General features: G+C 42.0%; 1 protein-coding gene across 2 annotated transcripts; it reads right to left on the bottom strand.

The window, feature by feature from the left end:
- Positions 1–171,661: 171,661 nt before the first annotated feature.
- On the bottom strand, positions 171,662–949,248 carry CTNND2 (catenin delta 2). 2 transcript variants are annotated; one of them, XM_047074403.1, is made up of 22 exons: positions 949,117–949,248; positions 756,062–756,174; positions 600,300–600,334; positions 599,793–599,909; positions 583,304–583,476; positions 568,570–569,143; positions 546,144–546,338; positions 534,418–534,673; positions 423,451–423,583; positions 389,847–390,060; positions 342,120–342,303; positions 308,388–308,505; positions 302,610–302,795; positions 287,396–287,569; positions 274,080–274,154; positions 272,892–273,042; positions 220,381–220,591; positions 215,073–215,157; positions 189,554–189,680; positions 185,242–185,373; positions 179,261–179,334; positions 171,662–171,922 (listed from the first exon to the last, which is right to left on the bottom strand). In XM_047074403.1, exons 1-22 carry the CDS (start codon positions 949,246–949,248, stop codon positions 171,662–171,664), a joined length of 3,720 nt encoding a protein of 1,239 aa, XP_046930359.1. The 2 variants fall into 2 exon arrangements, with proteins under 2 accessions (XP_046930359.1, XP_046930360.1); XM_047074404.1 differs by lacking the exon at positions 274,080–274,154.
- Between the last annotated feature and the right edge of the window lie 130,823 nt (positions 949,249–1,080,071).

The following is a 1,080,071-nucleotide window of genomic DNA, read 5'->3' as shown; positions in this document are numbered from 1 at the left end:
AATCAGTGTGAACAGGGGCTAAGTTATTTGTGTCATAACTTTCAACTGATAAGCCTGTATCAACAAGCGTACACATGGCTATGATTCTGGAAGATTCTGGAAGATACCTTTGGGCACTTCTTCACTTTCTGTCTCTCTCTCTCTCTCCTTTGCTAATGAGAGGAAGAGAGTTTTATTCTCTCTCACTATTCTGAGGTTAGAGTTGGCAAATAATTGCCCTAACAAATTTAAAGCCTATTTTCCCTGCTGAGGTTACCTGGGTTTCCTTTTAAGCCATCTTTCTTCCCGGTGAAGTGATTTAACAAAACCGATTAATTATTCCACTCGGGTGGAAGTATCTGTGTGTGACTTTGCAGGCTAGAGAAGGCTGTAAATAATGATTTCGGTGGGCATCCTCCTTCTCACCATGTTTGCGGAAAAGCCAGCTCAGCTTTTGCTCAATTTTTAGGGGAAAGTCCGAGCTTGGGAAATACAATTGCGATTGATCTAGCTAAGAACAAATCTCAAGCCCATCCTTCAGGCTTGGAGGGACCCTCTGGGGCACCATTCAGAGCTTTTTACTGACATAAATTAATAAACTGCCTTTGGCCATGGAAAAGATAAAAGAAAATATGCAAGCTTCCGTAGCTCACTTGAGACTTACAACATGACCATTCATCTTCCTAACAAAGAACCACGGAGTGTTTGGGTAAAGAAAAGTTACGCTGAAGGGATCCCTTGCAGGGTCCGTGGAAAAGGTGATGTGACTTCACACCCACAGATAGCAGAGAGGGGTCTAGTTTTTTGTCCTTTGCACCCTCACAAATTGCACATAAACAAAAAGCAGTGCCCCTAATGGATTCATTACACAATTTGAAGCCTTGCTCTCCACCCTCTCCCTGCTCCCCTGCACCCGCTGCCCCCCGCCCCCGGCAATTCTACCTTGCTATTTTTTTTCTGATACTGAAGTCTGTCCTATCCCATTAGACCCACCGTTTACCGCAGGCTGTTTCCATCAACTGCCCTCTGCTTTTATCCCAGGTTCCCTGGGATTCATTTCCAGCTTCCCCAACTTTCACTGAGCTGATTGGAGAACTGAATGTTCCTTGAGATTCCAGGCAGAAGGCTGGTGCTGCTGTGGTAGCTGAGAGACAGAAAGGAGCCCTGTCCTTATCTACTCATGAGGGGGTCCTGGGAGACATGTGCTGGCCTGAGCTCTCTCCTGGGGTCCTTGTCCTCTTCCTACGATCCCAGGGGTTTAATGGCAGGGGGAGGGAGGCACAGTTGGCTACCAGGCCCTGAGGATAAATCTAGGAATCTCAAGACTCGGAAGGAGTTTATCGATTTCATAGACTTTGTTTCATTCAACAAATAGTTTTGAGGACGTACCCTATGCCAGGCCCTTTTCTAGAAAGTGAGAGAAGGTCTCAGCCTTCTTAGAGCTTACATTCTAGTCTGTCGGAGGCTGAAACTGTGCATAGTGAGCGACAGACATAAGCGTCTGATATTCTCCTCTAAAACAAACTGAAATGATGAACAACTTCCCAGTTTCTGAAGCTTTGCAGTGTTAACATGCTGGGTTGTTTCTAAACAAAGACTTCATAGACTTCCCTGAGACACATTTTAAAAGATAAAATTCAAGTGTCATGTCATCCCCGGTTCTCCGTGCCTTTGCCAGTAAGATCCTTCAGGAAGAAATGTGGGGTGGGGAGAGGCTGTCTTGTGCTCCCCTTACCCTTTCAGGCATCGCTTATGCCCTGCAAGCTAGGGGTGGTGGCAGTCCTTTATCCTCTGGAGCAGGAGTGGGCAAATTCCCTTGTACCCATGACTGGTCTGGCTCTGGTTTCTAGAAGCTCAGAATTGAAAAATCGTCACAAGCAAGCCTCTTCTTGTATCTTCGCTATAGGTTTAGAAATTATTTTTGTGAGCCTTTCCTCCCATTTACATTACCGGTATCCCCTCAACAGATGGGATTGTCATGGTTGGCCCAATGTTCTTTTGTTGTGTCGTTAAGTAAAATAAATGAATGGAAGTTCTCTTCTAGGTGACTAGGTAGAAATTCATCATTAGGATGGCGAGGGGAACCTTTCAGGCAATTCCAGGCCTTCCACACTCACCCCAATGCCTCGACAGTCACACAACTTCTAACATGATTCTAGGCGACAGGACAGTTCAAGGTCACGTGTTCTCTATTTTGGATGATGGTGGTCAATACGGATTCGATATGATTTGCGTGTGTTTACGATGAAGCATTTAGTACATGTGTCACCTGAATGCCTTTGTCAGAAACAGTAACCTGCTAACTCTACTTTTACTGCTAACTTCTGTTTTATTCTCAAATAGAATACGGGCTATTTTCTGTGACACTTGGCAAACTACGACCTGTGAATACAATTTTGCCTGCGGTCTGCTGTGTAAATAAAGTTTTATTGGAACACAGCCATGCCCATTTGCGTACATGTTGCTCCACGCTACTTTCGTGCTACCATGGCAAGGTTGAGTAGTTGTGACAGAGGTCACGTGGCCTCCTAAGCCCAAAATACTTACTCTCTGGTCTTTGGTAGCCTGTTTGCTCACCCCTCTAGACTACAGGATCAACAAAAAGTAGAAGCAAAGGGATTTGCCCTCGGGAAATATTCTGATAACGGATCACTTCGGGGTTTATGTTTAAGCCTTTATTTCTTAGGAAACGTGACACAGGTAGACCCTTCCAGAGAGTGCCATCTTTCCGATCTGTGACATGGTGACATGTGCCGTGAGGAACAGTTTATGGGGGAACGCAGGAAGACCTTGTCCGAGGGGCCACGTTGAAACTCTTCTTTGACTCAGAATATGACAGGCAGCCTCACAGATAACGTCCCCCCAGTCCCCTCCTCCTTGCGATAATATCTTTGTATAAGACGCTTCCCTCCGGTGTGGGCTGGGCCTAATGAGTCGCTTCCACTGGACAGAATATGGCAACAGTGACGCACGTCGCTTCTGAGACTAGGTTATAAAAAGACTGTGGTTTCTATCTCTTGTTCTCTCTTGCTCGCCTCGTTTGCTTACCTTCGGCAGAGCCAGCCTGGGAAGCGGTCCCGTGAGGATGCTACCCGCGTGGTAGGAGACGGGGCCCTGACAATAACCATGTGATTGAACTGGAAGCTGATTCTTGGCGCCCGCCCCGGATGAGACCCCCGCTCTGTCCAACAGCTTGACTGCCTCCTCCCGAGAGGCTCTGAGCCAGAGGCACCCCGCTAAGCCACCCTGGATTCCTACCCGCAGAAACGGCGAGGTAATTAATGTGTGTTGTTTTAAGCCACTACATTTTGGAGGTGATTTGTCATGCAACTGTGGGTAACTATTACCCAGGGAAAAAAGACCGGAGCTGAATTAGGGAACGATATGGCTTTTGGGCTGATATAACTTACTCAATCTGCTTTGTTTAAGTTAAATGAAATTAGACACTATTACACAGGTAAAGTGGTGACCTTTCCAAGTGCACTGTTATTTTCCACGAGTTCACATATCCCCACCTGTTGGCAAACACTCGCGGAGGCTACATGTCCTGGCCCTCGCAAAGGCTAGCACACTGCTCGCGGGCGGGCAGGACCCTCCGGTGGGTCTTCCCCTGTCTTTACTCGCAGACCTGGTCCGCGGGGGCCCCTGGTGGCTGCCTGGGTGGCGGGGGCATCAGGGGGCGCCGGGAGGCTGTGGCTGGAGCCGCGCGGGCAACGGAGGCAGGACCGCCGCCGCGGCTGCTTGGGCCTGGATGGAAGCCAATTTGGGCGGAGACAAATCGGTTCATTTTGTGTTCTTCACCTTTCTCTTCTCATGTACGTTCGTGGAATCTTGACGCGGGGATCCTTTCCGAATCTGGCATATGCTTAGAACGACACAGGCACGGACGCCTGGACCCACACAGACACACACGTGTTGTGCACACACCTTGCACAACAAGGTGGAGGGCTAACAGAGCTGAAGAATTACTTCGAAGCTTGTCCGGCCCTAAACCAAGCCTCCACGTGCTGGACCTTGCGCTGTTTTTTCAAAATGCGTATCTGGGTCCCGTCCTGACCTAATTGAATCAAAGTCTCCGGTCAGCCCAGGAGCCTGTGTTTATATGGTGGCAATCTGGTCACGTCCGCCCCCAGCCCCCACGGGAGGCTGCCGCGTGTTTGGTGAGTGGGGAACTTGTTTCAGTTTGCTAGGGCCGCCTTAACAAACAACCACAGATCAGGGGGATTAAACCACACAAATTTATTGTCTCCCAGTTCTGGAGGCTGGAAGTCCAAGGTCGAGGCGTCAGTGCGTTGGTCCCTTCTGTGGCTGGAGGGAGAGTCTGCTCCAGGCCCCTGTCCTCCGCCTGCGGAAAGCCCTCTTCTCCCTGCATCTCTGTGTGTCATCTTCTGTTTACATGTGTGAATATTCACATTTCCCTATTTGCAGAGGCAACAGTTATATTGGATTGGCTTCCACTCTAATCACCTCATGTTAATTGGATTACTTCCGTAAAGACCCTGTCTCCAAATAAAGCCCTAGGCTGAGATACTGGGGCTTAGGGCTCCAATACATCTTTTTTTTTTGCAGGGGGGGGAACAATTGGGCCCCTATTAGCGCCCCTTTACATAATAGAGGACTATGTCATGAGTATTCCATAATATTGAGATGATCAGAGCTACTGTTTTTGGGTGCTTACTCTCTGTGCTCAGTGTTTTACATGTGCTTCTTAATTTAATTTAATTTAATTTAATTTAATTTTACTTTACTTATTTTTATTATTTTTTCAAATATAATGTATTGTCAAATTGGCTAACATACAGTGAGTAAAGTGTGCTCTCGGCTTTTGGGGTAGATTCCCGTGGTTCATCGCTTACATACGACACCCAGTGCTCATCCCAACGAGTGGCCCCCTCAATGCCCATCACCCACTTACCCCTCTCCCCCACCCCCACCATCCACCCTCAGTTTGTTCTCTGTATTTAAGAGTCTCTTAGGGTTTGCCTCCTTCCCTCTCTGTTTGTAACTATTTTTCCCCTTCCCCTCCCCCATGGTCTTCTGTTAAGCTTCTCAAATTCCACATATGAGTGAAAACATATGATATCTGTCCTTCTTTGACTTATTTCACTCAGCATAATACCCTCCAGTTCCATCTACGTTGCTGCGAATGGCATGATTTCATTCTTTCTCATTGCCAAGTAGTATTCCATGGTATATATAAACCACATCTTCTTTATCTATTCATCAGTTGATGGACATTTGGGCTCTTTCCATAATTTGGCCATTGTTGAAGCCGCTGCTATAAATATTGGGGTGCACGTGCCCCTATGTGTCAGCACTCCTGTATCCTTTGGGCAAATTCCCAGCAGTGCTGTCGCTGGGTCATAAGGTGGATCTGTTTTTAATTTTTTGAGGAACCTCCACACTGTTTTCCAGAGCGGCTGCACCAGTTTGCACTCCCACCAACATGCACCATTTAATTTTTTTTTTTTTTTAAATTTTTTTTCAACGTTTATTTATTTTTGGGACAGAGAGAGAGACAGAGCATGAACGGGGGAGGGCCAGAGAGAGAGGGAGACACAGAATGGGAAACAGGCTCCAGGCTCTGAGCCATCAGCCCAGAGCCCGACGCGGGGCTCGAACTCACGGACCGCGAGATCGTGACCTGGCTGAAGTCGGACGCTTAACCGACTGCGCCACCCAGGCGCCCCGCACCATTTAATTTTAACCTTCACTGCCAACGTTGACGAAACTGCTATGTTTCCCAATTTGGAGATAATAGCTGAGGTTCACAGAAATTAGCTAACTTGCCCAAGGCCTCACCACTAGCAGATGGCAGCCCAGGGATGATGCGGACACCATGTTTTCTTTCTGCTGTATATTCAGTTGTCCAAAGCTCTAACTGGTGCAGAAATCCTCTTGCCCTTAGCCAGTATTTGCTTTCCTATTTCCTTGGCCTAAATTCTTTGTTCTGCTTGGATGGCAGGGCGGCTGCGCTCCTCCTCATTGTCAGACCCTTGTAAGTTTCTCGGCCCTTTCAAGCCTTCACTTTTCCAGGGTACACACCATGGGTCCTCTGACCACAGTGGTTCCGTCTTCCTGGACCTCTCCAGTTTGCTGATGAGCACTTTACGGTGTTGTTCCCAGTGCAGTCTGGAGCTGGGCTTGGACACAGTCCTGCTCCAACTGTGCTGGCTTGTTATGCTCAGAGGAAACAAAAATCTCCCAGCTGCACGTGCATGGTGTCCCATCAGTCCAGGGCACATGCGGTTTCCGTCCTTTCTGTGTGAGTGCATCAGAATATAGGCTAGGCACACATTGCAAGCCAGAACTCCATGCATGCGCCCACTGTGTAGACCAGGGCAAAGTTATAAACTGAGGCACGTCAGGCCTAGTGTTCCAGACAGAGCGAAGGCCCTACTGTTGGGGTCGTTGCCCAGGTTTCCAGCTCACCGGTCTGTGCCAACACCAAACTCCCCGTGAGCAGGGCTCTCAGGGTGAGCAAGCCAGCAGCGTGGCTTTGCCGATGGCGTGTTTGGTTTCTTCCCTCTCCCGGGTGACTGCAAATCTCCTGTGTATCTGAAACCAGGAAGGACTTTCCTCTTCTCCATCTTACTGTCTTACTTTAGCTAACGTAGTTGCCCTTTAGGTAACTTTCGAGAGATGGTTACTGTCCCAGACCTGTGGTTTTGTACTTGGCCTTCTGAACTATTGAAGAGATTGACATCATCACCCTGAGCGTGGCCTTGCAGCCTGCCTGGTCTTAGCACTTACTATGGGACGGGTGCCTGGCTGCTAAGCCCTCCCTCTCTTCCTCACCAACAGTGATGGGCTCTGGTTCCAGGCATTGTTCTAGATCCCAGGGATCCTGGGTTGAACAAGACAGACAAGGTTCCTGCTCTCAGGGACATTCTAACAGTGGGTCAACTGGTGACAACGAAGTAAACCAATTAAGTACATTCAGGTTGTGCAAACAGCAGTGTTGGAAATAAACAGGACAATGAGGTGTGTGTGTGCATGTGTTTGTGCACCTGTGTGTGCATGTGTGTGTGTGTATGTGCATAAGCCTCCTCCTTCTAGATTCCTCCAATGCTAAACTCTCCAGTTTCTAATTTACACGCCATTAGCCAAGTTACATTCTATGGACCCACCTTTATGTCAGCACCCGGTCACCTGTGTCACCTCCCTTCATTTGCCAGGTAAGGGTTGTGCAAAGTAAATTTTGAATTTATCCCAATTGTGGAATTAAAATTTTTTTTTCAACGTTTATTTATTTTTGGGACAGAGAGAGACAGAGCATGAACGGGGGAGGGGCAGAGAGAGAGGGAGACACAGAATCGGAAACAGGCTCCAGGCTCCGAGCCATCAGCCCAGAGCCTGACGCGGGGCTCGAACTCACGGACCGCGAGATCGTGACCTGGCTGAAGTCGGACGCTTAACCGACTGCGCCACCCAGGCGCCCCCCAATTGTGGAATTAAAATGATTAAATAAGCACTCAACCACCAGACAATTACAAGTGGGTCTCGCCAGTGTTCTTGTCGAGTCCTGAATGACTGTGGGCATGGGGTATGAAGTGACCTGCTTGCTAGCACCTCCCTTACATAAGCATCCACGGAGGCAAAGCAGCACCTGGAGAGTTTGTGGAGTCGAGGAAGGGGATCTCTTTCCTGCTGCTCTGCCCCCCATCTCCTCCACTTATCCAAATAAGAAGAGAGTGGCCATCCCTGGCTTACCGTCAGATGAAAACTTGGGACCGGGGGTGCCGGGCCTGGGACTCTATCCAGAAATGAAGACGGTGCATTTTTCTGGAGCCTCTCCATTCCTCATGCTTGGGGACCCCAAGCTGGCCCACTGAGTCAGAGGCTCCAACGGGCCCCTGCATGGGGAAAGAAGATCTGTGAGTGAGGCTTGGAGGCAGCCAGGAATGGGATCCTTATAAGAACAGGGGCACTTGGGTGGCTCAGTCGGTGAAGCATCTGACTCTTGGTTTCCGCTCAGGTCATGATCTCGTGTTTCATGAGATCCAGCCCAGCATTGGGCTCTGTGCCAACAGCACGGAACCTGTTTGGGATTCTCTCTCTCCCTCATTTTCTGCCCTTCCCCCCTCAAAATAAATACATAAACTTAAAATATATTTATATTATAGAACAAGCACTGTCGTTCCAAGGTGCAAGAGGCCCTCAGACCCTGGGAGGAGAGACGGCTCTTACCAGGTCCCTGTTTTCCTGAGGCTCAGCAGGAAAGGACTGAATATCCCAACCCCTTGCATGGAGCCCTTACTGAGGTGGACAGCCTTGTAGGCTCCTTCCTTCCTTCCTTCCCTCCTTCCCCCCTCCCTCCCTCTCTCCCTCTCTGCCCACCTCCCTTCCTTCTTTCCTTCCTTTTTTCCTTCCTTCCTTCCTTCCTTCCACATTTCAGACGAACAATCTCATTGGAGTGGAAGGCCCTGGCCTCTTTAAACAGGTACTAGCAGACTGAACCGCCTATCTCCTGAGCATCGAGGTGATGGTGTGGGTGCTGCTCTGAGCCCAGCCCCAGGTGCCTCTGAAATCTTGCCCTGGGTTGGAGTAGTCCTCAAAGGAACCTCGCAGCCTGCTCTCATGTGGCCCCTGGATGGGGGATGAGGCTAACTTTTGGGCCATCACTGCTGCTTCCAGGCTTTTGTACACATGTCCCCACACACGTGGGGGTAGGGGCAGCTGGGCTCCCTCTCCTGCTGCCCATGACTGGAGCCCACTGTTTCCTTGGAGTTTGCTCTGTGAGCCGGCTGCCTCCTTCCTGCCTTTCCCACACTGGCTCCCTCTCTTCATTGCCATCACCGAAGTTGGGGCTCCCCTCATTAACCTTCCTTTAGCCCCTGTTCTTTCCTCCTTCCAGGCAAAGGTTTCCAGCTCTGCAGAGCTCATTTCCTGTGAACCTTCTGTCCATCTTCTGTCCAAGCCTCTGCCATCTACTCTGAGGCAGAGGTGCCAGGAGTCCTTCATTCCTGATGCTTTGGACTTCGGCCAAAGCAGGAAGCAGGAAGTGAGAAGCAGGGAACAGGAAGTGAGAAGCAGGAAACAGGAAGCAGTTGTTTTCTGCTGCTTCAGGTGTCCTTCCTCTGGGGTCCAGGAAACTTCATGCCCAGGGCCAGTAAGATTAGGGAGGCAGAGAACCCTGCCCTTGGGGCTAACCTGCAGAGAATATTCAGGAAACTTGTTGACCTGCATGCTGATTTCAGCTACTAGAGAAATAACAGTATGAGATAAGAAAAAATATATATATTGAGATCTATTGTAGAAGTAATTCCAATTACGGTTATTTGAATGAACTACTGGTCATTCATGCCTATTTGTCATGGGGTAGATAGACCCTCGTGCACACTAAAAGAAGTCTACTGAACTTTGAGGCAAGTTTTCTTCAATTATAAAGTCAAATCTGGCTCATACTTGCGCCCACCTTCCTGGTATGTTGCTTGGGTACCATGGTCTAAAAAACAGAGAGACACTGGCCTGTAATGAACGGGGAGCAGGGACCCCACTGTGGACATTTTATCAAACAGGCTACTTGTGTTTCTTCCTTTCTGCAGTTGACACATCATGGAAAATCTACATGCAAATAAAAGTTTCCCGTCAGGGGCGCCTGGGTGGCGCAGTCGGTTAAGCGTCCGACTTCAGCCAGGTCACGATCTCGCGGTCCGTGAGTTCGAGCCCCGCGTCGGGCTCTGGGCTGATGGCTCAGAGCCTGGAGCCTGTTTCCGATTCTGTGTCTCCCTCTCTCTCTGCCCCTCCCCCGTTCATGCTCTGTCTCTCTCTGTCCCAAAAATAAATAAAAACGTTGGGAAAAAAAATTAAAAAAAAAAAAGTTTCCCGTCAAATAGTAGCTCAAATGACCTTTAACATCTGTCTCTAAACCATGCATTCTCAAAGGGGAATCCTCAAGAGAGCATAAAAGTCATACTCCTTTGTACATTGTTCATACAGGTTTTTATGTGTCAAGCACAGATATGCATCCAATACATAGATAGATAGTGTGTCTTTAACATTAAAATTTCATTGGGGGAAGGGATTTGAACAAAAATGTCTTAAACGGCTCATGATGGGGGGTGGAGAATAAAGGTTGAGAAATGTGCCTAAATGGGTACTTTTAGCATGCTTCTATTTTACAGTATTACCTTCTAATTAGTTTTTCAATAGAAATGTGGATTTTCGTATCTTGCACTTGCTTAAAGTCAGACAGATCTATTGAAAGTCTGTTACTGCCAGAAGGCAACATTCATCCATCTTAGCCATTGCACAGTGGCCCCCAGGAGAGTCTTCTAGCTGGGAAATCTGCCATGCTATTATAAAATAATAAGGCTGCTTATTGTCCACAGCTCGTGGAAGCAGTCTCATTATTATTTTATGGTCAAATCTCTGGCGATAATAGTACTGATAATTATAACGCCGTATTTCATGAAAGCGAGACTCCATTGATTGTAAGATGTGCCATTAAAATTTGACACAATGCTAGGATGCTGCAGACTGTCAGTTTCACTGAAGAAATGTTAAAATGTGGGGAAGTGGGGAAGCACATTTTCGGGCCAATGGAGAACAGAAATGATAGCTGATAACCTCTGACTCCTTACCACGTGCCTGGTTTATCTCACTGAACACTCTCAACAGGGTGATGCCTGTTACATATGATGATACTTATTATTATCATCCCCATTTCTTAGATGAGGACAACTGAGATTCATATAGGTTAAGTAACTTGCCCAGGATTGCACAGCTCCAAAATGTTGGAAGAAAGAATCAACTCCAGGACCCTCATGCCTTAGCCTTCTGGTGAACATTAGGCTACATCTTCCTTTACCCCTCTTCAACTCCCAGTTGCCCCACAAAGCAGATGTACTTCAGTTCACTCAACATACAAGTTTCTAGAGGTGGTACAAAATAGAATGCTCATATCTCACAAATTCACAAGGGGAATTTTAGTTTTCAAAGGCATGCTATGGAAAGAATGCTTTGGTGCTGTGGCCTCCCCACTCCCTTCTGATCTGCTGGAATGAGAATTGACCTTGAAGACAGAAGGACCAGGGTTTGATCCTCACTTCTGCACATACCTGCAGTGATAACGTCGCTGAAAGTTCACCTTTCTGAGTTTCAGTGTCTAAGTATGAGTCTTGAAGCCTGTGCCTCATAAATCCAAGCTCTCATAGCCACATGGCTTCATTAATAAACTCCTGAAGGATGAGAAGTTAAACCCACACTCCTAATAGGTTTATAACTTTCTGCTTGGGGGTTGCTGTCAGCGAGAGGTGTTCTATTTTTATCTCTCTTTTGCCTTTGTTCTGATTGCTATTCTGTAAATGATCTCGGCCATCCAGAGTGTATTTAGCTCATTCGGCTGGGACACTTCCTTAATGGTATAGAGATAACCAATTGTAGAGTTTATATTGGAATAGAGAATTCGCCTCCCTCAAGAATATTATAATCTTAACTTATTGTTTGAGGCTCCATTGCTTTTGGGTAAATACGAAAATGTGTTTTCTCTTTCTCTATTCCAGTGGGCAGTTTTTCAAATGGACTGTAACAGAAGCTTCTCTGTTTGCACTGGGAGTCATCTCAGGTTTACATTCAGAAAACCTAATAAAAATGTGAGCGGGAAACAACCGAGCTAAAGCAGAAATGAAAAGAAATTGTTTGATGAGGATTTTGCAGAATGATGGCCCAGGGCTGTCCTCGCAGTAGGACTTGGTGGTTTCTTGGGAAAGGGGGCAGGTGTGTGTGCTCACCCCAGGTAATCATTCCCAAAGCTTCCGATGTCCCTTAGTCCCTTGTGCAAAACTACACACATTAGTCAGAGGATCCTTCCACACCGGTCTTGCTTAGATTTGGGTGTGTTTCCAGTAAGTTCTTCTTCTTTTCTGACTTTGTGTGCTATAAAGCTGTTTGAAGTCACTTTAAACCAGACTCAAAAAGATTAAAAAAAATTCCATAAGAAATGATGACTGCCAGAGATTGCCCAGTAATACTTATTCTGCCGGTTTCTGGAGAGAAAAACGTTCTAAATTTGTTAACTATAGGTTTCGCCAAAAGTCAAAAGGAAGGTTTTCTCTTCCCTAATATTCTTCTATAGTTTTAGTTTGCTTGAGTAAATATTGTCAACTGAACAAATAAACTTTGGTCTGTAGCTGAGAAGGTGTTTTGGTTTTGTTTCTTCCTGGGGTTTGGTATCATGGTCTCTGACCGGGAAGACATCTGCTCCTGTGGTTCACACTGGTGCCTCTCTGGCCCCTGAACCATTGCTGGAGCTCCTGGAGCTGTCTTTGCTGGTGTCTCTCCCAACCTGACTTTCAGTGATGTCATGCTGGTAGCTTGAAACTGACCTTGAGGGAGTTTCTACACCACAGAAATCAACAAATCCTACAAGCCAGGGCCTTCTCCCTGCCCCTCTCCTACCTTGGGAACCCATGTTAAATACTGATGGTCCTCCAGCGCCTATGGTGTCAAATCTTGGTGACAAACCGTGGAGGACACGTTATAAGTGTTGGATGGAAAGTCACTGTTGGGACTACATGAGTCTCATTTTAGACCTCGAGACATCTGCAGGTTGAAAGTAAGGTGACGGGGAATCATGTGTCATGCTAATGGAGCATCAGCTAACACACAAATTCAGTACAGTCACAGGATACAAAATCAATGTACAGAAATCGGTTCCATTTTTATACACCAAAAATGAAGCAGCAGAAAATCAGAATCGATCCCATTTACAATTGCACCCCAAACCATAAGATATCTAGACATAAATCTAAGCAAAGAGGTAAAAGATTTCTACTCTGAAAACTATAGAACACTTGTGAGAGAAACGGAAGAGGACGCAAAGAAATGGAAAAAAATTCCATGCTCATGGGTTGGAAGAACAAAAATGTTTTAAATGTCTATATTATCCAAAGGACTCTACACATTTAATGCAATCCCCATCAAAATAACACCAGAATTCTTCACAGAGCTAGAATAAACAATCTTAAGATTTGTATGGAACCACAAAAGACCCGAAATAGCCAAAGCAATCTTGAAAAAGAAAAGCAAAGCAGGAGGTATCACAATTCTGGACTTAAAGCTACATTACAAAGCTTTAGTCATCAAGACAGTATGGTACTGGCACAAAAACGAACACATAGATCAATGGAACACAATAGAAAACCCAGAAATTGACCCATAACTATATGGCCAACTCATCTTTGACAAAGCAGGAAAAAATATCCAATGGAAAAAAGATAGTCTCTTCAACAAATGGTGTTGAGAAAACTGGATAGCGACATGCAAAAGAATGAAACCGGACCACTTTTTATGCCATACATAAAAATAAATTCAAAATGGACGAAAGAGTTAAATGTGAGACAGGAAACCATCAAATCCTAGAGGAAGTCAGAGGCAGCAACCTCTTTGACCTTGGCCGTAGCAACTTCTTACTAGACACATCTCCGGAGGCAAGGGAAACAAAAGCACACATGAACGGTTGGGACCTCATCAAGATAAAAAGCGTCTGCACAGTGAAGGAAACAACCAACAAAACTAAAAGGCAACCAATGGGATGGGAGATGGTATTTGCAAATGATATATCAGATAAAGGGTTAGTATCCAAAAATCTATAAACAACTTACCAAACTCAACACCCAAAAAACAAACAATCCAATTAAGAAATGGGCAGAAGGCATGAACAGACATTTTTCCAATGAAGACATCCAGATGGCTATCAGGCACATGAAAAGATGCTCAACATCACTCATCATCAGGGAAATACAAATCAAAACCACAATAAGCTATCACCTCACACCTGTCAGAATGGCTAAAATTAATAACTCAGGAAACAACAGGTGTTGGTGAGGATGCAGAGAAACAGGAACCCTCTTACACTGTTGGTGGGAATGCAAACTGGTGCAGCCACTCTGGAAAACAGTATGGAGGTTCCTCAAAATTTAAAAATAGAACTACCTTATGACCCAGCAATTGAACTACTAGGTAGTTCAATTTAAACTACAATTTACCCAAAGGATACAAAACTACTGATTTGAAGGGGTACCTGCACCCTGAGGTTTATAGCAGCATTGTCAACAAGAGCCGTATTATGGAAAGAGCCCAAATATCCATCGACTGATAAATGGATAAAGAAAATGTGTTATGGATATACAATGGAATATTACTCAGTCATGAAAAGAATGAAATCTCGCCATTTTGCAAAGATGTGGATGGAGCTAGAGTGTATTAAATGAAGCAAAATAAGTCAGAGAAAGACAAATACCATATGATTTCACTCATATGTGGAATTTAAGAAACAAAGCAGATGAACACAGGGGAAAAAAGAGAGAGGCAAACCATAAAACAAACTCTTAACTATAGAGAACAAACCGAAGGTTGCTGGAGGGGAGGTGGGCGGGGCAATGGGCTAGATGGGGGATGGGCATTAAGGAGGGTCCTTGTGATTGATAAGCACTGGGTGCTGTATGCAAGTGATGAATCGCTAAATTCTGTGCCTGAAACTAATATTACACTACATGTTGACTAACTAGAATTTACATAGAAACTTGAAACAAAAAAAAAAATATATTTGTTAAGTTGTTATACAGATGAACGCTACTTAAATTTAGTTGCTGTAGGCTTAGATTGGAATATTTTGTTTTCTTCGGAAATATTTTCATCAAGGGGCGCCTGGGTGGCTCAGTCGGTTGGGCGGCCGACTTTGGCTCAGGTCATGATCTCGTGGTCTGTGAGTTCGAGCCCCGCGTCGGGCTCTGTGCTGACAGCTCAGAGCCTGGAGCCTGTTTCAGATTCTGTGTCTCCCTCTCTCTGCCCCTCCCCCGTTCATGCTCTGTCTCTCTCTGTCTCAAAAATAAATAAACGTTAAAAAAAAATAAAAAAAAAAAAGAAATATTTTCATCAAAATGATACTAATTATACATGAGTTATATTTTCAAAAAATATATGAATAAAAGCAAGTCACTGTCTGGGAACCTGGTCTGGGGGTTTACAAGCAGGTGAGTAAGCTGGGCATTATGATTGCCATCACTGCTGCCGTCACTCAGCTGGAAGCTGTCACTGTGCCCGTGTGTGTGTGTGCGTGTGTGTGTATGTGCAAACCTGTATCTGTATGTGAGAAGCTGTGTGTGCCCCTATGTGTGTGCCTGTGTGGTTGAACCTGTGTGTGTGCACGTGTGTGCATTCATGCAGGTGTCTGTGTGTACGTGTGAGGAGTGTGTGAGCGTGTGTGTGTGCGTGTACATGTGCCCCACAGCTCCTGAAAGCGAGTGCATACAGCAGCCCCCCTTGGATTGGGCTGGGCGTTCACGAGCCATGGCAAAGAGCTCCTCAGGGCCGTGCACGGCTTTGTGGGAGTGAGGAATGGCCATCTGGAAGAATATGAGGACGGGGGCGACTCTGGTCATGTCAGTCCCCCTTTTCTTGCCCACTGCTCCTTCCTGTCTGTTAAACTTAACATTCAGGAACTTTTAAGGAGGAAACGGTGCCCAAAGGGGAGGCAGGTGGAGGATGAAGGAGGAGGGAGTGTTAGTGCTGCCTATTTGCCTGGCAATGGTGGGAGTTGAGGGCTGGCTGTATGTCGGAGCCTCGGGGCTTCTCTGGAACCTTCCAGCTGGGCTTCTTCTTCCTCATCAATGAAAATGAAGACTGACCTCAGGTCCCTGCGCCTTTGTCCAGCTCTTGGTTGTTGTCTGGCCACTGCAGCTACTGTTCAGGCTCTCAGGCCTGAGTCATCGCCCAGAGTTAGAGATGTGGGCAGGAGCCCCGGACTCCTCTTTGTGCCCCGAGGCTGTGTTGTTCCAGTCCTTACATGCCCTTGTTGCGGTTTGCCTCTTTGCTCTACAATCCTTAAACATCACTCCCGCTTTAGCTAAACCTCACAGGGATCCACTGGGGTAGGTCCTTTATAATCCCACTTAAGTGTTGGGGGAAACTGAGGTCCCAAGACACGAAGCAACTGGCCCCAAATCTAACAGTCAGCAAGTAGCAGAGACAGGGGTGGAAGCCAAGTTTCCAGACTCTCAGTCACACTTCTGTCTTCTCTGGAGGCCAGAAGCAATCTTTCTGTTTATTTGCAGGGTTCTGAGATCCCTAAAGCGACTTGCTTCAACGCATTTTTTTAAATATTCTTTTTTTGTTTTTGTTTTTTATTCTGAGAGAGGGAGAGAGAGAGCATGTGTGCATGAGGGAGCTGGGGGGGGCAGAGAGAGGGAGAGAGAGAATCTCAGGCGGTTTCCTTGCAGAGTCTGATGCAGGGCTTGAACTCATGAACTGTGAGATGATGACCTGAGCCGAGATCGGGTGCTTAACCGACTGAGCCACCAGGTACGCCTCTCTTCAAACCATTTTGTGTGTCAAGCATAACCAGCAGAATCCTTCCTTCCCAGGCCAACGTGAGGGTCTTGGTGTGGGTTGGCTCCAGTTTCTTTCTTTCTTTCTTTCTTTCTTTCTTTCTTTCTTTCTTTCTTTCTTTCTTTCTTTTTGAATTTTTAAAATGTTTATCTACTTTTGAGAGAGAGAGAGAGAGAGAGAGTGGGGGAGGAACAGAGAGAGAGGGAGACACAGAATCTGAAGCAGGTTCCAGACTCAGCTGTCAGCACAGAGCCCGACGTGGGGCTCGAACCCACGAAATTATGACCTGAGCCAAAGTTGGACGCTTAACCGACTGAGCCACCCAGGCGCCCCTGTTCCTTTTCTTAACTGGAACCACTTGTCCGTCTGAGCACCGCTGTCGCTTTACCGCCTGCTAGTAAAAGGGAATATGCTAACATTTTACAAGTTTATGAATTTCATAAATTTTTGATTTTTAGCAGAGGCTTCAGGCCGATTCCCCATCTTCCTCCCGGTAAGTCGTTGTTCTAAAGGCAGCACTTTCTACTGAATCATAAAAATGTCCACCGTGGACAAGGCAGCGACATGATTGGAATCATTGAGAGACGTCCACTTTTGTTCCACTTGCTTACTGTTAACAGATGTCAGAGCGAGGCTGCTCTTCAGCATTCCGTAAAAATTTTGACTATTGGTACTTAGGTAATCACAAAAATATGTTGGAAATAACATATTCCAGGTATTATCTGTTTCTAATGGCTCGTTTCAGTTTTGAACAGAAGAATGTCAAGCCTTGAAGTATTCTAGAGCTCTGAGGGGCTTGGTTGGAAAGAAGGATGTTCTTTGGTGGGACGCAAAGTATAAAACGTACTCCTTTTCCCTTTGCTTCGGTGGGAGGAGTGTTCTTATACGACACATGTCACATGTACCTGACAGCTGCTTTCTCCATCAGAGCGCTCAAAAGTTTCCTGAATCAAACTCAGAGAGAAATCTTAGAATGTTCCTCACCTTGAGGTGTTGTGGGGTCACACACAATGATGTGTGCCAAGACCTCTTCATATGTTGAGCATAAGCTACTGGATATGGTGAATGTTCCAAACCTCCTGAGCGGCCTTGTTCCAGGTGCTAGTAGCCCTGACCTTGGCCAAAGCCATTGTTCTTGATCTGCTCTTTTATTTTTTTAGGTGTGTGGACGGCTATCCTCTCTCACGCAAAAATATTCCCTTGACCTCGGAATCATCAACAAGGTCTCAAATGATGTCTTTCCAGTGGTCCTACTCAGCAAGCATTTACAGGTCACCAGACCAACCTGTAACTATTTTCCACATGGTGGGATTAGGATGATCTTACACATGGTTTTCTCTCAGCCCTCACAATTCAACTTGTGAAACGGATCTCAATTCCTTACCCCTCCCACTTCCCAAGCCCTTCGTCAAGTGACTTTGCTGCCCTGTTTATCAAGATGTGATATCTATTCCCCGACCCCTGAGTGTAGGTCACCTTGAGACTCGCATTGTCTCAAAGACGGCAGATGGGACAGTGTGGCAGGGACCTTGCGCACTTCTGTTCTTTCTCATGCTGGGCTACTTTGCCACGAGGGCATGGCTAGGCTAGCCTGTTTGACGACTGTCCCAGCCACGGCCACCCCAGAGCAGCATGTCCCCAGCCACCCTGCCCACTGATCACAGACTCATGAGCATGCCAAGCCGAGAACAGCCCGGCCCAGATCACTGGAACCACACAACTAACTCAGAAACGATAAACAGTTGTAGTTTTAAGGCACAGAACTTTGGGACATTTTGTCACTCATCAATAACTAACTGATACGCTTCAAGCACAATGAGCGTTTGGTAAATATGGCTAGTGCTTTCATTTTTTATTCAGCTCACCGAACAGGTCCTGGTTGCACCACAGTGACCCTCCCCTTTCCGTGTGACTTTCCTCTCCAGTCCTCCTTTCCCTCTGCTCTCTGCGCCAAGCCCGTGCCTCACAGCCACTGAACATCGTCCACTCCCCGCTTTCCATTTCCCTCTATAGAGCTCAAGAAAACACAAACCGAAGACCTTCTTCCTAGTAGAACAAAGAGCAGACTGTATCAAATTCCTGGCACCACGTTAAATTTACGTAACAAGTGAACAGTGAAACGTGGCTTGAATCCCATCACTGGTGTCTGACATCAATTCGACCTCTTTCCGTGTCTTTTAAGCAGGAGCATGAACAAAGTCCTCATCCTCGTGGCTGTCCAGGCAAGCCCAAGAGTGCCAAGCACCAAGGGAAGACTGGGACAGAGTTGAACTTGGTGGAGTTGAATTTGGTGGAGAGACACCCCGTCTAACTGGGTCTCGATCCTACCCGTGCCAGCTGCCATTCGACCCCGGCCCAACCAGTCATCCTCTCTAAATGTGCTTCTCGCCCCGTAAAGTAGGAATAATTCTGTCTGCTCTCCTTGTCTCCTACCTCATCGCAAGGATTCAATTAGGTGGCATGTGTGGAAATGCTTTGCAAACTATTGTGAACTCTGCAGTGCTATGTGAGGCACTGTTGTGATTGTTACCATTTCAGGTCCAGCAGGGAGCTTGGATCTGGGAAGAAAAGCATTGTGACTCCTGTCGGAAAAGATGCCTGGCAAACACGAAGAGCATAGTCTGGAGAAAGCTGACGAGCCCACAGTTGGGATTCTGCACTGGGGTTTAGAAACACGAGCACCAGGACGCCGAAAACATTGGAAAGAGTCCAGGGGAAAAGCGACGTGAAGTCACTCCAGAACAGAAGGCCCAACTTGGGGGGGAGTCGGCAGGAAACGTGTGCGCTTGGGCTCCCGGGAATTTGTACTTGTTTTCCCAGGTTCTTCCAAGGCGAAGCTGTTTCAGGGATATGAAACCTGCTGTGGCGTGAGGGCTGATGTACAGAGAGGGCCCTCCGGACTCTGCTCCTAGTCTGAGTGAAGGCAACAGAGATGCACCAGAGGAAGGGGAGCCAAACTCTTCCACGTGGACCAGTGAGAGTTACACGGATTGGGGTACTTTTGGCTGCAAGCAACAGACAAGCTAACAGCAACATCAGCTGGGACTCTACTCACCCCCCCTGCCCCCTCTGCTGTCCTTGGCGGCCTGGCTTGTCCTGCTGGGCTGGCTCCCCTCACCGTTCAAAGATGGCTGCTGCAACTCCAGGCATAGCACACGGTTGACAGTCCTATTTTGCGAGCAGGGAGTAATTTCTCAGATGTTTGGCAGCAGATCCCCCCCCCCCCCCCATCGTACTTGACCATGACTGCATCTCCCTTCCAAATCTGAATCAGCTACCTACATGGGGTATACAAGGTAGTGACTGGCTTAGACCAATCAAGATTCATCCTGGGACTGGAGAGAGAGCCTGGTCCTCACAGACACAGGGCCTTCCAACTGCTGAACACATTTGGGATTCTGATGGCGAGCGAGGAGGAGAAGAGCTGCTGCGGGCATCGGCCGCTAATAGCCGCATCCCCGTGGCCCGTGTGACCCGTTAATGATCTGAGCCCAACTCATGACTTGGCTGCTCAACTGACTGAGCCATCCAGGCACCCCTAATGGCTTCCAGTTTCTTAACATTAGGGCAAAATTCTTCTCCCAGGCCTTTAAGGGACCTTATGATCTGGCGCTGACCTATTTTTGCTGTCTTCACTGCTCGTGCATCCACCCTCCATACTTGGCTCACAGATTGGCTTCGGTGCAGTGGCCATGACCTGTGTCCCCCTACCTCTGGACCTTTGCACAGATTGTCCCCCCTCCCCCAGAAAATATGTTTGCATTCCCCAACCATGTCCCTCATTCCCCAACCCATTCCTGTTGAAATTATGTCCATTCCTAAAGCCTGGCCTGAATGCCTCCTGTAGGTCACTCTCAACACCCCCCATCACTTTGCAAAATTCTCATGATAGACATCATATTCTGCCCCACGTTGTACTTAGTGGGTTGTGGATTAACCTCCTCTGTTAATTCTGTAAAATTCTTGAGCATGGACTCTACATCTCGCTCAGCTTTCCATCTTCAATTGAGGATGGTTAGACCCGTAGTGTATTTTCACAAACATGGGGAGAATTACAATGACAGGCCAGACTGAAAACTAGATCGAAATTAAGGCCCAGCAATGAAAACAGTGTCCGTAAAAATAAGAAATCCAAAAGAAGGACTAAAAGGGAGTCAGTTCTGATATGACCCAGAGGAAGATGTGAAATCCTGGGAAGAAACCTGAACAGAAGAAAGACAGAATGACTTCCCCCTGGTATTGCTGCTGTATTTTAAAACCCAGGCTATTCAAGATAGCACTTTGGCTGAATATTCTAGAATGTTTTCTGAAAGGGAAACATTTGATCTCTGGAGACAACTCCCCAGAAGCTTTGCCTTGGAAGGCTGGCTGGACAGCGGAGCTTCTGAGGTCTTCTTACTCTGGATTGACTTGCCTTTGCGATGCTTCAGTAGAGAGTGAACAGCGGTCTTCAGCAGGGAGCAGTGGGCTTCCAAGTGCACGCGTACGCCCTGAAAACCATCTACTCTGCGGACACGTGGAAACCATTTGTAAGTCGTAAGTGTGGGTTTGCCTGGATCTGTGGGAACACAATCAAAGGGAAAGTGATTTATATACTCTCTCCCTTCCCATGTGCTTTTGGGGCCGGACTCGAGCGAGGCACTCAATCAAAGGTTAGAAAAAATAATAAGAAAACAAAACACAAAAGTCACACCTCTCCCCCCAAACGCCTGCAAACTGAGAGAGGACACTTTCTTCTCCCTGCAAGAGAAAACTGGGAGATAAACCTGTTAGCCACGTGAAATCTAGTGGGAAAATGGGTGGATGCTTCCCCTAGTGAATCTTAAACCAGTGAGATTCGCCCCCCCCCCCTTTCTTTTCTTTTTTCTTTCTTTTCCCCTTCATCTGTCCATTAGCGAGGCTTGCTCGCGAGGACTTGAATAGCTTCTCTAATGATCCCCAGGCATCCCCGGCACAGCGGCACATGAAAATGCATCGAGAAGCTGAAAAAAGGGGGAAGGAGCCATAGCAGCAATGTGGCAATTCAGTGGGGAGTAAAACGGGCTGGCGTCCCTGGGGCTCTGCTTTGTGGCTCAGCGGAGAGGTGGGGGTGCTCTGTGTCCCTGGCACATGCCTGATGGTGTTGGATTTCTGGGGGATTTCTGTTGGATTTCTAGTGTCCCGGCTGTCAAAGCCATGAGGTTTCTGGGAGGAAGGAAGTCAAGCTGGAGACGCGGAGGTGGGGATGATGTGACGTTGGGGCGAGTGCCGGAAAGACCCCCACCCACCCAGACGCTCTCACTCAGCTGCTGAGCGTCTAGAGTCCGGCTCCTAGAAGCAGAGCCTGATACGGGGAGGCTGGTGCAGGGGGTTGATTGAAGAAGTGCTCTCGGGACAAGGGAGGAAGGCATCCGGGGACGAAGGGGGGTGTGGGGGCAGCTAAGCGAGGGTGTGGGCTCCACTGGAGGCCAGCCTCAGCCCGATCCCACGGGAGGCCCTGAAGCATGAGTCATGCCCCACAGTTGGTTTCTTCTGAGGCAAGAAGGCTAGGCTTTTGTCTTTCCATGGCCACCGATCACTGGCCGTGGGGGGTGGCCAGGCGGGGTGACATCCGCCAGGACAGCAGGGATGCTCAGGAGAAGGAACAGGAGGGAGTTACCCCCCGCAGTCGTGTCATGGGGTTGTCGTCAAAGAGCTGCAGACCAGAAGCTTCCACAACAGACATTTACTGTCTTCCAGTTCTGGAGGCCAAATCAATGTGTCTGCAGGGCTGGTCCCTTCTGAGGGTGGTGAGGCAGGATCCGTTCCAGGCTTTTCTCCGTGGCCTGCGCACGGCCGCCTTCTCCTGCGTCTCCTCGCCTCATCCTCCCTCTCCGTGTCTGTGTCTCCTTTCTATGAGGAAGCAAGTCATACGGGGTTAGGGCCCACCCTAATGACTTCATTTTAACTTGATCACCTCTGTAAGGACCCGTCTCCAAGAAAGTCACAATACGAGGTACTGGGGTTAGGCGTGCAACGGGGGGATTTGCGGGGGGGAGGAAAAACACGATTCGACCCATAACACCAGGCAGCGTTCTTCTCAGCAGTGGGGGGGATGGGTGTGCCCACCAGCCCGTAAGGAGGAGCTGCGCAGGGTCCCCCAGTGCCCGCTCCACACAGAACCTGAAAAGCGAGCTCCGGAGTTGGGTCATTTTAGTCATGACCCCTGCTTTCACCTGCTAGGAAACCGCTAAGAGCCGTTAAACACAGGTTCGGTGCAGAGGAGCACTTTTCTCCACAAAGACACCATGTGACTAAGACGCAGCGTGTGGAACTGGGGGTGGGGACGGTTTGGAGGCTAAGGTGAGAAGCCAGGACCAACCAAGCTCCCCAGGTGGCCTCAGGCCAGCTCGGGAGTGAGGGAGCCACACTGTCGGGAAGCAGTTGGGGTCTCCTGCTCTGACGGGAAGGGATGATGAAAATTAGGGTTTAGGGAGAAAACGGTGTCATCCCGGAGATGAAAAGGTAGAAGTGACACGGAGGAGGGTAACAAGATACCAGATTTCTCCCTGTGTGGGTAAAGCTGCCCGGCTCCCGAATTCCACCTGCTGCCTGCACCTCAGCTCCCCCCTCTGGCTACTGTCCTTGTCCTGGAACCTCAGATCCCCGCCTGGTGACCCTCGGCTCCCCCCTCTGGCTACTGTCCTCATCCAGGAACCTCAGACCCCTGGCTGGTGACCCTCGGCTCCCCCCTCTGGCTACTGTCCTCATCCAGGAACCTCAGACCCGTGGCTGGTGACCCTTGGCTCCCCCCTCTGGCTACTGTCCTCGTCCAGGAACCTCAGATCCCCGGCTGGTGACCCTCGGCTCCCCCCTCTGGCTACTGTCCTCATCCAGGAACCTCAGACCCGTGGCTGGTGACCCTCGGCTCCCCCCTCTGGCTACTGTCCTCGTCCTGGAAACTCAGACCCGTGGCTGGTGACCCTCGGCTCCCCCCTCTGGCTACTGTCCTCGTCCTGGAAACTCAGACCCCTGGCTGGTGACCCTCGGATCCCCCCTCTGGCTACTGTCCTCATCCAGGAACCTCAGACCCCTGGCTGGTGACCCTCGGCTCCCCCCTCTGGCTACTGTCCTCGTCCAGGGACCTCAGACCCCTGGCTGGTGACCCTCGGCTCCCCCCTCTGGCTACTGTCCTCGTCCAGGGACCTCAGACCCCTGGCTGGTGATGACCGATGCTGCCAGTGGTCGCATAGATCCACACTTGAAGTCTGTCCTGCTCTCTGACAGGCTTCGCACAGGACAAAGTTGAAAAGGCTGGGAACCGTGGCCACTTCTGAGGGTCCGAGGGGAGTTCTTGGGCACAATGGGCACAGTGGACACAAGTGGGTTTTCACAAGCTCTTTATTTGACGCTGAGCAGGGAGAAACTGCTTCCGTCTTCTTTCAGAAAGAAAAGGAGCAGCGTTTCTGATCGAAAACACTTTTTAGTCTTGGGGGTTTGATTCTTGCAGAGAAAAGACACCCTTGGCAGGGACCTTTCTCTGTTGCTATTTGGAGAAAAGGCGGCTGTGGGCACAAGGGCGGGAAAGGCCAGCTGGAGACCACCGGAGGTGGGTGATGTGGTGCAGAGGTGTTTCTGGCTTTACAGAGCTGGCTTGGGAGCAACTTCAATTCCTTGCTAGGAGTTTAAGATGGGTAAAGTATGTAAGTGTGCATTGTGTACTGTGTATCATTCCATCTAAACGAAAGTAACAGGAAAGACTTCACATCAGGAATGAGTTATTATTATTAAACTCCCAAGTTGTGCTCCCCTCCCCCCAGGCCCACGGCATTGGCTTATAGATGTTACATTTGTGTGTGTGTGTTTCTTTTTTGTTTACGAGAGAGCTGGGGGGTGGGGGGTGGGGAGGGGAAGGGGCAGAGGGAAAGAATCTTGAGGTGGGGCTGGATCTCAGCACCATGAGATCATGACCTGAGCAGAAATCAAGAGTCAGATGCTTCACCAACTGAACCACCCAGGAGCCCCTCTTGTTTGTTTGCTGGAATCAGGGTGCTAGCAAGTCCCCGGGCAGGGCTCTGGGTGACATCTCTCTTACAGGGTCTTAATACATGGGTTTCCCCCCGCAGTTATTGGCTGATGCCAATAGATTTTATCCTGTAGATTCTCCAGCAGTCTGACTCTTGCTGACTCATCGTCCTTGGGACCCTGAACCTGTCCCTCTGTCTGCTGTCCTTCCTATGAAGTGGTAGGAGGGTGGAGGGTCAGAATCAGATTTGATCTATTTGGCAAGGCTGCTCCTGTGTGCTGGGGTGAGCTTCCTTCCACCGGAAAGAATCAAGGATTACCTACCTGGCTGTCTGTGGTGTTGGACCCTGGACGAGCATATTCTTCTTGTTTTTTTTTTTCTTTTATAATTCTCTAAAAATATAAAACCATTCTTAGCTTGAGGGCTGTACAAAACAATCCCCAATTGACTAAATCCATTACTTTATTAGAGATGGCAAAATGGTCTCACTCTCCAATCTTCATTTAGTAGCTGGATTATTTCTATAAAGTAGAAGTTTCTCCTTATCACCGATTTGATAACCCTGAGGGACAGTTCATTTAAGAAGGGCAGAATAAATGCTTGGATTTTTTCTCTTTACTTACTGGCTTTAATAATAATGAGTTCCTAGACTTTTCCCCAAAGAAAATCAAAACTTTAAAGAACATTATTATGAATGTATGGATTTAACCCTACGTCACATGTTCTCATCCAATGTATTGATTGTCCTTATTGAGAATCAAATTTGCTGCCTTGGACCACATTGGTCCCTGATTTTTTTTTGTTTTTTTTTTGAGAAGGAGAGCACAAGCATGCCCATGAGCATATGCAGGGAAAGGGCAGAGGGAGAGGGAGGGAGAGAATCTTAAGCAGGCTCCATGCCCAATGTGGAGCCCGATGTGGGGCTCGATCCCACGACAGTCATGATCTGAGCCAAAATCAAGAGTCAGACACTTAACCGACTGAGCCACCCAGGCGCCCCCTTAATTTTTAAGATAATTTTATTGAGGTGCATCATTCACATGCCAATTCACCCATTTAAAGGATTGTTTTTAGTATATTGTTTTTACTATATTCGGAGTTGCACAGTCATCATTAAGATCAAGTTTAGAACATTTTGTCACCCCAAAAGAAACCCTGTATCCATTAGCTCTCACTCCCAGCCGCCCTCTGCCTGCCTCCTCCTCCTTCACACCCCCAGACCTAGGCAACCTCTAATAGACTTTCTGTCCCCATGGATAAGCCCATTCTGGAGAGTCCATACAATATAATTATACAACATGTGGTCTTTTGTGCCTGGATTCTTTTGGCAAAATGCCTTCGAAGTTCATCCATGCTGTAACAGGTGTCTATACTTTGTTTCCTTTTATTGCCTAATAACATTCTATTCTATGGGTATACACATTTTATTTACCCATCCTTCCATTGATGGACATTTGGGTTGTTTCTATTTGGACCCCAATTATTTCATAGAACCCTAGCAATTCTCGATAGCTTCCCTGTTTTCTGGTGTGATAAGATATTCAGACTCATCTCATACATTAATGACCCAGACCCGTAAGAGCCTATTTTCCAAGGAGTACTTACTCCTTTAAGTGGGAAAATTGAAGTCAAACTCTGGGTGCTGGGGATTCTCACTGCTATTGGGCTGGTCATTGATTCTGGGACTTGCAGCCGACAGAGATAGGAAATATTTTTGTGTATTTATCTGCTGTTTAAGATAAGCTCTATCCAGAGTTCATGCTTAAACTTCCAATTCAAAGTTTAGGGCCATTGTTTTTACTTAGCCTCATCAATCTTACATTTGGATTTTTTCTTCTATGCTAAAATTCAGGATCTCAGTGACACCAATGCAATTAATCATTTGCATTATCCCACAACGCACACATACAAATTTCAAATCACAATATCAACATTTGCAGGAGCAATATATTTGCTGAAAACAATTTAAGATTTGTTTGAAGTTATTTTTGCCTTAGAGAGTTGTCACTGCAGATGTACATTCCTTTGTGTGGTTATGCTATCTCCTCGATATCATTTAAGTTCATTTGGTTCACTTTATTTTTGATTCTTAGGGATTGTTTTTCAAGTTAATTTTGTTTTATAGCTATGCTCTTAAGATTAAATCTACAGAATAAGATTTATTCGAAGGAGTCTAGCTTTAATCTCTATCCTCTCTATTCTATTCCTTTTTTCCATAGGCCCCCATTAATGTTTTTAAAATTTTAAGTCAATTCCCATATATATTCATATTTTCCTTTTTCTTAGCCTATCGTATTTACTATTCTCCGCCTTTCTTTTTCCATTTGATTATACATCTTAGAGATCACCTCATAATGGAAATCTTCCTCGTTCTTTCTTTTTTTTTAATTGTTAATGTTTATTTATTTTTGATGGGGGGTGGGGGAGAGAGACAGAGCGACAGAGAGACAGAGCATGAGGGGAAGAAGCAGAGAGAGAGGGAGACACAGAATCCAAAACAGGCTCCAGGCTCTTAGCTGTCAGCACAGAGCCCGATGCAGGGCTCGAACTCACAAACCATGAGATCATGACCTGAGTTGAAGTTGGATGCTTAACCGACTGAGCCACCATGGCGCCCCACTTTTTTTTTTTTTAAATACTGCAAAATAGGGGCGCCTGGGTGGCTCAGTCGGTTGAGCGTCCGACTTCAGCTCAGGTCACGATCTTGCGGTCCGTGAGTTCGAGCCCCGCGTCAGGCTCTGGGCTGATAGCCCAGAGCCTGGAGCCTGCTTCCGATTCTGTGTCTCCCTCTCTCTCTGCCCCTCCCCCGTTCATGCTCTGTCTCTCTCTGTCTCAAAAATAAATAAATGTTAAAAAAAATTAAAAAAAAATACTGCAAAATACCTTAGAACTTTGTAGATGTATCTGGTTAATTCACCTTGAGTCTAACTGATGGACAATTGGGTTGCCCCAAGTTTTGTGCAGTCTCACAAATAGTGCTGTAATGAACAGCCTTTTGAATATAAGTTTTCAAATTTTTGCCAGTGTATCATTGGGTTAGAGCCTAGAAGTGCGACAGGTAAAGGAAAAGCACATGTTGTCAGATTTGGGGATTTTGCCAATACATTAATTCATGAAGGGTTGCAAATGGTGATATTTAAATTCCATCATTCATGTATTAGCTGGGACAGCTCCATAAAGAGAAAACTCCTTTTATCAACATTTTGATTATAGTAAGCAGCAGTCCACTTAGGAAAGGCAGGATAAATGTTTGATCCTTTCTCTTCTCTTCCTTAGTTTCACAGTAATGAATTGGTTCTCAGGCATCCTCCAGGGAGGAACAACAAAGACTTTTGTGCCTGTATGTGTCATTATGAACATACAGACGTAGCCACATTTGATGTGTTTCAATCCAGTGGTATTTCAGTATAATTTTAATTTGGATTTCCCTTATTATGAGCTAGGTTGAACATCTTTTTATTTGTCTAAGAATCAGTCACATTTATTTTTCCATAAACCACCTATATCTATCTATATCTATATCTAATCTATATATCTGTCTATATCTATATCTATATCTATATCTATATCTATCTATCATCTATCTATCATCTATCTATCTATCTATCTATCTATCATCTATCTATCTATAGATAGATGACATTTCAGTAGAATTCTTGGCTTTTTTTCCTCTTATTTTTAGAACCTCTTTATCATTAGACATTGACTCTCCGATGCATTTTCATGTGGGTCTCCTGTCTTCTCACTTCGCTTATGCTTTTTTTTTTTTGCCATAAAAGTTTTTCTTTTGTAATGAGACTAATCAATCTTTTTCACTTATTGCTTCTAGATTTTAAGTCTTAGTTAAGAAAGTTTTATTCACTTTGAGTTAAAGAGAAATTCAGTCATGTTTTCTTCTAGAATTTTGTGGTTTTATCTTTTTTACTATTTAAATAAACACCATTCGCCATTTATCCTGGTGTACAGGCAGCATGAGCAGAGAATTTGTTTCCCCCCATGGCTATGCAGTTAGCTCAACACCACTTGTGAAAAAGTCCGTCTTTCCCCTACTGTATTAAGATGTTGTCTTTGTTGTTTGCTAAATGTTCATATCCATGTGCATCTGTTTCAGGATTTTCTGTCCTGGGTCATGTATGTTTATTCAAACACCAGTAGAAACCCTTTTAGATCATAGAAGCTTCGTAGTGTGTGTTAATATCTGATAGGTCCAGCCACCCTCCCCTCCCCTCCCCCATTCCTGTTCTTTTCAGGGTTCTGCTTGCTTGTTTGTTATTCCTTTTTTTAACGTTTAGTTTTTAATTCATTTTTGAGAGAGAGGGAGAGGAGGGGGAGAAGGAGAGGGAGACACAGATTCGAAGCAGGTTCCAGGCTCTGAGCTGTCAGCACAGAGCCTGATGCGGGGCTCAAACTCACGAACCGTGAGATCATGATCTGAGCCAAAATCAAGAGTTGGACTGAGCCACCGACTGAGTCACCCAGGTGCCTGCTTGTGCATTATTTTAAATCAACTCTATAACCAGCCTGTCTCCCCAGAGAGAAAAAATTCTGATCATTTTTAATATTTAAATCACAATAAACTTATACATTAGTTTAGTGAAAACTGATTCCTTTTTGATGCCAAATCATCCTATCTGAGAATGTGGAGTGCCTTCCTGTTTGTTCGAGAAGATTCTTGTGTCATTTAAGAGTGTTTTCTAGTTTTCTTCACTGGGTTTCAGACGTTCTTTTGCAAGATTTGTGCCTAAATATTTTCTTCTTTTTGCTGTCATGAATGTGGTCTTCTTTTCTATCTTTGTACTAGTTTTTGTTTATGATATATAATGGGTATCTATTTTTCGTTGTTAATTAAAAAAAATCACTACCTTACAAAGTCTCTAATTGTCATAGTAGCTTTTCCTTTGATTCTTTTCAGTTTTCCCGATACATAAATATGAAGTGAAAACATTTTTTTTGTATCAGCAGCTCTGAAGAAATGTTTGAAATCGGAATCTCTGAGAGAGTACGCCTCCTGTGAACCATGTGAAGGGAATCGATGTAATTTCCACCACTGTTGGCAACTAGGAAAACTGTCTGCAAGGAAAGAAAATGCAGCTTTTTGAGTGTTCAGACTGGCATCTCCAAGTTATAAAGTTGGCTTTTGCGTTGCAAAAATGTTAGTTTTCTCTCCTTTCTCTGAAGGCTTTTCCTTCTGTCTTTACCCCATTTCCTTATATATTAACATGCATCCAGAAATGTCCATCCTGCACAGACCCTTACAGCTTTTTGCTCTTTTCGATTTCTTCCTGTAGCCAGTCTTTACTGTTTGGCCAGTCTCTGATTCATTGTAGTTCTCCTTCTCTCTCTTTTTTGGTCTTACGCTTTCATTTTTCGTTATTTTCTCCTTTCTATCCATTGACGAGAACATTGGAGAATAATGAGGACTAAGTAAAAAATGAAATCCGATCCAGGAAAAGAGGTCTTGAAACTATTATATGAAAACTTTTTACTATACGTGTTTGTGGCTTTGTTCCTAGAAAGGCTGATTTTTGTGTGCAATGTAAAGCCAATAGTACATAGCTTAGCTTATCCTGAAGATCCCAGATAATAAGAATAATGGTGAAAATCCCCATTTAGTGGGCAGCTCCCATGTGCCAGAATCTGTGCTGGAAGGTCATCCGTTCACTCAACTAATATTCATTGAGTTCCAGGAACCTTCAACGTGCTGTGGATAAAGTCTGAATTCTCAGTCCTCCCTGAGCTTACACTGTAGGAGAAAGACAGAAAATGAATGACATCAGTCAACAAAATATATGAGACCCATCGTCGCCCTGCTCCTCTAGAAGTTAAAGGTTGTGGCCAGAGTGGGGAGAATATTCTTATAGGGACATTGGCTTTTGCTTGGCAGGAGTTGAGAAGCTGCTGGAGGGCAGTCTTACAGCGGACGGGTGATGTAATCCGACGTATGTGTTTTCACAGGGCGGTCACGACCCTGCAAAGTCAGTGATTCAGGCTCCAGAAATGCGATAATTTCCTGATGGTCACACAGAGAGAGGGTGGTGGAGTCAGGACTTGAAATCGGCTGCTCTTGGTCAAAAGTCCTTGCTCTATCTACTGGGAATATTTCCTTCCAAATATGTTAGTTGCAAAGTTTTTTTTTTTTTATAAGAATATTTTTTACTTGTATTTTGAAAGAGAGAGAGGGGGTGGGAGGGGCAGAGAGAAAAGGAGAGAGAAAATCCCAGGCAGGCTCCCATCAGTGCAAAGCCCTATGTGGGGCTCGATCTCACCAACCGAGAGATCATGGCCTGAGCCGAAATCAAGAGTCTGACACTTACCCAGCGGAGCCCCCCCAGGCGCCCCACTGGTTGCGAAGTTTTTAATCCACGCGTCTCGTTTATGCCTCCTTTCAGGCCTGCATATTTCTGCTTGATGGAGAGTGAAGTTGTATTGGGTCTGCATTCTTTCACTCAGTCCAAAAGCATTTATTCACTTCCTGTCAAGCGTATGGCAGTGTAAACTGTACTGTGGTGAATGAAAGAGGCAGAAGACAAGGTCTCGACTCTCAGGAAGTTTATAGACAAGCTGGAAAGAGAAGACAGAATTTGTCTGTAAATTATTTAAATCCAGTGATTTTTATTTTGGGAGGTTCTTACTTGTTTCATTTAACCACCTGAAAGAAAATTGCTATATTATATGTATGTATATATGTGTGTGTGTGTGTGTGTGTATATATATATGTATATATATACATATGTATATATAGCGATATATATAATATAGCAATACAGCAATATATGTATTATATATATAGCAATATATATATTGCTATATAATATATATGTTATATATAAATATATATTATATATAGCAATATATATATACACACAACATATTTATATATTTTATGTGTATATATACACATTTTATGTGTATATATACATATATATATACATGTGTATATATACATATATACATGTGTATATATATATATATTTATATATATTATGTGTATATATATATATTTTTTTTTTCGAGAGAAAGCCCCGCCTGAGAACTGGAAACAGACAAAAATATAGGATTTCCTCTTGGCTTTTATGGATTTTGACTTCCAGCCTGACTACTCAGCACATGAAAAGATGATTCCCTCCCTCTCCAACCCCGAGCCTTGCGAACCCAACCCGAGATCAGAAAATCCAGCTGTGCACTGGCTGTTTCTCACCTGGTCGCCAGGAATAGAGATTCAGCAATCCCCGCTCAGCTGACAATGTTGCCAGCGACACCCAAGGCCCAGGAAAAACCAGATCAGCAGCTCTGCAGCGGCGGAGGGAGCCGGCTGGGGCCCGGCGTCAGGCAGAGCAAGCTGGGCTGGAGGGGAAGAGCTTGTACCGCAGTGGGCAACAATGTCCCACGTCAGAATCTGCCCTCTCGCTTCGGTGAGAAGATGTGCCTGGGCAAGTGTTGAGTCGAGTGACTGTTCTGTTTACCTTCCGTCGCTGTGTCCATTATTTTCAGGACATGAATCCATCAGTCCTGCCCCTGGCCTTCCTGCGGGAGGACTCAGGAAAGCATTATGCGTTAGAGAACCAGCTCTGGATATAGATTGAGAACACAAGGGTTTGAGATCTACCCCTCCTGCATTCTGCCTATAAATTAAATGTGCAGTCTCCAAGAAATGATTCATGAGGTCATTCAATTTTGCGAGTAACCCACACGAGCTTTATTTAGGTCTTGCCGAGTCCGTAATGGGAAGCCAGCAGAGCTGTACCTGGGCTCTGTAAGCTCTTAAAATATCCCAATTTAGAAAGCCCATCTGTATTCTGCTCGAGTTTGCCTCCCTGCTCTATGTGAACATGCACCAGCTCTCTGGCTTTACAGATTAGAATAAATCCATGACCTCTACAGGAGACAAAGATCTCCATCTTATCTAACTTGTTCTCAGGTAATGCATCCTATTAAGTGGATGTCCACACCAGTTTCTTATAGCCACTATTTAATGTCCTATAGTCCTGGGATCCTTTGCTTTATCATAGCTTCTTCTTATGTGGTTGTGGGACACATCCATCCAGCCGTCCCTCTATCCATTCAGTGAATAAACATTTATTAAAAGCCTATTACTTGTCCAGTGTTATGAAACCCGGTATCTATCCTTTCCCTTTGGGAGGCTGATGCTTCAGGGGGTTCGTACTTATGTCTTTTGCTTTCCTATTGGAGTGTCTTTGTTATGAACGGTTTACCAAAGAGGAGGTCTTCCAAGGAAGTATGGTTTCTTTACTGATCAAGTTTCTACACCTCAGAAATCGTCCAAGATTCTGTACTAGAAATCATTATGATCAGGAAGTTTTGATTTATTTGTAAGGAAAAATCTACTTAGTAATGGTGAATTTTCGCTCTTCTTCCCTCAAACTAAAAAATATAGAAATGAATTTTTACAGTGAGTTTTAATTTCTTTAAAAAAAAAAGGTTGTTTGGGCAAGTTTCTCTTGGTTACAAAAACGTGAGCAATATTGGTTTTAGGTTTTGAAATAAATCTGAAGAGGGGCTTCTGGGAGGCTTTGTCCACTGAGCATTCGAGTCTTGATTTCAGCTCAGGTCATGATTTCAGGGTCGTGGGACCGATCCCCAGGTTGGGCTCTGCACTGGAGAGTCTGCTTAAGATTCTCTCTCTCCCTCTCCTTCTGCTCCTTCCCCGCTCTCTCTCTCTTAAAAAAAAAAAAAAAGAAAGAAAGAAGTCGGAAGATATGAATATCATAGTGACTACTTGGAAATACATTTGAAGCATGCAAAATTAACCCTGCCAAATAGATTTGCACTGATCATGGAAAAAATTAGATATTTTTGTGTGTAGCAATTGAATTCAAATAGGGACCTACCAAAAAGTATACACGCATAAGAATCTGGTTCTCTTCAATTCTCATATCACTTCACTTCATTTGTCATTAAAAATGTAGTTTTACTGTCAATTCCCATTTAAATTAAATTGTGTGTGTGTGTGTGTGTGTGTGTGCAACTGTGTATTCAAATGCAAGTGATATAGTGGATTGTGGTAATAGAAGGATACAGAGGCTTGGGGAAAAGAGTTTAACGGGGTTCACACTGCATGATCCTTTCCAGTGAGAAGGGCCCCAGCCCTCCCTGGAACCATCAGGCACTCTCAGTTTTCCTAACCTGTTCCTCTGTGCCTGTCACTGGCCGTACAGTGACAGAAGGCAGAACAGAGCAGGAGAGATAAGAATGCTCTGAAATCAGAATGTGTCTTACAATTAATGTCTCTTAGATTTGATGAAATGCAGTGACCAGTGAGCTGGCATACGGGAGGCTTAAGGCTGACCGGCTGATCAAAAGTGGCTGTGGCTGTTTCAGCTTGGAATCCCCACTGTCCCTAGCACAGAGCCTTATACACTCAGGGTAGATTCTCAAGTACTTGTTATTGAAGACAAATATTGAAGAACTATAGCTGAAGAATACTAGATGACCAGTAACTCTAGAGATTAGAGGCAGCTAATTTAATCAGGCAAGAAAGAGAGCCATCCCTGGAGTAGATGAATAGTCTCATTCAAATACTGGCATCCATAAGTGGCCCTTGATGTACTACCCACTTACAGACTCTGCGTTGAATAAAAGGTACTCATGAATGTGTTTGCACGCTCCCTGAACTCTGAAAGTCTTTCTTCAAGCTCTCAGGGGATTCCCAGGCATGATGACTCCTGAGAAGCTGATCGGTTTCCAGGACCACCCAGCAGTGAGACAGTACCTTGGAATCCACTAGATCCAAGGATGGAGAGGACTCCTAGGGGTCTTCCGGGTCTTCCCCAGACAAATATGTTTTGCCTGCCTCCCATGTGTGCTAGGGATATAGTGGTGAGCAAGACAGATGACGTCTCTGCTCTGATGGAACCGAAGTTCTAGAATGCTGCGTAATGCACATAAAAGCATGAGTGCACTACCCAGCATTCGGGAGGTGTGCCAGGAGTGTTCGTTTCTTTTCTCTCCAGGTAAGGTTCCCAAGCCGGAAATGGCAGGGAGGCCCTGCACCTCCCCATCCCCACTCCCATCTAGCTCCTCGATGCCTTGGTAGTGTTTTCTTGTAAAAACCGTCTGTCTCGGGGCACTGGACGCACACGTGTGGTTGCTGCTGAGGGGAGCCTGTCTGGAAGAAGCTGCAGCAGACGTCCGTCCATATTAGTCTAAGAAAGTGTTCCCAGTCCTTTAAGAAAACCATTACTTGGCTCACTGCAGGCTAATTGCATTTGTTCAGTCATTGTGAAATGGATGCAGATGGGATGAGGAGGCTTAGAAATACCCTACTGTTAAATCAGAAATAAAGCCACTTGTTCAGGGGACACTATTCCCCGGGATGAGGTTTTCACCAAGAAGTGGGAAATTGCTCGGTAAATTTCTTTTTTCTGCTCAAGCAACTCTTTTAATTAATTTTTACTGACCTACTCCTCCTTTAACACACAGAGTGTGAGCGTGTGAAGAATTGGGCTTGTTGATGGGACCGTACAGAGTTGGAAGGGGAAGACGAGGGAGACGGATTTGTTCTTTTCAGTCTGGGACAAAGCCTCGGGGTGTGAGGCAATGTTCATAAGGAGCCACGATGGATACGATGTTGTCTTATTATCTTAGTGTGTCTGTGTTGGTATAAAAAGATCTCACTTAAAAAAATTTTTTTTAATATTTTTATTTATTTTTGAGAGAGAGAGAGAGAGACAGCGTGTGAGCAGGGGAGGGGCAGAGAGAGAGGGAGACACAGAATCCAAAGCAGGCTCCAGGCTCCGAGCTGTCGGCACAGAGCCCGACGTGGGGTTCAAACTCCTGAATCCTGAGATCATGACCTGAGCTGAAGTCAGATGCTGCTTAACTGACTAAGCCACCTAGGCTCCCCTAAAGATCTCACTTTTAAAATAAATGCCGTTATGGGAATAACAACCAAAAAATGAGAATCAAATTTTAAAGGGAGAAGTGCACAACATTTTGATAGAAATATGGGAGATCTTTCTATTTGAAATTGTAACATCATTTCTTCTATCACATAAAGGCATCTTCTCTATTGGTTTGATGAAATGATGCCGTATTATTCTCTTTTCAGTAGTAATTAAACATAAAGGTGTAGTGTCATTTCGTAATTTACTATGATGTGGTAGAAATTCTAAAGGATTTCAGAGTTTGGGGAGGGATGTTAATCCTATCAGGGAGTAAATGCTCTAGGAAAGTGTTGTTCACTAACCTTATCATCCCTTTGGAAACCTCTCGGTAGCCTGAAGAAAAATGTCCGATTGAAGCACTGTATTATTGCCTCACGTGGCCCAGTATGTGAGACACACAAGCCTATGAGGGTTGTTAGGAGCAGAGTTAATAGCATGCAGCTCGGAAAGGATAATACAAAGAGTTGGACGCTTGGGAAGAGAACTTCAGCCCAACCTACCAATTGGCTGGTCAACCAGTGGCTGGTCCACCACGTAGGTGAACTTACTTACTTCAGGTCACACAGCCACTCAGAGCAGCACCAGGACAAGAACCCCGGTCTCCTGAACTACCCCAGGGCTGCTTCCACCTTAAAAAAAATGTTATGGTCACTTCTTTTAAATGGTGTATAGGGCCTGTGATGAAAGAACCCTTAGAAGTCTCGTTAATTCCAGGTCTCTTTATGGGACAGGTTTAGGAACTATGTATTCTGTCTTCAATGATTTCGTTTCCAGTTCCAAATGGAAAATAAGCAAGGTTCTTATGTTAGGGTCAGGGGATAAATGGGTTTTAATGGTTTTCTTAAGGTGCCAGAGACTTCTGTCAAGAAAAAAGGCTCTATTGTGAATAATGCTGTGGTAAACAAGGAGATGTAGATACCTCTTTGAGATCCTGTCCTCACCTCCTTTAAGAATATATCCAGAAGTGGGATTGCTGGATCATACGGTGTTCTATTTTTAATTTTTTGAGGGCAACGTGGGTGGTCCTGGAAGCTTTATGCTGGGTGAAATAAACCAGAGAAAGACAATTCCTGGGGGCGCCTGGGTGGCTCAGTCGGTTGAGCGTCCAACTTCGGCTCAGATCATGATCTCGCGGTCTGTGGGTTCGAGCCCCGCATCGGGCTCTGTGCTGATGGCTCAGAGCCTGGAGCCTGCTTCACATTCTGTGTCTCCCTCTCTCTCTGACCCTCCCCCGCTCATGCTCTGTCTCTCTCTCTCTCTCTCTGTCAAAAATAAATAAAAAAACATTAAAAAAATAAAAAAAAAAGAAATTAAAAAAAAGACAATTCCTGTATGACACCACTTACATGTGGAATTTTTAAAAGCCAGGCTTATAGAAACAGAAAGCAGAAATGGTTGTTACCAGGGGTGGGGGAGTTGGGGAGATGTTGGCCAAAACATAGAAACTTTCAGCTAGAAGATGAATAAGTTCTGAAGATCTAATGTACAGCATTGTGATTATAGACAGCAATACTGTATTAATGTACTTGAAAGTGGCTAAGAGAGTAGATCTTAGATGGTGTCACCACAAAAAAGAAATGGCAGTTCTGTGACGTGATAGAGATGTTAGCTAACACCGCCATGGTAGTCATATTGCTGTGTATAAATGTATCAAATCAATACTTAGGTCGATTACATCTCAATAGATTGGGAAAAGAAAAGAAAAAGAGATTCACTTCTACTTAATAGCAGCATTGAAAATGCTGAGCTGAAATGCTGAAAATGCTGAGCCTAAGTCTCTTGTGGGTTGGTAACTATCTGTCCTGCTTGGCCTGGGAACGAGAAATTTTCCAGGAATCCGGGACTTCCCAGGGCTAACACTGGGAAAGTTCTGGACATGCTGGACCGAGTTGCTCACCGTGTCTGTGGCAGGAGGGAAATCTCTACATTCCACACTGGAAATACACGCACACGCACACGCACGTGTGATCCATGGGTCTAAGCTTGGAACGTTAACCTGCCTGTTAGCATCCTAGATACTCGATCACAAAAAAATTAAAAAGGTTGTAAATACTTTGGCCAAAATCCTGTTCCGAGTTTGCAGATCTATAACGGTCTGTTCTCTGTGTCATGATTTGAACATGATGATGGCTTTCTGCTGCTGGCCACCTGAGATCTTCAGCACCCAAGTTTGCGAAGGGCAATCTTATCGTTCTTTAAGCTTCTCGGAGTTTTAACAATTCCGTACAGGCGATGACAGATTTCTCCAAATTGCAGCGCAGCTAAAAATTCTTTCTTCCCGGGTAGCAAAGCCCATCTGTTTTTAAACTGTGAGGGAGCTGCTGTCACTTTATTAAGCCGCTGTTTTCCTTACATCGCAGTTATCTGAAGCGACACTCCCCCCCCCCCAGTCCTGTTTTCCCGTGTGCAGTAACCATAACTACTTCTTATTTGGGAAATTGCATGTGGCTGTTCCATCACTGGATTAATACACGGAGTCAATATTTTCTGCTGTATTTTGCAGCATCCCAGCGGGTGGCTGTGTTTCTTGAAGATTCGCTTTATCCTCCTCTCTTTTTCCCTTCTCTTCTGCTGTAAGAGTGGGAATACTGGACATTCTAAAAATTTTTTTAATGTTTATTTACTTCTGAGAGAGACAGAGACAGAGCGCAGACAGGGGAGGGGCAGAGAGAGAGAGAGAGAGAGAGAGAGGGAGACACAGAATCCGAAGCAGGCTCCAGGCTCTGAGCTGTCAGCACAGAGCCTGACGTGGGGCTCGAACTCATGAACTGCGATATAATGACCTCAGCCGAAATAGGACGCCCAACCGACTGAGCCACCCAGGCGCCCCAATGGGCGTTCTAGTTCTAGCAGGAGGAAGAAACCAATGTTTAGAGAAAGTCTGGTTTGCAGTTTATTGATGAGACTTCTATGAGCATAGGCTGCAGCACCCATAGACATATCTCGGATGGATGTCCATGCAGTTCTTGAAAGGATGCAGGGGAATCCATACTGAATTACTTGACTTTTTGGTGAAGAACACTTCTTCCTGAAATTTTAGCTTCTCTCTCTCCCTCTCTCTCTCTCTCTTTTTCTGGCTTTCTGGTTTTCCTGCAGATCAGTCTACCTTTCTCTGGGCCCTGAACTTGTATCCCTCTTCTTTCCTACTTGTGCAGGTGGATGTTTGAAACATACACAATGTGAGGGGCTTTAAACATCATGTTGTGGCTGAGCCACAGTATCTGAAAAGAATACTGGTTAGGGACAGTGTCCCAGGGAGTCAGTGGATTCTACAGATAGAGTCTCAGTCTCGTGCTTTTGTTACCTTATTCATATGTTTTTGTTTTAGAGCTGTCCTCGGTTTACTTTATTTTTTTAAATTTTTTCTAACGTTTATTTATTTTTGAGAGAGAGAGAGAGAGAGAGTGTGTGTGTGTGTGTGTGTGTGTGAGAGAGAGAGAGAGAGAGGGGGGGAGGGACAGATAGAGAGGGAGACACAGAATCCGAAGCAGGCTCCAGGCTCTGAGCTGTCAAGAACAGAGCCCAATGTGGGACTCGAACTCACAAACTACGGGATCATGACCTGAGCCGAAGTTGGACGCTTAACCGACTGAGCCACCCAGGCGCCCCCTCAGTTTACTTTTAATCACTGTATTGAGAAGAAAAATGAGAGACATAAAATCAAACGAGAAGTGGAGTGGTCTTGGAAGGATCAGAGAAGGTGAAACACTCTGTGCCTCTGAATGTTTGGGATCTTTCTCTTCTCTCTCTTGAGCCTCATTATTTCCTTCTCATGCACCTGCTGGTCAAAGCCCACACTCGATGCTGGGGCAGAAACTCCAGCTTAGGTGGTAATTCGGGCCCCCCCCCAGGCCAAGGGATGGACAGGAAGGACGTGGTGGCAGAGTTCTGGAGATCTGGGCAGCTGAAGAATGGCGTCTGCCGGGCAGGCAGAACCCGGGACGTCGCACAGAGCAGATTTCCAGGAGAAGGAGACACCTGCCGAGCGGAGGTAATTCCCTGAGTGTGTTTGTGAGTGTGGGAGTGCATGCCCACTGGAAAAACGAGGGTGCCAGCAAAGCGAGAAGCCCCAAACGAACCAAAACTAACACAACTACACTCATGGACTTCTTACTGCTTATTCCGAGTTAGTGCAAAGCCAAATTTCTGGTAGGTGTAGTGCGTCAGGTTTACCTTGCGGCAAATTTACTCCCCTGCAAGAGAATATTCTATGCAAGTCTGGCTCCTGCATGTGTGGAAACGCACACAGATTCTTCCAGATGGATGGACCCCAGGGATGACGTACGTTACAGGCTCAGGGTTCAAGGGCGACAAGATTCTTTACATATCCAGAACCCTATCCACATGTCCTACCCTCCTAGGCCCGTGTTGGAGAAGGAAGGGAGATTAAGAGAAGGGGAGGGCAAGAAGGTGGGGAGAGAAGGCAAACATCCACATTTCCTCTTTCCACCCCACCTCACAGACTTTCTGAAATGACTCCAGCCAGGTTATCCAAGGACATGGCTTCACAAGCGCTAAAAAGGTGTTCTCGTTGCACACCAAATCTCCACTCATGGCTTCAGCTGAAATCTTCACTCATTCGTCCAGACCAGTGTAGACTGAGAGCCTTGTTATATAAATACGATGGGACACAATGGGTTGGTATACAAGGCGTAATGCCAAGGTACAAATGATGGCATCAGATCCTATCCTGTTTTAATGGGGGACAATAAAGGCACAGCCTGGACAGCAAGGGGTAGGAAAGAAAAGGTAGAGATTGTAGGGATCTCAGTTCAACTTCAAGGATCTAGCTGTGTTCTCTTCATCTGGCTTCGTTTATTGATGTTCAAGGCAAAAGATAACCTTAAAGGTCAGCTAGTTCAATAGAGTCATTTCACAAGTGAGGATCACGTGTTCCCCAGAGGTTAACGCCTCACCAAGGGTCATCGGGCTGGTCAATGGCAACGTACTTCAAGGAGCAGCTCTCTTGATATGCAGTCTTATGCTCTTTTCATTGCAATATGTCATTTCCAACATTCATGATGGCAAAATAAAAACCATGGGCCACATTCCCCGCCAGAGCTTTGTGCAGTGGGCAGGCCCCTTACCAGGGATGGGAGGGGGAAGGGTAATGAATTATCAGCTGTTCCCCCCCCCCCCAACTGCTTCTTCCTGCGAATCCTCCCCAGGACCCTGCATCTATAGTCTGCTGGGGATTTAACATAGCCCTATTTGTAAACTTTCAAGTTTTTAATATTTTAATTCTGGTCTAAATTTGATAATTGGGGGTATTTGTTGTAGCTGGATTTTTTTTTTTTAATTCTGATTTTGTCTGAACAATCGTGTTCTGCCTATCTTCCCCATCTTTGTTTTTTCTAAGGTGTTCTGTTAGGTTCCATTTTTCAAATTCAGCTGGGACATACCACTTCCCCACCATCCAACCCTGTCTCTGTTGAGTGCCCAGTCTCAAATTCAGACATCAAATGAATGCAGACCTGGGCACCACGGATCACGTGGAGAAGACGTCGTCTCAGGTCAACACACGCTCTTTGTCACGTGATGGATGTGGGAACCCCGAGGCGGTTTGTTACCTTGGCACTGTTTTATCATGCGACCTTAGGCAAATAGCTTACGCTCTCTGGGCCTAACGCTCTTCATCAAAGAATGATAACAGCTCAAATAGCTCTGTTCAAGTCAGAGTTGTGAAAATAAAATGTAGATAACAAAACAAGGTCATGCATTAAAAAGTACTGTGCAAATAGTAAATACTGCATAACTGCACCCTGCATTTTCATACTTTGAGAACCTCAAAGGTCTGCTGAAAACAGTTAAATTTAACACCGAATTTATTTTAGAAAACAAGCTTTTATTTTTTTTAAAGAATTCACGTTCTTAAAAAATGAGACATCCAATCACTTCAAGCAAAGGAGAACGGGTTCTGTTTTAGAATTCTCTAGTTATCCCCTGCCTTCTCGGAGTATAATTGAGTGCTATAATACTGTTTATTGCTCTCTATTCCTCTGGGTGTTGCAGTATATTGAGTAAATTGATGGAGTGCTATGAAGTAGCTGGCCAATTCTCTGGATTACAAATGAGAGGATGAACAAGCTGCTTCACTGACCATTTGTTCCAGGGGTTCCCATTATGGGGCCATTTTGATGAGTCCATCAAATCAGGGGCATGGTGGAGTAGGCAGCCACATTCCATGGATCTCCACACCCAAAGGTATTTCCATGTTGTAAGGGCATCACAGGATTGCAGAGTTGATAGAATCATTAGATTATATCTGATCCACTTTCATTTTAAAGCCTACAAGATGGGAAAAAAAAAAATTAAAAAAAAAAAAAAAAAGGGGCGCCTGGGTGGCGCAGTCGGTTGAGCGTCCGACTTCAGCCAGGTCACGATCTCGCGGTCCGTGAGTTCGAGCCCCGCGTCGGGCTCTGGGCTGATGGCTCAGAGCCTGGAGCCTGTTTCCGATTCTGTGTCTCCCTCTCTCTCTGCCCCTCCCCCGTTCATGCTCTGTCTCTCTCTGTCCCAAAAATAAATAAACGTTGAAAAAAAAATTTTTTTTTTAAATAAAAAAAAAATAAAGCCTACAAGATGGAGGTGTAGACAGACTGGGAGTCCGGTGTAGACCATAGAGCCATGGTCCTCAGCCTTGCTCCTATTGTCTGAAAGCTCTCCCAAGGATTCCAGCAGACGGCCGTAGCCCTTAGTTTGGGGATATAGAAAAATACTCCAGAACAGTGGCCCTCAATCAAGGGGCTTTTTCCCCCTCTACCCTCAGCAGATGCTGGCAATGTCTGCAGACATTTTTGCCACGATCGGGTGGCTAACAGTGCCACTGGCATCCAGTGGTTCGAGGACAGGGATGCTGTTAAACGTCCCACAACAAAGCAGTATCCAGCTCAAAATGCCAGTAGTGCTAAGGTTGGGACACCCTGGTCTAGATGAGCTGTTAACTTGGGGACCGAAAAGACTTACATTCAAAATCTGGATCTATATTCTCCATCTTTCTGAGTAGGTGAATTAACCTCTCTTTTCCCTCGTTGCTTCGTCTATAAAACGGGCATCATAATAGTGCCTGTTGCATAGGATTGTCACGGGGGTTAAACAGAACACTGCATGTAAAACATAGGGACTGTCCCGTGTTGGTGTTAAATAAATGTTAACTAGGATAACTAGATGAATGTCAGTAAAACCAAATAGGGCTTGTGTCAGTGCCTTTAGGCGTTGTTATGACAGCTTGGTAGGGCAAACAGACCCCTAAATTCTGCTTCCAGTACCCTGAAGGGAGGGGGCAGCCCAGTCAGCTTGGAAACGCTTTGAGGACAAAGATTGTCTCTTTCCCTGCCTGTCCCCAAGATCTACAACAGGATCTCACTAACTGGTGAGCAAATAAGTGAATGAATGGAGGAATTAGGGAAGCTTCTAGGAAAGGTGCTTCTTGCTTGAATCGGATAATAGTAGCATAACTTAAATAATAAACACTAAGGTGACACAAACAATGAACCAGAGGAACATTGTCGATGTGTGAATTATCGGAGTGGGGGGAAATGGCAGTTCGGGGGTGCGGGATGGGCACACAGTGCCCAGGAAGGGCTGAGAGTGAGAAAGAGCTAGATGTTCTCAGGGAGACTCAGGCGCCCAAGTGTGAGCTTTCTACCCTCCAATGTCTATAGAGTGGGTGAAGTTGCATCCAGAAAAACGCATCTGCTCCGCTAGCTTTCAGGAGGTAGTGCTGGCAGCCATAGGCTCAGGGCCACCCTGCTCTTGGAGACAGATGGATTTGGGAATATATGCTTTGGGGAACCTAACCTGTTTTTAAGGATAAGGTCCTTGGCTGGGAATCTCACTGAGGCTGCATGTGTATTCATGTGGGAATTTGGGGAGTTAGAGCCCGAAGGGAGGACAGATGGTGAAGGCCTGGGTGCCATACCCAAGAGATTAAACTTGACCGGAGGGTTGATGTTGTCCCAAGCGCACCGCAAGAAACAACGACAGCTAACAGGTGCTAGCATGTATCACACAGTGACAGCACACTTTGTGACAGGCCCCTTCTCATCACCTTGTAAGTATTGGCTCACGTAACCCTCAGAACAACTTCATCAGTGTTTTCCCTGTTTCACAGATGGGCCGGCTGAGGCACAGGGCTTCAGTGGCAGTTGGTAAGAGGCAGATCCAGGATTTGAACTCCCACATTCTGTTCCAGAGTCCATGCTCTTAACCGCTATGTTGCTCCTGAACTTGGTGATGATACTGAGTACATATTATTGGGGCCCTCGTCAGCAGTGGGGAGAGTAGGGAGAAAGCTTTGCAGAGCCAGGGAGAAAGGCGAGGGGAATGAACACCGAGAAAAGGGCAGCAGGCATGACGTGGGGGAGGGAGTCCAGAGCTGTTCCGGAACCACTGACTATGGGTGGTCCGAGACAGAGGGGGGCTCAAGTGTACTCCACCAGCTTTCAGTAAAGATGCCAGTTGGCTATTTTGATTGTATTTTTTAATGTTTATTTATTTACGTTCAGAGAGAGCATGAGTGTGGGAGGAGCAGAGAGAGGGAGAGAGAGGGAGAGAGAGAATCCCAAGCAGGCTTTGCACTGCCAACGCAGAGCCTGATGGGGGGCTCAATATCACCAGCTGTGACCTGAGCTGAAACCAAGAGCCAGATACTCAATTGACTAAGCCACTCAGGTGTCCCTAGTTTGATTGTATTTTACTTGAAGCTGAGAAGTTGTCAACATTTATCCAGAAGCTGGTGTGAAAGTTCTCCAACACTTCAGCGCTGAAACGATGGAACAACCCCCCAAGGAATGCGGCTCATGGTTATCCAGGCCATCCCTCTTCCAGCCTTGATTTCCACTGGGCAGCCTGTGCATTCAGTTTGGCTGTTAACTTACTAAAAACCAGTTTACTGTTTATGTGTGAATTATATTACTGAGGTTTTGACAAGCTGGGTTTACATTCTTATGATGTCAAATCTGTTGACCATATTGTCGAAAGTTCTTCAGTTGCTTTTTCGTCTATCAGAAAGTCATTCTGAAGGGGGCACCTGGGTGGCTCAGTGGGTTAAGCATCCAACTTCGACTCAGGTCATGATCTCATGGTTTGTGAGTTCAAGCCCCACATCAGGCTCTGTGCTGACAGCTAAGAGCCTGGAACCCATTTCGGATTCTGTGTCTCCCTCTCTCTCTGCCCTCCCTCCTTTGCTTGTGCACTCTCTCTCTCTCTTTAAAAAAATAAATAAAATTAAAAAAAAAGAAATTTAAAAAAAACCTGATTCTTCACACAGGCTAATTTTTCTCCAATATTCTTTAGCTTCATGTGCCTTTTGTATTTAAAGCTTGAAGACATCAGAAACCTATTTTGCTGTGAGGATTTCTGTACGTGATTTGTTTCTAGTTCCATTCATTGAAAAATTGATAGCTTTTTGTCTTTTTTCGGGATCTGTTTGAGGTCCATCTCTCTTTTTCCATTCATTTATTTAATTCTGGCACCATACCGTGCTTTAAAATTATTATAGTTTTTAATATGTTTTAATATTTATTAATGAAAACCTTTCTCCCTCCTCTTTAAAAAAATTAATAATTCTCATTGTGTTGGGCTTTCATATCTTCTTTTTTTTAAGTTTATTTACTTATTTATTTTGAGAGAGAGAGAGAGAACAAGCGGGGGAGAGAGGCAGAGAGAGAATCCCAGGCAGGCTCCACACTGTCAGTGCAAAGCACAACGTGGGGCTCAAACTCACAAACCGTGAGATCATGACCTGAGCGGAAACCAAGAGTTGGATGCTCAACCAACTGGCCACCCAGGTGCCCCTTTCATATTTTCTATTTTTAATATTATTGATTTATTTATATTATATCTTATTTGTAAGAGCTATAACCAGGTAGATTATAAGGATCTGATCACAGCTTTGATGGGGGTGGATAAAGAAGCAGTTCAGAGAACTCCAGGCCACTCAGTTATGTGTCCCAAGGAGGAAAGTAGGACATTTCATATGACAAAGAACAGAAAGGAGAGCTCTTTGGGGGCTGGGTGGACACGAAGGACACGGGAGGAGGGCGTGGCAGGTTGGCTGGGGTCAGAAACATTGCGGTCAGTTTTATACTTGCTAAAACATTCAAGAGGAGGGTTTCACTGAAGAGCCCCCCACAGACATACTGGTTTGGGAGACAACATCATTCAGTGTGCACTGAAGCCCCAGGTTTATTTGGGGATTCCTCCCCCGAGCGCAGAGGGCTCCAGGGAGGGTTTCTGAAAAACACCTTCAAGAAGCCAGTGGAGGAAAAGGATCCAAAGAAGTAGACTGAAGAGAGATAGGGAGACAAGTGGGAAGAGAGTGGAGGCACCAAAGCCCATGGAGGTCAGAGGAAGGTGATGGGCAAACCCTGCTTCCAGTACCGACAAGACGAGTAAGGGGGAATGGCTATTTGATTTAAAAACACTGGGGCACTGGTGTGGGGTTTCAGGGGTGTGGTGCGTGCGGAAACAGGTCAGCACTGAGGACAGAGGCGAGAAGGATAAGAGACCCAGGGGCCGGTGAGGGGCAGACTGGTCAGCCCACGGGACAGCCTCTGTCTGTAGCCACTGCATATACCTGCTGGATCGATTACAAATGGGGAGCGTTCCCATCTCCTGGGGTTCTTGGGCGATCAATGCCTTCAGGACAGAAGTCCACCTTAATACTACTTTCTGATATTAGCACTGCCAAGCCAACTTCCTCTTGCTTATTTTTAGCTCGGGGTGTCTTTTCCATCCCTTTTCTTTCAAACCTTCTGTATATTATATTATATATCATATCATATTATGTTAAAGTTTCTATATGTGCAGGTTTTTGTTGGACAAGTTCAACAATAATCTAAATCTGCTAAACCAATGGTCTGTCCTCAAGACTCCTCTTACTTGACTTTTCCACAAATTTCAACGATGTTTTCCACAGTTACTCACTCCATCATATTTGAAACACAGCCCGGGAGTCTGTGTGGGGAGTAGAAAAAAAATTATAGGCCTCCTGAGAGAAAGTAAATCTTTTCCATAAAGTGGCCTGTTACAGCACCCACACATACACTATTCATGTGGGTGAGGAATCCGAAGCCAAGAGATTAGTTTAAAACAGATGTCAGGACAGGAACCTTGGGACGCCCAGCAAAGCAAAGGCTAAACCAGTCTGTAGGGACATTTCCACCACCCGAGAAGGTGGGAGTCCCAGGGAAGACAAGATCACAATTAAGTAAAATGCAGAACACAGGGAAAGAGATCTACTACAATACATGCACTTGACTTTATCTTGCTGGAGACCTGGAGAGCTTTTTGAATCTGAACGTCATGTATTTCTCTAAAAATGCCAAGTTCTTAGCCAGTGTCTTTTAAAATGTTGTATCTCTCCCATTTTCTCTATTTCTTCTTCTGAAACTATTTTCTAGACATGTGTTGGACTTTCTTATTTTATTCTATGTGATTCCTAATGATGTCTTTATATACGTGTGTATAGACACACATATGCATGCACACACACATATATGTATATATATATATGCAGTTTAAATTTCATTTTTATTAAAGTAATACATGTGGAATATTTAACATGCAGTTTAGTGCATTTCTTAAAAGTTTATTTACTTATTTTGAGAGAGCGAGAGCAGGGGAGGGGCAGAGAGAGAGGGAGAAAGAGAATCCCAAGCAGGCTCCACAATGTCAGAGCAGAGCCCGTTGCGGCGCTCAGTCTCAGGAACCCATGAGATCATGACCTGACCCGAAACCAAGAGTTAAGATGCTTAATGGACAGAGCCACCCAGGCACCCCTCATGTATAATATTTAAAGCCAAATGGTTCTACAAGATTTGTGACAACATAAGGAAGAGTCTCTGCTTTACAGTAGATTCCACCTTTCAAACAACCATTTTCAACTCTTCTTTTCATTTCTTCTGATATTCGCCTCTGTATTGCTATAATACAATTTCCAAACCAGAGGAATTAGCTCTTTTTTTTTTTTTTAAATAACTTCTTTGATGTGTTCCTCTTCCTTCCACTCTCTTTCAAACTTGTCATGGAAGGTTTTCTTTCTACTGTCATATTTTTATTTTCCAAGAAATTATTTTGTTCCCCAGCTGTTTCCTTTTTGTTTGTGTCCTGTTCTTGTTTAGTGTATGTGCTGTCTTCTCTTATAACTCTGAGGATGTTATAGTTGTTTTTTCCTTTTTCTTTTTTTACTTTTTTTGCCTCAATTCATTGTTTCTGTTTCCTTTTCTGTTCCCTTCACTACCCTTCCCTTCCTCTCCTTTCATCTTTTTGACACACAGAGCTTCCAGTTAATTTTTTGATCCTCAGTCTTAAATACAAACCCAGCCAGAGTAGATGTAGGGGCACATGAGTGGCTCAGTTAGTTGAGCGTCCAACTCTTGACTTCAGCTTGGGTCATGATCCCAGGGCATGGGATTGAGCCCTGCGTTGGGCTCTACACTGAGCATCGAGCCTGCTTTGGATTCTCTGTCTCTCTCTGTCTCTGTCTCTCTCTTTTTATCTCCCTCTCCCCATCTCCCCCACTTATGCTCTTTTTCTCTCTCTAAAATAAAAAAAGCGGGGCGCCTGGGTGGCGCAGTCGGTTAAGCGTCCGACTTCAGCCAGGTCACGATCTCGCCGTCTGTGAGTTCGAGCCCCGCGTCAGGCTCTGGGCTGATGGCTCAGAGCCTGGAGCCTGTTTCCGATTCTGTGTCTCCCTCTCTTTCTGCCCCTCCCCTGTTCATGCTCTGTCTCTCTCTGTCCCAAAAATAAATAAACGTTGAAAAAAAAATTTAAAAAAAAAAAATAAAATAAAAAAAGGAAAAAGAAAGGAAAAAAAAAAGAGTAGATGCTTTCTCTGGAGCTGCTCAGTTTCTCAAAGGGCACGTCCTGCATTTTCCCTTCTGATTGATAGCTCTTGGCTGTCAATGTTTTCAAACTCAAATGTGGGGCAGGGACGAGAAGGGACCCATTGTGCAGTAGGCAGAATTTCATTTACTCCCTCTGTTTTCAAGCATAGTCCTTGCCTGAGGTTGAGCTGGGTTCAACTTCTCCAGGGAGTTTTCTGCTAAGGAATGAGGATGAACTAGATCCAACCTCTTCTCACTCAGTCTTCCAGCCAGTTCTATTCTGACTTCTACACACACCCTTGCTCCCAGAGGTAACAGAGGCTTCACAGTGTGAACCAAACTGCATTCATGTTTTGCCAGTTTTGGCTTAGATTTGGCAGAGTTTTCTCCAGTCTAAGTGATTATTACTAATGTTTATTCTTGCATCTTCTCTCCCACTGTTTGTCCTTTTGGGTTCCCGCTTTCTTTGACCACTATCATGTTAATGGAATTTTCAGGAAGGAGGTGTGATAAATGTTTATGTTAAAGCTGCCATGTTTTACTAGAGATTCCCCATCCCCTTCTTTTTAAAAAGGCTTCTTTATCTCCCTTGCTGCATTCTGGTTAATTTGTTCAGATCTAGAGCTTTCGTTGGTAAATTCTATCTTTGGTTTTATCTATTTAGCCTGACCACTAAGTTTGTAATTTTAATGACCATATGTTTTTCCTTTTTACCCATTAGAAAAATCTGCCTCTCTCTCTCTCTCCCTGTTTTCTTGTGTTTTTCATTACAATTATTTTCCTTTATCTTTCATCTATCTTCTTGTTGACACTTTTTAACAGATGTGGCTTTATGATCTCTTCAAGATTTTTCTAATCTCTCAAGCCCTTGCATTTCTTTCTTTCTTTCTTTCTTCTTTCTTTCTTTCTTTCTTTCTTTCTCTCTCTCCCTCTCTCTTCCTTCCTTCCTTGCTTCTGCTTTTGTGATTGCTGAGTCACCATTATGGTAAAGCAGGTCCTCTTCTGTTCTTTAATTTTTGACAATGAGCTCATCTTCACTGGAGGCTTACTTCTTTCTGTGGGAGGCCCTGGGGTTACACAAGAGTCCCTGCTGAGTGTTGTAGCATTTGCTCTTGCTGGTAACCACAGGGTTCGTTGTCTGAGATTTTTGTTATTTGTCGAGATTCCTGTATTATTTGGATAGTGTAAATTTAGACCCACACTGAATATTATTTTTCACCCAGACCCTCATGTAGAGAGAAGCCGCTTATTCAGCCACCTTCTTGGGCCAGTAGGAAGATATTCTTTATTGCCATTTGTGCTGGTTATTCAGCTGGAGGCTCTCAGCTTTACCCCCTGCTTCTATACTCTGTTTCTGATGCCAGGGATGGGATTCTGCAAGCCACATTTTCCCTATGCCATCTGGCTGTCTTTCAGCTTTTGCCAAAAGGGCCTCACAGAGAGAATGGAAGGCAGAAGGAGAGAGAAAAGATTTCCTGTTTGCTCACTGTTCCTGAAGCATCATTTTGGCTATAGCTCATCATCCCAGTGATGGCAATGGTTCTAGTTTCTGGCTTTTTTTTATACCACCGGTGCCAGTCTCACCCCAAGATACCAATATCAGCTGGGCAGTACTTCTTCCTTCAAGCTCTGGGTCTCAGGTCTTCAGGAACCCCCCCTCCAAAGTTCTAGGTTCTAATAACCCCACTTCTGGGCAAGAACGTATGGGTCCAGACCAATAAGTATGTGAAGCAGTTTCTAAGATGGCTCCCAATCATCTTTGTCTCCTGGTTTTCATGCCCTTGTATAATCCCCACCCCTTGAACACGAGCTGTACCTAACAAACAAACAGAATGCAGCAAAAATGATGAGATGCCACTACTGAGATTAGTTCAGAAAGAGTTTGGCTTCCATCTTGCTTCTCCTTTCTTACTCTCTTGCTTGCTTGCTCTGTTGGAAGTGGGCTACCATGTTTCAAGCTGTCCCATAGGGAGACCCAGTGATGAGGAGTGAAGAGAGGCCTCTGGCCAATACGCAACGATAAGCTGAGGCCCTCAAGCCCACAGTACATGAGGAACTGAATCTTGCCAACAGGTACATGGGTAAGTTGGGGGTGATCTACCCCCAACTGACACCCTGATGGCATCCTTGCGGGGAAGCCTGAGTCAGAGGGCCCAGCTAAGCCACACCAAGATGCCTAACCTACAGAAACTATGAGATAATAAATTTTTGTTGTTTTCAGCTAAGAGGTTTTGGGGAAATTTGTTACACAGCCATGCGTAACTAATCCTACCCCACTTCTGATAACAGAATAGCTTTTTGAGGGAGGCAGAAGGTCTCCAAAGGTGCTGGGAGTCCCAGTCGTCTCTAGTCCTCAAGGCCCCAAGACCTCTCTGGCTCTCCCAACACGGTCATTAAAACCTTGTCCCTCAGGTGTTAAGGCTCATGTTCATGATCCACATCACGTAGCATCATGTCTCTGCAAGCTCCGGCTTAGTTTCTGGCAGCCTGGGAAAATTTCTTTTATGTTTGAACTTGACAATGCACTTCCAAATATTTTGTAATATCTACCCCAAATTTCCCTGTGTTTGAGGAAGAAACGGACACCCTCACCTGTCCAGTGCCCCTTCTGGCCAGAAGTCCAAGGTCAAGCAGAAGAATCTGGATTTTTATACATAAAATCGGGAAGTCTCTGTATTTTAGTTCTCAATATTTAAACAGATTGATCTTTGCTAGTTGTTAAAGCACAAACTCTAGTTCATAATATGAATGATCTCCCAGGATGAATGCCATTAGGGCAATCTGGTGGCTTAATTGCTTCCTCCCTGATGACTTATGACTTGGAACAGCTACGAAAGTAGGGTATCCAAACAAATACTTGAAGGCCAAGGATAAAAAATGTTAATAATTAGTAACAGCTAGAAGCAAAGTTAATTCTCAGTGGGCCCATAATGCCAGCTATTTAATGCAAATTAACAAATGGCATTTTAATGTAAAGGACTTGAAAGCTAATATTTTAATTTTCCATGTAAGATCAATAATTCAACAAACAATAATGTGTAAGAGGAAGGAATTTAAAATTAGAGCGATGACTTTATTTCAGACATAAGTGAAATGCTATGTGACGTTTATATTTGCGGATCCAAAATTAGACCAAATTAGGCTTAGGTGCCACATGCATTGGAAGAAAGGCCTCATAAAAATGAAAAGTGCCAGCGATAGCTGATCACAAAGTGATAAAATTGGTCTTATGATGCCAAATAATGAGGCAGTCTCTTTTTTTTAGAAGGATTATGAAGGATAATTCTGAATTAAAATGGTGTTGTTTTGAATTCTTGGGTCTTGCCCTTTAGACAAAAGTTTAAGAAATGAAAAATGAACCAGAGTTCCAGTTTCTGACCTCGGTTGTGCTGGGTGGATGATTGTGACCTGAAGTGTAAAGACACACCTGTATATTCAGACTGTAGCCTCACCGTGGCCACAAGTGGCATTACTTCTGTGGCTGGTTTGTACAAGATGCTGGCGGGGGGAGGGGGGAGCACTCAAAAGGAGATCTTCCATTTGTGTAGGACCAAACATCTTCCCACACTTTCTCTCATTTGATCTTTAAAACAAATTTTTTTAAATGTTTATTTATTTTTGAGACAGAGAGAGACAGAGCATGAACGGGGGAGGGTCAGAGAGAGAGGGAGACACAGAATCTGAAGCAGGCTCCAAGCTCTGAGCTGTCAGCACAGAGCCCGACATGGGGCTTGAACTCACGGACCGTGAGATCATGACCTGAGCCGAAGTCGGACACTTAACCGACTGAGTCACTCAGGTTCCCCTCATTTGATCTTTAGAATAAGCCTGTGTGGTAGGTATTCTTAGCCTCATTTGACAGATTAAGGAATGGAGAAATTATGATTTGACCAGGGTCATGCAATTTGCAAACGCAGAATTCCTTCCGGGAACCTCAAGTGCATTACCACATTCTAAGTGGTTTCCCCATACACTTGGGTTTTTCAGGTCTCTCTGGGCATTTTGCTCTGCAAAGCCATGTGAGTGGTCTTCATTATCATTTTTCAGTGTTTTCTTAAAGAATTAAAAAAATATATTTGTTTATTTATTTTTGAGAGAGAGAGACACAGAGAGAGAGAGAGAGAATGCATGAGCAGGGAAGGGTCAGGGAGAGAGGGAGAGAGAGAGAGATAGAGAGAGAGAGAGGGAGAGAATCCCAAGCAGGCTCCATGCTGTCAGCACAGAGCCTGACGAGGGGCTAGAACTCATGAACTGTGAGATCCTGACCTGAGATCAGGAGTCGGATGCTAACTGCCTGAGTCATCCCGGAGACTCTCATTCTCCAGTGCTTTAACGTGTGTTGGATCCTCCAGCTCTCCTAGCTTTGTTTACCGTGTTTGATTTTGAATTTGTTTTTTACCAGACAGAATTCGAATGCAACTTTACTGACAGTGGACTGTGAACCACCGTCTTCTGGGACACACTCTGCACTCCTCTTCTCTGGGTCTTATTTTCTCTCCCCAACTAAAGAAAGAAAAATTTTTCCTAAAATATACTCCGTATACAGAAAGATTTCACACGATAAACTGTCAACAGTGGAGCACAGGCCTATCTATGGAGTTCGGGGCACGAAACAAAGTTTTTAGCCTGTCAGAAACCGTCTTGTGTTCTCTCTCAGAAACCGTGCCCTCGAAGGGTGATCGCTGGCCCGAACGCTAAGGGCACACGTTAGCTTTGCCTGCTTTCATTCTTTGTGTACGGACATCTCTTGTGACTGGCTTCTCTTGATCGATAATATGTTTGGGAAGCTCACCCATGCTGTAGGATGTAGCTGTAGATCATTTGTTTTCAGTGGTGCATAGTACTCCCTGGTGTGAACTTCAGTATTTTATTACAGTGTTATTATTATTATACACCAAATAATACTTTGTAATGGAGTCACCAAGTAATAGACTAGACAAATATTCTCGAATAGCTTTATTCATCATTCCACACATGATGGGCATTTGGGTGCTTTCCCATGTGGGCTATCATTAATAGTTCTCATCTGAACATTCTAGAATAGGTTTTATGAAGAACATAGGTGCACAGCTTTTTTGGAAAATGTGATCCAAAGTTTGGATCCCTGACATTCTTCTACGGGCATAAATAAAAATATGTCTAGAGTATAATTTTCCATTTATGTATTTTATGTTAATAATTCAAATCATAATTTCTGGCAAGTTAAGAGCTCTGATGGCAAACATACTTCCTTTATTTAGACTTCATCGATTTAAAATTTATAATCATTCAGACTGGAACTCAACCCACATCTCTTTTATTTATCAAGCATTTTCTTTACAGGTAATGTCAATTAATATTTCAGTATGAGATGTATATTTCAAACTCAAGAGCTAGTCATCAACTACTTTAGAAATGACATTTAAATATATAACTCCTAAGGTAATTGCAAGCAGGTCTTATCTAGAAATAAAAGCAAGGTATCTCAGGAAATGTCCTTTACAATAATAGGCTTTGTTAGTGGGTCTGAGTCGGTGGTACTTTAGTATTGTTGACAATTTCTTTTAGAAGTAATTCTACATCCTGTCATTTTAAATTATCTGATTTAGATGTGGCACTGTCCTAGAGTAATAAATCTAGCTAGCACGTAAGCACAGAATACTTATCAACATGTAGAACTTTTCCCCCAATTAATCAAGAAGGACAGAGGTAATAAGGTAGCCGTGTTTAAATATTCATCGAGAAATCTGTGCGCGGAAGCCATGATATAAACTGTAAAGTGCTCTATTTTGGATAGATATTAGTGGTTATGATATGTCCTCCTCTCTCCCTCCATCATGTTCTTTTCTAAATGCTTCTTCTGCAGAATTATAAACATGGAGTGTGGTCATTTCCAACATTTTCTTACCAGATACCATCCCCCCAACCCTGCTTTTGTGGGGTTTTTTGTTTGTTTGTTTGTTTTATTTTGTGTTTTTTTGCCCTTCTTGATAATCCAGCCCCTTGGCTTAGCAGAGTTCTTTTCTGACTAAGCCGGGCTCTCAATGCTACCACCTCCTGAGAATAAAGCTTTCTCCATCTGCTACACAGTGAATTGGGAGAAGTGCTAATTGTGAAAAGAATCTGGTGCCTTGGGAGCACAGGAGAGAAGCATTAAATTTGCTCCGGGAGGCGGGGGATGGAGGTCATCCAGGAAGATACATCCAGATAGCGTGATTTTTAGATCAAGAACTTGGAAAGTGGATACACACGCAGTGGTGGCAGGATATGAATTAGCTGGTGTGTTTGAGGCAGAGAGGCTGTGTCTAGGATACTCTGGACGAGTGGGGCAGTGATTCTCGCCTTTGGCTGCACGTGGGAATGCCCTGCTTGATCGGTTCTCTCTTGCCACCCCAATGCGGTGTAGCAAATAACCACGCGACCACAGTGCTGTACGACGACGAGTGTTTGTTGCCCACACGTCTGACGTGGCTGGAGAGGTAGCTCCGTGAGATATAGGTTTAGTAGGATTCATCATATTATGATAAATCCATGTGCATAATCAGGGAATAAATACAAGCTTTAAAGGAGGCACAGCAGGGGACTGGACTCGCAAACACTTGAGTTCGAAGCCTGGCTCACTATCTCCAAGATGCCTGGTTCTTTATTCGTTGAATGGGAATAATCATAACGCTCACCTCCTGGAACTTTTCTGAAGGTTAAACTGAGATCATACATGAAAAAGCCGGGCACAGCACCTGGTCTCCTGTTAGCACTGCAGAGCGGTGGACTGTATTACACGCCGAGCTGGAGAGTGAAATTCTTAATCGCTCTTGAACAAGTTTTGCTCTGTAAGTTCTTTCGAACGTGGTCATTTAGGTTGGTCATTCAGAATAATACGAAGAGCATTCATACAGGGCATTAAAATTCATAAAGTGCTTTCATGTACCTTCTTCAATCAACATCATAATCTGGGTGGTAAATAAAGATGAGAAAATTGAGGTTCAGAAATGTTAAAAGTTTCACACAAGGTTATGTAGCTAATATAGCTCACAGATGGAACCCATATCCTGACTGGATGATAATTACGCTCCAGATGTTCAAATTAGAAGTTTAGAGACTGGAGTCCCAAAAAGGCACCCACTGACTTTCCCTTAATTCCCCACGGAATACCACAGAAGGCAGAATCACACAAGTGGGTTCACAGCCTGACTGTCCCCTAAGATGTCTGATCGACAGAGATAGTATTTGGGGAACCACTTTTTACATCGGACCGTGCCAGGCATATTAATTGTAACAATGTCGTCCCGTTTTGTTGAAATACGATCTTAACCAACTGCTGTCACGCGGCTTGTGTATCACACCCTTTTAACTTCTTGAAGTTTTGCAAAGAAATTTTGTAGTTTCATCCGTGAAGAAAGGTAGATGTTAGGAATGGCAGAAGTTAACAAACATTTGGAAAGAGTGGTTTTTCTGGCTCAAAGTATCCCTGCTTAGCCATCACAAGGGTGACTTACCACCGTGACTGTACTTCATGCCATTTTAGGTTGTGGTCAAGGTAGGGCCCATTAAGGACTCACATTTTATTTATTTATTGAGGGGGGTGGGGCAGAGAGAGAGGGAGAGAGAGAGAGCATCCCTGGCGGCCTCCACACACTGATGCAGGGCTAGAACTCACGAACCACGAGATGATCGTGACAGGAGCCAAAGTCGGACACTGAACCAACTGAGCCACCCAGGCTCCCCAGAGACTCATATTTTATTTTATTTTATTTTATTTTATTTTATTTTATTTTATTTTATTTTATTTTTTTTGAGACTCATATTTTAATAGAATATTTCTTTTCTTATCTTTTCTTTCTTGTTTCTCCCTTCTTTCTTCCTTCCCTTCCTTCCCCTTCCTTTCTTGAATTGATTGTGTGTGTGTGTGTGTGTGCATGTGTGAACCTGTGTGTCCTTCCACATCTCTGAATTATAACCTCCTTGCATGGGGAAGCCACAACGCAGCCTGTCTTACTTCCCTTATCCACCACAGCCAGTGCGGATCTTTTCTTCCTACCAATGCCTATAGTTTCCTAGCAGAACAGCACTCATGGTACTTAAGCACCAGCACCAGGTAACCAATAGGCCCTGTATTTTTAGATAACAGTCACGACAGCAAGCTTGTATTGACTACTTAATTTGTGCCAGGTGCTCTCTTAGCACCTTACTCAAAAGAGCTCACTTAACCCTCAAAACACTCCATTAAGAAGACAATAATTTGTAAGTGTACATTTTTTCACTCTTCAATAATTTTTAAAAGGGCCTTGAGCCTTAACTATGTTCTTTTGGGGTGGTGAGTAGGGGAGCAGTGAGTTGAAACTTGGATGTGGCAGACGTGGGACAAGGGCTAAGTGACAAATTCACCAGAGGAAGAAAACGTTCCCCATCTTTGCCATCCTCTTTCCTTTGCAGCATTCGATTAAAAAAAAATTCAAATATACAGAAGAGTAGGCAGAATCGTACAAGATGTATGTTCTAAGCTCAGCGATCGCTAATATTAGATCGCTAATATTCTGCACGTATAACATACAATTAGACATATACAGTAAAACCTTGGGTTGCGAGTAACTTGTTCTGCGAGTGTTCCACAAGACAAGCAAACATGTCTAATAAATGTTAAATAAATATAAATAAATAAATGACTTGATAAGCGAGTGATGTCTTGCAGCATCATGCGATGTTGCCGAACGTCACATGATCACCAGTGAGCCAGTGGTTCCTCTCTCTCTCTGCGGGATTGTGGGTGATCATCTCCCACGCTCGGCTGCTCGGTCTCAAGCTGAGGTGTTTGGCAGAAATCGGTGATTTTTCGGAATGTTGGAAGAGGCCCACAACTGGCACTGGTGTCCTTTTTGTCACTTCCAAGCCCCTGTGGACAGTCCTTTGCTTTTCCATCCGAGAGTAAGCTTAGGAATGCTTTGCTTCTTCTAGGTCAGGCTGCCTACAGATGTAGACCCTTTCCTCTGCTGCCTTATTGCCAGTTACATTAAATACAGTCTATGACAAGAGTTTATTAATACTGTACTGCAGTCAACATCCGTGCGAGCGTAACCAATGGCCCCCACACAGAAGATTCCAATAGACAGCAGTGATTCTGTTAGGGATAGTGACAGTTGTCCCACACAATAACCCTCCTTCTCTTGTCTCCTTGACACCAGCCACGAAGGTTTTCAAAGGTGAGTGCTGGTTAATTTGTTATATTTTGTGTTTTCTTTATCATTTTGTATTATGTTACAGTATTGCACTCATTTTTTTATTATTAATTTTATTTTTTTTTTAATTTACATCCAAATTAGCTAGCATATAGTGCAACAATGATTTCAGGAGTAGATTCCTTAGTGTCCCTGACCCATTTAGCTCATCCCCCCTCCCACACCCCCTCCAGTAACTCTCTGTTTGTTCTCCATATTTATGAGTCTCTTATGTTTTGTCCCCCTCCCTGTTTTTATATTATTTTTGTTTCCCTTCCCTTATGTTCATCTGTTTTGTCTCTTAAAGTTGTCATATGAGTGAAGTCATCATTTTTATGTGAATATTTTGGGGTTTGGGAACGAATCATCTGAGTTTCCATCATTTCTTATGGGGACCTTCGCTTTGATATACAAGTGCTTTGGATTACAAGCATGTTTCCAGAATGAATTGTGCTTGCAAACCAAGGTTTTACTGTATATATGTATAAGGTTTTGCTGAATAATTTGAAAGTAAGTTGCTAATACCTTGGCCTTTCCTTCCTAAGGGCTACATCACACACCTTCTTAAAATAAGGGCAGTATCTTACATAACCACAATGCTGTTATCACACCTAAGGAAATTAACAAAAACATGGAATATGGTCTGTTTGTTTGTTTTCTCCATCCCTATTTGTCTAATAAAAAGGCAACAGAGGGGATGCCTGGGTGGCTCAGTCAGTTAAGCAACCAATTCGTGATTTTGGCTCAGGTTATGATCTCACGATTTGTGAGTTTGAGCCCCGCATCGGGATTCTCTCTCTTTCCCTCTCTTCCCCTCCCCCACTTGCACACGTGTGTGTGTGTGTGTGTGTGTGTGTGTGTGTGTCAAAAATAAATAAAAAAACTTTAAAAAAGGGCAACAGAGAAAAGAAATTTGAATTTGAATTCCAACAAACTAGTATTCTATATTTTTTGGTGATGTGTAAATATTGTAGTTAGTCTTTCTTTTTACTTGGAAAGCACTTGCTACTTTGATGGGGAGAGAGGGTAGTTTTTAATAGTTTAAAAATTGGAACTCACTTCCTTACTGAGGCAAATAGGAACATGCTTATGGTATGGCTGGGAAAATCAAGACAGAAAATTATAGTGTCAGCCTCTTAAGGATTCAAACTCTGGGTTTTCTCCCAAAAAGTCCAGTTTAATTTAGGGCTAATCAATAATTCACAGATGCAATCCCTAACCAAGAGATTTAACAGTTTAATAAAGAGGAAACCACACACAGGTCCAAAATGTAACCGTTAATAGATGGGACTTTGACGTCCATTTTCAAGACTGTGCACCAGTGAAGATCCAATTATATCAGTGAGCTAGTGACAGATTATGGCTTTCTTTTTCCATTTATTAAAGAAATCTCTACTTTTGCTGACAACAGAAAAATGTAACTTTAAAAATCTTGAAAAAATAACGTGTAAACTTGGCTTCATATTTACTTTCTCCAAGCCAATTAGTGCTTCAAGGCTTTTTGTGCAGGTAAAGTTGTCTAACATTCTAGCTTTTCCTCCAAGCATTTGGTGATACTTGATTAAATGCCTGACACTTTTGCTGTTGATGACCGGATTTTTAAAATTACTTTTCGCAGTAATGATTAATATTAGCTGGTCTCTGACAGAGGTAACGTTTATTTCTTTCGTTTCAGGTTTGGAACTGTGTTTGGTCATTCCTAGTTCTCGTGGATAGAGGACAATGTGATGGAACATCTTATACAAGAATATCCAGATAACCAGGAAATATGCAACCGTGGCAATCATCTGGTGGTAATATTGGAGGAAGTATTGGTTTTGCTTTCATGGAGGGGCTGAACAATAGTGGAAGTGTTCCAAAAGGGAATAGATGTGATGCTACCATAAGACGTGAATTTTGGAGAGTACCAACTAGATTTTAAATACCTGATATGAAATCAGGCTGCTGTGAGTTGAACTGAGTCCCCCCGCAAAATGATATATTGAGGTACTAAACCCCAGGACCTCAGAATGTGATTTTTTTTTCTTTAGAAATGAGATTTTTACAGAGGTAATCAAGTTAAAATAAGGTCATCAGGGCAGACCCTAATTAAATATAACCAGTGTCCTTACAAGAAGAGGAAATTTGGACACAGAGAGACATAGAGAATGAATGCCATGTGGAGAATAAGGCAGAAATTAGGGAGATGTCTCTACAACCCAACGGGTATAAAAGATTGCCAGCAAACCACCAGAAGCTCAGAGAGATGCACTGAATGGATGCTCTCCCCCTCAGCCCTTAGAAGGAACCAGCCTTACCAACGCCTTGGTCTCAGACTTTTAGCCCCCAGAACTAGGAGACAGTAAATGCCCGTGTTTAAGCTGCCCAGCTTGTGGGGCCCTGTGACTGCAGCCCTGGGAAACTGATATCCAGGCTAATTTCTTGAGCTGAAATGCATGAGGGTATGGGGTGTGATTTTTCCTCAGTGACTAGGTTACTACTAATGTAGTGTAAAATTTCCTTTGGGGAACTAAATAGTGTTCCGTATATTTACTTAAGGAGCCTTTCCCTTGAGTTCCTTCAGAGTTAAATTGATCGGTGGTTTTATTTTAAAGGGAATCATGTAGCTGTCCGCATGAAAATTTAATTAGAGAACACAAGTGCCTAGCTACCGATCAGTGCAATATTAGCAATGATTACATCTTTCTATTTTGGAATATTTTTGGTCTGCCCCACCTCTCCTCATCTGGGGAATGTTCCTGAGCCATAGGATAATCCCTGCTCTGCCCACGTCGTGTGGGTGAGGCTGTGAGCTCCAGCTAGTCCGGGAAGCTCCAGTAAGAGTTCTTCATCTCAGTGATGAGAAGGCAACCCACGCTAGACCAATGTGTGTGTTCCCAGGGAACTCACCAGCCTGATCAGAAGACGTGCCCTTTTCATCAGGCATTCTAAGCCCTAAGGCGAGTGCAGACTTCTGTTTGGGGATGGATGGAAGCCGCACTGAAAATTATGGAGCGAGGCTGGGACAGGAGATACAGGCTCAGTCAGAAAATTCTTACCCCCTGGATCAAACTCTCCCTGATCAGAAATAATCTTTTGACGTTCTACTTACAGGAATGAGCCAACGACATCTCCTTTGTACTTAGAGCCATTTTGAGTTGGGTATTTGACACGGACAATTAAAGTGTCTTAATGAGGGGCGCCTGGGTGGCGCAGTCGGTTAAGCGTCCGACTTCAGCCAGGTCACGATCTCGCGGTCCGTGAGTTCGAGCCCCGCGTCGGGCTCTGCGCTGATGGCTCAGAGCCTGGAGCCTGTTTCCGATTCTGTGTCTCCCTCTCTCTCTGCCCCTCCCCCGTTCGTGCTCTGTCTCTCTCTGTCCCAAAAATAAATAAAAAGCGTTGAAAAAAAAAATTAAAGTGTCTTAATGAACCTGCAAAGCATAATCTTTAGTTTTTGACCCCTCATGGCCTCTGGAAGTCTTGGATTGTTTCTGTGCTAGAATGTTCTGGAGCATGGTGAGCCCTCAGTAAGAGCTGATTCAGGTTTTTATCCTACATTGTCAGAATAATATCGATGTCCAAATTCATCAAAATGTCAGTGGGATGGTTTTCCTTATAATGTGGGATGACCACAGTCATACTTTGCCAATGTCCTTGTGACGGGTTGTGTTTTTCAACAGCTGTGTGTATTCACATAGGTCACCCCGCAGCTTGTTATTTATTACAATGCACTCTCTGCTTTCGCACTGAGACGTGGCCTCCGAGTTTCTTCCTGGTGAATCTGGGGGAGGGTTGGTTCAGGACTGCTCCAACCAGGATAAAGTGGCAGAAGTGATGCTCTGCGGCTTCTGAGGCTAAGTCCTAAAAAGGTTGTGGCTTCCACGTGGCCCTCTTCCAGATGCTTGCCCTTGGAAGCCAGTCGCCGTTCTGCGAGGAAGGCCGAGCCAGGAGAAGAGAGGAGCTGGGCCCTCCGCCTCCAGCCGACATCACCCACCGGACACATGAGCGGACGGGGCTTCAGATCGCTCCAGCCCCCAGCCTTTGAGACCTCAGGCATGAGTTGTAGCTACTGTGCCTCATCTGTACCCCGATCCACTGAATACATGAACATAACAAATGGTTGTTTTCCACTAGTAAGTTGCAGGGTGGTTTGTTACACAGCCATGGTGAGGTCATTTGCGACATGTCAGAATTCCCTTTCCCGTATGTTTCCGGTGAGGGTGAGCCACAAGAGAGATTCTCCTGGAAGACTTGGCCGGGGTGTGTGAAGCAACAGCCGTTGGTAGCTCACATGTGTTGTCACTGGTTTGCTGGCTCATCGGCACAGGCTGTTCTGGGGCCCGTGTCTGCTCTTCTGGGCTAGTGTGCGGTTAGCTCCACAGCAAAGGGCCAGACTTCCTGGGGACACCTGTATCGTTAAGGTTAGAGGAAACAAAAACTGACACATAATGGGATCCGGTTTGTGCTGTGGGTTTCCTTTTATTCCCCTTCCATTTGTCCCTCGATGTGCACAGTCACTTGCCTCTGGTATCGCTCACCACCTCCTGCACCTGTTCCCTGTTTACATTAGTATTGCCGCAGTCGTCACTGAGTTGAAAATCTGAATACATTTTGAGGATGTAAATAACCTTGGAACACAAGCTGTGTCTGAGAAGCCTTTCCCAAGCGTATATGAATAGATTTCTATCCCCAATGGACCGGGCAAATACCCATATTAAGGAAAAGGCTTGCTTGTTTATCTTCATTCCTTGGATGACCCTTCACCCAACTTTTTAGGCCAAGACGTCTTAGTCTGCTCAGGCTGCTATAACAAAATACCAAAGACTGGGTGGCTTAGACAATAGGTATTTATTTCTCACCGTTCTGGAGGCTGGTAGTCCAAGAACAGGGTGCCAGCATGGTTGGTTCCTAGTGAGAGCTGTCCTTCTGGCTTGTAGAGTGCTATCTTCTTGATGTGTCCCCACATGGCAGAGAGAAGGCTCTGGTCTCTGCCTATTCTTATAAGGACACCAGTGCCATCATGGGAGCCTCATCCTCATGACTTCATCTATACCTAATTACCTCCAAAGTCCCACCTCCAAATACCATTACATTGGGGTTCGCCACGAATTTGGGGGCAGGTACACAAACATTCAGTCCATAACACAAGATAAAAACCAAATCTTATTAACCTAAGAGGACTTCTCCTGAAGGATTTACATGTTTATTCATGGTTGAGTGTCTTTGGAATTTGACAATTGAAAGAACACTCTGACTACTATACATGGACCAGGAAGGGGAGATAGAAAGACTGTCTGCAGTTCCTCCACAGTCCCTGAGGCTGATGTAAGTTGCCTTTCCATTAGTAGTATTTAGTTGTACATAATGAAGATCCCCTCATGTGCTGAGAAGCTTCCTCATGGAGAAGGAGGCCAAAAAAGCCAAGGGCACCAATGGACAACATGTTGATGATTCAGAGTAAAACATGGCAACCCTTCAAAGCAGAACAGTCATGGGGCGCCTGGGTGGCGCAGTCGGTTAGGCGTCCGACTTCAGCCAGGTCACGATCTCGCGGTCTGTGAGTTCGAGCCCCGCGTCAGGCTCTGGGCTGATGGCTCAGAGCCTGGAGCCTGTTTCTGATTCTGTGTCCCCCTCTCTCTCTGCCCCTCCCCCGTTCATGCTCTGTCTCTCTCTGTCCCAAAAATAAATAAACGTTGAAAAAAAAAAATTAAAAAAAAAAAAAAGCAGAACAGTCATATTCTCCTAGTGGACGTGCTCAGAAAAAGACATGTCTTTACACAACCCAATATATTATATTCTTAGTTCCCGATGTAGCAAGGTTCGTTGACACACTGAGAACATAAACCAAGTAGAATTACTCTTTACAGCAAGAAAGGCCAGAAAGGCACGAAGCATTGATACATTGGGATAAACTGCATATGGAATGTGTTTGCCTGGGTTCATGGTGCTCCCTTCTGCTGGACCTGCCCACACCCATGACGGTCTTACAAACCTTCTGGCAACAGTTGGATGGATGAGGTTTAGAAACGTGACCCAAGCTGAGCCGATAAGATTCTTCTTTTCCTTGGAGTTTAGATTTTCACCAAAAGATCCTCAATCTATGTGTGTTACTAGAATGATGTTACGGATTGAATTGTGTCCCCCCAAATTTGTATATTGAAGACTCAACCCCCAGGTTGGCTATATTTGGAGATAGGGCCTTTACAGAGGTAATTAAAGTTAAATTAGGTCATAAGGGTGGGGACTAATTTGATAGGACTGACATCCTTGTAAGGAAAGGAGGAGGCACCAGATGTCTTTCTCTGTGCCTGCATGCACAGGGGAAAAGCCACGGAGGTTACAGTGGGAAGGAGCCTTGTACAAACTGAGTACAGAAGGAGACCTCGCCAGAAACCATCTGACTGGCACTGTGATCTCAGACTTCTAGCCTCCAGAACTGTGAGGAATAAGTGTTTGTTGTTTCTAAGCCAGCCAGTCTATGGTACTTTGTCATAGCAGCCCAAATGGACAGGTAGACATTGGTTTCATCTGACATTAATTAATCCAAAGACCCCATCAAGCTCGTACTCTGTGATGGGAAAACAAATGGAATGTTTCTCAGCCTCAGGACAGTCTGTGTGCTTTAGAAGGAAAAGTGACCAAACTGTGTGCCATAATCTGAGACAGAATACTGGGTGTTTGTTGTTTTGGCTCCCAGCTTCTTCTCCTTGCCCTGAGCAACCACTGCCTCACCATTTTCCAATGCCATATTTGGGGTCAAGTTTGCATAATGGCTCCACATGTAAGGCAATCAGTACATTCCCTCCTTCTGATCAGAATGGCTGGCTTCCCATGGTCACATGACACAAATCCCATTCATCATGTCTGAGGAGATTCAATTCCCAGTCTTTTGTTGTCATCGGGGAAGCACACTTCCTTTTCTTGTTGGCGCCTAGGTGAACAGATGATGGGACTGGAATTGTGGCAGCCATCTTGTGAGCACACGGGTCCTGAGTGAGGACTGAACATCGAGGAAGCAGAACTGAGAAATCCACAAGCAGAAGCTCCATCTCAGTGAAATCGTCTGAACCTGGATCAAATCATACCTGAAGCTCCCTCTGGGTTTTCGGTTATGTGGGCAAATAAATTCCTTTTCCTGTTCCTTTTCTTCAGCTGGTTTGAGTTAGGGTTTTTGTCACTTGCAGCAGGAAGTATCATAACTAATACAGTTATTGGAAGTTGAGTTGTGGCGTCAGGCAATCTATAAACTGGGGAGACTGCGCTACAAACAGGTTCTGAAACTCCAGTAGGTATGTTTTCCCCTTTCTTTGAAATCATAAAACACTTTGCTTCTACAATTGATATAGCATGTGTCACATATTGCCTTGAATTGCAATTACAGTTCTCATACGGTGGGTACAAATCTCACAGCCATAAAACTCCGGTGTGCAGAAATAGAACTTTCTTTATTGTTTTATAATTGAGCTTAATTTAGCTCACAAACCCTCATTGCTGCTAATGATGGAGAACTTAATTTTGCTGATTCCACGCAATTCTGTCAATCCTGGTATAAAACTTGGTACCTTTTGGGGGGAAATACCTAGCTAATTCGGGATTCCTATTCCCTTCACCCCTATCTGTTTTCCCTGGGGGCTGGTCTATGTTCTAGCAAGTGTGTTCAGGAGGCAAAGTGTCTGGTCTGGGAGTGACCTCCGACCTGGTGCAGACCTTTGTGATTGACCCAGCTGACCGGGCAGCCACTGCTGCCGGCCGTGTCTACACCCAGCTCTCAGCTCAGTTTCTAGAAACTCAGCCATGCCCTTCATCCAGTCCCCAGCTTGGGCTGCCCACAGGTCCCTGATCTCGTAGCACAGTTGCCTCCCTGCCATGCACGCCAGCCCGCAACTCAGCTCCCAGCGACATCCCACTGCAACATTCGGGGATCCCTGACTCCTTCACATCCTGCAGGAGTGAAGGAGACTTGGGGATGGGGATATGTAGGCCAGCTTTGCTCCCATTTCCGTGCTCCAAGAACCACCCGTGTGGGGGGAGTCGGCTTCCCCCAATTCTTGGATGAGCCCGCTCTGTAGGATGAGCCCACAATGGCTGCAAACCCATTGTGGGGTGGGGTGGGGGGTAGCTTGATCTCAAGAGCAGACACAGAACCTCACCCTCCCTTCCGTGGCTTGCTTGCCCCTCTGTGAGCTCTGCGCCCCTGCCCAGGAAGGGCTCTTTGTCATCCCCTTGACCTGGAGGTCAAGCTCTTTACCCCAGGCTGGCTCTTGATATTACTTGAACAATAAGCAAAACCCTTTCTTCTCTCACCGGTGTGGCTCTTCCAACAGAAAATTGTTGTTTCCAAGACCAGCCCGTGCTCTTGATTCCTTAAAGTTCCCCCTGGAGCTCCCCAGGGGAGAGTCCCATGACTTGTTCTGGCTGTCTCCTTGGGACCAGCTCTTCTCTGGAACCTCACAGTCTGGATGGAGTGGAGGAAGGGCTGCAGGGCAAAAAAGAAGACCACAAAGCAGAGCTGCTGGGAGGAAAAAGCACTCAGGGACTATTTCACAGTGTAATTTCGCCCAGTGAGCTCCGAGGTTGTTCTCCCAGCCACAACAGCGTCCTGTCTGGCTCCCCGGGGGGTGGGGCATTCACTGGCCGCCACTTTAGCCAACACTTTGACACCCTTGCAAAGGCCAAACTGCACCCAGTGTACTGAGAACCTCAGCCAGCGGGAGGAACTTTCCAGGCTTTCTCTGTAGGCCAGTTGGCCTTTGGATGATCACTGCTCTTTCAGCCTCTGGAGGTTGGCCTTAACATTTTCCATTAATAATGGGAGCAGCTTCCTGCTACTAAATATTATTAGATAGTATTTTCTACCTAAGAATCGTAGTAGCTTCCTGCTCAAGGATCGACACCGAGTCTCCTGTAGAGTCGGCTTGGCGTGTGGTGGCCCCGGGTGGCACCCAAAGTCATCCTCAGTGGGTCGTGCATTCACCTGTGTCCCCAAATGCTAGTGGAAGTTCTGGCCCCTAGCACCTGTGAAGGTGGCCTTGTTTGGAAATGGAGTCCTCGCAAGCTTAAGCAGTTAAGAATCAAGGTGAGATGACATCTGCTCAGCGTGGCCCCTAAATTCAATGACTGGTGTCCTTCCGGGACAGGGAGAGACATTCAGAGCAGAAGAAGACCATGCGGCAACGGAGGCAGAGACTGGAGCGATGTGTCCACCAGCCAGGGAGCGCTGAGTGTGGCTGGGGCCGCCAGATAGTAGCAAGGGGCGGGCAGGACCCTCCCCTAGAGCCATTGAGGCAGCATGGCCCTGCACCCCTTGGTTTCAGACTTCTGGTCTCCAGACAGCCAGAGAGTAAGTTTCTATTGTTTACACAGAAACAATGATTTGTGCTGCTTTGCTCGGGACGCTCCCTCCTGCCTTGTTTCCCTCTCCCCCAGCCCAGGGTCAGATTTTTTTTTTTTTTTAATGTTTATTTATTTTTGAGAGAGAAACAGAGTGTGATCAGGGGAGGGGCAGAGAGAGAGGGAGACACAGCATCCCAAGCAGGCTCCGGGCTCCGAGCTGTCGGCACGGAGCCCGACGCGGGCTGGAACTCAAGAGAGGAGCCGTGAAATCGTGAGCTGAGCTGAAGTCAGACGCTCAACCGCCCAACGGACCGAGCCCCCCAGGCGCCCCTCCCAGGGTCAGACACTCAGAAGGCTGTGACATTGCAGTGATCCAGAGAAGGCTCACCAGAGAGTGAGCTCCAACGGAATCCCCTTTAGAGCGCTGGTTCCCCCAGCTGCTCTGAGTGCTGGCTGCTGAAGGCGGAGCTGCCCTGCTCTCTGGGAACGGCAGCTGCGGCTCTCAGCCTGGAGACGTTGCGCCACCGCTGGAGGGAGGACGGTCCCCAGGTGCGGGACGCAGTGGGGTGCAGTGCTGCTCCCCTCGCCTCTACTCAGACTGACTCCGGTCTCATTACTCGTACTCCGGCTCCGGAACCCCCGCACCCTACCTCCCGCGGGGTCAGGCCGAGGGGCTCTCCTGCAGAGCGCGGCCCTGTTTGCTCCCCTGGCCCGGTCCTGCTGCCCTCCTCCCTCCTCTCGGGTGTAGCTCCAGTCCTCTTCTGCGCCCAGTCCCTGCCTCGGGCGTGGCTTCCGGGGAAGCTGAGCCCAGACACCAGGTAGGGACTCCCCGAGGGCGCAGACTTTCTTCCCTGTGACTATATCCAGCACTGGGTAAGGCATGGCCCCGGGCAGTGGTGCTCAAGCTGTAGCCCGCACAGGGGGCACCTGGAGAGTCGCTCAGGTTCCTGGCTTTAACCCCAGAGATTCTGATTCAGGAAGTGTGGGACTGAGCCGAGAGTCGGCATTTCTAACAACCTCCCGGGTGTTGCGGCTGCTGCCGCTGCTGATTCGAGGACCACACTTTGAGACCCAGTGGCCCAAGCTGTGTGGCTTGATGGGTGAGACCCGATAGGGCAAGTGTACCGGGCGGGAGAGGTTTGCGGAAAGTAACTTGCATGTGAGAGCTTTGAAGCTGGGCAAAGGATGGAAAGAATCTGTGCGATGGGTGGAGGGTCGGGAGGAGGTGAAGGGGGTCCCCCAAACACTTCTGTTGGGCAGAGGGACTGGCTTGACTTTGAAAAGGGGAGCTGGGTATCCCTGGGCGCGCCTGTGCGTCTGTGTGCGCACGCGCAAAAGCGTGCACGTGCGTGTATGCATGCGAGTGTGTGACACAAGCATGCGGTCGCGGCCTTGTTGAGTGCTCTGAGTCACCTGGGCAAGACAGCCACCAGCAGCAGCAGCGGCAGCTCCCAGCACAAAGGGCAAGACAGCCACAGCCCCACCGCAGCGCGCGGGCGCGCGCGCGGGCGCGCACACACACACACACACACACACACACACACCGTTCTCCTGTGGACTCCTCCTCGGGTGCAGCAATCTATTTTTGTCTGAGAGCCCTCACATCCTCATTTGCAGGTCCTGGCATTTTGGGGTTTGCTCCTTCCCACCCCACTCTCCCGCCCAGCCAAGTCCAGGGTTTCACCTTGCTCTGCCTTGTCCGTGTCAATTACACAGAAGGAAGTTTTGAATCTTCTCCGCTTTGTTGTTCCGTTCACCTCTCCGATCGTTTGTTTCGTGGCTGCCGATCCTGCACCTCACAGAGAGGGGATCTGAACGCTTCTGATTCTTTGTTCCCAGAAAACCTGGGCCGGAGCCACCACCTCTCCGCAGCCTCCACGTCGCTTGCCAGCAGGTGGCAGAATGTCCATCCTTCTCGGTTTTTTAGAAGAGAGACGGGGGGGGGGGGGGGGGGGGGGGGGGGGGGTGCTTCGAGCGGCAGTCCATCCCTGCGTGCCTTCCTCTCTTTTACAAATCAAAAAGAAGGGGCTTCAGGTTCAGAGGTTGAGTTAATCATATTCCTATTTCCGGCACATTCTCGTCGTCACTCTGAAAAGCGGCTCTTTCTTCGCCAGCCCCCTGTCCTTCCATAGGGACTCAGAATAAGACTTAGACATTAGAATAATTAGAAACAGTAGAATAATGTATTCTAAATGTTTGTATCTGTAGTGGATGCTAATGGCACCTCACAGGGACCCCTTCCGGGGTGGAGTACCTGACCCCCGACCACTGTGAGTGCAGTGTCCCCGGATGGTGGTAACTGCTCTCAGGTGGGGAACGTCTGGGCTGAGACAGCCGATGACTGTCTGAAAAGCGGTACAAAAGGCCGGCCCCTTGTCTCGAGGGTGTGCCTTGCGCCCCAGCAGGCCCTGGGGATCTTTCTAGACGTTCCCCAACTCCATAGCCTCACTGAGCTCCTTCACCTGCCGGGTCCTGCTCCCTCCCTGCTTTCTCCTCAAAGCATCACATGCATCTGAATCCCATCTCATGTTCTGCACCTAGGGATCCACACTGAGCCAGTGTCCACACTGAATGTGTAGTGGTGTGTGCGTGTGTGTGCGTGTGTGTGTGTATTTTAGCTGTTGATCTACCAGCTCACACCCTTTCCTTCTGTTTTCAGGTGGCACCCTCTGTCCAAGAGCCGTCCCTGGGGCTATCCATTCATTCAGCAGTGTCCTCCAAATGCTCTTGAACCAGAACTACAGTGACACGGAGATGCGACTCAGTGGCAGCTTCCCTGGGTGCTTGTTGGGGGTGTGCTCGTGTCCCCCTGGGAGCTGTCTTCTTGCCAGTGTAAGAGAATCCTGACCGCCCTGGCTGGGGTGTGGTTGGGCGAGGAGAGAACCCAGTGTTGGGACTGCAGAACTTTCCTGTTGACTTTATGCCTCTGGGCTGTGTGAGCCTCAGTTCCCTCATCCGTAAGATGGGGCAATAATACCTACCTTACAAGAGCATTGTGAAGGTTAAATATGATGAAGATAGAAAAAGAAAGAAAGAAGCATGCTTCTTTCTGTTGCATGCGTATTCCACAGTGTGTGCCACCACATTCTAGCCACTTCCCTAGTGAGAAACAGATCGATTGCCTCTTCTCCATGGCTATGGGCATGACCTCAGTGGACACCCTTGTACACAGCCCCTGGGACTTGCATGACAATTTCTCGGGATGGACAATTGGGAATGGATCCTGAGCTCCGGGCACCTGCAGACGTATCTGCACGGAGTATTTCTTATTTTTATTTTTTTTAGAGAGAGGGCACAAGTGAGTGAAAGCCAGCGAGAGAGAGAGAGAGAGAGAGAAGAGAGAAGTGGGGCTCACCCAAATGGGCTCATGATCACCCGATGCGGGACTTGAACTCAGGAACTGTGAGATCATGATCTGAGCAAGGTCAGATGCTTAACGACTGAGCCACCCAGGCGCCCCTTATCTGTACAGAGTCTTACATGTTACTCCCCTGGAGCTGCCCTAGTTCCCCAAGAGCTGCACATGCCCAGTGGTGACACATAAACCTTCCTGTCTCCCCCCATCCGCTCCAACATCAGGGACTGTCTTTTCCTTTCCTTTTTTTCCCCTTTCTGATGATGGTTTTCCATCATCACTTTCTTTTCTCCTCCATTGCCAGTGACTTGAGCATCTCTGCATGTGCCAGTGGCTTTTGACACCTCCCCTTTTGCAAAGTACCTCCTGGTTTTTTCGAATTTAAAGAACATTGTTTATTCTAGACATTAATCTCTTGTTTTATACACTGACAGTGTCTTCTTTGAGTGGGCCATCTGTCTCTTTCCCTTGTTTATGGCATCCTTCATTGAGCGGAAATCCTTAAGAGATGCTGCCTTATGCTCGCATTGTCGTATGGAGACTTTGACAAAATAGCTCATTTATATTTCACCGGCCCTTTGCTGCAGTCCTCCAACCATGACTCAGGCATGAATCCATAGGGACCTGGGTTAAGAGATACTCGGGCATACAGCGACCGTTTTCATACAAAGTCATGGACACTTTTTACAACTGACCCATAAATCCGGCTTTTGCACCCTGGTCCTGTCTTCCATGAATCCGAGTTCTTTTTTTTCCGGAGCTTTCCAGTCCCTCATGCATGGGGACTCCTGGTGGACCACCCAGCTGAACCCTAGAGGTGTCTCAGCTCACTTGAACTGCACAGAAAACACATGTTAGCATGCTAAGCTGGTCTCCACTACAACATAAACAATAGGAGTTAATTCTTCGGCAGACCCTCTTGAGAGGAACTTTTCATTTTTGTGCTTCTCAATAGGTCCCCAGTCATACACTGTTGCTCTTAGAGTAAGCAAACAATATTATAGCAAACACCCAGGTGGATATGCGATGCTGAACAGCCTGGTCTACTTTCCAAAGGTTGAGAACAAAGGTTTTTATTTCTTATTTTGCTTTGGGGACTCCCAGGAGGATCTCAACAGATGATTGGGTACACTTTGCTATGTTGATGCTCCAAGAAAGGAGAAGTGAGAAGGTGACCATGCTTTCCTACATAAGTGATTGCAGGACACCCGCATAGTAGGCTCTCAGGTAGTGGGTACAGACACAGGTATCTCTTTTTCCCTTGACTGGGTAGTTCTTCCAAGGCTTAAACCTGAGAAGAATCCCTGGATGTCCTGAGCTATCAGTTGTAAGGAAAGCCTAAGTAGGGTATCTAGGGTCAGGGAAAGGACTTTCCAACAGTTAATCTCGACCACGATGGCCGGCGAATGTGACGGCTCCAAGCTGTTGACATAAGGCTTTCTCCTGCTCTTCATTAGCACTTCTCTGTCACTTAAGTTGACATCTTCCACCCCACATTTCTGGTTTCCAACTGACTCCTGTCCCCATACTGTCCCTTCCCAGTTTGCTGCCCCGTGCCTCACTGTGTACGGATAATTGTGGCAAATCTATGTACATGTCAGTTCTTGTCCTCTTTATATATTCAAGGTATTTTTGTTGGATGAAGGCAGGAATTTGCTTACCCCTATTAGAATAAGGTTTGAGTGATACTATGAAAAATGTACAGACCCTGGGATGACCCTTTGTGGCTCAGATTCACCAGAATGTTCTCTCTCCTTGACGCGACATGGAAAAGTGGTACTTTTATACCAGCAAAATGCTCTACCTAGGTGAGTACCAATCTCTTAGCTGTGTGGGCATATTTTATGGATTTCTTAATGAGAATGAGAATTTTTGCCCAGTGAAAACACACGCTTAGGAATTTTTCATCTACCTTTACTTTAGACGTGTTATAATCGGTAAGGAATAAAGACTGGCAGAACTCTTTTTTTTTCCAAAGCCACATTGTTTTTTCTCTCCACTTTTTTAAGTTGTTAGAATTCTCCTTCCAGGATCACTTTTAGCAGAAAATAGTTTACGCATGTAACAAAGACTCAGGCTACTGGGCATGACTCGAATAATGACCATGGCATAAAGGAAGAACCCAGGCCTCTTCAAGGTGAGGTCCATTGTAAAACTTAGGTGGCATGGCTAAAATGCAGACTCCTGGGTCCTATATCTCCTGAGTTCGGATGATGTAGAGGGTCTGTATTTAAGCAAACGTCTCAGGTATGATTTGAGCACAATTAGATTACACTGCATTAATTATCTACTGTGTTCCAGGTATGTTCTTGCATTGTATCATTTAATTCCATAACTACTTTGCATGGGAGCTATTTCTAACCTTATCTGATAGGTTTGGCGATTAAACTTTATAATCATGAGACTGTAAGAAAGAGTTTTTCAGATCTATATCTGTCTGTCTACAAAGCCCTTAGCCCTAAGAATAAAATCTACAGGAGAGCTAGAAAGAAGAAAAGAAGCAGTTTGCTTTTTCAGGGCAAGAAGGAGTTTGAGCTGGAAGACTGGATGTGAAAGACAACTTTATTTCTCCCACCTGAAAAGCTGAGGGTTCTCATAGTGAGGGCCTTGTTTTCAGTCTGTGTCAGTTAGGAGAGGCTCTGTTTAGCTGCTATAACAAACACTCTTCAGAGTCTTGAGATCACAAATGTTTACTCCTCACTCATGCTGTGTATCGGTTGTGGGTTTGGGGAACCACTCTGGTCAACATAGTCATTCAGGGACCTGGTCAGTATAGCGTTGCTGGTCTGGAAAGTTGCCAGTGGTTGTGAGTGAGAGAAAAGAACACTCATGAGGGGCTTGGACAGGCAATCACATGCTTCTGCCTAAAACTAGCAATCGTCGCTTTGCTCAGAACCTGTTGATCTGAAGTTGTCACATGGCCCTACCCATGTCCACAAGGGACCCAGGAAGGACAATTCCACCATGTTCCCGGAGCACTAATGACCACACTTATGATCACCAGAGTCCCTCTCAGGGTGGGGACTAGGGTAGAGTAAGATGGCTGAGTTGTTAAAATTGTAATATTTTATTCATCACGAACTCTTTTTTAATATTCATTTTTATTTTTAAAAAGATTGCATTAAGATACGATTTATCTTCATGACTGACTTTTTTGGTACCCCTATAAATTTCGCACTTGAGTCCCATCCTTGTGACACACTGAAGGGGGATAAAAGTATCAGAGTTTTAACTGAAATTTTGTTTTCATATTAGGGCTCGAGGGAAAAGCAGTACTTAGAGAGAGGTAAGGATATAGATGACATCCACATACATATTGACCAAAAAAGAGAAGAAAAGAAAAAAAGAAAAAAAGGAGAAATACACTCTGCAAGCAAAGAGAAGGCACAAAAAAAGGTCAGTTTGAGATGGAGATTCCTGCCCAAATTCCATATTTCATCAGCATTGTGCAGAAAACCTTTTGTGTTTAATTTCCCCAGTGACCTTCCAAGTATATTATGAAGACAATTAAAACCTGTATCCCAGAACCACAAAGTTTGCAGTGACCGGGCTAAGGTTAATCAGTGCGAATTGGGTGAAACAGCTTGCTCGAGTAAAATTGATTGAAATCTTGATGAGCAAAAATGGAAATTTTGCCTGCCAGTCTTGGCTCCCTTTTTTTAACAACACGGCTGTGTAAGATTTTTTAAAGTACTACTAGAATCTCACGCAAGCTTTTGTAAGATGCCCAAGAAATTGATCGGGGTAAAGACCTAGGATATTTGCCATTTATGGAACTGTAAACATATAGCAATTTAACTGATTTTGATACTTGGTATGATTTTTCCTTTAACCAATGTCTCCCAAATTTTGTACTTATGTGGATTTCATGTGGGTGTGAATCTATAAAATTGACCCAGATTCTCTCTCAGCAGTAGAATTGATCTTTTTTTTTTTTCCTACGTGCCTTGTAAAACATATCCACGAGCTTGCCTGATGAAACTGAGAAGAGAATTTCTTCAAATACCCGAATTATTTGCTAAATGTGTTTCTAGTTTGGACATCTGTGGACTGTACGCGTAAATATGGAGTCAACGTGAGAGAATCTTGACCATGGCATTGCTTCAATTTTTGGTATTTTATGTTCTTTAGAAAACCCCAAGATTCCTAGAGTGTCGCCTTAATGGATATGATCACTACATAATTGTCCATGAAAATAAGAAAATCTCAGGTTTTTGAGAAACTCTATGAGATTCTTGAAACACAATGTGTTATTCTCTGAATGCTTTTTGCTATCTGAAATCAAGTTTTCTTAGGAACTTGCTCATATGGTTTCCTTCTGTATCTTCATAGAGTGGCTTGGCAAACAAACTTCCTATAGCTGGAGTCATTTAGCGCTACATTAATAAATCACAGCTAGTGGGCTAGCTTTTCCTCATTGCCTCCCTGGGGATAATTAGGGTCTTGGAGAGATTCATTAGTATCTGCTCCCTGGGATCAAATTTACTAAGAGGGATTCCTGTTGGCTCTTGGGGAAAGACTCATTAAATTGTAATGAGAAATGGCACTCTGGAAGATATTCCAGGTGAAGGAAAAGTGTAGAAGAAAAGGTCCCGCACTTGGGTTACCAATTATCAGAGAATGTGTCACCAGAACCTGAACAGGGTTTGAAAGGATGGGTGGGAGTTCTTCAGTAGGGAGGACCCCTTTCCAGGAATATGAGCTCAACGTCTGCAACCTTGCACTTCATAGCTAAGGCTTATCTGAGACCTTAAGATGAGCACCCTTTGCCCTACTCCTGACACTTGTCCTTCCTCCTCCATGAACAAAGATAGAAGTACCTGGATGCCTAAGCGATACCCTACCCCCCATGCCCCAAGAGGGGGCCCCTGTGTACAAAAGCCAGTCTGCTTTGCTGAAAGGTGGGACAATTCCTGAGGCAACAATGTGCACTTCAAAGACTCCCTGGAATCAGGCTGAACTGGGGACTTTGGCTGCAATTACGTCTTTTGTTTGGCGTCTCCGCCCGGGTTGGTTCCACCTACGCGGTTGCGGGTTTCTGCCAGCGTCCTCAGTGAATCACTCGCGCCTGAATCCTTGGCTCAGGCAGTCCTGGGAGAACCCTGCCTTCTATATCAGAGCAGGAACTCTGGGGACGGCTGCAGCAGCTGCATGTTCCGGAAATCATAAATACTAGATCAAATGAATTTATACTGCATGAGAAAACACTCTGTAAACCAGAAAGTGTTTTACTATGTTAACAATTACGTTATAGTTCTCAATTTGTAACTATCTTTCAATACAGGCCTTGAGAATGCTTCTTCAGCTCCCTTCCTCCTCCTCCGGCCTGTCAGCACCCTTAATAACATTCCCTGAGGCTGGAGTGAGCAGGGAGTGGGCGGGGCAAATAGAAACAGATTGCTGAAATCTACATGACAAATCTCCCCTTTGCTGGCTTTGATTCATAGCTTTTGCTTGGCCCACTGGAGCTTTTCTGGGGCTCCTATCTTAGTACTTTGCTTACTGTTGCCGAGTTATATGTTACATACCCACCTTCTAACGCCAATGAAAAACAATTTCTCCCAGGCAGTTTTTTTTTTTTTTTCCATTCTGTGAATATGAAAAAAAAAAAAAAAAGGCAGTAAATCAGGAACTTTTCATCTTAGATAGTTATTTTATCTTCTTGGCTCTGGCCCGTGGAGATCAGGGGCCAGAATCAGATAGTGCTCGTCTACTCATTCTGGAGTCTTTTGCCACTTAGGTGACATCTTGGCTGCTATCAAATGTGGCTGGAGGCTGGCCATTGGCTTGATTTAATGCTCTCTTTCACTGTAGTCCATTTGCCCCAGGCTCAATCAGCCATAAAACGTAGATCCTGTGCCAATTTGACAGCCTCTGCTTCAGAGATGTGAAGCCAATGGGAAAACTACAACAGGATGATTTTCCTTTTATTCTGTGTATTTGGAGAAATAACCATCAAATTAGTGATCCATTATAGGGGAAGGTGGGTAAAATTCAGGCCATTGATAGAATTTCCTTGGGTTTAAAAGAACAATTTCTCAAACCTATCTCTCCCTCCTTCCTTCCTTCCTTCCTTCCTTCCCTCCTTCCTTCTTTCCTTCATTCTTCCCTCCCTCCCTATCTGTTTCTCTTCCTCCCTCCCACCCTCCCTCCTTCGTTCCTTCCTTCCTCCCTGGCTCTCTTCCCTCCCTCCCTGTTTCCCTCCATTCCTTCCTTCCTATCTTGGATTTGAATCTGGCTTTATAATCTGTGTGAAGTTTAGTGTGAATTCAGCGGTAAATTTGTAAAAATTTTAAAAATCAATAGGAACCACAGCTCTGTAAACTCTTCCAATAAAAGCCGCTCTGTGCCACTGCTTATCTGCTGGGAGGCAAGAGTGTTCAAGGCTCGGATTTTCAGCAGCAAGCGCATGCTGGCCCTTCACTTACTGTCTGACTTTGGGTAAATTTAAGCCTATGCATCTCACTTTCTCAGATGCAAAAGGGATGTAATTATGCCTCCCGCGGTGGATGGTGGAAAGGAAAGAGATAATGTTCTAGCATGGAAAACAGCACATACTAAGCTTAATAAATGATAGGCATCATCATTAGACAAACTTGTGTAAACAAAGAAGTTTGCGTTGAAATGGGAAAGGAAAGGGAAATCTTTTGGGGAAAATGGGATTAATATAATATAGTTTCAAAGAGGCATTCGGACGGTTTCTCTGAGTCTTGTAGGAAGAGATCAGCATATGTGGATGTGGATGGCAGGTGGCCGGAGGGGTGGGGTTGACGGGAATTGCCAGCTCAGGGTGGGGGGGGGGTGATTATTCTGACAACCTCTAGCCAAAAAGCGTCCTGAGTCTACTGGTCAGGGATGTTGGGGAAATCTCCCCAGTGTACACGAGATTCCCCCTCGAAATGCCCACTGAATTGCATCGCAAGGTAGGAGTCAATGTTCCTCTTTTCTTCTTAAACACAGTCTTCCAGTCCAGTTCCTTCTCCTCCTCTTCCCTCTTTGTATAAACCTCTAGTTTAGGGAACTATTTTAAAAATACTCCTCCCTGTCGACTACAGAGTCAGCGAGTACCCATTAGAGCATGTTAAGCAGACAGTCTGCCCGAGGTCAGGATACAAGTTTTGTTGTTGGTGGTGGGGTGTGTGTGTGTGTGTGTGTGTGTGAACCTTTGTGTGATCTCCTTCTGTCTTGTCTGCAGTCAGAAATTGGCATCTGAAAATGCAGATTATGTTTTGTGCCCTTGTGTGGGGATCTAGGATGAGTCTTGATGTCTTGAGTTGGAGGTGAGAACAATAAAGACCCGGGAAGATGAAAGGATACTCAAGAAGGAGCTTTGTTCCATGTGCAGAAGCTGCATTGAAATTAAAACTCTTGCACAAACACCATTGACACACGCGTGTTCTGATCCTCATGGTGGGTGCCACAGGGTATTATTGGCGGAGTGAATTTCTCCGCAAATCTCTCCTTCTTTAATCCCACTTTACACATACCTTCGCTCTTATAAAAATCAGAGCCTTTCCAGAAGGGAATGCCCTGCAAATTCATCTGTCCTCATTCCTCAGGGAGAACATTTTCAAATCCTAACGTGCCCATGAGAGAAAGAGCAGGTGGTGGGGTGGGATGGGAGGGTTGAAACACAAATCAGAGAAAACAGTAAAAATTTGCCACTGGAAAGTCTGGCCTTTTAAGCCTCTCCCTTTTCTAGATTCAGTCTTTTAAAAAGAGAGGTTAAAACATGGTACTTTAAAGGGAGAACCTACAAACTAAATCGGGAGGGAAATCCTAGAGCATGTACGTGCCCAGCCCCCTTATCGCACATAAGCAAATGTCTCCAGTAAATGTGTAGGTATCACATCTCTGGATTAACTGTATTTAGGGGAAATGAGCAATTAAGGCTAGTATCAGAGACTGGACAGGGCGCTTGGGTGGCTCAGTCGGTGGAACATCCTACTTGGGCTCTGGTTTGACTTAGGCTCAGGTCATGATCTCCCGGTTTATGAGTTTGAGCCCCGCGTTGGCTCTGTGCTGACGGCTCAGAGCCTGGAGCCTGCTTCGGATTTTGTGTCTCCCTCTTTCTCTGCCCCTCCCTGGCTTGTGCTCTGTCTCTCTCTCTGTCTCAAAAGTAAATAAACATTAAAAAAATAAAAAAAGAAAGAAACTGGACAATTCTTAGCACTCCTCAAATTGATTTATTCTATCAAATTAAAAGTAATTTTAGGAATGTACAATAGCTTGATTCACACATATTTGAAAACTTTGCCACCTATGTTTCATTAACTCAGAGTGAAAAGGGTAATAAAGCAAGAAGATCTCAGTCTGAATACAGAGGTGATTTCAGTTGATATGAAAAAATGGCCTCATTTAGACCCACGTTTATTAAAGATCTACAGACGTTGGCTGGAGTTTGATCCTGGGTCATAGCGTGAATGTATTGATTTTTGAATCTGTGCCAGATTGTTTCCCAAGCAGAGAAATTGCATTCAACAGCAGAGTTCAAGATTTGAATTCCAAAACTCTACCCAGAGTCCAGTAAATGTCGGTGGTGAAGGTAATGGGCCATACAAATAAAATTCCCATCGAGGAAAAGCAGGCAGTGTGATCTCAACCTAGCCCGGCCTTGCGAGCTTACTTGACATCAGATACTTGGATTGTTCACATGATAAGCCTTTGCCAACATATTCTTGTCTAGAAAGAGTGCTTCCTAGTGTTTGAAAATTTTACCTTACGTGTTTTTTTATTCATTGAACTATAATTGAATACAATGTAGTTTCAGGTATACAGCATAGAGATTCCGTACTTATACACGTTACAAAATCGTCACCACAATAGGTTACCGCTTGTCACCCTACAAAGTTGTTACAGTGTTATCACCCATCTAGCCCATCCACCATCCACCTCCCTTCTCCCCTCCAGCAACCCTCAGTTTGTTCTCTGTATTTAAGAGTCTCTTATGGTTTGCCTCCTCTTCTGTTTTTATCTTATTTTATTTTTCCTTCCCTTCCCCTATGTTAATCCGTTTTGTTTCTTAAATTCTACATGTGATGAGCACTTTACATTTTATTTATTTGAGTCTTGTAAACTAAGAAATTAACATGCTCATGTTAAAAAAAAATCCAAGCCATACAAAAGGTATGCAATGAAAAGTGAGTGGGCCTTTAACTTCAGACTAGGTTGACCTCAGTGGCCAGTTGGTTACTCTACTCCAGCCCCAGACCTTTCCCCAGAGCTAACCATAGTTACCTATTTCTTGGGTGTCCTACCAGAACGTTTCCACGTATGCGATGTGTATTTTTAATGTCAAAGAAAAATGCTATACATGTTTTTACACACTTGAACTTTCCAGTTACTTTACTTTGACACTCTTTCCTTATCAACACATCCAATTATATGTCTTTGCCTTTAACTATTGTGTGGTATTTCATTGAGTGGATATACCATAATTTGTTTGAATTTTCCTTTTTAAAGATATAAACATTCAGAGTATTTCCAGGCTTCTCCTTGCCATTACAATGTAATTGACATCATCATATGTGTATTTCTTTCCCTATGAATATCAGTAGTTTGTTTATAGCTGAGTGGTATTCCATTGTTATCAATATACTACAATTTTCTCCTTTTTTTCCTGTTGATAGACATTTGTTTGTTTCTAGTTTTTAGCTACTATGAATGAGGCTGCTATAAATATTTGAGTATAAATTTTTGTGTGAACATGTTTTCACTTCTTTTGGGTAAACACTAAGGAGTGGACTTGGTGGGTCGTGGGGTTTGTGTGTGGTCAACTTCAGTAGATTCTGTCAAATAGTTTTCCCAAGTGGCTTATAACTTTACTCACCTACCAGCACTGTGTGAGAATTTAGTTGTTCTATGTTCTTGCCAACCCATGGCATTGTGTCCTTTCCATATTAGCCATGTGTAAAAGGATTTCATTGTACTTTCAATGAGCATTTCCCTGATCACTAATGAGTTTGAGGGACCCTTCATATGTTTATTGGCCATTTGGTTATTCTCTGAATGAATGGGTTGCCTTGTCACATATTTTTCTTGTAGTTCTGTTGGTTTTGCCTGTCTTGTTCTTACTTATTTTCCGAGTACTTTAAGTGTGCTGGAAAGAACTTCTTTATCAGGTACATGAGTTGAAAATATTACCTCCCGGGGTGCCTGGGTGGCGCAGTCGGTTAAGCGTCCGATTTCAGCCAGGTCACGATCTCGCGGTCCGGGAGTTCGAGCCTCGCGTCAGGCTCTGGGCTGATGGCTCAGAGCCTGGAGCCTGTTTCCCATTCTGTGTCTCCCTCTCTCTCTGCCCCTCCCCCGTTCATGCTCTGTCTCTCTCTGTCCCAAAAATAAATAAACGTTGAAAAAAAAAAAGAAAATATTATCTCCCTCTCTTTGGGCTCCTATTCACTTTCTTAATGGCAGTTTTTAATGAACACACATTATTAATTTTAATTTATTCCAGTTTAATCAAATTTTTCCTTGAGGTCAGTGTGCTCTTGTGCTATTTTATGAAATCTTTGCCCATTCCAAATTCAGGTGCATGTTCTCTTATGTGATCGTCTAGGCATATAACCACCGGGAATTGATTTTGTGTATGATGTGAGGGGCTAAGACTCATTTTTTGAAAATATGACTATTCGACTGACCCAGCACTGTTTATGAAAAGGATCGTCTCTTCTGCACTGCTCTGTAGTGTCACCTGTTGTAAATCAAGGGCAAGCTTATCTGTGTGTCTGTTCTGTGCCCTCGATGCCGTTTCACTCTATGTAATTTGATTTAGCAAAAATAAAGACTTGTGACCTTTTTTGCATGGAAGTGCCTTGGAGCAAATCTGTACCATTGGGATAACTCTGTTTTGGGCGGAACATGCCGAGGGAGTAATTCCCTATCCCCTTTCCAGGTCTTAGGAGGGAATAAGCCGGTGACAGCTTTGGGATAGGATGTGCTTTTGGAGAGAGATGAGGGATGTGCTTTTGGAAAGAGATGAGGGGTGGGCTATTTCAATAAGGGGGTTCCTTCAGAGGCTGTTGGCCTATTTCCAGAGCATTCCTCGTGCTGCTACGCCCCAGCACATTCCTCCCTGCCTCAAGAGAACCCCTGATCCGTGTCTCTCCAAGCCACCTTCAAAGCCCCGAATGTTCATTTTCACTGCAGACGCCCCCCCCCCCCCCCCCACTTTGGGTCTACACGAAGCTTATCCCCCAGTTCTGATACCTTCTAGAAAGCCTCTCCTAATCATGCTGGCCCTTATTGCTCTTTCTCTCCTCTGAACTCTACAGCAGCTATTATTTCTGAATCCCTTGTTTTGGCCTTTGGTATCGTTACTAAACATTTCAAACGTGTTTCACTTGTCTCTCACGCTGGAAGCCCAGATCTGTGGGAGGTCAAAGCCCCTCTCTTACTCAGAGCATCGCTCAATGAACATTTGATCCCGGATGGAAGGGAGAGTGGGCACGGAGGCAGCCTAGCGCAGGGCCGCCCGGAGCCACCTGCCTTGGGATGCGGAGAAGCCGGAGGGCTGCTGCTTTCAGGGGATTCGGAACTATCACCCCCCATGTGGGCCGCCTGGCTGTGCTGTGCTGCTGCTGCTGCTTTTTTTTAATGTTTATTTATTTTTGAGAGAGACAGAGACAGAATGAGAGTAGGTTACGGGAAGAGAGAGAGGGAGACACAGAATCCGAAGCAGACTCCGGAGTCCGAGCTGTCAGCACAGAGCCCGACACGGGGCTTGAACCCACGAGCTGTGAGATCATGACCTGAGCCGAAGTCGGACACTCAACCGACTGAGCCACCCAGGCGCCCCTGTCCTGTGCTTCTAACGTTGATGTCAGCTGACTGAGAACTGCCCCAGACCCTCGCCTCGTGGCTCCGAATGCTTGAATCAGAAAGACACCAGGTCTTACACGCACGGGCCAGAGCGGGGCACGATCCGGCGAGAGAATGACTCGGTTCTGACTCAGAACTCCTTTTTCTTTGGCTCTCTCCCACTCTAACCTCTTTTTTTTTTTTTTTTTTTTTTTTTTTTTAACTGAGAACACACTGAGGGTTGATGGGGGGTGGGAGGGCGGGGAGGGTGGGTGATGGGTATTGAAGAGGGCATCTTTTGGGATGAGCACTGGGTGTTGTATGGAAACCAATTGGACAATAAATTTCATAAAAAGAAAAAACAAACTCCTTTTTCCGTTTTAGCCGAAAACGGCAGCAATGCTGACATTCTCCTTCCACCCAAGAGCCAGCCCACAACCGGGGAAGCTGTCAGGACATGAGGGCCGGGCTGACACCACCATCTCTGGGCCGCTCGAAGCCGCCCCTTCTGCAGAGACAAACCCGCACACCTGCTGGCTGGGCCGACCTGGAAAAAGCCATTCAACAGGATCCCTGGGACACGCAGTGGGCCTCACGTCCTGATTAAAGGCGCAGACAGGGAAAGCTGGCGAGTGCAGGCCAAGTGAGACAAATACGGAAAGACATTCCAGTTGTCGGGGACCCATGTCACTTGCTCCTGGCAGATGTGTTTGGATTTGCGTCCCCAGGTCTTGACGATGGTTCCCCGCTTAGACTCCGCGAGGTTTCTGCCGGAATGGAAGAGGCGATCTACCTGTAGTCAGGTTTCCCTTTGGAAAAACATTTTCTGAGACGTGAAAAGTTGAGAAAATAAATAGCGCCACCCCAGTCTCCTCTTATTTGGTGATTTCTAACAGGCGTGCCGTGTAGAGTAAAACCCCCGGCCTGGTTTTGGGGAGCACCTGGGATCATTTGTCGTCACCCACCTGCTGCCGATGGCGGGCTTGTTGTTGGCTCTGGGAACGTTCCAGGGCACTCTCATTCCCTCCTGGATCTCTCTTAGGTTGCAGACAGAAACCAGTGGAGTTAAGTGACAAGGGCATGAGGTAGGTCTGATCACAAATCCCTCAGGACTCAACGGTCTGAACTTCAAGTCTCCCGGTGTTCTCTGAGCGGAGGGAGATCGCAGGCTGTGCGTGGCTCTCCCGTCTGTCCAGATGGGCGTGTCACGCTGGGGGACTGCTCAGGGCAGGTTCACCTGGAAGTGGAATGGGTACCTGGGTACGTGAACAGGAAAGCTGGGACCTCAGAGGACGCTGCCTGCCCCTAAAAGCTGGAAAAGGGGAGATACTATGTCCCGAGCCTGGGGCTCCCTCCTGGGCCTGGCTCAGAGGCCAAGTCCCAGCCCAGGCAACGGATGCCACGTGTCCCCAAAACGAGCTCCCCCAAGCAGTGCAGAGGTGCTAACAGAATGTGCGAGGGGTGATTTTGAGACAAATCCGGTTCCTTGTGGTCTTTGGTTACAAACCAAGCATGGGAGGCCTCTGATAGCCACCCCCGCTGAGAAGGAAAGGCCGGACGGGGCAGAGTCCCTCAGTAACTTCCCTTGGGGCTGGAGAAGGCCAGGTCGATCAGCCGGTCCTAATCAGGTGGAGGGTGCCCGCTCCCCAAAAGCAGCCCCACGTCAGCCCGGGGAGGAGGCAAAGCCCGATGTGTCACTGGAGCCCTGGAGCCAGTGCACCGACAGGGCTGGAGCTGTCTCGAGAAGGGGGGAGGCCAAGGGCAGGGTGTCTCTAAGGTTTTTCCAGTTAGTTCCAGGTAGGTCTTTCAACGCCAGGAAGGGAGATGCTGATTGGCAAAAGTTTCCATATCGTCGTTCAGGCACAGTGGGCACAGCGAAGCGGGAGTTTGGAACGGGCTGGGTGGGGGAAGGAGATGTTCCAGGAGGCCCGAAAACAGTCATGCGTGTTTCCGAGAAAAGGCTTCCCACCCTGATGGGGGCTAGTTGTGTCGTCTCTCGTTCAGGCGTGTGGATTTTCACGAAGTCCCTGAAACAAACGAGGAAGTAACTTACAGACTGGTCTCCTCGGGCAAGGATTCCCTGGAAATGTAAGGTCCTAATGAGAGTGTCGAATGGTGAAGTCGTGTCAGTGTATGTGGGAAGCTGTGGGCTACAGATGGTTCTAGCTCTCATACTCTTGGGTTACGGTTCTAGGATGTGGGCGTCGGGAGGTGCTGTTTATGTGGTCTTAGCTACATAAGAAATGTGGAGATAGGGAGGAAGGACCTGTCTCAGATGAGACACGGGGGGGAAGGCAGTGCCCTGTGCTGACGAACAGTACAGCTTCTCACAAGAGGAGGAACGGGGGTAAGGGGAGGAAGGGCAGGGAAAGAATGTCTCGGATGTCCACCACGGGACGGGCACTCGGCCCCACACTTTGCAACTGATTTCTCATCTTAATCTTTACAGTAATCTCATAAAATAAGTATTATTCCCATTAACCGATTGGCAAAACTGAGACTTGAAGAAGATAAGTAGCTTGCGTGGCCAGGAAGGGAAGGGGCCAGGACGGGAGCCCAAGTCTGCAGGCATCAGCCCCTGTGCCAGGTGCCCTGCCGCCCCTACATGGCAGAAGAGAGCCCACCGGGGGCCCTGCTCCTGCCCCGCATCCCCGGCATGGTGGTCTGCCTCCTCTTGGGCGCCCTTGTGGGTCTCGAGTGCCGCGCACGGACACGCGCCTCACTCTCCTCTCTGGAGCCACTGGTCTTGCTGCTGCTTGCACGGCTCCTGAGGCTGGGGTTCGCTTTTGGAAATTCAGTTCCAGATCTCCACGAGTCACCTTGCTTTAAATCCTTCAGAAGCTCTCCTCATCAAGGGACCAAATCCAAGGTCCTTCGCGTGACCTTGGGATGATAAGAGAGCCAGAGCCAGGCAAAGGATAGAGAAATAAAGGGTCCAGAGTGACATCAAGATTACTGTACACTGAAAACATTTGGGTTATAGCAGATGCAGAACAAAATCTTATCGCAACGTCCCTTCTCTGACTAAATGAGGGCTTCTTGGGAATTCGGCTGCCAGTACCCCTTGCTCCCGTCTTCGAGGGAGTCTGCAGTCGGGGAGGTGACTGACCTTTAACATCGTAACATTTCAAGAACATCGTGTAAAAGGGTCCATCAGAACCTCCCATACACACCCACACCCTGCCAAGCGGACCTATAGACCCTGACCCCTGGCTGTTCATGGAGTCACGGCTTATGAGCAACTTCTCTCCGGTAGTCTGTCTGTTGTCAATTACTTCCCAGGCCCCGGACTACTTGAACACAAGTCGGTGAAGGAAAAGTTTTCCTCCGAGCCGAAGGATATGCAGAATCGAATAGGATATCATTACAATGACAATACGGTTGTGCTGGGGTATAAAAATCCTCAGAACTCATTCGAGTAGTGATCCAAGTAGCTGGCAGATTGCTCTTTCCTGTAGAAAACCTCACCTCTTGTGACACTTACCCTGGGTCACGCTGGGCCACTCATCACTGTGACCACAGCTTAAACTCTGTTTTTTCTCATATTGGTTCAGACCTTTTTTGCTTCTGAGAGATCTCCTTCTGGAAACACTTAAAGGCTTTGTCTTGAAGTCTTCTGCTTCTGTATTGCCTTCTGCCAGATGTAATTAAGCCCTCTTTTCTGTTCCCTTGACAATGTAACCATATAATTGCCTCATCTTGGTGTCTTTACCCATCCATCCAATTAGCCTTCTCTCCATTCCTTTATGTAGCCATCGGCCCATCCACTTACCTCTTTTCCATTTACCCGTGCATCTGTTCATCCAACGCGCCTCCCATCCATCCATGGAAGAAAGAATTTCTTCAAAACTCTCTCTGTGCCTGACCTGGATTTGATCTTTATGCAGATCAGATTGATTTCATTTGTTCCAAGGCCATAGAGCAGAGAACCAATTCCAGAAAAGACACCAAGAGTATGGCTCTTAATCCCATGTTGAATTTTATGTTGGATTGGTAGAACCTCTCAGCAGTACCAGCTCTGGTTACTTGCCCTCTTGACCAAGGGGGAGCAAAGAGGGAAACGTTCAGTCTGAATTTTGGATTAAGAATCCAGGAATTCTGGGTCCTGCTTCTCCTGACCTACAGGACAGCCAGAATAAGTGCAGTGGAGCCCAGTACCGAGAGAACGAAGTGATTGGTCACATCCACTGAGTTTAGCTTTAGGATGCTTATTGATGTAGATAATCATGTGTATTTCACCATCAAACTGATATTCAAGTATCCTTTGTTTTGTAGTCTCAAGAGGAAATGGTCTCTGGTAAGATGGGATGAGGACAAAAACTTTAGAAAGTGACACCAAGCAGTTGGACACAGGGGAAAAAAAACAACAACCCAAAGTTTGGACATTTTAATTCATTGTTCTTCTTTAGATGTGTTCCATCGAGGAGATAAAAAGAGCATGACATAGTTTTTGACTCTGCTCTAAAATTTTCTTTATAGGAAGGGACTCCCACTCTATCTCAAAAGGTGACACATTAATGACCATGCTCCTCGTAAAACATTCGCCAGCTCTTGTTAATGCTTGTCAAACCAGAAAGGTCTGGCCTCAAAATAGAACTAGAATTTCTTCCCCACAAATTTCCAAGCTCCTTGTGGGAATTGGATGTTCATGGTTATTACGAATTACAGGCCCCATTTTTACGGCAACAATTTCAGCCTATATTAACAGATATCAACATTTCTCTAAAAGGCAGGTATTTTTATTTGTTGAAGATTCAGAGTCGTCTTCTATGACTCGGGCACCCATTACTTACAGCCTGCAAATCGAGTGATGTACAGCTCATTCTCCCTCCTCAACCGAGGTTGACTGTCTGACTATTTCATTCATTAGATGTGAAGTGGGAGAAACGCACACTTCATTTTCTTTGTGGCCACTACCTTATTTTCCCTCTTTTGGTCAGAAGAGAACCAATAAACCTTCTATCTTCAAATTTTCAGAGGAGTGCTTTCCATCTAGCTTATTCTCAAATGCTTTTAAATGGAAGAAAGGAGTGAAAACAGGCTGCTGTTTGGGTGATTTGCAAGCTCTCTGAAATTACTGTTTTTCTGCTTCATGGACTCAGTGATTGACAGTGCCTCACCCCAGATAGACAAGTAGTTGGCATTGGCTGGGATGGCGCTGTTCAAAATTACTTGTCTTTTTTTTTTTTTTTAAATGCCAGTTACTACTGAATGAAAACTAGAATTAATTTTCATGGGCTAATGGTCTTGCACAGCTACAGTGTACCTGCTGAGTTTATGGACTTTGCAAATGACATTTACTCTCTCTCTCTCTCTCTCTCTCTTGTTTTACCATCCCTGGTGTCTCTGGAATTTGTTTTTCATGCTTTTAGCCCTTCCTCATATCTGGCTTATTTTGATAAGAGCAGATCAACTAGCCAACCTAAAATGTGATTTGCAGATGAGGTCCAGTGTTATATTAAGCAACTGGTGCATTGCCCTGGAGCTCAAGGTCTGCACAGAATCCCCTCTGCCAGCTATGTCCAGAGTGAGAAGCCACTGGCCCAAGGCCACTGCACCCATCATCCTTCTTTGTAAACCAAGGTTTCTCAACCTCAGGCACTATTGACATTTGGCCCTGAATAATCCTTTGTTGTGTAGAGTGGTGATGTCCTGTTCATTGTAGGATGTTTAGCAGCGTCTCTGGCTTTTATTCAGTGCTTCCTGAAGGGTCACAGCCCAAAATGCCTTTGGATCTGGTGACCATTTCCATGAGCATCGTCCCACGTAGTGTGAGCTATCTTGCTACCTTAGGGCCCCCCAGTGAACTGTAGTAATTATGGGCTCCCTGCACCCTGCACTTGTGCAGTTGGCTTCCTTAGCCTCAGTCAAGTCCCTACATTGGTCTTATTAATGTCAGCTTGAAATCTTGTCAAGAGCAGTAAAAAAAAAAAAAAATCTATCTATCTATCTATCTCTATCTATATATATGTATCTTGCCATCCAGCAAGTGTGCAGAAAATGATTGCTGAATAACTATTTGAACTGGATTTTTAAAAATACAAACTATTTAAAAAATCCTTTGGACTGGCTTCTGGATCCTGGCAAGTGTAACTGAATCCAAGTATTTAAATGTGTATACTGCAAAGTATGAGGCTAGGCATGGTCTTCCTGGCCCTAAAGGATGTTATAATTCGATAAGGGTGTGGACATGGGGATAAGCATTGACATAAAAATAACTGTTATGGTTAAATATAAGATGAAAGGAGCCATTAAGAGTTGATTGGAGTAAAATGAATGAGAAAACACAACAGATAGGGAGGAGTTAGTGAGGTCTTCCAAGGGTAGATAGCTCATGAAGATTGGACAGAATTTTAACAGAGGGAGATTGATGAGGTGTGAACTCACGGAGAAAGTGATCCAGGCTCAGTAACCAATAGGGTAACTCACAGGAAAGTGATACAGGCTCAGTAAGCAATGGGGCTGGCTCAGCACATGACAGTAACTTTGGGGATTTGTGGGAGGTCAGGCCAGGGAGGTAGATAGGGGGCAGGTTCTAGAGCAGAGCATTCTGAATATTGAGTTTGAGGTTTTTTGTTTTTTGGGTTTTTTCCCCCAAAACATAATTTGCCCCACAATAAGAAAACTGTGTGTTTAAGCTGGAAAGGGCCTTATCTGGGGTTGGGCTTTAGGAAGATGAATCTGATGCCAGTTTGTGTTGCTGGAATTAGAGATGTGAGGGGCTGAAAATGGAGCAGAGGTTTTAATATCTGAGCCAGGTCCTCTTTTGTCCACATGGAAAGGTTTCCAGAGCAATTACTTTCCTTCTCTGCCTGTGTTCTTGAGGAGAGGACTTCTTTCTCGAACGATGGAAATGACTTGAGGACTCTGAATGTCAGATGTGAGAGCCCTCAGCACATCACGAGTGTCAGAGAGCTGGTGATGAACACTTAGAGAACACAAACAGTCTGCTTTGGTGAAGGGGATCCTTGAATTGTTGACTCCTAAAATAACACATTACTCGTCTACACAATTGCTTCCATGATGTTCGTCAGTGGATTGGAACTCCTCAAGTCTTCTTTCGTTTCTCTTTCATTTACAAAGATTTACGGAAACTTTCCATGTACCAGGCACTTTATCAGGATTTTGGATACTCTAGTTCATTATTTAAGCATTCATTATCTAAGATTATTATTATATGCCCTATGATATATCCTATAATCATTATTATAGTCACTTCACTTTATTTATGAGAAAACCAAGGCTCAGGGATATCGAATAACTGTTTCAATGCCACAGAGGCAAAGCAAAGCTTAGGTCTGGTTTTCAGTACTTTTTCTGGATAAATTAAATGCCGCTTACTATCTTCCAGATATCAAGAAGTACCATGTCCCAGCACCTTAGATACATACATTAATTCTCACCAGAAACCCATTATTAGGTAGTATTATCACAAACTGAGGTATAGACAGGTGAAATGATTTGCCCAAGGTCCCTAAGCAGGTAACTGGTGAGCTGGGGTGAGCCCTCAGTAAGTGGGTGGGGGGTAGACACTGGAATTTGGGTCTATCTCACCAAAAGCCCATGTGTTCAGTGTGTTTGAAGGGGATTCCAGTGGTCCTTATCTCCTCAGCCATTCATCTAAGGTCTCTGGAGCACCTACTATATACTAGACACCCTACCTGTTATCACATTTCATCCTGAACCCGTGAGGTAGGCATTCTTCCTTCACAGGGTGGGAATCCAGGTCTCAGAGCAAAGGTGATTCACCAGAATCATCTGCTAGTAAGTGAGTGATTAAGAGATCAAAATCCAAGTGTGTCCGATGAGCAACACTGCTTCGTACAAAAATCCACCTTCTTTTGGATAGACCCATGTTCCGCAGAGTTACCCTCAGTCCTCCACCTTGTTTCCTGGCTGGACTGAGGGAGGAGGGGCTGCCAGCCGCTGCCTTTCTCTTCAGACCCTCCCAGCCCCACCTCCAGAGTAGCTTCTTCCCTTTCTCACTGAGAACGTTCAATGCTTAATGTGCCACACTGTGTGCAAAATGTGAAACCACTGAGATTAAAATCATAGCAACTAACTTGTGCGGAAATATTTACGACATAATGTGAAGTAGAAGGGGCCTGCAAGAAGGTATAAAAATGGAAATGCACATGCACAGATCTGGAGCGAAGGGCACGAAAATGAAGCCGGGGTTGACACCCAGGAAATGAGTTCCCATGTTACATAAGAAAGTGCCACCAGAGACATGTTGGAACATTTTCTTTTCATGAACTGGACTCTAGTTGATAAGGAGTTGTTAGGAACTCAATCATGTCACACTCAAAATTCGTACCTCGAAGACCTAAGTCCCAACATGACTGTATTTGGAATAGGGTTTTCAGGGAGGTAATTAAGGCTAAATGAGCTCATAAGATGAGGTCCCAATCCAATATGACTGAAGGCCTTGGAAGAAGAGGAAGAAGAAGAAGGAGATGCTCGTGCACGGAGAAAAGGCCATGTGAAAACGTAGTGCTAAGAGGTCTAGCTGTAGCTGAGGAGAGAAGCCTCCGAAGAAACCAAACCTTCCAACGCTTTGAGCTTGCACTTCCAGCCTCCAGGACTGTGAGAAAGAAGGTACTATTTGTTACCTACCCAGTCTGTGGTGCTCTGTCCTGGCAGCCTGGGCTCACTAATACAGGAAGAGCTCCACGTTTGTGCTGTTGTTCTACAACAGCATGCTCTTTGGTCTTTGTGCCTTTGTTTTCCTCAGGTGTAGACGACAGATCCAGTGCGGGTAATTTATCAACTTTCATACTATCATCATTGCATCCCACTTGTTTGGAAAATTTTTGAATTAGAGTTAAGATTTATCCTTTTTAAAAAAATGTTTATTTATTTTTGAGAGAGAGAGAGAGAGAGACAGAGTGCAAGTGGGGATGGGGCAGAGAGAGAGGGAGACACAGAATCTGAAACAGGCTCCAGGCTCTGAGCTGTCAGCACAGAGCCCGATGTGGGGCTCGAACTCACAGACCACGAGATCATGACCTGAGCCGAAGTCAGACGTTCAACTGACTGAGCTACCCAGGTGCCCCAAGTAAGATTTATTCTTGAAAGAGAAACGTTGCAATAACACAATATGGTTGTTTACTCTGGCCTGTCAGGCAAACACTTGCTTAGATTTGCAGTTTGGATATAGGTTTTTTTTTTTTTTAATTGAATAATGGAGTCATTGATCTTGATCAGAAAACATAAGTGATTCAGAGTTCATATTTAAAAAAAAATTTTTAACGTTTATTTATTTTAGAGACAGAGAGAGACATAGCATGAAAGGGGGAGGGTCAGAGAGAGGGAGACACAGAATCTGAAACAGGCTCCGGGCTCTGAGCTGTCAGCACAGAGTCCGACGCAGGGCTCAAACTCACAGACCGTGAGATCGTGACCTGAACCGAAGTCGTACACTCAACCGACTGAGCCACCCAGGAGCCTCAAAGAGTTCATATTTTTTGAATATGAAAATATTTTTTTGTAACAACAAATGGACTCAAATCCCAGTTATTAAAATATCATGGATTCCTGGAATACCAGAACACCAAAAAGTCCACTTAGTGGCTGTGTGATCTAGGATAAGAGACTCTGATTTTCTCCAAAATTCACTTTTCTGAGCTGGAAACAATACATGTACTGCAGGTTTGTGATCAAGATGAACAACAATGTATGTAAAGGGTTGGGCAAAGAGTCTGGCTCATGGAGGACTTGGAATAAACTTGCTGTTGTCTTGAAGGAGCATGAGACAGAGGGTTCTTCCAGGATGCAGGAATGCCTGGGAACCATCCAGGCTGGAAAGCCACAGGCCTGGGGAGCCTTCCCTGAGGGCTTTGTCATGGAGCTGGAAAAGCAGCAATGAGTTTGGGGGCAGCTGTCTCTGGCCACTCTGGGCTTGCCTTGCCAGGGCCACTGTGGTCAGGATTATTTCTTGTGTGATAATTAGGCTTGTCAGGGAAGTGAAGGCCAAGAGCCCAGCTGTTTATACAACTAGAAGTGAAAAACAAGGTTGACCCAGCAGAGGGTTCTCAAATGATTGTGCACTAAGGCAACACTTGCACTAATACATTTTGTCATTGAGGATGGGGATTGAGGGGGATCCAGGAAGGGAGAGTCATAATGCCTTGTTGTGGGTCAGCATCGGTTTAGGATCGGCCTACAGCAGGCATAGGGTTGCTGGGAGAAAAATATTCCCGTCCACGTTCGCCAACATGTCTGTAGTGGCCATACTGCTCATGGGCAAGGCCATAAAGTAGGTGTTGTTTGAATGTGAACCACTTATATTCCTTATTTTGGTGCCCCAAAGCCCAGATGCCTTCCTTAGTGCCCCTAGACCTCATCAGTAATTGTCCTGTCACTTAATGGAATCTCCACTGGGTCCTTCTACCAACTCTTACTCGTGGCATGTTCTTTCATTTAGCCCACCTGAGGAGTGTCTAAGTTTCCCCCTCTTGTCAATGGCTCCCAATCTGATGACGCAAAGAATCACCTGGAGAGCTCATGCAACATGCCAATGGTTGAGCCCCACCCCATGAGGATCTGCTTCCCACGAGGTCTGGGAGGTGGGGCTCAGGGGTCTGTAGTGGAACCAGCACTCTGGTCCTTCTGATTTGTAGTCAGGTTGGGGAATTACAACTCCAGCAGACTGGGGAGATAATGAGCTCTCATTAGGTACACCAATCTCAGAGGATGTATTAGCTAACTCACTAGCAACCTTCTTAGAACACAGAATCTGGTGCCAGTGAAAAGCTCTGAGGCTCTTCAGGGGTAGGGTAAGTTGGAGATCTCAATCGCTGTGTTCTGTGTAGTGCAGGAGGGACACACACGATAGATTAGAAAAGCTTTGCTTTCTCAAGTCACGCCAATTAAGTGGTTTATCTGTGGGGTTTAGATGGTGACGTCCCAGGGACATCCATGGTCATTGCTGGATGCAATTCTCTGTGTGTTTATGTTCACCCCACCCTCCTCCACAGTGGCCAGAGCAACAGAAAATGGAAACTCAGGAAATATTGGTATCTTGGGGGTGTCGACTGGCATGAAGGGTTGGTAGCATTTTAGCTGCTGTCCCTTCATTTTGGATGAAAATGAGAGTTGAGATGGTCTCCTTTAAGCATAATTTAGGGGCTGCCTGGGTGGCTCGGTCAGTTAAGCATCCAACTTCAGCTCAGGTCATGATCTCACAGCTCATGAGTTCGAGCCCCGTGTCGGGATCTGTGCTGACAGCTCGGAGCCCGGAGCCTGCTTCGGATTCTGTGTCTCCCTCTCTCTGCCCCTACCCTGCTCACGCTCTGTCTCTCCTAAATGAATCAATGTTAAAAAATATATATTAAAAAAAAGAAAATAAATAATTTAAAAAAGAATAACAGGAAATTCTCATTTGTAAGAATAATAACAACAATCAACAATAATAGTAATAGTAATAAACAACTTAGTGTTTTCTACCTTACTTTTGTGCTCAGCTGTCCAGCACAACAATGAGGTCACGAGGTGTGATTGTGTTGACCCCAGCAGGCTGCCCAGCTGCCAGGGGCTCTCCATCTGGGCTCATACTATGCCAGAAATGCCATCGTGAAATGCTCTGTTCTGGCATTGAGACTGTCCACTCATTCACTTGCACACTGTGTCTGATTCAGGCAGCAGAGCCCCGACACTGGCCTCGCCCTACAGACCCCTACAGCCCCCTCCCCCCACCCCCACAAACCACAGAAATGTCTGGGGGGGTCCCAGTCGGTGAGAATCCCCACTGTCTCTCAGACTACTCCTGGCACATGGAAATCGTCCACGACCCTGTGTCTTGATTCTATTTTAGAAAACATGACTACCACAGCATTACACACATCGGAATCCATATTTCTAGACTTCACCTCCTATCGCGAAATCAGTAGTTGAAAAGAAGTTTCTGGGGCGCCTGGGTAGCTCAGTCAGAGCATCATCTTGGCTCGGGTCATGATCTCACGGTGCATGAGTTCAAGCCCTGCATTGGGCTCTGGGCTGACAGCTCAGAGCCTGGAGCCTGCTTCGGGTTCTGTGTTTCTCTCTCTCTCTCTGCCCCTCCCATGCTCATGCTCTGTCTCTCTCTGTCTCTCAATAATAAATAAATGTAAAAAAAAATGTTTAAAAAAGTCAGGTAATTTTGGGGCGCCTCGGTGGCTCAGTCAGTTAAGCAACCGAATTTGGTTCAGGTCATAACCTCACTGTTTGTGGGTTTGAGCCCTGCATCGGGCTCTGTGCTGATGGCTCAGAGCCTGGAGCCTGCTTCAGATTCTGTGTCTTTCTCTCTCTGCCCCTCCCCCTGCTTGCACTGTGTCTGTCTCTCTCAAAAATAAATAAACATTAAAAAATAAAATAAACACCTTAAAAAAAGTGAGAAAAGAAGTTTCTGAAGCACTTGTTCTTCTGACAGGCAGGCTTTGCAAGGAGACCAACGTGTTCTTGTTCCATATAACACACACTACACTCTCCCTTCCTTAGCCGATTCCCCACACTTCCCACACACTGTCTTTTTATTTACTTTTTTAACCCAAAAGAATACTGTGTTCCCTGCTCGCCTCATATGCACGTTGGAGGAACAACAGCACGCTGTCGGACAGAGGTGGCTATTAATACATTGTGGATAACGAGCAGACAGCTTAACCCAAGGCTCCCTCAGGGAAATAGAAGGGATGGGAGAAATAATGCCATGCTGGGGAGGTTGGGGGAGGAATATCTCAGCGAACTCATCACACAAACATTAAAAATAAAATTAGAATAGATAGCCTGTGATTCCTCAGCAAGGCAGAAGCAACATAAATTGAAAATATTATCCCTAAGCTTTAATGGCTTGTCTCCAAAGAATGGCCTCTTTTCTTCCATCTGATTACAGCGTTCTTCCTAAAGGTCAGCCTCATGCTAGTTCAGAGCCAAGATGTCTGGGGCTTCAGCTCTTCTCTCTCAGGCTAAGGTGGGCAATTACATCGGCCTGAGAGGCAGAGGTCAGTGACGAGGTCAATTCCAGGGCTCATCTTGGGAATAGGATACATAGCACCAATTGTGTTTGTTTCTATAGTGTTGGTGGCAGAGCCCAGGCTTGGAAGGCAACCTGCCTAGTTCCAAAGTCCAGCCCTACTACTTATCCACGCTTATCAGTTGCATTAACTCTTGGTGCCTCAGTTCGCTCATCTGTAGAATGGGAGTAAGGTGGACTCTACTCTATACATTTGTTGGGGGGCTCAGGGGAGTTGATGCATGTCAAGTCCCAAAACAGTGCTGAGCACGGAGATGTTAGGACTGGTAGTTGCTGTTATTATGTTTACCATTTTAGAGACTCCGCACCCCATTTTACTAAGCAGCAATATGATTCAGTGGAAGGAGTTTGGGGGCAGCACAGTGGGGATCTGTAGCCCAGCGTCCACTCTGCCCACATGTTTCATGCGTTTGGTGTGTATCCTGACCTTCTGGATCCCGTGCTGTCGGTCCGCAGACCAGGAACACAGCTGCCGGGCCTGTGTGAGGATTTCTCTGGATTGCTGTGAAGATAGAATTCGATGCAAAATGCCCGTGGTCTAAGAAGACCTAACAAAGTATGATTTCTCTCCTCCCAATTTCTGATTCCTCTTTCTTTCCTTCCTGCAAAGTGGATCAAATCCAATTCAGGCATCGAATTGGATTGCAGACGGTCAGACACAGAGATGTTAGCTCATTGGACTGCATCGCCATCCAGCTCACTGGACCCTGTATTTTCTGGATTATTAGCAATCTCATGAGTTCATTACAGAATACTGTTCCAAATTTATGTTGGTGTCTCTGATGTGACATGTATCAAATATCAGATAGACCACTTGTCACCGTCTGGCACAATGTATACCTATGTACTGTTTGCCAGTTTATGTCAGCACACCTCTTGCTTGCTCTGGATTGGAAACTTCATTTATTCCAGGCATTTCCAGGGTTGGGGTGTAGGGGAGTCAGGCTAGAGATTACAACCGACCCTTTCCTGGAGATGGGGATAAGGTGGCATATTTACAGTAGACCTGTTGGCTGAGCCAAGCAAAATGAAGAGAAGGAAAAGGGTAAAACGCTACTCAGATCTCCATTTACATGATGCCTTCTAAGGGAAGGAAACCATGGAAAACTGTGGAGTCAGCCCGACGTGGGCTGGGCTGAGCATGGAGAGTCATATTTATTTAGAAGCAAGTTGGCTTGAGTTCATCTGGTGAGGATTACATCCCCCACTAGGGCCAGCATCGTGCCTTCTATCTCTCATTCATCAGCTAATTCCTACAAGTGCTGTGTCCTGGGCTCGTTTTGTTCAAAATACATCTTTTTCCCCCTCAGTGAAATGGAGCAGGGTTGACAAGAAGTTCTGATAATTACTCCCTGAACAATACATCACTCTGCAGCTGAACTGTGTTAACTCAATGCGCGGCATGAATGCGTTTCAAGGGAACCTCTCTCCAGTCAAATGGCAGCAAGTGATGTGGTCACAACTCAAACAGACATGCAGACGGGGCTGTCTGGAGCCTGGTGCTGACTTCCAGGCTGGCGAGAGCATTCGAGAAGAGCCACTGTGGGGGACCTGGACAGAGAGATGGACTCTGCTGCTGCTTGTCCTTGGAAGAAGCACAGGGATAGGCATAGAAAGGAGGGTCTTCAGTCTTTATGCATTCATTCATTCATTCATTCACTGACTCATCAGACCCAGCTGACATCTGGCCAGCACATGCTCATGTGGGTCACCTGTGTTTGTAGCCAATATCTGTCTGACGGGTCTGTCCTAACTGTTGCTGTCTTTGCTTTACCAGATGTTAATTATTGTATAGCCCCATTAATGCAATTTTGTTGAGCACCCACTATTTTCTAAGTACAATGGAAAGTACTGGAAATATAAAGATGAATGGCGTGATGCTTGTCCTCAAGAAATATACAAACCAGTGGGGGAAAACGTAGTTCCTTAACGTGTTTTGAAATGCCTAAACTTGATAGGAGTAGAAGTGGCACCAAGATCAGTGTTTGAAGAACCAAGGGACACAGGACACAGTGAATGTGGGATGTTGAGGAAGGAAAAAAGAAGACGGAATCACAAGAGTGTGGCCCTTGTGGGAAATGCCAGGAGTTTAGGGTGGGTAAGTTTAGGGAGTACCAGTGTGACATGAGCTGTGTCTGGGAAAATGGCAGATAGCATAAAGGAGTTTGAATTGATTCTTGTGAATTCCCTAAAAATTCTAAAATTCTAACCAGCAGATGATGAGATCATATTTGCAACTTAGAAAAACCTCTCTAGCTTGAGAACAGAATAACAGAAGGGCAAGAGAGGGAGACCCATTAGAAAACACCAGTCATTCATTCATTCAACAAATATTCTTTGAATGCCTACCATGTGTCAGGTGACAGCTTAGGTGCTGGGGATATGGTAGTGACCAGGACAGCTTACAATAAGACAGCCAAGTTTAACTAGACACCAAATAAATTTATATTTACAAATGGTGGTAAGTGGTATGAGTGGAATTCTATGATGTCATAGTCAAGTATGGAGGGGGGGTCCACTTCAATGGGTGACCAAGGGAGGGCCTCCTTAGGCAGTGACATCTATTTAGGGACCAAAGGAGGAGTAGAAGTCATCCTGGCTACTCTACAAAGCACGACTGGAAGCAGGGAAATCTGCTAGGAAGCTGGTTCGGTTGTCCCTGGCAAGGAAGAGGCAGCGGCATTGGCGATGCGGGGAAGACAGCTGATTTGAGACGTACTTTGCAGATGAAGTTGGCAGAATCTCGCCAATCTGGGTGGGAAGAGATGAGGCTGTGAGTCATTCCAGTGGGAGGCGGTGTGGATTTGATATGGGTTTAGAGAGGAAAATGCAGAGGGTTTCATGTTGAATGGGACGGGAGGTGGGTCATGAAGGGTAGAGCCTAGGATAGTTTCTGATTTTCTGGCTCTGTAACTTGGATAGACAGAGGCATGATGGTCCATAAACAGGAGTGGGTCACTCCCAAGATGTGTCTGAGAAGCCCATGGCTCCTCTAGGGAGGGCTGTCTGTCTGTCTATTCAGTCGGCAGGCAAGGCTTGGGCTGGGAATTGTAGTATCCAGGAACCAAAGGATGAAGGTAAATGAGTTCACTCAGAATGGGTATAAGATTTGGACGAAGCAGTGCTGAGCCAGGTGCCTGGAATGTGAGCCAGTCCTGTGGTGCTAAGTGCCATCCTTGCATCGAATATGAAGGCAAAAGCAAGCCAAGAGTGGTGGCAAATTAATAACTGCACATCGATATTGATATCTTTGTTTCCCAGTGACCCAAGGATGGGGGGCAGTCTTAATTTAATGCAATCCCGTTCTTTTCATTGAAAGCCCATTACCTAATTAGCAATGGTCATCTCTGGGGCATGACATTAGGAGGAGATGGTTGAGGGGAAAACTTTACTTATAATGTTATAAAATTCTTTTCTTTTTTTTTCAATTTTGTTTTGCAGCAACCGAATTTACTTACTTCTTATATAAACAAAAGAACATGTATGCATTTATTTATTTATTTATTTATTTATTTATTTATTTATTTTTAAATGCTTATTTATTTTAGAGAGCGAGAGAGAGGTGGAGGGGCGGAAAGAGAGGGAGAGACAGAATCCCAAGTAGGCTCTGCACTGTCAGCACAGAGCCCAATGCGGTGCTTGATCTCACAAACAGTGAGATCATGGCCTGAGCCGAAGTCAAGAGTTGGATGCTTAACCTAACCAACTGAGCCACTCAGACTCTCCAAGAATAGAGTTTTAAATACTCAGTTACAATAGTTTGGGCTTCCCCTCACATGTTAAATAAAACATACCTGCCATAAAAACTTAAATGTTCATCTTACGTACACATAAATCCTTTTTTTAAAAGTTTATTCTTTTATTTTTGAGAGACAGTGAGAGCAGGAGAGGGGCAGAGAGAGAGGGAGACAGAGGATCTAAAGTGGGCTCTGTGCTGAGGACAGAGAGCCCAATGCAGGGCTTGAACTGGTGAACCACAAAGTCATGACCTGAACTGAAGTCAGATGCTTAACCGACTGAGCCACCCAGGTGCCCCCATGCACATAAATTCTTAAAGAAGGAAAGAAATGATTCCCCCACTGCATCAGACTTCTGGTTCCTGAATTGGCCACTACAGATGAGTTCTAGTGAATTGGAAATGACCGGAGAAGAAAAGACCAAGATAATCCATACTCCTTGCCCACAGCCTAGGGCTTGTTCAGGGGCATCTGGTCATTCCAGAAATGTACTGAAACACGTTCCCAACATGTGGAGGATTGTCTCTGAGGCCACAGATGGTAGAAATCTTCGGGTGACAATGGGTTGTATGGAAGGAGAGGGGGGAGTAGGAAACCTTGCAAAGAGTGGCCAAATTCCACCTTATCTTGGGCCCAGGAATATCTGCTGCACGTCAATGATGCATTTGCAAAGAACATTTCCTCACTGCCTTTGTGTTTAAGTGGCTCCTTGAAAAGCAAGAAAAGGACTCATGCCTGCATATGTAATGATTTCTTTCCTAATGAAATCTGGAGAACAGTCAGATCTTTTCTTCTTTAATGGAGCTTCATTGATTTGTTTATGATTCAGGGAAACTTCCCCACCAGACTCACTTCTCCAGCTCTGCTCAGGTTGGTTGTTGTTTTCTTCTTGGGGGTCAAGGATTGTTTTGATTATCTCATTCCTTCTACAAACTAAGGGAGAATATTCAAAGATTGGGACTGATTACAGAGTTCCTTTTGCTATGGTTAACACTCAGTAACATTCTTAAAGAAAGACAAAATGTGCTAATGAGATTCTTTTAAAGAGCAAGATAAAAGGAGTTTTTGCAGAAAGAAACTTGAGAGTTGGGTTTACCGTTGAAGAAAAGAGGTAAAAGCAGCAGGCAGCCATCAGCCGGGATTCAACCGGAGTCCAGGATTCTCAGATGTGACTGCTTGTGGTGCTGTGTTTTAGTTCAATTGCGCGTTTTATTCTTAAGCAAAGAAAAACTGAAAGAAGCCACTTTAAAAGGAGATCAGGGTAAGAAAAAGGTATTAATTCCAACGAAAGCTGTCTTTTCTCTTTGAGACATCGGCTTCTCCTGTGCCATCTTGCTACTCCGGCCACAACTGCTGGCCTTGTGGGTTAGTAGTGGGAGGAGCAATTGATGAGTTAAACGAGGCAAAAGAAAAACCAGGCAATTGGTTAACTGGGGCTTGTTGTTGTTGTTGTCGTTCATCCATTCCTTTGATTTGTCATACCATGGATGCACGTTAATAAGTTGGCAAATCTCTGCCATCTCTGTGATAGTGTGCCGGAAAACTGAGGGAGAGTGGAAAAATAAATCAAAGAAAACGTCCTTTCCTTCATCTTACAGAGAGATAAATTCACTCAAAATGACTTTTAGACATTTCTGAAACTATTTCAAATGAAGTGAGCTGCTAAGGAATTGAAGATAAAGGTAGAAAGAAGACTGGATAGGGAGGAAATTAGATGCTCTTTATTTTCTGATTACACATAGGAGCTAAGGGTCGGGCCCTCACTCCTGAGAGGTGGGTAGGTTGTGTTGAACAAGGGCAACCAAATGAGTAAAGCCTCTCTTTCTGATGATCCTGAATTAGGCCACCTTGCAGGAGCCGGAATGACAAAAGTTTGCTCAGTCCTACAGCCAGTTCAGGGGACCTCAAGGTCTAGGGCTTATGTACCGGCTGGTCCTGGGGTCACCAGCCTGGGAAGTGAGGTCCGGTCAGTGGTGCAAACCCTTACTAGGCGTCTCTTGTCTAGTAAGCAGTTTGTCGAATGTTACAGATTCAGGTTTTTTCCTATGTGTGGGGTTCACTAGACCACATGGATTTTCCAAATTATAACCACTTGAACCCCTACTCTGCTCAGTTATGAGACAGTCCTTTCTTCTCCCCAAGAATATCTGAGAGGCCTTAGGAATCCTTAGAGGTTTCCCCCATCTCTCTTGGTTGTCACTTAGCTGTCACCTGGCTCAGGAGCATTGGTGATGATCCTGTGTGATCTGCTCCGACCGCGGTCTATACCGGCTCGGCTGCAAATTGTCTCCTGGGCCCTGAGAGCTTCCCTCTGGCTGCTGACACATTCTTCTTTTCCCCAGTCTCTCATTCATGCCCATTGGGACCTTTAACCAGTTTTTATTAAAAGTGCCAGTGCCTGGCCACCTCACGCACAGACCCCAGTGACAGTGACAACTTCTGCTCCCTTCAATGTATCACCAAACCCCCAACTGCTCTTAGAGTGTTTTTGCCTTATGTTTCCTTAAAATCATGTTACTTCGGTGTTCTAACCCATTATCAGCATTTCCCCCAGTGCACTAATGAACCTAAAATGACCCCACGAGTAGGACGTCAGCCTGAATTGTTCTCAGCCAAGTTCACGTGTTTCCTTTCCGTATTCTCTTTCAGCTTCAGGTGAAGCTTGGACTAGTTCGTGCATTCCGGCATCTCGGGGCTTGTAGTTCTTTCTCTATCACCAGGGGAGACTCCTTGAGCTGGAACACTGGCACTCACTGGCACCACAGCCCCACAGGACCAGCGATGGCAACCTCGGAGAAGTCTGAATCCACACAGAGGAAGGCAATAACATCTGCTGGAACATCAGCTGACATCACAAACATGTCCAGACCCAAAAGGAGCACTTGGACTACTTGTGAAGCATCTGTGGTTGGGGACTCTGCAATGATAAGGGGACATGCTCTGTGTTTGCACAGCCTAGAGATCTGTTTGGGGGTGGACACCCTGGGACAAAGGGTTCCTTCTTTCAAAAGTACATTCCAGTTGGGAGCCTCTCGGTCTTCTCATTTGAGTCTTAAGAGCTGACAGGGCGCCTGGGTGGCTCAGGCACTTAAGCATCCGATTTCAGCTCAGGTCATAATCTCGCGGTCGGTGAGCTCGAGTCTGCGTCGGGCTCTGTGCTGACAGCTTGGAGCCTGGAGCCTGCTTCGGATCCTGTGTCTCCCTCTCTCTCTGCCCCTCCCTTGCTTGTGCTCTGTCTCCATCTCAAAAATAATAAATAAACATTAAAAAAAAAAGAGTTGAGTTCCAACTAGAAAGACTGGCAGTGGTTGCACATGGCCAGCCTAGCCATGGAACCCAAGGGGCTTATGTGCTTGGCCACTCCCAGGCCACTTCACCCACCCATGCATCTGGTATGGACCCTGCTCTAGATGACTCAGTCATAGGTGCTGCCCTCTAGTGGCTCATGGTCAAGGGGCTAGGAGTCCACAAGGGAATAGTCCACACAGTGCTGCCTGCCCCAGCATTAGCCTCCAACACTCCAGCAAATGTTGCCCAGTCCTCCTTGAGCCTCTTTCTGTTCTGCCTCGGGGAGCCTTCAGACTAACAGCCCTTGTGGTCATGGCCAAGTCTTGGTTGCTTACCCATTGCCATCAGCCTTGGCCGAATCCTGATCTTGCCTGGGCACTTGGCCTTCGTTGCTGCTGGCACGGGCCCCTCTTTCACCCTTGCCACTGTGCCACTGTCACCACCTGTGCTGGATGGACAGCTCTGCCCCTCACACAGTCCAAGACATCTCGACTCTTCCAGGCTTTCCCTTCCCTCCACCAGCACAGGTTACAAAATTAGCCATTTTAGTGTTTGCCCACTTGACCTCCCAGGAACTGGGGTGGTGGGGAATGGTGTCTGTGCTCTGAGCCTTAGCGGGAAGGATCTCACCCCTTCAGAGCTCTGGCTACATCTATTTAGAGAATTAGGAAAATTGCCAGCACAGAGCCAAGCAGTGGTTCAGGCTGTTCCCATATTGTATGCCTCATGAGCCAACATATCAATTGCTGCCTCTTTCAAAGCATATTGTAGTCTTCTGCTTTGGGCAAGATTCTTGCCAGAGTCCTGTATCATCTCCAAACAGCTTCATGAGTCACCTTGTGGCTTTGATCCGCAAAGCAGCACATGCTAATTGATGCATTCTATAATAACTGTAGGGTACAGTATCTGAGATATAGCTTCTATTTATGGCCCCAGAATAATTAATTTATGCAAGTATTCACTCATCGAAGGAGTACTTATTGTAAATCTACTATGGACTAGGCCAAGTGGTATGGAGGGTGCCAATAGATTTGAGACATAGTTCCTGTCTTCTAGTAGCTTCTGATCCAGATGGCCAAGTTCACATTGAAATATGTGAAACCATCTTGGCTTCCATCCTCACCAGGAGTGTGACCTTGGGACAATCTTCTAACGCGTCTGGGCCTCTCAGTTTCCTCAGTGAAATGGAGATTAAAAACACCTGTGATGGCGCAGCCAGCTGGTTCAGTTGGAAGACCAAGAGACTCTTGATCTCAGAGTTGTGAGTTCCAGCCCCACGTTGGGTGTAGGGATAACTTTAAGAAGAAGAAAAAAAAAACCTTAAGAAAATCACCTTTGATGTGTGCTTCCCTGAACTGTTGGGCCAAGCAGGTTTGAGTTGGTCAACACCAGAGAGCAGAACTGGACTGAATGGGGCAAAATGGCAGATTCTCTAAGACGGCCTGAGGAGGGACTTCTTAATCCCCCAGGGTGCTTAATCCCCCCAGGCTGCTTCAGCCTGCCAGTGAGCTCTCATCCCTGCAGACTCTCCAGCATGGACCCACTGGGTCTTAGTGGAGATGCTGTAGTGAGGTTACAGGACTTACCCTAATCCCCCAGGAGGCTGTGAAAAACGCAAACAAATGCATGAAAAATGCAGAGTCTTGGTCTTTTGATTGGGTTTCTTTTTTTAAATTATTTTTATTTTTTATTTATTTTTAAAAATGTTTTAAATGTTTATTTTTGAGAGAGAGACAGAGACAGAGACAGAGTGTGAGCAGGGGTGGGGGAGGGACAGAGAGAGGGAGACACATAACTTGAAGTGGGTTCATGAATCGTGAGACCATGGCCTGAGCTGAAATCAGATGCTTAACCAACTGAGCCACCCAGGTGCCCCTGATTGGGTTTCTTTTTAATTAGCAGACATTCCTTGGGCACCTGCTACTTCCTGAAACCTGTGTGTTCTTCCTAGAGGGAATGAGCAGATGAGAAGAGTGTTGTCCTTGTCTTTACTGTGGTGAACACTTTGTTGAGGAGATGGACACACATATTGTGCAAGGGAGTGAATGAAAAGGCAAAGAAAGGACACCTGGAATCCAAAGCTTTGGGTTTCCACTCTGGAACAAAGCTAGTGTGTTCTTCCACGTTAGTTTAGAGTCAAGGTTTATGGGAAGAAAAATAATTTTAGTTGGCCTTGGAGCAGGAGGGATATTGTAAATGCCTAAATGAGTGAGCTAGAAAGGAAATATAATACCATGTTCTCAAATTTGAGATGGATGGACCCCATAAAATATTTCATTCTGTTCCTCCAGGGTTGGCTTAAACTTTATTTTTATAAAGTTATTTAAATATAAACATAAGACGAAGTACAGATTTTTAAGGATTATACAGTAGCGTATTTATGAATTATATATGAACGAAACTATGAAACCAATAACATTTACATCTAATTTAATTTACTTTGATGGGTGACGTTTTCCTAAAACTAAATTGCTTACAAGGGACTTAAGAATGGGTTATCATTCTTTCTTGCCAACTTGTCAGATGACTTTCCCCAGGATGGAGCATCGGTTGAGTGACTGTCATTGTGGAAGGTCAGCAGCATGGTAATTAAAATCATGGATGTGAAAGCCTGAGGTCACCATTCAGTGCCTTGGGCAAGTTGCTTAACTTCTCTGTTCCTGCTGTCCTCATCTGTAAAACGAGGATGAAATAGTAGTGCTTACCTCTTATGGTTTCAGTAGGGATTAAAGGATGTGAAGTATGTATGTAAATAAATCATTATTCAAAGCACACAGAAGAGTGTTGTACAGAGTATTAAACAAATGCACTGTTAGTATCAATTTTGATTGTTTCAGTGTTCCTTTTAAATTATGATCTCATCTTAAATCAGTGATGCATGATCTCAGTAAGCCAATTGATGAAAAGGTGGCCCCCGATATAATGATGAAAAGTAAAAATTCCATGTAATGAAAAAAGCCATCACTGAATATTTGCCACTATGCTTATTGCCAGTGAACTATCCCAAGAAGGTGAATCTAACCCTGGTCTCTCCCCATGTTTCTTTGTTCAAACTACGGTGAGATCTCTGCATTGTCTGCTGCCAGGGAATTCGGTCTTCATCTTGCACAGACATCAACACAAGAACAGATGCACAGCCTAGGAGTGTGTGGTACTACAGCATCATCTTCCTCCGGATAATGACGACATTGATAATATATCAGGAACATGAAATTCTTGTAGACCTCAGACCTTGTTTGAAATACACTATTGCCGGAACTCAGGCAAAGAGCAGATAATGTTGTGTGGCGTCATTAGTCAAGGCCTTTGAGATCTTGTCTAAATACTATTCAAAATGCCAAACGCCATTTATAAACGGTATATATATTTTTAATCCTTAGAACTTTCCTATGGCGGGAAATCTTTATGATGGGCAAACTGACGTTTGAAGATTAATTTGCCAGACTTCACTGAAGGAAGGGGAAGAACCGTGAATCTCCAGGTTAGGGGCCTGCAAAGCTACTGCTCTCACCGATCATTCCAGTACCTGCCCCAGAAAGCACAGTGTAAGAAGTAACCCCTCTAGTGGAACAGAGATGACCCTGGTTTTAAAGACTGCAGCCGACTTGTTTCCCCTGCCATACTTGGCCGTTGCCTACTAGCAGGAAAGGCATTGTGTTACCCCACAGCACTAGGCCCAGGAAAGCTGAACTCCCAAATTTGAATTAAAACAAAGGGAGAAGGAGAAGCTGATTATCTTAATGCGATTCTGAGCACATCCAATATTCATTCAGGCTTAAAGAGGTTCACAGTGAGTATTCCAGAATACATGTTGAAAAGTGATAATGAACCTTCAATTACATGAAGCTTGGGTCTTATTATCATTTCTTGGAATTACTAAAACAACAAGATAAAGATTTTTAGTGAATATGAACTGGGGAATTTACAAAATAATAATAGCCGTCGTAATTACTGCTAACAAAGGCTATGTTGTAAAACGATATGAGGCCACTTTAAAAAGTTAAGAATTGGGGTGCCTGGGTGGCGCAGTCGGTTAAGCGTCCGACTTCAGCCAGGTCATGATCTCGCGGTCCGTGAGTTCGAGCCCCGCGTCGGGCTCTGGGCTGATGGCTCAGAGCCTGGAGCCTGCTTCTGATTCTGTGTCTCCCTCTCTCTCTGCCCCTCCCCCGTTCATGCTCTGTCTCTCTCTGTCCCAAAAATAAATAAACGTTGGAAAAAAAAAAAAAGTTAAGAATTATTTACATCAATGTTTTTTGTCTGTGGCACGGAGGGTCATTCAGAATTTTCCACAGGTTAGCTTTGACTTTGTTGCTGTGACTGAGATATTTGGATTTTTTTCTCCTCTGCCTGGTACTATTCCAACCAATGATCTCAGTCGACATCTGCTGTCTCCCTCATGGTGGGAACTTGTCAACATTAAGAAAGAAATAGGAATGTGAATGGATAAAGAAGATATGGTATATTTATACAATGGAATACTACTCACGTATAAAAAAGAATGAAATCTTGCCATTTGTGCCTTGAGAGTATTATGCTAAACGAAATCAGTCAGGTGGAGAAAGATAAATACCAATGATTTCACTTATATGTGGAATCTAAACAAAACAAAACAAACAAACAAGATAAAACAAAACAAACTCACAGGTACAGAGAACAGACTAGTGGTTACCAGAGAGGAAGAGGGTTGGGAGGTGGGTGAAATGGATGAAGGGGTTCAACTGAATGGTGATGGATGGTAACCAGAGGTGGTGACCACTCTGTGTTTTGTGTGTGTGTGTGTGTGTGTGTGTGTGTGTGAGAGAGAGAGAGAGAGAGAGAGGGAGCGTGGGGAAGAGGGCAGAGGGAGAGAGAGGATCTTAAGCAGGTGCCACACTCAGCATGGTGCCTGATATAGGGCTTGATCCTGTGACCATGAGATAATGACCTGAGCCAAAATCAAGAGTTGGGCACTTAATTGGCCAAGCCACACAGGTACCCCAAGCTGGTGATCACTCTGTAGTCCACACAGATGTGAAATTATAAAGCTGTACATTTGAAACTTATTTTTAAAAAAACGATGAGGTTCATTACCATCACTCTCTTAAAATTCTGCTGTGAAGAAGACTATTTGTATCTTATCATGTGTCCCCTGAAACCTCTTGGCTAGTTTTCCTTTCTTAGCTAGAAGTAGCTAGTCACTCCATGGTTCTGTGACCGGCTGAAAATACGTGGTCAACCACAATGAAGTTGTCATAACTCGGATAAAAGGCTGGCAGTTTCTCCCCTCTCTGCCATCTTTAACTTGGGTAATCATAACAGGAAGACTGAAGAAGGTGGTGTTATTTTATGAAAGGGAAGTCTGAAAAAAAAACCCAGTTTCGAAATAAAACACACATCGTATAGGTGGTAGTTGAATATGTCTTCAGTTTACACAAGAATGATTTTATCTGCAGCATGACTGTGGGGTGTTATAACTGCAGCGGTACCTTAAGACAATGTCGCCTTTAGATGTCATTCCTAAGGATGAAAAGGCAACCAAAGAAAGGAGAAAATTAAGAAACTGTCAAAGAAGGACCCCCCCCACCTCAAAATGCATCCTTTTCTTGGGGAGTACTTTCACACCTTCAAGGAACTGACAATTCATGGGCTGTATAAACTGTTCTAGAGCAGAAAGAACAAAGCTTCCCTCTTCTTTCCTGATGTCAGCTCAACCCTGTTACCCATGGGGAGAGCACACCTGACTTCTTCTGAAATGTAGAAGCAGACAGCTTCAATATGATGTGGGCAGGTAAAGCGCAACGGTGTTATTAGAAAAAGAATGCCCAGAGATCAGGGTCCAGGAATAGAAGTATGGTTTCATATGAGAAAATCTATTAATACCATATACTCTTTTAATAGATTACTTTATATTATATGTGAAAAAATGATAATATTTACCATGTATACCAGGCCCCAATTCTCATGAGAATAGATGACAGGGTGCCTTCTTGTAAGACATGAGATAGGAAACAATAAATAATACACACGTGTTACATGCACACACCAATCTCATGCATGTGTATAGCATATTGAACATGTCAGCCACACTCACGCACACAGCACATCATACGTGTGAGCACCTTATACAACACAGGTGTGAACCCATGTATTTTTATATTGTATCACACATGTCATAGATGTGTGCACAGCACAAAACAAACATCAATCCCATGCATATGCACATCATATTATAAACACACCGATCACATATGTGAGCACAAGCATCATACGCACGCCAATGACATCCACGTGCAATCATATTATACACGTGGCAATCACATGTGCACACCATATCCCATGTGCCACCCACATGTGTGCACATGATATTATACACACACATCAGTCACGTGTGTATGCATGATACGTCACAGCTCTACATCACAAAAATTTGACAACCGCCTTGGGAAAATAGCCAGCATCGCGTTTGATGGTGAAACACTAAAATAGGCCACTTTTGTCACCACCAATGTTGGGCTGGAGTGCTATTTAGTAAAATTAGGGAGAGATTTAATCAGAGTTCCATATCCTGGTAAGACAAAGGCAGTTATTTTTTCAGATGATATGATTATCTACCTGGAAAATCCAACAACATCCAGTGAAAAAGCTCTTAGAGGCAAAAGGAAAACTGAATAAGATGTCTGGTAAAAAAAAAGAATACAGAAACAATAGCATCTTTTCTTATAAATTAGTATAAAATAGTTCAGACACACAGAATGGTATAAGAAAACTACAAAGCATCTGTGTGCCCACACTCTGGCTTAAGAAATAGGAAAGTGGGTGATGGGCATTGAGGAGGGCACTTATTGGGATGAGCACTGAGTGTTGTATGTAAGCGAAGAATCACGGGAATCTACCCCAAAAACCAAAAGCACACTGTATACACTGTACGTTAGCCAACTTGACAAGAAATTACATTAAATAAATAAATAAATAAATAAATAAAACTGGTAAAAAAAAAAAAGAAATACAACATTGCTGACGCTGTTTGCCTGTGTATTCTCCACAGGTCACCTCCTTGCCTCAGAATCTTCATTATGAATTTAATGTGTATTATTTTTGTGCAGCTTTAAACATGTTTGTCAAATAGATCTGTATTCCTCAATTCCATTACTGTTTGTTTGGTGCCTCATGAAGATGGCGTCCTATTGAAAAGGTTCTTTTTTGTCCTGCTTGTTCAGGTCAGCATCAGATTTACGGGGTTCACGTGAGTGGGTACATGGGCTTTTAGCACATGCATTTCGTTGCTATGTGTTGTTCCAGGGAATGAATGTAGCTCCACATATCCCACCATCTGCTGTCCTAAACACCCATGTACATGTTCTCTTTTTACAAATGTGGGTGCTCCCAGGGACCCCAGGCATCTAGAGTATGCACCAAGAATTGGAAAGAATCCCCATCTTCACTTTTTCTAGGCAGAGACCAATTGTGCTGAGTTCATGTTTGAATCGCAGCATATACAAGTTCTCACTGTTTCACATCCTCACCCAAACACTTTTTTTATCAATCATGTTGTTTACTATATCAGCAAGAAATAAGTAGAAAATGTAATGGAAATTAAAAGTCTCATTTACAACAATAGTGATAAAACTCTTGGGAATAAAATCAACCAGAGTCATGCAGGATTTGTATGAACCACTTTTTATTATTTTATTTATTTATTTATTAATGTTTTATTATTTATTTTTGAGAGAGAGAGAGACAGAGACTGAGTGAGAGTGGAGGAGGGACAGAGAGAGGGAGATACAGAATCCAAGGCAGGCTCCAGGCTCTGAGCTGTCAGCACAGAGCCCGATGAAAGGTTTAAACTCGCAGACTGCTAGATCATGACCTGAGAGGAAGTTGGATGCTTAACCAACTGAGCCACCCAGGCGCCCCAAAAACGGAACCACTTTTTAAAAGAATGTAAACAAAGACTTGAGTAAATAGTGAGATATATATTTTCCTTAGCTACAAAGATCCTAAGTTGGAAAGATAAACTTTTAATCTAAATTATTCTATAAATTCAAAACTTAAAGTCATTTCCCCCTAAGTTTTTTAAAAGAATATATACAGTGGAACACAGTACAGAGATTCCCTCAACAAGTTAAAAATAGAACTGGCCTACAATCCAACAATCACACTACTGGGTATTGCAGCATTATCTACAATAGCCAAATTATGGAAGCAGCCCAAGTGTCCATCGATAGATGAATGGATAAAGAAGTTGTGGTATATATATATATATATATATATATATATATATACACAATGGAATGTTATCCAGCCATGAAGGATGAAATCTTGCCATTTGCAATAACATGGATGGAGCTAGAGAGTATTATGCTAAGCAAAATAAGTCAGTCAGAGAAAAACAAATACCATATGATTTCACTCACATGTGGAATTTAAGAAACAAAACAGATGAACGAAGGAAAACAAAAAAGAGAGACAAATCAAGAAATACATTCGTAACTCTAGAGAACAAACTGATGGTTACCAGAGGGGAGGTGGGTGGGAGGATGGGTGAAATAGGTGAGGGATATTAAGAGCACACCGATCATGATGAGCACCGAGTAAAGTATGGAACTGTGGAATCACTATATTGTACGCCTGAAACTAATGTAACACTGTATGTTTACCAAACTGGAATTAAAATAAAAAACTTAATCAAATTAACAACAACAACAACAAAAAGAACGCACATGAGAAAGTAGCCATAAGTTTTTTAAAGGAAAGAAGTGTGAGAAGGGGTAAAGCTAGTTCTACAAGATTTTAAATTATTTTACTACACGTTTAAAAGATGCAAAATTACTGCATTACTGATGCAAAAAAAGATTGATCAGTGAAATGCTAACTCTAGAAAAAGACTCAAGTATATATGAAAAATGGCATCTCAAATAACTGGAAAAAATATATACTATATAAATGTTAATTGAGAGTGTTGGCTAACAATTTAGAAATAAACAAATTTGGATCCCTACCTCACAATTTTTACACATGCACACACACACACACACACACACACACAAACACACACATAATTCAGAAGAAGTAAATATTTTAATGCAAAAAATAAAACTAAAATGATTGGAAAAAACTTCAGGGGTTCAAAACTGGAAACCAACAAGGAGAAGACTTAAGAACAAGGAGAAGATAAGAATCTTTAGTTCAATGATAAAACTTATGCATATAAAGAAAACCAACTAGGAAAAATATTAAGAGATTAACAGTCTAAACATAAAGAATTTCTATGGATAAAAGAAAAATATATACCACAACAGAAAAACAAGCCAAAAAAAAGGCAAGTTCCCAAACAAGCGATGTGTAAAAGAAGAACCATAGCAATTTCAATAATAAAAAATACATATTAAAGCAATAATGAGATACCCAAAGATGGGTAAGTTATGGGAAATCTGCAATATAAACTCACAACAGATTTTTTGAGGAAAATTTATATATGTTTCAAAAGTCAAAATGTGTATAGCCTTTGACACAGAAATTCTATTTCTAGAAATCCATCACCAGGGAAACCAAGACAGGAGTAAATGTGTGGGCAGCAGAGTGGGGTATGTGAGAATGCACACCGGGAGTCCACGGGCCTGGGTTTGAATCCCAGCACCATAACTTTCTAAACCTTGGTCTCCTCATGGGCACAACAGATGTGATTAATCACACCTTACGGTCTGAGGATTAAATGAAGCAATGCATGTTGAGTGCTTAACAAAATATGTGGTGTAGTATAAGTGCTCTATAAATGTTTGCTACTGTCATTGTCATTACTATTAAGGTCGATTCATATTGTGCAGTCTTTCAGGCACTAAATGATGATGCAAAATTCTGTTTACTGACACAGGAAGATGTCTAAGATATACTATTAGGTGAAAATGCAATTTATGAATAGCATTTGTAGTATGAATGCATTTCTGAAATATATAAAGTCTTGTTACATCAGAGTAATGAATATTAGAGAGTAGCCATTTGATGTAACTCTATTTAAATGGGCAAAAAATTTTGGAGTAAAAAAATGAGAATAAAGAAAGGTATTTTACAGAGAACAAACTGAGGGTTGCTGGTGGGGTATGGGGTGAGGGGATGAGCTAAAGGGGTGATGGGCATTAAGGAGGGCATTTGTTGGGATGAACACCACGTGTTATATGTAAGTGATGAATCACTAAATTCTATTCCTGAAATCATTATTGTGCTATATGTTAACTAACTTGGATTGAAATGAAAAAAGAAAGGTATTTTATGACTATCTTAACAATTAAACCTAAAACTGTTGACAAATTTTATAGTTTATTCTTTTTTTTTTTTAATTTTTTTTTTCAACGTTTATTTATTTTTGGGACAGAGAGAGACAGAGCATGAACGGGGGAGGGGCAGAGAGAGAGGGAGACACAGAATCGGAAACAGGCTCCAGGCTCTGAGCCATCAGCCCAGAGCCTGACGCGGGGCTCGAACTCACGGACCGCGAGATCGTGACCTGGCTGAAGTCGGACGCTTGACCGACTGCACCACCCAGGCGCCCCTATAGTTTATTCTTTAAAAAATTTTAAATGTAAGGGTAACTAAGCAGTAATTGTTAAAACAAAGAATACTGGACTGCACTGGCAAAACTTTGCCTGCAAAGCGTATAGGGCAGCAACTATTAGGTGTTCATTAAGTGTAGGCACTTTGGAAACACAGAGGATATAGCAAACAGTGAAGAAAACAAAGGCTTACCTATTCCTCACTTTCTGGAGGGGATGACAGATAGGAGCAAATCAGCAAACAAGAAGGTAAGTGCTAGAAGGAGAATTGATTGAGGTGAGGAGTCCCTGGGGAGTGGAAAGGGAAGGACTCTGATCAGGGAGAGTTGAGACAAGGCCTATAGAAAGTGGGGAGGGGGCCAAAAGGGAGGGAAGTCTGGGCAGAGGGAAATGCTAGTGCAAAGACCAGGGGCCAGCACTGATGCCGACATGTCTCAGGAGCAACAATGGCGCCTCACGTTTGGGCCAGGGCTGGGGACTCGTGGAGGAACGCATATAATAAACTGAGAAGAAAGGGTCTGTGAGGGAGGACAACCAAAAAAGAATGGTCACCTGGATGCCAAGTGGGGGGAAGTGTCTCAGGAGGAAGAGAGAATTTAGTGCCCGGAGATCAAGTAAATTAAGGACTGAGAAAGATCATTGTATTGGCAGCTTGGAAGTCACTGGATGAGGCCAGCTTCCCTGGAGAGGTGGTGAAGGAATTTATTGCAGTAAGAGAGGAAGTGGAAATTAGAGCAAACAATCTTTTTAAAGTATTTTCCTATAAAGAGGAGCAAATAAATAAGACAGAATCTGGAGATGAGAGTGATAAGACAAGGAAAGGGTGTTGTGTGTGTGTGCATTGGGGGTGTTGTGTGTGTGTCGGGGGCGGGGGGAGATGGGAGAAATAGCAGCATGTTTGAGTCATGCTGATGGGAATGATCCAGTAAAAGGAAGAAAATTGCTTATGTTGGGAGAGAACACAGCTGCAGCCACATCCTGGAGCAGAAGGAAGGACTGGAATCAGGGTCCAGCATGGGCTGGCCTTCGCTGGGAGCACGGACAGTCCATCTACTGTGTTTCTCAAGCCTGACTGCACAGTAGAAGTGCAGGGGGACTTTGAAAAACATCACTGCCCAGTCACAGTTCAGGTCATTTAAATTAGTGCATTGACATAATGAAATTTGGCATCTGTGGCATATTTCTAGTTCTACTTTAGAATCAACTTGTGTTTTATTTGAGTATCCCATAACCAGTGAGACAGACTGCCCAGCAAAGATTCTCAGTTGACAGGTAGTGTTATCAGGGAGGGAAGCTCAGTGAACACCAATTTCATAAGTGATCATTTCATTCGCTGATTTTTGTGGTTATTGTTAGTTACGGCATTTACTTTGGTTTTAAATATTTTATTATGAAGAATAAGAATATACCAGGATAAGAATATAAGAAGAATGAGAATATAAGAAGAATAAGAATAAACCAGGAAAAAATGATAAAATCTGGAAGGCAATGTATTGCGTTAACATTAGTTTTTGCTGGGTAGCATTACTGGTCATATTACTGGTCATATTTCTGGTCACTCTCCACTTAAAGAAAATGTTTATTTATTTTGAGAGGGGTGGGAAGGGCAGAAGGAGCAACAGAGAGAATCCTAAGCAGGCTCCACACTGTCAGCACAGAACCGACGCAGGGCTCGATCCCACAAACCGTGAGATCACGACCTGAGTCAAAATCGAGAGTTGGATGCTTAACCAACTGAGCCCTCCACTTTCCACTTTTGACAGCTTTTTTCCGTGAGCATATATAACTTTCATTGCCAGAGTAAAATCCAAACAAACCTATTTTTATTAAAAAGAAAGAAGAAGGTATGGAAAACAGTATGGCAGTTCCTCCAAAAAATGAAAAATAGAATTCCCATATGATCGAGCAATTCCACTTCTGGGTATGTATCTAAAAGATTGGGAAGCAGGGTCTCAAAGAGATATTTGTAAACCCATGTTCAGAGTAGCATTATTATTCACAATGGCCAAAAAATGGGAGCAAACCAAGTGTCCATCAATGGATGAATGGATAAATAAAATGTGGTCTGTACCTACAATGGAATATTATTCAGCTTTAAAAAGGAAGGAAATGCTGACTCCTCTTACAACATGGACGAGCCTTGAGGACATTATGCTAAGTGCAATCAGCCAGACACAAGATGACAAATATTGTATGATTCCAATCATGACGTACCTGCAGCAAACTTGTAGAAACAAAGTAGAGTGGTGTTTGCCAGGGTTTGCGGTGAAGGGGGTAAATGGGGAACTGTTGTTTAACAGGTATAAACTTTCAGTTTAACCAGGATGAAAAAGTTCTGGACGTTGGTTGCACAACAATGTGAATATAATTAATACTACCGGTTTGTATACTTAAAAATGGTTAAGATGGCAAATTTTATGTTGTCTGTATTCCACCACAGTTACAAATCTAAAGAAGTAGGAAGAAGGACAATGTTAGCTAGCTGTGTCTCTGGGAAGAACTGGGAAGGTCAAGTTGTCATTGGGACAAGGGGATTCTACAGACATCCTCTGAAGGTCCTTTCTAGTTTTGATGATCTGTAAAATGTTTAGAATCCTTTCTTCATTCTTGAAAAGAATTCAATTAATTAAAAGATTTTTTTTTAATAACATGATTTGTAACCTGTATTTTGAGTTTAGACCAAGAACACTTCAAAAGCCCCATCTGAATACAAGTTTTAAAAGTTTGGCAAGTTCAGTCACAAGAAAAAAGATGGATTTTTTGGATTCATTTTCAACGTAATCTATTTTTCCAGTCTCTAGTGTACAATGTGATTCATTTCAAAGGGGCTCTATTTCAGGCAATGTGGCTTTAAGTGGGACTCACATAAAATGAAGCCACTGCATCTAATTAATCATTCAGGAACCCAAACTTTGTAATTATGTGGCCAACCATTTCCAATCATGAGTCAGTTGTGAATCTAAATAGAATGGTTCACCCACTGCAATTACCTAAGTTCCTCTTATTGGAAGGTTGTAATTACTTTGACAGCCCTCATCACTGGCTCTCTTTCAACTCTTAGAGGATACTTCTCTTTGAGATGTGCAGCCGTATCTCCGGGCTCTGTGGTCTGCTTGCTAATTCCGTCAGGGGCAGGGTGTGTGTCCCTCAGGACTGGAATCATGATGACCTTCTCATCAAGACATGAAGGTGAGGCTTCCCTGGCCCCCCATCATAGTACTTGGAGTATAGACATTATTCAGCCGCTGCTCTTTAGGAAGTACATTCTTCAGGGGCGCCTGGGTGGCTCAGTCAGTTAAGCGTCGGAGTTCAGCTCAGGTCACGATCTCGCGGTTCATAGTTCGTGCCCTGTGTTGGGCTCTGTGCTGACAGCTCAGAGCCTGGGACCTGCTTCAGATTCTGTGTCTCCCTCTCTCTCTGCCTCTCCCCTGCTCACACTCTGTCTATCTCTCCTTCAAAATAAATAAACATTAAAAAATTAAAAAATTAAAAAAAAAAAAGAAGTACGTTCTTGAGAAGCCACATCTCCAGTGTAGTATATATTGGACTTGTATACTATTCAGATATGAGCAGTACAAGTGTTGTGAATGACAGGTTTACGGTTTGCTTGTTTTTTTCTTAGTTACTGGAACTTCAAAAGTAAATCAGACTCCTAGTAAAAATTCAAATACTGCAGAGGAGTCTAAAGTCAAACTAAAAATGCCCCCAACCCTCCTCCTAACTCTACCCCTGATGTAATAATTAACAATTAGATACATTTTCTCCCATACTCTTTTCTTTGCTCATACAAACACATATGTTTGTATATTCTTTTTATTTTTATTATTTTTATATTATTATTTATGTTTTACCACATCATACTAAACATGGTATTCATTGATTCACTCTTTTCACTTGACCACATCAGAGGTATTTCCTGTGGACTGAATTGTGTCTCCTTAAAAAAAATCATATGTTGAAAACCTAACCGCCAGTGTGATGGTATTTGGAGATGACACCTTTGGGAGGTAATTATGTTTCCATGAGGTCATGAGGGTAGAGCTGCCATGATGGGATTAGTGCCCTTATGAGGAAAAGAAGGGATCACAGGTTTCTCTTTCCACCATGTGAGGACAGAATGAGAAGGCAGCCATTTTTGAACCAGGAAGAATATCTTCACTAAGAACCTGACCTTGATCTCAGACGTGATGCTCTGGCCTTAGACCTACAACCTCCAGAATGATGAGAAATTAATGTTTGTTGCCTTAAGTCACTTGGTCTATGGCATTGTGTCACAGCGGCTCGAGCAGACTAAGACAGCGTCCTTGAAAATAATGGATGTTGTTGACCTCATTCTTAGCACAGTAGCCCATGGATGGAGGCTCCACAGTGGACTCAGCCATGCAGGTTTGGAGGGATATGTCAGCCGTTTACCATTTCAGACAAAGTTGCCACAGTCCCCTCTTTGCCTACAGTCCTGGGCACTGACTCATTTCTAACAGATAATGTCCGGAAGAAGTGATGCTGGCTCAAAAATATGTGTGTTTTTTACTTTAAAAAACACTTGTATGTTCATTTTTAATCTTTTTTTCTTTTCGGCAAATACCGCAGACTTGATATGGATAAATATAGAAAAATTGAAGGTCTTTGTGGGAATAGTATCTCTCTTGGCTCAAGCTAATTGCTAAATATTTCCAAACATGATAGTAAAGTTTTAGAAAACACAAAAGTGTGTAAGCAATGATTATCCCTCACACACCTCAAAATTTCATTACCTAATGGTAATTTAACTGCTGGGCTACAAGAGCTCTTATTGGGAGTTTAGAGAAATGAAGGAAAGTGATGGCTTGGTACGTACTTATAATGATGTGAAGACGATGATATTAACAGCCCAGGCTGATGTTTATCTGGGATGTACCGCTAGAGCGGAATTTATGGCTGGTATTCATTCTGATTGATTCGTTCCTGTGCTAATCCGGTTGTCACATGTTTTTTATATCATTCCTGAAACAAATACTCTCTTCATTTTCATTGAGCACAATGATTTCATGTAAAGCTCACACCTCAGATGGGAGGTATTATCACATTTTACAGATGGATAAATTGAGGCTCAGAGATTGAGTCCCTTGCCCAGACAGGCCAGGCTGGTTGACCACATGCCACTGAATGTGGTGCGTGCATTAGAGCAGGTGGCAAAGACTCCATGGAACAAAGTGACTTGGCAAACGTGTTTAGATTCTAACAATAGACCGGGCAGAGGGAGAGGGCATCCTGGGCATGGTCTGGACAAAGCCTCCGTGCTGGCAAGGAGAAAGGGCCGTTGGGCTAGTCTCCTTCCATGGGAAGATAAGTGTGGGGGTCTTTGGGATTTGGCCCAAACCTGCTTCCCTGAAGTTGTTCCTCACCACTGTGTTTCATGTCCTCTGCTTAGCCCAGCAGAACTGTAGAATTCACTACTCTGCATATATGTCTTTATACTGTAATGTTATTGGTCACACTGGCCCTCTTTCCAAATCTTTGTCTTCCTACGTCTTAGTCTTAGTCACCCTTCAAAGCATATTCAAAATTCGATACCCCTCACAGAGCTCACTACTATCCTCAGAGCCAGAAATAAGATCTCCCTCTTGGAGTCCCTTTGGTCTGAAGTTTGTCCCTCCCTTAAAGCAAGGATTATTTTTATCTTAAATGAGAGTGATCTGTGCGCACGTTTCCTGGCACTTATTCTGTTGTAAGCTCCGTCTTGTTCATCTTTGTATCGTGCATAGCACGTAGTCCCTAGCACACATGTGTGTTCATGGTGATGACCAATCTGAATATTTCAGCGTAAAGAAAAGTAAATTTTGAAAGGGAACCTTGGACATGAAGTGAAGGGATCCGGCCAGAAATCCCTGGCTTTATGCAATAGTTACCAGGAGTCACTGTCGATTGTTAAACAAGCTTAATAAATACAAGTGTTAGCATAATTGCTCTGATACTGGTACACGGGGTGAATGTAAAAAGAAAATTCTATTGCCTAGAAGAAGTAGAGTAATGGGACTCACGAAGAATCACGGTGTTGAAGAGTATTTAGAATACATACAGTTCAGAGACAGTAATGAGGAGGATGGGGCAGAGGCTCAGAAGTGAGTTGGAAAGAGAAGAAACAATGATGAGCTGAAGTCATAAAATAGGAAAAACTGTCATAGAGAAATTGGGACTGGAGGGGAAAAAAAAGGAGAGAGAAATGAATTTCCCAATTTCCATGCTTTTCACAACCTTTAGCATTGTGCAGAAACATATGAAGTTACAGATAAATCTGACACATTTCTGGGGAGTTCATTTTGATCAAAGTTTGGGAAAAAAACATTGTTATTCTATTACAGTCACAAATATCTTAGGAGCATGAAATGTTAACATAAAATACTAGACTACAAAAAATTTTATTTTAGACTTGGGACTTTTTGTGTTCCAAACTCAGACTACCAGGGGTTATAAATTCACTCTGCTTCTGCTATGAGGATATAATGGGAGCAGCATTCAAAAAGTGCTGCTCTAACCTTGGAGACATCCAGGTGATGTCTGCTACACAGGGGAAAACTGAGGAGAAAAGAAAAGGCTGTAGAAGGATCTTTTCCCAATGTTGGTATGATATTGTGATTTATAAGAAATGTGTATTTTGTCAAGTCCCCTTCCTGAAAAGAGCTCCTATAAAGTTTGGAATTTCCTTAGTGAGGACAGCAGTAAAATGTGTTTTGTTATGTTAATGAGGTAAAATGTGTTTTGTTATGTTAATGAGGTGACTTTGGGGAGGCTCACAGGGAAACCTAACAATAGGGGCCGGTTACCTGGGGATCCAAACTCGTGATTAGAGGTTGAAGCTTGCAGTCCCACCCCAGACCTGAGAGGGAAGAGGGGTTGGAGACTGAGTTCAATCACCAGTGGCTGGTGATTTAATCAGTCGTGTCTATGTCATGAAGTCTCCATGAAAACCCAAAAAGGGTAGTTGGGGGAGTTTCTGGGTTTGTGAACATACAGAGATTCAAGGAGAGTTGCACACTTGGAGAGGGCATGGAAATTCTTTGCCCTTCCCCATATCCATCCTTGCGCTATGGATCTTTCCTATTTTGGCTGTTCTTGAGTTATATCCTTTCATAATAAGCCAATAATCTAGGAAGTAAACAGGTTTCCTGGGTTGTGTGAGCTGCTCTAGTAAATTACTTGAACCCAAGAAGAGGTTGTGGAAACCAAACTATAGACAGACTTGTGATTGGTGTCTGAGGTGGGGGAGTGGGGCAGTCTCGTAGATCTGAACCCTTACGCTGTGAGATCTGATTCTGTCTTTAGGTAGATAATGCCAGGATTGAGTGAACTGCTTGGTGGTATTGAAAAAAAAAAAACACACCTCGAAGTGGGTCAAATAAGATCCTTACGTGTTACACCTGGGCTGGCGGCAGTTTCTTAGCGGACCCAATGCACCATTCCTTTATTGAGTTTCCCCAAGTCTTGTATTAAGAATGAACATGCTAGGGGCGCCTGGGTGGCTCAGTCGGTTAAGCGGCCGACTTTGGCTCAGGTCATGATCTCACGGTCCATGAGTTCAAGCCTCGCGTCGGGCTCTGTGCTGACAGCTCAGAGCCTGGAGCCTGTTTCGGATTCTGTGTCTCCCTCTCTCTGCCCCTCCCCCGTTCATGCTCTGTCTCTCTCTGTCTCAAAAATAAATAAACGTTAGGGGCGCCTGGGTGGCGCAGTCGGTTAAGCGTCCGACTTCAGCCAGGTCACGATCTCGCGGTCCGTGAGTTCGAGCCCCGCGTCGGGCTCTGGGCTGATGGCTCGGAGCCTGGAGCCTGTTTCCAATTCTGTGTCTCCCTCTCTCTCTGCCCCTCGCCCGTTCATGCTCTGTCTCTCTCTGTCCCAAAAATAAATAAACGTTGAAAAAAAAAATTAAAAAAAAATAAATAAACGTTAAAAAAAAATTAAAAAAAAAAAGAATGAACAGGCTCTTTGGATTCTGTGTTTCCCTCTCTCTCTCTCTCTCTCTCTCTCTCTCTGCCCCTCCCCTGCTTGTGCTCTGTCTCTCTTTCTCTCTCTGTCAAAAATAAATAAACATTAAAAAAACAAAGAACGAGCAGGCTCAGTTCCTTCTAGAATTCCTCATGTTTACTCCTCATGCATTGGTCATTCAGTGAATACTCATTTCATCTCCAACATGCCAGGCACAGTCTGAATAGCCTCATTAGCTTGGTTCTTTTCCAGAATGCCTCCTGTCTTGTCTATACTGCTCCTAAGAGAGATACCTAAAAGTGAACCCAGTCCTCAAGTATAGTTTGGACAATTCTTACTGGGAAAGAATGCTTGCTTTCCTTGTTCAGGACATATGACTTCCGTCTAGACAGGCTAATGCTGTGTTGGCTCACAGGGGGCTGTCTCTTACTGTGATTTCACCATTGACTTGAAAGCCTGGATTTCCCCCCCCCCCCCCCATTTACTCCTGTGGATTCATGTCTTCTTGTCCTGTATTTGAACAATTGCTCTTTGGCAGAGTTGGAACTTATATTTATCTATATGACAGCTCATCCTTTTAGGCCCAGTCTGTGGTCTTATCCTGATGTGGTCCCTTTGGATCCTGACTTGGACACGAATATATTTGCCCACCCCCGTGGGTTGATGGGCAGGCTTTGTACGTCTGTGTCCCTGGGCAGGTCTGGTGAAAGGTAGCCGATGAGCTGAACAGGAAGCAAAGTAGAGTTTCTCTCTCTCTCCTAAATTTTAAATTTCTAGAGGAAACTTTGTTCTTTGGTGGACAAACTTAGAGCACATTTAGCACAAGCAGATTCTGTGCATTCTACCAGGGGCAACGGGAATGGTTAGAAGTCTTGCTGGCGAAACATGTGGAGCGAGCGCCCTGAATTTTTGTGAGAACAGTGACTTCTAGAAGGCTGTGGATGAAACGCTGATGAGATGTGTTCTTTTACAGATGACTGACTCTAACCATGTTTGTGTGTTTTTAAATTCGATACAAGTTTAAGTTAACTTCTTATCTTAATGAAAAATTCTTATCCATTCCCCAAAAATGAAAAGTGCTTTTAGGTTCAGAGAAAGCAAAATAGAGATCTCTGATGTAGTAATTTATAGGCTTACTTTGTCTCTGATCCTGGGCAGTCAGCTGGATGTTAGTAAACAGCAGCTGAGAAATGTCCAGACAATTTTGCCTCGTTATGTGGGAGACTGGCATAGCAGGGAGGGCGCCAGAACAGGTAATGTCAAGCAGCCACATGACCCTGGACAAACCTCCCTGGGCTTCAGTTTCTCCAGTGGCTCCCTTGTCTGTTTCATAAAGTTTTGGTGAAAATCAAAGAACATACTGGGTAAGAAAAGCACTTTACAAACTACAATCCATTAGTCAAATGTCAAGGCTTATTCTTTAGAGACTCTTGAAATACCTACCTTATTCAGAGCCCCCACACCCTCACAATGACTGACTCCTAAGCTTACAAAGGAACGTTTTAAATGGATCGCATATTCAGCTCAGGTAATAACAAAAGAAGAAAACTCAAACTGAAGACAAAGAAGACACTGGTAATTAGAAAGAAAAAAATTATAAGAATGAGCAATCTGAAGCTCTTGGATTAATCAGTTTACAGTGCCAGGAATCTGAAAGTTGGTAAGCCTCTCTCTGATGATACTTCATTGAAACAAAGAGGAAGAGTGTCTTTAGTTGGGACAATGGCCAAGCTTGGTGTTTCTCTTCTTGGTGTTGTTTTCCCTTCCCTTTGCACATGGTTGGTTTTTCCTCCCCAAAACTCATTAATTTGTCTTGCCCACCCACTGAAACACCTCCCTGAAACACCTATACTAACCTTTGACAATCTACGTTCTTGCAAAGAGAAGGACTAGGATGAAAGGGGATAAGTCCTAGGGTCAAGTAAACAAAGAACTAAAGCCAATACGTAAAAATGATCAGAGCCATGTAAGTGGTTTGTCCGTAGGCCTTTCTCCTGTTTTTCTGTTCAGAGTCTCTGTTTGTCCACATGGCATGAAGTGATTGAGTATCTTCCCTGTGCCTTATTCTCTTTAACTAGGGAGGGAGACCCAGAGAGGCCACGAGGCCGGCACAAGAAAAGCATATATCCAATCTAAACTGTGAAAGCTATAATTTAAGTGTGTCTCTCCCCTCTCCTTAACTTCGGGGAGGATGGAAGAAAAGTGGGACAGATTGAACAATAAATATACTCACAAAGCAAATGCCTACATCACAGCACATATCATATTTTGACAAGTTTTGTAGGCCTTGAGCTACGAAACGCTCTAAGGGTCTTGTTTTTCATTCTGTTGACTTTAATTAGGCTCACAAGTTGGACAATTTACTGCTAATATCAGTATTATTTTTTAAAGCCAATATTCTTAACAGTTAAGTTTCCCAAACTCAGCTCAACTTCACAGATTTTAAGAAAAGATACAACCATATATTTTTGTGACGGTTTCTTAGTACCAAGTCAACAGTAAGGCCATAATAAGATATAGTAGAGCCATAACATATAAAAGGTTCTTTAGAAAATGGCTCTTTCAGAAATTCATAAAACATTTGAAAATGAGCCAAAAGGTTTCATACTGTGGAGAAAGTGGAAGATTGCTCAAAAGGATGCGTTGCAGCATAAATTGGTAGGTTTAAATGAGGGGACCAGAAATTCCTGATCGTCTGTCTTACTTGTCTGCTAGCTATTATAATGAATGTTCTCAGTATTTATTTGGATTTCTGATTTCCTTTCAATCTGCATGCTGAAGATCGTATTTTTAAAGCTAGAGCCCACGTACAAAGGGTGCAGTGATAAAATGTGGAAACAAGCTACCGTAGTCTTCATCCCCTCTCTCTTTCCCCAGAACTCTTAAGTCTTAGAGATTGGACGTGCCTTTCCAGTGGTGCCTCTGGACCCTAAAGAATTTGTAGACATGTGTGAAGGGGCTCTTCTTGGTCAAGGAAGTACCTGGTCTTGTAGGTGGCTACTTGGGATCCCCAAAATACACATCCAGAGTAGGCATCAGAGAATACGGCTGGGTCTAAGAAGACAACAGTAAGATGTCTGAAATACCCTTGCCAAAATGTCTGACCCATCTGGTTTTTCCCGAGGAATTTGTAGCTTCAGAAGTTTTGTTCCAGTTCGGGACTTGACTGGCTCCTTGCTTGGGCAGAATGCTAGGAGCAGCAATCAGCCATTGGCTGGCTTTTGTTTCTTCTGTTTTTGAAATCCTGTTTTTTTTTTCCTTTGAAATCTCCTTCTTTGGGTTTTTTGTTTGTTTGTTTTTCCTTCAATTTTTTTTTTTTCTGGGAACTATCCCTGTTCCTAATATTTACACATGGAGGCTTCTTGAATACATGGACTTAATACATGATCACTTAACACCCATCTTGTTTCCTCAGTTGGGGCCACTGAATGTGTTCACCTGCCACGAAACATTTCAAGCCTAGTATACCATGTAACTAACTGCCAACTCGTGCTGATCCAGGATGGTGTGTAATTTCAATTTAAAAGGGCATCAGTATGGGAGATAAATAACATCATTAGGAGGCAAATCCGGAGCATAAAGTTTCTTCAGATCATACAAAAAAGAATTCAGCTTTACCATGTTTTACATTCACATATTGTGATAGTAGGGCTGGTCTAGGCACGTGAGGAGAAAATGTTACAGGTACCTCCTATACTGGAAATAATCTAGTTATTAGCAAAGGTCTCTGAAAGCAGGGAGTCTACTTACATGTGTTTGGAGACGCCCGCTGGACTCAGATGCTGAGAAGGCTAAGCTTCCTTCTCCTCTCCCACATTTCTTTGTCCTGTTGTTAATACACTCCTTTCTAGGGGTACCAGTTGAGACCAACTGGTTTCTCTTACTCTGAACAGGTGTCTCTATACCCACTTCTGGAAAGAAAGAGATAAACAAAAACATTTGTGATTTGCTTCTTTTGGATCTCAGAAGATAGAAAGGTCTGTGCTCTTCTGAGGATGAGAAAAGGAATGGCCAGTCTCAGAAACAACAGAACTCTTAGGAGACGCCATGTCCTGGGACTGATCATATTTTGCCAACTCAAAGATCTTGGTTGGGGCAGTTGGTTAGAAAAATACAATCTGTCTGCACAGCTGTTTGATTTTTCCTCAGCAGATGAGATGAGATCTGCAGGTAATTCCTTCTACCAATAAATAAGGATACAACTAGGTTTTGGCTGAAGTAGCCAATTGTCAACATGATGAGGTTGGAGGCTTTCTCCTGATCCTATCTCCTCCTGACTCACCACAGGCCCTGCAATTATCCCAGCTCTCTTCCTCTTGGGATAGGCGGTGATTTCCAACCCCTGGCTTGACATTTGAGTCACATGGAAAGAATTTTTAAAAATAATGATATATCTGGGTCCCACCCTGGCACTATGAAGTTGGAATATCTATGGATGGGCATAGGCATTTGATAAGTTTTGAAGTGCCTCAAGTGAATCTCATGTGCAGAAATGGCCGAGAACTCCATTAATCTCTTCTGTTAAACAGAAACATTTTCTGGCAGAGGAAACACATGATGTCACTGTAAGTCAACGAAATCGTTGACACGTTTGCTGGAAGCATCTGGCAGGAGATGAGCCTAGGGCTCCTTAGGGCAGGCAGTTGAGGTTGAAGAGAATTGAACAGGAAGGTGAGCAGGGAAAATGCCCATGGCTCTGGAATGTCAGGGGTCCTAGAAGACGATGGTGAAGGTCGGGGCCAATAATAAGGAAGATTAGAAAAAGGAGGGAGAAAAGACCCATGGAAGCACAATCCAGTGATTCCACAATTTTGCCAGGGCCAACTAGTTGCTGGAATAGGAAGGGGGTTTGGAAGATACAGAGACGGAGCTGAATTTAGTACTTCCTGTTTGGAGGTCAGATGATGTAATTCATTGTGGAGGCTGAAAAGACATAGGCAAACAGTTACCCTTAAAATTTGTTCAGCTGTCGACATACCACACAGGGACAAACACCCAGGATCTTCTTTATTTTCAAGGGAATGAATAGTCATCATTAGTGTACCATAGTCCAGTAGCAAAAAAGAATTTTTTTTTTTTTTACCTAAAATATAGGCCTGATAAAATTCTCTTTTGGCGTATAGTTCTCAATTTTACAGTTCTGAGTAGCTAAATCAACCATTCCTGGAGTAACTCAAGGCAGATTGGCAATTTCTTTCACAAAATATAACAGGGCTCCATTGTAACACTAGGTCGGAATGAGGGGCTCTGTGGATCCTAGCAGGAAAATCACGCAGAGCAGTCAAAAGCAGCACCAAGCAAAAAGCTAAAATCTAATGAGTCCTGCTCTCCTGATGAGAAATTTTAGAAAATCGGGACTATTTCAATAATGTGGTTGTTTGTAGATAAATTTTCTTTCCATTAGTATCAACTCAATTCGTTCTTAGTTTTATCCATCTGTTTTCTCCAAAATATAGGCTAGATCATTGAAAGTAGTAATTTAAGGATGCATAGTTTGTGTATTTATTTGTTTTTTAAATTACCATCTCTGAAATCAGGATGTGTCCTAAAGTAAATAGGGTCCTGTATTAGGGGAAATAGGGTTGCTCTGCCCGGCCTTACCAATATTCTCTTTTCTCCATGTTCAAGACCCACTATTTCCAAAAGCTGTGACATATCCTTTTAATGACTCATCTCTGGTGGAGCATTCCTTGGACTCATGAATGCTGGATCTGACTCCTCAGAGATTAACAGCTGCTCTGGGGTCTTGCCCTTTGTCTTAATATACCTCCCATTAGTTGGTCTTCGTACCAAGTGCCGTTGGGGAGCAGTCCTGGACTGATGTCCCCAGATTGTGGGAGGGAGAGAGCTAGACGACTCTCATAGAAGTTCTCAAGGCATGCAGTTGGCCTCCTTTTTATATTTCAGAAATGCTTTTCTATGCTTCAGTTTAAAAGCTTGGCATTCTATTAATGTTGAGCACACAGGATCTAAGAGCTTGTCTGGGAAACGTCTCCCTGTAGCCATCAGCTTCTCCTTGGTTACCACAGTGGGAACCTTTCTCTTGCTGGGGCAGTCTGTCCATTATTTTATCGTTAGAAGGGTTTCCCCCCAAACGCCCATGATACTCAGCGTAAGAGGGGCCCCAGGGTTCCCAAGGTCTTTAGCCTCCTAAGAACCATCCATCCATATAATTACCAAATACCCAGAATCTAAGACTTTATCTAGGACAGAGTCCTGTCCCTTCTTTAAATACTTTTGAGGAACCCCAGGAATACACATTCTTTTCATTTCACTTCTCACTTCCTACTCCACATGCCTGCTTTTGACCTCTTCCACCATTTTCCATGCACCACCTTGGTGCTCCTATCCATGCTTGCAGCTCTCTTGGATTCCATCTCACATTTGAACACTGACCTTCCTTAATCCCCAAGACATGGTGCCATCAAGAGAGCTGTGTTTAAAAATATTATTGAGGATTTGAGAATGACAGAAGAGAATTAGCATGCTGGAAGGACAATTTAAAATTGGATGCCCATGGCTCACTTCTCCTATAGTTCTTCAGGGCCCTGCTGGCTGGGTCCTTCATTAGTCCCCATGTGTTGCCATTTTGCTGGGCCCATCTCTTCAGCTTAAAGTCCACTTCATCATCTCTCTTCTTCCTGAGTCCCAGAGGCCACAGTTATCCTTCCCCCACTCCCATTATAAGAATCTCTTGACGATGTCTGCAATGAAGGTAGCTTTTCACATTAATAAGCAGACTAGTTAACATCTCTGTTTGAAACATTGCATTTGGAATACATCCCAAAGTTGAAGGCTAGCACAAGGATGACAAATAGGTACTCGCCTTAAAATTATTTATAGAAATTACATTGGGAACTCTTCTTATGGACAAATTCTATCTTTAGCTTTAGAAGCAAAAGAAACAGATTTCTGATATTTTGACCAGATACCAATTTGTTCCCAGTTCAGGCTGTCAAATATTCAGAAACACTGGGGTCTGGCCACAGGGCTTGCCAAAATACACAGGCTCTGTGTATTTTAATATTATGCTAATAATACCAATATAATATGTTAATATTAATCATTTATAATATCATTATAATTATATTAATATATTATGTTATTATTTTCACATTAAATTAATGTAATTATATATATTTTATATTAAATATAATTTATTGTCAAATTGGTTTCCATACCACCCAGTGCTCATCCCAACAGGTGCCCTCCTCAATGCCCATCACCCACTTTCCCTTCTTAATATACATTAAAATTAAAGGAAACTAATTTTGACTTGAAATCTTCTTCCCATTATTTGCCACTTTTGCTTCTAGTTTTGCCCTATGAAATTTAGATTAGAACAAGTCTAATCCCTTTTCTATATTAAAATATGAAGAATCAACTCTTGTCTCTCCAAGTTTGCTCTTGAAGAATTTAACCTCGGTGGGGTTGAAGGAGGGCCCTTATGATGAGCACTGTTGAATCATTATATTGTACACCTGAAACTAATATTACACTGTATGTTAACTAACTGGAATTGAAATAAAAACTAAAAAAAAAAAAAAAGAAATTTAACCTCATGTTGTCACACAGTTTTAGCATGGAGCTTAGGACTATTTTACCCTTTGATCATTAATCGAAATAATGGAAATAGGCCAAATTAGGATTTAGGAATAACACGAATCTTAGAGGTGCGGTCATCTTTTCTAGCCGCCAGTGATTGGTGTTCTTTTCTGGGTGTCCTGGAAAATACAGAATTTTTTTGTTAAAAAAAAATTGAAGATCTACTTCCAGAAGAATTCCACTGCAATCCTGAAAGAGTGTACTATAATCTGTATCTTTTAACTTCACTAAAGGAAAAGAGAGATTCCCCAAGTATGGTTTAATAAACTTTATTACAGTGCTCTCACATGATTTTTAAATATTTGTAATTGGTAAGATGTAAATAAAAGACTTTATGAGTTTTCTTAGAAATATGGGGCGCGTGGGTGGCTCAGTCGGTTGAGCCTCCAACTTTGGCTCAGGTCATGATCTTGAGATTCGGGAGTTGGAGCCCTGCATCGGGTTCTCTGCTGTCAGCACGGAGCCCACTTCGGATCCTCCTCCCTGTCTTTCGGTCCCTCCTCCTCCTCCTCTCTCTCTCTCTCTCAAAAATAAAATAAACATTAAAAAAATAGAAATTGCCTGTAGCTCCATAGCTTAGGTGAATACACGATAGAAAGCATACACAATACAAAATGAGGTCCATGGATTATTTATACATGTTGTTTAATTTTTTTAAACCTTGGGACCTTTTGGTTATTTTTTGTTAGTGATTTTTAGCCAAATGTCACTGAGATCAGAGACCATATATTATATACTTTTGATGGCTTGAATTTTGTTGAGATGTTCTTTTTTTTTTTTTTTTAGGTTTATTTATTTGAGAGAGAGAGAGAGAGAGAACGAGCAGGGTTGGGGAAGAAAGAGAAGGAGACAGAGGATCTGAAGCAGGCTCTGTGCCTACAGCAGAGGGCCTGATGTGGGGCTCGAACTCAGGAACTGTGCGATCATGACCTGAACTGAAGTCGGACACTTAACCAACTGAGCCATCCAGGCGCCCCTTTTGAAATGTTCTTCATAGCACAGCATACGAACATTTTTGGTAAACATTTCTTATGCATTTACCAAAAAGTGCACGAGTAGTGTAGTGTAGTGTGTTGTTGTTTAAACAACAATTACTTCATATTTGTTAATCTTTGTTTCTTTGTATTCCTCTGCCACGTGTGCTAACAGTTACTGAGAGAAGTTGTTCAAATCCCTCACTATGATTACACATATGTCTATTTTTCCTTTCAGTTTTGTCAATTTTTGCTTTATGTGCTTTGAAGTTATGTTATCAAGTACATACTATTTGTTTATCTTCCTCAAACAGTGACCTTTTCTTCCTTATAAAATGTTTTTATCTCTCGTAATGCTTCTTACCTTAAAAACTGCTTTGATATTAACATACTTACACCAGCTTTTGGGGGGTCAGTATAATGGTCTATTTTTTTCCATCCTTTTCTTTCAATTATTGTGTGTTCCTATATTTCAAATGAATTTCTTTTTTTTTAAATTTTTTTTCATGTTTATTTTTGAGACAGAGAGAGACAGAGCATCAATGGGGGAGGGGCAGAGAGAGAGGGAGACACAGAATCGGAAGCAGGCTCCAGGCTCTGAGCCTGACACGGGGCTTGCACTCACGAACCGTGAGATCGTGACCTGAGCTGAAGTCGGAAGCTCAACTGACTGAGCCACCCGGCGCCCCAACTTCCTTTAATTGTTTTAAACATGTCACTGTCTTGTTTTTTGGCTTCAGTTAATCCTATTAAGAGTCAGTCATCCATCTTGCTTTTTGGAAGATAATTTTTTTTTTCTTTCTCTGGATGCTTTTAGGATTTTCTCATTGTCTTTGATTTTCAACTGTGGTGTACTAAAATATAATTTTCTATGTATTTTTATTGCTGTGCTTATATGATATTTTAAGTTTAGAATTTGATTTCTTTTATCAATTTCAGAAAATTTTCAGCTTTCACTTTGTCAGATGTGACTTCTTTCCAGTTCTTTCTCTCCTTCATTTCTGAGATTCCAGGTATACACATGACAGGTCTGCTCACTGGGTTGCACAGCTCTCTGTTCTTATATTCTCTTATTTCCTCTTTTCCCCTCTCTGGGCTTCAGGATGGACATTAAAAAAAAAAATACAGTTTATTTATTTATTTTGAGAGAAAGAGAGCCTGCGCAAGTTGGGGAGGGACAGAGAGAGGAGAGAGAGAGAATCCCAAGCAGGGTCCTTGCTGTCAGTGCAGAGCCTGATGTGGGGCTTAATCCCATGAACCATGAGATCATGACGTGAGCTGAAATCAAGAGTTGGACGTCCAACCAACTAAGCCACCCAGGTACCCTGACGATGGACATTTGAAATGACATGTCTTCAAAATCACTACGACCCTTTCTAGCTGTGTCTGTTGTTGAAACATCCCTGTTATTGTTAACTTCAGTTGTTATATTTTTTGGTTCCAGAATTTCTGTTTAACTTTTTGAATAGATTTTAGTCCTCTGGTGAGATTCTCCATATGGTCATCTGTTTTCTTGAAACCTAATGGTCAAAATTCAGGTCTCTTAACTCCCCTTAACTTGGAGCACCTGTGGGTATGTTTTTATTGTGTTTTCATCCCTTTGTTCTAATTTTGTATTGGATGCTGGAAATTCACATATATTCATAGCCATTATGGGAAACATTAGAGGCTCTGGTTGATGTTACTTTCCTCTGAATAATTTTTTTCTTTTTACATTTTTTCTTCTGACATGCAACAAGGACAGGAGCATCTTCTATCCAGTTGAGGATGGAACTGATGACCATCTACTCTTCAGTCTTTGTAAGATCCGGTCTATTTTTAGTTTACTCTTACTTCTCGGGTATAGTCCCTCAGGGGTCCCAACTGAAACCCTACAATATTGTCCAGGACCCTGCTACTTGGGCAGGGATTCAAGCCTAATTGTTTGTTTCTCCAATGCCATGCCAGTAGCTGTTTTTAACTTCTTATCCTTTTCAAGTTGTTTTTTTGTTCGTTTTGTTTTGTTTTGTTTTTGTCATCTCAATTTCCATAAATTGTTTGGCCTGTTCATCTTACATTCAGAGAGTGGCTCTGACTATTATGCTCAGTTTTCTTTACTTTCCTTCATTCCAGGATCTTGGTCTCTCACGCCTGTGTGTCAAATCTCCTTCTTCCTCATATAAAGATTCCAGTCACTGAATTTAGGGCCCACCGTAAATTCAGGATGATCTCATCCTGAGAGTCTTAACTTAATTACATCTGCAAAGACCCTATTTCCAAATAAGGTCACATTCACAGGTATCTGGGGTTACGGTTTGAACATATGTCTTTAATCCACTGTACTCACTTGCACGGAAGTGTAGCAAGTAACAGAACATCGATGTCAACAAATGTGCCACCCCATGCTATATTGGAAGAACATGGTACGTGCCTAAGAATCACATGCTCCCTAGACTCTACAGCAACTTGAAAGTTTCTGGTAGGAAATGTGCCGGACAACATTTCTTACCACGCTTAGCCTCACTACGAGGCTGGCCTCACACCGGCTGGAGGAAATTCTTGAGCATCATCTGATGCAGAGTCTGGCGGCTGCTCACAGTGCTGGATGCGGTTCTACCACCTGCTGCATAAAGCAGTGATTTCGTCTACGAAGTAAATGTACTGGCAAGGCCCAGGCTCGGCTGAATAGCAAAACTCAACTTCTCACCCTATCTCTTAGAAACACCTACTGTTGTGGGTTGAATTGTGTCCCTCCAAAATGCATATGTGGAGGACTTACCTTCCGGTCGCTCAGCATGTGACTTTATTTGGAGACAGGGTCTTTACAGAAACAGTGAAGTCAAAATGAGTCATTAGGGTGGGCCCTAATCCAGTATGAGTGGTGTCCCTAGAAACAGAAGAAATATGGAGATCAACATGCACATGAGGAGAATAAACACCATGTAGATAAATGAAGCCAGAGATCACGGTGATGCTTCTACAAGTCAAGGACCGTGAAAGAGGATTAGAAAACCATCAGAAACTCTGGGAGAGGCGTGGACAGCTTCTTCCTTAGAGGCCTTACAAGAAACCAACCCTGACGACATCTTGATCTTGGACTGCAGGCCTCCAGGACCGTGAACACAAATTTGTATTGTTTAAACCACTCAGTCTGTAATATTTTTGCTGTAGCAGCTCTCGGAAAGTAATCACATGTACCTTTCTCATTTTCTCATTAGTATTCTTCTCATTAGAACGATATGGCAAAATAATAAGTGTTCAGATATAAATAATGAATATAGACAGAGACATTTTTTCCACTCTGTACATCTTTTAGTCACTCGGGTTTATTTTTCTGATAAACACGACACGAGGCTAGGGATTTGTCAGGGGCTGTTCTGCCAATGGTCGTCAGAGCACGTGATTTTCTCATCTCCCCAGCAATGGAAGAAGTGGGAGAATGTCTGCCGAGGCTCATGATGCATTTATCGTTCTGGAGGTTAACAAATTACACCAGTTTTGAAATGAGGGAATTTTACACACTTCATGCCATAGATTAAATTTCCGAAAACACTGCAAGGATATCTCTTACTGCCAATGATAGGTTTGCCAGTAGAGAGGCAAGTAAGTAAAACAATCCAAATCTTGCTATGTTATTTATTGTAAATTGGATTTAGGCAAGGCTTGCGGTGGTTTATAGTTGCTTCCAGGAAAAGAAAAAAAGGCAAAGTAAATTCACTGCCTATTATCCCTGCAACTTAAAGACGAGAGCTGTGGGGGAGCCAGCATGGAGATTCAAAAGAAGTAGTTATGGAAGTGGGGACCTATCTGTGACATGTTAATATAGTGCTAGAATTAGAGCTCCACCTGCCTTCATGTGGACATGTTCACGTATGGTAGGTCCTTTCACATACAATAAAAGGCTGCAAACACCATTTAAGGAGTTATTTATTGGCATCTGGATTTCAGGACCTGTGATGTCTGCATCACCCCCGGTGACTGTCTCATTTCTAACATCCGTTGGAACAATGGGACCAAGAACCAACAAAAAGTCTCCTGAAATTGAGGATCAGGAAACCTGGGACCCAGATGAAACTTTTTCTTGCTGACACCACATCCATAACCCCTCATCATTTCATTTTCCCCGTTGCTTCATGGGAACATATAATTGTCTTTGCACCTTATTTAGCAAGAGGAGATGAGGAGATGGGTAATGGTGTTCTTCCCCTTGTTTGGTGGCCTAATGCTTCATAAATATAACATAAAAAATATAATGAATGCAATAACATACGTTAATAAAGAAAATTATATATAATAAAATATTCATAAGTGAAATAAAATTGCTAATGCTAACAAATTAGGCTTTTTTGGGGTACTAGTTATTCGGGTTCAAAGGCAGATTTTCTGTGGTTAAGCATCCGGTGGACCCAAAAGAGCTAAGTGCTGGTTGTCCTCAAGAAAACTGCTTACTGGGAGTATCAGTAAACCATCACCAGTTCCAAAGATGCTTTCCTACCCATTTCTTCTGCGCAGGCCTACGGCAGAAAGGGTCTGGAGGGGAGCAGAGGCCAGGGGTCTCAAAATCAGATATTTCAGCAGGAGCTTCTCCCTACACACCGGGGTTTTGAACAGGTGCCCTGAACTCTTTCGCCTGGAGAGCATGAAGTCATGACAAAGATATAAAGCAAGGTTATTGGGTTATTCGCTTGGACAGAGGAATACGTAAGTTTCCTTTTCTGAGCAGCTCATTGGAATTTCAAGCTTCTGATTCCATCAACATGGAAATACATTATTTCACATGTTAGGTACGATGTTTGTTTAAATCTAAATTTAACTACCTGCTTACATGTACATTTTTTCTTTCTGGGGGTTATCGATCATGGTTCGTTTGAATCAGTAAAAACAGTTCTACTGTTTGGTATTCAGAAGAAACCACTCAATGCCAGTTTCTCCCAGTCTCGGTTGAAATTTGTCTCTAGAAGACCACTATGAGAGAGAACTCAGGAGTTAGCATGTTGGACGGTGCTCATGGTGGCTCCAGAGTTTCTGCCTTCAAAAGCCTTGAACAGTCACCAAAACAGTATGTTAAAACTACCTTATAGATTTGATGAGAAACACGCCTATTTATGAGAGCTAAGGGGGGGCTGGCTGTATTCATACAGTGCTACCCTTGGCAACAGGGATACTCTGGTAAGAGATTAGAATCAGAGAGCCCCCATCCATGCTTCTCCCAAAAGTCTTCAATGAAGTAGGTGCACTTCTTTTTGTGGTGGGTCTTTCTAAAGATACACCAGGAACAATATAGACTCATCCTTCTGTGTTTCTTCCCCATTCCATTTCCATTTAGATAATGATTCATTATTAGCATTTTAGTACAATTTCAGTCATTACATGTTCTCATATGTTGTGTCTGTTACAGTGGGCCAGTAGCTAACGGTTCTGAATCAGTTTTTACACCTTTTAGCCAAGAATAGGCTTGACTTTCATCTTGCTTCAACCTACTTCCATCAGGCCTGCCATTCATCGGGGGAATCATAACTGCTAGTAACCCCTTCCTCTTTCAGAGAAATTGAAAAATAATTGAGATCTCACTTTCCGTTGGTTCACATTGGATACTACTTTAAGACCACTTTTGGACTGCCAGGCGCATATCCTGGCAAAGTGGTTTTATTCGAGAATAAATTTTTTTGAGAGGCAAAATGGAATCTGAGTCCAAAAATGTCTTCACTGTTATTTTCTTTTAGACTGGCGAGTTCATTGATTCCCAGGGAAGTTCAAATAGATTTGTGGTTAGAACTTCAAAGGCTTCATGTGAAAGCATGTCATTAGAACATATGTGAACATCTTGTCCCTATGTTACTTCGTTGAATGTCATCAGGTTGAGTTTGAGACAACTCTTGCACGTGGAAAATGTTTTCCTCTAAGTATCAGGTTACACTGTTACGTAAAAACTTGTTTGGGATCCATAACTAAATAGAAAAAAGAAACCCACCTTTTTTCCATATGGTCAGATATTTTCGTTCCTTTTTAACTCCAAAGCTGATGAAGTAACTATTAGACACGTTTCTTAAAACAGAAAACACAATAAAACTTAACTTGAAAGTCTTTTCATGGTCACCATTTAAAAAATTCTAAAAGTACTTCCAAACCTTTGTCCAAACACATATTTTTTTAATGGAGCTGTCATCATCGCCTATTTATTTCTTTTGTCACTCAATATGATTATAAACATTTTCTGTATTTTGAGGTGGCCGTCCTAATTACATTTTTAAGTCCAGGAAAAATATTTCTTTATGGCTGAATAATATTCCATTGTATATATGTAGTACATATGCATATATATTGTGCATATATATTTCTTGTATATTGTGTGTATATATATATATATATATATATATATCTTTATTCGTCTAATGATGGACACTTGGGCTGCTTCCAGAATTTGGCTATTGTAGGTAATGCTGCAATAAACATAGGCGTGCTGATGTCCCTTTGAATTAGTGTTTTTGTATTTTGGGGGTAAATACCCAGTAGTGCGATTGCTGGATTGTAGGGTAGTTCTCTTTTTAACTAACAATGTTTAGAATTGTTGAATCACTATATTGCACACCTGGAAACTAATCTAACACTCTATGTCAACTACACTGGAATTAAAATACAAAACGATAAATAAAAAAATAAAACAAGAAGAATATCTCATTGTGCAGATGCACCATCACTTAACAGAAGGAACATGTCTTTGTGGTTTTCATTCCACCCAGCTGTCTTTCTTCCCAGCGTTGAGAATGCTTCAGAGGGCAACAGCCTGCACAGAATGCTTTCTCCTATTAAGGAAATACGTTCTTGGACTGTGCTCTCTGGAGTGATGCAAAGGGCCTGGGTATTGACGGTGCTCCTGCCGCGTGCTGCCTCTCATCCCTTTGCAAAAGCCTGTGCCCGTTTACAATATTATCGTGGTGGCGAGGTTTACCATGTTGTCTCTTGTGCGATAACTCTGTGATGGAATTTGTCCTTTCTGTTCCTGTTTTCTTTAATGTACCTCTTTTTCTCTATCAATTTAATGTACCTGTCTACCTTTTCCTCTATCCTGGTTATATAAGCATCTTCAGCGTGACTGCCTTTTACCTCTCCAATGACAGTGCTGCGTTGAGAGCAGGAAGCGAGCAGAGAGCCGGCAGGACCCGCGGGGGGGTGCGGTGCAGGGGAAGAGTGCTGCTGGCAGCGGGCGATGCCACATCCTGAGACTCCCTGTGGAACCTGTGGAATCTTCAGTAAAGTCTCATTGTTCGCTAATGTCTTACATGGGTAATTTTATTTTTTGTTTAAAGTTTTTTTAACGCTTATTTTTATTTTTGAGAGAGAGAGAGAGACAGAGCATGAGCAGGGGAGGGACACAGAGAGAGGGAGACACAGAATTGGAAGCAGGCTCCAGGCTTCAAGCTGTCGGCACAGAGCCCGACGTGGGGCTCAAACTCACGAGCAACGAGATCATGGCCTGAGCTGAAGTCAGATGCTTAATCGACCGAGCCACCCAGGCGCCCGGATAGTTTTTGAGGAACGAGCACTGGATACTGCTTGAGGTCAGATGACTCTGAGTTGGACAACAGCCATATCTGGTCCTATGGGCACACACTCAGCCTCAGAAGCCATTTCAGCCCACAGCCAACGATGTAGGGTTGGCAATGCTGGCGTCGTGGGAGATTCTGTATTTTGGATTTATTATCATTCTTTTTTTAAAAAATTTTTAAGTTTATTTATTTCTTTTTGAGAGAGAGAGAGAGAGCATGAGCACGAGTCGGGAAGGGGCAGAAAGAGAAAGGGTGACACAGAATCCAAAGCAGGCTCCAGGCTCCGAGCTGTCAGCACAGAGCCCGACAGGGGTCTCGAACCCAGGAGCTGTGAGATCATGACCTGAGCCGAAGTCAGACGCTCAACCGACTGAGCCACCCGGGCGCCCTGGATTTATTATCACTCTTATGAAATAGTTTCCTTTGTTTCTTTTCTATTTGTCCACACTTAAGTTCAGCCAGCAGACATTTTATTGGGTTCTTACTATTCATTAAGTGCTGAAGGGATGATAAAGATAAAGGTAGCTAATGCTCGTATTCTTCTTTAGAGCTTAAAGTGCTGTCCCGCGTATTAATCTCTTGCATATGATACGAGCTCTGCTCAAAAATAAATTATATGACATTATAAGAATGCCTTGTGTAACTGACGTCTGGAGTTTGCACAAAATGAAACAGGAGCGAGAGGTGCAGGTGTTAACGTTATCGTGAGAGCAGGCTTTTAAATGAACGGAAGACAAGTTCTTCAAAAAGGCAAAATGGATTAGACTTAATGCTTTATATTAATGAAAGGATTCTGAGCGAGCGGTCATGTATTTTTTAATAGACCAAGAAAAATATTCTATTCAGAAAAATAAAGAAGTAAAGTGACTGACAGCTTTACTTGCCTATTTTTGTCCCTTCCTAAATTTACTTCTTTCTGGAGAGAAGAGTGATAATAGCCCACAGAGGTGATGGGCACTTGGGGTCATGGGTTTGCTTTGGGGCTGCAAGGAGAGCTTTTGTTTGGATTTGCTGCCGTGGCCTGTGGGAAAGCAAGTCTGTAATTTTAGCTCTTGAAATAGTGTTCGGTTCAAGGTAAGTAAAAAAAAAAAAAAAAAAAAAAGCATCTGTCTCTTCTGAACACATTCTGTTTTTGACAAACTCTTCCCAGCTTTGTTGTTCATTTGCGTTTAGGTTGCATGGAGTTACATAAATGCCCTTGGTATTAACTCTTAAATTGAAGCTCTCAGGAAACATTAATTTGTGAGAAAATGTGGGCTGTGTAACAAGGATGCCTCTTCAGTGGTACCTAGGATCCAAAACGTATTTTTTGGCAATGCGAATGAGACAGAGCATGCCATGACGATGTAGCGCGATGCTCTTTCTGTGTCGTTACGAGGCTGCCGTATTTCGATTTTGAAATCCGCATGCGACGCTGGTGGCGGGCTTCCAGATGGAACCCGGTGGAAGGGGACATCCTGAGGAGGGTTTGGAATTGCTTGGCTGCCTCGTAGTCTGAGAAAAATCGTCCCAAACAGCTCTGGCAATTTACAGAAGATTCTTCAAATCCAGAGAAGTTGGGTCTTGTTGAAAATAAAAAAGGAGGAACAAAACCGACTCCCTTGCGGAGGGGAAAACACTCTTATTTACGATGTAAAGGAAATGCCATGTATACGTTCTCTGTGGACCTTCAGAATTCTTCCTGCTCCAGGACCCCAGCTCGGGGAATAACTGGTTTGTAGCCAGGGAGGAAAGCAACGGCTACACGGTTTTCTTGGCTAAGCTGTCCCTGTCCCTCTTGTCACATACACATGCAACGGCACATGACTGAGAAGGGATGGTACCAAGTTCCTCAGCCGCATTTGTTTCTGTGGGCAAAGCAGCCAACGCACGCTTACTGAGAGCCAGCGATGCACTAGACGCCGTGCTGGGGTCACCGTGCCGCCCACGAAGGAGTGTGGGGGGGGCCCTCTTGTCTTGCCTGTAATGGATAATGAAACTGCTTCATCTTGCGTGATACGTTTAATGATGGGGAGAAGCAGAGGAGAACAGGAGAAGCGCCTAGTGGAGTGGGGGTTTCCCAGTGGGTGTGTCAAAGCCAGCTTGCAGGGACACGAAGACACTTATCTCCTCCCCTTTGCAGTGACTGGGTGGGGCATGGGGGGACCAGGGGGCAGGGTCTGGTCTTGGTGGCCCCTCACTTCATCTCAATCCGTTCATTACTTGGTGCCAGTCCGGTACTATCTGGGTGTCACTGCCTGAATGGTGGGAGGTACCGTGGGGAGCCCGGAGGCCGGGAGAAGATAATGGGTAATCCGAGGCTTCCAATTCAAGAAACGAAATCTGGGTGGAGGCTGGAGCCTACGGAGGAGATCAGAGACCAGCGGTATGTGATGTCTAGGCAACAGTCTTTGATCCAGATGGAAGGAAGGGGCAGGGGGAAGAGAAGAGGTAGGAGAGCTGCCGACAAGGGATGAAGACGCTTATGGGGAGCTTCGACTTTCTCCCAGAGTCTGAGTGGCGTCACAGAAGGATCGTCCCGGAGGCGGCCACACGGGCTGGTCTGTCGGAGGGAGGATACGGCAGATAGAAAGAGGCGTGTGAGCTGAATGAGCATCGTGGAGATGGGATTCGAAAGCATCCAGAGCAGATGCGATAAAGGCCTCAACCGAGGCAAAACCATTGTTAGTTAAAGCATCTTTTGCAAATCGCATTAGTGAACTGTAAAAGCTGACTTTAAAATATGCCGGAGGAGATTGCCTGTATGAATCACAGATAAGATCTGTAACTACCAATTAGGGCAATTGAACGTGTTATTGATTCTTCAATTTCAGGCCACGAAGAAATCATGACATGAAGTTAGGAGACTTCTGGCTAAATTTAAAGAAATCTCTGTATTTTATTATTTTTTTCTTTTTAACAGTGGATTTGGCTTCGCACAGGAGACTGTTTCCCTAGAGCTACACAGAAGTATCTGACAGAGACCCATCAGAGGTGGTTAGGACAGTCAAGCTAGAAGGAAAAAGGAGGAAGTGACCTCTGTGTTGTTTCTGTCTTCGGTGAATTTATTCTTTAAGTGTGACGGTTAATCCTGCATCGGGGGATTTGTGCGTCGGCCACCAGCCTCCGGGCTGAGTTCCCCCTCACTCCCTGCTAACCGATGACTGGGATGTGGCCCACCGCGTGTTTTGAATCCTCACCGAGACCGGGAACACCGCTGACGAGTGGAGGCGTGGAATGGTGTTACGTTAGGACTATTCTGGAATGCTTTGTTTTCAGAACCTAAGGCTTGGGCAACGGTGTACCGGATTCTGCACCACGCTGTAGTGAAATTTTAAGAGTCCTGGTGACCGTCTCTGATCCGTGAGCGTGAACGTCCCTCATTTGGTAGCATTTGGAGTTTTCGTGAGTGATTCTAGTGCCCAAACCAAAGAGGACGGCCCAAGAAGAGATGGCGGGGCTTTGCTTGGATACGAGAAGCACTGTTCTCCTTGAAATCGCACTTAAAGCAAGTGCTTAAAGCGAGTGCGCTTAAAGCGTGTTCTCCTTGGAAGGTCTCTAAGAACCACACAGAGCCAATTCCTGCGCACAGAGGCTGCAACAGGTCTGACCTGAAGAGGATGGGCCTCCTGACTTCTCACTTTTCAGCCTTAAGTTTTTACTTTCTACGAGCCTTTTATTCAGCCTAACACAGGATCCAACGGAAGTCAGGTTTTTGAGAATAAGCCTTTGAAATCACTATGTTGGGTTATTTCAAGAAGCTCTTGGAATAATGAAATGTTTTATTTTGAGAGCCAGGAGCGAAACACCCATCTATTCCAGGTGAAGTCACAGCCCTGTGATGGTCGTTACTTACGGTAACGTGAAGGCCGTGGTAACGACGAACTAACAAGGGGGTGGAAATGGAGACTCACCATCTTCGTTATTCTGCTGTTGCATACTGTTCGTCAGTTTTCGGCTTTTGACATAGTGATAAAGAATACTTCGGTTAGGGTTTAAAATGGGGGCGCATCTCGGGGCGCCTGGGTGGCTCAGTCGGTTGAGCGACCAACTTCGGTTCAGGTCATGATCTCACAGTTTGTGAGTTCGAGCCCCGCGTCGGGCTCTGTGCTGAGAGCTCGGAGCCTGGAGCCTGCATCTCCTTCTCTCTCTGCCCCTCCCCTGCTCATGTTCTGTCTCTCTCTTTCAACAATAAATAGTGTTTAAAAAATTAAAAAAAAAATAAAATGACGGTGCATCTTGGAGGAAGATTAAGTCAAGGTTTAGTTTCTTTGCCTCGACAAGGATATGTGTCATCGTTAAGCAAGGTTCATGACTGGTGATGGGGTTTATAATCATCTCTGGAACAAGAGGTAAGTGCTAAATGGAAGTAACTTTTGACGTGAGCTTTCCACAGACGGGGCAAGGGGTGGGGTGGGGACGAAGACTATACATCACAGAGGGAACAAGAACATGCGATATTTATCCCTTCAACAAATATTTATTGTGCTCTATTATACGCCAGATATTGTCCTAAGCTCTGGACATAGCAGCAAATTACATGAACAAGTTCCCACCTCCCTAGAAGTCCTATTCAAGTGACAGTGCTCCAAAGATACTAATCAGTATGAAGCATTTGATATCAGACAGGTGGTATCACGATGGTGAAAGGCGGTTACATGCTGGGCCAGGGAACTTGGGTTCCACGCCGGGAGCTCCCCTAGTAAATGTCTCCATGGCCCTGGCCTTGGTAGCAGCAAAGCCTCAGTCGCTCCCTCCAAATCCATCCACTTATTTCTGGGAGCAATTACCTTGCAATGCCTCTCATGTGTCTGCACAGGTTTTCCACAGCCATTCCCACCCCATCGTTGTCCGCTTCTGCCTTTCCTGTTATGGCTCAGGTGCCCACTGCCCATGCGATGGCCTCCTAGGTTCCTAGGGAAAACGGCACTCGGAACCCACCATTCAGCCCTTGCCAGGATGGGGTAGGAGGGCTATCACCTCTCCCGAAATTTTCATTCATCAGGACATGCCAGTTGGGCTGGTTTCCCTGCAGAGATGGCCCAAGACCCCAGTGCAGAAACTGCTAGCTTTTTGCCCATATGGCCTCTTTCCTTACCATTCCAGAACCCGCCAAAGGGGCCTGAAGGCTGTGTTTCAGCCCGAGACCTTTCTCTTGGCTTACCTGCACAAGTCAGAGATTCTGGGAATAGGTGCCCGGGGGCAGCTCTCAGCTGATAATGGATGGGAGTTGAGGATAAATACCTCTACTTCTCGGCAACTTAGGTATTTTGCTCCGTAAATTGTGTCTGCGTTGGTTTCCCGGTCTGGAACCCTGGTCTTGTCAACTCAGGGAGACTGCTGGGCTTCTGTGGGTCCCCCTTCCTGCAGGCTGGAAACCTTCTAGGCAGTAAGGTTTAGTGCCATTGCAGCTTCCTTCTCCCACGGCCCCTGTCCTGAACCGCCTATTGTCTGTTTCATTAATGTTGCCCGGTTTCCAGTTAGTTAAGGGCAACCTCATTCCCTGTGACTCCATCGGGGTTAAAAATAGAAATCCTTAGTGTCAGCATTCAGTGAAGAAGCATCGGCTTTATAACATAAGGTGCTGGCACCTGAAATAGCCCTGTGGGAAAATCTGGCCTTTAACCTTTCACGTCTATCATGACACAAATGAACACATAAGCAAGCAAGCACACAAACAAAAACGACAACTTGAAATGGTCAGAAACCTGAATATAATGACTAAACCATTAAGCACAGAGAAGAAGCGTAGGAGAAAATCTGCACAGCCCCGTGGTAGGCAAATATTTCTCAGGACACAAAAAACACTAATCATAAAATTAAAATACGGATACATTTTATCAAATCGGAAAAAAGTTTGCTCTTCAAAAGGCACTGTTAAAAAATGAAAAGACATACTACAAAGCTGGTAAGAAATATATATATTTTTAAAGTTTACTTACTTATTTTGAAAGAGAGAAAGAGAGAGAACGAGCAGAGGAGGGGCAGAGAGAGAGGGGGACAGAGGATCCGAAGCAGGCTCTGTGCTGACAGCACAGATGTGGGGCTCGAACTCACAAACCGAGAGATCATGACCGGAGCCCAAGTCAGGCGCTTAACCGACTAAGCCACCCAGGCGCCCCACAATGCTCATAAATGTTTTATTCATAAAGTCACCAAACTGGAACCAAGCCAAATGTCTGTCAACAAGTGGATGATGGGTTAACATGGCGGTGGATTGTGTCGATGGAATATTACTCCGTGACAATACGAATGAAGTCCCCAGGCATGTGTTAAAGAAAAACCAAAGTGGAGGCCACAAGTGGAGGGTTCCAGCGTACCCCTAAGCCAACCACCCATAGCCACATCACCAAAACATAAACTATATGATATCCCCCAAAGGCTGACTCTGACCTTCAACAAAGTTTAATTTCTTTATGTTGGCACGGCCTTGCGGCTTCCTGGCCGTTAGGCTACAAGCAAGTAAGCTGATGGAGCGTTACTGCACACCCCCCCTCCAACACCTCCCCCCCCCCGACATACACCCTCCCCCCCAACATCCCCTCCCCCCGACCCTGAATGTAAGTTTCCAGTTACCAGTCACAGCAGAAAGCTACGTGCTTCCCCTATTCAGGCTTTAGTAACTGAGCTGTAACCAGGAAGAGACAGCTTCACGACTTTCCATTTTGAGGTCACCCTATTTGCCAATCCTTGTTTCCCACTCAACAAAATACCCCTATCAAATAAACCTTCTTCTGACACATGTAGCAACTTGTGTCAGAAACAGGAGGCTGAACAAAAGACATGAGTACATACAGTACAATGTTATTTCTTGAAATTCTAGAATGGGCCAAACTCATCCATAGTGTCAGAAAGCAGATCCGTGGTTCCCTGGGGTTAAGTGTTGATGGCAGATGGCTGGACCGCAAAGGAGCAGGATGGATCCTTGTGTGTGTGTGGGGGGGTGTATATTTTTTTAAATGTTCATTTATTTTTGAGAGAGGGGGGAGGGGCAGAAAGAGAGAGAGAGACAGACAGAGGATCTGAAGCGGGCTCCGTGCTGACAGTACAGAGCCCAATGTGGGGCTCAAACTCAAGAATTGTGAGATCGTGACCTGAGCCGATGTCTGACGCTTACTGACTGAGCCACCCAGGTGCCCTGGGGGGTGATATTTTATATTTTGATTGGAGTAATGATTACATGAGTGAATATATTTGTTGAAAGTACTCAACTGTTCACCTAAATGAGTGCAACTGTACTGTATATAAATTATGCCCCAGAGTTCATTTTGAAAGAGTATGGAAATTGTCGTGCTCATCTTTTTAGTAGCCTCAAATATTTTTGGTTATTATGGTTATTAAGAATATTTATTTATTTATTTATTTTAAGTAGGCTCCACGTCCAACATGGAGCCCAATGCAAAGCTTGAACTCATGACTCTGAGATCAAGACCCAAGCGGAGATCAAGACTTGGATGCTTTAACTGACTGAGCCACCCAGGCACCCCTATAATTTACTTACTGTGTTTATCATCACTTGGATGCTAAGTGGTTTTCATTAATTACTCCACACTGCATCTAAGAGGGAAACACAATTGACATTCCCATTATGTAGATAGAGAAACTGAGGCTTCAAGATGTAAAGTAAGGCAGGAAATGACCTGAGTCACTGTCACATGGGTGGAAGGCGGGATATGAGCATCTTTCTGCCTCCAATGTTCTTGTTCTTAACCGCTCTATGAAGCAGGCTTTTTTTTGTCACAAAGGTTGTAATATTGCTTCCTCAGTAAAATAAAGAATAGCTCACTTCTCTAGCTTCCGCGCTCTGGGGTGCTGGCTGGGGCACCCTGACCCTTCCTCATGGCGTTGCAGGAGCGACAACCCACCCACAGCCCACTGTCCCCATTGCCGCCCTTCCTCTGCAGCAGCGATGCTGGGGCTGACCGGCCAGACACCATGGACACGTGGCACTTGGTGAATTGGTCCCAACACTGCCCCAACCAGCTGGGGATCTGCAGCTCACTGCACCTGAGACCCTCTCGGGCTTAGACAGGTCTCCTCTGCACTGACTTGTCACCTTCCCTTAGTGGTGTCATTCTTCCCCTGTGGCCAAAGCTGCCCTGGACTGTCCCTCAAGCTGGCGCCCAGACCAGACTGCTGTTCTTGGAGGGACCACAGCCTATGCTTGCAGCTCTGCCTACTTCACTGACCACCAGTAAGACCCGAGCCTGCGGGCAGTTCTCACCCCTGGGGAGACAGGACTAGATCTGGAGCACTCCTCTCCTCCCCCACTCTAACCCCTGCCTCTCATTCCACTGTCCCCAAAAGGGACCGGACAGCAGCGAAGTTCTGTAGCCTGAAGACTGAGGCCACCCCCACCACCCATAAGGAATCAAGGAGCACTTTGAATTGAAATCAGTTTGGATGTAGAAAAACGGTTGCAGTTCCTGAGCACCTGAGCACATATGGACTGTGTCATCCATTTCTATATACTTGGTGATCTGATGTGCTGGTTTTGGGGAGTTTGGTAGACCGTGGAGGGATGGGCCATGTACCACGCAGCAACCTTCTAGGTTCTAGATTTTCTAGGAGAGAAAATGCAATAGGAAGTGTTGGCCCCTTGTGAATTACAACACAGACTCTTGCATGACTGTTTGCAATAGCTCTGAGCCCCGTGTAGGGGAGACGGGGTTGGGGGGGGGCGGATCTCAAGGCAGGAGCTAGAGAGAGAGGATCACAACTTCTTTAGAAATGCCTAGGGAGAATTGTGTGTTCCCCTAAACCTGACTAAATAAGAGACACTCAGAAGAATCTGGTACATGGGGATCCAAGAGGATTTGACCCAATATTCCAATGTCTTCTGAACTGTTTTTCTACATGTAACTTAATTCCAACTCAAAGTGCAATGTACTTGAAATATACTAAGGTACAATGTGTTCTATGAGAATGTTGACTCCGACTTTGCTATTCCTCTCAAGGCAACAATAATAGGGGGAGATCCACATTACTCAGCTCTGCACCCACCTCCCGACCTCGCAATCTGTATCACAAACAGCGATGGAAGAAGGAAGGGAACCAGAAAGGAATGAAAGCGTCGGTGAGTACCAAAGCGCAGATCAGAAAGAGGAAAGAATGAAAGAAGACGCGTCTCTCTGGGGTTGAGGGGACTGAAGAAGACTACGGGTTTAAGAGGAAATAACTGTGGTCTCTTGTGGGTCTGCCTTGAAAGGGGTCACACATTTTCCTTATAGGTCCACTTCCTGGCCACCCCTCCTATCCCAAACTCATTTTCATTGGGTCATGTTCTCTCTTCTCTTCTTTATTTGGTTGTTGAGAGAAGAGCATAATTCCCCTGCCATGGTAGAGGAAAAAGGCAGGATTGCTAAAGAGCTTTGAGCCTAATTACCAGACCCCTTCAAGTATTTCAGTGCTTTTGTATCAGCATTCCTGAGTACCTGTTACTTTCCTCACTAGAAGCTATGTTTTAATTAAGTTAAGGCTGTCCACTGTCTCACTGTTGATTTTCATTTTTTGAATTGTGCAAGACCTTCCTGTAAGCAAGTGCGGAATATCCTCCGTTCACATTTAAGGTGGCAGTAATTAGGCCCAGATTTGCTGAGAATGTGGGAATCTTCCAACCAAAGTGATCTTAATGGTGTTTCAATGTCTGAACTCTTCTGTCCTTATGTGTGAGGTTACCAACTACATAAAAGAAATGGCTTTGACATCCTGATGGTTATTGAAGTTTGGAAAATGCCCCTGAAGGGTAGAAGGTATGTTTTTCTTTACTAATTGAAAAACAGTTAAACCAAACCTGTACCAGTATCCACAGCGCATGAGGGGTTTTTTTGGGTCTCTTTACACTTACGTACCTTGAGGTATTCTTGGGTAAATGCTTATGTCAGAAGAAATAAAGATCTTATGGATGACAATACCCTGTAAATCAACAAAAATTAGAAACTGGAAATTTTCAAAGGTTTATAACAGGAGACATGTCGTGTTTTCAAAGGAGAGGTTTGTGTCCTTCAAATAGAGGCACTAGTGTTTGGGGCTTATTTGAGAAGACTTCACATAAGATTTATTTAGTCTTATGAAGAAAAAAACCTGGTTCATAGAATAGAAGTCATTTTTATTGGTGTTACCTTCCACATATGATTTCTGATCGATGCTATGAGTAAAATGGAGAGTAAGCAAAAAGAAATTAACCAAAGTAATAAATCACCGTTTTTTCAGACTGTTATCTCTGTTAAAATCTTTCTTATTTTAGGGGACCACGAACAGTTACCTGCCCAATTTCTCTATCAGGTGATGCTCTTGTTACCTGAATCCTACAAACTTCACTTCCAATTAAACAATACTAAAATTCTTTCCTGGCTGGTTTCTTTGATATGTCCAAGTCTTTTCCAAGTGTGAGAATTTCTGAGCAGAGACCCACCTCATTATTTTTGTGTAACCAGTCCATTATCTCAGTAGCTTCTCTGCCTGAGAATTGCGCGGCACCTTTTTGTGTCACCACGGTTATTGGGAATCAATTATGCACCAGGCATTGTGCGAGGAGCTCAAGGCATCGACATGCCCAGGTTGGACCTCAAGTTGCCTTATCTGTTGAGAACAGCAAAGCAAACCAATGATTATGATGTAGGGTGGGTAGGACATAATAGAGACATGTAGTAGGTGTCATGGGAGCTGAAGAAAGGGAGCCAGATCAGATCATTGCATCAGAGAGTCATTCCAAAAGGTGACAGGGTATAGTCTGAGCCTTGGGGGATGAGTGGGAGTTGAATAGTAATATGCATTCCAGATGCAAAGGACAGAAGGTCATGAAGACTTTGGGTAATGGCCATTGATTGGAATGGATGGTGTAACAGGTATGGTAGGAAGTTGCAGGAGCTACTATAGAGGCAACTTCTGATTGTGAAGGGTCTTGAAGTTCAAAATTTATGCTGAAAGCTCTCAGGAAGGAATTGAAGCAGGGCAGCAATATGAATGGACTTCTGTTACAGAAAGCTAGGTCTAGCCAAATTATAGGATATAGGTTGGGAAGGAAACCATTTTAGACAAAGGGAGCCAATGAGGATGTTGTTTCAGTAATCCAAGAGAGAAATAATCAGGGCTTGATAAAAGCAGAGACAGTGGAAGAAAAGGAAAGTGTAGGACTAAGAAATATCCAGAAAATTGATTGGGTAACTGATGTGGGCAGGGGTGATGGGAAAGGGTTTAGAATGACTCCCATTGCTGCCTGGGTGGTGGGGCCATCCTATGAATTGGGGAATGGAGAGGAAGGGAGATTTACAAGGGGTCAGAGGCATGTAAACCAGCATGTACGTGTAAGAAATTCGGAAGAGAAGTTATGAAGGTAGTCTTACACTTGAGGCTGGACCTTGGGACACAGGTCTTGACTGGACATGTGGTTGGAAGTATTGATCTATATGAAGGGAGGGAACACACAAGTAGAGGAGAGGTTTGAGGATGATGGACATTTAGGAAGTGAATGGAGGAAGAAGAACCTAATCCAGTGCAACACCAGGAAAGGGCTTGTCAGGGAGCTAGAGGGAAGACTGGATTGCTCTGGAACTTTCATTTCATATCCCAGATGAATCTCTGTGGAGCTGACATGTTTCTCCCCACTGCTGACAACTCTGTTTCTTTTCCTCTTCTGAGTTCCTCAAGAACAATGGAAATATTTCCTTTCACTGTACAAGTCCTTAGATTTGGTTAACATTCTCTATAATGATAGGTCCTGTCTGTCAGTGACCTCACGAATATGTAGCGCCATACATCAGTGGGTCTTTCTATGCCTGAAGAAAGGCCACCTTCTTACACTTGGGATATAATTAAAATTACATTCCACGGGAACAAACTGGGCAGGCACATTTCTGATCACCAATAAATATTTTTTTAAAATGGTGCACAGTTTAGGGAAAATTTAAACAAATAAAAACACCCAGTTACAGTTTATCTTAATGTGCTTTAATACATCTGATCTAATTGTAGAACTATTGTCAATCACTGCTCAGTATGGTGCTTATTTTCATACAAGTTTAATTAATTCACTCTGATATGATTTCATTCCTCAGCACTTGTCTTTTATTGAAAGACCCTAAACCCGTTTTTCCAGGTGTCAACACCCTATAGCCTTTCTTTTGCCCTCATTTTTACTGTGTGAAGGGAACTCTGAGTACATTATATGCAAAGCCCTTGAGAACAGGCATTTTCCTTCTTTGTACTTCCCTAACCTTCTCTACTGGAAATTGTGAATGACTATATATGGATACATTGATCAATGAGTTGGCTGACAACTTATCAGGGAAATGAGTGATTGGCCCTCTCACTCTTTTGCTGCCAGCTGGTTCATTTTTAGGCCCAGAAGAAACAGAATAACAAAATCACATACTAAGATATGCTGGTTTATATGAACACCTCAAGGAGATCCCTTTCTGATAAGAAAGGAGCCTCGCATAAATTTCACTAATTGTTATAAGGTTTTTGCTCTCATTGGATATTTTTATCAAAAAGTTTTTTAATGTTTATTTTTGAGAGAGAAACAGACAGACAAAGTGTGAGTGGGGGAGGGGCAGAGAGAGAGAGAGGGACAGAGAGAGACAGAGAGAGACAGAGACAGAATCTGAAGAAGGCTCCAGGCTCTGCTTAACCAACTGAGCCAGGCACCCCAGGATATTTTGTAAAAACCTGTAATGTTGACCATCATCTTTAAAATTCATTGTTCTTGAATACATAGAGGACTAACCAACTATCTGATTTTAAAAGAAAGTTCTGGCATTTTCAGAAAACGCACCCATTCCAACATATTTAACCTGAATAGAGGAATTAAGTAGCATTCAAAATAGAAGTAAAAAAATATTTTCCGCTGTTACTCAGTGTGCTTTACTATTCTCTAGGTGAATTATTATTTAAAGTAGGCATGCATGAGAGAAAGTCTGGTGGGCCCAGGTTGGATGGGGTCTGTATTAGTTTCCTATTGCTGCTATAATAAATACTATAAACTCAGTGTGTGAAAACACCACAAATCCCAGATCTTACAGTTCTAGAGATCAGAAGCCTGTCGTGAGCCTTACAGGGACAAAATGCACTGGTAGGATTGCATTCTTTCTGGAGGCTTTAGGCTAGAATCCATTTCCTTCCCTTTTCTAGCTTCTAGAAGCCAACTATATTCTCCATCTCTCTCTCGTCTGCCTTCCACTTCTACACGTGCCCTATTCTTAGTCATTTTAAGAGGACCTAAACAGGAGTCATGATTATATACCTTTAATATTTCAAGGGAATGTACATCCTGTACATGATAACATGAGCTCTCAAATATGGATGAGTAATGAGACGAGATAGGGGAGGATACGGGGATCTTGGCAGCCTGACAAATGCCCCATTGTGCACTCAGCAGCAGGCATGACACCACATCCCCATCGCAGTCCCAGAGCAAAAGCATTTATTGATTTTTATGTTTAAAAATCTTGTCTGTTCAAGTAGCATATTTAATATTACAAGTACAATGGAAATCAGTTAAAACTCCAAGAGACACAACAAATGCTACAATATCTTAAAGAAGTAGTAAGTTGTGTCACTATCTGTAAGTTTACTTATAAGTGTGTTGGCTTCTCAGTTATCCATCCTGTTTCTCCCATTTCTTAGTAAACAATGTAAGCTCTCTAGTCCAATTTAAGGACAATCACTCTTAATATCATACAAAAGCTTGTTGCTGGAGAAATTTCTTCCCACACTGGTTATTTGAGAGTGCCAATTCATTTATTAGCGTTTCTATTGGGATGAAAAAGACCTCTGTTAATAAAATTTTTTTAAGTTATTTAAGTCCAATGACTTGGACTTAAGGGGATTTAAGCCCAAAATGAGAGATGCTTGTCTCATTACCAATAAATAGCAATAGAACGAGGAAATCTCCATTCATCTGTTATTCCAAAAGATTGTTCTAACCACCATGTGAAGTGTTTCCCCACCGTCCCTTTCCTGCTCCTTCTGACTCTCTGTTGACCCTAATTTCCACTTCATCAAGTGTCCAAAGTTATTATGCAGCTCCCAAACTCTCCAAAGCCATCTGATGCAGAACCTCACCTGGGCTTTCCCCTTCCCTCTATTCCCCTCCAACATTGCCCATGAAACTTTGGAGATCTTACCTTGGTAGAAATGTCATCAGATTCCAGTTATCACACATTTCACAACCCAGTTCTAGCCAATGTACCTTATTCCATTAGTCTTTGTGGAATGACTAGAAATAGAATACTTTAACAAGGATTCTTTAGAGTACAAGTTTCCTAGCATGAAATAGTTGTCATGTAAAAGCTATGTTTAGTTGCCAAATAAACCTTGAAAATTCATGACGTGCGTTGGCATGTGTGAAAACAAAATACTCCAAATAACTTGTCTAGTGTCATTCAGTACCTCCCATGATATTGTTTAAAGAATCAGGGACAACCTGAGACCACACTTAAAAGATCTTTAAAAATGAGCTGTCTTCCTCAGTGATGAGCAGGCAGTAAAACATTTTGGGGAGAATCAGCACAAAATGAGGCAGAGAAGTTACTCATTTGGTATGTCAGGAGGATTTTAATAGCAAGTATTGGAAAACACAACCCAAACTTTGGTAGAAAAAGGGAAATTAGACATAAATATCTTGAAAAACTTAGGAGTAGACCTGTTTCAGGTGGGGCTTGGCTCTTTAATAATAAGTGATAAAAAAGTCAACTCAATGTTAAGCCAGAAACGGGGAATTATTGGTTCATTTATTAAAAAACTCAAGGCGAGGCTTGGCAAAGGCGTTCTAACACGACCAGAAGGAGTTGGGTTTCTTTCCTTCTCTGGCTCTGACTTCTGTTACATTGGTTTCATTCTCAGGACTCTGGTGATCTTTGCCAGCAACTGACTCTTATCTCCCTTGTTGCTAAAGAGCACTAAAGAAAAGTCTTCGTTTCACTGGTTCTGATTGAATGATGTGATCATTTCTGAACCACTCGCAGTGATGAGGGAAGTATCATACTCTGGTTGGTCAGATCTGAGTCCCGGGGCCAGGGACAGGGCCAACTCCACCCAGTGCACACCATTAGAGGGTAGGGGAGGAAGTGGTGCCCCACAGGAAAATTGTGCCATTATTAACAGAAGTAGTGTGAGTGGGTGCGTAGTGGCCAGAACTCAACAAATATCTACTGCACTGGAAAGGGAAACATTAGCTGGCGTGTGTCTTTGTTTGCATGTATTTAAAGCAATTAAACTGTATAGATCAGTACAAAGTGGTTACTGAATATTCCCACAGATTAGCAGGTTGGTGCTGTGGGTATTCAAGATGCCTGCAGGTATCAGAAAATGCTAGAGAAAGATGTGCCCAGGATAGGGGACAAAGCTCACCCTCTGAAAATACGACTGTGCAAAACTTACCTCACAAAGTGTGAGTCAGAGCAATGTTCTTCCTGGGCTGATTTCTGTAAGGGTTAAGGATGTCAACTCAATCTCTCCACTTAGCGTAATGCTTGGTGCAGAAGGGCTGGTGAGAAGACCATCGTAAACTTAATGAATACATTTGAAGAAATAACTCAAGGGATAATTAAAAAAATTTTTTTAAGTTTATTTATTTATTTTGAGAGAGAGAGAGAGCACAAGCAGGTGAGGGACAGAGAGAGGGAGAGGGAGAGAATCCCAAGCAGGCTCCACGCCACCAGCATGGAGCCTGACATGGGGCTTGAACTCAGAAACCACGAGATCATGACCTGAGCCAGAATCAAGAGTTGGACACTTAACCAACTGAGCCACTCAGGTGCCCTAGGGATAATCTTTTTTTTAAAAGTGTGTCTTAAGATGCTTGGAAAACACTCATGTCCAGGCAAATGGTGTCCATATTTTGGACCACACTGTGCTAGTTGAGGAAATCTCTAGCCTAATAGCTGTTCCCTAACCTGTCTGAAGATTGCGTAAAGATAAGGAGATAAGGGGGTTGGTCTAGGATGAGTCTGGGAAGGGCAGACAAGGGCCAGAACTTCTCAGGATCAATGGGAGAGGTGCCCTGTCCAACCTAATTCTCTGAAACTATCTTGTCTCCTGGATCTGTGCTACAAATTCAGGCCTTTTTGGCCATCCTAAACTTCGAGCTCTCCTCAACTCAGACAGGTCCTGTTTTCCTCTCTGCCCCCTGGCTGTGTGCTCGTGTCATCGCCGGGCTCACCTTGTTTCCTTCCTTTCATGAACCATAATCCCATGCAGGCCTTTGTCCAAACCCTTTGCGTACATTTGGTCTGGTCTTCCAGGTGTTTAAGGTTTTGGTAGGGGGTTGGCAATGGTAAATCCAGCCTCTGCTCTTTCATTTTGGCCCGGGGTATTTACTGGATGGGCTCCATTGGATCCACTGGATGGGAGGGAGGTTGGTCCTTGGGAGAAACATGGAATAGACAGGAGCAGCGGGATGATCTGGTTGGCTACAGAGTTCTGACCGCCGGGTGTCTTCCTCAGAGCTTCTCCTGGTTCACTGATGAATGCCCGTGGGTAGGTGTGGGTATTTGTCAGGTTTTCTAGAGGGTGGCACTGTTAGGACGGCTTTGCTTGGACTTAATCTAAGTCCAAGTCTTCCCAAGGCAGAGACCTGAACACTTGAACCCTGAGTGGTCTTCGAGGCAGTAGTGTAGACGTGTGACCCGAGTTCAACCCAACAACCTCTGCCATGGGATGTTTCAGTTGGGGAGTGAGTGACTCAAGGAGGGAAACTCTGGGCAGAATCCATTCTCCCACGGCTGTCTGGCAAGGTCCCTCCCTGGTGCAGAAGTCACGTGGATGGACTGTGCCTTCACGGCCGTGTCCTCCGTATTCAGGCAGCTCTGAGGCTGGGTTTTAGGCACTGCATCCTGAGCCTTACCCACAATTCAGTTTCTATAGCCCTCCCAACAGTCCTGTAAACACCGCCTTTTTCTTCTCCATCAGCCAGTCAGCTACAGTTATTTGGAAAATTCATTGTCTTGGTTGTATTATCATTTGATTGAGTAGTGGATCATCACCAAAGATGTATGTGAAAAATTGCATATTGCTTTGTCAAATAAAGGAAGGGTAAGCTTAGATAGCTTCTTCCAAGTAGATCAGAATCCTTACCTACATTCCATCTGTGTAAGTCACGGACCAATGCCGAAGACCAGAAAAAAGAGAAGGCGTTACTTATTCCAGAGCTTATCTCTTGCTCTTGTCAACTGTATTAATTTTTCAGTTTGAAGTAAAACCTCTTGTTAGTCAGTGATTGTTATTGGCTATTTTAATGACTGTGTCAGCACTATACAAATCATATATTTTCTGAACAAGTTTCCAGGCTTCATCAACATTTCCATAGATGGACGTTTGTAATCAAGCTATAGGACCGATTCGGTTGACAAATGGCTTTCTCTAACAGGAGATTTGAAACAGCATCTGGTTTCATTAATTTTGTAACTTCTCATTCCCTTACGTTCAGAACATGTACCCACTACCGTTGTAATTCATTCTTTGGAAAGATGGGCACCCTTGGCATGGTGCAGAGACGAGGGCCATTTTTTTTTTTTTTTATGGGTAAATGCTCATCGTTTTAAGGCAGCGTGCACAGTGGTGGCTTATAATCCTGACAGACTCCTAAGGGTGTCAGCTGAGCCAGGATGCTAGTGGGAAAAGCAGCTCCCAGGACTCAACTAGACAAGATGCGGTCATGGAAGATGGGAAATGCTGTTTTAATAAAGTACCATTGATTTTGTCTCTTTTTAACAGAAAACAACTTATTTCTGGCTTGCAATTGAAAGCATAGCACTTGGAGTTTCTGATGTGACCTGCTCAGAGCAGAGGTATATATTCAAACGTCTGAATGGTCCGCTTCACTCATCACCAAGAGAGACTCGGGGACATTTTTATGGACAGAGCAGGAGCTACGTGTGTTATGCAAACCTTTGAAAGGGGATGAGAGAGAGTGAAAAAATCAACAAGAAAGTAAATGGATGGGCTGTGAACATAATAGGTGAGACATTGAACTAGCTGTTGTTTATGTTTGCAGGAAATTGAGGGTGTTTCCAGATCGTGTCTAAATTCAAAACCAAGGCATTATACCAAGCAGTGAACACTTTGTCAAGGTTTTTGTTGTGTGAAAAGCAAAACTGTAGGTATCAGAATAAATTCACGGGAAGGGGCCTTAGAGGTCTATCTAGTATAATACTCTTCTGCCAACGGGGGAAACTGAGGTTCTGACAAGAAAGTGACCTGTCCAAGTCCACTTATTAGTGAGACAGTGCCAGGCTTAGAAGGCTGCCACTTGAAGGACAGAACATTGTGACAACATTAAGATTGAGGTGCTGACACCTCTCTAATGTATCCATTGTAATGAATAAAAATCTGGGGGACAATTACAAGTTAAAGGGCATGGATCCCGCAAACAGCAAGTTGAGCAATATTCTCTGCTGATAAAATTCTTCAATTCTGAAAAGTGGCTTGGACTTCCACATCCCCGAACAGGCTCTCTCCTGTCGAACACGCACCCGAGTGAAGCCCGACAAGGTCAGGTTTATGACAGTGACAAGTGCTCCGATGCCGACTCAAGATGCAAAAAGGCAGGGTTGAAACAAACAAGGTGGAATCCAAGTGCAATTGAGAAGGTCAGATGCACAGGTCCAATTCAAGGAGACAGGGTCCTGATCGTAGAAACTCTACTTGCCAAACCCAAACCAGCAAAACCCCCCAAAATAAAAGCAACTTGGAGTTTTAGTTGATTCAAGGTTAGGATGCACCAAGGGCATGATGTGACTGTTGAAAACACTGAAAATGCTGAATTAACTGGGCTCAGTGTCTAAGACACCTAGAGAAAAGAATTTATAGGTGGAATGGATGCAAGGTCAACACAAGAGGGAACTTTCTAGCACCTTTTTGTATTAGTTCGGGCTGACGTAACTTGGCATGCTTCTCTGGAAGGGTGACAACATCTGGGTGAACATCTGTCAGGGAGGCTGTAAATTTGACTCTGCTTTGGACTCGGTGGCCCCCAAGCCCCACTACAACTCAAGTATATGAGTCCAAAGGCCGACATAACTCTCCAAATCCCACAACTAACCATGTGAACTTAGACAAGTTATTTAACTTCTCTGAGATTCTCTGAGATTCTGAGATTCCTTGGCAATGTGATCAAATATTTATTAATATTTTAAACCATGTTTAATATCAAAGTTTTATAAAAACCAAATTAATAGGTGATTAAAATGAATAATATTAATATATTAATGCTATATAATGTATTATATCAATGTTAATAAAAAAGTTAATTATTTGGTGTGTGTGTGTGTGTGTGTGTAAAAGCATTTTATTTAAAAATGAGCTGCTTGTATAAATCAGTATAAATCCACTACCAACTTCCATCACCTGTGACAGAGAAGAGTGTGGTATTTTTCTGGGCTTGAGGTATAAACTGACATGGTATTTAAGAACTTATCCAGCTGGGGTACCTGGGTGGCTCAGTAAGTTAAGCATCCGACTCTTGGTTTGGGCTCAGGTTATGATCTCACGGTTTGTGAGATCGAGCCCCTCATCAGGTTTTACACTGACAGTGCAGAGCCTGCTTGGGATTCTCTCTCTCTCTCTCTCTCTCTCTCTCTCTCTCTCTTTCTCTGTCCCTCCCCTCCCCTGCTCATGCATGTACACACTCTCTCAGTCTCTCTCTCTTAAAATAAATAAACATTAAAAAATATTAAAAAAAAAAACTTATCCAGTGGACAAAGCTGGTCAGGACAACCTCTTGGCACCTGCCCTTCCACATTGGGTGATAGAGCCCCACAAACAATAAAGCCCTTAATACGGTGTTTGGTAATTTTAATGACTGGTAACATGATAATTTTTAAACAGTTTGTGTCTCTAGAGCGTTCCGTTCTCCCATATCTAATAACTCATTCAGGAATGAGCATGTGACCCCACAACGGCTAATGAGATGCCCCAAGATTTTTGCAGTGGCTTGTTTGAGTTATTCTTGCTTCATGGATTTAAAGCTGAGAAGACAGACTTCCTGGAGGTTTGATTACACCTGAACTTGGATAGTGCGGCCAGGACAGGTGGAGACAATTGAGACATACAGACAAACAGGCCCACGGTAACTTTATCCAGCCATGCCTGGAGTCTGCTGACTTCTGGGCTTTTCACTAACAGGAGTAAATTAATTCCATTTTGCTTACTGAAGCCTGGGTCAGGTTCTCAGTCTAGCGTGCAACAAAGATCTGTGACAGACGCAGGCCTGGAGGGAGACATTCTCACATCTTCATAGATTTATTATTATTGCTTAATGTGAAGATTCGACCTGGCAGCCACTTTCTTCCATGCAGGGAGCTGGAGGGGCCACGGAGAGCCCTGCTTTCCTTAATCATCTCCGCTTAGAGCCCAGGGCAGCACCCGGCTTTGATACGTCAAGGACGCGTAGACCTGAAAAGTTTACTTGTTATTTTTGGTGGCTCTTGGCTTTGAGGTGGCACCTTTGAAACCACAGCTGCTGCTTCTTTAGTTCCTCCTCCAGGTGCCAAAAGCCTGATCAATAATGAATCCCTGAAATGTCTTCAAACTTAATTTAGCATCTGGCCCAAAGAGGTAAATGCCAAGCCTGCGGCTTGTGGCAAGCCAAAGTTGGAGCAAAGACAGAAATACTTGGAACTGCTCAGTCACCATGTAGACTTCCAGGAGTCAGTCTTTCTTTCTTTCTTTCTTTCTCTTTCTTCTTTCTTTCTTTCTTTCTTTCTTTCTTTCTTTCTTCTTTCTTTCTGTTACATTGCTGCCATCATCTGCTCGCTAATTAAGTTAAACTTGCCAAAATGGATACGACACCAAATCTATGGGGCCATCATGGGGCAAAGTTGTTAGAATCACTCGGCTCTTTCTGGTGTCAGCTTGAGGATGCAGAAACTCAGCAATCTGGTAAGTGTAATAAAGAGTCTCCTTATGAACGCCGAGGAGACAGGTAGGTCGGCTGGTCGACTTGCTCTTGAAGGTTGGAGGCACAGGTGCTGGTGAAAGCTTTACGGTCCTACTGATTTCTGTGCCTGTCAGTCACCGGTGTCAGTGTCTTGCCCAGAGGAGCCTCTTCCCTGTTAGTGTTGTTTGGTCCCCTGCAAATGCACACAGGACCCCCACCTGTGTTTGGATATATTGGGTTTGGATATATTGAGGTCGATGATTTCCAGGAACCAAGAGAATTTTAGAGGCTTCTTACTCATTCAAAGGACTTCTAGGAAGAGCTGGTGGGCACAAGCAGGTCCAGGTTGACGCAGGCAGAGCAGAGCCATTGAGTTTGGGCCTTTATAGTAAGTGGCCAAGGGGTGGGACTGCAGGAGAGTTCCCAAGTAGGGGAGGTTTAAGTTTCCCACTGTCCCAAAGGAGGATGCGAGCTCAGGGTCTTTTTACCAATCTGTCCAGATGTAACGCCAAAGAGGAAGGGAGGGTAAGACAGAAAAGGGAGTGCAAAGTGAACTGTGGACGCCTGGGTGGCTCAGTCCATTAAGCTTCCCGCTTCAGCTCAGGTCATGATCCCTCAGTTTGTGGGTTTGAGCCCCCCATCGGGCTCTGCTCTGACAGCTCAGAGCCTGGAGTCTGCTTCGGATTCTGTGTTTCCCTCTTTCTCTGTCCATCCCCTGCTCGCACTCTGTCTCTCAAAAATGAACAAACATTAACTACCCCACGACCCAGCAATTGCTGTACTAGGCATTTATTCACGGGATACAGGTGTGCTGTTTCGAAGGGACACATGCACCCCCATGTTTATAGCAGCACTATCGACAGTAGCCCAAGTATGGAAAGAGCCCAAATGTCCATCGATGGATGAATGGATAAAGATGTGGCATATATATTCAATGGAGTATTGCTCAGCAATCAAAAAGAATGAAATCTTGCCATTTGCAACTACCTATGTGGATGGAACTGGAGGGTATTATGCTAGGTGAAATTAGAGAAAGACAAAAATCATATGACTTCACTCATATGAGGACTTTAAGAGACAAAACAGATGAACATAAGGGAAGGGAAACAAAAATAATATAAAAACAGGGAGGGGGACAAAACAGAAGAGACTCATAAACATGGAGAACAAACTGAGGGTTACTGGAGGGGTTGTGGGAGGGGGGATGGGCTAAATGGGTGAGGGGCACTACGGAATCTACTCCTGGAATCATTGTTGCACTATATGCTAATTTTAAAAAATAAAAAATAAAATTAAAAAAATAAACAAACATTAAAAAAAATTAAAGAATGAGGTCAGAGTCTCCATTACAATTAGATGTAATCTTACCTAAACAAATACATTGGTTTCCTGGGATTGCTATTGCAAATTACCACAGAGTGCCTTAAAACAATAGAAATGTACCCTCTCGCACTTCTGGAGATTAGAAGTAAGAAATCGATGTGTGGGCACGGTTGGTTCCTTCCAGTCGCTTTATTTTATTCCACGTCTCTTGTTTCCTGTGGCTGCTGGCAATTGGTGTTCCTTGGCCCGTGGATGCATCCTTCCCCTCTCTGCCTGCACCAGACCATGGGATTCTTCTCTGTCCTGTCTTTTAAAAGGACATGCTCTTTGGAATTGGGGCCCGCCCTAATTCGGTATGATCTCATCTCCATCATTTAGATGATTCCTGCAAAGACCCTATTTCCAAATAAACTCACATTCTGAGCTGTCAGGAGAACATGACTTTGGGGGACACTAAACTCAGTAAACAAAGTTAAGGCACTTTGTTATGAAATTAAAAAAAAAAATCACATTCTCCATCTCACTTAGATTGCTGAGTTTCCGCATCCTTAAATGGGACTGGAGAGAAGGTTCACGGGCTCCTGGGGTGCCCAGGGAAGGCATGATCCTTGAAGAGGGCTGGGGGCTAATGGAAGGGTTTGCACAGAGTGCGGGGGGAAAAAGGGAAAGGGAGAGATGGGGGGTGCCTTCCACCCAGGACTCCCCTGGAGCTGGGGGTGGCGCACACGGACCCTCCGGGCCTGGCTTCTCAGCAGGAACACCGGCCTTGAGTCAGGAAACGCTGTGATGTTTGGGGAAGCAACAGGGAGCCCAGTTTCCGAAGCTGGGATGTTCGTCAGTGGCCTGCTGAATGGCCTCAGGACGAGATGTCAGCCTGCTTTCAAATACAGTTCTCACCGAGTACCCATCAAGACGGAAGACTTGTTGCTCGAGGGCATGTTTCGTTTTTTCGACTTTTCCATAAGCTGATTGGCTTCATGGGTGCCGGCCTTTGATCCCTGTATCAGTCATCTCTGGCTGCCGTGGCCAAATAGCCGGGACCAGAGGCTTCAACAACAGAAATCTATTTTCTCAGGTTCTGGAGGCTGGGATTTGGAGGCGTCGGCCGGGTGGCTTTCTTCCACGGCTTCTCTCCTTGGCTTGCAGGGGATCTTCTCCCTGGGTCCTCGCTTCGTCCGCCTTCTGTGCGTGTCTGTGTCCAAGTTTCATCTCATTGTAAGGCCACCCGTCGTAAAAAACAAGGTATATCGGGGTCCCCCTCAGCGACCTCGTTTTAGCTTACTTACCATTTTAACAAGCCTGTCTCCAAATAAGGATACATTCTGAGACACTGGGGTTTATGGCTCGAGTATGTGAAGGGGGGGCATATTTCAGTGGAAACCAATCTCTTTCACATTTTGGTGCTGAGGGAGCAAAATGCAACCCTTCTTTGTTGACACATTGCTCTCACTGGAGCCAAAGAAGCATCTAGACATGAGATGGTGGGGCCATGGGGCAAAGCCAGAGTGAGGCCTCAGAATCGTGACTCAGGTCAGGAAGCGGGGGCCTGCAGGAATGGGGGGCGGGGGCTTACCTCCAGGTGCTATGAGAGCGTTCTTGCCATGTGCCCTTAGAGAACCAGGCTTTAGGGATCCCCTTTGGACATTTATACCTTGACTCCTGCCCACGCTGGGAACTTTCATCCACCCCTGCGGTAAGCAGACCAGTCTGCGAATAAGCCTATTTCACTGTATATTGGATAAGACTTAAAAATGTAAGGCTCCTCATTATAATCATGATTCCAGTTCAGAGCAGAATTTAATGTAAGTCAGGTTAATCACTCTATGGGGGGGATCCTTTCACAAAGGATACATATATCACATCATGACATTGTACACTGTAAATATCTAACAATTTTGGCAATCATACCTCGATAACCCGGGCAAAAAATTCAAACGCTGGGACCTTTTGTTACACTTCTGCAAGGGTTTCCCTTTCCTCTACCTCCTGTTCCTTTTATTTGCATTTAATCTATCCTCCCCCACCCCACCTCAAGATGCATGAATATTGATTAACATAAATAAATTTAACAAAGGAAATCTTTTCTTTTTTTGACCAGAAACGTGTATGAGAATTTCCACCTGTTCAGAGATTTTGGAAGTATACTACTATAGGAAACAAATGAGTTTATGCCCCTCCCCAAGAATTTAGTATAAACTAGATTGCTTTAAGGCTTTAGTTTCTGAATCTAGGTATTAATACAGTTAGAAGCCATTTTAAGACTTTTTTTTTTTTACATGAATTCAACGATGATATTATAGCAAGAGCCTGATGTGGTAGACTGAATAAAGACTCCCTAAAGATGTCCACGTGCTGATCTTTAGAACTGGTGAATACGTCACCTTGCATGGCAAAACGACTTTGCAGACGTAAGTTAAAGAGCTTGAGTTGGGGACACTATTAATGTCATCAGAAGAGTCCTTATAAGAGAAAGGAGAGAGGTGGAAGACAGAGAAAAGATTTGATCGAAGATGCCATTCCGCCGGCTTTAAAGATGGTGCCAAGGAACACAGGTGGCTTACAGTTGCTACAAAAAGAAGTGGATTCCTTCCCATAAAGCCCCCGAAAGGAACACAACTCTGCCAACCCATCTTGGATTTCTGACCTCCAGAAGTAATACATATCTCTTGTTTTAAACCACTAAATGTGTGATAATTTGGTCTAGCAGCGTGAACAGCGCGACATCGTTGCTGGTGATGGGAACGGTTGCCACAAAGCGCTAAAGGTTGCAAACAGTGTTCTACGTCTTTATTTTTCTAAAAGAAGAAATGCGATATGTCATTTTCATGGCCGCTTTCCCTTCTCTGGGCTGTTCCAGAATCCGAGGCTTATGAGCCCTACGACACGAGTGGCCCAGGCACCGGGTCTGTCTTGTGCTACCTGCTGCTGGTCCGGGGGCGGGGGGGATCCAGGCAGAGAGGGGTGCCAAGGTGCCACCTTGTCCTCTGCTTTGCCAATCGCTCTTGAACACAGTGCCTTTCCTCAGTTCTTCTTCATTTGCGTCCACCTGCAGGCTTTCCTTTCTTCTGTCCTGCAAGCCTGCTGACAGCTCTGTCCCCACCCCAAGAGCTTCCCAACCTTTGTCCGCAGGTGCATTTCTCCTGCCGGAGCAGGGCTCTACCTCTGCTGCCCTTAACCCTGCCCCCGTCCCTGCTGCTCCACACTAGCGTGGGTGACGGCAGCACTGCCCTCCACCTGCCGGGAAGACGTCGCCTCCATGAGGACCTGCCACCTTGGCGAGCTGCGGGTGGTTATCCACAGCACCGTGATCCTTGTTAGATCTGTCTCCCAAGGAGCGTGGTATCATGACTCTTACATGGCAACTTCAGTAAAGGTTGGCGGAATGAGTGAGTGTTAATGTTCGTTCGGACAGCCACTTACGGTGTCACAAGGGGTGGTGTGCAAGAGGAGTCTTGTATAGCTCACGAGACCAGATTGTTACCTTTTCAGCAATATGTAAGCTGGATGTTGAATCCGGCCATACCACGTATCGCATTATAAAAATTTAGAGTTAAATTTAGAGTTATATAAGAAATAAAGGTAATAAATAATCAGTAACCAGCACAACCTGATTACATTTTTATTACCTGTGCTCTTGAGGTTATTTTGTCTGCTTTATCTGTACCTTGGAAATGACGTGTTGCCACTTCCGGTTTTGAATTCACTAGCATCAAATCGGCAGTTTGAAATTGGTCGTGGCGGGTGCACTTATAGCACAGAAATTGGCAAGTGCTCTATAGGTCAAAGGGGTTTCTCTTTCTCTCTTTCAACTGTTCAGTGTAAGTATGTTCCAAATATTGCACGGGACATTACTTAAACTGAAAAAATTATTGGCTGTTTCACTGAAATTCCATTTTAACTGGACGCCTATATTTTTATTTGCTGGACCCTGCAACCTTGATTAAATGAGATCTGTGTATACATATTAAGAAGATGGAAATATTTCTTGATAGAGTCCTATTAGATTTACAAACTCTGATCTCCTCTCCTACTTCTATGGTCAGCTCTATCTTTACAACTTTACTAGGGTCAAAATTAATGACATAAAATTCCTCAGATTACTTAGTAACTGGGCTAGTGACCGGATTCCCAACAAACTTTCCATCAATCTCATTTCTGACTCCACCTAAAAACAGTTTTCCTTGCACCTATGTCCATTTCATAACACAGTTTACTGACCCTTTCTCCTGGGTCCTGACCTTGCTTTGTCGGTGCCATCAGCACGCACGGACATCAGTTCTGTCATTCTCAGCCGTTTCTTTTTAGGTTTAAAAGTTCTTGGGAAAACAAGTAAAGCTGCCCTTCAGAATCTTGGGTCTTGAGTGAGCAGAAAATCTGGTTGGAATTCTTCCCTAAGGGAGCTCATGAATGCATCAGGGCCACGGAAGCATCACTGGAGGACCCATTATAGCACCTGTCCGCAGGCACCTGGCAATTAGAAGCTGAAGCCATTCACCTGTATCAGCGTTTCACTGGCTGCGAATGCGCCGAGTACTCTATCTTCACAGGGGCCCAAGGACCAGTGTTGGCCAGCTCACCTCCGAAGTGTGGGGCTGGGAATTTGGGAAACAGAGAAAGCGGCGGTGCCACTGTATTGATAATGTGTGTGTGTGTGTGGGGGGGTGTGCTAGCAGAAGAGGGAGTGATAAAGGGCCATGTAACTTGGAGACATTCCCATTCTGAAACTGTGCGTCCCCAAAGACAACCCAACACAGGGGAAAGCTGCATCATTGCTCAGTACGCCTCACTTTTCCAAACCTTTAATCACCTTCCATTTGATTCCATTTGATCTCTTTGGTTATAGATCATGACGCATGAACAAAATTGCTTAAAAACCCCAAATCAGCTGATATTGCTAGTGTACCGAGGCAACGGTATAGTTTCAAACCCGTATGAATTTGCAGCACATTTTACTTGTGATTAAAAAATAAGGTATATTAGGACAATGGCTAGAAAATGTGTCCACGGAATGTCTCTATGCTTACCAAAATTGGTACTTGTGTTTTTTTTTAAATTCTATTTTACTGAATTTTAGGAAAATATACTCTTACTGTAAGGAAATGATGATGTGAATATTTAACTCTACCTTGAGATGGCTTTCATCCGTCCAGCCTTCTGTTACTTCTCAGCTGAGGTCAGGGGAAAGTCTCTAGAATGTGGGGGCGAGTACTTAATGGTTGTCTGTTGTGGAATATTCTGGGGAATTTGGTGATTCTCCTGTGCTCTGAGAAGAGAGCCAGGTTCTATCTACTCTGCCTTCCTCAGCTTTGACTTCAGCTTTTTCTGGGCCCCTCACAGTGACAAGATGGCTGCTAAGACTAAGAATCATGACGTGCTTCCTTGTTCTCATCCAGCTGGTGGAAACACAAGCCCAAGATCCAAACTCTTCCTTCTGACATAATTACATGGCCTTTTATCCCATTTTCGTGAGTTGTATTAGTTGTTTGTAACTTCTGATAGTAAAACTCATTGCTTTTGCTGTTAAGAAATATTGGCCAAAGTTCGAAAGAAGCTGAACCTATTAAGGCAAAGTGTTATCAGTTTTGTGGGAGACCGTCTGAAAAAGGCAACGCCTGTGTTTCCATCCCTGCATGCTCTGCTAGAATCTTCCCCCCACCCCATCAAGAGATACAGTCCATTTCCTTCCCTACCCTCTGGAACTGAGCAATATTTTGCTAGTGCGTTGACTAATGGAATGCATTTTGACTTTTGAGCCTGGTTCTTTCTCTTGGGACATAGACTTTGGGAACCTTGAGATAATATATAAGAAGACTGGCCCACTGAACCATCTCTGCTGGACAAGCACGTGGAGATACTTCACAGGATGCCTGAGAGCTGAAGTTCCCCCTGCCCCAGCTAGTTGAGTCGTCCCAGACAGATACTAAGTGATTGAACCTTTAAGTGGTTCCAGTCCAGGCTTCTAGCCTCCAGGATGCTTCCAAGTGGAGGGGAGCAGGGCCGAGCTGTCTTCATGGAGCCCAATCCGATTGAAAATTCCTGAAGAAAATAAATCTTTCTCTCTTTTTATTTTTTTTAACGTTTATTATTTTTGAGAGAAAGAGCACGAGTTGGGGAGGGACAGAGAGAAAGGGGGATGGAAGATTTAAAGTGAGCCCTGTGCTGAGCCAAGAACCCAGTGTGGGGCTCGAACTCACGAGCCCCGAGATCATGGCCTGAGCTAACATCAGACGCTCAACTAACTGAACCATCCAGCCACCTCCCTTTCTTTCTTTTTAAAAAAATGCTAACTTTGGAGTGTTCTGTATAAAACAGGTAAACAGAATGAGTCTAGATCAAATTTTACATGTGTGATTTCTATCCTTGACCATAAAGAGTTGCATATGAAAAAAGTCAGTGGTATTGTAATAATTTTTCCATCGATGACAACTTAGCTCATGTAGTTCAAATTCACTTTTCACATGGCCAGTGATTTAGGTTTAGTTTCAGTGAAGGCCAATTCACTTTGTTCTGTGACTTAACTGTGTGGTTATCTCATAGCTGTCTGGTCTTAATTTTGAGAGCATGAAGACACATTGTGGCCATTTGGAGATGGACACCAGGCTTCTCTGCTGAGCTGTTCACTAAGGGAGGTTGTGGTCATGGACTGGACACGCTCCCAAACTAGAATTTCTGAACAAAAACATCGTGTTGGCTCCATGAAGTTCAGGCTTAGGGTAGGTTGGGCATACGAGAAATGAGAATAAATAGCCTGGAGCAGATGGGAGTTGGGTGGGGTATTGAGGATGACTACCCCGCAGCAGTAACTGATGTGGAAGGCACTGGTTGTATAGGACGTGTGGTGGACAAATGCCGGGGTCCGCAGACAGACACCCTCCTCTCAGACCTTGGAGTCCCACTGCCTGAGAGCCTGGTTCCATGGTGTTGAGCAAAGAGTGGGCCCTGGGGAATCAGGCTTTCCTCTCCCCATGGCCCCTTTGCTTCATGACTCCTAATCCTATCTGAAGCCACTGCTTGAACATCACCGTCCCAGAAAGAGCCATCCTGCTGTTATGGTCTATGGTGAAAAAGCCTCGATTTTATGTCCAGCAGCAAAAGTTGCCAATTACGTGGTATCACCGAGTCTTACTCCCCTCATCTCCAAAACAGGGCAGGTTATAATATGAGCCTACCTGGTAGTGAGTGGGACAAGCAGAACATTTTTAAAACACCAGGAAAGCACTAAAATGCTGCACACACTGAAGGAGTTGTTCTTAAACCATTTGTATGAGCATGGAACCTTGCTTTACAAGTTTGCTTTGCTGCCCTAAAATAATTCTTCATTCCATTTGTGATTGTCTCAAGCCGGCATCTTGTCACAATCAACAGCTCATTGCTAAGCTTCCCAGTCCTCTGCCCCCTCCCCTGCTATTCAGTCTCCTTAACCTGCCACTGGAGTTACCCACTAAGGCCCTGTGTGGTCTCCGAATTACAATACTCACAGGTTTCTTCCTTCTTGTCTTCCTTCTTGTCATCTTCTGGTATCAGTGCCCACCAGTGATACTTTCCACTCTCTTTATATGAAATTCCCCCTGATTTTGACAACAGTACACTGGTCTTGTTCTCCCCAAACCCCACCTCCAATATGCTATTGTGTACTCCTGTATCATGTTGGTTGCCAATGAGCCTTCATCATCCCCGTGATGCTCTCCTCTCTACCTCCCCTTTTCCGTGACTGCTCTATCCGTGCCATTTTCCACCTCTCGGCACCAAATCTTGTGCCTCTCGTTCAGCATCCTGGTTGCATTTCAACTGCCTGTTGCAACGTTCTCCCTGGATCTACCATCAACATCTGTAATATGTCCAACATGGAGTGGATTTTCCTTGTCAGAAAGATTTTTCTTCCTTATTACCAGTGGATTATCCCCTGCTGGGCTTCCGGTCACCCAAGCTCACATCTTAGAGGGATCGTTGGGTTCCTCCAGCACTCACCCAGCACTCACCAAGTACTGTGAATTTTACAACTGCAACATTTCATGTTAGTTTTCTCCTAGCTCATGGTCTTATGTTTTCTGGATCATTGTTACCAAGTTTAATGTTCTTATGAATCGTCTGGGGATTTTATGAAAAGGCAGATTCGGACACAGAAAGTATGGAGTGGCACTCGATATTCTCCACTTCTGATATGCTTCTGGGTGATGCTGAGGCTGCAGTCCCCCAGATTATACTTTAAGTAACAAGGTTCTAGATTATTCTAAGTTTCAGAAGTGATCTCTCTCGAGACCAGGGGTTCTCAAAGTATAGTCCCTGGACAAGCAACACCAATATCACTTGGGAACTTGTTAGAAATGAAAGTTCTCTGCCAGTCCCAGCCCTATGCACTCATAAACTCAACGTCTGAACAAATTGTTCAGGTGATGTGCTCCAGGTGATTCTGATGCACGGTTGGAGAACCACTGATCTAGACCTTACCTGTACAACCACCACACCCCCCCCCGAATTTTTGTAAAATGCTATGAAAAATCTTTAGTGTTCTATAAAATGGCTTTCAGGAGCCTCAAGTTTGTTCACAGCCTGCCTTGTCTCTCTCTCCCTGCTCTTCCCGTTCCTCATTTTAGAATTAATTTTGTTGCATTCTGTTCCCTGTCCATTCCCCATACTTTCCACATCTTCACTTGCATTTTTTCCAGAAACATCTCCAATATTGCTCATCAGAAGCCTATCCGTCCTTTAAGTTCCAGCCCAATACCATCTCCTCTGCCTTGTGTTCTCAGATCGCCCACCTGGGAGTGCATCTTTTTCCTTCCTTATGCTCAGTTGTAGTTAGGATGTTGTGCATTGCACCAGAGCAGTGGTTCTGACTGGGGCTGATGTAGCCCCGCCCCAGGGGATATTTGGAAATATCTGGAGTCTGTTATGATGGTCACAACTGCAGGTGGTGGTGCTATAGGCATCCAGTGGGTAAAGGCCAGAGACACTGTTAAGTATCCTATGCTGCATCTCCCCTATTTCTCCAAAGAATTATTCAGCCCCAAACATTAATGGTGCATTAGTGAAGACACTCTAGAGTATTATGTGTATGTTCTGTCATCTCTCATGATGGGTGTCAGCACCACCTGAGATGATGTCTCAGTTTTGCATGCACATTGTAGTACAGAGTACCAGGTGCTGATTCATCAAAGCTTTTGTCTTCATTTTATTGAGGAACCAAGAAATGAAATATTGTAAAAATTTTAAAATGTGTGATGCTAACGTAGCCACTGTTGAAGTTCATGCCAAGAATTCCATTGTCTTAACTGAGGATCAAACCCTTGACTCAAAACCCCAGTTTCACCATTATCTAGTGTGCTCAGAAATGTGGGTTGGTTGGCTTGCTTGCTTGCTTTTTTTTAAAACTACTTCATTCTTTGTGTTTGAGGAGACCATAGGTGCAGCCCGGTTGTTTACTATTGAACTGGTGAAGACACGGAGGTCACGTGCCTGCCTTGCCAGTCCTAAACTGGGTACTCGTACCAGTTCTCTGGTTTGAAGAACACAGGTTCATGGCTTGGGAGTGTTGTCATTTGTAAGGAACTGGAGGTCTTTGTCTCTCAACTTTGTATGGCCAAGGATTGTCCCCCCACTCCCAGATCCTTCTTTTTATTTAACTCTGTGGGTTACAAAACAACATTTCGCCCAGAGAGGAGGTGATGTGTTTAAGTTCTTCCAACAAGCTCTCTCCAAGGAATGGAGGTCAGTGCACTTTCATGAAGATCCTGACCTGAGAGGTGCCACTTTCTCTCTGGAGGGACAGAATCACCAGGCAAGAAGGAAATTGGTTCTCGAAGGTGGACAAAATAGTGTCTTCAGACAGCCAAACCTCACTTTCCAAGGGCACAGTTCTCAAGGACGGGGGGACAGTATCAGGCCCTACAGCAGAGCTGACATCAGAGAAATGAGCAAAGCAAATAAATTGAGGTTGGTTTTGCTGCTGAATTTAAACACTGCTTATTTTTTTTAACAGCAGGTTTTCATAATGTGTGTCTTGCTTATATGAAATGGGTCATCAGTGGTTAACCTTCACCTAGTCTGCACCAAGTGTGATGTGGTATCTGTGTCACCCTAATTCTTATGAACCTCTTAGGTATTTTCTCATCTAACTCACAACTGATCATTTGGATTAAAACGTAAATGTGTGCTATTAAACCTGAGTCAATATGAAAGATCTTATTTTAAAATATTAATATCATTGAAGGGGGTATAGTTTTAAGTGTCCCTTTAATCAGTCCTTGGTGATCAAAACTCTCAGGTGAAGAAAAACCAGGTCTCTTTCTCATACATAACGTCCAGATTGTACAAACTGTTAAATGTACTGGGCGTACGTATGGTCCACTACAAGGACTGAGAGGAAAAAAAATTCTAGTTTCCTTTCCTCCCTCCTTTGCTCTGAAAAACACCATTCCCATCTCAGTAAATAATCTGACATCTGGAGGTTCTTACAGACCCAAGAGGCAACTATCTGCGGGGACTTGGGTGGGGGTTAGTATCACACCTGGTCACTTCAGTACAATGAAAGCAAAAACAAACTAAAGTTTCTTGCCATTTGGGGCTTTTATCCAATATTATCCAATTTAATAATAAATTACCAGCTGATCAATGTTCGTTGCCAAGGGAACCTGTGGGGACTTTAGGTTATTTCACGGTTTATGTAAAATCTCACCTATCATCTACCTACTCACCTACCTATCTATCTAGTATCCATCGTCTATCTATCTATCATCTATCTATTATCTATCAATCATCACCACCTATCTACATCATCTTCTATTTATCTATCAATCATTTCTTACTGTCTCCTTATTTACTTCTGTGTGTGTGTGTGTGTGTGTGTATGAAAAGGAGAACACGATTGGTTTGAGTAACTACAGCACTTCTAATTTTCTTTTTCCTACCTCTACCTCTGAAGCCAGAGGCTCCTGGCTGAATTGGTTCATTTCAGCCTGGCACCACATGCTGTCAAAGAATCACGGGCAGCAGAGGCATCTTTAGTCTTCCCAGGTCGCAGATGCAGGGAATTCTCGGACTCAAAGAGTATAAAGGAAAATATACAGTTCCCACTAGGAGGGCTTTTCAGCACATGCAGTCATTTCTCCATGCACAACTCAAGCCAGGAATGAGTCCTATCATTCACTTTTGGAAAAGTTAAACCAGCTACTAGGTTATGGATAAGTCATGTCTATGCCATAACCTCTGCCTCGATGAACTTCACTAGTTCACGGATGAGGAGGACACGTTGTGCTCAGTGCTAATTTTCTGTCTCTGCACGGGGGCTGGAGCATTCCTGTGAGGGAACCCACCAATGCTGAATCCAGTCCTAGAATAAACAGTGCAACAGGGTCCAACTTGCAGGTAATTTACAGGACAGTTCAAAAGCAAATTTGTGTCTCCTGCTCTATTTTGGAAATCAGCTTTTCATTTGCAAAAATACACCTGAACAAAACAAGTTTTTTGATTGGTGCTAAATTTGGAGAAGGAACCACTGATCTTGGACTTTGCGCTGAATTCAACTATGTAGAGTGAAGGGGAGGAAGTTTTAAAGGAAGATGGTCAGCCAATTTCTTTTGTTATTTAATTTTTATTTTTTCCAAGAACAGTTAACATTTACTAGGCACCTACTGGCCTCAGTCACTTGCATCTAAGAGCAAAGCTGATTTACCCACAGCCCGTGTCCTTGTAAATGGTTAGCCTTATTTCTTAGCTCTGTTAACCACTATTCTAACATTGGCTTCAAGTTCAATTTTAATAATCTAATCCATAATGGTCCACTGCTCCCTGCCACATGAACAGAAAGTTTGGGGGTAATAAGGCGAGCAGTTTACATTTCTTGATACTTCAAGTAATTGGCCCCAAAGTGAAATTATTGAGTTGGCCATGGTTTATTGTGTTCCCAGGGCATAAAACGTGGAAGGAAATGGACCTGTAGAAAGAGGTGGTGTCCAAGAATGTGTGAATGTGTGAAAATCCTATAACTTCACTTCAACTGGCCTAATATCCTGAGTCACTAGATGGTCAGAAGAATAGATGGAGGTACGAGAAGAACAAAGTGATGTACATTTATACCGAAAACCAGAAACAAAGCTTGTACAGGATGAACAGCGAATGAAGTAGCTTCTATCAAAACAAAATCTCACACAGGTCATTTTTATACATACGTGGACATACACACACCCACACACGCACAGACACACAGGCAAGAATGTGTATTTTGTAAGATAGGGTCCTTGGAAATAGACATTCTTAGCAAATATGGATGACAGATCAATTGTAATTTATTTTCTTTTAACACTGTATCATCATAAAGAAAACTGGTATAAATGAAAAAATCTATTTCAAATATCTACATCTAAAATTTTAGGCAGTGAAAAAGCACTTTGTTGACAAGGAGTGTGGAATGATGTATGTTAATTGTCAGAAACTGCTGAATGCCTTGCTTACTTGCCACAAACAAATTCACATATCAGAACGAACAATACTGCTAAATATTCCTTTTTTTCCCATTTTTTTTTTGTTAAAACATACTGGGAGAAAGAAAAGAAAAGAAAAACTGGAAATCCATACATCTTTCAAAAGTTTGAAATTGAAGCAATATTTAGAACCATAGATGAGGAAACACGGCATGGTGTAATATACACAATGCGCTTCTCTTCTTTAATCTGTAATGTACATCAAATACTTTACAACAATGCATTAACAAAAGGCAAGAAACATCTTGCTGTACAGAGGAACCCCAATGCAACTTGAAGCCTAGAATCACAACGGATGAAGAGAGTAAACAAAGCGTGAGAAGCCGTCCCTCTAAAGTGTGTGAACTACACTGTGCCTTGTGCTTAACTGCAACCTTCACGCCCCACCACCCCGACCGTCTCCTCTGCTGCCTTCAGCCACGTTCAATATAAAGCACTTTTTATACTCTACAGCTCAAACTAGAAAGGTGTTGCACGATGTCATATTTAGGATCGTTTTAGCTTCCTATTGACTTCCAAGTTAACTTTCGATTCATTTAGCTTTCTAAAATAGCTCTTAATATTTCCTTACTGGTTATCACAGCCTTCCTACGGAACAGGCTTGAACAAACTAAATTTGCAGGGGGAAAAAAAAAAGCAATGTCTTGTGGTATGCATGCACATGCACTGTTCCCGGAGCGCCTCGTGCCGCCCGCTCCTCACACCCAGGAGTCGGGGGAGGCCGGGTAGTGGCTAGTTTCATAGTTCAGTTCACTGTAGGGACGGGCAGCTGAGTAGAAGTCGACATAGTTGCCGGTGGACTTGAGTCCCAGGTGCATGGTGTACTCACTGGCGGGAGGGCGATGGTGGACCTGGTCCTCGAAGAAGGACTCGTCGTAGTTTCTCGTGGAATTCTGAAACGGCTGGTAGGTCTCGTAGTCTTTCCTGCTGGGCTCCTGTGGGACTGGCTGTGCTGGAACCTGCACAGAAAAGAAGATCCACCTGGGCTGGTTCGCTTTCTCTTGATGCAACCCCCCCACGGCCAGGCGCTCAAGCCTTCCATGTTAAGGGCTGGGCCGTGCCCCCCACCCTCCCGATCGACCACCATGGCGCTTCTCCAGACACTGCCAACTTCTGATCGCCCTTCCTTTTATAAGCCGGTGCCTGGGTCCATGCACTAGCATTCTACATAATCTTTTTAAAAGATTATGATTGTAGTAAAACATACGTTAACATATAATTTGCCATCTTAACCACTTGTAAATGTATCCTTCAGTGGCATTAAGTATATTCATGGCATTGTGCGGCCATCACCACTATCCATTTCCAGAGCGTTTTTTAAAAGTTTCTTTATTTATTTTCAGAAAGAGAAAGAATGGAGGGGGGCAGAGAGAGGGGGAGACACAGGATCCTAAGCAGGCACCACACTGTCATCAGGGCTTGAACTCACGAACTGTGAGCCAAAATCAAGAGTCGGACACATAACCGACTGAGCCAACCAGGTACCCCATTTCCGGAACTTTTTCATCACCTCAAGCAGAAATTCTGGACCCGTTGAGCATAACTCACCATTTTCCTCCTTGCCCCAGCCCACGGCAGCCCATTCTCCTTTCTGTCTCTCTGAATTTCACTATTCTAGACACCTCATGTAAGTCGAATCATATTATATTTGTCCTTTTCTGTCTGGCTTCTTTCGCCTAGCGTAATGTCCTCAAAGGCCATCCGTATTGTGGCATGGGACAGGATTTCCTTTTTAAGGCTGAACAATATGCTATTGTATGCGTATTTTTTTTGTTTATCCATTCATCTGTTGATGGCCACTTGGGTTGTTTGCTCCTTTTGGCTATTGTGAATAATGCTATAATGAATGTGGGCACACCAGTACCTGTTTGAGTCCCTGCTTTCAATTTTCGGGGTATGGACCTAGAAGTGGCATTCCAGATCTTCTGATAATTTGAGGTGTAACTCTTCAAGGAATTGCCAAACTGCCACAACAGCTGAACATTTTAGTAGATAACCTTTTAAATTAAAGACGCATAGACTAGACGCTATAGAACACAACTAGTTGATCTTCCTCTCTTCTGCATTTTTTTCCCATTACACCTAGGTTGTTGCAATCCCAGAGAAAGAGACGGTGAAGATGTAGGAGGTCTAATGGTCACTTGGGTATCTTTCCGCCCGCGCAGTGGGCTGTGATCAATACCTCTCTGGAGGACGGAGGCTTCCCACTGGTAGGGTCATTCCATCACACCTGCCTAAGTGATCAGAAGGTTGCACAGACAAGCATGTACTGAAAACAGGAAATCCACTCCAAATATAACATATTCAGGAGGATGAAAATATTCCCCGACTTGGTTTCCGTAAGAATTTATTGAACTCGAGAATGATGTGGGGTTATGAAGCTTTTGGCTGAGGAGGAGGGGTTTCAGTACTGTCTCGTATCCCTTCAGTCCACCTCCGTGCTCTTTGCCCTCTTGTCCTTTGCAAGTTACTGTCTGATGTAGGAGGCTTTGAAAATTTAGAGGGGTCACATGAGCCTCTGAGATATGTAAAGTCAAGAACTAGTTCCACCTGTTTAGTTTTAAGGACAGTAAGACCAAGACTGTTCATGGGCTGGTAATTAACACCTGTATGTGGAGGTCTGGCTCTCCTCTTCCCTTCTGACTGCCTCTGGGGTCCCTTTTCTAGCACTATGCACCCGAAAGGAGCGGACCCTCCCCGCAGCTAGGGCACACAGTCACTTGTGAAGCTCTGCTCACGTGCAGTCACTGGGAAGAAGGTCTGGTGTGAATGATAGAACACTTCTAAAGAAACACAGTATGATCACCTCCAAGCAGATTCAGTAATTCCCTATTAATTTAACTAAAGCTCAGCATGGAAACATCCTATAGAAATTGGTCCTAGTTAATAATGACTTGTAATTAGCACGTTGTGTGTAAATGAATGCTTCTAATGACCTGCACATAATTCTTCTCTCAAGCAAGTGAACCTCCCTCTTTTACATGTAATTGATTTACACTAGTAATTGACCTGTTCTTCATCATAGCTGCCATCCACTATGTCCCACACTTCTCGTTAGTGGCGCTGATGAGTGAGGTTTTGGGCTACCTGCGAAACAGGTTAGCCTAAGAGCCTGGCCATGAGAGGGATGTTTGGAATTAATCATCTGTAATTAAACAAGGCCAGGTCTACCAAATTACGTGGCTAGGCTGAGGCGCTCTTTGCTATCCTTTGAAGAGCTGTGTGCTATGCTGAACTTCTGTGCTCTGGCACTGTGCTGCTACTAAACATCGAGCATACGAAGGGTAGGAGCTGGAAGATCTAGAAAAATCACACGGGGAGGGGGCTAGAGTTTACTGTGCTTTTATGTCAGTGGGCGCTATACCCAACATTTAACAAATTCCTCTTTGTTTAACCTTTAATAACAGAAATGTGTATATATGTATGTATATGTCTCTATCTCATCATGTATCTCTCCTTCCCTATTGGGATCAATCCATCCATCCATCCAATTCCCACTTTATAGATGAAGACACTGAAGCTCAGAGAAATTAAGAAACTCCTCCAAGATGTCATGGCTAGCGGTGGTGTGAGACTGGAATGTGAATCCGTCTGGCTGAGTCAGAAGTCCACATTCTCTCCACCACACACAGTTTCGGTTGAGCCAAACCGGTCAAGCTTGAGGGCCAGCCTCACTGTGTTGACCCAAGGCTCTATAATAAGAAGGGAGGCTAGTGGACAAAAGTAACCTTGGAAAAGGTCTCACTTCTTTGTGTCAGTCTTATTGGCCAGAGATGGGGAGATCTGCAGGGGAAGTCACTCGCAGGCTTATGGCTCTCCACAGTGGCTGCTTCTTTCAGGCTTTTGCACAACCCGTTTCAAACTTCTTACTGTTGCCATGTTCTCTCTGGTTGGTGGACGTTTTTAGGTCGGGCACGTTTATCGTAGTCTCTTACCTTGAGGACTTGCCCTCTTTAATTCATCTGTATTGGTCATAAAGTCTCTTGTCAACCCTTTTTAAGAGTTAGTTCTGTGGTTCTGAGAGTGTGTGTAAATGAACTATCCAGGCTGGGTGACAGGTGGCACTGCTGTGTTTGGAGGGATTAAATTTGCTCATTGGCCTGGTCGTGCAGATGTTGACTGTGGATGCACATTCACAGTGGAGGAATGTTGGCTCTATTTTACAACTTACTCTAAGGGATAATCTGACAGAGCTCAAAATTGGACGTATTTTGAGCTCCCAAATATAAGCCTTCCCCATAGAGGAGCTAAAAATAAATGCATTTTTTTTTTACATTGTACTGTTTGCATAAAGCAGACTTCTATGAAGGAAGTAGAATGATGTTCATATACAATAGTGGCATATTCTGAACTTGAGTGTCTGTTGCAGCTCAGTGAGACCGTGGCACAACCAAGGAGCCTGAGGCTGTCTGCTTTTGCCTTAAGGCAGCGTCCTTTCTGGGAAGGGGAGGTGCAACCAGCTGGCTCACATGGGGAGACTGGGCTCTGTCCTGTGGCTCCTGCTCCCATAAAGACACCTTTGTTGAACCTTTTCCTCAATAGGAGAAGGTTGGGTTTAAATTATGAAGGATAGTGCCAGTTCTCTACCCCCCAGTTCTGTTAGCATAGTGAGGAAAACTTGGTTGACTCCTCACCGAGTTTGCCTACAACCTGTATTTCTTTCTAACACAAGGGAAATAGTTGCCCATTACAGATCTTCAAACTTGACCACACGGCGAAAGCTGAAGACTCAGGGTGATAATATACAATGAAAGAAGTCATGTGGTAAGGATTCACGGTTCTCAAAGTCTGGTTCAAGTGCATCAACATCACTTGGAAGCTTGTTAGAGATGCAGATTACCCACCAAGTCAGAAACTCTGGGGTTGCGGGGGGCCACTGATGTGTGTTTAGTAAGTTGTTCAGGGGATTCTGGCTCATGCTCAAATTTGAGAACCACTGGTAGAGAGGAGACCAGATGGGACAAGAAGGCAGATGAACCAGGTTGGAGTCTTTTCCTTTTCTGAGCTGGGTGACCAAAAGCAAACCCTTATTCTCCTTGAATCTCTGAGGACAATTTCACCTGCTCTTCTCACCTGGCAGTGAAACCGAGGACACCAACCAGGACCTCAAGATGCTGTTTTGATGTCAACGGTAATCATTTTAATGGTGGTCATCAAAACACCAAACCCCTTTGTCTCTAGTTTAGGAACAAAAAATTCTGTTGCTAGCTAGATATATGCAGTTGGATGTGATATTTTTCTTTATCAGTATGTGATAGACTAGTAGAAGCTCAATAACAATTTGGGGGAGTTTAAGTAGTTAATTCTTAAAATGATGTCTGCAACCAGTTGATTGGAGATATAAAAACCAAGGACCACAGATGTTATTTCAGACTAATGGCTATTTCTTCTAGGAGTCGTAAGGCTTGGAACTCAGTGAAAATAAGACTGGAGTTCCAGGTGGTCTCATGGAGAGAGCCATAGCTGAGCAGCTGCCTGGCTCCCTTTCCACTGAGTCATGGAAAGCCTGGCTTATGGCCATTGCCCTGGACCCTGCCTCGCCTGCCCATGCATTTGGAGCTGGGGCCACATTCCCAGCTCTCATTGTCATTGACTCCTCTTGGAGACCTACCTCAAACCAGTTTCCCTCAGTGAATTGCTTCTTCTTGGAGATGAGTCACTGTCCAGCCTCTGTGAAGTTCATGAGGCCCGGCGGGCGACCGAGACACCCAGGAGACTAGAGCGCTCAGCAGAGGACAAGCGTCAGCACTGAAATGGAACGGACTCTGGCATATTCCTCCTGGTTAAATTGTTCAAGCTGGTCTTTTATTAGCTGTGAGGTTGTGAGGTCACTCTTAACCCAGGAAAATTCCAAAAATGAAAGCATTCCATCCATCTGGAATGACTAGCCATGTCCATGTGGCCAGAAAATCCAAATTATGGAGGCTTGGTACAAGGTTGTCTCTAGAACTACCCAACTGGAAGAGAACCAAGTCCCCTCTTCTTTTGAATGGGTAGGATGGTCATACCTCAAAACAGAGCCCAAGTTTATTCCAGTAACACTGGAGTTTCCTGGAGTGTCATAATGATTTACCTTGGAAATTTTTGGGGGAAAAAACAATTCTTTTTGGTGGATATTTTTAATTGCTGCTTGATCTTAGAATGGGGTTAAGAGTCTCATCATCTACTTCCCTTTGCTGGACCTTCTCAGGGACTAATGATGGCACTGAGCTGATGCCACCAGGTGATACCATGGGACTCAGCTCAACCAGTGGCCTGTCTACAGCATCTCCCCTGTGTTGCCAAATGGTGCAGAGCTCGCACTCCATCCCGGCTGGGTTTCCCAGCATTCGCCGGGGGCACCATGGCCTTGACAATTCGCGCTGAGGCTGAGTATGTTCTGGGGCATGCTGGGAAAAAGGTTACATTATGTCACGCCCTCCCTCCAGGCAGTGATGCCATCCTAGCACATTAATTCCAATTGGCTTCATTGTTCAGAATAGGCTCTGGAGAAAAGAATTGCCCATAGAGCCACTGTGGACTTTCCTGTATATCTAGGTTGCAAGCAGTGCTAGGAAACTACTGCAGCCACATTGTAAGATGCCAAGGACCTCTGGGCCACACCAGGACATTTCTTCGCTGCCAGCGCTAGTGGAATCCCATGGAAAGAAATATTGGTGTAGAATATGTTCCATTCTTGTGATGAGCTTCTCCTAACCTGAGGAAACTAAAGACAATTCCTATACTCTTGGATGCAAAGTCAGGGTCCTATCACATCCTGACAAGTATCATTAAGAGCTACAGCCAATTCTCTCACTGTACCTGATATTTGCGAAAATATAAAAGTTGTTTTCCGTGACTGAAGTTGGCATTTCCAATACATTTTGCTTCCATTTTCCTTTGTGTTCCCACAGGCACGTTGACACGCGGACGGCTGGTGGCCACCCCCGGTGCTCTCTTGTCTAGTGCTCATGCACCTATTTATTTATTCATTGACCTCTTTGTTTTTAGCAAAGACTGGAGCTGAGGGAGGCCAAGTAGATGTTACCAACGTGTCAGGCGGGCCGTGGGGCCTGGGCATTCACCGGGGGTTTGTGAACCACACCAGCTGTCTTCCAGAATGGCTCCGCATGGACTGGAACATTGAGGGCAAAGGGATAACTCCTCTACCCACCACCATTTCTCCTGCTGATGGGTGATTAGAGGAAAAGGTAATTTAAGGTCGAGGAGATACTTTTCGTGTCCTCCTCCTTCTTTTGGAAACGGCCCTGAACAAGATATTCTATCTGCTAGAAGGGAGTCCCTTTCCTTTTCAAAGATGCTGCCCCACAGGGTGTTGAGAAATGCTTAAACACAGCACATCTAACTTCCATGTCATCTGGCTATTGCGACCAAACAAACAGCTTTCAGATTTATCTTTCAGCCCAACTTCCCTGACCTGTGGCAGGAATCCCGAGCGTCAGCAGAAGCCAGCTCTAGCAGTGGTTATCGGTGGCCAACAGCGATGAGGAACAGCCGTCTTTCTGTCATGACCACTCCAGGGGCCAAATGTATGAAGCTGTCAGTCAATGGAGGAGCAAAGGCTGTGCCTTTTGCTTTGATAGCTCCCACAGAAGCACAGGGAACACGAGCCTTCAGTGAATATTTGCCAAATAAGACAAACACTCACAAACTTAAGAGCACTTCTGGACGGAGCTATGGCTAGCATTCCTCAAACTTGGACATGCACACGCATCACCTAAATGCCTCGAAAAAAGGCAGCTCTGATGCATTTGTTGCACTGGATGGATTAGGGGCAGGGGTCAGACAAGAATCTCTTCTGCCTTTCTGACAAGCTCCCGGGCCGTGCTGAGGCTGCTGGTTCCCCAACTAGACTGAATAGCGAGGCATTCCTCGATGCAGGTTATTTCATTGTCCATTATTGCACTTGTCTTTATTTTATTGGAAACCATCATGTATAACGAGCTGTATGTGAGAACTGGCTGGGTTACAGGAGCCACCTAATCCCTGTCTAGTAATTACACACTGTGTCCACTTGTGTATTTGAGCCTTTTGGTTGTGGGTCATAGCCGAGAACTTGCTTTCTACCCCGAGCAGGTGGCTGTAGTGAAATCAAAGTTTGTTTTCAAATTTGAGGCTGTTCTGGTGACCGTGGTCACCCCACGTATGGTATGTGAAATGTGAGTGGAGGAAAGGCGATTTTCTTTTTTCGGTCCTTTATGTATGTTACGCAGAAGCTAATTTATTAATTTACAATTCCAGGCTCTTTCACATAAGTCGAAGGGGAAAATGAATACAAATGCGGGCATCTCCTTTACCTGGTTATGTTTGATGTCTTCGGTGGGCGCACCATATGAATTCCTATACAAAGTTGAAATTCCAGTGTTTTGAGCTGAAAGCGAGAAGGAAACAAAAAGTATTAGCAAAGAGGGCAAGATTTCAAGTGAGGAATGACGGTTATCAAGGTGAGTTCTTGCCCTGACAAAGCTTGGCTTCTCTGGGACCATCCCAAGGTCCATTGCCAAGGGGAAGAATTCATCGGCCCTGGACACTTCATTTTACATGCAGATATTAAGAAAGATGAACAGCGATTCTATACAATCCCCACAGCAGGTGGGTTTCTTGCAATAACATTCAGACTGTCCACAGGGTCAGGGCAGGGGCAACAAACAACGGCTATCTTGCCAGGGTGACTGCCTTCTTCTCTGGTGAGAACTGGCGGGTAATAAAGGTTTGTCTCCCACATCGAAGCATGCAGGAATCTGCATGAGCAGCTTAGGTTTGAGCTGGAGAACGACAGGAATGCAGTTTCTAATTTGGGCTCACAGAGTGCTTCATCATCATGTAGACAGTTCGTTTCTCAAAGGCCCCAAGGATGGGCAGGAAGCATCATCTGCCTCTGCCCTGTGCTTCTGGAAGGCTGCAGCTTTGGGACCCAATAGACACAGGGCCAGGAGCCCCTCCCCTTGTCTTGTGAGCGGCCTGTGGTGTAGCCGAAAGGAAGGAAGGTCTCCTCTGGTGGCCAGCAGCTTCCAAAGACACGGGCAGGGTTTGCCCACCTACTCACTTAGAACCTTCCTAGAACCCTCGGGGCTCATGCCTCAGGCCCAGAGGAAGGCCCCAGGGCACCACTCCCCTCATAGCCCTTAAAAGGTCATGATTTAAGAGAGCTATGGAAAAAAGTATCAAGTGTCACTGGGGTATAAAATACTCTAGAAATAAAGATGTGCTCGCTTCGGCAGCACCTATACTAAAATACTCTAGAAATAAAGAAAAGCGTTTCTTTAGTTTCCTGTGTCCGTGGAATAATAAAATAGGATATGACACACCATAGCTGTTCTCTCACCGCCACAGTTAACTCAAGACACAAGGCCAGTCATACCTATCACCCCACCCGTGACTCTTACTAAAAGCACAAAATAGCTGTGCAGTAAAAGTCCTCTCAGGAAATTCAGCTTAGGAAGTGAGAGCTGAGAGCCCGTTCTAGATTTTGAAGACCACCCTGGCATATTCTCTGGCTGGGTGTATGACGCCCCTCTCTCTGTACTGTTGCCTAGACCCTTGCTGTCGAATCTTCCTTGACAACCAGCTTCCGCCCTCCCCAACGCTGCTCCTCCATCCTTCCTGTTCCCCAAAGCAGCGCCACCTTGCTTGGCACACCGGATCATGTCACTGCAAGGCTTTGCCAAGGTGATTGTGGCAAAAGCTGCACGATCGGGGCCCTGTCCGATTTTCCACAGTGTCTCCCTCCATTCTTCTCTCGTCAAGGAAGCCCAAGCTATGCTGGCCCTCTTTCCTTGGTCGAGCACGCAGAGTTTGTTTGTTCGGCTTCCGGAATGTTGTGCTGGCTGCCCTCTCCCTGGAACTCACTCCTGCCCCATTCGCCCCCACCCCGCCCTCTGGACTGCCTCCCCTTGGTGGTGGTGGTGGTGGGGAGTTTAGTTTAGTCTCCCATCTCAACCCTGTGAAACAACTCTGCCCCCCCGCCCCCAGCACCCTGTGGCTTCTGAACCTGTTAATTTTCTCCATCACACTCAACACCATGAGGTCCTAGCTTGTGGGTGAGCTTGCTCTGGTGTCTTCCTTGTGTATCACCTCCCTTCACTGCTCCATGAGGCCAGAAATCAGTATCCCCACGTCTGGGACAGTGCTTGAACTCAGTGGATGCTCCTGGAGCGAGCATTATTTGCGGAGTGAACGAATGAATGAGTAACCCTGAGAAACGAGGCCCTCAGAGCTATGGTTTGCTGATGGAAAATGTCACATCAAGGTGAAATTTTGTTTTTCTGGGACTCAGAACAAAATGCATTTTTTAATTGGGGGGGATCATGCACTCGTACTTGACTTGCTCCCCCTTCCTGTCATGGTTGTGGCTTCTGGGCTAAAGATGTTCCTACTGGAAGTTCTTTCCTCCTGCTCTTTGGTCCACTTCACCTGTTTATAGGAGGCTGTGTAGCTGAGATTGAACTTGTAGCTTCTGCAGACACATGAAGCAGATGTCTTCATGGATGCTCTGCCCTTGTATGTCTGACCCAAGAGCACACTCATGAGGAAATGCCTTTCTTCTTCTGTATGGGCCCCGATTTCCAACTGAATCAACATACTGAAGATTAGAATGGCTTTAAAAGGGCGTAAGAGAGACACTGACAAAAACGGGCTGGACCGTTTGATGTAAAGGCATTTGGGAACCTCAGATGGGAGGGCAAAATCCCCTGGGTGAATTTTAAAGTCAGCCCATGCAGCTGCTGGGATCACACAGCCCTCCTCTAATGCATGCTTCTGAACACGTAACGTTCCTAGGGAATCATGACCTCAAGAAATAGCTATAACCGTTCTGCATGCCTGAATGAAGAGCTGACATCGGCTTTCTGCAGGCTCCTCGGTGGCAAGAGAACACTAAGGGAGGAGACATTTCAAAAGACTCCATCTCAGCTCGATAATGAATCCAGAAGAGGTAGGTGGGGGGAGGCTGGCCCAAAAACCTCGAAGGATCTTCATTTCTAAGGGCTCAGGAGAGGAGATTTTGAGCCCAGGCAAGGGCCTGCTTCACTTTAAGCTGTCCCATGCTGCATTTTGAGCGTGAAACTTCCCATGGTTTTCCCAAGGTGGAGGGAGTGTTCTCTTTGGGGGAAACGGTAGGACATGCTCTGATGTCTTAGAAACAAGGGAGATGGCAGTTTTTCAGATATTTTTCAAGGTACTATACTGTAAGTGTCCCCTGGATATTTGTGAATGAGAAAAGGTATTGCTCTTGATGTGGCGGTCACAAGAGATGTGACCTGCAGGTGAACACTGAAATGATGGACACAAGCAAAAGTGCTGTAGAGCAGGGGCTGGCCATTCGTCCTCTCCATTCCTATATGAAACCTTGGCTCCCACCTGGCTTGGCTGGGGACTCACTCATGCCACTGTGGAAGGTGGTAAGTAAATGCCTCCTCCTTCCACCACCTCCTCCGTCACCACCTCCTCCGTCACCACCTTCACCATCACCTCTTCCACCTCCTCCATCACCATCACCATCTCCTGTGTCGTCACCGTCACTGCCTCTGTCATCACCCCCTCCATCTCCAACATCACCGCCTCCACCATCACCTCCTCTACCCTCACCATCTCCTTTGTCACTACCATCACTGCCTCTATCATCACCCCCTCCAACATCACCATCATTGCACCCTCCATCACCGCCTTTTCCATCCTTCCATCATCACCTCCTCCATCAGCACCTCCTCCACCTCCACCATTATCACCTCCACCATCACCTCCTCCACCTCCACCTGGTGATTACCATCTCCTGTGTTACCACCATCACCGCCTCTATCATCAACACCTCCATCCCACCATCACCACCATCACCACCATCATTGCCTCCTCCATCACCACCTCTTCCATCACCACCTCCACCGTCACCATCACCGCCTCCACCATCACTACCGTATTTCCACTACCATCAACTTCACCTCTACCTCCTCTACCACCGTCATCACCTCCACCCCCATCATCACCTCCACTAGCAACTCCACCACCACTACCATCACTGTAGATAAGAGCAACTAACTTTTACACAGAACTCGGCTTAAAGGCAACCATCCTGTATAAACATATTGTTCAATAAAGACCTCTGCTCTTCTAGGCGTGCTAGATGACTGATAGCGTATTTTTGAATTGTTTAAAGTACATTAAAGCAAAGATGGTTAAGCCTCTTAAACAGGTTTGAAAAATTACATATACCTCAATACTGGAATTACCAAGCTCCCTGCCATTTTCTGGGAAGATTAAACATCTGGAAACATGTTAGATTTTATTGTTTATTTTACTATGTGTGCAGGGCATGATTATGTACCATTGGAAATATTTCAACATAAAAACACCCACATTTAAAAGCCTTGTGAGGGGTGCCTGAGTGGCTCAGTTGGTTGAGTGTCTGACTCTTGATTTCGGCTCAGGTCACGATCTCACAGGTCGTGAGGTGGAGCCCTACATCGGGCTCTGAACTGACAGCACGGAGTCTGCTTGGGATTCTTGCTCTCTCCCTCTCACTCTGCTCTTTCCCTGCTCGTAAGCTCTCTCTTTCTCTCTCAAAATAAATAAATGAACATTAAAAAAAAAAGCCTTTTGAATAATTCTACTGGGCAAGAAAGAAAAATTAAATAACAATACAGTTTCACAATTATTCTTGTAATTATAATCTCAATGGGTCATCTCAGACAGCCAGTGATGTGGCCACCTGGGGCAATAAGAACCACAAAACGAATGCGGCGGGTGGATGTGGTGTCACTACTCTGGAGTAATTGGTACAAATAAGACTCTCTGCTGAATGCGTTGGCTCTAGGGACTCGGCATTCAGATTCATAGCTTTCTTTGTTCATGCTCGTCTACAACTGGGCCAACATTTAAGGGGGGAAAGCAGCACGTAAGAATAAGAAGGTATATCCTGCATAACGAGTTCAGGCATTAGGCTGAGACGTTCCCTGGTAGGGACTATACGTGGAGGCAGAGTGCTGACCTGCGAGTTTGCATCGGGAGCATCTGTTTACTGTGCTTTTCTTTTTTGCAGTCATGCACGGTTACCATGGAAAACACTGCCTCTGGGGTAAGTGCACTTACCATTAGAAAGATTTATCTTAGATGGCCCGGGTCTGGAAGACACCTTAATAAATCATCCAATTTGTCTCTTCTGCTTCCCTGCAGGTCTACACCTAAATAATATCTGAGAAACTCACACTTTGGAGATCCTCTTGATAAGAAGTTCTCAATGTCTGTTTAGGATTCTTCCCTTTATACCCCAGTTTTGTGAATGGCCTCACAGCCTATTTTCAAGGGGGATCCGTCTCTATGTCCACGTGGCAAAAAAAGGGTGTGGAATCCCTGTTAGAGATCCCGATGGCTCTGGAAGCTCTGCTTTCCAGGCACAACCTCCTCTACGGCAGAACCTCCAAGTCCTGTCTCTTGGAGGAGGGGAAAACCAGCACAGGGAGGAGTGTGTGGAGAGCCTGGAGGGGATGAGGAATGGGAACAGTGACACTGCCCCAAGGAGAGTTGTTCAGAGCAGAAGGGGAGTTAAGGTCAAGGCTGGTCATGAGAAAGGCCAAGCAGCACATGCTGGATGGGTGGTGCTGGGCACCAATTTTTGCCTTGATGGGGTCCCAGCTAATGAGAAAGGAAAGGCAATGGGTATGATCGGGGTAGTGAGGGATAAAGAGCAGAAAAGATCAATGCCTCCGTATAGAAAGTGTGATTATTGGTTTCAATGAATCTTCTTAGGAGTTTGTCACGATAAGAGATTGGTTTCATGTCAAGAAGAGAAAATGTCTCCACAGGAGTTCTGAGGGTTTCATTGAAATCTCTTTCTTTACCGCCCCCCCTCCCTTCCCCCTCTTTTCTTATCCACTTTCCCTTCCTTCTGTTGAGAATAGCAAAGCATAGTGCACCCACCATCTTGGGTCCTCTCCACTCTGGATTATGTCAGTCAAGAAGAAAATCTATGGTGACTCCTCTCTCTCATTTGAGGGAATGTTACGAGATGAGCAGATGAGAAGGAAAGGGGTAGGTAAAGAATGAGAATACAATGTGCATAGAGAACATTTTCTCTTAGTTATTTTCAGGTATAAGAGGCTCAGTTATATTCCTCTGGCTTAATCTCGTCCCCACTTCCTGAGAATCCTTGCTGTCAAGCTCTCAAGTGACCCTCTGGCTGCTAAGTCCTGCTGAGCTGTCAAGCATGGTTTGAAGTCTCCCGGCCTGGCCCCGTCCCGGATCAAGCCACGGGCTCTGAGGAGAATACACAGGAAGCTGAGCTCACCTGTCATGGTGTCTTTCCTGGAAGTGTGTTCTCCTTTAGTCCCGTGGTAAGTGGCATTGCTCCCAGTGGATTCGTAGTCTGTTTTCCTTTCCTTGAGGCTGATCATTTCCCGAGGTGAAGCTGGGGCACTTGCTACATAAAGAAATCAAAAGGAAGACTTTGTGTGTCTCATTCTGCAGCACGGATAGCTTTTCACACCAACAGCTAAGGTCCTGAAGACATGTGACTCAACCTGAAGCACTATGTGTGCGTGGACCTGCTGATTTGCGTTCTTTTGGCTCTTGTCTTACCCCTTCCCCTTGTCCTTGTCATTCCGGTGCTTTATAGTTACGGGAGCATGCAGCTTGGGGGCAGGAAATTAAAGGCGATCTCCTGAGGCCATCTTTCTTAAAAGACACCCTGATGGGGACATGACCCACCTAAGGTGCACAGGACAGTTTTCAGATGAGATCAGGCTTGCTTTCTCTGTCTCCTCTCTTCTCTTTTCCTTCCCTACCCCTCCCTCCCTCTCTCCTTCCCTTCCCCTCTTCCTTCCTTTCTTCCTTTCTTCCTTTTTAAAAATCAGGTGTTTCAGAGGCGCCGGTACTGATGCTGAAGAATCTCTGATTAAAATAAATGCGGTTTTACTTAAACGCCACGCGACTCAGAGACTGCCCTAAAGGAGGTCAGAGGAAGCAGCTAGGATGTTCTGTGGGGCGGGCGTGACCCAACTTGCACAGATCAGCCTGTGGAGGGGGCTGGGGCAGGGGTGCGCAAAGACATCCTTGATGAATGCCCCGAGCAATCTCCTACCCACGCCTTGCACCCCGGACCCAGGGAGTGAGCCCTGTCATCTCTTTGGGTCTCCATATCTAAAACAATGGGTTGTAATTAAAGGATCCCTCTGGGAAGTCCGCGAGTTTTTAAAGTGCCCTCAGAATAGAGGAGAGACTAACCTTGGAGGTAGGGAAGCAAACAGAAAGAGGTCTAGATTTCTTAGAAGATAGAATGGATCGGTCGGCAGCAGGTGAACAGCCCTACGGGTGCCGAGATGGGTCGGAAGGAGTGCAGGTCTGAGTGTGTGGGTGGCGGTGAGGCAGCCGCTGTCTGTGCTCCTCAGTGACACCACTTGGCGTCTAGAGCTTAGACAATTGCCCCTATCTCAGTAGAGCTCGGGTGTGGTACTCTTCTGTCCCAGATCTGTCCCCAGCCTCCATGCCCGAGGACAGTGCTTCTTAAACTTGTTTCACCTTAAGACTCATCTAGAATCCAGGGATTCCAGGGCCCCACCCCAGACCTTCTGAATATGAATTTTCAGGGGGTGGGTCTAGGAGTCCATACTTAACAAGCATACCTGGTAATTATTAAGGCTAGGGGAGCTCTGGGGAACTCTTGATTTTTTTGGATAAAGCCCTCTTTGCCAGTAGTATCCAAGCCCCTTCCAGTCAATCCTCAGTATATCTTTCAGCTTATCATTCACACCCTCTGCAGGATCCCTCAGCTCCAGCCCACCGGGCCTGCCTGTTCCCTCAATGTCCTTTTCTTTTCCGTGTCTGAGCCGCTTGGTGCATTTCATCAAGCTTAGTATCTCCTATGGGCAAATCCCTACGCTAGACACTGGGAACAGAAACATGAATCATGTCACTTTCTGAACTCGAGGAGGTCAGGAAACAGACATGCAAATAAACCGGTGTCAGAGGCAGAGTGCTTAGCAGACATCACAGCCAAAGGCCGAGGAGAGAAACAGACGGGGCCTTTGCCCCCATCCTTTCCCGAGAGGCGCCCTGCCTGCTTCTCAAACCTATCCAAACAAAATTGAGGCTCCCTGCTCAGCTCTCAAAACCCTGAGAGGTTCTCAATCCTGGCCTCCCATTAGAACTAAATCCTTGGAATACTTTCAAAAATACTGGTACTTGAGGGGCGCCTGGGTGGCTGGCTCGGTTGGTTACACATCTGACTTCTCGATTTCGGCTCAGGTCATGATCTCAGGGTTCGTGAGACCGAGCCCTACACTGGGCTCTGTGCTGATGGTGTGGAGCCTGCTTGGGATTCTCTCTCTCCCTCTGGCTCTGCCTCTTCCCCGCTCATGTTCTCATCCTCTCTCTCTCTCTCTCTCTCAAAATAAATAAACTATAAAAATATAGTGATACTTGAACCCCACCCAGAACCTGTTGGATCGGAATCTCTGGATCTCTGGGTGTTAAGTCTATTGGGGAGACAGGGAAGAAAATGGTGTTTGCTCTACATAACGTGGCTGGGCTGTGTGCATCCAGTTCCTGGGTGTTCTCAGAACATCGGCCACTGTGTCTCCCTCACCTCCTCCACCTCTGCCCCTCTCTTATCTTCAGTTCTCTGTTGTCCTCTCCTGGGAAAGTCCTTTACCTGCCCTTACTCCTTCGTTTCTAGGTCTTCCTGCATAAAGGCTAGCCTTTTAGGAGTCACTGCCAGGAAACCACGAAGGGACAATATTTTGGAGCCTCTTGACCAAAGTTCTCAATATTAGCACCTAATAGTGTGCAGATGGTGGGTTTATTAAGCTACGTCAAGTGTGTAATTATCTCAAGACCTCACACACTAGTCTGAGTCGCTAGGAAACTAAGATCGTACTCCTGGAAAAATCCAATCACGCCAACAAGTGTTTGCTAGATGTCTTCAATGTGCCTCACGAGGAAATACCGGGTGGTGGCCTAGCTGAATGGCTGGGATAGCGTCTTGATAAGCCACCGCTTCTCCTTCCAGGCATCTTCCAATCCATTATGCCATTTCGCATCTTCCTAACAATGAGGGGCTCTTCACAGTTAGGGCTTTAGAAAGAACCCATCCTCGTGCTTCTCAGACTCACTGGTCTTTATCTTTCTAAGACATATGGAGGTAAGGAGTGCCTGGGTGGCCCAGTCGGTTGAGCATCTGACTTAGGCTCAGGTCATGATCTCAGGGCTCATGGGTTCGAGCTCCGTGTCGGGCTTTCTGCTGTCAGCACAGAGCCCACTTTGGATCCTCTGTCCCCCTCTCTTTCTACCCGTCCCCCGCTCTCTCTCTCTCTCTCTCAAAAAATAAACAAAACACAAAAACAAGGACGTATGGAGGTAAGACATGTAAAAGGCCACCCCTGTGCTTCTGAGGCAGGTGGAAGTTTCTCCAGTTACACGGAGGTTTCTGATTCTCATCTAGTGGGGGACTAAACGTTAGCAGCAGTAACATCACACTAAAAATAGAAGCTTTCATGGGGCTGGGAGAGAGTGATTTATTTCAGTCAAATATTCCCCATTCATGTCTGATTTTCCCCATCATTTTGACAGTAAAGTGCAGTATAAAGTTTTATGGCAAGTGATCTCAAGGGCAGGGGAGTGCCCTTCTACCATGCCCTCCGAGATGCAGGTCTCGTAGCTCCTCACCAGGGCCAGGGCAGCAAAGAGCAAGGAGACACTCTTAAATAAAAGCCTATATAGCTCTGTGTGTGTGTGTGTGTGTGTGTGTATGTGTGTGTGTGTGCGTGTGCACACATATAGATAGGATTATTTATCCATGCTTCCTTCTTACAACAAAACCCAAAACGCAGAAACAAAAAATTCAAACTTACACTGTGAATAAAAACAATAAAGACTATGTCACTTAGTAAATGATGTGCTCATATTTTGCCTTTAATTTTTTCCTTAATCTTGGGCAGTATATAATGTGATTGTAAAAGGGTATAAAGTGTCTTTATAAGTAAATAAGAACAGTTAGTTCAAAATGTAAGCAATGTGAAATGCTCCCAATGTGAAATGTCACAGAAATGTGACAAAACCAGAAAGAAAATTAAACTGAGTGACTTAAAAGTTACGGTTTCGCTTCGTAACAAGACTTTATCATTTATCAGCTGGTTTAAAGGTAATAACAACAGGCTAATCAGATATGGGGTGGTAATGAGACCCTCAATGGGATATTCAAATGTATGTCATTCTAGAGCAAGAAATAGCATGCCCTTTCTCCACTACTCTGTTATTCCAGTGATAATCAATACAATGTTACTCAAACTATTCCAAGTTGGAAAAAGGTGCATAGAAAACCCTGATTTGCAAACATCTGACAGCTGTCTTTATTCTTGTCGCTGACTAAATGCAGGTCTAACACCTGTTAGAGATTTTTTGAAATCTGTTTGAGAGATTTGCTCTGAGTCTGTGTAAACACAACACAAAGTCACCACCGCTATGAAAGAAAACAGACTCATTTGAGACTTCTAGCAAATGTCCAAGTCGGACAGCTCTCCTCCTGTGGGAGTCAACTAAGGGGTGGGAAGGAGGGCTCTGGGGCCAAGGGACAGCAGGCCTGGCTGGCTACAGGCGTCGCTTACCTGAGCGGTTGTTGGGAGACACACGCACAGGGGAGATGGAAGGCGTGCGGGAGGAAGAGTAGGGCCTTTGCCGATCCCTCTCGATGGTTGAGGATGAGGCTACAAAGTGATACTGTGACCATCCGTCCTGCAACAGACAGCACGCTCCCATTAAGTGGGGAAGGTGGAGTGATCCTTCATCACCTGACATTGCGACGTTCCAAACGCTAGATCTTGCAAAGCATTTCTGCAGTCTGTCAGAAGAGATCACTGAGCCCTGCTCGATCGATCATCAAGGTTCCCAGAGACAAGTGTGAACAGACACCCACCTTGCTCCCTCCAGACAGCCTGACACGGGGCGGGCCTGCTTTCCTTCCCAAACGTTGAATAAATGGCCAGAAGATTTGAACGAAAACATGATGCTAAAAATGTTAGATGACCCTGAAACTGTCTCATCTTTACCTACCTGCTTCCAGCTCTGTCTGGCCCTCTTTTCAACTGCCTTGGAGTCTTCCAAAAGTATTTACGCTTTTTATCCCCGAGGACCAATCAGTTTGCAATCACAATGCCAAGCAGCATCTTCCCTGCCAGGTGATCCCCCATTTTTGCTTCCAACCTCCTTGGCCGCCAACGCCCCGGCCCCACCTGCTCAAGGCCTTTAGCGTGACCGTCACTGTGTCTTCACGCCCCGATGGGTATGTTCTCTGGTTTAACCCAGGAACTATATTGTTCACTTTAGAGCATATTCGAAATGTGTCCTACCAGTTAAGTCTTCCATTAAGCCTTCAGTTAATATACAAAAATGCACATGTACCATTTTTTCATTATAAAAGCCAAATAAACACATTGTACATCATATTTTGTGAATTTAGAAAGCATAAAGAAGAAAAAAAATTGCCAGGAGTTCCACCCTCCCTTCACCCCGGCAAGAACTCATGTTCATGTATATCCTCCCAGTGTTTTCTCTTTTTTAATTCAACTTCATTTGCATCGAAGTCATATGTCAAAGGGACCTAAAACTACAACAAAGAAAAGCAGACACCTGCCTCACCCCCACTCCTGCTTCATAGAGGCAACCACTTCAACTCTTTTGGCTTTTTCTGTTTCTGATTATATTTAGATTTTTAAGGGACTCAATGTTCTATAAAGAAACATTGCAAGCATAAATAGACGGAAGTTAATGAAGAATAAAATTCATACTCATTTCAGTATTTCTGTCTTTGTTTATCTAATTCTTATTCCTATTCTGTTTGGCTGGTAGGAAAAAGCCAAGGTGAGAAGTATGCTATTTTAAAAGCTATTATCTAGCGCTTACCTAGCACTACCTTTACCACAAGGCAAAACTTTCTCAACAATCTCATAGGCTGGATACTATTATCCCATTTTAGTCAGCCTTAGACAGTTAATGGGACACCTAAGTCAAACACGAAGCAAGTCAAGAAATATTAACACTGAAATGTGGCACACTTGTAAGTATTTGAAGGGAGACATAAAGCAAGGTTAGGGGATCAAGGAGCGTGGAGTGTGGAGATGCTGGTGTGGCTAGTTTATGGGATACGGTTATGGAATGTGTGTTGCTCTGGGACCACTTAGCATTGCAGCAGGGACCTGGAGGATGATAAGGTGCCAGGTACCGAAGACGCAGGCTGGGGCTTCCAAGCCACGGGAAGAATAGATGGGAACGCGGGTGGACGTGGGCTAAGCGCATGTGAGAGCCACCAGAAGTCCCTGTGGCTGAGGAGCGATCAAGAGGCTCCAGAAAGATAAGAAGCCTTCGGAGTGACTAGAACAGTTTGGGGAGAGCAGGGAGACCAAGGAAGAAACTATCCGTTGGACGAGGGAGACACAACCCTGGCTTGGATAGCAGCAGATGATGGGCAATGGGCAGATATGGCATCTATGTTGGAGGGTTTGCTGATGGCCTGGCTGTTGGGTGTAGGCGAGAGGAGTCAAGCTTTACCCCAGTGTTCCTGGTATGAACAACAGGGTACTGGAAGTGCTATTTACTGAGACAAGGAATACTGGGAGAGAAGTAGCTTTAGGTGTTGAAACCAACTGCCATTTGGGACAAGTTGGGTAGAGATGCCTGTTGGACATGAAAGAGAAGATACAGAATAAACCAGAATCTGCAAATCAGGGTTTCAAGAGCGATTTTAGGGCTGGAGATAAAATTTTGGAGTTGAGCATAGAGATGTTATTTGAAACAAGGAGAATGGATAGAAATGTGAATGCAGATAAAGGAAGAAAACAAGGGACACAGGAATGGGTTCTGGGATACTCTAGTATTTAGAGGGTGTGAGGAGCCTGAGAAGGGACAGAGAGAGCTGGGAGGAGGACCAAGAAGGTATGAGATCAGGCAAGATTAGGAAAGCTCATGGGTAAAGGAGAAGACCAACCGGATGAGAGGCAGGACCAGCAACTGGCCACTGGCCTGGGGAACATGGAAGCCATTATGACTGGGGCAAAAGTACTTTCTTTGGTCAGGTTGGCAAACATCTAACTGGAGCGGGCTCCACAGATAGTGAGAATTGATGAAGGAGAAGGGTGAGCCCAGACCACTTTTGACAGAGTTTTATTATTAAGGGGAGTGGAGAAATGGGGCTTGGAGAGACTTGAGTGACAAAGAGGTATTTTCATAGATCACCTGGGAGATACTGAGCATTTCATTCTTTCCTTGGGAGTGACTCAACAGAGAGGAGGAAAGAGCCGGTGATACCACAGAGGAAGCGAGAAGCTGCAGGGAATTTCAGGGAGGAGCGTGGAGAGGATTTGGGAACAATGGGCTCATGCGCCATGGAATAGGAGGAGGACAGCCAGGTTGTGTGGTCACAGATGCAGCAAGGAGGCTGTAGATTTGGTGGCGGGAGGCTAAGGACATTCTCTCATGTTTTCTTGCATGTTCTCTGGGTGGGGTGAGAAGTGAGGTCATCAGCGGAGTGTGAGGAAGAGCTGGAGCTTAGAGAACAAAAGGGAGGAGGGGGACAAAAGAGAGGAAGGAGGGAAGGTGTGTGAAATGGTTCTTAAGGTAAGTGGGGGGCAAGATGACCATGGCCAGGCGGTCTGGAGGCCAGAATGCTGAGAGGCGACTTAAGGCACGTGGCAATGAATTTACAATGAGACCACAGGTTCGCATCGTTCCTTATTTTTCTCCAGCCAAATTCAGCTGCCCTGTGGCAGGTGTGGAGTTGATTGAATTGGATGGGGGTGGTCAGGAAGGCAACCTGGAAGGAGACAGGGAGTGCAAACAGAATGTCATGGAAGCCCATGGAATCTATGCCTGGGACAAAGGAAAGTGTAAATGTTGAGGAGATGGAGAATGAAAACTAGTTGGTGGCTGCAGATCCTAAAAGGGTCACAGGCTGCTGGGGTGAGGGTACTTCACAGATGCTGGTTTTTTCCTTGGGGAGGGGCGTGGCAAATGAAACAGCCACCACTTGAGAGGGCAGCAGGGTGGCGGGTGTGGGGAGCGTGTGTTCAGGGATATCCCAGTGTCAGAGCAAGAAGAAGGGGTGGGCAAAGCATACAGGGGATTTTGCTGATAGCAGACCATGGGCTAAAGGGGCAAAGGGATGGGAAGCAGGTGAAAGGAAGGTGGGTTACTGGGGCAGATTACTGGCTATCCTGAATCTTTAAATGCTAATGGTCCAGTAACAACAGATGGCCCAAGAGTCTTGAGCGATGCAGTTGTGGTGACTGAGGTGATGAGGGGTGGAAGGCATAAATCCTCCTCAGAGAAAGGTGGGAGTGTGGCATGGTAGGTAAGGGGCAGGTGTCAGGGTAGAAGAAGAAAATGTCTCCATGGGAATTTGTGCATTTCCCTTAAATCCTCTGTCAAGTGGTGGCAAGGAGAGGGAAGGGGCAGTCTTACAAGAGCACGTGCAGGATGGGAGCTAATTCAAAAGCGTATGCATCCGAGAAAGTGTATTCATGTATGGGAACAATTTGAAAAATTGTTTAAGGGGCGCCTGGGTGGCGCAGTCGGTTAAGCGTCCGACTTCAGCCAGGTCACGGTCTCGCGGTCCGTGAGTTCGAGCCCCGCGTCAGGCTCTGGGCTGACGGCTCGGAGCCTGGAGCCTGTTTCCGATTCTGTGTCTCCCTCTCTCTCTGCCCCTCCCCCGTTCATGCTCTGTCTCTCTCTGTCCCCAAAAATAGATAAAAAACGTTGAAAAAAAAATTTAAAAAAAAAAAAAAAAAAAAAAGAAAAATTGTTTAAAAAATATATTCCTTTCTTTTGAAAGTAAAGCTCTGTTGACCACAAAAATCCTTGAATATGATCAACAGAGGCAGATCACGTTATGTTTGTTTCACAATTTAGAAGATATACTTTGGGGTTCCACATAGTGGTTCAGGAAATAGCTTTAATGAAAACCTTGGCTTCTTCGGTCATGAAGAAGTCACAATGCTCCACATGTCATTTAAGGTAAATAAAATATTTCCCAATAAGTCTACCAGCTAACATTTTGTATGTTTTAAGACCAAAGGAGGCGCTAGAGAGAAATGTGGCACAGTTCTTGATCTGGTTTGGTTTTACTTGGTGAGACGGCAATGGATTGCTCAACATCTCTTACAACGTCTCTTACGACAAAGCATCTTTTTGCTCAGCAGTTCAGATTCCATGATGCTTAGATGACAACGGGACCACGGAAGTACTTACATCTCAGGAAATACCAGGAAAGCGCATACTGAAACTGCTCACTCAGGAAGAAACTCTTGTAAGGATGCACCAAACAAAAGCTTTCCAATCCCTCGTAAGACCCGATTCTGGGAATGCAAAGGCATGACAGAGATGTGGCCTTGCAGGGAGGCTGTCTGTGGGTGAGGGGATTAGCACACACTTGAGGAGGATGAGGAGGATGTTTAGAGGCTCCGAGAAGGCCACCCTGCTTCTGACACTTCTGCACATAGCCCACGACTTGTATGCATGTGAACACAGAAACTTTGAAGGGAGGTCGGAGGAGGGAGCCTAGGGAACAGGGCAGAGTGGAAACCCAGTTAAGGCTCTTGATTAGAGAAGTTTCCTAAACCACTACAGGAGCAAGGAGGGGTGATCTGGTTACAGCTCATGTCCACCTTCTCTCTCATTCACTGATCCAGAGCGAAGGTGCCGTGACTAAAACATGGAACTCTCACATTGCTACATGCAACCATGCCTAGAAGGGACCCCACAGTTTTAACTCTGATGGTAGGAACTTCCCAATGTCATGGAAAACAGTGTATCAGATGCTAGAGATAAGGGTACAGATCAATCGGTAAGTTCTGTGGAATGATTAATTACCTTGAGAAGAAATCTCATGACCCTCCAGATCTTTGAGTGTATGATATTTTTTGAAATTGCAAAATCGAACATTTTTTTCTGAAAAAAATTTTTTTTTTTTTGCTTTCCAAAGAAGAAGGGACATGAAGACATATTTTCTTTGGGAAGTTATTACTAAGCTGACATTCCTTTTATCCAAATAGCCATGTGTGTATTTCTTATCTAGCCAGCTTGCAATCAATTCATTATTCATTTACTTCCCAGGGCCATTCAGGAAGGCTTGAAGTGGTTTACATAAACACACACAACTTGGGCACATATCTTTTACATCACTTGCCTCTTAGATTACTATTTTTTCTTCTTAACATTTTAACTCCCTGTAGACCAGACGCTTTTTCCTGAATTTTAGTCTACCAGGTGCTCGATCACAGTCCCCATTCGCATCACCCCTTTGCCTTCTAGGTGTTCGATAAGAAACCTCAAGGAAGAAAAACAGAATGAAGGACAGCCACAGCAAATAGGAAAGGGCCGTTAATCCTTAATATTGACGATAAAGGACTCTTTCAACGTCTGTCTTTCACCTCCAGGAGAATGACCGAGAAGTTGTGCCCTTCAGCTCAAGACCCAGCCAAGCTGTCAAAAAGGTGATATGATATCTGTGCCTCAAATTGGTTTTTATTTTTAACACATTAAACTTAAAACTAGAGGTTGTTCAATTGTTCCAAGTAGATAGAGATAGAAACCTGAAAGAGGAGTTCAAAGTCATTGAACTTTAAATTGCCGCCAGGAATAATCTGATTTTCTTTATCTTCTCCTTTTACTGTCCTTCTACCAATTGCAGTCTCTGTGTTAAAGTTCCCAGCCTGTTTCTTTATGAAACTGTATTATTCCCCAAAGCTACTATCACCCGTATCGGTACTTTCAATGGTTCAGAGCTCGTGAGAATCCGGGCAACGTTCTTCTTCATGGTCTCGAAACTGGTCTTCACCATATGTGGATCTGGTGGTCACTCCGTTTAGTTCTTACGCATCTTCCCCTTAAGTACTTGGAGGTCTCCAATGTATAGGAATATTAAGTTTAGGACCATCTTGTAGATACCTCCAAGAAGACTATCTGATGGGAGAGACTTCCACTAACAGATTTCAGATGAAGGGACAAAGTGGCTTCCAGATTGGTCTGCATGAGGGTAGTGTAACACACACCTGCTCCCATTTTCTTACTCTGGAAAGTGTGCAGCAGAGGTCAGCACCTGAATCTGTTAGGTCTGTGCACAAAGGCTAGCTAGAGCTCTTTGTCAAGGCTGAAAACTGCTTTTACCTGGGGCCTCTCTGTCACCCGACAGCTGAAATGAGAAGGTCGCCAGGAATCAGCCCTTCTCCCCTGGTCTACGTGAGTATCACAATTCCTGGTAATGTCTGCCTCCATTTCTTTTCCATAAACTAAGGGCAAAAATACTCAATCAGCTTGGGGAGGTTTCAAAATAGTAATGCCTGGGTCTCAGGCCCTGAGATCCCCATTTAAATTGTTCTGAGTAGGGCCCGGGCATTGGTATTTTCAAAAGCCCCCTGGGTGATGTAGGGACAGTGACCTGCTGGTTTGAAGTTTCTGTGCACAGGCCGTGGTGACTAATAGGGATTCAGAATACGTTTTCAAGTGTTGAATCCTAGGAGGCCCTGAATGTCTGACTTCCCTGGGGAATGTCAGAAAAGGCCTTCTCAAGGTTGACGTCTACAGGAACAAAAATAGGTCCCAACCTCAGAGCCGAGAGGTGCCACACACACACACGGAACCCCAATCACACCCGATTACCCAGCACCCACCGGCCATGTGATTCAATTTCGCATGTCTGCACCTCGGATCAGGCAGTTCCACAACCTGGCACAGCCCCTTCCCTACCTCTTCCTGACAGATCTTACGTATCCTGCACACTTTGGTGCGAGGTAAAGAGGAGGCAGGGCAGTACCTGTTCATTAAATCACTATTGCTAAATGGATTATGCCTCCCAGATTTGGTGGGGGGGCCTTTAGCATTGCTATTCTAGATTTTTTTGCTTCACTATGAACAAACTACTTTGCGACCCCGCTACGGACCGCCGCGGTCCCGTCTCCCCAGCTGCGAGGTAGGGTCGGGCCTCGCTTATTTCTGAAGCCCAGGTCCCTGGGCATAGTACCTGCAACACAGAGAAGCTTAAGAAATAGTAGTTGGACCCAGTGATTTAAGAGGACTGCACTGATTATTGTAAAACAAAATGATAATCAATGACATACTCTTTATAGCCAGCCTCTATAGTTCTTATACTCCATTGTCCTGTAACAAATGAAGGTTATCAGATCTTTATGATGTTTTTGTTCTAGCTTAGGGCAACCTCATCAGTATCATCTTCTGCCGTCGGTATAGCTGTCTTTTACGACACGCTTACCGCTGGGCTGAAGGCTGTGTTAGTTTATTTAGGTAAAACGGCACTTAAAAAAAAAAAAGGCCTACGGCTTGCCTGCTCCATTTTAGATGGTCATTTCTTCCTCAGCTGCCACTGTTTCAGTGTGAGGTATAGAAAACAGCCTCCTCTTTAACCATCTTGTAGATAATTTGAGGCACCATTATACCTGCCACATCTGGCCCCAGATGGGCGCTGATTCCATTCGTGGCTCTCAGAGCACGTACTGAGCCCACCCCATCTCTACTGCCTCCTGCAGCACAGAAAACACCAGCACCTGTCCACGGCACAGACACTCAGTTCTCCGCAAACACAAATGCTCAGGAGAGCCAGGAAGGAAGGGGAGAAGGGAGGACGTGTCATGTTTTCTGTTAGCTTTGCTCCAATTTCCTTTAAGGTTGGGTCCGGAAGCCCATACCTATTCCCGGACTGTGCTTCCCCAGACTGAAGGGATGGTTTTTGAATGGGTCTCCTGTGGGGACATTCCTGGGCGGGGAACACTGGTGCCCAGCATCACTGCCCCAGAAAGTGGGATGCAGGGCACTCCGACAGGAGGTGTGGAGAGCAGTTTGGTAAGATGGAGTGAAGCTGAACCATGGGGGAGTGTTTGAAGATTTATCCCCCGACCCCCCAACTTCCAGGAAACATCCTGTCACCCAGCTGAGCCCCCAACCCCCTGGCCTCCATGCTGAATCAGAGAAGTGATGCAGAAGGACAGAAAGACACTGTTAGATGGAGGGGGAGGAAAAGGATGAGGGAGAGAGGTTACCCCATGTATATACTACAGAGTTTAAACAGATGGTGGAAGGGTAAATATCTCAGGGGCTGTTGAGAGGATCTGGTGATTAGAGAGAGAAAAAGGGCTGGGGCGCCTGGGTGGCCCAGTTGGTTAAGCATCCGACTTCGGCTCAGGTCATGATCTCATGGTTCGTGAGTTCGAGCCCTGTGTCTGGCTCTGCACTGACAGCTCAGAGCCTGGAGCCTGTTTCGGGTTCTGTGTCTCCCTCTCTCTCTCTCTCCCTGCCCCTCCCCTGCTCACACTCTGCCTGTCAGAAATGAATAAACTTTCAAAAAAATTAAAAAAAAAAGAGAGAGCAAAAGTGGTTAGATACCAAATCCTCAGTTACATAGTTCAGGAGATGCGATTAAAGGAAATGGAATTTCACGTGAATTCCCTAGAGGTCTCTGACCTCTGGAAGAAGGAACCCTTTGGAAACTAGACAGCAACAGGTGGAGGATGATGGAGTGAGTGAACACCCATTGAATGGTAAGTTAAATGGCGATGTTCCCATTGACAGCTCCATTTTCAAGGTGATTTTTGTAAGTCTTCTCTTCTATACTTAGAATTTAGATTTAATAAATCTTTTCTAATGCTAAGTGACATCTCTGACTTGGACAAAAGCTCCAGTCAACAATTAACCTGAAAATGGAGAACAGTTGTTATTTCCACTGAGATAGATGGCAGGGGGAACCCAAGATACATACTAGGACACTGTTAGCCCATCTACGGTCATTGGCGTTTTTCCTCCCTTTTGAAAACAGCTCTGGAACGTCCTTAATCTGATGAGATTTTCTTGGCCTCTAAACAAGGATTTCTCAGTAGGCACACACAGACTATTTGATTCTGAAGTAACAAATACAAGTTTTTTGCGTTAGCTGTCCTTGAAGGCTCTCAGTCCATAAAGCTTGTCAATTCTAATTTGCTTTGAGTGACCTGAGATAGAAAGGAAGTGTGGTAGAAACCCTTTGGGCTTTTAGCAACCCAAGCGCAGTCGCTCATTCAAACTGGAACGCTTACAGCTTGTTTCTTGCACGCACTAACAGGACTTCTTCATCAGGAACCTATTTTTCAGATGAAAGTCAAAACATGAATTGTTGACATCCTTTGAAAAGGCAACCAGCTAAGATATTATGGCTCACTGAGGAAAAACTTGATTGCTCAACATTGTGCCAGTTTTCCAGTCATTTTTAAGTGGAATAAACCCATTAATGTAATCACATGAAGCAGAGAGAGAAGAGGTTCCAAATTAGTGGTAGTTATGCAAACGTACTTCTTATTTCAATGAAAGGTATTTTGTAGAAAAAAAGGGAAGTAGGGTATTCGTGGCGGGCGTGATTGAAGCCCAGGCCAGAGTCTGCATGTCAATGAAATCTCAGCCTCCCTTTGCTGTAATAAAACAAGCTCCCATCTCTTTTTAAGGTAAAGTGTTTGTTAAAGATTCATTAAAACTAATTCCATCAACAATTCGACAACAAAACCTAGTAGAGTTAAATATTTAAACTAAATCTTAGGGGCCAAAAGGGAGTATTTGCAGTTTAATACAGAAATAGATACCACCTGACATACCAGTTGTTTTCATTAGTTTGTTTCAGCTCTGGTGCTTCTAATGGAATTTAATTAAATTGATTTGGCTACTTAAAGGTACAGTAAACACGGAGAAGCTTCTTCTATAGTACAGATTTCCCCCTCTATCCAAAAGTTCACTTGACGCCATTTTTTCCCTTATGAAGGACTTACCTTAGAACCTGTTTTCACTAAATGGAAGAAATCCACAGAGGATTTCTGCTTTTATGAAATGGAAATTGCTGCTTCACTTTACACGATTTCAGTTTACAAAAGGTTTTACAGGAGCACTCTACTTTTGGATAGTGGGGGAAACCCGTACCATCTTTTTTTCAAAGCAAATACCAACTAAATCTATTTCAGGAATTCAATTTACTGCCATGGGTCTAATTCTGAAGAATCAAGATGACTGAGAAGACTCAACAGGCTGGAAAGAAATTTACAGAAGTTGGTCAAAGAAAGCGTGCCATTGTTAACGACCAGTAGTTAACTGGTACCAACAGAATACAGGAAAAACGCTCAGAAAATTGAAATAAGACCAGTTCAGTTCTTTTGTTTCCCTGGTGTCCCTTCTGAGGCCTTAAAACAAAGACCTGAGGTGGATGATCTTTAACAATGCCCTCTGCGTTCCAGTTCGTGCTGCAAAATTAAATTCGGGGTGAACTGATGAAAGTCCAGTGTCTGACAAATTCAAATGTCTCATTTCTAGTGCGCCCCATTCTGACATCTGAAAAGTCAAGTCTTTTACATCTGTACTCATCAGTGATCAGCAAGTTCAAAGCTCAGTCCGGGCCCCAACCTTGATGTCTTCCCATCCCCCCCTACTGAAACATGCTGCAGACCGTGGACATGGAAGCAGGGTCACTGAACGTGTCCTCTGCTAAGCTTCAGCTCTGGAGTGGGGACATTGCCGGGTTTATTTAACAAACATTAATAAGTGCCTGGCACTGTTCTGGGCACAGGGGCTAGAACAGAGGGAGGTAGCAATGGCTCCTGAGGGGGAGATAGAGGGGAGATGGACATTTAAGACATGATCACATCACATTACTTTTCTGGTAAGAGCCATGAAGAAAAAGTACAAGTAATTGTAAGGGTTCTTTACTCGCCTTGGAGGATTGGAGAGAGTCAGGGAGATTTCCTTGAGGAAGTGACCATTAAAATGAGATGGAAATAGACAGGCTTGGTGGGAGAGGAGAAAAGGCATGTTTTGCGGAGGAATGAACCTATGCCCATGCAGTGCAAAAGCCCTGAAGTGGGCACAGCTTTGTGCCTGTAAGGAAGAGCACAGACAGGAACTAGGAGGCCAGAGTAGCTGCAAGTGACTGAGAAGAGGTAGAGGGAGGTGAGCTTGGAGAGACGAGTAAGGCTTTCTCTTGAGAGATACTGGAAGCTACTGATGAGTTTTAAAGCAGGACACTGACAAGGCTAGAACTGGATTTATAAAAGTGTATTCTGAATGCTTAATGGACAACAGGCTGAAGACGGTAAAGTAGATTCCACAAAACCAATCAGGCAGCAACTGGACCAGGACTAGCGGTCCACCATGATGGTGCTGGAGGTAATGATGGGAGAGGTAGCTGGACTTGAGAGATATTTAGAAAATAGACCCTGTAGGGCTTGGTGGAAAGTACAGTGGAGATAAGGAAGAAAGAGGTACCCTGAGATAACTCCCGGACTTCTGAAAAGAACCACCAAGTGGGTGCTCTTTACTGAGATGGGCGACAATGGAAGAAGAGATTTGGGGGAGATATGGAGAGTGGCTTGTTGGATGTGTGGACTGTTAGAGCTTGTGATCTACTGAAGTCGAGATGTCACATGCATTGTGTATATAGGCTTGAGTTTAGGAGTGAAGACCATGTAGAGAAATAAATGTAGATGCCACTGGCATTCAAATGTATTTTTAACACAAGGGAGCAGATAAGCTCATCTATAATAGAAGGAATAGGGAGAAAAGCAAAGATGCCTCAGGGAAGACCAGGGGCCCGCACAAAAGACTGAGTGGGAGTGCCTTGGGAGGTCAGAGAAAAACCAGGCAGGAAGGAGTGGGGGCAGAGAAGCCCAGAGGAGATCATGCAAGGGAGGAGGAGATGGTCAGGACTGCTAATCGCTCATCCAAATCCATTTCCTTTTGTTCCTGGACACACACCGAACCCCCATGTTCCAGCTTGCCTTGCAGCTTCCTATGGCTATGTGATGGGGATCTAGCCCATTGAGGGCGGAGGGATGGGGATGTGCCATTGCTAGTATGGTGGCAGGTCTTACAGCCTTACAGACGGTAGGACTGTGACGTTCCGGGCTCCTGAACGTCCACAAAGAGAAAAGCTGATCTGCCCACGTGAACACCTGTCCAGAATGGTTGCAGGAACAGGAAAATAAACTTCTATCAAGTTGTATCATTGGACGTTTAGGTTTGCTTGGCTCAGCTGGAAGCCTTCCCTGATGAACATGGACAGTGGAACTGGTTGAACACTGTGATCAGGAGCAATTTCAAGAGAGGCATGAGGACAGACATCATGTCAGATTTTGGGGGTGAGAGCCTAACACAGAAAGTGAGAAAGCAGGCACGATACATGAACTCCAAACCTTCTAGAAATGTGACTGTGAGGGTGGGAAATGTGAGGACAGGAAGTGATAAGGCAGAAGATGGAGGAGGATGGGCAGGAGAGGACATTTCTTGTTTTTAAGACAGAAGTACAGAGAGAATGTGTCCCCACAGAGGAGGAATGATGATTGGGAGAGGCGGAAGAAACAAGAGGAAAATCAACAGAATAAGGTTCTCACTCAAAGAAGATGTAATAGGAAGCATGGATATTAAGTAAGAAAAACATATTTTGGAATAGGTCTCAAGAAAGAGAAGCATAAAATAAAGCAAGCAAGAAATCACGGCTGAAGTGCCATGGTGTATTTGGAAAAGTTAATCCAATAGGTAGATATTAACTTCTGTATTTCCACTACGTACAACAGAGCTTGGGCTAGAGTAGGGACTCAATAAACATGTGTTGGATGAATGAATGAAGTAACTAGGGATGGCCATTTGCTAATAGGATTATGACGATGGCTCCAAGAGAATCACATGTCGTTAAACAAGAAGGGAGAGATGATGGGGGTGTTACAGTACAGACTGGTGCCGAGAAAAAAGCAATTGATGTGTATTTTATATTTTATATTTTTGATGTTCCCTATTTCAGCTTCATCACAGGGGGCTGCTGACAGCCTGTCAGGGGCACCGTGCTGCAACAGAACAAGGAGCAACAACAGGAAATGTCTGAGGTGTATCCACACCCCACGACCTCCGCACTTCTTCCCTGGGGTGCAGCCAATATACCTTGCACTGCTCAAGTGACAAGAAGTGTCTGAAAAGTTACTGTCCTTCCTCATTCCCCACTGAACTGGTCTCTCTGCATGGACCAAGGATTCATGGACACGAGACAGTCTTCATAATTGAAGCCAACTGGAAATTATTGTAGGAGGATTTTCAATTTAATGAAAGCACTGGGGGATCTTCTGAAGAATGTGGTTTTTGTAAATACTGGCTACCAATACCAAAAGGCCATTGGTGTTAGCCCACCTCATGTGAATGTGGTGGGGGTAAGCATCTCAGTAGCCTTCTCGTTCACTTTCCCACTTTGCAATAAAAACTCTGTTTTTTGGTTAGCCTCGTTCTCAGCTCCCCTGCAGGGAGGTATGGCCATGTGACTAAGACCTGGGAATACTGAAGCTATGCCCTCCTCTTCTCTCTTCCTCTCCAGCTGCTTGGAATGTGGACACAGTGCTAGCCAATGGTGAGGAATGAACAGAGACGGTGAATACTGATAGAAGGAACCAGAAGCCCTGGTCTGGGAGGTGTGGTGTCAGACCAGGACTGTTACACTCTTATGTGAGACAAAAGACAAAATACGGTCTTCAGGGTTAGCATGTCTCAGGTCCAGAATCTACAAGATCAGGCTGAGAATTCACTAGAAGGCACAGAGCTTGCAAGTGGGGAGAGCTTCCTTGGAGATGGCTGATGGGCTGGGCATTCCCCACTTTCTCTCTTCTGAAGCCTGGGAAGCGAACTACCCACTCGGCATGACCGTGGACTCTCTGGAGGGCGAGGTTTGCAGGGACTGGTGTCTTCAGCAGATACACAGACTCAGCGGCAGAGATGGACTGATCGTGGAGCTCCAACAGCTTAGATCCCAGGCCTATCCACTGCCTGAGCCCCTTCCAAGACCTGTCCAGAAATGTATATTCACAAAGCCTACGCTTCTTCTGAATCCAGACTTCCAAAACTACCTATGCTACAGAGGCAGAAAACCTGCACCCACCCTGACTTATGTGCAGTAGAGCAGTGGAATCCTGAGGCTGATGGAGAAATCAGAAGAGTTAGCTGGGGGAGGCTAGGCCCAGGCCAGGGGTTCTCAGTTGCGAGGTGGTTCTTCTGAGCAAACCACATCACTGCTCCCACGAGAGAAGGACCAACGACAGGCTAAAACCTCACTGGCCAGGCTGGGCTATGCTCGCCTCTCTTCTTCCTTCCCTTCCAGAGCCTGGTGGGTGGACGGGGTCGGGACAGGGGAAGGAACAGCTTAGGTGAGGGAGAGATAGGAACGGGGAAGAAACTGATCACACTCTTTCTGCTCAAGCAATTAAGGCTCTCTTAGACATAAATAACATCATCCCAACTGCTGTCATCCACTAAAAAACAGCAGATAAGGTTCAGCTAATTGCTTAAAGTAAGAAACAAGAATGGCTGTAGACTCACATTAAACTTAGGGAATTTTCTTGTTCCTGATTCAATCCTTTTTCCCTGCCTTTGGTCTCTGGGGTATTTTTGTGGGTTTTGATTTAAAATGTTATGGGTAAAGCCTCGTGGAAGAGTGGAGGCACAGAGGAAACGTTCAGTTTGGGCGCCGCTCTGCAGGATTTCCCGATGTGGACATCCATCCCAGCAATAGCTATAACTTAGTCACTTCTTGTTTAGCAACTGCCATGTGCATCGATTTCCACTTTTGCACAATTGATTTTTGCTTCTCTTCCCATTTGTGCCTTTGTTTTTGGACAGATATCATATGATGAGTGTCTGAGAAGTGTCTCAGAGAGGTCAGGGGACCTCATGAAGAGAGACCTTATTTGTCGATATAAACGTCAACAAGCAAACGCCCGGATTTATGGAGGAGACAGTATCATAGCTGAGTTTAACCTCCGCCTGTTTGTTTCTTACCCCAACTTGACATCAAGTGATTTAGAAAAGAAAGAACCTGAGGAGTTGCAATTATAAGTCTTGAGGATACTGGGCTTGGGTTGTTCTAGAAACTGGCCGAAGTCCTTATGTCCTTCCAGTCATCTCTTGAAGAATTTTTCCGGCACATTAGAAAGATTAATAAATTCCTTGATAAAATGACAGCTCTACACTCAGTAGCTTAATTTATGTCTATAGAGGATTTACTGCTTTTCCATCAACATCTTAGATACTCGCAAAGCAAAAATCTAATTTTCAAAATGGCAACATGTGAAGGCCCTTCTTACCGTAAAGCTTAAAGATCAAAATTTTGAAATTTTGACACCGTTGTGTTTTTTTCTTGACAATATTTCAAAACCGCTTTCCAGTTCTCACTGGGATCCAGTACTGATTTAAAAAATTTTTTTTCACGTTTATTTATTTTGAGAGAGAGAGAGAGATAGAGTGTGAGTGGGGTAGGGGCAGAGAGAGAGGGAGACACAGAATCCAAAGCGGGCTCCGGGCTCCGAGCTGTCAGCGCAGAGCCTGACGTGGGGCTCGAACTCATGAACCGCAAGTTCAAGACCTGGCCGAAGTTGGACACTTAACCGACTGAGCCACCCACGCGCCCCTCCAGTACTGATTTTTTCAATGTCTAGCAGGTGAGGATGACGAGTCCATGACTCCCGTTTGTGGCAGAGGGACCATGGGCTCGTCTGTGCATTGTGGCCTCCCCAAAGCAGTGAAAAACCACACAAGGGCTGTGTCCACTCTCTCATCCTGTATGTTCTGGACATTGGAGGAAATCTGCAGGCATCCCTCACCCATCTATAATTACTTATTGATTTCTTGTTTTGTGAGTGCAGTGATGGCAAGAGCCAATGAAATGAACACGGCAGCAGTAAGAAAAGGGAGCCCTGTGTGAGACGGGCCGTGAAGGGCATGACTCCAATCCTCCCTAAGCTCATTAGTCACTGGCTGAATGGTGCGCACAACCTGAGAGTCTATCTTCCCGACAATAAAAGGAAGAACATTTAAAGATTCGTTTTATGTTCTGCTTCTCTCATCCCGACGGCAAGAATGAATACAATATCTCTATCCAGAGAAACACGACTTTACTCGGTTTCCAGCACAAACAATTTGGCATTCCGGGAGACACCAGCTCATTGTGAAAGATAACTGATGTTTCTGGGTGGGGGCCACGATAGGAGTACAGCTGCGAGAACACTGGGCAGTGAATATTAGTGGAAAGAATCAGTCTGGTTTCTAACCCAGATGATTGTCAACACGAGGGCGATTCTGACACCTGATCTGGCTTTGATTTGACTCCTGCGTTTATGGACCAGGGATTTTAATTCACTCATGGACAGGTTGAGTGGATGCTGTTCTCTCTGGAGCCCTTTGAATTTCTTAGAGCAAACTAATAAGGCTCAGTATCATAAGCTAAACACTGTGACCCCCTCCTTGACAATAGGGACTGTTCTCTCCCTTTCCACAGTCTGTTTTAAGAGCCCAGCGTGTTTTCTAAGCAGGAAGTCCAGGCAGAAGCAAAGCAATGCAAGAACAGAGGTACATTTCCCTCATTCCTGATCCTTTTCTTTCTGCACCCGATACTCAGAGGCATTTTCGCTGTGGTGCCCTGAGCCTTCCTGCAACGTCTGCTCCATCTCAGGATATATCTGTGCCTCAGAAGACGGAGCGGGCCCACTGTGCCTGGAGGGCCATGACTTCTCATTGAGTGATCACCCGAGGAGGGTCCCCCTGGCATCACACGATGGCCTGGGGTGACTGCAGGTTGCCAGTGAAGCTTTTCTTGGAACCCTCTGGGGTCGTCTTTGTGGGGCACAGTGGCCTTACCAGCTGAGTGCCGCTGAGACCCAGAGACCAGCACGTGGCCTGGAGGTACAGAGAGACAGAAATAACAAAGAGCTGCGGTGCTGAGCTGGAGATCTAGGAATGAGTCCCGCGCAAGACAGATGCCGTGGCAGGTGGCAGGGAACCTCCTGGCCGGCAACCTGGCCGAGGGGCCAACCGCAACGAAGGGGGGGAACACCACCAGCCAGTGAAACTTTCAGGCTTGCTCCTTGGAATCCCTTATTAAGAGGTCATTTTGCCCTAACATGAGCGCGAGCGTGATGACCTCGTTTGCACCTTTACTGACTGAATACTAACGTAGAACCGTTTAACTATGATGGAAGAAAGATTTGGATCCAAAGCCTAAAAACAATGTGCTAAATCTAGTTCACATCTGAGTCCCAGCGATAAGCAAGCCTACATTTTCAGTGACTGCTGGGTACAGAACACTTTAAGGCAAAACAGGCCACGGACATTTTAAAACCCAATCCTGTTACTGAATTTGTGTTCAGGAAGATCCAGCACATTGGTCTTGGACCTAACGCCTCATGAAGACCAATAAAACAATGATCTGTACTGGCTAGGAAGGAGATAAATGCCAATTTTCCATGTCATTAAGCCGAGGGTTGCATACAAAGCCTTCAGACACTGGCAGCCAAGAGGGGAAATCTACAAGTTTGGAGAACAGAGTAATCAAAGTAGTTCAAGTAAACTAAGAACCTCCAGTTTAAAAAAAGTGGAGCCATCTGCTTTATTTTTGCCCGAGGGATAGACTGGATTTATTCATTTTCTTCCTCCCGATTTTCTAGCACATAGTAGTGCAGCCTCTTTCACGCAGTGTTTGCTCATTTTGCATGTAATTCAGGATTTTGCTCTTTAGGAGTTGGTATTTTTTTTAATGTTTATTTATTTTTGAGAGAGAGAGAGAGAGAGAGAGAGAGAGAGAGAGAGAGAGAGCATGAGCCGAGGAGGGGCAGAGAGAGAGAGAAGGAGACACGGAATCCGAAGCAAGCTCCAGGCTCTGAGCTGTCAGCACAGAGCCCGATGTGGGGCTCAAACCCATGAACCGTGAGATCATGACCTGAGCCGAAGTCGGACACTTAATCAACTGAGCCACCCAGGCGCCCCAGGGGTTGATATTTTAATTGTACTAGAGTCAGAGGCAAGTTTCATTGCCATTTCTATTAAGAAATGACTTGTGATATAAGTTCACCATGCAAATCCTCCCACAATTAATATTTGAACCAAGCAAGAAAATTGTTTTCTATAAAAGTACAAATAAATCTGGGGCACCTGGGTGGCTCAGTTGGTTAAACATCCAACTCTTGGTTTCAGCTCAGGTCATGATCTCATGGTTTGTGCGACTGAGCCCTGTGCTGGGCTCTGCACTGACAGTGTGGAGCCTGCTTGGGATTCTCCTCCTCCCTCTCCCTCTCCCCTTCCCCACTCGTGCTTTCTCTCTTTCCCTCTCTCAAAATAAATAAACATTTTTTTTAAAAGTACAAAAAAATCTTTTTAGATATTAAATATTATGGCACCTTCTGCTGCAACCTTTTTAGCTGTAAGCTCAAACTATTCATAATGCTTAGAAGTTTGAATTAAAAAATTTTTATTCATTCAAATGGAAATACCTTCCAGTTATTTGAAATTATAAGGAATGGCCTTAATTCAGCCCTGGAGAAGAGGTCAGAAGGATGATTTTCAGGGTAGGTGATATAGAAAATGTAGGACAAATGAAGAAGATTAGGTGGGCAAGTGGGGTGGTGGGGCATGGACTGTGGAAGGGCTTTGGAGGGTGGGGAGACAAGGAGGGAAAGTGACCTGGGGACACAGGAGTTCAGTATAGCTCGTGGCTACATGTAGGCAGAAGGCCAGGGGTGAGCTGGGGAGCTAGGCTGAGGCTGCTCCTAAAAGGTCTCGACGCCTGAACTAAGATGTTTGGACTCCATCCTGAGGCAATGGGAGCCACTGGAAGGTATGGCTCCCAAGAGTCACTTAGTCAAAGTTGCTTTCTAGAAAGTCTGCCCTGCTTGCCCTTTGGAGAATGGCCTGGAGAGGAGGCAGCCTGAGGGTGGAGAACCCAGTGACAGGTCTACGGCAATCATCCAGAAGAAAGAAGCCAGCTGTCTCACGGTCATGACCATAGGAAGAAGCAGACGGAAGCAGAAGCGTGGGGCTTTCTGGTGGGATGGATGCAGACACGTGAGGAGAGGAGAGAGCCAGCGATGGTTCCTGGGTATGGGCTTAGGTGAGGGAGGATGTAGGACGAGGAGTCAAACCCAGGAGGGTAGGTCAGTTTGAGATCCAGTTTTGTTTGAGGCATCTGAGTAGGTTTTCTGGCAGGTGGCCAGATGTACAGACAGACAGACTCGGAAGAGCCCTACATGTGGGCGGTAACTGAAGCCCAGGAAAGAGTCCAGAGACCAGGAAGAGGCTGTGCATGAGACAAGAAAGATCCAGACACAGGGGTGCCTGGGTGGCTCAGTGGTTAAGTGTCCGACTTCGGCTCAGGCCATGATCTCGCTGTTCATGAGTTCAAGGCCCACATCAGGCTCTGTGCTGATGGCTTAGAGCCTGGAGCCCGCTTCGGATCCTGTGTCTCCCTCTCTCTCTCTGCCCCTCCCCTGCTCATGCTCTGAATAAATAAATAAACACTGAAAAAATTTGTTTCAAATAAATTAAAAAAAAAAGAAAGATCTAGACACACACCCGGGGGACATCACATTCAAGCATGAACAAGAAGATGAGCCCAAGAATGATGAAGAAGCAGCAATCAGACAACTTGAGGTGACTTAGGGGACAGTGATGTCATAGGAGTCACCAGAAGAATATTTCTGTGAGTGATGCTGTTTTACGACATCATTTTCAGACTGAAAAACACACAGGATCACAGCAGGGCCCCTTATCAGGGAAACGTGGCATGCTATTTCCTAAGTCAGGGCGTGAACTCATGTCTTCTTTTTGCCGTTCTAGATTCCACCATGCTCTATCTAATGTTAGTCTTCAGTGCACGTGACCTGCACACACACGGGTTGGCACTAAATAAAATAACAGCCTTCACTTCCCTTCTAAAACCATGGCAACTTACGATGTCATTAATGGCCTCCCTGTAAAGCCCTGTGTAACCTGGTTTACTTATACGCTTAGAGTGCAAGCTGGGGCACCAGAGAGGCATCTAGGGGCCAGGAGGAGAGAGGGTAGGGAAACCAAGGAGGAAGAGAGCTATGAAAATGTAGAAGCCAATAACGATCATGCTGATGATGGTGATGGCCAAAAGAAACCCTTGGATCCAAACATCCAGCTGCCTGTGAACAGAATGGCAGAGAGCATTTGTCAGCCAAATGGCATGAACAATGAACAATTTTAGAACTCCCATGGGCTTGTGACTTTCCAGTTTACAAAGCTCTTTGATGATTACCGTCCCATTGGGCACAATCAGCGATCCTATCAGGCATGCGTATCTGTGTTTACTGCACGGTTGAGAAAACCAAGGGGCGGGGTGGGACTGACAGAGAGATGTCCGCTGTCTCCATCAAAGGATGTGATGGGTCTTTTGACGCCAGACTGGAACACAAAGCAGAAGGCAAGTATCAAGGAGGCCCAGGCCTCCCAAACCTGTAGGGCCCTGAGGACACGTCCGGATGCCTAGAGAGAGCATTCCACCAGGTAGAATTGCCACAGACCATTTTAAGAGGTTATTCACTTCTCTGGAGACTCCGCGTTAGTAATGGCTGGTGACCAGTTTCAGATAAAGGCTATAAGACAACACCAGCACACCTGTGAGCATTGACAGTGAGACCTGGTGAACTGAAGGTCTGTGCGCTGTCCGTCTGCAGGAAGGCACCACAGGGCTGCCCAAAGTCAATTCCTACCTAATAGGCAGGGAGGTCTCAAGGCGCTTGCCACGTCACGCTGCTAGTGAGGGGCAAGCCGCTCCTTGGATCTCTGGCCATGTGATTCTAAGCCTTGTGCTCTTTGTACTTCACCAGGTAGAAGGATGAGCCTCCCCGGCACTCACTTGCTCTTGAACCTTATGGGCAGGTGAGTGCCAGCACCAGGGAAGCCCAGTCTCACTCTCTTTCTTCCGTTTTAACTAAATTTGGAGGAATATTCTCATTTGGGGGTGTCCCCTTACAGAAGGATCCTGACAAACTTGCACGCATGTAGAAAAAAGAGAGAGTCATGCAAAGGTCATGGAAATGTTGATATATTAGAACTGAGCATGTCTGGCCTGGGAAGGCACGACCTCGTGGAGATGGAATGACTAGCTTCAAAAACAGGAAGGCTATCGTAGAGAAGAAAAATGAGACTTTTCAGAATGGCACTGGAGGGCAGAAGTTGCTGATCAAGAGATTCTTACTTAATGCAAGTAAGAAGTTCTGAATAACCACAGCTACCCTAAAATGGAATAATATGCCTCATTAGACAGTGAATGCAATTGATATTAAATGTATTTGAACACAGGGAAATGACTACTGGAGCTTTTACTGCCTTTCTTCTTCTAGTAAAATAACCACCTTCCTCCTGCCATTAAGTTTAGCGAGGATCACGGCTGCTCACTTTTCCCATCCTGCCTCGTAGCTGGGTGCGGCCATGTGACTGAGTTCTTGGTGCGGGGATGTGAGCAGGAGTTCAGCACTTTTTGTATCCTTGCTTACAAGGACCTCACTGGTCCTCACTTCCCCTCTCTCTCTTCCTGTGTGTTGGAATGAGAGACGGCCGAGCTAGGGAACTTTGCCTACAAAGGCAAGGACAACAAGGCAAAGTACAGCAACAAGATGGCTCCTGGAATCACCTGCTGGCCCTGGGCCACCTGCCTACGGTTCCATGAGTGAGAAGTAGATACCTGTTTAGGTGAGCTTCTGAACACTTTTAAGTCTTTCTGTTAGAACAGCATAGCCTGCATCCCAACCGGTATAACTAGGTCTGGGAGATGCCGTACAGACCATTAAGGCATTATATAAGGGTCTGTAAACAATGATTTCTGTAATCGTATAACTCTATGTCTCCCCACCACCCCAATTTTGTCTCCTTTCTTCTAAAACCAGCTGTCCCGATGGTCCTTACCAGGGTCAAACATAAGCACCCCATTATGTCAGTGACCTCAATTTCCTAAAGTACTGAGGTTTGAAGAAGTCCAGAATCATTGACCTCCAGTTTGTCCTTCATGCCTATATCAAGGGTTCATCTTCTTTTCCAATACCAAACAGCCTCTGTGATGATACAGCGGATAAAGAAGTTTTAAAGTTCTGTTTGTGGTTATCCAAACTTAAGGACTGGTTAAAAAAAAAAAAAAAGAAAAAAGATGGTGTATGAGGCATGCGATAAAATTCTTCTGCAATTGTTGATTTTCCTTTAGGGAAAAAAAGTCCAGGCCTCACTAAAGTTGAAGGTTCAGATAATACAAATATGTTTTGGCTCACAATGTGTCAGGGACCAAACATAATTTTGTATTGGTCAACACACCCAGCCAGAAGAATATTCTGATGTATTAAATGTGTCTCTCTATGTAAAATAAAGTCATTGAGCTAATGAAATGAGACCCTGGCTTCTGCGTCTGAGCCCTGGGAGGAAATTAGCCAGTGACAGATGGACCTTTAATTCTGTCTGATAGATATGCCATTTCCATTTCCATTTCTCTCTTTCTACTCATGTTTTCCTCTTACGCATAATGCCTCTATGTCTTACCTCCTAATTTATGCAAACTCCATGAATTCGTCAAGATTTTGCTCTGTACTTTTCTTAGCCCTAGTTCATCCAGTAAATTTGTAGTACATATCTCTGAAACTATTGAAGTTACTAGTAATTATTCCATATTTCATTAAAAAATTTTTTTAATGTTTATTTACTTTTGAGAGACAGAGATAGAGCATGAGCCGGGGAGGGGCAGAGAGAGAGGGAGACACAGAATCCGAAGCAGGCTCCAGGCTCTGAGCTGTCAGCACAGAGCCCGATGCGGGGCTCGAACTCACAAGCCGTGAGATCGTGACCTGAGCCGAAGTCGGACGCTCAACCGACTGAGCCACCCAGGTGCCCCATTCCATATTTCATTTTTACCCACATTAGCTACTTCCCATGTCTTATGTTTTCTCTGAAACTCTTCTTCCTTTAAGCCTATGATAGATGTTTAATAAACAGATTTGAAGCGTGGAGAATTAAAAGATACGGATCAGACATTTTTTTCAATGATATGCAAATTGTCAAGGAAGAACAAAAAGGAAATCTATTTCCCCACTGATTAAAAACAATTCACAAGCATGAATGAATCTGGTCTTCTCACCAAAGGAGTTTTCAAAAAGAAAAGCTTTTGTGAACGGTGAGCTCTGCTATTATGATATTGAGCATAAAGGTCCTCATTTCATTTCACAACCGCATAATTTGGAAATTATTAAGAACGGCTCTTTCTCCACCTTTTTAAATCATGGGTCAACTGAAAACATCACCACGGGTCAACTGAAAACATTGGCATCCGTTTCTCCAGCTCATCCTCCTTGAATGTCCTCACGCGAAACACATTTTAAATCATCTTTAGCTCTTGATTTTTAGCTCCATTAAATTCCTGTCAACACATTTTTCTCCTTCATGAAAATTAAAAGACAATTACACTTTCTGGACTGTACTACCGACACAGAAAGAAACTAAGATGGCAAACTTATACTAGTATTCAACAAATAACTTGTAGAGTCTCTAAAAGCAGTTCCCCTTCGATGCACATAAGTAGGGGAAGGTGTATTTCAGCAAACAAATGTTCAGGATCCAAGGGAAAGTGGAGTTTATTTGAGGCAGTAATATTTCATCGAGCTTCCGGAGCCACCGATTCAGAACGACCAGCTCCCTTCTAATTGATAGCGTGTTCTTCATGCCAAGCTGCCTGTTCAGCTGAAGGATCCTGCCCTGGGAGAGAATTCAGTTGGCTCCTGGAGGAGTCCAGGAAGGAACGAAGTAGGGATTCTGGGATGTGAATTTCAAGCAAAACAAAACGTAACCGAAAACATTTGAGAGAAGGGCTTACGCTAACGTGCCAAATATTTAGAAAAGAATATAATTAATCTACAACACTCCCCTAACACTGCGTTTTGCCATCTCGGTTTCAACTTAAACACACTTGCTCTTAGCGAATAGGAAAATCTTGAAAGAGAAATATATAGGCTAAACTTTGTAAACTCGAAGTGCAAAGTAATGAGAGCATAAGGGAGATAGAAAGACCTTGGGGTAAATCTACACACAGGCTCCAACTTAGCAGAACCAGTTATTAAATATTTACTCTTTTCCCACTGGCTTAGAAAAATTTCCTGCTGGCAAGATGGGTCTTGCTCTCTGTGATGTGACCTCTTGCCGCAGCCCCACATTCCCAACCCAAGAATGGCAGGCTAGGGGATGAAGGCAGCAGTGACGTTGGCTCCTCCTTCTTCTCATGCCGGTGGCCAGAGGGTGTAAGGAGGTACTCTCAGCAGTTGTTGAGGAAGCCCATGCCCCCCACCCCAGTCCTGTTTAAGCTTTCTGAATCCCTACAGAGATCGATGCCTACACTATTCTCCCTGCGGATTAACGATGGTCTCTTCCCCTGTCCATCCACTCAAATCTATCATGGGATCATCAATCCTTTAAGCTATCCACATTTGCTGGTCCAAGAACAACAGAAACAACTTCTGAGACACACTGTTAAAAAATTCTCCCCTTCTAACCCTAAAAGGAAAAGTTATACACCCTTTATTTACCATCACTTGGAAATGACATACAGAGCAAAATTTCTAGATGTGACATTTTTCCCTTATGATTTTACACTTGAAACCATTTTGGGGATGAACACCCTTGGGACATGTATGATACAAACTCCCTCCTGCCTCCTGAGAGTGTGCGGGACAAATGCCTAGCCTCTGTCTCCTGATGTGCAGCTGTCATTAGGAACATCAGGCCTTTCCTGCTGGGCGGTAACTCAGGGACGGTTGGGTGAGGCACACAGGGCAGGCTGTAGGGTCTTCTCCTCGTTGCTCTTGGGCTGTGACACTTCTTGGCTTCCTGAATTGCTTTTTACATTTTTTTTTTCTGTCTTCTCTCCACCATTATTGTTGATGCCCGTTTTTTCTTTTTTCTTTCTTTCTTTTTTTTTTTTGGCAAAATCGTTCAGTTCTTTAATTTTTAGTCTATTGTACAATATGGAAGCTCGGGAACAGTTACTTTCATTTCCGTGAGACAATCTAGGGTAAGACCCTATGCATATGGGTCTGTCTAATCCAGAAGGTTCTTGGATCTTAGTGTATATTCGGGGACACTTGCTGACCCTTCTCTCCTGCTTCCTCATTGACCGTCCTGCTTTTTAGTTGTGTTTCCGCCACTCGGACTGTTGAACAAGCACTTTCCATATCTATAATGTACGTGGTTGTGACCAGATATTTTGTCTTTGGGCTCAGGGTCTGTGTGAACCAGGGACCAAGAAGGTAAAGCAAATCTTACCTTTTTGTAGAGACTCCTCAGATCTCGGTACTGCCACATGCTGTTTAGGACCTGAGATGCGGCCTTGACCACTTTTGGAGAGTGTCTGATAGAGAGAAGACATGTAAGATGGTAAAAGTGGGTCAGCTGGGTTTCAGACTGACACTGACTCATCAGGATCCAGCATTTACAGAAGAAAACCACGTCCGTATGGCCTCCCGGCTCTTTCCCTCCCACCCCTGGGAGTGCAAGGGATGGTCTACCAGTCTCCAACCTTTCTCTCGTCGGCACACCCATGAGGGCAAGAGATAGGAACACAGTCTGGCAAAGAATTTTCAAGATGCAAAAGGAAGAGCAGAGCCTTGAGTCCGAATGCAAATTTAGTGTTTGACTATAAAGTGGAAAAGAAAGAAGAGAAACACACCGATCGGGAAGGGCCAGATTTGGGAGTTTTAACGGCAGTGTTGTGTAATATCTGTGTAGCAGCAAGAAGAAAAAAAATATTTTCATTTTCTCAGCTGAAGCTTGAGAGCATGTATAGTGTTGGTTCCGCATGCCTACGTGATTACAGGGAGCTGCTCTCCATTTGCCGATGGTACCACGCACAAGGGACCGGCAGCGAAGGAAGATGTGTGTGCGTGCTCTCTCACATGCATATACAGGAAGGCATAAGCATCTAGAAGTAAAGCCCTGTGTACAATTAAAGTTCCATCCTGCGGACCATTTTTTTTTTTTTTTTTTTTTGAGTCATGGCTTTAAAATCGTTATGAAACACACAACAGCTAAATTTTTCGACTTTTGGGTCGGTGCCAACCTGTGTCTCCAAACAGACACGAGGTCAATAAATCTGTGTTGCTTTAATGTGATCACATTCTTGGAAGTTATTTTGGCTGGTGGTGGCGGAAGCTATTAATTAATTACCTGTAGATTCCTTATTCTAATGGCCAATTCCATAAACAGCTGCACCCTCTAGTGGCTGTTAGTGCCACTGTGGCCTGTCTCAGGGGCTGGCACATTTTTCTATAAAGGGTCACATAATAAATATACGCCACTCGGAGGGCCATATGGTCTCGATCACAGCTACTGAGCCCTGTGACTGTACCGCTAGAGGAGTCATAAATAATACATCAGCGAGTGGATGTGGCTGCGTTCCAATAAAATGTTATTTACAAAAGCAGGCAGTGCAAAAGCAGGTGGGATGTGGCCCCTGGCCTGTAGATTGCTGACCCCTGGTCTATGTGTATGGTGACTCCTGGAGTCGGGCAGGACATAACCATTCATGAGGACTCCGAGGTGAACCCACCTGAAGCTGACCAGTGGGGCAGTGGCCCAAAGATTCCCAGAAGAGAAAATCTGAGTTGGGACCAAAAATGCCTTTGAAATAAAATGGCTTTTGAAATAAATAGAAAGTGAGCAGATGGTTAGATGGGATGAGGTTGAGGTTGGATAGGAGAGCCGGAGTAAGTGGAGGTTGTGAGGACATGCATTTTGTGATGGAATTATGGGATGTTAATACATGGTCAATTAAATGTCTGCTATTTTCCTGGGTCTTCAAGTTTGCGATTTAGACCAAGTAAGTTGAAGGTTCCTTCATCCACTTGCTTACTGGTGACAGTAACAGTCATGCTTACTATTTTTATCATGGAGATGAAATACAATTTTGGCTGTGTTTGAAAACACTAGTTATATCATGCGTTTTCAAAAGAAAAAAAGTAGAGTTCTCATAAATTCAATTTTTTTCACTATGAAAGATGAAATGTATATACGTAACACACATATTTTCCTTTACTAAATGCATGGTTGCTAAATGATTTCAGATTTTTTGTTAGTGTCATGTGCTACATGTAATATTAGGTTCCTTTGATTTAAAGACAGAGAATTTAGAGCTTTTCATGGATACAGGTACAGGTGTGTGTTAACCTTATACAATCAATTCAGGTTATATATATATATATATATATATATATATATATATAATCAATCAAAGGTTAAATGTTATGTGTTGCTGTATTTTATCATTGTTAGCTAGATATTTGTCCATGACAACAGTTAAGCAACTCTTGAGGAACATGCATTAATATTCAGATAGTGGTAAGGTAGTCGAGACACAGCATGCAAAAATTCTTCAGAAACTGTAATTTTTTTGTTTCTCCTTCTTGCTTGGGTACAAAATAGAAAAAGACTACAAATGTGTAATGAATAGCAGGTTTTAACCTTTCAATTAAAATGCCAACACATCACAGGGTCATAACATGCGAAGGTCAAAGACACATTGCTTTTTTTTTTTTATACTTTAATTTTGACCCATCACTAGACTGATACCATAGCAACTTCTACTTGAAAGACTATAACTATTGATTGAAGGACTGAACAATTGAGTGTTTCTAATGTGACAAGTGATTATAAACTAAGCCGCAATACACAGTTCCTTACTGACAAGTAACGGTTGAGACTGTTAATGGCTTTTCTGTCTCATGACAAAATGCAGTGACACAGTCAACCCTATTTCCTATATAATTGTTAAATTTAGAAAAAAAAACCAAATGTACTTTTGAAAGAGATAGATGTGACAGGATGTCCATAATGGGTGTTTAAAATGACGTGAAAAGAATAATTTAAGTTATCCAGACTTGAAAATAGTAAGTATAAGATTCCTATAAGAGTCATTGATGATTATACCACACCTGATCTTCACCAACGTTGTCAAATGAGGGGTGACTGCACCGTTGGTGCAATTCATCGTGGGTGTTGAGCACAGCTACTCAAAGACGCAGGACCCCAGAACCCCAGTGTTGGTGGTTGTATTAGCAAAACACAATGAGTTGTACAGTTCAAACAGACTATGACTGGCAACTCACCAGTCCGACTCATTAACAGCATGGCATACTTTAAATTTCTGTATATTTAGAAATAAAACACATAAATACAGAGTCGTAGAGAGGCATGTTTTTCCACCTGTGCCTTATGCTGTCTGGAATTTACAAATCAGTTTTGAATTAAACTTATTTCTGTTAATAATTTTTAAGGACATTTTAGGGAGGGCAGATCTGTACAAATTAACCAGAGCAAACTGCTCTCCCTCCATTTTTCAATGATTAATCCCCAATTTTAAAAACTCTCCTTTCAATAAAGAATTTCTATTTTGTTAAAACTTGTCGAAGGCCTTGGGAATCTCAGCGCCTAATGTCATAACAGAATCGAGTGATAAGTGGTGAGTTTAGTGTTAAGATTCAGAACAGTTCTTCTGGATTCCTTTTAAGGGCGGTGAAAAGCAGTAACCAAATTCAAGTGTAGGTGGGAGATGAGGCTATCTGCAGTTATAAAAACCTTGTTTTGATCCCCAAATTAGTCATTATATAAAAAAGAGGTAAATCACATGGAAGGACGGCTGAGATAAGCAGGAAAGTAGGGAAGATGCCTGACTCAACCCAGTTCAGTACTGCTTATTCAACTCGTGTGTAAATCACGACTATTAACTTTGGAGAAAAAGGGCAAGGGCTAATGAAATGAAACACATGACTTTCTTAAAAGAAATTTTCAGTCAAGTCAAAGGACAGTTATGAGATCATCTATAGTGAAAGAAACTTCCCATTAACAATAATCAAGATTGGACAAGACCTATCAGGACCATTTTCTGGATTGGCATTGTGGATACACACTCTTTCATGGATGGTTTCCTGAAGTGATTTTTAGGTTAGTTTCACCAAGTAATTTTCTTTGACCATAGGACTGATAAAAACACCTCTTCTCTTTAAGGTCCATTCAGTGATGTATGCTACAGGAAGGATGTTCACACAACTGGAAGAAATTAACACACGCCAGACCACCCTCAAACTCTCTATTCTTACATTTCAGAGAAAAAAAAAATCTTTGAACATCTCATGAATATGCACAAATAGGTCAGAATGTTTTGTGGACTATGGTTTTAGTGTGTGTGTGTGTGTGTGTGTGTGTGTGTGTGTGTGCATGTGTGTGTGTGCGTTTGCTTAAAAAAGCATTGACATATTAAGCTCTTAATGTTCAAAACGGGTAAGCATTTCAATTAGAGATTCCAAAGTTCTACAGAAGCTCTATGAAGAAGAAAACCATGTGGTTTCGTGTTTATGTAGAATAGCAATCTATTTTAAGTACAATATAATAACATACAATTCAAGCCAACTATCTATATGGCACCATTACTGCATGAGTCCAGTGGGGCTTCTCTACTTGATATAAAAAAGTATTCGAATCCTAATACTAAGTTGTTGACTGAACCTATTTGAAGCTCTTAACCAGAAACCAGAGACTTCTTTTATTATACAATGGTAATATCCTGAATCAAATGAAATAATGAGAGAGAATTTCCAAATAGTCTCAAAGTACATCCTTTACAGCCCTTAATAATGGAAGAAAAATTATTTAGCGTTTAGTTGTGAAGAAATGGGGGGAGGCAGGGAGTGGAAAGTCAAGAAGTAGACCTTGGGTAACAAAAGGGTTACCCTCTTAATCTCATTGATTACATTGAGGGATTTCTAGGAGGCAAAATTTAATTAAGGTTTGTGAACGTTTCTGCAACATTGACAGCTTGCTGATAGACTGACACCCTGGCTTCTGAAGATATGTTTTGGTTGCATGCAGCAAGATACCATTGATTCTTAAATCAAATGGGGGACGTTTCCATTTCCTGGAAGTGCAGCTCGTCAGACACAGAGCCTTATCTTTCTTTATTCCACTAGTGTAGAAGTCCTTCCTTACCACCATCCCCTCTGCAAAATTTCTATTCATGCTTTAAGACTTGATTATCACTTCTTGGATATTAGGGCAGCCCCTTCCTCAGTTTTAGACTGGAAAGGACAGGCACAGTGAATTGTTAAACTAAACTATTTGCCTCAAACGCATGGCTAGCATGGAAGGATGGCAGGTCAGCAATGAGTTCTTGGGCTCCCCACTGTGTGCTCCCTCACCCTCCTTGCATGGCTTGCTCCGTACAGCTGACGAGGGAAAGGGCACAAGGATGTGGATCCATCATGAACACCCGGGCCTGCAACCACAAAGGAACAGCAACCACAAAACACTTTCACATACTCAGGTTAAGTGGGTTGTCTTTTCTAGTGTATGCATGCTGGATTGTCAAATGTATCTCTCCAGTATCATGGCAGTCACCAAGACTACCAGTTAAAATCAGCTTTCACCGTGGGTGGGAAGCCTGGAGACCATTTGCTATTTCCCTCCTCTTGAATATCCAAAGACATTCAACAATGTTACCCGTAACCAATGGATGCTGCGTATACTTAGAACCAATTCTACCAATACCCATTCCACAGTGAAATGAAGTCACCGTCCGACTTACTTATCTCCTTTGCTTTTGGAGATGCCAACCAACTTCTCGATGCCGCCCGCATCCCGTAAGGCCTTGGCGTTCTCCATGTTCTTGGTGATCACTTCGTGCAGGGTGCAGCAGACGGCTGTCACCGTGTCATCTGACATGGCCTTGCTCGCTGTGTTGTTGCTGTTGTTCCCACCTGGAAGCCTGTGGACGAGGTCTCGCATGGCATATTTGCCTTTGGGAGAAAAAAGTCAAGGGAAGAATTGAAATGAGGCCAAAATGGAAGACGAGGGGAGAGGCGATGGTAGGAACGGGGAGAAAAACCGAGGACACAAGAGGCCACATTAATGCATTATTGTCTGTTTCTCATCACTGAAAATTCTCTGTTGGGTCACTGCTCTGTTGGGCATGGGTCACTGAACCCATACAGAGAACAGTTTTTCCCTCATGGTGAGTGCATGGACTTTCTGATGGATGTGGGATAGAATTTCTGGGCAAGTTAGTCCATGACTGTAAGCCTAGGCTTTTTAAACCTGTACAGCAAGAACACTAACGGTACCTATCTCACAAGGCTGTTGCAAAGATTCAATGAGTAAAAGTGCGTAAAGTATGTAAAACATGAGGAGTACTGAGGATGTGGGATTCTGTAGATGTGAGCTGTCAACGGTTCTTGAAGTCAAGAAAACATATGGTATTCGAACATCACATCAAAAATACCTTGATGGGAACTACGTTGGGGCCTGAACTATTTAACAAGTCAGAGTCAAACCACAAACATATGGACAGCATGATCATATACGTAACTTCCGAGTTCTGGCCCTTATAAAACAAAGAGAAACACTCAAAGCAAGGGAGAGAGGCTTTACAAATGATGTATAACTAGGTGTCCTTGGAACTCTGGTAACCCAATGATCCACCTGTCTCTCTGATGGGATTTATTGTCTGGTTCTACCATATAACACTTACTAATTTGACATTCTCCTTTGTGTGAAAACCAAAGAAAATAAAATCCAACTTTGCTTCCTTAATTTGCTTCATCATTATTAATCTTGCTGCTCTCAATGATAGAGGTACTTATAATGACATCTTTATGGAGTACTTTTAGTTTACAAAGCATTTTAGGCATTACCAATAACCCTGCAAGACATTAATTCATCCCACCTGCAGCTTCCAATTCTGTTCCATTAATTTACTTCTGGAACTAAGTAAATGAGTGCCTGTAGCAACGTTGGCTGTTCTTAAATTTTTCAGATGGAATTGGCACGTGTCCAAATTAAAATCCCTTCCTTGTCTCCTATCCCCCAATTAGACATATTTAGCTAGCTCCTGAAAGCCATTTGAAATACTTTTCCTCCATACATGTCCCTAAAGGATAGCCTCTTCTGCTGTTTAATCCTCCAGTGCGAGGTGCCTGGGGTAAGGAAAGGGAACTCATGGGAGAAGGCAATGACATCTCCATTCCAGGCATTAATAAATAAAACATAGGCCCATATCATTTTGGTATCTGCTCTTATCCTATGTTTAGGTGGCTTATTTTAGCTTGGGCCAAAAAAAATGCTGATGTCTAAATTACTGGAATAGGAAAATGTCTTCGTTCACTTGATGGTAGCTGAGAAGTATCTGACAAAAATGGTTTGCCTGAAAACCCCCAAGCGTAGCATATTTATTTTCTAAAGACAATATCTAAAATAGTTAGGAGAAGATCCTTTGTGCATGGGCAGTTCTCTGAGCAACTTGCTGTATGTATTTATCATTAAATCACACTCGGCTCTGGCTAAGATTTTCCTTTTGCTGAGCTCAGCATGCCGGGGCTTCATCAGGTCATTAACCCCCAGAGATTATATCGTAAGGCAAATCTGAGTTCCACAGATGTGAGAAGATGGATGAATGGGGGGATGGATTAAAATTTTTCTTCCTAAGGGAAGTGATAGAGGAAGGGAACAGAAAGCTATTTCAATCACTGGGCATACAGGGGCATTCACGCTCCTGACGGAGTATGGAAGACTGTTTGTGACCTTGAACATCACTGAGGTTGAAAGCAAAAATGAAAAGAGAGAGAAGATTCGGCTGCAGCATTTTCCAGTTTTTGTTGTTACTGTCAGTTAAAAAGTTATCTCAGATAAATTTGAAGGTGTGTTTCATTTTGCATGCTTTCCAAATCCAAGAGCCGTGAATGAAATACAAGGTGTCCCCATAACATTCAGGTGACACAGGCAACTGCTTCCTCCCAGAGCAGCCTCCCCCGCTTGCCCCACGACGCTGTATAAACACTGTTTTCCATTCCATGGAGAATGATAGGAGTCACCGCCATATATTACCTACCATCACCTGTCAAGGAAACCCATTGGAATGATTTTATTTCTAATATTTCCAATACAGTTCACTGAAATTTCACTGCACAATTAGAGATTTTTCATATATCTATTTATTAGTCTATGTGGAGGGATACATTTTAGTCTAAATTTTTGACCATCCAAGTGAAGAAACAAATCAAGTAAAATCATTCCATAGAGGGGAAAACCTCTGGACAAAGTTTGTTAATTCTCTAAAGGGCACACAATTGTTTTAGCCTTCGATTATGCTTCTGAGAAAAGATGTCTTCTCATTCTAGAACTTGAATCCTATCATGTGAAATTTGCATAGCAAGAATAGCTGTGTGTATGTGTGTGTGTGTGTGCATGTGCGTGTGTTCAGAAACTTGGAGGCTAATTGGGTGGGGAAAAGAGAAAACAGGAGCATAGAATAATTACAGCCATAAGTGACCTTGTGTGGCAGGCTAATAACAGAAGTCCAGGGAAGGGAGACTGCACTGGGGTTACCATGGAGGGACTGACATGGGAAGTCAGCATTCAGATTTTGTTCTATAGGTTAGGGGAGCTCCAAGACCAAGTTGATATCTTACAAAGAGAATTCTGGTACCGCAAGAAGGAAGGTTTCAGAATAGAAAGAATGAAGTTTGGAGAAACGTGTAGTCTTTCTCTTGACAATAAAACTCTGTTTCTCTGAACTTCTGCTGAAATTCTGAGCATTACAGCACAAGGTGGCTTTTGCCTATAATTATTCAATGTCACGTATTTTTTTTTGTTCCCTAAGTTTCTCAACATTAGAAAGAGCTAAGAAGCCTTTGCTGCTACCAATAAATAAGAGGTACTCCCTCTTCTGCCCCCCAGTCAAGCTTTTGGGTCTCTGAGGTCTGAGGTTTCTTTGGAGGTAAAAGGAGTTAATCCTCAGGTGCCTGGGTGGCTCAGTCGGTTACACATCCGACTCTTGATTTTGACTCAGGTTCATGAGATGGAGCCCTGCATCAGTAGGATCTGAGCTGACAGCATGGAGTCAGTTTGGGATTCTCTTTCTCCCTCGCTTTCTGCCCCCCCCCCCCAGTTTGTGCTAAACAAACAAACAAACAAACAAACATTAGAAAAAAAGGAGTTCTTGAGATTCTCTCTTTCCCTCTCTCTCTGCCCCTCCCCTGCCTGCGCTCTCTCTCCCTCTCTCTAAATCAATAAACATTAGAAAAAAAGGAGTTAACCTTCTTTAGGAACTAATTTTTGTGGCACAGATGCAGTGAGAAAAAGTTGTGAGGCAGGTGAGCCAAACTGAGCCAAACTGGTTTCAGAGACAGAGATGGACAGAGGGAAGGCTCTTCACAGGCTAAGGAGGAGCGTGGCTGGATGCCCAGATGGATGGCATCTCCTTAGGAACCTGGAGGAGGAATACTGGAGGTTCTTCATGGGTCTGGAATGTCAAGGACACCTGGAGCCCAGCGGCGCCCTTGTGGTGCATTGGGATGCATGTGGGTGCAAAGGAGATCATAAGCAGACAGGTGTCACCTTGGCATTGAGTCTGGCAGGAGGCACGGGAGCCTCCGTCTTAGAATGAATCGCTGAGGCCACGGAAAGGCCAGTGGCATCAGCAACCACTGCAGATAGAGCCACTCCCCCTTTCTCTGGATTTGATTGGTTTAAAAATAAGTGAATGGGACGGCCCAGACTGAAAGTCACAGAATGATTCATTCATAGAATGATTCAATTAACAGGCAACTGTAATATTTTGAAACAAAAACAAGGACTTGTGACCACAAAAAGGTGGCTGTGGGTCAGGGACAGGACAGCAGCCAGCCATCATGGAGAATCCCAGGATGAAACTGACACGTGAAACACTGGTGGTGGTGGAGGAACGGAGGAAAGAGGGGTCAGAAGTCTCTCGCTGGAACAACGAGGTGGGTTGTGAAAACCAAGTGAATTTAAAACTTTTGATAATAGTGGACAAGTTAGAGTCTATCGTACTTTTTTCGCACAAAGAAAAACACGCAGAATTATTTAACCTGATATGTGATACGGGAGAACAACACAGCAAGGTTCCATCAGGGAGACCCCACTGGTCATCAGGTTCCAAAGACACCCAGATTTGTGAAAGCCAAGTGGATGCCTTGGCCTGCCTCCATTTGCAAGAACTGTGCTCCCCAGTAGCCACTGTCGTAGAATCGCATGTGAGAAAAAGAAAAGAAAAGCACGCTGCTCCCTCAGATTGAAACAAAACAAAACACAACTCCGCCACCACCAACACCACTGCCAATGAACAGATTGCTCCGTTTTGCTCAAGTTCCTGGTAGAGACGCATACGTGGGTCATTTCTTCTAAGTTACCTCGTCTCTGATGAAAATAACACTATTTCTGGTGTGCAATTCTGGTATGAAATGACCAGCGGAGATATTATGAGTGTGTAAGAAATACCCCGAGTTTCCATCAATGACAGACTAACTGTAACCTTGTAACTTTGATACCCTTTCCTCCATGCACCTGTGTGCCTACTGTCTCTGTGTGTTCCCTTTAAACACTGAAGTGTTTAAGATCTGTTGTGGGGTGCCTGCGTGGCTCAGCCAGTTAAGCATCCCACTCCTGATTTTGGCCCAGGTCATGATCTCACAGTTTGTGAGATGGAGCCCTGAGTCAGGTTCTGCGCAGACAGCATGGAGCCTACTTGAGATTCATATTCTCTCTGTCTCTCCTTCTCCTGCTTGTGCTCTCTCCTTCTTTCTCACTCTCTCCTCTCTCTTAAAAAAAAAAAAAAGATTTGTTGAGCTAGTTTTCTAAATTCAGAATCTCTAAAAAATTGAAAAATAAAAATATTTCTTTAGAATGCTTCTTTCTGGAATCATCCGTTTAGAGTGTTGGGCCCACAAAGGCGCAGACGGACTTGGGGACCTGAGCGACTATGCTGTCCAAGAAGGGCACTCTTTGCAGAGCAAGTGCAGACGAGGGCTGGTGGAGATTTCGTGACGGCGCCACAGGGCTCCGTTCCTGCTGGCTGCTTCTGCTCCTGGGTTGTCTGTCTGCTTATGATTCTGCTTCTATTTCCATTTCAGGACTACGTTTATTTGTGGTATTGATCTGTGCACCACTACTCGGTTCCCCGTCGGCGGCACCAATATTGAGCAGTGCTTTGTGGTCTAGCCGCTGTAAGGTGGCCGACATCACAGAAGTCACTGGAGTCCCTTCCTACATTGATTATGTATCTCTTTTGATCATTGATAGAGTCCGCTGGATAGCCGGTCTTTGTGACGACTCACATGTCTTTCTAAACTTAAATCTCTCTCAAAGCAATGTTAGAGAAAAGATAATTTTAACAACGGCTGGAATGGAGAGCAGTGCTGGGTCAGGAACATCATGACCCCTTCAACTGAGGCCTTAACACCTCTTTGACTTCTTTGTTTCTGGGGCTGCTAAGCCTGGCCCTATGAGTTTTTGCCAAGATGCTCTAAATTTGCTCTTTTCTTTTCCAATTTTTCTCCTTTTTTTTTTTTTTTGTACTGTGGCAGAATACACATATCATAAAATGTAGCATCTTGTCCACTTTTAAGTATACAATTCAGTGATATTAAGTAAGTCTGTATTGGGCAACTATCACCACTGTTCGTCTCCAGAACTGTTTTCATCTTGCAAAACTGAAACTCTCTATCATTAAACAATAACACCCTAACATTCTACTTTCTATTGCTATGATTTTGACTACTCTAAGTACCTCATACAAGTAGAAGCATACAGCATATGTCTTTTTTAAAAAATATTTTTGAGAGAGAGATAGTGAGAGCACAAGTGGGGCAGAGACACAGAGAGAGGGAGACAGAGGATCTGAAGAAGGCTCCATGCTGTCAGCACAGAGCCTGGTGTGGGGCTCGAACTCACGAACCATGAGATCATGACCTGAGCTGAAGCTGGACACTTAGCCCACTGAGCCACCCAGATGCCCCTAGTATACATCTTTATGTGACTGAGTTATTTCACTTAGCATGGTATCCTTAAGCTTCATCCATATCGTAGCATATGTCAACATGCCCTTCCTATTTAAGGCTGAATACTGTTCCATATATGCATATATCACATTTTGCTTCTCCATTCATCTGTTGACGGATACTTGAGTTGCTCCCTCATTTTAACTAGAGTGACCAATGCTGCTGTGAACATGGGTGTACAACTCTTGTTTCACTTTCCATCTGTTTATGTCTTTGTGTTAGGTAGAAGCTAGACCTGAGTGGTGGGAGGAACACCCTGGGGCAGACTCCCAAGTCCTTGAAGGGGAATGACAGAGACACGAGTTGGAGGCAAGGATGGTGACAAATAAGCTACACAGTAGAAGTCCTGGGGCACGACATCCTGACCTTGTGGCTTCCAAGACCTTGGGGCTGCCAGACCCAAGAGCCAGAACAGGTGCAGAGCACATGCTCTCCTCTTCCACCTCTGCCCCAGGGTAATCCCTAGACTCAGTATAATGCATTTGCATTGTGGGAACAGCCCCAACCAATGGAGGAAGGCTTCCATGACAGCTCCTCTACAAACCTTGTAGGGTCAAAAATTCCCCCTCCCAACCTGTGGAAGGAATCTCCCAAATCACTGGAAACAGTCCCCGTTAGAGACCACCCCACTGTAGGTCACACTCCTCCCAGTCCGGAGAGACCCAGTAACCCCCAATCCCCAAACACCCTAAAGGCCATTTCCACCTCACGCCCAGCTCTCCCACCTTGAGAGTGTACTTTCATGTTAATAAACTGGTTGGTGCTAATTTCCTTCTAGCTGTCATTATTCTGAGTGGAGACGCCCATGTAAATCTTGTGGGGACTCCAAGGATCGAGATCTCCATCCACATGACACAGACTCTCTCTCACCCGCAACATTTGGATCTAAAGTGAGTCTCCTTATAGACAGCCTAGAGTTGGATCATGTTTTTAAATCCATTCTGCCATTCTGTTTTTTGACTGGAGAGTGTAATCAATTTATATTTAAAATAATTACTGATAAGGAGGACCTTACTTGTGTTACTTTGCTATTTGTTTTGTATATAGATTATGGCTTTTTTTGTCCCTCATTTCCTGCATTATTGTCTCTTTTGTGTTTGATTATTTTTATAGTGAAATGTTTTAATTCCCTTATTTATTTTTGTATATATTCTATAACTATTTTTGTTGTGGTTACCATGGGGATTACATTTAATACCCTGAAATTATAAAATTCTAAATTTATACCATCTTACTTCGATAACATATAAAAACTTGCTCATATGTAGTTCTACCCCCACCCTTTTCAGTGATGGACATCACAAAATTCCACCTTTGTATATCGTATGTCCAAAAAACATAAAATAATTGTTTTGGGGGGGGTGCTTGGGTGGCTCAGTTGGTTAAGTGTCTGACTCTTGATTCCGGTTCAGGTCATGATCTCATGGTTTGTGGAATTGAGCCCCACATCAGGCTCTGTGCTGACAGTGTGGAGCCTGCTTAGGATTTTCTCTCTCCCTTTCTCTCTGCCCCTCACCTGCTTGTGTGCACACTCTCTCCCTCTCTCTCAAATAAATAAATATTTACAAAACAGTTTTAGAAAATAAAAAAAAATGAATGTTTTTCTTAATGCATCAGTCTCTTAAATCATGTAGAAAACATGAAAAACAGGAGTTACAAACTGTCATTATAATAGTACTAGCTTTTATAATTATCCCCTGTATTTAACTTTACTAAGATCTGTATTTTTTCATATGGCTTTGAGTCACTTTATTCCAAATTTCAGGATTACCTTTCCTTGTAGGAAAGTTCTAGTGACAAACTCCCTCAGCTTTTATTTACCTGGGAATGTCTTTCTTCTTCACTTTTGAAATATAGGATTCTTGATTGATAGGTTTTTATCAGCACTTTGAAAATATAGCCTATTACCTTCTGACCTCCAAAGAATCTGATGCGAAATCTGCTTATAATCTTAATGGGGATCTTTTTTTTTATGTGATGAGTCACTTCTCTTTTGCCAATTTCAAGATACTCTCTGTCCTAGTCTTCGGACAATTCGATTATGTGTGTCTGTATGGGTCCCTTTGGTTTATCTTACTTAGAGCTGGTTGAGCTTCTTGGATGTTTACATTCACATCTTTCATCAAATTTGACAAGTATTCAGGCATTATTTCTTCAAATAATCTCTCTGACCCTTTCTCTTTCTCTCCACCTGAGACTTCCACAATGTGGATGCTGCTCTGCAACACTTTCACTTTTCTTCATTTTTTTTCCTTTCCATCCCTAGGATTTGATGATTTCAGCTGTCCTGGCTTCAAGTTCATGGATTCTTCTGCCTACTCAAAGCTACCTTTGAATCCCTCTAGTGACATTTTCATTTCGGTTATTGTAATTCTCAGCTCTAGAATTCCTTTCTTAAATTTCCTTTTAGATTTTCTATCTCTTTAATAATATTTCAATTTTATCCCTACATCATTTGCTTGGCTTTCTCCACATCAGTTTTTAGTTCTTTGAGCATCTTTAACATCGTTGCTTTAAAGTCTTTGTCTAGTATGTCTGCCATCTGGTCTTTTTCAGGGATAGGTTTGTTGGCTTATTTTTTTCCTTTGAGAGAGCCATACTTTCTTTATATGCCTTATGGTTTTGTGTGTGTGTGTGTGTGTGTGTGTGTGTGTGTACATGTGTACAAGTAGACACTGGAATCTTATTGTGGGGAATAAGCACAGGAATTCCCTGAGCTTACACCAATGGAGGTTAACAAGGCATAAAGAAATAGAAAGCCACAGGATGTATGCATCAAAGATTCGGTAAAACAAGATTAGGTAAACAGGGCAAAGGCCCCCAGTATAGGACACAGGCATAGGAATAGGAAATCTCAGGATGGAAACATCCAAAATGAGGTAAACAAGATTAGGTATTCAGGGTGGAAATGCTCCCCAACTTAGTACAATAGCAGAAAGCCGCTTTCCCAGGACGGAAGGACCAAAATAGGTAAACATGTAAACAGGGCTATAGACTGCAGCAAGGCAAAGTTGCCCAAAGCACAGCTAATTAGCAAAAGAAGAGCACCTCGTTGACCCTGAGGTAGCATGCTCTTTCTTTTCCCTTAGGCAGTTTAGGTAAACAGAGGTGGCACCTTGTTCCTGGTGCCAGGATTTTGTTTTGCCTTGACCCAAACCCCAAACATCACATATCTTCAATAACCCCTTTTCTCCTCATTCCCATGAGTTAGTGTTCACAGTTTCATTGTCTCTTTGTGCACGCCTATCATGCTTGTAAGCCTTCTGATCCTAATAAAACTGGACCAAGGACCCTGACTTGGGGCTCTTACCTCCTCCTGGACATTAGCCTCTCTCACATTTCAATCCTGCATCTGTTCTCTTGCTGGACAAGAGAGAACTCCAGACCCAGAGTCTACGACACCTTATGTAACCCTGGAAATGAGATTCTTCCTCTTCCCCAAGTTTGCTGTTTTTTTAGTTTTTGTTTTGGTTTTGATTGTGATAGGCTTCCAGAGGATCAGCCTGAGGTATAAACTTAAGGTCCTCTCAGGTCTTTTCTGAATTTGTGCCTTTCTCCAGGAATGTGGGGGGCTGTTAATTTCCTCTGCATATGCATTTGCTTATGAATCTCCTAGTCCTTAAAGTCTTGCTCCCAAAAGGGAAGAAAAATGAATTGAAGGGGAAGGGAGGGTTCCAACACTTGAAATCCCCTGGAAGTCACCTCAGCCAGAGGGGAAGGGGCTTGGAACAGTGTGAGGTGTGCAAAAATGGCTGCCCATCTCTGTGTCAGCACCTCCATTATCAGAAGCAGCAGTGATCAGATTGTAGATCCCTTATACGTGGAGGGCAGAGTCCTCAATGCCCATCCTGGTTCCCACCAGCTGCACACAAGTTGCTCAGGAACACATACATAGCTGTCTGCCAAGGGGTTTGGGGTGAGGGATATGTACTTGATACTGTGCTAAGAGCTGACATTGACTGAAATTAATATCACTATTTACCCTCCAAGTTTCCCTTGCAAGTTTCCAGCCTTCATTAGACTCCAGAGTTCCAAAATACATCAGGTAGATTCTGCCAATGTGGGTAGCCAGATTCCTGGTGCTTCCTACTCTGCCACTTTGCCAGAATCCTCTCTCCACTCTGAAGTTACTTTTGATCAGTGGTTGAAGATATGAAAGTGAGGTGCTGATTTCAACGTGATTCTGTGTCTGTAGGTAAACGTGAAAAGAGCCTTTGCCCCCTTTGCCAAAGAGTGAGTGCTAGCCTTTTACAATGCTCTGTCAATAGCCATAACTCTTTATATAATGTGACCAGGACCTTTTCTTTCTCCTTGGGAAATGACTGGCCCTCATGTATCATAAAATCTGTCACTGTATACATTATAAGGGTATCTATATAAACAGTTTATTATAAAAGAGGAGAAAACATATGCCAAAACAAATCTGTATTATAAAACTGGCTTCTGTGGCTTACAGACCAAAGAGGTGAAGCATTCAAGATGGTATTTCTTGGCTATTGAAAACGTTTGAATTCTTGTTCACATGGGAAAGTTCTGAATCAAGCTGCAGTTATTTCTTGTCTTTACACACTAAAGACTTACACTCGTATCTTCTGTCCCCTGAGAACCCTTTTTGAAATTGTCTTCCCCAAGTCTACACCCCATTGTCAAGTTAATAAAACTTTAAACAATGTCTTTTACATCTAAAATCATCTTAGGGTTCCCGGACTGTTGCTGGGTAACATCAAGGAGTTTTCTTCCTGGTTTTATAAAATAAAGATGCTGGAAATAATGAGGGATATTTGGACTTTTGCAGGCTTTTATTTGGTTTAATACCAGTGTGGGAGATGTACTTTCATCAGGCTTCCAAGACAAAAAGACCTAGCAGATAAAAACCAGAGAAACTTGACCTCCACTTAATCATGACAAGTAGTATTATTCTGCCTCAGCACTTATGAACCTTCCACTTTGGTTAAAGCATGATTCCTTTTGTGTTAAAGAATGGCACAGGGATGGTCAACAAGTTTTTAAAAGACAGGTTCAATTTCTAGGTTTCAAAGATCCCAACGTCATCTTTATGGGATAAACAATGAGGTCCTGGAGGTTTTCAGTGCCCTCCCTGTCCACAATGTATACTGACTTTCATGCTAGTCCCTAACACCTTATAAAGCTAAAATTGTCTCAATTTTATTATTATTGGTTGTGATGAGTAATCACAGCCATTCAGCCCTATCATCAACGGGTGGGTTCTGGTTTTCTCTCATGCTTGCCTAAAGACCCCTGCAGGAGCCACAGGTCTGTAATTGGGTCAGTTGGAAGAAACATCAAAATAGCCTGATTAAAGGGCTCCAACACATCCTCTTAACACTTGATAAAATAGAAACTAGGCTCTTGGCTACAGGTGCCCCTGCAGAAGTGATATCGTCAACCAAATGAACATCTCTCAGACTGCTAAGAGATTCAGTCAGGCTTTCTGGAACTCATTCACTTTGAAAGACTGCTAACTAACCCAAGATCAAGAGAACAAGGATTAATTACTTAGACTAAGTGAAACAAATTTAATTGTCGTTAATGTTCTACTTTGAATTGGGCATGTTAGAAGCTTCCTTATTTCTACTTCTTCTGTCTTTATAAACGCTTGATTTCACAGGTTATGCTTCTAAAAACTTGATAAAACAATCTTTAAATAGGATTTTGTTGTAATTAATCATTAAGAATTTGGAAAAAATATACTAAAAATTTCTTAAAATAGGTAAGATAATAAATTACCAGGGAGAGTTACTAATAATTCTGTAAATATAACGACATGTTGATGGGTCTTGTCTACACAAGTTAAAACAGTAGTTAAATAATATAAAAAATTGCCTTGACCAATTTATTTACTTTCTTTGACCCTAGGTTTTCATGGAGAGAACTGGAATCTCTCTTCCTTTCTAGTAGAGCATAATTGAAAAAATCAAATCTGCATCCATAGATGTCACAATTAAGGGAAATATAATATAATTAGGCATGACAAGCCCATTAAAAGACAAGCACTTTTCATTGGTGGAATTAATGCCTACAGCCTCCTCCCAGGCTTGGCTACTGTTGTATGACCCAAGCAGCCCTGCCCTTAGGCAGCATGGCCAGGGCACTGAAAAGTTACAGCTCAGAGAGATACAGGGGGAGAGGGTGAAGACTGGCAGAGGTTGACTCTGAGAGTTCTGGGTTACTGGTCCCTGTAGATGAGCTGAAAGGAAATGTAATATTTCTGCTGAATAACGTGGCCAAAATTACAAACCCAGGAGCTATATACCAACAAAACAAAAGTTAACTTTCAAGATTTATTATCATATAGGTCTAGCTTTGATAACCATACAAAGAAGTCTTTGTGAATGAATCCACGCTGCTTGCTATACCTACGTCTGTGTACTGGTCAGATAAAGTAAACCATCGAAGTGATGGATGGTCACAAATAACAAAACTGCTAAGCTGACATCTTCATCATAGGAGCGGAACTTCTGCATCAGGAGGGGCTGTGAAGGAGCACCGGTACCACGTTCCGTCTCCGTCATGACCATGTGCATATCACGAGCTTATCACAGAGAAGAATCAGGAAAACAAGACAAAACCAGAAAATCAACCCAGGGAAACAAATCAAAAAAAGAAAAAGTAATACGGGATGGTCCTTCTAATCCTAGTACCCCGAAATGAATGTTTGGATCATCTGTTAGCAGTTGCTGACTTCCCGGATCAACCTTCTCTCTGACATTCACAGTACCGACCTGCGACAGATGCCATGATTATCTCGTGAGAACACCACTGTCCAGCATGAAGTGATCAACCAATAAGCTTACAAACCATGGTAAGACTGTACTTTTTAATTTTGTTATTATTACTATTTTTATTTTATAGATACAGAGAGAGTGGAGAAGAGGGGTCGGGGGGTGGGGAGAGCATGAGAGAGAGAGAGAGAGAGAGAGAGAGAGAGAGAGAATCTTAAGCAGGCTCCATGCTCAACATGAAGCCTGAGGTGGGGCTTGATCCCACAACCCTGAGATCATGACCTTAGCCAAAATCAAGAGTCAGATGCTCAATGGACGGAGCCACCCAGGCATCCCTGTACTTCTGTATTTTAAACGTGGAAGGCTGGTTCTTATGAAGTCTGGATGCCTTGCAACATTTCATAAGTAAAAATTCCTTTCTCTTGATGCTTCTGTCTCTACATTTCCCTTTCACAGACTGGAAAATAGTTGTGGCAACACCAGCCCTCTGATCTAATCATGCCAGTCCCTTTTTCCCAGAATGAGACCTGTTCATCTCCACATCTAATCCTTCGCTCCTGCTGGGTTCGAATAAATATTTAAATGAGATGCATTGATTTTTCCAAAAAATGAACCTTCTTTTATGGATCTGCCGGTTGCTTTAATTGATTAAAGATTTATCCAAAGAGAGAGAGAGAGAGAGAGAGAGAGAGAGAGAGAGAGAGAGAAAGATACACAGAGAGAGAGAGAGAAAGGCATAGTAGAATGGGATAAGCTGGAGCCAAGGTATCAGTGGTTGCTGTGGGCAAAAGTTGAGACAAATTCTGGAAGAAACCCAAAAATTCCTTAAGCTTTTTGTCTCAAAACTATGATTTTAGAAAACAAGTGCAGCCTTATAACACATATAAGGACCTATTTCACATGCCAGGATTGATAAGCAATTGGTCTGCGAAAATGATTCAAACAAGAACTCAGCCCTCTGAATGGAAATAATACTAAACAATGCAGAATTTTATAGGTTTCTAGTGGATGGTGCACAGTTCTCTCAAGAATTATTACCGCCAAATAAATAACCCCTTTTTTTAGAAGACAAAAGGAATTGCACCTTTTAGCACCTTGAGCTCTTATCCAGAGGATTTCACTGTGTTAGATTTTGAAAAATTGTCATACTTGTTGAGAAGTAAGGTAATGAGTAGAAATACGGACAAGGAGGTGGCTAAGATAAGCATATTTAATTTGTATAAGAATTGCTCTAAAAATAAAAATGGCAGTTAATTAAAAAATGGCAGGAAGCTTGCTGAAGCACCTTTTGAACTGGAAATAAGATGATTTTGGGAAATACTGAAAATGAGTCAAGCAACTGATATGACACATTCTAACAGGTTTTAAATAATTTGATTAAATATTTAGCATGATAGCCAAAAAATTGTGCTAATTCATTGTCTAATTTTAGCAGAAAGGAGGTAAAGGTGAAAACTTAAACTCACTGACTCTAGCCTCAGGGGAGAAACCTAGGAAGGATCTTTATTTTTAGGTCAAGATTGTTATCCAGGAAAGACCTAAGAACTCTCCCAGGATGAAAATTTCAGCAGACAATAGCATGAGACATGATGAGATTGGCATTTTCATAAGCTAAGTTGGTTTTCAGGAAGAGAACCTGAAGGTAGTCCTCTGACCTGACATTGGCACTTTGGGATAACAGTAACACAATGATTAATGTAAATAATGATGAATTACAACACTGCAGTCCCTTGTATTGCCTTCTCAAATCCATCTACCCGTCTGTCAAAATAAAAATTAGTCTCAACAAAGGTCACAAAGACAGGGAATCAGCTACAGGTTTTCTTCATATGCCACTACTCATCGATTACATTATAGAGTAGCTTAACTTTTTCAAGAAAAGTCACATCTATTGTTTCAATTTCTACTTAGCATTTCCGTGGGGGCATAAGAACAGCAGGTGCAATTCATAACGACAAATGAAGCCCAGAGAGATTAGATGATGTGTGTAAGGTCACAGAGCTAACTGTCTCTTGGCTTTGGTCCCTTTCTGTGAGTCTCCCAGCTCGAAGCTCCCCTCTCCGAGCAGCCCTCCTCTCTCTTGCCTCTGAGCTCTTTCCACAGGTATAATCTTCCTTTCTAAAAAGTTTTTTTGAGTACAGATTACACACAAACTACATTAGTTTCAGGTGCCCAACATAGAGACGCATCAGCTCTATATGTTATTCATGCATGCTACACAGGTAAAATCACAGGTGTAATTTCACCTCCTGTGTGACACCTGCCATGTAATTCATCTATCCGATCAGTCGTTCTACAGTCACATCGTAGGAGCTGTGTCTCGTTAGCTTAAACATGTAACAGACGTTCCCAATGGTAATACACACTGAGGACAGGGTGACATCTAATAACGTGTTTGCTGATAAATCAATAAACAATTTACACGGGCTCTTTGACTACACAACGTAAGAAGACGCAACAACAGTGCTTGGCTGAGAACTGGGCTCACACCCACCCTGCGGCTTTCCCTCCTCTATGACAGATCCCAGGAATACCAGTGCTTTAGGATGCTGTATTCTAGAAAAGGTTTCTCTGTAGCCTAAGTGTGGGAAATGCTGCGCCTGACCCTCAGAAATTTGCCAGGCATAGTAGCAAAGGAAGGGCCCTGTCAGTCCTTCAGTGAGACAAAATGAAACCACTTGGTGAACTTCGTTTAATCTAGAGTTTCCCAGATATCTGAATATTGTATCCGAATAAGGAAATCTTGTTGTGCATGCCACCCATTCCTGTCCCAAAGAACTGGGATTCTGAGGGACTCACCCTGGGTGGCCCTGCTGAATGAGGGCAGCCACGTTCCTGTTCCTGTTACCATGCCTGTGTATCACCGAGGACTCACAGATCTTCAGCACCAAAGAAATCCTAATTTCATAACAACTTGATGCAATGTCGATAAAATCAGAACTAACTAAAAGAATTGCTCTAACTATACAAAAGACATGGCCAGAGACAACGGACAGCAGTGTATTTTAAGTATGGGCTGACAGGAGTGCCTCTCCCAGAGTGTACCTTATTCCTAAATGCGACAGTCTTGTTCTGATTTCATACACCCCCTTACCCTCATACTTGGTTCACAGCAGACTTCATAAATCAGAGACATAAATGTCACAGAAGGAGCATATAAATTCTTTGGCTATGATTCCCTTTCTTTGTTGACCAATGAGCTGCTTATGGAAGAGCAATTCCTAGTATAGGTTCTCGGAGGAAGTTCATTGATTGAAATTCACTTAATTTTGTTTCCCAAGTTGCTTTTCTTCCTAGTACAGAGCAGCCAAGCCACGTACTGATTTCCACTAGGCAATTCTAGTTCTAATTTAAATTACTGAACTGAGCTTTGGATGCGAATGGATCTTATTTGGCTTTGGGTGATGGGTTCCTCAGGGTCTGACTTTGCTTACATAAAACCTGGCTATGGGTAATCTACCTTCATAGCTGAAATAAACCTCAGATGACAGGTAACTCAAGGCAGCTTGGGGCTGTCTGGATCATCAATCAGTCTGTCCCTCTAACGCACATCATGGGCCCTAAATTATATGCCAGGGCCTGAACTTATCCAAATCTTATAAAAGTCCTGCCTCCCTTATGCTTAGGAGACAATCTCCTTCACTAGACACAAGAAGATTCAGAGCAGTCCCTACTAACAAAAGTAAGAATATTTTTTTAAAACACTTTTTTAAAAAAATTTTTTTTTAATGTTTATTTATTTTTGAGACAGAGCATGAACACGGGAGGGGCAGAGAGAGAGGGAGACACAGAATCGGAAGCAGGCTCCAGGCTCTGAGCTGTCAGCACAGAGCCCGACGCAGGCCTCGAACTCACGGACGGTGAGATCGTGACCTGGGCTGAAGTCGGACGCATAACCGACCAAGCCACCCAGGCGCCCCTAAAACACTTTTTCTTAAAAAAAAAAAACAAAAAAACTTCTCATCACTTTGAGATTGATTTTTAATAGTGTTAATTTATAAAACTTGATGTCTACATCAGAGCATGTCTTACTTTCTGCCTGTGGATTTTGTTTTTCAGAGTAAACAAATGTGGCATATTTTGTATTTTTATAGTACACAGAATTCCAATTTCAAAAGAAAGAACACCAGAACCCAAAGATATTGACAAATTATTTTAATGAAAATTGGTTTGTGTTTTAGCTATCTCTCTAAATTCCCTAGGTAGGCAAAACATTTCTTGGATGAACTGTAAAATTATCTTGGGCTACATAATATACCGTTTTCTTTTATTAATTAACCACAGTGAACGTTTCATATGGAATTGTTGGCATTTCTGATGCGTTCACAACTCCAGTGTTCATATTGTAGGCTTATGTTGTGTGTGTAAAACTAAAACTTAAAGGATTTATACATAAAATGAGTTGAAAACTTTGGTGGGTGTGTGCTATACTAGAAAAACAAGAAATAGGAAAAGAAGGAGGTATGAAGATAAAAAATTTAAAAAGACTAGATATAAAGATAGAAGCAAATAATGAGTCAAGAAAACTAAAAATGGACCAATTTGTTTCTGTGAATCCCATTCAATCAAAAAGAACTCAATATTGCATCTGAACCCAACTGATGGCATCTCTATAACAAGTGACATTTAATACTGCAAATTCTAGGAAAAGAAAAAAATCTGGATACTCCTTTGGCAATTTATTGTCGTGGGATTTCATTTGTAGCCAAGGAGAAAGATATGGCAAACAGAAGGGATTGCACGAAGGTTTAAAAAAGTAGGAAACCATTAGACACAATGCTCAGGCAGGTCAGTTGCCCTAAAGCCAAGCTAAGGGGCCGGTGTTTGAGTTTTCTTATCTAAACCGTCACAGTCTGGGGGAACCCTAATCGCCTATTTGTGTCGTGCACCATGGAGCCCAGGCAGGGGAGAGAGGCTGTCAGGCACGTTTGTCTAGAGTGACGGGCTCACAGACACCCACCCGGCATCGTCTCGCAGGTTGCACAGCGGGACGGCAGCCGTCGCCTGGCAGGAATCTGATTTTCCCGGCCATCTGCTCTCCCTACAGTGAGGTTTGGTGACGGGGGTCCATTCACTTGGTAAGGATGACTTCTTCGCAGTGTCACCTTCTAAAACGGAGACACGAAGTATGTCCTGCAGGCCCGGCCCAGGAACTCTGTTGAGCCTGATTCAGCATGATCTAAAAGGATGACTCAAGAGCCTACATAATGGCCTACCGACAGTTTCTCTGTTATTATTAATGATTATTGTTAGCACCATGAAATCAAACTGAAACAATCCAAACCATGCAAATCTAAACCAAGCATCAAGCAAAAACAATGAGGAGTCTTCCCATTATAGAAATGCATATTTTTATGTACATCTTGTAATCCACCAAGAGCAGTCTCCTCTACCTTCTTTGCAAGCCAATAGAAATTTCGAGTAGGCTTTCAAGCATGTATGGGCTGTTAGCTTGTCTGAAAGCATGAGGATCAGTGGTGTCTGTTGGGCCTGACATAATTCCATTAAGCTGCACGTAGTTCTCAAGGCGATTACCTTTCCACCAGTGACTGGTCGCAAAGGTCACGCACAGGAGCTGAGTGATGGGAGGGGCTGGAATAAATAGCCATGTTCAAGGAAGGGAAACCACGTTTTCTCATGGCGCTCAGAATCCTCTGGTGGTTCTGTTCTTCCTCAAGGAAGCAGGCCAGAGCAAAGCTGCAAAGGGTTTCAGGACTTCAGGGTGGTGCCCCCATAGGCCACCACTGGTGACATCTGGGCTCCCTGGAAATAGTGCTTTTTTTCTTTCCTTCTCCAGTAGTTTCCTGTGATGGCTTTAACAAATTCCCACAAATGGGGTGGTGTTAAAAACCAGAAATTAATTTTCTGGGGCGCCTGAGTGGCTCAGTCGATTGAGCGTCTGACTTCAGCTCAGGTCATGATCTCGCTGTTTGTGGGTCTGAGCCCTGCATAGGGCTCTTTGCTGACAGCTCAGAGCCTAGAGCCTGTTTCAGATTCTGTGTCTCCCTCTCTCCCTCGCTCACGCTCTGTCTCTCTCTGTCTCAAAAATAAATAAACATTTAAAAAAATTTTTAAAAAAGAAAATTTTCTCACAGTTCGTGGGGATGGTAGTCTGAAATCAAAGGTGTCAGCAGGAGACGATCCTTCTGGCCTCCTGAAGCTTCTGGTGGCTTCCGGCATTTTACTGGCTTGTGGCTGCACTACTCTGGTCTCTGTCTCCATCTTCTCCATGGGTCTGTGTTGTGCCCAGTTCTGTCTCTTAAAAGGACATTTACCCTTGGATTTAGGGCTCAGCTGGGTAATCCAGGAGGATCTTATCTCAAAGTCCTGAACTGAATGACATCTGCAGAGACCTTTTTACCAAATGAGGTCACATTCACACATTCCAGGGACTTGAATGTGGACATCTGTTTCGGGGGCCACCATTCACCTCACTGCACCTTCCTCCCCCCGCCCCCTTTGTTTTTCTTAATGAATGTTCTTTTCTCTTTTCTGAGTTCTCTCCTTTCCTTCTTCTCTTTAGGCAGAGACTCAGGACTGTCATCCTCACTGGTTTTAACCAAAACAATTCAGCGGCTCGCCCCATCCTGTGGTGAAGAGCACAGTGGCTGCCTGCTTAGCAGTTGGTGGTTCACTTTGGTGTGGAATGGGAGTGAAACCAGGGAGGTGGCTACGTATGGGCGGAATTGTGCACCACCCCCATTCATACGTCGAAGTCCTGGGTTCCACTGCCTCAGAAAGTGGCCTTATTTGGCAACGGGGTGGTTGCAGGTGTCATCAGTTAAGGTGAGGTCACACTGGAGCAAGTCATATTATCCAGTATAACTAGTGTCCTGATACAAAGGAGAACTTGGACACATACAGAGATTCCCACGTGAAGGTGAAGGGTAGAGACGAGGTGATGCTTCTACAAGCCAAGGAATGGCCTAGATTACCGGCAAACCTCCAGAATCCGGAGGAGAGCAGGGAGCAGGTTCTCCCACACAGATCCAGAAGAAACCTGCCCAAATCCTTTAGCCTCCAGAAAGACAAGACGTATACATCGTTTAATCCACCCAGTTAGTGGTACTTTGTTACGGCAGCCCTAGGTAGCTCAACATTGGTGTTTGGTCCGGTTTAGGACAGCTACTTTGGAGAGACCACACATAACAGTTAACTGTCTTTTGTTTTATTTGACAGATATTCACGTGTCATCAGTCTCAGGCAATTCCATGTAATTTGGCATTCCGCTTTTAGCAAGTTCGGGAACCTCCTTGAGTGACATCCCCAGTTTCGAGGTCTCTAAGATTAGTGTCTAAGCCAAGATAACAAAAGGAAATCAACACTATTTAAATAAAAATGAGGATGTATCAGCCCCCGTAACATGGGCTGTAATCATTGTTGTCACACCCCTGGATTCTGCTTCATCGTAACCCGTTAAAAAGCAAACTCACTTTGCGTTCCCCAGAGTCGACTACACACAGACCCAGCACTGATGTGTTGGCAAGCTCAAGACTAATTTCTCTAGAAAGTTCTGAACAGCAACATAAAGCTCTGATGTTTTCATGGGGATAATCTCCAACACTACTGGGAACAGAAAATAAAGTTTAAAATTCTGTCACAAGAAGTTACTCCTTTTAACAGTCTCCTCATGAATTTTAGGAGGGTTAATTAGACAGGTTTCATTACTGCTAATACCTCTGCAGTGATTCTCTCAGGGAAGTGAGTGACTGCACAGGATCTCTATCTCGGAAATCAGAGATTACTTGCAATTGGAGCGCCGCATGCTTCTGAGAACCCAGGGCGCACCTCTACCTAGGAAGTAGGAAGTCTAGAAAGAAGAAGTCACAGGAAGGGGGCTGGGACGTTGGTTCTGAAGGAACACAGGAAATAAGTCCTGTCATGCACAGTCTTCCACCAACAGCAATGACCGACAAAACAAAACAAAACAAAACAAAAAGAGAACAATTGTTTTTGTTTTTGTCCAGTTTTTTCCATTGTGCTGGGCTCCAGATTTATAATAAGGCAAGCAATGATCCACCAAGGGGTTTCTTCTCTGCCTGAAGGAGGGACAGACTACATGTAGATTTAGGTGTAGGGAAAAATTGGAAAGCGTACATAAATACCTTGACTTTGTTCCTTGGGAGGTCAATAAAAACAGAAAAATCAGCTGATTTCATTGTGTGATACTGTGTTATGGGCCTGAATGTGCCTTAAAATATGCAAACAAATTATGTTTTCATCCTAGCCAAAGTAAACTGACAGCACATGCCTGTGTGTGTAACTCTTCTGCTGACCGCGTCTTAGCGAGCTCCACTCACTCAGCAGACAAAACATATGCTCTTTGGGGCCCCTGCAGGTCTCGGGAGCCTCTCTCCTCCGACCAGGCGTCCCTGCTTATAATTTTATGAATATTGTACAGGAGTTCGTCGGGGTTTAACTCCCTTTGTTTTTGCTTCCGGTGTCGTTCACTCCTTTGTCTGCTTAACTCTGACTTCTCCGTGTCATTTAAGAAAGAATTCCTGTGTCCCCTTCTCCGAAGCTGCTTTAGTGCCCCCTGCCCACCCTAGATGCACGCCTATCTCTCGCAGGGTAAAAGGGTCTGTTGACCTAAGTAACCTCCTTGAGGCAAGGGATAAGGGTGCATACCACGGGTGCTCCTAGCACCTGGGATTGGCCTGGATCGACGTAGGCTTCCACAAACACTACAGTAAACAACGCATAATCCGATCTCTACATTTGAAAAGTAGCCGTGAACAAACAAACCAGAACCCCACCCAACCTCGGGCCCAAAGCACCACAGACAACAGTCAGTCACGTCAACACAGTACTTAAAACGGAAGCATAAGCTGTTCCCCAAGGGAAGGTAGTTGCTTGTTTTATTTTCACCATAAAGATCTTGCATGCATGTATTTGTCAGTAATGCATTTAGTTGCCTGGGAAACCAAAAGGGTCTTTGCAGAGTGAGATAAAGAGTTTGGAAAGAACTGGCCACAGAGTGTTTCTGGGCCATGCTCTCACGGTGCAATCATGCATCTCAGGATGCACATCTTACATGTGTGAGCTGCTAGAACCCCCCGACCCTGCTCAGTTTCTGTGGTGAGCCAACAGGGAGAGGGAGAGGTGGAGGGAGACTCAAGCATGTATGAGGGGACACAGCATGATCACTTGTAGGGGTCCACCTGTGCGATTTCCAGCTAATGTCACCTGGTCCACCAAGAGTTGCGCTTTGATGGGTTTTCTAGTTGGGGTGGTTTTAAGAATTATCGCAGAAAGGTAGGAAAGGCTAATGCTATTGGGGAGAGAGGGGAATTTTCAGGTTTCCAGGGATGCTAGGGAGATGGCTGTACAGGTTCTGGAACAGTTCTCCTCAACTTGGGCACCATTGCTATCTGGTGTGCATCCTGCTTTGCTACGGGGGCTGTTGGGCTCTCCTGTATGTTGTAGGATGGTTGAGAGCATCCCTAGCCTCTGCTCGTAGATGCTGCTGGCAAACCCTCTCTACCAAGGTAAAACTCTCTCCAGATATTGCCAAATATGCCCCCTGGGGGTTGGGCAAAGTTGCACCTCATGGAAAGCCATTGCTCTCGAGATTCACAACAAGGTGACTTAGTCATCTTGGGCTGTTCAAACAAAGCCCCATAGACTGGGTGGCTCAAACAACAGACAATAGACATTTGCCTCTCATAGGTCGGATGATGGAAAGTTCAAGATCAAGATGCCAGCAGATTAGGTTCCTGGTGTTCCAGGCTTATTGGATAGCATTTTCTCTGGGTGTGCTTATATGGCTATTTCTCAGTGCATGTGTGTCCTCCTATAAAAGGGCACTAATCCCATCATAATGATCTCAACCTCGTGACTTCCTCTAAACATAATCACCTCCCAAAGATTCCAACTCCAAATACATACTGGGGGCTAGGACTTCTCCATATGAGTTTTGGGGGGACACAAACATTTACATGAGGTAACTGCTGGAAATAAGTGGAGGTGAGTCACTTCCTGAAAGTCATGGGATAGTTGTATTAAGTGGCTGAAAGGAAGATTCTTTTGGCTAAAGTCTCCTCATGTCTATTCTGTACTTCTCACTTTGCCTCAATAACGTCATAAGCCCCTGGAACTTCACGCCTCATGGGCTTTGGGAGGCTTTTGTGTGATTAGGGGGGCAGACAAGGGATGTGATTTGGTGTAACTGACATAATACAAATTGCTTGTCAAATTTCCTCTCTCACTTGTCTGCAGAGCGCAATGGTGGGAACATGCACGCAGAGAAAAATAAATGTCTAAACATGCATTGGCATGGATGGTGTATTAACTTTCAACCTGACAAATGAAAATGTAGGAGTTGACAAAAGTGTTATGATAACTCCCTTGCTCACCAGAGCAAAGGAAATAGCACCCTCCCCAAAAAGACCCTGGGGAGCCCTTGACTTTATATCACTCATAAGACATATTTAACCATCTACCAAGGCATTGCAGATATATGTGTCTATCCCCTATCTATGAGGCTTCCCAAAATCCTTTCAAGTCCAGAAATAGTTTCCATCTTCCAGACACCCAACCCAGTCCCTTGTGCCTGGTATGTATTCAATAAACAACTGGTTTTAATACCATGCGTATCAAAGTAACATAAAAACGTGTTTTTTTCTTTAAGGAGGAAATAGCTCATCATTGATATCTTCTAGTAGTCAGTCATTCCAATTAAATGCTAAATTTATAAGGCACAAGCAATGTTACCGTCTTAGTGAAGATACATACTGTTTTTCTCGTGTGGTTACAAACAACTGTTAACAGATAATAATGCAGATACTTCTAGTGCCAGACTCATCATAGGGACCAACAAGTCTTCAGGGGAAGAGTCTATCAAGTCGAATAAAGCAGCATTTCAATGAGCTATTCTTAGCAACTTGTTATTTAAATTTAAATGGTTTAGAGGATAGAATTCTGTCTATATTATCTAGCCTGTGGAATTTTAACTCAATGCTGTTTCCTTGTCCCTCCCTATCAATCTCTGATATATTTCCTTCTTCTGTGAGGCCCTGTTCTTTATCCACCCAGGTCTGCTGGTCCCTAGACCTTTAAACCAAGAGCTCACAAACACTTCCCCCCAGGGAACACATTCGGAGGTATCCACCAACTCAGGCCCCAAGGCAAAACAGATCCGGGGAGACACTGAGTTATGTTCATCTCTCCCATTCGCTCACTCCCTGGCTCCTGTATTTCCACAGTGCTTTCCTTTACAATTCATACCCGTTGCTACGGACTGGCCTATATACTTCGTATCTGATGGAGAAAACCCTAGAAGAGAAAACTGATTCCAAATAACCTGTGTTTAATTTTATTACAATTCTACCTAAAAACTAATTTACAATAAAGTGTATTTCAGAGTCAGGGCTCTGTTACATTATAACTTTCACATATATTCCCAGGAAGAGACTGAATATATGAACAGACAATGGCCAGGCCATGTACAAAAATAGAACTTGGATCTACAACCTGCAGCAGCCTGTCCAGGAAGCCGGCTCCTTATCTTCAGTAAACCCAAGAAGCCAGCCTGCTGAAAGTCAGACTTGCAGGGAGCCAGACTGCTATCCCTAGTGACATTCTAGGAAGCTGAACAATAACTTCTGTAACAATTGGCCCCAATGGCCAGTACCTGATTAATAACTAGCAGCACCCTTGACTTGGGGATCAACTCTGGACCAATCAGAGAAAGCCAAATACACACCCCTAACACATAGGATGCCCTAATTCTCATTGGTCCTCCCACTTCCCCATGCTAACCACCAATCAGGGCACATCTGAATCCTTCCATTTTCTCTACTCTGAAGCTTTCCTTTCTGCTGCCTGCCTTTGAGTCTCGGCCAAATACAAGTGAGCGATGGTGGCTTCTCTTGCTATAGGAAGCTCAAAATAGATAGCCTTTGCTTTTTCCATTTGCTTGCTCTTTGTTTATTTCCACGCCTTCCACTTCCCCCTGTCACCACCAGCATGGGAATGTGTGAATTCTTACATACATTGTCTAGATTGGCCGGTTACTTTCCTTCCCAAGGGTCCCAAGGAAGCTCTTTAATAAAAATGTTACCATCTCTAGGATACAGCACAATGTCTGCCCAGTGGCTAAGAGCACCGGTGGGCACCCATGAAGAGCAGAACATGCAGAGAGATAGAAAAGCTAATGGAAATTTAAGAGAATTCTGGATGAGGGGCAAGGACTCAGCCGTACTGCAGTTTGGCCAGAGCAACGAGCATGTGAAAAATGGAGGATTCCCTAGTTAATCTTACAAATATTGGGAGAGAGGGAAGATGAATCGACAAGAACCCAGACCGACAGGGGCTTTAACCACATGCTGAGCCACTTATTCAATCTGTGCATTCGGAACATCTTTTGGCATGCCTAATTCTAGTAGAAAGGAAGTGAGAGAGAGAAAAATATAGACATTTGACTCTAATAAATAAGCTTGGAGGATATATGAAAATGTTCTAATAACTGGAAAATCAGAATTGCTAAAGATTCTCTTTATGAGAACTGAGATGTTTCCCTGTTTTTTTTAGAAACAGATTTATGGGCGCCTGAGTGACTCAGCTGGTTGAGCGTTCAACTTCTGCTCAAGTCATGATCTCGTGGTTCATGAGTTCAAGCCCCACGTCAGGCTCTGCACTCTCAGCTAAGAGCCCACTTCGGACCCTCTGTCTCCCTCTGTCTTTATCCCTCCCTCGCTCATGCTCTCTCTCTCTCTCAAAAAGAAATAAACATTGAAGAAATAGATTTTTAAAGCTACAGATCCTGTAATGTCTCTTCTCTATGAATTTAAAGCTTAAATACCAACTGTTTGTTCATTCAACAGATATTGATTGATAGCCTGAGATTTTGTTGATCTTGGACTTCTTCAAAAGGCAAACAGGAATGACATGAGGAGACTATGTCCCTCCAAAAGGAAGAATAAACTTCAAAATAAATTTCACTTAAAAATACTCCATTTTCACTACTGTTCCTTCAGAACGTAAAGCTGTTAATTGACTAAGCAATGTCACTGCATTATGTTTATCTTCTGTGAACTCCAACAGCACCAAAGTGTGCGCTGTTATCTGAAAAGTCTATGGATTTATGTGTGTGGTTTGAAATGGGCTGAAATGGGTCTCCAGCTGAATGGCCCACTCCCTGAGAACAGAGATCCCCTGTCATACTCGTCATGGCAATTTGAGAGACGGTAGTTGTGGGTCAAGAGGTGGGGACCCCGAAGCCTAATAAATGCTGTTAAAGTTAAATGCAAATGAATTTGGACCATCATAGCTTTGCATTACCCATGACTTTATTTGTTCCCAGCATCTGGCTGTCTATCCATTACGAAACAGAGCAATTCTCAAGACACAGGTCTTTTCAGGCCACGGAGAACTGAAATCCTCTCCGTCCAGCTCTTCCCTCACCGTCCCCACTTACACATGGATTGGACAAGGAGGAGACAAGAGCAGCCTACTGTCTTCATTAACACCACTTAACTATCTCACTGTCCTCATGAACTGCACTTACCATTCATTCTAAGAAGTTCTTGTCCAGGTAAATAACTTGGTTGCTCAACACAAAGACTTGTGGAAAGAACCATCAAGTCTTCAACTGAAAGCATCAACAGAGGCCTTCTTGTCGCCACTCTGAATTCCTGGTTCTACCAGTCAGAGAATCTTGGCACCTTACCCCAAACTTTAGATTCTTAACAAGATCTGATGTCACCTTACCCCTCCAAGGCACTGGCAAAGCTCCACTGAGTGATGGCGCCTCTCACCATGGTGTGCAGGAAACTCAGCTTTGTTTTAGCAACAGGCTGTGTGGCTGATACCTGGGGAGCCAGCATTACACATGTTCGAGGACAACTTTTTCTATCCAGAAATACAAGTAGGTAAGGGCCTTTGAGGCAACAAGCCTTTTGTGCCCGCCATTCATGAGATATGCCAGAAAAATTACCGTGTAACACATAAGGTTTGTATATTTTAATTAAGGGGGCCTTATTTTTGTTCTGTGCCTACGCTGCCTTTTCCCTTGTGTCGATTTTTATCTTCTTATTTAGAATAAACAAGATTCACATAGGGCACCAGCTAGTTGAGTTTTAGATTTAATCAGCCTCTCTTAAAGATATGATTGCATGCAGGCAGTTTACTCAAAGTGTCAAAAGAAATCAGAGCAAGAAGAAGACGATAGACATGATTTGCTGTAAGCTTACCGCCAGGCCACCTGATCTGAGATGACTAATCAACTTGGTCTCATTTGAAGCTTACACTAAAGGTGCTTTTCTTTCTTCCTTTCTAATAATTTCTTTCCAGGCTTTGACGGTTTTGTAAGTGGAGGCAAGCTTATCAGAGAAGTTCCAGAGTGAAAAAAAAAAAAAAAATTAAAAAAAAAAAAAAACAACAACATAAATGGTGCCATGAGCGAAACAGATGAATTTCAATGTCTGGAAGGAGAGGCTGAGCTCTTTGGTATAAAGCAAAGCATATTTAATACCAAAGAAAGAATTCAACTACACTGGATAATGCACTCAAATCCTTCCTCAGATTCCTCATCTCAAAGGATTTGCCTAAAAATGTACTTTTTACCTGAGATGTTTCATGGTTCACTGAAGACACCATAAGATGGCTCTTTTCTTGTGCGCCATTTAGACAGTGTGGCATTAATGATGTATCAAAGACAGACATGGTCACCTGGAAATACAGAGCCTCTTGACAAGTGTACAGGTACCAGGTCACGTATTCGATCTTCTATTTTGTGTTCACGTTTCTGGATTTGTTTCAAGCAAGCTTGTTTGGGCAATTAAAGCCTAGGGTTCTTGGCAGTTTCTTCCTCTTAAAATTAAGGAGTAACAGAGCCGTCCCCCCCCCATATTTTTTTTTTTTCAAATCAAAGTCTGCACACGTGTAGGAAAATATAATTATAGGTACTTGGGATGCCAGCTCCTTGTGTGATTCGCAGAGAGCTCATTATCGTCAACGCTTTCTCTCACTATTCCATAATTTACCAGGGGGGCTCCTTGGAATGATAGAGATATGATGCCCAGATCTAAAATCTTGGTGAAAGGAATATATTTCTTACGGGGAAAAATTAAGCGTCTGTGTAAACAAAGATTTGTGCTACAATAAAATGAAAAACGTGCTTTGGAAAAAAGGCCTCGTCACCGTAAGCCGTGTGATAACATCCCACTGCAAGTTTTTCTTCTCTTTCTCACAGAACAGAGGCCCTGAACAACCTTTCCTTGGGAGCCTGCACCGAACCAAGAGAAAGCAATGAAGGCGCATAACCACGTGAGTAACTACTTCGAGAACTACTTAGTGTTCCTAAGATTGAAGCGAGGCCCAGGCAGTGAGGGCCACCATGTTCCCAGCATTGTTCTAAGCACTCCGTATGTCTTCATTTATTTGTCAGGACAGCCCAAAGAGGTCAACACTATTATTATCTCCATTCCAAACATGAAGAAACAAAGGCACAGGCACACAATCTGCCCGTGGGATTCAAGCTAGAAAATGTACACCACCACTCGTCCCTGAGCCAGAAATAAAAGATAAGCACAGGAAAAAGACACCTTTTATTTTCTTTATTTATTAAACATTTTTTTTCAACGTTTATTCATTTTTTTGAGAGACAGAGACAGAGCATGACTGGGGGAGGGGCAGAAGGAGAGGGAGACACAGAATCTGAAGCAGGCTCCGGGCTGTCAGCACATAGCCGGACACGGGGCTAGAACCCACGAACTGTGAGATCGTGACCTGAGCTGAAGTCCGACGCTTAACCGACCGAACCACCCAGGTGCCCCGAAAAAGACGCCTTTTAAAAGGAATATCAGAGGTAACATGGGAGGGGGTAAGAGACATGCTTCTTATTACTTCCCTCGAGTGCCCACGAACCCCACCTCGTGACTGGGACCTCCCTGCGCCGACCCTCAGCCCCCAACCCTGCAGCCTGTCCCAATCCTTGCCTCTCACTCCACACATCACCTCCAGCTTGTCCTCAAAAAACACACTTGCCTTTTGCCTGGCACTGCTTTCACTGAAGCTTTAGAGAGCCTTCTGTGTGAAAGTGGAAGGCTTGCTGGATGGTATGGTTAACATAATCTAACACTTTCTGCATGACTCATGGTTTCTGTTGAGGGCGTCATTTGCTTTTCTGCTTTACAATCATGTTCTTATGGAGGGCTGTTTGCCCCACACGAAGCTGTCCCAGACACTTCTCTGTTTACGTGAATAGGAAGAGACGTTACATTTTCATCCTCCAACATCGCCTGTTTGGTTCTAGATCCTTACGTTTAGTATACTCTCTAAGGTTAAACAGCAGACCGAGAGCCTCGACAGGCTTCCTCAGAACGATGCAAGGGCTCCGAGACAGCTATTTGCCTGGCCAAGGCCCAGCAGCGCGAAGGGTCCTATTTTCTACCTGTCGCGTGAATGCTAGCTTGAGGTCTGGCCAGACCTAAATCATTTCTTTTACACCATTTCTTTTACACCATGGACTGAGGAATGAAAAGTGTAAAAAGGTCTGGGAAAATGAGGTTAAGGACATTGGAACGGTAGCCATAAGTAAGGCTGAACAGATACTCCCGAGATCTTGAAGGGACCCAACAGAATGACATAAAGATTACTTTAAATTGGAGACATCTGAAATACGGTGGATATAGAAAGAAGCCTTTTCTGAGCTTCTCTTATCTGACTAAAGGCAGAGCTTTCTGAGAAGGAAGACGCCATAAATCCTCTTTCTGGGAAGCTTCCAGCCACGAAGGCGCCTGACTTTTAGCACTGGGATGAGGAATTGCATAAATAAACCTTATGGAAGCCACCGTACCCTCCATTTGTGTCCCCTAGAAGTCCTGTCCTCCTCCACTCTCCCCAAAAACCATAACTCCCAGCTGTTCAGTGAAGTACTCAGAGTGCTGAGTCTCCCACATGCGTGTGAAGAAACTTTTGTCTTTTCTCCTGTTAGCTTGTCTATTGTCAATGAACTCGCCACCACTCCTGCCTGCCCCCCGCCCCCATCACTGTAGGGGCCTTAGTTGGCTGACAAAGGTTTCCTCTTGACCATCTGAAGCCAGAAGCTGGGCCTGCATGGCTCCAAGTAGCTGGCACTGGGTGGTTGTAGAGGTAAGCCGTGCTTGGTGGTCCCACAGCAGGTGGTCTTTGGCTTTAGGGAGAGAAACCACATGGAGGGAAGAGCAGAGGAGAAACCGGCCTGCCGCGGTTGGCCTCCACGGGAGCTTGTGGTGGACAGCGATGTGTGGCAGGAAGTGCACTGGGTGTGGGGGGTGGGGTGGGCCACAAGCCACGTAGCTAGACAGGCTTGCTCATGGCGGGATATCTGCGTGTGGTGCAGACAGGGGAGTCAACACGTAGCACCGCATCGGTTTGGGCAGGTTTCCTGGCTGCAGACAGAAGCAGGCTCTGTGGTCAGAGCCACACGGTGGTGGTGTGGGATCTTAGATGGCCACACCCAGAAGGACGAAGTTTCATGCTGGGACCCTGGGCAATGGAGGTGAGCCATGGGGGCCTCCCGCTACGTCTGAATTCAAATGAGATGTGTGAACGACGGCTTTCATTTCTGAGAACAAGACCGTCACATCTCAATACCATTAGTGAGTCTCCTTTCGAGAATGTGAATAAACACCTGTCACAGAATCACAGCCCCTAGCCTTGAATATGGCGATCACTCGGTTAATGTTCACAGAGTGAATTAGCTTAGAGTATTGCTAAGGAAATATTGACAAATGAGATCGAATAAATACATTTAAATACATCCAGGCAAAATTTTAGTTTTACTCCTATGTTAATGTATAATGCAACCTGGTACACTTCACTTAACCTATTTCAAAATGACATCATTTCCCTTCCAAATTGTGTGTGTATTTTATCACCGTCATCATCATCATCATTATTGTTATTATTTAAGTTTATTTATTTATTTTGAGAGAGAGAGCATGGGGGAGGGGCAGAGAGAGGGAGAGCAAGAATCCCAAGCAGGCGCCACAAATCAGCACAAAGCCCTATGCAGGGCTCAAACTCAAGAACCATGACATCACGACCTGAGCTGAGGTTAAGAGTCAGACATTTAACTGGCTGAGCCACCCAGGTGCTCCTATTATTATTGCTTTTTAATATTTATTTATTTTTGAGAGAGAGAGAGAGGGAGAGAGAGCATAAGCAGGGGAAGGGCAGAGAGAACAGGGGAGAGAAGATCCAAAGTGGGCTCCTCCCTGACAGCACAGAGCAGGATGCGGGCCTTCAACCCACAAACTGTGAGAACATGACCTCAGCTGAAGTCAGATGCTCAACTGACTGAGCCTCCCGGGCATCCCATGTGTGTGTATTTTAAATTCATGGGTTCACTGCACAACCTTAATGGTACTTGACTTGAGTCTTTTTAAGGTGCTAATACTCTCTGTAAATAATAATTCAGAGCTGAGTAAGAAGTAGCCCAGTAAGAGCGAAAAGGGCAGTGCATGTTCATAAGGAGAAATGGCTGACCTAGTAAGAATTAGCACAACACAACATACACGATGGTCAACCTCGACTGGGTATCGGCACTGCCTGTGGAGCAAGGAAAACACAGAGAAAGAAGTTCAGGCTCCATGCTGGAGACTCAGACCCAGGGGCTTTGGGGTCAGGTCAGGACATGTATCATTCTGAATTTTCTGAAGGTAATTTCATGCTGAGCATTTTCCACTTAATCTCCACGTGTGGAATCCCTGCCTTGTGTTATATTGCTGTGACACAGGTCTATTTATATAACAATGCCTGTCTTTTAATCTGCATTCTAAAAAATTGTGTGCCACTGCCCACATTCTTCTTCCAGCTCCTGCCTCTATGTATAGGGATAGCTGTTCCAAAGCTGACATCCTGGGCTACCAGAACCAAAAGGAGTCTTCACCGATGAAGCATCCAGAAAACTAGAGGAAGCAGGAAGCGTGCAGGGGGAATACTGATTGTTTAATGGGCTGGGTTGTATGGATCATCAACACTACGAACCTGGGTCTCGGTCGTGACTGAAAAAACATGAACAATCTGTTGGGAATATGAAGTCAGAACCACCACTATTTTCCAGTTCACATGAGTCACATACATCTCTAAAAACGTCTTGGGCCAAAAGTCACATTTGCTTGTAACAACTCTGGTCGCATACAAAGATCCAGTTACATAGGAGATTAGGAAAATCATTCACCCATAGCCAACCGAAATTCAAATACATGAAAAAAAGCATTCAAGTTATAAGAAAGAGTATCACAGAAACTGTCTGCACCCAATATCTGTATCTACACCTGTGTGTATCTATATCCACATACAGCAATAGAAATGAAATGGTAATTTTGTGGAGGCTTACCTACAATTGAAAAAGAAGAAGGAAGCAAACTATTTTTTCCTGCAAAATAAGGCGTGTTTGAGTACAAGGTGTCTCTAATGGTCCTCTATCAATTAGATTTGTATCTCCTGGAAACATTCGCCTCACCACAGGCTATTGTCACTTGTAAATGTTTGACAAAGTTTCCTGCCAAGACCTGCACACAGCTGAAAAATGGAAGATAAGTTGACTACCACAGCATTGTACGAGTGGTGTCAAGGGGACATAGCTACCCCTGCTGAATTTATAAACATACTAGCGGCATTTCAGTTATAATATATTCCTCAGAAAAATAGCCTACAGGCCCTCTGAAACAATTTCTGCCACAAGGAACCCCGAACAAGACAGAATGGCTGGGTATGCTGTCCTGTTCACAGGGATTCATCAATTCCCAGAAGCACTATAACAAGGGATGACTCCACACACACACAAATTACTAGAAAGATGAAAATGTCAGTAGTAAAATATGACCATGTGGAATAATGAGCCTTAGGAAATAAAAGTAAAACAAATAATACCCAATAAGAGAGTCTAGACCAGTGGATGGAAATCCAGAGTGCTCATCAGTCAGAACTGGTTGACCCTCTCCCCACCCCCACCCCGATATCTTTCCCTGGGGTAGATTAAAAGGCATGATTGCGTCCACTGTAGTATAGGAATAAACGGCTATTCACAGTGCTTCAACAAGTAACACAAACCTAAAAGTGCTTCACAATATGATCTACAGATAATTCTAAAATCATTTGAACATATGTGGTTTTATATTTTCCAGTTGCACTCATGCAAAGAAAGAACATTATCTCTTGTCTGCTTTATTCAAAGAGAAGAAAAAAGAAGAAAATTATGTAAGAAACCTATCTTTGGTTAATGAGCCAAGAAATGCTTGTCTACCTGTGGCTAGGCATTTTATTTTAAGATGAGGCTTCCTGTAGCTGTTTCTGTATTTAGAGAATTAAAATAATTGGACCATGACTTTAAACATATTTTTTTTTTCACTGATGATGCACCAATTAATGTTACCAGTCCTGAGCTTCAAACATGTATTTCCAACTCCCTATGAGGCATCTCCCTCTCATGTCTAAGAGACATTTCAAACTTTCAGTCCAAAACCAAACTCCTAATTCTACCAGCTGATCTCTGTCCTTTTCCTATTTATTATTATTCCTACTTTGTGCTCCATCCATCAACAATCCCTACTGGCTCTGCCTTGAAAATTCTTTTCCTACCCCTCTGCTATGCTCTGGTGCAGTACAGGAGGATCTCCTTTCCACACTAGCCAGGTCAAACCTTCACTGACCTTCCTGAGTTCCTACAGTCTAGTCTCCAACCAGCAGCCAGAGAGGGCTTTAAGTAATGCAAATCCCACCACGTGATCCCTCGCCAAAACCTTCAGAGTCTTCATCCAGGCTTAGAGGGATTTCTCACTCACCATCCTCTCTGACCTTTCCTGTCTCATTTACCGGTTGCAACAACATTGACCTTACCATTGTTTCTACCGTATTCCAAGCTCCCCTCCTGCACCAGGGTTTTTGCTGTTGCTGGTCCTTTTGCCCAGAAAGCTCTTTCTCCAAATGGCTTAATGGCTGGCTTTTGTCCATCACGCAGGAGCAGGAGTTGCTCAGATGTGACCCCCTGGTAGGGACCATCCTACCACATTCAACATTCTCCTTCTTACCTCACGCTCCAATCCCTTAGACTAGTTTATTCACATTGCAGAGCAGAAAATAAATACCGTTAGCTTCTTTTTGAAACTGTTTCCACCCCTAGACCACAAGAGCCATGAAGCAGGAACTTTGATGGTCTACTGCGATTGGCACATAGTAGGCATTCAAGAAGGCATTCCTTCATTGGTCGAATGAATACGGAGATAAATTAATTCTACACTTGGAAGTCAATACACAAGGAGAAAATTATGCTAACCTCTTGAAATACCCAGCTATTTCTTATTTCAATATCTTGGAAACTGTATTAAACAATCACATTAGCTTTTTATGGTATGGGAACTGAATTGTGAAGCTTCCGGTCTGAAAGCTGGACTTCTTTACATTAATTAGTCCCCAGGAAGTTTTAAATACTCTACTCATTGTCCCAATAATGATACTTTATATGTAGATAAGAAATTATGGTCTAGCATAAAATTTGTACTGTAGTCTTAATTAGCTTCAAATGCAATCCTTAAATCTTAGCTGGTGTTTCTCAGCACACAGTTGGCTGCTCTTCTCAATGTGGTAAGCTCTCTCTGGGGAACTTTGGCTCCAAACTGGCCGGTGTAGAAATGGCTTGTGGAAACACAGCTCACCCAACACGAAGCTCATCCTTCTAACAGCAACCCTTGGTCATGCGAGAACAATGTGAAGGTCAGAGCTAGAGTTCCGTCAGGGGCACTGGTCTCCAAACTGGGCCCCCATGTGCCCTGTGGTTTCGTGAAGAGTTTTCAAGGGGATGCATCATTTGGAGTTTTCAGGGAACTCATTTTCAGCTCCCTGGCTTCCTTATGCCCTCTCACAAAACCAATCTGCTTGAAAGCACACCCATGCACACGTTCATAGCCTCCTTTCTCTCAATGAACAAAACTAAGTCTAGTTCCTCCCTCTGCCAGAATGGCCAACATTTCCGGAGTCCAAATCAAGGGTCTCAGCAAAGTGTCAGTGTCTGAGTTGAGAAGGAAACAAGAATAATGATGGGCAGTTCGTCTTTTTTCCAATTCCTTACTGTCTCCAACATTAAAGGAGAACCTAATCAAGTTGTCATTTGATAGATGATTAAAAACAGGGGCACCTGGGTACCTCAGTCAGCTAAGTGTCTGACTCTTGATTTTTGGCTCAGTCATGATCTCACAGTTTGTGAGTCAGAGCCCCACACTGGGCCCTCTGCCGTCAGGGCAGAGCCTGCTTCGGATCCTGTCTTCTCTCTCTCTGCCCCTCCCCTGCTCATGTGTGCTCTCTCACTCAAAAATAAATAAACATTAAAAACTACTGATGATGGATCCCGATGAGATTTTTGAAATATATAATATCTTCTATTCCCTCTGCCTTATATATGAATGATGTTTCTCAGTATTTAAATCTATAAAGAATTGAGAAATGTTTGATACTGAACCCTGTTCATTCAAGAAATAAGTAATATTCATTTTTGATTCTATGAATTGATTGGGATAAAAGGGCTCATTCATCTAAGGAATAAATTTCCAATACAATTTTACTTGTTACATTTAAAATTTTTAATCAAGATTTGATTAATTATTTATTTTGATCAATTGTACCCTGCTACTAACTAGAATAATAACTTAATCCATGTGGCAATTTTAATTTAAAAATGAATACCATAAAAATATAAACAAAACACTTTTTAATATGTGTACGTCTTGTTTGCTGAAAGAACGATCAGTGAGACTTTTAAGCATAAAATACATCAATCAGGGTAAAATTATTAAGGAATGTGGAATGGTCACATGTTTAAAGAGTAAAGGAATTATGTACAAGTTCTAACATTAATGAGAAACCTGCTCATATATTATTAAAAAGGATAATGCTGGACATTAAACTACTATGGTTATCAGATTTCTCAGCTTTATTTAAAAGAGGGATGTATCTTATTTCATTCTTTAAAAATTTTTTTTTAATGTTTATTCATTATTTGAGAGAGACAGAGATTCAGAACATGAGTGGGGGAAGGGAAGAGAGAGAGAGGGAGAGACAGAATCCAAAGTAGGCTTCAGGCTCTGAGCTGTCAGCACAGAGCCCGACGTGGGGCTCGAGCCCATGGACCACGAAATCTTGACCTGAGCCCAAGTGAGATGCTTAACTGACTGAGCCACCCGGGTGCCCCGGATGTGTCAATTTCATTTTTTTTTAAATATCACACAGAAAGCCATATCCTTGGCCACACTTTAAATTTAAAAGTGTGAGAGGGGTAAAACAGTTGTCCAAATGCCTTCTAGAAAGTTCACAAGCAAAAATAAATTAACAGACCTCTGGCTCTTACTAATTACTAGCAATGAATCAAAGTCCTTGATTCTATCAACAAAGTGACAGAGACCCCCTCCAGGCCCTGTGTGGTCAACACTCCTGTTAAGGAGATTACCAGGAATTTGCAAATATCTTTTCCCATTCCATCAGTTGCCTTTTAGTTTTGTTGATTGTTTCCTTTGCTATGCAGAAGATTTTTATCTTGACAAGGTCCTAATAGTTCATTTTTGCTTTTATTTGCCTTGCCTCCTGAGACATGTCAAGTAAGAACTGGGTGCTGCTGGTCAGAGTGGCTAAAATGAACAACTCAGGAAACAACAGATGTTGGCGAGGATGTGGATCGAGCGGAACCCTATTGCAATGTTGCTGGAAATGCAAACTGGTGCAGGCCTTCTGGAAAACTGTGTAGAGGTTCCTCCAAAAATTAAAAATAGAACCACCCTATGACCCAGCAATTGCACTACTAGGTATTTATCCAAAGGATACAAAATGCTGATTTGAAGGGGCATATGCACCCCGTTGGTTACAGCAGCACTATCAACAGCCAAATTGTGGAAAGAGACCAAATGCCCATCAACTGATGAACAGATTAAGAAGATGTGATGTATGTATACATACAATGGAATACTACTCAGTGATGAACAAGAATGAAATCTTGCCATTTGCAACAACGTGGATGGAACTAGAGGGTATTATGCTAAGCAAAATTAGAGAAAGACACCATATGATTTCACTCATATGTGGAATTTGAGATACTTCACAGATGAACATAGGGGAAGGGGAGGAAAAATAAGATAAAAACAAAGAGAGAGGCAAACCATAAGAGACTCTTAACTACAGACAACAAACTGAGGGTTAATGGGGGTGGGGAACATGGGGATGGGCACTGAGGAGGACACTTGTTGGGATGAGCACTGGGTGTTATATGTAAGTGATGAACCATGGGACTCTACTCCGGAAGCCAGACTACATTGTATGTTAACTAGCTTGAGAATTAAAAAAAAGAGAGAGAGAGAGAGAGAGAGACTACAAGGCAGGGTGGGGAACAAGGTCAGTAGGAATAGGAAACAATAAAATGACTTAAGAACTTCAGGGGCACTATAATAAGAAATATAGTCTTTTATACTTCAAGAAAATTAAATGAATAAATAAATACAAAAAGTGGACAGCTTTTGCAGAAAAAAAAAGTCTTAAATTTTCCTTCCTCAATTCAACAACAAAAAACATGTCCTTTACTCTCCTAATGAAATCAACGACTGACAGATGTCCCCAGCAGCCTTGTAATGGTTTCCTTTGGGCCATGATAATTAGGCTTGAGAGAATGAAGATGAATTTTTGATTTTTATAATTCTTTAAATTTCTAACTTTAAGAGTTAAATAAAATCCCACATACTCTTTGCTAAAAAGAGAGAGAGACAGAGAAGGAGAGAATGAAAAAGAGACAGAGGACAGAAAGGGAGACAGGGAGGGAGACAGAGAGGAAGGGAGAGAAAGAGGGCTGGGCAGAGAGAGAGGGGGAGAGGGAGAGAGAGAGAACTTCAGGGAACATCAGGGAAAAGAGGAATATCAGGGAATGGAGTCCTTCCTCAGGCCTTTATTGGAAGCCTAAGAAGGGAGGTCTCCTCTCATTCCCTTTCCATCGTCCACGCAAAGATACCAACTAGCTTCAGCCCAGTGATGAGGCTAATCTTATGCGTGTATTTGGACCCTCCCCAAATAAAGAATCTGCCAGGTCTCTGAAATGAAACAAACAAAAAAACAACTGAGCAAAATTGTAATCTGTGAAAGGCCCTGAGCCTGGAGATTTCCAAAAAACATAGAGGCTGGCTGCCACCATCCCTGGGCAGAGGGCTACAGAAACATGAGAAGAGACGGTGTGACAGGAAGCATGGAAGTCACTGGAAGATGTGCCTCCACGATGGGAGGTCCAGTCCACACACCTGTCTGTCCTTCCTTCCCCACTGTCCCCCTCTCATTAGCAGGAGATTCCTGGAACGTTACTCGTTCTTATCTGCTCTCCCAGAGGATAAGAAAGACCGCACCTGACTGGATCCCCGCCCCAGGCCTGGACCCACCTGGCTTTGTCTGTTCTGGGAGTTAAAATCCCTTACCGAAGCAACACAGAAATGCAGCATTTGTTTCAAGAAGTTCGGCAGAATGTTTAGAGAAAAATAATGGATTCATCAAATTTATAGTGAAGGCTGGACGCATTTCAACCCCCTCGTTCCTTGTTAGACTAACTGATTTGTTAGTCCAATTAGACTGACATTCAAGGGGGTTGCCTTTTGTATGTGCCACTTTCGATTTGCCCCACGCTTTAGGGAGCAGACGGGTACAGGTTACTTGTCATCAATATTGTCTCTTGTCTGCAGTTCCTTCTGTCTCCCCGGCACTGCTCTCCAGGTACGGCTCCCATTCCACACCCCCCAAACCTCCACTCCATCCCCGCCTATAGCTCAACAGGCTCGCCTGGGGTTGCCTTTGGAGTCAGTGGGAAACGGGACAAGGCAGGATTGCTGAGATGCTGCCTTAAGCCAACGTGGGAAGATGGCAAAGTCTGAGTCAACCAGCCCGTCCCTTCCCGAGTGCGCCTAGTTACTGCCGACGCAGTCGCGTTTCTACATATGAGCTCCCTCACCCATTTAAGATGGATTTTGTTGCAGACTGTACTTAGTTACTGAATGCTTGGAATTCCTCGTCTGTTGCTCATAGATCGTCAATGTCCAACTGGCTCGTACGGTCACATGCTTAGCATTTAAAACGTTGATCCAGGGGAGGCCCCCCTACTTTGTAATTCAACTGTTTTCAGCTAGTTCTAGCCCTTTGCCTAATGGAAACTAGGAAATTCTTCATTTTCCCCTATAATGACGCTTTAGAAACAACACCCTTTTTCCTCATCAACAAATATCCTTGCCAGTTTCATTGTCTACCCTACCTCTTCTCTCCCAGCCTGGACCAACAGCGAGAGTTGGTGACAATGGAATATGATTCCAATGTTGCTCCTTTGGGTAAGTGAGGTGTCACAGAAGGGGATGAGGCACACACTATGATGTTGAGTATCAGGTCCATTGAGGAATGTCCAGTGAGGTCGATGGAATTGCTCCTTGGGTCTCGCCACTGCCCGCCATTCCTCAGTTTGGTATATTAGCAGCCCGCCAAAAAAGCAAGGTCAAAAGTCTGATCCTCAGAGGAATGCATAACTTCTCCCCGTAGCTGATGCAGCCTCCATACCCAACCGCAGAGAGCCCCGCGAGCAACATACACTGCTCGTCACGGGTGGGGGAGGGGACCAGATGGAGGGGCATCTGAGGAATCCTGTCACAACAGATTCAAAAGCAACTTGAAGCACACGCTGCCTGGCATCGCCTCTGCATATCAAGGAGAACACATTTTAAAAATCATTCAGGCATAAGGTATAAGGTGGCAGCCAAGAAGAGTAGTATGTTTGGGAAGAGGTAAGTAGCTTTAGTTCAAGAAAAATGGTTCTCCAAAAGGTAAGATTAACACTCCAGCATTTTTTAGTGTTTATTTATTTTGAGAGAGAGCTTGTGAGCCAGGGGAGGGGTAAAGAGAGAGGGAGAGAGAGAATCTCTGTTGTCAGCACAGAGCCCGATGCAGGGCTGGAACCCACAAACCATGAGATCATGACAGCCGAAACCAAGAATTGGATGCTTAACTGACTGAGCTGCCCATGTGCCCCCCCCACTCTAGCATTTTTGAAGGATGGTTTTGAGGCAGGATTACATCTCAAAGTATTAATTTGTAAATTTTCTATTTAGATTTCTTTTCCTTTGCTTGCTAACAGATACCCTGAAGGCCTTTCTTCACCCCCACACCTAGGCGGACACAATCTCGAAGAAGCTATGGGCCTATGCAGGGAAGATTTGGATGCTGCTTGAAGGATCAGGGTTTTGGGTTCCAAACATTAGCTAAGACTGGGGCTGCGGGTGGGCGGTGCTGGGGAGAAAAGTACTTTCAAATCTCCCAGCGAACCACGCTGGACACATGCAGGCTTCCTGGGTGGTGGGGGAGCTCAGACACCCTGAGTGAGCAAGGGTGATGTCAACGGCAAAACCCGGCCCCCGTCAGAAGATGTGAGACATTCCCTGTGGTCTTCTAAGTACTGACCTCCATAGTCAGTGTTACACTTGTGTGTGATATATTCAACAAGCTCCTTACACTCGTCCTCTTGATTAAATTTGTCTTTCAGCATAAACAGCTTTATTAAGCGGAAAGGTAAAGTGAGAATGTGCCTTGCCACGCCAAAGAAGCTCATGACATGTTCATCAGTGTTCGGAAGAACTGTACTAACACAAGGGAGTAATAACACCCACATGACGTTCCTATGCTTCTGGTCTAGATATCAGTATCATTAGTGGTGATATGACCTGAAATGAGCTATTTCAAAGTCATTATTCATTACATACAATACCGTAAAGAAAAAGTTTGGAACGGAATAATTTCTGGAGGAAAAATCTTGTGTTCCAATCAAAGAAATGGAATGGTCTTACCGAAAAATGCTTAGGGTTAGACTTGTCGTTATGAATTATTTCAAAATTGAAAGAAGACAGCTTTGCAGGAGATCAGCAGGCTGGTTTTATTTACGACGGGTCTTCAAGAACGTTCTCGGCCTTGGCCATATATTACAATCCCCCGGGGAGCCTCAAAATAAGTGCTAATACCTGAGCATCTCTTGGGGGTGGGTTCAGGCGATTCCAATGTACAACTGAGATTATGAATCGTGTCCTGACAAAGTGCTTCTCGTCTGCTTTGGTTTGCATAATAAGAATAAGGCATGGAGTTCTATGTTGGGGGACGTAGGGGCGGTGGTATGCTCAGGGTGAGGAAGGAGGGTGAGGGCAGGCAGCTCTCCATTGTCAAAGATGCTGTGGTGTAGGTTAAAACTCCAAACCAATTTTGAATAATTAGGAAAAGCTACACAGGGCAATGGGAATTGGGTTTATGAAAGCACAAATGTATGACTTCAACCTGTTACTCAAATACCACGTGCCAACACGGCCCCGTTTGGCAGGTGCCAGCAGGTCGTTCATATCGTGGAGGCTACGAGGAGCCCTTAGCCGGAGTACTGCCCAGAGTTCAGGGTGAAGAGTGAGGTGGGGGTGCATCACAGGAAGGTGGAGGGGGCGAAGTGCCCCAGGCAGGGAGCTCCGTGCACACTGGACCCGCCATGCCACACGTGAGACACAACGGCGAACGACACAGGAATGACACACAGAATTCAAGAAATTCCCTGAAGTACAAGGAAAGCATCGTGATGCGTCTGCAGGGATAAAGAAAAGGAAGAAAAAGACTCCTAGTTTCTATCCATTTCTATCACTGGAAACAGTAAGGCAAGTAAAAGACCAGGGTTTGGGTTAGTATTTGAGGACGAAAGAGATGAGGATTTGAATGCCCAACGTTTTGGGCACCAGGGAGAGTGACACGGTGACGATGTCTCGTACAGGGTGTGAAGGTGGGAGGTCCGTCTTGGGCAGAACTTCCATATTGCTACCTCAGCATGGCACACACAGAAACCAGAACACCTGCAATGTGTCAGGGTAAGAGCTCCGTGGGACGACAGCTATACCCCGTCGGAGGTCACGGATCCGGGTGGGTGGGCAGACTCAGGTGCTACCCGGACCATGATGCGGAGGGCATCACAACCCCAGCACACTTGTCACCCATCCATGGTGCACCCTAGTGGGAACGCTGGTCCAGAGGAGCAAGTTGAAGCCTTGCTCACTACAGTATTCCCCGTGGTCCCAGGACAGTGGCCCCTCTGTGACCATCTGCTGGTGAGAGAAGCCTGTGGGTTGTCTCTCACATACCCGCTGTATTCTGACCTTGTAAGAAAAACAAGACCACTCCTAAAATGGACCAGACTCTCACGCAGAGGCTAGGGATCAGTTTCTGGAGCTAATCAATATTCAGTTAAAACCTTTAACCCCACCACTGTCCATTTCATGGCTACAATTTTCCTTTCGGATGAGGAAATGAAACTGTTCAAGTCTCAAAGTGAGGACCATGGGGATTTTTTAAAAAATCTTTTGATCTATCTTGCACATTGAATGCCACCTCATGTTGGTGTCGGAATACTCGTGACTCCTAATTAAAAGCAACACATTGCACATTACTATATGCCTGCACCAGCCTGGCTGGTACCGTGTCAAGTTCAGCTGCCTATATTCACTAATAAGGATGATAAAATTTGGCTCAAAGGATATTATGTGCTTTAGGAAACAAGTCACTTGTCCTTTATCGTTCCTCTCCAAAGCCGTTTATTTTACCCGACATTGTTCAAAGACACTATGAGGCACAAAACTGAATAGGGAAATTTCATTTGAAATTTGAAAAAAAAAAACCTTGATTTCTTTTTCTGCTGCTTCATTATTGGGCTAAATGGATGATGGGCATTAAACGGGGCACTTGTTGGGAGGAGCACTGGATGCTACATGTAAGCGATAAATCACCAAATTCTACTCCTGAAACCAATACTACACCATATGTTAACTAACTTGAATTTAAATTAAAAAAAAAAAAAGAAACGAAAAAATCTGGACCAAAAGAAAAACAAAGTACCTCGCCTTTTAAAAAAGAAATACAGGGGCGCCTGGGTGGCGCAGTCGGTTAAGCGTCCGACTTCAGCCAGGTCACGATCTCGCGGTCCGGGAGTTCGAGCCCGGCGTCGGGCTCTGGGCTGATGGCTCAGAGCTGGAGCCTGTTTCTGATTCTGTGTCTCCCTCTCTCTCTGCCCCTCCCCCGTTCATGCTCTGTCTCTCTCTGTCCCAAAAATAAATAAACGTTGAAAAAAAAAATTTAAAAAAGAAATACATTTGGGGGAAAAGGCTAGGCTTTTTTGCTAGACAGTAAATGGACTTTCATGAACTTTCTTAGTTAGAAGAGAAGAAATCTCTGAATTTCACCTAAGTTTCTTGAAACAACTCAGAATATTTTAGTGAATCACGGCTGGGAATGATTCTTTGCTTCCTCTCTCCTCGGAAGCAAGTATCTCTTTGATTCTAGTCTGATAGGCTGAATGGATGAACTCTGTCTTCTCAAGCTTGCTTCTTCTCAAGGAGCAAACTCTGCTCTTTGTGCTTATGCTATTTCACACACCAGCATCGCAGGTCCTGGCCGCAGGCTGCACCTCCATCGGCCATCTGCCTCCTGGGTCCCCAGCCTCTCTTGCCTGAGGCTCCCTGTGTCCTTCCTCCTGGGATGGCTACCCCATCTCTACACCGTCTGCCTTCTCCTCTTGTATTGCCTCAGATGTCCTCCAGGGCAGAACCACTGACTGGTACACTCAAAGTATGGTACCAGCCTACACACTGTGTTTTAAAACCAGAACCCCCCAGTAATGGCTGTCCTTGCCTGCTCTATAATTCCTCAAATCCGGCACAATAAATACAACGAAACATAAGCCCGGATGCTAAAACGATATTCGTCTTTAAACTCTTCAGCTATTTTCTAATCCACTATTTTTAGTATCAGAGAGTAAAAATATCAATTCTTTCCACAGGATCAAAAAATTCTTTTTTGAAGCAGGCAAGGGGGAAAGATGGTAGTCTATGTGTACAAGGAATACAACTTAAAAACACGACTCTGCTAAAACCTTCTTTTCTATTTTTAGATTCTCAAGATTCGGGGTTGTCAAGAGATCTGTTTCATTTCTCATGTATTCTCTTCTTAAAATCAGTTTCTCCTGAAACTGTTAGGCTAGGCATAACATGAATATCTAACTAGTCAGGGTAAAGTTAGGTGGGGTTTTTTCCCTCTTTTCTTCGAGGTCTTTAAGTAGAGGTTTTGAAATTTGGATCAACCACAAATTTCAGTCAGTTTTGCCTTTTCCCCACATGGAGTATTTCCAAGGGGTGAATCATTAAGTCTTGTTTAATAAAATAATTATTGGCTCTTCGATTTATTTACAACTCCCCTTCTAAGCAATTCTTATCTGCCAGGCGCAGACACCAAAATTCCCCAACAGGTGTCCAAAGTTAATTAACGAAGATTCTATGGCTCCACTGGAAAGGAGGGCAGCATTCACGAGATTAGGCTCTTGGGTTTGGGGGCTCTAACACAGGCACCTAATCTGAAGATACCAAGTTTTGGCCAAAGCACACAGCTTTCCTGCTGCCTAGAATTTGGCTTTGTGAAATCAAGTTATTAAAGAGCCGGCAAAGAGTGCTCCAATAAATCACCTTGTCTGGGAAACCAGGCTTCCTTTTAAAATACTAATTGAAATTGCATGTGTTTTAATTAAAACAACATCTGCCAGGGTCTGAAGAAACACGTTTGAAAAGCAGAGAAGGTAGGTCTCTAAAACGTCCTCAAACCTACTCAACAAAGTGAAGCGCACACATTTCCAGGGATGAAAATAACGCACGTCCTTCCGGTTGCATGGCGGTCTCTAGAGCTTCTTGGTCTTTTCCTAGGCACAGGTGGGATCACCCAGGGTCAAGAACACGGGTAAAGAAGGCGCCCTCAGTGCTGTGCAATGACTGACCTGTGAGAGCGCTGCCCTCCGCAATGGGATGCCCATATCCCAGAATGTTCTGCCATATGCAAGCCATGTACATGAGATGAGAAAATAAAACACACACAGGCACATGCACACACGCATACACACACACACACACACACACACACACACAAACTGACCCTGCAGTTTTAGAGCTCTCTGTTCTCTAGTTTTGTCCTGTGGGTACCAAGTGATATTCTCAGTAACACAGGATGATGACCAAGATGTGTTTCAATCCTGAGCCAAAGAATTTCGATAAACTTTGAGTAATGACCTCCTGAGGAATATGTGGAATGCTTCTTGGAGATGGAGACCCTGATTTAGGTGTCTCTTTGTTCCCCTGAGCATGTGCTCATGATTCGAGAATTGAATAAAAATGCATCCCGAAGTTTGGTACTGCCAGCTCTGTAATTCCACGGATGCACATCTCAAAAAATTCAGCTGTGGGGCGCCTGGGTGGCGCAGTCGGTTAAGCATCCGACTTCAGCCAGGTCACGATCTCGCGGTCTGTGAGTTCGAGCCCCGCATCAGGCTCTGGGCTGATGGCTCAGAGCCTGGAGCCTGTTTCCGATTCTGTGTCTCCCTCTCTCTCTGCCCCTCCCCCGTTCATGCTCTGTCTCTCTCTGTCCCAAAACTAAATAAACGTTGAAAAAAAAATTAAAAAAAAAATTCAGCTGTGAGATTGCTAAATGAAAGGAAATGTTTACAAAGCTATGCAGCATTCAGGACAGTACAGACACAACCAAGACTCCCACCCCCCGCCCCACCCCTACAGTTTTCCAAAAGAAAATACACTTCTCCCTAGGTAAAAATGTGGCATGTAAGAGGTCATTTTATTGACAGAATTCACTAACTTTTCTTTCATTCAGTCTCTATTTCCACTTAAATGAAACTTTTTATGTTGTTCTTTAAATATGACCAGCAACCGCTGTCTATAAACAGCCTACGGTGGTCAGATAAAATCTTTCACCCAAATATTTCAACATTGTGGCAAGAAAGAAAAAAGATAGGAAGGGAATGCCTCCAGGCCCTTGACCCCCGCTTCCTGCAATGACTGAAAAGGATGATCTGAAAACCCCCAAAAGGGAAGAGAAACAACAATGGATTTACTGCTTAAAGAATAATTAACCCCTAGACAAGAAATCACCCTTATTTTGTTCTTGATTTCACTAGTGTTAGAAAGCACGTGATGTCCACCACTAGGAACATCTGGAGATTTGGGGCTCCCTTCTCATCCATCTCTCCTGGGGGTTACCTGTGTTTGGAGCCGGCAGACTCCTTTGAGAAATGGTCCCTTCCCGACCCCAGAGAGAATCAAATTTTGTCTGTGCTCCTTGGAGCTTGGAACCGATCGAGAACGTATTGCTTAGACAGAGGCTCAGCTAGCTGATGAAGTGGGTAGAAGGTTAGTTGAATTAGAAGAATGGATCTTGTAATATGAATGTGCAGGGCCACCAGTCAAAGGAACATTCTTATAGATCATCCCAGATGTGGTGCCCCAACCATCCAAATGATAATAGAGGGAAACAGCTGTGCAAACCAGAGAGGATGAGGTGAAGGGCCGAGGAAAACTAGGGAAGAGCCAGGTTCACGAGGCAGTGGAAGGAGGGATGAAGAGGACCGGGAGGATGCTTCCGGATCCCTGCCCCGGCTCGCCTGCCGGGGAAAGTGTGACAAGAAGCCACTGCCTGGGAAGCCAAGGGGGGGTGCCCTGCCAGCTTTGCCAATACTACCCGCAGGGGTGGAGACAGTCTGCCAACACGATCTTCTAGCAGTGATCAAGGACACACGGAAGACGTTACTATTTCCCACCCAATCATAAGCCTCTTCCAAGGAGGCGGCAGGATGAGTCTGAGTTTGACAAGAGTGCTGGATTTCAGGGAGCAGCTAAGCTGTCTCTCTTCCTATTCCCGAAAGCTGTGGGAAGAAGCTGAAACAGACATTTCCCCCACCCCTTCCTCTCTCTCTTTGGGATTCCCCAAACATTCTCCAGATCATTCTTCAGAATACATACCAGTGTGTTTCACCCCTCAGTGCCTTATTTCAGCACATATGTACTGAGTGCCTGTTATGGGCAGAGCGAAGTGCTGGGCACTGTAGGACATGGAAATAAACATGGTACCCGATCCCTGCTTATCATCTCACTGGGGGATGATGCAGGGCATCTACACACGAAAACCTACCAGATACTGCGAACGTAAAACTGCACGAGGAAATCTAAGAAATCAGGTAGGTGCTGCCCCCCTGTGCTCTGAATTCAAAGAGTGGCCTTCACTGGGAAGGTCACCCTGAGCTGAGCTTTGAATGGCGAGCGGGAAGTCTGTAGGTGCGTAAGCGGGAATAATGATACACAAACTGGTATGGCTGAAGAGTTCGTGAAAAAGCCATTAGAAATAAGAGGCAGCGGGGTGCCCGGGTGGCTCAGTCGGTTAAGCCTCCGACTTCGGCTCAGGTCATGATCTCGCGGCTCGGGAGTTCGAGCCCCGCGTCGGGCTCTGTGCTGACAGCTTGGAGCCTGGAGCCTGTTTCGGATTCTGTGTCTCCCTCTCTCTCTCTGACCCTCCCCCGTTCATCCTCTGTCTCTCTCGGTCTCAAAAGTAAATAAACGTTAAAAAAAAAAATTAAAAAAAAAAAAGAAATAAGAGGCAGTTTGCATGGGCACGGCCTTGTATGGGACACCAAGACATTCACAGACGAGACAATCTTGCCTGTCGGAAAACTTACTTGCAGTGTCCATGTTATACTAAGTAATGGTTTTGATGTGGTCTTGATTTTCTGTGCTGTCTGCAAATGTAGCAAAACAGAACAGCACATAGGATGAAATTACTCTCTTTGGGATTATTTTCCATGCATGGATAGCACTGGCTTAATGACCAATGTTTGCCAGGTGACAGATAGCTCTCTTGTCTAGTGTTTATGTATGCTTAAAAATTTTTTTATTTTTTAAATTTTTTTGAGTTTCGTTTGTTTGTTGGCAGAGAAGGTAGGGATTTGGCTAAAATAAATATTGGCCATCTTTATCAGGACCTGACAACGTGCTGAAATGGATGGCATTTTGTTATATTTGTTAAAGGGACACAATATTGTTTGCTCTTTTCACTGAAGGTAACTATTACCATTCTTTAAAAAAAAAACACAAACCCTTTCTAAATGATGAAATAACACTTCACTCAGAAGGATAATTACCATTTTTGGAAGGCGGCCAAGAAATGTATGCGTGTCTACTAATTTGGACTACTGCCCCATCACATCATTCAGAAGGACATAAAGGTCTATCTATAGACAGAGAGAGCTAAGTAGATATACCTAATGCCCAGTGTCAGAGACAGACTCAGAATCACGAAAACCCAAAAACGGGAAGAGGCCGTTCCTTTTAGACGATCCTCATTAGAGCTGAGGGGGTAGGAGGACCATCGTCCAATAGCTTGTTGGGTGTTTTCCCAGAAATGGGAGTCCCTGAAGGCGAAGCATTCCTCAACTGAAATGTGGTAGCAGCTCCTCCCCCCACTCTAACTAAAAGAACCATCTACAAAGAGCTAAACTGAAACCCCAGAACCAGCAATGGGAAAAACAGTGTTTCTTTGGGAATTCTGAATATCTGCATACATCTAGTAAGTTTTAGGAGGAAAATGAACTAGATTTTTAAAATGATTTTCTTTATTAATATAAAATGTTTTTCTTTAAAGTTTAATTTGCGTACTTAAGGTTTTGCTGACTTGGGGTTCATTTTAAGACGATGGCCAGACACGGGTGCCTGGGTGGCTTAATCTTGGTTGAGCGTCCAACTCTTGATTTCGGCTTAGGTCACGATCCCGGGATTCTGGGATCAAGCTCTGTATGGGGTTCCACGCTTAGTGTGAAGGCTGCTTAAGATTATCTCTCTTTCTCCCTCTGCCCCTCTCCCCCACTCACGTGCTCTCTCTCTCTCTCTCATAAAGAATAAAAATTTTAAAGAAGCTAAAAAAAAAAGATGATGGCCAGACAGGAAAAATTTTACTTTTGTCATTTATTTAGCAAAATTTTATCAAGTCCTGCAATGGATCCAGGTGCCCCTCTAGGCTCATGGGCCACCCCAGGGAACCAGCAAGACAGAGCTTCTTGCCCTTAGTGGAAAAATGTTCCGGTGGCAGGGAGATGGACGAAAAACAAGATGAAGAAGTGTTATGCTATATATTAGAAGGTGACTCGTGCTGTGGAGAGAAGCAAAGTGGGGAAGGGGGTGAGATTTGAACATAGTGGCCAGAAAAGGTTCTACTGGAAAGGAACGCCTGATTGGGATGAGGGAAGAAGCACATGGGCACTTGGAGAAAGAGGACTGCAGGCAGAGGGAGCAGCATGTTCAAAGGTCCTAAGGCAGGATCACGGCTCATGTGAACCACATGTGAACCAGTGACCACAGCATGTAAGTAACAGCAAGAGGGGAAAAGGTGAGTGTGGAGGGGAACCAGAGAGCTGGATTACGTACAGCTATATGTGCCTGATGAAGATTTCACTTCCGCTGAGGAGGACAGGACAGGTGACAAGCTCTGGTCAAGGTTTTAACAGGGCCACTTTGGCTGCTGTGTTGAGTGGATGGTAGGGGGCGACGGCAGAGGCAGGTGCCATGGTAATAACCAGGTAGGTGACCTATGGTGGGAGTTTGGGGAAAAGAGCAATGAGGGTGAGAAGTGTCAGGTCCTGGAAGAATGTAGAAGAATGATCAGATTTGCTGATGGACCAGGCAAGGGGACTGAAGAGTCAAAGGGCACCGCCAGGTGCCTCTCCTGGACCTCGGCAAGGACAAACTGACGTTTGCTGTTGGGAATGACTGAGGAGGGACTGTGGTTAGGGGGAAGGGTAAGGAACTCAGATCTGGAGATGTATCTGGGATGCCTGTTGGACAGCCAATGGAGACGGGGGACAGACAGCTAGACCCAGAGATGTGGGACTCGCACAGATACCCATCTGAGCGTCATCGGAATATAGATCTTTGACACCATGAAACCACAAAACCACCAAAGCGTTGACTGAGAAGTGACAGAAAAGAGAAGTCCAAGTTCAACTCTTGCCCTTTGTTGCTGTTCTTTGTTCAAAGTCACTGCAACTTTCTTTTCAATGCACAAAATTCTGTATAGCGTTTCCTATAAAAATCACTACTGTGATACAGTATCTGAAGTCAAAGAGCTGGCAGAGGTCACATTTCCTTTCTTCTAGATGGAATAGACAGGTGTGTTGTTGGTTTTTTTTCTTTTCTTTTTGTTGTTGTTGTTGTTAAATTCTACTTTTCTCATTCGAGAAAAAAAGTTATTGATTCCATAAAGCCAGTGACTTGGATATTTTCACTTCTATTTTTAAGTGACTGGCTCCCTTTCCTGGCTGGTGACATTTGATAGTAAAGGCTTAATTTAACATGGGCAATATGGAGCTCCAAATGTTCCTGCCTCAGAGAGAGTCCCGAATAACGGGCTTCTGAGAAAGAAGAGGTGTCTGGAAGCTAGAAAACCAATCAATAGTTCCCTATTTTGTTATATTTTAATCCAGCAAAAGAAATAAAACACGCAGACATACAAGACCTAGTAGTTAGTATCGAGGCAGCGGACTGATTAGCTATTGATTTTTCCTCCATTTTACACAGGAGCGACAAGATCTTATCAGAAGCCCCAGCTCTGTCCCGTCTGAAACAACTCCATAAGGAAAGAAAGAGCAGATATGCAGCAGGTAACCTTCTGAGTTAATGGCCTAATTTAAATATACAAAATCCACAGCGACACTTAAGGTCTTTTCAAACTAACTATAAATATCAAATTGTGAGTCTAATTTTCATGATTTATAACATAGTGCGAGCTTAAAAAGATACTTGCATTTATTAGGCAAAGATTTGAAGTCTTTTTTCCCTGTAAATAAATAACGGACAAAGGTCCACAAATACTTTTGATTTTATTGGAGGATATGATGGGTATTACGAAACGGCAGGAAAAAAGTATCTTGTTTCCCGATCACAAAGGGCTTGGAACGCCATGTTCAGGAATGAGGACAGCACAAATAGACCCATGTCTCTATGTGAAATTTGTGTATGACATTTAGACCCACGCCTGGGACCCCAACTGTCCCAGGAACGGAAACTCGACCCTCTGCCCACGCTCACTCACTTTCTCCCTTTCTCCCGGCCCAGAGTCGGTACCATGTGAATCTTTGGCATGGTGGCTGGTCCAGCTCCCTGCTACCCAAACTCCACTGACACCTGTTACCTGCACGGAGGCTTGCCAGGCTTCATGAGGCATTGACCAAAGACCCTACTGGAATCCCCTCTTTAATCTCAGACGCTCTAGCAGGAATACATTGTCTGTGCGGAGGCTTGTGTCTCTTCTGGGGGAGGGAGGTCTCCTGGTTCACCACTCCTCCAGGCATCCATCGGCCTTGGCCTGGGATCTTCCTACCTGCAGAGGGGAGGAACCAGGAGGCCTCTCCCACTTGGGCTCCTACCACACTCTGCCCCAGACACAAGCGGCCCCTTGAAGACCCTGAACTGACCACCCAGCTCCCAGCTCCCCCACCGTTTGCCCTTCCCCCTAAATGTCCACAAGACCTACTCTCACCTCCTTCAAGTTTTTGCTCAGATGTAACCTTCCCACGACTACCTTGACTTTGACCTTCCACTTAAAATCACAACCCCTTATGCTGAGTGGAAGAAGCCAGACGCAAAAGCTCACATACGATATGACTCCATTTACATGAAATATGCAGAACTGGGACGTCTGCAGAGACAGAAAGGAGACTGTGGCTGCCAGGGTCTTGGAGGACGGAAAACGCCGGTGCCTACTAAACGGCTACAGGGTTTTCTTTAGGGTGGTGAAAAGGCTTTGGAATTTGACAGATATGGTAGTTGTACATTATGAAAATACTAAATGCCACGGTAATGGTGAACTCTGAAGGGGTTAATACAATGTTATGTGAATCTCACCTCGATGAAAAAACGGCCGCCTCACAATGATGGTTTCCTTTACCCCATGTAAGGTTTCTAACAAACCGTCAAGTTCCTGCGAATGTATATTTTATTCGATGCGTCTCTCCCTTCTCCCAAATATAAACCCCACAAGGGCGAGCCTTCCTGTCTGTTGTGCTGACTGATAAAATCTCCGAGCCTAGAACAGGCCTGGAACAAAGCAGGTCAGGGATAAACATCTGTCGAATAAATAGATGAATATACGATCTCCTTAATGCTTCATTAATAAAAGATCTCCCCTATTTCTTGAGTACCGAATTAGAGGAAGAGGAGTCTTTTACAAATAGGATTAAAGGGCCAGTATGCTCTAATCCAAAACAGATCTTCAGACAGATAGGGGAAGAGATGTGGCGTGCAGCCAATAGAATCCCAGGTCACCACGTGGAAAGCAAACAAACAACCAGACAGAGACGTAGAGGCTCAGGACAGTGGTATCCAGTGCCGAGCACTGTGGTCGTTTTTAAGCTGCAAGGATTAGGATGTCAACACACATTGCATTTTCCTGTAAATTCTAAAAGAGAAATCAGCCCACTGCATTTAAAGAAGGCGGCCAGCTGACAAAACGTGACCTCTAATAAATGCACTGTGTTTTGCACGTGCGGTTGTCTTGCCTATGGATTCGGCCACATGCACCTGCCGGGAAATGTTTTCATTTAGATTCTGAGACACTGTGAATTGCAGAGAACGTACCAATGAGCTCCTTGTTTCTGACGTCCAAGGCCATGTTCCGGAGTGCCGTGGCCACTGCGCACACCACACGGTCGTTATCTATTCGGAGCAGCTCCACGAGGATAGGCAGGCCTTTCTCTTTTCGGACAGCAGCTCGGATATATACTGACCACTGCAACGAGAAGGAAGGCCAAGGCGTTAGAAGCGGAGGTGGAAAACCCTAGAAGCTAACAGCACGTGCAGGCTTTCAGACGGCTGCTTTATAGGAGCCAAAAAGGATGAATTATCAAGACCTGGTTGTAGAATGGGCTGAATGCGGTAGGCATGTACTGAAATGTCTTAACTTTATTTTCTGCCTTCAGTATATGCAAGAGGTTTTGGGGTTAATCAGTTATTGCCACGCTTATTTCTCTGATGCTGGCATTTGCAGTCCTTGACTTGGGCAAGCCACTTGATGCTTTAAGATGCAGAGGGCTAGGACAGGAAGGGCTAGGATGGGAAATGCTAGCACAGGAAGGGTGGGCTGGTTTTTTGGTGTTAGGAGGAATAAAAAAGAACTCCGGAAAAGGTAGAAAATGGTAAAAAGTTGAGGACAGGTCATTTTTTTAACAGACCTGCATTTGGAGGTGGGGCACGCAGGTGGGTTGGTGAACATACGGTCACTAAATTGTTGGCTGAATAATAAAAAGTCAATGAGTCAGAAAAAGGTAAGGGTGAGGAAAGGTAAACATGACACTTAAAGTCAAGAGTAAAAACCGTCAGATTTTTAAGAAAACATTTGGATCAAAATGTATTACGTCTGGGGCCATTATTCAGTGTCCATTTTATAAAGTAAGACATACAGTTTGTTTTGGATTGGTGGTTGTTGGCTTTAATGGAACACACCTACTTTTTATCTGAAACGTATTTGCAACTTCAGGATGATAAAGCATTCAGATTCATTTAATGGAATGCAGGGAGGTCCACGTTTTCCGGACCTTCACATATATACTTCATATTGTTGTACAGTACTCCAGAGAAGAGTGTGCACAATAAAAACCAAGCAATGTAAGGGTTTAAGAAAATGGCATTCATGACATGAAGTTCTGGATTCTGTGGCAGAGTGCTTCAGGGAACCACCAAAGGTGGGACCGAGTCCCCACCCCTCCCCCACCAGGCCCTTCCATCCCCCATTCCCATCAGGGCAGGCACCCCAGAGCTGGCTCTCACCTGTGGCAGGCAGGGAGCCCCCTCTGGCAGTGAACGTAGGGCATACGCCATGCCTGCCACATCCTCAGCCCAGCCCTGCATGAAATATGAGATTAAAAAACACACACAACTTCATCCTGTCCTACGTCAGAAGTCACATTCACATAGTTTCTTATCACCATCAACTCACACTGTATGGTTTTTCTCCTGCCCCCACTCTGTCCTTCAAGCTCTAGGACGCCTGAGGGGCTTGGGGAACCAGACTGAATTCAATAAAGCATCTCTTGATTGCAATGGACTCTTCCACAGCCCCACTCTCAGGGAGCAAAGAAATCAACAGTCAGAAATCCTTAGACATACAAAAATCTCAAGGTTTGGAAACTTCTCATTGAAATTTGGGTGTCTGGATGGGATATCCCTTCTGAGGGAGGGAGGCCCCTCGTGAAGACAGTACAAAACCACTTTGTGTCATCAGAAATTTCACTTGCAATGTGACATGCTGAGATATGCTTTTCATCCACTTCCTCCACTACCTGTGAACCTTCTTGTCTCCAGTGCCCGGAAAAGACTAGAAACCTGAGCTTATGCAGCCCACTCATTGTTGGCTTTCTTCCCTAAAACTAAGAAGAGAAGCTAGAAAAAAGAAGAAAACGGAAATCAGATGTAGGGTCAATGTCTACGTACTGTAAGATGAACGTCAACGATAAACTTTACTGCTGGGGTGATATTCTGGACCTTTTAAGACACCACAGGGAATGTTCTCAGTCACTTAAGCAGGCTGAAGCATAAGCCCTAAAGACGACCCCTTTGGCACCTCTTTCTAGGCCCAGGATGCTGGCTCGTACATTACTGATCTCTCCTAGTTCCCCAAGGCCCTGGTGGGTCGGCATTAGCATTCTTATTTTACGGATGGGGAAATCTAGACACAAAGATGTCAAATACCCTGCCTACGGGGGCCACCTGAGCCTGGTCCTGTTACTCTACATCTGTTTCTCTTTATGATGCTGCCGATACTTCCTCCTCTGCCATCACCTCTCTCTCACCTAATCCCCTGTGCTCAGTCTCCCAGACACTGCCTCGCCCTCTCCTTCATCCTTCCAAACGTAGACAGAGGGGAACCTGGCCATATCTGAAATGAGCCAAGAAAGGAAGGCTTGGACTTTGTTTTTTCTTCTTAGAAGTTCAGCTATTACATCCCTCCCATGTTGGATGGAAAGATGATCTGGTGTTTGGAAAATAATGACAATCCTTAAGCCTTCCTGGGGAAGTGATTTTGGAGTAACAAAAAATGGCTGTAGATAGCCCCAAACGTGACTGAGTTACAGATATGCCTCTTTGGCATGGGAAAATGGTCAACATCAGTGGTATGTTCTCCCTAAGTGAAAAGAGATAATCAGATAATGGATTTGACCTTACATTATTGATACACAGAAAAGAACTTTTATTTTGACACTTCTGGTTCTGTGTGCTTGCACATACAGTTGACCCTTGAACAACAAGGGATTTGGGGCACTGACCCCCTATGTGGTCAAAAATCTGCATAAAACTTTTGACTCGCCCAAAACGTAACAGGCTGCTGCTGACCTAAAGCCTTACCAACAAGACAAACAGTAGATTAACACACAGGTTGTATGTTACATGTATTTATACTGTATTTTTTTTATAAGAACGTAAGCTTAAGAAAGGATATTATTCAGAAAATCATAAGGCAGAGAAAATACATTTATAGTACTGCTGTATTTATTGAAAAAAGTCCATGATTAAGTGGAGGTGCATAGTCCAAACTCATATTGTTGAAGAGTCAACTGTATATGAAAAATTCCCAATATTAGTTCCATACAAGACGACTCAGAATACGTTATTTACATTCCACTCAAGAGATGTTGCAAGTTTCCACAAGTTTTATTGACGTGCAAAGTGACACGACAGTGATGGTTTCTACGTAGTAATCAGTCTTGGAGTAGATCACGTGTAAGCCACGCTTGTAACCTGTATGAAACCCAGCAGAAGGAGTAAAAGAGTGCAGGGGTGGAAAGAGGGAAAGGAATTCAGTAACTGGGGAATGTTTCACAGGTGCACTCAACACAGAAACATGAAGCTCGTTTAGAGGTTTCCTGGAAAAGAAGGGAGTTGCCTTGAAAAGCATGGCAGCCTCTGTTGTGCTTAGAAAGGTGTGCGGGTTGCCAAAAGTTTGGTGACAGGAACAAAGTAGGAGTACCGCTGGCATAAAAACAGCTGAACAAGAGAGAAAAATGCTTCATAACTCACTGTGGCTGAGTGGCTCTTTGGGTGGAACCTTAACTTCCCGTAAATGGAATACGAGAGCACTGTGCACAGAGCACGTCGGTGTAGAGGGAAGGGCATGGACCAGGATGACTTTAAGAAAAGTGGTCCATGAACTGAAGAGACGATGTTTGATGATTCAAAGAGAGAAGAAGGAAGAGGGGAAGGAAGGGGAGGAGGAAGGGGAGGGGGGAGAATGACAAGAAAGATGAAGAGGAGGAGAAAGACGAGGAGAAGGATCTGGTCCAGGAGAAAAGAGCACAGATATGTTTCAAACTCTTCTTGGTGAGATGCTTTCCCAGTGGTGATCCCAGGAGAGCCACGAGTCCTCAAAAACAAACTTAACACTTCAATCAACTGTCAGGCACTGCTCTAATGTCTTTATATGTATTAACTCATTTAATCCCCATCTCTACCCTATGCAGTAGCCACTATGGTAACTTCCACTTTACAGATGAGGCAAGGGAGCCACAGCAAGGCTTCTCAGCCTGCAGACGCTTGGGCAGGTCTTGAACCCAGGGAGCGCTGTCCCAGAGTTGGTGGGCTTGGCCTCCATTCTCATCTGCCTCTCAGAAAGACATCTGCACTCATGGCTGATATAATCCTTACAAATGCACCAATTAATCTTGGTTTAATAGGGGATGCTATTACTTAGGACTCGCAATAAATAGCCCATCTGGCACTCCTCGAAACTCCTGAGTTAAAGACCCTTCAAGTGCTATCAATGGAACTACTGGGCATTTCAACCCTGTCTTGAGAACAGCTTGTCCAGATTTAGCAGATCTGATACAAGAAGTTGCATATGATTGGAATGGCAAAGAGAAAGGCCTCGTTTGTGTCAGGAAAGGATGCTTCCGTGCATGTGATGTGACAGCAATTCAAACCCCCGAATGCTCTTCCTTCTCCTCCTTGCTTACGGCTCTCCCTGAAGACAGGTCCGCCATTATTTGACCCAGGTGCTTTCAGGACGGGACAGAGCATAAAGCAGTGAATGTTGACTTGAAAGGTGGAAGGCACAGATGTAGGTAAAAGGTTGGGACATATCTGGAAGGGGATGAGAATAGGCAGAAGACAATTTGGCCACTCCTCAGGCAACACGGAGCCTCCAAGTCATGGAGAGAAGGGGTCCGGGTTGGAGAGGAAGCAGGAGGGGTGAGAGCATTGTGGGGGCTGCCACCGGATGCGCCCCCAGACAAGTCGTGCTCTGTGTGAGGGGCTGACAAAGATCCCTGGAAGATGAGAGCTGAGAAGGCCGAGGCTCTGCTGCCCACCCTGCTCACGGCAGTGTCTGTTCAAGAACCGGTGAAGTCCCTGCATCATCATGGAGCAGCGGCCACAGAGCCACCGGCAACAGACTTGGGGGGCAGGAAAGGGCTCCTGTGGCTCCAGTGTGGCAGAGAATAGCCTCTGAGCATTTCTGTTGTCTCCAGTGGGTGGGCCATGTAAGTCAGCTGAGGAGGAAAGGCTGAGGACCCAGGGCTGCAGAGGGGGCTTAGTCGGCCAGGAGGAGAGGACACATCAGAACAGCAGGTGTGGACAGTGCTTGCCTGGGTTAAGGAGTGGATGTGGCTGCGTCTCAGGGGAGCTTACAGGTTGTGGCTGCATCTCAGGGGAGCTTAATAGTTATGGGGGGGGGCAGGTGTGGGCCAGGAGAGAACCTTGGACCAGAGAGAGTCCTATCACCAATTATCATATCCCGCCTGAGAGCCCGACAGGACAAGGAAGTTTGTCCTGGGCAAGAGGCAGCTTAGGACAGAGATGATGCCACACTGAAAACAGACACCCAATCCCTGTCCCCTGCGGGGACATTTCTGTAAGAACCCCACCCCCCAAGTTTAGCATCAACTGCAGGGGGCAGGAGAGGATGAAGGCTGACAAACATAAATATGGCCAAGTGTTAAGCCTGAAGAGACTGAAAAATAGCTGCATTTTATTGAGTTTACCTAGAAACGTCTAGATTATTTTCTTTTCTTCCCATTTTGCATTGGACACAATACAAGTGCAGAGATGAAACCAAACTGAACTACACAAAATAAAGAAAATTACATGAGTTTTTGTTCAATAATGTTCCTCACTATCCCCATGGAGGATTTGGTAATAAAGTGAAGATAGGAGCATCTCGGTGGCTCAGTGGGTTAAGCGTCGGACTTCGGCTCAGGTCATGATCTCACGGTTCGTGAGTTCGAGCCCTGCATCAGGCTCTGTGCTGACAGCTTCAGCCTGGAGCCGGCTTCCCAATCTGTGTCTCCCTCTCTCTCTGCCCCTCCCCAGCTCGTGCTCTGTCTCTCTCTCAAAAATAAATAAAAATATTTAAAAAATAAAGCGAGGACAATGCTTTTTAACCCTTTCCACTCAGGCTACCTCAATCTGATGTGGATTCTCAGAAGCTTCACTTTTCAAATTCTCAGCCCAGCCATAAACAGGATTGATGGCTACAATTTTTCCAAAAATTTCTCCCCTGCTTAAGCCCCGGTTAAGGCTGACTTATGTTCCTAAAAGAAGATCAACACTGCAATTTAACTAGCTTTTCCCTCTTGAAATCCTAATAGTTTGCTAAATAACTAGAGATAGTGTTCTCTTTTTGGTACTAAATATTCTATTAAGAGGCTGAACCCCTGATGGTGCTAAACTTTTGACTTTGTTGATTAATATCTCTATTCACATTAAATATTAATATTTTTGATGAATATCTTACAAGTTCTCCTGCTTTAGAAGCATAGTCGGCGATTAAATGGTTTTCTGTTGCGTGTCTGTTTCCCCGTTGAATTCCTTTATCAAATTCCCTACGTTTCCTTTTGATATGGTAAAGAAAAGTCACGTTTTCAAACCAAATCCTTCTAAACATAATTTCACCTTTCAGATGCATTTTGGCACCCTCCAGTGTCACAGGACCACAATGTGCTAAAATCTGACAGCTGTAAATTGAATAAGTTGCAACGAATTTTGCACAGATTCCACGAGACTTCGAAATTTGTTTCTGAATTCACTTATGATGCTATGTTATTTACCGCAGTCCTTCATTCTCGCGATATGAGGGCAGAAAGTATCAAAAAAATTCTCCTTCTTCCGTCTCATTCTAACTGACACTTTACTATAAAAAGAATGTTCAAAATACTCAGGAACTGTGTGGCTTTTGTTGCACGCGTCACATTATTCTCTCTAGTGTGGATTTCTACCTGGATTACCGTGTTCATACAGGACTGTGGCTGGTGATCACAACAGGATTTATGAAGCAGCTGGGAACCTTAACCACAAGGCCCTCAAATGCTGGGGTTCGGCTGCGGTGGAGACAGGACACAGGTGTCCCCTGTTTAAATTCAGATCTTGTTGCAGGATTACATGTTTTTGTTTTCAAAGTCCATTTTAAAAAGTTGTATCTGTAATGAAGAGGGCTAGTGAGGAACTCCCTTGTGTCGTTAAACCAATAAATCAGTTTAATAAATAAGATGTTTAATTAAGGTAATGGCAGCTATTGCATACGTAAAGTGTTTGTTTGTATTTTTAAAACGTTAAGTCAGGTTAGTGCAAAGACTGAATTTTACTGCAAGTGTTTATGCGATGCTGAAAATTGAAGTGCAAGCAAGAGAATTTCCTGGCTGGGTGGGGGGGGGGGAAGCATTTAGATATGCTTTTGTGGTAAGAACAAATAAAGAAGGTCAAGCTCACAGAAAAGCCATGGAGAAGACGCATTCACTCAACTGACAGTAACAAGTACACCTGTCCCCCTACCTCTCAGGCCGTCTCAAGGATCAGGAATTCTCAATGAAAAAAACATACCTTTAACAATGGGCCTTTCTGAACACAGAGAGTCTTTTTTGGTGACTGTTACCAAATATGTCTTCACTGTGTGCAAATGGTATTTAGAAATGCCTTCTGGGCCACAAAATGTGACGCTGTTAGATCACAGGCGTGGTGTGTCTGAGAGGACGGATGCCACAGATCTTATTCTAAGAGTCTGGCACGTTCTCTAGTGACAGGGCTGTGTAAACATCCCACTGGGAAGGGGATATGGACAAGAATGAGTGTTCAAATGAATCTGCTTCCTCCCCTGCTTTTTTGACAGCAACGATGGTGACTGGGAAGTGTAGGCAGGGAGGACTCAGGGATTCTTTATTCAGTATAACAAAATGAAAGTAATTTAATTGTTCCTCATCCTCACTTATTAGATGCTAAATCAGAAAGCTTTTCCTTTATTGCATCCTTCTTTTTTTTCTTTATAAACATGGTGATTCACGGGGAGAGGGAGTTACATCTCCTATTTTTCTCTTGGATCCAGAAAACATATTATTCGGGGGACATGAAGCACAGTGTGGAGGGACTGTGCTGATACAAACCCTGTCCGTCTTGCAAATACAAGGCACACCTTTGGTTGAAGACCTGGCTGGTAAGGTACCTAAAGTGCCATTGGTTTTTACAAAGATGTTAACAGTTTTATTTTGGAACATAAACTGAATATGTTACCAAGTCTCTGTCCCTTCAGGACGAAGAATTTTACTCTTTTTGAATCTGGATTCAGATTACTTTATGACTGGGAATTGGTTTTCACTGTCAGGGGCCTATGAATGTGGAGAAAGCATGTGTCTACTGGAGGCTAGGAGCTGAGCCCAGATTATGCGCGAGGGACACACACGTAAGATCTTGACTCTCGTAAGGGAACATTTCTGGTTGTGGATTTGTGGGTTTTTTTTCCGCTTCTTGCTGGTAGATGGTGACAACAAGAGTAGCCTTGGAAGTCACGTGTTGAAGACGGCAGAACGGCTGTTGTGAGCCGGGGTGAATTAATTCATGGAGGGTAGCTTCCCTCTTCACACACCTGCCCATACCTGTTACATCAGAGAAGATAACTTCTGTCTTCTATCTTGAATTAGCCCTTGAGTATTTGGGACCTCTTTGCTATGGCCGCTAGCATCCTTCTTAAAGGAGATCTGCTAGTGTATTACAGTGAACTCTAGTCATGGACTCCTAGCCCTAAGGTGTTAGCTAGTGACGTTGGCAGTGTACTTCCTCATTCCTGACCTCTTCCTTGTAAAACCGACTCCAGGAACACTCTTGTGCCTAGTGTAGACATACACCTTTGTGTATACGTTCCTACCATAGCATCCACAATGGGTTTTGAACTTCTCGTTTACACGTTTATTATACTGGAAGGTACCAGGGGGAAGGTACCGAGTCAAACTCAGCTTCCTGTTTCAAGTGTCTTCCAACTAACAGCTCACAGTCGGAGAGTAAAAAAGTGTTTACCTGATGAAAGATCATATTAGGTTAATTTTTAGAATCTAGTGGTTATTATTTAAGAATAGCACTCTCCACTGAAAGGAACTAATAAAAAGGATCAAAGCTACCACAATTTTTGAAAGGGCCAGCAAGTCGTAGCCACTTGCACAGAAACACTGTTAGGGCTTAAAGTGCTCACATGCTCCTTTACTGGTCTTTTCTAAAGCCAAACTAATCCCTTAATCCTGTGGTCCCTGTGTGTGGGGTTAGACCCTGACACGGGGCCGATGAATACTTGCTTATCCTCTGGACCGGAAGAACAGAATACCGAGTGGCAAGACCTGAGCCCCACAGCTCTGATGATGCAAGAACAGTTAACCTGAAGTTTTTGTTTGAATTCCCACTGACCCACCTGCTCAGATAATTAATAATGCCAGTTTCCAGGTTAGCCCGTGTCTTAAACTGTGCTCAAATGGGGATTAGGTTCCTGATCGTATTACAACTGTCCTAGGTATAATCTGTGCCCCTGGGGTTCCTTTAAGAGCAGGTTGTGCCTGGTAGTTACCGAACCAGAATCAGTTTTATATGTAATTGGCCCCGGCAGATTCAGAATGTTGCTTCACTGTCTTCTCATTGTCATTGTTGCTGATGAGAAATCAGCTGTCACTCTTCTCTTTGTAAGGACAAGTCTTTTTTTCTTCTAGCTGCCTTTTTTTTTAATAAGTCATAATTTTTTTGTGTGTGTGCAGTTGACACACAATGTTACTCTCTAGCTGATTTTAAGATGTTCTCTTTACTACTGATTTTGATCAATTTGACTGATGCACCTTAGTACGGTTCCTTTATGCTTCTGCTTGGGTTTTCTTGAACTGCTTGGATCTGGGAGTTTAGGGTTTTCATTACATTTGGGAAATTTTCAGGTATTATTTCTCCAAATATTTTTGTTCTCTTATCTTTCTCCTTTCTCTCTCCTTTCCTTTGGGATTTTTTTTTTTAAGAATTTTTTTTTACCTTTATCTGAGAGACTGAAAGAGAGTGTGGGCAGAGAGGGATTGAGAGAGAATTCCAAGCAGGCTATGTGCTCTCATCACAGGACCTGACAAGGGGCTCGATCTCACAAACTGTGAGACCATGACCTGAGCTGAAATCAGGAGTCAGATGCTTAACCAACTAAGTCACCCAGGCACCCCACCTTTGAGGGTTCTAATTACATGTGATCAGGCCACTTGAGGCTCACTGATAATTTATGGGTTTTTTTTTCCTTTGTGTTTCATTTTGGGTAGTTTCTGTTCAGTTTGTAAATCTTTTTCTTCTGCAATAGCTAACCTTCCTATTATCCCATCCCATCCCATGTGTTTTTTATTTCATACATTGTATTTACAACTCTAGAGGTTTTATTTGAGTCTTACTTACTTTCCACGTTCTAATTAACTTCTTGAACACAGGGAACACAGTTGATAGCAACTGCTTGTCTGCTAATGTTAACTTCTGTGTCCGTTCTGAGTCGCTTTTGAATGATTAATGTTCCTCCTTATTATGAACTACATTTTCCTCTTTATTTGGTTGTAAGCTTATTTTCAACTGAGATGCCAGACATTCTTCATTTTAATCTGCTAGATGCTGCATGCTTTTTGTATTCCTACAGATATTTTTAAGCATTGTTCTAGGATTCAGTTAATGTGGAAACGATTGCTACTTTGGGATCTTACTTTTAAGATTTTATAGGAGAGACCAGGTCATATTTAGTCCAGGGCTAATTACACGCTTCGTATCAGGAGACAAGACCCTCCTGAGCACATACCCAGTGGCCCATGAAGTACGAGGTCTTCCTGTCTGGCTCTTCGTCAGGCACACTATACCCATCCCTGTGTGAGCCGAGTTTAATTCTCCCTAATTGCACGAGCTTCTTTCCTCTGCTTTGGGCATTTACCTCACATGCATTCACTGATAGTTCCCTGCTGAATATTTGAGGGGAATCCTCTGTGTGTGGCTTTCTCCTGTCTGGAACTCTGTCCTATGAACTCCAGGCGCCCTGTCTCCCCAGATTCCCAGCTCCGTCTCCTAGGCTCAGTGTCTGCTGAGCTCCTCTGGAGTTCCCAGGTCTTGGGCCATGGTCTGCAGACTCCCAAGGCAGTGTGCTGGAGCAATCGGAGGGCTCACCTTGCTTGTTTTCTGTCTCTCCTAGATCACTGTTCTTCACTGACTAATGCTTGGTGTCTTAAAAACCATTGTTTGTTATATTTCTCTAGATTATTTGTTGTTGTTGTTATTTTTCCTTAAAGGTAGGTAAACCTGGACCTTGTCACTTCATCTGGGCATCTTGGCTGGAAGTCCCCCCAGGTGTAGCTGTTTCTATAACTTACGGCTTTGGAAATCAGATCGTTCAATGACGATGACGAAAGTAATGCCAAACTCCCAAGAGCCAGGTTTACTCTATAGTGGATTTGGATGTATATGGCACTCACAAGACAAGTGCAGTCCTTGCTATCAGGACTAGCTACTGGGGTCCTGTGGGGAAGAAATCACTAAGTCACGTGTGATGAAGGCCAGTGACGTGGTTATGACCTAGATCCTCTCCATCTCCTCCTCCGTAGGTTGGGCCCATCCTTGTCCTGCCTCAGGCTGGTCATCATGTCCAACTGAATGTGTTGTCTCTAGGAGCCTGTTGATTGGGCAGGATCTTCAGATAGCCTCTGTGTTTATTCTGACCCAATTCCTACCTCCTAGGCATCATGCTTCATGCACCATTTTCAAAACTTTGTTTCTTTTTATTTAAACTTTATGCTTCACATCACACCATTAACTAGAATAAGACAATTGTCAAACCATGGTTTCTGCTTTTATTTGCTGTACTCCACTGATGCCCGGGTTCACTTTTACATGGTACTCCAACTGCTAAGCTCCACTTAATTCACTGTCCTTGTCAAGGCTGTTGCCCCTGACTCTAGGGACAAGTCTCAAATTTCCCAGTTCTCTTATTTTTTATTCATTTTGGCCACATGGCCAGAGATTCTGTTTCTTTCTTCACTACATCTATGTTGCTATCATGTTACCTCATTCAATATTAACAGCTTAATATCCAAGTATCTCTTTACTCTATCTTTTTTTAGAAAGTAAATAAAATAAATAATAGATTCTTTGAAAATGGTCACATTTTAGGGGGACTCTACAAAAATATCTAAAGTATCCGACTTAATAATAAGTGCAGAATGTATTTCTATAGTTCAAACCCTAGGTTTGCATAAAGTTCAATTACAACGGAAATAACCCATAAATGCGAGTTGAAAGAGCATTCATTCACATTTTGGAAATCTCCAAAGTACTATATCCAATTGTTTTGATATTCCGTGACAAACAAAATAATTGTGCCATAAGTGGGAAAAAAAAAGTAACCAAAGTCCATGTTGACTATGAAAAAAATGTATCACTCTGCTTCTGCCATTATACGATTATTCTTTTTCTGATGCTCATAAACCAAGTAATGAGTCTCTTAAAGTTTAAAAAGTATTTAACACCATTATGAAGATCTAGTTTCCTAGTCAATTTGTTACGGAAAAAGAGTGTGCGTGATCTTCCTATAAAGAGAAGTTATTGTTTCGCATGATGAGGTCTATAAAAAGCTGTCTCTATACAGAATTCTGGTGCTTTACACTTTACATTTCTGCTTTTGTTTGGGTCATAAAAAGTTAAGGACACTAAAAAAATGCCACTAAATTTCAACAGTTGCTCTAAAAATACATTCTTAGTACTCTAGGTTTCAGATGGTAGCACTGTCTGCATGAAACTCGATCCCATTGTGAGTCTTTAATCAATCTGTTAATCAGTGAAGACTTTTTCTTAAAAAATCTTTTTTTTTTTTTGAAAAGGAAGGATTTCTCTGTTTGGTTTTTGTACAAGTTATTTTTGATCTTTTAAAAATTATAACAATTTATCAGTATTTGGCTTAATGATGACCCTAAATCATCACTATGGATTGTCTACCTTCCCTTCCCACATATGTCCTTATCATTTAATATGGTGTGTTAGTACATTATACAGTAAATGAAGATAATGTGATTGACTATTATGCATGCTTGTGCATTTGTATTTTGATAAGAAAGCTCTTAGTAAATACATATACGTATATTTATATATTTATAACTACACACAAATATTCCTTAGCAGTCCCTTGCCCTGCCTGAGGACTACGCCATTTTTCTAGAGTTATTAGGATGGCAAATGCTTTTGATAAGTAGCGTTGACCAAACTTTTGGCCACATGTAATAACAGCCCATTGGCCTGTGGCATCCTGCCACCATTTTTGCATCTAGTGTCAGGATTGATCTGCAAGCTGTGACTTGAAGCAGCCACAGTATTCTCTGTCTGAAACTGACACATCCGAGCCATCAGGCACTATCATTTGCTCAGGGTCACAAAGCTCAGAAAAGGCAGAGACTAAGTTTGAGTTGTAACTTGAATCAAAGCCTCTTAAATTTAGAGGAAGATAAGATCGAACGCAGGGTTCATTCAAGGAAGTGATTTCCATTATTATTTCTTCCCCAGTCATGCAAGGCCTTACTCTGGGACTCCTCCTGACGTGACTCAACTTTTGAAACTTTTCTCTGGTTGAAAGCAAAAGGTAACTTCACTTCAAGTCTAGTCCAACCTGAATTCTTTCTGAGCAACACTGGGGACACCTATGGACGGGGAGGAAAGAGACAGTGATGGTCATTCCTAAGACTCTCAAAAGAAGGGATGGGTCTGCCCATATGTCAGCAGCCAGCTCCTGGGAGGTGTTGTCAGGGCTTGTCCCCAAGGGCTGGGATGTCCCACCCGAGAAAGAAGGCATTGCTGCAGCAGTGGAAACAAAGAACGACAGAGAAGACACAAGAAGGCAGATATTGGAAAGTAGAGCAAGAAGGGAGGATGTAGTTGTGTGACAATGCTGAGGACAGTATGTGCAGTGCCTGTGATACTGAGCTTCTGAGAATTCTCTGTGTCTTATTAACATCGTTTTAAAGAAAGTGAATGCGAGACAGTGATTTATGTGTCTTCCAAGCCCCAGGCTTTTATATTAAATGAAATGAAAAATGGATGGCAGAGGTTCAAACTTCCTCTCTTGATATTTTCCCCATATGCCCTCATTCTCCCATTTGACTACACTCTTCTGTGCAATAAGACAAGTTAGCTCATGTAATGGTTAGTGACTAAACTCAGGAATTCTTTGCTATGGTGACTCCTTTCCTACCCAAATGAGGGTCGTGGAAATTTTCCATGAAAACCAATCAGGAACAGTGTGCGTTTTCAAGAATTCAGAGAAAAAGGCCCTCCTAATCTCCTAATCTCCTTCCCCATTGTCCCTTCTGGCCAAAGAGACCCAGCAATACTATTCTACTCTGTAAGCCCATAGGTTGAAAATGAAAGAGGTTCTTTTCCTCTGGGGACTGGACCAACTACAACATTATAGGGGTTTGCATGGGTTTTGAAACAAGGTGCTTGGGTATTAGCTCCCTTAACAGGAAACAACAGGGCTTGGGAAAGCATCCACATGTCACAATCTCCCCCGAAAACAAAATAGCTCAGCTACACAGACAGAATGGAAAGCATATCACAGCATTTTCAATGACCACACTTAACATCTATTCATCTACACTCTGTAGTGATCTTCAAGGGCTCCCGAGCCCTTGAGAATTTTTAAAAGGAATACCTTTCTATGTCCAACAGTTCAACGGAACTGGTCTTTCTCTAACATCCTCAAAAACTGTATCGGAATTGCATATCTCACAACTGGATTTCTATTCCTTTCTGAGGACGTGCTCATAATTCCAGATTTCCTCCTTATGACAATGAACTAGTCATACCTTCCAGCTCCCTGCAGCCAAGTTCTGCAGGGCACCTGCCGCCCCTTCCAGCGTGTCTGCGTTTGAGCACTCAGAGAGCAGCGTGAGGTAGGGTTTGACTATTGATGGGTGCCACAGCATCTGGATCCCTCTTGGTGGTTCTGCACAGTCTGGAAGAGGTCCTACTCCGTCCCACTGGTGGAAAAAAAACAAGAGGGTAAACACTTTTAGCATCGTTACACTTCCCAGCTTTGCCTCCTGTGAACGTGACACACAGAAACAAAAACACACACGACGTCTGGTGAACATCGACTGCGCGCAGGGTAGTGCCTTCGTAAGCCAAAAAATGAGAGAGCCACTCCCGTCCACCAAGAGCTTAGGATGGAAAGTCAGAGGCTGTAGAGCACGTACGTAAGTGAATGTAATTGGCAGGAGAACGCGTACGCTCTGTAAGAACGGTGCCAGCACATTGCTGTTAAAAGGAAGAGGAGATACATTAATTTTGGTGGGTAGAGTGGACGAAAGCCAACGATCAAGGTGGCATGTCTTACAGTTAGCATACTACTAGCATAACAGAGTACATAGCAACACTCAAATGCCTTCAATTCTTACGCCTAAGTGCCAGCTGATAAATTCTTATATAACTCCTAAAATGCATATTTGTCGGACTTTGAATTCCATCACTGCATTACAGACATCACAAAAAGAGACAACTGCTATCGCTTATCAGATGCATTGACCTAGCTAATGGCAAATCTAGATTTTATGGTGATTCTGATCGTCCAGTTGGCTTTGAATTGGATCTAATGAATAATAAGAGAATGTGTAATTAAAAATTAAAACAAATAATTCCAAAACTACCACTTACTGCACAAGGGGATATCAACAGACCATTAAAAATGGTAGTTATGACGACCGTGTAGCAATGTGTCTGGACAAATAATAAACGTAAAATGAACAAAGCAGGATGCAAAGCGGTATGTGGTTTGTGCTTTACAGCAAGTCAAATGCGCCACAGAAACATGCATGGTAATAAAAACTCATTAACAAAGTGTTCATGTCTTTCATGTTTTCCACAGTTCAAGTTTTCTGTTCCTCTTACGATTTTAAAAATATGAAAAATTACAATAGTGATTCTGATCTTTGATCACAAACAATCTTTGTCTTTTGGGAAAGATAAAGGCAATAAGTACAATGAGGGTAGAAATGAAGTAAACCCTATGTTTAGAAAAAATACTCGCATATTTACCTATGAGAAAAGTCCCAGGAAAACAAAATCATCCTTCACAATTTCAGGGTAGGGACACTAATTTATTTTACTCCTTATTTGTGTTTATTAATGGCTGCTTAACATAGAGTCTAAATGACATATACTAAACTTCCCTGCACATATTTGGGCCCATATCTGTACATGTATGTGTGTATATATCTATGTATAAACACACAATCATAGCTGTATTTCAAAACCTGTGTTTCTTAGTTCTGAAAATTTTACTGGGGCACAAGCTTACTTCATATCCTTGGAACATAAAGATGGAAGTGTTGATAGGGAAAGTGTAAAGTTATTTAACTGTCACAAATCATTTTAAGAATTGCATTATTTCCTACGAGAAAAATTAAAAACTCATGTCTTCTTTTTCTCAATTATGCCACAGCTTAGTTTAAGCGAAGGCCGAAGCTCAGAGATGAATATCCCAAGGATGGACGTTGGACATTCCACAAAAGGTCATCTTCAATGAGAGTGTCACTCAATTTCAACGTCGTAACAAGGACACTCAACGTGGGGGAATCTGCTTATGCTTTTAACCAAAGCCACTTCTAAAGCATTCCGAAATGACTTTGCGCCTGTGCAAGCCTACTAATGAAACCAGTACATTTCTTGTAAGTACAAAAAGTAACAACATTGGAAGTGAACCAGCCTTGTCACATTGCTCCTGGTTCGTTATTTGAGACGGGCTCGCTACACTGGGTAGAAAGGTAGTGCCAGGGAAAGAGACCAGTCATTCTGCAGGTTTGCTGACTTCCATGATGAAGCAGGGGTAATACTGACTCGTCCAGAGAAACCAGTTTGGGGAACTGAATGTCTCTGCTGGTGCGACAGGAAATGGAAAATTACTTTATATAAGCTTTTTTTTCATGGTTTATTTGGTCATCTCCTTAAAACTTTTTTTTGAAGTTTATTTCTTTACTTTGAGAGAGAAAGATACAGAGAGAGAAAGAACAGGAGAGGGGCAGAGAGAGAGGAAGACAGAGAATCCCAAGCAGACTCTGCACTGTCAGTACAGAGCCCCATGCAGGGTTCAAACGCATGAACCGTGAGATCATGACCTGAGCTGAAATCAAGAGTCAGAAGCTTAACCTACTGAGTCACCCAGGTGCCCCCTTCAAGCTTTTAAGCTACTGTCTTCATATAAAGATTTGGTAATATTCAGAACAATCATATTATGAAATTTGAAACTCAATAGGCATGGTATTTCCCTGTCATGTAGGAAGAACTAATGTAACAGCTGGACGTGCCCAGAAGTAGTATTTGCACACTGGTTACAAAATGCGATAGCCAAACTCTAAGAACAAAAAGGAGCTGTGTTATCATTTGCTGGGTTCATCTTGTTCTCCTTTCCTAACTTCTTCACAATAAAATAGGATAAATGGCTAAATCAGTAGACAATTTTCTTCTGCTCTGACATGTGATCTATGTAGCTCTTAAATATCTTTTATTACAATCCTTTCTTAATGGCTACAAAGAGAATCTGAAGGAAATAAAAGGAAAACTGATGTGAATGCGGATAATCTTTGGTGGCAACTAGAAATGAAGTTCAAAGGGGATTCTCTGCTATTTCGGAACATTGATGGCACCCTGGTGTGTCAATACCAAAGAAAAAGAGTTATTTCAAAGCCACTCAATGTGTGTGGCTTTTATCTGGGTACATTATTTCAAACTTTTACTGAGTTAACAGGGAAAGATTTATCAATTGTCTATTAAAAATAGACTTTTACCACCTATAAAAAGACCTCAAGTCTTCTCTAAGAGTGTGCCAACGTACTTGACATTACGCTGCCTGGAAAATCAACTCCAACAGGACCCTAGGGTGACGGTGACATCAGGATCTGACTTCGGTCATGGACACTCTGCCCATGCAAACTTTTAGGGCTAAGCTTCTTCTGGAGCGAGGGTCTGTGACAAGTCATGGGATATGCAATTTTATCACCAAAGTGGAAATACATCATTTATAAATTGAAACACAAGATGCATCCATCCTAAACTTGCTATAAGACTAGCACGTGGACAGAAGGCAAGTTGTGGCTACATCTTTCATACAATCAACCCACTGATCATCCAGCTACGTAGTCCTACGAACACAGGACTGAATTTGTAAGCCTTAAGCAAATTGTTTTGGACTATATCTTGAGGGCACATTACCAAACATTGTCTAAGAGCTTGAAATATGAGAAAAATAAAGATGCAAAATGTCATCAAGTCAGGACAGAGAATTTCTTTGTAACAAAGACGGGTCACAGTCAAGAAGACAAAATATTTCCAGGAAACTAACAGGAGCAAAGGTAGCAGAATATTTTTGATTTACTATCTGCGTTACTGCCAAATTATAACATACACACGCTTCTATGTATATACATATATTTCAGTATTTACGTATCTTCATTTATCAGGCTGAAGATTAAAAATCAAGCACAGAGTAGGTAAAGGGAAAGCAAAAGAAAAAGGAGAAAGGCCTATGTGGTTTTAAAAAAAAATCTGGCTTGGGGGAAGTTTTCAGTGAAACCCTCCCTTATTCTTGGTAGTAAATTTTACTTTTATGCTCGAGAATTAACATTTCTCGGTTTTGTGCACAGTTTTCTTTTCATCGGTTGTATTTTAACAAAACTTGCAAAAGTTCTAGAAGCCCTCGATTCTTAGTTATTACTTAAATGTTCAAACTACATACACTTTGTACAGGTGATTCACATGTTGTTACACAGGAAAAAAATGCCAGAGAATTTATTTCTGGCATTAACACTGCCCTTACTCATTGTCTGGTTTGTAGTAATTTAGAATTTTACATATACAGTTAGAGCTCAAGAAGCTAAGAACTGAGTGCATTACACCAGAGTCTTTCAGATTTTTTTTAAAGGATAATGCTCTGGAATGAATGTTTGTGGCCCCCTTCCTCCAATTTCTTATGTTAAAAGCCTCAACCCCCAATCTGATGGTGTTTGGATGCAGGGCCTTTGAAAAGTGATTGGGTTTAGATGGGGTGATGAGAATGGAACCCCCATGTTGGGATTAGTGTCCCTATAAAGAAATGAAGTGACCCAGAGTTTCTCTTTTCCATCTTGTAAGGGTGTGGCAAGAAGGGGTCATCTGTGAACTAGGAAGAGGCTCTCAGCAGACACCAAATCTATTGGTACTTTCACCTGGGACTTCCAGATAAATTTCTGTTGTTTAAGTCCCCCCCCCTCCAATGTTTTTGGTATTTTGTTACGGCAGCCTGAGTAGACTAAGCCATAATCACAGTAAGGACTAAGTACATTTGGTGTAGTAGGATCCTTCTGATCCTTCTGGCTTCCCCATGACCTTTCCGCCATGGAGCTCTCTCGGGGACAAGCTGTCAGCAAAGCAAGGAGAGTGCGTGGCAGGATTATGTTGACAGTAAATCACAGAGCAAATCAATTGGTTTTATCGCCCCAAATAGTGCCACACTCGATAACATACCATCAGCGCTTTTCTCTACTGATCTTAAATGTGTAACTGTATGACTGACATCAATAAAGCAAATCAATCAACAGTCTCTATCATTCATTTTCTAAAACTGCATAGAATTGAAAATAAGGTATTCTCTGTTCAAGAAGGTAATGCTTAAATCTTCTTGGAAAGGAAGAGAGTAACAAGCCTCTGTGTTACAAGCCAAGGAGCTGCTGATTTTTGGACATGATGTTTCTGCTATGGTCATAGTCAGGGGAGGAGAGATCTACTGGCCACAGTTAAGAAATGTCCGCTTGGGAAGAAAGTTACACAGGTGCGGGGCTGTGTCCAATGTGTGGCTTAAACAAACAAACGGACCAACAAAAAACAAGATGAAAGCCTTTCTTTGGACTTGGTTTTCATACTTTTGTTTCCCCACGCAGCTTAAATTCTATTTAAAAGGTTTCTTAGTTGGCTGCAGTATGGAAGAGTAGAAGCCACTTTCTCCTTATATGAAGAGAACGGTGTAAGTTGGGGATAAAAATCCGAACGTTCCCAAACCAGAAAGCAAAGATGTCCATAAACCAAGACTTTGCGGGGTTTTTTGTTTTTGTTTTTAATTTCTTTTAATGCTTACTTATTTTTGACAGAGAGACACAGAGCATGAGCGGGGGAGGGGCAGAGAGAGAGGGGGACACAGAATCTGAAGCAGGCTCCAGGCTCCCAGCTGTCAGCACAGAGCCTGATGCGGGGCTCGATCTCACGAACCTTGAGATCATGACCTGAGCTCAAGTCAGATGCTTACCCGACTGAGCCACCCAGGCGCCCCTTTAAACCAAGACTTTGTAAACATGGGCTTCTCTCAGGGATGGTGGCTCACAGAGCGCTCTAATGATTGCATTCATAAAAGCCCCTACTAGTGAGAAAAATTAACGAGAGCCTTTCAGCTCTTCCCCTTCTGCCAAGTTTACAACTGCCCAGCCTCCGTTCTGTCACACTGGGCTGGCTTCCACAGAGATGCAGAGAAGGAGAGCTCCCCGAGGCTGGGGGAAGCGTCTACAGTCCAGAGGTGCAGAGATACCCCGCTCCTCTCTCCATATGTCGCAGCCGTGCAAGGCCACGTAAGGAGAAGAGCTTCTCCTGCTCGGCTGTGTCTTCACAAACAGAAAAGCCTTCTTCGCCATTGCGACGCATCTCTGTTGCCCATATTTTCCCACCATTGAGAGGGCATCACCGTCACTACCCTTGTGCAGGCCAAGTTTTGTTCCGACGGGATCTGGGTGAAATATACAACAGGCCAAGGAAACTGCGTGGATCTTCAGCAGCAGGGGAACATTGACCTTAAAATCCCACTCTTCCCTCCCAGCTGAAGGCACACCTCGTGTGTCAGAAGAGAAGATAGCTCAGAGGTGTGAACTGGCAGGCATGTCCTCTTACACCGGGCTCCGTTTAATCAGGCTTCAGCCTGTACATATACTTTATTTTTTTTTTTTTTATTGCAGAATACTTTATTTTTATAACAATTTTGACAAAAATACTTTTGTTTTTATTAAAAATATTTTCATATTATGAAAGGGTACATATGCATGTACATATACTTTAAAAAGCAACAACATAAACATAAGTCCATCCTCTGTCTGCCAGTTTTGCTTGGCTTGGTTTGAACATCCAAGTTGCTAATAGATCTTCCCTCGACAGGGTTTCCTTAGCACTTCCAGCTTTTGGGGGGGATTAAGGGAAAAGGAGGCAGGGGATAGAAGTTCTGGTTATGAAGAAACGCGGAGCAATGCTAAAGACCCAGGAAAGAGATGATTCTTATGTTGACTCTTGGGAATTTTGAAGAAGAGGGTGGCTCAGGTGTGTGAACTCCCCTGGTCGCTGTTCGGAAGACGTAGATTACAGGGAGGGCGGAATCCGTGCAAAAACGGGACAGAGGTGGTGGCCAAGGAGCCGTATTTATGTGGCACACATGGTCTCTCGGCTCTCCTTGAAGACACAAAGCTTTCGCATTTGAGAGATTAGAAACCTACGTTCAAGTGGCAGGATTCTTTTCTGAATCAAGTATCAGAATAAAGAGATTCAGGGATAGATAGCCTTGCTGATTCTCTGTCAGTCTGGAGCCAAGGGGCATTGTGTGAGGGTGACGAGCACCCACAATCGTTTGCTCAGAACCACCCGCCCCTTAGGAAGAGGTGGGAGGGAGGCCGGCGATACTGCCCTGCTCCAGAGACCTACACGATGACACCACTGTGCTGTGCCCCACAGAGTTATCGAGGCTGGGCCACATCACCAGGCTTATCCGCCCTTTCTCCCAGCCATTGTGACGGAACCAACCAGAACACCGCTAAGACCCCTCTAGAATTCTCTCTGCTCCTAACTTCTCATCCACATCTGGGAAAACCTGGGCCAGGAACCTCTCCATTACTTCCTTTTTACTTTTTCCATTACCTTCCTTTTAAAGGCACTCTGTCCTTGACATGCCAACCTGCCTCAGAGAATCCCGTAGTCTTGTTTGTTTATATCTTTGCTGATACACCCCTGAAAGACAGTCTCATACAGTGGTTCTTGACTGAAGGGATTTCATCATCCAAGGGAACGACTGGCAATGTCTGAAGACATTGTTGGTGGTCACAACCGGGGGAAAGGGGTACTGCTGGCATCTACTGGGTAGAGGCCAGGAATGCTGATAACATCCTACAAGGCACAGGACAGCCCCCACAACAGAGAATTATCTGGCTCAAAATGTCAAGAGTGGGCAGGCTGAGGAACCCTGATCTAGTAGTATATAACAGAGTATTTATTAATGGCACGGAGTACTGAATGGTCAAATGTCAACAAGGAAAGTAAAGGGGAAGCCTAGTTCAGAGTTTTAAGTCTGCAAACTCACTAAAAGCAGAAAGCCAGCACTTTTTTTGCTGATGGGATATAGTTCATATGAGAGGCACAGAAGTAGGAAGAGAATCTCATTCACTCATGCGTAGTGACAAAGGAGAGTCACTGCACAGAAAGGCACGGCCGTGATTTTGCAGGCTCATGTGACTTGTTGCTTGCAGGACATGAAATACCGTGTCTTGGGTCACCAAGCTCCTGGCATACGGTGACGTGAAGCTACAGTGAGACCGAGCGGGAGCCAGCCGGGAGGAGCAAGCCACCGAGATAAGCCGATGGCTGGAAAAGAAACGGTATTAAGCAGCACAAGAAAAAGTATGGCTCACTAATGAAATGAAAGCTGGAAGAGAGAAAGGCGACCCGTGCTATTCTGAAATGAGAACTTAAAAGCATCAGGAATGTCACGAGGGGCAGATCCATCAGTGATAATAAACCAAATCCAAATGTGCCTCGACTGTCGCTGCCCTCCAGAGCGATTAGGACAAATTCCGGCTCATGTATCCCAAGCCGTGAAAAATGGACTTGGTCTCCACATTTCCCTCCTAAGGATTAATCCCTGAAAGGCGATGACGGGTGTAGGCGAGACTTCACTACACAAGTTTGTCACAGTTTGCACTAGCTAAAATTCGGAAGCCGCCAAATTTGCTGCTCATCAGGGATTGGTTCCCACACCACGAGCACGTGGGTTCACGCAGCACACGTGGCTGTAGGTGTGTTCCTACCGCGTGATTCTTGGCAGCCTTTTCCACGTTCCGCTGGTGACTGCTGGCCAGGACAGAGGTCACGCTGAGGCCAGGGATAAACGAGTGCACAACAGTGCGTAGCTGGAGACAGAGTGGGTGCTGCGCTCACCCCCGTCCTCCGTGGCGTGCCCAGGTGGGCAGCGGGCGCGGCCCCGAGTGCAGGTAACCGGGGGCTGCGCCGTTTGCCGAGGAATCGCGAACCGAGAAACGAATAAAAAGTGAACTTTTCTTACCATGTGCAGGTAACTCTACACAATATTCCTCCTCCCGGGGACAGAAAGCTCTTGCTGACCCCCTTAAGCATGCCACGACACCCCCTTTTCCTGAGCGAAGGGAATGCCCGAGGGTCATGGCTTCCCCACAAGCACATCACACATCCCGCCTACCGTGCACTTCGGGGGCTAAGGTGACCCAATGCAGACCAAAGAGGGGGTGAGTGGCAGTGATAAACGTGACTTTCAATAGGGCACTCTGCTCTATCCTGTCGACTTTGTGCCATTTCTGCTCCTGGACGGCAGACATGAAGAGCCACCTTGGACCATGAGGAAGAGGAATTACCCGAAAGAGAAGAACATGACAGATGTAAGAGCCTCCGAAGACTGCAGATGACGGCGGCCAGCAGCATCGACCTCCACATTACTGGGAAGGACACTTATCTATTCTCAGGACACTTATAAACCCTAAGGACGCCTATAAAGTCTACGGGTTTGGCTGTCTGACATGTGGCCTGACTCATACGCACAGCAGTGTAGTTAAAATTGTCTTTTGAAGGGTTAAACAAAGCTGTGCATAAATATGGATAGGAGAAGTTTTGAAAGGATATATGCCTGGTATAAATTCCAATCACAGCTCTGTCTAGGAGGGGGATGGTGGGGGCGGGGTGTCTGTGTTACTTTCTCGTGGCTTATTACTATTTTATTTCTGTATAATTTACATGTTATGTGTGCATGTATATACCGGCATATTTATGTTTGTTTATAATTAACATCCATTTTGGCCAAGATAAGGAGAAACTTATTTAAAATTCAAATCTCCAACGTGATCTAACTTAGCAGTGAAATTCGTTTGTGTGCTTTGGGATACTGACCACTATTTAGTGTCACAGTCTCATTCCCGTGCATCCGTCACATCTGTGTGATGCAGTGGGTAATGTGTCACGCTCACAGAGAAGTGATACCAGATAGCAAATCCTGAAAATCCCAGCAAACTTTTCAGGTGATGGGGTTTCATGACGCCTCACGCCACTTACGTATGTCATGCGTTAACGTCCTCAGAATGAAGCATCGTTGAGTCTGGCGCGATCAAAAGTGTTGCTTCTCCAGGGGTACTTTGAGACGCACCCGTATCCATTTGTTGACACAAATCCTCAGGTTTTAGATGATCATCACGATGCACAATGTTTGTTAGGTTTGGTGGTCCCTACAGATTCAGAACGTTGAGTAACGTCATAAAATACAACACTGCCACAAGAAGCCAGAGAGCAGTTTGGACCAAAAGTGGAGAGAGAAGGTCCATGGAATACCCTTGGCTCGCAGCGGCTCCTGTAGCCCAAGTTGTCACCGGGAAAGAAATGGATGTGACTGGGACAAGTCACAGGTTTCAATGTCTACTTGACACGAGAGGTAGAGGCTGCTGTGGACCCCAGACCGAGGGTCACTCAGCACAACTGGTTCTGGGTGTTGGGCTAGAAATGGACAGAAACCGGACGCACCCAGTCCCCCGCCTCAGCAGATCCACTCTCCATGGGCGTCAACAACCGTACATAACTCACAATGTGACTGGCACGAGGGGGGGAGTTTAAATAAAGCCATGTGCAAGTAGATTAGAAGATGGGTAACTTTTTACTTGGAAGAAGTCCTGAAAGAGCGGAAGAGATGTTTTTATTTGACCTTAAAGGATAGTCGTCCAAGCAGCGGACGGAGGGGAGGGGAAGACCGCACAGAGGAGGAACACGAGCGGAAGGTTAGAGGCTGGCCTGTGGGACAAAGGATGGGCAGGTGGGAGCCCCTGGAGGTTCCTCCAAGACATGCCCATCGTCATGGGGAACAAAAGAAGGCATTCAAGATTTTACACGGATTCCCATTACTATGGCTTTGGTGTACAAAACAGCATGGTGGTATCATCAGTGAAACTTCCCGCTGGCCCATGCATTTGACATCTACAGCGTAAGAAAGAGGTGAACAGGAACTTAAATTGACCACAGCGCACTAGACCGTGAAACAAAGATGGCCGGGAGAGGGAACATGAGCACGCGAGAAGAGGCTCAGAATCGTCTTTGAATTGTCAGAGGTCTATGTCCTCACCCACGTGGATACACCTATATCCACGTGAATAAAACATTCACAAGGGATATTCCAACAGAAGGGAGAAGTTTTGAGTTCTAGGTCATCTTGCTTGTTTTTTTGTCTTTGGTTTTGTTTTTTTCCCCCCTCAGCGGTTTCTCTGCACTGTCAAGTTCACACTGAGTGGGGTCTTGAAGCCTCAGGTCTGCTCTGGCCAGCAGCCAGTGGTATCCTGTGACTTCAAGTCCATTTTCGAGTACCACTAACCCCCGGACATCATCCCGGGAAGCTTGGCCATCTCCCAAATTGGAAAACAAAAGATGCTTATTTCTACAAAAGGTGGGAAAGTAAACACACCGATTTTGTCTACTTGCATTTCCCTGGATCCCAATCTCTGGACTGCCCGTCCTGCCCCACCGTGCCCAGCTGCTGGCACAGAGCCCTGCTGGAGAAGGTGGGGCCCCTGCCAGGTGACATGTGCCTTTGGGCACGTGATGTGTACATTGTTTGGTGGGGCGGGGGTAGGGTTCTGCCCGAAAAGGGCTAGAGAGACCAGCAATTTCTTATAATCTGGCAACAGGCACTGAACCCGGAGTCAGAAATTAATAAATTTGCAAAGCCCTTTTGGACCAGAATATGATGCCCAGAAATATTAACTACTTCTACCCTCAGGGGCTCATGGTGTGATGGTTCCAGTGTGATTCAACAGCAGCCATTTCTTGAAAGAAGAGCATGGATGAAGCATATCTTTGTACCCTACATCTTCCTGAATTATTTCAATTAAGTATCCGAAGGATAAAGTTTCTGAGATTTTTTTATTGTAACTAAATCTGACCTTCATAGTGTCAGATTTTCCTAAGGTATAGAATAACAATGCCAGAGGTAAGATCAACATAAAATTCTGGGATATAGCAAAGCCCCAGAGGCAATCATTAAACCAATTATGATTTTTATCACTTTGGCTCCCTCGTAAAATCTCTGGTTTCTCTGTCCTGGGCAGTATCTGTTGCGGATTAGACAAACTTTCCTTGTACCTTTCTCTGGTGTCTCAAATGGAAGAAGGAAAACAAATACATTCTTATAAGCAAACACGGACTTAATCACTTCGTGCTTTTCAAAATATTATTTTCTAGATGGCATTTGAAAAGATTATAAATGTAATGCCCGTTCGAAAATTTGTAAATACAAAAGTACGAAACAATCAGTAGCCTTTGTCTTTGATGTTACTGTACTTTCCCTAGAAAGACATACATGTATATATACAAATACAAATATATATAAATATATAATAGTGAATATATTATATATAAATAATAAAAACATATACATATATATTTTGTATTTGCATGTGATACACCTTTTGCAAACCTGGCCAGGTTTTAGCAACATCATACGTATCTCTATATACACTCCCATTTTTATATCATTTTCCTGCACTTTGTATTCCATATGCTCTCTTGTCACTACGTACTCTTTGAAAACCTGACTTCACGAGCAACAGATTCCAGACACTGGATATCTGACAATCATTAAAGCTGTAAACCTACAACTTTCTGGAAGCTTCTAGATGAGTTACGCCAGTCTGCAGGCTCTGAAGGTAACCTTCTGTTCTGGTGTTAGCAAGGATGGGGATGCTTTGTCCTAGACAGACCCGAGGACATTTCCATTTCTCACCTTGCGGCAACCAGTTAACAGTGATGAATTAGGGCCTTGGTTCCTCCTCTCACTGGAGGCAGCTGGCATTTAATTCCTTTAGACAACTTGGAATGGCTGCCTGGTTTCCCCAAGTGCAAAGCACATTCCTCAAGAAGCAACGTTTCCCTGTTGAGACCCAGACTGGTGCATATGCCCATCCTTCCCAGCAGGTGGCGCCATCTAGACTCAGTTCTCTCCTGGGGACCAGTCACCAGGCTGGGGGCCAACTGGATGTGAGGGCGTCTTCCTATCCCTCTTCTTCATGCCAGATGCTGGTGCTCTCCTCCCCATCTCCAGACCTTTCAGCTGTGCCTCCCTTCCATCCGTTTTAAATGCAAGATGGCTTCTACTTTTGACTGTTTTTTTCTACTTTTGACTGAACTTGACAAAACATCCTAAATGACTTTCAAGCAACCATAATTATTATCTGTTTACACCCTCACTAAAATGTTTTGTAAGATACTTTTATTACGTGAGAGCACAGTTCAAAGTCTTTTACGTAACTATCACTTGACTGAAACCATGGCTTTGATGTTTCTTTATAAGCAACAATGTTCTGTATTCTAACATGGCTGTTTCAGCAAAACTTTCTTAAAGAAATCCTTTTTGTCTCCTTGAAAATATTGTGAGAAAAAGATGGGACAAATGACCCTTATAAATTTTCACTTAGACTTTTGGCAAAAATGATAAAAGTGCTTTAATCTCTTCATCTTACTCAACTTAGAAAATGGCTCATTGATGTTGTAAAATATGGTTCGAAGTACAACATTCTACGGTGGGAAATTGCTCATCATAAGGTTCCATGACGCAGCTCACAGCGTGAAAGGAGGGATGTGGTTGGGGGTGAAGTCCATGAACATTTTCTTCTGACTCCTGAACTCTCTGGACCCAATCAATGCCTAATGTCACCTGTCACTTGAAAGGCTTCAAGCCACGCGAGCACACATTGGCAGCGTTAGAAAAAGGGTTCAGGGTCTGAGGCCAACTCTTACTAACGGGACACCAGTGACAGATGCAGGGACCATCAGAAGGATGGTTCAGAATCCAAAAAAGGACTGAAGACAAAACCTTGAAATCAGAGTGAATTCAATCTCAGTTCAAAGTTTTTTGTTTTTGTTTTTTACACCAAGGCTCATGCATTAGTACAACTTCCCAAATCTGCCTGCCAAAGTTGCCTGGGCCCATCCAGGAGGTTCTGAGTCTGTAGGTGGTGGGTAAGACCCGGGGGATTACGATCACCTGACAGATCGGCAAGCACCACATTCCTGCCCATATGCCATTCTTCTTTTCAACCTTTATTATGCTCATTCACTTTCCAGGATAAAGCAGTAAAGGGATGGGGCCCCATGGTATACAGTATTGCAGAAGGAAAGCATGAGAAGGACCCATTATACCTTTGTTAGGCCATGTTTCGCTTGTACGATAATGGAAAGGGTCAGAAGCATTATGGTCTGGCCCCCTTAAGTACTGGGTTGGAAAACTGAGGTATCCAATACTATTTGGCATAATTCCTGGCACAGCTCAATGAACACCTGCTAGCTAACCACTGCATTCCCCTGAGGGGAGAGTTTAAGAAGTATGGCTCAATCCTCTTAAAAGGCTCCTGCAATTCAGGGAGAAGGTGGACACAGAGCACAGGAGAGAAAGCAGGGTTGGGAGCGTCTCAGAGCAGCAGATCACCATCGAAAAGGCCAGCAGCACGTATTTTTAGGTTACAGGTGTGTTTATGCCGGAATGTACAGATCTAGAGGCTGTAGATGTGTCTGGAGCGGCCCCCAGGGGCCACAAAGAGCAAGAGAACTAGAACCTAAAAAATGTGAACACTGATGCATTCAAGTTAAATTTAGGAATGATGTTTAAGAATGCATTCCCATGAATCCTTCCTCCAAACAAAATAGCTCCTATACTCAAAGCAAAATGATTTTGAGAACACTTTAAAAAATGATGGGCTCTGATCTAAACAGATACTTTTGCATATTTATTTTGAATTAAAACCTGCTAAGAGACAGTGTTGGGAGTTCTGCCCTGCTCTCTTAGTTGTTCACTCTTGAAGACAGTCAGATCTTGGGTCTGTATGACCGTTAGCAGCTGGGATATGACCACAGTGTCCAGGGGAAGGCTGGACTCATGATCACTGTCCAGGAGAGATGAAGAAACCTCAGTAGTAGGGGTTTCTGGCCGCAGCTACGACTCACACTACTCCCTCAGCTGGTGGGGGGCCGATGGGTGAGGGTTCCGTCTTCCAGAGGCTCCGGGAGAAAAGGCTGGAGACTATCTTGATTCCATCAAGGCCAAGAGTGGCTTCCTATTGGCCATTACCTCAGTGCAGGCAGCCTACGTACAGCCGCCCAAGGTAAAGTCCATCATTTTGGAGACACCTCTCCAGCTGCTCAGCTTTCTGAATTTATCAGAATTGTCCCCCAAGGCCAAGCTTCCAATGCCATTCTGTTGGAGAACTGGGAATCTGAGCCCCCATTTCTAACAATAAATGCAAGATCACATATCAAAACGTTTCAAAACATGCAGTAAAATATGTGTTGGCTGCTTAGCTTCTCTTCCTAGATCACACCTACAGTGTACCTGTGGAACACCTGCAAAGCACCCTCCTGTCCCTGGCCGGGACCTCCATCGAGGTACGAATCAACACACAGAAGAATCAGTGCCCGGGTTGGACTCTCCAAGCTGGTACCTCAGAGCCTGCCTGGGACTGACGTGACTCTCTTTGGCAAAGTTCCTATGTTGAGTGGGCTGCAGGATGTGGGGAAGGTCATTCGATGTCCCCCTGTCAGACTCCCCCCCCCCCACGGGAACACTGTGCAGATGTGTTAATGATTTTAGCCTGCGTTGAAAGTACAGAGCCCCGTACGTGTATACGCAGAAGAAATATTAATGTTGTAATTAGGGGAGGGGATAATTGTGTGGAGCTGCAGAGTCGCCCGCATTACCTGATCCTGGGATTTCTTTTTCTTCTTCTTCTTGCCCCAGCACCCGGAACTCTCTGCATCTTTGCCGTTGGCCTCACCACAGAGAAGCCCGTCCAGCTCATCTGTGCCCATGTGCTGTCCCTGAGACGTTTCTGCTGCTAGCCGGTATGACAGGTTCCTTAAGATGCACACACAGTTTTCAACGGTCTGGAGAACCCAAAACAAACAAACAAACAAACAAAAAAAAAAAAAAAGAAAGGAAAGGAAAAGAAACAAAGGAGGAATGAATAAAAACTAACCAGCATCCCTCCTCCACCCAGGAAAGCAAGTCATTTCCACATTCCTGATCCTTTCTGGATACATTTAGCTGTTGGCTCCTAAAGGCGCCCTTGATGGTCGCAGTGGAAAGAATTTAGAGAAGCCCGAGAAGGTCTTGAAACCTTTCCTTATCCAAAGTAGCTCCTTTTATAAGCAGCTGTCATTGTGGTTGTTTTTGTTTTTGTTTTTTTAAATTGGCAAGTTGGCTAACATACAGTGTAGTCTTGGCTTCAGGAGTAGATTCCCGTGATTCAACACTTACATACAACCCAGTGCTCACCCCAACAAGTGTCCTCCTCAATGCCCATCACCCATTTCCCCTGCCCCCATCAACTCTCAGTTTGTTCTCTGTATTTAAGAGTCTCTTATGGTTATGTAAGCAGCTGCCATTGTTGGTTGAAGTTCACTAATGAGTGGGGAAGAATCCACAATCGCCAGAGGTCTCGGATGGTGGCCCGCTCACAGGCCACTCCCCTCTGGGGACCAGGGCTCGGCATCACCGAGAATACGGATACTCACGTTTCCATCAGCTCCGGGAGGGAGACACTACTATCTGCCATCCACCAGGGCCCTTTCTAGTAGTAAAATGAGGTAGGAGATATAAAGCTGGGGGGTCCTAGACAAGCCATGTGCTGGGATCAGCTGGGGGCATAAATGTTTCCATGCTACCGCTTTGTTTTGAGGTGGCTGGTGCTCCTGTTTTCTTAGCATAGGCATTCGACGGTGCTTGAGGACACAGGTGCAGCTGAACACCTTAGGGCCCTTGGTCTCTGCTGCCTTGTGACTTGGGATGATACACCCAACATCTCTCTGAGTCAATTCCCTCCTCTGTCAGATGCTTGGAATGGTACCCACGTCTTAGCTTGCTGTGAGGATCAGGTGAGCTAGAGTATGTGTGTGCGGTAGGCTGAATGCCTCCCCTGCCAAGATGTCCGCATTAATCTCTGGAAGCTCTGAATATGTTAGGTTCCGAGGCCAAGGGGAATGGAGGCGGCAGACAGAATTAATCAGCTGACCTTCTGTTAGGGAGACTGTCCCGGATTATCCTGGGGGGCCCATGTAACCATGAGGGTCTTAGAAGCGAGAGAGAGGGTGCAGAACAGGTGTGAAAAGGCGTGACCTCTCATTGCTGCCTGTGAAAATGGAGGAAGGGGCCACAAGCCAGGGAATGTGGGCACCTGTAGAAGCTGGAAAAAATGAGGAATCGGACTCTCCCCGGCGCCTCCAGAAGGAATGCGGCCCTGGCGACACTTTTATTTTAGCCCAACAAGACCCATTTGGGACTCCTGGCCTGTGAAACGGTGAGATAATAAATATGCGTTGTTTCCAGCCACCGTGTTTGTGGCGATCTATTCCAGCAACAGTGGGAACCCAACCTAGTGTGTACGTACTGAAGATAGTGCCTGCCCACGGAGAATGCTGTATGAGAGTTCATACCGTGAACAATGGTGCACACAGCACGCTTGGGAGTCCGGAGCATGGGACCCAGAGCCGCCAGTCTAGGTTTGAGCTCTGGCTCTGCCATTTCATGGGCTGTGTGACCTTGGGCAAAATGCTTAATCTCTCTGTGCTTCCATTTCCTCCCAAAGACCCTTCCTGCCAAAGATCATCACCTTGGAGAACAGGTTTCACACATGAATTTGGGAGGACACATACACTCAGGCCATTGCACTGACCTTTTGACCTTTGTTCCGAATTTGACGAACAGTGGGAAGAAGAAAAATGCACCCAATTCAAAAAATAATGGTGGGAAAAAAAACTGAACTGAGCTAAGTTTTATTTTTAAAAGCATGCCAATTTAGCTATGGTTTCTCAGGCACCTGCTGTGTGCACCAGCATTCAAGGCAGGGAACGTGGTTCCATTTCACAGATGAGAGGGACGAGACCTGTAGTCGCCGGGGACTCACAGCAGATTGGGCCACGTCTTCCCAGTCCTGGGCCCAGCCTGGAAGGGATGGGGCTAAGTGCTCCCCTCCCACGACAGGGATCTGGTTAAAGGAAGCATGCATCTTTGACTTGACTACTGGGCGTGTGACAATCAACCAGGAAAACTGGTTTTCAGAATGTATCTCGGGAGCCTTTGCTCCATTCTAGACCTTTCTTGTGAGCTTTTCAAGGTTTCACGGCTGCTAATCCCACAGGCTTTAAGCCAACTTGATTTTCTATTTCAAGCATCCTCTCAGCATCAAAAAAAGGAACCGGCATGAAAGCAGGTAAACACAGGACGATGCATGAAAGAGAGAAAAGTCTCTCCCTGAAAGGGAAATGTTATGGCATAAGTCAGAACGATTTTTAAATCAGCTCAAACTGATTTTTTCCTTACATCAAAGACTTGGGAGAATCAACTTCTTTCTCATCCTGCTGCTCATGTTCCCTGGGGGCATCTCCGTGCCTCTGTTTAACAAATGACTACTGGGGAACACAGCCACAGTTTTGAGAAATGCTTTATGATCTACCTGTGGCTGGGGGATGGTTTGGGAGAAGCCGGAGGCGGGGAGAAAGTGGGGTTGACGGAGGGGTGGGGGTGCAGAGGAAAAGATGGGGCGAGGGAGACACAGAGGCTGAACTCATCCCTCTAGCTCAGCTTGGTGTGGGAGGGCCACCCATTCAAGCTCTTTCCTCGAAAGCAGGGGGACAGGGGACAGAAAAACAGGCAGCCGCCGTCCTTCTTTGGGACGCCAGCAAAGGCACGTGGCAGCTGGTGGCGCTGCTCTTGACATGCACTGCTGTCAACGGCGCTTCTAGCGGCTCCTCGTGGTCACCAGGGTCATTTTGACGCCTTATTTTCTATGGCAAAGGGCTAATTTGGAAGTTGTCCATAGACTGCTGAACCATATGTTACCCATTCAACAAACTGTCCCGGTCACAGGAGCCGAGCTGAGAGCTTGTGTGGATTCCAGGCTCTAGGATGCCATTAGCTTTGCTGGCCGTAAAGAGAATGTGCACTCACCTCCCTCCTCTATCCTGTCACTGTGAAAGCTCAGAGGTGACCAGACAGAGGGCTGAGTGGCACACTGTGGGACCATAATACGTTAGAACTCTCTGGCACGTTCTGGCTGGCAAAACACTGCTAAGTGACTTGTGGAGTCTGATGCTTTCAGAAGCTACGGCGATCTTCCTTGTCACGAAGTCGGGGTGCCCGGGTACAATTCTATAATCAGCAGGAGGGTGGGGGCAAATCTACCCAAGCCTGGCGCTCTAGCTGCTGCGTCAGAAATAGCCGCGTCTTCTGATTCCCGCCTTTAATACTCCCAGGGATTCTAGGTTCCTCTTTTGAAGAGAATGTGGACATTAAAAGAGGTGATCTCCAATGTCTCCTAGGAGTCTGACACGTCCGGAGAAAGGGGTGGGGCCTCACAGCACTTCGTTTTGGGGCCATGCTGCTACAGACTACCTCCCCACCAGTGTGGGCATGGGCGGTTGGCCAAAGCAAGGGGCTGTTGACCCTTATTTTCAACTGCAAGGCCGAGACAACATTAAGCTCTTTTGGCATCCGTTACAGTAAGAGGCTCAGCGTCCCGATGCCGTAGCCTTTCCTGCTCTGAACGTTAAGACCCGCCGCACTGAAGCCTTAGTGAATTTCCTTTGGCAGCTCTTCTAAAAATCGCCTATTGTGTTAACAGACATCTGTAAATCCTCAAGACATCTTGACTGGTCACGTTTTTAGGGACTTCGTTTTCCTATCAACGATATTAAAAGTTCTAAAATGGCCGTTAACAGTGTTTACAAAAGGGGTTGATTACATCTAGAGTCCATCATATCCATTTCGAAACTGAGGAGCACTTCACGGTAAGCTGATGGACGCAAGCATAAGTCAGTGGCGGCGATCAGATGACAAACTGTGTGCACAACTGCGGTAAACTAGTACTCAAAGGATGGGGATCCCAGAAGGCAGATCATGCCTCCACCACAGGGAGTAGGTCTCAGGTATCAGCAATTTCCTACATTTCTCAGTGGCTCCACTGTGCAGTCAAGGTTGAGAACCCCTCACTAGGTCATTCCCCACGCCAGCTGGTAACCAAAGGGATCAAACCACTCGTACCTGTTCTCTATGGGACTTTACAACTAAATTACATTACATCGTGTTTCTGATGAGAGTCCTTGTCAAAGCTGTATCTACTAAGGTGGGCTCTCAGTCCAGGCCACACGTCGAATCACCTGATGAACTTCTAAGGAACAAAAATCTGAGATCAGAGGTAGACGTTCAGAGTCAGAGGGCTGTGATGGGGTCTAGGCACGCGTATTTACTAAGCAGTCCTAATTCTAACGAAGAGCTGGCATTAAAAGCCATGGGATTAAGGACCAGGACCAATTTTGCTCCCTCTGTGGGACATCTGGCAATATCTTGGGGACATTTTGGTTTGTCCCAGCTATGAAGCTGCTGGCATCTAGGGGGTAGAGCCCAGGAATGCTGCTCAACATCCTACAATGCACGGGGTGGCCCCCAAACACTGAATTATCCAGCCCCAAATGTCCATGGTGTGGCTCTAGAGAAGTTCTCGTTACGGTCTCGCATTTGTCACATGGACTCATCAGTAGAGTCTGTGTTTACATTTGTCACACGGACTACTTTAAAAGCATCATTAGAGTCTGTGTTTACATCAGGACATTATTACTTTACAGTTTTACATTCAGAATGAATCGAAACTAATCAAAAGACAAACTGAGGCGAAACAAAATACCTCCAACACTGGAAAAGCCCACCCAACTCTATTTTGGTTTGTGAACTCAAACACTGAAGAGACTCTGATGATTCACATATCACCAGCCTCGTTTATTTAGCAGTTTTAAAGCAGTTACTTACCTTCATTGGGCACTTTTTTAAAAAATTAAAAAAAATTTTTAATGTTTATGTTTGAGAGAGAGAGAGAGACAGAGTGGGTGTGGGGAGGGGGCGGGGCAAAAAGAGAGGGAGACACAGAATCTGAAGCAGGCTCCAGGCTCTGAGCTGTCAGCACAGAGCCTGACATGGGGCTCGAACCCACAAACCAGGAGATCAGGACCTGAGCCACAGTCTGACACTTAACCAGCTGAGCCACCCAGGTGCCCCTTCATCAGGTACTTTTAAAATGGCATTTGAACAATTAACATTTGTAAAAAGCTAACTGGTAAGAATATAGAGTTATTCTGAAGCTCAGGTAGTTTTAATAGGTCTCTTTCTTTTAAAAGCAGATTTGAAAAAAATAAAACTGGAAGCTTGTGGGTAATGTAGCATGGAAAAGTTGATACACTCATCCGGTCTGAGTAACTTAAAACAATCCACGTTTTTTATTTATTCGTTATTGAGACTTAGGTGTCTAGTTCTAGGCTAGGATTATTAGAAGCCATCAAGCAAATGCAGGATTCCTACGGGGAGACCACGATAGATTTCAGAGTGAAGGTATTAGGCACAGCATTAGCTCTCCGTTGTTGATAGCCGTTGCTTAGTCCCTTGGGCATCTTTATTGACTAAGATGTTTAATCTATGCAAACACAACAAACCTTGCTGTCGATCTCACTGCTCCCCAGTGCTGACTGGATCACGTAGAGCAGCGCATCTGTGAGCCCGTCGCATTCCCGCATCCTCCTGCGGGCCTCCTCTCCGGCTGAACTAACATTCCTGCAAAAGCAAAAGGGCACGTCAGCTACCTCCCTGTGGTCCCCAAAAGAACCTTTCTCCCACGCGCAACTCCAGAATGTTTACCGAGAACACGGTTTTAAATAGTAGGGACGGTTTCCACAAATACATCGTAGAACTGGGTAAGTCATAGGTATCTGCGTCGTAACTTGTGCAAAGGAGACTCAGAGTTCTGAACATGTCATCTGTGAGGGCCCCGTGGCCGCGGAGAATGGGGGCTCTTGGAAAGTCTTTAAGGTTTACTTCACTGACAGCTGACAAGGGAATCAAGCTCTGTGATTCAAAGGCCTCTTCTTTGCGAAATTTGCGAGAGCGTTTTTCAAAGACGGAGCTTCGGACTTACTGAAATATTTTAGAGATCTAATTTCACCTGCTTCAAAAATATACCTACGTTGGCCCTACCAGAAGTCAACTTCTAGAAATTCATTCTAGGTGCATAGGTAGGGGGGTTCTGTGAAAATTTAATCACCGGGATGCCCATGGGCACCTTTTATGGGCAGGCGTGGCCCAAGTTCCTTCCTGAACCAGCACAAGCTGAGCTTAAGCCAACAGAAGGGGCGGATGGTCAGGGAACAGGCAGCTGGGAAGCAGTGAGATCTTCCGCTTCTACAAAAGACATGAGAAAAGCTCAGTCAAGGGTGAGTCTTTGGGGTGCTTTTAGTGACTCCACCACCTGAGAGTACATTCTTCCTCTCCTACCCCTGGTTAGGATTTGGTTCAGGCAGAGAACTTCTGTGGCAAGTCATTGACAACACAGCCTGTTGGAGGGATGCTGGAGGTGAGTTAAGGGAAGGTATAAAGGAACTGAGGGAATTTAGCGACCAAGGGAAGAGTGATCTCTCGAGAATGATCCCAGTAGGCCAGTGGCTCTCAAACTCGGCTAATATCAGAATCCCCCGGAGGAGACTGTTGGGCCCCACTCTGGAGTCTTGGGTGGCATCAGATAACTTCCTATTGGGTGACGCCAAAGTTGAGAACCACCGCGCTGACTCTGGCTCTAGAGAGAGGGTCTGGTTGGGAAGGGCACCCTCTCTGCTGACTGTTGATGGCTGCCACATGGCACATCCCAAGAATCTGTGGCCCTGGACAGAGCCCGCAGGAGGCACCGAATAGGATGAATCTCATGCCCACGTTGTAACTGACGCAGGCATTCCCATTTCATTTTCAAAATGTCCTTCAAGGTTACTTTTCATTCTGTTTCACAGATGAGAACCCTGAGAGAGCTGCCCAAGGCCACAGAGGGAGGAGTTAGTGGAGGGGCTGGGATTGAACCCAGTCTATGAGGAGAGGAAGGCAAGGCCTTCAGGCTTGATGTACAACATGGATATACTACTTTTTTTCAGGAACGAAAATAAAATAGGGCTGACACTAAAATGCTAACGGCTAAAATGCTATTGAACATAAATGTTTTCTTCGATATCTAGAAGGTTCTGGAGGATGTGTTTAATGTGTTTAAATGCGGAGGATCTCTCCGCATTTTAATCTAAGACTGGGAAAGGTTATTCAATTCAAATTAGTATTTTTGGCATTTGCTCATCTTAAAATATAAACAAAATTTCTCAGTTCCTCAGATAATATAACTAGGCAAATAGTGACAGCATTTTCAGGTAAAGTGTCAGGACTCCCCCTTGGGGTGGCCAACCCTCACTTCTGACAGGATCTCGGAGAGGGAGGAAGAGCCAAAATCTCTGCAGGAAGAAGTGGTGAGAGCTTTGCTGGTATTACTCTAAACGAGAAGGACGGCCTTTGTGACAGAGCAGTTTTAGACCATCCCTCCTTGAAATGGTTTTCACCAGGTCAGGCTTTGGGGCTGTTAGAGTAATAGGCTTGTCAAAAATCCCAATCAGACCTCTTTGGCCAGAAGAATGCTGGATGGCAGTGTGCCTGTGTGTTTTAAATCTTGCACCTATACTCTGAAGAGGTTGTTTTTCCAAAGAGAGAATGATGGAATGTAGTCTTGAAAGTGCCTGAGGGTAGCTCTGTCCACCCTAGTCTGAAGTCTTCTGCCCTCTTCCAATGAATGCTCGGTCTTGCCCTTGAGTAGCTTTATGGTGAGGGCAGATTGCCTCCTCATTCACAAATACACTTCGTAATGATCAGCCTATTTTCAGTGGTAATCAATGAACAGACAGGGCAACCTGGGAAAGATCATGAATTATCAATCGGTCAACATTATAGTTGTGAATATTAATCTAAGCAGTACCCTTTATTCTCGTTTTTCTTTGATTCTAGTCCACTCTCCTCCAAAATTTAAAAAAAAAAAAAACTTACTAACTGGCTGCTATATTAGAATGTATAGGATATTGTGGGGTGCCTGGCTGGCTCAGTCAGTAAAGTATGCCACTCTTGATCTTGGGGTTGTGAGTTTGAACCCCACGTCGGGTGTAGAGATTACTTACAAATAAAATCTTTAAAAAATGTGTAAGATATTGAGAAATGAGAAGACTAATAAGTTGGGTCCCTGTAGAGAAGGGGAAATGAATGGGACACACACACACACACACGCATATACACACACACACATATAAACACACATGTAAACACACACATACAAACACACCTCTATGATACGGAGGGGAAGAGGGAGTTACCACAGTGTCTTCAGGTATGATGATGCTCAATACATATTTTTAAACAGAATGAGGTGTGCACATGTCTCTTAATCAATGGGGAACAGTGTCCTACAACCCTCTGGGGGGTGAGTTGGCTTTTAAGCAACTACTCCTAAATGAGGGAAACACATCAGAAAAGTACCCCTGGCTTTTCACTCTGGAGGAGAGGAGAGTTTCCTGTTTCTCCTTTCCCCCCACAAAACAAGATCTACTATATCGTGCATGCTTCACTATTTAAAATTTTTTAAAAAACCAACAACATTTTGTGTGTGTAGCAATTAACTAATCATGGTCCTAAGGAAGGGACAATGAGCCAGTGTCCAACCTACAAAGTTCCACCCTCCTGTTGCACTTGAAACCATCTTCTGCCCATCTTGACCGAGGTGATTTTCACGTCTGATGGGAAACCGGTACAGCAAATTTCTATGCATAAACATGACATTCAAACAAATACTGATGGATTATTTGTAAAAAAGCACAAAGGTGGCATGACAGCTATGCCTTAGAAATAATCTTTATAATCTTGATTGAACTGTCAGTTGACATGTCATTTGGAGATTTCTGCTTAAAGTAGGTTCTATAATCTTTTTATCTAATTGATAAGAACGAAACTTTTTATTTCTTACAATTAAAAGGTACGAAATCTCTTACAATCTCTGTTATTCCACTGTAACGAGTTAAGCTGCTTTATTTCCCCTCTCTTCAGTGCTGTTTGACATGCTGTTTCTCGTAGCTTCCATCACTCACTGAGCTTATGTAAAACAAATTCAATATACAGAGCCCTCATAGGATCCAAAGAGGCACTTGTAATGCACGTTCAAAAGGAACGCAACCAGCATTTCACATGAAAGACTTCATTTTATGTGCCTCCGCTTCAAGATGGTCAGGATAGGAACAGGGAAACTGCAGAGGAAACCAATGGATGAGATTTTTAGCAATCAGTCTATTTGAAATGAGCCCTCTCTTCTCTACACTCTCTTTGCTCTTTGAATCTCTCTTAACCATCACCACTGACTTTGTATTAGAATTATTTAGGCTGTGACCTTACTGCTGCATTGGAACCTTCTGGAGGGTAGAAGGCACGTTGCTGTCATTTGTATGCTCAGCATACAGCTGAGTGCCCAACACAACCTAGGTGCTCAGAGCAAGGTGGCTATTACTCGTGCATTCAGCCCTCCCATCGGACAGTCACTCGTGTGACTGATTTACCTCCGTGCGCTGTACTCACTGGACAATATTGGATGTCTGCTTCGTCAAGAATACAGGCTTCTTACACTGTGGCTTGTGCCCTGCCACTACAACCCCCATCCTGGATTATTCAGAGCAGGCTCAGTTTGGGAAGGAAGAAAAAGACAACAACAGCTGAACATAACTAAACAAGTTTGAGATATGAGCTTTCTTATGACTGTTGACAATACTGATCAGACACACGGAGTGCTGGAGGGAACGGCACAATTTTGCCGCCTGGAGACAATCAGGTATCCCCGAGCCATAGCTCTCTTCACCCCCAGCTTGCAGGAAGAGTTTGGCATTGATCCCATGAACTGTGAGAACTGAAATCAAGAGTCGGACGCTTAACTGAATGAGCCACCTAGGTGCCCCCTCACAAACTCTTAGCAAAACAAGGGACCAGCTTGTTGCCTTCTTCTCATTTGATAACTTCAACAAAGGTGGACCCTTTCGTGCACCTGGCATGGCCTCGTAGCTGGGGCTACCTAGGTGTGGAGGCACGTGCCTTGCCTTGGTCTGCTCATCCATAGTGCGCTGATGGGAGCATCTGGCATCACCCGATCGTGTGGTGACACGGCCAAGTGCTCAGGGCCTGGTATGGAGTCTACGAAGGAAATGTTAAGTGTTCTAGCTGCTTGTCGCCCAGAGACCCCCATCCAAGAGGGAGAGAGACACTAGGCGGGGAGCTGCAGGAACCACCTGGAACATGTACTGCAAGCCTACAGAGAGGATGAGGGGTGTGCAGAGGGTAGAATGGAAGGTTTCCTAGCAACAATGACACCCTCATTTTGAAAATTTTCATTACTGCTTTTTTAAAAATCTGAAACTATTGTAAAGGTATTCAAACCCTGGGGGAAATACATCAGTAAAAGTGAACATCCTTACTCTCTCTTCTCCCCCTCATCCTTCTGTCCAAGGAAATCACTGTCACCATTTGACATTTATCGCTCAAGATTATTTTCTACTCATACCAATAAACTGTGTAGGTATGCTTTTGCTTTTTACCATAGTGGTTTGTGAAGCACCTTGCTTGCTTTTATGCATTAAAAGCCTACCATAGCCTCTTTTCACGGTAATACCTACCTATGTACCCTATTCATGGAACAACTTTGGGCATTCCGGGTATAAATATATGATGATTTATAACCTAAAAAGTTATTACCCTATTAATGCACATACAAGTTATTTTTAATTTTTTACAGCAATAAGTGACATTGAACTGAAATTTGGAGGAGTTATGGGTTTTGTGAGATACAGTCTATGGAACTAGAAGAAAGGCTAACAGATAGATCAGTTCAAAGCAACGAACTAACCCACCTTGACTGGGTACCGACTCTGCTCCACACCTAATGCCATGTCTTGGGATAAAAAGAACACCTGGCCCTTGACCTTGGGAGCTCCGTCTAGCAGGCAAGCAGAAACATATCTGATGTGCCTAGATCTGATATCATCGGTATGAAAACAGAGGTATGAAGGATTTGGGAACCTATCTCCCTTGGAAGTAATGCCTAGATGTGTCTGGAAAAGAAACACAGGCTGAGTTGGATGGAGGTTTTACTACTCACCTTTAAGTTGTAATTAAAATCTTTGCTGAGGTTGTAAATCTTTTTTAATTTTTCGATGTTTATTTATTTTCGAGAGAGAGAGACAGAGAAAGAGAGAGAGAGACAGAGCACGAGTGGGGGAGGGGAAGAGAGAGAGGGAGACACAGAATCCAAAGCAGGTTCCAGGCTCTGAGCCGTCAGCACAGAGCCCGATGGGGGACTTGAACTCACAAACTGCAAAATCATGACCTGAGCCGAAGTCGGACGCTTAACCGGCTGAGCCACCCAGGCACCCCGCTGAGGTTGCAATTCTATAAATGTGGACATCAATTGTTTTCCTTAACATTTGCTGCTGCAAGTCATAGGTTCTTAAGAAGTAAGAACCCAGAGTATGATAAAAGTGTCTTATCAAGAAAGCATTTTATGCATATTTCACGGAATGTACCTTCAAATTTGAAGGGCAAGGCTTAACCTACGCATAACAGGCTTAGGGGTGGCTCCAGGTGACGAGACTGCGGAAATGCTAACCAAGCACAACCACGCAGAGGTGGGGTCTCCAGGCCACCACTCCTGGCATTAACAGAGGATAGGACCTGTAGGGAGAGGCAGCCGTCTGTGGCAAATGCCAATTCTGGTGTATACGTCTCCATTTTTACTAAGCCTGGTATGCTATGCCAGCCCCTTGTGTTCAATAAAACCACGGTGGGCTCATGGTTCGCCAAGGTGAATCATGCTGATGCTCTTTTGCCAAACCACATTACCTGTGCTAAGTCCTGTTTGATTGACATCTAGCTGCCCAGTAGCCCAGCCAGGCTGCTCTGAACCACTGAACTAGCGTACCACCAGTGGCTCTGCTGCCTGTTGCGGCTCTGCAGAAATGTGCCGTTTGTGACATCTGGGGGTGCCTGTGGTGGGGGGGGCTCCATCGGTTAAGCGTCCGGCTCTTGATTTTGGCTCAGGTCATGATCTCAGGGTTCATGGGTTCTAGCCGCACATCAGGCTCTGTGCTCACAGTGCGGAGCCGGCTTTGTGGCCCGTCTCCTCTCTCTCTCTCTCCCAAAAATACATAAGTGTTAAAAAAATTTTTTAAACCATTTGTGACACTTGGCCAATAACCAAGAGGGAACCAAAGCAAGCCTCCCCTCACCTGCCTGGTGGATTCATTCAAGGGGCGTTTCCAGTGTTGACTTTTTGGGACGTCTTACTCAGAGAGCAGAGCCAAGGATGACGGAAGACAAATCCCTTGCCTTGAAATCTAATGGGGATTGCTGGGTGGGATTTCCAAGCTGCTGTGATCCAGTACTCTATTTTATTTTCCGTTTCTCCCCTTCTTGAGCTGGCATCTCTCTATTATCCTACGCCTGTCACACCGGTGTTTGTTGGGAGAAGATGACCTATGTCTTTGATATCGTAGGACCACAAGGGGAGAAGAATCGTTCCCCAGGAGCTGTACTTCATGGATGACACCTGATTTAGATGCCGCTGATTTTAGACCTTTGGGTCGACCTTTAGGACGTGGAGATGATGCTGTCCTGGGATGAGACCCTAGGATGGGATGAACGTATGTGGGATGGATGTGAATCTTTGGGGCCCAGAGGGAGGACTATGGTAGGCCAAATAACGTCCCCCCAAGATGTTTATGTCCTAATGCCTGGAACCTGTGACTAGGTTACTTTACGTGCAGATGGAATTACGGTTAGGGACTTTATAATATCCCAGATGATCCCTGTGGACCCAATGAGCACGAAGAGCAGGGAGGATTCCCTGGCTGGCGTCAGCGGAGCAGCACAGAAGCAAGAGTCAGCGAGGTCTCAAGCACGAGGCTTCAAGTCCCCACTGCTGGTCCTGACAGAGGGGGCCACATGCTAACTTGTGACAGAGGCTGTCAGCTCTCAGCTGATAGCCAGCAAGGAAACGGGGACCTCGGTCCCACAGCCACAAGGAATTCGATCCTGGACACAGCCTGAAGAAGCTTGGAAAAATCTTCTCCCAAGAGCCATTAATAAGGAGCACAACACCGTGGTTTTGAACTGGTAAGGTTAGTGTCAGACTTCTGACTCACAGAAACGGGAGGATAATAAATAGGCGTTGTCCTCAGTCCCTAAGTTTGTGGCAACTTGTTACAGCAGCATAGGAAACCAAGAAAGGGCATTAGTTTGTTTTACTCAAGGGTAAATGAAATTCTTCTCAACACCAATCATATATATTTCCCACCCCACCCTTTTCCTGGAAAACTGCTTCTCTGTAGTGGGTTCACGCAAGTTTCAAGAAGATATTTCTCAACGATCAAATAATTGTATTGTCTTGACCAAGACCAAAATGCCACCTATATATGGAAATCAGGGGCTCCTGGGTGGCTCCGTTGGTTAAGCATCTGACTTCGGCTCAGGTCATGATCTCACGCTTCCTGAGTTCACGCCTCGCCTTGGGCTCTGTGCTGACAGCTCAGAGCCTGGAGCCTGCTTTCGATCCTGTGTCTCCCTCTCTCTCTGCTCCTCCTTCGCTCATGCTCTGTCTGTCAAAAATAAATAGACATGAAAATGCACACACAAAAGAAAATAAAAATTCTTCCTTGGGGCATGCGTGTAGGGGAGGGGGCGAGGGGGTGACATATAAGGCATGTGCCCTCAACTATGCAAGGCCAGGAGATGTTTTATCTACCTCGGAGCAGACAAAAGCCCTCTGCGTAAGAAGCGCTGATGTGACGCACTTTTTGAAGTGATGACGCATTTTTTGGGACAAAAGTACTTGTTTTGCCCTACCCCTGATCTGATTAGCCACGAGACAAGCTACCAGACACGTGGGCATCAGCTTGGTCCAGACTGCTCTCGTGCTTGGTGGATACCTTTTACTTCTTCTTCTTTTTGTTTTTTTAAGTTATTTTTTGAGACAGAGAGAGCGCAAGTGGGGAAGGGGCAGAGGGAGAGGGAGAGAATCCCAAGCAGGACCCGTGCCCGTCAGCATAGAGCCAGATGTGGGGCTCAAACCCGTGAACCGTGAGATCACGACCTGAGCTGAAATCAAGAGTCAGATGTTTAACCGACTGAGCCACCCAGGCGCCTCATATACCTTTTACTTCAGCTGGTCTCTTACTGCGGAGGAGGCTCCTGAAAACCTCAGTCTTCACAGCTTCCAGTGAACAGAGAGTGGAGCGGTTGGTATTCTCTCCTGGGGGGATAGGGAGTATGCGGGATCCTAAGGGAGAGAAATGGGCAATGTCCTGGCTCTGTTTGAGTGAAGTCTGTAGTGGGGTCTTAAGTGAATTTCTGGAACCTTATCTGAAACGCCAACCTTAAAGTGCCAAATGGTATGAATGGTCAAGTTTCCTGTGCTGGGCCAAAGTAGGGTGTTCCTAGGAAACCTTCCACACGCTGAAGTGTGTAAAGCAAAGAAGCAATTATCGTTAATTTACAGGAAAACAATTCTGAGGATTCCCAGACCCTGAAATCTCCTCTCTTAGGCTTTTCTGATACCTGAGGGCACATCGCTAACACACGCAAAAAATACATGAAGACAGAGCCCAGATGCTCACAGACGCGGTTCGAAGTTCTGGGCGCCGGATGCCAGGACGCTGGCCGTGGTTCGCAGGGAAGGAGCTGGGCGGGGCCGTTCTTGCCGCTCTGTCCCAGCTCTCTGCAAAACCGGCGCGGGACACAGGTTTTGCTTGTCACCCTTTTCCCCATAAAAGCAAAAGTCCTCTTTGGGCTTCCTTCGGTTTGTGAAAACGGCTACTCGTGTAGGTTTTTTGCAAAAGCAGAGTGGCATGATTCAAACTTTTGACAACTGAGGGACACCTGTATTAAGATTAGCCACACCTCGGTACATTTTTATTTGGTACAAGTAACAGAAGGCTGAATTTATTTGAAAAGCTCTTGACTTCTCTTTACACATGTGTTTCTTTCTCTTTTTAAGTTTCTTTTTAATTTGATTGATTTTTTTAAAGAGAGAGAGCACAAGTGGGGGGAGAGGGGCAGAGGGAAAGAGAGAGAATCTCAAGCAGGTGCCACACTCAGTGTGGAACCTGAGGCGGGGCTTGATCCCACAACGCTGGGATCCCACAGCCTGAGCCGAAATCACGAGTCTGACGTTTAAATGACTGAGCCACCCCGGCGCCCCTAGGCGTACTTGTTTCTTAAGGTGGCACCTTCATTACAGCCAAGTCAGAACGATTTCCAGAGAAATAAATTTCCCTTTTTATTTTTTGTCTTTTCTTCTTCTTCTTTTTTTTTTTTAAGATTAGCACAGTCTTGCTTTTGGATTCCTGCTATGCACCTTACTGTCTTCTCGCAAGGAAGGCAATCTCTTTATAAATCAGGACAGTGAGGGCTCGGTAATTGCTTTGTAGAGCTGCAGGGACAGAATGCTTCAGTGGCCTAAAGACCAACTACCTACCCGGCTGGCAAGCGAACACTGAGGCTGAGCTGTCCTCAGGGCGGTGGTCCCTCCGCGTTGACACCCCAGCCACCCTCATGAACGTAAGCCAGCAGAGAGAGACGGATAGGCTCCTCTTCTGTCGACGATTGAACACTGTCCCTGTTAAGAATGCCCAGATCCCCGCCTTCCGGAGTTGGCCATGCAGCAGGGCGCACTGTTGCAGAGAAGCCCACGGCAGAACCAGAAGTACCTGAGTTAAAAGACACCTATGGCTGGCAAGTACTACCCGGGGTTTTAGCTTCGTGATTCCAATTAAAATTGATGGACGCCACAGAGTTAACTGCTCTGGGAAACGTCTGCCGCCAGGGTCCCGTTGGGCGGAATGACGAGGAAATCCCAGGGAAAAAAGGCGAGCGGCTAAAACCGTTAACCGTGCACCTAATCGTGCCTGCGGTCCTTTGTGGTCCACGCACATCCCGTGGTCGTTTTGTCACTTGCGCGCGGGCGTGAGCGGCGCTCACTTCACTGTGCCCTGACTTTGTAGCTACCGAGCCACACGGCCAGCTTGGAGCACCGCCACGTGGCCCCACCTCCTGGGCCGATGCCCAGCTCCGCCGTGTTCCACGAACGCCTGAAACATGTCACTCTGGCACGTCTGTGGCAGGCTCTCTGTGCGGACTCAGGACCAGGGAGCATCTCACGTTGCGAGCCCCACGCCCGACCTCGGTCCTGGTTCCTCTGCTTGCCACGGAGGGGGCCTTCCGTGGAGCGCACCCACTGGCACCACCAGCGGCCACGGCAGACACACCCACGGAACAAAACCGGCCGCCAGCCACGGCCCCACTACAAAGCCAACGGCGAAAAGAAAATATCCGCTCAGAATGCAAATTAAGTTACAAAACGAATTAAAAACCAGTGTTTTCTTCTTCTTCTTCTTTTTTTTTTTTTTACTAGCCCAAATTACTCCTTATCGACCAGGCACAACTGAGTGTAAGTCACAAAACCTGAGCTTTAAAAATACATACACTATAAAAAAAATAAATTAAAAATTACAAAAAATTAAAAAAATTAAAAATAAAAATACATACAATATGTTAATATGCTGGGAAACCCTGCAAACTAGAAATGCAATATTCACTTCACCAACAGGTGGCTTTCAGGCAAATGACCACCGTGGCTACATAAATGAGGAGCCAGGCCAAGGCCATCCAATTCCTTGTATTTTGAGATCTCTGTCGTCTCAGAAGTAGGAGAACAAATCTGACTGATAAGGGATTATAGGTAATTGGTTACTTGCCTTTTAAATGTCAGATTGTGGGTTTGAAGACTTTCAAGATTTGGCATTATGTTCCGGACTATTAATAGCTATTATTAAATTAGCCCTTTAAACCTTCGTTTCAATTCATCACCTAATTCCTTATATGCACTCATGTGATCTTTCAATTTATTTACTTGCGGGAAAATTTTAACAAATCGTACTTCAAAGATTTATTAAAGCTGGGAATGAATGTGATTTCTAAAAGTTCACTTATCTAGATGAAGGGTTGTCCTCCAGGTGCATTTTCTGTTTTCATGATTGCTTTGATCACTCACTGATACCTTATTGGGTTCCAATAATAACAACCAAAAATCTGAAAGTATCTCCAGGGGAAAGAACTGCATTTATTCTTGTGTCTCATCCCCTCCCCGTTTCCACCCCCATCATGTTCTTGTAATTCCCCTGCCCCCCGCACCTGGTGTTTTATTCTGGGTATTCACTGTTGGGTTGGGACCAGCAGCATTTCTCTGAGTTGACTGTTCACGATCCTTGCCCAGCAAGTTAGGGTGAGTGATCAGAACAGGCAGCCGCAGGGTAAGGAAGAGAGAACAGTCCATTCCTGTTGCCCCACTGCTCCAGGCTGTCTGCCTATGGTAACCATCCTTCTCCACGTGTGTGTGTGTGTGTGTGTGTGTGTGTGTGTGTGTCTTCTTAAATTTTGCTTTGGGAAAAGTCTCCTTAAATTTATGGCCAAATTGCTAATAAAAATAGTCCCTGGATCAAAACAGCTCCAGGCTCTTTGTGTGCAAAGGGAAAGGAAGGGATTAAAAAATAAAAAAGCACCTTTCTTTTAATCTCTTAAAAATGCTCCCATCTCTCCTAACTGCTGTCCGAAGAACTTAGAAGTTTTGACGACTCACTGAGTAGTTTTCTACTTGGGCCAAAGAACATGATAAATGATAAAAAAAAAAAAAATGAAAACAAAACAAAAGGCAGACTCCAATTACTTCGGCCAGAGATGCTTGTGTAGTTCTAGCTAGGTGAAACAAACAGCCAATCTGTGCTTGGCCAAAGATGAATTAAAATGGCAGAGGGTGTCTGTTGACAGCTCTCTTCTCTCCTTGTTTTGAAAGTTAAGTATCTAGTGTGGGGGTGATGAGTGACCAGAGCGAGAAACGACAGGAATACATATAAACTTCTGTGAGAAAAAAATATACAGAGAGCTCAGTAAACTAAGATCATCTGGCCTGTTTATTTTCTGAAAAGGAGAAGAGCATATACTTATTCTTAATTATTGAAATATGTTTTTACATTTTGAAGGAAATTCCTGGAAGAATTACTGAAAAAGTGGGTGCCAGCTTCTGGAAAAAGAAGCCGCTTAGGCATTGGCCTTAATCGCAATTTAGGAATAATTGGAAAAGTCAAAGCTGTTCGAAGAGTCTTTGCATTTTAAAACCAAGGCTGCTTAGTGCCTATGAATCTATAGTTTAATTGTCTGCCTCCATTGTTGTCATGACTGGACTTTTTCTTTGTGGTGGAAGGGAGAATTTGAAAGATGTCCCTTCAAGATTCCTGGTCTGGAGTTGTTCAGCCGAACACTAATCTAGGCACTGCAGTGAAGGAGTTTTGCAGGTGGCATTAAGGTACTGATCAGTGACCTCAGGATAAAGGAAATGATCCTGGATTATCCTGCTGGGTCCTATGTCATCACATGGGTCCTTAAAAGCAGAAGGGTCAGTCTAAAGATGTGGCTGAAGAGGGAACAGAGAGATGAGGGAAGAGATCCTGATTCTCGGACATTACTGGCTTCGCAGGATGACACAAGGGGCCATGAACCAGGGAATGAGGTGGCCTCGAGAAGCCGAGAACATCTCCTAGGCAACAGCCATCAAGGAAGTACCGTCCTCCGTCTACAACTGTAAAAAACTGAATTTGGCCAACCACCCGATTGAGCCAGGAAGCAGCTTATTCCCAGAGTTTCCTGAGAAAAGCCTGCTGGCAGAGACCTTGATTTCAAACTGTGAGACCCTGAGCAGAGAAACCAACCATGCCCCCTGCACTTCCGAAGTAAACCACATTCAAGCCATTCTAACACTACGTTTGTGGTAACTGCTATGGCGGCAGTGGAGAAACTACATTTGTACATTCACGTAAGACAATTACGGCCTCCCTGTGATATTTTTCCATCAGTGCTCATTTTTAATTTTTCTGAAGTATTTCAAAACTTTCAGATAAAGTTTTCGCATCTTTTAAATGAAGGTGTTTTTAGATGCTCTGAGTGACAAGACAAAATGTGGTCGTTAGGACTTCTAGCTGCCTCTCGTTGCAGGTATGGTAGGGGCAATGAAATTCTCCCCAACTCCAGGTAACCTGAGAGTGACTGTTCTTGGTTTACTACTACCAGATGGCTTGTGCTTAACACGAGCGTCGGATAACGGCACCACTGGGTGTACCACTTTCTTTTACTGCTTTAGCCGTGAAGGGAGTAATGTTTCAAAACTCCAAGAATTATAATGCTGCATTGGAAGGTCACCTAACAAAGACACTTCGAGGAGCCTCAGAGCATCATTAAAACCAGGGCACAAGGTGGCCGCGAAGAGTTTAGTTTCATTGTTGATCCTTGTCACCCTAAATGTGCACTGGAATCAAAGCGTTCTCCCCGGTTATGGGACTGGGGTTACTCTCTTTGACGTCGGGCAAGTGTTAAGGTTTAAACGCTATGCACTTAACCAGCGCGGTGGATACCCTGAGAATAAGTAGAAAACAAAAAGGAAGAGTCGCGTCTCCACCATCAGCCCAGGGAGCCCATGGCGTGCTGGCTTCACTGCTCTTTGTGAATGATGGCGGTTCTTGAAGCTCCGGAAGAGACTACATAAAATGATTTCTCGGGCGAAATGTCAAGGCATCAATGCACCATGAAAATAATCTGGAATGCATAGTCTAGCAACTCCAGGTTTTTCTGAAGCTCACCCTAATACAGTTACTCTTATTATCAATACTTTTTTATGTGCGAATATGGAAAGCTTTGGAGGTCTGTTCATCAGTGAAGAAAAAATAGTTTTGGAAAAGACGGAGTAGAATTAGTTGATTTTCGCACAAGACAGAGGCAGAAAGAGGATCCTTCTGTGTTAGATAAACTGCTACTAGACCAGTAGATCCGGTGATCAAACCCAATATTTCCAACAATACACTATTTTGCCAAAGTGCTCCCCAGGAATACAACGTACTGTTTGAAGTTTAATCACAAATACTCACCATGGAGTACTTTTTGCAGAATGTACTAAAAATCAAACGTGCCGTGTTAGCTCACTGCGGTGCCAGAGAAACTCTGAACTGCTGCAGTCTTAGAATGTTCTTCCCACCTTCTCCACGCGGACACACCTGCAGGACCATGTGCTGGTGCCTGGCACTCTCCCGTCGGCACCAGCATTGTGACATGAGACATGGTGGGCTGTGGGTCTTACAGGCAGTCCCGGCCAGCCAGCCTCAGCTTCACCCCTGCTCCCCATCGGAGCTGTGTCACAGAGGGTAGGTGGAGACGCACACCCTGAAATGGGTGTCGGTTAGCTTTTTTGATTTGGTTTCTGTGCTGGGTTTTCCTCACTAGGGAGACCCTGAAGTCTACTGGGGATGGACGGGATGAGAATGACAATCAGGGCGACAAGCGACCTTCACAAAGTATATCTGCGGTCACAGTGACCAAGAGAAGCAAAGAAGGAGGAAATTTCAAAGGCGAAAAGGAGGTAAGGGCAAAATGGAGGAAAAGAAAAGTATCGCTAATCGGAACCTGCTTTGGGGGTTTCCGTTAAAAGCTATTTTGTTGTGCGCCAAGACACTTTGATGGACTCACTGGACAAACACAGCGTTGCTCACCCTGGACCCAGTCTTTCTCGTACACCTACATCCACTCAGTCGGCACACCCAGGCAGCTCTGACCGCAAAGCATCTCCAGAATCGTCCTCCGTAGCTACCGACAGGTCCATTCCTGCCATGTCTTGTCTCTTAATCGAGTCCTTGCGCTTCTGCCCTCATCCCCCACCTCCCAGGAAAGTTCCTGTGATTCTTCTAAAATGTGCGTCAGCGCATCAGCCCCCCACCCCAAGACTGTCCATTTCACTCAAACTCCAAGTCCCCAGCACGGCACATGCCCAGGACAAGCTTCCCCGTTTTCACTTGGCCAACTTCTACTCATCTTTCCTTCAGGGAGGCTTCCCCTGTCCCCCCCCCCCCCAGCAGGTGAAATCCCTGTGTTCTGTGCTCATTCGAGGTGCACCTGCACATTCTCCCCGACCTGTATTACTTGCCTGCCGCCCGCTGGCGTTCTGTGCTCAGCTTGCAGAGCATCACATGCTTTGGGGAGTCAGAGGCGGGCAGCTGGCCGGCAAGAAGGCAAGCTGCAGGGTGAACGGGCAGCCAAGCAAGCTGACAAAGCGAGAGCAAACTCAAATTAGGGGAAGGAAAACCCAGACAGATAGACGCCCGAGGCCAGCTGAGTCTGCAGGCATCAGGCAGCCCTCAATGGCTCCGCGTATTCATCCAGGGCCGATCTTGGTCTGTGACCAAATAAATATGCATGGCTGCCTGTGATTGATTTCTTTGCTTGTCAGATAGATGATAACTTTCCAGGATGCAAGGAGACAGAAGGACTGAATGACACCAACACTTCTGGACTCCCACCACGGAAGGAAATAAAATTCAAAGCCAGCAACAGAACAGCCTCCTACTGCTTGCTCCTTTTCCAGCCCTACTCCACAGAGAGTTTATAGGCAGATCAGACGACATTCTCATCTCAAGCATGTTAAAGGAATTTCAAGCAAGACATTCTGCAGTTGAAAGCAATGGGGATTGTTGAAGAGCCTGGGGAGAGGGTTATGAACAGGGAGAAGAACATACCAGAGGTACTGTCACACCCCAACCTCAGCAGGTCCTGATTCGTGTAACATGATGTTTATGAATACTGGCATTCACTTGTAAAGGATGGAAGTACTTTATACTCCAAAAGACAGTCTAGGGGAGTAGAGAAGCTTTTGGTGTCAGATTTCAACTCTGTTATTATCTGCCTGGCCTTGGGCGACACATTAACCTTTCTGACCCTCAGTTTCTCCATCTGTAAAGTGGGCTAACGTTTTGGAAGGATGAGATGAGGCACAGTGTGCAGCACGTAGGAGGCAGACCTATCATCACCCACCGCCCTTTCTTCCCAGACATCTCACGCAGGCACAGGTGCCTGAGCAAAGGACAGAGAGACCTGTTTTAAGAAAGAGAAGGTAAGAACGAAACACGGGAAGATCCTAGGGAGGTGTACAGAAGATTATCATATTAGTTTCTGGAAGAAGGGAACCTCTTCTCCTGGCTTTGTTTTTCCGAGACACTCTCTAGCATCTCCTCTCCCGTTTCACCAAGCTCTCTCCCCTGTATTACTCTGCGCTGGCTGCGTTAGTTAACAAAGGACCGCAAACCGAGAGGCTTGAGCAATAGAAATTTGTGCTCTCATAATTCTGGACGGCAGAGGTGTCCACAGGGTTGGTTTCTTCTGAGGTTGTGAGGAAGTCTCTATTCCCCACTCCTCACCACCCCGAGCTTCCTGTGGTTGGCTATCTTTGGTGTTTCTTGGCTTGGAAAAGCATCGCCCTGATCTCTGCCTTCACCTACACATGGTGTCCTGCCGTACGTGTCTCTGTGTTCAAACTCGTCCTTTCAGTACGGACACCAGTCAGTCATCTTGGATGAGAGTCCACCGTGATGTTCTTAGCTAATGTGCATCTAATGCACATTCTGTACACCAGCAGCCACCTAGTTTCAAATAAGGTCGCATTCTGAAGTAAACTGGGAGTTAGGACTTTAAAATACGGATTTGGGGGGTACGACACTTAATCCATAACAGCCCCCAGCAGAAAGAGTGAATTATCTGACTGGGGGGAGGGCGGGCAAATCTCTGCCATCCTTCTGTCGAGATTTCTCGTTTCGTGGGGCTGATCCACCAACAGAACATCCCAGGACTGGGAGGCAGTGATGTTGGGTATGTCTGTCAGATCTCAACTTCTTCCTGGGGCCAGTCTCAAGGTCTACACTGGCAAGGCAGTGCCATCAGTAGATCCCTAGCCTGCTTCTTGGCTGTAGGTAAGAAGGCATGATCTCTGCTCAGCATTCTCAGAGGGAAACAGACTGTCTGGCTTCCATTCGCCAGTTTCCTTTGTCTTATTTATCATTTAGTTCTTAACTTAGGACAAAAAAGGGTTATGTTTGTTGGGCCCTCACGTCCTAACATAAGCCCTTAAGGAGGCCTCCGTGAGGCATCGGAGGCTCACGGAGGCTTGTGAAGGGTCGAGAAGGTTTGGGAAGTTGCCAAAGGTTCCAACACCTCTTGCCCAAGTCAAGGCTTGCCTAGTCACGGGAGCCTAGCTCTTCCCACTCAGATGTGTCGGCTACTGTTTCCTCTCAGGATCCACCTGTTAACCTTCCTTGTGTCCTGGGGCAGGAGGGGTTGAGCGAGTGAGGGTGAGGGTTACTGCAGGAGATGTGGAGACCCTGGGGCTCATCCTTTTGAGCTAAAGAAATGAAAACACTAAGTATGAGCATTATGCACCATGGTTCAGATTTCCTTCTATCCTTTTAGGCTGTAAGTATCATGTCTTATTCATGTTTGCCTCTTGGGTACCTAGCAGAGTCCTGGGAATGTAATAGAAATTCACTGTACTTTTGTGTGGAATGAGAGAGGTCATCCATTTTACCAAGGTGTTGATCTGCCAAGGTGTTGATCTGCCAAGGTGTTGACTTAGCACCGGACCAAGCAGCAAATGATGAGATGGTTACGGCCATTCTCATTATTTACAAGTGGGGCAGACGGGCTGCGGTGTTTCATGCTAACAGGCCAACCCTGAGGCAATGACGTCATTGGGCAGCGCTCCACCTGGATTCTGAAAGCCCAGGCCTGCATCTGGGTTCACGGCTTCCCAACATGGGCTCTAGAAACAACTACTCAACCTTTCGGAGTTTCAGGTTCTTCTTATTTAAAATTGGCGGGGGGGAGAACCCCATAATAACCTCTCCTTTATAAAGCTGTCATGAGATTTAAGTGGTGATTGGTGGTATTAAGGAGTTTTGTCCACATTTATTATTCCACCGTGCTCATCAATCAACAGTCCAACGGCTTCCTTCAAATGAGGTGGGTGACGAAAACAGTATCATGAGGAACCATGGGCAATATAAGGAAACTGCAAAGACAAAACCTGCAGACTGTAAGAAAAGGTATGATGGTGAAACTAACTGATGTGGCGGTTTTATTTGGCAGAAATATCACAAAAACCCCACACTGAAAGACAAGTACGTATGTGGCTGTAACCAGGAGGTTAATCTCATGTGGAAACTGGCGATCATGCAAAGGAACATTGTCTCTGTGACCGGGAAGATTTTATTAGTCACCAGGAGAATTGAAAGGTTCCTTGCTTTGGTGAAAATTCATACAGGACAGTTCTGGGTCACACAGAAAAGCAGCCAGGGAAGGGCCACTCACTGGTTGTCTCATTCACTCACTAGTTATCAGGGATCTACCAGGTGCCAGCTATGGCCCTAGGGCTGAGTAATCCAGGATGACAATGACATTATCCTCATGTGGATGAGAATGTAGCTCTCTGGCCTTAAATACACAAGCACATGGGCAGAGATGTCACTTCAAATAGTCAGAAGGTCAGATTAAAAGCTCAGAATGCTTTGTAAAGGCATCAGGGAAGCCCTGATTTATATGGCAAGAGAAAGTGCTGGGGAAAGTCTCTCTGGATAGGAGGACACTTTTAAGCTGCGATCTGAAGGGAGAGGATAAAGTCTTTCAGGTGCTGGAAGTCACATGCAAAGGTCCCGAGGTCACAAAGACCACGGTGTATAAAGCAATAGAAAGAAGGCCAGTACTGCAAACACAGTGAGGGCAGAGGGGCCCAGCGCAGGGCTGGAGACTCAGGGGATCTGTCCAACTTTGCCCACGTAGCTGCAGTGAGTTGATATCAGTCCTCAGAGTTTTAAAGCAAAAGCATAACATTCACGTAGTACCTTCCTTCTAAGGACTCATGCAGAGTGATATAAAGACAAATGGCCTTAATAATCTAGCAGGCAGAGAGAAAACTTCTCTGGAAAAAAAGGACGCAAGAAAAGGCAAAAAATCTGAGAAAAAGAAAACAATCTGGGGCAGAAAATGTAATGCAGAGAAATGCACATGAAATGAGTAGGGCTATGGAAAACCCTTTGCTCCTTAAAAAGTTATATATACAAGTACCACATGATTCAGCAGTCCCTGCTGTTCCTCAGTGCATACCCCAGAGAACTGAACACAGGTACTCAAACCAATACCTGTGCATGCACGTTAACAGCAGCATTAGTCACAGGAGACAAAGGGTGGCCACAGCCCAAATGTTTATCGACGGTCTATAACACAATGTGGTATATCCACACAAGGGAATATTACTCTGCTCTAAAAAGGAATCTACATCACAGATGAACCTTGAAAGCGTTATGCTAAGTGAAAGAAGCCATTTGCAAAAGACTGTTAGTGCACGATTCCTTTCCAATGTAATATCCAGAAGAGGTAAATTCATAAAGACAGAATGCAAATTGGTGGCTGCCAGGGCCCGCAGGAGGGGGAATGTGGAGTGACTGCCTAATAGGTACAGAATTTCCTTTGGGGGAAATGAAAATATTTTGGAACTAGATAGAAGTGGTTGCACCAAGTTGTGAATGTATAAATGCCACTGAATTGTTCACTGTAAAAAAAATTTTTTTTAATGTTTTTTAATTTATTTTTGAGACAGAGAGAGACAGAGCATGAGCAGGGGAGGGGCAGAGAGAGAGGGAGACACAGAATCTGAAGCAGGCTCCAGGCTCTGAGCTGTCAGCACAGAGCCCGACGCGGGGCTCGAACTCACGGACTGCGAGATCACGACCTGAGCCAAAGTCAGACGCCCAACCGACTGAGCCACCCAGGCACCCCATGAACTGTTCACTTTTAAATGGTTAATTACATGTTATTGAATTTTGCCTGAAAAAAATTTTAAATGACAGATTGAAAAAATTAGGGAAGAAAATGTTGGAGATGTGAGGGGCTCATGCTAGAATCAAACAGAAGGTGCCCCTTGGGTGGAGGGACACATTTGTGTCGGTCAGATTGATCCACGGGTCAGGTTAATCCGATCTCCACGGTTTATTGTGCTTCTCCGGCTTCACCTGAATTAAAGCCCTCAGAGTATAAAAGGTTTCTAAAGAAAGAGGAGGAAGCTCATAGGCCCTAAGAGGTGCGAGGTAAGGGGTTCCCTTTCTCCAACAGCACCCTGGTCCCGCTGGCCACATGAGTGCGTGGACCCTCGGCTCTGCCTTTCTGAGCTGCTGTCCCTCCCGGGCCTTTTCTGAAGGTGTCCTTCTAAGCTTGCAGGGGATCCTGGCTAGGTGCTTAAAAGGAAACAACAGGATAATCTGTTTCAATTATCTCCCCTCAAATAGGCATGGGCCCTGAAACATGGTAATAAACCCAGGCACCAATTCCTTTGTGAGCCTATTACTGAAGGTACTGCCTGAAGACGCTTGGCTTCATCTGATTTGGGAAGCACCAGCCTCTTAATCTATTTCAGCTGCTTAGGAGTGACAGGGGTCAAGGACAGATGACATCTAATCACGTTTCCTAGTCAGGATGACAGTGCTGCGTGCAGCGGAGAAATAAGTAAGGTTCCTTTATGTTTTAGGAAGAAACTTATCAGTGCTTCTTTCACACATGGTAAGGAGAAGGACCCTTCAGGCCTTATTAGGAGTCTAAGCAAAGGACGAAACCAGTTTTCTGCAAACCACGTAAGCACTCGTTCCATGCAAGAGACCATAAACCATGCTTCCCGACAGGCCTTAACAGGACAGGAGGGTTTTTTTCTTATTTGAAATAATTATTTTTTTTTTTGCAATAAGCCCCATTGGCTCCAACCACTTGACCCAAACTTGTACAAAATAGAGAGCTCTTAGAGCCGTAAGTACCAATCACAGCGACAATGCTTTCATTTAGCAGGACCCTCGTTTGTTTATATAAATTAGCCCACAATTACCAATTACATTGTTGGTCCAAAATAAGGTCAGGGAAAATGTAACCCTGGAAAGAACGATGGTCTGGACACAAAAAGTCCAGACAGGGCAATTACAGAGAATTATGGGGGATGACTCATCAGCTGGCCTCTTCCTGAGTATTGCCACTCTCACATAAAACCTTTGTGCTAACACAGCTACTTTCTGGTCATAAGTTACCTTAAGAGAAATGTAATTAGTTGTTGGGATTCATTAGCTCCAGTCAGAGTATTCAGGGCACAGCACCTTCCTTGCTGGTTGAGTGCTTGTTAATGGGGAATAATGATGTATTTGTACCTCTACAGGATAATAGTGAAGGACGGAGGGAGGGTTGAGCCGAAGTCCTGGCATGCCTGTCCTTTTACTTAGCAGACTGAAAAACTGAAAAAGAATTTATGACACAGGCCAAAAAAAAAAAAAAAAAAAAAAAAAAGGACAGTAGTCTAAAAATCGAATGCTGAAGGTTGTCAATCTGCTGGCCCGTGTTGTTACTACCTACTGCTTCTTGTGCTTAAATATTCTGGAGGCAAGAAACTGCAGACCCAGCATGAAATCTAGGTAGGGCTGTTCTTCTCTGCCTAAGGAAAGCATCTGAGGTAGTACTTCCAGAATCTTCTGCCGGCTCAGAACAAGAACTTTCCAATGAGAATGAAGAGATAAAGGTTTTTGTATCTAGTAGCTTCCCCAATTCTCTGTTTCCAGAACACGTAACTTCTTATGAGATGGTTAAAATCTTGCCAGAGAGGCGACCAGGAGCTCTACGACATAGGGCAGGGAACCGAGTAGTTATTCTATTCACCCCCACCTGCACCTCTGCTTCCTGTGATCCCCACCCTGCCATAGCTCTCTGAGTCAGAGACCCCACTTGTCACCTCTCCCCATCACAGCTCCAAAGGGCGATGGAGAGGAACCCACAGAATGGGCCATCCCAGTCAGCCTTGACCCGCAGCTGTCCATCAAATGCCCTGAAGCAAACAGTGATGGCTCCGTGACCAGAGGAAGGCATCAACCCAGTAAAGGGGGACAGTGAGAACAGGATGGAAATTCAAACACTTCCCATTTTTTTATTTCAAAGGGTCCTTTGGTCAACTAAGGGACAAGTGGAACTTCAAATATTCTTGGTCAATTAAGGAACACCCAGACTCAAGAAGAGGAGAACGAGGGGGGCAACAGAGTTTAGAGCCAGGTTGTGCAGAGTAGAGTTGTGCGTTCAGCTCTGCACTCTGGAATTCTACAGGATGGTGGGTGGGAGGCGTGATCTCCGAGCCGGTGCTTTGGAACCGCTATTCATGCTCTCACTGGTTATGTTTCTCTTCTCCAAGAGGAATGGGAACTGGAAGCTGGAGGTCTTCACTAACGCCACTGGGTGTGGGCCAGCTTCCACGCGTGCTCCGCTTGTCCTCCTGGATCTGTCCCCATCTCTCTGGTTGTTTTGTCACAACTCTGGCAAATGCTGACTTTATTTAGTTTAAAATAAGTGCCACTTGGAAAAGGGAAAGGAGAAATGGTATGAAAATAGATGTGTTAAAATACTGGAGAGGATTAGCATGTAAGTGAAACTGTTTAGTGAACTCTTTCTTCTTCAATTTATGGATAATAGACTTGTTTCTTTGCTTCTCCTCCAGGGAAGCCACTTCTGATGCGATGTAATATAATTTGGGAGGCAGCAGGAGGAAAAATTATATTTTTAATATCAAGAAGTTATGAAGGATTTGAAGAACGATCCAGCTCTGACGACTTGCTTTTTATTTATCAGGGAGTTAACACCCTACAACCCAATGTTTTATAGGGATAAACTTTAAACACCATTGTCTACCAATTGGAGATTAACTAAGCTTTTTTTATTTAATCATTTTTCAAAGGAAGTAATTTGTTCATACTAATGGAAAGGTTTGAATATTCATGTTCTAATAGGAAGGATGACTACTCATATTGAGAAGATAAAATTTAACATTTGTTTGTCCTTTTAAAAGAAGCCCACACTTGCAACCAGATTATAAGATAAATAATTCAAAGCAAGTTTTAGTTAGATCCTGGAAATTTTCATAATTAAGTAGATCAAAATTTGCAGAAATAAGTTGTGGAAACTTTAAGAAGGAATAGCATGATGGGATATCTTATATTAAAATTTTCTATTTATGGTGAAGTCATTATGCTCTCACTTCTTCTAGCTTGGGAAAACAAAACAATGTTTGGGGCGAAATGATCCCTATTACTATTTCATGGAACATAAATGCCAGAAAGAACTTTGCAGAATTATGGTTAGTCCTCTGGGGGATAGCAATGTCTTCTGAAAGAATTAAAAAATGAATTCTTTTCTAGACTTTTCCTAATAGAAAAGATAAGAGAATGCAAAATCCTGAAGAGAGAGAAAGCTTTAAGACTACAGGATTTAACAGCGAGTCAGTTAAAAATAAACAGTTTCTTAAATGTAAAGAAAGAATGGATTAGTAAGAGAGGTAGGTTGCCCATGAAAACATTGAAAAAAAAAAAAAAGAATATGGCCTTCTGAGGCATTCTTTAGGAGAGACGCGCTCCAGCTTTTCCAGTTCTGGGGCAGCCTAATGGAACTTGGAGGCAATCAGCTTGTCTTAATGACATTATGAATCACTTTCAATAGCAAACTCCACAGACCGTGCCTATCTGCTCTCCCTTGCAACACCCATGCCTACCATAAGGGCCAAGCGCATAGTAAGGACTCAAGAGAACAGATGTTGAGACAGTGAAGCTTTCAGTCAATGTAACTAGCTCCTCTTGTTTGGATTCCATATTACCAAGCAATTTTCTGGTTTAATGTGACTTCTTAGTAGCTAGTCTATAGAGAACGAAAGCACTGGTAAAGAATTAGGCTTGCGTAACGACCATAAAATTGCACCCACTCAAATCTCTCACTGCAGGAGCATCACTGATGGTCCAGCTGCTGTGCCCTGAGACTCGTACTGTGTTTGCCTTCATACTCAAGCCTCACTCCCCATGGGTGCTTCCGGCCAGTGACCCAGCTCTGCAGCAGTGATAGGGTAAGCCTTGTCTTGGGAGATGCGAGGCTCCTTGGAACAATGAACTGGGATTAAGAACGCTCCAGTGGTCTGGTCGACATCCCCGAAAGTCTAAGACACTTTCACCCACGCAACCAACATTCCTTCCTTCTTTTCTGCTCTCCTTCACTTGGGGTCAGACCTGCTGCATCATGTGTGGTTTGAAGACTCTGTTTTCCCTCTCATTTTCCTCTCCGGTGTTACCCCTAGTTAAATATCTTGCATGGACTGCTAATTCTGTCTGGGTGTCTGCTTCTCTTAGGATGTGGGCTGAGCCGGCATCCTAGCCTCAGTGTAAACAAACAAATGTGTTTTGGGGCTGCTCCTTGCCTCTGCCTAATGGAACATGGTGATGTGGGAGGAACCCAGCTGAGGCATCATTCAACCCGGGATTTATCTCACCTTTCCCTCTCTTACTAACGGTATGACTTGGGGCAACCTACTCTTATCCTCATGAGCATTAACTTCTTGATCTGTAAAATGGGATAGGGGATCCTACCTCACTAGATTATTGGGACAACTGTACCAGACAGTGTGCATATTAAAGACACATAAAATCGCAATGGGCTTTTAACAGATGTTAAGCCAAAGCTAATTTCCTTCTGATATTATTGGAGCTTTAAGGTCCAGTTTCTGGCCAGGCAAGGTCAAAGGCCAGGCCCTGGAGTCTGTGGCATTCAATAGTGATGCCCCACTTGGGGAAGCCTCATTTGGAGATCCCAACTTGGAGATTTATAAGAAGAGATCAGGACACAGAGGCATGTAGGGAAGACCATGTGAGGACAGGGCAAGAAGACGGCCATCTACAAACCAAGGAGAGAAGGCTTGAGAACCACCAGACCTGCTGACATCTTGATCTCAGACTTCTAACTTCCAGGATTGTGACAAAATACATTTCTGTTGTTTAAGCCGCCCAGTCTGTGGCATTTTGTTACAAAAGCCCCAGCAAAGTAATACTGTATAAACTTGTTAAAACCTATTAATAGCATATAGATCTATTATTATAAAGTAATAAAGTATGAACTTCCCTGATTGGGTGACACAGAGTGAGCTAGAAAGCTGGGGTGCTCCATGGGAGGTGGGAGCCCTCGTCACCAAGGGAGCTGCTGAGGTGGGCAGCCCAAATGTCCTCTCGGATGGGTCCTAATACTCCAAACTCCTTCGGCCACTCAACTTGTTCCCTTCCTTCAAAGAAGACCTTCATTGCTGAGTCATGACTCAACAAAACCATTCACTCTGCATCCATGATAGACCCAGGGATCAGAAGTAGAGAGCTGCTCAGGTGAGGAATAGCCTCTGCTTTGGGGCCAGGTATGGGAACACCAGGCGTGAGTGGGTGAGCGGCTCTCCTGTCTTCATAGCATCCATACCGTCTATGTCATTCCTGTTTTAAGTCCCTGGATAAAGAGCGCTCAGTTCAGCTGCAACACAAGATTAATCCAGAACTCATTATACAAGACTTAAAAAAAAAAAAAACTGGGGCATCTGGGTGGCTCAGTTGGTTGAGTGTCTGACTCTTGGTTTCGGCTCAAGTCATGATCTTGCAGTTCGTGGGTTCGAGCCCCTCATCAGGCTCTGCACTGACAGTGCAGAACCTGCTTGGGATTCTCTCTCTCCTCTCTGCTCCTCCCCTGCTTGCTCTCTCTGTCTTTCTCAAAATAAATAAATAAACTTAAAAAAATAAAAGAAACACTTTTTAAAACAGATTTAAAAAATTTTTTTTACTACATACACTATGCTGAAGTAAGTCAGACAGTGAAAAACAAATGCCATATGATTGCACTTACGTGTGGAATCTAAACAAACAAGTCAAGAACACCAGAAACCAGCTCGTAAATACAGAGAACAAACTGATGGTTGTGAGAAGGGTGGGTGTGGGGGGATGGGCAAAATGGGTGAAGGGGCGTGGGAGGTACACGCTTTCAGTTATGGAATGAGCAAGTCACGGCGACAAAACCATTCTTTTTAATGGTTGAATAATATTGGCAACCAACTGAACCGAGCTTAAAAGTAACAATAATTCCTCCTCTTACCTATGGCTAATGCCAGGGGCAAACCAAATAAAATAAATGTCCTTGGAGCTTTCCAGCCACAATATGGTTATCAGCAGTGTTACTTGGTGAACGGGTTTTCTCAAGGTCACTCCAGAATGAGTGGACCCATGGGACCAAGTGCTCATCCATTAGATGGGTTAAAGTGACCAGTTGAGGGTCTGAGTTTAATTATACTCATAAGCAAAGGCTCAGTGCAGCTCCTTTGATGGGCTTAATAACATTCTCGTGTGCACAAAGATAGATGGAAAAATTAGGGTTGCATATTGTTGTCCTTCAGGACAAGATGTTGAAGTGGGAACAGAATAATAAAAATAAATAAATGACTCAGAGGCTCTAGGAAATGAGCTGTGGAAGTTAGCAAAGCTAGCCTTATGCAAATACTTCGGCTGGAGATAAAGTCCTAACTATGCACGACAAAACGTAACACAGCCAAACAGTATTGGAACGGAGTTGTCTTATTGAGCTGGCAGATTAAATGGTAAAAAAGGACACTTGGCAAGGCCTCACCTACAGTTCACTCTGAAATGACGATAATGGCCATGACAGGGATCTTTAGGATATTGATCTCTGGTATTTTAAATGGGAAATACAGTCATGTTTCACGCGAAATGCAGAAAGCATTCATCCCGTCCCCAGCTGCTGGAGCCAACTTCCTTAAACGATCCCTAAATGTCATGTGCCCTGCCTGAAAAACCTAGAATGGCTCCTGGCTCCCAGAATAACCCACACAACTTTCAGAAGGTAGTTTAAAGGTTGGAGGAAACGGGAAGTTGGTTCATAAATAGGAGCAGAAAACACAAAAACCAGATCCACGTGTTTCGCGTCTACCCAGTCCAGAGGGTGCATGCGATCCTTCTTTGGCTGAGGCTGGGCAGAGCCCAGTCCTGTACCAGGGATGTCTGGCCTCGCACCTGAGCTGTGGAGGAAGATGGGCTAGAGAACAAACAGCTCCCTATCTGGGGAGTTTGTTCTTGTGCCTGAACACTGTTTGGGGACAGGCAACATCTGGGAGTCAGCTGCCATTTCCCCCTCCCTTGGCTGTGTTCTCTGGTGGCTCCCTGGATTTGTAGGCCCCCTCTGGCTACTTACTAGTGTGACTGTAGAGGTTCCGATGGTGCCAGAATAAGGTACCCCCCGCACTGGGCATGGGGCGTGGGGCTTAACACAACAGAAACTTTTTCTATCACAGTTTGAGAGGTTAGAAGTCCAAAATCAAGGCGTCAGCAGGGCCATGCTCCCTCTTGGAAGACTCTGGGGAAGAACCCTTCTTTGCGTTTTTCTCATTTCTCATGGCTTTCAGCCATGCTCGAAAGTCCTTGGCTTTTCCCTGTATCGCCTCAATCTCTGCCTCTGTCTTCACATGGCCTCCTCCTCTGTGTCTATGTCCTCTTATGAAGACACCATCGGGGCACGTGGGTGGCTCAGTCAGCTCAGCGTCCGACTCTTGATTTCAGCTCAGGTCATGACCTTGCAGTTCACGAGTTCAAGCCCCTTGTCAGGCTCTGTGCTGACAGTGTGGAGCTGGTTTGGGATTCTCTCTGTCCCTCTCTCTCTGCCCCTCCCCAGCACGCGTGCTCTCTCTCTCTCAACTTCAAATTAAATAAATAAAACAAACAAACAAACAAACAAACAAACACCATCCATTGGATTCAGGCCCACCCTAAGTCAGTATGACCTCATCTTAATTTAAATAGTTTTACCCGCAAAGACCCTATTTCCAAATAGGGTCACATTCTGAGGTTCCTGGTAGACATAGCTTTTGGTGGGGGGGGGGGACACACTTATTTAACCCATTACAACGATCTCAGCTACAACGAGCTTGTCCTCAGGAGGGGCCAGTCTGACCTTCACTTTTCAGCAACCAGGCTGTGGTTGGGCAATACACGTTATAGTTGAAGCTGATCATTTCGGCCCAAGTTAGGAAAAGTATTGATTCTATGTGGTACCATGAAACAATCCTCACGCAGAACTGAATCTCTTTCAAGGTCTGACTTGCCTAATTTAGGCCAAAGGAAAGCCATTTCCTGGAGGACTCCTTCATCATCAAGTGAAGAAAAAGCTAATCCAACAGCTTCGTGCATACTTACGACCTAAGCCATACCTAACGTTTTACCACATTCATTTTAGGCCATATTTGAAAATGGTTTTTATCAAACAGTAAAGCTTAAATTGGGCAGTATTGGAGCAAAAGACAAACATCAGAAAAGAGGAAGGGGCAAGGAAGAGGGGGAGCATTAGTGTGTGTCCAGGGTGGGGGCTGGAAGAAGGATGCTGGCAGAGACGCAGTCCGACCCCCACTAATCACCGGGAGCCATGAACCCCACAATCTAGCCGCCATCATTCTTATCAACTCGCTCCTCCAACAAAATTTCAGAGATTTTTTTTTCTCCCATTTCTATCTCTTTCCTCAGTGACAGATGGATACTTCAGGAACAAATAGAGATCTGCTTTTGAAAAATTCCATTTCCTACCCCAAAATGAATTTTAAATGGAAAAGGACTAAGGGCATTAACTTTTCATTTTATATGTCATATGTGCTTAAATTTTTGCTATGTCAACATGATATGACATCTTTCCGTGAAGATTTACCGTACCTTTTGAGAGAAGGCAAAGGCAAGAGTCTCTTCTCTTTAGAACACTCCCCATGAGTATGGCCCCTGCTGCAGGCTGGTGGGGCGTGTGGATACCACTAGGTATCGGTACATCTGCCGCCAAAGAGAAGTCTTGAGAAGCTGGACAGAGTTTATTACGAATGTATACAAGTATCTAACGTTTGAACAGTGTTAGCGGTCCAGATTTTAGCTTAGGAAGGCATAGGCTTTCCCCGCCCCTCCTCCCCACCTTAAATTTCACTCTGATAAGCTTTGGAACATTTAAGAGTGGTACAATTTGCATTTATAATATATTTTTTTTGTTTCTGAAAAATGAAAAGATGATGTCTTTTAGAATAGCAATTGCTTAAATGCCTACCCTCGGCTTCCCACTCCGAAATGACACAAACAAATTTGAATCCTGCTAGGAACAAAAATTAAGAACACTGCTCTACATCAGTGACCCGATAAATGTACTTTTACCCACCATCAACGCTCCTACTGGAGTCAAAAGCCACCCAGGTTAGGAAATACTATCCTGGAAAAAGAGTGGGGCCATCAGTAAAAGAGAATCAAGCCATCAGTAAAAGAATGAAGGAGCCTGAGTACTGGGGAAATAATGTCAACCTTGTTTTCTAGGGTATGTCTTAAAATACAGTCTTATATTTTCAAAAAAGGCATCCATTGCTCTGACTAATTGCCTAAATTAAGATTTAAGGTGGAGGTGGCGGGAAGGGGCTGACGTGAGGCTCCATGACTAACTGTCCACATTGCTTCCCACTCCATACTGGCAGCCTTGGGAGGGAAGAATGGGAAGTAGGAAAGGAGAAGGAGGAGGAAGACAGTTGGTAATGTGGATGGGTGTTGGCTGAGATGATGCCATTCAGTGGATGTCCAGAAGCAAATTAAAGGAGCCAACACAAAGGAGAGCGAGTCCATCCGCCAACTGGGTGCTCGGTGGGTTGTGAGGCTCTGAGCACAGATGTGTTCCTGGCACCTCACAGGACATTGTGTTTCCTCTCTGTGTGGCACAGCGGGAGCAGGCTGGACCGGGAGTCGGGATGACCAACTGACCATAGACTATTGAACTTATAATAAATATGAGAATAAACAATGTATCCGAAGTAGAAGTTTCTGGTCCCTGGAAGATGGGGATTTTATGAATCAAAATGTTCATTTTCAAAGTCAAAATCTTACCTCTATCAACAATGTATAAAATTATCCGATAGACATGTTGCCAGGTCAAACCTCGGAATGAACGAACGCACACGCACACGCACTCACACAGCTCCATTCTTCAATTTCTCAACGATTCATGAGAAAGGAGAGTTTCCATTCCAACTCAGTATCAGGGAAAATATCACCCGAGGGCAGATAGCTGAATTAAATTTAACTGACATCTCACATATCAAAAATACTTAAACAGTGACTCATGTACCTTGCTACTTGTAATTTTTTTTTTTTAAATTCCAAGTGTTGTTTGATAATGAATGGTAATGGGAAAATCACACTCTCAAAATAAGTTTATAAAATGTATAATTATGAAAAGGACTGAATTATATGTAACTCCTGATCCTTAAAGGTTGTGGAGGGTTTCTAGAAGTTGAACTCTATAAAAGCGAATAATTGAAAACAATCTTAATATAATCGGATGGTCCTCAACAATGCCTTAGTTTTAAAAATGATTCCCTAACAAGGAATAAGATCTAAAACAGGAAGACAGTAAGAAATCTTTTGTGCATATTTTACATTATTTTTTAAGGTTACTAATTTTCTTTGCCTTTACAGTGAAATACCCATAAATCACATGAAATGAACTGAAATATTATCTGCCTGTTGTGACACTTAACGTGGTGTATGCCAACTTAGTCCCAACTCACATCGAATTCCTTATGCACCCATGTGCGGACAGGTGCATTTTGTTGGCCAAATGCAGCTGGCTCTTTCTTACCCACTAAACAAGCTCCTGAAACATATACTGAACGTTCTAGCCAGATTTCATGGAATATGATAGCAGTGGTCATGACACACTGCAAAATAATTCTAACATGTAAATTTGGCATTTTTATACAACTTAGGCAACTTTCAAAACCAAAGCTATAAATTAATACACCAAAGTATGCAAATGTTACACAAACTTCCTATATCTTTTTTGCTGTGAAAATTCACTGTATCGTTTTTGTATGCAATATAAATTTAGTCCATGAAAATGACAAGAACAATTGCTGAGTTTTTCTTGTTTTTGCTTTTAGAAGCACCAAAGCATCAAATTCTTTCTAAATATTTTGATAGAAGAAAATGTTCTTTGCAAAGGTACAAGTCCAGATATGATTTATAAACTGAGACAATCTGGTTGTTCATATACATTTTAAGGAGTACATTCGAATCGTTTCTGCAGTTCCCAGGGGGCTTTTGCTGAGCCTTGTTTATTTCTGCCTCCCTGATCCCTCTCTGGCAAACAGCAGACACTCAGTAAATGTTCGTGGTTGACACTGCTGAAAGGCAGGAATAGCGTACAAAGTAATTTCTTTAACATAAACAAAAAGCCAGGCTTTCTTGGAAAAATCAAGAATGCATATAACCTCAACAATTAAAATCTAGAACCTTCCATCATGCTAAAAACATTTGTGACTGTTCTGGTGTGCCAACACTGGTTGTAAGTTACGTGTCAAATGTTAGTTGGAATTTCTTGAACTTTGTCCACCGAGTCTTTGGTAAATTCATTTTCGCCCCTTCCCAAGGCTATTTTCTTCCTCTCTCAGCTCAACCTGCTCATCCATGTGGAATGATTCACAAACACATTTAAATAAGAGAGGACAAATTATTATTTTCCTGTAGAAAGGCAGGGGTTTGATGAAATAAGGGGGAAATTAAGTATTTACCATATATTGTTGGGTTTTGCTTTGCCAGTTACATGATAAACTCAGAAAAGTGGGAAAACCCTTAAACCTGGTTGACTAAGGAAACCCAATTTGACTACAGGAAATTCTTTCTAAATCAGATGTCCCCCTCTTTGCTTCCTACGATGTGTCTGCTCCTGGCCATATTCAGTGTAAGCAGCACATGGCCAACCCGCTGTATGTGTGAACAGAGAGGGATGGATAGTTTCTCTGATCTGATCCTGATCTGACCTATCTTCACTCTGCGTCACATCCCAGATGCTCAACTCAGCCAGATGACTTACAAAGCAGACCCATGAACCCACATGGTCTAGCTTCCTCATCTGACTTTTGATCAAATGGTGCTGAAGGTATGCTCTTAATGGAGGTGGCCCACATCCATAAGTCTAACATCTTGAATGTAGACTTGTGTTACTGTATCATTCAGAGAGAGTTTTACCTGACGGAGTTCACCAAGTCTTTACTGACCATACTTCTACAATTGATTCCGAGGCACTTCTTCCATGATCCTTATTAGGAACAATGACACTCTTTAAGTCAAAGATGCTAAGAAGGGAAAAAACGACCCATAATAGTTGAAAATAACTGGACTAGAAAAATCAGGTATAAAAAGTTGGAAGTGGCTTACAGCTTTAGCTTTGGGAAGGAGTTATATTTCTTCTGGTGGGGCAGGAGTTTTCTGAAGGATAACAGAATGTAAGAGGTTATAAAATGAATGTCTCAACAGGGAGTTTTGGAGAACTGTAAATTTGGCTTATGGTAAAGCTTAGCCAGAGAAATCATGTCAAAAGATCATTATTTCGTGACCTTGAGGAACAGCAAGATCGTTAGAGGATTTCCTATTCCTGTCTGTGAATGTATGTCGATATTTATGGAGGTAGACTCACTTTATCTCCCTCTACACACACACATTTACACAAACGCACCACCCCTCTCAAGACTGGAGGCCCAGAGCATTGCTATACATATGCATGAGATAATTATTATTAATGTCACCAAGGTGATTTTGTTCCTTCTCAGTAGAGACCAGTTTTTGCCCCTGGAAACCAATCAATTGCAGGCAAGATGACAGCTTTGAGGCAGCTCAGCTAAAACAAACCTGTACATTTTATGTCTGAAATATAGATCATTTGACTGGGTACCGTGGGCTGCTCTTGTACTCCCACCTCATCATTAAGTTTATCTGGCAGAGATTTGCAACTTTGGTACCAAATACAGCATCCTTGGGGGCACAGTTGCCCGAGTTTGGAAAAAATGTATCTTGATTATTACCTTCTTTTCTAAGAGCAAAAGTTAAACAAAAATTAAGGTGATTCTAAGACTTCTCAAGAGATTTCTGGGGGATGATTTTTGTAAAAGGGCACTGAGAGAGAACTAGAATGTATTTGCTACTTTCATTATTTAAAAAAAAAAAACATTTCATACAACAGGCTTTATTAACAAGTTATCTCTAAGCATTATGGGCTCCGGTAGTCACACAGACAAACTTTTAAAAATGAAAACCAAAATTAGTGATGTCACTTAATTAGCTCCCTACGTATATGTCATAGACTCTCCCCCCACCAACTGGCCTGCCTGGTTATTCCATACGCATGATATACTGTAACATGGGAAAGAAACTACTGTGAACTATTGCTTTTAATCAAAGAAAACTAATTACTTTTGGTTGGAATGAAAATGTTTATTTTTTGCCCAAGACTCAAGAAAACACGTTAAATAAAAGACTTATAGAAGAAGATGCCTACACCTCGTCAGTACCTCATTAGAAATGATTTTTGCTAGCCTCTTACCCTTCTTCACCATGTCAACATTCATCTTTCTGGGACGCTCTGATCCTCAGGAAAGCAGCAATGAAAATTGCAGAAGCAGAAAGCATATGACAGCAGCGGGAGGCAGCAAGGGTGCCACTCACCTTAGGCATCCGGTCGCATTTCGCAGCACCTGTGAGGAATGCAGCTGTATTTTCCGATCATCCTGGAGTGGTGAATTTTCCCAGCCCGAATGGGGGATAATCACGGCATTGGTCAACACTGCCAGGGTGTCCTGGATGATTGGCATCTTGAGGGCGTCACAAGACGAGAGGTTCCAAAGGACTCCTGCAAGATACACACAAACAGAGCTTTTGGATGGCCACTCTTTTTTCTCATCTCAAAACCGTTTTCCCTAATCAAGTTAAAGTCAAGGGCAAGGCGGACTTAGAGAGTGTGAACGCATGACCTAGAGCGCACCCTTGATTTTAGAACATCTCTGAGAACCCATTAAAGGGCTGCTGTGAAAATCTGACAAGCAGGCATAAGACTTGTGACACCATTGTCTTCGTTCCATCTCGAAGAGGGTGAGGTCTGATCTGAACTATGGATACCAACCAGGCTTCTGTTCACTTTTAATACAGCGGGCCTACGTATCCAAAAATCTAACCAACACAAAAGAATTGTGAAAGTTATCTGAGCTATGAACTAGCAGGACATCCTTGTTTTATCCAAGACCTCAATATGCACATATGGACAGTTTGATGCGGCCTCCATTTAGAAACGGCCACCAACACGTAGGACCTTATGAGAGTCCAGCATCAGGTCTGATGCTCAACAAGGAATTTAAATTCACTGTCACTTGTGACAGCTTTGTCAGTTTTTCTCAGAAGGCAATGCTCGTGGAGGACGCAGAGAACAGGGAGCAGTAGAAAGCAGAGGGCATGTCCGCAGAGGACAGACTAGAACAGAAAGTAACGTAGGCAGAGCAAAAGCTAAAGTTTTAGGACAGATGGCATGTTTTAGGGTTTCAAATATTTTTATTAACAATTTTTAATGTTTATTTCTGGGAGAGAGAGAGAAAGACAGAGTGTGAGCAAGGGAGGGGCAGAGAGAGAGGGAGACACAGAATCCGAAGCAGGCTCCAGGCTCCGAGCTGGTAGCACAGAGCCTGACGTGGGGCTCGAACTCACGAACTACAACATCATGACCTCAGCTGAAGTCGGTCGCTTCACCGACTGAGCCACCAGGGGCCCCTTACATATTTTTAAAGGAAATCTTAAAAATAGGATTAAGTTTAGAAATGTTCCTAAGTATTACGTATAAGTTATAACATCTGAAAATGCTCTTAAAGTATTTTTTTGTTGTTCAAAACAGAACACATGAAGGTAAAATAAACAGAATTATATTCTAATTTTTTATGAAAGACTGTATTTTCTTCTCAAGACTAATCTAAATATACATCATCATTGCAGACATGGAGAATAAAATATTTATTTTTAGAAACACAACTTCCAACTTACTTGTTTAATAAGCTTTCAATAAATGTTAACATGAGATTGCATTTTATCTACTGTGTTATGAATAGAACAAACAGAACACAGGTACTTCTGAAATTTGTTAGTTTTTCATGGCACATGTTGAACTTACCAAGGGCATTAATAATAGTCATCTGAGTGTTGACAATGTTTGATTGTTAACAACTGAAGGAACACTTTTATTTTTTATTTTTTCCAATGTTTTTATTTATTTTTTGGGACAGAGAGAGACTGAGCATGAACGGGGGAGGGGCAGAGAGAGAGGGAGACACAGAATCCGAAACAGGCTCCAGGCTCTGAGCCATCAGCCCAGAGCCCGACGCGGGGCTCGAACTCACGGACCGCGAGATCGTGACCTGGCTGAAGTCGGACGCTTAACCGACTGCGCCACCCAGGCGCCCCTGAAGGAACACTTTTAAATCAGTTCTATAAAAATGTGACTACAGAGACAAATCCTCTCAGTTGTCTTTCAAAATAACATTTGCTGGGAATTTTACTGAAGTAAATGCAAAGGAAACAAAATGTTTTTGCCGCCCCGTATATATAAACCAATCCTTTAGCACAGGGGGTTGGCTCAAGGGCAAATCCTGCCGGCTTGTTTTGGTAAATCAAGTTTTATTAGAACATAGCTCTGCCTGTTTATTTACATACTGTCTGTGGCCTACAAGGGGAGAGTTGAATATTTGTGACACAGACTGCATGGCCCCTACAGCCAAAATCATTTATTATGTGGCCCTTTATGGAAAGATTTCGCCCACCCTGCTTTAGTATATAGACCATTTTCTATAAACTTCTATGCACATGATTGCATTACCATTAGAATTGCAGACTGGGTACACACAAAAAAATGCTCAGTGGTACACAGAAGGTGCTCAAAAATACATTCTGATTCGGACGGGTTTGAAATGCTAGCAATATTATCACATACATTTATCTTGCTTTAAATAATATATAAAGCTGCTTATTCAGTCCATTAAGAGAGATTTTACCAAATTTTAGAAAATCAAAATACAGGGGCACCTGGGTGGCTCAGTTGGTTAAGTGTCCAGCTTAGGCTCAGGTCATGATCTCGTGGTTCGTGAGTTCGAGCCCCGCATCGGGCTCTGGGCTGACAGCTTGGAGCCTGGAGCCTGCTTTGGATTCTGTGTCTCCCTCACTCTCTGCCCCTCCCCTGCTCATGCTCTGTCTCTCTCTGTCTCAAAAATAAATAAAACATTAAAAAAATTTTTTTAAAGAAAATCAAAACACATTCATTTGCAGTCTTGTGAAAATTTTCTTTTCTCATAAAACAATTAGGTTTTCAGATTTAAAAAAGCACATTACAATGAAATTAATATCTACCCAAGTATCTGAAGAAAACTTAAAAAAATACCACATTACAAGGATTGTGTCTGTTCTTCTAAGGATACAATGCACACACATAGAGCCAGAAAATATAATTTTTTTCATTCTTAAATCCCGATTTGAAAATACCAATACATGAAAATTGAGGCATATATGTTTTAAAATATGGATGGTATTTTTTTTTTAAATATAATTTATTGTCAAGTTGGCTAACATACAGCATATATAGTGTGCTCTTCGTTTGGGGGGTAGATTCCCGTGATTCATCGCTTACGTACAATACCCATTGCTCATCTCAACAAATGCCTTCCTCAATGCCCCCCCAATTTTCCCCTCCCCCCACCCCCCCATCAACCCTCGGTTTGTTCTCTGTATTAAGAGTCTCTTATGGTTTGCCTCCCTCCCTCTCTGTTTGTAACTATTTTTTTCCTGTTATGGGTGGTATGTTTTGCTCTAAAATACATTTCCTCTAAAACCTAATTAGTAAAAGAAAGTCTTCTGCATTTTTACATGCAATGAATTTAAAAGAATCTAAAGGCATTCTGCAAAAATAAAACAATCTTTACTGTTTTCTAACAACCAGGAAAAAGGTCTAAAGAGGGGGAAATCAAAGGAAGTGTGAAGGCCTAATCTAATATCTGACAAGAAGTGAATGATGGGACAGGAGATGGTCCAAGATAACTCTTTATTGGGCTCTTCTCTTCATTACCTTCCTCATTAATTCATTAGTGTAACCTGATTCAGCATTTAGCATGGACAGAAGTTTCCTTGTTTCCATTCATCCCACCTTCCAGACTGGCTGCATCCGTGTTTCATGTTCCAGACAGCTTATCATTGCGCTAGATCCCGCCTCTGAACTTCCTATACTAATTCCCATCTGCAACCCCCAAGTGCTTCCTGACCCGTGAGGGGTGCACTGGACCTGTGATTGGGGGCAGCTTTTATCTCCTCTGTTTCGATGAGGGCTTGGCCAGATGGATGTAATGCGGCAGAATTTCTTTTGAGGGGAATTCAGAGAGTTTTGGTTACATTATCTGGACGTATAGACCCTCTCGAGTGTAGAACCAGAGGTCTCTGGGGGTTATTTGAGATAAAGGTTGACATGTCTGACAGGAGTCAAAAGCGGGAAACAGCCAGAACTCTAAAGCTGTCTTGTTACAGACAGACACACACACACTCACACATACACACACACACACACCTCTACACACACACATCCATAGTCCTGGCAGACGGGAGAGAGATTACTTGAGAAAAATGGGCATATCTAGGCATTCTCTATAAAGAAACGAGAAGTCATTGTTCTGCTTAAATTTCTCTTCACTCCGTCCTCTTCCCTCTGTGCTGGCTTCACATTTTTGTTATTCTCTTTTTTGACATCCCCTTCTAATCCCGGAGCCCAATCCTTCTCGCTGGGAGTGAGCACTGGACTTAGAGACTTGCCCTAACTGACGTAATATGGTGGAGGTGGCTTTGGAGACTCAGTCACAGAAAAGGTACCGCCGCTCCCTCCAAGTTCTGTCTCGGCTTCTGCTGGTTGGAGGGGAAGCCAGCTGTCCCGCCGGGAAGATCTTCCAGTGCTGCTCTGCAGAGGCCTACGGGGCAAAGAACCAAGGTCTCCAGCCAACAGCCACGTGGAGACTGCCTCGGGCGCGGAACCTCCGGGTCCAGGTAAGGCTTCAGATGACACAGTCTCACGTGGGACCCTGAGCCAGAACCACCCAGATTTGCCACCCCTGGAGTCCTGACACTCAGACGCTGCGTGGGATCCCTTCTCTTCCCCCTCCTTTGTCTCTGTCTCTGGGCTGTTTTTTCCCTTCTACCACACTTTTTTCCTGGCTACCCCTCTCGTAACTTAGAGCCCCTGGTTCTCTTACCCTCTTCATCTGCTGTGAGAGAACAGAAGATACAGGAAGGAGGATCCACCTAAATACTGCAACTAAATGCAAAGTGCATTTTAATTTAGATTACAAACGCTGATTTTTTTTTTTTTTAGTTCACATGCTGCCGAAGTGAGCGTGATAGGTGATTGACTTTTAAGAATGTAACCATCTTCATGTTTACAACTTATTAAATGACCATTTCCTTTAATTTGGAATAATAGTGTCTTAGCTTCCCATTCATGCTGTAACAAGTTACCACAGACATGGTGCTCAAAATGATGCATATTTATTATCTTACAATTCTGCAGATCTGAAGGCTAAATAAAATGCATGAGCAGGGTGACGCTCCTTCTGGAGGTTCTAAGGGAGAATTCCCTTGTCTTTTTAAACTTCTAAAGGCTGCCTGTGCTCCTTGGCCTGAGGCTTGCATCACTCTGTCCTCAGCATCCATTATCACATCCCCTTCTGGGATTCTGAACCTCCCTGCCTCCCTGTTATAATGATACTTGTGATCTCTCTGAGCCCACCTGGGTAATCCAGGGATAATCTCCCCATCTCAAGATCTTTAACTTAATCCCATCTGTAAAGCCCCTTTACTACCTAAGATAACATTCACAGGCTCTAAGATTTAGGATATGGACTTCTTTGGAGGGCCAACATTCAATCTACTACACATTCCCCTTTTTTAAAAATTTTTTTTAATGTTTTTATTTATTTTTGAGACAGAGAGAGACAGAGCATGAGCGGGGAAGGGGCAGAGAGAGAGGGAGACGCAGAATCTGAAGCAGCCTCCAGGCTCTGAGCTGTCAGCACAGAGCCCGACGTGGGGCTCGAACTCACAGACTGGGAGATCGTGACCTGAGCTGAAGTCGGACGCTTAACCGACTGAGACACTCAGGCACCCCTACACATCCCCTTAAAATATTGCTATGCTTAAAACAAAGTTAAACCTCTTATTACAGCTTCATGGTCAGGCATTTCCCTAAATCTCTAAATTCATCTTGAATCATTCATTCACTTATTCACTCCATGCACATTAAGGACCTAGGTGCCAGGTTCCGTGTGGGATACTGTGGATACATTACTGAAGAAAACAAACGTCCCTGCCCTCAGGGCCCTTCCATTGCTGTAACTGTAGTCATTTTGCTGCGGGCATCATGGCCATATTTCTTCTCCTTGAACACACAAGCTCCTTTGAAATTCCGATCTCTTAGACCTATGGCTCTCTTAGCCTGGAATATTCTTCTCTAGAGCTTTCCAAGGCTGATCTTTCTTTCTGCTCACATGGTACCTTAAAGGTGCAAAAACTCAGCGAAAGTTTTCTGGATCACTCTAAACTAGCTTCCCAGACACCTGCTATGAGAGTATTTTAATTTTTAGCAGAGACCTCATCACTAACTCCTATTTCCCATTATTTGAACTTCTGCCATTTCCTCACTGTTCCTCCCCAGCAAGGTCCCAGACACGACATGAAACCAGGGGGCCTGAGTGTTCATAGCATACAGAACACATAGAATACACAGAATATGCTTTGACACATATTAGGTGCTCACTATTCAGGTGCTGAATAAATACAAGAATTAATAGCGGGATGACAGACCTTTGTAAGATGACATGTGCTCCAGGCAAATGAAGCCATGATGTAAAAAAACAAAATAGCAGATATATTATAAGTAATAAGTCCAAGTGAGAATACAAAATGTTATTTCAACAACACTATAACCTCCACAGAAATACAGATAATATAACTCTACAGAAATTCCACTTTTAGCTAGTAGAGAACAATTTATGCCGCTCAAAGACATTAGTCAATTTAGCATTAGAAGGCTCATCTCCAATGTTGTATCTGAGTAATTATCTTGTATTAACTCCTTGATAATTCTAAATTAGCTAAGGTAGTACTAAAATTTCAATTTGTGAAAAAAACCTGTGGAATAAACTGAATTCACAGTGATATTTGGTATCCATACAAGCTACCTCATTTATTCGTATCTGAAAGTAACATAAAAATGTTTTAGTATTTTGGTTGATGGTCACTAGCAAATTTCAATTTACCTGTTGAAAATATGCTAATTTCTTTGAGGTTAAAATCTCTAATAAAATTTTTGTAGCATCTTTCCTTTAATTATATGGATTCAAAAGCTTTCCTTTAAGTGTAAAATTATTGCTGTTCCAAATATAATTTTGACAGTAGGTTTAGTTGAGAAGACATTTAAATAACTAATTATGTATACTAAATATATTTAAAATATAGCTTATTTTTATTTCAGGCACAGGGTGGCTCTTTTCCCTGAGATTATCCATATTCATAAGCAGTAATTGGTTTATTAAAATTTCTTTAATAAAATCTTAATTACTTTCATTGGATCCTTTATTTTAATAGAGGGTAATTGTGTGGTTTTTTTTTTCCCTAAAAGAGGTAAGGGATATCTTAGAAAAAGAAACTCAGATTGACAAAAAATACATTTTAATAACCTTAAGTCTTAAATCATAATAAAATCAAACATTGCCTCTGTCTGTGCAGGCCTTTCCTATGACCCCCTCATTTGCTTTTAATCTTTAGACCTAAAACATAATCTCTGAGCATCAGTGAGGCTCAAACCAAAGAAAAGTTACACTGAATTCATTTTAAATAAACGCTTCAAAATTTATTTTAAATTCACCAGCTAATTAAAAATTAACTTAATATATATGAAGATTTACTTTTAAATGAATCTATTACTCATCTTATTCTGTGAGTGAAAATGTGTACATCTGGGGAAGGGAGAGAAGAGAAAAGAATGGGAGCAAATGAGTTTATCTACTTTCTCCATCCACACCATTCACACTGTGAGTCATGGGTGGGTGGAAGGTGACTGATCAAAATCTGGAGGCCCATGACACGCTGTACTTGATTTATGCTGTGTGCACATGTGTGTGTGTGTATGCATGAGGGCCTGTGCCTCTGTGTTATGTGTGTGTGTGTGCATGTATCTGAGTATTTGGGTGCGTGATACAGAAACTCTCAACTGTCCCTGAGAAGTCATGACCCTCAAGGTGTGGTTGTGAATTAGGATTGTGTTGAAAGTTCTTCCAGATGGTATGCGGCATAGCTTCAACAAGATTTGCACACAGCCTCATTTAATGCTTTTAAAAATAAAAGCACTGACCTCAAAGATAAAGTCTACCAAAATGTTGCGACAATAATGGGTAGTTGAAAGTAAAAAGCAACTCATGGGACTACATCAAACTAAAAAGCTTCTGCACAGCAAAAAAAAAAAAAAAAAAAAAAAAAAAAAAAAGAAAGAAAAGACAGAAAAGAAAGAAAAAATAAAGGCTACCTAGGAATGGGTGAAAATATTTGCAAACCATATATCGAACCAGGGGTTATATCCAAAGTATGTAAGGAACTCATACAACTCAGTAGCAAAAAATAAATAAACAATTTGAATAAATATTGGCAGAGGAACAGAACAGATATTTTTCTAAAAAAGACACCCAAATGGCCAGCAGGTACATGAAAAGATACTCAACATCACTAATCAAATCAAAACTACCGCTGAGATATCACTTCACATCTGTTAGAATGGATATTATCAAAAAGACAAGAGGTAAGTGTTGGTAAAGATGTGGAGAAAAGGAAACCCTTAGGAACCACTGGGGGAATGTAAATTGGTACAGTTGTTACGAAAGACAGTATGGAGGGACCTCAAAAAATTAAAAATAGAAATACCGTAGTATTTAGCATTCCAATTCTGGGTACATATCTGAAAGAAATGAAAATAGGTTACAGAAAAGATATCTGTATTTGGTGTTTATTGCAGCATTATTCACAATAGTCAAGATCTAGAAACAACTTAACCATCTTTCAGTGGATGAATGGATAAAGAAGATGTGGTATATATATTCTTAGAATATTACTTGGCCACAAGAAAGAGGAAATCCCGCCATTTGCAATAACATGGATGGAATATGAGGACATTATGCCAAGTGAGATGAGCCAGAGAAAGACAAATACTGTATGATATCACTTACGGGTGGAATCTAAAAAGCCAAACTAATAAAAACAGAGAGCAGAATGGTAATCACCAGGGTTTGGGAGGTGGGAGAATTAGGGGGGTGTTGTTTAAGGGTACAGAAACGCAACTAGTAGATAAATAAGTTCTGGAGATCTGACGCACAGCTTGGTGGTCATGAACAACAATACTGTATCCTGCAATTTACAACTGCTAAGAGACTAGATTTTAACTGTTCCCACCACAAAAAGAAATGATAATTATATGACATGATAGATGTGTTAGCTAATACCAAGGTAGTAACGTACTGTGATATATTAATGTGTCAAATCAACACCTTGTAGACCGTAAACTTCCACAATGCTTTATGTCAACTGTATCTCGAAAACAATAAAAAAAAATTTTTTAAATACGCGATGTGAATGTTACTTTGAGAAGAATAATTACAGGAAATGGATGCGACAGTCATTCTGTAGTGCATGCAGAAGAGTGTTTTAAAACACATGTAACACAGATGGTTATAAGAGTGTGAAATAGAAGAATTTAACTTTAACATGTAGTGTTATGCATCACAGGAAATTTTACTTTATTTTATCATTTTTTAAATCATTTTTAAAATTTAGTTTTGAGACAGAGCGAGCAAGCACGAGTGGGACAGGGGCAGAGAGAGGTGGACAGAGGATCTGAAGCAGGCTCCACACAGACAGCAGCGAGCCTGACATGGGGCGTGAACCCATGAACCACGAGATCATGACCTGAGCCAAAGTCGGACACTCAACCGACTGAGCCACCCAGGCACCCGTCCGTCATAGGAAATTTTAAAAGTAATTGTATATATTCTTTTTTCAGAAAAGTCAGATTGGATGCTGGATATAGTGACAGAGTCTTAATGAATTTTATCAATGGAATATCAGTATTTCCGGGTTATAAAAATTCTCTGTTAAGATTTGAATCTTTATCTTTCTTTTATAAACCTTCCCTTAAGAGCAATCCATTTTTTGATGATAAGTGATTCCCACCACCCAATTTATAACAAATAACTACTTTAAAATAATTTTAAAATATTGAAAAAAGGGTAGTTCCTTAGGCCAAAACTCCTCAAGCTTCCAGGAATCCCAGGGGAGGGCTGACCAGAACAAACGATCTCTGAGTTCTCTTCTTTAATATTTCAGGAGAGGAAACTGCAGTGACCACCGGGGCTTAGGTGAAGGTTAATCCTTTTAGAATTGGACTCACCCAATCATTCTGAGTTAAGAGTCTCACCGAGGTGGTGACGACGAGAGAGAGGGCTGCGGGGGCCGATAAATGTGTGGGGAGAGTAGGCAGAAGAACTGTACTGTCAGCCTCAATAACCAAAAACTGTCACCCTACTAATGCCACTGACAGCTTCTAGCCCAGACATGGAATTCTTTTTTGAAAGCATCACATACACGTTACATGCTGAGAGTCAAGCAGAATTATTCTTGCTTATTTTCAAAATAGGTACAAAATTTGGTTAACTCCAGAGGAGTGAGATGGTTTTCACATTAGCAAGAAAATCAGATCTTCGCATTCACAAATGAGGCAAATTCTGGTTTAAGCTGATTAAATCTATGAGGGCTCCCCCTTGAGACGTCTTAACTCCTGAAGTTCTGCAACAGCTCTGTTATTGATACAGCCATCCATGTTGAGGTGCTGTCTTGTTTCAAAGCCAAAACTGATCCCAGGAACACTCTGATATTCAAATTTTAGTACCAGCAGTGCACCTAACACGTGTAGAACAAGCTGGTATAGATTAGTTTAAACAAGAGGCCCAAACTCGCTTAAAGTTTTCATTAGTAATTTAAGGAATGATCCTCCCTGTTTTCAAAGCTGGGACTAATTTAATTGAAAAAGAGGTAATTTCACAGACAAAAGAGGATGACTTTTTTTGAAAGGAAGAATCAAAACTCAGGTGTGTCTATGATATCTCATTCCATTTCCAGTTGGATTCTGTAGAATTTTTCGAATTACATTAAATGCTTACAGTAAGGGAATAACAAGCTAGATTCCAGTCATCAGAAACGAGGCTTATCTCCAACTGGGGCCAAGCAGTGCAGCTCCTATCTAAGAAGTAAGAAGCTCTTCCCAGGGTATTTTTTTTAAAGTAAATTTTAGTCGAAAATAATTTGGATGTGAACGAAACCAAAACATGCCATCCCCAACCACGTCCCTTTGGCATATGGGTCATTTTGGGAAAAAGGCCACTGGGCACCAACAGAGGTGGAAAAGCTTCTCTAGTCAGCACAGCTTGTCATTTTGTAATGGAAATTTACATTTATAAAGGAAATTTCCATTTGTCAAGATGTCTCCCTCTTCTGTACCAGGAAGAGGAGGAGGACCCTTAGCAACTCTTACAGCATCAACTTAAATATGGAAAACAAACCTTAGCATGGAACCCTATTTAACTGTACTTTTCTTAGTCACCTTCCCGTAACTACTTGTCTCCCCCTCCCAGAAGCCCCCAATCCCTTTTCCTTTGTTTAGCCTAAGATGATATTTAAGCATAAGTTCTAACCACCTCTTTGAGCTACCCATCACTGGCTGCTCCCACGTGTATGTGCCGTATGCAAGTTAATAAACTTCTGTTTTTCTCTCATTAATTTGTCTTTTGCCTATCTCAGTTACAAGACCCCAGCTGGAGAGCCTAAGGTGGGTAGAGGAAAAATATTTTTTCCTCCCCTATATGATGTCAATGTCTGATAGTAACCATCTGTGAAAGTCATGGGTTCATGTTTGAGCACAGCATTTTGTAAATGAGCCATAGAATACTTTATTTTTCAATTCCCGAGAGATCAAGAGTTAGGAATATAAAATTGGGCTTGCTTGAAACTATAGCCTTCCTCAATGACCTTGGAGAAGTCAGACCTTGAAAAAAAAAGCACACAAGCTGTTTTATAATCTCTGGAAACTGGCCCTGGGCCTCTTTTCCTAAAAGTGACTGTAGTTAAGATTATGTCATTTCATCTAACAACTGTCATATTCTTCTGTGTAGTAATAAAGATGATTCCTTATCCTTTGGTTGTGTTTCTTGGTAGCTTTTTGTACCCCAAATTACATGCATTACATGAAGTAACTTAAGTTTGCCTCTTTCATAAATTATTGAGGAAGGGAGGAAAGAACGAAGAAAAAAGAGGGGGCAGGGAGAGGCAGAAGAAGAGACTGAGAGAGGAAGGGAGAATGAGAGAGAGATTTGAAGACATTCAGCCCCATCATATAATGATTTTTTAGGTGGGAAGTGGTATCATCATAATTTCTGGCCCTGGGTTAAATGATGTGGGGACAGACTAATCCAACTGCTTGCTTCAGAAAATACCTGCCTCTGGAAGTTCAGACTGTGAGCTGAGCAGCTTGCTTATCAAAAGTAATAGTTTGCTTATCAAAACTCATTTCATGACCCTTGCCTCTGTGTACCACCAGTCCAGAGCTATTACATTATAAACTCTGCCCAATGCCAGTTGTTTTGCATCTTGGAACACCCACCTTAAACAAACTCAGCCAAGGATCTAAGGCCTTATAAATACCAGGCCCAATTTCCCTTCTGACTTCTGCAAGGTCGTGTTCTCCCTTACCATAGTAAATCTAGTAAACTTAGCTTTGCTTAGTCTACAGGTTTTTCTGGTAGAGGAGCCGACAGTTGGCAAACCATGTGAATTACTGAAAATGAGTAGATAGCTAATTTCATCTTTGGTAAACACAGAGTCTGGAAAATTCTTGGAACCGCAGGGCATTCACTAACCATAACATCATGACTTTATCTGTGTGGATGACAACGGGTGTTAAGCTGTTTGCATTTCTATTAGGTACCATAACCCAGAAGTGACAAAGCCCCATACACTTCTTGGTAGGGCCCGAGGCTGCCATTCCAAACTCTCTAGGCTTAGAGTGAGTAGGCAAAGGTGAAATTATATAGCCTTGCACAAAGATAGGGATGGCTAGCTCCTTGAGGATTTCTTTTTAATATTACAGGTAGCACATCCTCCTTACTCCTGCCAAGAATCAACATAAGGACTCAAACTGAGTTTGTGGGAGCATCCTTGGCTAAGAATCCCTGGAAATAAGACAGCTGGGGACACTCTTCTATACCGGGGCCATCTTAAAGTGCAACCTTGGTTCCTAGGGTTCTCACACAAAAAAGCTGCCTTGATGACCACATAGTGGTGGAGTGAACAAAGAGTGGAAGTTGGGAATTGGACTGAAAGTTTAGTTCAGCTCTCACATAATCAGCATTAAAAAGAGTTTAGTTTCCAGTGGGCTATCGATAGGTGCCTACTGAATGAAAGAACATGGAATGAATGACATTGTTGAGTCATGATGATGTTCAAGTACAAGGGTCTCACATTTTCAGATCGTGACTAAGCTAGGCATTCAAAATAAGATCACACTGAAAAAAAGAAAACTAGCCAAATATACCTAATATTTTTGCATTATTGTCATACACTAGGAGTTTTGCTATCATCTTGCATGTATTAACTCATGTAAACCTTCAACAAATTCCATTTTACAGATGATGAGACTGAGACCCAGCGAATGGCACTGTACATGTAAGTAAAAATGAAGGTCAGTAGTCTGACCATGATGCATTATGAACAATCAGACAATTGTCAGGCACGTACATCTGCTACTTGAAATTGGAGAGAGGTGATATGGCTTGCAGTTCTTTGAAGCGGAATACACATGAACACAAGAGAATGTTCTGCTTTTCATCTTTGCCCAGTTTCGTTTTAGCCTCAGGTCATGTAACTTGAGAAATTTCAAGAAGTCATTTGAGTTCATAGAATGAAGAGTATTCCATTTTGAAACAACTTTTACAAATATACTTTTCTTGCAAACCTTAATTCTGTTGACCTCTATGAAAACATGCAGCTACAGTCTTCCATGGAGAAAACACTGAACAAAAACCAGATTGAGATGAAGGGTAATTTTAAAACAAATCCTGTCCCTATCCATCACACTAATATTAAAACTGGGTCTTATTTTCCATTAAATCAAAGTTGTTTCATATTGCCGCTCCATCGTGATGATACCACAAGCCCTCATTTATTGAATCATTACCATGTCACATGCACTGTTTTATTAATTCTTTATCCCAACCCTGAGAGAGAGGTACTGCTATTGACTTCATTTTACAGATTCATAACTAAAGATTTAAGAGGTTACAAAAATCTCCCAAGGACAGGTAACAAACAAGAGCTGGGATATAAATATAGGCTCCCATAGTCCAAATTATCTTGCTTTTTAGAGACACTCCATTCAGAGGTTATTTTTTATGGAAAAAATGACGACAGTGGATAAGAACATTAAGACTCAACTATTATCTCTGATCATTCTCAAATTTGTATTTCTGAGTTTCATTTCTATGACTCCAAATTTGAACTTTGTTGCTGTGTATTTTTCTCCAAACATACTTCCTTCCCCCTCATATTCTCCAAGTTAATCTACTACCCAAATCAGAGATTTGGGGAAACTTCCATTTCCTTGTGCCATTTCTATGCTTTTAATTTTTCAGCAGATATTTTACGAATGCCCCAGAAAACAAAGGACTGATAAGAACCCTGGGTAACATACCGTGAATGAGGCAGGGTTTACCTGGGGAGAGAAAATGATTGGGCTGTAGATGATAAAATCCACCAACTACCAGAGATGCTGTGCCATGAGAATTCAGGGAATAAAAGATCACCAAAGGAGAGATCACAGAAGGCTATCTGGGAGAGAAGAGGATCTTTGGTTGGCCCTTGAGGGATAAGAACAATTAGCCAAGGAGTGGGAGTGAGGCATCCAGGTATCCAGAAAAAGCAAAAGCTTGCAGATATGAAGACAGTCTTAATGTCCATGAGATCAGTTGTGTAGACGCCCGTTCAAAACTTATTTGAATAAAAAAATACATTTCTCAACAATCCAAAGGGAACGACATTAGGACAATCATAGTCTAACTACCAAAATGGCAGTTTTTCTATCCACCATGGGGAAATTAAGAAAAATGCTTATGTGCAGGCTCCATCTCTGGAGATTCTGATAGAAGTGATCTTAGTGAGGGGCGCTTGGGTGGCTCAATCGGTTAAGAATCCGACTCTTGGTTTCGGCTCAGGCCACGATCTCACGGTTCGTGAGTTCGACCCCTGCCTCGGGCTCTGTGCTGACAGTGCGGAGCCTGCTTGGGATTCTCTCTCTCTCTGCCCCTCCCCTGTGCTCTCTCTCAAAATAAATAAATAAACTTAAAAAAAAATTTTTTTTTAAAGTGGTCTCAGTGGGTCCTGCCACGAGCTTTGTTTGTTTGTTTGTTTGTTTTTGGAAGACTAGCAAGCCAGTGGAAGTTATTACATCTAAGCTATGGAGAATTTAACTGAGTTCATCACTGTCAGCTTCCGCTGTGACTTCTTTCTGAAGAACACAGAAAAACTACCTGTTTTGACAAAAGGAAAGTGATTAGTGAGCTTCCACATTTGAGATCTTTGTACTTTCGTGTCATCAAGACCCATCTGCTTCACTCAATCCTTTTATTTGTTCATTTATTTGATTATTCATCCACTCAGTCAACAGAACATTCTTTGTCTAGCAGAACAACTCAAGCCTTCGAGTGAGTAAGCCACCCCCGAATTCAGTTCCACAAACACTGGGCAATGTGGGTGTGGCTCCCCTGCAGAGCTGGGAGACAAGTGAGGGAAATGGGGCAGCAGGGATTTCAGGCCTCAAGGCGTTTCATGGGGCTGCTGAGACCAGGATGGCAAAAGCTCTCGTAAAAGTCAAGTCAGGCAGAGAGAACATTCTACTCAGGGAATACAAAGAGGGTCTGCATGGCCAGATAGTGTGTGGGGCGGTGAAATGGGCCATCCACGTGCTCCCTCTGTGTTTAGCTGGATTTTCAGCAAGGTTGAAGTTAAGACTTCGAGGGTGGGTTGTAGATACTCTATGCTTTAGACTCAAGGGAACCTTGAGTGCTGTTGTGTTACTGTCTTAAGAAAACTGATGTTCAATTATGAATTCAAGGCATTTGATTCTTCCAGGTTCCTACCAACTCACATTGCTCTAAAACAAAACAAAACAAAACAAAACAAAACAAAACAAAACAAAACAACGGGCTTCTGGGTGGCTAGGTCGGTGAAGTGTCCGACTTCGGCTCAGGTCATGATCTCACAGTTTGTCAGTTCAAGCCCCGTGTCAGGCTCTGTGCTGACAGCTCAGAGCCTGGAGCCTGCTTCGGATCTGCATCTCCCTCTCTCTCTCTGCCCCTCCCCTGCTCACGCATTGTCTCTCTCTAAAATAAATAAACATTAAAAGATAAAACAAAACCCCCAAAACCCAATCGTGCCCTTGGGCTGAATCTCCCAGGCACCCAGGCCCTCCCGCGGGCAGCTGGGTTCAGGCAATGGCAGAATTGGTGAGAGAGCATGAGGAGAGAGAGTGCTGAGCTCTTTCTGCTACACACGCTCCCCGTCCTCAGCTCTGCCCACAGGGCCAAGACACTTTGTGGCTAGACCAGCCCATCCCCACAGCTCCTGATCTCTGGAATACTGTTTTCTCTCACTGCTTCCACGGGTGACAGTCAGCAGCCACCTGACCCCCCCTGGATCAGTCCCTTTACTCTGCCCATACCTTGGAAAAGAGGCCCTTCACTAAATTCTCTCCAGAATCCTAGCTGAGGGTGCCTTACGTGTCTGGCCAGATCCTTGATTGAAGTGGGTAAGCAGGGAACACAGACTAAAAAGGGCCTCGGACGCCATAGTCAGACATTTCTGTTTTACCCGTAAGTGCAGTGGGGTAACAGTGAGCATGTAACTGTCATAATATGTTTTATTATGTTTCATTCCTTCCTGGGGCATCCACAGCACTGAAAGCCAAATATAAGACGCATTCCCAACTAGTCACCCAGCTACAAGGGTAGCTTTAAGGAAATCTTTTTCTAATAACATATGATAAAGCGTTTTAAAGTGTACAAATCAGTGGCAATGAGTACATTCGCTAGAATGTGCAATCATCTCCTTTAGCTCCAAAATATTTCCGTCACCCCAAAAAGGGCAACTGGTCTTTAAAGACACCATTCCGGAGGCTTTTTGGCAGAGAACAGGCTGAAATGAGGGAAGAAGTGAGCTGACCGGTGAGGAGGCCACTTGAGAATTCCAGGGGAGAGACGATCAGGTCCACAGCGATGGAAGTCGTCATGCGTGACAAAGAACGTCTGGCCCGGCGGGTGGGCTGGATGGAGGGGTTGGGGGGAAATGAGAAGTTGAACAACAGAGGCCAGGAGGCCTGGAGGAACAAGAGGTCGGGAGAGAACCTGGGGATTGCTGTTTGGGATGCGTTGACTTTGAGATGCCAGTTAGACAGCCAGGGGCGATATCCAGAGGCAGCTGGATGCCAGCATCTGGAGCACCGTGGGGAGATAGAAATTTAAAGCCCTCTGCATTTGGATGGTGTTTGGAGCTGCCGGATGGGATGTGGTCACAGAAACAGAGTTCAAGGTAATGATCCTAAGCATACCTACATTTGAGGTCTGGTGGTGAAGGCTGGTTGTCACAAAGGAGAAGAGCGCCATAAAAAATTTAGCCACACACACTGTTAACCTTGGGGAAACATTGCTCCTTTTGAGTCTACGAGCGGACACTTTCCTGTTAGTTGAAGTATATTTATTATTATTATTTTTTTATATCACAGGTGATCTGAAAGGTCAAGTTCTCCTTTTCTTACGCACGTTCCTGAAATGCCTCACAGCCTTTCTCATTTAAAGGCATCTGTTTTAGGCCCACCAATGGGTTGATTGAGGACAAATGAAAACGAGCTGGCCAGCTGATCATGACAGCATGTATTCAGTGACTGTAAGCAGAACAAACGACAGGAGGGGATAAAATCACTTATTTTAGGTATTTCCCGAATCAAAGCAGTAGCAACATAAGCAGAGCGTGGCAAAGCTTGCATAATGGCAGAGCCCCTATTATGACTGCAATGTAAAGCATAATAGGATTTTCAGAAAACAATTTAGGAAAAGCGACAATCTTGCTTATTTAAATGCCATGTGACATTCGGCATTGCTCCTTCAGGTAAAATTACAAAATTGATAAAATGACTTTTAGAGGTATTGTTGAATATGTGGAACACATGTAATGCATTTATCTGTTGACTAACCCTTAGGTGAGTATAAAAACTACATCGTTTCCTGAGAATTGAAGGCGACTCTTACGGAGTCATTATGCAAACGTGTGGAATTTCTATGTTTTATTTCAAACCAACTTTTTTAAAAAAAAATTTTATTTATTTTGAGAGGGAGAGATAGAGAGTGTGAGCAGGGCAGGTACAGAGAGAGAAGAAGAGAGAGAATCTGAAGCAGGCTCCGCACTGTCACCGCGGGGCTCGATCTCACAAACCGTGAGCCATGACCTGAGCCGAAACCAAGAGTTGGACGCTTAACTGACTGAGCCACTCAGGCGCCTCTATTTCCAACCAAATTTTACAATGCGTCCATTTTTTGACATTAACAATTTCTCTGTATGGATACAGAATATAAGATAAACTCCCTTTTATATTACAGTTATTTTTTTAAAATAAAATTTTAAGTTCACCAAAAGTGCATGTTCTGGCATATACTTAAGAATTTTTTAATAAGATACTGGGCACCTGGGTGGCTCAGTCGGCTAAGCATCCAACTCTTGATCTCTGCTCAGGCCATGATCTCATGGTTCATGGGTCTGAGCCCCTTATTGGGCTCTGAATGGAAGGAGAGGAGCCTACTTGGGATCCTGTCTCTCCTTCCCTCTGTCCCTTCCTTGCTTGTGCTCTCTCAATCTCTCTCTCTCTTAAAACAAATAAATAAACTTTAAAAAAATCTAAGATACTAAGAGCATTATTTTCTTGATTATAAAATTAACACGATAACCTTAAAATCTTCAATCTATTTAAAAAGGACAAAATTTTTTTTTAAAGGAAGAAAAGAAATCCACCCAAAGAGTACACTTTTGTACACCTTCCTATGCTGATCGTACACCCATGTGTGTTACTCTGCAGAAACAGAACCACAGCACACATGCTGTTTAATTTGCTTTTTGCACCTCAACACATGCCATGGATATATTTTGATATCAACAAATATCTAGCCACACCGTAATTTTTAATGTGTGGTAGTGTTCTATTTGATGGACTCTTTATCCAAATGTGCATGGACAGGCATTGTTTCTAATTTGTTTTGCTGACATTAGCTCTTACTGGATGCCAGAGAGTGTTTTAAATGCTTTCCCTATATTAATTCGTTTGCTCTGAAGGTCTTTTTAAAATAGTTTCTCAGGATATATTCCTAAAACTTGAATTGCTGGGTAAAGAGTCTGCACGTTTTAATACTGAGGCATATTGTCAAAATGTTCTCTGGAAAGACCGTACTCATGACACTTTCACCGACAGGACTGTTCGGTGGTCCCTCGCTAACGCTGCACGCCAGCAACCATTTTCATCTTTGGAGATTTTTTTTTTTAATTTTTTTTCAACGTTTTTTATTTATTTTTGGGACAGAGAGAGACAGAACATGAATGGGGGGAGGGGCAGAGAGAGAGGGAGACACAGAATGGGAAACAGGCTCCAGGCTCTGAGCCATCAGCCCAGAGCCTGACGCAGGGCTCGAACTCACGGGCCGCGAGATCGTGACCTGGCTGAAGTCGGACGCTTAACCGACTGCGCCACCCAGGCGCCCCTCATCTTTGGAGATTTAATGCCAAACATGGTGCCTCCTTCCCATCGGCATTCCTTTTAATTAAACTTCTTTTTACGAGCGTATTAGCTGCTTGCATGTGGTTTTCTGAAATGCCAGTTCATATCTTTTTTTGTTATTTTATTTCCCAATTGGGTCATGCATGGGAATAAACACATAAATAAAGCTACTAAAAGCTGCAAACTTGTGAAGACCCGGAAGAATTGAGAAGCTATCAGCACCAGTATTGATGCCCACAATCACTATTTCTTTTTCCTATTGCTAATTTTCATTCTTTTGTGACTCTTCATCTGCCGACACCTACAGTTCACTTTTAACGGCATCTTTTAATTCTTTTGTTTCCTAAGACTCACCTTTCCTTTTAAAATCCAGGTGACATTTGTCTTTGCTGTTTCCCACCTTTATCTTGTCTCTTGGTAGGGGCAAGCTTCAACAATTATAAAGAGATTGTGTACAAAGGCTTTGAAACCTGTTGCCAACAGACATATACGTTGTTGACAATGGATATGACCATTTATATAGTTTCAAGGGCAAACTCTATTCTCTGTTGGTGGAGTCTGAGAGCATAAAGTTCTATCCATCCACTTCAGTAAGTATATTGCATTTGTTGGTTGAGGGTAGTAACACGGATAGGGTTGAAGAGTAGGATAAACTCACTCGAGGAATGAGTTCCTACTGATCTATCTAGTAATCTCCACCCTCTTCTCCAACCACACTACTGGGAAAGCCCAGTTTCCTTACCTCAGCTTGCAACAATGGGGACTCAGGATTCGTGTAATCTTAACTGGACTCTGTGGTCATGATTCTGATGCATTATTTGTAGCTTGAAATATCACAATAAGCTAACCGTTCTCACCACCTCTGTTTATCCCAAACTAGGCTACTTATTCCAATTCATCATGTCACTGCTGTCAGATTAATGCTCCCACTCCACAGTAGGGATTCATGTCCTACTCAACAACCATCTGTTTTTCCCCATAACCAACAGATTTAAGAACAAATGACACCACCAAGGGCAAATGACATAATTAAAGACCAAGGTGGTAGGATTTGCTGACATGTTTTTAAGTAAATTTGTTACATAAACTCTTACTAATAAGAGTAAGGACAATAACATTAAAATACAACCTCTCTTCTGGGGTCTGAGCTAATGAGGTCCAGGTATGCAATCCTGGACTGAATGTTATAAGCAGATGGAGTTGATAACATCTGTAAAGATGGATCAGTATTATATTTCTTAGCAAACTTCAACAAATCCCAAAACACTTTGATTTTCAGTGAGAACTTATATAAGTTAAAGTCTGGGTTCCAAGTAGAAAGTGAGTTGTAGATATTCTGTTCCTATGACTCAAGGGAAATCCTTGTGCTTTTGTTTCTAAGTGTCTAGATAGGAAAGCTGATGTTCAATGAAAAATTCAAGGCATCTAGGGGTGCCTGGGTGGCTCAGTCAGTTGAGCGTCCGACTTCAGCTCAGGTCATGATCTCACGGTTCATGAGTTCAAGCCCTGCGTCGGGCTCTTTGCTGATGGCTCAGAGCCTGGAGCCTGCTTTGGATTCTGTGTCTCCCTCTCTCTCTCTGCCACTCCCCGACTTGTGCTCTGTCCCTCTCTGTCTCTCAAAAATAAATAAATGTAAAAAAAAATAGACAAATAAATTTAAAAAAATTCAAGGCATCTGGGGGTGCCTGGGTGGCTCAGTTGGTTGAGCACCCACTCTTGATTTTGGCTCAGATCATGGTCTCTTGGTTCATGGTGAGCCCCTCATCTGGCTCTGTGCTGATAGCCCATGGAGCCTGCTTGCGATTCTCTCTCTCCTTCTCTCTCTGCCCTTCCTTCACAGTCTCTCTGCTCATCCCCTGTGCACGTGCTCTCTCTCTCACAATAAATAAGTTAAAAAAAGTTCAAGGTATTTTATTTCCCATTTCCTACCAACTCTGTATCTAACAAACTATGTGTAGGCAGTACTCATACTGTTATATTTTTAAAAAAGACAAAAAAATTCTTGGTCTACTCAAGAACCTAAAGGCACTACTTATTTGAGACTGCAAACTTTTTAATAGAAAATTAGTCAAAACATATGTACAAATTTATGTACAAAATACATGCACTGCGAATGATTAATGACAGCTTTTACCTATCAACTCCTAGAGAGTAAAAAAAAAATATTTAGTTGAAGCGAGAGTTTGAGGGACATCATTTCTTTGGTTCTTGCTTAGAGCTATTAGATCTACGATATGTCCTCATTAAATGACATACAATTAATTATTAGACAGAAATGTTTGTATCATCCATTAATATTCTAAAACAGATCCTGCGAAACAACCTTTGTGATCTTTGACATTAAGCTGTTCTTTATGGCAATAGTTAGACAGCATTGCCAATTATTTCTTCTGCTGACTTATGATTTGTGATGCGAAAGCATATCATTAGATGAAAAGTATCCTCAATTCTATGATAGGAACACATGCACCAATTAATTAAAACGATATGTTGTTTCTATCAGATAAATGTATATAAGGTAAGTCATCAATTCCTGGTAGCCACTGGTATGGTGGTGGTGAAGGTGGAGGTGGTGATGGTGGAGATGGTGATAGAGATGGTGGTGGAGATGGTGGGGGTGGGGGTGGAGTTGGTGGAGGTGGTGGTCCAGTCGGTGGAGGTGGAGGTGGTGGGCAGGGGGGTGGTGGTAGAGGTAGTAGTGGTGGTGGTGGAGATAAGGATGATGGTGAAGACGGTGGTGGTGGAGACAGGGATGGTGTTGGAGACGGTGGTGGTGGTGGTGGAGTTGGTGAAGGTGGTGGTGGCAGAAGTGGAGGTGGTGGTGGAGGTGGTGGAGGAGGTTGGTCGAGTTGGTGGAGGTGGAGGTGGTGGTCGAGTTGGTGGAGGTGGAGGTGGTGGTGGTGGTGGTCAAGTTGGTGGAGGTGGTGGAGGTGGTGGTGGCAGAAGTGGAGGTGGTGGTGGAGGTGGTGGTCAAGTTGGTGGAGATGGAGGTGGTGGTGGTGGAGTTGGTGAAGGTGGTGGTGGCAGAAGTGGAGGTGGTGGTGGAGGTGGTTGGTCCAGTTGGTGGAGGTGGAGGCGGTGGTGGTGGCAGAAGTGGAGGTGGTGGTAGTGGAGGTGGTGGAGGTGGTGGTCAAGTTGGTGGAGGTGGTGGTGGTGGAGTTGGTGAAGGTGGTGGTGGCAGAAGTGGAGGTGGTGGTGGTGGAGGTGGTGGAGGTGGTAGAAGTGGTGGAGGTGGTGGAGGTGGTTGGTCGAGTTGGTGGAGGTGGAGGTGGTGGTGGTGGTAGGAGCGGAGGTGGTGGTGTTGGAGGTGGTGGAGGTGGTTGGTCGAGTTGGTGGAGGTGGAGGTGGTGGTGGTGGTAGGAGCGTTGGTGGTGGTGGTGGAGGTGGTGGAGGTGGTTGGTCGAGTTGGTGGAGGTGGAGGTGGTGGTCGAGTTGGTGGAGGTGGAGTTGGTGGTGGTGGTAGGAGCGGAGGTGGTGGTGGGGGTGGTGGAGGTGGTGATATAGTTGGTGGTGGAGATGGTGGGGGTGGGGGTGGTGGGGAGGGGGGTGGTGGTAGAGGCAGTAGTGGTGGTGGTGGAGATAAGGATGATGGTGAAGACGGTGGTGGTGGAGACAGGGATGGTGTTGGAGACGGTGGTGGTGGTGGTGGAGTTGGTGAAGGTGGTGGTGGCAGAAGTGGACGTGGTTGGTCGAGTTGGTGGAGGTGGAGGTGTTGGTGGTGGTAGAAGTGGAGGTGGTGGTGGTGGAGGTGGTGGAGGAGGTTGGTCGAGTTGGTGGAGGTGGAGGTGGTGGTGGTGGTAGAAGCGGAGGTGGTGGTGGTGGAGGTGGTGGAGGTGGTGGTCCAGTTGGTGGAGGTGAAGGTGGTGGTGGCAGAAGTGGAGGTGGTGGTGGGGGTGGTGGTGGGGGTGGTGGAGGTGGTGGTCCAGTTGGTGGAGGTGGAGGTGGTGGTGGTGGCAGAAGTGGAGGTGGTGGTGGAAGTGGTGGAGGTGGTGGTCGAGTTGGTGGAGGTGGAGGTGGTGGTGGTGGCAGAAGTGGAGGTGGTGGTGGGGGTGGTGGTGGGGGTGGTGGAGGTGGTGGTCCAGTTGGTGGAGGTGGAGGTGGTGGTGGTGGCAGAAGTGGAGGTGGTGGTGGAAGCGGTGGAGGTGGTGGTCGAGTTGGTGGAGGTGGAGGTGGTGGTGGTGGCAGAAGTGGAGGTGGTGGTGGTGGAGGTGGTGGTCGAATTGGTGGAGGTGGTGGTGGTGGTAGAAGCGGAGGTGGTGGTGGTGGTGGTCCAGTTGGTGGAGGTGAAGGTGGTGGTGGCAGAAGTGGAGGTGGTGGTAGGGGTGGTGGAGGTGGTGGTCCAGTTGGTGGAGGTGGAGGTGGTGGTGGTGGTGGAGGCAGAGACGGCGGTGGAGAGAGCAGTGGAGGTGGTGGTGACAGTGAGGGGGCGGTGTGATGGTGGCTGTAGAGTTGAAGGCAATAAGTTGAAAAGGCAGAGGGGCGCCTGGGTGGCGCAGTCGGTTAAGCGTCCGACTTCAGCCAGGTCACGATCTCGCGGTCCGTGAGTTCGAGCCCCGCGTCGGGCTCTGGGCTGATGGCTCAGAGCCTGGAGTCTGTTTCCGATTCTGTGTCTCCCTCTCTCTCTGCCCCTCGCCCGTTCATGCTCTGTCTCTCTCTGTCCCAAAAATAAATAAACGTTGAAAAGGCAGAGTTGAAAGAGACAATAAGTTGGCCCAGAATCCAAGCCGGGTTTGTACTGTTTGAGATGGAAAAGCTCTCTTTCATTGCCCTTCTTATCCTTCCAAGAGCGTCTGGTACTCTCTACAGAAGCGTTAACGTACTGCCACCCAGGACATCTCCTACGTGCTCTCACTAGGAAAGGAGGGGCGGATGAACAGTCAGTGAAGAGGCAAGTCTGCCACTGGGGTAGCCCCCTCTCTCTGGAAGCAGAAAGGGGGGGACACAACAGTGGTTGCTAGCTGTCTGTCTGAATATGTCTGAGACGTAGATACCAGATATGCAGCTCAATAAACAAGAGGGAAACCGCAATAGAGTTTCCAACAACGTCTCCCAGGGAAAATTTACCAAACTCCATCTATATACTGGGTTGAGCATCATGGATATGAAGATAACTATGACACTGTTCCTGCCCTTGAGGAGCTTATGGGTTAATATTCGTAATAGAAGGAGTTGATACTGAATATCTGTCACACGGCATGAAAGGAAAATCTCTCATATCAACATGGAGGTGGGTGTATGATGAATATGCCTCAATATGAAAGACGGCACCAGCAAATGAAGGGAAGCGCAAATGAGGAAGCCTAGAATATTTGAGATGAGAGAAGTCAGTAGAGCCTGGTAGAATTTTATCATTTTAAAAATCATACGTAACATTAGAAATGTAGAGTATATAAACTTTTGCCATTAAAATTAATTATACCCAGAGGAATCATATTTAAAAACTTTCACCTGGAAAAGAATATAATGATTATCAATCTGGTGTACAAGGGTGATAAATACAATATATTGGAGATCGTTTATGTATTTATGTATTTATTTATGTATTTATTTATTTATGTATTTATTTATTATTTTAACAGTTTGTTTATTTTGAGAAACAGAGACAGTGTGTGTGTGCATGCATGCGCATGTGAGCGGAAGAGAGGCGGTAGAGACAGGGAGATGGAGAATCCCAAGCAGGTTCTGCACTGATACTGCCTGATTTGGGGCTCGATCTCATGAACCGTGAGATCATGACCTGAGCTGAAACCAAGAGTCAGACGCTTAAGCTACTGAGCCACCCAGGCACCCCTGTTGATCTTATATTTAAATTTATCTATTAGAAAGACATATTTCTTTAAAAAGGAAAAACCTATGCTTTACTGGTCTCTGAGAACACACAACTACAATAGTTCATAGATCAAAAATTCTTATTTATAATTTTTCTCATAGAGACAGCATACATTTTATAATAATTTATTAATTATAGAGCTGGTATATTTGGTAATAAGCAATTTTTCATGGCTTGAGTAGATATTCTCAGTTTCACACGCCCACATTTTTTTTGGATATAAACATTTCAAGATAAATCACATAAATATTTATTTTTAGAGAGAAAAGCAGAGCACTGCACTGTATTTCCTAAGATAAGGCTACCATTTTAAATATAAATTATGCCTTTAAACATATGTATTTACATATATAACACTGACAATCTACGATACCTCCAATTCTTTTCAAAAAGAGATTTTTTTTGTAAGAGGAGACGTGGTTGTTTAAAACCACACTCTCACCTTTACTCCTAAAAGTAAATTTGAGGTCTAGGGACATTTCATCTAATTTACACGCTTTCATTAAAAGCTTAAACTATTCCTAGAATAATTAAGCCTGGATAATATCTAACTTCACACACACACACACACACACACACACACACACACACAGTTTATACACGAGAAAACGTATTTTTACTCTAAATTGATTCTGTTTAAACAAAGTACAAGGGAGAACTTTTGGTTTGGGACCTATAATGTTAGTCTTTTAATGTTTCCTTCTCTTCCCCACGTGTAGATAATGGCAATGACATGCTTCTCACTTGCTGGGAATCATGACTCTGCTCTTTGAGGAGAAAACTTAGAACACTGACCTTCATGCAAGGAAGGCTGAGCCTGGGACACCAATTCTGTAACGAGCAAAGGAAGTAGGAAATATGGGCTCAAAATGGAGCACATTTACTTTGAAGGTAGAATTCTAGGTTAATTGTTAAAGCATTCAGAGAAAAAGAGATAACTGTGATTGCTTGAGAACTCGCTTACAGATTTCCCATACTGAAAGCAGAAATGATGCTTGTGCGCCCTCTGTATCGTAGGGTCTGCACCGCGGTGCCTGCAAGAAGGCGGGCTGACTCCTGAGGCGCCAACCGGTCCCTTGTCCGTCCCAAGAGCTCAGCTGAGCGAGACCCTCTTGGTCCCCCTTCTCTGTAGCAAACACGGAAACGGGAGTCGGCTCCTCGGGGAACCAAAGTGAGATGTGCACACGATGTGTACTGAGATGTGTACCGGTGTGAACTGGCCACTGCCGTAAAGGATCCACGTGCAGCAGGACTGCCGGCTCGAATCCGAGCTGATCCCTCTTGCTCACGGCTGAGTTCTGGCAGGACTGACCACTCCAGGCAGCCTGGAGGCCTGGGGCGGGCAGAGTCTGTCAGCAGGCGGGCCCGGAAGGATCTGGAGAAGAACTCAAGCTCTGTGCAGGTTGGGGACTGGGACGGGCCTGGGCAGGTGGGGTGAGCCAGGCAGCTACCGACAGGCAGGGCGGGGAAACCTCCTAGGAGAGAACTGGTTTGAGTGGAGACCAGGCACCATGAGCAGAGTTCAGTGACGGCGAGTGAGGACTCGAGGACCAGAACGAGAGCCATTACTTGAACTTGTCCCCAGCCCAGCGACTAGGAAGGCACAGAGGGAAAGATGAAGGAGGCTGTTTTTGTAATGCCTGGAGCATGGGAAGCTCTGTTGAGGGATTCCAGAACAAACTGGAAAGCCAAGGGCAGCGGGGCCATGCTTCTACGTCTGGGTCACACGCCGCCTCTTAGCTCTGGCCTCCTGGGGGCTCAGGGCAGATACCTGTGGGGCCACTTTGCCCAGGGAGCAGCAGGTGACACTGTGACAGCAGGCAGAGTGCTACACGCCACGCTCAGGGAGCAGCAGCAACCAGGGGGGGAACTGCACAGCCCTGCGGGAGCCCCAAGGACGTTCGAGCCAAGCCTCGTGTAGGAAACAGATACACAAGGGAAGCTGGGGACCGCAGTCCTTCCAACGCAGGTCTGTGCCCGGCGGAGTGGTGGCCAGGCTGTGAGAGGGATGTAAATGTGTGACAAACGCAGGGGCTACTTGCGTGACGCGGGTGCGTAAGCACACCAGCGTGTGTCAACGTGTGCACACGCTTGCACTGCACACGGATGCCCACACGCGTGTGTGCCAGCGCCACACCGGAGGACAGAGATGAATGGGAGACAGTTGGTATTTCAATAGATTTGCCTGCAACCTTTCTCTTCCCTCACCTGTGTCTAGGCAACTCGATTCTTCCACAACCCACAACCCTCCAGACTCTGACTGCCGGCCACTGCCCTCACCTTACCACTGTTCAACTCTTCCTGTTAGAGATCTTTCTCAAGGATTCGGGAGTATTTGTTTACAACAGGCACAGCAAAGGAAACTTGGGGACAGTTAGAGCGGAGATACAATGCCAAGAGAAGCTATGGGCTGGGGTCCTTGCAAATTTCCTATGTCAGACGGACTTTCTGCAGCCTAATGATTTTTTAAAAAGTAATTTGCATAGATATAGCTGTTTCCATAGCAACCCAGATAGGGTTACATTTAGCAAAGCTACAGAGAGATGGTGAGAGGGCTCCCTGGAGGTAAAAGGACTTTTAATAAGACCCTGGTGTTTGGAGGTTCATCAGCTAACTGTAGAGAGCAATTCCTTTCCTTCCACTGACTGTGTGGCTAAGTTAATCAGACTTGCTTGCTTATGGGAGAGTTCCCATCCTGGGGTCACATGATCATTTCTTTCTTTTCAATCCCATTTTCATTAGATTCAAGTTATAAATACTTAGTTGTGCTCAATGTGAAGTTTATACATGACAATAAAATTTCACGTCTGTGTTTGCACACTCCGATAGCTAAGTTAATAGCAAGGGCAGTTTTGCAGAAAATTATTAAATTGATAAACTGCTTGAAAATCCTAAATGACCCATGTTCATCTTATCATTGTAACTGTGTGTTAAATACAAATTTCTCTTTCCTGCTAATTTCACAAAACATTAGGGAGTCTACTGAAAGCGCCATGGAAGGTAAAGTGACTTACCACTGTCCTGCCTATAAATGTTCTTCATGAAAGGTACATGTGATCGGGCATTCTAAGTGGTTACATGTATCAGAAAATGCCTCCAGGGTCAGAAGCAAAAAGGAAAGCTTCTACACTCGTTCTGTCTGAGAAAGATACCCCAAAGTTGAGGCTCCACTGCCAAAGAAAAGAAAATGTATTTAGTTTTCTTCTCTCTCTTTGAACTCTCTTTTCTCTCATTGCTGTGAGCGAGCTTGGAACTCATACAAAATTAGACACCTGCTCCATCCAGACTAGGAAATCACTTAAAAAGATAGATGCATAAATCCTCAACAAAATATTAGCAAACTGAATCTAAGAATACATTATAAAAATCATTCACCATGATCAAGTGTGATTTATTCCAGGGACACAAGGGTGGGTCAATAATCACAAATCCATCAATGCGATACATCACATCAATAAGAGAAAGGACAAAAGCCACGTATCATCTCGATAGGGGCAGAAAACTCATTTGACAAAGTATGTTATCCATTCATGATAAAAACTCTCAATAAAGTAGGCCTAGAGAGAGCAAACCTCAGCATAATAAAGAACATGTATGAAAACCCCACATATAGGAACACCATACTCAATGGTGAAGAACTGAGAGCCTGTCCTTCAGGATCAGGAACAAGACAAGGGTGTTCACTCTCATCAGTTTTATTCTACAGAGTACTGGAAGTCCTAGCTGCAACAATCAAACAAGAAAAAGAGAAAAAAGGCATCCAAGTTGGTAAAGAAGTAAACCTTTCACTATTTGCAGACTACATGATACCATATATAGAAAACCCTAAAGACTCCACCAAAAAACTACTTACTAGAATGGATAAATGAATTCAGTAAGGTCCCAGGGCACAAAATCAATACATGGAAATCTGATGCATTTCTATACGCTAATAATGAAGTAGCAGAAAGAGAACAGTAAGAAAATAATTCTGTTTACAGTTGCACCAAAAAGAATAAAATACCTGGAAGAAATGTAACCAAAGAGGTAGAAGGCCTGTACTCCAACAGCTATAAAAAATTGAAGGTGACACAAACAAGTGGACAGATATTCCATGCTCCTGGACTGAAGAACCAATGTTGTTAAAATGTCTACACTACCCTCAAGCAATCTACATATTTAATGTAATCCTTAGCAAAGTACCAATAGCAGTTTTCACAGAACTAGAACAAATAACCATAAAAGTTGTATGAAACCACAAAAGATCCTGAATCGCAAGGCAATCTTAGGAAAGAAGAATGAAGCCAAAGGTATTGCAATACTAGATTTCAAGATATGCTACAAAGCTGTAGTGATCAAAGCATAAAACTCCTAGAAGAAAACATAGGTATTAATTTCTCGGACATCGGCCAATAGAAACATTTTTCTAGATATGTCTCCTCAGGCAAAGGAAACAAAAGCAAAAATAAACTATTGGGACTACACCAAATAATAAGGTTCCACATAGCAATGGAAGTCACCAACAGGACAGCAAGGAAACTTACTGAATGGGAGAAGATATGTGCAATGACATATCCAATAAGAGGTTAATATCCAAAACATATAAAGAACTTATACAGCTCAACACCCAAAAAAAATCTGATTTTTTAAAATGTGCAGAAGACTTGAATAGACATTTTTCCCCAAGAAGATATACAAATGGCCGACCAGTAAAAAGATGCTCAACATCACTCATCATCAGGGAAATGCAAATCAAAACCACAATGAGATACTAGCTCAGACCTACCGAAATGGCTAGAATCAAAACTACAAGAAATAATAAGTGTTGGCAAGGATGTGGAGAAAAAGGGACCCTCACGTGCTGTCTGTGGGAATGCAAGTTGGTGCAGCCACTATGGAAAACAGTACGGACGTTTCTTAAAAAGAATTAAAAACAGAATTACCACACAATCCAATAATTCCACTATTGGGTATTTACCCAAAGAATACAAAAACCCTAATTCAAAAAGATATATACACCTCTATGTTTACTGCATCATTATTTACAATATCCAAGATATGGAAGCAACCCAAGTGTCCATCCATGGGTGGATGGGTAAAGATGTGATATGTGTGTGTTTGTGTATGTGGGTGTGTAGGTGTGTGAGTGTGTACATACAACATACACAAAATGGAATATTACTTGGTCATAAAAAAAGAATGAAACCTTGACATTTGCAACAACATGGATGGACCTAGATGGCGTAATGCTAAATGAAATAAGTCAGAGGGGTGCCTGGGTTGCTCAGTTGGTTGGGCGTCTGACTTTGGCTTGGGTCATGATCTCATGGTCTGTGAGTTGAAGTCCCACATCAGGCTCTGTGCTGATGGCTCAGAGCCTGGAGCCTGCTTTGGATTCTGTGTCTCCCTCTCTCTCTGCCCCTCCCCTGCTCATGCTCTGTCTCTCTCTCTCTCTCTCTCTCTCTCTCTCTGTCTCTCAAAAATAAACATTGAAAAAATTAAAAAAAAAAAAAGAAGTCAGAGAAAGACAAATACAAGATGATTTCCCTCGTATGCGGAATTTACGAAAACAAAGAAAGAGACAAAACCCCAGGCTCTTAAATACAGAGAACTGATGGTTATCAGAGGGGAGGTGGGGGGGGAGGGATGGATGAACTAGGAGACGGAGGTCAAAAGTACACTTATTCTGAGCAGCACTAAGAAAAGCTTGGAAACGTTGTACACTTGAAACTAATAGAACACTTCATGTTAATTATACATCAGTAAAAACTAACAAAACTAAAAAAAAAATATTAAACGTCTGCTCCACCCGGACTATAAAATCACTTAAAGGGCAAACAAAACTGAAACAAAACAAATACCACTACAGCTAATATCTAAGGCTTCTTCTTGTTAATAAAAGTGTTTTCTGACCGCTTTGGAATCCGTATTTCTCAGTCTTAGACTTCTGAGCATATTCCTGCCTCTCGCTAACTCTCGATGGAAAGAATTTTGAGTGAAGAGTAAAACATGGAAGACAATGTCTCCTCATCTGAAAACAAATCTTTTAACATAAAACGTGAGGAATGGAAGTAGCTTTCTTACTGCTGACACTTACGAACGTAAAATGTGGTTATGAAATCTATCTGGAAAGCAGATTAGAGTACGTATTCATTTTTCAATGAAGTAACCACAAAGATGGGCTTCAGAAACTCTATTTGTGAACAGACCAGGTATGCCACTTGACAATGGAGTTGAGTTTATGAATGAAAATCCATTTTCTCAAAAAAACAAAAATCCAATATGCATGAAAGCTACACCAAGTGTAGAGCAAATGGCTCTTTTTCCTAATGTGTATCTTTAGTTTAAGTACTAAATGTGTTTGTTATGGGATGGCTTCATGTGAGGTGCTGAATACCGTTATGGCTGAGTTTCTACATTTCCAAAGTGTCTGCAAGAAATCTCCAAACTTTTCAGTCGGACAGCTGTCATTTCTACCCCAAATGAATTCTTGCTCACTATGGTGAATTAATACCGTGTGACTCCGGGAGCACTTCTAGTAATATTTGTGTGAGGCAAATCAAGTCATATAGGGAATTATTTTTTTAAACATTTTTCAGTGTGTATTCATTGATTTATTTAGTTTTGAGAGCCAGAGAGAGAGACAGGGCTCGAGTAGGGTACAGACAGAGTCAGGGAGACAGAATCTGAAGCAGGCTCCAGGCTCTGAGCGGTCAGCACAGAGCCCAATGCGGGGCTTGAACCCACAAACCGCGACATCACGACCCGAGCTCAAGTTGGAGGCTTAACTGGCTGAGCCACCCAGGCGTCTCAGGTTATGTAAGAAGTATAAAGCGGGACACCCACGACTGCTTCCTCCCCTTCCCCAGAAGAGGCGCCTGGCTTCTTGGAGGGTGTTAGATTAAAAGGCAAATATGCATGGAGACAGAAGACCAGAACTGTCTGAAGCAGGCAGCATTCAAGGAAGGTAGCCACAGCAGATATGCAGATGGCACCTACCCTCTATGGGGTGGCATGTGGGATGCCCATACACGCACAAGAGTGACACAATTGAATTTATTCTTAGGAAAGGAGGAGCCCTTCTTTTTTTTTTTTTTTTAATTTTTTTTTTCAACGTTTTTTATTTATTTTTGGGACAGAGAGAGACAGAGCATGAACGGGGGAGGGGCAGAGAGAGAGGGAGACACAGAATCGGAAACAGGCTCCAGGCTCTGAGCCATCAGCCCAGAGCCCGACGCGGGGCTCGAACTCACGGACCGTGAGATCGTGACCTGGCTGAAGTCGGACGCGTAACCGACTGCGCCACCCAGGCGCCCCAGGAGGAGCCCTTCTGTAAGCACAGGGTGTGTTTTCTTCTCTTGCTCTCATTATCTGAAAACCAAACTCCCGTCCATCTTTCAAACCCACGACAAACATTAATTTCTTCATTAAGCCTTTCCTGATCCCCTAGATTGAGAATTCCCTTTCCTCCCTGAAGCTTTTCCAGCCCTGTCTCAGTGCTTACTTTGTAGAACAGTTATCCACGTGGATGTACCCTCTCTCACACTTGATCGACAACTCCTTGGGGCTCGGACATAACCTGGCACACGCAGGAAAGAAAGGTGGACAGGAAGGCCAGCTGCCGAGGACAACTTCCCTATTTCTCTGGGATTACAAGTCTCCATGGTGCAGGTCCCCGAGTTCGGAAATCATTCCAAAGAGCTTCTTCTTCGGGGCTGTCCCTCGGGAGGGTGCCACGGTGATGGCACACAGCTTCCGTGGAGGCAAATACGCCACCGATCCTGACGGGCAGCCCACCGGGAGAGTGAGTCACTCCGGGAACATGGTTGAGCGCATGCAGACAAAACGGTGGCTCCTCCCCTGCCAGGTGGAGTCTCATCCTCCGAGGGACAACCAGGAAGGAGGCTGATTTTGCACATTTCATTGGGAATAACAAATAAAAACATCTGTTGAAAAGGAAACCAGGTGTTGGGCAGGAGATGTGCACATTCTTTAATTCTCCCCTTTCCTCCAGGATCCGGTGGGGATTTCGACGTTGTGTTCATTAACACTAGTTAATGTAATTTTTGTGATAATTGTAGAGCAAATAGAGCAAACTCTCAAATATAATTAGGGAAAAGTGTTTCTAATTAACTTGTAACTCGTGAGTCGCAAAGTAGAGCCACAAATCAGTTATGCATTGTCACACCGAACAAGTAAAATACGCTGTACATTTCCATCCGGGCAAATAAACAAAACAAAACGAAACGCCCTTGGCAAGCCTTTCCCGTGAACCTTTACAACATCTCAGCATTGCTCTGGAACGTAATTGTAGGTAAGCACAGGTGTGTTTCATACCATCGGCACCGGCGATCCTAGGGGTGAGCAATGAAGGCAACCTCACGCAGTCTGGGGACATCCAACATTTACCTCGAGAGCGTGCGGAACGGTGCGCTCGGATGGGTGTGCAGAGGTTCTAACGAAACCCTCACGGGTTCTGTAGGGAAACGGAGACCGTGGGAGTTGCAAGCCCCGTCCCGGTCAACAGCACCCTCGGTGACAGCTGCTTCCCTACCGCTGGCTGTCAGGGGACGGACTGTCACAGGGGACCGCTGCTGCCTTTGTTAGAAGTGCCCTCACTTTCTTGTCACATGAGCAGGCACGCTGAAATAAGAGGCAACTTCAAATTCATTCTAATTTGCAGAAACGAGAAACGAGCCGAACATTTTCTTTGGATAATGGAGTTATTACTCCTTGCAACAGATTGTTCTGGCATCTCTCAAGACATACCTGGGCCTCCCATGCCCCCATCCCTCTGCTGCTCGCTGTGGTAACTGCTGGCCTGGAGAGAGCAGAAAGTGATGTTCCTCAAACGTGCACGATCATGACAACTGTCAGAGGGTCTTGTGACAATACGGATTCCCAGGCTATTACCATAGAGATCTGGGGCCCAGAAATCTTCATTTGATCGGGGGAATTGGGAGATCATTGGTAGAGTATAAAGAGAACAGGCTTCGGGAACAGAGGGTTAGGGAATGTAGTGCGTGCCAGCTGGGACATTGAGCAAGCTCCTTTAAGCCCGTCCTCTGGGGACCTCTGGGCATATTCAAGCCACCCAGCATGATGACTGGTAAGTGGCGGGTGTTCAGGAATGTTTATTCTGTCTTGAAACATCAGAATGCAAAGAATACCGTGCTCTTCAGGTTAGGCACATCGGGGAGCAATGAGAATGTAAAACACAGGAAATAACGTAACATATCAGCTCCGGAAACACCTACCAGTATCCTCCTCTGTGGCATATGTAATAAAGAAGGGTTCTAATACTGATTTCTACAGCCAACAAGTCTATATTTTACCATAACATAAGCCAGAACTCCTTAACACTTTCTATCAAAATGTCTTGCTCACTGGAACACTTCCATCTAAGCTAACATACACCATCATTTGGAGCTTTTCATTTCTTGAAGCGAAGCTTCATTCTAAGTAATAAATTTCCATTACTTTCTAATCTCCTTAGCCTGCTCCATTTTTCATCATAGCGCTTCTTGAAATGACAGGTTTATTGTCTGTCTTGTCCACCACAACACAAGCCCTCTGAGAGCAGGGCTCTGAATTTTAAGTCTGCAACGTTCCACAACAGTTCTGTTAATGGATATTAAAATCACACTCAAAGTTTTGATATATTCTACTTCTTTACATGTAAATGAACGGAAACCCAAGACCCCCTCCAGCTATGCCTTTTATTTCTGCCCTCCTCCACCTAGCTCCCTGAACACCAGCATCGCCATCTTGGCCATTAGGAAGAGGGCCATGCCCCAGGGATGGCCTATGGCTAGAAGGTACCTGGGTATTCACCAAACACCTGTATCCAGAGGACCTACGCCTCACTGCCACCCAGTACATGCTCAACAAACATGTGTCTAACGAATGAATGAATGAGACTCCTAGCCTACAGACTGGCTTCAATCTCTAGAATTAAGAATGGGGTGAGCAGGAAGGTAATGGTGTGAATTTTCCAACTTGGTTAGACGTGGCCTGGCTGGGGAGGAAATTAGGAATCAGAACTAGTGCTGTGTGGAGGGTTGTAAGTTTTGCTGTTGGCATTTGGTTATAATCGGGCTATCTGCTATAGAGAGATAACCCTAATATGGTGAAAATGACAATTGAGAGGAGGCAAGAGCAGACATCTCTCTAAAGAATGCGTGAGCTATGTAGCAGATTAGGAAATGAGTTGGGGGCAAGTGGCAGACCAACCACAAACACCTGTCTCTTCTTCCCTTCGATGGAGTGCTGCGGAATTCTTCAGGCCTGCTGTTTCCTTCCTGTGGATGGAGCACGATTACTGGAGCACAGACCCTCACTCACTCTTCCCCTGGTAGGAGGAGGGACTTGTCCAAACAATCAGCGGCATGCATCGTTTGGCTCAGCTCTGTCTGTCCTTCCTCCTCTTGGGAATGAGTGGCCAGAGGAAACTCTGGTTCCTCTAGTCTCCGCAGGATATGTCCCGGGGGGCTGTCAGAGGAACAGGAAGGCTTCCCTGACCCAACTGATGCCTGTGCAATAGTGGATACGTCTGCCTAATTCCGGGCTTCATTATTAGCAAACCCGCTTGGTAAACAGGCCTAGAACCTGGCTTCCAATCTGACTTCTAAGAGTAATGATTTGATAATGTGGCTTCATTCTTCATTTTGTTCAGAAGTTGGTGTGGAAAAGAGGGTAAAAGCGGGTGTAGTAGAGGGTTCTATAAACTATGGCCTGAGGGCTAGCTATTTGCCTTTATACATAAAGTTTTATTGAAACATAGCTACATCCAATTTTTTATGTATTGTCTATAGCTGTTTTCACCCAACATAGGTAGAATTGGGTAGTTGTAACAGAGACGTTATAGCCGACGAGCTAAAATAGTTATCACCTGGCCTTTTACAGATAAGGTTTGCCAATTCCTGTTCTGGAATCTAGAGGAATGCTAGAAAGGCATGCTGCTGCCAGAGCCATGCTTTCATGTTTGAAAGCAAAGGAAAAGTAAAGGAAGGCAGGACTCAATTCTAGCCAACGCTGCTGTCCCTAACACGCTAAAAAGAGAGTCCAAATGCAGAAGCAAGTTCAACAGATGGAAACTTAACTGAACCTTCCTGGGAACTGCAGCAGAGGAGGAGAGGCATCCAGTGACAGCAGCCGAAAGACGTGACGGCAGGCCTGGATCCCGGGGCCTGGAACAGGGACAAGCGGGCACAGAGCGGGGGTGCCCCCAGATGCCCGAGTTTCTGTTGAGGGAGACTCTGCAGGCTTTGTAGGGATAGACGATGTCAGGGTTCCACAGGGCAGCTCGGGGAAATAGCCCTGGTGGCAGAGGACGGACATGTGGCAGTGGAGGTGTGCCACACTCTGTGTGGCACTACACAGCCAAGAAACCCAACCTCCAAAGAGGAAATTAAAAATCAAAGGTGTCAGATCTGCAGGAAGGGAATGAAGTCACTTCAGTAAGACCCGGTGTGGCGTGAGGTGGCGGCGGGGGGCGAGAGGGGGCGGTTGTGCTGTGTCAGCCTAGCTGAGCTGGAACGATGCCTCCCAGAATTCCCTTTCCTCCTAGTTTCCAGGGTAATGATGTCCACAGGAGAAATCTGCAGGCAACCTGGCAGGTGCCAGGGAAGCAGCAGGTGCTGAACTCTGACGGCTGTAGGCCCAGGGCACCAAGCTTTGCCGTGGCCTGTGTGCACTTTCATGGCCTCGCCTTCTGGGTGTGGGGCCACGGCCAGCGGCAAAGCTGCTGTTCTCACTACTTCTCCTTCTTCAGCTCTCCGTGTCCCGCAGCAGGCACGCGTGGAACGCCGTGGCCAAAGGAGCCAGGTTTTGTGTTTTTCTCATGAGGCCAATTTCAGCCAACGGGAGGCAGAAGAGGGTACCTCTACCCTCTACCCTCACAGGTGCCAGCTGGTCTTCCTGAGCTTCCCTGCTTCATATCGAGCCTGTCATCCTGATCTCTACCTCCTGACCCATGTCAACTTCACATTCAGCACCAAACACAGCCTTCCTCAGACATCTTCACTAGCTCCTACGTTGTACCAAGTCTCACCCAGATAATAAATCCCTTTACTGTATCACCTACACTGCTCATGCTTTTCCGGTCAAATCACAGCTGAGATGCCTAGTGTTGGGGTGGCTTCCACTGCCAATATCTAAATGTTGCAAGAGGGCAGCAATGTTTCCAATTTCATGGAAGGATTAATCTTCCCTTCAACCAGTAAATGCGTGACACCAAAATTTACCTTTTGCTTGGATTTTGTCCCCTGATTCAATTTAAGCTCACCGATGGTGGACCCTGGAAGTCAGGCACCACCAGACTGGCTTCTCCTGACTGACTACATCCAAAAAGATCTCTAATTACTCATCTTCCCTCAAATACTGTGGTTGGCAGAATAATGGTCCTCCAAAAATTTCCATGCCCTAATCCCCATAAGCTATGAATATGTTACCTTTTATTGAAAATGTGATTAATTTAAGACGGGCAGATTATCTTAGAGATTCACTCCTGGCGGCAGTCGGAGGGAAATGTGCCTACAGAAGACTTCTCAGAGATGTGATGCTGCTGGCTCTGATGACAGGGGAAGTGGGTCTCCAGTCAACAAGGGAAATGGGTCTCCAGTCAACAGGGGAAGTGGGTCTCCAGTCAACAGGGGAAGTGGGTCTCCGGCCAACAGGGGAAGTGGGTATTCAGTCAACAGGGGAAGTGGGTCTCAGTCAACAGGGGAAGTGGGTATCAGTCCAGGGATGTGGGCAGCTCCAGTAGCCAGAAAAGGCAACAACCTACCCTAAAGTTTCCAGAAAGGAACACAGCCCTGTTGACATCCTGATTTTAGCACGGTGAGACTTATGTTGGACTTCTAACCTCCAGAACTGGAAGATAATAAACTGCATTGTTTTCAGTGGCTAGGTTTGTGGAAATATGTTGTAGCAGCAAAATGTAACAGACACAGACTTCACTGGGTACCTGTCATGGCCTTGTCTGGGGCTGCTATTGGGGTACACACCTGTGTTGGGATAACTGCTCTCAGGGCTTAGCATGGCTCCTTTTCTAAAGATGACACATCATGGGCCAGCGTTCACACCTCTGGAGAGTCATGGGTAGGATTTCACACTGGAACAATGCATCTTTGAGGCCCTTAAAGTATATCAACAATTCCTGCGTGAGGTAGCTCTGAGCTACCTAAAGAGGGATGGAGGGACAGTGAAGACTTCTGGCAGAGGCTGCGAGGAATTGAAAGGTTGGGGAGGATGATTTTTATACTTTAGTTAGCTTAAGAATTGTAGACTTTGAACTTTAACACACAATGGCAAGAGATATTGATTTTTAGGTTTTAATTCCTTTGAACTTTAATGTCTTTGGACTCCAACATAAAAGTGGATTGAAACTTTGATTTTTAATTTCTCCTTGGGAATTTGATATTTGGAGGGGTTTATATTAAAATTCGAAGCATCTCTGCATTGCTGGCATTTCATTACTGGAACGTCTCTATTCATTTTTATCTTTGTGATGCTGTTTAATCTTATGGAAGAACCTCCGATATGCTATGTTAGACAACATGGTGGACATTATTTGGGATAAGAAATAAGTGTGGGATTTAATTTTACACTTTGGGAACACAGTGACCCTGGATTTGATTTAAATGATGTGCTACCCGCATCTATTTCAGTGCCTTTTAATATAATATATAAAATGCCCACCAGGAGTCCCAGGTTATCACCAAAAAACCCAGGAAGATAGAGGAAAGGCTACCTTGAAAAATGCTTAGCTCCTGCTTTGGAGAGATGAGCCATGCCTCTAGGTGATCACAGCCAATAGGATTAGAAAGAAACAGGTTGGAGGATGCTAGCCGGGAAAATGCTTCCCCTCTATTCCAGTGTCTCTTTCCATGAAGGGTATTTAGTTAATGTTACACCCTAGACTTTTTCTGCAATAGTAAACTGTCTTGGCTAACAGACCTAAAGAAATGCTTCCACGTTGGCTTCTATCAGCAATAGAGACAATACTTAGTAATATTCACACTTTGTCTTATCTATGGAACTGTTCAGAATTCATGCAGGCAAGAGATTATTAATAGGGACATAATGGAATAAAGAAGAGAATGGAAAGAGTAACCCAGCAGATGAGACATTTTATCATGTTTCTGTAAGATGCAAACCAGATGGAGGGGAGTTGGCTGATGAAGTTGCAATGGAAGCCAGCACAGCCCAGGATGAACACAGAGGGGACTCCATGCCAATGATCCAATGTGGTGACTGCCTGTCCTGGTGGAACCTAGGGAACATTCATGCTCAGAGAAGGCAGGCACAGGGAATGTAGAAATGAGAAGGGAGGGTACCCAAGGGTGACTGATGCAAAGGAAACAGCTGCCCACCCTCTCATTATCCATTCCTGCCTGGGTGCAGAGAACACCTCGCCCCCACACTGTCCACTCCTACCCAGGTGGAAAAAATACCCGGCAGCCAGAAAATTGCTGGCCCCTCCCTAAAGGGCAGACAAATAAACAACTCAGAAGAATATTCTCCAAAGAGATTGCACGGGAGGAGAATGGAAAAGCTAATGTGGATATCTGAGCCTTAGAGAAAAGCTCTCCTCATCAAGATCCTTAAAGGATTCCCCATCACAACAGTTCATGCTTGCCTGCTCACCTGAAGTCAAGTTCACAGTTAACAAGCTTCATGGGTAAGCACAGAGCTCAAACTCTCTACTCTTTCTGTCTTAAAAATGAACAAAGAATTCATCGTTTTTCTATGGTTGAGTAATATTCCATTGTGTGTGTGTGTGTGTGTGTGTGTGTGTGTGTGTGTGTATACCAAATCTTTACCTGTTCATCAGTTGATTGGCACTTGGACTGTTTACATAATTTGAAAGTTCACTGTGTAGTTCACTGTGTCATTGTATCACTGTGTCACTGTGTCAAAGTTCACTGTATCATTCAGGTAGCATCTTTCCTTAAAATACATGGTTTTATAAATTTATGTGTAGAAGCATATGGAAATAGCTGTGTCCTCAATTGCTTGAAACTACACTGTGTATAAACCTTTATTAAAGTAACATCTTCTTTCATCAAAAAAAAATGTGTAGACCACTGGTCTCTATGCATTTAAAGTAAGTGTGCAAAATCAATGAGAAGACCCCCATATAAACAAATAGAAAGAAATGACAACAGAGAAAAGTCAGATGATTCATGATGAACAGAAAACAAATCTTAGTTCAAAATAATATCCTGATTAAAATTCCAGAATTGTTTACATTCATAGAATAAGTACAGAGGTTATAAAAAACACAAAGGGGAGTTCTTAAGATTGAAATAAGAACACTGTTAATACCACTAATAGTATCTCAGTATATCCCTGCAAAAAACTCCCTCATGGGTAGGTTGAGAGTAATGTGGGATACTGAAGAGATCTCTCACTATGTATGATAAAAAGAAAAAGGACTCCAAATTATGTAAGCAAATATAAGAGAGAGGAAAAGTCCAAGAGGTCCAAAATCTGACTATCAATAATCCTAAAAAGAGAGGATAGAGAAAATGAATAAATTAAAAAAAATAAAAAGATAGTTTTCTGGCACCGTAGATCATGACTCTTTAAACCGAAAATGTCTAATATCAGTGAATTTTTAAAAAGGAAAATACCTAGATATATCACCACAGACTTTTATGTCTCAAGGATAAAATTATATCATAGAAAATATTCCTGAGAAAAATAATTTCTATCCCTCCATATCTAATAAATGTCAATCATGTATGAGGATTTAGCGACATTTTCAGAATTTCATCACCTAAGCACCTTAATTAATTAATATTTGGAAGTTATAAAAGAATAAACCAAGAAAGAGGAGGGCCTGGGATCTAGGAGACAGACATTCCAAACCTGAGGAGCAATACAGCAGTTCTAGAGAGCAGTCATCTAATTCTGCCCCCAAAATAGAGGGTTCTGTTCATGAGCTCTCTGGAAAACCAGGGAATTAATGATGATAGAAATCATGGACAAAGTTGAGTTGGTGGGCATTATAGATGATGAAGGATCTGTTAGATATGATGCCAGAAATGTACTCCTTTGACAAGGATCATTACTTTGGACTCACTGGGAAAGAAATGTGATGGCTGGGTACCACATGGATCCGCTCTTCCATCATAATGCAAAGGCTAATCTCTGGCTTTCAACTTTTGAATCAAGCTATAGAAAACCCTGGAAGACTGACTATGGTGACAGAATAGATTGCAAATACATCCAACCTTGACAATGTCAAAGTCAACTATGGCGACAGAGGTTGTGAAGAAGGGTGAGGACAGAAGAGTACTATTATTTTTATCTTATAATATGGGTGATGAGACCATGTCTTTATTATACAGAAGAAATAGAGGCTTAACCTTGAAGTTACTGACTGAATGTACTGAGGAACCAAAAATAATGGGAAAGGAAAAGGCATGAGTGGTGAAAATGTGAAAAATCCTTCTCCGCCATACTAGAAAGTCAGTATGAAAACACTATGATCATTGAATTATATAGAGTGAAATAAGCATATTATTTAAAGACATGGAATAAACAGGAGAAAACTAAAAGACAAAGCAGAGGCTAAGGCTGAAAGCCTCTGAGAGGCTGCGAGTGTCCAAAACCAGAGGACAGATGAGGCAGCTGGGGACTCTTGTTTTCATTATAAGCATTTTTATGCAATTTCATTTTTTGACCATATAGATCCATTACTTTGATTAAAAATACTAAAGTGCATTAAATTATCATCTTTGCCACTTCAGATCCTTCACAAGTAATTGCTTTAAAAAGATGCATTATGGGTGCCTGGGTGACTCACTCGGTCAAGTGACTGACTCTTGGTTTCAGCTCAGGTCATGATCTCATGGTTCATGGGTTCAAGCCCCGCATCAGGCTCCGCACTGACAGCTGCAGAGCCTGCTTGGGATTCTCTGTCTCCCTCTCTCTCTGCCCCTTCTCCTCTCTCTCTCTCAAAAATAAATAAATAAACACTAAAAAAAAAAAAGATGCATTATGGAATGAGGCCAACAGGGTCTTCTTTATTTTAAACCTGGCAACACTATTACGCCCTCATGGTTCTGCATTTATTCGCATTGTCTTCTTTCCTGGGCCAACACATGTGTTTGCTCACATCTGGGAAAAGATGAAAAACTCCCTCGATCTGGGTCTGTAATAGATTCCTAGGGCTGCCACCGCAGATCGAGTGAACTAAACAACCGAAACTTACATGGTCAGAGTTCTGGAGGCTGGAAGTCAAAGATGAAGATGTCACTGGCATCGGTTCCTTCCGAGGCTGTGAGGAGAATCTGCTCTGGGCCCCCCTCCTGGGTTCTGGTGTTTTCGGGCCATCTGTGTGGTGCTCCTTGCCTCGCAAAAGCATTACCCCATCTCTGTCTTTATGTTCACATGACCCCTCCCTGTATGTGTCCGTGTCCAAATTTCTTCTCTTCGTAAGGACACCAGCTATATGAGATTAAGGAACCACCCACATATGAATTTGGGGGTGGGGTGTACACAATTCAACTTCTAACCGACGCGGCTTGAAATCAACGGACCTAATGCTAGTCAGTAAAATAAACTGAGGCTTATCTCTTTCATTAGTTAAATCAGGATAGACTATTTGAGTATCTGAAACATAAGATGGAAGAAAACACAGCTCTTGGAGAAGCAGAACTCTTCAGGACACTTGCTTTCAACAGAAATAAAAGTTATTTATTAGGTTTTATGGTTTAATAAAAAGTGGCTTATCGTGATTTGTAAAGCATTCTGAAATCTTTAGTTGGGCATTTCAAAATGTAGGTTGATTATATCCATATTTAGAGAGAGAAAAATTATATTAGTCAAGCCCAAAGGACATGCAGAATTTGTAACCAAAGTTTATTTGGATATTTCTAGTAATTGCTAGCATATAATAGCTTCAACTGGATTTAAATAAAATTCTGATCATCTCATAGCAATTATTGCATAGGAAGAAAATTATTTATTGCAAGGCCTAATAGGCAGAGGTAGAATATATTCTGCTGTGGATAGACACTGCAGTGCAAACAGGCAGCTTTTTTCTAAAGCATGTATGTCTATGTGTTCAATGTAAATGCATGTAAATAGCTCAATTTTAACATTTTATTATTGTTCAAACAGTTTGCCAAGGAATGCTCAGTAAATAATTTAAAGCTCTCCAAGAACATTTCTTTCTTCTAGTTTTTTATTGGTTATAATTTGGCACTCTAGATCCTTCTGGTTACAGGGCTTGGCTCTATCTAATCTAAAAATCTCGTTTAGAAACATGCTTTATTATTTTTTTAAAAAAATCACCAACACTGTTCTTTCCAATATTTGTTTATAAAACATCCCAGCTTGTAAATATCTAAAGAGGAATTCAAAGGCAACTTCACCCTCCCAGTGTATTCTAACACGCACTGGTTTTCATGCATTTGCTAATATTCAGGGAGAGGAATGCAAGAGAAAAAGCTCCCTTGTACTGGCAGGGATCCATCATGTACCATGTTGTTACTCCTTGCTACACTTGGAATTAGGCCTGCTGAAGAATTACAATGGAAGTAAAGGGCATAGTTGCTTCACTACTTAAATCACTATTCTATTAATTCATGTATGCACATATAACCTAATTCCAAAAAGACTTTAAGGAAACTCCACACCCGAAAAACAAATAATCCAGTGGAGAAATGGGCAGAAAACATGAATAGACACTTCTCTAAAGAAGACATCCAGATGGCCAACAGGCACACGAAAAGATGCTCCATGTCACTCCTCATCAGGGAAACATGAATCAAAACCACACTGAGATACCACCTCACGCCGGTCAGAGTGGCTAAAATGAACAAATCAGGAGACTATAGATGTTGGCGAGGATGTGGAGAAACGGGAACCCTCTTGCGCTGTTGGTGGGAATGCAAACTGGTGCAGCCGCTCTGGAAAAGTGTGGAGGTTCCTCAAAAATTAAAAATAGATCTACCCTATGACCCAGCAATAGCACTGCTAGGAATTTACCCAAGGGATACAGGAGTGCTGATGCATAGGGGCACTTGTACCCCAATGTTTATAACAGCACTTTCAACAATAGCCAAATTATGGAAAGAGCCTAAATGTCCATCAACTGATGAATGGATAAAGAAATTGTGGTTTATATACACAATGGAGTACTATGTGGCAATGAGAAAGAATGAAGTCTGGCCTTTTGTAGCAACGTGGATGGAACTGGAGAGTGTGATGCTAAGTGAAATAAGTCATCCAGAGAAAGACAGATACCATATGTTTTCACTCTTATGGATCCTGAGAAACTTAACAGAAGACCATGGGGGGAGGGGAAGGAAGAAAAAAGTTAGAGAGGGAGGGAGCCAAACCGTAAGAGACTCTTAAAGACTGAGAACAATCTGAGGGTTGATGGGGGGTGGAAGGAGGGGAGGGTGGGTGATGGGCATTGAGGAGGGCACCTGTTGGGATGAGCACTGGGTGTTGTATGGACACCAATTTGACAATACATTTCATATTAGAAAAAAAGGAGGGTCCTTGTGACAATGTGACAGCAGCAGTGAAGAGCAGCTTTTATTACTCCATCCTCCAGGGCCATCATGAGCCTTGGTGCTCATCTAATTAAGTTTCTAAAATGTGGACACATTTGTCAGAAACTTTCCTTTTAATATCTAGCAGCCGGCACTACATGGGTGGGAGAGTTCCCAACAGAGCCTCCAACCATCCCAGTGGGCTTTGTCGTAAGCATGGCAGTGCCGGTGTGGGTCTGCTGAACATCAGCCCCGCACGTGCAGATGTCCAAGGGTTAGCACACGCCTGATGGCCGCAGAAATTCCAAAGCATCTGAGAAATGAACAATAAGGATGAACGGAGACTGTGGGCTTAGTGTAGCAAAGCATTTGCCAGGCTTGCGGGGAGACAAGAGTCTCAGAGGAGGCGTGGAAAGAGAAAGATAAGAAAAATGGACGATTTGATGTCCTCGAGGTTAAATCAGTTAGCTGTACTAAAATACTGGATTCCCAAAGTTCCCCAGGAGCCAACGGAATCCAAGCTTTCATAGCTCACCTTGGCAGATGAGTGCTGGGATGGTGCTGAAGATGAAAATGACCCTCTAAAGCTCTTTGAGGGATACTCATTTGAATCCTTTTACTTTGGTTCAGGCAGTAGAATCAGCTGTTGCTGGATCTGCATCATTGATGCTGTGTCTAAACAGAAGTCAGCAGAACCTTGCCGGTTTCCAGGCACCCTCAGATTTCTGCCAGCATGGGGGTTCAGAAGGCTTTGTTATTACAGACTGGCCCGCAGCAGCAATTCCTTCCATGCTGGAATGTTCTTGCACATGCTTGCTTCTAACTCCTCTTTCTAGAGCAGTAGCTTTGCCAAGATGCTTATTGTCTTTCAAGAGTATCTACCAGGGAAACCTCAGAAGCCATGGGCTTCGACCCATCAAAATGTTTTAACAACATGTTTTTCTTTGGGAAAAGTAAAACTCATGCATGAAGTTCAGCCATGCGTGATAAGTCCGTGGCTCCGGAACGGCAGAAAGTATCTACTGAAGTAGCAAGCACTGTCTTTCCGGAACTGTTCAGCCCCAGTGGCTTGGATGGAGTCACGACAGAAGACAGCATTTCTTTCAGGAGGGGAAGTGGAATTGAGTTTCAGCCCCCAGCACATGCTTATGAAGAAACACTGAGTCGTGACATGACAATGGGTACAAAGCTTTGCCAAGAAAGGAAACTTCTTGACATTCTGAAGAGGTTACCTGCCTCTGATGTTTACACACGAGGCTCACATAGAAATTTTCCATGTTGCCCAGATGCATAAAATGGGAGACATCCGGCATCTGTCAGAAGCAGTGTTTTGGAGTGGCTTCCAGTATCAGAAGAGGCAGGAGCATGTTGCAGTGGACAATGTCATGGGACAGAGGTATGCTGTCATTTTCTTTCTGGTTTAAGCCATCAATCACCTCAGCCTTTTGCATGTGGCCGAATTTCCTTGGCAACGAGATAAGCCACCAAAGAGGGTTTGTGTTGGGGCAAATCCAAATTTCAGTAAAATTTTGAAATCCTGAAATGGACGCATCATGTGCACAGCACAAGGTGCTGCTTTAGTTCTGTTGGCCTCGTGCTCCCATTGGCACGGCCTTCATGCCCAGAAGCGCCATGATGTTTTCCATCACACGTATTGAGTCCTTTCTCTCAATATGAAAGTAGGGATGGGGTTCATAACCATAATGGCAAGGCGCATTTTCAATTATTTAACTTACCCCCAAACGGTCCTACACATCATAATATCTGATAATAATAGTTTTACCTTTAATGACCCATATTAGTTTGGTGTGAACCATCATTTTAATAGCACTGTAAACTTAATGACGATATTCTTCCATGAGGACAATTCTCCACTTAGAGAAATGAAAACAAAACAAAAAAAAATGAAAACAAAACAAAAAAAGGAACTGGGGTCTAGTTCTATTTTAGCTGAGAGTGCAAAAGAAATGTGACAATAATCTTGAAGGGTGTACCTTTAAGAAAATACGCTGAGGCTGAGAGTCTTGACCTCACATTGAACCAAAATTGATGCCACTCAGCTTGGGTAATGTATTTTCTTAAATAAACAAGATCACATATACCTCATGAGCATAGCTACAAGGAAGTTTTAGAATCAAGACAGGAGGAAGATCAGTAGCATCACGGAGGATTAAGAGACCCTTTTCTTGAGTCAACTTTGCAATCCGTTTGCCAAACGCTTGCAGGGGAACTTTGATGAACCCAAACCCGAATATCGCCAACAGTATGGGTCACCAAGAGGAATAATCCAAAATCCCATCTTGAGGCCACTTCTGTTGTTAGCATTCCAACAAGTAAAACTGCACATTTCGGAGGTGAGGGACGAGAGTGATGGCATTCACACGGATTTTACTGCATTCACACGTATTCCAAGAAAGGTACTGCTAAATGCTTACAAGTTCTCACTCTTCAAATCCTCGTGGCTCTCTGAGGCGCTACTCTAGTGATCTCCACTTTACAAAGCTCAAAAGTTCTACGTTCACAGAAAGGCTTTCTCTCATGTTCACGTTCGAAAAATTCCCTAATATGTAATCCTATCACCTGGGAACGTGGACTAGGCATACATTTTTTTTTTCAAGAAAATAACTGTTAAGTACACTAAGACCTCTCTTGTTAAGTACACTAAGACCTCTCTTGTTAAGTACACTAAGACCTCTCTTCCTAGCCACGTTATAAACAAGAATATCCACCTTCCTAACGGTCACTCACGTATTTTGTCCTTTTATCAATTTTTGTTAAATGCCATTTTATTGATGACCTATAGGTATTGTAAGATGCTGAACCACTTGCAAATCAAGGGACAGAACTGAAATATGGTCATAGAACTTTAGGAGGGTAATGGTTCCTGGATTCTAATGCTCTAATTTGGCTACTCCATGTGTGTGAAATTAGATGATCCGTGGAGTCCCTTGTTCCGCACATGCGTACTGGGACCTGCCCACGGTGGGAGCCCTCTGAGAGGCCCTGCTCAACCATACTTGGTTAGCACTTTTGCTACCATGCTGGGTAATGGTGATTTCATCTTGAGAGGCGGGCGTGCTGTTAACAAGGATGCTCACCTGTGACCAGCTCCCGGATCTCCAGGTCGGTGGTCTTGCGGAGTAACCTCACCAGTGCTGGGATGCCGCCGCAGTTTTTCAGGGCGATTTTGTTATCGTCATTGGCCTTCCCATACACCAAGTTTCTCAAGGCCCCACAGGCACTACGGTGGACCTCCGTCATCCGGTGATCCAACAGGTCCACCAGGAGCTGGATGCCTCCTTGTCTCCTTATCTGCAAGAGCACAGGGAACGACTTTTAACTTAGAGAGTCAGAAGCTGTCGCCACGTAAACTGAAACAGGTTTTTTCCCCGTGAAGCTGTTGCTACAATGCATTTCACTGAACTGAATTAAAGCCCACAAAGGAAAAAGCAAGCAAACCCGTGTTCTCCTTAGATGTGATTGCCTCACTTCGATGAATACCTCAGCGGTCAAACGTCAAACATACTTCCTTTCAAGTTCTAGATTTTAAGAAAGGTGATTGTAACTTCATATTGGGTGGACATTTCTCTATAAAAATATGGCACATACTCATTGCATGAAGTAGACAGGAGGACGAAAGATGTTTCTCACTCCTGAGACTTAATTACATTTAACCTCTGTCTTAACGGGCTGTGGGATTGATGTGCAAAATGTTAAAATTGGGCTTAATTGGAAAATTCTCTCAGCATTTCAAAGGAACCAGAAGCAAATGAGAAACCAGAACGGACACAAGGACTCTCATCTAAGAAGCTCGGGAAAGTAAGAAAGTCACAATTAGAGCCAGTCGGAACACTAAGACCAACGCATGTCATGCTTAACTCAGGTATTAGATTAATTAACAAAGTCACATTAAATTCTGATGTTCTTGTTAGCCAAAATAGTTTTGATTTTTTAAAAATAAGTACATGGGAAAAAAAAAAACCCTCCTTGCAGTATGTTTCTAGATGAGTCTTCTCGCTGTCCTTTTAGTCCGATTTTTAAATTAAGACTGCAACAAATGGGTTTGTTAACAGACAGACTGTTTCATGGAGTTTTCATTAGCAAAGCTGTATTTGAATATTTCTGCATTTATATGAAAAAAAGAACACAGCTCCTTCAGTAATACTGTCTTCTTTTTTTGAATTCAACGTCCCTCAGGGATTGAAAAATTATGGTTTGGCATGAACCATTATAATTTGGCACTTTCCCTATTCAGTTGTCTTATCAAAGAAAACTCATTCATCCCACAGATGTGCCGAGCACATGGCTAAACCCCCACCCTTTCAAAGGTGTGAAAATGTGACTTTCTTTGTGAAGCTACTCCACCCACACTATTTAAAACTGCACCCTGATCCGTACCCCTCCCCGATCCAGTTCTTGTTTTCCCTTAATCCGTTACGGAATTCTTCATATCCCTTGTCAGGTTCTAACTTCTTTATTATGTATCTTGTCGGGGACTGTCTGCTAGAATCTTGGTTCTTGGAGGGCCAGTCTGCTTTTTTTTCCCTTTTCTTTCTCAGTATTTATTTATAAAGGTTTTTTAAAAAAATGTTTGTTATTTTTGAAAGACAGAGAGAGACAGAGCATGAGCTGAGGAAGGGCAGACAGAAGAGGGGGAGACACAGAATGTGAAGCAGACCCCAGGTGCTGAGCTGTCAGCCCAGAGCCCAACATGGGGCTTGAAGTGAGGAACCGCGAGATCATGACCTGAGCCGAAGTCGGAAGGTCAACCGACTGAGCCACCCAAGCACCCCAATATTGATTTATTTATTTTGAGAGAGAGAGAGAGAGATAGAGTGTGAGTGGGGGAGAGGGAGGGACAGACAGAGAGGAAGAGAGAGAATCCCAAGCAGGTTCCATGCTGCCAGCGCAGACCCTGATGTGGGACTCGATCTCATTATCTGCGAGATCATGACCTGAGCTGAGAACAAGAGCTGGACACTTAACCAACTGAGCCACCCAGGTGCCCCGGGGCAAGTCTGTTTCTGTTCCCTGAGGGATCTCTTACCCTACCCCAAGTGCAGTGCCAGGCACATAGCAGATATTCAACAAATGTTTGTCGAGTGAATGAGGAGGGAGACTCTATTACCTGTGACAGCAGAGTTTCTCAGATTTGTTGGAACTTGACTTTTCGAAAGTGAGTAATATCCCTCATTTAAGGGGGGGGGCGAATAAACAAAACGCTTTCTGTGTACAAATGTCTCCAGTGGCTACCGCAGCTCATTATACCAGCTTAGAGATAAAATGAGGGTATGCATCATTCACAGGAAGTGGGCCATCAGATAAATCCGAATATGCTGTAGGAATTACTTTCATCCACCAACAAAACGAAAACAGAAAAAGTTGCAATTCCCCCAGAACTCCTGGCCTCAAAGTCCCTAATCTGGGAAACGAATATGGTGTTTCACATATGTCATGTCTCGGCAGAGCAGGACCAGGGACAGAAGAGGGAAGGACATGGGACAGGGCTGTCAGGGAGGGCATTAGCTTCTGTGACGTTCCTGCACAGCTGGTGGTAGTAGGTAGAACCCAGGGAAAGTGGCCAAGCATGTCAGTGGGTCCACTAAAAATGCGAGAAGGAAGCAGCAAACAACTTTCCCCTGATGTACAGTTTTACCAGTGCTTGCTTGGTGCCCACTCAAGAGAGATAAAGTTCGTAATCACTGTGACCATGTCCCGTACATGCATCTGGGTGACAGCCACACCCACTGTATCATAATATTTCAGAAAGGATATTCCATTTGTACAAAAGTTTAAGCTATAAGTATTGTTTTCTGTATGTGTGTTTATTTGCATGTGTGTGCTTTACTTTAAAATTATTTGGGTTTAATGATCTTAATAATGATGAAACCACTAAAAAAGAGTTAATAAAGCCATTTCTACAATTGACTGGTTATAATTAAAAGCAGTTGGTGTAGTAAATCTATCTATCTCTATATTTTAGCTCTATGGTATAATTAGTATTTAATTTTTAACATATTTCCCATTCATACAACTTAGTGAACTAAGCTATTCAAATATTATTCCAAAGCATTAAAAAGGAAAAAGAATTCAAAACAAATGCAATATCAATGCTTAATGGTTCCATGCGAACACAATGTTTTCGGTGTGGCCCTAATTAATGCCATAGTTCTAAATTTATAATGAAGTCTTAAGTTTTATTTTCATCTACTTAGAGAAACACAAATGAGATGATAAGCTTTTTCTTTTGCTCTTTTTTTTTTTTTTTTTTTTTTTTGGCGGGGGGCCGGTCACCAGATGGTACACATAAAAAGCTCTTGTTTTCTTGTGTTGAATTTTATCTAAGAATTTTGGAATCCTGAAGTCAAACATTAGTCAGAACTGAGTTCATACACATGAAATGTGATGGTCAGGTCCTTGGTTCTGCCTCCTCCTGTTGTCTCCCACATCCCAAAAGGACCAGGAAGGAAGCAAGAGGTGGACTTTGAGTTCTCTTGAAGGGTCTCTATCCATGGCAGGACTTCTGGGTGCTGTGGATTGCTGTGGATGGGTCCGGGTGCTGTTCTCCACACTTCCCCCCTGCTTTGTCTTTCCCCTGTATCCTGCCTCCCATCAACTTCTCCTGGCACCCGATTCTTCTTGTTTCTGCTTGTACCCAACCTTAAATTCTTATAAGACTCCAGATAAACCTATGTTAAACACTAATAAAGTACAAGTTCCCTTTGAAAAACAATTGGGGGAACTCTCTTCTTCGAAATGACACTTGTATTTTCTCTCCCACTAAATGGCCAGCAATCTTCTTTCCATGTATGCTCCCCACTGGGCACTCCACACCCAGCAGGCAGAGGCCTTTGTTCTGGCCCCCCCCCCCCCCACTGTCATTCCAGGCCAGTTCACTGTCTCCCCTTTCTCACTCCTTCATCCTCATGGAGAATTCTTCCAAAGTCTACATTTAATATTTACTAAAATAGGGCTCATAAAATGTCATACCATATCATACGTATCTGATATATGTAAAATAGAATAAAATAAAATGCACAAGAAGAACATCTGCCACATGGAAGGAAGTTAGGAACTATTTATCAGGTGAATGGAAGAATAGTGCGCTAGGACGTCACATGGTAGCTTCCTTCTCCCTCTTATTTTTGCTAATATAGAATAGACATTATTTTTAGAGCAGTTTTGCACTCAGAGTAAAACTGAGCAGTAAGTACAGAGAGTTCCCATGTGCCACCTGCCCCCACACATACACAGGCCTCCCCATTGTAAAACTTACTGAGTAAAAATGATGACCCTACACCGACACATCACAATCACCTGAAGCCAATGGTTTATATTACAGTTCACTCTCGGTGTTGTAGGCGTTGTACATTCTGTGGGTCTTGACAAATGTATAATGACATGTAACCACCATTACAGTATCATCCAGAATGATTTCACTGCCCTAAAGTGCTCTGTGCTCCACCAATTCCTTCCTTCCTTACCCTAACCCCCGAAACCACTGATTGTTTTTTAATTTTCTCCGTGGTTTGGCCTTTTCTAAAATATCACAGCTTTAGTATCGTTTGGTATCTAGCCTTTACAGATTGGCTTCTTACGGCCAGTAATACACATTTAAGGTTGTTCTCATGTCTTTTCATGGCTTGACAGCTCCTTTCTTTTTAGTGTTGAATAATACCCCATTGTGTGGATGTACTGCACTTTATATATCCACTCACCTGCTAAAGGACATCATGGTTGCTTCCAAGTGTTGGCAATTATGAACGAAGCTGATATACACAATCATTTGCATGTTACTGTGTAGACATAACTTTTCAAATCCTTTGGGTGAATACCAAGGAGCAAAATTGCTGGGTCATCGACTAGGAGTATGTTTAGTCTTGTAAGAAACTGATAAACTGTCTTCCAAAGTGGCCGTACCATTCTGCATCCTACTAGAAACGAATGAGAATTCTTGTTCCACATCCTTGTCAGCATTTGGTATCGTCAGTTTCTTGGCTTTTGGCCATTCTAATAGACTGTGGTGGTATTTCACTGTGTTTCCTTCTCTTGCAAGGCTGACCCGTGATTCAGATTTACTTACATTAATACAAATAACTGAATAAAAACCAACAATGTTGAAATACATAAAGGGAAAGCAATAGCTCGAGTTAGACCTGGAATAAATTTCCTATCTGCTACTTTCCTGAACTTAATAGATTCAAAGAATGACCGGAAAGGCCTTTTGATACATAACCTGAGTAGACAATCTTAAATTCGTTTCTTAAATGATTCTCTGCTAGATGGTCCACGTTGGTCAATTGTTCCTATGATAATAGCTCTTATTTATTTTTATGCTTTGCTGTAAACTTCAGGGATCTAGACTGAGAGATCAGTCTACAAGAAGTAAGGAAGATGGATGCCGATGAACCCCACAGCAGGAGAAATAAAAAGATCACCTCATCAAACAAAGCAAAACTATGCCCTTTGCCTGTCCTTTCAGGTTGTTTAGAGAGCGGGCATTCTTCAGCCTGACACAGACAGTCTCTTGAGGATGAAAGTTGGGATGTGTTTGCACAGAATCAGTGAAGCTCACCCAGTGTGTATCAGGGAGAGTGAAGACAGCCTCCACACCTCTGCCATGCAATAACCCACTGTTTTAAGGTGTTTTTACAATTTAAACTCTAGAACTAAAAGTATCTAAAAATCATAAAGAGTAGGATGCAATGGTTTTCCCCCTTGTCCTCTCATTACAAGGCAGACTATATATAAGCCTTTTAAATCGGGAAGCAAATGGATGAACAATTAAATTAAAGAAAAGAAAAATGCAGGTAATGCAATATCACCCATTGTAAAAAAATGGGGTCTTGCCACTTAATGAATTTGTTACTCTTGATATTCTCTGCATTTATTGAGAATAAACTATATTTACCAAGGAATCAGCTATTATCATTAAAATGACATCAACATCAATGAATAATTTAGAACATATCCAATTACAGCAGTGTTTTCAAGCTCAGGACAGTTTTTGTAGAATGATAATGATGATGATGTATAGTGGGTTAAATAGTACTTTAACAGAGAATAGAATTCCTCTTGGGGGTTCCTATCTTCATTTAGAGAAATACTATGAAAAGTTGCTTCGAGGACAGCAAGACCCTCAAGGATGGGTTATAGTTGTTCTTGGCAATAAGAGATTGCTCACCCACCCTGCAAATGAAATGGAAGGGATTTGGAATTAGCTGGGAGAAGGAGGAAGAGGTTGGAGTAAGTAGCCTTTTTTTTTTAACCTATTGGTGGTAAGATCCTCAAACAGCTGAGGACCTGGGTAGACATTTCCATACCTCTCAAGGATCTGCTTGGTTTTAAGCAAAGTAGATATATCTTTGGGCTTCTGGTTTAGTTCTAAGAGAAACTAAGCTGGACCTGAAACGCAAAGTAAATTTAAATAATGGACTGCAGAATTATAATATATAGTACCTCCACTCGCTTCAGATATTTATAAGCAATCAACTCACCACGTCTGAGAAATGGTTTACCAAAAGCTGACTACAAAGAGGAACCTCGGGCTTGGTGATTTTAGTAAATTTTTAATTAACTGTTATTTTTCAGTGGTGTTCGTTTAAACAATAAAAATGGATACAGTTGTTTTATATTCCCTATTAATGTTTAAAAATTAAATAATTTTCTCTGCTTAAAAAGCTACTGGAAGAGGGGCACCTGGGTGGCCCAGTTGGTTGAGCGTTTGACTCTTGATTTTGGCTCAGGTAATGGTCCAAGGGTCCTGGAATCAAGCTCAATGTCAGGCTCTGCCCTGAGTATGGAGACTGCTTGGGATTCATTCATTCTCTTCCTCTCTCTCTCTTTCTCTTTCCATTCCTCCCTTCCTCCCTCCCGCCCCCTCTCCTTCACTCTCACTCACTGGCTCTCTCTCCCTAAAGCAAAAGAAAAAGTAAAAAATAAAAAAGCTACTGGAAGATACAAAGTTTGTGGATCTAAAACCAGAAGCTTAACCAGAGGTACCTGAAATTCACTTTTCAATTTTAATATAGGAACTGCAAAGTTATCAGTTTGTAAAATACATATTTTACCTCACCGGATTCCACCCCTAACCTGGATAGCAAAGTCAGGTAACCGATCAATGTTTCCACAGAGTTGAACTGATGTGTGTACGTGTAGTTGATTCTGCGCAAGACAGAAGTACAACTGATAAAGGCTAAAATCTTTTTTAGTGTTATGGTGGAAATTATTTTTGAGAATTTTGAGAGAAAATACATCTCTGCAGTCGTGCAAAATGATCTAGTTTCTCCATTCAGTGGCTGAACCAAGATGGATTATGTTTCTTTTTCAGTTATGTTTTAGGGAGCAAGTGTATTGCAGTGTTTGGAGGGGGTGCTGGCTTTGAGGCGGAAGCAATAAGGTTCAAATCGTTCTACTTCTCTTCCACCTGTGTCCCCTGAGGCAAGTTCCTTAAATGTCTGTAAAACGCGAACAAAATGTGAACCTGTCTCATGGGGTTGTTTTCAGGAGTAAATGAAACTTCAAGTGTGAATTATTTAACAAAGAGTTCAACAAATATTAATCTGTCAAGGAACCACCCACTGTATTGCCTTGTTAAAGGATATTCTTAATGGACTTATTACCTGGTCAATATATGAATTAACTTAATAATATAATGACATAACATATGATAGAATCAGTGAAAGGTATACAATTCAGAGTGATAGCTTCATAAATTTTATTTAGTGTGCAGACTGTTTATTATCTACCAGATCATTAATCCAACCTGGTGTATAACTAATGAGATTTAAAAAGAAATATATTTACTCTGAAACTCTATTCTGTAGTCATTTAAAAAAATACCACAGGGTGCTGCATCATTACCATACATATGACATATCTTGCTAGGTACATTTTCAAGGTAAGTACAGGAATTAATCTATATTTGAAAAAGAAGAGAAGTGCAATGGTTTGTCTTGTTATGGTAAATTAACTGACCAAAAAAAAGGCATTTAAAAATAATTATGAGGTGACACTAGTCACTGAGAAAAAGAAGGTATTTTTCTGAAATACAGAGGGAATTATTAAGCACAAAGAGAGAAAGACCATCTTTTGATTCAACAGATCAATTTCTAATGAACAGATTAAAAAAATGATGCAACCAGTAACAAAAGATCCAACCAGTAGCAAGAGAAATGACTGAGAAGGTTCCAGCCGCATGTAGATTTCCCGAGTGCTACTCCCCTGCCGTGGCACAGGGCGGGCAGTGGTTTTGGTTTTGACTCCACCTGTGTCTAGCAGGAAACTATTTGGTTTTTGAAAATCATATGGAAAATATAAAGAAGTCTACAAATACATTGTCACTGTTACTTGAATTCCCTTATGCTTCCCATTGTAAAGCCTCCACACATTTCGAGAATCTTTGTCCCCTGTACAGATTTCCAAACCCAGCTCCCATCCTGTTCAATGTGTCCTCAGCAGGTACTGAGGACCATCACTGAGGCAACCGCCTATCCCTATAACAAAATGAACATTTCCGAAGGGTGATTCTGAACATTTTCCCATTTTTTTGCTATCCTCAATTCTAGAGAAGTCGCTGATATCGTCTCAGTTATGGACTGGTAATCGGTTCCTGTCCATAACTCTGGTTAAAGAAAACCATTTCTCATGAAAATCTCTGAAATGACCTATTTTGTAGCAATTCAACATTCTGACTCCTCATCACGCTCATGATCCTGTTATTTAAAGAGATAAAAGAAAGAGGGGGAAAAGACCTTTATTTTAGTCTGAATGGGAATCATGATTGCACACAGTGACGCATTTTACAGGACACTTTAAAAAATCACAAGACACCACAAACATTACATTACCACAGTCCTTGGCCTTTTCCATCTGTTTTTTTGCTAACTGATCACAAACACTGAACTTCTCTAGCCATTTCCCTGTCTCAGAATGAAATGCAGTCGGTCGAAGCGGATGGACATCAGGATCCTGTATTGAAAATCTTGCTGCCCACCAAGGAAGCCAGTGCGGAGGCCAAAGGGGCCTCAGAACTGTCCATCTGGAAGCCGACGCTGACATTCTGCACAAACTCAACTCGGTCTGACAACTGGTGTGTGCAAAAGGCGGGCCTCCACATTCCTTTCTAAGAGCCCCCAGGAAAGGCCCTTACTTTTCTTTTTTTTTTTTTAACAAGAAAGAATTTCAAGCGATTCCACAAATTCCTTTCCTGAAGACCCCACTCAGGCACACTCACCATGTTCCAAATAAGTCTAATGGCTTCTATTATCTGGCATGATGTTTGTGCTTGCCCTTGTAGATATGGAATACAACCTCACAAAGTAGCGGGAATCACAAAGGATGCCTGAAATAAAAATCTCCCTTACTGTGCTCCAAACTGAACTTAATCAACATAATTTCGTGAACCACAACGCTACGTTCACACGGTGTTCAGCATGTCAAAGAGTATTTTAGATGAGCACATACAAATTCTGAAAACACAAACCCCGCAAGGCAGAGATTCAACCTGGCTATTTGGAAATTATGAAAATATCTTAGAATGTGACTAGAAGAAGCCCACAAAAATTACCCCCCAAACTTTCACTGTTGTAGTGATTAGACAGTCCCTCATTAAAGAACATTTATGGAGTGGACTGTCGGGAGTTGGGGCCGGGGGTGGACGAGCTGAATGAAGCCCCTCCCTCAAAGGAGCTCACAGACCTGTACGAGAATTGGAAGTTGAGTAAAGAAACCAGCGAATGGGGCCATTTCAATAGTGAAGAACAGAAATAGCTTTATTTGAAGGAGGACGGAGCAGTTTTCTAGTAATAATCTGGATCCTTAAAGATGATTCACCAACATGTATAAGGTTTAAGCCCCTCAAAAACTGGGATCCTCTCCAGGGATAAGAATCATAAAGAAGAAATAGCAGGAGAAAAAGATGGGAGTGTGCAGTCTGAGTACTGCGGTCAGGCGATACTCGAGCAGGGACCAAAGGCCATGAGACGGTGATAGCAGGTGCCAAGCAAGAGCAAGGAGACCAGGGTGGCCGGAGTACAGTGAAGGCGAGAGAGGAGATGAGAGTGATTGCCAGGCAGGGCAGGGTTAGGTCTGGGAGGCGTTAGCTGCTGTAAGAGCATTGGGTTGACCTTGAGGAACATGAGACCGAGAGCGTGACTGAACACACCTGTATGTGACATGTAGAGAGCGCACTGTCCCAAAGGCAGAAGCAGGGACACCAGGTAGGGGTCACCGAGATGGTCCGGATGCAAGAAACACGGTAGCTTTGGATAGGAGTAATGAGAGCCCAAGGGCTAAGAAATGGTCAAATTCTAGATCAAATTTTGCAGGTAGAGCAAAAAATATCACTGAAAGCATCATGACCTACTAAGATTTTTGGCCTTTAATTATAATAAACAGGTATGTGGGTAATCAGCACACAGTAGATTTTGGTTGACTGACAGATGGCAAAGCATTTATGAGAGACACAGCCCCTTGTTTAAATTTGTTTCACTGGCATTATAAAAGCACACATTTTAAAAATTGCTGTTCTTTTGTTACTGCAAACAGAAAATAATATGTTTCTAAAATATAAAATTATGCTAAATACACAGACACAATAGAAAAATTATTTTGTACCTTAGATAGCCCATGGTTATAACAAATAATGAGCATTAAAATAAATGTAATATATTCCCTGCAAAGGAGTTACGATAGATGTGTAGAGAAAACTCTCCTATGCATTTATTTTATTTTTAAGTTAAACATTTAAATTTTTGACAATTTAAACTGTATCAAGTAATTTTTTTGAGGAACCTCCACACTGTGACCCAGCAATAGCACTGCTAGGAATTTACCCAAGGATACAGGAGTGCTGATGCATAGGGGCACTTGTACCCCAATGTTTATAGCAGCACTCTCAACAATAGCCAAATTATGGAAAGAGCCTAAATGTCCATCAACTGATGAATGGATAAAGAAATTGTGGTTTATATACACAATGGAATACTACGTGGCAATGAGAAAGGCAATGAAATATGGCCTTTTGCAGCAACGTGGATGGAACTGGAGAGTGTGATGCTAAGTGAAATAAGTCATCCAGAGAAAGACAGATACCATATGTTTTCACTCTTATGTGGATCCTAAGAAACTTAACAGAAGACCATGGGGGAGGGGAAGGAAGAAAAAAAAAAGAGAGGGAGGGAGCCAAAACATAAGAAACTCTGAAAAACTGAGAACAAACTGAGGGTTGATGGGAGGTGGGAGGGAGGGAAGGGTGGGTGACGGGGATTGAGGAGGGCACCTGTTGGGATGAGCACTGGGTGTTGTATGGAAACCAATTTGACAATAAATTTCATATTAAATAAATAAATAAATAAATACGACTGAAAATAAACAATGATATATGTTAAAAAAATAAACTGTGTCAAGTAAGACTTATTCTATTATACCTATAAAATTGTACAGAATATAAAATTCGCTTAAGACTTTTCTCGTCACGCATATGTCTTTTCTGTGCTAGGTTATCAAGTCACCTATATGTTCCGAAGATCTACCTGCTCATCCACTCTTTGGTGGTAGTAACGGCCAATATTTACTGGCCTCAAAACTGGTTGGGGAAGGAATTTCCGTCTTGTTCGGCTCAACTGATATTTAGTAATACGCACTTGAGGATCTCGTGGACTAATAAAGGAGAAACTCACAGGAACATACAAGGTGCTGAGGAGCCCACAGGAAGTTCATGAAACCAGCCTCCTTGGGAAGTGGAGTGGGTTAGTTAGCTCTGGAAGGCAGAAGAGTTGAACTGATTTTAAGAAGGTTGAAAACTGGGCGGGGGGGGGGGCGGGGGAGGTGCGCCCTGAAGGGCCCAGTTGGGCATCTGACTTTGGCTCAGGTCATGATCTCAAGGCTGGTGGGTTCGAGCCCTGCATCGGGCTCTCTGCTGTCAGCACAGAGCCCCCTCCGATCCTCTGGCCTCCCTCTCTGACCCTTCCGTGCTCATGTGCATGGGTGCTCTCTCTCAAGAGAGAGAATAAAATAAAAAGACTTTGAAAAAAGAAGTTTGAAAACTAGTGAGCCACACAATTTGAACAGGATTAAACCCTTAAATGTTTGGGATGCAGTAGGTCTGTACTTTTTAAAGTAGGGCACATGTATGGGAGGGTTGGGGTAAAAGCGTAGTCATCAGTGCATTAGATAGCGAGGTATCTCCTTTGCCCTTAAATTTACCCAAAGACTGAAGGACTGATGGTGTGTGGCTGGGGGCATTATTATTATCGTTATTGTTATTATTATTATTATTATTGGTCTTAGATACCTTATGGAGTAGAATATAAAATGTATGGGAGTTTAAAGAAAAAGCACAGAATCTAAGGGAGAGTTTGCAGCAAGCTTCTGTGGCCAACAGTCTGCAATTCCTGCAGCCCACGTGGAGGAGGGCTCTGAAGACGGATGGGCATAGGGGGCTGGAGAAGACAGGAGGCATGCGGAGAAGGGTGTCCACCTGCACAGAACGTCTCCCGGAGGCGGGGCCCAGGGAGTGCTGTGGGATGCCAAGATGAGACCAGAAAAACACATAACAAGAAATATTTGAGGGGACAGGACATGAGGATCCACTCATAGTTCCTGAGCAGAAGAATGACGTGGGGAGTTGTGGCAACGGGGCAAGAGAATCAATCTGAGAGACTGTACAAAGGAAGACACTGTGGGTAGTGTAGAAGGGTATCTTCGATACGAAACATCCTCAACCGTTTTCCTGGCACTGGGGAATTTGTAAGTAGTTTAACACGCATATGAATTTTTCTACAACTCTCAACCATTTGCTTAAATTTACTTTGCTTTGCTTATTCCTGCTGCTCTGTGCTCTGACTGAGCCCCAGCAAGGTGACTGGTAAAGTCCTTCTTGTGATTCTCCATTTAGCTCTCTCCACAGAATCAGTGGGTGGAGGCTGCAGGGGATCCCACAAGCTGAGCAAAAGGGAAAAAACATAAGTTCCACCACTCAGCTCCCTGGAGCTCCCCCTCCCACCCTGCCAGACGTCTGTCAGATGCATCCATTGTGACCAGTTCTTTTGAGAATCCACACACTGGAACATGTCAGCCTTATTTTCTCACACGTTTCTACGGAACACAAAGAAAGCTGTTACCAGGGAAAACCGTCTGCAACACGGCATCGTGAAAGAGAAGTTATTCAATGATGTTGCTCAGCTGATTCAATGTTATTCGCCCTTCATTTTGTCCATCAGCCCAAGCAGAACATCTATATGACACTTGGATCTTGGTATAATAAGAAAATACACTTGTTTGGTGCATCTGTGAGCTTTTGCATTAAAAAAAAAATTATGTTCTAAGAAATCCCCTCAAGGGCAATTCAGTACATCCTAAACCTATGTGTCATCCTTAACGGAGGAGACTTTATTCTAGGCATCACGTGGGTGGTTATCTCAGAAGTCCTCTCCTGGTGATTTTAGGAAGTGGGTAGTACTAAATCACACATGTCTATTATTTTATATACAGGTGTTATAATATTTGACATACTGTACAATATATAATGAATGTATGTATAATAATATGCATGTATCAATAAGTAAGTCTGCTGCAAATGTATATACCTAAAAGAGAGCAATTCAAAACGTCTCTTCTTCCTTCTCCCACAAGACTGTGATGCATTCAGTTCTTTCAATTATTTCCTTCCAATTTAAATTTTTTAGCAATAAATGGCTTTTTCTTATAACTCACCAAGAGTTGTGGGCTCCAAGAACCTACCCTGCTGACTGTCCACCTTCCAATATAAATAGCCACAGGGACTGAGGTGATTGTTATTTCTTTCACTTAATCATTCCTGTTGAAGGATCTTTAGTCCTGGAGTGCACCAGATTAAATGGCCGGAACTCCAATTATAAATAATAAAATACTCCAGCTTTACTCTATCTCAGGCTTCAGCTCTCAGCAGAATTTCTTACTTAAACTCTTTTTCTTTAAGTTTTTTACGTTTATTTATTTTTGAGAGAGAGAGAGAGACAGAGAGAGAGAGAGAGAGAGAGAGAGAGAGAGAGAGTGGGGGAGGGGCAGAGAAGAGGGAGACACAGAATCCCAATCCAGCTTCAGGCTCCAAACTGTTAGCACAGAGCTGGATGCGGGGCTAGAACCCAAGAACTGCAAGATCATGACCTGAGCGAAATCTGGAGGCCCAACTGACTGAGCCACACAGGCCCCCCTTATTTAAACTCTTTTAAAAAAAATCTTCAACATATGAAATCCTAGATTTAAAAAAAAAATCAAGTTTCTGTATTTTTTGTGTTATCATTTTCTAATAATGCATTTAAAAGAGTACTGAATACATGCATGCTTTTAATTTTAATTATTTTGGTTTGCGATTTTAATTATTTAATAATTTTCAAATGAATTATGTGTATTTTTGCATACAATTTTTGTCTAGACCAAAAGGAAGGTGACAGTTATACTTCCAGCTTTTAATAGGCTGGTCGAGGCCGAGGACTTAGGGAAGAATACTGTTTTGTTTTAAAATTCTGCACACACAGTAGAATCATTGTTTTAAAACATACATAGTCAGACCACATCACTCCTGCTCAAAACCTTCTAATGATCTCATCACATTCAGAAGATCCTCAACCTTGGCCTTTGGTCCTATGTGACCAGTCCCTGTCTTCCCTCTGCTTCCACTCATCGGCATTCTCTCTTCTCTGTTTTTGGTTTCTGTTCTTCTGGGTTTCTGGAAGTTCCTGAGTGGCTGGAGGTGTTCTCCCAGACTCCACAGAATGGCTTCCCTTCCATCACTCAGGTGTCCACTCAACCCGATTAACCATCAAAAGTAGCCCATCTACCCTGCGCACCCCCCTCTCTGCTGTTGGTCTACCTCTCCTTGGTATTCCTCCTTTGCTCCCATTCACCACCTGATCAATTTCATATACTTACCTGTTGAGTTCTGCCCTACCCCCACCTAGAGGGATATAAGCACTGTGAGAGCAAAGACCTTGCCTAGTTTGCTGAATGCTGAATGTCCAAGGCCAAGAGGAGTACCTGGCACATAGCAGGAATGGACTATTATTATTGTTATTGTTATTTTAATGTTTACTTATTTAGTTTGAGAGAGAGAGTGAGAGTGTGAGTGAGCACAAGTTGGGGAGGGGAAGAGAGAAAGGAAGAGTGAATCCCAAGCAGGCTCCATGCTGTCAGCTCAGAGCCCAATGCAGGGCTTGATATCATGAACCGTGACATCATGACCTGAGCCGAGATCAAGTCGGATGCTTAACTGACTGAACCACCCAGGCGACCCATACCATGTTATTTTTTGACAGAACGCATTTTATACCCTAAACTTCACAATTTTGAAACAAAGCCAGTTTTTACAGTCCACCTGTCGGCACAAATGTCATATGCCAAGCAAATTAGTACTTAAGAACAAAGATTTCTGGTGCCTAAGACGAGATCTTGGAATATCATACAGCTATAAATAGGCCACTAGTTCAGCAAACATTTTACACAATTAAAAAGGTTTTTCTTCTAACTCTTATCTTTTTATTTCACAAGTGAGAGTAATTTTTCCCACAAGTAAAAGCCAACACTAGGCACAAAATGCTTCAGCCCTACTTACACCTGCATCTTGTTTACAGGAGCCAATGCTGAATATATTAGCTAATTATAGATATGCAGATGGCTTGTTTTCCTTAATGCAAAAAAGATATAAAATCATGCGAAATCGTGTAGTACTCATGCCCATGGCTGAATATCCAATTTCCATTAGATGAACTTGGGCTCAATGGTAGGGAGACAGATAAAAGTCAGAACAATAAGGAAGATTATTCGTAATTCAAAATCTTCACATTCTGCTGACACTTTTCAGGGTTTAGGACACTAAAATGAAAAAATCTAAATTGCAAAACAAATTATCATCTATTGATTCCTCTCTTATGGCAGAAAAATTAAATCTAGATCTTGTAGACTTAGCAAAAAAGGGGAAAACATCAGCTTTGGAAACTTTTAAAGAAAATATGAGAAATTGTGTGGTATTTATTAATATAGATGCCCATCTTTGCAGGGGTGGGGAAATGGCAAATCTGAATGAGAAAATTAAGGAAATTACGATTTACTTTGAAAATGTTGAAAGGAGATTTTCATGAGAGTTGGCGCTTTCCCAGCATATGATCAGCGCGCGTGCTTTTGAGACCAAGTGGTCAAGATGAAATGGAATCATATGATAAAGCCAACAAACTTAGTCGAAGGAAAAAGTCTTCTTAATGTGGCGGGCTGCACACTGGATGGTTGACCCTGTCTACATGAGTAACGAATGACTCACTGTCACTGGCACCTTTTCAAAAGGTCATTCAAAAGAATACAACCTGGCCAACTAGGAAGACACGCTCTGGCACTGTGGTTTTGATTTTTGTTCTATTCAAGTTAACTCTCCTATAAGAGAGATTGGAAGGAGGCAGCCCCCCAAAGGTGTTCCTTCTCCACTGTTTAGTGTTCTTGCCTCCAAGTCCTGTTACTGCTGGACTTGCTCTGACAAGGAATCGCAGGTCGGTCCCATGATTTCTTCCAACGAGGGTGAAACACCAGAGGAGACAAAGCAGGAGAATCTCAGTTATGAGGGATCCTGTTCATGCATCTGGTGGATGCCTCTGGTATAACCACACTTAAGAGTGTTTCAGCAAAACCCTGCATTTAATCAGAGTGTTGGAACAGACTCTATGTTGTCAGTGTTTTCTGAGGTTCTCCAACGTCTAACAGGGATTCTAGGTCTCAAATGTCTTTCAGGGATGCAAGCAATCTCTATTAGCAAGCCACTTGCCATTTCAAAAAGTGAATATCTAATGGTGGAGACTAAGTCAGCATGGTCAGCCTTCAAGCTGTTTTTCTGTTGCCCCTACTGGCTTTGGACGTGATGTTCCAACCTCTTTGAGTATTTGTCACTGTTTGGGGAAAGCACCTTGTACACCTTAGGCATTCACGGTTACACTCAGTACTCTTATCCACTGAATACCTAAAGAAGCTTCTGCTCTTTGGGGTCATTTTATAATATTTCCAAATATATGACTTCTCCAGGACCCAAGGAGTTCTACAAGTATTACATTTCTTATTCATTTTAGGGGTGCATCTGGGGAATATTTTTCATCATTTGGGAAAGATCCCTGATTCTTCAAATTTTGTTAGTTTACCCCGTTACAAATCTGCAGAATTTACAAGCTAGTCTCACTTTGTCATGAGTTATGCCAGTTCCACTTGTCAGCCTTTCTTCTGTAAGCCCAATTATCATTAATCATCAAAGCTGTAGATTAGAATATCTTTTATATCAGTAAGTTTGAGTCCCTTCATAGGAATTCTGGTTACTGGTGAGGGAATTAACATATCATTGTGCAAGAACTGTTAAAATAGAATCTATGGTCTTTCAGGTAAAGGCAAATCGAGATTTTTTTTTTCCTTAGAAACTGGGATTGGGAAAAAAAATTTCCAGATCAATGACAGCACTGAACTCTCTAGTGCCTATCGAGCTTCCTTATTAACTTGAACTATATTGGATACTGTCAAAGCCATTGACAGTATGAATAGTATTCTCCCAATAGAATGGGACAGCCATTCCATTTAGATCCTGATAATCTATAAAGCTAATCTAGAAAAGTTGACTGCTTCGGTCAAGTAAGTCTTTCACATAAGGAGGTGTTGTGAGCCAGGGTACCAGTCTCTACTGTCCCCATGTTAATGCGGAAATTGCCAGAACCTCTCCAAGAAATCTTTCTTGGTTTAGTTTTGAGAATGTTGGCTCTTGGCTGGCCAAGGGACTCTCAAGACTTTATACACTCACAACTGGCTTCCAGCATCATTTTACCACAGCTGCTCCTCTCATGTGTTACAGAGCATAAACTCACTGGGGTCTGCACATGTGCTATGTCTGGGCCAGTGGTATGAACAGTCACCTTTTGTTTTTGAACAGCTGCCTTTCCATGCTCCCTTCAAACAACCTCCAATTCTTTAGTACAATGGCCAGGCAAAATTTCATTGATTAAGCTCAGAAAATAGGGTTTCCCAGCCTTTTGCCAATCCAACAGGCCTCAGCATGCGGCCCCAATTCTCCTGCTCGGAATGTGACAAGAGTGACCTCCTGCCACCCTCCTGCAGAGGGCTACCTGGTCACTAGGTCCTCCTCACCCCTCTTTACGCTATAATTCCTTCCACTCATATCTGTTCCTTCTGCCATTACAAGAGTTGAATTCAAATCTTTTCCCAGGATTATTGTGTTTCATGTCTTTCTTAGCCTCCATTAGGGTCTTTTGCAGATCAGTGAGGTGAAGCACAAATACCAGAAATTTTCTAGAACTTTGTGGAAAAGGGAAGAACACCTATTCGGATTTTGTTTTTCTTGAAAGACATTTAAGTTTATCTATCAGTGAACAAGAACTTATGTGGTAGGCTAGATAATTTCCCTCACACAAAGATGGGAAAATCCCTGAAACCTGTGAATATATTACATATAAAGACCCCACAGAGCAGAAGGGCCTTGGTTGCTGTAATTAAATTAAGGAATTTGAGATTGAAGATTATTCTGGAGTATCGGGGTAGGCCCCAGGTAATCCTAAGAGTCCTTATAAGATGGAGGCAGGAGGGTCAGAGTCAGAGGAGAGAGATGTAATGAAGGAAGCAGAGGTTGGAATAACCTTGAAAGGTGGAGGAAGAAGCCACACAGCCAAGGAGTACTGGTAGCTTCCAGAAGCTGGGAGAGCAAGGAAACTGGTTCTCCATACAGGGCTGTGTAGCATAGCCCTGCTCACACCTGGACTTCAGCCCAGTGAAACTGATTTCAGATTTCTGACCTCCCTTAATACAGTTCTGCTGTATTAAGCCACTAAGTCTGTACTAATTTGTTACAGTGGCAAGAAAAAGCGAATATAACCTGTATTTGGTTTCCTTCTTTCATTAATGACCATACAAACACCTCCCAAATCTAATTTGTCTTAGGCTGCCCTGCTCCATTTTTGCCCAGCTTTCCCATAGCTTATGAGTCCTCATTTTCTCATGACTATTTATGCCAGTTTAACTACAGGATCCAGATGCCCCCTTTATGCTAAGTCAGGCTACAGCACCTTAACCTTCTCTTGGACACCTTCCACTTATTATAACATTAAGAAATATGACGATTTTCTTAGAGAGGGCTCCTCAAATCACCCTACCATCCATTGTTTGAGTCATGAAGGTATTTTCTCCCATTTGATTTGGGGCATGGTCACAGATCAATCAAGTTGGCTTCCGGTTCTCGATATTGCCTTTTACGAGGGGCAATGATGGGGTTGGAGAAAATACAGGTAACTCTACCCTTGCGGTAAGTCTCCAACATCACAGTTTTCACCCAGGCCAGAGGGACATGGTCTTGGATTTGGCTGCAAGCCACCACCTGTGATTAATTCTTATTCTACTTAAACTCTGATATCACTAATATTCACTGGAGACTACTAGTCTTTGGCTCACTCTGTGTCCGTATCCCTGGCAATAATTTTTACCTGAATACTTGCCTATATTCCTTGGAAAAACTGCCTTGCTCCTTTGCCCCCAAACTTCTAGAGTCCCACTTCCATGGCCCTCTGGACATGCCTAATAATGACAGATGAGAATAAAGGAAGGCAGATTACTCTTTTAAAGAGAACATTCTACCAAGAGGTAAGTCACTCATCACATCTCTGACACACCTGTCTGCAACGGAGATACTGGCATGCCAAGTTCAGTTTTCATTATTTTTTTTATAGGTCAGATTTTATTTCCTTGTTCAAAGCCTCAGATATCCCTGCTTGTTTGGTAAGAGCCAATGGAAGCAACCTTTTTCCTTCGGATTCTAATTTTTATACAACATAATGTTGCAGATCACCTATGATCAAGGGGATAGTGGACACGTTCCACTGAAATAGTTCTTTTCCTTTACATATATAAGGTTGTATGGTCTCCTACTAAGAAGCATCTGGCCACCAAGATGGCATTATAGAATCATCTCCTTCCCTTCAGTTTCCATGCTTGCCCCAAACGGTCTTAAGAGTCTAGAGTCTATGTATCAATATCACTTTTGACACTTACCTGCATGGTTGATATTAATAGTGCTGTGTGTACCCCATAAGAATCTGGGAGGCTGGGGAGCTTAATCACTACCTGCTGGAGATAAGACACATTCTTCTGCTTTGTATGGCTGAGTTTCTCTGCAAACTCAAGTACATGGCAAGGGGGTTGAGCCTAAATGGTGCATCTGCTGTTCTTTAGATCTTTTGGGGCATGTCCAACAAGGTCTAGGGGCTAGATTCCAGAAATGTGTTTGAAGGTAGAACTGAGAGAAGGGAGGACCAGGCAGCTGGATCCAGTAGCAAAGACTTAATGGTTAGGAAGAGGGACAATTGTAGACAGATCGTGATTTTTAACTCTTGGATCAGTCTCCCTCGGAGTCCTACATGGACCACACAAAATCTGGAGGCTGTAAGTAAAATAAGTAAGTGGTCTCTACTTTACTTATTTTTAGCCATGCGAAAAAAAATCAGAAACCCCCAATCAGGAGTGGTATAGAGATATTCTCCCTGCTTTTGACATTTTTAGCCTTTGAAAGATCTATCACGTGTGCCATAAAAGCGATGGTTGATGCAAGGGGATGATGGTAGTCATTAGAAGGGGCAACAGTGCCTGGGAAGAGTGACAGAGTCGGGTGAAATACAGTGATAGCGTCAGGTGTGCTTGGCAGGCCGATACAGGAGGCAGCGACTGGAAAAACGGTGGCGTGCTTGTGGGTGCCGTCATTGCCTCCATGGGCATGAGGCACCTTCTCTGTCAGGAGCAGCAAGAGAGGAAAGAGATGGTGCCTTCCATGCCAGAGCCGATAGGTGTGCTTCCGAACAGAGATACCTTCCAGGGGACCACTGGAAACAACTAGCTGTACGCGTGGTATGGACAGGGTGACTCTGGGTTATCGTCATCAGCAGAAGAAATAGCCAGTGTAACATGAATTCAGAAAACACCCTCTACTGAAAGAACTTTGATGGAATTTCAGAGTCTCTGTTGACAGAGTGCTTTTCCCAGTGATCGGATTTCAGTATCTCTTGGAATAGGGTGGGGCTATTTCAGCCTGCAAATAGGGGGCCCAGTTCTCACCCCACTTCCCCAGCACCACCTGGCTGCTCCCTGGGGAGTCCCCGGACAGCTCCGTCTATGAGAGAATCTTAGGAAAGCTTTCTGCCCAAATGTACACGCCACCATTTTACCATTTACCAACGTGACATTATTTGTGTCAAGATGTGAATGAAAACTAGAAGTGTGATGTTTATGAGGGAAACCTTTTATTCCTGGTACGCTTATCGCCTGTGAGGGTAGGAGGGATCTAGTCAAATGTCAGGATCAAGTGTATTTGCATTATACGTAAAAGAACAGGGGGCAGCTGGGAAGATGATCTTCTTCCCTTGTGGACCAGAAAAAAGAGAAACTGGCTACAGGAGGTAGCAACAGAAAAGGACAGTAGGAAAAGTGGAATTAAATGAAGGGAGTGGCAGGGAGAGTCCAATCAGGTCTGGGGGATGTCACTGGGATTTGCACGTAGTGCGGCTAGGAGTGTCCACTCCTCACCTCTATTTTCCAGTCTCCAGTTTCTGTCCTTCATCCTCGGATCCCCTTCATTCTGTCCACACACTAGGGACTCTGAAAGCTTATGCACCCCTTCCAGAAATGGCTCTGCCATTGTCTCCCAGCTCCCTCTCATCTGCCTCTGCCTTCCTTGGGCCCCTGGTCCAGACAGCAGATTCCATCACTTAAACGCTTTGCAGTAAGGATGGTCTCCATTCTCCCCCCAGAATCCACAGGGACTGTGTGGGGAGCACTGGGTGCTAAGCAGTAGAATGCCAGAGATGAATTCCTAGCTTTCAGAACACTTTTTTTGCCTTCCTCCACGAATACAAAGAGACTGGATATTATACAGTATTATTCACCCACTGTTATAGTTCATATATTTTGGGTTACTGAGGCATTTGTGAGCGGTCCTGGGGAGGCTGGTCTTCTTATATACCACATTTCCAGGGGAAATACTTTGTCAATTGTAAGACTTTCTTTCAAGCAATCTTTGGAAACTGAAGGCCGCCCTTATAGATTCGAAGGAAATGCAGAATTCTTTGCATACATAAAGTTAAATACAAATAACAAAAGACCTAATGCCTACCCAGTGTTTTACTTTTTATTCAAGAGGCAAATTAATTAAAAAGGATTGTAAATAGAGGAGAGCAATTTGAATTTTGAAGGGCTCTTAACAAAATAGATGTGTTTTTTTTTTTTTTCGTTCACTTATATTAGAGGTTTGGTTAAAAAGTGCACTGGAACTACCAAGAAAGAATAGTCATCTTATAATGATCACCTACAGCTTTTCTTGAAACATTAAAAAAAAAATTTGTAATGATGAAGTGCACCCAATAGGGAAGAGACGTAACAAAACATCTATGGGATAGTTGTGGTATAAAGACACATTTCTTCCCATAAGAATCTGATTTTGAGTGGCTGAAATATGGGGGGATTAGAAATTTGCATACACTCTCGTCAACTGAGGCAACAGTTGAAGTCAGGGGGGCTCTTGTCCTCCATGGGCTCTGACTCCCGCCATGTTAAAGGTTTCCAAGATGGTGCATCCAAGTGTGCAGAGAGCAGGTCGCTAACGCATTCGCAAGTGCCATCAGTATGAGGAGATCCAAACTCTGGATTCAGAATGAAATGGAGAAATAGCCTTGGTGAAGCTGGAGAAGTAAGTAGTCAGAGGCTCAAAAAAGGGCACGTGCAACATCATTTACTTACAGTGGATTAACAGAACAGAGGTTGCTGAAATAAAGGAAAGCACCGAACTGCAATGGAATCTGGGGAGGGAGAAGGAGTGCACGCTATAAGCCACCTGTGCACAGACCTGGCGTGGAGGGTTCTCGTGTCGTTTGTATCAGCATCCTGACAAAACGTTCTCTCTAGTCTGTGTGCCAGGAAAACCTGGAGACTGGAAGGGAAAGATCAAAAGGATGACAGGCCAACAAAACGCCTCCTCCTTGGTTCAACAGTTGAGAGATTGCTCAATAGGAAACAAAGCCAATGTTGGCAAGTCGGCAGCCCTCAGGAGCCAAGGGTCAGCAGGAGGACAGAGGTCAAGGTTCTTCTGTGACCTCTCCCAGGAGTGAAGAAAAGGACGCTACCATAAAGGTCAGCTGAGGTTGATGTTGGACATAAAGCTGGCCTATGCCCCTGAAGGAAGGATTGGTTCTTTAGTTACAGATCTTCTTTTCTAAATTATGATGCAGGAGATCCCATTCAGACATTTGCCGAGAGAAAAATCATTGGCGAGAGGCCTCTGGTTAGAGCCTGGCTCCTGCCTGTGATACACACAGGAATCGACTGACATTCGGATGGGTCATTTGTTTCTTTTGTTAATTACTGGGAAGGATACAAACCATTCCCCGGGTGGGCAGGTACAAAGACAACCCATTAAAATAGAAGAAGAGCATGGCCCAAAGAAGAAACAAAGTTAAAATAACCTAGAGCAAATTTTAGCAAATGCAGCAAGGAACTGTCAGAGATTAGAAAAAAAAAAAACACCTGCTGCATCACTGTTCCCGAGTCATGACCCAGCTTTGGAGACAGCTCTCTGACTCATCACTGTCTTGAAAAGAGAACCTTCTGTACCTGGTGGTTTTAATTAGGACTCTCACTGTAGGCTGGTTACATGTCAACACATCAGTCTGATTCCTTAACTTTCATTCACTTTTGGTTATGAAAATAGTCTCATTCCAGTTTCAAAGAATGAAGCCTATCCAACTTACAACTTCGGTCTTGGCTCCCTCCCCCTCCTCCAATATCCCACCTTCCCTGAGGACTGGACAAGTTACTAGCTCCCTGGGCAGGGGTGGGGGGGGCAAGCTTCCCACCTTCCTCCTGCCACCTTGTTCTTCCACTTTTGTTGGCGGGGAAGAGGGGGAGAAGAGAGGTTTCTCCACATAAAGGCAGACCCCAAGGCCGTCTTTTTTTTTAAGTTTTATTTATTTATTCTGAGAGAGAAAAAGCGTGAGTGGGGGAGGGGCAGAGAGAGAGGAGAGAAGGGGAATCCAAAGCAGGCTCCGTACTGCCAGCGTGGAGCCCGATGCAGGGTTTGAACTCACGAACTGAACCATGAGCTCATGACCTGAGCCTAAGTTGGATACTTAACGGACTGAGCCACCCAGGTGCCCAAGGCTGTCTCTGAACGTTGGTCTCCGTCTGTGTGGCCCATAGCTATAGACCGTGTGTGGCAGGTGACTCTGTCCCCCACTGCACTTCTGATGCCCATGCCTTCCTTCACCGCGTGCTGTCTCTTCTCTCCTGCCATAGTTGGCCTTCCTTGAAGGGACCTTAAACTAGAGGAAACACGGTCCTTGCTCCTTAGATCTGACTGAACCTCTGTGCTCTCTCCCGCCCTGTGCTCTGGTGGCACCAGATAAGTCACCAGCTTGGAAGCCAAGCTGACAGCCAGTCTGGAAATGAGACGTGAGTCTTCAGTTTTCACTGCCACCTACAAACTATGGGCTGTTCCCGTCCTATGTCCAGTCTTTTCCCAACATGCTTTGCTTCTCTTTCCCAGGTCTCTTGTTAAACTGAAAAAAAATTTTTTTATTAGTTTTCTTTATTTTTGAGAGGCAGAGAGAGACAGAGTGTGTCTGGCGGGGAGGGGCAGAGAGAGAGGGAGACACACACACACAGAATCCGAAGCAGGCTCCAGGCTCTGAGCTGTCAGCACAGAGCCTGATGCGGGGCTCGAACCCACAAACCATGAGATCATGACCTGAGCCAAAGTGGGATGCTCAACTGACTGAGCCACCCAGGTACCCCTTTTGTTCAACTTCTTAATGGAAGAGGCCACCAAACCAGTTTTGTGTCTACTGCGGGAGTTTCCTGTCAAGAACTGGGCCCTCTTTGAACTGGATTCTGGTAAAGATCGACTTACTCCCTAATGGGGGACCATCCCTGCTGCTGTGTCTATTCGGTGACCCCTGGGGCCAGCAGAAGGCACTTATCAGGTGAGTCACACATAACTGTCACACTGATGTCTGATCCCTTGACACCGGGGAGGAGAGACCTTGGGCCAGAGAAGCCCTTGGTCTCCTCAGCACTTGGAAAAAGTCACCAATTCCAGGACAAACCTCTGGATGGGTGATGGGGGCTGTGACAGGCGCAAATTTAGGAGGAGTGAGAAGAGCTCAAAGGGGCAAGAGATGGAACCAGCAGGGCAGAGAGGCAGAAGCACAGGACGTGGACGCAAGGTATGTGGCAGGGACGGACAAAGTGCCACCGAGCCCCAGATATCCTGGCCATTTCCTCAGGTCCTATTTGCCCTTAAGTATGGAAGGCCACTGCACCGCCACTATTTGGTGCCTCTGGATGCCTTTGTCTCTGCTTCTCCCCACATTTTCCAAAAGGCCGCGATTCTGACTCAGCGCCCCCAGCACACGGGCATGGCCACCAGCTGGATGCAAACGTCTGTGCGATCGTATCTGTCCTTCTTAGCTGTAGTTCTGTCCCAGCCTGTTAGCAATACTGTCTACTTGCCATCTAGGTCACTGAGGGTGACTCATGGGCCTTTCTGCTGGAAGCACTGGTCCAAAAACTCACGATTCCCCCTCTTCTATCCCTTGTCATGTGTGAAAGACCAAGCCTTCGTGAAAACAAAAAACATATATGTTGGGCTGTCTTCATTCATTCAGTCCCAGCTTCCGGGCGCAGCGGTGCTCGGCATGGGTCCTATACCGCCTCTCCTGTGTCCACAAGAGCTGAAATCCCTGGGAAGCCTGAACTTCTCCACGGAGCCAACTCCTCCCCACGACCCAGAGCCAATCTCCGTCTTTCGACCAGTGCGCCCAGCCCTTATCACACTCTGTACTCTCTCTTTCCGCCATGGTGGTATTTAAATGCAACGAGATCATGGATCACTCTGGAAACAGGTCTTAGAGCTCCATGTGTTAGGGTCACTGTCTCTCCCTTTTTCTTTATGCAGACCCACCACCTGTCACTCAGCTGTTTCCTGCCGGCTGCGTGCATAGGACACTACTACTCTCCCAGTGACCCACTCCTCATGCTCCCCCTTCTGCCTCCGGGCCACTTCTCATACTGTTGTCCTGGAAGGTCATGGTCTGCCTCCTCCACCCCTCCCACTCACTGAGATTCTAAGTCTTTGTCCTTGACACCAGAGTCCTCTCAGAAGCTATCCAGACTTCTTTCAGATCTAGTAAGTCACTTTGTTTTTATCACACTTTCTTAACCACTTTGCAGTCACTCCAAGAGGCCACCTGAGGTTACCTTCCTCTTTTGACTGCCTCTTACAAGCACACCCTTTTACATGGGCCGGGGCAATCCTACCCACCTCATTTATACACTCACCTTCTCCCGATCTTTCCTATCACCAGCTACCCTCTCCTGTGGCCATTTAATGGATTCCAAAAATCTCCAAGCATTCTTTTCTTGAAATGCACTGCTTTCTCAACCACTCTGCCAAAAAGCAGGCCCCGGATTTCTCTTCATCGATGGTAAGACCTTCAGCTTGCCAGACCTATGTAACGCAGCCCTGGACTGAGTTACCTCTCTGATCTCATCTTCTAGCCCTCTCTCTAGGTTCCAACCACACTTATGGCTGCTCCGCATTCTAAGTTGAATTGTGCCAGCCAAAAGATAGGTTAATCCTAACTAATGTGACTTAGCGGGAAATAGGGTCTTTGCAGATGTAATCAAGTTAAGATGAGATCATCAGGGTGGGCCCCAATCTAATATGACTGCTACCCTTATAAGAGAGGGGAAGAAACACACAGATTCACATACAGAGAAGGCCCTGGGATGTCAAAGGCACAGATTGTAGGGATGTAGCTAGAAGCCGAGGAACTGCAAGGATTGAGGGCCACCACCAGAAGCTGGAAGAGGCAAGGGTTCTTCATTCTACCCAGAGTCTCAGAGGAAGCCTGCCCTGCTGACACCTTGATCTTGGGCTTCTGTTGTTTTAAGTCACCCTGTTTGTGGTACTTTGTTACAGCAGCCACAAGAAAGTACACAAACAAGCACACTCCTGTCTTGGGCTTATCTGGTTTCTGCGTGGAACACTCCTGCTCAGAGAGCTGACTCCATGGTTCTCTCTCTCTCTCTCTCTCTCTCAGCCTTCGGGCACTGCTCCAGCACCGCTTCTCAGAGATGACCTTCCCGATCACCTTCTGTAAGATTGCAGTGATCCCTGCCTCCACATGCCCTCACCCCTTCCCCTAGTTCCCATGCTGTGTTTTCTTCATGACACCATCTCACACGTCATAGATTTCCACCTTTGTTCACTCTTGCCTCCCAGTGGCTCACCTGAGTCTAGTGTGTTCACTGCTGGGATGTCAGGGCCAAGAACAGAGCCTGGAACTTTACAGCCGATCGGGGAGTATCTGGCGAATGCACGTACTCCTGAGTTCCACCTCCACACAACATCAGTGTGTGAAGCATTTGGACCCGTTTGTGTGTTGTTTTACGTTGCCACACGAAAATGGTTCTTTGATTCTAACTTCCTAAAGGCCCCGTGGTTGAATCCACTCGTTTCAACAGTGGCTTGGCATACAGCCACACACAACATGTGCTTTCCATTTCTTTAGTTGACAACAGTAGATTTCAAAATGTGAATGGTAAAAATACAAGTAAAGCAGAATATATAAACCATTCTGTCTCTAACACGAGGAGACTGGTTTTACATTTAACAGCTTGGAAGAGACTTCCTTAGTTTATATTTTCAGCATATACTAACAATAACCCACATTCCTTAAGCACTTATGCTGGCTGGCGGTCTATGCGCCTCCTCGCTGCAGTGATGTGGATTCTCCGTGCCATTTGATGGTCTGGGAGTCTGATGCTCAGAGAGGTACAGAGACTTGCCCAAGATCCCAGAGCTAGAAAGCAGAAGAGTCAGGGTTCAAGGGCAGGCAGCCTCGCTCCAGAGCCTGTGTTTGTAACTCAGTGGTGCACTCTCGACTCACATCTAGCAACTAATAGAGGCTCTTTCTTTAAAAATGCAGAACAATTTATGATGAAGAAGACAAGAAATGGCTCAAAGGTAATCAACTGAAAAGATGGATTGCACCTCCTCTCGAACTATATGAGGTAGAAAGAACCAGGATAAAATAGAAATGATGAAGGTCTTTAAGTGTAGTAGACAGGAACAAGTCAAATTTTTTTAACATATGGAATGTTCTAAATCACTCCAAATAAAATAAAAATTATGGGGGAGGGGGATGGTATGGGTATACACAGAAACCAATTTCTTTCTTTCTTTTTTTGAAACCAATTTCTGTGTTATCATCACTCAAGAAAGATGGTGCCAATTTGGAAAAATAGATTAGTGTAAATGGTACAAACACATTGAAACTACATGGATATGTGTATGCGTGTGCACACACATGCATACACGCACGCACGCACACACACACACACACACACACACACACTCCAAAGGACTGATACCCCAAATCCAAGCCGTCTTCCATTAATTCTAAGTGGGTATGGCTTAGGCTATATTCTTCTTGCAACTTCTAATTTAAAATTCAGTGTAATCACTTTAGGAAGCAGGCAGTTTTCTCTGACTCCACAGGCTGGGTTTTGTGTCACCATTGTGCTTAACACACGGTGCCATATTACCTGGTTTGTATGCTGTTTGTCTGGTAGGTTGTGGGTTCCTTAAAAATAGGATCTATATATTATTAATATTGAATTCCCCTACCAACCTAAAATAGGCTTTGGTAAACTTTTTTTTTTCCCACTAGAACTGAAAATGCCATTTCTTTAAAAACAACACCAAAAAATACTTGATTGGAGCCAGGATGCTAAGGCAACTTCCCAGAGGTGTATTGGGAATTAGGAAAGTAAAATCAGCACTGTTTCCTAGAGGAATCAGGCTTATTATCAAAATGTGTGTTTAATATGCAAGATCTTCAAATACTTGGGGTGCAGATTTGATAGCTGAAGCTAATTTCTCATATAAAAAGAGGTGACCAGGGGTGCCTGGGGGCTTAGTCAGTTAAGCATCTGACTTCAGTTCAGGTCATGATCTCACGGTTTGTGGGTTTGAGCCCCATGTGGGGCTCTGTGCTGACAGCTCAGAGCCTGGAGCCTGCTTCAGATTCTCTGTCTCTCTCTCTCTCTCTCTCCCTCTCTCTCTCTCTCTGCCCCTCCCCTGCTCACACTCTGTCTCTCTTTCTCAAAAATAACTAAACATTAAAAAAAAATTTAAAAAAAAGAGGTGACCAGGTCAAAACCCTAAAAATCTTCATTAGCAGTGGTCAGTGGCCATTTCCATCACAAAGAAACGAACACGGTCAGTTAATAACAAAGTTCTACTAATACAGCTCCAGTTTTGTTTAAAAGGTATGTTGTTTAAAGGAATGGTCCCATGTTTAGAAGAAAATACATCTTAAAATTAATTTAGCACTTAAATACTTATTAATTTTAAACTTCCACTAAATTTAATTCCTTAGTTCATCATAAATTAAAACAGCTAATGTTTTTTAATTTTAAGAAGAGTCCTTCTCACTTGAAACTGTGAAAATAGATTTTTTTTAATTTCTAGGAGACATATTATCTTGAATGCTGCCCTACAGCATATATATTATGCTCATTTTTGATGCATGATTGTTCATGTGCAAGTATGGGGTGCCTACGTGTGCACCTACCTGTCCTAACGTGTGCATGGGCAGAAACAGGGGGACAAAGCAGGAGGGGCAACATAAAGAAACTCGAATCATTAGAACCCATGAGAGGCACCTAGTATTATCCCCGAGTCGATGGATAATCTTAATATTCTTAACTGGGGAGTGCCCGGAAAGAATGAAGAAAGCATTTATGAAAAATACTAAGAGATTATCACCCGGGTACCTCCTAAAAGATGCCGGTGATACACGCACATGAGCAAGTTTTCACGTCAAACAACTCCAGAGATTATGTACAGCTCAATTTACTGTGACAGTCCCAACAGTCTAGGAGACAACGTATACGAGACACAGTTCAAATAGTACTGACACCCGCCGGTGCCACTGCTACCCCTGCCCTGAAGCAGGAGGGCAGCGATGTATCAGATGTTCATCAGTCTGTGAAAACGAGCTGCGCAAACTCAGTGTGTTTGTGGCAACAGCCCAGACCCTATCTATTCTTACCCTTTTTCCTTCCCAGGTCTCTTTAGTTGTTCCTCAACCACTTCTGTTCTGATCTGAGGTCCAGTTTGTGGAGCACCCTCCTGTCTCATCTGTAACTGAACGCTCTAAGCTGGGTCCCCCACTGGCCCGCAGACTCCAACTCGGCCCCTGGTGGTTGCCAGCTGCCCACCCCAGCTCCTTCCCCGGGGCGCCACCCCCTCCTGGGAGGCTGCCACCAATCCAGCAAATCCACTGGTTACCAGACCAGGAGGAAAAGTTAGAAACGGGGCTTTCATCTGCTGATTTATGGAAGCAAATTCTCAACTTTGTGCCTATAATATCCGGCATCATTTTGAACAGCACTGAGTTTCTTGGCTTCATTACATGAAAACTGTACCGAGCACTGGAATGAGGAATGAGAAAGGCATGATTTATGACCCTCCCCATATAGGAGATTTAATTCTGCCTTTTGCTCAATGGTCTATCCATTGTGTGAGCAAAGTCAATACTAATAATGAAATGCAGACTGAAGGGCTAAATCAATTCAATAAAATGCAATAGAAAGACTGGGGGACTGAGTACGTTGGAAAGGCGAGTGCCTGCAGGATTAGTATTTGAACAACAGGTAATTACAAAAATCAATACTTGTGTATGAGAACATGACAGGCAGCCATCCGTCACGAAGGGAGAACCATTACTATTGGCTCGGGCCCTGAGTTAACATGAGGGAGCAAAACAGAACCGTGAAAAATCCCTTCCAGAGGTTCCGTGTGTGTGTGTGTGCGTGCATGTGTGTGTACATATGTTCTCCCCATGTGAGTGAAGGAGCGAGACAGGGAAACTCAGATAGCTCACTTTGGGTTTTATTTAGGCACGTGCATTGTCCCTGTCCACCGTGGTGGCAGACTGTGCCCTCGGTCCTACACCACTCTTCCCTTCCTCCCCATCCCAGGCTCCCGGGGACCCGGCCAACGTTACCCTGAGGTCCTGGCCACATCTGGAATCTTTGGGGGTGCAGTGGAGCACTGACACCCACTAGATGAGCCCCTCCTCCGAGAGCTAGTTGCTGGAAGATCTCCAGGCAGTAAGAGGGGACACAGGCACCCACGGCAAATTAGGAAAATAAGCACACGTACACATGCAGACATATATATATATATACACACATACGATAAAATAACTTGTATTTTAAATAGAGTAAAATAACTTAAAATGAACATCGAAAAGATAAAATAAAGTAACTTGAATGTTCTAACTGTTCCTGGCCAAAAAAGAATATGAATGAATGAATATGTTACCACTAAGCGGCCAGCATACATTAAGTCACTTAGCCCCACAAAGACTCCACCGTACAGGTATCGGCGTCTCTATTTTAAGGGCTGAAGGACAATCGGCTTGTTCCAGGAGGCACAGCTGGTGAGCAGGGAAGCAGCACTGGGAGATGGATGTGTCTATTGGATGCCAACACGTGTCCCGGTCCCCCCACCCCCAACGCCCCCGACATCGTGCCACCTCGGATCCACCGCGGGGCCAAGAGGTGCGTCTGATGGGGCCACACCCAAGTCTGTGGCCAGCTGCCAGCAGTCACTGCTGTTGAGAGGCTTTGGCCAGTCCAAGGAGCACGTAGACAGAGCCAGTGGGACCGGTGACTTCACACTTCCCCAGGCCATGCTGTCTGTACTGACCACACGACCCTTTATAATAAAGGTTCAGACTCTGCTTTTGGATGTCTGGCTTCTGGCTGCTTTCAAGCCTCCCTCTCCTGCTCTGCCCACATCTGAGCAAGGTGATATGAAAGCTTGGATGCCTCCTCTTTCGGCATCAGCAGGAAGTTCAAATCATGCCAGCCCCTGTCCACACTTGAGAACCCTCACACTGGCTCCACCCTATAATCACCACAAAAACTCAAGCCAACCCCCTTTCCTACTCTCAAGACGTTTTCAGTCCCACTTAGGAGCCATGCCGACCATCCAATAACCCTCGTTATGTGAGTCACCCAACTTTCCGTACCTTCCAGGTGTATCACAGGGCGTCATCAATCCTGAGATTGGAACCACACTCCTGCTTTTGGGGGCGTGCATCACAACACCTCTGACCCAACCTTACGTGAACAATGGAATAAAATGCTTCCCTGGCCTTTAAAGAAGCCCTCAAAGTGGTGACCTTGAAAAAAATGATGGGCTGTAATCCCCTAATCAGAAATCTGTCCTTCATTTTGAGTGACTCTTTGGTTTTCTATTAAAGGCATAGAAGGATTGAGAGAATTTCCATTGGGGACAGACCTCAAATTTAACTTTGCTTTATTTGTAGATCATTTTATATGATTTTAATAGTATTTTTGGCATTTTTAAACTTATCTGGATGAACAATATTTTTCTTTATGTGACTGTTGACACCACTGTTGACATTTGGGACTGGATAACTCTTTGCTGCGGTTGCTGCCCGGTGCATGTGCATTTTAGGAAGTTCTGCATCATCCCTAACCCTACCCATAACATGCTGATAGCACCGCCACGGTCCTCTCCAATTGTGACAACCACAAGTGTCTCCAGATGTTGTCAACTATCTCTTGGGAGGCAAAAATCACACCTGGCTGAGAACCACTGCCCTTTATTCAATCCACAAAGACACGTGACCTTTCTGCTAAGTCCTCTAAGTCCCAGTGGAAGATAGAAAGAAATGATGAAAAGCCATTAGGCTATATCCATCCTAATGCAAGCAAGCAAAATCTACAATAAATTGCAATTATCTCTCTAAATTTCTTGTTTCCACTCTGAAACCGATTTTGACTGATCCCCAGATCTGCTCCCATGCTAGGGAGATGACTCTTTATAGCTTATCAAATTGTTTTAAAACATTTGATTACTCAGCAGCTTAATGCAAATACTTGTCCCTTGTCTAAAAAATCAGAGTGAGCTATGCCAACCACTGTGATTTTCTAGAAATATCACACAGCACAGTGTATATACAAAGTAGTCCAAGAACACCAAGCATGTTAACAATTGTTTACATAATGGGTGCAGACAATATATTCTTTCCTGGACCACATCCACCCGTGTTATATTCCCTAGTCATTCTGTAAATGGCTCAAAATCCTTGATTGTAACACAAAGCTTATCTATTGCCTAGAGTTCTCATCCTGTGAGTTTTCCAGAAAGGAGAGATGATATCATAGGTGACTGCAGTAATCTTGTAAGTTGAGGAGACAATGTAAGATGCTTTTTATTTCTTGAAGATTTAGAGGCAGAGATAACTCCAGGAATGATATTGGGAAGAGGAAGGCAGATCACATGAAAAGTCCAGCGTTTGACCATTTTGCCTGTGTTAATACTAGAAGGTATATTTGGTCATCTACTCCTCAGTATCCAAATATTGAAAAAGAAGACTATGCATACACACGCCAGTTAATCAGAAGGTGCCATTTCGGTCTTACCTATGGATCTAAATTTTGGAAACATAACTTTGCTTTTCCTATTCCTTTCCCCTTTCAACACTACTCTATAGACCTCGGTGCTGACGAGTCTACTGCCAGTCGCTTAAGAATGCAAGTAGCGCTTACCTCGGCTTTAATTTTATTGTCTCCGAAACAGAGGTGCTGTAAGTAGGCTGCAGCATTAGACTGGACTGAAGGAAACTGGTGTTGTAACATCTGGATCACTTCCGGTAGCTCTGGGTCTCTCCATCCAAATTCTCTGAACAAGGAGAAGGCAGGAGAACATGAGAGAGAAATCCTACCACAGTGTTAACACGCGCTTAACCCATTTATGAAACGTACTTGAGTTTACACGGAACTGTTTCACAAATAGCCGGTCTGGTTTTCATACACGCACATTCACTTAAAAGAATCTGAAAAGACGTCCTTAAGTTGATGGCTTGGGGGTGCGTGTAGGTACACACGTACGTATGTATGCTGAACACACACACCCTATACATATAAAACCTTAAATGTATCAACTGAAGTTACATGTTTATGAAGATTGTGAAAAAAAATGACTTAAAGTGTCACATGATTTTATTAATATACACATTTTTAATTTGGGCTTAAATGGAGAATTTATAAGGTCACATTGGTTTTCTTTTTTTTTTAATTTTTTTTTTAATGTTTATTTTATTTTTGAGACAGAGAGAGACAGAGCATGAACAGGGGAGGGTCAGAGAGAGGGAGACACAGAATCCGAAACAGGCTCCAGGCTCTGAGCAGTCAGCACAGAGCCCGATGTGGGGCTCGAACCCACGGACCGCAAGATCATGACCTGAGCCGAAGTCAGCCGCCCAACTGACTGAGCCACCCAGGCGCCCCAAGGTCACATTGGTTTTCTAATATATTGTTTCAACAGTCTGATTCAAGGACAGCATTTAGCTAAATTATCAGACAAGAGAAAATATAACTGGATGGGGTCCAATCCAAAATCCAAAATGTTGTGATAGAACCTGATGCCTTCTTTATTATTTTCTGACTATCATTACTGTTACTGTTATCATCATCTCTTCTTTAAACGATTCTCCAGAGGGAAAAGTGGAACAACAAGAAGAATTTATAAAAGGAAGTTCAAGAGTTGGGTTTATTCATACAATGTTAATATATATTTTTTCACTGTACATTTTTCTCCTCCATGCTTCTTTTCACATCTGAGCTACTCCAAGAAGACGGTTGTTTATTTAATTTTAAGAAACATGTTCTGAGACATTTAAGTCCACCCTAAAACACAAGACTGACTGTACCATGCAAATGAATATTGTTTTATGAAGTCAATCGGCTCAACCAGCTAGGACATGGGACTAACAGGGCCAATTGTATGGATTCTATCCCTGTAGCAGGGAACCCATTTTTAACAGAGAAATAAAAAAGCAACCTCTGAGACCGTAGATAAAAAGGTGACCCCACGTGCCACAAAAGGGTACTATTTATCCAAAGGATAGGGTGAAAGACAAACGAGATAGCTTGGCAATAACCACTCTACTCCCAGAGAAACAGCTCAAGAGCATCCATCCTGTTGATGCTGGGTCAGTGCTGTCGTTGGAGAAGAGGAGTCACAAAAAAATGGGGCAGAGAAGGAACAGACAAAGGTTAAAAGCGTCCTCGTAGATTCTAACCTGTTCTCTTTATCTTTCCTTTATCACAACCCATAGAGGCTGTCAAGCAAACCTTGAAAAGTGTTAGCACTCCCTTCACGGCTCTGAAGACAATCGTCAATGGGATTCCTTTTGAATTAGCTTAGTTTTTCTTGGCAAGATCAAGCATTTGATTTAATGTGCATTAAGTAGTTAATAAATTTGACAAAAAATTTTAGATAGCCACACATATTTTCAAAAGGAAAGATAGTACAGTAATACATCTGCTACAAACTACCCGTAAGTGATTGCTGGTAACAGACAAATTATTACATTTTTTTTTTGGCTATGTGATCAAAGTAGAAATTACAGATTAAAAACACAGGAAGCTTGTGTTACTTTTTAAAGTTTAATGTCCTTCTCTTGCATGATTCTAAACCACTTCTGCAACATCAAGATAGCACCCACAGCCCCTCTGCTCAGAAAAGCAGCAGTAAAATTGTGTTCTTTGTTCAAATGAAATAAAAATCTACAGAATACCCTATACATTAAGATTGGCAGTGTCCTATAGGTACTGGATGGCTAAGATGAATTCGGGTGAGCCTGTGCTATTGGAAAGTGTTTAGTAAAGAATTCATTTGAGCCTATTTTATTAACCGGATGGTAACTGCTCTATATGGCATACATCAGTAACATCTTTGGAACAAGATCTCTAGGGGAACAGTCTGAGGGACCCTCTGCACACATGCACACACACAGGTTCGTTTGTGTGGATGCATGTATATACACAGGCACATGTACACACACACAGCCCAAACTCAGAGCAGATGCACTTTCTAAGGAATCATGAGCCTAGGGGGAAAAAGGCTATTCAGCTTCCCCTGAAAACTCTGGAATCCCAGACATCCCCTCTGCCCCACTACTCTTTTCCCAGACCTGTTTCTCACCTTTAACCCCGCTGACCAAGCCAGTCACCTCCCACGCACCCTTCTTCCTACCTAAGGCATCGGACTGGGCACAAACACAAAACTGATCGGGCCACTTCTCTGCTTAAAGCCCTTCAGTGGTTCCCGCTGTCTTCGGGATAAAGACCAGGATATTCCCATGGCTCGTGAGGCCTTTGCTTGGCTTGCCATCTCCCAACTTGCCAGCCTTGCGTCCCGCTGCCTCCCTGGGCTCCCTGCACTGGCAGACATTTGGACGGTGCTCTCGCCCACCTCTGTTCTGGAACAGCTCTGGCCCAGCGGTTTCTCACTCAAACTCAGGACCCCGGGCTCCCTGTGATTCCCTCAGGGAGGCCTTCCGTGAGTCCATCCATGCAACGCCTAGCGGTAGTGCCTCCATTTTGTTGTGGACTGCGTCCCATCGCTGCCTCCGTCTCCACACTGTGGTAAGTTCTCTGAGGCCAGGACCGCAGCCCTTTCAGTCATGTTTGCTCACTAGAGCATACAATATCCCCGGTACATGATGAACGTTACATAAATGTGCTTTGGGAGAGTGAAGGCATGAAGGAAAGAGTGAAGGAAGTATCTGGGCAGGGAGTGTTTCCTCAGTTCTAATGACATCTTTTCTCTGGCCAATTGGTCATTCTGGAATGCTTCCCCCTCCCCTGACACACCTAGACAGATAGACACACACACACACACACACTCTCTCTCTCTCTCTCTCTCTCTCTCTCTCTCTCTCTCTCTCTCCATACTGCCAAACTGTGCAGTCTTTACTATGCATCAGTAATTCTGTCACCAAAACCTTCCAGTGGCTTCCCACTGCACCAAGGACAACAGCCACTTCCCACACAGAGGACTCCTCCCTGTTCCTGAGCTTCCTGCACCAAGTTCCCTGAATTGCTTCCTTCCTATTGAAAACAGTTCTGCTGTTCCCATCTCAAGATCCTGGTACTCTGGGGGAGGCTCCTCCCTCAGGTCTCTGCATGGTGCTCTCTTGTCTTGACCAGGTCTTAGTTCGTATGTCTCGGAGGGCATCTCCTAGAAGCTTCCAGGCAAACAAGCCTGACCCTTCATATCATCTTACTACCGCCATATTTCATCCACCACACTTATAACTGGCTGAAATTCCCCTCCATTGTTTTTGTTACGATGATTCATCACTCCGCCCTTTCTCTGCTGTAAGCTTCACGGGGACAAGGGTTTTTCCCACAGCATGAAGAAATTCCCTCAGCTGCCGTGCTCCAATCCTCCTCTGGTGCAATGACAACATGTGAAAGTGGGGTCCCTGGCGGGGGGGACTCTGGGACAGAGTGAAAGGGGGCGAGGGAGTTCACGAAGCCGGGTAAGACTTACGACAACGGTAAATTAGTGTTCAAAATGACTTGATGTCTCTTAGCCTAAACCAGCTTTCCAGGAATCATGCTGGAGTGGATTGTGCATCCGGGCAGTTCGCTTCCGGTTTATTCTAACTGGCATTCCCCAGCCTCATCCACAGCAGCAGGTGCTGTCTAAGAGGATACTACTAGTGTTTTCAAGTGCCTTCCTCAGTTTCACAAGAGTGATGCTAAAGGTGTACTCCCTCAACAATAAGTTGGGGGGGGAACGATTTACATCCAAGTCTCTTTTTCCAGAATGGTTTTGTTTCGCTTAAATTAGATCGCTCGGATTTTTTGTTGTCCATGGAGATAGACTCCAGAGAAAGAACTGGAGGCCCAGAGGAAGTAAAATGTCCATCTCATTTGGACCAGAATTTGGCATATGATATGGTCTTGCATAAGGGTCTTAATCCTCAAGGACAAGGAGTGGCTCACAAGACAAAGATGTTCTGGAAAAGACACATACCAATAAGGGATCAGCACAGGGAGAGGTTCGGGGCTGCCGAGGGGTTGGTGGATTTGGAAAAGGTACATTCTCAGACTAGCCGGGGAATGGCTAAGAAACAGGCTGTGTGGAGGAAGCCTGCCCGGGAGGCCGGATAGTAGAGGCAGGGCTAGAAAGCAAGTTTGGGATGAGATCACGACGGGCCTTTCACACAAATGCAAAAATGCTGTTTCTGGTCTGCAGTGACTATTGTGGAGAAGAAATCTAAGAACATTCAGATTTGTTTAGGTTTACAGAACAGCCAGAAAAATCACCTTAAGAAACAACATGAGTGCACTAGAAGTCAGTTGCCATGGTTCCCTGTTCACACGCCTTAACTCTTTAATCCTTAAGTAGCCTTCTGTGGTTTATTTTCATTTTACAGAGGAGGAAATTTGACTTACAGATGGTACCAACTTAAGTGGTGGAGCCAGAATAAAACTCGGCTGTCTGCTTTCAAATAGATAAATTTAACCACATAACTGTGTTGGCTGCTGTAATCACTGCCTTGCAATAACGTCTAGAAGAAGGATTCTTTCTTTAGACAATGTCTCAAAAATAAATATGTTTAGGGGCGCCTGGGTGGTTCAGTCAGTTAAGCGTCCAACTTTAGCTCAGGTCATGATCTTGCCGTTCCCGAGTTCAAGCCCCGCGTCGGGCTCTGTGCTGACAGCTCAAAGCCTGGAGCCCAGATTCTGCGTCTCCCTCTCTCTCTGCCCCTCCCCGACTTGTGCTCGGTCTTTCTTCTCTCTCTCAAGTAAATAAACATTTAAAAAATTAAAAAAAAATATGTTGAAAACAGTGTCCACAGCAGACTTTTGGCAATGACCGAAGACATTTTTGGTTGTCACAACTGGAAGATGTTCCTGGCATCCAGTGGGGAGAGGCCAGGAATGCGGGTCAACATCCTACAGTGCACAAGAAAAAATTCTCCATCCCCGAACTGTCATTAGAGCCAGGGCTGAGAAACTCCGGTCCAAACATGAAGTGTGTCTGATCACTTGTGTTGAGCAAGCATGTTTTAAAGTCTTTTGCTCCTGGATTATTTTAGTAGAATGGACCCAGGATTTGGTACGAGAGTAGCTAGGAAAGCCTTCCAAACTTGAACATCTGGCTTTCTCTCTTCAAGTCCCTCACTGTTTGCTGGGCTTGGTTTCCATGGATCTAATGTGGCAAATAATACCACCTATTTCATGGGATATCTTTTGAAATGACACATGAGATAATGAACGTGAAAGTGGTTGGCAAGGTATTAGGAGCAATAGATAGATAGATACGAGCGACTGTTACCCTAAGATTGCTCTAAAGGACATATGTATATATTTACAATATTTATATAATGCCATTTAATTTTTTAAAAGTAACCTGTTACCGATGGGTTTATTGACATTAGAGCTGATACTGACACGAAAGAACGTAAGTGTAAAGAGAGACACTGCTTTAGCTTACACTAAAAGTTCTGCCTGAAAATGTGCCGCTTTGAAATGATTTGTTTTGCCCCCTACCCCCTCCAGAGGCAGAGGGCCATGGTGGGCAAAAGTTCTTTGGATGCAGTCAGAGTTGGTTCGAATCCTGCAGCCTTGGGCTCCTTCTGTCTGCGTCTGGTTTCCTGCTGAATTTCCACTGGCTGGCGTGCTCTTTGCTTTGAGTCCATCTTTCATAATGAGATAATAATCCCTACCTGGGAGTATTGGTGGGATGATCAGAAATAATATATATGAACCCCTTGGAGCAGTATCTGGCACGCAGTGTGGACCCTTGAGACGTGCCAGCTGTCGTATATAACTAGACGACGGAGTAAAGACTCAGAAATAAGAACCATCTACAGTTTTCTACCGGAGCGAACTCATAACTCTCATTTGTTACTGGGCTTCATTTTAGAAATGTTAATGGAACTGGAGAATATGCAAATGTAACCTTTTCTCCATTAAAACTTGTCACATAGACCAACAATATTGTGACAAAATTCTCACTCTTATATGGACTATCTGAGTTGCTAAAATTATAAGCGCTCAGCTCAGAGCTAAATAGCAAAACAGTTTGAAATCCGTTACTATGTTATGCTGGCACAGAAACCGGAGAGTTGATGTGCCGTCACAAGATTTTATCACGTTTACTTCTGCGTTGTAACGGGCCTCAGGGCCAGAGTCTCTGGGAACTCAAAATTTGACTTTCAGCAAAGCTTCACGTCAGAGACACCTTGCTTACTTTGATTCTTTATGTTGGAGGGACACTGCCCACTTTGCAGCCTCAGTGGTTTCAGTGGGGCAGGGCTACATGGACATTACTTAAAAACGTGAAAATCGGGGCGCCTGGGTGGCTCAGTCGGTTAAGCGTCCGACTTCAGCTCAGGTCACCATCTCGCAGTCCGTGAGTTCGAGCCCCGCGTCGGGCTCTGGGCTGATGGCTCGGAGCCTGGAGCCTGCTTCCGATTCTGTGTCTCCCTCTCTCTCTGCCCCTCCCCCGTTCATGCTCTGTCTCTCTCTGTCTCAAAAATAAATAAAACGTTAAAAAAATTAAAAAAAAAACGTGAAAATCTCCACCTCTTTAAACTTCTGAACTATAACCAGAAGTTGTATTTTTTAATGTTTACTTATTTTGAGAGACAGAGAGAGAGACTGAGTGCAAGCAGGTGAGGGGCAGAGAGAGAGGGAGACACAGAATCCGAAGCAGACTCCGGGCTCTGAGCTGTCAGCGCAGAGCTCGATGCGGGGATTGAACCCAAGGACAGTGAGATCAGAGCCGAAGTTGGCCGCTTAACCGACTGAGCCACCCAGGCACCCCCTAACTAAAGGTTTTAAAGAGCACATCGGCTTTAACTTTGGCATCTAGAGCCATGAGGTGAGCTGTTTTGTTTCTGATGTGGTCTTGTTAATAAGGTTGGCGGTGCAGACGTGGTGGTCATAAGAACGTTAGATAGGTGGATATTTTTATGACGAAACGGAAGCATTTTAATTCTTGTTGACGGACGAGATCTTATCCAATGAGAAACATATGGAAGCATTCGTGTCTTGGTCCTCATTCCTGGATATTTTGTAGCCCAAACCAGAAGCTGCCCTACATGGCTTATCACATTTAGAAAACAAATCTTTGCTTTCAGAGAAACAGCAGCATTGGAATTATGACTGTCTAGAAAACAAGTTCAACTGTTTTCATTTGTAGAAAGAAATGGCTCTCTCCAAGCTTTACATTTTGGGAAAATGTAATTACCCAAACTGCATCAGTAGCATTAACGCACTGACCCATGATTTCTTGACCTGTCTTCTGATGGAGCAGCCACTGTGCTCCTTGTAGATGTGTTCGGCTCACAGGGACTCAATGCTGTCAAGGACCACCAGCCAGCTCTTCCCTCCTGGGGACGATCCTCATCTTATCTTAAATCTGCATTATTAATTACACCCTCTCTTTTCACAAAATACTGAGGCAACTCGCACAGACAGATGATCTATGACGATACGATAAATGAAACATCAAGTACAAAAAAGAGGGGGGTTTCAAATGTTATGAGCGTAAGGTCGATGTACCTGCTTGTTTCAAATTGGACCCTTTCCTTACAAGTAGCCCTGCCCTCAGCAGAGAAACTAATTCGGGTAGAAAATGAGTCATTCCTGTTAGTTAAATGAAAGCACAGAATCCCACCACTTCCTGCACTGGGAAATCAGGAAGGAAGAATCTGGAACTCTCTATACTTGTCCCAAGATCCATGGCTGGTCTCTAGTGAGGATCCCTCTGGTGGGCTGAATAATGTCCCCAAAGGTATCCCTCCAACCTGTAAATGTTACCTTATTTGACAAAATGGACTTTGTACGTAAGAAGAAGGAGGCATACCACTGAAATAAGATGCTATATTTTTGTCTTTGAAGACGTGGGAAGGGGCCATGAGCCAAGAAATGTAAGGAATGCAGCTCTAGAAGCTGGAACAGACAAGTACAAGGATTTTCTTCTAAAACTTCTGGGGGCAGCATGGTTGTACTGACACGTCGATGATAGCCCAGTGAACCTGACTGCAGACTTCTGGCCTTCAGAACTACAGGAGAGTAAATCTGTGTTATTGAAAGTCATCCACTTTGTGTCCATTTGTTATAACAGCCGCAGGAAACAAATGCACATATGGCCTTTTAAAGCTGACAAAAGACCATCCCGCTGGCGAGACTCCGAGGAGGTGGAGGGAGCTGCTTGGACTATCCTAAGAGTCACCACCTCTAACTCATGCCTCTGAGAATCCACCCTGTGATCGCTGGTCACGAGGTCGACTCCTCCAGCGATTTACCCTGACTTACCAACCCGCTCGTTTGTCTATTTGAAACACCCGCCTCTCTAACCTGCGGCCTTCGCCTCTCACTGCATCCCTGCAGGCCGCCTGACTTCCTGCTTTGGCAGATTCAGCTATAAACCACTCACTCCCCCAGCCAATGTTCACGGAGTGACCACTGTGCCTCTAGCCACTGGAAATTCAGTACCGAACGCAGCAAAAGTTCCTGTAGCAGGGAGCTGCTTCCTAACGGTGGTTGGCAATTCGTTATCAAGAGAGCAAAGTGCATTATTCGTCCGTGTTAAGCGTGTGCTGGGTTGAATGGTGTCCCCTCAAAAATTCATGTCCACTTGGGACCTCAGAACATAACCTTATTTGAAATATGGTCTTTACAGGATATAATTAAGGACCAAGATGAGATCCTCCTCTTCCTGGATGAGGACAGGCCCTAAATCCTATGGCCGTGTCCTCATAAGACACACAAAAGGACACAGAGAGACACAGGGAGGAGGGCAGGGAGAGAGACAGGGAGAGGCAGGGAGAGGCAGAGGCAGGGAGAGAGGCATGGACGGTTTCTCCTTTAGAGCTTCTGGAAGGAACCCACTCTGCTGACACCTTCACTTGACTTCCGATCTCCTGAACTGTTAGAGAATAAATTCCTGTTGTTTTAAGCGACCTCGTTTGTTGTATTTTGTTACAGCAGCCACAGGAAACGAATACAGGTGTAATGGGAAAATAAAACAGACATAGGCAACACGAGTGTGTGTGTGTGTGTGTGTGTGTGTGTACATGCACACAGACGTGCTGTACAGGGGTTGTTACTGTAAACTCTGTGGCTATGGAAGACCTCCCGGAGAAGGTGACCCTGGAGCATAGACCTAAAGGTGGTGCATGGTGGAAGGAATGTTCCTGAAAGGGAGAACAGCGCTAAGACCCTGAAGAGGAATGTGCTTAATTAGCACGTCAGGCAAGAGGGGAGAAGGCCAGTAAGGGAAGTGGCGTGGGTCCTGGGGCCATGTGGAGAGAGGCAGTAAGGCCCCAGATCACACAGGATTCGTCAGTCCTGGCAGGTCTCTGGCTTCTGCTCTGAGAGAGACCAGAGACACGGGCATGTTGTGGTCCGATTCGCGTTTTTGGAGAATCGCTTTGACAGTGGTTACATGGGTGTATACATCTGTCAACACTCAGAAACTGCAGCCTAAAACAGTGCATTTATTGTATATAAATCATACTTTGATGGAGCTGAGTTTACGAAAGGTCCCTCTGGTGCAGGGCTGAGACTCTCTAGGGTGCGGATGGAGCAGGAGAGAGTTTAGTGGCTCGTGTGGGGGACCCTGGCGAGGCTGCTGGTGCTGGGCAGTGGGGGGGTGGGGATACACGCTGGGGACGGGGCCGGGTGCACACGGAGTGTGAAGGCAAGAGCCGGCCCTTCTCCCCTCCTCTGCTCACGTGAACTGGTGACTCCTGTGGCCTCGTCCGTCACGCCCTGCCCGGGGACCACAGGGCAGACTGGCCAGGCTAGGACCCACTTTTGGGGACTGGCATCTATTACTCCAGAACAAGGAGGGACACTTTCGACTAGCAAGTTTTCTACTGGCTGCTGAAGCGGAGAATCGGAAACAGCAAAATCGTGAGAAAACTGCTCATTTCCCAAACTATTACAGGTGATGGGTGCCTTAAGTAAATCTTAGCCAAGCAAAGGGCTTTTTCTTGGAGTCCAACTTATTGGGAATCAAGGCGGGGGGGGGGGATAATGTAAAATGATTGGCAAGAGTTCATGCTGCTATTTACCATTTTTAATCTCATGTATTTTAAGTACCAGTGAATTTCTGCTTCTACCAAGGGCTTAAATATCCTAAAAGTCCATTAGATTGCAAATAATATTATCAATTATATGGTAATACCTATTCAGTCTCAATAAAATGTAGAATACTCGCTTTTATCTATTAATACAACTAGACATTTTCAATAAAATAGGTTCCACAAGGAAAAATCAACTTCATACACATAGGCGTTTAGTTGCCCTGGAAATTCTAACAGGCTGTCTTTGGTGGTAATAGCCCAAGGGAACAAAGGACAAATAGTACCCATAAACGTTTCCGTGTAAGCCATAATGACTTTATGGAAAATGTTTATATTCTATGACTATGTACCCATTTTAAAATTAACAGTCCGTGATGCTTCCTAGAAAAATCTGGACCTGTGCACCTCCAGTGGGAACAGAAGGAAGGATCTGACACCCAAGACCCATGAGAGGAGGGCATGATTGTAGGATGTTAGAGCAATAGTTTTTACTCTGTCAGTATCGGCAGAGATCAGGGTTCTGCCTCACATTTATTTATTTATTTTAAATTTTTTTTTAACGTTTATTTATTTTTTTTGAGACAGAGAGAGACAGAGCATGAACGGGGGAGGGTCAGAGAGAGAGGGAGTCACAGAATCTAAAACAGACTCCAGGCTCCGAGCTATCAGCACAGAGCCCGACACGAGGCTCGAACCCACGGACTGTGAGATCGTGACCTGAGCCGAAGTCCGACCCTTAACTGACTGAGCCACCCAGGTGCCCCCTGCCTCCCGTTTAGATTAGGTATTTGAGAAAAAGCCACAAAGGTCTTGCTCACCCTCAGAAAGTTTTACTATATGTGTATTAAAGGAAACTTAATATTAAATACTATTAAAAATGGCCTAGCAATATACTGCGTGTAAATTATAGAATGGAGAGTGCTTTCTTATAAACTAAATAACGATATCATCTGACAGTTCTCTGTGAAAAGAATCTTTAAAAAAGAGCTTTTAATGATTCTGTTTCTGAAAACTTCCGAACCTCTCCGAAAACCAAAATGACACGGGTAAATGCATTCTAGAAGAACCCATCTGCAAAGATTGCGTGCTGGTCTCCATGTTTCTGGAAGCAAGACCCTGTCCTACGGCACCTGTCACGTTGTCTTTAGAATGTAAGTTGTGAGTACAGGCTCGAGGGTTGATTGCTATGCAGAGTCCACGGTGGCCATCTAGTGATATCCACTGTTGACCTTGGTCCTGGGAATGTTGCTAGCATGTTTCGCACATACGATCCCATGTCTGTCACCTCATTTTAGTTCTTCAAAGAATGACAACTCAATGTATTTCAGATAGCACCGAACAGAGAGACTCCCGTTAAGGAAAATCTTACAGAATCGAAACGAAATTTAGTCTAGAAGAGGCACCAAGTGAGAAAGATGTTTGAAGGCATTCTTTAAAATGAGTAACAAATCCTCTGAAAATAGCACCCACGCATGGTCTCCTTCCAGGAGTGTTTGAGAGGCCTTTTTATGAACCAGGAGAAGTTCTAGGTCCTGCGGATATGCATATTGAGTCCTGACCTCAAACCACTTATACTTTAGCAGAGAAGACAACTATAAATAAGCAATGACTGTACGCTGAAGAAAAGATATTAAAGAAATGCCACACCTGCATTTAAAGACCATCTGGTTGCCTCTTTCCTTTTCAGTAATGCTGGATTCAAATCCATCCAAAGGACGGCAGAAATAATTACTGTTAACATTATGAAATAATTATACCATCGTGAAAAATCATAATAGTGACTTAGTATTTCCAGAATTTGTATATATGCATTTTGATGGGTTTTCTTCATATTTTAGGATGGGAGGGCACTTCAGCTAGCATTTCCCATGTTTATTGTGTAGACTGAGAAACCCAGGTCAGATTGTTTAGTGACCTGACCAAGGTCACAGGTAAGTTAGTGCATGGAACCTGGTGGTCAATTGTTAAGGTTCAAAGCTTATTCAAAGTTACATTCGGCCAAGATATCTCCTCCCTAAGTCCGTTCCGCAATGCACACACACTCTAGTTCCAAACCTTGGTTTGTGCCTCTGAACTGTAGTAGGCAATAATGTTGGAGAAGAATTACCTAATTGAAAAAGCATGTTGTGTAAGAAGTAAAAAAAACACTTATTCTAACTGTGTTAGGGATTAATTTCCTGATAAGCATGGGGCCATGTGCTATAAGAAGGTGGTATTCAGGGAGGGTAAACTTTTTTTAATTAAAGATATTATTTTTTAAGCAATCTACACGCAAATGTGGGGCTCAGACTCACAGTCCCAAGATTAAGAGTCACATGATCTACAAACTGAGCCAGCCAGGTGCCCCAGGAAGGGTAAACTTTAAAAAGCATGTTGTGGGGCGCCTGGGTGGCGCAGTCGGTTAAGCGTCTGACTTCAGCCAGGTCACGATCTCACGGTCCGGGAGTTCGAGCCCCGTGTCGGGCTCTGGGCTGATGGCTCAGAGCCTGGAGCCTGTTTCCTATTCTGTGTTTCCCTCTCTCTCTGCCCCTCCCCCGTTCATGCTCTGTCTCTCTCTGTCCCAAAAATAAATAAACGTTGAAAAAAAAAATTAAAAAAAAAAAAAGCATGTTGCTAGACATGTCAATGTAATCCAACCAAGCCTATCAGGATCGCATCTGTGGTTGGCTCTTATTGGCTCTAACAAAAGAACCCTCACCTCAGGATTGCAGAGTAGTTCAATAAGATGATGTTAAAGCAGACTTATAGCATCTGGGCTTGTGTTAGGGGCTTTGGAGGAAGGTCTGGTTCTGGATTGGCTGCTGCTGGGATGTAACTCGGTATCTTAAAGATTCTTAAAGATCTAGAAGGAGGGAAGACTACAGCAAGGCTCAAACTGTGATTGGTAAAGAAAGAGCAGTCATCAAATCAGCTTGGACAGGTGGCTGTTTCCATCAGTTTTGTGATTTGTCAGTTTTCAGACATGACTACGGAGGGGTCTTGATTTTGTCTTGATCCATCATCGTCAGGGTGGCCTTGCGTGATGCTGATGGTCTGTGAAATTGCTTATGCTCAAAAGAACACCAGGCTCTCCTCTTGTCTTTCTTGGCCCCCAGGGCTGGGGCTGCCCCATTAGGGGAGATCCAGGGGATACCAGAAAGGGAAGGGTAGGTGCCAGAGATCAATGTTCCATTCTGTGTCTGGAGAAGTGGCTCGCTGGGGGGGTTGAAGTGGTGTTGTTAAGCTCTGTCAACATGATATCAGAATCACGAATGAGAAGAGAAGAGAAGAGAAGAGAAGAGAAGAGAAGAGAAGAGAAGATGCTTTGTCCCCATGAAGCCACATTCTGTCTACCTCTTTGTTTTTTTGTATACTTGGCTGGTTATTTTAAAATCTCAGAGACAGCCAATCTGACCCTCGAATATAAGTACTGATGAATGACTTTAGGGTTTACATCTTCCTGCATTTTTCTGCTGTTATTCTTACTGAAACACATCAGGAATGGGAGGAAAGCTTTTGGGTGTTGTTGCTCTTTAGCTGCTAGAAAAGGAAAAAAAAAAAAACAAGCAAAGAACTATAAACAGTTGTTAGTGCCTACATCAGAAAACAACCCAAACACACCTAGCTAGGTTTGTTTCCATTTGCCCTTAAAGGAAGTATAAAGAAGCTATGAATACTTGAGCCAAGCCTTAATACTAGAAAAAGAGAACTACAGTGTCCAAGTGGCCATTCATAATTATTTCTCATTACTAGACATTAAATGTAAAAGAATTCCATGTGAAGACATTTTCTTTTATCCTACTTCACATTACTTGTTGGTCTGGATTTTTCTAAATATAAAATGTGGAAGATACATATGTGTGTATATATATAATATATACATTATTGATATATATATCATATCATTATATATTATAATTATACAATTATATATATATATATATATATATATATATATATAATGATACATATATCCCTCATTTTGAGTAAGGTAACCAACAATGGATATTTATTAGTAATCCCTGTAATCCCTACAGATCATCAGTGAAAGGGGTACAGACAGGTCAGCTGTATACCATTATCCTGGAAGATTCCATATCTGTACAACTGAATGTATTAGTAAGCTTCTTTTTAAAGTGCCATCATAAATAAAGAAGGTATTCATTTCCAGATAACAGTGTCCCATTACCTTTAATTTCTACCCATTGATAAAGACTTAGACTCGGCTTTTATTACCTCTAGGTCCGCCTAACTCTCAGAATGGCTGTGATTAATTTGAAAATTAATTGAAAAGTTTGCAATGAGTTTAAAGATATTTTCTATTATTGCTGCCATAGACCTTTCAAATTTAAAACGGGCAGGATGGCCGACAGGGCTCATGGAATACATTTGATTACCAGAGAAAAGAGCAAATGGCAGATAAGAATAGTTTTATTTATGCAAATAATAAAAGCACACATTTCTTTTATCTTTTTCACTAATTAAGAATTATGATTTCTTCATTAAGCATTTCTTTATTCACTAGAAGAACGGTTTAAGTTCCATGCACAGCTGTGAAATGAAGCCACAAGGAAACAAATCACTTGGATCTTGAAGAATACTAATTTAATATCTAATTGTTTGAACCCATTTGTTTTTTTTTGTGGGAAGTGACTGCGCAGAGCCGACTTTATATAACTGCAGAGGTTTCCAATTTTAACGGCACACGGGGTCCTCTGTCACTTCTTCATGGTGTCCCTGGGCCAAAAGAATTGCCCGACACCTCCATTTATTAAGGAACCCGGTGCGAATAACTTCAGAGTTGTCTATGTCCTAAGAAGCTAGCACCTTCGGGGTGTGGCTCTGCTTCTCCAACCTCGGACTCAGACACTGCCGCCTCCTGTTCCTCTCGCGCTGATTTGCTCATGATGCTTGCTTCCCGTGACAGAAATTTCTGAACATCCACATCTGCAAGTTTATGACGTCATCAAAAGGAATATGACACAACCGAATTCTGAAACTGAACCAACTCAAGTTCATGCTTCTCCTGGTGTCAAAGGATGTTTTGTTTCCCTTGAAAACTTACACTACCCTGAGGAGCCCCTCTGAGTTTGCTGCGTCGTCCTGGGGCACCTTGGAACATGGTTGGGGAACAGCGGTAAAGGAATGGTCCTTCCCATCGCTGTGATCTAAACCTCAATAAAGAATTTTTGCATAATGAACAATTCTTGGGGGAAGGGGAGATGATACGTATTGGAATACAAAGTTTATCTTGCAAGATTTAAATTTAGAATTTCAATGAAGTGACGCAGTAGTTACGTTCAATGAGCATAAACGCGTCATTTGGGAAAATGTTTTTACTCTTTTGTAACAGTTTTTCCTTTTGTAAATGTTTTCAAATGCATTATTTAAAGACTTTTAAAGACACAAATCACAGAATTCCTTAATGGTTTGCTATGTATTTAAAAAAGCGCTTACAACAGCATTTGGAGAAGATACCAACATTTAAATTTGTCATCTGTCTTTCTATTTTATACCTTAACAAGAGTATAGTACAACAGGATGCAATGCTCATGAAAAAAATACTGCTTTGGTGGCATGGATGTTACTGAGAACATTTATATTCAGCATGCCCTTCACTGTCTGAAATTATCGTTGAAGTTTTCATTCTTGAACTTGATTTTGAGAGACCTCCTTCACACCCATTTCCAGTCTTTTCTCCAGGGCTTTGTTGGGCTCTATGGACTCAGACTGCAGAAAAGGAGGTCACGTGAGAAAACACGAGTGCCGCAGAAAGCAAATGAGCTCAGCGAACTGAAGACCGCTCTCAGATAAACAGGTACTCTTTCTAGGCACTTTTTCTAGATTTAATTGCACTGGAGTGATCAGAGATTGTATGGAGGTAATACTTTATCCACTACCTCTAGAGGCAATTATAGATTTCTTAATCAGGGAGAATATCTCCTTACATAGTAGGACTTGACTATAAGCCCTGACATGACTTTTGTTTGCACAAGAAGTCAACGTACTGAGAGCTCCCGTTTACTGAGTGAGTCCTGTGTGCTAGCAACTGCTCTGGGTACCTTACCCACTCCACACCACGTTCCCATCAGAGTGGCACCATCAGAACCCCGATTTTATCCACGCAGCAGCGGTGGCACAGAAAAGCTTTAGCAACTTGCCTGAGATCCCAGAGACGACCAAGCCATGGAGCCAGAATTACAACTTAGGTGGCCCCACCCTCCTGACCAAGATGCCGCACTAACCAAACAGTTTTCATTTTCATTTTTACAAACAACCAGAAGTTGGAATGCATGTCTGTCTCTCGGTACACAGACATTAGAAGAAGGCAAAATTCATTTAATTCAGGACTACCACCACGTCTGTTATGTATTTTTCAATGGCAACTGCTTTCTGTTTTTATATCAAGACTTGTATAATTTTTTTTTAATTTTTTCTTTTAACGTTTATTTATTTTTGAGATAGAGAGAGACAGAGCATGAATGGGGGAGGGTCAGAGAGAGGGAGACACAGAATCTGAAACAGGCTCCAGGCTCTGAGCTGTCAGCACAGAGCCCGACGTGGGGCTCGAACTCACGGACCGCGAGATCATGACCTGAGCCAAAGTCGGCCGCCCAACCGACTGAGCCACCCAGGCGCCCCAGGACTTGTATAATTTTTAAATTATCAGTAACACACACACAGACATTTATGCCATTGAATTTTGTAAAGCAAAACATTTTATGTTTAAGCAAAGTCCATTTACAACTTCAGGCAACCTCACTGTAAGGGTTCCAGGACCCAGAGTCAGGTGGTGGAACAGAAAAGGAAAGGTCTTACCCAGAGAAAGATAAAAGCTCTCAACCATTTTTTTAATGTTTATTTATTTATTTTGAAAGAGAGAGAGAGAGAGAACGTGCATGAGGCTGCATGTGGAAGCAGGGAAGGGGCCGAGAGAGAGGGAGAGAGAGAATCCCAAGCAGTCTCCACTTGGTCAGCAGCACAGAGCCCTGGGTGGGGCTCGATCCCATAAACCACAAGATCAGAGCCCAAAATCAAGAGTCCAATGGCCCACTGACTGAACCACCCAGGCTCCCCTCAACAAGTTCTTAAACACAATCCCTTTCTTTTCTTTCATGAATTGGTCTCTAAATTGTACTTGGTCCCACCCTGGGCCCATTCCTCCAAATTCCTTCCAAATTAGTTATGTTCTGCATTTCTCTGGCTTTTGCAAGTCACATGGGATTCATTCAATTAATGACTACGATGTCAAATACAATGAGCTGTCTGGAGGTTTATGTCCATAAAGATTTATGCTGTTTGAGGTATAATAAATAATACTTTCCAGGCATGAAACATTTCCTAATTTGTACTATTCTACTACCCTTTGTGTTTTCCTGTTTTAAGTTTTCCATAGGGATTGGTCATGCCAATCAAAATCTGCTGGTTGGAATTCAAGACAGATATTTTCTTTAAACAAGGTCTGATATAAAATACTTATCTTTCTGTATCTTCAGTATATTCATTTATTTGTATTTACTGGCATATTATCTTGTCCCAAAACGATTTAGTATTTTCCACCAAAATCCCCTAAAATGACCAATAAAATGCCCTCCAATTAGTGGATTCAGAAAATGACGCATGTATAAACCTAGTAAGCTAAAATCTTGACTGGGTTTGGAAAATTTACATAAAGCATCCAACTTTAATACACAGAGTGATAAACCTTAGTAGTTGCTCAATAAACATTAGTGGTTGATTAAGTCTCCTTCCCCATGACTCTGGGAGGTAGGGCTTATCATTAGCTCTACTTTATAGATAAGGAGACTGAGGTTCAGAGAGCTTGAGAGACTTGCCCTTTTTTTTAATTAAATTAATTTATTTGGAGAGAAAGAGAGGGAACGCAAGCAAGGAGGGGCAGAGAGAGAGGGAGAGACAGAACCCCAAGCAGGCTCTGCGCTGTTAGTGCAGTCTGAATTGGGGCTTGAGCTCATGAACCATGAGGTCATGACCTGAGCCAATATCAAGAATCAGACCCTTAACTGACCGAGCCACCCGGGCGCCCTCCCAATTTGTTGAAAGGAAGCCTGAGAACCACCTTGGGCTTCGATGAGCCGATAGCCTGTGCTTGCTGCATGAAGCAGGGCCTGCCCCATTTAGAGCTGTGGTCCTCAGGGCTGGTTACGGGAGGTGGAATTTGTGTGGGCACAAGGGAGGAATAAGGACATAGTGCAAAGGACACTGTCTTCTTCGGCATAACAGAACCAAGCACGCTCGAATTTTCTCATGCTCTTCAGGGAGTGTTTGACTTCCATTTGAACAAGCATCAGAGGTCTGGACTGTGCTCAGAGGCAGAATCTCCAGGAAGGTTTTTATCCACTAGGGTCACGGGAAGTGTGTATTTCCTCAGGTTATGAGAGCATTCAGATTCATTCTATGTAGGTGGATACAAAAATAAGAAAGCAGAAGACTTGGTCTAGATTTTTTTTTTTAACTTCAAGTAGAAGTGTGTAAGACGTGTAAAATATTTGCTGAGTTAGGAAAAGCAGGTATCATCCCCCTTTGCAGGTTTGAGAAGTAATCCTGATTGGTTGAAATAGGACACACATTTTGATAGTCCGGACAAAAACTGCAGAAGGCACTAAGTTTCGGTGAGAAACAATGTCAATTCAGCTGAGTATCTTCATTTCCCAGAGTAGAGTCAAGTGGCTTAGGTAGTGTTGTTACTTAAAATTTGTATTCTGGACGATGCCAGAGCTACACGTTTGTGGATAAGTTTTAAACACCTTTTCTTCACCCCTTACTCTACATGTGTAGAAAAACTCACTGAGTTTTTCTCAATATGCCTTGACCGATTTATGTTCTGAGTCTCTGAAATATCTGAGGTTTCAGGTTTACTGCCTATTGTGTGATTTAATACATCCTTGATGGTTAAACAGAAGGGGGAGAGTCCTGAATTAGCAAAGGGGGGGGGGAAGGGACGAAAGGAAACTTTACTTTATGGAGAATGAGCCATCCCAACTGCAGCAAGGACTCCCAGCCTCCTTCCTGCTACATCTGGGTCTCCTGTTCTTATTTTAGAACATCTTTCCCAGAAAGGAGAATTTGTATTTGCAGGTTTCGCACACAACCCAGCCAGAACTTTAGGCAGGAAGCGTGCGACAAAGAATCCTCTTTGGATCCTGGCATTTTTCATGTTTGTTTAGCAGTTGGGGATGTATCAAGTATTTTTGGCAAAAGACTCTTAGAACTAAAATCACCCTATTCTCACGTAAGAAAATTCAATCTTGTCTCATTTTCTCTGAAATGCAAAATCCACAGAGTTGCCGTGAACATCGAGATTACCCAATCTAGCAGGATGCTGATGAAAGGAAGGACAGGCGTTGTCACCTTGGAGGAACACAAATATTTATGAGGGATTGCTCCTTCAACAGCTATTGGGAAAAAAATAACCCTGCAAAGAAAAGAATGATATCTAAGCTCCTCCCCGTCTCTCTCCACGCCACATGCCATCAGACAAGAGAACTGTAAATTCATTTTCCAAAGCAGTCCCGTGGCTGGAGCCATGGGCCTCAGACTCATTATCTCTTGCTATGAAAACTGTGGTATTTCCTAATGGGCTCTCTGCAGCCTGGAAAAATCCCCACCCCCAGTTTATCCCGCACACCAACACTGCTGCGAGGCTTCTCAAGCAAACCAGAACATCTTACTGACCTTCTGGAAACTCTCCACCTGCACTCTGTCACTCACGGCCCTGTGCTCCAGAAGGGCCCCGTACGCTGGCCCCTGCCTGCCTCTTCCCGCTGCACGGTGTGCAGGTCCCTGCATGGGCCTGGCAGTCTCCCTTCCTCCATTACTAACGTGGGCCATTTCCCTTCTGCTGGGAAATGCTAATCTGCTCGAGAATTAAGACCTGCAAAAGCTCTTTCCTGATGACAAAATATCCACAGGTGATACTGGTACGTTAACACAGATACTTAAGATATCATCTGTGGGTCACAGCACTCCGGAGACGACACTGCCTAGTCCTTGACACTACGGACCTTTCTCAGGCTTCTTTTGTGGCAGGCACGCAGAATCTGTAGCGCTTGTCCCACTGAAATTTTACACTTATCTTCTTGATGGGTTCATGCCGCTTTTCTCCAGTGGGGAAGTAAACTCCAGGGAGCAGGGGTCACGTCATGTTGAACTCATTGTATTGCCCCTGGTGGCTACCACGCTGGCTTATATACAGTCAGGTGCACAGTGAACGAATGAAATTAGGCCAGGATAAAAACATCTCAGAGACAAAAACAATACCGATGATAGGATGCAATACTGTACACGCAAATATCATGTAAGTGCTAACTTAATGGTTACCTACTCGCTCCCCTAGAATGCCTCCCTGACCTCATTTATTCGCTCATTTGTTCACTGAGTTTTTCTTGAATGTCAGTGAAGTATAGTGAATCACGTACGATCCCTGGCCCTACAAGCTTCCATCTGGGAGGCTGAGGGTGAAGCTAAGGGGAAGAAGACACATGAGTAAGGCAGAGTTTTTGAACCTTGGGACTGTGGATATTCTGGATAATTCTTGGTTGGAAAAAGGGGGTGGGTTTCCTAAAATTGTAAGATGTTTAGGGACATCTCCAACTTCTAACGACTAGTCACCAATAGCATCCCCTGCCAGTTGTGCCAACCCAAAATGTGCCAGATATTGCTAAGTAACCCCAGGGGGGTAGGGGGCCAAATCACACCCCTGTTGAGAACTACTGGTTTACGGAATATTGTTGACGGTGCCCGACAGAGATCACAGGCAATGAAGCGTCTTTGCTCGTATCATAGAGGCCTCTGTCGACTCTGTTCCTGCTGATGATGCCGTCAAAAGGCAGAGCAGACTTCCTGTACTGGATGCTAGTGAGTTCTGGTCTGGAACGGTGAGCATGAAGGAAAGAGTGGAGAGGACGCGTAGTGGTCACCTCTTGGTAAGATTCCCGTAAGTTGGTTCACCTAAGCGAATGAACAGCTGTCAGCCCAGCCTGAGCCACGGAGGACCACATGTGACCAGTTGGTGGGCAGAGTGGGGACATTCCGGGAGTTCGTTAGCCACCCTGGTGGGAGCCTGCTGGCTGACAGGCCCTCTATGGCACGTCATGCCTCCTTAGTGCTCCATAAAACTGTGGCGAGAACTGATGACTATTTGATGCTGGTTCCTTACACGTAACTCTGCAGTCTGAGCACATATTTGCAAGGAGAGGTATCTGGGAATCCCTGTACTAAATAACTCTTCGCACGTATTTTAACATCTTCGTCATTCTCCTATTACCCTGCCAGACGCTCTTCTGTCAAGGAAGAGAGCTGGGGTAGTATTTTCAGTCGTTATATTCCTGGGGTGAGTAATGCTTTTCCACTGATCTGGTGTCTCAATCAAACTTAGATTTCACTGAAAGATGCTTCCAGAGCTGTTTCCACCAGCCCCGTGACGGCAGGAAGCCAGCCTCATACCTCAGGCTTAATAGATTTCCTCTAATAAACCCCAGACATCAGAGCAGCGCAAAACCCTTCCCATCAGGGAATCCGGCGTATGCTTCAGTGTAACGAGGTCCACAGGCGACAGGCACGGGGGCTGGAGAGCTGGCAAAGCTGAGAGCATGTGGACCCCGCTCTCCTCTTCCTTCTCCCCAGAAACACACTGGCTTCCATCTGGTCGCCCAAAAACCCTTCACAACATTAACTTGCGCACAACAAGCAAATACTCAGGCACCAGTTGGGTAGGCACATTATTCAAGGTCACACAGGAAATTCTTCAAGAAGCTGAAAATGACCTGCATGTTCCAATCCCTCCTCCCAGGCAAGGGAATCTGTTCACTGCTAATTCCTTATGTAAATAAAATGACCCAATCGTGGTAAGTTTCACTTTGTCTGCTCTTTTCACTTTCGCGTGCACACACACGATGTGTGTGTTGTGTTTTTTTTTTTTTTTTTTTTTTCCAATTGAAGACTTTACAAAAACCATTAAGCTGTTCCCTCAGCTTTGGAGCAGGTCACTGCATCTGAGATACGGAATGTAGTAGAACAAGGAGGAAAGTCTGCATTATGATCCTGACAAAGAGCAGTCACGCTTCTAAAGTTTGGTAAATAAAAACATTTAAAAAAACCAAGAGTTTTAGGTCGTATTTAAAAGTCTTCATATTTTTTTAAAATTTTTAAATGTTTATTTATCTTAGAGAGAGAGAGAGAGACAGGGCACAAGCAGGAGAGGGGCAGAGAGAGAGGGAGACACAGAATCAGAAGCAGGACCCAGGCTCTGAGCTAACTGTCAGCACAGAGCCCAACACGGGGCTCGAACCCACGAACCATGAAACCATGACCTGAGCCAAAGTCAGACGTTTGACCCACTGAGCCACCCAGGTGCCCCAAAAGCCTTCCTATTTTTATATTTCATAAAGTTTTGCCCAAGGTGTACGTAAACAGAAACATTCTGTGCATTCTCTGCAATCTTTTCATTCGTTTTGTTGTTGTTGTTGTTGTTGTTGTTGTTTTGCTTCCAATTTCCCTCTGCATACAGAAGATCTGCCAAGGAGAAGATTCTTGCGCCTCTCTCCTGTCCTTCATGTATCACCACTGTATGAACCAGTGTGTCCTTTTTATAGACACCGTGATGTCAACCTGGCTTGGCGACAGTACCCAGTTATTGAATCAAACACTAACCTAAGCGCTGCGTTGAAGGTACTGTGTCGATGTTGTGGACGTGGACAACTGGTTGACCTTAAGTCAACTTAAGATTACCTTTCATAGGAGGTGGGCCTCATCCAATCAGACGAAAGCCCATAAGAAGAAATCTGAGGTTTCCAAAAGAAATTCTCAGAGCAGCCGTGTCAACCCCTGCCTGAGATTCTAGCCTACAAGCCTGTCCTACAGATTTAAGACTTGCGAATCCCCACAATCACAAGACAATTTCTGAAAATCTCTCTTCTTAGTGTGCATATATATATATATATATGTATATGTAGAGGCACATATATACACACACATACATCTACACGCAAACTGACATATACAAATGTAATGTACGTATAGTGTATGTTATGTATATAAAGTGTATATTTAGGATAGAACAGAAAGAAACGAGAAACTAAGAATCCTCTATCTAAGCTCTCGAACGGTGGCTGTATTTGATACAGCAGCAAGGCAAAGAGGCTGCCAGTTCCTTCCCCGCCCTGTCCTCACCTCCACTTCTCACACCGAGAGGAGGGGTCCCTCTCCACCAATCTGGCTGGGCTAAGTGATTTGTCTGCACTAACACAACAGGGCTCTGAGGCCAGGTCGTAGGAAGCCTCGCAGCTTCCAGCTTGGTCTTGTGGGATGTTCGCTCTTAGCCGGTCCCTCTCGGATCCCGGCCCCTGCGCCGTGAGACGCCCAAGCCGCACGGCGTGGGCGTCCCGGTCAGGCGCCCAGCCGAGCTTCCAGATGGCAGCCAGCGTCAACCGCGTGCGTGAGAGTGTGCCACCGCGGGGGCCGAAGGCCAGCTGCACACACCGCCTCACAACGGGCCTCCTTGGCATCGGGCTTATTTGAGCTGCTCATTTTTGAGGAACTGCAGACACAGGAGAAGCTCTGAAAACAGAGTGGCAGTCACCCTTTCCTAAGGGAAACGTACATTTCTAAGGGCCGTTTCTATTTGTGAGTCTCCCTCTCTGGACGGGGAAGACAGGAGGACTCTGTCACCAGGAATTTATCGATGGAGAAGACCGGGACTTAACCCGCATCACAGACCTCATCCTTATTCAGCATGTCTTTCCTGATGACCGCCCCCCCCACACCTGCCAAGCTCTGCTCCCCACACCTATCATCTCTCCTTGTCTTCAACTGAAGGTGGTACGTGAGGCTGGGGGCGTGGGTTATCTCGGGGAGTTAGTTTCCCTGGGTCTCTCCCATGTGTGCATGAGTATGCGAGTTAATTTTTGTATATGTGCTGCGGAAGCGAGCGTGGAATCTACGCATTAACAAACTTGTTCTTCTCTTGTGAATCTATATTTTGGGGCACCTGGGTGGCTCAGTCAGTTAAGCATCCGACTCTTGAGGTCTTGATCTCACAGTTTATGAGTTTGAACCCCGTGAGGGATTCTGTGCAGACAGCGCGGAGCCTGCTTTGGATTCTGGGTCTCCCTTTCTCTCTGTCCCTCCCCCACTCATTCTCTCTCTCTCTCTCAAAATAAATAAACTTAAAAAAATCTATCTTTTATTACAGGGTGGGAGGGGTGTGGCAGCCAATAACTCAGAAGGACAAACGGGACATTATTTTTTCTCCCCTACAACGTCCAGTTCTGTGTGGCCATTATACACCCCATGAGGGCACCCAGGTGAGGACTACCCAGCTAAGGCCAGTTTACCAGAGGACCAAGACACTAGGATGCATTACAGTTGGAAGCCACTACTTTTCGAGGTGATCACTGGGCGTTGTGCGGGAACAGGTAACTAACTCCGGCATGTGGGAACCGCTTCTGTTACGTTGTTCTCAGGCACCTGCCTTTGTTTCAACCAAGGATACTCTTCACACTAATTATTGAAAACACTGGTCCAAGAATTTTGAAACTATTGAGAGAACCCAATGTGTCCAAATGATGCAGTGACTTTGTTAAATTCTTTCCCAGCAGACGGGAAAAGGTCTCAGAGGAACCATGCTGAGACAGTCTGTTGTTAGGAACCCCCAAGACGGTGCTGAATGGCTGCAGCCCGTCTGTGTCAAGACTGTGGGCCTAGTGGGGAGCTCATCTCAGATGCTTCTTCACCAATATTTTAAAAGGGGCAGCACATTGTACTGCATATTTAAAAATCCTCCTGTATATTATGATGCTCTAACATCTCAAACCACCTTTCTGGTTGGAGAGAGACTGCTCCTTCATGGGTGGGTGGGGGCTAGATATTTCTTATAGAAAGCAAAGGGCGGGGAGCCTGGGTGGCTCAGTCAGGGAGGTGTCCAACTCTCGATTTTGGTTCAGGTCATGATCTCATGGTTCATGGGTTCAAGTCCCACATCGGGCTGTGTGCTGACAGCGTGAAGCCTGCTTGGGGGATTCTCTCTTCCTCTTTCTCTGCCCCTGCCCTGCTTGGGCTCTTTCTCTCTCTCTCAAAAAGAAATAAACATGAGAGAGAGAGAGAGAGAGAGAGAGAGAGAGAGAGAGAGAGAGAGAGGCCAATCCTGCAGCATGTCTTGGATATGCAAGCCAACCATTTCAGGCTCAAACCTCCTCTAGCTGGGCTGTCCACCCCAGGATATTAATTTCAAGCCAGTATTCCTTTACTTCATCATCCCAGGGCCAGGTACCAGGCAGCTAGAGGCTTAGAGCCCCTGGAATTGTTCAAACCAGCCAGCCCTAACCTGCTCACCCAGTCGTGTTTAACTTTCTCACATAAACCGTAATAACGGTGTCACAAAAAAACCCCACAGCTCCAAAATGGAGCTGAATACTTAACCTAAGTGTAGTTTTGACCTCCCCCAGAAATGTGGTCTTAACCGGTAGGAGGAATTTCTGGCCAGCACCAATGAGGTCATGGGTCACATGAGCCCCCTCTATCCTCCAAGGGAAGATGAGGTCATCCACCCTTTAATAAGACCCCCCCCCCCCGAACTGCCCCACAGGGAAGTTGACCTTGCCTAAAGCAATCCTTTCTTTTCTTCGGCTTACTGTCTTACCCCGTTTCTGCCTATACAATCCTCCCATCTGTACAGCTCCTGGGAGCTCCTTTCCATATGCTGGGGTGTTGGGGGGGGGGTTCTGCCCAAGTCATGAATCGTTTAATAAAGCCAATTTAATCTTTGAATTCAGTCAGTTACATTTCATTTCCTAACAAAGGCCATGGCTAAGTGCTACCCTCCTCCCGGCTTCTGCCTCCCGGCCACTCTGCTTTCTCCCTCGTGGCCTTGCACGGTGAGCTGGGGCCTCTTGTCCCCAGGACCTGTGAGCAAAATAAACGTTGTTTTCCTGAGCCTCAGCTCTGTCTCCTCTTGTAGCCACGTCTGACTGATATCTCATAAAAGAATACAAAACACACACTGTTTTAAGCCAGTTAGAAACTGTCCTAAAAAACAGAGACATTGCAAATACTGCTTCGCTCATACGTGTCGCTCAAAGGCACTTTGCTGCACTGGGCTGGTTCGTGGAAGTTGACGTGGCCCTTCCTTGAGAGATGCGTCTAATATTTGCTGCCTGCAGTGATGCAGCTAGGAGTGAAGAGTAAACAACAAAGACCCGAATCAGAAGATACAGAGCAGGTATGCAAATGTGTTTTCAACCGGCTCCTTCCAGCAGAGGCTACAAGTACAAAGTGATACTTCCCGGTAGTTAGATCTCTTTGGAAGGTGTGGTCCGTAAGATGCTATTAAATGACAAGCTACCGCTGTAACATATAAAATAATGACACGTGTTTTAAAACTGTTATTTCTTCTAATGGATCTAATTTAACACCTAATATAAGAAAAATAAGAAAATATATTTATATATATCTAAGAAATAGATTTATATATATTATATATGAATATAAATATGTATAAATATAAATATAAATGCATATATATATATCTAAGAAATATAATACATCTAATATAAGAAAAGAGGCTTAAAAAAGACAAGGTCTTCAGTGAAAACCCCAGAAGAATCAATACCATAATTTCTTTGAAATAGAAAAATATTTTCAAATGTCATGTAATGTGGATTTTTACTATGTAAAAAGGGGACAGTCAAAAATCTGAAAAAGACAAAGGTGACAAGTAAGGATTATTATGTTACAGGTGACTGTTAGGGTAGTAACATGAAATTTGGTGTTATTAGAAAGTGTAACAGATGAGTTAGCAGGCCTTTATCTGTGTAAAAGTTATTAAATTAATTCTGACGTTTCTCTCACTGAAACCGGCCCAAGACCAGGACTCTGAATATTTTAACTGTCATTGGCTCATGTATCTGGAGGGTCGGGTCTTGCTCTGTATGCAAGTTGACGGGAGGAGGGGTGGACATTTCCACTATGACACCAGCCACAGTCACGCATGTATGTGCTCAAACTTCACCTGGGCCCAGAAGGGACTCAAGGTGGCTTCCTTCTCTCTGACGAAAAATTTTAAAATTAATTAAAATGGGGGCTCCAGATGCGCCTGGGTGGCTCAGTCGATTGAGCGTCCGACTTCGGCTCAGGTCACGATCTGACAGCTCCTGAGTTCGAGCCCCGCGTCGGGCTCTGTGCTGATGGCTCAGAGCCTGGAGCCTGCTTCGGATTCTGTGTGTGTGTCTCTCTCTCAATAATAAATAAACATTAAAAAATTTTTTTAAATAAAATTAGGGCTCCAAATATAGAGGCAAAATGACGCATTGCACATTAGAAATAGGGTCACAGGTGTGGGGTCTCTCCTGGCCTTTTATGTACATATCCAGGCCGGCTCTCTTGGCTTTGTCCTGAAGTAGGAAGAGGGATGGGCTTGAGCTTCTTTGCATTCTGGGACCTCCTTCCACCAGAACCCGCTGACAGAAAACTCTGTGATCTGTTGCACGCGGACACTGTGCTGGTAAGCTACCTGTGTCCTCCCGGGTGGTTTGAAATGGAGACTGACAAATACGTCGTTATAAAATCCAAGAACTCTCCCAAGGACAGAATCACTTAGCATTTTTATTTGGCTTCCCATCTCAGACATTAAAGCCGCCTCTTAGGGTCCCAGGGAACAAACCACGGACCATGTGTTCCCCCATCTCTGGACAGCAGGACTCCCTGGGGGCAAATCCTCTGGGCTCCTTGGGCCCTGAGGCAGATGTAGAAAGGTGGGAACCTGCTGCGGGCTTTGGCCTTTCCAACCCACCACTAGCACTGGTAAGGGAGAAAGAAAGGGAAAGCCTGGTATCCCCTGGGTTTTGTAGCTTTATGGGCAAGCGAATGGACCCACAATGTTCCTTCCTGAAAGTCAACTTGAAATTCAAATACTAGGATTACATGCCGTAAAGCAACTCAGTGACTACCCAGTCATTGTAGACAACTACTTAAAATAAAAAAAAAAAAAACTAGGTCCAAGGCCTAAATTAACCAAGAAATTAGGTGTTCGAATGGATCCCATGTGTAAGCTACTCTGATCAATTGCATCTGCGAAAGGCACCCAGGTTCACAGGTACATTTGACATTCATGGGCTGGGTTTCTCAATTCCTCCTCTATTCCTTTCAACAACACAGATTTTAGAAAAACTGTTCCTTGAAAACAGACCTTCCCGTCAGAGTCATTTAATCCATGTGCATAAGGCCTGCCGTGCTCCAGAAGGCATTTGTGACCTAACATTTCAGAGGCGAAAGAAACGTGGGTACAGCCATGCAGTCCAACTGTCACCTGCTACGGGAACCCAGATTGTAGAATAATTTAAGTATGTGCGCATGACCAGAGAGGCCACCTTCCGCTTCAGGATGACCACTGTGAATTTTCGTTTGAACCCTGGCCCCACATCTGCATCTCAACCCATCTGGCTTTGTCCCTGGCTTCTGAAACCTTACACGATATCTAAAATCACTTTTCTATGATGTCCGAGTTAGTATCTAAAACTGAACAATCAAGGGGCGCCTGGGTGGCTCAGTCGGTTGAGCGTCCGACTTCAGCTCAGGTCACGATCTCGCAGTCCATGAGTTCGAGCCCCGCGTCGGGCTCTGGGCTGAGGGCTCAGAGCCTGGAGCCTGCTTCCGATTCTGTGTCTCCCTCTCTCTCTCTGCCCCTCCCCCGTTCATGCTCTGTCTCTCTCTGTCTCAAAAATAAATAAGTGTTAAAAAAAAAATAAAACTGAACAATCAAAAAAAAAAAAGAATGGTTACAGAATACTATGGCCAGAAAACAGAGTATTCACAGTTATTAAAAATTATGTTTAAACAATATATGTAATAACATGGAAAGGCACTAATAAAATGATACTCACTGAAAAATAAAACCCGAGATACAAATCTCTACAGGAAATATGACCACAATGTGCATGTACGTGCATTGTATGCGAAGGAGGGTAAGGGGCGATGAGAGACAAGAGAGAGAAAGAATGGACAAGGAAACAGAGAATTTAAAAGACCAAGAAAATAAATGAATGTGTCAAGAGTATTACCGATGATGGCATCACGAGTTGTTTCTAAAATATTCTTGTACGGGGCGCCTGGGTGGTGCAGTCGGTTAAGCATCCGACTTCAGCCAGGTCACGATCTCGCGGTCCGTGTGTTCGAGCCCCGCGTCAGGCTCTGGGCTGATGGCTCAGAGCCTGGAGCCTGTTTCCGATTCTGTGTCTCCCTCTCTCTCTGCCCCTCCCCCGTTCATGCTCTGTCTCTCTCTGTCCCAAAAATAAATAAACGTTGAAAAAAAAATTAAAAAAAAAATATTCTTGTACTTTCCAATATGAGCCTTGAATCCAGATCTTTATAATTATTGCGTGCCTCTGTCTTCAACCCCTCCACACTCTTCGTATGTATTTTATCTTTTCTCGGAACACACTTCGGTGTGTGCACCTGCCTCTTTCAGGGACTGCCAGCCTCTGGACACAGTGTCCCAGGTGGGGTGGGACTAGCTCAGGTGGGCTGGGTAAGGTCCCCCTTGCCCTGGACAGGGTCTGTCTATCCATCTGCCTGAATCCCATTCCCAATGGTGGCATGTCACCTGAAGCCTCAAGTTCACTTCGAAACAATACACATACACGTCCCTTTAAAAAATGTGTTGCTGATAGCATTTTGATCAGTCTTTTTTTTTTTTTTTTAACGTTTATTTATTTTTGAGACAGAGAGAGACAGAGCATGAATGGGGGAGGGGCAGAGAGAGAGGGAGACACAGAATCGGAAACAGTTTCCAGGCTCTGAGCCATCAGCCCAGAGCCCAACACGGGGCTCGAACTCACGGACCGCGAGATCCTGACCTGAGCTGAAGTCGCACGCTTAACCGACTGAGCCACCCAGGCGCCCCTTGATCAGTCTTTTGATTCTTAGTTTCAGCCATTAAAATGATGGAGTGAAATACTTGTTGTAATCATTTGTTTTCATCTAAGATATATTCTAAAATACTAGAATAAGTGTCAATTTTCCAAAGGATAGTTACCTGACATTACAGGTTGATAATACTTGATATTACAATATTTGGGGTTCCCCCCAAAAATATATTTTTTGACAGGATATGTTGGTAACATACATTGACGTCTTAACCCCCAGAACCTATGAATGTGACCTTATTTGGGAATAAGGTCTTTTCAGATGTCCTACAATTATGAGGTCATGCTGGATTAGGCTGAGCTCTAATCCAGTGACCAGTGTCCTTAAAACAAGGCGAAATTTAGACTCAGAGATACTCACAGAGAGAAGACCGTGTGAAGACGGACCCAGGGAGACACTGTGACCACAGAGGCAGGGAAAATAGAGTGATATGTCTACAAGCCAAGAAATGCCAAAGACTGTAACCACTAGATGCTAAGAAGCAGCAAGGAAGGATCTTCCCCCAGAGCCCTTGGAGAAAGCTTGGCTCTGTTGTGACCTTGACCTTGGCTTTCTCGGTTTTGGAACTGTGGGAAAACAAACTTGTTGTTTTAAGCCACTAAATGGATGGTCATTTTTTATGGCAGCTCTAGGAAACTAATGCATTTTAAAAAGTGTCATGATATCTAATCTTAAAATCAGCCTCTGCTTAAATTATAAACGTAGTCTTGTCTTCAGAAAATACTTTTAAAGAAAATATTTTAGTTGTGATTAATGCGAAGGCTTATGCTACCCCATCTAATATCCCCTTTACAACTAATTTTCTAACAACAAAGTAACACTGGTTTTAATAAAATCATAATAATATTTAAAACTGTCCACAGATATTGAATGCTTGCAATGTGTCGAGCATTATGCTGGGAGCTTTATCTACATACTACGTTTGTATATGCACACACATTTATAGGCCTATGTTATATATGCGTGTGTTTTATATATGTTTTACGTACAAACACAAATTTAATATTCGAATCTAGGGATCAGCAAACCTTTTCTCTCAAGGGACAGAAGATAAATATTTTAGGCTTTGCTGGCCATATAGTCTCTGTTGCAACTACTCAATTCTGCCACTGTAGCTCAAAAGCAGCCATAGAGTAAACATTAAAAATGGGCGTGGCTATGTCCCAATAAAATTTTATTTGCAAAAGCATTTGGTGGGCCAGGTTTGGCTCATGGACTGTGGTTTGCTGACTGGTGCTATCCCCCTTTGAGGAAATAATGATGGTTTCACTTAGTGCACAGGTGGGGGGGGCCAGAGGCTGGAGGTTTAACATCTTGTGCAAAGTCACACAGTTGGTATAGGTAGCTCTAGGGTTCTGGCCTGGCACCAAATCTCCAGAAACCAGGGTTACAATCACTCAGTAATACCGTCTCATCCCACAGGCAAGAACAACTTCATGCTTTTCTCGAAAGTGTATGAATTAAATAACAAGCTTTAAGAAACTTTCTGATACCAATACTATCTTGGCAAAACAAATGTCACAACATACTAGAAGCAACATTTCATTAAGTCAAAAAAGAAGTAGCTATACATGTTCTAAAGAACATTGCAGATAGGTTAGAAAAGATTTAGGAAGTTCCGAGGAAAATTCAGGGTTATTGATCGTTAGTGTCTCAAACAAACCACGTGTAAGAACACAACCATAATGTAAATGAGAAAAGAAAAAAGATGGAAATTGAAGGAATTGGAAAAGACCTGATGCACATCCCCACATTTCCATTCATTTTCTAGCTATAAAAAGCAATTAAAGGGTTTTTTTTTTGAGGTTTCTTGGAAACACAGAAGAAAACAGTGAGGTGTGATGTCCCACAACACAGGCCCCCTCCTTTTACTGGACAGTCATGCCCTCTATAACGGACCTTTGAATTCTCAGTGCTTTGCTGGGTCTTTCATTTTCCAAACTCTCTGGTAGTGTGCAAGCGGGTGTCGAGCCATTTTGCTCAGAGGACTCGTGAACACTACGTTCTCGAAAATTCATTGAAAGGTCGCTCCACATCTTCTCTATGCTTACAAACAGCACCTGTCATTCAGCTGGTCCAGGTGGCACTGATCAATGGACACGGGAAACCCACCTTACTGATAGACTTTAGAAGTCGGTAGCTGAGAGGATTCAATGACTAACTTTTCCTTCGCATAAGCACAGCATCATGACCATATCTCTCAGGTTGTTAGAGTTGATAGCTTTGGAACAGAAGGCATATGACTACCACTTGAGCTTATTTTAATTCTAAGTAAAAAGAATTTATTTCCCAGAATACAGTTTTAGTTGAGTGTGGCAAATCACACTGGGACGATGGAGCTTCGCCTCATTTTTATAATTATCATAAATGCACACAAAAGCATAAATAAAGAATGAAGAATTAACTCCACAGATATACTTGGACGAGGGCATAAAGCTGCCGAGTGTTACTGCATTAACTCTCTGCTGTAATAAATGCCACAGACAAACAGAGTTAAATGGGTTAATTAGTCACCAGTGGCCATTTTAATTGTGGTATTGAAACTCTGAGACAGATGAGAGAAGAATTCTCATCACAGGGTTACCTGGGCTTTAATGGGAGAGTTGGACTGGGACAGCGGCATCTCTAAAACATCGCGTAACTGATCGCCTCTCTTCCTCTCCTTTACTTTTCATAATTAGCCGCACACTATTAAGTTAATGCGCATTTATCTACAACAATTCAATTCAGACTGCGAAGAATCTTTCTAGTCTATAATTACACTCCAGCTTAATTAGCATAATTTCCACTGCACATATTTTAATAAAGAAGCTGCCATTATGGGTTGGCTTCCTGTGTCGAAACTCTTCCCGGGAACATGGCAAGGAGAGACAAATGTCTCCTGCTCAGGAATCACCACGAATGCACCCAGAAGACCTGAAGTCTACTTTCCATGAATGAGGATGTTGGAAAGGGCACGCCTCCCAGGGAGGAGATCTCATGGAAGCTTCCACACCGCCATCGTCCATTGAGGGCATGAGCAGCAGGGCACTCAGCCTCCGTAATCACCGAGGACCAGGCGATGGGTCATTTGTGCCACGTGGTGCTGGGGTTTGGCCTCATTAGTCTATAAATTAGTCTGAGGTGTGAAAACATCTCCACAGTTTACTTGGGATCTGTATCCCCAAGGGATGGCCATTTGAGTGCCTCAAATCCAGCCGCTACTAGGTGCCATCAGTTATTAACTGCCGCACACAATAAATGAGACCTTTTAGAGATTTTTATTAACTTGAAAGACCCTAAGCTGCTTGGTTCCTCCTCCAATGCTCCCTTGTGGGAGACCAATTAACAATGAGAGAGAGCCATCCTACATGTCTGGCACGGAAATGGCAAATACTTAGTGTGATTTAATGGCACTAAACACATTTTGCAAGTATTGCAAATCTGTCCTAATAACAAAAATCATCTGATTCAAAGGAAAATCTTCAGTTCTAGTGGCCCATTATGTTTTGCATAAACATTTCACTATTGCGATGAATTTACGAAAAAGGGTTTGCCAATGTTTTTGTTTTAACATTTTAACTAAGCCCTTCATTGTTTCTATTTGTTATTCAGAAGAATGAGGAATTTTGCTCACTCTGAGTTGGCAACTTGTAAAGGTACAACATAGAGGGAGGGAGGCAAACCATAAGAGACTCTTAAATACAGAGAACAAACTGAGGGTGGATGGTGGTGGGGGACAGAAGAAAATGGGTGATGGGCACTGAGGAGGGCACTTGTTGGGATGAGCACCGGGTGCGGTATGGAAGCAATGAACCATGGGAATCTACCCCAAAAGCACGCTATACACAGTCTATGTTAGCCAATTTGACAATAAATTATATTTTTAAAAAATTTAAAAAATAAAGGGAAGTGACAGCATCATACAAGGGACAAGACAATGAGCCTTGACAATGAGAAAGAATGAAATCTGGCCATTTGCAGCAACATGGATGGAACTGGAGGGTATTATGCTAAGTGAAATAAGTCAATCAGAGAAAGACAGATATCATATGTTTTCACTCCTGTGTATCTTCAGAAATGTAACAGAAGACCATGGAGGAGGGGAAGGGGAAAAAAGTTACAGAGAGGGAGGAAGGCAAACCATAAGAGACTCTTAAGGACTGAGAACAAACTAAGGGTAGATGGGGTATGGGGGAGAGGGGAAATGGGTGATACGCAAGGAGGAGGGCACTTGTTGGGATGAGCACTGGGTGTGGTAAGGAAACCAATTTGACAATAAATTATATTTAAAAAAAAGAAGATGAGCCTTGAGGAAAGTGAGGAATGCCTGCTGTTGTGCAGAAAAATGTAAAAGAAGTAACCATGAAGGAAACAGGTGCATCAAACCGGTGGTGATGAAACCCAAGAAAACACTGCTTCTGATGTGCTCATGCCAATGGCAGGAGGTGGGATTCAGAGAAACTGTCTGAAGTGGGGGGTTTTACACATGCCTGACATCAGCATCTTTCTGGAAAGCCCAGGTATTCCATGAGACACAGGACGTGTCTCTTACCTCAAACATTTCTGTATTTCCTTTTCTCGAGGTATAACAGAAACTTAAAGCAAAGAAAGAAAGAAAGAAAGAGAGAGAGAGAGAGAGAGAGAGAAAGGAAGGAAGGAAGGAAGGAAGGAAGGAAGGAAGGAAGGAAGACTGAGCTTAGAGTCATTTCAGTAAGGTACCTAATTAATTCTCTCAATCACTGAAGGGACAACTTAACAATAACAATGAATGTATGTAAAGCATTATCACACTATTTACACCACATGGAATACAAAATACATAATGAAGGCTCATTTATATTGTCACAATATGTATTTGTTCCATACCATCAGTCTTCAACCATTTAGAGCTCATGAGTCTTGTGAATAGTTACTTAGGTTTGTACTTATTTCTTCAAAATTATGAGGTCTTTTCTTCAGAAATAGGGTTTCCATAACGGTGAACAATGTGCACCCCCACCCTTTTCGCGCTTTGGTGCTGTGGCCAAGCTTTTCCGATAGTATTCTCACAGGTGTCTGAAGAGGTCTGGGATGTTAGTTAACAAGACAGACCTGTCTTCACTTCAATCATGGCACTCATGCTCCCTGTGTTCCTTTTCTTTCTTCTATCAAACCATTTCATTAAAAAAATACACCATAGCTATGAATGCGGCCTTTGAAGGCAGCCTGCCTTGGGTTGAGCTCAGGTCCTCTAACTTAATGGCTGCGAGACCCTGGGCAAGGGATAGGGACTTAGTTTGCTCACCTGCAAAATGGGGACACACCAGCATCTAGCCTACAGACATGCAGAGGAGTGAGGGAGGTATGGGAGGGAAAGGGCTTAGAACAATGTCCATCCCAGCAAGTGATGTGGATTCACTCACCTTTCCCTGTTCCCAAGACTTGAGAGATACAAGAAAGCAATTTTACAACACTTTGGGGGCCCTTAAATCTGAAAAATGTGAAATCTAGTCCGTGCTACAAGGGGAATGCTGGAAAAGTATTTTCTCCTACTTATTGATCTTGACCAAAATAGATAGTACACTGTTTCCTCACTTAAGAATTTCAACCTAAATTTGTGTTTTGTCCATACCATATACTCAACTGGGCCACAGCACATAGTATTGTAAGAGGGTCGAAAGAATGGATCTGGATTTGTATGTTTAATACAAAGAAACCGGTGTTCTGATCTCAACAAATACTACATGTACACGAAGGTCACAACATACGTTTGGCATAAATGTAAATACTTACAAAAAAGGGGTCTCTTTTTGAAATTGCTGCCAGAGTTCCTCTCTAGACTTGCAGTTTGGAACCCTGCAGAATGATTTTTACAGGAGTAAGCCCTCCCCCTCAGAAAACGCAGGACATCATCAATATTTACAAACACATAACATAAGCCAAAAGGCAGAAATGTTCAAAGGGAAGTCTACTTATGAACTACAGAATACAGAAATTCTACTAGTCGTTGTAAATTGTAGAACGTGGAGCCTTGGATCGCGTGATTAGGTTAATCTTGGGAATGTTAATCTCATAACAATTATTTTTCAAAAGCTGCCAAATTTGTAAAACACGGACATTCACACACATTATGTTTCACCACTTCTCAATTCCTAGTTACAAATTCCTCATGATGATCTTGAATAAAATTTGTATCTAAGCCCTCAGTTTCGAGTCCATCTTCGATTCATGTTGGAACTTACTAGAATTTGTTCCCACTAGCACAACTTCCCTAATATGGGGCTCTTTCTATTTTGCTCACAAACAAAAAGTACAATTATGGTAGGATTTTTGCCACTACATTATTTCTAAAGTTCTAGCAAGCAGCTACTAATTTATATACCCAGAGACCCACACAGTAAATAATGCATTTCTATGTAGTTAATATACATCAGCTAATAACAACTGTTGAGATACTACACAGAACAACAATGCAACTTGTCAGATATATTACCGTATTTTTATTAAGTCCTCTCTTTGTGTACAAAGGAAAACAATATGGTAAAAAAAAAAATTCCAGCCACTGTAATTTTGAACTGTGAGAATTCTCATGTTTTTGCAGTGTCAGATTTCTGGCTGGTTGGAATTTTATTCAACAGGGAGACAACAGATTATGTAATGCTCATAAAAAATACAGCATCCTTACTTCAACACAGGGTGCCATTTGAAATGGTATCAGAGAGGGATCAAGCTCTTTTCTCTCTGAATCGGTGTTTAACATTATACTTCTAGACTTTCCTTGGGTGGCATTATTGGATTATTGCAATCCAATCTTTAGCCTTGTTATTGCAAGAAAGCTTAAAATAGCAGATAAGAAACCTACAATAACCAGCAGATAGAAAAAGCTAACCAAATAATAGTCTGAGTGAATGCCATGTGGAACCAAACATAAAAATATTTATCTCCATTAAATTGCAGGATGCATTTGCAGGAAATAATCTACTAATTATAATGCTCCGATACTTGGCAATAAAATAAAAAGTATGTAGGGGCGCCTGGGTGGCTCAGGCAAGTAAGCATCTGAGTCTTGATTTCGGCTCAGGTCATGATCTCACGTTTCATGGGTTCGAGCCGCACCTCGGGCCCTGTGCTGACAGTGTGGAGCCTGCTTGGGATTCTCTCTCTCTCCCTCTCTCTCTGCCCCTCCTGTGCTTGTGCGTGTATTTTCTCTCTCAAAAATAAACTTAAAAAAAATGAATATCTACAACAATAAGAGGGACACGTGAATCACTGCTGTCACTATGACTTTAGCAACATTTTTCAAAAATTTTTAGCAATGAGCCACAACACGAAATATTTACACTGTAATTCAGTTCATACAGATCCAAGAGCAGACATAAATGAATGTATAATTAAGGGGGAAAGAAAGTTGTTCTCACTAAGGTAGATGCCCTTTTATATTTAAAATTTTTTAATGTTTATTTTTGAGAGAGAGACACAGAGCGCAAGGGAGGGGCAGAGAAAGAGGGAGACACAGAATCTGAAGCAGGCTCCAGGCTCTGAGGGGTCAGCACATGGGCTTGAACCCATGAACCATGAGATCATGATCATGACCTGAGCCGAAGTCAGATGCTTAACTGACTAAGCCACCCAGGTGCCCCAAGGTAGCTGCCTTTTGATAGGTTACTTTCTTTTTTGTTCTACTTTACTCTGTTTTATTCCATTAAATTATTTTCAGAATACTGTTTTTCTTTCTTTCTTTCTTTCTTTCTTTCTTTCTTTCTTTCTTTCTTTCTTTCTTTCTGTAAAGAGAGAGAGAGCAGGGAAGAGGCAGAGAGAGGGAAAGAATCCCAAGCAGGCTCCACACTGTCAGTGCAGAGCCCAATGGGGGCCTCGAACCCCTGAGTTATGGGATCATGACCTGAACCGAAACCAAGAGTTGAATGCTTAACTGACTGAGCCACGTAGGTGCCCCAGAACACTGTTCTTGACCAACAAAAGTATTTTACTATCCACTAAGGCACCACTATCTGCAGTTTAAACAATTTTATATGTATATAATAAATTTACATATTTATACATATATGTACAATTATGTGTACACATACATATACACATATGTATATTCAAGTATATCTGTATATATTATTATAGTAAAGCTAGATAATCATGCATACCCACTTATCAAATATAAAATATCATATATAGAGTAGGAATTGTTTGACAATTTCACTAATAATTAGGTTTAAAGGCTAAAATTAGGCTGGGGGAAAAAGTTTTTTTTATTGTTTTCATTTTGTTTAAATTCCTGCGTTACTCAACATTTACCCTTTTTCCTTTCTCCACACTTACAATCTACTTTTCAGAGACACACGAAGATGATGAGGATAACAGTGATATTGATAATACCGTCTACTTCCCTCTGGACACTCATGTCTGTTTTCAGGCGGGCCCATATTTTATATTCAAATGAAGAGGGGACAGTTGACTTAGATTATCCACGGGGAAGGGTCATGTTGTCCGTCTGAGCATCTCATGTCATCTGCAAATCTGGGTCCAATTACCAGTTGTGTCCCTACCAAGGGCAGGTTGAAGGAGAAGTGAATGAAAGGCAGAAATATAGAGACGGAGTACAAAGACTTCATTCTAAGATATGGCCCATCCCACTCAACATAAGGAGAAAAGGACTTACCGGGAAGGAGACAAACTGTGTAAATACAACTGCCTAAGCTGTTTGCAGAATGCAACCTAAAATATTACAAAAATAATTTCCTTCACAGCTATAATTTCCATTTGCTAATAAAGATAAGTGGTTATAATTTTTAAAATACCAATTCCTGACAAATCCAGAGAGGGAGAATTTATATCATTTCTGCACTCAAATTTGTGCATTAGTTCAGAAACACAGTTACAGCAACCGGAGATTATTTTCCAGACAGAAATACGTCATTTATTCATCTGATCTCTCACCATCTACAGTGGAAAACACCACTCCACAGACACTCAAAATATTTTATAGGCATCAATAATGACATAATTTATTTGCCAAAAGCTGGAGGTGTTTGCTAATGTTGTTTCTCTGCCAGCATCTAGGAGGTTCTATTTTGTTTTTTTTTAATATGTTACTTTGGGAAAAGTAAATAGTTCTCAGTGTTTCGCATATATGTTTCCATTTTTTTAATGTTTATTTATTTATTTATTTATCTATTTATTTATTTATTCTTGAGAAAGACAGAAACAGAGAGCGAGCAGGGGAGGGACACAGAGAGAGGGAGACACAGAATCTGAAGCAGGTTCCAGGCTCTGAGCTTTCAGCACAAGGCCCGATGTGGGGCTTGAACCCACAAACCATGAGATCATGACCTGAGCCGAAGTCGGACCTCAAATGACTGAGCCACCCAGGAGCCCCTGCATATATCTTAAAATATATCATAAAAATATATCTTAGGCTCACACATGCACACACACGCATACCCAAGCCTGGCACCCCTTTCCCAAAACAGCAAACCAAACCTTCCTTACTATGGTAATTGTTATTATTCATGGTATGCTATGCTATGCTGCCCTACTCATTCTTTTCAACGCTGGTCAAAATGCTCTAAACTGATTTTGCTACACATTCATGGGTGGTCCCCAGCTGGAAAACAAAATTGGGCTAATCCAATCAGGCCATGGGCTTCTGAATTCTATCTACATGTCAGACAGAATGCATCTCATAAAAATATCATAGAAATTCATTTTAATCACTCAGACTGAAAGGGCTAGCTTACTAAAACATATGTAAGCAAAGAATCCACTTTTATATTTTACAGAAACATACTAGAATGATACTCATGAACACATAAAATCAACAGTGTTAGTTAGAGCAGGGTCAGTTCCTGGACCAAATCTGGGCTACCTCCTGCTTTTGTATGGCTTGTGAGGTAACAGATGGTTTCTAAAAATGGACATTTACAATAGATTTGATGGTAGAGAACACTAACTTTGAACCCAAATTAGGCAAAATGTTATCTTTCCTAAATAGCCTCATTCTTATTGAAAGACCTGTATTACGGGGCACCTGAGTGGCTCACTTGGTTAAGTGTTTGACTTCAGCTCAGGTCGTGATATCACAGCTCGTGGGTTCAAGCTCCCACATCGGGCTCTGTGCTGACCGCTTGGAGCCTGGAGCCTGCCTCGGATTCTGTGTCTCCCTCTCTCTCTCTCACCCCTCCCCTGCTCACACTACGTCTCTCAAAAATGAATGTTAAAAATTTTTTTTTAAAAAGAAAACCTGTATTACAAAACATTATTAACATTTTATTGTTATATTTTGGATTTCATTAATAATTATTTTGCAGTAGCTACATAATATTCACAGTTTGCCTTTTGGCCCGCAGAGCCTAAAACATTGACCACATACCCCTTTGCAGAAGGCTTGCCAACCCATGCATTCATGAAAGCATCATTTTTAAATGGCTGTAATTATTAATATGCACACCTGTCAACTCAGATAGTGACCTGGCTGCAACCTAACCACACAGGTGACGCAGGTGAGCACACAGCTGATATACACAGCAGGTGTATGCCTGACCACCTACGGGAGCCTCCCTCCTTGCTGCACGTGAAAAATTTTGTCCCCCTGATTCCAGGGGGGCCGTGCCCCTGAAGAGAAGTCCCTCTCTTTAGCCAAGGAAACTCAGAAGTCTTTGTTAAAAATAACTTGGCTTTCGGTTTCATTAGACGCCATAAGTTCAGTGGAAAAATGGGCTTTTCTCGATGAAACTGCTTCTCACCTAATTCCTGCGGTGGGATGGGAAGGTGCACAGAGCTATGGCAAGAGACTTCGCCTTAGTGAGCATCTCAGGAAAGGAAGTAGTTCCCAGCTATTCCGTTCTGCGGAACCGCGCTTTCGGGCACAGATAAACGGCCTATCACACCATCAAGCGTCTACGACATTTAACAAGTTCTCATTTGTTTTTACGTCGACACGAAGCATGGTTTAGCTCTCTGTGTATATTTTCCACCAGAAAAAGAAGTTCTACTCCATCCTGATGATACACAGTGAGTGTCCCTAAAACGATGTTTTGCCCTTTTGCGTACAAAGACTTTAAATTTTAGCATGGGAAAAAACACAATGTGAATGAATACATCGATTTTTCTGGGGAATATTTATGTTTCCTGCTTTTCATTTCTACCATGTCTTACCTTGACCGCTCCCGCTCATCCACCCTCCTTTCCCTGCTGACATGAATACTTCTCTCTAGAACATACTTAGCAACCCCTGAACAACAATTCCCACCAGTGTTCCTCACTGGCTCTCATGCTAACTAGGGGATGAGCCAAGGTTACCTTCCTGGTATATTTGTGATGGTTTTACTTATCCTCTAGACATCAGGTTACACATTTATGGAAGTCATCCTTACTTTTTACAGGACATATATTAATCAAAGCCTTGTTCATAAAGCCTTTAGGTTAACGTGTGGCAATTTGTATGACTGGTTTGGACCCTTATTAAAATTTTTGTTCACTATATGTCAGCTTTAGCTATAAATAATATTTTCTTGCAAAACCACCACCTTATTAAATCCCCATTTCAGGTGAACACGTAGTGAAATAAATAACATTCATCAGTTAAAATGTTAGACAAGCCCAAGGTAGGAAAAAAAACCATGTTCAATATCAAATTGCAAATGTATTTTTGAGTGTGATTAGAAAACAAATACGTGGAAGGAAATAAAACAATTTCCACAAAAAAACTGACAAAAACCCAACAGGAATATAGTATGTTAAGAATTCCCCTGAGATAAGATTTATCCAAGGTTTATTTAACTTGGTTTTGCCACATAGATTAAATAATATATGATCTATCTGGAAACAGATTACAAACTCAAATAATCAAGTCTAATAGTGATGATTATTTTCTCCTTCAATAAATGTTTTGGCTCAGTTTTCCTCTTAAGCCTCTGATGGAAATGTTGTTTTTTCAGGCAAAGATGATTTTTGTCTAACAACGAGCTGCATTTCAAGGACAAAGAATGAGGCAAAGCTAGAACCACAGATGTACAAGAAAATCTAAAATAAATAAATAAATAAATATTTCTTTGCCAACAGCTAATGCACACTTCAAAAATGCTTGTATAGTGGGAAAAAAAGTACATTTTGGGCTTAACCGGCATTGGTCCTTGCAGGGCGTTTCACCACCGTCAGCAACCTCACGGCGCAGGGCTGCAGGAGAGCAGAGGAGTCCAGCTATGCAAATAAATGTACACAGGGGGAGACAAGAGTAGGAGCAGGTCTCCCTAGCTCGGCTTCATAAGCGCTGCTGCAAGTGCTTGAGGTATTAAATCCCTCCATTTAGTCCTCACACGACTCTATGAGGTAGGTGCTAAGATCATCCCCATTTTACAGATGGGTAAACCAAGGCACAAGAGCACGAGTAAGTGATCCAAGGTCATGCAGCTGGCAAGCAGCAGAGGTAAGATTCAAACCCTGGCTCTCATTTTTATTTTTATGTAACTTCTCCGCCCAATGTGGGGCTTGAACTCATGACCCTGAGATCAACTGCCACATGCTCCATCAATTGAGCCAGCCAGGTGCCCCCAGACCTTGGCTCTTAATGTAGCACCCCCTCCTGACCAGTGCTCAGGATCCACAGAGGTTTGGCGGTAAAGCGAGAACAAAAGCCAGGCTTCTGACCCCCGCTCTGTTTTCACTCTGCAAGTGAGTGAGATGAGCGTATGGAGACAGCGATGGGACAGAAGCCCTGGGTTCAAATCCTGCCTCCATTGATTCTTAGCTGGGTGGTGGGCTTTCTTATGTACTTGTCTTGCTTCTCGGTCCCTTCAACTATAAGGCAGGTAAGATCCAATCCATCCACCTGCCTGGGTTGTTCTACAAACGAAGGAATTCCATTGATTCCAACAAAGAGTCCAGGGTTTTAATCAGGTTAGATGCTTCATGAACATCCTTTCCCTGCCTTACACCGCATATCTTAAACTTTTCTCTGTTCCCTGCTTATTCATAAACTCCTATAGCTCTATATTCACGGGAAACAATAATTTGAAACAACTCGAATTAAAGTTTGCCATGACTTCAAATTAATCATGATTCTATTTTGTGCCAATCCATGGGGGAATGCACTGAACAAAATGTATTTCTTCAAAAGACGTTTTACTAATTGTGTTTTCTAGTCGATTTAATGTCAGCAAGAGAAACATACAATTTGTAGACTGCTGAATATCTGATTTTAATTCCCAAGTCATCCATTACTTGCACATGATCTAAAAAATACAATTAAAGAATGGTCTCCACTGTTTCTCTGAAACGCAAAGCAACTTTATTTATATAATCATTTTAAGTGGCTTTCCAGGATGCAAAAGAATGATGAACCCCAAAACGAATCACGTCTCAAATTAGAAAACCACATGTAGGGAGGTGCAAAGGGGCCCCTAACATATCTTTCTAAGTCCTCACCTCCAGTACCTGTGAATGTGACTTTATTTGAAACAGGGTCTTTGCACTTGTAATTAAACTAAGGGTCTCAAGATGAAATCATCGTGAATCATCTTAGGACCTCGTTCCAAGGACTGTTGTTCTTATAAGGACATCATGTGTCTTCATGTGTCTCTTCTCCCCTGTGTCTTTGAAAAGCAGGGGAGAAGGCGCATAAAGATGAAGGGAGAACTCAGGATGGCATAACCACAAAACAAGGCATGCCTGAGGCCAGCAGGAGCTGGAAGAGGCAGGAAGGATCTTCCCGGAGAGCGCTTGGTGGGAGGGAGGCCCCAGTGACACCTTGTTTTCAGATCTCTGGCCTCCAGAACGTGAGAGAAAAAACGTGTGACTCTAAGCCACAGATTTCATGGCAATTTGTTCTGGCGGGTCTAGGAAATTAATACACTGTGTTTTTGAAGAGAAAGAGAAAAGCAAGGACCCAAATCCTCTTTCACGTACAGAACAGCTTCAAAGTGCCCCCCTTGCCTCGTGTTTTCTTTTCCAGACCAGTGAGAGAAAAGACTTAAAAACCAATGCTGAAAGCACAATCTGAGCACAACTCAAAGGAAGTTTGGGTTCTACGAGCATTATTTAAGAAAACGTAGGCCAACTATCCACTTTATCAAGAACAAACGTGACTTTTTTTTTTTCTTTTTAGGTTTCATAATTTCCTTCTTTAAGGAACAGTAAATATTTGACTTAGAAAAGAAAACATTCTGAACCCATCTGTTAATTAACAACAACAACAGCAACATGGAAGAACTGCAGAAGAGCTTTCGTCCCCAAAACCACAGGGGGAAGCTTCCAGGCACTGCCAGAGGTGCGGTGAGGCCGCCCACCTGGGGGATGCCGGCTCCCAGGCACATCCTCTTTCTGAGTCACCGAACCCCCCAAAACTCTCCTCGCTCTCAGCAAAGCCCCACGTTCTCCTTTGTGCTGTGAAGCCACTGTCCTCACTTCTCTGTCCGCGTCTTTTGTCACCGACTTCGCCTCCACTCCAACACCTCTGTGCTGTGCCAGCATCTTCTCCGGGAGGCCCCGCATCCCACTCGGTGCTCCCTGTGAGCTCAGGGGTCTCTGTGCCACAGCCCCCGGACGTGTCCACCAGCGGTCGCGGGCGACGTGCGAGCAGGTGCTTGTCCTCGGGTGTCACTCTACTCAACCTCTCGGCAGCACTGACGAGCTGCTCCCCCTACTCTCCAGTGTCTGCCCCCAAACTATTCTCATCTCCCTCCTGCCTCTGAGTGCTCACTGCGCCTCCTTCAAGGGCCGGTCTCCTTTCCGGTCACTCGTTCATTCATTCATTCACTCAATCATTCGACAAAAACTCGTGGAGGGCCTAGATGTGCCGGGCAGGGAGCGGAGAAAGAAGTCCTTCCCCCACGGGGCTTGCATTCTATGGGGAGGCGAGGGGTAGGAAGGGTAAAAGTACATTGGGTTGTCCTAAGTGCTAAAGGGGAGAAGAGCAGGGAAATGACATGGAACAGGAGTAGAAGCTAGTGTCCAGGGGGACTTTGACAGGGAGGTGACGTGGCAGAGATGTCATGGTTGCTGTCATGGGGGGGACGGGGGCAGGGACAGAGCTGAAGCCCGGGATCTGCACTCTTCGGTCACTGCGATACAGATGTGGTTACAGGGCAGGTGGGCACACAGGGAAATGGGTGCAGATGACAGCGAGGAGGTCGAGGACTGTGCCTGGGGCGTCCCGACATCGTCTTCCTTCTCCATAGGTGTCTCCATGTGGATTCGGGGGGTGGGGGGGCTCCTGCTCACAGGCCCCTTCTGTTTCCTGCACTGATTTTCTCTCACTCCTCGTCACATAAATAACGGCAGCCCAGGGGCTCATCCTGTCTCTCCCGTCCTCACCTTTACCCACTCGACGGCCCTCCCATCCCGTCCATGACTTCAGTCACACTAGGGTGCAGACTAAGGTGACGGATATAATTTGTTGTCAAAACGGGGACACCTCTGAGCCTGGATCGGGGGGATGGAGATGATACACTGGACTTGTCTTGGGCACAAGAGAACGTGCGGTCGCTTGACTCCACGTACAAACGCCTGTTGGTTCCATAGTGTTGTGCAGAGCTCCTCCTCCTCTTCCCGAGTTGGCTGCCTGAGCCTCTGTGCTTCTCCGCCCCATGTGACGTTTCCAGGCAAACGGCGGCTGTGACGTCTCCTCCAGAACTGTTCCTCTTACCGTCAGTATCTCCACCCATGACCACTCCAGTCAGGCAGCGGCCAGGGCCTAGAGCCTACACGGACCCGTCAACGAAGGCTTCCACCTCCACCTGCAAAATACATCTGCAGTCTGACCACCCATTACTTCCACCCCTACTACACTGGCCCGGGGCCACCGTCATCGCTATCCCAGATACTGCGACAGCCTTCCTACTGGTCTTCCTGCGTTGGATCTTGCCCCTTGAATCTCCCTTCAAGAAAGCAGCTAGGGGCGCCTGGGTGGCTGAGTCAGTTAAGCGTCCGACTTCGGCTCAAGTCATCATCTTACAGTTTCTGAGTCTGAGCCCTGAATCAAATGATAATGCGGAGCCTGCTTGGGATTCTCTCTCTCTCCCTCTCTCTCCGCCCCTCTCTCACTAGTGTGAGCTCAATCTCTCTCTCTCTCAAAAATAAATAAACTTAAAAAAAAAAAAAGAAAGAAACGGGGTGCCTGGGTGGCTCAGTCGGTTGAGCATCCGACTTTGGCTCAGGTCATGGTCTCGCAGTTCGTGAGTTTGAGGCCCACGTCGGGCTCTATGCTGACCCCTCAGAGCTTGCAGCCTGCTTCAGATTCTGTGTCTCCCTCTCTTTCTCTCCGCCCCACCCCTGATTGTGCTCTGTCTCTGTCTTTCAAAACTGAATAAACATTTAAAAAAAATTTTTTAAAGCAAGCAAGCAAGCAAGCAAGCAGCTAGAACAATCCACCTCAGAGCTAAGTAAGATCCTGTCGCTCCTGTGCCCAACCTGTCTGATGCTTCCCCATCGCGCATGGATGAAGAGCCCAAGTCCATGCCTCAGCCACACTCAATTTAAAGTCTGATGCTTCCAAGGAGGTAATTAATTTCTGCTTTTCTCTTTCTCATCCGTACAAGCAGCATTCACTGTGGATTTCAGAATACTTACATTCCATCTGTATCTTACTGTAAATCAAAAGGAACACAGGCCAGCAAGGATTAATAGTGATCAATCCCCAAGCAGGCCAGATATCAATTAGTGTACTCCAGCTGCCGTAAAAAGTACCTCAGACTTGGTGACTTAAACACAGACATAATCTGTCCCAGTTCTGAAGGCTGGGAAGTCCAACATTAGGACTTGAGTCCTAATTGAGTTTTGGTGAGAGCTCTCTTCCTGGCTTACAGACAGCCGCCTTCCTGCCGTGACCTCACGTGGCAGAGAAAGGGAGAGAGAGCGTGCACTCTGGTGTCTCTTCCTCTTCTAAAGAGCACCTGTTCTACCAGACTGGGACTTCACCCTAATGATCTCCTTAAACCTAATCTGTTTAAAGGCTCTATCTCCAAATAGTCACTTGGACTATGTGGAGGGGGTTAGGGCCTCAACATATGAATTTGGGGAGGTAAAATTCAGTTCACAGCAACAGATTAAAGCGTCTACTTGCACATTCTTCTTATGCTCCCCACTGCAATCACCAAATGCTTTCAGTTGTGGCCTTCAGGGCTCTTCCTTCCCCCAGTTCTTCCCTGAAGATTTTACCCTGTCCTGCTCTGGAGACGATTAACCGGCCCAGTGTCTTCCTCCCATCCCCCAGCCCCCTCAATTGTGTATCTCCAACTCCCTGGACAAAACAGTGAGCAGCCAGGGAAGGGATGTGGATAGCAGCGGGTGGAGAAAGCCTCACTCTCTACCAAGGTGAAAACAGGTGCAACAGCTTGGCGTTGGCGAAAAAGCCATTGCAAAAGAAGAAAGAAAGCAGAAGCAAAAAATATATATACGTATCAGGATTTATCTTCTTTGAAATAGTAGGTAACGTGTTCACTACACACAAAATCATGAAGATAAATCAGAATTAGTGGACTTGTAGCTAGTCAACTATTAAAAAAAAAACACCCAAAAACCAAAACCAAAAAAGAACCCTTCAAGAAAACAAAAACCAAACAAATGAAAAAACCAAACCGTATCAAACATTTTATCTTTTTGGCCTTGTAATAGTGGCTCTTTGCTCCTTGGGGAAATGTTTCCTTCACGTTTCAGACATAATTACAGACGCTTAGTAAATTCCAGAGGACATAAGCTCAGTGGGTAAGAGGAAAGGTCATGCATGTTTACACTTCAGACTGAAAGAGGCCATGTTTCCGGAGAAGCTTTCATCAAATGTTCTTTTAATGCCTGACACTGTTACCCCATGAAAGATGTTACTGCTAGTGAAACCAGACGATCGTAGGACACGGTATTCTATGAAGCAACAGGAAATAATGGCCAAGAGCAAAAACTTGAAGGATTGTAAGAATAAAGTCAACTCTTGGAGATTGGGTCTGTTTTCCTAACGTGTAGATTAGTTTGCGAGGGCTGCCAGAACAAAATACCACGGACTGGGTGGCTTAACCAACAGATACTTGTTTTGTCACGGTTTTGGAGACTGGAAGTCCGAGATCAAGGTGTCAGCAAGGTTGGTTTCTTCTGAGACCTCTCTCCTTGGCTTGTAGATGGGCGACTTCTTGCTGTGCGCTCACATCGTCCTTCTGTGCATGCACATCCCTGTTGTCTCTCTTGTTTTCAAATATCCTCTTAAAAGGGTGCTAGTCATATTGGATTAGGACTTGCCTAATGGGTTAGTTAACATACAGTGCATATTGGTTTCAGGAGTAGAACCCAGTGATTCATCACTTACGTACGATACCCAGTGCTCATCACAACAAGTGCCTTCCTTAAAGCCCATCACCCTTTAGCACATCCATCCACCCACCTCCCCTCCAGCAACCCTCAGTTTGCTCTCTGTATTTATGGTTTCCCTCTCTCTCTCTCTGTTTTTATCTTATTTGTCCTTCCCTTCCCCTATGTTCACCTGGTTTGTTTCTTAAATTCCACATACGAGTGAAATCATTATATTTGTCTTTCTCTGACTGACTTCTTTCGCTTCACATAATACACTCTAGTTCCATCCATGTTGTTGCAAATGGTTAGACTTTATTCTTTATAGCAGTTATAGGTTCGTAGCAAGATTGAGTAGAAGGTACAGAAGTTTCTATTCCCCCTGCCCTCACACATGTACAGCCGCTACGGACTCTCCCACCAGAGTGATTCATTTGCTGCAAATGACAAACCCACATCGAGACACCATCACTGCCCAAAGTCCACAGTTTACGTTGGGGTTCACTCTTGCTTATGTACAATCCGTGGGTTTGGACAAATGTATAATTACATGCATTCACCATTATAGTGTTTAACAAAGTAGTTTCACTGCCCTAAAAATACTGGTTCGTAAAGGACCAAAGAAGGTATACTTAATAAGGGGACTTAAAAGGGTTGAGCATTGACACATCCTCCCACTACAAAGAGATTTTAGGGTTGGTACGGTCCAGAGAATCATGTATCCCTTCGTAAAGCACCCTTTTAAAAAGTGGACCCGACTGGCTCTGAGATGATCGCTGTGGCCTCGGTTTACAGGGCACCAAGGACAGCCACTTGTGATCAGCACTCGGACACGCACACTGCTAAGGTGTGACTGTCGCGTGTTTCCTAGGCGTTAGGAATCAACATTGACTTAGGTCACCCAAGTGGATAGGATTTACATCTCTTCTTCGAATCAATTAATTGTGATAAGAATCAGGCTTTCACGAGTAAATTTAATCTTGCGTTGAATATTTATAGAATAATGAATCAGGAGTAAATCTCATACTTCCAAATTATTACTTTTTCATCTTTGTTACACAGGTTTACCTACAACCTTAACTAACAACGATCAATGTCCCTGCTACTGTGTCATCCGTATGTCAAATACATCTTTGCAGAAACCTTTTACTCATAACTCGGAAAACCATGTTAAATCTTGCCCCAATATAGTACTTCCTTTTCCTCACATCTTTTCAAGATCAAAGAGTGACCAATTAACACCCTACAGATGACCCAAAAAGCTTGCCTGATTAAATCCTCAAAAGCTCGCCTTAAAATCTTCCCCAAATGCTGTCCCCTTTACAACTGTTATTTGCTCTTTTACTACGCCCTTATTTTTAACCACTTGAGAAATTCTGAGCAATTTTTTTTTACATTTATTTATTTTTGAGAGACAGAGAGAGATAGAGAGAGACAGAGCACGAGCAGGGGTGGGGCAGAGAGAGAGGGAGACACAGAATCCAAAGCCGGTTCCAGGCTCTGAGCTGTCAGCACAGGGCCCAGTGCAGGGGCCCACAAACCATGAGATCATGACCTGAACTGAAGTCAGATGCTTAACTGACTGAGCCCCCCAGGCCCCCCAGTGAGCAATTTTTAACCACACTGCTTAATCCAGTAGTTAACTTGTAGATGAATCCTGTCTTTTAAGTAAGATACAGTATGGATTTTGTCCCCTCCTGTACTGGAGCTGTAATAGCTTGTCCACGCCCAGCATACAAATAAAGAAAGTCTTGGTGTTGCCTTTGATGTGACGAGTGAAAGTCAACCAAAGAGTAGTACCTGCTTCCTGCCGTTGTAAATCCAGGACAAAAAAAACAGAAGAAGGGACTTAATAAATTTGGAATTTAAAATAAGGAGACCAATTTAAAGAAATACATCTTAGGTTATTGAGTAATTTCTACAAAAGATAGAAAATAATTCAATCACATATAAAAAATTCAGTGCTGACTTGATTCCTTCCTTCCTCCCTCCTTCCCTTTCTTTCTTCTTTTCTCCCTCTCTCCCTTCCTTTCTTCCTTCCTTCCTTCATTTCCAAAGATCAAAATTTGGGGAGGGGCAGAGAAAGAGAGAGAGAATCTCATGAGAGAATCCCAAGCAGGCTCCACACTTAATGTGAAGCCCTAGGCGGGGCTCGATCCCATGACCCTAGGATCATGACCTCAGCCGAAATCAAGAGTCGGATGCTCAACCGACTGGCGCCCCAGTACTGACTTGAATTATATAAAACTAAGGAAAATGAATCCCAGCTAAACTGGCGGTTCCACAACACTGGCCTCATGCATTTGTTCACCTCCTCCAATTAGCGTGGAATTGTGTTCCTTGTCCGATTCCCTTGCAGTGAAATTTTGGAAATGTTGGGTATTAGGACACTTCACCATAAAACTGTTCCTCTGATGTGGGGAATAAGCTTAGGAATTCCCTGAGCTTGTACCAATGGGTTAACAAGGCACAAAGAAATAGAAAGCCACAGGATGTAGGCATCCAAGATTAGCTAAAACAGATTAGGTAAACAGGGCAAAGGCCCCCAGTATAGGACAAAGATATCGGAATAGAAAAGCCTCAGGATGAAAGCATCAAAAATGAGGTAAACAATATTAGGTATGAAGGGTGGAAACGCCCCCAAACTTAGTACAATAGTAGAAAGCTGCTTTCACAGGAAGGAAGGACCAAAATAAGTAAACACGTAAATAGGACTTTAGACCACAGCAGGGCCAAGTTGCCCAGAATGGAGCTCATTAGCAAAAAGAAAGGCTTGTTGACCCTGAGGTAGCACGCTCTCTCTGTCTTATCCCCTAGGCTGGCTAAGAAAAACAGACGTGGCACCTCGTGCCTGCTGTAAACAACCATCCGCCAGGTGCCAGGATTCTGTCTTGTACTGACCCACACCCCTAACACCGCATATCTTCAAAACCCCCTTTCCCCCACGCCCGTGAGTTAACGTTCAGGGTCTGTCTCTCTGTGCACGCCCGTCATGCTTGTAAGCCCCCTGATCCTAATAAAAATGGAGCAAGGACCCGGACTCGGGGCTTTTGTCTCCTCCCGGGCATTGGCCTCTCTCGCATTTCAATCCTGCGTCCACTCTCTTGCCGGACAAGAAAGAACTCCAGACCCAGAGTCTACGACACTCTAACGTGGAGGCGGTCACTTTGCAGGGAAAGCCCCGCAGGCTCCCACCACACAGCAGAGCGAAGTGCCGGGCCTGAGTCCCCCCTCTTCTCCCCCGTGGGCCATGTCTGTGAGGGACGCACGGGGCACTCTTGTGCCGTGGGAAGTCTTCAGGCCCACGGAGAGCACGTGGTACATGGCCTGCCCTCTGGGCTGTTTGATGGTCTGAAGCAGCACAGAGCTGTTAGCACCGAGCTCCCAGTGTGGGCCGCGGGGGGCGTGGGCTGAGGGCGGTACGGGTCACGGCGGGGGGGGGGGGTGTGGGCGGTGGGGGCGCCAGCGGCCGTGAGGTCACCCAGGGCAGGTCTCACTCTCAGGCTCCAGCCGACTAGCACACGTGTGTGCTCTCAGCGGGACCTCTGTCTCTCTCGCCGGCTGGGTGAGGTGAGGTGACAGCAGAAAGGAAAACGGGGCCGCCTTTATGTCACAAGCATTTGCGGACGGACAAAGACTCTCCCTGGCGGAACTTGTAGTCAGGCTTCTCTGGGCCCTTTGTCAGGTAAGCCTTCACCTTGGCCCTTGTCCTGGCCGCCTCCACTTTGGGCAAGAAGCCTGCTGCCGGTTTGGAGGGAACGCCCCACCCTCGGATCGTACCTCGTCAAATTCTTCATCCCCACTGGCTCCCAGGTGAGACGGGAGCACGCTGGCTGCCCGGAGCAAGAATCCTGCCGATCAGTTAGGCAGCAAGGCCCCCTGCCCTAGGTGCGGCCTCTAGCCATCTGCCATCCCCTGGCCTCCTCAGCCCCAATCCCCACCAGTCTGGGCCGTGCTCAAAACTGAGCCCGGTTCCACACCCAGGCCTCTCTTCCCCTACTGCAATCGTTTCTGGATAAGGTCTGCTTTTATGGTTTGAACTGCAGTCCAACTCTGGTTCTCTGACAGACCCCAGTCTAAAAGTCATCCTGGAAAAGGGTGGAGGCAGGCCAAAGTTCAGGGTACCTCTGGCTCTCACCATATGCTCATTAAACACCCTCACAGGTACATCCTCCTTAGGCCACCCACCCCATCAGGGACGGACGCCTTCTCCCTGGCGGGGGGTCCTGCAGTTCCAGACTTCACTGACTATCTCCTCCGAACTTCACAGTATTACTTTCAACAAGGAATTTTTGGGGCGCCTGGGCGGCTCAGTCATTTAAGCATCTGACTTTGGCTCACTCAGGTCATGATCTCACGGTCTGTGGGTTTGAGCCCCACATCCGGCTCTGCGCTGACAGCTCGGAGCCTGGAGCCTGCTTCTGATCCTGTGTCTCCCTCTCTCTCTCTCACCCACCCCCGCTTGTGCTCGGTCTCTCTGCTGCTCAAAAATGAATACATGTTTGGGGCACCTGGGTGGCGCAGTCGGTTAAGCGTCCGACTTCAGCCAGGTCACGATCTCGCGGTCCGTGAGTTCGAGCCCCGTGTCGGGCTCTGGGCTGATGGCTCAGAGCCTGGAGCCTGTTTCCGATTCTGTGTCTCCCTCTCTCTCTGCCCCTCCCCCGTTCATGCTCTGTCTCTCTCTGTCCCAAAAATAAATAAACGTTGAAAAAAAAAAATTAAAAAAAAATGAATACATGTTTAAAAAAAATTTAAATAAAAAAGGAAGTTTTTACTACTCACACTGCTGTTTCCTTTTGTTTGTGACACATGTGGCTGGGAGAAAAAAAATCAGATTGGGCCTAAACACAACTACCGAGGTGTAATGTGGCTGTTGGTATGCATGGATTAAATCAGAAGATGTTATTTGAGAAGTAGCTTGTAAGAATCACAATCGGAAAGCCCCATAATGTGTAATCATTTTTTTAGTCTGATTCTTTTATTAAGTGAAATCTGCATTGTCTTGAACACTCTTCTAGCATGCTTTTTCCCCTTGAATTATTTTCTTATGAGCGTCGTTATTATTTAATTTTAGGGCATTTTGTGTTGACCATCCCTGACTTTTAGGCAACAGTGCAAGGCAGGTGCTTAAGAGCATTAAGGAAGAACACACTTCACATCCTTTGTGCAATGTATGCTCAACAACCTGCTTTGTGTTTCCAAGAAGAGTTTTTTGAAGTGAAGACACGAGTCTGACAGCCAAAGTGTACTTGTTGGACGAAAAGCTCTGACGGGGGGGAAAGAAGGTTTTTGGAATGATAAAGAAAAACTTGGCTTTGCAAATCGAACATAAGCCTGGCTTAGAGAAGTTACCAAGAGCCTTAGATGTGGAAGTAACACCAGATGTAATTCCCTCTCGACCAGGGGGAAGCGTTCTGGGCAAAAACCTGGGGAGAGTCCCATGGATGCTAGTGTGAGGTGCCCGTCTATACTTTCTGCCCCCTTAAGTTTAGGGACCTAAAAAGTGGGTGGTTTTCCCCTCGTCCCTTCAGAGAGCGGGCAGGTGGCCATTCTGCCACAAGCTGGCCTGACAGCAGGAGAGCTGAACCAGAGAGAGCCCCCACCCCCGAGCCATCTTCTTCCTCCCCTTCCAACCTGAGTCCTCCTTAGCTCCTGTGAGACCTGAAGCCTTACGTGCTCCCCACAGGAGTAAAGAAGGTAGTTGAGGACTGAAAGTAGGGGTGTATTTCTCGGAGTGGGGCAGGGGAGACCTGCACATAGGTGTTAAACACAAGGTGATTTTAAAAATCATTAAGGATAGGGGAGCCTGGGCGGCTCAGTCGGTTGAGCGTCTGACTTCAGCTTAGGTCACGATCTCGCGGTTTGTGACTTGGAGCCCCGTGTCGGGCTCTGTGCTGACAGCTCGGAGCCTGGAACCTGCTTTGGAGTCTGTGTCTCCCTCTCTCTCTCTCTGCCCCTCCCCCACTCACACCCTGTCTCTCTCTGTCTCTCAAAAATGAATAAACGCTAAAAAATGAAACAAAATAAAAATCATTAAGGATACGCACCTTAATGTAAGCGTGTATAAGACAGCATAGGTGGATGTTGGTAAATGAGGATGCCACATCCTGAAGGCAAAAGTAATATTACAAATAAAGGAGGCAAAGATACTGAAAAAAAGAAGTGCTTTTCTAGCAAGTGATATTCATATGAAGAAAATAATAATAAAGTTAGATCCCTACCTCACACTATACCCAATAGTAAGTGCGCAATACATTAGAGAACAAATCTGAAGGGTTAAATCTTAACTATTCCAATAATAAAGGAGAATGACAGTATGAATTGAGCGTAGGGTATGATTCCTTTAAAAGAATATATAAAGGACAAAATTTGAATACACTGAAATTTAAAAGTTAAAAAATAACATAAAGAGATGCATCACAGATTGGCAGAATAGGTCACAATCTAGAAAACATCAAGAATGCATAAATATCTTCTCTGTATATTAATAACAGCTTTCATTTTTTGAGCCAACCCCATTTGAGTACTTTAAATATATTAATTAATTAAGAAAATACAACACCTCTAACAAAGTAGGTAACTGTATTAGTCTTATTTTGAAGATTCAATGAAGCTACTGATAATAAAGATTAAATTTGAGCAATTTCATATGACTAGGACATGTGGGATCTTCTCCAGGTAGCCTGATTCCAGAGTCCTCACAAGTAATCCAACCGTAAAAGGGAAGGGGCTATAAACAGGTAGTTCACAGGCAACATGCTGAACACATGCTGAACTTCAGGGATAAAGTGAAACAACAGACCCATCAAGGTGGCAAAGATTTAAAAGGCTGACAACAGGAAGAGCTGGCCGTAAACTGAGAGCAGGAGTGAAAATTGGCACAACCATTTTAGACAACAAATAAAAGGTAACTCTTAAATTGGAAGATGAACGGCCCTCTGGTCCAGCAATTATAATGTCCCATATCCATCCAAGGACACACACAGAGGGCAGTCACTACTTGCTAAATATCCACTAAGAAGAGCATGGAAACCATCTGAATATCTATCAAAGAACAGAGAAATGCTCTGTGGCCTATGTATGCAATGGAATACTACAAAGCAGAAGGATGCATGAAATACGCATACACACATCCATGTGGATAAAGCTCAGGAACAATGCTGAATCAAAAAAGTAAGTTTCAGGTGGATCTATATCTACAACCATGTCCATTTCGATGTAATGCGGTGCTGTTACGGTTAATTTAATGGGTCAACTTGGCTAAGCCAGGATATTCAAAGATTTGGTCAAACATTATTCTAGATATTTCTGTGAAAGTATTCTTTCAGGTGAGATTAACGTTTAAGTCAGTAGACACTGAGTAAAGCAGATCGTTCTTCATAATGTGGGTGGGGCTCATCTAATCACTAGAAGGCCTGAATTAAAAAGACTGACTTTTTGGGAAGAAGAGGGAATTCTGTCCACAGATTGCCTTCGGACTCAAAGTGCAGCTCTCTCCTGGGTCTCCAACCTACAAAATCCCCAGGCTGACCCTGCACATTTTGGTCTTGTCGCTGAAGATGTCAATGTTTAAAACGCACGAGGCAGTACACGGGCACACACACGTGTGAATGACACACATCGATCTGCATTTGACGGTGTCCTGCTTAACCATGAGTGTGCATAAAGACGGCGCCGTATGGAATGGTTTTAAAAAAAAAAAGTCACATTAAGATGAAAAAAGTGCTGGGGGACAGACTTGGACAATTCTGAGAGCTACCTTTAAAGTGAGTTTCATTTTTTAAGAAAGTGAATATGCTTCATCTTCTAGCACAAGAGGAGTCGATCTTCCTCAATTATAATTTGAATCACTGGACCAGTTCTGAAGACTATATAAAAGTGTTAGAATAAAAACTCCACATCAGTCAGTTGATACAATAAATGCAAATTACCTATTTTCCCCAGGCTGTCATTTCTTTTATTTTTATTTTGTAACAGAAAATAATTTATATTCTGATGTGTATTAAAATTTACAATGTGTTTTTTCATTATGAATTAGAGAAAAATATGCTGTACTGGTTTCTGGACCGTGTCAGACATCATTCAGGTATGACAAATAATTCAATGCATTCTAAGTTATTATGCGACTGTAGGCAGATCTATGGCTGCAGGTGATTTCTCTTTTTGCATAAAATATCACACCAATATTTTAAGGTGATGTGGCACGGGGGCTGCCTGTTCTATATTTAAAGTCCTATGAGATCGGGATTCCAAAAGAAACACAAACACCAAATGACACTGATATATTGCAAATCATCTACATTCACATTCTTCTTTTTGTACAGAAACAGCTCATAAAATATCTTCTAGAGTGCCTTCAAGTAATGTCTTTAAAGATGACTTGGGAAAAACAATTGCTAATTAATTTTAACACCATGTCAATTATGTTAATAAAATTCTAATTAAAATCCTTGTGATGTAAATCAGTCTTTGTGTGTTGTGAGAGTGGTACGTGTGTTAGTTATTATACAGGCTAGCAGCCATCAGATACTTACCTCACTTTATGGCGAACCTATGCAGTGGGCTTGGTTGCGTACAGATCTTTTGACACACCTAGTTCTGCCTGCCATGAGCTCTGGACAAATTAATGGAGGTAGGACTAGTACTTAAGGTGCTACAGGGGTAAGCTAATTGATGTTCATTATGGAAATGAAACAGCCTGGAGGGCAGAATGGGACTGAAGGTTAGAACTACCTTGTTCAAAGGGAACAGGGAACAGAGGATGGGCAGTTTTGGACACTATCATATTTCAGGTTGATTACGTGTGCTTGCACAATGAAAACAAACATAAAACTTCAGCAGCATCTACGCTGTAAGCTTAGAAGGGTTACTTGGGGGGATATCAAGGATGCCGTGATTTGAGCTGCTGCTCAAAGTGGCAAAGTCCCTATTACTTGCCTGGCCCTGAGCCGGGGTCTGGGGACACCGCGAAATAAGACATAGACCCTTCCTTCCAGCAGGGTGCTGCCTGGCGGAGACAGCAAGGCAGGGATGGCCCTTGGGGAGCAGAGAAGTTAACGCCTGGCTTCGGGCTCCTAACCTGTCATCTTCACGGCGCAGGAAGAAAACAGAACGTGAAGAAGAAATGGCCCCTCAGAAAGAGAACCCTTATTTCGATGATCGGGTGTCCAGATGGATGGCAAAGTGCTTCTTTGTACACCCACAACAGAAATCAGTGCAAGGAGACATCAGCTTGTCACGAGTCCCAGGAAAACAGAGGTTAACTGGGGTAACAAAAATCCCCTGCCTCTCCATCATACACATACAATCAGTGAACCAATCTATGCCGAGAAAAGCGAGCTCTGGAAAAAGTCCACATGGCACCTATTTGCTTATAAATCTGAAAAGTCTATCATTAGGATTTCGCACCTCTGAATTCCACCAAGGGAAGAAGAAAACATTACAACCTAGCCGGTTCTAAGGCACTAAATCTTCCGACATGTATGAAATCACTTGTGTTGGAGCCCTCACTTCAGGAGGAGATAAGCCCGATATATGTGTGCTCTGGAGAACCCACCTGAATGGGGGCCTCTTCTGTAGGAGGGACTGGGGCTCCCGGTGCTTTATCCTGCCTGCCAGCAGCATACTTAATTTCCAGGCTGCCTTCGCCAGCCACCGGATTCCTGAAGTGATCAGTTAGGCGAAGCTGGGGATGTAAATGAACCTTTATGTTCAGCATTCTTCAAAGAAAAACTAAATAATTCAAAGGAGATAGAAAGAATGGCTTTTCCGTGTAGAAAACAAATCATTCTCACTTGTAAATACAGTTTTCTATACTACAAAACAAGGGCCCTCAAGGGAATATCAGATAAATCGGTCTAACAAAAGAAGAACACGCCAAAAATTTTTAAAGCTAAAAGCTGTGATGGCGGCAGTATGGGGTGGTGGGAGGAACAGGCTTGTGTTAGGACTCAGGATCCTGATTCCACTCTGGCTGCTATTACTTCATGAGGTGGACGGCACCCGAGTCCCAGTTGTGTGGCAGACATGATGGGTGCCACAGGGGGCGGAGCAGAAGCTTCCTGGTGCCGCATGGCTCCCTCCGATTTCAGCCTCTGCTCCACGGGACGTTTCCCTGTGAGCTCACATGAGCTCTTGAGTAGCTGCCATGATCTTGTAGCTTTCTGCCTAGGGCACCAAAGCCAGGCCAGTCCACCCGGCTACAAGGACACACAGTCCAGAAGTGCAGGAACTTAATGCTCCCCAGGCACCCTTCAGCCGCTGGAAGCTGGTCGTTAACAGATAGCAGCCACTCCCCACCCGCTACCCCCAACCCCGGACCACTGGGGCAGGCGCTGCTCATGCTACTGAGGGGGACTAGCACATCAACCCCTCACTCCACACCGTCAGCAATGACCTTGATGGGGGACCTTTAGACTATTCTTTCCTCCTTTCTTGTCTCTCTCCCTGCTTTCTGGAATCGCCTCCAAAATCCACGCCCAAATCCTTGTCTCAGGTTCTGTTATTAGGGGTCCAAACGTCGGGCAGGGCCAGAGAAGGGAGAACACCAAAGAATTTGTAAGGCTGCTTGGTGAAGGCAGGGTGGTCGCAGAGAAGAAAGAACAGGCCTGGCCAAGGAAGCAGGGTGAGGAGGGTGCTGGAGAAGAACAAGGGCCTGTGAGGGAAGAAGATGCCAGCCCGAAAGTGGTCAGGATTCACCGCGGGCTGAACACCAGCCTGGACTCCTGAGAACCCTGATGTTTCCCAAGCAGCTGAGTGGTCGGCTGACCAAAAGTCCACCGGGACTCTGGCCACAGCACCTGACCACCATTTTTTTCCCCACCACTTTTATTTTGCAACCTATGGTAAAAAGTACATTTTACTTGGTAGCTGGAGAACACTCGCGTGTATGCATCTACATATGTATATCACTATTTACTAGATACTGATTGGACACGTAAATGAAGAAAAAGACCATAAAACTTCGTTCTTCCTACATGTGATGCAATGTGACATCACCATTCTGCCATATGCTCTCTCTCGCAACACCATGTTTTACAAAACTGATTTCACAACCCTTACGTAGTAGGTTGCAATCTGCAGTTTGAAAATTACTAGTCTCAATGAGTCCTCATGGGAATTTGAAGAACTCCTACCTCCTCTCTGTGGCTCCCTGTCTTTCTCGGTACGATAATGGAGTGGACATGAATGAATGACGTGGAAGTTCTCCTGCCTCCCAGAGACTTTTACGATTCTGTGTCAAATTCATGATCAAATGTCAGATCACAGACTCTGTAGCCCATTACTCTTAGTAGCTAACGGAAGATGCAATATAAATAAAAAATTGTGTGTCGTGTTATCTCTTTGAGAAAATGTTTACTAAGATGTTGTGTACCCTTTTAGTAACATTACGCTTTCGTATTCAGAATTAGAATACAAATTAAAAGTCATAAAATAGTTGGGAAGACATAGCTTTCGTTCCATTTCTTGATCTCTTACATACTCGAGGCTTTTTGTCCCCCCTTCAAATCATCAGTCCTGCTTCTGCCAACACATTCTTCTTGCTCTATTGCCCTGAAAGGAACCACATGTCTTCGTACTTAATGGTCCCCTTGTAGAGTTAAGGACAAGCCACCAGTCCCAGCTCCAGTCTGTTCCCCTTGACCGCAAGCTTTGGTAGGCCGCCCCCCCCCCCCCGGGGCCATGTCCCCGCCACACGTCACCGGCACGGGCCTCAGTAGATCCTTAAGCGGTCATTTCTTTAAGAGGCTCTGATGCCTCAAGATGAAACCTGTTTCATTCTTCTTAGCATCCGGAGCACCTAACACAGTACCTGACACAATCCTGCAAGAGACCATCAAATGTCCATGACAGGTACAAAACATATTGCCTTCTTTATTTTTACTCCGATGGTTGTGGGTGCCCATACCCTGACCTCAGGCTCTGATGCTGTTTCTCAATGAAAGAGCCACTGTTTAGTAGCACAAAGGAAAACAGGCCACATGTCATAACTAGGCTGCATATGGTATCTCGCCTTATCAAATTAAATTTGGCCAAAGAAGAACAGTGGAGAACTGGGGAAGTGATCCATGGTCTACTCACAATAGAGCAATTCCTCACCATCAGTGTAGTGTTCTGCACGAGCAGGGATGAATTCTCCCATAGATCAAATCCTCAGGCATTCTCCTGTATCAGTCAAAACCCTTTGGATGTAAGTGACAACAATACAAGAGGAAAAGGCAACAAGCAAACAGCAACAGCGTCTCCATCACAGCACGTGAGCGTCCGTAACAGAGGAGCGGGAAGGAGCCCCGGGGTTCCTCTCTCCTGGGCCTGTCTCTGCTTCTCTCATCTCTCCCAAGGCCACGCTTGGCTCCCGCTCCTCACCCTTTACCTCCAGAGATAAATGAGGACCATTCTCTTGGGTTCCAAGCCAGGGAAGGGCTCTCAGGGGCTCCACCTGGGGCAGGTGCCAAATCCTGATGCAGTCACTGTTCCCGGAGTGTGGGATACTATGTTCGGTCACCTCTGGAAAATCACCAGAACCATGTGGCCTCAGAAAATGGCCACTCTCATTTAAAGTGCTTGGAGAGGAGTACCTGGGTGGCTCAGTCAGTAAAGCGGCCGACTTCGGCTCAGGTCATGATCTCACGGTTCATGGGTTCAAGTCCCGCATCGGGCTCTGTGCTGACAGCTCGGAGGCTGAAGCCCGCTTCAGATTCTGTGTCTCCCTCTCTCTCTGCCCCTCCCCTGTTCATGCTCTCTCTCTCTGTCTCTCCCTCTCTCAAAAAAGAAATAAATCTAAAAATAAATAAGTAAACTGCATGGAGACAGTATGGAGAAATGTTATTTTCCAGAAGGAAAGGAGCTACTACTTTGGACACATAAACTGGGGGATGTCTCCTGTAAGCTCCTAGAGAATATCTCCATTTACACGTGGTTTCATAATATTAACTTGTAGCAATTTTCCCCCACTCAGGAGCAATGTTTCATTGCCACTGTGTAAGTAGCTTTAAGTAATTTAAATTTGCATCCTGTTTCTTAAAATACACACACACACACACACACACACACACACACACACACAGTAAAATCTTGGATTGCAAGTAACTTGTTCCATAAGTATTCCACAAGAGGAGCAAACATTTCCAATAAATTTTAACTCCATACGAATGAATGATGTTTTGCAATACAAGTAGTATGTGATGCCAAACATCACATGATCACAGCTAAGCCAATGGTTCTTTTCTCTCTGTCTCTCTCTCTCCTTCGCTGCAGGCTTATAGGTGATCACCTCCCATGCTCAGGTGCTCGGTCTCAGGCTGCAGTATTGGACAGAAGGCGTGATTTTTCAGAACGTTGGAAGGTGCCCACCACTGGCAGTGGTGGATTTTTTGTCACTTCAGAGCACCTATGGACAGTCCTTTGCTTTTCCAGACAAGAGCGAGCTCAGGAATGCTTTGCTTCATTCTAGGCCATTGGATAGGTTCCTTGTTAAAGTTCGCAAAAAGAAAAAGATTCCATTGAGCCAATAGACAGCAGCGATTCTGTTAGTGACAGTGAAAGTAGGTCCCACGCGGTAACTCTCCTCTCTCTCGTCTCCCTCACAATAGCCACAAAGGTTTTCAAAGGTAAGTGCAGGTTAATTTATTTTTCTTTATATTTTATATTTCATTTATTATTTTGTATTATATCGCAGTACTGTAATCACTTTTATATGAATATTTTTGGGTTGTGGCACGAATGATCTGAGTTTCCATTATTTCTCACGGGGAAATTTGCTTTGATATACAAGTGCTTTGGATTACGAGCATGTTTCCGGAACGAATTATGCTCACAAAGCAAAGTTTTACCGTATATATATTTTATCTTTTATTTTTTCAAAGGAAGTTCTATACCCAGTGTGGGACTTGAACTCACAATCTCAACCCAGAGATCAAGAACTGCATGCTCTACCCACGGAGCTGGCTGGGTGCCCCCTGCCTCTTAAACTATATTTTAAGCTATATGAGAACAAAGTAGGTTTTTAATTTAGTGTAGAGCTACGTATAAGCTACGTAACAGGGAGCTCGTTTCACAAGAAGAACCACACTCTTCACAAGAAGACACACGTGATTGTTTCTTCTCGGCACTTTCGATGTGTGGCTCACACGTTGACAGTGCATTCTGCACTCGCCCTCCATTTCAACAATAAAAATAATTGCTTGTCTTTCACCATTGCTATTTCCACCATGTTTTGATTCCTTTAAATAACTATCACTTTTATACTGAGAATGTTTGATCTATATGCGAATGACCTCGTATGAATAAATACCCCTAATTTCATGGTGTCAGATGAAGAAATAATCCTGAATGCGACCATCATTAACTTCGGGTAGGGCTCTTAAAACACTATAAAAGGATTACATAAAGGGATCTATTTCACTGAGAACATCTGTTTTACCCATTGTCAGCCCTTCTACATCATTTCTGAAGTTAACCTCGTGCTTTGGTCTGAGTCTCATGCTCAGATCCCTCTTTTACATTAAGAGCAATCAAAATCTGAGACCTTTTAAAAAGATCCTTGTGGTTTCAACAGAAGGTAACATTGGTTGTTTCTTTAACTTAATATAGCAAAGCAGGATACACTGGGCCCCTAACAAGGGACGTGGGGCGGCAGCTGGTTTGGTGAAGTTTAATTAAACTGTTGATTTTTAGCAGAATCTTAGGGAATTAACATCTCACCTCCAGTCGAGTCTTGACAGATTAAGATACTGGGGAGAGAGAAGCAGGACACTTGCAGGGAAGCGAAGAGAAAGTATCTGGTATTAACCACCCGCGGGGAATGGCGATGGTTCCTGGCGGATGTCAAGTGCTCTCCTGCCACTATGTCACTGCCCCTGAGCCACGTTCACCTCGGAATTCCGCCACGGACACCCTCTGCCAACTGGGACGAGCCGTCTAACCCCGAGAGCCACTTCTTCCCACAGATCATTTCCCCTCTGAATCCCCCTTTATTTATTTGTTTTCTCAGTAATACCACACTTTCCCATTGTCCTAGGCTACACATTTTGTCGTGAATTGTTTGTGTTGTTTCCACATACCGTCCCGATTTCCTCCATGGGGTTTTTCTCCTATTCCCTGGCCCCAAGTTTTAGCCTTCTTGCGGGTGAAGTTCGTCATCCTGTGCATTCCCTGTGAAGGTGCCCACCACTCTGTTCCCCAAGTATTTCCACATTCGTCTCCCTAAAGCACGGCCTAGCATCTGCGGTTTTCAGCTCAAAGCCCCCAGTAGCTTCCCACTGCTTTCAGGAAAAACAAATATTCAACTTGAAAAAAGCCTGGTCCTCCTCCACCTGGTTCCAACCCGTCTCTCCAGATGAATCTCTGCAGTTCCCTTGCGGCTGCTGTGAAACCAGAGTATTCACTTTGCTCCAAAAGCATCTCTAGTTTTACGACTTGTCAGCTTGCCAAACCTCCTGAACACCGATAACTTGGAACAAAAATGACCTGAAAACCTGGTACACGATAGTCAGTTGATAAATGTCCGTGGGATGAATGAGAGCATGTGTATGTAACATACAGACAAAACATTTTATTTTCTGGTGATTTTGGCAAAACTGTACCTTAAGCCCACGTTTCTCCCCAGGTCTGAGTTTACAATCGTTACATGATATGCCACCCAGATATACAAAATTTCCCTAAGTTAAAAAAAAAAAAAACAGTCACACCCTGACTCCTGCTCCCCGACACCCCCAGCACAGACCCTGCCCCCCTTTTTCACTTTCCACCTCGGTTCAGTTCACGGCAGCAGTCGACAAAACCAGAAACCTGGGAGTTAGTTTCAACTTCTCCTACGCACCATTTAAGAGTCATCTGCGTTGCAATATACCAACAAAACAACAATACCAAGATCTCACATTTATGGAGGGTTTGCTAAACGTTATGGGCTGAACTGGATCATTCCCAAATGCATATGTTTAAGTCCTAACCCCTAATACTTCAGATTGCGCCCTTATCAGAAACAGAGACGCTGCAAAAAACAGTTAAGATGAGGTCATCCTGGAGTAGGACGGGCCCCTCACCCAGTGTGACTGGCTGGGGTCCCTATAATAATGGGGCAGTTATTCCTTTGTACAGAAGGAAGGAGACATCATGTCTGTAATTTCCTTAAATAACTTCTAAGACATAGGAGAAACTCAAGGGATGTGCTAAGTGGAGTTCGTATGTCTGTAAATCACGTGCGAGGCATGTTGGCCATTAATAAAGGAAGTAGAGCCTAAAAGAACATAATGGCGTGGTTACGCACAGATGTACGTGTGGGGAGAATCCCTGGGGTTTGGCTGCCACAAGCCGAGGGGCTACCAGAAGCTACCTGAGACACCTGTGGCAGATGCTCCCCGAGTACCTTCAGCTGACTCCTTGACCGCAGACTTCCAGCCCCCAGAACTGTGAGACATTATATTTCTATTGGACAAGGCCACTCAGTTTGTGATCCTTAGCTTGGCTCTGGAAGCTCCAGCGAACTAATACATGAAGTGCCGGCCAAGGGGCCAACACCCTTTTCAGACCTGTACTCATTTACCGCTTGCAGTAGCCACGGAGTCATCTAGAGTTATTCATACAGATGTTACCCCATTTTATTTTTATTGACTTAAAAATCTTTTTTTTTTTTTGAGAGAGAGAGAGAGAGAGAGAGAGAGAGAGAGAGAGAGTAAAGGAAGAGGAACAGAGAGAGAGGGAGACACAGATTCTGAAACAGGCTCCAGGCTTTGAGCTGTCAGCACAGAGCCCGACACGGGGCTCGAACTCACAACTGTGAGATCATGACCTGAGCTGAAGTCGGACACTTAACCGACTGAGCCACCCAGGGGCCCCAGATATTACCCCATTTTAAAGCTGTGGAAACAAAGCCTTAAAAAATTAAGTACGTAGTGTGAGGTCACTCATGATAATAAACGGCACAAACCAAAATGGCTGTGATTTCAAAACCCAAGTTCATAACCACTCTCTTCCTGTCGTCTGGAGGGCCTGTCCTGACACTTTTCCAGGCTGGGACAAGGTTACACAGGTGGCCCTCACATGACACCAGTGTGCTATGCTGTAGAGTTTAAGATATTCATTAACGCACTCCATGGAAAGAGAAACTTGAATAAAATAATTCATTGCACTTTAGACAAGACTATGTTTACAAAAAGTCCCAGAGGACCTTATTTTTATCTAATTTATCAGATGTGTTATTTAAAATAAAATGACTCATAAACCAATCTAACATGCCTGGCTGCACATTTTGTAGTATTTATTTTATAATGCAAACAAAGTATTACTATTGCTCAAAGGAATTAAAATTGTAGCATTGCACAGTGCACAAATAAAAATTAAATCCTGAAAACATTTCAAAGTTTGTATTTATTCTTAATAAGTGTGCAACTGAGTGAAAAAGCAACCAACAGCTTAAACATTTCCTTGCTATTCAAAGAGAGGAATTATGTAAACTGAGCACAGAACATAACTGCAGCTTTCTTGAAGCATTTAGCATAGGTAAACACTATTCAAAGAAGTGTGTGCTCTTTCTAAAAAGAAAAAAAGAGTATTTCCCAGGGCAGCATTGTGAGTTGTGCTATAAAATCGTCCTTGTACCCAAAGCGGTCACTGATCCAGCACGGACCAGGGCTAATCCGAAGCCATGGTTCTTAAAGTTTGGCCCAGGAACCCGGGGACTCCTTCTGGCATCTGCACGGTTAAGACTATTTCCATAGTGACACTAAAATGTTGTTTGCCCTTTCAGTTTTGTTGACATTGGCATCGAGGCTATGGAATCAGTGTCTTAGCAGGAATCAGGAGAGTGATACCACACTGTTCTCGTAGCCATGACATTCTTCATTGTCACACGCTCACAGTTGAAAAAAAAAGAAAGAAAAGAAGAAAGAAGAAAGGGCCAGTTCCAATTAAGAATGTCCTTGACACAGCAGTCAAAATTATTAATTTTATTAAATCTTGATCCTCGATTGCACATCTTTTTAATATTCTGGGTGATAAAATGGAAAACACACATGAGGCACTTCCACCTGCCATGGTCTGTCCTGGAAAAGCACTTTCGTGGGTGTTGAGTTGTGAAATGAACTAGCCTCCTTTTTCACGGGGCACTAATTTCACGTGAAAGACTGACAAACTACAGTCATATTGAGTCTTGGTATCGGCGGGCATTCTCCTATGGACAACAAGAAACACAGGGAGCTTCTCACTTTAAGTGGAATGACTGGCAGTATGCGATGCCAGTGAGAAAGTTTCAACTTTCATGAAAAATGAGAGGATGGGAAAATTTGAATTTAAAAATCTCTTGGTACTTGAAGACTTTCTGATGGGATTGTTGGTAGCCCCAACAAATAGGACTATAAAATGAATATAAAAATGTATCCTACATGATATATCCACGTTTAGAATATCTGCATAATTCTCCACAGTATATGCCAACGGCACACGAGGGTAAAAGACCTTGCAAAGCACTCAAAATGTATCCAAGACAGAGCAAGGGATTTTCAGCAACACGTTACAAAAAGTTCACTGCTAAAATTTACGTTGTTTATTTCAAGTGGACTTGTTTTATTTAATGTTTATTTACTTGAGAGAGAGAGAGAGAGAGAGAGAGAGCAAGGGAGGGACAGAGAGAGAGAGGGAGACACAGAATCCGAAGCAGGCTCCAGGCTCCTAGCTGTCAGCACAGAGCCCGACGTGCGGCTTGAACTCACAAATGCGAGATCATGACCTGAGCCGAAGTCAGACGCTTAAATGAGCCATCCAGGTGCCCCTCAACTAAACTTTAAGAAACTACAACTTACAGGGTTTTGTGTGGTTTAAAATAATATCCACAATTATCTAAAGAGCTATGCAAATACTCATTTTCCGACTACATATCTGTGTGAGGCCAGATTTTCTTCATATACATCAAAATATTTTACAAGCTGAACAAAGAAGCAGATATGGGAATGTAGTTGTCTTCCATTAAGCTAGACATTTGAGATTTGCAAATTATAAAAGAATGCTGTATTTGGAAAGCTAGTCATTTTATTTTTATTATTGTAATTGAAATATATTTGACATACAATATTTCGTTAGTTTCAGTTGTGTGACTTAGTGATCGGATAAGTTGATACTTCATTCAATGCTATGCTCACAAGTGTAGCTACCATCAAAATAGTTATTATTATTTATTATTATTTTTTGAAGCTTATTTATTTTGAGAGAGACAGAGACAGCACGAGTGGAGGAGGGGCAGAGAGAGAGGGAGACAGAATCCCAAGCAGGCTCCACACTGTCAGCATGGAGCCCGAGGTGGGGCTTGAACCCACAATACTGTGAGATCATGACCTGACCTGAAACTAAGAGTTGGACGCTTAACCAACTGAGCCACCCAGGCACCCCCAAAACAATTACCTTAAATGAAAGATTTATATCAATATGTAATGGGTTTATTATGACTTTAAAAGTAATTCTTTTTAAGTTTATTTATTCATTGAGGGAGGGAGGGAGAGAGAAAGAGAGAGAGAGTGTGTGTGCACACGAGCAGGGGAGGGGCAGAGAGAGAGAGAGAGAGAGAGAGAGAGAGAATATCCCAAACAGGCTCCTTGCGATCAGTGCAAAGCCTAACACAGGGCTTGATCTCATGACCCGAACCGATATCAACAACTGGATGCTTAACCAACTGAGCCACCCAGGCGCTCCATGACTTTAAAAGTAATTCTTAATGAATATATTAAATTAAATATTGAAGCACTTTTCAATTTTAATCTCTGATACAATAAATATAAGTAGATGTAACTCACAGTCAGAAGCTCTGAGTCCTTCTGTAACAGATAAGCATGTGAAGGGAGGGTAGGAAACCAACAAGTCTGAGAACCACTGCCTCCGAGGATTTGAGTGGGACGGGTGGGGATGAGGAAATGATGGGCCAGAGGGGCCATGAGTTTGGATTTTATCCCAGGACACAAATTTATTCCACCTTCCATTGTCTAACAAACTTCCCAAGGATCCTTCCCAAGGATTCTTTGTTATTCTCACCTCAAAATTCACATTGATAATTGAGAAGAAATGAACATTCCATTGTCCTAATGTTGAAATGCCAATTAGCACCTTACACACCAGGCAGGTTAACTAAGAAAACACAACAGCAGTGAACACGGCCCTGCAACGTCCCCTTTCTTTACTTTCTCCAGATGACACCACATTTCAAAGGTAGCAAATTTTACATAAGGGACTATTTACTACTGTAACTGCATCCAGACAGCAAAACTTCATGCGTTACCACAGGCATGACAATTTGTAAATTATAATAAAATCCTCAGGAAACGATGGCTGTCTTTTGTTTCACAATTAGATGCCAAAGCTTGGAAATTAATGTGTAAGTCTGGAACGTAAAATTCCTTTTCTCCTAAAGTCTTCATGCTTTGCTTTAAAAAGTGTCTAAATAATTGGATTACCTCTCATTTAGTTATGTCTCTCATCAAGCTAGTCCTATTAATTCTATGATCCTGGTTTCTGGCAATCATATCTACAAACATGTTCCTGAAAAGGAACTTTTCAACTGCTTATGCATTATTGGCACAGTCAGTGAAGATGTGCTTCAGGGCATGGTCTACAACCTTGAACCCAAACTCCACTATAATATGCATTACATATGCATCTGTGCCCCAGGTTTCTTAGCTGTGCAATGGGGCTAATGGTATGTTGTACTGTGTTTTGCTAGAATTAAAACAAGCTGTATTTGGTGAACACTCTAGAACAGTGTTTGATCACTCACTATAAAATACTTGGTAAATGTATTTTCTTGGGTCATCTTCCCATTACCAGTGCACAGAAACTCTTGTGGTACAAATGCAAAAACGCTCACCCTGGATGTGAGGTGGGGAGTCTCTTCACGAATTGTTTTATCAGTGAACAAAATCATAGCGATGCATGTAAGCCAGCTCCCAGTCAACTCTTTAGATTATCTTTCTACTTGTCTCTTTTCTTAACTTTAGCATCTACAGTTGAATCTTGAACAATGTTGGGGATAGAGGTGCCAACCTCTCCACAGTTGAAAATTCATGCATAGATTTACTTAGTTACTAACAGCCTACTGTTGACTGGAAGCCTTACTGATCACATAAACAATCAATTAACACATGTTTTGTATGTTATATGTATCATACACTATATTCTTACAATAAAGTAAGCTAGAGAAAATGTTATTGAGAAAAATCAAAAGGAGAATTCACTTACAGTCCTTACAGTAAACACTTACTGTGTTTATTGAAAAACGAGTCTGCCTATCAATGGACCCGCACAGTTCTAGCCCACGTGGTTCAAAGGCCAGCATGTATTTTGTTTAATTACCAGTTGCTAGGGGTTGAACTTTTCTGCACTCTTTTGTCTGTACCATTTCAATGTTCAACTTGGGAAAGCTTCACTCCCCAAAGTGTATGTATCGTTTGCAAGCACATTCCAAGCTCTTTTTCATAGATTTGCTTTCAACGAGCTAAGGCCTCCATACTGTCACCCCCATTTTACAGTTGAAGGAAACGAGGCTCAGCACGGTGAAGTCACAAAGCTTTAAGTAGCCGAGCTGAGACAGAACTTGAGTGTTTTTACTCCCAATTCCACAGAAGCCAAGGAAGCATGTTGTGTCCACTGTGCATCTGACATTCAATTTTGAGTGGATGTCTCGACTTTTACCTGGCAGTCTCAGCCCTGCCCCACTCTCTGCTCTGCCTCTCCTTTCCTGAGCGGCCACACCTCCTGCCCCACCTGCCCAAGGGGTCAGACTTGAAGAGGGAGAGCAGGGAGGGAGGGGGTCTGGTCTGTAGCACATTCTTCCCTTGAGGTGAGAGAGCATAAAAGATGCTGGTGGGGCACGAAGAAAAAACAACGAACAGGACCTCACATCTCAGTACGTGTGCCTCCCACACCTGCTCCTTTGTCTAGCATCCAGTGAACAGAAGCAGCTTTGGTCCAGCTGAGACTGGAGGAGCCAAAATGAACTGGGAGAAAAACACAACAGATTCCTCATTGTGTGGTTCCAAGCCTACATGGGGACCGTGGACCATGAAGGGTTCATATCTTTAAGAAACTTAGTGCAAACAACCATGAATGGCTTGGTTTTAAAGGAATTTCTCCAACGTTATGATTGTTCCTTCTTTTTGCTCTTCTTCAACACCTCAAAAAGAATAATGCACTGTTCGTTTTCTGAAGATTCATTGAGACAAAGGAAATCATAAACCCTTAGTCTTTGCTCAGCACTACAGTAAAGGACAGTGTGCAGGCAGACCGTACATTTTTTATATTAAAATGTAAATTTTTTTACAAAAATTGTCTAAAATGTACATTTTTAAATATTAAAACCACATACATGTCCACTGGAAGCCCTGCCATTTTTTGCCCCCCCACAGCCCAGGGGAAAAAAGGATTCCCTTCTTTGGAAATTCAACTGTCCTAGATTTTTTCATCATCTCTCTATGGGAACGACACTTCTCCTGGAACACGTTGACCCGTAACTGACCTGTTGTGTTCTCTTCTGCCATGGTTTCAACTCGAACGACTGAACGTGTCCTCGGGCAAACTGGTCACAACGGAGGAGGGCAGGGAATGTCCTCAGAGCACTTGGTGCGGGGAGTTGCGTGGGAATCTGATCGTTGTTGAACCTGAAATCCACACTAAATTTGCTTTCCTAGGTTTGTGTGTCTGGCTTTTTGCTTTGTAATTAGTTGGGCATCTATTTTTCGTGGTTTGGGGGAAAAAAAAAACATTTCCCCAAAGGCTGGCCGGTCTCCTCTGTCCCGAGGGAGTGAAGGGGGGGGGGCTGTACTTCTCAGGGTAAGTGATGCACTCCTAGCGGCCGGGTATGACTGTCACCCCTAATCAGAGGGAAAACCACAGGCACAGGGAAAGATCGGCGTGTTGTTCCCACAGAGCCTTCCCCTACCTGGAGATGGTTGTTCTCACCCTGGGGCTCCCCTTGGCTGAAATCCTGATGTACGTGTGCTTATGTCAATGAAAAAGGGGCTGTTTTCGTACACCCCACAATCCACCCCTTCTGCTTCTTATTGAAATAGGGCCACAGGAGAGACAGGGACGGTGCACAGCCTTCTTGGGGCAGCACTGGACGCGCACAGTAAATGTGTCAATGCTAAATGTGGGAACAAGACGCTCCCCAGCTTCAGGATACCCAGGAGGGGCAGCAGAGGGAAGAAAAAGACTCCCCAGGTGTCCCCAGGGATTCTCCAGCTGCTCTCTACTGACGGAGAGAAAGATCAGGCTAAAGGGTCACCACGCCAGCACAACTGTGCCCTCTGCATCCCAGCTGTGGGAAGCTGCCTCGAGCTGTTGCTAGCAGCAGGGTGGAAAATCAGGGAAAATGATTTTCCTGGGCAAATGGAGGAGGTAAAAATGCCCAGCTTATGTCACCTGCTTCATGAGGCGTCAGCTGGCAAGTTTCAACAGTGTAGAAAGGAGTCAGGAAGGCCATTCCAGATGCCCTTTCTCTCCAGAAACCCCCATCCTTCCTCCTCTCTGCCCATGTGCCCAAAGGAGTCCTCCTTACGTGTCCACACCTGCAGGGGGAGCCACTTTGAATGTGCTGTCTGAATCACTCAATCTTTAGCGGGTGGTGCATGTTACTATGTTTCTGGGTTTCATGTGTGTCTTTTCTCTTCAAGACTGGGAACATCTTGAAGCCATGGGGATGCTACAGAAACTTCCTTTCTCTCCCATGCAATGCTTGGGATAGTTCCTAGCGGTTAGCAGGTTTTCAAAAATATAGCCGACCTGAACTTAACTTCAGTTTGGTATTAGAGGTATAAATTGGGACTGGCATGGGTAAAAAGACTACAGATATTCTTATGATGGAGTTACGTCCTGATAAATGCATCATAAAGTGAAAACACTGTAAGTTGAAAATATGTTTAATACACCCACCGTACCGGCCACCATAGACTAGCCCAGCCTACCTTAAACATTCTTAGGACACTTACATCAACCTTATATTAGTTTGGCAAAAGTCCTCTAGCAGAAAGCCGATTTTACAATAAAGCGTTGGCTATCTCATGTCATTTATTGGATGCTGAACTGGACCCGAACAACAGAGCGGTGGTATGGGGAGGGAAGGTCAGTGCATGGGCCGCTGACACTTCGTGATCGCGTGGCTGACCAGAGGCTATGGTTTTCTCCATGGCCCAGCATCACGAGACAGGATCGTCCTGCATGGTGCAAACCCGGGAAATGATCCAAATTCAAAATCTGAAGTATTGTACTTCTGAATGGGGTAATGCTTTCATATCATCATGAAGTCAAAAACGCGTGAGTCAAACCCCTGTAAGTTGGGGATGGTCTGTATTCTTCTTGACCTCAGGATATAGTTAGTTCCTAATGATTCACTCTTGTGGGTACAATTTTCTCTGGAAACCCAGGAGGGTCAGCCCAGCATGGTGGCTATGGGTGTGAGCTCGGGAAGCAGATAGCCTCAGTGAGTTCCAGAACTCATCCCACTAGCTTCGTGGCCCTGGGAAAGTCACTCATCGGCTAGATCCTCAGTTTCCTCCTTCTAGAAAACATGGGTGATAAAATTACTCCTGCTGATGGGCTGGTGGGAGGACCGGGTGATATAATAGAGGCAAACTGCTGAAAGGGATGCCGGGGCAAGTAAGCCTTCAATGGATGCTAGCCATTAGTGTGTACCTGCTGGCCGCAATACAGACGTTAGCCATTAGTGTGTACCTGCTGGCCGCAATACAGTGACTGCCAGTCCTCACTTAGGAACACGCTCCAAGGCAAAGCTTTTCTCCTGATGTCTCTTAGTTTCCATCAAGAGGGCATAGGTGGCAATGGGACCAATCTGGCTTCACATTCTCTTTCTAACTGGCACAGAAATGTCCGGTTACTCAGGGGTTCTTGCATCTCACTGTTCTTTCTAGAATGGGGATAATGGGGGAGGCATCTGAGTGGCTCACTCAGTTAAGTGTCTAACTCGATTGTGGCTTAGGTCATGATCTCACCGTTGGTGGCACAGAGCCCTGCATCAGGCTCCTCCTTCACTGCTTGGGATTCTCTTTCTCTTCTCTCTGTCTGCCTCTCCTACATGCGCACGCACACACTCTCCTCTCACTATAAATAACCTTTAAAAAATAAAATAAAATAAAATAAAATAAAATAAAATAAAATAAAATAAAAAAGATAAAGTAAAATAAAACAGAATAAAATAAAAATAAAATAAAAATAAGTAAAATAAAATAAAATAAAGTAAAATAGAATAAAATAGAATAGAATAAAAATAAAACAGAGTAAAATAGAGTAAAATAAAAAAATAAAATAAAATAGAATAAAATAAAATAAAATAAAATAAAATAAAATAAAATAAAATAAAATAAAATAAAATAAAATAGGGATGGAGTGCCTGGGTGGCTCAGTCGGTTGGGTGCCCGACTTCGGCTCAGGTCATGATCTCAAGGTTCGTGTTTGAGCCCCTCATCAGGCTCTGCAGTGACAGAGCAGAGTCCGCTTGGGATTCTCTCCCTCTCTCTGACCCTTCCACACTCTCTCTTTCAAAATAAAGAAACTTAAATGAATAAATAAATAAAATGGGGATAATGGGAACTGACCTTCTGATTGTTGAGGATTAATGCTTTATGAAGACACTGTGAAATGCTGAACAAGCACTTTTAGGTTTTGTGCGTACTGGCCTTCCTCCCACGTGCACGTGTGTGTACACACACAGGTGCCCCCTGCACACCACCACCTCCTGGCCACAGCGGGCTTGTCTGGCCTCTCTACTCCCTCCAGGTTGTTCAGCAAGTGCATTTCCATCCCCAGATAGATCTCGGATTTGGGGGATCTAAACGTATATAATAATTTTGGGCCCCTCTATAAAAAACGTAAGCCTGCAAACACAAAATTAGGCTTTAGAAAGGGATATTTATGTACAATGAGAACCGTGGCAAGGAGCAGTGGTGGGAGGGGGGGCGTTCCTCACAAGACAGGGGCTGGAGTTTCAGCTCTAAAACTACCCTTCATCCCTTGTCAATAGGAATGTATCCCCGTTTTTTCCAACCCCCGCCCCTGTCAGTTCTGCCCTTGGCAGGTGAATTTGTCTCTTCCTGTCCACTGAGGTCAGAAATCAGAGCCTTTCCCTCTTTTCCCGCATGTTTTGCACATCCAGCCATTCTCTCCATCTGCTGGATGTCTCCTCTGTGCATTTCCCACCAGCGCAAACTCAGTGAGGATAAGAGCTGAGGTCAGGAACCCCTGTATCCCCAGTTCCTTGCCGCATGCAGAGGCTGTGTTTGCCAAGCGAATGAATGAATGAATGAATGAATGAATGAATGTGTCTCAGCATTCCTTGCTCTCAGCCACCAGTCAGCAGTCAGAAGTCCTACCAGCATCTCTGGTCCCCGTGTTTGCTTTCCCTGATCGCCTCCCTCCCTCCCTCACGTCTTTGCTCCCTTTCAGAGCTGGTGTTTTGACACACGGATGTAGCTCTTACAATACAGACAAGACATTCTGAGCACCTTTCAAACACTAACTACCTTCATCTTCAAAACCGCCCAGTGGGGCAGGTACCATCATTACCATCTCGACCTGACAGATTAGGAACCCAGCACACCCAACACGTAAGTGGATGCCCCGGGATCATGCAGCAAGGGAGGAACAGAGCCAGGATGCGATCACGGGATCCATTTCCCCTTCGTGCATTCTGGCACCTGTGCTTGGCCCCTTCTCCCTCCTTGGCTCCCTCCTTCCTTCCAGAATGGAGGCTGGTAGCTCCAGCTCTCAGGCTAATACTGTATTAGCTTCTCCTGTATGTCCCCTGTGTCACCTACCTGCACATACTCCCTCAGGGAAGATCCCATGTGCCCTCAAGGTCTAGGCCACTCGTTTATCGCACCCTATTGAATTACTTGTTTGTGATTTATGCCTCTCTCTCATGCTCAGTGGCCTCTCTTCTACCCTCCCTTCTTCCACAAAGGTTCCTATCTGCCACGAGCTGGGTACAGACTTTTGGGATAGAGATACTGCAGACCGTCCCACATCAACGAAAAGCACATACACCTTGTGGACAGTGACAAACTATGGTAAGTGTCAAGAAGGAAAGGTTAAGGATGCCAGGTGTCTTTTTACAAAGAATCCAGTTTAGATGGGCGGGTGGTGGTCAGGGTCAGGAACATGGTTCTCCTGCCTGAGAGACCAGTAGGGTTGGCCAAGTGAGGCAGAGGGAATCCTAAGAAAATCTAAGGCAGAGGACTGTGCCCGTGGGAAGGCCTTCAGGTGCACACATGGTGGCCCCCGGGGCTGGCCCACAAAGCAGAAGTAGTAGGAGTAAATGACACGGGGGTGACAGGAGAGCCAGGAAGGCTAGGTAAGATGCCATCTGATAGGGTGTTTTTGTGAAGACGTCAGACCTGATCTTAGATGTAACGGGAAGACAATGATGGTCTGCATGGGGGAAGGGCATGCTGACTTCCACACCTGAAAAATAAATCCAAGTAAAACCTTGGATTGCAAGCACCTTGCTCCGCGAGTGTTCTGCAAGATGAGCAAACCTTTCTAATAAATTTTAACTTGATGAACGAGCGAGATCTTAAAATACGAGTAGTACGTGACGCCGTGTCACAACTGAGCCAATGGTTCTTGAAATTCGCTTTGATTTACAAGTGCTGTGGATTACAAGCATGTTTCCAGAACAAACTGTGCTCTCAAACATGGGTCTTACTGTACTCTGTTGTGAGAAGAATGAGATGAGCCCAGAAGTGCTCGCAGCTAGGAGACTCGTGGTGGGACAGGCAGGGGTGATGCCAGCTGGCGTGGAGCTGCTGTTGACCATGGACGGAAGCATGGAGGGGAGACGTGAGCAAACGATGACTCTTAATCCATAGGTGCACGTAAATTAAAGAATGGCCTCTGCTTCATCTCCTACTTCTTCTATCCATCCTGCTCGATTTCTACTTCTAATATGTGGCTGATCTCACCCTGCCTGCAAGATAACACCCAAATTTCCCAGAAGGATGATCTCTCAAACCTCAGCAATGTCTTCCAACTTCCCTGTCCTTCCCTGTCACGGCCATGCCACAGTTAGTTAAGTAGCAGTGCTGAAAGTCACGCCATCTTTCTCGCTTCATGTCTGGGGCTGTACCCCCCCCCTTATCCTTCAAAGTCTACTCACCCTTCCAGGCTTGGTGGAAATGTCGGTTCGGTAGCCATTCTGATCCCCCAGTCTCCTCTTTCCTCCATCAGAATATTTTCTCAGGAGTATATAAACTGATTAAGTAAGGCACTGGGACATTGGAACCAGTCCCATAGAATTAGTGTGGGAACACACTGCATATAGTTATCATATTATCTCTATATTTGTTTCTGGCCTCATTTTCTGCAACAGATCAGAGGCTGAATCTATGTTCCATCAGATGTTGTTAGGGCATCTTTCAGGAAGACTATTAGGGAAATAGGCTCCTTGGGCAAGCATGGAGCGGATTCAGGGGTGTCTGTTTTCCTATAGCCATTTTCTAATTGAAAATGTACCAGCACCATCATATCATCTATTGGATTAAGAATCAAGCTATTTGTCATTCAGTTGCCTTGGAAACAGAAAGAATTTAGCTTTCTTGATCTGCTATCTGTTCAGAATGCACAGGCTCACCTTGGGCCCCATGAGGCAAGGCGCAGCGATCTTTAAAACGGATGGGTGTGCTTTCATATCCACACGTAGGCACAGGACTGCTCGGTGCTCTGATCTTTTACCATGTTGCTGAGTCAAAATGCCAAAATACCTCAAAGGTTTTGGCTTACATTGTGCCAAATGAAAGGCACAGAGAACCAAGTCAGATCTTCCATTCATACTATCCAATCTTCTGTCCATAGTGACAATGTCCACATTCTGCCTGCAAACAGAAGACTGCGACCTTCACTGGGGACAGAGCTTCCCTTTTCTAGGTCACTCAAGGAGAAGGCTCATGGTCTGAGCGTGCAGCTCTCCTGTGCAGCCTGGAAGCAGAGTTTTGGCCAATGTTCTGGGACTGATGTGACTGTTCTCCCCAGAGAAGACCACTGGCTAGTTAAATGAGGCTATTCTGCTCAGTGTGATCTTGAAACTGCTTTCCCCTTCCTTCCTTCCTTCCTTCCTTCCTTCCTTCCTTCCTTCCGAGAGAGTGCACATGTGTGCATGAGGGAAAGAGGCACAGAGAGAGAGAGAGAGAGAGAGAGGGAATGAAACTTAAGCAGGCTCCTTGCTCAGCGCAGAGCCCAACGAGGGGCTCGATCTCACATCCGTGAGATCATGACCTGAGCCCAAATCAAGAGTCAGATGCTTAACTGACTGAGCCACCCAGGCACCCCACAAAGCTTCTTTTCTGAACTACCTCCATAGTCATTCATCAGTCCCCAAGGTCAAATTAGTCTTTACGGCTATAGTAATTCTTTCCACATCCTACACTCAGAAGTGTTTTTCTGCCTTTTTTCTCTGCTTTTGAGTTGGTAACAAAGTGAGAGATCAGAGGCCTAGGCCCTTGATCATACCCAAACCACAAATGGGTGTGTGTGTGTACGTGTGCCTGTGCATGTGCGCATGTGGCTGTGTGTGTGTGCGTGTGTATTTGGCATGCATGTGTGTGTTCGTGGCCGTGGAACACAAAGCAAAGGGAATCACTGGTGGAGGTGCCCTGCTGGAAGGAAAACCCTCTTACTCCCAGCATGAGACAGACCACAGGAGACCCACTTCTTTGACTGATGTGTTGTCCAAAAAAAAAAAAAAAGAAAAAGAGAAAGAAAAGAAAAAGAATAAGAAAGAAAGAGGAGGGACCAAGGGGCCAAAAGGAGCTCAACTAGTTAAGTACTGCCTATAGTTTTAAATACGTTCTCACTGATAAAAATCGCATAATATTAATTCATTGTTTAATGAAACCATTTTATGCTCATTTTAACTAGAGCTCACCAAACAATTTTCTGGGGGAAAAAATCATGATTCCATAGAAGACATCAGTGGTTTGGTTTGCTTATACAATGTGTGAATTAGAGGAGATTTTTCAGAATAAAGAAAATGTATTCCTTTTAAGTACATTCATTACACTGGATTCATAGTGCTGCCTATTAAAAGCCTTGCTTTAATTACTGTACAGATGTGTAATTAGTGTTTTAAATTGTATGCCTAAGCAACACTACCTTCTGTTTAGATTACAATCACATCTTCTTTTTTTAAGAAAGCTGTCAATCGATTTCATTTGCAAACCCGCTCGTAACTTATCACATCTTGGTTTAGAAGCAGGGGTCAGCAAAGGTGCTTTACAGTGCCAGGCAGTAAATATCTTAGGTTTTGCAAGATCGTCTCTCACAATTACTCCTTCCTCTGTTGTAGTGCAGCGGAAGCCAGGGACAATACGTAAACAATGAGCGCGGCCTGTGTTACAATAAAACTTTATTTAAAAGACAGGTTGTGGGCTGGAACTATAGTTTGCCAAACCTGATATAGGGCATGTGTGTTTTCTTCTCCCCAGGATCCTTTAATTACAAACTTAAAATCAGTGAATGACTGCATGCAATGTGAAATCTATGTTACTTTTTGAAAACGTGTGTTGTGTTGGTCTGGCTCTTACTTTGGAAACAGGTGTAGCTTCATTCAAGACGAAAGTAATCGGAAGTAATTAACATGGATGAAAATCCAGGTGGCATTTGTAATTGCTCAGATCTTTCCATTTGGAGGTACCAGTCTGTTCGGATCTCTCTTCATTGACCAACATTTGAGCCCTTCCAATGGGCTAGGTCCCATGGTGGCGAGTGGCTGGATCAAAATAAATCAAACTAACTCCCAATGGGGTTCCTACCCTCGTGGAGTCCAAATGCTTTCAGTTCTTTGCTCACTGCAACACCAGCACTAAGCCGGGCCTGGTGCCTAGTAGGTGTTCAAAGAATCTTTGCTGATTGACTGAACTGCCACACCACGTTTGACACATCTAATGTGAATCCTTACCTTCCCCTCAAACTTAATTTCTCCTCTGCCTTCATTGCTTCTATTTATAACATTGTTTTCTGAGGTTTAAAACCCCAAAGTCATCTTTTGTGACAGCTCATGGATCCAACCCTTCACTCCATCCTACACGTTATAATCACTGTAATCTTCCTACAACTCAGTTCTGATTCTGTCAATCCTCGCTCAGAACACCTGGGGAGTCAGCTTTTGGTCTCAAAGACAAAGTCCGATGCTCTGCGATGTGGAATTCATCCATGGGGCCCACACTTCCCTGTCCTCTCTGTCTGACTTTCCCCTGTGACTGGTCCCAGCAGGGTCCCTCTCATGCCGCTCATACCCTGTGAGACACACACGCACGCGTGCGTGCACACGCGCACACACACACACACACACACACACACACGCTCAAGTCCTCCCACCCTACACTACCTTGGAGAACTTGCCTTTTTCACATACTTGGAGCTTTTTCTAAGTGAATTTCTGCCTGGCATTTTATCCTTCCAGACCAACTTCATCTCCATTTCAAGACACGGCGACAATCAACTTCACCCCCACCTCCGCAGCGGAGAGTGGAGGGCCCTGACAGCGCCTGAGGTCTACAGCTCGGTCATCCTTATCACGTCCCTACAGCCGCAGGCTGACGTCTACACACTGTTGATCGCTGGTGCAGAAATGTGACTGCTTTTTGACTCCAAACAAACTCCCGTTTGTCCCTGAGCTTCTCCTGGCTGGGCCTGAAACTTTTTTTCCATCCTGTTCAGAGTCCAGTGCTTCTCTTGTCAGAGGCAATTCTGTCCCCAAGAGGAAAATTCTCATGCTGTTCAGAGCATCTTCACCCTGGGCAGGTCATGGGTCACTGGCAGGAAGCAGGGCTAGCGTCTCGCTGGCCTCAGTGAACTCCACGGTGTTCAGGTCAAGGGCAGTAGAAGGCGCTAGCAACAATGTCCACACCGCCCTCGGCCTTCCCGGTCCTGAGACCCTCGTCCAGGCCGCCGATACTCTGGGCCCTTCTGCAGGCATCCTGTGGAAACATCTGGAATTCCCGCAGGCCGAGGGGAAGTGGAGGCTCCTTGGTGCCATGCTGCTTTCCTACTCAACGGCTTGGGTCTTCCCAGAATTCCACATGGGAGCAGCCACCAACCCCTCTCTGGGGTTTTCAAGTCTCAACTCCTCCCCACCTTGGATGAAACTCAGGGGTGGGGCCTCCCGGGCACTTTCATGGGTTTCCAGCAAACCCCAGACTCGTCCTCTCTGAATTTTTCAACGTGCTGATTCCTGCTTGACCTTTTAAACTTCTTTTGAAAATTCAGGAAATCTGTTCTTGGGTTCTCTCTGGATTTCTTGCCTGCTCTCTCTGATCTGCCTTCCAGCTGTGGTTTGGGGACCCCCTGCGTCTTCTTTGCCCCCCTGCATCGCAGCCTGGCTTTCTAAAAGCAAAGAATCTTGCGGGCATACCCAAATCCACTAACCACGTTTAAATGTCGGTTTGAAACTTAAGGCCAAGCAACGATCTCCTGGGTCTGGGTTCCTTCTCCCCTTGAAGGAACAAATGTCTCGGCTGTAATGTGGGAGGAGGCAAACCAGCATGGCTGACAGGGTGGCCAAAGTGCAAGAGGTGATGTCCACTTAAATTTGCATTTCAGATAAACAGTGGATCAATTTTTAGTATAAGCATCCCCCACACAGTGTATGGATCACACTGTACTTAATACAATTGATTGTTTATCTGAAATTTGAATTTACCTAGATGTCATGTATTTTAATGTACTAATACAAATAATTATTAATTCTAATTTCCCAGTTTTTCAGGTTGGTTGCAGTCATAATGAGCACCCAAAGTAAAAACAGGCATGTCTAGTAGCTGAATATTCACCAGGAATGAAATACGTCAGTGTAATGTTTCCAAAATTACGGTCCTCTTAGATACCACACTGAAATATGAAAAGTAGAGAAGATAAAGGGATGATCCCATATAGCAATCTCTTTAATAGAGGAGTACAGCTTTTTGCTATCATTTTACTAGCTTAAAGATACAATTTAGAGATTAGTGGAGAGCTTACATTATTTTATACTCCATTATTCTAAAATATTAATTTATGAATAATCACATATTATGCTAGCTTTCATAGCAAAAATTGCTACCGAGGAAGTTTTTACTTTAGAATTCTCATTGTTAGCACAACCTAGAAGAGTAACTGAGAAATTATAATTAATGCTATTTTCATTTAAAAGTACTTTTTTAATATAAAAGGGGCAACCTGGGTGGCTCAGTCACGTAGGCGCCTGACTCGCGGGTTTGGTTCAGGTCATGATCTCACGGTTCATGAGTTCGAGCCCCGCATCAGACAGCACAGTCTGCTTGGGATTCTCTCTCTCTCTCTCTCTCTCTCTCTCTCTCTCTGCCCCTCCCCTGCCCTCACCATCTCTCTCTTTCCCAAAAATAAAGAAAAGTATTTTTAACATACAAATATATGAAGATACATATTTATATGAAACAGAAAATTCAGGGAGGAATAGATTCTTGTAGCTGAGCAATGGCAAATACACAGCTTTTCGACTTTTCCTTTTTCCACATTGTTCTCCAGTCTGTGCACCCCCATGCTCCTTGATCACCCAGCTTCCTAGGCCCCCTTCCCACGCTCAACTGGGAACCTGGCTTTTCTTCCCAGTGAGAGAACAAAGGCAGTCTCTCTGTTCAACAGATTTTCCAACCCTCCTCCGTCTGCACCCATATACTCTGCCTTTTCTTCTATTAAAACGAATAAAGTGTCCCACTTTCCTTTGATTCCACTGGACCCATCCTTTCTCCCATATGCAAGAACCATACCTACAATTACCCTCTCTCTTTCTCCTGCACTGCTAATGTTTAATCCTTCACCAATGTTAAAACATGCTGTGAAATCTCTTATCTGTCATAAAACACAGCAAGAAAACACACACACTCAGACACACAAACATCCTCTTGACCCCACACCTCCCTCCAGATACTGTCCCACTTTCCTTTCTGTGCCCTCGTTTAGAGCAAAATCCCTATAAAAATAATAATGTCAATAATTACAGCAAACACCTACATAATGCCAGGCAGTGTTTTAAGTGTTTTGTGTATATTAATTATTCCATGCAGAAATCCTAGAATTCATAATAATAAAGTAAAGGCTGTTATTATCCTCATTTTATGTTTGACCAAACCGGACCACAAAGAGGTGAAGGTCACGCCAGCAGGACCCAGATGAGCTGAGGTCTGCACCAAGATAGCTCACACCCTCTCACTGAACACGGTACCGCCTCCCTGAATTGTATCTTTACTTGATATCTGTGTTCCTCATCTATATTTTGGTGAATCAAGGAAAGCAGAGTTTTAGCATCTCCGGCCACCCCTGTGGGACAAAATCAAATGGTTGGTTGTAGATCTCTCATCACACTGGTCCCGCCAGCAGCCCGCGGCATTCAGGATTACTTCCTCTCTACTTTCTTCTCTTGCCTTCCAGAACCCAGCACTCTCCTGGGTCTCCTGACTTCACTCTGGGCACCTCCTCAGTTTCCTTGGTTGGATTCTCTTTTCCTCAAAGCCTCCACAAGCTGTGAGGGCTCCTGTGCGTGTTCTCTTGCTTGCCACGGAAGTCTGGTCTCTTGGGATTCACATGCTGATGATGCCCAGAGTTTTCTCTCCCGGTCCAACCCCTGACCTCCAATTCCCCATCTCTACTTGGATGAAAAGTAGTATCTCAAAATGGACAAGGCCTGCTTCCGCTATCCTTTCCCCCTGCCTCCCAATCTGCATTCTCTCCTGGGATTTCCCATCTCAGCCAACAGAGCTTTTTTTCTTCTTGGTCACTCAGGACAAAAACCGCTCCAGTTGTCCTTGCCTCCTCCCCAAAGGCAATTCACCGCCAAATGCTATGGGTTCCACCTTCAAAACACTTCAGTTCACGTACGGCAACCAGGTTTGTGCCCCAGGACTCTTGTACCTCCAGTCCCTCCGGCTCAAAGACTCTTCTCCCAGATACCTGCCAAATGACACCACCTCCTAGTTTTTTAAGTTTATTTATTTATTTTGAGAGAGACAGAGAGCAAGCAGGGGAGGGGCAGAGGCAGAGACAGAGAGAGAGAGACAGAGAGAAAGAGAGAGAATCCTAAGCTGACAGCAAGGAACACAATGCGGGGCTTGAACTCATGAACCATAAGACCATGACCTGAGCCGAAATCAAATCAGACACTTAACTGACTAAGCCACCCAGGCACCTCAGACATCACCTCCACCTGGTATTTGGGCCTCTATTCAAATGTGCAAAGGAATGATTTCCCCTACCACCGTGTGTAAAGCAGCCTTCCTCTTCATTCTCAGTCTCCTTATTGTGGCTTAGTTCCTTCCGAACATTCTATCTACTGGTATTTCTTTGTTTAACGTCATTTTCCCCTGGCGCTACGTAAGCTCCCACGCAACAGAAACTGTCCATTTTCCATACCCGGGGCCATGCCCGGTGCACGGTTGACGCTTGATAAGCATCCTTCCGATAAAGAAAGTGACATACCTACACCGTGACTTCACTTCACAAATCACAGTTGTAAGGACGCGCAGAATAGATCTTTGTAAATTAAAACGTGTTTTCAACGGACGTGCTATGTAAAAGCAGTGCCGTGAAATCATCTGCCAGTTATTTCTGTGTGCAGCACAGAGTGCGTCCGCGGCTCTATTTGATTTTTCGTTACTTGGAGTTTCTTCAGTGGGCGATCGCGCTATTTTGGGAGATCGCGGTTTACTCCAACACGGACAGCGTGTCCACTCCACCGTCAGGCTCACAACCAGAAGCCACACGCGCCCACACACTGACCTGATACCAGACCACCAGCCACACTTGAAAAGACATGCACGGTTCCACGTGGGCTTTCCATTCAAGCCCCCGGGTCACAGGGCGTCGTCCGCTTGCAAGAGAAGCAGATTTCCAGAGGAAGCCAAATTAACGTTCACATATGACATTTTACGTAACTCTTTTTTCTTCAGTTCTGGGAAGCCAAGTTGACAGGTTTTGGCAGGAAAAGAGTTTTGGGGGAATAATCATATATTTCACGTTTGGTCACAGAGGAAGAGTCTCTTCAGCTTCTGTTGGTTTGCTTTTCACTATTTGTTTTTCTTTATCTAAATATTGTTGCCCTCGGGTAAACCGGTGACTGAGTTATGACTTTAAGAAACCTTTGTGGGCGAAAAATCGTACATAACACTGAACGTTTAATCAGCCGAAGGACTGAGACGGAAAAGTATCTCAAAGCGGAACTAAAAAAGGCACTCTTGGATCCCCCAAATTCTGAAAAGTGACATCAGTTCTGTTCTGAGGACGAAAGAAACAGAATTTAACATAGTTTTATGTAATCTATTTTTCAGCCTGATAAAATGAAGATAGCTCCTAACTCCTACGCAGTAAATTGTACCTTCTATGTGAAAATTCCCATATACTCTCCCTTTTTTTTCGCCAATAAATGCAGGGATCATCAATGCGTCCCAAACGTCAGTTTTATTACCTTTCTAATACATGTAACATAAAAATAAATGATAACGGACCCACCACGAAGAAAAAGAGAATTAAAACAGTCTGAGCTGCCAGAAATTGGGTAATATTTTTAAAATTGTGATTTTCTACAATGTTATGTTGCTGCATTAAAAATGTATTTACTCCTCCATTTTGTCACTTGCAGGCACCACGTCTGATTAAAAAAAAAAACTTCTATCAAATCAGGATTACACTCTACACGAGGTCCGCTTTCTTCTACACCCTGGATACTGGTTGGCCTGTCATCTGGGTTCACCTCTGTGCTTTGCCCAGGGCCCAGCGGCGACCGGACACGGCTTTAGAGGCTTAAGCAACAGTGGTCAAGCCGGAGACAAGCAGCCGCGAGTTACTGCTAACATTACAACCTCTTCTGTCATGCCCACAGCTGCTTCCATTTAAGAAAATCCTGTAATCACTGCACAAAAGACATCCAAAATTAGGGCTTTATCAACACAAGACATTTTGATAATAATGTAATAAAAATGTAAAGTTGGCATTGTGAGAAGTTCCTAAAACCTGGAAAGGAATACAGTTGAAAGAGAAATGATGGGAAACATGAGGTATCAGACTGCCTTATTTCAAAGGTGATACAGAAATCCAGACCACACGCACGTGCGTGCGCGCGCGCACACACACACACAGCACTGGCCAGTATGTGGTCACTGATCAAGAGATTCCAAACATGGAAGGTTGGCTCATGGCACTGTCCTCCCACAACTGATCCCAAAGCAGAAGCCAGCTTCCTCTGTCCACCGCCATTTTTCCGCACCCCCTGTGGCCTTGGTTTGAGATACAAGAAATCAAATCTTGCATCCAGCTCCAAGCCCTTCTGAGCTCAGGCTCACACGCTGCGCCCCCTTGTGGTGTCCTTTCCTGCCCCTCCCCTCCACACACCTGCATCTCCCACAATGGATAACTTTTGCTCTCTACCTGTATCTTCTCTTTTCGCAGGAAACTCATCGTGAACCTGACTTAGGAAATGCCCTTCCTCACGCAGTCAGCTCTAGGGGGTCTTCCCCACTTCCTGTTCTCATTAAAGCTTTTGCTCAGACTCCCATGGAATCCCTGCTTAGTGTTCTCAGAGCATATGTATTACAGGACTGCAACCGTGGATCTCTCACTTCCCACAGACATCCCAAAGTTTCTTGAAGATGTGGCTAGATCTTACTTATCTCTGTAATTTTAATGTTGTCTCAGTATTCGCTGCAGAGAATCTCTTGACATAATGAAGGCAGAGTTGCATAATAATATTATATAATAAGCACTTGTGAATTGCCTCCAAAAAGATCTGTGACAGACATAAATGCGTCATCCCACATGAGAGTTTCATTGAAGTGGCATTTGTGTATGTATAAAAGCAGCAAAGTTACACTGGGGTGATTAACGTTTTCAATATTTTATGCAACTGCTCAATGGTATTTACTTTGAGTGGCCTCTTGAATGTATTTACTACGTGAGCTCTTTTCATTTTGACAGCTATAGGATAAAAAGGTATTTTATGATAAGCAGGAGACTTAGAAGTGTGTATGGTAAAAAAAAAACCCACAAAATTTATATTCCAAGTCAAAATAAATTTCTATCAAAGTATGAGTGTTCTTCTTTGGCTGGTAGTAAAGCATATGCATGTACTTTTTAAAGTGAGTTAAATACTTTCAAACCGGCTCATGTGTGTACCTACTCTGAGTAGGGAGATACCTGCATTAAGAAAAGGCTACAGAGTATCCTGCTGAAATACTTGCAGTTAGAAATTAAAGGAAAAAAGTTACACAGTCTTCATGCGTCAACAATTTGTGTCCCTGGTGTAGTTAACTTCAGGGATATGTGAGACACCGTTTTAGCACGTGTGGTTTATTTCTGATTTCTTTTTTCACACACTCTCTTAAATTCAAAGCTTTGAGAAAGTCAGTAAGTCACATGATCCATGAAAACAAAGTAGTAAGACAGGCAACCGATAACTGTGCCATCAGAAAGAAGCAGGCAACAGGTAGCTCACTATGCTTACCCCTTCTTCCACGTGGCAACATTCTGAAAGGAGCTATTTTTTTCTAACATTGTATTTCTTTTGAAAGAGAGAGAGCAGAGGTGCAGGGAGCTGGGAAGGGGCAGAGAGAGAGGAGAGAGAGAATCTGTGCTGTCAGTGCAGAGCCCGACTTGGGGCTCCATCTCACAAACCGTGACATCCTGACGCGACCCCTTGAAAGGATCTAGACTGAATCTGCCCTCCCTGTGTTTGAACTTACTCTACAGAAAGAAAACATCCTGGCAACTTACTAAGAGCCACCAATAAGGCTCATGGTTGACACCTTCATATCATGTGGTTCATCCAAATACTTCATGCTGTATGTTTACTTTTTCCTTATCTTTAAGATAGTTTTAAAAGACGTTAGATAATAAAGAAAATTCTCTTTAGATTCAAATATTTTAAAACAACCACTCAGTGTCTCTTCTGTACTAGAAATAACTGTTTCACAAAGGTCTCTCTTGTCAGCTCCGATGCGAAGGATGTGATTTTTTTTTTTTTAATTTTTTTTTTCAACGTTTTTTATTTATTTTTGGGACAGAGCGAGACAGAGCATGAACGGGGGAGGGGCAGAGAGAGAGGGAGACACAGAATCGGAAACAGGCTCCAGGCTCTGAGCCATCAGCCCAGAGCCCGATGCGGGGCTCGAACCCACGGACCGTGAGATCGTGACCTGGCTGAAGTCGGACGCTTAACCGACTGCGCCACCCAGGCGCCCCTGATTTTTTTTTTTAAGGTCCTCTCAAACTTTCCATGCCTGGAAAACCACGGTGAGTTTCGAGAAGAGAATCGGAGTTTCTGTGCACTATTCTATTGTTAAAAGTATAAATGTTGTCAATTAGAAGGTTAATGAAAGTGATGTAAAAAAAGATGCTATAAAGTCACCTGTACGATTAGTAAATGGACTCAGACAGTGGCAGGAAATAGGTTCTTAGAGGAGACAGTGGTAGTTTAATAGACTCTCGAACACCTAAACTAGGTAATCACTAGTTTCATGCCTTCTTTATCCTAACATAAAAAACATTTTCAAGGGCTTTTTTGGAAAGAAATGTATGGCATCTTTATGAACACCCCCTAATGTCTGAATCAAATAGCTTCATTAAAAACCTAAATTACATTAGTTTGTCATCACTCAATCTCAGTAAAAATACGATGGTTTTTATTGGTCCCTATTTTTAATGTGCTGGCCAACATTCTTAAAATATGTTCCTGATTTTTTTTCCCTAAAAGATTAATCTCAAGCATGTTGGTCTCTCATCTCTGGAATCAAACTATCGAACTGTGTGTGTGTGTGTGTGTGTGTGTGTGTGTGTGTGTCTAAAAACAGCATTTGCTAAGTCTTTACTCAACTGGAACACCTTTCACACTTCTTCAAGATTTCTCAAATCCTGTAGGCCCTGGATTTTTCTCTTTCCTTTGCCTTCCTTCCATTAGACACATTGCAGATGTAGGCAGACCCTCCAGGGGGAGCACAGAGAGAGGCAAACGAGATTATACTTGAAATTGGAAGGATGATTTGAATCTTCCAGAAGTAAAAAAAGGAAGGAACATTTTGGCTGAGAGAAGAGCATGTAGAAAAGCCACTCTATAAAGGGCACGTCATCTCACATGATGGCACTATATTGGTCCGCAAGGCAGACAGGATACAGGAGCAGGGTGGGGGACAGGGTTAGAAACTTGGTGTGCATAGTTTTATTTTGGAGTGGGGATTAATTCTGTAGGTGACCAAGCATGAGCAGAAGCTACCAAGAAGGGGAATGCCATGGTCAAGTTAATTTTGAAGATGGTGTTTTTGGCAGCAGGGGGGAAGACGCCTCAAACTGAGTGAGATGGGTTGAGTGGGACCAGGTAAATGATGACAAGGGTCTACTTTAAGGGAAAGGCAGTGGGGGTGGACCAGGAATTCTAAGATATTTCAGAGATAAACCTGATGGCCAACATGGTCATTTGTGAGGAGGACGCGGCGGAAGACGACACCGAGGTTTTTAGCTTAGGAATTGGAAGGCTACCTAGGGTGCAGACTCAAGGAAGCAGAACAGATTTAGCATCTTTAGAGATAAAATAAGATGCTTTCAAGGTGCCTGCAACAATTATCCAGTAAGTGCAAACATGGCCATCAGGAGAGGAGTCTGGCTTTGGGGATAGAAGCTGGCAGATGGGCCACGGGCAGGTAAGCACATGGCAACACAGAATCCTGACTAGTAAGAAACAAGATCCTCACCAAGGATGGGGTTCTAAGGAAGGAAAGGGAACCACCCCAGCAGAGTAAGCACCTTGTCTTAGGAGTGTTGAGCTGTGGTGTTGTGTTTTCAAGGTGTGGCTGAGGCCCAGGGAAGCATGCCATCATCTGGTTATTAGAAGTAGGGGATACGATGGAAATTAGCAACGCAGAGAAGGCCAGGTCCTAGGTGACAGGTGGACCAGCAGGATGCCGGGTCCTTGGAAAGTGAGCAGCGTTGTCTTAGTCATTTTCTGACTTTGGTCTAGATTGACTATAGCACTGGCGGAAAACTAAACCTTCCGGTATGGGCCCCTGGGGCTCTGGACAAGCCCAGGGGACTCTTTTTGTATGCTGATGTGCTGAATACAAGAGTGATCCAAGAGAACAATAAAGACTAATGCCTGACCCATTTTATAGGTAACCTTCCCCATTAGGCCTAAATCCTAAAGGGTAACACTAACATGCTCACATATACTAATACGTGCAGGTAATACTACCTGCTCGAGGCAGAACTTTGCCAAGTCACAGCCTGCTTGTCATTCTCTACCACTTGAAACTGAGTAGGGAAAACTTTGAAGGGCGTATATTAAAAAGTCATCACGTGCTCTGTTCTGTTGCTGAAACTTACCAAAGAGACTTTTCCCATCAATTGCAATGATCATGCAAAGAAAGCCTTTTCTCTATTGGCATTAACGATCTAGAAGTATTTGAGGATATTTCCCTATGCTTCCCTTTTTTCGCATAATGATGAGAAAACTCAAATGGAGCCTATCCTAACAGGGCTGGGGGCACATCAGGTTACTGGCAGGGGAGAATTCTGGCTTTCTTGAAAAGATGAAATGCCCTCGGCTTCTCAGCCTGACGGCAGTCTGTCACTGCTGTGCCCGCAGAGAGGGTAACAGGACGGGCGCAGTATAGTTGGTCCATTGTTTAAAAAGAACTCCAGACACCCTCATTTGCTGTGTATTAACTGAAAGAAACCATTTGTTTTGTGGCTAAAATAAGTTTGCTTCTGAAATTTGCTAAGAAACGGGTGCTGATTTCTCAGAAAACTCAAGGCCAACTTTAATTTTTCCAGCTTTCAACCTAACACATGATCCTTTTTTTCTAAGGAGTGAAAGCCTTAAATGGAAATCAAAGTCTGAAGCACAAGAACTAACCCTCTTTGCCTGAACTGGTGTTTAACAAGAGCCGCCACTATGCATTTCCTTTCTTCTGACAAACTGGTTCAAAGGTCAAGCCTAATGGAAGTCTTCAGAAGTTTTATTTTCCTTTGCAGGCTTAATGAAAGCCTCAGAGTCTGACCCAATAAAATTTAGATTGTGAAGTAGCCTCAGTTGTTGAATGAGCCTCTGTGGTTTTTCCCTTTAAAGTAACCATCTATCGGAGATTAAAAGACGGTGCCTTGAGATTTCATTGAAACAACACATAAACACATCCACACTACACATACATCCTGGCATGCTTTATTTCCTCTGACCATAGAGATCTATTAATTGTTTCTTTTGTTCGGAGTTATTTTTTTTTTCTTTTTTTTTTTAAAAATTTTTTTTTCAACGTTTATTTATTTTTGGGACAGAGAGAGACAGAGCATGAACGGGGGAGGGGCAGAGAGAGAGGGAGACACAGAATCGGAAACAGGCTCCAGGCTCTGAGCCATCAGCCCAGAGCCCGACGCGGGGCTCGAACTCACAGACTGCGAGATCGTGACCTGGCTGAAGTCGGACGCTTAACCGACTGCGCCACCCAGGCGCCCCAGTTCGGAGTTATTTTGGCTGTGGTCGTACACAAACTGTTCAAAACCTAGGATTATTAATGCATACAAAATGTGACAGACTGTTATTAAACATAAAATGCAATTTTATTGGAAACACATCCCTTAATGAAATGGATGTGGAGTTTTAAAAACTAGTTTATGAATCCACAAATGAATATTTGTTTTATGTTTGTTTGTTTGTTTGCTTGTTTATTTATTTATTTTAGAGAAAGAGAGAGCATGAGCAGGGAGGGGCAGAGAGAGAGAGAGAGAGAGAGAGAGAGAGAATCACAAGCAGGCTCTGTGCTGTCAGCACCGAGTCCGACGTGGGGCTCGAACTCATGAACCTTGACATCATGACCTGAGCCTAAACCAGGAGTCAGACGCTCAACCAACTGAGCCACCCAGGCACCCCAAGAAATGAATATTTTTTGCTAGAATGAGATAGGTCAGTACCAATCTTTCTATTTTTGGCTTTTAGAGATACAAGTATGGAGAAACTTTGTTCATGTAAATAAGCAGCAAGGCTCTGAATGAGTGGGGGGCTGGCCTTTTTTTGTAAAGAAGGTGATGAGAAACCATGAGAGGGAGGGTGGAAAGGAGAATGGGTGAAAAGCAGATAGGTGTTGGCAAAGGTGAGCGTCTTGAAATGGGTTGGAATGCTCAGTGACCCTCACCCCAAGGACAGTCCACCTCAGCTCAAAAGCCAGGGGCCCAGACTTTGGGGAAACAACTCCTATTCCAAAGCTCAGAAAGCATCATGACAAGAGAGAAGAAATTACTACTGCCTTCCAGGTGAGTCTCCCTTTCTCCTCCATCCCAAGGGCTCCAATTTGCTGTGTGGCCCCACCCTCCGGACCCCCACGCTCTCTCACAGCTTAGTCCCAGATTCTCCATTGGGGGTGCGACTTCTGCGTAAGAAATACGAAGGCCTTTTCTTAATGAGTCATAATGAAAGTGGTTGGACAACACGGAGCTTCTGATCAGGGCTCCTGAAACGTTACTGTGACATGCGTCACTGAGGCATCTTGTTAACGTGAAGATTCTGGCCAATAGGTCTGGGGTTCTGCATTTCTAAGAGCAGCACACTGCAATGTGATACCGAGGGGCAGGCGCTTTGGCTGAAGAGAATGGTCTTACGTCAGTCCCCACGCTGGAGAGGTGTGCAGCACCCAGTGGACTGAGGGCGTGCCCACTGGGTTTGTAAGGAGCACTCACAAGGCACCATCCGGGCTGATACTGGCTCACGACAGAGCATGAAGGGACTATGTCCTTGTTGAGGGGTCACAGGCTAGAGAAAGGGATGATGCTATCTACTGAAGTTAGGGAGACTAGATGTGGCTGAGTAGTGCGTCAGATCAAATGGAGGCCACAGGCAAAGAGAGGGGAAAGAATAAATCTCCAAGCAAGTCTGAGTAATTGTGGCACGATCCATTCAGAAGACCTCAGCTAGCTGAGACAAGCTCAGTAGGAGAAAAAAGAGACATGGGGGTGTGGCTACGGTTCGTGAAGGGGAAGGAATGTTGGTTATCCTTGAAAGACAAACTGAGATTTTTGTTTTTAGCATTTTAGAGGGAACGGCATCATCTCATAAACTCCAATACTCAGATAATAAACAACGAAAAAACTGTCTCTCTAAGACGAGCAGCTGAAAACAATCCATGAGACAATGTGATGTAAGAGTCATGTCACATCTCGTACTTTGGATGTGGTGGTTAAATGAATAAAGTCAGTCTATATGTTTTGACAGAAAGGCTCATCAAGACACATTATGTGAATAAAAGAAAGTTGCAGAATAACACAGGTGTAGTGCAATTACTGTAAAAATAAAAAATAAAGGGAACTGATACTGTGGGGGAACTGTAAGAAGAAAATGGTATCTTCACAAATCTATACTGCAACATTTTGAAAAGCGAGTTTACATTTTGCTGATCACATTATCAACTGTAGACCTAAATTCAGACTTTTGATTAGATAAAATTCTAAGCCTGCAAAAGTCAAATGATCCTAGTGCCTTATTATGCCACCAATGCCACAAGATAATAAAAAGCACATTTGCAAGGTCAAATATGATTGGCATCTTAATTCACAGCTTGGTTTCTAACTTCTGCAATAAACTGGATGCGGTATTTGCGAGAAGTTTCTCACTACATATTAGTGATGCAGACCTTAACGTGCACAGAAATCATCTTGGTGTCTTATTAAAATGCAGAGTCCCCTTCAGTACGTGCACTTCTAACCATCACCCATGTCCTGGAACACACTTTGGACAGCAAGGCTCCAGAGAAGGTGCTAGAAAGTTTAAGTTCTGATTATTCTAGCGTTGGTAATGTTTTAAATACGAAGATATATTTTAATATAAAATTCCAAATGGGGTAGACTGAACATTTCAATGGTTTGAAAACTGAAGGCATGAAACAGAAAAGACAGTGATTCTTAATCTGTAGCAATGACTCCCATTTCCATAAGCGGGTATGTCCAATTCATCAAAGCACTAGTGATTTATTACATTATGTGGATTTATTCATACTTGTCATGATTTATGTGCAAAACTAGTAAAACTCTTTTGGATCCCATTCTCTATAACCTACACAAACCTTTTCAAATTTACAGAAGATAAATACACATTTGTTGACTTTCAAGTTATACTTTAAACACTATACAAGGGGCACCTGGGTGGCTCAGTCGGTTAAGCATCCGACTTCAGCTCAGGTCACGATCTCGAGGTCCATGAGTTTGAGCCCCGCATCGGGCTCTGGGCTGACCGCTCAGAGCCTGGAGCCTGTTTCCGATTCTGTGTCTCCCTCTCTCTCTGTCCCTCCCCCATTCATGCTCTGTCTCTCTCTGTCCCAAAAATAAATAAACGTTAAAATATTAAAAAAAAATAAACACTATACAAAATTCATCTCCATTAAAGGTACACCTCTATGGGGAAAATGATTGACCAGCTGGACTTTGGGCTCAGAGCAGCTATTACACCCCCTAGGCCCTCCTTCGAGGACATACATGTGTAGATGATTGTAGAATCCCACCACAGCTAATGCCACTGGAATTCCCACTGACCCACAGGGAGCCCTGCCTGGAAGGGCGACGTCATCTGCCGCTGAGCTCTGTCCAGCAAATTTTATCTTGACCACCCACTTGTGGCTCCAAACACAGCTTTTTGCATTAGTCCACTTGGACTATCCTAACAGAATTTATCTTCTCACAGTTCTGGAAACTAGAAATCCAAGATAAGGTGTCAGCAGGTTTCGTTTCTCCCAAGGCTTCCCTCTTCTTGGCTTGCAGATGGTACCTTCTCACTCTGTCCTCACATGGTCCTTTCTCTTATAAGGACACCGGTCTTACTGGATTAGGGCCCTACCATGATGGCCTCATTTTAACTTAACCACCTCTTTAATATGCCTCTCTCTCCAGTATGGTTATATTCAGAGATACTGCGGGGTTGGGATTTCAACATTTGAATTTCAGGGGACACCCACTTCAGCCCCAAACAACTTTCTTGAGCAAGTCTGAATTCAAGGCACTGCACCGTGACATACAATTGGAGACAGATGCAGACAGAAGACAGGCAGAAGCCGGGTCATTAGCAGCCCTGGCAGTCAGTGCTAAGAGACAAGAAGGAGAAGAGAAAAGAGGTCGGGGGGAAGCGGGGACAGGGAAGAAAAGACCCCACACCGCAAAGCTCTGCATGAGGGCCCAGCAGACTTCTCAGCGCCCTGCTCAGAGTTCCTGCCATGGCCCCAAAGCAGCTTCTGTATCCATGGCCGTGATCTGTTTTTCAATGAGACCTGCCTGGCTGGGGCTGCTGAAACAGCTTCCTGTCTCTTCCATACCCCTCTGGAAACTTACAACAAGCTCCTATTGACTGAGATAACCAGGAGTGCATTTTTATTCGTTGCAATTTGTAAGTTCTCATCGCAGCGAAGGAGCTAATGTTGCATATTACATACAAGCGCTTCAGGAGACAGTATGGGCTTGAATGATAGGAACGTTCCACACTGATGTACGTAAGGTCCTGTTATATGTTGCAAGCTTTGCCTTTTTTTTATTAAAGCAACAGCATGGGATCATCAAACAGGAAATCCTCTCCTTTCTAATGGACAAAAGTGAAAATTTATAGTCATTAAGGGTTGGCAGTTACTTACACAGAGCAGGTCCAGCCGGTGTGTGTGTGTGTGTGTGTGTGTGTGTGTGCGTGTGTGGTTGCGTGTGTATGTACCAACACTGCTCAGCAGACACGCCCCGCGTTTGTGTTCCTGATGGTCACTTCTACAATATTAACAATATCGCCTGTTCCTTTCAAACTGATTTATAGCAAATTTCAATCTGTTAATGTTTTAGTAACCTTCAAAACAAAGCACAGCAAACACATTGTAAGGCCCCCTGCAGAAACATTTCAGTTTATCTAAAAGAGCCCATGTTTTATATTTCCTCTTTAATGTCAGAAGCACTTTTATTGCAGTATAGATGTTAATTGCCACTTATCTTAATGAGTTCTTTTCTAATATAAAATAGCCTGGCTTGAAATATAGCAGACTTCTTTGTCAAGGAGAGATAGGGACAGGAATACTATTGGTTCCTGGGAGAAACGGGATGCTTTTTCCCTGCCTGTTTTCTTTATGTTGGTTGAAAGCTTTCTGATTTAGGGCCTTTGAGGTAGGAGTTACTGCCTTCATTTCCAGTGCGAGGGGAAATTAACCCTGGTACAAGTCATGAAATAGAACCTGGGCTCTGAAAGCAAAACCCACAAGTAGAAGTGCCTGAGTTATTACACTAGAATTATGTGGTAGCTCATATAATCCATTTCTAAAGGCAATTTTTAATAAAAATGTAGCAGATAGTTTTCATTTAAATTTGATTTAGTTTTAAGCTTATATGATGTTAAACGAGATAATTCTTACTTATTTCCTAGTTAATATTCCCATATCATCTCCTATCCAAAAGCTTCCAGTATCCAGAATGGCTGGCTGCTGGTACTCAATGAATATTTGTTGAATGGAAAAATAAATAAACTATTTAAAACTGATCACCATAAGGCACTATTTCTCAACTAATATGAACAATTTTTTTTCTGTAGAATGATACTGTGTCAGCTAATTGAAAAAGTTACTTCACATTCATTATTTTAACTAGTCTTATAGCTCATATATTAGGTAATATATTATTTATTTTTATTTAATTGTAAGAAAATGTGGGCAAGAGATTAAATACCTTACTTAGGTAACATATTTGGCAAGCGATAAATGGGACAGATGTGTGTGCATCTCCCTTAAAAATGGGCTTGAGAGCCCATAAAGCAGCAGAAGGCACTGTTTTGGAAGCAATCATGGAGACTTTTTTTTTTTGAATGTTAACTTATTTCTTTTGAGAGAGAGTATGCGAAAGGGGGGAGGGCAGAGAGAGAGAGAGAGAGAGAGAGAGAGGGAGAGAGATCTAAAGCAGGCTCTGCGCTGACAGTACAGAGCCCGACACAGGACTCAAACCCACGAACCGTGAGATCATGACCTGAGCCAAAGTCGGACGCTTAACCGACTGAGCCACCCAGGTGCCCCCTGGAGCCACTTCCACTCAGTCGTCCTCCCTGGGGCCCCATCAGGTGCAACTCCAAATGGCCTTAGTTTCTATATGTCAGAAGTAGGGCCTGGACCGCCTTTAGCTGGTTCTTTCCTTTTTTCCTTTCTTGGTTTTTTATATTGCGGTCAAGTATATGTAACTTGTAATTTTACCATTTCAACCATTTTCAGTGTACCGTTTAGTGGCATTAGGTCCTTTCACACCTGCTGTGAAACCACCACCACCGTCCACGTCTTTTATTGTCCCAAACTGAAACTCTGTACTCATTCAACATTAACTTGCCTCTTCCCCCTCCTCCAAGCCCCTGGTAATCATCATTCTAATTTCTGTCTCTATTATTTTGACTACTTGGAGTACCTCCAATAAGTGGAATTATATAGCATTTGTCAGTTTACGACTGGCTGACTTCATTTAGCACAATGTTTTCAAGGTTCTTCCACACTGTAGCATGGGACAGGATTTCTGTTTTTCTTTTAAGCCTGCGGAATATTCTGTCGCACGTAAAGTCTTCATTTTGTTTATCCGTTCATTGGTTGACGGATGTTGGGGTTGTTTCTACTTTTTTGGCTTTTTTCTTTTAAACAAGAAAGGAGGAGGGGGGTGTTCACAGGAGATACTGGGAGAAAAACCGGTAACTTCCGTGAGATGACCAGTCAGATCAGGCATAACAAATCATCCCACGACTCAGTGGCCGACAACAAGAATCATGTATTATCTTGCTGTTTCTTAGTCAGGAATTCAAGACAGGGAACAGCAGGGGTGATCTGTCCCTGCTGCACTATGTCTGGGATCTAAGCTGGAAGATTCAAAGGCATGACGGGCCCTGGTGGGTCTGCTTGGAAGGTGTCTCACTCACATGGCGGGCAGAGTGGTTCCCTACCCGCAGAAGTCATACACTGTCACTCGCACGCCATTCTGCTGGTCACAGGCCAGCTCTGAGTCAGTGTGGGAGGGGACCACACAAAGGTGTGAGCTCCAGGAGATGCGGTGACTGGGCAATGACGCCACAGACACCACCGTTAATTCCACAGAGTGTACCAGCCACACGGAGATTTTTCACTAAGGATTAAGATGCGAGAATATTATTGCCGCTTTGAAATACTTGCAAACATTCAGAAGAAATATCATAATACTAGTCATTCATTTATTCAGTAAATATCTTTAAAATAGTACATACAGGTAAAGTAAGGTAAAAACTCAGGATTTCTCGTTTACATTCACCGGGACATATGTGAGTATTTGAAGCTAATTTTACATAACTCACATATTCAGAGAAGTGATTTCTTTCATTGTGGCTTCTAAGCCACTGATTTTCAAGCATCTCTTTGCAAACCAACTTTGCTTTTTTCATACGGTCCCTTTCATTCAATTGAAAACACTGTCCTATATTCTAAGGTTATTCCATGTTAGCTTTTCCTGTGTATTAAGCGGTGGTTGGAGGATATTACAGAATAAAAGACTGGGTACCTTCTGGCGGCACCCCAATGTAACCAGCATATGAATTCCAAAACTATGGGGAATTTACTGTGCCAGGTTTCAGAGTCTACAGGAAACACCTGGGGTCTCACTGCGGCCTCCTTCAGTATAGAGCGGCTGACGGTGGGCGGGGTCCCTCGCTTTAGGGGCTTCTCTGCAAATGGTCCAGATATCAAACAGAGTTTTCTTGGTGTAGTGGGTTCATCTCTGAAGAGGACCCCACAACTGATGGCCCATGGGCCACGTTTTAGTATGAAATTCTAAGTGAGGATACACGTTTCATCTCACTCAATGAGAGGCATTTTAGCACATAAACATTCTGTATGGCAAGAGGCTTTCCTTCTAAATTTCCCACTCCCTATCTTTCTCCTCCTCCTTCCCTTCCTGTTCTTCCTCCCCCTTTTCCTCCTACTCTTCGTAATACAATGATTTGGACTCTAGACCACGCGTGGTTCAGCAGTCCAGTTAAGACAACTGAATGTGGTTTTCAGTAGATGAAAGAATTTAGGTTACTGGATTTGTCAAACCGTAATTTATCATGGCAATGGAAATTTCAGTTCAAAATGTATAGTATTTCTTACTATCAAATGCTAATTTTATCTCCATAGATGTCAGTGCCTCCAAATTAATGAGCGCTATTAGCTGCAAAATACCTCAAGAAGCAACAAAAATTAATTCCCATTAGTTACCAACTGACAAGCAACTACCACCTTCCTTGTAGGACAATGAAAGTTTTGAAAGCTCCCCTTTTGACCTCAACCAAATGTTTAAAGTCAGATGGTGAAGAAAGGCGACTTACGACATCGTGAGAAATATTAAAGCTGGTTTGTACATGAAATCACTAAAGGAGATTTCAGATTTTGATTGCAGGGGAATCTACACAGAAGGGCTCTGAGGATTAGTTAATTGAGATATGCTAATCATGAAATAGGCCTTGAATAGTTCCACAGTAGAAATCGAAGATAAAGAAAGGAAGTTCTTTTAAATTAAGAACTAGTCAAGTTCTCTGAGAAGGATGGCGTACTTTAAAATGGCACGTAATTTCAAAAGGTTGAGCGGAAACATGTGGATGCCTATTAAATGCGTCAACAAACAACCAGAATGTGTTTTTCAATGTTCTGATAGCTACTGTGAAGGATCCATATTTCTGCAGGGGAAACAAATCTTGAGTTTCTCCGGTTTTGTGAATTTTTGTTTTTCCTTTTTAACACTCTATCAACATTGATTTAAAGAACGGATTATTTTTAGAATGACTTAAAAAAAAAGTGGAAAAACAAAATAAAAGCAAAGCATGGCGTTAGAGAGCAGGCCGGCAGATAAGTAGACAAGGAGGAAAATCAGTACCTTGTTACTGTGTCTTTTTGCCACGTGAATAATATTGTGCTTTTGTAAGTTTTGCAAAGTCGTATCTCCAGATAAATGTGTGCAGAGCCAATAAACAGATAACTTGTGTAAAAATATACACATGTATACACACACACACACATAAACTATGTCTGTTTGTATCTATATATATACACACAATCTATATATGCAAAGACACATAATCTATGCAGCACACACACACATATGCATGTATACTCCCATATATGTATGTGTATGTATACACACACACACACACAGATGCCAGTTTCATTAATACAATCAAATCTGGGATTGTCAAGATCCCCCTGGAAAATGACAGTCCCTGAGGAATGACTGACCAATGTAGCTAATTCTGTCACCCTGAATTTTCTTGGGTTCTCGTTCCTGGTGAGGGCTCCCCACCCCCAGGAACCAACAATGGTGGGGGGGATGTTGTCAGCACTTTTATAAGCTCATTCAATAATGGACCCATACAACATTCCTTTGATTCCCTTTGAAGCACAAAATCGTCTTTTGATTCCTTCAAACTCCCTCCAAGAACCCTAAACAGTATAAAGTGGGAAGTAAACAGGGAGTATTTGGACATGAAATAAAGGCAGTGCACCCAAGTGGAGCATTTGGATCTTGGAGCTTCCTGTGGATCTACAGGTCTCAAATTCTCCATGAGATTTCAGGGAAAGGGGGCCCCTTACTTTTGGTTCTCAACTTGTTTCCAAGGGGCACCATTTAAAAAAAAAATTTAATGTTTATTTTTGAGAGTGAGACAGAGTGCGAGTGGGGGAGGGACAGAAAGAGAAAGGGAGTCACAGAATCCGAAGCAAGCTCCAGGCTCTGAGCTGTCAGCACAGAGCCCGAGGCGGGGCTCGAACCCATGAACTGCGAGATCATGACCTGAGCTGAAGTCGGACGCTTCACCAACTGACCCACGCAGGCGCCCCCAAGGGGCATCATTTTTAATATTTACATCCCTTTTGTGCTCTGAAATAGTCTGATAAGTTCTTTCACACTAAAGATGAAGAGATTGACTTCCTCCGTCTCGTTTGTAGCTTCCTGTCTCAGAGCTCTGTTTATCCTCAGTGATGGGTACAAGGCATGACTTCACCTGCAAGATCCTATTCTTTTCAGTATGAAAATATCTAAATCCAACAGGTAAGACACACATCACACACATGAATCTGATCATCAGTGATAAAACAGAGAATAACTGAGAAGCAGGAAGGAATGTAAGTTACCAGTTAAAGTAACACATTCAAAGCATAAGAGTAACCCTGAAAAATTATTGTTTGTCTTACTTAGGAAGTCAATATGCCATTCCTTCGAATGACCAATTACTTTTATTTTTATTATGAGTTATCACTGTACTTACCATTGTTGGGGGCCCTAAATTAAGACTGAAACGCTTGACATTCCACAGAGTGTTGACTTCTAGGGATCCAAGGTACCCTGATGCTGGAAGGTGTCACTGGAGTTAGTCTCTCCCATTATTTGGGAAAGATTTCATGATAATTTAATTATTGAATAGAACCTCTCAGTTGTTTTGAATTGGGGGAAAGACAAAAAACTCGATTTCTGGGACACAGAGTGCAGCTGGCTTAAGGCAGAAGGTTAAAGGAAAGTTCCGGGAAGAGTGTATACACTCAATTTACACTGTTAAGTCATTAGACATACAAGTAGAGTGACCAAAGATGAATGTTCTTGGCCGCATGGTGGAACCAAACTGCAGACCATCACAGCCAGCTCTGGAGAGACTGGGCAGGGGGCAGGAAACTTTACAGACAAGAGGGCGGGCGTGTGTTGGCTCTACCTAACCTGGATTTGGCTTTTTGACCTAAATGAGGTGGGAAAGTCCAGAATGCATGTAGCCCGCTCCAGACAGATGGGTTCCTCAGACTCATCCACACACCTGGAGGCCTGGCTAGTCTGTGGGGCCTGCAAGGCGTGAGCTCTTAGAGCGGGTGTGGACTGCACGCTCCCCTTCAAACTTGGGGCAGCGTCTGGTTTAGTCAGAGCCCGTGGACTGAAGGCAAAGAAGAGGTCGGTTCTCAAGAGAAAAGTGTGTTTGCCAGGAAAGCACAACACGGAGACTTCCAGCACAAGTGACGGAGTGGCCGTTAACCATGAGCTCATTAGTACCCTGCGCGTAGTTGCTTGTCAGTCGTGACTCCGTGTCATGGCTCTTTACCGTGGAATGTCGTGGCGCTCCCTGGCCCGAGTCTGCTTTGGTATCAATGAGGTGGGGGTGTCGTATTAGGAATGAGTTGCTGTTTTAAAAGTGCACTTGTTTACTCTTTACGAGTGATTTTTAGGACAGGAGGCAAAACGAGTATCCTTGGCTATGGGAAAAATCAACACTGGCACAGACAAGTACTGTGTGAGAACACTGCTTTCCTTTAAACCAATAAAAGGAATTCCGGAAAGGAGGCTTTTGTAAAACAAACCAAAAAAAAAAAAAAAATCCTTTTGCAGTGAAGTCTTCCCTTCCATCTTGCACTTCTGTTTCTCCTGCCACGAGGGCTGGGCTCTCAATTACCCCACCTCCTTGCACTGGGCTCCCCAGACCCCCTCCCACACTGGCCTCCCAGCTCCTGGGTTCTCTGTCCTTCCAACTAGACAGCTCTGGCCTCTCTGCCTTCACCCATGTTTCCCATGGCTCTGACTCCATCCCAGGGGGTGTCTTGATGGCGGGGGGAGGGGGGTGTAGGGGGTAGGGGACTGGTGGCTGCAGTCCCAGGGGGCGGGACAGCAGTCCTGACACAGCCTATGATGGGCCTTTCCCCGTGCAAGGAAATATCCCAAAGATGTCAGAGTCTTAACAACTCTCATCTCACAACTTTATGAGGAAGATGATGATACCATCACTGTTTCGCGTACACGGATGCTAAGGGCAGAGCAACAGATGATGGTGCATCTTTGTTGCAAGCTACCCATGGCAGAGCTGACTATGACCCCCCTGCTTCTTCCAGCACCTCCCCCACGGCCCCTTGTTGCTGTCGGTGCGTTAGCCCATGTGAAGTTTTAGATCTTACCTAGCTTGAAACCAACCCTCACAATATGAGCAAGGCAGCACTAATCATTCAAGCACGCCCAAAGGCCAAGAAAAGAGCTGAGTTCACCCATCTCTCTCCAGCCGGAGCAAAGACCGCCAGCCATGTGAACCAGTAACAACAGAGATACTGTGCTCGGACCTTACATGTTCAACCATGTCACTCTTCCTGAAGAATGTCTTCATAATTAAAAATACAAACCGATCTAAAAACTTTCCATTTTGTTGTTTTATCTTTAACAAACCCTATCTCAAGTCCTATCTTCGGTGTACAACTATTTTCTTTTTTGTTTACATTTTTAAAAAATGTTTACTTATTTATTTTTGGGGGGGGGGTAAGGGGCAGAGAGAGGGAGACAGAGGCTCCAAAGCAGGCTCTGTGCTGTCAGCAGAGAGCCCGATGCAGGACTTGAACCCATGAACCGTGAGACCATGACCTGAGCTTCAGTCAGACGTTTAACCCACCGGGCCACCCAGGAGCCCTGTGTACAACTATTTCATAGTGTAAATAGTGTAAATAGTGTAAACGTACACTAAGGCTTGTGTGGTTGGCTGAAGAGTGTCCTCCCAGAGTTCACATCCATTCGGAAGCTCAGAACGTGACTTTATCTGAGAACAGGGTTTGGCAGATGTAATTAAGGTGAGGCCACACTGGGTTGGCGCGGACCCTAAATACAACGACTGGTGTGTCCTTATAGGAGGAGAGGGGGCTGGGAGAGAGAGAAGCTCCTAAGTGAAGCCTGGGGCAGAGGCAGGAGGGATGCTGCCACAATCCACAGAACGGCTGGGGCCACAAGAAGCTGGATCCTCCCCTGGAGCCTGAGAGGGAACGTGGCCCTGCACCAACCCCTTGATTTTGGACTTCTGGCCTCCAGAACTGTGACAGAGTGAATCCTGTTGGTGTAAGCTACTCAGTTTGTGGTACGGTGTTATGGCAGCCACGGGACAGTAATACATTGTATCTATACTTCATAAGAAACAGATCCTCACATGGGGTATAAGCTAACATTCCCTTCTGTATTACTAGTTAAAGGAATACATTTAGAGCATAAGAAGAACACTGAAAATACAGTGAAAACACTGCAAAAAACACTCAGTTGCTCTTCTCTGCTTCTCTGATCATGTCTGTCTTGTTCACACAGGGCCCCGCAGTCACTTTCTTTCTCACATAACTTTGAAAGCTCCTTGAAAAATGAAGCTGTTTTCATGCTGTCACCACACCCACAGAGCCCACCCTAGAATATTCCACCGGGAAGCCACATAGAACACAGGTGCCTTCAGACGGACCTGGAGGGAGGAGCCCAAAGACTGGGGAATACACGCAAGGCTCTGCCTTTGGGCCAGCTCTGGCCACTCCTGATAAAATCTCACTGAGGACATGCGTGTGTGTCTTTCATGTTTCCAAGGGACACGGAGCAGTGTGTCCAGTAATTATGCTGGATGACAAAACTGGGATCCAGAGATTTCTGAAGCATTGGATACTGGAATGACTGCGGACAAGAAGTGAACTTGAAGCCCCTCATTTATGTTAAAGAGAAAATTAAAAATTCAAGGTAAGAATCATTAATTTATAGCCTTACAGAAGTCACATGTGGAAAGACTGCATTTTATTTGATTGTAACATTAATATTGGGATCAATATTCATAGTAGTTATGAACACGAGATAAGAATTTGGACAGGTATGGATCCAGTTTCTAGCGCTCTAGGCCTCAGTTTACCCATATGTAAAATGGGCACTACCAAGAGTTGTGCCATAGGGATTTAGGGGAGGATTAAATTAAATAATGCATATTTAAAAAGTTTAATGCTGTCGTATGATCAATTAGTCTTCAGCAAAGCAGGAAAGAAAAGGCAACGGGAAAAAGTTTCTTCGACAAATGGTGCTGGGAAAACTGGGCAGCTACATGCAAAAGAAAGAAATTGGGCCACTTTCTTACACCATACACAAAAATCAATGCAAAATGGATGAAAGGTCTAAATTTGAGACCTGAAACCATAAAAATCCTAGAAGAGAATAAAAGCAGTAACTTCTATGACATCAGCCATGACAACTTCTTTCTAGGTATGTCTCCTGAGGCAAGGGAAACAAAAGCAAAAGTAAACTATTGGGACTACATCAAAATAAAAAAGCTTCCGCACAGTAAAGGAAACAATCAGCGAAAATAAAAGGCAACCTACTGCATTAGAGAAGATATTTGCAAACGGCATATCTGATAAAGGGTTAGTACCTGAAATCTATAAAGAACTTATAAAACTCAACCCCCTAAAACTGAATAATCCAATTATAAAATGGGCAGAAGACATGAACAGACACTTCTCCAAAGAAGACATCCACATGGTCAAAAGACACATGAAAAGATGTTCAACATCACTCACCATCAGGGAAAGACAAATGAAAACCATGAGATACCACCTCACATCTGTCAGAATGGCTAAAATGAATAACTCAGGAAACAACAGGTGTTGGCAGGGATGTGGAGAAAGGGAAACCATCTTGCATTGTTGGTGGGAATGCAAACTGGTGCAGCCACTCCGGAAAACAGTACGGCAGTTCCTAAAAAGTTAAAAATAGGACTACCCTATGATCCAGTAATCACACTCCTAGGTATTTATCTAAAGAATACAAAAATACTAATTCAAAGGGATACATGCACCCTGATGTTTATTGCAGCATTATCTATGATAGCCAAATTATGGAAATAGCCCAAGTGTCCATCGATTAATGACTGGATAAAGAAGTTGTGGTACATATATACAACGGAATATTACTCAGCCATGAAAAAGAATGAAATTTTTGCCTTTTGTGATGACACGGATAGAGCTAGAGAGCGTTATGCTACGTGAATAAGTCAGGGAAAGGCAAATACCCTATTAGTTCACTCATGTGTGGAACTTAAGGAACAAACCAAATGAGCAAAGGGCAAAAAGAGAGAGAGAGAGAAAGACAAACCAAGAAACAGACTCTTAACTATAGAGAACAAAGTGTTGGTTCCCAGTGGGGAGGGGGTCAGGGGATGGGTGAAATAGGTGATGGGGACGGAGGAGGGCACTTGCTGTGATGAGCACTGGGCAATGTACGTAAGTGCTGAATCACTATATTGGTCACCTAAAACTAATACTACGGTCTACATGTTAACTGTACTGAAATTCAAATGAAAGCTTGAACAAGTAAATTGAAATAAGATAAAAATAAAATAAAAATCCCAAAAAAGTTTACCACCGAGTACAAAATATATTACTTTAGTTCATTTTTTAAATTACCATCGTTATCATCATCACTGTCACAAACATTCTCATCTTACTCGCAAGAAAACCTACTGTGACCCCAGGTTGCCCAAAGGTAACGCTTGCTCCCTTCCCGTGCTTCTGGTGATGCAGGAGATGACCGGGAAGGACACTGCAGGGCTCCCAGAGGAGAGCCCCGGAAACCACAGCTCAGGGAAGGGACGCAGCCAGCACAGAGACAGAGCCCCGGGCATTGGGGAGGTGGTGTAAGTGTCTTCGAGGGCTGGCCTTGGGAGGGAGGATAGGCATGATCTCATGTGATTTCAAAGGTCAGGAACAAGGTCAAGGGATGAACTTACAAGAGGTGCAGGTTTTGTATCACTATAAATTAGTTTATAGGCTTGAATTACTCGAAGAATTAATAAAATGCTTTCAGGAGATGGTGAGTGGCCCGTGGCTTAGAGGCATTCAAGTAGAGACTGAATGCCAACTGTTAGGCTTCCTTTTAGCCCAACTGAATAAGTGACTTCCAAACGCTCTTCACATTCAGATGGTCCGTAAATTGTGAATGCCGTATTTTGCCACAGTTAAATAAATGATTATTGAGCATCTGAAGTGAAAACCAAGCTCCCCAGAGATCCCACCATCTAAGGGAACGGGACAGTGAAGAATACCATGTAACTGTGTTCACTATAAGCACTTCAGCCATGTCATGTAAGTTACATAATAGTGTCTTAAACGTTACTAAAGAATTGAAAATTATTTTTCAAATCTTCACCTTTTAAAAAGCATGTTGTAGTATATTTTGTTTCCTGAGTATTCATTCATTCACTGTCTGCCGTCCATGTGGTTTTGTAGTGGGCAATGAAGAAACAGCCTTTGGAAAACATTCTTAACCTAGGTTTACCTACTGATAAGATATTTATAAGCAGCATTACTAAATAATATTTGCTAATATAACATCCAATAGTAAAAATAACTTTAATCGCTTCCTAAAATAGATAAAACATAGTAGAAGTGCAGTAGGAAATTCCTTAGGATTCCTTAGAAAAATGAATATTTTTTTATTATTGTTCAAAAATTGTGGCTTGAAACAAAGGAACTCTATGGAATAGAAGTCTCATAGAACCAACTAGAAGGCAGGTGCAAATCTGGGCCCAAAGTCAGCATTAAAGATGTGCCATTGTATTTATTTCTGTTATGTTGAGTAACAAAAAGAAGACAGCGTTTAAGTTTAAACCAGGTTTATAATAAGTGAGATTCTTTTAACATGTTTGAAAAATTGCTGGAGATTGTGCACATCACGAATTACAATATCTTGAAAAGGTATTCATCAACAAGATTAAAAGATGTTATTCCTACTACAACCTACACGCTAAGTTATGACAGGAAATGGCTAAGCCATTAGTTTCCTTTTATGGATAAGAACATTTATAGCACTTTTAGTACACACAGGTACGCCAGTCTTACGTTATGTTGTTCTAGTTATTTCATCAATCAGATTTTTAAAATAAGGATGCTATGACTTATCACTCCCAACATCACTAAAACCTCTTTCATATTATTTGATGTTAAGATTTATATTTGACCTATGTGTTTGAAAACAACAGTGTATAAAATTCAGAATTTGGAGGGCACTGAAAATATATTAGCCATGTTAACAATCCTTAAGAGATTCACACATGCAATTAAAAAATAAAAACTTCTTAGAAAACAAAAACACATGGATGTAAATTTTCTCAGGGGTTGCTGACTCTAAAAAGGAAATTAGATTTTATCATCTCTCTGTATAAAAAAGGTTTCTGTGCATTCTTTGTTGGCGTACATCATGGGGGCAGTCAAAAGTAAAAAGACCAAAGTTTTGCCTCCATATACGACGGAGCCAGCATGTGAGAAAAATGCAAGCCTTCAGAACCAATTTTTTGCATGCTGTGGTTCAGAGGAATTAAGAGCTGAGTCTCTGGTTTCAAGTCTAATGACTGAATTAGAGCTATCTTGATTTCAAATTCTTATTTTAAGGTACACTATTTTCTGGAAAGCTTCTCACTGAATAATACCGAAACTCAGGAGCACATGGGTGGCTTAGTCCGTTAAGCGTCTGACCCTTGATTTTGGCTCAAGTCATGAACTCATTGGTTTGTGGAACAGAGCCCCACATAGGGCTCTGCTCTGACAGCACAGAACCAGCTTGGGGTCCTCTCTCTCTCTGTCTCTCCCTCTCTCTCTCTCTGACCCTCCCCTACTTGCTCTTTCTCAGAAAATAAATAAATAAATAATACTAAAACTCTTCCACAGAAAAATACCCTGGTCTGCAGTAAGATACATAAGGCAGGTATTAGAAAAGAAAAGAAAGCCAAAAAATAAATAAATAAATAAATAAAACAAAGACCACACATCCAGTTAGCAATCAGCAGAGCAAGGAGACCGATCTCTGTAATTTCTATCACTTCTTTCATCATTCCAAACTCCTACACCCAAACACCAGGAACTACCATTCAATCACCCTCTGAAAATAATCATAAAACACAGGAGTATATTCTTTCCTTTTCCTTTTTTTTTTTTTTTTTAAATTTTTTTTTTTCAAAGTTTATTTATTTTTGGGACAGAGAGAGACAGAGCATGAACGGGAGAGGGGCAGAGAGAGAGGGAGACACAGAATCGGAAACAGGCTCCAGGCTCTGAGCCATCAGCCCAGAGCCCGACGCGGGGCTCGAACTCACGGACCGCGAGATCGTGACCTGGCTGAAGTCGGACGCTTAACCGACTGCGCCACCCAGGCGCCCCTCCTTTTCCTTTTTTATGAAAAAATTAAGATGTTCATGCCAGCACGTGCTTCCGAGTCCTAAAAGTATGGATTCTAGCCCATGTACCCACCTGCCAGCAATGTGATCTGCAATGTCATTTAACACTCTAATTCTCCATTTATTCAAGGCACTAAACCTATCAGTTTCCTTCCACAAAGGAGAATTACATCAAAGATGTAAGTAAAAGTGCTTTGAGAATTGTAACGTGCTGTAAACATATGTTGGGAACATTAGAGACTTACATGGTCTGGTATTTTAATGATAAATAAAATGTTAAAAAAATTCTCTTTAAAAATGTACGTATAAAAGCTTGAAAAAGTCTAAGGACCGAAAAGCTTTAAATCATGGGTCACAGTGCCAAAATAAACAATTCTGAACCCTGGAAGTTAAACCTATTAGTTCGAGTAAAATTCACCTGATAACAATCAAAATTTATTCTTCAAAGGAAGATGCAAAAATCTCATCATAGGAGAATCATCGTAATTTGGACTTGAATTTTAGATTTGAGACGTCTGTCAGTTAAATCTGAACACTGTGACATGTTCCCTTTTTTAAAGAAAACTCTACAAGAAAGGCATTACTGTATTGTAAGCTCTATCCATTTTTGGATGATGCCAGATTATTAGTTCCTTTTGTATTAACTAAGCCATGACAATCTAGTTCTGGTTCTAGATATGGTTCTGTTTTGTTGTATATCCGAGCTGAGGACGGTGGAATGCTTTTTTTTTTTTTTTTTTTTTTTCAGATTTAACACATAGTTAAGGGCTAACGACTGGTACTCTTGAAAGTAATGGTGAATTTGTAATTCGTATGACACAATGGCTTACACATAAATTTTACACATACACAAAATTAATAGCCAATACTGTCTTATTTATGATTAACACTGCTTATTCGTGTTTCCCTTTTTTGGTTTATAGTGGGCATGCAGTAAATATTGGTGACACAATCCATAACTTAAAAAGGTAAGAGAGCCATGGCAATACACTGAAAGAAGAAAAAAAAAAGGTCGTAAAAATGACAGAAATAAAAAATAGAAAGGCTACACCATTTAATAAAATCAAATGCATTTAATATACAGCATAAAATAAAGAGGCTACGCTGTGGCTAGAGAAACAAGTACATTTGGTTTCTTGCCAACTTTTCCTAATATGAAAATTTAAAACCTTTCCAATGGAGATAAAATGTTTACCCTCATTTAAATATATGGTGCTAAATAAAGCAATGCCAATTCAATGATGTATTTTTCTATTTACCGTTTCCTAAGAGTTTACTACTCTTCTATTTCTGTATGTTTTCAGTAGCACGTCAAGAGCAAATACTTAAGAGAGTGCTGAGGTGTTATCTGAAGAACATTTTACCCACGCCAGCGAAAGTACTTAAGGACTTGGGGCAGATTTCAGGACCTTTGAAACTGAAGATCTGGATAAGCAGACACTGTACAATGTAATGTCAGCATACTTCTTATTTCTAGTAGTTAACAATGAGCATTTATTACAATTTATTTTTATCATGGAGCCTCCATCAAATATAATATTCAACATGGACCCTCAAAGCCAGTCTGAATTGTGCTAAAGGAGCTGTCTCAAAAAATACTATGAAATGGTCCCATTATTCCTTTTATGTTTGTAGAAGCGATTTCTTTCCCACAAAAGAATCTATGGAACTCCTCAATACAGTACATATGCACTTGTGTGCTCTATCAGAGAAAATTCCTTGAGACGAATTTTAAGTACACTTACCAGAGCCAAGTGATATGCCCTGCTATAAAGAAATACCAGAAATCTGACATATCTATAGTATTCACAGATGCAGATATATATTTATGGGACTCTATCAGCATAAATCAAATGGCTATGAATAAAACATCACTAAACCAATTCTAAACTTCAGAAGTAGAGCACCACTAAATATCTCACCACTGCTGGAAAAAAAGGAAGCAAAAAAGAAACACCACTCAGTAATAAGAATTTCTCTGATATTACACCCAAGTTTTTATCGACGCCCAAACAATGTCAACCTAATGTTTATTTTTGGACACAGAAAAATAAAGGTAATTGGATTTTCTAAATTTTCAATTCTGGGTATAACCCGGAAGGCATGAATACAGAAACATGGGTATGCAGTGACCAAACATGGTTCCACTGAGACAAGAAGGCGCTTAGACTGGGATACCTGAAGTCGAACCACTGAATCCCCAACTCCTCAATTTCTGTTGCACGAAAGAGAGCTGTTTCATATCTTATTGGAGAGGTTATTATTTGCTGTTGAACCCCAAAAGATACTAGACAGAGACACATGATCAATACCTGTATTCCAAATCAAACGCAAGATTATAAAACCCAGCCCCAAGCCAACCCTTTCATACTCAGCCAGGAACACGAGCGCGATGGTGGGACATGCATGGAACAATGTCTTAAGGACGCCTGCTTGGAAAACCTCTTTAGACATCGCGGTCGGGAAAAGAAAAGGATTTGTACCCACCTGGGATCTTTCTGAATGCTATCGATGGACGGGGACCTGGCCAAGGTGCCTTCGGGCGGGAGGGCGGGGCCGGATTTGCTGTACGGAGACTCCACAGAGGGACAGTACTGCAGCTGTCGGTAGGGGTCTGCGTAATTGGAGGCTGGGCCCGCGGCGTAGCTGGCCCTCTGGAAGGTGGCCGCGGCGGCGTTCTGCGGGCCATGCTGGCTGCCTGTGCGCTGCAAGGGGACGGAGTCGACACCGGGGGAAGATGGGGCTAGGACAGGAAAGTAGGGACAAAGCAAAAAATTGAGGACCTGCTCACAGAAACGGTTAACCAGGTCTAAGGCAGGGGGCGGGGGGAAATTACACACATAAGAAAAAAAAAGGGGGGGGTTTGGAAGAATAAAAAAAATAATCTGTCATATTTGAACCAATACATTCAATGTCATCCACTAAAATGATCATTAGCATGCTATCTCCGAAATAAACCTTTCGGCGATGGGGGTGGGTGGGAAATGCATCAGTTGTGTGTTGATGGCTTCCCAATCCCCAAGAGAAGTTTTGTTCATCTCAAAGGAAAATGAAGTCTGTGTAGAACCCAAACGCAGAGGATGCATAGGGAGCATTTATAAGGCATCATGGATGGGTAGTTCTTTATTGTTCAAGTTGAGAAGATTCAGGAAGTGTTCAGGTGATGTCACATTAATTTTATTAAGAGTATAAGGCAAACTTAGTAATGTCGCGAATTTTCCTGAATAAAAGAAAGAAACTGCGGGCCTGGGGGTGGGGAGGTAGGGTGGGGCAGGGCTCCTATTTCCACAATTAGTCCTAGAGCAGTAAACACAGGGCTGCTCTAGCTCCTGGAAAGCAATTCCCCAAAGATTTCCATATGCCTCTTCTTCAACTAAAGCTGTCACAGTAGCAAGTAAATTCGGGGAAGGGTAGGCAGGTGGGAGGAGGTGCCCAACTGCAACCCAGACAAAATAACGAGCCGACCTGGCTTCTCCAGAAGCACCTGCATCTTTTCGAAACGTCTACATTGTTCTGGGATGAGTCTCCACCAGTTATTAATGTCAGTTTGACTAGTCCCAAACTGAATTTCAATTATGCTTCCTTCGTGGATTCTTGTCAGTCCATTGCACGGCACTGTTTTTATCTGGTTCTCAAAAATATTTGACGTCTAAGGTTTAATGACCAAATACAATGCAAACAGCATCTTTCATGTTAACAGAATGGGACCAGTCATTAACCGTTGCAACAGTTGTTAGCCATGATCAGCCGTAGACAGTACAATTTCTTTACTGGCATTGCAGATCAGAAGATATCCAAAAAACAGCCAGTGTCTGGATACAACCATTTGTATCCAGGAGTATCCAGGCTCTAAGGAGTAGGATTTCAATTATAAACAATACCCCTCAACTCTGACTACTGAGTGCTTATTAGTAGGTGACAGAGAGTTTATTTTGTCCTCTCTCGCATTACAGGACATATGCCAAATCAAACACCCAAAAAATTATGTCACACTGAGCAAACAATTATGAAAAGAAGTTAAGGAAATTGTGCCAAATGACAAAAAAGTTATAAAGTGAACTGGAGGAAAACATTCTAATGCTGAGAACTGAGTTTTAATTAAGAGTTCAGGGCTTCTCAGGGCGCCTGGGTGGCTCAGTCAGTTAAGCATCCTACTTCAGCTCAGGTCATGATCTCACAGTTCCTGGGTTCGAGCCTCGCATTGGGTCTGTGCTGACAACGTGGAGTGTGCTTGGAATTCTCTCTCCCTCTCTCTCTCTCTCCCCTCCCCATTTGTGCTCTCTCTCTCAAAATAAATAAATAAACTTAAACAAGAAACATTAAAAAAGAGTTCAGGGCTTCTCATTTCCAATGAATTATAATATTTCATCTTACAATAATCAAAATTAGGAGAACAGCCACTGAGGCATGGTGAAAAGTAGAAACACATTTAAGAAAAACTTCCTAAACAAAAATTGTATGTATACTCTGAGGAGCGGTCTTTGAAACGATGAAGACTGTCCTGATGGCTTGTTTCAAAATGACCAGTTTAGACTAATGAACATTAAGTTCAGAACCAGGAAATCTGTCTTATGTCTTTATGCAATTTCTGGAAGAGTTCTATTTTCTCGCAAACTTACAAACATGTGTAATTAGAATTCATGTTTTAATAACGTATGAACAATGTGTTTTATATCACGATGGCAGGGGTTTAAGATTTAGGCCAGGCCTAACCTTGCTTTTAGAAGAACAAATGTACAGAGGCAAACAAAATTTCATTTTCTAGAAGAGTTAGGACAGCCAGCAAATCCAGGGCAAAAGCAGAAAACTAAATACACCTGACATTTTTCAGATAAATTCATTTTTCCCCCTTCAGGAAAGTAATATCTACATTCAAGCTTGCTGAAAATGGTTACTAATACCAGAAAATATATCCTTTTCTATTCCAAAGTGTTAATAGCTAATGCAGTAAGTACAGTGATTAACAGGAAAGAAGGACAATATGGCAGAGATCAGGAAATCATACAGAAATCTAAAAAAACAAAAACAAAAACAAAAACATGCTTGTTAAAAAAGTAGTAATAGTAAGGTGAGCGACCTAACCATGCCAAAAACTCTCCAGGGACTTTAAATTGAAAGACAATATCATGAGAGGGTTTAAAAAAAAAAAAAAAAAAAAAAAAAAAAAAAACACTTGCAGCAGCAAAGACTGTAAGGACACTGGCTTCAAACGTGAAAACAGGGTGTGAAATGCAGTTAATTAAGCAGAAACAGGAATAGCTCCAGTACTCCAGGAGGAAGAGAAGGCAGAGGCAGATGTACGAATATCGTCAGGCTCATATTTGTACTTCACTTTGGCCTGTTTGGGGTCAGGGGCAGGGAATTCATTCAGAGCCTGGCTTCTGAAGTTAGACAAGTGGGTTCCTATCCAGGCCTTCTGGCCAATTCTGGGTATGAGACGAGGGAGTTACTGAGCTTGTTAAGCTCCACCTTCCTGACTGTGGCACGAAGAGAACAAGATGGCCTCATGGGATCATTATTTGCTTTAAAGACATGAAGGGTGTTAAACATCCCATATGTAGGAACTGTGAAACAAGTGAGCTATTGCTATGTCTACCATTAACAATGTTGAAATCAACTGATACTCGACAAGGAAATTGTACCCACTGCACTGGGGGGGTGGGGGGGGTGGGGGAGACACTTGCCACTGGGTACCAGGCTCCAGAGCTCCCGCAAGGGCTTTCTCTCTGCTAAGACCCTGTAAGAGACTGAACACATCACTCTCACGTTACAGATGGGAAACTGAGGCACAGAGAGATTACGTAACTTGCCTGAGTCTGCCTGGTATCTAGCAGTGAAGGGATCAAGTCCTTGCACCCTGCCTCCAGAGTTTATTCTTACAACCACTGCTGCAACTGGACCAGATTTTAAACTTCAAAATGTGTGTTACTGAATTAGCTTCATGGTAAGAAAATTTATGAGAGGCTTAAAATGAAGGGAAATGTCTACTAAAGGCATAGAGGATAGACACGTTTACAATAGGAATTAACATGAATATTATAGTAAAAATTGGTAAAAGTTCGTGTGTTAATTTAGATCATTTCTCATCAAATTGAATTTATTGAGATATGCAGAAAAATATCGGGAAAAATTCTTCACATAGAAAAAAAACCTAACTTTGCTCATGTCTATAAAAATCAAAGAATAGGGATACTCATAGTTACCTTAATTTTATTTCAAAGTTTTTTTTTAATGTTTATTTCTTTTGAAGATAGAGTGTGAGCAGGGAAGGGGCAAAGAGAGAGGGAGACACAGAATCGGAAACAGGCTTCTGCACTGGCAGCGTAGAGCTCGATGCGGGACTCGAACTCACAAACCATGAGATCATAACCTGAGCTGAAGTTGGACACTTAACCGACTGAATCACCCAGGCACCACTCAAAGTGTTTTGAGTCTTAGTTTAATCACTAATACCACTATAATTCGAAAAAAGAGGGTAGACTCTGAAATCTAAGATGGGTGAACAACTTCCAGAGAGATCTTATTAGAAAATCATAATCGCATGTGTGGCATTTGATAAATGACATTTCAGAAGTTTCCTGAATCCACAGTTTAAACTTTTAGGTCAGAATAAATAGGATGCCTGATGGGAATTTCAAAGTATAAAATGAGAATTCAAGTTGGTACTGCCGAAATGAGAAAAAAAAGAGACTAATCAGTGCAAAGAAAATAATGCAACATGGAATACGGACGGGGAGAAAAATACACTCTTTTAAAGTGTGGGTCATGCAACCATCTGTCTTGAAGAAAACGTGTGAGGCTCAAATAGATCTCAAACTAGCCATCAGTAGTGTAACAACGCGATGCCTCGTATTTCTTTAAGCACGACATGGAAAAATGACTTCGGCATCACAAATTAAATTCCCCCTTTGTGCCCTACCTGTTCAGACCTCAGCGTGGCACATGCAAACCATGGCCCCCCATTAGTGTGGATCAGCGGACACTGGTCACACCCTTAAAGACTTTGTCCTTTAACACGTTGCCTGCATTTCTGTCCCATCACACATTTTCTCTTATTTGAGCTTTAGAGCTCGGCGGACCACGTCACCTGCCTTGCAGGAGGGCTCTATTCAATGGAACCTTCCAGGGCAAACATCTGAAGTGGAAGGCTCCCCGTCAGCGTGTCCAACACTCCCCTCTCTCCTCACCTGCTCCGCAAACGGCCCCTTCTCCCCTCAATGAGCTCTCAGAGCTCAGCGAGCCATGTCGCTGGTACCTTTGGGGAGATTTTAAATTTTTTTTTTTTTAACGTTTATTTATTTTTGGGACAGAGAGAGACAGAGCATGAACGGGGGAGGGGCAGAGAGAGAGGGAGACACAGAATCGGAAACAGGCTCCAGGCTCTGAGCCATCAGCCCAGAGCCCGACGCGGGGCTCGAACTCACGGACCGCGAGATCGTGACCTGGCTGAAGTCGGACGCTTAACCGACTGCGCCACCCAGGTGCCCCGTTTTGGGGAGATTTTAAAAGCAGCCTCTTCAGCAGCTGACTTGATACTTCACCTGACTTCTACACTGTTCACGAAATTACCTGGTTTCTTCAGAGCTACACAAATAAAGGTCTACTGTACAAAAGGGGGAAAGATGTTTTATGTGTGATATTTGCTGGAAATGGGGGAGGAGGGATCCTTTTTCATCAGCCAGACATTCTACTTGGATGATGATAGATGGTCACATCCGTTATTTACTGACCATAAAAAAAAAAAAAAAAAAACAGAATAAAATATAAGAATCTGGCACAAGAAGAGATTTGGTTGCAGGGGGAATAAAAAGTGCGGTTCAACAAAAGAAGAAAAACCTTTATTTTTGTTTTTTTTAATTCTCTTTGTTTTTCTGTATATTTGCATTTACAGAAATATGAAAACATAAACTACATTTACCCTAATTAAATACAAAATAGGAACACAATAATTAAATACTATTCCCTGTGCAATCTCAGAAAATAAAGATAGCTTAGGTGCCATCAGGTCCAAGAACGTGGCCATGAACTCTCTTAAAGAGAATTCGACTCTGTTATTTTAGGGACAAAGAGCTTTTAGCACTCAATCTGCTATATTCCCGGCAGTATTATTATCTAGAACTCAACTGTAAAGGCCTTCCCATTTTCTGCACTCTACACAGGCTGATCCGTGCTAAACTCAATGGGAAAATATTCCTGGGTAAATTTAATGTAATCTTCCCCACCCCCCCATTTTAATTCCAGTACAGTTCACACTGAATGTTACGTTGGTTTCAGGTGTACAAAACAGCGATTCAACAATGCTATACATTACTCAGGGCTCATCATGAACATAATCTTTTAACTTCAGGTATTACTGCCTTCGTGGGGAGGGGCATTAATGCATGGGTTTTACTAGTAATAGAATCATTATTATGGTGCGGGTGTTGATGTTTCTGGATTTTACCAAAAAACTGTTCTTACTAGCCAACACTCTGCCTTCCCTCAGCTGAGCTCAGTTACACTTTTTATTCACATCTCTTTAGGTGGTTTGATACAGGTAAGCTTCTGGAAGCCCTTCTCCATTTTTAGAGGATATTCATCACCAGGTTCATTAAAATTTCCAATAGGGTAATAACGTGCCCCTGACTTTCTAGACTTAAAAAAAAAAATAACCAAGATGTTATGAAGGATCTAATTTGACTTGCTCTAATGGAAAGCAATCACTTTTACAGTTTGAAGTAACAGCATTTAAGAAGTAATAAACTGCTAATATGCCACGTTTTTGTGGACTCCAATGATGATTTTAATTGAAGATGTTATTTACCTGTTAGTGAATAATAGTAATAAAGTTGTATGAATATGAAGGTGCTGTGAAATGCCTCTATACCTTTATTGAGCAGTGGCCATTATTGTGGAGAATTTTAAGTTCTTTCAAAGTACTTTCTCCACACGTGCAAATATTTTCATCCCATTCTTTTTTTCTTTTCATGTTTTAGTATTTGTCAACCTCATAGAGATAGTTAGCAGATTTTATCCTCGCAACATACCTATGATAACTCATTTTTTATTACAAGCTGACACATTCATCACAGAAAGCTTGTTTTCTCCACTCACTGAGAAACGCATTTATCCCAAAGTAAATTCATGCGACATTCATCACGGCAGACATTGGCCATTTTCATTAGTTTAGAAAGATGCATTTGGAGGGCCGGATAGGGGGGAGTGTCAGAGTCAAGCATTTGTGTTAATCAAATGACTCCTAAGTTGACAGTTACTGGTATGTTTGAGTTTGAAATAAAAATTCGTGCTACTTAGTTTCTGCTTAATAGACTTTATCATAAGCAAATCCATGAAGATCGCATCGTCCCTGCCTGGCTGTACTTCTTATTATATAAGCTCTGGTTTTGACAAGCCTTATCCCAGATGAAAGGTATGTTTTATTTAAACAGACATCCAAGTTAAAAGTGTGCCTCTTTAAATTTTCATCACGCAAGAAGTAAAGCTTCAGACACTGGGTTGATGTCCTGTAAAAGCAGGTGGGGATATTCGCGCTGCCATCAGACTCACTGGCCTGCCTTTTCGGCCGCAGATCACACCATTCCGCCTCCCTGCACAGGGAGAGAGCATCGATGGTGGCCCCTCTCATTTCCTGGCTCTACAAGGAATGAGTGGCTGTCACGTCTGGCAAGAGGATGCTTTCCGTTCAGCAGACACCAGTGCTGATTCAGGAAGTGACCCTTTTGCCTTCTCTTAGGCGGCGAGATCTCTGGGGCCACACTGCTGGCTTCTATCTCAATCCCGTCCTCAGGCGTGAGGGCGTGCTGCTCTACTTTCTGCCTTCCTACCAAGAGCACGTCTGGGGCCAGGGAGGCCAGTGGGCCGTCCTCAGAACCTGCTCCCTTATGCCGGAACCGGGTGGGGCAAAGGTCTGCAGTTCTTGTCTTACAATGGCCGGGGCGCATTTGCGTGCGGGGGCAGGGGCACAAGACCCTCTTCACACCGTGCTTCCTGGCACAGCCCTGACAGAGTATCCACCAGCTGAGTAACATCCCACTGATTTCCAGTGTCGAGTCGTGACCCTTGTTTGTCTAAGTTTCACCTTCCACGGTCTGGAGCAGAAGGGAGGTGAGAAGTGGGACGTTAGCACCCTGACCCCCTAACCTGTTCATAAATGTACACAAATACATGTGTGTAGGCTCTCTCACAGAAGGGTTAGGTAGCTTTGTGGTTTGGGAAGGCCTTGAGGACCTCTTTGCCTACCCAAAGGTAGAGAGAGGTCCCCATCGGAGTTGGTGTCTCCAATGGAGATTTAAATCAGCCTTCAAACGTTACAAAAAAAGGGGGTGGCCTGGGTGGCCCAGTCGGTTAAGCGTCTGACTTTGGCTCAGATCATGATCTCATAGTTTGTGGTTTTGGGTGCCGCATTGGGGTCTGTGCTGACAGCTCAGAGCCTGGAGACTACAGCCTGCTTTGGATTCTGTGCCCCCCACCCCGCCACTCCCTCGATTGCACTCTCTCTCTCTCAAAAATAAACACTAAAAATAAAGAAATAAATCAGTCTTCAGAGTAAATAACGGGGGTGAGTGGTTATTATGGCAGTCAAAGAGACCTGGAGAAGGCACGCAGAGAGAAGGATGGCGTTTCTTTTTTATTCTTTTAATGTTTATTTATTTTTGAGAGAGAGAGAGAGAGAGAGACAGAGAGAAAGCGAGGGAGGGGCAGAAAGGGGGGGGACAGAGGATCCAAAACGGCTCTGTGCTGACAGCAGAGAGCTCCACATGGAGCCTGAATTCACGAACCGTGAGATCATGCCCTGGGCCGAAATCAAGAGTTGGGCGCTTAACCAACGGAGCCCCTACAAATACCGTTTCAACCAAGATGAACGTTAAGAGCCAGCTTCCAGAGCAAGACTGCCTGGGCGCAAAGGTTTAAAGACTGGCTCCATACAACCTGTGGGACCTTGGGAAGGTTACTCAACAGCTCTGTGCCTCAGTACTCTGTAAAATGAGCATCGTAACAGTACCTCCTTCATGCGGTGGTTCTGAGGATTTGTGAATATGTTCAGAGAATTTAGAATGATCTCTGAAAGCAGTGACCTGCTACATGCTTCTGTCATTCGGACTCACCTGCTCTTACTATAGCGCCATCTAGTAATTCCCTGTTTTTTTAGGCAAGTGCATTTGTCTTCATTACTAAGTGTTGACTACAACAAGTGCCCCTCAATTCCCGTGGCCCACCTCCTTGATGTGTCCCCTGGAAATGCTTTAGGGGTCAAACTGAAGGAACACCAGTCAGTGCCCTGCCACCCAAGGGCTGAGACCTAAGATAGGTTGCTCAAACCACCTCAGCCACAATGGGAGCCAAAAGTCAGTGGCCCCTGAATACTTCGGGTCTAAGAGGCCCTAGAAGACCGTCCCAAGCAATTGGGGTATTTGCTCTGGCCCCGGAAACCTCTCAAAGTTCTGCATCAGAAGTCTCCAGTATGGGGTGTGTGCAACACAGGATGTGAAATACGACCTCCTGGGGGTGCCTGGGTGGCTCACTAGGTTGAACGTCCGGACTCCTGATCTCAGCTCAGATCATGATCTCAAGGTTCGTGGGATCCAGCCCTGTGTCGGGCTCTGAGCTGACAGAGCGGAGCCTGCTTGGGATTTTTCTCTCTCCCTCTCCCTCAAAATAAATAAACTTTCAAAAAAAAAATAACCTCCTGGATATGAAAAAACAATCTTAGAATGTTTCTTTATATTAATGTGTAATCCTGACTTTTACTAGATATTATTTAATGATATTGTATACTATGTATACAATTTATAAGTAAAGGGTATACACCCATATTAAAGGCATTTTCCCAAACATGTGGGTGCTAATAGAGACAGTTCCTGGGGTTGCAGGGTTAGCTAAGAAAGTATAAGGATTTGAAATGAAATGAATTAAGTGTAGAAACAGGGAGTGACCCGAGCAGGTGCAGAGGAGATAGAGCCTGTGGCTTTATACTTAGGAGCTGGAAAGAGGTGGGTTCTCCCCACCTGTCACCCCAAGAGACCATCCATGCACTCCTGGAAATGTCAATATTGTTGCATAAATCAGCAGATTTCCTCAAAAGTGCCTCAAGCTCAAAAGGGCAGGCTGGGTTGGGGTCTCGGACATCTGGATGTCACAACCTCAGCAGCTCTCTGCCAGGGCAGAGATTACTGTTACTGAGAACACCCAGGCAAACAGGTTTTTCTCCTTGATGCATTTAGAGGACACTGCTGGCTTCCCTCCTAAGGAGGATGACACCCTTGTTCGTTCATTCAGCACAGCGCTCCACTGATGGCTTAGAGCAGGGGTCAGCCAACTTTTCTACCAAGGGCCAGAAAGTAAATATTGTCAGCTTTACCAACCAGATGGTCTCCACCACAACTACTCAAGTCAGCTGCTACAGCGTGGAAGCAGCTAGAAATGATACGGGAACAAATAGGCATGGCTGTGTTCCAGTAACTTTATTTATAGACACTGAAATTTGGATTTCATAGAACTTCCACGTATCAGAAAATATTATCCATCATTTGACCATAAACCATTTAAAATGTAATAATGATTTTTAGCTCAGGAGCACTAATCAAATGGGTGGCCAGCTGAATTTGGCCCATAAGCGAGAGTTTTCAGACCCCTAGTTTAGAGAAAATACTAGTTTTGTGTTTTAAGTGTGAATCTTCCCCTGTCTTTGATCCGACACAGTAGAATGAAGTATTGTTTTCTTATTGTAGGTAAATTTTTATGAAGCCCCCAGAAGTTTATTAACAAAAGATAATTCAAAGAGCACAGGAATGCAGGACAGAGAATCAACATATAATCCCCTTTGTTGTCAGTTTTTATGCAAATTACATATTCAACATCACAGAGGTGGTAATCCTTGCCTTTTGTAAGGGGTGCATGGAAATAAAATTGCCTTAGTTACTATTATGCAAACCAACTAATGGTTAAAAGAGCCCAGCCTCACACAGGAGTGGTTCTAGCAGGCTGACAATGAGAGAACTCCGACAGAAGAATAAATGGGTATTCCTTTTCATCTGAACCAAGATATGAATTATTAACGGTGGATGGCATTTATGATGTCAAAAATAAAAGAAAGAGTATTTTGTGCCATTCTTCTTACGGTGCAGTGAAATACTGAAATGTAAATATCAGTAATCGACCATAAAAGCAACTTAACTTGCCTGGATTTCAAAACGTATAATTTAGTATCATAATGCAGTTAACAAAATTGCTATGCTCTACTTCGGGGTAACTGGAAGTTACAATAGTCTGAAGGTGCAGGGCCCTGTGTGCCAAGTTCTGGACCAGAGCTTCCGTTTTCCCACGCCTCAGCCTTGGTTCAAGTGCAGCGTGTCATCAGTTGCTGTACGCAAATCAGTTGCTGTACGCAAACCAGCGGCATACTATTTTCTAAGTTTCCTCAGCAATGTGAAGCTTTGTAACAAGGGCAGTTCTCAATATCTTAACTGTATCAATTTTATTGTTAGATGAATGCTCTCCAGCACATTTAAGCATGGCATTTAACCAGTTATTTTGCAAATGGCTACATGCTCTGGAAAATGCTTGCCTTTCTTTGTGCAGCCTGTGGTCGTGTTCAATTCAAAATAGGTATTTAGTCCAGGAGAGCTCTAGGGTTGATTGAATCATATGCAATTGTCAATATCTGATCTTTACACGGTAATTTCACATGACTGAACCTGATAGTGCCTATGAAGCAAAGTCTCAGTTTGCCTTACAAAATAATGCGACATTTTCCTAAATAGGTTTCCCCCCAGCTTGCCAGATAGGTAGCCTGTATCATTAAAAAACACTTACCAGCATTAGGCATATGCCTTTTCTGTCCTGCATAATGACTATGCTTTCTTGGAGTACTTAAATTCATCAAATATGTTAACGATGGCACACAAAAAATTAGTTTTCTTTCAGATCGCCTGTTGGACAAAATAAGCTTACAACCCCCCATTAAACTTCTTTCATTAAACTTCTTTCATTCAGGTAGCTAAATGAATCGTATTTGGTTTCTCTCATTATCATCACAGACATTAATGGTAGAAGCAGGTCATAATGCTGGTGGGGAGAGAGGATGAGAAGGTGTGTGCACGCACATACACACACACACACACACACACACACCTTTGATGAGCTCCCGAGCAGTACCCCCCCCCCCCCCGCGGCCTACTACGCACAGACCACCCAGGGGGGTGCTGAATACACACCTGTGCTCGTGCGGTACGTGCCCGTGTGTGCTGATGGCAGAGGGTCCCCCTGGCTCTGGCTGAGACTCCTCATAGGGGGCTTCTGATAGACACGGTCCTCATAGATGGGGTCTATGTGGTGCTCTGGGGACTGCAGGGCCCGCAGTTCCGGGCCCAGGTGGCCGTGCTGGCTGCTGTACGAGGCCCGGGACCCAGCTGAAATAAGCGAACAGGAGACATTAGGACCCAACCAACATTCAGACAGAACTTGTTTTATCAAAGACATATTTGAATTTGTTTTTTGCACAGAAATGGTGAAATCTGCAGAAAATCAAATGAATAGCATGAAATGGCAGCAATATGTCAAGCTAATCAGCTTATCGGCATCACCCAGCTGCCTTGCTTTGCTCCCAAACCTGATCTCCCTATAAGGATGATAATGATTCTGAGATAAATCCACGCTGAACAGGGCCAGCGAAACATCATTTTTCTCAGCCTAACGAATGTGGCTGGCTTCCTTACTAAAGAAATCAGGCAGACAAGTGGAACCTAAAAACCTCTTCTTATCCCATAGTCCTTGCACCTTAAATTCTGCAACAGAAATTATTATGTAAAATGATGAGCAAACAAATAAACCATGATGGCAAGCCATCCTGATGTTGTTCCTGAAAAGTGAGCCAGAATTCGTTCTCATCAGCAGTTTCTTCCCGGACAATGAATGAACGGAAATGTTTGGACTTACAACAGCCTACATCTCTAAGAGAAGCAGATTGTAAAGAAATAGGTTTTCAAGTCACATTTCCTTTTACTCTTACCCTCCAAACTGAAGCACCTCATTTAGTCTACCTTCCTCTAAAAAACGGTACAAGTGGCTGTCACTAACTGGTTGAATTTGTAAACTGAGTCTGCGCATCGCTCGCCTTGTAGTATTTGTAAATCCTTATTTGTGTCATTTCCTCGCACTGTATGGGAGGAGGTGCCGCTTTGAAACAGTGTTGTGGACCAGGGAACCTTTGCGGACCCGAGGACAGAGCATCCTCCGAGGGCTAAGAGGTTCAGCTGACACACGGAAAAGACGATGTTGACCGAGAGCCAACACTGCACCTGAGGTACGGTCAGAATCCCAGAAGCATCATCTCCACTGGGGCAGATGGGGTGGAGGACACCGGGGGACAATGAAGGATGCAGGGCAGCAAGGAGAGACGGTTATCTCATGACGGTGAGCGGAGAACACACACAAGAACCGAATGAGGCGGAGAGCGGACTTTGGCAAGACCCTTTGGCTAAACCTTCAAAGCCGATACCCCACACGCCACGCTGGGATTTAACTGTCAGCGGCCTCTGAACAGCCCGAACTTGGGAGCTCTCCACTCCATTCTAAGCAACGGGATTTTGGAGTTCCTTGGTTTCAGCAGTGTCTGCGGGCAGCTCTATCTCTGTGTGGCCGTCCAAGGCAGTCACCGGTGGCCACTTTGGAGACAAGATCTTCAATGCTCAGTGACTCTACACTGCTTCTTCAGGATCATGTAACCCCCAGGATTTTAATATTCTCACCGAGTATATTTGAGAAAAAGCCCATTCCAAAGTTTCGAAATTGCTGGCAGAAAAATGCACGCTTTATTAGTATATTGTACACAGGGCTGTTTTAAATTTACGTAAACAAAACAGAGCATTTCTGAATGATCGAGGCAGTGCTCAGAATTCTATGAATTCAGCGTTAATAAAAATTACTGGATGTTTTGAGGAAAGGGAAGGAATAGAGCAAGTTAGTTCCTTACCTTTCCCTTTGCTAGTAATTAAATCAACTCTGATTTAGATAGCGTTCAGATGAATGATAGGTTCAAAATAACTGTTTTGCATAATTAGCTTCATTGCATCTGATTTATCAAATGCCAACATCACACTGAATATTATCTCATGTTCATATTTTCCAGGAATATATTTAAGTATGATACGCCTTGAGTTCCTGCCATCAATTCTTCCTTCTTCTGGAGGCTTTCTTAATATTGCCAAAGACTTAACAAGTGTAAAAATCAAGGAAACAGTCATTATATCCAAATGTTATATAGTTAAATGAAAGCCATCCATCACTCGTAGATTTAGAGTTATAACTTCATCATGTTCTTGATTCTAAGTCTCTAAAAACACCCAACAAGGGAACCACAAAAAGACCTGATGGTCTGAGTGGGGACAGGATGTGAGGGCCAGCATTTACTGGGCATGAGGAAATTTTTATAGAACCACGATTCAGACATTAATGACCAAGGGTCCTAGGCAAGGAGCAAGAATCTTAAAGCCTACCCTTAGCACTGCTTTTAATGGGTAATTGCAAAGATTGCAGGGATGAATGAAGTCAAAAAGGGAAGGACTGAAATGACCAAGGAAATGAGCAATACTTTTTAGAAAGAGATATAGCATCAATTAAATCTGAAAATTTACAGATAACACCACTCTGCTAGTCTAGGAGGAAGCCAGCAGCACGGGGAAATAATCACGGAGCAGAAAGGGCTTGTCACGTTCCTCCACGCCACAGTTTCATTGGGTCAGAGTCCAGCAGGCACTGTTTTCATTTGACCAGCAATATGAAACAGTTACCGTTTCTAGACTGATGTGCAAATAAATTTCTACATGTTAAGTTTTATATCTGTCGTTTACATGTAGCAGGTTAGTCCCTATTAACCAACAGATTGATTCATTCAACATAGGGATAAAGGTACTCAAGAAAAGTAAAGCAGGGTAAGGGGACAGCAGACAAAGTGTGGTGCATACTGTTTTGATAAGGTGGTCAAGAAAGTTCTTTTTGCTTATTTGACATTTCAGCAGAAAACTTCCAAAGGCCAGAGAAAGCCATGATGGAGGGAGATCCACGTGGTTCCCAGACAGAGGGAACCAGCCGCGAGAGCAAAGGCCCCTCTGTAAGAAATTCATTTCACGGTATTTATGGAAGTGATTTTATCAGTACCTATTTAATCCATATTGTCTTTAAAAAGAAACACAGTGTATGGACACTTCATGAGTTCAGACTACAATTGGTTGTAAGAACTGAACAGATTTCCTTTTTAACTCAAAATTTCACAATCACAATAACCCCATTTATATCAAAGGGATTTGGAATATTCAGTGGAAGATCACACTTAATGAGCTCATGAGAGCAGCACAATCTCTGATTGAGATTCGGCTCAAATGTACATATATATATGTATGTATGTATACACATATATATAACACATACATATATATATGTATATACATGTGTAATACACACACACACGCACACACATACAGCCTTTGAATTGTTGTTCCTTAGAACATGATTAATTCTCAAATCTTCATTTACTTTCCCAAGAATCATCCAGGGAACTCTTTGGAAGGCTGATTCCTGGACATAGCCCCGAAAGATTAGGACTTGGTCTATTGAGCAAGGAGAGGCTGTGTGCCTCTCTTAATGGGCACCCTCTCACCTCATGATTCTACTGCAGAGATGACAGTGAGAGCCCCCCTGTTTTAGATAAAGAGAGAGAGAGGAGACAGGCATATTCAAAAGAAAGAAAGAAATGCCTAATAAGTTGTAACATTCAATTTATCATTTCTTGCTTTCTCCTAATAATATAATTTACTACCACATTATACCAATTACTTTACCGGACAGAATGAAACAAATACATTCTGGTTTTAATTGGGACCCGTTTACATTCTTTTAGTTCTATAGTATATAAGTTATGACCCTCTAATTTAGTATGAATTCACTCGCTTTTGCAAAGAAATAAGTGTTTGCATGTTTTCATCTGGAAATATTAATATTAGGTTCTGAAGGACATACTGCCTGCCATTATCTGTTCTTTCCAAATCTGGGAGCCAGTTTCAAATGCTCACTGGCAAAGGGGGCACCTGGGTGGCTCAGTCGGTTAGGCGTCTGACTTCAGCTTAGGTCATGATCTCACATGAGTTCGAGCCCTGCGTCGGGCTCTGTGCTGATGGCTCAGAGCCTGGAGCCTGCTTCGGTCGGATTCTGTGTTTCCCTCTCTCTCTGCCCCTCCCCCTCTAGCGCATGCACTCTCTCTCTCTCTCTCTCTCTCTCTGTCTCTCAAAAATAAATAAACATTTAAAAATTTTTTCAGGGGCGCCTGGGTGGCTCAGTCGTTGAGCTACCGACTTGGGCTCAGGTCATGGTCTCACAGTTTGTGAGTTTGAGCCCCGCGTCGGGCTCTGTGCTGACAGCTCAGAGCCTAGAGCCTGCTTCGGATTCTGTGTCTCCCTCTCTCTCTGCCCCTCCCCCACTCATGCTCTGTCTCAGAAATAAACATTAAAAAAATTAAAATAAAATAAAATTTTTTTCAAATGCTCACAGGCAAAAATAAAGACCCAAATGATACAGCAGTCCGTTGGCCAGAGCAAGCTGACTCAGTATTTGTGAACAGGTGGCAGAGACAGGCAGTTTCATTTCTGGTCTAAACAACGGTATTCAGAGGAAGAAAAGGCCAAAGTAAAATCTAGGAATTCAGGTTTCTTGAAAATTGTGAATCCAGTTCAACATCGATGTTTATTGGTAAAACCGTATCTTTCAAGTGCAAAATAGAACTTTTTTTTAAGTTTATTTATTTTGATAAAGAAAGAGAGAGGGAGGGAGGGAGAGAGAGAGAGGGCAGGGTAGGGGCAGAGAGAGGGGTCGGGGGAAGAGAGAATCCCAAGCAGGCTCCATGCTGACAGCACAGAGTCCAACACGGGGCTCCAACTCACAAATTGTGAGATTGTGACCTGAGACGCAATCAAGAGTCAGACGCTTAACCAACTGAGCTACCCAGGCACCCCAAAACAGAACTTCCAAAGAGAACTGTGGTTGTGGAATAGTAGCAGATTTTCCCCTCGCAAATTCCCACTGAACTCGTCCCGCTGAATACTCCGATATCAGCGGTTTGATCCCTGCTGATACGTTGGCATCACTAAGCAACGTGGCCAGGCTGCACGGCCCATCCAGGTAGGTAGCCTGTGCTCTGTGACAGTTTATGGCCCTGGAACAGTTATTCTGTAGACTTTGAACCTCTTAAAACTTCTAGCCCTTGATATTTGTCATTATTAATCTCAAGAGGGAAAAATGATATCAACATATAAGCACTTTTAGAAATAAAAAAAAGCCACTTTGGCTAATATTATTTCATACATGTGTGCTAAGTAAATTGCTCAAAGATGCAAATATAGCATCTTAGATCTAAGGAATACTTTACCATAATAAAGACTTGTTTAATTCTTGGTTTTTGCTTTGGACTCAACTCAAAATTCCAAAATCTCCTCCCCACTCCTATGCTAATTCACTAGTTAATTTCAGTATTTAAGAGACCTCAAAATATTTCCTATGTATCTTGAGTCAAGTCCCTGCACTAAATTTCATTTGCAAATGATCATTAATTCATTGAATTAGTTAGACATCTTATCCCATGTTGTTGTAAATGTTAAGATATATGAACACACTTCCTAGACAGGCTACCAGCCATATTTCAGACCGACATTTGGAAGGGAGACTATTCATGTATATTCAATGACAAAATCTGCATTGGAGCCTAATAAGTTCAATGCAAGAGGCCATCTGATGATATAAAGTGATTCTACAAAAAGTCTGTTTTGGAAACCTTTAGAAAATGCCCTTCTGTTTCATGTACTTCATGAATACTAGATTTTCATCCGTTACAGTAACTTTGCTATCACAAATAACGTGAATGCTCATATAGTCTCTGACCAGGTACAAAACACAGGATTTATTCCTGTAACTTGATGATGCATTTTCCAGTGCAACTTAATTATGAGACCGCACCACACCTTTTACCAAATGAATACTGTATTCTGTTTGGGCTCAAATACTTTCCACCAAGCATATCTTAAAAGTGAAAAATCACTAGTCAGGAAGTAGCATTTATGGTGCCCATGTGATCGTGTCCCTTAGAATAGCAGGTGTCCCTCATTCTTTCTAGGATTTTCTTTCTTACCACGAGCATTTCTTCTCAAGCTGTTAGAAAAACAGGCTTCTTTTGTTCATTTCCTTTTGTGACAGGCAGGCACGTGTAAGGTAACGAGACAGCAGTAACGGGGAATAACGAGCAATGAGAAGTCTGTTATCTTTACATTCATAGGATGGACCGCTTCTATGTTTTTTTTTGCAGCGAACGGTGCATGCTTCTGCGTCTGCACCAGAGTGGATGGCGTCCTATGGCAGAACTCAGAGCTCTGAGTGAAAACACACTTGTCTAAGATGGTACAAATACTAGTGAAACACACTGGGTAAACTTAGTGGTGGCCTGGAGAGTGTCCTCATTATCCGCTTTCAGTTTATCTCAGGCTAGGTAAAGAGCTGCTCCAAATGAACCAGCCATGGATTTCGGTGTTTCTCCAAACACCACTGGCACGAATCTTCTGATTAAAATCTAGGTTCTGGCTCAGGTTTGGGAGAGGCCCCGAAGTTCTGCATTTTTAACAAGTTCTCTGACAATGTTGGTGCGGATGGTCCACACACGTACTGGTTTAGCCACGGACACGTACCTTGGCTGCTAGGCGGCTTCAACTTAGGCACCATACTGAAGCCCTGGGGACCGAACTATGGATTCCTTATCTCTCCCTGCCTTACTAAGCAAACACGATTGCAACACCAAAGGTGCAGGCCGAGGGTGCAGCCAGATGCTGACCATGCTGATGAGGCCTCTGCAGGAACATCGGCAGCTGGGTCCAGCAGGTGGCTGTGCCGGCCACCGCACGCGGGCATCGTACTGGCTGCCACGGGTTGCCTGGGCCTGTAGGTCAGGCTTCCACCCGTGGGCTGCTGCAGAGTGACTGATCTCAGCTCTAGGTGGCCAAGGCTCAGACACCAAGGGGCATATCAAAGCCCATCTTTCCTACAGAGGGCAGACTTTTTACATATGGGTGGCCAGGAATGCTTTTGCTGCTTTTGCTATGCTTCTAGGAGGATTCTGGGGAAGCAAGTCTAGGTTCCCTTCACTGCTTCGGTGCACACCTATGTAAGAGTTCGGTTCAGTGCTTCCCAACCTTGGGAGGACACACATGGCATTCACCTGGAAGCCTTTTTACCAGTATTGATTTTTGGGGCCCCCTCCAGACTACTGAACTGGGACCTGAGGGGATGGGCCCAGGGAACAGAAGAGTTCAAACACTCCCCAGACGTTTCTAAGACAAGATCTAGCACTGGATGGTTAGGGGCAGGCCTGGTAGATTTGGGTCTTGAGGAGTGCATGCCAAGGTTTGGTCCTCAGCAGAGCCCTTAAGACTGCAGATTTAAAATACAGAAATCTCATGGGGCGCCTGGGGGGCTCGGTCGGTTGAGCGTCCGACTTCGGCTCAGGTCATCATCTCATGATCTGTGGGTTCGAGCCCCGCGTGGGGCTCTGTGCTGACGGCTCAGAGCCTGGAGCCTGCTTCCGATCCTGTGTCTCCCTCTCTCTCCGCCCCTCCCCCGCTCTCACTTTGTCTCACTCTGTCTCTCAAAAATAAATAAATGTAAAAAAATTAAAAAAAATAAATAAAATACAGAAATCTCTGTTCTTGGATGGGTGGTGGGGGGAAAGGAGTCACCCCCCTTGGAGGGGGTGCAGGTTCTGAGCTTTGCAGGAAGGCAGCAACGCCTCTGAGAGTAAAAAGGGTACAGAATGCTTTCTGTCCACCTGTGCTATTCACTGTGCCGCAATTGACTTCCTGCTGGGAAGTCCCCCAAGTTCACAGACTGTAGACACGGACAGTCCGCAGGACATTTCCTGCCCCTCCCATCCCCTCACTTTTGTAGGTCTCCAGAAAATGTCTTCGGGTTGGACACAGCGTGGTTTTGGGAAAAGGGGCATTTAGGCTGGAAGGTGCCTGATTTTTTACATCAGGTGAGGGTGGGGTCCTTGCCGTGACAATCACGGATCCTGTGAACACGTAGGAATCTTTCTAAAAATAACTCGCGTGTAATCACAACTATTCAGATAAACGTCCCAGTGAAGCTGACAGAATGACTCCCCCAAACAGTCCATCAAGACACCCCAAATCCTTTTCAGTTGACAGCTGGCAGATAAAAAATTGGCAGGGGTGAATCGTGAATTGTAGTATCTTTGTGCAGAAGGGCAACATAATTTGACCTCGGACTTGTAATTAAAGTCTTCCGACATTAACTTGTAAACAAGTGTAATCTGTGAATGTTAATTTTTACCCAGGAGGGGTCTCCTGTTTAAAATTTGCTTTGAACCCCATCTCCGCCTGGAGAGCAGCTTTGGGCAGCCACGTTCAGGGTGAAACGGACCAGGAGCCGGGCTCACCACTATCTTATTGTCCTAATTAACTACTGATGCAGAGTGATCTACGATTCGGTGCTTTATTAATTAGTCACTTACCAGAGTTTTTAATGGCCAGTCTCATATTCACACAGATACTCTTCTCTATCAACAAGGCGGATAAAATTCGATGAGTGTCATTTTATTTCTTGACAGCTGCTTCTCAATACCCCATCAGTGCAATACGCGAACAGTACATCTGGAGTCTGGTTTCAGGACCTAATTACTATGGATAATTATGGATATTTCCATGGAAAGAAGCCCGAACAGGGCGCTCCTGACCCATCTTTTTTTGTTGTTGTTGTTGTTGAGATGCAAAGCAGGACAGATAGACCAGCGTGGGCTGCAAGGGACCGGAGCTCTTCAGAATTGAAGCTGATTTTTCATTTTTTGTGTATGTGCCCCTCAAAGGGCACCGATGAAATTCTCAGTGTAAAGGCAAGGAGAAAAGTTTTATCAGACAAAAGTAGGCATAAGTTGTTTTCTTCATTAATTGGTTTAAATATTTTGAAATATACATGAGCTAAGATGTTTTGTCAAACACAGGCCTTTTTGATCAGACTGTATTAAATATACCATAGACAGGGTGTGCAAATTCCTTTTCAAAAATTACTTAGCTTTTATAATGCAAAGTTCAGATGTATTCTCCTGTATCATTTTTCCATTCCTTTATATATCTTACTAACACCCACAGGGAGGCTCTGGTGTTAATTCCAGAAGAAAAAGATACCATGAACTTTCAACATAATTTATGGGGGGGAGAAATGGCAAGCAAATTGCTTCATAGGTTACTCGTTCTCTATATTTACATTTTATAAATTCTTCGTATCAACACTTTATCACATTTTCCTTATTTTACTCAACATAATATTTGGCATATAAAAAAAGGGTTTGAGGAGAGAGATTATGCTGTGTAATAAACAGTTCTGAGGAGGATTAAAATTTTCCCCTGATTCTGTTCTGGTTAAAGGGCATTAATAATTGTATCTGTGGGTTTTAGAATCCAATTAGTAATGTATTATATATGTATACTTATTATTTGGATACCAGTTACATTTATTTAAACATTAAATCCCTAATACAAAGCACCCAGATGAGACCGATGTATAGTTATAATTCCCCCACCCTATTTTCAACTGTTTTCTTTATCCAAAGAAGTTACTACTAAACCACCCATTGGTGTGGCACAGTAGGCACAGTGATGGTTTTCCAGTCCAGAAATCAATCTGTGTTGACTCTTTAAGTGCAAAACAAATACTACATATTTGCTAGAAGGCTGTCAAGGTGTAGGGGGCTCTTTGCGGTCATGTCAACTATAACCAACTAATTGGCTCCGCCATGGAGGGGACTGGAGTATTATAAGCTTCTAACCAGCTGAGCTTAAGACCTGACAGTAATTGTGTGCATGTGTGTGTGTATATGTGTGTGTGTGTGTGTGTGTGTGTGTGTGTATTTTCTTCATTCTAAAGAGAAATGTATACAGACTTCCCTTTTCTACATCAATTATTAAAATGAAGCTTATCTTGTAAGGGGGGTTTTCACTTTATCACATTGCCAGTCCATTCTAGGGGAGCTCTAAGGTTGAAGCCAGAAACATCGGGAAATGCAGATATCATTTGGGGTATGGGATGGGCATAGCACCTCTGTAATGGCACAGCACCTGTGTGCCCAGGCACTGTCTGTAACAGCAGAGCACATGCGGGCCCAGGCACCATCGAGGAAGCCCAACAGGAAAAATCAATGCGATCACGTCTATTTGAAGATATTAGCATAGCAAGCAGAAATAGGAGGGGCCACTAGAGTCTACTGAACCAAAATAATTAATGGTTTTCTTTGGGTTCTCTTTGCTGCCAAGTTTCTACCTGCAGGATCCTGCTCAGAATACAGACACCACAGAATAGGAATTATCTGTTTTTATGATTTCTTCTCTACAGCTACACATACAAAGAACTGCTAGCTCTAGAGGTGAGCCTGCGACATTCCTCGGAATGCTGTCCGTGCCTCTGTTAACGCTGCAACAGGAACGTACAAAGTACAGGAAGCCACTTTCCAAAGAATTAGGAAACTCGGAGGTGAGGACGCAGACACTTTATCTTACAGATTCTCAATATGCATTGAACCAAGTCTTTCTGGTAGCTACTGGTTAAGTTTTTAATGGTTCACTCATTCTGGGTAGAACCTGGTATTTCTCTGTATTCTCTCCGTGCTAAGCATGACTTCCGGTTACCAATGGGATATACCATTTGCACCCAAAAATACTTTTACAATAGTCACTCAAAAATATTTGTTGAACGGGCTCCTGGCTGGCTATGCCGCTATGTGACTCTTGATCTTGGGGTTGTAAGTTCGAGACCCACATTGGGTGTAGAGATTACCTAAAAATAAAATCTTAAGGAAAAAAAAAAAGGTTGTTGAATACCTACTAGAAGAGGCTTGGTGAGGAGTTCTGGAAAACTCCGAACTCTGAAAGTCCCATTAGCTGCCCTCCGGGAGCCCACAACTCCCACTATTCAAATGCTCTGCCAGGATTACAAGATACTTCAAGATACTTTCTGCTTTGTAATGTAAATAAGTTCTTTGGCAATACAGGGCACCACAACAATACACGTAGACCCATGTGGGATTAGCCTTTAGAGATTTCAGATATTTCACATTAGTTATCCACAGGAGATGCAAACTTTCATAGGTATATATAAAATACATACGCATATATGTGTATGTATATGTATAAATAAATGTATCTACGGTAATTTTTGTCATATTTACAATACATATAAATAATAAGAAAAAACTGTAGGTTTTATGTATACATACTTTATATATATACACACTTTATGTATATATATACATATAAAGTAAACATACAGAGAGATTTTTAAAAATTACAAAATGCACCTTGGTGAGATACAGTGGTAGGTGGGATTTTGATGCAGCCTTGGTTGCAAATCGACTCCATTTTGAGAGATTTTAGGTTTTTAATTATTAAAGAGTATTTGTACATCTACTAAGATAGCTGGTCTCCACATCACCCCTGTGGCTTAGGTAGAAAGAAAATAAATATTTAACAGCATCGTATTTATTAAGGTGGAGCGACCAGGCAACAATCGAACTGATGCTCACGTGTGAGGTGAGTGGCAAAGCACAGATGCCCCTTTGCTCAGATTAACTGACACCTGTGACCCGCAAGGAGCGATCAGTGAAAACAGACCCAGGAATATTTTACCTTCAATGCCCTGCTGACTTGAAGTTCAGCAGCACAGAGCCTGAAGAGCAGGAGAAACCCACACCACAGGTCAGACATCAGCCGGGCTGTCCCCATTGCTGAGTGCCGGGGACCCAGCCAAGAAAACGGTCCACAGTCAGGGCGGCTGATACCCCGGCAGCACAAGAGCGAACAGTGCATCTGCAGCCTGGCTTCCAGACCTAATTACTATGTGTGTCTCCACATCTCTCCTCGCATTCTGTCATTTCCTTCCCTGATGCGGTATTATACCTAAGAGCAGTTTCCCGCGGAACTCCTATTTCTAGCTTCCACCGATCTGATCTGCAGCGCTGGGAAGTAAGTCGGGTGTTCAGGGTTCAGCACCTGCAAAACACCTGACTGCACATTACCTGGCCTGTTTCTCGAAGAGGAAAAGGGAATTGCCTGTGAGTTGGTTCATTTCCGGAAGCCCCAAAACCGGTCCCGTTTTAATCCGCTTCTCTTCAAACTTCACGCACACCGTCACCCTGCCTTCAATCCCTCATGTCTCGAAGATCATGTGCATGCTCCTGGGATCCTTAATCCCCAGGTACATGTACCCCCAATGTTTACAGCAGTGCTTTCAACAACAGCCAAATTATGGAAAGAGTCCAAGTGTCCATCAACTGATGAGTGGGTAAAGAAGATGTGGCTTCTATATACAATGGAATACTACTTGGCAATGAGAAAGAATGAAATCCTGCCATTTGCAACAATGCGGATGGAACGGGAGGGTGTTATGCTAAGTGAAATAAGTCAGTCAGAGAAAGGCAGATATCATATGTTTTCACGCATTATGTGGAATTTGAGAAACTTAACAGAAGACCATGGGAGAAGGGAAGGGGGAAAAACAGTTTCAAACAGAGAGGGAGGCAAACCATAAGAGTCTCTTAAATACAGAGAACAAACTGAGGGTTGGAGGGGTGGGGGGGGGGCAGAGGAGATTGGCATTGAGGAGGGACTTGTTGGGATGAGCACTGGGTGTTGTATGTAAGCGATGAATCATGGGATTCTACTCCTGAAACCAAAAGCACACTGTATATGCTGTATGTTAACTAACTTGACAACGAATTATATTAAAAAAAAAAAGTAGGATAAAAAAGGTGAACAGAACAAGTAAACGATGGACCCAAGCTAGTAACTGATGTACCCATGTCTGGCCTCAATCCATTCTCTCTCTTAACCATCACCTCCTTTATTTGTGGAACTCAATGCAATGTAGGAACTATTCTTTTTTGTCAAACTGCAATTGAACTCATTATTCTTAACTTGTTCTTGTACTTGTTCAGCTCTTAGATATTAAAATTACCCAGACTCTTTGGGACTTAGGCCAACATTCACGACTGTCAACATTTACGTGTTGAGTCCTACCTTTCCTAGTTGGCTAGCTTACTGCCCAGATGTCTCTGCACCCCCCCCCCAACCCTGGGGACATCTCTGCACCATCCTGACGGTCAATATACACTGTTCTTGGGTACCATGTTTTCCTCCTGTTTTATGCCCTCATTCAGCCGAGACACACCCACTGAGTGTTGTAAATCTCCAGGCAAGGGGGCCTATACGGAGATCGATTTTATCAATACTTGCAGGACTGAAAATATTTGATTCTGCCTTTATGTGGAAAATTTGGCTAGGTATAGAGTTTAGGTTAAAAATAAGTTTCCCCCAGGGCATCTGGGTGGCTCAGTCAGTTAAGCGTCAGACTCTTGGTTTCAACTCAGGTCATGATCTCATGGTTCATGGGTTCGAGCCCTTCACTGGGCTCTGCACTGAAGGCACAGAGTCTGCTTGGGATTCTCTCTCTCCCTTTCTCTCCCTCTTTCTCTCTCTCTCTCTCAAGAGAAATAAATAAACGTTAAAAAAATAACTTGCCCCCAGAACTCTTGAGCACATCACCTGATTGTTCTTTGCCACCCAGTATCACTGCCTCAATCTCGTGGCATACGTGTTCTTCCTCTCCAGTGGCTTTAGGGTCTTTTACGTTGGTGCTTTGAAATTGCACGATGCAGAATGCGGAAATGCCCTGTTGCAAACATGGGGCATTTCCTATGAAGGTATAGGTCCCTCGGCTCTGAGGAATTGCTCTGTATTACTTCCTTGGTAGCTTGCTTCCCTCCATTCTTTCTGGGACTTTCCTAAGTCTTGGATGTGTCTTCCAAGGACTATTATTGCATCATTCTTGTATTTTCTGTCTCCTTCCCTATATGGCGACCTTCTGAGCGATTTCCTCGACTATTTCCCACTCATTCTATCACTTTTTTTTTTTTGTTGTTGTTTGGGTGGTGCTATTTTTATAGCCTATAAAGATCTTGTTCTTTGATCCTCTCATGTATCACCCGGTTCTTATTTAATAAACACAAGATCTTCTTAAACCCTTCTCAGTACGGATCCAAAAGTTCTTCCTTGTTTCCTTTAATCTCTTTTATTCTGTAAATTATCTGTTTCTTCTGAGAGACAGTTCATTTTTGCTATTTTTTTTTCATGTCACTAATTCTCTCCAATTCCTCAGTAATCCTTACTAATTTATCATATTTGAGAAAGAAAAACCTGCTGGCAGCTTCTTCAACTACAGCCTAAATGGAAGTATCTCCCACTAAATGCCCCTGAGTTACAATCTGTAAGGTAGGAGGGGCACACGGCCTGGCGTTCCTCCTTGGGGATGAGAGAAAGAGAGAACAGCCTGAGTCCCCTTCCAGCCCACCACCCGCGTGACTGTTTGAAATAAACTTTATCTAAGCCACCGGCAGCCAAATCGGAGTCGAACTTTCTCAGACAGCCTGTCCAGTTTCAGGAGACCACCCCCATTCTTCACTTTGGAGTAAGCCATGGCTACAGGCTCGTCATCTTGGCAGGAGAGAGAATATGTAAGTGGGAGCAAGCAGCAGACTTAAAACCGTATCAAGCCCTGACTTCCAGCGAATCCCTCCATCTTTAGCCCCACGTATCTCCCCAGCTTCACTCTGACAATTGAGCCCGTCCAAGGCTTTACTGAAAATCATCAGCCCACCTCTGTCATACTGGCACAGCAGATTCTTGGGAGAAACTTTCAACATTTTAAGTGCTCATCACTCCTGTGTATTTTGCTTTCTAGAAAATTCCTATCACGGCTTGCTTTCGATGAGCCACAACCACTGGCCTCTGTGTTCTTGTGTCTTTGGTGGCTTACCCACTGAAATTCTGTATTTTTCAGAGGATCTGGACACAGGGGAGGCAGATGCACGGACAGAGAATGCCATCTGGAACCACTGTCTGAGATAAAGCATGATCAAAATCATCAAAGCGTCACAGACACCGGAAAAGCTTTCTATAGAACTGGAGGTAAAGATGCCACTTTCCTACAAAAGTACAAAAAAGACCTGTCTGCCCCATTTCAACTAGCATGGTTGCCAATGTGGTAGGAAGGGAAGGGAAGGTATTAATTTCTGTGAATCAACAAAAATCAGGTAGGCCTTTTGTGGCCACCTAGCATCCCAAACATTTAGTGCCAGGTTCGGCCACTAACGTACTGTAATGGGATGTTCAAATGGCAGTCTCCCTGATGCAAGTTTGCCGTGGACATAAACTGGACAGAAATCAGACACCAATATGAGTATGATGAGACGCTGCATGGAGTGACTTCACAAAGGATGTCCGATTGCCATTTCTGTGTGCCCTGCACTCTAGGAAGACGGGGGCTGTGAGACAGCAGTCAACAAGTCCAGAGGGGGTTTGCTGATGAGGTTTCAGTAACCATCCCCTCGGAGGGAAAGCCTGAAGACAGTGGGCTTCCGTGGGACCACTTGGATGTGAGTTCCCTGCTGGAAAATGAGGTTCCAGAATTCTGGAGGGCAAGCGGTTGACAAAACAATCACTTTGTTGGTGGAAGCAGGAGAGGGTCAGCGTGTGGGAGCTGGCCTGCACTCTCAGTGTCTACTGGGGTGCAGGATACCAGAAGGCAGCCTGCAGGAGAGGGACTATATTAAATGCAGATCTAGAAAACAGCCTGGACGGGGACTGAGCTCTGAGAGCAGGAACTACTGAGGAAGATTCTGGGCCTGAGAGGCATGGCCGGCAGGGAATGCCACAGGCTTTCTGTGGCTGCGGAGGAGACCCGAGGGAGGTCTGGTTCCAGAACCCCCCGGAAGTTTTAGCTGAGAACTGGCCTTAACCGCCTTGGAGAGAAGATTAACGTGTTGGCTGATATCACAGGCTGATCACATTCTAATTAGTAAATGTAAACTAGAAATTTTTGTCTTATTTAAGGGTGAGAGGAAGGTTCGCAAAAACTGACTGTTAGAGGATCACCTTCGGGAAATGTGATTTAAAGGACAGCAGGCACCAAGATCTCGTGTTGCATTGTGACCGCATCCCAAGCATTGGGTGTTAAACAAACTCACTCCTTACTTGAGTAGAGTTCATGTTTCCTTTGAGAACCTGACAGTGAAAATGGCAAAGCTTTTATGTGGGATTAGGCTTTTTTTTTCTTTCTTTCTTTCTTTCTCTCTCTCTCTCTCTCTCTCTTTCTTTCTTTCTTTCTTTCTTTCTTATAGCAGGTGCACCTGGAAGAATTAGCACGTCACAGAATGGAACTGAAATCACCAAGTACGCAGAATTTGAGAGGCATGGCATGTGATGCACTCTAAACACTGGGTTTTATGTCCGCTAGGCAGAGGTAAAAGATGAACACGTCTTGACCAAAATCCTGTCCATATTAGGCCAATCTGTATTGTAATCATTGGTTAAGAACCTACATTTAATTCATTTCGTTTTTACCTCAAAATAAGCTTCTAATGTTTGGCTTAACTTTAATACCTATTTACAACTCAGATTCCTACTTTTAATAGGATTGATTTTCCTCTAACACAGAAAATGAGAGGATCATGCTGTCTTCTTTACAAAAGGGAACAAAAATGGGTACTGGTAGAGTCATATTCAGTAAGATATTGACACACTTTTGAGATACTTTTGCTTTCTTCAAAATTACTAGTTATTTAAAAAAGCTAAAAAGCCTTACACTGTATCTCTATATTCCTGGTGTTTTTCTTCAACAACAAAAAAATATACTGCCTCTCTGCCTTATCATGTATATTTAAAGGTATAGAGAAGCCACACTCAAAGTGATCTAGGTTCAAATCCTATCCCTGTCACTTCCAGCCAAGTAACCCTGGGCAAGAAACTTATCATTGAGAAACCTCAGTTTCCAAATCTGTAGAATGTGGCAAAAATCACACCTACCTCCTTAAGTTGTCGGAAACTACATGAGATACAGTTTGCAAAGTGCCTGGCATCTCGCAAATGCTTTATATTGCAGTATGGGTTTTTTTTAACATAATTTTATTCATCATCATGCACAAAATGGATACATTTTTTAAACTATAAAAAAGAAAATTAAGCCACCTATCTGCCTATCTGTCAAGAGAAAAATGTAAGAACTAGTTATGCTATTTATTTAGGCTTCTTCCCCTACTATTTATTAGTGATAATTTTTGAAGAGTCACATTGCACACAAGTGTGTATGTGTGGGGGGGCAGTTTAGACTACTAGATCTGGGAGGGTTATTCCCATGGAAGGGTTATTCCAATGCCTTCCTGCGTCTCTCTGCCTGTTTTGTCTTCTCTTTCTTTCTTTTTTTAATGTTTATTTATTTATTTTGAGAGACAGAGAGAGAGAGACAGAGAACGCTCATGAGCACGAGTGGGGGAGGAGCAGAGAGAGGGGGAGAGAGAGAGATCCCAAGCAGGCTCCACACTGTCAGCACAGAGCCTGACTCGGGGCTTGAACACACAAACCGGGAGATCATGACCTGAGCTGAAATCAAAAGTAGGATGCTTAACTGACTTGGCCATCCAGGCACCCCTGCCTCTTTTTTCTTGTAAAAAGAAATCCTTTCACTCAGTCCCTGGAATGGAGTTTTTAATGTGCAAATATGATCATGTCGGCTGTCCGCCGGAAGGATGAAATAACACAGCTTTTACTCCTCCTCTCCTGCTCCCCTTCTCTCACCACCTGAACCATCCATTTCTCCCTCCAGAAACCCTGATCTGCTGGAAGTCTCCACCCTCACGCTCCCTACCTTCTCTCTTCTTGGACTTTGTTCCAGCTACCATTCCTCAGTGGTTCTGCTTACACCACTTAGCTCTGGAGCCGCGACGTCAAGGAAGCATCAATGGCAGACATCGAACACCCACCATAACATGCCCCTGCAGTATGTTCCCACAGTAACCGAAAGCTGTCTTATTCCAGCACGAGGGCTAAAACTGTCCATTAGTTTATCCGTTCTGAGGCTGGGTCTCTTGAGGGCAAAGAGTACCTCTCACTCCTCTTTGTGTGTCCAACACAGAAACTGGCATGTTTTGGGGACTCAAAAGACCTGCTTTTGTCTGAAACAAAAACGAATGGCTTCTTCCTTACGAATCCAAGTTTATATGGTAGGTATTATTAAATAATACGAGTTAACTTTTACTGAGCCAGGAAAGGGGCTAGAACTTTATACACGTTATCTTATTTATGCCTGAGATTATAGAAATAGACAGATACTGTTGTGATCCCCTGGATGAGAGAACAATGTCAAGGTGTAATATACCTAACCTTAAGGACCTCCCACAAGGCAGAGCTAGGTTTTCACTCAGGCACTGTTCTATGATGCAAAGAATTGCAAGAAGGAGGAGGAGGTGGGGGTGGGAGGAGGGGGATAAAACGTTCTAAGAGGTCTTTGGATCCTGAAGACCTACCACCTGAGAAATCATACTTTTCTAGGTTTGATCTGAATCGGGGTGTTTTCCCAGAGAGCTGGAACTCTGAGATTTCCGGCCAGACTTTTATAAAGTTTGGCTGTTGGTAAGATCCAGAGGAAAATGTGGAAGCTGTGTTCTTTACCAAGCGCCCACTACCACTGAGGACTTGAAATCCTCAGACAGACTTTGAATCTCTGGAAGTGATTGTAGCTAAGCAAGGAAAACTCCCTGGAAAGGTTCTGCACGTTTTTCGTCTCGAGCTTTCCTCCTCCCGTTGTTTCTTGGGCCACCTCCTGCCTTCAGTAGGATCTCACCACCATCCTGCACTGAAATCATTCCACCAGTATCATCGAACAGTCTTCCTTTGTCTTGACCTCTTGATTGCACTAGACATAGTTTATTGATCTTCTAACCTTGAGACATGCTCTTCTCTTGGCTTCTAAGAAACGACACTGACCTACACTTCTGGTTATCTCTTTCTTTTGCTGGCTACTTCTCAACTCCCAGACCTTTACATCTGTCGGGGGCGGGGGCGGGGGCGGTCAGCATTCGGTCCTTGGACCTCTTCTCTCTACACTGACTTCCTAGGTAATTAATGTCTTCTAGATTCACGGTCTTCATATCATCCACCTGCTTATGACTCCCTCATTCAGGGGCTTCTTCTCTGAACTGACCTACAGATCCAACGGTCTGAGTTACATGTGCATTTTGATGCTGACACACAGACATCCCACGTTCAAAACCAAGACCTTGACATTCACTGGCACTGCCTCAATCCCAACTAGACCTCTCTGTACCTGGCTCCACCTCAGTCCATGGAGACTCCGTTCTTCTGGCTGTTGGGGCTCCCTGAATCTTCTCTCTCCTACCATCGCAACCTACCGTGTGACATAATCTGCTCAGCTCCACCGTACACATGCATCGAGATTACCCTACTCTTCATGACCTCCATTGCTACCATCGTGGCTCAGGCCATCCTCTTTTGCTTAGATTCCTGCAATAACCCTGCTGACCGGCATTCTGGCTTTTGTCCTTGATCCCTTACAACGTCCTCTCCACACAGCAGCCAGAGAGACCCTGTTACAAACGAAGGCAGCTTGTGTCACTCCTCGGCTCAAATCCTCGATGGCTCCCATGGACTGGCCACAGCTGGCATCCTCAAGTCCTCAAGGCTTACCAGTCTCTCCCTAACCTCAGCTTTCACCCTGACCCGGCTGCTCACCCTGCTGACCTCAGGTCATTTCTTTGCCCTCCTTCTCTTTGATCCACCCCCACTCGACTTCCTGCTGTTCTTCAAACATATCAGACATACCCCCATTTACCAGCGTCGGGACTTGCCCCTCCGTCTTTTCAGAATGCAGTTTCCCCAGACGTCAATAGGGCCAGCTCCCTCACCTCCTTCACAAGGAACTCAAAAGTCACCTTCTAATTAGAGCGTTCCCTGGCCACTCTACCAAAACTATTTATCTCGCTGATTTTCTGTCTCCTCCATTTGAAAGGAGGCCGGGGATTTTGGTTGATATTGATCACTGCTGGATCCCCAGGGTCTTAACCAGTGCCGGTAGGTAAGAGGTACTTAATAATTATTGAATGAATTAAGTCATTCAGTAGCGAAAATCACTACCTATCCCGTAATTTGTACTCCCTAGTTATCAGTGACAAATCTTCAAAATCACAACCCTGAAAATCTAAAAGGTATTGGCCAGTCTTGACTTTCATGGTGCTTTCAACTAGCAAACCGGGTGGATCCGAACTTTACCATGCCAGGCAGGTACGGTACGAAGCACACAGATTGAGGTGCGGGGTCCCACTTGGTAAGAGCTCCAAGTGTCCTGCCTCATCTCTTGCAAATGTTAGAGTCTCTCCCCATATCTTTTCTGGGCCACAGTCTTCTAATTCCTAAATGGGGACTATGATCTTATGCCACTCAAGTATTTATGCAGAGTTATGGAGTAATTTTAAACTCAAGCACCACCAGCAGTAATTTGCATGAGAAATCTTTAAATGGATATTTAAAAGCATGCATTTTAAACAAAATAATTCAAACATTAAGCATGTTCATTGTAGCTCTAAAATTAAGAATCATCAATGGCACATTGATATCCCCGCCCCCCCCCCCCCCCCCGCCAGGTAGCAAAAATGAAATATGGTCAGAACATCTGAGGGGCAGATGGAAATGCAGAGGCAGCAAAGGCACGTGGGATTGTTGATCCCAGGGACGGTTTCCCTCTTTCTGGCCAGCACCTCCCTACCTCCACCCCCCACCCTCCCAACACACATACACACATCCCACATCAGATCCTAGAAACACTCATTCAAGCTTTTATAGAGAGCAAGCGATTTTCACAACATATTTACTCCTAACTTCAGGGACATACCGAGCAGTCAGACTTTCCGTCTGCCCCGTTCACACTCGCGCAAACTCTCCAACAGACCCATACTCCCCGTTTTAACTACGACGATCCAGTGGAACAATCACACGTTTAGGATATATATATATACATATCCTATATGTATATATATATATCCTATATGTATATATATATACACTCAGTAGGAGAAAGGGCTAAGCTCTTGGTTTCTTTCCCCAGGTTTGCACAGGGAATGAAATGGCCATTAGCAATCGCAGGGCTCTCAGGGACTCCTTGGGGGTCCTTGCCCTGTGGCTAAGGAGGACCACACAGGGCTTCCGTCTTCTACAAGTTCTGCAGCTGGTTCCCCCTCCTTGACGGATCTAGTAACTTATTGTACAAATTCATAAAACAAAGTTTCCAAGCTTATAAACACAAAGTTGCCATACATGTCTCCTGGCCACCTTTGCCATCCACACTGCCAAACCTGAGTCCTTACATTTAGAGATTTTGGTCCTGCTACTGGGTTGGCATTAATGATCATCTACCTCCACAGTGAGAGGAAATATTTTCATCTCAGTAAGCACAGCTAACATAAATCGGGGGCAGCTGAATTCCAGCCTGCATCCTGTTACCCCAGGCCAGTCCACACCAGCAATTACTGTGCTGAATTAAAGAAGCCCTCGGACACCTGCCTTCTGCATGCAACAAGTGCCTTTTTCTTTTTTTAATCCTATTTATCTTGCAGTCATCTATTTATGTCAAGAAAGGAAACATACGATCATAGCATCTGTTACTAGAGTGACACAATTACCAAATACTTTCATAAGAGGGAAAAAAAAATCAACAATAAATCCGGGTGAGTCGTCAGGTGCTTTAGGAGACAAAACAGTCTTTCAATCACAGTGTCCCGTCCAAGCTGAACATATGGTGCTACCAGCAGAGAATCACCAGCTCAGCCTGGTCTTTGACGGGCACAACAACGACAGAAAAGTCACCTCCTCTGAACTGGCAGAGAAAAGGTTTCCTAGCACCAACCCCTCTGTGCCCACCATAAGCAGGTAACGAATTCAAGGGACTTCATCACTGGTTTACTCCATGCCCACTGTTGGGATCTATGTGTATGCAATGACAGGTCTGGAGGAATCTTTCACTTTTCCCAGTAACTAAATTTAGACAAAATAGAGTAAGTTTGAAGAAATGAGAGCCATGACGAAGTAGTAACAATTCAAAGCAATTAATCCTTGGTTACTTTCTCACTACTATTGAAATCTATGTGAACTGCAAGGCTGCTTTGGGAAAAATCATATATATATATTATATATAATATATATATATATTATTTATATATAATCTCCACCAACTGTAGGTGACTATAGGCGATCACTTGGATTCTGCGATTTTTATTTGCGTGGCTCTTTTTCTGGACATCAATCAACAGGTCCGTGTGATTCTTTATTCAACAGGACTGAATTGTATGGATGTCTAAGTCTTCAGATCGGGGGGAGGGAGGGAGAGAGAGACTGAGAGGGAGAGAGCGAGGGAGTGAGAGCTGGAGAAATCCGTTTGAGACACAGCATTACTTCTCAAAGAAGTAGCTGGCGCATCATAGTTGAGATACTAGCAAAGCCTAGGGACGCCCCGGCTCCCTCTCCACCCCGCACGACGCCGCACACTGGCCCAGCCACGCCCAGCTCGAGTTGCGCTCAAGCCGCCCCCCACCCCCACCCCGGGCGGGGCGCTCGGGTCCCGCACGCGCCCCTACCGCGCGCCCAGGTGTCCCCCGCCCCCCACCCCGGGGCGGAGCCGCGGAAGGCGGGCTGGCGAGCCGGTTACCTGCCAGGCTGCCCGGCCTCTGGAGGGTGGCCGTGGCATACAGCTCCTGCGAGTGCTTGCTGTACTGCTCGGACGCGTGGACCAGGCGCTTGGTGGGCGACAGGGTGGCGTACGTGCCGATGGTGGAGCTCAGCTGGTGGATGGGCGAGGAGGAGATGGTGGACTGCACGGTGGGGGGCGAGGTCACGCGGATCGGGGACAGGCCGGCCGAGGACACGACGATGTTGATGGGCGAGCTGGTGCTGTAGGACTTGGCCAGGCGGCTGGGCGACTGCTTGGGCGAGGAGCCGCGCGGCGCGGCGTAGGCGGCGCCCTCGGGGGCCGAGCCGCCGCGCTGCAGCTTGGTGGGCGAGCCGCCCTGCGGCGCGGCCAGCGGGGAGCCCCCGCGCGGCGGCGCGGGCAGCGTGGAGCTCGAGTAGTAGAGCGCGGCGGCGGCGGCGGCGGCGGCGGCGGGCGGCGCGTCGGGCAGGTGGAAGGCGCTGCTCAGGCTGGGCGCGAACGGCTCCCGCGGCGGCGGCGGCGGCGGCGGCGCGGGCTCGGGCCCCGCCAGGTGCGCCGCGCGGCTCGTGGTGCCCTGTGCGCGGGAGAGCAGAGAACACGCGCGCTTAGCCGGCGGGAAGCCCGCCCCCCGCGCCCCCCGCGCCCCCCGCGCCCCGGCGGCGGAGCGAAACTCGCGCGCGCGGCAGGCCCGCCGAGCTGCCCTGCGCGCGGGGTCGGGACGCAGAGGCCCCCGATCTTCTCGGGCAGGGTCTTTTCGGACTCGAGGGACAACGGGATGGGGATCGCGTCTGGCGAGCGGGGCACACTGTTCTGCTTACATATCTAAGATGTTTCTGGAATAGCAGAGGCATCGCATTGGGCGCAGAAAGATTTTCAAAGGCCACCCAGCGGGGCCACCGGGATACACCTGAACGCAATCACGATCCGTTCGTTGTCAAACGAGAAATCGAGGCACTGACTCCCCCACCCCCGCCGTCATTTGACTGGGTACAGTTTCTGCCTCCAAAATGGGCTCACTTATCTGGAGAACATCAAGACCAAACATACTTCTCGGAGTTTATTCTGTTGCTGTGGCCGTGTGGCTTCTTCTTTGGGGACCAGAAAAGTTAGAAGGAGGGGAAACTATGAAGTCGAAAGAAGTACCCTTAGTCTTTCAGTGGTTTAAAAAAAGGGGGGAGGGGGTATCTGGAGGAATCAGAGCCCTTGCAAATGAGAGACTAAAAAAGCCTCCCTTTTCTAGATTTTAACGCTGGGAGACAAATCTTTCCGCATCTCTCTCTCTCTAGCTGTCTTTGAAGAGCCCCCTGCAGCTGTGTCTTCAAACTGAAAGCCAGTTGCCTCTCATTTATTTACAAGAACACAAAAGACAACAAGGGCTGGGGTGGAGCTGGAGAGACGGTTGGAGGGGAAAGCGGTTTCCTTGAATCTTGTCCAGAGACAAATTTGCATTCGAATGAGAACACTACATTGTCAACCACTTCTGGGCGGGAGGTCTGGGATCTTCCAGGCTTTCCCGGAGGAGCAGAAAGGTTTTTGAGAGCGGGCTGATGTGAAAAGGGGGTAGGACTGTGCACAGAGAGAGAAGCTGGGGAAGGAAGGTTTTGAAATTAGGGGTGGGAACTGAGTGGGAAGGAGGAAGCGGGTAAGGTGGAGGGAAGGGGGGGGGGCGAGAGCCTGAACAGATGCCATCCATTAAAAGTTTCAATGCGGCCTCCCCACCCGTTTTGGAATGGCAAGTGGCAAATAACAGGCGGGGCACTTCCATCCTCGTGTGTGTGCACGCATGCACACACACACACACACACCATTCCATTCCATTCCAAAATTTATCTGGTTGTCAGGTTCATGGGGAGATCCCAGAGACTTAACTGAGTAAAATCAAAATTCTCTATTAACGGCAGTGGGATGAGAGGAGACAGCAGTTGGTTGAGACACTGTGCGTGTACGATTGTGTGTGCATTTATATACGATGTATGTATTTTACATATCTGTGTATATTTTAGATCAGTCCGCTGACAAAGATTCTCTCCTTGACCAAACTCTGGTGAGGCTCCTCTGAGCTCTTTTCTCAGTTAGACCCTGGCTGGGGGCCCTTCCGTGTTCACCTCTGCTTTGTTCATTTTTAGCAAGAACTCTGCTGAGTCACTTTAGCCGGAAGCCCCCACGCTCCATGCTCCATGCCAGGCCACCCTGCAGATCGGACCTCCTTCCTCAGGCCCCACCACCTTCCAGGTGCCTTTTGAGCACCGGGCTTGCCTTCAGCAAGTACCTGTGAGGTGAATTTAAGTCAGAATCCCCTTCCCCCTAACGTTTCCTCTTTTCTGCCCTGTGACTCCACCCTGCTCCTTGGCCATAAATCCCACTTTTCCTTGTTGAATTAAAGGACTGAGCCTAGTTCATTACCAAGGTCTCTTTTCCTCTACTACAGTAGTTTTTCTTTTTTCCTGAATAAACTCTCTATTTCCCACTTTACTGCCCAGCTCTAGTTTTCCTCTAACATCACTGAGCAATTATTTTGAATTTAACGGTAGGAGTGAAAGTAAAATGTAAAATAAACTCCATAACTCTGTTCAATAATGTGTCTCCAGCAACTAGAACAAGGCCTGATCCATAGCACAGATATCACAGATATTTGCAGAAAAAAGGGACAGTTAATAAAGCTGGTCCCAAGACTTTGACACTGGGGGTGCGGAGGGGGGTGATATGTGGAGGATGGTGGAGAAGCTCTGTAAAACTGGTGTGTTCATCCTGAACCCCAGAGATTTATCCCAGCATCAAGGGTGCTGCTTACTTCCAATGTTGCTTCCATCCAGGTAGAAGTTCTGGGCATGAAATTTACACAGGCTGGGCTTCTCAAACCTGGCTTCATATTATCATGGGCAAAGGAGATTTTTTAAAAAAATCTCTGTAAAAAATCTCCGTATCCATGCACTCAGAATCTCTGGAGGTGGGACTCAAGCATCAGGCTATTGGGGAACTCTCTAGGTGACTCCAGTGTGCAAGCAAACAAGAGAACTGGTTATCCCAGAGCAGTGGTTTCCCAAGTGTGCCCTTGCCTGCAGTCAGAATCCGTATACCCTTACTGAATCAGAACTTCTGGGATAGGGGCCCAGGGAGCTGTTTTAACAAGTTCCAAAGGTGATTATGGTGCTTGCTAGAGTTTACAAGCCACAGATCTAGAAGAGATTCTGATTCAGGGGTCTGGAGTGAGCCTGTGAGCCTCAATTTCCAGCAGTCTCCCGGGGAAGACAGATGCTGCTGATGTGAGAACCACCATTAAGCTGCAGACAGGGACCTCCTTCCTTCACTTTTCTTCTGAAGCTCTCCTGGGGCCTGAGCTACATTCGTTTGTGCAGAACTCAGCTGACAAGTGGCAGAAAAGCCTACAACAGGAATTTTCTCTAAGCCCTTCCCACAGGAGCATAAAGAGGAGAGAGAACCCCAGAGGCTCACAAGAGAGTTCCCTGCTTAGAACAGATACTTTGAGTTATGTCTTGGATATGTAACATTAATAACCCTATGTGACATCAGCAATGCTATCACCAAGTGGCACAATTTTTAATAAATACTAAAGTATACAAATATAAATGAAAACAATGCTATGTAGAACTCTAGGATTTAAATGTTAGACTGATGTGGCTACCAGGAAAACCCTGAACACACTTTGCACACATTTAATTTTCCTTTTAATCCGTTGACACTTCTAGTCTCAGGAGTGCTGGCTGCTAAATATTACTCTCAAAAGATTCCTTAAATGGCCCCCGAGCCCGTAGAAGTTTTGAGAACTGGCCTACCACCTCCAGATATTTTGACAGGCTATATAGCAGCCCATTCGACAATCTCTCTCTTTTTTTTAAGTTTATTTATTTATTTTGAGAGGGGGGAGGAGCAGAGAGAGAGAGAGAATCCCAAGCAGGCTCCACACTGCCAGCGCGGAGCCTGACAGGGGGCTTGAACTCACGAACTGTGAGATCGTGGCCTGAGCTGAAATCAATAACTGGACCCTTAACTGACTGAGCCACCCAGGTGCCCCATTCCAAAATCTTTAAAATAGCGTAGGATCTTGGTGAAATTTGGCCATTATTTTACATGAAAATAATTAAAACATAAAAGAAAATTTATATGCTTTTTAAGATTGGTATTGCTCACATTGTTAATGTTCTGTATCACTGTCCAATATGGCAGGCCACTAGACACAGGAGTCTATTGGGTACTTAACATCGGCATTGGATTTTAACACATATTTAATTTTAATTAATTTGAATTCCAACAGGCAACTGTAGGTGGTGGCCTACCTCACTGGACTATTGCGTATGTCCCTTTGCAGTTTTCAATAAATAACCCTTGGATGTTAGACTCCATTCTGAAGGCTGTGGAGTAATCAAGGCCTAAGAATGATTCTTTGGCTACACAAAGAAATCTGTTTTTGAGCATCAATTAGACAAAAGCAGTAATGTTTTGAAAGCTTGCTTCCACTCTTGTGTTTATATTTTGTTCCATTATATAATTTGTCTAGCAACTCTTAGCCAGTTAAGGATACAATATATGTGCCTCAGATCTAGGCTTATTACTACCTAGGTCATTGGGTTAAAATGACCTAGGGTTAAAATGGGTTAAAATGATCTAGGCGGATTTCAACACACATAGAATGAATGTTACCCACTTGACTGTCACAGAAGCTCAATTCCACCTTAAAAGCGTGTTAACACTATTAAACTGTGAATCCAGTTTTAAAGATAGCATTCCAAAACTTCACTTAAAAAAAACAAACAAAATTAAACCAGGGATGCCTGGGTGGCTCAGCTGGTGAAGCATCCGACTTCAGCTCAGGTCATGATCTCATGGTTCGCTGATAGCTCAGAGCCTGGAATCTGCTTTGGATTCTGTGTCTCCCTCTCTCTCTGCCCCTCCCCTGCTTGTGCTCTGTCTCTCTCAAAAATAAACATTAAAAAAAAAAAATCCCGAACAACAATATCAACGAAAAACTAATGACTATGACACCTTCTTCCCTAAGGATATTTGGAAATGCAGTAAGAATTGATATAACCTTCTTATTGATGATGAGACCCTTAGGATGATAGAAAACTTTTTTTACATACTTGGGGCAGACTGTGCCCTAATACTGTCTTGTAAGACAGTCCTTTGGAGAAGGACGATTTCTGCCGGGGTCTTCATTTTCAGCTCTTGGGAACAGACAACACCCAGAGGGTTACTTTGTTTTTCTTACCCCTCTGAAATAGGAGACCCACCCATGTGAAATTAACAAGGAAGTAGAACATTGCCAAATAGACACTCTGATTAAATAGTTTCCAATAGTCTGAGTTTGGTACACACTAAATGTCTTTCCTTTCTTGCTTCCCATTGTGGAAATTCATCAAGAGAAAAGTGAAACATTATTCCAGTTCCCATGGCTACTTTAAGAACATTATATCTCAAATTTTAAAAAAGTCGGGATTTGTTTTTTAATGACACATGAGCAATATATAAAATTTATGAAAGTTCTTATAGATTAGGTATTTCATCTGCATAATAGTTTACATGTAAGTTTCAGATGGGTCAGATTTAGCAAATACTCGTTGTGATTTATACATTTATGTTTGTGTGTGTTTGTGTGTATACACTTATACACCAAGGCCTCTTGTGTAATTGTGGAGTACCTTTATACCTACTTTATGAAAGTGTTTAAGGGGAGAATGGATTTTCAAAGTGTAGTAAAAAGAGTACTAAAATGGGAATTTAGGCAATGTATACATTATTCCCACCACCCATTAGCCAACAGTATTCAAGATCCATGCTTTAATTCATTCCCTAACTCAATAAACCATAAACTAGCACCTGCTATGTTCCACATACAAATGAGGACTTTGTTCTTGAAGGCCTCTCTGCGATTGTATTTTACCATGACATTATTGTGGAGACCTATCGTCATTTATACAGAATAATGCCAGGTTAACAATTATGACATCGTTCTTTTCGGGAAGCCTGAATCTCTGAAAACATGGCACTCTTGGACCAGAATGTGGCACTGGCCTCAACAGAGAGCAGAGTCACTTCCTCATCCTTTACATTTTATCTTGCATAAACAGGGTGAGGCTGGGCATGGGGGTGACGTGGGGTAGAAGTTCTCCAAACTTGGAAACTTGTTTAATCCTCATTGTCTGGGGATCGGGCAGTGCCAGCAAAGCAAAACAAAACCCAGCCATGCTTCCAGCCAGTTAAAAAAGAAACTTGACAGCCTGGGCTGTCTAAGGAATCCTGACTTCAAACCACAAGTAAGCAGTGTCACTGAGCGACACAACGTTCTATAAAGCAGGCCCATGATTTATGGGAAGTCCCCGTGAAGACGCATTCAGACCTGCCAAGTTTCCTGGAATTGTCAGCGAGACCCCTAACTCCGGGTCAGGAGGAGTATTTGCCCGGAAAGCTGGGCAGCCAGGCCGACACTGTCAGGAATGGGGAACAGGAGCCCTTGTTTCATGGCTTCCCAGAGGGAGCCGTCGATCAGCTGTCTGTTTTCCCCACGGGCCACATTCATCACTTTCACTTTCCTGGGATTACCATCAGACTGGTGAACCTAATAATTCATGGTGCAGACAGTCCTGGTTGTGGTGACTACGGAGGTCCTGGGCAAAAACACTGGCAATGAGAGGCGAAGCCGGTGAGCACGTTTCAAAGCAAGGGAGACACCACAGGGCCAGGGCGCCAAAGAACACACACACACAGAGACAACACTGACTCAGTGAGCAAGGGGTGGGCAGCCAGTTGAGGCAAATAAGAGAATAAAAGCAATGACTGAATAATATTTGTTTGATGAGTTAAGAAGCTTGAATAGCGTTTAAATACTAAATAAATAGGACATGGCTTTAAGACGACATCTTTTAAAAATGTTTTATGTTTATTTATTTTTGAGAGAGAGAGAGAGAGAGAGAGAGTGAGAGAGAGAGAGAGAGCCAGGGAGGGGCTGACAGAGAGGGAGACAGAATCAGAAGCAGGCTCCAGGCTCCAAGCTGTCAGGACACAGCCCAATGCGGGTCTTGAACCCACGGACCGTGAGATCATGACCTGAGCCAAAGTTGGACACTTAACCGGCTGAGCCACCCAGGTGTCCCATAAGATGAAGTCTCTGAAGAAATACATTTCTAAACCATAACAATCTGGTAACACGATTTAGAAATATTAGCTACATGCTATTGATTAAAATATCTGAGAGCACGGAGAACTTTCCTAGAGTAAGTCTGCATGGGGCTTTAGGTCAGCACACTCAGGTGCTCAGGATGACAAAGCCGTCGACCCTCACAACTTGGAAAAGAGAAGAAATCACACCTCCAGAAAGCAGTCGCATTGAGGTATTATCAGAAATGTTCCTACAGTACAAAATAATTAAAATGAATCGACATTCCCCAAAAGTTTTGTGCCCTTGAACTAACTTACTCCCTGGGATGAAATACATCTTCCTGAGCACTACTACCATTGCCCCCCGCCCCCCAATTTTGATAACCTCTCTTTTGAAATTAACTTTAGAAGGAATGTCACTCTTTAAAATAATCCCCAAGGTAGAAAAGCCTGGTGCTGTGACAAAGGTTTGATTTTGGAAATAGCCAAATAGAATCATGAAGACCTTTGTCCAGCAATTCCCTTGAGGAGCACTGGTTTTGGTAAAAACTAACAGGAAACATAAAGAGAGACAGCTTCTGGTCACAGTTCACACTATCCCTGGAGTCATCACTGCTGGATGAGAATGGAAGCACAGGGTTTACCTGGCGGTGACCTTGTCGTAACAGCAAAAGGTGATACCCAGAGCAAAGTAAACTTAAGTAATTGTAACAACCAAGGAGTTGGGAAGAAATTCCTTCTTCAGAGGAGGACAATTTGATTTAAAGGACCCTAAGAGCTATAATCTCTGAGATAATAATGGAGACCGCACTCACTGCTTTCTTTTTGCAGGAGGGTCTCAAAATTATGAGAGAAAGCGAGAGCGAGTGTGAGACAAAGGGAGAGAGCACTGCTCTTGCAAATCATGTCTGTCACTCAAGTGAGAAGGAGGCACTAAGTGAGCCCTTTTCCAAGGTTTCCCAGATACTATAAAGAGGGTTTCCTATCCTCTGACCTCCACTTAATAAAAGTATGATTAGGGCCATTATCAATAAATATTCAGAAAAGTATTTCCTATGGCCATTAAAAGTCTCTATGAATGGAAAGAAAAGAGAGAAAAAGAAAACAGCGACTTATATAAATTTGTCTTAAAGAATATGTAAGGAGGGTTTCTGGATGGCAACTGTTAAAAAAAAAACTAAACGGGCCTTGGGAAAAATATACTACCAAGAAAAACGGTTTATTTCGGCAAGAGGTTCATTCAGTATTTACTTCAAGAAGCCAAATCAAATGTTTACTTAGGAGAGGAAATGTTATAGTACAACACACACCCTCCCTGCAAGGAGAGATGTTTCACCTACTGAAGCCAGACTAAATATATTTATACTGGAAACAGAAAATGGAGGGGGAAGATTTTAAAGTGGCGCAATGAGGAAAGATTTCCAATAGGTGGTCATCTGAAAACTATCTTAAAAGAACCGCTAGTTTCCCACAGACAAGTCAAGGAAAATAGACAAAATGGCATGATTTCTCCTCTAAATGCTATGCACTGTATATATGCTAAATGCATCCATGTAATTTTGTGTTTCCCAAGGTCATGGGTGACTTTTCTCTTCATCAATGTTACCAGACAACGACTTTGCTCATAATGAAGCAAATCGGAGTGATGTCACCCCAGTTGTCTGTATGACCCTTTTCATTCAGCGGTCAATAAATAGGTGTTTATTGGGGACTTGCTCCTCCTCTACACCACGTGGGTCTCTGTCCACTGAGCCACCATCCCCAGAGCTCTCCACCCCCTTGACCTTCACATCGTCCTGATGTGAGACTGTACCACCTGTAAGAGATGATCCAAATTCAACAAACACCAGGGCGCTGGCCCAAGTGGGCAGATGGCATATTTATAATTACGATATAGTCTACATGAGCACTTTTAAGACATAAAAGTCGGTGCCACATTAAATAAGCGGCCCCAATAAAAAAGAAATGGCAACTTTGCTTCTGAGAAAGCTTACTGTTTTTCTAGGATATATCCACTATTGCCCAGTTTTATTCTACCAAACCAGCATACGATTCTGACTTTCCTACAGCGAGCAGGCATTTTTCTAGAATTATAAATACGCCCCTACTTACATCAGTTCTGCGGAAGAACATGAGAGCGGTGTTAAAACCTTGAGGGTCCGATGCTACTTTGCTAGTGCCCTTTATACAGGGGTATACTTTCTCTCTTGCACATTTTGTTTCTTTGAGGGAAGAAATGCTCGGGGAGACTACTTCATGTTTGCACATGGGGGAGACACCGACATTTTTGGAGCGACTCCTCGATGCATTTCATACGATCCACAGGGAATCTGATGTGAGCGGAAGCAGACAAGCCTGGAGGAGAGCCAGCTTCTCTATCGGCTCTCTACCCACAACCTCTGTGGTACGACTGTAAAGAGGGAGGCTGGGGTTTGAGGAGCCTGATGGACACCTGGTGAACCCTGGGCCGGTCACTTGGGATGTGGAGGTCAACTGTGTGTGGTTCCTACTCTGGCAGCAAAGGCAGTCTGATCGGAAGAAACAGACTCTTGTGTGACTAACTACAGGCGTTGTACGTGATACGGTAGAATGATGCTCTCAAGGCCTGCGTCAGGCCATGCAGTGCCTCTGAGAGTAAAACACAAGGTCCTGACAATAACGGGCTGGGTTTCCAGCCCCTTTGAAAAGTCCTGCACCTGCTTTAGCTTCCCTGCTGCCCCATCAAGATGCCAGGCCACCTCATCCGGGAGCCATTCATCGTATTTGGTGTCCCCACGGCACCCCTACATACAGCGACCTCTCTCCCCATCTTCAGGTCTTTCCCAATCCTTACCTTCTGCACAAGGCCCCATATACCACACCCGGTCCCACACTTTGGATCCTGCTTATCCTGTTCTGCGTCATTTCCTCCTCATAGAAATCATCGCTTTCTAACAAACTACGTAATTTACTTATTCCCCGTGTCGATACTCTGCGTTCTCATTTGCTGCTGCTGGAATGTAGGTTCCTTGAGGGCGGGGATTGTGTCTGTTTTCTTTCCTGCCCTCTCCCAAGCACACACGACAGCACACGGCTTACAACAGGCACACAAAGCGTCTCAGATGCATTAAAGAATAACCTACGGATGGGGAGACTGGGTGGCTCAGTCGGTTAAGCCTCTGACTTTGGCTCAGGTCACGATCATCTCACGGTTTGTGGGTTCGAGCCCTGCATTGGGCTCTGTGCTGACAGCTCAGAGCCTGAAGCCTGCTTTGGTATCTGTGTCTCCCTCTCTCTCTGCCCCTCCCCTGCTTGCTCGCTCTCTCTCTCTCTCTCTCTCTCTCTCTCTCAAAAATAAATAAACATTAAAAAAAAATAGCCCATAGATACACAAATGTAACTGGGGCACCTCAGGAGAGTTACATAAAGGACAAGGTTGACTTGGAGGAGGAAGGGACGGAGGAACGGAGGGAGAGGTTATCTACACAGCCTGATTAGAGGCTGGGGCATGGAGACTGCAAGGTGGGGGAAAGAATAACCATAAATTGGCTCATGTTACTTCCCAGAAAGGCCCTGGGGGTTGATAGGTAGGGTCTTACCTTCTATGCCTCCCAGTCTCCTAAACTCAACCTAGTGTCTGAGGGGAAGGACTTCCAAGGATTGTAGTTAGAGCAACACCAGAGAATCAATATTCTATTGCACCTTTTGTGACTCATAGTTTTATCTGCAGATACGATGGGGCAATGTAGGTGATGCATGTATTGCCAGGGTCTGGTGTAGAGCGGGTGATGGTCACTCCACCAACATTTATTCTGCTGAATAAGTCAGAGCTTTTTCTTTTTAATTGAAATTAGAATCTTTGAACACACATGATACTCCTTTGACATTGCATGGTGACATGATTTATGAGCCAGACACAAAACCATTTGCTTTACTTTAGAATTACACATATTTTTTAAGACCCACAAAAAAAAAAAAAAAACCAACCAACCAAAAAAAAAAAAAAAAAGAAATGTTTTTGTGTTGATTGATTATTGACCTTATTAACTTGGTCTGGTATCTGTTGGCAATAATTTGAATTTCTCTAGCCCCGTTGGCACTTTCAGACTACAAGGTATTCTAAAAATTAATCCAGCCTTGAAGAAATGAGCTTTCGCACCAGTCAGAATATTGAAAAGAATGTGTCACTGGGCTCTGAAAAACCACTGGAATAGAGGGATTCTCGAGATAATCTAAACAAAAGGGATGCTATTGGAATGGGAAATGGTGCCCCTACTTTCTAGGTATAACGCTAAAGCCAAATAAAAATACTGTTTACTTGTTCAACGCTTCTCTGACATTATTTTGAAGTCAGAGGTCCTACAGGGTATTCAATAAAACATGACTTTCCTACCGCAGCACAGAAAAGCTAAAAGTAAATCATGGTACCAAGATCTACCACTTAGTAAAATAAATAAGATTTAGGTATTTGTCAACAGCCTCAATCCTGTTAATCAAGTGGATTAGAACAACCCCCTGCTTTGAATGTTCAGACTTTCCATCCACCCACCTGCCAGAGTAAATGAGTATGCCAGTCACTTTTGGCTCAAACCTAAGTTATCGCTTTGAACATGCACATTTATAGACGTCTTCAAACTATAACTCTGATGACTTCAAATACATAGCTTTGATATCTTTACAACTTTGTTACATTTTCTGATTAAATTTTAAAGCAGACTTTTAATGTGAGGCCCAATCCTGTCATTCTGAGTTTCCACTGTTATACTCCCATGTTAAGTACTGGATGAAAGAATTAGCTCCAAGCAGAACTTCTATAACATGGAAGTAGATAAACCGCCATACTGCTTGTCCACATTGATAGACCTCTTACTAGATCCAAGGTGTTGAAATGGTCAATAATAAAAGGAAACCTATGAAACAGTGCTGGAATCACTAGGCTTCAGCTCAGTCCAGATTTTGTGCCCTGTTTTACCACTGCTTCCTTAAAATGGTGTGTGACAACATCTCTAAATGTGATGAGCTTGAATTTTCCCATCTTTAAAGTGTAGATACTAATACAGCCCCGTGGTGGGCATGAAATAAGATGATGCATGTAAAACAGATTACGTCTGCGTGCTTAATAAATGGTAGCTATTAATTTTATAAGAAAGCTTTGCTTTAACAGCTAGTCATTATACAATTATGTGTGAATTGAACTTAGAAGATGCTCACAGATGAGTTGAGAAGTTAACTGATTTTTCATTTTATATTGACATTTCTATTTTCCATGATGCTCAGCTATGGTAATACAGATTTAAAAAAAGAAACTGATTCAGTGTTTCAGCTCAAATTACAGAGGTCTTAGGTATTTATGAAAAAAAAAAAAAGCCAAACATGAGTCATATGAGTTCAAGATATTTTTTTTTTAAAAGATAGAACTTTATTGTTTTGCTACCTTTGTGTCTTAGAAGTTCTAGGAGGCTGGTAAAAGCTAAATTCATAACCTTCGCAGGTTAATTTGAGTATAAAATATTCCTCATTTCTGAATGTGGCCTCTTGGACCTAGAAGTATAGTCAGATGTAAGGATAAAAGATGGTGTGTAATATAGTTGCTTGCTTCCAAAGAATTCAAAATTGAGTGCATTCTACCACAATCACTGTATCATGGTCAAAGAGAAGACAGATGAGAAGGAGAAAAATAGTTCCTTTCAAGAATGGGATGCTTTTGAGAAAAAAAAAAAATCTACATCTACATAGTGAAATCACAGCTTCCATTTTATCTCTTAATAAAATAAAATTAGATTAAAAAACAATCTAACAATATTTCCTATGCTGACAACACCCAGTGTTTCAAACATCACATAATGAATGTTCGTAGGTAATGAAAAAATATGCAGTATTATGTATATGTGATAAATGCATGTGTGTATGATTTTTTTCTAATAAATTAAAAATCATTTTTAGATATTCCCTCGCATATCCTTGCATCTTTCTTTCAGGGAAATAGAACAGACCAGTACATTTAAAGAACAGTGATCCTGGGGTGCCTGGGTGGCTCAGTGGGTTAAGGGTCCGACCTCGGCTGAGGTCATGATCTCACGGTCTGTGAGTTTGAGCCCCGCGTTGGGCTCTGTGCTGGCAGCTCAGAGCCTGGAGCCTACTTCAGATTCTGTCTGTCTGTCTGTCTGTCTCTCTCTCTCCTCTCTCTCTGCTCCTTCCCTGCTCACGTTCTCACTCTCTCAAAAATAAATAAACATTAAAAAAAATCAAGCACCACAAGGGTCACACACTGCACCACAACAGGGGGAGCCGGCCAATCTTCTCAGTGGAATGTTTTATTTACCCCTCCCTTTTATTCACATACCCTGTGCTTGGCATCCCCAAGAAGGTAAAAGTCACAAAGCCACTGACGGACAAGGGTGTTGCCTGCAGGAGGTAATCGTATTTTTAACATATTGCCAGGGCAATAATTTAATAATTGAAATGCACTGAGACTTTTCAGTTCATGCTTCTCTGTGTCCATGTCACTGAAAATCAGCATCTCCCGGTGACTATACCACATGCCATTCTGGCTCGCCTTACCTCCTACCTGTCTGCAGACATTTCCAGAGGGCCACCGGGATGGCTAGGGGCTGCTGATAAAAGAGGAAAATGGCCCTGCCCTCAGGTTGCTTTCAGTTTTTAGGTGGAAAGATCCACGGATGCGTAGTAACGATAAATTGATAACAGAAACGGATGGGTTTGGTCGTTGGAAGCCCCCAGATGGGTAGTGCAGCTGGGGAACTGTTCCAGGCGGAGGTAACGGGGTACGGAGGTCCCGAGCGTTAGTGCAGAAAGGATGACATGAAGCTCATCAGCTTAAAGGGCTACTTTGAAGGTGGCCGGTTCTTCATTCCAGGACCAAACATGCAGAGATTACAGTAAGTTTAAAGTAGCTGAAGAGAAGAGAGCCCTCCAATCAATACATTAATTCTGGTGGGCTGGTCAACTAAAGCCTGCACCCCCAAATTAACATGTAAATAACGCTTACATCTCGCTGCGTGAAAAACAAATTCAGGTGAGGAGCTAGTTCTCTTTACCAAGAGCTGATCTCAACTGCACCTGATGAATTTGTGCTGTGAAACGACAGGAGAAAGTGCGGGGCTTTAAAGAAACAATTACAGGCACATTTCAAAATCAAACCTGACAACGTGTAACCACTCCTAAACTAATCACAGTTATCTACAGAAGAGTTCCGTGTACTTGATTATGCATTAATACTATGTTCCTTGATACGATTATGCCCAAGGAATAATTTCATGCTTTTTTTTTTTTTTAGGAGAAAAAATTGGTTCCAGGTGCACTCACAAACTCGGAGTGTCTGTCATATTTATATCCCATATAGACACAGAAATAGTAACGAGACACACATTCACATAGATGAGCCTGTACAAAGTAGACAGCAGGAGTGATCCACAGACATTCCTCAAGAAAACATCTACAATTCGGTGTTACTTGATAATGGTATTTGATCATTCATTTCCTTCACTCACAGCCCTGAAGGCATCTTTCCTAACTTTCCCAAGTTACCGGGCATGCCTGAAGAGGGGAGGAGGGAACGCGGTGGCCAGCTCGCAGCCCTGCTCCCCACCTGCTCCCGTGGAACCCCCGTTCCCACACGTACCTGGCTGAAGCCGTGGGCCGCACCTCGGGCTTGCGCGCCTCGGGCAGGGAGCTGCGAAGGGGCCGTGTCACCCAGGGCCAGGGTCTGGTTGCTATGGTAGCTGGCCGGATACTGGAAGGACCCTTCAGGTTTGGAATTGAGCTGAAGTGCACTCTGGGAGAGCAGGCTGGGCCCTGCATTGAAAGTCATTTAGAGCAGTAAGTGACAGCCTCAGTGAAGCAGAAATGACATGTATTATTTATTGAGAGTAGCCTAGAATTATCACACGCGCATGATTCCAGCCATCTATGCTTTGAATTCTGAGAACTAAAATGACCATATAATTTGACTCCAGCTCTTAAATGAGATTTTTCTTTTTTGGCGGTTTAAAAGTTCTCAAAAGAGTCGGGTTTTTTCAAGTGATCTCATCCTGACCTACATAGAGACATTTCTTATGAGACAAATTAGTTAATCAAGGAGTTATTTTTGGATTACACAATATCAGAAACATTTGAAATAATTTAAAAGTCTACCTTTTGGCTCATGTTAATTGTGTTAATATAATTCTATCTCCTACTTAATTATCAGGATGCTAAAGTGCTCGAAACCTTCCAAGCAGTGGCAAATTGCGCTGTATAAATAGTGATGTAATACCTCAATGCCTGAAGGGTAGACAGTGTTTAAAATATTAATAGGTCTTCAAACAATGCAGAATTCACCCTGATCTCACAGAATAAGCAGCCACTGGCTGGTTATCTTTGCCATCGCAGCCGTGTGCAGAACAATGAGAAGATACAGTGCTCAAATTGGTGTTGCTAATGTGGCTGATATTACAAGTGATGGAGATATGAGACTCAGTTCCTGGCCGTCCTATTTAGTTATACTTTGTATGAGAAAGTGCGTTTTATTGTATTCCTTTCTATTTCAATGGGCTCCTTGTGAGAGTTTGCCCACTTTCTTTTTAAGCAAATGTCTTTTTTTTTAAATTTTTTTTTTCTTTCAACGTTTTTATTTTATTTTTGGGACAGAGAGAGACAGAGCATGAACGGGGGAGGGCAGAGAGAGAGGGAGACACAGAATCGGAAACAGGCTCCAGGCTCAGAGCCCGACGCGGGGCTCAAACTCACAGACCGCGAGATCGTGACCTGGCTGAAGTCGGACGCTTAACCGACTGCGCCACCCAGGCGCCCCTAAGCAAATGTCTTTAATCGAATGTTTTACCGACTCGTCTTGGGGGTTAAAAGAGCCTAAGCACACTTGTGCGTGTCTGAGAGGGGTTTGGGGTGAGGAGGGGGAGTTGGGTGGGAAGGAGGAGTTGGGTGGGAAGGACTTGGCAACACAAGCTTTCTCATGCTATCTGAACCACAGCGCAAAGTCTCTCCCTCTTTTGATAGAGCATAATTATATACACACAGACCACGCTGTAATCATCATCCACCCTTAATCGCCCTCTTTGGCTATTTTAGACAATAGTATCGTTCCTGATAAATGTGGCCAGATTTCAAGTTCCCTGCTTCTTTCTTTTCAAGAATATAACATGGCTTCATGTTTCGAATGAAACCACAGATTTGACACGCGATAGTATAAAAGTGATGTATATTTCTCAAAAAGCATCAGTTCCTATAATGTTTGCCATTTAAGAACTTCTTCCGCCTTCCTTCCCTCTAATTCTTTGGTGAGAACTCTAAACAATGCAAATATACCTTCTCATCATTGGATATTGAATAATAAGCCAATTCACGGACACAGGTAAGACTGGGTATTTTGAAATCTGGAAAAAAGTCAAGCAAGGATATAAAAATGCTCCCATCCAGTCCCAATTTCATCATGAAGGGCATAACAAAAGTACAATCGTAATCCTTTTTCTTGTAATTTAGAAAATAGAGTCCCAAGCAAACAGTATATACCAGATGGTGAAGATTGCAATAGCCTGCAAAAAAATCGTTTAATCCATACTGATGGTATTATAGGCCTAATCACCAGAAATACGATGTGTCTATGGGGAGTGCAGTCAGAGTTTCATTGTGGATGCCAGGAACATACTGTCCCCACTGCTGCTGTGGCAACTTCAAGGCACCGACAGAGTCAAGAGGCCCAGGTGAGGGGCAGACTGAGATACGAAAGAACCCTCGGAAGGAAGAAGAGCCAGGGTGATGGGGGCAGAGGCAGATGGGACTAAATGCAAGAAGGAAGAAGAGGGAGGCATGGTGGGGAGGGGGACAGTTACAGACCGTGGCCAAAGGTGCTCCCCTTGGTCGCTACCCTACTGAAGATCACAGCTCAGCGAGGAGAGTGAGCCACCGTGAGAGAGGGAAGGCCCTTTAAGATCAGTGGTCACCATTCTACTTGCCACTGGGGGGCTTCCCACAGAGACCTCCCTTGGTTACTTCTCTCTGCCCCTAGGTAATGGCTTGTCCTGGCCATACCCCCTCCCCCATGACAGTGCATCTCCAGGGCAGTGAAAGTTGAAACACCACAGTGCCCAGACCTTTGGAAACTTCAGTAAAAGTGAAACAAAACAAAATAAAATCTTTAATTTCATGTACACAGTGAAACAATCTATAAAGCAAGAGAACTGTGAGTCCCGGTTATTTGCCTTTGAGGAAGACTGAATGACTTTGCTCTGATGAACTTTCTTGCCTATGAAGTTAGCAAGTGAAACAATTCTGTAAATTCTGAAGAGATTCATAAAATCATCACCAGAAACCTACAAATGCCTTCCAGGCAGGATATTAAAGGTAGCAATTTAAAGTCCCTTTGCAAAGAAATTTCAATTAAAAATGTGATTTATGTGCTCCTGAAATACATATCACGTAATAATCAGATCTGCTCATCTTTTATAGAATCAGTGTTGTATTTGATCAATACTCAACGAAAACAAACCGAGATTCTCCATCTCATGACTTTGTTCACACATCTCAAGCATGAAACCTAGATGCACTCTGACAAAGGTAATTGCAACAATGAGCAATGTATCATAATATTACAGCACTGACATATCACCTGGCAAGGACGAAACAGTCAGCACAATAGCCGAAACACTGTGTGCCTTTTAGAATGATTTTCCATTGCTCACTAGGTTTCAAATGAACAGCATTTATTCATTCCAATTTTAAACAGCAAAGCTATATGAGAAGATGAAAAAGGTTAAAATTATAGGATAATCCTTAATTACTTTATAATGGAAGTAAAATTTACATATAACTAACTATTGATTTGCTTTATTAACATTACTGTGCATTGAGGTAGAAAATACAAAATTTCCAGGGATTTCGAAAGCATTCACAGTTCTGGATTTTAAATTATGATTTGTTTTTTTTCTACAGAACTTTTTCCTTCATCAAGTCTTGCCTAGAGGCTCGGGCTAGAGGTAGTATTAGACCACAGTCCTGAGGATATGAAGCATTCTGCTGGGGGATAAGGACGATGTGAGAGGATTTCTTAGGGTGGGGGGTGGGGAGAGACTGGGCTTTATTTTTTTTTTTTTTAATTTTTTTTTCAACGTTTTTTATTTATTTTTGGGACAGAGAGAGACAGAGCATGAACGGGGGAGGGGCAGAGAGAGAGGGAGACACAGAATCGGAAACAGGCTCCAGGCTCCGAGCCATCAGCCCAGAGCCCGACGCGGGGCTCGAACTCACGGACCGTGAGATCGTGACCTGGCTGATGTCGGACGCCTAACCGACTGTGCCACCCAGGCGCCCCGAGACTGGGCTTTAAAATTCCACCTAGGGAAATGGAATGTTGCCTTTAGGGCAATTAACTCTTCCAGAAGAAACCAAAACTATGAGCAACAGCGGATCTCCAAGTCTTAGTAGGTCACAGAAAGCAACAGCTACCCTCTGGTATGGGAAGCATATTTCTAGGGCATTGACTGTGACTTCTTTGACCATTCTGGACCTTCCCCAGGGTGGAATAGTCCTCAAAGCTGAGCCCAGGGGTCTGCTCAATATGACTCAGTTCGGGGGGACTGGGAAGAGGAGGTGAAATGATTACCTGGTAAATAGTTAAAATTCAAGATTATATGCATCCTTGATCTGATCAAGACACAATAATCCAACTGGACACAGGGGAGAAATTCCAAGGGAACTGCAGAATAGAGGGACATAAAACCTTCCATTGAACCTAGAAAGGTACCTGAAGCAATGCATCTTGAGTATAATACCAGTATCTCAATAATATCTCTGTGTGCTTTCACATACATGAATTGACTAGAGACCACATAGCAATCTGTGAAAACAACCATCCTTGAATCTTTTTGATTATTCTCAGAAACGCAAACAGAGGTGTGGAGAGGCTGAAGGGTTGGTCAGCCAGTGTCATGCACTTGGTAAAACGAAGATGGGACTCAGATCCTCATCTTCTATCCCCAAGCCTAGGGGTAGGTGCTGTTTAGTATCCAAGCAGTATTAAGTCCTATACACAAACTGATATATTAAGGTTGAAAAATTCTTCCCTAAAGAGAAGCCAATTTGTTTGCAGGAGAAAGCTCTATGCCTCGGACTGTGGTACGCCCCCAAAGAACCTCTCCTTCGAGACTCCGGTATTGGCTGGGGAAGCTTGCTATCCACCGTCAGTGGGGCAGAGATCAGCCTAGGCAGGTAGAAAGCTTGAAAGGCTAATTTTGTACATAAAAATTCAGACTCACAGGTCGTATTAACACATATACTGTAATATATAGTCTGCTTTTTCCTAACTGAGCTAGAAATTCTAGAGTTTTCATGATTATATGCACTTATTCTGCACAGGTTTAAAGAGACTTCTGGAATTGTTCATTCTTGCCTTCTAAATATCGATCTCAGAAAACAGTAACCCTTAATTCAGCTACATGCTTTGCAATAACACAGAAAAGGCCAGAGACCTGCAGTGCGTTTTTCCTAAGTCATTATGTAGGTCACAGTCATGCCAATGGGGTGGGTTCAAAAGAATCCAGAACTAGAACTCAGTAGACCTCCATGTTTATAAAAGCAGAGATGATGAGGATACTGATGTGTCAGTAATAGAAGCTAACCCTCACTGAGTACTTTCTAGGTTCTGGGGACGGTCCAGAACAGCTGACATCGGTTGGGTGGGAAGGCACCTCCACCCATCCTGCTTGTGTGGACAGGACTGAGAGGGGCACTGAGGCCACCCAGGGCTGCCTGCAGGTGAGGCATCTGGCTTCAGAGCGTGTGTTCTTTTTTTTTTTTTTAATTTTTTTTTCCACGTTTATTTATTTTTGGGACAGAGAGAGACAGAGCATGAACGGGGGAGGGGCAGAGAGAGAGGGAGACACAGAATCGGAAACAGGCTCCAGGCTCCGAGCCATCAGCCCAGAGCTTGACGCGGGGCTCGAACTCACGGACCGCGAGATCGTGACCTGGCTGAAGTCGGACGCTTAACTGACTGCGCCACCCAGGCGCCCCTTCAGAGCGTGTGTTCTTAACCACACTCCATTACTGTGTCTCTACAAATGTTAATCTTGGCAAATTTGAGCACCTAAGGAGACAATGGATGGGAAAATGTTTGCAAAAGCATAAACTCCTTTACAGATGTCCGTTTTCAGTTAGTCATTAGATCTAATCACATAGCCACGTGGTCTGATAATAACAAAACCTTGATTGGGATTTGTTTGTCCCGAAAACCTTATTCCAGTACTATCCCAGGTATCACTTAATGGTTCCCTTCAACACCTCGTGAGCTTTCATTTTACAAATGAGACATTCAAGGCATAGGTCATTAAAGTGGCCTGCTTAAAATTGAAAACAAACCCAAACAACACCTAGTCGTCAGAGCCAAGAGATGAGAAAGCAAAGGTTCTCTCTGTCCCCTCACCTTAAAATTCATTTCTCTGTCAATATCAAAACTCATCCTTAAAGTGATGTTTAAATGTCACCTCCTCCTTGCAGCCTGCCTTGATGCCTGATGGCTCAGAGAGAATTCATCCTACCCCCACCGGGTTGCTTTAACCCTCTGAGCAGCCTAGACTCTTGAGAAATTTTAAGTATTTGACAGGGAGATTTGTACAGTATCACAGAGCAATGGGTTCTCCAGACGGAGGGTAATAGGATGGAAGCAGAATTTTGAACTTTTTTTTTTAAATTTTTTTAACATTTATTTAATTTCGAGACACAGAGAGAGACAGAGCATGAGCAGGGGAGGGGCAGAGAGAGAGGGAGACACAGAATCCGAAGCAGGCTGCAGGCTCTGAGCGGTCAGCACAGCACCCGACGCGGGGCCCGAACCCACAAATTGCAAGATCATGACCTGAGCCGAAGTCGGACGCTCAACCGACTGAGCCACCCAGGTGCCCCTGAACTTTTTTTTTTTAAGTTTAGTTATTTATTTTGAGAGAGAGAGACAGAGAGAGAGAGAGACAGAGAGAGAGAGAGAGAGAATGAGCAGGGGAGGGGCAGAGAGAGGGAGAGAGAGGATCCCAAGCAGGCTCCACATTGTCAGCACAGAGTCTAGAGCAGGGCTCAGTCCCGTGAACTGCAAGATCATGAAATGAGCCGAAACCAAGAGGTGCACGCTTCATGGACTGAGCCACTCAGGCGCCCCAGAATTCTGAACATTTACCATGAAGGCAGCAGGACACTGCTTAGATACTGGAGAGACTAGGACCGGGAATTTCCTGCAGTGCAGAGAAAGAAAACCCGCTGTAATTGAGGAAGGGAGAGAGAGGTGCACAGCTGGGAGACGTTTTGAAAGAAAAGCTCACGGGGACTTAGTGACGAAGAGGGCAGGAGTGAAGCCGAGACAAAATGACTCCACTGTGTAGCTGACTGCGAGCACTGCAGTGGGGGCCCGGGAGGTTCGCACAGAGCAGAGTAAGTCTTTCCAGAAAAGCGAGCAGACAGTAACGCACTGGCGTAATCACGCACGTACCTTCTGAATCTGTAAGTTCTAAGGTGATTTATCGGGAGTTGCTAATTCTGGTCTGCTTTACTTGAGCACCTGTCCCAGAATACAACACACACTCACAGGTGAGGGTGGGAAAGCCGAAACTCCCAACGACGTGGCATTCCCAAGCAGAGAAATTAGTGGGTGTGTTTTATGGAAGGATGGGCTTAATTTTTAAATTACAGAGCAGAAGGAGATGGTGAGGATTTATGTAGTTAGAAAGGGACTCTGAGCTTGATTTTAGTACTGGCTCAAATATAACCTGGCAATTTCCAAGATCAAAGTTTGATTGCACGTGGGTGAGACTTGAGGACAGAGACGGAGCTACCAAAGTCATCAATAGTGGAAGTTGAAGCCACAAGAATGACAGTTTCTAGGAGCGCCTGGGTGGCCCAGTCGGTTAGGCATCTGACTCTTGATTTCAGCTCAGGTCGTGATCTCATCGTTCCTGAGATGGAGCCCCATGGTGGGCCCTGTGCTGACAGCATGTTGTCTACTTGGGATTCTCTCTCTCCCTCTCTCTCTGCCCCTTCTCTGCTCGCTCTCGCTCTCTCTCTCTCAAAATAAATAAATACACTTAGGGGGAAAAAAAGACAAGGTTTCTAAGGGGTGATTATCAATTTAACTCCAAAGGGTCATTTTTACCATTAAAAACAAAGCGTTACTAACAAGAATGCACTAAAATAAACCATTAGAATTAGGCAATGCCTCAGACAGGCACTCCATGAATGTTCTGTTGAGGCTGTTAATTCCGGATTATCAAAGGAATAATAAACACGCAAACTGAGACAGACCCTTTCAGGACTGGACACCTGACTTTGGCAGCTTTGTTTAGATTTACGTTTGTCAGGAAGTTTAGAAACATTTACTCTTAGGCTAAATTGAGTCTGTCAAAATGATATAAAAACTTATCTTTACATAGACCATGAAGGATAACGCCACCAAGATTCACATACATCTATAACTGACAGAATATGCATTCATTTCTACCCTCTCATTCTCCAGTCTTTCTGGGAGGTTAAGACGGATTTGAAGGTTAAGTGTTATTGTGCTTTAAATGAGCGTAAACTCTCAGAGCCACATCAACTGAAGAGAAAGAGAACATCTTTCTTTATAAAAAAAATGTTGACCAAGAATAGAGGAAATAGTTGGTGGAAATTATATAGACATATACAAATGGGCTGTTATAAATCACAAAATCAATGAGAAGTTGTCAATTATTTGTAAGATTATCAAATTGATTTTAATAAGCTCATAGCATTTTGGTCATATCTAACTGCAAGTTAACTTTATAGAGTACAAATATTGACTTTTATTTAAATCGAACTACTAATCAGTTTCATTTAGAGTGGCCATTTCTTCTTTGTGAATTCTGGAAAACTTGTCAGCTTAAGCTTACTTGGAATACAGGTGGCTCGTGGTGTGTTAAACTAGTTATTTTCTTCTAATCTTCACTAGTAACTCTCAAAGCTCAACTGTAGGCATTTCACTGAGGAATTTCCCTGAAAATGGTAGTTAAGCCCATCCACTATTCCTAGAATTAACCAAAGAAAAAAGCTCGAGAAGCTTGTTATGCAAGGAAGCTCCGAGTGATGTGGAATTATTCCGAGGACAGGTGTGTTTCTACACTTGATTTTTAAGTCTGTCTGCAGAATGTCAAGTTTGTCTGGGCAGCTGCTTTCAGTGTGCAATGCTTTAGGTGAAAATTACAACTCTAGTGGTCCCAGGATTAGAGAAGTACTCATTTAGTTTTTAAACTGATTTAGATTCAACCAATGCTATTGTCCTAATCAGTGGGCTTTTTCAAGTTTTCCTATTGTATATGGATAAAGAGAAGGTCGGTGATGTACTCACACTTATGCAACAACTCAGTTTCTTTACAGCTGTAACCAATAGAGGGGAATTAACAAAATGACATTTACCACAAAATGAACTTCAAATGTATAACTTTAGTTTAAAATGTATCGCTCAAGAATTTTATTATGCATGGGATTTTACATGATGTTATAATCATAGAACAGTATTTTTTTATAGCTCATTACAATTCCCAACTATTTCCTTGTAAAGTTTTATCTTCAGATTATTTACCATTTAAAAAACTTAATGTAGCACACAGAGGAAAAGCATTATATATATTTCTTCATAAATTAATTGCCTAAAGATAATAGATCCATATTTCTTATTATCAAGAATTGTGAAAAGAAATAGAAAATTAATAGAAACCAGTTTAGCAGGAAACAAAATTTAAAAGCTAAATGCTGAAAACTAATTTATTTATGGAGTATACTAACTTAAAGAACCAGTGTGTGATTTGCCACAAATCACAGACTTTTCCCTTAGAAATCTGCAGGGCTTGGCTGTGCATTCCGTTCAGGTCCCTAATCCAACATCTTCTCCCAATGGAGGTCTTCCTGGCCCTTTGATCATTCTTTCAAAACTGGAGCAGTTCTCATAACACTTTCATGCTTCTAAAAAATCACTGAGGACTGCAAAGAGCTTTTATTTATATGGGTGATAGAGAATGCTATTCACTGTATTAAAACCGAAAGATCTTTGAAACAGATGACAATGATGCCATCGCGCACCATGTAGCCTCTGGAAAACCCCTGTGACGTGGCTCCGGTGAGACGCCTTCACCCTCACTGGGCGAGAATGAGCATGCAAAAGCAAATAACATCGTAGGATTTTTGTGAAAACTCATGCCTTTGCAGCCACCCTGAAAGAGTCTCGGGACCCTCCACGATGCCCAAGTATGCTTTGAGAACCCTATTCTACTCCACGTCTTACTTTTTTTTTTTTTTTTTTTTTTTTTTGCTTGTAGCCATTATCTACTTGACCTTATAGTATTCAGATTACTTGATTTCAGCCTTTGCTGACTAGCATGTAAATGCCACAAGGGCAGAGACTCTCCGTGCTTCCTTTAATAAGTATTTAATACATATGTTAAAAAAAATGAATGACTGTAACACCACCTGTGTCCATACTGATGCAATAAAAACCCAGCGTATTATGCTTTGATTGTATCAGTTGCTGTTGCAGTGGCTTATTGTTTGACCAGGGGCAGTTTGAGTGTTTTAAGGTCTGGGGGAATCCCACAAGATGTCTCCACAAGGTATTACCAGAACGCCCCTGCTTTCACTGTCTCCTGAGAAAGAGTTTGCTTGTTCTGACTTTCTCACCGGGGCGTTCACCTCTGTAACTTTTCTTATACTCATGCCTGTTCTGATACTTTCCTTCCTTTCACCAGCTTTTGTTTGATACTCATATTTATGTTTTGGACACCCGTGTTTTGGACACTTTGACAATTCCGAAACCCAATTTTATTTTTATTAAAAATTCCCATCGGGCTTTAAAATCTGTGCTTGATCTCAGGACACCCTACTCACACGGGTGAGAATGATGTTTTTAATGAGAAATTTGCATCATGTCCTCCCTTGCTTTGGAAATGGAGAAGGAAGCCTTGGTACTTCATGCCTTTGTTTATTCCCTTCGATTCCCATGTTTGCCTCTTTGGAAAAGGTAGAACATGACCCTTGAATATCCATGTGATAGAAGGAAATCAGAGAAAAAGAAATTGTTGCAAACCTGACAGAGGGAGCATCTGGAAGGGAAATTAACTACAGCTTCTAGGTGGATATTACTATGTCCTGTGTGTCACCTGGGTGTTTTCCCTTGACTTTTGCTCGTACTTACCATTTCTGCCACTGTTAACTTCCTACTGGCCCCATGACACCAAAGGTAGTAAGGGAAATGGATGTGAGTGAATTTTGAAAGGAAACAAATAGATGCATGTAGTATTTAAAGATAATTTTAGACTTGGAACCATGACAAACTTCTGGAAAGAAGACTGTCATTTGCATTTCAAAAACCAAAGGCATAAGATGAAGTGATTTTACAGGAAATGAACAACCCAAGGAGCAACTCAACTAACTTGAATAAATGCATTTCCAGGAAAAGACTTGGGATTTCCAGATTCCGGGTGATAGTTCTCAACCACTGGTGGAGCAGTGGGAGTAGGAGGACTTTTAAATCCAGGTTTTCTGACTCCAAGGGTGGGATGGGCTGCCTTGTACCCCTTCTCAGAGGCTCTTCATTGGGTCTGCCTAAGGACTGGTTTCCACCATAAAAGAAAATGAAACGAACCAGTTCTCTTTCCCTGAGCATGATATCAATATTGTGAGCCGTGGTCTATACATTTATTTTTTGATTATTTTAGTTACTATAAAAACCTTTACTCCTAAAAGTGTTCTGCATCCTTTGGTGCCATGCTTACTAGGAATTATGAAAAGATTCACTTTATAAGGATGTCCCTCACCTTTATTGTTATTACTGCATAAGACTCGATGGAGTTATATTTTACAGTATCTTACTAACTTGATCCCTCAACAATTCTCTTGCTGCATAACGATTAAGAATAATCACAATAATTAAATAAAAATGACAGACTGTAAATCAACACTAAATAACATATCCACCTCTGTCCAAGTATATATGATTATTCAATTTGTATTCTATCTGCTCAGAATGGTAAGTTACGTGATTGATTCTTGATTTTTTTGAATATGTTCTGATTTGAAATCTCAGAATAACCATCCTTTCTTTGCCATAACATTCAGAATATAATAAGCTCCTAAGTTTTTCATCCTCCCGAATGCTGGGGTTCTCTAGAATGTGGTGGAATTTAAATTTGTCAATATGCTCCAGATAAAAATAATTACTGTTTCAAAATACAATATTTAAACAAATTAACATTGTCTATAAACATGTAAGTCATTTTCTCCAAAGTTGTCCACTCTATTTCTGATTTTGACTGGCAAATGGTTTTATTAATTTTTGGATAAGATCTAATCACACTTCTCTCTGAGTTTATATCTCCAAAGATACACGGATTAAATAAGGTATTTAGTCCACAGCAGTTTGGATCAAGCTGTACATTATGTGAGAAGCTAAGGTTCTATCGCTGAGGTTCTAGAACTTTTTTTCTTCCCCAGTAAACAATAGCAATTCTCCTAATGACTCTGTGACACATATTTGTTAGATTTGCACTAACTATATGAAATGTGTCAAAAAGTCACCGGGTCTCAATGTGTTGTTTACAAAACAAGAACATGAACATGGTATGTTGTTCTACTACTTAATGGGATGTTGTGCAGATTGCTTCTTCACTCCCGTAGTCACTCTCTGCCCTTTTTGCCATGTAGAGTCTCACGAGGGCCCCTTGCTCTTTGGTTTGTGATCAGATTTGGCCAATAGTAGGCATGGGGACATCAGAAAGCAGGACGAGAGAAGTTAGGGTGTTTATCCTTCTGCTCCTGCCACACCTCTTGACTGCTGGTCCTGTTCCCTAGACTTTTCCTTCATGTCCACCGTGGGAAGGGCTGCCCTCTGTTGCTGCTACCTGAGCACCTCAACAGACACCTTTTATTCCCTCGATCTTGCCCACTCCTTTGCAAATAGTCCCTTAATGAACTTCTCTTCGGTTAAACTCTTGAGTACAATCTATTTCCCAGCTGGACCCTGATACAAATACAAGAGCAACAGAGAGACTTTTATGGCCTTCTAAACACTTAAAATTAGCCATAATTGATCCCTGAAATGATAGTTACCTACCCAATATTTTAAAATTAGTCTCCTGGGATGCCTGGGTGGCTCCGTTGGATAAGTGTCCCACTGCAGCTCAGGTCATGATCTCACGGTGCACGTGCTCGAGCCCCGCATCGGGCTCTGTGCTGACAGCTCAGAGCCTGGAGCCTGCTTCAGATTCTGTGTGTGTGTCTCTCTCTGCCCCTCCCCTGCTCTCTCTCTCTCTCTCAAAAATAAATAAATCATTAAAAAAATTAAAATTAATTTCCCCAATTTTACTTAATTAGTTCTGTCTCAAAGTTACTCTGAAAATATTAAGAACAAATGTATCTGAAGAATTACCATAGGGGCACCTGGGTGGTTCAGTCGGATAAGTGTCCGACTTCAGCTCAGATGATCTCACGTTGTTGAGTTCGAGCCCTGTGTCCAGCTCTGGGCTGACAGCTTGGAGCTCAGAAGCTGGAGCCTGCTTCAGATTCTGTGTCCCTCTCTCTCTCTCTCTGTTCCTCCCCGGCTGTCTCTCTTTCTCTCTCATAAATAAAGAAACATTAAAAAAAAAAAAAAAGAGTAACCATACACTTCATTGTGGTTTTTGATCCTTTGGCATAAAAGTTTTGGATGGTGATTTTATCACCTGGGTTATTTGAGTTTTTTTTGTTTTTGTTTTTGGTTTATTTTTCCTTGTTACTTTTCTATCTCAAACAACAAAGCAGGGGCTTGCAGGAAAAACAAACAACTAAAATCCTAGGAGTCTTCAAAAGATAACCCAGTACATAGTAACAGGACATAACTAATCTTTCCAAAAGACAAAAATCCAGCAGTTACCAAATACATTCCAAAAAACCCTACTGGAGTATTTAACTTTCCTGGAACAAAGATACATCTTTTGTAGATAAAATTTTTGAACACATATTACAGGAAACGAAAAGTGAACACTAAAAATCCATTCCATTTCTCTCATGTGTAGAGAGTGTTTCAATTAGGAAAACTCAGGATTATCAGTTGATTAAAATTTTTTTTAAGTTCCTATATTTACTCCTTTTATCACTTTATTTATCCCTTCTACTATTTTATATTATACTACTTTATCTCTGCATTACTTTTATTATTCCCATCTTTCTAATTTCTTTGGTTTATTTAGCTCTTTCTAAGGTTTCCCCAAAATGAGTACTACATTCTTTGATCTGATCTTTGTTAAAAAATTTTTTTTATATTTATTTATTTCTGAGACAGAGAGAGACAGAGTGTGAGTTGGGGAGGGGCAGAGAGAGAGGGAGACACAGAATCAGAAGCAGGCTCCAGGCTCCGAGCTGTCAGCACAGAGCCCAACGCGGGGCTCGAACTCAGGGACCGCTAGATCATGGCCTGAGCCGCAGTGGGTTGCTCAACCGACTGAGCCACCCAGGCGCCCCTAAAGTTAAGATTTACTGAGTACAGTTTCTCCCCCTTACCCCCTGTATTTTCATTATAAAATATCACTATTCTATTTGTTTCTGTGTGTTTATTTTTTAAGTTTATTTTTGAGAAGGATAGAGAAGGGGAGGGACAGAGAGGGAGAGAGAGAATCCCAGGCAGGCTCTGCTCCATCAGCATGGTACCTGATGCAGGGCTCGAACCCATGAGCTGTGAGATTATGTCCTGAGCCAAAAAGCGAGAGTTGGACACTTAATCGACTGAGCCACCCAGGCGCCCTATTTTACTTGCTTTTTAAATAGTATGTAACTTTCTTTTTATTTCTATTTTTATTTGTAGATCCAAATGCATTTTCTTAATTTTACCATGGATATATTTTATCATTTTATTTACTTTTAATTTTACTAGATTATTACCAAAGAAGGTGGCTTTTCTATACTTTTTTTTAAGATGACTTTTTTTTGAGAGAGAGAGAGAGAGAGAGAGAGAGAGAGGAAGCATGACTGGGGTGGGGTGGGGGAGCAAAGAGAGGGGAGAGATTGAGAATCCCAAGCAGGCTCCATGCTTTCAGTGCAGAGCCCAATGTGGGGCTCGATCTCATGAACCATGAGATCATGACCTGAGATGAAATCAAGAATCAGATGCTTAACTGACTGATCCACCCGGGCACCCCTCTGTACTTTTTAATTTTTAGGATTGTCTTTACTGCCCTATAGCTGATCAAGTCTTCTAAGTTTTCCTGGACATATACAACAAATGTATACTATCATTCAATGGATCTAACTTTTTAGATATAGTTATTACATTGGTTTGTCGATTATGTATTCCAATTTTACGTGTCTTTCTCTTTCTGAATTCTGTCTGATTCTGCGCATTGAAACGTTCACAACGGTATTTTTCATCAATTTCTCTGTTCATTCTTAATAATTTTTATTTTAATATTCAGGTATTATTCTGTTTGGTACATCACGTTCACTAGATGTTAGTATGAGTTTATCACATCTTTATAAGCAAAAACATTTTCACTCGATAATTCCTCTTTGACCTGGCCTAATGTTCCTGCATTAAATTCCACTTCATCTCACAAATTCTTCCCAATCCTAGTTTATATTGATTATAATTGCTGTTACTACTCTGTTCCTTGAACTTCAACATTTGTTTCATTAATATAAATATGTCCCTTATCAACATCACATAACTATCTTATCCTTATTACAAACTTTTTATTCTTTTCAAAGAACTCAGTGTGCTCACCTGTAGGGCTAGACCAATACACTTGATTCATCCCTCCTGTTTCAACTTGTTTGGCTCTTATTTTACTTCTCTTCCTTCTTTTTTTCTGTACCTTCTGTGTCTTGAAGGTTATTCCCTCTCCTAAGCTCATAAGAGAATGTTTCTCTATTATCATATGAAAAACATGATATCAAATATCAACTCTCTCCCAAGACACGCTATTTTATCTCTATTTTCCTTACTCTAACAAAGTGAGTACATGTGCCTCAAATATTAATTAAATATAAGTCAGACTACAACTACCCCTATAAGAGAAATACATTTATTGACTGAGAGGTAAGTAATGAGGCTACATTCTAAAATATAAAATACAGATAACAAGGATACTATAAATCATGCATCTTATTTTAGAAGTTTTATTGAGGGGATTCAAATGGGTTTAAATAAATCTGGATATTCATGATGATGTTATCCTAAGAGTAGTGGTATTATAAAAATTGTAGAGAAAGTGAACTAATGTGTAAATTTAATGGTTTCAAGATAAGTATGCTATCTTATTCTTATATCTTCCTTTTAAATAGCAAAACTTGATGGGTATTCAAGGAGATTTTATTTTTTTTAATTAAGAAATGAAATGCTCCACTGATTTCTGATATAGAAATTACCAGTGTGATATATGTTTTAATGATTTCATTTTTAGCTTTTTGTGGGATTTTATTAAACTAAGTCAAGAGAATTTTATGATTTATTAAAGTGAAGCTCATTTCAATTCACAGCACTTTTATTCCTAAGCCTCAACCACTATGGTTGAAAATATATATAATTAGGAGGAGATGAAGAAATTTTAAAATATTCTGTCGAGGTTAATATGCAAATTCAAGGTGGCTACATATAGAAATACAAGGGGCTACTGCAGAGTACTATAGCATAATACTAAGTAGTTAGTACTGAATATATTTCATTGATTCTTTCTATTTTGTTGCATAGCTGTTGTACTGTTTATGATCTCTACCAACAATGATCTGTGTATGTAAGGCATTCACAGTAAATTTCAAAGCAGACACTGTACTGGTTAAACAAATATATGGTGAGTTCATTCAATGTGATAGTCTAGCTAGGTGCCAAAAAGGATATCAGAAAATTGGTGAGAATCCCCACTCTGTCAGTAATTTGTGAGAAATCTAGATTCAATTGCTGACTTAAGAGAGACTATAATCTAACGTGAGTCGGGATGGGTAATGTGGGAAGGAATTAGACGAGAGTGGAGTGAAATGGATAAAACATGTACAAACACAGGTTGAAGTCCTCTTAGATATAGCTTTTTATGTTAATTATATTATAATAAAGTATACTCTTATATTTTAAAATTGTCTTCAAGCATCATTGTCATCTGACTTACTTTCACTTGTGGAATAATCCTGTGGGTCAAGTATTCCTGATTCCTGCAAGGATCTAATACAGGAGTCCACCAGCTCAAGACCTGTTGTAAGTTCATCTTCGATGTCTTTTTGACCATCTGAAACACAACATTTTAAAGTGATGAACAAACACATGATGCTCTTATTATTAAAGCTTCAGGTTACTATTTAATAATGGAAAGTATCCTAACCGAAGACATTATCTCATGAGGTTCTCATTAGATTTCACATTGTAATCCTGGGTCAACCAGTATCAAAAGCCAAGGCCAGCCAATTCCAGGTATCCATGAAAAACCCAAAGGTTTCTAGGGAATTGAGAGAACTTAACTCTCAGGGAATCACAAGCTATCACAGGAACATTTAATTTTAGTGTCATGGTGTTCTCATACTCATTTTTATCAGTCTTTTTTCTAAAGTTCACAAGAATATTAATCAGTAGACATACACATAGAAATGGATGTAAGTTTCATCAAGAAGCTGTACTTTACCTTGTGATTGCCAGTGAAACTGCTCTTCTGCTGAACTGTAAAAAAGAGAATACACAGATATAATGCACTGGTTAGAAACCAAGGACCCCAGACTAGAAGACACAAAGATGCATTGGAGTAGCAATGGTGGCTCCACAGTGTGTCCTTTGGATTTTTACTGAGAAAAAAGATCCCATTTTGATACAATCTTAACTGTAATCCATTTGATGTAGATCTCTTTTGATTCACAGGCACTAGCGTGTTATAAATGGACACTGTTCAGTAATTTTCAGAGAACAGCTCCTTTTTTTTTTTTTTTACAAAGCCCAACCTATTATACTCCTCTCTTGCAACAGCTTTTACATAGATGCTGTCCTACCCAATTTTAGTTATTTTAAAATACGAGTCTGACTAGTTTCATATAGACTTTGTGAGATTGTCTAGGAAAGAAATAACCTCCTTTTGCATTATAAAGAAGGCTCGATAAATTTATTCCTTCTTCTAGACATATCACATGAGCAGTTCAAATTAAGTCATTATTAGTTCAAATTAAGTCATTTACAAATTATAACACTTTACCACCAATTGAATATACAGTCCCGATTTCTCGCTTTACAAATACATCTTATAAGACGACCCAGGGAGAAAGGGTTGTTCATATACACGATGTGCCAAAGACAACGTGCAGAGTTCATCTATGAAGGTGACATAGGTTAATTTTGAATGCTTCATTAAATATATAAATAAATTTAAAATGTCTACATGTGCATAACTCTTTCATTACACATGCAAATACTTTCTACATGCCCCTTTTTATATGTCAATGATTGGTAAGAAATCTAGATGCCAATTACAGACAGGTATCATTTTGAGAATGATTTTCTACACTTATTTCACTAAATCTTTTACTCTGATCCAGCAGCTTCTGTGAATAGCTCATCAGTTGCACAACAGCAAGTGGATTTTAGACCTTTAATCTGTACCTTAGAGGGGGCTTCTGGATATATTTACAGAGGGAAAAGGAAAGGGAATTCTGGTATGAATCAGTGTTCAGAAAAGCTGCGATCGGTATACATGAACACAAGAATAGTATCTTAAGGGACATGTGACTGTTTCCTGGGCATCTTGCTCCCTGACCAATCCATTTTATCAAACTGGAAAACAGTTGCACAATGGTGAAAAACACACACACAACTGATACATGAAATGATAACTTTACAAATTCAATCCAATGCAACTTTTTTTTATTTCAAAAAGGTATGTGCCATATAGTGGTAATATGTTTTCTATAAAGTTCCACACTTAAAACAGAAAAGTAATCCTAAGGTCGATATTTTAAAAGTTGCATGCACTGGTTCAGTTAGTAGCATTTTATTTTATTGTTTTAATAAATTTAAGTGTACGTATTTATTTATTTTTTTATTTTTTTTTGAGAAGACAGAGAGAGAGAAGGAGAGGGGCAGAGAGAGAGAGAGAGACAGACAGAATCTCAAGCAGGCTCTGCACTGACAGCATGGAGCCTGATGTGGGCTTGAACTCATGAACTGTGAGATCATGACCTGAGCCAAAACCAAGAGTGAGAGGCTTAACCAACTGAGATATCCAGGTGCCCCAGTAAGTGCGATTTTAAATAGGAATAAAAAAAATGCTTTCATAGTTGTAGTAAGTTGAATGGTGCCCCTCACCCCCAGGAGATATGTCCACATTAAATCTCTAGAAACTGTATATGACTACTAATGGAAAAAGCGCTTTTGAAAAAATATTTTTTAATGCTTATTTATTTTTAAGAGAGAGAGAGACACACACACACACACAGAATGTGAGTGGAGGAGGGGAAGAGAGAGAGAGAGGGAGACACAGAATCTGCAGCAGGCTCCAGGCTCTGACTTGTCAGCACAGAGCCCGACGCCGGGCTCAAACTCACGAGTCGTGAGATCATGACCTGAGCTGAAGTTGGACCCTTAACCAACTGAGCCACCCAGGCACCCGGGAAAAAGTGTTTTAGTAGATGTTTAAATTAAGGGAAAGGTCTTCAGATGAGATCATCCCAAATCCCATGATAACTGTCCTTACAAGAGACACACAGAAGACAAGGTTATATGAAAAAGGATGAAGAGACTGGAATTAGGCATCTACAAGCCAAGGAATGCCTGGAGCCATCAGAGCCTAGAAGAAATAAGGAAGGATCCTCCTCCCGAGCCTTTATAGAGACCACAGCCCTGCTGACACCTTGATTTTGAACTTACAGCCTCCAAAGAGTTTGAGAGAATACATTTCTTTTGTTTTAAGCCACTCAGCTGTGGTCACTTGTTATGGCGGCCCCAGGAAACTGATAACGATATTTTTCTGGTACGATAAAGATGGTCTCATGTTAACCCTCTAGGATTTACTACTATCTCTATGCTGCTATGTTTCTTTTGTCAGTATCACCCTTTACTAAGTGCTTACTGTATACCTTGGCTCCTCTGATTCCTGTCAGCCACAATGGTCGTTTTGGGAGATGGCGAAAACGGGCTTATTTGGCGTTAGATAACTTGACCACACGGATCATAAGGAACTCAACAAGGATTTAAATTAATCCGCCAAACTCCAAAGCTCATATTTCTAACTCACAATAAAACGTTGTGGAGGGAAACACATACTCAAGTGGCTTCCCACCGGAAACAGTACGAATAAGTCAACAGAAGTCATTGCATTCACCACTCCTCTCCTCGCACGCTCAGCGAAGAGCGCACTTTATGCGCCCTTGCACGTAGATGGCGCCACGTGAGAGGAAGGGACAAGTGCCACTTCCTGCCCCAAGCACAGAAGGGCAGGCACGAGATTTTCATGCTCTCTCTCTCTCTTTCTCTCTCCTAATCCCCCACTGAGATGGGTCCCTGAGTAGGAGGGAGGAAGATTTCTGCCAACCCAGAGAAGACACAGCACGAAGTGAGAAATAAACCACTGTTGTGTGAAAACGCTGGAGCCGGAGGGGGGTTTGTTTCTGTTGAATAAATGTCACACTGAGTAATAGAGAAATGTGGCAGTGTTTGAGTTTGTAAGGTGTTTCTTGCTTCTCTATCTTACATTTCCGCCGTGGAGCGCTGGGAGAAAATGTCTTGGGTCACTCTACCACAAATAAGGTGGTGTGACAGCTTTTACTCATCCTGTGAGATGTATCTGCTCATGTACAATAACGGGTGATTTTATGTGTCAGACCACACATCAGAGTTTCCTATAATATTTACTTTTTGTTCATCTCTTTCAAAAGTGTTTCAATTTGATGATGCAACAGAAACAAGATGAGACATTTTTTTCCCCTTACATTTGAAAGAATGCCGTTCGCAGTGAATATGAAACTATTCCTCTCAAAGCAGAGGAAGCTTCCTTTTCGCCAGATAAAGAGCATCAATCATTTAAAATCCTGATTCCTTTAGCACAGTTAAAATGCATTAAAAGTATGACTGAACACAGAAAATAGAAGTCCCAAGAGAGACCTGGTTTGGATTTTATTTCCATTAAGTGCTCACTTGACTCTCTGTTAGGGGATTCTATGCAATTGTATATCTTATATACTTGATTTCTTCTCCTAAAAGCTGCTTTTAGGTGGATGCTTTTTTAAAAAAGCAAACAAACTATCTATTCATCCGATAAACACAGATTATGCCTGCGTCTCACACATTCTTACTTCAAGTGTTTGGCTATTACTCATGGTGAACTTTCTCCCAATTATATCATTCAATTTAGTATAATATAAAAGTTATTTCTGAAACACTTGTAACTTCCATGCATGTTCAATTTTAGAAACTAAAGTTTGCTTTCACTACCAAAATGCTCTTTTTTCAAATAGAAGTAATCTGTAAAGAACTAAATTTAATAAAGATATAGACATAATTTAGATTAGCCAGTATGTATTTAAACATAAAACTATGTACCAGTTCCAGAACGCAATTATTGTGAGAAAAATACATATTTGTAACAAAGATGACCTAACATTTAACCTTTAAATGTATACAGAAATACGTCCATAAATCAGTAGTGCTAGGAAAGAGTTTAAAAACAATATATTAAAAGCACAACTCCTAATAGCTAACACATACCTCTAGCTTTCTACCAGGCAATATGCTAGTTGATTTACAGTGAATTTCCAAGACAACAGTTTTGAGACAGGTACTATTTTCCCATTTTACAGATAATGAAACTAGGTAAAAAGATGTTCAGGAACTTGCTGGTGGTCCCACATCCAGCAAGCAGTGGAGGGAGAATTATGACCCTGGGTCTCTTGCTTCTAGAGGCCACATTCTGAACTACCATTCTATTCGCACATTTAGCGACATCAAAATTACACCCCTATGTGATAAAAGCATAAACATAAACATAAAACCGTAAACTAAGTTGAAAAAACACGCCATGTCCTGGGAGAAGATACTGGCAGCGCAGATAACTTACAAATATTAAAATGACTCCTACAAATCATTTTAAGATAAAGATTAAAAAGGTCAAACAAAAGCAAGGTCAATATGTATACATATAGCTGATGCACAGTAGAAAAAAATCTAGAATGTATGGTTACTGAACATATTAAAAGATACTCAAGCCTATTAGCAATTGAAATAATAAAAACCAAACACAGGCAATTCTTTACACTCCACAGGCTGTCAAACAGTTAGACAGTCTGACAATATTATGTGTTGGACAGAAGATGGGGAACAAGAATTCTCATACGTTGCACGTGAGAATAAACCAGTCACCTCGGTGAGCAATGAGGCAATACTTGGTCATGTCCTATATGCAGATGCCTAATCACTCAGTAAGTCTGCTTTTAGGTAGAACTTCCAGGGAAATCTGAGCACCTATGCCTGGAACACCTCTACAAGACTGTTCATGCCTAGAGGTCAGCAGTACCAAAACAATGGAAATAACCTAAGGGATCAGTAATAGGGAATGGACAAATGTAAATAATATGATTGCATACACAGAGAACGTATATATGGAATCAACACTACTCAGCAGTTAAAATAAATTAGCCAAATACACAATGAAGCAACCTAGGTAGTTCTCAAATGTAAAATATAGAGTGGGAAATGCAAATTTCACATGTGTATTACATGATCCCAATTATGTAAATTTTAAAAACATTGATTAAATGATATTGTGTATAAATACATATACATATATGTATACACACATGTATATACACAAAGGCTATTCTTTGGTTTAAGCTAGTTTTTCAACTATATGTCTGTCTATCTATTGAGTGAAATCATATAAACATAGATTAAAAAGATACACCGAATTTCTTTTTACATATATATTTTTTATTTTAGACACAGAATGTGTGTAAGCAGGGAAGTGTCAAAGGGAGGGAGACAGAATTCCAAGCAGACCCCATGCTCAGCATGGAGCATGACACGGGGCTTGATCTCATGACTGTGAGATCATGACCTGAGCTGAAATCAAAAATCAGTTCCTTAACCGACTGAGCCACCCAGGTGGCCTCGTACACTGAATTTCATGACGGTGGTAGCCTCTGAGGAACAGAGAGAAATGTCTGAGGTGGGTTAAAAGGGAATTTCTCTTTTATTCTTAATGTTTTATTTCATGAAAAATGAGGGAAAATCTTAACATTAACTTAGGAATGCCTTTGTTACTTGGACTAGGAAAACATCATGATTCTTACATCTAGAAATGTCTCCTTAAATGATTAGATAAATCTTGGTGACCCAGTTCTACATAATATTCTCATTGTTGATAAATCACTCGTAGTTGAAATTCAAATAATGCAAAAAAATATGAAATATGTAAGTCCAAATAATAGAGGAAAAGAATGGTTTTAGAGATGTAATTACTATTTGTCTCTATTTTCTATGTGATAAAAATGACAGGATCACTTCGGCTATGTCTTGATATAAGCTTAAACATTTCAAGTAAGTAACCAATAACTTTCAAGTTCTGCGGGCATGATGTTGGGGAAAAACTAGTTGAAACCAAAGAATAACCTTTGAGCTCCTAGAGAAGTGATTTTCACCCTCATCATTTCCAGCATGATAGGATCCTTACCCACCTCCAGGCCACTTCTAATATATATAATATGAAAGTTCAGAGAGTTTACTTAATGTCAGGAAAAGACACAAAGCAAGCCATTACTATAGCTACTCTGTCATGAAGCTGAACAAATACATTTCCTTATTTTCTTTTTCAGCTTTCTGATGCCCAGAGCATCAATCCCTACACTGTATCGTGTGATGCGTTATTGCTCACAATATGACTCAAAATGAAATAAACGCAAGGAACTATGAGGGTTTTTTTTCCTTTCTTTCTTTTTGTTAGTTTGCTTTCAAGTTAAGCAATGTACCTAAAACATAAGCCAGAGAAACTGTTGTGAAATAAAGGTTTGCAGAACTGATGTTGGATCTTCGCCTACGGGAACAAAGGCCCTTATATTTACGATGTCAGTATGACCTAAAATTGTACTCTACCATAAAATACTTCTTAGTATATGGTTTTGCATGCAGCCACCTCACAAGAATGTGTATTGGTTGCAAGATAAAATGACCTGGGTCAAAAGTCCCAAATATGTGCAAATGTGACATATTCACTAAAAATGGTGAGAAGTGGCAGCCCGTGGAGCTGAGAGGTAGGCAGCTGTTTAGTGCACTGTACCCAGACCATATTTGTTTGGATATGCGAGGAACCCTGCTCCCCCCAGAACTTCCTGTGGAGCTGTTTTTCCGTCCTTCTACTGCCTTGTGGTCTCTACGTGCATCTGCGATATATTCCCAAATGAGTGTCCTGATCTCTCCGCCGTGCAACTGGCATGTTTCTTTCTTCCTTCGATCATACATCCTCTTCCCGCTCTACCTCTTCTCATTAGAAATATAATTTTATAGCTATTATAAAAATGTTCGCAGGGCTACACCACCTAGCTGGAGGACCGCAAAGCTCCCGAACCAGGGGGCCGTGTGTAAGTGGCCAAGGGTGTGGACTCACAAGACAGACTCCCTGAGACGGGAGCCCAGCTTCTCTGCTTTCAGTCTAGGACACTTTGGGCAAGTGACTTAAACTCTCTGGGCAGAAGTGCAGACATTTTGTGGGTGAAATAAATTAGTTTATATCAAGTGATGTATTTTCAGTAGATCGGCGCCTGGCACTACCTGAGCAAGGACGGAATTGCTTCTTATTCTATTACACATGGCTAAAATGGTTTACATGGCCTGTAGGTTATGACCTACTCTATTTCATCCTTTGGAGCCCGCTGTAGTCTGTTGTGGGAGGGTTAAAATGGGGACAGACGTGGGGACGTGAGAACAATGGACATTAAGAAAATACCCAGGCACGGTGGTGTCGTGCCTAGCCTGTTGGTGACAGCCAGTCCTGGAGAAAATGGAAACAAAGTCAGCACAAACCCGTGGTGAGCGCTCATGGTGGCTTTGGGCATATAGAACAGAGAGACGCAGTGCGGCTCACCAGGACGTTGCAGTCCGCTAGAGGTGTGGGAAGCAAGTGTGCAAAGCTCGGAGAGTCACTGCACGAGAAGGTGTGTTCAAGGCACTACTGCACGCAGGACCGTAGGGCCTTTACCAAACCACTTAATCTCTCTAAACATCAGTTTCCCCATTTATAAAATGGAGATTTACTAGAATTTCCCAGAGGGATCTTTAGAAAACCAATGTATGTAAAACCCACAAAACAGTGGGGGAACACAGAAGGCATTATTATTATTATTTTTTTTTAAAGTAAGCTCTCATTGTCACATGCAGAACAGAAGGCTGAGAGAGCACAGCCAACTAATAGAAGTGAAAGTTCCATAGGTCCACCATATGCAATTCAAGTTGTCCACGCTGGGGGCCAATAAATACCATCTCACCAATATGTTATATATAGCCTTTGTAGAATTTACATTGTCCATCTTTTCTTTTTTTCTACACTAAAGCTGTGGAGAAAAAGAGGCAGTCTGTGATGTCCAAAGAAAGAGGACTCACTTTTAAGCTGTAAGTTTTCCAATCGGTCCAGCACAAAATGCCTCTGCTGGCAACCACTACTGTTCTTCCCGTAGTAAAAAACTTATTTTCAAAACCTTGGAAGAAAATAAATCAGACCCAGATTGCTATTATTAATTTCTTTTATTTTGAGGCAAGGGAAATTCATATTCCTAAGTTAATTTGGATGGAGCTCTTGACTGACAAATTATCTAAGAAACTGATACCGCAAAATGGCTCCCATGCCGTAGCCTGGATACACACGGCTGCAATGTTTATCTCGGAGTACCACAACAATGTCAGGGTTGTGCGCTGGCCAGCCAGAGCTGAACAACAGGAAATGAACATGAATTCTGGTTTGTCTTAATTCCTTCAAAATACGGACTCCAGTTTCTAGCAACGACAAAGAATTAGCCCTTGGCTTAATAGTGCCTTAAAGGCACTATCTACACAAAGTCAAGGTCTTACCATGGGAAACACATATTTTCAAGTTTCTCTTCTCCAAATGCTTTTCTAGTTTTGCCATTGGTTGTAGTTATACTACAAGAGGCACATTGTGCATAAAATTCAATATCAGAAGGAGGAACAAATGGTAAATTATAAACCAGAAAATTCTCACGTTATAGCTCCCTTTGTAGTTTTCTGGGAGATTTCTCATGCATGAGCTGGGTATTTTTTTAAATGCTTATGCGAATGCATCAGAATTTTACAGTTGTTGAAGCAAAATTTCTGAATGCCAGCCACATTAGACAATAAAGTTATCATAATATTTTTGTCAGTGAGCATTCCATCAATCAGAATGTAGTAAATTGCAATTGCAGATGACCAGGGATACTGTTAATGAATTAATTCTGAGATCTTGTAATATTTTGAAATGCCTTCCAAACCAGCAGAAACTGAGTGGTTTATGCCGTTTCTGTGCTAAGTGTAGACTCCTGCATTATACATCATGATATTCATAATCTCCTTTGGGGTCCCTTGCCACTCAGGGTTAGATCTTTGGTGAGCCTGATGGCTTCACTCATGAATATTGAGGGTGAATAGAGAGCTCACTGCGTTTTGCAGTCTGATCATTCATAAGTGATTTCTCAGGCAGGAGAAGAGTAGTAGGTTTGTCTGCTGACAGAGGTGGTACCTATCTGAAGGTTCTCAGATGTTCCAAGTATCAGTCTTTTGCAGTCATTCTTCCAGAATTATCCCTGTTGTTAGGGTCTGCTCAGTGAAGGGAGCACTTTAACCTTGGAGACATCTCTGGACAAAAGGAGGGGTCAAGTTTGTATTTTCCTCGCTTCTTGGGCTCATGTGTGAGATCGTGTTCAGGGGTGTCCCTCACTCTTCTGTTCCTCTGAACTCCCTGCTTTGCTTTGCTTTCATCTGTTTTGGCTTCATAACTGTGTGTCTATTACAGATATGTCAAACCCTGAGTACTGAACTTGACTGAGAGTGTAATGATTTCATTAATATAAGTGAAGCTAACACTTCTTAGATATTTAATGGAAATTTATGCGAATAACCATTGCCTGTTTCACAGAAAAGAGAAGTCTGAATCTTTTGTTTTTCTGTCTTTGAGTAGCAACAGATGATTTGTAAAAATAAATTTCAATTTCAGTGTCCTTATGGAGCAGAAATCATGTCATGCTCATGAACAACTCTCATGGCATTATAGGTCTTTACTTCCTTATGATCAATAGCGGTTTTAAAAACCATTTGAAGGTTCAGTTCAAATGTTTAATGGGTGCACAAATGTTGATAGTTCATTCATAAATGCCCCAAACTAGAAACGACCAAATGTTCTACAACAGGTGAATGATTCAACATGCTAATACATCCACGCCAAAGGGAGGTATGTGGCAATAAAAAGAAATGGATTATTGATAATATGTCCCAAATGACGTTTTGGAGGGATCTTAAGGGAATTATGCTGAGTAAAAAAAGATAAATAACCTTCTTGAAATAACGAAATTATAACTGGAGGATAGATCAGCGGTTTCCAGGGCTTCCGGACGGAGGGTGAGTGTGGGTGTGACTATAAAGGGGTAACACGAGGCCTTATGGTGCTGGAGGCATCCTGCATGTCCTTGTGGTGGTGGTTACACAAAGCTACTTATCTGATAAGACTGAGCTGAACTAAACACACACACACACACACACACACACACACACACACACAGGAGTGCGTGTACAACTGGGGAAAGCCAGCGCCGACGTTGTACCAACGTCAGTTTCCTGGTTGTGATTCTGTACCACGTGGCGACACCACTGATGTTGCCACTGATGGGAACTGGGAGAAGTTATAGGATATGCCTGTGTGTATTTTATTTTGTAACTTCCCACTAACCTATAACCATTTCAAAATAAAAAGGTTAAAATATAGGAGTGCTTGGTGGCTCAGTTGGTTGAACGTCCGACTTTTAATTTTGGCTCAGGTCATGATCTCACACTCAGTGAGTCTCACATCAGGCTCTACACGGACAGCACAGAGCCTGCTTGGGATTCTCTCTCTCCCTCTCTCTCTCTGCCCCTCCCCTGCAAGCATGCACTCTCTCTCTCTTTCAAAACAAATAGACTTAAAAAAAAAGCTTAAAAAACAGTGGGGTATGGTTTGGTATGCCTTCTTTTCTTTCTCCCCCTGAACTGTTTTCTCTATATGCAATATACTATTTAATTATTTCTATATAATAATTAAAGAAGAATTAAAAACGCATTGAGAAGAGTGGAGTAAAGACAAAGGAAGGAAGGAACAAAGAGAGAGGGAAGAAATAAAAAAAGAAACCACTGTTAACTTCTGATTATCTTTTTTGTTCTTTATTCAGTAGAACTCAAGTGACTCTGCCCTGGGCTCTCTTCTCCTTTGTTCTGTGAATGAAGGCATTATCCCTGGAGCATAATATACCAATCATACTGCCCACTGTCATTCAGATGCAAGGAATAGTGCTGCTTCCAAATGAAAATTCATCCATTATGTCTAAGCTCCCTGCTCATCAGGCCCCTGTATTAACTTCCATTGCCATATGTTTTTGGGGAAAATTAAAAATGGTATTTTGGCTTACAGTCCTAGAGCAAAATACAAGTCTTAATGCATTCTAGGTGAGTCCAAGAGACCTCACATGATACAATTCATTGGCTCTCTGGAAGCATATTTATTCAAGTTAGGCTCACACCTGGCAGACACACTCCCGCTCCTCCCGCCAATTCACAGGGGAGCTACCCTGGTGCCAATCTGCTTCCACAACCCTCTACCCACTATCCCGACTCCTGGAAATTGGTTTCCTTGGTTACATCTGTCTGTGGCTTTCCGTATTTATTGTGGTGGGGAAAAATTCACACATTAAAAATTGCCTTCTTTCCAGCCAGCCCTTAATATCTGGTGTTTGAAACTGAAAAGCTGGATCAGCCTTTCCATCTTCTCCCTATCTTACCATCGCAGGGCACCTTTATTTGTCTCGAGTCCTCTTTTGAAGAAAGAATGAGGATTTGAATGTGAGATCTCACTAAACAATTGTACTGCCTGCCAGATGTATAAAACCATTTTAAGATCCATGAATTGAAATATCTATTAATATTCTTAAGATATGAAAGCTTATCTTTCCCAGAATCATTGTTTGGGATCCTTAGCATCTACCCATCAGTTCTGCACTGGAAATGTGCCTTGAAAACCACTCCCTGCCATTGCCTTGTTGGATCTTTTTGTGTTCTCTTCCCTGGTGCTATACAGAGCTCAGTGACTGAAGGGTAGGTGTTAACTTCCCATCCACAAGGTTCTCTCCTTGACCAAACTTTGGCTAGGCTCCTGCGAGCTCTTTTTTTGACGAGGCCCAATCTTGGGCTCTCATGACCTTCCTGGCAGAGTCTAGTTCTAACAAGGATCCTTCTGAGCCAGGATAGCTAGAATCCCCCCCACTTGATGTCTGAGGACCCTGCATATCTCATTGGGTTCTTCATCCCCTATCATCCCCCCAGGTGATGTCTGCTCACCTGCCCTGTCTTTAGCATGAATCTTGGTAGGTCAGTTTAGCCAGAATCCCACCACCCCTCCTTACTCCTTTTTTTTTTTTTAAGTTTATTTATTTGAGAGAGAGAGGGGGAGAGAGAGGCAGAGAGAGAGGAAGAAAGAGAATCTCAAGCAGGTTCTGTGCGGTCAGGGCAGAGGCCAACGCCGGGCTTGATCTCATGAACATGAGATCATGATCTGAGCTGAAATCAAGAGTCAGATGCTCAATCCACTGAGCCACCTAGGTGCACCCCCCATCCTTACTCTTGGTGGTTCCTCTGAGTAACTTCCCATCCATTGACCCCCACCCTGGTCCTTGGCTTTAAATTCCCGTTTTTCCTTGTAATATTTGGAGTCGGGCCCAATCTTTCTCCCTCACTGAAAAACCCCACTGTATTCAAGGCCCCCCTTGAATAAAGCCTGCCACACCATTCTTTTTAGTTCCCACCACCAATGCCCCACAGCCCGAGGGGAACATGCAAAGTCGCATCCTTCTGGAACCTCAGTCTCCTCCTGGGTACTGAGATAATACTACCAGGGTGGGCTCCATGGGCTAGAAACCTTGCAGTTGTCTCAAATTACAACTGTGTTACACTCAGAGGGCCCCCTATCTTTGAACTTGTGTTTTGCAAGTGGAATCCAACAAGACACTGGAGCATAGGCATGAGGATGTGGATATGCACAATGTATGTGTAATTCTGTTCTGTCCTGCCTCATTCACAGAATGCGTGCAGTGCCCTGTTGGAGCCATGATGTGTTGTGGGAGCTGAGCAAGACTCAAGGCGAGTACCAGGTAAACATGTTATGTTTATGACTGAGTAAGCAGGAGTGCTTGCTGACTGCCCCCCAAAAGGCCATGCTTACCCTTTGAACCAGAACTTGCTTTGAAAGAAGGCAATGGTGTTCTAAGAAGCACAAGCAATCAAGGCACCCTAGCATATTCTTTCTTACTCATGTTACTCTCCTGTGTCTGCCAACTACTTATGCTGAACATGATGACCTAGAAGGAAAGGAAAAGATATGACAATCCACTGTTCTATTTCTTTTTTTTAAAATGTTATTTATTTATTTTGAGAGAGAGAGAGAGAGAGAGAGAGAGAGCAAGCATGTCAGGGGAGGGGGTGGGCAGAGAGAGAGGGAGAAATAGAGAGAGAATCCCGAGCAGGCTCTGCATTATCAGCTCGGAGCCCGACATGGGGCTCGATCTCATGAACTGATCGTGACTTGAGCTGAAATCAAGTGTTGGATGCTTAATGGCTGAACCACCCAGGTGCCCCCAGTTCCATTTCCATTCAGTCCTTCCTTACTCTTTAGTAAGAGAATGTTGGTAGAATATGTGCATATTGAGAAGTGAAATAAAAATGGTTGAGGTAAATTGCACAGTGTTTCCTCTGATCTTCCAAGAACAAAATATGTATGCGTGTATGGGCTCTGAAATATGAATTGTATCATTTCAGTAATTTAACATATAAATTAAGCGCTCCTATATTTGCATTTAAATCTGGCAAGCACAATACAAAGATAAATGGTAAAATTCATGCTAATAGTTTAAAATTTTAATTTCTTTATTTAGAAGAACATTAAATAGTAAATACAAAAACATCATGACAAGGAGAGAGAGAGAGAGAGAGCGTGCTCGTGAGTGTATATGTTAGGAAAAAGCTTTAGTATCTTTTTAGTACCTTTAATGGCATTCCACTCCCTGGTTTTTAAACAACAAACTCCATATTTTCATTTTGAACTTGAGTGTTGCAGATTATATAACCGGCTCTAAACATGAGTTACCACAGATTGAGATTGTGGAGATTAAATGAAAATAGACATTAAGGTCCTAGGCACAGAGTATCAACCAATCCTTCACTGTCTCTCCTCCAATTCACTCCACCCAACTGCTTCTCTCCTCTGCCTGCAGTCTTTTCTTCTTCCTATCAATTACCCACCAGGTCACTGAAGTCAACATCCTAAAGCAGAAAGCTGATCATGGAAACCAGTAGTACAAAAGCTTTCAGTGGTTTCCCACTGCCTGTAAGAGCACACCCAGGTTCCTCTCCAGAATCTTCTTGGTCTATAAGGACCTCCTTAACCCACTTTGAGGACCCAGCCTCAGCCACCTGCTTTAGATGTCCCGGCTGATTGAGGCTCTGCATCATCTGAGAGCCCAGAGCAGCCTTATCACTTGTCAAAACACACCACAATGACTTGTCTTTAATACTTTGCTAGATGATGACCTCTTTGAGGACAAAAAACCAAACAGTATTCATCTCTGTATTCCTCAGCATAAAGCTCTTTGCCTGGTATTCACTACACATTTGTTCATGAATGAAGATCAGCACAGTTAGTACAAGTCAGGACCTTCAACTTCATATTCGGAGTGTCCTCTTGTTTCACTGAATTTTCTCTTCTTCAGAGTTGCATCGTGACGAAAAGGGACTACACTCTTTTACTATACTTCTATCATAAAACATCAGTGGAATAAGTCAGTCACCCACTGAGTGAGTGTTTTGATTTGTACAACCCCAATTGGAATAAGAACGTTCACTAATCTGCTGCTAAGCTATCAGTTACCCTATAGATGAAATGATCAAAGCACATATTTTTTCACGGTGCACCATGACAAATCTTTTTATAAAAACAACGAAGCTTTATGTTTTTATACACCAAAATTTAGAAATTACCATTTTTTTTTCCTTAAGCTCAGTATATATCTTGATTCAAGAGAAGTCCAGAGTGGGCAAGATTATTTCTCTGTGGGGGTAGGAGTGAGGGCGATGTTGACATCCCTATGGAAAATCTGTCCTTTTCAAGTAGCACTACATCTTAGGCCACTATATAATCATCTTTTTTTTTTAATTGTTAAATTCTGTTCATCCTATAGATTTGAACAAACTAATTTTCCTCTTCTTAATTAATCCCATTATCATATTTCACTCACTCAAGCTTCCTATGAAATGAAACACTGTTTTCACTTATAAATGTTCTATGATGTGCTCCTAGTGATTTCTAATTGGGACAATTATACACAGATAAATCAGAACTCATCAGGGGCAGTTGTCATTAGCATGTCCCTGTTCGACTTCTGATGCCTACATGTTGGTTTAAGGCAATAGGGCATATGAGGACTCCAGAGGGAGCCTTGATGAAGAAGCTCAGGAAATTCACAGGCAGTGAGGACATCCTTCATTTTTAATTTGTTGGTTTAATCTGGCTAGAGAGGAACTGACAAAATCTTCATCACCTAATGTGCTTAATGGTCTAAATGAAATCAGTTGGTGGTGTTGGTTTAGTCCTTATTGGACCCATTTCTAAGTCATACAAGCCCCTGATGAATTACTCTAATGAGCCCTTCTCATAGGAAACACAGAAACTAGACCTTGACATTTTGTATGGATTCCAAGAGCATTACAGAAGTGAAATGATAGGAATCCAGAAAATGGGTTATCACCCCCTTCAAAGTGCAGGTCATTATCAGCATGGGGGAAAATGATACCCTAACAGGACTAGAGATTCTCTCCACTTACCCCCGCTATCCAGAATGAAATAACCAGAGAAACGAATGTAATTTTTGTTTTCTTTTATTTGTAGTTTCTTTTATTTATAGTTAGTTTTGTTTTCTTTTATTTGTAGTTGGTATTTTCACTACTGGAATGTAAAGTGACTTTTTTTTTCTATTATGAGTTAATATAAGAAAATACAAAAAGAAGTAAAATGTTGGAACACAGTATAAAATATAATAAACTGATTCTGCTAGAGTCAGGGAAGACATATTCTCCTGTTTTATTGTATAAATAGTTAAAAAATAATAGTATAATGTAAGTAAGGGTGGTTTAATTTTTTTTTTCAAACAGGCTGAAAGTCAAAACGAGAATAAAAAATCACACTCCCTTTCTTCTTTTTTGACCTTCAAAATATAAGAAAATACCAAAAAATCAAATTCCCTCAAAATTAGAATTGTATGTAATTAATGCACTATCCTGAGAAATGACTTGATTGTTGTCTAAAATGTCACTTTACCCAGAGTCACTGGACAAACACACACACCTCCCACGCCCCCATCACCACTGACAGCAACAACTTTCTTTTTGTCCTAATTTGGAAGTTAAGACAGTATTTTGTGTCAGAGAGTAGACAACAGAAATGCCAGTATTTTACCTTACGGATAACATAGGAAAATGTGAATTTTAGAATGAAATCCTGGCGTTTGCAACGACGTGGATGGAGCTAGAGAATATTATGCTAAGTGAAATAAGTCAGTCAGAGAAAGACAAGTGATGTATGATTTCACTCAGATGTGGAATTTAAGAAACAAAACAAACAAGCCAAGGGGAACACATTTTTAGAGACAAATCAAGAAACAGACTCTTAATTACAGAGGACAAATTGATGGTTACCAGTGGGGAGGTGGGGGAGGGGCTGGCTTAAACAGGTGATGGGAATGAAGGCGGAAATTTGTCTGGATGAGCACTGGGTGAAGTATGGAAGTCCCGAATCACTAAGTTATATGCCTGAAACTAATCTAGCACCGTATGTTAACGAACTGAAATTTAAATAAAAAAATAAAAAGATTAAATGAGAAAAATAAAATAGAAGAGAATAAAATAGAAGAGCATAGGATAAAATGAAATGAAATGAAATGAAATGAAATAAAATAATAAAATAAAATAAAATAAAATAAAATAAAATAAAATAAAAGCATAGGGGTCATACTTTTTTCTCCTTGTCAGAGATTCAGTGAAGAACTCTATTTTGTCATGTTATCACATCTGGGCTGTAGTTCGCCGGGATTGAGCAGTCTGACGTGCCAGTGTCCTTGAGAGGTATCATCACTACTTGAAAAAATAATAGGACAAATACACTACCTATTGACGATTGGTCAGTGGAAATGCCTTTAGATAACATGAAATAGTATTAGCAGTTTTTCTTTCCGGAGGTTATAGCATTTAGGAGAGGATTTTTATGGCGTTTCTTCTTTTCTTAAGCCCTCTTTCATTGGAAGGTGCTGTGACGCTTGCCTCCTCCAAGCCTGTGCTTTGCAAGCAGAGGTTAAAAACGACAAAGAGCTCCTGGAAGGGAACTCACCTAAAACCACTGTAAATCCACAACGAGGGTGAGCCCTTAGCTCTGGGACTAATACCCTGCAATGAGGCTGCTAGTCCTCATAAAACAAGCCTAGCAAGTTAAACTAGATAGACTTATGTCAGGAATGCATGTGATAGATCACAGTTAGCCACAAATTCCCACCGCTTCATTCACTGAGAAGGGAGGTCTCTTTCCATCCCTTCCCTTGATTCTGGACTCGCCATGACCTGCTTAGATCATTAAAATGCAGCAAAAGTGATGCTCTGTGACTTTGAAACTTCTCGAGGCTGGGTCTTAAGACCTCTCCATTCCTGCATGATAGAATATTCCTTCTGGAGGCCAGCCTCTGTATAAGAAGTTTGACTACTTGGTGACAACCCTGCTATGTGGAAGCCAAAGCTAGTCATATGCAGAGAATGGGGGCCACATGGAGGAGCACGGAGGTGCCAGACACAGGGGTGAAGACTTCTTGAACCTTCCTTCTGAGCCTAGCTGGTAGAGGGGATAACCCCTGCACGCAATGAAGAACCACATGAACCCTGCCTCCATTCTTGATCTGTAGCAAGTAAAATGTACTTAATGTTAAAGCCACTGAGCGTTAGGCTGGTTTGAGAAAGGTTCTGGATAACCCAAACAATGCTCATAGCACAGAAAACTCCTTGGCAGTCAACGGTAGTAAAGGAAATGAATCTAATGATTAACTCTTAAATTTAGAAGGCATAATGTATTTCTGCATTTTGTTTTGAACACAGAGATACTTAAACCCAAGGTTAAACATTTAACTACTTGCTTTGTTGTATCCTGAGGGAACTAATCTTCTATTTTATTGAATTCTTCAATGAATTAAAGTGAATACACACCAGCTTTACTCCAACCAATGAGTTCCTGGAGTTGAGATTTAAAAAGAAGTAAAATGTTTAGGGCCTGTTACCTTCGGGAAAAAAAGTACAGTTTGCAATGGAAATGGCATATAAAACTATGAATTAATAGTAGGTAACAAAGAAAGTATGGCAAGTTAGCATAAACTGGGCATATGATAGCATAGACTTTTTAAAAAAAAAAATGAAGTGAACTTCACCAAGGAAGGTATCTGGGTGGAAACGTGGTATGACCTGGATCTTGCAAGAAATGATAGGAGAAAACTGAATGGGAGTATGGAGGAGAATCCCATGGGCATACTGACATGACAGGTTTCTAATAGGTGCTAAAGATGAAAGAAAAATAAAAATCAATAACTTATTTAAGTCAGTTAAACATTTCTAGACGATACTATAGCTAAGCTCCGCAGAATGTAATTCAGCCTGAGAAATAATTCTTCCCTTGCTGTGGAGGTGGTGAAATGGAGGGATGTGGGTGGGGAGTGCAATTTAAACGGAACCGTGATATTTGGGATCTATCCCAAGGAGACAGCATGAGAGAATAAGCTAAATAAAATGATAGGCAAACAACAACAACAACAAAAACCCCTAAGCCAGAAACCAATCAACAAACAAACAAAGAAATCAGCAATTACTGCAGGACTTATTACTTGCTTTGGACTTATTACTTTGCTTTGGACTTATTACCTTGCTTTGGACTTATTACTATAATTGTGTGCATATGTGTGTGTTTTGCAACAGCGGATATCTTGATATCTTTGGTGACTCTGAAAGAAGGGGGTTGACATCAGTCATGTCATGAAATTTTATGGGGAAGAACTGCTACAAAACAAATGGAAAGTGTGCATTTTTTCCACATCAGGTTTTTCATGGGAGTTTTATTTTAAGACTATGTTAAAATTAACTACAGTAAAACAACAAAAAATACTCAATATCATTGCTCATCAGGGAAATGCAAATTAAAACCAAAATGAGACACTGCTTCATAGCCACTTGAATGGCTATTTTAAAAATAATGACACTACCCAATATCAGCAAGGCTGTGAAGCAACAGAAACCCCGATATGTTGTTGTAGAAGTGTCAAATTGTACAACCACGATGAGGAAAGGTCAGACAGCTTCTTACAAAACAAAATGTACACCTACTCAATGATCCAGTGAATTTAATCCTAGGTATCTTTCCCACAAATACAAAACATACATATGCTAAAACACTTGTACAAGAATGTTCTCAGCCGCTTAATTTATAATAGCCCCAAATGCGCACCAATGGAACGGGTTTGTAATCTGTGCTGTAATCGTGCTGCAGTGAATTAAAAGCACTATTTGTGTCATCAGTGTGATGAATTCAAAAGCTTCTTGTTCAATGAAAAAAGACAGCAAATAACACATACTCTTGGTTCCATTTCATATGGAATTCTCAAGCAGGCAAAACCAGTTTATGGTAGGAAATGGCGGTGGTTGCCTGTGAGAGAGTGGGATTGAAGTTTGCTGGGAAGGGTAATGGCTTAGCTTACTGGGGCGACTGGAAATGCATCTATGTCGATGGAGGTTTGTGTTACTTCCTTTTGTTCATTTACTAAAGCTAGTTGAATGGTGCACTTAAGATTTGTGCATTTCCTTGTACATAAGCTGCACTTCAAAGAGAAAAACAGGAACTGGAATTAAATACTAGACTCTAGTTATTGATACGCACGCTGAAGTATTTGGGAGCGTGGTGTACTGATGTTTGCGATTTTTCTTTGAAATGCACCAACAAATAACATTAGTTACGTAACAAACAGTATTTGTTATATAACAAATCGCATTCGACTGGATGACACATAGATGAATACATATGTGATTAATCAAGTATATTAAACTGTTAGTGGTAGGAGGCAGGTGGTGGGCATATGGGTAGTCACTGTAAAATTCTTTCAACTTTTCTCCTTTTTTTTTCATCATTAAATGCTAGAAAAGAATTACCCAGAACATTAGCAATTGGGAAAAGAATGCATTTCGTATTCCTCGCTCAGAATTGTCGTCTATACACGCAGAAGGAAAAAGCACATTCTCCCAAATAAGGAGAGTATATAACCCACCCTAACTGGACAACTGTATAGAAAATACAGCATGTTCAAGTGCAACATATACACAATCAATAAATGGCAACATGCTTCAGATTGCCTTTATCCAATTCTAATCTAAAATCAAATATTTATTTTGCTGCAGAAATATCTGAGCTTTCCAGTGCCATGGGAAGAATGTCTATTTTGGTTGATCTTCTATTTAGTGTTGGCAAAGTTTTTTCAAGCACCTGGAAAGGGCAGGCGTTTTAGACTCTGTGGGCAATAAGGTCTCTCTGGCAGTTACTTGCCTGTGGTACAGTACAGGAGCAGTTGTACACAACACCTGAACCAGGAGGCCTGGCTAGGTTCCCATAAAACTTTATTTACAAAAACAGGTAGCGGGCCGGATTTGGCCCTCAGGATGTAGTTTGCCAACTCCTGATCTATTTGAAGAGTCACCATAATTGAATTTGTGGGCAACCCCACACCACAGATTTCATAGTATTTAGAGCGTGAACATTAGTTTCAGATCAGCTAGTAGGTCAACCTTATTTTTTCAAGTCTTGTAATTCAAATATCTTGAGGGACAGTTCTATAAGCTGAAAAGGTTTTTACAGGACTTTTAAAAAAATTTAATGTAGGGGCGCCTGGGTGGCGCAGTCGGTTAAGCGTCTGACTTCAGCCAGGTCACGATCTCGCGGTCCGGGAGTTCGAGCCCCGCGTCAGGCTCTGGGCTGATGGCTCAGAGCCTGGAGCCTGTTTCCGATTCTGTGTCCCCCTCTCTCTCTGCCCCTCCCCCGTTCATGCTCTGTCTCTCTCTGTCCCAAAAATAAATAAACGTTGAAAAAAAAATAAAAAAAAATTTAATGTTTATTTTTGAAAGAGAGAAAGAGATTGAGAGAGAGAGAGAGAGAGGGTGAATGAGGAGGGGCAGAGAGGGAGGGAGATACAGAATCTGAAGGAGGCTCCAGGCTCCGAGCTGTCAGCACAGAGCCCAACGCGGGGCTTGAACCCACAAACTGCGAGATCATGACCTGAGCCGAAGTTGGACACTTAACTGATGAGCCACCCAGGTGCCCCTACGGGGACTTTTTTTGATCCAGGATTGCTGGGGAGAGTTGATCTTGTTCTCAAAATTCACTGGGGGTGAAATGTTCACATTTCCTGGCTCCCTGAGTGCTTACTATAGGGGAGTTTGGTATCCCTGCATAATGATTGGGGATGAAATAGCAGTTATGAGTGTAACTAGAAGGAGGGTTGAGAGAATTGGGGTAGGAGAAAGCAGACTGCAGGATAAAGGTAAATGCCTTTATCTGCCTAAGGGCAGATCCAAGCAGGAGAGAAAAGACTCGCTCGCTCTTTCCTGAGCTCCACGTGGGTGCCGGCGAGGTAGGAGGGCCAACCACTTCTGAAACATACTTCCTGCCCTCCAGGAACTTACAGTGCTGGTGATTTTGTAGTCATGGGACCAACAGGCAACAGGTGAACGGGAGAAAAAATTCACTCATTATGAAGACCCTTCTGTAAGTAGAGCTATCGGGGTTGAATTTTATTCCCAGAGACAGAGGAAGCTCACCATCCCTGGAAGTAATCAAGAAAAAGCAAATAACCTCCAGTCAGGCATGTTTATTAGAGCAATGCCTCAACCAGAAGGAGAAAACCCAGAATCTGGTGTAAAATGTCACAATTCACAAACACAGTTTGTTACTGGGAGAGAGAAAATATCAGATTATACAGATGATACTTAGTAACAGGGCCTTGTGACTCATTAGGCACAACATTTTAAAATATTTTTACTTATATCTACTTTTTCTTTTTTCAAATTTTTTTAACATTTATTTTAGAAAAAGGGAGACAGAGTGCGAGCAGGGGAGGGGCAGAGAGAGAGGGAGACCCAGAATCTGAGGCAGGCTCCAGGCTCTGAGCTGTCAGCACAGAGCCCAATGTGGGGCTCGAACTCATGAACCGCGAAATCATGACCTGAGCTAAAGTCGGATGCCTGACTGACTGAGCCACACCCAGGTGCCCCATCTACTTTTTCTTTATCTAGAATTCAGCAGACTGCAATGGTCAGTCTGTCGCCAAAAGTGTTCATTCAATTTTCCTTAGGTTAGATTAGTTTATAAAAAGGAATGAAACATTTGTAAACCATCTGTCTCTTTACCTCAGGTCAAAGGTTAAAATATAAGCTATTTTATTTAGAAAATGGAATTTAGCAAAACCTCACCCATTATTTTTTGTGGACACTTTCCAAATGACACAAATGACACAGATTGCTTTTAAGCTCTTTTAGTATCCCGATGTCGAGTCCCTTAAACATTGAAAGATAAAAGCAATAGAAGTTAAGTAACTATGACGCCTCAATTAATTGACATAACATTTTATTTAACTTCATTAGTCATGTCTTCAAATGTCAACCCACAGATGGAAATGATGGATATCTAAAAATATGGGCTAGCAACTACATCCCACCTGAGCCATATATCTTCCTTATATCTTGAAACAAACCCATCACTTTGTAAGAAATGTTCTGGAGTACCAACTGGAAACACCGAAGCACTCCAGAAACCCAACAATGCACTTGCCAGTGTGTGAATGAGCAAAAGTTACTCAACTGTCATGTCTTTTAGCCATTCTAAGACTGAGCCAATTAAACTGCTTCCTTATGTTTGTTTTATTGAACTCTGAGTTTCAGGAGACCTGTGTACACATGACAGCAATTCTCATTTTCTGTGGAAGAAATCAAGCGGACTCAACAGATGCATGATCATCTGGCCCCATCTCAATGTACCCAATCTGCACCCACCACTGTGCGAGGCACTGGGAGAGGAGTGGACAGCCAGCGGTCCTGCCCTCAAGGTGCACTGGATTCAGTGGTGAGGACAGGCTTGCGGTGGGCACCCAGTCTAAGACATGGGGCATCAGAAGCACAGAATTGGGAACCATTGCATGTGAAGGAGGAAACCATGGAAATACCAAAGGAGAGGTGGTGTGGGAGCCACAGTGCACGGGCTGAAGAGGATCTCTGATAAACAAATAGAGGGAGGGTGATCACAGCTGGGTTGGGTGCAGTGTGGGAAGAGAGAGACAGAGAGTAAATAAAGACATGAGTGCGAACCCAAAGGGTGGTTATGGAGCAAAGGCAATATCCTGGTAAGTCAGGAGCAAAGGAGGTACCTTCGAGAAGGAAAAGAGGGGGTGTAGTAGGAGATGGTCCCGGGTGATAAGCTGGAGCCAGTTTGTGAATGACCCCAAGGGCTAATATTTGGCTTTTTTTTTTCTGGAAAAACTTGGGCGCCATTGGAGGTTTCTGAGTAATAGGATGGCCTGATTAAAGAAGATGGTGGGAAGAATGTCCCACAAACACCTTCACACAAGTATCTCAGGCTTAGCCTTGTCAGAGGTACCAGATCTCCAACACAGCACCTGTGAGGCTCCCTGCAGGTTCAGTACAGGCTCTTCTGCAGTGTCTCAATCCCACGATCTCAGGGTGTGCGTGTGTGTGCCGTGTGTGTGACAACACGGGGAAGACCCCATAGTCCCGCCATAACTGATGCAATGAGGAACATTAAGAGGATCTCAAAGGCACACAAAAATAGCCAGCTGCCCACAGGTAGACGGTAGGGAATATGCACAACTGGGAGAATGGAGTCTTCATCTTCAGAGATGGTTCTCTTGGTCTGGTAAAGGCAATCACATCGAGAATATACAACTACAACAATAGTTGTAATTATATTTTTGTTTTCATTTCATTCATTCATTCATTCATCCAATCAATAAAATGTATTAATGTCCACAACATACCAGGTACTCTTTTGGAGACTGGCTATTCAGGGGTGAACATACAAGGAGGCGTCAGTGGGAATACAAAATCGACATGGGTGGATAGGGTGTGCCGCCTGGGAAAGGTTCCAGGAGGAGTTAGGGAGTTTCCAAGTTCTCATATATGAACCTACACACGGTGTTGAGAAAAACATGTGGTCCTATGTTAAAAATGTGTACCTAATTTCACAATCACGCTTGATAAAGGACTCTCAGTTATATGGTTGAAAGAATGTAAGAAGGAAACTTCCAAGAATGAACACAATAGTTAATCTTAGTGATCTATAGTTTGCAAAGGGAGAATGTTTGGATAGTCTCACATACAAGATGAATGATTTCTTTGCATTATCATGACGTCCTTCCTACACAGCCCAGTTGAGATCTGATGATCTAATCAATGTCTAGTAAAACATGATTTAGTTCTTTCCAAAAGACATGCTTCAATTTTAACTGGATAAGAGATACCGCACATGGTCCTGCTTAAGGGATATGGCTCTTTTATGAAAGTCTAATCGACATGTAATTCTTCTCTTTATTCTTTATTCCTTTCCCCAGAGGAAATGATCCTAGCTGCTGAAAAGTGATTACACCTAAAAGTTACACATGGTCAATGACTTAGAATAGCTTCAAGTGGAATATCTAGTGTTGGTTTTGAGATGTTCATCACACCACCATGATTAGCATGTCTCTACAGCTAGCGGCGGACAGGCCTTTTCCACATACGGAACTGACCTGGCGGGAAAAACAATGGGCTCCGTATTAGGTCTCAATGCCTGCGCCAGCCAAGTCCAAGAAGCAAGGCACAGAGTCTTCAGGTTTCTGTGAGCGGCCCCATATTTTCTTGCTGTGGAACCTCCAAGTGAAGCCCTACAATGTTTATCCTGGTCACCGTTCAGTAGACTTCAATGGGTATCAAATCACTGCACAGAGGACTGACTCCTTGGGGATGGCGGTGGTAGGGTCTCCATAGACTATGATAGCTGCAAAGAGGGTCTTCTGTCCGTGAGTTAGCCAGAAGCTCTGTGACACCCTCACTAGCCAAAAAGAAATCAAATACTCGTTCCCTTTTATTTCTTTAAGCTCTTGTTAGTAGGCTCCATGGGAGAAGAGGGGATAAATGAAAGTGAATAACTTCCCATGAATAGTTTGACTTCTAGAGTCCAAACTGGGACAGTTTTTTTGAGAGGGAAAATCTACCAACGGTTATGCCGGGACCACTGTCAGAAACCATACTGTTCATGGTATAAACTGTTCAACCATAAATTCAAAGACTCCCCTGTTAATACTCAGGTAAAAATATTACTTAGATGATTATTTGCTCAATCTAATATACCCCCCTTCATTTCTACATATTCTCTCATTGATTTTACTTACTGTTGTTATTGTTATTTTTTAATGTTTATTTATTCTTGAGACAGAGAGAGAGCATGAGCAGGGGAGGGGCAGAGAGAGAGGGAAACACAGAATCTGAAGCAGGCTCTATGCTCCAAGCTATGAGCACAAAGCCCGACGCGGGGCTCGAACCCACAAACGGTGAGATCATGACCTGAGCCAAAGTTGGTCACTCAACCGACTGAGCCACCGATGCTCCCCACTCTCTCGTTAATTTAACGCATACTAATAGTGACTTTGCAACTATTCTAGTGGGTAGAGAAGCTTTGTTCACTGCATCAAAATTCTCTGCAAACAATGTTGCATCTTATCTAAAACTTAAAAAGAAATTATGTGGATTTTTATTCTCCTCAAGCTCAATTTCTACTTTTTTTAGTCATCTGGCATGCTATGATCCTAGCGCATAGGTTTTAAAAACTATTTGATAAGGCAGGCAATTTACCTTCAGAATGTTGGGATTCCTATGAAAAGCTCTGGGCAAATAAAATGTTCTTCCAAATTCTTATGCACAATTATAGGATAAGAACATGTTTACTGTTGGGGATTCCTAAATGAGAAATACTGAGAAATAATCTAGCCTTATAATCAGAAATTGCAAACACTAAAGTGTATTTTGATTTGCAACTACTATTTGGAAATGCTCACAATACCAGTATTACAAAATGTATTAAACAATGCTAGAATGATGTAAGAGGGTCAATATGTATACTTTTACATATTTATGATAAAGTAAGTACATCTTAGGAAAATATGCACAAACAAATTCCCTCCAGAAATTAAAATTTAACTTCCAGATAGTATGGATAAAGTTATTCTTGAAGCTCTATTATCTACAAACTTGCCAAGCTATATTTTAGATTTATATGCTGAGCAAATTCATATGCAAACAAATATAATGTGAGTATAATCATGTAAAGGAAAATATATATTTGTCAATGATTGCTGTACATGAAAATATACAAATTTTACACAAAATATCTACAGTTGTCAGAAACACTGACATTGGATTCAGAAGAACATGTTTTTATTCATCTAAAGAGCTGAAAACATAATGTATTATAATTACACTGAGTTTTTTTTTAAAGGATGATTGTTTTGCTCTGAGGCAAATTTAAAATAATACTACATTAGGATCATGTCTGGTAATTAATTTTGTTACTGAAATCTGTCACAGCATTAATAACGAATAAACTAGAAACATTTATGAATTTTTCTTACAACTATGCATAATCTTGCAATGTATACTTTCAGTTGCATAGAGCAGAGTTGATACATATGTAAAAACCACAGATCAAGCCATTTTATTAGTGAACTCATTATATTTACAGTGGAAAAAAAAAGGAAAATTGTTCAAATCTCCAATGAGGGATGGGAGTCGTTTCTAACTGAAGTGGGGGATGTTTTGGGCAATATCTCAGCTCCATTACCATGTCTGGAGGAAAGTATATCAGTCAAACTGTCTTCTCCCTTAATCATCAGTTAATGTGAATATTAACAAGATATTTTATCCAATATGTGCTTCCATTAGCATAATTCTTGGCCCTAATTACCTTACGCTTTTTTTAATCTTTAAATATCTGACATAAAAATTGCAGTAGCAAATAGGCCCATGCGGATTTCTAATCTAGTTTCTTCCCAAACTTGTCAGGGATGACATTCTTTTATGTGTCTCCTAATCCAGGTTTTTTGGATTACTTCTTAAGATTTTTTCTTTTTTTTTTTTTAAATAAAAGTACTACATATGTATGGTAAAAATTTAGACATTCAGTAAAGGTCAAAAAATAAAATAAAATCACTTTTTAAAAAAAGTTTACTTATTTATTTTGAGAGAGAGAGAGAGAGAGAGAGTGAGCAAGCAGGGGAGAGGCAGAGGGAGGAGAGAGAGAATCCCAAGCAGGCTCTGCACTGTCAGCACAGAGCCCGACGCAGGGCTCAATCTCACGAACCGCGAGATCATGACCTGACCTGAAATCAAGAGTTGGACGCTCAACTGACTGAGCCACCCAGGTGCCCCCAAATCAAATCACTTTTAATCCTGTAAGTCAGAGACAATCACTGGGAACATTTCACTGCGTTTCCTTCCACTATTTTCTATTAACGTATACTTTTTATTTTATATTTTTAAAAATTAAAATCATACTACTTTTTTTACTTGCCACTGATTTGTCAGCATTTCTTACAGTCTTTATTCCCTGAAGAAATAATTTATAATGGGTACATACTAAGCCATATGGATGTACTTTGTATATATACCTTATTATTGATCATTTAGTTTATTTCCAATTTATTTTGGTTATATATTTATTTTAATAAGTGTTACAGATATTATCATTGTACATGCGTGAATGGATATACACGTATTGTGTTAATGAATATCTTTATAAAATTTTGATTGTTTTCTTTGAACAGATTTCTAGAAGTGGCATTGTGGAGACAAACAATAAAACTATTTTCGTGTTCTTGATTAATTTTATCAATTCTTTTCCAAAAATCAGTGTTTATAGTTAGTTTGACAATAGTTCAAGTATCACTCCTATAGGGCTTTTTAAAAAAAATCTGAATTTAACATTAAGATTTAATTACAGGGTTAAATACAAACTGGACATTCTCAATAAATCAACTTCCTAATTTCATAGATATATGAATATATAGGAACAATAAATTATATATACATTAAGTTCAAAGAGATTAGAATGTTGAAAAAAAGACTCTGCCCTTTATACGGTACACAATAAATCTATTTTTTGCTATCCCTATTTTCCTCAAGAGAACTACAAAAGCAATTCTCCCAAATATTAAAACTCTGCATGTTTATATGTAATTGGCTTATTTTGTTTTGTTCTGATCAAATTCAGCTTAATTTACCAAGAGAGTAACTAGATTTTTCCACAGCTTACTGTTCCCTTCTTTATAATAATGCTTATAGGTGAACATTTGACACAGAACTATTCACCGTTTAATTTTTTATGGTTTTACAATTACATACTCGTAGCTCAAATTTGAATCTAGATTTTACGAGAATGTAAAAACTCCATCAATCTCCTCTTTCATTTAACAATAGCTTAATTTTTCTTTATTTTAATGAAAAGACATCCATGCAATACTCCACTAGATCTTCCAAGAAAAAAACCATGAAAAAGGTACTACTACATATCTACCCAACAGATGCATTTCATTCAGGTACCAGTCCTTCTGTTACTTATAAGGTACAAACAGAACGTGTATATGTTATTAAAAAGTCTAGGTGTTGATATTTTTTCTCTAATTCATTTTTTTGTAAAAAGCATATAGATATGGATATAGGTATATACCAGATGGATTGACAAATTAGAATTCCTTGTGCATACAGAAAAGAGTTATCTAATTAGTTTGTTGAAGATTTGGCTTAGTGGTTCAATACCATGAAAACACAACTAACTTAACATGGGACAAATAAGCACAGAAAATCAGCTGTGCTAATACACTGACTGGAAACGTGATGCAACAGCTAAAAAAATTATTCATTCAGCCTCTGTACAAGAAGGAAGAGTGAGTTTGAAGAAACTCAAAGATTTCCTTACTGTGGGTACACTAAGAGGTTTTGGGAAATGTGTTTTCTCTGCGGCAGGCTTTCTCAGTGCCCAAGAGGCAAATATAGAGTAAATTCAGATGTGCTGTGTTCCGGCTTTGAACTTAAATTGTTTATGAAGCTTAAAAGAAGAATCAGCATGACAGTGAGGGGGTAATACATTCAATCTTATGGGGCTGCAATCACAATATACACCTGACATATATACCCAAAGACTAAATTGGCTTATATCCACATTTTACCACAAGTACACTTGAGGAAAAGTCATTGATGTGACCCAGTGAAAATACACCAGTACTATGGCATTGGTGTACAAAGAAGGCCACTTTTGTTTTAAAACAAATCCAGGGGCGCCTGGGTGGCTCAGCTGGTTAAGCGTCCGACGTCAGTTGAGGTCATGATCTCATGGTTTGTGGGTTCGAGTCCAGCATCAAGCTCTGTGCGGACAGCTCGGAGCCTGGAGCCTGCTTCGGATTCTGTGTCTCCCTCTCTCTCTGCCCCTCCCCCACTCATGCTCGCTCTCTCTCTCGCTCTCTCTTTCAAAAATAAACACTAAAAAAGTAAAGTAAATAAAGAATAAACACTATGCTCACTCTCTCTCTCAAAAATAAACACTAAAAAAATAAATAAATGAAACAAATCCAGACTTTGACTCTGGTCTCCAAATATATGTATATGTGTTTCCTAATATAAGAACACGTAGAGTTAATTAAATTTTTCTAGTTAAAAATGCTCTTCCAAATTTATATCTTTATTTTCTTTTCTATTTGTCTCTGTATTTTGTTACTTGTCTTGACATTTGCACTTAAATTATATAGTGTTAACTCCAAGACAAACTAAACCAAACAAGACATTTACCGACACTCTATACCATGAGAAAACTTTACTCCAGAGGAAACATTTTTCATTTGAAATCACATAAAATCAGGTTCAAATTCGATCTGTTATTTTTCAACAGCATAAGAAATGAGTAAGACTGTTTATAATGTTTATTTATTTTTGAGAGAGAGAGGGAAAGAGCACAAAAATGGGGAAGGTGCAAAGAGAGGGGGACAGAGAGCCCAATGCCGGGCTCAAACTCACAAACCATGAGATCATGACCTGAGCCCAAGTTGGACACTCAACCCACTAAGCCACCCAGGTGCCCTTTGAGTAAGATTTTTAAATGCCCTGTGAGTTTCAGATTTCTTTTCTGAGACAGAATTATAAATATGAACCTTATTGGGTGGCCATAATAAAAAGCTGCATTGGCTAAACATTAGTTTCCTTCCACTTAATCCATTTATTCCATGCTGACACCAAATGTTTATTGGCTGCTTAAAAATGGCATGATTTCATTTACACATATGGATAAATAAAGTGATTAATTACCCTCCATCACTGCTGCACAGAATATTGGCTTTGTTTAACTCAGCTCAGAAATAGTAACTACAAAGAGCTAACTGGTCTACCCTGGCATTGACTTAATGCCAGACTTCAGGAGAATTAAGACATTTCCAAGTAAATAACAGACAACTAACACCTGACCTAATGCACTGTGGAAGTGGTATGGGTCCTAAATAAATTACTGGGCTACAGGAAAACTAGTATCACCTGATCACTTTTGGGATTGACGTGGAGAATACACAAAGCATTTTTCTCTCCGTCAGAACTGTATATACTGAAAAAATGTTCACAAAAATATGATTTTTCCCACAATTGCCTAAGATGACTCAAGTAAAAAACGGGAGGGAACTGGGGATCCTCATATAGACAATGTGATTCTCTAAAACACTGGTCAAATGAAATGCTCAGCACATACTAAATTCAGTTGTGCTAAGGCACCAAGTGTCTGTGCCAAGAGCAATGGGGAAATAAGGAAGTGTAGATGGGCCAGTCTATGTACCTGAAACAGCAAGTACAAGTAATTGACCAGTTTTGGGAATGTAGTGGCTTGTAAGGCCCTTGCTCTTATCCTCTCCTAATTGGGGTAGACACTGGGACCTGTGGACAACAACGCATGGGCAAAGCCATGAGCTGCACTGAGGTCCCGTGGACAGAGCTGGGACTCAGAGGCAGGGACCACAGTGTGTGAACCATGTGAAGAACTGCCCAGAGTGGATGTGCTCAGGGTCAAGAGATACTTTCAACCCTGAGTGAGTGCGAGGGTCTGTTTGCCCCAGAAAGTAAGGGGGAAACTGCTTCCTAGAGATGACATATCACAAACTGGGTGGCTTCTAACAATAGAAATACATTTTCTCAGAGTTCTGGAGGCTAAAAGTCTTAAGTCAAGGTGTCAGAAGGACCATCTTCTCTAAAGACTATAGGGTGATCCTATTGTTCATTTCCCCTCTGGTTTCTGGTGGTTGCTGGTGGTCCTTGGCATTTTTTGGCTTATAGAGACATCACTCCAATCTCTGCCTGTCAACACACAGCATTGTCTTCTGTGTGTCTGTATGTCCAAATGTTCCTCTTCTCATAAGTACATCAGTCATGTTGGATTATGGCCTGTCCCAATGGGGTATGACCTCATCCTAACTTGATTCCATCTACAAAGATCCTATTTCCAAATAAGGTCGGGGTTAGGACTTCAACATATCTTTTGGGGGGACACAACTGAATCTGTAAAGGAACTAAATGGCAGGCTAACTCCTCTTCTCTTACATCTCTGAGAGTAATGGGGTCCCAAAGCGGCATCTTCTAGGTGCCTAAGTGGGGACAGAGAGACTGGCTTTGCCACACAGGCTCTATTTGCTTTTCTTCATCCATTCCTAGGATCCCCACACTGATGATAACCAAACAACAGAACTGAACCCCAGTGAACCAGCAGAAAAAACACAGTATTAATAAAGGCCCACTTACAGAGTCCTGGAGGTCAGGCAAGGGGATTTTGGCAAAGTAATTGAACAGGGCTGGTGGGGTGCAAAGTATGGAAGACAACTGAACACAAGGAAGGGAGGGGTGCCTTTGTGGCTCAGCTAGTTGAGCACCCAACTCTCAATTTCAGCTCAGGTCATAATCTCGCAGTCATGAGATGGAGCTCCACGCTGGGCACAGAGCCTGCTTAAGATTCTCTTTCTCTCCTCTGTGCCTCCCCAGCTAACTCACTCACTGTGTCTCTCTCAAAACAAAACAAAAAACAGAAAAGCAAAAACAAAAACAAGACAGTGAGTATTCTACAATACATGCAGATTATTTGTTACGCAGTAAATTCTAGAAATAAAAATAAGAAAGCCAATTGTTAAAAATAAAATATCAGTTTGAAATGCAGTGGTCAACAATTAAATGTAAATGTAACAGTATTTAAATGGAAATTTGGGCACAGGCATAAGATGGCATGGGTTGGATATCAAAGTGAGGTACAAACTTAAATGCAAATTTTGAATGAACCCAGTTCTGTAACTTGCAATCAGTGATGATACTCACAAGTATTCCGGTCCTCCTCCGAGGCACATGGGAGGACTGGGATTTCCAACCCGACAGGGTTACGATAATAACATCCTTTGGCCAATGACATGGGGCAGGGGTGTTGTTTGCCACAGGAAGAAGCTTTAAGAGCCAGTATATGATTTGCTATGATCAGGGTTCTTCTGGAAGATACCTCTGCATGCCTCAAGCCTGAGGAGACTATTTGAGGGTAATCAAGGGACTCATATTCTGTCTGAACTGGAAAAGCTGAAAAGGGCAAGAGACAGGCTGGCTGGCTGCCGACTGATAGTCTGAAGGAGAGGTGACTGCATAGGAGTCGAGCTACACTCCAGGGCCAGTGGGGCAAAAGATGTGGATTCCTTGGGCTAGAAGACAGTGAGTCAGGGTCGAGAGGCATTTGACAGGCAGACCTCCACAGAGGGGAAAGGCTGCAGGAGAACATCACCTGCCTGCCTCAAGGGAATTGCAGGGGAGACGTTGGTGCTGGGGTGCTGATGTTGGGGAGCCAGCTTTTCGAGAACCTTCCTGTATTTCTCAACTCCCTGGTGTTCTTTCCTCCCTGTTCTCCCACCTTAATCACATGCACACGCACACATGTGCACACACACACACACACACACACACGTGTGCACGTGCACACACACCTCTGTAGGGCTCCATAACTCCCTTCCCAGGTAGCCAAGAGAAAACCCTTCATTCCTACAGGACACCTAACCTCGAAGGAGGGTGCATAGCTCCAACTTTGAATGAAGCTAGAAGTTTCGACTATTATGAGAGTAGGTATTATAAGTATCAAATGAGACTACGTTTGAAAAATCAGGGGCACCTGGGTGGCTCAGTCAGTTAAGCGTCTGACTTTGGCTCAGGGCATGATCTCATGGCTCATGAGTTCAAGCCCGGCGTTGGGCTCTGTGCTGACAGCTCAGAGCCTGGAGCCTGCTTTGGATTCTCGATCTCCCTCTCTCTCTCTGCCCCCCTCCTGCTCATGCTCTCTCTCTCTCTCTCTCTCAAAAAATAAATAAACATTAAAAAACTTAAAAAATCAAGGTAACTTCTAAAAACTTCTGTTACCCAAATATTCAAACGTGAAAATCCAGTATGGCTTGGGTACTGATTGCTGAGAACAGGCACCAGCAACGTTGGAGCAGAGCCCTGAAGCCCTATGTTGTGCCTTGTCCTTGCAGGTTGGGGAGGTGACAGGGAGGTGTCAGGGTGGCCGGTCACCAGCTGGTGGCTGGGTGAGGTGTACTTGAGGCAGAGGGCCGTTAGCAACCCAAACTGAAGTGCATTGATATTTTAACCAGCCACTTGGTTGAGAAGGGCGGCCTGAAAGAGTGGCCTAGGAAAGAGTTCTCTGAATACATATTAAAGAGACAGTGAGAACAAAATAAGATTGTTTGTGACTGCATTCCATGAATCTTGACTGACGCACTAGTTACTTACATTAACTAAGTAAGCTGCTTAGACAGAGCCTGATATATACAACTGTATCATCTTCAAGTTTCCTGAAGATGTAGCTAGGAAGGAAGGAGGCAAAATCTTAATGGTGGTATAAATGGTGATGGATTAGCCCCCGTGTGGAATCACAAAATTATTTATTTATTTTTTTGGAATCACAAAACGGTAATCTTATCCTAAGAGTGCACTTTAAAGATTAGCTATGCTGTTCAATTGTTACTGCTGTTAAAATTGTTTCTACCAAATGATTTATAACATCCAACAATAATGGATATGTGTAATAACGATTGATATGGGATACAGAATATCATCAGTTTGAATACTTGGTTTATGGATTTATGTGCTAAAGTTTATTAAATGATTAGTTAAAATTCTTTTAAACTTTAGTTAATAATATTTAAAAAAAAAAACAGTAGGCAACAGATGGGCTACGTCCATCCTTCACCATGAGCCAAGGCAGAAAAAAAGTAAAAAAATATTACCATAACATTTCAATCCGTTCAGAGAAGTGAGATTTGATTGTTTTGTTAGTGTATTTAATTTTGTTTTGTTTTCATTTTCTTAAGTAAAAGAATTAGGTTCTGCTACAAGTACTACTATAAAAATGCAAGTAAAAGAACCTAATTTAATTTTTTAAGTTCTTATTTCACATACTAACATATCATCCACCCACCCTTATCCTGCATAAAACATAATTTTTAATCCTAGAACTTGGGTTCTGATGCTAATAAATCCCAAAGAATGAAAAAGAAAAACCCAATTGTCTAGGTATCTAAACTTTTCATTGAAAGTTAATTCTAATCAAAACACAAACAATTCATTGTTATTGCTTATTGCAAGCAAGGTCAAATACATGTTTTCTATGCTGTTATTTAAATAAATTTGTTTATGTTAAGGTTATTTACAGATATAATATGATTGCTTATGAGAGAATCCTAAGCTTTTGTCTCCTGAGCATTTCATTGTCCCTGTATATGAAAGCAAATTAATTGATCAACTGTTTCAGATGAATAGTGAATTCACAGAAGAATTCAGCATCTTTAGGCTTTGTCAATGAGCACATGTGGCCATAGCATGCCAGCCAAAAACCACATTGTTATTGGCTATTGTGATGCCAACAAGATTTGGAGCAGCTATCATCAGAAAGCTCCACTCTCTTAACCATAGCAAATAGCACGTGGCCTTGTAGAAGCCAGAAGCCATCTGAGTACTCCAGGGTGGAGGTGGGGGCTGTGCATTGAATGAGTAAAGGCATTGGGGAACACAGAAGAGCAGACCCTCAAATCACTGGGTCCTGAATGACTCCACTGAGCCACAACCAGCTGTGATGTGGTTCAAGAGAAGTGAGATATTACATTCGTTTGTTGCGTTGGTTTCTCTGTTACTTGTAGCTGAAAGCATCCTAAGTAATGTGATATTGTTACTATTCTTTTTTTAGATGTCCTTTAGTTCTATACGAAATATTATTTCATTAATAACATTATATATGTAATAAATTACATTATTTATTGCTCAGTTACCTATTATCTCTAACCCTTACTAGAATATACTTTGCTCAAGAGTGAAGGCAGTTTCTTTTTTTAATTTTTCAAAAAAAAATTTTAATGTTTATTTTTAACAGAGACAAAGAGAGAACGAGAGGGGGAGGGGCAGAGAGAGAAGAAGACACAGAATCTGAAGCAGCCTCCAGGCTTTCAGCTGTCAGCACAGAGCCCCATGCGGGCCTTGAACTCACGAGCCGAGAGATCACAACCTGAACCCAGGTCGGACGCTTAATCAACTGAGGCACCCAGGTGCCCCGGTATTTTCCTTTTTTAAAAGTTTTTATTTACATTCCAGTTAGTTAACATACAGTGTTATATTAGTTTCATGTGTACAATATAGTGATTCCACGCTTCCATACAACACCCAGTGTTCATCACAACCAAAGCATTCCTTCATCCCCATCACCTATTTAACCCATCCTCTCACCTACCTCCCCTCTGGTAACCATCAGTTTGTTTTCTATAGTTAAGAGCTTGTTTATCAGTTTGCTTCTCTTTTTGCTCATTTGTTTTGTTTCTCAGATTCTATACATGAGTGAAATCACATGTTATTTGTCTCTCTGACTATTTTGCTTAGCAAAATACTTTTCAGCTCCCTCCATGTCATTGCAAATGGCAAGATCTCATTCTTTTTTATGGTTGAGTAATATTCCAGTGTGTGTGTGTGTGTGTGTGTGTGTGTGTGTGTGTGTATGTATCTCACATCTCCATTATCCATTCATCAATCAATGGACACTTGGACCACTTCCATAATTTGGCTATTGTAGAAATTGCTGCTATACACGTTGGGGTGCATGTATCCCTTTGAATTAGTATTTTTGTATTCTTTGGGTAGATACCTAGTAGTGCAATTGCTGGAGTGTAGTTTCATTTTTAACCTATTGAGGAAAATCCACACTATTTTCCAGAGTGGTTGAATTAGTTTCCATCCCCATCAACAGTGCAAGAGTGCACATCCTCACCAACACCTGTTGCTTATTGTGTTGCTGATTTTAGCCATTCTGATAGGTGTGAGGTGATATCTCATTGTAGTTTTGATTCGTATTTACCTGATGATCGGTGATGTTGAGCATCTTTTCATGTGTCTGCTGGACATCTGTAGGTCTTCTTTGGAAAAATGTCTGTTCATGCCATCTGCCCATTTTTTAAATGGATTATTCATTTTGGGTGGTGTTGAGTTTGGTAAGTTCTTTATATATTTTGGATACTAACCCTTTATCAGATATGTCATTTGCAAATATCTTCTCCAATTCCATAGGTTGACTTTGGTTTTGTTGCTTATTTCCTTGCTGTGCAGAAGCTTTTTATTTTGACGAAGAGAGTGAAGATAGTTTCTATTTTGTTCACTGCTGCACCCCCAATATCTACCACCCCATCTGGCACAGAGACACTCAGTAAATGTTGACTGAATATAAGATACTTTTGTTGGATTCACTGAACATAATGTCATTCCAAGGTACTCATTACCTTTACAGTTGCTAGACAGTAATGATATAAAGTTGTAGTTCATGAGATTTGGAAAGAGCCCTTCCTTTCATAGAAGTAGCATAAACTGAGTGATAGAGAATCCATTCTCAGACTTCACACAAGGCTGGTTGGTCTACACTGAACTCTACTTTGCATCAGGCCCACATTCCCTGCCTTCTGCAGATCTTGGCTTCAACCTACATACCAGGTTTACAAAATGAGTTGCTTCTCACGTTTCTGTGACATGTAGTATAAATTTCACCAGCAGGATTCTTTCTTTGGGTCACTATACATGTCTTTGGGACGCTACTGGTAAGTTCTATCATCAAATGTACAGAGGACGTTATTCTGCATATCACCTTAAAAAATCCAAGGACTAAAGCGTTGGCTGTCTTGCCATGCTCTGCAACAGAACCGTCATGCTTCCAGTGATGGTGCCAATGGGCAAAACTTAAAGCTCTTAAAAACAACTAACACTGCTGGAGAGAGGCGTATCATTAATTATCACATCTATTCATCCAATATGTTACTATAGGGAAGTGAAGCCAGCAGACCGCCTGGTTTGCTCCACTAATGCCCAGTGCACAGCGGGCTTCTTTACACAGTCTTGTTTATCAAATCTTCAAGACAAAACTTAAAACTAAAGCAGCCATTTCATGGATACATTCTTGCATACTTGGGGGCAAAAAAAAATGTGTTCACTAGCCAATAGATGCATTGGAATTATTTAACCATCCACCTTGTATTGGAGGGATTCTTTAGATAGTAAAAAAAAAATTGTTTTAATGTTTATTTATTTTTGAGAGAGAGAGACAGAGCGTGAGTAGGGGAGAGGCAGAGAGAGAGAGGGAGACACAGAATCCGAAACAGGCCCCAGGCTCTGAGCTGTCAGCACAGAGCCCGACGTGGGGCTCGAACTCATGAACCATGAGATCACGACCTGAGCCGAAGTTAGACGCTTAACCGACTGAGCCACCCAGGTACCCCAAGTTTATGTATTTTAAAATGTAAATCAATTTTAGATCGAGTTCTGCAAACTGAAGTAAATGGTCAGTAGTTGTAACCATTTTTAAGGGGACTGTGCATATTGTCACTTTTTTCAAAGAAGAATCGAGACAATATTCTCCCCTTGTCTGTAGTTTATGAATGTTATGGGGGTCACTGTGCCCAAGCTAGCACAGAGTATTTCAAAGTATATATTGCTCAATTTTGTAGCTAAGAGTGGTATATCTTCCTGTCTCACTGCGGACTGCTAAAACGGAATGTAAGAGCTGGATGGAGTACGGACAACAGAAATTTCTTTTTCACAGTTCTGGAGGCTGGAAATGAAACATTGGGTGCCAGCATGATCTGGTTCTGGTGAGGACCCTCCTCCCAGTTGCAGAGGGATCTCTCATCGTCTTACTTGAGAGAAGGGAGAGTTCTGTGGGATCCTCCTTTTTTGAAAAAGGTGAAACACTTTATTTTTTTAAGTCTATCTTCAGAGAGACAGAGAGAGAGAATTCATACAAACACACGCCCATGTACCAGCAGGTGAGGAGCAGAGTGGGAGGCAGAGACACGGAGGGGGAAAGAGAATCCCAAGCAGCCTCCGCACTGTAAGCGCAGAGCCCTATGAGAGGCTGGAGCTCATGAATCCGTGAGCAAGGTCACGACGTGAGCTCAAACCAAGAGCCAGACGCTCAGCCACCCAGGTGCCCCTCTGTGGGATTCCTTTTATAAGGGCACTAATCCCATCCATAAGGGCTGGCCCTTCAAGACCTAATCACCCCCCAAAGGCTCTACCTCCCAGAGCTGTCACACTGGAGTTAGAATTTCAATCTGTGAGTTTTGAAGGACACACACATTGAGTTCATAACACTTCTTCTGATTTTGGCTTCTTCAATTTTTAAGAACTTGACCCCATTTTTATTTATCTTGTAAATATCTATTCTTGGTAATTACATGTTCATGTCCTTTGCACACTATATTAGGATTTTTGTATTTTTCTGCTCTTATTTGTAAGTATTTTTTTTCTTTACTAAACATACCGATAATCCTTTATTCTGTTTGCAAAATGTCTAACATCTCTCTTCTTTTTTAAAATGTGCATTTCATTCTTAGGGACGCCGGGGTGGCTTAATCGGTCAAGCCTCTGACTTCAGCTCAGGTCATGATCTCGCAGTTCATGAGTTGGGAGCCCCACATCGGGCTCTGTGCTGACAGCTCAGAGCCTGGAGCCTGCTTCGGATTCTGTGTCTCCCTCTCTCTCTGCCCCTTCCTCCCACCACCCTGTTCACTCTCTCGTTCACTCTCTCTCTCTCTCTCTCAAATATAAGTAAACATTATAAAAATAAAATGAAATGGTTATTTATTTTTTAGAGAAAGAGAGTGGGGGGGGGGAGGTGCAGAGAGGGAGGGGAACAGAGTATCCGAAGCAGGCTACCCCCTGACAGCAGAGAGCCTGATGCAGGGCTCAAACTCACAAACCATGAGATCATGACTTGAGCCAAAGTTGATGTGCAACCAACTGAGCCACCCAGGGACCCCTCTAACATCTCTTAATAGACTATTCTCATTGCCACAAGTTATCATACATGGTAGATCTAAGAAGGAAATAGAAGAGTAGTCTTTAATACAAGGAGTACTTTGTTATCGCAAAAATTCTGGGATTTATAGAAACTGGAAAAAAAAAGGGAGAAAAATATTAACTATTAACTTTAGAACCAGAGTCTCTTGTACGATACATATTATGTTTATGCATATGATACCTATCCATTTCTGGATTAGAAGTATACCTTAAGTATAATAATCATAGCTTTAAATTATATAAGCTTTTAACCTGATTTAAAAAAAGGCTTTGTAGCTCAGCTAATACAAAAGCCACATTTAATATAAGAATTGAAGGCTAGCGGCATTGTATTTCCTCAACATCACCCTACTTTGCTGTAGAACCATAGCTAGACTCAAAGGCTTTAGAAACATGCCAAGTAGAGTGTAATCCTTCTCCCCGAACTGTGCATTGCCAAACACAGATGCAAACCTTGGATTCTATGAAAAATTCGCACCACAATTATCTTAGGGGTGGTAATCTTACTGTAGGATCAGACTAAAATACTAACGTCTAATGGTAATCATTTTTTATGGAAGACATTTTTAACTCATTTTTATATACTTCTCACATTAGCAATCTGTTTGCCTAAATCCCATAATATGCTTATTTTAAATTTGAAACAGAAAATCAATTAAGACTTATTCAGATTAAATAATACATGTGAATCACACACTCTTTCATTAAAAAAAAAGTAAGTGTAATGGCATCTCCTTCCATTCAGCATTTTCCTTTAGTTATTTACACTCAACTAAATACAACAAGCAACCATAGCATGCCAAAGATTGCTTTCCTCTCTTGTTTGTCCCAATAGTGATACTTTCCATGGCGATTACAAGGATAATTTCAGGCATAATTGTAAATTCTAAAGCTAAGCATGCTTCAGAAGGAAACTTTAAAAATAATGGATTAGCTTATTTTAGTGATGTTATATGTTTGCGTGGATAAGAACTACTGTGTGCCTCCGGGCTAAGCACCCAGAGCTGGCATAGACAGGATGAAAGGCCAGGCTGCAGAACATCAATAAAAAAGAGCAAATGGAATTCAATATTTGCTGCTCTTTCAACTATTATGGCTGATACAGTTTTATTGCAAGTCTCTGAATTAATGAAGGGAAGGTATTGGTAAATAGAAAGGCATTTCATGCTCTACAAAGGGAAATTGAGTTGCTATAGAAAAATATACCCCAAACTTAAAAAAAATCCCCTAAACAAAAAACTAACATGACTTAACTTTTACAAAAGGCCAGGAAGTCTCAAGTTTTTCAGAAATGTAATTTTTTCGGGTCATATAATTTTAACAATTTTACTCCAGAATCCACCCCCACCCCCATATATATATATATATATATATATATATATATATATATATATGATTGGAGACACTGCTGTTTAGGTAGAAGCTGGAAAATTGTAAAGTGGCTCCTTCCTCCAGGAAATTCACTTTCTACAGCTCAACTCTATGGAAACTTCAAGGCTTTGTTTTGGGTTTTAGCAATGAATACCATGATCTAACAATATCTTTTTTTTTTAAAGCATCATGTATCTAGATGCTTAGTGACATGAGATTCTTCAAAGTTCTACTCATTCTATCTTTTCATTCTCTGTAGCCTGTTACACCAACAATCACGTTGACCTGTATCCAGTAACACATCCAATACCAGTTGGTTTCAAGAAGGAGGAAAAAAGCTCAGACAAGAAACCCAAACTTGTTTTGAAATAGCTCATTTAAATGAAAATTTGAAGAATCTTGTCCTTTGAAACACACAGACTATGCGCATATATTTGTTTGAGTTGCACGTGTTTGAACTCCATCATAATATATGTATATTACACTGATCAACTTGGGTTGAAGAAAAATTCCTGGAGAAAAATCTGCATGAGCCTACCCTACTCATCAACAGCCACCAGTGATGAGTCCCCTGCCTGTTTCAGGTGCTTTTACATATGCAACTGGGACTCTGTCAACTACCCTGAAAAGCAAGTGACATCATCTTCATTTCACAGGTTAGGGAACTGAAAAGACTTGCCAAAGACCAGAGAGCTAGAAAGTGACAAAGGAAGCTGTAGAAAAAACGAGAGTCCAGGGGCACCTGGGTGGCTCAGTCGGTTAAGCGTCAGACTTTGGCTCGAGTCATGATCTCATGGTTTGCGGGTTCGAGCCCTGCGTCGGGCTCTGTGTTGACAACTCAGAGCCTGAAGTTTGCTCTGGATTCTGTCTGTCTCTGTCTCTTTCTCTCTTTCTGTCCCTTCCCCCACTCACGCTCTGTCTCTCTCCAAAAATAAATAAACATTAAAAAAAAAATTAAAAAAAAAAACCCAAAGGCCAGGGAGGTCAAAACGTGTGCCCTCCACACTGTGCCTTTCCCTAAAATGCCACTTCTTACTTACAACAGACATATCTGCTCTACCAACACGTCTTTGACACCATCATAACCCTGGTGTCTGTGACAGTGGGTATCAGAGGCTGATTCCTAACACTAAAAATTGTCTCATCAAGCCTGATAACAGCATCTACAGCACTACACGCAGGCCCTGACTGTTTTGCAAAACATTTGAGCTCTCTCAGCAGAAAGGACACTGGCAGAAGGTGAAACAGCGTCCTTTCTAGTTTACGGAGACCTGACTGCAGATTCTTTCCCACTGTCCTGCGATGCTCTCATCTCTGGCCAATTTGTCCTTGCTTATTGTCAGTTATATGGATTATGAACCAAAGAGAGGAGGCTCAGAATATCGGAGCACAAGACTTATTTCTGACAAGTAGATGAGTTTTCCATCTGGGCAAGGCTCTCTTCTGGCTGGATTATAGCACTGAAAGAACATATAACCCAGTATTACCAGCCATGGTATACTTACTCCTCCCCTCAAAAAGGAACACCTCATTAAAAACAAATTCAAAATTACATTGATGTAAGTTAAGACTTTTGCTTTTCATTATTAGGTAAAGATAGAACATGATTCTCTTTTATATTCTTCCGTGCATATTTATACTCTTCCTTCTGAAGACCACCGTATTGGTTTCTGTTAGATTTATGTTACTCTGCTTGAAAATCATTTTCTATAGGATGACACATAACTTCCTTTAATAAACAGAAAAAGATTGTTTTATGGAGAATCAAGGCTCATTCGCTTCTGGAGCACTGCTATAAACAAAAATTTACCTTACCAACATGAACACTTTATAGGCTTTAACACGCAGAAAAGGAGCCACAGGCCGAAGTAACTATTTAGTAGCAAATTATTTACTTGGTTCTTCTCCATATAGGTTGTCCCATATTCTCTGTAACACTTTTTAGATGACCTTAGGGTTTTACTTATAAAATATGATTAGCATAATATTTGTTTTGCTTTCAGATGCCCTAAGTTAATTTTCTCTATGTTCAAATCAGATGTAATCTTGGTTTACAAAAATCTTCTGATTTCTCCATGTTATGCATTCTTAAGACACAAGTTAACAGAATATTTAGAATAGAAAGTTTATTTATTTATTTTTTGGAGAGGGGTACTCTTTCGAATTCTTTCTTACAAATGGAAGTTTTCTGAATACAGATCTAACTCAATTTGCAACGGGGTTACATCCTGATAAACCCATCATAAGTTGAAAATAGAAGTGGAAAATGCATTTTAATACACTTAACCTACTGCACACCATAGCTTAGCCTGTCCCACCTCAAGCGTCCTCAGAACACTTACATTAGTCTACAGGTGGGCCAAATCATCGAACTGGAAGCCCGTTCTATAATGAAGTGTTGACTCTTTCATGTCAACTATTGACAGTGAAAAACCAGGACGGTTGTGTGGAGACAGAAGGTGGTCAGTGTCTAGGTTGTGGATCCTGTAATCACGGGGCTGACTGGGGGCTGTTGCTACCCAGCAGCCAGAGAGAGGACCAGACCACAGAGCATGGACCCAAGGAAAGATCCAAAATAAAAGTCTGAATGTGCATTGCTTTGTCAAAAAATTCTAAGTTGAACCATCGTAAGTTGGGCACCAGCTGCATTAGGAAACTGAATGCTGGCACATCATTTACCTCCCATTTTGCATCACGGCACCGAAGTCGGAACTACTGAACTTGTTCTGGGTCTAAGCTAAACGGGGTGGATAGGAACTACTCAAACACTGGTAGCAAAAAGGGCCAAGTATGGGACTAAAATATGGAATTGAAGTGGATTTTAAATGCTGCTACTGAGAGGAAGAAGAGAAGGAAGATAAAATCAGTATTATTTTCTGTTTGCTTCCAGGGTGAAGAATCATGCAAAGAACCTTATTTGTTTTGCCAGATAGAGTGATAATAACAGTTTTCTGGACCCCATTCTAGTTTTTTCTAGTTCACCTTATCGCGGGGTACACACGTCATAATCACGGTCCTCCCGTTGTTAGTGGAAACGGTTTACCTGAACCCCGTATATTTGTGTGAGGCACAGTGCAATGCCTCACCCAGAGCCGGCACACCACTACCTCTCACGATGAGCTTGATCTTGATTTAGATTTCCAAGCATTGGCTGGGAATTTCAAATTAAATGGCAGGAGGTGACCTTTAAAGTCTCTTTTCTGAGGCAGCTTAGAAAGTTCTGTGGGACTCGTTCCCTCCCCCTTCCTCCCTTTTGCCTTTCAGTTTTTGATGTGTTGGTTTAAAATCAATCATTTTGTCATTCAAGAAGGGATCACACATTTCTAGCAGGAGAGAAAATAAGGGCATGAAAAAGGATGACTTTTTTTACTTGAACTAATGGCAACTAATGCTTATCAAGGAAGGTTTGTTCTGCTCAGAATTAAAGTGATCACATATAATAGGAAGCTAAGATTTTGCTTTTCCTGTAACCCAACACTGCTCCTTCAGGCACCTCTGAGAAACAATACAAGATTACTTACTTACACTCTATCTCTGCATAAATCTTCCCCACTGGCAATGAGAAGTTTGTTTGTTTGTTTGTTTGTTTATTTATTTATTTATTTATTTATTATTACGGAATCTTTCATATTCCAAGAGAATGAATAATACTTTAATTAATACAATGAAAGACAATGGAACTTTTTAGCTACTCTTACGAATTCGTCTTGGCCCAGCACAGCATCTACAAGATTGCAAATCACATTTCAGTCTTTACCCACTTGGGCAAATGCACACTTATTACCATCACTCATCTAGAATCTAATTCAATCATCTGGGCAATAGATTTTAATGGGTTCTGAAACTTCTTGATGTGCCCCAAGGGAAGGATTGTATTTGGTTTTTTCCTTTCTGCATCAAGGAGACAGCGCTGGTTTTACCCATATGTAAAAGTATACTTGCCCAGTACGCTTGCTGTGCAAAACAGGGTGTGGTGAGGGGATAACAGAGACTCCTTTTAGCGAACCCCTCCAGCTGTTATGAGTATTCTATTCATAGCAACAGGAAGCTCTGCACTGATGATAGTCTCACATCAGCGGCTAGACACAGGTGCTGTGACACAGCAGAGAGCTGTATCACATGTGGGCCCTGAGAAATGCTTCTCATGCACTTAGCTATACACGCTTCTACATTTCAGCCCCAAGACCTGGGAAGGCAGCCCCAAATATGCTCTGTTATTTAAAAATGTTATTGCAGGGGCGCCTGGGTGGCGCAGTCGGTTAAGCGTCCGACTTCAGCCAGGTCATGATCTCGCGGTCTGTGAGTTCGAGCCCCGCGTCAGGCTCTGGGCTGATGGCTCGGAGCCTGGAGCCTGTTTCCGATTCTGTGTCTCCCTCTCTCTCTGCCCCTCCCCCGTTCATGCTCTGTCTCTCTCTGTCCCAAAAATAAATAAACGTTGAAAAAAAAAATTTAAAAATGTTATTGCAATTTATCTTTTCCAAAAATATTATCCAGAGTTCAAGGTCTAGGAACAATTTTGTACGGATGATCTCAAAACTTAAAATTTTCTAGAAGCAGAATGGCTATATATATCAGCTGCACAATGGAGAAACAATATTAATTCACCACATTATATTTGCATGACAATTGACATGTCACCGCATTAATTCATATGACACCCTCTGTAGGATAATCCACGTTTTTAAGATCGAAAGAGGTGACAGCGTTTGTTAAAGGTCACAGAGATAGTGGTGGTGCCAGGACTGTTGACTCCACAAGTTGGCATTGTTCCCTCGTTGTCTTCTTAAGAAATGGAATGCTCATTGACTCCTCATTGATGAAGAAGAGGTCAGGTATACGTACCTCCTAAGGGTGATGATTGATCATTCCCAAAGTGCGGGCACTTTTGACTGCCTTTCTATCAGGGCACAGGATGCTGTTTCACAGCATCTTTACCAGATTCTTGTCATCACACTGAATGATTCCCAAACCCAAAAATATGGCTCCTTGCCTGTCTTCACTGCTGGGACGTCTGCTTCCATTCCTTTTTGGCTGCCTCCTGGAGTCCACTGTTATCTCTCTGATTGTGACCCTTTAGGTCCCCAACTCCCTTAGAAACTTAACCATCGTATTAACTGACGAGACACAAAACATTACAGTGTTACTTGCATGGGCTGTAGAATCTGGACCCTGGACTACAGCCCAGTTCCAGTCCTGTAATTTACTAGCGGGGCAAGTTTTCATATCATAGGAAGAGTATGGTCCTAAAAGAGCTATTCAGATTAAATGAGTTAATGCATGTAAAAAGCCAAACAGTCCGACATTAACTTAGGGCTTAACAAAGAGCATCTTATTAAGTCCTTCCGGTTTTGATCTTTATTCTCTCCAGGCTTCACTGATGTGAATAACTCGAGGACATCCCTGAGAATTTGCTTACTTCCAAGCTCAAGAATGTGACTGTGGACTTCTGAGAGAATGGTAGGGCGTCTGTGTGGAAACCTTTCCGGTAGCTCCTGTGCAAGCTGTTCCATAACCCAACGTGGATGCGTGGAGAGAAGTGTAGATGGAGTTTTCACACGCGGGGATGGGAGCAAAGTCCCAAACAGCTGTTGGACTCTGACTTCTATAGGAAAACTGGGGACACGGTGATCCCAGAAAATATCAGCAAGGAGGAGTTGTCGTAAAGTGCGTTTCCACACGAACCTCCTGGCTGTGGGATTCCCAGGCAGATCTGTGAATGTGAAATCCCCTAAATGAAAACCTCAGTCTCTAAGCAGAAACAGGTAAACAGACTGGGGAGGGGAACCAGAGACAGAGCACATCCTTCCTCTCTAGTTCATTAGTTCTCTGACAGGGACCAGGAGAAAAACAGTGCACCACAGGACAGTAATGTGCACTCCCTGACGTGGCCACGTGCGTTTGGAAAACGCCATAGTTTCTACTTTCCTCTTGGAGATCCATAAAGCACATTAACATACGGGAATTTCTTAGAAGTCCTGCTGTAAAGCAGTGGGTTCAACTGTTTCCCGCTGATTCTCCTCTTCCTAACTTTTATGGATCTTATTTTTGTCTTATCTTCGCCCAAATCTCTGCGATCAGACTTGAGATCGTCACCGTGGACAAGATAAAGTAAAGGGTGCGATATAAGACCACGTAAAAACATTTACCAGAGTGCACAATTCTAGACACTTCAGATCTTCAGAGAGATCATTTGGATCGAGTGATTCACGTGTGTAATGGAAAAAGTCTGGGTGTCCTGATCCCTAGCACCAGCTCTTCACCCGAATGGCCAGCCGATGAAGTCCCCTAACTGCCCCACCTCACTGTATTCCTCTATAAAGTACAGATTATGGTGCTAGTCTGGCTAGGTGTGTTATAAGGAGGAAACAAACAAGGGGAACAGTCAATGAAAGTACATAGAACGTGCTCAGCAGAGGGCTTGGCACAGACCACGTGGCTATTACAAGTTCCGTTTCCGTTATTTCTGTTTTACCACACAGCTGACGGAGTTACCGAGTTTATTTTTTTTTTTTTTAATTTTATGTTTATTTATTTTTGAGACAGAGAGAGACAGAGCATGAACAGGGGAGGGTCAGAGAGAGAGGGAGACACAGAACCCGAAACAGGCTCTGGGCACCGAGCTGTCAGCACAGAGCCCGACGCGGGGCTCGAACTCAGGGACCGCGAGATCATGACCTGGGCTGAAGTCGGACGCTCAACCGACCGAGCCACCCAGGCGCCCCGGAGTTACCAAGTTTAAACTAATATTTAGTGAAACAATGCTGCTGGCGAGACAAAGAATTCTGTCTCAAGCAGAGTCCTAGATTGTCATTTGCATCTTATCGCCATCAACAGTGTGTCAGTCTTACGTTTTCCACTTCATGTAGAAAGATAAACAGCGCCTTAAGCACTGAAGCCGCACCATGGAAAGTTCTACTTGGCAGCAGTCAGTGGAACAGCAGGGGTTCCTCTTACCCACCACAATATATTAAAGATAAAGATACTCTTCCTTTTTGCACTTCTTAAAAGAGCAACAACGAATAAGGTGATAGATTTAATACTGCCCGCCTTTCATGTGCTTTGTCAGCATATACAGCTAACTGCCTTTGCTCTCGGAAAGGAAAATGTTTCCAGATAGTTCTTTTATTCCTCCACAAAAAGCGCCTCTTCTCCACATATCACAAATCCCCAAATTTGCAGGAAGATGGTAAAAGAGAGCTCATTTAAAACTTCAAAACGAACACGAATAAAAACTTGCGACCATAATTTCTAACCTACCTGGAGGACATTATGTGTACATTTGCCAGAGTGCATTTAGCCAATGCTGCAGCCTCTGTTCAATGTTTTATGATTTTACATCTACATTCAGGCCAGTATCATGTTGCAAGTACCTGAAAACGAATTCAGAACCTGCATTCTTTCCTTGCCTCGCACAGACCTTGCGGTCTGTGTACTGATAAAAGGTCCAGTGGTCTACACCCCAAGCAATCTGACAAGGTGGCTATTCTCACACTGCAGAATTCATGCTTAGAATTCTGATGAAGCAGAACTGTTCTCAAACAATGTTTACCCATCATTCTGACAAGATCACCCAACTGGAATGGACAGAGCTCTTGGGCCCCCTTGACAACAGATTTAATGATCTCGCTCCTGGTACATTCTGCCTCCAACAGTCCATTATATAAATGCAGTCAGAGGAAGCCTCCAACATAGGTGGGACCATGGCATTCCTCACACACCGTGTGCTAAAGGTTTCCCACCTCACAGCACAGGGCGACCCCAGGAAACAATAGCCCAAGAAGAAATAGAAAATAGACTACCTAATGAAGAAATTCAGTGGAAAATATGCAGAGAATAAAGCTTTGATTATGGCTAATACTTATCATCTGTTTCTTTAATAACTGTCCAACCTGTTTCTGATTTGATATACATTGGAAAACCTAAATGTTGACACATGAGATTTCACTCATATTTTAGTACTGAGAAGCGTGTTTGTGTATAATAATCCCAAACATACACTTCCTTTTTTTTCCCCACTTGCTTCCCACTTGCTTTTTTTCCCCACTAATTGATTACGGTGTTAACCCCAAAGGTGGCCCCTCTGCATTTTTGCACCTATTCCTGGACCTGCCCCCTCCTTCAGGCCATCCCAGCAGGTGCTCTCCTTCAAGTGCCTCAGGACCTTTGCACTTGCTACTACTTTTCCCTCAGACACAGCTCGTTCCCTCTCTTCTTCCTGAGAGCTCTGTTCAAATATCATTTTACCTTAACTGGCTATTTTATATATAAAATACCATCTATCCCTTTACTCTTTTCACCCTTGTTCTGCTTTATTATTCTTTATGGTTCCCTTTGCTTGTCTTGTTTACTGCTGAATCTCATGCCTCTAGAAGTGTGTGGAACAAAAGTGTCACCAAATAAGTATCTGTTGAGTGGATAAACATGAATAAATAAGTGAAGCATTTTCAGGTCTCATCTGCACATGTAATTGGATATGTATAGACAGGGCAGAAGGTACAAAAATCCCAACCTCAGCCCAAAACCCCACCATTTTGCAAGAACCTGAGACTAAGTGTAAAAATAAACCCAAGGAATGAGAAACAGGCCAGGTAGGGAGGAGATCCAATACGACCGAGAGTAAGAGATTGCTTACGAACCTCTCAGCTATAAGAACCAGGTGTAGCTCTAGCTGGTCTAGCTTCAAGAACTCTGATTGACTTTGGGGTGGACTAAGCCCAGAGACAACAGGTCAAGGTCACTGGGGACTCTGTTACCCTCAGGATGATTGACGCAAACCATTTGCAACATGTTCTAGCTTCGATGGACAAGCATTATAAAATCACTAAATTTCAAAGCTGGAATGGATCACTGAGCCAACAACGCTCCTCATGAACAAGGAAATAACAGAGTCACATTTTGAAAAATTCAACTATTTGCACTCAAGGATTGGGAAAATTAGTTTTCAAGAAGTAATTTTAGATTTGAAAGAAATAGGGACCAAGACATTGCTTCTAAAAGATACTGTGTAGCACCCATGCACATTTTGGGTAAAGTTTAAACATTTAACAATAAAATGTTTTATCATTAAAAGGTGATATTAGTGGGGCGCCTGGGTGGCTCAGTCGGTTACGCATCCGACTTCGGCTCAGGTCATGATCTCATGGCTGGTGAGTTCGAGCCCTGCGTTGGGCTCTGTGCTGAGAATTCAGAGCCTGGAGCCTGTTTCAGATTCTGTGTCTCCCTCTCTCTCTCTGCCCCTCCCTCACTCATGCTCTGTCTCTCTCTCTCAAGAATAAATAAACATTAAAAAAATTTTAAAGGTGATATTAGGATCACTGTTTCATTGTTATTTGATATCCAGGTTATAGTGAACCCTGTGGTCTGAACTGAACTAACCGAAGGTGACAGAGGAAAACAAGGGTAGGAGGTAACAGACACTGCAGGTGGCACCCAGGTCCTGGTGGTGTCTCAGTCTGTCTGGGCTGCTCTAACAGTGCATTGAACTGGGCATCTTATAAACAACAGACTTATTTCTCACAGTTCTGGAGGCTGGACGTCTGAGATCCCAGTGCCTGCGCGGTTGGGTGGGGAATCTTTTCCAGGTCACAGACTTCTCATTGTGTCCTCACATGGCGGTGAGGGTGAAGGACCTCTCTGGGTCTCTTGTAAGAGCCCTATTGCCACCACGAAGGCTCCACCTGCCTGAAATAATCCATTTCCAAGTGTCTCACCTCCAAATGCCATCACATTGGGAGCTAAAATTTCAACATAAGAATTTGGGGGAGGAGGGACACAAGCATTCAGATCAGAGCACAGGATTTCAAGACCTCCACAGAGGATCACTGAGATTCAGCCTTGCTGATGAAGAAATGCCTCTCTTTTTCACTATAATCCAGGGATATCTAAACTCACTTCTGCAAGTTGTGTGTGTTCACTCAAACTAGAGAGCATAATTCCCGGCCCAGAGCTGAGGATGAGAGAGATCACATTTGCAATTTTAAAGTCAAGGTTATTTATACCTCACTCTCAATGACCTCACAGGCAGAACACACAGGTGATCTTTCAGGCAAGGCTTGGCTCCTTGGCATTCACTTTGGACTCGATCTACTGAAAAGCACTGATATCTGCCACACATTGTTTCTCAACTTGAGTCCTGGCCTTGGTCTCTCCTGGCATACCTGTTCCTCACTGCACATTTCTTGATGTGGCAGTGGATGATTGTTCACCATTTGTGACCTCGGACTTCAGTCTTAGGATATTCTAGGTGCACTTATGGAAGAAATATTCTACTTACTTTTTCTCCCTTCAAAATAATAAGCTGGATTGAAATAGGTTATAATGAGAAAAAAATTTCAGCACGAAAACTGAAGCAGAATTTGTTTTAAAATAAAGTTACAAATATAAATGGGAAATAAACTCTATTTTTGGGGTCTTGGGAAGTAAGTGACTTTTATGCTATACAGTGTGTTGTTTAAATGATTAAAGATGTCAACAAAGAAATGAGTTGCTACAATTCCAGTCTATAGGTTTCTTAACTCTGGTCTACAGCAAAGAAATGGCCATGGTGTAAAGAAACAAACAAAAGGACAACACTGACACCAGGAACTGCCTCCGTCCCATGTGGACTTTGCATGGATGCCCTCCTTCCCCGAGTTGGTTTACTCCTCAGCCTTGGTACCCAGTGTGGACGATCCATCAATCTTAGTCCTACATTTAAAACTCATTAAAAACCTGTTTGCCATTCTTCTCAGAGATTAATCGCACAAGTCCAACATAATAGCTTTTCCAATTTAAGTGCTCCCGCTCCAACATTTCATTTCAAGTGTACTGTAATTATATTGTATCGCTTCTGGCCAAGTTAGAAAGTGTATTCAAATAATAATCCTATTTTTGGTATATGGTACACTGTTAAGGCTGTTTCTCATGACAATTATGCACAAAACTTGAAAACGTACTTATAAGTGTCTACTGAAGTAATACATTCTGTTTGTCTACTATCTATCTGTCTATCCCTCTATCCATCCATCCATCCATCCATCCATCCATCTCTTAAATTGTGCAGTAATACCCATACATCCATAAGGAGGACTAATTACTTTTTTCTTTGGGTGTTTTGGCTTTTTGTTAAACCATTTTTCCATCTTTCACTTGTGTTTTTGATAAAAAAAAAATTTACGCCAGAGTTCTCAGGCATATAAACCTATGCATAAGGGAAACTTGGTTCCCAGTTACATATTTTGAGGAATCACTTGTGGTGACTCTATCCTAACAGGGTGAGAGATACAAACCATTTCCTGGCATCATTTCCTACTTTCTCAACTTTTGACTGACTCTGCCAGAATTCAGTTAGAGTACAAACCCCTTGCCATAGTTGCACCAGGTATAAATATATATAAAATGATATATATCTATATCTATACAGAGCTATACCTTTTTTTTTCTTTGTCATGTAAAAAGCAAACCCTGACTCAATTTCTTGTATTATTACTATTATTAATGAATTAGAAAGCAGAAGAGGAAGATGTTTATGAACTAGAGGTTTGGCTGCTAAGCTTTGGCAGCTGGGAAAGTAATTTTGTTTATAAATGAGACAGAGTTCCATTCTCAACTGATCAGTGAGGCGGGCTCTATAGAGACTGGAAAAATGTGTTGGTTTAGAAGCAGTTTTAATTAGTTATGTTGAGTTAACTTTTGTTAGCTAGTGGTGACTAGGACCTAAGATTCACTTTGGAGATTATATCTAAATGACATGATTAAAAAACTATACGGCAAACACACTGGATATTTCATTCACTAGATATTTATTGATTCTCTACAAGTGCCTCGGACTCTCTGGGTACATTTAGGGAAATTCAGTAGTTAACCAAACAGACAAATGTTCTTAATTCTGTTGTTGAGAGAGGAAGATATTAGATGGGATTAGTAAGTAAATAAATGTATAGTATGTTGGAAGGTGACAAAAAGGAAACAGGGATACATAAGGTGAAGTGTTAAGTTCTAAATGAAGTATTGGGAGGTCTTCACCAAGCTGGTGAAAAGGGGGAGCAGGTGATAAGGTATGGGAGGAGAGTCCCAGGCAGAGGAAAGAACATTTTCAATGTCCTCCAGGGAACACAGCACCCGAAGGGCTGTATGTCACCAGCCCAGGGAGCGGTGAACATCAGAAGATCCACTCAGTTGTAATAGGCACTTTGACGTTTATCTGAGTATCCTGAGAGGCAGGAAGTACTTGAACTAGAGAGTGAAAATAACTGACATAAGCTTTTAAAGATGACACTGACTCTTGTGCTGAGAACAGACTCTTGAGAATAGACTCTTGAGGAGCTGAAGCTGGGAGGCCAGTCATGGGGCAAAGGCAACTCTTCAGGTGTGATAGAGCAGAGGCCCCGTTAGGTAAGAAGCTGATGAGGACTGAGTGATCCTGGCTAGATTATGAAGGTAAGGTAACAGGATTGATTGCTGGGTGGGGTATGGGGTTTAAGAGATAAAAAGAGGCGAGATTGAGTCATATACTCTGTTAACTAAAATTCTACAAATATTCAGCCATGGTTTTGATACAGGTGTTCAGTCATTGTGGCCATATTTACTATAAATACCTAACAACATGACAGAGTTAACACCTTGTTTAGTCAGTTACCTTGAGTACAGGTAGAGACCCCCAAATGATTTCTCTTCGTGTGCCTCGTTTCTCCTAATGGAAAGGATATTTCTCTCTTCTTCCCCTACCCCACTTTTTTCTTTAGACTTCATGATCGTTGTATCTGTTTTTGTATTTTGGAAGATACATTTTTCTTAAATAATTTTGGTAAAAATGACTGGAAACATTTTATATTTTCACAAAATTACTGTTCACATTGTTATTAATATGCACAACTTTCCCAAGTAAGTGTATTAAAATATTTTCCAAAAACCCTCCGTCTTTCACTATGTCTACTCAATCAGAGTTTTTCTTGAAATAATACAAAATACCCCGAACTAGAAACTAGACTCCTCTTTTTTTTTTTTTTTTGCATCCTCTTACTTTCACAGTTAATGGGTTGCTCTCAATTACTGTTGATGAATATGCATGTTTTAGCAAATGGTAAAACTCGGAAACATAATAAATGCAACAACTGTGCACCTGGGCATTCTCACAAGAGCCGTGTCCCAATTTTGAAACGAAAGGACTAAGCGGACAAACAAAAGGGAGACAGCCTTCCCGTCACCTTTATTTTTGCCAAACTGACTCGAATGAAGATCACTTTTGACTGTGCGGTTCCTGATCTGTAATTATTTCAGCAGCAGGTCCTGAAAAACTCACAGCTATCACATAACATCTGTTTCTCCTCCCAAAATGGTCCAGGCCCTAAAAATATTAAAACCAATTGAGGTGATTAAGTAAATTTAGCAGGCTGGTCCAGTTTAGCCTCTCCAAAAATACTGGCAAGGCGATGACCACATCCATCTGGAGGTTTTTTGTTTTTTTTATTACTCCTTGGAATTTCATTATCAAACTATGGGTGCTGCTACAGTCCATGGTGGCTACCTGTGCAAGGTGCTGTTGAAGACGGTATTCCACTTGAATCCGCAGGTGCAGGCGGCCATTTTTGGAAAAGCTTCTCGAATGGCAGCCTTTGTGGAAACAGATGAGGGGTGCAACTAAAAATGGACTTTACGGAACTTTTAAAAGGAGACTGTTCTCTCCTACAGCCAAACATCTGGAAGGTAGTTCATTCAGAGGAGTTACCGATTACCACTGGGTTCCGGACCTTTTCATCAGGATCTTGAAACTCATCTGCCAGTTTATTAACAAGTTCCTCCAGATCTATTGTCTTTAGGGGAAAAAATTGAAGAAAATAGGGCAAAACATACTAGCTGGTGTCTCCCCAATTCTACGCTCAAATCAACACTAGGTTATGACACATCACATGTAGAGGAAAGTCTACAGAGTCAAGTGTAAAGACTTACTAAGGACAATAAAAAATTGACTCCTCTTTCTCTTCCTTTTCCAAAGTTTTGAGTATTGCGAGCTACCCCCCTCCATTCTGACTTGAAGTACTTCAGAAAAAATCACGCCTCTAAAAATGACGATAAAAAATTACTTGCTGACGAGCATACTATCCGCAGACTCCAGAGATACTGAGGAGATGACAGCATCTCCAAGGCCCCCGTTAGCAGTGGTTCTGTAAGACCATCACCATGAAAGTTACCGATGCCTTCTTATCCACTTGCCCTCTCTCATACCACCCAATCGATTCTTTGTGACAAGCTCATTCTGGGGCGAATGATCTTCTGCGGGTTCAAGTTTCCACACGTGCAGGTACAGCAGCAGCAATGTTATACGGGTAGAATTTACAATGAAGGAGAACTGTGCTATGTCGATGTTTCCAGGGAACCGGGTATCCTGAGTGTGGTCTAGAAGCAGGAGCTGGACACAGTAGAAGTACAGAACCCAAGGCTGGGTCCTGCTGCCCAGACCGAAGAGGGGGTACTGCTCACAAGGGTACTCATGGACGCATGCAAGGAGCACAGGTGGAAGCTGATCTATGAGGCTGGTGTCCACAGCATGGCCCGCAGGAGAGCTGCAACGTGTCCAAGATGTGCAGAAAGTGTCCACGGAGCCAGCACAGGCCGTGAACTCCATCAAGAGAGTGAAGAGAGCTTAGGTTCTCCCGGGCTTGCCCCTGCTTTGGACATGACAGGCCAGCTCTACCGTGTGACCCCTTCACCCCCCACCTTCCTCTTTTTGGATGGTTTCTGCCTGGCTTGGCTTTATTTGGAATGAGCTGGCCCCAAGATGCCTCTCTCCATCCTACATGTTGTGCTCGTCTTAGTACATGTCCAAGGTCCTGACATCTGTGATGTCTCTGGGGTGAGTAGCTATTGTGTCAGCCTGGTGATTTTGTCAGGCCTGGCCCTGCCCAGAATATTCATGCGTGGAAAAAGATGTCTTAACAGGTTCTGGCTTTTGAAATTTAATTTGTTTTCTCTCTGTGTTATATACATATTTAAAATAAGTAAGTAGACTAAATGAACAAACACTTTTTACTAGATTGTTTTTTTAAAAAGATGTGTTTGGGCTCCGGGTAATATCTTTTTACTTACAGAATTATTAACATTATTTGAGCAGGAATTATTGGGGATTTAATCTTAGTAGTAAGGGCAGAAATCCCTAAAATGAATTCTGACCAATCGGCTTTATTGTGCAACTAACATTTCATTTTTTTAGACATTCGGAAGTATTCAGAACTTTTAATAAGTGTCTTTAAACATACATCTAACACATACATAGTACTTTTACAGGGCATAAAGATGAGTTAAGTACTGTCTGCCTTTAAATTTAGTTTGTAAAAAGAATAGGATAAAAAGTACGTGTTCGCTTTTAGTGATACTGTGCTATTCTTCCTCTTTTAACTAAGATATGTCAGTTTCTTCTTCTTTTATTAATTCAAATTAGAGAGTTAAAAATGTCTTAGCGTAAAGTGCCAAGCTGGAATCGTTATTCTAATCAACACCAAGAAACGGCAATGTCAGCAGGGAGAGTGAGACTCACGGCATAGTTAACAATAAAAGAAAACTGTAGTCCTGTGGTATTTCCAGGGTACCAGGTGCCCTGGGATAAAAGTGGTCCCCAGTCCGCTAAAGAGGGAATCATGGCAACCTGAGAGGTTATATGATCCTTTGGAATCAGAGTCCCTAAGGATCTATCAGGTCTTCCAGCCAATGGAGATGAAGGTGAGAGAAGAAAAGTGATTTTTCACTGTGTGATCATAACATGGAAACTCATTAAAACAAACAGTAAGTCCACTTATGACACTTCAGGTCTATAAAGGGGGATTTCACAGGTGCTGGCAAGCGTGAAAAGGGATGGTGAAAAGGGAACCCTTATACATTGTTGGTGGGAATGTAAGTTGGTCCAACCACTACGGAAAACAGCATGGGGGTTTCTCACAAAATTCAAAATAGAACTACCATATGATCCAGCAATCCCACTCCTGGGTAAATACCCAGAGAAATGAAAACGGGATTCTGACAAGATCTCTGCCTTCCTATGTTTACCATAACATTACTTCATCTTAACCAAGATATGGAAACAACTCAAATGCCCATCAACGGATGAATGGATAAAGAAGATGTGGTACATATGTAGAATGGAATATTAGTCAGTAATGAGAAAGGAGGATATCCTTCCAATCAGGACAACATGCATGGACCTTAAGCACACTGTGCTAAGCGAGAAAAGTAGGGTAGAGAATATGTGGAATCTATAAAAGGCAAACCTGTAAAAAACAGAGAGTAAAATGGTGATTTTACCGGGGGATGGGAAGCAGGGGGTAAGAGTGATGGTGTTTAAGGGTACAAACTTGTAACAAGCAGTAAATAATCCATGGAGATCTAATGCACAGTATAGTGAATATAGACAATAATATTGTACTATAATTGCATAATGTGACAAATATCCCTACATGGGCAATCATGTTACAATATATCAACGTACCAAAGTAACAGGCTGTACGCTTTAAACTTATACAATGATGTCAAATTTATTCAACAAAAAATAAATGAATAAGGGGATTAGGAGGTACTTGTCAATCAAAAAAACTCAGGATAAAAATCTGGGGAAAGAATGAAACCATCTCAATAGTCCCATGGCGTAAACCACAGGAAGCAGTGACTCGCCAAAATGATAGTGAGCTTTCAGATAGTTATCTAGACACTGTTTCCAAGATGTTTATCAGGCCCTTGACCACTATTCTGAAATGTCTAATGAGTGTATCGTCAATACTGGGGTTACTCAAACATTCCCACGAGGCTTTAATTTTAGTGACTATACTAGTTCATTTCTAGAAATTCTATTTCGTCCTTTTTCAATTTTATGCTTTCTTCTTTTGTTTCTTTCAGTTTGCTCTGCTCAAATTCCTGGATTGCTAATCATTCTGTTTGTTGAAAACCTTGACTCCTTCATGGTGACTCATTTGTCTTGCCACTTGACATTTTTAACTCTGAGCTCATGTTCAGCAGCGTTTTCTCTTTTTTTCCTGTGGGATTTTTGCATGATCTGCTTTGTGGAAGGGCCCTTCAGAGAAGTGTTACCTTTGCCCATGCTGGCGCCGAAGGGCTTCTGGACAATCTTTTCAGCTTAACCTTTTGAGCTAGAGTTTCTGCACGGCACGCAGGGTGCAAATTTAGATGCTACCTTCAAATGGGTCTAGAATTTGGGTTTCTCAAGGAAGAGGGTTTATCCCACCCAAGTGCCCTGAGTGGACCAGCTGCCCTGTTGATCCCAAACCAGTGGTCAGTGAGTTTCTACCTTTTTCCACAGATGGGGCTGGACTTTGAGTCTCTAGGCATTGTGTAGAGATGGCTCAGCTCCCTCTTCATCCAACCTAAAGTTGCATCCTTCTCTCTGGGTGGGTATCTTCATCTGTTCGGACTTTTATAACAAAGTATTATAGACTGGATGGCCTATAAAAAATATTTCTCACAGTTCTGGACACTGGAAAGTCTCAGATAAGGATGTCAACATGGCTGGATTCTAGTGAGAACCCTCTTCTTGGCTTGCAGATTGCCACCTGCTCATTGTATCCGCATGAGGGAGCTCTGTGGGGTCTCTTTTATAAGGGCACTGATCCCATTCATAAGGCCCCACTCTCATGACCTAGTCACCTCCCAGAGACCCCACCTCCGGATACCATTACACTGGGGATTAGGTTTTAACATATGAATTTGGAGCGGGGGGGGGCACACATTCAGCCTTTAGCAACGGGCTTTTAGCATCTGGTTCTCTTTCCTCTCAGTTTATATCTGGATCTTAAACTCAGAGCCTTGCTTTCACGTTCCACTGGCTGATTTCTCAATTTCTGGTGCCTGGAGATACCCCTTGCTTTCCTTGGAGATTAGCTACGGATTAAATATTTTGGTCATATTTTATTGATGATTTCTAAGAGTTTCTAGTATGCAGAAAGAAGGCCAGTAGACATCAGCTCAGTCAGCCATGTTGTTGGGAGCTGGATAAATCGATATGGAAGCAAGCACACTAAACCCAGGACCCTCTTAATTCGCTTTCAGCACAGAAAGGTGTTAAGCCGCCGCATTTATTGAAGCAACAGGGGACTGAAAACCTGGATGCATTTTCAGAGAAGTCAGTCAATCAACTGACACTGCTCGTTACAAACAGAAATTATGACATCACAGAGGCTGACAAAAGTCCGTTTCTAAGTATTGTCTGGTTGAGACCAGAAAACCCACAGCCACACGGGGAAGTCCAGTTCCACGGAATTTTCTCTAACGTTACAAAATTCCAGGCACGACTTCCTCGCCAGATTGTTTCTTGGTATTGTGAACACTTCCTTAGGCCATTTTCTTTCCTTTTGTAAACTTTTTGCAACATTCCATTTTCAACTTAAAAACCATGCGGACAGACTGTTCCCTCCTTCCTCCAATCCACCCCATTTACTCAGAGATTAACTGCTTTAATTCCAATGCTTTATCGTTTTACCTTCTGCTTCCTACTCATTCTCAGTGCTGTTGCCTGGTTCGGGACTCAGCCTTATCTCGACTCGCTTTCTAAAGTCGCCGCCCTGATCTACTGCTCCTTCTGCACGTGAGCCTTCAGAGGCCTTCTAGAATTCCTATTTTACGACTCAATCCTTTAGAGGCCCCCCAACTCAAATACATTCCAAAATCAAAATATATTCTGACTTGCTTAGTCCAGCATGGAATAATTCTATGTCCCACTCCAATCTTGCTCCCACTAATTTATTAGACTACATATTTTAAAATAGTTTTAGCTTTACAGAAAAAAATTAGGAAAACAGTACAGAGAATGCCCATATACCCCACGTTCAGTTTTTCCCACTTTATAGACATTTTATAGTAGTGTGGCATATTTATCACAATTCTTAAACCAATATTGGTACATGACAGTTTCTCAGACTTTTTTTTTTTTTTTGTCTTTGATGACCTTGACAGTTTTCATGAGTGGTAGTCAGATATTTTATAGAATGTCCCATTATTAGGATTTGTCTCACTTTTCTCTCATCCTAAGACAGACGGTGGGTTTGGGGAGGAAGACCACAGAGATAAAGAGGCAAGTTCATCACACCAGAGGGCGCCCATGTGACTTGTCACTGTTGACGTAGACCTTGACAGCCTGGCCAAGGCAGTGTTTATTTGTTTTGTTTTTTCTTTTTTTTTTTTTTTTCCTTTTCAGGACTCATGGTGCACTGACTTATATAGCTACAGGTTGGTTCATGGCACTCACTTAAGAAGGCTTTCTGCAAGGTACCTCTTCTGTTCAATTTTATTTTATTACTTTTTTCCTTCCTCCTCTATTTCTACACACATCCCTGCCACAACTAACCCCTCCACACACACTCTCTAATACATTAAACATGTAACCATCTATTCATCTTCTTTTATGAGATAAAAGGTGGTATTTTGCATGTACAATTTTAAGAACACATGCATGCTATAATGCCCTTTAATAAAGCTTTTTTAGAAAAAAAATCATGTTTTGAGAGTGGCTGCCCCTGTTTTCATGGGCTGTGACTACCTCTTTGTCCACATCCTTGCCAGGATTTAATATTACTTGACTTTTGAATAATCCCCAGATTGATAGTTATAAAGCGGTATATCCTTCTTGCTTTACTTTGCATTTTTTTTTTAAACGTTTATTTATTTTTGAGACAGAGAGAGACAGAGCATGAACGGGGAAGGGGCAGAGAGAGAGGGAGACACAGAATCGGAAACAGGCTCCAGGCTCTGAGCCATCAGCCCAGAGCCCGACGCGGGGCTCGAACTCACGGACCGCGAGATCGTGACCTGGCTGAAGTCGGACGCTTAACCGACTGAGCCACCCAGGCGCCCCTACTTTGCATTTTTGATTATCAGTGTCTTAGAGTTCTCTTACCCCATGGCCAGTCAAGGTGACACATAAAATCAAGCACAACAATTAGTAGGATCTAACTTATTTTACAGGTCTTAGCATATATTTTACTCCTACCGTGAACAGTCTAATCATATCCTTTGCCCTTTTTTATTTATTTTCTTTTGTGTGTGTGTGTGTAGGTGTTTTGCCCTTCTAGTGGATGTACAAAACTTCTTTGTGTACTCTGGACTTGAGTCTTCCTGTCTGCTTTGCACGTTGCAATTACCTTATCCCAGCTTTCACCTTTGTTTATGAAGTCCTTTCTTAAACCAGTAATCTTTTATTTTGATGTAGTCAAATACATCAAATTCTCTACTTACCCTTTGGCCTTTGGGCATTTTGTTTAAGAAATACTTATCTTCTGGGGCACCTGGGTGGCTTTGTTGGTAAGCGTCCAACTTTGGCTCAGGTCGCAGGTTTGAGCCCCTGTGCTGACAACTTGGAGCCTGGAGCCTACTTCAGATTCTGTGTCTCCCTCTCTCTCTGCCCCTCCCCCACTCATGCTCGCTCGCTCTCTCTCTCTCTCTCTCTCTCTCTGTCTCAAAAAAAAATAAATAAACATTAAAGAAATACTTATCTTCTTCACGGTCACCAACATAGTATTCTAGATTATGAAATTATAGGATTTGATATTGAGAGGACTAATTTTTCTCCATGCAGTGAGCCAATTTTCAACATGATGCACTACTTACTTTCTAGCCTGTGACTTGTAATGCTGAGATCACCAAACACATAATTCCCTTAAGAATCCAGGTCTGATATCAAATACTAGTTTCTTTGTTGGATTATCTGTCTCGTCACTCATGAATATTCATCATAGTCAGTGCAGGTCCTAATAAAAAACCATCATTATCTAAGTTATAGCTAAACGAGCTCATGTTTTTCCCTTATCCTTATATCCACACTTCACTGGTCTCTCAAGATCGACCTCTCTGTGGATTCTTCCCAGTTGAATCTTTTAATTTAATTGTTGAATTCATTGCAAGTTCAAGCACCCTGTCTCCCCAGCAACACCGAACCCAGGAAAGCTTGAGGAGCAGAGAGGAAAAGGCAAGAAAGGATTCTGACCTCAGACATCTGAGTTAGATCTTTACCAGGGACTCACTGCATGACTACCGGCAGGTTACATCACCTATCAGAGTTATAGTTTCCTTCACTTGTAGGGCAAAATAAAACAACAGAATTACCTAATATTTATGGCTACCTTCCATGTAGCATTAGGAAGTAGACAAGATTATTATCTTCATTTTACAGACCAAGTTGGAAGCTTGTCCAAATGTGCGTAGCTAAGAGGTTGGGAGGGTAGGAATTTGATCCCAGGGTGTCTAACCATGAAACCCATGCTCCTACTATTATGCTATATTCTCTTGTTAAGACTATGGGGAGAAAGAAGGCAAGCCTATGAGGTGTCTACTTCAATGATCAGTAATTATTATTTGCCCAACTCCTGAACTATGGACTAGAAAATAATGTATCTCACAGCCTTGGCTTGCCCTAGTGGCTGTTTGACAGCATAGATGGAACACTCCCTGGGGGGTGGGGGGGGTGGGGTGTGGGATAAGAAATCCACTCTTTATCTGAAAGAAAGCATAAAAACAATAATAGTTCCTTGGCAGTGAGGGCCGAAATTTTTTGCAAAGCCCTATCCTAAGCACTTGGCTGCTTTAGTTCACTTAATGCTCATGTCATTCAGATGTGACAGATACTTATTTTCCCTAATAACTAAGATTAGATTGGGTCAAAAAAATTCCCCCAATTGCTCAATTAGTAGGACAGAACTATGCTTCGACCCAGAATTGGGTCAATATTTTTTTTAATAATCTCAATGCATTTTTTTAAACATTTAATTTAGTTTTCTATCTTTTTTTAATAACATTTTACTACATATTTTCTAGTCTAAGAAAAGAAATTAAATACATCAGAATGTTTTTCTGCTGCATTAAAAAGTTTCTTTCATTTTTTTTCTTCAGGGAGAAACTGATTATACTCAGATTGCATCAGTTCCTACTGTCTTTAAAACATGTTTAGTGATGTTATCAACGTCTGTAAATAACACACATTCCAGGAAGAGAATATTGCTTTTGATAAAGGTATTTACCGACAGTAAATGCTAAACAAATTGAGAGCACATGCTACTAATTAGCGTGTCCCTCTCTATCTGACAGACACATATTGACTGTGACTTTTAAAAGCTCAGACAGTTCATTCTATAAAGGCCAAAAAATGGTCCATTAAATATCGTGCCAAAATCATTCTGAGAAAAATTGATATGGGAACTTCCTGTCATTGTAAAGACTTAATTTCCAAGTAGGAGTTACCAATGCCAGAAATAAGAAATATCACTGTCAAGAAGAATAGGAATTAGGTTTAATATAGAATTAGTTCCAAAGTAAAGCCACAAGATACTGGAATTTGGTACTATTTAAATATTAAAATTGTTAAGGTGAGTAAGTCTATATGCCTGGTTCCATTTTGTCCATAATACAGGCTGCCAAAGGCACTTGTATTCTTGTCAGCATATGTAGAACAGTTCAGCCTTTAATTTATTTTCAGAGGCAGACATTATAATATCCAAAGGATATCCCTAAAACCTGTTTAATTTCTTGCCTTTAAAACTAAGTGCAGAAGAAGCAGAAAGTGTCACCGCGTGCGGCTCTCCTTTTACATAAGTACTTATTCATCCTCAGTTTTTTAGGGTAGATTCTCATTTAATCCTTATGATTGTTGGAAAACATTGAACGTAGCAGAACCCTTACTAACTAACATGTTAATTCTTGCTTTACAATAGATGGGATAGTCAAGCAGTATCTTTCAATAGAATGATCTCATGCTTTGCCATTGCTTTGTGGAATGTTCTTGGCAGTAGCACCACACAATTCTACTTATTTTAGCTTTTTGCTATTATAAATGAAGAGAAATTTTACCTCTCGTTACTCTTTTCCTATTTTTTTCTTAGCTTCATGCATTCATTTTTCCAGAAAAACCTTGGAGTAATTTTCCTTTCCTATTTTCTTGACTCATCCCTAATGAATTGTTTAACTGGGAGAATCATATTACTTTCTAAGTGTATTTTGGAAGAACTTACGTCTTTTCGGTGTTCGTATATATTACTTTTGTAAATTTCTGCATTTAGATTCCAAGCATGTTTGGTTGAAGTAACTTCCAAGAATGTTACAGGTTTGCAGCTATTGAATTTGAGATCTTACACTGTTAAATTTTCTAACAGGTTCTTACAGATAGTTAGGGCTGCTATTGATTTTTATATTATAGTCTATTTTCTGATTTGGAAACATGTACAGTGTGAAAATGTTAGACTGACCAGCAATTATGCTGACATCAAGTTCAGTACAGAGAGTGGAAGGGATAAGACCAAATGTTTCCTAGTCTCAGTGAAGACGTGAAGACAAGAGATCGTTACTGATTAAATTTTAGCACTGTTGTCTATACTCAAAATTTAGTAGCAAGTCAAAATCTTCAGCAGAAAATACAAAACAGATTGCCAGAACTCAAGAAATAAAGTAAAAAGATTCACTTCATAGCCAGATCTTTGGAGTATAGGGCTTAAGAAGAAGGGAAGACAACCGCATTGTCAAAGATTTTATGGCATTCAACAGAAGCAAGCCAATGGCAGAGGAGGTGGGGAGGAGAGCAAATGCAAAATCAATAAGAAGCAAATGTGACTTGTAGCATTTTCTAGCTCACTCTGGCATTGAATGTCCACATGGTTTATTGTAAGTAATAAGCTTTCCCTAGACCAAGTAATAAAGATATAAGCAACGCCTGGCATCCCAAGGGCATCCTATCATTCGAGAAGGGGAAGGGGATACTGAGTTCTGGATGGGGTGCAGTGCCTGTGGCTTCCAGAGCAAACGAGAGAGCCCCAGCAAGTTTGCTCTCACTGCCTTCAGAAGAATTCACTGGTACCCTCAACCACAAGTGGTGGGGGTATTGGAGGGGGATGTGGGGTGGAGGGGCTGCGGATGGCTTCATCAGCACTCCCAGGGATGACATTCATATTGAGGGACAGTAAAAAACCTGTCCTGGAACACAATGGAGAGGACACAGGAGGTATCTGCACAATCCATATACTGTGAGAAGACCAATGACTGAATCAAGAACTGAAGACAAAGTTTGCAGGGACAATTGTGAATAAAAGGACAAGGTCTGAGACCAGAGTATTTCAGAAGAGTCTCTGTGGGACCTACTTACTGCATTCCAGTGGTCGTGCCGGTGCAAAGTAGTTGTGTTGGTCCTAGTAGTGACAAGTTTGAACATGTCCCTGATCCCACATGGAGTTTTTTTTTTTTTAATTTTTTTTTCAACGTTTATTTATTTTTGAGACAGAGAGAGACAGAGCATGAACGGGGGAAGGTCAGAGAGAGGGAGACACAGAATCTGAAACAGGCTCCAGGCTCTGAGCTGTCAGCACAGAGCCCGACACGGAGCTCGAACTCACGGACCGCGAGATCATGACCTGAGCCGAAGTCGGACGCTTAACCGACTGAGCCACCCAGGCGCCCCACCACATAGAGTTTTAAGCTCCTGCATGCACCTGTGATCAAGTCTGACTGCAGCTAAAGAGTCCTTTCTTCCTTGGTAAGCCGCAAATAGGAGTGCTAAGAATAGCACCCATGCTGGTTGGAACAGAGGGAACATAAATGAGGTACCCATACATGACCATCCAGTTTACACTGAGATTTGTCTATAGAAAAACTCTGAACATTTGTAACCTTTCTGGCCAGGTGGAAGTAGAACAACAACAACGACAATCCAGCATGGTTTGTAAGGTTCAGATTTCAATGAGTTGTTTATACAATTATTATTTATTTAATAATTTAATTAATTATTAGCTTCTACTCCATGCACTGGGCAAAGTATTGGGTCTTCCTCTCCCAACTCCCCCAAACGAGCTAGGTTTATCAAGATGTTCCAATCTATTAGGAAGAACATAAAAGGACTTACATATTGTAATTCAAAAATTTTATAACAATGAGAATCAAGTTTCAAAAATGATACTAGGAGAGCCCAGTAGGAAGAGAGCTGCTTGGATGTTACAGACTGAATGCTTGTGTCCATCCCCCAAATCATATTGAACCTCCTCCCTGCAACCCCAAAGAGGGCTCTCACCAGAATCCGACCATCCTGACACTCTGATCTTGGACTTGGAGCCTCCAGAGCTGTGGGAAAGAAATTTCTGTTGTTTACAAGCCACACCAAGTCTATGGTGTTTTGTTATTGCAACCTAAACAGAGTAAGACAGAAACTGGTGGAGATGTGAGAATCCAAAAAGCACCTTGAAGTAGGTAGTAGTTGACCTTGGCCTTGGACACTGGATAGCTTTCAAAAGACAGGTTAGAGCTTTTCCTGGAGGGCGAACCTGAGAGAGGGCACCAACATAGAAGGTGCCCTGGCATATGTCTGCTCAAAAATTATGGTTGGCTTGAAGCACCGCTATGAATATTGGATGGAAAAAATATTTTTTTTCTTATGAAATATCTCTGAAGACCATGATAACTGCAATTTCTCAGTCTTAAAGTATTCAAACTGAGCCCTTTAGATTGAGTCCTGCTAGTTCAACAAGTTGCCTATGGCTGTTTCCCAGGTCTTGTTCTCATTATTACAAATTACCTTCCATAGTGCCCTTGAAGCGTCCTCAACTTCTGGATGTGCACACCTGCTTCTCCCCAGCTCTGCATGCTAGAGCTATACTTCTGTGCCAACTTGCTGCCACCCATTTTTGCATTTGCCCAGCAAAGCTGAGCTGTGATTAACAAAGTTATGCTGCCTCCACAGGGAGAATTTTCTGAACCACCAAGCAGACTTCTATGGAAAGTCTTTAAGGTAGAGTTTATAAATGACACACGTCTCAGGTATCACCACCATTCTCCCTTCACACTGCAAAGAAGCCAATATACCTCATGAGGTTTCGGTAGCCTGGATATTGGCAGAAAGTGAGAACTTAGGATTCACAACAGTTGTTTTTTGTTTTTGTTTTTTTTTTTTTTTTTTTTGGTCCTATAAGACCAAGGGGCGAAACGACCTATCAAAGCTTGCTCAAGAAACTGTATCGCCAGAAATTAAATTTACTCAAGGAGCTGAATGCCTAATTCTTACTGCCTTCTATCCACTCTAGAACCTAAAAGTGAACAATTAATGTCATAAAAATGCCCGATTTGGGTTCAATAGTATTTATGTGCCTCATTTGGGTGTGAGGATGCTTGGTTAGTCTCTTGCTTTCAGAAATTTAGGAGAAACACACTTTGTATAAAGAGTGAACTCCAATCAAGGCAGAAGGAACACCCAAACTTTGATGTGCTAAGATTTCCCAATGCCAGCAAGGCAAACTGAGAGCCTGAGACACAGAAGTCTGAGCAGTGGAATTTGCAATATGGCGCACAGAGTTAACTGCTATGAGGAAGTAGAGGCTGGCATGGGAAGTGGAGGCTTTACCTTCTTCCACTTTCTATATTTAAATGCCGGATTGCGTTCAGCATCTTATGCCCTATATTCACATAAAGGAAAGAAATAGATGGCTTTACGTTGCTCAACCTGGATGGACTCAAACCGGATGATTCAGGAAACTAATTAACTTGGAAAATTCACTTAAGGACTTGTAACTCTATCAACAGTCTTGCATTATTAATGACTTTGCAGAGTTCCGGGATGTCTTTAAATTCCCACTTGACCATTCCATGCTCAGATATAATTGCCATTAAGAGCTATTACTTGGAAAATTTACCGGGTGCCAGACAACACGTCGTGTGAGTGACAAGCATGACTGCACGCAAACTTTTCAATAATAATGCAAGACAGGTATCAAGGTTTCTCAGGCGAGGCATAGAAGGTCCACACGGGTAAGGAAGGTTTAGAGAAATCCCACTGCCAGACAGAGGCAAAAACAAACACAGACCTGGCTGATTCCATACCACCTTCACATATTCAAACCCCCATTCTTCCACACACCCAACAAGCTTTCCAGTCATGGTTTCCCCCAAGTTTCTTTCTCTGTGAATAATAATCCGTTTCCTAGCCAGTATAGGGAACATGCCCCAGGGGGTGTTATTTCTGGGTAGAGCAAGAGGTATATACTAAACTCACGTGGTGGTCACTGTTAGAATTAAATTACTGTATTGCCCAATTTACCTCAGAAATGGAAAATGCTATATAAATGTAAGGTTTTAACACTCTTTATAGTAAAAAATAAATAAAAAATAATAAAAAAACCCCAGTAGAGCCGTGTACTGTTGAAGTAATAGTTGTGTCGTTACAGTGATTTCTATGTTTGCCTTTTCCTGCCAGCTAAATTATAACATTGTACAGGAATGGAATGGGATGGAATGGAATGGGTCTTAGTTAACTCTGCCTGGCCTGAAGTGAAACTTGCCCCTTTTGTATAAGGGTAGTTTAACAAAGACCATTGGGAGATTCACATTTAAGAAGAGCTGACTAAGGAAATAATTGGCCTTCAGTGATGTTTTTTTCTGACTTGACTGGAGTCAGTTGAAAGGCAAGAAGAATGAGACTGTGCTGAATGACTTTTGTGTGAATTTGTTCTCACAGCTTTACAAGCAGATCTTTTATATTTCATTGTTTTATTTGCCAGTCATGATTTATACCATAATTATCACGATAATTGACCATTATGCACTCTCAATTCTGCAGGATGTTTTCTCTGAAAGGCAAGTATTGTTGTTTGTGTAAAAATTTGACTATTATGAGAGGGTAATCTTAGAGTAGACATACACCTATTTGGAGGGTAGACTCAACCCAAGGGAAAGTGATGATGGCTTGAATACACATCACCTGTCTTAACAATATCAAGTTTATCTTTCCACTATGGTTACAACGGTGTATGAGAAATTTCTTCTCATTAGGTTATGACTTTCACTTTTCCTTAGAACATGTGGATGGGAAAAAAAAGAAAACATTGGTAAGATGAGGAACCACTGGCAAATTAACTTGTACTCTTGTGCTGTCTTGATTTTTAGGGATTTAAACCAAGCAAATAAATATGACCGATGTCAAGTAGTGAGACATTATCTTCAATCATTCAGTTTGGGGTGACATAATTAACTCAGATTAACTCACTTGACAAAAAAATATGATTTTGGTAGAAATTAACTTGTTATTAATAAGTCTACTAGAATTATTTTTCATTACCTGCCCATCCTAGACCCTCACATTAGACTCTCTCGCTCACGCATATGGACGGGGGGAAGGAGGAATATACAAATGTGCATGTGCATGATTCCGTTTTCTTCTCCTTCATAGTAGACTGAGATTTCATTTAAATTTCTTCCACCCTGTTTTATCCATTTGTATCCATTTTATCATGGGTCCTTCTGCCTTTGCTGCGCTTGGGGACCTCTGAATTTGATCTCTATTTTACCAAAAGCGGTTATCAGAACACAGCTGATTGAATGTAACATCTTGCATTTTACCCACGGCTCTGGACTTGCTCATGCCCCCTGCACTTTCATGAACTGCGTTCCTTCCCTGTGTAAGAGATGTGAAATCCAGCAGTGTGGCACTTAGAAGATGGGAATTGCTGGAGCAGTGGCTTTTCAGCCTTTTAAGCACCGTGTCTTTGGAGCACTTTGTCAAAACACATCATACCAGCCACATCTGTTCCTTTATTTGAACCAGAGAAAACAGCTTTTCTTTTAAGATCTTCTTAAATCAGGCACATTGCTGCTGCTTGATTACTTCCCAAAGGTCTATGCCTGTGTTCCCCTTCACAGGCTCAACTTGCCACCGGCCTATGATAATTATGCATTTTGTTCCACAGTCCTGTGAACTTAGCGCTGGTCTTCGAGTACTCTGGCACTTATCACCATTGAGATTAATTGTGAACGTGGAACTGCTTAACACACCACTGTGTGTGTTCGATTTCTGCTAAGCTGAAATCTGAACATAAAGAAATGCATACATGGTGAATTCCAGGGCCAGGAGACGCTGGATGGAAACGCTATTCTCCATGTCTCTCTCACTTAGAATCTCGCCATTGTCATCACAAGCTTAAATAGTGATGGCATTTAAAGAACACTGGAGGATCTTCTCTTACACTGAATACTGGAACAGGAAGCAAACTTGGAATTTTAATTCACCAATGCAGCTCTGAGCAAAACTGGGCAGGGCAATCATCTCCTCATGGTTTAAGATTTCCACCGGCAAAGTAAAGACCACATTAAGTTTGCGTCTCCTGTGCTATCATTTCAAGGGGCTGATTATTAAACTTTCTTCTCCCACCTGCTATGCCCATGATGTGAGTCAGGTGCTCAGATTGCTCCCTTCAGGCTCCTAGTATCTTATGTCTAATGCTGATTCAGTGGTAGCTCTTCATTCTGATGGAACTACTTAGGTTTCTGTTAACCTAAAACATGCCTTCTCTATGATTCAAAAGTAGGTGTATATGTGTGCATGTGTTTATAGATGTATGTAGTTAGTATATATAGTTTATAGGTATATATAGTTACAAAATAGGTGTGTGTGTGTGTGTGTGTATGTGTTTATAGGTGCATATATATATATTATATACATAAGACATAATAGTATATATTATAGATAAATCATATAAAAAACAACTTGGAAGAGAAGGATTACACAGAGCCCCATGCAGGTGTGCGGGATGGCCTGTCTAGGAGACCAGTGGGAGGGGAAGCTGTTGATGGCAGGTGAACTCCCCACACTGGCACAAGCCACGCATCCTAGGAAGGTTGGTGACAGACTAGGGCTCTATTCTTTCCAACCAATAGTATGGGACATAGAGGTAGAGACAAGTCAACCGGCAGTGTTGGGCTGAGTCATGTTGGAGTCTGAGGCAAAAGGAGAAATGCGCCCTGTGTCCACTCATCGAGATACACTCTCATATTCTGAACCAGGTGGCAAAAGTTAATAAAAGTTCTACAATCAAAAAGCATGGCTAGAAAGCCCCATGCTGCCTAATTTGCATGCCGTTGTCAACCTCTGTAAACCCACCAGCGGTAACACGCGTGGCTGGCTGTCAAGGGCACAATAACGCAGAGGTGCACCCTACACCAGGGTCGTAAATCATGCAACTGCCTTTTTGTATTTAAAATCTCCACAAGTCATTGATTGTGGGTTGTTTGCCTTGATTTGGATTTTTTGAAATATTGCCTTAAAATAGCGTTTGTCTTAATAGTGATTTTTGCCCCGCACCCCTTAAGTATCATGCCTTTACGTAGTTTCTCACCTGCCTTACCTTAATGCTGGTTGCCCGTCAGAATTAAGAATATAGTAATAATAAAATAGAAGAGAACAAAACAGAAGTCATCTGGGTGCTGCAAACCTAAGAAGACTAACTCTTCTCTGTGCTTAACAGCCACATTTGTGTGGACACATTGGGTTATGAGATGTATTACTTTCTGCTGTCATAGACAGACAAGTTGCAAAGTCACTGGCTGTGGGAGACCAAAATCAGACACTGGAATCACCGACACAAAAAGCAGCCTGTGCAAGCCTCAGAACGCACTGTTTGGAAAGATTTTAATTATGCCATTTCTTTGTGAATTCCTTTGCGTTGGCGTTTGACTACAAGAAAGGGTAAAGAATAGCACACAGACTCAAGGGGTGGGGGAAGTGCCTGATCCCTGCTACCGGTCCCCTGGGTCTGAGGAACACGACTTTGTGCCAGCTCAAAAGGTATTATAAAGTCAAGCTCTCTCCCATGCCCGAAGCCCAGACTTATACATGAACTTGGTTATGTTCTGGCCTCTCTGGCACTGTCCTCAATACAGCAGGAATCAGCATCATGTGGTTTCCCAGCACCCTTCGTCTGCACACCACAGCTTCTCAGTCTAGGGTTTTATCCCCAATACATTACATCTCTATGGATAGGAGTATAGGAAGCAAGGCCCCCTGGTGAAATGCAACCCCCCTACACACAATATTTGAATGATAAAGCATTCTGAGCACTGACACAAGGAATGTTTAAGATTCAATGAAGAGGAATTTTCCCATGTGCCTTCATTTATTCATTCATGAAACATAAAATAACTGAGTTCCTTTTATGTGTCAGACACAAATCTAGGTCCTGGGAATGAAGCAATGAATAAAAGGATCAAAATCCCCTATCCTCAAGGTGTTAACACTGCAGTGGGAAAAGGCTGTCAATAAAGGCACATAAGTAGAGCAGATAGTGAGTCAGACAGAGAAGGGCCAGAGAGGAAGATGAAACGGGCACGGGAAGGAGGTAGAGATGGCCTGGGGTGGGCCAATGTCATTTTAGGTTGGTAGGTCATTAAAAAAAATGTCTCACTGGGAAGGTGACATTTGAACAAGGACTTGAAGAAGGTGAGAGAGTAAGTGGATGACTAGGGGTAGGGGAGAAAGCTCCAGCAAATGCGAAGTCCTGATGCTGGAACCTGGCTGGAAGACTGATCATCTGAAGGAGAGCCAGGTGCTGTAACAAAAGAAGATGGGGTGGATGCGGGCAAGAGGGATGGAGGTAGGGTCAGGGAGGAGAGAAGAAGGAGGTCAGAAGATGGTAATGGACAGAGGGGGAAGCAGACTTGTGTATGAGGATCCTTTAGGCCATTGTAAGGACATGGACTTTTCTCTGAGATGAGAAACCGTGGAGAGATGTTGGTCAGAGGAGTGAAATAGTTTGACTCCTGTTTCTAGGCTCCTCTGGCTTTTAGCAAAATGAGTTTGCTCAGGGACAAAGACAAAAACAGGTGGAGGACAGTGGTGCTGTCACAAAGGTGGCAGAAGATAAGCAGAAAGAATGATGTGAATTCTGGATAATTTTTGAAGGTAGAGCTGATGGGTCTAATAAGTTAAATACTTAACATGAGAAAAAGTGAGAGTCAAAGGTGACACCTGAGTTTTTGTATCTGAGCAGCTGGAGAAACGGAATTTCTGTTTTCTGGCTGGGAGAAGCAGGTGCAGAAAGTACAGGTTTGGGCTGGGTGAGATGGAAGGGTCACTTTTGGGTGTGGTGAGTGTGGGCCTAGGAGACATCTAAGGGGCCATGAGAGTTCGCACCCTGGAGTTTAGGGAATGAGGAATTCAAAAGGAAACTCTGAGCTGTTTGGAGTTCAATGGAGAGAATGAGCTGGAGATAGATATTTGGCCGTTGGCAGAGAACAGATGGCATTTAAAGTTGGAGTGGACCCAACTGGAAGACGTGGCTCATTGTGCTGTTTGGTGTTTTAAAAAGAGAATTTGTGCGCCGTTAGATGGAGCATGTAACTCTTGATTTACCATGCTCGACATCACGCTTTCGCTTTATAACCTGTCATACTTCACTCGTGCACAATGCCTGTGGTTCCCCACAAGCTCCCCAAGAGTAGGGATCCTTGCTCTTTATGGTTCAGGGATGCATGTTCTTGGCATGGAATTAATTCTCAGTAAATGCCTGGCAAATGAATGATTTCTCGTACAGAAAGTGGAAAGTGTTCAACAAAGGTTAAAAGAAAGTTAACTCCTAGGAGTACACTGGAAGATTAGAAAGAGAGGCAGGAAACAGATTCAGGAAAAACAATGTCCCAGAATGGACTTTTCACTGCCAGGCTGATCCAGGGGAAGGAAAACTGGATTGTTCATACAAGCGACTCAACACAGAGGAACTGAGAATGGTAGTTAAACACAGGCACAGAACTAGAGATCAGAATCAGTCTGGGTCAACATGGTGATATCACCAACTGGCTCTCCCTACACATTCCTTCTGGTTGCATCTCAACCACATTCTCCATGTTCTAGTAGCCAAACTGAGCCCCACTCCATATTCCCAAGTGCTCCAAGTTCTTTTGCACATCCTTGGCTTTGACTGTACTCTTGTCCCTTCACTTCCTCTACAGTTCAGCCTGTGAACTCTCACTCAGTATTCGAAGCTGCCACCAAGAGTTGTGTCTCTGTGGCAACATCTCCCCCATCCCCCCAACTCCTGACAAACTACAGAATCTGTCATATGGTGTTGTGCAGAGTTGATATTGGGTCCGGATTGGCGGTTTGGAGCGATAGGAGCACAGGGCCTATGAGGAACTAGTAAATGTGTAGCACAGAATCTAGAAAATGTAGCACAGAATCTAGAAAACCAAGAGCTGGCAAATAAGAAAGGGTCAGTCTCCCATGGGAATGTGCTATAACTTAAGGGAACCCGCATTTACTCACTGTGAAAGCCAGAATCTATTCCTTGGGGGAGAGTAGCTCATGGACCCCTAACATGCCAAGATGATATGTCACCCGAGACCAACGATTTCCTGTCTCCATGTTTGATTTGGCTTTGTTTTTGAACTTCACAAAGCAATCTTTTGATTATTAATTTAATTTTTCTTACATGACACTGTAAAATGATCACCTTTGATGGAGAATAAATATTTGGTGACAAATATACTATTTCTAGAAGGCATTTAAGGCATTTTAACTATGGTTTAAAAATGAGCTTCCTAGTTTTGGTTAATATAGTAAGTAGAGCTCCCCAGAGTCGACTGAAGTTTGGAAAATGAATAAAATGTACTCTACCAGCAAAATTAAGAATCATAACCTGAGAACTACGTGAGGAAAAAATGAGTAAGACAGTTCTGAAATTCAATTAATCAGACAATGTACTGCCTGCCTCCTCTGTAGGTTACAAGTTTCAGGGGATTCAAAATAAATATAGAATGCTCAAGGATCTTATAATCTAATTCAGAACATTAAAATTGATGGATGTGGAATAGCAGGTCAGGCTATTCATGTGTTAGAGGATGTGTTACCAAAGAGATACATGAGAACAGTTCAAGAAATTATATATTATTGTTATCTGCACTTCAGAGACTTACACTCAGAGAGTAAGTAGGTGAACTCTACAAAGTCAAAACGGAGTCAATGGCAGACCAGAAATTTAAACCCTGATTTTCCTCCAGCCTGTGCACTTGCTCCTAACCATTACCTTCCAGTTTACAGAGAAATTTCATATCCCAGATGGTTTTTAGCCACAATAATTCTACATAATACATTCTGTTGTTTTAACTACTCTAGAGCATAAAGAATGACAGAGAGGATCCTTAAGTACTATACGGAGCAAGTGTGAACTCCTAAAAACTAGCCAAAAATTATTTATGAAGAGCAAAGATTCTAGTTAAAATGACAGCAAACCAGAAGGAAATGAAACGCACAATATAAACTAAAAGTGTGCACATAAAGTCAGCAACCTTGACCTTCACCAGGGGTATCTAACTCTCTCCTAGAAGGTCTACCAATACTTTCTAAAAGAGGTGTTATATGAAAAATACAACTATAACACCCTATGTTAACTATATTGGAATTCCAATTAAAAAAGAAAAACAATACAAAACCCTCACTATTGTTGATTACCTAGGAGAGATGAAAGTATCAAGTGATAACAAACAAACTTTAATAACTATCTCAAAAAAAAAGAATCAGTTTAACAGTAGGTTATATGACATATACTAAAATCAATACATTATCTGTATGTTGGTGAAAAGACAACATAATGCACATTACTAGGTGTGTGTGTGTGGGGGGGGGTTACTATAATATCAAGTTATAAAATGTCTAGAAATAGATGTAACAGAAAAGGTATAAGAAAAAAATATATATAGTTTAACTCTTAAATTTGAAAGAAGGTTGGGGCGCCTGGGTGGCTCAGTCGGTTGAGCATCTGACTTCAGCTCAGGTCATGATCTCACAGTTTTGTGGGTTCGAGCCCCACATCAGGCTCTGTTCTGACAGCTTGCTCAGAGCCTGCAGCCTGCTTCCGATTCTGTGTCTCCTCTCTCTCTGCCCCTCCCCTGCTCATGCTCGTCTCTGTCTCTTAAAAATAAATAAATGTAAAAAAATTTTTTTTTAATTTGAAAGAAGGAGAACAAACAAAAAAGGAAACATTTCATGCAATTTTAAAACAGATTATATTCCTATATGGCAAGAGATAACATTTTTAAATGCCACTTCTTACCAGAATATATATATATATATTCAATGCAATTTCCTAAAAACCTATTTAGATCCTTTCTTAACTTGAAAAGTCAAGTCTAAATTAATCTGAAAGAATTCAAGTTTGCTGAACTTGTCTCATACGATATTGAAAATATATCCCAGCTAGGCTGACATTTGAAACAAACAGAACCCCAAACAAGAAAATAAATAAGTACGAAAGTAGTTGAAGAAATAGGAGCCCGTTATTTTTATTTTACTATCAAATTAAGATTTATAATCCAGTTAAGAGTAAGTCAAATTAAGATTTTGTTAAGTCCAATGATTCCATAGACAATTGAACGTACAAAAGACTATGAAAATGTTTTGCAAAGTATATAATTGTTAATAAAAAATAGGGTAGAAAGAAGCCCAAGCAAGAAGCAAAAGATAAATGGTGTAGAAAGAGGGTCAAAACACATAGGCAGGCAATTCACTAAAGAAGAATTAGAGGGGCGCCTGGGTGGCTCAGTCGGTTAAGCGTCCGACTCCGGCTCAGGTCATGATCTCGCGGTCCATGAGTTCGAGCCCGGCATCGGGCTCTGTGCTGACAGCTCAGAGCCTGGAGCCTGTTCCAGATACTGTGTCTCCTTCTCTTTCTGCCCCTCCCCCCTTGTGCTCTGTCTCACTGTGTCTCTCAAAAATAAATAAATGTAAAAAAATGTTTTTTTTTTTTTAATTGGAACAGTCTTCAGAAAAAAAAAAAAAGAATTAGAAATCTCTTGCAGATGGAAGGAAACATGCTCTGTGTCAGTAGCGACCAGGGAAAGGTAAGTTTATATAAGAACGAGGTATCCTTGATTGATCCCATCCAGCGTTCCCCTGCCTGGCGGACGGCAGGCAGTCTCACACAATACTGGGTTAAGTTGGCAGAACCTTTCAAGAAATCAACATGTCAGTAAACAGCGAAGAAAAAAAGTGCATGTATTTTCTGACCCAGAAATTCCTTGTATAGTAAACAAAGAAAGGAAGGCAGGAAGGATGGTGGAAGGGAGAGAAAATGAGGAGGAAAGGAAGCAAGGAGGAAGAAGGAGGAGGATGGGCAGGGGATACAGGAGAGAATGATGGAGAAAAGAGCAATTCAACAACCATCATCAGCAACCGTCATCAGTTCTTCCCCAGTAACAACCTAAATGTTCTCCTAGTATGACTGCCTTGTGAAACTCCCTGTTTTCATCTCTAATCTGAGAAAATCTTACCAAAGCTATGTACCAAATGATTTAAAATTGAATATAAACAATCAACTATTTGTTAGCTATTTTTTTCTATGTGTTGCTTATTAGTAATTCTAAATATAGTTTATAATATTCCTAAGTTATTTGGAAGAAGCTGAAACACATATTAATAACCTGAAGCTCTGGATAATATGTAAAACTGCTCGATTATTTTCATGTCTATACTTAGGTTTCCATAAAATTAATTCTTTTCTTGGTTCAGTGAAAATATGAAACCGGTTAAATGTTTTTATTCACTTGTATGTTAATAAGAGTTTATTTTCTTTATTGGAACATCCATGACTGAACACGGAATAGAGGATATAAATGGTTATGTCAGGAATAATTTAAAATAGATAAACCGAGACAAAACATGTATTTGAATTCCTCCTTACCTGTACAATTAGTTTTTATTTTGTGAAATATACCCGTAGGTTTCTCTCGCCTGTTTGGCACTTTAGCATTTGCCTTGATAACGCGGAGACACAGACACAAGCAATTATTTTTAAACAATGGAAATTCTCCGTATAACATTTTCTTCTTTTTTCAGAAACAAAGTACTATTTTGCTTTAAGTCTTTAAAATCTGACTATATCGTCATTTCCTTATAACTTTTTCTTTCCTACTACATATGGTCTAAAAAGCTAGCTATCTCAAAAAAATGACTTGCTTAGTATTTCTTAGATTTCAGCCTATTTTCTTGGCTATTTCTCAATAAACACATACATGCGTGTGCACAGACACATACACACACAGTGGCTTTTAAGTTATTTTACCATTTTTACATTTAGCCGCTCTTAAGCAACACTACCCATGAAATTATGGATCTGACATGTTATTTACCTCTTTACCTATTGAAATAAATATATAACTGTTAAAATGAAAAGTGCTCAACCATGAGCCACGTGCAATCATCCCATATGGTACCACCTTACCTCTTCCACTTAGAGAGCACTGTGTGAGATGCAGGTGTTAACCAAAAATATAAATTCATTAAATATTTTAAAGTTTGTGAAACTGTACTTGATTTGACCTTTTTCATGTGTGACTTCAGCTTCTTAAGCAGCTTAGAGAGAAATATGCTAGCCATGATTTTTAAAAGTATCTTTAAGGGTGGGCCTGGTTGGCTTGGACTATGCGACTCATGATCTCGGGGTCATCGGTTCAAGCCCTGAGTTGTGTATAGAGCTTAGTCGAAAGAAAGAAAGAAAGAAAGAAAGAAAGAAAGAAAGAAAGAAAGAAAGAGAAAAAAGAAAAAAGAAAGGGACACCTGGCTGGCTCAGTCAGTAGAATATGTGACTCTTGATCTCCAGATTGTGAGTTTGAGCCCTATGTTAGGGGTAGAGTTTACTTAAAAAAATTTTTTTTAATTACTATATAATAAAGTTGGGATATTTTTCTTGTATAGTTTTGTGAATTTGAACAGATATATAGTCTCATCAGGATACAGAACAGTTCTATCATCGTAAAAAACTACCTCATGAAATCTCTTTAGCCACACTTGCCCTTTACCCACAACCCCTGGTAATCACTGATCTGTTTTCCATCTTCATGAGTTTGTCTTTGGAGAGTGTCATGCAGACAGTCATATATTTGTAAACTTTTCCAATTGGTTTTTCTGTTTTTTTTTTTTCTTAAAGCTTATTTATTTTTGAGAGAGGCGGAGTAGGGCAGAGTGGGGGTAGGGCAGAGAGAGAGGGAGACCCAGAATCTGAAGCAGGCTCCAGGCTCTGAGCTGTCAGCACAGAGCCCGATGTGGGGCTTGAACTCACACACCGCGAGATCATGACCTGAGCCGAAGTAGGACGCTTAGCCGACTGAGCCACACGGGTGTCCCATCCAGCTGGCTTTTCTAACTTATCAAATGTCTTTGATTTGATTCATTGAAGTTGCTCCATGTATCAAGAGTTCTTTCTTTACTGCTGAAGAGCATTCTGTGGCTTGGCTGTATCACAGTTGAAGTTTAAGTATTTCCCACTTAAAGACATTTGGATTGTTCCCAGCTCATGAGTTTCACAAATAAAGTTAGTATGCATACTCATATGCAGTTCTGGTATAAACATAAACTTTCATTTCTCTAGGGTAAACACCCAGAAGTTTGGTAATGGATGATATGGAAAATATGTTTAACCTTATAAGAAACTGCTAAACCATTTTCCAGAGTCTGTAGCATTTTATATACCCTTCTGCAGTGTCTAAGAGTTCTGGATCTTCTGCATTCTTGCCAGAACCTAGTATTGCCAGGTGTTTTGAAAATTCGTTATTAGGGGCGCGTGGGTGGCTCAGTCGGTTAAGCGCCTGACTCTTGATTTCGACTCAGGTCATGATCTCATGGTTCTTGACATTGAGCCCCGCATCAGGCTCTGAGCTGACAGCACAGAGCCTGTCTGGGATTCTCCTTCTCACTCCCTCTCTGCCCCTCCCAAGCTCATGCTCTCTTTCTCTCAAAATAAACAGTACCAAAAAAAGCTTTAAAAATTTGTTATTAAATTTTAGTCATTCTTCTGGTGAGTGTGAATGGTGTCTCATTACAGTTTTCAATTGCGTCCCCTGCCCAGTGGTTAATGATGTTGGATGTTCTTCCTTGTGCTTTTATGTCACCCTCATGTCCTTTGGATAAAGTACCTGTTCCAGTCCTCCTTGTACCTTTTTACTTTAAATTTGAGAGATATTTCTTTGTCATCACTTTTCTAGATAAAATGTATAGGCTACAAAAATATGGCTGGATTAGGCAATCCGTTTGATTTTCTTATGCTGTCGACTCATCTGCCTTTTATAAATTCAATAAATGTGCCCTGAAAATCACTGAATAGGGAGAAACATGTGAAGAGAGGAGCTTTTCAACACACAGTTTTCCTTCTTTGGGTGAAATGAAAACAGAACGAGTTGGGAGATGCGTTCCGGATAATGTAACCAAATATGCAAAGAAGAACAAAGTCGGTGAGTAAGAATGCAGATTGGCACACAGCTGCCCACACAACTTGTACATCCGCGTGAACATATTCTCTGTGCTTGCTCACTGAGGTGTCCTAACATACATTCAATTGTTATTCACTGTACTTATGGTTTTTTCAATACTGGATTTGTTGTTAGGAAAGCGTTTTTATCATCTGCACGTCCAGCTGTGTATGAAACGACAATGTCGTGAATGCACACAAGACAGTCTCTGCAAATTCCGCACTGGGTTTATTGTGTTTATCCCAATGCCTTCTGGCTCCACCTGCTCTAGTAATGGCTCATATTCATTTTCTAGAAAGTGCTCCCCAGCCAGCCACGTATCAAGCCCAGCCCACACTGAAGGTGCATAAAATCCCTGATGTGAATTCATGCTGGTGGTGGTTCAGAGAAGCTCAAGATATAAAGCAAAGCCTGTAGCTCTGGTTAGAGTCCCTCTTTCGATCTTTATTCTGTTAATATTTGACTTTTTGCTGCATAGAGCTTGCGACAGCATTTTTTAAAAAAAACCTAGTCTATGAGAGTTTCAAAACTCCCATATGAAAAAAATAATGATGCATGCGTTTTTGAGGCCAGATATTCACGGTCAAAGAAGGGGGGAAATGGTGCACAATTGTGCCTTACCTATTAAAAATGGTAATACATTTTGAGAAATATGTTGACTTTCATCCTTTATGTGCTCTTTACAAAACAGAAACATTAAAACAAGATACAGATTTAGCATCCATTACTTCCATTTCTTTCTTTGCTTTTAAAATTAAATGTGCATTTTTAAAAAGTTTATTGAGAAAGAGAGAGAGAGAGAACGAGTAGGGGAGAGGGAGAGGGAGAGAGTGGGAGAGGGACAGAGAGAGAGGGAGAGAAAGAATCACAAGCAGGCTCCATGCTGTCAGCACAGAGCCAGATATGGGCCTCGAACCCACGAATCATGGGATCATGACCTAAGCCAAAATCAAGAGTTTGACATTTAACAGACTGAGCCACCCAGGCACCCCTGAAATTAAATGCACATTTATCACACACTTATTTTGGGGAAAGTATGAACTAGATACTAACCAAAAGATCTAAAAGAGCCATAAAATGCCAGACAAATTCAATGAAGAACATTTAAATAGCTGAAGCCTTTTCATTTTGAATTTTATATTATAATTCTTGGGCCTGACAATAATGTTAGCTTTAAGAACCAAACAAAATAGAACATATATACATACGGACACACACACACGGCTTAAAGTTTTATTTTTCATCCCTTAGATAACCTGCAACCTCACATTCTTAAATGTTAATAAACGTATCAGGAGACATGACCACCGTTGGTCACAAGTCTTGAATAATCTCTAGTAAATTCCCTCCTTCAAATAAAATTGGCAAAAGAACACATAAAAAAAGAGTCACTGCTTATGATGGAAACCATAACCATCAAGAAATCAAAATGTGAGACGAATGACTATTAATTTCTTGGTTTTTGAAAACGTGGAAAAAGTGAATGTTTTAAAAGCCTGAAGCTTTTTCAATGCCACAGAACGACGCAATTATGATGATGATTTCCACCTAGGACCCACCTGCTCTGATCCCACAAGGACTCCCTTTTCTTGTAAATGGCAGGATTTGGAACATTTGCAGTGCGGCAGAGCATTTATTATAAAGAGTGCAAGCAGTTAAATAGCACACACGTGCATCAGGCACTTTCCCAAGTGTTTTCCGTATACAATATCACTCAATCCTCTCAAACACACTAGGACGTGGGCACCATGGTGAAGACCAACCTCAAAGTAAGCTAAGACACAGAGAGGTCGAACAGAACTTCCGGGTTCACCAAACTAGGAAGGGGCAGGGCTGGGATTCCGACCCAGGCAGATGACCGTAGAGTCCACAATCGTCACCCTGCACCGCCTCCCAGCAAGACAGAAATGCAGAACATCCTTCTAGAAATAACAGATGCTGTTCCTCCATGGGTCCTCTGGAAAGACGGAAGGCTCTCTCCAGCCTTCCTCACATCAACACCCTCCTCTTTACAAGTGCTCTGGCTCCCTGACAGAGTGGGGGACCCTTGGAGCAGTTGCCATTGCCAAAATGGGAAGACGCTAAAGTGACGAGTCTGATTTCCACGCAAATACCCAGTGTTTTAAATAACATATTTTAGACAGAATCCAGCAATTCAGCAAGTACTTGCGATGCACTCTTTCTAATTACCATTGAACATTTGGTTCTCTCTAGACATTCTGCTGTCACCACAACACTGCTATTTCATGCATGAGAACTTGCTTAGCAAAAATATTTTCAAAAAGAACAAGGACAGCTGTCAAAAATGATCATAACCTTTGCAATGTGAGGAATCATGAAGTAAGCTGTTGAGTGTCTCTATGTGTGAAATGGAAGCGGGGCGTACCGCTTGGCTATTTACCTCAAACTAGCTTCTACACTAGTATTCTTCCCTTTGGAGAGCGCTGTCCATTCTGCACTTCCTGCTGTCTTGGTGCAAGAACGTTTCATCCGATGGTGCAAGCGTGCTTTACGCATACTTGAAGTATGTGCAAATACCCGAAAATGTACATAATGTATATGGAAGTTTGCTTCTATGCACACTTTCTGTGAACTGACTCTCAGATAGCTATATCTAGACCCTCGTTTACCAACCCTTCTTTGTCATTGAAAAGAAGTACCAGAATAACATAAAATATGGTACAATGAGATGAAATGAAATATATACTTTTATTCACACAGTTATTCTTACAATTACTGGGTTTTAATTAATGACCTCCATCGCTTTGAACCATGTGCTTAGATGATGGCATCTTCACTTCACATTCGGAAAACAAAGGGATAGTGAAGTCAGCGCTGTTGGGCCTGAGGTCTGCAGGGTCCCTGGTTTCAAGTCTCGGGTGAGCGGGCTGCAGAGGGAGGGGGAGAGACAACAGGCTCCCCACCCAGCAAAGAACTAAAACTTCGCCTCCCTGGGCTGAGTTTTAGACTGGACTTCTGAAAAAGATTTCACTAGAAATTTGAGATGGACACATATGTGAAAATCTCTAATCTTTACACAGGGGAAAACTTCTGATCTTCAAAGCCCCTTGGAGTTATACATTTCTGTCATTTAATTCCTAAAGTGACACACTGATGTTAGAATTTATTGCGATCTTCTAAAGAATGGCACCTTGACTCTATACATCCGTGCACAACACAGAAAAGTATAATGTTGCTGCTCTAATGGAACCGAGAATCCAATTGTCTAAAAGTCAGTTACATCCATCTATAATTTATATATCAAAGCAAGACTTTGACAGGGGCTGTTTCCTTGCTTAGCTTAATTTAGGTTAACTATAAGCACGCGAGAATAATTAAAGTCCAATAAACAGAATGCTAATCCTCAGACTTTATTTTATGTGAATCAATGAGGTTTTACATAATATGTTATTACAGAAAAGCAAACTATTGTTTTAAGAAAAATTTAGTATTTGACTTTGCTAATTTTCTCTCGAAGTCTTTAATATACGAGAAAGGTGAAGGATCTGAAAAAAGGTTAATCTAGGATAAACACAGATTTGTAGCCGGGTTAATTTAGAATTATGAATGTCTGAATTATTTTAAAAAACAATTTTAAGCTTGACATTGAAGGGGTGCCAATATCACATGATTAAAAACATTTTTATAGAGAAGTCTGGTAGAATTTGTGCTGAAGGAAAAATATTTAAAGAATTATTAATTCAGCATCCATCTCCTCAGGAAAAAAAAAAAAGACCTATCTGTGGTTCTTGAGAATATATTAGTTTTCATAATATTCTCATAAGGAAGATTCTAAACCTTCCATTGGTTAATTAACACAGTTATTGCTAATGATTAGGTGACTCCGTGAAGATTTTCTGACTGAAGAAGGAATGGGTATGTTGCCACATAATTCACAAATAATGAACCATGTGACTAAAGAGAAGGACAAGTCTTCATTGGAAACAAACATTTTTTGAAGCTCCATTTTATTAATAGCTGTTACCGCATCATCTTTTTCTTTGCAAAGAAAGGGAGTTTTCTGACCTATAAATGCATATTATAGCACACATCAACTATGTATGAGGGGCACTTGAAAAAAATGCTGACGTGAAATAAATATAAATAACTCTTGCGGACGCCTGGGTGGCTCAGTCGGTTAAGCGTCTGACTTTAGCTCAGGTCATGATCTCACGGTTCGTGGGTTCGGGCCCCGCATCGGGCTCTGTGCTGACAGCTCGGAGTCTACAGCCTGCTTCAGATCTGTGTTTCTCTCTGTATCTGCACCTCCCATGCTCACTCTCAGTCTCTCTCTCTCTCAAAAATAAAATAAACATTCAAAAAATAAAATAAATATAATTTTCAAAGACGTGCTGCCCCCTCCTGGTTGTTCTTCCAAGAAGCACACACTCATTCCTGAGAGCTTGCAGTCATAAGAAACGCTTCATGAAAGACTGAACATACTGAGACCACAAGTAACTCCATTATGTCAGTATGTCTTATTTGGATGGCTCCCACTATCTTTGGTAGGTTTCAGGAAGACTCAAGGGTACGAAATAACTTTTCCAATTATTAATATAACAGTAGAAACGATCCATTTCAGAAATAGAGATTTTTCCATGTTTTACTACAGTCAATTAATACTATGATACCAACAGAGGCAATAAAAAGTAATTTTTATCGTATTGAACAAAGGGACAGAAAACATGTCTTACACTTTCTGTTCTCAGCACTCTATTTAGACTCAAGTCTCATTTCATCATTGATTATTTCTCATATTTGTGAGTATCTTTTTACCAATTTCACTCTCTAAATGTAGTAGGGGCCAAGTTTCTCTTCTCCGCTTTTCTTATAGTTCTTTACAATTTCCTTCATTATCCAAAATTAATTTTCTTTCTGGTTGAAGGATCAGTTACCCTTAAGAAAATAATCTACCCACTATAGTAACTGCAGTCGCAGTCTGATCAATAATTATAATAAGAGTAGGCCCCATGCCTTTTTAACAATTTCATTTAACTGACTCTGACTTGAAATTGGAAATCTTTTTTTGAGTCAAATGATGATCTTTTATTTATCAAAATATTTTAACAAATTGAAATATTAATGGTGGTATACTAAATGCCAAGCATTTCACTTTAAAAACTGGGAAGCTGTCTTAAGGAATATTCAATAGCATCGTTGATATCTACGGTATTTCCACCCCTTTAAAATAATTATTTATTGAAATCAATCGGTTCACATGCCAAAGATTTAAATTGAAGGGTTTGCAAAATGCACCTGTAGTTTAGAGGAAGCGTGACCGGCCATGTGAGCCACGGACTAATTCCAAAGGACAGAAGGAAACTGACTCTTAAGTCCTGTTTGCAACGGGAACTCACCCAACTTCTGACTCCAGCCTCCCTTACAGTGGACTGAGGAGGTGGGGACACACAGAGCCCATTCCCCACCCTATTTCATGGTTCTCACAGCCCAGTGGTCCCAAAGAAGCTTTCCCCCAAAGGGCACCACAAAGCCTGTAGTGTCTTAAGTCATGTCCTATGATGCTATGATAATTCCTCTCCTGGCCTCACCCATAGCCTGTCTCAATGGCTCTGCCTCATCCATTCACTTCCCCAGCGTGCTTTATCATGATTATCCTGAAATGAGAGTGACTCCTTAAACAATCCCCAGAATGCCTCACCATTTACACCCCATTTACACCTGGATATAAGCATCATGGATATTCTGCCAAGGCTATTTTTTAAATTGATTTATCTATTGTTGCTGTAAGGAATGAAAAAGTAGCAAGGACCATGCAGGTATGTGTGCTAACCTCAGGACCATGGGGAATGAATGAACAGATCTCAGAACAACTAGGCCAGAGGCAGTGGTCTTATTTCTTTGTCAGGTACACCCCTCAACCCAACCCCCAACCTCCACCTCTGTCATCAAAGAGTTCACGGTCAGAACGGTCACAATGAGAACACATTGGTTTTTAGCATAGGAGTGATTCAAGTCAATGTTCTATTGTAAGATTTCTTCCCGGGGCCAATACAATTGCAGCTGTTCTTTGGGCATGTGGTTCATGGAGCAGGGCTGTCCCTGGGAAGGGGTTGCTGGTTCTGCTGTGTCCCATCAGAAAATGCAGTCAGTCTTTCCAGGGATCACCCCTCCCGACCCCGAGTGAGGAACTCAGCTGAAATACTGCACATCCACTTGATAAACCTGGGAGAGGACTGTGTCCCTGGGGAGGACAGAGAGTTCCCTCATTATTGTCAAAAGAGGGAATGCACCACGACTAGAAGCCTCTGGTTGTGTGTTATTTTTCAAAAGCCCTTTACTCAGCCAGTTGTTTTGAAGCCCAAACTCACTTTCCCATAGCAACGGTGTTATATACGGCCGCCAGCCCCACACTCCACTCGTAATATTGCTTTACTCTGGCAGCTACGTGAACTCACTGTAGGACTAACACTAAGCAGGATGTGGGACAAGCGCTCCCCAATGCTGGTGCCTGGGAAGGATAGTGGTCCAGACCCTACACTCAGGGAGAGAGAAAGACAGCACCCCCTCCTGGGTTCCTGGATTTGACCGCCTCTCGCACCGGGCCAGGAGCTTTGCATCCACAATCCCACTACTCTTCAAACCTGGGGTCAGAGTGAGGCATATGCTCACACGCACAAAGAACTCAGGTCACATTGGGAAGGATGGGAGCCGAAGTGACCACTGGAGCTGGGGTTCACACTCATGCTGGTCTGTCTCCATGTCTCCAAGCTTAGAAACGCAGTACGTTTGACAAGAGGAATCTCCCACCCTCCAGGGTTCTGTTCTCAATCATTCATTCAACAACTCTGAGTTCCAGGCTGGGTGCTTTGAATGCAATGGGGAACAAAGATATCACTTCTGTATCAGTGACACTTTAGCTCTAATGGGAAAGGTGGATGTGATCACAGAACTATGTAAACAGAAATTATCACGGGCTTCAAAGGAAGGGGTAGAGTATTCTGAGCATAATGGGGGCATATGAGGCTGGGTGGTCAGTGAAGATGGCTTTGGGAGTAATGCTTAAGATGATATAGGAAAGATGAATAGACTTCCATGAGGCAAAGAATCATGGGTAGAGTGGTGGGGATGGTATAAGCAAAGGCCCTGAGGCACCAAAATCGTGATGCATTTTGGGGAACTCAAAGACCCACTGGGAGGTGAAGAGTGAAGGAAGAGGAACGGGGAGAGTTTGCAAACAAAACAAAACAAAACAAAAAACAAAACAAAAACAAAAACAAAAAGCAGGGTTGAGGTAACGAGTATTCTGAAAGGGAAGAAAAATTTTAGGAAATAAAAGGTAGGTCGTGACCCACATTTGGATCCAGGGGCTTCACTGATTGGACACTGATTTGTGTGCATGACTCACCCATAAGTCTAGTGTTTCTAAGCCAGAAATTAGCCACAAATTGAGCAAGAAAATTAATAACACACTTGTGTAATATTGTAAGGAAATGGCTTCGTGATACATTGGATTGTCTTTCAGCTAATCTGTACTTCTTCCCTCCCCACTGTGGTGGAGTAGACTTCTATGCTTTACAGACTTGGGACCTGGCCAGGTGACTGGATACAGCCAGTAGGAAGGGGATGTATATGATGTGAGCATCAGAGGTTCTGCTTGCCCATCGTGAGAGGCCCATGCCCCTTCCTCAGCCCAGAATCGCTGGCCAGCAAACTGATCTGAGCCGCATCTGAAGCCTGAAGAGAAGCTCAGCCGGCAAACTGCATGAATCAGGGCCACCCAGCCAGGAACAGACAAACCGTCATTCATGAGAGATGTGCACAAGTCTTGACTATGCAAATAAATGCTTGGTGTTACAGGCTACTGATTTTTAAGGTGGTTTAGCATGTAATTTTTTTGCAGTTCTACTGAATACAAAGTTTTAATACTAAAGATTGCTCTCTTTACTCCCACCCCCCCCCCCAACACACATGCACGTGTGCCCTCGCAAACACACACAGATGGGCACACGGGCATGCACAAGTTCGTTCTGCTCTGGCTCATCACCAGGCTTGACGACAGCAAGAAGAAACAGGCCAACAGTGTCACGGCCAGAAGCCCACCTGGTGCATGAACTATAGTCTGAACTCTGACAATACTGGATGATGGCTAGTTGGGCCCCCACTTTGTAACTGAATTAAAGCGGCCTCCTGTTACTGAACGCACCGCTCTATGCTTCATTATAAACCTGTTATTTTACTGCAAATTCATTTTATTAAAAAAAAAAGGTAGAATACCAATTAACCGCAATGGCATAAAAGAAATGCCATGAGCAACTAGCACATGCATGATCTCAGTTTCCAGCCTGGGGAGATCTCAGACTTTACTGGCACGTTTCTTTCTTTATAGCCAGTGAGATGCTGGCACTTAGAGCGATTACATTGCTCCCTTGTGTACAGCTGAGGGATTTTTATGTTACTATAATGCTTCCCAATTCTTAAGGTTTTTTTTTTTTAAGCAGATCTTTTAACAGTGAGGTTTTACTACATAGACTCCAGGATGACATTGAAAGGTATCTAAAAGATAGAAAATTGCATTGATACATTCGGCCATTGTGTTAATGGCTGAACCAGTGTAAGACCCAGATGTGATTTTTTTTTCAACGCATCTGATAGCTCTTAAACATTCCCATATCCTAAAAAATTAAATATATTAAAATGCAGACTTCCTGAAACCTAGAGCCCTTTACAATGTCCAGGGAGTTCTTAAAATAGCACAATTAAATATCATGTTCTTAGATGGGTTTATAAAATTTACAGCTGACACAGGCTTCAGAACTCCTATAATCTAGTCTATCTCAAATTTCATGGGTCATGAATCCCTTTGAGGATCTAGTGAAATCTATGAAATGTCTCCCCAGGAAATAATTCTAATCCAACCTTGGGATATACATACAGGGAGGGCAGATCATTCTGAAACTCGCCCGTGGGTTTCATCCAGAATAACAGAACCCATCTGTCCAGAATAACAGCTCTGCTCTTGTCCTCATTCCAGAAGAGAATCGTTTTCCCTGTCTTATCCATCAAATTGCCCATCGCCCTGAAGGCTCAGTGTTGGCAGAAAGCACGGTGAGGGACCAGGCCACTGCAGGGTTACTGTTTATCAACTTGCTTCTGGTTTGTTTCAAACTTTCAAAAGCTTTTACAGAGAAGTTTACCGGGCTTCAACAGATCCATCATGGTGCTCTCGATCACTGTCAACATTTTGGCCACCTTGTTTCATGTATTCCCCCCTCCCTCAGTTTTTTGGCTGAAGTCTTTTAAAATAAATCCAAGGTGCCCTACTATTTCATCCATGAAAATTTCAATGCACCCTACGTGATAAGGATATGCCATTATCCTAATTAGTAGATACTCCCAGGGCAATTAGTAAAAATCCTTCATTTCATCTTCCAAATTCATGAAAATTTCTCTTACCTTGAAGATTGTTTTTTACAGTTCATTTATTCAAATCAGGAACCCCCCCCCCCAAAAAAACCCACATATTTAATTTGCTTGCTATATCTCTAAAGTTCTTCTATTTAACAGTCCCTTCCTGAATTCTCCTTTTATTGATTTGTTTCTAAAAGGAGTTTTTTCGCATTCTGGGTTTGGACAGTAATTCCCTTATACTATCAATGAATTTGATAATTTGAGCCTCTGTCTTATGATGCCCTAAAATCAGAATATCCCAGATAGGTGATCTTTAAGAATATGTCTTAAAAAGAGAGTAAGAGTCTGTGAAAATCCCCTCATTCCATGGACAGTGGAATCAATGGAAGGCATATTTTTATCTTTCAATCCAACCTCCCCTCGTCTCTTCTGTAATACGAGCTGTTCCATTATTTCACTGATTTATTTCTCTTCTAAGAAGCAAGACTGTTTTGATAAAGAGACTTTGATTTTCCAGCATTTGTTCCTTTTCTAAATAGTAGGTAGGCTGTTATACAGTATATTCTAAATCCTGCACCTGGACAATATGCATGGAAGCATCTGGCACAATCCCTAACAAATGGCAAAGTCCTAAATATTGGTTGAAGCTGAATTGAAATAAATCTCAATTTATCACTCAAAATAACAGTGCATCAGTCATTAAAATATATAATCAATTTCTGGATTATGGTATACAAACCCTCTACAACCCATCACAACATAAACCAAGATATTCTCTGTATTGGCAACGGAATGAAAATTCTTTTTCCTATTCATTGTCACAGGCAATTTCATCTTCTAGGGAATTTTGGTCTTATCTGGTACTCAAACACTGTTACTCAAAAACAAACAAACAACAATAACAAAAAAAAAAGCCAGTCAAAAAGCTGAGCACTCAAAATATAATAGCTTAGGAAGGTGACATAAGAATCTCAATTTCACATCGTATGGTTGGAGGGAAAATGAATATGCCGTGTAATTATCACCAGTCTGTCACTGTACATATTGACCAGAGGTTGTTACTCTAATAGGTACATATTCGAAAATTTGTACTGAACACCAGGCTATGAAGTATGTGATGTTACGAATCTCGGAGTGGATGATGATTTTATCTGAAGAACATAAACAGAATTAATTTTTTTGGTACTCTCTCAGCTCGAATCCAAATTAGCTACTGGGAGACAACTAAAGATGATTATTATTACTTATACAGACAAAACCCAATGAACCCTGATGTAAGAATCACACTAGTCAGAACATAGGCATGTCCACCATCAGTGCCTCATAATTTGTAATTAATCAACAACTGCCTTGTAGCATTTTTTTTTATTGAATTCTCTTTTTCTTTCTTTTTTTTCCCTTAACTTTGTGTGCCTCTCAAGCCTATTTTGATACTCCTAGAAAGAGGAGACTGCTCTAGCGGTCACTTAAGGAAGACAGGGGTTACCTTATCATTCATTCTTCCATTAAAAAGTTGTGAAATCCCTACGGTTACAAGCTCAGCCAACCCTAGAGAAAAGAATGAAAAGGGAAAGCTCTTGTCCTCAACAGACGTGCTTCTTAGAACCCTTCTTCAACCCATTCCTGAGAGCTGAGGGGAAGCCCCAGAGCTTCAGGTGCTCCAAGGACACGGTGGGAGCCTCCAGGATGGATTCTCTCCAGATAGACCCCTACTGGCCCAGAATGACATTGACACTTCAGGGCTCTGTGTGCTCCTGGCGAGAGCTCCCACCTGGGGCCAATGAAGAGTGACAGCTAAGTCTCTTATCTGACCAAGGACTACCCACTTGCCAAAACCAGAAGTTACTGAAGCCCTGTCTCTAAGCACTGAGAGGGCCTTATAACATAATTGGAAGTCACTATTATGCTCATTAAGTTTAATCCAATTCAACAAATATTATGTAGCTACCATGAGCCAGGCTTTTAGGTACTGGCCATTTTTGTTACTCTTCTCTTCTCTTCTCTTCTCTTCTCTTCTCTTCTCTTCTCTTCTCTTCTCTTCTCTTCTCTTCTCTTCTCTTTTCTCTTCTCTTCTCTTCTCGGTGCTGAACCAACTGATATTTTTCTTCAAAGGAACTAAGGAACGGAATCCTATAAAACCTATAATGCACAATTAGCTCTAGCTGATGGTTGCTTTGAGTTGGGAGATGGAAGACAGGTGTGGGGACTTAATATCAGCTGTGCTGGTTGTGAAGTCCAAGCAATGACTAGGCTAATTGCTTAGCTCCATGCTAAGTGCCAAAAACCATGTGTGTCTGAGAATTACTTATAAATGAGAGACATAATGTATAAATAAATTATGTGTGTATACAATAAGACAGACACACACCCACACACAAGAACTTCCATCCTTGCTTTCCACACCCTCCCCACCAGCACCGCCTGCCTCCCCACCACTATCTGTCCCGAAAACCCTTTAGGATAACCTCCCCGTTGACATTATTCAGCACAAAAAGCTCAGGAACTCTGAGCCCCCATCAGCAAATAGAACCTTATCCTCATAGGGAGGGCTTCATACAACCTCTTGACTAAATCTGCCTTCCACTCTTGCCAACTCCTGAAACCCTTCCACTGTGTTCTCTTCCACCCTATATTCATGGAAAAATGAAGAAAGCTCCAATCCCCAAAAAAGTGTGGTAAAGAAAACATCATGAAAGAGAGAACCTTGAAACACAGGTAGAAATTTTATGGTCAGAAATGGAGGCGAAGGGCATTTCACACCATGGAAATAAAATGAAGAGACTACTGAAATGCAAAGGCCTAAATGTATGCTTTGTACTCTGACATCAAATCTGAGTTCTACTGGAAGTTTCGTAATGTCCATTGTCACCGTATGAAAATTTGTCAGCTAGATTATTCCGTTCACATTAGAACCAGTATCAATGAATGAAACTGTATACAGCGACAGAAATACGGCTAAAATTGCAGCGAGGGAGTACTGATGACTTCATGGGGGTCAGTTTGCATCTGTGCCCTCGGCATCTTCAGACTGCCATCTGTCCCTCCAGCAATCACACAAAGACAGCCTGCATATGCATATGGGTATAATTTATCATAACTCCTGTGCTATCAAGTGTCTGAACAAGGTAAGACCATATTTTCCTGTTTAATAAGACTTGCAGGTCTCAGTTTCTTGGTATCTACCACTCTGATAAAAGGTGAGTATAAGCTCTTTACTTCTTTTGGGCTATTATTCCACTTAGCTTGGGAATACTGCCTCAATTGAAAGATCAATTAATTGTCTAGGTGGCCCCAAATGTCGTGGGTGACTTCTTTGAGGTTTTCATATTATTACTTTAAATTTTTGCTCTCAGCTTTTATTTTTGGTGAATTTCATAAGTCATCAACCATGTGGTAATATGCTTTCAAAAATAAGAAAATAAAAATACATCTCTGTTAGGGATTCAAATGGCAGAAGGAGATACCTACAACTTATGATATTGTTTGCATTCAAAAGCAACAGGTCTGTGCAGATTTATTGGCCTCACACAAAGACTGTTGTAGTCATGAGGGTGAAAACACACAAAGCATTCACCCAAACTCTAGGCAAGCCAGAGACAGTTGAAGATCTCAAACAATGGATTCTGCAGTTGGATTGGGCATTATTTTTCCTTTCTGGAGGGTGCAAGCGTGGATAAGCCAGTTTTCAGAAAGAAAAATAACAGAAAAGAAAATAACAGAAAGAGAAATAATGCTTGCACCCTCCGCTATGCCTCGTACATGTCTTTTCATGACTGTTTTGGGATAAATAAGGATGTTCTAATGAACAGGAGCGAAGACAAAATATGTAAACCTAAGTAATTCTTTCTTTAGCTCCTATTCCAGTCTCTGATCTTGGGAGCAGTTACCACTGAGAGTAGTGCAACATGGAAATCACTCACTGAGAGGGGAAAAAAAAAGAAAAAGAAAAAAAAAACTGCCTGAATTACATCAGTATTTCCATTTAAATGACTTTACTATTACCTCATCCTAAGAGATAATTATCAAAGCACAATAGCTATGAATGACAATGCAAAAGAACCATTATATTTATAATAGTCTCTGGAAGCTGGGCTAAAATTTTCCGTACTATTTGTAACTTTTACATGCGAGTCAGATAACTACAAAGAGTGCAAATGGAGCATTTGACTTTCACATTGCGCCCCTACCCTCTTATCTACTTCTTGGATGAAATCCTTGGCAGGACACCTCTTTCCCCCACCCACCCCTTCCCCTCCCCTTCCTCCTCTTCCCTTTATCCCTCCTCCTCTGTCGTCTTCCTCTTCTAATTATTCTTACGTTGATTACACAGATCATGACTTTGGAAGTCCTTTGGTCACTATTAATCATAAAGGCAAGATAATTTCACTAGTTAAAATGTCCTGTCTCTTTAAAGAGCCTAAATTCCTACATATATATCAAACGTCATCAAGTCCCGGCTTCAGCTGGGGAGAAGACTCCGGTAAACTGAGCTGTATTTGACTTCTCTTTGATGTCTTTGCCTTGCATCTCTTTCCTTCCACACCTCAAACTGGGGGCCTCCCAGCCCTTCGGGGTCCATGAGGGTGGGAAGGGGTGAGCTGCAGAGGGGAGGCTCTGACTTGAGGAGTAGTATGACACTCCTTCCTGATGCTCTCCTAGGGGGATGGCTGTTGGCAGCTGACTCTCACTGAGGGAGAGGTGTTCCCCAGGGACATCGGATGGCCACTGCCTGGACGCAGGACCTGGGCAACATCTCCCTGCTGTTCCCCCACTAAGATCCACCCCGAGCCCAGCATTAGCATCTGACAGTGTCCCTGAAGCCTTCTTCACTGAGGTGTCCAGCTCCTGGCAGGTCTCTCGAGTGGGCCTCCTTTCAAAATGACCCAGCTCTCCTCCTCAGGGTCCACATCTTCTTTTCACCCTGTAGTCCAAAGAACGCCTTCTCTCCCATCTCCCTCCACTCTGCCACCATGAGCTCCTTAGCCTGTTTCCTGCCTCAGGCTTGAGTCATCCTATAAACTGGTGGAATATTTCTTAGTAAAGGGAGTTGAGTTTTTTTCAGTGTTTTGCTCTTTTATTAGCTGAGACAATTATAATGATGACCAAGACAATAAGAATATAATCGTGTTATTAATATTATTAAAGCTGAGACAGTTCCAGAAGGATTCTCCATCTCACAAATACCATCATTCAGGGTCCAGGCTCTAAAAGATGGGATTTTAGCATGTTATGTTGAGTATATAAACTTGGTTTTTAGGCCTCTATTCTCTTGTTTACCAGATGGCTGCCTCAGTTGCAGGCATCTTTATGCAGATACACAATGTTTGGACAATGAAGAGACTGTCCTCTAGTGATCTTCTTGGTATTAACAAGAACACTCTTTCCAAAACTCCTTCCCACCCCAGAGATGAGGATCGGGTCACATGTCAAGGAGAAATAGAACTACTATAATTGTATTAAACCCATAAACCCATTGGGGTTTACTACTTTCCATGAGCATCTGGATGGGTAAACATCTGAAGAAAATCTAGATTTGTCAACAAGAAAAGAGACAACTACCAGTGTCATCCAGGACTGATTTGTTTGCTCTGAATAATTCAGATAACTTAAAAAAAACAACCCCAAAACCTTTAAGTTCGCCACCCCAATATCAGTTTTCATCCACATTAAACTCTATTTTTGATAGAAGAAGAGACCTTGTGCAATGATGTTATTCGAAATATCGTCATCACAGTTTGGGTTGAACTTTGAAAATCACTAGGAACTATAATTCATAACGGATTTTCCTGAACGTGTCATTTATCAACTGTTTCTGACTAATGAACTCCCTTTTGGTATTGTTGGGTCTGATGGGGCCAAAGATGGTAACTGGCAAGTTGGGTGACATTGTACCTATTTGTGACTGCTCCTTCTGAGGCCGCCATGAGATCGATTCACATCATCACCTTCCTGGCCCATGTCCTCAGCCTCTTTGTCATCTTCGTCATGCCCATCAATGTGCCCACCCTTGTTTTTACATACTGGTGACCTGAAGCTCTCTTCTCCTGAAATCAACGGGCGTTATTTTCTCCAGACTGCCCTTGCTCTGGAGTACTTTGGTCAAGGTTCTGGTCCTGGAACTTCATCAGGAAGCACTGTGCTTTCTCTGTTGTCTTCGTTGTTGCTGCAGACCCTCCTCCCCTACATTGTTCATCCCCCACTGACTTGCAAGAAGGTAATTTCTTAGGAATTTTCCAGACAGGAGCTCTGGATACCTTTCCAGTACCAGACTGCTACTTCTATCCTGTGGACTCTCTCACTGTCCTCATAACAGAGTCAATATAGCCATTTTTTCCCCTTTACATGTTATTTATTTTTTAATTCATTTTTTAATTTTGCCTGGTTAACATACAGTGTTCTATTAGTTTTAGGTGTACAACATAGTAATACAACAATTCTATACATTACTCAGCGCTCATCATGATAAGTGTACTCTTAATCTCCATCACCCATTTCACCCGTTCCCCACCCCACCCCTGACCCTTGGCTCCTCTAGTAACCATCAGTTTGTCCTCTATACTTAAGAGTCTATTTCTTGGTTTGCTTTCCTGTTTTTTTTTTCCCTTTGCTCATTTGTTTTGTTTCTTAAATTTCACATATGAGTGAAATCATATGGTATTATCTTTCTCTGACTGACTTGTTTTGTTTAACATTATGCTCACTAACTCCATCCATGGCATTGCAAATGGCAAGATTTCGTTATTTTTTATGGCTGAGTGATATTCCATTGAATATAAATACCACATCTTCTTTATCCATTTATTTATTGATGGATATTTGGGCTGCTTTCATAATTTGGCTATTGTAACCGATGCTGCAATAAACATAGGGTTGCATGTATCCCTCTGAATTAGTGTTTTTGTATTATTTTTGGGAAAATACCCAGTAGTGTAATTACTGGATCATAGGATAGTTCTATTTTTAACTTTTTGAGGAAAACTCCATACCATTTTCCACAGTGGCTGCACCGGTTTGCATTCCCACCAACAGTGTGTGAGGGTTCCTATTTCTCTACATCCTCACAAATACTTCTTGTTTCTTGCGTGTTTTATTTAGCCATTCTGAGCAGTGTGAGGTGATATCTCATTCTAGTTTTGATTTTTCCCTAATGATGAGTGATGTTGGATATCTTTTAATGGTTGGCCATCTGGATGTCTTCTTTGGAAAAATGTCTGTTCAAGTCTTCTGCCCATTTTTTATTTGGGTTATTTGGTTTTTGGGTGTTGAGTTGCATTAGTTCTTTCTGTATTTTGGATACTAACGCTTTATTGAATAGGTCATTTGCAAATATCTTCTCCCCGGTCCCAGGGTCCTTTTAGCTTTGTTGATTGTTTCCTTCACCATGGATACGTTTTTATTTTGATGTAGTCCCAATATCTAGAAAAATGTTGCTATGGTTAGTGTCAGGAACATCACTGCCTGTGCTCTCTTCTAGGAGTTTTGTGGTTTCAGGTCTCACATTTAGTTCTTTAATTCATTTTGAACTTATTTTTATGGATGGTGTAAGAAAGTGGTCCACTTTCACTCTTCTGTATGCTGCTGTCCAGTTTTCCCAACATCATTCATTGACGAGACTTTTTCCCATTGTATATTTTTACCTACTTTGTCAAGAATTAATTGGCCATATAACTGTAGGTTTATTTCTAGGTTTTCTATTCTGTTCTATTGATCTATGTGCCTATTTTTGTGCCCAAACCATACTGTTTTGATTACTACAGCTTTGTAGTATAACTTGAAGTCTGGAATTGTGATGCTTCCAGTTTTGTTTTTCAAAATTGCTTTGGTTATTTGGGGCCTTTTGTGGTACCATACACATTTTAGGATTGTTTGTTATAGTTCTGTGAAAAATGCTGTTGGTATTTTGATAGAAATTGCATTAAATGTGTAGATTGCTTTTGGTAGTAGAGACATTTTATTTATTTATTTTTAAAGTTTATTTGTTTTTGAGAGAGAGAGAGAGACAGAGAGACAGAGAGACAGAGAGACAGGAGGAGAGAGAAGTCCAAGCAGGCTCCATGCTGTCAACAGAGCTTGATATGGGGCTCAAACTCAGAAATGATGAGATCCTGACCCAAGCTAAAATCAAGAACTAGATGCTTAACTAATTGAGCCCCTAGGCACCCTGGTAGTATATATATTTTAACAATATTTTTTCTTCCAATCTGTGAGCATGGAATGTCTTTCCATTTGTTTGTTTGTTTGTTTGTTTGTTTGTTTGTTTTCCTTCAATTTCTTCCATCAACATTTTGTAGTTTTCAGAGTACAGGTCTTTCACCTCTTAGGTTGATTTTATTTCTAGGTACACTATCGTTTTTGGTGCAGTCATAAATGGAATTGTTTCCTTAAGTTTTCTTTCTGCTGCTTCATAATTAGTGTGTAGAAACGAAACATATTCCTGTGTGCACTGATTCTGTGTCGAGACTTCACTGAATCCACATATCGGTTCTAGCAGTTTTTTGGTGGAATCTTTTTTGAGTTTTCTATATATAGTATCATGTCACCTGCAAATAATGAAAGTTTTACTTCTTCTTTACCAATCTGGATGTCTTGTATTTCTTTTTTGTTGTCTGATTGCTGTGGCTATGACTTCCAATATTATGTTGAATAGAAGTGGTGAGAGTGGACATCCTTGTCTCATTCCTGACCTTAGGGGAAAAGCTCTCAGTTTTTCACCATTCAGTATGACGTTCATTGTATGGTTTTCATATGTCTTTTATTATGTTAGGGTATGTTTCCTCTAAATCTACTTTGTTAAGGTTTTTATCATGAATGATATTTTATCATCATTATCAATGATGTTTATCATGATGTTTTACTTTGTCAAGTGCTTTTCCCACATCTATTGAAATAATCATATAGTTTTTATCCTTTCTCTTATGGATGTGATGTATCACTTCGACTGATTTGGGAATACTGAACGACTCTGGGAATAAATCCCACTTGATTGCGGTAATTGACTTTTTCAAATGTATTGCTGGATTCAGTTTGCTAGTATTTTGTTGAGGATTTTTTCATCTAGTTTATCAGAGATTGTGATACTTCTCTTTTTTTGTGGTGTCTTTATCTGGTTTTGGTATCAGGGTGGTACTGGTCTCATAGAATGAATTTGGGTGTTTTTATTCCTCTTCTATTTTTTGGAATATCTTGAGAAGAATAAGCATTAACTCTTCTGCAGGGGAGTAAATGTTTTAGTAAAAACTGGGTCTAATGCTCTGGAAGAGTCTTACCAAAATCTGTTGAATTACTTATGAGAAAGAAAATGGCAGGTGGAAAGAATTAAAAAAAAAAACAATCAAGAAAGTCTCTGTGTTCAAGTAATAACTCTAAGTCTCCTTCTCTTTAAAGCAAGCAGAACTGGAGGGGCAGATGCTGTATTAGGGGTGCAATTTCTACAGGATGCGTGGTGAAGAAATGCAAAGCAGGCCCACATGTGAAGTGAAGGTCCAGTTTCTCAGCAAAAAGTTAGCCAAGAAATCAACATTTACATGGTTTAGTTAAAATAAAATGTTTAATGTTTGCATGTGTCATCTTTAGGATTTTCTGTGTGAACTAGCTTTTTCAATTGCCTGACCATCTACCCCCATCGCTGACTTTGTAAGAACAGAGTGCTTCCCTTGCCCTACTGTCTCCTTCCCTCAGGTTGCAGAGTCGGAAAACAAAAGCAAAACAAAACAAAACAAAAGCCTGAGGCAGAAAACAAAACAAAATCCTCTTCTCAATTTGATTTCTTCCTTTAGCCATCCTCCTGTACCTGTTTTCTTGTTCAAGCCTCAAATTCTTAAGTATATTAGTCTACTATGTCTCCACATTTGCACTTCACAGCCCCTCAAAAAAGTCACTCTAGGCTGGAGTCCATGAGCATGAACACCCCCAAAATTAACACTCAACAGGTTCTCACAATCTTCTTTCATCAGATTATTTTTTGGAGTACTAACAGACACCCACCAGTTTCCCTTGCTGCCTGTGCTTTCTGTATTGGGTTTTCCTCTTATTTTCCTTACTATCTATTTTCCCTCTTCTTCAGTGATGTCTTCATTGCCCAACTTACCGGGATCCTTTGCTTTATCCTCTTCTCTTCCTCTTGCTCACAAGTCTTTGATTCACGCCTGCTACTTCAACTCACACTTCCAGGGCTGCCCCAGTGGTATCTGGGTGTGCCCAGCTCAGAGCACCACAGATGGCCACTTGCAGGGGTTCAACAAAGGCTGTGAGTGAATGGTTAACTTCCAATTCTACACTGTTAGCCCTGACTTCTCCCTAGGCTCCAAATCCACATACTTGGGGCTAGCATAGGGCAGTGGCCAATAGAGTGGCTCCAACGTTAGCAAGTTGTATGGCTCAGGGAAAGAGTCAACTAAGACCCTTTTCCATGATCTAGGATCCAGGAGTGATAATAAAATATCAGAGATGGGAAAAAATGAAAAACAATAGGTTATAAATAATACGATGCATGTCAAGGGCTTAGCAAAATGCCCAGGACAAAAGTAAATCCTCCATAAATGGTAGCTCTGTTTAACTGCTTGTTAGATCCCACCTTACTGATGTCACTTCAAATTTGTCCAAAACTTAATCCATTACCTTAAATTCAAAAAGTATTTCTCCTCTTTTGTACCCTACTTCAGTAACAAAATTACTACCACTTTAGTTACTGAGACCAGCAATCAATTCCTGAGTCATTTTCCACTTCCTTAACAATCCTCACCTCCAATCAGTTGCCAAATCCTTCCCACCTTCCTGCCCAATATCTAAAAACTAAATCTTAAAGCTAAGCTGTGTTCCTTATTTTCACATAGTCACCGACCTACTTTGGCCCTTCACCATCTTTCATCTGTACCTCTGCGGTTGACCCCTCACTGGGATATTGTACATGGACTGCCTCATAGACTACTGGCCTGTAATAGTTTCCCTTTGCTTCTAAAACACCCTTAATGGTTGCCAATTATGTTCTTATACAATAATGTCTTTAAATGGCTCAGAAAGTTTCAGTGGCTCTTTACTCACTGAGGAATCACATCCAGGCTTCTGAGCGCTGAAAGATCTGACCTCACCCAGGTGCAGACGGGCACCTTTGAGGCCCTGCATGTGGCACCTTCCCACATTTCGGGTACTCCAGTCATGGCATTCCCTTGGTGCAGAATAGATTTTGCTTCCATTTCTGACCATGAAAGTCCTACCTGTATTTCAAGATGCGTCACATTCCTGATGCTCTCCCTAAGAACCTTTTTGGAATTAAGAGCTTTGTTCTCCATCTTTCCATGCATGACATTTCCTCAAAATTGTCATAAAAGATGTATTTTTCCATGTTTAATAAGCATGTTTTGCTTCATATATAAAAATATCTATATGAAGACATACATAGCTATACAGATATATCTATATCTTCTAATAAACTGCATGCTCATTGCAGATTTTACTTATCTTGATTTTACTTAACACAGTGGTGGATGGGTTCAAAAAATCAATGAACAAATGTATGACTGTATTCTACTCTACATTAATGTGATTATGAGGAATGGTATTTTGAAATGTGTTGTAAAACGTGTGGCAGGAGATACTCCCCAGGGTTGTTAGCCAACACTGGCTCATTTATCATGTATTATACACTTATTATAATTTAAATAAACCTTTTGTTGAAAAATCAAGATCACACTTCCAATGCGTTCGACTTAGGCTCACTTTGTGCTAGATTACTCATGTTTTCCTGTTATGGGCAAACGTCCTGTAGCAGTGCCGACTAGAGAATTATTCCACGTCCCTCCATTTCTCTACTTGGAGCATTCGCTGTCTTATGACTCTCAGTCCTACCGGGTTTGCGATAGTTTCTTTCTCTCCGTGTAAGCCCTTTGGGTACGTAGTCTAGAAATGGCGCACCTGGCAGTTTGATTTGACTCTTCCTTTGGATGTAGCCGCTTTTGCCTCCACATTCACAGAACAAGCAAACTATGTCAGACTAAGTTTCCAGAGACCAAATTCTCTCCCAGAACTTGGTATTCTTTCCCTAACAGATGCCTGGAGTCTGTTAACCTGACAGAAGTCTCTGGTGAGAAAATCAATAGCCTGGTGTTTGGGAACAGTCTCCCTTTCATATACAACCAAGGACAATCAGGTTAGAAAGCCACTCTGAGAAGAAAAAAGAAAAAAAAAAAGCAATGCTTAGATTATTTGTTTACCAAAAGCCATGAAGAAAAGTGGTGTCAAAAGTCTCATTAAAAAGAGATCCTTGCAGAAGAAGGGTCTATCACTTGTGTCTAGGGTTCAGAAAACATTCAACACGATGAAAGTAGATGGATACACGCATATGTGTATATAACGTGTAGACTCTCCATGTCTAGCCATTCTCTTTCTGGACACCAACATACCATCAAGTCCGCTTAGTGCTGCCAGAGAAATGTGACTTTGCAACACTCACTTCACACAACGGTCGTTTAAAGCCATCTCCCTACCCTCCTGCTCTCCTACTCTCCTACCCTCCTGCTCCTCTCACTATGCTTTGTTGCACACCATTATTTCAATATTCTTCACCTCATTACGCATTATCTTTTCCTGTTATTAAAATCCCCAGCACAGACTCGTCAGCACTCCCATGTTTGTGGAACGACTACCTGAAAAATGAAGAGCTTGATTCCATCTAAACAGCTGCATTTCGAGCTGGAATAGAGCTGCTTATTTTGTACCCTGGCAATTGTTCCAGAACCCCCAAATATCTGATTCATGTAGTGACACACATGGAACACCTTTGGAAATTGCAGACATTTTCCTTCTGTGACTGACTAATCTCCCGAGCTGATCATCACGGGGGTTCTGTTGGGGAAAGGGTCTCCAAATATGTGAACCTAAGATGGCACTGTTTTAAGTGGGTCCTGCATTTTATACTGACTGACACATGGAATTTGACCTTGTGGTGGGTGTCCCTTTTTGAAGGGGACATCACCGACGGGAGCCCTTTCAGTCATGCAGGTGGTAGGCAGGTAGGAACTCTGCAGGTGCTCCAGCCCAAGACTTTAAATGTGGTTTAGTAACATGAATTGGATGTGTTTTTAGTTGGATCATGCCTATGCAGAGGATGAAAGTGTTCTATGCCTGTGTTTAAGAGGTGTCCACAATTGCTCCGAACAGCTCTCAAAAAAATCTAGGTTGGGGTAGGCAGTGATTAGGTACCAGGGGTGGCCTGGCCCTCTCCTGAACTCTAATTAAACGACGGCTAGAAATTGGACTGAGTTTGGTCCACATAACCTACATTAGATGGTAGGAGCTTCATGAGGTTAAGCCAAAGATAAGCCAAATGGAAAATACTTCTGTGTATTGCGATGGTCTTTGCAAGGACTGGATATTTATGTCTCTCCCAGATTCATATGTTGAAATCTCAATCCCCAGTGTGATGCTAGTAGGAGGTGGGGCCTTTGAGAGGTGAATTAAACCATGAGGGTGGAGCCATCCTAAAGGGGATTAGGTCTCTTATAAAGAGACCCCAGGGTGCTCATTCCCCCTCTCTTTGCCATGCAAATGAAACAAGAAGTTGGCCAGCTAAGAAGCAGGAAGAGGTCTCTCACCAAAACCCAACCATGATGGCTCTCTGCTCTTGGACTCTGAGCCTTCAGAACTGTGAGAAATGAATCTCTGTTTTGGATAAGTCACACAGACTGTGTGGCTTTGCGGAAGCAGCCCCAAATGGACTGAGACACTCTCCTTCAGGCTACAGGGTCCAGAGTGTACCTTGTAGAGTAGGCAGGGGATTCACTCAGAGAAGTGAATGTCCTACCTCCATCCATCACAGGCAGAAAAGGAACTGAGTTTTTGAGTGGGGAAGGGATTCCTCCTTCCTTGTTGGCACAAGGGCAGTGCCACATGGGTTCAGGGGTGTGGCAAAGCGGCATATGGTGCATTCCGCCCTCCCCCACCCTATGAGGCTGCCGAGAAGCCTGGTCTGAGAGCAGCCCTACACCATTTCCTCATGGGGTTTCCCAAGACTTGACAACCATCAGTGCTGTGGGAGCTTGAGAGCAGGGGTTCTGCCCACAACATGGAGTTGCCCGGATGGCACACTCTTGGGCATTTCAGCAGCAACAGAGGCCTGGGGCCAAGAGGAGTCTAAGGACCAGCACTGGAGGACACATTCCACAGCCCAGGCATGGAGGTCCCAGGTGCAATTCTCAGGAGCACGAGGGTCACTGAGCGGGCTGACCTCCAGCAAGTAAGGAGAGGTTAAGTCTTACGCCTGGACACTTTGGACAAATGACACAGTGGAATTGCACTCTGTCGGGAGTAGCTTCTGAGGACGGTGACACTCTTTTCTCTATCGCTTTGTCTTGAGGTACTCGATTTTATATCATGGCTGTCAGCATTTCGAATTATTTTAAGTATATGAAATAATATTCTGCTATCTCTGAGGAGTTATTCTAGGGAAATAATTCAGCCACTGGAAACAGCTGGATTCTGTGACCAGAAAAACTATGCTTGTGAACATTTTCTTTTCTTAGGGACAAAACTAGGCATCTGTTTTGTAGTTAAGGTTCTCTCTTCCACATATGCGTTTAAATGCAAAGCTTTAGGCTCTGACTTTTTTCCTTGCACTTCTGTTGATGGTCTGGTAAGCAAACAATCCCCATGTTCCTGGGACTTCAGGTTGAAACCACAGATAGAGAGCCGGAAAGGAAGGTGTTTCCCTCCTGCTTCTGCTATGACAACACAGAGGAAAACACTGGTTTTCTTTAACATGGCCCCAAACACCATATATCAACACATTGTCAAGTGAAATAATGTCTTTTACGTTGCACTTTGAAAAAGTTTTAATATTCATACAGAAAAAAAAAAAAACCAAAAAACACTGTTACGAAAATAAATAAAGAAATTTACACAAAAAATTTCCCCAGGATGCAGCACAGTTTCCAACTTGTAATCAAAACTACAGAACAGGTAATGTTATTAGATTTGAAGAGAATCACTAGAAATACCATTTCTGGGGGTGACTTTAACATGACATTAACATGATTGGCCTTGGCCTTTGACATAGGTAACTTTTTGATACCTCTGACTTCTTTTAAAGCCAAAAACTGGGGTGCCTGGATGGCTCATCGATTAAGCATATGACTCTTGATTTTGGCTCAGATCACGATCTCATGGTTCGTGGGTTTGAGCCCTACATGGGGTTCTAAGCTAACAGTGTGGAGCCTGCTTGGGATTCTCTCTCTCCCCCTCTCTTTTCCCCTCCCCTCCCCGCCAGCTTGTGCTCTCTCTCAAAATAAATAAACATTTTCAAAAAGTTAAAAAAATGACAAAAACCAATTGGCTGATTTAAAACACAAAAGAGTACTATGGAGATCAAGTAACTAAGTGTTAATAAGAAAGACCACATTTCCAGTAACTCCAAAAGGCCAGAATGCAGTTGGTTTCCCTAAGGCATTGCATCGGTGAACAGATTTGAGTTTTATTGGCTAAAGGGAACAATTCTCTGTAAATACAGGCATTTAGACTTATAAAAGGTGCTTATAAAACAGACAGAGGATGCCAGAAATTACACACATTGTGGAACTATAAAAAAAACACAACAAAACTATTTAAAAAGCCATCCCATAGGATATTTTATAACATTTATCTAGCTCAAAACAGCTTTATTTTTTCCCTGTTTCTCCCATCTAAGATTTGACTTTGGGGAAAAGAAAAAAAAGAAAGTAAATAATGGCAAAAAGGAAGAAAAGTGTGAGGGTTAAAGAATGAATCGTGTAAGAGGAGCTTGAAAGCAAGAGGATATTTATAATTACAGGGTGCAGAAATTGAGCAGTAGAGAAAAGGAAAAGCAAAGATATCCAAGTAAAACAAAAGGTAAATAAGTAAGTGTTAAATTAATGAAGCAAGGAGGTCATTAGACTGAGGTGGCTTGAATGCCACGGTGGCTTATATAAGCCAACCAAAACCTAAGCCGGTAAATGCCTGAAGATTATGAAATCAAAACGCTAGGGACAACCAATCACAAATGGCCACCCAGGCTTTAAGCTACAGCCAAGCAAATAATTTCCTTTTCCCCCCTTAATTTTCCACTGGTTCCCGTCAGAGGAGTGTTACTTACTAACCACTTCTGGTTTTGTGCTGCCCTATTTGAATGGATTTTTGCTCAAATAAACCCTTAATTTTTAATAAGCCTCACTTTATCTTCTAACAGAAGAAATCAGTGCTCTGGGGCATCTCGGTGGCTCAGTCGGTTAGGCGTCTGACTTCAGCTCAGGTCATGATCTCACGGTTCCTGGGTTTGAGCCCCGTGTCGGGCTCTGTGCTGACAGCTCCGAGCCTGAAGCCTGCTTCGGATTCTGTGTCTCCCTCTCTCTCTGCCCCTCCCCTGCTTGTGCTCTGTCTGTCTCTGTCTCTGTCTCTCAAAAATAAATAAATGTAAAAAAAAAATTAAAAAAGAAATCAGTGTTCTGTTTATTTTTTTTTTAATGTACAATACATATAGAATCTCTGAAGCAGGAAAAATCAAAGTAGATCTAATAATCCCTTCACACTTGTTTTGGCAAACACCCATTTAAATTTTAGCAGAGACACAGCTATCCTTCCAAAGAGGCATTACTGGGGAGTGTGTTTAAATTTTTCACCTTCTCTAGAGAGGATTCCCCTTCCTACCAAAGCAGAAATGCTTATTGTAATTTTTAGGAACAGAATCAAAGCTTCATAAGTTACACAAAAGAGAATTAAAAAAAAAAAGTCCTGCATTTTGCCTTAAGACTGGAATCTTTGCTACTTCAGTGCAGTCTTTGATGCAAACACCGGAATCACCAAAGAGCTTGTTAAAAATGCTGAATCTCAGGTTCCATCCCTAAACCAGTCAGTCCGGATCTGCATATAGCAAGATCCTCGGTTCCTATGATCATGACTTTACAAAGCACTAGTCTAAATCACTGTTCTAAGAGATGAACGGTATTTGTTTAGGTATCAGTTATGACAACTTTATTTGTGGTTATGTTGATGTAATTGGATAACCTTCATTTGTACTTTCCTTTCATTAATTATTACTAGGACTCTCTATATTGTACACACTTGTGACAGGCATTAAGAGCTGTGTAAGAAACAGAATTCAAAGGAATGAAACAGTAAATAGACTCACATTAAAATGCATTTGAATAGAAATTCTGTCTCCAGCTTTCATCATCATATCATGAAAGAGGAACACGTAGCAGAGTCTCTACATGAGAACACAGGAAACTTTGATAATGTGGTGCTATGTCCAAGAATCTGAACTTTATGATAATAAGGCCTTGCACAGTGAAAGCCCTGTGGCATTTCACGTTGTCTTGCTGAGAGCTGATTGGAGTTATGCTTTAAAGGAGTCATTACTCTCAGCTTTTCTGTCATGTTTTCTCAGAAAATGTTAAAGGTCATTTCACTTTCTTAAGAAAAAAATATCTAACATTTAATGAGTCACAGACATATCATTCTATTTGGTTTCTATCTGTAGTAGGCAAAGATCAAAACCAAAGTTTTAACCCAGGATGTGTCAGGAAATTAGAATAATTGAGCCAGAGCCACGTCTGGGGAGAAGATTAGAGGAAAGTCGTCTTAGGAGGAAGTGTAGGCTGGCAAAGGTGAGTGATGGATGTGAGTGCAGAGCAAGATAAAATCCCAGCTTCAAGGATTTCCCATTTAATTAAATTTCCTCCAAATTTAGGGGGTGATGAACAAGCCCATTTGGGGGCATTTAATGGACGGATCATCTAATTTCTAGAAATGCAGTGGACACCTGAATCTTGACCCAAAGAATTATTTCAGCTTTCATTTTTCTCCTGTCCATTAATTTCCCCCTTACATACTAAGAAGTGAGCTTGAGGCTGGAATACTGGGGGAAAAAAAGACATCTCAAACAATCCTCCCCCGCTTCCCCCCATTTTGACCTCCGGTGTCCCATAAGCTTCTGCCCTTGGTCACAATGTATTCTTGGTCCCTGTCATTTTCATGAGGGTATCAGGGATCACTTCTGTATGGCTAACGCTCAGGTGTTTATTTTAAAATTTTTATCTCACTTCTGAGCTCCAGACTCCCACTTCTGAATGCCCCTGGACATTACCAAGGAATGTTCCTGAAGTCAGCTCAAAATCGTCAAGGCAAATATAGTTTACATCCCCATGAAGCAAATTTTCTTCCTGAATTCAACTCTCTTTTAATGGGACAATGCCACCTTCCTACATTCAAACCTAAACACAGAAGTATCCTGGATTTCTCTCACCTCTCACTTATTCCCCAGCCAAGGCTGGCTTCAAAGGCCCATGACCCACGCAGTTGCATAGGATACTGCACCTAGAAGAATCCTACGCTTGGTTTAATGCTCTGCTGTTGCCATCTGAAAAGTCTTAATAATTTTTTAACAACAGGAACCACATTTTCATTGTGAATTGGACCCTGTGAGTTATATTAGCTCTGCTTCTCTGTAATCTGCCCTTACATATGTCAGCTGGAATTATTTCCCTAAATCAAATAAATATACGCAGTTAGTATCTCCTTTATTATTTTTTTACAAATCTACAATTCTGCTATCGCTTTCCCAAAGAGTACAGGTGAAAGGAGGGTCTTTGGGCCTTGACCGCCATTAATTCACCAGCGTAAATTCCCATGCATCTCTACCTCTAGACACCCTGCCTTTCAAGCGTTTGCGTCAGTATCACAGGGACTTGGAGTCACTTCCTTTCTGTATGTGACACACTTCACTCATGCTTCAAGATTCAGTGTTACTGCTGTGGTGCATGGCCCTTCTTTGCCTTTCATCACCCTCATATCCCACATCTGGGTTAACGGTATTGGCATGGAAAGTGACCACTAGCTAATCTGCAGAAGGCCCAGGGGGATGGAGCACAAGTCTCTTCCAGTCCTTGGTTTCTTCTGGCAGCAGGATGACGAGAACGTGTGAGACGACAGGGGCGTTCAGCTCATTAACAACGCTGGCTTTCGCCCAAAGCAGCAGAAGAAAAAAAGAGATACGCTTCCCAAACCGCATGTTCTCTCAAGTGCAAAAAGCTAGTCTTTTCATATAGCTCCCAAGTCTTTGCCTTATTGACTTCATGCCTTCGCTGCACCACAAAACTCGTGCATACTTCTTTCCAGATCCCTCTGAAGGCTGCACTAACTCATGCACTTCTAAGCATGGTCCACTTCATTTTCATGGCTGCTTTTCTTCACAAAGCTGCTGGTCTACACAGGAACCCCGACCGCGATGCATCCACGGGTGGGCAGACAGGACACGTGCAAACCCGTGTCAGGAGAATCTAGTGCACTAGATTACGCTCCCGCTGTGTGCTTGACCTACCTCCTCCCTTCCACGGCTGCAGGTCTGAACAGTCCACAAAAATGCCCTCTCCTTCTTTTCTCTTTCTCTCTGTAAGGATCCAGGCACCTGAACACACACAGCTGAATTCATGGCCTGTCACCATGTCTGTTCTACAAACTAGTCCCAACTAATAACAAACTGAAATCCTTGACAACAGGGGCCGTGTCCGCTATTTCTGAATCTTCTCACATCTATTTCGGAAGATAGGCTGCATGATGTTCTGTCGGTGTGATACAGAAAGGATTAGCATTTGCCTACATCCTGTGTTCCTGGCGAAGGTACTTAACTGCGCTCAACTTTTCTGCATCTGACCATTTCACTTCAACAATGATAATTTTCACAATTAAACCAGACACCATCTCTATTAGAGAAAATATAGCAGATCGGTGAAAATGTGTAATTGAAGAGCATCAAATAGGCAAGTATCTTTTGACTTTGATCTTTCAGCAGTTCAGTTCTATAGTTTTTAAAATCTTTTCGGGCACATCTTCATTTCTGAATGTGCCTAATTTGAAGCATTCATTGGACAGACACTTATTAAGTCCGTACTATTTGGCCTGGTCCTGAGACACATAACTCAATAATCTAAAAAGGGGAGAGATGTATTCACAAATAAATGGTAAGACAATAGAAAGTCTTGAGGCACCTGCGTGGCTCAGTCGGTTAAGCGTCTGACTCTTGGTTTTGGCTCAGGTCATGACCTCACGGTTTGTGAGTTCGAGCCCTACGTCAGGCTCTGCGCTGACAGTGCAGAGCCTGCTTGGGATTCTCTCTCTTCCCCTCCCACTCTGCCCCTTCCCTGCTCACTCTCTCTGTCACTCTCTCAAAAATAAATAAATAAACTTAAAAAAAAAAGAAAGTATGTCTAGGTATTAAACGTACTAAACAAACATGTTGACCCAGTAATTCCATTTGCCATGTACTGATAATGAAGAAATAACTTGAGGAATGAAACAGTATTTAACTGCAACAGTTTTGATTGATATATTTGAAAAGACTTGAAATATAGCTTACCACATGGCTATCCATGCAAGATAATTCAGCCTTTAAAAATGATGTCGCATAAATATATCTTTTTCTGGAAAGAAGTTAGCTATGTTCTCTCCCAGACAGCTGGCTGTAGTCACGTGAGGGATTTTGAGTTACTAACATGTTTAAGAGTATGAATACAATACAAATACTTAAAAATCGTCTTCTCTCTATGTAACTTCATAACACATTTTGGGGATGATCAGCTGTCAAGCTTATTTTATTGTGTCCTTTCAACTGTCTACAATATAAAAATTTCCTCATCTTTAAATGTCACAGTGTGACCTCAAAAAGCAACGCTGCATGAATGTGCAGTGACAGTTACACACAGAAGTTGGCACTTTAGGCATATGCACAGGAAATATTAAGACAAGCCTCTAAAGTACCCATTTGCTTAGACTCTGACCTTCCTTCCGCATGAGATGCAAATGTGTACGCACACACGCCTCAGAAAATTACAGGCAATGATATTTCTACAGAATTCATTCAAATACTTTTTGCATTGCAGTGTGGAGAAGAATGTTTTCTAATGTCTGTGCCATATGATAAGAATATGAAAAGAAATCAGTCAACTTTCCTTAAAAGCAGGGAAACAAACATAGAAACAAAATTGTGCATCTCATTAATTCACACCCACAGCATCAATGCCCTAATGAAAGGGGGCTGCTTTTCTGTGCAGAAGGATCACGGCCATCACGCTCTGAAAGTGTGTTTTTCTCACTACAACGCTTTCCCTCAAATATTAGTCCATTAATTTTCCTCGTATAATAAAAGTGACACCGGAAGGTTAATGACGTGAAACCTTGCCGACAACATGAAGCTCCTATCCTCTTTCTGCTGACACAACCATAGTAACGCGATTCGAAAAATTACAAGAGAGAGGAAGAGAGAGTCTGAGATGGAAATTCAGTTTATGATGCATTTTAACCAGCAGGGTCCCCACTTCACTAGGTAGGCACACAGAAGGATACGGAGTTATTTAGTTGCTGGCTAAGAAGTTTCAAGATTATCAAGGGACAAACTAAGTGGAGTTCTACTATATTCTATAACCATAACATAGCTTTGATTTTCTTTGATCTTGTAATCCTGGACATAAAAGCAAAACACAAATACGTAATTACATAATTTTTACAACACTACAAAATATATCTTTTTATGAACACAGCACCCCATTAGGCTTTCAAAAAACACTCAATGTTTGAATTTCAGCAGAAGTGTATGTGTTAATTACATGGAAAATCTAAACAAAGATAAAATTTTCAGTTAAAAGGCTGTAAAATAGTTATAGAATCTATAACGGACTCTTTTAGTATACTTTCCAGAAAATTTGTTAATAGTTCAAATCAAAAATATTTACTTAACTTTTTAAGTACAATAATCTCATTATTATTAAACAAGAAAGTGGGCAAGAGAACTGAATTTTCAGAGTCTCCACCGATATATTTCATTATAAGTAATCACATCTTAAATCGTCCCTAAAATCAAAAATAGGGATGATGGACAAGGATGTCCACCATTGCCGCTTCTACTCATCATGGTAATGAAGGTCATGGCCAGGGAAATTAGACAAGGAAAGAAATAAAAGGCATCTAGATGAGAAAGGAAGGAAACAAGACTATCGCTGTTCACAGATGATATGGTCTTGCATAAAGGAAATCCTAAGAATCTGCAAAACAACTTTTAGAACTGATAATCAAGTCCAGCAAGGTTGAAGGACGCATGACTAATATACAAAAAATCATTTGCATTTCTACACACTAGCAATGGATCATTTGAAAATGAAGTTAAGGACAAAATCCCACTTATAATAGCTTCAAAAAATAAAATATTTACAAATGAAGATAGCAAAAGAAATGCAAAACTGAAAATGAAAAAAACATTGTTGGAGGAAATCAAAAAAGATATAAATAAATGCAAAGATACTCCGTGTTTACAGATTGGAATGTTTAATATTGTGAGGATGGCAATACTCCCAAAATTCCTCGGCAGATATAACACAATTTCTATCAAAATCTCAGCTGTTTTTTTTCTTTTTGGCAGAAATCCATAAGCTGATCCTAAAATTCACAATGAAAAAGCAAGGACACAGAATAGTCAAATAGCCATGAAAAAGAAAATGTGGAGGATTCACATTTTCCAATTTCTAAATTTCTAAAAAGCTGCAGTAATCATAACAATGACATACTGATAAAAGGCTAGATGTGTCAATAAATGGGAAAATAAGAGTCGTTGGACAACTGGATAGCCACATGCAAAAGAATGAAGTTGGACCTCCAACCTCACACCACACAAAAATTAGCTCTCAATAAATCATACACCTACCTGTGCCAGCTAAAACGATATAACTTTTAGAAGAAACGGCAGGGATAAATCTTCATTACCTTGGGCTAGGAAATGGTTTCTTAGATATGACATCAAACACATGAGCAACAAAAACTAAATTCAATAAGCTGGACTTCGCCAAAATTAAAAATATTTGTGCCTCAAATGATTCCATTAAGAATGCAAAATAACAAACCACAGAGTAGAAGGAAACACTTGCAACTCAACAATATGAAGATAAACCAATTAAAAATCGGACATAGGATCTGAGTAGGCATTTCTACAGAAAAGATACACAAATGGCCAATACGCAAATGAAAAGGTTCTCCACGCTGTTAGTCATTCAGGAAATGCAAATCAAAACCACAATAAGATACCACTTCACACCTACTAAAATGCTGAAATCAAATAAAAAAGATAGACACTAACAAGTGTCGGCAAGAATGTTGAGAAATCGGAACCCTCCCACATTGCTGCTTGCTATAGAAATGGTGCTCACACTTTGAAAAATTGCTTGCGGTTCCTCAAATGATTAAGTATGGAGTTACCACAGGACCCGACAATTCCACTCCTAAGCTTAGTCCATGATAAATGAAAGCATACCTCCACATAAACACTTGCACATGAATGTTCAATTGCATTCCTCATAATAATAATAGTCAAAAAATGGAAACAAACCCAATGGCCATCAACTCATGAATGAATAAAAATATGTGGTATAGCCACACCATGGAATATTATTCAGCCAGCAACAGGAATAAAGTACCCAGATGTGTACAAAATAAATCAACTTGGAAAACATTATGCTAACTTAAGAGGCCAGTTACAAAAGATCACATATTGTATGTTCTATTTGTATGAAAGGTCCAGAAGAGGCAAATACATAGACAAACAGGTCAGTGGGTGCCAAGGGTGGGAAGAAAAGAGAATGAGGAGTGATAGGGAATGGGTACAGGATTTCTTTGAGGATTGATGAAAATGTTCCAATAGTAGTGGTGATAATAACACAACTGTGCGAATATACTAAAGCTCACTGAAACGTACATTTTAAAGCGTGGATTTTATGGCATATGAGCTTAACCTCAACAAAGCTGTTATTACAAAATCATCTTCACAGCCGCAGACCCACTTTGTCTTCGGCATGGAGTAATGGCTACGGCTAGAATACTCATTTTGTGTTCACTGAAAAACTGTATAAATTGAGCCAGAGATGTTTTGGCTGCCACTAGAAAGCATTTAGAATGAAGACTAACTACTTGCACAATGTTGTGAGCTGTGTTTGACATTTTCTTGCTTGCAAAGTATCAATCTAATTATGCTGATGCCTCACTAGAGACGAAAGTACCATGATGATCGTCAGAGCGTCTTGCTTTTAATCATACCTACTACCAAATGATCACATTAACTAACCTAATCTTGCCATTTGAAAAGTGGGGATTTTCTTTTACCCTTCCTACCTCAAAGAGATGGTATGAATTTAAAACAAGATCTACTTATTGGCATGGCACCCATTTATTTATTTATTTGTTTGTTTATTTATTTATTTATTTGATTTTTTAAAAAATGTTTACTTATCTTTGAAGGAGAGGGAGACAGAGTGTGAGTGGGTGAGGGGCAGAGAGACAGGGAGACACAGAATCCCAAGCAGGCTCCAGGCTCTGAGCTGTCAGCACAGAGCCTGACGCGGGGCTCGAACTCACAAACCACGAGATCATGACCTGAGCTGAAGTCAGACGCTTAACCGACTGAGCCACCCAGGTGCCCCAATTGGCATGGCATTTCTACATCAACATAGTAACTTTGGTTATTAATGATAGTAACTGTGCAGTGGCCCATGTTTACATTGTTCCTACTACCTAGAATTAATCTTCCACATGAAATATATATTTCTTGGGCAAGTATATTACCATAATTACTTTCCAATAGCAAAAGGAATTTCAATATTCCAAGTAGCAGCAAGGTCTAGTTTCATTTTACGTTTTACAATATGTGTAAGTTCCAGATGAGATCTGCAAAATGAACACTGCTAAGTACCCAACACAAAATATGCTTAAATCATGCAATTATTCTCTTATCCCTTAAATCACTGGCTTAATTTGATCTTCGGCAATTTTACATCTACTTTAACTAAGATATATATGTAACTAACAAATCTAAGAAGAATATAAACAAGTCACGCCTTTACGTCATCCTTACTGAATGAAAATACTTGCATATAAAATCAAGTTAAGGTAATTCTCAAGATGTCTAAAGTCTTCTCTCTATGACAGGGTAACACTAATTACGTGTTACTTAAATAATTTTAACAAAATATAATTTCACACCCAAAATGTCTATGGTTTTGCTTCTTGCTTTGTTTTCTTTCTTTTTTTTTTTTTTTTTTTTCCTGGGCCCTTTCTCTACCTCCAAACACACATACAAGGGTAATTTTTAAAAAAAGAGAGATAGAGAGAGAAAACATTTAGCCCTATGCATCCTTCCTTAATAGGCCCTATAAAAATCATTGTATGGGGACACATGGGTGCTTCGAATGGCTGAGCATCCGACTCTTGATACTGGCTCAGGACATGATCTTTCAGTCAAGAGATCAAGCTCCATATGGGACTCCACACTGACAGTGTGGATCCTGCTTGGGATTCTTTCTCGTTCTCTCCCTGTTGCTCCCCAACTCTCTCTCTCTCTCTCTCTCTCTCTCAAAATAAATAAGCATTTAAAAAATAAAATCACTGTATGGATGAAGTAACTGAGGCTTGGTAAGGCTAGGCACCAGCCCATTACCATATAGCTGGCAAACAGTGGAGCCAGAATTCAGCTCAGCATAATTTTATAGACCACACACGATTAGTCCATTCTTAACAGCAACCATTTACTGCTCCTTTTTACAGCAAAACTTTTCAAAAGGGCTCCACTACTTTGAGTACCATTCTTGGACTTCCAAGCTCCCCATTTCACTGACATTGGTCTTGCCCAGGTCACTAGTGACTTCCATGTTAGCATATCCAACAGTTACTAGTCTTGATTTATCTTACACATCTTCAAAGCAGTATTGAACACGCCGGACAGCTTCCTTCTTGGAATCCTTTCTTCTTGGCAGTTGTGACTTAAAGGCTCTTATGGTTTACTTTTCATTCTCTTTTGTGGGCTCCTTCCTTCTGCTCAACTGCTAAGTATTAGAGGGCTACAGTCCTTGACCATTGGCCCTGGCCTCTGCATCTACACTTTCAGGGGTAGACACAAGACACTGTTTGAAGTTATCTGGATTTTATTTCCTTGTTTACTGGCTTATCGTCTCCCCACACCAGTACATGAGCACCATGAGTCACAAAGAAAGTATCGAATAAGTGTTTTCTGGATGGATGGATGGGTGGATGAAAGGATGAATGGAAGGCAGGGAGGAAAAAAGGAAGGAAGAGAGTGTAGTTCAGGCATAAACTTTAATCGCCTCTTCCTAGGAAAACTGTGACCTGACAGGGGAAGGACTGACCTTGGACTACCTCTACTTCAGGGCTCCCTTTTCTGACAAAGCTTGGGTCGCTCTCTACACTTAGCATTTCACTGCATTCTACTAGGTAGGCCCATCTCATCAGCATTGTTGACTCCCTCGTATTACCATGGCCCTGCCCCTACTGGATCCTAGGATTAACCTAAATTAAACAGAAGAACCAGGTTACTCTGTGATGTTTGCTATGAGTATAAATCCTCCACAGGAGAACTAAATCATGCTGGACTGAACCACTCATGAAGCAGGGATGCCAAAATTCACAGAGGCAGAGTGAAGTGTGCACTAGGCCGCAAGCAAGGGTATAGTAGCAGGATCCCTTTTACAGGTGTTTCTGAGCAGCCTACAGCGTAGCATTGGGCCTTGATTTCAGTCACAGCAACTTGTCACCCAGAAGTCTCTCCAAGGCCTTATGTAATTTCCTTTGGGTTCTGACTGATGCCATCTAGCCTGACCTGAAATTGTGGCCCCTCTTCTTTTGACTGGCTTCATCCAATGCCAACTCATCAACCACGGTGCCCCCTGCTTTCCCTAGTCAGATGGGCAGCCCTGATCTCAGCAGCTTTGTAGGGAAGCTGTGTTATTTCACCTACCATATACCAGAGCTCAGCACCTACCAGTTTGCGATAAATAGACTGAATATAGTCAGGATTTCTGTTTAGGAGAAATGCTAATGATGACAATGATGTATGTTTCACCATGGAACTCTGTGACTCTATAAACCCGAAGAAATAAATGAAAAGGAACTATAACTTTGTGCTATTTGGTTTATAGTTTGCTTAATGTAATTTTCAGCATTTTCCTATTTTCTGTATGTTCTATTTCAATTCAGGGAGAAGTAGAGGTATTCTCCTTTGGACGTGCAAGCAGATGATGTACTTATTACCACTTTGAAATACAATAAATATTTATACCAAAGGAAAATTGGGCATACCAGAAAAATGACACAGCCGAAGGCTTTTTTCAAACCTAATATGGCCATGCATTTTATTTTTTTATTTAAAAAAAAAATTTTAACGTTTGTTTATTTTTGAGACAGAGAGACAGAGCATGAACGGGGGAGGGTCAGAGAGAGAGGGAGACACAGAATCTGAAACAGGCTCCAGGCTCTGAGCAGTCAGCACAGAGCCTGACGCGGGGCTTGAACTCACGGACAGTGAGATCGTGACCTGAGCCGAAGTCAGACGCTTAACCGACTGAGCCACCCAGGTGCCCCGGCCATGCATTTTTTAGTGTTAGTTACCTTTTAATTTTACTTCCTCCCCCCAGCAACTGCAATGTCAAATAAATTCTATCTTAACATCAAGGTGCGTATCAGAGGACTCTTCTAAGTGAGCCTTCCTTGATTATTCTTGAGCAATTTATTTAATCTGTCTAAGCCTCTGTTTCTTCCTTGTCATTCTTACAGAGGAATAAGGGTTGCTCTATAACCAGGTAAGATAATTAGCACAATGCTTAAATCATAGTAAATATTCAATACATGTCTGTCATCATCAAACCCACGACCATTACCGTTCAACACATACTTAATCAACATTACCGTGAACTTCCTTAGCATTCTTCAAAATAGTCTGCCACACATTATTAGTCTTCTAGTCCTAAGACAGTATACGGCAGAAATTAGGTATATAGTAAATATATAAAGAGCATTAGCCATGATTTTATCCTCTTGTGCAGTTCCACTGTGGTCATGTTGCAGCCCTTCTGAGGCTGGGCATAGTGTCAAGGGCAGCAAACACAATGGCTCTCGATGTAAAACATCCATTAGGAAATGATGCAGAAAGCTACATATTCCATTACAACGACAAGTGACACTGGACACACCCCCAATAAGAATAATTTATAAGGTGTCCTTTCTTGCCCTTTACTGATAACTGATTACATTTACAAAGAACGCTGCTGTAACCCGTAGTCCATCCAGGTGTGTGAGATGAGCTTCATCTGGCAACGTTAAAGCACAGAGAAGAAGCGCTCCATCTCAAATCAAGCAGGCACGCTGAGTGACGGATGGCTAGTAATTCCGGCAACGAGAGTGTGAAAATGAAAAAAAAATTAAATATTAAATAGGTGGGTAAATGTTACAGAAAGAGTAATCTCTTTAATATTGTCACTCAAACAGGTTTTTGATTCTGTGTGTGTTGTAGGAGAGAAAGTGAAATTTGCATGACAGATTGATGGAGCTATCGTTTATTACTCAATCTCCGAACTATGTGGTTTGAGGGAAAGGGCCCTGGGAGTCCTAGAATCCAGCTGTACAGTCTTGACTTCATGATTTTGGACAAACCTCATATATACAGGAATTTATTTGTTTTCTTCTGAGACCTGTAGGGTTACCTTCCAGTTGTAAAACTCCAAGTTGCCAATAATAATCCCATCATTACAATCTGGTGTTTTGTTAGTGTCACCCCTCTGGAAGCACTGTCACAGACTACAATCGACTGTATTTCCCATCTTAGAATTCACCATTCTATCCAGACTCTATCTGCGGGGAGATAATATCAAATCAGCACTCACAATGAGGATTTGCTGTAGCCAGCCAGTTCCTTTTCCATGTGAATGGGACTCTAATGTCCAAAGACACCATAAACCAGTATTTCCCACTCATTCTCATCGTCACCTACTCATGACAAGATGGCAGACGGGGCCAGAGCAGGATATCACATTGCATTACTCAGGACTAATTAAGTCCCGTTAGTCCACAGACACAGGCACCATTCTGATGATAAAGGTGCAGACGGAAATTTCTGGACATCAGAAAAATTCAATACGATAAATGCTGTCTCTATAAACTACTTACACACGTAAACTTTTGTAGAGAAACACACATACACTTTTAATACTTTTAAAAATCAACCTTCTGTGGGAAAATGAGGACCTTTTCAATGCATACTGTCCAATCCTTCTGATATCGAAGAGTGACAGTGGCTCTCTGTGGCATGATGGTATGCGTTGACCTTGCTTCCCCACGTTACTTGCTACTGAATATTGAGATTAAAAAAATTCCACAGCTGATACTAATTTCACACTGAATCCACAAATAGTGGCTCTGTTCAAAACTAAATACATAACGCAATTATGAAGGATAACAACTACGTTTTCTCCAAGACGTGTGCCAGCCCTAAAGCAAATCATTCCACAATAGCTGAAGTGTTATTTTCAAATCACATAAGATTAATTTTTAAGGTGCTTATTTACGGTTTCTATGCCTTGGAAAAATAACTTCCCAGTAGACATAAAGGTACAGAGGATAAGTAATGGAGGTGCAATTACAGAACCACCGATCCCTCAACAATCAATGATCCTGAGTGTCAGCACCCAGAACAGGACACTTCAATCCTCTATTTATATTTTAGCACTTTATACCAAGTGGTTGCTCAGGTACCCACAGGGTTAGAGGTTCAGGTGCAGAGCACCACAGGCTGGAGTCCACATCTCTTGAGAGAGGAACCCGTGACAATCCCAGGTCATCACCAAGTGGATACAATGAGATAATGGACTGGTCCCTTCACTGGTGTCTGAAAAGATCCAGTGCAGGGAAGGTGTCCTGCATCTGCGACTTCTGTGTGTGTGTGTGTGAGTGTGTGTGTCCTTTCTCCCTTTCTTTCTCCTGTCTATCTGCCAGTGTCTCTCCCCCTCCATGTTTCTGAAGTATCTGGCTGGAATGCTTCCTCTTCACATTTCCCAACCCTGTCCACCCTTGTTTCACAGATAGCCTACTGACCCGGGCTCTAGATCCACCCTCCTCGGACAAGGCCAGCACGCACTGACCTCTCCTTTTCACCTGGCACCATGTAAGCGCAGGCCAGGCCTCCACCCGCACCTCTGGCCCTGGGTCCTGGTGCTTTATCTATGTTATTGTCACAGTGATTCTTCAGCGAATTAATCCCCTGGTTCTACAAGTTCAACCATGTTTAAAAAGTGATCCTCATAAATCATGATGGGCAGAAATTTTAAATCCCTGAAGGGCCAGCTTCTTTCGTAAATACCTCAGATAAAGGTAGGATTGCAGACAGGGGAAGCTGGAAAGCCCCCGTTGGAATCTCTAACCCCTCCCCTGCCCCAAACCCCCACCCCTCCCATACCCCACTCCTGGTCTCCATCTTCTCACGCTCCCTCTGCCTGACCCCCCTCCATTTCAGGCACTTGGTCACAACGCCTGCCCTTTGACCTCCTAACAAAACCCGCTCATTTTAATGGTTTTCTTGACTTATGACCCCTCTGAGTTCGACATAATCACACTAAAGCATTAAACCAAATGTATTCTGGTTGCAAGTTGTGGAATGAAAAGCTTTTGTTCTTTGGCTCACAGAATTTCAAGCATCGGCAAACAGAGGATTTTTATTGTTGTTCTGGGTCTAGAAGGACCAGCTGAAAGGAGACTCCAGTTCTGGCTGTTTTCACGGGAGGGAGCGAACGGTGACCTGGCATGCACGGAGAACCCTGTGCACAAGGGTCTTTCCCCAACAAAGCCCTCTCCAGAGGATTTGAGGCAATTCGCAGATGGGTACTGGAGACGACGATGGTGGGGGGCAGCTTCCTCAACAAATTTCTCTCCCTAAAAAGGCCACCTTTTGTTTCCTCAATAAAGTAACCCACACGCTTCGACAAAAGTACCGCCCATAACATAATAAATGTAGTATAGGTGTTTTATGCTGGCGATACTCACCAGCACTTGTATCGTACAGCAAATTGTAAATGTATAATGAATTCACTTTGCAAACCTATCTCTGTTTCCCATCATGTGAAGGAAGCAAACAAATAAGACTACAGTGGTGTCCTTTCACCTGAATCCTTTCTATGCTGTGTTCATTGATCTATGGCTCACAATTCTTGGAATTCTTTGAATGATATTATTTGACACGGAATTTAAACAGAATATTTAAGGTTACCTAAGTTAGGAAAGCAGGGTGTCTAAAGAAGTTGAAAGTGGTTTCTTTTAATGTTTATTTAGTTTTTGAGAGAAAGTGCACGAGCAGGGGAATGGCAGAGACAGAGGAGACACAGAATCTGAAGCAGGCTCCAGGCTCTGAGCTGTCAGCACAGAGCCTGATGCAGGGCTCGAACTCACTAACCCCTTGAGGTCATGACCTGAGCTGAAGTCGGCTTAACTGACTGAGACACCTGGGCCCCCCCCCCCGAAAGTATGATTTTTTTAAATTTTTTAACATTTATTTATTATTGAGAGACAGAGGGAGACAGAGCGTGAGCAGGGGAGAAGCAGGGGTGGGGGGTAGGGGAGGACACAGAATCCAAAGCAGGCTCCAGGCTCTGAGCTGTCAGCACAGAGCCCGACATGGGGTTTGAACCCGTGAACCACGAGATCATGACTTGAGCCGAAGTCGGATGCTAAACCAACTGAGCCACCCAGGAGCCCCTGAAAGTGGTTTTTATGTTTATTATAAAATGACCTTTTCCCAGTGAAGCCAAGGAACAGATCTATGGTCCTACCCTCCTCATGAGAGATAACGTTAGTGAGGGCTTCAGTGCTTTTTAGTTCTAGTCACACATCCAAGATAGAATTTTGTATGAAAGGAGATTTTTCAAACTCAGCCCAACTTGGAGCACTTAGAGCACAATTACCAGTACGAACTGGTTACTGGATTATCAGTTCTCAGTAATTGCTGAGTTATCGACTAGAAAGTGCCTCTCTGGAGACCCACCTTCACGAGGTGGCCCCTGGCAACACATGTGATATTTCAGAGCTAAGTTTATGGACTGCACAAAAGGACACACTGTCTTTATGCACTACGAATAACATTTTCAAATTAAAAACATATGATCATATTTGATTTTCCCAAAGAATTCAGGAAGAGGCGCGACTCAAAAATTCTGACTTAAGATCCCGGGCTTTGTAGAAAAGGAGACCCAGAATACTCACGGCTGCATTGGCCTTGTTGGTAGAGGTGCTGGTGTTCAGACCGCACCCCCTCATGCCACCATGCAGCCTGCACAGGGCTGTGCCTTCAGGTAAAATCAACCAGCCAGCGCTAATCTATAACTCTTCATATTCCATATGCTCTGAAACAGGTCTAAAGATTTCAAATACACTAGCCTTCGATCTTTAAAACAGCCCTGCTCATCAGGAACTATCACTGTCCCTGTTTCATACATAAGAAAATGAAGGTACAAAGGTAAACACAGAAGTACCATTTGAACCAGAAATTTCCATTCCAGGTACATCAAAAAACAACAACAACAACAACAACAAAACCAAGGACTCCTACTTGTACATCCATGTTCACAGCGACATTATTCACAATAATGGTGGAAACAACCCAATAAGGGTTATTCCAATAAGGTAGAAACAACCCAAACATCCATCAACAGGTGGATGGGTAAACAAATGTGGTCCATGGCTGAATCTTGAAGACATTGTGTAAGGTGAAATAAGTCAGACATGGAAGGACAAATATTGTATGATTCCATTTACATGAGCTACCAAGAGGAGTCAAATTCATAGAGATAGAAGGTAGGATAGAGAATACCTGGGGCTGGGGGTGAAGGACATGCGGAGCTATTATTTAATGGGCACAGAGCTGCAGTTTTAGAAGATGAAGATGTTCTAGAAATAGACAATGGTGATGGTTGCACAACAGCGTGAATATACTTAATGAAACTGAATTGTACGCTTAAGCATGACTAAGATGGCAAATTTTATGTTTTATATACATTTAATGTTTATTTATTTTGGAGAGAGAGCACCAGCGGGGAGGTGCTGAGAGAGAGGGGGACAGGGGATCTGAAACGGGCTTCACGCTGATAGCAGTAAGCACGAGGCAGGGCTCGAACTCACCAACTGCAACATCAGGACCTGAGCCGAAGTTGGTCGCTCAACTGACTGAGCCACTTAGGCACCCCTATGTTATGTCTATTTTACCAAAATAAAAGAAAGCAGAAAACCAAGGTGCCAAGAAGTGGAACTTAGGCTCCAAACCACTGATCCTGTAAATGGCAGAGCGTGGTCTAGAGCTCAGACAGTCAGGGGCCAGAGGCCACGTTCTTAGCTATGAACACAGACCCACCACGTCCGCCATCAGTGCCGGCTGCGGGAATGAACAGAGACTTGCACGAGGCACGGCGTGGCTGATCACAATTACACTGGCTCGCCTGCCCAGCCTTGACGAGACCTTGACAAGGACACCTGCAAGTATGCCCTTGGCTCTCGCCCTCCCTCCCACGCACCTCCAAGTCTCTCTGAACTTGCCTTACTTCAGCTAATCCCCTAAACCTCTGGGTTCTAAAGACCACCTTTCTTATTTCTTGCATGTTTCACTTAAGATCAAAAACAGCACGGATGGAGTTAATGGCCTTTCCCCCAACATCTCTTCCTACAACACTTCAGTATGCAGCTGCGGGACATTTTTATTTGTTCCATTAGTTATAGTTTCTCACCAAGAACCCTGTTACTGGATGATACTCTTCTAACTACAATGTCACTGTATTTAACATCTCATATAAATTTGTCTTCTAAATGTTACCGTATTCTCTTAAAGGAGAGAGGGTGATCTCATGCTTTATATTTCCCTTGGCACTGGGAGAACAGCGGACACAGAAATGCACAATAAACATTTGCATAACGAATGTCCTCCTCACAGGTACCCCAGGGTGTCATAATGGCAACAGTTTATGACTTGGATACCAAGATGCATTTTTCTAAGTAGAGGTCAACAGATTTCTCTAGAAAAGTAAATAAACTAGAATAATACCATGATAATATAATATTAACAGAATCAGTTAAAAAAAAACCATTCAGTATGGGAATACATACAGAGAGCAAAGAGAATCACATGTAATAGCTCCCAGGGGACTTATCAATCAACATCATTTTCACAATTGGTCTCTAAGCTGAGGCGACTCGTCCAGGGTTCAGAAAGAATGGATGTATTGTTACTCCTGCAAATGTACTAGGTGTCAAATGACAACGTCATCCATCAAGGAGACATCGTGGTAAAATCAAGCCAAGCCTGCCTTGGGCTGTATGCACAGAGGCTTTCTGGAACACACAGATTATTCTCAGCACCTCAAAGCCACGCTCTTGAAGACTGATTTGCCAGCTTTTCATCTATATACTCACTTGGGGTTTATCAAGTGAAACACAGCAACCAATGATATGAAGAGCTGTTATTCACAGTAGTTCACTTAAAAAAAATGAAGTTTCTTATTAAATACGTTCAGGAGTTATCCCCCCATGCTTGGAGATTTTACAAAGTCAAAGTAATTGGAGGAAGAGGGACAGCCAGACTCTAGTGGGAGTCACGGTCCCTCAAAAATCACCAAAAAGGAGGTGAAGGATCTAGGGCTCATGACAGGGACTTGTGACAAGGACCAGGGTCCTCAGAGGAGTCTGTCGCAAATGTCCAGCTACACACTGATGCCAAACCCTGTCACCCCGTCCTGAGCCTGCATTAGGCAAGAGGGCCATTTCCGCCTGGAATCTGGGCCACAGTCTGAACCACGACCACACAGGAAATAAGCATGGACACGCCTGCTGAATAGGATGAACTCAGGTGTGGCAGGCATTTCTTTGAACTAACCTTGATCTGCCCTGAGATTGGTGGGGACGTTAGGAAGCTTCTCATCACCAGCAGTGAGGTGGCCTCAGCGGTTGCTAGGGCCAAACAAAGCTGTTGGGGGCTGGCAGTTTAGGTCTTTGGCTTCAGGGGACACAACTGGGTCTCTGGTCTTCGGACAGGAGGCAGCAGGCCTGTGTTGACATCGTGGAGGTGACGAAAATATTTGAGGAGAGAAACGCCAGGTTTGCACTGTGCTAATCTGGGCAGATGGGTGTTTGCAGCACATGGCGATGCAGACAACAAGGATGCCTGGCCACAAATGCAGGCACTGGCTGTGAGATTTGGAGAAGGAAGGGCTGCTTCGCCCCATCCTGAAGGACACGGAAATCAAAGCTTGGCTTGTTTCCATTCACTTTCACTCTTGGGCCTTCCCAAGTGAAAACGGGACTGTTCATTAGGTCCGCAACACCAAATGAGGGAACGATGCTTCGCGTGAATGTTCTATCAGGTGTGTGAAAGCAGATTTTTTTATAGGAGACATTGTTATGCTTGAGAATGCTAGCAAACTATCTAATTTCTGTTAAAAAAAAAAATCAAATGCTCCGTAACACCAAAGTCTTCTTTCAGTGAAGTATATTTTATTTGTAGATATTCAAAAAGGGAGACCAAAAAGAAGGGAAATTCTTCTATAGTTCATAAATAAGAAATATACACTACAGTTCTACATAATTCCAGCCAACTCGGATCTATTTTTAACTCTGCCTTGGTGCTCAAGAGAAACTTATGGAGAAAAAAAATGATTCAATAAAAAGCAATATCCTCATGGGAGCATAATCAAATAAAGCTTAGTTTGGAAGCTGGTTTTGTAGTCTCCTAAATACTAAGCAAGCAATGGATTTGCTAGATCTTTAGCAAAACCATGAATATGAATGGGGACTTCTGAGTTAACCCAAGATTATGCAGATAGCTTAAGCTTTATTCAGAGCAAAATTTCAAATAGATTTAGAAATATTTTCATAAAAAAAGGTTGTAAAGAGATTAATGGTATTTTCAAACAATCTAAAATCATGGATTTGAAAGATCTTGCTTTGGTTTATTGTCTTTCAAATTACTCAACGATATGCACTTAGGTATCTAGAACATAATTATCAAAATCCTTTTGTTCTGATAACTCCTTCATTCCTATATTATTTAGAAATAGTAATTTATCTTGAAAATTACATACTATATGCCGTAATTTTCCTTTTTTAAGCTGTACTTTAAGCTACACTGCACCCTGTAGTTAGCTTACTTTCAGATACCAAGATGTTTCTATTAAATGGGCATCCTAGATTCTCCTAGAACACAACAGTTCTTTGGGTTTTAACTTTCTAAGTGTCCACCACAACGTTTTCTTTATGAAAATAGTGGGTACAATTCTTGCTTGGAAGGAAGTGTGAGATGAGAATTCCAGAATGGCTCATAATGTCTATACACTGAATATACCAATTTAAAGACTGAAAGATTATTTTGATAAATATCAATATCCTCCTATCTTTAGAAACGAGTGGGAGAGGGGTGCCTGGGTGGCTCAGTCGGTTGAGCGTCCGACTTCAGCTCAGGTCATGATCTCGTGGTCCGTGAGTTCGAGCCCCGCGTCAGGCTCTGTGCTGACAGCTCAGAGCCTGGAGCCTGTTTCAGATTCTGTGTCTTCCTCTCTCTCTGACCCTCCCCAGTTCATGCTGTCTCCCTCTATCTCAAAAATAAATAAACGTTAAAAAAAAATGAGTGGGAGAGTGGTGCCTGGGTGCCTCAGTCGGACTTCAGCTCAAACCATGATCTCACGGTTAGTGAGTTTGAGCCACGCATCTGGGCCTATACTGTCAGCGCGGAGCCCAAGTCCCAAGTTGGATCCTCTGTCCCCCTCTCTCTGCCCCTCTCCACTGGTGTGTGTGTGTGCTCACACTCTCTCTCGCTCTCTCCCAAAAATAAACGTGGGACATAAATAATCTTGTCCCTACAAACATCACGTGGTTTAAAATCATCCAGTTTTAGACCCAATTTGGCCTCATATCCAAATTACCCAGCAGACACAAAAGTTACACAGCCTGTGTTTGTGGCTTGTGGGACTCCCCTTCTTTGCTTTCAGGCCCGGGGTCAGCACTTTCCAGGAGAGAGAAGTTCACTGCAAGACAGACACAGCAGCATTCTGTGGCAGGGAAGGTCATTCTTCAAGTGTGCCCAAGAGACCGAATCTTCAGGAGCTGGGGAGCCGTGGGGCCCACAACACGTCAGACCTCAAGTCCTGAGCACTGTACTCAAAGCTCTCTAGTGAAAGATTTTCCAGAATCTGACGCTCCAGTCACAAAGGGGTGATAGGTATATCTTGACATTGCACATCTTAACCATGACTCCATGTCTCTAGAACCCCTTTTTCCAATGGCAAAATCCACTAGTGAGGGTCTTGGTACCCATTTTTGAAGGGCCCAGTGACCATTCCAAGATTAGGCACTTCTGACTGGGGTTCTCAACCACCGATTACCCAAACCTGGGGTGAAAAATAAAGTTAACTTGCAAACACACACATACAGCACCCTGCTTACACGAAGTATCTTTAAAATAGATTCATCTACAGAAAATGTAACACAAGGTTTTCTCTCCTGCAAGCAATGGAAATAACATCCTGTAGCCAGAGCTATCATTCCTGGCTTATTACTCCAGTGGCTGGAGAAGGGAGGGAAAATGTTGATACTTTGTTGGAACTGCACAGTCTGCATTTACAAAAAGGGTCCAATCCAGTGGGGTCAGGCTACAGTGGATGGTGCAATTGTCTTCAAAATAGCAAAGCCGGCCACAGAAAATGGGAAGAGGGCCATGGCAAAACATCAAGTGGATGAACAAAGGCAACAAGAGGGGACTAAATAAATGAATCAAATCTATGTACGTAGGGATGAGGAAGTGAAGAATGATAGAGGACTGCACCCCCCAGGGTGAACTGCCATGGTGGATTTTTTAGGCATAAAATAGTGAATATTAATTATTAAAATGGGATAACTCAGGAAAGAATAAAGAATAAAATAAAAACCACCCAAAGACACCACTCATCATTTTGTTTAACAATTTTTTTGAAGTAATCTTAACACCCAACGTGGGGCTCCAACTCAAGACCCCAGAACAAGATTCCCATGCTCTATCGATTGAGCCAGCCAGGCACCCCAACACTCATCATTTTGAAACAAGCTTTTCCAGTCTTCTTTCCTATGAATATTTTACACAGTTGATACACTGCACGTGGAAATTTATATTCTGTTGCTTTCACCAAAGATTACAATTAATATTGCTTAATGGTGATTTTGATCACTGATTTGGCTTGTCTGCTAAATAAAGTCCAGTAACTTTACTATAAAACATAACTAACTGTAGTGGGCACTGTGATCCTCTAAGGAAGGACCTATTCTATCCCTCCCAAGTGCTGGGAATGCAGCTGCCAGACAGCCCTCAGCTGTCAGCCCCCCAGTGGGGAGGCTCTGCTGACAAGTTCAGCTCCCTTCCTGGACCAGCTTGCGTCCCCTGACTGGCTGACCATGGGAGATCTAGGGTTCAACCCCCTGAACCAGGTAAGCCCTACAACCCCTCCCTAAGTCAACCAGGGCCTTTGTTGTGCCTGTACCACAGCCAACTTCTCCCTCTGCCCAGTCCCCTCCCCCACTTTTCCCTCCCCTTCCCTTTCCTTTTGCAGTGTTGACCCCAAGAGCACCCTTAGCATGCCTCCTGCATGTTACCCTTCATATTGGAGTAGGCTTCCCAGGGAACCTGACCTGGAAGATTAGCATTTATTAGAAAAATAAGATTTTGAATCTCCAACTGGTTTTGAGATAGCATTCGACAAGACGATTTCAATTTCAAAATTTAAAATACTCTTTTAATCAAAAGGATTTAAAGACCTTTCAATGATAAACCAAACTTTTATTAAGCTATTGAGCACCTACTGTAGAGAATCCACCTTGCCAGCTGCTGAAAATATATAGGCATAGACCTTGAACTGTAGATTCTATGGAGATTACTGATGCGGTGTGTGTGTGTGTGTGTGTGTGTGTGTGTGTGTGTGTGAGTGGTATGTCTGGCATATCAGCAACATGCGTGTTGTATGTGCATGTGTGAGTTCAGGTGAGCAGTCTACAGAGAAGAGAACCAATTAAAATACAGTATGAAATTAGAGAAATTAATGGGAAGTAAGAAAACAAATTGCATATAATAATATTTCATTCCATCATTTCAAAGAATTTCTATGGGCTCAAAATAACAAAACAATTCAGAAGGGGCTTGAAGAAATGGATATCTAGCTCAAGAAATAAACTTCAAGTAACATTTCACAAAACAAATTTATGAACAAAGAGTCGAATGCTGAAGCAAAAGCTTTCCTACAAGCACCCAAGGTTTGCTGTTTTCTCCACTGATAGGAAAAAAAAAGAAGGGGGATGGAAAAGCATTTGAAGTAGTCATTTTGCATAAAAGGAGTATGCAATTCAGAGGAAAAGAGGAAATTATGCTAGCAATTAATGCCTCTTTATGAAATGATAAGGCAATTAGTAGAAACTTTAACACCAGACACTAGTGTTTACAAGAAGTGGCAGCCCCAGGGGGCCGAGAAGAGGAAAGGCGGAAATCCAAGTTCACAAAGACACTTGGGGCTAAGAGGAGTCAAAAAGAGCTCACATTTACATGCATAAGAGGTCACCCATCTTCTCTAAAAATATTAAATTTATATTCTTGCATCAAATGTAAGGCTTGTAATGCCTACATAGATAAGCATCTTTAACAGGAAACACATGATAGGGTGTGCTCAGAATTCTGAGTCATCAGTGCGTGGACTGATAAAGTCAATCATACTCAGGATAGGTTCCAATGGGAATTTGGCCTCACTGACTCCTTCCACCTGGGGTAGGAATTGGTAGCCCACAGCTGCCCCAGGGAGAACATGTCTTCCCAGCAGATCCGTTGGGAATCATGAGCAAACGCCACTGGGACCTAAGACAGTGCCCACTCTTGGGTCTTGACCCCACCACAGAGGTCCAGTGGGAGCCAGGAGGCAAGGAGGTAGCACAGCCCCAGCTAAGCACTGACATCCCACACAACTCCCCTCTTCCTGGTGGCCGTGAACTTCCTCTACGGGCAAAGGTCTCCCCTTCCAACGTCAACCTCCTCACCCAAGACAGGTCTGCTAATTTGGCTTCATGGAGACATTAGTGTTATCAATGGCAGCTTCTCTTAAACTCTGATGTGTATTCAAATTACCCCAGATTTGAGATTCTATGAATCTAATAAGCTCTGGTGGTGGTGGTGGGGGGTGATATTCACAGACCTGGCACCTCACTTTGAGAAGCCATGATTTAGTAATCTAGACTGTAGAGAGAGGGATAAGTTTGCACACCATTACAGATAACTTCATGAATTCCCACTGCTAGAAAGAATGAATACATTCCCAGCATGCTGGCTTCAGGACAGCCCTGAATTTTACAGGATCATTTTACCCAAAAGGTCCTCTCCCTTTAGCACCCTGCTCCAAATCAACATCCACCTTTTTTTCTTAAATGTTATACAAAACAGCCTTTCCCTCCATTTTCCTATTGTTTCTAGTTTGCAAACCATTTCAACCTCCTTAATTAATTCAATGAGTACTGAAAATCTTTGGAAAAATTGAAAATCCCAAGTTTTTTTGGGTAGAACTATGGACCTCCACAGAAATTTGGGGAAGAGTATATCTCATAGGATAGGACAGTTCTCTGCTATGGGTTCTAACAACATCCACTTAAAATCTGGGATGACACCTCCCTCTTTAGAAGGTTGTTCTCAGAATAAAATGAATCGAAGTATGGGGACCTGGTTGTGAGCTAAATATTCTCAGAAACTCACAAACTAGCTTTTCCTCAAAGACTTCTGTGACAACCTGTTCTTTCTGGTCTTCTATTTTAGAAACTCTTAAACAACAACAATAATAATAAATGACGTTTACTTATTATGGAACATTAATTTGTACTAATTTTAAATGCTAAAAGGAATTCTAATATAAAGTGATTTACTAAACTATACTGCCTTGTCCAAGAAATGGTTTGCAATATGGTCTAAAATGTGCTTCAAAGTGTTCCAAATAATGTATAACATTGTCTTGTGTGTATGTCAGCATTATGATATGTTTTCTTCTCAAATATGTTTGTTTCCTATACAAATTTTTCCCATAGGTGGCACCAAGCTGAGTGTGAAATTTCTTGTCCTGCATTCTTTGTTCTCCATTATAACATGAAAATTTTCTACATGTGTAATCTTGTGAGAGGCAGCTCTTCCTCTGGTTCATTCCTTGAGTATTTATAGATTGAAAGAAAACTAAAGGCATTGCTGTGTCTGTACCCTCACAGAATATTATAAAAATGGTATTTACATGTTTGATACATCTCAGTAAAATGGAGCTGGTGAAATATGAAAAATGTGGAGTGGGAAAATTACACAAATAGTAAAATATATAAAAGCGTTGACTAAAGAAGACATTTTTCTCCTGGTAGTACAAGCATGAGCCCTGGACCTCCATTACTGGGTTCAAATTCCAGGTCTGCTACTTACTGGTTAGGTGACCTAGAAAAGCATCCTGCATTCTGTGACCTTCCATTTCCCCATCTTTATGTAAAATGGGGCTAAGACCAGAACCATCTTCGTGGTCTGACTGTAAGAATTAAATGCCTATTCTATATGTAAAATGCTGAAGGAACCCTTGATCCACAGGAAGCACTCTTATAATAAACATTAGCTCTTATTATTTCAAAACACATTTAATAATTTAAAGGAGTGGTTCTCAAAATGTGGTTCTCAGATGCACAGGATCTACATCGCCTGGGAACTCAGAAATACAAATTCTTGGACCCAATCGATCTCAGACCCCGTGAATCAGAAACTGGAAAGGTGGACACAGGAGTCAGTCTTTGATAAGCTCTCCAGATCATTCGGGGAAGTCTCAAGTTTGCAATCCACTGGGATAAAGGTAGAATATATTATTGGCCCTTCTAATTGATACGAATTTCCAATGGTTTTCTGGCTTTGTTTTAGGCATTAATTAGTTTGAGGTGATGAGGAAAGGTTGGTAAACAGCTATAAAGCTCAACTTAGGAATGACCCAAGTATCTTTCTTTAATACTAGTTCATCATTTTTATAATGCTTATGCACTATAAAATAAAATCTGTCCTGAAAGTAATAAATATCTAAAAAATAATGCTGCAATTATCCTTTTGATATAACCCAAACAAAATTAAGAGCAAATATTGGCACTAACAATTTTATTTTAATCAAAAAACATTATGGGGTTGAAGAGAACTTATATACATTGTACAATTCATTCTGTTGAAAATCCATTCTGTCTCAGCTATGATTCTTTTGAGTTGGGCATTACTATTCTACAGACACAGAGTAAATAGTTAAAATAGTTTACCCTTTAAATAGTTTACCCTTAAATAGTTACCCTTTAAATTAGTTTACCCTTAAAATAGTTATCCTTTTTATTCTGTTTTGACATGGAAAAGTAAAGTAAGGACCAAGTGATAAAGATATTTACACTTAGGTCGGGGGAATGTAGATTCTGTCATAGGGTGGGATTCAGAAGGAGGTGCTCTTCCCAAAAGCAAGACCAAGGGTGAGATATATACTTAAAATACGGTATTAGCTTTAGTAAACAAGATCATGGAAAATATATCTTAATATCCTATATAAAAATAAAAAGAAAACTGTTCAAAATACATATTCATTAGCTTTTATAACTATTTCTTCAGTACATTCTCCTGGAAATAATATTATAGAGTGTGGAATCATAAGTGCTACTTTTGCGCTCATTAATTGCCAATTTAAGATTCTCTATATGCATCCATAATGTTCCTAGAATATTCTGAAGCAACTCAAGAGCCCATCTACCACTTGGACTGAATCCAAAGAAACTCTTCCTGTGTGAGCACCATTCTGGAGCCGATTATCCATTCTTGTTCTGGTTTCTTCCAAGTAGCAAAGTAGCAGTGTGTCCAGACATGAATTCCATCCCTGGAATTTGCCAACTCACCACAGCCTTGAATTCACCAAGAATTAGAATTAGTCTCCAATTTTGTTAGAATCTTTAGAAGTCAGGTTTTTAATCTAATGGAAGAGTAAGGGAGAGGAAGAAAAATGCATGGATCTTTTCGGCAAAGCATACAAATTATGCCTATTGTGTAATAATCTGCCATCGACAGGCAATGCTCATCCAACTTAAACTCCTTTCAACACTTCTATCAACCTAATAGTCTGCTCATTTAACCAAGGGCCACTATCCTTATTAGTATTCTTAGCATATCAAAGTAAGGAATGTTGTATACACAAATGTTGCCCTGTTTGCCTACAGGGCAAAGAGATTTATTATAATATTTTTTTTCCTGGTCTTAATTTCAAAGATTAATTGTTGCCATTGATGGTGCTATTTCTGCTATTTCCCTAACACTTTCTGGATGCTGAGGAGACCAGTAACGTGGCAACTGAACAACATTATATATTCTGTCTTTACTCTGTGACATTCTACCTGAGATGTAGACACTTAATGAAGAGAAATAGAAGTAACCTATTTCTTGGTGTCTTCTTAGTTACTTTTTGTGAAGAGTCTTTCCTAATCATACTGGCTGGGAACACTTGGGCCTGTGCACTCTGTTCTATAGTGCTCTCCAAAAAATTCACAGGGTGTTTATGTATCTTCAATGATAAAGTTCTCAGAAATAATCCTCAATAGTTTTCCAGTACACCAAGATGATTTTCAGCTGGCTGTCTATAATGTCATGTGAATGGAATCAAAAAGTCATAAACAGGGGCCCCTGGGTGGCTCAGCTGGTTAAGAGTCTGACGTGATTTGGGCTCAGGTCATGACCTCATGGTCTGTGGGACAGAGCCCTGCCTCGGGCTCCCTGTGCTGACAGCGTGGAGCCTGCCTGGAATTCTCTTTCTCCCTGTCTGCCCCTCCCCGACTCGTGCTTCTCTCCCTCTCTCTCTCTCTCTCTCAAAATAAATAAAGCCAAAGTCATGAAAAATTTTATAGAAATGATGTGTAGCATCTACACTCAATTTTGTTTTATGTTTATTTATTTTTGTGAGAGAGAGAGAGAGTGTGAGCAGGGGCGGGGCACACAGAGAGGGAGACACAGAATCCGAAGCAGCCTCCAGGCTCCGATCTGTCAGCACAGAACCCGATGTGGGGTTTGAACTCATAAACAGTGAGATCATGACCTGAGCCGAAGTCAGACGCTTCACCGACTGAGCCACCCAGGCGCCCCTACACTCAGTGTTTTAAACCCCAAAGTTATTATTAAGGTTAATTAAAATTATTGTCATTAACATTAACCGTTGCTTCCTAGATGCATACATCAGGTCAGATGTATACTTCAGGTTAATCCAACTCACACGTGTACAGGTGCCCCTTGCTGTCCTATGTTCAGGCTGTGGGGGACCTGAAGATGGAAATGTCAGGATCCCTGCTCTCCAGGTGCCCTGGCCCTGGCAGCCCATGCCCATAACCCTGCACCAAGGCAGATAGGAGATGCTCGATTCGTCCACATTGTGGACGCGTGAGGATTGTTCTTTGACTTGGATGTTGCTCTGGCTGACCGTAGAGCGTCTCCACAGTTGAGTTCTCACCCCTTCCTGCCGACTGCTGCCTTGGGAGAGGGTTCGCCCGCCGCTGAGGCCCAGGGCCCTGCCTCGCGTCCAACTCGCGTCCCAGTTCTCTAAGACCTTGCCACACTTCTGGAAGCAGTGGGCGCTCAGCCCTAAGGAAGCATTGTCTCCATCTTCGTCTTAACCCCCTTTTTAACTTATCATTTACAAGTGGCTTAGTGATGTCGTAGTCACTCTGCTGTTGCTGTCTGCGGGACCGGCAGTGTAGACACACGGTCTGGACAAGCAAAGTCATTCAGTCTTGCAAAAATTGCCTCCATGTAATGTTGAAGCAATTAGCAAGCCATGGATGAGGCCAATGGCCAGACCTAACCTGTCAACATCTGCAGCGACTCTTGTGGCACGGTGACTTGCTCGTCTCTCTACCAAGATCACTGTCTCTCGTAGATTGAACTCTGTGAAATTGCTACGGCTGTAGGTCGAGTGGATGGTCATTAGCAATTTCATATGTTTGACCTAATACGTCTACAAATCTACTCCCTATATGACACGGCCCCGGTTTACAATGAACTGCTTTCCATGTCTGCAGCGGTGCTGCTTACTTTAGCCATAAGAAATTTCTCCCTAGACCAAAGTCCCTCTGTAGAGAACTTCTAAGTTGCTAGAATAGCTCTTTAGGATGCGTACCTTGCCATTAGGTTGTGGAGTATAGGTCCTCGGTAGGGCTGTACCCGTTCCCCTTCCTTGACCCTTGTATCTTCCAGACCCCTTGCTCCTGTGAATGCTTGTAATTATTTGCAAGAGTCATCGAGAATCTCAGAAGAGGAGAAAAACCACTATGACCCAAACCTGCAGTCATGATGCCCATGTTCAAATTCCAATGTAATCCTTTCCTACTGGTTTATCCCTGTGTGCAAATGGCAATGATAATAGCTTACACTCGCCTCGTAGTTTGGTATGGGAATTAAGTAAGGTCACAGTCAGTGCTCACAACGGGTTGAATGGATACCAGCTTTTATTGTGGTTGTTCTTGTTGTTGCTGTTGTTGTTATTATTATTATTTCAAAATGACAAATGCTGTAAACCAGCCTCTTGCAGACTCAGAGGCCAGCCCTTTCACAGGAAAACTGAGGGCTAGACTGTGAAACAGGAAGCTGCTATCCACGAAGCGGGGAAGGCTGCTTCAGAGCAAGCGCATGGGCCCGTGTCGCTGGCTGCACGTCGATTCAGCTGGGGCACCTCAAAAGCTATGGATCCCTGGGCGCCTTTCTAGAAGAATGAAATCAGACTCCCTGAGGTTGGGGCCCAGGCATCAGCATTTTAAAAAGCTGCCCAGATGATTCTAATAGCATAGCCAGGCCCAAGAACCACTAACAGAAAACACTCCCGGGCCACACTTCACTATCACTTGCAGTAGTCTGGTACTCATTTGTGAAATAATGGTAAACAACCATAAAGAAAAGTTATTCAAAGTAAAAGTTCTTTACCAAGGTTGTCACGCCTCATCGGGAAAGTATCATTCCTGTTTCTTTTATTTCCTCAAGCCGTGGCCACCACCATAATAGAACACATCTGCCATATTAAACTTGGTGACCGAAACTTAATGGCCAGAGTTTAGGGGTTAGGAAAGAAGTGTAAGTAAGCTTCTAGCCTTTAGAGAATTGCAAATATGCTTATACTTTTCTATACAGAGCTCTAAAGAAGGGGCAGGAAATGCCTCTTACCTTGGATGAGGGAACGTTTGCAGGTGCCACCTTCACTCAATGGGTTCTATTATTTGACTACAGTAAAATCTTTCTTAGGGTATATGAACCAAAATGTTTATCAGCCCCTGCCCCTGCAGCTGAGTTCTGCATGAGACGAATCTCCAGATCCTCATATGCCAACATCTGTCCATTTTGTTCAGTATCAACTCCCTAAGAAGTCTTTCTGGACTTTTCCACCAAGTATCCCTCCAACCCGCCCCTGTAATTTTAAGACCATAGATATGCCATATATCTGTTTATGTCCTGTGGTCTTTGGAGGACAGCAAGCCACTATAATATCTAACTTTTGTTGGCCCTCCCCAACAAAAAACAATTGTTGCTCTCTGTTAAAAAGAGAGCATGGGGCGCCTGGGTGGCTCAGTCGGTTAAGCGTCCGACTTCAGCTCAGGTCATGATCTCGCGGTCCGTGAGTTTGAGCCCCGCGTCGGGCTCTGTGCTGACAGCTCAGAGCCTGGAGCCTGTTTCGGATTCTGTGTCTCCTTCTCTCTCTGACCCTCCCCTGTTCATGCTCTGTCTCTCTCTGTCTTAAAAATAAATAAATGTTAAAAAAAATTAAAAAAAAATAAAAAGAGAGCATGCTGTAGGGGCGCCTGGGGGGCTCAGTCAGTTAAGCCTCCAACATCAGCTCAGGTCGCGATCTGGCGGTTTGGGAGTTCGAGCCCGCATCGGGCTCCGGGCTGGCAGCTCAGAGCCTGGAGCCTGCTTCAGATTCTGTGTCTCCCTCTATCTGCCCCTCCCCTGCTCACACTCTGTCTGTCTCTCTCTTTCTCTCAAAAGCAAATAAACATTATTTTTTTTTAATTTAAAAAATGTATACTGTAGGTTCAGTGGTTCTGTCAGCCAAGAGCATGAGCTGTTAGAAGCTGCTTCAGAGGAAACCCAAGAGGACACTCTCATGTCTCAGAATCAGTAAATCCAATCAATAATGAATTGTATCAAATTCTAAGTCTTCGCCCTGTATCACGCTGCAGAGACCCACTGCCTGGTGAACACAACCTTCTATTGAGGGACAGGTAAATATAGATAACAGTAAAGAATGTTCTACCTATTCATTATTTCAAGGGTGCTTTTAACTAACAATCCAGATTTCTCTGCTTATTTTCTGAGTAAATGCTCAGAATAAGAATTCTATTTTCATTCTGAGCCTTCACTTTGTTTAGTTTTAAGATAAATGATTTGATTGCTAGAGCTGCTAACGTAAGTTGGTGATAGGTAGCCGCTAACAATGCGAAATGTTTCACTGCTATCCCTAACAATAAATGAAATCCCTTTCATTTATTTACATTGTGCGTTGCCATTTAAAAATGCCGTTCCATGCATCAGCTTATTTCAATAATGGGAAGGTAGCGAAAGGGTTACGTATTTCATAATAAACTTCAGAAGGCATATAATCCAGTTAAGTTTTTATAATTATGCCTTTAAAAGAAATGAAAAGGTCGCTATACAAGTCTGAACTCAGGCAATTTATCAGTAAACTTACAAAAGACATACTTTCCATTTTTACTCACAAAATCTTAGATACAGGAATATAACGAGGCGTCATCCCACCTCTGATTTATGTGGGTCCTACAAGACCAACAGCAATGGGAAAGAGGCGAAACATTTGGGGTGGGGCACGGGCTCTCCCTTGGCTTCGTTTCTGAGTTTTAGTACTCACTTCTTCACCCTGGGTTTTCACATAAAAATTCAGGATAAGCAAGACATATAATTGTCAGGCATCTGCAGGACTCAATAAAAACACAGATACCTCCTCTGTGCTCTGTGGCTACGAGTAGGTATTGTAAGTAGGTGGAATCCGCTTTTACCGATGAGACTGTATAGTCCCTGCAGTCAGAATCACGGAGTTCTCTTCAGGTCTGACTTTGAAAACTCCTCAGGGACAGCCCCAGATGGGCAGGGTCCTCTTTTTGTTTTCCCTGTAGATTAAGTCTGCAAACATTCCAGACTTGTAAAAATGTTTCTTCATTGGAAATGTAATAGGAGTCAATGAGAAAGGGGGTGAGCTGTGCTTTCCACTCAAGGTAAGTGTTCTCCATACACTCTATGACGTAAACAAGACAAAGGAGACCATGGGGTTTGGGGCAGAAGATACTTCTTTTAAATGAATACTTAGAAATAAAATCCAGCCCTCTATTACCTGCATAAGTCATGTTTATAATAACTAGTTTGAGGATTTAGCATCATCTCATCCTGCCTTGTTTTATTTTGTTATGTTTTACTCATTCGCTGATGAAATGATGTCAACAACTGCCATTTAAAGCCACAAGCTGGAATGGAGCGATCAAAACAAATACGGCATGCATGCTTTCTCAGCTCAATCTAAACATAAAAGAGAATCGTGAACATGACAGAACAGAAGCATCCTTACTCGTATGTGTTTAAGGCCATGTTTCTATTACATATGATGCTCTCTGTAAACCCAGGGCAATAATTCAGTTTGAGGTGGCCTTAAGTAAGTAGGGCTTCCCACACTTGGCAGAAGAAAATGACGCACCTTCCTTGGAAGACCACATGTTACACTCAGCCTTTATATAATTCCCACGCATGAGCTCCTAGGAACATAAACCCACAATCAGAAGTCTCAAACACAAGAAAAAATAAGTCCCTGTGAGCCAGATTCTTTGGAAACATTAAGCAGCAGAATAAAATTCGCAAAGAATGAAGTTGGTGGCATTGTCAGATTCAGAAAATAAAAACAAGTCTGTTTAATATGTTAAAGACATAAAGCGGACTTTGGAATGAAAAGTTAGAGGAGATCATCCAATATTCCACAAAAAATTTGAGTAAGAACAAACTGAACTTATAGAAGTGATTATATACTTTAGATTAGCATATTAAAAATAGTTTAATAGAACTCTCAGGTTGATAGGATTAGAGATAGCACAACTACTTTGGAAATAGTTTGGCATTCTCTTGAAAAGTAAGATATACACCTGCTATATGACCTAGCCATTCCACATGTATTTACCCACATGAAAAGAAAGTGTATGTCATACAAAGACTTGTATACTTGTTCACAGCAGCTTCATTTGTAAATAGCAAAATATCTGTAAACAATCCAAATGCCCATCAACAGGTGAATGAATACACAGATGGTGACATATTCATACAGAAGGATAACATGCAGCAACAAAATGGAATGCACTACTGATAACCAACAAGTAAAATTTAATAGTTCTTTACGATGTAACATTTAGCAAATTAGGAACTAAAAGGAATGACCTTAGAGAGATGAAATGAATCTATTAAAAAATACATTAAACATAGAAGGACACAAATTTCATTTGTAGCTAAAAAAACCAAGAGAAATAAAAAACAGACATGTGCACATAAAAACTTTTACATAAGGGGTGCCTGGGTGGCTCAGTCAATTAAGCATCTGACTTCAGCTCAGATCACGATTTCACGGTTCATGAGTTTGAGCCCCATGTCGGGGTTCTGTGCTGACATCTTGGAGCCTGGAGCCTGCTTCAGATATTGTGTCTCCCTCTCTCTCTGCCACTCCCGCACTTGTGCTCTATCTCTCTCTCAACAGTAAATAAACATTAAAAAAATTTAAGGAATGTTCATAACAGCACCATTTATAATATCCCCCAAATAGAAAGCAATCTAAAAGTCCAATGACAGATTAATTATGTTACAGCCATACAACTGACTATTATTGGACAATAAAAAAATGAGTACTGATACATGTACAGAATAGGTGAACCATATGATGCTAACTAAAATCATGCTGACGATATGATGCTAACCAAAAGCGCCAATCATCAAAGATTTCATACTGCATGATTCCATTTGTATGGAATGTCCAGGAAAGGCAAATGTATGGAGATGGGGAGTTTTGGGGGGTGATGAAAACGTTCTAAAGTTGATTGTGGCAATGGCTGCAATATACTAAAATTCATTAAATCGGACACTTCAAATCAGTGAAGTGAATGAAACATGGATTATATGTCAGTAGAGTTGGTATTAAAAGAAACCCCGCAGCAGTTCTTGGCGATAGCAATGAAAGGAATTCCATTAAATAAAAAAAAAAAAAAAAAAGTTGCCCACTCTCCGTCTCTTCTCACCAACACAAAAAAGAAAACAAAACAAAATGAAACTTAAAAGATTTTAAAAGAAGACATGATAAAGTAATCTTCACAGATTACTCATATAAAAACCCTCAAGGAATCTACCAACAATTTACAGAAGTAGTGAAAAGAGTTTAGTGAGTTTTCTTGGTATTAGATCAGGACATAAAAATCAACTGCACTTCCATATAAAAAAGAAACTCTTAGCAGATGCATCCTATAAAAAAGATAACATTTCAACAAAATGCAACATTTTGCATTTTGCAACATTGCAACAAAAACTCTAAAGAGCCTTAGAATGAATGAGACAAAAAAACAGTGCGAGGCCTTTAAGACGAAACGTGTAAACTTCATTGAAGGATGGCACATAAAATGGACTGACAACAAGTTCATGGACAGGAAGACTCAAAATAATAAATCTATAATTCTCCCCCAATTTCCCAGAATTAGATTATACATATATGAAAATTTGATACATGAGAGAGACGAGACTGTAGGTTTTGGGACAAATGGCATTCTACTCAATAGCAGGTACTGAGACAATTGGTTATTTACATGGAAAAAAAGAAAATTGAATATCTACCTTCTGTCATGTCAAAAAAAATCAACTACAAATGAATTAAAGGCATCACTTTACAGTTAATAAAATAAAAAACAGGAAATGGCTTTAATGTTGTCTTACTGGGTAAAATTCCTTAAACAAGATTCCAAAAAGCATAGATCCTAAAGAAAACACAGTGATCAACCTAGCAACACTATAAGTAAGCACTTCTGTTCACCAGAGGACACCATAAAGAAGGAAAAACATACAATCTGAGAGTTATGACACATGGTTATAATGCATTCAACCAACAAAATATTATGATCTAAGTATATTGAGAATTAAAATAACTAAAAAAAGGCAAACCACCAATAGAACAATGTGCAAAAGATTTAAATGGAAGAATAAATGTGAATATCTAATAAATGTATAAAAAGTTCTCTCAATGCAGAAGTCAAGGAGAAGCAACCCCACCAGAGCTGCAACAACAGCACCAACAAAAACTTGGGAAATAGTGAGTTTTGCTGAGTAAATGGAGTAATGCATCATTCCTTGCTGAAGGGAATGTAAATTGGTACCTCTACTTCTGAAAGTTCTTCTGCATTACAGAGGAGCCTGAAGATGTTCAAATCCTCAAGGCCACCCAGGATGGGTGCACAGGATGTCTGTGCACATCCAAGAGAAACCCTTGCACACCTACACTAGAAGTTCATATAATTGTGTCCCAAGCCATATGTTTCTAAAAGCAAAACCTGCAACATCTGCAAATGTTCTCCTCAAGAGAAAGGATTATGGCATATTCACATGATGAATTAGGAGGCATCGGTGAAAACAGTGTATAAATCACAAGTGCTCACATCAACGTGGATAAATCTGAAAAACAGTTGGTTAAAAAAAAGGCAAGTTGCAAAAAATGTGTAACGTAATTATATAAGATACAAAAACAGGCAAACCAAATAATATTTTGCATATTTGGATGATACATGTGGGAAAATATAAAGAAATCCAAGGGAATGAATAAACACAAAATGCAGTCAAGCGTTTCTCTCTGAGATAGTGAGAGAGAGAATAATAGTAGTCTCCATTAACTATTAGTCAATTTCTATTTCCTCGGCAGAGTCGTGGCATTCTTTAAATCATGCACATAAAAAACCCACATGTTCTCCATTGTATATGTCATATATTTCATTATACCCATATATGCCACTATCTTAAAATATGAGCTTGGTTTCTGAAAGTTATATTTGTATAACAATCTCACAAAATAAACTTCATTTCTTAACTAAAGTCCTATTAATAAATGATAACTTTAAAAATAGGCCATCAATCCATTTTAATACTTTTATTTGGAAAAGTATCTTATTTTATCCTTGTGCTCAATTAGCATCTCAGAGTTTTATTTCGTGTGTGTGTGTGTGTGTGTGTGTGTGTGTGTGTGTTTACTTTTCTCACTGAAAATGAAAGAATTCTTTCTGGAAATAGTAAAGCAAGTTAAATCTTCTGTGAAAAATGACGAATCAAATCCCCTGACAGAAACACCACGAGTTCTTTTAAATCTTATTTCTTAAAATTCTCTTTTTTGAAGTTTTTAATATTTATTTAAAAACTTTCAAATATCCTATGGAGCCTTATTTCTTCATTAGTTTATTATTCCTTTATTCTGATTCCATGAGTTGCACATGAAACTAAGTTCTGATTAATTTTCTCCCTCTGGAATGCTAGTTCATTATCCAAATATAGTAAGTGTTGAAAATGGGCAGATTTATGCTTAAAATACACCTCTGCATCCCCAACCCAAAGAGTAATTTAAATAGAATTGAGCTAATTTAATTCTCTCTCTTGAATCTGGATCTTGCATTTGCTGTGTTAACTTAGTATTAAATAGTCTATCATGCATATAAAGGTTAGTCTGACATATGTTTTGTTATAGACACTAAGGAGAGCAATTTTAACCAGGGAATGATCTGGTTATCATCCTTACTAAGTAAAGTCACATCCTCAAGGAAGCATGAAGACTGTAGGTTATTTGACAACAGGCAATTTGCCTTCTTCATCCAGAGCTATACTCCCAGTGTCTATTATATTGTGTGACATATATTAGGTCAATGATTTTTATGTGCTGGATGGAAGGATGGATGGAAGGATGGATGGATGCATGGATGGAAGGATGGATGGATGGATGGATGGAAGGAAGGATGGATGTATGGATGGAAGGATGGATGGATGGATGGATGGATGGATGGAAGGATGGATGGATGGATGGAAGGATGGATGGAAGGATGGATGGATGGATGGAAGGATGGAAGGATGGAAGGATGGATGGATGGATGGATGGATGGAAGGATGGATGGAAGGATGGATGGATGGATGGAAGGATGGATGGATGGATGGAAGGATGGATGGATGGAATGAGACCGTGCGCTCCTTCCTTATTAACAGACAACTTCACAAATCCATGCCTCTACACATTTGTCCTTATTTTGTTGACCCTAGCAACCTACCCACGTGGCCATGGGCAATTCTTCTGTGAATCAGCAACCAGATAAGCAGACTTCAGTTTTTAGACACAGGTGTCAGTGGACACCATTAGCTTCCACAATTCCTTAAAGACCCCCAATGCCTTAATAAAATGCTAGCAACTCCAGTGTTTAGGTAACATTGAGCATCTTCTCTATTCTCACCTTTATCTCTTCTTGTACCATGTTACAAAGGCATTATGCAAAGTTTATTGATAGGAGAACACAGGTGCTCCAAATTACAGTGACCTTGAGCAACTGTCCACTTGAGGGCAAATACACTCTTCAGTGGTGATGAGACTGTATCCTGAACAGTGTGATATTTCAGGCATCATGGTCATACCTCACATACATATCACTCACACATAACTTTAAGAACATCACTTTACTGTGATGGCGGAGAATGACAATAGTGAGAATACTGTTTTCAGTTAATTTGATATCATAATCACTTCCTAAATAAAAGATAAAGAAGAGAAAATATAAATAAACAACATTTCTCTGTGAAAAGGAGGGCCTTTCCCATTTGTGTATGTGACATGTGAGTCATAATTACAATATTTATATAAATTAATTCATCAATTACTAAGGAGAGAACCAGGCCTCACATATTGAATATTTCCTCAGTGACAAACACTATGCTAATTGCTTTAAACACATTCATATTTAATCCTTACAACAAACTTCTAAGGTAAGTATTATTCTCCACAATTTACATATAGATCAATGGAGCTTCTAGAAGACCTCTCCAAATGTCACACAGTTAGCGATACGTGGAGCTGAGAAACAAACCCAAAACTGACTAGTTCAAAACTCCGTGCTGTGATCCACAACCCTAAGCCACCTGCTTAAATTAGAGCTGCAATGTTTGTTGGGCATTTATGATATGACAGGAATGCATGAGTTTCAAGAGACGGAATGAAACTGTTTACCTTAAATGAAGAATGTCAAAATGACAGAGTCCTAACAGGTGGATACCGTCATTCCCACATTAGAGAGAAAAGGTTAATTGCTAAATTTTGAATAAAGTTGGCAGTCAATTCTTTAGACATAGCTTTTCAATAAAATCTTGCTGAGAGGTACATTCTCGGATATGTGCAGAAGACTAAGCAACAACGTGTGACAATTTTTAAACTTCCTCAGCTCTTGAGGTACTAAACACACAGATGTTTGAGAAGACAGGCTTATGAATGCAGCTTTCCTGTCAACAAATCAGGCAACATCTTTGCTGCCTGCTGCTAACACAGCAATCTCTTAAATTTAAAATTCTATGATAGTTTCTCCTGGATAAAGGAGAATTAGAATACATTCACATTCCATGAAATAAAAACATCAGAGATTTCCTTGTTGAAAACGGGCAATGCTTGCAATAGAAGCTAAGCTCAGTGTTGGCTTAGCCTAACAAATGTTTACATTTTTTAAGAAAAATAAATAATAATTTCACAAACCTACTCTGTCTCCTTTGACATAAGTGAGTCCGCAGAGCCTCCCAACTCTGAAATCGCTATAGGTGCTCATGACCTTGGTTTAAATCTTTTGACTTCTCCGTTGGACAAATGCTGCCATTTCTGTCACCAGCCTCCACAGGCTTCACTCCATTCTCCAAGCGGCTGGCAGAACCAAGGATGATGACATCACTTCCTTGGATATAGCTGTCTTCCACGTTCTACTGACAACAAACCTCAAATCACTACACTGACTTGCGGGACCGCTCACAGAATGGTTACGTCTGCCTGCACCCTTCTCCAACACCAGTCTGCGCCATGCGTTGGCTATTCCAACCACAGTGATTTCAAGTTGACCCCTGTATTTCTGACTTAGAACTTTACCTCTGAGCAATGCCTTTATCCCATTTTGTCTCCCACCAGTGGTTCCTATCCTTCACACACAAATATCCCTCCGTAAAACTATCCCCAGAGCCACGACTTACTCTCTTCAGAGCACCGACAAATTTCATCATGCTCCATCTGCTTATAAATCTCTCTTTGTATTTGATAGGAAACCCCTGGAGTCCAGGAGCCTTCACATTTGAAGCACAGGAGAGCTTCCTAACCTATTAGGTCCTTAGAATTACCTCGTGAGCATTTTTTTTTTCATGGAACCAATGGTTAGTTCTTAAAAAGCCCACTCCCTGGGGTACCTGAGTGGCTCAGTAGGTTACGTGTCCAATTCTTGATTTTGGCTCAGGTCTTGATCTCACATTTGTGAGACCCTGCCCTGCGTCAGGCTCCACATTGAACACAGAGCCTGCATGGGATTCTCTCTCTCTCTCTGCTCTTTCGCCACTCAAGCTTTCTCTCTCTCTAAATAAATAAATAAACTTTTTTTTTCTTAAAAAAAAGCCCAATCTCCCTGGTCTCTCAGTGTGAAACTGTGTTCTAGTTCCATATCTTTGCCCTAGTTTTAGCCAAACTGGAAAACATGGAGAACATCTGAGGTAGTTTATAACATACATATGTACACAATTTCTTTTAGACTGTGTTTTCCCAAATATAAAATCCATGCCTTGACCTAACTGGAGATTCTTATATTGGAAAAAACTATTTATATGAATGTACAGACATCTAGCTGCCTTCCTCTGAAGCACCAAATCTATCTGGGAACATCTTGCTAGCCTCATTTCTCAATTTGATTTGTTACTCAAGTTCACATAATGTCGCCATCTTAAAATATTCCCACGCAACTTACTGCCTAAAATGAAAGGTGCCAATGAGATGAAGAACACAGGAGTGAAGACTTGAAACAAACCTATTTTACAGGTGTAGAAATGGAGGCCCAGAAAACCCAAATGACTTGCCCCGAGTCACTTCTTGAGTGTGTTGGTGCCCAGACCACGATCTCCTCACACACACCACCACATTCTTCCTGCTCACTCCCCACTGCCTTTCCATCCTAATGATTTGAACACACAATGGTCATGGTGTTGAGCGAGCTGCTGTCATCCCAGTGATGACAGAAAGAAGAAGAAGTTCTTTCTTTTTAAGCGAATCAAATGTTCGTTGTTATTTCGTCAGCTGAAATATCGCTGGTTTTTAATCCTCTGAAAGGAGCATACACAAATATAGATACAAAAAAGCTGGTAAAAACTCTTGAACCCTCAGTGTCTGAGCAAAGGCAGAAGGACACACAAGTGCCTTCACCAAGAGGCACTTCTAATTCTCACTGTATTTACACAAGCAGAGAAAATAATGAGCACGCATATTTTGGGCCATGCATTAATCTCTTGCTGCCCCCTGTCTGAAAAATACCCATGGAAAGAGCCACTGGCTTCTAGATCTTAATTTGCTGAACATTTCCTGTCAACATGTTATCACCGCATTACTGCTCTTCGTTTCACAACCACACAATATCAAGAATCTCATCTCCAGCTTGAGCAGTAGGTGCAGAGACGTATTAAGATGCGCCATGCGAAAAGTTTCTTCCGTTCATCATGTCAATTTCTGTGTGGTTGTCCAGTCTATAAAATGAAGGAGACAAATGTGGTGCTACCCTCATATGTCGTTTTAGCCCATAGTGAGAAAAACTATTTTATCATCTTTTGCACAAAAATTAGGAAAGAGACTTCAACAAACAGATTATGTGTTCTATTCATCAAAAAGGAAAAATATATATGATTCACTAGTAACAATGTGCGAGGTGATATGTGCTTTACTTACATTTTTCATTCAACCTTTGCAAAATTACAGACAAGCATTATACTATTACAGATTTTTTTAAAAAGTGAAATTCAGGGAAATTAGTGAGCGTAGGCAATATCTAAAAAACACAATGAAGGGGCGCCTGGGTGGCGCAGTCGGTTAAGCGTCCGACTTCAGCCAGGTCACGATCTCGCGGTCCGTGAGTTCGAGCCCCGCGTCGGGCTCTGGGCTGATGGCTCAGAGCCTGGAGCCTGTTTCCGATTCTGTGTCTCCCTCTCTCTCTGCCCCTCCCCCGTTCATGCTCTGTCTCTCTCTGTCCCAAAAATAAATAAACGTTGAAAAAAAAAATAAAAAAATAAAAAAATAAAAACACAATGAAGAAATTTAGCTCTAAACTATGCAACTACCAATTTCACTTTTCAGATCCATGAGTTAAAAAATGCTAAGGATGACAGAAAATATGGAAAATATTCTAGACTAAATTTATAAAGATTTTCAGTTCTATACCAATCAGAATATTAAATTTAAAATTAACTAGAGTTAATATTCCTGAAATATCTATTTTACAATGTAAAATCTCTAAATAAGATTTGGTATATTGTTTTTAAATATAAAGTTAATATTAGTTTTTTGATATATCATTTTGGAAAGACCCCAGGCTTCAAAATTGATACAAAAGTGTTAACTATGGTAGTTGCTATAAGAAATACATAAGGGGCTCCCAGGTGGTTCAGTCAGTTAAGCACTCGACTTTGGCTCAGGTCATGATCTGCGTTCATGGGTTGGAGCCTCACATTGGGCTCTGTGCTGACAGCTCAGACCTTGGAGCCTGCTTCAGATTCTGTGTCCCCCTGCTCTCTCTGTCCTTCCCCCGCTTGCACTCTGTCTCTCTCTCTCTCAAAAATAAATAAAAATTAAACAAATATTGAATCATTATAAGTATTTGACCCTTTTTTAGGACCTACATCAAATCCTCAGGACAGGTGACTATTTGTTATCCCACAGAAGAAATCTAGAAAAATGTGTTTAATATGTGATATAGACTGAATGCTTGTGCCCCTCCTAATCTACTCTACTCTGTGATGGTATTTGGAGGTGGGGGCCTCTTGGATATGATTAGGTTATCAGGGTGGAGCCTTTATGAATGGAATTAGTGCCTTTATAAAGGAGGCCTCAGAGAGCTCCCTCAGCCCTTCTGCCATGTGAAGACACAGCACAAAGAAAACTGTCTATGAACCGAGAAGCAGGCACTCATCAGATCCCAAATTGGCTAGTGCCTCCATCTTGGACTTCCCAGTCTTCAGAAGTATGAGAAATAAATTCATGTTGTTTATAAGCTACTCAATCTATGGTATTCTGCTATAGCAGCCTGAACAGCCTAAGACAATACAAGTAGCATTTTATACACATAAATATTAGTATAATTTGTCCACTGCAATTTGCAAGAGAATGCCTAACAGTCTGGATGTAATTAAAAGCAATAATAACATATACTATTAGCACTCATTACCTCATTTGTGTAAGAATGAATCTCAGAAATATATTCAGATAAAGGAATTCAAAATAGCTATAATTACTGGGGTGGGGGGGTAGAGAAAAAAATAAGCACAAAATCAGTCCAAAATGTTTATATCCCTAGGAAGAAAATGGACTGGAGACATTTAGATAGTTATTTACAACATGCATAATTTCCACCATAATTTAAGACACCATTGAAGACTGAATAAAAGCATCGTGGTAAGGCATATTAACATGTGTACTTGGGGAGTAAAGATACCTGGGCTCGACAATCAATGTCTGGTCCTAGCTGCTGGATGTTGGGAAAACAAATTTCCCTCTCTGAATCTGTGTTGTTATCTACAAAATGAAATCGGATTTAACTCATAGGGTTAACTCGAAGTGAACAGCATGATCTACATAAACCATATCCATGCCTGGTCTATGAAAATTGCTCAGCAAATATTATCATTAATATTTTTTAACTATTTAATGTTTATTTATTTATTTTGAGAGACAGAGAGAGGGAGACAGAGAGCAGGGGAGGGGCAGAGAGAGAGGAGAGAGAAAATTCGAAGCAGGTTCTGTGCTATAAGCACAGAACCAGATGGGGGGCTTGAACTCACAAACAGGGAGATTATGACCTGAGCTGACACAGATGTTCAACCGCCTGAGCCACCCAGGTGCCCTGTCATTAATATTATTAAAGTTATCACCAGTATCATCATCTTCCTAAGGTCAGAGTGAAAGTATGAGACTAGGTCAACCATAACTCCATGCACAGAGTACCTCAAATCAACTGGCTCTGGAATCCAGTGTGCTATTTTAACATGAAAGTAACTAGAATGAGTACTGAAAAGTGATATTCCGATCTGGTAAGTTCAGAATAATGTAAACCATTTGATATGTAATATATATTATATGCATATATATTCTGGAATACATAGAGACAGAAATCCTTATAAATTAGTACGACTAGTGATTTCTACCAGAACAAGAGTGACAAAAATAAGAACAGTCATAGAAATACTATATATCCATTCACTCATTGCTTCATTCAGCACTGACTGCACAGTTAGCACGTGCTGGCCATGGCTTTGGCATACGCCCCTGGCCCTTGCCCTTCAGGAGTTACTTAGAGGCCAACGGAGGACAGGCAGGAGGGACAGCCACTACTTCTAGTGGCTGAGAAGGCTCAGCAAAGTCTCTGCGCAGGTGAGGACGAGGTGGCGGCTTCAACCTGGGGTGTAAGCTTTCTTGCATGCCTAGGAATCCAAAGGACACTAGGGTACTATCTAGAGGTGGCTCAGCACAGGGACCTTGGACTCTAGGCAAGGTGGGAAGGGCTCAGGGGACTGAAGACTGAGAGAAAAGGGGTCGAGAGGAGTTAAGTATGTCCCCGTGAAACCAACAAAGACTATGAATGTTCTCGCTCTTTCTGGAGTGGAGACCTGAGCAGAAATGTGATGGTGCTTCTTGAGAGCCCGGTAAGTGGTCTAGAATATTCTTAATTTATGTCGGAAAAAGACAAGACTACACTAGAAAATCCTAAAGGAATAACGGTAGCATGAAAAGGCAAGCTATGAGAGACTAGGTCACTGGAGAAAAGTAGATCAGGGCTTAAGATAAGAACAAGGCTTCACAAAGGGACTTAAGAAAATCAGGAGCATATTCTAGGAAGATTACTGCTCTGGAATTTAGTCTGGAAGGAAACAGGGAAGCAATTTTTTTTTTTTTAATTGGCAATGAAAAAGGAAAACCTCTAAAATAGGTCTATAGTCTCTATATTTTTGTTTTTATTTCTGTTTTCATACAAAGAAGCCATTCTGAAAGACTTAGAAAATACCACTGCAATGTTAATTCTTATTACCAATTCAATCAATTAAATGTCCTGTTCAAATAAATCACTAGACTTTGTTGGAAGAGTAATACTTCAGCCACATGAGAGATACTGCCTAGTGTGGAAACTAACAGCTATTCTCTAATTTTCAAGTAAAAACTACTTTTTATAATATTATAGCAATATTATTATTGCTATTATTTTTTTCCCCTGCGAGCAAGCCTGTATTCACCACTGGTAAGAATCTAGAATCCTATGGCATTGAGTGATTTTTTCCTTTGGCTAAATGATGGCATTTGGGAACACGCAAATGTGTAGAAATATCTTCATAGTAAAAAAAAATTCATGTGAAAAAAATAAAAGTAATTATTTAATTATCCAAGCTGTGTTCTTTTCAAAATGAAATATTTTGGCAAATTTACTCCTTCTTTATCTTAAAACAATAAATATAACTATCTACTTTTTAAAATATCAGATCCTACAGGATAATGAAAAAATGCACATGTTTTACTTACAATTATATTCATATATGGTTTATTTCCTTAAAAAGTTCAGTGATGATGCTTTTAAATAAATACATTTCATTGTGACAAAAAGTATGTGTCTACTTGACTAATGTTTCTTCACCTCTAACTACTTTAACCAGAAGTGAGCATATTTCCTAAAATAAGCCTGACTTCTTTGTTAACTGTGGACAAAATTTTTAGACTCCATTAATAGAATTGTTGGCATTTCAGCTCACAGAAGTTAGCTAATAAAGAGAATGACCTTTGGTAACACGTATAACATTAATTCCTTTTGCATCCAGTCTCTAAGATATGGCAAACTTTTGTGGACACTTGTTTGCAAGAAATTCAATAGTTCATCTGCAGGGAAGAAAGAGCAGCTTCTTACATGGAGCAAGCAATTCATATGTGTGTGTGTGTGTGTGTGTGTGTGTGTGTGTGTGTATGAATATATATATTTCATTTTGTATTTAAAATTTTTTTTTAACATTTATTTTTGAAAAACAGAGAGACAGAGCACAAGAAGAGAAAGGGCAGAGAGAAGGGGAGACACAGAATCCAGAGCGCTCCAGGCTCTGAGCTGTAAGCACAGAGCCCAAGGTGGGGCTCGAACCCATGAACCCTGAGGTCATAACCTGAACCGAAGTTGGATACCTAACTGACTGAGCCACCCAGGTGCCCCTAACATTTCGTCTTTTTAAACATATATAACTCCAATTAGAATCTTGGGTGTCTATATTATTAAAAAAAATGGTGAGCCTAAGTATGATTGCTTTATTTAATAGTCCTTATTCCACAATAAATAATGCCGCTACTCCATATTCAAATACCTCCACTTCTTAGAATAAAAGCTACAGATTATTTTAATATATGAATCCAAACGCATATATACATGCATGAAAAATAAAATGGGCTATAGACATTCACCTTTGGAATGAAATATAGATGGTCACAGAAAAGATTTATTTTCTTGGAAAACTTTCAATAATTCAGCTTATTATAATCTCTAACGACCAACTGGAAAGTACTGTCGATATTTCCTATTACTGTGTAACAAGTTACCACTCACTGAGCAGCTTAAAACAATGTCCCATTTTTTACGCTAACAGTTTCATAAGTTTTGTAAAATTCAGATGTGGCATGGTTGGTTTCTCTGTTCAAGGTCATTAAAGGTTAGCATCAGAGTTTCTGCTGGGCTAGATTCCTTTGTTGATGTTCTAGAAAATAATCTGTTTCAAGTTTATTCAGGATGTCAGCGGAATTCAATTCCTTTTGGTTTTAGTACTGAGACCCTCTTCTTGCTGCCGTCAGTCAAGGATCACTCTCAGCTTCTAGAAGCCATGTGCATTGCTAGTCACATAGCCTCTCCATCTTTAAAGCCAGCAATAGAGAATTTATTGTCAAATCTCTGTAGCTTTGAATTTTTGACTTCCTTTGTCTCTGAGCTCTAGACCATTGTTATAAATCATCATCATCATCATCATCATCATCGTTTCCAAGAGTCAGGTGTCCTTTAAGAAGAGTCCGTAAGATAGGTTCAACTGTGGTTTGCACTCAGTGTTTCTCCCATTGTGTTCTTGGGAATCAGGGATATGATTAGTCATCTATTTTGATGTCCTTAAATTTTCAGTAGCACTCGAAAAATCCCTTCCTTTGAGTGAAGGTTAGACAGTCTCTGGCAGGCAACCTCTCAAAGCGTCAATGGTGTCTCATCTCTAATGCTTTAAGTTCTAACGACCCTCAAGGAAGGGACACCTGATCCAATTTGGACTGATCAAGGAAAGGTTCAGAAGGATATGAGCCCTCAGCTGGGTAACTGGATTCACCGGAGGGGGTGTCCTGGTGAAAGAAGGAAGACATTCTAGATAGAAGGGATCACATGGTCATAGGCACTGAAATGGGAAAGACAGGTGTGTTTATAGAAGTGGGAAAGAATGCTTCACGAACACGGCTCTGATTTATGTATTATGTAGCTCAATCTCACCCTGTATGGGGGATAGATTTGGGCATACCGCAGGCAGAAGGATGAGCTAGAATGCTGTTATTAGAGTCTGTGGAGAGAATGACATGGGTACAGGTATAAGCAGGTCCTCAGACCAGGAGACTTAAAAGAGTAATGCATGGCCCCCAGCCTGGGAGGGAATGAATGGCTCACAGGGCTGTCAGACCATGATCACCGACAGGCCTTGGCCTGAGGGACGGGCATTAGCCAAGTAATCACAACTGGCCAGAGTGTGGGAGTGAGCCACGAGCAAGGGGGATTTGATCATGACCCTGAATAAAGGGCAACAGCTGTGTAAGTAAAGTTTCTGACTCGGATCTGGATGGTTCTGAGCAATCAAGGAGAAGATGTGAAACCAAACGCTCTCATGGGAAGGGAGCAGAATCTAACACCTTGGAAAGGACTGGGCTGGAAAGAGTGAGCAAAGCCAAGTCAGGAAGGAGATAAGGTGCATGGTGGATGTGTAGTTGCAGTAAGAAGCACCAATAATTCCTGTGTAGAAGAATCCCAACACTTCACCACTGATGCATCTGAACTCGGGAAGCTTCAATACCAACACGGATGTTTAGACAAGTCTGTGAAGCGGGGCGCCTGGGTGGCTCAGTCAGTTAAATGTCTGACTTCGGTTCAGGTCATGATGTCATGGTTAGTGGGTTTGAGCCCCGTGTCAGGCTCTGTGCTGACAGCTCAGAGCCTGGAGGCTGCTTCGGATTCTGTGTCTCCCTGTCTCTCTCCACCCCTCCCGTGCTCATGCTCTGTCTCTCTCTCTCAAAAATAAATAAACATTAAAAAAAAGTCTGTGAAGACGTTAGGAGATCACAACGTTCCTATTTGCGGCTACTGAAGGTCTGGCTGTTTGGACACAGTAGCTGACGTGCTTCAACAACAGGGAGCTCCAGCTTTTCCTTCTCCAAGTTCCCAGTGTTCACGCTCATGATCTGATTATTATAAAGTTGACTGTTATAAATGCATATCAACAAAAGTTTTCTTGAAAGTTTCAACTGTCAATGTGACTACCAGGGAAAGGGTCTTAGAAACCAAATGGAGAGTTTCCTATCACTGATAAAAGGCAGAGGAAAACCAAACTATATTTATGAGTCATTTTTACCACTTCCACTAAAAGTCTAAAAAATATTTGGTTTGTTTCATTTCCTCTAAGAAACTCTCTTACCCCTCCTTCGCATCCCTAAGAAGTACGAAACAACATCTAAATTATCAAAGACTTCTTTACCTATTCTCCTTTTAAAAAATGTTTGTATTCTATTTTTAAATGTTTTTTGAATATTCCTTTTGATGTGCTAACTAGGTTAGTCTATCACATTAATAAAGACCTGAATTTCCAAAGGTGATTTCTGAAGCTGAGCAAACAACTAGGTTATGACAAAAAAAAGAACAGTGGAAGCTATGTATGAGACTTTCCCCCAATGAATTATCAGTAAATTCCTTGTATTATTCAAGTGCAGATTCATACACTGGAGATTTCCAATATACAAAATAATTAAGCTTAATGAAAACTGACATTATATAGCTATCTGGCAAGGAGAAATAATTAGGTAGTGTCATCTGCACTTAACATTACCATTCAATATGTATTTTACACAGAACTATTGATTGTGTATCATGGCTGAGAGCTAAGAATATAAGATTAAGAATCAAAAGTTGTCATGGGATAATTTTTCTGTCAACTTTGGTAGTTCACTGATGGGTTCTATTCCAGATACCTTGGACCCAAGGAAAAGAAATCAATTCAGTCAAATCAAATGAGGGAGGAAGGAAGTTTTTAAGAATTTAAAAATTCAGCTGCTCCCAATGATAAGCAAACTGGCCTGTTTGACTTTCAGGAACAATACAGTCTCTCTGTTGGACTACTTTTTGTCATTACAGATGCCTCCACTGGCACGAATCCACAGGGCCACCGTCCTCTACCGCTTACCATTAGATGTCACAGACTTTGGATCACTTACTTAAAAAAATGTTTTTTAATATTTATTTATTTTTTTGAGAGAGAGAGAGACAGAGCACAAGCAGGGAAGGCACAGAGAGAGAGGGAGACACAAATCTGAAGCAGCCTCCAGGCTCCGAGCTGTCAGCACAGAGCCCGATGTGGGACTCAAACTGACAAACTGTGAGATCGTGACCTGAGCCGAAGTCAGACACCTGTGGATCACTTATTTTACGTTTTCAAGAGTAAGACCAATTTCTTACAGGTTGGTCACTGGATGAATCACCATTAGATCAGATATCTACCTCTAATCCAATCAGAGGTTGGGCATTCAGGCACAGGATACAACATGGTCCCCTAGACCTATTTCTACCAGGGGCTGGGGGTGATTTTAATAAAATAAAAGATGTACAGTATGCAAACATAGCACACAGAAAGACTGGATATAGAAACTGACCAATAATGAAACAACGGGTTTCAAAGCGAAATAAACGTGAATTCAGTGGTGTGTATAGACCTAAAAACCTGACAGTCTTAACTTCTCAGGAAGTAGGGGAAAAGAAAAAAAAAAAACATGTTTAACAAAAAGCTCTTCAAATACGTATAACCGTAGGAACTGGTTCGAATACGTATTTCCAAACATTTTTCTCCCTGACTTAGTCTCACCATCTCCAACCAGTCAACCTCTGTAAACAATTTCAGGTAGGCACAATTCGCATTTTTTTCTTGTCCATTCTGCTTTGGTTAAATCTGGGTGTTCAACAAATCTGTGATGAGTTTAAGGGGTCCCCATGTGCCCATTCACAGCTACTGATAACCTAGGTACTTGGATGCAGAGGTGGATACACTTTCACATGCCCAAAATAAAGTTTTGGGATGGAAAACGATATTGCACCCAAGGAAGCTAGTCTAACAAGAGTGCAATGATTTCCTTGCAAAAATTCATCACTGTTAAACAAAAAAAAGAATGATGTTAAAAGACCGATGGCAAATGACTCTAGTGGGAAACATTCTGACTACAATGATAAAATATTTTAGAGCAATGGAGACAAGGACCTTTTTAATTCTTTTGTCAGAGCAGGTGGCTAAGAGACCATCAAGTTCATGCTCCTGAGCAGAGTGGCTGTAGACCCCAGGTCTAGGGATCCCCACCCTTCTTCCATCTACGAGAGGCCATGTGACTGGTTTTCACCAATGGTGTGTAGGTGCAGTGATGCAACTGGCGATGCAATTGACAATGAGGTATAGGGAGGACAGAGCTCTCAAGAGAGAAGCTGGATCCTTCATCACTGCAGGAGGGAAAGCGGAGGGGCAGCCCCTGGTTACCATCCACTACCTCCATTTGTTGCATAAATGAGAAGCAAACTGCTCTTGCATTAAGTCACTGCAATGTCGGAGTTGATTTGCCACAGCAACTATTGTTTCCTGAACTAAGACTCCTCCCTAAAAATGCAGAAGGTCAAAAACACAATGTAGAACAGGACGATAGAAAAGTATGATGCATTACTGAGAAATAAAAGCTGTCTTATAGAGAGCTTCATGATTCTTTCACACATACTCACATTACACACACACACACACACACACACACTTTTTAAATATGAAAACATGGTTCTAGGGTGGATCATTTATTTTGTGGGCAAGTGACTAAGTCTTGTTTTGAGACATTCTGGAACCTCAAACCAGCCCCTAACTGAATAACTCTTCTATCTATGAATTTGAAATTGTTCTACCCAGGAGAATTGCCTGAGTGGTTGATAACCGAGGTGCGATTTCACACTTCAGCATCATATATTAGCAAACAATACAGGTTACATCAAAATGTTCTCCCTTTCCCTTCAGGAACCTGCAACTCTGGATCATCTAGGAAAAGAGAACCAGACTGAGAGACTGCGCTGTGGAATCGGATTTCCAGCAAGCTGACTGCATGCAGAGCCTTCCTTTATGGACAATTATGCGCCATTTGCATCCGGGGCAGGTGTTAATTCTGTTAAAGGAGTTTCAAGTACAAATCAGGCCATTTCGGACACCTTTTGAACATCTTAAATCAGATCGGTTACAATTCCCTTCCCACATCCGACTGACGGTTCCGTTCCACTGCCAGGTTTGTGAGGAGAAGACAAACACCACAATTTACTTTCACTGGCAGCTCACAGCCCAGAACTGTAAGGAGGCAGCGTGCCCAGTACCTGATACTGCTCACGCTGCCCGTCTCTGATCCAAGCTTGCATCGCTCCAGTTGGCTGGCTACGATTTGGCGTTCTGCCTCCAGCTCTCGGGTCAGTCTCTCAAACTGTAATTCCTGAAATAAAACCACCAAAGAGATGAGTTCTATCATCTATTTGCAAAGGGGAATTCCTATCCAAGTGACATGATGGTCAAGGGGAAAATGCAATTTATCAAGATGTCAAATAGGAGAAGCAGAGGATGCTGTTGTGAAACCCAAGAAGGGTTGGCAGTTCGGACAGAGCTGAGTTCAGATCTCAGTCCTGGCACCTGCTGGCTGTAGGGCCGTGAGGAAGTTATTTAATCTTTCTTATATCGATTTCATCACCTGTAAAATGGGCTTACAATACTTATTCCATAAAGTCGGGGTGAGGATTAAATGAGCCCGCCCATGAAAAATTATTCTTTGGCTGGTGGCCAGCACCCAATGGATATTAATACTTCCTCCATCAAAATTGTAACATTCCATGAAACGTTAAAAGAAACAATTTTTCTATCATTTGGAGTACTGTGTTTATTCCCTATTGGGTTCTAGCTGCCTCTCTACTAACTTGATCGTAATATTACTTACATATATTGTAGACTGAAGAAAAATAATGCTTATACTTCTGTAGGCTTTAAACTCCAGGAGAAAGGCAATGATACTAAATTACTAAATGAATATCTTTTGAGATATTTGCTGTATCACCTTAAAAAAAACAATTAAACCAATGAAGAATGCTTTGAAGAATGCCTGAAATCCACTGTTAAAGGATCAACATTAACGAAAAATGATTCAATCAGTGCATCAAGGATCTTGGCTGTTCCAATTATAGGACTTTTGTACCACATTTTCATCTTTGCATTATATTTTCCCATACACTTAAGTTTTTTACTAAACATAATTATAGCAAAGCATATATTTTCACTAAAAATTTCAGGAAAAGTTTTTACAATGTCACATTTAATTTCTGTAAAATGTAAGTTATCTGCACAGTTATGTTTTGGGTAGGGGAAAACAAAAATGCTGGAGAATACTGAAAATACGGGTTAGTTTGGAAGAATTATAACTTGCCACATCGCAGAGATGTGTCTTCCCATAAAAGTTGCATTTATTTTATTTGCTGGCCTGGGGCACTCTTGGGGAATACCTGTAAAAAGCGGGATCCGGCGTGTCCTCCATACATATTAAAAATTCCCTTGGTCTTTTCCACAGGAGATTTCTTTTCTGTTAACAACATTATTTGGGGGAACCAAGAGACACTTTACAAATGAGAGCTCAACTTTTCCTTTAAGGTGCTAAAACGGAGGAAGCATGTTATGGGACCTCTATCTTTATTCTTACATGTTCTGAAGGATGGCACAGATGATTCGTAAGGACGAAAAACCAAGACCTCTACCAAAATGCATTTTTGTGTACCTAACCTCCACTGCTTCTTCCAGCAAGTTTTACTGCTTTTTTTTTTTAATTTTAATTTTTTTTGGCAGTTCCTTTCCACAGAAATACACAGATTCCAGAAGATTTTCATTTCCAGGCTTTATATTTTATCCTGCATCCGTCTGTGTAACAGAAAACCAAGTTATACCTTTGGATTGATAACAACATTTAAAGATCATGTAGCATTCTTCACAGGCGCATGGAGATTCAGTATTATTTTTTTTAAGTTTATTTTGAGAGAGAGAGACAGAGCGTGAGCAGGGGAGGGGCAGGGAGAGAGGGAAAGAGAGAGAATCCCAAGTAGGATCCATGCTGCCAAAGTACAGCCCGTTGTGGGGCTCAAACCCACAAAACCGTGAGATCATGATCTGAGCCGAAACTGAGAGTCAGATGCTTAACCCGACTGAGCCACCCTGGTGCCTCTACGTGGAAATTCGTACGTCAGCTCCCTTGCAAACATAGAGTCACATATTTCTAGAGATTCTCATCTCTGTGTGTAGATCTTTATTTCCATGTGGCATTATTCTCCTTCTGTCTGAAAGACTTCCTTCAGTGTTTCCTGGAATGCAGTTCTTTTGGTGGATTCTCTCAACTTTATGTGCCTAACAAGAGTTGTTATTTTGCCCTCATTTTTTTGTAAAGCATTTGTCCTCTCATATTGTTTCTGACAAAAAAAAAAAAAACACCTCTGTTATTTGCGTATTTGGTTCTTAGTGTATCCAGTGTCTTTCTTCTCCGCCTTTTATGATTTTCTCTTTATCACTGGTTCTGAACAACGTGATCATAATGCTCCTTGATGTAGTTTCCCTCATGTTTCTTACGCTTGGGATTCGCTGGGCTTCCTGGATAAATCTGTGGATTTATCATTTCCATCAAATCTGGGAAAATTTTAGTCATTAATTCCTCGATTTCTTTTCTGTTTTCCCCAGTAACACCCCTCCTTCAGTGACAATAACTAAGTATACATTAGATCATGTGGAATTGCCCCACAGCTCATGGATTCTTGTTTTACTTTTAAAATCCTTTTTTCCCCTCACTCTGTGTTTCATTTTGAACAGTGTCCTTTGGTTGTCGAGTTAATCAATCTTTCCCTCTGCAATGTCTAATCCACCATTAATCCTGTAGAGTATATTTTTATCTCCAACATTGATGAATCAAACATCCCTAGAAGTTTCCCTCGGGTCTCTTGTAGATTTTCCATGTCTCTTTAACTTAGAAATCTAGGGAATACGCATATGAAACCTGTTTTAATGTCTTGATTAGCTAATTCTAGCACCTGTGTCAATTCCAACTGCTTGACTTTTCTCCTGAGTACAGGCCCTATTTCTGCTCCTTGTCAGGTATGGTGATCTTTTTTTGTTTGTTTTACATTTTTTATCTCAATTTTCACTTTTTTTTATCTTTAAAAATTCGTAAATACAATGTATTTTCAAGTTGGCTAACATACAGTATATACGGTGTAGTCTTGGTTTCGGGGGTAGATTCTGGTGATTCATCACTGGGTGGGCGGTTGGGGAAAATGGGTGATGGGCACTGAGGGGGGCACTTCTTGGGATGAGCACTGGGTGATGTCTGTATGGTATGGTGATCTTTCATAAAACATAACACATTTTCAATTTGCCCCTTGTGTGCTGCATATCTTCATATTCCTTACAGGTATTTTAAGGCCTGTTTGGGGGTACAACTACTTGGAAGCAATTGGATACACTTGAGTCTTGCAGCTCAGCTTTGTTAGGGGAGACAGAGCAGCATTTGGTCTAGGGCTAAGTACTCCTTTACCTGGGCGGATCCTTCCAAGTACTCAACATCCAATGGATTGTGGGTTTCCCAGTTCGGCTGGTCAGTGTGGACACATATTCCTGGCTCCAGGTGAGCCCCCAGGTACTGTTTCTTCCCATCCTCTCAGATGGTTCCTTCCCTGCCCCCTGGTGGTTTCCTTTTACATATGCAGGCTCTCAGGTCTCAGCTGAATAGCACAAGTGGACCCTCTGCAGATCTCCAGGGTTCTTGTTCTGAGCGGTGATCGCCCTCCTTCTACTTTGCCCCACAAATTCTAGTTACCTTTACCTCTGTGGACTGTCCGCACTGTCTCCCCAGTGCAGGGAGTTCTCTGGGCTCTGCCTGGGTACCCCCCACCTTTTTTTTTTCTTTTTGAGAGAGAGAGAGAGAGAGAGAGAGAGAGAGAGAGCGCAATCAGGGGAGGGGCAGAGAGAGAGGGAGAGGGAATCCCAAGCAAGCTGTGCAGTGTCAGCACAGAGACTGACATGGCACTCGAACTCATGAAATGTGGGATCATGACCTGAGCTGAAAGTCAAGTCAGATGCTTACGCTAGTGAGCCCCCCGGGTGCCCCATGGGTCCCCCTTTCTACACTGTCGGAGCTGGGGAAACTGTGCACCCAGTGTATTTGTTCTATGTCTCTTACGAACCACCTTTCTTCACTGCCTAAAGTTCAGAGTCCTGAAAGCTGGTGTTTCATATTCTCTGTGATGTGTTGTTTCAGGTGGGAAGGTACTGCCGGGCCCTGTTAGTCTATCTCACCTGAAAGCCGCAAGGTTTTTAAGAATTAACAAGTTTCCTCTATGCTTTTTGTAAATGCATATTTCCTGCCGTATTTTAAAACTCCCAGTCAATGAGCTACTAACCAAGCAAATACTTATGCGTTTGCACATTCTCTTCAATGTTGTTCACTATTATTAAAAATAGATGGTTACTTTGGGTTACTTGTTTGTTTTATTTACCTGATGACTTTTTAACTGAACTGACATTTTCTTTATTAAGGCAACGGTATCAATATGTTGCCTTTTTAAAAGGTCCGTTCAATAAATGTTTACTTTATCATCATGTATATGAACCAAGGAAGTAATTAAGTGAATTTTCCCCTGTGCTTTGCTAAGGAGTACATAGTAAATGTTAAGGTCCTCAAGGAGCAAGGAAGTTTCTTCATCTACAATCCTATGTTTTATTAACGTAATAGCACAAAACATAAGAATAAAATTGGAAACAATTTTTTATCAAGTGCTCACTATTGAGTAGTTTATTTCTAGGACCATGTATAAACCAGAAATTTTTTTGTGCTGTGTTGCCAATGCATCTGGTGTCTAGAGCAGTCTGGGCACATAGAAGTTACTCAATAAACACCTGTTAGATATATGTATGTATCTGCACTGAGCTAAATGCTTTACACATATTACCTTGTGTAAACATCATCACACCGCTATTTCCTAGATTCTGGGTTTTTTTTTCCTCTCATTTTACAAAAATGTTCATTAAGGTGAAAGGCTTATTAGCCTTGGCCAGGAAAAAAAACTTCTTCTTTCAAAAGGAGCAAAGAGAATGAGCTAAAGAATGGTGTTTAGGAGATCTGGACATAGATAAGGGGTAATCAATTGAAGAAGCTGCCTAATATTGGGTAGATGACATCTTCCTCTTATTGTCAATTCTTTTGTTTTAGAGGCCATAGCAGTCCATTAACATAGTGGGCATGTGATGCCAATATAAACTATGAATTTCACTCACATTCATATTAAGACTAGTCATTTAAATAGTTTTTATTTCTCTGAACTCTAGAGACCAGGTTCTGAAATGTCCTCCAGCCTACCGCTCATATTACAGTCATTTCCTACTTTACCCCAAACCAAAGGGTCTCAAGCTCATGGGGAAGGGGGGCTGTTCTTCTCACAGCACATCACTGGGGTTGGGAGCTCTCAGGACCTACGCTGAGTTTAGTGTGGTTTTTATGCCTGGAATTGAAAACTGACTTTAGAATTGGGAACTAGAAGAGCTGGACCTGTTCTCAAACTCAGAGACTCGTGTGGCCTTACGGCCTCCATGGTATCACCTAGGGCATTGTCACAAAAATGAGTGAGCTTCCACTCCACTGGGAATACTTGAACTGTAGTGTAGGTGCAAACATTACAGTCTCCAATTCTAACTAGATTTCATGCTTGGAGAGACAACAGGCCTCTTAGGAATGAATAACCCCCTGGGTTTCTGAAAGACTTTGAGATAGATAGAAGAGCATTCATGACAGGAATGTTGTTGACAAGGCCAGGTGGGTAGCCAAGAAATCAACTGGAAAAATAAAAGAATGTGGATATATTCAGTGAAATTTGTAATGCTGGCTGAAAGTGAATATGTGGGACTAAATTAGTTCAGTGAAGGGGAGACTGTAAGAACAGATAAGAAGAGCAAAGAAAGATCTTTGAAGGTTTGGGATTTGGAGGGTAGAAGGAACAATAGAAGCCAGCAAAATAAATAGAGGAAGAATTACAGGACAAAGACCGCTAGCATGGCCTTCTTCTCGGCAGTTTCATTGCAGAAGTGATGATGTAAATCAGGCTTGAAAAAGTGATTGACACCAAAGGCAGAGGAAACAAAAGAAGGACTAAACTAAAATGCTTCCTTTCCTTTTAGCAGAGGAAATAGCCAACAGAGTGAGAAGGTAACCTATAGAATGGGAGAAAATATTTAAAGGAGTTAATTTCCAAAATACAGAAGGAGCTCAACCCAGTAGGGAAAAAAATTGGACAAAGTACTTGAATAAACATTTCTCCAAATAAGACCTACAAATGGCCAACAAGTATATAAAAAGGTGCTCAATATGACTAATCAAGAAAATACAAATCAAAACTATAATGAGATACTACCTCATACCTGTTAGAATGACTATTATCAAAGCAAACAAAAGATAACAAGTTGGACAAGGATGTAGAGAAATCGGAATGCTTAGATGTTCTTGGTGGGGATGTAAATTGTTGCAGCCATGATGTAAAATAGTATGGAGGTTCCATAAAATATTAAAGATAGAACTATCATATGATCTAGCAATTGCACTCCTGGGTATATGGCCAAAGAACTACAATCAAGACATCTCTGCACTCTCATGTTCATTGTAGCACTATTCACGAGAGCCAACGTGTGCAAACCACTTGAATGGACAACAGACAGCAGGATAAAGAGACTATGGTAGACACCTACAATGGAACATCATTCAGCCTTAGAAAAGAATGAATTAGCACCATCTGCAACAACATGGATGGACCTAGAAGACAGGATACTAAGTGAAGTAAGTCAGTGACAGAGGACAAAAGGCACCTGACTCCACTTATATGAGATGTGTGAAACAGTCAAACTTATAGGATCGGAAAACAGGATGATGGTTGCCAGAGGCTAGGGAGTGGGGGAAATAGGGAGTTGTTCAATAGGTACAAAGTTTCAGTTATACAAGATGAACAAGTTCTAGCCATGTGCTAGAACATAGTGCCTATAGTTAACAACACAATGTTGTGCACTTAAAAATTTGTTAAGATTGTGTATCTCATATTAAGTGTTCTTATCACCAATTAATAAATAAACAAATAATAAATAAATGGGGCAAAAACTTTTGAAGGTGATGGATATTTTTATTACCTTCATTGTGGTGCTGGTATTGTGGGTGTAGGCATATGTCCAAACTCACCAAATTGTGTGTATTAAATATAGCCAGTTTTTAATATCAATAATGCTTAAATAAAACTGTATTGTATTTCATGGGAATTAACATTGGGATGTGGATTAAAGAAGACATTCTTTGATAAAAGAAGTTTGAAGAAAAAGCTAAGTAGTGTTAGAAAACCTAAATCTCCCCACTCTGTGGAAATTATCTTATTTTAGAGATAAAATTTTATAAAAGTAGCAGATATATGATACCAGAGTTCATTAAAATTTACTAAGAGCCAGATCTAAATGATATTCACTCCTAGAATAGCACATCATTAGGTCACATAACACATTAGTATTATAAGAAAAACTGTCATATAGTTTATAACTTTTTCCTAAAGAGCCTAAATTAATAATTAATTAATAATTAATTCCACTTAATTAAATACAGTTTATTAAATGTTTTTAAGAGGATAAAAGCATATAAAGCCTCTTGAAGGGGCTTAGCTAACTCAACGTGAAAAATGAAATCAGAAAACACATACTTACAGTTTTATTAATTCCTTCAATAAATAATTTACTTAACAATGTACCATAGCATAAATTGGGACTATACTAACTAGATTTAAGGAAGTGGAAAACCTTAAGGGTGCCTGGGTGGCTCAGTCGGTTAAGCGTCGAACTTAGGCTCAGGCCATAATCTCACAGTTGTGGGTTTGAGCCCTGACTTGAGCTGACAGCTCAGAACCTGGAGCCTGCTTCAGATTCTGTGTCTCCCTCTCTCTCTCTGCCCTTGCCCCACTTGTGTTTTCTCTCCCTCAAAAATAAATAAACTTTAAGGAAGTAGAAAACTTTAGACTGCATAGTGAATTCAGTAAATAATAGATTTGCCATAATTTTTCTTAAAAAAATTTTTTTTAAATGATTATTTATTATTGAGAGACAGAAACACAGTGCGTGAGCATGGGAGGGGCAGAGAGAGGGGGAGACACAGAATCTGAAATAGGCTCCAGGCACTGAGCTGTCAGCACAGACATGTGGGGCTTGAACTCACAAACTGTGAGATCATGACCTGAGCCGAAGTTGGTCACCCAACTAATTGAGCCACCCAGGCACCCCTGCCATGATTTTTCTAATATGAGAAGATAGAAAAGAGATTAGACAGAAGTGGAGAATGGACAAGATGGATGAGCTTCTAGGCAGTGGAAGACATTTTCTACAGAGTAGATCTGATTGCTAGAATCCAATGACTTAAGATTCAAACTGACCATGCCAACCACATGAAGTGGGAAGATGGACTCAGAACATATTCTAGACTGTTTGTGTGGACTTCACATCCTAAGGCATCAAGACTTCTTCGTCAACCTCGTCTCCTGTAAGAGTAAGGTAGAATGAGGACCAGCACCTACCAAGACACAAAATGGCGGTCCTGCACAGTCTTATGTTGCAACAGAATAGTGGTAGGCATGAAGGTGATGAGCAGAAAGGGGATGGTATTTGATAGTTTTGACCATGGTAGTGAAGGCTCCCAGGGTCTCCTAAGTGAGGCCTGTTAGGTCAACGTAGATGGGAATGGAAAACCTATTAATGGGCAACAGGTCTACTTTCCTTTAATGGCCAGCTGTTCTAATCTCCACTTCTCAAGAGTCTATAATGCTATAATTTGTGATCCAATGATAATCAGTTTATACTTTTGTTCTCATACTTTATGTACTTTATTATGATTATCTCTTCAGTATTATGATTACTTCTTAAGGAAGGGACTAGGTCCTAAGTAATCATTTTATCTTGTGAGTAAAACTCTGGATATGTAACTGGAACTAGGTGCATGTGGGTGAACAAATGACACAAGATCCTTGTATCAAGTTCCCTGGAATGAAATTGCTAAATGGTTTGTTACAAAATATTTTTTTTCAAAGAAGGCATTTCCTGGTCACAAGTGGAGGTGAGAAAACTTCCATAGGACTTAAAAAATATCAGCAGTTCTATGAAATGATTTCATCATAGCGTTATTCTCAGAATTCAGTCAGCTCATCAATTGTAATAAACTTGTGCGATCCTTAAAACAGCTGTTAAAGGTTTATCTAGGTGATGTTTCTTTTGTTTAAATTTTCTTTGTTTTGCTTTTTTCCTTCTAATCAGTGCCTCTTTGATTTTATACATATATAAAAATATACTTATTTACATATTACATAATTATACATGCCTTATATATAATAAATATATAATAACACACATAAAATATAAATATATAAAATTATATATAAAAAGATAATCTAATTGTCATCTATATTTCTAACTGTATAAGGGAAAATAACTGTCATTGTTAAATCCATCTAAATATGTACAAATTGAGGGGCGCCTGCGTGGCGCAGTCGGTTAAGCGTCCGACTTCAGCCAGGTCACGATCTCGTGGTCCGTGAGTTCGAGCCCCGTGTCGGGCTCTGGGCTGATGGCTCAGAGCCTGGAGCCTGTTTCCGATTCTGTGTCTCTCTCTCTCTCTGCCCCTCCCCTGTTCATGCTCTGTCTCTCTCTGTCCCAAAAATAAATAAACGTTGAAAAAAATTAAAAAAAAATAAATATGTACAAATTGAAGCGGGTAAAATATTTGATCAAGTTTGTTTGAAAACTAACAGCAATTCTACCTTCTCATTTTCTCTTCTTCAGAGTCAAGCACTTTTAACTCCTTTACTGATTTCTATATCCAAATCTCCATTAACTTTCAAATATTATTATTCCTGAAATTTTTGGTTATAGGCATCATCAATTGATTTCCCACAGAAGACAAGGATTTAGCTCCATTTCCCCATCTGCCATCATGCATTGACCCTTTGCCCATCTTCCCCCATGTTCTCTACATATTTTAAACTTTGATGTTCAGTAGAACAATATCAAAATGCACATGCTTCATACCATGGCTTTCTTAACACCAATATCAAACATTTTGTTTTCTCTAAATGAATGGCTTGTCTTTTTTGTTACTACTGTTCACTTGTTCAGCTGTCTATGTACTTACCATGAATCCAACCAAAAACTTCCCTTGCTTGATAGCAACTTCTCTCAATAAATCCAACACAGGAAAGAACATATCAGTTCTATCCATTGAAAAAAACTCTCTTCTGGTGTCTTCCAACCTGTTCTAATCTGGCCTCTTTACACAGTGGTCATCCTGGACCCTCCCTTCACCTTCAAGCTGGGGATCTCCTCTGGCCTTCTCTTATGTGGGTTCCCTCTTTCTAGACCTGCTATTTCGTTTTCCTACTTTGTTTCCTTTTCTGGTAGAAAATGTCTCTCCAGAGAGAAAGAGAGAGTGGGAGGTAGTTTTTTGAGATCTTGCATATCTGATATGTTTTTATTCTACTCTCAAACTTAGTTCTAAAACTAGTTACAGAAGTAGAGAATTCTAGGTCGGAAATAATTTTCCCTTAGAATTTTCAGCTAGCACTTCATTATCTCCTGCCTTCCAGTGTGGCTGTTGAAAAGTGTGAAACATTATAAATTTTTATTATTTTTTGCGTGAAATATGTTTTTACTTCTTCCCAGAAAACTTGTATCTTTTCTTGGTCCCTAGTGTTCTAAAATTCTGTTGTGATATGTCTATTTTCAGGACCTTTAGTCCTGAAATGTGAGACATTTTCAGGACCTTTAGTGGGACCTTTCAATCCAGAAACTTACATTGTTCAGTTCTAGGCAATTGTATAACTCTATTAAAAATTTCTTCATGCTTTTCTCCCTTCAAAAAAAATTTTCTTGGGGTGCCTGGGTGGCTCAGTCAGGTAAACATCCGACTTCAGCTCAGGTCATGAGCTCATGTCTCGTGAGTTCAAGCCCCGCGTCAGGCTCTGTGCTGACAGTTTGGAGCCTAGAGCCTGTTTGGTTTGTGTCTCCCTTCCTCTGCCCCTCCCCCGTTTGCACTCTGACTCTGTCAAAAATTAAAAAAAATTGAAAAAATTTTCTTGTTGCTGTTTTTGTGTTTTTAACTCTTCAGATGTTATGTACATCAGTTGACTAAGTTTCTTATTTAAATCTATTTCTTTTCTAGTTTCCCATCTCTTTTATGTTTTGCTTTTACTTTCTGGGAAGTTTCCTCAATTTAATCATCATCAGTGTCAATATATTATTATACTTTAAATTTCTAAGACCTCATTTTTGTTCTCTGAATCTTTCTTTTAATTATCATCCAATGTTTTATTTTATGTGAAATCTTTTTTTCCTCTCTCCATGATGTTAATATTATGTTTTCTTCTCTTTGCATACTTCCTATTTTATAATGATTTTCCATTTGTTTTAGAGTCTTTCTTTCATGTTCTAGGCTTTTGAACATATCAAATTCCCTGGCAGGCTTCTTCTATTTGAGAGGGCATTCAGAGAGCTGATCAGACCCTTGGTGAAACGAGCTGGTTATCTGTGCTCTTCCAGGAGAATCAGTGGGTGTGTCCATGCAGAACTCCCAAAGATGGCTCTCTCAAGCTCCATCTTTGAGTATACACATGTGGCTGCCCTGTTCTGAAAACTGTCTAGGGGTAGAGGCTGGCGGCAGGGTGAGGGGGGGTTGCTCAAAATTTAGTAAGTAAAATTTCACTTACTCCCACTGTCAACTTTCAATACCGACTTTATCACTCACTCTTCCTCATGCCCCTGAGTTAAGAGACTCTAATTTCATCCCCTCCAGATATTACACCTCTAGTGTTTGCCAATGTGGAAGAAGAACAGTCATCTGGTGTATGGTAGGGTCAGGGACTTGAGGGTCAATTGATATTTAAACAGATTTGCAAACAATCTCCTGTTTGTAGAACTACACTTCATACCCCATGTCCCCACTCTTACAAACCTTTCCAAGACTTTCCTTATAAATTAGCCTATGTTTTTACTTCTTCTGTTTAGAACTCATTTTCTTAGATATGATAAGTTATTTACCACTTTGTCTATGAACCATGTTTAATCAGTTCTAAGACTTCACTTTTAATGCTTCTGGGTTTATTCGCTCTTGAATTGGGATGACTTATATTTGAAAGTGTATTCTAGTTTGATCAGAAGCACTGTGGCCTTCTTCATGGCATGTGAAATAATTTTGAGTTGATGGCCACTCAAACTCGGTGAGATGTTTATGGGGTTATCCCTTTTAAAAAGTCCACTTTGGCAAGGGAGCAGATATTAACGCAAGAGTTCCATTTACCTTCTTTACTTGGAGGTCAGTTCCTTTTCTAAAAGAAATCAGAAACTTCAGAGCCAAGGAGTACAAACCACAGTATGAGTGAACCTCAAATGTCCTTGGCCTTTGTACCTGCCATCTGAGGGGCACTCTCAGCAAGATTATTGTAAGTTACACTGGTCGGTCCTCCTACTCCTTACCCAAGCCTAACCATATCCCACACCAGGTTCTAAGGCCTCATTCTCAGAAGCATCAATGCTAATGCAACCTTGCTAGTTCTATATAAAATGACAGAATGGAAGATCACTGCATCTCTCTTCAGGCCCTAGGATGCAGTGATTTCTAGGACCATATTCTAGCTCGTGTCCTTTTTCCACTGTGTAGATGAGGTTTTGCTTCCCAGTGCCCCCCATCCCTGTGTCCATCAAGGATTTATACCATCAGATAATCTTAGGTGACCTTTTCCCCCCACATCACTTTTAATTCCTGTTTCACATGAATGAGTTGATTTCATAGCCACAAACTCCTGGCAATGTCAATTTCATCCCACTGAGACATGTTCTGAAGCCAAATCAAAGGGATGGTGGCACACATGACAGGGTAATGATAGGAAGCCTACAGCAAAGTGTCCAACAAATCTGGAAAGAACAAAGCCATGATGTCAGGATGGAATGGAACAAATCAATGTCAACTGTAACGCTGTGTAGACCTCACTGATGAGTCAAAAACTATGGCAAAGAGCTGTCCATGGAAGTTTACAAAACTGACAGATTAATGTTTTAAACAACCACAGTGTCATTCTGGGTCACCTAGCAAGACAGCAGATGACAGGAATCAGCACCCTGAAGCAAAATCATAGGCATCTTTCCAGAACGGCTTCAATAAAATAAAAACATGAAGAAATGCCTCTTTCTGACCAACTCCTTCAAGCCGTAGAATTCTATCTGCTTTGTTCTGACATTTTACCAAATGCTTTGTTATCCGAATAAAGCATGTTTACCACAGTTTACTTAAGTCACCTAAATGACAAGACTCCATGAAATAAAGAAGGCCATAGTTCTTGGTAGTTTAAAATGATGTAAAAATCCACTAAGTTTCATTCAAAAAATTAGTGATGGTATTATATTGGTGACTCTTAACTATATCATGATAATTTCTAGAACTTTTTTCCATATTATTTATCTAAGAGAGAGCACGTGAGCAGGCGAGACAGAGAGAGAATCTCAAGCAGCCTCCATGCTCAGCATAAAGCCTGATGCAGGGCTTGAACCCATGACCCTGGGATCATGACCTGAGCCAAAACCAAGAGCTGGACGCTCAATCAACTGAGCCACCCTGGTGCCCCTCTTCTTTTTTTTCATTTTTATTTATAGAACTTTGAAAATACCTAATACATAACCCAGAACTACAGAATAAAAATTTAAAGGTAATGGGGCCCTACCATGTACCTTTTGAAAAGCTTCTACTAGTGATTTTTATGCCCATATCTGTTTAGGAATGACTATTTATTATAGTAGCACATAATAATGGCAATCAAGATTGTAAGTATTTGCTTACCATGTATCATACTCTGTTAAGTGCTTTACATGCATTAATTATTCATTCCTCACACTGATCCAATAAGGCATTTTACTGTCTGAGACATTTCAAACTTAAAAATGTCAGGAGCTTCCCCAAAGATCAGGCAGGAGTAGAACTCAAAGGCCAGCTCTAACTGTTCAGAACTCCACTGCCTCAAAAATCTAGGATTATTTGTTCCCACCATTTTAATGGAGGCTATAGAATCAGGAACAATCCAGCCAAAATAACAATACAAACTTCCTTACTGAAGTTTGTACCATTTCATACTCTCTTCTTAGTTTTCCTTGCCTTTCTAGAAATAAAATACTGGGATGAGTATGTCCAACCACTGGAAGAATTATACTTATTGTTGTGTTCAAGTTCACAGTACAACTGAAATATTTCCTTCTAATAATGATCCTTAACTTGTAAGAGTGCCACTTTGAAACTCATATACACCCTGTGAGGGCAAGGACGACGTTAAGAAGTTATGCTCCAACAGCTTTGTCTATGTTTACACCACAGTGGAGAGAGCAGCCTTCCAATATTTAAAGAGTAAAAGAGGAAGTACCAAAACACTAGGCTCTGACAAGATCAATGACTTGCATCTCCTCCAATGGATTTTGCATGTGCTGACTCTACGACCATTGCTCCAAATATCCAGTTCCTCTTCCCCACCGTTCCTCTGTTCCTTATGTTTAGGAAATATGCTTTTGCCTTTCAGTTTTATGGTGTTGAATCTCAACATTGATTCATTTAATTATCATCTGTTCTGTATGAGTACATTCCTGGCCTCACCCTCACCCCCTACACATGACAAGAAATGACCACCACTCTCATAGTACAACAATGTTTTATTGAATTAACTTAATTACATACTTGTCTTCTGTCTTAGCACATACATGTCTTGGTGGCAGGGGTCATGCCTTTACATTATCATCTTCTTCTCACCTAATATATAGCACACTCAATAAATGATGAATGGGTAGATGGATGGATGGATGGATGGATGGATGGGTGGATGGGTGGATGGATGGATGACTTAATGTCTGACCTCAAAAAATAATGTTTGGGTCAATATGAGAAAGTGTGCAACAGCGTGCATGCCTAAAGCAAACTGATTAAGGGATCTGAAGGAATATAAAAATAAAATATAAAAGATACTTTTGTGGCATTTCCAATGCAAAATTTCTAAGATATTTTTCCATGAGTTGTGCTTGCTCTTCCCCCCATACTGTATGTCTTTTGTATAACTAACTTGAATTACAGAATAAGAATTATAGTAATAATTCTATTTAGAATAGAAACGTTTGAGTGACAAAGGCCAATATTTATCCTTTTTCACTCAATGCTTTGTTGAAATTTGAATAGCTAAATGTTCGTACCAATGGAATAATTATATATGCTCTCATTACCATATGCCACCAGTATTGTAACCTATTGTTAGCATTTTACTTTGTTGGCTTCTCCTTTCTTCCTGAAACAAATTCTTCTTATGGTTTTCAATACAGCCCTCCCTGCCTTCCTTCCCACCTCTCTGGCTGCCCTTCTTCTCTGTGGATGCCTCCCACTCTCTCAAGCTACTCTTCTCATTGGGATTCTTTTAAATTTCGGTTTTCTTAGATTTTTGTCCAAATAATTTCACCAATCCTCACAGCTTCAATAACCAATAACGGTGGGTACACAACTGTCCACGGCACCCACTCTAGAAAATCCACAGGTTCATGTCCAAAACTGACATCACAGACAACCTACAAACCTGTTCTCATTCTGTTGTTTTCCTATCTTAGTCCACGGTACCATCATTTACCCAAGTTACCTAGTCCCCAAATTTGTTTATGATTCTGGACTTTATTCTCCCCAGATATGCACAATAGATCATTAAATACCACTGTGATACTTTGATTTATAATAAGAAATATGTTTGTTCTTCAGTCCCATTTCTGTCACATAGCTCCTAAAACCCTTGAAATTACCTAGGTGCTAAGAATGACAAAGGTGTCTTTTGTTATGTTAATGAAATTCTGGACCACACCAAAAGATGGGGAGTTGGTGGCCAGGAGAACCAACAATGTAATTTGAGTGTTGGGCTTTCAGTCCCATACCCCAGGGTGTCCAGAAAGGGGAGAGGGACTAAAGATTGAGTTTAGTCATCAATGGTTGATGATGTAATCATTTGTGCCGACATATTGGAGCCTCCATAAAAAACCCGAAATCATGAGGTTCAAAGAGCTTCCAGGTTGGTGAACACATGAAGATTTGGGGAGAGGGGTGCACTCAGAGAGAACATGGAAGCGCTGAGCTCCTCCCCCATACCATGCCCTATGCATCACTTCCAGCCGGCTGCTCATGAGGTATATCCTTTTACAATAAACCAATAATCTAGTAAGTAAAATGCTTCTCTGGGTTCTAAGAGCAGCTCTAGTAAATTAATGGAACCCAATCTACAGTTGATTGGTTGGCTGGAAGGACACGTGACAACCTGGATGTGTGGCCGGGGGAGGGGCTGTAGGACTGAATCTTAACTTGTGGGATCTGATGCTATCTCCAGGTAGAGAGTGTCAGAATTGTAGGACACCCAGGTGGTATTAGGTAATTGCTTGGTGTGGGAAAACCCACATTGGATATGAGAACAGACTTGTAGCTCCCAATTCTACCTCTCCAATCTGTCCACTATCTCCGCTGCCACCACTCCAATTCTACCCCACACTGGGTGTCAGTGGACAGTCGTGTACACACGCCTGCAAAACTAAACTCATTTTTAGAGTGTCTGCCCCTGTTCATACCTGCCTTCAGTCTGCTCTCCACAATATAGTAAAAAATTATCCTTAAAATATTAATGAATGTGATTCTGTTATTCATCTACTTAGAACCTTTCAGTGACTCCTTACTTACTAAAAATGAAAATTAATAATTCTTAACATTTAACCCTTCAATAGCTCAATACTCTGTAACATTAAGAGAAATATTTATTATCACACGCATCACGATATCTCTACTAAGTCTTGATATCAACTTGAGGAACTGAATATGTTGAGAATCTGACTGGCGGTCTCTATTCATACTTTTTTGTTTACACAGAACATAGGCTTTTGCAAGTTAATATAATATTATTAATTTGAAATTACAGACATAACCTAAAATAGTTAAAACTTAATCCTCTCACATTTTCTTCCACACTTTACTATAGTTTAATTATAATTAAATACTCTGTATACTAATTACATACAAATTAGCACACTAGTTACTAGTCACTAGTAAACTAGTTACTCCCAAGTTCAAAAGATATCCCTTTGCTGGGCCACCAAGAAAAGAAAGAATATAATACTTTACAGAGTAAGAAAGAACACTTTTCTGATTCTGAGAAAAGCTTCAGGAGACACTTGCTTTATAAATGTTTTCATTTATTTTTGAGGGAGAGAGCACGCAAGCAGGGGTGGGCCAGAAAGAGAGGGAGACAGAGGATCCAAAGCGGGCTCTGTGCTGACAGCAGAGAGCCAGATGCAGGGCTCGTACTCACAGACTGTGAGATCATGACCTGAGCCAAAGTCAGACGCTTAACCTACTGAGCCACCCAGGTGCCCCAGGAAATATTTGCTTTGTATTGACCTAGCCTCCAAAGTTCTCTTGACAAACTGTAAAATCTACATTAAAAAAGACCCCTCAATTATACTTCATTTACTTTCATGCTGTAACACTTGTATGGCAAAATAATCAATTTTCCCACCATTTACCATCTTCCTAACATAAAAATCCCTGATGAATTTTACTGGTAGTTCTTTGAGCTGAGTGCCTATCAGTTTTTCAGGATGAGGAGATGACTTAAGTATCTTCACTGGCTCCAAAGTTCCAAGGAGTTCTGTCATTAGATCCCTAGAAATCAAAGTTTATCTCCAGTAGTATGGCGGACATTGCTGCTTAGTATCTCTTCAGTGCTCCGATATCAGATTTCTCTAGTACACAGATAAAATGCAAAAGGAATACTGTCTTCTCACTAAAAGCAACCATAGGTGGGGATTAAGCCATCAACACTTTCTTGACTGCCAGCATACCACAAGAACCCATTATTTTGGAGTTCCTATTTTTATAATGCTAAATTCCCAGGCAGAAAAATACTGATACCTTTCTAATCCAGATCTCTAATACCAACCACACAGTAGGTGCCAAATACACATTAATTGAATGAACAAATAAAGTAGCAGTAGGACAACAAATATTTAGGGGCAAAGCGTTCTATAAGGTGTTGGATGACAAAGACATGGGTACAAAATTAGCTCAGGTATGGATCCTACGATGGTTAATTTTACATAACTTGACTCAGCTAAGGAATGCCCAAATCACTGAGAAACATTCTTTCTTACATTGTCTATGATGGTGTTTCTGGAATTTGAATCTTAGTAGACTAAGAAGATCACTCTTACCAATTCTGGGGGGCATCAATCATCCAATCAGTTGAGAGGCTCAATAGAACAAAAGGTAGAAGAAAAGCAAGTCCGGTCTCTCCATGGGAGCTAGGACATCCATCTTCTTTTGCCCTTAGACTCTGGCACTCCTGGTTGTCTACACCTTCGGACTCAGACCAAACCAACTTACATCATGGACTCCCCTCATTCTTAGTTCTCTGAGTTTGGACTGCAACTATACCATCAGGTTTCGTGGGCCTCTAGCTTGCACACGGCAGATTGTGGGACTTCTCAGCTTCTATAATCATCTCATCCTGACCTCATAATAAAACTTTCTATATATCTCCATATATTCAATTGCTTCTCTCTCTCTCTCTCTCTCTCTCTCTCTCTCTCTCTCTCTCTCTCTCTGAAGAACCCTAACAGAGATTTTGTTGATAGTTTTAAGTCTAGCAAAAGAGTTGAAATCTGTATATAATTAAACAGAATATAAAGTAAAATGCTAAATTGTGATGAGATGGATACAAATTAATTTCAAAGGCAACATCCAGTTAGGGAAGATGGGAGAGGGTGAGGTGAAGAACATCAAGGATAATGGCACATACAGAAGGTGGCACCCGAGGTGGACGATGAGAGGTTAGTGGTTGGCTGTGTGAAAAGGTTGAGGAAAAGCATTATGAGTGGAAGGAACAGCATGAATGAAGGCATAGAATTAGACAAATATTGAAGGTGTATGTAAGTGTTTCAGGGAGTAATTAGAGTGCGGTTTGACTGGTGTGCAGGACTGGAGAGAATATCAGGCAAATTAGGTTGGAAGTTGTGACTTAAATAACAGGTTAATATTGAACAACGATCCTGATTTTCCTCATCCATTAAATGTGATGCACCACTTCATCTGTTTCCATACTCCAACTAAGAAATCCTTTGAAATTTTATTGAACCCATTTGATAAGGAAATAAAAACATTGAACTGGCTTTTGATATCTGAAGGTCTCCAGTGTTGACATGAATCTCATGTTACATTACAAGCATTGTCCTGCTAGGATGTTAGTTTGCCTGTCCCTAAACGTTCCTGTCTCCTCCAGAGCTTTTTCATAATTAGGTGGACACAGTAAAGTCCTCTGGCATTCTGGACACAGTTATGGGGTCCTAAAACCAAAGAAATAGTTTCATTTCTCTTCTGCTTCATTTATATTGTTGACATTTCTTTCCTGTGTGTGTTTTTTTTTCCTTTTTTCTTTCTTTATTATTTTTTTTTTTTTGGTGTGCCTTTCAGAGCTCACCTCTTTGCCTCCAGAGTGGTTTTTAATTGCCAATGTCACATCTACCATTGACTGAGGGGCTTGAGGTCACCACAGCGCTGACATCAGGTAAGAGGGAGCTATTATTATAACTGTACTCTAATGTAATAGTATAATGGTTTTAATCTTTGAATAATAACAGCTGTATTATTACTCTAATTATTTTATCTTCAAATGCCCCAGAGAAGAATATAGGATATGAAATATAATTCTTTGGTGTAGAGAGGAGGGAACTAGCAATCAAAGAGATTAAGTGAATAATTCAAGATTACTCAGCTAATGGTATAGCAGAGATGATAACACAGTGACATCTAGCCCAATGGTCTTCCCTATTCTTGATAAGGTATGCAATATGTATTTACATACTGTAGACAAGCTATATATAAATGACAAGTCAAGTCTTTCATTTTACATTTCCTCACTGCTTAGGTAGTGACAACAAAACATGAACATTCTTACATTAACTTGTTTAAATCCAAATGGCACAACGGGATCTGATTCTACTTTTCATTTTTTACAAGACTAGGCATTCAATTAAAAAAATACCCTCCTTACTAAAGTAGCTTCATGACTTGAACGTTCCAGGGTGATCCATTCCCAAAACAACTTCAAAAGATGAATATAAACCTATCTTCAAGCTGTGAAAATTCAGCTTCTTTTCCTTTTATTTTTTTTTTCTTTTTGAAATTCCTCTTCTGGGAATAAATTAAGCTCAGTCTAACAAGGAATATATCCATATTTGCATCCTGAGAATGCAGCGAGAACTTGTAGGAATGCAGCATTGATGAATGTACCAGTGTTGAGATAGTTTACATACACTGGAGCAAAATGAACTGTGACCAATAAATCCCTTCCATGGTCGCCACCCTTCCACCTCTCCCCAATTTGGGGAAATGTCTTAATGGACGTGCAGTATCGAGTCTGCAGGCTTATTTTCAGTCATAAAGAATAGGGTACCAGATGCTCCTGGTACACTGAATTTGTCACACTGTAGACAAGCTAATATCATTATGGGAGACCACAGGGGAAAAAATAAAAGATTCACATTTAATCCACATTAACTACCAGGAGACCCATCAAGGCAGTTGGGCTAGCTCATGATACAGCAGCTTCTAGCAAATTAGCAGCCCATAACAACTTAGTTATAATGAGCTGCAAGATCTTACAGCATAAGCTCAACTCCATTAAAGTGAATTCAAGTACATGAATTCATGTACAGAGTGTAACCTTAACATCTGTCTGTGCTTAGCCAATATTTTGTTTATGCCTTTTTAGGAACAGCCAAATTATCCTTGTGTCCCCTGAAACGGGGGACTGTAATTTCCATCAGCTGCAGTGTTTACCTGATAGGGAGGGCAGAGCTAATGAACACCAGCTCCCTGGCTGCCGAGCCGGACAGCAAGCTGCCAGGATTCCAGCAGCTGTTTCGCACATATTAGGCCAATTTTCCACCAAACGCTTTTCCCTTGCTATTCAAGCAGGGAAAGCAATAGTCTAGTCAGAAATTAAATAATCAGCAAGACACGTGTATTTGATAAATACTGTAGAACTTGTACTTAGTTAAGAAAAATGACTTGAACCATATCCTACCCAACTCAGCATGGAGAACCTTCCTAGTATAATTAACTTAGGCCACCGTTTTCCCTAGAAAAGCAATGCCCTCCTTCTCTCTCCACAGTAGAGTGAATACCCTTTCGGTATCTAGGAACTACTACTGTTAACTGCTGTTAATAATAATATCACTATTACAAAGACTATCATTGCTATTTTATAGATGAGGAAACGGATAACCCATAGTTAGCCAGTTGCTACATTAAGGGAACAGGCATTCAATATATAGCTAGGTATTTCCATAGAGTTTTATGTATAGGATGAATAAGTACTTATGTGAATAATCTAACTCCTTTATTCTCATTCTATCTTAGACAGCGGGTGTACATGAATCACTTGGGTGATGTTTTCCAAATTCACGTTCTTCCTCCTACCTCCAGAAACCTTAGCACACAGGAAAACAGGCGCTGCAAGTACAATTATGGGTTTTCTAGATCTTTACAAACCCAACCTAGTTCTAATCAATCAAGATGTCATGTCTGAAAAGTCTCAGAGAATTTCATAAGTGGAGGGGATCTACAAGGTCATTGAAATTCATCATCTGTCGGTCTTGGACACTCAGCTTCATAGACAGTTCCTACCTGGAAACTACTGGGGACGGTGGTTCAAAGTCAGATGCACACCCACTGAAGGTGTCCCAGGTCATCAAAAGCATAACATGCCTACTCATGAAAATCTAATAATTGCTTCTGATTCTGACCTCTGTTCTAGTTCTGTCTCCTGATTCACTAAAGCAATACTCTGACGTTTTCATTGATACAATAGACCCCATTATTTGAAAACCACATCTTCTCTTCCTATTTATTTTTTTTAAGTTTATTTATTTTGAGAGAGAGAGAGCAAGCAGGGGAGGGGCAGAGAAGAGAAGGAGAGAGAGGGAGAGAGAGGGAGAGGGGAGGGGGAGGGAGAGAGAGAGAGAGAGAGGGAGGGAGGGAGGGAGGGAGGGAGGGAGGATATCAAGCAGGCTCCACGCTGTTAGTGCAGAGCCCAACACAGGGCTGGTTCCCACGAACCGTGAGATCATGACCTGAGTCAAACTCAAAAGTAAGACGTTTAACCAACTGGGCCACCCAGACATCCCTTCTCTTCTGATTTAAACAGGAGCAGTTCAGAGGTCCTACCCCTGCTTATTTGGGCTTTCATCATTGTGGCCAGACCTCTACATGGTCTCTTTTGTTTGTTGATCTCCCTTTCCCTTAATAACCAACATTCCATGCACTATTTCAAATATAATCTGAAAACTATCAAGTACTTCAGAAGCATCACTCATAGCACTGATATTGAACTTCCATTAATAGAACCTAACATTACATTAGCTTTCTTAACTTTGTCAAATAGTTGCCTTATAGGAAATTTGAATTCAACTATACCTTTAGTACTTTTGTTCTAAACTGCTGCCAAAAACCAGACTTCCATACACAATATATCTCTATAGTTGATCCCTATGAGCCCACAGACATGGATTCCAAATTTTCAACTTTTTGTTTTATCTCATAATTTTTTCGGGATTTTAGATTTTTCCTGAAATCTAATTTGATACCAAATGTATGCATACTTTTTTGAGATTTTATTTTTAAGTAATCTCTACACCCACTATACCCAATGTGAGGCTCAAACTTACAACCCTGGGATCAAGAGACACATGCTCTACTGACTGAGCCAGCCAGGAGCCCCAAAATGTATGCGTATTTTACTAGCCTTGAAAACCTGCATATTCTAAAAAGTTTTAAAAAATTTAAAAGAAAACAAAGGGGGGGAGGCACCTGGGTGGCTCAGTTGGTTGAGTGTCTGACTTCAGCTCAGGTCATGATCTCATGGTTTGTGAGTTCGAGCCCCGCGTCAGGCTCTGTGCTGACAGCTCAGAGCCTGGAGCCTGCTTTGGATTCTGTTTCCCTCTCTCTCTGACCATCCCCTGCTCATTCTCTCTCTCTCTCTCTCTCTCTCTCTCTCTCTCTGCCACTCAAAAAATGAATAAAAACTTTAAAAAAAGAAAAAAAAAAGAAAACCTGCATATTCTATAAGCTTGCTTTGAAGACATTAGGCCAACTGTTTGATTAGTTTTGTTTTGAAAAGTAAGTACATAGCTCAATGCTTTTCCACCCCAATCTCCTTTCCTGTAGACAACCATCCAAAGAGATATATAAAGACATGCCTAGTACATGTCATCAGGATACAAAAGTCAACATAAGCCTTGGATTGTTTTCCAGTACCTAGATGCAGTGCGCTGTGATTCCAACATTGTCTTCTTGTCCCCCTGTCTGCAGAATGCCTGGAAGTAACTATGTGTTCATTTACAAATTAGGAACAATCATTCATGGCTGTATGATCTTCTTCATCCTTGACCCTAAATCTGGAGATAAGCCAGTTGGGGGGGTGTCTTACAAGGACAGATGGCTGAGCTTAACAAATGTTCCTATTTCTCATATTGCAGCTTTTGAATTGGAATGTGACCGTTAACTTCCCGACCCTGTTGAGTTGTGCAGCTCTGTGGTGGCGAAACTCCTCTGAAGTAGGGCGCATAAGACAATCGCCTGGGGTAGGGGAAGAAAGGTGTGAACTTACGGTTTAAATTACTGTTCTCACCTCTTAACATGAGCTTTTTATCTTATTTTCTAACATATGCATCTTAGTACAGTAGTACATTTATATCACGTACAAATCAATCGGCACTTTATGAATGTTCTTGCTCAAAAGACTTCCGGATCGGAGGAGTGAAAAATAGTAAGGGCTGGAGACCCCAGGGTAAGAGACGCACACAGGTTAGGCCAGCGACCCTGTTGAGAGCCCACCTTGGCCAATCTTCTGTGCTCCACAACTAAAAGTTGTACCCCTAACTCGGCACCAGGGAGCCCCTAGAGGAGAAATAATAAAATCCTATTCATTTGGAAGGGATCACAGAATTGAAGCCTTTAATTTTGCAGGTAAGGAAACTCAGGTGCAGAGGGATTAAGTGAGTAGATGGCGCAGCTTCAAAGCCCTTGGGGGACATTCGAGGGAAAAGAACACGAAATGAAAGAAAATTAATACCAGAGCTGGAACTGAGTTCATTCCATCGCTTTTTCTCAAAATATATCCCGATAAAGTAGTAAACATACAAACTCAAAGCCAAAAGCCACAACTGAGGAAGAAAAGAAGAAGGGATGGGAGGGTGACAGTCACCGAATACAGCCTTACACAGCCTTAGGCGCCGTATTTAGGCTGACCGATTTTCTGGGGAATGCACCAAGCACAGTGCAGAAGCATTGGCAGTGAACGTTCTGAATGTCGGCCGATCGCTCAGGGTGACACAGCCACCTTCTAACTTGAAGCCCCTTTAGAATTCTGCCTTCAGAAGTTGTGAACATCCACATTGTTCTAGGATGAATAACGCATTTCCCCAAAATAAATAAATGCTTACAGCACAGGAATATCCACTTGTAATCTAGATCCGGTAAAATGTTCTACAGATGGAAGAGGAAGTTACCGTATGAAGTTATGCTTATACATGACATCACACTGCACCTGTGCCACAGGGATGAGAATGTCACTATTCCGATGGAGAGAAAGTGAGGCACGAGTATGCCCGTGTTTTCTTAGCGCACAGAGCTAAGCCTCTGGCCTCTAGGCCCATATTTTTTCCCACGACCCCAAAACTAAAAGGCCTATTTCATACCTGGTTAAAAACACTAAGAATTTTGTCTCCACAGAAAGCACAGATTCTCAAAGTTACCCCAAATCACCACTGTCACTTGCAGACAAGGATGAGAAGCCAGTTGGCCTGGCTTCCTTTTGAAAATGAGAGGAAAGAGAAAGGGCTCCCAGAGCACGGACAGGGATACACTTGTAGGGATAAACTCCTTAGGATGGGCACAGCCTCTGGGTCATCATAGGGACTCGACTCCTAGACTGTTGTTCTTTTGAGAGGAGGAAGAGTGATAGCAATCATAGTCATTGATTTATCTTCCGGTCCCTACAAGCTCCATGAAGGCAATGACTGTGCAGCTCCCTACTCCTAGATTTAGAACAGGGACTGGCAAACAGCAGCTCAGTACATCGTGCTGTAATAATCCCTAGACCATGCCATTTCATTGAAACCAGTCTTAGGAGATGCTTTGGAAATATCCGCATCACAGATGTATTGAATTGACACACAAGGCCGTACTGTAAACCAAGCCACACAATGGCTGCAGGTGAAAGCAGTGAGGAGAGAAGGAAAGGAGGAGACTGAGGAATGGGGAGGCCACCACAAGAAGATCAGGCTACCGTGTTCTCCCCTCCTGCTGCCTATGTCCCTCTCTCTACCTTACATGTGCATGCACAAATACAGCATGGCAGAGAGCCTGGAAATATAGAGCCTGGAAAAATACAAGACTGTGATAAACCAGATACTACTGAGCCCTCCGATCTCTTCTCACCTTGAACCTGCAGGAGTCTCCACTGTGGCAGATGAGACTGCCCCGATCTATAGGCTACCCCTAACTCTCTGCAGAAAAATTTCAAATCAACCTTAAACTTGTTCTCTCACCCACCTCATTCACAGCCAGTTTCTGCATCCATAAAAGCAGAGAGGTGGTTCTCAACTGCTCCTGGAATCCCCTAGGGAACCTCTTAGAAATGCAGATGTCCAGCCCAGACTTTGAGATGCTGAGTCAGGGAGCTGTATTTGCAATACATGCTCAAGCGGATTCTGATGCGGCACCCCATTATCAATCCCTGAGCTCCAGGCCCTGCAGGATTCTTTTTTTAAAAATTTGTTTAATGTTTTATTTTTGAGAGAAAGGGAGACACCGAGAAACAGAGTACTAGCAGGGGAGGGGCAGAAAGAGAGGGAGACACAAAATCCGAAGCAGGCTCCAGGCTCTGCGCTCGAACTCCTGAACCACAAGATCATGAAGTGAGCTGAAGTCGGACACTTAAGTGACTGAGCCACCAAGGCTCCCAGGCCCTGCAGGATTCTAAACAGGAACATGTTGATCAGTGGGTCAATTCACAGTACAAGGGAGAAGAGCCTGGAGCATGTGGCCGGAGGTGACCAGTAAAGAAAAACAGGGAGAGCTATGCAATGCGTGGAGGGGAGTTTCTATGAATAGGCAAAGATCTACAAAGGTTCTCCAAAATCTAAGTGAGATGGTTAAACTGAGCAGTGCCCTTGGTGGGAAGGCTGAAGGGGAGGGAGGTGCATAATCAAGTAGACTTGGGTTCAAAATCTTGCACACTTTTTTTTTTTCTGTAATCTCAGACATCCCACATAATGAAATAATTACTCTGCTTAATGATTCTCATCTATAGCACAGGGACAATAGCTAACATATACGGGCCTCTGTGAGGATTTAGTGAGATGCTATAAGCAAACACTAGATACGCTCAACGACTGTGTTAGTTATCATTCACAGTAACCAATAAAAGGCAGGGTTAGGTTCATATATGCTGAAATGAAGGCATGCAAAGTTCCTGTTTAATTCCATATACCTGGAGATTAGAAAAGTCCCTAAAAGGGAAATGTATGACATTTGGCCAATATTTGTGCACCCCATCTGCAAAATATATGCCGGAATATGCCACAGTCCACAGACTAACATCAGGTCCACAGCAGCACTAGGGCCGACAACCAAATGACCCAGCAACCCACGGGCCTATGTAGGCACACACAGCCCCACAGCTCACTCAGAGTGACCTTCTGTCTTTGTCGTCTTCACCTCCGTATTTATGGTTTCCAATCTCCGGCAGAACTGCTGCATGATAATGTGGGTGCAGTTACTCCTCAGCCTTAACACCGATATTTAACTACCTTTACCATTTCAAGGTTGAAGATAGTAGAAACTCTACTAATGCTGATGAAAATTACCAGAAGTTGGTTCAGAGGAGCAGGAGGGCTTTAAACTAACCAGAAGCAGCTGAAATTCACAAAGAAGGTGTGTGTGAATAATGGAAAAGCCATGCAACAAATAATCCTATTGGGAATTACTCTCATTGGATACGTATCCAAATGTCACATTCCCCACACAAACAGCAGCTGAGGCTTAAGGGAAACAAAAAGGTTCTAACAATTGATTAGACTCATACCGAAACAAGGAGACAGTTGACCAGTTGACCAACACCTAAAATCAGTCTTTCCTCTTTAAAAATGAGCCAGTACTTTGGGAAGCCACAGACTAGCTCAACATTTTTATTCCTAGAGGAAGTAACCTTCACATCCTTGAAAAATATTTATACACTGGAGAAGGTCACTATGTAATTTAGCCACAGTGCAGCATTCATTAAATTCTTAGAGCTTGCAAAGTTTATTTTTAAAACCACCAGTGCTAAGTTTAATTAAACTTGTCAAATGTAGGAAAAACTTGATGTGATAGAAGCAGGTGATTGGGTGCACAAATGACAAAAATATTCTCACTCTGATTATGCTTTCCAGATGAGCCAGCATTAGTTATGGCCACTATATGAGATGCCACTATTGACATAATTAATGCTGATTGGTAATTCTTAGGATCCTGAAAACGGGTTTGATTTTTGAGTAGAACTTTATTTAACAGAACCGCTGACTGAATATGATCACATAAATGATCCAGGCTATTGGATCTTTTTTCTCCTGTCAATGAACATTAGAAATATGAAGAAAGAGATGATGTGAGATTTTAGAGACTATGTATAATTCTTTGTGTGTTCCTTATGCAATAGTTTGGAGAACATGCGGATAAATTACAGAACCTTAGAGACAGCTGGAGTATTACAATAACAGCCACACCGTTTATGATGGAAGCAACAGATGACTTCAGAAGCTGAGGGCAGTGGTCAAGTTTCCACCACTAGAGGCTGGGAAGAGGGGAGGACACACTGGTCTTCTCACTAAGAGTCCATCTGATTCCTTGACCATGCATTAGGAGGGAAATTCTCAACCCCTATTCTGTGATACAGGTGACTTGGCTGAGGGTCGGCGCATAAGCAATCATAAATCTCCTGCTGGTATTTGACCACTTTCTCTCACACTTATGCTAGAATAATGAGTGGCCAGTGATAAATTTGAAAATTTCTACTTTATTTTAAAAAATCGAAAAACAACAACAACACCAAAGTAGAACACTGTATATTTGGTGCCAGGAAATTTATATTTAGTTCATCATTTGTTCAATAAATAAGGCACGCGAGGGTCTAGGTGCTGGGAATGCATCAGTAAAAATGTTAGACAAAAATCCCTGTTCTTATGGAGTTCACGTTCCGGTAGAAACAAATGGACGTGGAACAAGATGGACCAATGGGTTACTTAGAGTACCATCTGTGGTAAAGGTGGAGGAGAAAAATAATGCAGGAAAAGAAGACAGGGAGGCAATGGTTATCAAGACCTGATTCATCGATAAGGTGACCTCTGATCAGAGACCTGAGAGACACGAGGGGAAGGGGGCACGTGTATATCTGGGCTGGATTCTGGTTGGGGGCTGCTGTTTTCTGTTTTCAGCAGAGAAGAATGGCAAGTGCCAAGGCCATGTGATGGTTCTACAAATGGCAAGGAGGTTCTATGCTGGAGCAAAGTGGGCAAGAGGTTACGATTTAGGAAAGGTGGGAGAGCCAGGGGTGGTAGGAGACACACGATTGAGGGGCTTGGGCGACTGCATGGTCTTTGACTTTGACTCTGCATATAGTAAAATTTTAGACTAAAAATAGTTGAAACTTTTTAAATGTTAGGATTTACGTTTCCAGAGGATTTCTCTGGCTACTATTTAAAAACTATCTTTACAGTCATGCTTTAACAATTATATTGTGCATGTCACTGATTCTCTCATCTTTTTGGTTTGGGAAGATCAAATAATCATATTTTAATGTACTGTATCAAGTTCGGCAGTGTTTCTGGCTCTCCTTGGCCAGGCTCCATTACAGCAGTAATTTTTACTGCATTACAGTTACGAGTTCTCATATCTTCATCTGCACCAGATTTTTTAGCTCATGGACTCTGGGAACTTCCTCTTTCCTTTTTGTTCATGGCATACAATGTTTAGTACCAGGGAGGAACTCAACATCGATTTGCTGAATATAAGGTACTGTAAGAGATAAGAATTACAAAAGAGCTATAAAACAGAACTCTAAATCAGAATTCACATGTTAATAAGCTTCTTACAGAAATACAAACACAAATCTTTGTTCCTAAACCATTTCAACGGGAACTTTTGGTCAAATGTATTAGCTATGAGTTGTAACCTATCAATATAATATCAATGATTTGGGCCAAATCTGGAATTGTCTGGGTAAAAAAAAAAAAAAAAAAAAAAAAAAAATATATATATATATATATATATATAATATTAAATTATAAATATTTAACAATTAAAACTATTCTTAACTGTTTGCATAAAACTTCACAGTAAAATACTCCAGGAAAGATTGTGCAACCTGGCGTTTGAGGATCTTCAACATCTGAAGGACCCTATTTAGTATGTTGTCTGATGCATTCACAGCATTTAAATAGCTGGATTAAAAAAAAACAAATTTAAAAATAGTTTAAATTTTCTTCCCATATACAATATTTATATTCAGCAGTGTGAGGTAATAGTCAATTATACCATGTAGTTAGTTAAGTTGTTATTTGTTTAAAAAACTATTTGGGTCACACGCCTATACTGTGCCCTACAGCTTGAAGACTTAATGCCACTTGAACCCATGACATTGGTGTTCCACAAAGTGTGAGTGCCTAGACACTACATTCCCGAAGTGAAGCTTTATATTTAGGTTTGATCATTTGAGTTTACATTTAGGCTGTATTATTAAATAATGGTCAATGCATGAAAAACTCTTTTCAAAGGTCAAAGTTTTAAGTTGCAATTCTCAGTGGATACCTTTGAAACCATTAATAGGTTTAGACCCATTCCCCCAAAGTGAAAAAAGGTTTCTTAGCTTTCATATGATCCAAATAAACTTCTAACTTTAATGAATCGAAATGAAATATTTACTGAGAGGTATCCCCAGAGTATATTCAAGCCTTCCTTTGTTAGCTTCTTTAAAATAAAACATACCCACGCTAGTCAATTAACATACTAAAACATGTGCCCTACCCTAACATGCTCCTGATTAAAAAGAACTAATTTCTTTATATCAACTTGGTTATTATTCGCCCTCAGTATCTGAGTTACAAAGTCACTCAAATTTCAAAAATATTAATCAAGTAGAAATTCTATCTTGTAATTGTCACAATTAAGTTGGAAATCATCCTTCTCTTTCGCTATTACCATCCAGCTGAAAACACTAAAGATAAAAACCTAAAGAGTTTGAGTCATCATGGTATTTCACTTAGAATTCTCCAGCGAGCACCTATCTCACAAATATATAGCAATTTAACATATAATTCTCACAGACTGTCACCCCAGCGACACCCCACCGTTAAATCCCCAGCTTTCCTAAATTGATTTGTCTCTTTAACCTGTTGAGTATACAAATATATTCTAAACTCTGGTGGCTACATACGTGAAACCTACGAAGTCACTGTAAATTTTGGTCAATGATTCTCTCACTGAGTTATGTGGATGAAAGCAATCTGGAAATACTTGGACGGTAAAGGTTTTCTATAATTATGGGATTTGAGCATCCTGTTTACACCATTTAGAATGATCAAAACATGCAATTATTGCATTCTAGTTCTAACGCAAAGCTCATCACTGAGAACTGAACAAGCTCTGTTGAGAAAGGCAATGCAATGCAACAAGTTAGCTGTCCAATACATTGAATTTTTAGTTACTTGACACACTGGCACTGGTTGTGCGATTTTTATGCCCTTACTCTCAATGATTAATTTCTTTCTGAGTGAGGCTCTTTATTTAATTGTGTGCCAAAGTGGGGGGGGGGTCGACAGCCCACAATTTCCAAGCCAACTTTTAATTACTTAAACCGGCATTTACACGGATAATCATAACTTTCATGAAATCTAAGGGATGTATTTACGACATACCAAGTTTTACCAAATGCAGTCATGAAGCAGTTATAATGGTTCACAGATAGAAAAATGGCACATGGGTCCTTACAACTGCGTTCTGTTTAATTCGGTTATTTGGCATTTACAATTTCAACATTAATACTCTGAATAAACTGACAACTGTGAGGCCGGAGATCAATTGTACCTGTGTTCTCTACACGTAACTCTCAACCTGCAGTTTTACAACTTTAGCTAAAAATCATCACACAAACAACATTAATAATGAAAGCATTTAAAAAACAAATACGTTCCATTTTCACTTTTTCTTCTCTTTTACCTTTGGAAACAAATGGTCCTTAAATACTTCAAAACTGTAGCCGAGGCCAACAAGTCGCCTAGTCACAAAGATGAGGGGTTACTTTTCCCTCTTTCCAGGCAGCGTTCGGGGGTTTCAGCCGTTTCTGCACCTGCTCCTCCCTCCCCGAGCCAGGGCTAAAAGGAACCCCAGAGGAGCTCAAAAATCACGAATGGAGTGGAAGAACAGTCTCGCAAAAGTCAGGATGCCAAATTATCATAGTTTAATTTCTTCTTTCACTCGCCAACAGTTTAAGAGAAAGCAAAGCAAAGAGGCATCAGAGACACCACAAGCCTAGTGGTAGCAGTCTTAAAAGAGAAAAGAATTGAGTTCAGCCAGGCACAAAGGTCTCCATGGCAACAGTGAATTTAGACCCCCATCGGCATTATTTATGCAACATTTCATCACAAAAGGACCCTCCCACTAGCCTGCCTAGCAAATTCTAGTTTTCGGATCTTTCATTTCTTTACCCTAAATCTGTATCTGGATCCTTAGCGATCTGTATCTCAACATTTTGACAAAAAAAGAAAAAAAAAAAAAAGAAAGAAAAACCCACAGAATCATAAAATTAGTCTCAGACTGAATCTAGACTTTGTTTCCTTGGTGAATTCAAAGGCAAGAGGTAGATTCAAGATTGCTTAGAGTTCATATTCAAAGCTGGGGTCTAGTTTTGATTTAGAAATGGACACTTTGAAAAAACATAAGTTTATTCAAATTATTTTATTTTTGAAATGAGATTGTAATTCAAAAGAAATATAAAATATGGGAAACTCTAACAAACCCGAAGACTTACAGAAAAGAGAACCTGTCTAGATGCTTGACTTTAACGCTAAATTTTATATGCTTATATCCACCCCTACCCATTCCCAGCCATCGTAGTACCTCAGAAAACTCAGTTCTGAGTCTTACTTGATTCTAGTTTGGGTGTGACTTCCAAGTATATTAAGTACTTTTTATCAACTGTGTGGCCAAGGGACCCCATGTCCACATGTTGTAATTAGATGACCTAGGGCAAGTTATGTACAACAGAGATAGCACCCCAATGTAATGAGGCTACCATATTAATAAGATGTTATCTTATGGGGGAAATACTTTCTTCAATTCTAAAACAATATACGACTATAATTGTTAGGATAATACTTGATGTTGGAAAGAAAGTATCATATTTAGTGTTGGCTCAAATAGAGCTAAACAAGGTGACTTTTAAAAACTAGGTCTTGATTATTTTTAAAATAGTACAAGCTTTTTAGATGAAAATTCAAACAGAACCTACTTTTATTTTTATTTTTTTAGTTTATTTATTTATTTTGAGAGAGAGAGAATGCGTGCATGTGTTGGCGACCAGCAGAGAGAGAGGAAGAGACAGAGACTACCAAGCAGCCTCTGAGCTGTCGGCACAGAACCCAGTGAGGGGCCTGAACTCATGAACCACATGATCATGACCTGAGCTGAAGTTGGACACTTAACCAATTGAGACACTCAGGTGCCCCAGTACCTACTTTATAAAGGGCCATTCTTATCCCCCACCCACCCCACACCACTCTCCTTTAATATAGTGTATGTCTAAGACCTAAACCATGCATCTTGATCTAAGTCTTGATTGACTCTACGTTGTCTTTAAGACAATTTGCAAGATTGACTCATGGATGCTAGTGTTTTCTGTCAGAGCATATTTGGTAAGATTTTCTGTTGCCTGCAACATAGGCAAATATCTATATCTCCTGGGGGCATAGATCTCCCAGAACTGGGTGTTCCTGGTGCCTCCAGAAGCACAGTTCACCTTCATTTTCCATGAGGATGCCTCCTGAGTTGCCCAACTCATGGCCCTACTTAGATGGCTATACAAATTTTGTGAATACATCATTCAGATAACCTCACACTGAAAACCAGAGAATTAAAGAGCAGGCCAACAGTACTCTCTTTTAAGGAAAGAGTTCTCCTGGGAGAGAACAACTTGCACCCACATGTCAGTTCCCAGTTTTCTCTCTTCCGTATCTATCACCTTTTTTGCTTTTATTGCCTTTTTTCCTCTCTGTTTTATTTCCTCATAGCAGTCCTCTTTATTTCTGCAATATTTATGCCTCCTAATGATTTAAATGTGGTTTCATTTACACAATGGCTTTACATTTTCTTGTTTTTCCATGAGCACTGCCTACTCTCATTATTCCTTTCATGGCTTCTTAGTCTTGTCATTTCTTCGATTCTAACCTCCTTTAGACTATAAAAAAGAATATGGCTAATGTTCTTTTACATTACTTGTAGGTAATTTAATTTTTCTGGAGTTATACTCTCTTTTCATTTTGTATATTACTGTTATGTTACTTTCTTCTCTTTCTGATTTCTTTGTTTATCTTTTTTGTGTGTGTGATAATGTCAATCCACTGTCTTATATTTAAACCCTTCAATTTATTATTTCCTTGATAATTCCAGCAACTTCACCTGGGCTTGGCTTTTGCTTCATCAGATTGAGGAGAAGGGGGGGGGCAAATATAAATGAAGAAAAAAAACAGGTTAAACATGCAGTTCTTGTAACATCCCCCATTTCAACAATATTCTCTCTTATGGGAGTTTGTACTCCACAGGGCTTCCTGTTTCTCTGTGTCTCCTCTTGTCTGCAGAGCTCAGTGTTCCAGTGAAGGACACTGAATCATGGCCATTGCTTCTTCCTTCCTTCCCTTTTTCCCTCCCTCTCTTCCATAATTCAGTCCTCTTTCTTTCTTTCTTTCTTTCTTTCTTTCTTTCTTTCTCTTCTTTCATGTTTATTTATTTTAAGAGAGACAAAGACAGTGAGAGTGGGGGAGTGGCAGAGAGAGGAAGGGAGAGAGAGAGAGAGAGAGAGAGAGAATCTCAAGCTGGCCCCACACTGTCAGCATGGAGCCCAGCACAGGGCTTGATCCCACAAACCATGAGATTATGACCTGGGCCAAAATCAAGAGTCGGATACTCAACACATTGAGCCACACAGGCACCCCTCTTTACTTTTTTTAAATAGGATTGGTCCAATGTATGGTATCTTAAAAGTGATATCTACATTCTGTGTACCTTCTTTTTAGGAGTTTGTGGCCAATTCTCTTCTGAGTGTTACTGTAAATGGAACTGTATTACTAATTTATTGCATTTTTGGTTGATTTTGCTTTTTCCAGAAAAGAAATAGAATAAACTAAACATTGTGGAATATCCATAATTAATAACTTAACCTAAATCCTAGAAAGGCATAAATATGTGTTTTTCACAAAATCCAACAGTAATTCACAATTTAAAAAGCAATCTTTGCAAACTAGGCATATGGAGGAATCCCTTCAATTCGATAATGAAAAAAAAAACTGCCTAAAAATTACAGATTTAAATATTGCAAACTCGGCCTTAAGAGATGAACGATGTGTTATTCACTATCATACTTCTACTTAACGTTGTACGAGTGGTCCTGGGTGTGGCTCTGCCCAGATCATCCAGGGCCTGCTTGGGATTCTGTCTCTCCATCTCTCTCTGCCCCTCCCCCACGCACACACACACATTCTTCCTCTCAAAATAAAAAAATAAACTTAAAAACAAATTGTACTGGAGGTCTTCTGGGATAAAGTGAAAACAAAAAGCCAATGTACAAAAACATCCATTTTCTTTCTGTATATTGTCAATAAAGAGATTACAGGGGCGCCTGGGTGGCTCAGTCGGTTAAGCGTCCGACTTCAGCTCAGGTCACGATCTCGAGGTCCGTGAGTTCGAGCCCCGCGTCGGGCTCTGGGCTGATTGCTCAGAGCCTGGAGCCTAATTCTGATTCTGTGTCTCCCTCTGTCTCTGCCCCTCCCCCATTCATGCTCTGGCTCTCTCTGTCTCAAAAAGAAATAAAACGTTAAAAAAAAATTAAAAAAGAAATTACAACAATAGTAACATTTACAAAAAACATAGGAAAACATCCAATACCTGGGGATAAATCTGTGAAGGTGATATAAGACCTCCTCACTAACCACTTCCACGTCACTCCTGAAATTAAAGCAGACCCAAATAATGGTTTTACAGGGAAATATCATGCTTATGCTTGGCTGATTTAATATTGTAAAGATTTCAATCTCTTTGGATTAATTGACAGGTTTAACAGTATTCCAATTCAAACCTCAGCATGCTTTTTTTTTTTTTTCCTCCAGGGGTGGGAGAGGCTGAGACAATGGATAGTGGATTCTAAAATTTACATGAAAATGCAAACGGTCAAGACATACAAGGGGTCTTGAAGGAAAGAAACAGATCAATACACCGAACCTACAGATAAGAGGGCACTTTACAAAGGGGCAGAAATTAAGACCATATGGCATCCATATAAGAAGAGACAAAGACAGAACAGTGGATCAGGAGAGAATTATGACACCAAACCAGGCTTATATGTAATTTATGAGAATCATGCCCTTGCCACACACTGGTGAGATGGTGCTTTCACCTGGGTATCTACATGGTGAAAAAATGCACGACGACTCCATCTAAAAAACTACACAAAAATCGGTTCCCACGGAGCCTCAGGCTAGATGTGAAGGATTAAACAATAAAGCCTTGAGAGTAAAATATAGGACACAAACAGGATCTTACAGGAACCATGGCCCTCTCAAGTAGGATGCAAAAAGTGCTAACCATAGAAGGAATTACAGAGGTATAAATTGGGCCATTTCGAAATCGGGAAATCCTGTTTATCAAGACACCACTGAGAAAGTGACAGGGCATCTAGTGGAAAAAGATATTCTCATTCTTCATGTGTGTCTGTGTATGTAAGTATATCTATATCATCAACAAAACTCTCCAAATGCAGTCTAATACAAAAAGATAAGTGACCCAATACAAAAACAGGTCAAAATACCTAAACAAGCACTTCACGAAAGGGGCTGTCCACACAGGCAGTACAGAAAGGAGATGATCAACTTTATTACTCATTAGTGCTATGCAAATTTATGACTTCCAAGGGATGCCAGTACATACTCATGAGAATAACCATGAGAATGGTTAAAATAATAATAAAAAAAAGAGACAAAATATCAAATACTGAAAACTACTGGGTGTTAGCAGAACTTTCACAGACTGAGTGGAATTGTAAAATGCTAAGAGTAATTTGGTGTTTTTCCATCTCTTCTACAGCCCTTCAGGACATCCCTCTAGGTCTCTGAAATTCTACTTCCAGGTATACACTCCACAGAAAGGTGCACACAAGTACACCAGAAACATCTCTCACGATGCTCCTCCCAGCAATATTCCTATCAGCCCCACCTGGATACTACCCACATGCCCAGGAACAAGAAGAAATGTAGTATGACATCTGTGCACAATGAAATTCTTTTCAGCAAAATAAATAAATAAATAAACTGATAACCAAATGCAGTGTATGGCTGAGTCTTATACACATGATCTTGACCAAGCTGTATTTCATGGTGTATCCACTTTTCTGTATGTATACTATTCTTAAAAAAATAAAGTCCTAAATGATTTCCAATCCTAGGTATCAGACATGAATGAAAACATGCACATTATGTAGCTACGAATGTTCCTGATTTTCTAAAAAAAAAAAAAACAAAAAAATGAGAAAAAAACCATTTTAAATTCAGCTTACCAAGTTATTTTAAATGAAAATAAAAGGCTTTGAAGTCTTAGAAGTAGAACTAAAGAATGAAGGGATCACTATTTGGTGTGGTATCATCAATTTAAAAATAATTCACTATGTTGTGTTCTACTGGACAAATGATCTGACAAAAGAAAGAAACTGCATTTTAATGTTCTGGCCACTTTTACCCACTAACTCTGACAGCACGATAAAAGAATAAGCAGCACTAATTAATACAGGAAAGCTTTAACATTACAAACAAGTGAAGACTTTGTAGTGATTTCCAAGTAAGTGTAACATGAATAGTTGTATACTTTTAGTAGAAAAATCTTTAAATGAGTTTTTTTTTTAACTTGGTTCTTTCCTGAAATTTTGGCTTTTTTTTTTTTTTTCCCCTCAGAACCAGCATTCCAGGATAAAACTCTGTAATTCTATTTACTATCCCTCCGGACTCTAAGGTATAAAATTACAAATGAATGACAGCCAAATTACTGAGTCTGCCTTTCAAAGGGCATGGTGAAACTTTAGCACAAAGATTCTTTTGCAATTAAATAGTTGCAAGGAGTAATATTTTTGGGGCCAGCTCAGCTTTTCATTTGTAGTCTGTGGTTATCTCTGCTGCCCATGGCCAGGATGGATTGCAGGACATGTTAGCGTTGGGGGAAAGAAGAAGAGAAAAGAGGAAGCCAGTGACACAAACAATGCTGGACTTTTGCCTAGGGCCCTGGTAGTGACAGCTCCTTGGATAAAACTGAACCCCGTGCTGCCTGCTGCTGCTCAAATGTCACTACCTGGTGTCAGGCACACTCAGAAATAGGACACTCAGTACTAAGAGGCTGGAAATGCATGAGATCACACACTAGCTCTTGAACGCCAATCAGCGTAAACCTGAACTCTGTAACTAGAAATGTAGGCTACGTATACTAAATCCCATTAATAAAATACATTTTGGTGATTATTTGCCCTACCGGGATATAAACCTCTTATTTGGGACCTTTTATACTGGGCAAATCACATGCCTTCCTTCACTGTCCGCTTTAAGTTAAAGCTCGTGGAATGAGAGATTAAGACCAGAGGATTGCAGGGACAGCGCTCTACCCTGGCATGAAATTAATTTCACTGTATTCAAAGCACTCTTGGTTTCTCAAATAGGATGTGCAGTTGACCATCCGGTAAAGGTTCAGCAAACCCCTTGGCATTCCTAATGCTGTCAATTATCAATCCATGAAGTTCATATGAATTAATGTTTTGGGCATAAACAAGGCTGGAAGTCAGGAATCCCCAGTTACCGAATGCATGACTGCAATGACTCCAAGAGAGTGAATTTAGAACATGATTTTTTTAATGCATTAATTAATAAGAGGTAGAAACACATCTGTTCTATGGAATACTTCTAAAATGCCACAGTGTACCAGTTTTATCATGAATATATGCATTTTCCAAGTAATATTAATAATAACACAGAATTCTCGTTTTGAAATGCAGAGTTCCTATTTTTAAAGCAGCCTGTCTCTTTCTCTGACACACACACACACACACACACACACACACACACCCTCTGCAGAATGCAACATTTTAAATGACAAAGGAGAATTTCTTTATGGTTGAATGGACAATGTCTACCATATTTTATCCTTTACCATATCTCAAGCACATATTTCAGACATTATCTTCTAACAAATAATTCAATTTATCTGACTACTAAGAGTATCCTATCTTCATCTCCCAGTATTAAGAGTAGCATTTGTTTCAATTTTTTGCATAATTAGCTTCCGTCTTTATCTGATATTCTTTAACATTTATGTAAAGTGGTGATCATGAATAATACTCTGTCAAAACAGAGTGGCCCCTGTTTCTTGGGCCGACTTGGGTATTACGTCATTGCCCTAGGCTGAGGTGCCTAAGGAATACCAACAAGAAAACGCGCATGACTAAGCATTTTAAGTTCTTCCCACAATGTGTTTGGCTACAACATTACCCAAAGAGACTACTTTAAAAATAATTCTTTACAAAAAAAAAAATACTAAGTTTCAAAGAAATTGGAGGGGCACGTTTAAAACAAACAAGTAAATACTTGAAACTATACATTTCAATATATCACATCAGAATTACATAAATATTCTGGTATAATTTCCTCCATAGGATATATTCTCCCTGGGTATTGGCACACTTGCTTACATTTAGCCTGGAACATTCCGTCCTCTAACTTAAGATTTAACTTGTATCTTGGAAAGCTAAGATACAAAGGCCAGCGGTGCACTCTCATGGTGATGGGGATTAAACAAGGACCAAAAGGCTCAAGATGATGAGCATCCCTGTAATTCTCGGATGCTAGTGCCCTCTTTGTACTTTTGCTTGCTTGTAAGCATTTTTTAAACTGAGAGCAGCATTTAAATATTTGGTTAGGGGCACCTGGGTGGCTCAGCTGGTAAAGCATGTGACTCTCGATCTCAGGGTTGTAGGTTTGAGCCCCACACTGGGTGTGAAGATTACTTAAGAATAGAGGCGCCTGGGTGGCTCAGTCAGTTGAGCATCTGACTTCCGCTCAGGTCATGATGTCACGGTTGGTAGGTCTGAGCCCCGTGTTGGGCTCTGTGCTGATACTCAGAGCCTGGAGGCTGCTTCGGATTCTGTGTCTCCCTCTCTTTCTCTCTCCGCTCCTCCCCCCTCTCGTGCTCTTTCTCTCTCAAAAATAAATAAACACAGAAAAAAATTTAAAAAGTATTTGGTGAGCAATCTTTCATGAATTGTAGTATGCTTTATGTTCCATTTCATCATGACTGCCTAAGAACAATCTCTAAACTTGTTCTTTGTCCTGTGGTAGGGCTGGATGTGGATGGAGTAGTGTAGGAAGCTGGCCAAAGCCAAGTCCAAACTGATCTTTCCTGAAAGGACTTTGCCTGCAGATATGGTAACAGATATTACTAAACAGATGTGTATATTAAACAGATGTGAATCACAATAGGATTGGTGCTGATGGGGTTTGGAGGCGGTGGGGTCCGGAGCCGAAGGCCAAGAAAGAATTCTTGGGATGTCTTTGGTGCAAAAAGGTGATTTTACTGAAGCATGGGGCCAGGACCCCTGGGCAGAAAGAGCTACCCCTGGATTGGGAACAGTGACTGATTATACACTTGGGAGTTGGGGGAGGTAAAGGCAAGGGGAAGTTTCCAAAAGCAATATCATATGCTTAAAAAGACTCCCGGGATAGTGGAGGCCTAGCTATGGTCAAGCTAAGGTTGTTTTTCCCTCTAGCAAAACATGAACATTAAGATTGTGCTGAGCTCCTGGAGAAATGTTCTACTCTCCCGCCCTCAAGTATTTTTGGCTGCAGGTTATAAGCAAATTTAATTTTATCTATACTTCCTCCTGCCTTTGTTTCCCACATCAAGTACCGTATCATCTATTGAAATAATGCACTCTCTTTTGAGAATTTTGAAGACTTTTCTACAATATGTTTTGAATATGTCTCTATTTCTGAACATTGCCCAAACACTGGTATCCAATAAATGGAGGCCCTGACCGAATGATACAACTGCAGCTGGTTCTAGAATTGATACCACATTTTTGAAATAAGCGTTTGTTAGGATGTCTATAAGCTTTGTTTACAGTTCTCTAAAGCTCCTAAATCCTGAGGTTGCTCCTTTATAAGTACAGCCCATCTGGAATGAAGTGATTGCTTGGCATTTTCAAAGCCTCTCAGGTCATCAGATGGACTGGATGAAAAACTGAGGCTCATTTACCTCCGTAGGTTTATGCTATGTTCTCTCGTTCTTGCCCTAGGTTCAAAATTTGGCCTCTAATAATGTTTCCCTTAATTTGCAACCGAGCACTCTGGACTGTGGAATATTAAACAAATAACAATGAGAATAAGAAGAGCTGGCATTTTACTGGGTAAGGAACTCACCACAGGATAACAAGAACTCACTTCCCACACCCCTGAAACTGCCTCTGTCCATATCCTCACGTGGTAAGGAATAGCTCGCTTTTTTTGTTTACAAAAAAGCAGCTTAAGTAGGAGTGGAACGGTACATGGTTTCTGCATCCAGTCGAATGGAGCAAGTTACTACCTCATTTTAAAGATGAGGAAAAAGATTCAGAGAGATTAAGTAATGTGCCCCAAATCACAGAGATTTTACGTAATAGAACCTGTATTTCCACGGGAGCAGTTTAACTTCAGAACTCATGTTCTTACCCACTGGAGATCCCTATAATCATTTACAAGGTTTTAAGTTTGTCTTCTGGAGTCATGCTTAAAAGCCACAGTGCCATCATGTTCTTAAGGGGTTTCTAGAGCAATGAAGGATCAGATTATCCACACCTTACTCCCCATGAAGGAAGGAACTTCTAATGAGAAATCCCAGTCCCCCCCCCCCCATCAGCCAGGTTCCTAAGGGAGCCAGCATCCCAGAACTGTCCCCAATCTAGTCCACCTACTAAGTAATCCTTTGTCAACTATGGTTTTGTCTATCATTGTAAAGGTCATTAAGGTTGATATTGTATATAGACATTTAAAAGTTCTTTATTTGCTAACATTTGAAGGATTTAGTTGTAGTTCCTTAAATAACAGGAAACACATATCACTTCTCCCTTTAATAGGACTCAGATAGGCAGGTTTACCAGTTGAGGAGAGAGAGGAATTATCTTTTACCTACAGCCTTTTAACACATGAATTGAAGACCAAGAGGTGAAGAAACATATTTTAAGTCACCATGATAATTTACGAAAAGTACAAGACATAACCAAAACATTTTACCAGTAACTGCAAGTTAATAATCATTAAGGACTGGCTCATAAACATCCAAAGTAAGTATAGTGCCTGTAGCCACAAAATGTATGGGGCAAGCTGATTTGGTAGATCATGAGGACACAGTGCCATTTCCTAGAAAACTGAAAGAAATAGTTTTAAAAAAGAAAAGTTAACTATCAGAGAAAATTTTATCTCAAAGAAGCATTTTATTTCTAATTCATCTTTTGGGAAGTTTGTGTCTTCTAGAACTTTTTTGTAGGTATCAACAGGTTTTAAGTGTACTAACTTTTGGATTTTTCATTCTCCCCTGCATATGAAATCTTGAACTTGGAAGCAGTAGTTTTTACCAAATAAACCTTTTTCCCCAAAAGGTCATATGTATGGCTGTCAAAAGGATTTTTTTTTCTGGTTTTTTGTTATATTTCCACTAGTTCCTAAAATCCAAAATGACTGTAAGTTCTACTTATCTATGAGGTCAGTGTGTATCAAAGGTGAGATTTATGCCTGGGAGTACAATTCAGTGATGAATCTGGGCAATGGAAAAGGGACAAATGAAATATTATTTAGCCTTTCCACTAGGGTTCTTAGGGCAAAGGGTTTATTATTTTCATGTTGACAAATGGCACCCAGACACGGCTATCCAATTAATTGAGACTCACTGTACACCTGGGTATCTCAAAGGTACAAGTTTCTCCTGATATTGTGATGACATTCTTTTACCATCAAACTGATACCTCAAGTGCATGCTAAGGAACTCCAAAGTTTCAAGGTCACTCAAAAATGCATCAATGTACCCACTTTCCAGAAATCTCAAAACCTGGGACCATAAATGTTGGTTATCCAATTCTGAAGCACAGATGTGAATACAAATCTGGAGAAAATGACCTGTCATTGAAATATGTTACTCCAACTTCCAATTCTCTATCTACCATCTACGTTTTCCTCATCTGGAATTGCTGGATGTCCAAAATAATCACTGAAGTACTTATCTACATAGAGGATTACTACCTACATTAAAATATCAGTATGTGGGCACGTTGTTGTTGTTGCTGTTGTTGTTGTTGTTATTGTTGTTGTTGTGTGTGTATGTGTATGTGTGTGTGTTTTTAATCAGCGTGTAAAAAACATTTGCTGTCACCTAAATTCTAAGCAATGTTTGAGAAACCCTGAAACTATAATTAAAAAAAATCTGCCGATGTATAAAAGTACTGAATATCTTCTACAGATATATTAAATACACTATTTTATTTTCCCAACTTGAAACAAAATATGCATCAGTTGAACCAATACACGGGCATATCTTTTAAAATGAATACTGGCACAGGAAATTGTGTTTAAAAATTATTGGGCAGAACATTTCCAGACAATGATGTTGGTAATGAAAGGTTTGATCTGGAAGGAAATGTCAGCAATTAACTCAGCAGTAATAGCACAGAAGTCGAAGGTAATGAGAGTATTGGTGATAAAATGCAACAGGAACAACACTGTGAAGGCATCCATGAACGCCTGTCTCCTGGTGAGATTGAAAGCTCGCAGATAAATAGCTGAAGTAAATGAAAAGAACATTAAGAGTTCTGAATCTAAAAAATACTACCATTCGACTTGTATAAAGTGCTTGGCAAGGACATTTCTCTAGAGTAATACACTATGCAGAAGTATTGTAGAATATCTCATCTCTGAAACGAAGACTGACAGAGGCACATGTGAATATGTATCTGTATTGATGTATGTATGAACAAGAACATGAGTACATACTTTCACATGCACATACTGTGAGACAACACATTATCTGAGAAGTACAGGAGACGCTAGAATCACAAATAATGTGCTTCTTTTCTTTTAATTTTTACTTATCTATTTTGAGAGAGAGAGAGCGAGCACAGGAAGGGCAGAGAGGGAGAGAGAGAGAATCCCAAGTAGGCTCAGCACTGTCAGCACAGAGCCTGACGTGGGGCTCAAACTCGCAAAACCATGAGATCGTGACCTGAGCCGAAACCAAGAGTTGGAGGCTTAACTGACTGAGCCACCGGGGCACACCCATTGCTTTTTACCATACCATAATTTTCACCATTTTTTTGCTGTTTGTGACCTAATTGGCATTATCAGATTCTATTCAACTTTTTCCACAGTGTCTTTCTTACAGTACTATGGAAAAGGGCATATTGCTATATATGAATTTTATTTTCTTCTGCAGAAAATTTCCCCGACAGGACGAGGCATCGTAATAAGCCATACAGAATTGGAACGGATTTAATTCAGCTCCTTAAAAAATAAAATTTAGATCTCCAAATTCTAATTCGGTCTGTCTGAAAAACCTTAGTCATTGTAAATTTACTTAAATCACTTTATTAGATTTAATTGTTAATATTTGTTTGTTCACATCTCACGACTCATTAAGATTTTAATAACTCATACTTTCCTAAATGAGAAAATATACCATAATGATAACCACATAAACATCTACTGCCTTATAGTTTACAAAATGGTTTTACATAAATTATCACTTTTGATCTTAACAATCTTTCAATTAGATAGTAGTATCTAAAACCAGAACGATATTGTGAATTTAATAACAGAAAGCCAATTTATATCAAAGTTCTTATTTGGGAAGTTAAGTTACCAAGCTAATTACAAAAAAGTGCTCAGGCACTTATTAAAATACACTTTGGTAGTGTTCATTAAAGGAAGTACTTAGTGCTGTGTTTCAAAACATTCACCTGAACCCCTTCAACTCCCTTCTCCCCAACCCCCAACTCTCTGGAAGGTTTTGAGCCAAGTGGCAACAAGTGACCCCTTCCATCCCCTCTTTTGTTCCCAAGGCTTTGGCAGGCAAGGGATTTCCTCCAAGGGTATGATAATTAAGTTCCCTTAATAATAAAGGCATGCAAAGCACCATGAGATTCAATTTCTCTTCCTCTGGAAATTAATGATATAATTTCTCTTTTTAAAAATCTATTTTTGTAAAATATGCCATCATAGTTTAATTTTAACAATGCAAGTGGTTCATAACAATACCTAAGCATTGCCACTTCTATATTAATATTATCATAATTAGGAAATTATAGGTAGAGATATATTAGAGATATTTTTTTCATCGTTGGCAGTAGGAATATCTCCATGAATTTTGTCATCCAGGAAGATATGAGAATCCAAAGCAACGCAAATGAGTATTTCTTTTCAGGCAAGTTCCCCATGGACATGTGTCAGAATGCATAATAAACATGATGACATTCGATTGCACTATTCAAACACCTCCTTGGCAGTCGCAGCAAGAAGCCAGGGCATTGCCCTTTGGCCATGGAGTCCAGAGCATCTCACCCAGTGTCTGTCCAGATGGAAGACTGACACACTGCGCCAGTGCGGGCACTTACAGAATAATCTTACAACATTCAGGTTTGAAAAAGACAGAAGCCAAGAGACAGTTTCACATTCTCCTTAAATACTAACGACGACAACAACAGCAACAACAAAATCAACAATTTAGCATGCTGCTTTTCCTTTTTCAAGCTAATAACATTAATGTATAATACTAGAATGAAGCAATAGTTCTAGAATTATCCTGTGCCAGTGGCAGCCTACAATCAATGAGGGGGTAAATCCAGTACCTTAGGACACAGTGAGGTGACTTATTAAAATATTTTGGTAAATGCAATATAAATTACCCATTTGTTAAAAGGAAAGATGCCTTCCTGGGTTATTCTTGAACCTATAACAGAGTAAAGAAGCATCTGGAAGAGGGTACTTCACAAGAAGCATCTTAATAACTACCAAATAAACTGTTGACCCTGTACGCCTTTACCTCCAAAACATAACACGAACTAACCATGAGCAAAGAAGTATAAGTGCCATAGTTTCATAAACCCATTGAACAAACTTTCACCTGCATTTAGTATATTAAGAAGGTGGCTGCCTACTTTTGCAAGACGAAAGTTGTCAATTCTAGTTTCCAAAACACAGTCTAAGTGTGTTTTCACACTTAGTGTCATTTAACAAGAACCACACCGGGGAACAAACACAGTCTACATTAGATATTATAGTTATAGTAACTGACAGGTTTCAATTTTACTATCCCTTGTTGGTGTTATTGTCAGGATTTCATGTGCAGCACTGGGACTCCTAAAAAACTCAGTGTGGTCCTGAGAAACCAAGATTATCGTGCCACATACCGGGAGCAAAAGTAAAACAGACTGGAGGCCCCAAAGGAGTCCAGAGTAAATGGCTAATCACAGAGGTCCCACATTTGTCTGGATTATCATGTTACGCTCATGTAAAATGTAAAACCTAGGAAGATGGGTTTCCCTAAAAGTAAAAGACAATGTAAATAGACAGAGGCTGACTTTATGAAAGGCAAATACTGCAGAGAAGTCTATTACATAGTCCAACAAATTAGTACTTTGAGCAGTCCTTTTTTTTTTTTTTAGCATTCATGCATTCTTCATTCATTCAATGAATGGTTATTAAATGGCTATTTTGTTCTGAGCACTATTCTGAAAGGCAGTTAAGTAGATAGACATATCTCCGCCCTCACACAGTTGCTCTCTACCATTATTTGAAAACACTCAATATCTGGTACTTATTCCTCCTTCTAGAAAAGCAATTTTATTGATTTTTTTAATTTTATTTATTTTGAGAGAGAGAGAAAGGGGGAGGGGCACAGAGAGAGGGAGAGAGAAAGGATCCCAAGCAGGCTATGCTCTGTCAGCACAGAGGCAGACATGGGACTCGAACTCACAAACCATGAGATCATGACCTGAGCTCGCAACCAAGAGTCAGATGCTCAACCAAGTGAGCTATCCAGGCACCCTGCAATTTTATTTTTTTTAAACAAATCAATTTACTCGTTCCTACAGTGATGCACACAGACTGATTAGCAGTTTCCTTTATAATTGATAAATGTATAGTATTAAATCGTATTCTGAAACTTATAAGTTATTTGCTAATTTACTCTTTCACATCGAGGGCAGAAATAAGAACACAGAAATTTCCTCTTGCATGTTTGGTGAGCATTCAGATTCACAGGCTGGTTCTTCTTTTACCATTGAAGTCAGTTGCTAAAATGTGGCTTACGGCGGGTCAGATTTTGGAAGAAAGGCAGTATTTCATTTATATAGCATTCAGCTGCAGCAACTCATGCCCCAGGTCTCAACAGCCATGCGGTTGGCCTGGGAAATTTACAAAGGTTCTGATTGTTAACATGAGTTGGACGGTAACCATGACCTAGACATCATGCAAAATACTTACATCAACAACAATTTTCAGCACTGCAACTAACTGCTATTGTCCCCTCTTTGTGGTGAGAGAGATTCCAGAATGGGAATGACCATGGCAGGCCCCGGGCCAGTATATGGTGGAGTGTGGGCCGGAGCACAAGTCTGCTCTCAAGCCTTAAATCTTTCCTTGCAGATTGTTAGCCCCAATTTTGTAAGTTTCCTCCCCTCTTCTGTATGCAGTCCTGCCCCCTGCTCTGACATTCTCTGGCTTTTCAAATCTTAGTTCCTCCTCTCTCCCCTAGAAAGCTTGGGGCTAACCTCTAGACATGTCCAATGGTCTAATATTACCTGGATCCATTTAAACACCCAGGTCCCAAATCCTAGAAACTATCTCATTAAAACAGTCACATTAGTATTATCACACTGAATGGGAAATGAAGCAAGGCATGCATAATCTCAATATACCATTGGAAGGACGCCAGGGAGATTTGCATGACCATTTCATTCAGCCCTTGTTTTTAGTTTGGAGTCCTACGTCCGTTCGTTCCCCCAGGGATTAGGAAATGTATAATGGGAAGTGTAGAAACCACAATCAGGTTTGGGTCTCAAGTAGTAAAGAAATGAATCCCTGCTTCCTCTTAGGCTCCTGAGTGAAGTAGAAAAAGGAATGAACAGCCTTAGGTGCCAACACTGAAGCCTCCGCATCATCTCCTCTTTCCAACCTCCCTTCTTTGTTTCCCTGGAAAAGTTTTGTTGCCACACATTGCCAGTCGTTTTCAGGCTCCTCCATATAATTTAATATTTGATGGCAATAAAAGTGCCAAAGAGAAACATTAGATAGTAACACAAAAATGATATATATCCACTTTTGGAAAAAAGTGGTTGAATAATTAATTTGCATACCTGTGGGATAAATGCCAATGCTGGTATGATTCAGAAAGGAATCCGGAACATGTGCTCAGAGTGTGAGTTATAGCACCAGGTTTTCTTGGGGAAGCTACTTAATTGGTCTTGAATGAAGTTTCTTTATTTATAAAATTGGAATAAGATTTATTTACCCTAGTTCAATGAAAGGTTATAGAACTATATGAAATTAAAGCTACAAGTTTTGGGGGGTTGAGGGCTTGCCTAAAATAGTCCTCACAGTGTCTAGGGGAAAAACTCATGAGGAAAAGTTCTTTTCACTGTTCAGAGTAGAGGGTACCAAGCACAGTGACACCCTCAGAACAGACAGAAAGGGATACAAAAGGATACAAAAATAGATTCAAAGGGGTACATGAGCCTCCATGTTATAGCAGCATTTTCAATAATAGCCAAACTCTGGAAAAAGCCAAATGTCCAAAGATGTGGTACATATACACAATGGAATATTACTCAGCCATCAAAAGAATGAAATCTTGGGGCGCCTGGGTGGCTCAGTCGGTTAAGCGGCCGACTTCGGCTTAGGTCATGATCTCATGGTCCGTGGGTTCGAGCCCCGTGTCGGGCTCTGTGCTGACAGCTCAGAGCCTGGAGCCTGTTTCAGATTCTGTGTCTCCCTCTCTCTGACCCTCCCCTGTTCATGCTCTGTCTCTCCCTGTCTCAAAACTAAATAAAAACGTTAAAAAAAAATTAAAAAAAAAAAGAATGAAATCTTGCCATTTGCAAAGACGTGGATGGAGGTAGAATGTATTATGCTAAGTGAAATAAGTCAATCAGAGAAAGTCAAATACCACATGATTTCACTCATACGTGGAGTTTCACAAATGGGGAGCGGGGAAAAAGAGAGAAACAAACCATAAGAGACTTTTCATGATAGAGAACAAACTGAGGGTTGATGGAAGGAGGCTGGTGGGGGATGGGCTAAATGAGTGATGGGCATTAAGGAGGGCGTTTCTTATGATGAGCACTGGGTGTTGTATATAAGTGACGAATCACTGAATTCTACTCCTGAAACCAATATTGCAGTGTATGTTAAATAACTAGAATTAAAATAAATATTAAAAAAAAGAAAATAAATAAATCATACAGAGATAGAAGCATTTAGAATGACCACAATGTCAATGTAATCTAGGAGATGAAGACAATAGACAAGGGGGGGCAGTCACAGACTATTAGCATCCACAATAAATGAAAAAGATGGCTTCTCATAGTGATAAGTGCTATGCAGGAAATAAAATTGTCTGATGAAGTGATCTAGCCTGCATAGGAATAAATAGGGACTTGAAGGCCATTTTAAGGTTTGGATTTGATTCTAAAAAAAAAAAGCCACTGGAGGGATGTAAGTAACATTTTCTGACAGATATTATTTTTAAAAAGATCAATTTAATGTATTATGCTAAATTTAAGGCAAAAGTGTCTTGAACAACACAAGTTATGAAGAAATAATTCTGTTTGGATCTGATAAACCATGATCCATACAAAACATGTGGGGTAACAAATGAGGTATATATGGTAACATCTAGAAACAGCAATCACAATCTGGAATACAGTGGTAGTGGTGGAGGAAGAAAAGCAGAAGTGTCCTGAAATGGAGCTAACAAGACATGGTTGTAGTGACAGGAAGAATTCTAAAAAAAATTCCCCCTTTCCCTACTTCCTGTGCCCTGATTACTCAGTAAAACATTTAACTAAGTTCTACTGTCAAGGGACTTGGACTTTGAAGGTGGAGTTAAGGTTATACAAGAGTTGACCCAAGAATATACAGACTATCCTGGATTAACCAGATTGGCTCAATTTAATCACATGAACTTTTAAAAGGCCAGAATTTTCTCTGCATGGAGTCTGGCAGAAAAAGCAAGAGACGAGGCAGAAAAGGAGGTCAGAGAGATTCAAAGGCACCTTTGCTGGCTTCAAGGATGGAGGAAGAGAGCTTGAGCCAAAGAATACAAGTGGACCCAGATGCTACGAATGCCTGGTGGTCACCAGCTAGGAAAGAAATGGAAACCTCAATTCTATGACTGCATGGAACTGAATGTAGCCAACAACTTAAACTGGGAAGCACAGTCTCCCCCAGGACCTTCAGAAAGGAGTGCGGCTCTCTTGATTTTAGCCCAGTGAGCCTTATGTTGGACTTCTGAGACACAAGATAAATAGCATTGTTTTAAGCTATTAGGTTGCAATTGGTTACAGCAGCAATACGAAACTAATACAGCAATGGAACAGATATTAGATGGGAATAAAGAAAAGAGACATGGCAGGATGACTCAGCTCTTCGGACGGAGAAGGGGAATGGAGGGATATTTACTGAGATGGGAAAGAATGACATAATAGCATTTGAAGAGAGGGATAGAAAACAAAACTTTGCTTTTGAACATCTTAAGCCTGTGACATCTCTCATTCATCCAGCTGGAGGTAACAAGGCAGGTAAAAATAGAAATTTGAAGTTTGGAGAAGTGGTCAGCATCAAAGATATAAACTGGCTTTGTGAATGTGTCATGAGCATATAAATGGGGCTACGTGTGAGCTCTAGAAGTATACATAGAGTCAGAACGTCTACAGGATTAACATTAACAACATGTAAGGAAAATTAAGAATGTTAGTAAGGAAAGAGGGTTACATATTTTTATGGGTTGAATTATATCCCCAGAACATGTGAATGTGACCATAACTGAGGATAGGATCTTTAGAGACATAAAGAAGTTAAAATGAATCCATTAGGGTGTTCCCTCATCCAGAATGACTGCTGTCCTTATTAAAAGTAAAATTTGGACAGAGACGTGCACAGCAGGAGAACATCACTGAAGAATCAGTGTCATGCTTGAGCAAGCCAGGGACACCAAAGATTGCTGGAAAACCACCAGAAGCAAAGGGAGAGCACAGAACGGGTTCTCCCTCACAGCCTCAGAAGGAACCAGTACCTTGATTTTCAACTTTTAGCCTCCAGAACTGAGCGACAATAAATTTTGTTGTTTAAGCCACCCAGTTTGTGGTCCTTTATTACAGCAGCCCTAACTAATTCACACACATAATATTGTGAAATTGACCTGAGGCAACTATACAGACATGTTTCGAACAGTATGGTTTCCATCTTTGGCATATATAATATCACCACTCATTTCAAAATAAATAAAATAGATGAAAATGTAGCAAGGAAAAATGATCCATTCTAATAATTGCAACAGTCATCATACAATTTTAATTAACCATTTTTTAAGAACCAACAAATACATATAAATTCACTTTGGAGTTAAAGTTTCTTTTATTAGATACTAAAATTGATTGCCATTCAATTGACACAAATTACGAGTATTTGAATGTTCATCTCCATGAAAAATTATGGAAAGAAGGATCTCAACAGTCTTAGCTATGAACCCACTTCTCCAAGATATTCTTTGTATTTATTTAAATACTGTTTTATTTAACTTAGACCTGTTAAAAATGTCAAACTGTCAACGTCTCCAGTGGAAGAAATTTAAAACTTGGGCTGCATGTCTATGAACACAGCAGGTATCAAACCCCCTCCAACTTTAAAAGGAGCATGCCTTCTGTTATAAGCAGAAATTTATACATAATGAGGTCCCATGCAAGAAATGTGCTTAAAGTTGACACTATGCATTATAAGAAATTCTCAAGCTCATTAACAACCATATAAAAGAACCCAAGGAAAAAATACTCTTATAAAATTTAGCACTTGTGAATTTTATCAACAATTTGCAACAAACCTAGAAATAGAAGCTGCCAGCTTAATGTATTATGCTAAATAAAATGTGAACCTACCCAGAGCAATGGAAGCTATGAAGAGTCCCGTTAAAGTCTGAAAAGCTATGATTCATAAAAAGCCAGAAAACAACATGACTGGAAAGAGAAAATTAATACAGTGTTATCGCACCCAGGCCCAAGGCATTAAACATCATCTATATGCTGATGATTCCCAATGCTTTCATCTCCAGCTCTGCTCTTCCCACTGAGCTCTAGACGTATCTAGTCAACTACCTACTTCCCATTTCTACTGGGTGTTCATTCACCAGGCTTCTCTCTAAGTTCACACATCCAGAAGAGAGCTTTTGTGTTTTTTTTTTTTTTTTATTTCTCCCATTATCCCCATTCCATCACTCCCAACCTTTCCTCATCTCTGTAAATGGGACCGTCACCAATCTAATCCTTGAGGACAAAAACATAGGAGACATTCTGGACCAGTCTCTTTTTCCTATGACCCATGAGCATACATCAGTGGGCTTTCGTTGGTTCTATTCTCCTGCAATCTATATCTTGAACTCTTCCCACTTCTCATCATCTCCCCTTATGCCGCCTAATCCATCATCTCTAGCTTGCATTTCTGCAACAGCATCTTTCTTGGTTTCCCGCCTTCCCTTCTTGCCCCATCCCCCACTGCCTCCAGAATGTTATTTTCCACAGCAGTCAGGGTTTTTCCAATTATTAATCACATCATTTCAAACCTTTGCTTAGAATGTTCCAATGATCTTCCCATGAAGTTGTCGTCATCACCATCATCATCATCATCATCATCTCAGTCACAGAGCACCTGTCTACTTCCCTGACTTGGTCTGCTTTCACTATTCCCTCTTTTTCACTAGGCTCCAAACATATGGCATTTTTCTTCCTCAGACCCCTGAAACCATTCCAGTAGCCTGGACCATTCTTTTCCCAGACCCTCACCCGGCTGCCTCCCACTCTTCCTCTGAGCCTTAGCACAAATGATGCTTATCCATAGAAGGCTCTCCTCAGCTAGTCTTATTTTCTTTTTTAGTTTTTTTTTAATGCTTTTGTTTAATTTTTGAGAGACAGACAGAGATAGAGTGTGAGTGAGGGAGGGTCAGAGAAGAGAGGGAGACATAGAATCTGAAGCAGGCTCCAGGCTCCGAGCTGCCAGCACAGAGTCCAACACGGTGCTCAAACTCAAGAACCCTGAGATCATGACCTGAGCCAAAGTTGGATGCTTAACCACCTGAGCCACCCAGGTGCCCCAAATCTCCTCAGCTACTCTTGACCAGCTGTCCCCTGCTCATTCTTCCTGCCATTGCCCCATGTGTTTTATTTTCTTCATACCATGGATCATGATCTGAAATTATATGTATTGCTTATTTATATTTTATCTTGTTGTTTTTTGTTTTTGTTTTTGTTTTGCTTTTGCCTATCTCCCCCAGTAAGTCACTCTGGTTTAGTTTTTATTTACTTTTCACAAAATATGAAGGGTTGATCCTTCTTGATGAATATTATGAATGGCTGACCTAAGGTTACAGCTATTTTTTTTTTCCTAAAGGATAGGGAAAACGTGTGCTCTTTAAGAGCATGAATTTCTTTCCAAATTAGTAGATCTCAGTTGACCCTCTGTTACGATGACAGTTTTAACTGAGTGAGAATTATTAATCACCCACTGATATCCTAATAAGAGAATGACTTTTCTTGAACTTTTGGGGGAACAATGGTCTCTTTTATCATACTGATAATGGACAAAATTTCAAAACTTATTTTTTGATCTAATACACACTGATAATGCCCAACACTGGCCAGTGAAATAAGAGGAAGGAATGCCTTGTCGTAGGTATGACTGTTTCAAAAGTCCGGGAAGATGTGTCTAGACAAAACCTGGCCTGGACACAGGTGTCCTGAAGTTTGAAGACAACCTCCAAGGGGAGGCTTGAACCTGAGAAACCCCCACTCTCACCCTCAGGGTTGGGATCTTGACCTCACCACCTACTCAGAGTAAACTTCTTACACTTGGCCAGACTCTGTTAACCTTTTACCATTACAATTTCTTCCTAACAAAATCACTTTGAGAATCTTTTAACCTCCACAATGACCTCCTTTAAACATGAGGAGAAATTTAGAACTGATTTATGTGACAGCAATTTGGTTTTAGTCCTAGTATTTGTTATGTTGATTTATGATAACAATAGAAGGGCTGATGACAAAGAGTTTTATGGTGAGTTCTGGACACAAAGTTCAACATTAGCTTCCTAGACACTGAGTTCTCCCTAAATGCACACACTGAAATCGGTAGGCCATTCCACTGGAGGGGAGCTGGAGTAATGCCCAGCCAGCCCAAGGAGAGTAATGGCCTTCATATGCAGATCCTAAGCAAAAACCCAGTGCCTTGTTTAGGTTGGGAAGGACGAACATCTTAAGGAAATCACATTCAAAATGATTCAAAATACTAAAGATTTCAAACTGTTTAGTTGAAACGATGTTGAAAATTTTATTTATAGGAATAGCTGAATGTTCCAAAATACTTTAAAAGATAAGCTGGTGATAATCAGATGTGATATTTGCCATAACCCCATAAGGCACTGGGGAGAGCGATAGCGTTCCCGTATCAGCGAAGAAAAACATGCCTAGAGAAGTTAAGTGAGTTTCCTGGATTTATAAGTCACTAAATCTTAATGTTGGAGGGCAATCATGATTTTGACTCTCAGCCCAGGGCACCCGTCTCCCAATGAGGCACTTTCCTTCCTCTGCTTATTAAAGCACACCCTTTGGGTTCTAGTTGATGTTCCATAACAATTGAGCAATAGAATATTACCACCATAAATGATGCCTGAATCAATTGGAGCAAAAGATACATTGGTCATCCAGAGTTCTATGTATCTCAAAGAAGCATGACAAATTCAACTTTTCATTATGAATGACACAGTATAGGTTTGGCTATGCTGTTGCCTTGTGAGCTTTGGCTGCATATGTGGTTATGTAAAACACTCTTAAGAAGCTATCAAAGGAAGCTCCTTTGTCTGCTGAAACAAGAAGACACTTACGGCAAATAGAGTAGAGGTAGATTGGAATTGGAAGCCAAGAGTTAGGATACAAATGTAGGGTCTCAGTTGGTAGAAAAATTCTCTCCAACAGCAAAATTGGTCAATTCTACCACCTTCAAAGTTTCATTTTAAGCAAGATTTAGGACTATCATTGTTAGCCTGCACTTAGTCATGGAGTCTATGTATTTCAAGATGAGGGATAGAAGCAGAAAGATCTTCACCTGAAGCCCAGAAGGCTGACCTACAGCCTGGATGGTTTCCATAAGGATCAAATATGTGCTTGGTGCTTCATTCTTAAAGGGTTCCATGACTGCCTGTACATCTCACCAATGGTTAATATCAAACTGAATAAGTTTCAGAGAAAACTTGTGAAAGTAGAAATTTGAAGAAAAGTGGAAATCACGCAAAAGTAGAAATTTGAGGAAAATGTTTATGGTCTAATACTCTTTGCACATCCCCTCCTGCTTTAGCACTAATCATATAAACACCAGCTTCATACGGCAAAAGTGCATCTCTTTGTGCACATGAGCCTGTCGCCATGCTACTGAAATAAACTCATTAAGTTACACCGTAAAATGTCTCCAGGCTTCTTTCTAGACCGTCATGTCCAACGATCCCAAAACACTTCTATTTCATACAATGAGTATCAGGATACAATGATAAGGTCTTCTCAAACCCGGAACAGAGGAGGTGGACACCTCGATCAGTTCGTCTTCCTGTGCCCTATCTAGCGCACAGACCCCAGTTATCTAGTGCATCTCAATGACACATCACTCACAAGAACACCCAGTTCTGCTCTGTAATCCTCTACAGGTTCAGTTTCTTCCACCGGACCCCCTTAACAAGCACCACTCCCCTTGCCAGTCTGGCAAACCCTGGCTCTTGTCTAGTTCAAGGGTCAGTTGCAATAAGGAGCTTTCCTTGCTCCTCTCAAAGAAAGGGATCACCTCAGGCTCATGTGCCTCAGGCAGATGTCACACTGTGACTCTCCCTCCACTGTCTTATAGACATTTATCTCTAACCGCCAGCCCTCTCCAAACTCTGAGCTCTTTGAGGGCAAAGACTGTATCATATTCTTCACTGTGTTCCCAATACAAATAAGTGATCAAGGAATATCAGACATTAAAAGAAAAAAAATCCTTTTTATTTGGATTGACATCCCAATACTAGGTATTCTTCAAGCCTAGATTGTAAGGGAAAGTCACAAAAGGTGGAGATACAGAGCTTTTGACCTAACAGCATATACATGTGAGAACTCACGATAGGAAATTCGAAATCCCAGAGAAGGGGCACTCTGTTCTAGCATTTAATGGTCTTGACTTCGGGCATTAAGAGATGTGATTTTATAAAATGAGCACTTGAAAGAACTTTTTGTTTGAATATGAATCTTATCTTTCGTTATATTATTACTCATGCCTTCTGAATCGGAAATTTTGTCTTGATAGAAACCAAAATTTTCAGAAGAAATAATTATCTTTTAAAAATAGTATTAAACAATTCAGTATCTCTGAAATATATTTAAACTGCTAATGACCCAAATAAGCAGACTTATGCCAAGGCACACGGAGTCTCAGCTATCCACATTTCGATTCCTTCAAGGTACACGTTATACAGTAAATGTGAATGTGAAGGGAAACTATTCATAGAAAGCATGGCTTTAAAAAGGTCCTGTTGCTTAATAAGACTAAAGTCCTTCCTATTTCTAAAAACAAAAACAAACACAAACAATTTTCAGCTTTCTCTAAGGGTCAATTAACAATCACTTACATTAACTGCCATATTTAATAGAGTCACCGAATTTCCGTCCTGGGTATGGCCTGTTTCCTGAACACACCCTCTTCCCCTCTGAATTCAGTGATGCTGTGAATGAAATACACGTGGAGGGTGGTACCAATCTGCTCCTTTGTGACATTTGCTAATAAATTTTTGCCAATGTCAAGTTTTCTTAATCAAAATCCATTTTGCTTCGGAATTGTTTTTATTTTGTCAACATGGCATTCATATAGCAATTATCCTGTTTGAAGTAGCCTGTGTGGATCCCCTCCTCCCTTCCTACAATTATGTAGACATATACGCATGTGTGTGCCTATCTATGCCATTTGTTGAAGCTTAAACTAAAATAATCTTTTTAAAGACCATCTCATTAAAATTTCTCAATGACATTTGTGAAAAATGTAAGCAAACCCTGGTGCTTCCTTCCTAATGATAAGAAAATATCAAGACCACCATGGTACACGGAATCATGGAGTTAAAGTACTGCTAGGAGCTAAGTCTCTAGAGGAACCTGAGGTCCAATCTGGGCATGCAAAAATACCACACCTGACATGTTCTGTATTTAATTTTTATGTACTAATTTGATATTTCTCCTTCTGGCAATGTACTGCTTCAGAACTGAATTAGATACTAGCATGCACACATTTCCCAGAGATAACTATATGTAAACAGCCCAAGGAGCCGGGCTCCGAAGTCTTAGGTCACGTCACCTCGTTCCCACCAGCATCCCTATCCTGCCCAGCCTGGGGAGGACGAGCATTAGGTTAGACCTTAATCTGCGTGTCCATAATAGCCAGTGCCTATCTGTAGCTTAATGTCAACTACGAAGGGTCTCATCACTTTAGCTGCCCCATCTCTTTCTCTACCAACAAGACCCCATCTCTACTTCAGTACATTTATCAATCCTTTGAAAGTCTTGTTCATCTTGGCATCTACAGCGGCTCGCCAGGTTGTACTTGAAACACACATGCATTTATGAAGACCAAAACAAGATGCGTGCCAGTTGAAAAGGTTTGACTGTGCCGATAAGCTTAGAAAATGTCTTGCTTGATGAAGTACCTTTTTCCCATACTTTTGTCGTAAAGGACACTGTAATTACATTGACGGTAAACTCCTTCATACTGTGTGTACAATTACAGTTCTGATTATTTGCATGCCACTCACATTTTTTAGTGAATTTACGCTGTCTATTATGTAGTGACTATGTTCAACAGATTAAATAAACTACCTTTAATTTACAAAAGTATATCATGATGTCTGGAAGGGTTAAAAATTGCGTGTGAGCTATGACTTCCGGTGAGTTTGTAGGACCACGACTTCAAACACAGGAAAGTTCTGTTGATGCTAAAGGTCTACTTTTCCTCTGTACCAAATACTGCTTCCCTTTCTCCTAATGAATTATTTCTACTTCTGTCTACCAAGATTAAGAACCCCAAGCGATACGGTTCATGTGAATCAACAGACGCTCTTCTGTTGGCTGACCGGAATACAATGTAGATAGCCATTTTGGAAAACAATTAGGCATTAACTTATTAAGATGAAATTTGATTCCTGAACATATAATGAAGAAAAACTCTTGGAAAAACGTAAAGCCAGAGACATATACAGGACTGTTCATGGCAGCACTGTTCAAAATAGCAAAAACTCAGAAATAACACAAATGCCCATCGAGGAAAAATGGATGAATAGTGGTATTATTACAACATTGAATACTCTAAGAGCAGTGAATTCAATGACCTATGGTTGGATACAGCACATAAGTATCTAAATCTGTGTTTCATCGTTTTGTGGGGTGGTGGTAACAGGGGGTTGAAAGTCCAGATCGGGGAGCCAGACCAGGCCTGGCACTAATAGCAGTGTGATCTTGGAAAATTCTGTAACCTCTCTGTCCTCAGTTTCCTCATCTCTAGAGTGAGGGTAATGATACCTGGCTCAGAGGGTCTTTGTAAGAACTCATGAATATAACTATTCACAAGCTATCTGAATGGGCAATGACACTACATATGTGTTTCTCTCACTACTGACACCATTTTGCTAGAACATATAGTAGAATCTGAACAAAATTTCAAGTATATTTAACGTACATATGCATTAAACAAATGTAGAAGAGATCGAATCTGCTTCTTACAGCATAACTATATGTGTTATATTCAACAGACTAGTTTAGATATATATTTATTTAACTGGAACAATAACAGCAGCTATTAAACACTGAAGGCTAATATTTATTATTATGTGTTCTAAGTCCCTTACCAAACAATTAGACACTCTATGAATATAAAGAATTTTCTAGTCCTAATTGGATTAATATTTAAAATATTTTTAAAAATAATGTAAGGCTACTTATCAAATAGACACTTTGGCATGACTATAAATTTTTAAATTAAATACCAAAATCAGAAATGCTGAGATATTGCTCAGATATATATATGAAAAATTCCAAACTGGAGTAAATCTTTGAAGTAATCTACTCAAAACCCTGATTTTCCAAATGAGGAAAAATGAGACATGGAGAAATTAACAAATAACACAAACTATCACATGAGCTGGGGAAAGGACAGTAACTGGAAAACATTATGTTCTGATTGCTAGTTGGTTTTCTGTTTAGTAGGTCATATAAACTCATTTTAAATAAGTATATCTGGGGGGTGCCTGGGTGACACAATTGGTTATGCATCCGACTCCAGCTCAGGTTGCGATCTCATGGTTTGTGAGTTTGAGCCTCACGTCGGGCTCTGTGCTGACAGCTCAGAGCCTGGAGCCTGCTTCAGATTCTGTTTCCCCCTCTCTCTCTGCCCTTCCCCTGCCAGCGCTCTGTCTCTCTCCCTCTCAAAAATGAATAAAAACATTAAAAAATTGTAAATAAATATATCTGATAATACAATAGCTGTGCAAGTTAATAATGAGACAACTGACCTCCTGTCCTATGAACTAGGGTCACGTGGTTGATGGGTCAAGATCCTGGAGGAGGGAGACAGCTTTGCGGGTATCTCCAGGAGGAACTTCCTCGGTGCCAAGTCCAGCCTACCAAAGACCCTGAGGAGGGACTCTTTCTGACGGGCTTGAGGAGCAGGCCTAACCACCTCCCCAACCTCTACCCTCTCCAAACTCACCTCTGCTTTCAACAGATGATGATCAACTCATAGCAGCAATTTCTTACTTCCCTATACTTCAAAATCCATCTGAGTCTTCAGCCTCCATTCTTTCCTCCTACAGTCAAGAATTTTTCCTCCCTCTCCCTGGGTTTGTGCTCACATTTCAGATGGCTTCCTCTAGGGCCTCGCTTCCTGAGTCAACCTTACCTTGCCTTTCATTTCCAATCTTGTTCTCTCCATTGGACACTTTTCTCCCAACAAAAATGCTCACTTTTTACAATGAATTCAATGAACTACAGCTGGACACCACACATTAGTATCTAAATCTGTGTGTCATCATTTTGGGAGGTGGTGGTAACAGGGGGTTGTATGTGTGTGCGTGTGTGTGTGTGTGTTGTCAAAATAATTCCACTATGACTTTTGCCAAGCATATCAAAGTGGTCCCTCTATTCCTTTCATCCATCCCTATCTTAGTCCACCGCAAAAAGTTTCTATCAGTGCCACTCTACAGTGCCGCTTTGTTGAACATGACTAATGGTTTCCTAATTCCCAAGTGTGGCTGTCTTCCTGAGACTCGTAATTTCATATCTGCAGTGTATGACTGTTGATGACTCGTCCTTCTTGACACAGCTCACATACCTTGGCCTTGATGTTAATACTATCCTAATTTCTGCCTCTGTGCTATTTCTTTATGCCAATCTTCTTATCCCTGCTTGCTTCCCTTTAAATACAGGCATTCTTCTGGGTTTTGCCGACAAGGACTGATTCTCCTTCACACGTTTTCTTCCATTAATTTTCGATCCCCAAAGCATCATCAAGCATATCTATGTGTATCAGCCTTCTGATCCTCTTTTCCCAAATTTTCTATAAAATCCCAGAAATACATTTCCAATCATCTACTACCTCCATGGATAACCAAAGGGTTACTAAAAATCATGTTCATAACACAAATGCTCCTATTTCTAGCTTCCCTATCCTGGTTTATAGCATTACATTCTTCTTGTCATCCAGGCTAAAAACTGTGATGTTAGCTTTGATTCTTCTCTCTTATTTGCTTCCAACATTTATTTCCAAGTTCAAGAGGGTCTATCAAATATGACCCTTCATTTACCTCTAGTGACACCATCTTCATTATTTCTCACTCCTGCAGAGACATTCCAGGGCATTTCTCAGTAGCTGGATCCCTAGTGGCAATTTATTCTCATCCCATCTAACGCCCACAGGGTGCTTGATATCACAGCCCCTAAACGTGATTCATCTTTTGCCATCTATGCTGCCATTTCTTAGCTCATCCATCATTCATTCAGCATTTATGGAGTATGTTTACCGAAATGCATGCTTTGTTAAGAATAATTTTCAAGTGATCACGCAACAAACATTTATTGCACAGCTATTATGCTAGGTTCCTTTTTTTTTTTTTTTTTAGATCAGGAGCACATGAATACGAATATGAATAAAATATGACTCGACCTTAGTTCCTGGGTGTGCTGCAGATTGTGAGCCATTTCCCAAAATGGCAGCCAGGGAGCAGTACTTCCACAAGGGTTCTGGGGAAATAATTCCGGTACATACTGGGTCACAGGTGAACAAGAGTCTTCATTATGGGATTCTCAGAATCATGAGTATGCTGATGGACATTGTAAATTGGGACTACATGTATTTCTGAATTACGAATTTTTGACTAGAAAGATAGTACTATACATATATAATGGGGTCAAGGAGAAGCACCCAGAAAATGGATGTGGAGCACAGAATCACTAATTTATTATCCCAGAAAAGGTTTCTATCCCTGGGCACATGCAAACAACACAGACTGGCAGAGGAGACGTCACTGCCCCCATTTTATGGATGGGAAAACAGATGTCAGTGGAACTTAAGTAATTACAGTAATAGACCACAAAATGATGGCTAATCTATCTCCTAAGTCTGCTAAAAGATTTGCTCCTTTGCTTTGCACATAGTTAGCCATTTTACCACCTACCTTGTACCCTTATCTTTTTCTCTGTCCTTCTCTACTTAAACCTGTCAGGTTTTCTTTATCCCATTTATATCTGACCACACCAGGTACTTGGGTTTTGATGTTCATTTCACATCATTTGAAAAATGTTAAAGCATCCTCTCCATCAATTACAGCTCGACAAGTCCCTTATACAAAACCCTTGAGACTAGATATATTTCTGAATTAAGAATTTTTGACTACAAAGATATTACTATATGTATATAATGGAGTCAAGGAGAAGCACCCAGAATCAGCACACTGAAGTTTCCACAAAAGTATGTGCCATCACTCGTGTTTACCAGGATTAATAACATGAGACATAGCCTCATGTTAGTTTGGGTCATGGTTAGATTCCAAAAGGAAGAAGTTTTTAGTCACTTCTCTTTTTAACACCTCGCTGACATTATGCTGCTTATTGTTTTTAGGAAACCTCGTCACAATACCACATTCACTATACACATATATATGTGTGTATATGTATATACGTGTATATGTGTATATATACATATTCACATTTGTACATGCGTATGTATATACACACATATATACATATGTATACACACATATATACATATATACATATACATATGTACATACACACATATATATACATATGTACGTATACATATACACACATACACTCATAGACTGTGGAGTTCAGTGATAATGTATGTAATTTGGTAGAAATACTACTGAAGCCTTTCATTCTTTCCATGTTCTGACCATCTGAGTTAACAAAAAAAAAAATCTTGATCAGTGGCACAATGCACATCAGTTTTCTTAATAATCAAATCATTCTAGCCTGTCCTAGTTAAAAGAAACATTGCAGCTATGACCCAGGCAGCACTTTAGTAATTTGATGAGCCTCCCACATATATTTCACATCATTTGCACCCTCATTTTATCAGCACATTATTTTATCAATTAAAAGCTATTTTTTTGCTAAAAATAAAATAAATTCAGTAAAGTTATTATTGATTAACTGAAAACTATATTATGCTTCTCTCCAACTTCTTGTTAGTAAATATGCGTAGCTTTAGGAGATGTTTGAATCCAAGTTAGAATTTTGCAAAATTAATAAGAGAGTCATTGTTTTAAAAAAACAGTATCTTCTTTCTGGAGTTTTCTGGTGTATGGCTTGTATTTATAAGCACTACAACTTAAGAATCTTAAAAATGAAAACCATTCAAAATATATTCTCAGTGTACAACCCTTCCCTTGCCTTGTCCTAGCCATAGTCTGAAAGTACAGCTGATTTGTGGTCCTGGTGCATTATTCATTATTTAGCTTTTTTTTTTTTTTTTAATTCTCAAGTTAGTTAATTTACAGTATCATCTTCCTTTAGGAGTAGAATCCTCCTAGTAGAATTCATCACTTACATAAAACACCCAGTGCTCATTCCAACAAGTGCTTTCCTTAATGCCACTCACCCATTTTCCCCACCCCCAGCCCCATCAACCCTCAGTTTGTTCTCTGTATTTAAGAGTTTCTTATGGTTTGCTTCTCTCTCTGTTTTCATTATTTAGCTTTTAAAATCTCATGCCCAAGGGTCTCTGCCGATCAGAGCCTGTCTGCACTCTCAACGTGGGTCATAATTAACAGATTTTAAATTTCTGAACTTGTTTCCATGATGGCAGAGGAACTTAGATAAACATTCCAAACAGAAGGTACAAGCATTTTGGCTTAAGTAGGTATATAAAAATGACACTATTCAGAACATCCCGGTTTCTTCAAGCTGCACAAGGATCTGGGAACCTCCAATTTTTTCACTTAGCTAGAGTCATAACCCTACTCCACTAACTACTGGTGCCATCTGTTGGTTCTCAAGGAATGGGCATCCAAATTGGTGACCATTTGGAAATTTCACATAAGAAAGAATTCACATGACTCATCTTCTTGTTTGAACTTTGAAGTTACCACCATAGTACCCTTCTCAACGTCTTACATTTCTACACTGTCTTACAAAGCAGGACTCATTTCTTGCCGGTGCACTTTATTTGGTGGCATAGCTCATTTTCAGTTTATATTCATTGGAATTTGAGGCCAAACATACTTTATATTTATTTTTGAGTACATTTTCAAGAAATGTTTAAAAAATAATGTACCAAATGCATTTTAATGTCAACAACAACAAAAAGTTTAATCAATGGGGTGCCTGGGTGGCTAAGTCTGTTAAACGTCCGACTTCAGCTCAGGTCATGATCTCACAGTTTGTGGGTTTGATCCCCGTGTCAGGCTCTGAGCTAACAGCCCAGAGCCTGAAGCCTACTTGGATTCTGTGTGTCTCTCTCTATCCTTCCTCCATTTGTGCTCTGTTTCTCTCTGTCTCTCAAAAATAAATAAATGTTAAAAAAAATTTTAAAGTTTAATCAATGGTATTTTGCATCTCAGAAAGGGAGGCAAACCATAAGAAACTCTTAAATACAGAGAACCAACTGAGGGTTGATGGAGAGGGAGAGGGGAAAATGGGAGATGGGCACTGAGGAGGGTACTTGTTGGGATGAGCACTGGGTATTGTATGCAAGCGATGAATCATGGGAAACTGCTGAAACAAAGAGCACACCATATACAGTGTATGTTAGCTAACTTGACAAAAATTATATTAAACAATTTAAAAATATACAGAAATTGGGGCGCTTGGGTGGCGCAGTCGGTTAAGCGTCCGACTTCAGCCAGGTCACGATCTCGCGGTCAGTGAGTTCGAGCCCCGCGTCAGGCTCTGGGCTGATGGCTTGGAGCCTGGAGCCTGTTTCCGATTCTGTGTCTCCCTCTCTCTCTGCCCCTCCCCCGTTCATGCTCTGTCTCTCTCTGACCCCCCCCCCCAAAAAAATATACAGAAATAAATATAAATCTCAAAATCTTTGAAAATAGTAGCTTCTATCATTATTATTGTTATTCTTTCCAAGAGTATTATGTATCACAGGTGTATTGATCAGTTCTTTTTATTTTCTGTAATTCTTCTTTTTTAAAATTTTTTTTAATGTTTATTTATTTTTGAGACAGAGAGAGACAGAGCATGAACAGGGGAGGGGCAGAGAGAGAGGGAGACACAGAATCTGAAATGGGCTCCAGGCTCTGAGCTGTCAGCACAGAGCCCGACGCGGGGCTCGAACTCACAGACCGTGACATCATGACCTGAGCCGAAGTCGGACGCTTAACCGACTGAGCCACCCAGGCGCCCCTTATTTTCTGTAATTCTGATGCTTTGACATCTTGGGGACTTTCAGACCCTACAGAGACCACTGCTCCCAGGACTAGCCAATTCCTGGAGACAGTGCCTCGCCCTGGAGTGTGCCTTTCATGCGAAAATTAACTGGTCCTGGGTCCACACAGCCTGCCGTCTATTAGGCTGTCTCACTCTCTTGCCTCAATCACCCCAGAGCCGTGAACCAGACAACCTAGGGCAGTTCCTGCACCACAAAGCCCACTGACATTATTCTAGAAGGTAGCCAATCCTACACCTGCTTCCCCTGCCTCCCCTGCTCCTTCCCACAGAAACCACAACAAAGGTTCTTGCCCACATTTACCTGCTGCTCCGTGTGCCTCCTGACAAATCCTGGCCTCTACCTGTAAGGCCCCGCACTGTGTGGAACAGGCCCTCTCCTTCGAAACTCTCTGAATTATGAGTAAGTATCTTTTCCGTGACATGCAACCCCTGATCTGTTGAACTCATCACACCTGGATAATAATAAAACCTACATTTTAAAACTATAGGTCACTGGGTCCATATCTTAATACCTGCGGCTGACTGCATCCCATGTTTGTTCCTGTGACATCACAGCCCCTCTGTATCGGGATCCTGAAGATGCTCTAGTTCCAGGTGACACGCAGCCCGGTGGCTCTGACACCCAACTCCTAGCATTTCCCGATGCCAAAGCCTGCATTTGGGGCTGGAGCTGTAGTAGTCCCGATGTGGCCCCAGGGCAACTGTTTATGGCTACAGAAAACATGACTGTTAGCCAATATCTGGTCCACTTGACCTTGCCTCCTGCCAGAGGGTCAAGTCCAGTCCGATGACCTGGTTCACTGTCATGCACTCAAGTCCCCATGGATGAATGTGTGCATGCTTGTGTACATACACACATTCATACATACAGACAGTCACATGTATCTTTCTAAACTAATTCTGCCATAGGTAAACATGTGAAATCAGTATTAAGGAGATTATGTAAAAATAAATATCAAATTTCAGACTACCATATTTGCACTTCTTAGGAAATAATTTTGTGATATAGACACACACGTATACACACACATTAATGGATAATTACTGGTAATTATATTTTAAATTGTATTTAGATTATATTAATTTATATAACACATTAATAATAAATAAGATAATAAATATATTAATAAATGTATTGAAATTATATTACAAATTTGGAGTTGATTTCATGTGTATGAAGCCTGCTATAGTTGGCTTGTTCCATAACCACCTTTAAGCACCTTCCCATCCCTTATTCCAAAGCCTTTGTGGGTCACACATATAATCTACAAACAAAATATACTCCTTTTAAAATGAAATATTCATCCTCATTTCAAAATAAAACTAAAAACAAATTTGTCAAAGGGAGACTTTAAAATCCAATAGTCTTTAAATAGGAATAACGTGGCCTTAAATACTGCATTTATATCATCATGCTCACTTAGGGAAAAGAGAACAAAACACCTGTGCCTTCTTACGGATTTGCCAAATGTTACCTAACATAAAATCCTGCTAAGGAATAATGTGACTTGTTCCCCAAGCTCTAAATATGCTTTAAAATTATGTCTCTTTTTATACTGGAATTTGTATTGAATGTATGTTTCCCAAGCAAAGATTTATCGAAAATCAAATGAACTTATTTTCTTACCAACATAAAACATGATGGCTGTATCATTGATTGGGGATAAGAGACTACTAGCCAGCCTAATATAAAACATCAATAGAAAGCAAATACACCTAACAAGTTTTGTAGTTAATACTGTGATGACCTAAGAAAGACCTGATGAGTCCTTTTCTAAAATAGAGTTGTCGGTTGTATTCATGACAGCTCGTACACAGAACAGTTTTTGTCGATAAGGATTTATTCCAATCATTCTAAATGGCACAATTGGTTGAACTGACCCCATAGTGAAAATGGCTAAAATGATAATATTGCTTATGGCTCTTTTCAGTGCTTTCTAGAAAAACATGGCCTTGACAGAGGCAAAACTCTCCCCACAAAAGCATGGCTCCGAAAGGTTTCCCACACTCATACAATGGCATCTTCTTAAGCATTTATTTATATTTCGTCTACTTCAAAACAGAGTTGAGATAGTTATATCAAGGGAGGGAAAAAAAAACCCTTAAGGGAGAAAAGCAAACTAGTAAATAACACTGATACCTTTCACATTAACTTCAGAATGATTAAAACAGGTATTCTACTCCAAAACATGTAAGATTTCCACCTCTTAAAACCTTTTCTTTCATTGTTAATATTTTTAGTCTACTACAATTATGTCCTTCAGAGTAACATTAACAAAATGACAAGTTTATTTTTGGCATCATCAGAATAGTTACTGGCAAACTGTCCCCACTGAACACGAATAAGAAACTTAAATCACCCTGTTGGTCTTTGAGAATTTTCCAGTGGAAATACTCCTTCCTCCACACAAGGAATGAGACTTTTGACCTCCAGGCAGACTGCTCTTTATTTTATAGAGGAAAATGTCAAATTAGGAGAAGCACGAATTCATGAATTTGCACTGGATTATTTTTACTTCCTTAGAGAAGTAAAGAAGTAAAAAGGGTATGTGACCTTTCATACATGGAGGATTTACTATGTCTTAGGGTGCCAAGGGCCTCTAGGTGAGATCTCTTTGGATCCTCAGAGGAGTCTATTGTTCTTTCTTCTTTTTAGACAAAAACACTAAAGTTTAGAAAGTTTACACGTCTTTGTTTTCAATTTAATTTCATTAATGCTTAACACACCTCTAAATGTGTTTGGCCCGATTCTATGTGATAGGGACACAAAGCAGGAGAGACAAACGGTCCCTACCTTCAGGAACTTATATTTTTTTAACGTTTATTTATTTTTGAGAGAGAGAGAAAGAGCATTCATGTGAAGCAGAGGAGGGGCACAGAGAGGGAGACAGGATCCAAAGCAAGCTCCGCACTAACAGCAGAGAGCCCAATGCAAGGCTCAAACTCACAGCCTGAGAGATCAGGACCCTAGCTGAAGCTGGAGGCAGAACAGACAGAGCCACCCGGGCGCCCGAGGATCTTATATTTTATTAGAAGAGACAGATTAACAATTACATACCGTTTTAAAATTACACATTTGAATAACTTCAGAGAGAAAGTCATTAAGTCACTGTGATCCAGAATAACCAGAGGATTTATTCTAGCAAAGTTTTTTGAGGAGTTAGCAGTAAAGCTGATATTTGAAGGAGGAGAGGGTGCACCAGTTTAGAACTAGATGAGTTGGTTCTCTCTTGCTGCAAAATGCTGTATACTCATATGTGTGTGCACTCAGGTGCACACAGGAATAATATCAGTGAGATTTATAATAGGAATTGGAATTAGGGATGAATGCCAAAAAAAAACCCAAAAACAAAAAGAAACCACAAAACAAGACAAAAAACCTTGGAGCTCAGGAGACTGAAAGAAAATATAATAAGGAAAAGTGCAGATATTTGGAATATAATGTGATAAATTAGGCAGGAATGGTATGGAAGAATACATTGTTAGCAATTCTTTTTTTTTAATTTAAAAATTTCCTAATGTTTATTTATTTTTGAGAGAAAGAAAGAGAGAGAGAGAGAGGAAGAGTGAGCACGAGCAGAGGAGGGGCAGACGAGAGGGAGGCACAGAATCTGAAGCAGCCTCCAGGCTCTGAGCTGTCAGCACAGAGCCCGATGCGGGGCTCGAACTCAGGAGCTGGGAGATCATGACCTGAGCTGAAGTTGGACACTTAACCAACTGAACCACCCAGGCGCCCCCACTGTTAACAATTCTTAAAATAAGAAAAAAGATTGTCTTTACTGAGACAGAATATTCAGCAATATAGGAGTTCCCAGTTGTCTACTTTATTCTAAAAAACCAGATCATATCAACTGCTTACTGAGAAGAAAAAGGCACAAATGTGAAATGACTTTCTAGGTTAGAGTAAAAATATTGAATAATCCTACTGTTTTCATTTACATAAGAGACGTGGAATTCATTTTAATATTGGTGACAATGGTATCATTTTATTCACTGAAAATAATTAGTCAAAATACACTGTGTAGTAGGTTGTATTTCATTAAAGAGATTTAATTTCAGGTATGATTTCTTAAACAGATTTCATTTCAAATACCAAACTAAAAGGAGACTTGAATGGAATAGAAATATTTAGAAAAATTTATTTATTATGAATGTTTTTTAAACGTATGGTATTTTTGGTGATTTTGATTTATAAGGTGTTAAAAAAAGGAAACAAAGCAAAATGATTCTTCTTCAGTTAAGGAAAATTAATGATAAGAATTTCATGACAATTCTTTTGCCTCCACCCCTAATTTTGGGTGTCCCAAATCTATACCAAAAATAGTTCCGAGGTGAAATGCAATGACGGAACTAAAACTGTATCTATTAAATGTGCATTCATTCAACAGATATTTATTTAGAGTCTATTACTATATGCCAGGTGCTATACTTGAAGCTTCATGTAATACTATAATTTAAGGTTTATATTTTAGAAGCATCCATCTGTAAAACAAAAACAAAAAAAAATCCAGCAGTAACAACAGCAAACAACAACAAAAATACACAAATTACAATCAACTTCAAAACGGATTGTCAGTAGCATGCAGAGAAATGACCACATGGCTGAAATGATTAAAACATGAATGTCAGTGACACTTCACAAAACAGCTATGAATCAGTATGTCCTTTATTGCCTTTTGCCTTCCTGGGGAAGGGATTTTGTCCTCAAAAGTCCACTCTACCAACCTTCTTGTTAGAATGACTGAGGAACACTTGTATTCTAAAACTTAGAGCAGAAGACCACATTCACACAGTGAATTGATTCTCAACCAAGGGGTAAATCCCGTTCAACAGGGAAAGGATACAGTTTTCCACAAATGGTGTAACCATATTCAAAAATTCAAAAAAGGGAAAATAACAAATCTCTACCTTACTTCACACCACTTAAAAAATGTTAATTTGAAATGAATCCGACTCAATGTGAAACCAAAACTTACAAAACGTCTGCAGGAAAATATGAGAAAATCTTTGTGATCATGGGTTAGACAAAGATTTCTTTAAAATGACACATACACATGAAGTATACGATAAAAGTATGCATATATTAAAATTGCTCAAAATCACCAACTCTTCCTCTTCAAAAAACACCTGGATGGCTCAGATGGTTGAGTGTCCAACTCTTGATTTCTGCTCAAGTCATGATCTCAAGCTTTGTGAGATCCTGCCTTGTGTTGGGCTCTGTGCTGATGGTGTGGAGCCTGCTTGGGATTCTCTCTCTCCCTCTCTCTGCCCCTCTCCCACTTGCATATGATTTCTCTCTCTCTCTCTCTCTCTCTCTCTCTCTCTCTCTCTCTCTCTTTCTCTTTCTCTCTCTCAATAAGTACATTAAAAAAAAAACACTGTTATAAAATGAAAAAGGGAGCCACACACTGGAAGAAATATTTGCAGGACACACATCTAACATAGGACTTATTTCCAAAATACATAAAGAATTTTTACAACTCAATAATAGTAAGACAGACAACTTGATGAAAAATATGAGCAAATTACTTCAATGAACACTTTAAAAAAAACAAAATATACAGGGGTGCCTGGGTGGTTCAGTCAGGTGAGTGTGGAGCCTGCTTAAGATTCTCTCTCTCTCCCCCTCTAGCCCTTTCCCCCACTTGCATTCTTGCTCCCTCTCTCTGTAATAAAAAAATAAAAATTAAAAATCAAAATAAAAAATAAAATATACAAATGGTAAATATGCATGTTAAAAGATGCACAACATATTTAATCACTGGAGAATTGCAAATTCAAACTACAATGAGATACCATAACAAATTCCTAGAATTATTACAAACAGAAAAGACTGATAATACCAAGTGTTGGTGAACTGAAGCGCGCAGACTGCAAGAGGGAAAACAAAATGGGCAAGGCATTTTAGAAAACAGTTCAGCAGTTCCCTAAAAAAAAATACCCTTAGCATATGGCTCAGCCATTCTGCCTCCTGTGTCTGCCCAAGAGAATGAATACATTTCTGCACTAAAACCTGCACTTGAATGATACTAACAGCTTTATTCATACTTCATGAAAAATGGAAATAACTGATGATTGGATAACAAATACAATAAAATACTATGCAAAAAAAAAGAAAACTAATACAACACTAATGCACTCGATAACCTAGATGAATCTCAAAGTATTATGCTAACTAAAAGAAATCAGACATAAAGGATGCAATACTCTTTGAGTCCATGTATATGAAATTCTAGGAAAGACACAAGTAGAATGACAGAAAACAGATCAATGGTTGGCGGGGGAAGGGGTGATGGCAGAGGGGACTGATTTTTCAAGTGGCACAAGGGAACTTTTCAGGGTGATGGCAAGGTTTCCTATCCAGATGGTGGTGGTGGTCACACGACTAAATATATTAGTTAAAACTCGTGGAATTATGCTCTTAAAATTGGACAGTTTTATGAGTTGTAAATTACACCTCAATAAAGCCAACAAAAAATTCTAATAGTGTGTTTGCTAAGAGTTTAGATACAGACTATAAATTAATTTTTAAACTTTAGCTAAAATTACAAACACTCTTTTCACTCCAGATACACATTCAAGAATGCAGTTGAATACATTCTGAGTAAAACAGTCATTTGTGTGAACACGGACGTGCTCATCTAAATTCTGCTACTACCCAAGAAAGGGGGGCCAATAGGAAAGTCAGTGCAGCTTCCTTCAGCAAGGAATGAGTGCAAAGCCAAAATCTAGTCATACAGAACAATATGAACCCAAAAGATGACCACATACTGTATTTTTAAAAAATATTCTGCTAACTAGTATAGAATGATATCATCATTAACGATTAAAGACGGAGACAAAGTGCTAGTATATCAGATACCTACCGTGAAATCAACCTTGAGACCACAATGGAAATGAACCTAACCAAAATCTGAGAAGGGCTATGGAGCTTCCCATTTCAAGCACAGCAAAGGGACACTTGTGCCCACATCTTGCGTAATAAGGCAATAACAACTTGTCTACCTTCCCCCAAACACTGAGCAGTGTTTGCCTCTTATTCCATTTGACTGCATATTTCAGGCTGATTGCTTGTTGTGGACTCCTGATTACCTTATTTAAAGGTTTTAATTGCATTGTCTTTAAAAGTGAACACTATAGCATGTGTGGTATTTAGTGATGAGGTAAAAACTAAAATGTAAGCGCACAGGTAAGTCATTTACATAATTCATTGAGATTATATAAAAACACCATCATATTAGGAATGTACACATTGCTAATTACAAAATTATATTCCATCAACCAACACAAATTGAAGACTCAGGGTGTTTAAGTCACTTAACACGTTGTTAAGTGGCTGGGTCTTGGAATGTGCTTTCAGTTTCGCTAGACTCTCTGACTTCGTCTCTGGTGACTGCCACCGTGTAATTAATGTTCTCTCTTTAGAGCAGCAAAGGCAGCAATATTAACACTACCTCAGATATAGGAGGCTATGGCATCACATATCCAACCCACAAAAATACACTGGTCCATGATGCTTTTTATGAAATGAAATACTTGCCCCAGACTATGCATTCTGCATTTCATGCAAATAGGAAAGTGGAAGTCTGAGAAGATTCACACACACACTCACACACACCACTCAAGAACCCATTGGTGCTTTAATCTAAGCTTTAAAAACTATGCCAGGGCACCTGGGTGGCTCAGTCAGTTGAGGGTCCCACTCTTGATTTCAGCTCAGGTCATAACCCCAGGGTCGTGGGATCCAGCCCCATGTCGGGCTCTGTGCTGAATGTGGAGCCTGCTGGAGATTCTCTCCCTTTCTCCTTCTGCCCCTCTCCCCCACTCATTCTCTCTCCTATGAATAAACAAACAAGCAAACAAACAGACAAATAAATAAATAATACACACTGTGCCAAATTGTTCTTTCTCCTTATTCAGTATGCTGCAGGCTCTTTCACTATTTCTGCCAAGCTAGGAACCTGTTTCATCTATTTTTAACTGCCAGGTGGAGGCGAGACGGTGAGGAAAATTTGGGTTAATTTGCAGAGGTGTCTGGAAAGCATCTGAAAAATTACTGGTGATCGCTAGGCTCCAAACCCGAGTCATGAAGAGCAAGTCCCGTAAGGCAGATCTTTTGTCTTTTTTGATAGATTTATTAGCCCTGGAAGAACCCTTAGAACTGGAAGTGTGTGAAAATGAGGCTTCTGGCCATTAGTCAAGCATCTGAGGAGACTATTTGTGGGGTCCTGGAACGCTCTTCCAACTCTTATCATTTCTAACCATTCTTCAAGACCTATCCAGATATCACCAACTCTGCAAAGCACACCCCTGGTTCATTCAGGGAGAGTCACCAGCAGCTGCTCTGTGGTGCCTTGGAACAGATGTTCTCTACTGTGCCCTTTTATTAGGTGTGAATCATAGGGCTTTTAACAATTTGTTTGGACACCAGCCTCTTCTACTAGAACGTGATCCGTAAGGTGGCACAATGTTTGGCCTGCACTAAGGTATCAATAAATACTCGAGGAGAGCTGTAGGTGAAGTCCTGCAGACAAAATGAAGAAAATTGACTGTGGGTAACAGTAGATATAAGTAGATACTTCACAACAACATGGAAATGGTATTTCATTTCAAAAGACAGGGAGTTAACTTAGAGCATCCAAATGACTTCCCTATGTAATTTCAGACCTGGATAGGGCTAGGCATTATTTGGATGACACAGGAAATTCAAGGAGTTTGCACCATGCTGTAACAATGAGTGAAGTCCTAAAAGATGAAATTTAATCAGGATAAATAAATAAGCCTAGTTTTAGATAAAAATGTTTCACAGTCCAGGATCAAGACACTGAAGCTTATAGCATAACATGAAGAGAAGACCACAATTAATTGGAAATACTCAGTGAGCACTTCATCTTCATCAGTTGAAGGGCTAAGCAGTTTACAAGTATCACTTAGCTCAATCCTCGTAACAGAGCATAATGTAGCAAATAAAAGATGAGGCAGTTGACACGGGGAGGGCTTAACTAACCTGCCCAAGGTAACACAATTAATATGTGACACAACACAGTGTGAGATCCTTGGTTCTCTGGGCATAAAGCCCTGCTCTGGACCAACATGCTACGCTGATTCTCAAATACACTAGGTGGGACGAGGCCCCCCCCCCCCCAGATATTAATAACACCTTATGCTGCCATTAACAGATGTGTTATATCCAGGCTAAGGAGAATGATTATTCTTCATTGCTGTTTGTGCTTTTTATAAAGTTGTGGCTTTTCAAATTACAGCCATCTTCAGGGTGGGAAAGGGCCCAAAAAGAAAGAGTGATTATAACTTTTGAGAAGACTTAAAAGGACACAACCACCGTCTTGAAATGTCCAGAGAACTGTTATTTGCAAATTGGACTTTCACTTTTCTGCATAGGTCCAGAAGAAGAAACAAGTGGTGATGGGGAAAAAAAAAACTATTTAGCAGTTGCGAGTGTCCAAAAACAGACCGATGGGAAATTCCTCTACACGGCAGAGTGTTTATTTGGAGGGTGGATGATGCAAGTTCAGGGGGGCTGTACCAGACTGGAAGATTTGACAGGTGACTCCAAAGTTCCTTTCCCATCTACAAGTCTATAGCTATCGATGAGCTAGTTTGCAGAACAAATGGAAATGTTAAAACTATGATTGGTAAAGCCAATGTCAACATTTCTGAAAAATGTGTATCGCCTAAGACTGAAGCCAATAAAGACACAGAAGAGACAGGACAGGTCTATTGGGTGGACAGTGTAACAACTGTTCTCCACAGGTGGCTCAGAAACCTCCCCCATCTTGTTCTCCAGGCTGCTCATATCACTAAAAGCGATACTGGTATTTGCTTAGAAATGATATAAGCATTTCCACCTCTAGAAGAGAACAGTTTGATGTATCAAATAAAAACTACCAGCCATTAGGAGAGACCATAAACACAGTGACCAAGCACCAAAGAACTACTGACTGTTTCTGCTCATTTACAGTGTTTTCCATTTTGTGTTGTATTTGTAGGCATACATTGTGTGTATCTGAACACTCATTCAACTTTTAATATATAGTTTATAATGTATATAAAATGAAAAAATAATGTTTATTTACTTTTGAGAGAGAGACAGCAAGCAGAGAAGGGGCAGAGAGAGAAGGTGACACAGAATTTGAAGGAGGCTCCAGGCTCTGAGCTGTCAGCACAGAGCCCGACGTGGGGCTTGAACCCACGAACCACGAGATCATGACCTGAGCCGAAGTCGGACACTTAACTGACTGAGTCACTCAGGCGCCCCATGTTTAAATTTTTTAATGCTTATTTTTATTTTTTACTTTGTTTTTGAGAGAGAGAGAGACAGAGTACAAGCCGGGAAGGGCAGAGAGTGAAAGAGACAGAAGCGGGCTCCAGGCTCTGAGCTGTCTGCACAGAGCACCATGCGGGGCTTGAACCCACGAACCGTGAGATCATGACCTGAACTGAAGCCCCACGAACCGTGAGATCATGACCTGAACTGAAGTCCGATGCTTAACCAACTGGGCCACCTAGGAGCCCTTATAAAATATAGCCTATAATATATGTTTTAAATACAGCTGGACCCCAACTCAAACAGGCTACAATACATAATGCCTTAATTTAAATGTTGAAAAAGCAAATTAAAATTGTTAACTTCACTTAAAAAAAAGTAGTTTATTTATTTATATATTAATATAATTTATTGTCAACTTGGCTAACACACATTGTATACAGTGTGCTCTTGGTTTTGGGGGGTAGATTCCCATGATTCATCGCTTACATACAACACCCAGTGCTCATCCCAACTAGTGCCCTCCTCAATGCCCATCACCCATTTTCCTCTCTCCCTCACCCCCTCCCCCATCAACCCCCAGTTTGTTCTCTGTACTTACGAGTCTCTTATGGTTTGCCTCCCTCCCTCTCTGTAACTGTTTTTTCCCCTTCCCCTCCCCCATGGTCTTCTGTTAAGTTCCTCGAGTTTCACATATGAGTGAAAACATATGGTATCTGTCTTTCTCTGACTGACTTATTTCACTTAGCATAATACCCTCCAGTTCCATCCACGTTGCTGCAAATGGCTAGATTTCATTCTTTCTCATTGCCCAGTAGTATTCCATTATATATATAAACCACATCTTCTTTATCCATTCATCAGTTGCTGGACATTTAGGCTCTTTCCATAATTTGGCTGTTGTTGAAAGTGCTGCTATAAACATTGGAGAACATGTGCCCCTATGCGTCAGCACTCCTGTATCCTTTGGATAAATTCCTTGTAGTGCTATTGCTGGGTCAGAGAGAGAGAGAGTGCCCATGTGAGCACGCACTAGTGGGGAAGGGCAAAGAGAGAGGGACAGAGAGAGAGAATCCCACGCAGGCTCTGCACTGTCAGTGTGGAGCCCGATGCCAGGCTCGATCCCATGAACCGCGAGATCATGACTTGAGCCAAAGTCAGACGCTTAACCATCTCAGGCACCTAGGTGTTTCAACCTCATTTTTTAATAGACGCAAAAATTAAAATGCACCTCTGTGATTTAACCCCAGTTACATCTTACTGTTGGTCTACGAAAGGCTGCTCTTTTTCGTGTTTGCTTTTGTGTGTGTGTGTTTGTTCTGGTCATCCTGCCCTTCATCTTAATTCAATCCTCCTACCTTCCCTCACAGTAACTCACAGAAGGGTATTTAATATATGTTCTTCTAATCCATTCTCCATGTGGTTACCTAATCATATGTGTCTCCTTAAAAGAAGATATATTGTGTCTTTTAATTCTAATTGTTTCCCTTTATTTCACCTAACACCAAGCTTCTGAGACCCTGTGCCTGCTTAGAGATTGAATTCATCAGTCTGGGCTTGTGCAGAGCTCCCCATGCATCACACCTGGCTTATCCATCCCCCCGGGATCTCTCCAAACACTGCTGTGGTGGGTGCCTGCTGCATGCCTCGTGACCTGGGACAGTGGCCCAGTAATGTACTCGAGGGGGGAGTGCAGAATGCTGGTGACACAGAGTGCATTTCATCCAGTTCAGACCCCTGCTTCCGGAGGACTGACCAGCATGTGTGGTGGGATGCAGTCAAGACTGCAGGTGGGATGGTGTGTCCCAAATTCCTGACAGCACTTGCTGTCATCTGGCTTCTGCAAAATTGGTAATTTTTTTTCTTAAATTACATGTACAACTACTAAGAAGGGCTTCCAGTTTCCACCTCTGAAAGTTGTCTGGTGACTTGCTTTGTGCATTTTTCTAATAGAATATGCTCTTCTAAAACTTTATTAATTCTTTGATTTTCTTTTTACTTTTTTAGAAGGGGGGAGGGCAGAAGTGAAAGAGAGGGGCAGAGTGGGAGAGACACAGAATCCCAGCTCTGTACAGAGCCCGACATGGGGCTCAATCCCATCACCCTGGCTGGCATCACCACCTGAGCCAAAATCAAGAGTTGGATGCTCAACCGACTAAGCCAACCAGGCGCCCCTAGAAATATTAATTCTGATGCAATCTTATAATGTCAACTTCTGATTTCTCTTATGATTTTTGCTTTTTAGAAAAAAAACAGGTCTGTTCAAGAACGCATTTCCTATCTTGTTATCATTAAAATATTCCCCAACATTTTATTCTATACACTTTATAGGATTATCTCTCATAATTAGTCTTTAATACATCAGAAGTTTTATATGTTCTATCCACAGTAAACCAAATTTGCTTGCAAGTTCTATTATTTTGATCACATATCAAAGGCACATATACTCATGGAGATCTTTCTGGACTCCTGTGCAGCAGTGATCTGTTTGTATTTTCCTGAACAAGTATACATGGGTTTTATTACTATGAAATTGATCTTACTATATGGTAAAGAGATTCCTTGCTATTTCATTTATATGATACTTAATTTTAAAACATTCCAGTCTATATTTTACAATGTCAAATGGAAATATTCAGTTCTTGACAATAGTCTAACAAGATTAAGGAATACATTGTTAAGTTACCACAAAGACATCACATATTGCCATGGATAAAGAGTCTGTCACCATGTTTACTCTGAAGTATAAACACTTATTTTTTATTATAGGAGGAAGTTTTATAAAGTTCCAGACTTGTTACAACTAAAGTCTGATGCCAAGCCCGTTTTCTCATTTCTAAAATAAAAGGAATGGAGAAGAACATGTTGAAGGTCTGTTTAAACTCTAAAATTTTTATGAGCCTATAAAAATCACCCAAATAGAAATTTCAGTGAAAAAAGGTAATTTCCATGTCTCTATTTCTAGACAAATTTCCTGGAAGGTAGGCTTTCTTCATGCATTCACCTTCATGCCTTGTCTCAAACATAAGATCGCTCCTGTGTCGATCAACTGAAGACATAGAAACATCCTTCACTTCAAAATAGGTTACTTGAAAAGTAACAGAAGTAAAACCAACACAGGACAACGCAATCTTACGTTAAATTAATACTTACCAAGGCAACATGCTTCGGAGCTGAAGAAGAGCATTTTAACAAAATATGAGCTAAAAGGATTAGACACACTTCGTCAAACAAAATCGGTATTTCTAAAATTGGTATTTCACACAGATATGTCCCTGTGAATCAGTTTTATGTAAGGATAAAAAGGTACTCTCCTATACCTAAACATTCTAGAACATTAAATATTTCTTTGTGTGGGGGCTCCTGGGTGGCTCAGTCGGTGGAGCGTCTGACCCTTGCTTTCAGTGCAGGTCATGATCTCAAGGTCTGTGGGATCCAGCCCTGCTTGGGCTCTGTGCTGACAGTGCGGGGCCTGCTTGGGATTCTCTCTCCCTCTCTCTTCATCCCTGCGCCACTCTCAAAATAAATAAACTTAAAAAAAAAGAGAAATGTTTCTTTGTGTGATCTTGAGGAGAATGGTATATCATTTTTAGTACGTACTGTTAAATAATATCGTATATAATATTGCTTAAGATCATAGTGGTAACGTATAATTAGGCCAATTTCCCCCTTTGACCAAATTTTGTTTCTTCTTATATTTTAGAGGATATCTATTACAGTTTTCAAACATGTAAAAGATTTTACTTTGGGGCATTAAAGTAACCATTTCATTATCACAATTTAAAAATGAGGTAACATGGGGCCCTGGGTGGCTCAGTCGGCTGAGCGCCCGACTTCAGCTCAGGTCATGATCTCGTGGTTTGTGAGTTCGAGCCCCGTGTCGGGCTCTGTGCTGAAAGCTCAGAGCCTGGAGCCTGCTTCAGATTCTGTGTCTCCCTCTCTCTCTGTCCCTTCCCTGTTCACGCTCTGTCTCTCCCTCTCTCTCTCTCAAAAATAAATAAACATAAAAAGTAAATAAAAAATAAATAAATAAAATAAAATAAAAATGAGGTAACATTACACACTCCTGAGAATGGCTGCGATAAAGACAGATAATGACAAATGTTGTCCGGGATGTGGAAAAACTGTAACATTCGTACATTGCGGGTGTGAATTTAAAACGATACCGTCATTTGGGAAAGCGGTCTGGCAGTTTCTTAAAATTTAAACAGAAACTCACCATACACAGAAGTTACACTTCTATGAATATACCCATGAAAAATGAAAATTTATGTCCACACAAAGATGTGCATGCAAATGTTCATAGAATTATTCATCATAAACCCAAACTGGAAACAATATAAACGTTCGTTAACTGGCAAATGGGTAAACACCACGTGGATTATCTGTACAATGGAATACTAGTCAGCAGCTAAAAGGAATGCACCACGGACCCATGCTAAAACACGGATGATGCTCAAGAGCACTTTGACACACAAAAGAAGCCAGGGGCAAAAGATTACATGTGGTGTAATGCCATTTGGATGAGCTGTTTGGGAAGGGTAAAGGTATAGAGGCAGAAAGCAGCTGAGTGATTCCCTAAAACTCAGGTTCCCCAGTGAAACAAACAGAACTGGTACAAATGATTTTTAAAAATCGACGACCATTTAAAGCCTCTGGAAATTGTCTTAAAGGCATATAACAAATGGACAGAAACGTTTATTCAAGGCATTGACTAAGTCCCAGGAAAAAGAGAATCTGTGGCATCTGAACCATAGCACACTCCCCTTCCTGTGGATAAATGTCACAGAAGCTCTACTCTGAATGCCTGGGGCAAAAAGACAGGGCTTCCTCTCCCACCACTTCCAAGTCCAAGGCTGTAGTTTCTTCTCAGGAAGAGAAAAATATCGGTGTTACTTATCTCAGGACCTCTATTATGTGCAAGTTCTATCTCAGGCAAACGCGACTGAGGTATCTGGAGCAGTCTTCCTTCATCCGGCCCAATTTGTAGGGTGGACCCTCTGTCTCAGCCGGCAAGCTGACAATGTTTGGCCCTGACTGGCCTTGGTCCAGCTTGCTTATAAGAAGGAGGCGCCATACTGGGAGAGGCAAGCGGAGACGACCAAGAATTACCGTCCCATCTTGGTGCCCCTCTCATAGAGCAGATGTAGCCCTCCAGAAGTGGTCCACTGTCCTGATACCCACCTCCAGAGCACTGATGCCAATATTCTGAACAAAGGGAGAGGCACGTGTAAGACCAGAGAACTCCAGTGTTCTCCCTAAAGGAATTGACTATATTTGAAGCAGAATATGGAGAATTTGAAGCCTAAGGGTTTACTGAAAACAATGACAATCTTGGTAGGGAACAACTGACAGAAGGCTGGCCCGTTCCATGACAGCAATAAATGAGGAGGTAGACCAGCTAGACTGAGAGAGAATCCAGGACAGAGGCAACTATGAAGACACTTCCTGGAGTTGAAGCAAATCTCAAGGACTAGGGAGGTCAAAGAAAAAAGAAAAAAAAAACCCAAAAAACAATGAAAGAGCCCGTCTAAACCAAAGCCAGCCGCGAAGCAAGGGTGAACGGAGCACGTGCCTAAGGATGCAGCTTCTGAGAAGCAACACCAGATGCTAAACGGGGAAAACGAACTTCACCGAATTAGTCCAGCCAAGTTACTAAAGAAATAAACAAGCAAACAAAACAAAGAAGAAACCTAGGTGTGGTGTGTATGGGTGAGGGGTGGGGAGCAGCATCTAGAACCGCTGACATATATTGCCTAAAATGGCAAGGTTTCAACAGAAAAGTTAGGAGACAGACGAAGAAACAGGGACCTATAGAAAGGACCAAAAAAAATTTGGAAACTACAGCTGAAGGAGTCCAGAAGGTAGACTTCACAGACAAAGGTTTCAAAGCAGCTGGTACAAATACGTTCAAAGAACACCCTCCTTGCAAGAAATACGTTCAAATACATTCTCAAGTAAACAAAAACTGAGAGATTTGTTGCCAGCACACCCTCCTTGCAAGAAATACTAAGGAAAGGTCCTCAGGATGAGAGCATGTGATGCTGGACATTATTTTAAATCAAAATAAAGAAAACAGGGGCACCTGGATGGCTCAGTCAGTTAAGCATCCCACTTCGGCTAGGGTCATGATCTCACTGCTCGTGAATTTGAGCCCTGCATCGGGCTCTGTGCTGACAGCTCAGAGCCTGGAGCCTGTTTTGGATTCTGTGTCTCCCTCTCTCTCTGCCCCTCCCCAACTCACACTCTGTCTGTCTATCTGTCTCTCAAAAGCAAATAATAAACCATGCTTACAGAATAAAAGGATTGTATGACTAATGACTAATCAAACACAGAATATCTATAGATAGAAATTATCAAAAAGAGCCAAATGTAAATTCTTCCACTGAAAAGCAGAATCACTGACACGAAAAATTCACAAGAGGGGATCCACAGTAAACCAGAGCTGGCAGAAGTAAGATGCTGTAAACTTGAAGACAGACCAATGGAAATTATACAACCTGAAGATCAGAGAGGAAAGAATGAAGAAACTTGAGCAGAGCCTCAGAGAAATGGGGAACACCATTATACACTCCTATACATTATGCATGTAAAGGGACTACCAGAAAGACAGGAGAGATAGAAAGAAAAATAGTCAAATAAATAATTATTATAAAGTTCTCAAATTCAATGGAAAACACTAATCCACAATCCAAGAAGCTCAATAAGCAAGGAGGGTAAATCCAAAGAGAATCACACCCAAACACACGATGGTTATGTTAGAAGAGGAAGACAGTGAGAAATCTTGAAAACAGCAAGAGAAAAATGACTCCTTATTCATAAGGAAATACCAATAAAATGAACAGTTGACTTTTTACCTGAAACAATGGAGGCAAAAAAAACAGTGAGATGAAATATTCCAAGTATGGAAAGAAAAATAACCTCACAACCAAACATCTTATATTCAGCAAAATCATCTTTCAAAACTAAAAGTGAAATAAATACATTCTCAAGTAAACAAAAACTGAGAGATTTGTTGCCAGCACACCCTCCTTGCAAGAAATACTAAGGAAAGGTCCTCAGGATGAGAGCATGTGATGCTGGACATTATTTTAAATCAAAATAAAGAAAACAGGGGCACCTGGATGGCTCAGTCAGTTAAGCATCCCACTTCGGCTAGGGTCATGATCTCACTGCTCGTGAATTTGAGCCCTGCATCGGGCTCTGTGCTGACAGCTCAGAGCCTGGAGCCTGTTTTGGATTCTGTGTCTCCCTCTCTCTCTGCCCCTCCCCAACTCACACTCTGTCTGTCTATCTGTCTCTCAAAAGCAAATAATAAAACATTAAAACCAAAAAAAAAAATAAAAATAAGAAAACAAAGAGCACCAGTCAAGGTAATAATGTACTTATAAAGGTGCAAATGCTTAATTCTTCCCCCTTCTTCTTTTAACTGATTTTAAAAGCAACTGCATAAAACAATATGTATATCACTGCAATAGTGCTATTACAGCATATATAAATATAGTATATTTGACAGCACAAAGGAAGAAGATGGGAGAAAAGGATTATTAGAGTAAGAAGTGACACCAGATGGTATACTGAACACTCAGAAACAAATGAAGACAACCAGAAATGGTGAACAAAGAAAAAAAGACAAATTCTGTAAGCATATTCATTCTCCCTTTCTTCTAAAGACATAAATTGTACGAAGTATAATTACAACACTATATTGTTGGTTTTGTAGTGGAACATAGATAGACATTAACAACATCAGCACAAAAAATGGGAAGAGAAAAGTGGGCTACCTAAGAATAGCTTTTCTATAAATCACCAGAATTAAGTTAGTATAAATCTGATAAGTCAATATGTATATTTAGGCTCCAAAACAACCACTAAGAAAATAACTTTTATTTAAAAAAATTTTTTTGTTTTATTTATTTTTGAGAGACAGAGAGAGACAGAGTGTGAACAGGGCAGAGAGAGAGGGAGACACGGAATCCGAAGCAGGCTCCAGGCTCTGAGCTGCCAGCACAGACCCCGATGTGGGGTCGAACCCACAAACTGTGAGATCATGACCTGAGCCAAAGTTGGACGCTTAACCAACTGAGCCACCCAGGCACCCCAGAAAATAACTTTTAAAAAGTAGTAAAAAGCCATTAAAGGAATTAAAATGTCACACTAGAAAATATTCACTTAATGCAAGAGAAAGCAGGAAGGATGAACAGAGGGACAAAAAAAAAAAAAAAAAGAGAGAGAGACAGAGAAAGAGACACGAGACACACAGAAACCAAACCAGACCAAAAACCATGGCAGACATAAATCCAACTATAACAAACTGAATATATGTGAATTATAATCCAATCACAGGATGAAGATTTTCGTGCTGGAGAAAGGAAAGACAGATTCAACTATATGCTACCTAGAGAGACACCCTTTTGACTGAAAGGTATAAATAGATGGAAAGCAAGTAGATTGGAAAAGGTGTACTGTGCAAATGGTCAAAAAAAGAACCTAGAGTGGCAATCATAATATCGCACAAAACAGACTCCCAGCCAACACGTTTACTAGCGATATGAGGGATGTTTTTAATGACAAATGGGTCGGTGCATGTGGCAGATATAAAGTTTCCAAAAATAAATGTAGCTAACTACCAAGCCCCCAAAAGACACAAAGCAAAAACACAGAATTGATGGTAGACATTGAAAACTCAGCAATATTAGTTGAAGACTTCAATATCCCACTTACACTAATGGATAGACTATCTTAGTAGAAATACAGTCCAGCAGGACAGAATTAGAAGTCCAGAAACAAACCTGTGCATTTATGGTTAGCACTGAAATTCTTTATAAAACCCTTATCTGTTAGGTACAGGCTTTCTTAAAGAAGTTGAGTCGGCTTGCATAACTTTCTAGTTATGCCAAGTTTTTATTAAAAACAGTATCTTGCAGCTTAAGACTTTGTTCTGTACATTTTTAAAAAATCTTCCTTTGGAATCAAATAATTTCCTGCTTTTAATGAGGGCTGGGTGTAAGGCTCTGTGATTTTGAGAAGATCGGGCCGTAGTCTGTCTTCTTACATCTGATCTTTCTGCTTGGGTAGGCACAGGGGAAGAGAAAGATGTTTCTTTATGAGGCTGTCATTGAAAGTGGGTAATTGTTCGTAAGCCACGTGAACAATTTCACCATGGTAGTGGAGATATGGCCACCCCCCTCGTGCTGGTCATCATGGCACATCCAACAGCTTGAGAAACGTTTTTGTGCAAGTTGGCAGATGCCGAGAGCTCCGAAGTGACATGGTGCCAGGCGTTTTGAGTGCCTTGTGAAATCTGGTTGCATTCTCAGTCTACTGTCCGGCTGACAGAATCAGGCTCACCCTTCTGTCACACAGCTTCCATTCTTGGGATCAAAAGATCAATCTTCTCTACCTTCAAGAAACTGTACACTCACCAGGAGACAATTTTACCTTTTGTTAAAAAAAAACCATCTGGGGTTACATAGCATCATATTTTTCCAGTACGCTTTCTCAGCCTCAGTGGAACTGGAGCAGGACCACAGACTTACACACACACAGCCACAGAGACCACGGGCTTACACACACACAGCCACGGAGACCACGGGATTACACACACACACAGCCACGGAGACCACGGGGTTACACACACACACACACACACACACACAGCCACGGAGACCACGGGGTTACACACACACACAGCCACGGAGACCACGGGGTTACACACACACACAGCCACGGAGACCACGGGGTTACACACCCACAGCCACGGAGACCACGGGGTTACACACACACAGCCACAGAGACCATGGGATTACACACACAGCGCCATAGAGCAGGGTGGCTGCCTCCTCTTCTTGAAAGCACTTAATAAACTTCACAGTAAACTTCCTTTCGAGAGGAAGAGAAAGAGAGGGAGAGCGAGAGGGAGAGCGAGTTCTCTTGTGAGTTCCCACTTCAGGACTTTGGAGAGCAGAAGCCACCTTTCCCTTTAGGTCCAAGGTGATGTAAAGGGCATAGATAAGCTCCTGTGTTTCTTCTCTGCCCCAATTCTAGGCACCATGTGTGTGGTTCATTATCAAACTCTTTTTCTGGAGGGAGGAGAGATGATAAGCGAAGATCTCATGTAAGAGAATCTGCATTCTCAACAGGATGCTGTTCCTATGCAATCTCACACTGGATTTTGAAACACAGATCAGGAAAGTTGAATATTTTACTGTTTAAGTAGGTGGTAGTTGAACATAAGATGAAATGGCCCAGAAAGCATGTGGTAAGTCACAAGAGGGTTCAGGGTGGAATTACAGGGGATTTTAATATTTAAGGGAAAACTGGAAGAAAATGAGCCATTGATGGAAATGAGAAGAATCTTGGGAAAAAGAGAAGAACAGTGGCGCTGGAACATGCAGGCTGAAAGGCAGTTTTCTAAGTGTGAAACCCATGGTATCAGGTGCTTTCAATAGGTCCACAGTTAAGAAACAAAAAGAGGCTATGATTCTGGCAGCCCGGTGATCATGTGCCTTATGAGCAATTTTAATGTCATCTGTGGGCAGGAGATAGAGCCAATAGGTGAAAAGATCAATGGGAAATGAGGAATTAGAGGCAAAGAGTACACAGCATCCTTTCAAGACATTCAGTGATGATAGTGAGGAGAGGATAGCTTGAAAAGGAAAAAAAAATACATACACAAAGGTTTTTTATCCTTTGTAAACTGAAAATGGAGGGAATGATTTGGGCGTGTTTTTAGGCAAAGAATGTGGAGAAGAGGGTAGACCGCAATTAAAACTTTGAGAAGGAAAATAGGTTATGAAGCAAGATTCATAAGAATATAGAACAAAAAGGTGTGTGTGGGGGGGGAGTAAAGTGGTTAAATGGTATCCTTAGAAAGAAGGCCCCATGGCTGAGAGGGTAATGATTGGACAGAAGGGTGAGGAATTGGAGTTGCAGGGTCATCTCCTAAGAGTAAGGGGAGCTAGGGAATGGGAAGCTCGAGGGAGGTAGGATATGGAGAAGAGAAATAAATCTCACCAGGAATTTTGTTTATTATTTCCAGAAATCACTTCATGGGAGCATTATGCGATAGATGTGATTGGAAAGGAGAGAAATTCACGATTTCTGAAGGCATGTTAGGGACAAGACATTTCTATTATTAACTTCCAGGGCATTCCAAATTGCTCCAGATTCTTTCTCAGAACTGCCACAACTGTCTGGCCACATTTCAACACTCGACATGCACATCTTACTTGTAATCATCATTGTTTTGTCTTTATGACTGTACTGTAGGACATCAGTCCCGTGCATTCCTCATAGGATCTCATAATGTAGACCAGCTATTTTTGTAACCCACTTGTTTTCAGGACCGCTGTCAGTCTGGCCTCGCGGACACGCTGCCTGGGACTGAAGGTCCTCTGGGTGCTGCCAGAAAATCAGCCCCCACCCCACCCTGCTCCTCAAGCCACCTCCCCTGTGCATGGACTCTGGGTTTCTCTTTCCTGTTCTTCATGTCATAGATCAAAGTTCTCACACTAAGTCATGGTCTTCTGGGAATGGGCTCAATGCCTCATGTTCTGAGCGCTCCCAGCATTAGGAGCTGAATTCCCTTCATTTGTGACTCTGCTGTCACTTTACTGGAGTTTTAGACAGGATGGGAGAAAAATGAGAAAAGCCTGCTTCTTAAATGGACACCACATATAAACCTTTGAAAATAGTCTATTTAGCATGTATATTATACTTCCAATAGAAATTAAATAGCACGCACACGCGCGCACACACACACACACACACACACACAATTACACTGTTTATCACCTGGCTATAGAATATTTTACAGCTGGGGCCCCTGGCTAGCATGCAACTCTTAATCTCAGGGTCACGATTTCAAGTCCCACGCTGGGCGTGGAGCCGACGTAAACAAAAGATTTTATAGCTGTAACCACTGCTAATCTCAAACCTATTCTTGCCCCAGAATCCCTCTACAGAAAACACCAGCTTTGTCTTCCTCTTCCTCCTACTCTGGGATAAATTTTGTGAAGGGGTATGATTCTCTGCTCTATCAATCCAGATCCCGGTTATAGTAGAGACACGAAGTCCTCAGTAATCATAGAAATAAGCATTTCACTAAAGAAAGAATATAGGCTTGGGGTGGGGAAAAAGTTGTACCAATAACAGATAGGCACCCAAATCAGGCTGTTATGATCGTGTGGTCATAGCTTTCAGTGAGTATTTCTACTCCCTCTTGATTATTTCCCACCTTTGGGTACAACTTGGCAAGCTACCTCTACTGCCCGAAAAAGTGGAACACTGTTAACCAAAGAAAATCAGGTCCAATGGCCGAGTCTGGAAGACACTTCTGAAACGCTGTAACGTGTGTCATCTCGGCAATCAGCTGGACTGCAAGCATTTGGAACAGATCGATTTCTCAATATGCACAGAGAGTAAGCTTAAGACGTGCACGCTGGTGTTGAATGAGCAGAAAGAGCGAGCACCGGAGGCCACATAAATATCAAGCAATGACCTTCCATTTGGAAGGTGGAGGCAATTCTTCACATGGGCTTCTCTGCATTTAGAATTTATTTCTCTGGGTTCCAAGGTACCGGTGGATTGTACCAGGAGTAAATAATATCATGATCCCGAAAGCCATGGGGGGAAAAGGGGCAACCAGCAGAAAAAAGGAGTTACTACCTTAAATAAGTGGCAATTTGGGGCGCCTGGGTGGCTCAGTCGGTTAAGTGTCGGACTTCGGCTCAGGTCACGATCTCGCGGTATGTGAGTTCGAGCCCCACGTCGGGCTCTGTGCTGACTGCTCAGAGCCTGGAGCCTGTTTCGGATTCTGTGTCTCCCTCTCTCTCTGCCCCTCCCCCGTTCATGCTCTGTCTCTCTCTGTCTCAAAAATAAATAAATGTTAAAAAAAATTTTTTTTAAATAAGTGGCAATTTCAGAATAGTAAGATGGCCATTTCATTCAGTGGCTCTACAGTTTTTAAAGGAGAAATAACGCTGTCGAAATGCAATCATGACCTTGGAAAATATTTAGTTAACTTTTTCTATTTCTCAATGCTCACTGAGTTAGATTTAAATAACTAACAGACAGAAAGTGTATTAAACAAACAGAATTCTTGTCAATAAACCGTTTTAATAGAACATACAATTCCTGAGTAAAGAGATGTATCAAAAGAACATCTTGCTAACAGCCCGTTTGAAAAAAAAAGACTATAGATGCCCCAAAGTAATGGAGATGTTGTCTTTTGCTCAAACCCTAGAAATATTTTCATCTTGAGAATATGCAAATCAATATCTTGCACTTAATTTACTACCAATTACCTTTCCTGCAGAATTTTATGTGACAAGCCAATCTTATTTGAATTGCTTATTTGTTTATCAAAATATCTTGGTCTAGAATTCCCTCTTTAGCCTTAAAACAGTGTTACTGAACAGAATGCTAGTACGTACACAATATTCTGCAATATCTATTTGTAATTCACTGAATCCCAGTCCTCAATTTGAAAATTATCATGCCTTTTATATTTTAACAACATAAAAAAATGATCTATCTTACAAACTACCCAGGCAATCTAGTCACCAAATAATAACTGTTTGTAATACATACATATATATGGCTCTTAAAATTATTATCGATGAGTCAGTTTTCAGACCCACTTTGGTTTCTGCTTCCTCTACTCAAGACCTATTATAGAATCACTGCAATGCGTTATCTTGAAACTGAGAGAGACCTACAAATATCTAATCTACAGCCCCAGTTTACAGATAGGACCATGGGGGCCCAGAGAGGGTAACGTAACTTGGATATAAGTTTCATCTGCTTAAGAAAAGTAATAACTTATAACAAGACAAATGTAAAATCTAATGTGAAGAAGTGGTCTCCAAAGTCTTTGATTTTAATGAGAAAAGATAATAGACTCTCTCTTTCTCTTTTGGTCAAATGAGTTAGTTTCAGATTTATGAAGTTGTGTTAAAACATTCTCAGAACTTTAGATTAGTTGAGCCAGAGGAGGGCGTGCAGTTTTCTTGTTCCCAGCTGCCCCTCTGGGAGATTAATGGCCTTTGTCCAGGCCTGTCTAGAGAACGTTCTTCTCTGTGGAGCTATAATGCGCATGCTGGGAGTGATCCATTCCCAAACATTCTGCCCGTGGCTATCTCACTAGAAAATTCAGCTCCTCAGAAAACTAGCCACACTTATTTTAGGTATTTTACTTTATGTTTGCTCATTGTTTTTATGCCTTAATTTTGGTTTCATTTAAAAAAAAAATTAGCCAGAAGCACAAGCATTAGTTTAAGAAATCACTGCTATTCCAGTAATAAAATGGGCGCCTTAATTCTCCTTCTTAGCTCTGCACAAGCCCCTAAGTTGTCTGGAGCTCATTACATTCTCCGGTTCTTGAGAGTTCCGTCAAATTATAAATATACTCCCTGGAAAAAGCCGACAAGTGCACACCAGCTATCCCTGTAACTGAACAGAACCGTGGCGTCCCCCTGCCTCAACTTGGAAGGAAGGCTAGTCTCCTATTGCTTTATAAGAAAAAGAAAAAGTGTCTTTCTCTGACCTATGACAACTGAGGAGGAATACTTGAGAAACCAAAGTGACAAAATGTCTCAATATAAACCATTTTAATCACTGGCTTTCAAAAAATGTGATTCTGCCTGCAAGGGGCATTTGCAATGTCCAGAGATATTTTTGGTTGCCAAAACTGGAGTGAGGAGGTGCTACCTGGCCATGCAGTCACCAAGTGGTTAGAAGCCAGTGATGCTACTGGACATCTTAGAATGCACAGGCCATCAGGCACAGCAAAGAATTATCCAGTCCAAAATACCAATGGTGCTAAGGGTGAGAGCCTCGGTCTAAATTCTTGCTATTCAGGCCTCCTGGGTGGCTCAGTCGTTTAAGTGCCTGACTCTTGATTTCGGTTCAGGTCATGATCCTAGGGTCATGAGATTGAGCCCCGAGTCAGGTTCTGTGCTGGACGTGGAGCCTGCTTAAGATATTCATTCTCTTTCTCTTTCTCTCTCTCTCTCTCTCTCTCTCTCTCTCTCCCCCCCCTTTCCCTTCTTGCTCTCCAAATAAATAAACAACCAAACAAACAAATAAATATTCTTGCCCTTCCGACTGTTGTCTATGGCAGTCTAGCCTCCTCTAAGAGCTTCTTAGAAACCTGAGCCCCTTAGGGGCGCCTGGGTGGCGCAGTCGGTTAAGCGTCCGACTTCAGCCAGGTCACGATCTCGTGGTCCGTGAGTTCGAGCCCCGCGTCGGGCTCTGGGCTGATGGCTCAGAGCCTGGAGCCTGTTTCAGATTCTGTGTCTCCCTCTCTCTGCCCCTCCCCCGTTCATGCTCTGTCTCTCTCTGTCTCAAAAATAAATAAAACGTTAAAAAAAAAAATTTAAAAAAAAAAAAAAAAAAAAAGAAACCTGAGCCCCACCACAGACCTACGGTATCAATCTATAGCAAGGTGGCCAGATGATTCATCACATTAGACCATCACATTTGAGAAGCATGGGTGACATAACTCTTAGACAATCCTTAACTGACTACAATATCATCTGTCTTATAGCCCAAAAGAATACTCTTAAGAATAGGCTCACTAGTACAGCCTCCCGTTTCTACTTCAATATTACTGTTATAACCAGTAGCTCCACTGGATATTACATCGCTTGCATACAAAAACATCCATTGCTCAATAATATGGAAAACTCTATGTAGGACACACTCAAATGCACTGAGACCTCCAATAGGACAAAGCACCTTAAGAATCTTCCAGAAAGGGCTACCATATGTACCATTTCTCCAAATTATTTAACTTTGGGATCTATTTTTCCTCAGAGCATTTAACAGTCCTAAGTGTTCACAGAACACATTTTCCTTTTCTCAGCATAGGAACTAAGGAGGAACTAATTAAAGTTCAGACCTCTCTCAATAGAGTCTTGAATTAGTTATCACCTGAGACACATGTGGCTTCAACAAAAGGCAGAGCCCACAACTGGCTTTGACAATGAGAGTCTGACTACAATCCCAGAGACCCTCAGCAAGAGAAAAACGTTATCAAGGCCACGCCTGAGTAGAATCTTGCAGAGAGAATTTCTTACATTCCAGAAAAATTCGGAAAAATCTAGAAAAATCTCTGCACACTGCTGTCTACTGAAAGGACAAAGTTTAGGCCCAAAGATCAATTCCCCTCATTCAGAAATCGTATTAAAAAGATATGCGCCTTCCTCACATTATCTGATTGCGTTAGTGATGCAATATTTTCTGTAATATGCAACAAGAAAAAAATCTTCAACAAGCAATTTTTGGGAACTGCAAAATAGAAAGGAAAAAAACATAAGGAATTCAATGTCAATGGTGACTTTATTATGCACATAAATTATATGGAGTCACAAACTGTCTCTTTTCCTCACTAATTATATTAAAGGTTATTTAAGATTCACTCATGGAATAGAATCGCCATGGTGTGGACAGCTTTGAAAAAACCACAAACATTTCCTTAGAAATTAACAATCCTTGGGGTTGCAACACAGACTAAGCTCAAATCCCTTGCATTTAATGTTGATACATAGATACCTAGAAATAGACACAGCATCACATTATCAAGGAAATCAGGTACTCTTCTAACTGTGATTAGTAGTGAAGAGACAGGATCTGGAGTCATACATATTTGGGTTCAAACCCCAACAGTCCTCCTTATTAAGGCCTGCAAATTCCCCATGCCTCACATTGCTGGGCCCATGAAGGAAAGGGCTGTGCCTTCCTCTTCAAACGCCCGTACAGAATATGACACCAGGTATGTGACACGTGAAAAACAGAGCACAGGGGCTTGTGCACAATAAGGCATCACTCTGTCAGCAGTTACTACCGTTATATTTAATATTTACATTTTTAAGGCTGTCTAGTTAACTCCGATGTCATTCGCTGAGAGACCATCATTTCAGTTTGTCTAAGTCATTTTCGTGGACATTATTATGAAGCAATAATGAGCCCGATCCCTCTGTCCATCAATGGTATGATAAAGGAATGATGGACCCAATCAATTCTGCTGATCGATGGAGGGAGAAATGCCAGACCCACCCTTTACCGAGTGTAGCGTTCATTCAAGAGCAACACCCCCAACACAAAACAAAAATAAAAAAAAAAATCAAGGATTTTATTCAATTTCTTTCATAAGCCTTCTATGGTTTCCAGTGTACAGATCTTTTACCTCTTAGGTTTATCTCTAGGTATTTTATGGGTTTTGGTGCAAATGTAAATGGGATCGATTCCTTGGTATCTCTGCTGCTTCATTATTGGTGTATAGAAATGCAACCATTATCTGTGCATTGATTTTATGGTCCTGAGACTTTGCTGAATTCACGTATTAACTCCAGCAGTTTTGGGGAGGAGTCTTTTGGGTTTTCCATGTAGAGTATCATGTCATCTGGAAGGAGGACGGACTTATTCCTTGCCACTTTGGATGTCTTTTATTTCTTTTCGTTGTCTGATTGCTGAGGCTAGGACTCCCAGTATTATGTTGAACAACAGTGGTGAGGCTGGACATCCCTATCATGTTCCTGATCTCAGGGGGAAAGCTCTCGGTTTTTCCCCAGTGAGGATATATTAGCTGTGGCTGTTTCATATATCGCTTTTATGGTGTTAAGTCATGTTCCTTCTATACCTACATTATTGAGGGTTTTTATCAAGAAAAGATGCTGTATTTTGTCAAATGCTCATAGCTGTCAGAAAGGCTATAATTAACAACTCAGGAAACAACAGATCTTGGCGAGGATGAGGAGAAATGGAACCCTTTTGCACTGTTGGTGGGAATGCAAACTGGTGTAGCCGCTCTGGAAAACACTATGGAGGTTCCTAAAAAGTAAAAATAGAACTACCCTATGACCCAGAAATTGTGCTACTAGGAATTTATCCAAAGGATACAAAAATGTTGATTCAAAGGGGCATATGCACCCCAATGTTTACATCAGTGCTACCAACAATCGCCAAATTATAGAAAGAGCCCAAATGTCCATCATCTGATGAATGGATAAAGAAGATATATATATATATATATATATATATATATATATATATATATACAATGGAATAGTACTTGGTGATGAAAAAGAATGAAAGCTTGCCACTTGTAACAACGTGGACAGAACTAGAGGGTATTATGCTAAGTGAAATAAATCAGAGAAAGACAAATATCATACGATTTCACTCATACGTGGAATTTGAGAAACTTAACAGGTGAACATAGGGGAAGTGAAGGAAAAATAAGATAAAAACAGAGAGGGAGGCAAGCCATAAGAGACACTTAAATAGGAGAACAAACTGAGGGTTGCTGGAGTGGTGGGGTGGGATGGGCTAGATGGGTGATGGGCATTAAGGAGGGCATTTTTCAGGATGAGAATGGGTGTCATATGTAAGAGATGAATCCCTGGGTTCTATTCCTGAAGCCAAGACTACACTGTATGTTAACTGACTTGAATCTAAATTAAAAAAAAAAAATCCAAGGGTTTACCATGAGACACGAGGTGAGTTCAAGGTGTTGGGGGGATGTTTTTCTGAATGTTGCCATGCACGTATTCAGGACTACCCTGAGTACAGGATTTTGGCAAAGGTGAGTTACTTGCGCCTCTTGGGATTCCACATGAAACTGTAGAATAGTTTTGTTTCCCTACCGGCATTGAATCATCAGATAGATGCATTTTAATTCTCTCAGACATTTTGCTCTAATGTCTGTAATGCAAGAGTTAAACGCACACACCGGAAACTTCGCTGGTCTAGGAACAAGGAAAACAGCACTGCAATGTCTGTTCTGCTGTGAGTGCCCACGTCCCCCCCATCAGAAAGTCACTTAATCTCTTCCAGCGTCTGTCTCCTTGTCTGAACAAGAGCAAAAGGAAATCCTTATTCTGCCTTGTTCACAAGGTTATTAAAAGAATTCATTTAGGTAATATAAAACAATGTATATGTTTAAAAATGATAATATTGTTCATTGATTCCATCACAGTCCCCAAAGCCTTTTCTTTGTGCTGCATAACATAATCACATCATTGTCCCATAAGGCTTAGGGTAATTGTTTGTGGTTCTCGGTGAATATTCAATTGTATGGGCTTGACATGTAAAAGCAAGGAAATTGTTTCTTAGAAGTGAAATAAAGACACAAAGTTTTGGAAGCAACTTTGTTTCCCAATTCCACACAATAAAAAAAAAAATCTAGGTGTAGCTATTCAACAAATATTGACTGAGCACTTATCACGTGTCACGTACTGCCCAGGGGTTTGGACTACATCAGTGATGAAAACATACAAACCCCCCTACCCTCATGGAACTCAGATTCTAGTAGCAGGAGGCAGAAAATAAATAATTATTATTCTGACAAATCAACAGACTATGTCCTCTTAGAAGCTGCTAATCATGTATTTTAAGCAAGAATAGTAGAATATGAGAGACAGGGAGGCTACAAGCAACCAGGTTAGTCAAAGTCGGTGTCCTTAAGGAGGTGACACTGAGCAAAGAGCTGGAGGAGGTGAGGAAGCCATCTATGTGGGCTTCTGAGGGTTACACTTTCCAGGAAAGGGAAGGAGCAGTGCAAAGGCCCTGAGGTAGAACGAAACTGGTATGCACCTGGGTATACAAAGTAGGTGGTAGAATTAGGCACAGTGAGCAAGGAGGAGGGGCTGGGAGGTAACGGCCAAGAGGTGACAGGAGAACAGTTGGCACCTGCCAGGTCTTAACAGAGGAGGAAGAGGAGGGAGGAAGCAGGATACCTGTGGCTGGGCCACTGGGGACAGCACTTGGGCACAGGCAATAAGGGTGCGTTTGTCTGCGGAGAATTTAATGATAAGATAACTGGAATTCAGTCTGCTTTTCTTTTACACCATGTGCCAGCAACTCTAGGCAACATCACAGGTCAAATACACAGCCCCTACATTTTCTGTGGGTCTAAGTTCTAAATAATTGTTGTGGTTACTGTAAAAATTTAATTACATGTAATATATGTACCTCTTGCTATACAGTCAACCCCAAAAACCTGCAGACTCAGCTACACGCGTTCATTTACAGGGGAATTTTCTAACAGTCCCGACTGTCTGAACTTGCTTTGGGTACAGTCTGTGCCCAATACTTCATGGTACTGGAGAGTCCTGCCTTCAGATCCAGTCAGGGTAGTACAGTTACCGTGACAGCAAAGACACTGATCAGAAGCTCTATTCCATGGAAGCATTTTGCATTTTGCTCGTAATTCAAATTTAAACCAGTAAAGTAGATTGTAAAACACAAGGTGTAATATCGTGTGTGCGTGGGGGGGGGGGGTGGAGGGGTGCAAATTTTAGTTCATACATGTAATGTTTTACTTGTTATTTTCAATAACAACTTTACAATAGAAAATATGTTTGAATTGTTATTCTTATATAATTGTAACTTACTGCTAAACAGTAATACTACTCATTACTGCGAGACACCAAAAAGTAATGTTTTTTCCAATAACTGTTCTAATGCATAAAGAAATATTGAGCTATTACTTATTTCCTTTTTTCTACTGTAATATTTATTTTTATCTGCCTGAATATACAAAGTACAAAGAAAATTTCATTTTCTTCTTTAGGTCATTATATTCATTTGATTTCATAATTATTATTGAAAATAACTTTTTGTGGGGCTCTTGGGTGGCTCAGTCGGTTAGGCATCTGACTTGGGCTCAAGTCATGATCTCAAGGTCCCTGAGTTCGAGCCCCGTGTTGGGCTCTGTGCTGCCAGCTCAGAGCCTGGAGCCTGTCTCTCTCTCTCTCTCTCTCTCTCTGTCAAAAATAAATAAACATTAAAAAAATTTTTTTTAAAACTTGAACATTTAGGGGCACCTGGGTGCCTCAGTCGGTTAAGCATCCAACGCCGGCTCAGGTCATGATCTCACGGCTCGTAGGTTCCAGCCCTGTGTCGGGCTCTGTGCTGACAGGTCAGAGCCTGGAGCCTGCTTCGGATTCTGTGTCTCCCTCTCTCTCTACTCCTCCCCCACTCACACTCTGTCTCTCTCTCTCTCTCTCTCAAAAGTAAATAAATACTAAAAAAAATAACTTTTTGCAGAGAAGGGAATTTTAAAAGAAATGATTCATTCCACTTGTCAAATAGGCCAGTGACTGGAAGCAAGCCCTTGATTTTGTTTCCTAAATATTCAGTGCATGAAGTACAATAAAATCACTTAGTCTGGAGGCCAACTTCATTACTTTTGGCCACAGTGGGAAAGTTTCATTAATGGCCGAATCAATAAATGGATCAATAAGAAAAAATGAAAACAGTGTAGATAACGGAAGGGGGAAAGACCAATAGGAGTGTTCGTGCCAGATGCAGGACACGAGGACCAGTGTTACCTGATCTATATTTACGGTGATAAACTGATCTGTCTCCTTGCTGTGGGTAGTTAGAACATGTTTTAGACAAACAACCGTAATTGTTATTTCTAACTACAGTAACAATTAAATCATGCGAGTGATACCCAGCAATGTAATTTTTTTAAATTCTGGTTTTACAAAAGCATAATGAGAGAGGACATCGGTCATGACTGTCCATCACACGATCATTGAACTTGTCCCTTCAGGCATAAAAGTAGACAGCTGAAGCTCGTCACCTATGAACCACACTGAGAATCAACCTTAAAATACACACATTTGAACAGATACTTTTTATGAATACAGACATGAGAGAAGTCATTGTACTTGATGGCAGAAAACTAATGGATGTATTTTCAAACCATCAAGTAGCAAACTATTCTTTTTTTCCTGATATGCAAACTTTAAGCTATAATGATTCCTTCCACATATTTATTATATCATGACCCAACAGAATACAAAATAGGCCATGTAACACAAAACTACATACCAGAAATTCTGCCCACTGTCAAAGCACTTTTTAAAAAAAGAGACATTATGATCATTTTCTGTAGTTATTTATGATAAATTAATGCATATGTTAACAATTATTTTTTGAGATATCTCAATATCTCCCAATTATCATTATAGCCTTTAAGCAAAAGGGAACGGATTCTCTTTTGGTGCAATAATTAAGAGTTAATAGCACTTTCAGACACATTTTCTGTATTATTTGTGCACGTGCAGGTGTTTTTTTTTTAAAAAGTAAAATAAAATTTTCTTGAGTGTACTGAGCATCTAAATATTACTTTCTTACTGTAAAATATTCTGAAAATAAACAATATTAAAAAGAAAATCAGCACTACATCACCTGAAAAATACAGTAGACAACTTCATTTGTATTTATATTTAATATCTTATAATAAATAATTTTCAAAATAAAAAATGGTACGAGTCAGAGAAAGACAAACACCATATGATTTCACTCGCATGTGGAATGTAAGAAGCAAAACAAACTAGCAGAGGGGAGAAAACAAGAGAAAGGAAGAGAGAGACAAAGGGAGAAACAGACTCTTAACTACAGAGAACAGACTGATGGTTACCAGAGGGGAGGTGGGGTGGGGGATGGGTGAAAAAAGTGTTATGGATGAAGGAGTGCACCTGTGATGGAAGAGAGCACCGGGTGATGTAGGCAAGTGTTGAATCACTATATTGTACACCTGAAAGTAATGTTAACACTGTATGTGAACTAACTGCAATTTAGATAAAAACTTAAAAAATTATATCATGCTATTTACTTGGTTTTATACTCTGATTTTGTAAAATTGTTTTAGAAGATTTTTTTTTTGTAAAAAGGTGAGCTCCTAACACCAATCTTGGTGATGATTTTGGGGGGTTTTACACCAAAAGCAAAGGCAACAAAAGCAAAAACAAAAAAAGCAGAGTTACATCAAACCCAAGAGCTTCTGCACAGGAAAGGAAGCCATCCAGGAAAGGAACTGAAAAAGCATCCTCCCGAATGGGAGAAAGTACCTGCAAACCATATATCTAATAAGAGATTAATATCCTAAATAAAGAACTCATCCAATAGAATAGAAAAACACAAACAATCTGATTTAAAAATGGGCAGGAGATCTGACTAGACATTTCCAAAAAAGATATATTCAAACAACAGGCACAGGAAAAAATGTTCAACTAAAGAAAAAGATGCTCCCCAATCACCAGGGAAATGTAAATCAAAATCACAGTGAACTATCCCCTCATACCCTTCTGAATGGCTAATATCAGGACAAGAGATAACAAGTGTTGTCAAGGATGTAGAGAAAAGGGAACATTTTTATGCTATTGGTTGGCATATAAATTGGTGCGACTGCTACAGAAAACAGTATGGAGATTGCTCAAAAAATTAAAAGTAGGGGGGGGTACCTAGGTGGCTCAGTCAATTGAGCATCTGACTCTTGATTTTGGCTCATGTCATGATCCCAGGGTCATGCCATCCAGTCCCACGATGGGATCCATGCAAGTGTGGAGTCTGCTTAAGATTCTCTCCCTCTCCCCCTCTTCCTCCTACCCCTGTTTGCCTGCTCATTCTCTCTCCTTCCCTCCCTCTCTCTCTCTAATAAAAATAATAATAATAAAATTAGAACTACCATATGATCCAGCAAACTCACTTCTAGATATTTATCCAAAGACAATGAAAACACTAAGTAGAAAAGATAAATGCACCCCATGTGTTCCCTGCAGCATTATTTACAATAGCCAAGACATGGAAACAACCTAAACGTCTATTGGTGGATGAATGGATAAAGAAAATGTGATATGTGTGTACATATGTGTGTGTATATGTGTGTGAATGTGTATCTACACCTATAACACATCATATCTGTGCCACATCATATATATCACATATCATATGTGTGTACACATATAATGGAATACATACAACCTTCCATACACATTACAATATTCGTATTCGAACACACACATAAACACAATGAAATATGATTCAACTATAAAAATAGAATGAAATGTTGCCATTTGCAACAACACGGGTGGAACTTGAGGGTAAAACAAGTCAGAGAAAGTCAATAACAGTGTGATCTCACTTATATATAGAATCTAAAAAAAGACAGATTGGTTCTTACCGGAGGTGGGGCTGGGGAGAGTGGGCAAAATGGGAGTCAAAAGGTACAAATTTCAACATTACAAAATAAAGAAGGCATGGGATATAATGTACAAGTTTTTATTTAAATGCTCATTAGTTAAAACATATGGCAAAATTGGTTTACGGTGTAGAATTTAGTGATTCATCACTTACATATAACACCCAGTCCTCATGACAAGAGCCTTCCTTAATGCCCATCACCCATTTGGCCCATCTCTGTCTCCTCCCTCCTGCAAACCTCAGTTTGTTCTCTATAGTTATGAGTACCTTATGGTTTGCTTCCCTCCCTATTATCCTCCCTCCCCTAGATTAATCTATCTTGTTCCCTAAATTCCACATATGAGTGAAATCATATGGTATTTGTCTTTCTGTGACTGATTTATTTTGCTTAGCATAATACACTCTAGCTCCATCCACGTCATAGCAAATGGCAAGACTTGATTCTTTTTGACGGCTGAGTAATAATCCATTGTGTGTGTGTGTGTGTGTGTGTGTGTGTGTGTGTGTGTGTGTGTATACCACTTCTTCTTTAACCGTTCATTAGTTGATGGATATTTGGGCTCTTTCTGTAACTTGGCTACTGTTGATATACTGCTATAAACAGCAGGGTGCATGCACCTTTTTGGATCCGTACTTTTGTATCATTTGTGTAAATACCTAGTCGTACAATTGCTGGGTCATAGGGTAGTTCTATTTTTAACTTTTTGAAGAACCTCCATACTGTTTCCACAGTGGCTGCACCAGTTTGCATTCACACCAACAGTGCAAGAAGGCTTACCTTCCTCTGCATCCTCACCAGTATCTGTTGTTTCCTGTGTTGTTAATTTTAGCCATTTTTACAGGTGTGGGGTTGTAACTCATAGTGGTTTTGATTTGTATATCCCTGATGATGAGTGATGTTGACTGACTATAGTTTATATAGCTATACTGTACATTTGCAAGTTGCTAAGAAAGCAGACCTTAAAGGTTCTCATCACAAGAAAAAAATCATAACTGTACATGGTGATGGATATTAACTAGACCTACCGAGGTGATCCTTTTGCAATATACGCAAATGTCAAATCATTATACTGCACGCTTGAAACTAATATAATGCTACAAGTCAATTATACCTCAATTTAAAAAAGTAAGGCAAATAACATAAAAAACGTATCATTTTACTGTGAGTAAACTATACATTGATAAACTGATTTAAAAAGAAAAAAAAATTAGTGCTGCTGGACTGCAATTTCAAAATAATAGCAGTGTTTATATGATAAATAAACTGAAATCATGGGGAAAGTAACCTGTCTTCTACAGGTGTTCTTGTCACTGTGCATAAATACAGAATGCAACTCTAATGGCTGCAAAGTTTTCCATTTTAGAGATGTACTGTATTTTATTTCACCAGGTGGCTGTGATTAATCTACCCTCCTCCCCTCTATGTTTTTCTCCTCCCCTCCTTATGTTCCTTTTTCTCACTTCCTATCCCCTCCCTCTCACCTTTTTTAGCATAATTAAAATGGAATGAGCATTTCCCATGTTATGTCCAGCTTCTTGTTCAGTTTCACATGTAGCATCACAGCCCCAATCACAACTTTCTAGGTAGTCATTATCAGTGCACCCTTTCTACAGATCATTGAAATGAGGTTTAAGGAGATTAAAGAACTTCCCAAGGTCATCAAGGAAAAATAGATAGCAAAGCCGAGATCCAAATTCAGAAGGGTCAGTTGCTAGTGGCACCTGGGTGGCTCACTTGGTTGAGCATCAGACTTCAGCTCAGGTCATGATCTCATGGCTCGTGAGTTTGAGCCCCACATCGGGCTCTGTGCTGACAGCTCAGAGCCTGGAGCCTGCTTCGGATTCTGGGTCTTCCTCTCTCTCTGCCCCTCCCCTGCTTGCTCCCTCTCTCTCTCTCTCTTTCTCTCAAAAATAAATAATAAACATTAAAAAATTCAAAAAACAAAAAGAGGGTCAATTTCTAGAGTAGAGCCCTTAACCATCTCACTGTGATAGATTCTTACACATACATTTTAAGTGTGTGGCATTGTATCCTTGTCTGAAAATTTCCTTAGAATGAATTCCTGTCAATGGTTCTAGCCATGTTAATTTAAAACTTTTGATTCAGGGGAGGAGCCAAGATGGCGGGACAGCATGGAAGTTTCTTGTGTGTCTCGCGTCCATGAAATACAGCCAGACCAACACTAAACCATCCTACACACCTAGAAAACTGATCGGAGGATTAACACAACAATCTGCACAATCTGAACCACAGAATTCAACAGGAATTCACCCCAAAAGAAAGAGCACAAAGAAACGACAGCCAGGGATTTAACCAACAAAGATACAAGCAAGATGTCTGAACCAGAATTTAGAATCACGATAATAAGAATACTAGCTGGAGTTGAAAATAGATTAGAATCCCTTTCTGCAAAGATAAAAGAAGTAAAAAGTAGCCAGAATGAAATTAAAAATGCTATAACTGAGCTGCAATCACGGATGGATGCAACAGCAGCAAGGATGGATGAGTCAGAACAGAGAATCAGCAACATAGAGGACAAACTTATAGAGAATAACAAAGGAGAAAAAAAGAGGGAGATTAAGGCAAAAGAGCATTATTTGAGCATTAGAGAAATCAGTGCATCATTAAAAAGGAACAACATCAGGGGTGCCTGGGTGGCTCAGTCGGTTGAACGTCTGGCTTTGGCTCAGGTCATGATCTCCCAGTTTGCGAGTTCGAGCCCCGCATCGGGCTCTGTGCTGACAGCTCAGAGCCTAGAGCCTGCTTCGAATTCTGTGTCTCCCTCTCTCTCTGCTCCTCCCCTGCTCATGCTCTGTCTCTCTCTCTCCTTCAAAAATAAATAAAAGCACTAAAAAAAATTTAAAAACAAAAAAAAGGAACAACATCAGAATCATAGGGGTCCCAGAAGATGAAGAGAGAGAAATAGGGGTAGAAGGGTTATGTGAGCAAATCATAGCAGAAAACTTTCCTAACCTGGGGAAAGACACAGACATCAAAATCCAGGAAGCACAGAGGGCCCCCATTAGATTCAACAAAAACTGACTGTCAACAAGGCATATCACAGTCAAATTCACAAAATACTCAGGCAAGGAGAGAATCATGAAAGCAGCAAGGGGAAAAAAGTCCCTAACCTACAAGGGAAGACAGATCAGGTTTGCAGCAGACCTATCCACAGAAACCTGGCAGGCCAGAAAGGAGTGGCAGGATATATTCAGTGTGCTGAATCAGAAAAATATGCAGCCAAGAATTCTTTACCCAGCAAGGCTGTCATTCAAAATAGAAGGAGAGATAAAAAGTTTCCCAGACAAACAAAAATTAAAGGAGTTTGTGACCACTAAACCAGCCCTGTAAGAAATTTTATGGGGGATTCTCTGAGGGGAGAAAATATATATATATATATATATATATATATATATATATATATATATATATATATAACTTTTGATTCATACTTACAAATTGTCTTCAATTAACATTCTACCAAAAATGCATGCAAATCCCTAGCTTTCCACTTCTTAGTACCCAATGTTATTTACTCAATAGTCTATTTTATTTTTAATTATTTTTTAAAGTTTATTTATTTATTTTTTTTTATTTTTTTTTTTAATTTTTTTTTCAACGTTTATTTATTTTTGGGACAGAGAGAGACAGAGCATGAATGGGGGAGGGGCAGAGAGAGAGGGAGACACAGAATCGGAAATAGGCTCCAGGCTCTGAGCCATCAGCCCAGAGCCCGACGCAGGGCTCGAACTCCCGGACTGCGAGATCGTGACCTGGCTGAAGTCGGACGCTTAACCGACTGCGCCACCCAGGCGCCCCTATTTATTTATTTTAAAAGAGAGAGAGAGGAGACAGAATCCCAAGCAGGCTCCACACTGTCAGCGCAAAGCTCATGACCTGAGCTGAAACCAAGAGTCAGATGCTTACGCAACTGAGCCACCCAGGCACCCCTATTCAATATTTTAAAATATTTTTTGTTCAGTTTGTCTTTTTGTTCTTATCTGCTAAGGAAAATTCCTCTTCCCTGCCTCATAATTCCTGGGCATGTCAGAGGACCAAGCCTTCTGCCCGAGCCATCTTGAGAATGTCTAAGGACGGTGAGTCTTCTGAAGCTGCATGGCCTCTTACTGTAGTCACAACCCCCAAATGCAAAAGGTGCAAACTGGCTCAGGGTGCTGTCCCTTAGGGCTCACAAAGCTGTTGACCCTTGGAGAGTCTTCAGTCCTCACATACACTGGGCTCCCTCTTCCTTCTCTCTACGGATAAGCCTCCGGGACAAGAAAGCAGCAGAGTACATGCAGGCCACAAAGTCATAAGATCCTTTTTTTCTTTTCTTTTTTTTTTTAATTTTTTTTCTTAATGTTTTTATTTATTTTTGAGACAGAGAGAGACAGAGCATGAGCAGGGAAGGGGCAGAGAGAGAGGGAGACACAGAATCAGACGCAGGCTCCAGGCTCTGAGCCATCAGCACAGAGCCCGATGCAGGGCTCAAACTCACAGACCGTGAGATCATGACCTGAGCCGAAGTCGGATGCTCAACTGACTGAGCCACCCAGGTGCCCCCAGATCCTTTTTGTCTTTAATGTTTATTTATTTTTGAGAGAGAGTGTGTGTGCAAGTGGGGGAGGGGCAGAGAGAGGGGGGCAGAGGATCCAAAGCAAGCTCTGAGCTGTCAGCACAGAGCCCAATGTGGGGCTCAAACTCACAAACTGCGAGGTCATGACCTGAGCGGAAGTCAGACGTTCAACCGACTGAGCCACCCAGGCGCCCCAACAGGATTCTTAACAAAAGGCCTTCTCCTTTTTTGTCTTCTGTTTCCTTTCAGCCTTCTGTTCTTCTAACACTGCCAGAACATTATGCCTAGTAAAACTGTTCTTGTACGCATGCAGCATTTGATCCACAACTATTGTCCCGTCCTATATCAACATTTCTGCTCACCCAGCAAACTCTAGTGCTGATCACACTTGTCCTTCCTTAGCTAGACACCACGCCGTATTAAAACACTTAGCTGGCTTTTCTCAAGTACCCCCGACTCCTTTGCCCAGTTTCCTTCCATTACTTGTCTGGCAACAAATCCAATTAGGCCATCTGCCTACTTCATGTATGAGTTCCAGCAACATGATTACTGCTGGAAAAACGCCCAACTGAACAGACCACTGTTCTGAGAAGGCAGGCTGTGTGGAGTCCCCAGTTCCACCTACCGTCCCACTACATCCTCTCCTCACCCAGCCCACCAACCACCAATCATGCTGGCCGCGGTCTGGCTCCTTTGTGAACCAGTCTGCTGATGGAGCCTTCACATCCTCGGTCTGTCAGTGATGCTCCCACATCACCTGCCCCGTACAAGTGAAAGCCTCCTTCCATTGGTTTCCATGACACCCGCTCTTCCAGTGTGCTCCTAATTTGATTATACCCCTTTCTCACAATACTCTCTGGGATTCTCTGTCCCAGATCAAAAAAGAAACAGCAGTCTCAAAAGGGAGTCGCTTTGCAAAGCCCAGGTCACCAAACGGAGACTTAATATCTTAACTGAAGTTTCAGCCTCTCCCAGGAATATAATCTTAATTAGTCAGTCTGGAATGTCCTGGTCAGCACCCGTGAGGTAATCTGCCTGACAGACCTCTGTGTCACCCAAAGCAAGGTGACTTTTCTTGAATCAATCCACTCTGTGCTCGGAACTTCTTTGTCCCCTATACTGCCTAGACTCCATTTTGTACCGCTCATCAGGGCTCTTTCCTATCTTTCAGACAGGATGCTGCCCAATTCATGAATTGCTGAATAAGGCCAATAAGATCTTTAAAATGTTCTCAGTTGAATTATATGTTTCAACACTCGTAACTGTTGATGATCCTTAGAGCACCACGGTAGGAACTGTGCTAACTCTGCACTCTGGCCCTTGACAATCTTTTTCATGCTGCCCATCACTGGCTGCTTGCTTAATGATACCTCAGTTCCACACCCAGCCAAGATCTTGCTCCCGAGTCTCAGCCTATGTATCTTATCGTTTATTTGCTTAGTTCCTTAGAAATCCAGGTCTCTGGCTTCACCACTTGGATAAAACACAGCTGTGTTCACAATCAGAGGAAAAGGAGCTGATGTGCGTGGCTGTATCTTACTTTACCTTCAGATCTTAGCCGAGATATTGTTTTCTCTAGGAAGACTTCTACAGGCACAAAATCTAGATTAAGTGCCCTTTTTATCCTACAGCACCCTGGACTTCTCTCATAGCACTTAGCACACTGTGCTATACTTCCGTATATGATTTTCATTCTCTCTCAGTTGACTATAAACCAGCCCCATGAGGACAGAGAAAACACTAATTTTTCCCACTACTGTATTTACAACACTGCACAGTGCACATAGCAGGTGTGCATATTGCTGGGATGAACTGAACGGAATGGAATTAACTTCTACCTGGGTTCTCTCTATACACACAGGCCGCCAAAGCTAGGTCGTTTGGTCCTGCCCTGTTAATCTCCATGTCTCAGCTGTCACTTTTTAGGGATGATTGCTCAGACATCTTCCTCAAAAGCCACTTTCTCCAAGGTTATCAGCTCCTGCTAATTAATGCCAATGAAGCCAATGACCCGTCCATTTTTCAGAGGAGCGGAATGTACAGCCCCATCTGGGTTCCCCTTGACACCTTACCATACTTTGAAAAGCCTTCCCCACGATTATCACGCCCCCAGGTTCATTTAGATGTACTTAGCATGTTAAATCATTTATTGATCAGGAATTTGGATTCCTAGAATTTAATTGTATATATGTATCTCTATATACATACAGAGAGATACATAGATACACAGATATAGATATATATAGATATAGATGACTATGTAACACAATTACATGTATAGTTATATGCATAGCTGCATTCTATATATGTGTATATATAGTTATATATATAGTTATACTGTACATGTATAGTTACATTCTTTCTATATATAGCTACATTCTCCCTCTCTCTCTGTCTCTCTCTGTCTCTCTCTCTCTCTCTCTCTCTGTCTCTCTGTCTCTCTCTCTCTCTCTCTCTCTATATATATATATATATAGTTATACTCTACATATATAGAATTACATTCTATACGGATGTGTGTCATCCCAATTGGTTGGCTATCCTACCACTATTTACTGAACTCTTCAAATACTCTCCAATGATCGAAAATTTCAACTCCACTAAGTGGTGATATCTCCTAGTGCCTCAGAGGAGAGTATGGATTCCAGAACCAGATGCCCAGATCCAATGTCACTATGATACGCAGTACGCCTTGCGCAGGTCACTTCACCCCCCAAACCCCTGTAACTCAGGGGTAACGGCAGTCACCACATGTAAAATGCTTCAAGGAGGGACACAAAACAGGGCTACTGTGCACAAGTCACTGTCTTCAGTTTTGCTTTTCAGCTTCATTCACCTTTTCATTGTTGAAACTATGCCACACAGTTCTTTTTTTTTATTTTTTATTTATTTTTGAGAGACAAAGAGAGATAGACCACGAGCAGGTGAAGGTCAGAGAGAGAGAGGGAGATACAGAATCCGAAGCAGGCTCCAGGCTCTGAGATGTCAGCACAGAGCCCGCCGCGGGGCTCAAACTCACAACCTGCGAGATCATGACCTGAACTGAAGTTGGACACCCAACTGACTGAGCCACCCAGGCGCCGCTTCAATTCTAATCGCTGTAGAAGGCTAACACATTTTCAGGTCTAGAAGAATAATCTCCCTGAATCATCAAACTTCTCCTCACTTCCTCTTATTAAAAAAAAAATCACTTTGCTAATCTTTTCAATTATTTTTTTAGTAAAATCTCTTTTTTCCCCCAAACATATTAGTAACAACAACTCACTATTACTCATAGTTTGCTTTGTATGGGTCAGGCACTGTGATAAAGGCTTTATCGACACAGATACTCTCATCATATGAGGTATACTTTTTTATTACATTTGCTTCACAAATCAGGAGAATGAAAACGGGAGTCATGAAATAAGGAACCCAGGTCACCTGATTCTAAATTGTGTACCCCATATGACTACAGTGGATCCCTTCTGTTGTACAAACTCTTGCAGAGACTGGGCTCAGATTGAGATTCAATCTACATATTTAGTTGGGGAGAATTGACAGTGTTGAATAGTAGGTCTTCCTGTTCAGTATTATGATCATCCTTTACCAAATTATTCGTTCTTCATTAAAGTTTTATACTGTTAATACAACTAATATTTATAGAGTACTTACCACATTGTAGGCACCTATTTGAATGCCTTATAAATACTAATTAGTTTAATTCTCACCATGACCCGATGGCATTGGCATCATTATTATCATTTTCATTTCACAGGTTGGGAACGATGGCACAGAGATGTCTCTTTAAATTAAGTGATTTCATATCACACAGCCAAAGAGGAACAAAGCTGGTATTTTTATGATACTCCCTTAGTTCCAGAACCCATGACTTTTGACCACTAAGCTCTCAACTACTGTTCAAATCATGGATAAAGTATATTTCTACCTCTTCATATACATTGATATCTGTGACTGGGAACTTCTCTCGTTCCGTTTTTATTTTGTTATCGCTAGCATACAGGAAAGCACTGGTTTTTGCAGATTATCTTGCTATCCTGTTGAAAAGTGATAAATCCCAATCATTCATCAGTTGATCATCCTAGGTTATTTAGGAAGTTCATCAAAAAAAATCTAGGTTTTGTTTCTCATTATCCAAAATTCATCATTTTATATTCTTCTCAAAAAAAGAAAAGTTTGGGTTAGCCCTTCCTGAACCATATTTTTTCCTGAACAGTTTTCAACTGACTCTGCATCAGATATACCTGTCTTATATCCCACACCAGTGGGAATGCTTCTAGTAAGAGAGCTTCTGCTATTTTTTTTTTCAGGTGGGTACTGTCTAATCTGTTAAGGAAACACCAGGCACTGACAGTCTTACATTCAGTCAGCTACTGCTTATCATTCCCTGGATCTTTTATTATGAAAGAGCGCCATAGCTCCCTCATGTCCTGCAAAATGAGACGATCCATTCAACTGAGAAGACAGGTAAATATCACCCAATGGGGCTCTGTTTGCCACACTACGGATGTACAACTCATATTTGTAAATGAAAGGAGAAGTGTGAGGACGGGTTTATGCCTCTTCTCTCTGTCATGATTAATCCTTCCAACTTCACTTAAAAGCATTCCATAATAAATTACACTAATAGGTAATGTTTAAGAAAGACATTCAGTGTTCAGCTCAGGGTCACGTATTTTTTTTTTTACTGAGATAACTCACAACTCAAATGGCAGAAAGCTTTGCTATATGCATTGATTATTTTCATTCAGGGCTGAGGAAGCAAATGAGATCAATCCCAATGCATGAGAAGCAGCCCTAAGCAGCCCATGTATGGTTGCCCAGGAAGTAAATATTACACACACTTGTGGTTTCAGTTACTGAAATGGCTGCTCATGTGGCTCCAAGGTTTCTGAGTTTCTGTTATTTTTTTGTTTGTTTGTTTCAATGATGACACACATTCATTTGTTTTTTAATATGGGAGGTACTGAGTCACCGATCTTTGACTTAGTTTTGTAGCAACATGGTGAAGGTTGTATTTGTAGCAGGTACCTCTTTGATTTAGCTAAAAACAACAACAACAACAACAAATCATTTTAGCTTTAAAGTGCCACCAAGCCATTCCATTCGAAATCGTTTTCAGGATTTTAGAACGCGGGCAGAATTACAGAAAAGACAAGTACCTATCAATTGGCCCAGGAGTATTGCAGTCAAAGAAGAACAACGTCCCAAGCAAGATGAACTGGATCTTTTTAATTTACGTTCACGTACGCTTGTTCAGTTTTCGTCCACAGGCATGTTATGCAGAAGTACAATCCATAAGCAGTTTAACGTCTCTGCTCTTTCCATGATTCTGTTTGCAGTGTCACCCTTTGCAATAACTAATATTACACGCCATTCAAGAAAGTAAGAGTAGTAGGGGACTTCCGACTTTCCTTTGCCACTTGCTGTATGATGAAACCTCCACTTTTGATTAGCCAGCCCCACACCATCTCTGCCTCTGTACTCACTGCTGAGCCAGAGAAAAATTCCATGCTCCTGTGGACTAGAACCACTACACAACCCCATTTTTGGTTTTCAGCATATTTGTTGAAGGCTCTCTCTTTTCTGGATTCCCTGTCTCAGCCACCACAGAGGCTTTTCCAACCTACATCACGCTCTCATGGCCAGTGAAGCCACCAGCCCTCCATCTCAAGAGAGAAAGTTTGCTCCTCCTGACCCGTGAACCGTGGAAACCTACAGAGGGAAAAATCTTTTCCATCTCTCTCTCCTGTCCAGGTAAGCTTTAAATCAGAGCCTCATAAGATAAACTATTAACATCCCTGAATTTAAGTATCCGATCACAAACAAAAAGGAGAATGACAAAGGAGTAGCCAGATGTAAAGCCAGTAGCTTCTTACAATCCCTTGTAGGTAGATGGTGGTCATGGTGCTCTTCTCAAGTCCTGCACCCAGGGGAAAGTGGCCCCTGTGTGTCCCTCAAAACACTCTTGAAGGACGTTGAGGAAGGACTATCAGTTCTGGCTGTTGTCTGTAAACCCTCCAGTGACATTCTGGGGAGATCAAGAAAACAAAACTTGCAGAATATGTCACAACAGCCCAAAGGACAATCACAGAGGCAACTGGGAAACACTTCTTAAAAGGATTCTGTGCCCTCACCGCTTCGGTGCTGCTGGGGATGGATGGTGGCATGTGGAAAACAGAGATGCTGATGACAAAACATCAAAAGTGAGTCAGAAGAGAAAGACTCTGGTAAAGTTTTGGGAATACTTAAACAACTTGCCGAGCTTAGATTTTCATTTTTTAAGAATGTAAAATAATCCCTTCCATTTTTAAGAATGTAGAGCATGTGAGGCGCCTGGGTGGCTCAGTTGGGTTAAGCGTATGATTCTTGATTTTGGCTCAGGTCATGATCTCACGGTTCATGGGATCGAGCCCCACATTGGGCTCTGCACTGACAGTGTGGAACCTCTTGGGGTTCTCTTTCTCCCAGTCTGTCTGCCTGCCCCCCAAACCCCCTGTGGCTAGCTCATGCTCTCACTCTCTCTTGCTCCCTCTTCCTCTCTCTCTCTCTCTCAAGTAAATAAACTTAAAAATAAAAGTGTGTACCACATAATGAAAACTGTATACCTAGATAAATCTAAAAGAGCTTTTCCAATATATATAAAATTAAAAAAAAATTAAGTACCAAGAAAGCTTCATGCCCTGGCTGGCCTGCCTTCTTGCCTTCTTTCCTTCCTTCCTTCCTTCCTTCCTTCCTTCCTTCCTTCCTTCCTTCCTCCTTCTTACCTGTCTCTCTCTCTCTTCCTCCCTCCTTCCCTCCATCCCTCCCTCTCTCTCTTCCTTCCTTCCTCTCTCCTTCCTCCCTCCCTTCCTCTCCCTCCTATTCCTCCTCCCTCTTTCCCTTCCTTCCTTTGCTTCTTTTCTTCTTCCTTCCTTTTGTCCTTTATCTCTTAGTGGTACATAACATAATGGTGTGTCTTCATTTTAATGTGTCTCAAATTTTGGCAATAATTCAAATAGTGTTTGTGATTCTGACATTTAGTCACACAGTTACAGGTAGTGACAATTAGTGACAATTAGTCTAAAGACTGGCAATACAAAAAGCCATTTTTCAGATTAATATCTTCTTTCACAAGTACGTTTTAAATGCCTTTTTTCATTGCCATGTTAGTCAAAATATTTTTCAAAATCATTTTGATAAGTCTCTTGCACATAAAATTCAAATACTCATAAATTCAATGCTTTATATTTGACATGACAAAAAAATCTGGGTTGTTTCCTATAAACTCTATGACTTTTGTCATATAGATGTTTATAATTATCTTTAAAGTAGTTGAAAATCATCTTCTTAAAATCACCATCCAGAAGAATGTCATTTATTTTTATGATAAAAAGTAAATTGTTTTCTTTTTCAAACAATTATCATCCATCTTTCATTTATCCATTCTGCAACATTCATTCTCTGAATCTCTACATCCACAAATTATAGTAAATTCCCCCTTCAAATTTTATAAGGGTTGTAAATATTACCTATTATAAAGATTGTAAAACTGAAGATTCTTTACCAAGTATGTGTAACACGTATGTACTGAACATACCTTGCATGTATATGTATGTGTGTTCACACTGACACATGTCTTCACTACATGAAGTTGGTGTCGCTAACTTTCCACAGATGACAAAGAATACAATCTCTAGAAGTGGAGATCAAGACCAACAGCAAAAATAAGACATAAGTAAGTATGCATCACGTCAAGCTTGTCTGAATATCACGGATATCACAGAAGCTTGATGGTGATGGTACATTCTGAGGTCATCTGCCATTCTGGACTGGACCAGAAGGAGGCAAGTCAAATTACTGACGACTAACAAATGAACAGAATCCATTACTGGGAACTCCATCTTTCCTCTTCTATTCTGTATTGCTGTATTCAGTGGGAAGCTCACTAAACTGAAAAGCCCTGACATCCCTCATCTTGGTCCAGGTCCTAAAAAAATTAAAGGCAATGTCTTAAAGTCACTTAAGCCCTCTCTCTCCAGGCACTTAGCTTGTAAGCTCTTCATAAATGACGGCTGATTGCTAACGGGAGGAAGTGACAAATTAGTGAATTAAAAATTTACATGGCACTATATGAACACATTTCCTGACAATGTGGCATTTTTGGATGCTAAGTGTTTCAAAAACAGGTACAAAATTTGAAATTTTATAAGCTGAGGTTTTGTGTAATAAAAACGAGTCACATTTTTATTTAGTGTACAAAGGATAAGCAAAAAGAATTTAGGGATCTATGATGAATTAGATATTGGTGAGTATAACAGGATAGCATTTAAGATTTAACATTTTAATAAAAGTTTTAAAAATTCATTTCAGTAAAATGTGCACAAATCGTACACAATATATGTGTGTGTGTGTATCTATATCTATATCTATCTATATATATATATCTCTCTCTATATATATATATATAGCAACTATTATTAATAGAGTACACACTATTAAAATGGATCCCTAACTCTGCAGAAGAAGCTTAGGTGTGGACTGTACATATCCGGACACAATTCCCACATTCGCTAAATGCATTAGAGCTTTCAAGTCTTAGTGCGTACGTTAATGCAAGAGCACCACCCAGTAAACAGCTCCTTGACTGGAACAGGAATGGGAACAGGGGACATGGGAACGAGGACTCATGATGCCTGTTCAGTTGATTATCCCCAGATGGGTGGTGGCCCCTCCAAAATATCAAACGTAAGACATGTGAAGGCCAAATGAAACTTTGGTTGTGGTCATCCTTTCTTGTGTCGGGGCTTGAAGTTTTAGAGCTTTTCTTTCTCCCTCTTGCTCTAATGTCTGCTTGTTCTCCTTACCCACCTGGAAAAAAAATGGTGGACTGATTCTACAATTCTGACCCCGTGTGCTGTTCCAGTTTCAGCTCTCACCCCACAGTTCAGCCTTACTGGAACTGAACTAAATTTTCCATTCTTTGAATGCAACGCACTTTGTTTTCCTTGGGGTCCTTCCATACCCCCTCTTGCCAGAAACACTTCCTAACCAGGTACTAGCTTGAACAATATATAATTACTGTTTCTACACATCAAAACTAATGTAATCTCAGCAATACTCCAAAGCTGTTAAGATTATAAGGTCTCAACTTAAAGCTCCTCACCTGTGCACGCCAACCAGAAACTTCCTTCATTCTGCTTCTTTTGATCTTATGTAGCATTTGATACCTTTCTAAATTTTTGTAAGTTTCTTACTCAGTTGTTTGACTTGAATATTGGCTGTGAGATCCTTAAAGTCAGGAGCCATATTTTATAAGCCATCACTGTTATTCTTTTTCTGAAATTTTTTACTTGAGTATAGCTAACACACAATGTTACACTCATTTCAGGTATACAACAGAGTGATTCAACATCTCTATACTATGTTCACCACAAGGGTAGCTACCATCTGTCACCATACAACACTATTATAATGGCATTGACTATCTGATTCTGCTTTTTGTTCATTTGTTCTTTTGGGTTTTTTTCAAGTTTATTTTTATTTATTATGAGAGAGAGATGGTGAGGAAGCAGAGGAGGGGCAGAGAGAGAGAGAGAGACAGAATCCCAAGCAGGCTCTGCACTGTCAGCATAGAGCCTGACATGTGGCCTGAACTCACAAACTGCAAGATCATGACCCGAGCCCAAGTCAAGGGTCGGATGCTTAACCAACTGAACCACTTAGGCACCTCTGTTTTCTTTCTTAGATTCCACATACAAGTGAAATCATATGGTATTTGTCTTTTGCTATTTGACTTATTTCACTTAGCATAATACCTCTTAGTGTATTCACTTAGCATTAACAGCTTCCATCCATGTTGTCACAAATGACAAGATTTTATCCTTTTTTTTTTTGGCTGCATAATCCTCCATTATAATTCATCAGTAGATGAATGGATATGGACGTGATATATATATCTACACCTAAGTTGCTTCCATATCTTAACTACTGTAAATAATACTGCAATACACATAAAGATGCACAGATCTTTTTGAATTAGTGTTTTTTCTTCAGGTAAATGCCCAGTAGTGGAATTATTAGATCATATGATATTTCTATTTTTAATTTTTTGAGGAACCTCCATACTGTTTTCCACAGTGGCTGCACCAATTTACATTCTCACAAAACAGTGCACAAGGGTTCCTTTTTCTCCGCATCCTTGCCAACACTTGCTGGTTCTTACCTTTGATTTTAGCCATGCTGACAAGTGTCAAGTGATGTTTCATTGTGGTTTTAATTTGCATTTCCCTGATGATGAGTGATGTTGAGCATCTTGTCCTGTGTCTGTTGGCCATCTGTGTGTCTTCTTTGGAAAAATGTCTATTCAAGCCTTCTGCCCAGTTTTTAATCACATTGTTGTGTGTGTGTGTGTGTGTGTGTGTGTGTGTGTGTGTGTGTTGAGTTGTATAAGTTCTTTGTTATTCTTAATGTCTGGAAACATATTATTGAGTATGAATGCTGAAGATTAAATTATTTTTTTTCTTTGATGATCTAATATCTTATTTTTAAAATTTTTTTAATATTAAATTTATTGTCAAATTGGTTTCCATACAACACCCAGTGCTCATTCTAACAGGTGCCCTCCTCAATGCCCATCACCTACCCCCCATCAACTCTCAGTTTGTTTTCAGTTTTTTGGATTTTTTTTTTATTTTTTTTAACGTTTATTTATTTTTGAGACAGGGAGAGACAGAGCATGAACGGGGGAGGGTCAGAGAGAGAGGGAGACACAGAATCGGAAACAGGCTCCAGGCTCTGAGCTGTCAGCACAAAGCCCGATGCAGGGCTCAAACTCACGGACCCTGGGGATCATGACCTGAGCCGAAGTTGGACGCTTAACCGACTGAGCCACCTGTTTTCAGTTTTTAAGAGTCTCTTATGTTTCGGTTCCCTCCCTCTCTAACCTCTTCTTTTTTTCCTTTCCCCTCCCCCATGGTCTTCTGTTAAGCTTCTCAGGATCCACATAAGAGTGAAACCATATGGTATCTGCCTTTCTCTATATGGCTTATTTCACTTAGCATCACACTCTCCAGTTCCATCCACGTTGCTACAGAAGGCCATATTTCGTTCTTTCTCATTGCCATGTAGTATTCCATTGTGTATATAAACCATAATTTAAATGCTGAAGATTAAATTCTAATAATAGATTCATTCACCGAACACATTCATTCAAAACAAAAACAGCCTTAAAGAACAATACACTATGTTTTCTTCAGATTCTATAACTCTGAGGCCAATGCCTGGATTAATTATTTTTTCTTGAACAAACAGGTATATTATTTGCCTTAAGTAGTGTACTTTTTGCATTTGCATATATATCATTTATGCTAACAGCTGTAACGCATAATAATTTCTGATAGTTGCTATATGAACGCACACAACTAGATGGAGGGTAATTCCCAGAGAAGCCATCTGCATGGGCTTAGAAGGCTGGAAAAATTTAAATGGAAGAAAATAAATGAAAAAGAATAAGATAAAAATGCAGAGAGGGGGAGTTCAAAGGTATTTTTCTCACATATTTGTTTCTTGCAGGTCAAACTGAATTTACTGAAGTAGTTTGTTTTTTTTTAATTGAGATAAAATTTCCCTAAAGTGAAATGCACATATCTTAATTATACAATTTGATAAGTTGTTAAATACATACAACCAGGTAATTCACACCTGAATCAAGATGGAGAACATTTCTCTCACCTCTTAAAGTATCCTCATGCCCCTTTGCATACAACCCACAACCACTGTCTAATTTGTCACTTTAGTATAGCTGTGCTTGATTTTGAACTTTATATAATAGAATCATAAATTAATTTTGCGCAGCATCTTCTGCTCAGCAAAATGATTTTTTGAGTTTCACTCATATTGTTGTATGTTTCAGAAGAATGTATACGTTTTAATTGATGGGCGATACTCCATTCCATGGCTGTACCATAATGTGCTTATCTATCATGGGTATTTTCATTGTTTTCTGTCAGAGGCTATTATTACAAAGCTATGAAATCCTGGTGTCACTATTTTTTAAACATATGTTTCTATTTTTCTAAGAGTAGAATCACTGGGGAATGTGGTAGGTAGATGGTTAAGTTTTTTTTTTTTTTTAACTATCAGAATTTTCTACAAAATGGTTACCCCAGTTAGACTCCTACCTGTAATCTGTGAAAAGTCCACATGCTGTATTTTCCTTGCTATAAGAGAATAATCTTGTCATAGGAAAAGATTTCTTACAGAGAACAGGAAAGTTCTAAGATATAGATTTTTAAAAAGTCAATTTAGATTTTTTTAATGTTTTTAAATATTCATAGTAAAAGACACTGTTAGGAAAATCAGTAGAAAAGATACAGAAACCTTATACTTTTAGCTTTTAAAATTCAATCTATTATTTATCTTGAGTTAATTTTTGTGTATTACGTGAGGTATGGTCAAGTCAATTTTTCCCTACACAAATATCCAATTTTTCCTCCTCTATCTATTGCAGATTTTCCTGTTCTCATCAAAATACCTTGGTGTCTTTTCCAAACATCAGTTGACTATGAAGATCAAGAGTGGATTTCTCAATTTCATTGTGTTTCACTGATACACTGCCTTTACAACAAAACCACACACATTGTTCAAACCTTCAAGATACATACTGATTTTTCATTTACTTGTATTACTTGCTAAAATCTCCAACTGCATTTTCTATTTCTCCTTTTAGTTCCATCAGTTATGGTTGCATATATTTTGAAATTCTGTTTTTATGCGTATACACATTAGGATTGTTATATCTTTCTGCCTCTAGGTAAAGACATCTTTTATCTCTATTCATTTCTATTTCCTCAAAGTCTACTTTGTCAGTGATTAATCAATTATTTAAATTAATGATCTGACACCAGCTTTTTTATGCTTACTATTTGTATTAAATAACTTTTTTTCTGTTTATTTTCAAAATTATCTATGACATTATATTTCAAACACAGTCTTGTAGACAGCATATAGTTTAGTATTGTTTTTACACAATATGACAATTTCTACCCTTGAAATGGAATGTTTAGCCCATTTACACTTAATATAATTTTTAATAAGGCTGGGTTTAATCTTCCATATTTCTGTATTTTTCTCTTTTGTGATGATTCATTGTAGGAACTGCGAGTTATTATGTTCCCCAATAAAGTGTGTTAATGTTTTCTCTAACAGATAGCTGAATTACAATCAGAGTATCTTGATTCTCTCAGTGGTGTGTGTGTGTGTGTGTGTGTGTGTGTGTGTGTGTGTGTGTATGGTTTTTGTCCTGAGTTCCTGGCACAGATCTCCTAAAACCCTTGGAACTTCCATATAAGGGTAATAGGAGTCTCTACTCTTCTAATGAAGCAAACTATTGACAGTTCTTAGATACCTTCAGGATGATGACTGGTTACAAGGAAGACTAAGCCTTGATCAGAAGTTTGGAATTTTAGCCCCAGCTCCCAACATGGAGGAAGAGGGCAGCAGTGGAGAGATGCTGGAGACTGAGTCAATCAACAGCAGTCAATGATTTAGTCAATGATGCCTATATAATGAAACCTCAACAAAACCCTCTGAAACCCTAAATGATGGGGTTCAGACAGCTTTGGGGTTGGGAAACACATTAAGGTGCTGGGAAGGTGAGGCAGGCTGAGAGGGCATGAAAACCCTCCCCCCTTCCTCTCATTTCTTGCCCTATGCATCTCTTCTGTTTCACTGTTCCTGAGTTATATCCTTAATATTAAACCAGTAACAGTAAGTAAATCATTTTCCTGATTTCCGTGAGTCATTCTAGCAAATTATAAGACCTGAGGAGGGGGTTGTGGGAATCCCTAGTTTACAGCTGGTTGGTCAGCAGTACAGGTGGCTCCTGGGGCGTGTGATTCACATGTGAAGCAAAGTACAAACTTGCTGAAGTGAGTATTTAACTTGTGGGGTCTCCATTAACTCTGGGTTGTTAGTGTCAGAACTGAATTACTGAACACCCATTTGGTATCCAGAGATTCAGAGAATTAGCAGTTGGGGGTAGAAAACACCCCAGACTCACACCTGATCTTATGATTTGATAATACCAATGTATTCTGTTTCTCTCCTTAGGACTAGGTGATCAGTTTTACTCTCGGCTGTGGTTCTTATTTCCAAATGTGGCTTTTTTGTGGGGTCTCAATGGAATATCTTAGGTGCTCAGTAGGCCTATTTTCTTCTGGATGGACCAGGACTCCAGCATCATTCAGGACCACATGACCTCTGATAACTCCATTCAGCTCTGCCTTCCAAAGAAGCTGTTCTATTTACAGCCTTTTGGGGTCTCATCCTCTGCATGACGGGTCATCACATGAAAACTGTACATTTTCCTCTTCTCTGATACCCAGCTGTTCAAATTCTAGAAGTTTCAAACTCTGGTATCTGCTCCTTAACTCAGAGAGAGACATCCACATTCTCTCCTTTGTGTCAGTGTTGGGAACCCACTTCTAGAATGAACGCTGGGATAAATTGGAGTCTCCTCTCTTCTGTTTCTTTTCTCTCAAGAATCAAGTCCTGCAACCACCTGCTGTGCAGTCTTGGAAACTAGTGCCTCATATACTTGTTCGGCGTTACAGCCACTCATGCCGTTAAGAGTCCCTCTTCTCCCAATTACTTCTTTATGACCAGAAGCAGACTTCCAGTCAAACACGTGTTAAGAATAATTGTTACTACCATAGTAACAGTCTTTAATATTAATGAACACTTTGAGGTGAACAGTAAAAACTAAACAGATTAAAATACTGGGTACTTGTACTAAAGTAATGAAAAGATAGATGAAATTAGATTTTGGACTTCTTTGGCTGCCAATAAAGTCTTTATTAGATTGGCAAAGGGGAAGCTTCTGAAGAATCTGGAGATGATGTGATGCTATCAACAGTGTGTGTTGAAAATTTTAATCTAGCTGAGCTTTAGCAGGTGACTGGAAATGGGATGAGATTCACAAATAGAGACCAGGCAAGATGCTGCTACTTGAGGCAGTAAGGCCATAAATGAGGATGGAGGTAGTAAGAAATTTAACACAAGGATGGTAATAACTGTGAAAGTCTATTAGTGGGTTAGTATAAAAGTTTTGGATGAATGTATTTCCATTTTCCTTTTTCTTAAGGTATTTTTTTATTTCTCCATGATTCCCGCACTGACCCAATGCTTGTTCAATGGCATATTATTTAATCTCCACATATTTATGATTTTTTTCCAGTTTTCTTCTAGTAATTCACTTGTAGCTTCATACCGCTGTGTTAAAAAAAAAGATACTTGGTAGGATTTTAACCTTCTTAAGTGTACTGAGGCTTGTTTTGTGGCCCAACATGTGATCTATCCTGGAGTGTTTCGTGCACATTTGAGAAGAATGTATATTCTGCTACTTGGGGATGGAATGCTCTGTATATATCCACTAAGTCTATCTGGTTTAATGTGTCACTTAAGGCAGGTATTTCCTATTGATTTTCTTCCTGATTTATCCATTGATGCAAAAGGGGTGTTAAATTCACCTACAGTTTATAGTATTGCTGTCTATTTCTCCCTTTAAGTCTGTTAATATTTGCTTTATACATTTAGGTACTTGTATGTTGTGTACATACACATTTACAAATGTCATAGCCTCTTGTTGGGTTGATCCCTTTACCATTATGTAATGTCATTCTTTGTCTTTTATTACAGATTTTGTTTAAAAGTCTATTTTATTTGACATAAGCATGGCTACACCAGCTTCCCTTATGTTTCCATTTGCATGGAATAACTTTTTCCATCCCTTCACTTTCAGTCTGTGTGTGTCCTTAGCTCTGCATTGAATCTCTTATTGGCAATTTATATAGATGAGTCTTCTTCTTCTTCTTCTTTTTTTCCTATTAAGTCATTCTATGTCTTTTGACTGGAGAATATGGTCCACTTACACTTAAAGTAGTTATTGATAGGTATGTAATTATTGCCCTTTTGTTCATTGTTTTATGCCTAATTTTGTAGTTCCTCTCTATTATTTTGTGGTTAATGACTTTCTTTAATGTTATGCTTAGCTTCATTTCTCATTATCTTTTGTGTATGTCCTGTAAGTTTTTGCTTTGTGATTACTATGAAGTTTACATAGAATAACCTATATATATGCATATAAAACAGTATAGTTTAAGCTGATAACAACTTAAACTTGAACAATTTCTAAAACCTCTACTTTTTTTACTCCCTTCTCCCATGTTTAACGTTTCTAATATCATATTTTACAGCTTTTTATTTTTGTGTATCACTTAAGTAATTATTATAACTAATTTTCTACTTTTGCCTTTTAACATTTACACTAGCTTAAAAGTGGTTGATCCACTACCTCTACCTTTACCAATAAGATTTTTATTTTTATATATTAACTCATTATTAGCTAGTGTCTTCTCTTTTCTGCCTAAAGAAGTCCCTTTAACACTTCCTGTAAGGCCAGTTTAGTGGTGATGAACTCCTTTTGATTTTGCTTGTTTGGTAAACTCTTTACATCTCCTTCAATTCTGAATAACAACCTTGCCAGTTAAAGTATTCTTGTTTGGAAGTTTGTTTTTGTTTTTGTTTTTCTTTCAGAACGTTGACTATATTATACCACTCCTTTTTTGGCCTGCAAAGTTTCTACTGAAAAATCAGCTGCCAGTCTTATGGGAGTTACCTTGTACATAACAAGTTGTTTTTCTCTTGCTGCTTTATTCAAGATTCTCTCATCTGCAAATTTTGACATTTTAATTATAATGTATCTTAGCTTGGATCCCTTGGGGTTCATTTTATTTGGAACTGTCTTGCACTTCCTGGACCTAGATGTCTGTTTCCTTCCCCAGGTTAAACAAGTTTTCAACCATTGTTTCCTCAAATAAATTGCCTGTCTCTTCTGTCTTGTTCTCCTTCTGGGACCCCTATAATGAAAATGTTATCCTGCTGGTCTGGTCTCCCATGTCTCTTAAACTATCTTCACTTTTCACAATTATTATGATTTTTTTTCTTTTTGCTGTTCTGTTTGAGTGAGTTCCACTGCCTAGTCTTCCAGGTCACTGATTTGTTCTGCTTTATCTAGTCTGCTGTTAAACCCCTCTCATGTATTTTTCAGTGTGGCTGTCGTACTCTTCACCTCTGTGCCTTCTTGTTTGGTATTCTCTTATAGTCTTTGTCTCTTTGTTGAAGTTATCCCAATGTTCATCCATTCTTGAGTTCAGTGAGCATCTTTTGACTATTACTTTGAACTCCTTATCAGGTAGATACTTATCTCTGTTTCATTAAGGTTTTGTTTTGTTTTAATGAGGTTTTGTCTTATTCTTTCATTTGGAACATATTCCTTTGTTTCCTCATTTTGCCTGACTCTGTGTGTTTACTTCTATGTATTAGTGAAACAGCTACCTCTCCCAGTCTTCAAGAAATGGCCTTGTGTAGGAAATGAACCTTATTATTCACCCTTGCCCTAGCTTTCGGTTGTCTCTCAAACTTTTGTGATAGTTTAAGTAGCTGATTTATTCTCCCAATTGTTGAGGTCCCAGTTGTTGAGGATGTGCCAGGACCTGTCAGTGTTCTAAAGGGAGTCATCTCAGACAGCACCTAGTTTCAGGCTGACCGGAAGCCAGAACCTCAAGCAACAGCTTTTAATATAAGTAAATAATATATACAAATATAAATTCACACACACACACACACACACACACACACACACACACACAGTCCTGTGGAACCACAACTGTAGACCCTGCTGACCTCCATATCAGACATGGATGTCTCTGTCACCTGGAAGACAGTAGCAAGAATCAGGGATTTGGACAAGTGTATTCGCTCCTCTCTGGGGGGGTACCAGCAAGCTGTGGCAAGGCCAAGGTAGAGCACAAAGATGGCACCTCCCTGCCTAAGTTTCCTTAGAGTAGCATCTAGATGTGTGGTAAGCCTGAAGGCTGTCTTGCACACTAGAGGTGGGGTATTCCCTCAGCTTTAGCCGTTTAGAAGACTGTTGGGGGAGGGGCACACCCATTGCTTTAGTATGTCTGTGTCCATGCCTAACCACCTGTGCTAGCAAGGTAAAGGAGAGTGCAAAAATGGCACTCACCAGCATCTCTGTCTCTGAAGAAATTCTCAGCTGGTCCTTGCCCCTCCCATAGATGCTTTAACATTAGGAAATGAATCTCCTTCTCATATAATCCAGTCACCTATCAAACTGCCTTTGTGCTGGGTTCTGGGATAAGTAAGCCCATATGAATGCCACTAAAAAAGAGTATCTCAGATCCCCACAGCCCCCCAGGTCCTCTGGAGGTAAGGCCCATTGGTTTCCAAAGCCAGACATTTGGGAGACTCCTCTGTCCCATGCAGATCTCAAGGGCTGGGATGCCTAATGTAGGCATGAACCCTGCACTCCCTAGGGAGAAGCCTGGGATCCATGAGATCCTCCCATGTTGTGTGTTGCTGTACAGGGGTGGGGTTTTGGTAAGACCACATCTTTGTCTCTCCCACCTGACTGCATATCTTTTTATCCTTTGTTGTGGAAGCTGTTCAGCTAGTTTTAGCTATTTTTCCAGTGGGAACCATTCCATATATAGCTATGGATCTGGTGTGTCGATGGGTGGAGGGGAGTTCAGGGTCTTCCTGTGCTGCCACCTTGAACCACCCCCCACTTCAAAATTATTTTTATGTGTTGTTCAATATATGCAAACAGGAGAGTTTTTATAAAAGTACATATCTAAATTTGCCAGCAAACTTTTCTTTGCCAGGCCATTAAGAAAGTCACTCATTATGGATACTAAAAATGGAAAGAGAGCTGCTTCCCTCCTCTTTAGCAAGCAATTACTTCCTTCTGATTAGAAAGACCAAATAAGAAAGAATTTTAGATTTCTAGTTCAGAGATACAAAAAACATACTTTTCTTTTCTTCTTATTACCTTTTGGAGGCAAAAAATAAGTTCAGAGTGAAGAGTTAAGTCCTTCTAATTGATGTGGAGAATAAGAAAAGCAAATTAAGGCTTTTATTTTAATTCATTCTACAAGCCTAAACATGATTACTAGACAATTGCTTAGATAAAAGCCATCACCAAACAAATAAATTAGCCCAAATATTTCCAGTCTGGACTTACTTGAAAAGGAAAATGCTGGGGCATTATGTCAAGACCAGGATTTGATTAAGGCATGAGTTAAAGGGAATTATAGCAGTGACAAAGGCACCAAATTATACCTAGCTGGTTTTAACATTTTCATTTTAAAGAAATGTCTCAAATCAGGTTCTTAATTAAGGCAAGACTCAAACACATCACACACACACCCAACTCACTGCAGATGGCCTCCCATGCATTTGGACTTTCTGGAAATGAAGTGGTAACGTCATTGTAGAAAATATGTCTACATAATTGATTTGAAATATGAACTTTAAAACAATCAGATTATCCTAATGTTCTCGACTATCCTAATGTTCTCTGTCTATAGATTAATCTATAATACAAAGAGAATCACATTTTCCCATTAAAGAGAAAATATCCAACTATGAACTTGAGTTTCTATTCCTATTTGCCACTGATACTTTAATACACACAACCTGTCAAACAAGTAAGTTGCTTAACAGGTACAGCAAAGATATTACTGGAAGAAAGATATCTATTTCTGGAAAATACAATGGTCTATTTCGTTATAATAACAATCAGAAAAACAACTGAAATATGATGTACTCCTAATACCATGAATTAATATTGTATGTGTTTATGTGTAATATGTATTTTCACTTAACACAGATAAAAATTATTCTTAATTAATTACTATTCTAAAATATTATATCTAGTACCACATTTAGAAATGAGAGAATAAAGCCAAATTTTAAACTTGCACAAAGTCTTAAAACATGTATATTTAATTCAAAGACTCTGTATAAATCAAAGATTATGTGGCATTTTTAATATTTTGAGAGAGAGAGAGAGAGAGAGAGAGAGCAAGGGAGACAGAGAATCCCAGGCAAGTTCCACACTGTCAACACAGAGCCTAATGTAGGGCTTGATCCTATGAACTGTGAGATCATGAACTGGGCTGAAATCAAGAGTCAGATGCTTAACCAACTGAGCCACCCAGGTGCCCCCAAACAAATATTATTTCTAATGAAACAAACCAAAAAGGAGTCAGAATTTGACCTGGAAAAAATAAGAAAATAATTATAACATATTGCATATGTAGAATAATAATATTTTAAAATACTCTCTTTTTTACCACTATATTCATTGCTAGTAACATTAAATAACTTAAATTGTTGTGTCCTTGAATTATACTAGCTTGTGGAATTAATTTTAATGATGGTACAGAAAATTTGATTGGCAGCATTCCAAAGAAACATTTCTTAGTGAGCCAAGAAGGTAGAAACCATCTCAAGACCAGATGCTGTTCCTTCTTCAAATACCATTAGCTGCCAACATATCTCAAAGCAACAGAGTAGTTAATTAAAAAGGTTTAGTCTTGAAATTCATTCAGATCTGAATGCCTCAGTTGAAGTTGCTAAAGAAAATGCTGTTCCTTAATAATAGAAATTGGTTGCTAACATTAACATCTTTATTCAAAATGTCATATGTCTATCAAATACTTCTGCACATATCATTGTCAAAACAGTGTTTGAAGAGAAAGATTATTTCTTTCTCATACTTTGAGAGGAATTAAAAAACAATTTTCAGGACTGATTGTATTAAGGAGATGTTTGAAAAATAAAAATAGATACATTCCCTTAAGTTTCATAACATAAACTCATGAATGAATTTAAAAAAATTATCACTGAAAAACATTTACTCATTTCCTGAGTCTCAGATGGCTGAGATCATTTTCAACAAAATTATCAGCTCTAATTCATTTGACTTGCTATTTCCCCCCATGGATACTTATCGGCAAAACTGGAATTGACAACTTAGTTTCCCATTCTCCACAGAATGAACTGCTCCAAAAGATCTTGTTCAGGGAATGAAGTATGAAGTCGTTCTTCATTGCAGGATTAAATGTGTAATTGTAGACTGAAAGCAAATTAATTGCATGGTGAAATCATTGCTTTGAAGGAAAAACCCCAATTAAAGGAATGGCTCGTATGGATGAAAAATCACTAAAGTGTTTATATTTGATGTCACCTGGTTTTCTAATATGCAAGGTTCGGCCCACTTTAGATGAGGAATATGAGGGTGAATTGGAAATTAATCTAACCAGATTGCCTCTTAATAACTAATGTCATCATTGAGGTTTTTTGTTTTGTTTTGTTTTGTTTTTAAGTTCATGTATTTACTTTGAAAGAGACAGAAAGAGCTGGGGAGGGAAAGAGAGAGGGAGAGAGAGAGAATCCCAAGCAATCTCCACACTGCCAGCACAGAGCCCAATGCGGGGCTCAAACTCATGAATCATGAGATCACCTGAGCTGAAATCCAGAGGCTTAACAGACTGAGCCATCCAGATGTCCCTTAAATTTTTTTTTAATTTTTATTTATTTATTTTGAGAGAGAGAGAGAGAGAGAGAGAGAGAGAGAGAACGTGCAAAATTGGGGGGGGGGCAGTGGGAGATGGAGAAATAATCCTAAGCAGGCTCCAGACCCTGCATGGAGCCTGACACAGGGCTTGATCCCATGACCCTGGGATCATGATCCCAGCTGAAATCAAGAGTTGGGTGCTCAACCCACCAAGCCAAACAGGTTCCCCTGTCATTGTTGAGTTTGTATTTCTTATTGTGCATATGGTACCTTAGTCTAGGGCTCAATAGTGAAATTATATAGCTTACAAATATGATAATGAGAACATGGGCTGGCTGTGATCTTAGCCTGTGAATCTCAGCTTCACTACTTAGCAGCTACAAGATGGTGAGTGAGCTATTCCGAGTTGCTTCATTGCTAGAGTTAGCATAATGATAGCTACGTTAAAGAATTCTCATACAGGTTGATCTCGATTTCTCTGTATAGCATGCAGCCAGTCACTTAATACACATAGAACTCCCAAGACCATGTGTCATTCTTAATACATTTCCACAAACAGAATGTTGCCGTCTTCAGTTATTTCACTTGAGAGGGAGATAGACTAAGTGATGTAAAGACTTTCTTTCTTTTCAAGAGTTGTAATTTGGTTTTATATTTTAATGCTATATGTGATATTACATGGCTATTTCCTGGACAGTTTTAACATTCCACAAGGGAAAATTTACATAACTGCCCATATGTTAAATAAAAAGTATCCACTATTTCTTTTCTCTATCTTAATATTTATGCGAAATTGAGAACTGAGGAAAAAGTGGGTTCAGGGACCAGCTAAGTGACAAGAGGACTCTCCCAGTCAATTCCCTCAACCTCACTGCCTAACCCTGGCTACATACCTTTGCTTTGTCTTCCCAAATGGACCAGTTACCCTCATGCCTCACAAATACAGTGTCAAGCTTAAGATGTAACAGCTGAAATAGGTCAGAAGAAAACAAAATGAAGCATATTTTCCTAGATAATCACCACTTGGAAATCACATGTATTATGAGCAAAGAAATATAAACATGTTTTCAAAGATCTGAGCTCTTCACCATACCTGTATGCAGTGACCATGATTATTAAATTTACTTCAAACACTGAATTTGTACTATAGAAGGATGGTGATGAAAGAGGCGAGGTAAGTCCCAAACCTAAAGTTTAGGGAGATAAAGGCATGTGCACAAATTGCAACTTGAAATGAAATCATAGCCTCCAGGTCCAGCTGCACAGTTTGCGCACTGCCAAAAAAGCAAATGAAAGAAGAGGTAATAAGAGACTGAGATCTGACCCTCACTACACTGGCTAAGCTATGCACCCTGGTCTAGGGCCATGTCTTTCTAGAAGGAACATCCCGCATCCACAGGCTTTTATCAGCCCAGAAGGGAAGACAAAGGCTAGACGACCAGAACAGGACAAGTACTTTAAGACCAGGACAAAGACGAAGGAAAGAACAGCTTTTGCCTAGAAAAATCACTATACCCTTTGGAGGGGAAGTTTGAGAAACAATTTTCATAGATGGAATTATTTCAATAGAGACTACAAAATAAACAAAGTTTAAGTTTTCCCCAGATTAAGTTGGAGGAATATGTTTGGGTACAAATAAAAGTGCACTGTGATTCAACCACAAAATGCAGCTAATTGTGCTTCGTTATTGGAATTGTTTTCTTCTGCATCTGAGCAGCAGAGCCAGAGACACTGCAAGGCCTGCTCTGGCTGTTACAAAAGAAGGCAAACACTTAAGAGTCTTAACTACTTTTCTGTAATGTAAAGTGAATGAATTCTTTCTTGCAAACTCAGAGAATCTGATTTCTCTGAAACTGACACCAAGTCCACAAATCTGGGATGCAAAATAAAGCTGAATCTCTTCTAATGTTTTACATGATTACCTCAAGACTCTCAGGTTATGCAATCGGGAAATCTAGGACTTTGGTCCTGGGAACACGTTACCCTTTCCAAATTTTCCAAGAAGTCTGGAATTTTGATGCAGTCCACAGTATACAGGATCAATCTGATTTTCCCACCAGAGTAGGAAGAAGGAGTACAGAAGCTTCTTGCTGTTGATTTTTACTGTCTGTAGTTATCTCTCTATTTATATTTATCTCTCTGTTTATAGATAGAGTCCTCACTATATATAGAGAAAGATACAGATATAAATGTCACTGTTTACAAATGCACGTTTGTGGCTTTTGTAGTCTTTTTTTTTTTTGAAAAGCTATTGCAAACGTTGAGCAAAGACTTATTTCAAATTGCAGTAAATAATTATGCAGATGCTTTCATTTTTATGAGTTAAAATTAACTTGGGATGCTGCTGCTTCACATTTGGGAATTCAGTCCAATCTTCTTTTTCTCGTATTTTAAAATCTTATTCTGAAGGCTGTGTTTTTATTGTTTTGGAAGTTTTGTAACGGCCTCCAGCCAGAAGCATCAAGAATTTGGGTGGATTGGGGCGCCTGGGTGGCGCAGTCGGTTAAGCGTCCGACTTCAGCCAGGTCACGATCTCGCGGTCCGTGAGTTCGAGCCCCGCGTCGGGCTCTGGGCTGATGGCTCAGAGCCTGGAGCCTGTTTCCGACTCTGTGTCTCCCTCTCTCTCTGCCCCTCCCCCATTCATGCTCTGTCTCTCTCTGTCCCAAAAATAATAAACGTTGAAAAAAAAATTAAAAAAAAAAAAGAATTTGGGTGGATATTTAGCATGCTGATTTACTTATTTAATACTAGGAATTTAGCTGATGTTTACATTAAAAGTGCAGTGACACTTTATGCAGGGCAGTTTTCATAACTTCAGATAGAAAGATAATGGGATATAACACACACACACACACACACACACACACACACACACACACACATAATTTGATGTTAGGTAGAGGCTCTATCGTTGATCAACACAATTCCTAAATCAGAACCACAGAAGTGTCCCAGGTGCTGGCTCAGGGGCAAGGTTTTTGTTTTGTGCGTCTCCACAGACCATAATTATGACCGAGTAAGTTCCAGATCTGGGGAAGAACAACTCAAGTTGAACTGTATCGACCAGACCTGAGCATATTCATTTCCATTAAAAAAAAAAATGAATTCAGGGGCACCTGGGTGGCTCAGTCGGTTAAGCGTCCGACTTCGACTCAGGTCACCATCTCGCCGTCCGTGAGTTCGAGCCCCGCGTCCAGCTCTGGGCTGATGGCTCAGAGCCTGGAGTCTGCTTCTGATTCTGTGTCTCCCTCTCTCTCTGCCCCTCCCCTGTTCATGCTCTGTCTCTCTCTGTCTCAAAAATAAACAAACGTTAAAAAGTAAACAAAAAATGAATTCATATTTATTCACAGATGTTTGGGAAATAGATGTATCTAATTAGCAGAAAAAGTCATCTGTGAATTAAAATGAGTAAATGTCTCTTCAAGTCCCAAACGACTATACAAGTGGGTTCGTCTAGGTGTTGATTCTGAGCATCTTTTGAATACCAGACATAAGATAAGGTACACCAGTAGATTTTAAAGTGAAATAATATCTCGAGCTTTTTCTTTTCTTAATGAAACAATCCATTAGCTTTCAAAATTATAGTGCGTGTTTAGAAAGAGTCTATTTGACACAACATGGGTCAAGTTTCATTAAGTTCTTTCTAAAGAAAGCAGAATGTTTGAGTTGATTCAAATATTCAAAGTAAGACTGCAGATGGAACTATTCTGTAAGACAGAGAACTGGAGGAAATATAGCATTTACTAAAAAAAGAAGGAGGAGGAGGAGCACTTGATCTTCTATACTCCTACTTGAAACGGGAAATTAACCAATCAGGTAAAATGAAGTGTAGCAGGATAGAAACTTTTCACAGTACCCACCCCAGCCCCTGTTTTAATTTTGTTATCCCAGTTTCGAAGCATCCACTGGCATGGACAGGAGAGACTTATCTAAATAGAGCCTGTGTTTCAGGCGAGAACAGACATTTTGGGTCCAAGGGCGTGGGATGGACAGAAGGAAGGGAAACCAGTGGTACAAGAACTACTGGGGAAGTCAGTTCTCATTGCTCCAGAGCCCCACCTTCCTCTCACCCCTCTGCATAACCATGCCCCCTCCCATTTTTATCTCTCTGTTTGTAAATTCCTTCTTCACCTGCATTTTGCATTTGTCAGTCCAAACCAGAGGTGACCCTGAAGAGGTTTGTTTGGTTTTTTTTGTTTTAATTTTTTTAATGTTTAAGGAGAGAGAGAGGGAGAGAGCGTGTGCACAAACATGAGAGGGAGTCACAGAATCTGAAGCAGGCTCCAGGCTCCAAGCTATTAGCATAGAGCCTGACGCGGGGCTGGAACTCATGGACTGCAAGATCATGACCTGAGCCGAAGTTGGATGCTTATCTGACTGAGCCACCCAGGCGTTCTGACCCTGAAGAGATTTTTTTAATGAGATTGATTTCTAAGAGACTGTTGATGTAGCCACAACCAAAACTTTTCCCTGTGAATGAAATACTCATAAATCCATTAAATATATTTTTTTAAAAAAAGAATGGAAGTCCTATGTATCTATAACATTTTTCAATTGTTTCTGTATAATTTCCCTTTTTTCTCTATTGCCTTTCAGGTATAAAGACAGCTTTATACAGTGGCATGCTTTCTAAAGAGACAGGCTTTATTAGATGTGGCAAGAAGTGTACATCATGGCTTAATATTGTCACCATTGCTGTGTTCCTCTCAAGTGGGTCCCAGTTACTGAGAAGAGGTGGGAAATTCTTGGAGAGTCATAAAATATGGTGGCAAAATAAATGGTTCCCACGTCCTCAGCGACGTCAATCCTGAGGGTTTAGAGCCCCAGATGATAGGGGACCAGAGTTCAGAAGAGTGAGAAGAAATGCTGTGATTCAATACAGCAGTGAGAGGCTCACACCCTGAGAATGGATGAGTATTTACGAGTAATGTAAGTCTCTGAAGTTTTAGAACAACAATTATTATACTAAACTGTCCAAACAGTCCTGGGAGGCTCACCTGCGATGCTCCCAAAAAGTGAAAGAAAACAAGATGTACATCTTTCAAGTCTCTCCAAGCTTTGCTTTTTACTACAGGAAAAAAACATTCAATCCCAAATGAGTCTGTGCCATATTTTATCATTCCTTCACAGAGCTTTCCTGTCAGCGTTAGAAGGCTCTTGAGCCATTCCTCTTTAATACAGATAAATTGTATTTTATGTTCTCTTAATGTTTTCTATTAATGGTTCTCTGCTGATTTTCTACTATTCTTGACTTCTGATTCTTAATCCCAAAGCATTTCTTATGAAAGGTACAACTCTGATTAATACTGAATTTGTTTTCCTTTTGTGTGAATTAATACACAATCAGGAAATGGTATTAATTTCACCAACATTTCACTTTCTCAAAACTATCTCTCTCTCTCTAAAAGGTGATTCAAAACTTGGTGCTCAATTAGTTGCTTCCGTTGTAAGCCAATCTCCATTTCATTTCTCTGCTGATTTGACTAACTGATTCTATGTCTGCTTTTTTGGTTTGTAGTGGTTTTTCCAGTAGAGCAACATTAGACAGACTATACTGTGATTGCCATTCCCTTGAGGCAGAGGTTAAGATGAACACCCATTAAGAGGCAAAAAAGGAAATGTTTTTGAGTAGAAATACTTAAACCTCTGATGTCTAACAATGTATTTAAGAAATGTGGGCAATTAAAAAGTGTACATGCAGTCTTATGCAAATATACATATTCAAGTTTGTTTTTTTTGTTTTTTGTTTTTTTCCTTTTGTTGCTATTGTTCAAAAAATGAAAATATGAAAAAAATATCAAAAATATGAAAAAGAGGGACACCTGGGTGATGCAGTCAATTGGGCATCTGATTGTTGATCTGGGCTCAGGTCATGATGTCACAGTTTGTCAGTTTGAGCCCCATGTCGGGCTCTGTGCTGATGGCACAGAGCCTGCTTGGGATTCTGTCTCTTCTTCTCTCTGCCTCTCCTCTGCTTGTGCTCTCTCTCTCTCTCTCAAAATAAATAAATAAACTTAATTTTTTTAATGTTAAAAAAGAACATATAAGTAATTCTATTTGATCATGGGTGTAGTTTCCTCACAAAACACCGAAATTATCCAATGACGTTATTGGCCTTTCCAAGAAGTCCAGATATGGGGCAAAGGTCAAGTTAATCTGAACCAGGAAGTTTTGAGCAGGAGGCTGTACGGATCTTACTGATTTTCAAAATGTGTCTTTGTCCTTATTTTCTACACTTTCAACATATTACTCTGGTCCAACATCCAAGAATAGGTAGTAAACTAAAAAGAGGGGAAAGATTTCCTTATCATAGCAGGAAAAACATCCACTCTATGGCAGACCATTGGAGAATTAACAAATATCAGATCAGAACTTTGACAATAAACATTCGTACATTACTTGAGCAAATCTGTAACGTCAGATTTCCCTTCACTGTCAGGAGAAGAGTCTGGATAGATATTTTAGAAAACTAACATATCAGATCAATCCTCTATAGGCTGACCCGGAGTTACCTCCTACTCTGCCAGGAATGCTCATTCACTTACTAATCAAACAGCTGCAGTTTAACAAACCCATTATCTGTCAAGAAGACATTGGGTTTTCTGAGTGGTGACTTCAGAACCTCACGACTGTATTTTACAATAATACAATTGGCTAGAGCTATGGGGCTCTGCTGAGCTGAGTTAAAAGAAAATTCCCCAACTAGCAATCCTCATCTGGACAGCTCAGGAGGCCACAGTGTGCACGGCAGAGGCTTTGAAAGATTTCAAACAAAATAAGGAGTATTGTTAATGCTATAACAATCACCAGCCTCAGTTAGGAAATTAAATATTATTACGACAAAGCCCTCTAGCACTACTGACTTCTGATAGGAGCAAGTGGATTCCATTTGACATGAGTTTCTGTGTCCTTTGCAACTGCCCCACAAATTACTCTGGCTAAAATAATGCAAACCATGCGGATCATGAGAAGAGCTAAGGCTATTCTTTCTTTAGTTAAAGTAATGAACACTCTTAACGTACTGTGGGTAAGACTGTGGCAAGTTATAGCTTAATGTAAGGAAGAAAGCAAAATTTACTGGCTCATGGAAATGCGAAGTCCAGAGTACGTGAATTACAGGCACAGCTGCCTCCAGGAGCAAAGGAGCAATGTGGCTGTGCTCCTCCTTCCCCACAATCCCTCACTACCACTTCTCTTCTGGGCTTGGTCACACTGACAGATACGTCCGTTCCAGGTATCTTCCACACAGAGGCAAGATGTTCACCGATGGTTCTGGGATTACCTCATTCTAAAAGTTTGAGTTCCCAGACGAAGAGACTGGGTGGTTTAAAAACAAACACAAACTCATTTCCCACAGTTCTGATGTCTGGGATGCCCAAGATCAAGGTGCCGGCAAGGTCAGGCTGCGGTGAGAGCCCTCTTCCTGTTTCACGGCTGGTACCTTCTCACTGGGTCCTTCCATGATGGGACGGGTGAGGGATCTGTGTGGATACTTTTATAGGGGTACTAATCCCATTCGTGAGGGCTCTATCTCGTGGCCTACTCACCTCCCAAAGGCTCCGCCTCCAAATACTATTACACCAAGGATTAGGTTTGAACATATAAATTTTGCAGAGCATACGAACGTTCGGTCTGTGGCTGCTCAGTATCCTTACATCACATTCCATGGAGGGACTCTGACTGGCCTTTCCTGGAATGATGCCCATCCAGGAACTAAACCCTGTGGTCAGGGAGATGAGGCCCTCGATTGGCTACTCATGAGTCACCTCCATACCCTTGAAGATGACTCAACCATCCCAACAGAACCACACTAAGAGGCTGTACAAACACCGTATTTCTACTACAGACAAATTACTTTTCAATCAATTTACATAGTATTTGTTGAGTATCTACTATGGGCCAGGCCTTCTGCTAAGCACCATGAAGCCCAAAACATGGGAATTCGAACTAATGACACTTCCCATTTTTGTCATAGTTAAAGAAAAGCAATTAACTGTAGTCTCATATACATACCACCTTTAGGTCAATTATGCTGGATTATATTAGTAGCAGGAATCTCTGTAAGAAAGTCTGTAATGAAGTCAGGGACTTTTCATCCAGGTAGAACCTCACTCTCTCAGGTGCTAATAACTTTAGCCACAACCCAAAGCTTTAGGTCTAGACTTTGAAATAGTTGTTCTGATGGCTGCAGTCAAATGGGCTAATCCAGTGATCCCTTTCTTTCCACACTCTTAGCAGCCTTTCTACTTCCTGCACCCGGATCTGTTCTAGACTCTCACATACCAACCCCTTAAACTCTGGCCTTCCATTACACTGCTGTGACTCCTACTTCCAAAATGTCCCTAAGATGTTCCTTTGGTTTTTATTTCCTCTGCTACCAGCCTTCTATATGCTCTAGCTCTCTCTAACCTAGACTGACAAAACACCTGCTTTGTTTTCCTGCCTCCAACCCAACTGCTCTCTAACCAAGTACATACCATATGATACACCGAGGTTTGCTTTCTAAAGCAAAGAAAGAGCTCTATCCCCTCAGTGCCTGGTCAAAAACTTCAGCGATGTTTTATGGGCTCCTGAGCCGTGGGAATCACTAGATGACTGTCAGTCACGATCCTTTGTCATCTGGGCCAGTCTACTTTACCAAACTCATATCACTGAGTTCATTTCGATTAATTTCACTGCATTCAACATTCAGGATAAACAAGTCTTTTCCAAATGCACTTCATATTCTCTGTCGTCTTTCTCTCATGCAAGCTGTTTCTATTGCCTGAATTTCCCTCAACTCATCTCCGTGCATCCAAACACCATGTGTCCTTCAATGCCTCCTTTAAATTGTAAATATTCTAATAGGCTTTTTTGATCTTTCTAACAGGATATTGCTATTCCTTCCTTTGCACCAGAACAGCACATTCTTTGTACCTCAATTATGACCAATTTATCTTGTCCTATAATTATGCATATTTTTTACTTCTAGATTATGAAGTCTTTGATGCCAAAACCCATCTTCTCTCTATAGACACCGTCACAGCTCGAAATTTTGCTTTGCTTGATGTATTAGTTGCTATTGCTGCTGTAATAAATTACCACAGTGGCTTAATACACTGTATGAGCTGGAGGTTGTAAGCCCAAAATCAGCTTCAATGAGCTAATGTCAAAGCACCAGCAGTGCTGGGACTTCAAGGCTCTAGAGGAGGCTCTATCTCTTTGCCTTTCTTGTTTCTAAAGGTCCCCTGCATTCCCGGGCTCACAGTCCTTCCTCCGTCTCTACGGCCAGCAGGATAGTGAGTTCCTTCCAGCACCACCCTGCCTTCTTCTGTAGTCAGATCTCCCCTGCTTCCCTCTTATAAAAACCATTCTGTGATAACCCAGATCATCTAGGATAATCTCCTATCTCAAGATCCTTAATCACACCTGTAAAGTCTCTTTAAAGTAATATTTATGGTTCTGAGGATGAGGATGTGGCTATCTTGGGATGGGTAGCTATTTAGTCTACCACACTTGATAATGACTTGTTGAACTCTACCTAATAATATTTACAACTCATGGTGTTCTGGGCACTGGTGAAACAGGAAAGAACAGGTCCTGCCCTCATAGATCTTGCATTCCAGTGACGGAGGTAGAAATTAAACAGCTGAAGGTTAACAATTTAATTAAATTGTGATAAATGTTCTTAAGTACAATTACAGGGTTCATAAAAGAGTATAATCCGAGTACGGACATACCTTGGAGACATCATGCCTCACTTCCAAACCACCTCCATAAAAGCAAATATGGAAATAAGGTAACTGCAATGGATTTTTTGGTTTCCCATAAAAGTTATATTTATACTATACTGTAGTCTATTAAGTGTTCAATACCATTATGGCTTCAATGGACATATATACCTGGGGCTCCTGGGTGGCTTAGTCCGTTAAATGTCTGACCCTTGATTTCTGCTCAGGTCATGATCTCACAGTCATCAGATTGAGCTCTGCATCAGGCTCCACACTGGGCATAAAGCCTGCTTAAGATTCTCTGTCTCCCTCTGCTCCTCTCCTGTATTCAAGCTCTCGCCAAAAAAAAAAAAAAAAAAAAAAATGTATAGACCTTGTATAAATAATAAGTTATTGCTAAAAAGCACTAACCATCATTTGAGCTTTCAGTAAGTTCTAACTGCTGATCACAGATCACCATAACCAATCCAATAATAATGAAAAGGTTTGAAATATCACCAGAATTACCAAAATGGGACAAGGAGACAAGAGGTGAGCAAATCCCGTTGGGAAAATGGTGCCAACAGACTTGCCAGACACAGGGCTGTCTCAACCCTGGAATTGGTAGAAAACGCAATGATCTGTGAAGCACAATGAAAGGAAGTGCAACAAAAAAAGGTACACACGTGCATTACTTATTCTGGAGGTTAGAGGAAATTTATTTTTGAGGGGAGAAGCAGTGTTTGAAGTGCGATGTGAAGGAAACATGGACATTACTAGGGCAAAGGGAATGGGGGTGGGAGAGTGTGGGAGAAGGGTCCAGACAAAGGGAACAGTCTAGGAAAACATCCTGAGATGTAAAGCCCATGGGGTGCCATACCACAGTGAGGGGGCCAGAGTGGGAAACGTGAGAAAAGAGCATGAAATAAGCTTGAGGCACCAAACCAGGAATTACAAAATGCCAGAACCTAGGGCTGTGCTTAGGATTTTTGCTCTTTATCCCTAGAGCAGTGGTTTTAGCTAGAGCGATTTTACTCCAATTCCTCCTACCCCATCCCTCGCAGCCCCAGGGCATTGGTATGGAAAGAAGACATTTGGGTTGTCACAACTGTAGGGATGGGGTACTACTGACATCTAGTGGGTAGAGACCAGGGATGATGCTAACATCTTAAAATTTACAGGACAGCACCACAATAGAGTTGTCTGGCTTGAATGTCAATGGTGTGGATCTTAAAAAAACAGTCTTAAAATAATGAGAAGAGCAGGCTAATATATGCACCATGTGCACCTCAAACAACCAAAGTACTGAAGCTCCTACAAGGAAAATGAGTCAGAGAGCAAGACGGGATGTGGGGATGTCCAAAGAGAGGGACGTCCAAGTCCAGGAGGACAGGACAAAATGATGGCACAGATGAGTGTGGTGGCTTTGGAGGTGGTAAGAGTGGGCATATTCAAGAGATGCCATGGAGCAAAACCCAATAGCCTTGCCCATGATTGGCCATGGAGGACAAGAAAACAGAAGGTTCCAAGAATGACTCCTATCCTTTTAGCTTTTGCAGTTGGGGAGGCAGAGATACCATTCACTAACAAGGCCAATGCTCGAGGAGGACCAAGTTTTAGAGAGAAAACCACACATTCAGTTCTGGACATGTTGAGGTTGAGTGGCCTGTGAATCAGTAAAGATTTAAAGGAAGTAGTTAAGGCTGGAAGTAAGGAAAGTGATGCAAATTAAAGCTATCAGTGATGGACATGAACTCACCCATCTGGGAAGGGCAGAATGAGATACAAAGAAAGGCTCTAGCTAGGAGCCCCTGGTGGCTCAGTCGGTTAAGTGTCCAACTCCTGATCTCGGCTCAGGTAATGATCTCATGGTTCATAGGGTTGGACTCCGTGCTAACAGCACAGAACCTGCTTGGGTTTCTCTCTCTCCCTCTCTCTCTGCCCCTCCCTGCTTGCTCTCTCTCTCTCTCTCTCTCTCTCTCTCAAAATAAAAAAAATAAACATTTAAAATGGGAAGGGAAGGGAAGGGAAGGGAAGGGAAGGGAAGGGAAGGGAAGGGAAGGGAAGGGAAGGCAAGGCAAGGCAAGGCAAGGCAAGGCAAGGCAAGGCAAGGCAAGGCAAGGCAAGGCAAGGCAAGGCAAGGCAAGGCAAGGCAAGGCAAGGCAAGGCAAGGCAAGGCAAGGGAAGGAATGGAAAGGCACGGCAAGGCAAGGCACGGCAAGGCAAGGCTCCAGCTATGCTTTCATTCCACATTTAAAGTTGGGTAGGGAAGAAGAAGCCAGCAAAGACAACAGAAAGAATAACCAGAAGGGTAAGAGGAAACCCCAAAACAAGTAATTACTTGTACTTAACAAGGAAAATATTTCCAGAAGGATGGACTGTTTAATAGTATAGAATAGAATCTACAGATGAAGTAAAATGAAAATGCTACCATGTCCACAGGTGACACTCAAGAAATATTCAAAAAGGGACTCCTGGGTGGTTCAGTCGGTTAAGCATCCAACTCTTGACTTTAGCTCAGGTCATGATCTCACAGTGCGTAAGTTTGAGCCCCACATTGGGCTCTGCACTGACAATATGAAGCCTGCTTAGGATTCTCTCTCTCCCTCTCTCTCTCTGCCCCTCCTGCACTGGTACGCTACAAGTATGCTCTCTCTTTCTCCCTCTCTCTCTCAAAATACATGAATAAACTTAAAAATATATATTCAAATGAATGAATCTAAGTGATTGTAGATTAAAACTTCAGAACTCAATAAAAATTTTACTTTTTTTTTAAATCAAAACCTTGTGTCAATAGTACTGACATATGAGTCCTGCCTTTTCAGGTTACCTTTTCCTTTCTGGGCTTAGCTTCTCTCCCCCTCCCCCTAACTTTATTGAGATGTAATTGACTTATATAACACTGTGTAAGTTTAAGGCATACAATGTGTTGACTTGACTCACTTATATATGGCAAAATGATTACCACCATAGCTTCAGCTAACATCTGCACCACATCACATAATTACCATTTCTCTCTTGGGGTGAGAACACTTAAGACTTACTCTCCTAACACCTTTCGAGTACATAGTAGAGCAGTATTAACTATAATTACTATGATGTATAACAGATCCTCAGAACTTATTCATCTTACAGTTGGAAGTTTGTGCCTTTGGACCACGTCACCCATTCTCCCCCACCCACAGCCCCTGGAAATCACCACTATAGCCTCTGTTTCTGTGCTTGGCTTTTGAAGATTCCATATACAAGTCAGATAATACCGTATAGGTCTGGCCTCTTACACAAACCTGATCTTCCAACCTGCTCCACAGTGCTTCTACCATGTACCCGCTAAAGGACTCTAAGTAAGTCATTCTTTAGGAGACAAAACATTCTCCTTCCATTTCCACTAGCGAAAGTTAATGAAGGAAGAATTAATGCAACACAAAATATAAGACTAACTTATAGTCTTGTAGTATAAGTACAAGCCAACACTTTTCATTACTACACAGTAATCATAATTACACAGTCATTTATCACCAGGTAATTACCACTGACCACTCCACGTAGATACATTTGATGTCAAATCTGATGCCTAATTCCTTAAAACAAGGCAGCTTAGACTCATCAGAAAGGCTGCTCTTGCCAGCTACCTGCAAGGGTACTAATTACCTATTATGAAAATCTACTGACCCATCAGGAAGGGGTTAATTTTTCTCAGCAGCATTCCCATGGCCACCGTTTGAAGTAATTATCACAATTTAGTAGGAAGCAGACAAGCTGTCTACACAGGAAATGAGTGAAACAGCTTGCTGTCCTTCTGTGTAGGTAAGTGTGCTGCCTGTTCGCCCCCAGGTACCTGGGAACAACACACGGACCTAGCTGGGACTTCCTGCCACTGAGTCACAGCACAAAGTCATGTCGCATCTGAATTCTCTCTGGTTTCTGTGGAGAAGACACGCACAGGTGCACTCTGGCTTAGCATGTGGCAGTTTCGTATCCCCTTCCTAGACACTCGGCTCTTTATATTAAAGTTAGTCTCTGCGTCGGAAGCCCTGGACTCCTCTACTGGGCTGGGGACAATATTTATTAGAACCAACAGATGGAAGAAAGATGACAGAGACAGGCCCAGGTGTCGAGGGCGCCCTTGCACCCTGACGTGCAATATTCCATGGATGATCCAAACACGATTTACTCAGAACCATTTGCATATGACACTAATGGCATCTGGACATACCCATAAAAATAAGAGACTGTCTATTCTGGATGGTGAACATGTTCAAAATGAAAAGAACCCATGGAATATACAGTGGAAGGGTGTGTGTGTGTGTGTGTGTGTGTGTGTGTGTGTGTGAAATTCAGAGAAAAAATAAGGATCCTCCCTTACCTTCTTTCTCACTAATCCTTTCACTATGTTTATAAAGGTCAACAAATTTGGTGTTATGTAAATCCTAACACGTTTTACAATCAACAGAAGGTGAACAGTACTCAATGGCACCAATGACATTACTGAACAGCTAAAATGCACCAGGAACTGTGTCAAGTGCAGGTAATACAAAGGGTCCTTGTTCTTGGATAGAAATGCAACAGATAACCAGACTAAGATGCTAAATATGTTGGCAGATAGTGTGATGTTCAGAATGGGATTTAAAAATAACCACCGAAACAACCCTGCCAACTTGAAACATCCCAGAAATAAACACCTATAAATGAGGAAGAAAAGAAAGGGAGGGGGAATTGAAATTTACAAAGTAAGTGTGCAGAACACATAATAATTAAATAAGGGGTACTATTAAATTTCTCGAAACAGAATATGTAGCCCCATAACATGATTTACAACACATTCCCACATCATTTATTTCCCAGTCGATCGTGCTTTGATTTATAATATCACCTGGATTTTCTTACGGTTCAGTTTGCAGTGCTAACGTGTCATGTGTTTATGGGTTACCTAACTAGTTTCTACCATTTCGTACTTAACGTTCTCTGTGTGTCATTCAGAAATCTATGGGCCCACAGTGGAGATACATGGCACTGAAAAAGTCTTTTATATGCAGTGCATTAAACAGAATATCAAGTTTTCGTGTCAAAATGTAAACTCTAAAGAGACGATAACAATTTCACTGAAACCATTTTAAGTATTATGAGCACTGTACACACTATTTATCAAGCAGCAGAAAATGAGCAAGCTTCATTTACTCCAGAGATTTACTTTCTCCTTCATCACTTATTTAAACTGTGATTTATAACGCACCATGAAGTCATCAATAGAATATCTACAATCCAGTAAAAGACAATGATGTTTTTTACCAAAACCCACGTTTATCTTTTTAATGGTTCATCGCACAATTTAAGTCAGTGGTCCTCCAATTATTGAAGGCTATCTTTGCATTTACACAATACTTTGCCAATAATCAGTATTCTTCTTTTCTCTTCTACAAGACTGCTCTTACAGAATGCTCAAAGACAGAATGAATGTATATCCTCCTGAATTTCCCACTGTGGCTAAATACATGCCAGGAGGTGGAAATGTCATGACTAAAAGGCTGCTGGAGACAGATCACCCAGCTGAAGTGAGTTTCCCATCTCTCTGCTTCAAAAAACCTAAAATCACAGAGGGTAAACTAGAAATCTCTATTGAGACCCCCTGGAGAAACAACAAACAGGGCTCCCGGCAGCATGACGGTGTATTTCCATCATCATGACTGAGCGACAGACTCAGAGTGACTCTAGGTCAAAGCCCCAATCACTACTTTCTGTGTATGCCTCCACTTCCTCGGGTGTAACATGAAGCGTTTGGAGGAAATAAACTCTGAGCTCTCGAAGGGTCTAACACGTTATGACAGTCAAAGTGCTGGGATTGCGTGATTTCAGGGAAGACAAAGACACGCTGTTAAAGGGTCTCTTCAGCTGTGCCACCTCTGGGAAAAAGGACAAGCAAAGGAATAGTGCCTTTTTGTGTGGGTTTGTTTCGTGAACTATTTCACACTGACCTGTGTTCAACACACTAAAGAGTATGTCCCAGGGCATGATGGGCTTTTCACGGCAATCCCGCTTTCAGAGAGAAGTTATCTTAGAGTCGGTGTATGATGTCAACAGAACTTTAATGTTTAGACAGATGGAAGTATCTTCGCGCCAGAAAGATCCTCTCTATTTATAAATGCCAAGGTGGCTTTCAAAACCACAGTTATGATTACTATACTGACCAAGGATACTGGGAGGATTGACTAACAACTTTTTTATGCATTCACGGTTTTGATTTTACTAAGTGGGACACTGGAACAAAAAGACAGAAGGAAGACTGGAGAAGAAGCCACAGTAAGGAAGTGCAAATCACATAAAGATGAAAAAGAAGGAAAATGTGTTAGAGGCTTATCCCAAATGTCAAGTTAAAACACAATCAAGGTGGGCTATAAAAAGGCTTGATGTTGCGGAGTGTGACAGTACTGGAGTGCTTTTTTACCGCGATAGTCTTAACACGATCTACCAGTTGTTCCTCGAATTACTGTGTGCTCAGAATATCACTTTGGCCAGGCACCTTATCCATGCTTTTCAAGACTTCTATGTGAATCATCTCTTTATTCAACGGCCTTAAAGACAGGAAGATTTTCCACCTTTCTGAAATCACTTGAACTTCCTTCCTCAAAATGCTTCCTACTACCTACAGTTCAACAAGTAGGAGCAGAGAATGATCCACTCCCTCCCTATTCCCTGTTAACTGATGACCTACGGATTACTCTCATGAATACTTCGGTAGACTAACTTACTGTTAGTAACTACCTCACTGCCTTCATCTTATTAGTGATGGAACCTAATAAAAGTGCCATCCTGTGGATCTAGAACAGTCTAGTTCAGCAATTCCATATGGTTTAGCATAGTGGATTCTTGTTTCTGGAAAAGCAGGTTATTACAAACACCAGAGCATAGTATATAGGAATATCAATACTATGCTGACCCTTAAGATACTTTTCTTCACTAAAGTTGGAGTCACTCATTCAAAGAAGGAGCAACAGATTAAGTGCACGTGTGAAGTCCGTGAGCATGGGGACCAAAGTGACCCAAGGAACACATGGTCAGCCCAAGATGGTTCAACTTCATAAAAAATGAAATAAAAATGGCAGCTATCATACCAAACACATGGACAGCTCACAATCTCATCCCTCGTTACTTTCTTACAACGGACTTATAATTACTTGAGCTTCTGGTTACTTGAGTGCCAGGCCATATTTGATTGTGCATAAACTATCAAACAAGGATTATAACGGCCCACTAGTTGCCGTGACATAGACTTTGAATTTTAGATTGTTCAAATAAATTCATCTAACTATGGCTTCATTTACCAAACAAAGATCATATTCTTTTTTTCCTTAACATTTATTCATTTTTAAGAGACAGAGCACGAGTGGGGGGGGGGCAGAGAGAGAGACACACACAGAACCTGAAGCAGGCTCCAAGCTCTGAGCTGTCAGTACAGAGCCCAACGCGGGGCTCGAACCCACAAACCATGAGATCATGACCTGAGCCACAGCTGGACGCTTAACTGACTGAGCCACCCAGGCGTCCCAACCAAGATCATATTCTTAAACTCAACCTTTTACTTCCTAATATCGAAATTCTAAACAGCACGCTTTGCATGAAGACCCTAAAAGGTTTTCCTAGGCTAAATTACATCAATACATAATACAGTAATCATTTTAATGATGATACCAATCCTATTACTACTAACTGCTATTTGAAGAACACTTGGAATATTATTGATCTCTGTTCCGAGAAACTCTATAAACATTATCTCATGTAATTCCCACACATCAAACCTTCATTGGGGTTATTTTCCCTAGTTTAAAGATGAGGCAATGAAGATCAGAGGTGTTTATCTTAAATCCTCATGCTCCCTGAAAAGAAGTCTTCTTAACATTTACATGCATTATGCAAACAAGCTTAACAATTTTTTTTTAGTCATGTGAAGGATGGCACTCTGGAAAATTCTACTGTGATTTAAATATGAAGTACCTAATAAGATACTGTGGGTACCATCGCCAGGCAAAGCAAAAGAACCTGCCAAGAGCAGGCCACTGCACTGGTTATTGTCAACAGCCTACTTTCACAGTCAGTAATCTCTCTTTTCCAGGCAGAGTTAGGAAAACAGTCTTTGGGGGCAGGAGTGAGCTGCTCATTGACAGGTGGCCGAAGAGGAGGATGTGCTATTAAATGTATAATAATGATGATACTATTACTTATTATGAATAAGCCATATTTATTTTTATTTGTGCTATAATCAAAGGGCTCTCTCTGGAGTGTTTGTAAGCTCCAGACAGAATTCCCAGGGCTCGTATCTCTAGTTCCTCCTCAAGAGATCATGATAGTTAATGAACTGTGTGAGCGTTATATACTCCTAAATGTTAGCAAGTTTGTGTATTTCACAACATGGTTTATTATTGGAAGTAATATATATGATTTTTAATATTATTCAAGAACATGTATATATACAATAGCTATGTATAATATAGTAATATATATTTTTATTTTCTTAATATAAAGAAAGTAGAAAACTCATCCAAGAAGGTAAGAGAGCGGCACCACTCATCTCCCATCTGTCCCAGAAATGTGCCATCCAAGACTCTCCTTCACCTGCTTCCATATCTACTTTTACACACATCAGCCCATTTTGCCTTCCAACCTCTCCATTTCCACTGTCATTCACTTGGTTCAGTTTTTTGTCTTTTTTTTTTTTTTTTGGCCTGGGCTACTCTGATAACCTCCCAGCTGGCTTCCCAAGCCCAACACCGATTCCTTCTAATGTATATTCATCACTCCGTAGCTGGAGTGATCTTCCTAGAACAGCAGTCTGGTCACCCTGCTCCCTGCTCAGCATCCTTCAATAACCATCACATGGAAATACCAGACTGTCACAAAGCCGACAAAGGATGTCCTGCTGCCTCCCCAGCCTCAATTCGTGGGACCACATCTCCAGCCACTTCCCAAGTCACGGGTAGATGAAGCAGTGCCCCAAATATGCCGGGTTCTCTTTCCTGTCTAGATTCGAGGGTCAAGACTCAGCGTACAGGCTCTCTACCACGATTCAAAGCCTACTTCTATCACCCAGCAGCTGAGGCGTGGGCAAGCTTCTGTGGCTCTGAGAGCCACGGTCTCTGCTGCAATACGAAGGGGGCAATTAGACCTAACTCACAGCTCAGCTGTGAGGATCGAATGAGATAACGCACGTAAAGCTGGCCACGCAGCGTGTGGCTCATTCCCCAGTAATACTCACGGGCCCCTATTCTGACAGCTAAGAATGCTTTACACTTACCTCCTAACAAGGGTGGGGGGAGCCACAGAGCACACATTCCAGTGAAGACAGGTAATTTAAAATATTGATAAATACTTAGTGTGCTGGAAGTAAAAAACTCTTGCGAAGAAAGTCAAAGCAGGGCTAGCCTGGAGTGTTATTTTAAGCAGGGCAGGGGGGAGAAGACCTTACGAACCAAGTGGCCTTTGATCAAAGACATGAAGGAGACGAGCAGGTGAGCCCCACGGCGTCTGGGGAAGCACATTCGGGCAGAGAAGGGAGCAAAGCACGGACTGTGAGGTGGGACGCGGCAGGTGAGTCTCGGGACTAAAGGGCACAGAAGCCAGGCTGAAGGCCGGCATGCCTGGGTGAGCGTCGGACTGAAATCAGGGACGAGGGCTGTGGCCGTGTTGTGCAGTGGTTTGCGGGCCACGTTAAGGATGCTGGTTTCACTCTACCGCTTGATATTCCTGGGAAATGTTACCCCAATCTTCCAGGCTGGGAGCAAAGCCCGTTGTCTCTGCTGCCATGGGGCCTCTGGCACCTCCACCAAGCTTCTTGGTAAAGCAGCCCCCCAGCCCCGCAACTCCCCAGGCCCAGTCACTCATCTCAGCATCTGCAGCGGTTTGTGGGGGCTGACAAGCGTGCAGGGACCGTTCAGTAAAGAATGACCACATTTTCAAATGAAAATGAAAGTGAAAAACAAGCAACACACTTTCAGAAGACCAATGAAAAGGGTCGACGCCACAGTGAGGCAAGCCTACCATAGAAGATCCTGCAGACGCACGTGGAAAGTAAGCATATGTCCTCCACCATCATCGTGTTTGAATTTTCAACAATTCCAGCAATGGGGTTCAGAGACACTAGGCTACTTCGCTAAAATTATTCTGTTTTAGGGGCGCCTGGGTGGCTCAGTCGGTTAAGCGCCTCTTTGTTTCGGCTCAGGTCACGATCTCATGGCCTGTGAGTTCGAGCCCCACAATGGGCTCCACGCTGGCAGTGCAGAGCCTGCTTGAGATTCTCTCTCTTCCTCTCTCTCTCTCTCTCTCTCTCTGCCCCTCCCCGTCTCATTCGCTCTGTCTCTCTCTCAAAAATAAATAAAACTTGAAAAACATTTATAAAAAAATAAAATCATTGTTTTATAATTTGCAAAATTTTTGCATGCATTGTTTACATCTGTCTCAAAAACAACCCTGTGCTTTTCCCAGGTAAGTATCTCTTATTTTCCAGATAAGAAAATTGAGCCCCCTTCCCCAAACAAGCAGCAAATGGCAGGCTCAGTCCCCGAACCCGGGAACCCATGTCCTGTGAGGAGGGCCCCGCTGCTTGCATGGAACGGAGCAGCCGCTGAAGCCCAGAGAGCGAGCAGAGGATCCCATCAGAACGGCCGCAGCACGGCGAGCTGAGGGGGGCAGAAACACCATTAACAACAGACCCGGATAATGAAGCAAGACTCATCGTGAGCGGGGAGACCCTCACCGGGAAGGAAGCCCATTGTGTACTCACTAATCGCAGATGGAGCCATCCTTTGGATGGATGAGGCGGTGAGGGCCACAAAACAAGGGGAGCTGTCAAGATGACTCAGACAGACAGTATTTACACCGAAGTTGCTACCAGCGGTGTCTGTTCGCCAAATCACTGCTTTATTACATTGTATCTTCATCAACTTCTACGCTAACGCAGCAGGGCCGGGTGCTACGTGATGTAGAGCCGCCGCAGAACATCCTCCAAAGACTAAAGAGCCCTGTGCTCAGATCCGGGAGAGACTGCATTTCCTGCACATGAGATCGCGGACGTGCTACTTATCTCGGTCCTGGGGCCCAGTGTTTTAATCTGCAAAGTGGGGGACACTGTGTCTTTGTAAGAGGCTTGTTGCAGGATGAATAATATGGTAGAATATTAAAAATGATGAAGTGTTCTATGAAGGTGAGAGATAATATGAATCTCACTCCCTGTATATTGGGGATTGTGTTGTCTTAAAATTACATGATAATTTACTAAGCTTTGGGTTTCTTATAAAATACATATTCAAGAATCTTTTCTACCATCTAAATAACTACCAACACCTAAAACCAGAATCCAGAATCATACTCCACTCCCATTCATATCTTTTTTTTAAGTTTATTTATTTTTTTGAGAGACGGGTGGGGGAGGGGCAGAGAGGCAGGGAGACACAGAATCTGAAGCGGGCTCCAGGCTCCAGGCTCCAAGCTGTCAGCACAGAGTCTGACACGGGGCTGGAACCCATGAACCATGAGATCATGACCTGAGCTGAAGTTGGACGCCCATCTGACTGAGTCACCCAGGCACCCACCATTCATATCTTAGTGTTTCCTTTGAGTAAATATGTCAGTTTGGGAATGCCACTGGAGAACACGGTGGGACTTGCTTTTTTCCCCACATACATTGTGTCACAGTTTCACGTAGCTAATAATCACCGTATTACCAAAATAGTCTAATAGGTGTATTATTCAGCAATGCCATTTCTACATTTTATTATAGCGCTACTTTAATATTTGACGAGGAGAAGCTGTAAGAGTTTGTGATCAGAAAGAGGTAAGGGAACAGTTACATCAAATTGCCTAGCAAGCTAAAGGAAGGAAATTTATTTCGTCCGCCTTACTATGAGGATGACTGATCCTATCATCTCTTTTCAACAGTGTCTAGTATAATATAGCGAAGTTAATTTGTCAGAACAGTGTCACCATCCCTGGCTTGAGTCTAGGATAGCGATGAACGATGTGAATGAATCGCCGTTTTTCTTCCTTCCTACACAAAATTGTGAAAATATTTAGCACCACTCACACGTCAGGGGGAAACTTATAACCTGAGTTTAAATTTTAAAAGATTATCATTCCAAGCTTGGCAATTTCCAAATTGCTGCAATTGTAAAATGACTTAAGTGAAAATGACTAAGTCAAAGAAAATTGCACTTTGATGGGGAAATAAAAACCAGCGCCAGGACTGAGCTGGAAGAGAATGGAATCTAATGTGTCAGCCCACTGGCATACACAGGACTTCCAGATCGTGTAACGGCTGACAAATATTTAAGCAGCAGCACAGCAGTTTTTAACGTACAACTAAACATTAAAAAAAAATCTGTCAAACAATGTTATAAATGAATAAGGAAGCACGTCCATTGAAAATTGCATGGTCCTCTAGTCACAGGGAGAAGTGAAAATCAAGTACGAAAGCCTAGATAACTCACTCAAGAGGCCGGGCTCTGACTTAAGAAATCTATGCCCTCAATTCTATACTGCCTTTCCAAAACACTAAGCTTCATTATGTCTAACTGTGACAGAAATCACTGCTGTATGTACAATGGGCTAATAAGAAATTAACAACTTCACATAGAGGAATCAGAGTTTACTAACCTGAAAAATGGTGGAAAGAAAAAGGAAACCCTCAGTGAACAGAATGTAATGTTTCTGACCATGGCAACAGCTGCATTGTTTTGGCATTTTTTTTTTAATAACCCACAGGACAGCGGGTCTCCACGAGATAAGGAAAAAGGAATGTGAATAAAGTTAGTAACAGGAACGAAATTATGTGTTTGGCTAACACATCACAGAATGCAACCTTTAGTGTGAGTTTTGAAAAATATGTTTCCCCAAACACATGAACCCTCAATGGAAGCATTTCTGTTTTGAAAAGTAGCTTTTATCTTAAAGATGCATAGTCCAGACACAAGTTTTATTGTATTTGAAGGAAACTTTAAGTATGTAATAAAAAGAGGTAAGGAATCCTTTGGTTTCCAATCATACAACTGTATTTTTAAAATGTGCTTAGTGCTTTTTCCCCATACTCTACATTAACATTTTCTTTAAAGGGGTTCTGTACAATCTAAAGTTTATGTAAAAAAAAAAAAAAGTATAAGGTGAAACTTTGGTCAAAAATAAGTTCACTCTACCTAGTATCTCAAAAACACCAGTAAATAATTTTAGCCTCACCATGTTTTAGCAGATGAATATTTAATAATTCGGGGACATGGCTGCATTTTATTTTGAATTTTGAATTCTGAATTTTTATCTTGGCTCATGTTGAACATGTAATTGCCAGACATTTTAATTTGCTCTCTCTTAACGATTTTGGTGGAAATTTTAGAATAAAAGGTAAAGTATTTTTCAAATAAAGAAGTAAAATTCCTAAGCCACCTTAAAAATGTAAAACCCAAACTGGAAGAATATTGGTGAAGGATAGTATGTTAAAATGAAACCAGCCAGAGGCGCGATGAGATTGTTGCCACACTCATGAGCTCTGCTGAAATCTCCTTGTCTAGACTGTCTTATCAGGTAGCTGACAAACCAAATGTTGGCAAAAAGTCATTAGGACTGAGGAGGGTCTCCAGGAGGTGGAATGGCTCAAGAGGAGGCTGGGAGAGTGTGAGGGACAAAAGATAACGAAGCTGAGAATGATAAGTGCCATTAGTGAAATTTGGAAAACTAGGCAGATGTTGAAAAAAGATTTTTAGAATGTCACTATGCGATGTTTAATAAAATGCTTTCTTCTTATCGCCCTAAAACGTTAATAGAAAATCCCCCTCTCTCTTCAAAGTTTAATCCTAACGATGTCTGCCATGTCCATTTTCACCAAATGCTACGTGTAAACTCACAGTGTCCAGAGACCAAGAGCGTTTTTCAAAGTTAACTCCAATTTCCAAAGAAGAACAAGATGATGAAGAATCTACCAAAGGCAAAACGAGATTAGACCCCCTAAATTACTGAATCTGAAGAAGTGCTATCCTGTAGCATTGAATTCATAAAATGGAAATATTCAGTAGGCATGTGGATTTTCTATGACCAAGTCTCAGTATACCATTTTAGGTAGTTTAAAAGTAAATCATGACAACAGCATAGTATTTAAGAGTAGAGGTTTAGATCAAGTCAGCTTGGGTTTGAAACCTTGTTGGAGGGGACGCTCTGTTTTATCTTGGGCTACTTATTTAAAATTATTTGAATTACAGCTTCCTTTGTGATGGGCCTTAAAAGACCCACTTCGCAGTAGTGTTACATGATGCACATGAAGTGTGTGGTACAGGCCTTCAGAAGCCAAGAAATTTAACTATAATGGAAGTTTGAGGGCAGGGATATTTGTGTCTTTTGATCATTGCTGTGCATTTTATACACAGAAATTCTCAGTAAACGCTGAATGAATAACCATCGTTATTTTAATAATTACCCCAAGACTTTTCTCTAAACTTAAGTACCAGCCCAAACAGAATCAGTAGATGCTCGTTATTAGCTACGTTCTACAAAGTCAACCCAAACACTAAATTAGTGAAAGATGAAGCATTACTCCTAGGGACGTGAAGGGTGAGGTTCCTGTAAGCCTCTGGCCACAGATTTTCATCAACCTGTCAATATATAGCTTCTTTAATAGGCACCTTATTTAATACGTATTGTCAATTCACTAACATCGAACCCACGGCCAACAGCACCATAACTCATGCCTGACTGAAGCTTGTCTAACACGCATTCTCTTCATAAGGCACATCACAGCCTTCTTGCACTGAGGAGCATCACACAACACTTCAGCACTGTGCCCGGGGGCTATTTTAAACAGCAAAATCACACAGAGCACAAAAGCAGAAAAGTGAAGGAAAAAAAAGGCACTAAATAAACCCTTCCTTACAGTAGGAGAGCTAAAACAAGAAGGTGGTATGCCGCCTTGTTTGATCTCAGCTGGGAATGTGCGTGTCCGGCAACTAAAATCATTTGCCACTCTGTGCAAGTCCCATGAATGACTACAAAAGACACATGCGTTCTGACTTGGGAGTACAAAGTTTAGAAGTAGACAAATTCATGAATATGGAATCTGAAAATAGTGAGGATTGACTGTATATCTAACAGGAAATATACGATATTCTGATAAGGATCACCCTTTCTAATTTTGTGTATGAGCACCTTTTCCCCTCTCCCTTTGCACAACAGTATCTTAAATACAGATTTTCCCAATCACTGCTTGCTGAATAGGAAAATGAGCACGTCTGGGGGATTTTTAGTCCAGTGGAAACTACGCAACAGGACTAAGAACCTCACAACTTGTCTTACTATCTTAAATATATTTGGTAGAGTGGTCATCCAAAAGATACTGTATACAGCACATCATTCTGAAAGACGTCGCTTACAAAGGTATGGCCTTAAATGAACATTACTGGGCTGGGGAACAGTTAGAAGAAACTGAACTATGTTAGATGAGGTTGAGGAAATAGAAAGTTGATAGAAAATCACTAGCTTCAATCAGGGACTATAGGAAGTTATAATCATAAAAAGGTCCGATCAGGAAGAGGCAGCCCAGAAGAAGGATTGCACACAGTTGACTGAAGTAGTATGTTATGAAAGATGCCGATTCTATTATATCCTGTCACATCACTTATGGTCCATGACAAATGTCTAGCTACTGGCCTTAGAAGAAATTAATACCCTATCATAACCTACCTAAGCTATTGTTCAGTGGCAAGCAATGAGGGGAATAGATTTTTTTTTGTCTGGATAGCACTATGCCCTGTTATTGGTTTAAAACTTCTTCCTTTCATGCTCAAGAATAGAATTATTTTCTGAGCATGCCTTGGTGGCTCAGTGGGTTAAGCATCTGACTCTTGATTTCGACTCAGGTCATGATCTCATGGTTCGTGGGATCAAGGCCCAAGTCAGGCTCTGTGCCGACAGCGCAGAGCCTGCTTGGGATTCTCTCCCTCCCTCTCTCCAGGCCCTTTCCCCCACTCCTGCTCTCCCTCTCTCTTTCTCTCAAAATAAATAAATAAACTTAAAAAAAAGAATACAATTCTCTATGAATCATTAAGAACTAGGGAAAGAGCACCACTTCTCTTTTCTTATTTTATAATGGAATGGAGAGATAACAAGTGATTAAGAGACATTTTGCCATTTATAAAACTTTCCTATCTCTTGAGAATAACTGGAATATTTTTATTCTGGAACTATGGCACATTTATGTTTATTTCACTAATGAAGAAGACTATGCAAACTTCCTTTTACTTAGCTTTACCATGAGTTCGATGTTCTGCATTACCATTTAGTCTTGTTATTTGAAAACTGATAAAACTGATGCAAGCTTATTTAGAATAAATAGGTTTATTTAGGCAATAAATACAGAAAAGTAAGCTGTTACCCATTAATCTGCTCCATTTTTCTCATTATAAACCAGTGTAATATTACATATATATATCAAATATTAAAATTGCAATCATATTATATAGTTTTAGATTTTTTCCCCATTTTATTATTATTCTGTTTTTAATATAATTTATTGTCAAGTTGGCTAACACACAGTGTATACAGTGCACTCTTGGTTTTGGGGGTAGATTCCCATGATTCATCGCTGCCATAGGACACCCAGTGCTCATCCCGACAGGTGCCCTCCTCAATGCCCATCCCCCATTTTCCCCTCTCCCCCGCCCCCCCATCAACCCTCAGTTTGTTCTCTGTATTTAAGAGTCTCTTATGGTTTGCCTCCCTCTCTGTTTGAAACTATTTCCCCCCTTCCCTTCCCCCATGGTCCTCTGTTAAGTTTCTCAAGTTCCACATATGAGTGAAAACATATGATGACATCTGTCTTTCTCTGCCTGATTCATTCCTTTTAATACATGAGTACTGTCCAGTGTCACTTAACAGTCTTCCAGAAACAGTTGACATTATCCATATTAGTTGAACCATTTAACCTTTGCCACATTTATTATAAGTATTTCTACACTTTTTATAGATATGTATAGTTTATGTTAAACTATTGAGCATGGATAGCTCATTTGTTAGGGTAAGCCAGGATTGTCCCTCTGTCAAGGGACAACAGTGAGTATTTTTGGATTTCTGTGTCACAAGGTCTCCAACCCCACTACTCACCTCCACCATGGAAAGGCCAAAGCTGTGATACACAGAGCATAAACATGAGCATTCTCTGTTCCAAAAATACTTTATTAGGTGCTAAATTTTGAATTTTATAAAATTTTTACACCACAGAATATTCTTCTTTTTTTTTCTTCCCCACCACTTAAAAATGTAAAACAATTTTCTCAGCCCACAGGCCGTAGGAAAACAGGCAGCAGCTGGGTCTGGCTAAGAGCTACAGTTTGCAGATTTCTAGTATAAGCCACACTGCAAATTTAGTCAAATGCTCTAATAAGGATTTCATGCTCCAGAACTGGTCAACTCCCTTTCTAGTAAGAAGCCCCTTCCTCCAGAGGGAAGCTACTACCAGAGTTTGATAGATTTTTACATCTGATCAGTAAGTTGAATCAGAATGAGTTTTCATGGGTGAAATTAGTGGTATTCAGAGACAGCTTTTAACCCTTTTTTGGGCATTCAGTTTGAGCTCCTGGAGATGCTTAAGAAGGTCAGAGGCACTCTAGGAACCTGGACAGGAATTATACGCCAAGCAACATAAGCACTAGTAGTTAACAACCAACATGGTTGTATCGGTGCCTAATAGCTAAAGATCAGCCCTGCCTAAAGGATTCTATCTGATTTCACAGACAGTTGGATCCTCTTTCGTGCCTGTTTGAGGATCAATGCTTGCTTTTTAAATGCTTGCAGGCATGGCAAAAAAGGCAGTTAGATACAGGTTGTCGGGAAGTGGCTAAGTCTCACCCAATTCTAAGCATTAGCAGGTGCCACTCCACTGCCTACCATTAAAAAATTTTAAAAAAAAGCTGAGCCTCAGCAATATGGTTTAATTTAATTTGGCAAAGTCCGATCCCAATTCACAGTTCTTCAATAAATACTTGCTGATGTTCTCCTATGTGCCAGGAATAGCTGGGTACATAGTAGTGGGGGGAAATGGCAGATATAGTCCCTGCCTTGTTATTAGAGAAGAGGGAATAAAAAATAAGCAATTAAAATGCATTGAAATTCTTTTCTCTTTTATAAGACCATAACGATGTACTGTACTAATCACTAACATAAGGATTTCTATGTGCCAGGTACTGTCCTCTGTGAGTGCATGATGTGTATAAACCCATTCAAAACCTCAACCTTATCAGATAAGTTAACTCTGATATTATCCCCTCCTTTCAAATGAGAAAACTGGGGGACAGAGCAATTACAGAATCTCTTGACATAATACAACTTTAAAGTGGTGGTTTGGGGTTTTAACACAGGTCATTTGAAGCCAGAGTCTGTGGTCTTAATCTCTGCACTTCCGAGTGTGGTGGAGTAATTCTGGGGTCGGGGTGGGGGTTACTCCATGCACTGCCAGGGAAGACCTGCCCGAGCAGGGGTAATTTAAATTGAAGCCTGACAAGTGGGAAGGAATCATCCATGAAAAAAGACAACCATTCCAAACGGAGCATGTCTGACATCCTAAGTCTGGAAGGAGATTTCCTGGAACAGAAGGGAAGCGGATATGCCTGGAACATGGAAAGCCAAGGGATAGGAGCTTGGCATTTATTCTAAGGCAACAGAAAGCCGCTGCAGGGTTGAAAGTAGGGGAGGCACAGGTCAGATCTTGTTTTTAAATGCCTTTGCTTGCTATGCAGAAATTGATAATGCGGGTTGGGGGACGAGAGTATAAAAGGTGAGATAAGTGAGGTTGTTGAAGATCAGAAACAAGAGTGGTTTAAAGCAGGATAAACACTGGGGAGAAGAAAAAAAACACCAGAATATTTTTTTTTAATTTTTACTAAAAAAAAATTTTAACTTCTTCATTTTTGAATAAAATGAAACTTTTTTTTTTTGCCAAAGATGGACCTACATTAACATATCATAATCACCCAAACTCCATTTTACACTATAGTTCACGCTAGAGTGGTGTGCATTCTATAGGTTTAGAAAAAGTTACAATATTCATTGTAATATTACCATACAGAGTATTTTCACTCCCCTAAACAGCCTCTGTGCACTGACTAGTTAACTCTCTCTGACCTCTGCCCCAGACAACTACTGATCTTTTTAGTGTGCACAGTTGTACTTTTTCCAGAATGTCATACAATTCAATCATATGGCATGTAGCCTTTCAGCTCGACTTCTTTCACTCAGCAGTATTAAGTTTCTCCCATATCTTTTCGAGGCTTAATAGCTCAGTTCTTTTTTAGTGCTCAGTGATATTCCATTGTCCGGATGGAACACAGTTCACTTGTCCATTCTCCTACGGAAGGAGAGCTTGGTTGCTTCTTAGTTCTGGCAATTATGTCTAAGCTGCCATAAACATCCACGTGCAGTTTTTTTGTGAGGACTTGTTTCCAACTACTTTGGATAAATACCAGGGAGTGTGACTGCTGGATCCTACGGTAAGAGTATGTTTAGGTTTGTAAGAAACCACCAAAATGTGTTCCAAAGTGGTAGTACCATTTTGTGATGCCCACCAACAATGCCTTAGAATTCCTATAGTTTCACATCCTTGTAAACATTGGGTGTTGTCAGAGTTCTGGAATGGTGCCTTCTAAATGGGGAGCATTTATCTCGTTATTTTAATTTGCATAGCCCCCGGTATCTCGTTATTTTAATTTGTATATCCCTGATGACATATGACGTGGAGCATCTTTTCATATGCTTATTTTCCATCTACACATCTTCTTTGGCCCATTTTTAATTGCATTATCCATTTTCTTATTGTTGAGTTTTAAGAGTTCTTGATGTATTTTTGGATAACAGTCCTTTATCAGATGTGTCTTTTGCAAATATTTTCTTCTAGTCTGTGGCTTGTCTTCAAATTCTCCTGATAAATTGCCTTTTGCAGAGCTGACGTTTTAAGTTTTAATGAAGTCCCTCTTACCAATTCTTTCTTTCACAGATCATTTCTTTGGTTTTGCATCTAGAAAGCCATTGTATACCCAACGTCATCTAGGCTTCTTCCTATGTACTCTTCTAGGACTTTTATAGTTTTTCATATATTATATTTGGGTCTACAATCAATTTTGAGTTACTTTTTGTGAGAGGTGTAAGGTTTGTGTCTAGATTCATCTTTTTGCACGTGAATGTCCAGATGTTCCAGCACAATTTGTTGAAGAGACTGTCCTTGCTCCACAGTGATGCCTTTGCTTCTTTGACAAAGATCAACCAACTATATTTATGAAGGTCTGTTTCTGGATCTCTTTTCTGTTCTATTGATCTGTCTATTTGTCTATTTTTTCACCAATAGCACACTGTCTTGATTACTGCAGTTTTGTAAGTCGAAAAGTCAAGTAGAACCAGTCTAATTTTGTTCTCTTTTAATATTGTGTTGGCTACTCTTGTGTTTTTTTGCCTCTCCATATAAACTTCAAAATCACTTTGTTGATACCTACAAAGTAATTTGTTGGGATTTTGATTGGGATTGTACTTAATCTATACATCAATTTGGGAAGAATTGACATCTTAAAGATACTGAGTTTTCCTATCCACAAACATTGAATATCTCTCCATTTATTTAGTTCTTTGATTTCACTCACCAGCCCATAGTCTTCCTCATATGTATCTTGTACATATTTTCTTTTTTTATTAAAAATAATTTTTTAATCTTTATTTTTGAGAGAGAGAGAGAGACAGAGACAGAGACAGAGTGCGAGTGGGGGAGGAACAGAGAGAGGGAGACACAGAATCCAAAGCAGGCTTCAGGCTCCAAGCTGTCAGCACAGATCCCGATGCAGGGCTCGAACTCACAAACCATGAGATCATGACATGAGCTGAAGTCAGACGCTTAACTAACTGAGCCACCCAGGCGCCCCCATATTTTCTTAGATTTACACCTAAATATTTTATTTTTTCCAGATGCTAATGTAAATGGTACTGTGTTTTCAGTAACAAACTCCACTTGCTTATTGTTAATACATAGGAAAGCAACTGATTTTTGTATATTAAATTTTATATCTGGAAGCCATGCAGTAATCACTTATTAGTTCCACAAGTTTTTGTGTGAACTGTTTTGGATTTTCTATAGAGATGATCATGTCATCCCTGAACAAAGACAGTTTCATCTTTCCCTTCCCAATCTATATTCCTCTCATTTCCTTTTCTTGTTTTGTTGCATTAGCAAGAACTTCCAGGATGATGCTGAAAAGGAATGGTGACAGGGACGTCTCTTCCATGAGGAAGAAGGAAACGTAAAGTTTCCCAGGGAAGTTTCACGTTTCTCACGAATAAGTACAATGTGAGGTATAGACTTTTTTTGTACATAGTCTTTATCAATTGGAAAAAAATTCTCTTATATTCCTAGTTTAATGATAGTTCTTACCATGAAGATTTGGATTTTGTCAGACACTTTTCTGTATATTTTCTGCATATATTGATGTTATCATGCAACTTTTCTTTTTTAGTCTGTTGATATGACAGATCACATTAATTGATTTTTAAGTGTTGAACCAGCTTTGCATACTTGGTCATGGTTTATACTTCTTCATATACTTTTTTGGATGCAATTTGGCAATATTTTGTTGAATGTTGCATCTATACTCATCAGAGATACTGGTCGTCGTTTTCTTGTAATGTCTTTGTCTGATTATGGCATATGGGTAATGCTGCTGGCCTAATGGAATGAATTACAAAGTATCCCATCTGCTTCTATCCTTGGAAGAGATTGTAGACAATTACTATAATTTGTTCCGTAAGTATTTGGTGGAATTCACCAGTGAAACCATATGGGCCTGGAACTTTCTGTTTTGGAATATTCTTAACTATTGATTAAATTCTTCATTTTTATTAGATCTTTCTCTTCTTGTGTGTGAGTTCTTGTGTGAGTTTTGGCAGATAGTGTGCCATTTCATCCACGCTATCAAATTTGTGGTCATCAAGTTGTTCATCGTATTCCTTTATAATCCTTTCAATTTCTATGGGATCTACAGTGAAGTCCCCTCTTCCATTTCTGTTTTAGAATTTGTGTCCTCTCACTTTTTTTCTTAGCCTGACTAGAGGCTTATCAATTTTATCGACCTTTCAAAGAACTAGTTTTGATTTCATTGATTTTCTCTATTTATTTCCTGTTTTAATTTCATTGGTTTCTGTTCTAGTTCTTACTATTTCTTTTTTCTTCAGCTTACTTTCATTTATTTTGCTCTTCTTTTGATATTTGCCTAAGCTGGAAACTTAGATTATTGACTTTAGATCATTAGATGCATAATATACATATATGCATAATATATGCATTCAATGCTATAAATTCCCTCTAAGCACTGCTTTCACTCTATCCCATAAAGTATGAGATACATTGTTTTCATTTTCATATAGTTAAAAATATTTTAAAATTCCTCTTGGGATTTCTTCTTTGACCCATGTAATATTTAGAACTATATAATTATTCTTTTAGAAAGAGAGAAACCTTTTTAAAGTTGACACTAATTACATCAATACCTTTCAAATGAGTATCTGTGGAATAGTTTGTTATAGTCAATCACAATAAGAAGCACTGGGACAATACAGTCAGAGACATCACTGTGATTGTACAGATAAGGGCTGGAACAAATCAGAGGCATAGCCAAGAGCCCACTGAAAAACAAAGTGGAGAGGAAGGAGTCATAGAAGTGTGAAGTGGAGATAGGGATAGAGGGGAGCAGATGTTAAAGAAGGAAGAAGGAAGAATTAGTAACTAACTGGCTGTGTGCAATAAACAAACAAGTGTGGCATGGTCCTGAGCCTTTTGCTTGAGAACTGGAAGGCTGGCTGAGTCATCCAAGGACTTATAGTGAGAACGACAAGAGAAGGTTGGGGGCAAGGGAGAAATTAGATATATTATGGGTGTGCTAAGTGTAGAATATTCTTAGGGTATGAGCAGTTGAGTGAAAAATTCTAAATCGCTGAAGGGAGTATTGAGCCAAACTTTTGCAGAACTTCAGAAATGTAAGTGAAAACAGGGAGAAGAGTAACATTCCTCGAAGACACAGTGAGAGGGACAGAAAAGGGCCAAGATGAAAGGAATATTTAAAGAACAAGACGAGAAAGAGGAGTGTCCAAAAAAATATTTTGGACCATTTCCTCTTCCTCTTATTTTTCTCTCTCGTTAAATTCTTACCACGTGCACATATGTATAGTCCATGAGCTTCTTTCCAAAATAAAAATATTTGCTTAAGCAAAATTTTAACTAGTTCTTTACAAACTTAGAAATTATAAGGGTAAGCTGTAATGAGCACAATACACCAGACTGTAAATTTAATCAAATTCCTACAGAGTGGTTTCCCTTTTTGGTACAGCTTCATTCTTTTACAGTAGAAGAAGTTGAGTGCTTTGTAGAAACTCCATTTCACTCATCTTGGAGGCTTTGTCCAAATCCAAATCACTTATATGTTGGGTTTTTAAATGTGTGCGTGTGTCTGTGTGTGTGTGTGTGTGTGTGTGTGTGTGTGTGTGTGTGCGCATGCGCGCTTAACATATCAGTATGTACTGAAAGTTAATCTTTGATTTAAAAAGATTTAATTATTAATAGGAAGTCCCCTGACTTTTAGGAGATTACTGTTTACTGAGGGGTGAATGACTTAAAGAGCTAAACCTCTAATTGGGTTATTAAGTGTGACGGGAAGACAACCCATGGTGGAAATCTGCCACACGGTGACACTCATTTGTGAGCTTTTCGTATGCGCTCTAAGGGTTGCATTTTGTGGCATCCTCTTAGGTGGGCATCCTTTTTTCTGTTAACCTATCCACTCACTGGGGCCAAAGGTCAACAGAGGTACTGGTTGAGTTGAAGATTATTCTCAAATCTCAGGAATTTCTAGGCAGTGCAAAAGTGTCAGAAAGGTGAAGAAGAGAAAAGAAACCCCGACAAAAGAGTCCAGTTGAACAAGTGACGAAAGAGAGAGAAAGGCCTTTTTAAAACAAGTGATCTACTTGAAATTAAAACGTCGGGACTGCACTGTCAACTTATTCTGCTTAGAGAATACTGAAGTCAGTGAAAATAGAATCTGTGTAAATTCAGCATTACTCTAAAAAGATCTCTGTTTCACTGATGTCAGACATTACCAAATGGCAGTTGTTTTAGTCAACAGATGTTCATTTTGGTTAAATATTCTGTGATCAGCTGAGACCATGCTGCATTGAATAATCTTGCATTTCTAACGGAATCGTCCAAGGGCTTTTAAGATAACTGTGGGCCACAGGTAAAGATTTCTCCTCTTTATTTGAAGGCACAGCAGGCCTTATGAGTGTCCATTCCTTTAATAAGACCTAAGTTCCCGTGAGGAAACATCCTAAGAGGAGCCCCCTAGGACTACGACACCAGCTAGGAGCCTCCCGCATAGAGAATTTCATCACTGGGTATCAGAGATGACAGCTACATTTCAACCAGTCTGCTGGGCAGACACATGGGACTGACAGCCTAATGTTCAGAAGTCTGTGAACACAGTATAGATAAGTCCAAACTGAACTTAATATCAAAATCAGTCAACAAACATCTGGCACAAAGTGATTACATAAACATCTCAAAGAATTTCTATATATTTGATATTTATGTTTATTTTATTTTCAACTCAACTGCTGAAATTCTACTAGGAAACACAGAATTGCTATTGATAAGTTTATACATGATTGTATATGCAATGACAATGTATGAGGACACAATTCTACCAATTTCATTTACTATAATATAACTGCGGTATTAAAACTTACCAAAAATATACATGCATATAAGAATGAAAGTAGAACAAATAAGGGAATAGTATGACCCCTTATAAAGTATATAAGCCCTCTATAGTGTAAGTACGGAATTTCTGTTATAGATCCTTGAAAAATATATGACCGCAAGTATTTGTCATCTGTATAATTTTTCACCTGTGATGCAAAAATTACGCTGAGAAGATATTTAATGATTTTATCAGTCAAGGTAGGCTGGGTTATGCTGCAGTAAAAACACCCTGGACATTTTAGTAGCTTAATTCCACAAGAGATTAATGAGGATTAATTTTACAGTGCCCTCCCACTGTATCTCTGGGCTTGGTCATGTTGCTAGTCATGGCGAACATGACACAAGGAAAGGCTTGAACGGCTCTTCTACTCTTGGGTTTGCCCTCTATCTCAAGCCTCAACACTGCTATGCGTATACGCAATGACTAGCCTATGAGATAATAAAACACAGTGAGCAGAACCCGGGTGCTCATGTGCCCCAGGTGACATCCAGCTGCATCCAGACACGTGAGCACAAAGTCAGCAGAACTGAGTTAACCACCTCAGTGCTGCAGACAATAAATGCTTATTGTTTCTCACTGAAGCTTAGTGGTCATTGGTACACGGGGTTACTGTGGTAAGGGATGATTTACACAGCTATCAATCCCCTGGGGTCTGACTTTAGTTCCTAGTTCATTTCCCTGTTTTGATGGACATTATCTAAAATCAGTTTCAACATGCATACACATGCCAATTTCCTCAATCCACAGCCCAGGAGTTACAGAGAATGCATGAAGGAAGTATTGAGAGAGTGCGTGTTTCACTGTGTTTCCTGCCAACAAAATGCCACATTGTTAAGACCAATCATTCTCCTTGACCCAGTTCTGCTTCTTCCACATCATCTAGTGCTACCTACCCACCCACATTGCCCTTCTCTTCCTCCTTCCACATACAATTGCAAAGACAATGCTAGGTCACCATCTCCCGACAGTTTCCAAAGGTCAGGGACTATTACATTGGATCCTGCGGGTGGAAATCCAAGGCAAAGGCCTTGTCTAACTCTTCTGTCTAGCTGTGAATACAATCTTTTCATATGAGGGACGTTCCATTGAGCACTCTTGTAAATCAATGAAGTTAACAGTTTCCTTCTCTCTATCCAGAAGTATTGAGTCACCATGGGGCGCCTGGGTTGCTCAGTTCAGGTCATGATCTCACAGTTCATGGGTTCGAGCCCCGCATCAGGCTCTATGCTGACAGCTCAGAGCCTGGAGCCTGATTCGGATTCTGTGTTTCCCTCTCTCTCTGCCCCTTCCCTGCTCATGCTCTGTTTCTGTCTCTCAGAAATAAACATAAAACATTTTTTTTTTCAAAAAAAAAAAAAAAAGAAGTATTGAGTCACTCTTTGCCTGGGATGTTTCTTCCATTTATTCTTGCTCTAATCTTCACAGATACAAACCAGCCCTGACTTCAGGACCCCACACTGGGCCAGAGAGCCAGGTTCCCTACTTAACTTGGAGAAGAGCCTAGGTACCTGATCATGTCGACTTCAGTAACCAGCTTCCCTGACACCCAGATGCTTCAATGTTATCCCCAAAACATGGCTATAGGAGAAACCTGCACAGGGAAATTCTAGGATAAAGCATTCAGGAACCACAACAGCAAATTCCAACAGGATCAGGTAGGTAATGTACATGAGCAGAGTGGGCTAGGCTGAAGCTAGATTTACAGAAACTCTACAAATTTCTAGCCAATCCTACCCAAGGAGAATGTAGTTTCAATCTTCCAAATTTTCAAAAGAAATAAAAAAGGAATGTAGTTGGCAACTAATCCTTTTTTAAAAAACTCTTAACATGATCCAAACAATCTACATCTATATCAATATCCATCTATAACTATATACCTATACCTATGTATATCTATATCTATATCTATATCTATATCTATATCTATATCTATATATCTGTATCTATATCTATCTATATCTACATCTGTATCTATATATCTAGGCTACAGTTTTGCTAACTTTGAATCAGGGGATGGCAACCATAAGGGTCTGATTTATTTGGTGCATTTTTCCGCAGGAAAACTGTCTTTACGATCCCGAAATCTGTGAGGTATCTGAACGATGCTATTTATTGAGGGCAACACACTCCCATCTTGCCCTTAGATAGGTTTTATAGGGTCACAGTGTAACACAGAGGCACTCACAAACTACACAGGTAAATCTGTGTCGTTGCCGTAGAGTGACATCTCCTACCAACGTCAAGTATGTGTTGAAATAATACAGTAACTCCCATTGTAATGTTTGAGCAAATATTATACTCAAGGGATTACTCTAGTTGTCTCAAGGATTTAGAGTGGAATACAACATTATCTCTGTTTTCAGGGAGCAGACGGGTAATCTCATAGGTGAAATAAATAAATAAATAAATAAATAAATAAATAAATAAATAAGGCTTTCAGTTGGATTTAATTAAATTGGATTTAATTATTTATCTGGATTTCTTGTATATTTGCCAAAAAATTGGAATTTGGAATAAGTATGCAAAATATATGTTGATCAGAACCAAGTGTCTTTGATCAGAACCAATTAGTAACTAAAATAGTTAAGAAGCAGCAAAAGAATATTATCCTCAAGGGAGAAAAGTAAAAGAATTTTATCTTGCCTGACTGGTTGTCATGGAATCTTAAAACATAGCATATAGTGTCCCAGTACCTGTACTGGACTCTTCATTTCGAGTCAGGCCTAGGCCACAATCCTACAATTTCTGCATCTTTCATGAGGAAGGTATAAAAGAAGAAAGGAAATGGCTTTTGAATCAGAAATGTGAACATGCTGTTTTAATAGCAATGACCAGAAGACCAGATGTAGTCAAACTCCTTTGAAATTAATTATCTAAGAAGCCTCAACAGCACTCTCCTATCAATCTTGTTCGGGCTTGACCTCAAAGGACCACCTACAAAGGTGTGAAGACAGCTCACACTTCAGAACAATTCCATACATGGCCTTGGCTGACATTCACTTCATGAAGATTAATTAAGTCTTCTCGGAGTGCAGGTGCCTACATAATGAGGACTGAAGTGACACATACCATTTTTCACTTAGGTCAAGAGATAGATGACAGAGAGTAGATGCTGGTTAACTTTAACATAGGCCTGAGGAAAACATGAGTGAGTACCGCTGATTTCTCACCTGGTAGAGAGCTAAAGGCACCTCAGCCACACAGAGGGACCCTGGACCAGGCCCTGAGCATCGGAGATGCAGCTCAAAGTCGGTTTCCAGGTGACAGCAAACACTAGTGAAGGACACTTAGGTTTAGAACGGAATGTGTTGGTGGAGTCCATTTACATCAGCTCTAATGGATGCATCCTAACCTTTAACCCAAATGCACTTAAGCTCACATCTAAATGAATACACTTCCAGCTTGTTCCTCTGGCGACCTTATGTCCAGCCTAATGATGATATAGCTGCTCCAGCTTGGTTATGGCTCAGAGTTAGGAAAAGGGGAAAAGCTGCCTAAGAAAAGTGTATTTATTTACTTGGCCCCTTTCTGTTGAAACCTGCTGAAATGAAAGAACACCATTATTACAATCATGCATAATAAAACTGGAAAATTTCATAAAAATGCAAACCCAATGAACCTCTATGGAGGATACACAGAGCCAATATGTTTCTCTCCAGAGCTTAAGCAAAAGGTAGATTTCTCTGGAATTAAGTGAGAGAATCCTCCGTATATCACTGAATGATCCATTTTCTGCGATTAAACTAGAGAAATTGTCTGGAGATGAAGCCAGAGGGGAAAAAAGAGAAAATAGCTGTGAGCTTCTGAAGAGCTGGCTTTTGTCAATGGTATAGGGATAAATCATCCCCAAATAGCTAATCAATGCCTATGAGAAGCAAACAATCGCCATACTGCCATTCTGCCAGGATGGTCAGTTCCTTTGCCTCCCAACTAAGGATGCTACAGACAGTGTCTGGAGAGACAGAATGTACCTGTGCAGTGTGCTAGCCAATACTACTCCTATTACCCAATGCCATTCTTGAGCAAATCATGAGCCAGACCTCTAATCGAAGAAGAAAAAGAAGAATTATTAGAAAAAGAAAAGATGAAATAATATAAAGAGGAAAAAGCAAAAGGCAGATGGGAGAAACAATTCAGTAAAGTACAAAACCATAGAGAGCCAGGTCCCGTTTGTGTAAAAATAGACGTATATATAGTCATATAAATACAATAATATCTGGGATGAGACATCTAAAAATCTAACCGGTACATGTCTGAGTTATGAGCCAGAAGTATGAAATTCTACTCTTTACTTTATTCATAGAGATACATTTTGCTTCTCTTAAAATACCATCTTTGAAAAATTTGAGTTTAGTTTGTCTCTGGAGAGAGTAGACTCTCTCTAGGAAAATACTTCAGTGTGGTGTCAAACGTGACCCTCTACCTTATCCGCCCCTTGACAAACCCTCATCCTCACAGGCTCAGCACTTCCCTGCTCCTGAACCAGCTCCTGACCCAACTTCCCCCCCATTTCCCAACCAATTCCACCATGCCCAGAACTGATCCTCTACCATAACCAGTGAATCCCTCTATATCCTTCTCCTGACCTTAATGAACAGACTCTAGGGTGCCTCCACCATGATGTCTGTCTTCTGGTGTTTACACTTTTGCACAATCCTCTCCTGTTGAGCATGGGCAGGACCTGTGACTTGTTTCTAACCAACAGAATATGGCAAAGTAAAGGCATATCTCGCTGTGCTTATACTATATTATTTAAGGTTCTATCTTGCTAACAGATTCACTTGAGAGACTCCTGGCTGGCTTGATGAGATAAGCAGCCACAGTGAGACAGCCAACATGGCCAGGGATTGTGGGCAATCTCAAGGAACCACAGGTGGGCTCTAAGAGCTGAGTGCGACCTCCAGTCTCTAAGCAGTAAATAGCGTGGCTCTCAGCCTCACAGGTACAAGGAAATGAATGCTGCTAATAACCTGAGTGAATATAAAAGAAGGTTCTTCTTCAGTTGAGCCTTCCGATGAAAACCCAACTCAGCCCATACCTTGGTTGCAACCATGTGGAATATGCAGAGGACCCAACTAAACTGTATCTGGACTTCTGACCTGTAGAAACCAGGAAATCCTGTGTGTGATCAAAAACAAAATAAAAACAAAACCCTAAAGCCATTTCCATTAGTGTGATCAGATTCATGGTGATAAAACATGGGCAAGCCAGGGAATAGGGATGAGAAGATTTTCTCAAGACCTGTGTTCTCCCAACATTTTTTGAAAATCACGCTTATTGAAGTAACCTTCACATTCAATAAAATTCACCCTACTTAGACATAAAAAAATAACAAATGTCTAGACTTGTACAAGCACCACTGCAATCAGGATATAGAATACTTTTATTCCCCCCAAAGAGTATCTTCCTGCCCCTTTGTCATCTGCCCCCTCCCCCGAACCCCAGATATCCAATATGATTTTTGTCCACAGTTTTGTCTTTTTGTGAATTCCTTATAAGTAGAATCATATATTACGTAGCTTTGCACGTCTGTCTTCTTTCATGTGACATAATGCTCATGAGATTCATCCAGTTGTTGCATGGGTTGATAACTAGCTTCTATTTATTTCTGAACTTGCTCACCAGGGATGCCACTCTGATAAGAAGGTAAAAAGTAGGCATCCCATGGCTATCCCCTGTGACAACTGATGACTTCAGGAACAGAGCAGTCCTGCTAGACCCGTCTTCCTCTTGATGTGCACAAACCTAATGACGTCCCGCGGAAAATCTCCCCATCCCCACACACAGACAGAAGGACGGCACCCATCTCATTGCTGCCTTCTTAATCTCAAGTAAGCAATCCAATTGGCAAAAACCTCTAACAAATTCAATGTCTAAATGAAAAGGACTCTGGAAAATTTATTTTTACCTTTCCTGTCTCTGTAGTCCAGCAGGATATCCCTCTATCCTTTCTTTCTGTCCACCTGAAATGTGGGCCACTGCCTCAAACTGGGAACAGAGGTACAGGTGACTGCCACCATATATACTAAATGGTAGATGTTCCATTATTTTTAAGATTCAACCTAAATATAAATAGAAGTTTTAATGCTCTCTTCCCACTCATTCTATTATGGAAATCTCATTTTATAAGCCGAGATTTGAGACTAGCAACAATTTACAATGACAAAGTCTATAAACTGAAAAGGGACCTCCCTAAAAATAATAATGAAAACCAGACATAGAAGGAAAGCTTCATAAAAGCCAAGAAGGTCTTCGAACACCACCACTGTGGGCAACTTTCACTAACCCTCTTGGAGCCTCCACTTCTAATCTTCAAAGTAAAGAGACAGCTTCCAGGTTTGGCTTCCGGAGGCTCAATGAAAGGCCATCTCTCCATGCAGTGAGAGGCCAGGGGCCGTGATATTTGTGCACCCACCTTGTCGGAGCTGTCTCTGGTGCTGACTGTCCCCATCCGGCCAGCTGGCCGGAGCTACAAAGTCCCGGGTCTGTGCAGGACAGGGACTGGAAAAAGGAAGTGGCACCGCCCTCACATCAGGGGAGCTGGTGCTCCAGATGTGGTACTAGAGGTGCTGCAAGTGTCAGCAGGTGGCAGTGGACCCACATCACAGCTTGTAGCAGACGTTCTCAACATTTTTTTTAAAGGTATTTATTTATTTTGAAAAAGAGTGAACAGGGGAGGGGCAGAGAGAGAGAGAGAGAGAGAGAGAGAGAGAGAGAATCCCAAGCCGACTCTGCCCTGTCAGTACAGAGCCCTCAGCAGGGCTCCAACTCATGAACCATGAGATCTTGACCTGAGTTGAAACCAAGCATTGGAGCTCAACCGACTGAGCCACCCAGGCATCCCTGTTCTCAACATTTCTATATCCATTTGTTAGACGAGCCCCAGGGCCTCATCGTTGTGGTAGCTACCATGCTCTGATAGAAGCTATTGTTCACCAGGGAGCCTTGGCAAGAGAACTGGCCAGATCAGCAAGTTCATCTCCATTGTTGGAAAACAACTGGAGGCTCATCTCTGTTGAAGGCATATGCTAACAGGTAGAATTACGGGGTTAACGGTGGCCACCAGTGGGTGTGAGCACAATGGAATATTGCTCAGTCTTGAGAAAGAAGGAAATCCTGCCACTTGTAACAACATGGACTTTCAGGGCATCATGCCACAGGAAATGAGCCAGACAAAGAAAGACAGATACTGCATGCTATCAATTGTATGTGGAATTAAAAAACAAAAAACCAAAAAACAAACAACAAAAAAACCAAACTTTAAACTCATGGAAACAGATAGTAGAAAACTTGTTCCCAGTGGCGTGGCGGTGGGGGAAACACAGGTTGGTGAAACAACACTACTTTCAGGTATAAGATATAGAATGCCTAAGATCTAACACAGAACACAGCAAAGTTGGTAATGGTGTTAAAAAAAAAGACAGACATTAGAATTTGAACTTCAGTCTGTCAGGATCTCTGTGATATATTTTTGGGCCAATCATTGAACATTACTGAGTCATAGTTTCTAATTTGTAGAACTCATATAAGGCTAACATAAGGACATGATGAGTCCATTTATGTGAAAGAACTCTGCAAACTTCAAAGCTTATTACAAAGCTTACCTACTGCTTTTGCTAAGTGGGAAAATTGTGAATGCTGGTACAAAATAATTAAGGAAAATAATTTTCCCCCTTTTTACAACATCACAATTTATTTATATTTTATATTAACAGATCTATATGAGTAAAAGTGAGTTAGAGTTTTAATTTAATATTTCTAAATTGAGAGCTAGGACTCTTGGATCCTCAACATCTCCATAATATGAATTAATGTCTTATTGAAAATGAGTCATCTTGTGATTAAATAATTCACCTATGAGCAGGGTGCCTGAGTGGCTCAGTCGGTTGAGCGTCTGACTTTGGCTTAGGTCGTGATCTCACAAGTCGTGAGTTCGAGCCCCGCCTCGGGCTCTGTGCTGACAGCTCAGAGTCTGGAGCCTGCTTCTTGTTCTATGTCTCCCTTTCTCTCTGCCCCTTCCCCACTCATGCTGTCTGTCTCTCTCAAAAACAAATAAACATTAAAAAAAAATTCACCTATGACCACTTTGGCCGTGACTCCCCAGGAAAAAAGAAGTAGATAACTGTATGTACTTTAAGGTAAATAAACTAGTAAGCAGAAAAAAAGTAAAGATACAGAAATAAATATTTCTAAGAACTTTCTAACTCTTAACTTCCGTATTCTGCTAGTTCTAGGACATTAATTATGACACTAAATAATAACTCATATATGTCCAGAAGAAATACATTTAACATGATTAAAAATGTTTTAAAAGATGATTTTTCATTTAACCCAAGGAATAGTTGCGTATTTTCCATGAGTGGTAAAATGTGAAAACAGCGAGTGGAACATAATCAGCTTTATTTCATTTTTAGAATAATATAACATGTGCCTCAGCTTATTAAGGAAAGAAAGCCATTAACCATTACCAAAGGAGGTGGAAAAGTCTCCCACAGTGAAAGGCTTTAAGAAAAGATTACATCCTGCTGCAAGGGTTTAATTGTGGCTCTCTTTAGACATTACAGAGATTTGAGTATTTCTAATAATTACAATACTCACATGACTTATTTGCATACTATTGTATTTGCTAGGATGTGCCCTTCTGTACAATCTGAGTAATGATGGCTAAAAACTGGAGGTTTATTTTTCTTGCATGATGAGTCTGCAGGTGTCCAGGAATTCTATGGTGTGGCCCAAAGAGGCTGAAGACCCAGATTCCATAATTCTTGATGCTTTCACATCCCGTGCGTGTCACCGGCCAACTCCCAACCGTAAGCCACTATTACAGTTCACAGCATTGTGCACATTTAAGGCAGGGATAATGGGCAAGGGCAGCACAGCAGCCATTTTCAGGAAAGCAAGAGCTGTCTCAAAAGGCATAGTCGGTGTCTGCTTTTATTTGTCAGCTCTGTGCCTCAGACACACCTGGCTACAAAAAAAAAGACTGGAAGATAAAATTCAGCTTTTCTGTTTTTATAGCGGACGATGGTTGAACTTGGCCAATCTACAGTGTCTGGAAGATACTTCACAAGTCCAAAGTGCTTTTATGGTAATTATTCCTTAAGGACATTAGCAGTTAGAGATAACTCCCAGGCCTAGTCATATAGAGATGTGAATTACCTCTTATCCAGTGATTACTGATTCTGCGAAAATTCTTAACTATTTTGTGACATGCTGTGTGTGTTTCTTAGTATAATTTAATCATGTAAAAGCCTCTCTTTTCTCTGATCTGCTAAGACACTTGTCACAATGTCAGATAAACTAAGATGATGAACGAATACTGTATTCTAAAATTGTACACAATAATGTGGGACACTTTCTGTGTGATTTTAATTTCTTTTTTCCTGCTTCCTAAGATCATATGGTGAGCTACAGAAACAATGTACAAAGTTAAAAGTTATACAGAAGGCAAAAAGCCCAGCACACAGTTCCTTCCATCATGTTTGAAATGGTAGACAAAGTATTTAGATTATGAAAAAGGATTCAGACAATGTTTTAAGAAGATGGGCTCTTTTTAACATAGTAAGATTTTGTAAAGAACAACATTTTAATATTTGCACCCATGTTTTGTTAGTTAAAGCATCCTATAATGAAACTGTTATCTAAGTATATTTTAAAAATAGAAAATATACTCATTTAAATAAAAATAAGTGGAGATACCCCAAAATCGTATTGGTAGATTATGACCAAGAGGTTATTTATGAAAATGCCTACAGCGTTTCACTCAAAGTCCTTGAGTGCTACGTATTCTGTGATACATGGAATACAAAAACATTTTCATTTTAGGGATTAAGCTGAACCCATAGGGATCTTTCACTTTAGTTAGGAGGGGGAGACAAACACAGATAATTGTAATACCAGTTAGAAAATACTAAGAGTCCCAAGAGAGGTGTAGGCAAAGGAGTGATGATTAACTCCTTAAGGAAACTTTACAGATCCAAGAACAATTCATTTGGATCTTGAACTGCTGTGCTTCATCTCTATTTCCTAAATCACATGAAGGTTTAATCTAGAAGGATGCCCTACTTCCTGCCTGTGACTGTGCACATCTAACCAGTGACCAAATCCCAATGCCTTCAGCCCTCCCATGTCCCTGTCCATTCCCCAGATTACCTCCTTGGGTTAGGCTACCATCTTCTCTCCCCTGGAGTCTTGTGAAAGCTCTTAGCTCCTTGATCTGATTCTCAACAAAGCTGCTGGGGTCATTTTTTTTTTCCTAAAGAATAATCTGATTATAAACATTTAAAAATTTTTTAATGTTTATTTATATTTGAGAGAGAGAGAGAGAGCAGGGGAGGGACAGAGAGAGAGGGAGACACAGAATCTGAAGCAGGTTCCAGGCTCTGAGCTGTCAGCAGAGAGCGCAACATGAGGCTCGAACTCACGAACTACAAGATTATGACCTGAGCCGAAGTCAGACGCTTAACCGACTGAGCCACCCAGGCACCCCAAGAATAATCTGATTATAGCATCCCCCTGCTTTAAAACCAAAGCATCGCCACTTCTAGATGTGATATTTCACTGTCTACAAAACAAAATCAAAACTCCTTGTGTTTGAAGTCACTTTCTTTCACTATTACTAGGGAAGTGGGCCGATTTTCTTTAAAGAATTTTTAATATTTATTTTTCAGAGAGAGAGAGACAGAGAGAGATACAGAGCATGAGCGGGGTGGGGAGGGGCAGAGAGAGAGGGAGACACAGAATCTAAAGCTGTCAGCACAGCAGTGAACTGTCAGCACAGAGCCCTACACAGGGCTTGAACTCAGGAACCGTGAGATCATGACCTGAGCCAAAGTCGGCCGCTTAACTGACTAAGCCACCCAGGAGCTCCAAAAGTGGCCCCATTTTCAACATGGAATGATAGACACGGTGATCTAGAAAACTAAGATCCAAAACTGGAGAAGTAGTGATCCTAAGTCCTCTCTTCCTGGGCCATTGTATCTCCCTCATTCCGATGCCCGCTATGACATCATGCCCACTGTGACACCATGCCCGATGTGACACCATGCAGTTACAGAGTGGCATTGCCTGTCCTAGAACACTCCTGATGCCGAGAGAAAACTCCCCACCATTCCTGCTGGCAACTTCAGGGGGATTGCTGGCTCTCTGGGGACTATAGACTTCACCCTTAGATTGCCAGTCTGTGAGTTCATTTCACTGCCTCTATCCTGGTGGTCAGACACTGTAACACTAATGACTAGACAATAACAAGAAGAGAGGATTATTTGGGGAAGCATTCATAGTCAACTGATTCTACTTCAAGGGGATATTATCCATGGAGACATGTATGGCTTTATTGTTGTAGCAGGTTCACTTACAGGTAAAAGTAATAAACATTCTTTCAGATAGTATTGTTAGGATTATTTCTTTGATTTCAACAAACCTATACAAAAGAAATCCCAATCTATGTGACCTGTATGGTGACTAGAGGGGAAACAATTTAGGGATGTACCTGGGCTGCTTAGTTCTTGTTCTACATCTACTTTTTGCTCCTACTAAGTCTTCAAGACCCATATTCCATGACAGCACTCTCTCCTACCCATCCAAGGCTTGGCTTCACCATTTTCCTTTCTATGCTGTCCTATAACACATTTCTGTTTTTATCCCATGCTGTTGTCATTCACTACATTCTTTCCTGCTCTACTATTTAAACTTCTTGAAAGACGCACAATTTTTCATTAATCTTTCCAGTTCTGGCATAGAATAGCTCAATATATGTTTGTTGATTGGGTGAATCTATATACAGTTGAATGCAAAAAATAAATAAATTTTCTCAAGACCCTATTGTATACCTAACTTGCTATCCCTTTACTATAAGATCTCATTTAGCATGTTTCTTACAAAGCTTCCCAGTAGATGTTCTTAAAATCCTAGCCCAATAAATCTGAAGAGATTATAGGGATTACGTCTAATATTAACTGGGTAGAACCTACAATAGTTCTAAAGAATTTATTCCCTAGCTTTGAGATAGGAATCCAGGACTGTGTCTATGTGAAAAGCTAAATACTTCTTGGAACCTATTTCAAAAATGGAGTTGATGGGTAAGTAGTTGTGAAAAAGCCTAAATCAGATTTCTGTGAAGTGATCTCACATACAGCAAAGACAACATGAAAGGTGTCTACACTTTCTCCTTCGTTGACTTATGTATGGAATTCCTCGAGGGTTGATCTGGTTAAAAGGAACTGATGAAGATCAATCATAAACTTTAACTCTATGCACCTCGTCTTTTCACCAAATGCCTTAGCCTGCTCCTTCCTTCAGCAGCTACAGATGAAGTTCAGGACAGGACCACCTCATAGCTGCATCAGTGGATAGAAGACGGTTAGGATTGAGCTAAGTACTAGCATTAAAGTTATGCTAAATTACTCTTCTTTAAAAAAATTTTTTTTAATGTTTATTAATTTTTGAGAGAGAGACAGAGCATAAGCAGGGGAGAGGCAGAGAAAGAGGAAGACACAGAATCTGAAGCAGGCTTCAGGCTCTGAGCTATCAGCACAGAGCCTGATGCAGGGCTCAAACCCACAAACTATGAGATCATGACTCGAGTCGAAGTCGGATGCTTAATCGACTGAGTCACCTACGCACCCCTTTGCTAAATTACTCTTGGTCATGGCAAAACAAAATACAATGCAATCTGATTCCTTGCCTATTAACTTTAAACAAACCTATGAAGGAAAACAAGTTTTAATCACCTGTTATTCCACATTAACTGCACAGACATTACTCTATTCAAATATCTTTCTTATGAACTTAGATCTTAAACATGTATCATTGAGATTCACATTCCTCTTACCAATGACTGACTATTTTGATGACACTGGTTTTGGTTTCACTGGAAAGACCTAGTTTTAACTTGTAAGACACGTTCATTATGTGCAACTTACATATGGAAACATATCTGTCAGTTCCAACTAGTTTAATTCCAAGCTATATTACATAAATGTTCAGGCTTCGCTATTGCCTTTTAAATAATAATTAAAAAAACATATATTCCTGGGCTACTATAACATAAAATAGTAGCTAATATTTATTTTGTGTTTATTACATATCATGCACTGTTTTAAGCTCCCTTCATATACTCACTTTGAAATCCTCACAACTCTACGAGGTAGACAGTATTATTAACCCTAATTTAACACATAAGGAAACGGAAGCATAGAGAGGTTGAATAATGTAATAAAATGTATTTTACAATACTTTTATTTATGGATAACCTTTACCTCTTAAGCATTCATGCTTTGCCACATGCTAGCCACATGGCATCAGGCCAGTTAATTTATCTTATTAAACCTCAGTTTACTCATGTGTCAGATGGGCATTACGACTGCAGGTGGTTCCTCGTGGAAAGGATTAAGATCATGTGTGTGGCACAGGTACCTGGCTCAGGGTAAGCCATCCATGATTTTTATTTTTTTTTTTTATAATTTTTTTTTCAACGTTTATTTATTTTTGGGACAGAGAGAGACAGAGCATGAACGGGGGAGGGGCAGAGAGAGAGGGAGACACAGAATCGGAAACAGGCTCCAGGCTCCGAGCCATCAGCCCAGAGCCTGACGCGGGGCTCGAACTCACGGACCGCGAGATCGTGACCTGGCTGAAGTCGGACGCTTAACCGACTGCGCCACCCAGGTGCCCCCATCCATGATTTTTAGTTAATATTATTATTGGTAGGAATTCAAACAATGACTTCTCGTCTTAGATCTGAAGCTTATATTTCATGTACTGTTGAAGAAGACCTGAAAGCCCAGAGTTTCTCCGGTTTTTTACTTATAGATGAGATTAGCTAAATGTCCCCTGCCAATCAGATCATGCAGTGCAAGATCAAATTAATGTTTGCAGAGCAGTCAGTAAACCTGAAAGATCTACACACATACAAACTATCATTTTCATTAAATCACCTGGGAGGAAATTGCTTTGACCTTTTATTCTGTAATTACCACTTCAGAAAGTTTCAGGGCCCTGGAGATCACAGGGCTAAATGTTTTTACCTTATACATAAGTATATGTGTGTGTGTGTATGTGTGTGTGTGTATATATGTATATATGTATGTATATATATGTATATATATGTATATATGTATGTATATATATGTATAGGTATATACATACATATATATACATATATACATACACACATATAAATATAAATACATATTTTTACTTTATATATGTATATATGTGTATTATATGTATTTAATGGCAAAATGGTAGATAATTTTTAAAAAATAGGCTTTCAGGAATTCTTCAACAAAGCAACTCTCAGAGATTTTCTTGAGATACAGGCCTGTCTCTCCAAAGTTTCATAGCCCTGCTTCTATAATTACAGATGAAACACAATAAATTTAGTGCTCCTAGTAACAACACCAATACATCAAGGAAACTTTGAAATGTTTTCAGTGTTTGTCCTTAATTTGCTGAAGGATGGAGCAATGTTAAGATAAAAATAACTTTATAAAGATAATTTAAATAAAATTGTTATAGTGTGCACAAAGGTCAAACCCAAATTAAATGTAAATTCTCTTATTTATTTGAAACTCACTTTCCAATGATGCTGAGTAAATGGGTATAATTTAAATAATACTTTTATAAATTTGGGATATAAGGATTGCTTTTGCATACAGCAAACAGAATAAAGTACCACTAAACAGCTATTCATTCTGGAAATTGGAATTTAGAAACTTTCCACAATTTTCAATGTGGGCATGGCTGAAATTTTCAATGGCTTAAAATAGGCTTTAAGAAAAAACCAAAAATACTAGTTTCAGAAAGAAAGTTTGAATAAGATCATTTTTTTTTAAGTTTACTTATTTTGAGAGACAGAGAGAGAGCACGAGCAGGGGAGGGGCAGAGAGAGAGGGAGAGAGAAAATCCCAAGCTTGATTTGGGGCTCGAACCCACGAACCATGAGATCATGAGCTGAACCAAAACCAAGAGTTGGTCACTTATCCGACTGAGCCACCCAGGTGCTCCTAAGATCAATTTTTTTTTTTTTAGAAGCACCTGTGTGAGTCAGTCATTTATTTAAATATCCATCTCTTGGGGCTCTTGGGTGGCTCAGTCGGTTAAGCATCCTACTTCAGCTCAGGTCATGATCTCCCAGCTTGTGGGTTTGAGCCCCACGTTGGGCTCTGCTGACAGCTCAGAGTCTGGAACCTGTTTCGGATTCTGTGTCTCCCTTTCTCTGCTCCTCCCCTGTTCACGGTCTGTCTCTGTCTCAAGAATAAATAAACATTGAAAAATTTTTTAAAAATAAACATCCATCTCTTGCTTTTGGCTCAGGTCATGACCTCACGGTCATGAGATGGGGCCCTGTGTCACCCTCTGCACCATCAGTGCAGTGGGATTGTCTCTCTCCCTCTCTCTCTGCCCTTCCTCCCTCTCAAAATAAATAAACAAACTTTTAAATAATAAAAAAATTCATATAAGGGGAAATGGGCAAATGGTAGGGAACAGAAGCATATGAAAATAAGGTTATTTCTGGATAATCAATTCTTCTATATGAGCCTAGGGATCATGGTGAAGACAAATAAAATAAAGTTATCATCCCATTGTTACAAAAATGGTGTGTACATAGTGTTGCTAATTGGATAGAAGAGAGAAACGAGAACTTCGGATATTTAGATCTTTCTATTAAAAATAATATTGGCTATGGCCAGACAGAAATAGTAAACTTAGTTAGTATTTTATTTTCTTATTTTAGGAGGAGAGAAATGAGCCAGACTGAGCAATTTCATCAACACCATTTGTTGTTGTTGTTATTACTACTGTTTATTAGAAAGGCTGGCTTACAAATTATTTATTCTTTGGGGAGATATTTCACATCTCGATGCATAAGAAATGCAAACATGCAGACACTCAGAGCAGTTCGTCTCCCACTTTCCTTAGGAAGACGAGATTCCTTTACCAACAACCTCAGTATCATTAGAGGGTTTAAAAATCAGCTCCATTCCAATAGGGAGAAATACAATTTAATATTAAGAGGTACGACTCCGCATCTTTCTAAGGGTACAAAGGACAAGAAAATTTGGATGGATTTTAAGACTGAAATAAGTGGTTTGATAAACTCAATCATTAACATTGAAGCTTGCTGTCCTGACCTGCTTTCCTGGAGGCAAGGCAGAGGGGACGCAGGGGCACCATGGGGATTCCGAGCTCCACCCACTCAAACACATCAGTCTGTAACAAGGCTGTGGCTCTGACAGCAAGTTAAATATTAGCTTAATTGTAAATTACCCTCTATATTTAATTTCCGTACGCGGGGAGGTCATGTTTGCTGTGAGTGATGGCTTAATTTATTTTTAAGGAGAACTTGAAAGGTTTTTCTTGTGATTGTATCTGAAAACAAAGTGAATGGATCTGACTGAAGGGTCGTTCTTTGTGGAGCTAAAATTGGTAGAAAAAGAAAAAAGGAAACCCCAGCAAAAACTGTCTAGAATCAATCTTCCAGACAGAGAAAGAAATGCATCAATAAATCTTTAAATGTTTTTATCTTCCTGGGAATAATGACGTTTTTAAATGAAAATCTCTGAATTTTTCTTTTTTTTTTTTAATGTCTGCTTATTTTTAAAAGAGAGCAGGGAAGAGGCAGAGAAAGAGAGGGAGACAGAGAATCCCAAGCAGGCTCCGCACTGCCAAACACTTAGCTGACTGAGTCACCCAGGTGCCCCCCAAGATCTTTGAATTCTTCTAAAGATCCTTGCCGGTACTTCTCTCTCTCTTCTCTAATAACCTTACTCAGGCAAGTCACAGAGCATAACATTTGTGGCCTTGATCACTTCCTTCATGTATGCACATTTATAGGGCAGTGTGGAAGGGAGCCCGCTTTAAAGGGAAGGCAATTTAATTCAAATCCCTCCCTGCGACACCACAGAGCCCCAGCAAGGTGCAAAATCGCTCATGGTCTCATCTTCATTCTAACATGCGGATTAACATAACCTTCCTCACATGCAAATTGTAAGGATCCAGGAAGATAAAGAATAAAACCTCACTAGCATTAATAATGGCATGTAAGTCTTAGCTATTATTATTACAATTATCACTATCAAAAGCAACAGTAGTAGCCATGCAAAAATGAAATATCTTAAGCTTTTTGGAGACAGAATTTCAGTCTTAGATTGAATTTCCCTCTACTGCCCTAAGTCCAGGCAGACAGATTTTTTTTTCTTTACGAAAAAGCCCAATTTAATATCCAATAGTCTCTGGGCAACAGTTTATTAACCACGGCCAGTGCAGATGTGAACTGTACTGTCATTCACAGACTCATTGTACCCAAGAATATCACAAGAGACTGCCAAAGGCTTTAGTGACATCATGAAGCGTTACATCTTCAGACTGTCACTGCTCTTATCTGTATAGTAATCTACTTTAGAAAGAAAGAAAGAAAGAAAGAAAGAAAGAAAGAAAGAAAGAAAGAAAGAAAAGAAAAGAAAAGAAAAGAAAAGAATCATCAGGAAAGACTGTAATGGTTCCCTGTGAGTAAACCCTTACTGGCTCCTTGTGATGATTTTGGTACAAATATTCGCAAATAACTGACTTAATAGCTAATTCCAGAACTCTCCTGTTAGCTGATCATGTCTCTTCACCTAAGGAACATCTCCTCTAACCAACCACAGAAGATTGTCCAAATCACAGCTGCATGTGGAGAGCAGACTTCTCTACACTGTTCTTTACCAGGAATTCAGTTCTTGAGAGGTCTTGCCAGGAGTCAATAGTCTGCAATGCTTTGACTCACAGTGGTTTTTTTTTTTTTTTCTTTTCTTTCTTTTTAAAGCATCTTAAATGTGTCAGAAGATACAGGGGAAAAAGTCATGGGCCTGACTTTAAAAATTTACCCATCAATTCCCAAATACATGATTTAGCCAGGATTCATCTGGTTTTAAGTGACCTGAAGCTCAATTTGAACGAGTTTAAGCAAGAAACAATGACAAAAAAAAAAAAAAAAAAAAAAAAAAAGTAATATATTGGAATGATGCTGGGATGTTTCATTGGATTTTTCAAAAAGTTGAACCAAACATTCTGGCTTTCTTCACAGGTCAGAAAACAAGGTCACCAATTACCCAAATTTCATCTGTTAGACCATCAGCCTCTACTCAACATGCAGCGCTGGGACAAAAAGACCCAGAGACATGTGCTGATGTGTCCGTATCTATTCAAGTCACCACTCGGGGCCATCAATCCCCTGCGAATGGCACAAACCCGGGGTACCTGGGACTGTCCTCAGAGCAGGGGCCTCGGGTGAGCCTGGCAGCCACCGCCAATGTGTCTCATCTCCTACAAGTGTACTGTAGATTCCTTTCTACGAGGCCTAAAGTGACACTGCATCATTATAAAGTCATAATGCCTAAAAAAAATGAAAATCCTAGCAACAAAAAGAATTGCAATTTAGTCATGCACATAGCTAATTAGTTTAAATAATGAAATCACAAATGAGGAAAGTTAACAAGGTGAAAATGCAATTTCTCACTCATTCCTTTATGTACACAGTATAAAAAGGTAAAATTCAAGCAAACACCCAGACATCTCACATTATTGTGAATAAAGAAGATAATTTACTTGGGTTAAAGTCTTTCATAATTAAATGTGAGGATTATTTCTACTGAAATATTCACATCACGAGCTTGCAACTCTTGATCTATCTAAATACATCAAATTTCATCTAATTTCTCTCTCCACGTACAATTCCTAACCATTGTTATTTATTTTACTACCCGTTCATTCATTCAACCTAAAATTGAATCACCATCAGTTATTAAGTTAGAAAGTACTAGAGTCTCGATAGTAGAAATTCTGTTATCAAATAGAGAGTTTTGGAAAAGGCAGAAAGTAGGAGGCTTCACCAAACTTACCATTAACACTTTCTTAAATACTCCCCAAATCTGAATAAAATGGGTGCATTCCTTTCACTTACATAAAATAGCCCAATAGCAGTGAAACATCAGAACTCCTGGAATGGATTTTACATAATTAATTCAACTTTGGTGGCTAAGAATGAAATTTATTACTATTGTTACTCATATTATTAATTGACAAAATAATGTCATTTTTAAAAGTGTAACCACTGCACAAGGAATAGTTTCTACAGTCCAGGAATTGTGGAAGTCCCTTTCTCCAGTATAAAAAAGAAGGGGGATATACCTCAGAGGGGCACAGAATCACTTTCCATAATATAATTCAAGCAGTGGCTAATATCCTTGAATTAATACTTAGGACTACCCGGAATCTCCTATCTCATTTTGTGAGAATCCTAACTGGCCTAAGATTTATGTAAACCTTGGGACCTAACGTTCTTCCAGTCCTCTTTGGCTCTGAGCTCCTGCTTCTGTAGGAAAGACCTCTCCCTTCTCTCAATTACAACAATAGACCCAGGAGCACACCAGGATGAGACACACATCTTGCTTTCTCTGATTTTATCCATACTTCTTGACATCAGGCATTCACCCGTGCTGGGGCATGCGTCCATGCCTGTGGTTTCAGACGACTTTTAAATCACAGCAATACAAATGACCTATTTATCAAGAGTTCTAGACCCATTTGTTTCTTTATTGCTTTATAAAGAGTTTCATTAAGACAAGTGACAGAGGGGGGCACCTGGTGGCTCAGGTAATGATCCCAGGGTTGTGGGATAGAGGCCCCCTGCTGTTGAGCTGCCTACTGAGCATGGAGCCTGTTGAAGATTCTCTCTCTCTCTCTCTCTCTCCCTCTGCTCCTCTCCCCTACTCACGCACGCTCTCTCTCTAAGAAAAAGAAAAGCGACAGGAAAAATGATCTATATATTCTTCTAGAAAGTTGAAATTTAATATAATTAAGTGTAATCAGGAGCTTCAAAATACCTCTTATCCTGTCTCTTCAGCATTACGTCGCATGTGATATCCTGACCATAAGTAAAACTCTAAAGGCTTATTTATTATGGTTTATCTTCAGCCAAGTATCCTCTTCCTCTCTCACAAACTGCTAAGGGACCAAAGAAACCCCCAGATTTACCTTTGGGTTTCATGAATTCATCCAAAGTTTGAGATTGCATATATGTTTAATTGTCAAACAAAGACTGGTGAAGAGAAATTCATGAAGCAGATATAAACTAATTAGGGAGCACAGATTTCCATGGGGTTGCACAGTAAATTTATTAACTAACATGTTTGTATAATTTGTGTTATAATTTGCACACATTCCATCATAACTCTCATATAAGACTCTTCATTTCAGTAGATAATTAAACTTAATTTTGGAGAGATGTTACATGCCTTAAAAGGGTATGTAGTAAGAAAATGCTAGAGGAATTTGAATCAAATGTACTGATGCCAAGGATATCACTTCTCCCACCATATCAAATATTGGCCTAAATCCCATATCCACTTATGAATAAATCCTCAAAACAAGATGACCCACTTTACTTCAGGAGCCACTACCAGTTTACTCTGTGCCATGGCAGAAGCTCTGAAAATTTAACTTGTCTTTGAAACTGGAAGAAACGTTTTTAACCCAGTGATGCCTACTGCCCTTTCGCCAGGTTATCAAAGGTTCATCAAATGTCTTAGCTCAAGTTTTTAACTGGACTCACTACAAAGGCAATAGTTTCTAATGCTACATATTAATAATCAGTCTGTTGATAGACACCAAATTATTTAGAAGTTATGAATACCTTAGACAACTGAGAAAAGACTCTTAGCAGATACAAAAAATCTGCATATGTTTAAACTATGCCAATATTTAAAAAATAATTTGCAATATTTATCTTTAGTGATGGAATACTAATTAACAAATTTTATTTACTAACAAGTGAATACCAGACCTCAAAAACATTTAACATGTGGAGGAGACTTGAGTTCATTTAGTTAAACTTTGTATCAAATGTGAGTCCCTGACAGATATTCATTCAGATTCTCCTTAATTCTAATAACTAAAGGATTCACTATTTCTTTCTTTGAATTTCTGGGCAGTTCTGATTTTAATTGTTGTTTTAGGTAATATTACAGCACATAGTCTTTCCAACTTTTTTCATATCCCTGTTTCCTAGGATTGCCATATCTTAGTTTCATATCCTGGTCAGAAAAAGAATAAAATAGGGGTGCCTGAGTGGCTTAGTTGGTTAAGTGTCTGACTATTGATCTCAGCTCAGGTCTTGAAATCAGGGTCATGAGTTCAAGCCCCATGTTGGGCTACGCACTGGTGTGGAGAGGAGAGGAGAGGAAAGAAGAGAAGGAAAGAGAAGAGAAAACCAAAAAGAAAAGACAAGAAGAAAAAAGAAAAACAATAATATATTTTGGGCATCCTATGGAAAGGCAATGAATGAAGTTGGCAGCAAAAGGCCCACCCAGAGCCACCCAAGGCTACAGGCATCAAATAATAGCACATTTACAAGCAGCCATGGTACATTTCTGTGCTGCCACCCACTGGTCAAAGGTCTGCCACTGATCATTGTTCGTTAGCGAATTTCCCGGAGAGACAGAAAAGTGATTAGTTGTACTCCTTGGTACTTCCCTAAATTTGTCATTTGCCAGCATCATTGAGGAGATTTCTTCCATGTTTGAAAGTCTCCACCTTTTGAACCCATTCTCAGGGTAGACTTGCAATAAAATTGGTCATTAACTCTATCAATATGAACCCCAAGCCTGACCATTTTATTTGGGCCTTCCAAATATTTCAAGAGTTACCTGTCATTGAATTATTCCTTTTCAGCTTCAAGTTGCTTAAGTTTGCAACTAAGGATCATGTCTGGTACAAAACTGAATCTTCTATCTGCCAGTTTTGATCCTTTATCCTAATTCTCTTCTCAGTTGGATAACTTCTGTCTAATAAAAGTTTTCTCGTTCCCCATACCAAATATTTAGAGGCAGCTCATACCAACCTCCTTCCAACTCCAAGACAGTTCATCAGTGTTTCTCCCATCTGACGCCCCACATCACTTGCCATCTAGACTCTTCACAGGCCTTGGTGCTGCCCCGGGGAATGCTGGGGCTTACAACAACTCATGTTTAGGAGCTTATTGTGTCCACTCTATAAACACACTGCAAATATTTTTAAATGTATTATTTAAATATTTTAAAATTTATGATCCTGTAGAATATAGAATAACATATGCTATAGAATGGTTTGCCATGTGTCACTAGGCTCTGGGCTAGCACTTCATTTCAAAGAGTGACCTCTGCCCACAGGGATAACTATAAAAAAAAAAAGACATACAAGAACAAGGATGTGGGGGTGCCTCGTGTGGGCAGCTCGGTAAATTAAGCTTCTGACTCTTGATATTGGCTCAGGTCATGACCCTGGGGTTGTGGGACTGAGCCCCACATCAGGCTCCAAACTCAGCATGGAGTTTGCTTGGGATTCTCCCTCTCCCTCCCTCTACCCCTCCTCCACTCACATGTACTCTCTCTCTCTCTCTCTGCAAGGTTTTTTTTTTTTTTTTTAAATAAAAAAATAAAAACACTGATTGAAGAAACTGAAACCCTAACAGGTATTTTATTACAAGTAAGCAAAGCATTCAGTTTTCAGCTAAAATGGAACAGAAAAAAACAAAAATAATAAGTCAATTAATGAACGCGTACCCTCCACACAAAGACACTGGATTCATTCTCTGTGTCGGGCACTACTGTTCTTGGGCAGCAACTTAACAGTAAGGGGGGGAGACCCAGCCACAAACCTATTCCAGAAATTAACTGATTAGTCAGTTCTCAGAAAAATAATTACAATTTTTATTATTACTATCATTATTTTAGTAGCAATATGCATGTAATACTAAAATATTTCATTGACATTAAATCAAGTGACAACAGCGTGAGAAGGGTTGAAAAGCTCTCAGGATGATAATTTCTTTTTTTTTTTTTTAAAGTTGATTCATTTTTGAGAGAAATAGAGAGAGAGAGAGACAGAGAGAGAGCATGAGTGGGTGAGGGACAGAGAGAGAGCGACAGAACCTGAAGCAGGCTGCAGGCTCCAGGCTCCAAGCTGTCAGCACAGAGCCCGATGCAGGGCTGGAACCCATGAACCAAGAGATCACGACCTGAGCCGAAGTCGGAAGCTCAACGACTGAGCCACCCAGGCAATCCTCGGTATGGTAATTTCTTATCTTGGGTCTCCATAAAGAGACCCTATTCCTGCAGTATTATTAAAGCCATGTTTTTGGAAGGCATGCCCAAAGAGGGCTGAGATGCCATTCGTGATACGTGAGGGCTCCCCAAATAGAAAGAATTTACACTCTAGATTATTAATTTTCAGCATAAACAGTCTCTCGTTTTGACAGGAGGTCTACAGAAGGTAGGCAGGTGGCTGACAAGTATTTGAAGCCTGGGGTATCATTTATTCAAAGTGTCTGTGTTCACTAATGGGTGGCTCCGGACACAGCCGATCTCTTGTCTGGGCAGAGGTGAGAGTACCGGTGCTGACCTACAGGGCCACAACTGCACTTTAAAAGTTTCACAACAACTCAAAGATTGAAATGCCCTTGGATGACACCTCGGAGTTCTGCTTCCCAAAACAGGGCAGACAGCAGCACCAAACTGCACGCGGGATTGCTCATATTTGCCTACAACTATGACATGATCTTAGATTGAATTCAGTGTAATCCTAATTTTTAAAAAAATTTTTTAACGTTTATTTTTGAGACAGAGAGAGACAGAGCATGAACGGGGGAGGGGCAGAGAGAGAGGGAGACACAGAATCGGAAGCAGGCTCCAGGCTCTGAGCCATCAGCCCAGAGCCCGACGTGGGGCTCGAACTCACGGACCGCGAGATCGTGACCAGGCTGAAGTCGGACGCTTAACTGACTGAGCCACCCAGGCGCCCCAATGTAATTCTAATTTTTAATTCTGAACATACCTCCTGCACCTAGCAGACCCTCCAGGATACCCGTCTAAGCTGTAAAATGCACCCCCAGGTAACATCTATTGACTGCTGAATGCAGCTCTTTAGAACTGGCTACTAAATGCTAAGGATTACCTGTCCTAAGCGACTTTTGTTTGTTTGTTTTGGTCTTGTTGAGTCCTTCTGTCTCCTAGTAATTACGCAAGTGGTCCAGCTACTTCTGGAGATGCTGCGAAGAATGTAAAAATCAGAACTTGTCATTATCAAGGAGGACGATGCTGATCTTCAGTTTTTTTACGGCAGCAGGCCATGGAGCCAGCTCATTTAGAGCCTGGGGCATGAACCTGCACATTTTCCTTTAATGACTGCAGCTGAATGACAGCAACTTGAACATGATCGATGGGCTGCCGCGGGCGTGTTTACCTGTGTCACTGATGCATGCTAGAGAAAACTTCCGTCCACACCACTGATTCTTGGAAACAGGAATGTTCAATGAAAAGAAAGCCGTGGTATTGAGCTCACAGTTCTTGTTTCATACCACATTTTCTCTACACACATTAACAATGAGGTGCGTAAATTCCTTGAATTTTTTTTTTAACATTTATTTTTGGGAGACTGAGAGAGACAGAGTGTGAGTGGGGAGAGGAACAGAGAGAGGGAGAGACACAGAATCCGAAGCAGGCTCCAGGCTCTGAGCTGTCAGCACAGAGCCTGTCAAGGGGTTCGAATCCATGAACCATGAGATTATGACCTGAGCCCAAGTCGGACGCTTAACCAACTGAGCCACCTAGGCGTGTGAATTCCTTTTGTTTAGAATCTCATTCATGATTCCTTCAGATTGCAAAAATATATTGCAGATCAAATTGATGTGAAGTTATCTGCCTCTCTTTTCCTAGTTAAATGAGAGCGAGGCAGGCAGGGGCATCATTTAATCTGACCTCAGCAAACTTTGGCCATAGAGAAATATTTTGGGGGGAGAAATATTAGACAATATATTGAAGCCCATTATTATACCTGAATTGAGAGAGAATGCAGTACAGCGAAAAGAGCACTGGATTCAGAATAAAACGAGCTAATTTTCTCATTTCAATTCTATGGCAATTTCTTATATGGCTTTAGGTAAGCAAATTAAATACCATTTTAAAGTGAGTTTCTTTGGTCATCAACAGAAGACACTGGATGAAATAATTACTAGAGTAACAGTCATTACTTACAGATCTCATGAAATAAATTTTACATAAAGAGTTAACAGAAGTATGTCATTTATATTTTATAAAAAATATGTACATTTTAATGAAATGTAGTGTCTAACCTTTTAAAAACATTTTTGTGATTTTGAGATACTATTTAACAATGTTTTCTTGTCCTATCATATTTTATATGTTTATCTTTACTGTGTCCACCATATTTGGTTCAGTTGTTCTGAATACTGAACATGTTTCCCCCATTTATTCCCTCTAGAATATTCTGCCTGTTAGTTTCCTACTTTGCAAACCCTGTACAAGGGCACTGACTAATACCCCTGGAGCTCCTGCTTTGTAAGTCCTGCCTGTGGCTCTTATCAGTAACTAATTATGACATATTTTCCCAGTGAGTTTGTAAGGGTCTTTAAAGTCTTTCTCAAAACTTTGCTCCAGGCAGGTTCTGTCAAAGTAGACCCAATGATTTATGTACAAGGAAGTGTGACATGGCACTTTTGTTTCATTCTGAGAAAATTGAATCAACCTAGGAGATCAACAAAGATGGAAAGGTTCAATAAAATTATAATGTTAACTCACAGTGTATCTGTTTAGGTTTTAATACAATAGTGATATGAAAAATAGTCTTACTATAATATTAAGTATACGAGGAAGTATAAAAAATTTATAAAGGAAAATAAAAATGTTGTATAAATAATTATATATTCATATAAAAATCTTAGAAGGGCTCTTCCCAAATATTTGCAACAATCTCTAGCTGCAATATGACTCCCAAATAAAATTTTTACCTTCATTCCTTTCTGAGTTTTTAAACTTTTTTACAATGTGTATGAATTACTTTATAATGGAAAATTCATAGAAACTTTATAAAATATCATATTAAAATGTTCAATGTGATTCCACATATGAATATTTAGCAATGAATTCTAATGATAAATATAAAAGAGGCATTAGAAAGGCACTATAATGTCATGTTACAAAACCCCACATATTAAAAGCTTGCCTTCTTTTTTTAAATTTTTCTTAATGTTTTTATTTATTTTTGAGACAGAGAGAGACAGAGCATGAGCAGGGGAGGGGCAGAGAGAGAGGGAGACACAGAATCTGAAGCAGGCTCCAGGCTCCCAGCTGTCAGCACAGAGCCCAACGTGGGGCTCGAACTCACAGACTGTGAGATCATGACCTGAGCTGAAGTCGGACGCCTTACCGACTGAGCCACCCAGGGGCCCCTAAGAGCTTATCTTCTAATTTAGCATATAAAAGCTTAGTCCATTTTTACTTTTCCCATCATAGCCTCCAGTCCCTGAAAAACCCAACTCCTAATAGCTTCAAAGGGAACAGAACAGACAGCATCCAAACGCATTAATTCTTAGAATTTGGGGTGATTAAAAAGGTAGATAAGTATACGTGTGTCTTGAGAAGCGTTACAAAGTCAAATTTTAAGGAAAAATTCAAAATAACTTACAGGCAAGAACAGAATATACACAAAAGAGCATGGCAGGCAGGAGGAGGAAGGGAGGGAGATGACTCATCCACACTTCCAGAATATTCACCAGTGACTAGAACTCCTAGCGCCAATTCCCAAGACCCTAGACAAGCGGTTTAGGACACTCGTTGCTCCGCTCTCTCAGGCTTCAGTCATCATTTTTGCGATGTAACAGATCCAGGATCCACAAAGAAATAGACTGTTTCATACCCAGCAAGTTCCATCAAACCCCTGCCACCTGACCACTCCCCTTCCTTCCTACCTGGAGCTCCACACTGTTACATACACCACTTAATTTCCTTCTTTAGGTTGCTGCGAATCTAAACACCTAGTCTGGTCAGCCTGTCTGCACCATGTCTGTGCATGTGATATCCATCCACAAGGCTTTCTGATCCTTGCTGACTCCAGGATCTGCCCTTCCTTCTTCCAAACCACACCCTCTACCAGGACCCAGATCTGTAGACTCCTGGCTTGCAACTTCAAAGCGCAGTTCACATCTCGAAAAAGGTCATGACTGTTCCTACCATGGTTTATGTTCTAACAATGAAAGCAAGGGGGAAAATATGCTTTCTCCCCCCATTTTCAATCTACATCTGGCTTGAAACAAGAAATAAATTCAAAATCATCGAGCAATTCTCATTTTAATTTTAATATATGGAAGGAGTTCCACTTGTGGCACTTTGATACATAGAATTCTTTTTTCTGTGATTACATGAATATAAAGTTCACTAGTCTTTGCAGATAATCCTTCCCTATCTTCTTGACCTTTCCTAAAGGTGTTTTAATTTCCTCTTTTTCATGGATGATAATTGTGTCATTACTTTCATAAGATGCTTTCCCAAGACGTAGTTTGGAAAGTGATTAATCATCACAGGTCATTTTTCACATCATGTTATCAGAAACTACTGTTCCACATTACAGTAACACTACCAATGCTGAAAGACTTGGCAATGACATGTGGCACAGGACAAAGACTAATTAAAGGAGGATTTTATAATGTGCTCTTTCCCAGTCATATGCTTTTTATACAGAGCTAATGGAGTTTAAAAATTATAAATAGAGGCCCCTGGGTGGCTCAGTCAGTTGATCATCCGACTTCGGCTCAGGTCATGACCTCGCAGTTCGTGAGTTCGAGCCCCATGTCGGGCTCTGTGCTGACAGCTCGGAGCCTGGAGCCTGCTTCCGATTCTGTGTCTCCCTCTCTCACTACCCCTCCCCCACTCTCTCGCTCTCTTTCAAAAATAAATACACATTAAAAAAATTTTTTTAATAATAAATAAAAGAAACTAAATAAAAATAAAGGCATGCTATCCTCACCATGAGTCAATGTAAAATATCAAGATTTCTTTAGATTCCGTGTAAGAATGTTTTAAAATGCTTGTTTCGTGCCTTCACAGGACATACCATGTATAAAGTACTCTGTGCAGTAGCTTTGCCCATAGTGGGAGGTCAGAAGTGTCTTCACTCCTACTTTCCCCTCTATTAAAAATAATAACAAAAGTGATTAAAAGCAAGAAATCTTCTGTTTTACCACCTAGAAAATAATCAGTATTTGAAATAATGGTACCAAAAATTTCCTCTAAAATCAAGAACATGATTGCAATCCTTGTGCAAAGTAAAAACAAAAAACAAAAAACAAAACAAAAAAATAAACAAGAGAAATTGCTGTAGCAATAGTGTCTAGGGTTATAAATACTGTCAAGTTAAGGAATGTTCTTATTAGTATAAATTACTTGGAATTTTTAAGTAAATTGACTAGAGAGTTTCCTTAAAATTTTGTCTATAAGTTTTTAAATATTTTATACATTTCTATATATGTTTTTCTTCTAACTTCACTGCTAAATAGTAGAAGTCAGAGTTCAGATTTGTGTATCACCCAGGGAAGGTTAGTTCTAAGCACAGTGTTGGCATTTGATAAACACTACTGAAAAATACAATGAAATGAGACACTGGCATATACTGTTATATGCCTACAATTTCTATGTAACCTATTCCTTTTTAAATGTTCTTCACTGGTTGAATTATTACAAAAAACACATTTATCTGAGTCATAATTTACAAAGATCAATGAACTATATGAGTTCTAAAGGTCTTTAAAATGCCCCGTAATTTTTCTAGCTTATACAAGAAGACTATTTGGATGCCAGCGTTGGAATTGTGTGATGACCAAATGAAACAACAGTTACCTGAAGGAAAAGAGATATTCTTTCGAAATGAATATATTTTTAGGAAAGTCATGGTTTTCTTAAGAGCAAAGGAGTACCATGTTGATTTAAGGCAAAATACAAAGACAAGGTTACATAGTGTAAACGAATATAAATTCTTATCTAATTGTGTAGACCAGCACTGTGACAATTAAAAACAATGAAAACACACGGGCGAACACCAGGACTACTACTCATAGGCAACCACAAGCAAACATTATTGTGCTTCTCACAGTCACACCCCTCCACATGGGCGACGCGAGCACTGTCCCTTCTCCTGGAGACCACTGTCCTGGCATTGTCATGACTCCCCACCACCTTTCCCAGAGTCAAAAAAATTTTGCTCTCTTTTCTCACTTTGATCTCATCTCAAAGAGTCACAACCTAGGTCTAAACATTAACAATCATGACTTTCTAATTCTTGATTTTGAGCACACAGCTCTCAAGCTATCACCATCTGCACACTCACTGCGAATGCATTGTCACTAACAATTTCTCTTTCCCCACTTCCACTCTATGTCACTTCCAAGATCCATCGTTATCATGGCTGTCTTGCATCCCTCATCTCCAATGCCTCCCCTCCCCACCTCTGCTTAGCCCAGCTCACTCCAAACAAGTCCAACTCAAACAAGATGACTGTGCTCATCTGAAGAGAGGGGAAGAAATACCACAGTTTCCAACACCAAGCCATCAGGTGACCTGAGACCATGTACTTTGCCTCTCTTCCATTCTCATGCATGAACTTTGTTCCAAAAGCCATTCTTTTCTCTGATGCACTAGATCCATTCACTCTCATCTACCCAGTAACTTTTCTCCCTGTTATTTCCCCCCCTTTCAAGCGTTATAAATTTCACTTTCTATAAGTCACTGCCATCATCATAGGGATACCTACCATCCTTAAAAAAGAATCCCTTGATTGTTCTCACCCCTTTAAGACACCCCACGTTTGGGGCTGCTATATATAATGAATGGCTACCAATCACCCCCTCTAAGTTACGTATCCAGATCACATGAACAAAGTCATCACATGCTTGTCCTCCACCCACCCCCCTCCTCTTCTGATGAAGGACGCTTGTTTACAGGAGAGGAAATAGGAATTAGGTCCCTCTCTCTTAATGCCCCATAGAGAAACTTGATAACTTGGAAATGAGACAGATGTGTCTGAAATACAGAAAATTACCCATAGAGTATAACATAAATCATGTTTCTATTTATGTTAATATGAAAGTGTAAAATTTACCAGCTAAAAGCAATCAAGATGGGAAATTAGAACAAAGAAATAAATCAATGAACACCTTTTCATGGAGTAACCCATGACTGCTTGGGTTCAAGGTCTCTAGGACTCAGATTACAAATATCTTAGTCATGCCATACATGTCATGTGGACACATTTCATGACACAGGGCTTGGCATGACTTAAGTTCATTCTATGGTTATAAACCAGAATTTATTTCTATGCAATGTTAACTGCCTGTCTAAAAACTTACATTATTACTCTCCATAACAACTTATTCCAATAAACTGTCAAACTGAGTGTTCTTTATACATGTATTTCTTTCATCGTTATTGTACTTTGCATATATAAAGTGCTCAATACATTTAATGAATGAGTAAATAAATTATGCAACCTATCACTTGGCAGTGAGCTCAGAATATATGCCTGCTGTGATAAAGAATGACTTCTCTCCTGCAGAACTGATGTCCAAGGAGACAGCACTGGGGTAGCACATAAGAGTGATGCCATAAAATTTCTTCCTTCAAACTTTCTAACTTAACAAATAGGACTTTTAGTCAGGAAAGCTATTTCCCATTAGCACCAAAGAGGACCAGGCAAGCAATAGTCAAATGAACATATTTATAAATGTTATGTACATAATTATTAAAAATCATAAAAGACATTTAATGGCCAAAGTCAGTTTTCTTTCATCTCAGCTAATTTTTTTTTCAGATATATTTAACTTAGCTTTGGCTCCATAGATAATAGCCTAGACCTCAGGAAAAGAAATGATGCAAACCTTAAAAATAATTTAGGACGAAAATCTTCAGTGAAGAAAAAAATTGCTTGTTTGCACCAGGCCACCCAAGGAAGTCCATGAACCTGGCTGCTGGTGGATCAGGCCTTAACATGGGCACACGCTGCCCACAGGACCTGATGATGCCTGAGCCTCTGATGCGGAGGCTTCCAGATCCTCTACTCAGCTTCCAGGACACACTCTCACACCTGTTCACATTAGTTTCCTGCCACAAAGAATCTAACCTTTGCCATCCAAAAATGAACGCTGGACTTATTTTAATTATTTGAAAAAACTCTTCACAATAAGTTTTTATTAAATCCTCATCAAGGATTTGGGAGGCCATGTTATTTATAGGAATGTATTTTTGCTTCAAGCAGCTTATCCACTCTCCCGACTACAAACATCACTATCTCAGCAGAAGTAGCATCTCCTAGTATCCAAATAATATCTATTCCAATCTCCCAATTCTTTCTCTCATTTTTGATTGTCTTCCCTATACTCTACCTCCATCTAATCGGAAACACATATGGTAACCAATGTTGATAGTTTGATTTATTTCCTCCTACACTTTTCTAGATGTTCATAAACATAAACAAAAATATTTATTATGTTGTTTTTTAAAGTCCTCACGGAATTTTTCAAAGATATAATATATAGCTCCAACTCATTTTATTAATAACTACATAAAAAGGATATAGCTTTTATATAAAAGATACACCTTGGGGAAACTGGGTGGCTCAGTTGGTTAAGCATACGACTTCGGCTCAGGTCATGATCTTGCGGTTCATGAGTTTGAGCCGCGCATCGGGCTCTGTACTGATAGCTCAGAGCTTGGAACCTGCTTCGGATTCTGTGTGTGTGTCTCTCTCTCTCTGCCCCTCCTCCAGTCACTCGTGTTCTCTCACTCTCTCAAAAATAAACATTAAAAAAGATACACCTTGTTTTTCAACTTATCATTATTGTTCTATTTTTTCTATCCTAGATAATTTTTCAATAAACATCCATATACATAAAACCTTATGATCTAGGTCACCCATTTCTATACTATCTATGTCTAGGCACAACAAATCAAAGGCTACTGAACACTATAAATGCCAATTCATAGCAACATTTCATTTTAAACAAAGGTTACAGCAATACACATTTCCATATGAAGTGACAAAGAATGTGAATTTCCTCAAACCTTAACCCTTAGGTAGATTACAATATATACTATTTTTTAATGTTTGTCTGTTTGGTAGATTAAAGAAAATCATTTCTATCTTGAATTTTATATCCCTGATCAGTAGAGTATAGAACATTTGCATGTATTCATTGGTCTTTTGCATTTTTCTTCTGTGAATTGCTGTTCATATTTTTTGCCTAGTTTTCTATTCTGTATTTCTTTTTCTCTCATCAACATTAGGAAGCATTAATATACTAACTGTATCAACACTTCATCATATTTTTGGCACATATTTTCTCTTGGCCTATTTTTTCTACGATTTTATGTTGAATGTGTCCTTGTATTTCTGAACCCTCAGTTATGTCCTACAGAGAGAACATTTTGGACCCACTGGACACTATAGTGATGAGTATGTTTGGTAAGGTAAAATCTCTCTACCAAAAATTTCCTTGTAACTCTCGTATATTTATCCTTCCCATGTAATTTTTACAATAGTTTATCCCAGTTTGTCAAAGAGACAATCAGCCATAAGATCCTTATTACCGTAGCCTAAAGTTTATACCTTTATTTGGGAGAAAGTGATATTATTATGGATCATAGCATACCTTGCCATTTATTCCTAATTACTTTATGTCTTCTGATAAAATGCTATACTTTTCATCAGACAGGTCTTGTCATTTTCTTGTTCAGTTTATTCCTCCTGTTTTATATTTTGTCACTAGTCCAATGTTACTGGCCCAAAGACTTCCAGATCATACCTGAGTAAGAAACCGTGGCATAGACCAACTTTAACAAAGCACTATCTTGAGTATGGGAACTGCCACGAACCTTCGTTCCTTTCTTCAATTACTCCTTAAAAAGAGTCAGCACGCTCATGAGTGTGCTTTTGGTAGCAAACTCATCGAGGAATACGGCCTGTGCCTCAATTTCCTGCTTACAGACCATTTTCAAAAACCAGATTATCCAATTACTCTATTCAACTTTGCTTTGTGTACCCACTTAGTCATACACTTCCTGACCCGAGGGCACATTTTGACTGAGAGCATCATCGATCCCTTCTGTCAATGGATCTTTCCTCAGCTACTCTATTGATAGCCTGGCCACTTCTGCTGCTTATTCAGCATCCCTGAATCATATAAACCAAACACAGGATGCTTTTTCAATTTCTTTAAAAAATTATGATTTATATTCTAGCACATGCTAAAAGAAGTGAGAAAAAAATCTTGGTTTTCCAGCTTTCTTTGATTATTTGCCACCCTTTATTTACAAGAAACATAACTTTTCTGAAACAGTTTTTTTGTTGTTGTTTTTTTAATCTAAGACTTCAGACTTTATTTACTTATTCATTTTAAGGCAAAGTAATGTCAGGGGAAGAAGCATTCAGATTTTAATTAGTTTTATAGGGGAAGTTCTAAAACACATTTCTTCCAGATCTATCTCAGAGATACTGGAAAGACCAACATGCCTTGACCCAACACAGAATTCATCTGCTGTCACACATACTAATTTTTTAGACTTGTGGATATATTTTGATTGTTGATTAGACTTTATCTTTTCTAAAGACCAATTATTTGGCCTCAGCATTTAGCAGTATTAAATAAAAGGTCCATCACCAAATCTTCCAAAACTTCACCCATATAGGGAATTTTGACTGTCAAGTGTTTTTGTTTGTTTGTTTGTTTGTTTGTTTTTTTACCCCCTGTGGAATATTTCTCAATGAAAAGTGCCTAAATCATGAATAAAAACATAAAACATATTAATCCACTCTCCAATGGCAATTATAACCCAATTTTAATATTTTTATACTAAAAACCAACATTTGGCCAGAAAATCGTAAGTTTCTTCCAATGTAGCTGAGTCATCATGGGTTCATCTGAAAGAACAAGTTCTAAAGTGCTCCCATAAGTAGGTCACAAAAGTGGAATGTTTCTACCTGTTCTTTGACCGAGGCGAGGATGGCGGAGGTGGTTTCCGTTTCTGAGCCATCCCCATTGGAGGTGGTCAGGCCAGGGCTCAGGGAGCTGGTCTTCTCTGAGGTTGACGAAGGCTGGTCTGGGACAGGCATAGCTCCTGCAATGCAGAGGGACATGTTTAATGCAATGTGAGATGTCACCATGGCAAACAGATACAACTGTCAGGAACCTTAAGCATTCCCCTTGGGAAAAATGAAAATTATGAACTACAGAGAAGGCACATGACATCATTATAGAATAGGAAACAATACAAGTAAACAGAATCGTTTCTCCTTTATCACCCCAACCAAATTCTAAGATACACTCACAATTTTCTGTTTTGTATTTGAAGTAAGTGGAAGAAGAAATAATAAGAAGCAAAAAAAAAAAAAAGAAGAAAGAAAAAAAAAGAGTAAAGAAATGAAGTACTGAGTCTTTTTTTTAAAAAAAAAGCCAGCTGATCTACTATTTTATTTCTGTTTTACATAATTTTATTACTTGTGTATTGGTGTATTTCCATCTCAAAGAAAATCTATTCAATATTCCCCTTTATAAGGAAATCACAAAAATAAATGATCAATAATTTAGAAATAATTAAGGGAATTCATGAATTAACATAAGAAGATTAGTACTGTGAATACTAAATACCTAGCCCACTCCACAAATATTTACCAAGTTCCCTCTCTGTGACCTACAGCAGATGAAAGCTTTTTAAAGCTGCCAAGGCTCATTTGCCACAGTTTATTTTTTCTGAGTTTATAAAAGAAAGAAGAAACTCAAATAACATCAGCTCAATTCATAAATGGACACCATTGTACAGGTTAAAAACAGCATCCCAAAAGTTATTTTTTCCCGTTATCTTTCCCTAACAAATAAATAAGACTAAAGTACTTATTATATATATAATCTAGCAGTGCTCATCAGCAGGGGAAATAATAATTAACCAATAACAATTTTTACCAGAGCACTACAAAATCACTATTCAAATAAAAGTCTGGGAGTAAATAAAGGTGGTTTTCTCGCCTCCAACTATCTTATCACATGCCCCTCCGGGAACCAGTGCTATGTGAATGTTAGAGTATTTCCTGTTCTACTGTATCTGAGCAGCCTGGGTTTTCCAGTCAACAACATCATTTTCATAGGAACCCTTGCACTGTGATATTACCTATATTTGCTAGCAGTTATCAACTAGGGCTATGCTATCTGAAACAGGTTCTATTATAGAATGTTCCTTAAAATGTATGAAAAAGGTGGTCATCTAATTTTTTCACTGGACTTTCCAAATTAGTTTTGATTTGTTGTCATTTTTTAAGTAAAAATTGTAATAATAATATCAATGACGATTAGAATAGCACTGAAAAGATAAATCGGTTACAAACAGAATTTATAGGAGGTTTCGGGAAAATAATATTTGCAAGCAAGATTCGAGCAAAGAGTAAAGATCAAGTTAAACATAGTTTGGCAAAACGTAACCATGGCTAAAAAGCAGAAGGTATTTTAGGTGATGGATACTAACAAGATGAAAGAAAGTGATTTAAATAATTATGGTGGTGGGGTTGAGAAGGTAATAATAAAGCACAGTTTTATATTCCACTTGCTTTCACACGTAGTATCCTGTTTGATCAAGCCTTATAATTATAAGGATTTAGGTAAACAGATCAACAAATGTTGTGCCCAGGTAACAGAGCCTGGAAGCCAAGCCCTTCTAATTAGGAAAAGTGTGAGAATGGGGGGAAGGGGGGGGAGGGCAGAAAGCAAGAAGAAAGGAAAATGGAAGTTCTTACATGCAAAGTCACCCCCCTCGCCGGCCTTGCATCTCCGCCTGTATCCATGTCACTGGCATCCAAAGGGGACTCTACCTCTTCCAAAGGGGACGCCCTCAAGATGGGAAAGGATGAGTCTTACATATTTTAAATTATTTTAACTTTCATGTTTTCCAAATTTTGTCAGGCCCATGTGAATCTAGGTTTTGGACCAGCATTATTATCAATATATTTTTTGACAAAGAAATTGTCTAAAGTTTCTAAGTTATTTATATAATTGGGCCTAGAACCCGGGTTTTCTCCCTCTTTATTCCTATTTTAGGGTCCTGTGATGCATTGGCCTATTTCCCATTACCTGTGGTGCTGCCTCATAAATGCTAGTCTACACACCAATTTCTCTAAAATGTTACTCTTAAAAGTAGGAGGGTAACCTGTCATAATAAAATATGGGATTTAATAGGCATTGAATCAAGGTAAATCTTCAGGCACCGGACAACTCTGACCCACACACCGTAAGGAATAATTCAGTCTGTTTACTTCCCCCGCTTTCTCCTCACAGCAACGACAGAAAAAAAGTGAATGCTTCAAGGCCTTCAAGGCCCACCATCCAGAGTCACGGCTAGCCATTGTGCCTGAATGGAAATGACGGGGAATCATTTCCATGGCTCGTGATTTTTCACACCCAGATCTAATTCGACCTTGGCCATCCCTGTGTATGAGTAAGACTGCCCGACCTCCACTCCTAATCCTTTTAGCTCACAGCACAAGAAGAGAGGCGGGGCCACATGAAGACTACCACAGCCAAGCTGTGGACTGCCTAATGGTAAGTGTAAAAAGCTTTAAGCCGTCTGACTTGGCAGTAAATCGCCAAGTGCTTTAGTTTTAATTAGAACTAATCCACCAAAATGAGGAGATATTCTGTGTTAAATCCAGGAAATCTGGAAAATGTAGAGAGACAATAAGAAAGGAAAAAAAAAAACCCAACACCAAGGAAGAGGCATCCTCAGTAATTCTGCCACCCGAGATAAGTATATTTACGTTGGCCTATTGGTTTAGGCTTCTCTGAAAGAGTGCTTTTTTCTGATTGAACACATTCTATGTAATGAGTGTTACATAATGGAGTCCTAATGTAATATTCTCGATGTGTTTTTAAACTTTGTTCACCATCATAGCATGAACTGTGTCTTATGTCAACAAAAATTATTCTACAGTTTTAAAATGTCACGAATACTTAGTATTCATAAGGCATCATAATTTACTATCTCTTATTTGTAACTTTTACCCTATTGTTATGACTGTGACATTTTCAATAGATAAAGTGGTGTTGATGGAATGAGGAACCAGTGCAGGTTTCAGACTTTGGAGAGCCAGAACGAGTTTCCCTGCCGCCAGGCTGGTTCAACATATCTGCCCATGAGAATGTCCCCTCCCCACAATGTGAACAAGACTGGCCTCTATTATCTTCTCCTGCTTTTACCAATTTGATATAGAAAAATGCATCCCTTTGATTTTTTTTCTCTTTGGCAACAAGTACAGTGCAGATTTTCCTACAGATTTCTTGATCCTACGTACAACACCTCTTATTCTCTTTATACAACGACTGTGTAGGAAGTCTTTCTATCGCTAGTCACATGCTAATCGGCAAATATCCAAACTACATTTTAGACGGAAGCATCTTCGACATGAGAAAAAAGGACAATAATGAGGGACAGGTACTGTCACATGTTAGTGGGTTTGTTCTCTAGCAGAACTTGGTACTAACAAGTTCTATGTCCAGAAAATACAAAACCACAAGTCATGCTGTGCTATACCTGCGCACGCATGAGTGTTACGGACTCAACTGTGCTGACTCATACCCCCATCCCTGGCCCCACCTCTGCCCCAAATCCATATGCTGAAGCCCTAATGCCCAAGGTGACTGTATTTGGACATGGGGCCTTCAGGGAGGTAATTTAGGTTGAATGCAGTTACGAGGGTGGGGCTTCTAAGGGTGGAACTGTTGCCCTTACAAAAAAGAGGAAAAGACCAGAGCTCCTTCCACCTTGTGAGGACACAGAGAGAAGCGAGCCGCCAAAAAGAGCATTCTCAGCAAAAACATAAGCCAACACTTTGATCTTGGACTTCTGGCCTCTAGAACTGGAAGAAAATATATTTCTGCTGCTGAAGCCCCTCTGTCTGTGGCATCTTATCATGGCAGCCTGGGGTTGGATGTTCTCAGCTTCTTTCTCTTACCTCCCCCGGGAGGCGAGTATTGGGACACTGGGGAACTGATGTTAGCAGGCCAGTAATGGCACGTATTATTGATACGTCCTCTCTGCGGACACCTACTTCCAAGATGAACTACAGGTGTCAGGAAAAGGCATGTGCTGCTTCAAATCAGCAACCTGGATAAACCAAAGCTTGTAAGAGGGCTGTGCCCCACTGGTGTGAAGTAAGCCTATGGAACAAAACACTAGCTTAAGAACCTCCATGGGACTTTCACAGATGATGCAGAAGAAATTCAGCAAAGTTGGCTGGGATGAGAAAAATACCAAAAGCAGGCAGCCCTCATATACAGAGCATCCTTCCCAATATGAACTCTTATGACCATAAGTAATAAGATTTCATGAGGTCCAAATAAATATTCTAAACTTTCATTTCCCAAACATGAGTTTGGGATATAAACGTACATGTTGTAATCTTATGTGCACTTTAGAAGGCCAAATTCTCCTGCTTTCAATTCAAGGGCCACATTCAACGCTATCTTTTATTGACCTCCATCACACAAAAAGAAAATAAAATTCTTATTTTACATTTTGTAAGTATTCAAACTCGTTCCTTCTTTAGTCACTGCTGCCCAGCAACCGATGACTTTACTGGAGGAGGTCATCAAGAACTTAAATAGTTCTTGAAAACCAGTTAACCCTTAAGCTGGATCCGGCCAACTACAGGCTCCATACTCCCTCCCCTGTCCTTGGAATGAATGCGTGTCTGCTCACCTTCCCCACTCCCAGAAGCTTCTCTAAGAATATAGCCTGGTGGTAGAAATGTGGTGTTAAGGTATGTGACTGAACCCAGTTAAGGCCTATAGAAACTTTTAAGATTCTGGCCAGTGGGCAGTACAGAAATCTACTTGTCCCATAGCCACCCAAGGTGAGCCTTGTAAATAAGTTCCCTTGTTTATTAAACCTGCCACCTACCAGTCTAGAGTGGTCTGCTGCCTTCTTCAGTCCCTCCCTGCCCTTGAGTATGGGCTCCAGTTTGCAAACCAACAGACTTTGACATCAGATATGGCCATCTTCAAAAAATTAACTGATGGATTCTGGTGTCACACGATCATCTAATTCAATGAGCCACTTAGTCTTCTCATGCCACTGTTACTTGATTCCTCCTCTCTGATTCAGCAATAAGCCCCTTTGGCCACGATGAGGTCATTGCTCCTCTTGAACTGGCTACCCTCTGTCTATAACCCTTGACCTCTCATCCTTTCAAGTGCCCTCTCATTCTGTCACTACCAGGCCCTCACACTGTGTTGTCATAGAGACCTGTTTCTTTCTTCTCCCAGGCTGCAGGTCCCACCTACTTCAAATTCCAGAATCTCCAAATCCCTTGCATACTGTGGGACTCAAAACTTATTTCATTAGCTAGATTTGCACTGTCCAATATGGTAGCCTCTACCAACATATAGCTATTTAAGTCTCAATAACATTAAGAAGCCAGTTTACTAGTTGCGGTGTTCACATTTCTAGTGCTCAATAGCCACATGTGGCCAGTGGCTACTGTAGTGGATAGTAAAAGTATAGATTTCCATCACTGCAGAAAGTTCTATTGATGGCCTTGATCTATACCCAACAGTCAATGCCTTGATGTAATCTTTTATCTGTAGCTTCAGTCCTTGGGAACAGGTGATGAAAAAGGATCAGCTTATAAACATATTTTGAAGGGAGAACTGTCAGGATTACTGACAGGTTGCATGCAATAGTGAGGCAAAGAGAGAAGAGTCTAGATGATTCCAGGGTTTGGTCTGAGTGACTGGCCATTAGCCAAAATGCTGACACTGTGGGTAAAACATATTTGAGAAAATGGAAGGTGGCCTGGCATATAAACTTACAACCCAAAATGCATCTATCAATGATTTTTCTTTGCTGTTAACATCTGGGTAGCTGAGACCAGCTCAAGCCAGAAACTACACTTTGATATGTATTGGGTAATGTAGAGATTGATGATTTCTAAACATTGCTTATCAAATCATTTTCTCCCCTTTTCCTTTTCTTCAGGCAGGTCCCTTTTTATCTTTTACTTTAGAATTGCTAGAAATTTCTAGAATTCTCCTCATCTTCCTTTGGCTTTAGTCAATGGCTTCAACTTAAGACTTTTAGACTTTAACTTCCTTGACCCTCACACCAAACTAACAAATGCATCCCATGCATATGCGGCCACACCTAAAGTTATTTCCTTCCCTCACAGGTCCCACCCTCTTCAAGACAGTGCCCCACCCTGTTCTTGATCCTATCTTCTAAAGTACAAAACAAAATAGACTGACTTGTAGCTTTGCCTATCCTTAGGCCTCATTTTCATAATTCTCCATTATGGTTGCAGCCCAGTGAGGAAGGAAACTGGCCATTACAATATGCCAAAAATTGTCTCTCTCTCTCTCTCTCTCTCTCACACACACACACACACACACACATATATATAAACTGCTTAAGAACTGCTTATATAAGAACTGCTTAAGTTCTTGATCACCTCTTAAAATAAAGTCATATATATGTATATACATACATACACAAATTTAAATATATATATATATGTAAACAAATACGCATTTATGTATCCAATTTGATGTTTTAAATATTTATTTATTTTTGAGAGAGAGAGACAGAGCAGGGGAGGGGCAGACAGAAAGGGAGAAAGAATCCCAAGCAGGCTCTGCACCATCAGCACGGAGTCTGACGCATGGCTCCCACCCACGAACCATGAGGTCATGACCCAAACCAAGTCAGATGCTTAACCGACTAAACCACTCAGTTGGACCCCACCCCCATGAGATATTTAAATTGAATATATATGCGATTTTTATAACCTTCCCACTCCACAGGTGACATGTAAGAGACCATGTAAAACTGAAGAATCAGCATAAGCATATTATTAACATTAGGTTGCAGAGAATGTGTCGATTCGTACAAACTAGTGACATGAAAAACAACACCGAACACCTCATTTGTGTAATCACTCTGATCACCAAGACCACAATTCTGTATTTGCAACTGATAGGTCACGGCCCAGAGAAATAGGCACAGCATTGTTCTCAGATGCACTCTGCATGCATAAAAGTATATCCATCCCTGTTTCTTCCTTTTAAAGAGAAGTTTTGAAATACAGCTGGTCCTGGAGCACCTGGGTGGCTCAGTCAGTTAAGCATCTGACTTCGGCTCAGGTCATGATCTCGCGGTCTGTGAGATGAAGCCCTGCGTCGGGCTCTGTGCTGACAGCTCAGAGCATGGAGCCCGCTTCGGATTCTACGTCTCCCTCTCTCTGCCTCTCCGCTGCTCATGCTCTCTCTCTCTCAAAAATAAACATTAAAGGGGCGGCTGGGTGGCGCAGTCGGTTAAGCGTCCGACTTCAGCCAGGTCACGATCTCACGGTCCGTGGGTTCGAGCCCCGCATCGGGCTCTGGGCTGATGGCCCAGAGCCTGGAGCCTGTTTCCGATTCTGTGTCTCCCTCTCTCTCTGCCCCTCCCCCGTTCATGCTCTGTCTCGCTCTGTCCCAAAAATAAAAATAAAAAACGTTTAAAATAAATAAATAAATAAATAAATAAATAAAATAAACATTAAAAAATTTTTTTAAAAAATCACAGCCTGTCCTAATAACATACACAATATAATAAATAGCTGTCAAAACTCAACATAATTAGAGCAGAAACTCAATCCTTCTTGGTCTATTTCAATTCCCTGTATCTGGCTCAGTATCTAATATATAGCAGCCAGTCAATAAATATTTGTTGAGGTAATGTATGAACTATTAGTGCAAAATCAATAATGGTTGCTTAGTAGAGCATGTAACATAAGTAAAATGGGCTTTGTATAAGGAACACTTCTCTGAATGGTGTTTGAAATGACACATTTTATTTTATTTTAAGTCTATTTATGTTTATTTTGAGAGAGACAGTGAGAGTGGGGAAAGGGCAGAGAGGGAAAGAATGAGGGAGAGAGAGAGGGAGAGAGAGAATCCCAAGCAGGCTCTGCATAGACAGTGCAGAGCCTGACATGGGGCTCAATCTCAGGAACCGTGAGATCATGACCTGAGTAGACACTTAACCAACTGAGCCACCGCGATGTCCCTGAAATGACACTTTCTAATTTTGACTCAAGAAAGCTGCTTTTTCTCAACCTTATTAGGACGAGTGCATGCCTTTCCTCAGTCAAATGCCAGAGAACATACACCCAGGGTTGCTGGCTTCTTAGGCAGAACCATCAATTAAGCGGGATCTGGAGCTTCCGGGACTGGATGCTACAACTCCCAACTTGCAAATGGAATCTGGCAATATTTATGGAAAGCACCAAGCAAGGAAGGAGTAGTGAGCCATAAACAGAATATGCAACTACCAGGCAAAACCAGGAGGTACGGAAATGTCCTATTCTATCTGATAGTTTGGGGTGAAGAATAAGAGGCTGCTCACGGAATCAGAGGCATGAGGTCCCTCGTCCCTACAGTGGAAGACAGGACGGCAGGGCAGAGAGACATGGGATCTGAGTGTTAGAGTCACATGTCGAACACAAGGGGATGCGTGTCCTACCTGTGTGTGCAGACAAGTGGGAACGGTAGGAAGTTGGACATAACAACAGAGAGAGTCAAAAGTCCACTTCGTTGAGGAGGATGGGACCAACCTAAACAGCGCCACAGACTTAGGGCCCACCTGCATAGTATTCTTGGTGACATAAATTGTGTCTGAAGTTCAAAAGAAGGCTTCTGTAGAGACTGGAGAGCAAGGAGGAATGGCAGGGCTCATGCTTGGGACAGTCATACAATCAGCCGAGTTCTACCAAAATGAGGTCAGTGAGGACAGGAGAGGGTCTTCCCTGGGTGTCTCACGGTCCTGTTTCCTAAAGCACGATCTCAGGCATTTTCACCTATGATATTATGACATTATAAATGACATTATGTCAGCAATTTATCTTTCTTTAAAAAGTTTTGGTGGGGCGCCTGGTTGGGTCAGTCGGTCAAGCGTGTGACTCTGGATTTCCGCTCAGGTCATGATCTCACAGTTCACGAGTTCGAGCCCCTCGTCGGGCTCTGCCCTGACAGCGCGGACCCTGCTTGGATTCTCTCTCCCCTGCTTGCTCTGCCCCTCCCCCATTCATGTGCGCGCGCGCACGCGCTCTCTCTCTCTCTCTCTCTCAAAATAAATAAATACAACATTTTAAGAAGTACTGAAAAGGCAGTGCTTCTGGAAAAGGGGCCTGCAGATGACAGGTGTGTACTTGCCCCTCCTGTCCCAGCCACGCTTATAATCTGGAGGGGAAACGAGGGCTTCAGCCACCTAGAGATAAGGTCGGATCCCGACAGGCAAGAAGATAAGAGTGGGATCTCACAGATTCCTCAACCATGATCGGGGTGCCCAAACCTGAGTGAAGGGACAAGCAGAGAGAAGACAGTGGCTTGACCGGTGGACATTGGAAAGGCAGAGGTTGCTGGCAGAGAGAAAAGGATCAGAATGGATCTATAAAGTGAGGTAAGAAGGGCAGGAAAGGCAGGAAGCACCGGGGCTGGCAATCAGGGAGCATTGAGGGCGAGACCAGAAACACTGAGACGGAGGAAACTGGGGGTAGCTGCCATGCTGTTGGGACTTAATAATGCTTTCATTTGCAAGTGACAGAAAATCCATCGCAAATGGCTTCAAGGAAAAAGGGAGCAACAGTCACATTAAGAAGCATCCCAATTTCAAAAACATTAAAAGATTTTTTCAATCCTGGAAGACATATGATCATTACAGCTCATCATGATAAATGCACTGCTTGAGGAAGTTTCGCGTTACGAAGGTGACAGGAAGGAGGAAGGGATTTGCATTGTCGAATTGTTTAGAAAGACTGCAGAGAAGAAGAAATGCACGCGTGGGACCATGAAAATAGAAACATTCAAATTAATGACCCTGCGTAACATACAGAAGTAGCCCACCCATGTATGTTTCTAATTCCACCTTTGTCTCCTTTTACAGCAGGAATGTATCTGATGAAACTAATGCTTGTGATAAAAACAAAATAAAGTTTCAGGGCTGATCTTCCCTGAAAAGTCAGTGACCCACTTCTGAAATCAATAACCATCCTAGCTCCCTCAGACACTACAAGGGATGTTTCACCAGCCAATTTCATGGGTTTGCTAAGCTAGAGGGACATTTCTCTTCACACCAGAGAAATAAAGTCTGAGATTCTATAATTACAGATCCATCACAGTAACTGTAAGCTGAGGAGGAATTGAAACAGGCACAATACCTGAAATTTTGGCTCTCCCTGAATAGGAGGAAAAGTTCTAAAACATTCTATAATAAAGAGGCTCAGCGGTAGACTGACTATTCTTCTGGCTGAAACTTCAAAGAAGCATGCTTAGCACAGCTCCCAATACAGTACTGCTCACACACAGCGACTGCCCAGAACACACTGTCACTGCCAAATGCCCCAGGCACTGGACTCACCACCATCGCCTACATTGTGTCTTTGCAAGATGCTGAACAATAGCCTCTAAGCCTGCAAGTGAAAACCAGTGTGCTTTCTCAAACACTCTCTCTAACGGCGTTTTGAACAAATGTGCAGTTTTCCATTTTGAGGTCTTCTACTTAATCACCGATTGACATGATGAAATCTGGTACCAAAAAAAAAAAAAAAAAAAAAATCATGCCACAAAGCCACTCCGCAAGTTTCACTACTGTGAACTACCAACTCTGATTGTCACGATCTATGAAACAGAAAGTCCCCAAATGCCAGCCACACACTGGCCTGCAACATGCTCTCACTTCATAGTACTTGAAAGTGTCCATTCAAATTACGGCAATTTGCCCTTCATATTGATTCCAAATACGTATCTGCCACTCGACAATTTCTCAAGATACCAAAGAACAACCACACGTTTGTTTTTTTCCAGAATTACTATTAATGGACAACCAAAGACAAAGTCTTGCACTGCAAGTAAGTATCTGTAGCATCCCAACTTAGAAAACATGTTTAACTCATCAAAGCAGGGAAACTGTCAATCAGTGTTTTCAATTTAATTCTAGAACAGAGTTTCAACTACTCCTTCACAACTTTAGTTACTACCACTGACTTAGAAATCTTTTCAACAAATCAACTAGCCTCAAAAGAAAAACAATTACATAAGACAAAATCAGAATAGTCATGATGCTTTTTGATAGTTACCAAATTATGTTGAATATTTACGCACATATAAGAAATTTTGTAATTTTAAAATGATATAATTACCTTACTATAACACACATTTCAAGGAAGAGGTAACACTTTGCATAGAGAGTAAATTAAATCATGTGTGTAGAGGTTTCATTTTACTTGTGAAGGTTACATAGCAAAGAATCTCTCTTATTTTTTGGAATATATATTCATTAAATACACACTGGGAGTTCAAATATCCTGGCATGTGATCAATAAATAATTTTAAATGGATGAATGATTGGATAGTACAAAAAGGTGACTATCAATCCATAACCCTACTTTTTTTTTTGTCAATTTGTTTTCTGTTTACTAGACTGTTCCTATGAGTAATCATTTTTACATTCCACACATAAGTGATATCATATTTTGTCTTTCTCTGTCGGACCTATTTCACTTAACATAATGCCCTCAAGGCCTATCCATGTTGTCACAAATGGCAGGATTTCCTTTCTCATGGCTGAATAATATTTTACACACACACACACACACACACTTTATCCATTCACCCAAGTGTCCGTATCTTGGCTCCTGTAAGTCATGCTGCAATGAACATGGGGCGCTATCTCTTAAAGATCCTATTTTCATTTCCTTTCAATATATACTCAGAAGTGGGACCACTGGGTCATATGGCAATTCTGTTTTTAATTTTTTAAAAAACTTCCTAATGTGTTCCATAGTGGCTGAACCAATTTACATTCCCACCGATAACGCATCAGGGTTCCCTTTCCTCCACATTTTTGCCAACACTCGCTGTCTCTTGTCTTTTGGATGGTGGCCATTCCAACAGGTGTGAAGTAATATCTCATTGTGGTTTTGATCTGCACTTCCCTGATGACCAGTGACACTGGCATCTTTTCCTGCACCTGTTGGCCATTTGTATCTTCTTTTGGAAAAACGTCTACTCAGTTCTTCCATCCATAAAATGACATTTAAACTATAGAATCTATCAGACAAAAAGCTGATTCCAACCAGGGAGAAACACAGGTCATCTTTCACTCTGTGAGTTGTCACATAAGTGTTATGTTGCCCTTATCACACCTAATCCATTTTACTATAATATAAAAATATAAAAAGATACAAAGTAGTAATATAAAATAATATAGAAATATAAAATAATATAAAATATAAAATGTAATTTCATTTTACAAATGGAGAACAACAAGGCTTGAAAAAAACAAAAAGCAAGTCCAGTCTCAGAAGGCAGAAGGCAACAGTGGTTAAGGATTTTCACCCAAATAGCTGACATTTGATACTCAAATGTAACATTTCTTTTACATTGGAAATCTGATTACAAACAACACTCATTGGTTTCGGGAAAGATTTTTGTTTTGATAATTTTAGATAAATCCTTAGGTTTGGACACTAAGACACTAATTACTATGGAGATCTTGAAGAGAGGGTGCCTTCTTTTGAAAGCATCATGATGCCCTCCTACTTTCTTCTTTCTCCTGTTTCTGAATACTTTCAACATCTCCCATGATCAGCAGGCACCACTCTTTAATACACAAGTTGTTCCCAAATGAGGTCAAATTTTTTAGTATTTAGCTATAAAATTAGTCAATTATAAGAGTTAGAATATATAATTTTCTGGTTTTATTTGAGAGAGAGAGAGAGAGAGAGAGAGAGAGAGAGAGAGAATGCGTGCAAGCAGGGTAGAGGGGCAGAGGGAGAGAGAGAGAGAGAGAATCTTAAGCATGGAGCCTGACAAAGGGCTCAATCCCACGACCCTGGGATCATGACCTGAGCTGAAATCAAGAGTCAGGCACTCAACTGACTGAGCCACCCAGGCGCCCCAATATATTAATAAATTTAAAGCAAATATGCATAACCTCTATAAAAAGAAACTGTGGCTTTGTGTCCAGCAGAAAAATAACATTTCTGCCAATTAAGTAGGAAGCTTGTACTTTTTATGTGGCAGTATTTTGGTGCAGTTCATGATCTTTCTGGAAGGAGAGATCCAAAAGTAAATAAACTGGATTATAATCTACTTTTTTATGCCTCTATTTTGTTGACAAACTTTCATGATCTCCAAAAGATGAAATCCCAATTAATGAAAGATGATATTTTTTAAAGGGGAAAAAGGTTTAAAGATCTATCTAATGTAAAAACCTCAGCAACGTGCAGGGATTACTAGAAGCACAGTAAAAAGCACCTGAGATTGAAGCTTTTGTTTGCCTTTTACAAAGTTCAAGGGTCTTAAGAAAATAATACTCAAAGATGAATCAACAGATTTCTTAAAAATCCCAATTATATAAATACTGTTTAAGCATATAGATCTTGGGTAGAAAAATCATAAATATTCTCTTACATTTACCTTTCCTACAATCAGGTTTCTTTCCAATTAATTACAGTATTTCTTAGATGAAAAAACAATAAACAATGAGCATCAGTATCATACCAGTCCTCATAGGTACACAAAAGAATATTACCTAATTATATGGCGGTATATTTAAAAATTTAAGGTACAATTGAGTATTTTTACAAGATAATATAATAATATTAATTGTATGCTTACTATGTACTTGACACTCTTCTAAGCTCTTCACCATTATTGACACAATTAATACAACAACCCTGTGCTGTACTTTTATTATTATGCCCATTTTCCCCAAAAAGAAACTCAGGTCCGGAGAGGTTAACCTCCCCAAAGCAACATGGGAAGAACTATTGTTGGAAGCCACACAACCTATGGTTCTCAATCACTATGTGTTGCTAATCTAAACAACATCTTTTAATACTGATACTAATTTAGAAAATAATTCATTACTTTAAAATAATTCACTGACCACAGCATGTGCCAGGCTCAGCACAAGGCACTGAACATTGGATGTAAAAGAAAACTAGGAAGGGGAAGAGGAGTCATGGGGCGCAAATAATGAATATAGAAATCGGATATAAAGTATAGATCTCTATGTGGTAAATATATACAATGGAATGTTATTCAGCCATAAAAAAAGAGTGAGATCTTGCCATTGGCAACAACACGGATAGACCTAGAGGGTGTAACACCAAGTAAAATAAGTCAGTCTGAGAAACACAAATACCATATAATTTCACTCACACGTGAGATTTAAGAAAGAAAACAAATTAACAAACAAAGTTAAAAGAGAAAAAGAAACCCAGAGTCTTAAATACAGAGAATAAACTGGTGGTTACCAGAGGGGAGTTGGATGGGGGATGGGTGAGATAGATAAAGGGGATTAAGAGGTATAAACTTGCGGCTACAAAATAAGTCACAGAGATGAAAAGTACCGCACAGAGAATACAGTCAGTATGACTGTAATAACCTTGTCTGGTAACAGATGTGACTATTACGGTGGTAAGCACTGGTAATGTATAGAATGGATGAACGATTATGTTGTATGCCTGAAACACCATACGTTAATCATACCTCAATAAAAAAAAAACACAAAAATAAATAAAATGTGGATCTTTGTTGTGAAGAGGGAAAGTTTATAAATGGGAATGCCTTCAGAAAGCTTATTTTGGTGTCCCAGTGCCTAGCACAATGACCAGCATGCACTCAGGAAGCTTTTTTAACTGGCTCCATTTTGTAACCTTACCTGACTCCCACTGGGCCTGAGGTCACTTGTCCACTCCACAGCTGACTGGGGTCCTCCTGCCCTCACTGCTCAAGGAGCGGCTTCCCGTTAGCTAGCTATGTTGCCTCCAAATCCACTCATTCCAGTTTAACTTGTAATTCTATTAAACATACGTAAACCAAGGAGATCTAATTGCATCAAGAGTAAGTTTTTATTTCTTTATGAATGATTTGGTGAAACTCCTTGAAGGTAACCCATTTTAAAAAGCTATGGAATTAATTATAGATGAGATGATTATAAAGAGTTTAAGGAAAGAATTATAAACACATAGAGAAACTCCTTCTTCAAAATGCTTCAAAAATGTCTTAGATTCCTTACTTGCTTTAAAGAGATGGAATGGGAAATCATAGAAGATGCAAAGAGGAGAGAGTAGGGCTGGGGAGGGCTCTGCAAGAATATTTAGTTAGCACTCTTACGAGCAGTGCCATACTTAAATAAATGACCCAGGTTCTATAAGGTGACTGAACAGCAGTACAATTAAATTGAAACCAAAAGAATACAGCTTTAAATAGTTTTAAAAAATGATTCCCTATTTTAAATGACCTCTTTACTGACTGGTTCAATCTCTTGATTAAAAGAGTTTTTAAGCAACCAGTGTATCCATATTTATTTGCTGAGTGAGTGAATGAATGAATGAGTGACTGAATGAATGAATGAACAGTAAGTAAACTGATCATTCTTAACCTATTCTGTCTGTTAAGCGATTATTTAGTGGTCTTCATTTTGTATAGCATTTGTTTTGCCTGGAATCATTTACTTACTGGATCAATTAGTCATTTATTAACTTAATTAAGAAACAAGTGGCTAGTGCTACTTGTTGATGTCAGTAATTCCACCAAAGAAAACGATGCTGGGTTTTGAAAGAACCTTTTGTTTCCATGGATTCTGCCTCTGTTCCCTTGTGACTTTATGTCTGTTCATGCCATCCACATGAGGCAATGCAGTCTGATAGGCTGCTTTTATGAAACAGTAAGTACTCTAAGAATGATGCTAAATGTAAATTACACAAGTGACTGAATTTCAATTTGGAATAATAAATCTACATGTCATCTGATTGGAAAACCATTATCGAATTTCTGTGTACCACATATATAATTTACACAATTGAGAAAAAACTGTCTCTCAACTAACTGTTTGAAAAATAAAATCTCTTTGAAATTTGAACACAGGATTAAAGTTCTATTGATATATTGAATGACTTGAACAAAATAGGGTGAAGAACATTAATCAAAAATTAATTTGTAGATTTCATTTTCAAGATTATACAATACCTAGTCATGTTTTAATCACTGCATAGGTAACTAGAGAAAACTGAATAATAATGTATTGAATTTCAATTTTATATATTTAAATATGTACCATACTGCACAGATTCATCATTAAATTCAAGTTATTAGAGTTATGATATAATGATTTAGGAACAAACAACCTCAGAATAGATGATGAGCCTGGTACGAATACAACAAGCTGCTTAGCCTGGATAAGACCTTATCAAGTTGCCATCTAAGCATTTATAAGATATAAAACCAAGGTCTTCCACATACACAATTGTACACACACACACACAAAATGTAGCTTATATTGGTCACCAAGAAATCCTCCAATTTAAAATTTAAATTGACCCCATTACTTAACATAATAGGCAAATTTGGAACAGTGAACTCTACCATGATTAGAAAAATGTGGGAATTGAAAAGTCCGGACTGAGTCACAAATAGACAGGTGGTGCTGGTCAACTCAGTAACAGGAGAAACTCTGTTAGCCGCATGCATACGTGACTTTGAATATGTTTAATTATTTCTTACGTGGCAGATAAGTTGCACCTTTAAAAAAATGAAAATAGTGTACTAGTATTTGTTGGTATAACTAGCCGAAATCTCCATTTCACGTCATCATTTCCAGAAGCCACTACAATAACAACATCCATTCTACACGTTCCTTTTTGGCACAGAGCCAACAGTACAGAAGCACATGAACAGCCCTTGAAGAAGTAGCCCAAGGGACAGTGAGGACTCTCTGCAGATGTATTTTATAAATGGGAGAGTAATGAGGCATATAGGAATTAAGTTACATTTTCAAGGTCAGACCCGGAGTCTTTAACAGAGCAGAGAACGAAACCATAAGTTTTGGCTATTAGATACATACCGTAATGTCTAGAGTAAGCTCCCAATCTTATGCTCTTGAACAATGAACCAAAAGGAAGTTACTGGCACTGTACAACCCTCACGTGTGTAATAGGAAACACTGGCTTATCCAAGACACGAAATGATTCAAAAAAGAATTGTTTCAAAAAGTAAATGAAAGACGAAATACAGGCGCATGCTATTCCCAAGTGGCAGCTTGCTTTAAGATAAATGACAGTGTTCAAAATATTTCTCCTTTGCTTGCTTTTATCATGTACTTTGTAACGACCTTGAGAGTTTAATGTAGGGTGTCTTAAATTACAAGTTCAGCTGCCTTAGAATGCACCTAGAATGCACAGGAACATTTCCATATAAGAAGTACATCCTCTGTTGGGCCAGTCAACTCCAAACATTGTCCTGTGTCCTGTTTTACCCTGCTTATCTGTGAATCTGAGATCACACATTTGAATTTGCAAAGAGAAGAGAATTCACCAACTGAATCATGCCTGGACAATTGTTCTTAGTCTAGGATACGGAAGCCCTTTCCACTGGCTGTTAGTAAAGGCTCATAAAAGCCAACAGAAATAAGAGAAACACACTTTTCCTCGGAGCTGTTATGTTCTGCCCAATTACCCAAGCCTATGAAAACAAGTAAACTGATTAAAAGTCCTTTAGACCATTTCATTGTAGGATGGTGACCCGTACTGTACTGGTCATTTGGCTTATTAATGTCCCAACAACCTATGGGTCAAATGACTAGGGCAACTGTTTTTGTAGGAGAAACAGAAGAAACGCTGATTTAGCTTTAACTGTGTGCCACACTTGGTCAACTGACATTACAAAAGCTTCCAAAGTAAGTAATAAAGAAGAGGGGAATGGCTCACTCCAACGCTATTTCAAACACCTCATATGGCAAATCCACTCACCTAACTTCAAACATCTTCACTGCAAGGAGAAACATCTTTAGAATGTAATTTTCAGTGCTAAAAATTAACAAAATGATCTGCAACATGTGCAGTGAAAACCTGCTTTTGTCTCACCTATAGTCCTTCTCTCTGCTTTTGTTAACTGAACCTTGATTTTCCTGGAGGGAGTTATCCACCTTAGATTGCATGACATTGCTTGGGTTCACAATCAAGGGTTCCAATCCATGAGAGGTGGAATAATGGCCCCCAAAGCAGTCCACATTCCAATGCCTAGAACTTGTGAGGACGTTCCATTACAGGGCAAGGGGGAGTTTGTACAGATGGATGTCAGGTTGCTACTTAGCTGCTCTTGATTGGGCAGATTATCCTGCGTTACCTTTGTGAGCCAAGTGTAATCAGAGGATCCTTATTAGTGGAAGAGAAAAGAAGATGAGATGTGACAATAGAAGCAGATGAAATGATGTGATTGCTGGCTTTGAGATAGAAGCAAGCTATGGGATGTGGGCAGCCTCTCGAAGTAGAAAAGGCAAAGAAATGGATTTTCCTCTAGAGCCTCCAGAAGCAATGCAGCCCTATTAGCATGTCCATTTTAGACTCCTGACCTCCAGAATTATAACATATTATATCTGTGCTGTTTGCCGCCATGAAATTTGTGGTAATTTGTTCCAGCAACCATAGGAAACTAACACCCCATGCTTTCCTGGCCAATTGTGGAATGTCTCTAATCTAATGGGCTCCTCTTGGGATCTGAAACAAGAATAAAAAGCAGTGAATTTTATTCTGTCCCTGGGAGAACTCCAAAGCCCCTGTCTACTAGTCCCTGGTTCTTATACCCCTGGATTTCTCCTGGATCCTGCCCTTTACAAACCCTGGCTTTTGGACATTTCTTTTTCTTTTACGAGCATCTCACATAGTTCCAACAAATGTCTCTTCCTCCTCAAAGCAAACCAGTGCTTCTAAGACTTGCAATCAGTGATCCTAACTGATATATTTCATTCAGTCAGCTACCTAGCCTGTTTGTAGCAACACCATTGGTTGACTGTGCTATTAAAATTTATTTTCCAAGGGCCAGACTCTATGCTAGGCACTGAGGGTCAAGAAGTCAACAAGAAAAGCAGTTTCTACTACAAAGTGCTTACATTCTAGCTGCCAATATTATAGACACAATTCACATAAATAAAAGCTACATTCATACAAAGAAAAAGATATCCTGCTAAAAACCAAGGAGTATCATCTAACTGGCACAAACTATAACTGTAAACCTGTCAAGATTCTTTTGGTCACGGTCACGGTCACGGTGAATATTGTAAGATCCATCCTCAAGAAGTGGGTCACCAGGAGAGCCTGGATGGCTCACTCAGTTGAGCGTCCAACTCTTGATTTGGGTTCAGGTTATAATCCCAGGGTCATGGGATCGAGCCCCGCATTGGGCTCCATGCTGCATGTGGAGCCTGCTTAAGAACTTTCCCTCTCTCCCTCTGCCCCTCTCCCCTGCTCATGTGCCCTCTCTCTAAAAATTAAAATAAAATGAAATAAAAATAATAAAAACGCACACACACACACAAAATGAGTCACTAAATCTCTCTTCAGGTAGGGCCCACTCTTCCTTCCTCCCTATCTCCTCTCCTTCCTTTCCTCTTTACTTCCTTCCTTCCTTCTTCCGTCTTCCTTATTTCTTCTTTCCTTCAATTTACTTATATAGCAGGTGTTCATGAAGCCTCTATGTTATGCACTAAGCACAGGGAATACCAGGCAGAGAAACAAAGTCAAAAGATATTGGCGTTCTGTGGTCCTCAGTGGGGGCAGCTGACTAAAGAGATCATCTCTGCAATGAGACAAATGTTCTGACAGGGTGAGGCAGGATGGCAAGGCCAGGAGCATGCCTGGGGAACAGGACACTGAGCCCTACAGGACGAGCAGAAGTGGGGCTGAGGGAGTGCGGAGGGGAGGGAGCGCCAGTCTCGGGGAGCATGTGTGCTCCTCTGTCTGAGGCAGTCACACATACAGCAAGTCTCCAGGCGGCCACAGTGATGGGAAAAGTGGAGTGAAGTCACACAGAAAAGAACCTTACAAGATATGACTGGAAAGAAAGGGAAGTCCAGGCCACAGAAGGTCTGCAGTCCACACTTTTGAGCTTGTCCTCTTTATCTTAAAGAATCTGGCAATAAATTCGAGGATCTTTTACATGGGGTAATGACCTTCGAGGTCAGATTTTAATTTTGAGAACTGTCTGAAAATTATCTTTAAAAAAGGTGTAGGAATTGCAGCAGAGCCCCGTTATAAAGACTCTTGCAGTCATCTGTGTGTATGAATGGGTTCAAATGAGATGGAGAGAAGAGGAAAGATTGGAGATGCCAGGATCAACATCTAGAAGTCCATTTGATGGACGTGGGTTTTTCTTTCTTTTTTTTTCAATATATGAAATTTATTGTCAAATTGGTTTCCATACAACACCCAGTGCTCATCCCAAAAGATGCCCTCCTCAATGCCCATCACCCACCCACCCCTCCCTCCCACCCCCCATCAACCCTCAATTTGTTCTCAGTTTTTAAGAGTCTCTTATGCTTTGGCTCTCTCCCACTCTAACCTCTTTTCTTTTTCTTCCTTCCCCTCCCCCATGGGTTTCTGTAAAGTTTCTCAGGATCCACATAAGAGTGAACACATATGGTATCTGTCTTTCTCTGTATGGCTTATTTCACTTAGCATCACCTTTCCAGTTCCATCCATGTTGCTACAAAGGGCCATATTTCGTTCTTTCTCATTGCCATATAGTACTCCATTGTGTATATAAACCACAATTTCTTTATCCATTCATCAGTTGATGGACATTTAGGCTCTTTCCATAATTTGGCTATCGTTGAGAGTGCTGCTATAAACATTGGGGTACAAGTGCCCCTATGCATCAGCACTCCTGTATCCCTTGGGTAAATTCCTAGCAGTGCTATTGCTGGGTCATAAGGTAGGTCTATTTTTAATTTTCTGAGGAACCTCCACACTGTTTTCCAGAGTGGCTGCTGCACCAGTTTGCATTCGGATGTGGGTTTTTCAAAACGAGTCAAAACTACTTTGGGTCAGATAATGATTTAAATAATTTATTAATAATAAGTTATTAAACTATTTCAATCAAGGGCACCTGGGCGGCTCAGTCGGTTAAGCATCTGACTTTGACTGACATCATGATCTCACAGTTTGTGAGTCAAGCCCTGTGTTGGGCTCTGTGCTGACAGCTCGGAGCCTGGAGCCTGCTTCAGATTCTGTGTCTCCCTCTCTCTCTGCCCCCGTCCCACTTGTGTTCGTTCTCTCTCTCTCTCTCTCTCTCTCAAAAATAAATAATAAACATTTAAAAAATACATTTCAAACAAAAACAAATATTCAAATAGTGAGTGTTATCTATTCATTTTATCAGAATAGATCCAGTATACACTGTGGATTTTGCATGATTTCTTAGTGACTAGAGTCATCCCAGAAGACAGAAAACAAAGGCTTGGATTTTCAAAAAGACACACAATGATGCCAGGCTATAATATTCAATTTGGGGAAATCCCGTGGCACATATATGGGGCATTTTAACTATGTCACTCCTATAATCAGAATTCGACTTATACATGATTTTTATCTTTCCATTACACTTACTTTGAATAATTGAATCACATTTCCTGTAATAAATTATTTACAGATATTTGTGGATTCAATATGCCATTGGCTGGCTGAACGAATGCACATCCCATAGGAAGAAATGCTGGAAAGCATTACATAGGGATAATAAGGCAAGTCACAATGACATTAGTATTAGTGGCTCACAGCCACCTCATGTTCACAGTGGGAAGTCTGGGGCCATTTAATTGTCCCTCAGAGGTTCAGCCCACGAGGATTCTGGGAGCCCCCTACAAGTCATGGAGGAAAGCCTGTCACCTATGGACTGATGTGCTATAAATCCTACTTCTCCTCTCCTCTCCTTGCTTTTTAAAATACGGTAACATAAAATCTCAAACCTACCCTGTATTTTAGGGGAAGATTTGTGAGTCTGAAATATTCATGGTGATACGTACCAGCTACGAGAAGAACCAAGAAACTGACGGATCTCTGTGGCAGGCAGCTGTGCGAGCCTGGCTCCACCCTAGGGCTGCCCCATCATGCAACTCTGGCGGGTACCATCCACATTGTTGTCTGGGGGCACACTCCTCAACGTAGTCACTACTCCTGCAGCACTGGCTGTCACGCGAAGCTGAATGGGATCAGCATTGTAAGAGGACAGTAAGCATAGATGAGACGCACCGAGGTAGATGCAAGCATCCCTTAGAGTTGTGCAGAGTGCATCCTGTGCAGCTGTACATGACAGGCCAATACCGCCACTGTTTCAAAATACTTTGATGGCAGGAAAACCAGTGGCCGCACAATGTTAATTACTAAGATGCCATAGCACTGCAGGTGTGAGAGTGTGTGTGTGCTGTGTCCGTGTCTCTGTCTGTTCATACACACCCAATGAATGTCTCCAACTCCAGTTCCAAAAACGCACAGCTTGTGCCTGAGCACCTGTCTCTAGGACAAAGGACTACTGAGTCTACGCTACACTCAGGAGCCGATTTAGAAGGGAGCCACAAACAAGAATTCTATCCCTGCCGCTGAGTGAGTCAGATGAATGCCCGTTTTTATCTTACTGTCTTTTGGTAAACCTCCAGGACGATTTTAGCCTCTCTTTTACGTAATACTGACAATGGATTCCTAGAGGATGCAAACCGAGGCAACCTGCCATGAAGAATGATTCTCCCTGAGTCTGCACAAGTTTCCCACTGACCAGACGCTGACGATCACTTTGGTAGGAGTGCCAAAGGCAGAGTGAAGCAAGCTTATTTGGCAGACATCTGATCAACACTGTGTGTTCTGTTGACAGTCTCTGTGGCCGTACCCCATCTACTCCACTGTACATTCTTTGGACAGTATTTGTCAATTTAAGTAAAGGGAAAACTATATGACAGATACAGATATGACACATAACAGTCCATAGTTTCATCGGTCAATTAAAAGAACATTCCAAGGGGCACCTGAGTGGCTCAGTTGTTTGAGTGTTCGACTTTGGCTCAGGTCATGATGTCACAGCTCATGAATTTGAACCCCGCACTGGGCTCGCTGCTGTCAGCACTGAGCCCTCTTTGCCTCCTCTGTCTTCCTCTCTGCTCCTCCCAGTCTTGTGATCTCTCTCCCTCTCTCTCATTAGTGTTTAAATAAACGTTCAAAAAAAAGAGAGAACATTCCAATAATGTTTCACGAAATTCTTAACTGAAATATAAAAATTCTAGGTTGAAATTGCAGATTCCTTCATTTCTACTAATAATCCAACATAGAGGTTGACGTGACTTGTCATACCAATTTTTTTCCCTAATTACAGTATGAAGCATGAGAAAACTCTTGCATGAAGCTCTACAAAACTAAATGACCAGGTTTTCTGTGGTCTCTTAATTAGTCTTTCTGACAACAACTAGAACTATATTATGGATGTAATATACTAAGTCATGGGCAGTGAGGGCCACCCACAACTCAAAGAGCCTCCTTCTCAATCAGGATATTGCTAAAGAGCCAAGAATCTGGGGTCCTAAGAATTTCCAAAGTTCATATAACCAACAAATGACTAAGCTAGACCCAGAATCCAGGTTGCCCGACTAGGCACTTAGAGTTCTCAACAGCACACTATCTCCAAATGATTGACAAGAACTCTCTGCAGTCATTTCTGAGGACAAACCAGTGTCAGAGATGAATCACGAGATCCTCCCACGAGAAACATACTAGCCCTAAAGGCCCCGATTCCTTTATGTGCAGGATCCTGGGTCCTTTCTCTGCCTTTCCAGAACTCAGCAATAGAATGTTGCATGGAGTTATTCTCCCCAGATTTAGGTTTCTGCAGGAAAGAACTCATCCAGCTAACATAATAAAGTCGATTTCTCTTAAAGGGGAGGAAAGAGCATTTTCGATGCTTTGACTTTCACACGTTATATAACGGATGTATTTCCCCTCTGAATAAAGTCAGTGGGTCTCACTCGTCCATATGCAGCAGATCACAGGGGACCTTGGTAAAAATGTAGAATTCTAAGCAGCACACCAGAAAATCAGATTTACAAATTCTGGAATTCCTTCCGGGATCCAGGCCTCGGTCACTGAAGGAACCGCCTGTCCCGTACCTCATCTTGAAAACCCAGACACAGAAACCGTGGCGAGGTTGTCTCCACGGCAACTTTGTGGGGGGCGGTGATGGTACCTCCAGAGTATCTTCCTGAAGACTGATGTCATCCAATCCCCACAGTATTAAAATAAAGTGACATGGAAAACACATTTATATTTATAGCGAACTACAATAACCACACATCAATAGAAGACACTGTCCTTTCACATTTATGAGTACAAAACTAAAATCCTTAAAGGATCTCAGTTTAATACGGTCTTTGAACGAATCACACAACGTACTTAAGGTGTATGTGACACATAAATATTAAAATACTGTGACGCTTAGCATTCTCCTAAAACTTAAAATGGAAATTTACTTTACTAATCATTTCACACAGTACCTATTTGCAGTAGCAGTGAAGTAGACACCTAATTCTATAGATTCTGAATTCTATTAATAAAAATGTAAAGATTAAATGAGATAGTACCCAGGGAGACTGTGCATGAGAAGTATATGTGTGTCAATTCACACACACATAAAATACATGCCCCGGGAGAAGGCATTCAGTTGAAATCATTACCTCATAAATGATTGATAATTATATTTTCAAATTCCAGTAATAAGATGATTTGGCCATTCATAAATATGTATAATTTCTCTGCACCAACACTGTCGACACATAATTTGTTTTCCAACCCCACTGATTTTCTCCAGGCAGATGTATCATTTCCCAATTATGAAATTAAACATTCGATTTGAAAATATGTTGGCAGCCTAATTCCAGGTTTAATAACTTTCTGTATATTTTTAGGACTGGATTCTGCTAGAACTCTGGGGAAAACGATAAAATTCTAAGTAGCTAAACATTTTAAAGGACATCATAAGCCTGTGAGAATAGTTCAAGTAAACTAACACCGTGGGTTAAATTGTTCCAAACACCCTACACTTTTGCGGTTGGCGAAGTCTTTGGAGAGAAGCCACAGTCATGTGTTGGACAAGACGAAACAGAGACTGCCTGAAGCTTATCAGGAGACCCTCCCCAGCATCCAGACTGAGGGACACACACATGCACTGACACCTGGTCTCTGTACTTTCCAAAACACAGAACGAGCATCCGTGGAATTGGATTGCAATTTTATATTCTAATCTTAATCTGAGTGCTTGGGACTGAACTAATACTACACAAAACAACGCATGATTATAATACATCAGGATCTTGAAATCCTAGTGAAGATTCTCATTCAGTTTGTCAGGTGTTCTGCAGAAAACTAAACAAATAATAAAAAGACTGCTCAGATGGCAGATACACATTTTTGATTTGGTTGAATTTTTCCCAATAATCAAGGAACTTGTGTGTTGTGATCCACAGGGAACAGGAGAGAGCTGACATGTTCTTATACCCTGCTGGACCCCTCCCCCAGAGCCAACTTTCTGGCCATGGGCATCTGACCCATGCTACCACAGACACAGTCTGACCTGGGACTGTGGATCTGGGGTCCGGTGGGGTTACCCAATCTCTCTCCGATGACTACGGCTCTACCACTGTATGGTCTGAGAATACTGAGTGCTTGCGCTTCCCATCATGTAGACCAGAGAAGCAGAAAGATGGAGAGAAAGATGAGGGGAGAGAGAAGGAATGAGAAACAGACAGGGAGAGAGCACAGCAAGTACCCAAAAAGGAACAGCGAGGTGACTAGTATCATTGGTTTCCTGAGAAAGTCACATTCGTCCTCCTGGGTAACAGAGACCCAAGCTGTCTCCTCATAAAACAAAACAAGAACTTGTTCTTTTCTTAAACATGTACGAGCTGGATTCTGTCAGAACCAAATATCCCTAATCTCCTCATAAAATCACTATATATACATGATGTAAATATATATGAAATCACATATATACACATATGTAATTAAAAGCTTTAAAATACAAAAAAGGAAAGGAATCTGAACTTCTTATCATCTTGGAAATAACTACATGTTTCATACATCGACGCTTTCAGCATTGTTTTTTAGATTCCGAAATAAATTTAAAATTTAAATTTGGAACAGATTCCATTTGTGCAGGACAGCGGAAAATAGAAAATACCAATAAGCAATGTAATTTGAAAAGAGCAGAGTTTAAATACTTAAAATACTACCATTAAAAAAACAGTATGTTTATATATATATATATATATACACACACATACATATATATATGATATTTTTCACAATACAAACAAAATTCTGTAGTTACTTTGTAATATGCAGTCTTCAATTAATATTTTCTTCTGACACTCTTCTATATCAGTAATCATTTTATGCAATGTCATTTTAATGACTCAATCATATCTAATTAGCTGATGTATTGTAATTACCGACTCCATCTGCTTTTTAGAATATTTAAGTTGTCTCCCATTTCCCACTATTAAAAGAGGTTGCAACAGAAACCTTTGCTTTCTTGTCCGTTTTCTTAAATAAGTTATTTGAAATGGGATTACTGCCTCAAGCCATGCACCATTTTAGGGCTTTGGAAACACACTGAAAAATTTCACTCCAGGGAGGTTGTTCGATTTATGGGCTCAGTAGGCACATCAGAATGCCATGCTGGGTACTGGGATTTTTTTTTTTGTATTAAGTCTGCTGATCTTAAGAACAAACAGCTACATTAGGCTTTAATTACTAGGGAAAATGAACATTCCATTGAACATTTTTATTTCTTATTAAGGTTTGCACATTCAGGGCCTTTCTCCATTTTTCTACCATCATGACAGTCTTTTCTTATATATTTTTCATTATATAGGAGAAAGATGAACTATCTAACTAGCATATGTATGTATCAAGTTACTTTTTTCCTATTAGTCATCAAAAGTTCATTTTACAATGATTTTGTTATTTAAAAATTTTTTTTTTTCAACGTTTATTTATTTTTAGGACAGAGAGAGACAGAGCATGAACGGGGGAGGGGCAGAGAGAGAGGGAGACACAGAATCGGAAACAGGCTCCAGGCTCTGAGCCATCAGCCCAGAGCCCGACGCGGGGCTCGAACTCACGGACCGCGAGATCGTGACCTGGCTGAAGTCGGACGCTTAACCGACTGCGCCACCCAGGCGCCCCAATGATTTTGTTATTTAGAAATTCGATGTTTTAATCTTTATTCAGTCATTGACTATTATGTCTGCCTTTGATTTTCCAATATTCTATGCATACACTCTCTTAACTATTTCTAAAGTTTTATTTTTAGAATTAAAGTTATATCTCTGTTGAATTCATTTTTATAAACAATATAAAGGCCAGTAGCAGGCTTTTTGTCTCAGGTTTTCTGGTGGTAAAATTAATAATCACATAAAATTTAGGTAAGAGTTCTTGACTTGGCATTCAAGGGCTTACAGTAAACTTTGAATATTTTAAATTATCTCTGAAAAACTGCATGCCTATGCATTTGTAAATTTTTCTAAGTTTCAAACTTATATAAAATTCTCAAATAGGTATATAAACTCTAAATGGTGAAGAATTTTGCTTTAAAGAGTTAAATACAGGGGCGCCTGGGTGGCGCAGTCGGCTAAGCGTCCGACTTCAGCCAGGTCACGATCTCGCGGTCTGTGAGTTCGAGCCCCGCGTCAGGCTCTGGGCTGATGGCTCGGAGCCTGGAGCCTGTTTCAGATTCTGTGTCTCCCTCTCTCTCTGCCCCTCCCCCGTTCATGCTCTGTCTCTCTCTGTCCCAAAAATAAATAAACGTTGAAAAAAAAAAAATTAAAAAAAAAAGAGTTAAATACAGATGAAACATACAGTGGTCCTTTTCTTTAAAAAGGTGGTAAACTCCTTTTAATTTCAGAAGAGCAGACATAGTTGCCTGATCTTTTGGCCACTGAAACCTTTGTTTCAGTGAAATGTCACACAAAGCCCAACAGATAATAGCAAAGTTTCTATTAAGTCAGGCATTGGAGAGCCTCGAAATCTGCAGCAGAATTTTATAATATCTTATTAGAATATGGTTCAAGGGAGCAAAATATGTGTCATGAAATTCATCTTCCTCCGTTTATTTGAAGTTCTCAGAATGATTTCTCATAACTCAAATTTGCCATGGTTACAGAAACTGAGATAAATCATGTAGTGGACCAGTTAAGGAAGATGCACCCTTGCCCCAAAGAACTGACTATAAGATGACCCAAGTCATCACCCTATACGAGACCCTGTGGTGTCAGTGCCAAGTTGGATTGACAGTGTCACGGAGGGAGCTTTTGTGCTGAACGGTGTCTGCCTACCATGAAATCAACCTCAAATAGCAGTGGAGGCCACTGGACACGACCCACTTAATCTGCGAGTTCACATACCCATTGTAGAATGTAACAAGAAAAAAAGATCGCATCCGCATGTGAATTTAAATATGTTTGTAAGCCCATGCAAATATAATGATTTTTTTCAAGCAATAAAATTCAGTTCTTTTTAGGTTTCCTACTTTGGGCAATAGTAATAATATTGCCCCAAACAGTTCATTTTTATTTAATACATAATATCGCCAATTGATTTAAAAACTATTGCAATGCAGAATCAGTTATGCCAAACTCAGCCTTCACTCCAGGTGCTGTTTTAGGACAGAGCTCTGACAATGTTGTTTTCTTTTACAACTAGTTTCCACAAATCAGGACCAAATAAAGAACCATATGAAAAACATGGAAATTTATACCCAATCAATATTAAGAGAAAGTCATTATGTAGAAGCCATTAAATTCTTTCTTTTAATACTAAGAGAATGCACAATAGGGTTGTTTTCTCTTTTTGTTTTGTACTTGCTATTCTAAACAATTTGTTAGAGGAGATAAAATACTGAAAATGTTGTCAAGCCAGAAGAGACAGTACATGAATCTGTAGGACTGAATGTGGTCAGGAAAACTATTGAGCAGAAGGCAATTCAAGTATTAGCTTAAAACAAAACAACAACAACAGCAACAACAACAACTGAATAAGCCTTAACGTTACTGTGTCTTTTATTATTCGATAAACACACAACATAGTCCACTGGAATATATTTCAAGTCAAGTCAATTTGCTTATTTCTAGACAGAGAACAAAATAATGCCGGCTTTTGTCGGAATCACTGGTTACACGCTAGCCACGTTGATGAGCAGTCACTTAAATTGTCATTTGCAAACTGGAAATAAAATATACCTCCGTCTTGACTAAAGGGATGTGTTTTTCCAACTGTATCACACTACTCTACTTTGTGTTACCCGACAGTCTTTTTCTGCATATCGAGGAGACCATCCCTAACAACTAATTTCAACTGCTGCAATGTTCTGACTATAATACTCCTTAGCTGGAAATGCAGTCACCAGCCCCTCTTCCATCCACATCCATCCTAGCTTGCCTTCTGGAATCCCCTCAGGACGCACATCTCATCTGAATAAGTTGCAAGTAGTGGTCAGAAAGCATTGTTATCAAAGACAGCAAAATAAAGAGGATGAAGAGTATATGTGTGATATATGTGCGTGACAAATAGCACTTACAAGGGTAGGGGAAAACATCGTTTTCATCACAATGTCTTTTCAGGAATTATTCCATCATAAGAAAATATCATAGAAATTCAGTGGGCAGTTAAAAGAGAAAAAAGTTTGTATGTGTGTGTATATATGTATATATATATGTATATGTATATATATACGTATATATGTAAATACATATATATGTAGATATATATATACACACATATATACATATACAGATATATACACATACAGATATATATACATATTATATATATGTATATACACACACACACACACACACACACACACACACACATATCCTAAATTCTTGGAGAAGAGGAAGGGACTTGAACATTTGCATTGGAGAAAACTGGACATACAATTCTCTCTGCCATGGATTAGCTGTAGGACCTTGGAGAAGTCATGTAACTGAAACATCCATTTCCTCACCTGTAAAACTGAGAGAATGCTGAGCAGTATCCTCACATGAGATGAGCTCAGGCGGGTTTAGCTCTTCATACCATTGGACGCTCCGTACCTGTTACGAGTGTCCCTCCATTGCATTTTCCCCAATTCTCTTGCTATTTGACATCACTCTCCCACGGAGAATATTTCCCCATGGAAAATTTACAACTTGGGATATTTACAACTAATAAGTCAATGCAGGTAATATCACAAATAGAATTTGGCCTTTTCCATTCCCGTAGAATTGCAGGGAGGGCTACGGGTTGTTCTCGGGGGGACTGCTGTTGCTTGCAGGGGAGTCAGAGGGGCAAAGCATGTGAGAAGCCAGGGTTTCCAGAAGGGACAAGGGATGGAGCATGTGTCGGAAGCCTTGGTGCACTGTTTTGAGCAGTATCCCCCAAAAGTTGTCAACCTGGAACCTGTGAATGTGATATTTGGAAATAAGGCCTTTGCGTACATAATAAGTTTAGATGAGGTCATACTGGATTAGGGTGTGAGCTAATCCAATGCCTGGTGTCCTTAATAAGAGGAAAATTTGGACACAGACATACATAGAAGAAAACGATATGATGATGGAGGCAGAGACTGAAGTATGCCGCCACAAGGCAAGGAATGCCAACAATTACCAGCAACCAACTGAAGCTGGAAGAGACAAGGAAGGAGTCTCCCCTAGAGTCTTCAGAAGGGGAATGGCTGGCCCTTCTGACACATTCACTTAGGACTTCTACACATGGAACTGAGAGAGAACAGATTTCCATTGCTTTACGCCACTCAGTTTGTGGTCATTTTTTACAGCAACCTTAGGGAACAAATACACCCGGGGAGTGGGAAAGACACCCAAATCTTGATTTTGCTGTGGTCACGAAAAAGCAGGGCAGAGCACAGAGGAAAGACCTCCCCTTCTTCAGTCAGTTAGCAAGACGTGTTGAAAACACTGGGGTTCGAAATGATCACCTCCCATTCTACCAACAATGTATTGTCGATAATAGTTTCTATTAATTTAATGCCTAATCATGTGCCTCCTCTGCTGGACAAGCAAGTGCTTCTATAGGAACAGAGACACAAAGAAGTAACAGATGCAGCCTATGGATTTTAAAACAGCCACGATATGTGAACATGTACTATATGATAGGTGTATTGCTGTGTTGTTTTTAATCTGCAGAATCAGAAATGGGATACCAAATATCCCAATTATTTCATAGATGAGAAAACTATGACTTAGATTGATGAACATACTCAACCTCACAAATGGCTGAGGAGCGACTAATCTGGGATTTCCCCACAAAATATATCTGACTTTAGCTACGATAGGATGCTTTATCCCAGGGAGATGTTCCCAAGTTAATCATGTAGCAAATAAAAATTGCCTGTTCCTTCATAAAGGGAGGGGGGCATAATCTTGAATAGCAGAGGATAGAAATATTTTATTTTTAAACATTCTTTAGTTACAAGTCCTTAATGATAATGATCAAAATAACTGAATAATTGAGAACAATGAGGCATCCCATAATAAACAGATTAGGTAAGTTATATTACTAGCTATCGGTGCTTCCAATAAAAACAGCATATAAAATCTAGATTGTCAAAAAGGATAATCTAGGGATGATGGCTTGTTAAAAAGTATCTTCATTAAGTAAGTTTCAATAAATATGTAACACTCATGACATACATAGGTGTGGCATCCTTTTGTTCCAAAAACTTAATTGTATAAGCACATCCTCACTTTCAGTCACTTTGTTTTAATATACTCAATGAATTGCTTAAATAAATTACCATAATTGACCTTCACATGAACAAAAGGTCAGGAAACATCTCTTGGCATGTGAATTTGTCTCTCAGCTACAAATGAATCACCTTTCTCTTCAACAAACGGGGCCTTTGTGCACAATTACTTTAACAATAGCCATCTATCATTAATCCAAAGATGGCATTCTGCCATAACTACATAATCAGTTCATTGACTATTGATTACAAAACACTTCTTGAGTCAAGTTTACCTTGGCATTTCGTACATCAATGTTCAAAACACTGAATTTGTTAGATGCAATGTTCATATTCATATTTCCCATTCATTTGCTTCACTTCAGTTAACATGGTCAACTTGGTTCATGTTTCCAGCCCTGATCAAGTTCTGAAATCAGGAAAATGGACTTGGTTCATTGACCAGGCTTGAGTCAAGGCTTCACTGCTGAGTCTTAGACAGAGGCAACCATACAAATGAGAAAGGGCTTCACTAACAAGCATTAGGATCTATACCTAAAGTAGAGAACCGGATGTAAGACAAGAAAACACAACAGGTATCTCCCCCTCTCTCCCTGCCCCAAAGTGTCCTGCAGCCAACATTTTTATTTTTAGTGTTCAAATGTCTGTCATGTCAGAATTCACCTGAAAAATTTGGTAAACACAAACACCCAGGCCTTGACTCTCTCGATGATCCTTGGCCTTCGTGTATTTCTATTTTAGCTCTACAATTCTGATTGATTTTGATTCTGACATACCTAAGTAGTTGAGAACTACTAGTCCATACCAGTGTAAGTTTCAGCACCTGATACTTGGTTTTAAGGTTGCCCCAGAATAAAAGAATTTCAGAGCTCAAAGATCCTAATGGTGTTTATTACCTATGACATTCCTTGCACTATTTTAACCAACCAGTTGCCAAATGTATCTTTTAAGTTTGGAATCAAAATCTCCAGGCCCAAAAATGCAAACAGTCAGTGGATTCTCCAGGTGACTTTGAGCAGCAACCCCAGCCAGGGATCAAAGTCAACATCAACAGAGAGAAGTCATGTTGACAGGAAGTAACCTTCACAGAAATGGTGCTTTATCTGTGGTCTTCCTTTCAAACCCCATAACCTCAGTTGAATCATGATCAGAACTTCAGATTAAATGCCAGTGGAGGGATATTCTAAAAAATACCTGACCAGCACTCCTCAAAACTGCCACGGCCATCAAAGGTCATCAAAAATAAGGAAGGTCAGGAAAACTGCCCTGCCAAGAGGAGACTAGAAGACATAACTACTACATGTAACATGGTATCCTGAATGAGATCGCAGAACAACAACAACAACAAAAAAAAATTAGGAAAAAAACTGAAGAAATCTGAATAAACTATGAACTTCAGTTAGTAATCATGTACCAATATTGCTTCATTAATTGTGACAAATGAAACACAGGAATGTTAGATGTTGATAATAGGGAAAACTGAGTGTGAAGCATATGGAAACTCTCTGAACTATTTTCTCACAGCTCTGTAAATCTAAAAGTGTTCTAAAATAAAAAAGTTTACTAAAAAAAAGTGAGAAAACCAGTTAAAGCAAAAAAACTGACAAATTTTGATAGAATCCTTTAATGTTTTTTTTAAACTTACAACATGATGTACACTCGCTCTCCCATCTTTCCATAGAAAGACAGGTCCCTTTGGGGTCTGGACCTCAGATCAGAAGGCAACAACATCTTCGCGCGTGACCTGTGATACATGCTGCATCTTCTATAAGCACACGTTGTAGTTAATTATCAGAGGTGTGGGGAATTCAATGTCAAAACTGTGAAACAGAGTGAGTGCAGACCAATTTTGGACTTTTTATGATTTTTTTTTTACCATACTTTTTATTGCCTTCATAACACACCCTAATCCAACAGCTAATTTTTTTTTCTTTTTCTTTTTTTTTTTTTTTGGTATGTGGTCGTTTTATAAGCAAGGAAACCTATACAAGGGGCTTGGTGGCTTGTCTTAGGTGGCTGCAGGATGAGCAGATACGTGCACCTTCCCCAGAATCTTTTTTTTTTTTTTAATTTAAATTCAAGTTAGTTAACATACAGTGTAGTCTTGGCTTCAGGAATGTAACCCAGTGATTCATCCCTTACATATGACACCCAATGTTCATCCCCAAAAGTGTCCTCTTTGATGCCCATCACCCATTTAACCTATCCCCCCATCCACCGCCCCTCCAGCAACCCTCAGTTTGTTCTCTGTATTTAAAAGTCTCTTATGGTTTCCCTCTCTGTTTTTATCTTATTTTTCCTTCCCTTCCCCTATGTTCATCTGTTGTGTTTCTCAAATTCCACCTATGAGTGAAATCATATAATATCTGTCTTTCTCTGACTGATTTCTTTCACTTAGCACAGTACCCTCCACTTCCAGCCATGTTGTTGCGAATGGCAAAATTACATTCCTTTCCATCACCAGTTAGTATTCCATTGTGTATATATTACATCACATTTTCTTCATCCATCCATCAGTCAATGGCCATTTGGGCTCTTTTCATAATTTGGCTATTGTTGACAGCACTGATATAAACATTGGGGGCATGTGCCCATTCGAATCAGCAAGCCACTCTGGAAACCAGTATGGAGGTTCCTCAAAAAATTAAAAAGAGAACTAGTCCACGGCCCAGCAATTGCATTACCAGGTATTTATCCAAAGGATACAACAGCTTTTTTCTTCTCACCTTCCAGCATGTATGGTAGCTCTCACGGAAACAATAGGTTTCACCTTGCCCTCCCATCCCATTGCTTTATGTATTGTTCAGCTAAATGACCTATTCATGGGAACACAACAGGCACAAACAAGCCCTTGGGGAAGAATCCATAGGTAGCCTCGTGGAGAGCCAGCGCCCGGGAAGCTGCTGACCTCCATCCACATAAAATATGGGTTATATCAGTTATGAGTTGGCAGTCTTAATAAGTCACTTAGATGGAGGTCAGCTATTATCACGGCTTCTCCTGGAATTCAAATATCTACCTTGGTTATGTGAGGAATCACTACTTTTTGAGGTTTCAATATCAAATGGTCTTATTTTTTCCCAGTTACTTCTACCTGCGATCATTTGTCAACCTTCCCTTTCCTGCTGCGTGGCTGGTTTCCTTAAAAATAGTTTTGTCTAAATTTATTAAATTTTCAGTGATTTTTGGTTACTTAAACCATCTAATTTCAGTTAAGAAGAGTTAATACTTGTGGATTTTAAGACTCTAACATCGTTCTAAAGTCAATCTTCCTTTCTTTAGTATTAAGGAGGGTAGAGGCCATACCCTGTAACCTATCTCCTCTCTCTCTTCCACTTTGAGGATTTGGGAGAGGACAAAAGAAGGACAAGGAAAAGGGGGGGGGGCTTCAAGTGACTTTCCCTGTTGAGTGTGAGGTCTCCTTCCTGTAAGGGGCTCCCACTCATTAAGCTCCTGGAAAGCACCTGTGAGAGCTGCTCAGCTCACAGCATCTGCCTTGGGCATCAACAGACCCTTTGAGCCAGGGCCAAGTCCTCCAGATGATCCCCTCTGGACTTCCAAGTCACTTGTTTAGGAACACCACACCATAGGGCCCCTGGGAAGTTGAAAGCCACCCTCATCTGCCCCTGCTACACAATTCTGAGCTGCCAGGCACAGGCTGGACCCCTCTCTCATACTTCCCAGAAACCAGAAATTCAACACAATGCCAGCCAGCCACCATACTTCTTTTTCATAGTCAAGTTCAGTAAGCCCAGGGAAGGAGATGTGGTCCTTCACTCTTTGCTTAGCATTCCCCAACTCTGCCAGGAATAGCCTCCAGTCTTCACTCAGGCAGGGGGGAGTTTGCCTCTGCTCACACTGCACTGCCCCCAAAGCCACCATGCATCCTCCATCTGCCCTCTCACCTGGGGAGTGCTAAGTCTATGGTGACCACTCAATGAAACGGCACCTCTCGTCTCCCCTAAGTGAGAGCCCACAGCCAGCAAACCTGTGATGGTAGAATGTCATTGAATCCACAGATCCCCATCCCCAAGTCTGGAAAAGTCCCCACCTAGCACACCCACCCCCCGTTACACATTATCTCAAGGTATCCAACAAGGAGAGGAATGAGGAGGTTCGGAGAGGTTGGCAAAGGCTTTTCCACGGAGCAATGACACTGGCACAAAAAGCTGACGCCAGAGATGTTTAACATAGATTGTGCCTTCCTTCTCTGACTTCACCAGGGCCAGGCCTTCAAAAAGACAGGCCAAGGATGTCACCAATGGCCCAAGGAGCCCACCCAAAGCTAACCAGTCATTTCTGAGTAGGTGGAGAACAAGGACAGTAAGGTCCATGGATTTCCATGAGAATTTCTTTAACCAATAATGGGCTCACTATTTCTTCAAACTTAAATGTTATAACCTCCTTAATCTTGTTGCAAACCAACTGCTCCATTTTCTTTTTTTTCCCAATTATACTTATAGTATCTCATATATTTTTTAATTTTATTTTTTATTTTTTTAAATTTACATCCAAATTAGCTAGCATATAGTGAAACAGTGATTTCAGGAGTAGATTCCTTAATGCCCCTTACTCATTTAGCCCATCACGCCTCCCACAACCCCTCCAGCAACCCTCAGTTTGTTCTCCACATTTATGAGTCTCTTCTGCTTTGTCCCCCTCCCTGTTTTTATATTATTTTTGTTTACCTTCTCTTATGTTCATCTTTTTTGTCTCCTAAAGTCCTCATATGAGTGAAGTCATATGATTTTTGTCTTTTTCTGACTGACTGATTTCACTTAGCATAATACCCTCCAGTTCCAACCACGTAGTTGCTAATGGCAAGATTTCATTCTTTTTAATTGCCGAGTAATACTCCATCGTGTGTGTGTGTGTGTGTGTGTGTGTATATATATATATATATATATGACATTTTCTTTATCCATTCATCCATCGATGGACATTTGGGCTCTTTCCATACTTTGGCTATTGTTGATAGTGCAACACCAATATCATCCTCAATGGGGAAAAACTGAAAGCTTTCCTCCTAAGGTCAGGAACAAGACAGGTATGTCCACTCTCACTACTGTTACTCAACATAGTATTGGAAGTCTTAGCCTCTGCAATCAGATAACACAAAGAAATAAAAGACATTCAAATTGGCCAGGGAGAGGTCAAACTTTCACTCTTCACAGGTGACATGATACTCTATATGGAAAACCCAAAAGGTTCCGCCAGAAAACTACTAGAATTGATTCATGAATTCAGCAAAGTTGTAGTATATAAATTCAATGCACAGAAATCGGTTGCATTCCTATATACCAACAATGAAGCGACAGAAAGAGAAATCAAGGAATCAATCCCATTTACAGTTGCACAAAAAACCATAAAATACATAGGAATAAATCTAACCAAAGAGGTGAAAAATCTATACGCTGGAAACTATAAAAAGGTTATGAAAGAAATTGAAGAAGACACAAAAAAATGGGAAAAAATTCCATGCTCCTGGATAGGAAGAACAAATATTGTTAAAATGTCGATACTACCCAAAGCAATCTACATATTCAATGCAATCCCTATCAAAGTAACACCAGCATTCTTCACAGAGCTAGAACAAATAATCCTAAAATTTATATGGAACCAGAAAAGACCCCAAATAGCCAAAGCGATCTTGAAAAAGAAAACCAAAGCAGGAAGCATCACAACCCCAGACTTCAAGCTATACCACAAAGCTGTAATCATCAAGACAGTATGGGACTGGCACAAGAACACTCAGATCAATGGAACAGAATAGAGAACCCAGAAATTGACCCACACACGTATGGCCAACTCATCTTTGACAAAGCAGGAAAGAATATCCAATGGAATAAAGACAGTCTCTTCAGCAAGTGGTGCTGGGAAAACTGGACAGCGACATGCAGAAGAATGAACCTGGACCACTTTCTTACACCACACACAAAAATAAACTCAAAATGGATGAAAGACCTCAATGTAAGACAGGAAGCCATCAAAATCCATGGGGAGAAAGCAGGCAAAACCTCTTTGATCTTGCCTGCAGCAACTTCTTGTATTAACTCTCATATTAACTGTTTTCACTACAGGTGTAGAAGAGGACAAGTACATCAACACACACCAGTTATTACAGTCACCAGGTGTTTTACAAACATCATCTCAACTTTCCCAGCAAGTAGGTAAGATAGAGAACACTAATCTCATTTACAGGGGAGGGAACTAAGTAGAAACACTGTTGAACTCCAGCCCAGCTGAATTTAAAAAGTCCGTGCCTTTCCAGTTTCAGGCTGGCCTTTTCCACTGTCATTCTAATCTACAAATTCCCTAATGTGATCACTCACCAAACACTGACAATTTAACCAAATCCACAACCAAGTCCTGAGGATCCCAAGGAATGTGGAGAAATGAACTACACCGGGCCCTGCAGTCGGGCAGCCTTCAATCCAATGCTGAGAACCTCTCGTCCCCAACGTTTCACTTTTGCTTTTTATTTCACTTCATCTTTTTGCAGCAAATATTACAACATGAGGAATATCTGATAAAAGCACAAGGTACTTTCTGAATATAACCTATATTAAGATGGGTTCTGAAACAAACAGTAGCATACAAGAGCAAACATCTGCTTTTCTCTGAAATCTATTTAACAGATAATTTACACAAGGGATAATTGTGTAAAAACCTGTAAATCAGGTTTACAACTGATTTATCATCTATACTTAAAAAAGTTTTATTTGCTTTTTTTCCCTTTGAATTTGTCCACACTGAATGACACTCACAATGCACCACAACGATCACATTTGATCACAGGGCATATAACTGATACTCACACCTCTCTCTACTTTCTAACTGATTATAGAATGTATTACTCTACGGGGTGCCTGGGTGGCTCAGTTGGTTAAGCATCCGACTGCGGCTCAGGTCATGACCTCGCGGTTTGTGGGTTTGAGCCCCGCATCGGGCTCTGTGCTGACAGCTCAGAGCCTGGAGCCTGCTTCGGATTCTGTGTCTCCTCCTCTCTCTGCCCCTCCCCTGCTCATGCTCTGTCTCTTAATAATAAATAAATAATAAATTTAAAAAAATTAAAAAAAAAAAGAATGTACTACTGTAGTCCCGCTTTGAGGGGTATATGTTTGAAGACCTCCATGCCTGAAACCACAACAGTACTGAACCCTACACACGCTACGTTTTTTCCTCTACGTATGTACTTACAACAAAGCTTAATTTATAAATTAGGCACAGTTGTGAAATTAACAAAAGAACTAATAATAAAATAGAACAATTATAATAACATACTGTAATACAAGTTGTGTGAATGTGGTCTCTCTCTTCTCTTCTCTGTCTGTCTCTGTCTCTCTCTCTCCGAATACCTTATTGTACCAAACTCACCCAACTTCTCGTGATGATGTGGGATGATAAAATGCATACATGATGAGATGGAGGTGACTGAGATAGGCACTGTAAGTGCAGCATCAGGCTATCAGTGATGTGACAAGATTGGTCAGAAGGACGATCACCCGTTTCCAGCCTCGTTTGAGCACAGGTACCGAAACCCCCAGAAAGCGAAGCTGCAAATGAGGGTGGGGGAGGGTGCTAACGTACTTTTAAATTATTGCTACAATAATCCTTAAATGTGTCTATACTTTGGGATCATTTGGGTTTTAATAAATATATATTGATACCTGGGCTCCTGTCCCCAGAAAATTCTGAAGAAACTAGGCTGGAGCGTGGACTGGATTGGGGGATGGTAATTTTAAAGTGTAGCAATGTAGCAATTTTAAATGTAGCATAAAACTACTGCTGGGGTGCGTGTGTGGCTTAGACAGCTAAGTATCTGACTCTTGGTTTCAGCTCAGGTTATGATCTCAGGGTTTATGGGTTTGAGTGTTCTGTGCTGACAGTAAGGAGCCTGCTTAGGATTCTCTCTTCTCCCTCTCTTTCTCTCTCTCCCTCCCTCCCTCCCTCCCTCTCCCTCTCTCTTCCCCTCTACCACATGCACATGTACATGCATGCTCTCTCTCTCTCAACATAAATGGGTAAACTTTAAAAAAAAAAAAGAAAACTGCTCAACTAAATACGAAAAAAAGTGTAACCTTATGATATTTAGAATTTCCTTTATAAGAAATAAGATTGAAGACCAACCCTTAATTAACCACTCATCAGGACAATAAAATGGTAGTCATCTAAACTCTCTATCAAGCACATCCAATGTCTATAAAATCAAGCGTCAACATGTGTGTGTTTTTCATATAAAGTTTCATGCTTTGTTATATACTGCTGGATTATTTTAAAAGTGTTTACATACCACAGCAACATTTTAAAAAGAATCATTTGCTTGGGCCTCATTTAACCCTCATTTACGAACTATCCAAGTTTACCATGAAAACTTCAATATCTTCATGTTTCATTACCATATTCCATTATGATATTAGGAATGTATTTCCCTTATATGTGCTGATCTTTCTTCTGATTACACCCAATTCACCAATATCTACGATGTTAATATTTTAGGGAGTTGAGTAAATCACACTTCTGCTTAAAGCCTAAGTTTATTTATTTTATTTTTTTATTTTTTAACGTTTATTTTTGAGACACAGAGAGACAGATCATGAACGGGGTAGGGTCATAGAGAGGGAGACACAGAATCTGAAACAGGCTCCAGGCTCTGAGCTGTCAGCACAGAGCCCGACGCGGGGCTCGAACTCACGGACCGTGAGATCATGACCTGAGCCGAAGTTGGCCGCTTAACCGACTGAGCCACCCAGGCGCCCCTTAAAGCCTAAGTTTAGAACCAAGGAAGAGACTGATGCAAGACTGAAAAAATGGACATAAAAAATTCACTCTTAGTGCTAGTCTCGTGGACTTTGGAGAATGTGGCGTATAGCTGTGGGCCAGAAGGAACGCGGATACTGAAGTACATACACAGCCAGACCAACTGAGGCTGCTTTAGCCACCTTAATAAATTATAAAGCAGAGCAATGGAGAGGCAGACCCCAAAGAGGAGGGAGAGGGGGATCAACACATGCCAAGTCCCTTCCCTAGGCTCCCCAATCACCCAAGGGGACATGAGAGAGGTAGCTGAGAGAAGTCAAGATTTCTCTAGTTGGTGTGCCTTCCTGTGGCAAGAGAGGTCCAGGGAAAGAAGTTTCTCCCCCACCACAGGCACATATCAAGTATACTGCAGATCAGGTCATGACCTCCACTAGGAACTGGCAAATATGCACTATTATTTCGTCTTGGCGGTTCTTCTCATTTGCCACCTGCAATTATGTCTTCTGTTCTATTTCTAACAAACCATTGTCCTGCCCTATTGCTCAGAGGATTCTTCGTTTCCTTCCCAGGGCCACCACAGACAGGGAAGACCCTGAACGCCAGTGTTACCGTCCTAGTACCAGGACTTCCTGTGTGATGGCTCTCCCTGCCCCCCCCCCCCCCCCCCCGAGACACGGAACTCTCAGAGAAGCTGGAAGATTAAGACAGGAGATTTGTGAAGCCCCTCAGCAGGGCGCCACAGGCATGTTCCGTAGACAGACTGCATACCACTTCCACAAAACTGCTGCTTTTAAGCAGAACAGAAAAGACAATAGCTTACAGAAAACCCTGGGGATCCTGTAGACTTTCTTTTTGGGATCAGTGGATACATACAGAGTTGATACTATAACATTTATTGTTGCCTTGTTGAAAATGACATAACCTATGGCAAAATGACGATAAGAGCTGACAATGAGCAGAAGATATGAACAGACATTACTCCAAAGAAGACAGCCAGATGGCCCACAGACACAAGATGTCTTATCATCAGGGAAATACAAATCAAAACTACAATGAGCTATCACCTCGCACCCATCGGAATGGCTAAAATCAACAACCCAAGAGATAACAGGTGTCAGCGAGGATGTGGAGGAAAAGGAACCCCTGTGCACTGTTGGTGGGAATGCAAACCGAGGCAGTCACTCTGGAGAACAGTATGGACGCTCCTCAGAAAATTAAAAATAGAACTACCTTATGATCCGGTAATTGCACTACTAGGTATTTACCCACAGGATACAAAAATACTAATTCAAAGGGATACGTGCACCCCGATGTTTACAGAAGAATTATTTACAATAGCCAAGCTATGAAAACAGCTCAAGTGTCCATCAGTTGACATAGAAGATGTGGTATATAAATATACAATGGAATATTATTCAACCATAAAAAGAATGAAATCTCACCATTTTCAATGACATGGATACAGCTAGAGATGATAATGCCAAGTGAGACAAGTCAGAGAAAAGACAAATACCATATTATTTCACTCATGTGGAATTTAAGAAACAAAACAAATGAGCAAAGGGAAAAAAAATAAAAGAGAGACAAGTGATGAAACAGACTTTTGGGGCACCTGGGTGGCTCACTAGGGTAAGCATCCGATTCTTGATGTTGGCTCAGGTCATGATCTCATGATTCGGGTGATGGAGCCCCATGTTGGGCTCTGTGCTGACAGCATGGGGCCTGCTTGAAATTCTCTGTCTCCCTTTTGCTCTGTCCCTCCCCTGTGCATACTCTCTCAAAATAAATACACTTAAAAAAAAGAAAGAAACAGACTCTTAAATACAGAGAACAAACTGATGGTTACCACAGACGAGGTGGGGGGGGGGGGCGGATGGGTGAAATAGGTGATGGGGATTAAGGAGTGTACTTGTTGAGATGAGCACAGGGTGATGTATGGAAGTCCTGAATTACTATATTGTGCACCTGAAACTAATATAACACTATTAACTAACTAGAAATAAACATTAAAAAAAAAAGAGTTGACACACCTGAAAACATACAGAACATTAAACAAATGTTCATGGAAGTCAGAGACAATTGAAAAATAACAGAGAAATGGAAAATGTGTACTAATAAAAATTTTTGTAATAAATAATGTGATTTTTTTTTAATTTGGGAGAGAGAGAAAGAGCATGTGGGTGGGGGGACAGGGCGGAAGGAGAGAGAGAGAGAGAGAGAGAGGGAATATCTTAAGTAGGCTCCATGTTCAAAGCAGAGCCCAACCTGGGACTCGAGCTCACGATCCTGGGATCATGACCTGAGCCAAAATCAAGAGTTGGTCTCTCTACCAGCTGAGCCACGCAGGCACCCTGAAAATAATTTTTAAGTGCTTAATAAATGAAATAATACTATCTTGGGGCCATTAAGGAAAAGTAGTTTACACTAAAGTAAAAATGAAGAATTCCTCAAAATCTCTCTCCTTCTAAGTTGGGTATATTTTCCTAAATAACTTCTGTGCATAAACATTTATCTTCAGTTGTTCAACGTTCTCGCAGTGTGCTAATATAATGAGCTTGAGACTCTCAGTGATATTTTTAGGGTGTATCCCCATATTTAATTTATTATTGCACAATAATTTCATTTTCTCTAAGTATCAGAAAAAAATCAGGAGCCAGAAGTCAGATCATGAAAATGCCAGAGGAAGAGAATTTTCACCCTCCTAATGCTTAGCCACCACAGAGATGCAAAATAGCTAAAACACTAAAGTCACATCAGAACAATAACATACTTATCCTCCAGAGGTGAAATCAGATATCAATTTGTGGAATGTGATGGATGGAATGATCCCATGATCCTAATATAGGACTTTTGGACTATGCAACAGTAGGCAAGTTATTAAAGACCTTGATTTTTTTTAACAAAATGCAAGTCTTTATTAACACTAATAATGTTTCTTAAATTAGACAATGATATCTTTACACACTGTTCTGGTTAAATTGAGCTAAGCAAAATTGTTATGCATATGTACACCTAGCTTAAAAAGTCTCTTGAGAGTTTAGACATGCTAAATGTTTCCAACTGTAATACCAACTCAGAAAAAGATTTGAGAATGAACATAAACCATAAGTAAAATAAGTGAAACAATACTAATAACCAGTAACTCATGACTTATTACACATTATTTGTTCATTTAGTTCAGCCACTTTTCTAGCGACTCGTTTATATGCCACTACTTAGCCACCACAGTCGCACTAAGAAATAGGCTCCCCAGTGATGACATTTCTAATCTCATCTGTAATCGATCTAATTATGCAGAGTATTTGTGAGGTTTACTTTTTCCTTCTTACGAGGCTGGATTTGGAGCGTCTTAAGATTTTTAATTAACATAAAGGATTATTGAAACTCCACTTAACATTTTTGACTGTTTATATTAGAAATCATTGGATTTAGCACAAATTTCCATCACTTAATAAAGGGCTCTCAGTGTGTGTGTGCAAGCATGTGTGCACATGCCCACACAATATAGACTCTAGTTTTAAGATGAGTCAGGAAGATTATTTATAGGAAGATTATTTTATGCAGATATCTTGTGACTTGCCGTAAGAAAAGTGAAAGCAAATCCTAAAACACAGTTGAGTTTTGTTGGGGGAATATTTTTACTTCCAATTCCTATTGAGAATGTGTTCAATCATCTTTAACGTACTTTTACACTAAACTACAAAGAATTCTATCAATTAATGACTGATTTCCCAACAAATACACAGTAGATATTCATCTGTAAAACTTCAAGTTTACTGCTTTTGAAGAAGATATGCAGAAAATCTAATATCTCTCTTATATAAACCATATTTAAAAGTATTTTTCAGAAGATTTCGAAGCTGAGGTCATCACTAGCTGACGCCCACATCTAGTTTTTTTTTTAATTGAAGTATGGTTGAGATACAATATTACATTAGTTCTAGGGGTACAACATAGTGATTTGACCTTTGTATAAGTCTAATTACCATCTCTCATCACACGAGATTAATATTATTGATTATAGTCCCCATGCTATACATTACATCCTATGCCTTATTTAATATATAAGGTTAAGTCTGTACTTTAAAATTTTTTTTCTTGGATGTTTATTTATTTTTGAGAGAAGAGTGAGAGAGAGAAACAGAGTGTGAATGGGGGAGGGACAGAAAGAGAGGGAGACACAGAATCTGAAGCAGGCTCTAGGCTCTGAGCTGTCAGCACAGAGCCCAATACGGGGTTTAAACCCACGAACCGTGGGATCATGACCTGTACTGAAGTCAGAGGCTTAAGAGACTGAGCCACCCAGGTGCCCAGTGAAAGTCTGTATTTTTTTTTTTTATCTCCTTTACCCATTACCCACCCTTTCCCTGTTCACCTCTGTTCTGGCTATTAACAATTTGCTTTCTTTATCTCTATGTCTGGGTTTTAATTGTTTTAATTTTTTAGATTCCACATACAAGTGAAATCATGCAGTATTTGTCTTTCTCTGACTTATTTTACTTAACATAATACCCTCTAGATCCATCCATGTTGTTGCAAATGGCAAAATTTCATTCTTTTTTTGGCTGAGTAATATTCCATTGTGTATATCTATCCATGAACACTTACATTGTTTCCATATCTTGCCTAATAAACAATGTTGCAATGAATGTAGCCATGCATATGTCTTTTTAAATTAACATTTTCCTTTTCTTGATACATATCCAGGAATGAAATTGCTTGATCAGATAATACTTCTATTTTGAGGGGGCATTTTGTTCATTTTTCTTTAAATTTTTATTTAAATGCCAGTTAGTTAACACACAGTATAAGATTAGTTTCAGATGTAGAATTTAGTGACTGAGATGCCTCCATACTGTTTTCACTAGTGGCTACACCAACTTGTATTCTTACCAATGGAACATGAGGATTCCCTTTTCTCCACCTCCTCACCAACACTTGTTATATCTTGTCTTTCTGATAATAGCCACTGGGGCAGGTATAAGACGATATCCGTTTGTAGTTTTGACTTGCATTTCTCTCATGATGGTTAAGGATGTTGAGCACCTTTTCATGTGCATATTGGCTATCTGTATGTGTTCTTTGGAAAAACACCTGTTCAGATCCTCTGCCCATTTTTAAATCAAATTATTTGTTGTTTTTCTTATTGAGTTGTATGTGTTCCATATATATGTTCAGTATTAACCCCCTATTGATATATGACCTACCAATACCTTCTCCCATTCAGTAAGTTGCCTTTTGTTTTAAGTTTTTATTTAAATTCCAGTTACTTAACATACAGTGTAATATTAGCTTTAGGTGTACAATACAGTGATTCAACACTTCCATGCAACACCCAGAGTTTATCACAGCAATTGCAATACTTAATCTCCATTCCCTATTTTACCTTATCCCTTCCCCCCGACCCCCCGGTAACCATCAGTTTGCTCTCTATAGTTAAGAGTCTGTCCTTTGCTTGTTTGTTTCTTAAACTCCACATATGAGTGAAATCATAAGGTATTTGGCTTTTTCTGACTGACTTCACTTAGCATAATACCCTCTAGCTCCATCCACATCTTGGTAAATGGCAAGACTTCATTCTTTTTTATGGCTGAGTAAAATTCCATTGTTATGTATAGACCACATCTTCCTTATCTAGTCATCAGTTGACAGGCACTTGGGCTGTTTCCATATTTAGCTACTATAGATAATGTTGCTGTAAACATTGGGGTGCATGTAGCCCTTTGAATTAGTATTTTTGCATTCTTTGGGTAAATACCGAGTAGTGCAATGCTGGACTGTAGGGTAGTTCTATTTTTAACTTTCTGGGGAACTCCATTCTGTTATCCAGAGTGGTATAAGAACCTGGTGCAATTTCATTATTTTCCTTGTAGCTTCCCAGTTTTCTCAACACCATTTATTGAAGAAATTTTCTCTCCCCCATTGCATATTCTTGGCTTCCTTATCATAACTAATTGAGCACCTATGTATGGGTTTATTTCTGGCCTTTATATTCTGTTCCATTGATCTATGGGTCAGTTGTTATACCAACACCATACTGTTTTGATTAATACATCTTGGTAGTACAGTATGAAATCTGAGAGCATGGTTCCTCTGTGTCCCTCTTTCTCAAGAGTGCTTTATCTATTTGGTGTCTTTGTGGTTTCATGCTAATTTTAGAATCATTTGTTCTATTCTGCAAAAAAATGCCATTGGAAGTTGGATGAGGATTCCTTTGAATCTGTACACTCCTTTGGGTAGTATCGACGTCTTTACAATATTAATTTTTCCAGTCCATGAACAGGGAATATCTTTCCACTTATTTGTGTCTTCTTCAGTTCCTTTCATCAATGTCTCACAGTTTTCAGTGTACAAATCTTTCACCTTCTTGGTTAAATTTATTCTAGATATTTTACTCTTTCTGATGCAATTGTATGTGCTGTTATTCCCTTGATTTCTCTTTGTCATATTTTGTTATTGGTGTAGAGGAACACAACAGCTTTTTGTATATTAACTCTGTATCCTGCTACTTTATTGAATTCATTTATTAGTTCTAACAGTTTTTGGGTAGTCTTTAGGGTTTTCTGTATATAGTAACATGTCATCTGTAAACAGTGACAGTTCCACCTCTTTCTTTCCAATGTGAGTGCCTTTTATTTCCTTTCCTTGCCTAATTGCAGTACCTAGGATTCCCATCAGTAAGAAAGTGAATAGAGTGGGCATCCTTGTCTTATTCTGATCTCAGAGAAAAAGCTTTCCGATTTTCACCCTTGAGTATGATATTAGCTGTGGGTTTGCCATATACGGTTTTTATTATATTAAGGGTACATTCCCTCTATACCTATTTTGTTGAGAGTTATTATGATAAATCGATTTTGAATTTTGTCATATGCTTTTTCTGCATCTATTGAGATGATTATATGACTTTAATCCTTCATTCTGTTAAAGTGGTGTATCACACTGATTTGTAGAAATAAACTATCCTTCCATCCCTGATATAAATCCCACTTGAATGTGGCATATGATCCTTTTAATATATTGTTGAATTCAGTTTGCTAATATTTTATTGTGCATTTTTATATCAATGCTAATCAAGGATATTGTTTATAATTTTCTTTCTTTTTGTGTGGTGTTTTTGTCTGCTTTTGGTTTCAGGATAAAGACTGGACTTGTAAAATGAGTTTAAAAGCATTCCTTCCTCTTCAACTTTTTGGAATAATTTGAGCATGGGTGTTAAATCTTTTTTGAATGTTTGGTAGAATTTACCAATGAAGCCATCTGGTCTTGGGCTTCTGTTTGTTGGGAGGCTTTTGATTACTGATTCAATCTCCTTAATAGTAATCAGTCCTTTCAGACTTCCTATTTCTTCATGATTCAGTCTTACATAGATAGTCCATTTTTTAGGAATATATCCATTTCTTCGAGATTGTCCAATTGTTAGTATATAATTGTTGACACTAGTCTCTTACAATCCTTTGTATTTCTGTGGTATTAGTTGTAGCTTCATTTTGGATTTTATTCTTTTGAAACTTCTTTTTCTTTGGTGAGTCTAGCTAATAGTGTGTCAATTTTGTTTATCTTTTCAAGAAACTACCTCTTAGTCTCATCGATCTTTTCTATTGTGTTTTTAGTCTTTATTTCATTTCTTTCCATTCTGATCTTTCTTATTTCCTTCCTTCTACTAACTTTAAGCTTTGTTTATGATCTTCTTTTTTAGTTCCTTTAAGTGTAAAGTTAGAGTTTTTGAGATGCTTCTTCATTCTGGAGGTAGGCCTGTATGGCTAAGAATGTCCCTCTCAGAACCACCTTTGCTGCACCCCACAGATTCCACCATTGGCTTTCTGTTTCCACTTTGTTTCTAAGTATGTTTTTTCCCTTTGATTTTTTCAATAACCCAGCTGTTGTTCAGTAGCACGCTGTTTAATGTCCATGCATTTGTGGTTTTTCCAGTTCTCTTCACGTAATTGATTTCTAGTTTCATAACATTGTGGTTATTAGAAAACATGCTTGACAGGCTTTCAATCTTTTTGAACCGAGGCTTGTCTTGTGAGCTAACGTGATCTATCATGGAGAACGTTCCATTGGCCACAACTAATTTTTATGTGTAGTTAGTTCTGCTCGAAGATTATCCACCTTTTTAACCAATTAAAATGTTAAATAATTTAGCACGGTATTCAGAATTTTCACAATCTGTTATTAAAGTTATTCCCTTACTTTATAACTTTATGTTTGAGACAGTGCTAAGAACCCTAAGGACTCTGCTTAAATCTATGGGAGTATTGGGGCGCCTGGGTGGCGCAGTCGGTTAAGCGTCCAACTTCAGCCAGGTCACGATCTCACGGTCCATGAGTTCGAGCCCCGCGTCAGGCTCTGGGCTGATGGCTCGGAGCCTGGAGCCTGTTTCCGATTCTGTGTCTCCCTCTCTCTGCCCCTCCCCCGTTCATGCTCTGTCTCTCTCTGTCCCAAAAATAAATAAACATTGAAAAAAAAATTAAAAAAAAAAATCTATGGGAGTATTGCTTTCGATGCAGCAGATACCTAATGAAAAAGATAAACATCACTGTTGCAAGGCCTTGCAACATCAAAAGAATATTAAATACTGACACGTTGTGCACAAATTTCTCAGCCCCTCAAAATTAACTGATCTTGTAAGAAAAAAAAAACAACATACAGTGCTTGAGGTCCCAACCTGAAGTCCTGTTTCAGTAGTCTTGGGTTAGGTCCCAGACAACTTTGATGCATAGCCCATGCTAAGAACCATAAATTTATAATTTAGTAATAAAAAATTTTCCTAGGAGAGATTCCATCAACTGCTGACAGGCTTTCTACCAAAGCAAAGCAAACTGTAGTAATTTTACCTCAAAACTATATTGTTCTACATTTTCCTGCCTTTACTTGTTCCTAGAATGTCCTCTGTTTCCTCCTGGCCAATACTACCCCTGCTGAAACCTTTCTTTAATTCCTTTATCCTTCTGGCTGCTCAGATAAGCCATATGGTCCGAGACTCTCCGCATCACTTGTTTTGCCTGTTTTCTCCCTAATTCAGCAGTTCTTTGAGGAATTATATTTTGTTCACCTTAGGTATTTGTGTTTGTTGAAAACCTGAATGAAATAAGCTTTGTGAAAAATGATGACTGCACCCTGTAACAAATGCACATGAAACAAGCACTTCAGAAGCCCTAACAGGTGACCATGGTCACTGTGAAACAACTCCTTGGACTGGATTTATACGCAGGACAGCAATCCCCTTTTTACAACTTCCACAAAGTCAGCCAGAATGAGAGAAGCATGAGCAGGACAGGCAAGGAAGGCAAAAGGCAGCTTTTGGAAAACTAAATAGAGAATCATAGGGATGAATTTCATAGGTAGCAGATACAGAGCTGAACAGCAAAGAAGGAGGAAACCATGCCACAGTCAGAGATGGGGTGCTCCTTTTTCCACATGCTTGACAAATTACATTTGTAATTGACCAAAGTTAATTATTATTAAGGAATATTTTGTTGAACTTGAGGTAGTAATTTTCATTTCCACTCCAGTCATGCAATTGTCCAGTTGTTTCATGTTAATATTTTGGAGCAAACCGGGCCCAAATTAAAAAAGAAAGAAAGAAACTGTGCGAGTAATCAAAAATGTTTACAACATTGATTTTTCAGGACTTGTTAAGTAAGCAAATATGAAAAAATACACAATGGCTTACATGATTTTAGCAACAACGTCACATAATGACTAATCACATATTCCAAGCTCTTTCAAACATTCAAAATGTTCTTTCTAGCGCATAATTCATTTATAAAAGCAGTTAACTTACTCTTGATTTTTAAAGGCCACCTTTAAATATCCACCTTTTAAAATGTGTTTTCGTTTCAAATATATTTTCAAATATGTAGCATATTGTGGAGAGCCACCCGTCATCACAGAAAAAAATGAGGAAAATTTGAAACCTTTTTAGTCCATAAGTTGTGCATTTTTTCCACTAGTGATAGTTTAAGCTGTTCACATTTATCGGATATAATTTTTTAATCTCAGTCACCATTACAAAGTATCATTAAGTTTCAGTAATGTTAAAGGAACATGTTCTATGACACCATTTAAACTGAATAAATTGAAGACAATGGACTGACAATGGACAACGACCGAGGCACATGGTTGCATTACAGAATCCCAACTTCTTCAGTTTATATGCTCACTACGAATCTCATATGACCATCAGATGTATAGAAAGAGTGAGGGCTCCTATGTCAATCCATAACTAAAACTAATAAAGTTCTATTCTTTCTGGTTTGGCGTGTAAAAACTGCACACACAAGCAGTATAGTAGAGCTAATATATTCTCCGAGAGCCCAACATGCACTCAATGGCATAGGCATACCCCAGGTTGGAAACCATGCCGGACATGGCCCGCCTGGCAATGATGGCTCCATTTGGTCTACACTTGCAGGTCATTCTAGCAAGACCTTTCGTTATCGTTCATTTCAGTGTGTATATATGGCATGTAATACTTTCTCCTTTGTAACAACTGGAGTCATTTCAGGTAAGACTCAAGTCTTATCTGAACCACTTACATAAATGGCTATTCTATCACATCCTGTTCTGTAGCTTGCTTTATTGACAATATATTTTGGTGTGGCAAGGCATATGGATCTATCCCATATTTTCTTAATTGTAGCACAGTGTTTCATCGCATGGTTCTGTCACCCCTTAGTTACCTAACAATGGTCATAATGGTGATTGTCAAATTTTGGCATTTGGATCACCTGGAAGACCTGCTTTGCATTTTTAACACAGTCCCAGGTGATGATGATGCTACCAGAATAGAGATGCACTATTAGAATCACTGATCTGCTGTAAGAAATTGCTGGAGGATGAGTAATGCTGATGTCAAATTTCAAATAATATTGCCAAAGTGCCCTCCCAGATGGCTATTCTCCACTTTGAATCCCAAGGTTCCCACACTTACAGCTAACCCTTATATTATCCAACATTAATTATTGCCAATCTGATGCCTGAAAACAGTATGTCTTTCTAATTTGTACTTTATGAATGTAAGCAAGGTTGAACATCTCATCTTACATATATCGTCCATTTCCGTTTTCTTTCCTCTTCAAAATTTGGGACGTTAGTATATATGACTTTTGAAAATTCACTCATGTGACTTCTTTACATATTCATGGTATTTACTGTTTGCTTCTATAGGTGTGTGTTCCCATCCATCCTTAGCTTTTTTTTTAATTAAAAATTTACTTTTTTAGAGCAGTTTTATTAGGTTTGCAGTAAAAATGAGGGAAAAGTATTGAGATTTCCCATATACTCCCTGCTCTACACAAGTACATTCTCCCTTTATCCATATCCCCCACCGAAGTGGTACATTTGTGACAATGATTGAATCTAGATCAACATATCAAAATCACCCAAAGTCCACAGATAACCTTACAGTTCACCCTTGGTGTTGTATATTCACTGGGTTTGGACAAATACTTAATTATACGTACCCATTATTATGATCTCATACAGGCTATTTTCACTGCCCTTTGAGTCTTCAATGCTCCACTGATTCATTCCTACTGCCCCGTTAAGCCCCTGACAATCCCTGATCTTTCTACTGTCCCCATAGTTTTTGCCTTTTCATATAGCTGGAATCATTCAGCACGTTGCCTTCTCAGATTGGCTTCTTTCACTTAGCAATGTGCTTTTACGTTTACCCCATCTCTTTTCATGGCTCGATAGCTCATTCCTGTTTACTGCTGAATATTGTTCCATTGTCTGGATGGACCATAGTTTATCCATCCACCTACTGAAGGACACCTTGGTTGCTTCCAAGTTTGGGCAATTATAACCAAAATTGCTACAAACAACTGTGTGCAGGTTTTTCCGTGGAGATAAATTTTCAACTCCTTTGTGTGAGCGTGAAGGAGAACAGCTGTTGGTTCACAGGGTAAGAGAGTGCTGACTTTTGGAAGAAACCACCGACCTGTCTTCCAAAGTGGCTGTACCATGTTGCATTCCCATGGGAAATAAAAAAAAGATTTCCAGTTTTACATCTTCACCACAATTTGGTGTTACAATATTCCGGATTTTGGCCATTCTAATAGATGTGCAGTACTATCTCACTGTTACTTTATTTTGCATATCCCTTGACTTTTAACCTTAGCTATGAAGACTTTTTTTCTCCAGAAGATTTAAGGATTAATATGGGCAAATTTCTCAATACTTTATTTTGTTGTCCATAAAGACATTAAATATGCAACATGAATAAACATTCCCATAACTTTACCTAATTTTTATACTCTTAAAGCATGTAGACCCTTATTCAACACAGAATTTGTTTGTGGTGTATAGACAGAAATCTAATTGTACTTCATTTTCCATATAGACAGCCAAGGATATAACATTCAGACAATTGCACTGACTGAAAAGTTAGGACTGAAAAGTTCTATATATCCCTCCCAAATATGAAATTCTTATCCAAGTAGGAGTCTACTTCTAGTCCTTATATTATTGTCTTAAGAACTTAAGGTAATTCATGTTTAAAAAAAACCAAACAGCATAGGGACATCTGGGTAGCCCAGTCAGTTAAGCATCCAACTCTTTATTTTGGTCCATGTCATGATCTCACGGTCATGGGGGATCAAGCCCTGCATCGGGCTCTGTGCTGAGTGTGGAGTGGAGCTTGCTTGGGCTTCTCTCTTTCCCTCTCTCTCTGCTCCTCCCCTGCGTGTCCACTCTCCCTCTCTCTCAAAATAATTAAATCAGCATTTAAAAAAGAACATAGTGCCTGTGCATGCTTTGTCTTATTGTTCTTGTAATCTTCCTGTTAATTGTCTTGTGCTGTGTTGGTCATTTATATTTACATGTGATTTACTGAATCAATTTTTTGCCACTCCTGAAAAATCTCATTGGAATCTTTGAATGGAAGATCATTAAATGAGCATATTGGGAGGAGTCCTCTCCTTCAAATTCAAGGCTTCTATAGTGAACCTTCTCATTCATGAGCATGATACGTGTCTCTTTTTCCTCTGGTCATTTTGAGCTTATATAAAATTTAGTATTTTTCTCCCAAAACATTTTGCATATTTTTGTTAGGATTTTACCCTATGTATCTTATCATTTTATTGTTTTTATAGGTTGGATTGCATTTCTTTTTACATTTTCTAGTTATTTATGCCTGGTATAAAGGAAAGCTATGGAATTTTGTGTTTTGAGATTATATCTGGATAACAGACTCATTTTATGGGTTATAACAGCTTGATGTTATTCTCCTGTGTATTTTGGGTATATAATTGTGAAGTCTACAAATAATGGCATGTCTGTTACTTTTCTCTCCGCTTTTATGATGCTTAGCATTGCCTAGTATTCCAAGTATAATTTTAAATATTATAGATGACATAATGCATAAAATTCCATTTTTTTGGAAGTGTTTTTAATATTTATAAAGCTTCTAAATATGATATACCTGACTGGTAACTCCCTGAGAAATTGAAGAACACCCCTTCTGTGTTCTGTTAAGAGATTTTTTAACTTGTATTTATTTATTTTTTTTTTAATTTGAGCATAGTTGACACCCAATGCTACGTTGGTTTCAGGTGTGCAACATAGTAACTCAACTTGCCTATGTGCTACGCTGTGCTTATCTCAGTGTAGCTACCGTCCGTCACCACAGAACCCTTTTACAATACCAGTGACCATATTCCCTATGCTGTGCCTTTTACGCCTGTAACTTATTCATTCCATAATTGGAAGCTATAAGAGAATTCTCCTTTAATTATGATAGGGTACTTTTTCAAGTGGATGTTGGACATCTGTGGAGATGGCCATAGGCTTTTCTTCTGGTTAATATTAACATACTAGATTTCATTAATAAGTTTTTTAACATTAAGCCATCCTTGCATATCTGAAACAAAACTCACTTTTCTGTGATTATTTTATACTTAGCTAATTGAATTTTACATATGATTTTTGCTCCAGTGCTTAAAAGTGAAGCTGAGCTATACTTTCATTTCTGGTGTAGGCAGTGGGGTCCCGTATTGTTTAAATAAAATCAAATTTCTTTAACATAATCTTTCTTTGGTTAAGCAACTCAAATTACATTGTTGCTGGCTTGTCGGCCTTTCTATCCTCCCCCACCCAGGTTACATTTCACCCACTTAGTACCAACCATATGCTTATCACTGCCTGTTCAAAGAACATTTTACTATGCAGTCCTGAAGCCCCCTGGTTTGGGTGGGAATGCCACGCAACTGCAGAATGAGTCAGACCTCATGTGGTCCAGTACTGTGTGAACTGAGATCCATGTTCTCCTCTGTAAAGTGGATGGATATAGCTATTCTGCATGCAGTTATAAGAATAAGTTAATGTTCACAGAGTATCTGATATATACAAGGTTTTCTATAAATAACAAAGGTCGTGATTTTTTGATGAATGTAAACATAAACATTTTTCTTTGAATATGTCAGCCTTGATCTTTGCATGTCGAGTGATACCTAGGGTTGACACAGGAAATGCACAAATACCATTCATAAAAGAAAGCTTACTGGTAGACATATAAGAATAAATTGGTGTCAGAAAATAGATAGAGATCCTAAGGCAGTGGAGGAAATGAAAACCATGTGGTAGGGCCAACAGCCCAAGTAGGCGATTGTTCTGGGTTGAGTTGTGCTCCCCCCAACCGAAAATATGTTGGGAACCTATTCCTTCCAGTACTTGTGAATGTGGCCTTATTTAAAAATAGGATCTTTTCAGATATAATTAGCTAAGATGAGGTCACACTGGAGTAAGCAGGGGCTCTTAATCCAATATGACTAGTGTCCTTATAAAAAGAGGAAAGATGATGTGAACACACTGGCACACAGGGAGAACACCACATGATGACAGAGGCAGAGACTAGAGTGATGCATCTACAAGCCAAGGAACACCTGGGGCTACCAGAAGCTGGAAGAAATAAGAAAGGATTCTCTTCAGAACTTCAGAAGGAGCCTTTGCCAAAAGCTTGATTACAGACTTCTAGCCTGTGGAACTCTAAGAAAATAAATTTCCACTGTTTAAGCCACCTAGTTGCTGTTACTTTGTAATGGTCCCCCTGGGCATCAGAAGCAGGGAATGGCTTGGAGGTTCAGGCTGTCAATGGAATAAACCAAGAGAAAGATGGCACAGAGCCAGCAAGAAGAAAGTGTTGATTTTTAAGTTGGATGCTATCTGAGCTGGGACAAAAATAGGAACATGAACTGAACTGTGCATCCAGCAGAATAAAACTAGAAGAGAGCAGAGAATACAACCATTTGTGCCATAATGGTGAACCGTGGTCAAGAGTGACTACAATTCTATCAGATGCTCATTAACTCACTGGGTAACGGGTACCATTTTAACTGCTAGAATATATTTGATAATGGGTTTAACAAATGTTGCCAAAGAAACACAACTTCTTGGGGCATAGTAACCCCGAACAGTTCATAATCTCTAATTAACTTTGTCACAAAAACAGTTCATGAAAAAGCATCCTGGGCACTGGGGACTCCCTTGCCTTGTAACTCCCATTTGTCTCATCCATTCATTACTGCCAAACTTTCTTAGATGTAACTTCTTAATAGTGTCAATGTCAACTTTCACAACTGCATCTTCCTCATCACTCTCTATTTTATAAATGATGACAAGAGCTAAACTGATCATGATTATCCCTGATCAGAAACTCTAGATGAGCAAAATGTAGTCATGCTGGGTTTCACTCTGGTCAAACGGGATCAAAGATGTGAACAGCAATGATAAGAAGTGGGTGGCTGCATTTAACATTCTACAAATAGAATTAATTGACTTACTCTCCAAGTCATATGATGAAGCAATTCTAAATCTGGGAATGAAACCAGAATTTCTCACCATCAGTTTTCTCTTCTCCAGACCATGCAGTCTCAAAGTTTTTATTCTCCAATGATAATCAATTTAAATGACAGGACTCCTGCCAACCTCAATGCTCTAATCGCATAGTTAGGAAGGACTGATGATAATTATTGCAAGTTCTACCCTCAAAAATTGTAGGGCAATGCTGATTGGTTTAAATACCAAGATTCAATTTTCTTTAAAACATATATGCAGATATTTTTTAACTATCTAAATGTGTATCCATTAAAATCCATCATTAATGATTAATAGCACAAACTTGTTACTATCAAATTAGTTCTGACATGTGTTTTTCTTTCCACTTTTAAACAATTCAAAAATATTGGTTAACTCAATGGAAACATGAATATTTTATTATCACGCGGTATGCGACTATAAGAAAAAGTCCATAGACACTTCTTCCCTGTATATTTTTGTACAAGCGTGAAAGCTTTCATAAATTTAAATATAATTACAGCAGGGGTCTAAGAGGAAGCATATCAAGGCCAATGAATTGAGTATTCAAGATATTATTCATGCTTGACATGGCTTTTTATAAAATTCTCACTTCTTGTCGCCTGGAATTTTGCTTATTCTTTCTTTTAATTATCAAATTCCATGGTTACTTCCACCAATAAAACAGCAATGTCCTCTTAAAAGAAGAATATTCTAGCAGTGCACAATGCTTCTATTGTGCTTCCATTTCCTCATTCCCTAAGGAAAGCTTCCTGGCCAGATCCCATTCACAGCCAGCAAACTCTTGCCAACAAAGACTTGAAATGATAAACTAACTCGGATAAAATGCCTAAGCTACATTTATTTAGGGGGAAAAAAGTCCACATTTGCAGAACGCTTTGATACATACCGTGATGAACCCATGACGCATTTTAAGAAAAACTACAAATGCTTTGGGTAGTTAAAAATTATCTTATGCAATCAATATATATTTTCCACATGCTGAGCTATTGATATAAATTTTGAAAGCTAGAGATTTAGATAACTATTTTGTGATTTCTTGTTTTATTGGTGATCCTCACTTTAAACATACACCCTTGATCCTCACTCTAAACATACACCCTTCACAAGGACCCATCGAAATCCATCCTTCCGGGGCGCCATATCTGATTTTCCCCATACACCAGCTCCTCTCTGTCACCTATTTCCCATGAATGGCAATTCCATTCTTCTATTTGCCCAGTCTGAAAACTCTGGACTCATTCTTGACTCTTATTTCACACACAGGATTGGTTATGAGTTAAACTGTGTCCCCCTCAATATCTCAGCATATGGCCTTCTCTGAAAATAGAATCGAGTGAGGTGTCATTAGTTAAGATGAAGTCATACTGAAGTAGGGTGAGCCTCCAATGCAATATGACTGGGGCCCTTACAAAAAGGGGAAATTGGGCATACACACACACACACGGGGACAATGCCATGTGAACACTGGGATCATTCTGCCGCCAGCCAAGGAACTACCAGCAGCTGGGAAAAGAGGCCTGGAAGACATCCTTCCCTGGCACTTCAGAGGGAGCACAGCCCCACTGACACCTTGATCTCAGACTTCTAGTTTCCAAAACCATGAGAAATCAAGTTTCTGGTGTTTGAAGTCACCTAGTATGCAGTACTCTATTGCAGTGGCCTGGCAAACTAAGAATAGTCAATCCATCAGCCAAACCTACTGGCTCCACATACCCATAAAATTACTTGCAAATGTTTTTCTTCAAACACTAGGGTTATTCCTAGATTTTACTTCCCTTGAGGAAGTTTTCAACGAAATAGTGTTAGTTTTACCTTGACTCTGCTTATTTAAAAGATTATTTATTTGAGAAAGAGAGAGAGAGAGTAAACAGGGGAAGGGCAGAGAGAGATGAAGAGAGAATCCCAAGCAGGCTCCGCATTGTCAGCGCAGAGCCGGATGCAGGGCTCTACCCCATGAACCATGAGATCATGACCCGAGCCGAAACCGAGAGTCAAGTGCTTAACCAACTGAGCCACCCGGGTGCCCTTCCAGTACTTATTTTAAATTGACTGATAAGAAATATAATAAAAGATGTGAGTTTGTTGTTTTGTTTCCTCCATCCTTGCTGGTGGACCACAGGGAAGCCTGTCCACCTGCTGCATGACAACATACCAGGTGATCACACCTTCAGAAGGCTGTGCTTTCCTGAGTCTCTCCGAGATTCTAGCCCTCTTTATTCACAGCCAAGTTTTCAATATTAATTGTTCCCCAAAGAGTTTTCCTTCTCAAACAGGAATCATCAAGCAAGTCAAATAAAGTCCTCAAAGTTATTAAGCACTATCATTTCTCACTGTCTTTTAATACATCCATTGGGTTTGTATTTTTTTAATCAGTCTGTTGAAATTTTAGTAACAGAGCTGAATTTGGAAAAAAATAGTTTATGAACCGGAAATGCAACAGCTACAGATACAAGTCACTGAGTAATTAGGTGCTAAATTGTGCACACAGATGTTACTTGCTAAAATAGATCAGAGGAGGCTTAGATCAATGAGAGTGTGTCAGAGGACTGGAGTCTTGCTGTGTGAGGATGCATTTCTCTCTTTGGTTTGCTTTGTCATCTGTAGACTCATCTCTGTTCAGGATATCTTACAAGTATTTAGAATTAATTTACAACATGGAAGCATACTCAAACATCTTTGTCCACATGAAATGCTGATTTTTCAACAGGATGGGAAGATGATAAATTGTAAACCAGCAAGGAAAGCAAGAATTATAAATACGAGTCATTTACAAAATGAGATTTTAATACCATCTTTCTCCAGTGTATGCATGATTGAAAGGAAAGGATATAATGTTAGGACCCAAAGCAGGTGGGTCTTCCATTTTCCCCATTTGCATGGCCCAAGCCTCTCTGGGTAAGCAATATCTAGTTGGGTGCCCTTTGGCATCCATAATGGTTTAAACGTCTGTATTCATTATTAGGAGGCTCAACACAGGAAAACTCATGTCATTAGCCCCATAGGAAAGAAACTCACTATTATTCTCTTTCCAAACATTGTATTTCTACTTAGCAGTCTCATATTTTCTCACTCATTTGTGACTTCTCTCTTTTGACAAACTTATTCAACTGGGTGAAAAAAATACTCTTGAAGGAAAATAAATGTTCACTTATTCTTTCATTAACTCACCCAGTTTTGAAACAAATACAGAGTGATCCTACTGTGCTAGACAATGCCCTATAGGCTATGATCCTGTGGAGGCCAAGTAAACTTGATGCCCGCCATTCTGGAAAAGTAGACAGAGGTTACAAATGCCAAGGTCATCTTTATTTAGAAGGTCACATAAGGTCTCTAGAAGAAGTGACATTAAAGCTGAGCACTGAAAAGAACAACGGAGTCACCAAACTAACAGGTCAGGATACAAACCACACAGAAGGAATGAAATTCTAGAAACAAGATTTACCAGGCTTTAAAGAGATGAAATTTTTGTCCTATGAGCAATGAGAAGCCACTGAAAATGTGGGCAGCATCTAGGAGCTGGAAAAAGCAAGGAACCACATTCCCCACTAGAGCTTCCAGAAAATAACGCAAATATTAATATACTTCTTTAAATATTTTAAACGTTATTTTCTTTTACTGGGAACTATTTTCTTGTGTGTTAGAATTCTTTTGTTCCTGTAAAAACCAGTGTGTGTTCGTGTGTGTGTGTGTGTGTGTGTGTGTGTGTGTGTGTGTGTAAGCTTACATTACATATTTTAATTACATTTTCTAAAAATATGGAGGATTTATATGGTTGTAAACATCTTTGGCCAATAAGTATTCAGCAGAAATAAGAGGTTTTGCATTAAAACATACTGAATACATTCAATGAAGCATATAAAACATAGTATAAATCATAGAAAATGTTCATACCTGTATATATAATAGCATAAATATATATATGTTATAGTGTAAATAATCATTATTTTAATCTGCAGAATTTAAAGAAGGTAACAAGCATTTTCATTCATAGAAGAGAATGCTACCTCAAAAATCTGAAATATCTGACAATGGTTCCTGCTTTTCCATTATTTTTTCCCTGCTGAAAGTTGAGTAAGTTAACCTGGTTAAGCCTCAATTTTTTTTTCAATATATGAAGTTTATTGTTAAATTGGTTTCCATACAACACCCAGTGCTCATCCCAAAAGGTGCCCTCCTCAATGCCCATCACCCACCCTCCCCTCCCTCCCACACCCCATCAACCCTCAGTTTGTTCTCAGTTTTAAGAGTCTCTTATGCTTTGGCTCTCTCCCACTCTAACCTCTTTTTTTTTTTCTTCCTTCCCCTCCCCCATGGGTTTCTGTTAAGTTTCTCAGGATCCACATAAGAGTGAAAACATATGGTATCTGTCTTTCTCTGTATGGCTTATTTCACTTAGCATCACACTCTCCAGTTCCATCCACGTTGCTACAAAGGGCCATATTTCGTTCTTTCTCATTGCCACGTAGTACTCCATTGTGTATATAAACCACAATTTCTTTATCCATTCATCAGTTGATGGACATTTAGGCTCTTTCCATAATTTGGCTACTGTTGAGAGTGCTGCTATAAACATTGGGGTACAAGTGCCCCTATGCATCAGTACTCCTGTATCCCTGGGTAAATTCCTAGCAGTGCTATTGCTGGGTCATAGGGTAGGTCTATTTTTAATTTTCTGAGGAACCTCCACACTGTTTTCCAGAGTGGCTACACCAATTTGCATTCCCACCAATGGTGCAAGAGGGTTCCCGTTTCTCCACATCCTCTCCAGCATCTATAGTCTCCTGATTTGTTCATTTTGGCCACTCTGACTGGCGTGAGGTGATATCTGAGTGTGGTGATATCTTGATTTGTATTTCCCTGATAAGGAGCGACGTTGAAGGTTAAGCCTCAATTTACTGATTCTTCCGTATGTTGCTGTCCAGTTTACCCAACATCATTTGCTGAAGACTTTGTCCCACTGTATATTCCTGCCTCCTGTGTTGAAGATTAATTGACCATATAACTGTGAGTTTATCTCTACCTTCCATTCTGTTCCATTAATTTATGTGTCTATTTTTTGCAGTTCCATACTGTCCCGATTACTACATTTTTGTGATATAACCTGGAGTCCTGAATTCTAACACCTCCGTTTTCCTCATCTTTTTCAAGACTGCCTTGGCTATTCCAGGGTCTCTTGTGATTCTGCACAAATTTTGGGATTGTTTGAGGCTGATTCTTAAAGAGTGTTGAGTAAGTTAACTTCGACAAACCTCAATTTACTCATTTGTAAAATCTTCAGTGTACTACCATTTACTTGTAAACTTGAATAATAATAATAATAATATAAGATTTAAGGGAGCATTTATAGGTAATATAAACTATGAAATATATTATCCTAAAATATCCAATTAAATGGGAAATTATGCTTCGAATCCAATATTTCCAACAGGAGTAGTCCTCAATTTATGAAAGATATTCTGGAAAAACTGGACAACATATTTTCAAACTTGCTTACATTTTGGAAACGCATTGCCACAGAAAAAGAAGCTTAAACTCAAAAATGTTTTTTTTTAAAACTGATATGCTATTAAACCATTGAAAACAAAATTTCTCCTAAAATATTAATAGCAGCATTCAACTCTAAGTTTGTTAGCTTCCCCTCATGTATTGTATTTTTATCATCGTTCCCTGAGGAACTTAGCACTACACACATTGAAACTACTATTGCACATTTCAAGTTGATTACATTAACAGTAAAGAAGGAATTCTTCCCTAAGAAGCAAGCCTAGATTTCAACACAATTCATGTTGTAAAATTCAAATATGTGAGATCTCCATTTTGTTTCATTTTCCTAAACAAGGTACTTATAATTATATCATTATTATTAAGGAGGCTACTTCAATGCAACTACAATAGCTAGATCTTGAATTAACCGTGTGCTAGAAGTAAATGTGTTCCAAGAAATTCAAAGATGAATGAACGTATGTAGTTTGGAACAGAAATGTTATCCACAGGAGAGATGGGTCTTGCTTAGGAGCCTTCATTCACACAGTCAAGAAAATATTTCCTAAGCACAACATTGTACCTTTTCTCCAAGGCATATGATAGAAGCACAGTAGATCTGGGTAGAAATACAAATGGTGTGATCACCAGCAAAACTCAAAATTTCTTAGTTTTCTTTAAGTAGATCACATGACCCACTGGATTAAAGGTTACTACCAATTACTTCATGTTCTAGTCACTATAAACGAGTTGTCTTTCTTCTTTCACAGATAACACCTCTACTAAGTCACTACATGACTACATAGTTGATCAGGCAGAAGAAGTTGTGGGCTTGTTTGATGCCAGTATCTGATTCCTTCTGGTGGCTGTCTCAGTCAGTGTGGGCTGCTATAACAAAATACCACAGATGGAGTGTCTTAAACAAACATTTATTTCTCACAGTTCTGGAAGCTGGAAGTTCCAGAACCAGGTGCCAGCATATCCAGTGTCTGGAGAAAGCCTGCTTCCTCGTTTGCATGCAGATGGCCATCTTCTCCCTATCTCCTCACATGGCAGAGAACAAAGAAAATAAGATCCCTCTTGACCCTAACAAAGGTACTAATCCCATTTAATCCCAACCACCCCCCAAGGTTCCAACTCCTAATTCCATCACTCTGGGGAAACGGGTCCAACACATGAATTTGGGGAAGACACAAACATTCAGTCCATAAGGGTAGTGTGTTGAATGTTCACCTTTCTTTTCCTTAAGATGACACAGACCTGTTGATATTCCTAATTTATAGTTTCTTTTTGTTTGTTAAGTATTTTACTTGTTCCCCTAGATGCTTATATAATGAATGGTATGTTTATAAAAGCAGTCCAGATCACTAATTGTAATCATTCCCATGTTTCCATACCAATACTGCAGGCTTCCACTCAATAATGAAAGTGGTCCTGAATCTGTGGAGAAACACTTAGGTGAACTTTTCATTTCTATAACATCATTTTATTTCTGTAATATATTGGTGTGTGTACGCGTATGTAAATATGTATATATACACATATATGTATACATATTTATCTTATATATACTATTACTTACATATGTGTATATTACTTAGTGATATATTTCACACCATATTCTATAGGGCAAACAATCAAAATAGTTGATTTCTATACACTGCACACTTATCAATATATGCCATCTACTAATATTCCCCTAATGTTTGTAAATTTTATGAATAATTCTCTTTGTATTGGTTTGTGCTTTTATTATTATTATTTTTTAAATTGGCACTCTATAATGTCTCTCCAATTGGAAACTCAATCCCTCTTTTCACTTTGGAAGTATTTAGCGACTTAGTATGTGACATACACTCTGTTGCTTTGGAAACTAGTATATCCAGGTTAGACTTCTGTGCTTTTTCCTTTAGGTCCTACATCATGCATCATATGTCCTATCTTTTTAATGTCTGCCCACATTTCTCAGGTGTGCCATGACTTTATCTTCTACTTCATTAATTTAATTTCCCATTCTGTGGTTCTACCTTTAATTTCTAAAGTAGTTTTATCCCACTGGTGATGTTTTTAATCCCATATTGGTTTTGTTTGCCACCTGCTTTGCTAATTTTCTTTTGTTTCGTTTTAAGTTTATTTATTTAAGGAACTTCTATGCCCAATGTGGGCCTAGAACTCACAACCCCAAGATCAAGAATCATATGTTCCTCCAGCTAACCCAGCCAGATGCCCCTCTTTGTTTTTGTTTGGTTTTTTGTTTTTATCTCTTAGAGCAAAGGTCTAGATTCTTTGCTGGCTTCTATGTCTTTGTTTTGTGGTAGAATTTCATAACTTAATCTGTACATTTTTACTGTTTTCCCCCCTTTGAAGTGTGTACGTGTTTTCAGAACATAAAATCATCAACTACTAATTTTTATGAACTTCTCCCCATTTTAAGTTACATTATTTTCTTTTTTAAAAAAAATAATGTTTATTTATTTTTGAGAGAGAGAGAGCATGAGCAGTGGAGGGGCAGAGAGGGAGAAGGAGACACAGAATCAGAAGCAGGCTACACGCCCTGAGCCATCAGCACGGAGCCCATCATGGCTCACAGACTGCAAGATCATGACCTGAGCTGAAATAAGTTGCTTAACCGACTGAGCCACTCCGGTGCTGCTAACTTACATTATTTTCAATGCACTTACTTTCTTTCAGGCAAATTATAGACTTTTATGTAGAATTTAATGGGAGAAGATACAAGGTGCTATATTACACCTCTACTATGAAATATCCCCCCTCTCTATCCAAATCTATACTTGGATAGAGGGGAGGCTTTTCAATGTTGTTTATGTGTTAGCCATCCTTTATGATGAAACAAGGTCCTAACAGTACAGATAGTAACAGATGCTATTTACGTGACACTTAAATTGTGCTAGTCAAGGTAAAGAAAATGAGGCTGAAAAAGTTTATGTAATTTACTCGAAGTCATAGAATGAACAGCAAAGCAGGGATTCAGACTCATGTCCAAACACTGCAAACATTTTTTACTACAACAAACTCCATACTAAATCATTTCCAAGAGGGACAGACCAGCGTGGTAGTTTGATACAACAGCATCTTGGACTGGCTGTCCATTCAGCTACCTAGTAAGTCAAGTGAATTAATGTCTCTTGACCTCAGTAATATGTTCCCCCCACATCTGAATGATAAAATAAACCTCATGGGCCTCTGAGGTGACTTAATGATATAAAATGTATGAGAAAAGCCTGGGAGGCGCCTGGGTGTCTCAGATAAGTGAGTGTCTGACTTCAGCTCAGGTCATGATCTTGTGGTTGGTGAGTTCGAGCCCCACATCAGGCTCACTGCTGTCAGCAAGGAGCCTAGTTCTGATCCTCTGTGCCCCTCCCCCACTCACACTCTCTCTCAAAAATAAATAAACACTAAAAAAAGCATGATACATATTAGGTGTTGAGTAAATGTTGTTAAATGGAATTTAAGTCATCAAATAATTACTCACATTATAGCATATCAGTTTGGGCTTTCCCTACATAGCCACCTGTTAGCAAATATAGAACTTTTGGGAGGAGCTGAAAGCAAAGATGATTCAATATGTTATGGCCTCTGGGCTCCTAATACCGGAAACTATCTGTGTGATTCAAAATCTTAATGACATAAAGCACCTGGGGATATACATTTCAAAATTCCATCTAGATAGGACATACTAAGCAGTCATGGAATCACACAGTACATATTAAGGAAATTATTGAGGCTTATTTAGCAGAATAAGAAACTGACCAGCATAAATTCCTTCATTTATTCATCCATGCATCGGACACTTACTGCGGTCCTACTGTGTGCCAGGCACTCGGCTGGGCATCCGGGTTACAGTGGAAAAAATGGCATATTCTTCAGCCAACCGAAGAAGCTTTTATAACAGTATTTTAATTTGACTCATCTTCAGTATATGAAACAATTGGTACAAATGGAATAAACTGAGATAATCAGGGAGAAACAATTTATTTTAGCAGAATAACACTGTCCGCATACCTTCAGCTAATAGGAAGCCCAATCATTCTCATTTAAAATTAAACATTATGGGGTGCCTGGCTGGCTAAGTTGGTAGAGCATGTGACTCTTGATCGTGGGGTCATGAGTTCAAGCCCCATGTTGAGCATGGAGTTTACTTAATAAAAGGAAAACAGAAAGAATAAAGTGAGGGCTGCTGGAGGGGCGGGGGCTGGGCGATGGGCTAAGTGTGTCAAGAGCATTAAGGAGGGGATGAGCACTGGGTGTTGTAAGTAAGGGATGAATCACTAAATTCCATGCCTGAAACCAATACTACACTGTATGTTAACTAACTAGAATTTAAATAAAATCCTGGAAGAAATAATTAATCAAAATTTAGTATTATATTTAAAGTTCAAATATAAACTGGCAGACACTTTGCATTTTTTTATTTGTTTTATTTTGTTTTGCTTTTTCTTAGAGAGAGAGAGAGAGAGCTAGAGCAAGCAGTAGGCAGGGAGAGGGAGAGAGAGAGAATCCCAAGCAGACTCCAAGCTCAGTGCAGAGCCCAACACGGAGCTCGTGCCCACAACCCTGGGATCATGACCTGAGCCGAAATCAAAAGTCAGACACTCAACTGACTGAGCCACCCAGGTGCCCTGACACTTGGCATGAAATACATTTTGGAATTCCCTTCTCGTCCTTACATGACATTCAGAAAATTCAGTTGTTGACTAGCAATCAGCCCACTAATTACCTAATGAGGAAGTACATACAGTGTTTCATGACTGCTTTTCATGAGGGCGTTCTTTGTATCTACCAGTACTAAAAGAAAGAAGGTATTTAAGAAGCTAATTTCCTACAGGCATAATAAATGGTTTGGACACTTTCAAGGGTGTCCTTCCATAATTATCTTTTACTATTTTATCTTCCAGAATGAACACATTCTTTCATTGTTGTTGTTGCCCAAGTTAAACAGCACACTGGCAAAATGTCTTGGTAGCTGACGGGTACCAGTTAAGCACAGAGCTTTTGTCTAAGTTTGCACAGTGGTTTTATTTTCTGAGCCAGTACAGAACAAATGTAATAATGAGCAAACTCTTACACACCTAGGGTGAGGAACAGCGCTAACCGCATTGACTAGCTACAAAGCATTGAATCGGTGATACAGTTGCTTTTGGACCTCTTTTAAATCTCAAATCTGTGTTTGGCTCTGTGTTTAATAACAAAACCCCGGCTTTTGTTCACTTATGAGCAGCCTAATTTGAGCAGGTACAGAGATGTCTAAATTCAGTGCTAGCTGTTTCTCACCTATGATAATCGGGCAATTACAGTTTCCATTTTTGCAAGGCTTCTGGGGGGACATTGTATCTAAAAGCGTTTGAAATGAGAATAGCTGGCACATGCCAGGTATATAATTGGGGGATCTCCACAGGCAGCAATTGTTTTGGGCTTTTTTTTTATTTTCACATCTGCTTATATACCCTTAACTATATTATATATTTAGCAGTGAAACTTTTATCCTTAAGTGTGTCAGTATAAAACTAGGACTTTCCTATTGTCAAAGCAATCCTACAATACCAAATCAGTAAACAATAATCAGTTATTCTGAGCTGAACATTGTGATCTAAATAACAAAATATATTTTATAACAAATTTTGAAAAAATATGTCATTCTGTAATTATAGAATATTCGGAAAAGACAAAAAGCACAAAAAGGAAAATACTCGACACTCATGAGATGTTAATGTGCTGATGTTTTAACACTTTTTTCCCAAACTCATCTCTATGTCCCTATGTGTCTGGTGCTGAAATACTGTAAAAACACCTTTATTTATTGTTTGTTTAAGTGCACATACTTTACCAAGTTGGGTACAAGGAAAATATGATTTTAATATTACATAATAGTCCAGTATATAGCTCTATCCTAATGCATTTAACAACTTTCTATGATTAATTATTTGGATAATATTACTTTTTTACTGTTAACTGCATTATAATGAAGACCATTTTGTCAAATATGTATTCCTTCAACTAGCAACATTTGAGTCCTTGGTATGGGCAATTTCACAATAAATACAATCTTTGTTCTCAAAAACTTACAGGGTAGTGGCCTAGATTTGCCCTGGAGCACCAAAAACCAGGGACCTTGACACATTTCAAGAAACCGAGAACACAGAGAGAAGGAAGACAGAATTCTGATACACAAAAGGTTTATTAAGAAGGCTGTGAGTTCACACAAGGCTTTCAACCCAATTAAGACATTCTAACATTCGCAGAACAAAGAGCCACTGAGCAACTTAACTTTGTGTTTTTGAAAGAACATTTTAGTTCCAGTTCCAGCAGGGAAACAGACCTGAAAAGTCCAAGATTGAGTGGAACAGTCTGCAGCCATCACCCAGTTACTGACTTGGTGTTGAGTGATCTTTCAGAGGTGGGCCCAACAGACACCTTGGTGACTCAGAGATTGAGGGGGTGAGAGAAAAGAGCCACCCAACTGAAGGCAAGTGAAACATGAAGAGAATAACCCTTTTCTGCCACATTTGACTCCCACAGCCCATTTTTCAGGGCATTGTTGGCTGTCATTGTCTAGTGTCCTTCCAACATGAGATGAGTTTATTTTTTATTCTACAACCTGTTTCTGTTACTGTTTCAAAGGGAGATCGCAGCACTTATACAATTTTATACCAGCCCTCCTCGAATTCAATGTTTTCTGGCCAGTATCCACCTTTCCCCATCTGGTCCTGCTATATTGCTGTTGGTTTTTTTCTTTTCTCACACATTTTTTTTTCCTGCTCCAGTCTAATCTGTAAAAACAGTTTTACTAAATTTTAACTGCTAACTTTTATTCTGAGGATTCATAGGAGTTCTCCACTTTTTCAAAGTCTTCATACTTTCTGGAGTAAGTTTGGCAAAGACTCTGATTCGGGGACTTCTAGGTAGACGCTATTTCAAATAAAAGCCATGGTTCCTTTTTTCAGATACGTTACAAATTAAAACAAAAATGAGAGGGGTGCCTGGGTGGCTCAGTCAGTTAGGCGTCTGACTTTGGCTCAGGTCATGATCTCGTGGTTTGTGGGTTCGAGCCCCATGTCGGGCTCTGTGCTGATAGCTTGGAGCCTGAAGCCTGCTTCGGATTCTGTGTCTCCTTCTTTCTCTGCCCCTCCCCCACTCATGCTGTCTCTCTCTCTGTCTCTGTCTCTCTCTCATAAACTTAAAAAAATTTTAAAAAGAGAGAGATGACTATGCTGTTATTAGAATTGCCTAAAAAATAAATAAATAACACTGACAATTCTAACTGATGTTGAAGATACAGAACAACCTAACTCTCATTCATTGCTGATGCGACTGTAAGATAGTTCAGCCATTCTGGAAGACCATTTGGCAGCTAAATACAGTCTTACTATGCTATCCAGCAATTACACTCCTAGTTACATACACAAATTATTTAAAAATGTGTCCAGTCCTCACATGGTAGACATCAAATTTATATGATGTTGTATGTCAACTATATCTCAGTAAAATTAGCAGGGGGCGGGGGGACCTGCATGTGAATGTGTATAGTAGCTTCATTCATTGTTACCTAAACTAGAAGCAACCAAGATCTCCCTCAGTAGGTGAGTGAATAAACAAACTGTGGTGTATCCGAAGAATGCAATATTATTCAGCAATAAGAAATGAGCTATCGAGCCATGAAAAGACATGGATGAATCTTAAATGCCTACTGTTACAAGGGAAAAATGCCAGTCTGAAAAGGCTACGTACTCTATGTTCTAAGCACAGACAGTCCAGACTTATTACGGTTCAACTTAATGGTACAACAGCAACATGGGGTCAATAGAAACCATACTTTGGAATTGTGATCTTTTTGCAAGCTAACATGATGCTGGGCTGTGGCAGTGAGCCAGCCAGGTGGTCACAAGGGCCAACAAGTGATACACTGATGGCCATCTGTACCCAACCAACCATCGTCCTTTTCACTTTCAGGATTCCGTAAATTACAAGAGATCGCCAAAACTTTGTTACAAAATAGGCTCTGTGTTCTACGTGTTGTCCAACTGTAGGGTAAGGTAACTATTCTGAGCACATTTAAGGTAGGCGAGGCTAAGCTATGGTGTTTGGTAGGTTAGGCGTATTAAATGCATTTTCAACTCAGGATATTTTGAACTTACAACGCATTTATCAGGATGTGACCCCATCATAAGTTGAGGAAGATCTGATATTCAGAAAAAGGCAAAACTATAGGGATGGTAAAAAAAAAAAAAAAAAAAAAAAAAAGATCGGTGGTTGCCAAGGGTTTTGAGAGGAAAACGGGGATGAACAGTATAGCACAGGGGATATTTTAAGGCGTGAAAATATTCTCTATGAAACTATAATGGTGGAGACATGATAGTATTCATTTTTCAATTCATTTTCAATATGCATCTTTCAATGCAGTATTACAGCACAAGTCTGATGCTTAATGTATACAAAGTTTAAAACTCACTGAGGAGATCAGGGCATCTTGGAGTGCAATGCAGAATATGAGAAAGCAACCTACAGGCATCACAAATGCGGAGTAATGTCACTGTGGGCGGTAGGGTAAAGACATGGTGACCTAAGCCCGTGTGGAAGACCGTTGCTGCTGTAGGACTACAGGGAAGATCAGTTGTCATGAAGCATTGCAATCCAGTCGTAATTTTCCACAGGACTACAGGTTAACAATTCTGCTCCTGCTCTAAATGTAAACTGTAATTAAGTAAATGGATGGCAGATGGTTTGAAGGATTTCTCTTATGTGGAGGAGGCCGTTATACACAAGCAAGGAAATAAGTAGAATGACCCGTGTTGTAAGGAAGGAGACAAAAAGGGAACTCGTGTATAGTTTCATGTAGATACAGACTGTCACATATAGAAACACTTATAGATAGGTATATACGCTCAGTATACACACGTGTGCTGCCTTTCCCAGTCAGCAGAAAGGGCCTAAAACAAGGGTATCCCAGTAGTGAAGAGCACACACACTGTTCTCCAATAAAAGAAACCAGGGCTCCGTGGAGACAAGGCTGAGTCCAAGGACTATGGCTGGGACCGTACGAGATGAGCCTGGAGAATCTTGTGGCGCCAGGAAATAAAGAAGGTGTCAAAAACTTGACTGCCATTAATTGTCCCAGTATTACTTTCAACAAATATGGCACCGAGGCCACCATAGCCAGAGGAATGAGGATATATAACATACAGCTCAGAGTTGTGATCTACACGATAGAATTGACTGGAAATCCGGGAAAATGCAGACTTCATCTCTAATATAACTTTAGGATTGTTACCTGTGTGATCGTTATAGATTTGCGTGTGCAAAAGCCAAATGAAAACCATGTTATGTTTCCCCTTGGGACTCAGTCTGCAATTTGCATGCACCAAGACCCATGAACACAAGCGTACCAGTAGTGTCCGCATATTCCCATGGGCTCGCTTAACCAAAAGGAGATGACGTGCTACGTTTTTGTATCAAATATATATTAACACAGCCATTATTATTAAAACTGTTAAGCCTAGGAATTAACTTATATTATTCATGGTTGTGTTTGGGTGGGTTATATGCTGCTTTCTATGGTGGTCCTCACCCTTATGTTTCACTTCAGTACAAAAGAAAAACAGGAAATATTCCATTAGTAAGAAAGGCTCCTTACGATAGAAATTCTCATCAGATGTGGGGTGCCCTGGAATTCAGATGGGATAGTGTATGTGCTGCAGTCTGAAAATATGTCCCATGTCTCTGTCCAAAGGAAGGGATTCTAGAAACACGTGGCCACTTTTCTCCCTCGCCCTACTCCAGTGTACCACATTACACATCATAGATTTCAAATATAATGTGCAGACTTACAGCTATTGGAGCACAGCTAAACATATTTCACTGACTTATTTCCAAGTATCTACTGAACACCCACCACCCGGCGGGCCATGTGCCAGGAGCTGAGAACCCCTCCCTCAACAACAGAGATGAAAAGTGCTACGCGCTCAGAGCCTGCGGTCTAGTGGGGCACAGAGATATAAACAGGCACTAACAATGCAGAGCAGTAAGTACTGAGATCAATCACTGCTTAAACTAACCCTAACTTTCACAGGGAATTCTTTAATTTAGAATCGGATCCTCTTAGGACTTTTCTGCAGCTCTGGGCTTTCAGGCAGTTTCATGCCAACTGCTCTGTGGAGCTTTTCAGAGCTACCAGAAGTTGATTTCTTCCTTAATGTTTTCCCCTCCTAGCTGGTCTGTCCACCCCCGTGGATTCACCTGCACTGGTTTCTTTCATCTCTCTATTACAGGCACTAACACGGTGGAAAATAGAAATCAAAGCCATTCACCGTGGAGTTAGCAACACGAACCAACATCTGTGCATGTCCCTACCCACAGCACCATTTCCTATGCCTGATTATGACCCCATCATTTTCTTAGCAGAACCAATTATTAACTTTCACCTTTTAGAGGCTTCCCAGTCGGTCATCTGTATCCTTGGAGTTATATGTGCTTCCACATTCAATTTCTTTTGGATTTAGAAAGATGCATCTACCGTTTCTATACAAAACTCCAAGCAACGTACTGAGAAATTTCAATACTTACTGATATTTCTGAGCCAAGATAGGCATATTCACATTAAGTGAGAGAAACGATGATTACATATAACTGTGCCTCAGTCCAGGTTGGATGTTGTTCCCCAACGACTTTTCCATGAATGCCTGAAAGAAACTTTGGTTTTTGGAGGATTTTGCATCTCCAAATTACAGGTAAGGCATTGAGGACTTGCACTCGTCACGTCTATTTGGCTCTTTAACAATCCCCTACACATGCCAGATCTGATACTGAGATTTCTTTAAAATGGTTTCATCCTCCTTCAGTTATTTATTCCAATCCATTAGAACATGTATCTATCGGAACACGGTTGACAAACATTTCAGAACTGATTTTAGTGAAATGCAAAGTTCACGTTCATCACAACATGTCCGTGAACAGAAGCTCGGTGGTTATAAACTGCATCATATGCATTATTACAAAAGATGTCGAAAGTGGAAATGAGAGTATTGACAACTACCACTAAAACATCTGAAAAGATACAAAGGAAATTAACTTGAGCCCAATAATGACCCGAGTCCAATAAGAGGAGAAAGTGGTTGGAATTATCACCTCTGAGACCACTTAGGACCACTTCACTCTGTGGTCATCACGGAAGGCGGATTCCTGGAATTTAACTCCCTGGAAATGATGCAGGTTGAGCATGGAGCTCACTTCTAAATGCTTAAGCAAACTGTAAAAGCACAAGCTTTTCTGTGATAAGATGGGAAATCTGGATGGTTTCATGATCAGGATTTTAACTACGGCAACCTTATTTTAAGCCTCTTCACACAAGTGAATTCTTCTAAATGGGCTATCCATTTATTCTAGCATTCTTTGGAAATACATCACTTTCAAAGTGTTGTAAAGCCATACATCACACAATAAAACATAAAAAGATGAATTTTCAGGACATTCTAAATTCTAAAAGTATATGTGTGTCACAGTAAACTGGTGGGATTCAAACTGAGTCATCTTTTCTTAGACTCTATATTGACAAGGTTACTTCAAAAATCAAGAAAACGCTCCTAATTCCATTACCCAACTGAATTTAGTCAACTCCTTTGGATATCCTTCAAGCATGAATCTCACAAATGACGAAGGGTGAGCCATGGTAGAAATGCGTACCTTATGCCAGGGAAAGGAGGCACACATAACTGAGGCAGGGTAGACACAGGTCTCCACGTTCAAATGATATTTCCTCAGCATCACCAAAGGTTGATTTATCACCACGTGTACACAAGGATAAAGAAAAGTTCTGTGCGATACCAACATACAGGAACAGGTCATGGTTCACAAAAGGCTCACAGTTTAGTGGCTGACAACCAGTAACAACTGCAAACAATTAAAGGCGTCTTTGTTTCAAATGCACAGAGCAATCGATGATGGTTGAAGAGCACAGGGTAGAAGAGAAGTCACTATCATCAGGGGGGAGAACGTGTACTAGTTCCCAATGGAAGAGTGGAACTCAAGGAACAGTATGGGCTACAAACACTGGCACGAAGGATGCAGCAAATGAATCAAAGAAAGTACCAGTCGCTGCAGCAAAAAAACAAAGAAAGTATCAGTCTCTGAAGCAAAAAACAAAAACAAAAAACAAAAAACAAAGAAAGTATCAGTCTCTGAGCCTGACAGTACCCTACTTTATAAATATTGGAAAATCAAGTGCCCAGAGATACTCAGAATCTTAAATATAAGAACTAAATGCAACACCGCATGTCCCCAAGTGGAACTTCGTATTCTTTACCATATGAAATATTTGTATGTAATATGTTATGCTTTACGCAGAAAATCCGTATCTAGTACCTAGCACAGTAGTTTTAAATGGTGTTATGTACATTTCTTGAGCATTTGCTAAAGTTGCCATCTGAGCCATCATGTTAATTTGAGTTAAACTGCCAAGATTATGACATAAGCTAAAAAGCAATTAAGAATAACTATGACACTGATGATGGAAAAGAAGAAAGGCCTTCATTAAGGATGGTTGTGGAGTTTGGGATGATATTCATAATTTTTTCAAGGATTTACTAGAGTAAATTAATTTTTAGCTTAATTTTAAAAAGCAATCTGGTAAATTATAAGAAATGTCACACCACTGCCTAGAGCAATGTTTTGAAAATTAAATGTGCATTGCATTAAATTTTTAAATGTGGATTACTACTTTTAACAAATGTTGATTTCTAAATTAAAAATGGGCACTTTTTTCATTTACTATAAAATATAATTTGCAATTACATCAATTGTGTTGTGTCAGGAAAATCATTAATGTGAAAAACTTTGTTTCTAATGCTTATTATAAGGCATGATTGTAATTTGGAGAGCAACAAAATTACTGGTGTGTGTATGTGGGTGTATGAGTATATACAGGTATGCTATTGATTAAAATGAAAAGCAACGAACCTCTTAAATCAGTTAATTAAGTACTGTCATGCCACTTTCAATGTGATTCTAAAATCCTCGGGTAAATTAGCCAACACCTGGAGTCCATACTTAAGGACCTATTCTTTTTTTTTTTTTTTTTTCTAATGTTTACTCTTGAGGGAGAGAGAGACAGAGTGTGAGTTGGGGAGGGGCAGAGAGAGAGGGAGACACAGAATCCGAAGCAGGCTCCAGGCTCTGAGCTGTCATCATGGAGCCCGATGTGGGGCTTGAACTCACCAGCTGTGAGATCATGACCTGTGCTGAAGTCAGATGCTTAACTGACTGAGCCACGCAGGTGCCCCAAGGACCTATTTTTTACAGACAGACATACTTTGTGACATGCAGTGGTGAAATGGTTTTTATACTATTATATTACATATGTTACTATATTTTGTATGGATCGTCTGAGTTACAGACAGACATACTTTATGACATGCAGTGGTGAAATGGTTTTTATACTATTATATTACATATGTTACTATATTTTGTATGGATCGTCTGAGCTTTGCTATAGATCGTGTTGTTAGATGTACTCTATAGTGAGCTAAAAATTATAGTATCTTTAAGCCATAAGAAATCACCTTAAAAATGAAGTCTCCATTTAAAAAAAACATTACTAGAAAAATGAGGATTTTACATTCAGCCAACAAATACTTGGATTCCCTAGGAACCAGCCACTCTTGGGGTCTGCGACAGGGAGGAAATGGAACCACAGGAACAGACTTCCTCACACAGTTTGCAGCTGAGCTGAAATCTGACCTTGGCCTTCCAACTGCAAATGCCATGTTCTCACCACCACACAACGAGTCTGCTTAATTGAGAACTGACTACTTTGTATTAACTACAGAGAAGGGAGTTAAATACTGCCTGGGGAACTTAAAATACCATCTCCAGTGCTCAGTTTAATGGGTCGGTACAACTGCTGATAAGATTTGGCTATTTCATTGCCATCGTGAGTCTCCTGACTGAGTGCACATACGTAGCACAACTGACTGAGTCTAGACTAGACTTTTCTTTTAAAGACTGTCGTGAAATAAGATGATGTATGAACACAAATAAATGTAATGGGCTACCAGAAGCTCTCTTTGCATAAGTCAACATGTAAGGTGGCACATGCTTCTTGGGTGCATCTAAAAGCTAGATCCAGGGTCACTTGGATGGCTCAGGCGGTTAAGCGTCCGACTTCAGCCAGGTCACGATCTCGCGGTCCGTGAGTTCGAGCCCCGCGTCAGGCTCTGGGCTGATGGCTCGGAGCCTGGAGCCTGTTTCCGATTCTGTGTCTCCCTCTCTCTCTGCCCCTCCCCCGTTCGTGCTCTGTCTCTCTCTGTCCCAAAAATAAATAAACGTTGAAAAAAAAATTAAAAGCTAGATCCAGGGTCACTTGGATGGCTCAGGCGATTGGCTGAGCGTCCAACTTCAGCTCAGGTCATGATCTCAAGGTTCATGAGTTCAAGCCCCACATCGGGCTCTGTGCTGACACCTCAGAGCCTGGAGCCTGCTTCAGATTCTGCGTCTCCCTCTCTCTCTCTGCCCCTCCCCACTTGTGCTCTGTCTCTCGCTCTCTTTCTCAAAAATAAATAAACATTAAAAGCTAGATCGACCAAATTTCAGTTTATATTACACAGGGTCTGATTGAGTCCTGGTTTTACATTATGCATTACTTAAGTGCTAAGAAGTCAACAAAGCTTCTGATCTATTTTCATTGTGGCATTTAAAGATGAAGGGAAATAACTATTCATGATTTCCCCCCATTTCAATGAGGAGAAGATCAGATCAGTAAAATCACATATAAGTTAAGGCTCAATAACCCTGCTTCTTTGTAGACACTGGATCCACAAGTAAGCTGTCTGTTATGGGCTGTTTGTGCCTCCCTCCCCCTCCCCCAAATTTGCATGTTGATCCCTAACCCCGGGTGGCTGTATTTGGAGGGAAGGAAGAGGTAATTAAGTTAAATGAAGTCATAGGAATGGGGCCCTGACCTGATAGGATCGGTGTCCTTAATGGAAGAGACATCAGACAACTAGCTTACGTGTGCTTGCTTCCTCTCTCCGTGCCCATGCACGGAGGAAAGACCATGTGACGACACAGCAAGAAGGTGGCCATTGGCACATCAGGAAGAGTCCACACCAGGAACTGAATTGACCAGAACCTTGGTCTTGAACTTCCAGCCTCCAGAACTGTGACAAAATAAATTCCTGTTGTTTAAGCCACCCGGTCTGTGGTATTTTGTTACAGCAGCCAGAATCAACTAACTTACTGTCCTTGGATGAACAGCAGAAGCTGGCAATGTCTTAGGTTAGCAACAGCCTCAAACATGGCATCCTGAGAAAGTTATGTGGGTGATTTCCCATTCCATTAGCTTCTTTAAAAATCTTCAGAAGGGGGCACCTGGGGGGCTCAGCGGGTTAAGCATTCGACTCTTGATTTCAGCTCAGGTCATGATCTCACAGTTTTGTGAGACTGAGTCCTGCATTGGGGTCTGTGCTGACAGCATGGAGTGCTTAGGATTTTCATTCTCTCTCTCTCTCCCTCTTTCTCTCTCTCTCTCTCCATACTCTCTCTCTACCTCTCTTTCTGCACCTCCCCTACTCCTGTTCTCTCTCTCACACACACAAAATAAATAAATAAACTTAAAAAAAAATCTTTAGGGGCGCCTGGGTGGCGCAGTCGGTTAAGCGTCCGACTTCAGCCAGGTCACGATCTCGCGGTCCGTGAGTTCGAGCCCCGCGTCAGGCTCTGGGCTGATGGCTCAGAGCCTGGAGCCTGTTTCCGATTCTGTGTCTCCCTCTCTCTCTGCCCCTCCCCCGTTCATGCTCTGTCTCTCTCTGTCCCAAAAATAAATAAATGTTAAAAAAAAAAAAATCTTTAGTGAAATGGCCATCCTCATACACTTGAAGTGCTAACTAAAATATAATAAAAGCACACAGGGTAATGTATCTATCAAGTATTTATTAGACACTATCCAATGGAAGCCCCATTACAATCAAATGTTCAAAACAGTCCAATATCCCTGCCCTTGTGGAGCATATCTTCTACAAGGGAGAAATAAACACTAAATACTGAAATGAGCTAGTACAATACAGATGTCTACCTGAGTAGGAGAAACCAAGCAGAGAAAGTGAACTGAAATTGTGGGGTGAGATATCGCTCTCTTAAATGGAGTGGATCAAAATGTCCTCCCTAAGATTACTGACATCTGAATGAAGATGAGAAGGCACCTGAGGGCAGGAATCAAGTTAGTTACATTAATTAGAACTGCATGTCATTATCATTACTCTGTGTTTGCAATCCTTACTATTGCAGCCCTATTTCTATTCCTAGATTCTATTTGAACATTTTTTTTAACATTTATTCATTTTGAGAGTGAGAGAGACAGAGCGTGAGTGGGGTGGGGCAGAGAGAGAGGGAGACACAGAATCCAAAGCAGGCTCCAGGCTCCGAGCTGCCAGTACAGAGCCTGACAAAGGCTCGAACCCACAGACTGCGAGATCATGACCCGAGCTTAAGTTGGATGCTTAATGACTGAGCCACCCAGGTGCCCCTGTATTTGAAAATTTTTTTAATTCTGTGGAAACATATTCTTTAGAAAAGAGGTCACTTTGGAAATACACCAAAGTCCTTCTGTCCTTCTCTAACTGCAAGCCTGGAAACTATCCTGGCCCCTATGTATTTTTCCAGTCTCCTGTTTCATATTCTCCCCAAGAGCAGACTCTGTTGGGTTCTCTCGAACACGCGTTCCCTTCCCTAGTCCATTTTTCAGAGGCCAAGGCTTGTGTGTGGAATTGACTTGATCACCACACTGTGACAAAACCTGGCATAGTAACTGGTCTGTAACCCAGATCTAACCAGACCCAAACAGGTCATTTCACTGACCTCAGTGAACAACTCAGATGTGGGCAAAACCTAAGATAGGAAAATAAAAGCAAAGCGGAGTACCTTTGTTTAGTGAGAAACAAAAGGGAAAAAAGGAAGATTCCTTTCTCCAGCAGATGTATTTGGCAATGCGACATTCAGAACTGTCGTAGCCTTTGTTTTATTGATAATGGAAGAGAGCCTGGAATCAAGCTTCCTCTTAGGAGAGGAGAAGTGAATTACATAGGCATGTTATGGAGCCCTGATCAAACCATGCTTGAAACCTACAATCCCAGTAGATTTTTCAGACACGTTAAACAATACATTCCTATGATTATTTAATTCTGGGTGAGTTTTTTCCCTGCTTTATAGGGTCAAAGCAATATGAACTGCCATGTCCAAACACACACAGAAAAGTACACACATATGCAGATGTACACCTTAATGAAGCCGCATAATTGGGCTTTTTAAGAATCTCATTTGTACTACGGTCTTCCAGAATAAAATGAAATAACATACTTCTGCCTTAGCCACCCTGGAATGTCTTCACAACATGAAGTATTCCCTTCAATTTATCATTTTAACAGCTTCAATAACTCTCGTCCTCCACCACTTATTACAGAAGTATATTCAACCATTTCTGCTGTTAATTGGGTCTTGTATGCACTGGCACGCATATCCAAATACTTCCCTAGCGACTGATATTTTTGGTGGTACCTATACCTCATTTTATGTCAGCACCCAATTTCCAGAAGAGTCCACATCTGTTTTAGAACAAACATTTAAATAAGTGTTTTAATCAAAATGTTAACAAGGCTTTACAATGAGGCTATGATTTTCATGCTTTCCCACAAGTCACTGTAAGCACACTTACTCACTGCTCCAGGTAAATGCTGTTAATACTCTCAATAATTATTTGAGAAGTATAATCTATTAGTTACCATAAAATTGCTAATGGAATTATGCTATTGTTATAATTTTTTGATTTTTTAGTTTATGCTTGCTTATGTATCTGACATGTATTTTCATCATCTGTGTATTTATTTTCTACATCTATGATTACCAGCATATGTCATTTAAAAAGTCTTTTTTTAATGTTTATTTATTTTTGAGAGAGAGAGAGAGATAGAGCATGAGCAGGGGAGGGACAGAGAGGCGGGGGGGACACAGAATCCCAAAGCAGGCTCCCGGCTCTGAGCGGTCAGCACAGAGCCTGATACGGGGCTTGAACCCATGAACCATGAGATCATGACCTGAGACCAAGTCAGACGCTCAACCGACTGAGCTACCTAGGTGCCCCATAGCATATGTCATTTTTAATACTGATGAAAGTGAAACATTTCCAACTTCAATTAGCTGCTGCCTAAAACATTTAAAATCATGCCAATGCAGATTTTAAGATGTGTGTTAAATGCATTTTTAAATCAGAATGCATTTTTGCGTACCTACACAACTAGAAATCTCACATATAAGCATAGAGACATCTTGACGTTGCAGAACAGAGTCCCCAGTGGACTTGCATTCAATTAAAAGACATGGTAGATGAGAGAAGTTCTAGTCCGTGTATGTGGGATATCACCGCTGGATGTGCTCACACTATCATGGGCTGCTAATTTAAATAGTTCTATGACAGGAAGGCAAATCTGTCTCAAATTTAAAGTTTGCAAGCAGTAGTGACAGCATGGTAGGCTCATGGGATGGAGAGGAGCATAGTGTGTGTGGAAAAGGAAAGTGAATGGCACTCGGCCAGGTGAAAAGAGGAAAAGCTGCACAGGAAATGATGAGCTACTGTTGGGTGAGGCTAAGCTACTTTGAATCATATCCAAGCTGCAGTTTTAATGGGTAAATGTCAAGGATTTTGCTAGAAATTCTCGGATCTCATTCTAAAAAGGACTCTGCAATGCAGCCCAAACATGGTTTTTGCCTTTGATCAAAATAAAATATCAAATGAAAGTATAGCAGCAGTAAGACTATAATTCTGGTTGTGAGATTACAATGTAGACTTATATTTAAGATTTCTAAACAAGATAAATGAGTTGATGTTTCCATTCTTATAATCAACTGGCACTAAGCTATGATTGACCAGGCCGGATTGAACAGACTTCTACTGTAAAAGGTAAACATTATTTATGAACTTATTTTTAAGCTCTTCTCTCATTTTGTAGGATTCTCGTTAATGAGAATTTTGTGGATGCCAGGATCCTACTTGCGAAATTATACCTGCAGGAATTATGCCTGCAAGTTATATATAAAAACCCAAATCCCTCCAAAATGTACGTTCATAAAGAGAGGACAGATATCACTAAGGAGTGATATACAGCCAGATGTGGAAATGACGTGAACATTGCTATGAGTGAAATGAAAATGCAAAAGAAATTTAAGTTAACTGAAAACCATAGAAAAATATGAAGCTTCTGTACCAATGAATTAAAATTAACATTAAATGCTAATTAAAACCAAATCAAGTATGCCATTCAGGTAACGAGGCTTGTGCCAGCAATTTGTTAATACGACGACGGGACAAGGTATGGAGCTCTTCACGCCCTCTGAGCATTTCAGCAAAAGCCCAGAACAGGGGTTCTAATGAGAGCAGCTGAATAGTGCTGAATAGCCGCCATCAGCCTCCTCCAAGACTTGTTAAGAGGTGGGGTCCTAACTTCGGGAAAGCAGAGGGGAAGTCTCCCTCCCACCCCTCATGTGACTGATGAGATCTCCAAGGTACCCACTGAGATATAAGGGGGTACCTGCAAGGAGGAGACACAGCTTCTCATTGCCCCCTGCTGGCCAGCTGAGCACATGAGCCCAAGAGCCCACCCTGGTCTCCACATAGAGCGTGCACAGAGTGCCCTTGCAAAGGCCTGGCAGGTGTCCCTGGGCCTGGGGCTGCACATGCACCTGGGGGCTGGCACATGTCTCATGCCTGGAGAAATCTGAAAACATATACAGTGTGGGAGACTCACCATGGGCCGGGTAAGAATAGATGAAGTCTGTTCATCCTTTCTTTGGTGAGAAAGGTGTGAACTTCCCATCAGCTACCTGGGGAAAACACAAGTTACCCGGGCCTTTCAGAGGGATCTTGCTCCAAAGGCCTGCATGCTGGGGCAAGGAGACTACAGAAATAAGATGTGCTCGGGGGTCTTTTGTGCACAGGAGAGTTTAGGGGAGAGAATCCCAGCAGTTCGTGGATGTGTCACACATGAAAAGAACCGGGACCAGGGGTTCAGGCAGAACTAGCATCTGGGATGCCTCTCCTACGGGAGGCCTGCAGCTGGCTGACATGAGTACAACGGCTCTGCCTCTAAGGCCTTCTCCCAGGGGCCCAGCACTGCAGAAGCCGAGGGCAGCAGAAAGTGAGAAGGGAGGAGACAGCAGACAGCCAGCTGGGCTGGTGATTCACCGGCACAACTCCATCCCACTGGTCGGGGTGCAGAGCGCTTTGCCGGGTATCTATGATGGAAATTCAGAATCGAGCTGGACCGAATACATGAAAATTGTGTGTGGTTATTAAAATCAGACAGCTTCTCTCTTTGAAAAGACCGGGAGTCTCTACGCCATGTCTCCACAGAGAGGTCAGGGGATTCCATGGGGCATGCTGGAAGGCAGAGGCTACAGAGAGGCACAGGCTCTGACCTTGGGGATTTGGGCCCATTTACTATGTTGGGTACCACGATGCAGCTCAAGCAGGTCTAGGGCATTACGTAGACCAGCAGTACAAACACATTCTTTACGCCTAAAAAAAAACCCCACTATTATAAAATAAGAAAATTAATGCTTGGGAAGAAGCACATAAGCTGAAGACAGAAATTGAGGACACAGACTAAACTATAACTGCACTCAAAAAAGAAAAAGTCTCTGGAGAGTTTCAAAATTTGCCTAAGGAAATATATATATTATAGGACTTTCTTTTTTTGCACTTCTCCATCCATTATCAAAGCATATTATGTTTCAGAGGACAGAAGCATCATAAATTTGGCAGGTTATCACAGTTCTTAAACACATGCCAACTCATTAAACAACATGGAAATCTATTAACAATAATGAAAAAGTAGGAGGGAGGGACGGACAGATAGATGGAGATGAGGAAATGTACTGATTATGATGTGTCTAGACATTATTGCGAGGGCTTTAGCATTAACATAGTGATGCCCACGAATTCATTAATTCGCTAAGAGTATTAATTCCACCAACTGTGTATGAGCCCCATGAGCCAGTGTTTAGTTCCCACAGCTAGAAAGAGAGGGGGCATCTCATTTGAACTAGGCCAAATGGCTAAAGTACCTACAGTCTTCACCTCTAAGCTCTGTTGGTTTGAAGTGGCAAGGAAATACTAGAATAAGCAAGTTCAATAAAATGAGTGTACCAAAGAATATGTGTGTGTGTGTGGGTGTGTGTGTGTGTGTGTGTGTGTGTGATATACACACATCCAAAAGGGAAACCTCATATGTCAGCTAAAACAAAGCCTTGAGTACATACGTGGTCAACTTAAAAATGGAAATGCCAGGTATTTAGTTATAGCATGTTTTCTCTCCTTAGCAGGTAACTGTAGATGAGGAGGTAATGAGCACAGGGCAGAAGATATGATTTGTTTCCAAGACTTATTCCAAGAATGTTGGGCAAGGACGTGCATTACTGACTCCCTACTTCAAACAATGTCTGTAGAGTTGGAGTTCAATAAATAGTTAACTAAATAAGATGTGGTATATATATGTGATGGAATATTATTCAGCCATCAAAAAGAATGAAATCTTCCATTTACAATGACTTGGATGGAGCTGGAATGTATTATGCTAAGTAAAATAAGTCAGTTGGAGAAAGACAAACACCATATGATTTCACTCATTTGTGGAATTTAAGAAATAAAACAGATGAACAAATGAGAAGTGGGAGAAAAAGAGGAGAGAGGCAAACAAACCACGAGACTCTTTCTTATGTTTATTTTTTATTTTTGAGAGAGAGAGAGAGAGAGAGAGAGAGAGGAGTGAGCACATGTGGGGGAGGAGTAGAGAGAGAGGAAGACACAGAATATGAGGCAGGCTCCAGGCTCTGAGCTGTCAGCGCAGAGCCTGACGCGGGGCTTGAACTTACGGACCGCGAGATCATGACCTGAGCTGAAGCTGGACACTTAACCAACTGAGGTACCCAGGTGCCCCCACAAAAGACTCTTAATGAAAGAGAACAAATGGAAGGTTGACGGAGGGAGGTGGGTGGGGGATGGGCTAGATGGGTGATGGGCACTCAGGAGGGCACTTATGATGGGCACTGGGTGTTTATGTGAGTGAGGAATCACAGAATTCTACTCCAGAAGCCAGTATTGCACTGCATGTTAACTGAAATTTAAATTTAAAAAAATTAATAGTATTATGCTAGGCTTTGTGAATGTGAGAGAAAAGAAGGAATACAGAATCTAAAAGAAACAAGTGCCTGTCTTTATCTTCTTAATGGGAGAAAAATAACTGCACAACCTCAAGTAGTTTTCTCTCCTGATAACTTGTGGGGAACTGTCTGAATTCTAGCGGATCCAGTCTCTGCAGCTATGAGGCAGCAACTAGTAAGTTTTTATGACTTTCTTCTCCATTTGGGCCTGACTGAAGACACACTGAGGAGTGGAGGCAGGTGAAGCAAAGACTTCAAAGGGATTTGCCCTGTTTCTCACAGACGATGGGTGTATCCATGTAACCTACTGGCTACAGTTTTTATCGCAATACAATAAATATACTTTGAATAATCAAACTACAGGAATAACAAAAATACTAGAGTGACTATATATATATATATACACACATATGTGTATATATATATATGTGTGTGTGTGTGTGTGTGTGTGTGTGTATATATATATATCCTCTTTCCCCTATATATATATATATATACACACATATGTGTATATGTGTGTGTGTGTGTGTATATATATATATATATATATATATATATATATATCTCCTCTTTCCCCATTACTATTTTTATTTTCCTGAGCTGAAGCCATTGGTCGATCAGTTGCTGGAAAATTGAATTTTACTACGATGAGGTGACTCTGGCCAGATTAAACAATTTAAATAGTCGAATGGAGTCTTGACCTGTATGTCTATCATCAGTACTTGGTATTTCAGAGTCTGACCTACCCCTCTTCCTTCCCAAGATGCTGCCCAGTTGGTACGTGAGCTGGGTGCAAGGCTAGGGGACATGGACTCTGAGCACTCTGACAGCCCCTGTTGGGGTGCTGTTCACCAGCTGGAGACCTGAGGGTTGTTGGTGCTCTCCCTCACCATTCTGTCAGGTTTTGCTACAGAAGCTGGAGGCTGGGGAAACTCCACAATCTCTTCTCAGTCTCTGGTTAGGAAGGCTGGATTATCTTCCTTGCAACTCAGATGAATCAACAGGTATTCTCAATCCTCTTGAGGGCTGGATGAATCCAGACCAAAGCAATCTTTGCTGCATTCTGGATTTCAGGGCCCCTCTGCCTGGCCTTGGCGACACCTTCGGCAAACTGTCCGGGAAGAGTCTCAGCAGACTCCTGGGCCCTGTCATGGCAGCTCATGACTTCACGCCCTGCTAAGGGGATCTCAAGGTGGCATGGGAGAGCTGTGCACAAGCCTTCACTCTTCACAATTTACTTTTTTTTTTTTTAAAGGTTAAGAAAGAATTTTATTTTTTTTAGCAGAAAAATGCATTTTATTATCTTTTTATATATATATATATATGAAATTTATTGACAAATTGGTTTCCATACAACACCCAGTGCTCATCCCAAAAGGTGCCCTCCTCAATACCCATCACCCACCCTCCCCTCCCTCCCACCCCCCATCAACCCTCAGTTTGTTCTCAGTTTTTAACAGTCTCTTATGCTTTGGCTCTCTCCCACTCTAACCTCTTTTTTTTTTTTTCCTTCCCCTCCCCCATGGGTTCCTGTTAAGTTTCTCAGTTCACAATTTACTTTGATGAGACTGTTCTTACAGTCTCTCACAGCAAAGCCAGCTCTTCTCTTACTGCTAAATAAAGAGCCCTCAATAGCCCTCAGCCACTGGCTTTCTCTTTCTCTTTCTTATATTTATCTAACATGGCCCCTCCCTTCAGAACTTCTGGATGGAAGAGGGGACACAGGGCCCCTTTCCTACACTGACCGATGCAGAAGATGTGAGCTCCCAACCTCTCATCCGATCCAGATTCAGATATGAAACCCTACAGTCTAATCTGCCCATCCTTGTTATCAGTGTGGTACAGGGGGTTACAGACAAGGAAAATCCTTTCATGTCTATCCATCCCATGGCATTCGTGATTCTGTCATGCTAAAAGATCAAGAAAGTCTACTTGAGAGCCAAAGCTGATTCTCCACGCTGGGTGTATCTAATATCTCCTTCCCTGGAACTAGAAACCTTAAAGCCCAAACAGAAGGAAGATAGTGGAATGGAACAAGTCTGCAGGTGGAAGTTAAAATGCATCACCTTTATATTTGCAAAATATTACCCGTATGGTATTAGTTTCTGTCCCAAAATTAATAGCACTGCCTGTATTTACAAAATGCCACGGTAAATTCGTATTGTGACAACAGTCCCAACTCTCTAGGATGTGCTCGTGAAGGGTTTCAGATTTTCAGATGAAATTCTCTTGGCCATCCACCCTACATACAGGATTTACTTTCTTGGTTTACAGAATTGTTTCAATTTAGATTCTTCCTATTTGGTCTGTAAATTAATGTGCTTACTCTGATATAAAGTCTTCTGTGAATGTGGCACTAAGACAGCTGTTGTTTTTCTGCTAAACAAGTTTGAGTAAATCACTCAAAACTTCAGGCGTTGTATGAGGTGGGTTTTAAAGGATACTCACTCTCTATACTTGCACTAAATGCCAGGTTCAGTTCATTTGTGGGCTATTTGGCAATAGTCTGACGGCTCCAGGATTACCATGGCAACAGAAATCGTCCTCCATGGTAAATTAAGCTTTCAGAGGGCTGTACAATTCACAAATTAGCCACCATTTATTGGGCAAAATACTAATGTCTATGATATTCTCTGACAATGTTTTCCATGTTATTATAAAAATAAAATATCTATGTATACCTTTAAGTCATATGAATTTTTTGTGGATAATATAACTTTGATCAGTTTATCAAAACACTGTTCTCTGTTATTTTCATATTGATTTTTTTAAACATATGTAACATATAAAATAAAGGCCTAAAACTCACTTGTCAGAATTTGGTAAATGACGGGGGGGGGGGGGCAGTGGCGCTTGTCTGGCTCAGCCAGTAGAGCATTTAAGACTCTTGTACGAGGAGTTGTGGGTTCGAGCCCCACACTGGATGCAGTGATTACCGAAACATAAAATTTAAAAAAAGAACTTATTAAATGGTACACTTAAGTTTATTTGTGCCATTTTACATAACTTTTACCTAAGAAAGAAATACTAAGTCCTACTTGGTGATATGCAACCAGCATTAAAGTATTGATAAGTATTTAAATATATAGTGTTTGTAAGTTGATAAGTATTTAAATATATAGTGAATATAGAGTACTTAATACCCACAACTTACCTTTTCTTTATTGTAAGTTACCCTATTATTTCACTTTGTCTCCATTCACAGCAACAATTTAAGAAAAGAATATGTCTAAATTAAACTGTCTCTTGCTTCTGGGGTGCCTGGGTGGCTCAGTTGGTTAAGCGTCCCGCTCTTGATTTCGGCCCTGGTAATGACCTCACAGTTTGTGAGATTGAGCCCTGTGGCAGGTTGCGCACTAACAGCACAGAGATTCTCTCTATCCCTGCCTTTCTGCCCCTCCCTGCTTGCTCTCTCTCTCCTTGGACAAATAAACCTTTTTCTAAAACTGTCTCTTTTTCTATATATGCCTCTTTTTGTGTGCGTGGAAAAAGCAAATTTTGTATGCAAATTTCAAGCATACATTTTTTACTAACTATGGTCACCATGCTATATACATACATCTCCAGCACTTACTCATCTTGTAACTAAAAGTTGGTAGCCTCTGACCAATATCCCTCCATTTCTCCCTGCCATCCAGCCTCTGGTAACCCCATGTCTACTCTCAGTTTGAGTTCAACTTTTTTTAGATTCCACATATAAGTGAGATCGTGCAGTATTTGGCTTTCTGTGCCTGGATTCTTTCACGCAACATAATGTACCTCTATAAGCTTCACCCCTATTGCCACAAATGGCAAGATTTCCCTATTTCTTTCAAGATTTAATAATATCTAATTATGTGTGTATATACATTTATCCACATTTTCTTGATTCACCTGTTGATGGACGCTTATTATTTCCATCTTAGTTACTGAATAATGTTGCAATGAACCTGAGAGTGAAGATATCTCTTCAAGGTACTAATTTCATTTCCTTTGCATATGTAATCAGAAGAGCGGCAAGATCATAGGGTGGTTCTGCTTTTAGTTTCTCGGGAACTCTTCATTCTGCTCCCAATCAGGCTGTGCCAAATTATAATCCCACCAACTGTGAACAAAGGTTCCCCTTCTCCATATTCTCACCAACACTTGCTTTCTTTTGACTTTCTGATAACTTAGCAGATATAATCTGAACAGACGCGAGGTTATATCTCATTGTGGCTTTGATTTGCATTCCCCCAATAATTCGGTATTTCAAGCATCTTTTCAAGTACCTGGGGCAACAATCTATATTCAGGTCCTTTACCACTTTTTAATCAGGTTTGGGTTTTTTTGTGTGTGTTTGTTGGTTTATTTTCTATTGAGTTGATGAGCTTCTTATATATTTTGGCTCTTAGCTCCCTATCAGATATTTGGTTGTGTTTTCATTTTGTCACCGGTCTCCTTTGCTGTGCACCAAGTTTTTAGACTGAAATAGTCCCATTTGTTTACTTTTGCTTTTGTTGCCTGTGTCTTTGGTGTCACATAAAAAATTCGTTATCAAGCCAATGTCAAAAAACATGTCCCCTATGTTTTCTTCTAGGAGTTTTACAGTTTCTGGTCTTAAATTCAAATCTTTAATCCATTTTGAGTTCGTCTTTGCACAGGGTGTAAGACAAGGTCCAATTTCATTCTTTTGCATCTAGATATCCAGTTTTCCCAAGACTTTTTATTTATTTATTTATTTATTTATTTTAACGTTTATTTATTTTTGAGACAGAGAGAGACAGAGCATGAACGGGGGAGGGTCAGAGAGAGGGAGACACAGAATCTGAAACAGGCTCCAGGCTCTGAGCTGTCAGCACAGAGCCCAACACAGGGCTCAAACTCACGGTCTACGAGATCATGACCTGAGCCAAAGTCAGCCACTTAACTGACTGAGCCACCCAGGCGCCCCATGGACTTTTTATTGAAGAGACTATCCTTTCCCCATTGTGTATTCTTGACACTTTTGTTGAAGATGAGTTGAGACTTTATAAGTGCAGGTTTATTTCTGGGCTACTTTGTGCCATTTGGTCTATTTGTCTGTTTCTATGCCAGTATCATACTATTCTGTTTATTATAGCTTTGTAATATAGTTTGAAATCAGGTGTTGTGATGCCTCCCTCATTTTTTCCTCTTTCTCAAGATTGCTTTGGCTGTTCGGAGTCTTTTGTGGTCTCACAAATTTCAGGATTTTTTTTTCTGTGTTTGCAAAAAATGCTATTGGCAATTCTTTTTTTAATGTTTACTTTTGAGAGAGAGAGAGAGAGAGAGAGAGAGCACATGGGCAAGGGGCAGAGTGAGGGGGACAGAGGATCCAAAGCTTGCTTCATACTGACAGCAGGGAATCTGATGTGAGACTCAAACTCACAAACCGTGAGATCATGACCTGAGCCTAAGTCAGACACTCAACTGACTGAACCACCCAGGTTCCCTTGCCATTGGGAATTTTCATAGGGTTTGCACTGAAACTGCACTTTGGACAGTATGGACTTTTTAACAGTATTAAATTGAAATATATGACCACAGTGATTGATCTATGGAAGCTTCCGGATAAAACATGGCTCCTTTGTAAACCACAATTCAGTAACTGATTAACCGTCAGCCATTTAAATTCTATTTTCATTGAAATACACCTTTAAATTAACCAAGTGGCCCAAAATAAGAAAACAAAAAATTGAGCTTAGTAACGGTGTGTTGAAAGTTTTTCCTCATTAGGAGAAGATTCCTCATTTGTCCAGTAATGATATATAATACTGATAAAGCCCATTTATGCCGTAGAAGTATTTTACATTTATTACTTTATGTAAACTTTAAAAACTATCAATATGATTGCACTGTTATCTCCATTTGAAAGAGAAGAAATGGGCCTCAGCAACGTGTAGTAAGGAGCAGAAAGAGAATTTGTATTAAATCATACCCTGCCATCTATGTTACACGTCTTCCATTCAGTTCCTTAATAACTGTCTTGGTCTGTATTTCCAACTATGTTTTGGAAGGTTGTCATAAATTATGGTACAATTTGAATCGAGAAGAAATATAGCCGAGAAGACATTCTGGTGACATGATTAAAAAATGATGAACGGTGTATGACTTTCAAATTCGCCAAAGCAACTGAATTCTAGGATAAAGAATCACAGTCTAAGCAAAGATTCAAATGGTACCTGGTTTGTGTCACAAATGATTGCTTCAGGATAGCAATCAGCCTCTCTGATAGGCCCCACAGCCTAGTATTCATGGCCGGTGTAATCCCTTCTCCATGAATAACTTCCTTCTAACCAACAACAGGAGACACTGATACAATGTCATTTCCATGAATAGGTTAAAGGTTGTGACTTTGTACTTCTAGTAGACTCTCTATGGCTTCTTTGCTTGCACATAGCGATGAAGCAAGCTGTCATACTGGAGAGACCAACCTGGCAAGGAGCTGAGGGAAGTCACTGGCCAAAAACCAATGAGGATACGAAGACCTTGGGCTGGCACCTGCCAGGAACTCAGAGTCTACTAAGAACTACTGATTGAAAATGGATGTGTATCTTTCCCCAGTCAACCCTTCAGATGAGACTACAGATCATGATTCAGTCCTTGTGAAAGACGATGAAACAGGAGGCCCATCCAGTCCATGCCCAGTTCCTTACTCACAGAAATTGTAAGATGATCAGTGTATTTCCATAACTGCTAAAATTTGCATTTTTATTACAATGCAATGATAGATACAATATCGCCGTTGAAATAATTCAATTATTCTAACTACTGATGATTATATTAAATTCTAATTTCCTTCAATCCATATCTTGTGCATAATTTTAATACTTGTATCAACAATTGACATGTATATTGAACTAAATTAATGAGGATTATGTTCAAAAGTAGAACACTGATTAATAGGAGATAAATTAAAGAGCTACACATGGTGAATATTTCAAACTTTGATGCTTAGTGCCCTCCAAAAGGAAGATGAAAAGATCAAATTAAGGAAAACCACAAATGAAGCATGCAATTTTCCCCAATTACTGTGCTTTTTGAGTTTGGGCTGGGTTACATTAGATTATTAGAGTCAATCAGCAATTTGTTGACTCAATTTTATTCTCAAATATTTTCAAAGAAAATATCTCATTATTTATTTTTTAGCTTATTTCTAAAAGCATTACAGCCATGGTTACTGAAATACACTAGTAGCCTACCCAATTTATTAATCACTGAGGATATTTTCATATCTGAAGAGAATAAAAACCGAAGTGTAACTATCAGCCAGTAAAAAACAAAACAGAACAATTTTTTTAGCTGCTACATGGCTTATTTCATTAAGCAAATTAAAGTTATATATACAAAACAAAAATTTCATAAGGTAGAAGGATATACTCATATCAGTGAGAAGTTTGGATGAAGGCATAATTCATGATAAACTATAAATGTTTCTAGGCTATTTGGTACTTCTTCAGTGCCATATTATACTATAGTATTTTTAAAATTGTATCTTGGTGGCAATTATGAATGACATCCAGGGAAACGCTTACATGAAAAGTGTCATACACAATCTGAGGCATTTCTAAACACTAAATTCCAAAGATTATATAGCTACGCTCTGTCACCAGCATCCTCATCACAGATCTCTTCATTAAAATGGATACACACGAGCATAAAGTTAAACAAAGTTTTGCTCTCTTAAGCACTTTTCACAATAACATCAATAGCAAAATAACAAAACAGTACTGGCAATATTAAAAAAAAATTGCTATCATCAGAAAGAAAATCACTAAGCCATCAAGCATTCCTGATGTATACTCACTCGTGAGTATGCAACCTGGATACTCAGCAAAACAAGCCAAATGTAGAGTCCCTCTGCCTGACACATGGACAGAAAGGCACTAGTGAGCGTTTTGTCTGTTTGTATCATTTGACTGTTGGCCTGTTTTGGATAGTCAACTGATGAGCTACAATTATTATCTCGAAGTACAGCAAGTAGGACTAAATGGCTTAAATAATTCTTAAAATGATAACTTTTAAAACATTGCTTATACTGATAGAGAAGTACATGAAAGGTGTTTAAAGCTGCTACATCTGAGAAGTATAAAATATGTCAGGTGAGCTTGATGGAAGGTTTGGAACAGACAAGGAAGGGGAAGAAGCAGTGTAATTGCAAGGAAGTGGTTATATCACCCGTATCCTGATACACAGGCAAAGAGGGGTGCTCCGCCGATAGATACCATTGCATTCTGAGATCTAATAGTCTTAGGAAATATGGATAATGTCACAATTGTAATGTCACCTTGTCCCCAGGTCCCTCAGGATCCATCCAGACTTGAACAGAAATGACTTATACAGAAATGGCTGTTTCTGCCAATGGGAAGTCACTCCATAAACGTCCTTAGTACCACAGTCAAAAATTCAGTCGATAGGCGTACAACACAGCCCTCATGCCACGCTCTGTTCACATAGGAAGGAAACGCATTGCAGGGAGGTCAACAAATGCTTTCACTCCGGGGTGGATAGAAGGGTAGGTGCTGGCAGCAATAGGGGGAAAAAAAGCGTCTCCCTTGAGGAGGAGAAGAAGAGGTAACCCCCCGTCGTACCATCTGCAGGAAGCAGATGAAGAAAAAGCACTAGACCAAATTCCACATCATAATAAAAACCAGCTGCAGATTAAGCAGAGAGGGGAACAATCTCAATCTGATAAAGAAGATCTAGAAAAAAACTTATAGGTAAAATCACTTTATGATTAAAGACTTGATGATTTCCCCTAAGAGTGAAGGCACAGTAAGAATGTACACCGTCACCACTTTTATTTAACATTATACTGAAAATCTAGCTAGTGATATAAAATAAGAAAAACAAATACAGGATACATTGTTTCCAAAGCCAGAAATGAAACAGTAAATACTCATAGACAACATAACTGGTTATGCAATGATTTCCAAAGAAACTACATACAAGTTACTGGAACTAGGGATGCCTGGGTGGCTCAGTCAGCAAAGCATCTGACTCTTGATTTCGGCTCAGGTCATGATCTCACAGTTTGGAAATCAAGCTGCACGTCGGGCTCTGTGGTGATAGCGTGCCTGCTTGGGATTCTCTCTCTCCTTCTCTCTGCCCCTCCCCTGCTCATGCTCGCACATGCGTGTTCTCTCTCTCTCTCTCTCTCTCAAGATAAATAAATAAACTTTAAAAAAGTTCCCAAATAAGTTGCCTTAGCAAGACTGCAGGACTCTGCTTACTATAGAAAAAAAAAAAATGAACAATTGGAAATTGAAATTAAAAATTCTACTCATAGTATCAAAGCATTATGAAATATGTAGGGGTAAAAGTCATAAGATAATTTCAAGACTTATGCAGTGAAAATTATAAAGCAATGAAGTAGGAAATTTTTTAAATGTTATTTTTTTCATGGATTGGAAGACACAATATCATATGTCTCCAAATTAATCTTTAAATTCAATGCAATCCTGGGGCGCCTGGGTGGCTCAGTCAGTTGGGCGTCCGACTTCAGCTCAGGTCACGATCTCACGGACCGTGAGTTCGAACCCCACGTCGGGCTCTGGGCTGATGGCTCAGAGCCTGGAGCCTGTTTCCGATTCTGTGTCTCCCTCTCTCTCTGCCCCTCCCCCATTCATGCTCTGTCTCTCTCTGTCCCCAAAATAAATAAACGTTAAAAAAAAATTTTTTGGGGGGGCGCCTGGGTGGCGCAGTCGGTTAAGCGTCCGACTTCAGCCAGGTCACGATCTCGCGGTCCGGGAGTTCGAGCCCCGCGTCGGGCTCTGGGCTGATGGCTCACAGCCTGGAGCCTGTTTCCGATTCTGTGTCTCCCTCTCTCTCTGCCCCTCCCCCGTTCATGCTCTGTCTCTCTCTGTCCCCAAAATAAATAAACGTTGAAAAAAAAATTTAAATAAATTCAATGCAATCCTAATCAAAATTTCGGCATTCTTGGCTGTAGAAATTGACAGGTTGACGCTAAATTTTGCATGGTAAAGGAAAGGACCAAGATTAATAAAAAAAAATATTTTGAAGAGTGCCTCAGTGGCTCAGTACATTGAGCATCCGACTCTTGACTTTGTCTCCCATCATGATCTCAAGGTTCATGAGTTTGATCCCTGTGTTGGGGTCTGCGCTGACAGTGAGAAGCCTTCTTGGGATTTTCACTCTCTTCCTCTCTCTCTGCCCCTCCCCTGCTGGCTCACTCACTCTCTCTCTTTCTCTCTTTCTCAAAATAAATAAACTTTAAAAAACTTTAAAAAAATTTTTTTAAAAGAAGAGCAAAGTTGAAGAACTTCTAGTACCTCATTCAAGACCTAATAGGAAGCTACAATAATTAGGGCCATGTGTCTCTTTGACATAAGAATGGAAACAGAGAAGGAGTGAATAGAAGAGAATTCAGAAATACACCCACTCATATACGTGGGTCAATTGCTTTTTCACAAATGTGCCGACGAAACTCACTGGAGATAGGAAAATCCTCTTAACAACAGAAACTTGACGTATTTTTAAGCATAACAAGAGCCTCACACCATATATAAAATACCGAACTAAAAGGATCACAAACCCTAATGTAAAATTTAATGTGTTAAAAACTCTAGTAGAAAATGCAAGAGAAAGTCTTTATAGTCCTGAGTTAGGCAAAGATTTCAAACAAATGACCCAAAAGATGTGAGTCATCAAAGAGAAAAATTTTAAATAGAACTTCATTAAAATATAAATGTTCCAGTCTTTGAGAGTGATATACTGTCCAGAAAGTGAAAAGACAGGCCATAGATTGGGAGAAGATATTTCCAAAGTATGTAACTGATGAAAGACTTGTGTCCAGCAGATAGAAAAAACTCCTACTGCTCTGGAAAGTAGAACAACACAACTAAAACAACTGGCCAAAGTTTTGAATGGACACTTGGCCGAAAAAGCAATCGATATACTAAGGGCAACATCTGCAGCTGTTAGGGAAAGGCAAAACAAATGCACAATGAAACCCCACTACCTACCTGCTGATATGGATAAAGTAGAAATCTACTGAAACTAGAAAGTGCTGACGAGGATGTGAAGAAACGGGAACTCTTAAACATTGATGGTGGGAATGGAAAAGTGCACAGCAATTTTATAAGAGTTTGGTGATTTTTGAAAAATTAAAAAACACACTTAAGCGTATGACCCACCAACCCCTCCACACACCCCCGGCATCTATCTACTCGAGAAATGACAACATACGTCTGGTATCTGTGTGCAAAAATGTACAGCAAATTTATTCACAATAGTTAATAACTGGAAACAGTGTACACGTCCATTTAACTAGTGAATGAATAAACAGATTCTGAATACATCCAAACAGGATACCAAATAGCAATTTTTTATTGCACTATTGATGCAAGATACGAAATAGTACGCATTCCGCCGAGCAAAAGAAGCCAGACATTAAGGGCTATGTACACATAATATGAACCTCTCACATGAGACCCTGAAAAAGGCAAGATTACCGGGACAGAAATCAGATGGGGTTGCCAACGGCTGGGGACAGAAAGCAGGGATGGGGTAAGACAAAGCTCTGTGTAACAATAACTGTTCCGTATCTTACTTTGGGTGGCAACTATAACACTACACGTTTGCCAAAACTCATTGGATTTCAACGTAAAATATGAGTTTTATTGTATGTATGTTATACACCAAATCTTCAATGTATCCAGAAGCAATCCTGAGTTAAAAATATACATTAATCACACGGCAGATCTACAGGACCGGGGCAGCACAAACTAAACACTTGTGGGAGAGGCACAGAAGCCCAAAAGGAGGGACCAGAGTAGTCTGCTCTCTCCGAGCAGCTAGGGAGCAGCCCGAGGTAAAATCTAAGAAAAAGAGGACCTTGGGGAATAAAATAAGGCACGATGATGAAAAACTAACAATCTTAATATTTGCACCATCAAAATCCTTGCAAAACTATTAAGACAGGCCCTTAGTAAACCTATGCATTTGAAAATAAATACTTTACAAAATAACATCATGATCTCTCCCTCTGCTTCTCTCTCCCCCGGGTCACCCATGTTTACTTTTACCTACGACACCTACAAGCACTGGAATCGATAGCTTTTTCCTATGCATTCCAATTTTTCTTCCCTGGATACCATGAGAAGCTCAAACAAGAAAGCGTCCAGGGTTGATTTCCCAAAATAAGATACTAATCGGAAAGGCCTCAGTTAAATCAGAATACATGAATACCCGTGTGTCCTACAGGGCCTTGAGTTGGATACCAGTGTGTGTGGTCTTTTATCACATCACAGAGAAATAAATTCTGATTCCCACGCCGGAAACCAGAAGGACAGGGGCACCTGGGTGGCTCAGTTGGTTAAGCGCCCAACTTCAGCTCAGGTCATGATGTCATGGTTTGTGAGTTTGAGCCCCACATCGGGCTCTGTGCTGACAGCTCGAAGCCTGGAGCCTGCTTCAGATTCTGTGTCTCCCTCTCTCTCTGTCCCTCCCTTCCTCACACTTCTCTCTCTCTCTCTAAAAGTAAACATAAAACAAACAAACCAGAAGTAAAAACACAGGTGACAAGACCTTCCAAATCTCATTTCACAGGTCTTTCCGCTTCTCCCCTCTTCACACTACATTCCTTGTCAGAAACTGAGAACTACAGAGCATTTGAACATAGATGGACATGGAGAGGAAGAGAAGAAGAATGCACTGAGCACCTTCTCTGCGCTGGGCTCTGGGCTTATCCTGCCCTGTGCATGGTGTCCACTCAACCTTAACGGCCCCCAGCACTGGGCCTCCTCCCTCTCAAGTGAGGCTGTAACACTCCCAGAATCCACTCAATACGTAGTGGGCTCTAAACACGATAAATGGCAATTTAATATCAGTAATTGATAATCATAAAAAGACAACACCACCTTTGGAAGATAAATTAATTTACCTGTTTAAAAGAATTCATTTCCAGCCAATTGTTCTGACACAATATTTAATAGGAGCTCATTTAAATTAAATTAAGTTAATCTAATATTTAAGATAGAAACCAGTGAAGAGTCTATGTACCTCCATAGAAGTAAAATCGAAACCAGATGCTAGAATTTCTGCAGCACTCACTCCTTGTATTGTCCCTCTTTTTTTTTTTAATTTTTTTTTCAACGTTTATTTATTTTTGGGACAGAGAGAGACAGAGCATGAATGGGGGAGGGGCAAAGAGAGAGGGAGACACAGAATCGGAAACAGGCTCCAGGCTCTGAGCTGTCAGCCCAGAGCCTGACGCGGGGCTCGAACTCACGGACCGCGAGATCGTGACCTGGCTGAAGTCGGACGCTTAACCCAGGCACCCCATGTATTGTCCCTCTTAATTAGTAAAGAATCTCCGTAAGATTATTCATCATAGAATCCAGTGGATGTCATGCCACATGTTCATTCTTAGAAAACAACATGCGAACCGTATCTATTCATGGAGCACGTGACCATGTCAGAAGGATCGTGAGATGTTTCTTTAGCTGATACCGACTGTAAAATGCTCACTTTCAGAAGTCACATACCATTTTTATCAACTGTCATTCAACTGGAAATACATATACACATCTGTGTATATACGTACATGCATGTATCTATATGTACATATCCTACACATACACACGTATATGGTACGTTTCTGCAAGTCCAGAGAAGTTTGGAAATTCACTGTTGTGGGTTTCCCCCAAAGCATCCACAGTCTCTCTGTAGAATAAGCCTTCGTGTAACTGTTATCAGGACTCCACCTTCTCCCTTACTTTTAGGTCTCATGTTTTTAAAATTGTATTTATTAACAGGCAGTAACGTTAACTTTTTGTGTACAGTTCTATAAACTGTAACGTATGTATAAGTTTGGATAGCCACCACCCTTCACCACAAAGACACAAAACAGATCCTCCACCAATAAATGCCCTCCTCCCTTTGTCGGGCGCCCTCCTCTCACCCTAACCACTGGCACCCAATGACCTGCTGTCTGTCACTTGCAGTCATTACCCTCCCATAAAGACCGCATCGATGGGGCCAAATAAGAAATAAGAGCTAAACTTTTAAAACTGGCTTCTGTCTAACATGCTTTTTAAATTGTAAGTATGTAGTTAGAACATTAGTTCCAGCGATCAATATTTGAGGAACAAAGCTGGTAACATCCCCTGACCTTAGTGCTTTTATGGAATGTTCAGCAAATTAGGTTATTTATTTTTTGTTTTAATCAGCATAGGAGAAGGCAGGAAAGACTAGTCACTGTGACATGTGGCAATGCGGAATCTCAATTCATAACCGAATGGTCATGCCACTGGCCTAACTGCTGGATTTTAAGTAACTGGTTCCGTCCGTGTTGCCTTGGCTTCTTTTAGTATGGGGATCTTTCGGAACCAATCAGATCCCTTGGACGAGAAGTAGGAGGTTTTTGCTTCCGCTTTTTTTGAAGAATGCTTCATCTTTCCTTGAATCTTTTTTGTCTCAAAGGCTCAACACGTTCTAGAGTGAGAAAATAATGCATACAATTTCTGCTCATGGATATCCTCAAAGTCCAACCAGTTATTGGAATTTCGGGTCATGTTTTGGGACATAATCAATTCTGAAAACCGTCAAGTGTATAATACTTTCGCTCTTATTAACATTTCCAGGCCCCTTCCTCTTGTTCATCACAATAGCCACTGTCTATGATCAACTCTCACTGCCTTGAGCTCAGGCTACCTCCTGGTTACTGTCCTCCTGACTCTGGCCCCCTCACCAAGAGGGGACAATCAGTTTTACACACAGCTTCTGTTCTGAAAGCACCACTCCCATTCTTCATGCTTTCCCTCCCTTGTATCCTCATGTTCCCTTCTCGGAGAAACTGCACTTCCCACCATGCCAGATGGAGCCTCAGATCTCACATATTTTCCTCTCCCCACGGAGAAGCTTCATAATTCTCCACAAGTCAGGCCTTCACTTCCACCAAAGTCCCAATTCCTGGGACTCACTCACGCTTCTTGGGATTCCTTTTCTGCCGTCTCCACATTTTTAGATTCCCCTAGCTGTCCTTTAAGGACTCTGGAAGCAGCAGGCACATTTATTTTACGTCTTCTCTGCCAGATGTGAAGGAAAGCATGTTCTAGAGTAACAGTTCCCAAACAGGTGTGTAGTGAAGTTTGTGGGGAGATTTGGTAAAAACACAGAGGCCCAGGCCCCCTAAATGAACACCTGCCTTTTGTTATGACTTAGGAGCTCTCCCAGCAAAGATTCTGATTCATGTGGACGTCTGAAAAAGACCGCTATGGACATGGGTTACTATGATTAAGCTGCCTCAGAAAGTTTCGCGTAAATGACGACTTAAGTTCTACGTTGTAGAATCAAAGTCAGGCCCTGGAACAAACTGACCCAACTCATGCCCCACTTGCTGAGCCTATTTTGAAATTTTGTTTATTCTCAAGATTCTTTGCTAGAATATGAGAGTAGCAATATTAAATATTATATTGCATCCATTTATGAGATAGACTTTTTCACACCTGAATGCCTTTGATATTGGATTATGCCTTAAAATCTGCATCTTAAAAACACTGGTCAGCACTGTGTAACAATAGTGTATCTTTCAATTAAAATTCAAAAGTAAGAAAATCGTACTCTAACTCAAAGTTAAAAGTTACAAGTCAATTAATATTATAGAAATACAGTAGTAGAATGGTACAATATTACAATGATTGACTTAATTCAGTCTGGAATATTACACCTAGAAGTATAAAAGATCTTCAGTAAAATCTTGAGTCTAGACTGTGTCTAGCCGCCCCTCACAAATCTGACTGGAAGACACAGACAGCTGGGAGGGGGTCTCTCAAGATGCTACAGGGTAGTCAGATTTCTCACCTGCAAGCTCAGGGCTCCAAAGGTGGGTGTCTCCAGAGAGAGAAAGTTAAAGAAAGAGATAGAGCCTACGGAAACTACTAAGCTCTTTAAGACCTAACCTAGGCACTGACGAGTCTGTGGCAACATATTTGTTAGTACTGAGTCACTAAAGCCAGTCTCCATTCAAAGGAAGATAACTAAATTTGTGGATATGTTTTAAAACTGCCACAAAGAAAGGAATTTTTAAAATGTTATCATTCTCTGAATACTAAAGTCAACTCTTCTATTTTAAATAATCTCTACTGGGAAAATTAATCACCGAAAAATCTGGTATTTCATAAAAAAAGTTGTAAGAGTTACTGCAATATTTTTGATAAGTAGAAAAAATCACAACTACATGTAAGTATTCTGCTGAAACAAACAGAACTCTAAACAACCTTAAAAAAAAAGTAAATAAAACCCAACAACCCAAGGATATACAATGCATGTCTTTCCTAAATAAAAACTGGATCAATACAAAAATCTCTCCATAAAGTTGCTTAAAATGTCATAAATAATGTTTTTTATGAAATATTCATTGTTGGGGCACTTGGGTGGCTCAGTCGGTTAAGCTTCCGACTTAGACTCAGGTCATGATCTCGTGGCTCATGTGTTTGAGCCCAGGGTCGGGCTCTGTGCTGACAGCTAAGAGCCTAGAGCCTGCTTCGAATTCTGTATCTCCCTCTCTCTATGCCCCTCCCACACTCACGCTCTATCTCTCTCTCAAAAATAAACATAAAAAAATAACCAGTATTTATGAAATATTCATTGTTTACTACCATGTGTTGGAAAACATTTTTAAAATGCATTATGGAAGACTGTGTATCCCTCAAAATTAACTATCTCAAGTTACTGGATGGTTTTATCTATGCACTGCATCCTGAGAAACGTGAGGCTTAACTTGAATATCATCAAAACAATAAATACGCCCTACATACTTGATATTTTTCAAAGAAACAAACATTAAATGGGCAGATGATTCTCTGATTTGGACTCAACTACACTGCACACTGGATCCATCACGATAATTCTCTGTTACTTCATGTTACTTAAGACTCACAAAGGGGGGGCTGGGTGACTCACGAAGGGGGGCCTGGATGGCTCAGTCGATTGAGCATCATACTTCGGCTCCGGTCATGATCTCATGGCTTGTGAGTTCGAGCCCCGCGTCGGGCTCTGTGCTGATGGCTCAGAGCCTGGAGCCTGCTTCGGATTCTGTATCCCTTTCTCGCTCTGCCCCTCCCTCACTCATGCTCTGTCTCCCTTTCTCTCTCAAGAATAAATAAAACATTAAAAACGAAAAGTAAAGACTCATGGACGCCTGTGCATGGGAGGCCATGCTGTTTGGGGTAAAGAGTCTTCAGAAGCAGTACCGTGAGCCTGATTTTCAATAGGAAGTGGGCACAAGGGGAAGTGATTGGATTCACAGGAGGTAATGTCAGTAAAAACTGTTTTCACCTTTAAAACAAGGAACACCCAAAATCTATTTGTCCATGCGCTATTGATTAAAGTCATTTAGAAGCTTTACATTTTAATGTACATATGCATCCCAACAGGCAGCCACTGATAAACTATAAAAATATGCTTTCACCGGAGTGGAGAAATATTTACATTAAGATCATTTTATATTAAGGGTACTAATATAACTAACCTTATTTTTTTAATGTTTTATTTATTTTTAAGACAGAGAGAGACAGAGCATGAGTGGGGACAGGGCAGAGAGAGAGGGAGGGAGACACAGAATCTGAAACAGGCTCCAGGCTCTGAGCTGTCAGCACAGAGCCCAATGCGGGGCTCCAAATCACGAACCGGGAGATCATGACCTGAGCTGAAGTTGGACGCTCAACCGACTGAGCCACCCAGGCGCCCCTATTACTAACCTTATTTTAAGCACCATCCTGAGTGCCAGAAATACACGATTTCATTGAACCCTCACTACATACATATCAGACCAATGACACCCTCTCCATTTTAGATCTGAGAACCCCACTCCGCAAATCACCCCATTCTCTACAAATTCTCACAGAATCATTTCAGCTCCTTAGAACAAACAACAATGAAGAAAAGGCAAAGAAAAGAAAACCCTGTCAACATGCAACCTTCACCCAGTGATTTCTTGCTAGTCTTTTTAGAAACCTTTTTTCTCATGCCAGTTCTTTATCAAATCTCAGCATTGCCATCAGCCTTATAAGACATCTAACCCCCAGACCAGCATTAATCAATCCCAGACAAAATAGCAACAACAACAACAAAGTAATGAGACATCATTGCACACCCATCGCCACCAGCCCCATTTCACTGCAGTGAAAGAACTAATTAAATTTGCAATACGGATCACCAAAGTCAAGACGCAAATTGAGTAAATCGGTAACAATATTTACTGACCACACACTGTGCACCAGACTCCAGGACAAAACAGCTAAAGCAACAAATGCCTGTTCTCTTGGAGCTTCCATTCTAGAGGTTGAGGTAGATGGAATAGCTAAGTCAAGTCGCAGTGGTTACAAAAGTAAAAGGAAGCAGGGCAAGGTGTGGAAAGAGTGACCCTGTCAGGAAAGGCCTCTTTGGGGGTGGTGACATTTCAGCCGACATGACATTATACATTACAGCTTGACGTGAAACTATCTGCTTTCCCTGAGCAAATCATATAAGCTTTTTATGTCCAAGTTTCCTGGTCTGTAAAACTAGATTGGACTAGAATGGCATTTAATGGACCTCCAAACTCTGAAGTTCTAGGGCTCTGAGCCTGACAGTGAAGAGGCGACTCCACCAGCCAATCTGAAGACCTGATTCCAGTGGAACCAAGATACTGAGCCATCACCATCTTGCATTTCCTTGTGTATCTTTCCCCTCTACAGGCAAGGCCTGCTTTCTTCTTTTTAATCTAAAAACGGTGTTTAAATAGTAAATATTTGCTAGACAATAGACACAATACTTCTTTTTTAACATCCCATGACCTACTTATCTCATAAATGGAAGTTTATACCTTTTGACCCTCTTCACTTATTTTAACTATGCCCTATGCCCTACTTTTGACAACCACCAATCTGTTCTCTGGATCCCCAAACTTGGTTTGGGGTTTGTTTTTGTTTTTTTCAGACTCCAACTATAAGGACATCATACAGTATTTGTCTTTCTCTGTTTGACTTATTTCCCTTAGCATAATGCCTTCAAGGCCCATCCACATTGTCACAAATACCATTTTTTTAAATTTTTATGGCTCAATAATATTCCACTATATATTTAGATACCTAGACATATAAATACCACATCTTTTTTATCCATTCATCCATCAACAGACATTTAGGTTGCTTCTATCTTGGCTATTGTAAATAATGTTGTGATAAACACAGGGGTGCAGTTTTCTTTCCAAATTAGTGTTTTCGTTTTCTTTGGACAAATACCCAGAAGTGGAATTACTGGATCATATAGTTCTATTAAAACTTCCACAATATTTTCGACAGTGGCTGAGCCAATTTAAATTCCCACCCACAGTACACAGGATTCCCTTCTTTCCACATCCTCAGGAACACTTGTTATTTCTTGTCTTCTTGATAACAGCCATTCTAATAGGTGTGAGACGATATCTCAGTGTAGTTTTGATTTGCATTTCCCTGATGATTAGTGATGCTGAGCATCCTTTCACGTACCTGCTGGCCATTTGTATTCTAATTTGGAAAAATGTCTATTCAGACCTTCTGTCCACAGTTGTAGGAGTTCTTATAGAGTTTGGATATTAACCCCTTATCAGATATAGAATTTGCAAATATTTTCTCCCATTCAGCAGGTTGCCATTTTCATTTTGTTCACCATTTCCTTTGCTGTGTAGAAGCTTTTTAGTTTGATATAGTCCCACTTGTTTATTTCTGTTTTTGTTGCCTTTGCTTTTGGAGTCAGATCCAAATAATCATTGTCAAGACTGATATGAAGGAGATTACCACCTGTGTTTTCCTCTAAGAGTTTTCTTCTTTCTGCCCTTACATTCTTGTCTTCAATCCATTTTGAGATAATTTTTGTGCATGGTGTAAGACAGCGGTCCAGTTTCATTCTTTTGCATGTGACTATCCAGTTTTCCCAGCACCATTTATTGAAGAAATACCATAGACATAATATTTCCAAACAACACTAAGGAATTTTCAGGATTCCACATTGGTTTATATTGTTGACCAGAGATATCTAATTTGGTAAACTATTTACTGTCCAAGTTCTCATAACCTGAAAAAAACACCAAAGAAATCAATTTCATGCAGAAACCCTGACTTGTGTGTGTGTGTGTCTGTGTGTGTGTGTGTGTGTGTGTGTGTGTGAAGAAGGATGCTATTGAGTAAATGGTAGCAGGGGCAGGAATTACATAAAGGGAGGAGGTGATTCTGAATGTAACAATTGAGGAAGCAGGGTCTTCAGGGACCTCGTAAGCCTAGTTTGATGGGTGGAATCAAATGCACCAGTACAAATGGACCGGTACAAATGCAAAATTCTATACGAAGGATTAGCAAACCAGGTGAACAAGAATGGCAATAAAGAGGCTTGCAGCAATATATATAAAGAAAATCTCCTTAGAAATTTTTGCAGAAGTAGAAGTTGGAATCACCAGTAATAACAGGTTCCTCCAAACAATCGCCCCAGGTGTGTTCTCTGGACCAGCTGTATCAGTATCCCCTGGCTGCTGGTTAGAAATCAGAATCATAGAATCCACTCCAGATGTACACAATCAGATGGGAGGTTAGAAAGATTCCCAGGTGACTGTGCATGTACCACCCCAGTCCCTTCACCAGGTCAGACCAAGTGAATCTCTCCTCTAGCTCAGAGAGACTATAACTGCAATGTAAGAGTACCATTAATAAGACGTAGGTCAGTTAGGCCATGACAGGAGACAGGCTCAAACCTCTAAAACTATCGATATTCTTCCAAGGCACTGGGGATGTTTAGCTCAGAATGTGCTCGCCAGTACACAGCAGCCACTAGCCAGCGACATGTAAGTATTCAGCGCTTAACATGAAGTGACTCTAAATTAAAATGTTCTGTAAGTGTAAAATACACCTCGAGAGCAAAAATTTCATAAAAAAAAACAATGTGAAGTATCTCTTTAATAGTGATTTATATTGACTATGTTGCAATCATATGTTGGCTGCGGTGGTTTAACTCAAACTTTAATTTCATCTGTTTCTATTTGCATTTTTTAACAGGGCGACTAGAAACTTTTAAATTGCCTGTGTGGCTCCCATTTTATATCTACGGGACAGTACTGCTTTTAGAGACAACCAGAGTAGGTAGGTAGTTCTTTTCCAACATGTGAAGCACCACTATATGCAAGAAATATTAACTTGGTTCAGTCTGAAACCAAGGATTACAACCAGGCCTTAATGTTGTTATATGACCGAGGGCAGGCAACGGATCTGCTCGTTTTCCAAAATGCCCGGTAGGGAATGTCAGTCCTCCCACTGATTCATCACGGAACCAGAGAGTCATGAAAAGGTGGAATTTCTTGTCTTACAAAATAATCTGAAAATACGGCGATGAAAAAGAAACCAGAAAACCTAACTACGTCTCAAAAAACGTTGTCTCGTGAGCAGTTCCCAACACACTCTCTCTTTTTCTCCAGAGAAAAATTACAGCAATTCATTTCATTTTCGCTTTAGAGGATGATTGGTGGAAGTCTAGCCAGGCAATAACATGAACAGAGGAAGTGACATCCTTGATGGCAGACGAACACTTTCCTGAAGATGCCACTTACCCTTGTTAAATGTCCTCCTGAACAAATTACACATCATCTATTAGAACGAATATTGCCACACTGACACTGTTAAGCTATCCAGCCAGACTGCTTCAGTATTGCAGAAGGAAAAAAATAAATAAGTCAAGCTTCTGTTTCCATAATGCTGATCCCAGCAACATATAATCAAGACTGCCAACAGACTTTAGCCCCCCCAAAATACATCTATCTCATCACTATGATATTGAGGATAACAGCAAAAAAAACCCCTACAATGATCTGATCTTGAGTCCAATCTAAAGCTACAAAGTTTGGGCTCACATTTCAACTAGTTCTAAGTAGTTCACTTTCTGATGCCCATTAAAGAACACAAACGATTATTTACATTCCTAAGAGATGAACTCTGACCCAATGTGGATCAATGAAATCTCAAAAAGTAAACTTTTCTCAAGGGCTGTTTGTTTGGTTTTAAGAGAACCGGGGTTTTAAAGGAAAAATCAAAGAATATAACATTGATATGACACAGAGAATCTGAAGAGTAGTTTGATGTATCTTTAAATTATGAAATATCAGTAACCTAAAGTGGTTCAAGCACTGCTATCTCATTTAGACTTAGAATCAAGATAACTTCATTTGGGTCCTGGTCAAATTATTAAGATCTTCACTTGCTCAGAGCTCAGTGAAGACACTAGTTGTTGTACTAACATTCTCCTCCTGGCTCCAACCTTCCAATGTTCTAAGTAAATGGAACGGAAAAAACAAGACTTCCTATCCACATTTATCCAAAGAAAACCTAGGTGATATTTAAGAACATCTTTATAGAAATATTTTAATACATATTTCTAAGGATGTGCAACATTTCCTCAAAGACTTTTTAAAATTTATAAAGCCATCTATCTTGAATGCATTATGAATCCTCCTAAGTTAGGAATGGATAGATTGAAATACACACACACACACACACACACACACACACACACACAGACCATTCCGTGCCAGATTTTGAAATCTAATAATGCAACTCCTGAAGCAAACTGGGATTTGCATTTGCAAATTCCCATTAAAATGAAAGCAATCTCCCAGCTATAATTATTTCACGCATTCTGAAAATTGGGAAATCTGTTTTAGCGTAAAGTAGCATAACCCAGAATGTCTATATCACTTTGTTTTTAATTGTAGAACTGATGGATTCATAGAGCACCTGTTGTTTACTTTAATCTCAGCCATTTTAGAGATCCCATGTTTATTCAGTTTCCAGTTCGTTGATGCCTTGATGATTTTTATTTAAAAAAACCTCAAGAACTAAATTTGTCTTCTTATTAACCATTATATTCCTCTGGGGATTACTTTTTCACTCCTAAGCCTCATGTATGATAAGTCTTACTACTGTCTCACTCAAGCTGCACAGGAAGTATCTGAGTCAAATTTGCTTATCACAAAGCTTGCTGTAAGAGCAGGAAGGTAAAATGAGGGAACTATCCTGTACATGACTGAGTGCCCAGGGAGCTATTGCCTTGGCAAACAAGAGCTGGAATGTACCCAGAACTGGGTCACCGAATGTGACATGGCTAAAACCCGACTCTCCAGTGCTTTAATGGCTAAGGATTGATGGAGAAATCACTGCGATGGTAGGAGAGCATATCCAAGATGGAAACCAGTTTTCTGTCCCAATTTTTAGTATGTGGAGCAACCAGGGACGTTGACACTGGTCTTATCAACATTATATGGATGACCTACCTGCCAGTCAGCGTTACAAAATCAGGACCTTAACGTGTCTTAAAAAACAAAACAAAACAAAACAAAAAAAAACAAAAACAAAAACAAAAACAAAAACCCCTTCTGTATCACTTATCCTTAGCACAATGCTACAATTTAGTAGGTATATAATGAATATTTGTTCAGTAGGTAAAAAAGCTCTCATTCACGCCATGGTAGCTATTAGGGACTGAATTGCATCTCGCCCCAAAATTCCCATGTTGATATCCTAACCTTCTGTATCTCAGAATGTGATCTTATATGGAAATAGGGCCATTGCAGATGTAATTAGTTAAGACAAAATCATACTGGAGTAGGGTAAGCCTCTAATGCAATATGACTGCTGTCCTTCAAAAAGGAATGCCATTAGAAAAAGCATTCATATAGGGGGACCGTCACATGATGGTGAAGGCAGATATGGGGGTGATGCAGTAGAAGCAAAGGAAAACCAAAGACTGCCAGCAACCACAGGAGAAGTGTGGAATAGATTTTCCCTCACAGCCCTCTGGACACCTTGATCTCGGACTTCTAGTTTCCAGAAATATGAGATAATAAATTTGTTATTTCAGGGCACCTGGGTGGCTCAGGCGGTTCAGCATCTGACTTCGGCTCGGGTCATTATCTCACAGTCTGTGGGTTCAAGCCCTTCATTGGGCTCTGTGCTGACAGCTCAGAGCCTGGAGCCTGCTAGGGATTCTGTGTCTCCCTCTCTCTGCCCCTCCCCCACTTGCACTCTGTCTGTCTTTCTCTCTGTATCAAAAATAAACATTAAAAAATTTAAAATAAATAAGAAAAATAAATTTGTTAGTTAAGCCACCCAATCTGTGTAAGTTTCTTATAGCAGCCCTATAATACTAACACAAACTAATACAGGAACCAACCTATGACTTGATACTTACAAATAAACATGGAAAATTTAATTGTGAATAAAATAAACAGAATATGAAAGCTAAGAAAAAATTTTCAAGGGTTGTTTTTCACCATATTTAATGTTTAGATCCCACAAAATTATACCTAGTCTACATTTAGATAAGCATAAGCAGATGATCAACTAAATTAAATGAGAACATCTGAAACATAAAGCCTTCCGAAAAAAGAAACTTCGTTTGTACACTGACACATTCCTCAGTACCTAAAATACAGCCTAGCAACATTATGGCCATAAACCATAATGATTTGTTGAATGAATGAATGAATGTCTAATACAGAGAATTATAACTCAAAATATAGTAGCAAATAGGTGATCATGCTTAATAAAATGTTAAAAACTAAAAAATGAAACTGGAAATAGGTTTATATACAAAGCAACTGTTCCTTTACAATTTCTACTTGAAGAATTTTGTGATTTCTTTTTAAATCACGTATATGTCAGTCACTAAAAAGGAAATCCTAGTAGAAAAATTAGAAATATGCCATATGTTGTCAGCTTGAGAAAAACACAAGTACAATGACATTTTTAACATTTCAAAGAACCATTTACCAAATTTTTCCCTCATGCTGTACAGAAGGCAAAGTTGCTCTGTCTTTAAGGGGTGATTAGAAATAAACAATGTGGAAATAGTTACTGAAGTTTTTAAATGAAAAGCATAACTATGCCAATATGTCCATAGATACCTTCCTTAATGAATTACTTATGCATTATACTGTCCAGGGGTATATTTTTTTAAAAAACTTTCAATAACAATATTAATTATAAGTGGGCCATTGTTAAGAATTCTGTAAAAACATTATTTTTTTTAATGTTTATTTATTTTTGAGAAAGACAGAGACAGAATGCAAGTGTAGGTTAGGGGCAGAGAGAGAGGGAGACACAGAATCTTAAGGAGGCTCCAGGCTCCGAGCTGTCAGCACAGAGCCCAACACAGGGCTCCAATTCATGAACCATGAGATCATGACCTGAGCTGAAGTCAGACACTCAACCGACTGAGCCACTCAGACGCCCCTGTAGAAACATTATTTAATGCTTACCTTTAACACATTTTAAGATACCAAAGAGAATCCAAGATTCGTTTGGTGATGAGAACTTTTTCATACTTGTACACATAATTTTCACAGATTTCATCCTGTGCAAGGCAAATTTGCCCTTCTGTTCTTTCTACTTTTAATTTCCTTTGGTCAAAAATGAATGCTAAAATATTCACCAAATTGCTTCCCTGAGTCCAAACACTGTTAGGTTCAACAGGAGTAAACACACACCATGGTCTAAAATGATATAACTTTAAGAGAAAAAAAAGGACATTCAGTTTTTAAGTACATTTATTGTAAACTTCCCTAAGCACAGAGAATATACAACTAGCCTAAGAGTGTTTATAGCAATTTACAGCAAATACAAATATAAATTTTAAAATTATAAAGTGTAATAAAATAAACAAAATTCAAATTAATAGCATCAATGCAGTGTGTTTCATGATGCTATTTAGGAAAATAAATTACCACCCATGCCATCACACTATGTGAATTTTTGACTGCAAGGGAGTCAACACCCCTAACCCCCATGTTGTTCAAGGGTCGACAATGTGTGTGTGTGTGTGTGTGTGTGCGTGCTGTTTCTCAGGAGAACCCTAATACATTCACCAATGACAATGTACATCTTTAAGGTAATATATAATGAATATCTGTACACATGGTCTATCATGGAGCAGATTTACTAGAATATTCAAATGCCATCAACAAGATCTTGGCTTAAACTCTACCTTTCAGGAGAAGAAGTCTTTGCGTGATTGAGAGAAATGGTGCTGTGTTTTCTCAGTTCCAGTTATTTCTTAAAGGAATTTCCTAACTAGACTCTGGGGGCCTGATGGTAATTGGTTTCATCCATCCACAGTCAACAGGACCAGTTGGCTTTCTGCTTCCTTGTTAATCAACACAGAGCCTGTGTGGTGATCCACTTTTAAAGTCATTCAACAGAGTCTAACCAGGACCTTCCCACAGAAGCGCTGTATTCGGCTTATAGTACTGACTCAACCAGCAATAGTGTTTATATTTCTGGGAGTTTGCTTGGCCTACGTGTTGATGCCAAGTGTTCATTTTGGCAATGGACAATTCCATTTGTGATTTTGGTAAACACAGTATGTTTCATAGGGTGCTGATCATAAAAGTAATCTCAAAAAATCTCAGTCTTAATACTCAAGAGACTAGCCAGAACAAGCTATTTATATTCTAATCAGTGGTATATAATTGGTTAGGGCAGAGGGCAGTTGAATCCATTCCACGATTTCCAGAAAGGACAAGTAAATATTTTGAGTATGGTTTCTAGTCAGACAGTCATGGTATGCTTTCTCCCACCTCAAGTCAGCCCTACGCTTTCTTTCCCTCCCCCTCTCTGTCTGTTCTCGCTCTCTACATTAAGAATTAGCTTACAAACCTTGACCTTGCTCCCTCCTTAACTGTATCCAGTGTTATCCATTGTTTTCTCCCTCTTTCCTTTACCTTTTTGATTCATTAGCTTTCAGTTATTAGCTTCATATTTTGCAGTGCCCACCACGGACAACTACCCCGGGCTTAGCCCAAGAATGTCACCCAGCAACTAACCTCAATATGCTACCTGTAGACCTACTCATTATCATCACAGGTGATTATGATTATGAGTCCAAAAGGGGGGGGTACTTGGGTGGCTCAATCAGTTAAACATCCGACTTCAGCTAAGGTCACGATCTTGTGGTTTGTGAGTTTGAGCCCCTTGTTGGGCTCTGTGCTGACAACTCAGAGCCTGGAGCCTGCTTCAGATTCTGTGTCTCCCTCTTTCTCTCTACCCCTCGCCCGCTCACACTCTGTCTCTCTCACTCTCAAAAATGGGAAAACAACAAAAAAATTTCTTGAAGGTCCAAAAGGATTAAAAAGAAAAGCGCATTCTTCAAGTTAGAAAAAAAATAATAACAGAATCCCTGTTTAATAGTAATACACAAAACTTGATCCATACAATTCTGGACCATTATTTTCCTCCCTTGACACTAAGTGATGGTCTAACAGCAACAGAGAACAATAACAAGGATCAAGAGAGAATTCGGGGCACTTGGGTGTCTCAGTCGGTTAAGCGACCAACTCTTGATCTCAGCTCTGGTCATGATCTCATGGTTTCGTGAGTTTGAGCCCCAGATTGGGCTCTCTGTTGTCAGCATGGAACCTGCTTGGGATTCTCTCTCTCCCTCTCTCTTTGTCCCTCCCCTATACTTACTCTTTCTGTCTCTCTCAAAAAAAAACTTAAAAAAAAAATCAATCAGTAGAGAACTGAGGAAGACAGTAAGAGAAATTTATCTGAGTTCACATGGGGCATTTCCAATTTCCATGTATACAGCATCACGCAGAGGTAATGGCAGAGAGCTCCCTGTCGTAAAGGAGGCTGCATCAGTATCACAGGTCACAGAAGCTACGGGAAAACCTCTACATATCCCGGGATGACACAAACAGTATCAAGTTCAAAAATACACACTTAGTGAAAAGATCCTATATATTTAAAATTTAAAACCTCAACATTCTTGCTTCAATGGAGTTTGAAACCAGTCTTTCCTAGATCTTGGAATTACACTGACCCTTTGTGGAAATAGCTCATGGTTTACCTCTGAAACACAGGCAGGTAAGAAATTTAACAGAGAGCTAAAAGACATATGTTAGGATTACTTGTTCACAGAAAACCCAATTAATTACTCATCAGAAAGAAAAGAGGCAGCTGGAAAAGAACAACAGGAAACTGATTTGATAATGTGTCTTCCCTTGTGCACGTTCACAGATGAAAGTTCCCGTGATCTCTCTGGGAGCCACTGCCGTGTCTCTCTTTTTCCTCTGAGTGTCTTTGTCTGGCCTGTTTCTGTGTCTTGCTCTCAATGCCTTTTTTTTTCTGTTTGAACCTTTTCCTTTTTGAACCTTTTTTTCTATTGAACATAATTGAATAATATTCCAACCTAGGAAACCTAATCAAAGCATCTTAAAATTGAGAAGGGAGTACACTTCTCGAAGGATCCATTTGTCCCCAACCTCTTCCAGAGTCTCCCCATTTTATGGGCGGTACCCCATGCAGCTCCTGCTCCTGTCACCCCACTGAAACAGCTTTGGTAGGACTCCCAGGGACTCATGGCAATTCTCAGGCCTGCCTTCTTTAGATACCTACAGCATTTTCAGGATTCTTTATCTCCAAAGCCTTGACTAATCTTCTTGTCTGGCTTCATGAACATCACACTCGGCTGGTTTTCCTCCCACTTCATTGGCATTCATTACCTCCTCTCTGACCCCCTAAAGACACCCGCACCAGGGCTCAGCAGTCTTTCTCATCTTCTGTATTACACTCCCTTCCTGGGGGATCTCATCCTGCTGGCAGATGCTGATGAACTTCAAGTCACTATATCCAGCCTGGACCCCACGCCCTTCTCCCCTGTCTTCACAGCACCGACATCTAGATGCCAAGACGCTGTGGAACTCACAACTCCTCTCTTAAGCTTATCCACCTCCCAAACCTGCCCCACCCACCTTCTTCTGCCTCTCGGTCGGTGCCCACTCCATCCTTCTCAGTTGTTCAGGTCAAAAGTCTTGGAAATCGCCCCGACTCACCTTTTCCTTCCCACCTTACACCCAAGCCATCAGGTACTTCAGCCGCCCCAACCTGTCAGATATATCCAGCACCTGGTCGTCTCTCCCCACCTCCACTGTTGACTCTCTTTAGTCTGAGCAATCCATCTTTACTCACTTGGCTTGATGATACAGTCTCCACCATAGCTTCCCTACAGTCTATTCTTACTAGAGCACCAGACTACGTCTATGTCAGATCAGGCCACACCTTAGGTCAACACTTTCGATGCCACACAAGGCCCTAGAAAATCTGGGTAAGCATCATTTCATTAAATTAGTCCCCTGCTGTTCTCTCCATGGCCACATTGTCCCACCTGCCATTCCTGAAGTCCACTCCCATATGTGGCCCTTCCCTGCCAGCAATGCTCTCTGCACCTGGACCGGTCTTCTCCCAGCCAGGTCCACGGTTAACTCCCTCACCTTCTCCACGTCTTGCTTAACCGTCCCTCTGCCTAACTACCCAGAAAATTTCAACGACATCCTCTTCCTGCACTTTCTACCCTGCCTTGCTCTACTCTTCTTTTGTTTTCCATAGCACTTGTCAGGTTCCAACATACAATAGAATTGACTCATTTGTGCTCACTGCTTACTGTCCTTTCCTACCAGCACGGTGTTGTAACAGCTGTCTCAGTGTTTTGTTTGCTAATATATTCTACACACCTAGAAGAACGCCTAGCTCAAAGGAGAGGCTCAGTAAACACTTGTTGAATAAACGAATACTCAGAAATCTAATTTAAATATTGCACTCAATATCTGCAAAGCCCCACCGGAAATTTACAAATTTTAATAGAAACTCGATTGAATATAAATTCCTAATATGTCGTGAAACCAATATCAAACTCTGAATTGAAAACCCGGAGCTGAGCCCGCATCCCATTCCTACAGTTTGGTAAAGGAGAACTTCTTCAGCCTCCCCAAGACTCAGCTCCTTCTCTGTGAAATCAGGATAATGCTTCATGCTTTTTTGCTGTTGCTTTTATGCGTAAGGCCAACTATGATGGTGCATGTAAAACTATGAAATCAGAAGTGCAAGATCATACGACAAGAGGACCCACTGTTCCCTTTTGAACTGGGTCATTTTCCCTGTGCTGTCATTTTGTATAAAGCAAGCGATGAAAATATGCTGTAATCGTAACGTGCAGCGGCACTCACTGACCAAAATAAATCTGATTAAGACACAGTCCCTTAAAGAGTGATGGTCACTAAGGTTTTCCATTGAAGCGTAAAAATCCTCTGAGGCCCAGAAGGCAGTCTTAGACCAGATACTAACTGGAGATGCCAAGAGGATTTGTGGAGAAGCCATCAAGCCACAACGAGGACAACAGCAGTTTTTTGTTTTTTGGTTTTGTTTTGTTTTGTTTTGTTTTTCCCACCTAGAGAGAGACCAGCCGACAGCGGTGAGGTGTCCAGACTCAGAGCCAGACTTCCTGGGCTCAACCCCTGGTTTACCTACCTTTACTGTGTATATGGCCTCACACTAAGCGCCTAACCTCCTCGCATGGGAAAAACAAAGACAATCCCCGGGCTTCCTGGGAGGATTACGTGAACTGCTACCTGGGGGGCACCGAGACGACCCGTGTTCACCAGGAATTCTTTAGGGAAAGCAAGCGTGGGCCAACAAACTAAACAGAGTTCAACATACGCATCCCGCAGGTGAAAGCACCTTCCCGGCCAGTTAAGGGAAGGCCAGTGGAGAGGCGGTAGGAAAGCATCTTCTCTCATTAGGTGGAGGAACAAAACCGTCACGCAAAGGGGTGAATGAGACGTGCGCAACTCAGTGCTAATGTTTAACCCTGATGGGAAGATTTTTCCGCAGACTTAGCACTCTCTGACCCAGCTGCTTTAGCACAGAGATACCCAGCGATCCCAGGTGACCCTAAAACAGGCCCTCTCAGTGGGATTCTGGGAGAGCAGCAGCCACATCACCTGGTAACGTGTTAGACATGCACATTCTTGGGCCCTAGCCCAGACCAACCGGATCAGAAACCGTGGGTCTGGGACCCAGCAATCTCAATTCTAACAAGCCAGACGATGGGGGCATGAGCCAATCGGAGAACCACTGCCTTCAGCCATCAACTCCCGAGAGAGAAAAGATATTGATGGAGAACTGACCTTGACTCTTCAAATGCTTTATCTAAGTGATGAATTGATAGTATATGGTTGCAAGAAAACACATTTAGAAAACACAGACTGAAGACGACATTCAGTTGGAAACGGTATTTGGTTCGGCAGCACACAAAATCTTCAACTCACAAGGATCCACCGAGCGATAACTATGTGTCAGCCAGCATGCTATGAACCAGGAGGCACGGAGATGATGAAACATGGACCTCAGCCCTTGGGAGTCTGTAATATCATGAGGTATTCAGACCCAGAAAGACTAAGAAGAATACAAAGCCGAATGCAGCTCCTGCTGTCACAAATAAGGAACAAGTGTCCAGGAAGATAAGCAAACAAGGGATGATAGCAGCAGTCGGTCAGGCACGGCAGGAGGAAAGGAGGTAACAAGCGACGTTGCTGGAGAGGAGGCTGGACATGTAATTGGGACTTGAGTGTCACCCTGAGGAAGTGGCCTTTATTACGTTCGCGGCACAAAGTGAATGAGGTTTTGAGAAAGGCCATGTTTCTCTCTACCCACCAAATCTGAGTGGATGACAGTAAGCAGCAATCCGAGTCTCAGAGAACAAGCAAACTGTACAGAAAAGAGAGGGGAGGAGCAGGAAACGTTAGTGAAAATGGCAAAGCACAGTCAGGATAGAACGATAGTTAGATCTGCAGAATGAATGACTGGGGGTCAAATACAGACCCAGGTGTAAGGAAGTACGCCCCAGAGTACATCTCCCTTTCACACGTATGTGGCATGGGACATACTACACTTAGTGATAACGTGGCTGACGCTGGGCTACAGAACCCGTTCAGAACGCTACGTCTGGACGGCCATACGCTCGACCGTTACGACGTAAGTTACTGGCACAAGGAACCAAACCAGAATTACAGCGCTTCAGAGGGTCAAACCAAAATGGAAACTGATTACAGAAATCGCTTTAATATTATATAAGACTATTCTCAAATTTATCAAATTCTCAAACAATCTGCTTAGAGAGTTGAAACCAGTCAGTGAGTAAAGATACATCGATGTCCAAATTCGTTGATTGGAGAACGTGCACTTTTAAAATTTCACATCCTTCATTAGATAGTTGTGCTTTAAAAACATTCCTGTACTACTCACATCAGGGCTAAATTTCTAAATACTAAAGCGCATCTTAAATATTAAAAACATCAGTTTTCATAGGTCAATGACCTCTACTCTCATATGATTAAATCTTGTGCAATAAAACAGACACAGAAATGAGCCCTCCAATGGAATAGAGCCCAAGAAGATAAGGACGAGCCAGTCAGGTCAAGGCGTACAGTTCTGTCAAAGATGTTTGGGGGGAACCTGTGGCAGGTGCAAAGGCACTGTGGCAGAAACACACCGGTCTGTGAGAAACAAGGAAATGCCAAGTGTGGCTGGGATATGGCTGTCAACGGGGTCATGTCCTTGTAGACCATGGTAAAAACACTCTTCCCAGGTACACAGGATTTGCAGAGAGGGTGGTAAGCAGGAGAATAATATGACTGACTACCCTCTGCCCACAAGTTTCTACTTATATTCTAATGAGTAATGCAAATCGTGTCATCTAGACTTGGAATAATGTAAAAAACTCTTGACTCATAAGGCTATCTTTGATCTTTGGGGTCAATAAGCAGGAGGGCTAATATACATTAAGTACGGGTTAACTTACTTAGTGTCAGATTTCATAAATTTGAGCTGAGCTACAAATGTGCATATTTAATCACCACCTGTATTATTAAAGAAAAAATATCATTTCCATATAACAGAAATGATGCCTGTCTGCTCTCTTACGTGTTTTGAGATCCTACATGAGCATCCAGGAAAAGGAAGAATATACAATATAACATACTACAATTTCAACACAAACCTTCCAACCAGGATCCAAAAAAGGCTGACAAGACCTGTTTTTCATGGTCAGCACAATGCGGAAAGGCAGAGAGAGCTTTTCTGCTGGAGCCACGCGCATTGTGGGTTCTTCAGGAACCCTTGTTTTAGGGGCCCACAGCACGTCTGGGACTTCTTACAGCATGTACTTGGTGGCTGGACCTTCTCCCTCCAAATGACTGTAGAACAAAATCACAGACACTGTAGCTCAAATTCAGCTTTATACTAGAGTTGCTCATGCTTGTTTCCCACGCTTGTTTCCACGTTTAATTCGATCTTCTGGTGACCAATAGACACTTCTCAAAAGCCTTCTCAGACATTTTCCAGAACAACTCTCAACTCTTGTAACAACATAAACAAGGGGCATAGTTGCTTTTATTAAATACTGCCTGATAAGGATGTCATTACAGACGCACACAAAGAAACCCCTACAATTTTACAGGTGGTTAAATGCCCAGGTGATAGGAGTAGGGTAAGGGGGCAGAAGGTTGAGTGACATGGAGAACATGAAGTGTTTGTTGAGTGAATAAGCCCAGAACTGCTGTTTGCAAGCGGCAGGTTAGGATATAAGCAATAAAATATCAGTATGCATCCTGTTTTTTCTAAGCTTATCTACTAACATTGCTCTACAGGAACCCTGCATCCCCACTTACGGATCTATTTATCATGGATGTATATTCTTAGCTCCAAGGCATTAATTATTCTATACTTGTCCACCCTTCTTGTTACCAACTTAATCAAATAATAAAAGTAGTAGGAGCAACAATGATAGCTAATAATTTCAGTAAACTCAGGTATGCCACCCCGGGTTAAGTGCTTTACACGTATTACCTCATTTATTAGGAAAACCTAATGAATTAGGCTCTGCGACGTTTCACAGTGAAGAGTGCCTCCAAGGCTGCAAAGCTAGCAGGTTAGGAATACAACCTGATCCTAGACTCAGACTGTGAATCGACTGCCATAACATCTCCTTCAGGACTGTCTGCTAACACACAGCCCCAGCTCCCTTCCTGTATGGAATCTTCGTTCTCCTTTAATGCTGCCTTCTCTTTTCCAGGAATGACTGACACAGTTCGTTTCTGTGCCACAGCTGTCATACTTAAAACACCGTGCCTAGAGCTGCAATTCACACTTACTCCACACCAGCCAAGTTCCAGATGCAGACCTTCATAGGGCAAGAAGGCTGGAAACACAGAACAAACAAGCACTAAACAGCAGCAATGCCAATAATAATGAAAACATCCTTCCTTCCATCACCATGAAGATACTGCAGGAAGAGTAAATTCCCAGTTCTTAGGGAAAAACAAAGTCCGGCATGACCTGGCTCTCTGGAGCCTCTACATGGCCCTGGAGGGCTCTGTCGGTACCTTCCCTTTTCTTACTGGCCTTCTTCCAATCAGGGAAGGGTCCAAGCTTTCTCTTGTCTCAGGGCCTTTGCACATGCTCTGTCCAGAACTCTCCATCTCTGACTCTCACCCTTGATGATTATCTTCATCCTGCCTTTTTCCCACTTAGACTTTTTCTCAGCAGCACATCTTCCTCCCCATACGACCAAGCACCATGAGGCCAGGCAGGGTGTGTATTTTGTATGAGGCCCTCTGTCCTCATTACCTCCTCTTACCACAGTAGAAGCACGGAGACTACCGGAAACAGACAAACAGATTTTCCCCGAGTTCTTTATTTGCCATATATGTCAGGAACTATCGCAATACAGAAAAAAACAACCTGGGTAAATTGTTGCCCCATTTTTACACAAATGTCAACCATACACTGGTTCACCATGTAAATCACAACCAGGTTAAACCTCTAAAGATACTTATGGTTCCATCAGATGATACTACAATAAAAGACTTTGTAAAACCTCACCAGTTGTACTAGATGACAAATTTGAAGTTCAAAAACTGGACTGCACTGCGTATGTCCTGGGTGCCTAATCTGGAGGAAATGTCAGAGGAGCAGTGACTCTGTCAGTATCAGTATTTCCACTTCAGTCTCCCGTGAAAATAGAAACTGCAGTACTGAGAATGAAAAAATTACTACTTCTCGCCTCCAATTCTGGCTCTCAAGCTACTTTTTTTTAAAAGCAGTGTTCTTACTCTCTGATACTTGCTCACTCACAGTGGAGTTAAGTAGCAGTGATTTCATGAAGTATCCTAGATAGAGCATGTGATGTTTTGGAACATATACATGGTGTATTTGTAATAACACACAAAGTTTCTTTTTGTTTTTCGCTTTATTATTTTTTTTTTTTTTAAGAATGGTTTATAACCAAGACTTACTGGCTATACAAATAGTTTACTCTCACGTTTGATTCTTCTGGTAAGAAGTGTTACATATTTAAAAAAAAAATTTTTTTTCAACGTTTATTTATTTTTGGGACAGAGAGAGACAGAGCATGAACGGGGGAGGGGCAGAGAGAGAGGGAGACACAGAATCGGAAACAGGATCCAGGCTCTGAGCCATCAGCCCAGAGTCTGACGCGGGGCTCGAACTCACGGACCGCGAGATCGTGACCTGGCTGAAGTCGGACGCTTAACCGACTGCACCACTGAGGCGCCCCAAAAGTGTTACAGATTTTAAACAAAACAGCACTCACACTTCCTGCTATGAAACCACTCTTTGCAGATATGCTAACATTCCAACTGCCAGTCCATTCTGTAATCCCTTTTTTAGTCAATTTTAGAGCTCAATTGTGAATGCTATGGTTTTAATATTATAGTTGGTAACATTTCAAAAGATACATGATCAGTAATGTTTTACACAGAGGTTTATAACTAATTCCCTATTAGAGCTAAGTGCTTTTAAGCTCATCTGTAAATTTTACTGTTCTAGCATCTTAATTGGATTTCTGATAACTGCATCTAAAAATTCCATAATGCACATAAGATGTGTTCCAGTTACAAAATAGGAAAAGGTAAAAGAACATACACATAACTTTACTGCTTGTAACAATTACATCCTATGGAAGCCAGAGGTTGCTTGTTTTTCTGTTTGTTTTTTTTAGCAAGTGCTATAATTTATTATATTACACATTTACAAAGAGGCTAAACCAAGTAATTTAGATACCTCTTATAACGTTTAATTTATTTTAGTTCGAGCAGTGACCTCAGCTGCTGTGACGTGACATTTAAATACATGGCTCTCTTGGGGCGCCTGGGTGACTCAGTCGGGTGAGCGTCCGACTCTTGATTTCAGCTCAGGTCATGATCTCACACTTTGTGAGTTTCAGCCCCGCGCTGGGCTCTGTGCTGACACTGTGGAGACTTCTTGGGATTCTCTCTTTCCCTGTCTCAAAAATAAGTAAACAAACACGGCTCTTGAAGAAAACTGGCAAACCCCCACCAATCCAAGATCTACCAAAAAACATGACCTCTCGATAAGTACTACTGTATAGAGAATGGCAAAGAGTCTGCCTACATTGTCACTTATATTTCACTACTACAGCAGAATTTTTCTCCCAAAAAACCATGAGGTTTCTTTTTGTGCCCAAAGAATAAAGATCCTTCAGAAACCTCTCCATTGCAAATCATAATCTAAATAGCATTATTACAGTATGCTAAAAGGTACTGGAACGTTCTTACTGGTACTGCCCTCTATGCTGCAAACCATAGAAAATAACTTGAACAGAAACACACACACACACACCCATTCTCAATACATACACAGTCCACTTTTATGTCTACAGAATACGATCGCCAACTCTATGCTTTCATGCTTTATGTTCCCACTGCGACCTGAGACCTCTATGCTCCACTCCAGACTCCTATAATCTCCTGCCTACTGGACCCCTCCACCTAGACGTCTGAGAAACTGCTGCCACATAACGTAGCATAACATAACATAACATAACATAACATAACATAACATAACATAACAACATAACGTAACATAACATAATAACATAAACATAACACAATAACCACTGACCTCACCCTGCTCCCCCCCCCCCCAGTTTCACTGTCTCCCCTCTTCACTGGATGGCAATTTTATCTGTCCTTCCAATTGCTGTGTCAAAAAAACCTGGAGTCACCTTTTATCCCCGTTTCTGACACCCCTTCCCAATTGGCCAGCAAATCCTCTGACCCTCAGAACATACCCAAAATATGATCACTTCTCTCACCATCTCCACACCACTGTCCCGACCAACATCTCGCCTGGATCCCACCGAGAGCCTCCTAACTGAGCTCCCTGCTTCCACTCTGCCCCTCCCCCCCAACAATTCTGCAGGTCAGCAGAGAATTCTTCTACAATGTGAATCAAATCGTGTCCGCTCTCTTCTCAAAACTCGGCAGAGTGGAAGCCAAAGATCCCTCATGGTGGTCTATAAAATCGTTGGGTTTGTCCTCCCATGGCCAGTCTGATGTCAGGACTACAATTCCTATGACCTACCCTTCCTGTCTGCAGCCACAACTGGCCTCCTTGTCATTCTCTGAGACTATTAGGTATTCTCACACCTAGGGACCTCATCAGCTGTCCCCTTGACTTTCATTCCCCCTAAGATCCACACACCCCCACCTTCCTGAACCTTCAGGTCAAATGACACCTCTCAACATGGTCTACCTGACCACACTATTCAGAATTTCACACAATGCACCCTACCTTTTTTTAGTTTATTTATTTATTCCGAGGGAGAAGGGCAGAGAGAGAGAGAGAGAGAGAGAGAGAGAGAGAGAGAGAGAATCCCAAGCAGACTATGAGCTGTCAGCACAGAGCCACACGTAGGGCTTGAATTCATGAACCGTGTGATCATAACCTGAGCTGAAACCAAGAGTCAGATGCTTATCCGACTGAGCCCCCCAGGTGCCCCTGCACCCTATCTTTTAATACCCAAACCCTTTAACCCTGTTCTATGTTTTTTTAATAGCATTAATCACCTTCTGTAATTAGGTGAAATGGGATTAAATGTTAACTAACAATTAAGGCTTCTTCCAACCACTGATGGAACCAAATACCCACATTTATATCATAAAACAATGAACCAACTGTTATAAGACCTTTCTCAAAGAATGCTCTATTCTAGCCAATATAAACTAGTAAATATGACAGTATTTGCTACAGTAATTCATTTTTGCTATGGCCTTTTAAGGACAGTCAGTTATGTTTTGAAGAGGTCTCCTTTCAAAAGATGGAATTTGTCCAAGTATTCACTAACACGACCTTTTCCTACTTTGAAGGCACTATGGTTTTGGTTTTTTGTTTGTTTTGTTTTAATTTTTTAATGTTTATTTATTATTTTTGAGAGACAGAGCGTGAGCAGGGGATGGGCAGAGAGAGAGGGAAACACAGAATCCGAAGCAGGCTCCAGCCCCCTGAGCTGTCAGCACAGAGCCCGATGTGGGACTCAAACCCACGAACTGTGAGATCATGACCTGAGTCGAAGTCAGAGCCACCAGGCGCCCCTAAGGCACTATGGTTTTGAAAGAAACTTGTATTCCACCTCTTCAAAGAGCTCACCCTGAAAGCGCATTGGTGAAGTAGGGCATTAGGAAACTGAAGACATTTCTCAACGTTAGTACAAAGGAGAAGTTTTAGTGTGCTACCTCATAATCCTAAAAAGTTGACATTTTGAAGAGCCACTAAAAGAATAATCGTTTTGCTGCCACTTCACCTGCTTCCTCACTCCCCAGGCTTCTCTTAAAAAGGAGACTTTGTTTTAACAGGACCATCTGAACACAGCTTCTTGGCTATACTTCAACTATTTCCTTTGACACGTGGCCAACTCTTCCCTTCTTCACTTCCTGACTATTCTCAAATTCCTTTCTATCTATCGTTGATCCGTTTTGGAATAAATATAAGGTGACGTTTATTAACGAAGGTGGTATTAAATGAAATATCAAAATCAAATATGAATGACACAGAGTGAATACGCATAATATAAAAATAAAAGTCTTCTGTATCCAATCAATAGAAAGATGAGGGCTTGGTGGATCAGTCAGTTAAGCGTTCGACTTCGACTCAGGTCATGATCTCAAAAATTGTGGGTTCGAGCCCCACGTCGGGCTCTGTGCTGACAGCTCAGAGCCTGGAGCCTGCTTCAGATTCCGTGTCTCCTCCTCTCTCTTTCCCTCTCCCACTCATCCTCTGTCTGTCTCTCTCTCTCTCTCAAAAATAAATAAACATTAAAAACATGTTTTTAAAAAGTAAGATCAGGGCTAAAATACAGTCTAAAGACCAGTGAGACTTGAGGCTCAGTGGGACAGGTCAGCTCTGATGAGAAGACTCCACAGTGCCCAGCACTCCTCCTGATCACATCTATTTTCTCATATTTCATTGAACCCATAAACTTCTACAAAAACATACACGTTTAAATCACATCTTCCTAATAAAGTTGAAAGCTTTCTCTTAAAGAGAACAAATCATATATTGATGTGCACATTCTCCAGAGAACCCCGCACGCTGTTTGCAAAGAGATACTCAATAAAACCCTGGATCACCAAACAATCGGTGTTTCTTAGCATAAATGATATATCTTTGAAAATTATTCTCTTTCCCAACTTGAGGGCTATAGATCTCAAAGGATTTTACTCAATAGGAATAAATCAAATTATGGGGCCAGATATGTCACAACGGGATCCCACACACAATGGCTTCCCTAGCTTCCAAACCAATTATTTTTGATTGGTGAGAACATTACATGGAAGGAAGCTACGAGGACAATGAAATTATTAATAACTTCCAGCAGTAATTCAATTATTAGGACAAAAGGTGTTCGTGTATGTGTCACATGGGCAAAGCAGGAGGGGAGAGAGGTTCTTTCTGTTTAGTGCTGATTTGTAGGAAAATAATAAAACCTGAGCACTGGAAGCTCAACGTAGCAATTTCTAGGTAAATACTAACGTGCTGTAAGTACATAATCAGCACAAAACTAAATCAACATCCATACTTTTTTTTAATTTTTTTTAAACATTTATTCATTTTTGAGAGAGAGAGACAGAGCATGAGCGGAGGAGGCGCAGAGAGAGAGAGAGAGAGACACAGAATCAGAAGCAGGCTCCGGGCTCTGAGCCGTCAGCCCAGAGCCTGACACGGGGCCCGAACTCACAGACCACGAGATCGTGACCTGAGCCGAAGTGGGACGCTCAACCGACTGAGCCACCCAGGCGCCCCCCCCCCCCATACTTTGCTGCTTCTATCAAAGCACCTCTTCTGTCCAAACTAAACCTGAGAGTATTATCATTGCATTCTTTGAAGGCAGCAGAGTATATAAAAAAATAACACACAATCAGGGATGGTCAGATTTATGGTTGTCTGAGACAAATGGATGGTTTTACACTTCTGAATTCTAGAATTCCCTTCAACATTCTCTATGAAATCAGAATGAAAGGTGTCTGAAATCAGCAGAAGTACACCTGAGCCTAGCATCCACTTATCTAAGGTTTAATTTACGGTCCACCTAAAACAATTCTCAGTTCTTTCAATGGTTTGGGCCTTCTCTCTAGGTTCAGTGCAAATAGATCATGAATACTGCCTACTTTTTGTTTGCATTGCTCAGGCCAGCATTGCTGCTTCCTGATTCTTCCTTGACTTCATGTGTCTTTAGCATTCACAGAAAAACACTCCTCCCAGATGAGAGGCATGGCTCCATGAGCTGACCCAAGGACACCACCAGCGAGGGCCTTCGCTGGCTTCTAATTCAAGGAAAAGAGGTGTAAATCAGAGAGGCAAAGAGTCATTCAGTTCTGAAGGCGGACAAATGACACCGCTCTTCTAAGAAATGTCTATTGTAGTTATTCGCTGGAAATCATCACTGTACTACCCAGAAATGTGGAAACCACACCAAACACAGGCAACCCACCACATTCTCGATGTTTACCAACCCCCTGAACACGATTCATTTCCAACAAATATAACCTTACAACTAAGAAAAGTTAAAAGTTTATCCAAAGTGTCCTCTTTCTTCTCTGGAACAGACGGCTGGTCGACCAGAGACTGGCACTCAGGGGGCCTTCCCCCAGCCCCGCCCCTCATCCACCAGGTGGCTGTATATTCTCCAGCAGACTTGCTCAACCTCGGGACTGCTACCACCATGGGTCAGGTGCCTCTTTGTTTTAGGGGCTCTCCTGTGTGAGAAAGGATCTAGCAGCCCCATGACTCTTCAAGCCAGGTGTCAGTAGCACCGTTACCCCTCCCCTCCTGGTTGCGACAAGCAAAATGTCTCCATCAGTGCCAAGTATCCTCCGGGGGGCAAAATCAGCCCAGATGAGAACCAATGCCCTATGGGACATCACTCGCCTGCCTAGTCCGTTGTTGTTGTTAATGTGTAAAATGGGTTAACGTGAGATGGAAAAAAGCATAATCATAACATTTCTGTCAGGAAATGGATACTCCGTTGTTCTGAAATTCCTTTTACTTATTTATTTATTAGTGACTCATCTGCTACTGAGAGAAAGAGACTTCCAGGGGCTGAGATAGGAAGAACCATCTGGTTTGAATAAGGAAGGTCATTTACCAATAAAACCACAGAGAAAGGGAAAAGAGAGGAAAGAAGAAGAAAAGTGGTATAATCGTCAAATCGTCAGCTTCTTTAAGCCTTCCTCAAACTGAATAAAGTGCTGATACGATTAAGATACACGGCTTATTACTAAAGATCAGCAAAGGAGTTAGATTTTTTACTTCCAGGTTAAAGCACTGTAGGAGACAGAACAATACCCCTCAGAGATGTCTACATCCTCAACGCTGGAACCTGTGAATACTTTATGCTACATGCCAAAGGAGTTAGGGTGAAGACAGAATGAAGGTTGCTAACCAGGTGATCTTGAAATGGGGAAATTATCCTGGATCATCCCCAGCTGTGATCCAAGTGTGATCAGAAGGGTCTTGAAAAGTGAACAAAGAAGCAGGAGAGGAAGTCTGAGGGATGAGATGTGATGGGATGGGATGCGATGGGATGGCTCAGCCTGCTGTCACTGGCTTCGAAGCTGGAGGAAGGGGCCGCGAGACAAGGATGGCGGGCAGCCTCAAAAACAGGAAGAAACAGATTCTCCCCTAGAGCTTCCAGAAAGGAACCAAGTTCTGCTGATACCTTCATTTTAGCCCCATGAGATCCATGTTGGACGTCCAACCTCCAGGACTGTAACAGAATAGATCTGTGCTGTTTTGAGCCACTGAAGTTATGCTAATTTGCTACAGCAACTACGGTCAGCTATAACTGATACAGCACATGAGGACACAGGGCTTGGCTCCCAGGGAAGCCTGAGCAAGTGACCTATTAGGAATTTACAGAAACCCTACAGTGGAAGATGCCCATATCTCAATGGCCATATAAATGGCGATATGGGACAAAGTCAACCATACATGAAAATCAGGAGGCCCGAGCTGACCTCTCTGACATAGGAAATTAAAACCCAAATCATCTCAGAGACCCACTGGGAGAATTTAAGGAGATGTTGATATAAGTGCCCAGCACAGTACTTGGCACATCCTAAGTGCTAAACACATGTTTATTGTGGATATGCTGCTGCATTTTCCCTGTGGGCAAATAGAAAAGCTTTTGCCACAGTGGAATAGTGTTTCCCGGGTTGGCCTAATGACAAGTTATACTACCACTCATGAAAAATGCACAGGGAGAGAGAAATCACGTGCCTTTAGGCCTCTCTTAGAATCTTTAGAATGATCAATACCTGTGTGCTATTCTGTGTGGTCCCGATCAATACATGATTCCAGTCATCATGAACTCATTCTGAGTCTCGCCTCCCTGACACCTTATCAGGAGCAGCAGATAAGCTGTAACAATTTTTCTGGATATCCACAAGCGCATCTATCACTGTGACAAATGCATGATGTGGCATTATATTTTCTCCACCCAGCTTCGTTTTTAATATCCCAAGTCTGTATGGAATACCACATGATTCTGATCCAAGCTTTCATTTTAATGCCTGCTGGAGTGCCAAGGCTTAATGACCTCGCCTAGAATACTGGCTGGCTCATGCAAAATATATGGTGAAGCCAGAGATAGTTTCAACAAGTTGAGTTCTTCCAGAGAAGAACGAACTTGCTCAAGGCTGCAGTGCTGATTTTATATCATGTTGATTCTAGCCAGGGAAATCGCCCTTTGCTCAGACTTTGTACTGATTTCAGAGAAAAGTCCAATAATTATTTGAGGCAAGCAATAATTGCTGTTTTTGTTTTTATTTGGGGAAAGAAAATACAAAATCACAGACAGCATTGCAGAGGAAGAGGGACATCTCAGATCATTATAATCAGCCAATCAGAACTTTAATGAGTTGTTGAAGATTTTCTCCCTCTCCTCCGTGGAGATGGCAATTCTGGTCCATTAACAGGATGCTCTGACGCTGGCAGAAACCTACAGGTTCCTTTGTGAGAGACGAACAATGATCCCTTTAGAATTATTGTGTATCAGAGCTGAGACTAACTTGAAAGGCCACTTTTGCCCTTAGTGACAGACAGAAAGACTCTTCATGTATTCACTCATTCAACAATTAGTACCTGTGCCCTATGAGGCCCGTGCAGGTCTCAAAGAATCAGACACGGACCCCTGGATCACCCAGTAAATCAGTGGCAGAGCTATGATCCTAAGACAGGAACTTTCACAGATCAACCAACATACCTATTAAAATGCCAACTGGTGTTGTGACTACAGAAGATAATCTATTCTTCATAAACTGTAGGACTATATTAAAAACGGGGGTTGAATCTATGCAGTGCTGGACATCTAAAATGTATTGTTTCATGACATGCCCCGATCAGATTCTCTTCCCCAACCATCATGGAACCGGTGCCACACACAGGGTGTCCGTGCCATCTTTAATCAACCCAGAAAACCCAGCTGTGCAGAAGGAGGAGTCGCATGAAGACAGTCCCGAGGTGGGGACAGGCTCTGACATTCATGATCACATGTGACCCCTCTCACCATTCTTATCCTTTTTTTTCTCGTCGGAATTATAAAGGGTGCCTCCATTCTCCCATGATTCTCAGCTCTACTGGGTTAGTACATTGGGAAACCCTGCCACCCTGAATTTATGGGAAATGATTAGCATGACTCCTATTTTAGTTCGGTCTTCACCACAAAATGGGAAGTGTGATTCATGTCAAGACTTGCCATGCTGTCGTGCACACCATCGCGGACAGCTGGGTTCATGTGAAGAGGGGAGTATAAGCCCTCCGGTCTGAACAAAGGCCAGATGCCAACTGCAGTCACAGCCACAGAAAGAAGGGAAGTATGGGCAGCAGGTGTTCCTGGACTGCAGCCACAGTCTCTGCGGTGCTGTTTATGACCACACTGGCCTCCACTAAGACCTGAAGCTGGACTGTCATCTGTCAGACCCTCCATGTTCCACCGTGATCTGGTTTTGGTGGAAATTCCCACCTCGAGCAGTCCCGTGGGAAACACTAATGACAGGACAGAACTACTGGTCTCAGTGTCACGATGCCCTCAAACACGAGATGAAATCCATACAAACTAAATGAAGCGAAGTAATGGTCTCTAATGTTAAACGACTGGATGGATATTCAGAATCAAGAAGATCGTGGAATTTATCTGTTCTTTAAAAGTATCCAATCTAATAATAATAACACAAAAAAATCAAAAATGGGCACAGACCTGAATAAACATTTCGCCAAAAGAAGATAGACAAATGGCCAATAAGCACCGGAAAAGATGGTCGACATCATTAGTTATTAGGGAAATGCAAATCACAACCAAAATGAGATACAACTTCATTTGTTTTTGTTTTTTGTTTGTTTGGTTGGTTGGTTTGGTTTTCCTTTCCAAGTTTTCTTGAAATTCAAGTTGACATATAGCAGAATATTGGTTTCAGGAGAAGTCAGTGATTCATCACATCCTCATCCCAACAAGGGCCCTCCTTAATGTGCATCACCCATTTAGCCCATCCCCCCAACCACCCCCTCCAGCAACCCTCAGTTTGTTCTCTAGAGTTAAGAGTCTCTTATGGTTTGTCTCCCTGGTTTTATGTCACTTTACTTTTTCTTCCCCTTCCCTATGCTCATGTTTTGTGTCTTAAATTCCACATATGAGTGAAATCATATGGTATTTGTCTTTCTCTGACAGACTTATTTTACACAGCATAATATATTCTCATATCCATTAGGATGGCTATAATTTTAAAAAATGGGATATCAGTGTTGATTAGAATTATGACTCTCATGCAACGCTGATGGCAATGTAAAGTGCTACAGCTACTATGTTAAACAGTACAGCAGTTCCTCAAAATTTAAAAAAAAAATTGCCATGTGATCCACCATTTCCACTCCAAATATAAAAAAAAGAAAAGCAAACAAAAACAAAGAACCATATAACAAAATAGCCGAAAGCAGGGACACAGAAAGATACACCCATGTTCACAGCAGCATTATTCCCAACAGCCAAAAGGTGCAAAGAACACAAGTTTCCATCAAGAGATGAATGTATAAACCGAATACGGTCTCCATATGCAATGGAATATTATTCACCTGTAAAAAGAAATGGATTTCTGATGCATGTCACAGCATGGATGATTCTGGAAATCATCATGTGAAATAAGTCAGACACAATAGGTCAAACACCGTATGATTCCACTTATATGATGTATCTAGAATAAACAAATTCATAGAGACAGAAAGTTGAATGATAGTTGCCCATGCCTGGCAGGGAGAGGGAAGGAGGTGGAGTTATTGTTTAATGGGTACATAACTTCTATCTGGAATGATGGAAAGTTCTGGAAATGGATAGTTATGATAATCATAACATTGTGAATACACGATGCCACTTTATACACTTAAAAATAGTTTAAAATGTTATATATATTTTGCCATAATAAAAAAATATTTTTAAAAAGCATTTTGCCCAAGACGTGCATCAGAGACAAAGCAATCTGGGCCAAATACGGGCATATTCCCTTTTCTAAAGCCTGAACAGAGCAGCTAATCATCATCAGGGTGAAAAATCTCAAGATGCTTGCACTTTAAGAACACTGGGGAGACAGACCTTGATGGGCCATGATAACCACCTGGCAAATACATGCAGGGTGATTGTAATAAGAACACTGGTCACGTTGGAATCTGTGGCACCCACCGTAACCCCTCATGGAGAGGGCTAGAGGGACAGCAGGGGGCTGCTAAGGGGACTGGGTCTACCAGAAGCCTCTTTCAATCTACAGCTTGGTTCTCATCCATGGGTGCGGCCTCCACCCCCGGAGACATTCCACAATCTCTAGAGCTATTGCTATCTGTCACAAATGGAGGGTGGGGCACTCCTGGCATCCAGCGGGTAGAGGCCAGGACTGCCCCTGAGAACCCTACAGTGCACAGGACAGTCACCACAATGGAAAGTTAGCCAGCTCACGATGACAACAGTGCTGAGGTGGAGACACCCTGCTCCACGTGAAAGCTGACCCTCGTCAGCAGTCGTTTCTCTCCGTTCAGAGCCATGGGCGCACTCCTGACCCAGCTACGCGGACAAACATATCGGAGACCCAAAGCTGCTCACCACGGAAATGCTCTGGCAAAGGTCCCTAACTTAAAAACACCTGATGATAAAAAGTTCCCTCAGCTCAATCCCTTGTAAAAAGGAAGTGCTAAAAGCGCATGAAGTGCTAAGCTTGCTTTCTAAAGGCAGAGCAAGAAAATCTGTCATCATCTCCACATCTCTGTGAGGCGCGGAGGACGTTCTTCCCGGCCTGTTGCCATCTACCCCCGCGCTGACGCAATCCAGTCATGGAGAACCAGTCCCAGGGCACGCTCCCGCAAGGACTGGCGGGAACACAGAAGTCAGTGCCAGGAGGGGAACCAAATTCAGAGTCAGGCATAGAGGTTGAACTTACTATTGACCGACTGATCAAGACAAAGCTTTGGGACATCAATTAGTGGAAAATTAACCTTCAGGGGAGACTCACGAATGAGATTTCTATCTACGTCGCTGACAATGCACTGAATGTTTGTGTCCCCCCAAAATGCATACGTTGGAACGCTATTTCTCAGTATGATGGTGTTTGAAAGTAGCGCCTTTGGACAAGTGATTAGGCCAAAACAATGGAACCCTCATGGATAAAGAAACCCCAAGAGATCTTTCTCGTCCCTTCTGCCATGTGAGGACACAGCTAAAAGATAGCCATCTATGAGCCAGGAAACTGGCTCTCATCACACGTAGGATGCACTGGCACCTTGATCTTAAACTTCCCAGCCTCCAGAACTGCGAGGCCACCCTGTCCATGGTGGTTGGT

Source organism: Lynx rufus, unplaced genomic scaffold (genome assembly GCF_022079265.1).
Source record: "Lynx rufus isolate CCGP_SWC_20201006 ecotype Redwood Valley unplaced genomic scaffold, mLynRuf1.p SCAF_1, whole genome shotgun sequence".
In the NCBI taxonomy this organism is placed as follows: Eukaryota; Metazoa; Chordata; class Mammalia; order Carnivora; family Felidae; genus Lynx; species Lynx rufus.
The sequence above is the reverse complement of the archived record's forward strand: the minus strand, read 5'-3'. Positions and strand labels throughout refer to the sequence as shown.

Bases quoted from the DNA above. Each gene is read 5' to 3' on its own strand.
- CTNND2 (XM_047074403.1), bottom strand. From the start codon at position 949,248: ATGCCTGTCCCAGACCAGCCTTCGTCAACCTCAGAGAAGACCAGCTCC. The intron at 756,175-949,116 runs GTAGAAACATTC...GTTTTATTTCAG, and splicing joins TCGCCTCGGTCAAAGAACAG to GAATTACAGTTTGAGAGACT. The intron at 179,335-185,241 runs GTGAGCTCAGCT...TCTCGCTTTCAG, and splicing joins CAGGAAAGACACCATGACAG to CTCAAAACACTGGAATTTCA.